The 1,153,433-nt window shown below is 38.0% G+C and overlaps 16 protein-coding genes and 4 long non-coding RNA genes across 40 annotated transcripts; 10 read left to right on the top strand and 10 right to left on the bottom strand.

The window, feature by feature from the left end:
• The first annotated feature begins 41,902 nt into the window (after positions 1 to 41,902).
• Positions 41,903 to 43,234, top strand: LOC110678871. Its single transcript, XR_002502007.1, has 2 exons — positions 41,903 to 42,150; positions 42,776 to 43,234. It is a non-coding gene; the product is annotated as an uncharacterized LOC110678871 (long non-coding RNA).
• Positions 43,235 to 45,631: 2,397 nt separating this feature from the next.
• Positions 45,632 to 48,149, bottom strand: LOC110678276 (alpha-1-syntrophin-like). The gene is made up of 2 exons (XM_021850898.1): positions 47,931 to 48,149; positions 45,632 to 47,871 (listed from the first exon to the last, which is right to left on the bottom strand). Exons 1-2 carry the CDS (start codon positions 48,147 to 48,149, stop codon positions 47,788 to 47,790), a joined length of 303 nt encoding a protein of 100 aa, XP_021706590.1. The 3' UTR covers positions 45,632 to 47,787.
• Positions 48,150 to 59,014: 10,865 nt separating this feature from the next.
• Positions 59,015 to 815,133, bottom strand: LOC5575195 (beta-1-syntrophin). The gene is made up of 11 exons (XM_021850899.1): positions 814,162 to 815,133; positions 801,795 to 802,237; positions 532,687 to 533,339; positions 453,336 to 453,747; positions 452,644 to 452,878; positions 244,899 to 245,111; positions 105,208 to 105,425; positions 97,423 to 97,505; positions 74,277 to 74,394; positions 73,720 to 73,893; positions 59,015 to 59,134 (listed from the first exon to the last, which is right to left on the bottom strand). Exons 3-11 carry the CDS (start codon positions 532,893 to 532,895, stop codon positions 59,015 to 59,017), a joined length of 1,782 nt encoding a protein of 593 aa, XP_021706591.1. The 5' UTR covers positions 532,896 to 533,339; positions 801,795 to 802,237; positions 814,162 to 815,133.
• Positions 262,233 to 263,085, bottom strand: LOC110678876. Of its 2 annotated transcripts, XR_002502012.1 has the most exons (4): positions 262,733 to 263,085; positions 262,600 to 262,670; positions 262,443 to 262,513; positions 262,233 to 262,336 (listed from the first exon to the last, which is right to left on the bottom strand). It is a non-coding gene; the product is annotated as an uncharacterized LOC110678876 (long non-coding RNA). The 2 variants fall into 2 exon arrangements; XR_002502011.1 differs by having other exon boundaries at positions 262,233 to 262,513.
• Positions 267,513 to 268,503, top strand: LOC110678875. Of its 2 annotated transcripts, XR_002502010.1 has the most exons (4): positions 267,513 to 267,797; positions 267,860 to 267,930; positions 268,016 to 268,086; positions 268,193 to 268,503. It is a non-coding gene; the product is annotated as an uncharacterized LOC110678875 (long non-coding RNA). The 2 variants fall into 2 exon arrangements; XR_002502009.1 differs by having other exon boundaries at positions 268,016 to 268,503.
• On the bottom strand, positions 627,845 to 643,518 carry LOC110678874. The gene is made up of 3 exons (XM_021852426.1): positions 643,084 to 643,518; positions 642,806 to 643,023; positions 627,845 to 628,823 (listed from the first exon to the last, which is right to left on the bottom strand). The coding sequence occupies exons 1-3, from the start codon at positions 643,501 to 643,503 to the stop codon at positions 627,950 to 627,952; spliced, it is 1,512 nt and encodes a 503-aa protein (XP_021708118.1). The 5' UTR covers positions 643,504 to 643,518; the 3' UTR covers positions 627,845 to 627,949.
• Positions 643,538 to 651,631, top strand: LOC110678873. The gene is made up of 4 exons (XM_021852425.1): positions 643,538 to 643,851; positions 643,910 to 644,078; positions 644,691 to 644,989; positions 650,350 to 651,631. Exons 1-4 carry the CDS (start codon positions 643,607 to 643,609, stop codon positions 651,590 to 651,592), a joined length of 1,956 nt encoding a protein of 651 aa, XP_021708117.1. The 5' UTR covers positions 643,538 to 643,606; the 3' UTR covers positions 651,593 to 651,631.
• LOC110678872 lies at positions 756,565 to 776,813 on the top strand. Of its 4 annotated transcripts, XM_021852421.1 has the most exons (7): positions 756,565 to 756,939; positions 757,009 to 757,076; positions 768,530 to 768,630; positions 768,703 to 768,902; positions 774,797 to 775,972; positions 776,033 to 776,087; positions 776,149 to 776,813. In XM_021852421.1, exons 4-7 carry the CDS (start codon positions 768,813 to 768,815, stop codon positions 776,439 to 776,441), a joined length of 1,614 nt encoding a protein of 537 aa, XP_021708113.1. In that variant the 5' UTR covers positions 756,565 to 756,939; positions 757,009 to 757,076; positions 768,530 to 768,630; positions 768,703 to 768,812; the 3' UTR covers positions 776,442 to 776,813. The 4 variants fall into 4 exon arrangements, 3 of the variants coding, with proteins under 3 accessions (XP_021708113.1, XP_021708115.1, XP_021708116.1); XM_021852423.1 differs by lacking the exons at positions 756,565 to 756,939; positions 757,009 to 757,076 and adding an exon at positions 764,989 to 767,674; XR_002502008.1 differs by lacking the exons at positions 756,565 to 756,939; positions 757,009 to 757,076; positions 776,033 to 776,087; positions 776,149 to 776,813 and adding exons at positions 764,989 to 766,327; positions 766,382 to 767,674 and having other exon boundaries at positions 774,797 to 774,964.
• Positions 815,134 to 824,959: 9,826 nt separating the features above from the next.
• On the bottom strand, positions 824,960 to 826,473 carry LOC5567491 (probable elongation factor 1-beta). Its single transcript, XM_001657449.2, has 2 exons — positions 826,264 to 826,473; positions 824,960 to 825,707 (listed from the first exon to the last, which is right to left on the bottom strand). The coding sequence occupies exons 1-2, from the start codon at positions 826,341 to 826,343 to the stop codon at positions 825,113 to 825,115; spliced, it is 675 nt and encodes a 224-aa protein (XP_001657499.1). The 5' UTR covers positions 826,344 to 826,473; the 3' UTR covers positions 824,960 to 825,112.
• Positions 826,474 to 832,469: 5,996 nt separating this feature from the next.
• Positions 832,470 to 901,313, top strand: LOC5567490 (macoilin-2). Of its 8 annotated transcripts, none has more exons than XM_021852455.1 (10): positions 832,470 to 833,021; positions 845,801 to 846,156; positions 872,403 to 872,547; positions 872,616 to 872,742; positions 873,123 to 873,249; positions 873,308 to 874,115; positions 875,935 to 876,668; positions 898,019 to 898,310; positions 898,375 to 898,555; positions 898,618 to 901,313. In XM_021852455.1, exons 2-10 carry the CDS (start codon positions 846,080 to 846,082, stop codon positions 899,178 to 899,180), a joined length of 3,054 nt encoding a protein of 1,017 aa, XP_021708147.1. In that variant the 5' UTR covers positions 832,470 to 833,021; positions 845,801 to 846,079; the 3' UTR covers positions 899,181 to 901,313. The 8 variants fall into 8 exon arrangements, with proteins under 8 accessions (XP_021708147.1, XP_021708145.1, XP_021708142.1 ...); XM_021852453.1 differs by having other exon boundaries at positions 845,823 to 846,156; XM_021852450.1 differs by having other exon boundaries at positions 845,839 to 846,156.
• Positions 901,314 to 906,114: 4,801 nt separating this feature from the next.
• Positions 906,115 to 910,288, bottom strand: LOC5567489 (NHL repeat-containing protein 2). 4 transcript variants are annotated; one of them, XM_021852460.1, is made up of 3 exons: positions 910,217 to 910,288; positions 908,426 to 909,846; positions 906,115 to 907,215 (listed from the first exon to the last, which is right to left on the bottom strand). In XM_021852460.1, the coding sequence occupies exons 2-3, from the start codon at positions 909,836 to 909,838 to the stop codon at positions 906,439 to 906,441; spliced, it is 2,190 nt and encodes a 729-aa protein (XP_021708152.1). In that variant the 5' UTR covers positions 909,839 to 909,846; positions 910,217 to 910,288; the 3' UTR covers positions 906,115 to 906,438. The 4 variants fall into 4 exon arrangements, with proteins under 4 accessions (XP_021708152.1, XP_021708150.1, XP_021708151.1 ...); XM_021852458.1 differs by lacking the exon at positions 910,217 to 910,288 and adding an exon at positions 909,904 to 910,117; XM_021852459.1 differs by lacking the exon at positions 910,217 to 910,288 and adding an exon at positions 909,908 to 910,035.
• On the top strand, positions 910,030 to 910,805 carry LOC5567488 (DPH4 homolog). The gene is made up of 2 exons (XM_001657447.2): positions 910,030 to 910,166; positions 910,303 to 910,805. Exon 2 carries the CDS (start codon positions 910,304 to 910,306, stop codon positions 910,775 to 910,777), a length of 474 nt encoding a protein of 157 aa, XP_001657497.1. The 5' UTR covers positions 910,030 to 910,166; position 910,303; the 3' UTR covers positions 910,778 to 910,805.
• Positions 910,806 to 918,174: 7,369 nt separating this feature from the next.
• On the top strand, positions 918,175 to 935,334 carry LOC5567495 (clathrin light chain). Of its 4 annotated transcripts, XM_001657444.2 has the most exons (6): positions 918,175 to 918,494; positions 920,038 to 920,205; positions 920,922 to 920,954; positions 921,173 to 921,362; positions 921,715 to 921,726; positions 934,515 to 935,334. In XM_001657444.2, exons 1-6 carry the CDS (start codon positions 918,317 to 918,319, stop codon positions 934,696 to 934,698), a joined length of 765 nt encoding a protein of 254 aa, XP_001657494.2. In that variant the 5' UTR covers positions 918,175 to 918,316; the 3' UTR covers positions 934,699 to 935,334. The 4 variants fall into 4 exon arrangements, with proteins under 4 accessions (XP_001657494.2, XP_021708157.1, XP_001657492.2 ...); XM_021852465.1 differs by lacking the exon at positions 920,922 to 920,954; XM_001657445.2 differs by lacking the exon at positions 921,715 to 921,726 and having other exon boundaries at positions 918,176 to 918,494.
• Positions 935,335 to 939,542: 4,208 nt separating this feature from the next.
• On the bottom strand, positions 939,543 to 945,897 carry LOC5567487 (F-box/LRR-repeat protein 20). 2 transcript variants are annotated; one of them, XM_021852467.1, is made up of 4 exons: positions 945,691 to 945,897; positions 944,971 to 945,623; positions 942,841 to 942,948; positions 939,543 to 939,814 (listed from the first exon to the last, which is right to left on the bottom strand). In XM_021852467.1, the coding sequence occupies exons 1-3, from the start codon at positions 945,747 to 945,749 to the stop codon at positions 942,887 to 942,889; spliced, it is 774 nt and encodes a 257-aa protein (XP_021708159.1). In that variant the 5' UTR covers positions 945,750 to 945,897; the 3' UTR covers positions 939,543 to 939,814; positions 942,841 to 942,886. The 2 variants fall into 2 exon arrangements, with proteins under 2 accessions (XP_021708159.1, XP_001657490.1); XM_001657440.2 differs by lacking the exon at positions 939,543 to 939,814 and having other exon boundaries at positions 941,407 to 942,948; positions 945,691 to 945,896.
• Positions 945,898 to 954,550: 8,653 nt separating this feature from the next.
• LOC5567494 (mitochondrial import inner membrane translocase subunit Tim8) lies at positions 954,551 to 955,145 on the top strand. The gene is made up of 2 exons (XM_001657439.2): positions 954,551 to 954,779; positions 954,850 to 955,145. Exons 1-2 carry the CDS (start codon positions 954,684 to 954,686, stop codon positions 955,021 to 955,023), a joined length of 270 nt encoding a protein of 89 aa, XP_001657489.1. The 5' UTR covers positions 954,551 to 954,683; the 3' UTR covers positions 955,024 to 955,145.
• Positions 955,143 to 956,292, bottom strand: LOC5567486. Its single transcript, XM_001657438.2, has 2 exons — positions 956,051 to 956,292; positions 955,143 to 955,990 (listed from the first exon to the last, which is right to left on the bottom strand). Exons 1-2 carry the CDS (start codon positions 956,250 to 956,252, stop codon positions 955,707 to 955,709), a joined length of 486 nt encoding a protein of 161 aa, XP_001657488.1. The 5' UTR covers positions 956,253 to 956,292; the 3' UTR covers positions 955,143 to 955,706.
• A 5,610-nt stretch (positions 956,293 to 961,902) lies between these two features.
• On the top strand, positions 961,903 to 962,720 carry LOC110679401. The gene is made up of 2 exons (XM_021853884.1): positions 961,903 to 962,133; positions 962,205 to 962,720. Exons 1-2 carry the CDS (start codon positions 961,959 to 961,961, stop codon positions 962,510 to 962,512), a joined length of 483 nt encoding a protein of 160 aa, XP_021709576.1. The 5' UTR covers positions 961,903 to 961,958; the 3' UTR covers positions 962,513 to 962,720.
• Positions 962,721 to 1,019,446: 56,726 nt separating this feature from the next.
• LOC5567485 (probable insulin-like peptide 2) lies at positions 1,019,447 to 1,034,191 on the top strand. Of its 2 annotated transcripts, none has more exons than XM_001657437.2 (3): positions 1,019,447 to 1,019,604; positions 1,020,441 to 1,020,700; positions 1,032,768 to 1,033,189. In XM_001657437.2, the coding sequence occupies exons 2-3, from the start codon at positions 1,020,457 to 1,020,459 to the stop codon at positions 1,033,046 to 1,033,048; spliced, it is 525 nt and encodes a 174-aa protein (XP_001657487.1). In that variant the 5' UTR covers positions 1,019,447 to 1,019,604; positions 1,020,441 to 1,020,456; the 3' UTR covers positions 1,033,049 to 1,033,189. The 2 variants fall into 2 exon arrangements, with proteins under 2 accessions (XP_001657487.1, XP_021708321.1); XM_021852629.1 differs by lacking the exons at positions 1,020,441 to 1,020,700; positions 1,032,768 to 1,033,189 and adding exons at positions 1,033,275 to 1,033,494; positions 1,033,559 to 1,034,191 and having other exon boundaries at positions 1,019,448 to 1,019,604.
• A 3,412-nt stretch (positions 1,034,192 to 1,037,603) lies between these two features.
• LOC110678321 lies at positions 1,037,604 to 1,038,252 on the bottom strand. The gene is made up of 2 exons (XR_002501498.1): positions 1,037,915 to 1,038,252; positions 1,037,604 to 1,037,847 (listed from the first exon to the last, which is right to left on the bottom strand). It is a non-coding gene; the product is annotated as an uncharacterized LOC110678321 (long non-coding RNA).
• Positions 1,038,253 to 1,092,512: 54,260 nt separating this feature from the next.
• LOC5567483 (LIRP) lies at positions 1,092,513 to 1,142,545 on the bottom strand. Its single transcript, XM_001657435.2, has 3 exons — positions 1,141,362 to 1,142,545; positions 1,103,251 to 1,103,488; positions 1,092,513 to 1,093,389 (listed from the first exon to the last, which is right to left on the bottom strand). Exons 2-3 carry the CDS (start codon positions 1,103,486 to 1,103,488, stop codon positions 1,093,205 to 1,093,207), a joined length of 423 nt encoding a protein of 140 aa, XP_001657485.1. The 5' UTR covers positions 1,141,362 to 1,142,545; the 3' UTR covers positions 1,092,513 to 1,093,204.
• Between the last annotated feature and the right edge of the window lie 10,888 nt (positions 1,142,546 to 1,153,433).

Genomic DNA, 1,153,433 nt, shown 5'->3' on the forward strand with positions numbered 1-1,153,433 from the left:
ATGGACAAATTGATGTCTCGTGAGTTCGATTCTCAAATCTTCCGTCAACTTTCTGGACAAGAATATTTCGTTGCCAAGTCTAAGTTCGATGTTCCGGAGGATGTTCGAAAGAAAAAAGTATCAAAATTTGCAAAGAAGTTTCTAATCTGGCAAGCGATTTGCGGATGTGGTAAAAAAAACGTTCCTTTCATCACTTCCGGAACAATGAACGGTGCGATTTACACGGAAGAGTGCCTTAAGAAGAGGCTTTTGTTATTCATAAGGAAGCACGAAGGATCAACTCTTTTTTGGCCTGATTTAGCATCCTGTCACTCTTCTCGAAACGTGTTGTAGTGGTATCGAGCCAACGGAGTCAATTTTGTGCCAAAATATATAAACCCTCCGAATTCACCGGTACTTCGCCCAATAGGGTCCTAAAGCCCTGTCCCAATTTTAGTGCCAAACGCTTAAGTTTAGGCCAAAAACAAATGTTTACTCAATTTTCTAATGTTTTCCGTTGGTTTAAGCCCAAAAAACATTTTTTTATATTTTGTCACATCGTTTGGCTTAAACTAAAATTTTGGGTGTATTTTGTTCTCCGTGTCCCTTACGAAATATCAGAGAGGAACAACCCCAGTGGTCGAACTAAAACCCCTGTGGTGTTTTTGTCGACTAAGCGAACGTCAAACATGATCAAAAGTGTCAAGGTTCATTTATGGACCAAATTTTCAAATTAAAGTTTCAACATGATAAAGCCATTATTTGACCGGGAAAATTGCTGAAGTAGTCAAACGATTTGCGTCTGGTAACGGCATATCTAGAGAACAATTTACTGTCATTAAATCTGCACAAAACAAAATTAATGGTCTTTGGAGCTAGAGAGAACCATGCTGCACCTCATCCAACATTGACAGTAAATGGCGTAACGATTGAAGAAGTTTCGTATTATAAATACTTGGGCATCTACATTGACAACAAGCTACGTTGGGATTACCATATACGAAATACTGTTGATAACTGCGCATCGTTGTGTGGAATTCTAAGAAAGTTGTCGAAATATGTGCCACAACATGTTCTACTAAAATATATTTCGCTTTTATCCATAGTCGGTATCAATATGGTATAACGACTTGGGGTACAACCTTCAACACATACCTTAAAGACATCCAAGTTCAGCAAAACAGATGTGTTAAAGCAATATTCAAATTGGATTACCTGCACCCAACAAATCAGCTTTACAGCACCACTGAACATAATATTCTGCCAATACAAGGACTGTACATCATGCGAACAGCCACGATAATGTTTAAAATCCTCAACAATCTCAATCTGCATCATAACTGGAACTTTAATGCTGCTGCACATCACCATCAGACTCGATATGCTCATTTGCTGCAGAGAACTGGCTTTAGAACGGAAGTTGGAAGAAGAAGATTTCAAAATTTAGGGCCGGCAACATACAATCGATTACCAGAAGAAATCAAGAGTGCTCGAACGATTCAACAATTCAGGCGTAGCCTTATACTTTATATAAAATCTAATATTGATCAATTCATTGTTCGATAGTATTTATGTAGAACTTTCTCTAAACTGAATTCAATAATGTAACTCGACTAATTTAAATAGCTATTTCAATAAGCTCTAACGTCCCTTTTAAGGAACACTAGTTCGTTAGGGATTGTAAGTATTATTCTTATTGCTTTGTAGCATTGTAGCATGATCATAAATAATAAATTAAAAAAAAAAAAAAGTAGTTACAGTAACATGCTTTTTCGTGTTATTAAATAGAAACAAGATTTCATTAAAAATTTTAGGACCCAATTGAGAAATTCTGGGCAATTATGAAAATGAAACTTCGCAAACACCCCAAAATCATTAAAACAGAGCTGGAATTGAAGACAATTTGGGTAAACACAACAAAACACTGGAAAAATCTGTTGCACAAAATTTGATGGGTGGAGTGAAAATGAAAGTGCGGGCATGTGGGATGGGAGAAGAAATTGAATAAAACAAATGTTGTAAACCATAACCCATTATTGGTTTTTCATCCCCTGAAAATTTTAAGAAAATCCAATATCCGATTTAATTTTTCTGACAAAATATGTGTGTGCCATTTCGAATACACCCTTCAATGTAAAAAAGAGAAGATTTCGGCTCTGCTGGGCCCTACGGCGCCCGAGCCTGCCAAATAAACGGAAGAAGTTAAAAAAAGCGTGACATATTTCAGCGAAATATTTCAAGCGAATCGCCATACAAAAATGGAGTGTTCGGAATATGAGTCTGTTCGGAAATTTGAGACGAAACGGTATCCATTTCAAAAACCAAGATTTTGGTACAAGCGTTGCAAAAATCTCAATCTCTCATTTCTCATGCTTGAATATTTTCACGCTTGAGTTGTAGCTCACGCAACTCAACAACCTAAACATACATAATGTACCTACTAATTCATCGTTTTTCTGCTAGAAATATAACAAACCTTTCAGATGCAAACAATAACATTGGGTTTTGACAGATTTTCGACGCAGCGTATTTGCCATACTAAGGGGTATTTAGCAAATCTAGCTGGCCAAAAGTTATTTTTAAAATGCGCTCAAATTTCGAAATAGTGTTGTGCATATGACACATAAACAGTTGTGGAATGATTCCTTACACTCAGTTTTTACTCATTCAAGTCTGTGGTAGACTATGGTTGCATCTAAAAAGTCTGGAGATTGGAAGTACTACAGAGTCCGAACAGAGTTTGACTTTCATACCCCATTGCAATGAATTCGATTTCAGAATACAATACCGGTTTTGGAATCATTACTGGTTGCATATAATTAACTTTGTTTCGCTTCAATCGAAATGACTGAACGAGTTAACCTGAACACAGTGAGTCAATTGATTGGTGCCGATGGCCCCACACATTATGGGGATTTGTAATGTCCTAGAGCCGTGGCTCCGATGGAGCAACAGAGGCACGGGATGGTAACATTACCTAATAATTACAGTGGGTTTTGTTTTCCCGAACGTTGCATGAATGATGATTAATGGGCGCACCAGTTCTTGTGCATCAAGTTTGCACGATTTGGAAAGCGTGCACCGGATGATGGTGAAAATTGTAGTTAGCGCGCATTTTTCGGCAGGAACTAGGAGTTATTTACCATCATTTGCAATTGCAACAACAGCTAGCCATGGCCACCGTTGCTGTGGTTACGAATAGTGACAGCTGCAACATTGAATAATGTTTGATAATTTATGGCAAACCACGGGAAAATTATTTTCGCTCGCAAATGGCCTGCTGCCGGAAGTGCATTTTTGCGTTCGGGAACGTGTGCGGTCTAAAATGATCGATTTCCATATTGGCCATGGCGGCGTTTGTGTGTCTCGGATGGAATTCAAATGGAATAACGTCGGGACCTGACAGGCCTGCTTGGATGAGATTGAGTTAACAAATGCGATTCAGGTCAGCTTATGGACCAATTAACGCGGATTTTGTGGGTGGCGGTGACCAGTGGTGGGAAACGCAGACCAGTGCGTGAGTGATACATCACAGGGAATTCAATTAGCGGGTAAATAAGGTGTTTTTAAACGCTTTTATTAGCTTTATTGAAAAACTGATAAAGTGTTACGTGTTGTGCGTGTGGGTTGCAAATTTGGATGGTTTACTGATTACGGAGGTCGTTCGTAGAATTTGATGTTGGTAATCGTGGTGCAGTTGGCGAACCGATGTGAACTCTGTAAGGCCTCGAGCTCTGCCATAATTGGACAAAGTGTCAAATCAGTAAATGAATTATTTGTTCATTTTAATGTGTTGAGACAGCAAAATAATTATAAGTCAATATACTCTTTTATGAGTTATGATCGAGATTAAAGGTAATACTGTACCGTAAAACGGGAGATCTTTGATAATGCTGGTAACTTTGATATTGCGGGACCCTTCTTTTTTTCTTCTTGGCATTACGTTCCCACTGGAACAGAACCTGCTTCTCTGCTAAGTGTTTAATGAGCACTTCAACTTTCTCAACTCAACAAGAGCTTTCTTTGCCAAAGTTGCCATTTTTTGCATTCGTATAATCGTATGGCAGGTACGATAATACCCTATGCCCTGAGAAGTCAACAAAATTTCCATTATGAAAAGATTCTAGACCGACTGGGAATCGAACCCAGACACTTTTAGCATGGATTTGCTTTGTAGCCGCGGACTCTAACCACTCGGCTAAGGAAGACCCCTTGCGGGACCCACAACATACGAAATGAAATATCATAATTTTTATTAACCAGTTAAGGAAGACAAATGCAGGAGTAAAGAGTATTAGTGTGACACTTCATGACAGTGTTATTTTCTTTGGAATCAAGAACATTTGAGCTTTATATTCTTATAACGATAATTGATAAGATTTAAAACGTTCACAAACATTCTGTTTTACAATCACTATTTGATGAAGTTTTAGTTATTTCGTCACTTATTCTTGACAACAAAGTTATAGTATAACTTGAATTCAGCTTCACTTTTCTATTGGATTTGATTTATTAGGTATTCAGATTCGGTATTAAAAATTAGCAAAAATCTCAACTTTTGGATTCTTGACAATCCTTTTTGCTAAGATCAATATGTGGTTCCAATTTTAAAATTCATTGACTAGTAGAATATTTTTTGAAGCAATATTTATCAATTGTTCTCATATAACACACAATTTTTGCACTTCTCTAGACCTTAAAGGTATTTATGGTGCCCCTACAAAAATGGCAGTCTTTCTGCAACACTAAACTACATTCTCATTCAAAGAGAGGTCGTGTTCTACAATATTGCTGCTAATACTATAGCCCTGGAAAAACCGTCAATGGCGGAGCTTCCGTGCGGAGGTGGTTGGCACTCATGGTTTCGCACGCCATTCGAGAAGCGAAACATATTTGACCACCGAACCGAGGCACATAACTCTTGCGAATATTTAGTACGCCAAATTAAATTAAGCGATAGATTGCCGGTCGATTGTGCATGTGCGGAGGGAAGGTTTGCGTGTGTCTGGGTCGATAATTTTATCATCGTTTATTGGTTCGTCGCGTAATTGGTTGCAACACTATTGGATCGAATCGGGTGACCTTTATGGATGACTATACTACCACAAGTTCATTTCGACATTGGAATTTCAAAAGGTTATCCCATTCGGATCGAATTATGTATTTTAGTACCATCTGAAATCAATAGGGTCAAGGGTTGTACTCGAACCCCTTTTTTGGTTATCAAACATGTCGCTAGTTTTAAAATGAAAACAAACATACAAAATAACGATCAAACTATAATTGAGGCCTAATAAGTTTTCTTAAACACATCTATTTTATAAATTCATCAGAATTTACTGTTTAAATCGCCAACAGCGCACTGCAGTAGCACAGAATATATAGCAAAGTATTTAAAAGGGAAGTAGTTCAAAGTGTCAGATAGGGTATTCCGCCATATTGGAAAACAATCTGACAGCTGGCTGGTTTGTTATGCTTTATCAGGTCAGCAAGCCTTTGAGATCCTAGCAACATGTATCCCGTCAAACCACTTTGCTTTGTTTCCTATCATTCTACCGCAGTTTGAGTCTTCTGTTTTCGAATTTTGGCGTCATAAAGATATGTTTGTAACTCAATTAATTCTGATTTTCAATAGTATTTTGATACAGACGTATAAACAAACAGATAAGTTCTATTATTACAACGAATAATAAATATATTTTGATATTTTGAATTTCTGGGGTACATTTTTCTGAAACTATTTACAAGCACTTAGTTCAGTCTGTCTGAACACCGTCCAATTACTTTTTCAAATTATTCAGTGCTGATCATACATTGTCATTTTAAGAAGCTGTCTCTCGTTGGTGATGTAATCGATGGCTGTATGTACGGTTACATACTATATAAATATTTATATCTCATGATTTTTTCCACGTTACAACTGTTGCAACTCATGCAAGTGGATGGAATTGAATTATGTACACATTATTCGAAGACTCGAAGAACAACAACTATATTTTATGCGTTTTTCTTGAACAACAAAAAACATTTAGATAATCTTCAAATAAAAATCAGTGTCGGATATACAAAACTGTTACAAGAACAACCAAATCAATCAAATTATGACAGCGACTTTTATGCTCTATTTTGTCTATCACCGTTGCAAGGAAAAGTCTGAAAATAAGAATAAAATTTAGTTTTCAATCGTAACCACGAATAGTTAGTGTGACAATTATGCATTGACTCCCACTACCTTCATGCAACAAAAACATTCATGCGATACTGAAAATAAAAGTCAGGCGCGACTGTGCCTTTTTTTGCTCAGCTATATCCCTTTCGGGACGGACCATATTTATTATTATTATTATTATTATTTATTCAAATACGTAACTCAAGATTCACATCTTATAATGTTACATTCTAGGTAAATGGTGGATTTGACATTGAGTTTACTGAATAATTTTGATTTAGATTTACAAATAATGAAATTACTGGTATCTTATTCGAAGTGCTCAAAAATTCTCCTTCTAAAGTTTACTAATCCACTAGGTTGAATCATGGTTACATCATTGGGTAGGGAATTCCAGAAAGCGACACCTCTCACGAAAAATGTACCACCATATTTAGCAGTGCGATGACGTGGAATAACGAATTTCTTGGATCGACTTCCTCGGAAAACAGACAATTTCTCAAATAAATAACCAGGCATTTTATTGTTAACAAGGTTAAACATAAATAAGCAGCATCTCGTTTTACAAAAATTATCAAACGAGCAGCCTATTAAACGATGCTGTAAATGAGATACATGAGACATTCTTCCTAGACCGTACACAAAACGTACACAGTTATTGAGCGCAACACGCATTTTCTGTACAGCGAATGCAGATGATTGCATGAGCCAAAGATCGCATGCAATAAAATAAGGTAAAATTAAGCTTTTGAAAAGTTTTATTTTAACTTCCGTTTTAAGGAATGCCGCTTTTAATTGGAGCGTTCTTAATTTAGCATATATTTTTCCACATTGACTCAAGATAACAGAATCCCATTCAAAATTAGATTTAATATTGAAACCAAGAGTCACATCAGTTTCCACATATTTTAGAGATACATTGTTGAGTTTTATATCAGGTTTCATTTGTCTTTGATTACTGGTACTTATAAACATAGCATGTGATTTATTAGTATTCAACGAAAGTTTATTTTTTGTAGCCCATTTGAATATGGAATCTAGGTCTTCATTGATTTTGCGAACGGAAGCATCGGAGTGTTCTATGTATACTTGTACATCATCCGCAAAAATGTGAACATAGCAGTGTTTCAAGATGGATGGAAGATCGTTAATATATAGAGAAAATAATATTGGACCCAAAATAGACCCCTGAGGTACCCCTGAGGCATTATGTAGGAATTTAGAAAAAACTCCATTATTGAGAACTGTTTGAAATCTATTCTCTAAATATGATTTTATAAGATTCACTGCATCAAAAGAAAATCCATATATTTGTCGTAGTTTTCTACACATTATGCTATGGGAAACGGTGTCGAAGGCTTTAGAAAAATCCAATAGGACTATCAGCACCGGTTTTCCTTGATCTAAAATTATACCAATATCATCCAGTACCTTAAGCATCACTGTTTTTGTGCTGTGCTTTGCCCGATATCCAGATTGATAACATGAAAGCATATTGTGTTCGTTAATATAACCACAAATCTGTTTTTTAATATTTTTTTCGAAAACCATTGATAGGGCGCAAAGTATGCTAATGGGGCGTAAGTTGTTAATTGAGTTTATTGAAGCTTTCTTTTTTACAGGAATTATTTTAGCTTTTTTCCATGCCGTGGGGTATTGACTAGATCTTAAGATTGCATTAAACAAGTGAACAATTGGGTTAATTATCAGAAGTGAAACCATTTTTATAAATTTAAGGGGTATATTGTCGAGTATTTAAGTGATTATTTCAAAATTTACCTTATAAACTCATCATCTCGTAGAACAAAACATTCTTTATTTTGGCTATTCTATCACTCCATGAACTTTTTAGGGTCAAATTCAGACCAGCACAATTGTGCTGGTCCGTCCCCAAGGCGGTCGATGTTCGAAAAAAAAATATATATTTTTTTTTTTAAAAGTTGTTCAAGTCATGCCTTTTTAAAAAAATTTGGACCCGTATTTTTTTATTTCGTCATTAGGGTGCTCTTCCGTGAGATAGGGTGACCCAAAAATTCAGAAATAATAATTTTTTTTTTAATGCACATTGAAATTTAAAAAAATAATGTGCTTTAATTAATATGATTTTTTTATTAATGGAACGAGAACAATGTACGAGAGATAAAAATACTTCATATTCTCTCTAAGATTCAATGCATCACGTTACGATGACGTTAATCGAGATTATTCAAGAACTAGTCCACGTCATATAAAAATGGATAAACATACATGTGTGAATAACTTGAAAACTAATTGGCTCAATCAATCGTCACTATATCATTTTATTCCACTACAGTTTGTATCCTTTGACAGTTACGCATAATTCAACCTCCACTAAGGCCGTTGTCAGAGTCGTGTACTAGGCTCGAAAATTAAATTATTTTTTTAGAGACTCCCTCCAACCTCTTTCACTCACTTTACCTAACATATACACTATCACTTTTGAAATCACATAGCCCTCCTTCAAATGATGCTTGAACGATAATTTTGTTAGGGTGAGTAACATGGAACTAATTTATTTTAAATAACTGGAATCATTCATTGTATTCCTAGAGCTAAAATGGAAACGTCAAAATATTCAGTCTGCGTAAGCAGCTTTCCTAAAAAATCATGTAAATTTACGTTATATGTGCCCGACAGCTTGGACGTTTTTAAGTGCAAATAATTACCATAAAATTTCTTCTTCTTTCTGACGCTAAAAAAGCCTGCTTCTCAACTTCTCATGAGCACTTCCACAGATATTAACTAACAGCTCTCTATGTCAATCGACCAATGTTGCATGTGTATATCGTGTGACAGGTACGATCATACTCTACGCTCAGGGAAGTCGAGAAAATTCCCTTTACGAAAAGATGCTCGACCGGCTGGACTCTAACCTACGACCCTCAGCATGATCTTGCTTAGTATCTGCGTGTATACCGTTATGACTATCTGGCTCCCAATATCAAATTTACTTTATTCTATTTTTTACATCGAGTCTATTTGCTTAAAATGGATTTTAAGTCATTGTAATACAGTAGAGACCCGATTTTGTCACCCCCCCCGATGAATTTTAGGCTGACAAAATGGAGAACCTGACAAAATCGGGACATATATTTTGTTTCTGTTTTTCAAATTTTAACGTGTTAATATTTGCTTATGAACTACGTTTACGACCTACATAGCTTTTAAAGGGGGCGAGGGACATGGGCGTAGTCAAGTTTTTTTGTTTATCAGGGGGAGAAAAGCGGTCCTCACAATTTCATTCTCAAATTTCACGCCAAAGGATCCCTTTGATCGGCAATTTTGCTCTGGCCTGTAAGACAACCGGCATCAATCTGAATTTTAGTTCTACCTAACCGTTGAATTATCTAAGCATTTTTCTTAGGACACCGCAATTCCTAAGAAAAATCAATCGAAAATTTCTTTAGGTTTTTTTTCCAGAATTGCTTTTAAAATGGCATCAGTAATTGCCTCGAAGCTCTTCTTGCAATTCCTTTAAGTATAATTCATAGAATATTTCAACTGGAGATTTCTATGTAAATTTTAAAACATTTTTAAATTTAATTTTTAATTTAATTTTAATTTTTATTGAATTGTTTTAAAAGTTTCATCTAGAATTTGACCGGGGATTGTTGTAAAAAAATTGTTGCCAAAATGAAAATTTAAAAATAATATTTTAAGAAACTTTCTTCAGTTTGCGATTTTTTTGTGTTCTTAGAGGTATTCATAAATGACATTCGATAAAGTCGTGAATAAATATCTGAAATTATTTCCATACCTATGGGATGATTAAATGCTTGAAAAAGAACTTCGTGAAATTCCTGGTCGAGTTAATGAAAAATCTCGTGAGATGATTCCAGTAAGAGAGTTCTGTTTGATCTTTCGACCTTGACACTTGCTTTTTCCGGGGCGAGCGACGAGGGCAGGATCAAACATGTCGCGCGTCGGTCTCGTAAGTGAAAAAGTGGCGTGATCGGTGAGTTCGGTTGAAGTAACTGAAAAAGTGCCGCGATCGGTTAGTTCTGTTTGATCCTTCGACCTTGACGCTTGCTCCTGGGCAGTGCGTCAAGAAAGCCCGAACAGTTTTTTTTTTTTATTCATTTTGGGTCGCGCGCTTATTTTTTTTTTCCTGAGTGCTTTTTTATAGCCGAGCAAACGAGTGAAGCCGAAAGTGGATTGTGGCTGCTCAGTCAAGGATAACGGATCAATTGGTGAGCTCGTTTCATGCTACTATTTCTAATCTATAAAATATGACTGCACATTCAATCGTTACAATGGTGGGATGTAAATATGATTTTTCAACAAACTATGGATGGTTCGTCACTGTGAGTGTCGACACAAACTCTGATTCATGATTTATTTATGTTTATCATTTTTTTTTCAGAACACCTCTTATATACCTTTATTTTTGTAATTAAAAAAACTTTGAATGGTTCGACACTACAAGTGTAGACTTGCGAAAGGTTCACTTTATTCAACAAACTTTGGATGGTTCACCACTGTAAGTGTCGGCATAAGAATAAGAGTGTTCTATGATGTCCCAACCAATCGAGTTTTTTGTTTCTTTTCAAATGAGTAAAATATAATAACACATGCTTTCGTCCTGACAGCTGTAGGAATGTTACATTTAGGTATTTGTTTAACAAACTTTGAATGGTTCGTCACCTCAAGTGTCGGCATAATTTTCCTCTACATAGAAATTGTTCATATCAAATGAAAATATTATATTTACGTATAAGCATGTATATATCTCACAAATCATTGTTTATCATGGTCTAATCGCTTATCAAAGTGAATCCTATGACCCAACGATCCTCCCCATTAACAAACATCCTTCCCAGTAACCTTTGTGGAGATGCAGAGGCAAACACGGTCTCCAAAAAGCAAAGGTTACACACTAACATTCCTTCCCCCAATCCCACCTGACTGCAAGGACGTGGCCGGCGCCGTTATTGACCCTGTATAAATAGAGGCACTGAATTATGCACACTGAAGAAGATTATGGCCAATCCCAGCCGAACTTCTAGTTGATTCTTTGTGCATTTTCACTGACTTCGGTCAATCACGGAATAGCAACCATTGATATGTGTAGTCAGTCTAAGCTAAGCTAAGCTAAGCTAAGCTAATCTCGTGAGATGATTCCAGTAAGAATCCTTCATAATCTTAGCAATTTTGCAAAAAAAAATAGAAGTGAAATTAGAGGAATTTCTGAAGGAATCTCTAAGACAGTTTTAAGAGGAGTTTTTGAAACTATTGATGAGTCCTAGGCCAAACTACATTAAGAATACTGTGAGCAAATTTCATCAAAATGTAGTTTTGAAGGGATACTCCCAAGAGCTTATAGAGTTATTCAAGGCAGAAAACCAATAAAACATTAGAAGCAAATTTTAAAGGAAATCTTCGAGATATTACTTTTAAAAAAACCTGAAAGAATGTAACAAAATGTGACCAATGAGTTAAATTTATAGTACAAACGGTTACCTGGTTCTCTAGATATGTGCTCTTGAAAATTCGAGATTTGGCTTCGATGCATCTTAACCTTTAGAGAAATTTTTAGAGGAATTCATGAATGAACCTACATACCAAATTTCTTTTTCGTGAACTCGGCTGTGTTTTTCGGTTTTTCATTTTTAACAAATAATTGCCAGGTTGCCAAGTAACGAAGCACGATTTACTGATACTCGAGAATGCATGTAATTCGTTTGTCGACTACTCAGCTGTGCATACCTCCATTGCGGACTGTTGATAAAAACTTCGAACGATGTCTGGCAAGATGTTTTCAAAATGTCTGATGTTTGGTAGACTTTTTAAGTTTTATAATCTATCATGACGTAACTACTGCATAAATACGAGTGCTGGAGACAATCTTTGAAGAATTCATACACAAGATTTATTCTCTTAGTAAAATTGTTCTTTTGTACAGAGGGAAGGAGGATTGCCATTGCCCCCTCTGGCTACGCCCATGCGTGCATGACATCGAACATCGTCATCAGTATTAATGTAAACGGGTACTACATGACGAAGACAATTTTTGGATATATTCAAGATAGGCTGACAAAATCGGGTCAAAAAGCTGACAAAATCGTAGGCAGACAAAATCGGGTCAGTACTGTATTAGTTTTTAGTAGTGTGTAGGATTGAAAGAACTATGACGGATAACTTACATATAACACGGAATTCAAAAAAACCATTTAAAAAGGATTGACAAAATCAGGTCAATAACCATATTAAAGAATGAATTTGATTTTTGAAATTGTTACATACATATATTCCAGCTGATTTAAAAATTACATAGAACAATCAATTTTTTTAATGTATTTAAATATTTGGAAACTTCCAGATTTTAAAATAAAGACATTAGATTACTAAGGAAAATGTAAAGCTCGACCATACTCGTAAGTTTTGTTTTCCCTTTCGTTTCGGTTGCATGTACATTTTTAGCTGTCAGCCCTACCGTGGAAAGTTTCCTGGAAAGCATTATGTACGATTATGGCCTTTAAAAAAAGCATCACACGAATCAACGGACTAGCATGCAACGCCAAATGGCACAATCGTAATACGTATCTGACGAAAAAAAAATACTGCGGCGGGAATTGAACCTAAACTTCTTTGATCGATACTGCTAGTTACTTTGCAACACTGAACGCACGGCAATAAAGTACAGATTTTTAATGTTAATGTATCAGCTTATCTAAGTCTCCAAATTCCAGATTAAGACAATATATGTTTAAACGTAAAAGGAATGAAACTATATTTTTTATATGAGCGGATAATCTAAACTCCATAACTTCATACATTGTGTAATAGTTAAGTAGACTATTTCAAACGCATTTCATACATCATTAACAACATATTTGCGAGTAATACCAGCAGGGGCCTTCCTTAGCCGAGTGGTTAGAGTCCTCGACTAAAAAGCAAAGCCATGCTGAAGGTGTCTGGGTTCGATTCCCGGTTAGTCCAGGATCTTTTCGTAATGGAAATTTCTTTGACTTCCCTGGGCATAGAGTTTCATCGTACATGCCACATAATATACGAATGTGAAAATGGCAACTTTGGCAATGGAAGCTCTCAGGTAATAACTATGGAAGTGCTCATTGAACACTAAGCTGAGAAGCAGGCTCTGTCCCAGTGAGAATGTAATGCCAAGAAGAAGAAGAAGAAGACCAGCATGGGCTGCATACATCAATAGTATGCCATTTAAAGGACTCTGTGGTTCGGAAGCAAATAGTAAGTAAAGGTTTTCAGCTTCAGTTGTCAAATTTTATAAATATTATGGCAGATATTTAACCGGCATACATTGTAGAACACCAAAATGGATTATCGCGTCTACATGGTATTGATCGTTGATAATCGATCAAGGCAAGGGGAAATTCAAAAATTACATCCATTGTTTTTAAGTCAATCTAAATCCTCCCCATGTCCACTATCACGCTTTTGCCCACATGCACTGTCGCACTTTCATACACCTCTACTCCCCTAAATGAATGACGTAATTTTTGAACGGCCCCCTAAACTTTTACTTTGTCTTAAACTTTGCTATAGGAGATTTAAAACATTAAATGTGATTCCCAATCTATTTCAAATATGGACGTATAAAAAATAAAAGTTTTTAAACCAAAGCTACGAGTTTCTGTTACATAGTTTTCGAACGGTACATCATCCTTATGATTCGTATGAAATCACTCATTCATGTTTTAATGCAATATTATGCACTATTGTGGACATTAGAACCAGATTCAGCCACTTAATTCGATCAAAATACTGAAAATTAAAATTGGTAGTCTACAACGAACATCGACCGGGTAAGTGCCGGCACCAGCACAATTGTGCTGGTCCCACTTTGTCCCTCCAGAAATATTTGCTGTGTGAATCAATACTCATTTGGTCTTCACCATTTCAAAGAATGACTCTTTCACTCTCGATTCGTATCTGTGCATGCCTAGAAAAAACGAATAGTTAAAAAGTTGCGACAGATAAAACTTTTTCAATTCTTACGGTGTTTGTTTACTTTTTGTTTACCCTGAGCTGGTGTTTTCTAAACACGATGTAAACAAAAGCTGTTGTGCTTGATTACAAGTATCAATAATAATTCAATAATTGAAATCGAAAAAGTTTAGTAAAACAATGATTTATTGGCTGAAATAGTCATTCGATGTCAAGCACAATTGTGCTGGTTCGTCCCGAAAGGGATATACACTGAATTAAGTAATCATGTACGATTTCATCATGACTCATCATGATCATGACTTATGCGCTTTCGTTCTTATTAGTTTCATCTGATAAAACACATACATTTCATGCAAATTGAAGATATGAACCATTGGATGTTGTCAATGAATGTTATGTTGAATTCAGATGACAGTTATCAGTATTGCCAGTGATTTTCATATGATAGTATAATAAATTTGTCATGATTTGATTTGAGTTTATTAGAAGAGTTAACAATATAATTTTAATTGAAAAACCGTTTATTCAATAAATTATTAATTACATTGGTATAATCATGACATAAATAAACAAATTCCATACGGTTTTAAGCACTTCTGAGCTATTCCTTTCGTCCTTGTTCCGCCATGTCTAGCTTACAGTCATAGTGATGTTATTTTATTTATATTTTACTTACCCTTTTTTTACATATTCGTTAAAAGTTCCACAATTCTAATTCATGTCGCTTTAAATCATAACTTGCTCAAATCCACGACAATAAAATTATGAGAGCTAAACTTGCGAAAGTAAGAATTAAATAAGAAAATAAAAAGACTGCATTTTCACATCGGAAAATCACATAATATTCATCGGATTACATACATGGCTTTTGTTCATATACAATCCACAGTATTGGTAAATGAATGGTATGAAAATTCATAATGAGTTTTTATGTATCCTATAAATGAATATCAATGAATGCACATAAAATGAATCGGATTTCAATTATTGTAAGGGTATGTGAAGTTTTTAATACTTTCTAGGATATTTCTTGGTTCAGTGTACATTTATGGTTGTATGTGCACCGATAACACCGATTGGAATATATTTTTTTCTTTTTGTCCTTGTGTCAACCAGCCGTACTACTTTGAGAGCTGTCCATAACCCACGGGAAAATTTTAAATCTTTTTATTGGTCGTTACATTACGGAAGACTTCCACCCTCCCCTGATGCGTCATGTAATATTTGAATCCCTGAAGGGGCGTTTGTGAATGGGGCTCTGCACTGTTTTGATTTTGTATGCGATTTTGACATTTACTGGCCTTGTTGTTTACTAATTTCGTGAAGGAGTAAAAGAGAGGGACAGATTATTGTGCAGAGCCCCATTCAGAGCTGTGATCAAGTGGCAACTTGGATCAGGAAAAAACGCGAGAAGAGTGCTTGCTACGATTAAAGCTGCGTCGTGATTGTTTTTACATTCATTTTGCACTCCCGTCATGCACGACAGTGTAACGTTCATGGTAGGCGACTATTAAGCGGAGTTGGGTAGCGGCTCTTAGGGAGACCCATAAGAGATGATCAACCAAAACAAACAACTGTCGGAATGTGAAGGAGAGGCTTCTGGACCTATCAGTAACCAGCTAAGGTTACCACCAAGGAAGGAGGCGACTAACATCAACTTAGGGGTCTATTTTATAAGTCGAGTCGATCAAAATGACTCGACTAGAGTCACTGTCGACCGAAAAAATCACTCGACTCAGCTCTGTCACTCGAGATTTTCGACAGTTGTCACTCTATGTGACTGGATTACTATGGGAGTCGACGGGTGACATCTGAAATATGCATGCTTGCTTTGATCGACAATGAATACAGACGAGTCACATGAATCTGCTCGATTTACAAAATAGGCCCCTTAAGGTGCAAGTAAATGTCAATAATGAAAAAACAGTTTTCGCCCTTGAAATCAACAAATCGGAAAAAAATAAAAACACACAGCCTTTTTATTTTGAAAATAAAACAGCTGTGTGTTTTTATTTTTTCGATTTGTCGATTTTAACGGCTTTTTAACTTTTGACATTTGTTCCATTTTTACTTGGGCCTTAAGTAAGAACAGTGTGGGCAAAGGCCTAGACACTGTGACGATGGCAGGCACTGGGCGCTCCAGTGCAACATCAAGGTCATGGATCGTAATAGGGAGTACCTCCCTAAAATGCAGGTAGCTGCTGAGCAACTTGATGTCATCATCGAGTTTGTTAAGAGCAAAATCAATATCAGCAAACACTTGAAAACAAGTCTACTGAAATTGCGACCATCATTCCTAGCTGCAAAGCAGGACTACGAGAAAGCCAAGGAACAACTTGGTAAGGTGAAGGCAACAGAGACACTAAGTCGAGTCAGACTGAAGTGTTTTCGAACGCAATAATATCTGATGATATTATTTGATACGCGATGTGAAAGAGGGGACCTTCCGTGGATTAATACGTGGCGAAAAGACGTATGGTTGTGTAGTGAAGTAAATAAAATAAAAATAATAATATATACTTCTTTAATGAATGTTCGAATCCTCTGAGCAGAATCTCAAATAGAGAAACTTAAAAGTAGATGGAGTACCGTGTACCTTTTAATTCCGCTCCTAAATACTTATCTTTGACAGATACGCGTATTTCGACTACCACTTGCTGTCTTCTTCATTGTCAGTTAATCGTATCCACTGGTATCCACGAAGTGGATACGAGTAACTGACACTGAAGAAGACTGCAAGTGGTAGTCGAAATACGCGTATCTGTTAAAGATAAGCATTTAGGAGCGGAATTAAAAGGTACACGGTACTCCATCTACTTTTAAGTTTCTCTATAATAAATACTTGTGAATTTATATTTGAAATAAATAAATCTGAATTATTACACTATGTTTTGTTTGCATATCTGGCAGCACTGATCGGCGTGACATCTTTTGCACCTTTGAGTATTTTTCGGAGAAAAACTGAGAGAGATTCTTCTTGGAAATATGCTGAATGGTATGCTTACGTATTGAGCGTAGGACGATAGCGGTACTTCTATTGGAATGTATGTGTAAGAGAGAAGTACCGTTGCTTAGCGACGAGCCGACTGAAAATCATTCTTCAGACGATTTTTGTGTCGTACAGACGCGTTTGAAAAAGAGTGAAAATAATTTAAAAAAAAAATGTATTCGGCCGGTTACCACAATGGCGCAGTTGATGAAGTTCCAGAGTAAGCAATTGATAAAAAAGTGAATAAGTTAAATTTTGGCAAAATGAAAAATCCAGCAATTTAGTTTTGAAGTCTTCAATTGCAATAAACCAAATGTGAAAATGTACGCTTGCGATAAGACAAGCTTTGAAAAAAATGGCGTTCATGCATGAGCAAATTTGCGCGAGGACAAATTTCAAACTTGCGACAGGACAAGTGCTAATACTTATACTTGCGAGAAGGACAAGTTGAAATAATTAATTGAATAATAAGTTGAATATGATTCGACCGTTCACAAAAAAAAAATCTCCAACGAAATTCGTTTTATACAGAATCGATCAGACGACATTGGTAAAGGAAGGAGTGAAAACCAAAAAAAACAAGGAAATTGAATCGCTTCGGAGTGATCTGAATGCTGAAAGAGCCAGATGCGAACAACTCGAGAAGGAACTAGTTGGCCATCGTGAGAAAAGTGTGTCGTGTGACGTCAATGGTGAACAGGACATGGAATCTGTGTTGGATGAACCAATGAGCGATAGTAGTATTGAGTTCCGACGTGCTTTAGGTCCAACGAGCACTCAGCGGATGAACGCATCAGCCACGATAGGTTCTGCAGAAGGCTTGCGGTTCATAGCATCTGTAACCCAGTTTTCCTTATCCTCGATCAACATACCAGAATGCAAGCCCTTGGACGGCGATGATGATATCTACCGTTACTCTTATGAAGCATGGAAAGAATTGTTGGAAGATACGATGAGGCTCGCTGGTGTTGAGAATGAACAGACGAAATTCACCTTATTCAAGATTAAGGCGGGCACTCGATTGTTGCAAATCTTTCGAAACACAAAATCACAAAACGCCATGCATCAACTGAAAACATATTTCGGATCAGGCTCCGATGTCATGTTTCAGCGCCGTAAGTTAGCTCTCATGATGCAGAATCCGGGAGAGTCTAGTCTTGCGTTTATAACACGTGTTGGAACAACGGCTCGACTTTGTGAGTATGATGAAGATAAGGAGATGGAAGAAATTGTCGGTACCGTCGCAGAACATGCTGTAAGCAGAGAGGTGCGGGTAGCCGCATTGAAAATGCTTAACAGTAAGGGCAAGTTCTCAAGCTTAGTTGACAAGGTGAGGGAGCTTGACGCCATTCAGATGAATGAGGAATATTTCAAGCTTAAGCATCAGAGACCGGAGACAGCTACAATTGCCGCAGTGAGCGCAGCATATCCGATGAACGATCTATCGTCATTTCAACGTCAAGGATCACGCGGAGGAAGATACCAATTTATCAGTGCACGTAGAAGAGAATCTCGATACAATCCAACAAGAAACCACAGGTTGCTAAGGGAAAAGTGACCTACGTGCCCGTCCTCCAGAGCGCAAAAGCTGGCAGGAGCCAAGCTCCTCGGACAAGAGGACATGGTAACAAAGAAGAGGTTAACACCAAGCCTAAGGCTAAGAAAGCCAAGAAAAAGGAGCCACGAGATAACCCGAACCAGGCAGAGCATCCACAGGAACCACGGGCGCAAAGCAACAGCAACCCGTACATACGAGTTGGAAATAAGAAAAAAAAAACAGAGGAAATCGAAAACAGAGCCCATAGAGAGTGCCTCGTTATCAAAACGTAGGAAGTGAAATACGCCGAGCTTCGATGCGAAGCACGGAGAACTTATCGCCATGGGGGGCAGATATGCGGAGAATTAGGCGGTAGGATTGGTGAAATGATCCTAGTATTAAAGAAGGACGCCAAGGAGAAGGGTGCAGTCTATAAGCAACTGGCACAAGAAGTACTTAACGATGAGGTTGATGTATGATCCCTTACTGCTTAAGCGACTTTCCAGTGTAAAAATCTGGATTAGGTCACCGATGCTGCGGAGATCTGGGCTGCCCTCAAAGAGCAGTGTGACATCGACGTAACCAGTAAGGCCATCCACCTTAGAAAGGCCCGCCACCCAGGTGGCGGCTATTAGGCTGCCGGTCGCCGAGGCCATCAAAGCGAAGAACTTGGGCATACTCAAGGTAGGCTGGTCGGTTTGTCAGCTGAGCATACAACAGCCTCCTGAAGTTTGCTTCAAGTGTTTCGGCAAGAACCTTGAGTCGTGGAATTGCAATGGTCATGACAGAAGTAAGATGTACACAAAATGCGGCACCGAAGACCATAGGGCAAACGATTGTAAGCAAATCGCTAAATGCCTAATATGTGTCGACAGAGCAGACAGCGGACACTTAACGGGCGGACCCAAATGTCCGGGCACAAGCGGAGTATTAAAGCAGCCAAAATGGAAGTAACACAGTTAAATTTTAATTTAAACCACTATTGGATCCATAGCGGTGCAGTATTCAGAGAGGCAAAGTTAGCTCTCAAAAAGGAAATCAAGAATCTAAACGGGCATGCTTTGACAGTCTATACCAGAGTGCCAACTCGAGTCCGTGGAGTGACGCCTACAGAGTGGTAATGGCTAAGACTAAAGGTGCCATAGCGCTCCAACAAAAGTCGCCCGAGTTGCTGCGATCGATAATCGATGTACTCTTCCCGCATCACCCCACAAGCCCAAGCCCATGGCCCCCAGCGCCGTTTGCGGCAAATGAAGGAGAAGAAGTGGCTATGGTGACGAATGAAGAGCTGGCAGAGGTTGTGAAATCATTCATGTCAAACAAAGTACCGGGACCCGATGGTATCCCGAATGTTGCCTTAAAAGTGGCAGTGAATGCGGATCCAGACATGTTCAGAACCACAATGCAACGCTATATAGATCAAGCAATCTTCCCGGAAGTATGGAAGCGACAGAAATTGGTGCTACTACCAAAGGCGGGGAAACCACCAGGTGACCCGTTGGCGTATAGACCTATCTGTCTACTAGATACGACGGGCAAGTTATTGGAGAGCTTGATCCTCAATAGGCTGTTACCGTATACGGAAGGTACGGACGGCTTGTTCAACAACCAGTTTGGATTAATGAAAGGCCAATCTACGCTGGACGCTATCCAGTCGGTCGTTCAGACAGTTACTGCGAGGTTGTCACTCTGGATGTGAAGAATGCGTTCAACAGCGCAAGCTGGGAAGCACACGCACTTCACCGACTCAAGGTACCGGTGAAGTTGTGTAAGCTTCTAGAAAGCTGTTTTGATGGTAAGATTCTACTATATTACTCAGAGGAGAAAAGCGTTCGAATAACCGCGGGAGTACCTCAAAGTTCAATCCTGGACCCGCTGTCATGGAATGCGATGTACAATGACGTATTGAGGCTGCCCCTTTCGACGGGTGTTGAGATTGTTGGCTTCGTCGACGATATCATCCTAGTGGTATATAGTGAATCGATGGAATTAGTAGAGTTGACAGCAGCGCACTCTATCTACACAGTTGAGGAAAGGATGAAGTCTAGGAAACTAGGACTGTCCCGTCACAAGACTGAAGTGGTGGTGGTCAACAACCGCAAGTCCGAGCAACAGGTGCTTATCTCGGTAAGTGCTTGCACCATAAAGTCCAAGCGATCCCTTAGGAATCTTGGGGTGATGATCGATGACAAGCTCAGCTTCGCTAGCCACGTTGAATATGCCTGTGAAAGGATATCTACGGCTACAGCGGCGCTTTCGAGGATGATGTCTAATAACTCTGCTGTAATTGCCAGCAAACGCAAGCTACTGGCAAGCGTGGCGCTATTCACACTGATGGAGGACCAATCTGGTCAAAAGCGCTTAGAACGAGCAGAAACCTAAAGCGAGCAGAAACGGAAAGCACGTACAGGAGCATGTGCTTAAGAGTAGCAAGTGCATACCGGACGGTATCTAAAGAGGCCGTTTGCATCATAGCTGGGATGACGCCCATCGGGCTCATCATCAAGGAAGATGTTCAATGCTTCAACAAAGCTACCAAAGGAATCTGCTACGCGTGTAGTAAGACATCGCAGTATAAATGGAATAACTCCACTAAAGGTAGATAGACAAATCGGCTAATACCATATGTGTTCCACCTGACGCAGTTTCTGTCAGGACAAGGTGTGACAGTAGGGGATTTTTTTTATTACCGTACGGGTTTGGGCCGAAGGGTCTCAGATTTTCATGAAACTTTTTCCACAGGCAGGGCTCATGGATATATGAATAAAAAAATTGAGAAAAATTCAGGGTCGCCTATTTTTCCGGAAAACTCAGGTGGAAATTTTTTGTTTTCCCCTGACACTACTTACTTTGAAAAATCATAACTCAACTCAAGCATCGTAGAAACAAAGTTTTTTTATGAAAATTTAAGCAAATTTTCTCAAAAATCCTAAAAAAAATATGAACTGAAAAAAGTTTTCCACAAAATTTTCCACCGTTGGGAAAATTCGTAAAGAAAAGCCGGAAAAACTATGCCCGAACTCGTGGAAAATTTTCAAAAAAATATTTTCGAGAAGGTAATTTTATAAGCTTTAATCACTGAAATTTTTGGAATGCACTTTTTTTTTCGTTTTTGAGTTATGGCCAAATTTGTGAAAAATGTCCAGATGTGCCATATAAGACTTTTCTTCGAAAAATCATAACTCAAGAACGAAACATTGTAGAAACAAAGTTTTTATATGAAAATTTAAGCAAATTTTCTCAGAAATAAAAAAAAAAAAATATGAACTGGAAAAAGTTTTCCACAAAATTTTTCACCGTTGGGGAAATTCATAAAGAAAAGCCCGAACTCGCGGAAATTTTTTAATAAAATATTTTTAAGAAAGAAACTTTATAATCTTCAATTCTGGTAACTTTTAGGATGTACTTTTCTTTAGTTCCTGATCTATGGTCAATTTTGTAAAAAATGCAAAGATTTGCCATACATGCCTTTTCGTTTAAAAATCATGACTCAAGACTCATCATGACTTGTCGAACCGGATTCAAATTATCTCAAAAATATGAAATTTTTGAAATGGAATCAGTTTCCCAGGACATTTTTCACTGTTTATGAAAACAAATAATGAAAACCCGATGAGTTATTCCAGCTTTCAAACAAAGTATATTTGAAAAGAGCGATCAATAAGATCCAATCCTACAATATTTTTCAACACGCTCATTTTTCGTTCCTAAAATATGATCAAATATTGCTAGGATGAGCTGTTTGAACCATATATTTACAAATTTATAAGTTCATAAAAAAAATTTCTTAAGAACGAAACTACATAGAAACAAAGTTTTCTTCAATCAGAATGTAGGCAATTTTTTCCTGTTAGGTAACTACAAAATTGACAGTTAAATAAATGGGTAGACAATATGACAAATAGGTATTTACCAATTCAGGTTTAAAGCGTTGAAATGGCTTGAGAATCATAAGTTTACCAAAAACTTACAAAGAGCAGTGAGAAAGTGCAAGTGTTGTCTATCAGCTGTATATTCCTCGTTATTAATTTTTGGAAAGTGAAAAAAGTTTTCCCGAAGCTGTTGAAATGGACAAAGTTCAATATTACGAATACAATTCTTTATGCTGTAACCCCTTCGGACTGGACGGCCACAAATCAGTAAGGACAAATCTACGATCGATCAGTCAAGGCCTCATCAGTAAGCTTCATTCGAATGGTGATCGGTGGATTACGGAAAAGATGAAAATTTGCGTGAAGTGCTCCATTACCGGTGACCAGAAGGCTCTCGTAACGGATCTTCCAGAAGCAATGGCGTTTGAGGAACAAGTTTCACCACTATCTTCGTTGGCGTCGCCAAAGGAAACTCCTTCCTCGGGTGAGTCAGTTGGTTCTATAAATAATGTACAAAAAATACAAGAGCTTGCTAAATTCTTGGAAATTTCTTTTCAAGTAAAATCTTTACGTTTGGATGCTTCTAGTAGTAACTATCGCAATGCTTCTATGGACGAAATGTTCAATCAAATTTTGAGTAAAATAAAGACTTGGTTTCCGCCTAATATTGTCGATGTTACAGAGGATTTTAATTCCGTTTTATTAAATTTGAACTCAGCTGTTACAAAAGCCGAACCTGACAAGCAAATTGAACTTCTAAAATTACTTCCTAGGAATTGGTCATATGCCAAAGTTAAAGCTCATTTTGACGTGTCTCAACACGTTATAACTGAATCAAAAAAATACAATTTAGGGATTCAACCACTTTCAATAGTAGGACGACCCTCGCATGGATCAGATGTCCAAGACATAGTTTCAAATTTTCACCTAAGGGATGATATCAGTCGGCCATTTCCTGGCTTGAAAGATACCATATCTATTAAGTTACCCAATGGAGTGCGCCAAAATGTTCAAAAACGCCTTTTGCTTGACCCTTTGGATACTTTATATAAACAATATTTGGAAACCTGTAAGAGTGAACAGGAATCTGTCTCATTCACATCGTTCTGGAAACTTAAACCAAAACAATGTGTTTATACAAAGGATTCATCGGCCATGAATGTTTGTGTTTGCCTGATACATGAGAATATGAAATTCATGGTTGATGCATTGAAAAAAACTAATTGCTTTGAAGTTCATAATACAGAAAAAAAAACTTAACACCTTTTTGACTAGTCAAATGATATGTCCAGATAGTACAGCTGATTGTTACTTGAGGTCCTGTGAGGATTGTAAATTAAAGAAATTAGATTTTGTTGCCAATCGCTTAGATGAAATCAACGTTGAAAAAGTTAAGTATTGTTTTTGGATTATTTCTCCTCGTTGTGAAATTATCAACAAAGGAGAAAATGTAAATGATTTTATAGAAAACTTGAAAAATCTCACAGAGAAGTTTCTTGTGCATCAATTCAAAGTAGATAAACAAAATAAATTTATAAGAGCTAAAAAGGAATCACTAGTTGAAAACAAAGAAATAATGTGCCAGATGGATTTCGCGGAAAATTATTCGTGCGTGATACAAGATTCCATTCAAAGCCATTACTTTGTACGACCTCAAGTAACAATGCATCCATTTGTAATTTATTACAAAGACAAATCTTCGATCAAAGTCTTAAATTTTGTTGTAATTGCTGACATAAAAACGCATAACACGACATCAGTTTATGCTTTTTAAACAAAACTAATTTCAAGATTGAAAAATAAATTTCCTGAGCTTGAAAAAATCATTTATCTTTTTGATGGTTGCGGAGAGCAGTACAAAAATAAATCAAATTTCAAAAATGTATGCAACCATGAAAATGATTTTAAAATTAGAGCAGAATGGCACTTTTTCCCAACCTCACATGGAAAAGGTCCATGTGATGGTATCGGTGGCAATATTAAGCGAATGGCTAGAGATGCTAGTATTAGAAAGTCAGCGGAAATTAATAACGCCAAACAATTTTTTGACTGGGCTGTGTCGCAAAAGGTGAAAGACCAATTTAAAAAAGATTGGGAATTCATCTATGCAACTGAAAATGACTATTCAGAGGCTGAAAAATTACTTCAGAAGAGATTTTCTAACCTTGTTCCAATTCTTGGAACAAAAAATATCATTCATTTATTCCAAAAGACGAACGAAGCATTTTTGCGAGTGAATTCTCAGATGCACATGAAAACCAAGAAAATACAGCATGCTTTGTTCTTAATACTACAAAGAAACGAAAATCTTCTGGTGGTAGCAATCAAATGCAATCTTCCCGGTTGAAAAAATAGATAGTTTTAAGATAAAATGTAAGTTATGTACTGAATAATTGAATAAATAAAATTAAAAAAAAATATAAAAAGTATCTTATTTGTTCCATAGAAAAGAAAGAATCCCTTGGAATGGAAAAGTAACAGTTTTTTCAGCTTTGCTTAACGGTGTAATGTTTCATGAACAATATAATCCAATCCGACTTATACTTCATTAAAACCAATCCCATATCGTTTCTTTCAGATCTTTTAGAAAATTTGCAATTGCTTTGATAAAAAAAACCTTGTTTTTCTGATGCTTCGATTGAAATATGGGTTTTCATAGAAAAGGCTAATATGGTCATTTTTCACAAAATTGACCATAACTCAGGAACAAAAAACAAGTACATCCTAAAAGTTACCAGAATTGAAGTTTATAAAGTTTCCTTCTCAAACATATTTTAATAAAAATTTTCCGCGAGTTAGGGCATAGATTTTCCAGCTTTTCTTTATGAATTTCCCTAACGGTGGAAAATTTTGTGGAAAACTTCTTCCAGTTCATATTTTTTTTTTGGATTTCTGAGAAAATTTGCTTAAATTTTTATATAAAAACTTTGTTTCTACAATGTTTCGTTCTTGAGTTATGATTTTTCAAAGAAAAATCTTATATGGCACATCTGGACATTTTTCACAAAATTGGCCATAGCTCAAAAACGAAAAAAAGTGCATTCCAAAAATTTCAGTGATTAAAGCTTATAAAATTACCTTCTCGAAAATATTTTTTTGAAAATTTTCCACGAGTTCGGGCATAGTTTTTCCGGCTTTTCTTTACGAATTTTCCCAACGGTGGAAAATTTTGTGGAAAACTTTTTCCAGTTTATATTTTTTTTGGATTTTTGAGAAAATTTGCTTAAATTTTAAATAAAAGTTTTGTTTCTACGATGCTTCGTTCTTGAGTTATGATTTTTCAAAGTAAGTAGTGTCAAGGGAAAACAAAAAATTTCCACCTGAGTTTTCCAGAAAAATAGGCGACCCTGAATTTTTCTCAATTTTTTTTATTCATATATCCATGGGCCCTGCCTGTGGAAAAAGTTTCATGAAAATCTGAGACCCTTCGGCCCAATTTGTACGATAATAAAAAAAATCCCCAGTACCTGCACAGGTTCAGGCAAGCAGAATATGCTGCGTGCTCCAATTGTGCTTGTGTGAATGAAACAGTGGAGCATGTCGTTTTCATTTGGCTACGTTTCATTATAGTGAGAGATCGCATGCTCGTTACACGTGGAAGGGACACGATTTTGTGTGCGAAGAATGTGTGCGGATGCCTAGTGCTAAATTGCAGATTATGCTGGAATTACAGCGCCTATGGTGAGCCAAAAGTCCGGCTGCAGAGGATTAGCCCTGCCGAGACATGTTCCCTATAACAATGTTTAAATAGGATAGGAGGCAACTTGTACTTCTTCAGTTAAAGTGCAATGCATTTTGTACACTACATATAGATAACGGGCTGGTTTTAGTGGGTCGACATATCCACCCCCCCACCCCTAAGATTCTTCTCGCAGGGGTCTGTTTCTCTAATATATTTAGAGGCACTCTTTGTAATCCTCTTTGAGAAAATTGACGATTTGAAAAATCGAGCAAAAATCATTGAACGATTAAAAAAACACTTCAACTATATTTGTCGAAATACGTACAGGATTTACGTATAATAATGAAGATTCGAGAAAGGCACAGCCACCGATCGCTGCAAACTGCAAAAGCCTTTCACTCGGTGGCTCCTACTTTAATATGCCGCTGTTTGCATTCCCATGAATGTGTGTTCGTTCACAGTGTGCCACAAGCACAACTTCAATGAGTGAGTGTTGCTGCACGAATTTGGCTTTCAACGACAACACCCCGGGGCGCACTTTCAAATCCATGGAGAGCCAAGCCAAGCAGGGTGCCACTTCAGCACACATTTTCCGCTCGGTTGTTATAATATGTTCTATTATTTTAAAACCGTGCACGGCACTTTGCACTCCCAGCGAGCTTCCGGTTCCAGAAATAGTGAATTGTGCATTTCGAGAATGGAGCGGAGGGGATTTTGTTGGGTTGGGCGACGCAGAAAGTAGATCCGGCAGCCGGAGCTTAATTTAATACTGACGACCGACCGGAAAAAGCTAAACGCGTTTACTTACAGTGTGTAGTGCAAGCAGCCGGAGGAATTCAACCGACCCGAAAAAGTGTCATGTCTATGGCACGCTGACGTTTTAGTTGCGGGGGCGGTTGAGTCTTTTTGAGCTGAGCTGTGAGAGGATGATTGTCGGAACGGATTTTATTGGAAGGGTGAACGAACTAGTATAGTTGCTGTTGGTGGTAAATTGAGGTTTGATAAAATGGTTAAACGGGAAATAAGATAGGCATCCAATATGGCAAAGATGTTTGATTGGAAAATTGTTGGTCCATATTTCATAGAAAATTTTAAATTCTTCGGTGAACCATTGGCGTAGCTTGATTTTTTCTTAGGGGCCTAGGGAGGCTAAGCAAATTTTTTTTTCAGATCAGTAATGTCGGTCACAATAATTTCAGTCTTCACCATTGGCGTAACTTAGGGGGGTTATGGGGGTGACCGACCAGGAATCAAACCCAGACACCTTCAGCGTAGCTTTGCTTTTACCATTAATGTTTTATGAATCGTCTTTAGAAATAAATTGATCCTTCCATTTACCAGATAGGAGAACGAACGAGACGTAAAACCACCATCGATCAGCTGTGCGACGCACACGGTGCGGCTATCGACGATTCCGATGCAATCCGCAACCACATGGTAGAGTATTTTTCAAATCTCTATGCACGGGAGAATGTGGATGAGGAAGACGAAGGAAGAATGTTCCAATGCGAGAGAATATTTCCCGAGCGAGATGCTGTAAATGAAGCCTGTATGAACGACATCACAACTGCCGATATTTTATCGGCCATAAGAACGAGCGCGTCGAAAAAGTCGCCCGGACCCGACGGATTGCCGAAAGAATTTTACCTACGAACATTCGATGTGATCCACCGTGAACTGAACCTGGTTTTGAATGAAGCTCTCAGGTCAAACTTTCCTACACAATTCGTCGATGGCGTGATTGTGCTGGTGAAAAAGCGATGTGCGGGAAATACGGCTCGATCATATCGGCCGATCAGCTTGATAAATTTTGATTATAAAATTTTAGCCAGAATACTGAAGCGGCGCATCGAAAATGTGCTCCGTTCTCACAACATATTAACTGCTGCGCAAAAGTGTTCGAACCCCGAGAAAAATATTTTTCAAGCTACTCTGGCAATCAAAGACAGGATTGCTCAACTGAAAGCAAACTGTCGAACTGCCAAGCTGATCGGTTTTGATTTAGACCATGCATTTGATCGAGTAGACCACCGCTTCTTGTTTAATACAATGCATGCCCTGGGTTTTGACACATCGATGGTGAATCTGTTGTCTCGTATAGCAGCATCCGCATCGTCTCGCTTACTAATCAACGGCTTTTTATCATCACCCTTTCCAATCGAGCGATCGGTCAGACAAGGTGATCCGCTATCTATGCACCTTTTTGTGCTATATCTTCATCCTCTCCTGCGACGTTTGGAAGAAGCGTGTGGTGGAGAATTGATTGTTGCGTACGCTGATGATATCAGCGCAATAGTTACCAGTGTGGATCAGATAAATGCGATGCGAGATTTGTTCAGACGTTTTGGACGTTTATCTGGTGCTCGTTTGAACGAGGCTAAAACGACTGCAATCAATGTTGGGTTAATTAATGACCCATTAAACGTGCCGTGGTTGTGTACAGAAAATACGATTAAAATACTTGGTATCGTATTCACTAACTCAGTGGTGGAGATGGTTCATCTAAACTGGGATATGCTCGTCACGAACTTTTCTCGGCAAGTTTGGCTACACTCACAACGCGGTTTGTCCCTTCACCAAAAGGTAACTCTACTGAACACGTTCGTATCATCCAAGATGTGGTATATTGCCGCACACCTAGCGCCAACATCAGCACACGTAGCAAAGGTCACGGCAACAATGCGGCGGTTTATATTTCGTGGAGCGCCGGCAACTGTACCAATGCAGCAGCTTGCGCGTAGTAAAGAAAGTGGCGGTCTTACGCTACACTTGCCTATAATGAAGTGCCCATCGTTATTAATTAACCGTCATCTTCACGAGATTGAATCCCTACCTTACTACAACTCCTTACTTAACCAAGCAATTCCTCTCAATGCAAATTGTCTCTCAGATCTTCCCTGCCTAAAATCAATCCTCAAACATTTCACCAACTTTCCCTTCCAAATACGCCAACGCCCTTCCGCCGATCTCATTCATCGATACTTCATTGAACGCACGGACAGACCAAAAGTGGAAACACAAAATGTGAACTCAAATTGGCTTCGAATATGGAGAAACATATCGTCACGGGATCTTTCGCCTGCTTACCGGAGTGTACTCTACATGTGGGTGAATCAAAAGTTTCGGCACCGTCAACTTTTCTTCAAAATGAGGCGGTCAGATGGGGAACAATGCACACACTGCGGAGCACGCGTTGAAACCATACAGCACAAATTTTTTGCTTGCCCGAGAGTCAATGACGCGTTTTCACTTCTACAACGAAAGCTGACACAAGCTACTGGCGGTAGGCGTTTCGACAGTGATGATCTTCTGCGGCCCTCTTTGGAAAGAATCGGAACACGAAACAAATCAATAGTTTTGAAGCTTTTAGTTAATTATATTTCCTTTATTGATAAATGCAATGCAAGGTTAGATATAGAAGAATTAAATTTCACTCTTGATGTTGGAACTTGAATAATTATGTAAACATTTTTAAATCCAATTCGACAAATAAACGTACTTATAAAAAAAAAAAAAAAAAAAAAAAAATCCTTGGTGCGAATTTTGTTCTTTCATTCTTGCAGACATTCTCTGCAAGAATGATTTACAAACTATTTAAAACTATCCCTTGAAAAACGAGTAACTCATATTCATGAATAACTTTGTTATTTCAAAAGATAGGGTGATGATAAAACACACAAAAACACGTGTTTTTTCATGACAAACAACTTTGTAGAAAACACGAAAAATGTTAAAAATCTTGGAAAAAGTTATGATAAAAAATATGAGTTTTAGGGGCCATTCACATACAACGGCATACAAGTATAAGAGATAGAAAAATTGTGTCTTTGACAACGTTGTTTCAAATTGACAATTCTACAACTTTACCGAAGACACCATATGTCTATCTAAATGTTTTGAAAAAATAGTTTTTCTATCTCACTGCTAGGTGGATTGATCACAAAACTTTTTTCGTCAAAAGTTGCGCTTTAATAAATCAAGAAACTTTTCCGAACAAACTATATCGCTAAAATCAACGGTTTGGGAGATATTCAAAAAGCGCATGAAATCGAGAAAATAAAACACAGTGCAGTGTTGCCGTTACGTTGTTTTGTTTTCAAGAACTGCTCAGGAGATTGGTTTTGAAATTCCTCATAAAGGTGGGCCATAATGATCAAAGTACAAAAATCTTAAGTTACATTCCCCATTTTTTTCATTTGGATTCCATGAAGCTACTATATTAACTTGAAGTAAATATAGAGAGTATTCACCATATGGCAAAAAAAAAAATGTTCCATCAACATTTCTAGCCGCAGAATGCGCTGTAGTTGATAAAATTATTTCGTTTCGAAAAGGCCCGATAAAAGAGCCAAAACGTCGGGCAAAGTAAACCATACCTTTTGATTTTTTCCTAGACCAAATAAACGTAGTTTCAATGTTAAACATTACATGAACTCTTTTGTATTTTGTACAAAATTTGTGAGAAAACCTCCCTTATCGTATTAATCATTAACGAAGTAGTTCTGGAGGTGACATACCAGAATGCCAATAATCAGCCTAATTTTTTGACTTAATTGATTCTTAGCTTTTGATTCAACAAAGAATATCATTGTGTAGCAATAAACTAGAGTATTTAAGGAGTGTTGGAGTTTTTTTTTCATTTACATGTTTAAAATAATTAATTAGTTTGAGCTGAAAACTTAATCGATTGGTCACACACTGGTGGTGACCAATCGATTAAATTTTCAGCTGGAATGGCTGTTTGGGTCTCTAGATTTGCGCTCTTGAAAATTTGAGGTTTGGCTTCGATGAATCTTCGCAAATATGTCCATCAATTGATATCAAGGTTGAAAACGGATTACAAAAAAATGATTCTGGGGAAAGGTTTTCTGGCAAATGGTCCATTTTGGGGAATGGCTTTCTGGCGAATGGTACATTCTGGGGAATGGTTTTCTGGCAAAAGCATTCTGGCAAATTGATTCTGGCAAATGGTTTTCTGGCAAATGTCATAAAATTAATGTGCAAGTCGTTCGTTCCATTTGTCGTCCGTTGAATCGTTAAAGACACAACGTAGGAAAAACTTCCTGACCGAAACAACAGATTTAGAATATATTGATTAGTTTCCAAAGAAAGTGGATCTTGAGATTTGCTCCTTCAAACGTTAGCACGATGATTGATGACACACAAAACACCCAACAGACCAATGGAGAGTGCTCCGATTGACGGAAAGCTTCTTCTGACTAGAAAGGGAAGGATGGTTTACGTGCGTTACACTTATAAAGCGTGTATATTACTACCGCGCACGGTTATAAGGCCCACAATAGAACACATTTTCCTATGTGGGGGGGGGGGGGTTGTCAACGGTTTTTCAGTTCTGTCGCCTAAACGATAAAATATACCACTTTGGCGTCTATGGACGAAAGTTAGAGTATGGATTGATGAAACAAAACATATTTTTTCGAAAATTTTTCATGATACAGACGATAGGTTTTCCGCTATTTTTCCGACAATTTTGTCCATGGTGAAAAATTTTCCAGGAAATGTTTTTCTTTTTATATTTTTAATAGATTGCTGAGGAAATTTCCTTTTGATTTCACTAAAAGACTTTTGTTATACGATGCATAGTTCAGGAGATATGAATTTTTGAAGTTTGAAGTATATAGGGAAATCAAGAAAATGCATCTAGAGTTTTCCGGGAAAATAGGCCACTATAATTTTTTTGAATTTCATTTTTGGTCATGTATCCACGAACTTTATCTCTGGTGAAAATTTCATACAAATCGGAGAACCTCCGGCCCAAACCTGTCCGATAATTTAAAAAATGCCCATTATTGGAAAAAGGGGGGGCTGCTCTCAGTGTTACCACGCCAATGGCGAACCCACAATAGGGTCCTAAAGTCCTGTCTCAATTTTAGTACCTTATGCTTAAATTTAGGCCAAAAACACATGTCACACCCCTTGGTTTAAACTAAAATTTTGGATGTTAAAACTACAAACCCTGTGGTGTTTTTGTCGAAAAAGTGAACGTCAAACATGATCAAAAGTGTCAAGGTTTATATTTGAAACCATTTTAAAAATTAATGTTTAAATATGAAATAGCCGTAATTTGAGCAGGAAAAATTGCTAGAGTAGTTGCAAGAACATGCTGTTTTGCGTTATTAGGGGGGCTGGGGGCAAGAAGGGCTCCTTAAGATATATAGGTTCAAATCATGGTTGATTAGCACAATTTTTGAAGATTATTCCAGTGTAGGGGTAAGCTCACCTCTTGTTCTAAATGATGTTATCGATAGATTTCAAAAATATAAGAATTACATGATGATTTGAGGCACGGGGCAAGAGTGCCACTCGTATGGGGCAAGAAGACCACCAGAGCAAAATGCCACAAATTTTGTATATTAATATTTCCCAACCTAAACGATAAATTCTAGAGTAAGTAAAGATAAAAACTGAGGGATAAAAGTTGAAATAAATAGTTAAACAGTAATTTTACGAAATTAATTTAGTTCTCATCTTATTTGACTGTAACAATAATAGTAAAAAAAAAATTCAGAAACCAATTTGAATGTCCAAGATGGTTTATTTTGATTTTATTTAGTAGGAAGCATTGATTTAATGCAATATTAAACAGGAAAAATAAAAGTTCATGTGATTTTATATGAGAAAATTGCGGTGTCCCTCTTGCCCCATAAGACATACTGTTTTTATATATGTAAAACTTAATGTCAAAAGAACTTTTTCGAAAAAATTTCCTCACAGCTATATTAAACAATTGAAAATCATCGATACTGTATGGAAAAACAAATATGTTTTGCATTTATTGGGAGTCAAACCTTGTTTTCCAGTCTTACATTTTATAATATTTCGCATTTTTTGCGTTGGTGAGTTAAATACATTTTTTTATTTTTTTTGTACTAAATATTTTTAACTGCAATATTTACACAACCCTCAATTAGTACTCAATTTATTCTTATCTTGCGTTAAAGATCAAAAAAATGATTTGAGCTACGTGAAATTAGAGGTGGCACTTTTGCCCCGGGTGTCCTTCTTGCCCCATGTCCCCCTAAATAAAAACAAGAATCGTAAATCCCGAAATCCGGAAGGAAGACAGCACAGCATAATCTAGTGATCCGAACGTGGACGCACCAAAACGGGCAACTTTCTGGGGGCAGGGAAGGCTTTCATCCAGTTGGACGTGTTTGTATTCAGCTGTCCGGCCGAGTTTTTCGGCGGTCGTTCCGTTGCAAAGAGCAGCAATTGCATCGTCCCATCCGGAGGGAATTTCATGTATCATTTAGGTTCCAGGACCAACGAGAACCAACTGCAACTGTGGAAGCGGAGGTGACGTTGGTCGGCCACTCCGAAATAATTTGCATTTGGGGTTTTCTTGTTTCAGGGCGAACTTTTTTTTTTCTCTCGCCTATCTGTTCCGAGCTGACGTTTTCCACTGTGTTCCTTCTTATATTCTGCTGGGCAGGGCGTTATTATGCACAAATTAAAACATCCGGATTAGTGCCGAGAGAGCGAAGGGGAGGAAAGCCTTTTTAATGCACATGCGGCTGACTTTGCCACTTCTATACATGGCTTGGGATGGGTTTGATGTGGAAATTGTGGGAGGTTTGGGAGGAAGTAGAAGATGCAAGTTACAACTGAGTGCATTTACTAAGCTGACATGGTGGTGGCAGCTGTGGCTTGGGGCTGTTATTTTTTTCTCATATATGCTACTGCACTGTATGGCACTGTATTATGCAATGGGTGCACAAAGAGTGGCCGTTTTTCTCAATTAGCTTAACGTTTTTACGTATCAGCATAATTCTGTATTAGGGCCGATGGATGAAATAAGAATGAATGTTTTAGTACAACGAACCTTACTTTGTGAGTTGGTTCTTTGAAAATCTAAATTTTAGGTTTGAGTTTGCCGTAAGCTCTACATGTCCAGAGGATGTGAAAGTTGAGCTTCTCTGCCTAAGCGTAGAATTATATCCAAACTACTTCCCATGCAATCCCTTAGAGCTTTATTTATCGGGTATCGGCTTACGGCAGGATTTTGTTAATTGGGTTTGTCACTCTCTGGTATTCTTCATCAAATCAGTTATTTTGGCTGCATAATTGCTCAGTGCAAGTTTCATTCGATTGTATTTTTTTTCAAAATGTTCGTCTTCCTATCTAGTTTTCCAGTTGATAAGTGTTGAATATCAAATCGCCAGTTTTGGTGTTTGTAGAAATTTTGTACACTACAAGATGTTGATTCGAGTTGATGTTTGGGGATAAGGTTTTCCACCAGGGATGCCAATGAAAATTTGGAAAGTAACCGTTTTGATTAATATTGCGGACACTTAAGGTGATTATAGGACGAAGCCATGCCTCATTTTTTAAGAGCACAAGACATGAGAACCAAACAGCGTTCCGCGTTAAAAATGTATCCTATTGGTCTCCACCAGCAAGCAAGAAGTTTGATTGGTTTTCAACGCGAACTGTTGTCAGATGCTCCAGTTTTGTGCACTTGAAAGTTTGGCTTCGTTTTATAAGCACCTTAAGGCCTCACTGAATTATAACCGATCGATGTATATAACGTTATTGAATTGGCCCCTAATACTTGATGGTAAGGGCCTAAATAAAGATAGGTTTGAGGGTTTTATGCCTATAGGAGAAGAGATTTTTTTTTCACTCCTACAGGCTTTTCCTCATTCCAAAAAAAAAAAAAAAAAATTTGGAACCTCTCTGCAGTTCACCGTTCAATCGACCATCCAAATAAAACATGTTTACATATGGGTTTGTGTAATCGATCCTGATGGCATAAAAATTATTAGCTTTACACTAAAATCCGACCACGAAACCGTACTAGGGAATGGAATTTTCGGACTAACTATGAAGGGTGAATACGAAACTTTGAATTCAACGATTTATTCGAAAGCCGCGTATCGCAAGAGGACCGGTCCTTTGCACTTCTGTCTACTGACTGTCCTCTCGATACAATCTCTAACAAAACTTCGAGTAAGAGAGTCACTTATGGTCAAAAGGAGAAAATATAGAGCTCACTCAGAAAAATTCAGATGATTTTAGGGTTGTTCTAATTCACAATCTCACAATCGGCCCACCTGACCACCATCCGGCCCGGATGGTGACGGCCCGTTTTCGTCCTCGGCAGCTTCATCGTCGGTGGTACAATCTTCCAATCGCACAAATGGCTTCATAAATTCGGCGCAAGTTGAAGTACGATTGGGTCCTTCATGTACTCCGACTTTTTCCACCTCATAACGCTCGTTACGTTTCTTCTTTGTTACTCGATACGGTCCGAAAAACTTGGGAGAAATCTTCAGATGAGAGCCGAACTGGGTCCGGCTGATGGCGACGAGATCACCAACCTCATATTCAACGGCTACCTTACGATTTCGGTCAAACTGCTTCTTCATACCTTGTTGAGTCTTTTCGATATTTTTCCTGGCGTCGATGCGGCATTGATCTCTGGATTCATCAAATAATTTTGTCCATTCCTGTTCGACCGCCTCGGCGAGTTTCACATCTTCTGGCGAACGCATTTTTGTCCCAAATAGCAATTCAAATGGGGTTCGACCGACACTTCTTTGCAAACTATTATTCAGGAACCGCTGCAAGTCGCCTACATGCCGATACCAATGTTCCGGGTTATTTATCGATAGCTTTGCCAATGCTGGTATCACAACACCGTGGATTCTCTCCACCTGCCCGTTGCCTCGTGGAACACCAGTGGTAATCAACAGATGTTCGATGCCTTCTTCTGCACAGTAACTTGTGAAGGCTGTTGAGGTGAAGGCGGATCCTCTATCGGAGATGATGCGCTTGGGATTACCAAATATGCATTTTTGAACTTCCAACTTTTTCAGCACTTCGTCCGTTGTCGTTGTTTTCACTGGATACAGCCACACAAACTTGCTGAAAGCGTCAACTATTGAAAACATGTACCGATATTGTTTTCCCGAATCGGCTCAATAGAGGTAATAAACTATAGAGGAAGAATGTCGCTGGCGTCGCTGCAGGAACATCTTTTGCTGGTGGACATAGGCGGGGCTATAAATGTCAACGCGAAAAAGTATGCAGTTTGACACTTATGTACCCGACATGTTTCTGAGCGAGAACAAAGGGAACAGCAGCGACATTCGTCCTCTACAGTTTTCTATCTCTATTCATAGATCATATTCGCAAAACATTGGACAGCACATACAAAAACCGAGAAAAAAATAATTCCGGCGATGCACAAAACGAGTTTACTTGCTTGACTACTTGCTTTATTTGACTTTTTAGCGGTGCCGTATTATTTACGTGACCATAGCAACGAGTGAATTCGGCACCGCTCAAACATCAAATTAGTGAACTCGTGTATTGGTCCATGGACCGATGCACAAGTTCACTAATGGACCAATGCACGAGTTCACTAATTTGACGTTTGAGCGGTGCCGAGTTCACTCGTTGCCATGGTCACGTAAATAACACGGCACCGCTCAAACGTCAATTAGCGAACTCGTGCATCAGGGACTAAGGCACGCGGGGAATTTAAAAAAATAGAGCAAGAGATGAAACTTTGAGGAAATAGCAACAGCAGTGGGATAACGCTGAGAACGCTAGATGGACTCACCAACTAATTCCGTGCCTGTCGATGTGGGTGAACAGAAAACACGGAGATGTGAATTTCCACGCACATGGTCTTCGAATGTCCACGCTTCGAGCATAAGCGAGTCGAGATTAGATCCGTCGTCGACAACGACGTTAATGTGCACAATATCGTCCAACGAATGTGTGCTGACGAAGAAAAATGGGACGCGGTAAACAGGACAATCGTCTAGCTGATGTCTCTGTTTCAACGAAGATGGCGAGAGGAGCAGCGTCACTTAATGCAGCGGACAGCAAATGGCTCTGAGTCGTTGGGGCAGCCGGAATCGTCGGACCAACCTTGGCACTTGACAAGTCAGTCTGTGGGAGCGAGCATATGAAGGAGCGGAGTAGGCTAGATCCTCCGCTGGGTATTGAACCGAGTAGAGCATGCGTAGCGTAGTATCGGTAATAAATCGTCGAGGCACCAACAAACCGGAAGTCATCCTCCAACCGGAATTACAGGACCGACCCTAAGCTGAGTAGATCGCGAAACAGCACCGGCAAATGGTCATCGCGGCGCCTGTGTTTCTGGGAGCTGGTTGGTTTCCACTGTCCGCTGAGCTGACGTAGCTATCGTCTTCGTTGTCCTGACCTTCTGTGCCTGTGTTCTCTGCGCCATTCAGGTATTGATCGTAGTGCTGCTTTCACCTTTTGATCATCTCGCGTCCGTCCGTCAAGATGCTCCCATCCCTATCCCGGCACATTTCAGCTCGCGGCACGAAGCCTTTGCGGGATGTGTTGAGTTTCTGATAGAACTTCCGCGTTTCTTGAGAACGGTATAGCAACTCCATCTCTTGGCATTCCACCTCTTCCAGGCGGCGCTTTTTGTCCCCGAATAGGCGGGTTTGCTGTTTCCGCTTCAGTCTGTATCGTTCCACGTTTTGTCGCGTACCATGCTGCAGCATTGCAGCCCGCGCTGCATTCTTCTCCTCTAAAACCTCATGGCACTTTTCGTCGAACCAATCGTTTCTTGAGCTCCGTGCCACATATCTGACAATGCTTTCGGCAGCGTCGGTAATGACTGCTTTGACTTTTTTCCAGCCATCCTCAAGAGGGGCCCCTTTCGAGCTCGCCCTCATCCGGTGACGCTGCCTCAAGATGCTGCGCGTACGCATTGGCGAAATCCGGCTGTTTCAGTCGCACTATATTGTATCGAGGAGGGCGTCGGTACCGTACATCGTTGATGACGGATAGTTTTGGGCGCAGTTTCACCATCATCAGGTAGTGGTCGGAGTCAATGTTAGCGCCACGATAGGTTCTGACGTCGGTTATATCGGAGAAGTGCCGTCCATCAATCAAAACGTGGTCGATTTGCGATTCTGTCTGCTGAGGTGATCTCCAGGTGTACCGATACGGGAGGCTGTGCTGGAAATAGGTGCTATGAATGGCCACATCCTTGGAGGTGGCAAAATTTATCAGTCGCAGGCCGTTCTCGTTCGTCAGCCGGTGGGCGCTAATTTCGTGTAGGGAAAGTGTACCACTTATGCATCAGTAATTCCTCATTTGGCCATATGTGAATTCTCGAAAACTTTCATATTTTGAATATTTTCAAATTTGTATCATCAAGATATATTTTTTATAAAACTACTTGAGCACAAAATTGAAAAATAATTAAATTATCACGTATGGTGAAATAGGGAACCATTGTGTTTAGAGTGCAGCACAGAATATGTAAACAATATTCTGACTGCAGTTTTTGAAAGTCCACACCCATTCTAGCTAAAATCTTGTTTGAAAGATTAGTTCGCAATTTACGCCCTTTCAAATCGTTAGTTAGATTTTTCCTTAGTAGGATTATATCACATATAGGGAGCCGGATCCTATTCTTGACACTTTTGATTCACTTCGACAGTGGGGCACCATGAAATGTGCGTGCAGAACCTTTTGTTCAAATGTTGCATTGTGAAATTACCAACAGTTTGTGAGATATACTTGTATTACGGAAAAATCAAGTCGAAAAATTGAAAAGGGCGTAACTCTAAATTTTAAACTAATCATTCAAAACTCAAATAGGGTTAATATGAAAAAAAATCTATTTTAAAAAGACACTACACGTTAATGCTTCCAGTGGGCTATTTTCCCTTTGAAGGAAGCACCACACTAGACAACGGACTAGCATGCAATGCCCAATGGCACAGTCGGAAAACATTCCTCTCGAAAAGTTTTGCGGCTCGAGGCGGGAATCGAACCCACACTCCCTAGCACGATGGGGCTAAATGCCTCGGTGACACTAACCACACGGCTACGAAGCCCACCATTTATCGACAAGTAAATAGTTTACTTATCGATTGCTCGATAGTTTTCAACATAATTGTAGTACTTCAGTTTATTATGTATGACTTTTTTATAGCTAGCACGGAATTCTTGTAGGTCCTATATCTGCTTCTAATCCTAAATCATGAAGGTAACACATTTCCAACAAACGGCCACTTAATTTTATTTAATATTAAAATGATTGCATTGAAATAAGTTTGTAGAAATTACCTCGAAATCTCATAACGACATACAGCTAGCGAAAACCCGTTCAATAGAAACGTGATATAGCACAACAAAATGAAACAATTCAACTGCGTTTCAGTAAATTTCGCCATTTTTTATTATACGTTTTTGATCTCTGATTGATATTCTTGTTTCCCTTCACATGTAGTACAGATCAAATAGAAAGTTGTTTTCTGTTGTTGCTCCTGCTGCGTGCTCACAGGTTTACACAAGTGTACCATCTTCTCGCTACCCATTCAATAGTGATGAGAAATTCTGTTTTGAAAATTGTACGCTTTGGGTTTCTGCTTTTGTCCAATTTGTTAGTGAGTTGTAACTACTTGATTTCTTCTTCATTAGTGTCTAACGATTTGTTGTTTTTTTGCTTATTCTCGCAAACACATATCATGTAAAGATGCAGAATATGTACACGACCAGTCGCACGCTTCACGCTTTCAGGTTTCAGGATCTCAAAGTTTTCAACCACTACCCAACAACAATGAGTTGACTTTGGGAATTGATAGAGACGTTTAAAAAGGATTGAAAGGAAAGAAAGCTGTTCGCTTCGATAGAGTACCTACAGTTTGAGTTATAGTAAATACGATTCTTCTTCCCCTTTCCACCCCGTTTTTTTTAGCATCCAACTCGATAACGGTGATGACGACGACTATCAGGACTACATTTTCCGTCGAAGACGACACAGGTCGCTTTTCTTTAGAGTTCTTTTTTTCTCGCTTGCTCCTAACGGTGAAAGGGAGGAAGATTTTTATCGAATCAGTCATTTATCTTTTTTTTCGTTCGTTTTACTTGCTGGTTGCCGTAAAAAGAGTTGATTTTCTACTTTTGTCGAGATGTGAAAATGGAACTCGAGAGTTGTTCTGGTTTGCTGTCTTTCGGTTTGCTCTCTGGTTCAACTATTTTGCTTTTTGTTTCGTCAACGTGAATGAGTGCGGGGGAGTGTATGAGTAAGTGTGTGGTTGTTTGTGTGTATTTACAGAGTTTTATTGCATTATTGGGAAACTTTCCAATCTGGTTGCGCTTCTGCTCGGTTTGTGTGGGGGGATCTTACATAAAATTTCCTAGAAACTTGATATGATTTCTATCTGTCTGTCATTTCCGGTTTTTGGTTCCCAGTGACATAACAATGGATTCTGAGTTATCTTTTTCGGTTTAGCTCTCTCCGCCGGCCGGGGATATCGGATGTCAAAGTGGATTTTGGAAGATGAAGCTTGCGAGAGTGGATTACGTCGAGTGGAACGGAAGCCGAGTGGGAAATTTTCGTTGGTAATTTGTGAATTGCAAAACGAAAAACTTGTTTCATTTTCAAACATGTCTCTTACATACTTCGACATGTTTTTTTCCTGACCTTCAGGATATATTTACATTGCTTTTTTGTATATAAGAAATATCGAATGATTTACATTTTGCTGGCATCTGAAACGAACATTATTTCAATGATTCATTGAGAAGATGGTTCACGCTATGTTTAAACCAGCAAATTATGAAAGTTGAATAGGGTAGGTGTACCAATAGTGGAGGTACTAAGCACTATTGAACTTCATTTAACCGCCTACATTCAAGAAGCGCAATTAATGTACATGTTAATATTGAATCGGGAAGTAACGACCATTGACTTAATGAGAAAAAAATATTTCATCGCAGTAATCCACGTCATGTCAGTGAAAAATAATACCTCCACTATTAGTACACTGTTCCTTTAGTTGCGGTATATTTTTAATTTGTGTTCCTATAGTTGCGGATAGTTTTCTTATGGGAACCTCTACTATAGGAGCACTTTACCGCAACTATTGGTACAAGCGAGAACAGTTTTAGCAATTTTAGTGATATTTCATCAGTTTTAAAGCAATTTGAACGCTCTTTTCAACTATTCCGTGTATCAACAAGCCAAGACGTCGATTGGCAGTGTCGGTTCTGTGGCTAATATAACAAAATCAGTGAAAACGGCACTACCGCAACTATAGGAACACCCACAACTAAAGGAACACTTACCCTATACCCAGTGCTGTAAACATTCGACACTTTAAGCGACGATCGTTTCGTTGCCATGGTCAGCAGTCACAGCAAGAGCGGTAGAATAAACGTCGACAAACACAAAAAAAGTGTCAATTGAATGTCGTCTGATACGAGAAAATTTGCATAAATCATAAATTTTGCATAGAATTCAGACATCGGATCATCAAAAAACATGGATAATTTGATCTTGCCTGTTATGTCGAATGTGACACACATACAGTGAAAGCAGAGCAGAAACAAACAACACCATAACGCTTCCTAACATAGCTATCGTGGTTAGTGGCATTCAATTGACATTTTTCTTTTCGACATTCGTTTGATCGCTCGTGTTGTGAATGTTTGAGCGAAACGCTGCCGAATATCAGCGAAAACGTGTTGAGTCACTGTTGACTACCGTGATTGCTTACAACATTGAATATACCTCGGATTTTTTTTTCCACTAGAGTTCAGTATTTGTATATTTTCATAATCGGAAGGTTTTAAAATATTCCATCGATGAAATATTGATTTTTTTCCACTTTTTAGCTATTTTTTCATATACAGCCCATGAAAATCACGTTTCACCAGCATTTCAGCACATACAAAATGTTTGAAAAAAAAAAATCACCGATAGAATATTTTAAAACCTTTCGATACGAAATTATAGACCAAATACTGATCTCTAGCGGGAAAAAATCCGGGGTACATTCATCATCATAATCTGCTGGTTTAGACATAGCGTGGTTAAGTGTTTCTACATGATACGGTTCGAAAAAAGTAGACAATTTTTTTGGCAAAAGATTTCCTGAGGAACTTCTCGAATTAAGGCCTTCAGCAAATGACCAAGAGGTGTTTGACCGAATAATCTAACAAGGGAAGGTCACGATGGTGTTACACGGGGTTTTCAACCGGACTATTTTTGTTAGATTCTACATGTCGAAATATGAAAAACCCCAGAGCCTTTCGGGTGATGGACCAGTGGTGTAGCCAGGAGGGGCTCTGAAAGGGGCAATTTTGTACGTATATTATATTATTAAGCTAATTGGAAATTTGACAAAAATATTTTTTTAGTATCTATAGTGATGGTAGAGAACAGAATTGACATGAAAGTATGTTTAAAATGTATTTTCCATGTCATTGGCGTAACTAACATGGAATATGGATACCAAAACAAATTTGGATTTATTAGAATAGTATACCAATACTATACCCATCCCGATTGCGCCTGTGGCATGGAAAATACATTTTAAACATACATTAATGTCAATTCTGTTATCTACCATCACAATAGATATTAGAAAAGTATTTTTGTCAAATTTCCAATTAGCTTAATAATATAATATACGTACAAAATTGCCCCTTTCAGAGCCCCTCCTGGCTACACCACTGGTCCATCACCCGAAAGGCTTTGGGGTTTTTCATAATTCGACATGTAGAATCTAACAAAAATACTCCGGTTGCAAACCCCGTGTAACACCATCGTGACCTTCCCTTGTAAGACAAGGTCGACAGACAAAATATTAGAGGCGAAATGAGGAATGCATAAATAGAAACGACTAGGGTTCAAATTTTGTTTAAGGAATGATTTCCATGAAGTAAATTATAACCATTCTATTACTCTTTTAACAAATCGCGACCATAAAAGTGAATTCACACAATTTTTATGGATATACTGCTTTTTATATTTCTGGTAAACCTCATGAAAGAATTTCCGGAAAAAATCCTGAGTTAACTCAGGTTGTGATAAGGATGATTTTGAACAGAATGTTTTTTTTTCCAAAAATCCATTAAAATTCTTAAGTTCTATGAATAAATTTTGATGAAGCTACTGTTTATACATAAATTATTCGTTTGAAGAGCCTTTTGAGAAAACACTGTTAAAGATTTTTTTCAAGGATTACTCTAGGAATCCCTTCAGAGATTCAGCCGCTTAGGAATTTTTCAAAATCCTTTCATAAATGTCTCAATACAAAATGATATAATGAAAAAGTTGAATGATTTTTTCTAGAAACCCCTATAGATGTTCCTCCGGTGATTTCTTTAGATGTTCCCCAAGAGATTCCTTCACGAATACCTGCAAAAGTTTCTTCTGGATTTCTCCAGAATTCATTCATTTTTTTTATCTATATTAACAAGATGTTTAGCCCTGGGCTAGTTCATCTCGGGACCAACGGCTTTGTTTCCCTTCCGAAGGAAGTCGTCACTATATCCTTTTTGTCATAAAAGACTATCTCGGGGATGGGATTCAACCCCAGGTCCTCGGCGTGAGTGGCGTGTGTTCCAACCACTACACCAGGTCCGTCCCACCTCCAAAAAATCATTTTTGCAATTTCTCATCGTAATAGGCTGTTTTTCATAACGCCAATCTGTCATGAAACGGCCTACTTTCCTGCACTGAAGTATACAGTGCGGGAATAGTCATTACCTAACTGAAACCAGTGCTGTAATGATTCATTACGCAACGCTTTCTCATTACGCAACTATTTTGAGTTACGTAATGAATCATAACACAACAATTTCTCAGAAATTGTAAAATAATGGTGAATGCATTCCGACATAATTTCTGATAACCTTAAATGGTCTTCTACGAAATTGCAAAAAATGTTGTACGTACCTCGTTGCAGAACTCGATTTTTACAGCACTCGTCGTAATTATCCTACTCGGCAAGCCTCGTAGGATAAATTTACGACTTGTGCTGTAAAAATCATCATTCTGCAACTTGTTCCGTAAACTACTATTCAAGAATTTTTCATTAATTACTTTAGGAATTCTTCCAAAGATTTTTCCACGGATTTTTCATGAATTCCTTCAGAGATTTTATAGGAACTCCTACAATGTTTTCTCCACGAATATATCAAGGGATTTCAGAAGAAATTTCTTTAGGGATTCTTTTAATAAATTCCCGAAAAATTTCTTCGGGGATTTCTCCAGAAAAAACTTAATGAGTTTCTTTAGGAATTTCGTGAGTAATAGCTCCAATAATTTATGTAGGCAAGCAAGCAATTTATGTAGGGATTTCTCTAATCACTCCACCAGGGATTTTTCTAAAACTTCAGGGATTCCTCCAGGAAATATCCAAGAGATTTCTTCAGGGATTCTTCTAGAGATTTTGTCCAGTGATGCCTTCGAGAATTTCTTAAGTGATTTCTGCAAAAAAATCATTTCATTCATTTTTTTAGTCATTCTTTCCAGAATTACTCACCAAAAACACCTTTAGAACTTAAAGAGGTGAACTCTAAGGTCTAAAGCTGAAAGCCGCTATAATAAAGAAAATCAAATCAAACCTTCAGAACTTTCACTAGGATTCGTGCAAGGCCTTTCCAGGAATTCCTCCAAAGTTTTCTACACAGAATTCATCAGAATTTCAAGGGATTCTTTCAGAAATTCGTCAGGGTTTCTTCCAAGAAATTCAACTGGATTTTCTTTAGGAACACATACAGAGATTGATACTGGAGTTCCTAGAGAAAGTCCTGAAGGTATTCTTGGAGAAATCGTTAGGACATTCCAGGAGGAACACCTGACAAATATCTGGATAAATTTCAAGACGAATTAATGGGGGAAACCCTTAAGAAATTCCTGAACGAAAACTTTGGAAAATTTCTGGGGGATCACGGTAAAAATTTCAGGAGAAATTCCTATAGAAACCTCTCAAAAAATCCTGGAGGAATTCCTGAAAATGTTCTTGGATAGAAGGAGTGCTTGAATAAATCCTCACAGCAATCGGTAGAGCTGTTCTTGGAGAAACCCATTAAGACATTTCTGAAAAAAAAACCTCCTAAGATATTTCTGGAGGAGTTCCTGGAGAAATCTCCGGAGGAATTCTTGGAAGAATCCCTCGAGAAATCTTCGGAGGAAAAATCAAGGAAGGAAGAATTTTGGGAGGAATTCAATGAAATATCCTGGAGAAAACTCTGGAGAAGTTTTTGCAGCGATTCCTGGAGAAATCCCTTGATGAATATCAGAAATTTTTTTTGAAAGAACACAAGGAGGGATTTCTGGAAGAATCTCTACATTATTTCACAGCCGCATCTTTGGAGACATTTCTGCAGTATTTTTTTGAGACAAGCCTGGAAAAGTTCCTGGGAAAATCCCCTGATACACTTCTGAATCTTGGAGGTATTCCTGAGGAAATTATTGGATGAATTCGTGAAGGAATTTCCTAAAAAAAATCCCTAGAAATAAGTCATGAAGTTTCTGTTTGCGAGAAAATGTAATGATGTGCAATTCTAGGGTGTCCCGGAAAGTATGGGGACGACTTAACCATACCGCCATTTCGAGACCAATTCAGACAAAAATTTTATTTTCACAGATTTCATTCTTTAACTTGAGTTTTTCATGATCTTTTGAATTGTTAATCTATTTCAGTAGGTATCAACGTTCAATATAAATAAAATCAACTATTTTAACAATAATTTCTCTTCGGGAACGCTCAATTTCTCTTTCAGACAATAAGAAGGCATCGTCTTTCCTAAACGGCAAAGTCTGAATCGCCGTAGTCGCTCAACAGAAGAAAAAAAACTTGGTGGATGGCGACCCTAGAAACAGACAAGACAGAAGATCAAAACTAACTTGGACAGAGAATCCCCTCCTCCTCCACTTTTTTTCGCCAGCCTCATCAGCCCAACAGTTTTGCGCTTTCTGCAACTTTGGTCAAACTTTGATTCCGGCCAAACTCGAGTTCAACTCCAAACTCCACAGAGCAGAGGAACGACGACGAGCAGCACTTTTGCCTGGAACTATTATGAAGATTATACTTTCGTACGAAAAGGTCCGTTCAATACCTCCCTAATGGATGATGGGGTGCTTTTTTTTCCTCCAACAAGCGCTTTCCCATGTTTTCCGGTTTCCACCTCCTCCTCGCTCCGCTGATAGAGGTGAAATTATGCAGTTCTCCGAAGGGAAAAGTTTGGCGCTCGTTTTCCTTTCAACGCGGTGCGTTGTTCGCCGTCCCATTCTCGTTGGAAGTTAATTAAATTAATTAAAATAACGATAACGATAGCAGGGGCTTCGCTTTCGCCCGTTGCGTTGTAACTTCCTTGGAAGATGGTGGGAGGAATTTGATTTTTTTTCTTTCATGCTCCACTGTGCGTACCTCGCAAATGGAAAGCAGCTGGTAGCAAAGTATCTTATGAAAGCAGATTTTTCGATTTCAGGAAGGTATGCAGAACATTCCGATCTGAAAATGTTTTACTGAGGGAAGTTGTACTGAATATCACTCTTCTGTTGCCGACGGATGAGATCGTGTACTTGAGAAGTACACTAAAGTCTCGTTGGACAAAGTCTTCCTTAGGATTTTTTTTTTGAATTTGGAAAATTGAGTTGAGACGATTGAATATAAAAATGTATGTCAGAATTATAATTTTCTCGGAAATAATGTGACTTTTCACGCTCTTGCTTTGTAATTTATTTGTAACATTTTATTTCTATAAAATTTAAATATATTTTTTAAGTCATATCTGCATTACACTCCAGAACACTCTGGTGCTCATTCTTCTGGTCAACAAGCGTGATCTAAGGACCTTATTCAAAATTTGCATAAGCAAAGAAGTTCTGGGAAATGAGTTGATTTGATTTTGTTGTTGAACGACTTTTGTTACAGCCAACTCTCTCTTACTCGATATTCCGTATCTCGATATCGAGTTAGAAAACCATGGTCCTTTGGATCGCATTTGCACTGGTTTTATACTCTATAGCTCGATACCTCCGTAACTCGACCGGAAAACATGTTCGTGAGTAATCCAATCTAGTTCATAAATTGAGGTTCCAGTGTACACGGAAAAACTTTTATGCAATGTGAAAAAATTGTCTTCTTTGCTTTTTTCCATGTATTATGGGTGCAACTTTTCCACCTTTTGTTTCGCTTCATTGCTTCGAGTTTCCAAGACATCTTATTCTGACCAACCGACCGACGGAAGAGCAGCTTAACTTTACCTTTTAGTTTTTCCCCTTTCCCATTAGCTTCGCTAATTAAATATCTTTAAATTTACAATAAAAAAGATCAACTTAACATATTTTTCTAGTTAGTAAGTTACTATTTCGTTCTGTAGTCTGCATGATGCTTCGAGGGAAATATATGGACCTTACCTCTTTTATTCAGAGCTCGTCTAATTGAAAACAATTCAACTACAATCACACTCAGTCACTGAAAACTTGCTCCGTTCTGTCGGATACCATCATCTTACACATCTATTTCACGCAACTGAATTCACTACAAATCAACGGAAGTGCGACCACTTTTGTCGCCAATTTACATATCCTTATCTCAACTAGATAACTGAAACTGACAGGTATTTTATGTATACGATAACTTCTGACGATAATTCAAACAAAACTTAAACAACTGGTGGTGTCTGTAGTTACAAACAGTGTGATTCTTTTTACTTCCGACAGCTGCAGATGAGCCTTCTATAATATGTACAGGATTTCAGTTTTCCAATAATTACATCGCAAAAGTGATTCTTCCAAGGATACAATACTTTTCCTCCGGTTCGTTTCAATAGAAAGTGATGGCTACTTTACGCCAGCGAGTGCACCTTGGCTGACAGACAATTGTGCAGGACGAAAACCACCGGTTTGGGGCAGCACTCCATATCCAGTTCCTGTCAGAAATATACCTTATTCAGTTTCTAAAAATCAGGAATCATAAAATGAAACTTACGATATCGGCGCCATCGTCGCTGCCGGAGAAGTCCAGGTAGAGCAGTTTGTTGCCATCGTCGGCGGATCCTTTCAGCCGATCGAACGGGAACGACCAGAGCGGTTTGGAGCCGGTGCTTCCGAGGGCCGAATCCAGCAGGGTGAAGCCCCGATCCAGGTGGACGATTAGCTGACACGGACGGCCCTTTATTGGAGAGAGAAAATGAAGGAAGAGATTCATGATTTCCTGCTTAATGCGATGGATTTGTGGTGAAACTGGCAACACTGAGATTGTTGTATGTAGAGTAGACTGATGCAAATTCTGAAGTTTTTGCTCCCATATGCTTAAACGGTGTAAATTATGATAAAAGTCATTCTCCCAAAATTTGAAGTGATTTGGAAGAAATTTGGTTGTGCACAGACCATTTGAAGTTTCTATGGAAATTACTATGGAAAAGACAAACCTTTTAGGTTAAGTCCTCTAACTGCTCGTAATAATAATTTATGGAAAAGTGAACACACTCTACTCATGTGAAATCTTCCCAGCTTCAACTTTGCCGAAGACCACATTTTGATGGGACGTAAGGATAATTTGTTATTAGTGATAACCATCTTTGTTTGTTATTAGTGATATGCCATCTTTCAAGAAAAAGGGAGTACTTCTACACTCGCGTTACTAAAAGCTTGGCACCACTCAAAGTTCTTCCACAGTTTCAAGTCAGGTTGCGAAACGGATCAAGAGCATGAGTGTCAGCGATGTGAGATGGCTCACTCCCGAGTGATGTGGATCACGATTGGGTTCGCGGCTTAAGCCAAAAGGAAATGCGAACAAGAGCATCCCTGGATCGGGTTACGCGGCATCTGATGATTGGTCAGTTTTTATCTGCATTGCAGATACTGCTACCTAAATGCGAACAATAGGTGTTTACCAAAAACCTCCAATTCGTTTTGCTAGGCCTAGATGAGGCAAACAATATTTGAAAGCGACAATCTTTCTAGTGAAGCCAAGCGGTCAACACGTTCCTTAAAATAGTTAGATCAGTGATCAGTAAAGTTTTGAAATCTCTTCGGTGCCTAATAATTGGAAACTGTGAGGTGAGACTTGTTAATCAAATGAGTCAGATATTTTTATAGTGCTAGTTTTAAAACAGTTTCATAATTCCGATAGCATCTACGAAAGAGTAGATTACATTGTGTAAGCAATTAGAAAAAAAAAACATAGGTAAGCGTGAATGAGAATTCGGTGATTTGATGGGATACTAATTTCGTTGTGGGACAGTTTCCCTTCAACGAAGGGTTTTTTTTGTACTCTCAAGCCCTGAGCGCTAGAATCGCCACGCGTATAGGTGCATTTACGCGCAAAGTGCTGCTGAAGTGAACATCCGGTGGCTTACGAGAGAGGTGAGCGGCAGAGAACCCCCTTCCTGCGAGTCGCGATCAACTGCCACCCCGACGCACGTCACTCGTACGTTCATCTACTCCCGCTCAGACGGACGAAGCCTTCAGTCAGGCGGCCCTGCAGATCTCACCCAACCGCGGCTACTCCAGAAGCGATCGCCGTCGTTTACTCGCATTCAAACTCTCATCCCATCGGAGGTGACGACGCCTCTCCGCGCATGGCGCGTGAACCCACTGTGCAACATCCCCTTGTTGCGTACCAGTCGCCTGTGACACCGTCGCCTATCATCTTGTCGCCGGCAGTGCAACGCATCCGTCGCACGCCACCGATTGAGACCACTTCATTACCACAACAAAATTTGCACCGAAACTGTAAGTCTAGACAATAAGGATAGATAGATCTTTGAGCTCAAAGTAGGGACCTATTTGTACGTCGATGAATCCAATGCTGTAATCCCCTACCATACTTATAAAGGTCCAAATATAACGCTTACCTCGCTAGATTGTTTGAAACTTTCAAAATTAAATTAGTCTATTTTAATTCAGGGATGTTTTTTTGATATTCTATATATATATATATATATATATATATATATATATATATATATATATATATATATATATATATATGTATATATATATTTAAATGTATATATATATATATATGTATATATATATATATATATATATATATATATATGTATATATATATTTAAATGTGTATATATATATATATATATATATATATATATATATATATATATATATATATATATATATATATATATATATATGTATATATATATTTAAATGTATATATATATACAGGGTGTTTGGTTCCATGTTTTTAATAATTGGAGGGTAGATAGGTCTCCATGAGATATGAAAAAGTGCCCATGGAACATAGGGTCGCAAATCACTGCTAAGTGAGTTATTCACGATTTTAAGATTTTCAACTTGTTCATCTTTGGAACCACATATCTAATTAACTAGGCGTCATACATTTAATCTCAGCGCATGAATCGAAAGCTTATGATCTAATGTGTCTTAGTTTCTTGGACGTAATTTTTGTAGAAAATGATTCAAAGGCTCAAATTACGAAAAGTTTGCAAAAAGTGACGGAAAAATCAGCATTTTTCGACGTATTTTTATGAATTTTATTAAAATTATCGTAATTAATGTTAAAAAAATTCTTCTACAAAATATGCATTAACTTGTTAGCTACCAAAGTGTCTTTGGGAGCAAAAGTGTATCTCTTGTAGATTCGTCACAATATCATGTTGAAAGTTGTGCTTCAAAAAGCAAAAAAATCAAAATAAATATCGGCTGATAACTCTATTCGTTCGTCCGTTCGTGTGTTGATGCCTCCGCGTGTGGATGAAGTGCTCGGAAACGACAGATGTCGGTCGTGCCGAGGCGAAGGGGAAATGAAATCGCTTAACAACATGCGCCATTTATTTTCTTCTCTTCGCGGCGTTTTGTCTGCAAACAGACGCATAAATAGATTTAGTGCGGTCGCCGCACGACCACCGCAGTAGCGAAAGTGTGTTCATAAAGGCTGATCCCTTTAAATTCCTCGCACTAGTAGCTGAGCTACGGTGCAGAGCAGATGGGGGGTGCGCTTGCGCGTGTAGCGAGGACTCAATTTATGCATTTCTCGCCTATGACGTGGAACTTTTGATGCATTTTGAAGGGTTTTAGGTCGTCTATTAATTACATAGAGGTGGACAAGTGAGAGTAGAATTTATGATGTGCCATTCACGCCGTTGTAAAAGTACAACACTACCAAGTAAACCTCGCCCGTGATACACAGCACGAGCGAGATGAATTCTTAGGTTCAATAAAGTAATTTAGGTATCGCACTAATGCTCAGCGTGAACTGTTGGAGCAGCAGGATGAAATATCTCACAAAATTAGTGACCGTCTATCCTACTACAGCTTGGTTTTCTGTATAAGGTTGCTTACAAATTATGTTCAATAGATCAATAATCTCTCAGTTAAATATTTTTATAAAATCAAATAATAGACCTACATGTAATATTTCATATAATTTTCAGTGTCGTATCCAGAAAATTGCTCAGGGGAGACGAATGACGCAAAAAAGTGGATATTTTTACAAAAATTGGGATGGCTTAAGACGGTTCAACCACATCATTTCGTTTTTCTTTTATCCAGCAAAATAATAGAATAACTGCATAAAATTAAGAATTTCTTTTGAAATTGAGACTTTGGCAGTTTAATAGGTTCTATGTACAGTCACAACAATTAAAAGTCACAATTTGTAAATCAGTACTTTTCTTAAAAAAAGCCTGAAGCCTTGCAATGTTTGTAATATGAAATCAAATATTTTGAAAAAAAAAATCAAATAATTCATCAAATTCCAACATTTTTACTTCATTATTGAAACAATTTATGATAGATTGAACGAAAACGACACAATTTTATCAAGCAGGTTGATGAGGTTCTTGTACAAGAATAATAAAATATAAATAAACCTTTTGTTATGCTCTAAATCAAATAGTAATCAGATCAGTACCCAAATATTTGTAGTTCAAAATTTCATTTTTTTCTCTCTCTCTCTCTCTCTGTTGAGTTACTGAGTCTTATATTTTTTAATTTGAATTAAAAACCAAGAGAAGTGTTAATTTTGAACGATAACATTTGAAATATTTGCAGTTTGCTCTAATAGATGGAAAATTAGAAATCAAATTGAATATAATTTAACAATTAAATGTATTAAAATGAACTTAAAACAGTCACAGTCACAATTAGAAATTGAAGCTCTTTCCAAACTTTAATCATCAAGTTAACTGTAACTCTAGCGATGGCAACATCATTTGAAATTTGACTCATGGAACATATTCAAGGCATAAATGTGTATGATTTTACACGAATTAAATTTAAAAAAATACCTGCTGGAAACCCACCAAAACCCGGAAATATGAGAATATGTAATTTTTCAAACAAAACTAGTTTCATGTTATTTAAAGCTCCCACAGCAATTTACGGATGCTAATGGTTGTCACTATGGCAAGCCTGTAAAATTTCGTGAAGGGAAATATCCTTCATCATTTTAGTAACAGAACCTCCGAAATGTCAAGAAGGCGAAAGTGTAAACACGATGATGAAGAGGGAGGGAGGATTGACTCTCAAACACACCCCCTCCCACTGATCACTTGTTTCTGTTTTGTAGACAATATGATCTTAATTTTCTTTCTGGCGTTATGTCCCAACTGAGACAGAGCCCTGCTCCTCAGCTTAGTGTACTTATGTGCACTTACATAGTTGTTAACTGAAAGCTTTTCTCAGCCAAAGTTGCTGTTTTGTATGTGTATATGGGCAGAGGCATATACGTTTTAAATATTTTATATGGGACAAAGTCCACGAGACCCCTCCCACCTCTGAAATTCTTTGGAAATGAGCATGTAGCTTAAGGACAGCCATAAAAGCACTGCAATATTATATAAATGAAAAAAAACTCTAGTGGAATTAAATGGTATAGTACTAGATTCGGGTTTTCTTTTATTTATAGGTATTCCACTAAACAGCTCGAAGATTTATTACACAATATTCTTAATTTTTCTCATGATCTCAATTAAATGCTTTTCACACAAAACAAAAGCATGATTACTGCATTCACATGAAAATATTAATTTAGAAAATATTCAAAATCTATCCTGCAATTTCCAAGATGTTCCAATAATTTCTCCACAAATTCCTTCAGGAATTCTTTCAGTTAATGTTCTCAGGAGTTTCCCAGGGATACCTTCAGACTGAGACCACTTGAGGAATCCTTTGTCGGCCAATACCAGGCTGGTTTTTGGGAGGGCCGATCCGACAACGAATCAGATATTACCAGATACATCTTGCAAATGAACTTAGATAAATTCTTGGAGTATAACTAGCAGACTCACCATCTGTTTGGATTGGAGACGAGGTGTCAATGTCGTGTGTGAATTTAGATGGAAGTAAGGAGACGCATTTTGGAATTCATTGTTCAACATTGCACTCCAGGGTGATATTAGGAGACCAGCGAGCAAAGAAATGACACTATCATGACACGGTCACATCTTCTTCTTCTTCTTGACATTACGTCCTCACTGGGACAGAGCCTGATTCTCAGCTTAGTGTTCTTATGAGCACTACCACAGTAGTTAACTGAGAGCTTTCTTTGCCAAAGTTATCATTTTCGCATTCGTATATCGGGTAGCAGGTACGATGATACTTTATGCGCAGAGAAGTCAAGGAAATTTCCATTACGAAAAGATGCTGGACCGAACGGGAATCGAACCGAGACACCTTCAGCATGGCTTTACTTTGTAGCCGCGGATTCTAACAACTCGGCTAAGGAAGGCCTACTGTCACATATGGTCCTTGGTCTTGTGGACGATATCGGCCTTATTTAAATCGATCGCAGGTCAGTGGAGGAGGTTTTCGAGGCTCTGAAGAAACTGTATTTTTAGGGATTACCCCTGATACTCCTTCAAGAATTATTTTATGAATTTCTCCAGGGTTTTCTCCAGAAATTGTTTGGTAAATTCTGGCAAATTTTTTTCCAGGGATTTCCTATGAGAAACATCAAAGGATTCCTCTAGGAACTCTAAAATTTCTTCGGGGATTTCGCGGATTTCACCTAGCACTCCTTCTCTTGGGAATTCCACTAGGGATTTGTTCAGAATTTCTTCCAAAGATTTTAACAGGAATTCTTCCAAAGATTCTATCAGGAATACCTCTTTGAATGCCTCCAGAAATATTTACAAGGATTTCTCGTAAAATACTTCCAGAGCTCCCTCCAGGAATTCCTTAAATTACATTCCTTCAGCATTTTTTCTAGAAATACCACCAAGAATACCTCCAAGAGTTTCTCCTGAGAACATTAACTGAAAGAATTCCTGAAGGAATTTGTGGAGAAATTATTGGAACATCTTGGAAATTGCAGGATAGATTTTGAATATTTTCTAAATTAATATTTTCATGTGAATGCAGTAATCATGCTTTTGTTTTGTGTGAAAAGCATTTAATTGAGATCATGAGAAAAATTAAGAATATTGTGTAATAAATCTTCGAGCTGTTTAGTGGAATACCTATAAATAAAAGAAAACCCGAATCTAGTACTATACCATTTAATTCCACTAGAGTTTTTTTTCATTTATATAATATTGCAGTGCTTTTATGGCTGTCCTTAAGCTACATGCTCATTTCCAAAGAATTTCAGAGGTGGGAGGGGTCTCGTGGACTTTGTCCCATATAAAATATTTAAAACGTATATGCCTCTGCCCATATACACATACAAAACAGCAACTTTGGCTGAGAAAAGCTTTCAGTTAACAACTATGTAAGTGCACATAAGTACACTAAGCTGAGGAGCAGGGCTCTGTCTCAGTTGGGACATAACGCCAGAAAGAAAATTAAGATCATATTGTCTACAAAACAGAAACAAGTGATCAGTGGGAGGGGGTGTGTTTGAGAGTCAATCCTCCCTCCCTCTTCATCATCGTGTTTACACTTTCGCCTTCTTGACATTTCGGAGGTTCTGTTACTAAAATGATGAAGGATATTTCCCTTCACGAAATTTTACAGGCTTGCCATAGTGACAACCATTAGCATCCGTAAATTGCTGTGGGAGCTTTAAATAACATGAAACTAGTTTTGTTTGAAAAATTACATATTCTCATATTTCCGGGTTTTGGTGGGTTTCCAGCAGGTATTTTTTTAAATTTAATTCGTGTAAAATCATACACATTTATGCCTTGAATATGTTCCATGAGTCAAATTTCAAATGATGTTGCCATCGCTAGAGTTACAGTTAACTTGATGATTAAAGTTTGGAAAGAGCTTCAATTTCTAATTGTGACTGTGACTGTTTTAAGTTCATTTTAATACATTTAATTGTTAAATTATATTCAATTTGATTTCTAATTTTCCATCTATTAGAGCAAACTGCAAATATTTCAAATGTTATCGTTCAAAATTAACACTTCTCTTGGTTTTTAATTCAAATTAAAAAATATAAGACTCAGTAACTCAACAGAGAGAGAGAGAGAGAGAAAAAAAAATGAAATTTTGAACTACAAATATTTGGGTACTGATCTGATTACTATTTGATTTAGAGCATAACAAAAGGTTTATTTATATTTTATTATTCTTGTACAAGAACCTCATCAACCTGCTTGATAAAATTGTGTCGTTTTCGTTCAATCTATCATAAATTGTTTCAATAATGAAGTAAAAATGTTGGAATTTGATGAATTATTTGATTTTTTTTTTTTCAAAATATTTGATTTTATATTACAAACATTGCCAGGCTTCAGGCTTTTTTTAAGAAAAGTACTGATCTACAAATTGTGACTTTTAATTGTTGTGACTGTACATAGAACCTATTAAACTGCCAAAGTCTCAATTTCAAAAGAAATTCTTAATTTTATGCAGTTATTCTATTATTTTGCTGGATAAAAGAAAAACGAAATGATGTGGTTGAACCGTCTTAAGCCATCCCAATTTTTGTAAAAATATCCACTTTTTTGCGTCATTCGTCTCCCCTGAGCAATTTTCTGGATACGACACTGAAAATTATATGAAATATTACATGTAGGTCTATTATTTGATTTTATAAAAATATTTAACTGAGAGATTATTGATCTATTGAACATAATTTGTAAGCAACCTTATACAGAAAACCAAGCTGTAGTAGGATAGACGGTCACTAATTTTGTGAGATATTTCATCCTGCTGCTCCAACAGTTCACGCTGAGCATTAGTGCGATACCTAAATTACTTTATTGAACCTAAGAATTCATCTCGCTCGTGCTGTGTATCACGGGCGAGGTTTACTTGGTAGTGTTGTACTTTTACAACGGCGTGAATGGCACGTCATAAATTCTACTCTCACTTGTCCACCTCTATGTAATTAATAGACGACCTAAAACCCTTCAAAATGCATCAAAAGTTCCACGTCATAGGCGAGAAATGCATAAATTGAGTCCTCGCTACACGCGCAAGCGCACCCCCCATCTGCTCTGCACCGTAGCTCAGCTACTAGTGCGAGGAATTTAAAGGGATCAGCCTTTATGAACACACTTTCGCTACTGCGGTGGTCGTGCGGCGACCGCACTAAATCTATTTATGCGTCTGTTTGCAGACAAAATGCCGCGAAGAGAAGAAAATAAATGGCGCATGTTGTTAAGCGATTTCATTTCCCCTTCGCCTCGGCACGACCGACATCTGTCGTTTCCGAGCACTTCATCCACACGCGGAGGCATCAACACACGAACGGACGAACGAATAGAGTTATCAGCCGATATTTATTTTGATTTTTTTGCTTTTTGAAGCACAACTTTCAACATGATATTGTGACGAATCTACAAGAGATACACTTTTGCTCCCAAAGACACTTTGGTAGCTAACAAGTTAATGCATATTTTGTAGAAGAATTTTTTTAACATTAATTACGATAATTTTAATAAAATTCATAAAAATACGTCGAAAAATGCTGATTTTTCCGTCACTTTTTGCAAACTTTTCGTAATTTGAGCCTTTGAATCATTTTCTACAAAAATTACGTTCAAGAAACTAAGACACATTAGATCATAAGCTTTCGATTCATGCGCTGAGATTAAATGTATGACGCATAGTTAATTAGATATGTGGTTCCAAAGATGAACAAGTTGAAAATCTTAAAATCGTGAATAACTCACTTAGCAGTGATATGCGACCCTATGTTCCATGGGCACTTTTTCATATCTCATGGAGACCTATCTACCCTCCAATTATTAAAAACATAGAACCAAACACCCTGTATATATATGTATATATATATATATATATATATATATATATATATATATATATATATATATATATATATATATATATATATATATATATATATATATATATATATATATATATATATATATATATATATATATATATATATATATATATATATATATATATATATATATATATATATATATATATATATATATATATATATATATATATATATATATATATATATGTATATATATATATATATATATATATATATATATATTTATATATATATATATATAGATATACATCAAATTCTGAGTATCCTCCCAAAATTTGAGCTCATTTGGATGAAAACTGAGACTGCACAAGCCCTTTAAAGTTTATATGGGAATTACTATGAGAAAAGCAACCAACTCATTCTATCGGTCATAGTGTTTGCCCATGTGCTCTTGGAGATTAGAACTACGTTGATACTGTGAGACACATCCATCAGCTACAACTTTGCCGAAGACCGTTTTCAAATCGGACGCCTCAGTAATTAGTTATTGATTTATATCCAGTCACAGATTCTTCCGCAGTGCTCATTTAATTTCTGAACAGGTAACATTGCTGCACCTGGCGCGAAAGATAGCTCGCACAAATCATGGCTACTATGTTTTACTGCATACATCCAGTGATGCCTGCAGAGCAGCCCAATAATTATAGCCAAAGTTTTACAACTCATTCGAAAATCAATAACTAATTACTGGGACGTCCGATGTAAAAACGGTCTTCGGCAAAGTTGTAGCTATTGGATGTGTCTCACAGTATCAACGTAGTTCTAATCTCCAAGAGCACATGGGCAAACACTATGACCGATTGAATGAATTGGTTGCTTTTCCCATAGTAATTCCCATATAAACTTCAAAGGGCTTGTGCAGTCTCAGTTTTCATCTAAATGAGCTCAAATTTTGGGAGGATACTCAGAATTTGATCTTGAATCGAATTAGCGGTGTGGAGCAAAAACGAATTTTTGAACCACTCTAATATATATATATATATATATATATATATATTAGAGTGGTTCAAAAATTCGTTTTTGCTCCACACCGCTAATTCGATTCAAGATCAAATTCTGAGTATCCTCCCAAAATTTGAGCTCATTTAGATGAAAACTGAGACTGCACAAGCCCTTTGAAGTTTATATGGGAATTACTATGGGAAAAGCAACCAATTCATTCAATCGGTCATAGTATATATATATATATATATATACAGTTAACTCTCCCTTACTAGATATTGAAGGGACCATCGAGTTAGAGAGGTATCGAGATACAGAACACATATTTATGAAAATTTCAAACTTTTTATAATTTTGACAAAATACATTCAGAATAGTTATTTTCACGTAAAAAAACAATACAATTTTACCACATTTACCTATGTGACACTTTTTTACCGTTCAGCAAAAATAAAAAAAATAGCACCCACAAATTGGCAGTAAACTTTATTTTTACTATCAATTTAATCATAACAATCAAATTCATGAAATTTATTAACGTTTGGAGGACATTTGAAACTTTTCATGAAACTATCGAGTTAGAGAGGTAAGCTTACTTGGGAAACTGAAACAGATAGCATCGAGTTAGGGAACATCGAGTTAAAGAGGTATCGACTTACAGAGGTATCAAAGCATGCTAGATTGAAGGGACCGCACATTCAATCGAGTTAGGGGAAATATCGAGATACAGAATATCGAGTAAGGGAGAGATGACTGTATATTAGAGTGGTTCAAAAAATCGTTTTTGCTCCACACCGCTAATTCGATTCAAGATCAAATTCTGAGTATCCTCCCAAAATTTGAGCTCATTTGGATGAAAACTGAGACTGCACAAGCCCTTTGAAGTTTATATGGGAATTACTATGGGAAAAGCAACCAATTCATTCAATCGGTCATCCTTTCATCCGATCGAACGGGAACGACCAGAGCGGTTTGGAGCCGGTGCTTCCGAGGGCAGAATCCAGCAGGGTGAAGCCCCGATCCAGGTGGACGATTAGCTGACACGGACGGCCCTTTATTGGAGAGAGAGAATGGAGGAAGAGATTCATGATTTCCTGCTTAATGCGATGGATTTGTGGTGAAACTGGCAACACTGAGGTTGTTGTATGTAGAGTAGACTGCTGCAAATTCTGAAGTTTTTGCTCCCCTATGCTTAAACGGTGTAAATTATGTCAAAAATCATTCTCCCAAAATTTGAAGTGATTTGGAAGAAATTTGGTTGTGCACAGGCCATTTGAAGTTTCTATGGAAATTACTGTGGAAAAGACAAAGCTTTTGGGCTAAGTCCTCTAACTGCTCGTAATAATAATTTATGGAAAAGTGAATCTACTCATGTGAAATCTTCCCAGCTACAACTTTGCCGAAAACCACATTTTGATGGGAAGTAAGGATAATTTGTTATTAGTGATAACAAAGTCTAAATCATGCTGAGATGATCATTCAATTACTTGCGGAGCAACACTGCTGTTTTGCTGTAGAACATAATAGCCTGGATTACTTTGATCTATTCTACCCGCCAGGAGCACCACTGTTGCCTGCCGAGCAGTTGGTTAAGCATATATATATATATATATATATATATATATATATATATATATATATATATATATATATATATATAGATATATTCTATATATTCGGCTGAGCTTAGCTTCCGTTTGGGTTTGTTGAAGAATACGAAGTGTTTGAGCCACTAGACAGAGTCTTAAGCCGGACCTGAGAAAGCGTCAGCAGTCTCTCTAACCCGAGAGTGGCGCTTAAGCTGCTGTACGTTGTGTGCGCGACACAATCAAAAAGTTGGCGCTTTTCATAGTAATCTTCATATAAACTTCAAATGGCTTGTGCACAGTCAAATTTCTTCCGAATCATTTCAAACTTTGGGAGGATGCTATTTACCATAATATAAATCGTTTAAGCATTGGGGAGCCAACATTTCAAAATTTGCATCACATGTAGAGATACATAAAACTGTATTGAAGTGGATTAGTTGTGATTTGAAATAGAGTAAGATGTTACCCTTTCTTTGTTCCTCAGAGAAAATTTAAGTAAAACTAGAATGTAATTAATTTAAAATGTATTTTAAGTGAAATAATTATATGCATGTTTTTAATAAATGATAGCTCTGAAGCTGTGTTCTATGAACACTTTTGTGGAGAGGTTTTTATTCAAACCAGAAGGAACGGTTCCCAATAGTGCCTAAATTCTCCAAATTCAAAAATACTGATTACGATTAGCGGCACCCTCTTCATACTATTTTTTTAATCGAAGACCCTTGGATGGAAGCACCGTTTTTTTAGAAGAAGTTGTGAATTCATCGTTTCTTCCATTATACCAGGAAGAATTTGAATTGCCTTCTGCTCTTATTATTAGCGCTGTCTTTCCTGTACGTTAATCATCTAATGATCTATACAGCGCACTACTTCCGACATAAGGTTCATCGTACAGGAAAGGCAGCGCTAGTAAAAAACGGAAGGCGCTATTCGATTTGGTGATAGAACGGGTATATCATTTACGGAGTTCAAAAAAGAATTCTCTGGAAATTATTGTTTGCATTTTTGTAAAATTGTATGCATAAATTTTTGAAGAAGTTCTATCAGAAGTTGCACTGGTATTAGGATTTTTTAAAGAAAATAGTTCTGGAGGAAATAAAGTTTCTCCAGAGTTATTTTTTCATGGATTTTTCTAGAGATAAGTCCGGGAATTTCATCTAGAATCTGTCATGGGATCATCCAAATGTAATAGGAAAATTCTTCCACGATTTCTCAAAGTACTTGCTCATGGATTTATCAAGTAGTTTTTTTTCACAGATTACACAGATTTACACATTGATTCTTCCTGCAATTCATCTATCTAGCCTTCCAAAATTTCATGTACGGACAGGGCCGCATTGACGGCGACCCCACAAATTGCAACTAAAATATTTATTATTGCATATATAAAAACTATTACAAATCTTTTTGGGGATAACAACTTTTTATTAACCGAAGATTTAAAAATATTTTTTCCGAATGCTCAGTTAAGCCAGGAGGGTTGTCACAGGTACAATTTCGTTTAAGGTTCTTTTTCACAGTCACAGGTAAATATCGGTTTCTACACAGGTAAGTATAGAGTCACTATAGTTAAATCTTCTTCTTCTTACTTTATTTTTCCTTAATTCTCACTAAATTATGTACTAATAGTTCGTTAAGTTCACTTTATTAATAATTCTAATTCAAAACTTTTTACTTCTAACTTATACTTTACTAATTTCTTCTTAGCGTGAAAAATTCAAATAATTCTAGTACACTGACTACTAGTACTGATTTCCGAACACAAGTATGACGATTCTACTCCGTGATGCGAATCTGCTGGTACAACAAAAGAGGGCGCGATGACGTTCAGCTAGTCCTTTTATATTAGCCGCCGATGATCATTGGTAGCGAGTCACGATGATGGACGAATTTCCGTTCAGTGCATTCGCCCGACTTGCCATGGTGGTGGATCTGACCCTTCCCGGACAACTCCCTCTGCTCGTAACGCCCCTATCAAACTAATCTCGGCTAATTCTGCCATATCGCCACCGCAGAAATCGTGCGCTGTCTGTAAGCAATTCTCTTATTCACCCTTCCATTGCGAAGTCGTTCGGAAGATGACCGCTAGTGAGCGGTTCGACGCTACAAAGAAGAATTCGTTATGCATCAACTGCCTCTCACCTTCTCATCAAATGAAGAATTCGAGTGGAGCCTGTCGAGTATGCAACCGAAAACATCATACGATGCTGCATCAAAGAACCAACCCGTCTAATCAAACTAGCCCTCCTACCCAAATCCAACCATCGAAACTGTCGTCGTCGTCTGGTTCGCAGTCATCCTTTTCGCCGTCCGCTCCAACAAACCACTCGCAGCCTCTCATGTGAACAAGCCCTCAACATCGTCCAATGAGAACCACGCGCTCACAATATCTGCGTCGAAACACCACGTTTCATCGTCGCCATCAAAGCAGAATCATCGAGTTCAATCGACAGTGCTGCTCTCTACAGCCCTGGTAAAGGTTTTTGATCCTGAGGGTCAATCTCTGTGGGCTAGAGCTCTACTGGATTCTGGGTCTCAGCTGAACTTCGTTACGGACCAACTTGTCTAAAAACTGAAGCTGAAAAGATCCAAAGATTTCCTTCCAATCAGCGGTGTCGGACTATCATCAACCTCTTCCAAATATTCCGTCGTCGTTCGTATCCAGTCTCATCACGCAAATTTCGAAACCAGTTGGAGATTCTATGTTCTTGTGGGCAAGGATGCCGACAGTGTTGAAGAAGGTCAGGAACTTGTTCCACAGCTACTCCAGCTGATGAATTCTGCGGGATTACAACTTCGGAAGTGGGCTTCCAATAGCCCACAAATCCATCATCGTTCCTGAACACTTAAGGGATGAACGTACTCTTCTCGATCTCGAAGCTACCTCTCCGGTCAAAACTCTCGGTCTACAAAGCGAATTGTCCTTTCGGATATCACACGGCTGTTCGACCTCTTGATACAAGTCGACCCAGTGGCACAGGCTAAGCTGTTCATGCAAGAATTGTAAAGAGAAGAAAAAGCGTGGAACGATGAATTTAGTGACCCTGCTCAACAACGCTGGGTAAAGTTCCGTGAAAATCTTCGAGACATAGCAAGCAAGTGTACCGCGTTTGGTCTTCGCTACACCAAGTGTTGCAGCGGTTGAAATCCATGGATTTTGCGATGCGTCAACTCTTGTCCATGGTGCCTGCATCTACGTCAGGGCATCTCTGCTTATCTTCTCACGGAAAAATCCAAGGAAATTCGAAAAGAAACCCAACGATCAGTCTGCCGCGCCTAGAGCTATCTGGCGTGCTGCTTCTAAGCCACCTCTTCGAAAAGGTCGAATCCAGTACAAATATCCAAGCCTGGAGTTTCTTTTGGACGGACTCGACTAAAGTCTATCATAGTCTATCTTCTAATTCTTCTCGTTGGAAGACGTTTGTGGCCAACCGGGTCTCCGAGATCCAGCGAATCACTGCTAAAAGAATCTGGGCACATGTGCCAGGGCTGGAAATTCCTGCGGTCGTCATCTCCAGAGGACCCAGACAACCAAAATGAACGTATAACGAAATGACCTGGAGGCTGTGTATGTGCAAAATTTCACTTATAAGATGTCGCGAAAAGGCCTTCTATATATACAAGTGGAGGCGATATGCGTGCATATATTATGTGATGAATAATAACATACAATGCGATGAATATTTTACCGAATTAACCTATGATCTTATGCGACTTCCCAGTCAACATTTTGGTTGGTATAACTTTTGCTATACATCATTCTATACGAATCAATTCAATCGTATAGAATGCACGAAAAGGCTATATACCTACCAAAGTGGAGGCTATATGCGTACTTGGCACAACTTTTTCGGACTTTCTGCGATCAGATATACGATGCCACAAAATTTGGATGAAAATAAAAAAAAAAAGTTTACAGCGAGCCTCGAACACGGGACCTTTGGATCAGCAATCGTGCACCTTACCACTGTACCACCAAGGGTTACTTGTCCGGAGTGCGATTATTTGCCTATCTTAATACATGTTTCATGTACAGCGACACATACTTTGTTGTTCTTTGAGGCCCATCGTCAGCAGATAGACAAAGTATGGGTGGTATTTTTTGCTAAGTTATTGCGATTTCATACGATGCTTACTGGATTGATATATGATCTGTCAGTTTATATAACATAACGTGATTCTATGTTGCACTATTTACGACATGTTTTGTTGACAATACAGATTGTTGTTTATGAATCTTATTGGGGATTTATATACAACTTGTATTGACATTGATAACGCTTAATATGGCATCTTGTGCAATTCTGATTTTAGACGCATGAATATGTGATTTTGGATGCACATTCTTATACGATACATGGTTCACTGGGTTAACTTATGATAACAAATGTTGATTTGACAGCTGCTACGGATTGATTCGACTTACTTTGTACGAGTGTATGGGACGAAACAAAATGTACAAATGAACTCAGAAAAAAAGTGTTTTATGCGAGGAAACTCATCAATCTGAAGAGTTTATCCACGGTTTTTTGCGGGTTTGATGTAATTAGTATGAATACGAGTGATAACGTGAACTTGCATGCGATTTCTGGTTGTCTGGCGAATGCCTCCAAGCGAACTGAAGGATTTCACTCCTTTGGTGGAATGGTCCTTACTGGCTTCGACAACTTTCCCGCTTTTGGCCGTGGTTGTCTGCTCTCGTCCAAGACGAGTATCCGCAGGACAAGCTTGAAGAACGCATCGTAGCTCTAGTTCGAAGATTCCACTACAACTCCAACCCGTGGAATCGGAATGCAAAACGCACGGGTTTCTTGTCGACTGTCGAACTAGATCAAAGTACCGAACAATTGGTGAAGATCACCCAGGAGGAACGGTACGGCTGAGGAACGCTCCAGTTACGTACAGCCAACGTAATCCAATGATACTTCCGGATAGACATCCGCTAACAGAAATGATTCTGAGGTTCTACCACCTAAACAACCTCCAAGATGGACCACATTTAATAACAGCCGCAGTTTGGGAACGATTCTGGCCACTTCGTATCCACGACCAAGCACGATTAGTGCATTCGTGCCCAAGATGCTTCCGCTGCAAACCTGATGTTATTTGATTCACTGATCTGGAGTAATCTTTCAAAATATTTCATGAGAACAATGAAAGAACGACTGGAGATACTTGTTGATGATTCTTCGGAGAACGTCTGGAGATTGGATAGTCTTAAAGAGCTGTTCTCAGTTTGCCGTGCTGGGCACGGGCCGGGTCCGGGTAGCTTGTATTTCACGACGGTGCTTTTTCGTTCAGTTAACACCGTGCTTACCGAGCGGTCACCGGAATTTATCCAGTAATTCCTCCCGATTTTTTTCCTCAAATGCTAGAGATTTCAGCATTTCTTCCACACATACCATTGAGAATACATACAGGAATACCAGAAGGAATATTTGGAGGATTTTCCGGAGAACTACATGGACGAATTTCTAGGGGAGTTCCCTGAGGAATATCTAGCGGAAATTCTGGATGAATCCCCGTTTGAGTCACTGGGATTCCTACGGGAGTTTCTTAACGGAACTTGTGTTCGAATCCTTGGAGGAACTCCTGAAAGAATTCCTGAAAAACTCATGGAGGAATCTCTGAAGGAACTCGTGGAGAAATTCCTGGAGGAACTCATGGATGAATTCCTGAAGGAACTTCTGAAGGAATTCTGTAAGAAATCTTGAAGGAATCCCTGAAAGAACACCTGGAAAATTTCCCGAAGGAACTCCTGGAAGAATTCCCGAAGGAACTCCTGGAAGAATTCCTTAAGCAACAACTGGAGGACTTCCTTAATGAACTTAAGAAGGAATTCTTGAAGCATCTCCTAGATGAATTCCTGGAGAAGCTCTTGAAGGAATCTCTGAAGGAATTCATTTTGGAATCAACCAAATCCCTGGATAAAATCTTTCTAAAATCCCCGGAGAAATTCCTTGAAGAATCTCTCGATACACTTTTGTAGGAATACCCGAACGAACTTCTGAAGGATTTCCTTAAGAATTTTTGGAGGAATCCTTGAGAAACTCTTGAAGCAATTCTGGAAGAAATCCCGGAGAAATTCATGTAGGTACTCCCGGAAGAATTCCTGGAGGAACTCATGTAGGAATCTCAGAAACAATTCTTCAAGGAATTCCTGTAAGAATTTCTTTACAAATCCCTGAAAAAAATCCTTCATGAATCCCTGGAAGAATTCTTTGAAGAATCCCTGGATCATCTCTTGAAGGTATCCCACGAGGAACCTAAGAAGAAATCCTTGAATTAACTTCTCCTAAAGGAACACCTGGAGAAATTCCTGTATGAATTTAAAACTCTATCATTCTCAATCATATTTTTTTGAAAACATTACCAAAGATCGAGACGGTCGTACAAAGGCCACAGGATTGACAGAATCTTTAACGCAGCCATTCACAAAACTACTCGTATCATCTACATTCTCAAGGAATTTACAACATTCAGCTAAGCAAATCACTGTTTATACACGGAATTCTGCAACATCCTAACTTTCTAGTACGGGTGATACACATTTAAAAGTTAAGTAGAAAAACTAACAATTTGACAAGGAATTTGATCCGGGAGTTGTCATGATATATTCTCAAAAGCCTTAGTGGTGGCTACATTTTTAGAATATATCATGACAATTCCCGGATCAAATTCCTTGGTAAATTATTAGTTTTTCTAACCATGGAATACAATACTCGTAGCAGGCTCTGTCCCAGTAGAGGCGTTAAGTAAAGAAAAAAAAATTTCGCAAATAGTAGTTTACGGAACAAGAACGAGTCTTAAATTTATCCTACGAGGCTTGCCGAGTTACGAGTTACGTACAACATTTTTTACAATTTCGTAGAAGACCACTTGGAGGTATCATAAATTATATCGGAATGAATTCACCATCATTTTACAATTTCTGAAAAATTGTTGTGTGATGATTCATTACGCAACTCAGAACAGTTGCGTTATGAGAATGCGTTGTGTAATATATCATTACAGCACTGGTTTCAGTTGCGTAATGACTTTTCCCGCACTGCATATTTCAGTGCAGGAAAGTAGGCCGTTTCATGACAGGTTGGCGTGATGAAAAACAGCCTGTTACGATGAGAAATTGCAGAAAAAAAAAAAAACAAACATCACCCTTTTCTGGTGCCTCCGGTGCCTCACTTCTTTCACTTAAATCTGTCACCTTTCATCATTTTCGTAATGTGCAGAGAACACACAACTACACACATATGACAAAGAATAAGCTGCCAGCCGTTGTTGTACTGGATAATATGCTTTGAGGCTGACAGCGGCGACATTCTACTCCCTTAGTAGGGTCGGGTGACACTGGCCCGAAACGGCGAGTGGGTTAATGGCGCAGGCTGCCCCCGTCCCGTAAAATCGTGGCAGGCCTTAGAGTACGTTCCAAATCCGTCGCCTGGTTGTTCCAACTGGGCGGGAGTAGGCTCAGATGCCATTACCTGATCTGCGCCGATCCGGCTCTGAACATAGTACCCCATAAAGGACTATGTCAACCCTAGTATGGCCTCCCTGCTTGCATAGATAACCATGGGATTATAAAGGCGACTATTCCAGCGGAGATGGATAGCGGCTTTTAGGGGGACCCATAAGAGATGATCAACCAAAACAAACAACTAGCGGAATGTGAAGGAGAGGCTTCTGGACCTATCAGTAACCGGCTAAGGTTCCCGCCAAGGAAGGAGGCGACCAACTTTATTGAAAACAGTGTGGGCAAAAGCCTAGATACTGTGACGACGGCAGGCACTGGCCGCTCCAGTGCAACATGTGTGGTGACCGATGGCCCGGGACTAATCGAGGCCATGGATCGCAACTTGATGTCATCATCGAATATGTTAAAAGCAAAACAAATATCAGCAAAGACTTGAAAACAAGTCTACTGAAATTGCGACAATCAGTCCTAGCTGCAAAGCAGGACTACGAGAAAGCCAAGGAACAACTGGGCAAGGTAGAAGGCCAAAAAGACACTAGGTCGTGTCAGACCGAAGTGTTTTCCTTCACAGGCAACGCGAATATATCTGATGATATTATTCGATACGCGATGCGGAAGAGGGAAGCTGCCGGGGATGAATACGTGGCGAAAAGACGTATGGTTGCTAAGGGAAAAGTGACCTACGCGGCCGTCCTCCAAAGCGGAAAAGCTGGCACGAGCCAAGCCCCGCGATCAAGAGGACATGGCAATAAAGGAGAGGCCAACACCAATCCTAAGGCCAAGAAAGCCAAGAAAAAGGAGCCACGGGTTAACCGGAACCAGGCAGTGCATCCACAGGAACCACGGGCGCAAGGCAACAGCAACCCGTGGATACGAGTTGGAAATAAGAAACAACAGAGGAAACCGAAAACGGAGCCCAAGGAGAGCGCTAAACCGAAAACAGCGAAACGTAGGAATTTAGGCGAAGCCCTCGTTATCAAAACAGAGGAAGCAAAATACGCCGAGGTTCTGAAGGCGATGCGAAGCACAGAGAAGCTATCGCCATTGGGCGCAGACGTGCGAAGCATAAGGCGAACTAGGATTGGTGAAATGATCCTAGTCTTAAAGAAGGACGCCAAGGAAAAGGGTGCAGTCTATAAGCAACTGGCACAAGAAGTACTTGGTGACGAGGTTGATGTAAGATCCCTTACTGCTGAAGCGACTCTCCAGTGTAAAAATCTGGATGAGGTCACCGATGCAGCGGAGGTCTCGGCTACCCTCAAAGAGCAGTGTGACATCGACGTAGCCAGTAAGGCCATCCACCTTAGAAAGGGCCCGCAGGGCACCCAGGTGGCGGCGATCAGGCTGCCGGTCGCAGAGGCCAACAAAGCGAAGAACTTGGGCATACTCAAGGTAGGCTGGTCGGTTTGCCGGCTGAGCATACAACAGCCTCCTGAAGTTTGCTTCAAGTGTTTCGGGAAGGGCCATAAGTCGTGGAATTGCAATGGTCCCGACAGAAGTAAGATGTGCAGAAAATGCGGCGCTGAAGGCCATAGGGCAAGCGATTGTAAGCAAATCGCTAAGTGCCTAATATGTGTCGACAGAGCAGACAACGGACACTTAACGGGCGGACCCAAATGTCCGGGCACAAGCGGAGTATCAAAGCAGCCAAAACGGAAGTAACACAGTTAAATTTAAACCACTGTGATGCAGCCCAGCAGCTGCTTTGGCAGTCAGTCTCGGAAACCAAGACTGACGTGGTGTTATTATCGGACCCATACCGCATACCAGCCAACAACTGGAACTCGGTGGCGGATAGGTCTCAACAGCTAGCAGCTATAGGGACGACAGGACGATACCCAATCCAAGAAGTAGTCTCTAGCTCAAATGACGGTTTTGCGATAGCAAAAATCAACGGCGTGTTCTATTGCAGTTGTTACGCGCCCCCAAGGTGGTCGATTGAGGAATTTTCCCACATGGTTGACAGGATGATGGCCGAACTAGCTAATCGGCAGCCAGTAGTGATAGCTGGCGACTTTAATGCATGGGCAGTGGAGTGGGGTAGCCGCTGCACCAATCAAAGAGGCCAGCTATTGTTGGAATCCCTGGCCGCATTAAATGTAGAGTTGGCAAATGTGGGTACAGTGAGTACCTTCCGCAGAAATGGTGCAGAATCGATCATCGACGTGACGTTTTGTAGTCCTAACCTTTTAGGTACCATGAACTGGCGCGTTGATGACGGTTATACTCATAGCGATCATCAATCGATTCGCTATAGTATAATACCAGGCGGGCAGAAGGCAGCGCGATGTAACTCGACCCAAGCCCGAGGATGGAAAACAGCGCGCTTCGACGGCGAAGTATTCACTGAAGCCCTGAGACGCGAACGAAACACTCTGGACCTAAACGGTGAAGAACTAGTTGCTATGATATCACGAGCGTGTGATGCTTTCATGCCGAGAAAAGCCCCTCCTAGAGAGAACAGGCCGCCAGTGTATTGGTGGTGCGAATCAATTGCAAATCTTCGAGCAATCTGCCTTCGGGCTAGACGAAGAATGCAACGCGCACGCACAGAAGCACAAAGAGAGGAACGCGGTGCAGCATTCAGAGAGGCAAAGTTGGCTCTCAAAAAGGAAATCAAGAGTGGAAAACGGCCATGCTTTGAAAGTCTATGCGAGAGTGCCAATTCTAGTCCATGGGGTGACGCCTACAGAGTGGTAATGGCTAAGACCAAAGGAGCCATAGCGCCCCAAGAGAAATCGCCCGAGTTGCTGCGATCGATAATCGATGTACTCTTCCCGCACCATCCCATAAGCCCATGGCCCCCAGCGCCGTATGCGGCAGATGAAGGAGAAGAAGTGGCGAGAATGACGAACGAAGAGCTGGCAGAAGTCGTGAAATCATTCGCGTCAAACAAGGCACCGGGACCCGATGATATCCCGAATGTTGCCTTAAAAGCGGCAGTGAACACGGATCCGGACATGTTCAGAACCACGATGCAACGCTGCATTGATCAAGGAATCTTCCCGGATGTATGGAAGCGACAGAATTTGGTGCTACTACCAAAGGCGGGGAAACCACCAGGTGACCCGTCGGCGTATAGACCTATCTGTCTACTAGATACGACGGGCAAGTTATTGGAGAGGTTGATTCTCAACAGACTAGTACCGTATACGGAGAGTGCGGACGGCCTGTCCAACAACCAGTTTGGATTCAGAAAAGGTAAATCTACTCTGGACGCCATCCAGTCGGTCGTTCAAACAGCTGAGGTGGCAATCGAGCATAAAAGGAGCGGCATCCGTTACTGCGCGGTTGTCACTCTGGATGTGAAGAATGCGTTCAACAGCGCAAGCTGGGAAGCAATAGCACACGCGCTTCACCGCCTCAAGGTACCGGTGCAGTTGTGTAAGCTTCTAGAAAACTATTTTGATGGTAGGATTCTACTGTATGACACAGAGGAGGGGCAGAAAAGCGTTCGAATTACCGCGGGAGTACCTCAAGGTTCAATCCTGGGCCCGCTGTTATGGAATGCGATGTACGATGACGTACTGAGGCTGCCCCTTCCGACGGGTGTTAAGATTGTTGGCTTCGCCGACGATATTACCCTAGTGGTCTATGGTGAATCGATGGAGGAAGTAGAGTTGACAGCAGCGCACTCTATTTCCCTGGTTGAGGAATGGATGAAGTCTAGGAAACTAGGACTGGCCCGTCACAAGACTGAGGTGGTGGTGGTCAACAACCGCAAGTCCGAGCAACGGGCGCTTATCTCGGTAGGTGATTGCACCATAGAGTCCAAGCGATCCCTTAGGCATCTTGGGGTAGTGATCGATGACAAGCTGAGCTTCGCTAGCCACGTTGAATATGCCTGTAAAAGGGCATCTACGGCTATAGCGGCGCTTTCGAGGATGATGTCTAACAGCTCTGCTGTAATTGCCAGCAAACGCAAGCTGCTGGCAAGCGTGGCGCTATCCATACTAAGGTATGGAGGACCAATCTGGTCAAAAGCGCTTAGAACGAACAGAAACCTAAAGTGGTTGGAAAGCACGTACAGGATAATGTGCTTAAGAGTAGCAAGTGCATACCGGACGGTATCTAAAGAGGCCGTGTGCATCATAGCCGGGATGAAGCCCATCGGGCTCATCATCAAGGAAGATGTTCAATGCTTCAACCAAAGGGGTACCAGAGGAGTCCGCGACACGTGTAAAGAGGAAACGCTCAGAAGCTGGCAGCAGGAATGGGATAACTCCACTAAGGGTAGATGGACCCATCGACTAATACCAAATGTGTCAGATTGGTATGGTAGAAGCCATGGGGAAGTGAACTTCCACCTGACGCAGTTTCTGTCAGGACATGGTTGCTATAGACAGTACCTGCATAGGTTCGGGCACTCAGAATCTCCTGCGTGCCCCAATTGTGCTGGTGTAGAGGAAACAGCGGAGCATGTCGTGTTCGATTGCCCCCGTTTCATTGTTGTGAGAGGTCGCATGCTCACTACATGCGGAGGGGACACGTCCCCCGACAATATTATAGAGAGAATGTGTGCGGATGCCGAGTGCTGGAATGCAGTAACTACGGCTGTCACTCACATTATGTTAGAATTGCAGCGTCTATGGCGCGCCGACCAAGAGTTGGCTGCAGAGGATTAGCCCTGCCGAGGCTGGTCCCTTGTAACATTGTTTAACTCGGCTAGGAGAAGCAGTTTGCCTAGGCTACTTTTGCTACACGTGTTGTGCTATATGCACTGGTCCCTTCCCGAAGAAATACCGTAAGGTGGTTCCGGGGAGATGAGGGTCTGAGTCCAAGAGTCATGTCGATGCACTGTTCACCACTTGAGCAATTCTAAATGAATTGCTCATGCACAGTGCATAGGCTGGTTTTAGCGGGTCGTCGTTGGTGCGTCATCCCCGCATTCCCTGAGTTATCTTCTCAGGGGATCTGTTTGCAGATTTCCCCCTTGTAAAAAACAAAAAAAAAAACAAGCTGCCAGCCGTGCAGCTACTGGAGAGTCCCAAGTATTGTTGGGGACCGTTCATTAACTATGGCGATTTCTTGTATAACCCGGTCGGGCTCCCGTCCCTGTCCGGACCTGGCATGGCGCAATGAGAATGGCCCTTAAATAGCTCGAAAATCGCACATCGTAAGGAACTTACGAGCCAAATATCATAAGCAAATTGCATCGAAAGTTAAGGACATATAGGAAGGAATCCCTGTCATGGCAGTGGAAATGGCTTCCTCACATATATAAACAGATTTCTGGATGTCCACATTATTTCTCAAAATATTTCACTTACCTATACTAAGTTCACTCCCAAATTGCTAACGAGACATCAGAACACTATTACCTTACGATTTCCATAGTTTTGATACTTGTAGTTGGTGGAAATTTCATGAACCGTGCTAGTTTTCAACACGAACGTTTCACTTTGCTACAATTGTTTACACTTATCCGCCTGCGAACGTAGAATAATTTTCGCCGAATTTTACCACTTCCGCTAAATGTGAAACCTCCAACACAGTTTACTTTCTCTACTTGTTAATTAAAGAACAATTACTGGTTGATTTCTGATGAAAACAACTTAAAATTTCTCCAAACCGTGCTAAAAACAATCACTTGATCACAGCATTTCGCTTTTTTTATTTTACGTCGGCTGCTCGCTTGCAGGGCTGTCAGATACGTTGATGATTACGTACGACATCAAGCAATCATATTTAGTCGAAGGGGAAAAGAGTCAAATTGAAGTAGCGATTCCTAGCAGCAACGTCTTATCAATTATAATTTCACTATTAGCAACAAATAGGAGAATATTTTTTGTGTACCACTACTTTTGTACAGTTATTAGTGGATTCAAAGGAGATTCACCTTAAACAAAATGATCTTCGATTCCATTTTGTTTGAAAAAGAGGCTTTAGAAAACTTCCGTTATAAGCTAAGCTTGCATTGAAGTAGTGACAAAATCTCAAAAAGTATCCCTGAAAAGATTCCTGAATGACATTTAAGAAGAAATTTTACATAGATACATTGTTAAATAATTACTTATTTCTCTATTAAGGCCCAAGTAAAAATGGTGCAAAAGTGAAAACTGAAAGACCAGTTTTCTTTTATTAAATTGGCCAATCGAAGAAAATAAAAATACACAGCTCTTTTCTACGACAAATAAAAAGACTTTTTATTTTCATTAATTTGTTGTTTTAAAAGAAGAAAACTGTTCTTTGAGTTCTGACTTTTGTGCCATTTTCTCTTGCGCCTTAAGCTGTTTAACCATATTATGAATGAGCTAAAACTTATCTACAGGGAATGTCATTAAACTATTTGTGAGGATTTTCGCAATGAGAACCCATATATTTGCGAAGGAGACAAGTATTTAATTCACATACAGGCGGACATTTTGCATGGAAAAAGATGGGAATATTAGAGGTTTTTTCATAAAACAAGTTCATTTAATAACAATTATCATAACAAATAACGCATTTAACTCTTATTGTGTCAAAAGTCCATTATGCGTAACGTCCCCCTTTTTGCTTAGCCCAAAACACATAGGGAATGTGTATCGGTATTCGTCATGTACCGAAACTCGCCACCCCGGATTATAACACTCACCTGGTACAAGCACCGAAACGAAAACTCCCGCTGACATATGATGGCGTTGTGGCATCCTTGCACCAGCACCCGAGCCCACGCAGCCATGTCCCGGTTGGTCTCCGAACGCAGCCAATGGCTGACGACTCCACGCGTGGTTCCGCATCGGACGCAAAACACACTGGACTGGGCACTCTGCAAATCAAATTTTGTCGTCTAGAAGTGAATCATTTCATCCGGTCATAATCATGTCTGTCTAAAAGCTTAATGTGCGGCTTATTTTTCGATATATCTCGCATCCAAAATTTCGTATGCTTTTTTGAATTCAATTAAAAAGAGAAACTTCATAGTTTCAACCAAAAATATTAGGATGTAGACGTGTTGCAAGAGATATCATATTTTATTAATTGAAAATCCACCTTCAACTCTATTGCGCCACCTCAATATCTTAGTTATTTTTGGCTCAAACTTTGAGGTTTCTCTTTTTATATGACCTGCACTCTGAAGAGCATGTGAACTTATAGTTTTGAGAACTTTCAAAAAATAAACCACACCCAACGACACAGTCTGTTACTTACCGAGTTGGATCCTACGGTGGAAGTGTTGCCAGCACCGGCCAACCGCGTCGTCACCAGTGGACTGCACTCAAAGGGTCGACTCCACGCCTCCACCGACCAGGGGGCGCTTTCGTACAGTCTGGAAGCAAGGAGGAAAGAGAACCGTCATAAATTTTGGGACACCCAGTTCGATTCGGGGGGCAAGGTTCGCCTGATTACGATCAAACAATCTCAACCAGGCGTTCGTTGATTTACATAAAGATTCGGTTGCTTTGAAATTCATGCGATTTTCACCCAGAAGGGAAAGGGAGCAGACATCAGAGCCCTAATAAATTTTGCAACTTCAGCCAGATTTCATACGCTCAGTCGTTTCACATTCCCTCCCTCCCGAAGGCATCGTCGTCATCATCGACATCATCTTCGGGTTCAAGTGTGTCCTCATCGAAAATGCAAATTTGTTCACACCCTTTCCTTAGGGAGGGTGTGTTTTCCCTTCTAACCGAGACGACTCGGAGATGGGAATATGTCAAAACAGCATAGGAGATAGATGGTTCTTTGATTTTGTGACTATCAATTGACTTTCAATCTTAACTTGTCTTATGCATCCCACACACGGCTTAGAGTGTATGACCAACATTGATGCTGTTTAATGAACCAATTTGAGAGTTTGTCAAAGAAATTTGACAGTTGACGAATCGGTTGACCAAAATCAAGCGAGTTTGAATGGCTAATGCAGCTCACAGATGACACAGACTGTTTGACCAACATTGACGCCGCCCCAGGTTAGTAGTCAAGTTTGACAGTTTGTGATACTGCTTGACGAATCAATTAGACACTTTGTCAAACTGGTTAGACGATTGACGAATCGTTCTTCCAAAATGAAAATCGTTCTAGCATAACTTGATATCTCGCACTAAAAGCCATTGAAAACCGAGTGTCAACGGAACCAGTTTCAAAAACTGCGGTTTCAAATGACGAAAAAAGTTGATGTTTTATACGCCTATGAATGATGATAGCAACGCCACCACATGCACCATCCAGTCGATTATTTCCATAGACAAAAAAGTTTGAATCTCTTTTGAGTTTGGATCTAGGTTTCAAATAAGTTTCAGTGATAACTACTAAATGTATGTTATTAGCAGTTAGAAAATTGTCTGGTCGATAACAAATTATTACCTAGATTCTACATTTCGTGGTGCAAATTTATTTTCAATGTCGTCCTTATTATATAAATAGTAAATTTGTAGATATGTTAAATAGTTGAAGGACAGCAACTTCATACCGTACAATTGGCTTCCTGACGATTTCCTTGAAGATATCTTACCCAAAGCTACTTCAAGACTAAGAATCGATTAGAGAAAGTTCCACTTCCACACGTCGAGAATACGACCTTCATCCCTTGAACCATGTTCCAACGCACTTGTCTTTACTAAAAATAGTAAAATATTGAGAATGTGCAGAATTCGTCAAGATTTTTTTAACCTGAACAGTTTTGGGCGGAGTAAGATTCTGAGCGTGTTTGGAATGCATCAAGCATTTGAAACAGTGTTGTCGCTTTGCTTCAATTTTACAACAAAAGGAAAGGCCCAAAAAACAAGCAGGCAACACCGAACGCTCGTTGTAATGCCGTTTGAGACGTGTCGATTCATAAATTACCAAATCATAGCAACCGCAGCGTGAAAAAACCCTTCCCTGCCGTGTTCGCCGGTTGAAATGTGGGAAGCATTGAGGACGCAAGCTGTGCGAAAAAAGACCTTGATGACTGTTTAATGAGGATAATGTGGCCGGGTTGGGATACCTTCTTCCACCCACCCCCTCCCCCTTGTTACAGTAGTCCATTATCCTTCATATTCGTTCGTTCGACGGGGGCATTCAAGGTCGGGTTGTAACGGTAAGTGGGTGTTTTTTAGACCCGGTGAGATCATTATTTTTACATCACGCCAATCAACACAGGGCGCACAAAAAATGGTAATGGACCAAGTCGTAAAACAATCAAACGTATTTTTACGATGTCAGAGTGATTTGGTTTGGCTACTGAAGGTAAAATTACTTTAATTTATTTGGTAGGAAGTAATTTTAAAATGAAATTAGTTTGATCAAAATCTCTGCATGATGTGTTCCACAATTTCCATTCGGAGTTCCCTCAAACTTTCAACACTCCAGTTCAACAAACTTTGCCTCATTTGACAACACCACAGCCCATTATCGCATACCCACAACCAGTGGTATGCTAAATGTAGTTTATCTTACGGTGCAGGGCGCAATTTACATTCAAACAACTAACAAACACCAACTTGAACTGTGTGCCCTGGCGTTAGCTGTAAAAGAGGCGAAAACTTTCCTGATGGTTCGCTATCTCTAACCAAGCCAAAGCGAACTCAAGCCAACCAACCCGTACTATCTACCCGTATTATTTCTCCTCTTCGCAGGGGCGTTAGCAGAGAAGGGCAGAAGGCATTACCCACTGAAGACGGTTATAGCTATGGTCGAAATACGCGTATCCGTCAAAGCATACAAACTCTAGCGGAATCAAATGGGATCAGTACGGTTTTTCATTTTTTTTAAAACAAATGTTATAAATGTCATGGAAATTGATTGAGATTTGGAAAAGTTGTTGTTGTTTTTATACGTAAAAATTGTAATTTTCGAGCGGACTTTCATGTTACATGGAATAGCGGCTCGGTCAAATTCAAAACCATGGGTATGATAAACGTTGGCACAATCTTTATGTTCATGGAAGCCTAGAAAAATTTTCAAATTCCATGCTAGTCATTAACACAGTACATAGAAAACTTCGAGATCATTGGTGAGATCAACTTCATTAGTGATTTATTATTTGATCAACATTTATTCAGACAGATTTGACAAGAACTAGAACAAATTGCGAAACTTGACAGCCAGAGATATTGTTCTATAATTTCCGTAATAAAAAATCAAAATGTTGTGAATCTCCCTTTTTTTTCTTTGTATTTTTCGTATATTCCTAACTAACAATTTCTGAATTGTCCTGAGTCGCAAGTCAAAAAGTAGGCATTAAAAAAATGTAATGAGAAGTTTTTGCGCTTCTTTGCCTATTTTAACAGAATCATTATTGAAATTGAAAGATAATCGAAAGTTGAATTGTTTGATAGTTGAAAACTGATATTAATTCAATTTACTTGCTATCTTAGCAAAGGCGCAAGCTGGAACTCCGCTGGAATTTCTTAAACAATTCTGCAAGCATTTTCAGTGTTTACAAAATACTCTATTCTTACAAATATTCAGAAATTCTGCAGGACAGAATGCCTCAAATGAGCCTAATCATGTGAAAAAGTTAAAAAATCCACATTTTACCTTAGTTTTGCAAGATATTAACTTTGTTTTGGGTAAATTTCAGATCCAAATTTAGTGTGTACTAGTGGTCCCGGCAAACTTCGTCTTGCCATCAAGTAGGCTGTTGAAAACCGCTATGAATCGTCCCATACAAAATGACAGTTCCGTTTAGTCCAGTTTTTCCTACTTTCCCGGTGAACATCCTGAAACTTTTATACACACAAACACGTCGGAACCCTTGACGAACAAAATGGGGGAAGAATTATCCAAATCCGTTGTCCCGTTCGTGAGCCTTTTCGTGACATACAAACACCATTCCATTTTTATTTATATAGATTTATGCAACCAACATTTTAGGGTGAGTCAAGTCAAAGGTTTTGTTGGCACAAAAGTATTTTTTGTTTCAGTCAGTGAGCTTTTACCCAACACTTGATTCGAAGTTTTGTTGAAAATATTGAATATACCACTAAAATTGAACTTTAGCTTCACCTTACTCTACAGTTCTAGATCGTTGTTGTTGTATGAGGGTTGCCTCCTACCCGTCCGTTACAAAAGCCAAAGATTGAGACTGGTACACATTCTTGCTAAATTAAAACTTTTTCGACCTCCTCCTTCGCATCTTGTCTGAAAATTTTGTAAGGTTTGCCATGCTTGGCGAGACTTTCAATCCCCTTCGAGCGTGACATAATTTGTACATGACCGCCAATCTCTTCTTAGACGAATATGATGCATCCTTCAAAAATCGAGGGCTGTCCTTGCCACGTCATTGCAAATGCTGGGGAATGAAGTGTTTAATTGAACGCGTAATAACCTGGAGAGCGTTCTTTGACCTCTTGGATGTTTTACGGAATATTGCAATATGTTAATGGAAAGGGTAAGACCATAGGATACGTTCGGAAGACGTCTTAATAAACAATTACATGTAGCATCAAAAATGGCGACAGCATTTATACTCATAAAATAATTGCGGCATGATGAAATCTTCTGGAATCCACATAAACATGAGAAAGGGGTCCACAGATATGATAATATGAGATGGAGCCTACAATAATATGACAACTTCCTGGATTCCACATGAATGTGAGATATCTATCAACGATCTTACAGATTATAATACAATTGGAAACCATTTCGTGACATACAAATACCACTCTATTTTTATTATTTCTCTAAAAAATCTCCTACAAAAATAATTGCTTTTCTTTTTAAAGCACTACCCGAGGAGGAACAAATTACTCCTAATAACATATGCATACCATATTTTGGTAGCATACCAAAAATAGGTATTGTTCAGTTGTCAATACCTCAATTTGGTATTATAATGGTATTGAAAAAAATCATTAAAACAATTAAAAATACTTCATTGAGGTATTTTACAGCTATTGAGGTCTGCTGGAGGTATTGAGCTAGTATTGAAAAATTTAAATTTTATATGAAAATCCATCAAGTATAATTGGGGTATTACATTACCTGATCTAGTTATCAGTTTGGTGTTCGTAGAAAATGCTTGAGATATTATTTGAGGTATTTTGCCTCTTATGCAGAGCTCAACCATACCTCATTCAGGTTGTAAGTATTGGAAATTATCTGGTATGGAATACTTTAGTTTAGTATTCAGAAGTTATTTTCTTCTGCTCGGGTAGGAGTCGACTTTAATAATTGCTTCTTGAATTCTGGCAAGGAACATATTGGGTTCTTTCAGCAATCCTTCAGGTATTCGTCTTAAATTTCCTCTAACTGCACTTACATAAATTCATTTACAAACAATAAAAAACATTTCACAGACACTTCACCTATATCTTACTATCTCTTTACTACAATTGTTTTAAATTTGCGAATAATTTCTCCAGCAATCCACCAAAAATCTGTTTTTTGGAAGTTTTTGATGTAATGGAAGCTGGGACTGAACAAAAACTGCATCGCTCAAAATCACTGAAAACTCTTTCTTGATTACCTAGAGCAAAATTTTTTCTACATATTCAAGGATTAGACTAGGAAATATACTGAGAGAATCTTGTATCCTTTAATCGGGGATTCCCGAAAGGAACCCTATAGTGAACTCTTCAAATACCTACAAGAAATACTCTACGGTATTTACAGTTATTTTACTTACCGTAAAATGGGGTGTTAAGGGATGAAAAAAAAATCACTTAAAATTCGAGCAACTTCTAGTTTGCCAATAATTGAACAAAATACAGTCCTACCATTCTCCCGGCGTGTATATCAAAAGCCAATTACAATGAAGACGATTCTATGACAGATTTCTGAGATAATCATAAAAATGTGTGATTTTTGGCGAAAATGCCAAATGGGGTGTTAAGGAATTTGAGCTTTGTATATAAAACTACATTTTGCCAACAGCATCAAAAATATTTTGGTCAACATCGTTGATGTGTCCCTTCAACTCTAGTTGGAACTCCTGAAAACGCTAACCGTTTTATTTTAACTGCTAAATCTCTCATACCCATTGATTCTATTTTCAAGCAAGCTATTAGTGCATCGCACAATTGTCTTGAAAAGATTTTTCTACTTTTATGCAGTATTCGTATATTAGAACAGTCCAGAGCAATCTTGTCATGACTTGTCAAAAGAAGGATAATTTCAACAAGCTTTAAGTGTGAATAGGGTAAGTGTCCAATTTGACTTTTTAATAAAGCACCACACCAAATTCAGAGTTTCTTAATATCAAAAGTATCAGCTGATGGCTGATGCTCTAAAACTATCAATATCACTTGCTATCAATATAACTTTGATTTGACAACCAACAGCATTGATGCGACATAGCAATTTAGATGATAATCACTGCAGAATGAGTGATCACGTGGTAATTATCCATGCTTTTAAAGTTTTTCAGTGACCAACACGTAATTTCAATCTGTTTATACTAATAAATTGCTATTTTATTTGCCTAATTTTAGGCTAAACTTAACCCATCAGTGATATCCATAGTCTATCGCCATCAATGCACAGGTGATGGAGTAGACAGCATGATGTTGATTTGATATGGAATGATCCGAATTGTATCGCATTCCGCCCGTACAAATCAGCAAATTTTAAGCGTTGATAGTGACAGCGAGCAACTCTGCATCAAATAACGGATTCGTATGTAACACCCAGTGGCATGATCGAGAAAAATCCCAACGAAAATTTTCCAATATAGAGCGGAAATCGCTCACACTATACCGCACACTATATATTTTCCAAAAAGAACTCGGAAATAACCTTATATTATAATTGTTTATCTAGGTCCCCAGCCAACAAATATGTTCACATAATCGAGTTTGCAAGTGAAGAAAGTGGACACTTATTCGGTAAAAACAGATTGTATAAATTGCACGAATTCCCTCTATTCGCACAAATCTGGAGGCCATATACGTACATTTAAGAGAATCTATCATGGTCAATACAACTTCAGACAATTTGATTTGGCGTTCACTATAATTTCATGTATGATTGTGTATTGCAGTTTATATGACTTAATTTTTTCAAACAAATAAAATAAAAAGAAATAAAATGTCACGAGACAAGCCTCGGACCTCTGACCTTTAGATCACTAGCCAGATACGCTACCACTGTACCGTACAGTTTTTATTGCAGAAGATGGTCTTTTAGCAAAGATAAATGAAACACTGTAGAGCACCATGTTTGAATGTAACCGAACTTAATTGTCATTTTGCAAATGAGCCAGTGCAACGCTGAAGGTTTCATGTTTTATCGAATTAACGTTTGCAATTGAAACGAATTGCAGCAATTTATTAAAGACGTCGTACGAAAATACTTATGCAACGTGATGACATTGTGTTTCTGTTAAACAGTGATGTTCGTTTAATAGGTAAGACAATTTGTGCATGAATTCCACTATTTATGTTTATGTTGCATTCGGCGATGTGCCCTGTATGATTTTATATCTACATCAGATGAACTCATATGTAATTTCACATTGATGATTATAATAGAGTCATACCAAGTGAAGTTAAAATCATAATGGAATGACAGTTTAAAGTTACATATTTGGTCAGACTAAATTGGAATTCTATAAGATGCAAATTCAAGTCAGATGAAATTTATTACTTTATTAACGATTTCAATCAATTTAGTTTTGCATCATATCCAATTCCAACGGAAATTGTACATTTATACAACTTGAAATGAACATCCTTATATGATCTCTGGTTTGCTGGGTCCTAGGTAATGCTTAAAAGAATTAATAGCTCTAAAACCATCTCACATAATCATTCTTATATGCAAACTTTTTACCAATGTGAACAGCTTTTGAAAATATTATCATGAAAAACCCATACTCACATTAATCAGTTTTTATCTACATTTTCCTACCAATTTTACCAAATTTTGAAATAAGTCATTTTTGGTGATATTTAGTGGCTTACTAAATAGATCCCTTAACTTTACGTTGCAGTTCAAAATCATGGATCAACTCAAAACTGTATTGAAATATACTACGGCATAGATTTAATGAGTTTAGTTACCTAGAAAAGTTGGAATAGATAATTCCTTAACACCCCACTTATTTTCAAAACGAGACTTTTTTCATAGAAGTTTTTAAAAATCGAAACCCATACATAATTTTAAGAAGTTTTTGTATGTACTATGATCTCAATTAAATTTCCTTATCTTCTACCTTACTCGCGAATTTTTCTCAAATATATTTCATGGTTTTGTAGATAAATGTTTTTAGACCATAAAATTTGAACAAAAATCTTTTGAAAGGTTTTCAATTTCTAGCAACCACAATACTTCATATTAGTAGACAGCTCTTATTACATAATGCAGTTCACAATCCTCTGAACAAATCGAGCATTTCAGATGACTTATATATCGACATTCTAGGTTTCTGTAATTTGTCGAACTTGGTTGAGAAGTTCAATTCCTTAAAACCCCACGAGCCCTAACACCCCATTTTACGGTATATTGTTATCAGAATCAGATAATTGAAAATTCACATGCATTCCATTATAAATTCTTCCAGATATTACACCAGCAGTTTAATTGATTTTTTTTCAATAATTTTGTTCAAGAACTATTACTGGAGATTTCCTAAGAAATCGTCAATAAAATCCTCTTGGAGTTTTCAGTCAGTTCAGCAGTCAGTAAAGTTTGTTTAAAATTGTTTGCGCTGATTATTTTAGGAATCAATCCAGATGTTAAGACATGACTCCAGTACTTTCAAGGATTTTTCAGAAAATAAACCAAAAAATCCCACAAATTTGCATAGAAAATCGTTTCAAAAATTATTCGAAGAATTCATTTACCGCTTCACGTTTTACTGCTGATATTTTTCCTAAAGGAAGGAATTTTCAAGGAAATTCATCAGACAATTATTTCTTGGATTCTGCAAATAGCTTTATCAGGAATGATTAGAGACATCTTAGAAGAATTCCTGGACAAATCACCCATTGGAACACCTTTTTGGCTTAATCACCAAAATATTGCTTTTTATTTAATTTAATGTTGCTGAATCCATTGCCGTTTTCAAAAATATCATAGTACATCTAGTATTTGAGATATTTGCTGTTGAATATGCAAAATTTGACTATTTTGGCCAACTTGCATGCAAGTTTACCAGCTTGTATGGCGATTTAATTGCTAAATATACCACATAATTCAAACTTTATACGTATAACAATGCTTTTCAATAAAGTTCGTAATGCTTTCGATGCTGAAAAGTTTTTTTTCATGGTTCGCTTATAAAAAATTGATGTTATCAAAATTTTATCAAGCAATTTCAACCAAATTATATCTGAAATGAAAGTCAAAGTTTTTATTTATATGCTTGGTAGATTCGATCGTAAAAAAGTTTTAAATTTACTTTTAAATTTATGTAAACATCAATGCATTCAGTCTTTTATATAACTTTGGCGACTTGTAGCTAATCATTCAGATTCGGCGCTCTCAAATCTACTAGAGATACATGATTTGATCACTGAGACACGCAACAATGTCATTTTTGTTACGCTGTATCATTGGAGGAGTACCTGAAAGAATTTCTGAATTAATTCGAGGAAAATACCTGATGATACTGGATCCTGATCCAACAATCGAATCCTTCGTATACCAAAGGGGGAATTTTGGAAGAAGTACTTGAACAAATATAGAAATTGATTCCTGAAAAAACTTAGGAAATAGGGTAATTAGATGTAAAATGCGTCATAGGAGTAAAACGCGCCACAGCAATGTCTCCTCCAAGATAAAAGGTATTCTAGTCAAATTTGACTAAGGACGTGGCCAGGACAGCTCTCAATTATCGGAGGATACGTCAATCTTGTCTCCTTTTCTTTCAAGCATTACGTCCGAATGGCCACATCCGGTATATTTTAAACGGTACAAAACTCTTCATTTATAATGTTGAATATCAGATCTTAATGATTTATGCAAATTGAAATGATTGTCATTGCAAATAAATAAAGGTCACTTGGCATGTCCCAAAAAATAGCCCTTTTTTACCCGACCTGACCCAGTGATCCACCGGAATAACTCCGGCCACAGGAATATTTTCCTCTGTCCACTTCTAGAAACTAGATATGTGTGCCAGTATACTGACAAAAAATCATTTGAATCCATTAAGAATTCGCTGAGCGGTGAGGGTTTTAGAATTTTTGCTTTCACTCAGGCCTATACGGGTTAAACATAAAATATCAAAGGATATTGGCAATCTTGAGGGTAAATGACGTAGGGTAATGCGCCATACTAATGGTTGCTTAGAAACCCTGGGTGAAAATCCAGTTATGCTGCAATAAGCCACATTCAAACGAGACATAGAGCTGCATAGTATCTGTTGCATACATTAGAATTTGGAAAATTAAAATCTAGGAATTGCAGTTCTTTGCCAAAGATTCAAAAGTTCTAGGCAGCGAAATAAAAAAAAATGCATTACTGCGACACCTTCTTCTTTCTGGCGTTACGTCCCCACTGGGACAGAGCCTGCTTCTCAGCTTAGTGTTCTTATGAGCACTTCCACAGTTATTCACTGAGAGCTTACTATGCCAATGACCATTTTTGCATGTGTATTTCGTATGGCAGGTACGAAGATACTCTATGCCCTGGGAAGTCGAGAAAATTTCCAACCCGAAAAGATCCTCGACCGGTGGGATTCGAACCCACGACCCTCAGCTTGGTCATGCTGAACAGCTGCGCGTTTACCGCTACGTCTATCTGGGCCCCACCTGCGACACCTATGCCGCGTAATTTACAACTTGATCATCAAATTAATGAACAAATAAATCCAAGATAAATCTCTGGATACACCAACTCGAAAAAAAAACACTTCTTAAAAGCTAGAGGTTTCGTCTGGCTAGATTCTGTTCCTGGCCCATTGTGTTTTGGTTAGATTCATCTTAGATGAATTTTTAGCAAAACAGAGCCGCTCTCACACAGGTTCAACCACGGCTGTCCAGAATGAGCCGTTTATTCTGAAATATGTTGAAGTTGAAGTTTATCGTTTGACATGGACAAATATTCGAGACAAGGCTTGTGAAGAAGTTCACGTCGACGTTGACGATTTTAAAGCTTTCATCACAAACAGTGTTGCGAAAAACTCAATTTTTCATAACTCACGCTTGAGCTTTTTCATGCGTTAGTTGCCAATCACGCAACTCAGCAGTCAAAAATCATGAATGATTTGGCTCACCTTTTTAACTCATTGTCTCGTATTTCCACAGTTTACTCACACACGACAATACTTTCTTGTTAGTCTGGTAAGATTATCCCAAGCGTGAGATTTGCGAAGCAGATCTCTAATAAGTTTGATCTCGCGAGAGTGGGTATTGATTTAGATTTGAGTGTGAGTATATCAACACTGATCACAAAGATATTGAACTCGATTCCTGCATGATCAAATTTAAAGGTATGCTTACAATTCCTCTCTAGGAATGAGAAAGTAACAGATTAAAATCATGTCTAAAGCAAAAAACAGAGTCTCAACCGATGAAACAATAAAAAATAATAGATTATATTTTTGTATCGTTTTGATTTTTTGTATAAAAACTACCATAAAACACGATTTTACTATTTTCGCATTTTTATGGTACATACTATAGTTTATGGAAGAATCTTTGCGAAAAATCTTGGTAAAGTTCATGAGTTCAACCAAAGCAAAAAAAAAACATCAAAGCATTTTTGGTACCAGCAGAAATGGTCCAACCCGTTACCTGGCACTCATCTTAGACATACAACTAGATCGCAAGAATTCCAAATATCATACGAAAGTGTGCGCAAAAAGATAAAGGTTATCGCGAAAAATATGTGACTTTAAGATCATTAGAAACCCCTCCTCCATGCTACGCGCATGTTCACTCGTGTATCCCACAAACTGGCAGCCAAATGTGGCTTGAAGTCAGTCGAACATCATCCAAGATATATTACATTCCTCCAGTTTCAGAGTATGTACCACATTCATCCTTGTAGTTTTATGTACAGCTAGCATCGTGGTGGTTTTGGCAGATGCGATTCCTCTTCCCATCCGCCGTCCAACGGTGCTGGAGACCAACTTTGCCAATTTAAAATTCCGATACGCCCAACATCTTTGGGGCCTAGGTTAATCCCCCGTCTAAACCGTAAGTAACGCGGTTGACTGGTTCGACAATTGAAATTCACCTGACTTTTGGCTTTTGGCCGACCGAACGAAGCGCTCACCAAAGCCAAAACCCTTTGTGTCGTCGTGCTCGCCCCGGTACGTAGGTAATCCGGTTAACTTTTCTTGCTCAACGCAAACTTCAATGTGATTAGTAGCTTCATTGTCCTTTTCGCATGTCTCTGCATGCATCTTGCCCGAGCAGGTGAGCTTGACAAAGGTGTAATAGAAGTTTGAAGAACTTGAAACGTTATAACAGAAACGGTAACAGTACATCCGCCTTTTTCAGGAGAATAAAAACGCTGCATGATGGAGGCAGATTATGAGGACTCATTCCACAAAAGCCGCGAACTAAGACGTGCAGTTATAAAAAAGGGAGCACCTACGCCAACTTTAAGTAATTGAAAGCTGGAATCAACAGTATGATGAACACCTGAATGACCTGTATGCCTATGGATGAATTTTAAGAGAAAGTCCTGGGTATACTCAAAAACATTTTTCTAGGGAAACTCATTATTGTTATAATGGAAAAATCACTGAAATTTTATGATGTATACTTTTTACAACAAACCCAAAAAAATTTGTTCACTGTAGCATTTGCCAAAATAATATTTCATACGATAACTTCTACTTATCGGACCGCACGGACACCCTCATCCAGGAGACGTGTGTCTCCCATGCATTCGACTCACCTCAATAAGGTGGAACGGTCTCATCCTCAGCACCCACCACCACAACCAATTAGCAATCCATTACACTTTGGTCAACTTCCGGTGCGGGGGCACGGGGTTCCGCACTACTGGGAGGAAAGCTTAAGTCGCCTGACAGACGTAAAGCCATGTTCTGTTAGCTCGTCGCCGGATCCCGGCAGTGTTATAATGTTTCAAATCAAATTAAACAGACAAATTAATTATGCATTCTCTATTCTCGGGGCTGGTAGCTAGTCGCATTAGTTCGGTGATGTCCATCCATGCGCTTCCCGAGCAAAGGATAATTGCTGCAGAATAACAAACAAAAGTATTCCAAAACAGATAATTTTCAATACTTAAGCGAAGTATGCACTTCAACAGAAAAGTAATCGCCTATCTCGATGCGTGGGAAATTTTTTGTAAGAAATGGTCAAGAAAAGCATTTTTCTTTGATCGCAGTACGCAGTTGAAACGAAATGTCATTTTAAATGGAGCTCACTGTAGAAAAATTCTTGACCATTTCTTCCGCAGAAATTTTTACTTTTCTTGAGCGAAACAGCATAGTAAGCTTTACTATCTAAATAAGGTATAAAAGAGCCCTAGGTAGGTAGAACTTAAATACCTCAAATAATATCTCATGCATATTCTACTAACACCAAACTGATTATTGGATCAAGCAGAGCTGTCAAATGCACACTCCGAAAAAATCATGTGATTTGACGTCTTTTGGATGCACATAAAAGAAGCGAGCCAAATGACGTGAATTTATGTCACATTTCAAATACCATAGCGTCTGATTCGGGAAATACCGATCATAGTGACATTGTTTTCGTGTTCTTTAACGTATGAAATTACATTTTTTGTTCAATACATCTTTAAGGACACATTTTTTTGTCGTTTAATCATCTACATCATGTGCCATTCAGTCAAACTATGAATTACGTCCACAGTATTTTCCATTATTTTTAAGAGTGTGTCACGAATTTTATGTGACTTTGACAATTGAATATTGCCAATATCAAGCATTTTTCCAGTGACCCTCTTCCAAACTGCTATCGGTTGGCATTATGTTCTAATGCGATATTTCGTATAGGAGGGTGCTATGAGCATTTTAATTTTTCCAAAATGTTGACATTTAACAGCAATGGTATCAAGTATTCTAAACCCTAAATAATACATGATGAATTTCCATATGAAAATGAAAATTTTCAATAGTGGTTCAGTACCTCAACAAGTACTCAACAGCCTTCCAATACCTCTATAAGGTACTTTAACTGTTCAAAACAATATTTTAAATACCATAGAAGTATCAAATTTGGGTGTGGACCAGTATTGGACTACTGAAAAATACCTAATTAGGGTATAACTCCAAAATATGGTACGCGTAGATAAGTACGAGTTAGTCGTTACTGCTCGGGTTGGCTTGCCCTGGCCCAGTTGAAGCGAGACTCCGCAAACCGCACTTTCCCAGAAGCGAGCGATGCCAACGTTGGACATTGTCGTTCCTGTCGTCGTTTAGGTAGCTGCGTGACATGCGAAATCCCTCTCGACGTCAATGGTTGGGTTTTGTTCTCAGGCTGGAAGCTGAAGTCTGAAGATGCTAGTTGATGGCAAGAATCATCAAGATATATTTCTCATTTAGTTTTGAACTAAGCTGGGGAGGTTTAATTTTATGATGACACAGGAAAGCTCTACTGTTTGTTACATGCTTTTCACTGCCAAATAGGCTTTGGTTGATTTGGTACAGCTTAATTCGATTGAATGTGATTAATTTCTCCCGGATGTGCATGGTTTTCTAAGTTGTCTATGTGTTTAATGCTCTGCTGGTCGATAATTTAAGGTTTGTGAAGCAAGACCAATGTCTTATAAAATTTGATAAGTTAGATTTTTGAAAGTGCCGTAAAACAGTTTAAATCGATTTTCAGAGTTTCCAGTGAGTAATCAACATCAAACTTTAGTGTAGACTTTCTGAATTTCAACGTATTTTACTATTGAGTAGTGACGCTGTTGTTATTTATACAACACTGGTGGAAAAAGCTCATTTTTTCAAACACAGCATCAGCGTGTTCGTTTTTGCGATGGCGAACCGCGTGACAACTTGAATGATTTTTCAGCCCTATTGGTCAGAAAGATAAATTACATATTCTAAGGGGCAGGATTATATCAGCATTTGCGAAGAAATGTTACGAAGGAGAAGTGGTGTAAAAAATCAACGAATAAAAAGTACGTAATTCATTTATGGTTCCTAAGTAGGCTACGATCAAGTTTATCCTTGACCACAATCAATTCAACCAAAGCATTTCTACAGACATCCCTCGACCCTAGCTCATGAAAATACAAGACGTTCTCGGTATTGGGCAGAAGCTAGTGGCGATTTACCCGATCACCTTTGGGCTTAGTCAACAGTCCGGCTAAGTAGCAGTCCTGCTAGAGTACTCTAGCTCGACTAATGGACCAATGCAAGAGTTCACTAATTTGACATTTGACATAGGCGAAGTCTTAGGGTATGGTGAACTGGAACGGAGTCCGTTTGTTTACTTCGATGACATTGTCATAGTAAGCAGCACATTCGAAGTACACCTCTAGTGTTTAACAGAAGTTGCATGTTACTTGCGATTGGTTAACCTATCAATAAATCTCGATATATCTAAATTCTACCTAAAGGAGTTACCTTACCTCGGATATATTATTTCAGCCGAAGGCTTATGACCAAACTCAGACCGTGTTGAGGCTTATGAGCGCCTGCCATCACTACGAGCCCTGCGCAGATTTTTGAAAATGTTGATTTATTATCGACGGTTTAGTGAGATCTCTGTACTCTTAGCTGCAAAGAAGGCTATCATCAAACTGAAGAAAAATTTGATTGCAGTTCCGGTTCTCGCGAATGCAAACTTTCGACTGCCATTTCAAATCCAAACCGATGCGAGCAACAGTACCATCCAGTGTGGCGTATTTCTCATGTAGGGGAACTTACATATTCTCGGCAGTCTAAGCCGATGCCGCGCTTCTTTTGTAATTTTCTCGGACATCAGCAGACAAATTACGTGTTTGTCTGTTTACATTTATGCGCTGATCAATCCTCTATCGATTCGCACCGACAGATCTGCTAAAATATCTTTGGAAACGTTTTTACAACGCTGCGAACATCTCTTGTCAGTGTTCGGCAATCCTCATTCTCTTCGGCAACTTTCCCATAACAACTGCAGGCAAATCTGTTCGGCAGCTCCAAATCGGTCGCATTTTGAGGCGTGTTAATTTGTTGTTTGTTCCGTCTCGGAAATCTCGTCAGCGGGAAGTTGACAGAACAAACAATCATCTGACTGTTTTCATTGGTGTGCTTCGATTGAAAAATACTGTGTATTTGGCGTTTGAAATTTGGTTGCCGATAATAGTCACATGGTGCCAAAGCCGTAAGTCTCCCTATATTGTGAGTGGATTTCCGTATCGAACACGACCGTTCGAATCGGCCGTGCCCCGAACAGTCGTAAAAATAGTCGTTTTTTGCCTTCACAGCTGACTTTACTGTAAAATATGTCAAAACTGACAAGTAAGCCACGTGGTGTTTTGTTCACTCTTTCACTTTTGTCCGGCTAATCTCACAGATTATGTGATACACGAGATGCAGATACGTAGGTACAAATCATGGCTCCATCACATTACCCCGAACGCTATTATCCCGAAAGCCACTACCCCGAATGGGTCACTACCCCGAACGCCACTACCCCGAATGAGTCATTACCCCGAATAGTATGACTATACTGTTAAAAAATAATTTGACTATTGGATGTATGCGTCTCTAATGGTAATTAGTGGTGTGGAAAATTTCCCTTCTTTCATATGTCTGTTATTCTTTCGGAATATATTGTTGGCAACCGCCTTCTTCTTTTTCTTTCTTAGACGGTGCATGTTGCTCAGCTCAGTAGGCACATTCGCAGGTCAGACCTCCGTCGTAACACTTTTTTATGGAAATTCTTTAAATTTTGTATGAGTACATTACGAGAACAACCTCCAATTTTTTTGCCACCTTCACCGTTATTAAATTTGTGAATGGACTTTTAATAGAACAAACCTTTTATTGACTGAGAATTTTCCTTATCAATTTACAATTCTTGTACATGTGCTTCTATGCCCAGGAATGTCAAGGAAATTTTCAATGCAATAAGAACCGCTACCGGGGGATTTCGAACCCATACCCTCAATATGGTTTTGTTGAACAGCTGCGTGCTCACCGGTATTTAGACTTCTTGGTGGTGTTTATATTTCAATTTTGTTTTTAACAAAGACTTTTCTTTTTTATAAATATAGGTTGTGTGATAGCATCACATTGTCATCCCTTCGGTGGCTGGTACAAATGCTACAGCGGGGATTTGCTGGTTGGAACACGACTGCCTTCCATCTAGCTAATCTGACTCGTTAGTTGGAACGACTGACAGCTGGTGAAAATGCTTCAGACTCACGCAACTGAAGAGCAAATAGTTACAAAATGCACATATACATGCACATTGGAGTGATGCAAATTTTGAAATTTTTGCTCCCCTATGCTCAAACGATTTTTATTATGGTAAATAGCATCCTTTCAAAGTTTGAAGTGATTCGGAAGAAATTTGACTGTGCACACGCCATTTGAAGTTTATATGGAGATTACTATGGAAAACGCCAATCTTCTGTGTTCAGTCCTCTATCTCTTCGTCATAACATTTTATGGAAAAGTGAACACACTCATCCTATTTGAAAATTTCCCAGCTTCAACTTTGCCGAAGACCACTTTTTGATTGGACCTCAGGATAAATTGTTATTCATCATCGTAAACTTGGTTTGCATGTAGCATGCTTCACCAACTGTTCGGCAGGCAACAGTGGTACTCCTGGCGGGAAGAATAGATCAAAGTAATCCAGGCTACTATGTTCTACAGCAAAAAAGCAGTGTTGCTCTGAAAGTAATTGAATGATCATTTCAGACCCCCCTAGAAAAGTTCAAGCCCCCCTAGAAAATTTTTACTCTCATGCTAAGTATACGCTTTACTTAAGGGATTTTTTCGATCAGAAGGGTCAAGCCCCCGCTAGATTTGAGATCAAGTTACGCTAATGTATTTACTACTGACCAGGGTTGGGAAAAAATCTGAAACTCACTCTACAGTAGTCAAACAAAGCCAATCACAGTCAGCGAAGCCAGTGAAACTCACCCCCATCGCTGCTGTAGGCAAAAAGCCTTGAAAATTGCAAAACACCCGTTGCTAAGGGCAACCCAAAATTACTGTAGAAAAATGTTCTATTTCCCGCATTTAGAGCCTTCAATGACACTACTGATTTAGAGAAATTCATGTACCCAATATAGGCTACTTGATGAGATTCACGATTTTAAACTACTGTAGTGAGAGAGCTACGTGATTTTACGAAATTCAAGCCTACTACTATTACCATTCCCAGCACTGCTACTGACTCAACATACCGGAGTGGCTTAAATATGTTTTTTTCATAGTTTACTGGTTGAAGTTTAATTGATTGTTGTTTTCTACGTTAAGGCCAAAACATTGTTAAGGTAAAACAAATAAATTTACGATTAACAATGTTGTTGTTTTGAAAAGAAAAAAAAATCTTAGAATCAATGTAGCACAATAATAGTTTGAAGATAAGGCATGCGATTACTGTTATAGTCGATTAGAGCAAGTAGGTATTATACGTTTGTTTCAGATCTGGAATGATTTGGTTGCTTTGGTACACTCATGTCAATATCCGAATGAACTTATGCGGATGGCTTCCACGAGGTGCTGAGTGCCACCTGGTTGATGCAACTTTTTATTCCGGCATTTGCACTAAATGACCAGCTCACTGAAGTTTGTCGTATTTTATTCGCTAAATAGGCTTCGCCCCTGTTTTTAAATTAATGTGGTTTGAGAGATGAGAATCTGCGTTTTATACAGGGCAAATTGACAATGATATGTCATTTTATGTTATTAACTAAGAGCTATCTTTGCCAAACTTGCCATTCGTATATCGTGTGGCAGGTACGCAAAGCGATGGAAGAGCTGTTCCGCGCTAAAGACACACGGAAGTTCTAACCGAAGAAGCTTAACCGTTCGCGCAAAGGCTTTGTGCCACAAGCCGACATGTGCAAAACGAAAAATTCATCGCTGGGCTGCTGGGTGTTTCGTGTTGTCCGTTGCCTAATGTTAGTGATCGTTCAGTCTGTGCAGCCTTTGAGCTGAAGACGGTATAAATTGTCTTTTAAATATAAAATTTATAAATTTAAAGAATGTAAAAAAATATCCTAAAAAAATGATAAATTGTATTTTGAAGTAAGATGGAATTTTACCTCTCAAGGAGATCACATGATACAGCCGCATGTTATTTACAGTTCTTTTCAAACAGGTTTAACCCACATTGATAAATAGTTGAAGATCCATGGTCCCGTTGATACAATTATGTGTGAAAATGGTTCATTTTTAGGTAATAATATATTTTTCGAAAAAGCCTGCCATTCAAGGGAAGACCTTTGTGTTTGGTATAAAAAATCCGTTCCATAAGTTGTAATTTTAAGTAGATTGGTATATCGGATTTAATATTAATTCACTTAGGTAGAAAAGCAGTAATACCAGGTCCGTCTGACTCAGACTCAGATTGGGTACCACTTCTAGTACTGCATTTGGTCCCTCGGTAGTGCAAAAGGTACCCAACTTTGATAGATCGCAGTACACTTTTCACGGCATTCTAGTTTACCATGTGAGCCATAAAATTTTGGGCAACTGCAGGAGACATGGAGGTCTTTAATTAGTCTTTGGTAATATCACGTACATTAACAAAGGAATGTTTCCTATGTTCATGAACGCTCCTCAGAGATGACATTGTTTGCAACACACTAACGACAGATTGACGACACGGGTTGCTATGCGTGCTTGAAAGCAAGCAACGAGAGTTGCTCAGAGTTACTCTGTATCTCGCTCAAGAGCTTGCTCAAAAGCAAAAGCTGTCCCGTCCCTAGTTAAAATCCTGTTGTGGCTGAGGATGTAGAGCAGGATAATTTTCACGTTAAATTCTGAGGGCAATACTCGGTGGAAAACTAGACGCAAACATAAATAGTAGTACCAGATGTACAAAGAAGCAAATTTTATTTGTCAAAATAAATATGGCAGACTTCAGTAGGCTAGTCACTTTTTTAAATTGGTCCAGAAGTGTAGAATAACCTCAGGAATCGAGTCCTGTACTCAGATTTGATGAATTTTTTTTGCATAATAACGGTCTGGTTTGATCCCTTTTCGTTGCTCTTGAAACTTCTATCTGCGTGTCAGAAATGCACTGTCACATTGAGATTTGCTCATGAGACGGCGCATGAGCCAGTGTAGATGTGTGCTACATGAGATCTACAATAATTGATTTTACCATGGACCGATGAAGGAGACGCACGGTACTCAAGTTAGTATAACAAAGTGCTCTGCTCTCTAAGCCGAAAAAGAGCACGACCGACGAATCGTTCCAATCGGATATGAGAAACATTGCGATAAGCTCCGAATGAGGTATTTTTGGTCTAAATGGCCAGCTCAGTCCAAAAGTATGTTAAACGGTGTCGAATTTGCAAAAAATGCAAGCCCACCACCACTTCACAGCATTCAATTATGGGAAATGTACGTGTAGCTACCAAACCCTTTCAGATTTAGGCGATTGACTTTATCCAATCACTGCCTCGGTTGAAATCCGGTCATGCACACCTATTATTAATTCTGGATATATATATATATATATATATATATTTCGAATGGACTTTGTTATTGCCAGTAAGAAGAATTGCTATTGATTTTATTTTTAAAATTCTCGGAGAGCAATAGAGCCAATAACCTTCGGTTTCGCAAGCCTGCTCCCATTTATCAGGTTGAACAGAAGAGTATAAGCGAAACATCAAGCAATCTTCAACTGAAGACTTCTATAAGACAAAATGAGGACCAGCTTACACTCTTAGCACTATAGTTTCTCGTCGAGTAACGAGCTCTTACGAGCTTTTCGAAGAAAGTGGTAAAAATTGAGGTATATTTTATTCCATTGACCTCAAGTCTGGTGTTCCAGAAGTATTTGTCCGCTTAACCTTCTTGTTGTTAAGTAAAATAAGTGTTCGGCCGAATCAAACAAATTGACTGGACCTCGTAAAAATCGTACCCCGGCTATTAAGCCCGGCTCTCCGCATAACACCTTCTAGCGCAATATTGAACAACAGGCACGAAAGTCCATCACCTTGTCGTAGTCTCCGGCAGGATCCAAACAAACTGGAGAGTTCGCCTGAAACCTTCACACAATTTTGCACACCTTCCATCGTTGCTTTTATCAGTCCACGAGACTGATCCCGAGACTTTCCCTTGAAAGCTGTTCTCGTTCATGATTTTCCATAGCTCTACGCGGTTGATACTATCGTATGCCGCCTTAAAATCGATGAAAAGGTGATGCATTGGGACCTGGTACTCACGACATTTTTGGAGGATTTGCCGTACAGTAAAGATCTGGTCCATTGTCGATCGGCCGTCAACGAAGCCGGCTTGATAATTTCCCACGTTCTCGCTTACTAAAGGTGACAGACGACGGAAGATGATCTGGGATAATACTCTGTAAGCCGCAGTTAGAATGGTGATTTCCACTCGAAAGTTCTCACAATCTAACTTGTCGCCTTTCTTGTGGATGGGGCATATTACCCCTTCCTTCCACTCCTCCGGTAGCTGTTCCCGACCAGTGGATTACAACAGAGTTGTAACTGGTTTTGTTGCTCAGCTAGCGCGTTTTTTGTAACAAAATATGATATCATTTTGGCTGGTTAGTTGTTAAAATAACAAAAAATATAACACAATTTCATCTACACTAAACAAAATTCAAACAAAATATGTTTAATCGTGCTACTATTTTGTTGTAATCCGCATTATTCCTAGTAGTTGTGGTATCACCATGAACAACCGTTGTACTAAAATATGAATAGAATATAACTGAGTGAGTCTAAATGGGTGTCAACCTTGTTCATAATCTTCAGAAAGACCCCCAGTTATGCTTGTAGATCTGAAGGCCTATTTTCCACGGAATTCGTGGCTTACTAACACCACCAGACCAAAATTTCGGAAATCGTAATTGATTTACCACTCTATGCTTTTCGGGTAAACGTAGTGTTTGGTTATATAAGTGGTTATCGGGTAAATGCCTTCCGAGCAAATGGTTCACGGGTATTTTTTATGTAATCACATTTAAATTTGTAAAACATTTACCGAGATCTCGGTTAATGTTTACCACGTTTTGATTATATTTTCCGATATATAGGTAAAAAAATGGAGTCCAGATCTCAGCTGTTGGACTCTCGTCAATCCGTTTTAATAACATCGGTTAAATCATTTAAATGAAAAGGCAATACGTGAAAGTGACGTATTTTCACACTAATTTATGTATTTTGAAATATCTGTATTTCTTTCAACGGAAACCAAATCGTCGTTCCCATCTGGCACTGTACCCCAAATCACTTAATTCTAACAGATCTGTCTTTCATTTTCCAGTTCTTCAATCAATTCCACTCTCTTGTTTCAATTCCAATTACTTTCAACTTGTTCGTCCCTGCCCCTTTTTCCTTAGCTCGGCCCAGAGAAACCAGACGCGACGCGATTTGTACAGGATACAAATAGTCAAATATTTACGCCTTCCTGCTCGGCATGACTTCCTCCTGGCGGGAAAACCATACGATAAGAAAACGATGACAATGACGACGACATCCTGCCTTAACAGCCGCCTCTTCCGTCACTCGCAGCGAGCTTCTTCGAGAGCCGTGATTGCTCTTGACATGATTACGACTACGACGACGACTAGGGTGGGTGTACCAATTATGGATGTAATATGTGAATTAAAATCAGACTTAGGCCGTGTTTATAAGAAACCATAAGCATGTAAACTTTTGACGAAAATAGACAGTGTTAATGTAAATTTTTGATAAAATACACAGTTTTTTTTATTTAATTGACTCAAGACTTCTAAAAATAGGTTTTAAAAATCATTGTATTTGTACCAATTTTGGAAATAGTCTTCCTGACATTCGCCAAAAAAGTGTACTAATTATGGATTATCAATTATTTGCAGAAAATGAACTCAATTGCTATCTAAAGTGACTGATAATAAAATGCTAATAACAGTGATTGCTTATAACATTTTAATCGATATTAACTCAATTCGCAAAGGGTTTATGGGAGTTTATAATTTTTCGAAAGTACCGGCATAACTGGATTGTCATACACTTTTTGTTATCGCCATAATGGATATAACATGATTTTCAACCTAAAACGGTTAATTTGACTACTCATCTAAATTTGTTCATTTGCTCTCACCATGCAACATAAAATCATCGGTTAAAGTAGTTATGCCGGAAATAAAAACATAATTTTTGGTACGGATATCTTTAAAAAAACTGATAAATAGTTTCATCATTCCAGTGAATATTAGCTGTTATATCATAGTGGGACAATTAAACTGAATCTCTTTTTGATCCCTCTGTAGTCATAATTAGTACATCTACCCTACGACGACGATGGTGCAATAGAAAGAACAGAACTTGAAGCTTCTTGGCGGGTACTTACCGAAATTCACGATCGGTGACGGCTACGAAAATTGATTGCCATTTATCTAATTCGTCTGAGCTTTCCGAGCTGGAGCGTCCGTTCTGTGGAAAGGAGAAGACAGAGATAGAGTAAAAGCACGAAATGAGAATCGGATGAGTTTTAAATTTGAGGCAACTGTTGTTACAAGAGAACGATGATGACGACCGAACTGCAGAGTAATCGAAAACGAATTGGGCCATTGAGAACTTATTTGACACAATTAACGAATTGTGTTCAGTTGATTGGACCAGTTGTAGGACAGAACCTTTCGATAAATGGATTGTCCTTATTAGTTTAACTGTGACAAAACTTGCTTTTCAGCATAGTGTCAATTGAGTATACTTCCATTGCTCTACACTTAAGTCGTAACATTATCTTAATTAGTACCAAATAGAATATTGATGATTATTTGTATTTGTATTTGCCGCGATTAAGAATTATAAATACACTTTCTATATTTAGGAACCTTCCTCCATACATGACATAGAATTTTTTCACTGTTTTTTTTATAGTCCCTGTTTGTAAAGTGCCCTCTCCCCACTTATTTTTGAACAATAATGGTTGAACGGCCAATAAACCTTAAAGAAATTATAAACTAAAGCCAAATTCAAATTTTCAAGTTCACAGATCTAGCGAACCTCAAAACCAGTCGCGTTGAAAATTTAATAAGGTACCCCGGGGCAAGTGAGAAATGGAGTAAGTGGGACGTTTCATCATAGTTCACTTAGGAAAAGTTTTTCATGGGACTACTCTTCTAGGAAGTGGAAGATACAATGGCAAGGAATGTATTAAGTACAAAAATATTGTTATTTTTATTACCATGTGGTTCATATAACAGTTATCAATTTAGCACCATTTTCAATTTGCATGATAAATTGTGACACGTTCCACGTCTTGCATTGACTCGCAAAAAATAAATGTGCTATAAATCGAATTTCTATCAGTAAGCTACAATTTTATGTTTTATGTATAATTACACGCTGCTAACGATTAACCGGTATTTTGTTTTTATTTCATATGAAATTTTCGACGCTCTTACTTACCAGAATCAAAACTTTTTCAACACGTTTCAAACATTTTCCTAGATAGTAGCACAAAATTGAATGCTGTTTGTTTTAAAAAAAAGAGATTTTTGTCAAAAAAGATCAATCTCAAATGACGTTATTGCATAAGAGGGAGGAAATATGTGTAATTCTTCTTTATTTTTTTTTAGTTTTGAAATACGAATTCAAAATTGAGCAAAGACAGAGATGAAATTTGAAATGCATCATGAGAAGGATTACTATTCTATTTTAATTGAACTTAATTTGTTATTTCTACCAGATTTAGTAGTTACGGAAAATAATTCGATCGCATTAAGTGGTTCTCTGTCATGCATTAAATAACAACGGAACATAATTTCGTCAATAATTTAAAGTTTATGTGCTACTTTTTAATAATTAACTTATAAATGATATATTTTTAACATGTTTAATTCCTCTTTACTCTTTTATTAAGGAATTTTCAATTAATATTAAGTGCGATGAGACATACTATTTTATAAAGATTTTTTTTCTAAAGCGTTACGTATTTTATGGTTGATCCCTTATGTACATCAAAAATGTACTCTAAATCAAAAATCTATGAATTATCAATCCTATTATTGTAATGGTTGAATTACTGATGTGAATTGAAGCATGACACTGGATGTGACCCACTTGCCCCGTTTAACGAGGTAACTGCATCTAATGGCTCATTCTACAACTTTCTTCTAAGATTTTCACAATTTCGAATTTATTCGATCAATTTCATGCACACACCAGCAAATATGTTGCCAAAATGTGATTGTTGTTGGATTTTAAAAATATTGGCATTTGAAAATTTTATTGAACTATATGTTTAAACTATCGTTTTTTAATGTCCCACTTGCCCCGGGGTACCTTAAATTGATTGCTTGCTGGTCAGGATCAATCGATAGCATTTGCAGCTCAGAGTGCTGCTTGATTCTCTAGACTAGTTTGTTTGTTTTGTTTTATTTACGACATTTTACACCGCTTGGTGCATTCGTGTCGAGAGATAAATTTACACTATTTTTTCTTAGACCTAGTATTATAAACTTTCCAATCCGAATTCATGAACTCTTCTTCCACTAAACACTCGCATTCCTGGTTCTTGAACACATAAACGGAAATATATAATGATATCCCCAAGTAGTCCTCTCAGGATTCTCCAGAAATTATTCCGGAGATTTCTTCCGAGATTCTTCACTGGATCGCTCAAGGAACTCTACCAGGAATTTCTGCAGGTGTTCCACAACTTACAAATTCTCAAGAATTTCTTGCAGGTATTTTCCCTGAGGAAAATCGCGACCAGTAGGCGAATTCCGGCGCGTATTTTCTTCGAAGAAAAGAAAATTTTCTTGCTGGTGGATTATGGAAGAAAATTTCTTCTCTTCGAAGAAAATGTGCGCCGGAATTCACCTGCAGGATTATTCTAATGATTTCCTAATGAATCCTCCAGGGATTCCCCAGGAATTTCTCAAGGGACTCGTTCTGAGCCTCCAAAAAATCCTTCGGGGATTCCTCCAAGAGTTCTTCTAGAAATTCCTTCAGACATTCATTCTATACAAATTCCACCAGCAAAATCTCTACAGTAATTCTTCGTGGGATATTTCCAAGGATTCCCCAGAAATTCTTCCAGAAGCCATTCAGAGATTCCTACAGGAGTTTCTCCAGAGACTAGAATTTTTCTAGTAAAATCTATACAACGATTCCTGCAGGGATTTCTTCAGCTTTTTCTTCAGGAATTGATTCAGAAAAAACTGGTAGACAATCAACTGAATATTTTAATGAAATATGCTTGCCGTCTACTTAGTTTTATCATAAAAAGTCGTTGAAAAAATAAAGACACAAAGCATATTTGATGCTGATTCAGGAATTCCTCCAGAGATTTTCTCAGGCATCCTTGGATAGGCTGCTGCAATATTTTTTTCCAGGTATTCTTTCAGGTATTTAGCCGGGGATTCCTCAAGGGGTTACTCTAGATTTTGTTTTTTTTTTTCTAGAGTTCCAAAGCATTTAGCCACATCGACCAAAAAGTGCGGGTTCGATTCTCGCTTCCCGTAAGCATTCACGTGTCAGTCAGTGCCGTAGCGTGCGGTTGGCCAGGTTGGCACCCGCCAAGGGCGCCAGCCGTCAGGGGCGCCAAAATGAGCACATGGCAAAATTTTGGGACAAACATATCCAACGAAAAAAAAAAAATGGAAAACATATCAGTAAAGAATTGAAGAAAATCTAGGTTCATTTTTAGCAGTAAAGCATCTTAAAAGCAGCGTTACCAAACTTCCAGATTTGTCTGGAATATTCCAGATTTTTATGTCTACATTTTACAAAAATCTGGAAGATCCAGATACAAATTTATAGTGACGTTCTAAGGTTTTCCATATAAGACATAGAAAACCCAGTCTTTTTTAGTTGAAATTTCTAAAACCATCAAATTTTTTGAAAAAAAGCAACCTGCCATCTCTGTTTACATATTACAGAATTTATATATATATATATTTTTTTAAATTTACTTCCAAATTCTAAAATTTAAGCAGTTAGGCTTCAACTTCTTCTTTTGTGAGCTCTAATAGCCGTGAAAACTGTTTTGCAAATAAATGTGACGTTCGATTGATATTTAAAATGAGAATGAGCTAGTAGTGTTTATCAATTATATTAATTTGATCACACTAGATCCTTCCGAAATTACGCTTTCTATACTGTTTATTGGTAAAACTACATTTCTTCAAACTTTGAGAAGGTCGTGATTATCGACCTTAGATAGCTTAGATAGGTGTCCAAACACAGTTTTATTGTATCATCATATCAACAAAATTCTTTAAAATATATTCAAAGAACCTTGAGTATAAATTTCATGCAATCCTAAACGCAAATTCTGGGAAGATTTTTTTTATAAAATAATGAGCAGAAATCTTACATTATCTTGCGTAAGATTTTTACAAAATTTTGGAAAGTTTGATTACAAGATGCTCAGCAGGATCCCGCAGATTTAAGGAGCGGATTCTCGCACAATCCATGACATAAGAAAACGTGAGTAGTTCAGGCTCTTAGTAATGGTAGTATTTACAGGTAAAGTTTTCTTATATTTGGCCAAGAAATAAGTTTTTGAGCAAAGATGGTTTTATTAGGAATAAACTTATAAATAAATAAATAAATAAAAATTAAAATGATTTACAAATATCCTTTTGGTTCTGCCAAACAAATGTTCTCAAATTATTAATGCTTTCTAATAAGTATTTGGAGATAATTTAAAAATTGACTTGGATGAATTTTAGTGATACTAATAAAAAGTAAGAACAGGGAAATTTTTAGAACCTCAATTTTTTTTAGATGAATAAATTTGTGCTGAAAATTTTATTGACAGGATCAACTGCCGATTTCTACGGAAAAACTGTAGAAATAATCTAAAAAACTACGCAAAAATGAATGATTCAATAATATAAATAGGATTCCTTTAATTAACGTTTTTGGAGCCTCTAACAAATTCTATGCTTTTGCTCATTGCATTTCACTAAAACTTCAAACTAATTGTCTTATGTATCAAGCACTATCTGCGGTTTTTTATAAACATGCATTCAAATTTTGGAATTTCGTCTAAAAATTATCTTGATAATATCACCAGACGGTTCTTTTATACAAGGTATGTTAGCTTTTTACGAACAGTTTCATAAACTTCAAATTTTAGTAAAGCCGTGAGATTCAGCATGATACTCTTTTAAAACGAAACCTCTAGGATTTTTTTTTCAATATATTTAACGTAAACTTGTTCCATTCAAAGACAAACAAAGTTATTTGAGTTTTCACTTTGACTAGGGGGCGCACAAATGGAGGTTTGCCAAGGGCGCCATGAGGCAACGCTACGTATCTGCGTGTCAGTGCGTTTTTTTTAGGGTTTCGTCAGGGATTGCTTCAGGAGGAATTCATGGATAAATTTCTAGAGGAGTTCTCGAAGAATTCTTAGGAAGAGTTTATCAAGGACCACAACGAATCCCTGGAGAAATTTTAAGAAAAAACCCTGGAAGATTACCTGAAAAAATCCTTAGAACAATTCATGTGGCAATTTTTATGGATGTATGCCTCAAGAGATTTCCTAAAGGCAACTCTTGAGGAGACCCTATAGGGATTCATAAAGTTATTTCTTGTAAAATCCCCAGATGAATAGTTATGTTCAAATCCTTGAAACTTCCAAGTAAGCGCCTACCCAACCGACCTACACGTTGAGACAGCGAGCATCGAGTTACCAGCAGACGACGAGGTGTGCAGACTTGAGAGTCGAGTCTAGTACACGACACTGAAGACGACCTTACAGTTGAGGTCGAAATACGCGTATCTGTCAAAGGATACAAACTCTAATGGAATTAAATGGTATAGTACTAAATTCGGTCTACTTAATGAAAGACATTTCAAGTGATTTGTCAGATTTTTCGACATCGAATAATTCTTCTTCTCATCCGTCAATAGAAATTCATAAATTTTACTGAATTCGATGCATTTGATTTTGATTTTTGACCATTTACCATATTTGAATGGGTGGTCAAGAATTTCAACAATTTCTATGCATACATAGTGGATCAAGTATCAAAAAGCAATAAATTTTGAATAGATTTCAAAGTCCGATAGAAATTTTTTGGTAGTTCTTTGGTGTCTGTCTTATTATAAAGGTATGCACCCAGTTTGACCGTGGAAGCATTAAATGATTGTTATTTTCCTAGAAATTGTTCAGTCAGAGTGAATCAAATCATCAAACGTTGGCCTTTAGTTCAGTCTGAGTAGACCAAGTGTACATAGGCCACCAAAAAATCGTACTATTAGAGGTTTGTATTTTTTTTCTTCATGATTATCACTTCTCCTTATATTGCTTGAAAGTAACACAAAGATGTGTAGAAATATTGAACAAAAATTTTAACGAGTTAAAAAAAATACAAAGTTTTAGACTTTAAGCCCATTTCTCAAAATATATAAAATGTCACTTGGCCCACTCTGACTTAACGGCGACCAATTCTTCGAGAAATCCTCAGAAAAATATGTGATGTCCAATTATCAACTGTAGATAGGATCTATCAATTTCTCATGATCATTAGAAATTCCCATTTTGCTTACAATCTTCGAAGAATCCAATAGTCTAATAGGTAGACGATACATATGATAGCATGGCGCAATAGTCCAAAGCGACATTTTTGCAAGAAGACAGTGTTTTCTCTGTTCTCGTTGATTTAAGACGTTCGATGTCTTCAGAGAAATTATTCGTAATTGAGTTTTGCATTTTTTTTGAACAACTTTGTTGAAGACAGTTTGACCTAACTGCTCATTTGAGTAAATTGGTTCAGAAAGTTTTAATTTAGGGTGGACCCGAAAAATCAGTAATTTTGGTCTAACCTTTTTGTTTTCAGTTTTACGTAAATGTGGTCTTCACGCTAAAACCTACAACTTTTCTGAAGGCAGCACGCCTTTAACTTTAAAATCTTGTGAGTTACAGGCGAATATTGAGTTTTTAATTTTATCTTTGAAGGGAATTTTCTCAATTCACAAAAATGACGTTCTCACAGTTTTGCAGCAAAAGTTGCCAAATGTATGGCCTTTCGAATGCCATTTAAAGAAAAATTTTATCGAACCAACTCCATGAGTTATGGGCATCTAAAAATTCCATAGTTTTCCACTTAAATTTGTTCATAACTTCAAAATTACAAAAATTATAAAGATGTGTTATCAAAAAACAGTTATTTTGGTCTAATTTTTTGTTTTCAGTTTTATGTGAATGTGGTCTTCAGAAGGGTTGTAGGGATAGTTACAACCCTTCTGAAGACCACATTCACATAAAACTGAAAACAAAAAATTGGACCAAAATAACTGTTTGTTTCAGGTCTACCCTGAATTTAAACTTTCAGAACCAATTTACTTGACTCAAAAGAAGAGTGAGATCAAAAGTGTCTTCGACAAAGTTGTTCAAAAAAACATTTTCTAAAGGTTTGCAGAAGATTGCAGCCACAATTTTCTCAAAAAAAAGTTTGAGTTAATATTTAGACTTAAATAAAGGCCCCTCTATTCATTTTTTTTAGAAGATTCAAAACTCAATTACCAATAAATTCTCTGAAGACACCTAATGTATAAAATCGACAAGAATAGAGAAAACACTTTTTTTCTTGCTAAAATGTTGCTTCAGATCATTGTTCATTGGAGAAATTTAATCTGGTGGTGATGTGAACTACTATTTTTTGTTTTTCAATTTTCAATTTTATATGTTGTTCATAAAAAAAACTCGTGGTCATATGGGGAAGGGATTAGGGTTAGTGGCCTTAGAGCGACGAGGGGGAGGAGGTGCGATGCCTGAAAAGCCAGAAAAAATGACCACGTCGTTTATGGACGGCCCCTACGTGTTCTAACCTAGTGGTCTAGTCACCAAGCTCGCCCCCAATGATGTTGCTCACCAAAGCTTCACCCAATAGAAAAAATAAGGGCTATTATGATGTGCAAAGAAAGGTCTCTACGACCAGAGTTTGTAGAAAGAATGGATGTAAATGTCTTGAAACGTTTTCTTGAATTATTAGTTCTTTGTACAATTATTTTTTCAAGTGTACCTTTCATTCGAATACAAGTTCGATGTTACATAACATGGAACATATTCCATTCCAGCATTCATCGTATTCAGCCGTCTAACTGACTGATTGTGGCCAATCATTTTCAAATAACCCTCCCCACCCCCATTACGAACAATATCCGTACATACCTGTTCACCGCCGCACCTCCGGCTGAGCCATCCGATGAACTTCAGCTCCCCGATAATTGACGCCAGGGCCCGGTTCGCGTCCAGGAGCGCTTTCTGGGTGCTCTTGCCGATGGCCGAGTGGAGCGCGTTGAACCAGGTGGTCGCTTCCTGAGGATCGACGGCGCGCAGGATACACGAGTGAATGCCATCGGGCGAGTGCAGCTCTATGCAGCGATTCTCTGAGGATCAGATAAAAGGAGGCGAAAAGAGACGGATTAGGGTTATCAGACGATTAGTTTAAGGGTATTCTTTTTCAGATATGACTGACGATTGCAGAACAAATCAAATAACCTTTTGAAACCAAAACTGCGAAATCATTTCTTTCCCGTGATAATACACGTACGTGTGTACTACGTACAATGTGTACTACGTACAATGTGTACTACTTAGTACACCAATTGTTGGCCTAGCTCATTGGTAACCCTAGACTAGATGAGATTTTAGAGTCAACGACGACAAGGACGGAGTAATGGATAAATTTTCACGTTCAGAGTTCCTCCCTCACCCCCTATTAAGGGATGGGCGTGAGCGCGTGACGGCGAGTGGACGCTTTTCTAATTACAAACGTCGCCCCGGGAAGGACTTAATTTATTAAAAGCCATTTCGCAGAACGAAGCTGAGTCGAATGGGTGGAGATGGGTAGGCGACAAATTCCAAGATTGGTCTGTTTCTTTTGGCGCTTCTTATTCTTCTCCATTTCAAAGTTGGTCTTCTTCGCTGCAGTGGATTGCGGATCGTTGCTGCTGCAGCTACTGTCACTGAAATAGACGTTTAGACTATGCGACAGGCATTACAAGGAAGAGGGCACACAATGTAGATGTAGAGCCTGGAGCAGTGGCGAGGAAAGGTTGGAATTTGAGATTGTTTTCAAACAGTTTTCTCATTATTCTATTTTTGAACTTCATTTTGATTAAGTTCTCCTTTCAAAATCCTTACCTTCTACTTATTATTTTTGTATTTATGCGACTACTACAAATCAATCTACAAATACAATCTACTCCAATCACACGCATGCTTCGTTCTGTGACGGAGAGGCCTTTACCATTTGCAAGCAAAGATTTTTGACATATATGAAATAACCTAGATGTAAGAATGTGGTTGTATTATTATCCATGTTTTTAAAGTTACTTTTTTTCCTTTAAATGCTCATTATAAAGTTTATTGTTTGATTAACACCTTAATTTTGTTGCTCTTTGTATATTTAGTATGTATTTCTCTTATCTTTGATAATATTTTAGCGTTTTGATTTTTTTTTTAATTCGGTGGACTTTTTTTCTTTGGAATTTTATTTGAATAAGGTACTTTATTCTCCCTCAATTTTCCCACCAATTACTCCAGACTGGCCACCGGGGCGGGTCGCCCTTGGTCACACCACGGCTAGAAAGTGGGTGAAAAGATTAAATGCCAGCCAGCACAAACGTCACAACGATGGCGTATCGTATACCCCTTCCGATTGCTTCCGGTAGTTTCCGGTCCGAGAACGGCGATGGACAGCCCATAGGAAAAAGAAAACGGAAGGGAGTAACTTTCTACATTTCTGTGTCGTGCTGCTTTAACCAGCTACACGGTGGCTGTCATTTCAAGGCCAGAGCACGCTGCATTGCAATCCTTTGGCATGGCTGACAAGTGTATAGAGGAGACTGGGTGGGCTTGATTCCAGGGAAGACTTATTTTCTCGGAAGCTTAAACAGTTTTTTTTTCAGAGGAATTTTGGTAAAATTTTATTTTTTTGAAAAACGATGTAAATACAACAAATATTTTCGAACGACCTAACTTTGCTAATATTTTATTAAAACGTTCAAAATTTTTAGAACATGTAGATACATGCAAGTAAAATCGAACGTACATTTAAAAAGTTACTTATTTTAAATGTGTTTTTGTTTATTATGATTTGTTTGGGAGCATATAGACTAAGGCCACTTGATGTTTCAATTAGAATACATACATTATATTTGTGGTGCAATAAAATTCTAGTTGGAATCCTGAATTTCATACAACTCTGATACAACTCTGATTACAAAAAGTGTCATACAATAATAACTTCAGTGCATGAAGTAAAAATGAAAGATCAAATCTACCCAAATTTAAAATATATTTTTCACTCCTATTCCTCATTCTCCACTTCTTATTTTTCATTACTCACTCTTCACTCCTCACGCTTCACTCCTCGCTCTTCATTCCTCACTCCTTATTCTTCACTCCTCATTTATCACGCCTCACTCTTCACTCCTTTCTCCTCGTTCCTTATGCCTTAGGGGTCATCCAAAAATGAGGTCCATCATTTGGGGGAGGAGGGAGGGTCTATGAAAGTGTGACATTGCATGTATTAGGTATTGGAAAAAGCGTGACAGAGGGGGGAGGAGGGTCAAGAAATCCCGAAAACCGTCGGGCGTCATATTTGAATCGTCCCTTACTCATCATTCCGCATTCTTTCACTCTGCACTCCACACTCTTGATATCTCATTCCTCATTTCCTCGCGGGGAATTGCATTATCCTCTCAAAGGAAATGATTTACCCTCTTGAGGGAATTGCTTTACCCTTTCGGGGGAATTGTTCTACCCTATCGAGGGAATTGTTTACCCTTTCGAAGGTGTTCATGATATCATACCTTGATGCATTTGACCGCATAACAAATCTGTTGCGATTCGGGTGTGTGGACAAGAAGAACTTGGACAAACTTGAACAGTTAACGAGAGCTTGATTGTAATACGTCTAGCTTGTAATAGTTTCTCACAGTAACAAACCGGTTCCCATGGATGTCACTTGGTGAAAGGGTAGATTGCAGCCCATTGCTACAACTTTTACACCCCCTCTCAATTGAGCATCCATTTCAACATTCACGTAGCCACTAGCGTAAATGAACGTTGCTTGTCGTAACTATTGTCGAAATGTATGTTGTGAAGTTTTTTGCGTTAGAGACTGTTTATTACTATGAAAATAACGCAAAATTTCAAAATCATGCACGATGCAGTATTGCCAAACACCTATGAACTTCTATATATAAGCAAGGATTTGAACATGGCATAAACCTGAAAGTTTGTGGGGTGCTTGAGATATATCCCTAAACCAGATTTCATCACCAAAACTCGTACCAATTAGCTCATATGATTGAAATAATTGAATTTCTGTTAGATATCATTGAATTCCTTAGGAAATTGCATACATTTAGGCGTTTACGACGTAATTCTTGAAATTTAACTATTCGTTATTTATATAAATATTGCATTGTTAAGAATTTGTCAAGCATATTTGGATTCAGGGAGCTCAAATCTATCATATAGAGTTGTTTTGGAAACTTACAATAATGGCATTGACCAGTGATCAATTTCACCCCGAAATGAGATTCTCTGATTTTTTATTTTCGAGGAATTTGTTAACACTAAAATGACATTTGTTAGAAAATTTCGGTACCGTCGTTGGGGGTGACAATGGGTCAAAAAGGAATATGTGCGATTTATTTTTTGAATAACTATCGCAATTTAACTCCAATAAACTTCAAATTTGGTGTGTATGTACTTTGATGGTACATTAACAACTGTGCAAAAAATTAAAGACAAATATTTATTCACAGCGGCACCACAAGTGAATGAAAAATGACCCAATCTCACCCCATAGAGGGGGTGACATTGGGTCACTGTAATTGAAATAACTTGTTTTTGAGAATATGGTTTCAAAACCATTCACAACTGAAAAATATTGACAAAAAACGATGCAAACAAGACAAACATATATCTAAGATGTTTTACAAGTATGATAAACCCACTTGAAAGAAAGATTATACTGAAAATTGAAGAGCTATGAGAAAAAATATGTAAACCCAACATTTATCGTCAAGTTTACATAAATTTTCTTGGTTTTTGCCTCAAATTGTCTTCAAAGTCTCATCCCCATTGCTATAAAGCCCATTAAGTTTCCCCAAAGGTGTACTGAAACAGTGATTATTTTAAACCTTCGCAAATAGTTAAATTTCAGTGCGACATTCCACGATCAATGAATTTCAGGCAGAAGTTGACGTCATAATCCCAGTATTTCAGCGATCCAACTCATTTGTACTTCCGTGAGATGTGTCTATAATATGAAAACACTGATAAATAATCAAATTAAGAAAAAAACACCCTTTTGATAAAAATTTACGATGTTGCTGCGCACGAAACACAATTGCTGGTTTGAAAAGTTGTCAAAATGCGTTGTATTGTTATTCAATGCACGGAATACTCAATTAGACTTGTTTGATGTTTCAGAGATGTTGTATTTAGAAAGAATAAACACATCTTAATGAAAAAAGAGAACACCCGGCACCGTAAAATGTCAAAAAAGTGGACTTGGAATTTCATTTACTATCGTTCTTGCTTGACCCAATCTCACCCCCATTTTCAATGTTTTAGACATTGTACCGAAAAAAATGATTTTTTTGTGGGAAAATCAAACAGATTCCGGAAAATACCTGTGATGTGTAAAGAAAAGACTTTCAACATTCTACTAATACAACGATAGAGGCTAGAGTACATGCGTGATACTTTGTACAGGAGAAATTTAATGTTGTAAATTTTATCTAGTTTCAACATGCAAGTTTATTGATGTAGTAAACCAAAACTACTATTTCTCAAAATGTATATTGTTATAAATTATGTGCAATAATATGTTCCCTAACATATGAATTATTAATTTTAGTAATATCAGCGTTATTAGCTGAAATATTTCACAAAACATATTTTTCCGTTTTGACCCAATCTCACCCCCTAGACCCATTGTCACCCCCATCGACGGTACATAAGTCGATGAGGCTCACCTTCGTACTTGTTTTCCTGCATTTATTTGTTTGGCATTGTTAACATTATAGAAAACAGACTAGAAAAACCGTGAAAAATGATCAATTTCACCCGAAATTACGGTACCTTGGTAGAAACATTGCATTGCCATTTTTGTTGTATGCCATTCACTCTGCACAGCTCCACATCGTTTGTGATGATTTCGTAGTACCTGTACTTGGTTCTGATGTTCCACCAATTTCTGGGCGTCTTCGTTCACGTTGCTTCAATAATACCTGCTTCACATCTACAAGTGCTTCTGATTTTTTAGATGTTGCATTATCAGTTTCGACGATATTTTCGTTAAGCTTTTTATATTCGTTTGGTTTATCTCGAACTAACTGATCAGCAACTCGTTTGCAATAACAACCTTCGCGCATACTCTTGAATGACTCCAGCTCATATAAACAGCCCTTCAGTTTACCTGTAGCAAGCAGTACACCATATTTCTTGATCAGAGCCTCGATTTTCTTGAATACAACGTCGATACCAGTTTTAGTCAACTTGTGCACCGAAATTAGATTTCCTCGCAGATCTGGCATGTAAAGAACGTTCTTCAAAATTATCTCGATCCCTTCGTTGCTTCTCAATCTTAAAATTTCTCCAACCATCTACGCTTGCATAGCTTGTCCATCTTGTGCCACTAGGATTTCACTGGTGGACATTGATTTTTCACAAACTAGGTGGTCGCTGCATCCGGACTCTAGTTTCATTCTCATACATTTTTTTGAAACATTAGTTAGATAGCTTACGGTATTATCAGAACATTCTTCTTCATCTTCCAATCGTTTCCAGTAATCTTTCATTAAATGTCTACGTTTTCCACATTTGTGACATTTTCTATCAAATTTCTGCTTCCGGTTCTGGAAATTTCCCGTGAACGCCGCAAGATTATCATCCGTACAACCAAAGACACATTAAAGACCTCCATGTCCCTTGCAGTTGCCCAAAATTTTATGGCTCATAAGGTAATCTAGAATGCCGTGAAAAGTGTACTGCGATCTGTCAAACTTGGGTACCTTTTGCACTACCGAAAGACCAAATGCAGTACTAGAAGTAGTACCCAATCTGAGCCCGAGTGTGACGGACCTGGTGCAACTGCCTTGTCGGTCCGAACGCTTCGACTCTTCAGACAATAGTCTTTGCTTCACTATATCCAGAGTGAGTTCATTCTCTGGTATATTTTCCAACGCGGTGACTTACGGGTCGTATGATTCTGGTAGTGTCAGGAGAACTGTGCAAATCCTCCTCTGCCAACTAAGCTCCAGCCGTTTATAACTTGCGCACCTGTCCTTCGAATGCCATGAGGTGACTTCGCAAGTCTGTTCCGTCTTCCATTCTCAATCTTGCCAACTGCTTCCTTATGGACGTTTGATCAATCACTGACTTCGTTGCAAATTTCGTTTCAAGACTACTCCACATTTCCTTGGCCGTTTTTCGCTCTTGTACAACTTGCAGTCATTCATCAGCAAGGCAGCTTACCAGCAACACTTTCGCTTTTCGGTCCAACTCCTCAATCTTTGCTTTTTCGGCAGCTACATCCGGAGTCACTCCGGTCACCACTTTCGAAACGCCAGCCGCATCCAGAAACAATCTGACTCTATAACTCAGTTTTCGTACTGATCGGTGATCACCATGTCCTCAGAATGGTGGAATCCCCCACGCCAAATTCTTAAATTCTGGGCCCATAACCTGTTGCGATTCGGGTACGTGGACAAGAAGAATTTGGACAAACTTGAACAGTTAACGAGAGCTTGATTCTAATGCGTCTAGCTTGTAGGAGTTTTACTAACGACCACGGTGTACTATATTAAGAAGATGATATATTCCGAAAACTGACAGCTATTTGACGACGTTATTCCTATCCACCTCGAACAAATTTGCGAAAAAAAATGATCTAGTGGTCCGGAAGGTAAATGGTATGATAGGAGTGACGTCACATGTTTACAATCAAACTTGATATTTACATCAGTAAAGAGCCTGCCTTGTAAATTTTTATGCCGTGCTAACGACTAAATAAGTTGTTCACAGTAACAAACCGGTTACCATGGGTGTCACTAGGTGATGTATCGAAGGGTAGATTGTAGCCGATTGCTACAACTTCTACAAAATCGTTAAACATATGTTCACTTTTTACATCAACAAAACCAGATCTCAAAAATACATACATCGTAGCCTCTCAACTTTCAGAATTTCTTTAGAATTTCAACTAGGAATTTCTCTAAGGATACCACCAGGAATTGCTCCAGAGATCCCTCCAAACATTTCTCCAGGAATTTATCCAGTAATTGTTTGATATATGTCCAGGCATTCTTCCTTTTTCCAAAATAGGGGAATGCGAAATGTGGGGAATGTGAAGAAAGCATTTCAGAAATTATAAGAATTATTTGTGTAAAAAAACAATAGGTAACCTGTGATGAAACTTGTGTTAGGCCACTTGAAAAACTCTTGGACTCTTTAGGAAGTTTTGGAAGATTGCCAAGATAATTGAGCTTGAGCTTGAGCTTAATTGGCAGTCCGTGGTTGCTACTCCAGAATCGCCAGATCAGTTGCACTTTCACATAGAACCAAACAGATGACTGCTTGGGACTAACAGACACCCCCAGTGTATAAGTGCTGGTGATCTTCTATTTTTAGGCACCTGCCACATCAGAATTCAAACCAATGAAGGGAAGGGGAGGAATTGATGTTGCATTTAAAACTGGCTCACAGTAAGGACTGTTCATTTTATAAAATGGACACCTTGTGCATGCTGTATCTTTTTAATTTATCAATGAAATTTCAATCGGTTTTCTGTACATCGCTCGACTAGTACTGTACAATGTTTTAATAATAAAATATTCTCCAAAATAATTAAATTGCATACGAATATGGAACAACGTTTAGAACGGTCGATTTTTTGAGATTATCAAAATCAATGATTGTTAGAAATTGGCTGGAAAATTCGACAATCTATATTTTTTATTTTCAAAATAGGCTTGTTCTTCGAAAGCAACATCAATCAGAAGCCTGATGGAAAAAATCAAGTTATTTTTGGTGCAGCAATTTTACAGATTTAATAGAATCATTTTTCCCCAAGATTTTTTTTTATTAAATTTGAAGCGAACTGATATAATTAGATTTTAGACGTCCTGTCGGAAGTGCTAATGTAGTATTAATATTAAAAATAACTTACGCCTTCATAGAAATACTTAGCTAGGCCCCACGTCACATTTAAAGCACAATCGAAAAACAATTGTTTTATTTTCAGAAGACCTTTCAAAGCACAATGACAACAATCAAAATTGGCAACACTGCTGTAATAAAATCGATTTTATTTTCCACATATTATTTTTATAATACGTTATTCTGAGACTATCAATTGCAATATTCGGAGAAAAACGTTTAAGATTTGCTGTAGATCGATATATACGAGTATAAAGAATAAAATTTGTTACTTAAGACTGTGGTTTAAACTCACGATTTAGCTCTCGTTTATACAAATATAGTTTTTTTTAGTAATCTAAAGTAGTTTTGAACACGTTTTTTACTTTTCTCTTTTGCTGGGAGTGAAAGGATGGTGTACCAACAAATTCGGGCATAAATGGATTAATCACTAATGTTACCTTATGTCAGTGAATGGTGGAATACAATTCATTTTTTTAAAAGCTACACCTTTAGAAGAATAGTAAAGGATACAAACATACAATTTGTTCATAGAAATTAGGATTTTTTGTTTTGCGAAAAATAATGTTAAACTTTGACAATCAGCTTTTCTTATGAGTTTTTGGAAAAACTATCTAGCTCTTTTACCAAAAGCATTTTCTAAGATCTTATATTTTCATAGCATTATGGAATAATAGTTGAACGATGCACAGAAAACCGATTACGATTTTATCAATAAATAAAAAAGATATAGCATAAACAAAGTGTCCACTCTATAAAATGAACAGTCCTTACCCCTGCATCTATGACAGTTCATGCGGGAAGAGAACCTTTCTTTTGGTTAGCAGACTGCCCATTTATCAGGCGTAAAGAAAGGCGTGCTATTATGATCGAAGAATAAAAGCGTATGAAAACGGTTTCTTGTCCGTTTCTGGTTCTAGCGATTGCTGGGAATCAATAGTGTTTGAGTATGATAGATTGAGAGTGGGCTCAGATAGCCGTAGCGGTAAACGCGCAGCTATTCAGCATGACCATGCTGAGGGTCGTGGGTTCAAATCCCGCTGGTCGAGGATATTTTCGTAAAGGAAATTTTCTCGATTCCCAGGGCATAAAGTATCTTCGTACCTGCCACACGATATACACATGCAAAAATGGTCATTGGCAAAGAAAGCTCTCAGTTAATAACTGTGGAAGTGCTCATAAGAACACTAATCTGAGAAGCAGGCTTTGTCCCCAGTTGGGACGTTACGCCAGAAAGAAGAAAAAGAAGAAGATTGAGAGTGGAAGATAGAAGCAAAGTGAAAGGATACAACCACATAGTACGAGGAAAAGGATGGACATGAGATTGAACTCATGAACTTCTGCTCATGAAGCAGAAGTGGTAGCCATTAGACCATCCACTCCGTCATTTATAAATTCCTTAGATAATTGAAAAAAAAACAATCGAATGTCTGGAATACATCTCATAGGATTTTTCCTATAAAACCTCGAAAAACATCGGACGGATTCGTGGAGAAATTACTGAAATAGCTGTGGTGTTAACTGCTGTGAAACCAAGAATAAACTTTGGAAGATTCCATGTTTTTTTCTTTGAGAAATTCATTTTGATATGCTTGGCAGAACTTCAGTAATCCTGAAGTTTTGTCAAAACATGAAAAAAAAACACTAGTAAAAAAATCTGAAGGAGCTTTATGATGAACCCAGGTCAAATATTTTGGAATTCCTGGAAAAATCCCTAATAGATTTTCTCGAATAAACCTCAACTAATATTTGGGGTAGTTCTGGGAGTAATTGATTTTTTTATGATTTTTTTTATGGAATCCACATGAACACTTGAAGGAATTCTTGTAGAGTTTCTTGGAAAATATCTAAAATAATTTCTTCATATACTCTGGAATAAACTTTTTGTAGATTTTCTCGGTTGAAACTCTGTAGGTATTTTTGAAAGATCTCCTGGACAGACTGATTGATGGATTAGTGGAAACTTTTAAAAAAATAAATAATATAAAAGTACTCCCTGAAGAAACTACTGAATACAGAAGTGAAGAAGTGCTTTAGAATTTCTTGGAACGAATAGTCGTGCTATTGTTTCTGAAGTTCTGGAAAGCCTGTAGAAATTTACAACATGATTCACTGTAATCAGAATAGGCGATGAAAAGACTTAAGAGACCATTTTGGTTGCAATTGACACTTTGGAGAACTTCTGCTAAGAATAGAGACTAGCGTAAAAGTAGAGGTCAAGTCTCTAAAAAGAGACTTGGCACCAGTTTAGGAAATAAAATAATTTTGACTTGTCCTGCATAACAACTTAGCTGAAGAACTAACCTTCAAGCTTATCACGATATCTGGATATAGAAGATTGAAGAAAACGTGTGACTAGTATCACCTGGCGAATGAATTCCTAATCACGTTACGTTTTGTCCTCTCGGCATTTTCGCATTCGACGTTTTGTCTTTCTATGTTTCGACATTTGGCCCTGAACTTTGGAGCCTTTCTGCTAAAATCTCGTCAAATTAGGGTTTAGTTAAGATCCTGCAAAGTTTCAATCTTAAGAAAAGGAGACAAATTCTTCCCAGTCTCCCCTATGGAAAGAGGGAAATGCAGAGAAAATCCTTTTGTCGAGCTTTTGTTCCAATGAAAGCAGGAGTGTGTAATTACATGTTGGTTTAACGGGACGAGATCGTTCGGAGGGTGAATTCCACCCACTGCAAGGACATTTCTCCCCTCGTGCCGAGGAGAGAAACTGCAAATGTTTCAATCAACTGTGATATTTTAAAAACTATCGCTGAAGCATCTTGGACAAGATGGTTCAGGGATAAGGGGAAAATTGTTTCCATTTGAATCCATTTCAATGAAGTGCTAAGCGAAATGTCGTCGTCCGGTTCCAGGGGTTGTACAGGATTACACCAACCTAACACCTAGCTAGAGAGAGAGTAATCGCGCAATTTCAGCGTAGAGTTTACGCCAACACCACTTCCAAGTCGTCGACTGCCGTCGGACTTAATTATGCAGCAATGAAATTAAAGTGTCACGAAACGAGAATGAAATTTCGCTAATTACGGGCAATTGAATTACGGAGATAATACGAGCTGTTCGCTGTGCAGTACATTTTGATGATGTCCTCTCGGAGGAGACCCTCGGCGGCTGTTTTTTTTTGCGTTATTGCCCATCCAACAAAAGGTCAAGTGGAAGAAACGTGAGGCGATTGTTCTTTTTTTTTCTGGGCTTTTGTAACGGCGAGCTGGAAAGTTTCGGTTCTGCCGGTGCTTCTTGATTCATCACAATAATCGCTTGTCGTCGGATGGAAAAGTGCTAACGGCTGGAGTGAGAATTAGCAATTCAAATTGGAGCTCGCTCCGCTGGGGTTATGTGAAATTCGCTTTAGGAATACAGGCAAACGGTTCGAAAAATGGATAGAGATATCAGCCGTTATATGTACGTAATTGTTACTTTTTTCATGTTTTAAACGTTTGATAGTTAGTACAAAATTTCATGACATTAATTCACTCTCATTAAAATACAGCGACCTGTGATTTTTTGGGAAATATATAAAGAGAAAGGCATTTTTGGCCTTCCTTAGTCAAGTGGTTAGAGTCCGCGGATACGAAGCAAAGCCATGCTAAAGGTGTCTGGGTTCGGATGCCGGTCGGTCCAGGATCTTACCGTAAAGGAAATTTCCTTTACTTTCCTGTGCATAATGTATCATCGTACTTGCCATACGATATACGAATGCGAAAATGGCAACTTTGGCAAAGAAGGCTCTCAGTTAATAACTGTGGAAGTGGTCATTGAACACTAAGCTGAGAAGCAGGCTGTGTCCCAGTGAGGACGTAATGCCATGAAGAAGAAGAAGAGGATATAACAAATGTTGGAATTTATAAGGAAGCTATATATTTTTTTATTTTTATCATGATCCATGTGAAATTATTAAGCAGAATGTCCAGAAAAAAAAAGTTAAAATAATTAAACTTGAATTTCAATGTAGAATTTTTAGCATGAAATATTCAAGCCAAATTTTCTGATTGAAAAAAATCTTGGATTTGTGTCTGGCAATACTCTTTCAGATTTTCAGCGAAAACCATAGGAAAATTTTAGACCTATCTTCTGCAGATATTTATTCAAATTGTTGAGATAAAATTGAATCAATTATAAACTTTTTGACATAATTAGAGTAGATATCTGTAGTGAAATTTCTGGAAAAGTTTTCAGAAACAAATATTAGAAGATTTTGACGGGATTCTAGGATTTCCAGCAGATTTCATGGTGGAATTCCTCAGAAAAATGTGATATAATTCCTGATAGAATGTAAGGTGGAGTTCCCTGACTTTTTTTTCTGTGGTTTGTAGAAATTTGAAGGAAAAACCTCCTTCACCCCCTCCTTATCTCTCTTAATATGAAAATCACGCTTCAATGCTCCAGGAACTATTGTAATTTTTTCATCGAATACTCAAAAATGTTCTTTTACTTATAAATTGTAACAATTTTTCCGCACATCTCACCTCATTGAGAAATATCGACCAATAAAAATGGCGCCTTTTTTATTTACGAATCATAACTTTTTTTTCGGTCACTTCTCCTTTCAATTTTAATTTTATAATGAAAATTGCGCCCTTTTGATTCTGAAATTCTGATATATTTTCATCCACTACCCAAAATTCTTCGCCCATCTTCTCATTGGATATTATCATGCAATGAAATTTGCGCCCCATAGTTCAAAAATCGAGTCAAATTTATCATTCACTCCTCATGAGGGTTCAATCATTAAATGTAAACTGCGCCCAAATTATTCAGAAATTGTGACAATTTTTTCGCCCGTATCGTAAGAAAACTGAATCCTTATGATGGAAATAACTTCTCAAAAAAGCGCCCTCACGATCCATGAATTATGCTAGTTTTCCGTTCACCTCATAATTGTATATAATCACACAAAGGAAATTGCTCCCATAGCGGTCAGGAGTCAGGGCGTGACTCATTTCTTAAAAGGGTACACTCTTCTCATGGAAATTGCGCTCCGTTCGAGTGAAGTGAAAGAACAGGATACTGTCTTGGAATAAGAAGTGCGCCCCTATGATTCCGGAATTATGATATTTTTTACGCCCACCATCCCTTTTTACCTTGTATCATACATTGGAAATTGCGCCCTTATGATTCTTTATTTATGACCTTTTATTGAATGCAGTATACAAAATGGCGGTCCTACGACTCCGATTTTAAAATAAGTTTTTTCCTTTCTCCTCTTCATTAACCCTCTAATACCCAACCCCGCCTTTAGACGGGGTACACTTTGGAATTTTGTGTATTTTTTTGTAGCTCGCAAATCAAAATGATTTTATTTTTGGCTTATACCTTGACTCATAACACGCATATAAGAAAAGTTTTTTATGACTTTTGAAACTTTTTTGTATTTTTAGAAATTGTTTGATAAATTGCATTCTTATATAACCTACAAATGCCTGGGCTTCATTTAACGTGTAATATAAAAAATCGTACCTTTTATATTTTTCTACGATTAACCTATCACAAACGAAGAGCCTGGTGGTATTTAAATCGTTTCAAACTTGTTTTTCCGTTAGTTACACGGAAAATAAAATACGTTCCGAAAAAAAATTAAAAATTTAATATTTTTAAAAATACCGTAACAATTTAAATTTTTATTATTGCCAAAAATCAACAACTAGAAAAGGCTTCAAGAAAAAATAAAAAAAAGCTAGGGATGTTCAAAAATAAAAATTATAAAAATCAAAAACCAAAATTTAAAAATTTGCGAATAAAAATAAATAAATGCCCAAAACGTGTTTAGAACGATTTTAGATAACGAAAAATAATACTTAAATCGAAAATAAAAATTTGGGTATTAGAGGGTTAAATAATTTCAAGAAAATATGGATTTTTTTTCGCCCAAATATAATGTAATGGAAATTGCGCTCCTCTTCTTCATCTTCTTCTTTTTCTTGACATTAACGTCCCCACTGGGACAGAGCCGGCTACTCAGCGTAGTGCTCTAAGAGCACTTCCACAGTTATTAACTGAGAGCTTTATTTGCCTTAGTTGCCATTTCATATTCGTATATCGTGTAGCAGGTACTTTGTGCCCAGGGAATTCAAGGAAATTTCCATCCTGGACCGACCGGGAATCGAACCCAGACACCTTCAGCATGGCTTTGCTTTGTAACCGCGGACTCTAACCACTTCGCTAAGGAAGGGGCTCCTATAATTAAAAAACTTTGACAATTTTTCAGGGCTCCATTTTTTGAAAATTATCATCTAGTAAAAATTACGCCCCTATGATCGAGGAAAAATTACAAAATTACAAGATTATTGTAAAATTCACGCCCCTTTGATTCAGGAACAATGACGAACGCCCCTTGGATCCAAGAACAACTGGTCGGCGTTAAGTCAGAGTGGACCAAGTATTTTTTTTAATATTTTGACATAAAGTCTTAGACTACAACTATGTGATAGTTTCATAGAATATAATATGAAGTAATAATCATGGAAAAACAATACATAGGGGGACATCCGCCAGTACCGGACACTTAAGCCACTAAATTCATAATTTAAAATATATTGGTTTTTTGTGATCCTGAACCCATTTATGAAAATTTTTACAATTTTTGTAGCGTACAAACATAAATTTGATAATAAATATATAATATTGATATTACGTTTCGATGATGTATTCTTGTACCAAATTGACCAATCTTAAAAGGTGGCACCAAATACCGGACACAATCTGAAAATGGCTCGATCTCTGTATATTTGTACATCATCGAATGTTTTTACTCCAGGAATAAATAATTTTAATAATAAATTTCATAGCTAATTTAATGCATTTGCAACATTTACAACAATAATTTGAGTTTTACTTAGTCTGTAAGAAGTCCATTAAAAATAACACATTGTACGATGTTGTTCTGAATGTTCATTCTTCTTATTTTTATTGCATGTTTAACCCGTATAGGCCTGAGTGAAAGCAAAAATACTGGAACCTTCACCGCTCAGCGAATTCTTAACGGATTCAAATGATTTTTTGTCAGTTCACTGGCCTACATATCTAGTTTCTAGAAGTGGCCAGAGAAACCCGGAAATATTTCTGTGGCCGGAGTTATTCTGGTGGGTTACTGGGTCAAGTCGGGTAAAAAAGGGCTATTTTTTGGGACACGTCAAGATACCTTTATTTATTTGCAATGACAATCATTTTAATTTGCATAAATCATTAAGATTTGAAATTCAACATTATCAATGCAGAGTTTTGCACCGTTTAAAATATACCGGAAGTGGCCATTCTGACGTAATGCCCGGAAGAACCGGCTGTAGATTTGTTGGATACTAAACCGTTTCAATTCTCGATAAGTAGAAATCAAACATAATTTTGCACTAAAATGCGTTCCCATCATCTTGGCACATATATTCAGATACAAATTGGCCACTTTATCATAAGTTTGAGGCGTCTTCTTCTTCTTTCTGGCATTACGTCCCTACTGGGACAGAGCCTGCTTCTCAGCTTAGTGTTCTTATGAGCACTTCCACAGTTATTAACTGAGAGCTTACTTTGCCAATGACCATTTTTGCATGCGTATATCGTGTGGCAGGTACGAAGATACTCTATACCCTGGGAAGTCGAGAAAATTTCCAACCCGAAAAGATCCTCGACCGGTGGGATTCGAACCCACGACCCTCAGCTTGGTGTTGCTGAATAGCTGCGCGTTTACCGCTACGGCTACCTGGGCCCCTTGAGTTTGAGGCGTCCCGGGACTCGAAAATGATCATTTATAGGATTAATCAAATGCAAAACTCATAGCTATCCAATTTAATCGTTTCTCAAAAAGTTTACACTGATGCAATTTTCTTAAAATTCCGTCATGTAGTGGCCACATTAAAGCCAATTCCGGAAATAATCTGTGACATGAAATTTGCCTACCTTGAGGGGCACAGACGCACAGTACCCTTCTCGCCCGACCTGACCCAGTGATCCACCGGTATAACTCCGGCCACAAGAATATTTCCGCGTTCCTCTGTCCACTTCTAGAAACTAGATAAGTGTGCCAGTATACTGACAAAAAATCATTTGAATCCATTAAGAATTCGCTGAGCGGTGAGGGTTTTAGAATTTTTGCTTCCACTCAGGCCTATACGGGTTAATACCATGGTCGGAAAATGAATTTATTTTGAGACACTGGTGCAAAAATTACAAAGATATCATATAAAAAATCAAGCAGATTACCAACATCCTTCTTCTTAAGTATAGTAAATTCTAAAGGAAATCATATCTTTATTTTGGAAATCAGTGACATGGAAACTGAAGTTTTGTTGGGTCAGTACATTGAAGACCAGAAATTTTCTAATCAGCGTCCAATCAAAGTGGACCAAGTGAAGATCATGAGTACAGACCAAATTATACAGGTTCAATTGTCGGATTCTAGGATATCCCATACAGACACCATATAACTATCAAAACCTTCTATTGGACTCTGGAATTGATATAAAAAAAAACAATAGTAAATCAGTTCATTGCATTTTGATACTTCGTCCACTCTGTCTGCACAGATATTGTTGCAATTTCCGACCACCTGCCCAACATGATAAATGGCTAGAAACCAAAAACAGATGCATCGAATTCAGTGCGCATCGTACCTTCGTGCTGTGCGTACACGAATTCTCTCTGCTCTTGGAAGTTTTCTTAAAAACTACCTAAAGCAATAAAACAGTACTTTTCAGTGCTACACAAACAGTACTTTTCAGTGCTAAAATTAAAAACGGTACTTTTCAGTGCTACTTAAACAGTACTTTTCAGTACTATTTTTTCTACTATTGATCCCTTTACGATCCTTGTTTGGACCCGTGCCTTCGATTTTTCGTTGGACCCGTTGGCGAAAGCTAGCCAGCTTCTTTCGTTTATTAATTAAACATGGTATCAACAACTAACAAAAGGAAGGGTGAATCTCTGAATTCACTACTTCCTTCCAAAAAAGTGGGTTTTAAAACTGTCACTACACGTGGCAAGAATGGAAGAAAGGACTCTTCCCCGGAATGCGAACTTTCTTCCAAGGGTGAAATGAATAATTGTATCGAAATGAGCAATCAGTTCGATGCTCTAGACAAATTTACCGAACACCAAATCGAAGCAGCCTCTAGCCCAGGCTCTTTGATTCAAGTGAGGAAGCAAAGAGTGCCGCCTATCGTGGTCAGTTGTTCCGAATTTGGGGGATTTAGGCAGGAGATCTTGAACTCCATTAGGGGAATCAAGGTTTCCTTCCAAATCGCAAAGAAAGGAGACTGTCGCGTTTTGCCGGAAACTCTTAAAGATCGTGAACTTCTTCTCAAACATCTTGAAGAGAAGAAGCACAAATTTTTTACTTATAACGACAAAACTGAACGTTTGTTCAAAGTTGTCTTGAAAGGTCTCTCAAGTGACTATAAATCACCTGAAGAGATCAAAAATGGAATAAATGATTTACTTGGATTTTCCCCAGTCCAAGTAATCATTATGAAAAAGAGAACCCAATCTGGCATTGTTCGGAAAGGGCTTTCTCAAGAATATTATTTAGTTCACTTCAACAAAAAAGAACTAAATAATATTAAAGCTTTAGAAAAAGCAAGAATTATGTTCGATGTCCGTGTGACGTGGGAACATTTCCAGAAACCTGGAGGAAATTACCAGAACCCCACTCAGTGCCGTCGGTGCCAAAAGTGGGGTCATGGTACAAAAAATTGTCGCATGGATGCTAAATGCATGATTTGCGGAGGTTCTTCTCACGCTAAGGATGACTGTCCAGTGAAGGAAGATACCACCAAATTCATATGCTGTAATTGCGGAGCTAACCATAAGTCCAATTTTTGGAATTGTCCTTCACGCAAAAGGGTCATTGAGTTAACGATCGCTTGATCATGAATCATACCCATCAGGAAGATCATAATCATGCTCATTCACAAACTAATTTTAATCCGTCGGGTAGCCGTTCGAATCTTTCAATTTCGAATGTATCTACCCACGGTAAATCCTTTGCCGATATCGTAGCAGGAAATTCGAACTCCTCCCCTGTTCGATCCATGGGTACCCATTCTACTTGTTTCAAATCAAATGGAAAAAACCCTACCGCCACAGGTAATTCCGCTTCTTCGTCTACCGGAAATTCCAATGGGAAATCACATGACATGTCTGCCTCTGATTTTAATTTTCTAACTGAACAATTGAATCTAATGATTGATGCAATGTTTAAAGCCACCACTATGACTGAAGCAGTCCAAGTAGGTGTAAAATTTACAAATCAAATTGTTATTGGATTACGTTTTTCTAATGGATCCAAATAATAATTTAAATATTTTAAATTGGAATGCTCGTTCTCTGAATGGTAAAGAGGACGAGCTGTTTAATTTTCTTACGGTTAATAACGTGCATATAGCAGTTATTACCGAAACTTATTTAAAACCTGGATCTAAACTCAAAAGAGATCCTAACTTTTTTGTTTATCGTAATGATCGACTTGATGGGGCATGTGGGGGAGTTGCAATCATCATTCATAGGCGTATAAAACATCAACTGTTTTCATCATTTGAAACTAAAGTTTTTGAAACTTTAGGTGTTTCTGTTGAAACACAGTTTAATAAATATACTTTCATAGCTGCCTATTTGCCTTTTCAATGCTCTGGACAGCAAGTTAATTTGCTACAAACTGACTTGCGAAAATTGACTCGCAATAAGTCAAAATGTTTTGTCATTGATGACTTTAATGCCAAACATCGGTCATGGAATAATTCTCAAAGTAATTCCAACGGCAGAATTTTATTTGATGAGTGCTCTTCAGGATATTTCAGGATTTTTCAATACCCTGATAGCCCTACATGTTTTTCCTCTTCTAGAAATCCATCTACGATTGACTTGGTCTTAACCGACTCTAGTCATCTTTGTAGCCAACTGATTACTCATGCTGATTTTGATTCTGATCATGTCCCTGTTACATTTCAAATATCCCATGAAGCGATTCTCAATCCTATCAGCTCCACTTTCAATTATTTACGAACCGACTGGAATATATATAAAACGTATGTTGACTCTTATCTTGATGTTAGCATTTCTTTAGAAACTAAACTTGATATTGACAATGCTCTTGAAACTTTAACAAATTCCATTGTTGAAGCCCGGAGCATTGCAATTCCAAAATGTGAAGTAAAATTTGAATCCGTGATTATAGACGATGATCTTAAACTCTTGATCCGTCTTAAAAACGTGAGGAGAAGGCAATTTCAACGCACTCGCGATCCTGCAATGAAAATTATATGGCAGGATTTGCAGAAAGAAATCAAGAAACGTTTTGCTCAATTAAGAAACAAAAATTTTGAAAATAAAATTTCGCAATTGGACCCTGGCTCTAAGCCCTTTTGGAAATTATCTAAAATCTTGAAAAAACCTCAGAAGCCAATACCGGCATTGAAAGAGGAAAACAAATTATTACTAACTAATTGCGAAAAAGCTCAAAAACTTGCTATGCAGTTTGAAAGTGCGCACAATTTTAATTTAGGACTTACTAGTCCAATTGAAAATCAAGTTACTCAGGAGTTCGAAAATATTCTCAATCAAGAGAACGTTTTCGAAAATGCCTGGGAGACTGATTTGGAAGAAGTGAGAACTATTATTAAAAAATTCAAAAACATGAAAGCTCCTGGCGATGATGGAATTTTCTACATCCTCATCAAGAAACTTCCAGAAAGTAGCTTATCATTTTTAGTTGATATATTTAACAAATGTTTTCAATTAGCATATTTTCCTGACAAATGGAAAAATGCTAAGGTTGTTCCAATTTTAAAACCAGACAAAAATCCTGCAGAAGCTTCTAGCTATCGTCCAATCAGTTTGCTTTCCTCCATCAGTAAACTTTTTGAAAAGGTTATTTTGAACAAAATGATGGCCCACATCAACGAAAATTCAATTTTTGCCAATGAACAGTTCGGATTCCGCCATGGACATTCGACCACTCATCAACTTTTACGTGTAACAAATTTGATCCGTTCCAACAAATCTGAAGGCTATTCTACTGGTCTTGCTCTTCTAGACATAGAAAAAGCATTCGACAGTGTTTGGCATGAAGGTTTGATTGTAAAATTAAAAAACTTTAATTTTCCAACATACATTGTTAGAATAATTCAAAGTTATCTGTCAAATTGTACACTTCAGGTTAATTATCAGAACTCCAGATCTGAAAGCCTTCCTGTAAGAGCTGGTGTTCCTCAAGGCAGCATTTTGGGACCAATATTATACAATATTTTCACATCTGACTTACCTGAGCTACCTCAGGGATGTCAAAAATCTTTATTTGCGGATGACACAGGCCTCTCTGCCAAAGGACGAAGCCTGCGTGTCATCTGTAGTCGATTGCAAAAAAGTTTGGATATTTTTTCTTCATACTTGCAAAAATGGAAGATTTCTCCTAATGCTTCCAAAACTCAACTAACAATATTCCCACATAAACCAAAAGCTTTTTATTTGAAACCTTCAAGTAGACATGTTGTCACGATGAGAGGGGTTCCAATAAATTGGTCAGATGAAGTTAAGTGTCTAGGGCTCATGCTAGATAAGAATTTAACTTTCAAAAATCACATTGAGGGCATTCAAGCCAAATGTAATATATATGTAAAATGTCTCTATCCCCTTATTAATAGAAAATCAAAACTTTGTCTTAAGAACAAGCTGTTGATATTCAAACAAATTTTCAGGCCAGCCATGTTGTATGCTGTACCAATATGAACTAGCTGTTGTAATACCAGGAAGAAAGTTTTGCAGAGAATTCAAAACAAAATTTTGAAAATGATTCTGAGGCTTCCTCCCTGGTATAGTACCAATGAGTTACATAGAATATCCAATGTTGAAACATTGGAACAAATGTCAAATACAATCATTAATAATTTCAGGCAAAAATCGTTACAATCTTCTATTGCCACGATTAATGCGTTATATGTTTAGGTTAAGTTAGGTTAAGTATATTAAAAACGTTTTTTTTTTCTCTTATAAGCAGGTGAAATCAACTCAGCTGTAAAAAAAACTGAACTGCTACGGCAAATGAAATGTAATATGTTGTTAACAAAATGTTAATTAAATATTAAATTTGTTTTACCAAATTAGGATGATAGTGTTGTCTAATAACACAGAACACCTAGACATAAGAAATGAATGTAATGTTTGGAATGATACTAATAAAGAAATTAAAAAAAAAAAAAAAAAAATAAAAAAAAAAAAAAAGATGCATCGAATTATGTTACATTTATAAATGTTCATTGATGGATGAGAGGAATAATCATTCTATGTAGAAAAATCTGACAAATCACATGGGATGTCTTGCAGTTTCTCGCATTCATCAGTGCACTGATCGCTTTCGTTGTTATTGTAAAAGCACTTGGTCTTCTCTGACTGCATAGTTTTATCGATTTTTATTGATCATCCAAAGTTAATCAATATCTCTCCCAGTTTACAACACTCATCAAATCTGATCAAAGTGATATGGACATAAAGTCTTTTTGCATCTAACGACAGAATAATCCAATTTTCCCAAGTTTTGTACTTGGTCCGCTCTGACTTAACGCCGACCAATATATTGAATTATAAAATGTTATGAAAATTGAACCGCTTTGTATCAGTATTCAGTAGTTTTTCATTAATTATTCAAAAAGTTTCTGTCATCTACTGAAAATTGCACCCCTCTCATTTTATCTTCTACCTTAGGTCACTGTAATCTTATAAAAATTGCGCCCCTATTATCCTGGAATTATGATTATGATTCCACCTTCTCATCGTAGAATATCATCTAATGAAAATTTTGCTACCATTGTCATAAATGCGCCCTTTTCATTCCAATAATAAAATGTGGCAATTTTCCACCCATCTACTATCATTGTGTAGTATCATCCAATAAAAACTACGCCCATTTGTATTATGAATTATAAATTTATTTCCGCCCCCTTTTATCGTTTAATTTTTGAATATTCAACGGAAAATGCGCCCTATTTTCATCCATATGTAAGAAAAATTGCGTCCCGTAGGGCACCATAGTTCAGGAATTATTTCAAATTTATCATTCGTTTCGCAAAAGCGTTCTATCATGTAATGACAATTGCACACCTATTATTTCTTTAAGGATTTATCCTACAATTCTTCCAGACTCTTTTTTCTTTCACCCGAGACAGAAATTTATCTAGAAAATTACCGAGAGATTGCTTTACGAATACTTCCAGGCATTTTTCTTTGAATTGCTACAAGGATTTTCTCTGGTAATTTCTTGAGTTATTCATTATTAATTCCTCCAGAGTTGAGTTGAGAAACAGATAAGCGAATTGCTCTAGAGATTTTCGCAGAATTCCATCCGTAACTATTTGTTAAAGAAGTTACAGTTGTATTTGTATTTTTTTTTTTAAATATGGTTAAATCAGTTTTCCATGTAGTTTATATTATACTGAATGCAGAGGCGTGAGAAGCTGGGAGGACATGTCCTACACACAAATATATCTAGGTTGTACAATCAACGGATTGTTCTACCCATGATTCTATATGACCTCAAACAAGGCTTGATGAAATATCTGTTGAATACGGTGACCTTTGTGCATGAAACCTGGTTTCTTTTGTGTGTTGGAATTAATTTTGAAAGTTTCATTTGAAGGAGAAATTTGTCTTCATGAAAGCGTTTACTCATTTTCAAATATTTGACATTCTGTCTTTTTTTGGTTTTGAAAAATAATTTAGAAATCTCGAAGAACTTTTTTGATATTATTTGATAATTTTGAGAAAACCTTAAAGCCGATTCCGACGTTAAGAAAGGAAATAACAAACCAATATCAAAAAGCTCAAACTTTGATTACAAATCTTTATCCCCATAAAAAAATCCAGAAAGTAGCTTATCGTTACATCAATTTCAATACCAAGTATTTTAGAAATGTTTTCAGTTTTCTTATTTTCCAGACAATTGAAAAAATGCCAAGGCTGCTTCAATTTTTAAACCCGATAAAAATCCATACATCGGTAGAATAATCCACAGTTATCTGTCAAATCGTACATTTCAGGTTAATTACATAACTCCAAGTCTGAAAGACTTTCTGTAAGAGCTGGTGCTACTCAAGGCAGTATTTTGAAGGGTACCAATATTATACAATAATTTCACATCTGACTTACCTGAGTTAGCTCAGGATTATCGATCATCTTTGTTTGCGGATGACATAGGACGAAGCCTGTGTGTGATCTGTAGTAGCTTGCAAAAATGTTTGGATATGTTTTTCTTCATACTTGCAAAAATAGAAGATGTACCATTATGCTTTTAAAATTTCAGCTTGTAATATTCCCGCATAAACCAAAAGCTCTTCATATGAAACCTACAAGAAGACATGTTGTCACGATGAGAGGGGTTCAAATAAATAGATGAGATGAAGTTCAGACTCATGCTCAATAAAAATGTGTTACTCAAAAGTCACATTGAGAACAATCAAGGCTAATGTAATAAATATATTAATTATCTGTTTCAACTTATTAAAATAAAATCAAAACTTTTGTTCTCTATCGATCTGTTCTTGAAATAAATTTTCATTGTTTCTAGAGTAGAAAAGATAAATTGAAGATGTTGAATGTCTTGCGGTGTAGAACTCTAATTTACCTACCTAAACAATTCACTTGCCCGACCAGCCAAACGATTTTCCTTTCCAATGACTATTTGTTCAAGAATTAAAAAATCCTCAGAAATTATACCTTAATTTTGAACGCGTATCGGGCACCATGACACTGTGCAAACGAATCCCAATTAGACCTAGCAACATCATCCAGCACGAGGCAACTTTTATATGTGACCCCTAATTCCTCAGTAGGTAAGGTAGGTTCGTACCTACTTTTGGGATTTGCTGCAGCTTGAAGAAAATCACTTAACTTTTCAACATCGAGCAAACGACAGGACGAAGACAACATTTTCAGCACATTCGTTCCCAAACGGAGCCAGAACACTCTTTGCATCTTGCTAGAAATCCCATTTTGCTGACAAAGCTCTAATCCCACCGCCAACAACAGTGTGCTGTTTGCTCCGACATCATGTTTGCACAGAGGATATATGCAATGCATGTACACTCCCCTTCAATAGTTTGGAAACCCCCTGTTTTGATCAAAAATATTTGTGAATTTTATTTATATTATTTTTAATTTAGATTATGAGCTTTTTCGAAAATTACACTGATGAAACATCAACATCAAAATCATTATTTTTTCAGCATTGTATTGACTATCCGTTATCCTACATTCTCTGCAGAACACTTGCAAAATTTTTGGTGAAAAATCTAAATAAACTATTTTTGAAATCAATAAACGAACCATTCAACTTCAACTATCGGGATTAGTCGAAAAATTGGAGAGATATTACCAAAAATTGTTTGCATGCATCGCAGGTGACCCCAAACTTTTGTACGGGACTGTATGTAGCTTGTTTGTGCTTTGCCGAGTTGGCAGTGACCCCCCCCCCCCACCTTTTCACTTAAGTTGCCCCATCTGGGCCGGAGAAGTGCAACTGTGAAGTTTATTTTTCATACGAATGAGCTGACCGAGAGCAGCAGAGAGAGAGAGAAACGGAGCTCAATCTGACCGGAACCGAACAGGACCATCCCGTTTGGCGCCAGCAAAGACTTTGAATATAATAAATAATGAATATCTTGAATAAATCACCATTTTTATTTGCGTTTGCTATTGTTGAAGTTGCTGTTGGTGGAATCAGCACACTGCAGAGAATTTTCCCCTACTTTGGAACCTTATTTGTCACACACCGTGATATGATGCTGTTGGATCTCTGCAACAGGGGTTGTCTAATCGAGTGAGCGAATGGTATTTCTTTAGGAAAAATATTGTTTCTACATTTCGAATGTCAATTGTAGCTAATAAGTACTTTACTAGGGAGAGAGTTTCAAAATTATCTTTAAATCTTCTTTAGAACCTGTGTTACATTTGGCTTAAATGTCCTCAATGTGATTTCGAAAAGTTAAGTTTTCATCTTGCATTCACCATAGATACTTAACTTCATCTAACCAATTCATTGGAAGACCTCTCGCGGTGACAATATTTCTACTTGGAGGTTTCAAATAAAGAGTTTTTGGTTTATGTGAGAATATTACAAGTTGAGTTTTGGAAGCATTAGGATAAATCTTCCATTTTTGCAAGTAAAATAATATGTATTCAAACTTCTTCGCATTCTACTACAGATGACACGTTTGGCAGAGAGGACTGTGTTATCCGCAAAAAAAAACATCCCTGAGTTAGCTCAGGTAAGTCAGATGAAAAAATATTGTATAATATTGGTCCCAAAATGAGCCTTGAGTCATTTTTTCGTTGAGATAGGTCCTGATGTAGTTTCGAAATTCCAGAAGAATTCCTTATGGAAAATCATCAGAATTCTTCTAGTGAATCATCTTGAGTTTCCTTCAAAAATATGTACAAAGACTAATTCAGGGATCTCTCCTTAAAATATTATGACGGCTACTCTAGCGATTCTTCCAGGAATTCGTCTTGTAAGTTGTTAAATGATTTTTCAAGATATGCTAAGATGAACTTCGTCAGAACTTGCTCCAGAAAAGCAATGTATTTACTCCGCAAATTTATCCAGATTTTTTAACAGGATTTTCTACAAAGATTCTTTAAAAATTCTTCTATCGTTTTCTTCAGTATTACTTTCACAAATTAATGATTGTATAAATATTTCTATAGGACTGCTTCCAGGGAAATTTACAAATGTTTAGTTAAGAGTTGAGGAAATTCATGTAGCAATTTTACATAGGAATCATACACGCATTCGTCGAAAAGCTCTCTTATCGTTTTTTCAGTAATGCTCTCAGTCGTTTTAGAACCACACCTTTAAGAATTACCCCAGTGATTAGATTTGGAATTGCTGCATAAATTCTATAAGGGATTATTTCACAATATCTAATATGAATTCTTTCAGAAATTTCATTACAAATTCAACCAGGAATTTCTCATAATTTTCTCCTGAAATTTCGTGTTTTTCCAAAGATTTATTGAAATTTTTTTTAAGTACTTTCTCCATGGATTTTTCAGTTTTTCGTGAGCCTTATCCAAGGCTTTCTCAAGAGTCCAGAAGAAAACTGAAAATCTTCAAACGACTTCTCTCTTGTTATATATCAGGGATATATTTAGGATTTAGTGTAGAAATAATTCCGGATTTTCTTTTTCCAGAAATTTCCCATATTATTTCTAAAAAATTTCTTAATGAATTCTCTGGAGTAAAAATTTAAGAATCTGTTGAAGAATTCCTAAATGACACTTGGGAGAAATCACTCAAGATAGTTTTGGACAAATTTTTAGTTGGAATATTAAGGAAATTTTGAATGAACATAAGAGTAGAATCTAAACTATCCCCGAGAAAATCTCTCGAGTAATATCTGCAATCTATGGATGAATCGATGCACGAGTTTCGAGAAAAATCACTGCTTTAAGAAGTTTTGGAACGAATCATTGATGAAATCCTTAGTTTAATTTTTGAGGTTATCCTTGGAAGAATTTCAGGATGAATTCTCTAAGTTATCTCGAAAAAAATCCTTAGGAATTAGTGAAGTAATCTCTAATTGAACTCCTGAAAACAAGTTTGTTGAAAAAAAAGCTGAACGAAACTACACTCTGTTCAGTTAGCTTAAGACCACTTCGTATTTTGTCGTTAATTAAAAAATAATATTGCAATTTTGACCCAGCCTATTGCCTTTGCTTGTATTGGTGGAAGCATCTCGATAAATTAGAACTGTCAGTTATTGATTCCTGTTTGCTTGGTTGTTATGGTGAAAACATTTTATCTAGTGTCTAGTTAACTAACGACCACTTATGTTTTTTTTTCTTATGTTTCAAGTGTTCTGTTCAACTATCGATCATTATGTGGAAGGGAAAATCTCGTTGACAGAAAGAAGCATTTCATCAAGAAAACGTAGAAATCCGAGAAATAGTACGCCATATTGGTCGCTCTCATTGAGTTGTATAATCGGACTTAAAAAATCCCACAGAATATGGCAGGAAATCGACTAAACCACGTAAATCTAAGCTTTTCGCTCGTGACAAACGTGAAATTGTTTGAATTGCTTCGAATGCTATGAAATGCTTGAAGCAGATTAAACAAGATTAAACAACTTTATTTGGACATTAGCCGGGAGACAGTTCGTCAGGTTTTGGTCATAAGTCGATGTGTGGGCCAAAAAGGCCAAGAACGTGAGAACTCTAAACTTCACCCTTTCTCACATTGAGAGACGGTTCAACTTTACGAAAAACAATAATAATCGGCAATGGAACACGGTTAGTTACCAGCAGAACATTAAATATTGACATATTTCAAGTGACTTTATGACATGTGTGCACCAGAAATCACTAATACGGTGCTATTTCCATGCACATGATTTTCAGCGATAAATAGAGGTTCAATCTAGATGTCCCCAACGGATTCAATGGATAGATTTGAAGAAAGATGAGCAACTTTGGTGGAGGCTCATACATGGTGTGGGCAGGATTTTGTGCATATAGCCAACTTGCTTTCACGCCGTTAAAAATGAACAGTAAGGATTACATCCAAATGCTCGAAACTCGTCTGCTGCCATTTATGTGAAGTAGCAGTTCACGTTTCAACAATGCCGCTATGCACAGTAGCAAGTAAACTAAGCAGTGGAAAAGGGACCGTAAAATCGTTCTTCTCAACTGGCCTGCTCTCCAGACCTAAATCCCATCGATTCTCGCTCGATGTCTAGGGCATTCTGGTTCGTAGGATTTACATCGAAGGGAAACAGTTTGCAAGGGTTAGTGAGCTCAAATAAGCCATTCTGGAGACTTGAGGAAATATTGAGAAAAGTATTCTACAAAACTTAGTAATCACTATGCCAAACTGTATGTTCCAGGTCATCAATCGGAATGACAAAGTAATCGATCATTGCACAGTGGGACGGATTGAGGTTTTAGGAGGAAAGATGGAACTCACACCTTCAATTGTGATTTTACGTAAAAATAATTTTCTACAAATTTGTTTCCAATATAAAAACATTTTTTTGGTCGGAACGAAAATTAGGGTGGCCCTATGTTAAAAAAGATAATCATCAAAACTTTTTGAATTTACGGAATATTGATATAGTTTGTTCTACAAAGTTGAAGATCAAAAAATTTCAAGCTGATTTGATAAAAAGTTTTTTCCTAGCTCAAAAATTGACCGTTTTAGAGCATTTTTCGCTATTGATGTAGGGTGGTCCATAAAAAATGCTTTTTTTGTGTTTAATTTTTATTATTTCAAGTTTCTTAGTAAAATTGTCTTCCCATTACTTTCAAGACTAATTGAAACGCAAACATAAAAGATATAGCTAATGGAAACAAATAGACACAAGAGTCTTTTCGTAATGGAAATTTAATTTACTTCCTTTGACATAAAGTATCATCGATACTAATACATACGATATACGAATGCAAAATGAAAAATATGGCAAAGAAAGCTCTCAGTTAATAACTGTGGAAGTGCTCCTAACAGCAATAACCTGAGAAGTATGATCTGTTCCAGTAGGGACGCGATGCCAAAAAAAAAGAATATTGATGCATTTTTTTCTGATGAAAAGTTAAAGACTTCTTGATAACCAAAAAAAAAACATGTTTATATGTTTGTATAGTTGGGAAAACAAAATGAATTGTGTTGACATGACGATAGTGCTTGTCAGCTGAAAAATGAGAATAATCGTATTATACTTCGGCGGATCTGTTTGCTAATGATATGACTGGTTCATATATTAATAATCGTTACTAACAGATTTTTGAAATAACTCTCAAATTTACTATAATGTTCAATTTTCAAGCCTTAATTAATCAAAACATCGAAACATGATCAAATAATGCACATAGTATTCTTCTTAATCTAGCCTTGAAAGTCAGCGTCATAATCAGAAATCGTACTCTAGTAATATACCGTTCCAGATACGATATATCTCCTACGGTGGACAAATTACTAGTAATTGAGCATTCTTTACTTCCAATCAGAATGTTTCCCAAAGAGCCCGGCAAATCCCAGAACAGAAGTATTCGGAAGTTTGGGATGAGCCATGTCAGGGAATTCAACCGTGAGGTAAATTTAGAATATATTTTCAAAAAACTTTTCTCCTTATTTATATTGCTGAGCTCCTTTGACTCTTTTCGGAAGTACGTATATAAGAATATGAAATAAGTTAGTTTTTCATTCCAATTTAAAGCCGAACGATAATAATTGTCATGCAAAAAAATATCTTTTTTTTGCCCCAACTACATTTACATGTAAAAAAACGTTTGGTTTTCATGAAAAATGTTTAGAACTATTCACCGACAAAATTGTATAGGCCTTAAAATATGCATCTCAATCGTCTAAAGATGAAGGAATGGCAACTTTGATGAGATATCTAAAAATAAAAAAAAAAAATAACATAAAAACCTATTTTTGAAGGGCCACTCTACATCAATAGCGAAAAATGCTCTAAAACGGTCAATTTTTGAGCTAGGAAATAACTTTTTTTATCAAACCAGCTTAAAACTCTCCGATCTTCAACTTTGTAGAACAAGCTATGAAAATTAAAATTTAAAATAAAAAAGTTTTAATGGTTATCTTTTTTTACATAGGGCCACCCTCATTTTCGTTCCGACCAAAAAAAATTTTTTTATATTAGAAACAACTTTTTAGAATATCATTTTTACGTAAAATCGCAATTGAAGACGTGAGTTCCATCTTGCCTCCTAAAACCCCTATACGTCCCACTGTGCATTGACAGGTTGAATATATTTTTTTTTGTCTTTTTTTCACTTTGTTGTACATTTTTGGTGGTGGTCTTAAGCTAAATGGACAGCAATTCTCTGAATTCTCTGAAGAATCCTTATTAAAACGTGTTTCCTGTTCAGTCACTTTTGGTCACGTTTTTCTGATATGAGGTCATTAAAGTGCATATTTTAAGATACTTACCTGCTACAAGCACTGAAGTGGTCGTATCGTCATAATTTACTTTTTTATTCCTGAATAAAAGTATAAAAAGATTTCAACAATTAGATGAGTGAGGCCTATTATTTCCAATCACAAATATTGATATTGATTGAAAGTTGCATGTCAATTGTATGTTAGAGACACACATCCCTATTTCAAAGGACCCCCGAATATGACTCCGCACGGGCCCCGAAAACTCTAGCTACGCCACTGATTCCATCACAGATCAAACGTCGTCTGAGATAACGTCTTCCATGTACACGTTCTCTTCGATTGTCGGTGATGCCAATGGAAATCTTTCGCGTTCATCGAATGCCAGCTGTTTCAAGGTGCGAGCGGCAAGACATGGTGCGGATTTGGTGCGCCGTACGTCACAGTTAGAAGCTCGAACGTGACCACCTTCCCATCAGCATACTCCACAGTCTACCATTCGCATGTGACCGAGCTCCAGATATTCGGTCATGAAGTCGCTATACTGTTTCTGAAGACGTCCATCTCTTGACAACCTTCGTTCCACCGCTCGCAGCCGCTTCAGAGCAATGTCCTTCGATTCGAAACCGTGTATCGTCCATCCAAGTTTTGCTTGACTATGTCCTCGTACTGCTCCTTGCAGCGCGTTTCTTCTGGAGAATATTTGCTGACGGCTCCCACTTCCTCACAGGACTAAAACCGTTTCATTAGTTCCTCCAGTGTTTGGAACCTTGACTTGCCGAAGTGACTTCGCCTGACACTATCCACCCAAAAACGGACTCAGTGAGTACAACTGAATTTCCCTTCCAGATGGGAAGAAACTGGAGAAAACTTGGATTTCTAACACCAAGTCGACCTTTTTTGATCGGGAAAATAATCGATGTACCGTAAAACGGGGTAACTTTGATAGTTTTTTCGAAGAAAACTTGAATATTTATGCATGTTGTTTTAAAAAATTGTAATTCATATTTTTAAAACAAGTACTGGTATCCTAACTATCGATTCCAGTTGATAGATTTCCAAAAGATTTATTCTTAATGGATATATAATTTTTCATATAATCGAAAGTCGGTTTTCTGTTTTGGGGTAACTTTGATAATGGAGCATCACTCGAACAAAATTGAATGAATTATAGAACATTTGTAGGGCGTTGCATATCTTTAGGCGTATAACGCTATATGGAAATTTCTGACTTAGATTACAAAAATGGCCCCAGTTTGTAAAAATAGTATTCGCTAAGAGTTTTGAGTCCGAATTCGAGTTCTACTATAACTAGGCTGTCAAGTATAAGTGACGAATTTATTATGACTTCATCAAATAGTGATCGTAGAACAGATTGTTTGAGAGCATTTCAAAATTGCTAAAATCTTATAAATTTTCCATATTTGCATATAAATCCTCAAATGTACTTGATTCCAACGGAAATAGCTTTAACATGAAGTGTCATACTAATACTCTTTACTTTTGCATTCGTTTTGCTTAACAGATTAATAGGAACTTTGTTATTTCGTTTAGTATGTTGAGAGTCTCGCATTATCAAAGTTACCCGCATTATCAAAGTTACCCCGTTTTACGGTACACCCATCGATGTCCCATCCATTTGCCTTCAGATTGCCGGTCAGATCAGTATTTCCATCGTTCGAGAGTATGACGAAGTTTGAGATTCGATGGCTGTCTAGATTTTACGAAATGCTCTTGTGGCAGACTGTCCTATACCCATAATTGAAATGTTGGTCTTTTGGACGGGGACCTTCGTAATCTGGTACAAATTTTCGGTAATATAGTTGCACACTGATCCTGAATCCAGTAGTGCACTTTTTTTTTTCTTTGTGGGGACATGATACCACTGCGACCATTAATTTGATCTATTGTGGTGCAGTAGTGCACTTGCTGGATAGTGAGAGCCCTGGTCGTCCTCGATAACAACAATTGCTGTAGTCAGAAGAATCTGCGATGAAATACACTGTGCCGCGTAGGAAAAAGTAGATTCAACCACTGCGGCGTTGCTACCTTTGAATTTACACTTGTGTCGTTCTGCTAAGCACTGTCTCTCAGATTCGCCTTCCCTGAAGGTTTTTGGCTTCCGTTTGTTTCTCCCTCCGTGAAACACAGCAAAGTATGGTGTCGAGTCTTACAATACTCTCGGATGGAACGCGACAATTTCAGAAAGTCTTGACACGTGTGAAGCCCATGAATCTCCGTACACGTGGAAAACTCAGCGTTGATCGAATGTACGGCGGTATTACTGACCATCGCTGAAAATGGCTTCTGTTTTGGCTGGAGAACTGGATCGACCTTTGATTCTACCTTCGCCGGTAAAGCCTCGAGAATTTGGATTCTCCGTTGTAGGAATTCTAGCAAGTCCTTATAAGTATCCTGCTGTTTCGTAGAAGAATGTTCTTCCTACCCTCGTCGTGTAGTGGGATCGAGACGAGAACTAAGGAGTTCCACCAGCAACAAATCCTTGTATTCGGCTGGTTGGGTAATCTGGTAGAGTGTCTGAACCACACGGTCGAATCCATCAACCAAATTGTGGAGTTCCGTGATCGATTCCTTGCTAAGTGAAGGCAATTTGATAATTGTTTGCACTTGCTTATTCTTAAGGAGCTTGTTGTTGTTCTTGTTGTAGCATTTTAGCAACGTCTCCCAAGCAACTTGATAGTTGTCGCTGTGATCTATAGCGGTTCGATTAGTGCCTTAGCCTTACCATCTAGGCACCCCTTGAGATAGTGGAACATCTCAACTTCTGGTAAATCTGGCTTCTTTTGGATCAATGAGATGTAGAGATCCCTAAAATTCAGCCAGTCATCACTTCTTCTTCTTCTTCTTGGCAGTTACGTCCTCACTGGGACAGAGCCTTCTACTCAGCTTAGCGTTCTTATGAGCACTTCCACAGTTATTAACTAAGAGCTTTCTTAGCCAAAGTTGCCATTTTCGCATTCATATATCGTGTGGCAGGTACGATTATACTCTATGCCCAAGGAAGTCAAGGAAATTTCCATTACGAAAAGATCCTGGACCGACCGGGAATCGAACCCAGACACCTTCGGCATGGCATTGCTTTGTAGCCGCGGACTCTAACCACTCGGCTAAGGAAGGCCCCAGTCGTCGCTATTACCGTCAAAACATGATTTGAGGCAATCGAACGTGGTCCATTACGCCATATAAAGTGGCATCTCCAGACCGAATTGATTGTTTCTGCATAGAATTACTCTGGAACAGGCATTGCAGAATTTACTCTCATTTGATTTTGAAGCACAATCAAAGCAAGCGAAGAAAAACATCCCATCTGTTTCGGTCCGTTATCAGCAATGTATCGCAAGTTGTAACAAGTCTAATAAATAGGAGCAGAATGAGAGCCCCTAAGATAGAGCGATGATTAAATCTATTTTTCTCGCTTGTTTACTGTTGGGGATAGGTGGTCCGATAAACAATCCCCAAACTTCCGATAGCAATAGTGTTCCCCAGGTTTGGAGCTTGTTTAGAGGGGTTTTATCATGCGCTGCTATCCCCCCGATCTGATCAAAGTTGTAGCAGTATACGATAAACAGTCTCTGGTACGTGAGAGATTCTCTCAATTTTCTAAGGATTCAATCCCTGCTCTGGAATACTTGAGCCTTCTCTGCTGGAAACCATTTATCATCGTAGTAGCGATTTTCCATCTCCAATTGATCATTCTGAAGGCTCTACTGCTCCTCGAACTCCTCGTGCGCTTCGATTTCACAAATTGTTTCACTAATTTGTACCCATAGCGAATCCAACTTCTCGAGACGAACATTGATGTGAGTGGCTGAATTTTAAAACTACAAATGAACTTAGTAAAGGAACACTCATCACTTACATTTGAAATCTATAGAAAACCAACTAACGCTCAACGTATTATTCCAAACACATAAAATCACTCACACCAACACAAAATGTCTTCCTTCAATCACATGATACATCGAATGCTAACAATCCCCCTCAGTGAAACTGGTAGAAGAAAGGAACTTAACTACATCTTTGAAACAGGACAATTAAACGGTTACACAAGACAAACAATACAACAACTCATCGACAAAAGAACACGAGAACAATACAAACGTTCACTTACTACTCTGACACAAGAACAACCAACACTCAAACATATAGCCGTCAATTACAACGATGAAACAAAAAAGCTACGCCCAATCCTACGAAAGTTTGGTTTCGAGTTAGTTTTTACCAGTAGAAACAATCAACTCCAAACTCTCCTAGGTTCAACAAAAGACCCAATTGACAGTTTATATAAATCAGGCGTTTACCAAATTACATGTGACCACTGCAATAAAATTTACATAGGACAAACAAAACGGACTCTCAATACACGTTTTAAAGAACACGTAGCAGAAGTTACTAAAGCACACAAAGACACAGAAAAAGGACATGTACACCATTTCAAATCAAAAGTTGCAGAACATATTTACAATGAACAACATTTCCTTAACACAAAAAATATCAAACTCTTACGACATATTTCAAATCCTTGGAAGCTTGACGTAGCGGAAAGCATAGAAATTTTCAAACAAAACCACAATAAATTACTAAACAAAGATCAAGGAAATGGGTACTCTTGGCTGTTTAGACTTATACCTAACCTTCACACACACAATACATAAACACATTGATTGACCACCTGCCAAACAAGCAGGAATTTGTAATTTTGACAATCCTTTCATTTGATTAGGTACACAATTAAAAAATGACCTCCTGTATACGATTACAGGTAGAATCTAGTTCTAACATACCCACACACTTTTCCTAGTATAAATAATAGATCCATGCGATGTTCTCTACAAGTCGAGCACTCGACACTGAAGAAGTCTGTAAGTCGCAGACGAAATAGGCCTATCTGTCATCTGTTTGCAAAAAGTGAAAAGTGAAAAGTGTTAAAGTTCATTTGTAGTTTTAAACATACTCTAATAATCCCTCCCAAAGCTCGATAGCTTCCCGCAACGAAAACTAGTTAGCAGCTGGATTTAATACTCGCAGTACCGTTGAGTTGTAGCAAAAATCGGGATAAAAACAGAGATGTAGCATTCAAATTTGTTTGCTTCGGCTAGACATATAATGTTTAGTTCACCTAAGAGAAGAAACAGTGGTACCATCGAAGCCAAAGCAGCAAACTTTAATTCTTCGTTAGTATTATTTCAAACATTACATTCATTTCTTTCAATGCCGATATTGGCTTCTGGGATTTTTTTTTCAAAATTTTAAATAATTTCCTAAAGGACTTAGATTGCCTCGGGCTGAATTTCCCCATAATAAAGAGCCAATTAATTAATGACTAAGAGTCAGGGTGCAATTGGGGAATTTTATTTTCAAAATTTTTGTTTCTTAATTGTGCAAATCGTTTTTAATTTCCTGCCATATAATTGTCATAGCAGGATCGCGAATGCGTTCTCCTCACGTTTTTAAGATGGATCAAGAGTTTAAGATCATCGTCTATAATCACATATACGAATTTTACTACTTAGCTCGAAAATAATTAAAAGTGGAGCTGATAGGATTGAGAATCGCTTCATGGCAAATATCCCTAATGTAACAGGGACATGATCAGAATCAAAATCAGCATGAGTAACTAATTGGCTACAATACAGATGACTATAGTCCAGAGAATCAAATTGTCATAAAAATAGACAAAAAACAAACAACAAAGCAAGCGCACTCACAACCGTTTGTCGCAACTGTTGCGGATAAGGACACAATCAAAAGCAAACTTGTCATGACAATCACAGAGCGCAACATTGTTGCAATCTTTTCAAATCTCGATCAATCAGTTATTTTAAACACAAAACCAAATTTGCATTATGGATGCTGATTGATAATGTGTCAATGTTTACCAACACGGTGAAAGATCTCGAAAATTGCAATGCAAAGCCCAGAAAATCGCTGCGCACGTGGTGATCGATCTTTGTCATATTCTGTTCAAGTGATGATAAACTGATGTTGCGGAATAAAATTGTTGCAACAAGATAAGGAGGTGACAATGTCTTTGTTGTTGCGTGTTGGGTGACAATTGATTCATTGATATAGTCGGATACGACCAAATCAATCGTAGATGGATTTCTAGAAGAGGAATAACATGTAGGACTATCAGGGTATTGAATTGAGAAATAGCCTGAAGAGTACTCATCAAATAAAATTCTGCCATTGGAATTATTGAGAATTATTCCATGACCGATGTTTGGCATTAAAGTCACCAATGAAAAAAATTTTTGACTTATTGCTAGTCAATTTTCGCAGGGTAGTTTGGAGCAAATTAACTTGCTGTCCAGAGTATTGAAAAGGCAAATAGGCAGCTATGAAAGTATATTTACCAAGCTGTGTTTCAACAGAAACACTTAAAGTTTCAAAAACATTAGTTTCAAATGACGAAAACAGTTGATGTTTTATACGCCTAAGAATGATGATTGCAATTCCCCCACATGCCCCATCAAGATGATCATTACGATAAACAAAAAAGTTAGGATCTTTTTTTAGTTTGGATCCAGGTTTTAAACAGGTTTCAGTAATAACTGCTTGATCGCGCAGCGAATTGAACCCTAATAACATTGTGTGATAATTGGTATAAAAAGAAGTAAAACACGACCGACTTTCTAGCCGTCCTGCCATGGCACAAGAACTTCTGGTTATAGTTATTAAATAAAATACGCTCTATTAGTTTCATACATGTGTTGGAATCATAATAAGGTAAGAGTACATATATTGGACGTTTGCACAAACACTGCTATATGCACATAAGTAAATTAAACAGCTCTTCCTCTCTACCATTCAAAGAACGAGCATTCCAATTTAAAATATTTAATTTATTATTTATTGGATCCATCAGAAAAACGTAATCCAATAACAATTTGATTAGTAAATTGTACACCAACTTGGATTGCTTCAGTCACAGTGGTGGCTTTGAGCATGGCATCAATCATTAGATTCAATTGTTCAGTTAAAAAATTAAAATCAGAGGCAGACATATCACTTGAAATGGGTACATTTGATGATTTTCCGTTAGAATTTTCGGTTGACGAAAAGGCGGAGTAGATGTTACCTGTGGCGCTAGGATTTTTTCCATTTGATTTGAAACAAGTAGAATGGGTAGTCATAGTACGAAGGAGAGGAGTTCAAATTACCTGCTACGATATCGGCAAAGGATTTACCGTGGGTAGATACATTCGAAATTGAAAGATTCGAACGGCTACCCGACGGATTAAAATTAGTTTGTGAATGAGCATGATTATGATCGTCCTGATGGCTATGATTCTTGATCAAGCGATCGTTAACTGAAAAATGAACATTGTTCGAAACTCTACCAGGGAAATTCTGGAAACGACCGTTATCGTAACGGACATTATTGTTCATCTGCCTGGCACTAGCCTCGACTACTCTCCTACGCCAAGGGCCAGCCCAAAAATTGGACTTATGATTGCCCCTGCAATTCGAGCATATAAACATGGTGGTATCTTCCTTCACTGGGCAGACGTCCTTAGCGTGAGAAGAACCTCCGCAAATCATGCATTTGGCTTCCATGCGGCAATTTTTGTACCATTACCCCACTTTTTTTTTACCGACGGCACTGAGTGGGGTTCTGGTAATTTCCCCCAGGTTTCTGGAAATCTTTCCATGTCACATGGACATCGAACATAAGTCTAGCTTTTTTCTAAAGATTTAATATTATTTAGATCTTTTTTTTTTTGTTAAAGTGAACTACATAATATTCTTGAGAAAGCTCTCTCCGAACAATGCCAGATTGGGTTCTCTTCTTCATAATGATTACTTGGACTGGGGAAAATCCAAGTAAATCATTTATTCCATTTTTGATCTCTTCCGGTGACTTAAAGTCACTTGAGAGACCTTTCAAGACAACTTTGAACAAAGGTTCAGTTTTGTCGTCATAAGTAAAAAAAATGTGCTGCTTCTCTACAAGATGTTTGAGAAGAAGTTCGCGATCTTTAAGAGTTTCCGGCAAAATGCGACAGTCGCCTTTCTTTGCGATTTGGAAGGAGACCTTGATTCCTCTTATGGAGATCTCCTGTCTAAATCCCCCAAATTCGGAACAACTGACCAATATAGGCGGCACTCTTTGCTTCCTCACTTGAATCAAAGAGCCCGGGCTAGAGACTGCTTCGATTTGGTGTTCGGAAAATTTGTCTAGAGCTGAATTTATTATTTCGATTGGTTATTTCGATGCAATTATCAACATTATTCATTTCACCCCTGGAAGTAAGCGTGCGTTCCGGAGAAACGTCCTTTATTCCATTTTTGCCACGTTTAGTGACAGTTTTAAATCCCGCTTTTTAGAAGGAAGTTATTTGTGAATTCAGAGGTTCACCCTTCCTTTTGTTTGTAGTTTCAACCATGATTAGTGAATAAACAAAAGAAGAAGTGAACCTCAAAGAGGTTTATTTTTTCGAATGTGGTGTCCAAGAAGGATTACCCCACTAGCTTCCACTAACGGGTCCAACGAAAAATCGGCACAGATCCAAACTAGAATCGAAAAGCGATCAGTAGTTTTTAAAAAGTAGCACTGAGCATTGATTTGTTGCTTAAGTAGTTTTAAAAACATCCGAGGGTTAATAGAATTTGTGTATGCATATCACGAAACTACGATTGTGCCCTGGTATGCGAAAAACACGCTTCACTCAAACTGCCGCCCAAAAGTTGGGAACCCCTGGCCGCACATCATGCCAGGGCACTGCATTCAGAGAGTTGGTTTGTTTGCTCACACATGCTGGCGGCGGCGGCGGCACCAGTAGGAAAAGCAAAACCCGCACACAGCACAAATGCCGCATGAGGAAATTGCTCTGGAAGAGTGTGCTACAATTTGCTGTAGGGATTTACCTCCCGGCTCTGGGATTTTTCCGCTTTCCGACGGGCAGAAACAGCTTGACGGAGTCAAGTCAGGGGATTTAGTTGTTAGCTTTCCGCCCCGAGTCAGCCAGTCCGGTGGGAAGAGGAGGAGTCTGGCTGGAGAGCTTCCGGCCCGGCGGCATTGGATGCAATCGCGAGCGATGGAGAGTGGAAACGGTGTTTTGTGGTTTGACTGAATGATTTTCACCACTATGCGGCACTTGCGAACGCATCTCGTAAGGATACGGGTGGAGCTGATGGTGTCTTGGCGAAATGATTTCAATTTGCCAGGATAAATGCCATTTTGTCGGATGAGTGTCGCAGCAATTTCTGGGAGACGTTGATCAGTTGGTACTATACCAGGGAGGAAGCTTCAGAATCATTTTCAAAATTTTATATTGAATCCTCTGCAGAGCTTCCTTCTTGGTATTACAATAGCTAGTCCAAATTGGTTCAGCATACAACATGGCTGGCCTGAAAATTAGTTAGAAATTCAAAAGCTTGTTCTTAAGACAAAGTTTTCATTTTCTATTAATAAGGGGGTAGATACATTTTAAATATTTGTTACATTTGGCTTGAATGCCCTCAATGTGATTTTTGAAAGCTAAATTTATCTAGCATGAGCGCTAGATACTTAACTTCATCTGACCAATTTATTGGAACCCCTCTCATCGTGACAACATTTCTACTTGATGGTTTCAAATAAAGATCTACAGATGACACGCAGGCTTCGTCGTTTGGCGGGGAGGCAGATATCTTCTTCTTCTTCTTTCTGGCGTTACGTCCCTACTGGGACAGAGCCTGCTTCTCAGCTTAGTGTTCTTATGAGCACTTCCACAGTTATTAACTGAGAGCTTACTATGCCAATGACCATTTTTGCATGTGTATATCGTGTGGCAGGTACGAAGATACTCTATGCCCTGGGAAGTCGAGAAAATTTCCAACCCGAAAAGATCCTCGACCGGTGGGATTCGAACCCACGACCCTCAGCTTGGTCTTGCTGAATAGCTGCGCGTTTACCGCTACGGCTATCTGGGCCCAGGGAGGCAGATATCCCTGAGGTAATTCAGGTAAGCAGATGTGAAAGTATTGCATATATCTGTTTTGTTGATTGGTAATTCTACAAAGTTTATAACAAACTAAAATATCAAATTCTTATCAATTTCTGCTGGAATAAAATATCAGAATTTGCCAACACCTCTTATTGGATAACACTCATTTTTTGAAGAGGAAAAAGCACTCCAAATACTGGAATCATAATTCTTCATTTCTCTTTGTTCCTCATTTATCCGAGCTAATGCCTTCACAGCGAACACATCAGATTGGTGATAATTCTTCCGAAGTAGCACGTCCATTTCCGTCCGGTCTGTGATGCTGGTCCATTGTCTCTTCAAGGGGAAGATCCATGAAGGAGAGGAGGAGCAGCACCCCCTCAGTGCAATGCCAAAAGCGTTCGTCCATCCGGTTCGCTTCGGGCCCGAGAGCCGGCTTTCCAAAGTGGGATAAAAAGATTAGCCAAAACTTTATCGACATCCCCTATTACTCTTGATCTTCTTCCTGGTCTTATGCGGTTGGATTTACTGTTATTGCATTTGCTGGATTCGGGGGAAAGGGCCGAAATTGCAGCCAGTAGGGGAAGACGGGGTACGACTGCCGCATAAGCAATTTAATTCACATACTTTAACTCGATATTGAAGGGTCCATCGAGTTTGGCAGGTATCGATGGACCATCGAGTTGGCAATGAAAACCAACTTTTACTATGATTCTCTGATTCAAGGGAGAGTTGACTGTATGAAAATCAAGGTACAAGAGCTTCGTGGCCTTGCGGTTAGCGGCATCAGTCGTCTGGGTGTATTGTGCCACGAAGTGTGGGTTCGATTCCCGCTCCAGTCGGTGAAAACTTTTCGTTCATTCATCACTGGGCTGCTGGGTGTTTCGTGTTGTCCGTTGCCTAATGTTAGTGATTGTTCAGTCTGTGCAGCCCATGTGTTGAAGACGGTGTAAATTGTGTTTTCAATCGATTCTCCACATCTCGATATTATACATGTCGATATCTCTCCGATTTTCTCTCCGTATATCGATATGCCCATTATCAAAGGTTACAAGACTAGATTTTTGGGTTTCAAAACAACTGGCGAAGATGAATTGACGTTTAAATTTTTCATAGATGATTAGGAGGTCGAAGTGGAAAAATGACTCAATCAGAATCTGAGGCTGGTTTCAATTCATGAGACAAGTGCTTTCCGACATCAAGTGCTTATTTTTGAATACCTAGGAGGTAAATGATTCCGAATCAGTGATGTTTCAAGGAATCTAAATGTCTTATGCGATGAAATCTGTTCACAGTTACAAAAAACGACTTTGAACCTTATAAGTAGACGCAATAACTTGATACGCAAGAGTACCGATGCATGGTCAAAATCGGTATCATTCAACCAGCATAGTGGCCGAACCTGATTGATGGGCACGCTTTTGAGAGTTTAATGGTGACAAACTGTTTTCTCCAAAACGTATAAATAGCGGTATCTTTTTCTAAAGAGGCTCTATGCAAAATGGAACGACATGTACTAAACAAAAAGCACGGGTATACCACAAAAGATCACAGAAAACTGGTCGCAGTGGTTCATCCCGAACAGAAACATGTACTTGTCACCTAAATCGTAAAGTGTCATGTGAAAGCTTATACATTTACTTCAATTTGAAATACATTATTTGTCGACATTTTTACGTATTCGAACCTTAATAAAGATAATCATATAACATTTTAGTATTGTACCTTTTGATTCCGTCCAGTAGAAGTATTAGCTGTAGAAAGCTATTTTTTTTATTGTTCGTGTGACAAACATCTAGTTTGCCACGCTCAAGAGAATTATTAGTAGTAGAACGCTTTCTTTGCCTCTTGACCATTTTTGCATGTGTATATCGTGTGGCAGGTACGAAGATACTTTATGCCCTGGGAAGTCGAGAAAATTTCCAACTCGAAAAGATCCTCGACCGGTGGGATTCGAACCCACGACCCTCAGCTTGGTCATGCTGAATAGCTGCGCGTTTACCGCTACGGCTATCTGGGCCCCCCTGGCCGACTGAAAAGAAAATCAATGTTATCTGGTTTTCGACAGAGATAAATATTCTTGAAGATTTATTATAAATATTCTATTGAAACTTACAAAAACAGTCATATGTATTAATGTTCAATAGGGTCCTGAAGCCATGTCTCAATTTTAGTGCCAAACGCTTAAGTTTAGGCCAAAACCACATGTTTACTCAATTTTTTAATGTTTTTCGTATGTTAAGTCCAAAACACAATTGTTTGCGTTTTTTTATAATTTGCCACACCCCTTGGCTTAAACTCAAATTTTGGGTGTAATTTGTTTTCCGTGTCCATTCCGAAATGTCAGATAGGAACAACCCCAGTGTTAAAACCAAAACCTCTGTGGTGTTTTGTCGACTAAGCGAATGTCAAACATGATCAAAAGTGTCAAGGTTCATTTATGGACCCATTTTTTTAATTAAAATCATAATATGATATAGCCGTTATTTGAGCGGGAAAAATTGCTAGAGTAGTTGCTGTAACATGCTCTCTCGTGTTATTCAATAAAAATTAGATGTCATTCAACATTTAAGGACCCTATTGCGACATGATCATCTTTGTGAATGCTGCTTGGAGTTCAACCGAAAACCAGACTTCTGCAAAAGCTCTTGGCAGATTTTTTTCGAAGATTTTATCTACAATCCCCAATGGATCTTACCAAAATTCTGTTATGAAACTCAAATGCCTTTGCCAAGCATATGTTAAGCATCTGTCAGTTATCTTGAAATGGTCGGCCAGGAATCCTTCGAAAAAATCGTCAAGGAATCCGATAAGAGATAACTCCTGGTATTCGGCTTTTTTTTTCTCCACCCTTTATTTTTCTTTATATTCTTCAAGGATTTTTTTCAATAACCATTCCATAGTTTATTCAAGTAATCGTTCCTGGGAGCAGCTTGAATTTCTTCATCAAGTGCTCAGCGATATCGCAAGATATTTTTGTGCTTCTCAGTTTTTTTTCAGAAGTTTGTCCTTGATTTCACCCGTGAATTTCTATAAAATCTCTACAAAAATTTCAGAAACAAATTCTCTCAATATTTAATAAACAATCAATTGTGTCTTCACTAACCTTTTTTTATAATACATCGAAATGTGCATCATGAATTGTTCCAGCAAAGAACTTTCTGGGAGATTTGTAGGAATTATTATTGTGATTATTTATCAATACGAATGCTTGCTTTGTTATTATACGAAGCGTTTTCAGAAGACCATCATAGGCGTAGCCAGAGAAGGGGAGGGAGAGGCTGTAGCTCACCCCCCTTGGCCGACTGAAAAGAAAATCAGTATTATCTGGTTTTCGACAGAGATAAATATTCTCGAAGATTTATTATAAATATTCTATAGAAACTTACAAAAACAGTCATATGTATTAATGTTCAATAGGGTTCTAAAGCCATGTCTCAATTTTAGTGCTCAATTTTTTAATGTTTTTCGTTTGTTAAGTCCAAAACACAATTGTTTGCGTTTTTTAGAATTTGCCACACCCCTTGGCTTGAACTCAAATTTTGGGTGTAATTTGTTTTCCGCGTCCCTTCCGAAATGTCAGATAGGAACAACCTCAGTGTTGAAACTAAAACCTCTGTGGTGTTTTGTCGACTAAGCGAATGTCAAACATGATGAGCGAATGTCAAACATGATGACATGAGTGTCAAGGTTCATTTATGGACCCATTTTTTAATTAAAGTCATAATATGATATAGCCGTTTTTTGAGCGGGAAAAATTGCTAGAGTAGATGTTGTAACATGCTCTCTCGTGTTATTCAATAAAAATTAGATTTCATTAAACATTTTAGGACCCTATTGCGACATGATCATCTTTGTGAATGCTGCTTGGAGTTCAACCGACAACCAGACTTCTGCAAAAGCTCTTGACAGCTTTTTTTCGAAGATTTTATCTACAATCCCCAATGGATCTTACCAAAATTCTGTTATGAAACTCAAATGCCTTTGCCAAGCATACACTCCCGTGCATAAGTTTGGGTTCACCCCCTAAAAAACATGCAAAAGTGTTCAGTCCATATCTCTGTGATTACACGTCCAATTCAAACTCTTTAAGCCCCATTCGAAAGGCAAGGAGTTATTCTTACTTCGTATGTATTTTTCCAAAAACATTCTTTGAACTTTGTATACTAAATATGTACTTAAAATTGTGACATTTTTCAAAAAATACACTGAAAAAACATTACTAATTTCCTCAGCATTGGATCGACCAAAATTTTAAAACAAGGTGTCTTTAGAATCACAATCTTATATTCTTTGAAGAGCACTCATGATTTTTTTACGGAAAAATCTGAAAACTATTCAAAATCAATGAAACAGTCAGTCAAGTCATCGTGCAAAAGTTTGGGTTCACCCCTCAGTATGGTATATCGTGCAAAAGTTTGGGTTCACCTGAACTTACTTAAATCTGTGAAATCTCAAACCAATCATGTGCGCGCCATTTTTTGCGCTCAAAAAAGCTTTAAACTATTAAAATCGGTTGAAAAATGGCAGAGATATTGACAAAAATGATGTGCGTGTGGCTCAGATGAACCCAAACTTTTGCACGATTTGCATCATACTGAGGGGTGAACCCAAACTTTTGCACGATGACTTGACTGACTGTTTCATTGATTTTGAATACTTTCCAGATTTTTCCGCCAAAATTTCGTGGTGTCTCATCGAAGAATATAAGATTACGATTCTAATGACACTTTGATTTAAAATTTTGGTCGACCAAATTCTGAGGAAATTAGATATGATTTTTCAGTGTGTTTTTTGAAAAATGTTACAACTTTAAGTAAAAATTTAGTACACAAAATTAAAAAAAAAGTTTTTGGAAAAATACATACGAAGTAAACATAACTCTTTGCCTTTCGAATGCGGCTTAAAGAGTTTGAATTGGACTTGTAATCACGGAGATATGGACAGAACACTTTTGTATGTTTTTGAGGGGGTGAACCCAAACTTTTGCACGGGAGTGTATGTTAAGCATCTTTCAGTTATCTTGAAATGGCCAGCCAGGAATCGTTCGAAAAAAATTGTCAAGAAATCCGATAAGTGATAACTCCTGGTATTCCGTTTTTTTTCTCCACCCTTTATTTTTCTTTACATTCTTCAAGGATTTTTTTCAATATCCATTCCATAATTTATTCAAGTAATCGTTCCTGGAAGCAGCTTGAATTTCTTCATCAAGTGCTCGCAAGATATTTTTCTGCCTCTCAGTTTTTTTTTTCAGAAGTTTGTCCTTGATTTCACCCGTGAATCTCTGTAAAATCTCTACAAAAATTTCACAAACAAATTCTCTCAATACACTTTTAATTAACAATCAATTGTGTCTTCACTAACTTTTTTTTATTATACATGGAAATGTGCATCATGAATTGTTCCAGCAAAGAACATTCTGGGAGATTTGTAGGAATTCATCCCAACATTTGTCTAAAATGCCATCGTCGGGACTGGACCACATTTTACTATAAAATTTTTTCATGCATTCTGCTTTGAACTTTATTGTAAATTACACCCATAGTTACGCTTCAGGAATCATATTTTTTAGAATCACTTCAAAAACATTTTGCTTGTATTCCTTGTAAAGTTCGTCCAGTTTTTTCATGTATCTTCCTCTTCATATTCTAATCTCCCAAGATATTCCATTAAAAAATAATCCCAAATTTAGTTTTCAATGGCACCTTCAAAAAAATGTTTTCTCAAAATTTTCTCTGGAAATCCTTGAAGAAATTAAATTTTTGACCGATCAAAAATATATTCAGAGAATACTCATAGAACTTCATTAAGAATACTTTTGAAAATTCTTTCAGAAATTCCCTTTCCTTTCTGGAATAAGTACAAGATATACATCAAATCTGCAATTTCACAGAGAACATTTTCAAGCATTGCTTAAGGATCAGTATATTTTTCCAGCAATTTACTTTTAAAATTTCTAATATATCATCATAGGAATTGCTCCAAGAGTACTAATTGAGTTTCTTCAAGAAAGTTTGCTGAATTTTAGAGGAAAACGGAATTAGCTTAGTAGTTTTTTCCATGAATTCTTTCACATTCTAAGAATTACTCCAGATGTCACATAAAAAATCTTAAAGCGATTCCGGAACCTCTTTGGGACTTCATCAGAGATTTTTATATTGAAATTCTCTCAGGAGTTATTTTGAAAATATCTGAAATTCTGAAACTCCTAAGAGTTCCAAGAATTTAAACAGAAGTACTTAAAGTATTATGCTATGTTTTCCTTGAGAAATTATATCAAAATTTGGCCACGAATATTGTTACTTGCCTAGAATATATTTCTCTCAGAATTCCTCCAAATACTGTAACAGGAATTCTTCCATGGATTCTAGAGGGACATTGAAAAATAGTTCAGAGAGCTCATCTAATGCTTTATTCTGGTTTTATTTTAATTTTATCTATGTACTGCTCATAACTGCATATTTATAACATTCGACAAAAGTAGGCATTTTGTAAATGGAACACCAAGTGAGCATTATAGGAAGAAACTAAAAGTTCTATAAAATACCAGGAACTCAAACGTGCTCATCTGAGGCTGAAAATGTGTGCACAATTCTGATAGAAATTTCTTTGCTACTACATTACGAGGCTCATGCATAATCTCAATGTGACTGTAATGCGGTTACAATTACCAATGTGACAAAACAACTTGGTATTTCTTTCGAGTTTTCTTGAATAAAATAACAGATTTTAGTAAGTTAATCTAAAGTACATATCATTTGATGACTTTTCACGGTATTAACTCAAAATTGTCAAAAATGTCGAATGTAACTAATATGCAGTTATGGGCAGTGTATATATCTAACAATACTAAGTGTAGAACTAGCCCTCGTGCGTTAAAATACACTCTAATAAAGATTAAAAAAAAAAAAAAAAAAAAAATCTAACAATACTACTATTATCAAATCTGCAGTATCAAAAGAAAATTTCCAAGATATAGCTTATCGGATTTCAAACATGTCTGTAAAGTATATTCATCGAAAAAAGTATTTTAAAGAAAAAAATCCTGAAGAAACTAGTGCATGAATATTTTATGAACACGTTGAAAAAAGTACCTGGAAAACATTTTGCATTGATTTATCGAACTTCCCTGGATGATTTTTTGTCAGCATTGCCCTTCATAATGAAACAGGAATTATTCCAGGTAAACATTTAAAAAACAATTCGATTATATTTGACGACTTCATCCAATGTTTCCTTCAGGTTTTATTTTTATAATTAAAATTTATTTATGAATATCACTAAGAACACTACAAAAAGCTAATCTCCAGATTTCGAAGGAAAATTCTTAAAATAGCACTATGTACAATAGTAAACAATATAAATTTCTGCAAGGGTTATTTCGTAGATAAGTCCTTGGAGGACTTTCTGAAAAAAATCCTGAATTATTTTAGCAGATTCTTCTGACGAAACTATTTTGAGGATATTTTTGAATTTTTGGAAATTTTTTTGAAAAAGTTCTTTGGATTAAATTCTGGAGGAATGTTTTAACTTATGCCCATGAAAATGCTAAGTAGAGCTCCTCAGAAACCCGCAGAGAAGTTCTTTTACATCTCAAATGATTTTTTGGAAAAATCTTTCGATGTATTTAATTAAGAAACAAATTGAACAAGGGCGTGTTCCACTCTGCTCATTGTGAATGAAAAGGAGGTCAAATGTCCTTCATAGTTTAACGTTCCATTCGAATAGGGGTCGTGAATAATGATTGTATTTGCGAAAAAAGTCACTCGACAACCCCTTACGAAAATCCTGTCTACGCCCGTATACCACACAGTAAAAAATCAGCACGCTCGATTAACTGGACTAACACCAATCATCATGGTTTGAAGAGTTATTACTTTGGATTAGCTGTACTGTTTCTAGAACTAAAGTCTGAAATGAAAAGTCGATTTTGAATATCATGCAATCATTGACAGCTCGTTGTAGAGAAAAGATACAAGACTTTCTCTCCGAAGGTTGAAGGTTCAAGTCAGAGTCAGGTGGAAACGTTTATTTTATCTTGTTTTAATTTAAAATCAAACCTGAAACGTTGAATTCAAGAGCTGTGTCTTTGATATTGTCAAGATTAAACAGTAGTGCAAATCCAAGGACAGAACTTTTGATATCATCGTGCTTATTTTTTTTTACCATGCAAGATTCGATGGCAAGTTTTGGCCCGTGCTGTAAATATTCAACATTACTCGCGACTTCGTTTCGCTTCCATGGTCAGCAGTCAATTGATTTTTCTACACTCATCCGCTACCGTTGCCCCCCATACACAGGACGAGTGGTCGTCTGACACGATGACATTTTCATATATCATAAATTTTGCATATAGTTCAGAAATGTCCGATCATAAATAGCGAGAACAGTTTAATCTTGCTTGTATTGTCGAATGTGACGCATATATACAGTTGAAGCATCTCTTTTCACGAAGAAAGATAAAAATGAACAAAGTCGTACCGTTTTCTCGCGACGCCATTGCGATCAACTGCATTCAATTGACATTTTTCTTTCGTACGTTCGTTTGACCAATCGTGTTGTGAATGCTAAGGCTGTCGAATGTCAACGAAAACTTATCGACTACCGTGATAGGCTAAGCAATTGCGATTTATTCCTTGTTGAGCTGGATTGATATAATATATATTTTTCTTATTATGCATAACACTTAATTTGGACAAAATATTGCTTATTTGGCCACTCTCATAAGAAATCATTGTGATTGCCCAATTTAGGAAACGAGGCTGGAAATGTAGAAAAAATTGATTCTGGTAGCCTATATTACCCAACGCGATTTTCAATGTGAAAAGATGCCTTCTGCTCAGTTACGATGTTTTTCATACATTATATTGATTAAAAGCTTACAATTGGCGTGTTTGTTGTAAATACATTTTGAAAATATTTTTTTTCTTAGGGTATCCAAAACCGGTGCTTCTACCCTAGGTGTCTAAGCTATCTGTGAGAACTAGAATGACTTGTTGTATCATTTGTTTCATTGACAACAAAACGCGCTGCTAATTTTCCAACAGTGCAACAAAATTGTCGCCAACAAACTACTCAAGGGTGATGGCTTACCTTTATATTAGTGAGATCAATCAAATTTCCGACGGCTGGTTGGCTGACGACGATTTTGGTGACCTTTTCGCCAAATCGTCGCGTTCGACAAGGTGCAAAGTTTAAAATACTTTAGTACATTTTTTAAAGGTTTAATTGGGCTCAAAATTTGAAAAGCAATTCGGATAGGTGTCTGTTGCTCAGCTAAACATCAGGTCTGTAAAAACCTTCCTTGTAATGAAAAAAAAGTATCAAATACAATAATTTTCCTATGTCCCGTATTGAGTGAGATTCCTGTTGAGTATCTTGTTATAACCCTTACTAAGATTTGTGGAAAGATCTACGGTGAACTTTGCTTTTTGCTCATAGAATTGCATGATATTCGTACTCAAGATTCTATTTATTCTATTTAGATTGGCTGTGTTTGTTGAATTGGGCTGTTACGCTACAACTTTTATTGAAGTTAACATACTCGAGTTCTATGTTTTGGAATTGAAAATTATGTGAAGCTCCTTTCAGACAATTTAATAACCAGTTCATATAAATGCATTTCCAGAACATCCATCGGGAACCTTCAAATTGTAATTTTCGCAATGTTTTATGATGCTTTCCACACCTATTGCTAAAATTTAATCAGGCTTTGGATGCACTATCTTTCAATTTTTGCATCTATGCATTTCTTCAGAACAGAAGTGTTAGATTTTACTTCGCATGGTAAATTTTTTTCAGTGAATGAAATTATCGTGGAAATAAGACGAAAATAGACATTTTCAAGTAATTCGACAATTCTTTATCACCTTTATCTGCGATAAACAGATTTCGTGAACAGCTATAATTGTTGAATCATAGGAGATCGATTCGATCATTTCCACTGATCCAACTTTATCGGCTCTGAACTTATCGCAATAATTATCACAAGCAGTGAATCAAATTGTCACCAAGACAGACGAAAAACAAACATCAAAGCAAGCTCGCTCCCAACCGTTTGTCCCATCTGTTGCGTATAAGGATACAATCAAAAGCAAAATTGTCATGACAATCACAGAGCGCAACATTGTTGCAACCTTTTCAACTCGCGAATTATCAATTATTTTAAACACAAAACCAAATTTGTTTTATGGATACTGTTCGATAATGTGTCAATGTTCACCAACACGGAGAAAGATCTCGAAAATTGCAATGCGAAGCCCAGAAAATCGCTGTGCTCGTAGTGATCGGTTATTGTCATATTCTGTTCAAATGATGATAAACTGATGTTGCGGAATGAAATTGTTGCAACAAGAAAACGATATGACAATGTCTTTGTTGCTGCGTGTTGGGTGACAATTGATTCACTGATCACAAGGTAAAAAATAAAAAATGTTGCCACCGACGGGATTTGAACCCATGTCCACGGACAAAATCGTTTTTGCAAAAACGCGAACGCACAACCACAATCACACGCCACTACGCTAGCTGAACGAAAGGAGAAAGAAATTTGGTATATAAAAGCAATATGCGGGAAGCGAAAGACACTCAAAACGACGAAACAAAGAGTAGAAAAGGAGGAAGCCGTTGCTGGTGATAATCAGTGAATCAATTGTCACTCAATCCACAGCAACAAAGACATTGTTATCTCCTATTCTTATTGCAACAATTTTATTCCGCAACAACAGTTTATCACCACTTAAACAGGATATGACAATGATCGATTATCACGTGCGCAGCGATTTTCTGGGCTTCCCATTGCAATTTTCGAGATCTTTCTCCGTGTTAGTAAACATTGACACATACGATTGAGCCTTAAATAAACGAACTAGTAAAAAAAAACATTGACACATTATCGGACAGCATTCATAAACAAATTTGGGTTTGTGTTTGAAATAAATGACTAATCGCGATGACGGGGTTGATGGTCTGATGGCTATCGCTTCTGTGTCATAAGCAAATGGTTATGGGTTCAATTCCAGGCCCGTCCCTTTTCTCGTACTTTGTAGTTGTATATCTCTCACTTGCTTCTATCCTCCATTCTAAATCTGTCACACTCAAACTATTCGGTCATAGCAAACGCTAGAACCAGACACGGACAAGAAACCGTTTCCCTAACGCTTCCATTCTTCCACGCGCATGCCTTTCCTTACGCCTGATTCTTAGGCAGTCTGCTAACCAGTGTTGTAAGCAGGGCCGTACAATTTCATTTCATTGAAAGCATTTTCAGTCCCCAGCTGACTGACTCAAGCTTGCCTTTCAGTTGAAACACAACTGCTTCGTTTCAAACCGACAAACCTTTCCTTTCATCACAGCATGCGTAGTCTCTCCTTTCTTTCTTGCTGCTTGTGCGTCGCGCGTCATGAATCGAAGTGTCACCGCGGCGAGCTGGCCTTTCAATCGGTAGTCTCTGTTTTTAGGAGCCGATTTATTCAATGAACGACGTCATGACCCGTGTAGTTTCTCTGGCTTATTTCATTACCTAACAAAGTATACACATCATTATTGCAAAAAATAGTTAAAATTCAAATTTAAACATTTTGATGGATTTCAATGAAATTTAATGAAACGAAATTCTTACTCTTTCATTTCACCTTTCTTGTTCGTTGCTTTCAATCGGGCAACGAAACGAATGAGTGTGGAATGAAGGACGAAGCGACGCAAATGTTCGTCACCATCGAGACGACACAGCTAAGCCTTCGTGTTTCACATAATGCTTTCGAAAATGCACAGCCCTGTTTGTAAGCAATCACGGTAGTCGACACGTTTTCGCTGATATTCGGCAGCGCTTCGCTTAAACCTTCACAACACGAGCGATCAAACGAATGTCGAAAAGAAAAATGTCAATTGAATGCCACTGACCACGATAGCAATGTTAGGATGTTGTTTGTTTCTGTTCTGCTTTCACTGTATGTGTGTCACATTCGACATAACAGACAAGATCAAATTATCCATGTTGTTTATGATCCAATGTCTGAATTCTATGCAAAACTTATGATTTATGCAAATTTTCTCGTATCAGACGACATTCAATTGACACTTTTTTGTGTTTGTCGACGTTCATTCTACCGCTCTTGCTGTGACTGCTGACCATGGCAACGAAACGAACGTCGCTCAAAGTGTCGAATGTTTACAGCACTGCTGCTAACCACAAAAGCAAACCTCTCTGCCATGCCTTCCCCCAATCCAAACACTCCCGCATGAACTGGTATATACGGTCTACGTGGGAGCCAGTATAATGCATCATCGATTCCTACCCCTTCCCCACATTGGTCTGCATTCTGACGTGGCAGGCACCATTGTCGTCTAAAAATAGAAGATCACCAGCACTTATACACTGAGGATGCCTGTTAGTCCCAAGCAGTCATTCGGTTGATTCCTTGTGTAAGCGCAGCTGATCTGGCGATACTGGAGTAGCATCCACGGGCGGCCAATCAAGCTCAAGCTCAAAATAAATGACTAATCGCGAGTTGAAAAGGTAACAACATGGCAATTTTTCTTTTGATTGTATCCCAATCCGCACAAGTTAAGACAAATGGTTGTGAGCGAGCTTGCTTTGTTGTTTGTTTTTCATCTGTTCTAATGACAATTTGATTCACTGGTGATAATATAAATTCGCTGCTGTAGATCTCATGAGAACACGTTCATCCTTAGAAGAACCCTGAAGTTAGCATCTTTCAAATTTATATCGAATCAAATATTGATGAGCAAAAAGATTGTTTCTGATATTTTTCAAAGAAATTTGAATGTAAACATCACATAAAAGCTAAGCTTCGCAATAACAAAATCACTGTACTTCATCAAAGTACTAGACACACTTTCAGATAAAATGACATTTTCATGCCAAACTAGAGGTTGTCTGTCTTACTCCGTGTTCCCCTGTCGACGAAGTCGGGAATAAAGTAAGTTGTTTTCAGTTTTTCTCCATCAGGAGATCATGATGATGAACACAAGATTGCAATGGCCGATGATGATGATGATAGAAAATGATGGCGACGGAACGGAGCAAAAATTGATAAAGGATGAACAACACAACCCCCTCTCGTCTGCGTTAATTGGATGGGTGGGAGGCTGGGCAATGCTATGCTTCGCCGCCGACCCCCCACCCCGGAAACGGAAAAGAAAGAAAACTTTCTTGCGCCCGCAACGGTTTCAACCTTTCAAGCGAAAATTTCTTCGAAGCGTATCTTGACGACCACCAGCTGAGGTGTGACCCCTTCCGGTACCAATCTCCTCCCGACTTGCAAGCTCATTTTGCTACGTTTAGCAGTTTTTTTTTATTGTGTTGGTTGCGAAAAGTTTCTGTATTTTTTCCATTTGTTGTGAAAAGCTGAGGAAGAAAAACTGGTGGAAACTGGAGGGGGAGTGTAAACGGATGCAGGTTTCCCGCTGCGAGTTGATCTTGGGAAAAATATGCTATGCCTTTCTTCTGGAATGCCTTTCTGCTTATCGTTCCTAATGAAAAGGTGAAAATAGCCATCGCAGATTGTTTGGGATTGCGTGGGGTTTCCGCATGATTGGGTATTCTTTTTGAGGACGTGTTGTGTCAGGTGTAATCAAGAGAATGTTTCAAAGAAGTGGAAATTTTAGGGATGAGTCACAAGTGAAATATATTCAACAAAGCGGGTGAATGGCACTACAGACAATATGAACAATTCAGATAACATTTGAAAAAGTTCCAAAATAGAGTTATTTTCAGGTTGAAAAGAATTTTCCGACCGAGTTATTTCAGAATTGTTTAGGATTCCAACAGAATCCAATTTAGATTTCCACTTTGAAAGAACAAATAGTTTTTGAATAATAATTTCGAATGATTTAAAATAATACTGAAATGCATAACTTAAACGTTTTCAATTTCGTTTCAAAAGTATTCTCAGAACTGAACAAAAATATCGTTCCGAGGTCATATTCATCCAGACAACTTTCACTGCAGGTCGACAAATGACACATTCAGACATTCTCGTCGACTTTCGCTTGGTTGAACATGAGCCACACCATTCAAGGAAGAGAAGAAACCGGAAATTACCTCGTCTCATTTCCATCATCGTAATATATTTTTCATCTTTCTGGCGTCGTCCCTGCGCTGAGTTCGCCTGTGACAAATCTCCGTCACTCCACACCACAAACCATCTATTGAAAAGATGGCCAATACTCAATTTAAAATTTGATCCCTGAGCTGTTTCGCTTTTCCTCGGAGAATTTCCCCGATTTCATCTCGCAATGGCTTCCGCAGCTCGGAGCACATACTGCCAGACAAACGGTGGCACCATACAAACGCTCCGCAGGAAATAGTTGGCAACCCTAATCATTTTTCCCCCTTTTCGCATCGATACTTCCCACTGAAGAAGATGAATCGACCCCCGTTTTTGAGCTTCGCTCTGATCCGGATTGCTTTCTCCATTTGATCCTTATTTTTGCGCAGAATTGATTCCATTGGATGAGAGGACTGGTTGGGTGCTTCTGGTGGAGGTGTCGAGGGTGGTCAGGTGCCATGGGTTCGCGGGAGAGGAGGCCACGAGGAGATGCTGCAAAGAGGAAACTCATCTCCTGTTCGAGGTAGGCTATGAAAAATGGTACGGTGAACTGCAAACATAACTGTCCCATATGGAAAAAGTTGGCATTGAAAAAAAAGTCCAATGTCTGAAGTGTAGTCTCATACAAATTTTCATAACTTTCTAGTGAATTTCTGCTAGTCATATTCCAGTGGTTTCCAACCCCATTGCAGTTTTATAAACGACCAAAAAATGGGTGTTCTTGAGATCATTGTTTATCACCTTTTATTATCCACCACAGATAACGTAAGCATTCTACTATGACCCTTTTAAGAAGATTTTTAACATTTCGGCCAGGAATCTACAAAGAGTCTGAAGAGAAACTTCCAAAACGGATCTTGACAAAATCGAACAAAAAGCCTTGCAGGACAAATAGAGTGAAGGAATATGTTTTGGGATCCTCCAATTTATCCTAAATTTGACAGTTAAATGCCCTCATATAAGGGTCATATTGTTGCAATATATGAGCCCTGTAGATTTCAGAAAAAAAACCTGCTGAAGTTAATCAAAAGAGCCGGGCATCCTAACAACAATTCTACAAAGATATTAATACGAGTTCATTAAATATTGTTCTGGGATGAACACTTGAAAATTTTTACAAGCATTGGAAGATTTTCTTAAGTTAAATAGCTTACACTGAAATCCCAAAAGGAACTGACCAAAAAATTTTATCAAGTTAAATTTAAATCGACTAAAATTTTGCCATTAACTCAAATTTCCATCAAGAGCTTAAAAATCAGTGTTACAGCGTGGCTCGTTCGGAATCGACCGACAGTTGGCTCACCTGTAGACGGACAGAAGTAACTGCTTTTTGGGGGCACCAGTTTTGGTTCCAGCCAGGTTCCACTATATGCAGCACTTCAAACACGTGATTCAAGATCCACAGAACAAACCACTCATATGAATCGAATAACTAAAACATTTAACTTGGCGGAAGAATAACTAAGCTCACTAAAAAACTAATTTATTATCTACTTAGAACGTTTTACAATTCACAAAAAATGCTTCCTTCTCGCACATTCTTTTCACTTCTGGTTTTCAGTTTTAATTTTTTTCCCCGCTTGCTACGACCTGCTCACGTGGCTGCAACGACAAGTTCGGCGTCGGGTGCCTGCGGTACCCGAGTAAAACTATTTACGTTGCTTTTAATATTCGCAACAATCAGAATTACAGATGTTACAAAAGTCGTTTAGATACTCTTAAGAAGATTTCTCGAGTGGTTTGAATGAAAATAGTTTCAAATTTATTAAATCCAGCCAATAACTTACAAGTCCCCAAAGAGTATTAGGTATATCGACAGAAATCATAGCTTGCAAGTTCGGTATAATTTTCAAGCTCACAGTCAAGATAAGGACGTTGAAAAAGTTAAATATCGAAAATCTTTGTATGCATCAAACTGGATAATAATGCTTGCTCATGTAAATTGTCATCAAGAGATTCATCATATTAAGTCATCAATCAAGAAAACCTGTACTTTCTTTCAAATCTCTCGAAAAGTATTTACGGGAAGCTCTGTCATATGCATTTAGCATCATTGTACGGATTAATCCTTCTGCTACTATTGAGCAACATATATACACTTGAGAATAATTCACGTTTTTAGTTGCTGTATAGAGTATGTTAAACCTTTATTTATCAATATGAGGATACATCAAACCATATTTTTCTACATGTTCGAACGAAGTGTCTTAATTTTTACATGCTAAATTTATATAAGTTGGGATGAAAACAAAAGACATGTTAGTTCAATGAATCCAAATGGGACAGTTTTGCTTTTATGGGCTCTGCAGCAGACAAACGGAACGGAGATGCCTGCTGAAGCCTCTGCAGGAGAAGGAAGCATTCGATTTTAAATTAGCAAATGGATAAACGCGGTATGCCTACTGTGGTGGTGAAGCTACTGGCAATGCACAGTGGGAAAGAATAGACCCAAATGGCACCTAATTGACTGATTGCCGTTATAAATACCGGGTACCCCCGTTGGTTTGACAACATTTAATCTGAACACTTTTTAATTTGTACACCGCTAATTTGCACATCGTTCAGATTAAAAATGGTTCAAACGTCATTTGGCTCATGGAACGGAGTAAAGTGAAATGGAACGCAGTGGATTGGAACGCAGAATCAAAACAAAACAGCGAAAGAGGTAACCAGAAACACGTTTTTAGGGTGACTAGATGTTCAAATTAAAAATGAACCCCGATGGTTTGCATGAGGTACCGTTCAAATTAACGGGGGTGTACGGTAATCTATATAATGCATAATGCACAAGTGCTCGTTTAGCCTCATAATTCCCTTGACATGTTATTTTTTTGGAATATACAATAGTTCTAGCTGATTGCGGAGGGTGCACTTTTCACAGGGACGCCAGGTAAGTTTTTAAAAACCTGGATGTTTTTTTTAAATGTTGCTTGGAAAAGCTTGGATTTCCTATGTCGTATAAGGAGAACCTTACAAATTCATTCTAAATTTTTATCTGGATTTCCCAGAATTTTGTACAATTGAGACATAAACATCTGGAAAATTACAAATTAATCTGGAAGGTTTGCAACGCTGACTCTAAATAAGTTTTTCTGATGTAAAATAATTTGGGATATATTTACGAGTGATTGCGGCGAGTGATTCTCAAATAATTCTGTTCTGACGTAGTAATGGAATAGACCGCATTTTAACCGGTCTCGGTGACTGGAGGAGCTCATTTTGCCTCATTCTTCTTCTTTTTCTTGGCATAATGTCCTCATTGAGACAGATCCTGATTCTCAGCTTAGTGTTCAATGTTCCACAATCCACAGTTATTAACTGAGATCTTTCTTTGCCAAAGTTGCCATTTTTGCATTCGTATATCGTGTGATAGGTATGATGATACTCTATGCCCAGGGAAATCAAGAAAATTTGCATTACGGTTCCATCCTGGACCGACCGGAAATCGAACCCAGACACCTTCAACATGGCCGCGGACTCTAACCACTTGGCTAAGAAAAACCCCTTTTCGCCCATTATATCCTACAAAAAGCTAGTTTTCTGTAATAAAATAAAACAATAAAATAATAACAGTTGTATTGATTTCAGCTATATTTTTCCAGGTATATCCCGTGACACATAGAGTCGTTTGGCATAATGTTTGTTTGGTATGAAGTTCGTTGACATAATGGCCGTTTGTCATAATAACCGCTTGACATAATGGCCGTTTGGTATAATGAGTGAGTTGAAGCGACCAGCACAAGACACCATATAAATATCTATATACACTACCGTAAAATGGGGTGTTAAGAACTTGTGGGGTTTTGAGGCATCGAACTTCTTCATCAAGTTTGGCAAGTGACAAAAACGTTGGAAGTCGATGTATCAGCCATTTGAAATGCTTGATTTGTTAGGAGGATTGTGAGCGGCATTATGTGACTATAGTCATAAGGGATGTCTATAAAAATAAAATATTTTGGAGTCCAGGTATTGAAAACGATTCAAAAAAATATTGTTAGAATTTCATAGACTAGATACATTTAACTACAAAACTATGAAACAATATTAAGAAAAATATATGAGTAACTTTGAAGATAAGTATATTTAATTGAGATCACAACGCAGGCAAAAACTTTTGAAAATTTTATTCAGATTTCAACTTTCAATATTTCTTATGGAAAAAGTCCTTTTTTGAAATTAAATGAGGTGTTAGGGGATTATATTTTCTACTTTTTACAGGTTACTAAACTTATTCGATTAATGCCGTAATATATTTCAATATATTGCTGTTTGCGTTTGACGTGCAAATCAATTCTAATTGGTCTTCAAATGTGGTAACAAAAAGTAACCAAAGGATACTAAGCAACCATAGTCCATATCACCACCAACCTAGCAATGATATTTGCATTCCAAACGCACACAGCAATACTTTTGGCTTGTTCCGTGAAGTAAAACTGCATAGTAAAAGTTGAAGGGTCTACTTTGTTTATCCTCACTATTACCAAAAATGACTAATCTCGAAATCGTTAAAACTGGTAGGAAAGTCTTGATAGCAACGTATTAAAGTAAATATGGGAATTTTCTCGATACTTACTTACTTATTTGGCTTTACATCAATTATCTTGATAAAGCCTCGCCAACAATATTTCGCCAATTCACTCGGTTCATGGCCGCTTTTCTCCATCCTCGACTGTGACTGACGCTCTCCAGGTCCTGGTGTACCTGGTCAATCCACCTAGCTCGCTGCGCCCCACGCCTTCTTGTTCCGACCGGATTCGTAGCGAACACCATCTTTACAGGGTTGTTGTCCGACATTCTTGCAACATGTCCTGCCCAGCGTATCCTTCCAGCTTTAGCTACCTTCACGATACTGGGTTCGCCGTAGAGTTCAGCGAGCACGTGGTTCATCCTTCGCCGCCACACGCCGTTCTTCTGCACGCCGCCGAAGATCGTCCTTAGCACTCGGCGTTCGAAAACCCCAAGAGCTTGCAAGTCCTCCTCGAGCATAGTCCACGCCTCATGCCCATAGAGGACTACCGGTCTTATGAGCGTTTTGTGTATCGTGCATTTTGTGCGGGGGTGAATCTTTCTTGACCGCAGTTTCTTCTAGAGTCCATAGTAGGCACGACTTCCGCTGATGATGCGCCTTCGTATTTCCCGACTAACATTGTTGACAGCCATCAACAAGGATCCGAGGTAGACGAACTCGTCCACCACCTCGAAGGTATCTCCGTCTATCGTAATACTGCTTTCTAGGCGGGCCCTGTCGCGCTCAGTTCCGACAACCAGCATGGACTTTATTTTCGACGCATTTACCACCAGGCCGACTCTTGTTGCTTCGCGTTTTAGGCGGGTGAACAAATCTGCCACCGTTTCAAATTTTCTCCCAATAATATCCATGTCGTCCGCGAAGCAAACAAATTGTCCGGATCTCGTGAAAATCGTGCCTCGCTTGTTAAGTCCGGCTCTCCGCATGACACCTTCAAGCGCAATATTGAACAACAGGCACGAAAGTCCGTCGCCCTGTCGTAGTCCCCGTCGAGACTCGAACGAACTGGAGTGTTCGCCCGAGATCTTCACGCAGTTTTGCATACCGTCTATTGTTGCTCTGATCAATCTTGTGAGCTTCCCGGGAAAGCTGTTCTCGTCAATGATTTCCCATAGCTGTCGTATGCCGCCTTGAAATCGATGAACAAATGGTGCGTAGGGACCTGGTACTCACGGCATTTCTGGAGGATTTGCCGCACGGAAAAGATCTGGTCCGTTGTCGAGCGGCCGTCGATGAAACCTGCTTGATAACTTCCCATGAACTCGTTTGCTATAGGTGACAGACGACGGAAGATAATCTGGGATAGCACTTTATAGGCGGCGTTTAGGATGGTGATTGCACGATAATTTTCACACTCCAGTTTGTCGCCCTTTTTTTAGATAGGGCATATAACGCCTTGCTTCCACTCCTCCGGTAGCTGTTCCGTTTCCCAGATTCTGACTATCAGCCGATGCAGACAAGCGGCCAACCTGTCCGGGCCCATCTTGATGAGTTCGGCTCCGATACCATACTTGCCCGCGGCTTTGTTGTTCTTGAGCTGTTGAATGGCATCCTTAACTTCCCCCATCGTGGGAGCTGGTTGATTTTCGCTGTTCGCTGTGCTGACGTAGCCATCGCCTTCGCTGTCCTGACATTCTGTGCCTGTGTTCGCTGCGCCATTCAGGTGTTCATCGTAGTGCTGCTTCCACCTTTCGATCACCTCGCGTTCGGCCGTCAAAATGCTCCCATCCTTATCCCGGCACATCTCAGCACGCGGCACAAAGCCTTTGCAAGATGTGTTGAGCTTCTAATAGAACTTCCGCGTTTCTTGAGAACGGTACAGAAACTCCATCTCTTGGCATTCCACTTCCAGGCGGCGCTTTTTGTCCCGGAATAGGCGGGTTTGCTGTTTCCGCTTCAGTCTGTATCGTTCCACGTTTTGCCGCGTACCATGCTGCAGTATTGCAGCCCGCGCAGCATTCTTCTCCTCTAAAACCTCCTGGCACTCCTCGTCGAACCAATCGTTTCTTGAGCTCCTTTCCACATATCCGACAACGCTTTGACTTTCCTCCAGCAGTCCTCAAGAGGGGCCCTATCGAGCTCGCCCTCATCCGGCAACGCTGCCTCAAGATAATGCGCGTACGCATTGGCGACATCCGGTTGTTTCAGCCGCTCGAGATTGTACCGGGGCGGGCGTCGGTACCGTATATCATTGATGACGGATAGTTTTGGGCGCAGTTTCACCAATAGCAGGTAGTGGTCGGAGTCAATGTTAGCGCCACGATACGTTCTGACGTTGGTTATGTCGGAGAAGTGCCGTCCATCGACCAAAACGTGGTCGATTTGCGATTCTGTCTGCTGAGATGATCTCCAGGTGTACCGATACGGGAGGCTGTGCTGGAAATAGGTGCTACGGATGGCAATGTTCTTGGAGGCGGCAAAATCTATCAGTCATAGGCCGTTCTCGTTCGTCAGCCGGTGGGCGCTGAACTTTCCAATCGTCGGTCTGAACTCCTCCTCCTGGTCAACCTGAGCGTTCAAATCTCCTATGATGAACTTGACGTCGTGGCTTGGGCAGCGGTCGTACTCGCGTTCGAGCTGCGCGTAAAATGCGTCCTTGTCATCATCAGTGCTTCCGCAGTGTGGACTATGCACGATTATGCTGAAGTTAAAGAATCGGCCTTTTATTCATTGATCGGCCACCAATCGATCACGCGCCTTTGCATATCACCCATCACTATGAAAGCTGTTCCCAGCTCGCGTGTGTTGCCGCAGCTCTGGTAGATGGTATGATTACCTCTAAACGTTCGTACCAATGCTTCTATCCAGCACACCTCCTGTAGCGCTACGATGTCGAAACCGCGGTTCTTCAGTACATCGGAGAGTATGCGAGTACTTCCAATAAAGTTGAGAGATTTGCAGTTCCACGTACCGAGCTTCCAATCGCTAGTCCATTTTCGTCGCTGTGGTCTTTGCCGATTGTTCCGGTCCGTATTCTCTCGTTGACGTTCCTGTGCTGATGTGTTTTTACGGTTGGCTTGCAGGGCCTGACGCCAACCCCCTAGATTTCCGGAGGACCATTCCCATTAGTGCGCAGTTTAGCTTAGAGTCCTTCTCTGGCACTCGGACGATGATCAGCCGCCCCTGACATGGGGAACAGATGCTGTTGTGAGCCGCTCCTAACATGGAGTACAGACGCTCCAGGTTTGCAAAAGCAAACCCCCCGTTCCCTGTCAGCATACGACCAAAATTCCCACCGGGGGTTGGTTACCCGATCTTCCCTAATGTTACTCGTACCCCGACCAGTACCACGAGGAGGTAGGGATAGGACTTGCTGGGCAAGATGCTAAGGACCGTACAAAGGGGTCTATTTTATTCCTGCAGGTACGCAAGGTACCAATGGTACGCCATGCCCAGCCAAGTCCATTCAGCTAGACGTATCTATTCCAATTGGACGGGCCTGATGTATTGGTAAGAACACATATCTCTCACGCCAAGGGCCTGGGACCCAATCCCATCCCCGACATAGTCACTTATGATCATAAGTGGTGACTTCCTTCGGATGAGAAGTACAGCCCTTGGTCCTGAGATGAACTAGCCTAGGGTTTAAAATCTCATTAATAAAGATAAAAAAAAACTCCCCCTAGAAAGTAAAATAAGCGATAAAAATAATGTGATAATTGGTCATCATCGACCAAACACAAATTACCGGTTCGTTCACAACCTTGAAATGAATAAAGTTATGACAATTATGAGTGCCAAAACTTTTTTTGCGAAATGGGATATTCGGATAATCGAGTTGTTCGAAGAACTGGAGTTCGAGAAAACGACAATCTGGAAAAAGTAGCACAACCGCCTTCTCCAAGAATATAAAGGTTTTTAAGAACTATAATCAGTTACATGAATAAAGTGCCGTTGTGAATCCATTGCTGCCCACTGTGCAATGGCGAATACATCCGAGGAAGAGTGAATCTTCTTCGAAGGGAAAATAATTTTCGTGAAAGCGTGAAAAGTATGTCCTGAAGATGGAGGCAAATGATGCATTGAGCGAATCCGATGGATTGATTTTTCTTCTGTGAGGTTACAGTTTATTTCGCGAGAATGTAAAATGCGCGGTTTTGTAGGGGATTTATTGGGTGCGACATGCCTGTTTTCTTTTCTCCGAACAGATATATGCTCTTGAAACTTACGTGGGATGCACTTGTATGATAAAAAAAAGATGAGATCATGTGCAAAGTAAATTAAATGACTGAAACATTTTCAATATGAGCATTCAAAATTTAAAAAGTTCTACAACACAAAAAAAGAACAGACTCTTCGTAACCTTTCAACTCAAAACCAATATAGACGGCAATAGAATAAATATCAATTTGACTCAACGTTTATTCACATTCACCAGGCAAAAGGAAAGTCAATTTTCCTTCGATCCCTTACTCCCCCAACTTGCGTGCACTTTCTTATCGCTTCAAGAATCATCGCCGTCCTTGTCGTCGTTCTGGATGTCCTCGTCCCACCCGGTCCGTTGACATAGATTGAGTTTGGTCAATCCCCTCCGCCCCTCTCACCCTCAAAGGCGATTGTGAAGACCACCACCACCTAGTCGAGCCAATCAAGAAACGGGCAAAAATTGAGAGCTTTCATAGCAAATAACGCGCGGTTCTACCTTCCGAGTAGAGGGATGAAATGTGATTTCACCTTGCTGAGAAAAAGTACACACGAGTTAGGTTTCCGCATTGAATGTGCTCACGTACACACCGTGGGATGGGGTGGATTCGATAAGATACTTAAAAAAAATCAGGAATTTTTGAAAGTTGTTTTCTAGCTAATTTTCTCCAAATGTCGTTTCTCTAAATGTACTTTCCCAGAACTCCAACTCCCCTGTAGGAGATACAATCCAGAGAGGTGTGAAAATAATCTTCAGTGTTTTTTTTGGCAGCAATATCAATCCACAACAATCGTTTATCATAACTTGAATATAAATATGACAATGAAAGCTCACCTAGGGTGGTTCAAAATTTAAAAATGCTTGAAAATCTAATCCTTACCATAAAAATAGTGTTCCGTGTAATTTTAAGCTTTTTCGGCGGTGATTTAAAGATAGACCAAAGACGATGTAGGTTTATATGATTTCTTTGCAGATCTTCGTGGGGCTATAATCCCATATGAAGTAAAATAATGGAAAACAAACTTATGAATATTTCTTCTCCTATCCGTCGGATAGAATTGCTCTCTTCAGCAAATCTCTTTATTATGGTTTGAAGAAAGAGTTTTAACTATAGGATGATAAGTTTGTACTTATATTTCAGTGCTGATGCATTTGGAAATTTTTTTAAAATTTCTCCATAGTAATTTCCATATGACCTACATTGTCTTTGGGCTACCTTTAAATCACAACCGAAAAAGTTGAAAATTTCACAGAATTATGTTTTTATGTTAAGGATGGTAAGGAAGATATGGGAGAGTGGATTTTCAAACTTTATTATATTTTAAATTGCCCTATTCACCAAGTGTGTAGCGGTCCTTAAAGTTTTTTAATACGATTTTCCGGAACTTTATTAATGTTAGTTACTCTGTTACATAACAAATTCAGTTTCGTGTTTAAAATAACTGATTACTCAAGAGTTGGAAAGTTTGAGATAAACTTGCTCTCTGTTTTTGTCATGATAATTTTTCTAGATATAGTATCCTAATCCACAAACGTTGGGACAATGGATTGTGAGCGCTTTGTTTGATTTCCGTCCCTTCAATTACATTATGATTCGCTGCTAAGGAACAGAAAAAAGTTGGTATGGTCGATTCAATGTCTTGGAACTGTTGAAAATGATACTAATAACTTTTCAATAGAGTCCTTATCAGATTAACGGATCGTTCCCCACCAAGAAATGCATGGGGTTATGACTATTATGGGTGCCAAAAATATTTCGGGGAAATGGTCTCTTCGGAATCTGGCATTCAGGGAACTTGTGTTAGGAGAAACGACGTTCGGAAAATCGGCATTCTGAAAAAAGTAGCACAATCCATTTGAATAATTAAAGTGCAGATTTCCTTTCAGAAGATTCCTATAAACATTCTTGAAATAAACCTGTAGCAATGCCTTAGACAAGTACCTGCGAAAATATTTGACGGAATTTGTGGAAAAACTACACTTGCAAGGTCCTTTGGCGACTATTTTCATGATTATTGGAAGATATTTTTCTAAGACTCTGGAAAAATCATTTAAAGGAAGTTCGTAGCAAACTATTTGTGTAATTTTATTTCAATTTGATTCTACTTATGGTCAACATTCGGAAAACACCTATTTTTTTTAAGTTTAAATAGATCATCGCTGTTTTTTAAAACATGGCAAATTTTAGATTATTGTAGATACTGCCCAAGAAACCACTAGTCTGCTAATTAGCCTTTTTGGTCTTATAGGTCTGTAATACGGCTAATATAGGGAATGTCAGCTGTACAATAGCAGTTTATATGGACGAAGGGCGAATGAAAGTTAGTCGTTTTATATTTTTTATTAGATCTGTCAGAAGCAGAAAGGCTGTCAACTGTTTAGGTAACAACTTTTTGGGCAGTTTTTCAACTTAATACTCTCTATTGAAACATACATTAAGCGGAAAATAAAATTCATTCGTATAGAACGTATAAACTCTCAAATCAGGGGGGTCTGTAGCCTTGAGGTTACGCTTTCGCTTCATAAGCGAAAGGTCATGGGTTCGATTCCCAGCACCTCCACAAAAAAAAACCGTCCAGCCACCAGAAGACGCCTCACGGAGCACATCCGTCAGTATCAGATGGTGACTGAGACAAACTGACCCTCTTCACAGGCAGCTAGCCTCACTAATAGCAGAGCTCTCTCCTACCTGCTCGGTGTGAGAGTAAAAGAGTAGGAGAGAGTGAAACTAGATGTAAATATAGATAAGTTGAAAATAGATCTGTATCGATAAAGCAGCTACAGATCAACTGAGTCCGGCACAGTAGTGGCCACGAGCACGGAGTGCCCAAAAGAAAAAAAAAAAAAAAACTCTCAAATCTTCCTTCTCCCATAATCTCTTTCATGAGTCATGAACGACCTCAGATGAGGCAGCATAGTAAGCTTGTTTACTCCCAAAAATGCGTGTAGACAATTCTCAAGTAATATTGGTAGCTGAATAACAGCTTATACAGCTTAAATGATGTTTATACAGCCTCTATTCGGCTGAATGATCTGTTATTCAACTACCAATGTTACCTGGGCTGCTTCTCAAAGGGGCGATTTCACTCACATGGAACTCACCTGAATCAGAGAGGAGAAAATGTGTTGAAATAGAAATGGAGATAGAGAGAAATATTAATCTGTGCTGTTAAGCGGCGATCATTTCTGCTGAACTGGAACAAAAACAAAACCATGAGTCTTTCAGAGTGCTGATTTACTCGCATCTGTTGACTCCCGAGTAATCGTAGCTAAAGTGATTCGTGAACGTGTTCGGAGCTGTCCAAAGCCAATTGTGTCTTTAAAAAAAACTTCTTCCCCTCCGAGATTAAAGGTTCTCAAGTGTTTTTGCCTAGAAACCGGTAGTTTACTGTCGATTTGATAGTTATACAACTAATTTGTACTTCAAAACCATATTAAATGACACCTTGCTCGATTACTTACTCGCGAGTAGACGTTCCTGAACTTGTTGCTACTTCTTTTGATGTTCTCGCGAGCAGACGGGTGCGGACTTACTCACACCTAGCCTGTTATGGAGTCTGTCATGTTTGTTATGCGTTGGTTTATACTCGTGACTTTTCCACCACTGATTATAATAAATACCTTCTCATAATGTTCAGAGGAGACACTCTGAGTAAGAACACATCCCAGGTAACCAATAAGCATTTGAATAAGCCGTAAATCAGTCTTCTAATTGCATTTCATGTGCACACTGCCCTAATATAGCATACTGATTGCTTAAGTGCCTCAACTTAGCAAAAGAACTGCTATTCAAATGTTTTCAACTGTTAATCAGCATTTCAAATGCGCAATTTGTTTTGGTTTCAGAGCATCTCAACTGCCTTTATACTGCCACGAAACTGCTAAGAGAAACAAATATTTTCATGATATTTCTCACTGGCCTGCATGACACCCTTTCCTGCCTTCCAAGAGGTATCACGAAGACATGATTTTAGTAGTATAATTAATCAGTACTGTTTTAGTAACAAAGAAAACTGAAACACAGTATGCGATAGATGTGATTACTTGAACGCTGATAAATTTCCGATACTATTTTCATTGCTTTGCATTGAAATAAGAGGGACCCTGGGAGTAGAAAATAAGAACACTGGGACAACAAACACGAGACCAAGACAGTAAAATCATATTGACTGTTTAACGATAAACTTGCGACGATCGACGCGCCACCATATTTCATATAACGAAGGCTATTAGAACTAACTTGGAGGTTATTTGGCAATTTGGAGGTTAAAATCCCCTCCAAACACTAGCGATTTGGCGGTGGGATGTTGACGTTTGATGACGAATTGAAATCCTATCGAGCAATTAATTGAATATTGTGCCTACATCGTACAAAATAATATAATTATGTTCAGTGTTTACGATTAGGTTGAATGACATGAAAGGGTGTGTCGCTGACCTACACGAGGGTCACGTTCATACCAACGCCAACGACGACAAATCCCTTCTCACTTTTCTAACCATGTACTTTGGATGCATTACACCAACACGAGAGAGATGCTGCCAGAGTCAATGCCTTTTCTAAGTTCTACTTCGTTTACTCATCCAAAACACAAATCCTGTGGTAGCAAAGTTTAAATAGAGCAAACAATCAATTCACATTATCATTTCATCTTTAGACTATCCTGCAGCGCGATGCGCTCAACAAGCTAAGGGTCGCAGGATTAAATTCCCGGTGGGTTGACGAATAACTAACATATGTAGTACAAGAGAGATGCGATACGTACAGGGACCAGCAGTGAGAATGGGATGAAAAATGAAGTTAGAAGGGGGAGAGGAGAGTAGGAGGTTGTGGTGTGGGGAGAGAAATTTTGTTTTGATTGGTTTCATGTGAGAGTGAGACGTTACGTTCAAGACGTTTTCATTTTTTGACAGTTCGATACGAAATTCCTGAAGGGTAAGCATTTAAACAGCCGTATATCGGGCCAAAACCTGCATTTTGGTAGCATTTAAGGCGCATATACGGCTCGCTGGCATTTAATGACCTGCAATAAAGGCGCATATACTGCTACATAAATGCTTTTTTAAATGCTTACTGGTTACCTGGGCAGTGATGGGTTTTTAACCGAGTTACAATCAAAAATTGATTTTCACAACAATAAGAAGAATTTACTATTACTCAACTTTATGGAAGATTATTTAACACATTGATCATATGAACAATTAATCTAGCACATTTGAAGAATAAATAAATCCACGCCTAGCTGTTAAATTTCTTAATTTTTGTACCTACCGCTATACATGTTTAGCTTCAAAACCGTAATCGGTAGTTGTTAAAACTCGGCATGTCTCTTTGGATGCTAATGGCGTTTTCGGTTTTAAACCTGGGGCCAGAGCTGACCCGACTCGCAATAAACGAACGATAACGGATCCAGGTTCGAGTCAAACCGAATGTGTCATACCTACATTCGAACTGTCAGCCACACAGTTTCATGAAATTTCGCTTCTCTGAGTGCAAAATCACAAAATAAAGTCTCAATATTAATGCAATAAATATTGCCGAATGCTTTCGTAAACATCTCCTATTTTGCTTCAATTGTTTATTTTGATAATTATAAAAATGTAAACAATCAATTTTTGACAGTTGAACCCCGCTCAGGTTGGATCGCAAAAAATCGGCAGAGTGAACCTCGTTGTGTTTGGGTCGAACCTGGGGCGGATCCAGGTTCGACTCGACTCAATAAAAAAAACGTTTTGACAGCTGTTAGAGCGGATCTTCTGAATTTCTGATGTGATTCCTATATGTATCCTTAGAGAAATTTGTGGTTGAAATCTTTGGATAAGATCGCGTTGTGAGGACCGCCACCTTGGAATAATAGCGATTCGAGAGGACCGTTGTGATTGGAAAATAGGGTAAGTGCGTGTTGTGAGGACCGCCACCTTTGACTAATAGCGAGTTGGGGGGAAATAGCTTAATAGCGAGTTGAGAGGACCGCAGAAATCAGTAAACAAGGTAAGAGCGCGTTGTGAGGACCGCCACCTTTGAATAATAGCGAGTTAGAATGACCGCTTGTAATCTGATTAATAGCGAGTTGAGAGGACCGCTGAGATTGAAAAGTAGGGTAAGTGCGCATTGTGAGGACCACCACCTATCACTTATATTGCAGAGCTAGTTGAGAGGACCGCTTGTAACTTGATTAATAGCGAGTCGAGAGAACCAGGTCCGTCCCTCTCGGGCTCAGATTGGGTACCACTTCTAGTACTGCATTTGTTCCCAGTGCAGTTTGACAGATTGCAGTACACTTTTCACGGCATTCTAGATGAGTCATAAAATTTTGGGCAACTGCAAGGGACATGGAGGTCTTTAATTTGTCTTTGAGAGAACTGCTGGCATCAGGGCATCAGAAAATAAGGTCAATGCGCGTTGTTAGGATCGCCAGCTTTCACTTATATTGTAAAGCGAGTTGAGAAGACCGCTTATGAAGAGGTTTGTAGCGAGTTGGAAGGACCGCATAAATCAGTAAATAGGGTAATAGTGTATTGTGAGGACCTTTTAATAATAGCGAGTTTGGCGTTTGGAGGACCGCTTGTAAATTGATTAATATCGAGTTGTGGGGACCGCTGAGATCGGAGTGCGTGCTGTGAAAACCGCCACCTTTTATGTACATTGTAATGTTATTTACACTCAGACTTCGATCGAAACATCGAGAGTTGAAATCATAATCATTTTTGTCATTCGTCAAGTTCAAACCCAGTCTAGTTTCGAAAGTATACATGTTTGGCGTAATAAGTAAAACCAAACAAGTTTAACGCGTGACAAATTCAACCAGTGTGTAACTCCAGTCCTTGCCCACCATCATTGTTTTTTTTTTGTCCACGCAAAATTGACTGTCGAGGTGATATTTCAATTGAATATTTGCTGCTGGAAACGAGTGTGCCTCGAGCAAAGAATTAAATTTGAAACGCCGTTTATTGCTGGACGATATGAGGAAAGAGCCATTTCCAATAATTGTGGCCCTACACTGAAAACTGTTTTTTCGTATTTTGTCCGATTTACATTTCGTAAAATCAGATTTCGTACATATTATCCCATTTTCATTTACCATACGAAATAATCGTAGAAAAATTAAAAAAATCAGGGGCTAAACTCAAAATTTTGCCCTACTTTACTCTATAAGTACATTAAAATGGAAATAACCAAAATCGTTTTACAAATTTTCAAAATAAGCTTTTTGTTCGAAATTGTAGCAATGTTCATGCAAATCTATCATTGCATTGCACTGGCTATCTGTAATGCAATTATAGATTTTCATTAGAATTCCTTCCAATTTGTACGAAAAGAGTGCTTTTCAATTTTAGATTAATGCTGATGATTAAATGATGGAATTTTGTCCCTTAAAGATCAAAATTAATATTCACATTTACAAAAATGCACAACTTCAAATCCAATCAACTGCACGGTACGACCTAGACTATTGTCCCCACGCTGAATCCCAAACCGCAATTGTGCTCGGAAAAAGCGAACGTCGAAAGTACACACATGCTTTTCACCCAACAACGTAAGATGGTGCCGAAGGTGTAGTTAGGTAAGTAGGTAAGTACCAAGGTATACTCACGGGTCGATAAATTTGGCTACATGCGCTAAATTAAAGGTCAATTGAGGGTGCTTGCCAGCTAGAGAGACGCATTCTATGGTTGGCAGCCGCCTAGACTAAGTGGGATGTTTTCACCTCACAGCTCGTATTTGAGGTTGGCTGGAGAATAGGGTGTCCCAAAAAAGTTCTATCTATCAAGAGCCCAAGATACTTAACTTCATTTGACCACTTTGTCGGAACCCCTTCCATCGTGACAACACGTCTACTTCTTCTTCTTCTTTCTGGCATTACGTCCCCACTGGGACAGAGCCTGCTTCTCAGCTTAGTGTTCTTGTGAGCACTTCCACAGTTATTAACTGAGAGCTTACTATGCCAATGACCATTTTTGCATGCGTATATCGTGTGGCAGGTACGATGATACTTTATGCCCTGGGAAGTCGAGAAAATTTCCAACCCGAAAAGATCCTCGACCGGTGGGATTCGAACCCACGACCCTCAGCTTGGTCTTGCTGAATAGCTGCGCGTTTACCGCTACGGCTATCTGGGCCCCTAACACGTCTACTTGAAGGTTTCAAATAAAGAGCTTTTGATTTATGTGGGAATATTATAAGTTGAGTTTTATAAGAATTAGGAGAAATCTTCCACTTTTACAAGTATGAAGAAAAAATATCAAAACTTTTTTGCAATCTACTACAGATGACACGCAGGCTTCATCCTTTGGCGGATAGGCATGGGTCATCAGCAAACAAAGATTTTTGACATCTTGAGGTAACTCAGGTAAGTCAGATACACAAACATCTTTCGTTTAACGGTGAGCAAGTTTATTTCTTGATACTTTTACATTTTGGAACACCTTACTGTAGAAACACCGCCATCGTTTGCTCTAATGTTCCTCATCGGGAACACCTTTTCGGAGTTTCTCGTTCAATTGCGTTGGCGATGGAAGTCGTCGTCGTTGTCATGACAGGTGATGGCTTTTCACAGAGAAATGGACGGTTTCTATACGGTTTGAGGATGGCGGAGTGCCGGCGAGTGGTTTTGAAAAGTGTCGTCTTTCGTTACTGGCACCAGGAGAGCTTTTAAATTAGCTATCGTTGTTGGTACCTAGCTTCTTTTCAAATGGCATCATTTGGCGTTGGCGGGATCAAAAGCTATGGCGCTGGAACCTTCTAATGAAAATTTTACACAGTGGTGTTTTTTCAGTGTTCATTTCGAGACCAATTTATTGGAGGAATCGTTTGGACAGGCAATTGACTGCTATTTATAGGTAATAGAACTATACTGGAGGGAAATGGTGATAATTTTAAATATTCTAAATAATATCTTGGTTTAATTTTACTAAATTAGGATAATAGTGTTGACTCCCTAGATAAATGATATGAATGTAACATGAAGTATTAAAGTACAAGTTATCAAATCAATAGCACAACATAATTTCTTAATTTACAAAATTGATTTTCTTTGAAACCTGGAATAGACATGTGTTGCGATCAAATCCCTTTGCTGTTGTACCAAATCAAAATTCCCCCAAAGTCCAAATTCATTTATTGCTTCTTCCCCGAAACAACTACTGATCCCTTTTGATTGTCAATCCAGACGAATTGACAAAATCTTCCTAACCATCCGAGCACATATCTATCCCAATAAATCTTTCGCCAGAGCAACCGGTCCGAAGCAATTATTCAAACACTCGCAAATCCCCATCAAAGCCAACATCCCAATTCTGAATCCTTCTCATCGTGTCCAAAACTCGGAGACAGTTTCGCCCCCGGATGCCCGCTGGGCCGGGACGGGATTCGTCTCAATGCCTTCGTAATTTATTTCGATTCGCCTCAACTAAATATTTTAGTTCAACAAAACAGAGTGTTTCCTATTCAGCCAGACATATCTAGTTCTATTCGTTGGATGTGATGGCAAACCGAAAGAAAATCTTCGGGACTGCATTTGGGTTTGCCGGACACACGGGTGCCTGGCCTGATGATTAGAGAGGACAAATACTAAATAAATACTGGTAGCAATCCGGACGGCAAGAGGCGTATCCTGGAAGTCTAAATCATGCTTAGAAATTTATCTCGTATGAAATGGGGGTCGAAAATTGATGACGAATCGAAACTTGGTGCTCTTGCCCTATAATGATCGTTTTGACGTGTAATTCATTCATATTTTCGGTTGTTAGGAGAGTCTCCACCCCACCCCCTGATGGAAATCCTGGCTACGCCCATGGCAAAATGCGACGATTCCTTCCCCAATCCGTAAATACAAAAGAAACGATCCTTGCATGCGGTCGGAAATTCGAAGCATCCAGGTTCGCCAATCCCAGGGTCTAAAGCGACAGAAACAAGACAGCTCCTAGCCTGACAGCCAGAGTGAGTCCAAACAAGATAAATTGCTTTTTATCTGTCTCTTCGTGTGTCTCGTTGTCGTCATCTTCTTCGTATTTGGAGACGTCGTCGGTAAATCTGCAGGACCACAGGCACGCCAGGCTAGACCATCATCATTAGAAGGTTAGTTGTTTGTTGATCACCCTCTGGTTTGTTTGCACTTGAGCGAAACGTCGACGGCCGGATATTGCAGTGTTGGAAATTTTCGGGAACAAATGACGTTATTGATGGTGATTGTACACGACATGGCGTTACGTTACAGGTCGAAATATTGTCAGCGCGGTAAAAAATTAGAATCGGTTTCTCTCCGAAGTTGGATTTTTCTCAGAAACTATGCGAGATACCGTAAATTCGGGTGAAATTGATCAGCAGGGTGAAATTGATCACCGTGTCACTCGATTTTATTTCTTCCTAATGGAGCACAAATATCAATGTAACCTGCAGTGAATGAACGTTGTTTGTCGTAACTATTGTTGAATTGTGTGTTGTTAAGTGTTTTGCGTTAAAGAATGTTTATTTCTATGAAAATAATGTAAAATTCCAATATCATGTGCGGTGCAATATTGACAAATATCCATAAACTTCTAGTTCTAAACAAGGATTTGAACATGGTATAAACCTGAAAGTTTGTGAGGATGCTTGAGATATATCCCCAAACCAGATTTCATAACCAAAACTCGTACCAATTTGGTCATTCGGTGGAAATAATTGAATTTCTGTTAGATATCGAGATATTCTTTAGGAAATTGCATACATTTAGGCGTTTTTCGCGTAATTCTTGAAATTTAACTATTCATTATTTCTATAATTATTGTATTGTTAAGAATTTAGCAAGCATATTCGGATTCAGGGACCTCAAATTTATTATATAGAGTTGGTTTGAAAACTAACAATAATCGCATTGACAAGTGATCAATTTCACCCCGAAATGAGATTTCTCGATTTTTTATTTTAGAGATATTTCTTAGCACTAAAACGACATTAGTTAGAAAATTTCGATACATGAGTCAATAAGACCCACCTTCGTACTTGTTTTCCTGCATTCAATTGTTTGGCATTGTCAACATTATAGAAAACGGACAAGAAAAACCGTGAAAAATGATCAATTTCACCCGAAATTACGGTACCTAACTTGGGAAGTGGTGCATTTGATAAGCACACGGTTGTGCTCTAATGCGCCCTGCTTCTAATGTAGGGTATCCTGCAAGGATACCGAGAAAACCCAATTTTCGGCGAAATGCATTTCCTAACGATTGACTGAACTTACAATATGCTTATCTATCAAAGGATTACTTATTAAGCACTCTAGTGGAATTAAATTTTGTAGAAATAATTTTATTTGCATTATTTATACTTTAGAGAATTTTTCACTAGTTTTTATTTACTAATTCACTCTGGAATCCTTCAAATGATCTAAACAAATATTTTATCATAATTTTTCAATATAACTTAGGAACTATTAGAAATCCCTCAGGATTTTACTAAAAGAGTATGAGCTTTTAGAAACACGCATAATAAAAAAATGAAAAAAAGCAATACAGTTTGGCATCTGTTGAGCAAATGGCGTACTAATGGGTATAACTAGTGACAAAGCGGTCCAAAATACACTCATGGAGTAAAATGGCCCAGTTTACATTTTAATTAAATTAATAATATCTGTAGTACTTACCGAGTAGGAAATTCTTAAATTCACTGCATTGGTAATACTTTAACCACTTTAACAGAGAATTAAGGACTGTTCATTTTATAAAATGGACACCTTGTTTATGCTATATATTTTTTATTTATTGATGAAATCGTAAACGGTTTTCTGTGTATCGTTCAACTATTATTCTACAATGTTATGAAAATACAGAAACTTACAAAATGCTTTCGGTTGAAGAACTAAATAGTTTTAGCAAAAACCTCTAAGAAAAACTGTTCGTCAAGTTTAAGCATTATTTTTCGCATGAAAAAAATCCTAAATTTAATGAAAAAATTGTATGTTGGTATCCTTTACTATTCAACTTAAGGTAGAGCTTTTAAAAACATCAATAATATTCCATCAGTTCCTGACGCTGAGTCACTTTAGTGATCTATTCCTTAAGGTCAAATTTGCTGATACACCATCTTTTTACTTCCAGCAAAAAAGTAAAGGAATAAGCGTGTTCAAAACTGGTTTAGATTACTAAAGAAACTATATATGAATAAAAAAAGCAAAATCTTGAGTTTTAACCGCATTCTTGGGTACCAAAGGAGATTGGGCAAATCTGGGCCCGGAATGTACACAGATGACTCATATCTCATTTGAAAGATCTAAGTGAGACAAGAACAAGTTTGTATGGGGTCAAAAATATTCGTCGTGGGAGAAAAAAGTTATTCCGCATGGTTTGAGATGGATTTTTTATGTTTTTCATTATTTTTTTGCTATATTTTTTATCGATTAAAAATAAAAACATATATTTTTTTCAGCACCTATATGATGATGAAAAGCTCTATGCTTTAAAGAAGTGAATTAGAGCTTTGATTCAGAGATGAAAATATTACATGGTGATGTTAGACCGTAATAACTTTAAAATTTTTATAAAATATGTACGTATATTCGGTTAAGTTTTCTACCAGACCCTGCTGCTCACATTAAACTATTGACTGACCAATCCTTTTTTTTCTCGCAATAAGGTAACATTACGACTTGTATATTCAAATAAAGAAGTCAGCTTCATTCGATGAAAAACAATTGGGAGTGGTGAAAGAAAAGTGTGTGGTGTTATATAAGAGAACTGACTGTAATTGTTTCAGCTAAAGTACATATTTCTCCAGAACGGATTTTGCAAAGAGATCAATAAAACCATCAGCTCAACCTCAATGAACAACATCATCAGCCTTAAAAAACGTTAAATGTGAATTGAAATGCTCATTTGAACTTATCAGTAACATATGCGAAGTTTTAGGATTTCATGTGTTTAAAACAATGACAATCTAGCTAGCTAGTATAAATCATCTCACGCTGTATACTGCATACGTGGATGTTTAGTGTCACATGTACTCCTACATTATCCTACCAGTCTTAAGTTAAAATGTCAATCATTGTCGTTTTACGAGTTGGTATACGAAAGTCGTGGAGCAAAATGATCAATGCTCAATGATTATACCTGTGGGTTGATGGCTACTTTCACTGTAGTAGAACAACCAAGAAGGGTTTCAGCCAGCAAAACCAAATCCGGTAACGACTGCTCGAGATGTGGAGCGATGCTGTGGCGAAATCCTTCTACTTCAATCGCTGAAGGTCACGCTGACTGGCGTCGGTACCGTTCGTCGTTAATGACAGGGAGTTTTAAGCGCAGCTTTTTTACTATCAGGTAGAGGGTAGGCTAAATGTAAGCACCACGATAGATTCTGACGTTGATTATGTCGGAGATGTGCAATCTATCCATCAATACCTGATCGATTCGGGTCCGTTTGCAATGATGATCGCCAGTTATATTAGTACGGGGATTATCTTGGAAGTAGGTGCTGCGAATGACCATATTCTTGGAGGCGGCAAAACAATTAAGCGTAGGACATCCATGTTCGCCAGTCGGAGAGAACTGATCTTCCCAATCGTCCATCTCTATTCCTAATCTTGGCGTTCTAATCTCTCATGATGATCTTGACGTGGAAGCTTGGGTGGCAGGCCTATTTGCGTTCCAGTGGCATCTTTGTCATCATCAGTGCCGTTGATCGACCGTTGATCCTCGACCTGCACATTCTTTTGTTGATCGACCGACCATGTTAATGTAACTGCAACTACTTCAGGAGTTTTCCCCGCTCAAATAACGGCTATATCGTATTTAAACATTAATTTAAAACTTGGACCCTATTATTGTCCGACGTTATTTTGAAATCCAAGATGGCAACATCTAGTTGAAGAAAATCGTTGAAACCCCTAACAATATGGATATTTTTGGACCGAGCGTAACGACGAGATTACGAAAAACGATTTTTAAATCCAAGAATGGCGACCTCCGGTTTGGGAAAATCGTTGAAAATCCATGCTATATAAGTATTTTTGGAACGGGCACGAAGAGGGGATGACAGAGATCGTCATCTTAGATTTCAAAATGGCGTCGTACATCGATTTTTGTCATCCTCTCGTCGTGCCCTTTCCTAAAATACCCATATTGCATGGTTTTTCAACGACCTACCCAAAACGGAGGTCGCCTTCTTGAATTGCTTAATTTGAAATATACTTTATTTACTATGCCAATAGTGCAATATTTATATTCTAATAAATCGACTTTTTCTTTCTATCGAATCAACTCACATATCGAAAAATTCTAAACATCAGAGCACCCCCACAGAACGATGACAATCTAACAGTGCATTCTACCCCAATATTTTGGTTCGTGCTAACCCAATGGTTCGGTTCGTTCTGTCCCGTCTATTTGGCATTTTAAACAAGTACTGCCTTTGAGTGCTTTCTAAAAACCAATATATTACGTCGAACAAACAGTTTATCTGGAGAAATATTTGATTCGGCCTTAGAAAATATTGCATACTACTGTATTACGCTGTAAGTTGCTAGTAAAACCTTGTTTTATACCTGAGAAATGAGATTGAGCTTAAGTTGGCATTTTTAACCATCTTCCGATATTTTAAAACGGGGTATCTTTGATAATGCTAAACGAAACATAATGTCTGTCAATCAGTAAAGCAAACCGAATGCAAAAGTGAAAAGTATTTGTATGATACTTAATGTCAAAGCTGTTTTCGTTGAAATCGAGAACAGAGAGGGCTTAAAAAATAGATGATGTGTTAGCATTTTTCAATGCATACAAAACTCATTGACGGGTATTCAGTAAACATTCAGAGAGTAGTGTTTGATCCTTCGACCTTGACGCTAGCTCCTACTGGGGCGGGCGATAAGGGCAGGATCAAACATGTCGCACGTCGTTCGCGTACCACGGTGGAATAGTATCGCGGATCGCGTTAGTAGTGTTTGATCCTTTGATCTTGTCGCTTGCTCCTGTGGGGCGAGCGACGAACACTTGCTCGGCGTTCAATGCTTTCATCGAGCAATATCGCGCCACGTAGATTTAACCAAAAAACCTCACACGGACTGACGTGCCATTTCAATCCTCCAGTAGGCCGCATTTTTCGAAACAATTAATTGGGGCTGAAGCCGAAAGAAACTTTCGACGCACGATTTGGGAGGAAAAGCCAGCCCAAACGATCGCTTCCAATTTACGCTCCGTTGGTGAACCATATCCCGTGAGCGACGACGAACATTCGGTCGTATACGAAGAAGACAACAGACCCTTTGAAGGGTGAGTTTCATTGCAAGAGTTCAAAATCGGCCAAACGCTGATGGCAACGATTCGCAGGGTTTTCATTTGTATTTATAGACTGATTCGTCCGGTCGCTAGACGGATTGTCTCGGAGAAAGGAGAGCCACCGGCGCGCTTCGTTGTGGACCATCATTCCGGCATCGAGTTCAGAAGTCAACGGTGTGGTCGGGCAAGAGGAAGCGGCCGGAAGGAACATCGAGTGACAGAAGGAGCAGCGTCGAAACCATTCAGGCCGGGGTTGTGTCCCACGTGAGCAACACGTCCGAAGGTCGAAGTCGTCGAGAGCCACCCACGGTGGTCAGAATCAGCGTAGTTCCCGAATCAGGTGTGCGATGTGCCCGTGCGCGGTGCGACCGAGGAATGCATTGAGGAAGGTGCGATGTAGTAGGCCAGGTATTCACTTATAGGACGGGCCCGTAAGTAAAAGAATGATAATTAGCTTGTATGAACATGATTTAGTCCGGCCTTGACGCAAAAGGGGGTTGATAGGAGCTAGGAAGGTGGGAGTATAGAGTCCAAGATTTTATAACAAAACTACTCATAAATCTGTCAAAATCCTAAATGTCTCTGAAAGTCTTGCTCATGCTTCTAAAATAATTATTTCCTGGAATTTGTGAGAATGATTTCCAGGTTTTTGCCTAGGATAAAATAAGAATCATTCGCAAGATGTTGGGAAAATTGTGCTCAGCATTATGCCAGAATCTGGCCAAGATTTATTTTGTAGTCCTGTTCAATGTTCAGAAATCTGGTAAAATCATGTCTAGCATTTCCTATGAATCCCGCTCACAATCCCTTTAGAATCCAAATTAGGATTATGTTAATGTCCTGCCTATGATTTTGAGAGAATTATGTGCCAGGTTAAGTGTTTATTCTATCGAGGTACTGCTAGAGATTCTGTGAGGATCCTGCACAACACTTGTGAGAGTTTTGGCCAAAGTTGTCAGGATTTAGTAAAAATTGTAATAATTTGTCCTACAGTTTTCTTAAAAGTTTGAAGGAAATTCAGTTTATTCTTCTATCTAGTAATACAATATGGGCTTTCTCACTACGAACTTCAAAACTACAACTACAAGTTAATTATTTTGAAGAACAGTTCTAACGGTTCCAAGAAAGAGAGATAATTAGACATAATATGCTCTAACTTCAAGTTGGTAGAACTATCAACGGGCTAGATATAAGACGAATCTTTAAACTCTTCGCGGACTACACAAAGCCCGCGGGCCGTACGTTTTGCAGCCCTGGCTTATGCCAATTCAGTGTTATCACACTAATTGATGTTACGCCATTTTACAGTACTATGCAACATCTTGAGAAAAAAAAAATCAAAACCCCTTCCCCTGAGCGATTTTCTGGGTACGCCAAAAATTCCCCATAACGGAAAATTGGCTCTCGATTCTATGAATAAATGAGGATGCATTCAAAATGAATCGTTTTGCAAGTTTTCAACGTCACCAGTACTTGTTCAATAATATAAATTGTAATAGAATTGATAACAGAATGCTGAAATATTCAGGGTTTCTTCCAAAAAAACTATCATAGTAAGGCAAATTTTACAGCTTATGACGGACTTAAGGCCCAAGTAAAAATGGTGCAAAAGTCAAAAATGAAAAAGCAGTTTTCTCTTTTAAAATAAACAAATCGAAGAAAATAGAAACACACAGCTCTTTTATTTGCCAAATAAAAAGTCTGTGTGTTTTTATTTTCATCAATTTGTTGTTTTAAAAGGAGAAAACTGCTTTTTCAGTTCTGACTTTTGTGCCATTTTTTCTTGCACCTTAAATAAATCCAGTTATCTAGAAACCCGCTCTTTGACGCCTACTGATCTGAAAACCTGTTAAAAATTCAATGTCACATAACTTTTCCAATGATGGCCAGCTCCAGAGGCACATTCCGCGCCATTAGGGAGATGCGTGTCTGTTTGTCACTGTTCGATAGAATATGCTAAAACAAGAGTACCGTTAAGTCACCAGTCACCGTGCGGCCTCCATTCACCGTGCACATGTTCAAATTCCTACAGAATATTCATATAATTTTCACAAATTATTCTTTTGTCAGCAAAATAAGATAAAACTGATGAAATGAAGTAGTTTTTGTCACAAAGCATTTTGAAAAATCTAGTTTATGTAGTCAAAATCGTGTGAATTCTGTTTGGTAATGAGATTTTGCAACACTCTTAGTAAAAGCGCCAAAAATTCAGATTTGTCCTTTTAACGATAGAGTATGAAATTTTTAAAAATTTCAACAAGTTTTCACTGTGGACACTATTAGTAGGATGTATTTCATCGTATGAGCAATGAAATTTTATGCAAATTAGAATTTTTCAATGTGTTTCAGTCGAAACCCAAATGCACGGTGAATGGATCCTTTTCAATATATATATATATATATATATGGTTCCTATTACAGTGCATTAGTGTAAAAGGCATGAAAATATTCGGTAATATTAGATTTATTGTTATGTCGTCATTCAACTACTTCATATTTAGTTTTTGAGTGAATATGGAATGGTTTGGACAATACAGTCAAACCCTCTACAACGATTGTAATGAAAAAATAATTATTAAACCAATTTTTAAACTTTTTATGGTTTTTATTGTAAATAAAGATTTTAATACTCTTAAAAATGAGTGCGCATACTACTAGCAACATAATTGCTCCATCAACAACGTTTCTTCAAGATACAAAATTAAATCATGACGAAAACTATACCTACGCACGGTGAATAGTGACCTAGTGTGCACGGTAAATGGTGACACAGAACGGTACGAGGCGACCTTAACATGACATTTTCAAACATAATTTTTGAGTAGTTTATTGTTATGCATCACTAGTTTTAGATTTTTCCCTGAGTTATTATATAATTGCACGCAACGTTGTGGTATTCTAGTACGCTTCAAATTATTTGGAAAAGTTATATAACTTTTTGAAGGGCAAATTTTTCTTAAATGCACGGTGAATGGTAGCTTGACGGTAGAAGTTTTGATTAACTCAAATTGCTGGGCCCCTCGTCAGCCAACAAGCTGTGAAAAAGCCACTTTTTTATAAATCTTGGGTATTTATCCATTTATTATGTCTTGCATTTCTTTTGAGACACTAAGAAAATACATTGGCATCGCATAGCGAAAGAATGTGGCTTAAATTAAATAAAACAATGAAGTCAAAAAAGATTTTGGCCGACATTTTGAATTTAAATAGGTGAACTTGGTCCAAGACGCACTGATGGAGTAAAATGGCTCACCTCATTAAATCATTCCTAGAACGTTTCAATTTGTATTCTTTGCCAAACGATGTTGAAATATGTTTACCCAAGAGTTGCTGCCACAACCTTTGGACATAATCTCACAGATTTTACCTCAGTTTTCCGGTGAAATTCAACATTTTTCACTTTTTTGCCTAAATAATAAAGTTTTTCGATGATTTCATTAAGGAATAAGCGTTTCCATACCACAGAGCAAACTCATGGAGATACTTGGTTGCTAACTACTAGTTCTCCATACTAAATGGCATTCTACCCCATTCATTTGATCATTTTGAACCACCCCCATTTTTCAACCAACTTTTCTGCACGATTTAAACCCTTAAAAAAACTCAAATTAGGGAAATGTTTTCAAGCTGGTAGCTAGCAAATATTGTAAAGTTACTGTTAGGACTTTAAATGGCGTTAGAATGTGGATCTCATTAAGAGAAAACGACACAAATCCTCAAAGTGGCATTTTGGACCATTTGACCCTACTACTTTTTTCACCATTAGAGTATCGCCTGAAAGCTGAAAAATTCGATAATAAAATTACACGGTAAAAAAATCAATACGTTCGATTGATTTCATTGAACTGTTAACTTAATGTAAAACCCCACTCATCATGTTTTGAAAAGTTCTTACTTTGAATTAGCTCTACTGTATCTAGCTTTGGCTTTGGAGTAGTCAATTGATTTCAATTCAACCATTTATAACAGTCGAGGTAAGATACAAGACTTGCACTTTGATGAGTAAGGTTTAAATTTGGGTCTGGCGGAAACGTTTATTTTGATTATACTATGTTCAAGCTATAACACCAACGTTGAATTCAAGAGCTGCTTCTTTGATATGGTAAGGATTGATCAGTAATACAAATTCAAGAGCAGAACTATTTATACTAGGTATTCGGAGCGAATTCTGATCTCATGGACTGTATTTTCGGTGAGATGCCCAAGTTGCTGTATCGGACGGTGGACTCAGTGTGGGGAGAATCCTTAAGGGGTCGGCAAGTAAGTTGGCTAAGCCAAGAAAACACTTTGCTCACTTTTACTACTGTATTGATCGTAACTCAACTTTGGGTTACCATCCGTCCTGATTTAGTAGGACATATGCTAATTCTGAGATTCTTTTGAGGCATCCTGATTTATTAATCATATTTCAAGTTTTGTCCTGATATTACCTGTTTGACATACACGTTCGAATGTCAAAGACATTTCCATTAAGGGATCATGCACACATTACGCCATGCTCCGTAGTACCAAAGAACAGCATGAATGTTTAAATGGCTTCTATTCCGAAATCCATGCAGAGTTTAATGGCTGAGAAATCGATTTCAGCAACATAGCAAGTTTGGAATGCGTTTCATACAGTATCATAACACCTGCAGTTCAGTAGATACCGTTTTGACTCATATTCCGAACACTTAAGGCCAACAGTGACTTCAAATGCATCTGATTGACATAAATTGGCTGATATTAGGGTAAATTTTCATTTCATCACAAAGTCTAACTGTTAGCTGTTGGGTGTACTGATAATAATGTTAATTTAATTAGTTTTAGTATTGTTTTCACGTTAAAGTATGGAACAACATTTTGATTCAAATGCCGAACACTGTGCTCATTCTGTCTCATATTCCGGACACATTGATTCAAATTCCGAACAGCACGAATAAATCGTATTCAAATGAACAATTTCGCAAATAAATGTATCTGAGCTTGTTCTACTAGTCTCAAACTTGAGAATCATCACTACTCCCGCGGTATAAATGATATTGGAGACGTTAAAATTGAATTGCAATTGACTACCGTTTCCTTGATATTTGGTGACATATTTCAACGAAACATTTCAACCAAATCGCCATACAAAAACCGAGTGTTCGGAATATGAGTCTGTTCGGAATTTGAGACAAAACGGTAACTCTCCCTATGTCGATGATTTTTTTCGGTCCCTTCATTCTGCATACATTTTCACTCTCCATACCTCGATATCCTCCTTATCTGGATATCTCTCTATCTCGATGTGATTTTTATTCCCGATTTGTTCTCCGTATGTCGATATGCCCATTATCAAAGGTTACTAGACTAGATTTTAGGAGCTCAAAACACTTTGCGTAGACGAAATGACGTCTGTTTGTTTTTAATTTTCCTGGTAACGGAGTGATTTTCAATCTAGTATTCATTAAACAATTGTTCTATGTCTCGATCTCTCCCTATCTCGACGGTCTCTTCGATATCGAGATGTGGAGTGTAATTCAAAAATCACTGCCTAAAAATGATCACAAAACCCTGGTTTTTGTCATTCTTTACGCGAATTTTCCAACAATTTCTTACAATAATTGACTCACTTAAAATTTCAAAAGTTTTACAAAGCAAATCCAATCATATTTTCGTAATTTGATCAAAAGAAGTTATCTAATTACTTTCGTAAGCGAACAATAACTGTTACTAGGAATTTCCCACAACAACTTCGTAGAATCTTCAATAGACGAAATTTTGGAAATCATTTTGACAAATGTTTACAGAAAACATTTGGAAATTATTTAAAGTTTTTTTTATAGAACAATCACACGAATCTTGTCAAACAATATTTGAAAGCTCTTCCAATACATGGATGAGGAATATTTCTCATATGGCAGAAAACAGTAGGTACCTGGTTCTGGTCTATCCCATAAACAACGCCGCGAACGTGTCCAATCGTAATAGACCGACACCGTCTCACGATACCAACAATTGTTGGGCCAAAAATATAGAAGCGAGTTTCGCTCACCGTTTATACGCAAACAAACACTAGCACCCACCACGATCGTCAGTCACCGCAACAAAGTTCCAACGTAGAAATACCAACGAATTAAGCCAAATTGAAACAATAACAAACTCAAACACATAAACAATCAACATTATTGCGGGGCTGAACTGGGGGAAGCTGAGTGTATTTTTTGGCGAATTATTGTAGTGTTATTTGATTGCTGTTGCAATAAATTTGATGCTATTTGCGGAGGTAGTGCAAGGTAGAGTAAGATGAACAATCAGGTGGATTGAAAAATACGCTGGTATGAAATATTGTATGATTTACATAGTGAAGTGAAGTGAAAACGCGTATGATACGATTGTAGATAACACTCGGATTTAGATATTGAACAAAATTGAAATGATTGGTAGAATGTAGTATTGATTAGAGTAGAATTGTGAAGGTTTTAATTCACAAACGGTTGAGGTTCATACTATGATACAGAGGCGCGACAACTCGAAAGCTTGGGAAGGACAAACGTTGGTCAACGCTGCTCATGAATGTCACAAAAACTCTCACACTCATAGAAAACTGGACCGCAAATTTGAATTGACTGTTTCTTGATTCCGGTCGTTAACGCATAACTAAGGCTGTGAACCGTTTCACCAGTTCGTTTAACTATTAGTTAAAATTTGACGTTTCGATAGTTATTTTCTCCTCAAATGATTAAATTGAACATCGCGGTCGACCCATTTGAGCTTTGACAGTCGAGTAGTTATTTCAGAACAAAGTTGACAGATGGTTAGTTATTCTCAAATTCACGGGAGCAGACAATAACTTTCGAACTGTCAAGTTTAACCATGCTCCAGAGCAGGGTTATTTCTAATCGGAGGGGAAATAACTATCGAGCTGTCAAATTTTAACTAAAAGTTAAACGAACTGGTGAAACAGTTCACAGCCTAAGAAAGCTTAACATCTTTAGTACCATTGATAAGATCAACTCTACCAATGATACATTGTTTGTCTAAATTTATATCCTGGATATCAACGAAGTAAGCTAAACTCTCCTGAAAAAAAAAACGTCACAGCATGCTTGGGTATTGGTCGTAGCCATGGCGTAGACCGAATATGTAGGCAAAATCACCGATCGAAAATCGAATATCAGTGATTCTCCAATAGGGAGGATATTCCACAGGATGTCCATCACCAGGTCACTTCATTATAAGAAGATTCTACCTGAATGCAGAGTTCAATCAGCACACTACATAACATTGCAGATTCATACATGTTTGCACTCAATTATGCCCTATACACAATAATGCAGCAAATCGAGAATCGACATATCTTGCGGTACTCCTGTTCTGGATTCATACAACATAATCAGAATTTTTGCAGTGCAATCGAGCCCACATCAACCGAACCGAATAAAAAAAAATCCTGAAAACTCCAATTAGCATCCGCTTTACCTCAATGCCTATCAATCCCCCGAAGCCGAAGCAATTTTTCACCGTCGTCGTCCTTTGCTAGAGCGCCTGCACGTAGGCACGCTATCACTCTCTAAAGACTGGAAAGTTTTCCAAGCTCCCACCCGGAGCCCAATTTGTCTATCAACACGTCGGGGCACACGGTAAAATACCAAAAGAATAAAAAAAAAATCCGAAACAATCCGACAGCAACGAAATAATCGGACCCGGCCAAAGTTGCAATCAACCGGAGCCGATCGCTTTTCCCCGCACTCTCACAGGCGGCGGACGACGCGCCTAAAGATAGCTACCGTATACCGGAGGCGAATTGAACTGCTCCTGATGGAAATCCTGGCTACGCCCGTACAACACGGGCGTTGAATTCGTTGATCTCTATCGGTTTATATCTAATTGTTTTTTTTTTAATGAAATTACTTATCATAAAATAGGATTGAATATTATATTTTAAAAACTACACACTGGGGCGAAATTGACTATCATATAACAAGGCCCCTGCCGAAGAAAAAAAATCTATATCGACTGAATGTGGGTCCCCTGTATCGTTTTATTGCAATATGGCAGCATCCATTAATTTTGGTACGCTAAAATTGAAAATTTTCCATGTGAATTGTATTGCGTACAACCTCAAACACTGCATATATTTCTATTTAAAGCAAACTTTTGTAACTTAAATAATTTTGAATCAGTATCAGACATCTATAGACTAGAAAAAATGGAAAGTACGAGGCAATCCGCATACTTGAGAGAAATTGCTTATTGGTACCTGATCATATTCGCCACAGTGGTCAATTTGACCCAGGATTACGGTGTCTAGCTGACAGAGCTCTCCAGTGAGCCGTTCCCGACACCCCCCATGAGAATGATTTTTCCGTGAGGGTGACAGGCAGCGGAAGTAAAGCTTGCCTGAGTCTAGGTGGAGCCTCATCGACTGTCTGGTAACTTTTCACCGGTTTCTATAGGTCGGGCTCGGTAGTGATAAAGAATTAGCGGCACGTGGTGGAGTGGGCTTCCGAATCTATTTGTGCAGCGCCAGATACACATGTCTGACTGATTGTGCGCGATGTCTGGCGGATACCTCTGGTCTTCCTGTGAAAGCATAACTTTTCCATATGGAAACAGTATGCGGTGATTGAGTATGGGTTAAACGAATATAATAGGGTATTGTAACCTTTTATAGAATACATGATTTAAAATTGTTCTAAATTGATCGAAAATTGAAATCCCGTAGAAAAAGTTACAAGTGTACAGTAACTTTATTTAACCCATATTGAAACATTATCACTGTATAAATAAGCTTACTCCCGACTCAAGGATTACAGTAGATTTGTTACAGAGTTTGTTGCTCAGTTAGCACATTTTTTCATAACAAAATATGACGTACTTTTTTATGAAAAAATATGATAACTGAGTAATAAACTCTGTAACAACTCTACTGTTATCCTAAAGTCGGGAGTAAACTTGGATAGTAAGCAGTTAGAATAACAAAAAAAAAATTACGAAATTCAATCTTCAATGAACAAACTTGAAACAAATTTAATTTACAATTTAAACAAAAATTCACCTCAAAAATTGAATACCGTCAAGCTACCATCCACCGTGCATTTGAGAAAAATCTGCACTTCAAAAAATTATATCATTTTTCCAAATAATTTGAAGCGAACTAGAATACCACTACGAGACGTGCCATTATACCATAACTCAGGAAAAAAAAACTAAAATTAGTGATGGTTTACAAAAAAATACTCAAAAGTTATGTTTACAATAGGGCGATGTTCAAAACTGAAAAGGCAATAGATGGCTCTTTTCCAGTGGTAGTAAAAACAAAATCCTGAAGCAAAGAAAGCACCATGGAAGTTGAACTAAAATCAAAAAGTTATGTATTCACATTACGCTTGATTTCTCATCACTACTTTTTCGATCCAGTTTCCCAATTGTTAGTAATTTACGTATTTCGTTATTTTCCATACGTTTTGACAGCTTTCGACTACCATTCTTCCAAGCGCTTGTGTTGGAAGTTTGAGAAATTTGAGAACCCAGCGTAGCGCGATCAGTGAGTGGAATATAAACATCAGTGTCGCTGCTCGGCGGCCAGTGAGAGAAACTGAATGTTCGAAAGGTTGTTATCTGTACTTTTTACCGCTGACGCCAACTGTTAGCAGTAATGAACGAAATAAACAGTCGTTACCCTATTGTCATGTTAAGGTCGCCTCGTACCGTTCTATGTCACCATATACCGTGCACGCTAGTGCACCATTTACCGTCATAATTTGATTTCGTATCTTAAAGATACGTTGTTGGTGGATCAACTATGTTGCTAGTATTGTGCGCACTCATTTTTAAGGGTATTCCAATCTTAATTTTCAATTGAAGTCATAGAAAGTTGAAATAATGGCTTGTTGTGACCAAATAAAAAAAAAAACACGAGAAATATGTTTCCCTATCGGATGACATTTGTCATCTCCTCAGTTTGCGGGGATTGTCTTTTATTTAAAAAAATGGCACTAGGTTGTTTGTCGCGAAATAACTTGAGAACAGGACATCCGATTTGCACAATTCTTTCACTGTTGTCTTCTTGAAGGGCTCCGACGTGTTCGTGTGACGAAAAAGTTTAGTGAAGTTTTCGGAAAATTTGGTAAAACGGGAGAGTTCTAATGTCATTTTGTATGGACCAATGCACGGGTTCATTATTTGACGTATTAGCGGAGCCGTGTCATTTATGTGACCATGGAAACCAATGAATTTGGCACTGCTCAAACGTCAAATTGGTGAACTCGTGCATGAACCAATGCACGAGCTCACGAATTTGACGCTTGAGCGGTGCCAAATTCACTCGTTGCCATGGTCACGTAAATAAAACGACACCGCTCAAACGTCAAATAATGAACCAGTGCATTGGTCCATAGGAAATACCATGACAATTTTCAACAGCCTACTTGATGACTTGATGGCAAGACGAAGTTTGCCAGGACCACTAGTATAATATGTTTATGAAAGCAACGATCTGTTTTCAAGTTGGTGGAATCCCTTTAAAAAAATCAGAATAAATCCCTTGGAAACTCTAAAGACTGTTACCAAAGTAATACTGAAAAGAGCTGTAATGGATTCTAAGAATATTTCTAAGAAGAATTGGTAGTGAAATCACAGGAGAATATTTTTCTCCGCAGGACGTTTCATTAGAAAAAAATCTCCATCAATTGTACTCACCAGTCGTTTTCTATGGCTAAGCTGAATGTCTAGACAAAATTAAAAAAAAAATCGTATGGCACGTTTTGAAGTTATGCCTTTTTGGAGGTATTAGTCCACAAATTCAAAGGAAACCAGTGAAATTTGAACGGTTTTTAACAAATTCGGGAATTTTAAATGGAACTTGATTTTGTCATTGTAATCATTAAAAGTTTTACAAAATGCATGGTGGGAGATGTCTAGGAGCCTTATTCAGTTTAATGGCTAACCTAAGAGTAGCTTGTACAGAACACAAGCACCACCAGAAAAGGTGTGTTGTGCACAATACAAACATGGTATTACTTGGCCATGTGCGGATTCAAATGTGCAGCTTTAAAGCAAAACCTCATTCAAAGAAGTCGATTTCGAATATAAGTGCCGTTGGCGATCGTTCCTGATGGAAAGTTTTTTCGACTTTCCTGAACATGCATAGAGTGCAATTTTGGTTATTACACGATACCCTTATGCAACAATAATGAAGAAATTTCGCAATTGCAAATATTTCAAGTTTTCATAAATTATTATGCCAAAATCCTAGCTGGTATGTAATGTCAGGAAATAAAAGTAAAGGATAAAAAAAGATATCCAACAAATATTCACTGGTACAGGGACACGTGGATAGAATTCCTGAAAACTTTATAGACAAGTTATCAGATAGAATGTCCAACAGATTCCATGGTATATTTCTTGCATTTTTTCTAGTTGAGCTTCAAACAATGTTCTTAAGGAAATCCATATTTTTTGGCAGGTTATTGGCATAAGTATTTAAGTAGGTAGAGAAAGTTCAGCGAAATCAATTTATATTTTTGAAGAATCATTCTTGAAAATTTTAATGAAAAACCCTGTTCTGCATAGTTTCTGAAGGAGATGGTGTACATATTTGTTGTGGAATCCGAATGAATTAATAATGGAAATCTTATTTTAAGATTTGCTGTTGAAGTTCATCAGTTTCTATTTTTACAAAAGTTCCGTTCGATTTTTTACAATTTCTTGTTAAATAAAAAAATGCATGGAAATAGATTAGGCATACATAGCTGACCGATTTTTTCAGCCCTTTTTTCAAATCGTTTTTCAGCTTCTATTCGAAATATTAAGTTATCGGAATTGTTTCTTCCCTTTGTTATGCATATTCATAATACTTTGAACTGGGTTGAAAAATCGATAACGAAAAGAAAAAAGTTTGAAAGTTTATACTGTGAATCTTGAGTTATTATCGAGATATAAATTGATTTATTTCTGATATTTCTCTACAATTTAATCAATCGCTGCCCAAAAAAAGAAGCGGCCCAAGCATAGATAAAATTTTTGACTGTATTTCTGTTTTCTGTAACGTCTCTAAAAGTAAAGACGAATTCCTTAATAGAAAAGCAGAGGCGGAATCAGCTATGTCCACATTTGAACATGGATTGTTTAATAAATTACTCTAATTATTTCTTTACAAAATTCCTGCAATGCCAACGCTAACATTATTCTCGACTTCTGTTGAAACTGACATCTAAATAATGCACAAAGTGTCTCTAACTCTGATTGAAATTCCTCAATAAATACTTAAAAGAAATCACTCATCAATGGTTCCCCTAATTTGTTGCCAAAAAACGGCAGGAAGGCAGTGTAAATCATTAAAAATTAGTTCAAAGTTTGTTTGCCTGGTAATTTGCAACCTCTTGGCGGAGTTTGAATAAAAAAATCAAGAATTTTGAGTTACGCCCTTTATGAGACGTAACCATTAAAAGCACTAATTTTCAATAGATTAAAGAGTTAATTATGTTCAAATGTTGTCAGTTTTTAATCACAATTGCATGTTAGAAAATATTAACGATTTTTTTTTTCATAGGCTTAAGCGCTTTGAGGCATGACGGAGCCAAATTGATAATTTTACTGAATTATTTTTTATAGCACAACTGACTGGAAAATTTGGTGAACCAATGTACTCACGTTTCAATATACTTTACATGTATTGTTACATGTTGTATAACAAAGTGCTAAAATAACTCAAAAAATATGGACTTCAAGTTTTTGAATCAGTCTTCTAAGATCATCTTTCTACTCTGAGATTTGAACAAGCATGCTTTGAATTCATCTCAATTTTCAGGATCGTTTTAAATCCTGATTTTCCAATCTCAGTGTGCGGGATTTTGTTCTGGGATTCAATCCCAGAATGAAATCCTTATGAATGAATTGTCATTCTGCTTCAGCTAAATTGGTCGGTGTTCAGACAGACTGGACCAAGTGTTTTTTCATGATTCTAGAAAAACGTCCCCCAGGCATGCGAAATATCAAAATATTTGTGTTATTTGCTGTAATAATGAAACTTATCTATTCGATGATACATCTGTATCAAAATAGCATTGAAAAAATCAGATTCGATGGAATCCTTAACGTATCTTTAGAACGCCAAAATACCGTCTAGTCCGGTCTGTCTGAACACCGACCAATTGAGAATTTGAGAACGTGAAAACAGTTTTGTAAAAAAGTGCATGTTTGGTCGTCTACTTGTGATTATAGGGTTTCCTTTCAATAATGATAAATTTTTCTCCACAGGTACGAGATTAGAACAGATAAAATCTGATCAAGGATGGATTAGCCTATGATTCCCTCTTGTCGTCCTCTTGATGGACTACCGCTGTTGGAGAAGATCAAATGTGGTAACCAATGAATTTTATAAACGAACTGCCCAAAGGCAATAACCTGCTTATTAATAAGTGATTGTTGAGATTTTTACCAGTGAAATGAGGTGATTTTCTAAAACTAACTTGGGGCCATACGTGCCAACTTGTGACGTAGTTGGGAACAAAACCTTCCAACAACGCACAATTGCAAACACAATCGATGCAGCCTATCCAAATATGTGAAATGAAGCGCATTTACTCGGAACTTATTGCATTTTATTCAGTTTCGGCGAGCTTCGCCCCTCTAACTACACAGTTAAAAATAATGAAGTTTACACTTCATCGATGCCATGTAAACACGGCGTCATGTAAATTTAATTCTAAAATCATGTAAAAATGTGTTATATGTCATGTAACCACTTAGGATTAAGCTAGATTACATGACATATAATTGAAGTTTACATGACATATCATGTAAATATCCATGATATTCCACGCTCCAATTATGTGCATTATATGTCTCAGAAATTTACACGTTTCGTTCGAACTGTGTACGTCACAAGTTGGATCCTAAGCTTAGGGCTTATTCATAACGATGAAGAGGATGGGTGGGTGCAGTAACAATGATAAAAGTCACATGCATTAAAGAACATTCAATAAAAATCGTAGGAAGTGAATGTCCAAAATAGGCATTTTTAACGTGATGAAACGTGTGAATATGCCCCGTTGATTCGAACTTTTGCCTCAAATTGATTTTCAAACAAGTATTTCTCAAAACATCTTCAGTATAGGCCTAGCTTTGCCCACATATATAAAAAATATGAATAGGGGAACCTGGTCCAATTCGGACCCTGTTCTAATTCGGACCATCAAGCATTTCTCAACACTGTCGCTACTGTAGAGATTGTGTGTACCGTTTTTCTACAGACCTTGCGGCTTATATCTAACACAATACATTTGACGCCCTTCAGATATTTCGTTTGATTTTTATATTAGTTTGTTGTTTTGAAGTGCTCTAGTGTACTGTCTGTTAGCATTATTTCCAAGATTCTGTAAGCGTCAATAATTCTCAAATCTTGCTGTGTTATTTTATAATGGAATCCCCAAAGCCTAAGCTTTAATCTGACCATATGGTTTTGACATGTCTATGCACTGTTTGTGCTCAACTAGTTCGAATATCACAAAATGTGTGTTGGTCCAATCCGGACCTTTTGATGTGGTTCAATACGGACCTCTTGATTTTCAACGTGCACTCAGTCTATTCCAAGAACTCCACCCCGTAAAAGTCTTCTCGTCTTGGTAGACAATAACAGAAGTTGTAATATTGATCGGTGGTGCCTTTGTTTGTGTTGCGATCAAGAAAAAAAACTTTGAAAATATTCAAGATATACGGTAAATCACCAAAAACTAAAGGAATCAAAAAGTCAGCTACTTGAAAAGCATCTCCACCAATACTACAGCCAAACTGCTTCCAAAATAGATTGACAGTACGATATAAAAACGTGACCGAGTGCTGAGAACAGCACAGTTCGAATGAAACGTGTAAATTTCTGAGACATATAATATGTGCATAGGGGGTCCAGATAGCCGTAGCGGTAAACGCGCAGCTGTTCAGCATGACCATGCTGAGGGTCGTGGGTTCGAATCCCACCGGTCGAGGATCTTTTCGTAAAAGGAAATTTTCTCGATTCCCAGGGCATAGAAGTATCTTCGTACCTGCCACACGATATACACATGCAAAAATGGTCATTCGGCAAAGAAAGCTCTCAGTTCATAACTGTGGAAGTGCTCATAAGAACACTAATCTGAGAAGCAGGCTTTGTCCCAGTTGGGACGTAACGCCAGAAAGAAGAAGAAGATAATATGTGCATTGGAGCGTGGAATATCGTTGATATTTACATGATACGTCATGTAAACTTAAATTATATGTCATGTAATCTAGCAGGATTCTGTGTGATTACATGCCATATAACACATTTTTACATGATTTCAGACTTAAATTTACATGACGTCATGTTTACATCGCATATATGAAGTTTACATGACGTGTAATCGTCATTATTTTTAACTGTGAGTCTACTCAACTTTCCCTTACTCGGTATGCTGTATTTTTGTTCCCTACCTTGACAGAATGAGCAATCCCTTCAATATAGCGTAGTTTGACCCCTATATCTAAGTCCATACTTCTGCAACTTGATGTCCTGAGACTCGATGCTATCTGTTTCAGTGTTCCATGCAAGTTCACCTATTTAACTCGATATTTTTACGGAAACTTTCAATGTGTTGAAATTTTTCTACACTCAAAGTTAAAATTACGTTTTCGAATGTATTTTGTCAAAATAACAAAAAGCTTGAAATTTTAAAAAAGCTGTGTTCTTTACTTCGCTATCTTCCATACACTATGGCAGTTCAATATCGAATTTAGGAGAGTGGACTGTACCCAATATTGAACCAGCTTCGGATTTCACCCATTTTTTTTTTTTTTATTGAATTTACATTTTACTTGGGCTAGTTCTGACTCGAATTAAGTTGAAGTTTGTCACACATTGAGTTTATTTTTTATATTTGCTTTTACAGAAGAAGTAAACTAAGCTCTGATATCAAATAAATCAGAGTTATATTTTATTACTACCATAGCAAAAGCGATAAGATATAGGGTGGTCCGAATTAGAACATGGGGGGTCCGAATTGGAACAGGGTTGGTCCAATTCGGACCTTCTGGAGAATTGTGTTCAAACATGTCTAAGCATGTCCTGGTAGGAGTTATCACGAAACTATCTAAGCGAAAAGTGTGCGCGCTGAATCAGGCTTCCACGAAAACATTGAACTTTTAATGCAGTTCATCGTGCTGAAAAGATATGGCCAAACAACTGTTAAGGTACAGTGGGGGAAGTGTATCAGTGGGGTAAGTTGATCATTCGTCAATATTAAGCATAAATACTTGAATATGTTGAATGTTTTCGCACCATTGCTTCCTTTTAGGCTATATTCTTACGCCCACACTAATACTATTGCAAAACTGGTAATACACGTACACTTACACAAGCAAACTTGTTAGCTGCAAATATTGATTAATTTGACAATTCTTTTTCATCAACCAAAAATCCATTGTATTTCTGTCTAAAATCGAATACTATTATTTTTTTCGACTCAAAGTGAGCATTTCAGTTCTAATTGAATGAAACACAATGAAAAATATGTCATTTTTATAAATAAATACAGATTTATTGTACATAGTACACTTACCCCTACTTTTTAATGGGGTGGGGTAAGTGGATCAAGTAACTTTATCATTTATTGGCAGACTGCTTACGAGAATTTTAATAAGTTTTCATAGCCGCAAATGTTGTTTTTCTTAATTTTTTTCCATTCCCAGCTTAAATTTGTCAAATTGACCATAGAAAAATTGGATTAATCCACCTAAATGTTTTTTAACCTTTCTGGTATACAAAAGAATAAAAAAGAATAATAATTTCAAAACTCACATGAAACTTTTCGTGGTTTATCTAAGCTGAGTTGCAAAAGAGCAAAATATACTAATTTTCCAATTGAACGCATAGTACCGTACCTTATTTGACCATATAAATTGTTCTAGACAGATGATACAAATATATTCATGAATAGAATAGAAGAATTTCAGTTTGTTATTCAAAATTAAAAGTAACTAATATTTTTAAATGACGAGTGTTTTTCGAAAACATCGTTAGGAATAATCCTACAATACTTCTGTATAACTTATGTGTATAAATGGTTGCATTTTATCCAAATTATTTCAGATACAATGTTTTTTTTCTTATAATTAGTGTGAACTAATCCATACATATTTTTCATTATATTTTGATTAAATAAAAGTACTTTCTAATTTCAAAGTATTAAAAAGTAACATTGCATTAGCACTAATAACAAGAACGAGAGTAATATTATTCTTACCATACATAATTACACCACATTTGTTTTGAGAACAGATTGTTTTTTTATTGGTGATCCACTTACCCCACCATGGTGGGGTAAGTGGATCATTTGGCGCAATTTTGCAAGTCCCTCATACTCAATACATAGCAATCAGAAAAATCGAAATACATGTCGATTTGAAGTATATTAGTATATTATTTGTTATCAACAGAAAAAAGCTTGAATTACATTATTCACGTTAGCCGTACATAACAATAAAGGTGACTATTGATTTTTCTGTATCCACTTACCCCACGGTACCTTACTAGGTCCGAATGGGACCAGGTTCCCCTACTTTATTTACATTTTTTTTATGTAAGTTCGACCAAAATTTACAATTTTCTCGTCTAAGAAACAAAACGCTATAACTTTCTCGAATCTCTATAGATTTTTATAATATTTGGAATATAAGTCCCATTCTTTAATAGCATCCGAACCACCATCACATTTATATGTAACATTTATTCAGTATGAGCTAGAAATATTGAAGAGAAACTTATGCTTCACTTCACTCTACGAGCCTGCTATTTCTAGTGTCTGAAATAACCCTTAATCGAAAGTTTAGTTAGCTAAGGGAAGAAGTTGATAAAATCAATATTATTTTACACATATTTTTCGTTTATTTATAATAATCACATTTATCACGCACTTCATTAAATTCTGTAAACTGGCGGAGGTATAATTCTTGTTCATTTCTCTGCTGCTGCATTCTCTAATAACGGGTGTGGCTCGTGTGATTGCAATCTGCTCCGCAAAAACGAACCTCTTGCTTCATATGCATTGTAATAGCGATATTCATATGGATTGATGAAACAGAATGTCCTGTAAAAAATAGATGGAAGCTAGCAACTATGATCACGAAAGACATAAAACACTTTACCGAACACAAACCAATTCCCTTAAGACAGCCCCGGCAGTAATGTAAAACTTGTGAGCACCGAAACTATACGGTAGTGATCCTTTGAGGACAAATACAAACGGGTCAAAAGCACCCCGTGTATTCTGTCAAAGACAAATGTTCACCAATGTTTGAAGAATTATCAAGGGTAACTCGATTTATTTAAATAATCCCTATTACTCAAAGATTGAATCCTGGGATTCAATCCTCTCATACAAGACGCATGATTCAATGCATGCCTGGATTGGAATATAACAAGCGCACGCAATCGATCTTGATCTGTGAGTTTTAAATCACAGCAGCTCTTGGAGTGAGATTTTTTGAAGACTGTTTTGAATAAGTGCTACTATCAGTTATACTTTGTTAAGTTGTTCTTTTCTGGAACAGATTTATTGAGCGAATACTACTCAGTCCAAAATAATTTGTTTAAAGTTAATTGAAAACCGAATCTAGTACTATACCATTTTATTCCGCTAGCGTATGCATTCCGACCTCAACAGTAAGGCCGTCTTCAGTGTCATGTACTAGACTCGACTTCATATTTGTTTTGCCATTGTAAATGAAGTGTAATATATTAGACAAGCGATGCTAAAAAATAAGAAGTATTTATATTTATTTTGTTCCATGGAGTTAAAAATCGATGTAAACTCATTTGCAGATCCTAATTTTCAATGTTTGCATTGAAAGTTGAAGTTAAAAGTTTTCTGGAAACCTTAAACAATTGTGTTTTCACCATATTTATGGGTTCCCAAAGTTTTTGACTTCGCGTCCCACCTATCCATTTGGTATATTTCTCGCAACCCACCAGATTAAAAATGTATAGAAATTAGTTATCCACTGTTATTTTCGAAGTCTCATAAATAAATTTATGTGAATTTTGTGGAAAAAATCTCGTTCAAATGATAAAATCAATAAATGCCACATATATAAATCACTTAACTTAAAAATAGGCCTGAGTAACATCAAATTGCATGGACCAAGGGCTTTAGAAAAAAATCTAAATTGCACTGAATAAAAATAAAACATTTTTATAACTTTTTAGTTCAGTGAATGAAGAGTTTTAAACTAGTCTAGGTTTATGATATATTTTTATATTTATACAAAATAAATTTTTATGGATACACAAACAGAAGACTTTTTTTTTTGGGGTATTTTAATTGAAGCTACACCCTTTGAGTTTGTCAAATTTTTGCTCCATGTTTATAAGGAAAGCTCATATTCAAAAGGTTTCTTATTTAAACTAATTGATTAGATGCTACATGCAGTAAAGTTTAACGTTTTTTTAATAACAGCATCCATTGTTCTGAACAGGTAATTTCATTTGTATGAAATGTGATGAACAATCATTCATGTCCCTGCAATGAAAAGCTCGAAAATTTCAAACGCATGCTTATGGAGAGAAAAACTCATCTCGCATCGTGCTTTCCATCTGCGACACAGAATTCCTCATTAAAACTAAGCAGAAAATTCATTTGCGTATTCAAAGTTCTGCAGATTCTCTAAATACAGCATTAGAGCATTGCTTTCACTCGTTGCATTACATTTTCATCCACTCTCGCCAAGGTGGGTACTTTGTCATGACTCCATTAAAACACATCCACCTACACTCGGTTTCTTCATTTGAATGTGTGTCGATCTGCGCCAGACCCAGGACCCAGGATCAGACCCATCACCAGGGAGGAGTACAGTCAGTAGCGGTAGCTCGCAAAAATGTAATCTTCCTCTCTGGCAAAAGCTGCATGGCTAAAACATTATAAATATTTATTGCCATTTACGTTTCATATCAAACCGCCACCAACCATTACCGACTGCCACTGCGGCAACTAGAATGGGTCTGCAGCAGAGCAGCGCGGTACCGTTGAACGGGGGCAAATTGATCAGTATTTTGGAACTCTCTGTTAAATTGTCTTTAAGATTCCATATAGTGTAAAAATTGCCTTTTCTACTAAATTTGGATATTGTCTCACTTAATTGCTAAAACAACTTTTAAAATTTACTCAAAACACTTTGAGGTAGGCAATTTCATAAAAAAAAGAACGATTTTCGAGAATAGACGGATCTACGATCGGAAAAAAAAATTTGTAGAAGCCTGCTAATTCTCCTCAGCATCATCAGAGTTCGGTGAGTTGCCTCTTTGCGAGGGAGCGAAAAAATTCTGAGCAGAGAGGCAACGAAAAATGAGCGAGGAAGATGCAGCACAAAACACAACAGAGTAAAATTCCATCAACAAAGGGTGCTTTCACAATTCGCCGAGGACTGTCTGTTCGGGCGGCAGACTCGAGAGTTCTTTTGAAGTATGAGTGAAGGTGAGCATCGCAACGAGAGAAAGAGTACCTGAAAAAATCCTCGCATTTTTTTTTTGCACTCTCACTCGAATCGCTTGAGGATCTGTGTTGAAAATTTTGAGTTCTGTTTATTCTCCTCAAAAAAAAAAACGGCAAAATCGCCTCCTCTTTGCATCGCAGAGGAGTTTATATCAAGCCTAAGTCCGCAATGTAAACTAACTTTTTTGAAAAACAAAAAACATTGTGTAACCGAAAACGAATAAAAAGAGTTAATGCGTAAAGAATGTAAAGCTTCCTTGTGAGGAATTGCAATTCGGTTTCGAACTAGTCAAATTCTTCCCAGTGATCAATCTGCCCCTCGGTTTACGGTACCAGTGGCGCGGGAAGTGGGTAGGACAGGTAGGACATGTACTACGCACAAAAACAGCTGGGTAGGACAGTCAAAGGATTGTCCTACCCATGATTCAACAAAAAAAAAAATGTTCAGAAGAAACTATTTAGCACCTTTTCAATATACATACAAACTCGATACTTGTTCTTATGGAGTATGGATGACACAATAAAGTTTTTCATTGTATTCTAATGCATAGTGACATGATTTGTGCATGACCCCCAAAAGTTCTGGCTCTTTTCAAGATCGATTGAGAATATCAATAGTGAAAATCCTGGTAAGCTAATTTTAAGAATCGTTACAAGGAACTTCTTTAACGGTTAGAAAAACAAATGGAATACTCCTCTAGGGCATTTCTGAATGCTATGCTTTAAGAAAAAAATCTACGACTAATTTTTTATATGTTCTGGGACAAATTGCCGTGAACATTCCTTCTTGAGAAGCTTCTGGAACATCCATAGAGAACTATCACTATTTTAACCTAACGTTTCGACACGGTGTCTTCTTCAGGGGAAATTAATTTATCGTTTTTGTCTAGTGTCTGGTCTAACTTTAACTGTCATATGTTTGAAATTTCGTTGGTTTATGACTATTCGGAACCAATTTCTCTTAACGCGTTTATAGGCAAACCAGAGCACTCCAACGCTATTACCTCCAGTTATTTTCTCATAAAACACATATTTTTTCACTAATTCTTCCACCGTTTTCTCCTTGAAAATAAAAAATGTTTCGACAATTTTTAAAGAAACCCTACAATGAGTCTTGCAAAAACAAATTAAAGACCTCCATGTCCCTTGCAGCTGCCCAAAATTTTATGGCTCATGAGGTAATCTAGAATGTCGTTCAAAGTGTACTGCGATCTGTCAAACTTGGGTACCTTTTGTACTATCGAGGGACCAAATGCAGTACTAGAAGTGGTACCCAATCTGAGCCCGAGTGGGACGGACCTGATTCTTGCACCGATTTTGTCATTATTCCAAGCATTTTCATAAAGATTATTTCAGATATTCATCCACGATTACTCTTGGAAATTGCTCAAAAGTTCGCCACATTATTCGATTAAATTTAACAAGAATTTATCAGGGATTTGATATTTAGTTTCTTCAGAATCTCGGCTTTTCTCTCTCTCTTTTTTATTTAAAATATTATTACCACAGCAATATTTCCTTAGAAAATAAAAATAAATTATATTTCCAAACCCATTGGATTTTTCAAACTTTTATTAGGTAAATTTCTAAAAATAAATCTGTTCGATTTTCTTCCAGAAGTTTCTCCAATATCGAAACTCATCGGATTTGTTATGAAATTTTGTGGAAACCTACAGATATTGATAAATAGTTTTTCAACTGTCCCCCCAAAAACCAAATTGGGCCCAACATTTTGAAAGGGGGAGACAAAAAGTCAAAGTCAACTTTATATCGACCTAATTTTAGCAATTTATTAAGAGAATCCTAGAAAGAATTACAACTATAATCCAGGAGTAAATCTCTTAAAATTTTATCAAAGGATCTCAGGGTTTTTTTCAAAATTTTCTCTATAAAACTCTGAAAAATTTCCCAGGATGAATAGCTGTAACAATTTTTTGAAGGCGCCTTGGGAAATGTATCAAAAGATTTGGAAGAATTATTGAAGTATTTTTATTCTTAAAGTACGGGAATGTTAGAAGAAAACATAGGAAAATCAGTAGTAATTTCTGTGGCCATTTATGGAAAAATTCTATTTTTAATTTTCAAGGGTATAGAAAACGAAATTCTAGAAAGAATTACTTAAAAAGTTCGTGAAAAATCACTATCAAACCCCTAAAGACATATCCGGAGTAATATGTGAAAGGAAACTACAGTAAAACGAGTAGTAATACTTGTCGTAATGTCACAAAAAAATTAAAATAAATGTCATAATGTCAAATGGAACTCAAAAACAATATGTCGTGGTTCTTGTTAGGTTTATATTTCATTCAACCTAGAAGAACCTGAAATTATCGGGAATTTCAATTCTGTTCATGAAAAGACACCCTGAAAAAGCTTTATTTATCTTGTGATAATGACTGACATGATAATGAGGGGGTTAGAAGCAAAAGGCGTCAGGGACAAAAACCTAATTTCGAGAAAATCTACTTTGAGCGTTTTCACCAATTTTCTTATTCTAACAATTATGTGTTTTTCCTGTTGTTCGGAAAAATCACCTGAAGATATTGTTGAAAAGCTAGGAAACAGTAGATTTTTGTTAGTATTCTCAACGAAAAACTACCCAAAATGTCACTTACACTTCTTTGCGTTTCGGCCCCTGAAATATAGTGACTTTCTATTTCCAACCAAAGATTCCATAGGGTTAAAACATTTCTTAGCTTCATCGCGCACAAAATATTTGACAATGTTTGTCCTACCCATGGTCCCGAACGTGGACGCGCCTCTGTACGGTACCAACAGTAACTACCGTTCCGGATCCATTCAGAGCAGTTGTAAAGTAGTTTCCCACACCGCACCCACTTTTCCACGTAGTATTTCATATTTTTATTTCACTTGGGCCACCGAGCGAGGTGCGGGAGTGCATAAGAGCGATTTGCTACTAGCTGTATCTCTGCCTTGGGACGAGGAGACAGAGGCACTTAGTCAGCTCATGGCAAAGTATCATCTCTTCACATTCGGTACATTTTTCCCCTGTCAGTGGTGGCACCGGCAGGGAAAGCGACAGCCAGTGTGCACGGGAAGTAAGGAAGCCTGTGCACAGTGATACCAATTATTGGACAAAAATTAGAACATAGGTTGTATGGATCCTCACTCTCTTACCTCTTCATGCATCAGTTTTAAACTTAAAAATGTAGAAAAATATTTTTTGCAATTTCTCATCGTAATAGGCTGTTTTTCAACACGCCAATCTGGCATGAAATGGCCTACTTTCCTGCATTGATGTATGCAGTATGTATGCAGGGAATAGTCATAACGCAACTGAAACCAGTGCTGTAATAATTCATTACGCAACGCTTTCTAATTACGCAACTGTTTTGAGTTGCGTAATGAATCATAACACAACATTTTTTCAGAAATTGTAAAATAATGGTGAATGCATTCCGATATAATTTCTAATACCCTCAAGTGATCTTCTACGAAATTGCAAAAAATGTTGTACGTAACTCGTTGCAGAACTCGTCGTTATTATCCTACTCGGCATGCCTCGTAGGATAAATTTACCACTCGTGCTGTAAAAATCATCATTCTGCAACTTGTTCCGTAAACTACTATTTTTGCAATTTCTCATCATAATAGGCTGTTTTTATCACGCCAATCTGTCATGAAACGGCCTACTTCCTTTCACTGAAAAGTGCGGTATCGTAATAGTCATAAAGTAACTGAACACAGTTGCGTTATGATCATTACGCAACGCTTTTTAGTTACTCAATTGTTTTGAGTTGCGAAATGAATCAATACACAACAATTTTCAGGAATTACAAAATAAAGGTGTACACATCCTGATACGGTCGTCTACAAAATTGAAAAAATGTACCGTAAAACGGGGTAACTTTGATAATGCGGGTAACTTTGATAGTGCGTAACCCACCGCATACTGAATGAAATATCATAATTTCTGTTAATCAGTTAAGCAAAACGAATGCAAAACTAAAAAATATTAGTATGACACTTCATGTAAGAGCGGTTTTCATTTTAATCAAGAACATTTTAGGCTTTTTATACGAATTTAAAAAATTTACACAATTTCAGCATTTTCAAAACGCTTACAAACAATCTGTTCTACGATCACTATTTGATAGCCTAGTTATCATAGAACTTGAATACGGTCTCAAATCTCTTAGCGAAAAGCATATTCACAAACTGGGACCATTTTTGTAATCTAAGTCAGAAATTTCCATATAACGTTAAACGCCTAGAGGTATGCAATGCCCTACAAATGTTCGTTATTCATTCAATTTTGTTCGAATCATACTCCATTATCAAAGTTACCTCAAAACAGAAATCCAACTTTCGATTATATAAAAAAATATATATCCATTCAAAATAAATCTTTTGGCAATTTATCGACTGTAATCGATAGCTAGGATGCCAGTACTTGTTTTAAAAATATAAATTGTAAATCTTTGAAACAGCATGCAAAAATATTCAAGTTTTCTTCGAAAAAACTATCAAAGTTACCCCGTTTTACGGTACGCAATTCGTTGCAGAACTCGATTTTGACAGCATTCGTTTTAATTATCCAACTTGGCAAGCTTTTTTTGGATAAATGCACGACTCGTGCTGTAAAGATCATATTATTGAATATTAACAGTTAGGCCGTGAATGATTGAGCAACTTTTCCTATTTTTGAAATATGTAGGGTAGGTGTAACTTAGCCTAGTGGTTACAATCCGCAGCTACAAAGCAAAGCCATGCTGGTTCGATTCCCGGTCGGTCCAGGATCTTTTCGTTATGGAATTTCCTTGACTTTTCTGGGCATAGGATATCCATCGTACTTGCCACACGATATACACATGCAAAATGGCAATTTTGGCAAAGAATGCTCTCAGTTAATAACTGTGGAAGTGCTCATGAGAACACTAAGCTGAGAAGCAGGCTCTGTCCCAGTGAAGACGTTAATGCCAAGAAGAAGAAGAGGGTAGGTGTAAGAGTTATGGCCAATTCAGGCTGGTTCGTTTTTACTCCATTCCATGCTTGATCCTAAATTATATTCTCAGGTTTCAGGTATTGTATAAAATGACATATGACCCCTTTGTGGATCAAACGGACCACTGTACAATGCTTCATCTTGGAGATGGCACTTGGGTTGGCTGCCAGAAATGATCAACCCATAAGGTTTTACGAATTTCCAAAAGAGATCCGTAATTTAAGCGATTCTAGATGAGATAACCATTCCACCGAGAAGCTGATGGAAAATGTCAATATTTTAAACTCTCCTCAACCATAATCGACATCCCTACAATCCCCGGAACAACCCCCCGCCCCCATCAGCGCAATAAAACACTGTAAAAATACGGAATGAGCAGAGCTTGAAGGCATCGGCAGATTGGGAAATAAAAAATGAGTACTGCCATCGTGGGCTGCTTCTGGTTTTCCATCCGCTTGGCAGGTGCCCGGGAGCTGTTTACTATCATCTCAGCTATTTGCCGGAATCATTTTTTCCCTCGCTTACCGGTCCTAAAACATACACAATCCCGCCACCCACAATCATCAAGGGGATTATTTACGTTGAGGTATGAAAGATCCGGGGAACCATTCGTTGCTGAGCTCTGAAAGTATCTGAAGCTGGAGTTGAACCAGGACTTTATAGACTCCTTTCGTTTTGCTGCCCCAGCAGCGCCCAAACCCGTATAGAAAATGAGTCCAACCCGTTGATTACTTCTGTGCTTTTTACGTGGGAGGGGAAATCGAGAGAGGTGCAATCGCCACAACGGTGAAATGGAACGATAGCTTTCAAGTGGAATGATGCCATTGCCGTACAAGGTTTATCAGAAATGTCCGTTCGAACAAAGTGGGAAAGACGACAAGGATATAGGGTCAGGAATGTTTCAATTCTGTTGCTTCTGATCACATATGGAGGATGGTTTTGCAAGGCTTCAAAAGCGTAATTGTTGCTGGATTACTGAAGTGATATTTTTATCGAAACGAACTTATTCATCAAAGCAAGTTATCTGTCCAAAAATGAACATACCGTTTTGACTCATATTCCGAACACTTAAGGCCAACAGTGACTTCAAATGCATCTGATTGGTATAAATGGGCAGATATTTGTGTAAATTTTAATTTCCTCGCAAAGCCCAACTGTTAGCTGTTGGGTGCACCGATAATAATGTTGATTTAATAAGTTTTAGTATTGTTTTTACGTTAAAGTATGGAACAACATTTTGATTCAAATGTCGAACACTGTGTTCATTCTGTCTCATATTCCGAACACCTTGATTCAAATTCCGAACAGCACGAATAAATGGTATTCAAATGAATATTTTCGCAAATAAATTCACTTGAGCTTGTTCTTCTGGTCTGAAACTAGAGAATCATCACTACTCCTGCGGTATAAATTATATTGTAGATGTTAAAATTGAATTGCAATTGACTGCCATTTCCTTGTTATTTGGTGACATATTTCAGCGAAACATTTCAATCAAATCGCCATACAAAAACCGAGTGTTCGGAATATGAGTCTGTTCGGAATTTGAGACAAAACGGTACTTTGTAAAGCCTTAGAGGTATATCAAATATATTTTGTGGAATTTGGGCCATTCCATCGACCTGTCTGAACCAAAATAACAATGATAATCAATCGGATAGGAATGCACTTCCGCAGTAAAAGGACAAAGGAAGAGCTTCAGATTTAAAAAATGTAAGTTTGATCTCAACATTATTATTTTTTACTTCACTATATCCACTTCTTATAAGGAATAGTTTCAACACTTCGCGTTGGAAAATACGGGCCATATTTAGGTTTTAGGCACAGTAATACAAATTAAATTGCCTCATCGTGCATTTTCCCTCCATAATAGGACGGATATTGTAGCTATCCCAAAAAAAAAAACATTCTCTTATGTTTTCTTCTCCTGAGATATGATTAAAGAACCAAAATAACCACCAGGCACTAAACGCTCCAAATTAGCGATTGGTGTTAGTAAAGGCTGATAAGTCCTTCAATAATTCCATGTCAGCACTATACGAATTTATTGGCGAAATTTGGCGAATAATATGGTGAAATATAGGTGCTTATCCATTATCTGTGTGAAGTATTATGATCATACCTGGTCAATGGGGTGCGGCTTATTTTTCGAATGTTATCAAAACCCAAAATTCGAATGCACTTCAAATTCAAATCACATGAAAAAACGAATGTCAAAGTTTGAGCCAAAAATATTAAGATTTAGAGGTGGCGCAAGCAGCTTACAATTGAATATTCAGGTCATAAAATATGAGGTTTTCATAATATTTTTAAAAAGACACTGTGTAGTATGTTATGTTATAAATATGTATGTAATAATTAGATACTAAGCTACCCCAATCATAGTAGTCTATGACTTAGGATACTCTCTGACATTTGACTGACTAGACATCATTCCCGAATAAACTCTGAAACTGATAAGAAGTCGTTTTACTACAAATATCAGTAGTGGGCAGTGCTGGAAAAGTTCGCATCACGAAGCAGCTCACGAGTGTATACGAACGCATAACAAACATCACAGACTCGGGATCTGGCTAGGTGTGAGTAAGCCCGCACCCGTCTGCTCGGGAGAACATGTCAAAAGAAGTAGCAACAAGCTCGCGAGCGTTTACTCGCGAGTAACCGCGCAAGGTGTGATTTATTATGGTTTTGACAGACAAATTAATTGTATAACCATCATATCGATAGTAAACTATTAGTTTGTAGTCAAAAGCCCTTAAAAACCATAAATCTCGGAGGGTAAGCAGCTTTTTTCCCAAAAGCACAATATGACTCTGAGCAGCTTCGAACACGTTCACGAATCACTTTTAGCTTCAGTTACTCGGGAGTCGACAGATGCGAGTAAGCCAGCGCTCTGACGCTCGGGAGCGTTTGGATTTGTTTTTGTTCTAGTTCAGATGAAGCGTTCGCCACTTTCCATCACTGGTAGTGGGATATCAAAATGTTCCTGCGTAGCCATTTGAGATCGGACGATGAAGCACCAGAGAATCTTGGAAGTGGTCTTCCTTCTCAAGATGCCATCAATAAACCCGATATGATGAATGCAGGACCAAGTAATTCGAATATGAGAAGAGAACGTACGATTGTCGATGGAGCTGGAGATGGTCAAGTCACTGGTCAAAACTGTAATACTGAAACTGGATTGGATCAAGCTAAAAACCGTGTCGTCAAATTAGATGAACTTTCTGCTTTCTTGCCGTTCTTTTCGGGATCACCAAACGAAGATGCAAATTTTTTCATCAGTACTGTAGAACAGACAAGAAAAACATTCAACGTGGAAGAAGAAGTTATGAAGTTAATGGTTTTCAAGCACCTGCAGAACAACGCAAAGGTTTGGCTGTCGTCTCAGTCAGATATTTTCACGAAGAGTTACTCAGAAGTTCTCAATCTTATTCAAGCCACCTTCACTGTAACAATAAGTTCATTTGAAATACGAAGAAAACTAGAATTACGGAAGTGGAGAACGGAGGAGACATTCCTGGAATATTTTATTGAAAAAAGAAATCTTGCCATGCCGTTGAAAATGGATGAAGTTGAGCTCGTTGACTACGTGATTGAAGGGATTCCTGATCGTCACTTGAAGAATCAAGCCAAAATGAGTGGATTTACTTCAATTTCAAGTTTACTCAAAGCCTTTCAAACGATTCGTCTGCCTAATAACATGTTTTCAAGTGCTCCTGTTTGGTTCAATTGCCATTTACCTGGACATTTAGCTGCGAAATGTATGAGACCGAGAAACCACCATAGTTGAGCAACGTATAGTGGAGCTGCATCCAAATGGAGTTCTGATGATAGACGAAAGCCTGGATATGACAGACCGTCCCGGATTGCAGTTGTTAAAAATCAAGACATTGTAAACAAGACAGACGACTTAGAGCACGACGGATTGGTAGATATTACGTTGACTGATTTTGATATTGATTTAAAAGCATTGTTTGATACAGGAAGTCCAGTTTGTTTAATACGTCTTGGTTTAGCGAAATGTAGAAAAATGTATCCTTATATTAGTAGAAAAAAATTCAAGGGTATTGGAGGAACTGGACTTAAGATTGTGGGTAGATTGGTTACTAATATAAAAATTCAAAATTTGTTTTTCAGAATTAAGTTTCGGCAATACATCCCTATGACGTAATAATTGGAAGAGACGTTATTCTTGATCCCAGAGTGAAAACAATTATCGAAAAGAGCCAAATTCGCGTATTCAAAAAAGAAATTCAAAACAACACAAATGAAGCTGATTGGTCGTTCATAGAAGTTAATATTCAATGTTATCTTCTTTTCCAAGCAGCCTAGATAGCCGTGTAGTGTCGGTAGTGGTTGTCTCAACTGGCTGAGAATAACACTACGGATTGCCTGATCCTGTAGTAAAAATCTACTAATCAGGTAACCCCAATCCCAAGGTGTGATGCGACCCGTGCTGATGGATGAATGGTTGAGGGGGTTTAAAATATGCTCAATCGCTAACGGAGCCTGGAGAGCACCAGGGCAAACTCTCCAGTATGTAGCTCTTACTGCATTAGGGCGGGGCAATGATGCAGCGGACCGTCTTTCCCCAGCGACTCGTGGGACCAAAAAATGAGTGCAAATAATCAAACCAAAATAAAACGTGTCGACTGCCTCCCTCAGTTCGAAAAAGGTGACGACTGCCTCTCCCAGTCGGACGAAACGGAAACAGAGAATGCTTTTGGTAAGCTTGGACTGACCGAAGATGAGCTTCTCAGTAGTTCGCATGAAAACATGGAAACCGACCTCCCTCTGACACTTCCGAACGACCCAGGACTCCATCCTTCGGTTGAACCAATGGACGACGAAGAGGATGGAATTACAGTCACAATAAACTTGACAGGATCGCAGCCATCAATCACAGGACTGAACGTCACCTCGGGTCCTATTGATGGGAAGACCGATCAACATCCAACAGATGACGCGAACAAACAAAAACCTACTGGCACCAAAAAGATCACTCGGAGCCAAAGGAAGCAGCTAAAAGCACTCCGACAAAGTGGCTTAAGCCGCCCTGAGGCCCTATCCAGAATCACGGGGGGTGAGGCTATGGTGTCAACTCCTTCGAAACGCACTCGGCAGGACCTTGACAAGTCTACAAATGCTGAAGAAGAACATAAGCAGAAACGGATGAAACAACACCTGAATCCGAGAAAGCGCGTTGGGCAACAGGAAACCAACAGCTCAACAGCCTCGACGATCAACAAACCCCCTCCAGAAGATAAAAAACAGACTAGTCTAAGCTACGGTGAAATTACCAGTCGCAGGAGAGTCGGAATAATCCCAAAAGACTTCCCCACGACCCAACTTTCAACGACTCAGCTGGACGTTCTCCAGGAGGCACTGCTGCTTCGGGTTGAACAACAACGGAACGCGACAATGAAGCCCAACTTCTCTAACCTTATCTACAAGTCTGGCCATATGGTTCTTATTTGTAAGGATCAGGAGACTGCGGAATGGGTAAAGGAGATAACACCTGCATTAAATCCCCTGGAATGCGTTGAGTTGGTTGCAATGGATGAGGATAAGATTCAACGTCCAGAACTGATTCGAGCCTTCTTCCCTCAAAGCGCACAATACACCGATGATCGTATCAAAGCTTTCATCGAGAGTCAGAACGATCTGATAACCAACAACTGGCGTGTCATGCAACGGCTCACTCCTAACAACAAGCATGTGGTGTGGGTCTTTAATGTAGATGGACCGTCCATGGAAAAACTCATTCAATCCAAGTTCATCCTCAACTACCGCTTTGGAGAAATACAGTTGAGGAAAGTAAAGAGCACAACCCCAAACTCCAATGACAATCCAACTGGACAGCCGACCCAAGAGAAATCTGAGGAGGCCTCTAGTAGCATCCCACAACCAACTCCCACCATACAGGCTAGCTTGTCTTCCTCTGATGGAAAAGATGCATATTTGACCTCACTTCCTGGCCCAAGCGGTGTCACCTCAATGGCTCCCAATAAGGGCAGTGGAAATGTCAAAAGTGTAAAATTGACCACAGGGGATAAGCCAGCAGGCCTAGGTAAGGGAAAGGACAAAACCCAAAATCTAAGACATCCCCCAAAATCAAAAGTTGATGATCCGCAACATCCAAAGAAGGACGGCAAACGTCCGGAAAATGCGGAACGCCTCAGCAATGATTAAAATCCTCCAAGTGAATCTCCATCATGCTCAGTGCGCAACAGATGTGCTTTGCAGGAGATTCACAAAAGAACACCTTTCCGTGGCACTGATTCAAGAGCCATGGGTCAACAAAACTCGAATACAAGGTATTCAACTAAACTCGTGTAGGTTGGTATATGATGACAGCCAGCTCTCTCCCAGAGCAGCTATTCTAATACGCAATGATACTAAATGTTTTCCAATTACAGAATTCATCAAAAGGGACATCGTGGCGGTCAGGATGGAGGTTTCTACTGCTAGGGGCAGTACTGAGATCATTATGGTTTCGGCGTATTTCCCTGGCGACGCAGAAGACATTCCTCCTCCAGAGATGGCTGCTCTTGTCTCTTACAGTCAAAAACACAACATCCCCTTCGTCATCGGTTGTGACGCCAATGCTCATCACCTTGTATGGGGAAGTACAAACACAAATATCAGAGGTGAGCATCTTTTGCAGTTTCTTTCCTCCAAAAATATTGACATATGCAATGTCGGTGATAAGCCTACATTTGAAAACATCTTACGACAAGAAGTCCTTGATCTGACTTTATGCAGTCAATCCATCTCGGATAAAATAAAAAACTGGCATGTTTCTAATGAAATATCTATGTCAGACCATAAACATATAGTCTTCGAGTGGGAAGGGGGTCTAATGATTCAAAAGTCGTTTAAAGATCCCAAGAAAACTGATTGGGAAACCTACTCAGCTATTCTCCGTTCTGAAGACTATATAATAGAGCCGAATATTCAGACTATTATACAGTTAGAAGCAGCTTCGGATTCTATTAAAAACAAAATTCTAAATGCTTATCAAGAGAGCTGTCCGATCAAAACAGTTAGTTCGAACAGAGATGTTCCATGGTGGAACTTCAACCTTGATAAACTCAGGAAAACTGCTCGGAAGGAATTCAACCGAGCCAAACGCACTTCTGATTGGAGTCTATACCGAAAGGCTCTAACAGAGTATAACAAAGAAATGAGACGAGCAAAACGGAAATCATGGGTTCTCATGTGTGAAAGCATTGAGAAAACTCCCGTAGCTGCTCGACTTCATAAAACTCTTTCGAAGGATCACTCCAATGGTTTGGGAAGTCTTCAAAGGACTGACGGTTCACTCACTGTGGAACCTCGTGAAACACTGAGTGAAATGCTAAGAGTTCACTTTCCTGATTCAATCCCACAAACGAGTCTAAATGCTGAAGGTGCCAGACTTGACGTCTCAGTTCCACACGGGTTCCTATCAGGGGACTCAGGAGCAAAAAGGGACGCAATAAAGGTTGCCAAAGAAGCTTTTACTCGTGATAGGGTTGTTAGGGCAGTGAGATCTTTCGAGCCATTCAAATCTGCTGGCATGGATGGAATCTTCCCAGCGCTTATCCAAAAAGAGGAAGAGACACTGATTCCACACATGGTAGAGATTTTTAAGGCAAGTTTAGTTCTGGGACACATTCCAAACGATTGGCGTCAAGTTCGAGTTGTCTTTATTCCAAAAGCAGGAAAAAGGACAAAACCAACCCTAAAGCATTCCGACCGATAAGCCTATCCTCGGTAATGCTTAAAATCATGGAGAAGGTATTATGCGAGTATATAGATTCTAAATTTATGAAAACTATGCCTCTTTCTAAATCCCAATTTGCTTATCAAAGCGGAAAATCAACGGTCTCAGCACTGCACACGCTAGTGAACAAGATCGAGAAAACCTTTAATGCAAAAAAAATCGCTCTTATAGCATTTCTTGATATTGAGGGCGCGTTCGATAACGCTTCTTATTCGTCTATAGGTTCGGCAATGTTGAGGAGAAACTTCGACCCATGCATTGCAACCTGGGTACATGCTATGCTAGCAAATCGACAGATCTCATCTGAGCTGAGTGATTCGCGCATTACTGTAATGGCTACAAGGGGATGCCCTCAAGGGGGAGTACTATCTCCCTTATTGTGGTCATTAGTGAACGAACGAACTGCTAGATAGCTTAGAAAGAAGGGGTTTTGAAGTTGTTGGATACGCAGATGACGTAGTCATTATTGTACGAGGCAAATTTGACAGCGTTATTTCATCAAGGATGCAAATTGCTCTCAATCACACACTCTCCTGGTGTCAAAAAGAGAAACTAGGAATAAACCCTTCAAAAACAACAATTGTACCGTTCACAAAAAGACGAAAGGTACAACTCCACCCTCTTTTCTTGAACCAAATACAATTAGTTTACTCAAATGAGGTCAAGTATCTTGGCATCACACTTGACGCAAAACTAAATTGGAACACCCATCTTCAAACAATCATAAATAAAGGTCTCAATTCACTCTGGGTTTGCTCAAAGACCTGTCGTAAAACATGGGGTCTAAAACCCAGTATGATCATGTGGATCTATAAAACAATCGTTCGGCCTAGAATAACCTATGCGTCCCTTGTTTGGTGGCCTAAGACAAAGGAAGCTACGGCTAGAGCTAAGCTGAACAAAATTCAACGTACTGCCTGTATTGCCATAACCGGTGCAGTTCGTAGTACCCCCTCGTTTGCCCTAGATGCTATACTCAATCTGCCCCGGCTGGATCAATTCATAAAGCTGGATGCTGAGAAAAGTGCTCTTCGGCTAAAACGATCAACAGTCCTACTGTCAGGGGACTTAACAGGTCACCTCAGTATATTAAACGAATTTTCGATAAATCCTATTGTTGAAAAATGTAGTGACTGGATGGAAAAAGTGGTAAACTATGACTCGCCATTCACGGTGGTCTTTCCTTCTCGTGAGGAATGGGAAGGAGGTGGACCCACCATTTCACCGGGATCTATTAAATTCTAGACAGATGGTTCAAAAATGAATAATTTGACAGGGTCTGGAATATACGGACCGAAAACCAAAATCTCTGTCTCTCTTGGACAGAGGCCTACAGTATTTCAAGCAGAAGTCTATGCAATCAAGGAATGTGCGCAGCTGTGTCTGAAAAGAAATTACAGACATGCCAAGCAGCGCTTCAATCTTTGAAGGCTTTCACTTGCAACTCAAAACTTGTGTGGGAATGCATTCTTGCACTGAAATCCCTAGCTGAACGCAATCGAGTTAAACTATATTGGATCCCAGGACATACGGGTCTAGAGGGTAACGAAATTGCCGATCAGCTAGCAAGGAATGGATCAACCAATATGTTCATTGGTCCAGAGCCATTCCTTGGCATTTCAAACTCTGCACTAAACACGGAATTGAACAACTGGTTGTTCGGTCAAATTCAATCAAATTGGAATACAGTTTCCAATGCAAATCAGTCCAAAAGGTTCGTAACAATAAACACGACACAAACACAAAAACTTATAGGTCTCAACAAAAGGGATCTCAGAACATACATCGGTCTAATAACTGGTCACTGCCCAAGCAGATACCACTTATACAAGATCGGTGTCGTCCAAAACACAAATTGCCGTTTCTGTGACGAGACGGACGAAACCTCACAACACCTTCTCTGCTCTTGCAGTGCACACATCCATCGTATGTATGTATGTATGTATGTAGGTAGCCACCATCCTAGCTTGAGTCTTGCTCTGCATGCGGTTCCACATAACAGTAAAGTCAATTTTCATTATCAATCTGAATTCAACATACCATTGTATGAAGGGCCAAAATGGAGTGTGGCGGACCCGTGAGCAGAGACACTTACGCGAAACCCGCGGGAAATAGAGAATCTCCTTCCAATAATATGATCCAACAGAAAGTATAATGAAATTTGCAATACCTGTCAAGTTATCCACGGGATGGTTTGTTATAAGAAGGGCGCGTCAAATCCATTACAACTGTTGGGATAGAAGAACCCATCTACAAGGATGTTACGGTTACTTCAACCCTTGACTCCGGCTGGCACTCCACTCCATTGTCCAGCTGTAACTTCAATGATGCCCTGATGCACCCTCCCAATATCACCCATGTTATATGATTCAATTAAATGATTGTTATGTAATAAAATTAAATACAATATTTTAAAATATCAAAAAAATATAAGAAATCATACAATAACTCGATGATTTGATCTAGAATTGTTTAATTGATTAATATTAAACATATAATAACAGATTGTTCCAACAAGCATGAAAATAAATACAAAGACAATGATTATGCTAAATGTTTACGACGGCTTTCTGCAGTTATATATTGTTGATATACTCTGAAAAGAAAAAAACATGAATTAAAAATATCTTTTGCAGGTCCTTTTCGATAATCCTAGGAAATGGTGGAGAAAATCTGTAATTGATTAAAAAATTGATTTGAATTAATGGTTAAAATTAGCGACTCAGCCAATGACTGCCATTCACACATGTAATTATGATGTGTAATCGCCCTATAACATTAAATAAGGTGCGAGCTTGATTTTGACAGCCCGGTTTTGTTTATTTTATTTTCAATATATATTGGTCTCACATATCACATCAATGTGAACAATCTGGACGATAACTATAACGATATAAATGGAATTATGTTCATATATGATGTATAGATGTATAAATTAATTTAGTGTTATTAATATGATAAACTCAACCTCACTCGGAACACTCCAAAATAAGGACGGAATACATTTTCTAGAGATGAACGAAGTGCTGAAAAATGAATAGCCATGATTAAGTTAGTATCTCCAACATGTAGACTTCATGATGATCCAAGAACTCAAATCAATAAAACTAAATATCTGTAAAAATTGTGATGTAATATAATGTAAAGTAACAATGATATATTAAACAGTATATAATATAATACAAAGTCACCTCTCCCTTACTCTATATTCTTCTTCTTGATTTTCATCCTAATGCTCGATCCCTTCAATCTAGCATACTTTGATTAAGACCGTTCGATAACTGTCATGAAGAAAAATGCGTTCAATTTTTACTGTTTTTCGCGTTAAGTTATCAAAATTATGGAAAATCTCGAAATTGAATAAATAAAATATGTTCTGTATATTGATAGCTCCCTATCTCGATGGTCCCTTCAATATCTAATTAGGGAGAGTTTATTGTAAAATAACAATATCACATAGAAATATAACAATTTAGTAATATTGTTTATAAATAATATAGTGAGTAATACATCATAAAGTATAAATCAACAAAAGACACCCTGTATCGATGAAAATGGAATGTTGTTTGTATGTCACCATTTGACCTCAAGGCTGGTTCACGTTGTATCGTATCTGTTGGTTTCCTCCAGGACTCTGATATATATGACTTAATAAAATATTTAAATGTTCAGTAAATCTGCCGAATTAGTAAAAATCATTTCTAAATTTATTTATGTTTGGATTCCCTCCATGGTACATGTAGAAATCCAAATCAAACAACGTAGTATGCAGATCAGTTCTCTCCGGAATAGCTATTTTAAAAATAAAATGTTATGTCATGCAATTGACATAATGAATTTTTCTACCACATAATAAAAAAAAAAACAATATTTCAATACAACTCTATATATGCCGGCATTTGAAATTGTGAGGTGTTTATTTGGTGTGTAAACAAAGAGTAAAATTAATAATGTATTTTAGCCTTTTAAATGAACCCTTAATAATACAAACCTAACCATACTTTTGTGCATAAACTCCCAAGACTGTGAAAAACAAATCGCTCCCCAAACTCCCCATGATTAAAAAGAAAGATTCCACTCTCCCATGCTCGAGAGCGCATAGTGAAGTAGGGGAAAGGGACCAATTTTCGACCTACAAGAATTCTGTGCTAATATTCGGACTTTAACACAAAGTAAGAATGGTCGAAAATTAGTGCTAGGTCGAAAATTGGTGCACATCCCCTACATTAACAACAACGCAATGCATTTTGGATTACTCAATCGCTGAGGATGCATAAGAAACATGCAAACACGTTCACAGTATTCGTTCTCAATCGCGCACACATGTACACGCCAACGAACATTTCCACGCAATGGGCAATTTCACGACATAATTCTCTCTCTTTCGCTCTTCAATAATACTTGAAAACAATTTTGACAGGTACTGGTACCATTGTTTTCAAATTTCCCGAAGGAGGGAAAGAGCGCGATTCTTTGATGATGTCACCGTGCAATGGGCAATGGGAAACTAAGGCCTGGAACAACACTAATATATATGTTATAATCATCTCAGATGGTAAATCATTACAAACATAAACATCACAGCGCTTACGTCTGCGTGAAGCCTTCGAATGAATTGGACCACATATACACAACTGTCCCAATTCACCCAAAATAACGCTACAAGCTGATCTGAGCTGAGCCTACAACAAGATCCACTCAATTACCACACACCGAACAAGGTCCCTCTCTCCTAAACTGCACTTGCACTCATCATCATCTTCCAAAACTATTGCAATATTATCAAAAGAAGAATAAATCATTTCGGTAGCAATATTCAAGTCATCTCTCACCTCTCACCGCTCATCACCGACCCAGTAAAGAAACATTCCATAGGCGCAGCTCCATCCGCGCGTATGATCACGTAATATCAAACATGACACACACACACCCTCGTTATTATTGCAATCTATCGTACGAGCATCCTATACCACACTTTCTCGCCCAACTCAAATGCAACACTTTACTGCATCAAAACACAAGTTACCGTCTGAATTCACCTGCAAGTCAGACATCTTTACCAACCATGACCTTACATGCAGCGTTTGTCCACTAAGTCTTGTCCAAATACAATTGGCACTCAATCCAGCTACCGAAGGTCATCGACTATGCAAAGCTCGCAAATCTAGTCAAAATTCATACACTTGATTCAAAGGTTGCTCGTCACATACACATATGGGAAGGCCATTCAAATGCACACTCCGAATCACTCACACATACAGCAACATAAAATTGAAATTAGAAAAATACTCCCTTGCTGTTTGATGATGCGGCAGCCATTACAAAAGTGCACTGTAATTTTCACTTTTATCATTATATTACACGTTACACTGGTAGAACACTTATAGCATACGCGAAGCAAAGTTGAAAATCTAACTGTTACAATGTAATTATTAATTTAATTCGGTGAATTTATAGAATAATTTGAACAAATTCTTGAGCACCATATACTATCACGTCTTCACTTGGCTAGTGTTGCCAGACCGATGAGCAGTGCACACATCCATCGTAGGTTCAAAATATTTGGCAAGCACTACTTACAGCCAGCTGATATTTGGAACGCATCCCCCAGGGAGGTGGTTAGCTTTATTAGGCTGATGACGCCAGATTGGGGGAACTACAACACTGCAACCTAGGACTTCTGCCCATCAATGGCAGATGGTTCAAAGTTCAGTCAAATGCGCAAAGTATTCCGGAGGCACATTTGCTACTGGAAAACATTGTGTACATAGAGTAATAGGGTATATCACAATAGTCCTAAAAAATGGACGCAGTGATCCTACACCCGACAGAAGAAGAGAGAAGCTGAATTGGAGGTAAAAGATATAGATTTAATTTGCAATTTGAAGACTGATGAGTATGTGGGTGATATAAGTGATGATCATTTGTCAACATTGAATCATATCTTAAAAATATATTACTTTAACTTTCAACGACCTATTTGTCCTGAAGTGGATAACGAAATGAAAATAGTACTGAAATCTGCTGCACCATTTCATTTTAAGCCGAGAAGACTTTCCCAAAATGATAAAATTAAAGTAAATAAGAAAATTGAAGAGCTACTCAAATTGGGAATCATCAAAGAAAGCGATTCTCCATTTGCTAGCCCCATTGTTGTTATTCCTAAGAAAGACGATGACATACGATTGTGTGTTGATTATAGAAAATTAAATAAGGATGCATACCGTGATAATTATCCCTTGCCGTTGATAGAAGACATTTTCGACAAATTAAAAAGTAAATCAGTTTACACAATATTGGATATTAAATCGGGCTTTCATCAAATCAAAATTGCTTCTGAATGTACCAAATACACCTCTTTTGTTACTCCGAATGGACAGTATGAATATTTAAGAGTTCCTTTTGGCTTGTGTAATGCACCCGCTGTATTTCAAAGATTTATTAATAAAATTTTGAAACCACTTATTGATGAAGGAAAAATAGTTGTCTATATTGATGACATTTTGATTGCTTCTGAAACAATAGAAGAGCACTTTGAAACTTTAAGGATGGTTCTAGAAATTTTGAGTAGGAATTTACTTGAACTTAATCTTGATAAATGTAAGTTTTGTTTTAATGAAATCGATTATTTAGGCTACACTATAGATAAATGGGGAAGAAAACCAAGTAAATCTCACATCCAATTTTCCATTACCAAAAACTGCGAAAGATGTTCAGAGATTCTTAGGATTCTTGATGGTAATGGTGAACAGTGTAGTTTGTTTCTGCAGTGCAGTGATAAATAAATTAAATTACGTGTAAAATAGTAGAGATGGTCGGGTTTCACATTTTTCGAACCCGAACCCGACCCGTACCCGACTTATTTTATTTCTTCAAACCCGGACCCGACCCGAACCCGAGACAAAAATTGAAAAGCAAACCCGTACCCGACCCGAACCCGAAAAATTTTCGCTGTTCAAACCCGAACCCGACCCGAAACCCGAAAAAGTTTTCTAAGAAAAACCCGAATAGAACCCGAGCTCGAAAAGATGATAAATTCATCGTTTCTGAAGCATAGGGAAGCTTTCAGGTTGTTACTTTGTGAACAATTCTCACCAAACCCGACCCAAACCCGACTTTTTTCAAGCCCGTACCCGACCCGTACCCGATAATTTTTAAGCCTTCAAACCCGACCCGAACCCGAACCCGAAAAAATAAAAATTTTCAAACCCGAACCCGACCCGAACCCGTCGGGTTCGGGTTCGGGTCGGGTTTCGGGTTTGAAAACCCGAGACCCGACCATCTCTATAAAATAGTGGACTTGCCGCGGAACATCGATTTCTATCGCGAGCAACATTGTATTTTGAAACAGGATAAGTAGGAGGCAAATTGTCTCTAACGCTTGTCCTCGTTTAATTTTGCATTTAATTTTGCCCCAGCAGCTGCTGGAGGCTGGTAACTTTTTTGTACACTGTATTGTTTCATCTGTGTTAAGTGTTGCATGCATGTTTCGTTTGGTGGAAGTGTATAGGTGCTAAGCAAAATGACTGAGTGCAAGCAATGTGGGGCCCCGGTATTAATTTCTGAAATACCGACCACATGTACAGGTTGTTTGAGTGTGTATCATTACAAGTGCACACCACTGACGAAAGCTGTTGCTAAGCTTGTCAGTGAGAACGAAAATCTGCTATTTAAATGTAGTGATTGTTTATCAAGCCAGTGTTGTGGCGAGCAGAATTTAACGCTCCCGACCGTACGAATGTTCGAAGAAGAGATGAAGAAGATTTCTTCTATTTCGGATTCGTTCAGTGGCGTTCGGGAGCAAATTGCTGCTCAGATAAACGACGCGTTAAAAACCGGGATGGATGAATTGGTGAGAAGTCTAAATAGTACCATGGATAAAGCAATTTTTGATATGTCAAAATCTGTGAGCAAAGAGTTGGAAAGTATGAAATGTTCATTTTTTGAATTTAACTCGAATAAGAATTTAGTTGCAATGAATGATAAGCACGGTACATCAAGTACGGCATCGGAGCCGAGCCTGCTTCCCAGAGGCAAGAAACGCAAGGTTCAGGAAGACGTTTGCGCTATGTCGGATGATGTTTTTGTTGAAAGTATTAGTTTCGCGGATGTTGTCAAGAGTAACGCTGGGATTAAAATTAGAAATAAGAGTACAAAAAAGAAAAACACTGCGAATGATGTAATGCAAGTGACTCGTAAGGCTCGTCCGGTCATTGTGATCAAGCCAAAAGAGTCCAACCAGAGTAGCGAAGATACTCGCAAAATTTTGATTAACAAATTGGATCCGAAAAAACACAAAATAAGTAACTTGAGACACGGGAAAGATGGCTCTATTATTGCTGAGTGTGCAACAGGATACAATGTTAATGTTGTGAAAGATGGCATTCAAAGCGATTTGGGTGAAAACTACAACGCTGTTGTTCCCTCATCGGTGCCAAGACTTTTAGTGAAGGGCATGAGCGATCAGTTTTCCTCCGATGAATTCATTCGGATTTTAAAAGATCAGAATGAAGACATCGCGATAAATGAAGTCAAAGTAATAAGAATGTATGAAAATCCACATTTCAAGTACAAAAAGTACAATGTTGTTATTGAAGTTGACAAAGAGACGCATAGTTGTTTGTTAACGGCGCAACAAGTGTATGTTAAATTTGATCGGTGTCGTGTTGTTCCAGAGATTAGTGTTTTGAGATGTTTCAAATGTGGAGAATTCGGGCACATGAGCATGAATTGTAAAAGTTGCGATGCATGCTGTAGGTGCATTGGAAGTCACAAGACATCCGAATGTACGTCAACTGTTTTGAAATGTATCAATTGTATAAAAATGAATAAAGAACGTAAAATGAACTTGGACGTCAACCACGGAGCATTCAGTTATGAATGTGAAGTCTTTAAGAATTTGTATCAAAGGAAAAAGAGCAGCCTACATTTCAATGAATAGCAACCAAGTTCCAGTAGTAATGTGAATCAGTTCGATATCTTGTATTTAAATATAGCCGGTTTATCTACAAACTACGTTGAATTACGTCAGATTGTGGAAGAAAAACGTCCATATCTAGTATTTTTTATCAGAAACGCATATTGTTGACATAGATGCATTTGATCAATATAGTATTCCGGGTTATAATGTGGCTGCATGTTTATCACATTCGAGACACACTGGCGGAGTTGCTATTTATGTCAAAGAATCAGTTCAGTACAGGCTTCAATTGAACGAGGTTTGTGAAGGTAATTGGTTCTTGGGCATCGCAGTTGATCGTGGCATGAAGATGGGTAATTACGGTCTCCCAGTTCAAGTGACCAGCGTTTTATTGAAATTTTGGAAAACTGGCTTGAGATGTTTGTAGATTGTAGTAAATTAAATGTTCTTGCTGGTGACTTTAATATTAATTGGTGTGACAATTCGAAATCGAATCATTTGAAACGATTAGCTGACTTTTTTAATTTAAAACAAAAGGTAAATGTTTATACACGTATTTCCAGACATAGTCAAACTTTAATTGATCACGTTTATTCTAATTTGGATTCTGTTAGTGTTATTAAAAATTCTGAATTAAAAGTAACTGACCATGAAACATTAGTTATTAACATGATGGTGCGATTTTACTTAAAAAAAAAATAACGGAAATTATCACCCTGTAAGCTTCTTTAGTAAAAAAAACTGATGAATATGAAAGAAAGCTACATAGCTTCGAATTAGAAACACTTGCTGTAGTTCATGCTTTAAAACGATTTCATGTTTATTTGTCTGGAATCAAATTCAAAATTTTCACTGATTGTAATGCTTTAGCTCAAACTTTGGCTAAAAAAGAAATTAATCCTAAAATAAGTCGATGGGCATTGTTCTTAGAAAATTATAATCACAGTTTAGAGTATAGAGATGGAATGAAAATGCAACATGTTGATGCTTTAAGTAGATTACCAATAGATACAGTTGATAAGAAATCAGAAAAATTGATATTAGATTGCTGTCCAGCAGAATATATGTATATTGAATACTGAGGACATTGAAAAAAGAAATGTTATACTAGCACAGGAACAAGATGATAAGATTAGAAATATTAAAATTCACTTAGAATCTAATACTTTTCCAAACTTTGAAATGAAAAATGGAATATTATTTAGGAAAGACAATCATAGACTTCTATTAGTTGTACCCAAAACAATGATTGATAGTATTATACGAATTTGTCATGATAAGTTAGGGCACATTGGTATAGAAAAAACAGTGATAGAAATCAAAAAAATTTATTGGTTTTCAAGTATGAGAAAAATTGTGAAAAAGTATATAAATAATTGTTTAAGTTGTATATTTTATAGTCCATCAGATACGAAGAAAGAAGGATTTCTTAAAAATTTTGATAAAGGTCAGGTTCCATTTCATACTATTCATTTAGACCATTATGGTCCTATCCAGCTAAGATCATCCAAAATTTTAAATACATTCTTGTAGTTGTAGATGTATTCACCAAATTTGTTAAATTTTATCCTACTAAAACGACAAACTCTAGAGAAGTCATTGATAATTTACAATTATATATCAGCCATTATAGCAGACCATTAAGAATTGTTACTGATAGAGGTAGTTGTTTCACCTCTACATGTTTCAAAAACTTCTGTAGGGATCGTTGTATTGAGCATATTAAAACAGCAGCATATACTCCTGAAGCAAACGGCCAAGCTGAACGAATTAATAGAACACTTACTCCTATGTTAGCCAAATTAATTGATGATACAAATATTAAATGGGATATTTTACTTCCAAACTTAGAAAACGTTTATAATAATACATTTAATAGAGCTATCAAAAACTTTCCAAGTATTTTATTATTTGATACACATCAGAACAATATAAACAATGAAAGCAATAATATAGAAACTTTAGTAAAAAACAATCAACTTTTATCACAAAATCAAAATCTATTGGAAGTTCGAACTAAAGCAAAAGAAAATATAACAAAACTTGAGGCTTATAATAAAGAAATGGTGGACAGAAAGCGGAAAGCTGTTCGTAATTACAAAGAAGGCGATTTTATTGTTATAAAAACTAATGTTGATAATAAATTTTCTAAAAAATTTAGAGGTCCATATATCATAAAGAAAATATTGCCAAATGATCGGTACTTTATCACAGACATAGAGGGTTTTCAAGTTTCAAATTTACCATTCAGCTCAGTTTGTTCACCGAATAATATGCGAATGTGGTTATTAGATTCCAATTTAATTTCAAATTATGACGTCGATGGGGACATCGACGAATCAGGATGACCGAATGTAGTATCAGGTCCGTCACACTCGAGCTCAGATTGTGTACCACTTCTAGTACTGCATTTGCTACCTCGGTAGTACAAAAGGTACCCAAGTTTGACAGATCGCAGTACACTTTTCACGGCATTCTAGATTACCTTATGAGCCATAAAATTTTGGGCTACTGCAAGGGACATCGGGGTCTTTAATTTGTCTTTGGTAGTATGTTATGTTATAAATATGTATGTAATAATTAGATACTAAGCTACCCCAATCATAGTAGTCTATGACTTAGGATACTCTCTGACATTTGACTGACTAGACATCATTCCCGAATAAACTCTGAAACTGATAAGAAGTCGTTTTACTACACACTGACACGTTAATGTTTCCAGTGGCCGATTTGCCCTTTGAAGGAAGCACCACACTAGACAACGGTCTAGCATGAAACGCCCAGTGTTACAGTCGAAGTATGTTCCTGACGAAAAGTTTTCCGGGCGGAAGCGAGAATCGAACCCACACTCCTTGACTCGATGCGGTGAAATGCTTGGTAATACTAACCGCACGCGGCCACTAAACCCAAATTTTTGTTATCAATTTGAAAACTTTTACTATCATTCTCTTAAACATTAAGTTCATGAAAAGTTTGTAGAGCACCAAATTTGCTTAAAATCGAAACTCTCTGAGTTGAAAGGAACTTTCTCCAAAACTTTCCTTATTTTGATAAAAATCATCTTTGTTTGACCATAATCACATGAATACTCAGCGGATTTACTCTTTTAAATCTTTTAACATGCTCTTAAAGATAATTTGGTTGTGTTTTGAATCTGAATATTTTTGGCTCAAATTTCATGTGATGTTGATTCAGAAGAGCATTCGAATTTCTGGTACAAGAACTTTCGAAAAATAAACTGCGTCTTACTGGTCAAGTTTCACCGGGTAAAATCCATCTTTATTTCAAAAATTCATCAAATAGTCGGTTCAGGTGTAACCTCTTGAATATTTACAAGAAAAATATTCGGAATTTCTTCTGGGATATTTTTAGAAATACTGCCACAGATTGTTCAGAAATCACTGTAATAAGATATAGTTCAATTCCTACTTAATTTATTGCAATTTGGCTTTGTTAACCAGCAACAATTCACCAAGATATTTTTTTATACCAGCCTTATCTGTTGAGATTTTCCAGTAAATTTAATCAACTATCGTTGATAAACTATATCCAGGAGTCTGTTTGAATTTCTTAAAGATACCGATCTTCTAGAAATTCATATAGGAATTATCCCAGAACCTACAAGAGCAGATGCACCAACTTAAAAATCGAGAAAACAGATGTTTCGTGTTCGATTTAAAATTCGAAAATTTCCATAAGAAATTATTTCAACTAATCTTATAGTTGTTACGGGAAGAAGTTGATTCCAATATTGAAAATTTTTCTTATAGTAAGCCTATTTCTCTTATAGTAAAGTTCGATTTTATGTGATTTGTTTAATTGAGTAACGGCTGTTTACTTCGATCTTAAACGCTAACGCCAGCAGTAAAAAGTATAGACAACAACCTTTTGAACATTATGTTTCTTTCACTGGCTGCCTAGTGGCGACACTGATGTGTGTGTTCCACTCATTGATCGCACTACGCTGCACAGTGGTTCTATCTACATAGGGGGGCAGTCATAAATACGAAAGTCGATGAATTAGTCATAAATTCTTGCGATTTGATATGTATTCTTGTTCTATATGCAAAGCATTTCTTCTGCTAAGAGGGGGAGGTGATTTTCACCCCTTCCTCTTGACTTAAGTTATATTAACATGATTTCAGCTTTATTCACTCACATGTACCAGAGAGAAGAGTGATCGCAGAAGCTGTAAAATGAAGGCTTTCTACGTGTATTGTTGAGCAGCCTCCTATGATTTTAAATTTAAAACTGAAAAATAAGATACTTGACAGATACCATTTGTTGTTAATCAAGTTATGTTTTGGTAAGCTGAACATACGACACTCATGTGGTTACCACCAATATGATCGCAGACGGTCGCAGCTGCATTTATGTGCAAAATGTAATATAACTGTATAGGTAACATTCAGAGCAGAATGCATGGAGGGATTTGGAGGGGAAACATTTTTTCGCCTTAGTGAATGTTTCTAGATTTCGAGTTTTTTTTTTCGAAATAACCCTCTAACCCTCGTTCTAAACACGTTTTGGGCAATGATTTATTTTTATTCGCAAATCTATGAATTTTGATTTTTGATTTTTATAATTTTTATTTTTGAACATCCTTTTTTTCTTGAAGCCTCTTCCAGTTACTTATATTTAGCAACAATAATAATTCATGTTTTTACAGTACTTTTAAAAATATTAAATTGAAATTTCCTGGATTTTTTTCCGTGTAATTAACGGAAAAAACAGGTTTGAAATTATTTTAATACCACCAAGCTCTTCTTCTGAGATAGGTTGATTGTAGAAAAATATAAAAGGTACGATTTTTTTTACATTGCTCGTTAAATGAACCCCAGGCATTCGTAGGGTTTATAAGAATACAATTTTTCAAACATTTTTGAAAAATACAATAAAGTTTCAAAAGTGTTAATTCGAAATTATGGTGCGGAGACGATAAACGCCGATATTGTTTAGTTTTGGAGATAGTGAATAGCCTTCATCCAACCAACATACTTTTCACGTGCTGAAAAACACACTCAAATGGGTATAACTTTTTTGTTTCTCGATGGTTTTTTTGAAATTATCTGAACTTTCCGAAAAACTAGTTTATAAAACTTGAGAATATGGTCCAAGTCCACGTTTTTCAACAGGGGGTCCGCGGACCCCCGACCATGTAAAAAGCACGCTGAAACGAAACAGTGGTCCATGTGGTCCTAAGTTATTCCGGATGGGGTACCAATGTTGGCCAAATCATCCATGCAACGGATATCTCCAGATCCTGGAGCATATCAAGGGCTTTCTTGCAGTAACAAATTTAATTGAGAATGTATCCGTTAGATGGCGCTAGTAAAAAACTATATTCAATCTCCAGTGTTTTGAGATCCTGATAAGCTAGAAGGTTGATGTTATTGGCAAAGTTGTACAGCATATCAAAGATCTTGGAAGAGAAATTTTCTTAAAAAAATTGTACGATAGTTGAAAAAACAAAATTTAAATCTTATTGAACCCTATCAGGTAGATTTAAGCTCACTAAAATTGTTTACCGAAAACACAAATCTTCTAATTCATAATTCTCTTGAAATAGAGAAGTAATCTGAAAATGTCATTGACCAGACAGATATTGGGGCTCTGAACTGTATGGGGAAAATACCAGATTTACATAAGTTACTCAGGATCTTGACATTGGCGAAATTTGTTTCCAGTGTCATCTAGCAGATTGCCTGGAAGAGGTGGAATGCCAAGAGATGGAGTTGCTGTACCGTTCTCAAGAAACGCGGAAGTTCTATCAGAAGCTCAACACATCCCGCAAAGGCTTCGTGCCGCGAGCTGAGATGTGCCGGAATAAGGATGGGAGCATCTTGACGGACGGACGCGAGGTGACCGAAAGGTGGAAGCAGCACTACGATGAACACCTGAATGGCGCAGAGAACACAGGCACAGAAGGTCAGGACAGCGAAGGCGATGGCTACGTCAGCACAGCGGACAGCGGAAATCAACCAGCTCCCACGATGGGGGAAGTTAAGGATGCCATTCAACAGCTCAAGAACAACAAAGCCGCTGGCAAGGATGGTATCGGAGCCGAACTCAACAAGATGGGCCCGGACAGGTTGGCCGCTTGTCTGCATCGGCTGATAGTCAGAATCTGGGAAACGGAACAGCTACCGGAGGAGTGGAAGCAAGGCGTTATATGCCCTATCTACAAAAAGGGCGACAAACTGGAGTGTGAAAATTATCGTGCAATCACCATCCTAAACGCCGCCTACCCAGACAACCAGAAATCGCATGAAAGTTCACGTTATAACTCGTTTATTGATACTAATTATATCAAACTCGCAAAACACCGTGGATAAACTCGTCAAATTGATGAGTTTCCTCGCATAAAACACTTATTTTCTGAGTTCATTTGCACATTTTGTTTCGTCCCGTACACTCGTACAAAGTAAGTCGAATAAATTCGTAGCAGCTGTCAAATCAACATTTGTTATCATAATTTAAGTCGCATAAAATCACAGGTTAGTTCGGTGGACTATTTATACACTCGCATTGTATGTTATTATTCATCACATAATATATGCACGCATATCGCCTCCACTTTTGTATGTAGAAAGCCTTTTCGCGACATCTTATAAGTGAAATTTTGCACATACAAAGCCTCCAGGTGATTTCGTTATGCGTACATTTAGGTTGTCTGGGTATAAAGTGCTATCCCAGATTCTCTTCCGTCGTCTTTCACCTATAGAAAACGACTTCGTGGGAAGTTATCAAGCAGGTTTCATTGACGGCCGCTCGACAACGGACCAGATCTTTTCCGTGCGGCAAATCCTCCAAAAATGCCGTGAGTACCAGGTCCCTACGCACCATTTGTTCATCGATTTCAAGGCGGCATACGATAGTATCGACCGCGTAGAGCTATGGAGAATCATAGACGTGAACAGCTTTCCCGGGAAGCTCACAAGATTGATCAGAGCAACGATGGACGGTGTGCAAAACTGTGTGAAGATCTTGGGCGAACACTCCAGTTCGTTCGAGTCTCGGCGGGGACTACGACAGGGCGATGGACTTTCGTGCCTGTTGTTCAATATTGCGCTTGAAGGTGTTATGCGGAGAGCCGGACTTAACAGTCGAGGCACGATTTTCACGAGATCAGGACAATTTGTTTGCTTCGCGGACGATATGGATATTATTGGGAGAAAATTTGAAACAAATCTGCCACTTTGTTCACCCGCCTAAAACGCGAAGCAACAAGAGTCGGGCTAATGGTGAATGCGTCGAAAACAAAGTACATGCTGGTTGGCGGAACTGAGCGCGGCAGGATCCGCCTTAGAACAACAACTGGAACTGACAACAATGTTAGTCGGGAAATACGAAGGCGCATCATCAGCGGAAGTCGTGCCTACTATGGGCTCCAGAAGAAACTGCGGTCAAGAAAGATTCACCCCCGCACCAAATGTACGATGTACAAAACGCTCATAAGACCGGTAGTCCTCTATGGGCATGAGGCGTGGACTATGCTCGAGGAGGACTTGCAAGCTCTTGGGGTTTTCGAACGCCGAGTGCTAAGGACGATCTTCGGCGGCGTGCAGGAGAACGGCGTGTGGCGGCGAAGGATGAACCACGAGATCGCTCAACTCTACGGCGAACCCAGTATCGTGAAGGTAGCTAAAGCTGGAAGGATACGCTTGGCAGGGCATGTTACAAGAATGCCGGACAACAACCCTGTAAAGATAGTGTTCGCTATGAATCCGGTCGGAACAAGAATGCGTGGGGCGCAGCGAGCTATGTGGATTGACCAGGTGCACCAGGACCTGGAGAAGGTGGGTCACAGTCGAGGATGGAGAGAAGCGGCCATGAACCGAGTGAATTGGCGAGGCTTTATCAAGATAATTGATGTAAAGCCAAATAAGTAAGTAAGTACCTTCAGCATTCACAAAACGAGCAGTCAAATCAACGTACGAAAGAAAAATATTTATAAAAATATTTAAATATTTACATTTATTTATTTGTTATGTTTACCTTTTTTCGTAATAAGAGTTCTCGATTACTTTTTCAAATCGACGTAAGTAACTTCCATACGGTTTTGAGAAAATTAATTCAGAAGAATCACAACATGTCTTTTAAAACTGTTTTAAAATGAATCACCTTTTAAACATTTTTTCGCCGTGTACATCGCTTAAATTTTGCATAAATTCAGCTCGCGTTCAAAAACTAGGTAGTTTCTATTATTTCCCACAAAAAAAATTATAACAAAATGATAAGCCGTTTCATTCAGTTACTTTCGTCGTTTTTCTATCAGTGTAAAATCGGCTCAAGTAGTGTTTTGTTTTGATTCGTGGTTAAGTCACTTTGTCTCTCCATACAACGGAGCGGCGAAAGTAGTGGTTGGGTTGCGAAAGTTGAAAATCTTACTTTCGTCGTTTTGTAATTTCGGAATTAAACGTTCTAAAAGTGAAAAATCTAGTTGGGTGAGAGCGGAACTTGTGGAATTTCGTCTGCGAAACACGTAGGATCGATAAAGTAAGTTTGTTCACTTTTCTGACTTGAGACTATTTGAATACGTTTTCGAGAGTTGTTATAACTGTATGTGTGTCAGATTCGACATAACAAGCAAGATGCACCTATTTTTGGTGATAATGTTATGTTAGGACATTTCTGAAGTTTATGAAAATGTCATCGTGTCAGACGACATTCATTCTACAGTTTTTGTGTTTCTAGATATTCATTCTACCGCAAGTGCTGTGCGTTAGAGGTGACGATTGCGGATGAGTGTAGAAAAGTCAACTGACTGCTGACTATTTATGGAAGCAAATCGCGAGGAATGACGAATGATTACAACACTGTCCAGAAAGGATCTATCCAAAAATATGTTCCAGGATAGCTATTGTAATTTGTTCAGAAATTTTGACTGTGCTTCCAGGAAATCATTTTGGGATATATGAAGATCATTCATAATTTGCTTCAAATTGGTAACAAAGATGAACTTAAAGCGTACTAGACTCGACTCGAAAAAATCCATCGTATTCAAACAGTTTATAGTTAAACTAGGCATAAAGTCATAATTCCCTGTTTGGTAAAAACGTAATTCATGAGTTCCGCCTTAGATTTTTTAGCGGATTCTTCCCGGCATTTTGTTATAGAAATTTTCCTAGCTATGACGAAATCTTCCAAGAACATCTTCTTAAATTTTACAAATGATTCCTTTAGATAAACATCTAATAGAGTGCCTCAAATTAATCTTCCCAGTATTTCATCAGGATTACATTCATTAATGATTTAAGTAAGCTGAACATCAATACAAAAAAGAAAATAAATAAAAATTTTGGAGATAAGCAGTAAAGTCATGAGCATTGATAATCGTGCAATTCGTAGTTGCTCCATGATTGACCAAAATAATCGAAATTGCAGAAGAAGTAACCAATAGATTAAAGCCGACGTACGGCCAAGAGTTTGAAGGTTCTTCTCATATATGGCCAATAATCATTATTAAAACTTTCGACTGAATATCATGCTAACATATCCGTAAGGTTTTAAATTTACTTGATATCATGAATGACTCAAAATGATTCATTAATATCAATCTTTGATTTGAAATACTCTACACATTAATCTAGCTTGCAAGAATCAATTTGAGGTTCATAATGTGAAATCATTGTTTTTTATAATCACAATAATGCATTTAAGATTACAAGAACAATCTGTCATGACTTTTTTCACATTAGATCAAGCCTTAATAAAATATGATGGGAAAAAGCTCAATCAGTCAAATTCATGTAAAATCCTGTACAAATATCTATTGTATTTCAAAACAGAACAGAATTTCAGAGTGTATCCAAGCAAGAGTTCTTACATAAACCTGCGTTGCATTTTCTGAACAAGATATCTTTCATAACTCTATGCAGGATAATAAGTAGGATGAGTGAGATAATGACAAAATTATGAGTTGGATTGTTATAACGTCTTTGACATGATTGTAATAAAAATAATTAGAGAAAGGTTTTCAACGATTCATAAACAAAATTTTGACATAATCTAGTAGACAACTCCTTCGCAAAATCATTATAGAATACTAAGTGACATTCTTATTACATATCTTATTATGAATTTGTCTGAAATGAAAACTAGTCTTGGTTAAAAGTAGGTTTCTCTAAATTTCTCATCTTTTCACAAAAAAAAAAAAAAAAAATGGTTGGCCTGACTTCATGAAATCTCATCCGATTCCAAATCTTTTATCATGCTTTTAAAGAAAAAATAGTTGGCTTTAATTTGTATATACAACTTGTAACAAGTACGCTTTGTAATTTACGAATTATCCCTGTATTATATTCGTTAAATGTTTTCCATTCAATAGTATCGCATGTCCATTCGTTTTTATCATTTATTCATATATAAATTCACCGCATTAGATCGTCCCTTCTGTAGAGTTGCAAATGGCATACGCTTGCACAAATGAGTTCCCTACAGCAGTTACACGCGCCTAAGAAAAGAACCCAAGCCAGCCCAAATTATCAACGCGCGCATATTTGCGATGTCTCTCGGCGGACATCGACCTGCCCAAAATCCTTTCAGGATCCAATGACCTTTCCCGTTCGGCTTAACACACTCCTACCGAACTTGGGGAGAGAATTTGCCTTAACGTGCTAATGCGGCCGTTGGAAAGAGAGGCCGCAATGCCATTGAAGTTTCGGGTCCAGATTCTGAGAATTTTGCACTCGCGAAATTGGACTTCGTCCCATTTCGCGACCTTGAAGCCGAAGGTCACAATTTAGCGGATATCTGAGGACAATTTCCAGCCTTGATCGTCCACTTCGTTTCGAACTGTGGAAGAGGCAAGAGTGGTTGAAGTTCTTGTATTGCGTCGTGGTGTGTTTCATTAGTGAGCTAGTTCAACTTCCTAAAGCTAGTGAGCAATTCTCGCTGAAACCAGGCCGCCATCGGCACCCATCGTTAGAATTCCAATTTTATGTCACTGATCGCTAGCTTTCGATAAAACTTAAGGGTGGTCCTTTTTGTTTTCTCAAATTGGTGGACCCCTCGTACGCCAGCTAGCTAAACAGTTTGCAAAAAAGCCCATTTTTTGATAAATCTTGGGTATTTCTTCACGTGATATGTCTCATATTTCCCTTGGAACACATACCAAACTTAATGGCATCGTATAGAGAAAGGATATAGCTTTCATTTGAAGTTAAAAAAAATCCGGCGGCCATTTTGAATTTGGCCGCCATCTTGAATTTAGTTAGAAAAATCGTTTTTTCACCATTAGCGCACCGCTCGTTTTGAATTCTGAGATCACCATCAGAAAGCTGAGGAAAAATTGCGTAAGATAGGCTACAGAAACTAGGTGTGCAATGGTATTTACCCTATGAAATGAACGATTTTCTAAAACATGTTCCACGATTTTGACGTATATGGCGAGTGCAATCAATGCAAACATCATTTTTGGTACAACAAAGATACAAGTTTTCAATAGTTGGTGTATTTTTCGAGTCAGATGAAGAATAGGAGTATTATTTTGAGTGAAAAAATCTGGCGGCCATCTTGGATTTTGACGCCATCTTGGTTTTAAGTAGTAGAATGAGTTTTCACCTTGATAACACTCAACATGTTGAATTTTAATGCCACCGTTACACTTTCTATTCTTCTTGTTCTTCTTTTTCCTGACGTTACGTCCCTACTGGAATAGAGCCAGCCCCTAAGCTTCAAAAATAAATTAACAAGTAGAATTTTTTAACGCTTATTTGCCACCTGAATGATTGTTCTGCATATCTGCGAGTTGTAAAATAGCATTAATTCTTTCATTTATTTGGTCTAAAACCATTGATAGAAATGAACAATCTGTTGAACAGCTAAAATAAGATAAGAAATAAAGAATCTGTTTGTTTTTTTAACGGAGATCTTTAATTAATTAAACATGAAGAGCGCTGAGATGGTAAAAAATCATTCTACTGCTAAAAACTAAGATGGCGTCGAAATCCAAGATGGCCACCAGATTTTCCAAACCCAAAATGATTCACCTGAGTTTCGGCATTACGTCCACATTAGAACAAAGCCTGCTTCTCACCTTTCAATTTCGCTGTTTTTCACATGCATGTTGGGTGTTAGTAAAAACAATACTTTATGATTCAGAAAATCAAGGATTTTTTTTGCTTAAAAATTTAAGATTTCCATTCTAAATTAATGCACTTTTGGAAATGTTTTACGTTAAAACTACAGATATTACCACAAAACTTACTAATGTCCTAACGCACAATTTATAAACTTCATTCGATGACAAAAAAAGCATATGGTAAAAAAAAATTTTGTTTATTTCAATCAATGTTTTTGGACGGTTTTTATTCATTAAATTTATTTATTCATAATAACTGAATTCAAAGATATGTCGAAGAAATATTCTGTTATTAAAAATCGTATTATAAAAGAAAATTCCTATTTAATAACCTGCATTTATAACTAATAAAGCTGAGTATCAGGCTCGGTTCCACTAGGGACGTAACGTCAGGAAAATGAAGAATAATAAGAAGAAGAGTATACGTAACCTTGTTTTTATTGGTAACCTCTAAATTCGACATGCTGAGTGCTATCAAGGTGAAAAATTCATTCTACTAGTCAAAATCAAGATGGCGTCAAAATCCAAGATGGCCGCCAGATTTTATCACTCTAAATAATACTCCTATTCTTCATCTGACTCGAAAAATACACCAACTATTGAAAACTTGTATCTTTGTTGTACAAAAAATGATGTTTGCATTGATTGCACTCGCCATATACGTCAAAATCGTGGAACATGTTTTAGAAAATCGTTCATTTCATAGGGTAAATACCATTGCACACCTAGTTTCTGTAGCCTATCTTACGCAGTTTTTCCTCAGCTTTCTGATGGTGATCTCAGAATTCAAAAACGAGCGGTGCGCTAATGCTGAAAAAACGATTTTTTTAACTAAATTCAAGATGGCGGCCAAATTCAAAATGGCCGCCGGATTTTTTTTAACTTCAAATGAAAGCTATATCCTTTCTCTATACGATGCCATTAAGTTTGGTATGTGTTCCAAGGGAAATATGAGACATATCACGTGAAGAAATACCCAAGATTTATCAAAAAATGGGCTTTTTTGCAAACTGTTTAGCTAGCTGGCGTACGAGGGGTCCACCAATTTGAGAAAACAAAAAGGACCACCCTTAAGTTTTATCGAAAGCTAGCGATCAGTGACATAAAATTGGAATTCTAACGATGGGTGCCGATGGCGGCCTGGTTTCAGCGAGAATTGCTCAGTATAAATATCCTCGTTGAGCGTTTAATGCGTGTGTAGATACCAGTATTACGGGATTCGTGGCAGCAGAGGCCATTGCCGGCACACCACCATCAACCAAAACCTTACTCTTGACCCCACCGTTCGACTTCGGAGGATTCCCGGGGCACACGTGACCGGAAGAGGGTTGCGCCGCGCCATTCTGCGCACCCTAGACAGGCAGGCCGCCATTACGTATCGTCAGCGTCAGTAAGTTCATCCGTGACATCATCCCAACCGCCAAGAAGGAGGGAGACGAAGAACGCACGTGCCGCGTTCACGCGTAAGTCCGCGGATCCAGTGAGGACCAACGGAATGGACCGTTGATCGCATCCGCGATCGTGTACAGGCCGGAGCAGATGCCAACGCAGCTCCGTGTCCACCGCTAGTCCACCCCCACCATCCGTAATCCACCCGCAACTCGTAAAACCATGGTAGAGTAAGTACCAGGCATGCATGTTTTGTAGAAACATGGAACGGCACATTCGATAGCCCGTAGCCGTCTCGAACATTATTTGTGAATGATTCGTTGAGCACGTTTTCGCTCAGTCCAATACACAGTAACCCACACCCGTAGCCACCAAACACACACGCTGGAGAAGAGTCCGTGCACGGCAAGCGCCGTCGAAAAAGAATGAAGTAGGAAGGAGAGAAACGCACGCTAGAGTAGAAAGATAATAGAGAAAAGGGAAATGAAAGGCCTAGGCAAACATGTAGAGTGAAGAGCATTTTGTAAATATATATTATAGTAAACCATATGCGTTATTCGTTAGAGCTTTGCTCTGAGCTTTTATAGCTAAGTTTTGTGTGCAATAAATGTGTCAGTGGTTCCCAATCTAAATTGTTTGATGTAGTCAGTTGAAGAAATTAGTGTCTTGTGGGGGATTATCATGTACTTCGTATTCGTTTCGCTTTTCTTGTAGCTTGTTTTACTGAGTAAGTTGGCCCGAAATCGACCTTTAACCATTCTCAAATTGGAGACAGTTTGGAATGGAGTGACTTTCATACTGGGCCTGTGATGAGAACACCCCGCTCCAGTGATTAAGGTTTCTCAGAATTCTAGGAATTTGTATTTGGAACTTCGGTGGTATTGTTGGCCTTTAGCCTCTACCGAGAAGTACAACGGCTTATTTAACGCAGCCAGTCAGCTTTCTTCCCAAGTTCTTCAAAATTAACCCCTCCCTTGAAGGGTCTCAGGCCGGGCAAACCTGCAAACTGCTGGGTGGTCTCCTTTTAGGAGTGGCGCTAAAGCCATCCACTTACAAACGGGAAGCGCGACGGGCTGGCGGGTTACAAACTAATTCAATTAAAAGTTTTGTTGACTTAGTTATTTTACTAAAATTACCCAAAAACGTTTTTCATAAAAAATATCAAAATTCTTCAATTTGTTTTTTTTCGCCAGAAATTAATTTTGTACTGTTTAACTGAAGTGAACTGAAGGGACCCAGATAGCCGTTGCGGTAAACGCGCAGCTATTCAGCATGACCAAGCTGAGGGCTGTGGGTTCAAATCCCGTTGGTCGAGGATCTTTTCGTAAAGGCAATTTTCTCGATTCCCAGGGCATAGAGTATCTTCGTACCTGCCACACGATATACACATGCAAAAATGGTCAATCGGCAAAGAAAGCTCTCAGTTAATAACTGTGGAAGTGCTCATAAGAACACTAATCTGAGAAGCAGGCTTTGTCCCAGTTGGGACGTAACGCCAGAAAGAAGAAGAAGAACTGAAGTTTAGAAAGCATCTTGTTTTAGCTACAAGTTAAAAAGTGAACATATCTTTAAAAAAATCAAAAATAGCTGTGTAAAAAAAAATATGTTAATTTAGTTGCTTTTGAGACCTTTTTGATGGATTAACAAATGAGAAAACCCAGTTTCAACTTTATTATTAACGTTAAGCTGACACAAATTTTAAAAATCTAGCATTATTTGTTGAAAATTCATGTTTCCGAGTAGTTTTTTCTTAAATAACTAAGCTAAAACTATTTTTTAAATTAATTTGTTGTTCCCACAGTTTAAAAACTACTAAATTTGCTTCAAAAGCATTTAAACAAATTTGGAACCGATTAATTATTCATGAAGTTATGGTTAAATAAAAATTATATTTTTTAGTAAAAATGGGAAAAATTAGGTGAAAACCACTTTTAACTAAGAGACAAATAAGATATTCTACATACTTTACATAAGTTTAATTATAAAAAAGAACTTGTTGGAAAATAACAAAGTAATGAAGTCTTCACTGAAGGTCATATATCTTAAGGGATCGTCCATAAAAGCATTTTAGGGGGGTGGAGGGGGGATTTCACGAATTTGTGACGATGTGTGACGAGGGGGAGGGAGAAGTCCCAACTTGAAAAGCATTTTGAAAAAAATCGGTAAAAAAAATAGCAAATAGTTTTTTCTTTATCAAATTTCTTTGCCTGAATTATTAAACTTAAGTTATAAAATGATGATTTATCTTCAAAACATTTTAAACAGATTAATAATTGTCCAAGAAATTTTTAAAGATCTTGACAATCAAACAGATTTTATGAAGCCTAGAATAGTTATGTGAATATAATATTGTATTCGTGTCCAATATATTTTATTTATAAATAATCAAATTGAAAGTTTTGTAAGTTAAGTTGAAATAAATGCTCTGTCGACTTGGGATATATTGTTTTTCATTTACAGTGAAACCTCCAGTCGATATTGAAGGGACCATCGACTCATGGAAATATCGGGCAATAGAACAGCAATCCTTTGGAAAGCTGCTTCTCGGGACCATCATAGTAACCATGAAATTTTGTTTTTAGTATGGTTCCATGAGTCGATATCGAGTCATGGAACATCGACTCATGCAGGTGTCACTGTATAACCATGACATAGAATCAACCTTTTTAGTTTAATTCATATTTTCTGTTGGAGCTTTATTTCCTCAAAAGAATATAATATGCTTATTTAGGCAAATATTAACGTTATTTTAGTAAAACAATATAGTTATTCAGTGCGTTCAATATTGTAGGAGATCTTCACTCAGTCAACTCAACGATTTGTTTTGATATATCAATGCTCTTTATGGAACAGCCTGGACAATAATGAGGACATCAAATTCAGGTGTTATCCTTTATTTGTTAATTGTTCTATCTTTTAGTTTTCTAAATCACTCGGTAATTCAACTAAAGATCATCTTTATATTTCATTGTAAAGAGTTGTGTTAGAATATTTAAGTATGGGTGACGATGATGAAGTTAAGTTGATATATTAATGATAAAGATGATTATTTAAAAAAAGATTGTATAACAATCACTGATTTTTGGAACATTCCAAATATTACAATTGTTATTTTTTTCTGTATCTTACCACTGTTTGCTGAACGGATTTAAATGTAGAGTAATGACAAGATTTTTATCTTTTTTTTTTTTCTACATTTTCAGCTGTAAACTTATTTTAGGTTTTGAAAATAGTAAAAGTACTACAAATCAAATTTTACCTGTATTTAAACAAAATAAATTTAAACTAGGAACCAAAATTATATAAGTTTAACAGGAAAAAAGTTAGTTTTAACTGTTTTCAAATGATTTTTGAGCGCTACGGTAAATCAAACTATCATACGATTATGCAGAAGTTTCAGTCAGTAAATAATATAAATCAATATCAAACTTTGTATTGAATTTCTGAATTTTAATATTTCGTCTTAGCCCAATAGTAGAGGAAAACAAATAAAAAAATATTCAGGGAGGGGGGGAGGTTGCTTGATATGCTACGTATTTTCCAAGGGAGGTATCAGCATTTGTGACTAAATGCTACGAGGGGGGAGGGGGGTGTAAAAAATCAGTGAAAAAATACTACGTCATTTATGGACGGTTCCTAACCTGTAAATTCACCTTCAAGTCGCTTGCGCCACCTCAAAATCTTAATGTGATTTAAATTCAGAAGCCAACACGAATTTTTGGTTTTTAGAACATTCGAAAAATAAGCCGCACCCTATTGGGCAGGCCTGCAATAGATGTTGCTTGGGAGTAGCAAACCTATGTACCTACATTTTCGAGAACTCCAAAAATTGTGAAGTCCATAACGGCGCCGGCCACGTCCTTACGGCCATTGGGAAAAGGAAAGATTATGAGTGTGATATACATTGCACAGTGGTCCAGGAATCAGTTTTACGCGGAAAGATGCATTTTGAGCTTTAGAATAAAACATTAGACAAAAACGGTCTTCTACAAAGTTGTTTGTATTAGTTAAGCCCTTTGTTTGGTGTTATTGAAAATTAGGGTGGACCACATTTTCATAGAAATTGTGTGACTAACTTTCTTATTTGTAGAAATTATATTATACATGCTTCAGCAAAGTTATAGACCATTCAATTTTAAGAAACTTTGCCAAAAAAGTTTTTGTTGTATCTCTTAAATTGACCGATTTAGAGCTTTTTTCCTGCAGTGACATAGGGTGGTCCGAACAATACTGGTTTTCTGGCTCTAGTTTTTCTGTAGCTCAACATTTGACCAATCTAGAGCATTTTTTCCTAAGCATCGCAGGGTGGTCCAACAAAAATAAGTTTTTCAACTCTAGTTATTTTAATATTATTTTCTTGTCAAAGTCGTCTATGAACGACTTTTAGAACTTAACAAAGCGCAAATTTTTTCATGCAAAAAGATTGTTGATATCTATTTTAGTTCGAAAGTTTTTAAAGTTTTGCGATAAAAAATATTTGACTTTCAAGACGTTTTATTAGAGTTACAAAAATAACACATCTGTAATTTTTTGATATGATATATAATTACATTTTGTCTTTTGAACGCCGTCAAAAGATATTTTTTATATTTGCCCCAATCAGAGATATTCACAATCAAAGTAGGCATGTTTTTGAGAGAAAAACAACAATAACTCCTAAACGGAAGGAGATAGCGAGTTTCTTCACTCACCAAATTGCGCATTTTTTAAAGCTCTAAAAGTGTTTCATAGACTACTTTGATGAGAAATTTGAATTGAAACTCTAGAGCCAGAAAACCAGTTTTTTTCGAACCACCCTATGTCACTGCAGGAAAAAAGCTCTAAATCGGTCAACTTAAGAGATACAAAAAAACTTTTGAGGCAAAGTTGCTTGTAATTTAATGGTTCACAACTTTGCTGAAGCATGTATAATATAATTTCTACAAATAAGAAAGCTAGTAACACAATTTCTATGAAAATGTGGTCCACCCTAATTTTCAATGAAACCAAACAAAGGGCTCATCTAATACAAACAACTTTGTAGAAGATCGTTTTTGTCTAATCTTTCATTCTGAAGCTCAAAATGCATCTTTCCGCGTAAAACTGATTCCTGGACCATAGTGCATTGTTACTAGCTACCGAGATCATCTCTGCATCTCCATTGATGTCACAGGAAGGAGTTTGTTTATGGGGAGGGTTCAAGAGCCACATTATCTAAATCCACATTGGTAAGTGATGTGATTCATGTAACTTCAATTCAAAAATTCATCTCAAGAAAACGCGACCATATAGTATGTCGACACAAGGTTATGTAACATCGCGGTCCACACACACAAAATGCACAAGACGGTTAAAAGTGTCACATTTTGTGTATCTGGCGAAAAACGGCTTTGAGGTCGCTCGCCCTCCCAGGTGTGGTGTGCCGCTAAAATGAAGCGAGTCGTACCTAAGGATCTCTCCAAACTACACGGACCTGCATTAATTTATAAATATTGGTAAATCGTTTCTGTCCTTTGACAAGATTCTAACCCTTTACTTGTTCATCTCGGAATTAACGAATTAACATATTTTTGGAATGAAGTTTATTCGGGAATGAGATTCGATCCCAGGTTATCGGGGTGAGAAGTGTGTGTTTTAACCACATCAGGTCAATCCACAAAATTGAATTTTATGAAATTCTGTGTAAATTATTAAAACTTTCCTGCATAGCCTCGCAATACAATCATCAGACAACGAATCTGTACAATCACCTTTTTCTACTTCTGCTCATTGAATGCCTAATTCTGCTGGACACGTCGCAATAATGTTATCCGTGTGCAGCAAAATTCCAGGAAACTGAACCGAACGAAATGTTTATGCCAAAAATGTCATCTACAATACAAATTAACGAACGCCGCCGGGCAAAACGAGACGCAGGTTCACCGATGGAAACCCCAAAATGAAGAAACATGATTAAATTTGTTTCCTGTCTATCGCCAACCTGGCATAGCCGGATCAGAAATAAGGCAGGTAGACGAAAGAGATGACGCTCCATACCAAACACGCTGGCATTTGCAGTATTGCCACGTAGTCAACGGAGCAGATAGATATCAATTCCAACGACGATGATGATGACGACAATCGCAATGTTTGACGATGTGATTAAATTTCGGGTTGATTGATTGAAACCGACGGACGAAGTTTCGTCCCATTTCGGCGTAAACTTTTCTCATCAATACCGGAAGAAAACGAGTCCTTTCCCAGGAAATTCGCGGTATCAGCTCTGTTCTGCACGGATACCTACCGGCGTCGTGGTATTTCAGATTCCGTGCCAGGTGGGTCAACTGCAGGGGAATGTAGCGCGTGTCGGCCCGAGGTGGACTCCGGGGGGCAGCGGCTGGCGGGGAGGAAGCACCGGGACCGAGCGGACACAGGAATGCCCGCTGCAGTTCCCAACCCACCTCGGAGATGATGCTCGCCTTCCGGAAGTACGGGGTCACCTCTCGCAGGAATTTTACTGGAATGGAGGAAGAGAAAGGTGGAATGATTATTAGAATTATTATGATTTTCATTATAGTATCTCTGCTGTAAAACATGTACCTTACGATTCTATAAGTTCAAATATACTTTTTTAATTTCTTTATTAGTATTATAGTTAAGGTACCGTGGGGTAAGTGGATACAGAAAAATCAATAGTCAACTTCATTGTTATGTACAGCTAACGTAAATAATGTAATTCAAACTTTTTTCTGTGGATTACAAATGAGGGACTAATATCCTTCAAATCGTCATTTATTTCGATTTTTCTGATTGTTATGTATTGAGTATGAGGGACTTGAAAATTTGCGCCAAATGATCCACTTGCCCCACCATGGTGGGGTAAGTGGATCACCAATAACAAACATCTGTTCTCAAAACAAATGTGGTGTAATTATGTATAGTATGAATGCTATTACTCTAGTTCTTGTTATTAGTGCTGGTAATTTGCATTTTAATACTTTGAAATTAAAAAGTATCTTTATTTAACCAAAATATATGTATATACATATTTTATACATAAGTTCACATTAATTCGTACAAAAAAAATATTGGAGCTAGAATAATTTGAAGAAAATTCATCCATTTATACACATCAGTTATATAGAAGTATTGTAAGATTATTCTTAACGATGTTTTATAAAAACACTCGTAGTTTAAAAATATTAGCTACATTTACTTTTCAATAACAAACTGAAATGCTTTTATTCTATTTATGAATATATTTGTATCATCTGTCTAGAACAATTTATATGCTCAAATAAAGTACGATTATATGCTATCAAGTGGAAAATTTGTATATTTTGCTCCTCTACGACTTAGCTTAGATAAACCACGAAAAATTTCGTATAAATTTGAAAATTATTGCTCTTTAATACCAGAAAGGTTAAAATAAACTTTTAGGTGGATTAATTCAAATTTTCTTTGTTCAATTTGACAAATTTAAGCTAGGAATGAATAAAGTTAAGGGAAAACAACATTTGCGGATACAGAAACTTATTAAAATTATCGTAAGCAGTCTGCCAATAAATAAAAATAATACTTGATCCACTTACCCCACCCCATTAAAAAGTTGGGGTAAGTGTATCATATACAATATATCTGTATTTATTTATAAAAATCACATATTTTTCATTGTGATTCATTCAATTAGAACTGAAATGCTCACCACGTGTTGAAAAAACTAATAGTATTCGACTTTAGACAGAGATACAGTGCATTTTTGATTGATGGAAAACAATTTTCAAATAAATTAATTTTTGCAGCAAACAAGTTTGCTTGTGTTGGTGTACGTGTAGTACCAGTTTTGCAATAGTATCAGTGTGGGCGTAAGTATATAACCTAAAACAAAGCAATGATGCGTAAACATTAAACATATTCAAGTATTTATGCTTAATATTGACGAATGATCCACTTACCCCACTGCTACACTTCCCCCACTGTACCTTATTACATTATATCTAGGTGTTCTCTATTAGCCAACACTACCGCAAGTCAGCTGGAAACAAAATAACTTGCTGCCCAGTGCATTTAAAAGGCAAATAGGCAGCTATGAAGGTATGTTTACCAAGCTGTGTTCCAACAGAAACACCCAAAGTTTCAAAAACATTGGTTTCAAATGACGAAAAAAATTGATGTTTTATACGTCTATGAATGATGATAGCAACTCCACCACATGCTCCATCCAGTCGATCATTGCGTTTGGATCCCACTTTCCACTTTGATCACAAGTCAGATATTCATAGCCATCAATCGGACCATCGCACGCACACCGTCACACTTCATTCACAATTAAAAGTAATCATTTTGCACGTCATGCACGAAATTTAAATTTCCCTTGTCACGTATATTTATGAACCCTTCAAGCTTCCAGAGAGATACCTGCTTCTGCGGGTAGACAATAAAACCCTCCCCGAAAAAAAAAGAACAATGAGTGATGGTGCGTGTTTCCAGGAAGAAAAAAAAGGCGAATATTTCACCACTTTTTCAATCAATGTCATCGCAAGCGAAAATCGTCATCACGCCAAACTTTTCCCGCTGGATCCTTTTCGGCTACCTGCAGCCTTTGCCAGAAACCCTTTACGCCCTTCTTTTCTGCTCTGTCGAAATAATTTTTCATCGTCAGAGCGCGTTTCTTATGCTTGCTCCGGCTTACCAACTGTTTCTTTTTGTTGTTTTGATTCGTCCCGCGAACCCTTGAAATGAGTTAACCCATTAACGCCCAGGGTTCCTCACAGTTCCGTATTTGTTGTTCAAAGTTATATTCCAATAAAATAAACCAAATTTCATTTAGAAAAAATCATGTCAATGGGAAGAAATAAAAATTCAAATGTATTCCCACTAGCGCCATCTTGGAAGTTGTTTCCAAAATAATAAGTTTACAGACTGAAACCACTCGAGGAGTCGTTCATCGGTGAATTCCAAGCTTGTTTTCGTGAGGACCAGTCGACAACGGATCAGATGTTTACCTTGCGAAGGATGCTAGATAAATTCCGGGAGCATAACTTGCAGACTTACCAACTGGTTATTGATTTCAATGCATGATACGATTCAGTGAAAAGAAATGAGCTGTGGTAGATAATGTTTGAACATGGTTTTCCGGCGAAACTAATTAGGCTGATAGTAGGTAGCACGTAATGGATGGTTCAAAATCAAGTGTTCGCAATGCAGACGAGGTGTCAATCTCTTTTGTGGTGTTAGACGTGTGGAGAGAGACGCGTTTTCGAATTTTCTGTTCATAATTGCACTCGAGGGTGCTATTAGGAGATCTGGCGTGCAGAGAAAAAGCACTATCAGCACGCAGTCACACATGCTTCTTAGCTTTCCGAGCGATATCAACCTTATTGAAATCCATTTATTCTACCAACACGAAGAACATGGTTGCAGGTAGATATAGAGGTATGCTTGGTGGTGAAGTTGTTGAGGCAGTGTTTGATGGAGATGTGTTTGAAGTTGTTGAAGAATTTGTTTATCTTGGAACATTTGTGACATGTGACAACGACGTTTCCCGCGAAGTGAAAAGACGTGTTGCGGCTGCAAATAGCGCCTTTTACGGACTACGTATCCAGCTTAGGTTCCGCAACTTGCAAACGGAAACAAAATTCGCCCTGTATAAAACACTGAATTTTTCCGGTGGCTCTCTACGGGCACAAAGCTTCTGTTCAGAAGTTCTGTCCAATTTTAGCACCCTGAGAGAAAATGGGTTAAGGAAATTCCTCCCCCGAGCGGCGGCAAGTGGCCGCGAACATTAAACCCAACTGGAAAAAGGGAAGTGCCTATACCTCTAGTTTCAACAGTCGTCACAGTCGGCTCGAAACGCAACAAACTTACTCCTATCAATCATAATTTATTACCGACGACGAGTTGGGCGACGGCTCGCGGATCCACAGCTTGAAAACGCTTCGGCCGGAATTCAACAATGCGAGTAAAAATTTTCAGTCCACACAAACACGCGAATATAAGGCGAATGCCGACGCGATGTTCAGTGAAGCATAAGGGAAAAGTATTTCTTCATCGAATTCCAGAACGGGGAGTGAAGTGATAGATGAACCATTCCGGTTGTTTTGAACAAGCTGAAAATTGAAGTCAGGGTTCCAGTATAGCTTTACTGATGTTCCATAACAGCCTAAACTATGAAGTTCAACCATGTTTTGGGTACTACTATGCTTCCTGGTTATCCGTTTACTCTCTTGAAAAAACAATCAACATGCATGAATAGTCGTCTTTCAAAGATTAATTAATATGCTACACTTCTAAACATTTTCAATACAATATGTTCAATCATATTTGAGTTCAGTGATGGTTTTAGGTTACCCAAGAAATGATCATGAGCAAAATTTATCGCCCGCAGTTGCAACTCCGTTATTGCAAGAACAGCTGTACTTTCATAGGGAGCCAACAGACGCTACTCGAGATCAGTAGCATCCTCAATGTGTAAGTACTGGTGCTCTTATCGTTATAACAAACAATAACGGTGCCGGCTGCGTCCAAATGCCGATCAATTTGAGAATGAGAAGAAAGTTTTGGCATGTTACTTGCGTTATGGAAGCCGTTGAGTCCTCTGCTTTTCCATAAGAATGCACTAGGAGGTTGGACATGGGAAAGAGTTGTTGAAAGGATTCGTTTTGTTTAACGGTAAACGATATATTGCCGCCTAAACGAATTCGCGACATTTTTTGTTGATCACTTTGTACGCCGAACAAGTGTTCATCGCCTCCTCCTACAGGAGCAAGCGACGCGATCAAAAGATCAAACTCTACTCTGTTTTAGGTTATCTAAGAAATCTACACAACTATACCTTCAAATATACGATCGTAACCTGTGTTTCCTCGGAAGTCATGAATAACATCAATACTCCAGCGAGCTCAAGCAACATAATCTATCATAACTAACTTTAAGTAAAACGGCTATCTAAAGTTATCCAAAAACACCAAAAAGTTAAGGACTTTAGATCATCAAGTGGGATCAGTCTTGGAATATATTAATTTAAGCATTTTCAAATATGATTCGCATTCATGAAACTCCTGGAAATCTCTGTTTATGCTTGTAGATCTGAAGGACTAGGTATTCATTTCATTTATTCGGTTAATATCTGAGCGGCATTCGAAAACCTCAAGAACTTGTTGATCCTCTTCGAGTATGTCCACGTGTCAAATCTGTGTTACGAGCGTTTTGTACTTAGTCCATTTGCCACGGGAAGAATTTATTTGACCGCAAGTTCTTCTGCGTTCTAGTGCGCTACGAAGTAAGATCTATGGGGACAGCAGGGACGAAAGTCCAAAGGCTTAAGTAACCCCCAGGACCTCTGCAAGTTGGGATGCAGATGGCGGTCGAGTTGTGGAAGCGGGTCACAGAAGATGCTGGACGACTGGTTGAACTTTCTCCGGTGGGTCAGTCCGGGCTCGTTCCATAGAATCGACGGTTTCCATCTATTCCAAATACGATCGCCTTGTCTCGCAAGTTGGCCGACAGCAGACGATCCGAAGCGCGCTGAATCAAGGGAAGAGAGTTACTTCGGCTGTTCTTCGCTATGGTATGGATGGCTATCCTTGCTATGCACTGAACCGCCAGAAGTTTACACGGTAAAGTGTCCGCTTCGGCCATGATCGAAATTATCGGGATAGTAATGAAGGCTCCGGAAGCAAACCGATCCATTCTGTTATATGCCGGAGCGAGGATCAGCAAGGTTGATGGTCCTCCTGGGCTCACCAATCCGATACCGTACGTCAGTTTTGCTATTACTAGCGCCTGCAACAGACTTGTCCGATTGATCCGCGGTAGTTTGGCCCGATCATCTGGAGTACTCTCAGACGTGACTCACAGGATTTCTTCATCGTATTGAAATGTTATTTTAATGTCAAGGTACGATCAACAGTGACACCTAGAACCCTCAGCCGGTTGGTTTTCGGAACAATGATATTCCGCGCCGGATCCCGACGCTCATTCTGGCTGCTGCAGAACACATGCGACTTGGCAGAACAAATTGCAGAGCCGACACTCTTCGCCCACTTACAGACAGCCTTCACGGTGGCCTGCAATTTCGTGTGTTCTACGCTTTTAACGATGAGGAGGATGTCATCAGCGTACAAGAGTATATCGACTCCATCCGGCAGAACCCGGAAGTTGGCTGCATCGCTATCTGGAACAGCGTTACGGATTACACTGATCCCTGCGGCACACCATTTTCCAGCTTGTGTTCACTGGACGTGTAACCGCACAAGAAACGTACGCTCCGAGTGAAAGCTTTACAGTAGATTCATCATCCGACTACGTATTCGCAATGATTTCAGGGTGCGAAGTATACCGTGCCGCCAGGTGGTGTTGTATGTTTTTGACAGATCCAGAGCCGCTAATAAACAGTGCTCGTCGGCGTTTGGTATCGACCTCTCCAGCTTCGGTACCGCGTCTCTCACTAAAAGCTTGATGACGCTTGTCAAGTCGTCCGGTCGACTCCAGCTCCGTGATTAGACGACGGTTGACATTTCGCTCGAGTAGCTTCGCCATACAGCTGGTAAGCGAGATAGGACGGAAGGAGCAGAACTGGAATCTTGGCAGTTCGGTTTCGGAATCGAAACGACGAGGGCATTCCACCCAGCAGTGTAAAATTTACGGACACGGGAAGGCGTTGAAGCAGCGGGTACCCTATCATGTCAGTACCTGTCGCGGCACCTCGCCCTTTGTCGAGAGCCCACAGAATTTCGGCTAGAGAGATGTCAACGTTGTACGCGTCACCGATATTAGACGAAACATCTATGGACTCTCTCAGCTGCCATTTCCGTCATCTGAAACGATGAAGGATAGCTAGACGTTGCCAGCTATTCCGCTACATCATTGAGGTTGTCCGTGAAACCTTTAGGCCGTTTGAGGTAAATGAGCGTTCATGCCGATTTCCACGATTGATTCTTTGATTCTCTAACCGCCTTTCGCGCCTCTGCTTTTGCTGCTTGAAATTCCGCCCATGCTTCGGGTTGATCTGCTGTAAATGTCGGAGTGACCGAAGACACTTCGTTGCCGGCGAATTTCCGCCTTTGCCTCGGAGCACCGCTTTCGGTCTGATTCGGATGGATGGTTTCTGCTGTAATCCGTACGTATAACTCCCAACCAGCCCGAGTGAACAGCCATTTCTGTTGCGTTGTTTGCTGATTTGACCACCCAGGTATGTACACCGCAATTGGGAAGTGATCTCTGTTGTGCATGTCTGATAAGGTTCGCCAGGTGAACCTCCGAGCCAGACTTTCTGAGCAGATGGTCACTTCGATCGCCGAAGTGTTGCCCGAAGGCGGGTTGATGCGGGTAGCTGAGCCATCATTCAAGATCACCATTTGCTTCGTCAGGGTTGTTTTGGCTATGAATCATCCAAGCGCGTGTGATCCCCATGCGATGTGGTGAGCGTTGGAGTCTCCTAAGAGCAAATCGGACCTACCAGCTGCTCGAGCAATTCAACTAGTGCGATCAGGCGCTGAGCTGAACTCGGCGGAATGTATATCGAAACAACCAGCCCGGCACTGGGGAAGCTCCACAAGATCTTGCTGTCTGGTAAACTCCACATGTACAAGACGTTGATAAAACCGGTAGTCCTCTATGTCATAAGACGTGGGCAATGCTCGAAGAGTACCTGCAAGCGCTAGGATCCCCAAACAACCAGAAGTCGCATGAAAGTTCACGTAATAACTCGTTTATTCACACAAACAACTTCGAAACCGCAAAACACGGTGGATAAAATCGTCAGATTGATGAGTTTCCTCGCATAGAACGCTTCTTTTCTGAGTTCATTTGTACATTTTGTTTCGTCCCGTACACTGGTACAATGTAGATCGAATCAATCCATAGCAGCTGTCAAATCAACATTTGTTATCATAGCTTAAGTCGCATAAGATCACAGGTTAGTTCGGTAGAAAATTTACACTCTCGCATTGTATGCTATTATTCATCACATAATGAATATACGTATATCGCCTCCACTTTTGTACGTAAAATGCCTTTTCGCGACATCTTATAAGTGAAATTTTGCACATACAAAGCCTCCAGGTGATTTCGTTATACGTACATTTTGGTTGTCTGGGGAGTTTTTGAACGACGAGTGCTAAGGACGATCTTTGGCGGAGTATGGAGGAGAAGAATGAAACAAGAGATTGCGCAACTTTACAATGAACTCAGTATCCAGAAAGGTGCGAAAGCTGGAAGAGTACGATGGGCGGCAGTTATACATTTTGAGCTGAACGCGAGCCAAAAGTGAACTGAACGCGTTCTAATTTTGCACGAGAACCTAGTAAGCATTGAACTCTCGTGCAAGATTCTGCACCTGCTCGAGAACGGCACGTTCACTTTAAAATGCACAACGAAACTGAAGACCATGAAAAACTACATCAGAACATATTGAATTCATGGTATTACGGGTTCAAATTTTTGAACTGCTCATTTTTCAAGCCTACTTGATCCCTCGTTCAAAATTTTGAACTGGAACGCAAACTGAACGCGTTCAAATACAACACTGACTTTCTGACGTTATCAACAACATTCAGATTTCACGAGTATTTGACGGGTTTTATAACTGAATCATTTTTGACAGCTTGAGTTTGATTGAATGATTTAGCATGAAAATCTCAAGCGATTCATGAAACAGATCTCTGATGAGTTTATTCACGCGGGAGAGCTTATTGGTTGAGATTTGAGAATGAGTCTAACAACACTGTGCCTCAGTTTTTACAGCTAATGTTATCAGGTATACAAGCTCATCGACCACATTAAAAGTAACCCTGGCTACCGTCACACTGCTTCCCAGGCCAAACCTTTCGCTCTCGAATCTACCGTTTTGATTCATATTACGGACAGCTTTTAATTCCGGACACTCTTCTTTGTATGGGAAACATTTCAAACGAAATGTTTCAATTTTTGCCGTTCAAAAGTTCACATATTTGAAGCTTGTTTTAATAGACATTTTTCATAAATATCTATGAAAATTCACAATGCCCAACTGCTTTAAACGTCTGTTTAGTGGTTTGGCGATTTCAGTCGATCATTTGATTTCTTTATTTATGTTAACAAAGATTGACTGGACTTTGATGATAATAATTGGATTTCGGCTTTCAGTCACGAATTAAGCGTTGATTATTTTAAATCATTGCCAACGTTTCGATCCAGTTGCTGGGATCTTCTTCAGGGCTCGTTATGAATAAACGACAAGTTGATTCATATCGAGCCCTGAAGAAGATCCCAACAACTGGATCGAAACGTTGGCAATGATTCAAAATAATCAACGCTTAATTCGTGACTGAAAGCCGAAATCCAATTATCATCATCTCTATTTATGATTCTCATGAGCTGTCCGGAAATGGAATCAAAATGTCCGGAAATCAAGGCAAAAGTAAGGAAGCGTCCGGAATAAGAATCATGAGAAGTCCACACATTTTCATTCAGTTAAAATTATTCATGTTGCGGAATCGAAATCTTCACTCACCATTTGGTTTCAAGGGTCGATGACGCGGAGGAATCATACAAACTGATTTATTCTATATGCTTTTCGATGAGCAACACTCCACTGAGGCCTTAACTGTCCGTAATATGAATCAAAACGGTACCAGCACGTACTTTGTCTTTGACGTATTCACTACACGTCTAACTTTTGCTACTTCGCGTTTCAAGTAGGAGTGCACTTCCGACAAACACTCGTGGAGCAAATGAATTAATTGGATCTTTTGAAAATCATTATTGAACCGTGGCTACTTTAAGTGACTGTTGGGTAGGTCAGTGGTTAATCATCAATATTATTATCTTCGCTTTCCTGATCAGCCTAGATAGCCGTCGGGAGCGGTTTTCTAATTTGCTAAGAATGCACACGATGAACTACCTGTACCTCACAGGTGACCCCCGATTCAGGATCTAATGTGGCTTAATGCTTACCGTTAAATGAATGTGAGAGGGGCCTAAAGGGCCATTCTCATTGCGACGTGCAGGGCAAGGGCCAGGGCCGGGATGTTTACATTTTGCGACAGGGCTTTTTCGCTCAGTTCACACTGCGGTCGTGCTTACCGGGCATGTATTGGGTTGTCATGATGCGAGATTGCACGTACACTACGACGAAACTGTCAAATAATTCTGTTTTTGCAGATTGAGATTGATAATTAAGTTCTGAAATGAATGTTACTGGAGGAAGTCTAAGAGGAATTCCTGAAGGAATATTTAGAGGAATACATGTAGGAACTCCTGGAGAAATCCATAAAGAAACTCCTGAGTAAATCCCTTGTGGAACTCGTGAAGGAATCCCTTAAGAAATACCAGGAGAAACCCCTGGAAGAACTTCTTAAGAATCTCTAGTGGAATTTTTGAAGGATTCCTTCGAGGAACTCTTGGAGGAAGCCTTCGAGAAACTTTTGGAGGAATCCCTGGAGGGACTCCTAGAGGAGCTCGTGGAGGATCTCCTAGAGGAACTTCTCGAGGAATCCCTGAAGGAACTCCTGGAGAAATTCCTGAAGGATCTCTTGGATAAATTATTAAGGGAGTCCTTGAGGAATTCCAGAAGGGACTCTTGCAGAATTTCTTGAAGAAAAACCAAAAGGAACTCCTGAAAGGATTCCTGGAGGAATTTCTGAGGAAACTCCTGGAGGAATTCCTGAACGATCTCCTGGATAAATTCAAGAAAGAATTCCTGAAGGACCTCCTGGAGGAATTTTTCAAGGAACTCCGGAAGGAGCTTTCGGAGGAATTCCTAAATTAACATCTGGAGGAATTCCTAAAGTAACTCCTGGAAGAATTCCTGAAAAAACATCTGGAGGAATTCCCGTTGGAACTTTTGGAGGAATCTCTGAAGAAACTCATGGAAAAATCCCTTGAAAAATCACTGTAGGAACTCCTCGGGTAATTCATGAAGGAGCTCTTGGAAGAATCCCAGCAGGAATCTTTTTAGAAATGGCTGGAGAAATCTCTGAAGGAAACCCTAAAGGAATCTCTAAAGAAACTTTTGGGGGAATTATTTAAGGAACTCCTGAACGAACCTTTAAAGGAGCTCCTGGAGAAACTTCTGAAGGAATCTTCAGGGAGTTGTATCATGAATTCTGCAGAAGTTCTGCTTCACTTGTCCAAGAGCTCCACTGTTCATTTCAGAGGCTCATCCTGTAGTTTTCCCAGGGATTTTTTGGCGTTCCTTCGGAGATTCTTCAAGAACTTTCAGGTATTCCTCCACATATATCATCAGGAAATCTTCCAGGATATCATACATGAATACTGAAAGGAATATCAGGAGTAGTTTCTGGAGGAATACCTGGGGGAGTTCCTTGGAATATTTTACGTAATATCTGAATGAATTCCTGTTTGAGTCACTGGAAGGATTCTTTCAAGAATTCCAACGGGATTTCTCCAGGAGTTTCCTGACGAGCTCTTGAAAGAATTCATTGAGAGGTTCCCAAAGGAACTCCTGGAATAAATCATGGATGAATCTATGAAGGACCTCTAGCAATTTTTGGAGAAATCCTCTTGGAATACTTGGATGAATCTTTGGAGAAACTTCTGGAGGAATCCCTGGATCGACTCCTGACGGAATCTATTGAGGAAGTTCTGGAAGAATACCTGAAGGAACTCTTGGATTAATATATGGAGGAATTCCTGGAGTATTCCCTGGGGAAAATTCTGGATGAATCCTTGGAGGAAATCCTGCAGGAACTTTTGAAGGAAGAAATTCCTGAACCAACTCCTGATGAACTCCCAAAGGAACTCCAGGGTGGATTCCTGAAGGAAGTCTAAGAGGAATCTTTGGAGGAACTGCAGAAGTTCTTCCAATAATTCATCCAGGAGTTGATCCAAGGATTCCTCCAGGAGTTAATCCAGGGATTCTTACACACATAAGTTACACACTTAGATTAAATTACTGGGGTCGGTAAAATTTTACTGGGTTTTGGAACTACCGAAAAAGTCAGTAAAGTGAAAACTGTCGCCACGCGTAATTGAAAAGTAAATTTCACCATGTTTTATTTTTTATCGATATATGATATAAAAAGAAAGCTCTCTGCAAAATTTCAGTGAAAAATCTCTGTTTTTCGATTTCTGACATTTTTTTTAGTTTACTGACTTTTTCGGTAGTTCCAAAACCCAGTTATTTTTACCGAACAGATTGAGTGTGTACCCTAGGGATATTTCTGGAGACCCCTACAGGAACTTTCCGTAAGTTTCCTCCCAATATTTCTTCAGGGATTCCTCGAGTAGTTCCTCAACAGTTTTTTTTTTCAGAACTGCAGGAATATCTATAATTTTTCATTTTAGGGATTTCTCCAAGAGTATGTTCCAAGGATTCCTTCAGGAGTTCCTGCAGATTTCTTCACTAGCTCCTCCAGGTTTTTTTTTTAGTACTCAAGGTGTACCTCCAGGAATGCCTCCAATAGTTCCTCTGGGAGTATCTTTAAGTATTCCTCTGGAAGTTTGTTCTCTTATGGTTCTGGAAAGTTTTGGAAATACTGAGAAAACTGAGATTTGTTAGAAGAAGAATTCTATAAAAACTCATAAGTTAAATTCATGAAGAAATTCATGGATGCAATTTTTGAGGACGTTCTAAAAGATTTGATTGAAAAATCGTTGAAGAATTTTTTAACGAAATCAATCAATAAATTCCATAGACATTCTCAGAGATACTTCTAAACGAGTCTTTTGAGCAAATCCTGCAATTCTGAGAGAAAGAAAAGAAAATTTTTTTGGAGACTTTTGTGAAAATTCTGCATATTTGAGGGCGAAATTCCTGGAAAGAATTTTGAAAAAGTGATTCAAAAACCTCATAAGTATTCTCAGAGTAAACCATATCTGTGTATGCAATGATGAAGCAAGCCTTGGATCTAAATTACTGAATGTAATTTCATAGGGATGGAAGATCTGTGAATGAATTATCTGAGGAATTTCAGTGATAAATTCTCTAAAAACGGCTTTGGGTATCTCTAGAGAAAAATCAAAGGAATGCTTACCCTGAAAGCATTATTGCAACAAATTAAGGAGAAGAATCTGTTAGGAGCTCTGGAGGGAATCCTGGACAAATTTTTAGAGGAACTTTTGAGGAATTTTTGGTAGGAATTCTCTCAAGAGATTGGTGAAGTAAATCTTAAGGGCTATTTATTATTCACGTAAAACAATTTCGATTGTTTCTCAATTACCACTTCTTGTATGGTACTTTTAAAATTCCAAACCTTCAATGGATAACTCGGGTTGATTTCGAAAAATGGTCCAAACTGTGTTGTTACTGCTACAACACGTGGGCTGCCAGGACAAATCAACCTGGATTCAAATGCCCTAAGTGGGCTCTAAGGGACTCAATCCGGAAGAAGTTTCCTGGATTAAACTCCACGGGTCCTGATTCGCTTCTTCGCTCCTCACTTCTCTTTCTTAACTCTTTTAACTTCCACTTTCTTAACTCTTTTAACTTCCACTTTCTTAACTCTTTTAACTTCTTGTTAATTTTATTTTAAATTTCAACGTCCACTTCGAATTGGATCCTTGTAGGAAATAGACCGAATCTATCCTTCTCCGATGCCTAATCCCTCTATCGTTGGGTAGTCTTTTTCTCTTACCTTTCCTCTACTGAACTCTAACTGTTATACATTTACTTATAGCTAGTTTTATTGTGATGTAGTGTACTAAATTTATATCAGGTGTAGGGGTGTTTTTATAGCATGCAATAGGATTTAAAATATAAATTTCACGGAGACATATAAATAACAATAACAAAAAAAAAAAAAAAACAAAAAAACTTACAAACTAACAGGCTTATTGATACAAACGGTAACAGTGTGTATAAAAATATCCAAACAAGATTTGATCCAGATTTGCATAAATTTTCGTAGAGTCATGTAAAGTTGTTTGTGACCCCAAATGAACTTAAATAACATTGATCGTGTTACAGTCGCCTCTCCACATCTCGATATCGAAGGGACCATCGAGATAGGGAGAGATCGAGACAAAGAACAAATTTTTAACGAATACTAGATTGAAAAACACTCCGTTGCCAAGAAAGTAATAAACAAACAGATGCCAGTTTGCGCTCCTAATTTGTTTTGAATCCTAAAACTTTGGTCTAGTAACCTTCGATATTGGTCATATCGACATACGGAGAGAAAATTGGGAACAAACAATCAACAGAAACACATCGAAATATGGAGATATCGAGATAAGGAGGATATCGAGATATGGAGAGAGAAAATGTACGAAGACTGAAGGGATTTATGAAATCATCGACATAGGGAGAGATATCGAGATGTAGAACATCGAGATGTGGAGAGACGACTGTATATAGATATAAATTTACGCTTCTTCATATTATTTGCCTTAATGCCTCTGGGACACTATACTGCGAAGCAGGCTATGTCTTATTAGGAACGTAACGTAAAAAATAAAATAAAATTTCAAACCACTGTTAACCTTAATGTCTTAATCAAGACATTTTGCAAACTTCGCAAAAAAAAAATAAAAAAATCCAACGAAATTCAAACTATTTATAAAAGTGATGCGTCGCTGACTTGAAAGCTTTCCCATCATTCGCATTTCAAAAAAAAAAAAAAATTCAGCCCTCACTCTCAAATTGGTGGGATGTGTTCAAATAGTTATTAATTATTTGCCAGGGATTTGTTTCGAGAATTCCCTGACGATTTATCACTATTCAAACACCACCGAAACAACCTCCAAAGGTCCCTTCTCGGGTGCGTTTTATTTGTTTTTCACGAGCAATAGATACCGATCTGGTGGTCAGATTACGAAAAGATTAATTCTGCCTAGTTTGAGTTCTGGCTACGGTTAGGATAGCTAAGGTGAATCATTTACATAAAAGAACAGCAACGACCATTCTTTGCAGACTCATGCAAAATTGTACAGCCCAGGTTGCGCCAGTTTGATAACTTCTAAGTGAATAACCTTTTTGGACCCAGTTTCAACTACTCATAGCAAACATGATATGGCAAACTCGAGTGTTCTGCCTTATGCATGAGTGCACGTTAAGAACACAATCGTCGATACACTCATTTCTGAGTTAACTATCTGGTATTCAATGGAAGCCAGTAATGTTTTGAGACTAAGAGAGCTATCTAAGTTATGTTTTGAGTCGTCCTAGATTTCGTCGTAAAACTAGGCGTAGAAATCGTGTTAAGTATAAATGTTTATAAATTTTATTAGAGTATATCAAATTTTTTTCAAATCACTTTGAAAATATTCGAAAAGTCCAACTATCCACCGATGCGACCCGCCATAGCCGGCCATCCCCCACCATTAGGCCATAACGCACAAAATAATGAAACATAAAGGGAGGGAGGCCGGAAAACAGAAACCGGAAAGCCTCTCGGATCGCTGGGAAAATCTCGGCCAAACGAAATAATCTACCGGAAACGGGAAGTTGGCGATAGCGTCACCACGCTGTGAAAAGACGACGACCACCAGGCACCGAGCATTAGCGTCGCGTGAATGTTATATGGTGGGAGCGAGGGGGGAGTCAGGCATTCCTCGGCAGTAGCGGACGAAGAAAGTGCGCGCTCGAAGAAAAAGCAACAATATGCCGAGGGAATAATTCATTTTCTTAATTTACTTGCTTGTATATAATTTTTCATCGGCTCTCGAGCCAAGGGGCGTGCACGGGACGCTATGTTGAGTGGGGACTTAACTAAGCTTAAATTTAAAGCCATTTTCATCCTAATTTGGAGGGTCATTCCGATGATTTTAATGTGACCCCGCTGATAAATGTTAGGTACCCAGTTTTATGGTAGTTAAGGTTCATATTAAAAAAATCAAAAGGCTTACTATCAGAGAGGAATACAAACTCTAACAGGAAGTCGAGTCTAGTACACGACACTGAAGACGACTTCACAGTTGAGGTCGAAATACGTGTATCTGTCAAAAGATACAAACTCTAGCGGAATTAAAGGGTATAGTACTAAAATCACGTTACATTTATTTATATGTATTCCACTAAACAGACTCCAAAAGGCAAAACCTCGATTCACGTACTAGATCATCTCTTTTCATGAATTAATTCAAATTACGAACAACGATCTATTTCGTAATATGTATGAGATTCCAGTGTTATTTGATTCCATCTGAAATATTAAATCAATTGAATTTCCGACTAGACTCGAATCCCACCCCAGCACACGTTACCGTCAAATACAATCAGCACATTACGAGCTGGGAAAATAGGATGGGGGGCAGTTGGTGTTGTTGGTCTGCGTGTTCAAAAAAGGGGATTGTTCCAGCCCGATGAACAGTTTGCAGTCGCTAGCACAGCTTCTTCCCGAGAGATTTCAAATCCTTTTCATAAACTTTCGCCAGTTTTTTTTTCTGTTCTCTTTCGGCTTAGGCTTATGCAGCTTGCCATCTTCTTTAGTTTGTTTTTTGATTATGTTGATCCGGTTTGCTGCTTGTTTCCGCTGTTACGTTTCCTTGTGCTGTGCTTCAAGATTCTGCTTATTCAACCCTTGAAGAGCAGGAGTCGTCGAGGAAAGGAAGTGTCGGAGGTAATTTGAAATCTGAATTAAGCCATTGTTGGCGGAAGCTTGGAGCTCGTTGTCTAGAATGATAATTTTCTGCCAACTTGAAATCTTTTGTAACTTAATGAGTGCGAAACAACATCATTTCAGTCGTTTGGATCGACAAACTCATCAATGCTAATGGTTGGCCATTACCTGACTGCAAAGGATAAAGCAACAATCGATGTAATTTCGCAATGAAAAGCCTCGATGTCGGAAAATCGTGTTCTGATCCCAGTGTTGTCTGCTTCCCCTCCCAGAACCCTGACCTCGTGCCACACAAAAGCTCCTCGCAAGCACACAAAGAGAAAACGTGGCCGTCGTGAAAAGATTATCCCCTGAATGACAGATAATCATCATCAGCTTCATTTGCCACATGGCATGCAATTTGTTCAACATTCCCAACACTTGTGAACTGTCATCAGGACAACATCGTCCTCCTCCTCCTCCTCTTGCCACCACCCAATTTCAGGGCAACTTGTGAACGCACACCACCAATGAAGAACATGTGCCTCCGTGCCATGGTCATTATTATGCTCCTATCAACGAGCTAGCTAGCTGGAGATAACTAACGAACGGATGTCGACAGTCAGTGATATCGATGAAAGCATTAGACATTCGGGTGTTTGGCACAATAAGGGCGTTTGCCATGGCATTAACCGTACAATAAATTGTGTGGTTCGATTATGAGTTGCAATAATGTCAAATGTTACACTTGCCATTCAGAAATTTGATTACATATGATTCTAACTTCACCATTGTGTATCAATGCTTGTCAAACTTTTCCGAATGTTTGTATTCAGCCATCAGCAGTCAGAAGAAACATATCTATATAAAAAAAAATGGAATGGTGTTTGTATGTCACGAAATGGCTTGAGAACGGACAATCGGATTTAGAAAGTTTTTCCAAAGTTATGTTCCTGAAGTGTTCCGACGTGTTTGTGTATATAAAAAGAAAAAGATATTTAACGGGAAAGTTGAAAAAAACAGGAGTAAACGGAACTTCCATTTTGCACGGGCGTTCCATGGCGTTTTTTAACAGCCTACTTGATGGCAAGACGAAGTTTGCCGGGACCACTAGTATTAAATATAAATAATAAACATCTAGAAGGAGTGTTGTTGGGAATTTGCCCAACGTAAAACTGCACAGGGTTTATTTCCAAGATAATAATACCACAAACGACCGGACACGTAGGATTTACGTTTAAATGTGGCTATTATTAAATTCCTGTAATGGATGTCATGCATGTTCATGTTAGTTTACATGTTTTTACCTTAATTAATAAATGTCCATTTAGTATTTTTGCAATATATGTTTGTCCATTGTGACTTACGTTTAGTCCCGTTGTGCGCTATTGGATAATGTTTCAGTGATCATGCGAGCTTTGAGCTTCGATCTTCTAGCCTGTTAACCAAACATTATTCATTATAAGTAGTAATATTCAGTCTTAGTTTAAGTATTTCAATAGTATTTTAAGTGTTTAAATTTACCTTTGCATGTAGGTTCTCAATGTGAATAGATTTAGGGTTATGGTAATGCACTTTGTAGGCTTAAGGCGACACTGTAGATAAGATTTCATTAATTTAGCAATAACTTCCACGTAGTTCATAGAAACACTATTACCTTAAGTGAATTATAGTTAAATAGCACAATTTCAAATTGGTTTAAATGTACATAATAGGTGATAAGTAATGAAATTAGGGAAATTAATGTAGCACTAGAATGATGTTGTGGTTTTCACGGTAACAACGTTTTCTTTGTCCCCAATACCGTTGAATGATGACGTTCTATATCCCTCTTTAGGTAAGAAGGTATCATACGCTACCAGCGTAGATTGGTGTATGTAATAATTAAAGAGGCTAGATTGGATAGAGAGGCGCGCAGGTACATCAGGGTGTACTCAACACTCCCCCCAGGTACGGCGATCCTCTGGTCGGCTTACAATTCGTCGCGCCGTACATCCAGCACGGCCAGCTTGGCTACCGGACGTTCAAACACTCCGGTGGCGGTTTGCACGGTGGCCGTCCTGATCTTGTTGTCCTTCTGACTGATGCTAGTACCGATGACCTTACCTTTGGGCCAGCAATTCCTGGGAAGCTTTGGATCGACGACGACCACTATGTCGCCGATAGCAATAGGCTTCGTATCGGTATACCATTTCGTTCGGCGAGTGATCTCCGGCAGATAGTCACTCAGCCAACGTTTCCAGAACTGGTTCGCTAGCTATTGAGACATTCGCCAGGTCCGTCGTAGGGTTGCTCCGCTATCGTCGAGTGTGCATAGTGGCTTAGTACCATCAGATGACCCCAAGAGGAAGTGATTAGGGGTGAGCGCGGATGCGGACTCATCGTCTACTGGGACGTGCGTTAGTGGCCGAGAGTTTACGGTGTTCTCGATCTCGGCTAGAAGGTTCCGTAGCACTTCGTCGTTAGGCTTGTGAGACGGCCGAATCGCCATCAGGTTTCGCTTCACGATGCCTATTAGGCGTTCCCAGCTGCCGCCCATGTGCGGTGAGGCTGGGGGGTTGAATTTCCAGGTTGTTTCGGTCCCACCAAACTCCTTCATCAAATCGTCCTGGTTGAACCCAGCGGCAACGTTCATTAATTCACGGCTCGCGCCGATGAAGCAAGTGCCGCGATCACTGTAGATCGTTTTTGGTGTGCCTCGACGTGCTACAAAGTTGCGAAGACCCATGATGCACGAGTCGGTACTCAAAGTGTGCACCACTTCGATGTGGATCGCACGCGTAGTCAGGCACGTAACCAGCATGCCCCATCGTTTCTCCACGCGGCGCCCTACAACGACTTCGAGGGGACCGAAATAGTCGACGCCAATATGGGTGAAGGGACGGGCGAATGCGTCGAGTCGCTCTGAAGGGAGGTCAGCCATTATAGGTGGCTGCGGTGTGGCGCGGTGGTTTTTGCAGTGTTGGCAATTGTACCGTACCTTGGCGTAGGCCGCTCGTAGTCGTGGTATGCAGTATCTTTGGCGGAGCTCATTTATTGCGGTTTGGTGGTTAAGGTGGTTATACTTATAGTGATAGTGTGCGATAATAAGTTTGGTGGTATGGTGGTCTCGTGGAAGGATAATTGGGTTCTTAGCGTCTTCGGTGGCTTGACAACAGGCGTCGATTCTTCCTCGCATCCGCATCAATCCGTTGTTATCCATCCAAGGAGATAGTTTAAACAAGGAACTGGTTTTGGGAATGGGTTTCGACGGCTTCTGCAGAATTGCTATTTCGTCTGGGTAGGCCTCGCGTTGAGCTTGACGAATCACGTAGCGTTCGGCGATTTGCTTTTCCTCCGTTGAAGGAGGCCCATGAATGGTGGACTTCTTCTGGACCTTCAGACGACAGTTCGTAACGAAACGGTGTACGAGTGCGGCTACTTTGATCATCCGCTTCCAGCTGGAGACGTTGATTGGTGGATCTGGTGCGGAGAAGTGAGTTAGCAGTGAAGGACGGAGTTCTGTTGATGTCTTGCTACCCTTCGTTGATTGGCACGGCCATAATTCTTCCGAATTCTGTAAAAACTCTGGCCCGATGAACCACCTGGACTCTGGTGTCATGTCCGGAAATTTCTCCCACTTCGTGCCTTCGTCAGCTACGTTAAGCTTTGTCGGGACCCACCGCCATTGTTTCTGGTCCGTAGCTTCTAGAATCTCGCCAACACGGCTGGCAACGAAGGGCGTGTAACGACGATGATCCGAGTTTATCCAGCAGATCACATCCCTGGAGTCCGAGTGGAAGAACTGCTTACTTGGAGTGATTGACAGAGACTCGGTGACCGTTTGGGAAAGTCGTGTACCGATAACAGCTGCCATTAGCTCAAGTCGCGGGATAGAGTGGTATCTCAAAGGTGCTACTCTTGTTTTGGCGGCAACTAAACGGCACCAAACGAAGCTATTCCGCTCAAATCGTAGGTAGCATGCGGCAGCCATAGCGTTCTCGCTCGCGTCTACGAATGTGTGCAGCTGAACGTCTTCGTACTCCGAAGAGGTTTGGGAGCAGAAGCATCGAGGTATCTGAACCTGTTCGACTTGAGGCAGCACTCGCAGCCAGCTGCACCATTTGGCAAAGGCGTTGTCATCGATCTTGTCGTCCCATTGAATTCCACTGCGCCAGATTTCTTGAAGTAAGATCTTGAGGAACATGAGGAATGGCGCGATGAGTCCAAGGGGGTCGAAGATCGTCATCAGAACCCGTAGAACTTCTCTTTTCGTGGGCTGGCGGCGACCTTTCCACAGATCACTATCATAACGGTTCCAGCCGACTTTGTAGGTGAACACGTCTGAAGCTGTGCACCACCACATCCCGAGCACCTTTTCCGTTCCCAATTCTGGCGAAAGGTCAAGATTCTTCTCTTCCGTGTTGCTTCCACGTAGGGCTTCCAGGACGCGATGAGAGTTGCTGGTCCAATTACGTATTTCGAACCCGCCCTGTGAGTGGACGTACCTCACTTCTTTGGCAAGTTCGACCGCCTCCTCCTCTGTGTCGACGCTTACCAACATATCGTCGACGTAGTGCCGTTTCTCGATAACCTCCACCGCTGCAGGGTATTTCTGGGCGAAGCGCTGAGCATTGAGGTTCATCGCATATTGGGCACTGCTGGGAGAACAACAGGCGCCGAATGTCATGACGCACATCACGTAGACCGCTACGTTTCCATCATCGTCCCTCCAGTAAAAACGTTGACACTGCTGGTCTTCTGGCCGGATCCGTACCTGGTGGAACATTTCCCGTATGTCACCAGTCAGGGCTATGGGACGTTCGCGGAAACGGATCAATACAGTGAACAACGACGAAAGATGATCGGGACCTTTCAGCAAGGCAGAATTCAAAGATACTCCGAATGCTTTGGCCGCAGCGTCCCATACGATCCTTACTTTCCCTGGTTTATTTTGGTTTGTCACTGGAAACACTGGGAGGTACCAAACGCGCTGTGATGGTTGCCGCAATTCTTCGTCGGATAACCTTCGTATGTAGCCTTTCTTCAGGTAGTCCATCATTTTCTCCTTCAACGTTTTAGCCAATATTTCCTCCTTCATCATGCGCTTTTCAAGGCATTGGAAACGTCGCTGGGCCATCGCTCGACTGTCCGGCAGGCGAACGGCGTCGTATCGCCAGAGTAGACCGGTTTCATAGCGTTCCCCTGTGAACTTAGTTAGCGACTGGAGAAGGAACTGCGCTCGTTGATCCTCGACGGAGAGAGGTGCTTCAGAAGGCTTCATGATCCCCAAGCTATCCAACGCAAAGTAGTCTTTGATAACTTGGTGTAGATCTTCGTCCGCTTGGCACTGATCCTCGCAAGAACCGATGTGATAAACAGAGTGCACTGGGCTGGTTACATCTGTGGATCTTCCTCCACAAACTGTCCATCCTAGACGGGTCTTGACAGCGACGGGATCGTTCGGTTTACCTTCGCGGCACTTGAGCGCAAGGCTGAGATGCTGGTTCTTAAGGCCAATGAGGATACGTGGCCGAACGCTGTGGTATGATTCGAGCGGCAGTCCCATTAGGTGAGGGTAAAGCGATGTGAGTTCTTCGGTGTCCATCGTCTGGTGCGGAAGCATAAGTTCGTTCACAGTACGTGCACCGTTGATTGTGAAACTCTTAGCTCCTTTGTGTACACCAGCTATCTCGAGTTCGACGATCCGAGACTTTTTCTCTTGACGTTGCGTGCCACCGGTCCAGTGAAGACAAAGCGATCGCACTTCTCCATCTAGCTCTAGTTCATCGGCTAACTCTTCGTCGAGTAGCGTGAGATCCGAACCGTCGTCGAGGAAAGCGTGTGTACGGATCGATCTATACTTGCCGTGTAGCACAACCGGAAGATAGCGAAACAGTATGTCGCTCGATTTAGTCTGATGTGCGTGGCAACTATGCGTCGAAGGACCGGCTCCTGTCTTAGAAGGCTCCGTACCGTCCGTCGTCGTTGGGATCGATGCAGGAGATGACTGCGTTGTTGGTGAAGCGGGTGATTGTTGCTTTTGGTCTTTGTGCAGCAGCGCGTGGTGCTTGAACTGGCAACCATCCTTTCCGCAAAGTTTGGCTTGACACTCGCCGTTATGTCGGCTGAGACAACGACGACAGAGTCCGAATTCTCGTACCGTGGACCAGCGCGAATCGCGGGAAAACTCTAGAAACCGCTTGCACTTGTCGACCGCCTTGCAGGCTCCTTTGCAAACGAGACATTCTCCGTTGGCGTTCGAGCGCTTCCCACTTGAAGGATTTGGTGAACGAGATTCTGAAGAGGCGTTTTCGGAATGAGCATTCACGAAGGCATTTCCCTTCTTTGTTGTGCGACTCTCACTCCGGATTGGTCTGGAGTTTACTATGTTTGGGATTGTAACTGCAGTAGCAGCTTCAGCGAGGGAGTATATCCAAGGGAGTATATCCGGGGGGAGTGTTGAGTACACCCTGATGTACCTGCGCGCCTCTCTATCCAATCTAGCCTCTTTAATTATTACATACACCAATCTACGCTGGTAGCGTATGATACCTTCTTACCTAAAGAGGGATATAGAACGTCATCATTCAACGGTATTGGGGACAAAGAAAACGTTGTTACCGTGAAAACCACAACATCATTCTAGTGCTACATTAATTTCCCTAATTTCATTACTTATCACCTATTATGTACATTTAAACCAATTTGAAATTGTGCTATTTAACTATAATTCACTTAAGGTAATAGTGTTTCTATGAACTACGTGGAAGTTATTGCTAAATTAATGAAATCTTATCTACAGTGTCGCCTTAAGCCTACAAAGTGCATTACCATAACCCTAAATCTATTCACATTGAGAACCTACATGCAAAGGTAAATTTAAACACTTAAAATACTATTGAAATACTTAAACTAAGACTGAATATTACTACTTATAATGAATAATGTTTGGTAACAGGCTAGAAGATCGAAGCTCAAAGCTCGCATGATCACTGAAACATTATCCAATAGCGCACAACGGGACTAAACGTAAGTCACAATGGACAAACATATATTGCAAAAATACTAAATGGACATTTATTAATTAAGGTAAAAACATGTAAACTAACATGAACATGCATGACATCCATTACAGGAATTTAATAATAGCCACATTTAAACGTAAATCCTACGTGTCCGGTCGTTTGTGGTATTATTATCTTGGAAATAAACCCTGTGCAGTTTTACGTTGGGCAAATTCCCAACATTTTATTAAATTCGTTTATATTAACGAATCGGTCAATTCGGTCATGTCGAGCCGCGGCCGGTCAAATAAAGGCAGTAATGCCGGTGGGGGTGATAGTGATGCGAATGGTGGTGCAACTAATGGTGCGATTGGTGGCATAACTGAAGGTGGTGCAACTGGTGGTTTAAGGGTGGTGGTCACCGACGAAACCGTGGAACCGGAAGCATCATTTCCCGGTCAATCGTGTAGAGTTTGCCGTCGAGAGGACAACGAACAAATGGTGAGGTGTGATAAGTGTCTCAAGTGGTTTCACTTTATCTGCGTGGGAGTCACCCAAGCCATCGAAGACGTTCCGTGGAGCTGTGCTGGCTGCGAGAGCTCAACACAAAATGCCAATTTGCAGTTGAATCCAGCCGGCGTTGCTGCTTCTCACGGAGGTACCAAGAAGAAATCAACCGTTGCAGAGGACAATACCGCTTCAACGCATCTTCAGCCAAGCGGCCAGGTAACTCCAAAAACCTCAAACACGATCAAACCAAGCCAAACGAAGCCGAAGAAGACCACCAAGAAGCTCTCTAAGGATAAGTCTCCGATGTTGGAGTCGGTACCTCCGAAGGACGGGCATTCCCAGATGGACCGCTACAAGTTTCCGTCAAAGAATATTGAGCCAGCGCTGGAAGTCGGTGAGCAACAGTATTATAGCATCAAGTATCCATCGAAGATCGTTGAGCCACCGGTTCGAAAGGCTAATTCTGTGTCATCTCATACGTCAAGTCATGCGTCCAGTAGATCGTCGCAATCTATCGCCAAGCTGAAGCTGCAGAAGTTGGAGGAAGAACGAATTCTTAATTCGAAGAAGTTGGAGCAAGAACGCCTCTACTTGGAGGAGAAATATAGACTTCTGGAACAGATGGCTAGTGAAAGCGGATCAGATGTGCACAGCCAGTCAGACGTCGTAAGCAGATGGCTCCCTAGAGCAGAATCGAGTCAACGGTCGTTTGTTCCTGAACCCGTCCACCTCGCTGCCAATTCCGTCGTCAACCTTCGACCCAGAGCAGGCGAAGAAGCGCTCCGTAGCGCGCAGCGTGAATTACCGCAGTATCAGCCTGCTGCCAATCAAGCCTTCGAAGACGAACACCGTAGTGGCGTCCGAGAAGTTCCGCAGCATGCTAGTTGCCTACCGGAGTATGATGAAGATCGCTGTCCGTTAACCAAGAAGCAGCTAGCGGCGCGACAGGCCGTTTCCAAGGATCTGCCCCCGTTTTCCGGCAACCCCGAGGATTGGCCTCTATTCATAGCGACATTCAACAACACGACGGCCATGTGCGGCTTCACAAACGACGAGAACATCTTCCGATTGCAGAAAAGTCTGAAAGGACGTGCCTTCGAAGCAGTGAAGAGCCGATTAGTTCATCCTGCCAACGTTCCCGGCGTGCTGAAGACTTTGAAGATGATGTTCGGGCAGCCAGAAGCCATTGTTCATACGCTGATCGAAAAAATCCACGCTTTGCCGGCCATTAGAGAAGACAGACTGGAAACTCTGGTGGATTTCGCCGTCAGTATCGAGAACTTCTGCGCGACTGTGGATGCCTGCGGCTTGGATGAATACCTGTACAACTCTACTCTCCTGCATCAGCTAGTTAGCAAGCTACCACCAACTATCAAGCTGAATTGGGCACAGTACAGGATCGCACTTCCGGGAGTCAATTTAGCGTCGTTTAGCACTTGGATATACTCCCTCGCTGAAGCTGCTAGTGCGTTTCTTCGTTGGACACATTTCCAACAAGTGTGATCTGTAAGCATTTTAAAGATTTTGTTTACAGTAAGGCCGAATCAAATTTTTTAAGAATTTCAAAATCAATTTCAAGCTTACTGATGGAATCTTTTCCAGATTTTTGTTGATATATTTTCCAGTTTTCTGTAAGAAGTGTTATCACCTTCCCGTTAAAACAAAATCTTCCTCCAGCTTTCGGTAGAAAGTTTCTTCCAGTTGGATGCGTTTCCAGCTTCCAGTGGAAAGTTTTTCCAGCTTTCAGTAAGAAGATTTTGCAGCTTCTGAAAGAGAGCTTTTACAGCTTCCAGTAGGAAGCCTTCCCAACTTCCAGCAAGATACTTTTGAATTTTTCAGAGGAAAACTTTTCCAGCTTCCGCTTTCAATAAGAAGCTTTCCAGAATTTTGTAGGAAGCTTTTCCGGCTTTTTGATGGAGGATTAACCAAAACGCTGGGAACTTTTACAGCGTTTTGTTGGAAGCTTTTTCAGCTATTTGCTGGAAGCTTTTCCAGCTGTCTGTTGAAAGCTTTTCCACATATTTGCAGTATGCTTTGCTAGCCTTTTGCTCAAATTTTTTCAGATTTTTTCAGAGGTTTTCCAACTTTTCGCTTTAAGCTTTTCCAGTTTTCTGCTGAAAGTTTATTCAGCTTTCTTCTGCAAACTTTACCAGCGTTCTGCTGGAAGCTTTTCCAGCTTTGAGCAAGAAGCTTTTCTGTCATTTTTTCCCAAGTTCAGCTGGAAGCTTTTCTAACGGTCTGCTGGAAGCTTTATCAACTTTTTTCAGGAAGCTTTTTCAGCTTCCTGCAGGAAGTTGTTTAAGTTTTTTGCTACAAACTTCTCCCATTTACAATTGGTATCTTTTGCATATTTGTTCTTGCAGCTTTTTCACCTCTATGCTGGACGCTCTTCCAACTTTCTGCTAGAAGCATTCCCAGTTGTCTTCTGAAAGCTTTTCCAGATTTTGGAAGTTTTTGACAGCTAACTGCTGGAAGTTTTTCCATTTTCTGCTGGTAGCTTTTCAGCTGTCTGCTGAAAGCTTTTCCAGCTTCCTGCTGGAATGTTTTCCAGTTTTCTGTTGGTAGCTTTCCAGCTTTCTGCTGAAAGCTATTCCAGCTTTTTGTTGAAAGCTTTTCCAGCTTTTTTGATGGACGCTTTTCCAGCTTTCTGCTGAGAGTTTTTTACAGCCTAATGCTAGAAATTTTTCAAGCTTTCTGCTAAAAGCTTTTCCAGCTCTCTCCTGGATGCTTTTTCAGCTCTCTGCTGGAAACTGTTTCAGATTTTTGCTAGAAACTTTTCCAGATTTCTGGCGAAGGCTTTCGCAGCTTTTTGCTGGAAGCTTCTGCATTTTCAACTTTTCCAGCCTTTTGCTTGAAGCTTTTCCAGCTTTCTGTTGAAAACTTTGATAGTTTTCTGCTAGAAACTATTCCAGATTTCTGCTGGAAGCTTACAGATTTTTCTAGAAAGTTTTCCAGAATTTTGCTGGAAGCTTTTCCAGGTTTTTGCTAGAAGCTTTTCCTGCTTTCTGAAAAAAAAAATCAGCTTTCTGCTGGAACTTTTCCAGCTTTAGGATGGAAGCTTTTCCAGCTTTCGGTTGGAAGCCTATCCAGCATTCTGCTGGAAGCTTTTCCAGCTTTCTGCTGGAAGCATTTCCAGATTTCAGCTGGAAGCTTTTCCAGCTTTCTGCTGAAAGCATATCCAGCTTTTTGCTGGAAAAATTGGATGCTTATCCAGCATTTTGCTGGAAGCTTTTCCAGCTTTCTGCTGGAAGCTCTTCCAGCTTTTTGCTCGATGCTTCTCCAGCTTCCTGGCGGAAGTTTTCTCAGCTTTCTGATGAAAGCTTCTGAATTTTCAGCTTTTCGATGGAAACTTTTCCAGCCTTCTGCTGGAAGCTTTTCCAGGTATCTGCTGAAAACTTTTACAGTTTTCTGCGGGAAGCTTTTCCAGATTTCTGCTGGAAGCTTTTCCATCTTTTTGCTGAAAGCTTTTTCAGCTTTCTGCTGCAAGCTTTTCCAGCTTTCTGCTGGAAGCTTCTCCAGCTCTCTGCTGGAAGCTTTTCCAGCTTTCTGCTGGAAGTTTTGCCAGCTTTCTGCTGAAAGTTTTTCCAGCTTTCTGCTGGAAGCTTTTACAGCTTTCCGCTGGAAGCTTTTCCAGCTTTCTGCTGGAAGCTTTTTCAGCTTTCTACTGGCAGAATTTTCAGCTTTCTGCTGGAAGTTTTTTCAGCTTTCCGCTGGAAGCTTTTTCAGCTCTCAACTGGCAGCATTTTCGACTTTCTCCTGGAAACATTTTCAGCTTTCTGCTGGAAGCATTTTCAGCTTTCTGTTGGAGGCTTTTCTAGCTTTCCTGCTGGCAGCATTTTCAGCTTTCTGCTGGAAACATATTCAGCTTTCTGCTGGAAACATATTCAGCTTTCTGTTGTAAGCTTTTCCAGCTTTCTGCTGGTAACATTTTCAGCTTTCTGAAGGAAGCTGTTACAACTCTCTGTTAAAATATTTTTCAGCTTTCTTTTGGAAGATTTTCCAGCTTTTTGATGGAAGTTTTTCCGCTTTCTGCTGGAAGCTTTTCCAGCTTTTCGCTGGAAACTTTTTCATCTCTCTGGTTGAAGCAATTCCAGCACTCTATGGAAGCTTTCCTAGCTTTCTGCTGGCAGCATTTTCAGCTTTCTGCTAGAAACATTTTCAACTTTCTATTGGAAGCTTTTCCAGCTTTCTACTAGCAGCATTTTCGACTTTCACCTGGAAACATTTTCAGCTTTAGGATGGAAGCTTTTCCAGCTTTCGGTTGGAAGCCTTTCCAGCATTCTGCTGGAAGCTTTTCCAGCTTTCTGCTGGAAGCTTTTCCAGCTTTCTACTGGAAGCTTTTCCAGCTTTCTGCTGAAAGCATATCCAGCTTTTTGCTGGAAAAATTGGATGCTTATCCAGCATTCTGCTGGAAGCTTTTCCAGCTTTCTGCTGGAAGCTCTTCCAGCTTTTTGCTCGATGCTTTTCCAGCTTCCTGGCGGAAGCTTTCTCAGCTTTCTGATGAAAGCTTCTGCATTTTCAGCTTTTCAATGGAAACTTTTCCAGCCTTCTGCTGGAAGCTTTTCCAGGTATCTGCTGAAAACTTTTACAGTTTTCTGCGGGAAGCTTTTCCAGATTTCTGCTGGAAGCTTTTCCATCTTTTTGCTGGAAGCTTTTTCAGCTTTCTGCTGCAAGCTTTCCCAGCTTTCTGTGGAAGCTTCTCCAGCTCTTTGCTGGAAGCTTTTCCAGCTTTCTGCTGGAAGTTTTGCCAGCTTTCTGCTGAAAGTTTTTCCAGCTTTCTGCTGGAAGCTTTTCCAGCTTTCCGCTGGAAGCTTTTCCAGCTTTCTGCTGGAAGCTTTTTCAGCTTTCTACTGGCAGAATTTTCAGCTTTCTGCTGGAAGTTTTTTCAGCTTTCCGTTGGAAGCTTTTTCAGCTCTCAACTGGTAGCATTTTCGACTTTCTCCTGGAAACATTTTCAGCTTTCTGCTGGAAACATTTTTAGCTTTTTGTTGGAAGCTTTTCCAGCTTCCTGTTGGAGGCTTTTTTAGCTTTCCTGCTGGCAGCATTTCCAGCTTTCTGCTGAAAACATTTTCAGCTTTCTGCTAAAAGCTTTTCCAGCTTTCTGCTGGACGCTTTTCCAGCTTTCTGCTGGAAGCTTTCCCAGCTTTCAGATGGAATCTTTCCCAGCTTTCTACTGGAAGCATTTTTAGCTTTCTGCTGGAAACATATTTAGCTTTCTGCTGGAAACATATTCAGCTTTCTGTTGTAAGCTTTCAGATGGAAGCTTTCCCAGCTTGCTGCTGGCAGCATTTTCAGCTTTCTGCTGGAAACATTTTCAGCTTTTTGAAGGAAGCTGTTACAACTTTCTGTTAAAATATTTTTCAGCTTTCTTTTAGAAGCTTTTTCAGCTTTTTGATGGAAGTTTTTCCCGCTTTCTGCTGGAAGCATTGCCAGCTTTTCGCTGGAAACTTTTTCATCTCTCTGCTTGAAGCAATTCCAGCACTCTATTGGAAGCTTTCCCAGCTTTCTGCTGGCAGCATTTTCAGCTTTCTGCTTAAACATTTTCAGCTTTCTGTTGGAAGCTTTTCCAGTTTTTAACTGGCAGCATTTTCGACTTTCTCCTGGAAACATTTTCAGCTTTCTGTTGGAAACTTTTCCAGCTTTCTGCTGGAAACTTTTCTAGCTTTCCTGCTGGCTACATTTTCAGCTTTCTGCTGAAAACATTTTCCGCTTTCTGTTGGAAGCTTTTCCTGTTTTCTGCTACTTTTTTCTGAATTTTTTTCCAGATTTCCCATTTTTGAACTACTGGAAAAATTTCCAGCTTTTTCAGCTTTTTGCTGGAAACTTTTCCAGTGTTCTGCTGAAAGCTATTCCAGCTTCTTCTGGAAGCTCTTCTAGCTTTCTTCTGGAAGCTTTCTCAGCTTTATTATGGAAGCATTTCTAGCTTTCTGCTGGAAGCTTTCCCAAATTTCTGCTTGAAGCTATCAAAATTTTCTACTAAAAGTTTTTACAGCTTTCTATAGGACGCTTTTCCAGATTTCTGCAGGAAGCTTTTACAGTTTTCTGCAGAGATTTCAGATTAAAGTTTTCCCAGCTTCCTGCTGGAAGCATTTCTAGCTATCTGCTGGAAGCTTTTTATCTTACTTCTGAAAGCTTTTCCAGCTTTCTGTTGGGAGCATTAGTGGTCATATCTGCCGTAAACTGCAGAATACTCTGGAACAACTATCAAAATTTACAAGCGTGATCTATGAAGTTTATTTTATGATCTTTGGATATGCAAAAAAGGTCAGAGCAATATATTTCCTTCGTGTATGTGTTTTAGTGCCGTATTTAAGAGATGCTCTGAGCCATCCAAGAACTTCCTGGAATAAAGGTCTTTTGATCTACAAACCTAATAGTTCAAATAGTGACGAATACTGCTACAGTGCTTGCTCTTAGCAATTCAATAAAGGAGGCTGAAAGAAGTTATGAACTTAGAAAATTATGCGTGGTAAAAAATGTTTGTGAGCAATCTGGATCATACGAGAGTTTCATGAAATATCGGCCCTCAAATCTATGAGCATAATTTGAAACGTATTGAAGAATTTAGAACTAAGTCCATATCCATATATACAGTGGGATTCCGTTTTTAGCATGTTCCGCTTTTGGCACCCCTCGATTTTGGCAACAAAATGGATCCGTTTTTGGCAACATTTTTGAATACCATTAAAATTTGTATTTTTTGTAAATATTATCATATCTGTTGCTTTAGACCAGGGGTTTTCAGCCTTTTTGACTCGCGGAGCACTTTTTGAAATAAAATTGTTGCGCGGAGCACCTGCTTTTCATCACCACTCCGTTTGAATTCCGGATTTTTTTCAAGCCTTAATTGACCCTATAATTTCTATGAGAACGTTTAATTAAGATTCATGTTGGTCAGTCTTCCAATAATTTTGATTTTATTTTGAACTTTTAACTCTAGTTTAAAAATATTTGTTTCATTTATTATTATAGCTATTTTATTATAGACTGAATTTGTGACAATTAGCCATCTAAATTGAACTATAAATTTTGCGACCTGGAAATGGTACAATTGCTTTGGGTAGGAAATTTTCCGACTTTTGTTTTTAGTTCGAACAACTGAGCAATTCGAACAACTGAGCAAAATATTTTATTTTTTTCAACCCCTTATTAATTTGTTTGAATGGAATAACCACAAGTTCAACACTCACGGAAATACTTATAATCTTGATAAAACTCGAGGTACAACTACCTAAATTTACGCATGAACAAAACTTATTATTTCCAAAAACTTTCAACTTGAATAAGCTCCTTAATATAGAAAAATTAAACAGCATTCATACATTAGAAATGTTACAAAATGTTGATTCAAACTTCTTGCTACAAAGGTAATACCGATCAATTGAACCCCGGTTTACGTTTACATTTTACAGATTTTTGTCGATGAGGATGGGTATCCCGTTGATAATTTCAAACCCTGAAAGTTTTAAAATATTCTGTTGGAGAAAATTGAATTTCTTCAACTTGAAGGTTTGTTGTTTTTCAAGTTTAACTCAAGAATGATCAATTTTGCAGCTTAAATTGTCCTAAACAAAATATATTAAATATTTTCGACGGCAGGATATTTCTAATTTTCCATAAACAAAATGTTGGCGCAAATGCTGATTTTTTTCGTAAAAGCACCCAAGGTATATGAAAGTTCGATAATGTCTATATTTTGCCACCGTGGAAACTTTGTTTCGTCTTACACTACAACCACATAAACTTCATACAGTAAAGATGAATTAAAACTACCTCTAAATTTTCTGGACCACAAATCTAGCGAACAAAACTACGGCCTTCAATAAAAAAATTGATTATTTAGTCGCAATAATCAGTCATCATTGAAATTTACAGCAAGATCGTTCGTTTGTTTTCAAAATTTGTACTTATGAAAGTTTTGACTATGGCTTAGTTTGATATAATTAAAAGCGTATTTTAAAATAAAAAGTTGAGATGTTTCAAGGAATTCCTACAAATTTTTAAAACGATCGCGGAGCACCTGCCAAGGCTTCGCGGAGCACCAAGTGCTCCGCGGAGCACGATCTGAAAACCGCTGCTTTAGACATTTGAATAGCAGGTCAACTACCCATGGATTACATTCCAAAGCTCTATTTTCGTGGATATTCCCCCAAATCTCCAACTACTAAGAGCTCCAGTCCCGAGCAGAAGAAAATAACTACTGAATACCAAATTGAGGTATTCCATACCAGATAATTTCCAATACTACATACCTGAATGAGGTATGAATTAGCCCTGCATAAGAGGTAAAATACCTCAAATAATATCTCAAGCATGTTCTACGAACACCAAACTGATAACTAGATCAGGTATTGCAATACCTCAATAATACTTGATGGATTTTCATATAAAAATGAAATTTTTCAATTGTAGTTCAATACCTCCAGCAGGCCTCAATAGCTGTTTAATACCTCAATGAAGTATTTTTAATTGTTTTAAAGATTTTTTTCAATACCATTATAATACCAAATTGAGGTATTGACAACTGAACAATACCTAATTTTGGTATGATACCAAAAAATGGTATGCATAAGTTATTGGGGAGTTATTTGTTCCTCCTCGGGGTACGCGCTTATTGACTTCGAGATGGTCATTGGTAATGCATTCTCAATGACGTTTCATGAGGCCATTAATCTCACCCAGTACCTCAATTAAAGACCAATCTCTTTTTCTAGGCTTTCATACTGAGTGACCAGCCCACTTGAGTCTGCCAGAAGGTAATAAACGGATTTCAAATAGCTTGTTTGAACTAAGCACAAGATCTTTCTGCGTCAACTATTCAGAGCTACGTTCCCTCTTTGTTCGAGATTCTTTAAGACGTTAGATTTATTAATATATGATCCAGAATTCTATACAAGATTTCTAACTCAGGATATGGGTCTCAACTTAATTAAAAATTTTCTAACGAGCTGGGTCTATGAGTTGTCTAACTGTACCCTGAAGAATGCTTAGGAGATTCTTGATTCTTAGAGGACTTCTCATAAATTTTAACGGGATCTTGAGAATGTGTAATTGGTTATTGGGGATCATGCCCAAAATCAGACGATTCCTAATAAACTCTTAAGATTTATAGAGTGTCCTGTAAATTCCTAGCGAGGTAATGTGAATTTCTAGTAGTATTTTGAGTTTTTCTGTCGAAATCTTGGAGATTTTTAAGAGGTTTCCAAATGAATGTGAGGAGTACTAGGAGTAGCCTAAGAATAATAAACTTTTGAAAGTTTTTATTGGAGGCTTGAGAGTTTTCAGCAATGTCGCAGTGGAGTACCAAGATGTTAATTCCAATCAATATCCTTAGCGAGATCCAGGGAACTCTAGGCGAGATCCTACGGATTCCTAGAAAGATGCTTCAGATTCCTAGCGTTTTCCTGTAGATTCCTTACGATTCCTATCAGGCTCTTGAGGTTTTATTGCATGATCCTGTAGATTTCCGTCGATTTAATAAAGTATGATTGTGCTACTTTTCTCCGAATGTCGTTTCCCCGAATGTCATTTCCCCGAAAGACCCGTTTCCCCTAAAAGTGATGCAGTTCACAGAGGTACAAGAATAGTTTTTAGTGACAGGGTGCTGAACTAGACAGACCGATCAACATTCAAAAGAAGGAGATATTTGATCGTTCTAGAGACTAAACACATATTTCCAAGAATGCTGAGCACAGTAAAACTCGAAAGAATCGCCAATCAAATATAAAAGGGTGTAAATCCGATGACCGGTTCATCCACCACATTAAAATGCAACAATTAGTGACAATTATGAATACTATGAATGACAATTATGAAACTATAAATGAATGTAGTAAAAACTTTTCTGGGAACTGAGCTAGTCGGGGAACCGACACTCGGGGAAAAGTAGCGCAACGTAAAATACATATCAAGCTCAATTGAAACTCATTTCAACTAAAAATTTTAAGAAGGATCATGAGATGTAGTTGTTTATGTTTGCTTTTTTTGACTGCAATCAATCATTCATTAAGGAATGCTTTACTTTATCAGAAACATAAATTAAAGGAGAAAATTTTAACCTACTGAATAATGGTCAAATTGTATGCTGAAGCCTAGAAGTTAAACTGATTTTTCATGTTCAATAAATTAAAAAAAAAAATCTCATGCCGTTTTGTAAAACCCAGCGCTTTTGTTTTGTAATAATGTTTTTGTAAAAATACAGTAATAAATTATATTTTTTCGTTTTTTTCCACAGTTTCAAGAAAATGCCCAATTTTTGAATAAAGGTCACTTATGCGATTATTGATTTACATGGTCCACTTATACAAAAAGTGTATATAAAGCTTCTAAAAAATCATTGAAGTTGTTGTGGGGTAAAAAGTATGTACAACGTTTGCCACAATGACCATTACGGGCTATGGATTCGTAGTACAACCCTACGGAAAACTGCTTCGAAGTGAACCGTTTCGAAGTCTCGATGCCATATGGGCCATAAGGCTGATGTAATACTATTCTAATGATGTTTTGAAAACCAATAGTTGAAAATAAATTTTAAAATAAGGGTTCCGATTTAGGCACGATTCCGTTTTTGGTAACTAAAAAATATCGACATTGTTGCCAAAAACGGAATCCCAATGTATTTGAAGAATTTAACTGTGAATCTTGGCGAATACAAGTGCTAAGTCGTCCAACAACTGCCAGAAAGATATGCCATAAGATCTACAAGATCTACCTGCATAATAACTTTAAGTTGGATATGCAGTATTCGTCCAGTAGACTCATATAATAAAGTTGAGTTGAGGGTATGTGAAATAACTTAAAAAGATCCTTTGGACATTCCATAGAGTCTATGGAGGACCTAGAACATCTTATATGTAAATATTCCTTTTATCTCTATGAATGCTAAAGGGTCTCAATCATATTGAAAAACTATCGAAAAATTGATTATTCACCAGTAGACAGAAGGTGTTAACTCCAGGATGTTTTTGGATGAACCTGAACACCTCATTTCATTTATTTAGTTAACATCTACACAGATAACACTGAATCAACAATTTCACGCCACAATACTCGGTTCGTGGCCGCATCTCTCCATCCTCGGTTCTGCCCCACGCTCGCCAAATCGATACGCACTTGATCCGCCCACCTAGCTCGCTGCGCTCCACGCCTTCTTGTACCAACCGGATCCGAAGCGAACACCATCTTTGCAGGGTTGCTGTCCGGCATTCTTGCAACATGCCCTGCCCATCGTATCCTTCCAGCTTTGGCCACCTTCTGGATACTGGGTTCGCCGTAGAGTTGGACGAGCTCGTGGTTCATCCTTCGCCGCCACACACCGTTCTCCTGCACACCGCCGAAGATCGTCCTAAGCACCCGACGTTCAAAGACTCCAAGTGCTTGCAGGTCCTCCTCGAGCATCGTCCACGTTTCATGCCCGTAGAGGACTACCGGCCTTATGAGCGTTTTGTACATGGTACATTTGGTGCGGGCGTGAATCTTTTTTGACCGCAGCTTCTTCTGGAGGCCATAGTAGGCCCGACTTCCACTGATGATGCGCCTCCGTATTTCACGGCTAACGTTATTGTCAGCCGTCAGCAAGGATCCAAGGTAGACGAACTTGTCGACCACCTCGAACGTATCCCCGTCTATCGTAACACTGCTACCTAGGCGAGCCCTGTCGCGCTCGGCCCCACCAGCTAGCATGTACTTTGTCTTGGCCGCATTCACCACCAGTCCAACTTTTGCTGCCTCGCGTTTCAGGCGGGTGTACAGGTCTGCCACCATTCAAATGTTCGGCCGACGATGTCCATATCATCCGCGAAGCAAACAAATTGACTGGATCTCGTAAAAATCGTACCCCGGCTGTTAAGCCCGGCTCTCCGCATAACACCTTCTAGCGCAATATTGAACAACAGGCACGAAAGTCCATCACCTTGTCGTAGTCCACGGTGGGATCCAAACGAACTGGAGTGTTCGCCTGAAACCTTCACACAATTTTGCACACCTTCCATCGTTGCTCTTATCAGTCTCGTGAGCTTCCCGGGAAAGCTGTTCTCGTCCATGATTTTCCATTGCTCTACGCGGTCGATACTGTCGTATGCCGCCTTGAAATCGATGAAAAGGTGATGCGTTGGGACCTGGTATTCACGACATTTTTGGAGGATTTGCCGTACAGTAAAGATTTGGTCCGTTGTCGATCGGCCGTCAACGAAGCCGGCTTGATAACTTCCCACGAACTCGTTTACTACGGGTGACAAACGACGGAAGATTATCTGGGATAATACTTTGTAGGCCGCATTTAGAATGGTGATCGCTCGAAAGTTCTCACAGTCTAACTTGTCGCCTTTCTTGTAGATGGGGCAGATTACCCCTTCCTTCCACTCCTCCGGTAGCTGTTCTGTTTCCCAGATTGTGCCTATCAGCCGGTGCAGACAAATGGCCAGCCTTTCCGTACCCATCTTTATGAGTTCGGCTCCGATACCATCCTTACCAGCAGCTTTATTGTTCTTGAGCTGGTGAATGGCATCCTTAACCTCCCTCAAAGTGGGGGCTGGTTGGTTTCCATCTTCCGCAGTACTGACGAAGGCATTTCCTCCGTTGTCCCGTCCTTCATTGCCTGTGCTCTCAGCACCATTCAGGTGCTCGTCGAAGTGCTGCTTCCACCTTTCGATCACCTCACGCTCGTCCGTCAGAATGCTCCCATCCTTATCCCTGCACATCTCGGCTCGCGGCACGAAGCCGTTGCGGGATGCGTTGAGCTTCTGATAGAACCTACGCGTTTCCTGAGACCGGCACAGCTGTTCCATCTCCTCGCACTCCGTCTCCTCCAGGCGGCGTTTTTTCTCCCGAAAGAGGCGGGTCTGCTGTAGCAATTTCCGTTTATAGCGTTCCACGTTCTGCCGGGTCCCTTGCTGCAGCATGACCGCCCGCACTGCATTCTTCTCCTTCAAAACCTCCTGGCACTCCTCGTCGAACCAATCGTTCCGTCGACTCCGTCCCACGTACCCGACGTTGCTCTCAGCTGCATCGTTGATGGCTGCTTTTACTGTTCTCCAGCAGTCCTCAAGAGGGGCTTCGTCCAGCTCACCCTCTTCCGGTAATGCAGCCTCGAGTTGCTGCGCGTATGCCGCTGCGACATTCGGTTGCTTGAGCCGCTCTAGGTCATACCGGGGCGGCCGTCGGTACCGTACGTTGTTAACGACGGAGAGTTTTGGGCGCAGTTTGACCATCACCAGATAGTGGTCAGAGTCGATGTTAGCGCCACGATAGTTCCTGACGTCGATAATGTCGGAGAAGTGCCAACCATCAATCAGAACGTGGTCGATTTGCGATTCTGTCTGCTGTGGTGATCTCCAGGTGTATCGGTACGGAAGGCTGTGCTGGAAGTAGGTGCTACGAATGGCCATATTCTTGGAGGCGGCAAAATCAATTAGTCGTAGGCCGTTTTCGTTCGTCAGCCGGTGGGCGCTGAACTTTCCAATCGACGGTCTAAATTCCTCCTCCTGGCCAACCTGAGCGTTTAGATCTCCTATGATGATTTTGACGTCGTGGCTTGGGCAACTGTCGTACTCGCGTTCAAAATGCGCGTAAAAAGCGTCCTTATCATCATCAGTGCTTCCGGAGTGAGGGCTGTGCACGTTTATTATGCTGAAGTTGAAGAACAGGCCTTTGATCCTCAACTTGCACATTCTCTCATTGATCGGCCACCACCCAATCACGCGCCTCTGCATATCACCCATCACTATAAAAGCTGTTCCCAGCTCATGTGTATTGCCGCAGCTCTGATAGATGGTATGGTTACCTCTAAACGTTCGCACCATTGATTCCTTCCAACACACTTCCTGCAACGCTACGATGCCGAATCCACGGTCCTTCAGCACGTCGGCGAGTATGCGTGTGCTCCCGATGAAGTTGAGAGACTTACAGTTCCACGTACCGAGCTTCCAATCGCTAGTCCCTTTACGTCGCTGTGGTCTTCGCCGATTGTCCCGGTTCGTATTCTCTCGTTGATTATTCGTTGCTTCATTTTTTTACGGCTGGCTTGCAGGGCCTGACACCAACCCCCTAGATTTCCGGAGGACCATTCCCCCTAAATGTTCGGAGGACCATAGTGCGCAGTTTAGCTTAGAGTCCTTCTCTGGTACTCGGACGATGATCAGCCGCCCCTGACATGGGGAACAGACGCTGTTGTGAGCCGCTCCTAACATGGAGTACAGACGCTCAAGGTTTGCAGAAGCAAAAGCAAAAGCAAACCCCCCCCTTCCCTGTCAGCATACGACCAAAGTTCCCACCGGGGGTTGGTTACCCGATCTTCCCTAAGGTTACTCGTACCTCGGCCAGTACCGCGAGGAGGTAGGGATAGGAGTTGCTGGGCAAGAGGCTAAGGACCGCACAAAGGGGTCTATTTTATTCCTTCAGGTACGCGAGGTACCAATGGTACGCCATGCCCAGCCATTTACCAACCAACCTGAACACCTATTGTACTCATTAAATTACGAAAACGTGGATCGTGATAAAACAAATGATTTTCCAAAATATAACAATATATCGAAAAAAAAAATGTTCTTGTGCTTAGACATAATGAATAGATCTCGACTTGCGCATGTAGAATAATAGCGTTAGCGTAGTTATGGTATACTTCGTAGATTGGATACTACCTAAATTCATGTTTATTCTTTGATAGTCTCATTTAGACTACTTTCAGACACAAGGCTTGGGAGTTAACCTTGATCTAATCTGAAACAAGATTACCAAAGCCATGAACATCGCTATTCCCGGTCACGCCCAACTTAACCGTAACTTGGGATTCGGGAAGGAAATGTTGATGTAGCATTTACTCAATGAGAGGCCTCCGACTCTGTGACACCCTCATAAATGCTACGAAGTTGTGGGTTGGGAAAAGTATTAGGTCAGGATTCGCCTGAGAAGTGATGGCCCTAGAGCATTTGATGTTCAATTGCTTTCAATTTAATCTTGCGCATGTAGAATAATAGGCCTAAACTCTAAGGAGTTTTCGGAATACCTTAATGCTTTTTTTACTGTTTCATTTAGTTAAGGCTCAATCGCGTTTGATGCTTTACGGAGCAAAAATTAATTTTGTTGTATTTGTATACAATTTTATAACTTTTTAAGTGCCATGCACCCTGGCTGCTCGTGATAACAGGTGATAACTCGAGCTCAATTGTCACATATGTTTTAAGGATGAGCAGGGTAGGGAATAGGTATCGGGGTTCACTGTAGCTCATTCGGCAGGTAACTCGAGGCAACTCAATTGTCGTATCGTGATGTTGGTACCAACTTCTGCTAAGGAGTTTGACTGTCAGATGGCCACGAACATCATTCCAACAAAAAGGGGTCTACATACAAAGAAAAAAAAAATCTGGGAAAGAGAAGAAAATCGTAATTCAACATCATGTAGAAGAAATCGCGGTTGCCCAACACATCTCCAACTGAAAAATAGAGTTGGGCGCAAGGGTATCCAAAAGTTGCGTTCTGGAGGCGTCCATATCCGGGCATTTCCAAACTACGTAATCGATATCATCGTAACCGGAACCACAGCTGTTACAAGTATTGCTCATCGTGATGTTAATCCTGTGCAAATGTGCATCTAGCCCCACCACGCTCGCAAGGAAATTCTAGGGATTTTAACCCAGTTGGCTTTGCCAACCGTGAAGAAAGCTTTGACGTACTAAATGAAAAAAAAAATTATCGTGTAAAATTTTTTTATCATAAATCTCACCTTCCTCAGCGCCCACCTTTGCGAGAGAGTCCGCCTTCTCATTCCCATAAATTAAGCAATGTGAGAGGACTCATACAAAATTAATCTTTATAAAATGTATTAGATACTTAAAAGCACAATTTCTTGAAATAATAGAAATGACTTTCTTACCAGCAGGCTCCAGAAGGCAAAAACTCGTTTTTCTAAGTGATTCAATATACAAATCCTCGATCTAGTCCGTAAATTGAGGTTACAGTGTACCATTAGAAACGCTGTTATGATGATGATGATGCTATTGTGTAAGAATGTCTTTGAAATAGACGACTCGGCACATATGCTACCACGTGTATTTCAGGTGAATTTTATTTTTTGAATACCGGATGGAAGAAAACGTATGGCTAACTGTGAAATTAAAGATAAATATCCATCGTATAGATGTCCCCAGAAGCAAGCGATTTACGGTTATCTATCAAATAACGGGAACTGCATAGCTAAAAGCAGAGGAAAATTCTGCTATGCCTATGATACAGTCTTTTCAAGTACTTAATGCTGGGAACGGACCTGGTGTAGTGGTTAGAACACACGCCTCTCACGCCGAGGACCTGGGATCGAATCCCATCCCCGAAATAGTCACAAAAAATTTCAGTGACGACTTCCTTCGGAAGGGAAGTAAAGCCGTTGGTCCCGAGATGAACTAGCCCAGGGCTAAAAATCTCGTTAATAAAGATAGAAACAAAAAGTACTTAATGCTTCTTTCTTTGTTAGATTGGCCGGATGAAGGTGGACCGAGTTTTGGTTGAAAGAATTTCGGAATATTCAAGTTTAATTGATCACCGATTTTAAAACTGTGGTCTACTCCCTCACTAGTGAACAATGAATTTGAATATAGGATGCATTCAAAGTTCAAAGAACCTCCCAAATTCCGCACACTCCCCTCATCAACTGCCAATTAGCCCTAACTAGGTGAGAAGTAAAATGGTAGCGCATTGTTAAAAGTTTTCCTCCATCCTTTGTCTTGATACGCTTTTTGCTTGATGGGACTTTTTCCTTTCCCAGAAACTAGAAGTGCAGATCCCCCTAAGTATGCCATAAGTGGGTCGGTCGTTTGGCAGATTGAGATATTTCCTCATCGAGTGAAAGCCGAGCCTCTAGCCGTAGTCTAGTTCGATCGTCAAACTTTGAGAGCCTCAAAGCCTCACCTTTTCCTACCAACGGGATGATGACAGGTAGAGCTTACTTAGCCATTTTGGGGATGTTTTCTGCTCGTTTAGAGGAAAACTTTACCCATCCCATGAGGGAAACACGTTAGCTTGGTTGGAAAACGATTATTTGTTTTGCAGTTCTCAATCGACTTACGCACATCTTGCTTAAATTAGTTGTTCATTGGGAGCAAATTCATGATTGGAGAAAACCGATTTGGCAGCTAATTGCTTCGAAGGCTCACCATCTTTCAAAATATGTACACTAAGCAACAAAGGCAATTCATTACCATTATATTCCATGGTAGGGTGTCCCAAAATTTGATTTTTGGAAAATGTACAGTTTCTTTAACGACAGTCAACTCAACTCAACTCGCTCGATATTCTGTATCTCGATACATTCGCAAAAATATAAAACTGATGGATATTTCAAAATTGTGCTAAACGAGAAATTTTTTTTCGGAATCAATCGAATTAAATCGAAGTTTTCTCCAAAAATCTCAACAGGGAAACCTCCTAACGTCAATGTTTAGAATTTCCCAAATATAAAACTTCTATTGTAACATCCTTAGCTACTGTTTGAGGATTAGAAACCCCAAATTTCCGGTGAAGTGAAGTTTAGGGACACCCTACTCCAAAGCCCCCCACAGCACAAAGAACAGCAAACTCTCGAAAAGTGGACTCACACAAGAAGGGGGAAAAACTTTTCCACCCTCTCGGCAACGCTAACAACTTCCAGGGAATCCTCCGACAACAGGAAAGCGCCGAGCTTAGACTCGTACACACTCAGGGCTTTAGCTAATGAGCCCAGTTTTGCGAACGCTTGCTCTCGTTGTGTATATACAACAAGATGCCGAAGGAACTCGAGTGGATTTGTCCGGAAACACTTCCCTCCCCATATATGAGGGAGAGAGATGGAGCCCAACATGAAAAAGGGAAGAATTCGTTCCGGTATATCCTTACCAGGGTTTTGCGAACGACTGACTGACTGGCTGAATGACTGGTTGTGTTGCGGGTCCTAAATTAGCATATTTGAGACCGGAGACAGCGCGAGTTAAAGAGTTGTTTGCCTCTTGTGTTCGGGAATCCAGATGCGGAAGTATGTAATCTCGAAAGGCACATGTTTTGCACGATGGAAGGGTTCACAAGCGTCAGAGGAAGTTATGTTCGTTTGGTAGGTACTGCTTGCTTGAACAGAGAATAAGTGGGTTGGATTGTTTGTCTTTGTGGCGGTGTGTGCGGTATTGGTGAGCTCGTTCTTTACCATAACTAAGACAAACTTGGCATGACCATGATAGATAAAAATAATTTCAAAAATTCAAGCAAATGTAACAAATATATAAAATGACTTTATTCACTTATTAACAGAAAACCAAAACTATGGCTTTAGAACAAGTTTTCGATTTTCAAATAAATGTTCAGATTGGACATGTTGTATGCTGTACCAAAATAGACTAACTGTTGTAATACCAGGAAGAGAGCTCTACAGAGAATTTTAAAACGATTCTGAAGCTCCCTCACTGGTATAGTACTTATGCTATAGTACTAAATGTCGAATAAAATAATAAATAATTTAAGACAAAAAAAAAGTTGCAATCTTCTATTGCCACGATAAATGCGTTGTATATCTTGGTTAAGTTGGGTTTAGTAAATTAATACTGTTAAAGAAGTCAAAAAAAAAATGTTTCTAATAGACTCAGTTAAAGCAAATCCTTCGATATGATACATGAACAAGAAACTTTTCAACGATTTCTTTGGTATCTTTCTCCCTGATACCTGAGCCCAGACCCCATTTTACGATAAAGCAACTTTGTATGCAGATCCCAAACTTTGCTCGCACACAAGCTGCAGCATCATCTGATGCAAAGCAGATTCTTTCCCACTTGTTTTTGTTTCATGTGGTCAGCAGAGTTGCTTTATAGAAGGATGTTCATCTTCTGCCTTGCCTCGGTGCAGCGTTCTTTTTTCTGCAACCAACCCGACATCATTATTTTGACCTATTGCAGATGCCTTCTCGCTTTCCCTGGAGGAAGGAAAAACCAACCGTGGCATCGAAGTGGAGTAAATCGAGCTTTCAAGCTTGGTTTCATAAAGTGCGGTTGTCGAAAGAATGTTCGCTGCAGAGTAAAAAAAAACCTCCCATGCATCGAAAACCGAATGCTCCACGCTGCATACCGCATACAACTATACGGATGATTGAACAACATTTCGTCCCTTTTGGCATTATAATCCTCTTTTGGGACTCGCTTCCACCCTCTGAGCAGCAGTGCGATAATGTCACAGGGTGGTGGGTCATTGTCCGATTTGCTATCATATTATGTGTGCTCATACTGGAGGAATAACATAACCAGAATCATGATATGAGTAGGGTGCGGCGTCAATTCGCGTTGCGTCAGAATTCAATGAAGGCGAGTGTCAATTTCGAAACTTTTTGTATTATCTTTCAAAATATTCATAACAGAATAGTGAAATTGTCGCTTTTTTTGTGTATTCATCGCATGAAAGATCAACGCCCTACCCTATCCGCCATTATCGTTGACAGGTTATATCGATTCGGGTACACTGAGGCAAAAACACTTGACAATTTCAGAGGAAATCAATATGATTTAGTGCTGCAAAGATTATTGTCGAAACATGTAAGTTTTATTTCCATTATTTGGAAGAATGAATTGCCGAAACCAACGCCATAAAAACAACTTAACTGAATTAGGTAATAGTTGTGAATGAGTGTCTATAATTTTAGGCAACTACGAAAATTTACATTAAATAATAACATTTAGCCCAGACCCAGATAGCCGTAGCGGTAAACGCGCAGCTATTCATCATGACCAAGCTGAGGGTCGTGGGTTCGAATCCCACCGGTCGAGGATCTTTTCGGGTTGGAAATTTTCTCGACTTCTCAGGGCATAGAGTATCTTCGTACCTGCCACACGATATACACATGCAAAAATGGTCATCGGCATAGTAAGCTCTCAGTTAATAACTGTGGAAGTGCTCATAAGAACACTAAGCTGAGAAGCAGGCTCTGTCCCAGTGAGGACGTAACGCCAGAAAGATGAAGAATAACATTTTGCGTAGATAAGTTTATGCCATATAGAAATACGAAACGAAACACGCAATTTTTAGCACTGTTTAGCATTATGTAAATGATTTTAGTGATAAGTTTGAAAAAAGAGTGTATTTTTTCACTATAAAGAATGCGAAATCAGCAGAAACTCCCTTTCGGTATTACATGGATCGAATCGGAATCAAACCTACATTCGAAGTTGTCTCGACTCACTGGATTGTTATAAACTGGTAGTGCTACTTTTCCCCGAAAGTCCTTTGCCTGAACATTAGTACCCCGAATATCGCGTTTCTCCGAATAGCACAGCTCCCCGAAAAGAATTAAGTATTCATAATAGTCAAAACTTTTTTAATTTAAAGGTGGTGACCGGTCATCAGTTATGCATCTTTTTTTCACTTGATCGGCTATTCTTTCGAGTTTTACCATCCTCAGCATATTTAGCAAGATGTGTTTAGTCGAGAATGACTATATGTCCCTTGTTTTAATTGTTTATCGTTAATTGAGGCTGTCCATTAATTACGTAAGACATTTTTTGGATTTTTTAAGCCTCTTTTTCCCCATGGTAAGATTGTTTGTATGAAAAGTAAATTGTATGGCGCGTAAGAATTCTCAAACCCCCTCCCCTCAATGGACGACCCTTTCTAGCTCAGTACCCTGTCACTAAAGATTATTCTTGCATCTTTTTGAGCTGCATCACTTTTCGAGGAAATGGCTTTCAGGGAACTGGCATTCGAAGAAATCACATTCGAGGAAAAGTAGCACAATGTTATTACTACATGGACGGCTCCATCCCATTACCCCGAACGCCACTATCCCAAATGGGTCACTACCTCGAAAGCCATTACCTCGAATGAGTCATTACTCCGAACGTCTCTACCCCGAATTACCCATTATCCCGAATGGTATGAAATATAGTGCAGTATCTTGTTTTTCAGCGAATTATAGTTGACAATATTGTAGTATTGTAAATTGGTAAGTAATGTTGCTTAAAATTCATCGGTAAAATTTTCATCGATCATCTTTCCTTCTTACATATGGTCGGTGTTCCGACCAGACGATATTTAAACGTTTTTTAAAATTCGTTGAGGAATTCCTCCAAAGATTCAAGCAAGAATTTTACCAGAAAATCCTTCAAGAAATCCCTCAGTATTTCCTCAAGACATTCCACCAGTATGTTATGAAGCGCAACCTGGAATTTTTCCAGAAATTTTTGCTAGAAATTTCATCAAGTATTTTCTTTAGGTATTGCACGTAGATTTCTTCCAGGGATTCCACTTGGAATTCTAACAGAGTTTCCACCAGCAATCATAAGTGCCTCCAAGCAATCGACCAGGAATTCCTTCAGGGAAACAACCTGACATTTCTTCGATAATTTCGCCCAAGAATTCCGAATAGTATTCTACTAGGAATTTTCTCAGAGATTACCCTTGAAATTTCTTGTGAAATCCCACCTACGCTTTCACCATAATTTCAACAGGATTTCCTTCCATATTTCTTCAATGAACTCTCACAGAAATTCCCCAAGATTTTGCACTTAAAATATTCTAAAGGATTTCATCCGGATATCCTTAAATGGTTCCATCAGGAATTTTTCTTGTGATTTCACCTGGAATTCCTTCAAACATTATACCAGTTTTTTTTTCTGGAATTTCACAAATAATTCTTCCAGACATTCTATCAGGAATTTTTCCAAAAAATCCACCATGAATTTCATCAGGGACTAGAGATTTTCAACTGGAAGTTTTTCAAAGATTCCACCAAAATTTTCACAAAAAAATCTTCTACAGATTTCATCAACATTTACTCCTGAGAAATTCGTATTAAATCGTGCATTTTCATTCATTCCCTGTTAGGTAATAAATTGAATTACTACTGTATTTGAAACATTACACAAGTTGAAACATTTCAGCCTATCAGTTCTCTTTCTACTTTTCCTTTTTTTGATAATTGTCATTGTTATACTATCGAAATACAGTTAGTTATAACCGAGAGCTAATCAGCTGTGCAAGTCTCAATGCGAGATATCCGAAAATTCGCCAATTTTTGCCAGTGCTTTTGCCCGTCCCGAAGATTGCCTCAACCGTAGAGAATTCACGCTGTTGGCTGAAGTGATAGTGTCCAAAAACATAGTTCTGCTGGATTCCAGCAATATCCGTTTGATCGTTGCCTTTCCACGGTCCACTGCCGCTGTGGTAAGCGCACAACCTCATAGACGTCACTAAGCTACCTACCCGTTGCCCATAATTCCCTATGAAATCCCTGGAAAACTTCCCGGTGGATGCGAATATTCCTGGTGTAATCCCATAAGGAATTCTCGGTAAAATCTCGGTAGGGTCAATCTGGTACATCTCTAATTCTTCTTCCTGGCATTAACGTCCTCACTGGAACAGAGCCTGCTCCTCAGCTTAGTGTTCTTATGAGCCAAAGCACATAACATAAGTGGAACTCGAGCTCAAAAAGTGGCACCCATTTTAATATTTGCATGCTGGTATAAGGACATCGGAATGTCAAAAGTGTTATACCACCAATACATCAATCGACATTGCACATTAGGCCAGACCGCAAAATTAAGAGAAAAAATATTGATTATGGAGATGATTTTTTTAGAACGAAACTGTCTTTGGCAAAAATGTTTCATATAATGAGGACTACATTTTGACATTAAGTGACATTAGGGTGGTCCAACAAAACACGGAAATATTTTTTCCAACTTTTATGCTTTTCAAGCTAGTGCTTTGAACTGTTCTATAAAGTTGTTCTCTGTTAAATTTTGAACAACTTTGCCCGAGACGCCAACCTTGTAGGTCTACTATGGCCCTTGCTATGGCGCTTTCAATGTTGCAGGGTAGGGTTGTCCATGAAAAATTGACATTTTTTCCAAAACTTTTTTACTTCAAATTCTATCAAAATTACGTCTTCTACAAAGTTTTAGAACTAGTTGAAACGCGCATTTTGGTGAAAGAGTTAAGTGATTCTATTCATTTGTTTATGAAATATGATCAGTTTAAAAAAAAAACATATTTTTCAAACGTCAATATCGACAATAACGGGGATCCAATTTGCACAGGATCTGAAAGGTATAACTTAGAGGTTCAAATGATATATTGTATTACTGCAAAATATTGGAGGATTTACCGTATAATTTTAATGAGAAAATGAACATATAATTCGAAAAACGCATTGTACGCCGACCAAGTGTTCATCACTCGCCCACGCAAGAGCAAGCGACACGATCAATAGATCAAATACTTTTAACAATCCGCGACGCTTTTTCATTTCACTACTCGACCGACGCGCGATATGTTTGATCCCGCCTTCATCGCCCGCTCCCGCAGGGACAAGCGTCAAGATCGAAGGATCAAATAGATCACGACACTTTTGACCTTTTTTAAGCATTCACAGAAAGAAATTTCACAGAAAGTTCATGATTTCAGCTGAAATATTGTAGAGTGCTGACAAAAACAAAGTCAAAACCATCGGAAATCTTCTCAATCGAATATATATGTTCATTTTTTTTCTTTTATAAATACATGTTTATATTTTTCTTTTATAAATACATATTAATTTATAAATACGAAATAATCAGAGTACATATCTATGACATAACGACATACTTCTTCTTTCTGGCGTTACGTCCCAACTGAGACAAAGCCTGCTTCTCAGCTTAGTGTTCTTATGAGCACTTCCACAGTTATTAACTGAGAGCTTTCTATGCCAATTGACCATTTTTGCATGTGTATATCGTGTGGCAGGTACGAAGATACTCTATGCCCTGGGAAGTCGAGAAAATTTCCAACCCGAAAAGATCCTCGACCGGTGGGATTCGAACCCACGACCCTCAGCTTGGTCTTGCTGAATAGCTGCGCGTTTACCGCTACGGCTATCTGGGCCCCTCGACATACTATGAAATGGTATTTACAAGCATTTACACATGTTGTTCAATGAAGTTCTCTGTAATGTAAACTGATCCAAGCTCAAGCACATGCTTATCAAGTGCAAAGTATTTTTTTTTATACAAAACTAAAAAGCATTGTAATTTCACAGTCTATTTTTTTATTAAATTTGATCACTTTCAATCATACACAGCCTATTCATTGGAAATGTACAACAAATCAAAACGTTTTCATTGATGATTAAAAAAGAGGGATTATATTCCGAACACGCGAATTTGTATAGCATGGTGGTTGAAATATTTCACTGATATGGTACAGCTTAAATTAATTTGTATGCTAAATTATTTACATGAAAAGGATTTATTCGTGCTGTTCGGACTATGCGGCAGAATAATCACAGTGATTGACAATGGAAACAAAATATTATTCAATACTTTTAAGAAAAACTTACAATAAAAGGAGATATATTAATATTTTTAAGGCTGATTTTTGCCTATTAGTTGCATTTCAAGTCAGCCTAAGCCGCAAGTGTTCGGAATATGAATCTTAACATTACATATACAAGTATAATATGCTAAAAAATATTCAGTTTAAAAGTTTTCAACCAAATTATGTTTAGAACTTTACAGTAATGTTCAACACGCAGATAATTGACAGCTATTCAAAATAATAAATATTTTTGTTGTTTTCAATAAGTGTTTTCGATTTGTTGTAATAAAAAAAATTGTTGAAACAACAATGAATTTTATCAGAACAATCCAGCTTTTTACGCTAGCTATAAAACAACGGGGGGTGATTTGACTTTGACATTTCTTGGCTATCAATTTTATAGTTTAGTCTTAGTAGGCGATAATTGAAGATTGTTGATTGAAATGTCGATAGTTTTCACTGGATTTGTTTTGCTGCTGCGGTTTTTCTGAGCATATTGCAATGCCTACTCCATTACCCACAAAACTTTATGGAATGAAAATAATCATAACTCATAAACGAATGAATATAATCACCTCATTATTTCACCAAAATACGCGTTTCAACTAGTTCCAAATCTTTGTATAGGACGTAATTTTGATAAAATTTAAAATAAAAAACATATGGGCAAAATATCAATTTTTCATGGACTACCCTACCCTGCATCATTGAAAACTCCATAGGAAGCTTTCAGTAGGGAGGCTACAGTAGACTTACAAAATTAGCGTCTCGGGCAAAGTTGTTCAATATTGAACAAAGATCAACTTTATAGAAGCGTTAAATTGCAAAGCATAAAAGTTGCAAAAATATTTCCGTATTTTGTTGGACCACCCTAATGTCACTTAATGTCAAAATGTAGTCCTCATTATATGTAACATGTTTGCCTAAGTGTTCTAAAAAATCATCTTCATAATCAAAATCTTGTTTTTTTTTATCTAATTTTGCGGTCTGGCCCAATGTGGCATTGTATTGAAATGAACCAAAGATAATATATATCCAGACTGGCAACGAAGGGAATGAAAATAACTATTTATGGTACAAATTTAGAATGAGATTTACACCACTCGTATTCGAGATAATTTAGTCAATGTATTAGATATCTATGTCGTTATGCTAGAATTATATTCTTTAGGTGAATGAATGGAAGGATTTTCGAAAGCAAAAGCTTTTTCACGTTACGAAACAGGAAGTTTTTTGATATGAAATAATATTTTCGAAACGATCACATTCTGTGGGTATGAAACATGAATACTAAATAATATGGCAGAAAAAAAATACATTTTATGAAAAAATATGTTTTATCTTTAGACATTGCTTTCCAACGTTGTCGACCGTTTCCCGATCTTAATGTCTGTAATCTTCGCAGCAACTGGTCTACTGATCGAATCATATGTTTTTTGTTTACTCTTGGTAATGACAGTTCGATGTCTTCTATACTAGATATACCACTTGCCAGCAGCTGGAAGTGGGTACAACTTTTCAACTCGCTTTCCCTTCGGAGTTCCACATATGTTATGTGGCCAAAGTTTACCAAAGTGTCCATTTTCGCATTCGTATATCGTGTGGAAGGTACGATGATACTCTATGCTCAGGGAAGTCAAGGAAATTTCCATTACGAAAAGATCCTGGACCGACCAGGATTCGAGCCCAGACACCTTCAGCATGGCTTTGCTTTGTAGTCGCGGACTCTAACCACTCGGCTAAGGAAGGCCCCACTTCTCTATCAGGGGGTGTTTCTGCAGGAAATAGTAGTGGGACCCCTGGAAAAATTCCCGGTAGAATCTCTCAAGTAATTCATAGTGTAATTCTTCATAACTTTCCGTGTGCAATAGCAGGGTGTATTCTCAGTGAATTCTCTGATACATTTGCTATGGTATCCTCAATGAAAATACTTGTAGAATCCCTGGCAAACTTTCTTCTACATTTCCTGTCAGACTTCATGGTGAGATCACTGCCCGAGTAACACACATGTTATAAGTGTATTATCAACTTATATATGACTAGTTTTGGTCATATATCAGTTGATAATACACAATTATAACATGTGTGTTGCTAGGGTGGTGGTATCTCTGGTAGAATCTCTAAAGGAAATACTAGTGAAACTCTTGGAAAAACTCTACGCAATATCCCTGGATTATTTTTTGTCAAATCTCTGGAGGAATTGCTAGTGGTAATGTAGGAGTAATCTCCATTTATTATTCCTGAGGCATTTTTTGACAATTTTCTGATAAAGCCCTCGAAAGTTCCCAGAGTTTTACCCACAGAAGTTTATTGAGAAGTTTAAGAGGTATTTCTTGAAAATTGAAATCCCAGGAAAAATCATTGGAGATATTACTGGAAGGATACCTGAAAGATTTTTGGGGGTATCCTGGAAAAATGTTTGAATTAACCCATTGACGGACTTATTTGAGTCTTTGAGGAACGTCATTTCTGAAGAAAATCCTGGGATTTCCATGCGGATTGGATTATGGAAAAGCTCAATATATGTGTTACCATAGGAATCTTTTAACAAGCTTCTGGAGGAGTACCTTGAGGTATTTCAGGAAGAATCTCTGAATGAATTCTTCAATGATTTTTAGAGAAATCTTCAGGAGAATCGTTGGAGAAAAAAATCTTCGAAGAATTTTGAAGGAAAATTACTTTTTTTTTTGGAAAAACTTTTGAAAATTGATTTTTAAGAAGTCTCTGAAGAAATTCTGTAAGAAGCATTGGAGGTATCAAGAACTTCTGTATGAGCATTTGAAGGAAATTCCTTGAAGATATTTTTCAATCGAAGCTATTTTTCAACCAGGATTTTTTTCATAAATTCTATGTGGAATTCCTGAAAAGATTCGACATGAAATTTCTCAGGAGAATTCTTTCAGAGATTTTACCTTGAATTTCTCCAGAAATTTCACCTGGGATTCCACCTGAAATTCCTCCAGTATTGAACCGACCAATGGATCACAACAAAATTATAGCAAAATTATATCGAAATTTATTACAATTTTTTTTTTTTTTTGTTAGAAGCACTTTGGGTTGATGGAGCAAATCATAACATTATTAAAACAAAATCAGTTATAATATCGAAGGTCGTTTCAAATTTGTTTACAACAGACAATTTAACACATAATTATAAACACAATTTGTTATAAAAAACGAAAGAAATGGCTTCTGATAAATTTTGTTATAATTCAGTTATGGAAAATAACAAAATTATTTATTTTTTTACATATTTGTATAAATTATAACATATGTTGTTTCAATTTTGTTTAGTGTAGAGGAAATATTGTTAAAGTTTTTGTTATTTTAACTATTAACAAGCCAAAATTATAAAATATTTTGTTCGAAAAAACGCGCTGAGTAACAAAAGCTGTTACAACTCTGTTGTAATCCACTGGTCGGGTTATCCAATACTTCAAGTCCTACTCCTAGATTCGATTAATAACTCCTGTAGAAATTTCAGCAAGAATTCTACCTGAACATATACGTAGAACTCTCCCGACGGTCTTTCAAGTATTTTGTTCAGTAAAGCCTTCAGGAGTTCAGAGTTTTGGTTTGATTTATTTTTCCGATGTGATCTCTAGAGAAATAATTGAAGGAATCGCTAGGAACAAATCCAGTAGAATACTTAAAGGAATTCCTAGATGAATATCATCAGAGCTTCAGGGTGGAATCCCTGTTAAATTCCTTCTTCTTCTTCTTTCTGGCGTTACGTCCCCACTGGGACAGAGCCTGCTTCTCAGCTTAGTGTTCTTATGAGCATTTCCACAGTTATTAACTGAGAGCTTACTATGCCAATGACCATTTTTGCATGTGTATATCGTGTGGCAGGTACGAAGATACTCTATGCCCTGGGAAGTCGAGAAAATTTCCAACCCGAAAAGATCCTCGACCGGTGGGATTCGAACCCACGACCCTCAGCTTGGTCATGCTGAATAGCTGCGCGTTTACCGCTACGGCTATCTGGACCCCTAATTCCTTCTAGAAACTATGAAGGAATTCTTGGTGGGTCTTCTAGAGCATTCCTGGTGAAATCCCCGCCTCAATTTATTAAGGGATTCATGGAAACACTCTCGGAAAAATCTCTGAGAAAATTGCTGTGTGAATATCTAAGGAAAAATTCATTGAGAAATTCTTGGAAGAATGAAACTAAAACATTTTCAGTAGGAATTCATGTAGAATTCCTTGTAGAAACTTCATACTGTAGATTCCATCAATTATGATTTTTTTTCCGATGCTATTTTGGTACAGATTTATCTTGAAATATACAAGTTGTGTAATAGGTTGTAGGACATTTCCCAGAATGTACCCCAGAACGACATTCCCCAGCATGACGTTCCCCAGAAATCCATTCCCCAGAATGGGACATTCCCCAGAAAACCATTCCCCAGAATGGGACATTCCCCAGAATAGGACATTAAGCAGAATTGTTTTTTCTACGATTTAAAAAAGTGGAAAAAATAAATTTGGTTATTTAGTTTTTTGTCGTTAAAATATGTACCTTCTGAATTGATTCGAATTCCCAGAAACTTCGAATTCCGGACTCAGGCGTCAATTCACCCAAAATATAATTTTGTCAAAATTATTATTATGGATCTCAAGCAAATAAAATCGGAATGGAGTCAAAAAATAAACATAAAAAAAGACGAGTGTTTGCTTCCCTTTTCTCCGGCAAACCATCTGAGGGGCCGTCCATATACCATTTGGTCATCTATGGGGATGCATGGTTTGGCCAAAGACTACGGCTCATACAAATTTCAAAACGTTTGTACAGACAAAAGACGAAGATGGGGGTTTGAAAATCCAATATTAATGTGTACGTGGTTCACCAAAATCTTAAGGGGAAAATACTGTTAAACAATTTTACATCTGCTTAACATGATTGTGTTACTGTCATTTCCCTGAATATCATTTCCCCGAATGCCAGCTTACTGAATGACCCATTTTCCCAAAAGACATTTCCCTGAATGACTCGTTTCCCCGAAAAGTGATGCAATTCAAACAGGTGGAAGAATAGTCTTTAGGGCTGGGTGCTGAACTAGAAAGAATGATTAGCAATTAACCCTCTTATACCCAAATTTTTTTTTTCGATCTAAATATCATTTTTAGTTATCTAAAATCGTTCTAAACACGTTCTGGGCAATGATTTATTTTTATTCGCAAATCTTTGAATTTTGGTTTTTGATTTTTAAAATTTTTCATTTTTGAATATCCCTATCCCTTTTCATTTTTTCTTGAAGCCTTTTCTAGTTACTGATTTTTGGCAATAATAAAAATTTAAGTTTTTACGGTACTTTTAAAAATAATAAATTTTAAATATTTTTCCGAAAATATTTTTATTTTCCGTGTAATTAACGGAAAACCAGGTTTGAAATGATTTTAATACCATCAATCTCTTCTTCTGTTATAGGTTAATAGTAGAAAAATATAAAAGTTACGATTTTGTATATTACACGTTAAATAAACTCCAGGCATTTGTAGGTTATATAAGAATACAATTTTTCAAACAATTTTCAAAAATACAAAAAAGTTCCAAAAGTTATAAAAAACTTCACTCATATGGTTGTTATGAGTCAAGGTTTAAGCCAAAAATAAAATCATTTTGATTTCCGAGCTACGAAAAAATACACAAAAATCCAAAGTGTACCCCGTCTCAAGGCGGGGTTGGGTATTAGAAAGTTAACACTTCAGTCGTTGCGCTGTTGTATTTTGTACAACACTGTTGAGAAAACCTCGCTTTTCGTGCACAACAGCAGCGTAGTGGATATGACGGTGACAAACCGCGCGACGACTGGAAGGTTAAAAGAAGAAGATAATGTAGATTATAAGGCTATCCTCGTTTAAATATTTTAGTAAATTTGGCAAAAATGCCGATGATGGTGAAACTCAAAAGAACCGCGAATCAAGTAAAGAAGGGTGCATATTCTGACCGGTTCGTTCACCACCTTGAAACACATAAAATTATGACAATTATAAAATCTAAAAACTTTTCGGGGAGCTAGGCTATTCGGGGAAACAGAGTGTTCAGGGCACTGGCATTATGGGAACTGGCGTTCGTGTAAACGAAATTCGGGGAATCGACATTCGGAGAAAAGTAGCACAATTGAACGGTAAGCTGCTCTTACATATGTCATACTATGTTTTATGATCAAACTTCAAGCTATTGTTTTTTTGTTTTCATAGTTATCTTTCCTTCTTTTAAAATTGGCTGTTCTTTCTAATTGTATTTCCAAATGGTGATTTATATCATATATTTAAAATCCCAGAGTTGTCTGTCTGTCAGTAACGCTTTGAAATGTTTCATCGAAAAGTTTCGTTGAGCACTACAACAGCAATTTAAGAGCACTACAACGGTACATTTTAAGATTAGAACATTACAAGTGCAAATTGTGGAGTACTACAATAGCTCTTTGGCAGAATATTCTGGAGTTTTCTGGAACTTCGTTCATTCCAATTCGTAAATATTCTCGAACATTTCATTTGAAATTTGGTTGGTGATCAAAACGTCAATATATCAACTTCAAGCAAATTGCAGTTCAGTTCAACTTGAATCGGGTGTGAGTTGAAAATGTGAAACGGTTTCTCCAGTTCCAACTCAAGTTCAAAAACGAGTTCGACATATGTAAAAGCAGGATAAACATAAATGAGATGAATGTGCGCCAAATATTCGAGTTTTATTAATTTACATTGAAACCTTCAAGAGTCGATGTTCAATGACTCGATATTGACTCATCGATGCAAACTTAATACAAAATTTTATGCTTACTATGATGATTACTTAAAACATTCCTGTTCCATGGCCTGGTATTTCTCTGAGTCGATGGTCTTTTCACAACTGTAATTTTGAAAAATGACAAATGACTACACTACAGCAGCCATTTGGGAAGATATGCTAGATTTTTTGGTACGATTCTACTCTTCAATTCATACACGCAAATAAATTGTGCGGTAAAAACTACCATTTTAGGGGGTTAACTTAAGCGCTCACATCGGCAATTTTAAGCAGAACAGAAATGCGCTTGACTTTACCATGTCTGTAGTTGGAATCAGATTGATGTAAATTATTTCTGTCAAATGTACCAGTAATGCGGTGGAGTGTACCGTCAACATAGTAAATAGGTCTGAATTTCCATGGTAGTTTTAAGAATGGGCGTAGTCAGCTAGAATAGTTATTTTTAATCAGAGATTTTTTTCCCGTGTAGAATCTTCTGCAAATTTTTGAAATATTTCACAACATAAGAAACACTACAACAGCATATAAGGCTATAATTATATCAGATTAGAACACTACAGCAGTATTGAGGCCACGTGCTCGATGGAGTATTGCCTGAGCATAAATTTAGGCGATTTTGAGGTCATCAGTATCATGCGATTTGAAAGATTATATGTAGCTTTTCGCTTTAAAATTTCGCTGGAACGTGGCTAGCTCGATGGAGTATTGCCTGAGCATAAATTTAGGCGATTTTGAGGTCATCAGTATCATGCGATTTGAAAGGCCTAAATTTATGCTCAGGCAATACTCCATCGAGCACGTGGCAATCTGAAATTGACCGTTGTAGTGCTCTTAAATTGTTGTTGTAGTATGCAACGAAACTTGATGAAACATTTCAAAGCGTTACTGACAGACAGACAACTCTGGGATTTTATGTATATGATGATTTTCGCTTTAGGCTGTGAACCGTTTCACCAATTCGTTTAATTATTAGTTAAAATTTGACATTTCGATAGTTATTTTCCCTCAAATGGTTAAATTGAACTTCGCGGTCAACCCATTTGAGCTTTGACAGTCGAGTAGTTATTTCTGAACAAAGTTGACAGAGGGTAAGTTAGTCTTAAATTCTCGGGAGCGGAAAATAACTTTCGAACTACCAAGTTTAATCATGCTTCAGAGCAGGGTTATTTTCAACCGGAGGGGAAATAACTATCGAGCTGTAGAAACGGCGCACACCCTTAAAATTTCGTTGGAACGTGGCTAGCCACGTCGGGTAAGCTAGTTAGTGTAATATTCTTCATATGTAAAAAATAAATTGATGGATTTTTTTTTTGATTTCATAGCATATTCTCCCTTCTTTTGAACATATGCTGTTCTTCCTCGGTTTATTGTCTTCGTAAATATGTAAATTGATGTTAAATTACACTAGAAAATTGCTCTTGTCTTTGATAATTTCCTTTTACAGCAAAACTTAATAGCTACAAAATATCGTAGTCTGTATGCTCTAGAGTGGCCCACATTAGTCAGACTACAATGAACTACTGTAAAAAATTGAACATAATCCATTAAAGCTTGAAATTTGTAAGGAGAAAATTGACATAATATATAGAAATCGTCCAAACGGTTCTAATTATATGTCCGATCATAGGTGGCACTGTAGTTGATTAATTTCTTGAATATTCGATTTCTAATTAATACATGAAAGACTGCAGCAAATCGGAAGTGTTCTCGTAAAAAAATAAATCAAAACTAAAATGTTTTACCCATGAAAACTATAATTTGATTTATTTCGAATTTTTCAGTTAAATGTGTTCAATATTTACCATTTACTTGGATTTTAGCAGTCTAAAAATCTTTTGTATTTTTTTTTCTGGGGAATGTCCCATTCTGGGGAATGGCGTTCTGGGAAATGTCGTACAATCGTGTAATAATGCAATGTCGTAAATTGAACGGTTTGATTAATGGACTGGACAACCCCTTTGAAAGCTTGACAAAAATTACTATTGTTAACCTACTTCGTGGGATTCGTAAAATTAGATTTTAGTTAACAGATAAAATTGCATACTTCAAAAGCTGTACCGTGTTCACGAACAATCCCTTACTGCTAAGGCGGAAATTGCTATTGAATAATGACTTCAGTAGACGAATATTTTAGAATATGAACAGCAATATTTTGGATGCCGCTTTATATAACAAGGGACTCTTTCGTTTCGGGAATCACGGGATTTTCGGGACTCAAAAATGTATTTCCTGGAACATGAGATAACCCGAAATTTGTCGAATCCTGGGATTTGTATGTCCCGAGTTGTACCGAGATGGACACTATACTAGATATTCATAATAGATGTGCTCAGAAATCGTTCATGCGTACTTAAGATTCGTAATTTTACGAAGTGTAAAAATATAAGAATTTTTTTTGTAAAAAATAAGTTTAGTTGTTAGGGGCCTTCCTTAGCCGAGTGGTTAGAATCCGCGGCTACAAGGCAAAGTCATGCTGAAGGTGTCTGGGCATAGAGTATCATCGTACCTGCAACACGATATACGAATGCAAAAATGGCAAATTTGGCAAAGAAAGCTTTCAGTTAATAACTGTGGAAGTGCTCATAAGAATACTAAGCTGAGAAACAGGCTCTGTTCCAGTGAGGACGTAATGCCAGGAAGAAGAAGAAACTAAGATCTTGCTTACGAATTTATGATCTCTCTTTTGAAATGGTTAACTGTCCCTGGCTAGACTTTTTCATAAGTCATGATGAACATAAGTGTTTTTGACTCAGTGCAGAGCACCCGTCGTGTGTAAAAATATTATCCTTTTATCGAAAAATGTGCACCGGCTTGGAAGCGACGAGTCACCCAAACCGAGGTTCACAAGGATACGATTTTATTGCACACATTCGAAGGGACAGACGTCCGGACGACTTCAATAATAACAATCGTCCTAGAAGTGCAGAACCGGGGTAGTTGCCGTTCCCTTCCTGGGGATCAACGATCGGACCGAGCATCTCGCATGGCGATGCTGATGATGATGACGATAGTCATATTCAGAGTCTCGAAACCCAAACCGAATGCGTCATCTGGTGGTCGTTTGCTGATAGAAATTTGATTTTGGGAGATATTATTGCCGGCAGCCAGCAGCATTCCCGACATTATGAATGATTTTGTGCAAAGTGGTTCGAGTGTGTGTATTATATTAAATCCGGACGCGATTTTGATGGTTTTTTGCGTTGGTTCTGCCGTTTTTGCTTAGAGGACATTTTGACACAATACGGTATTAGTTTCGTGATAATTTACACGTTCGGTGGAATATTGAATCCGTTGCAGGACATACAATTTTCTTTCATTTAAATTTTAGCCGTAAACCACGATTCATAATTAAAAACAAGTGGTTCGTTTAGTTTTTTGTAACCTCTCGGTGGAGTTTTGAATGAGAAAATAGACGAAATTTGGAGTTACGCCCGTTTTGAGGTGTAACCATTGAAAATACTAATTTCAAATAGAATAAGGCTAATACAAATATTAATTTTCTGTTATGTCCGAGACCACTTGGATGGTACGAGGGGGGGATAAAAATAAATAAGGGACAAATAAAAAAGGAAAAAAAAGATATTTTTTCGAATTTTTATTTTTAACGATTGTTGTAAAACTTTTTCCAATCGTCATCTGGATCATTATTTTACCTGGTTTTTTCTTTAAAAATTAAAAAAACCTAACTGATGTCAAAAAAATGATGAATCTTTTTTTTCTCCTCTTCAAAATTTTTGAATTTTTAAAGGGGGGGTGACATATAAGAAAATTAAAATTTGTATCAGCCTAAATAGGCATTCTAATAACCGATAAGCATGTTCACATGATTTCATTGAAACATTGCACTTACATGTCGTCAAAGTCTTTAACAATTGATTTATTTTTCAAAGGCTCAAGCGCTGTAAGGCATTGCGAAGCCATTTTGTGACATTATTATTGCGCATTTCTTCCACCACTGGACTATCGCAAAAGTTTTAACAAGTGCGGAAACACCAATGAAAGTGCGCGACGGCATCAAATCGGGTAGGTTTCTTCGAGGGATTTATTCTTTGTAAATCAGAGAATAAATGCTCTGGAGACACCAACGTGATTCGATGAGATCCCGCACTTTTATTCACACTTTCGCACTCATGAGGCCGCACTTCGCAGTCCAAACCGTCTCGTTAGTTTAGTTTCGTGATAATTTACACGTTGGGTGGAATATTGAATCCGTTGCAGGACATACAATTTTCTTTCATTTAAATTTTAGACGTTTGAATCAAGTACTGAACTTATTTCAGGTTTGACTAAATGTTATCAATTAGTTTCTGTTCAGACAGTTAGTCACAATTTTTTATAACTAAATTCGTTCTGAACTTCGATAGAAGATGAAAATATGTGCCGAGTGGTTAGAGTCCGCGGCTACAAAGCAAAGCCATGCTGAAGGTGGCTGGGTTCGATTCCCGGTCGGTCCAGGATCTTTTCGTAATGGAAATTTCCTTGACTTCCCTGTGCACAGAGTATCATCGTACTTGCCACACGATATACAAATGCAAAAATGGCAAATTTGGCAAAAAAGCTCTCAGACAACAACTGTGGAAGTGCTCATAAGAACACTAAGCTGGGAAGCAGGCTCTGTCCCAGTAGAGACGTAATGCCAAGAATAATAAGATGTGCACGAAAACAAAATTAAATTGAAACAAACACATTTTTTTATCTTGATACAAATTATGTTGCAGGAATAAAATCTCAAGATTTCGGCTTTGCTGTGCCCTATGATATCGAGCCCACTAGTATACGAGACAAGAAAAAATAAATAAACGAGCAAATGACTAAGTAGAGAGCCGGATCCTATTCTTGGCTCTTTTGATTCACTTCGGCAGCGGGATTTTTTCAAAGCATCTGAGCTCATATTTGGCCAAAATATGCGTTGTATTGAAGTGTTTCTTATTGCATGGTTTCAGACGATTCGGACGAGAAAAACCCTCCATGCCAAAGCGAATCATGGAAGTGCTCAAGTAGCTCTGCATCTTAGCACTGTACAAATGCAATTCCTAACAACAATAATTTTTCATCTTGTTGCCATTTCTGGGAAAATCATCTGTTGCATGCCGAAGCCATCTTTCTTATTAAAAGCGGCAACCCGAGTGAAGGAAACCCACTTCAGGAGCTCAACCATGACTTACATTTTTCTAGCAACGGCACACTTTGTTAGATTTTTTCTCCTTTCTGCTGATTTCCTAACGTTTTTAACCACGGTGCCCTCTAGACAGACTTCTGGTTTAGATTTCACCAGCAATCATTCAAAGAATTCATAGGATCTTACGAGGAATCTGCCAAAAACTGTTATGAAATTCAAAAAGTTTTAATTAAAAATCTGTTAAGTTATCATGGAATTAATTCATTCAGGGATTCTTCGAAGATTTTGTTAAGGAATTCCTTATTTTACTTTACATTTTTTAATTTTGCTCAGCTATATAGTGGAACCATAGAAATCGGTAGGTGGGTGATTAAGATTTTTTCTAATAATTACAGTCTGTGGAGCACCGTGTTAACCCATTTCTAGCGAGAGCACAGAGCTATGAGGCTTGGCTATGAGTTAACTCATTCGCCTACTGCATGGCTTACTGGATGATTGTAAGTTAACCGTCTTCGTCTTTGTAGAGACGTTGACTGCGAAGCCGGAGTGGTTGGTAGCTTATCGTGATGCAATCCAAGAGCTCAACAAACAAACCCACTTGTGAATGTTAGCTTGCTCCGTTTCGCCATCACTGATGATTACCATCGTCGTCATCGTCATCATCATCTTGGTAAAGAAGAAAAAATGAGAACAAACTACCCCGAAAGCCAGCTGCTACTCCAGCTCTATATCCTTGCGTGGCATCAAGCGAAATGCCATATCCTCCACGTCGCCAATTTCCATTATTTATCAAATTATCCTTATCAAAATTAAATCCTTTCTTTATTAATAAGATTGCTCCGGTTCGGGGCGTTTTTTTTTCTCGTCTTGGTTCGTGACACGCTTCGAGGGGTTCAAGCTCGGTTGTTATCGCACCACAATGTTGTTCATTTGTCGAGGGCTCGCCGGTCGTCGCCTGGAGGTAAATGAGTGTGACCCAGCTGGAGTCAACTTTAATTCCCTCGAATTCCTCGGGAACGAAAAAAAAATGGCCGCGCCCCAGCTTACTTCGAGGTAATCTTATCGGGCGAGTCGTGTTCATTTGGCTGGCGAAAGTCTTGGAGAGACTTTATGATTAATTGCACTAGGCAACACTGGTTTACACACTATGATTGCATGCAAAGGATTCGCTAAATTTTCGCACCATGACTTCGAATATGTTCTCTGAGTTTTCGTAACACGTACAGTTTTTGAGAAAAATGTGTTTCTTCCGAAATCTTCAACAATCGTTTTCATCTGCTTATGCTTGTCATTTTCTATGTGCACAAATCGAGAGCTCAAAACCCAAAAGTCAATAACGGCACCGGCCACGTCCTTACGATCATCGGAAAAAGAAAGGAATGTTAATTAGATAACCCGAGTATACCTCTGAATCTCCACAGTGGTCATGGAAACGGCATTGGGTTAATGGGATACGGTAATGATCTGAGAGTCACCTTTGGTTGATGATGAGGTCTATGGTGTATTTACGCCTAACCGGATTCACAATATAATTATATATCCGCAATATACGTCAAACAACTACTCATAAGAACAGATTGAAGATTTATGGTCGTAAAACAAAATTTTATGTACGACATAAGAGATTTTTTTTATCGAAAAAATGCTTAACATTAAAGTTTTGAATGTGCGAATTAAAATCTATTGAAAACCTTTTGAATATGGATTCCGGTTAATACAATCATAAAACTTAAACTTAAATATAAATAAATATAAAAATTGAAAATTTAAAAAAAAAACTTGTTCTGTGAAGAAATTTTTGATTTTGTCGCCTGATGTTGCCGATCCGTTCTTTGGAGCCACCGATGAAGCTTCAAACTTTCCAGTTAAGCTTGCACTTTGCAAGTCCTAAGCACACAAAATCGAGAGGGAGATATGCAACCATCCGGAATAATTGACGGAGACAAACTAGACCTTCAGCTCGATGCAGTCCGGCCACAATTAGCCTTCGAACAAACGTACCAACTATTCCTAGGGAGGCAAAACAGTCCAAGAATTTTCCACTTTAGCCCTCACACCACCAAAGTTGACGTTTCAATTACCATTAGGACACGAGTGAGGCCACTTTGCGTAAAGTTGACTGGATCCCCCATCCATACGACGGTTGGTCCTTCGGTCCCTTGGCCTGGAGGGCCGACTTCACAAGAACGACAAGCCCCATCAGCAATTTAGCCCCCCTCCTTCCCCTTTCAAACCGTTCCGCAGAAAAAGTTAAGACTCAACACTTGGCGATAATAACCCTGGCGAGGCTTGGCACCGACCAATTCTAACTCCGTGGTGCGAGGATAATTGATGGACCGCTTTTTGCCATAGTCGTCGTCGAGACCGGGAAACTCTATCTCTAGGAACGGAAGAGTGCAAAGTCGTTTGAATTTCCACAAGTTCTTATCGTGCAGTCAGTCGCTGCGAGCGGGCTTTTGTTTGGTAAATGGTTTTTGAGGTTTTGATAAAATGAAAATGTTGCAAAGAAAGTCAAATAAAAATTCAAAATTCAAAATTCAAAATTTAAAATCCAAAATCCAAAATCCAAAATCCAAAATCCAAAATCCAAAATCCAAAATCCAAAATCCAAAATCCAAAATCCAAAATCCAAAATCCAAAATCCAAAATCCAAAATCCAAAATCCAAAATCCAAAATCCAAAATCCAAAATCCAAAATCCAAAATCCAAAATCCAAAATCCAAAATCCAAAATCCAAAATCCAAAATCCAAAATCCAAAATCCAAAATCCAAAATCCAAAATCCAAAATCCAAAATCCAAAATCCAAAATCCAAAATCCAAAATCCAAAATCCAAAATCCAAAATCCAAAATCCAAAATCCAAAATCCAAAATCCAAAATCCAAAATCCAAAATCAAATCCAAAATCCAAAATCCAAAATCCAAAATCCAAAATCCAAAATCCAAAATCCAAAATCCAAAATCCAAAATCCAAAATCCAAAATCCAAAATCCAAAATCCAAAATCCAAAATCCAAAATCCAAAATCCAAAATCCAAAATCCAAAATCCAAAATCCAAATCCAAAATCCAAAATCCAAAATCCAAAATCCAAAATCCAAATCCAAAATCCAAAATCCAAAATCCAAAATCCAAAATTCAATTTAAATGACTAAATGAATTTCCTAAAATGACCTCTTAGTATGGTAGAGAAGAAAGTCAGTAAGCTAAAAATGGCTTCAGATGGCTGCGAATGGCTTAAAATTGCTAAAAATGGCTTATAACGGTACGCTTGGCCCAAAATGGCTTCAAAAGTCATAAAATAGCTTAAAATGGCTTAAAAAGTCATAAAATAGCTTAAAATGACTTAAAATGGCTCTGAAAATGGCCACAAGCAAACTTGAATTGGCTGGCTTAAAGGCTTAACCCATATCCGCCCAGCGTCCTAAAAATAGGACAGAAGCCCCGAACGCCCAGCGTCCTATAAATAGGACAGTACTTGTAGTGCAAATATCTTGAAAATAAAGAGGTTTAGGAGAAAACTGTCTTCTGCAAAGTTGATCACAGGACTGCTGACTTCCACTTGGTAACTATTTCAATTCAGAATTAACTCACCAGGTGGCGCCCTGACGCCAACAAATGTCGCATATATAAGCAACATATGAAACAACTTTCCAGCGTACAAATATTTGCTTCGTTTATATCTCAGTACAGCGATGAGATACAAAATTGGTGTCTTCGACAAAGTTGAATAACTAAATAATACCTATTCGCATAGAACCTTACAAATTCAGAAAACACTCCCAAGATGGCGCTAGTGATTCAAAATTTTATTTGCTTATATCTTAGTCCAGTTATGAGATACAAAAATGGAGTCTTCGACAAAGTTGAACAACTAAATAATACCTATTCGCATAGAGCCTTACAAATTCGGAAAACACTCCCAAGATGGCGCTAGTGAGTCAAAATTTTATTTGCTTATATCTTAGTCCAGTTATGAGATACAAAAATGGAGTCTTCGACAAAGTTGAACAACTAAATAATACCTATTCGCATAGAACCTTACAAATTCAGAAAACAGTCCCGAGATGGCGCTAGTGAGCCAAAACATTATTTGCTTATATCTTAGTCCAGTTATGAGATACATAAATGGTGTCTTCGAAAAAGTTGAACAACTAAATAATACCTATTCGCATAGAACCTTATAAATTCGGAAAACACTCCCAAGATGGCGCAAGTGAGCTAGAACTTTATTTGCTTATATCTTAGTCCAGTTATGAGATACAAAATTGGTGTCTTCGATAAAGTTGATCAACTAAATGAAAACTATTCGCCTAAAACCTTATTTGTTCGGAAAACACTCAAAAGATGGCGCTAATGTTCGAACATTTTGATTGTTTATATCTCAGTTCAGTGATGATATACAACGTTGGTGTCTTCGACAAATATGTTTAACTGAATGAGATCTAGTCACCCGAAAACTTATTTGTTGGGAAAACACTCACTAGATGGCGCTAGTGAGCAGAGATTTTATTTGCTTGCATCTCAGTTCTGTTATGAGTTTGTCCTCGACAATGTTGAACAACTAAATTATACTTAGTCACATAAAACCTTATAACACTCACAAGATGACGCTAGTGGGCAAAAATTTTATTTGCTAATATCTCAGTCAAGTGATTAGATACAAAGTTTGTGTCATGGACAATCTTGAACAACTAAATGAATCCTATTCGCCTAAAACCATATTAGTTCGGAAAATACTCACAAGGTGGCGCTAGTGGTCAAATATTTTATTTTTTTATACCAGTCCAGCGATGAGACTGAAAAAAATCGAACTCTCGAAATTGGTATCTCCGACAAAAGTGTTCAACTAAATGGGATCTATTCGCCCAAAAACATAGTAGTTTGGAAAATTCTCCCAAGGTGGCGCTAGTAGACAAATATATTATTTGCTTTTATCTCAATCTAGAGATTTGATACAAAGTTAGTGTTTTTGACAAAGTTGGAGAACTGAATGAGACCTATTCGCCTGGAAACTTATTACTTCGGAAATCACCTAAATGGCACTACTGGACACACATTTTATTTGCTCATATATCAGTCCACTGATTGAATCCAAAGAAAGCTATTCGCCTAAAACCTTCTTAGTTCGGAAGTCATTCTCATGATAGCGCTAGTCGACAAATGATTTATTCGCCTTTATTGAAGTCCTGTGATGAAAACTAATTTGGTATGGTATCTTCGAAAACAATGATCAACTAAAGGAGATATTTTCGCAAAAAAAAAAACATATTAGCTGGGAATTGCTTTTATGTGCGAAACATCAAGGAAACAACCAATAAGAAATTGGTCTGCCTAGATCAAAACAATGTATACTTACTATCGATTCGAGCAACAATCGCTTATTTCGGATGCAATGCTTCTTACATTTTTAGATGAACCTTGACACCATTTAGATCTTTTGATCTTCTGACTTATCCATCCATAAACTGAACTCTAAGGGTGAAGGGCGGCTGTCAAATGAGAGTAAAATTGAATAGCCGCCAACCTAAGTCCAGAACCAGTTTCATGACTTAAACGTGGAAAAGTAAAAATTATTATTCGCAAAATTACAGGTAATAAATGCGCTTGACAGATATTGTTTACAAGCAGTTATTTACTACGCGCTACTGCAGTGCGTTGTTGCCAATTTAATCAGTAAATTCTACTTAATTCCCAGAATGAATGTTTTCGAGAATATTGATTACGCCTTCACCATTGTTTGATCATAGTCAGGGATTGAATCCTGAGAAAATTGAGAGAATCTCTCACGTATCGCTCTCTGTAACTATCATAACATGCTGCACATTATGAGAGACTGTTTATCGTATACTGCTACAAGTTTGATCAGATTGGGGGGATAGTAGTACATGATAAAACCCCTCTAAACATGCTCCAAGCCTGGGGGACACTGTTGTTATTGGAAGTTCGTGGATTGTTTATCGTGCCAGTACAGAAAAACGCCTATCCCCAACGGTAAACAAGCGAGAAAAATGGATTTTATCATCGCTCTCTCGTTGGGGCTCTCGCTCGCTGCTTCCATTTATCAGACTTGTTACACCTTGCGATACAATGACGATCGTGGACCGCAACAGATGGGATGTTTTTCTTTGCTTGCTTTGATCGTGCTTCATTCGCAAATGAGAGCGAATTCTGCAACGCCTGGTCATAGTTTTGTATGGCTGTTTACTTTTTAGAACCAGCGACGCGTTGAGGTAGCAGTAAAGAGCCTTCCTTGCTGAACTCACTTGGTCCAAGGATTGTGACATTTGAGCGGGCACGCTTCAGTATGCTCCCCAGGTATTCAGGTCAGCTCTAGTGTCAAAAATCTTGGATCGCGTGGATTCGGTTCTAGCGGTGAATAAGACTATATGCATCAGTGATGCAGTAACTTCAACGTTATAGTCGAATAATGTTGGCTTCAAATATTCACATCTGTAAAGCATGTAATAGATGGAGTCCAATATTTGATTGTCATTGGACTGAAGGACTAACTTTTGATCAGCACTAACGAAATTCTGATATTGCCATATATGTATTTCGATCACTGTCAGATCCGAGTCACATTGTATACTAATAACTTGACCCAGAAAAAATATTTTGATTGTTATGTCTCTATTATCAGCTGGCAAGTTTTATATAATCTTTTTGAAGACTTTTCTGAAATAGGGTAAATGATGGCTTCGGCACCCTGAGGGTATTTTCGGCAACACTAAGTTATCGTCCTTGTTAGAATTTATCTACGGAACAAGGGTTACCTTCAATGTACTCAACATGTTCCTTGAACTATAATCTTCCATATAAATCACATCCTTCACAAAAATATTATATAACATGGGTTTTATTATTAAATGAAATAAATGCTTACGAAATCATCGTCATTCGTGAGCTGCCGAATAGAACAACACAAGAACAGCTTAAGGATAACTCACCTCTTCGAAAGATCCAATTCTCCGCTCCAATGCCATTTTTTTCACAAAATCTACGCACCGATCACTTATTCACAATTATACTTTTGATTGGTCTAAAAAGCACTCGAAAATACTTAATTTTTATGCTTCAAATCACAAGTTAAAATTAATGAACTTTGTTTTCCTCGGCAATCACTTGTTATTACTGCAACAGGTTGCCAGAAAACCATATTCAATTGCGGTGTAATTATTATTCACGATTTAAATTCACAGAAAAGATCGAACACAACTAATCAATTTATTGGAATTAGGCAACAAAGCATGCATGGGTAATAATTGAGCCTTTCAATGCCTTTTTTTATTTGAAGATCGTAGCGCATAAACTTCAATATATTGAGAGACATAAAATATACGTCTTTTAATAGGTTTACTATTTTGGCAACACTCCTGTTGTTCTACAGGCAATCAGTGGATGATGTAATTGTGTCAAATCAAAAATGAGTAGATTTGAAAAGGGTCTATTCTGTTTTTCTAATACACTGAGAATAATATGAACCTTAAAAATTACTGGCAAGGTTTGGATTTTGATCTGAATTAGCTGATCGAATCATATTCGGAGAGTGCTATTCAAAAACCAAAAAAATAAAATCCTGGGACAAGCATTCATAAACTGAGTAAAGATGTGTTCTTGGCCTAAATTGAAGCGTGTGGTACTAAAATTTTGACCTTTCGCATTAAAAAAAAACTGAAAACAACTATGCAAGTACCGTCGTTGGGGGTGAGATTTGGCCAAAAATTAGTAAGTCCTCATTTATTTTTAAATAACTTTCGAAAATTGTTTTGACATGTTCGGTTATATATGAGAATACGTTGCAAATGCTGAACAAATAATTGAAATTCGATTATTTTCCTTTAAATAGGAATCATTTGAAAATTGGCCCAAACTCACCTCTTCAAGATGGTGACAATGGGCCAAACAAACTACACTAATGAAAACAAACTATCGATAAACAAAGGAACCCCTTATGCAAATTCGCACAAGAAATCGGATTGAAATTCATAAATTTACGTCATGTAACCAAAATTTGAAAACAAAAATAGTTTTCGCGGAAACCTGGAATCGAACCAAGGACCTTGTCTAGTTTTGTAACGAAAACTACCCAAAACATGATTTTTAACAGAAAAATCGAATTTCTTTGGATTATTTAAGTTTTTTTGCCAAATATTGCAATTTTAATTTAAAACTTATGATTCTATAGCATTTTGTTTTAATTGCAAGTTGAATAATGCATATTTTTAACATGTGCAAATATATTATTGTTTAAAAATTATTTGAAAAATGTTGTCAAGTGCTTTTCAAAGGTTCAACAAATGAGGAAAACCAGTTTCAGGTTTAAGAATATTGTTTAACTGACAAAAATTAAAAAACACTGACGTTTTTCGTCTCAAATCACGTTTTTGTGCGTTTTTTGTTGAATAACTCAAAACAGTAAAATGTGGCTTATAAGGAGTTTGAACACAATTAAATAAGCTTCAAAACCATGCAAAAAGATTTGGAATCGGTTGAGTATTCATGAAGTTATGGTTAAACAAATATATTTTTTAGTAAAAAATAAGGTACAGTGGGGGAAGTGTATCAGTGGGGTAAGTGGATCATTTGTCAATATAAAGCATAAATACTTGAATATGATGAATGTTTTCGCACCATTGCTTCGTTTTAGGTTATGTTTTTACGCCCACACTTATACTATTGCAAAACTGGTACTACACGTACACTAACACAAGCAAACTTGTTAGCTGCAAAAAGTAATTAATTTGAAAATTGTTTTCCATCAATCAAAAATCCATTGTATCTCTGTCTAAAAACGAATTCTATTATTTTTTTCGACACATGGTGAGCATTTCAGTTCTAATCAAATGAATCAAAACGAAAAATATGTAATTTTTATAAATAAATACATATATATTGGACATGGTACACTTACCCCTACTTTTTAATGGGGTGGGGTAAGTGGATCAAGAATAATTATCATTTATTGGCAGACTGCTTACGAGAAATTTTAATAAGCTTCAATATCCGCAAATGTTGTTTTCCTTTATTTTGATCCATTCCCAGCTTGAATTTGTCAAATTGACCATAGAAAATTTGAAATAATCCACCTAAAAGTTTTTTATCCTTTCTGGTATAAAAAAAAATATAAAAAGAATAATAATTTCAAAATTCACACGAAACTTTTCGTGGTTTATCTAAGTTGAGTTGTAAAAGAGCAAAACATACTAATTTTCCAATCGAAAGCATAGTATCCTACCTTATTTGACCATATAAATTGTTCTTGACAGATGATACACGTATATTCAAAAATAAAATAGAACGATTTCAGTTTGTTATTCAAAAGTAAATGTAACTAATATTTTTAAACCAAGAGTGTTTTTCGAAAATATCGTTAGGAATTATCTTACAATACTTTTGTATAACTTATGCGTATAAATGGATGAATTTTATCCAAATTTTTCTACTTACAATGTATTTTTTTTTGTTCAAATTAGTATGAGCTAATATATACATACTTTTTATTATACTTTGATTAAATAAAGATACTTTTTAATTTTAAAGTAATAAAATGCAACATTACAAGCACTTATAACAAAAACGAGGGTTATATGATTCTTGTTTAACATAATCACACTACATTTGTTTCGAGAACAGATTTTTTTTAATGGTGATCCACTTACCCCACCATGGCGGGACAAGTGGATCATTTGGCGCAAATTTTTAAGTCTCTCATACTCAATACATAACAATCAGAAAAATCGGAATACATGACGATTTGAAGTATAATAGTCCCTTATTTGTTATCCACAGAAAAAAGTATGAGTTACATTATTCACGATAGCTGTACATAACAATGAAGCTAACCATTGATTTTTCTGTATCCACTTACCCCACGGTACCTTATATTTTTTAGTAAAATAAAAAAAATTGGAGTAAACTACTTTTTATTGAAACTAATTTTGATTTTACACAAATTTGATGTTATACAAAGTTTTCAAAAAAATAATTTTTAAGGTAATGGTGCTGAAATTACCGAAGTTATGGTGACTTCACTGAAGGCCATTTTTAAAAACTTGAAAATTTACCTCCAAGACGCTTTCGCCACCTTCTTCTTCTTCTTTCTGGCGTTACGTCCCCACTGGGACAGAGCCTGCTTCTCAGCTTAGTGTTCTTATGAGCACTTCCACAGTTATTAACTGAGAGCTTACTATGACAATGACCATTTTTGCATGTGTATATCGTGTGGCTGGTACGAAGATACTCTATGCCCTCGGAGTCGAGAAAATTTTCAACTCGAAAAGATACTCGACCGATAGTAGTCGAACCCTCGACCCTCAGCTTGGTCTTGCTGAATAGCTGCGCGTTTACCGCTACGGCTATCCTCTAAATTTTAATATTTGTGGCTCAAACTTTGAGGTTTCTCTACTTATATGATTCGAATTCAGAAGAGTACACGAATTTTTGGTTTTGAGAACTTTTGAAAAATAAGCCGCACCCTAATAGACAGTAGCGCATGTGCGAGTAGCGAATAGGAGCATGCATGTAACCCATTCAAACGCAACTCTGAAATTCAAGTAATCCGATAATCGCGTTCCGTGGATTTTTCTTGCAGAGCATATTATGAATCAATTAACCATGACGTCACGCTGCAACTTCTAGGTTGGATTCGCACCTGCTGCAAGTTTACAACCATGACATGGAAATTTTTAAAGCCGAAATGCTGCCATGAACTAATCCACGATGACGTCACGCTGCAACTTCCAGCGGGAAGAAAACCTTTACTGCGGGCCGTATTTACAAAAAAATGAACGATTTCGCAGCGCATTCATTCACTCGATGTTCATCCGGTGAACATCCCTTCACTGGATGATGGCCCGGATGTCATTTTATGTAAACACGGCCCGCATTTATAGCGGAAAAGAAAAAGAAAATCGTCAATAAAAGAAGACCGTGGATAAATATTCGATAAAATAAATGAAAACGAAATTAGGCAGCGTCCATTTATGACATAACGTTAAAATGTACAATTTTCGACCATTCCCCCTCCGCAGCGGTCTTTGCATGAAAAAAAATGTTGTGTTTGATCCGCAACGTTTGAGCCTACTACCCCTCCCCCTAGAGCGTTACGTAATATGTGGACGGCGCCTTAGTCTACATAAATTTAGTGGCGTTGTGTATTCAATTTGACTCTCCGCTATTCTATTTATAACTGCATTTCTTTTCTCAGTGTAGTCTGTATTTTTATGCATTTGTCCCTTTCAACGAGTAGAACATAATGAGTGACGTTTAATTTCAGGAATTGTCAACAAATACGAAATGTTACCAATACATAAACTAGTTTTTGCGCAGTTTTGGATTGCCGAAGTGAACAGTTTTGTTGCCGACAATAGTAATTGCATTGCCGATAAAAGAACAAGTGACTCGTGACTTTGATGAGGGAAAATAGAAGATTAAGAGCGCAAAATAGTGTTTTGTGTATAATAATTAATAAACGAAGAGTGCTCAAGTGTAGTTTAGGTGTCTCCTGCTAATTGTTGTGCTCTATTGTTGCGTAAAATTGCCTTCTTAAAAGTTCAGCTGCTTAGGCTGCCAACAATACGTAAGTTCCCCTATCTGTAGGTTTTTTTTTCTAGATCAAAATATTTGATGTAAGATTTTATTTTGTTTTTGGTATAAATGGTTTACGTGTGCATAATTGTACATGTACATGTATGGAAATATATGTATGCAATGTCATATATAACAGGTCCGGCTCTTAGTATGTGTTTGCTTGTATTAGTCACGAAAAAGATGTAAACAAACGATCAGCTGATGGTGACGACAAGGCTGCGAAAAATTTTGTTCGCAGTTTCCTCAACGTGACGTCATCTTCGGCTGCTTCGTGAACTTTCGGCTCGCCGAAGTTGGCATTGCACAACTACCACTTCAAAACTGATGTTATCACAAATACTGATTTGATGTTCGCCCGCACCTCTTAATACCCCACATCGATAATGTATGTCTGTATCTTACTTACGTGGTAGAGCAGAAAATTGAATTGAAGTCACTAAATGATTTAGTTCTGGCATGCACCTTTCGCCTCTGAAATTTTTATTCTTTATGTTGCAATTTCTTTATCAGGGTTCGTCCATAAATTACGTCACGCAAAGTTTTGCCATATTCATCCTCCTCAATTTTCCTCTGTATCACACTTTTTGTATGGATTCCAATTTGTATATGGGTAGTCACGTTTCATTGTAACCCCCTCCTTCCTCTTCTGTACGTGACGTAATTTATGAATTACCCCTCACCAGCAGTTTTTTCCAACTTGTTTACATTGTAATGGGTCAAACTGCATGAAAATATATTTGATTAATCTCGAAAATAAATTTATAGAACAGCTAGATATGGACGACACACTTTCAAGAATATTTTTGGATCCCCACCATAGACTTGAAATTTTTTAGTGAAATAAGGTTTAATTTATGGGAATACGAAAATAAATAACAAAAACGGAGCTGAATTCCAATTGTGAGATACCTTGGGCGTTAACGGGTTAAATAGGGTTAGAGATGCTTAAAATGGCTTGAAAAATGGCATAAAACGACTTAAAAATGCCTAAAAATGGATGTACAATGGCTTAGAAAGGCTTAAATGGCTTGAAATGGCCTAAAAATGTTTAAATGGTTTAAAATGGTAAGAAAATAGCCTTAAACGACTTGAAATGGCTCTAGACAACTGTGATGGCTATAAATGCCTTTAAATGGCTTCAAATTATTTAAAATAGCTTATAATGGCTTATAATGGCTTGGAACTTCTTAAAAAGATTTGAAATGGTTAAAAAAATCTTTAAATGGCTTATGACGGATAAAAAATGACTTTAAATAGCTGGGTGAGAATGGCTTAAACTGGCTTGAAAATGCTTGAAATGGCCAAATATTACTTGAAATGACTTAAAATGGCTTAAAAAACTAAAATGGAGCAAAACGGCTAAAAATCGAAAAGAATGCTTCAATTGGCCCATAATAGCCTAAAATGGTTGGCTTTAAAGGGCTTAAAATAACTCAAATGGCTCTAAATGGCTTGAAGTGTCTGAAAATGGTTTGAAATCACCTAATAAAAACGGCCGAAAACGCTTAAAATGGCCCAAAAGGGCGTGTAATGGATTAAAATGCCATATAATAGCTTAAAATGGCTTAACAAGCTTTAAACTGATTAAAATGGTTTAAAAGAGTTAAAAAGCCTTAAAAAACTTTAAATGGCTTGAAACTGCTTAAAAGCCCATAAAACACATAATAATCCTAGCCATGGCTTGAATGTCTAAAAACAATAACTTGAAATGGCTCAAAAAGGCTAAAACTAGCTTGAGATGGCTTGAAATGGCCTAAAATGGCTTATCATGACTTTAAATGGCTTAACATTACTAAAAGAAAACCTTAAAATGGCTTAAGTGACCTAAAATGGCTTTCAATGGAATTAGGCGGCTGAAATTGTTTAAAATTTGTTGGTTTACCGGTACTTTATGAAAAATTTTCATTTATTTGTCGAACATGTCACAATTTGTTAACATGAACTACTGGAGCATTTTTATATTTTCAATGCATCAGTTTCATGTTTTTATTGGTGCACTAAATAGGCTACCCTTTTGTTTCTACCCCGCTAATGCCCTAAGGCTACCATTTGCCCATTCTGGTTCACGTTACTACGAAATAGGTGAAGGTGTTCCGGTGTGGTTCGCTTGTCGGTCTAGAGAGTGGATCGTTTTTTATGCCGATGAAAATTAAGCTTGGAGTCCGCTTCTGCAGGCTGAGTGTCTTACGCTAGGCGTCAGTGGATCATTAGGTGCCGGCATCGTTGAAATCGCAGACGAGCAATGAATAGTCGAGAGTCAGGTTTTTCAAATGTGAATTAAATAAATTAGAAACCAGGTCAATATCTCTGTGGATTACACAGGTAATTTTATAGCACCAAATAAATAGTGTATTTCTGGAATTCGCCCAAAAATTCTCTCAGTTTTTTCTCCAGAAATTCATTTGAAATTCCCGACGATTTTTTTTTTCATGGATTTTTACATGCTAAAATCTACAAGACTTCCTTCTTCAGGAATTTTTCCAAGGAGTCCTTCAGAAATGCGTATAGCATTTTCTTTTAGGATTCTTCTAAGGAATCAAAATATGTTAGAATCTATTTAAATACGTTATAATTTTGGTTGGTGGTAGTACACCAAGATAAATCATCAAACAGTTTACAAAGCTTTATGAATCTTTCCTACAAAAGCCGTATATTGGCCAATTAGTTAAGCAACATTTGTTTCGTTGTATAGACTCAATTAGTAAATAGAGTAGAAATTATTCTAGTAAGTGTAAAAAAAACTCATTCTAGAAGTTCCTCAGACTCTCTAATGATTTCTTCAAGGTTTCTACGAGAAATTGGTCCTATATTATTCCAAAAGTTTTTTCAAGCACTTCTTCAAGAATTGCATCAAAGTATTTCTCCAAGCATTCTTAATTAAAACTTCAACATTTTTTCAAGAGTACCTAAGAAAATTAATTCGGTAACTCTTTGAAGGAATAGTTTAAAATTTTTCAGGATTTTTTCAAGAGATCTTCCAAGAGTTTATTAAATGTTTTCTACAGATAACCTCATCCCAGGATATCCTTGAAAAAATCTTCTTAGTGGATTTTTGAGTTTTTGCGAAGGTACTTCAAAACATTCGGCGAAGGTACTTCCACCAATGTTTTTTTTTTCTAATTTTACCAAGGTATTTCAGAATTGTTCGTTCAGATTCTTTCATTAATCCCTAAACGAATTTCTGTTGTCAGAAGTATAGAACCAAAGGATTTGTTAAGAAATCATGCCAGGGATTATTCTTTGAAAATCTCAGGAGAATGTAATTGGTGTTTGTTGAAATTGGTGCCTTCAAAGTGTTACAGATGAAGCAAATGATAAAGCCGAAGAGGTCGTTAGGTCGATTGTACCGACAGGCATGAAACAGAAAACCGTTTGACCGAAGATGTGATGACTGGAAGGACCGTTAGGATGTTGGATTTATTAAGTTGAAAGATAGTTGGTAGTTTCGTCAAGTCTTACAGCCGTTTTACAGTCAACCCTCTTTGAGTCGATTTTGAAGGGACCATCAACTCAAGGAAGTATTGAATTACGACAATATTTCCACATCTATCATCGATTCAAGAAAGTATTGAATTATGGCACAGAAATTTCCTGAAGAACTCCTATTGTTTTCCATAAGTGATATTTACGTATTTTTTAAAACCATGGCTGTTCCTTAGTGATGTGCTGCTATAATGATGAATTTATGACATAAGGTCGAAGCGAAACACAAGAAGGAACAAAAGTTCGAAAATGTTTTTATCGTAGAGGTAATTCCCTACGAAGCAAATAATTTTTGATATTTTATTTTCAATATAATGAAGAAAAAGATATTTAAAATGGTCAAATACAAAATCCAGTTATTATTAAATTGAATTTATGACAAAAGATCGAAAGACAAAAAGACAGAAGGTCGAATGACAAAAGGTCGAGGAATAAATAAGAAAGGACAAAAGATCGAACATCTTTTTTCTAAAAAGGAAAAATTTCCCCTTAAGCAAATCATTTTCGACCTTTTGTCTTTTCGATGTTTAGTCTTTCGACTTTTTGTCCATAAACCCATTGAATTCACTTTTTTCTGCTAACACTTCCTACAATCGTTGAAAACATTTCCACATCTTCCTCAATTTCCAATGCAGTCGTAAACCTTAATTGCCGCGACACATCCTAACAAACCATAAAGATGCTGATGTTCTGCAGCTACAGTCGTTACCCTTAGCTGGGCGGTTGCTTATTTGCGTTAAATTTTCATTCTCGTCGTCGTGTGGAAATCGTCGCTTTTCTTGGAAACCAACCAAGGAATGCTCGGCAGGTGTGATAAGTTCCCAAAGCGGTCCAACAAAAGGAATCACTCTACTCGAGCTGGCAATGAGAGTGTTTCTCCCTTTTCATACCAAGGTGAAACTCGCAATGGGCAGATGTATTAATTTGAAGGAAAACATTTTTATATTCATTACGATTACATGATTTTAGTAAAATACTTATAGAAACGTAGAAATCGTTTCAACGTATTTTCAAGAAAGTGATTATGCTTAACAGTCACAAAAATATTCAGAAAATAAGAATGGCTCAATGATTTTACAAATTTATGACAAAAATTTGCAATATAACAGGTTTAAATGACAAAAGATTGAAGGAAATAGAAGAGACAATAGGCCGAGGATTTTTTTCTAAAGTGTTGAATATTTCGCACCAAATCTCTTTCAAACTTTTGTTTTTCCGTCCTTGCGTCTTCAAGGTTTTGATTCTTTCGACTATTTGTTCGACCCACTGTACCGGGTCCATATTCTCATTTACGGGAAAGGAAACCCCCACTCCCCAGATCGGACCGAATGCATGAAAATTTCAACAATGGTTCCCTTTCCGTGCTCCTTGGACTGGAGTACGCGGGACTGGAAACAAGTGATTTATTGCACGAGGTTATGGTTGTTGGATTGTGTTCGCCGCTCAAAAGGAATTCCTTTTACTTAGAGACCGAACCGGGATGGAGTTTTGTCTCTTGGCTCAGATTGTTGCCGATTGGTGGCCCGGGTAGGAGAAAGGCATTTTTCGTTCATGTACCCACCGAGAAGAGATCTTCCTTCACACGAAAAACTGCTTTCTTCATATTTCGGTACGTGGGAATGGAATCTCAGCTGGTGGGGGTGAAGTATCCTATTCATTGAACACGGTTCTATGACTGTTTTGCTGTGCAGGAGAGGGGGATTCCATGTATTAATAAACCCGGGCCAGTGCCCCTGTTTCAAATTTATGAAAGAATCTTGTTCTGATGAGAAGAGTACGCTGATGGATGGGATGTTCTTTTGCACGATTTTCGATTATAACAAATGATGGCTTGGGATGGGCGTTTGAAAAATGTGAATAGAAGATTTGCTAGTACGGAGGACGAAATATTCAGATTTCTGTTCTGCGGGTGGGTATGAAGCTTTTGCTCTGGAACGTCTATAAGCGTTAGATTAAATTTTAATCGTGAACTTTGCCAAAAACGTTTAAGTAAAACTTGAGAGACGCAGGGTTTCGTTCTACTTCGTCATAAGCGCTATTAGTCGTCGTATCAAACTTAAAATGTTTTACTACGGCGGATATTCAAACTTACCTGCAACATAGATTCATTTTCTAAGTGTAATTTTGTGAAAACTGTTACGGTTCGTATAATTGTACACCAAAAATGCAATAAAACTACTGTATTTCGATAAATAACTTCAGTTCAATTATTCACTTAGCACTTTTTCACCGAAATCGCATGGACGAACACGATCCGAGCGAAAGACTTAGCGATCGACTGAGCCACACCAATTTACGATACAAGTTTCTTCCCGCTCTCTTTTGTGATTTACTTGGCCGGACACTTATTTTCACTATGGAAAACCATCGTACTACTTCACTGAAGGATTTTATTCTAATCACACGCCGTAAAAGTTCTGTAATTCACGAAATTTTATGAAATTTCCTCAACGACCGCGTATAATTGAGAATTAAAACAGAGTTCAATCCGTCGTACTGAGAAAAAAAAGCTTGTGAGCATCAATGTTGAACTTCATGTTGAAAACGGTTCCTTTGATTGTGTTGTTTTCGTTGTACTGTGAGCAGCTGTCATAATTGTTCGGTCAATAGGAATTGTGTTTTTATTTTTGAGCTGAATTTTGATGACGAACAATGAATTTTGAAGGCAATTAATATATTTCATCATGCTGAAGTAATGGAGTGAGATAGCCGTAGATCTATATATTCCTGTAAAACATTTTACCAAAGCGTTGATATGTTGTATTTTGTCCATTCACTATATCACAGTGAGCCGTTAGTTGAGGGACGAGTCTAAAACTGATTGTGACAGAAATGAAAACGATACGATGAATGAAAAAAAACGACAAGTAATAATTTCATTGCATTATTTCCAATAAACGATCAGGATTTATCAAAATCTAATGGCACAATGTGAAAGCCATTCTGGGAAAGAATTTTTTGGCATCGATTTGTATCAGCATCATTCACTGCAATACTAGGTAAATTGCAGGGTCTCACTGATCAAAGCTAAATACGATGGGTACTAGCACATCACCCTATAACTGGAATTCCTGGGAGACAACAAAACAGAAGGCATTATTTGTATATTTTCCATCCTTTGTGTATGATTCCAAATTGAAGAAATACCTGTTTAAGTTTACAGTTCAATGTGTGGAAATATTTGAATGCGTTCCAAAAAGTTTTTGATAAAATTGTACATAAATTAATGGAAGAACTTCTAGTAAGGGATAGTTGAATTCAAGAATAAACACTTAGAAAAAATTTTAGACTGATCCCTGCAAAAAAATCCGTGAATAAATCCTTGGCAGAACCCTAGAAAAAATACCAGAAGTTTTCCAAGTTTTTTGTAGAATCACCTTAGAAAAACTAATGAATTTGTAATAAAATCTTATACAAAATTTCTAAGGTCTTTCTAAGTTTCTGGTTGTATCGGTGGATTGAAACCACAATAAATTAAAATAGATGATGGAGAAAAGATTCCTGGTCATGAGATTCGAAATTGTACCACCAGGTGGCACTAGTGAGCATGACATTTTGTTTTGAGGATAATTAAGGATCCCTACAACTTAGAAAGATGACATCTTCTGAATGACAATGACTATCATTATTGGAGCCGCAATTTGGCCACCAGACAGTGCTTGTGATTATGCTTTGCGGATATTTCAGCATCCTGACCAGTTATAAAGATGGTGTCTTCGGCAAAGTTGTTAACTGGGAGCTTCTCAGTCAGCAATCAGCTACAAAAACCTAACGCGTGTGTTACGTTACGGCAATCTGACTCATGATATCATGAGTCCAAATCATGGTGTATTTTCATAAGACGAAAACATGCTGGAATCATGACATCATGAGTCATAATCTTGTTTTTGGATTCTGATTTCTACCCGTGCACCAGACAGTACTTGTGATTATGCTTTGCGGGTATTTCAGCATCCTGACCAGTTATAAAGATGGTGTCTTCGGCAAAGTTGTTAACTGGGAGCTTCTCTTTGTCAAAGTTGCCAGTTTTGCATTAATTTATCGTGTATCACATACAATGATACTATATGCACCGAGAAATCATTCACATTTTCATTACAAAAAGATCCCGATTCTACTCAGGAAAAAACATTATATGTCAAATTCAGCGTTAAATCATACACACGAAGGACATGCCAGAATTGTCGCAAATTGGCATTACATATCGATATCATGTAAAGTTACACGAAATGTCGCGTAATCGGTTGGACTTCATGTTGGCATACGCGATGTGTTGCGGAAGTGTATATGGTGGTGATGTAATTTCACACGTTGCGTGGTGTACATTTGCGACATCCCCTTTATGTGCATGATTTTACGCTTAAAATTTCAAGTAATTTTCTTTCCGTGTACCGAAAATAGAACACAGACATCTTCAACATGTTGCACAGTTTATTAATGACCATGTAGGCAATTCCCACCTAAACAAACTTGCTGTTGTAAGGTTTTAACGTTTTGAAGTTTACATGTACACGATGAAACACGTGTCAAATGTACAAATTGAAATTGAAACCGCGAAGAAACGACGTGCCCCGGTGGAGATCCATCCCACGATTCCTTATTCGCTAGATGGGCGCTTCAACCTACAAGCTGCGGACGACGACCACGCACTAAATTCCCTGACCAATAAGTGATTGGTAGGAAGCGATTTGGTCACATTGATGTGTACATATATACAACGATGTATGTGTCAAATATACAGTTCACATATCCGAACGAAGTTTAGACTGTGACATGTACTTTGGGTTAATCGAGTTCAGTTCGCCTTCGAGCGTCGGGGTCTCTCAAGGGGCTCCGCAGCTTGTAGGTTGAAGCGCCCATCTAGCGAATAGGGAGTTGTGGGTTCAATCCCCACCCAATTTGTACATTTGACACGTATTTCATCGTGTACATGTAAACCTCAAAACTTTAAAACCTTACAACACCTTCAGCATAGTTTTGCTTTGTACCCGTGGGTTTGACCACTAGGATAAAATGCCTTTAGGTATGGATGTCCATCAGGGCGAGAGGGCCGAGCGACCTTAAAAAAATTCATTCATGAGTTTTTTCGTTAGAACGATCTCTATTCGTACCATATGCAATATTTTTGCATAAAATGTTTAACTATAAAGGAGAACCGTCCTTCTATTACATTCACAGAAAGCCAAGTAGAGTGCAAAACATGTTTTTCAGAGTACTCCTCTAAGAAACTAGTTAGAAATCTCGGTAGTCCTGTAGTGGTTTCTAAAGGATGTGGTTTTAGGTTTTCCTCCGGTTATGTATTACCTTAAATGAAAAAACTTTTTCATGTGGACATTGCTCTCAGTATGTTTCTAGGCCTCTGTCAAACATGTCTGCCTTAATTCTAGAAAGAATTTTTCCATCAAGGAGGAATTTATTGAAACGCATCTTAGAAGAACTCCAAAAGTTCTTTCAGGGATGCCTCTGAGAAAACTATAAGAACAAAGTGGCATACTTTCTAGGATTCATTCGGATTTAGCACAAGCGACTTCTCCAAGAAGCAAAAATTAAAAATTTTAGAAATGTCGCTTACAGATATTTTTGTAGTCCAAATAGTAATATGTTGAGTAATTTCCGCTGGATTCTATAGACTTTTTGGTAGTGTTTTTGGAGATATTCATAGATAAATTATAATACAATCAAAGGGAAGCATAGGATAAAGTCCTGAACAAATCTACTACTCGTTTTCAAATGTAATTCTGAGAAGAAAAATCACAGTCACATGATTGAATCCTGAAGTAATCACTGCGGGATGTTTAAGATAAACTTCGTTATAACACCTGGAGAAAATAAAAACATAACACTTTAGTCACTTCTGATAAAATTCTTCGAACTTATGCAGATCTCGGAACTATTTATTTATTTAAGAAAACCTAAAAAATCCAGCTCGATTAAAAAAAAAACTGTCGCAATCTTAGAGAAATGGCTGGATAATTTCTTGCAGGAATCGTTGTATGATATTTTGTGTATTATCTGGAGTAGTTCCTATCATAATCCGAGTAGCAATGCTTGTAAAAATAAACGGGAAAAATTCGTAAATAAATTCCAATTATTATAATAATTCTGAAAACTTTCTTGAAGAAATCAAACCAGTATTCTTGGAGAAATTGCAAGCATAATATATTGAAATTATTTAAAGCAAACTACTAGAAAAATCCATTGCATAGAGATGCTCTCAGTGAAATTTCTTGGTTTGGTGTTGATTCTGTATTAATTAAAGAAGGTAAATGGAAGTTCTGGAAGATTTTTTTCAATGAATGCTTTAATGAATTCTCAAGGTTGCACTGATCATTTTTTTTTTATTGGTAGCAGATTGAATTTTAACAAGTATGTCCAGGAAAAAAAATTTAAAAACCGTGCCCTGAGAAATTAGGAAATTTCCAACCTGGAAAGATACTCGACCGGTGGGATTTGAACTCATGACTCTCAGTTTTGTCTGACTGCCTATTTGGCTATCTGGGCCTTATTCTAAAGTGTAATACACTGTAACCTCAATTTACGAACTAGATTGGTGGTGCGTAAATTGAATTGGTGCGTAAAACGAGATTTTGCCGTTTGGAGTCTACTTGTATGAAATTATTTTATATTATTTAGAAAAAATATGCTTTAACATATTATTTATACATTGGGTTCTTAATCAGGCTAGAATGTGTGCAAGTAAAGGCCTTCCAATAACTCTTTGGAGTTTGGGCATATGATTCTACATGAGTAACGGAGATCAATTTATCGTTTCTATTTAGAAGAATGTCTCACAATACTGGACCCTAGAAGATTGATATAGTTTTAAGAAGCGTTTATATTGTCAGATCCAAGTTTTGGTAACTAAGTGAGTACAACAGGTGTTCTAGTTCATCCAAAAACTTCCTGGAATATATACCTGCAATGTACTGGCATATTTAGCGATCCTTTGATGTTTATTTGATATGACACAGGCCCTTATCTATTCATAGTAGTAAAATAAGTATATTTATAATTTGTGCGGATGTTCTAGGCCCTCCAAGATTTATTCCGGATATAGGCCTTAGGATCTACAAGCGTAACCTTTTGATAATTGGATGCTTTTTTGATCTATAGTTTTGTCGGCCATGTTGATTTTGCAGCTTGCAATTTCAAGGTGTCATCTTGAGTAATATTGATTCACAAAAGTATCACTACTTGCGCTTACATACAGAAAGTATGCCTATACTTTTTCAGCAATGTCAGTGCAAAACCAAGTGATTTTATTCAATTCACAATCATGAGACGGATTGGCCACAATCATCGATGCCCAGTATACATTTCAATGGCGGCCTACTTCAGCTTAATATAAGCAAATGGATTAATGTACTGATCTGTACTGATGTTCATGAATTTTATTTGTTAAGTAAGTAACGTCAATTAAATTTATGTAAAAACAGACTTCGTTAATTGAGGTTTTATTGAATTGAATTTAAAAATGACGTCAGACATCGATTTGCATGAGTTTCCAACGATTTTCTTCAACATGAGGTAGCCATCTTGGATTCCAAAAGGGCGTCGGAAATCGATTTTCGTCATCCCTTCGTCGTGCCCGTTCTAAAAATAACCATACTGCATGAGTTTCCAACGATTTTCTCCAACCAGAGGTCGCCATCTTGGATTCCAAAATGGCGTCAGACATCAATAATCGTCATCTCCTCGTCGTGCTAGTTCCGAAAATACCCATATTGCATAAGTTTCCAACAATTTTCTCCAACCGGAGGTCGCCAACTTGGATTCCAAAAAGGCGTCGGACATCGATTTTCGTCATCCCCTCGTTGTGCCCGTTCCGAAAATCCCCTTATTGCATGAGTTTTTAACGATTTTCTCCAACTAAAGTTTGCTATCTTGGATTCCAAAATGTTGTCGGATATCGATTTTCATCATCCCCTCGTCGTGCTCGTTCCGAAAATACCCATATTGCATGAGTTTCCAACGATTTTTCCAAACCAGAGGTCGCCATCTTGGATCCTAAAATGGCGTCAGACATCGATTTTTGTCATCTTCACTTCGTGCCCGTATCCATATTGAACGTGTTTCTAACGGTTTACCCCAACCGGAAGTCAATGCATTACATAATTTCCCACATAATTGTCTAAACTGCGTAAAAAAGTGACGTAAATTGAGTTTACTTTGTAAAAAAGTATTGAGGTTGCGTAAAAAAAGACTTCGTAAATTGAGGTTAAAGTGTAATGGGTGTTATTTTCGAAAGTTCAAAATGGGATTAATGAAGAAATTTCCTAAAATATGTAGGAAAATTCCCGAAGATAGCATATAAGGCCAAAACTTGAAGGAATCAGTACATGTTTCCTAAACTAAATAACTAAAACAAATCCTTGTAATTAAAAGAAAAAAACTAGATCCCATTTACGAATTCTAGGTGGTGTCTCCAGATAAATTTATTGTACTGTTTTTTTTTTGAGATTCTATAGAAATTTTCTGATGAAATCAAGGGTTAACTTCTAGAAAAAAAGGATGAGAGGCAGAAATAAATCTTGCTGATGGCTCGACGTGGAAATTTGAGCTACTCCCACAAATGGAAATTGAGGAAATTTATCGAAGAATCTAAAGAAAAATATATAGTGGAAGTTAAAGAGGAATCCAAGAAGGAATCACTGGCAAATATGTGGAGTCCTCCCTTATCAGTACCCTTGACGAATTCGTCGAAGAATTCCTGTCTGTATTAATTTCAAGGTAACTTAACAGACAGGCAAAAATCTTGTGACAGATAAGAGATTGTTGACAGATTCCTCGCAAGATTCATTAGGAACTATTGATGAAAACTTTCGAAAGATTTCTAGTGAGATATTTTGTAGGAGTCTAATATTTAATTAGTGTACCAGTTATGGATACAAAGGTTCCCTATTTCTCCATACGTGGTAAACAAAAGTGCTGAAGACCATCTTTTAAAATTCAAACAATTCAGCCTCCCTGCCATCCTTAGAGCCAAGCCCTTAGAGACCTATACTATTTTTTTGACGTTGGATAACGTCTTACGGCAACATATGGGGGTACAATTCAGAAAAACGAAAAATTGAGCATGTAACGAAAAATGGTCAGGTTTTGACCGCTAATAACTCACTCATTTATCGATAGATTTTCAATATTTATCCATGAATCGATTGGAAATTTATCTACGCGTCGATTCAAATGGAGGACACTATTGATTATTAGCAACAAACTATTGAAATATCGTAAAACGTTGACCCCTTTCTTATCTAACCAAGCACGTTCAAGCACATTTTTCGGTTCCGCTTCCCACTATAAAAGCGCACCGCACCCTGCTTCTTCCCTCATTCTTCTTTTTGCCGTCAGACTGTGAACACGGTCGGCGAGCAAATTTCGAGAGTCATTCGCGTCCTCAGTTCAGTTTTCAATAGGACGCGAATACAACACGTATTAGAACCGAAGAACCACGCATTTCGGAGCCGCAGCAACTGAAGCCGCTCATTTGAGTGCACCAGCCAGTGCTCCGCTGTCATTGCCATGCGGGAGGCTAGCGCGGTCATTCTGGTTCATTAGATCGAGCGGCACTGCCGTCACCGTCCGTGTAATATTCCCTAATTTGTACGAGATGGCTGAAGAAAATCGACCAAAGCCGCTTGTTGAAGCGCACATCGTCATCCGCACCGCAAATCTCATCGGGCGAGGAGGATAGAAAATAGTGCGCCGTCAAAGTGTGTCTGTGTTACGCAAATTCAACAACTCAATCGGCACTTTTCAGAGCCAACAAATGTGTTTTAAAGAGTTGATTGTGTAATATTCTTTAATTTGTTCGAGATGGCTGAAGAAAATCGACCAAAGCCGCCAAAATGTGTCCGTGTTACGCAAATTCAACAATTCAATCGGCCCTTTCCGGAGCCAACAAATGTGTTTTAAAGAGTTATTTGTATAATATTCCCTAATGTGTTTACCACATACTTGCTATAATCTCTTAATTCATCTCATAGCATCATACAATAATTGATTTATTACGAATAATTGACAATACGGCAATTTGGAGCTGTTTCCGAGGATGCTGCTGCAGTGCCGTCGGGTTGCAATAACATCCCTTACCCAGACATCAGTTTCATATAGCCTATTTCCCAGATAAGAAAACGAAGAATATGAAAGGAGGAGCATCATCTGCTATTCTAAGGGTATAAAGCATCCCTCCTTCGTTGAATCTGGTTTCATTCTGTTTTCGCTTTCAAGCTGGTAAGAGCTTCTCCAAACCTGCTCAGCTCCTCGCTAACAGAGGCAAGCTGTTGTACGAGATGACTGAAGAAAATCGACCAAAGCCGCTTGTTGAAGCGCACATCGTTATTATTATTATTGTCTTTATTAGAGAGACTTTCAGCCTGCGCACATCGTCATGCGCATCGCAAATCTCATCGGGCGAGGAGGATTGAAACCAGTGCGCCGTCAAAATGTGTCCGTGTTACGCAAATTCAACAACTCAATCGGCCCTTTTGAGAGCCAACAAATGTGTTTTAAAGAGTTATTTGTATAATATTCCCTGATGTGTTTACCACATACTTGCTATAATATCTTAATTCATCTCATTCCATCATACAATAATTGATTTATTACGGCAATTTGAGGCTGTTTCCGAGGACGCAGCGTAGTTAACGTCATGCAATCGGGTCTTGTACACAGCCCCCTCTGATTTTTGTATAGAAATAAAAATAAATTGTATGGCGCGTGAGAAATCAGAAACCCCCTCCCCAAATGAACCTTCATGTAATAAATGGATGGCCCCTAAGGATATTATTTCCATCTATTAAATGTAAGGACTAAAGAATATGATTATCTCTGGGATTATTCATAAGGAACGGTCGCATTTCCCAAGTGATCCATTTCATTCATAATTTTCTTGTCAATTATCGCAGTCATGATCATTGATTAGTTGCGAGTTTGGTGATGCATTCCCTATTACGGACATCATTTTCATACTACAAACAGATCACCCAAAACTCTTTCTCTGTTTATTTGGAGAGCAAAAGTTACCGCCCATGCTTCTTCTTCCATCGACCGGTTCTATCGGTGTTGAAGTGTTAACCGAACCAACCAAATAATAACACTCAATATCCATAATAGATCAGAATTGACATGCAACAAATAGTTTGAAAATTGATTAGATTTTTAGATTTCTAGGTAAATCTTTCATAAGTTCGTGACGGTCCTAAATCAGTAAATAGAAGAAGCTAACGTTATCCAACGTCAACTTGGCGGTCGTATCTCGGAAACAACCTCTTACTTTTTTAGAATCCAATGGGGATCCTAGAAAACTATTGGAAATTCCTGTGAACTATGCAAAACATCTGGCCTCTGGGAATGATATGGAAATTTCTGAAAACCTTCAGGAGGACTTTTGAACAACTGAAAACGAAGGTTCCACATTGCGCACATTGCTTATGATCTACTCTTGATAATATGGAAGGGAATTTAAATGATAAAGAAAACAAAAAAAAGTAGTTCATACCATGTTCCCTCGGAATGAGGTGTTATTTTTTCAATTTCCAGTGCACATACCTGCAAATGAGAAGAGGAAAATTGTTAAATAAATTAATAATTTCCGGAGTATACACCTAGGTGAAAAGTTTGAATATAACGCATTTGTAATTAAAAAACAGATTATTCATAATGCTTGATTCTCATATTAAAATGCAATGATAGTTTGTCAAAGAAACCAATCGTATTCACACACTTGAAGGGGCCTTCCTTAGCCGAGTGGTTAGAGTCTGTGGCTACAAAGCAAAGCCATGCTGAAGGTGTCTGGTTTCTATTCCCGGTTGGTCCAGGATCTTTTCGGAATGGAAATTTCTTTGACTTCCCTGGGCATGGAGTATCTTCGTACCTGCCACACGATATAGGAATGCTAAAATGGAATCTTTGGCAAAGAAAGCTCTCAGTTAAATTGTGGAAGTGCCCATTGAACACTAAGCTGAGAAGCAGGCTCTGTTCCTGTGAGGACATAGTGCAAAGAAGAAGAAGGGGCACAAAATAAAAAAGATGAGTACTGATCGAATTTAAATATTGGTGCTTGTTTGTTACACTCTTTTCTCTATTTTTTCCGAACAGTGTCAAATTAGATTATCGATGGCTGCTATATTAAGCTGCAAAATAGACTACAATATTTTATTTCAAGCAATTTCAGTGAAAAATCTTACATAAAGCTCTACGTATAAACTTCGTTTACCCCTCTGAAAGTAAATTATCTTCTAAAAGGCATATTATTCCAAAGTATTTCAATTTATATTCGTGGGGTGTTCACTTGCATTTACATATACGTGTATGTTTTCTTACATATCTCATCCGTTCTTCATTGGTCGTTCGATAGAAATTCAATCAGGTAATGAACAGAAGAATTTTCTCTCCTATCATGCTACGACATTCATATCAATCAGCTATCTCTTTGTTATGCTCACATACAACCCTTTTCATCGGTCATAAAAGAATCCAAAAAATCTTCTACCTTTGCAACACAAAAACACCACATCAATCACTACGACTACGACTCGGCAGCATCAGGAAGAACCCCATCCCAATGTGTAAAGTCGTACGTGCTCAAATCCCTTGAACGAGCAAAAAAAAGCAAGCCGACATCCAGCAGCAAAGCCATTACAAATAAAGTTCCAGACCCTGGGCCTCTAAATACTTCCAGCAAAAGTCTGGAGCCCTTCTTCTCTCCGGCACATCCGTTGTCATCCCCGGATTGTATGTGTGCGTGGTATTTCATTTGTGTTGCAGCAGGCCGTCTTTGACTTCTCCTGGCTGCCTGCTTGGGGTTGTTGTATCACGTTCCACCGGGAAAAGCTGTCACGGTGCTCCCCAGGCCGCTATTGTAAGAAGAAAATCTCCATTTAATCTTTGCTCATCAGTCGTTTTTACTTAACTTCATCTGACCAATTTATTGGAACCCTTCTCATCGTGAAAACATATCTACTTGAAGGTTTCAAATAAGAAGCTTTTGCTTTATGTGGGATTATCATAAGTTGAGCTTTGGAAGCATTGGGAGAAATCCATTTTTGCAAGTATATTATTTTGCAATCTGCTACAGATGACACGCAGACTTCGTCCTTTGACGTCTTGTGCTCTGGAGAGGACTGTGTCTTCCGCAAATATAGATTATTCCCATCCCTGGGGTAACTCAGGCAAGTCAGATGTAAAATTAGAGTACAATACTGATCACAGAATGCTGCCTTCAAAAACACCAGCTCTTACAGGAAGCCTTGCAGTTCTGATAATTATCCTGAAATGTACGGGCTGTTTTATCGACGCATGTTGAAAAATTAAAGTTTTTATTAAATTTGACAACCAAACATTCATGTCAAAATCAGTCGATTGATTTTAATATGTCTAGATGCGCAAGACCAGTTGAATTGGCTTCAGATTTGTTGAAATTAATCAAGGGACCATTGTGCAATGGAGAATCGTGGAAAATTAAAATCTTATCTCATAATTTATACCATCAAACAATCATAACTTCAAAACGGTCCCTACGATTTTGTTTGATTCCGTTAGCTTAGAAATAAAAAATAAACGACTTATAAGCACAGATTTTATGGATTTTTTCAGTTACTAACGTTCGGAGGAGCACCGTGACTGTCCGACTATGGCAAGCAAAACCCCCTTCAGCTCAGCTCAGCGTCACTTGCTCGGCTCGCTCGGAAGATGATAGCAGACACATCCAGGGCAGAAATGCTAATGAAATGGAGTATATTAAATCGTAATGCGTAATGGAGTTTGGTCTATGAGAAAATCTCAAGTGCGATGGGAAATTCTGAGCTCAAGTTTGATCTACCGTTTTTTCCAGTTGGATCCCTTTCGAATGTTAAGCTAGCATCAAGCATCACTCGGTTCCCAGAAGTGATGCTACGCACTCCGAGATATAATATATCCATCCAGTTCATTTGGGCCAACTGATTCCAACGCAAGGAAGGGCGAGGCAAAATGTTTTGTGAGTTATTATCGAGTGAGACAGTCAGTCGGACGATAATGACTACTAAAGTTTTCTCGTTCGACAGCTCGACAAGGAATGGGTCCAACTTTGTCGGCTTAAGGTGTGAAGAATTATGTACAACGTTTTAATCAACTGCTATCGTGTAGGGTACGAGCGTATTTAGGAACAAATGTAGGGAAAATGCTACGACCCCCTCTAAAGGAATTTACGGACATAAAATGCCGTCATCACTTCATGATGGGGCGCTTACAAGGTAGGGGTGAATAAGGTATTAAACGCGGACGGTTCAAGATATAACCTGTCGACTGTCGCGCGAATTTTTGTAACGCGAGTAGTCGTGTGTTGCACTTTGTACAACACCCTTGGTTTTTCATGATCAATATGAAACACCTCGCAACCTAGATTGAATATAGAAAACTCATCTTCAACAAAGTTCTTTAGGACACCAAGGGCTGAAATGCGATGATTATTCCGTCACCAGAAACTGGTAGAAATCCGATGAAACTCAAAATTTGGGGAAACATCTGGAGGAACTCTTTGGCTAACTTCCGAATTCCTCGCAAAAAATTAGGAAGAACTTTAAGGGTAACTTCTGAAGGAACTCCAATAAGAATTTCTCTAGTAAATCCTGGAGAAAATTGTGGCGGATCTATGAAGCAAACATTCAGAAGAACAATTGGAGGAACTTTTAGAAAAAAAATTTGAGAAACTTTCGGAGGAATTCCAGCATTGGGAATACTTCAACAGAAACTCCTTGGTGAACTTCTAAAGCAACTCTCAGCGGATCTGAACGAGATTTCCAAAGGAACTTCTACAAGAACTTCAGGAGAGTTTGCTAGCGGAACTTCCATAGAAAGTCCTAGGGAAACTTCTGGAGAAATTCCCAAAGGAGTACCTGAATCAACTCTTGAAGGAATTTCTGGTAGAATTTATGGAGGATTTCTGATGGATCTTCTCAAACTTTCAAAGGAACTCCTTCTGGAACTTCCAGAGGAACACCTACACCTACTTCTAGAAAAACTTCTACAAAAACTCTTAAGGAACTTCAGGAGCAACTCCAAAAGGAGCATCTGGAGGAACTTCCGGATGAACTTGTACAGAAATTTCCGTAGGAACTCCTACAGGACTTTCCGGAAGAATATCTACGGGAACTACCAAATGAACTCATATAGAAACTTTCGGATGAACTACTACAGGAACTTCTGCAGTAGCTTCTGGAGGAACTTCCGAATGAACTCCTGCAGCAATTTCCGGTAGAACCTATGGAAGAACTCTGAAGTGTCTTTTGAAACTTCCGAAGGAACTCCTTCAGGGACTTCCAGAGAAACTTATACGGGAACTTACAGAAAAACTTCTACAGGAACTTCTACTGGAACTTCCGGAGGACGTTTTACAGGAACTTTCGGTGGTACTCCAACAGAAACTCCACGAGGAACTCTTACAGAAACTTCTGGAGGAACTTCCGGATGAACTCATACAGAAACATTCGGAGGAACTTCTGCAGAAACTCCTTTAGTAGCTTCCGAATGAACTCCCACAGGAATTTCCTGTAGAACTTTTGAAGGAACTCTGAAGGAACTTTTGAAACTTCCAAAGGAACTCCTACAGGAACTTTCAGAAAAACTTGTACAAAAACTCATAAGGAACTTCTGAAAGAAATTCCGGATGAGCTTATACAGAAACTCCTCAGGAGCTTCTGGAGGAACTCCATCAGGAGCTTCTGGAGGAACTTCCGGATGAACTTATAAAGAAACTTCCGAAGGAACTTCTAAAGAAATTTCCGGAAGAACGCCTACGGGACCTACCAAAGGAACTTCTACGGAAAATTCCAGAGTACGTTCTACTGGAACTTCTGGAGAAACTCCAACAAGAACTTCTGGAAGAGCTCATAAAAAAACTTCCGAAGGAACTTCTGCAGTAACTTCTTAAGGAACTCCTGAATGAACTCCTACAGGAATTTACGATAGATGGAGGAACTCAGGAGGGTCTTCTGAACCTTTCCCAAGAAACTCCTTTGGGAACACCCAGAGGAAGTCCTACAGAAACTTCGAGAAAAACATCTACAAGAACTTCGTGAGGAATTCCTATAGGAACTTCCAGAGAGATTTCCGGTAGCTGGAGGAACTCTTAAGGATCTTCTGAAACTTCCGATGAAACTCCTTCAGGAGCAACCAGAGGAACTCCTACAGGAACTTCCAGAAAAAAACATCTAGAGGAACTTCCGGAGGAACTCTTACAAGAACTTCCGGAAGATGTTCTACAGGAACTTCCAGAGGAACTCCAACAGGAAGTTCTGGAGGAACTCCAGAAGGAACTTCCGAATGAACTCATACAGAAACTTTCGGAGGAACTTCTGCAGTAACTTCTTGAGGAGTTTCCGAATGAACTCCTGCAGGAATTTCCAGTAGAACTTATGGAGGAGTCCTCAAGAAACTTCTGAAACTTTCAGAGGAACTCCTACAGGAACTAACAGAAAAACATCTACAGAAAATCTTAAGGATCTTCTGGAGGAACTCCAACAGGAGCTTCTGGAGGAACTTCCGGAAAAACTTGTACAGAAAGTTCCGAAGGAACTCCAACAGGAATTTCCGGAACAACATCTACGGGACCTAACAAAGAAAATTCTACGGGAAATTCTGGAGGAATTCCTACAGAAACTTCCGGAGGACGTTCTACAGAAATTTCTGGAGGAACTTCCGGATGAACTCATACAGAAAAAATCAGAGGAACTACTACAGGAACTTCTGCAGTAACTTTTTGAGGAACTTCCAGAACTCCTACAGGAACTTCCAGAAAAAATCTACAGAAACTCTCAAGGAACTTCTGGAGGAACTCCTACAGGAACTTCCGGGTGAACTCATACTGAAACTTTCGGAGGATCACTACAGGAAATTCTGCAGTAACTTATTGAGGAACTTCTGAATGAACTCTTACAGGACTTTCTGGTAGAACCTATGGAAGAACTCGGATGGATATACTGAAACTTCCGAAGGAATCCCTTCGGGAACTTTTAGAGAAACTCATACGAGAACTTACAGAAAAACTTCAACAGGAACTCCAATTGAAACTTCAGGATGACGATATACAGGAACTTCCGGTGGAGCTCCAACAGGAACTCCAACAGGAATTCCATCAAGAACTTCTGGAGGAACTTCCGGATAAACTCCTACAGGAATTTCCGGTAGAACTTATGGAAGAACTCTGAAGAGTCTTCTGAAACTTCCAAAGGAACTTCTTCGGGAAGTTCCAGAGTAATTCCTACAGAACACCCAAAAAAAGCCATTGAGCTGCACAGACTGTAACTTAACACTAGACAACGGACAAGCATGCTCCAGTAGCACAGCCGAAGAACATTCCTGACGAAAAGCTTCAATGGCTGCAGCGGGAATCGAACCCACACCCCTTGACACGATACGCTTAACTGCTTGACGACATTAACCACTCGGCCACGAGGTCCACAAAAAAAGCTTCTACAGAAATTCTTAAGGAACTTCCGGAGGAACTGCCACAGGAGCTTCTAGAAAAACTTACGGATGAACTTATACAGAAACTTCCTAAGAAACTCTTACAGGAATTTCCGGAAGAACACCTACGGGAACTACCAAAGGAACTTCTACGGGAAATTCCGGAGGAACTCCTACTGGAACATCCAAAGGACGTTCTACAGGAACTCCTGGAGGACCTCCAACAGGATCTTCTGGAGGAACTACTAAAGGAAATTCTGCAGTAACTTCTTGAGCAACTTCCGAATGAACTCCTACAGGATTTCTGGTAGAACCTATGGAAGAACTCTGAAAGATCTTCTGAAACTAGAAGAAACTCCTTCGGGAACTTCCAGAGAAACTTCTACAGGCACTCTTACAGGAACTTACAGAAGAACTCCTATAGGAACATTTCCCTTAACTTCCTGGACATAGAATATCATCGTACTTGTCACTAGCTATACAAGTACAAAAATGGCAATCTTTGGAAAGAAAGCTGTCATTTAAAACTGTGGAAGTGCTCTTAGAATACTAAGTTGAGATGCAGGGTCTGTTTCATTGTGGACGTCATCCCAAAAATAAATGAAGAGCCTGGAATATTTTGTGGCACTTACTTCCCTTCTGATAGAAAAAAGTGCTAAAACGTTCTTCAAAATGAAGCTAAGTGAATTTTTAATAATTCTGCTCACACAATGACTGAGCTAACTCATTTACAATTTTAGTTTGGTCCAGACGCCAGCAAAGCACAGATGCAATACAATAATCTACACGGAGAAAACAAAGAATCATTTTTTTTTTAACATTTTTTAACTTATTTTTGAGTAATTTTTCTCTCCCTATTTCATTCGCCCTTTCTATTGTTGTCAGAGAGCGAAAAGCAAAACAACCCAAAAACCGAAACTTTGTGCGTTACCTCAAATTTGAGTAAGTGGCCTACTACTGGAAGTTGAGTTATTTGATCTACCGATTGAGTGAAAAGAACTTAGCCAGTAGGTATTTTTTCGCATGGCTATAAATGAAAACAACTGCTACCCCATCAACTCAAAATTAGGTTAACGCACGAACCAAGTAAAATTGAGTGGAATAAACTCACATTTGAGTACTTCATTTTCTTCGTGTATTTGCATACACAACATACATTTGACGTTTCGTCTTGACACACAACAGACAACTTGCATCAATGATAACCGAATGATAACAAATTTTGTTATCATTGTATCCGTGACAGACATTTTTGATAACAGGTTGTTAACAAAATATGTTATAATCTTCTTCTTCTTCTTTCTGGCGTTACGTCCCAACTTGGACAAAACCTGCTTCTCAGCTTAGTGTTGTTTTTCGAGCACTTCCACAGTTATTAACTGAGAGCTTTCTTTGCCAATTGACCATTTTTGCATTTGTATATCGTGTGGCAGGTACGATGATACACTATGCCCTGGGAGACGAGAAAATTTCCTACCTGAAAAGATCCTCGACCAGTGGGATTCAAACCCACGACCCTCAGCTTGGTCTTGCTGAATAGCTGCGCGTTTACCGCTACGGCTATCTGGGCCCCGTTGTGTTATTATACATCTGTCCTATAACATTCTTATGAAGCGTGTGCTATTTAACAAAGTTGATTTTTCATCATACAAAATTTTGTAAAATTATTTGGAGCGTAAATCCAAAACACTTATCTCTCAAAATTTTTCCTTGATTTATGACAATAAAATTCAAAATTATATACTGCTTAGCGACTAAAAATGGGTGAACCAACGTGCGAAGTTCGATTTTTGACCAACTTCGCAGCGTCGCGAGTCACTTCGCTATAGTGCGCATCTATGCCCTCCGCCGTGTGCATTATGCGCACTATTTAGAAGTGACTCGCGACGCGGCGAAGTTGGTCATAAATCGAACTTCGCACGTTGGTTCACCCATTTTTAGTCGCGAAGCAGTATATAATGATGCAAATTTAGTTATCAACTTGAACTTAATGATAACATAATTTGCTATTATTTTGTTATTCAACAAACAAATTTGACTTCTTATTTTTGTTATGTTGGCTGTTAATTCAGCCAAGGTTATAACAAAATCAGTTATCAAATGATGATAGCGAGGTAACAAGATTTGTTATAATTTTGCTATTCAACTTTGCTCGGGAAGCGATCATAAATGTTCGTTAATGAATTTGGCGCAAATTGATCATTTCATACAATATCTGTACCATTTGTTTATGAAACGTTAAACTATTTACTAAGCGTTAAACAGTTATTCAAAGCATTCCCTTGAGGAATCCGTCAGAATTTGCTTCAAGAAAATGCCTCAGGATCCTTATAGATTTGATTTTAGTAAACCCCCGATTTTAAAAAAAATACTAAAACACAAAGCAACAGTTTTCGAGTTCAATGTAACAGTTGATGGAATGAATCGTCTGTAAACTACTCCATATACTTTTCTAAGAGTTTTTCCAATGAAATTGGTCAAAGTAAGAGAGCTTGAATTAATCCAACTAAAAGTGTTTTTAATCTTTCTGGTATAAAACAAAATATAAAAAAATAATAATTTCAAAGCTCACACGAAACTTTTCGTGGTTTATCTAAGCTGAGTTGCAAAAGAGCAAAATATACTAATTTACCAATTGAAAACATATTATCGTACCTTTTTTGACCATATAAATTATTCTAGACAGATGATACAAACATATTCATAAATAGAATTAAAAGATTTCAGTTTGTTATTCAAAAATTAATGTAACTAATATTTTCGAAGCACGAGTGTTTTTCGAAAACATCGTTAGGAATAATCCTACAATACTTCTCTATAACTGATGAGTATAAATGGATGAGTTTTCTCCAAATTATTATAGTTACAATGTTTTTTTGTTGTTCGAATTAGAGTAAACTAATGTATTCATATTTTTCAATATATTTCGATTAAATAAATATACTTTTTAATTTTAAAGTATTAAAATGTACCATTACTAGCATTAATAAAAAGAACGAGAGTAATATCATTCTTACTATACATAATTGCATCACATTTGTTTTAAGCACAGATTTTTTCTATTACCAATATTACCCACCATGGTGGGGCAAGTGGATGATTTGGCGCAAATTTTTAAGTCCCTCGTACTCAATACATAACAATCAGAAAAATCAAAATAATCGATGGTTTGAAGTATATTAGTCCCTCATTTGCTGTCCACAGAAAAAGTTTGAATTACATTATTTACGTTAGCTGTACATAATAATGAAATTGACTATTGACGGTACCTTATTTTTAAAGATTTCTTTAAGCATTTCTGTCATTTCATAATTAATTTCAACTTCTATTCCGGTAATAAAGAAACACACTTACATCAAAAAAACTCCAACAGATGCTCATATAACAGCTTCTCTGTATTCTGTTGAACAAACTTAAATAGATTTATCCAAAATTTTATGCCTTAATTTTCCCAAGAATTCCCGAAAAATCCATCCACAGGTTAATAATTTTCTTATAAAATTCTCTAGGATTTTTTTTTCAGGAAATTCTCCAAGGGTTTATTCAAGAAACTTCCTAAGAATATCCCTTGTTTAAATTTATAGCATCCAGGAAGTGATATCTTGAGAAATTTTCTTTGGATTGCAGATTTAGTTTTGGCAGTATTCTTAGTGATATTCATAGATGAATTATAAGAAACCCGAAGGAAGCATTAGATGAAATCCTATAAAAAATCAGTGCAATATGTTCTAGTGTGCTCAAGTTGGCTAAAGTATCTTCAATGAAGATTGATACATACTCAGTAGCATAAGTCGGTAAACGGCTCTCAAAGGAATTGAACTCATGGAAATGACATAAAATCGGCATATTTCCTGTTTCGCACAGCATCCCATTCCCCAAACGCCCCAAATCCTCGTTGAGTGATGAGAATTCGATTGTAATCGATCTTCCGCGTTACGATTTGCACCTCCTTTCGCGTCCTAACCCAAACAAGGTTTCGGAATGATTGATAAATTACTCCACTTCCCGGGACCATCCGGCAGAAGAGAGACCATTCTTTCCGAACAACAATCATCATCAGAGCAACAAATAATGTTCCAAAAGATAAGCACAAACCACCGAGCCATGCAAAAGTCATTCCGCGCTGCCATGCTTTCTAATTGTGATCCAGCAAATCGGAAATTTAAACCAAACTCATTAATCTTCCACCGCCCGCCGCCGATGTGGCAATCGTCTGTGGGGTGCGGATGGATGCAACAGAGTCGCAGTTAAATTTTACGACTATCATAGGCAAAAGGTTTTCGCGGCTATGAGGAAATAAAAATGCACCATTTATAATCAAACACAGTTCCATGATAAATAGAGCTAGTTACTATTATAATATATCAAATTTTCCATGACATATCCAAACTCCCAGTGTCTACTTGTGGAAGTGCAGAGGACTACTCGGCTTCCATAAAGCAAGTAACCCGTACACATTTTCCTCCCATCCCCAAATTGACCTGCATTCGGACGCAGCCGACACCGTTATTGTTTGTTATAATATTGAGAGCACCAGTACTTACACATTGAAGATGCTACTGATCCCAAGTAGTGTCTGTTGGTTCCTGTATAAGTACTGCGGGCGGTCAATCATGCTCATGCTCATGCTTATGCTCAATATATCAAATTTTCCATGAATAAACGAAATTTCTTAACAAGTGATATGCTTCTCAAATTAAATTCGTTGATTTGCTAGTACCATTAATTTTATTTATGGATTTTCATTTTTTGATTGGTGAACCAAATAGGCTGCGACCATAATGGCCTTCCCTGAGCGGAGCGCCGGAACTGAGATGTGGTGATGGCGAAGAACAACTCCCAACCGATAAGTTCAAATGAGCTGGAAAATTAATTATATTGAAGGATTTAAATTGGAGGTATGAGTTTTTCACCACTTTGGCAAAAAGTTTGGCCCCTGGAGACCGCGTCGAGGGGGAACATGTGTGTGTGTGGAAATTTGACCGTCCATCCATTGGAGGACCAATTTTGGGTGATTAGTCTGATCGATTCTGTGGATTCCGCAGAATTTCAATCAATTTAGAAGTTTTCCTTTTGCGGCCCGAACCAGCCCAAGCAGAACAACGTGTTTTCTCGTTAAAATTGAATGAAAACATTTCAAAGAGCATACATATTGGGGTGATTCAAAAAATCGTTTTTGCTTCGTACAGATCATTTAATTCTAAGTCGAGTCAGAAAACGCCTTTGATTCTGCATACCCTGGTGATGCCAAATCACATATAATGAATTAACTCATCAAGCGTGGTAAAAATATACAAAAGAATGAAATTATGAAAAAAAAATCGACGTGCTCAGGTGCGATTCGAACCCACGACTCTTGTATGCTAGACGAGTACTTTACCAACTAAGCTACCGAGCTACTTGGTTACAGAAGCTTACAAGTAGTAGCGATTTCAGCGAAATTTCTTTCCGCAAAGGCACATGGGAATATACTATTAGCAATTAAATAAATTACTAGATTTTCCCATACAAACTTTAAAGGGCTTGTTTTCATCCAAATGAGCTCAAATTTTGGGAGGAGTCACAAAACTTGACTAAGAATCGAATGAGTGAAACAAAAATAAAATTTGAACCACCCTAATACATGTGTTATATGCCTCGCACTGCCGTTGGTGCGTTCAACCATATGCTATTATCAGTCTTCACAACTCTTGAACAAGAATCCGGGAGAAGTCGAGCTGCAAGATCAGCAACACAATATGTTGGAGTGTTTTGCAATGGCAGCCTACCTACATGCGCACAAGACAACTTTGCTACATTCAATCTACCACGGTGCGGAAAAAAGTCACTACCCCTAACGAGTGTAGACTTCTTTGAGCAGATGAAGGAGCATAAACTTTGTATAGAAAAGAAGGCATAAAAGTACGATAAGATTCCCCCGTGGTGGTGCATACATCCGTTTCCGATTATATGCGTTGGCACGTGTGTGCGGAGCATCCGCTTCACAACAAGTACTTCATGGAAAAAGTAGCAAAATCACAGAAGGAAGAATGGAGTATTGAATTATACGTGAGATGGGTGAAGTCGTCTTTTAATGTTATCTCGATTAGCTCTAACTAACCGAATGAACTTTAACAAAATCAGCTGAATTTGTACCAGATACACCTTATCGAATGTCAGTCTAGATACGGGAGTGGACATTTTTTTAATCATATTACATTAAATGGTCATTGTCCAGAAATGAATGTCGACACTCGTTGATACGCTCCTACATTTATTTTTTTCTATACATTTGAGAGAAAAAAAACTAAATTTCGAGTACTTTCAACGCAATTTTGAATCAAATCGTAATGTATGATATTGCAAAACAAGTTTATTTGAGATTTTGTGCAGAATTCTCGTCAATCAATGCAGAGTTACAGCTGCATTTAGAAAAGAGGACTCCAGTCTCCCCTACTGATGTAATGCGATCTCTCAGCGTTATTCAAAGATAAATCAAATGAATTTCCACGGAAAAGCCTCAATTTTTCTATCCTTGCTTTAATTATATTTAGAGGATTAGCTCGCGGGGGTTTTCTTCCAGGAATAGTCATCAATTTCCCCCGCATTCACGAGCGGAAAATCAAATTTAGACTAGGCGTCAGCATAAAAGTAACCGAACTCGACGCCCACCTGGCGATTGCCTAAATGTCGACAAAGTTAACATCATAATAACCTTCGCCGCCATTATCCGTAGTCATCACAGGCGGCGCGTTCTATGTTTCGGAGTAAATTATTCCGAGTCAGCTAGGTAAATTGCTTTCCGCTTTGAAGCGAGAATCAATTTTGGATCCCGCCGCTGCCATCACCCACGACAATCGCCACGCAAAATCGCACAGTGGCCCATGGTCGGACTAAATTTAAAAAATTTAAGTTCTTAAAATAGTTCGTTAAGGTTTTCATAAATTTTTATACTATTGAATGATGTTTCCCCAAAATTTCATACTAATCGGATATGTTTTTGGTTTATGACATCATCCTTAGGCCGCATCTATTTATTAAGTATTACCTAAATTAAAAAAAAAAATGTCATCTGGACAAAATAGACATAAAAATCGAATGTTTAAATTTATGTATATGAAGATAGTTTTGAGCATCAAGTAATGTTAGTAAATTATGGTTTAAAATACACTTTTGAGATATCGTCCGACCTTTATATCAAGGCACGCCACTGCGCACCAAGCGGAGAACTCCTGCACGCGTTGATTGCGGCTAATTTCGATGTTGATTTATGCGATTCCCCGGCCCTTGCTTCTCTCCCGCCCCAACATGGACCGCAATTTTCTCACTCGGGTGCGGCAATCGATCATCGCGCATCGGTGGGCAAATTGTAATCACTTTACCACCATCATCGACGGAACGCAATTGCACTGCCGGTCATCATCGGATCGGAAACGGCACAAACAGATTGCAGCTCCGTAGAGCTGTGCTGTCTGCAAATGGGAGGAAACCCTTGTAAAATTGATTACACCGACGTCTAACGCAACGCAACAACCGGCGAGGATTGCCTTCGATGTCCGTCCCATGCACCACTACTATCGAAACAATCATCAGACTGTTGTGAGGGGTTCGCCATAAACCAAGTGGTCCAATTTTGAACCTATTTCCTTGATGTGATTTATCGTTCCCTAGAATAACAATCCCCTCTTCTTTTTCTTCTTCCACTTAATCTTCCGCTCTTTTTCGTCATCTTCTCAGTGTCCCCATAAAATTTGACCTTATTTGGACGAAAACTGAGTCTGCATAAGCCCTTCAAAGTTTGTATGGAAATTACTATAGGAAAAGCAAGCAATTCATTCAATCGGTCATAGTGTTTGCCCATGTGCTCTTGAGGGTGAGAGCTATGCTGATACAGTTAGATACATTTTTTAAGTACAACTTTGTCGATGTCCGTTTTCAAATCGGACGCCTCAGTACGATGATCAACGTACACTCAATTGCAGTGCTTCTCACTGTGATATGGGACACATGTGTTTCTTCTGTATGTCAAGGCTCTAAAGCCTTGGCTTAAGCGCCATTTTAATATCTGGAATGAAAAGAAAACGAAATCTACCCCCTCTCCCATAATGAAACGATTTCACATTAATGCATGTAAAGTGCTCAAATTTATTACAGTCAAAACACCAAAAGTCGATTTTGAAGAAACCATCAACACATGGAATAGAATTCCTTCAAGAAGCTGTTACGAGGGATCATCAAAGTAAGCATAAATCAAAAATTTTAGTATGGTTTCATAAGTCGATATCGAGGCATGCAACATCGACTTATGGAGATTAAACTTTACGTTGAACGGAAAAAAAAATGAATTGGAAATTTCTCACTAAAGATGCAGCTCAACGTCTATCCATATGTCTCTAAAGGTAGTAATTTTAGAATTATATCAAGCTTAATGCAAAAAATGATTATTTAAATAATAAAATAGGGCATTTTCATAGGTTATTCGCTTTTCTCCATATTTGACAAAAAAAAAAATGGGAAAATCGGAAAAAAGTTGTTCTTAGAAAAACTTTTTTATTAAAAATTTCTCCATCATGGCACTTTGTTCCGAACATCTGTTAATTATCAAAATTGTATGGTGAAAATTAAAAACAAAATCATTTGTTATTTTTTCCGTGCAATTGAAAATTTAAGTCTTGCTCTTGAATTATGCATGAAAAATATTTTTTCAAAGTATATTTTTCCGGGAAGTCCAAATGGTTCACCACAACTTCTTCATAGAACATTTTTTCTAAAATCTACGATTTCGGATTAAGAATTTTTCAAATAATTTGAATGCAAAAACTAAAAGGCCATTTTTAAAAGTTATTCTTGAGTCAAAACACATGTGAAAATTTGGTCCAAATCGAAGATTGTCGAGTACAATTTTTTTTTTTCGACTGATTCTGGATGAATTTGTCACATAAATGTTTACAAAATGATCTTAATCACCACATAGGACAGATCAAAGATTGAAATCTATCTATCTGTTTGTCTTATCTTACCATCTTCTATCTTCTAGCTTCCAGCTCCTATTCTAGCCTCTATCTTCTAGCTTTAAGTTTCTAGATTCTTGCTTTTAGCTTCTAGATTTTTGCTTTTAGCTTCTAGATTCTTGCTTCTAGCTTCTTGCTTCCAGCTTCTAGTTTTTAGCTTCTAGATTCTTGCTTCAAGCTTCTTGCTTCAAGCTTCTTGCTTCCAGCTTTTAGCTTTTAGCTTCTAGATTTTTGCTTCTAACTTCTAGATTCTTGCTTCTAGCTTCTTGCTTCCAGCTTCTAGCATCTAGCTTCAATTTTTTAGCGTCTATCTTCTAGATTCCAACTTCTAGCTTTTAGCTTCAAACTTCTAGCTTCTTGCATCTTGCTTCTAGCTTCTAGCTTCTTGCTTCTTGCTTTCAGCTTCTAGCTTCTGGCTTTTAGCTTCTAGATTCTTGCTTTTAGCTTCTTGTTTCCAGCTTCTAGCATCTAGCTTCTAGCTTCTAGCTTCTAGCTCCTAGCTTCTAGCTTCTAGCTTCTAGCTTCTAGCTTCTATCTTATAGCTTTAAGCTTCTAGATTCTTGCTTATAGCTTCTAGATTCTTGCTTTTAGCGTCTTGTTTCTTGCTTCTAGCTTCTTGCTTCCAGCTTCTAGCTTTTAGCTTATAGATTCTTGCTTCTAGCTTCTAACTTTTAGCATCTAGCTTCTAGCTTCTAGCTTCTATCTTCTAACTTCTAGCTTTTAGCTTCTAGATTTTTGCTTCTAGCTTCTTGCTTCCAGCTTCTAGATTTTTACTTCTAACTTCTAGATTTTTACTTCTAACTTCTAGATTGTTGCTTCTAGCTTCTTGCGTCCAGCTTCAAGCATCTAGCTTCTATCTTTTAGCTTCTAGCTTCTAGATTCTTGCTTTTAACTTCTAGATTCTTGCTTCTAGCTTCTTGCTTCCAGCTTCTAGTTTTTAGCTTCTAGATTCTTGCTTCAAGCTTCTTGCTTCCAGCTTCTAGCTTTTAGCTTCTAGATTTTTGCTTCTAACTACTAGATTGTTGCTTCTAGCTTCTTGCTTCCAGCTTCTAGCATCTAGCTTCAATTTTTTAGCTTCTAGCTTCTAGATTCCAACTTCTAGCTTTTAGCTTCAAACTTCTAGCTTCTAGCTTCTTGCATCTTGCTTCTTGCTTCTTGCTTCTTGCTTCTTGCTTCTTGCTTCTTGCTTCTTGCTTCTTGCTTCTTGCTTCTTGCTTCTTGCTTCTTGCTTCTTGCTTCTTGCTTCTTGCTTCTTGCTTCTTGCTTCTTGCTTCTATCTTCTAACTTCTAGCTTTCAGCTTCTAGCTTCTGGCTTTTAGCTTCTAGCTTCTATCTTCTAGCTTTTAGCTTCTAGATTCTTGCTTTTAGCTTCTAGATTCTTGCTTTTAGCGTCTTGTTTCTTGCTTCTAGCTTCTTGCTTCCAGCTTCTAGCCTTTAGCTTCTAGATTCTTGCTTCAATATTCTAACTTCTAGCTTTTAGCTTCTAGATTCTTGCTTCTAGCTTCTTGCTTCCAGCTTCTAGCTTTAAGCTACTAGATTTTTGCTGCTAACTTCTAGATTGTTGTTTCTAGCTTCTTGCTTCCAGCTTCTAGCATCTAGCTTCAATTGTTTAGCTTCTAGCTTCTAGATTCCAACTTCTAGCTTTTAGCTTCTAACTTCTAACTTCTTGCATCTTGCTTCTAGCTTCTTACTTCTTGCTTCTTGCTTCTTGCTTCTAACTTTTAGGTTCTAGCTTCTAGCATTTAGCTTCTAGATTCTTGCTTTTAACTTCTTGTTTCCAGCTTCTAGCATCCAGCTTCTAGCTTCTAACTTCTAGCTCCTAGCTTCTAGCTTCTAGCTTCTAGCTTCTAGCTTCTAGCTTCTAGCTTCTAGCATCTAGCTTCTAGCTTCTAGCTTCTCGCTTCTAACTTCCAGCTTCTGGCTTCTGGCTTCTAGCTTCTAGCTTCTAGTTTCTAGCTTTTAGCTCTAGCTTCTAGCTTCTAGCTACTTGCATCTAGCTTCTAGCATCTAGCTTTTAGCATCTAGCTTCTATCATCTAGCTTCTCGCTTCTAACTTCCAGCTTCTTGCTTCTGGCTTCTTGCTTCTAGCTTCTAGCTCTAGCTTCTAGCTTCTAGAACTTCTAGAGCTTCTAGAGCTTCTAGAGCTTCTAGAACTTCTATAACTTATAGAGCTTTTTGTTAGAGCTAGAGGAGATGCTAGAGCTTCTAGAGCTTTTTGCTAGAGCTAGAGGAGATGCTAGAGCTTCTAAAGAGCTTCTAGAGCTTCTAGAGCTTGTAGAGCTTCTAGAGCTTCTACAGCTTCTAGAGCTTCTAGAGCTTCTAGAGCTTGTAGAGCTTCTATAGCTTAAAGAGCTTATAGAGCGTCTAGACTTCTAGAGTTTGTAGAGCTTCTAGAGCTTATAGAGCTTCTAGAGCCTCTAGAGTTTCTAGAGCTTCTAGAGCTTGTTGAGCTTCTAGAGCTTATAGAGCTTCTAGAGATTCTAGAGATTCTAGAGTTTATAGAGCTTATAGAGCTTCTAGAGCTTCTAGAGCTTCTAGAGTTTCTAGAGCTTCTAGAGCTTCTAGAGCTTCTAGAGCTTCTAGAGTTTCTAGAGCTTCTAGAACTTCTAGAGATTCTAAAGCTTCTAGAGTTTCTACAGCTTTTAGAGGTTCTAGAGCTTCTATAGTAGGGTTCCTAGTACCGACCCCTTTTGACGAGTACCGGTTCCACGGTACTGTAACTCTCAGTACCGGTAGTACCGGTAAAATACCGGTACTAGAAGATTTTTTTGCAATCAATATAAAGCATTCAATGTTGGACAAAATGAAATCATCTTTTTCACATTCACCAATAAGCCCAAGTTTGCTAAAGCTTGTTCTTCATTTTTATAAATGAGTAAACCGTTCTAACTTTATAACTCATGAAACAATCAAAAATAGGCGTAGACATTCAAGTTTAGTCTGACGTGGTGGGTCACATTAATTCATATATGTTCTTAAACCATCCATAGCACAGCGCAACAAAAATGACATTTTTGCGTGTCTCAAGAATCAAATTATGTGTCTCTAGTAGATTTGGGGTTGCTGAATCTGATGCCGTTTTCAGAAATTTTCCAGCACGTCACAATTTTTTGCTACAGGTCGTCAAAGTTGTATAAAACATTGGTTTTGTTGATGTTTACCTAAAATTTGAAGTATATTTTATCAAACTTTTTTGTGATCTTATCCACCAAGCATGTAAAAGAGGACGTAAACTTTCGTTTTAGATATATTTTGGTTGAAATTTCACGATTAAATTTAGATTAAACCGATTTTTTCAACATGCTTGCAGTCTCCATACAAAATTCAATACTTCTCTGGCAAAATACAATACTTCTCTGAACCATCAAAAAATAACTTTTCCGCATGAAAAGTATTATGAACTTTGATGATAAGTATTGTTATACACATAAAGTTTAAATTCTGTGGCAAATCAAGCAAATACATTTCCTTACAAGCTGGCAAACTTGCATGCAAGTTGGCTGAAATAGTCATTTTATGCATTTTCAACACCTAATATCTCAAAAACTAGACGTGCTATGATAATTATGTAAACGGCAATGGATTCAGCAACCCTTAATTGAGTAAATAGAGGTATTTTGATGCTGGAGACAAAAACGTGTTCCGCAGTGTAGTTGATCATTTTGCAGGAAATTAGAAAAAGTTGCAGATGCATTGTGTAATATATTATATAGTGCGGAAAATCGTTCGAAATGAATAGTTTATTGACTATTTTCATGTAATCACCTAGCTTATCATTCATAAAGAAGGATTTTAAAATGCAAAGCTTCTTGAAAGGTCAATGTTTAACTGACATACTTGTGTATTTATATAACTAAACTTTCAGACACGGAGATATCTCTTTCCTAGCCCATCTGGATGTATCTCAAATTGTTGCCCATACATCCTGAAGTGTCAAATTTTTTTTCGTTTTGAACAGATTCGTAATTCACGAATTATTCCAACAATTTATATCAATCTTTGTATCATAATTGAAGCATATTTAAATGCTTCAATATCCTGAAATTGTTTGTACCTAGTTGTCTAGAAAGCTTGATATTCACCATTAGAAACATAATTTGTATTTGGCAATCGATAATTCAATAATCCTGTTGATAACCATAGGATCTGCTTAATAATTTCCGTTCAATAATTTAAGTTTTAATTTAGATGTTCAAAAAAAATTGTTTTGACAAGATGCAAACAATGAGCGTGCCTCCAACGTTTTATGTACGGAGATAAACCGTCCTTAGTGCTGGAAAGATTATAATTCAAATAGGCCTGTATGTAAATGTTCCTTGATCGACCTGAGAAATTCACCATCAACAAACTTTTACAAACTTACGTACCATTTTTTGTGAAGAAATTTGTTAATTCAAACGGTTATTAGATTTTTCATCAGTACCGAAAATACCGGTACTCAGTGCTCTCCGGTACCGGTATTTCGGTACCAAAAAATGGTCGGTAGTACCGGTACTTCCGGTACCGGTACTCCCGGTACCAAAACCCTATTCTATAACTTGTAGAGCTTCTATAGCTTATAGAGCTTATAGAACTTAAAGAGCTTCTAGAGCTTCTAGAGCTTCTAGAGCTTCTAGAGCTCATAAAGCTTTTAGAGCTTCTAGAACTTCTAGAGCTTCTAGTGCTTCAGGAACTTTTAGAGCTTCTAGAGCTTCTAGCTTCTACATTTGAGTGTTTTAGCCCTGGGATAGTTCACCTAGGTACCAACGGCTTTAATTCATTTCCGAAGGAAGCCGTCACTATATTTTTTATGTTATAAGCTACTATCTCGGGGATAGGATTCGATCCCAGGTCCTCGACGTAAGAGACGTGAGTTCTAACCACTACTCCAGGCCCGTCTTCCATAAACGTAAACGTGAAAAAAGCCTTTCATCCCACACCATAATTTTTAACAGCCAGAACACTCATTTCACAAATAAATTATGTGATTTATGACCATAATTAAAAAAAATGATTGCTCATATTTATGTATTAATCTGAACTCAATCATAAGAGAATTAACTATTATTTTGTTATTCGACGAATAAATTTGAGTTCTCATTTTTGTGATGTTGCCTGTTTGTTCAGCCAAGTTGATAAGAATATCGGTTATCAAATTATGATTAGCATCCAGCTTCTAGCTTCTAACTTCTAGCTCCTAGCTTCTAGCTTCTAGCTTCTAGCTTCTAGCTTCTAGCTTCTAGCATCTAGCTTCTAGCTTCTAGCATCTAGCTTCTAGCTTCTCGCTTCTAACTTCCAGCTTCTGGCTTCTAGCTTCTAGTTTCTAGCGTTTAGCTCTAACTTCTAGCTTCTAGCTACTTGCATCTAGCTTCTAGCATCTAGCTTTTAGCATCTAGCTTCTCGCTTCTAACTTCCAGCTTCTTGCTTCTGGCTTCTTGCTTCTAGCTTCTAGCTCTAGCTTCTAGCCTCTAGAACTTCTAGAGCTTCTAGAGCTTCTAGAACTTCTATAACTTATAGAGCTTTTTGTTAGAGCTAGAGGAGATGCTAGAGCTTCTAAAGAGCTTCTAGAGCTTTTAGAGCTTGTAGAGCTTTTATAGCTTATAGAGCTTATAGAGCTTATAGAGCGTCTAGACTTCTAGAGTTTGTAGAGCTTCTATAGCTTATAGAGCTTCTAGAGCCTCTAGAGTTTCTAGAGCTTCTAGAGCTTGTTGAGCTTCTTGAGCTTCTAGAGCTTCTAGAGCTTCTAGAGTTTCTAGAGCTTCTAGAGCTTCTAGAAATTCTAGAGATTCTAAAACTTCTAGAGTTTCTACAGCTTCTAGAGGTTCTAGAGCTTCTATAGCTTGTAGAGCTTCTATAGCTTATAGAGCTTATAGAGCTTAAAGAGCTTCTAGAGCTTCTAGAGCTTCTAGAGCTCATAAAGCTTTTAGAGCTTCTAGAACTTCTAGAGCTTCTAGTGCTTCAGGAACTTTTAGAGCTTCTAGAGCTTCTAGCTTCTACATTTGAGTGTTTTAGCCCTGGGATAGTTCACCTAGGTACCAACGGCTTTAATTCATTTCCGGAGGAAGCCGTCACTATATTTTTTATGTTATAAGCTACTATCTCGGGGATGGGATTCGATCCCAGGTCCTCGACGTAAGAGACGTGAGTTCTAACCACTACTCCAGGCCCGTCTTCCATAAACGTAAACGTGAAGAAGGCCTTTCATCCCACACCATATTTTTTAACAGCCAGAACACTCATTTCACAAATAAATTATGTGATTTATGACCATAATTAAAAAAAATGATTGCGCATATTAATTTATTAATCTGAACTCAATGATAAGAGAATTAACTGTTATTTTGTTATTCGACGAATAAATTTAAGTTCTCATTTTTGTGATGTTGGCTGTTTGTTCAGTCAAGTTAATAAGAATATCGGTTATCAAATTATGATAACCAGGTAATAAAATTTCCAATCATTTTGTTATTTAACTTTGCACGGATAGTTTGTAAACAAAAAAGAGCGGAATTTGTATGTCACGAATTGGCTTGACAATTGGCTATTGGATTTGGAAAATCTCAAAGTTGTGTTCCTGTAGCGCTCTGGCGTGTTTGTGCATATAAGCATTCCAGGATATTCACCGGGAAATTAGGAGAATGAGAGTTAAAGTAACTGTCATGGGACTGTATAGTACGTTTCATGACGTATTTTAATAGCCTATTTGATGGCAAGACGAAGTTTGTCGAGACCAATAGTTAGAAATAACATTAAACATGTTCAATCACAATCGCATGATTAAAAATTCAACCAATATAGGGCTTTTAAGTGCGGTGGTCTTATAGTTTTTTTCGTCACTGCATAAACTCCCAAAGTCTCAAAATTTCTGTATTGGACCTTTTTCCAGGTGCCATTGGGTTCGTGGAAGGAAATCGATGGAACGGTTGGTTCGACGAGAAGTGTCAGACGGTGTTGGAAGAGAAGAATGCAGCGCCGGCGATCATAATTAATAATAATTATGCAACAGCAAGGCATCCGTCAAAACGTGGAAAGATACAAACAGAAGCGAAGACAGCAAACCCGGCATAAAACGCGCCGCTTGGAAGAGTTGGAGTGCGAAGAGATTGAATTTTGAATTGAATTACTTTTTCTTAAAGGGATTTTCTGCCGTAGGCAGGTTCATCCCCAAAGTGCGAAGAGATGGAGGAGCTATATCGTGCTCAAGAAACGCGTAAGTTCTACGAGAAACTCAATGCTTCTCGCAAAGGCTTTGTGCCGCGAACCGAATTGTGCCGGGATAAGGATGGAGGTATCTTGACGGACGAACGTGAGGTGATGGAAAGATGGAAGCAAAACTACGATGAACACCTGAATGACAGCAGGAGGAATGGCTTCATCAGTACGGCGGATGAGAGATCAGTACCGCAGGTTGGCTACTTGTTTGCATCGATTGATAGCCAGGATCTGGGATACAGAACAGCTACCGGAGGTGTGGAAGGAGGGAGTCATATACTCAATATACAAAAAGGGTGACAAGTTAGAATGTGAGAAATATCGAGCGATCGCCATTCTATCGCAGCCTATAAAGTGCTTTCCCAGATCATCTTCCGCCGTCTTTCGCCGCTAGCAAGCAGATTTGTGGGAAGTTATCAAGCCGGACCCGTTTGAAATGTAAAGGACTTCGACAAGGCGATGGTATTTCTTGCATCTTGTTCAATATTGCGCTAGAAGGTGTTATGGAACGGGCGGGCTTCAATATGCGGGGCACGGTCTTCAATGATTCCAACCAGGTCATCCGTTTCGCTGACGACGTGAACATTGTCGAAAGAAGGTTACAAGTGGTTGCTGAACAGTATACCAGGCTGAAACGTGAAGCAAAACGGGTTGAATTGAAAGTAATACGTCCACGACTAAATATCTGCTGGTTGGAGAAACCAAGCGCAATAGAGTATGTGGTCTAGTAAATTTCACCTCCGTACTAAGAGTACCATGTACAAGATGCTGATAATACCGGTAGTCCTCTACGGGCATGAGACATGGACTATGCTCGAAAAGAACCTGTTAACGCTAGGAGTTTTTGACCGACGTGAGCTTAGGACGATCTTTGGCGAAGAATGTGAGAACGACGTATGGCAGAGAAGAAAGAACCACGAGCTTGCGCAACTCAACGGTGAACCCAGTATTCAGGAAGTCGCCAAAGCTGGAAGGGTACGATGGGCGGGGTACGTTGTGAGAATGCCGGACAACAATCCCGTAAAAATGATTCACCTCTAATCTAATGGAGAGGAGCGCAACGAGCTAGATGGTTTGACAAAGTGGTGCAGGATCTTGGAAGTGTGGGGCGATCGAGAAACTGGAGGCTGGCAGCCATGGACCGAGTTTGTTAACGTAACATTGTGGCGCAGGTCATGTCTTGAAAAACATAGCGCCAGCGCAAGTAAGTAAGCTTTTTCCATGAAATTTTGTGCAGTATTGAACCAACACTGTACTGTTCTAAGCTGCTGAAGTCACGCAATTTGAGAAAGCTTTTAAGAATCAGAAATCACACTGAGTTTTTGAGGTTTTGAGTCGCTAAAGTATTTCATTTCGAACATAAATTTGTCGTCAGTGGCCATCAAGACGTTTATGATTGAAGCTCACACAATGCCCACAAATTTGCGAGGTCCTCGAGAAATATTTACGATTGCCACTCGTATCACCCACTGACATCAATACGACAGGACATATCCCGCACATTGGCTCTTCCAAATGATTTCCCTAACAAGCTTCCCAATCATTCAAACTGGCGGATGAATGCCATACTCCTACAGTTATGGCGAAAATAGTGGAGTGAAAGCATTTCCGCTTTCCTGACGGATTTCACACCCGCCAGCCAGTTTGGTCTATTCTATATGGCATACAAACGTTGTAACTCGACCTGGAAAGACACCGTTGACGGCGCTTCAGCTATTGGAAACAAGGCTCATTCTATCCAAGGGGAGGCATAGCTCATATCGCAGAAGATTGCAACCATAGATTGCATCGTTCTAGTTTTACTCTAATCTACCAGTAGTCGTCATTCTTCCGGATGTGACGTCTTCGGTTCCAGGTCGGTTATGACACATACCCAGAAAGCCATGGATGAGAAAATATCGAGCACACCGAAGTGCGCTGTTTTGTTCCCATATAAGCACTTGCTTGCTTGCTTGCCGGCATCGAACAGGCTGATCAATTTCAAGATTCACCTGAAGGGTGCTCCAAGTGCCAGCGTACCTGCTCGTCCGTTCTTACCATCTAGGCCCATTATGGGTGATTTTCTTACAGTCTAGTGGCCAAAAATATTCTTTCCGTGTTATGGGCTATTTACAGGTAAATACAGTAAAGTACAAATTTTAATTGTTCTCAGATACATTTCGAGTAAGCTTTCGAACAGAGTATACATATCGGTATGAAATATTAAAATATTGCTGCAAATTTCATTTAACAAATACCTTCGGTTTGAATTCTTGATATTTACTAAAAACACTATCTTTAGCTTGCCAACTTTAGTGTTACATTTTGTAGTATCTTGCTCGGATATTCTAGGAATATCCTAACATAAGTATTAACTATGAAATGACGAACAAGAAAGCCTTTTAGAACAAGTCACTGTTTTGATTTTTAGCCACCTTTCGCCCGTAGTGAGTCCTGGGCCGGGAGCAGGGATGCGACAAGGACGACTGACGACGACGACGACGATAAAAGAACAAACAACATGATGTATCGATTGTTGAAGAGGAAAACTCCTCTGCGCCTGTAAATCGATCCACGGGAGAAAAGTGCACATGTTTTAGCAGCTTGTTATATATGAGGATGGTGCTGCGATCTAGAAAATGTCGATGTCTCATCTTGAGTAGGTAGGATACGGGTGGAGGTTGATACTGTGTGGAATTACCTTGTTTTTTAGAAAGTTGGTTGTATCTAGCTACATGTAAAGGTTTCCGAAAAGTTTGGAACATTGTTCGAGGTATTTACCGAGATGAAAAACTACATGATAGATACTAGTAGGAAGTCGATATAAGACAGCAGATGATTTGCAAGAATCATGACATCGAACGTGTTTGTGAAATACTATATCTATCTATATAAATAAAAATGGAATGGTGTTTGTATGTCACGAAATGGCTCGAGAACGGCTCAACGGATTGACTCAAGTTTTTCACTGTTGCCCTCCACAATGGATGCGACGTGTTCGTGAAATAAAAAGGTTCAGAAAAGGCTCCGGAATAATCGGAAAAACGGGAGTAGACTAAGGTGTCATTTTGTATGGGGTATATCTTGACGTTTTCCAACAGCCTACTTGATGGCAAGACGAAGTTTGCCGGGACCACTAGTGTAACATAAAAGAGTAGCGTCGTATGCTCTGTTACCGTCAAATGGGGTAGCTTGCAGCATTACGACATGATAAAGAAATGGTTGGTTTTTTATAACGTTGAGATTTTTTTTGTATTTTTTACATATGATTGTAATCGGTATAATTTATTTCCACCTCTTGGTGATTCCAAAGAATTCTGCGGAAATCCGTTCTCAATTTCATTTAATGTAACCATTCCAAATATCGCATATTCTTAGCATGAAGTGTTTAGTCGAGGATGACCAAATACCTTCTTCTGTAGCTTACTTCCTGTTCTTTATTGTTCATTTTTTATCAATGGAGGTTATTCTTGTTGCATATCAAACTTACAAACTGATCTTTCGAGGAAATGGCATTCAGAACAAATAATTGCGGCACACAAAAAGTTAGGAAAAACATAAATCCGTGGAAATGGTATATGGAGAGAAATTAGTTCAAACTTTAGAATAGATTCAAAATATTCATGTTGCTCTGAAGGTGAATTGCAGTTTAAAAAATAACTCAAATCATCAAAAATGTAAGAATGTCGACAGGGACCGTTTGGGTCACTTAAGGCTCAAGAATTAATCAATTAATTATAAGCAATCATCAACAATTAAAAAGCACTCAACTAGGGTTGTCATGTCTATTACAACAGCTTATCCAGCTGGAATAGACTTTAGAATTGTTTCAATTCATGTCCCATTAAAATATTTATTGGGATTTCCCTAAAAACATTTTGCAAACACTTTTTCGATGTGGTTTTACACAATATTTAGCAAATCGGTATTTACCATGAAGCAATATGAACCATTCCACAAAATTTTATGATTTTATTTGGAAATAGCACATAAGAAGATACAGTCAGTGACATAAGTTAGTAATTAAATGGTATTTTTACATACAAAATACCCAAGTTTGGGGTACTGTATCTCAGCTTCTGATGATCCGAATTGGCTGAAATTTGGATGACGAACTACAAATAACTTGAAGTTTGCCTGTAAGGGAATTATTACAATAATAAGTTTTCGAATTAAATTAAAAAGTCTCTCGGTTACTTACTTTTGTCTTTGAACAACCCTCTGAAACTCTATGTAAAATGACTGCAATGTAATAATTCCCTCACAGGAAAAATTTCAAGTTATTTGTAGTTCGTCATTCAAATTTCAGCCAATTCGGATCACCAGAAACTGAGATACAGCACCCCAAACTTGGGTATTTTGTATGGAAAAACAGCGTTTGGTTACTAACTTATGTCACTGACTGTATAATTCAGAAGCAGATAGATACATATAACAGCTGTTAGACAAAAATTTAGCTACAGGTTATTTTTTGACAAAAGTTAAACAAACATGCAGCAGTCTATTTGTACATAATTACTTTTGATCTCCGGACAGCTGGCGAATTTCCGTATGGCAAGTCTTTTTTTCGTCGTCCATATTTTCAGCTGGTATGATTCTGATCTGAAGACGGTTGTCAAAATATGAGCAAAATCCTTTAAACTACGACGAAAAAATTGGCCATCCGCAGAAGCAGTCCCAGTAAAGCTACCATATTTGTTTTTTTTTTGAATTTTGTCAATATGAATATCGAATTCCATTATTTTCAAGACAATATTTGACCTTTCTAGTGTATTGGAGCCATTTATGGCCAATTGATACTCTAAAGAAGATGTAATTTAGTAGAAAAAAAGGATATAAATCTGAAATTTTCCGAGTTTTTCAAACTTTTTGTGTGGCGCACCTTATGACAACATCATTGATTATGATAAAGATGACTGAAGCAACACACATACTCGTATAACGGTAGCACTGATGTACCACCCATGTTATCTAAGTGTGCATGTGCACTTAGTGTCGAGCACAGCTTCACAATTCAATCAAGTTTTGATTGTTGCTCTTTCTGCTTCCAGCACTCGTGAAAGTGAGTCGTGTTTTCCGGACAGCCGGTTGGGTGATTCCGCTAGAGATGCGCTATTAGGTTTTGCACACTTTTGAAAACGAAGCTTTCAGCGACCTTTAGTAGTGGCGCTACAATGTTTCTCTAGTGGTTTCTCCATAGGTTATTCAAGTATAATCTTTACTGGGATTCCTTCCAGAATTTCTCCTTGAACTTTTCAAGTACCAGGGATTCCTTCAAATATTTCGTCAAACGTTTTCTCTTGATATTCCTATAGAGCTTCCTCCAGAAATCTTTCCAGAGACTCCTTCAAGGATTCTACCAGGAGAATCTCAAACAAAAATTCTTGGCTTAATCCAGGAATTCTTTTAGGGATCTAAAAGAAAAAGAATAACGTTAAAGAATTGTAAAGAACTCTTGTTGTTTCTCCAGCGATTTCTGCAGAAACTCCTCCATGCATACTTGCAAAAATTGTCCCAGGTAGACCTCTCGAGATTCCTCCAGAAATTTTTCCGGACACTTCTTCAGGCATTCCCCAAGGGGATCCACCAAGAATTTCTTTAGAATTTCCGCCAATAATTTCACCAGGGATATCCAAAAATTTTCCTGGATATATCCAAGAAATTCGGTACATGAAATACTCCAAAGATTTTTACTAGTTATCCTCCAGTAATTCCTCGAGAATTTTTTCTAGAGATTCGTTATTGGCTTGCAAAAATTCCTGTGCAAATTCCTATATAGATGCGCTCATGAATTCCACCAGGGATTAATTAAGAAATTATCCTAAGAGTGCCTTTAGGGATTCCTCAAATAATGTTTCCAGGAATTGCTCAGTAAATTCCTTTGCTGAAAAAGTTTTTAAAAATCCCCTGAATAAATTGTGAAAGAATCGTTGGCAGTATTCTTTGAGCCATCCCTGGAGGAATCTACAGAAAAAAAAATCATGAAGGAATCCTTAGAGTAATCTTTAGTATCCCTGGATGATTTCTATAGAAAAAATCTGGTGTTTGGAAAATGTCTCAAATTTTTTTCATATAAACCTACATTGTCTTTGGTCCACCTTTAAATCACCACCTAGAAATCTGAAAAAATCACAGAACACTATTTTCATGGTAAGGAGCATATGGGAGATTGGATTTTCAGACATTTTCAAAATTTGAATTGCCCTAATACCAGAGAAAATGTCTGGGGGAATTCCTGAAGGGAACGGTTTTATATTAATGCACATCGAGATTTTTCTGAAGAAATTCTTGGAGAAATTCTTGAAGAATATGCTGGATAAATCTTTGGAGGTATCCCTGGAGAGATTATCCTAGAAGAATCCTATATTTGATAGATTCCTGAATAAATGAATGAAAGGTTACCTAGGCTAATTGATGAAGGGATCTTTGGATGAATTGCTAGAGAAATCCCTGGAGGTATCTCAGGAAGAGTCCCTGGAGAAATTACCGGAGTATTCCTTGAAGTAATCTCTGAAAGAATCACTGTGAAGATATTTCTGGAGAAATCAGTGGATGATCCTTGGAGAAATCTATGGGGAAATTTCTGGAAAAATATCTGGAGAAATCCATAGAGGGATTTTCTACATGAATCTAGGTAGAGATTTTCCTAATGTTATCCCTGGAGAAATTCTTAGAGTATTTTCCGACAAAATTCTTGAGGATGATTCTATGGTTGATCTTTCGAGGAATTTCTAAAGGATTTCATAAGTGCATCCGCGAAGGATTTTGTACAAAGTCAGAACGAACCTCTGAAGAAATTTCTGATGAAACATCTTCTCTCCGGGGATTGTACTAGAACAATCTCTTCAAGGATTACTTGAAAAGATTGTTCTAGTGCAATCCCCGGAGAGTGACTTGGATAAATCTGTGCATGAATACCTATACTAAATAACTGTAAAAGTTCTCATAGGAACACTTGACTGAGGAGCGGACTCGGCCCCAGTTGGGACGCAACGCCAGAAACAAGAAGAAGAATTTTATATTTGGTATTTGGCATGGTGTATTTTCAAATATGGATGAAAAATCAAGAATTTTAAGCCGTCGTGTGATGGGGCCATATTACAGTAAATATCCTGCAGCAGTTTCAAAACATGATGTCTGATGATTTCTAGACCCCAAGAAACACTCGTTATCCTGTAACCGTTGGTCACATTTGTTGCTTGTGGCTCCACCACAAATTTACATTCCCAATACCTTTTCCTGGATTTTCCATAAATACGTCCTTTAGTACAAAACCTCTTGTCGACGTTGGGTCTGGGGCACTCATTTATTGGCTTGGTGAGTGAGTGCGCTTGTCTCGCTCTCCAGTCGCTGTCAATAATGGTGAGTGGTTCTCTGATTGAGTAGTTTGAGATACGGGGTAAAACATTACCTCGCCTTTTTGACGTTAACTTACGGTAATGCACTGGGTGTCAATTGAAAATATAAAATTTTGCGACCGTCACGACATTATGTTAGCTTTTGAACGCTAATAACTCAACCATTTATCAATCGGTTTTCAATATTCTCCCACCAATCGGTCGGAAATTTATACATCATTTTAATCGAATAACATAAAACTATAGATTATCGACAATAAACTATTGAAAATTGACAAAACGTGGTCCTCTTTCGTACACAACCGTTCAAGCAGTTTTCCACGCTTCTTTTGCGTTCCGCTTCGCACTATAAAAGCAGACCGATTCCTGCTTTTTCGCTCATTCTGTATCGGCTGTCGTGCCGTCGAGTTCGTCGACTTTCTCGAAGGGAAAAGCATCGACGTAGCCATCATCACGGAGACGTTCCTCAAGTCTGAGTTGAGCGTCTCCATTCCCAACTATCGGCTAGTGCGGCTACATCGGACGGAGTCTGAAGGGAGGGGGTCGCCATCGCATTGCGCCACAATATCAACTGTCACCTGCTGCCAAGTCTGCAGCTCAAACTCATCGAGGCCGTGGGAGTAGAAGTGCGAGCTACTGACGGCCCGATCACCATCATCGCTGCATACTACCCAAAGCAAGCGAATCACAACGATGGGTCGGCAACGGCATCTAACTCGGCGGCGCGGGTGGTACCGTGATGAATCAAAATCCGGACGGTACCAATATCCGGACGCTTAATCAGAATTCATGATTTTAACGATGAAAATCCACATTAATCTGATAATATTTTTACGTATCTTTAGATATAATTTAATTTCATCATTAAACTATAATTTGCCATCTAGTTAGCTCTGCCAAAATACATTTAAAAAAAAAACATCTCGACTGCAGTTTGGCACTTTTCCTTCGTCGCGCAAGTTTTGGTTGCGTATTTTTGTACTGACTCATCGGCATTGGTCCATTCGCAAAAGTGTAGACAACTGTTAGTTTTTTACTTGTTTTGTTCAGAATGGTGAATGTGATGATAGATTTTAAAATTAATTGCCTAAAAATGGTGATTTAATGTGTAATTTGATTAGGAGTGAAAAGATGCTGTCTGGATTTATGAGCCAGTGGTTCTATCACCGGACTTGTATTATATCGTATATATTGCTGTTTGCATTTGAGATGCAAATCTTGACTAAATGTCCTTCAAATGTGGTAACACAAAACAATCGAAGGACACCTAGCAACAATTAAAGAAATCACCACCGCCCTAGCAAGAAAAATCTTTCTTTGACATCGCATTTCTTGTGCAAAATCTTACCGCATTTGGTGTTCCCGCATTTGATTTTTGCATTTCAAACGCACACAGCAATATATGCAGTGTAAACGAATATTTGGCAAGCATATTCGTAGAAAATTCACATAATCAGTGAAAACTCATTAGTTCAGCACATAAAAACTGATCAAAATGATTATTTCAGTAACGCTATAAAGCCTGATTTGCGACTGAAAAGGAATCGATAAAGAAATTTCTCGCCGATTTTTTGCAGAAATTTTCTACAGCAACTCCCATTTGAACTGACATATCTTTTCAACAGCGTACTGCGATCAGAAAAAAGGTGCATTCTTGATCGATTCCTTGCAGAAATTTTCCATGCATCAAGATAGGCCGAGAAATTACTTGTCAGCAGCGAATCAGGCTTAACACAGTATTCGAATCCAACCGCAAGCAAGGAACGTAAGGTAAGAAAAAAGGTAAGTTACATGTAAAGTTGTGTTTATATAGTCATTACGTAGCTTATGCGAGTGATACGTTCTCAGAAAAGTCATGTTCTGTAGTTTGAAAAATTTATTTGATGAGTTTCGTATAGAAATGGTCAATTTCAATAAAGCTGTCTGGATTTCGATCTATAAGTGTCCGGCATATCGATTCATGTGTCCGGATTTCAGGACACGACATGCTCCATTATTTTCGCAATTTGCATGCAATTTTTGCAATTTCTGTTAAAATATTCGTCGTTTCTATGAATATGGGAGCCTAAACTAATTGTATGAGAACCACACTTTAATTAGATGAGATAATAAAGTGGTGAAAATAGAGCTGGAACATTTGGTGCCTCTTAAGCGTCCGGATAATGATGCACCACGGTACATCATCGCTGGTGACACCAACATGGTAAGCATCTCCCAACCGGTCGTCTACCAGGAGCTCAGCTCGGACCACTATCCGCTGGTGGCCGAAGTTGGGTCCTCGGTCAACCGGCATCTCACGACACGGCGCATCTGGGACCTGTTCCGGCAGTGTGTCGACACCCACGTGGACTACGAGGTACGACCCGCGACATCTGATGACATCGATCGGCAGCTCCAGGCCATCGAAGAGGCGATCTCCCAGGCCAGAGAACGGCACGAGCCGGCAACTAGTCAGGTGAGCAACAATCCTTAGGCAGTACCAGTGAATAGGGCTGCCTGCCCTAAATCCGATGTCAATGTTGTCCAGAATGTTGGACCTTAGAAATCAGAATTTCTCAAATAAGATCCGCGCTCTCCCAGACTGTGCTCAGCCGATCTGGAAGCTAACAAAAATTTTAAAAACAAAACCTAGGGTCATTCCACCGTTGGTTCCACTAGATAACAATAGCCCCGTAGATCGCTTGATAACGCCTGTTGAGAAGGCAGCCGATATAGGTCGACATTTCGTCAGCTCACATAATCTTGGACGCAACAGCATCAGTCCGCATGAAGCTGCCGTGAATGAGCATGCAAACAAACTCCATCAGATTCCCAATGACTTCTCGGAGGAGTTGGAAATCACAGCTGACGAACTCTCGACCTATTTAAAATCCTCCCAATATAAGAAGGCCCTAGGTTTCGACAATATCATAAACTTGGAACTCAAACACTTGAGTGTTCTGGCGGTGTCTCCGGCTTAGCTACTTCCCATCGTCTTGGAAGTCAGCTAAAGTCGTCCCCATCAGGAAATCTGGCAAAGATCCTTCCTCCCCCAAAAGCTACCGCCCCATCAGCCTTCTCTCAGCGTTATCAAAGCTTTTTAAAAGGGCAGTTTATCGCCGACTTCTTGCTTCTGTTGAGCAAAATAACATCCTGCTCGAGGAAGAGTTTGGTTTCTGACGCGGTCGATCAACCGTGCACCAACTGTACCGAGTCACCAACATCCTCAGACAGAACAAGTCCTTATCAAAAACCTCTGCCATGGCTCTGCTCGATGTTGAAAAAGCATTATAAATTGTCTGGCATGATGGCCTGGTGTTCAGGCTTCACCAGTACAATCATCCCAGCTACCTGGTGAAAATAGTGCATAACTATCTGGCAGCAACGACATTCTGGGTCTCACTAAACGGAGCAATTTCCAATGTGCACGACATCATCGCAGGCGTCCCCCAGGGTAGTATCCTCGGACCCCTGTTCAACCTTCATTCAACCTGTTCACCTCTGATATGTCCGCACTCCCAGGAGACGGCGCGCTGTCTCTGTTCGCAGATGACACCTCCATCGTCTACAGTGGAAGAGTGATCAGAGCGCTCACGGCAAAACTCCAACGAGGCCTGGATGTCCTGACCGAATACCCCACCAGCTTGAAGATATGTATTAAGGTAAAAATGTATCGAAGCCAAACCACAAATTTTCAAGAGCACAAATCTGGAGAACGAAACATCCGTTTGAGCTGAAAACTTAATCGATTGGTCACATGCTGATGGTGACCAATCGATTAAGTTTACAGCTTGAACGGCTGTTTAGTTCTCTAGATTTGTGCTCTTGAAAATTTGAGGTTCGGCTTCGATGCATCTTCACCTTAACGCGGCGAAGACCCATCTTCTTCCCCCACTCCAAATCCCGCAGACTTGCTCCGACTGAGGATTGCAAAATCACCCTAAAAGGTTTGAAATTGGACAACAATCTGGCAAAACGGCCACGACATGCAGCACGATGCTGCGAATGCTGTATCCCCTAATAAACCGAAGGTCGACACGGTCCCGAAAGAACAAGCTTACTGTCTACAAACGAATCATTCGTCCCATGATCGAGTACGGCATGCTGGTCTGGGAAAGCTGCGCTAAAACACATCACCTCAAGCTTCAGAGGGCTTGAGAATGGCTATAAACGCCCCTTGGCGCATGCGAAATTCTGAGATCTACCGTCTGGCCGAAATACAGACTCTCAAGGGTCGCTGTAGTGAGTCTATCGAGAGGTACAGGCCTCGTTGCCGCACGTCAGACCAGCAGGTCTTGTGCACTGTAGTCGCACCCCCCTAGGTTATCAAATTTAGTCTTTTCTGTTTTTTTTTTTGTACCGTCGTTGGGGTCAAAAAGGGATATGTTCGATTTGTTTTTTGAATAACTATCGCAATTTAACTCCAATAAACTTCAAATTTGGTGTGTATGTACTTTGATGGTACATTAACAACTGTTCAAAAAATTAAAGACAAATATTTACTCACAGCGGCACCACAAGTGAATGAAAAATGACCCAATCTCACCCCATAGAGGGGGTGACATTGGGTCACTGTAATTAAAATAACTTGTTTTTGAGAATATGATTTCAAAACCATTCACAACTGAAAAATATTGATAAAAAACGATGCAAACAAGGCAAAAATATATCTAAGATGTTTCACAAGTATGATAAAGCCACTTAAAAGAAAGATTATACAGAAAATTGAAGAGCTATGAGAAAAAATATGTAAACCCAACATTTATCGTCAAGTTTACATAAATTTTTTTGGTTTTTCCCTCAAATTGTCTTCAAAGTCTTATCCCCATTGCTATAAAGCCCATTCAGTTTCCCCAAAGGTGTACTGAAACAGTGATTATTTTAAACCTTCGCAAATAGTTAAATTTCGGTGCGACATTCCACGATCAATAAATTTCAGGCAGAAGTTGACGTCATAATCCCAGTATTTCAGCGATCCAACTCATTTGTACTTCCTTGAGATGTTTCTATTATATGAAAACACTGATAAATAGGGTCAGTGTTCCCTTAGTGGACAGTCCCCTATAGTCACACTAAAGGCTTTTTACGGTCGTTTTGCTATGAATCTTTTCAAAATATTTTTTGACATGAAGGTCAGGAGCTATTTATCTAAGTTATTGATACACAGCTTGATTTTGTTCAAAAAATGATCGAAATAATTAGTTTGGCTTAAAATTTGAGCTCCCTTGCGCCTATAGTTAACCTATTGTTCCTATAGTAGCACTACTGAGAGAAACTTTTTTTTATTATACGAAATAATTAATGAATTAAGGACTTTTTTACATCAAATGAAAGCTTTTGATCCGCACTTTCAAGGAAAAATATAAAAGCTTTGTAAAAATACGGTTTTGATTAGTATTTTGCCAACGCCGTGATGCTAGTGCTACTATAGTAACAGAAATTAGAAATAGTGCTGCTATAGGCACTATAGGAAGTGGCACAAGCGATAATAAATGCAAACATATGAGTTTTCGCAAGTTTCATATTTTTCCCACAAAACCAAGATAAAAAGCTTTCAGATAATGTAAAAATAATGACGCTAGCGTTATTTTTCGATTTTATACGAATATTTGTTCTTAGCTATGCGGCTATTGGTATATCGACCCTAATCAAATTTAGAAAAAAACATCCTTTTGATAAAAATTTACGATGTTGCTGCGCACGAAACACAGTTGCTGGTTTGAGAAGTTGTCAAAATGGGTTATATTGTTATTCAATGTACGGAATACTCAAGTAGACTTGTTTGATGTTTCAGAGATGCTGTATATAGAAAGAATAAACACATCTTAATGAAAAAAAAGAACACCCGGCACCGTAAAATGTCAAAAAAGTGGACTTGGAATTTCATTTACTATCGTTCTTGCATGACCCAATCTCACCCCCATTTTCAATGTTTTAGACATCGTACCGAAAAAAAAATATTTTTTTTGTGGGAAAATCAAACAGATTTCGAAAAATACCTGTGATGTGTAATGAAAAGACTTTCAACATTCTACTAAACAACGATAGAGGCTAGAGTACATGCGTGATACTTTTTACAGTTGAAATTTAATGTTGTAAATTTTATCTAGTTTCAACATGCAAGTTTATTGATGTAGTAAACAAAAACTACTAGAGTCATCTCTCCCTTACTCGATATTGAAGGGACCATCGAGTTAGGGAGGTATCGAGTGCAATTGCGCAGTGCAATTGCGTTCCAAGGGACCATCGAGTTAGCCATGAAAACCAACTTTTACTATGGTTCTCTAACTCGATATCGAGATACGGAATAATTCACAGTTACTGGATTCCCGAAAATTGGCTCACCAACACATTCGCGTTAGTAATGAAAAAAAAAAAAAATATTCTGTCGTCCGATATTTCAGCAAAATTTTCTCAGTTCAGCTATTCCTAATCCTCAATTTTCTCAATTTTTCCATTCCTATATCGTATAGGATATTTGTGGCTATGATGAAAATTTAAGAAAATTTATACTATGAAGAAACCATGGATCGTCACGGAATTGAAATCAACATGCAACAAATAATATGGCGTAGTTAACGTCGAATGGCCGTGTCTTCTGCACAACCCCCTTGATTTTTTTTCCTAGATCCATTTGAGACCCCAAACTTTCTGATGGAATTGATGCCAGGCAGAATGCTTATAAGAATCCCAAAAAAGGACAAAAAAAATGTCATAAATTCCTGAAAAGAAATCATTCCTTTGCAATTTCAAAATCTATGGAAGAATTAGTGAAAAAACCTAACTCAACAAAAAATAGTTAAGCCATTGAAATTTGAATCTATTGCTTTGCGTCATGCCTTATATTTTAGTCAAAACAAGAGTTCCGCGAAAGTTTCCGATAAACAAGCACTTCAAATCAATTTTAAAAATAGAATATGCTGGTACCTACCTTTCTAAGCATAATATGCCAATACTCTGATCACCATAGCTCTTGGCTACATCAAAGATTATCTTCAATGATAACCGGTTTCTTAGGTAGGAGGCCAAGTGTGCTAAGGTAGTTTAATTTTATCCATAAATCCATGAGGTCCGTCAACCGTAAAAAATGATTTAGAGTTTGCATCCTGGCCGCAACACTGAATTTGAAGTTTTTGCATCTTATACAAAGTTTAAAACATAGCTTAGCATGAACACTTTCACAAATTATGTGTGGAATCACAGAAATAAGTAGCCATATCCAACATAACGCATCGAGACGTTTCGCATAAGAACATTTAAATAGATATTTGGCATAGGGAGGTTCTGTAGAATATTTCGTGTTCTTTGAGCTTCAAATCCTAAAGCTTTATTGCTTCCAAAATAGGCTTTACATCTCTGCTTCAGTTAGCTAATAGAGAGCCTATTTTACCGATAAAACGAGTTTTATTTTTTATCTAGCCGTGGCAAGCGTCCAAAAGCAATTTTGGATGATTCTACAGCAAAAGTTTCATAGCTCTGAAAACAACAAAAGCCGAAAACCTATCATCACAAACTTTGGAGTCATATTCTATAAAGTCCACTTGCATTATACAATTCCTGCAAACGGCGCCAATTTTGAATACGTGCCCTTCCCTTTAAAACTACTAGTCCGGATCGCCATTGTTTCCCTTCGGTCTTTAGGCCCTCCCTTGAACAAAACCACAATCGACCCCCGAAACAAGTCTCCTCACCATGCAATTTCCAGAAAGCGATAGTTACGGCCGCTCCGGCCAACAATAGGGAATTGTTGCTGGCTACCAACACCATCAATGTCCTAAACTACGTTTGCCAAATGGCTCCCACCACCCCAAGGTCCAAAACCGGGGAGCGCACACAAAAGGCGGATGTGGATAATAAATTTCATCTCACTTCCGCTTGTTCAAACACAATTGCGCCGATGCCACATACACCCGAAAGCCAGCCAGCCAGCAGCAGTCATAGACACCCCTTCCCACTAGCATCCTTCAGGGGTGCACAGTAGCGCAAGGGTGAATAAAACTTGTGTTCCAAACGTCCTCTGGAAATTACGCGTTTTTTCTCTTCTGTCGTTTTATTATAAGCAAAGCGAAAGTTGATTTGCCTATCAAGATTATGTATAATCATCTTCAACACATACTTCAAATCTAAAGAATCTGCTTATTTTAGTTCGATTTCAAAAACTATTATTCCTTATTTTAGTTCGATTTCAAAAACTATAATTCCTAGAAATTGATTTTTGGCGCATTTAACTGATGATACTGCTAAAAACAAGTTATTTTTTAATTACAGAAAAAGATTGCCAGAATTTTTCACCCAACTTATAATAATCATTCATTTGATCACCTTTTCAAAACCGACCGTTCTAGACGTTGCTGCTTATGCGTATGCATTTTGATTATTTTAATGACTCTTTGAATATTACAACATCGTACAATAATAATCGAATAATGTATAGAAACCTAATTGTGATTTCATTTAAAAATTATAAAATATGTCATACGCAAGGGGTTCGGTTTATAAAATGAACCGTTCATCGTTCTATGACAATAATGTTGATCCTCTAGTAATATTGGGAAGTAACAGTTCAAAATCGATTTAAAGCAATGTTGAAGTTTTGCTCAACCTTTGTATGAAAGCGTGCCACCGTGAGTTACCTTCATAGCAAGTCGGAACTGCAGCAACTCCGAGACATTCAAAGTAGGGCCATGGCGAAGACGCGCGCTGCGGGAAGAAAAGAACGAGGATGCTGGAAAAGATAATCGTCGTCGTCGTCGTCGCCGTCGCCATCTCCGCTGCCAAAGTGGGCGCAGGCAACAAGGAAGGATACCTACGAGGACGCGTGTTTGAATGCATTTTGCTGGTTTGTCGTTCGAAACCACCCACGCAGACCTCGTTCAACCACGGCGAGACGACGACGACGACGGTTTGCAACGATCAGGAAGGCGAAAAAGTTAATTGCAAATTTTCCCGTACAATGCAATTGCTGTGTGGGTGTGTGTTGCGGTGAGTTTGGAGAGTTAGCACGCGGTTTTTCCCGAGCAACGATAATGCGACGAACGGGAAAGACTTTCCCGGTTGGGTTGCTTGCGTTTTCGTGAAATGAACGGTGGCGAGATGGTTATGTCGGATGAGTAAAACAATTAAAATGCGAGAAGCTATTGTCACTGCACAATTTCTAAGCATCTGCAAATATTTTTCTTCAACTAAAAATATTTCAACACATATCATAAGCTTTTTATATGGAATCTTCAAAAAGGCATGTTCTCAGGATGGAAGGAGTCCCAATAAATTGGTCAGATGAAGTTAAGTATCTAGGACTCATGCTAGATGAAAATTTAACTTTCAAAAATTACATTGAGGGCGTGCAAGCCAAAATGTAACAAATATATGAATTGTCTGTATCCCCTTATCTATATAAATAAAAATGGATTGGTGTTTGTATGTCACGAAATAACCTGAGAACAGGACATCCGATTTGCACAATTCTTCCACTGTTGTCTTCTTGAAGGGCTCCGACGTGTTCGTGTGACAAAAAAGTTTAGGGAAGTTATCGGAAAATTTGGTAAAACGGGGGAGTACTAATATGTCATTTTGTATAGAAGATATCATGACATTTTTCAATAGCCTACTTGATGACAAGACGAAGTTTGCCGGGACCACTAGTTAGAGATAGAAATGAAAAAACGAATGTAATGTTTAATATGATAATAATTGGAAATTATACTAAAAACAGGATTTTCAGAAAGCTAAATGAGCTGGAATAGGACTGCAAATTTCCAACTATGTGCAGGTGCGAGTAGTTACAGATTTACGATTTCCCCTATAGAGCACATCAATTCCCAATTGGGGAAGAGCCATGGCCATCATTCATCGATTATTTATCACCGTTCTTTCTATGCCACGATGCCCACAGTGCGCCCAGTCAGCAGAGTCGGGTTTTTGGGCTGTAGTGCGAAAAAGAGATCCCGTTCTGAGCCAGCAAATTAATCATTTTATCACTTACAGAAAGTCCCTCCGGAGCTGACCTCCTCCTGTGTGTCTGTGTGTCTCGTTTCACTTGGCAAGGGACTCCCGTAAATCATTCGCCAAAGCTCACCCAGTCCAGTCAGTATCTCTTGCGGAGAGTTGAAACGTTTTTTTTTCGGGTAAGTTCACGTTTTGGAAGGGAAAAAATCCTGAATGTGCTCACCAGTCAGTAACGCACAATCAGCACTTCCTGAATTTTCAGGAACTGAGAGCAAGCAGGGTTTGGTTTTTGTGTCATCCTACGGTCATATCCATCGTCCTAGAGACAGTTACTATGCACCGTGGCATAGTATCGGTACATATCGGTATCATCAGAAAAATCTGTACTCATCAGTCGTTTTCTACAGCTAAGTTACATATCTGGTTAAAATTCAAGAATAAAACATAGAGTCAATTTTGAAGTAAAGTCCTTTTGAAAGGAACCTAAAGGACTTCAAAGATGTTTGAAAGATTTCTAAGGTGAAAATGCCAAGCAGCTACACCTCAAATTTTAATGAGCACAAATCTAGATTTTATCGTTTGATTACCGTAGTATGCTTTTACATGCGCTAAACAAATAGTGAGATGGAGTTTGGCTTACCTTACGAAGAGCAGCTTGATGGCTTTGAAAAAGGTGAAGGCTAAGATAATTTACAAAGAATTTGATTATTGATCGAAATAATACCTTTTGATTGTCTATGAGAATTTTTCAAATATCCTAAACATTTTTTGAATATCAAAAGACAAATTACTCTGTTTTGGCGTTTTCCGGTCTTGACTGAATGAAAGAGGAATTATTATATCACTTCCAACGTTTCAGCTCTTGGTAGGAGCCTTCCTCAAAAATTATGGCTCCAACCAAGTGCCGAAACGTTTGAAGTTATATAATAATTCCGCTCTCATTCAGTCAAGACCGGAAAAGGCCAAATAAGAGGTATTATTATAAACACCAACCGATCGCATTCAAATAACTTAAAAGACTAAAAATTAAAAAATTAAAATATTTCTTTGTCCATAATAGTCCATATATTTTTTTTTCAATTTACTTATATTCTTATTTGTAGCTCATTTCGCCATTGGGCATCACTAGAGCGAGGATCAATTTGACTGTTGCACTAGAGCACAACGCCTAAATTCATACTATTATATTACTTAATCTATTTTTGGATCTGATGCTACACTGTCTCTTTGCGCTCTCTACTTTTCGCAGGTAGATCGGAGAGCACGCAGGGATGCTTTTCTCAGTCCAAGATAGGTCCATTTGTTCATAGCCGTTTTCGTCGATTGCCGTGTTGATCCGGGTACTCAGAGTTGTTGAGCGTTTGCTCAGAGGAGGGTCAAGATGTCAGTCCGCTTTCAGACGGCCGTGGTGTTGGACGGATGGGCTCGTGTTGTTCTTGAGCGGACTGACGAAATTTTTTGATGAGGGGTGTAACCGCGGCGGACTTTGGGAGACCCTTTTTAAGCGGGAGTTGTTCTTTCACTTCGCGAAGCACACACGTCACGTTTACTATACGGACTAACTACGGACAGAGATTTATTCTCGACGGGAAATGATAAAAAGTTGTAAAGTAGATGCGCACTGTTCGGTAGTTTGTCCGTATAGTAAACGTGACGTGTGTGCTTCGCGAAGTGAAAGAACAACTCCCGCTTAAAAAGGGTCTCCCAAAGTCCGCCGCGGTTACATTTTGGTCCTGGTCGAGCCGGATCAACCGTTTAGTGACCGAAAAAACGGTGAAGATTCGGACAGTTCGTTTCGCGGTTTGGTGTAGTGTCGAAGAGTGAACATTCGCCGCACGTCACGTGGCGTTGCACAGTGACTATCTGCAAGTTAACTTGCGAAGAATTTCTGCCCCTTACGCGGCAAACAGTGCGCGAAAGATCGAAAGTAATTAACTTCGATCTCGTTAGTGCCGATCGAAAATTGATTGCCGTTCTCGAGGTGCGACGGTCCATGTGCAAATAGCGTGGTTTCCATTGAGCGAGAAAGGCACGCTGGCTTGGCTTGGGTCTGCATTGTGTGGTTGCGACAATAGGACGTCGGTCGAAGGCACCAGGGCTGGTCGCGAACTGTGAGTATATTCCATGGTGGTTGGATTGGTTTTTATCGTTGCGAAAAATTAAAATTGGCTTCGATTGCTTTCATCCCGGGTGAGCTTGTTGGTTGGTAGCTTGGTGCTCTGGGTTTCAAATTGGTCGGTTATTTTGTGAGCGTAGGTGAGGAGTTGAGTCGATTGATTGATATTGTCGTCTATCGCTGGGGTGTGGAAAATGTCGCCGAACATGAGGACACTTTCCCGCCAAGAGCGGTTCTATCTGGACACCATGACCAATTTGAGGCATTTTATGGAACATTTCGATGCTGAGCGCGATAGAGGACAGCTTGAGGGATGGAAGCAACGAGCAGAGGCTTTGTACAATGATTTTCAGGCCAATCGTTTAAAAATTGAAGTGTACGGTGACGATGCCGAGCAGACCGAAACAGACGAAGAGGGTGTTAGACTCGCAGAAGAGGCTAACCGTCTTATTCGACAGGGGTTCGAAAACGATTACGTACGGGTCCATAGTTTTTTCACAAGAGAAATTCGTAAATTAACCACGGAAATACAATCAGTTGTCCCTACCACCTCTAGAAATCCCGTTAACGCTTCCGATAATTTTTATTCTCGCATAAAGCTCCCAGAAGTGACACTCCCTAAATTTTCTGGGCTAGTTTCGGAATGGATACACTTCCGCGACACCTTTAAATCCCTCATTGACTCAAACCCCCAATTGTCGCCTATCGACAAGCTGTCGTATCTCGTTGGTTCCCTGTCCAACGATGCGAAGAAGGTGATTGAATCCGTCGAGCACACCGCTGCGAATTATCAAGTCGCTTGGAATATTTTGGAAAGGCGGTTCGACAATAAGAAATTAGTTGTAAAAACTTACATCGATGCCGTGTTCGCGATAGACCCTATGAAGAGAGAGTGCTATGAGTCTCTTATGCATTTGGTGGACGATTTCGAAAGGAACCTGTGTATGATTGACAAGATGGGCATTCAAACAAATGGATGGAGTGTGTTGCTGGCACACATGGTTTGTAGTCGTCTGGATCCATCCACCCTGAAGCAATGGGAAACCCATCATCAATCAACAGACGTTCCCAAATACGAAGATCTGATGCGATTTCTTCGTACTCATCTCACGGTGCTCCAATCGCTGACACCGCTGAAATCTCGCTCGAACGATCCCCCTAAACCAGAACCGTTTCGGTCACAGAAACCAAAAATAAATACAGTCCACACAATTACCACTACCAATTCCTCGTCCAGTTCCTGCCCGTTTTGTTCGAAACCGTCTCACTCTCCCTTCAAATGTGAGTTGTTCCAGAAGTTGTCCGTCGCCCAACGGTTCGAGCAGGTGAAGAAGAAGAACCTCTGCATAAACTGCTTCTCCTCCTCCCACCTACTTAGAAATTGCTCCTCCGGTGCTTGCAGAGTATGTAACCAGAAGCACCACACCATGCTCCACCAATCCTCGCAAGATCGCTCGCTCACCCCCTCAAAACCACCCACTTCTGCTGTCGGTTCGAAATCTTCGTTATCGTCGCAGGGCAATGAATCCAGCCCATCGAACCAACCCTCACATTCTCGATTCCCGTCAACAGCAGAATCCCAGTCGCCATCAGCCAATGCCTCTACTCTCATTTCCACCACTCTCGTTGGAAGTTCCCGAAGTGTTCCTGCCACCGTACTGCTACAGACTGCAGTAATCAAGATCCTCGACAACCAGGGGTACCCTCACTCGGCCCGCGCTCTGCTGGATCCCGCTTCTCAACTGAGCTTGATTACGGAAAACCTCGCCCAAAAACTACGATTGCAGCGCTACTCAAATCGTCAAGAGATCGGAGGTGTGGGAAATTCTCTCATCGTTTCGTATCAAGCTGTTCTCGTTCGAATGGGTTCTCGTTGCTCTGATTTCGTCGCAGATGCTCAGTGTCACATCCTCAAGAAAATCACTCGGGAGCTGCCAGTCAGATGCATCGACACTTCTCCGTGGAATATCCCATCGAATCTTGTCTTAGCAGATCCACAGTTCCATGAACCTGGACCCATCGATCTCCTAATTGGTATGGAGATGTATTATGATCTGCTGCTTGAAGGTTTCATCAAACTTGGCCCTGAGAAACCGATTCTGCAGAACACCGTCTTCGGTTGGGTGGCTTCTGGGAAGGTCGGGACCAATCAAACACCCGAATTCACTCCGAAGCTTGTTCATGTCACCAGTGCAGAATCAATCGACGAACAATTGTCTCGTTTTTGGGAAATAGAATCCTGCTGGACAAACAGTACTCATTCGGTCGAGGAAACTGCTTGTGAAAAGCACTTCGCCGACAACACCTTTCGCGATCAGTCCGGTCGCTTCGTAGTTACGCTTCCCAAACGTCCGTCAGTCCTTAGTCAGTTGGGGAACTCAAAAGAAATTGCCAAACGAAGATTTCTTGCCCTCGAACGTCGTCTGCAAGCAAACCCCAAGCTAATGGAAGCATACTCGGCTTTCATCAACGAATATCATCAGCTGAACCACATGCGAGAAGTCAATGATGAGGATTCCCCAATGAATTGTCCATCCTACTATCTACCCCATCACGGCGTTGAGAAGGCCGAAAGCACCACCACAAAACTCCGCGTAGTTTTTGACGCTTCTTGCCGAACGGATAGCGGAATCTCCCTGAACCAAGCGCTGATGGTAGGTCCAGTCGTTCAAGACGACCTGTTGGCACTCATTCTTCGGTTTCGAATGAAACGGTTCGTCATAACCGCCGACATCGAAAAGATGTTTCGCCAAATTGGAATTCACCCATCGGATTACCCACTACAGCGGATTCTCTGGCGCAGCTCTCCAACCCAGCCACTTCGCACCTTCGAACTCACAACCGTGACTTACGGGACTGCCTCTGCCCCCTACTTGGCAACCAAGTGCCTTCAGCAGTTGTCCAAGGACGGAGCGGACAATTTGCCACTCGCATCGGCTACCCTGGCCGAAGATTTCTACATGGATGACATGTTGACTGGTGTTGACGATGAGCAAGAAGGCGAAGAGCTCTGCCAGGAGCTTTTACAGTTGATGCAATCTGCAGGCTTGAGCTTGCGCAAATGGTCATCGAATTCGCCTACAATCCTTTCGAAAATTCCCGCTGAGCTTCGTGACGAACGAACCAGCTTCTCGTTGGATTCTCCTTCCGCTCTCATCAAGACGCTGGGGCTGCAGTGGCAGCCTATGGACGACCTGTTTCGCTACTCCGTACCCAAATGGTCCCAGGAGGGATCAATCACTCGTCGCACCGTACTGTCGGACACAGCTCGGCTCTACGACCCTCTCGGGCTGATCGGTCCGGTAGTGCTACTCGCCAAACTCTTCGTGCAGACTCTCTGGCGAACTTCCAGGAGCTGGGACGATCCACTCGATGAATCCGAGCAGCGGCACTGGTTGGAGTTCCGTAGCAACTTGGATGGATTAGCATCGATCAGCATACCAAGATGGGCGGCGCCTGTCTCCACTCTCGCATCGATTGAAGTCCACGGGTTCTGCGACGCCTCGGAGAAGGCATACGGAGCCTGCATCTACTGGAGAACCGTATCAACGGATGGGACGATTGCTGTACGCCTGCTAACCGCCAAATCGAAGGTGGCTCCTCTCGGTGATTCGAAGAAGCAGAAGCGCATCTGTTTGCCAAGATTGGAACTCTCATCGGCGCTTCTGTTGAGTCATCTTTATCATAAAGTTCAAACCAGCACGAAGTTGAAAGTCAAGGCCATCTTTTGGTCAGACTCCATGATCACCCTGCACTGGCTTCGCTCGACGCCTTCGCGATGGAAAACCTTCATTGCGAATCGCGTTTCGGAGGTGCAACATCTGACGGCTGGTGGTATTTGGGCGCATGTTCCAGGCATAGAAAATCCCGCGGATATCATTTCCCGTGGCATGGATCCGGCACAGCTTCAAGAAACCGAATCTTGGTGGAATGGTCCGCCATGGCTGAGTCAACCGTCGCGGTTCTGGCCGCCTTTTACTCCACAAATCTCTGTGGACCTGCCACCGGAGCTCCTAGAAGAACGAACAGTTTCACTACCCGTGCAGGTGGTCCCCCCAAGCGAAGTATTCTCCATTCGATCATCGTTTCCGGTGCTCGTTCGTACTGTTGCTCTTCTGCGTCGCTTCGGCCACAACAGCAAGCCTCACAACCGCTCAGACCGGAGATACGGATTTCTACAAACGTCTGAACTAGCTGAAGCCACAAACACCTTAGTCCAACTTGCCCAACACGAAGCTTTCGCCAAGGATATCGCCGCTGTTGCTAAGAACGGCCAGGTTGAGCCAAACTCAGTTCTACGAAACCTCACTCCGATCCTCGTTGATGGGATTCTTCGAATTCGCGGCCGGTTGAGACACGCGGCCATTTCCAACGACAGAAAGCACCCTATCATCTTGCCAGCCCGACACCCTCTAACTACTGCTATCGTTACCTACTACCACCTGAAGAACCTACACGCCGGCCCGCAGTTGCTTTCAGCCTGTGTCTGGGAGAAATACTGGCCACTTCGGCTTCGCGACCTAGCCCGAAGCGTAGTTCACTCTTGCGTCAGTTGTTTTCGCTGCCGCCCTCGTAACCTCGAGCAGATCATGGGAGATTTGCCACCAGAGCGAGTTACTCCGACGTTGCCGTTCCTCAACACCGGAGTAGATCTCTGTGGACCGTTCTACTACCGTAAAATCCGGAAGGCACCTCCCATAAAGTGCTTCGTAGCCATCTTCGTGTGCCTTGTCACTAAGGCAGTTCATGTAGAGCTAGTCTACGATCTTTCCACGGCGGCGTTTCTAACAGCGCTGCACCGGTTTATCGCTCGAAGAGGAAAGCCGAATCTGATAGAGTGCGACAACGCCACAAACTTCAGAGGTACGGCAGGGGAGCTGAAGGAATTGGCCAAGCAGTTTCGTTCACAGCAGCACCAGGGTGAAGTAGTCAACCATTGTGCAGATGAAGGCATCACCTTTAAGTTCATACCACCCCGCAGCCCAAACTTCGGTGGGTTGTGGGAGGCGGCGGTGAAGTCCTTTAAACAACACTTTCGCCGAACCATCGGAAACTCCGTTCTCTCTCAGGACGAACTCATTACCCTGCTGACCCGCATCGAAGCCTGTCTAAATTCGCGGCCACTGACCCCCCTCACGGCCGACCCAAACGATCTGGAGGTGTTAACCCCGGGTCACTTCCTTGTTCATCGTCCGCTCACTAGTTTCCCTGAACCCGACCTCTCTAATGTGCCACAAAATCGACTAGACCGCTACCAAAACAACCAAGAGCTTCTCCGGCGAGTCTGGAAACGATGGGCAACAGACTACCTATCTGGCCTCCACCCACGCACCAAGTGGACACGTGTTCGGGACAACATCGTCGTTGGAACGATGGTTCTCCTGAAAGAAGACGACCTTCCTCCTCTGAAGTGGAAGTATGGAAGGGTTATCAACATTATCCGTGGAGACGATGGCAACATCCGGGTCGTAGATGTCCGGACAGCAGATGGAGAATACCGGCGCGCAATCACGAAGATCTGCGTGCTCCCCATACGGCAACCAACAACAGAACCGGCCGGCGCGGCTGGTCCCAACCCAGACGAGTCTTCCATCGCAGTACTCTAGTACTGTGCAACGATCGGAGGCTTTAGGGCCTCCGAACCCTGTAAGTATTGTTGTATAATGAATTGTCAAAAAACTTAAGGAATGTTTGTACTCCGGCATGTGCTGCGCATCGATGGCTGCTCCGATGGCCAACCATTGAGTACGCCTAACCTGACGAATGCGAGATGAACCCCACCCAACCGACCGTCGAGTGCGTCGTAGCAAGGAAACCCCGAAGACGTCATCACGAGCAATGGGATACCGCCAGCTAATCGACAGCCTAGATGACTGGCAACGATGTACGATCGCCGAGGTCGCTGACCTGCGGTGTTGAGAAACAGCGGAATCAAAACAGACCGGCGAGTCTTCCGAGAAGCGACGAATGTACCCGACGGCGATTGATCATCCAGCACCTCCTCTCTCAGCATCATCCGTATCAGCCTGTATGGTTGAAAGCTACGACCTTTCAACAGGGGCCGGCATATGTTGGAGCCACCCTAGAATTAAGAGCATAAGTATCTCCTACTCTCATATACTCTCACGTACTCACTGTTCTAAAATTATCAGTACCAATATCTATCTCATTTGTTCCTACTATAAGTGCATTATTATCAATCATTCTTCCTTATCACTAGCACTCTGCTAGCGAGAGAAAAGTGATTTCGATCTTCGGATAGGCCTTTTTTCAGTTTCCCTTTTGGACTCAATTTGTCATATATTGCGATACGAAAACCAGTACCAGTTAGTCAAATACAAACTACCGAACAGTGCGCATCTACTTTACAACTTTTTATCATTTCCCGTCGAGAATAAATCTCTGTTAGTCCGTATAGTAAACGTGACGTGTGTGCTTCGCGAAGTGAAAGAACAACTCCCGCTTAAAAAGGGTCTCCCAAAGTCCGCCGCGGTTACAAGGGGGTTGGGAATCAAACCCATGACCATCCGCTTATGAAGCGAAAGTGTAGCCAACTGCGCCACATTGCCCCCCTAATAGTCCATAATTGTCCATAAAGAATAAAGTACGCTGTTCAATATCAAATTAATCAAAATGAATTTGTTGTACTATACTACTACTGATAAGCTACTTCAAACCAAATCTAACGGTAAATTGCTTCAATATCTCATAAAAGAAAGCCTTGCGACCTTGAAATCAATAATCTATTGTATTATGCTTATGTACTTCTCTATATACGATAGTATATCACTAATCTACGCCTTAACTATACTTTATACTAACACTAAAGCATTATTACCCTATAAAAGCGAACCCTCATTCTGAAATACATTCAGTCTTGTAAAACCTAGCACCAGTGAACATCTAATGCTAATCCGAAACCCCGATTGAACCGCGTGTGCCTAGGTCTCCCAGTGTCAGCCGCTTATTCCAGTTCACCTTGAACGTCGAAGGTCGGTCCACGAGTTTCATCGAGTGAATTCGGGGCCGGTAAAGGTTACTGTGTTGTACATACGCATTTGCCGTTTTTTCATACAAAATTCTCAAGTTTTGAGAATTGGATCTCGGCTTCTAGTGGAAGTGAAAAATCATAATATTTGAAACAACAGCTTTGAAGCTATTGTTAATCTCGCAATTTTTGAAAAATGGCATACAATTATTTTGAAAACCATCAATTTTACTGAAAAGTGCTGTCCTACAAACATAAGTGTCTGATCAAATTGTAAAAAAATGCAATAAGGCACATTGGTTGGTCTAAATATTTCTGTCAAAAAAAAAAATATTTCCTATTTACAATTTTATAATGTTTGCTAGAGTTTGAGATAACTTTAAAGTTTGTTTCTAAAACATTCCTAATTACCGGTTTAGACCTGTGCACCGCCACGCCACGCCACCGCCGATGAATTTTACGTCAAGCCTGCGCCGAATGGGGTATCGGCGGCTCACCGTACGCCGATCGGCATCACGCCGCCAATTTTGGATTTTTACGAAATTATCCATTTCGAAAAAATGATAACATTTTCACAGAAAAATTGCACTAGGGTGTATTGCTTTGATAGTTCTATTAAAGATTCGCATATATATTATTAGAAGGATATTTCTAAGAATTTCTCCTGGATACCCTTTGCTTCCATTGAGAATTTTTCCTAAAAATTTCCGGAAATGATTCCTGGAATTCCTCCAGCGATTCATCATTCAATTTGTCCTTATACATCTGCTAGGATTTAATCGTCCACATCCAAGTTTATAGCAGCCTCAAAGATTGTTTCAGAAATTTTAATAAATTTGGCGAGCAAGATTATGATAAATTTATCTAATACTTATTCTTAGAATAATACTACGAATTCCTTCGTAAATAATTACAGGAAATCCATTAAATATCTTGCCTAAGATCCCCATTTAAGTTCTTGGAGAAATTATTGTAGAGATTCTTGCATGAATTCATATAGGTATTCCTCTAATAACTCCTGGGAGGAAGTTTGTCAGAATTTTTTCAAGATTTCTTTCAAATGAATTTTATAAGAAATTTTTCGAGGGCATTTACAAAATTCAGTATTTACACCATGAAATTATGTTAGTATTCAACCGGGAGATTCTTGAGAAACCAACAACGAATCACACCAAGAATTCCTTTCGATTTATGTCTAGAAACTTTTTCCAGGGGTTTCTCTTCAATGATTTCTCTGTGAGGCTTCCAATGCTTCACAAATATATGAAAGAAGTGCACTTCTAGAACCACTCAAATATTTTTATCCTTATTTTTAAAGCCACACTATGACTTTTTTTTTTTGAGAAATTCCTGTTCAGATTCCTTTAAAACTTTTACGAAATAACAACCGACATTTTTCCAGAGATCACTTCATTCTATGATTTCTACTGTACTATTTCTTGAAATCCTGGATTGTTTCAAAAATCTTGTAATGGTAACTCTTGATGTTAAAAAAATCCTCATAGATTACTGCAGAAATTTATCGAAAAATTCCTCTACCGAACAAGAACTACTATATAGATTACACTAAACGTTTCTCTGGAGATTCTTCCACAAATTTATCTAGAAAATTCTTTGAGTATTCATCCTTGATTTCTTCGGAAATCTGTACATTGATTTTTCTATTGAAAATACCCCAGGACTTCCATTCTGTGGGTATTCATGCTATTTGTTATAAGATTCTACTTCAACGGTTTTCAAACCAACAGATTTGTGGCATCGTTTTCATATATTATTTCAAATGTAAAATTGTAAGCGATGAAAATGACGTCCACGTTGAAGAGTGTGTTTATGTTGTGTGGTCCTCAAGTAGTGCATTCGTGGTGATACAGTTTAAATTCTCTCGTTCTTGAATTCGATTTTTAAAATCACAGGCAATTCGTCTGCTCTTCTACGTGTTCGGCAGTCGAATGACTATCAGGAATTAAGAAGTTGATAGTATTTATCAGCTCAGCAATAGCTCGAATTTTGTTTAAAATCCTAAGATTCCTCAAATCTTGCATTTACTTATGTTGTAATCTAATCTAAGCGCTTGCACAGCCAATATTGAAAAGTATCCTGGAAATACCAAAAATTTATTCAGGTTTGTCAGCATTAATATTTGCAGAATGCAGAATATCTTTAATGAGATGAAAATTTATTTTGCCCCTTTCCCGTTATACAGAAATTGAAACTATAAATTAAAATAAATGTGCAAATATGCAAAACAATTATTAATATAAGAAATAAAGTTTTAATTGGAAATCTCTCACCAAGTTCCTTAAGTAGCTTCCACAATCTGAAGGTATTGGTGCAGCTTCAGAAGCCTTCTGATGAAGTTTAACTGCAGCACCAGCAGCTGAACCTTTCTTGATTATTCCAGTCACTTCTGTCGTTAGCTTCAATACTAAATTCAAACTCTCCAAGGAACTGCAAACGCGAGCCTTCGTCATCTTCAGGAAAGTCAGCACCAAAGTTCAGTCAATCCGCTCATCCACGATAAACACTTCCGAACAAAGACAATTTTCGTCCACTATTTCAAATATCTTGCATTTACTTATGTTGTGTCCAAAAAAAAGCACCGAAAGACTAAGGGATTCAAAATTTCAACGTATTTCTTAAGATTTCTTCGCTTCGTGGTAATTTTAACGTTCAGCTTGAAGGACCATAAAATGAGTCCTAGTATTCAAGAGAGTGTGTTAGTGTTGTTAGTATTGTGAATGTGTTGATAATATTGAACGATTTTCCAAGTTCAAAGAGTCATTGGAATCCGTGCGAATCCAGATGTTTGATGTCATCAGCGCTTCAAGAATCGTTGTGATTTCTTGCGCAGAGCTTTGAACAGCCTAGATATCTCATCCTAGTGTTACAAAAAGCTCTTTGTAACCACGTAGAAAGTCGTTAAAATAATCCTCACAATATTTACGGACAGCGTCATGTTTTGAAGGCATTGATGTGGCCCACATAATCAGTAAACTGAGGACATAGATCTTCAATAATTTATATCATTCAGGAATTTCCTTAGAAGTTTTTACCACAGAAAATCATTTATTGATTCTCCAAGGAATTTCAACAGATACGGTTCAAGAAGCTGTTCAAGTGTTTGTCCAGAGTTTTTTTTTCTCCGTCAGCTATTCTTTCAGGAACTTTTTGAAGGAAATACCTTCATATTTTTCAAAGACTTTTCAATGAATTCTTCGAATGACTCTTCTGAGAATTTCACCGTGAACTTTCCAGAGTTTTGAGGAGATTTCTTCATATGGAGTTGGCCATTAATTACGTAGACAATTTTGGTTTTTTTTTTTAATCCTCCTCCTTACATGATAGGACTTCTTGTATCACAATAAAAAAAAGAAACAATTTGTATGTATGCTTCAGGTAGTACCGTAAATATTTCTCCAGCTATACTTTGAAAAATATCTGCAGCAAACTCTCCACAGATTCCGCGAAAAATCCATCAATTAATCCAGCGAAGATAACTCCTGGTTTTTCCATGACTTTTTCAAAGATCTTTCTGTTACTTATTTCTACAGTATGACAAGGGATTATTGAAGGAATTGTTCAAAAGTTCCACAAAAAAATGTATCTTGAATTGTTTTTGGTCGGATTTTTTTTGTGATATTTACCTTACTTTCATCCATAATATATCAGAGATAAATTCCCCTAGGTTCTTCACCACTTATTTACCCATTGTTTTTTGCTGCGAAAATTTCTTTGTAGATTTTTAGAGAATCTTAGTGATATCGTTTTCGTGTCCTTTAACTTGTACAATTACATTTTTTGTTCAATACATCTTCAAGGACACATTGTTGTGTCGTTTTATAATTTACATCATGTGTCATTCAGTCATACTATGAATTAAGTCTGACGTAACTTCCATTATTTTTAAGAGTGTAGCTCAAGATAACTAATATATCTGCAAACAGTCTTGAACAAAGTGAACGTTTAAAAATAAATAAGACGAGAATTTGATTTATTATGATCAACGGCCATCAATGACTTCAATTGCATATTTAGTCTTTAGTTCGAGGAAGAAATATTAAGATCATTTTTAAAGAGACGTTAAGTATCAAGAATAGAGAAGAAATAAAATATTAGCTTGCATGGAAAAAGAGGACATTTTCAACCCAAAGCAGGACGGAAGGAAAATTGATAAAAAAGTGGACATGTCCACTGCTCAAGGACACCATTTGGTAAACCTAATTCGCGAGGCGAGAAGGAATTTATAAATGTAAGTGCTTGTGCTTCGTTCAAACGAGTTGTTCAAAATCTGAAGAAAAATGTTTTTTTTATTAGGTTTATTATCAACCGGCAGACTCAATGTGGGCTGGCCACACAGTGCGAATACCTGAAAAAAGGCGTTATGATAATTTGCTGTTCAAATGACCACAGCAAAGACTTAATATTTGTAAAAATATAAAAATTATAATGGCATTCAAAAATCTTGCAAAACAGATCCTTTTTGTTGTCAAAACCGGGAAAGGGGTGCCAAAAATGGAGCATGCCAAAAATGGAATCTCACTCTTCTTCTTCGGGTCATTAAGTTACCAAACGTGAAACTTACAGTTTTGAGACCTATGTGGAAACATTTGAATTTAAGCATAACAAGTGCTACTTTTGACTTCACGGAACAAACAATTCATCCATTGTGTACCACTGCTTTTTTGTCATTATGTTCCTTTTGTTTCATATACTACTTACAATAAATTTTCAATCATAATGGAAATTGATTTGATTGTGTACATTTACAATTTTGGTGTTCTACCGTATGATGGGGACTACGTTGTTCCAACTTCTAAAGTGGCTTGCTAATATTTTGTCTATACAAAAGACATTCAATCTTTCACATATCTTATGAGAAGAAATAAATGCATACTTATTTCCTATGTTCGAATTACCAATGCAATGGTACGATCCTGATTTGACGCTATCTCGAAATGCCAGATTCTAAACGCGGGACAAATCTAATATTAAACCATTGGTTTTACATAAGGATATCCCACACATTCTGGCCGTATTCGACTTTTAATCTTCAAATTCTGTGTAAATTAGTTCAATAATAATTAGAGACAATGGAAATTCGCGGCAAAATTATTGAAATTTTGCGGGTTACCGAAAAGAAAAACTCAAAATTTCGTGGCTTTTTCGCGGTTCCCTTCTTTTCGCCATATTTTACAAAAAAAATCACGTTTTCATTAAAAATAGCCTTTAAATGTATAAATCTTACGGAACTTCATTAAATACAGTTTTTATTTTACAAATCATGATGATAAGTTCGATATCAGAGTGGTCATGTAAAATTTAAAACAAAAATAGTAAGCCAGAAAGACGTCTAAAAGGATAATATTTTCTATGGAACTTCGACTCTGAGATGAATAAACAATTTTTATAACAACTACCGAAAAGCTAAACATTACATATAATTTGCAATTGGATTAGATGGACAAATTGATGTGAAGATTTGCGAAAAAGTTACACGTCTTCTCAGTGAGAATCGAACCCACGACTCCCCGATCTCTAGTTGGGGCACGTTACCACTACGCCATGAGAGGACTCATGAACGCAGAAGTTAACCTGAATTCGATTTCAGCTCAATAACCACGTGGTCCTTTTTCGCAAAGTGCACCTCTTTCGGAAGAATTAGATGCCCATCGAAACACAACGCTTTCTATATATCCAATGCCTAGCCCGAGAGCGCATTGTTTTTTAGGTATAGGAATAGCACACTACACTAGCCAGCAACTGCGCTGGCTGAGGTTTCTATTGTGTGGGCTTCCAATGGGTCACGACGTTCTCAAACGACCGGTTACGGGGCAAGCAATGTGATGATCGCAGTCGTTTTGGCATACTTTCCAACGCCGCAAAATACGTTTGTTTGTTGGTTACGCCAGTTTTCTCCACTTTACATCTAGAATTACCCATAGATTCTCGATCTGGTTAAAGTCAGGGCTCTGAGGTGGCCATTCTAAGGGTTTAATGCGGCAGGATCGGAAGCGTTTTCTTAGCCGTAGGGTCATTATGTTGCTGAATTCTGTAGTTGTCTTTCAAACCCATTTTCAGCAATGATTCCTTCAGTTTTTCGTTCAGAATATCGATGAATTGATCAGCCACTCCAGATGAATTTGTTTCCCACTCCAGATAACGAGAATCAGTTCCAGACCATTACCTCCATCGTGTTTCATGGTTGGCTGGAGATGTTTGTCCTGCATCACTTTTACGCCACACTCTCTGCCATCGTTTCCTGTTGAACACCTCAAACTTCGATTCGTCCATCCACACAATACGTTTCCAGAACTCCAGGGACTTGTTCATGTGGAGCCTGGCAGATTTGAGCCGTTTTTCCTTGTTGACCTTGCTGATAAATGGTCGCTTCCTGGCGAAATGGATCTTCAACTCATGCTCAGCGATGCGTCGACGAATCACACGGTCAGAAATCGGAAACTCAGCTTTTCTTTCATTTCAGCAACAGCAACAAGCCTCTGGTGCTTCAGAAATAACTTTTGAACTGCAACGCGCAATTGCGTGCTCGGTATGATGCCTGTTGCAATCACGTACAATCAGGTTTCGGACCTGCAGCGAATTTTGTTGCCACCCATGCTTAACACTTTTAAAACGCTTCCTCTGACCTGGACACGTCTACTTTTTTGAACTACGGCAGTGCTTTGAGGCGGAAGTAAACAACGAAACGTCAAAACAACGATTTACATTACACAACGGTTTTTGTCCGTCTCTGGTTCTAGAAAATGCTTTGAACAAATATAGATTGACTGTTATAGATTAATAGTGAAAGATAGAAAAAAAGTGAAAGATACATCTACAAAGTACGAGGAAAAGGACGCGCCTGGGATTCAACCAATGACCGTTATGAAGTAGAATCGGTAGCCATTAGATCACCAACCCCGTCTATTGAGTTAACCCCTCTACCGGCAGCTTCATTTTTCACCGTCAAAAAAAATTTCGAATCGCGATTACCTTTTTTGTTTCTCGATATTTTTGCACCATTCTTCCACAAGTTCTCAAAAAATTCTTCTAGTTTTAGAATCTGTATCGAAATTGATCATTGGTCATCTGAATCCGGAGATATTCAAAAATTCCTTGGGGGACCAACGCGTTATCCATAGCCCACGTTAATTTCTCAGGCTACAGAATTTAGTCGTATTTGGATATTCACTCCTCGGTATGATACATTAATGGGAGGATGTTGTGAAAAAATGAAGCAATTTGGTGCAGCCGTCTTAGAGTAATGAGCATTTATATTTCTGGTACCACGCTGGACAAACAAAGATCTCGAAAACTCCAAAAACCCTCATATCGTAATTTTCAGATTTCTCCAAGAATACTGAACCGATTTGTATGATTTTTTCAGAGTAGCTCCTTACTACCTGGCATTGTATAGTACATATTTTATTTTTATGATTAATTGACTAAAAACAAAATGGCCGCCAAAGACATTTTATATGGAGAAAGTCGGTCCCCCAAGGAATATCGGAATATCTTCAAAACTAGATCACCAATGATTAATATCGACACGGATTCTTAAACTAGAAGAGTTTTTTGAGATCTTGTGAAAAAATATCAAGAAAAAAAAGTTATCGCGATTTGAATATTTTTTTAGCGGTAAAAAGTTAGGCTGCCGGTGGAAAGGTTAATTATGAAGAACAAATAATACTTACAATGGTTACGCCGCAAAAAGGGCGTTTTGTTATCTTCTTATTCAAAACTCCACACAGAGGTTTAAAAAACTGTTCAGGACAAATTTAAACCATGTTTTGATGGTATATTTCTTCTGATAATTATGGCAAATGAAAAATCGTTCAAACATATCTGATTCCCTTTACATATTTGGATTATCACTATAAGAACGGCATAGCTTCGAAACCGGCCCTGCGCTACTTTTCCATTTTTTTTTCCAGCCATACAACATAGGCATAGAAAACGACTAGTACGCACAGATTTGATGGAATTTTGTTCTGATAATAACGGTCTGGACAGCACCGTATGAGCAAAACGGGCTTCGTCCTCCACCTCGTTAGAATCTGTTTGGGTCGTAAAAAGAGGAATTCCAAAAATTCACTTCCCACAAGCCAAGACATCCTGGTGATCCGTTGGAACCCCATACAAATCGTAAACCAAACAGCCGTCGTCCCGTTTTGGGATCACTCTTTGTGTGCTGCGGCTCCCGTAAATTGGGCAAACCGATTTAGTGCGGTCCAGCAAAAAATGAGGCATTCTCTGCCCACATTAAAACCCTGATCCCTACTCCCGAGCAGTCGTTTTTCATCGTTCCCTATTTTTTTGAGAGGATTTAAACGAGTGTAGGTAAATCTGCAAAAAAAAGTGGCTTGCGTAAAAAAGGCAAACAAATGATTTACAGTCCGAATTTGATTCCGTAATATTTATTGCCAATAAATTGCTGCTGATGCCATCGGATTTCGACTGCATCAATAGTGGTTCAGTTTCGTGGTTTATGGAAAAGAAGTATAATAGAGTATTATCTTAGAGTCCAACTATTTCTGGTGTTTTTTACTCATTTCTTTTTTCTTCTATCTTCATTAACGTGATTTTTAGCCCTGGGCTAGATAATCTCGGAGCCAAGACTTCACTTCCCTTCCGAAGGAAGTAGTCACTGAAAATATCAGTGACTATCTCGGGGATGGGATTCGATCCCAGGCCTCGGCGTGAGAGTTTACTCATTTCGTTATTCAGTCCTTCAAGTAAACCCAAAATAGGGTAATTTTTCTATTATAATGGCTTGAAAGATTGTATCAGGAAGTAATCGCAAACATTTAAAACGATATATCCCAGAGACTAGTTGATCCTTTTCTAACATTGTTTTAAGCAAATCTTCATTATGTCATCTAGTATTAAAGGATCCGAACAAAATGTTAAAAAATATAACGACAACTTTCCATCACCAGCAGTCAGAAGAGGTACATTATCGAGAATTGTAAAAAACCCCTGAACTACCCTTCAGACAATTAGTCTGAGTGGTTAAAGTCCACGGCTACAAAGCAAAGCCATGCTGAAGGTGTCTGGGTTCCGGTTGGTCCAGGACTTTTCGTAATGGAAATTTCCTTGACTTCCCTGGGCATAGAGTATAATCGTACACGATATACGGATGCAAAAATGGCAATTTTGGCAAAAAAAAGTTCTCAGTTAATCACTGTGGAAGTGCTCATAAGGACACTATGCTGAGAAGCAGGCTCTGTCCTAGTGAGGACGTTAATTCCAAGAAGAAGAAAAAGAAGAGAAAAAGAAATATAATAGAGTATAATCTCTGATTTCAACTATTTCTGACCATTTTAAACTTTCATTATTCAGTCATTCAAGTAAATCCAAAACAGGGTAATTTGCCTACTATAGTGGTTTTCAAGAGTGTCACGGGAAGTAGTCGCAAACATTTAAAACGATATATCTCAGAGAGTAGTTGATCTCTTACCCACTTTTTGTCAAGCAAACTTGTCATCAAGTAGTGAAGGAACCAAACAAAATGTTAAGAAATAGTAAGACTATTTTTTCTAAACTCCTTAGGACAGCAGTCAGAAGAGTTATAAGGTCGAAGATCGTAAAATAAATGAACGAATGCCAATTGAAAGCATATGCAACTTCAAAGTGACGCTATAGTGTATCGCTCTCTGTAACAATCATGATCCGCTACCAAGGATGGAAATCTAGTGATCATGATAAAACAAATGATGCATCGTGGTTGTTCTTTGTCATGCGATCATAGCAACAACGATAAACCCTTAGTCGTCAAGCCATCACAACAAACTTCGCTCCGCGAAAAATGAATCGCTCGGCATGTGTGCTAACGATCAATTGTTCGCAAACCGAATTCATAAATTTTGGAAGATTTTCACGCTTTCATTCTGCGATATGACTTCTAGCATACCATTTTTGATCCTAAAGTCAATCGTGCATGGAATGTGAGAAAGTTTATCCGTGAATTTTAAATTGATTCGCATTAATCGCAACTTGTTACAATATCCGACAAACCCTTTGTCCTACGACAAACAGTTCATCGGATGCTCGATATATCTATGATTAGCGCGCGTGGTGAGGTGTTGAAATCATGTTGCTGCAAGAGCGATGGCCCTCTTGGACCGTTCAAATACCGTGTTGTTTGTCGTTAGAGCTGATTTTTTTCCATCCTTGTCCGCTACACAAGATTAGAGTTTGTTTGTCGTCGACTGTTACAGCTCTGGTTTCATCGGGAGGATAACAGTGTATGATAAAACCCATTTAAACAAGCTCCAAACCTGGGTGAAATTATGCTATCAGATGTTTGAGGATTGTTTATTATGCCAATACAAAAAGCGAGAAAAATAGGTTTTATTATTTCTCTCCCTCACTTTGGGGCTCTCCTTCGCCTTCCTTACTGTTTATCATGCTTGTTACAAATTACGAAGCATGGCCGATCATGGACCGATACATATGCGATGTTTTTCTTCGTTTTTCTTCGTTCTTCAAAACTAATTGAAAACGAAAGTGCTGGCAAATATTAAAACATGTCGTGTGAAATGTTTCTCATACAAGGCAGAGTGTCCAAAATTTGAATCATAACATTAGTTTTGAAATTTCCGTTAGCAGAAAGAATCTTTGTAAGCACAGTACGGAAGTACAATGCGCACTGCCAACTCATTTCCCCTAGTTATTACCAATGACTTGAAGCAGTATGTGGTCGGCTAATTTCTTCGTCGCTAAGCACGGATTCGAAAGTAGTTAAATGTGGAAGCTTATTGAAATGCCGACATGATTTCACCCCAAAACAGGCACCAGTACCACCAGTACACCACCATAAACTGTTCGGTTTTATTGTAATAAACGCGATAAAATCACAGATCCCCAACCGTTTGGCCCCTTTCGGAAATGCTGGGTGGTTTAGTTTTACGGCCAGTCGTTTCACTCAGAATTTCATCGTTCCACCCGAACACCAATCCCTGAATTGACTTAGAAAGTTGAGCTTATCCCATGCTTTCATGCTCGCTTTGGCGACACTTGTTTCGTGTTTCGCCTTTTCCAGGGGGAAGGAAGAAGGGGGACTGGGAGTTGTAATACCTTTGCGGTTTGAAAATCTTCCATTTCCATCCACCTGGTCTGGTTCTGGTCCTGCTGTGAGGAGACTTCCATAATAGATGGCTTTTCTTGTGGGGGATCCAATTTCCACCGGACAATGGAAACTCATCACAGCTTCTTTCAGAGTGTGTTTCACGTGACCCATCGTTCATATGGCAGAAGTGTATAGCTTCACGACGGCAAAACTAACAGGCATTTATAGAAGCAGAATACTCTTTATTTTAATAAATAATCAAAGTAATCAAATAAATGATTGAACATAAGCAATATTGCAATAAACGGAGCATTGACCAATATGGAAACATTTTGTGTGAAATGTTTCCCATACAAAGAAGAACTCTAGAATTTTAATCAAAACTGTATACCAAATTATTGCTTGTTCTAAATAATTTCATTGGCTTTTTTGAACAAACAACTGTTTGTTATTCTTTTTCCATGACATGATAATATTTCCCCCAGAGCTTCACTCCCGTCCATCATCTTAATAACTGGCAACACTGTTTTCTTTCTCATCACCCCGGAAAACAATCAAGCGAGAGCAGAGCAAAAGTCTGACTTTTGACACGTGCAGATGTTGTTCTTCAGTTTGATGGCAAGACTACCTACCTAGTTACATTGTGTGGGAACTGGGATGGTCGTCTTCCGCTTTTTACAAGCACGTCAGGAACAAAAGTTCCACGCTCCGGAGGCAGCGAAACTACAAAGCGAACCGATAATGTGAAACAATATTGTTCGACACGGTTGAGTACAGAGTGCGATGTTATTGCTTCCTCGGAGGAAGTTGTTTTCTTTGAATGTGTTTGCTCGAGGACGATATATTAGAGCGTGAAGTGTTAAGTGTCGAGAATGCTGGAGAAGCATGTCACTGAGAAAATATGAGTGGAGCAACTTGAGTGGGAATGCTTATCTACAAACCTAAGAATTCAAAGAGAATGAATCTCTTTGTATTGAATAAGTGCATTATTGATTCCCAATTAAACTGTTTGAGCAACTTCTAAGAATACATGTATTTTTTTTAACGACATACTGAATACGATTTTGTGCATACCGTTTTGACTCATATTCATAAATTAGCTGATATTTGTGTAAATTATTCACAAAGTCTAACTGTTACCTGTTGGGTTTGCTGATTGTTTATTTAAACTTGTTAAGTATCGTTTTTACGTCAAACTATAGAACAACATTTTGATTCAAATGCCGAACACTGTGTTCATTCTGTCTCATATTCCGAACACCTTGATTCAAATTCCGAATAGCACAAATAAATCATATTCAAATTTCGCAAATAAATTAACCTGAGCTAGTTCTGTTGGTCTCAAGCTAGAGAATCATACTCCCAATGTATAAAAACGATTGAAAGATGTTTAAAATGATTTGTAATTGATTGCCATTTCCTAGTAATTTGATGATATATTTCAGCGAAACATTTCAACCTCATCGCCATACAAAAACCGAGTATTCGGAATATGAGTTTGTTCGGAATTTGAGACAAAACGGTATAAAATTAACTCTCAAAATTCCTTTTGCGTCGTATGACAATAATTTGAAGGGTTTAAAAAAAAAGAAAGATTGATGTTAAACTTCGATTACAGTTTTTTTATGGTTTTCAAATAATCGATGTTAGAATTCAATTTTATTGCGGCTCAAACATTTTAACTGATCTTCTACCGTTGAATTTACCCAAAAATTACATATAAAAGCTTCAAATTTTTAATCAAGCAGAAGGTTTGAAATTTGCGACTTTTCGTATGTTAAATGGTCGGCGTTATTGATATTTTGAGAAAAATGGGTTCAAAGTCTAACGCTCTGTAATTTTTGAACTCGTTTAAATTTTGGTTCAATATTTCTACACGTCTTTGTGTTACTTTCAAACAATATAATGTGATGTGATAATCATGAAAAATCATTATCCAAACCTCTAATAGAACGAGTTTTTGATGGACTATGTGTACTTGGTCCACTCTGACTGAACTAAAGACCACCGTTTAGTGAGCTGGTTCACTCTGACTGAACAATTTCTTGGAAAATAACAATCATTTAATGCTTGCATGGTTAAATTGGGTGCATATCTATAAGATAAACAAATTATCAAGACCCTTCGACACCAGTATCGTAAATTCTTAAATAATCCATAGAGTAAATACCAAAATCAGTGACATTACAATAGCTTGAAAATTAAGGTTTCGCAGGGTCAGGGCATTGAAGACCAGAAAAATCCAAATATGCGTTCAGTCAGAGTGGACCAAGTTAAAATCTTGAGTACCGACCAAAATATGCTGGGCCAATAAGCGGGACCTAGGACATGCCATACATACACCATAGATCTACCGTAAACTTCTATTGGACTCTAAAATTGACTCAAAAAATGCAGTAATCAATCATTTTATTGCTTTTCAACACCTGGTCCACTCTGTCTGCACAGAATTTGTTGCAATTTCTGACCACCCATCCATATATGGTAAATGCTCAAAAATCAAAATCAAATGCATCGAATCATGTAATATTCATAAATTTCTATTGATGGATAAGTAGAAGAATGATTCAATGTCAAAAAATCTGACAAATCTCCTGAAATGTTTTTTATTTCCTCGCATTCCTCAGCGCGCTGATCATTTTCGCTATTATGGTAATAAGCACTTGGTCCATTCTGACTGCACACTTTTATCGATTTTTGTTGATCATCCAAAGTAAATTTATTACATATCTCTCGCAGTTTTCAGTATTCTTCAAATCTGATCAAAGTGTAACGGAGGTAAGGTAACTTCACATCAAATGAGAGAATAATCCAAATTTCCCAAGTTTTGTACTTGGTCCCCTCTGACTTAACGGCGACCAAATGTAAACGAAATTTAAAGTTTAATTGAAATTTTTTGTTTTAGATCAAACATTTGTGATTGATCAAAAGTGATTTCAAAATCAAATGATTGTTGAAAATGTGAATTGTGATTTTTTAACTGTATTAACGAGATTTTTAGCCCTGGGCTAGGTTATCTTGGGACCAATAGCTTTACTTTTCTTCCAAAGGAAGTCGTCACTATAACCTTAACGTCATAAATAACTATCTCGGGGATGGATTTCGATCCCAGGTCCTTGGCATGAGAGGCGTGTGCAGTGCTGGGAATGGTAATAGTAGTAGGCTTGAATTTCGCGGAAATCACGTGGCTCTCCCCAAAACGTGAATCTCATCAAGTAGCCTATGTTGGGTGAATGAATTTTCTAAATCGTTAGTGTCATTAAGGCTCTAAATATGGGAAATGCAGCGGGAAATAGAACATATCTACAGTAATTTTGGGTTGCCCTTAGCAACGTGTGTTTTGCAATTTCAAGGCTTTTTGCCTACAGCAACGATGGGCATAAGTTTCACTGGTTTCGCTGACTGTGATTGCACATTGGTCTCAAAGCCAATCTAGGAAGACAAAAATGATTGCGCCTAAACCGTCAATTTTAGATATATGGTGTCTTCGGCAAAGTTTCTCCATAATTTTCAGACATTTTTTTCAGAGATGTGAAATTAGGGTGGCCCACATGGTTTACGAGATCAGCACATAAACTTTTGTGTTGACGCATTTAGGACTACACAATGTTCTACAATGTTTTAGAACAACCGATTTGGAGCAACTTTGCCCAAGAACCCAAATTTCTATCTCTTATGGTTCGCGAGTTATGATTTTTTTTAACAAAAAAGTTGGGGTGGTACTGAAAAATCAGTTTTTTCTTTATAACTTTTTATACCATCATTTCTCGCAAAAACTTTGTTCCGAATACTTTTAGAACTTTTGATTGCGCAACTTTTTGCTGAAGAAACTACTGTTCTATCTCTTATGGTTACAGAGTTATCAGAAATTTTCTTCGAAAAAATGGTTGATTTCAAATGCCGATATCTCTGAAAGGCGCAAACGGATTTTCAATCTTTTGTCGGCATTAGAAATATTATTTCTTTCTCTGTTTTTGGTGAAAAAAACTGCGAGGACGTTTTTTGTTTGAAAAGATTGACAAAATTTTGAAAATTATATGTTTTTCAACCGAAAATTGTCTATAACTTGATAAATATTTGAGATAGCTCTTTGGTGCCTTCAGCAAAAATGTGGAAAATTGAAAGTTCTGATTGTGCTTGATACAAGGTATTCATAAAAAAATCAATGCTTACATATATATTCACCATAAATAGAATTTGATATAGCAAAGAAAGCGAAAAAAGAGATATTTGCTAGAACAATCGATATAACTGTATGTATGTCATTTAAAATTGAATATACATGTACTGATATCGATCATAGTAATCATAATCATAGTAACTCCTTAGATGTTGAAAAAGGAAAATTATTTGGTGAAGCAGTTTTCAAGTGATCAAGGCCCACCTTCTGGTTCGTTACCTTAGACATATATTTGGGATTTATATCTGGCTCTTGTTCAAGATTCATGCATTCTTTAACAGGCGAATGCTGCCCTGACTAATTCGTTGTGGCAGATTTATTGGATTTGATTGAATTGAATGGGATAAGTTGGATGCCCAGATAGAATAATTGAAGATACTTCTATATTTCTATGGGATGATATCACGGGAAGTAAGGTTTTGGTAATTTGAAGGAACGGCATAGGTTAGCTAGACAAACATTATGTCGCGTGAAATAACAAGACACCGTTTATGGATTAATGTTCCATGGATCACTGTTAAAACTGCTTCAGCATTTAACTTTCCCTAACTCCAAACATTTCGCTTACTGTGATCGATCTTATTTTATTACATATATTTTCAATTTTAAATGACTTTACATACAGTTATTCCGGTTGTTCCAGCAAATATCTCATTTTTTTGCTTTCTTTACCATACAAAATTCGGTTTATGGTGAATATATCTTAAAGCAATGATTTTTTTTATGAATACCTTGTATGAAGCATTTTCAGAACTTTCAATTTTCCACATTTTTGCTGAAGGCACCAGAGAGCTATCTTGAATATTTTTCAAGTTATGGACAATTTTCGGTTGAAAAACATATAATTTTCAAAATTTTGTCAATCTTTTCAAACAAAAAATGTCCTCACAGTTTTTTCACCATAAACAGAGAAAGAAATAATATTTCTAATGCCGACAAAAGATTGAAAATCCGTTTGCGCCTTTCGGAGATATCAGCATTTGAAAACAACAATTTTTTCGAAGAAAATTTCTGATAACTCTGTAACCATACGAGATAGAACAGTAGTTTCTTCGGCAAAAAGTTGCGCAATCAAAAGTTCTAAAAGTGCTTGGAACAAAGTTTTTGCTAGAAATTATCGTAGAAAAAGTTATCAAGAAAAAACTGATTTTTCAGTACTACCCTAACTTTTTTGTTAAAAAAAAATCATAACTCGCGAACCATAAGAGATAGAAATTTGGGTTCTTGGGCAAAATTGCTCCAAATCGGTTGTTCTAAAACATTGTAGAACATTGTGTAGTCCTAAATGCGCCAGCAAAAAATTTTATGTGCTGATATCGTAAACAATGTGGGCCACCCTAATTTCACATCTCTGAAAAAAATGTCTGAAAAATATGGAGAAACTTTGCCGAAGACACCATATATCTAAAATTGACGGTTTAGGCGCAATCATTTTTGTCTTCCTAGATATGGCTTTGGGACCAATGTGGATTGGCTTTGTTTGGCTACTGTAGAGTGAATTTCAGATTGTTTTCCCAACCCTGGGCGTGTGTTTTAACCTCTACACGAGACACTGAATTGTGTTTTACATGCTTTCTGAAAAATAGGGTTTTTTTTTCGATATTTTAAGTAAGGTATACCGGGGCATAATAAAATGGGTGGGGCAACAGAAGGAACAAGTTTTTGGGAAAAAAATCTTCTGTTGACTGAATTCTCTTCGTTATTTGTTTCTTATATACTAATTTGCCATTTTATTCTACACCTTATAACAAATTTTGACTATAGTCCCTATTTCTGTTCAAACTTGTCCACTGAACTTCTACAAATATATTCTCAGCGAGGAAAGCATATGTATTTTTTTATAATTTTCCTTAACTGATCAATATAAAAAGTCATTACTGATGAAACCATTACAACAAACGGACAATAACATTCAGTTGTGTTTGGTTCCATTGCAGAAAGAATTTTGATAAAAGTTTTAACAACGATGGAAATATATATGTCAAAGTCGGGTTTCCGGATGTTTGTGATAAAATTAGGTGTAAAGGTGTAATCAACTCCACAACTTCCAAAATAATGATCTATAATACCTATGATACCTTTCGAGTTTATTAGTGGAATTCTATTATAATTTCTACGGGATTCCTACCTTGAAATACTGCTCTCGGAAAACTTCCTTCTGGAAAGTATTCGATTTCTGAGGAAAGTTCGAAAAGCTTAACTTTGGAAAGCTTGAAAAGCATCCTTAGAAAGAAACATGGCAATGTACCTTTAAGAAATTTAGAAAGCTTCCCTTATAAATCTTGATACGCTTCTGTTGCATACATAACGAGACGATTTTCCGATATTTTTAACCTCACTTTATTTGGTGTCGAATGGGTTAAAAATTTCCTGTTTAAGTACATAATTCATTAGTGACATTGATAAATCGCGGCTCACTACTTCTTATAAACTCAGCCTTATATACTGATGTGTTTCATTTCATAGTATAATAAAGATTAGTTTTAAGAGTAATTCAATTACGGGATGTTTGTAGTATAAAGTTCAGCTAATAGAGAAGAAAACGTACAAATTTCAGGACATATTTTCATTATTTTATAAGAAAACTTTTCACGCACGAAACTCTGTACGCACGTTTTGCTAATTTACTACTGTTTGGTTATGGGACTGTCCATTTATAACGTAAGACAATTTTAGACATTTTTCAATCCCCCTCCCTTCATGGTAAGATTTTTTGTATGAAAACTAAAAATAATTTATATGGCGCGCAAGAAATCTCAAACCCCCCTCTCCCATAACCCCTTACGTAATTAATGGACGACCCCTATACTGACGTTGAGAATGAGGTGGTAGCAAAGGTAGGTAAAAAGAATAGAATATAATATAATATATTGTAAGTTGCAATACAATATAATATATTGTAAGTTGCGCCTTTTCAGGCTTGGTGGATTGAAGGAGGTTAGTTGCTAACGCAACAACTTCTGTTGGCGCGGTTGCACAACTGGTAACCCTATCGTTTGACAAATTCAAACCAACGTCAAAAGAAAGATAAACAGAAAAGTAGTTTAGAGTGATACATTGCACTAGAAGTTTAATTTGAAGTTATATTTATTTCGGGAACTAGGTTTTCTATTTAAATAAGACTACCCAGGAAATCCGGGAATCCCAAAAAAATGGAAAATTATTTCAATTTTTTGGGGAATCCCCGAAAAAAATATTATGATTTATTAAGCATTTTTCACCTTATTAGACTACTGTGCAAAAAAGTTTTGCACAGTGAATATTTTCACATCTCACACACTGAGAGAGACTCGCGAAGAGGAAAAATATCAACGTCATATGCATCCCAGATTCCCCTCTCACGAAACGTCAAAGGCATCCCACCGTTTTTATGGCTGAAAAAGTTAAAAGTATTGTGTTCAAAGTAAACTGTTAATAAAAAACCTAAGTCAGCGGAGCAGTTTTTCCAAAGATGTTGATAAATCTAAACACAGGACTAGTTATATTTATTGTCTGCTACGTTTGCTGGCATGGAATTTCACTCAAAAGGCTATTTATGCTTCGGTGTGAGGAAAACGCAATGATTTTTAGCTGAGATGTTCATGTGAAGGTTTGAACGGCTGGCGCGTGATTGATGAAAACGATGAAAACACAGAGTGGAAGAAGAAAAAAAAACTCAGCAATCACAGAAAAAGAAGACCGTCTCCGCGATTCTTGTCTCTGCTCACACATACACCTGCATAACAGTTTAGCAGTTGCTTCGATACCAACATTTTTCGTCTCTGTTTTGATTTAGCTTTGTGTGATTATTATTAATTATTTGTTGTAAAAACTAGTGCAGTAATTAGGATTTCCATCAAAAATAAAGAGTCCCGTCTCCAACTTATACCTGGTAAGTGTTCCGTTTGAAATTCGATGTATTCTGAGTGATAGAAAACGTGATTTTCGGCTCTCATAACTCATTTTTTTAGTCATCATCAGATTTTCAAATACAATCTGAAAATTGCCAGAAATTCCGCTCCGCCGCCTGAACAGTACTCCAGTGAATGATGACTACGACCTGAAGCTAGCAACGAGAAACGGAACTGATTCTTGGTACTCGGACGATGATCAGCCGCTCCTAATATGAAGTACAGGCACTACAGGCTTGCAGAAATAAACCCTACCTTTCTTGTCGGCGTAAGACCAAAGTTTTTGACGGACTTGGTTACTTTTTCTGCCCCACTCGCACCCCGGCCAGTACCACGAGAAAGTAGGGATAAGAGTTACTGGGCAGAAGGGTAAAGACCACACAAAGGGATCTATTATACTCCTACAGGAATGTGAGGTACCAATAGTACGCCATGCCCAGCATTTACCAAACGCAAAACGATGAATATTGGACCAATTATTAGCTCAAAAAACCATGTAGAAGTGAAAACGTACGCAAAAATAAACAAATTTTGATAACATCAATCATATTGCTTTTCTAGAATTTTCTGTCGCGTTTTGATCGCTCCGAGTAAACTTTCTTAACGGCTGATTCAAGTGTAGAGTTATATAAAATTTAATTCTTTGTTTCGATTAGTGCGAGTTAATGATCCATCCATTTGTATTTTACAAAAAGTGCGGAGTGCATGTAGAAATGAAATTTGTATGTCGTAAGTTGTTTGTTAGTGCCGCGAGTTGGTCGGAAGTGCAAGATTTTTTATTATTTATACTCCAATTATTCAAAAGGTTTCATTGGTGTGGTTTGCACGTTGCAAATCTGACTATGTAAGCTTTTTCATATATTTGTTAGTCTTTTGACGTTGGATAACGTCCTTCGGCAACATATGGGGGTACAATTTCAAAAAACGAAAAATTGAGCATGTAACGAAAAATGGTCAGGTTTTGACCGCTAATAATTCAGCCATTTGTCGATAGATTTTCAATATTTATACATCAATCGATCGGAAATTTATCTACGCGTCGGTTCAAATGAAGGACACTATAGATTATTGGCAACAAACTATTGAAAAATCTTAAAATGTTGACCCCTTTCTTATCTTACCAATCACGTTCAAGCACATTTTTGGGTTCCGCTTCCCACTATAAAAGCGCACCGGTCCTGCTTCTTCCCTCAGTCTTCTTTTTGCGGTCGGACTGTGAACACGGGCGGGCGAGTCATATTCGCTTTGCGTTTGCTCCCGCTTCACAGTTCAATTTGTGTCGTCGGAAGAGGAAGACGTAAGGTTGATTTGCGGCGGCGATGACGATGGCAGTAGTTCGCCGCTCGGAGAAGCGTCCTAGCCGTCGTCATCGCCGCCGCAAATTTATCCGCGCATGCAGATTTCGACTCGTGATAAATTCAGCTTCGGTGGACAAGAAGCAAGCCCGCTAGGAACGAAATACCGCAGGCCCTCTGAGTTGCTGATCCGAGGAGCTGCTGCTATTCGAGCGTCGGATTGGTGAAATCGCACAAGATTTCAAGAGTGAGCATCGTTTCCACATTTCGACTTATGCCCGGTGATCCACAACCCGCTGGTCTTGTGCGCCATCCACGTCACGAAACATTTAGCTGGTTCGTCGTATAAGCAAATCGGCGCTTTTCAGGGCCATCAAATGTGTTGAAAAGAGTTAAAAGAATAATATTTCCGACCTTATTACATCTTATATTTCTCAATCAATCTCACAGCTTCATACAAAATTTAATTTGTCATGAATAATTGATGACACGCAATTTGATACTGTATTCGCAGACGCAGCTGCAGTGCCGTCGGGGTGAGTGCTCAATATTTCACAACGATTGTAAAACAGAGTGGCATTTCCAACAGCTTCTTAGACTTGCCATATTTTGTGAGAACAACAAAATTGCGACATATTAAGAATGCTTCTGAAAAGAAATTCTCATTGAACAATTTTCATTCATCAAACCAACGAAAACAAGGAAGCACAAAATTACTGACCGCATTTCGATTTAATTGTCTTCGGTAATCTTTTGGTGTGTTTCTCTCTAACAATGGATTGACAACCCAGTTCGATCGACGGTGACTAGCCCCAACCGTCCTTTTCAGGACGACCATTTCATTTTGAAAGAGTTGTGAGAATTTTCCACTGTGAAGAGCGAAATTACTGGTGATTGGATGTGATTGATTCAGATTTTGATCAGTAATTTGCATGCAATCATTTATCACGGCTATATAATGCTTCTCGAGAATCACAGTGTCAAGAAATAAAATTCCCATTGCGGGCGCGGACAATCGTCGGCAGTGTGTGCATGAGTCGGATAAATCGCGAACGGCACTTGAATGAAGAATCCATCACGGTTTGCCTCGCATTTAGTGATGATTGAATGATGCCGTTGTCGTCATCGCATGCTAGAGCGATCAGTATCAACTTGGCGAACAAAGAGCTAAAACTTATCAGCAACAGCTTGGTTGAAGTTTTGATTTGGTAAGAAATTGTCAATCGAAACGAAATACAAACACAGAGAAGACTGCAAAAATGCTTTTCGTGACAGGTAACTTCAACATCGATTTGAGCAAAGAGGAGTACCGTAAAACGGGGTATCATTGATAATGCGGGTAACTTTGATAGTGCGTAACCCACAACATACTAAACGAAATATCATAATTTCTGTTATTCAGTTAAACAAAACGAATGCAAAACTAAAGAATATTAGTATGACACTTCATGTAAGAGCGGTTTTCATTCAAATCAAGAACATTTGAGGCTTTTTATACGAATTTTAAAAATTGACACAATTTTAGCACTTTCGAAACGCTTACAAACAATCTGTTCTACGATCACTATTTGATGTAGTTTTGAATATTGGCCACTTATATTTGACAGCCTAGTTATCATAGAACTTGAATACGGTCCCAAATCTCTTAGCGAAAAGCATTTTCACAAACTGGGACCATTTTTGTAATCTAAGTCAGAAATTTCCATATAACGTTAAACGCCTAGACGTATGCAATGCCCTACAAATGTTTGATATTCATTCAATTTTGTTCGATTCATAATCCATTATCAAAGTTACCCCAAAACAGAAAACCAACTTTCGATTATATGAAAAATTATATCTCCATTCAAAATAAATCTTTTGGCAATCTATCGACTGCAATCGATAGCTAGGATGCCAGTACTTGTTTTAAAAATATAAATTATAATTCTTTGAACCAGCATGCATAAATATTCAAGTTTTCTTCGAAAAAACTATCAAAGTTACCCCGTTTTACGGTACACAGAGTTAGCGGACTTCATGGACAAAAACCTCAACTTCAAACTGGCTTCGGAATCCACTAATGCAATCAATCTTAATGGATCATGAATGGACCTAACGTTTAACCGGTATATTTGTTTGGAGAGCAAAAGTTACCGCTCATGCTTCATCTTCCATCGACCGGTTCTATCGGTGTTGAAGTATTAACCGAACCAACCAAATAATAACACTCAATTTCCATAATAGATCAGAATTGGCATGCAACAAATAGTTTGAAAATTGATTGTATTTTTTGTCAGTACCTAGAAATTTTTCATAAGTTCGTGACGGTCCTAAATCAGGAAATAGAAGAAGCTAACGTTATCCAACGTCAACTTGGCGGTCGTATCTCGGAAACAACCTCTTACTTTTTTTGTAATTAAAATTTGATCCGGTCTGACTAAACATCGAGCTGTTGATGTTGTCACAATTAATAATGTGGTTGTACCAATTACCGTAATTTAATCTACGATTTGCGAATATTGTTATGGTTTGAAACGTTTATAAAGTTAATAAAGGGGGGGGGGGGCTTAACCTGAATGTTTTCTTCTCGTTGCAGAGAGCGAGTAACGGCGCTTTAGCCTAGGCTTCCGAGCCAGGACATAAGGAAGAAATACCTGTGTCCCATCCCTGGAAAAATAACACTAACAACAATGGAGCGTGCATTTAATTTCTTAGCAACGCCACTCCCAACGATTTAAACTTTCCCCCTGAAATGAGACGGTTGGTACGGTTGTCCCCGTTTCTTCCTTAATAAGATTCAAAATCTCATAACGTCTATCATATTATTCATAAGTGGATAATCTGATCGCCGTGGACTTTTGAGTTATCTTCCAAACCAAGTCTGTACAGTGGGCCTGGCCATTTTAGTATTTGTATCATATCACTGATATGCTGCAAATATTAATGCTGAGAAGAAAATACTAGAAGAAATTCCAGTATTTCCAGGATGCTTTTCAATATTGGCTGTACAAGCGCTTAGATTAGATTAGATTAGATTAGATTAGACATCAATAATATTGCTTTTCTATAACTAAATAGAGTAAATAGTTTGGTTTGCGATTTTGCCGCTAGGTAGCGCTAGTGAGCATTTTAAACTAGTTCTAGCTTGTGATCCATAAGAGATAGAAAGTACGGGTCTTCGGCAAAGTTGTTCAGAAGGTCAAGGACATCCGTAAGACAAACAGTTTGGTTGTAGATATCACCGCGAGGTGGCGCTAGTGAACATTTTAAACTAGTTCTAGCTTGTGATTCACAAGAGGTAGAAAGTTCGGGTCTTCGGCAAAGTTGTTCAGTGGTTCAAGGACATCCGGAAAGCAAACAGATTGGTTCGCGATTTTGCCGCTAGGTAGCGCTAGTGAGCATGTAAAGCCGAGCATTTTAAACTAGTTCTAGCTTGTGATTCATTAGAGATACAAAGTTCGGGTATTCGACAAAGTTGTTCAGAAGGACAAGGACTTCCTGAAGATAAAAAGTTAGGTTGTAGATTTCGCCGGTAGGTGGCGCTACTGAGCATGTAAAATAGAGCATTTTAATCAACTTGGGTTGTCATGTCTATAACGCCTTAACCAGCCGACGGTGTTTTTGAAAATACCTGAAGGTAGTAGACACAAAAGCCAATTTGGACAAATTGAGATGTAAGATTGTGAAAAATAATAGAATCGTTCTGGTGGGCTTCAATCCCACGACTCCCAATATGCTAGACTGGGCGCGTTAACCAACTACACAACAGAACGGGTAACGATTCTGCAGCGCAATTGGCCAACCTGAAACCAAAGTCCATCATGACCCCATTTTCTCCTTCACAACCCTACATCTCCTTCGGCTCTCTGTGATGCCCAATTCGACTCTCCTAAGCGTGCCTACGAACAACAGTGAGAGATTTTATTTTTAGCGTCGCACTGTTGCCTTGTTTGTGCCACACTACTCATAAACCAACGTTGGCTCAATGAGATGGTTAGTATGGGTCCGGCTTTCGACGTGGTCGTATCTCGTCATATCGACCCCCTCAGAGAGCCGAGGGAGATGTAGGGTTGTGAAGGAGAAAATGGGGTCGTGATGGACTTTGGTTTCAGGTTGGCCAATTGCGCTGCAGAATCGTTACCCGTTCTGTGACGTAGTTGGTAAACTTTTTGCTTTCCGGATGTCCTTGATCCCCTGAACAGCTTTGCTGAAGATCGCTTCTTTGCAAGTCGCAAGGATCTCGAGATATAGCAATGTGAATTTACCTGTTTTGAGGTGATGCTAAACTTTTCAGGGTGATTCAATATTCAGCTGAGTGTTGCAATGCTCATTTTAGTGAGTTCGTATTTATGACGGGTAGTGTACGTACATGAATTTAAAAGTATGAGACTTTTTAGTAAACTTACCATAAAGTATAAATTGTTTACTTAAGTCTGTGGTTTAAACTCACGATTTAACTCTCGTTTATACAAATATAGTTTCTTTAGTAATCTAAAATAGTTTTGAAGACGCTTTTTACTTTTTTTTTTGCTGGGAGTGAAAATATAGTGTATCAGCAAATTTTGCCATGAATGGATAATTCACTATAGCTACTTAATGTCAGAGAATGGTGGAATATAATTGATTTTTTTAAAGCTCTACCTTTAGTAGAATAGTGAAGGATATCACATACAATTTGTTCATTAAAATTAGGATTTTTTTTTGCGAAAAATAATGTTAAACTTGAACTAACAGCTTTTCCTAGGAGTTTTTGGAAAAACTATTTAGCTCTTAACCCAAAAGCATTTTCTAAGATCTTATATTTTTGTAGCATTGTGGAATAACAGTTGAACGATGCACAAAAAACAGATTACGGTTTTATCAATAAATAAAAAAGATATAGCATAAACAAAGTGTCCACTTTATAAAATGAACAGTCCTTAGATGCGAGTTTCTTTATATGTAATCCAAAAGCTTCTAGATTCATATGTTGGCACAAGTAAACCAATTTATTCCCAATGGCCGGAGTTATTCTGGTGTCCTCCAGGATAAGATCGGGAAAAATTTCGATCAACTTCCTTTTTTTGAAGTTTAACCACAGAAAATGGTGTTCAAACACCTCTAATTTAACAGAATACCGTAAATAATGTATCCTCGGGCAATATTTTGATATCGTGGTGCAACTCAATGTCACTTTATGATCATGCGGAAAACCTGAAACGTCCGTAAAAGTTGACATATCCTGAAAGTTAACCTAGAGAGCTGGTATTTTTTCAAACGATTCGCAGTAATGAGCTTCATGAAGTTTACCATCGTTCCTCGGTATGATCTCGAATGGCCGTTTCTTGGTCCGGAATATTTGGAACATCCGTAAAAGTGGACACATCCTGACAATTGACCTACAAAGCTGAGATTTCTTCCAAGCAATTTGTATGCGAGGTTTCAGAATCGTATCAACATCGTCACTGTCGTCTGGCATTGAATGGCGTTTTGTGGTCCTCCGGACGATCCGGAACATCCGAAGAGTGAACCAAATAACCATTTTTGGTCCTCCGAAAGATCCGGAGTATTCATTAAAAGTGAAATTTGCTGATAATTGACCTACAGATCTGCAATTTCTTTCAACTAAACGTGATTTCAGAATCGGGTCAATGCCACTGCCATCTTCTGGTGATAAATGGCTACTCCGGAAAATCCAAAACATCCGTAAAATGGACATATCCTGACATTTGACCTAGAAAGCTGCAATTTCTTCCAAACAATTTGCATTCGTGGTTTCAGAACTGTATCAATGTCGTCACCGTTCTGGTTTCTGGATCTTCCTGAAAATCAGTAAAATTTGCTTGGAAGAAATCGCTCTGTGGGCCAATTGTTAGCATTTGTCCATTTTTAAGGACATTCTGGTTCTTCAGGAGGATCTTAAAATGGCCATTCGAAATCAGACTGGGGTAACGATGGTGTACTTATTTGAAGCCCATCATTGCAAGTCGTTTGAAAAAGTCCAGCCGTCTAAGTCAATCTCCAGAATAACTCCAGTTTAACTGATGTTCCAGATCTTTCGGAAGATCATTAAGTGACCTTGACCGAAAGCAGTTGCCCCATGATATAAAAATATTACCCGACTATATATTATTTACGTTTTCTGTTAAATTAGAGGAGTCCAAACACCATTTACTATGGTTAAACTGTTCAGAAAAGAAAGTTGATCGAAAGTTTACCCGACTTTACCCGATCTGAACCTGGCCTCGACTTATGATTGATTTGCATCAAGTTTTAGAATCCATCACATGAACATTTTTATTCTATTTTTGACTTGCAAAAAAACAAAACAGTGCACCTTGAAAGTGAAACTCATTTCGTTTACTGCTTATGACTATAACCATTCAGAAAGTGGTAAACGTGCCACAGGCTATCATAAGACGAGAACAACGTAAAGTGATATCCCTTCATCGCTAATAATGGCCAAATGAGGTTTTCTAAATTTATGGCGCCCTAATGGGAACCCCACATTTACCTGGGGCCAATATTCCAAACTCCCCGAGCAAATGCTGAAAAATCGTTAAATTATAGTGCCACGTCGTTACGCATTCCCAACACCTGGCGCACGCCTTCGCTTCGAGATCGACCCTTTCCTTTCGTTCGCGCTGCTGACTAATCTGCCCACCTTTCAGCCAGGGACTGACAATATCCACACTTCCAAACGACAATCGCCGCTCGTGACGACGAACGACACTTTGCTACAAACTGTCAGCGGGGAAAATGGAAAATTAAATGGAAAACCAGCTGCGGCCCCCACGGGCAAAACACTGACTGGTTCCCACTGACGACGACGACGACGACTACGAGAGGAAGAAATTAAAAACAAATTTACACTGTGTGGATCGTGGCGGTGTTCGAGCGTTTGCCCGATCAGAAATGATTAACTGAAAATTAAGAAATTTATGTGTAGAGTTGTTATTTTATCAATAATTTTTCGCAAAATAATGGTATGAGAACATTATTCTACGATTTCTTAAATTTTGTATGTAATCTGTACCAAGCTTTGTTATAACTATTCTTATAAATCTCGAATATTGTATCTTATTTTTTTAGAATTTATATAAAATGATATCGAGGTCTGTTTTAATTTTGACATAATTTCCAGAAATTTCCGTAACCTTTTTTTTGTTGGTGGAACGCGTCACAGTCTATATTTTATAACACACTCTGTTATAGAGTAAGCCTCAATATAATTTCTAATTGTTATATTTGCGTTTTTCCTTTCTGATCGGGTACACAAGGGATATCTTCCTGCCACAAGGGCGGCTAACCATTCCATCATCATCCTTTCGGATCGAAGGAAATGAAACGAATCCTGGCCCGGCCGCCATCACCTCGGCAACGACAGCGACATCAGGCAACGGGGAATGGGATTAATGTAGCTGAAAAATGAGTAAACAAAGATATCCCCGGGAAAACATCAATATTTTTTGCACGGTCCAGAATGGGCGGAGAAGGAAATCGGACGGAGCAGGCAGGGAAAGATCGTTAAACCGAGGTTTCGAAGGCGACTACGGCGGCTAATGGCAGAAGTCGATTGATGGCCTCCGGGAGAATTGGACGCCACGGAGCACGGTGGGCGTAGTGATGGGAAAGTTTTTCACACAAAGAGTATGATAGAGCAAAAGTTTGACCCAAGTTGAATTATCAATATTTCCTGAGTGATTAAAAAAGTCAAAAATAAAACTAAGTGTGCTGCATTTTGCTCCCCAGATTTTTTCACATCAGGAAAATATTTTGCTAGCCACATTAACTTAAAGTAACACGAGAGGCCAGGAATATTTCCCATCCGTCCATCTCATCCTTAAAATTATCATGAATACCTTGCAAAAGAAAATATTGAGTTTAACTTTTTTGTTTATCGTGATGATCGACTGGATAGAGCATGTGGTGGACTTGCATTCATCATTCATAAGCGTATAAAACACCAACTTTTTTCGTTTTTGAACCAAACTTTTTGAAACTTTGAGTGCTTCTGTTGAAACACTGCTTGTTAAATATACATACATACATTCAAGCTACAAATTTGCCTTTTCAATGCACTGGGCAGCAAGCTAATTTGGTTAAAATTCACTTGCGGAAATTGACTCGCAATAAGTCAAAAAAAATTGTCACTGGTGACTTTAATGCAAAACATCGCCCATGGAATCATTCATAAAGTAATTCAAACGGCAGAATTGTATTTGATGAGTTCTCTTCAGATAGATTTTCAATCCTGTCAGCTCCACATTCAATTATTCGTGAGCTGACTGGGATGCATATGAAACATACGTCGAAAGTAATCTTTGTATGAACATTTCTTTGCAAACCAAACTTGATATTGGCAATGTTCCCGAAACTTTAACAAATTTTATTGTTGAAGCAAGGGGCATTGTAATACTAAATGTATATAGAATGAATGTATATTGATTATAGACAATGATCTTAAACTTTTGATTGGTCTTACAAACGTGAGGAGCAGGTAATTTTAACGCACTCGCGTACCTGCTATGAAAATTATATGGCAGGATCTGCAGAAACAAAATTTAAAAACGATTTTCTTAATTGAAAACCAAAAATTTTGAAAATAAAATTTCTTAATTAAACTCTTAGACTTTTTAGAAAACATTCAAAATTTTTAAAAACATCAGAAGCCAATTCCACTATTGAAAGAGGAAATGTATACTAAAAGAAATTATGCTTAAATTTATTTATACTAACTTAAAAAAATACAATAACAAATGGCGAAAAATCCCGCACTACTTCAATACTTACTAGTCCAATTAAAAACCAAGTTACTCAGGATTATGAAAGCATTTTCAGTGAAGAAAAACATTCCGAGAATTCTTGGGGGACTGATTTGAAGGAAGTGAGATTTTTTTTAACAAAATTAAAAATATGATAGCTTGATGGTGAGTTTAAAAATATTTTATTTAAAAAAAAAAATCAATAATCAGCTTCAATGACATCCGACCCACCTTGCAAGAACTGAATGCACAAAAAAATCTTCCCCATCTCGACGTTACTGTCGTTAGCAGCGTTGTTGGTCGGTCATGGTCACTGGTCTACATTCCACCAGCGGAACCAGCATATCTCCCACACCCGACGAGAACCCCCTAGCAGCAAGTATACTATATATGAACCCAGCGACAAAACATTCCACTGCTGACCACTCCGCCGAATCTGCCTGTACATCATTGAGTTCTGGTTCCGATGGGACGAGAGACTGCATCATCAAGTGGTGGCCAAGGAGTGGGGCCAGTGGGTTGGAATTGTTGCTTGGTCCGCTGCTATGAAGTCTTGATGTTGGAAGATTTATGCTCACCGAGTGGCAACAGTGATCTATTCCGTCCGGTGACATCCGAGATTGACTGTGTGTGGGGGTGTGATGGGTGTTTGTGAGAGTGCTAGCCAGGAAGATCAATTTATTCGAGGGGCGGTTTGTTAGTGAGACATCAATTCTCAACAGGGATTGATTACATTGTTCAATGAAACCTGGTTTCTGATTTTTCCAAGCTTCTCAAAAGAAGCTTAGAAGTTTCTTTAGCTTTTCAAGAGAAGTTTTTTAAGCTTAACATTCTTCCTAAAGGGAAGCTACTTAAGCTTCTCCAGGAGAGCTTTCCAAGCTTCTCAAGCATTCTTTCCAAACTTCTTAAGGAAAACTTTCCAAGTTTTCTCAAGGGAAGATTTACAAACATCTAGAGGGAATCCTTATAAGCTTCTTAAGGACAGCTCCACAAGTTTTTTAAGGTAAGCTTTACAAGTTTCTCATGGTAAGCTTTCCAAGCTTCTCAAGGAAAGCTTTTCAGGCATCTAAAATAAGCATTCTAAGCTTCTCAAGGGATGCATTTCAAGCTTCCCAAAGAAAGCTTTCCAAGTTTCTCAAAGGAAGCTTTCCAAGCATCTCAAAGGAGGCTTTCCAGGATTCTCGAAGAAAGCATTCCAAGTTCCTCAAAGGAAGCTTCCATGCTTCCCAAGGAATGCTTTCCAAACTTCTCAAGGGAAGCTTGCCAAGCTTCTAAAGGGATGCATTTCATGCTGGGAAGCTTCCCAAGCTCCTCGAGGCAAGTTTTCAAGCTTCTCAAGGGATGCATTTCAAGCTTTTCAAGAGAAGTTTTCCAAGCTTTTCGAGGCAAGTTTTCAAGCTTCTCTAGGGAAGCTTTCCAAGCGTTTTTAAGGGAAGCATTCCCAGCTTATCAAGGAAAGATTTCCAAGCCTCTTATTCGAAGCTTTCCAAGATTCTCAAAAAAACGCATTCCAAGCTTCTTTAGGGAAACATCCAAGCGTCTCAAGTGAAGCTTCCTATGCTTCTCAAGGACAGCTTTTCAGGCATCTTGAAGGAAGCATTCCAAGCTTCTGAAGGAAAGTTTTCTAAGTTTCTTATTCGAAGTATTCCAAGCGTCTCAAGGGAAGCTTCCAAGCTTCACAAGCGAAGTTTCTAAGCTTCTCAAGGGAAGCTTTCCGAGCATCTCAAAAGAAGCTTTCTAAGCTTCTCAAGGGAAGCTTTCCAAACTACTCGAAGGAAGCTGTCCAAGCTACTCAAGGCAAGTTATCAAGCTTTTCAAAGGAAGCTTTCCAAGCTGCTCAAGGGAAGCTTTCTAAGCGATTTAAGGGAAGCTTTCCAAGCTTCTTAAAAGAAGCTTTCCACGCTTCTCAAAAGAAGCTTTCCTAGCTTCTCGAGGGAAGCTTTCCAAGCTTCTCGAGGGAAGCTTTCCAAGCTTCTCAAGGAAAGCTTTCCTAGCTTCTAAAAGGAAGCTTCCCAAGCTTCTCAAGAGAAGCATTACAATCTTCTGAAAGGAAGCATTACAAGCTTCTCAAAGAAAGCTTTACAAGATTTGCAAGGGGAAGAATTCCAATCTTCTCAAAGAAAGTTTTCCAAGCTTCTCAAGGAAAGTTTTCCAAGCTCCTCGAGGCAAGTTTTCAAGCTTCTCAAGGGAAATTTTCCAAACTTTTCAAGTGAAGCTTCCAAGCGTTTTTAAAGGAATCTTTTCAAGCTTCTCAAGGAAAGCTTTTCATGCATATTGAAGGAAGCATTCCAAGCTTATCAAGGAAAGCTTTCCAAGATTCTCATTGAAAGTATTCCAAGCTTCTCATGGGAAGCTTTTCAAGCTTCTCAGAGGAAGCTTTCCAAGCTTCTCAAGGGAAGCTTTCCAAGCATCTCAAGGAAAACATTCCAAGCTTCTGAAGGCAAGCTTTCCAAGTTCTCAAGGGAAGCTTTCCAAGCTTCTCAAGGGAAGCTTTTCAAACTACTCGAAGGAAGCTGTCCAAGCTACTCAAGGGAAGCTTTCCAAGCTCCTCAAGGCAAGTTTTCAAGCTTTTCAAGGGAAGCTTTCCAAGCTTCTCAAGGGAAGCTTTCCAAGATTATCATTGAATGTATTCCAAGCTTCTCAAGGGAAGCTTTTCAAGTTTCTCAGAGGAAGCTTTCCAAGCTTCTCAAGGGAAGCTTTCCAAGCATCTTAAGGGAAACATTCCAAGCTTCTGAAGGCAAGCTTTCCAAGTTCTCAAGGGAAGCTTTCCAAGCTTCTCGAAGGAAGCTTTCCAAACTTCTCTAAGGAAACTTTCCAAGCTTCTCAAGGGAAGCTTTCCAAGCTTCTCAAAAGAAGCTTTCCAAGCTTCTCAAGGGAAGCTTTCCAAACTACTCGAAGGAAGCTGTCCAAGCTACTCAAGGGAAGCTTTCCAAACTCCTCAAGGCAAGTTTTCAAGCTTTTCAAGAGAAGCTTTCCAAGCTTCTCAAGGGAAGCTTTCCAAGCTGCTCAAGGGAAGCTTTCTAAGCGATTTAAGGGAAGCTTTCCAAGCTTCTTAAAAGAAGCTTTCCAAGCTTCTCAAGGGAAGCTTTCCAAGCTTCTCGAGGGAAGCTTTCCAAGCTTCTCGAGGGAAGCTTTCCAAGCTTCTCAAGGAAAGCTTTCCTAGCTTCTAAAAGGAAAGCTTTTCATGCATATTGAAGGAAGCATTCCAAGCTTATCAAGGAAAGTTTTCCAAGCTTCTCGAGGCAAGTTTTCAAGCATCTCAAAAGAAATTTTCCAAACTTTTCAAGTGAAGCTTCCAAGCGTTTTTAAATGAAGCTTTTCAAGCTTCTCAAGGAAAGCTTTTCATGCATATTGAAGGAAGCATTCCAAGCTTCTCAAGGAAAGCTTTCCAAGATTCTCATTCAAAGTATTCCAAGCTTCTCATGGGAAGCTTTTCAAGTTTCTCAAGGAAAGCTTTTCATGCATATTGAAGGAAGCATTCCAAGCTTATCAAGGAAAGCTTTCCAAGATTCTCATTGAAAGTATTCCAAGCTTCTCATGGGAAGCTTTTCAAGCTTCTCAGAGGAAGCTTTCCAAGCTTTCCAAGCATCTCAAGAAAAACATTCCAAGCTTCTGAAGGCAAGCTTTCCAAGTTCTCAAGGGAAGTTTTCCAAGCTTCTCGAAGGAAGCTTTCCAAACTTCTCGAAGGAAGCTTTCCAAGCTTCTCAAGGGAAGCTTTCCAAGCTTCTCAAGGGAAGCTTTCCAAGCTTCTCAAGGGAAGCTTTCCAAGCTTCTCAAAAGAAACTTTCCAAGCTTCTCAAGGGAAGCTTTCCAAACTACTCGAAGGAAGCTGTCCAAGCTACTCAAGGGAAGCTTTCCAAGCTCCTCAAGGCAAGTTTTCAAGCTTTTCAAGGGAAGCTTTCCAAGCTTCTCAAGGGAAGCTTTCCAAGCTGCTCAAGGGAAGCTTTCTAAGCTGCTCAAGGGAAGCTTTCCAAGCTTCTTAAAAGAAGCTTTCCACGCTTCTCAAGGGAAGCTTTCCAAGCTTCTCGAGGGAAGCTTTCCAAGCTTCTCGAGGGAAGCTTTCCAAGCTTCTCAAGGAAAGCTTTCCTAGCTTCTAAAAGGAAGCTTCCCAAGCTTCTCAAGAGAAGCATTACAATCTTCTGAAAGGAAGCATTACAAGCTTCTCAAGGAAAGCTTTACAAGATTTGCAAGGGGAAGAATTCCAACCTTCTCAAAGAAAGTTTTCCAAGCTCCTCGAGGCAAGTTTTCAAGCTTCTCAAGGGAAATTTTCCAAACTTTTCAAGTGAAGCTTCCAAGCGTTTTTAAGGGAAGCTTTTCAAGCTTCTCAAGGAAAGCTTTTCAGGCATATTGAAGGAAGTATTCCAAGCTTCTCAAGGAAATTTTTCAAGATTCTCATTGAAAGTATTCCAAGCTTCTCAAGGGAAGCTTTTCAAGCTTCTCAGAGGAAGCTTTCCAAGCATCTCAAGGGAAACATTCCAAGCTTCTGAAGGCAAGCTTTCCAAGCTTCTCAAGGGAAGCTTTCCAAGCTTCTCAAGGGAAGCTTTCCAAGCTTCTCAAGGGAAGCTTTCCAAGCTTCTCAAGGGAAGCTTCCCAAGCTTCTCAAAGGAAGCTTCTCAAGCTTTTCAAGGGAAGCTTTCCAAGCTTCTCAAGGGAAGCTTTCCAAGCAAAAAAGCATTCTAAGCTTTCAAAGGGATGCATATCAAGCTGCTTAAGGGAAGTTTTACAAGCTTATCAAAGGAAGCTTACCAAGCTTCTCAAAGGAAGCTTTCAAAGCTTCTTATTGGGAGCTTTCCTAGATTTTCGAAGAAAGCATTCCAAGCTTCTCAAGGGAAGTTTCCAAGCTTCTCAAGGGAAGTTTCTTAGCTTCTCAAGGGAAGCTTTCCAAGCTTTATAAAAGAAGCTTTCAAGGCTTTTTATTGGAAGCTTTCCAAGAATCTCGTAGAAAGCATTCCAAGCTTCTCAAGCGAAGCTTCCAAGCTTCTCAACGGAATGCTTTCCAAGCTTCCCAAGGGATGCTTTCCAAGCTTTTCAAGGGAAGCTCATTAAACTTCTTATAAGAGATTCTCCAAGATTCTCGAAGAAAGCATTTTCAAGCGAAGCTTCCAAGCTTCTCAAGGGAAACTTCCAAGCTTCCCAAGGGAAGCTTCCAAGCTTCTCAAGGAATGCTTTCCAAGCTCCTCAAGGGAAGCTTTCCAAGCTTATCATGGGAAGCTTTCCAAGTTTCTCAAGGAAAGCTTTTCAGGCATCTAAAAAAAGCGTTCTAAGCTTTCAAAGAGATGCATTTCAAGCGTCTCAAAGGAAGCTTTCAAAGCTTCTTATTGGAAGCATTCCAAGATTCTCGAAGAAAACATTAAAAGCTTTTCAAGGGAAGCTTTCCAAGCTTCTCAAGGGAAGCTTTCCAAGCTTCTTGAAGAAAGCTTTCCAAGCTTCTCAAGGGAAGCTTTCCAAGCTTCTTGAAGAAAGCTTTCAAGGCTTTTTATTGGAAGCTTTCCAAGAATCTCGAAGAAAGCATTCCAAGCTTCTCAAGGGAAGCTTCCAAGCTTCTCAAGGGAAGCTTCCAAGCTTTTCAACGGAATGCTTTCCAAGCTTCCCAAGGGATGCTTTCCAAGCTTTTCAAGGGAAGCTCATCAAACTTCTCATAAGAAGCTTTCCAGGTTTTCTTGAGGGAAGTTTTCCGATTTTCTCAGGGGAAGCTTTCCAAGCTTCTCAAGCGAAGCTGTCCAAGTTTCACGAAAGAAGCTTTTCAAGCTTCTCAAAGAAAGCTTTCCAAGTTTCTCAAGGGAAGCATTCCTAGCTTTTCAAGGGAAGCTTTCCAAGCTTCTCAAGGGAAATTCTCCAAGCTTCTTGAGAGGAGCTTGTTAAGCTTCTCAAGGAATGCTATTATAGCTTCTCAAGAGAAGCTTTCCAAGCTTTTCAACGGAAGATTTTCAAACTGCACAACGAAAGCCTTTTAAGCTCTTTAAGGGCATTTTGCAAGCTTCTTAAAGAATAAAGACAGTTTTCAAAACTTCTCAACAGATACTTTCACAACTTCTTCGAAGATGCCCTAAAATCTTCTTTGCTGTTTCAACTTCTCAATGCTAGTTTTCTAAACTTTAAAAGAGAAAGCTTCTCAGCTTTTTAAGCTTTGAAGAAACGTCGCAAATTTGCAATGGTCTCGTTCGTAAAGGATATAGTTTCGCATCGTATTGACTCGATGACACTTCTGTCAAAATTAATTTTTTATGCTCCTTCAAGACAACTGCGAAGTCGTCGTATTTTTTTTACAAACCATCACCGCACAAATTATGTCAAAATTGAGCCTTTAAATCAAATAATGTCTGTTTACAATAAACATTGCGAAACCATTGACTTTACTATGACGAAATCGGAACTAAAACAAAAAAATATGTCATATCAAAATTCGAACTAGATTAAGAAAATAACGTTTTTAAACTATATAGTATTAAGTTTAAAATTGTAACAAAATGGACTTCTGATTGACAACATGAAATAAATAAAAAAAAAAATAAAGTAAGAGTAGCTTTTCAAGCTTCTCCAGTAAATTTTCCAAGTTTCTCCAAGGGGATGCTTTCAATGTTCTCCCGAAGTGTTTCCAAACTTCGCATCGAACTCTTTTGAATCTTTATTGCAACTTAAGGGAAATTTCCAAACTTCTCATGAAAAGCACTTCAAGCTTCTCAAAAAAAACTTTCCAAGCTTCTAATGAGAGGTTTCTAAGCTTCTTAAGTGTTTTTTTTAACTAAGCAATGGAAACTTTCTATGATTTTTGATAACAGTTTCCAAGCTGCTCAAGCAAAGATTTTAAGTTTTAAGGGTATGCTTTCCAAGCTTTTCAAAGTTTTTAATGATGAGTTCTTCATTCATTCATTCATGAAGTTTTTCATTCTTTTCAAGGAAAGTTTCGCAAGTTTCTAGTTTTGAGAGATTTTAATTCTCAAAATGAGATGTTCATGCTTTCCCTGGGACAGTTTACTAGAAAACTTAGCAAGTTTTCCAGGAGAAGATTTTCAAGCTGATGAAAAATACATTTGCAGGTAATGAAAAATATATTTGTTACTCATTGAAGAGTTGTTCTGTAAATCTCTCATGGACAGCTTTCAATACTTTTGAATATATATGTCAAGCCTTCTAAGTGAAGCTTTTGAAGCTATTTAAGCGAAACGGTTTTGAATTCTCAAGAAAAGATATCTAAGCGTGCATGGTTATTGAACCACTCAAATCTTCTTCAGAAGAGCTTTTATGGATTCTCAAAGGATGGTTTTCAAAATGGTACCTAACAGTTTTTCTGGCTTCTTAGAAGGAGAAGAGAAGAGACCTTGGAAACCTCACTGGAAGCTCTCCAAGCTTCACATTTCAAGAGTTGCAAACCTTTTCCAAGATTCAGAAGAATAGTATTTGATTTTCTCAAATTACGACTCGGTTAGCTCATCAGAATTCTCATGGAAAGGAAAGATTTAAAAATCCTTCAAGAAAATCTTTTCTAACTGTATTTTTTTTCACAAATCTTTTTTATGTTTCTAGAGGAAAATCGTTCATTTGAAAATGCTTTAAGTGAATCTTCTGTAAGATTTTAAGATTGTGCACTTTGCACTTTAGATTTAAAATTGTAATTGATTGTGCGGTAGTACTTCAAATTTTGAATTGTATGACTTGCAAGTTGCTTCATGGAGTGTATTACGAAGACCCTAGGTACCGGGATCATTTTTCAGCGCACATTCAAAGTGAGTATGGTCTTTGTATACTGTTGCATTCTTCTGTGGGGCGAGTGACATAATCAGGATCAATCATGTCCGATTCGTATTGTGTGAGCGCGGAAAGATAGTCGTATGCAGTCTTGAATGAGTTACCAGCTGGTGAGCTCGTTCCATGATAATCATTTAATATTGTTAAATTCATGTAACTTTCAAACAAAATATGGACGGTTCGTCATTTCAAGTGTCGACATGGACCCTTATACCTGTTTAACATAATTTTAATATACATATTGCTTTTTTCCGTCACTACTAAGATAACCCTTGAATAGTTCGACATCATGAATGTCGACGTACTCTGTTTTGATCTTTTACCAATATCTTTTAACCACGAGATAAAAATGCAAAACTAGATTTAAGCAAGATTCGTATTTTCCTACTTATCCATGAATCACATCACTGACCAAAGGTGCCTCCCAGATATTTTTCCTCCCACACTAATTAACACCCTTCCCATGGTGATTGTGGAGATGCAGAGGTTTTCTCGGTCCTTAGAAGCACAGAATTGTTACACACTAACATTACTTCCCCATCCTAACTGACTGTAAGGACTTGACCAACGTCATTATTGATCAATAGTATGAGAGCTGCAAAAATGTGTACTACAAGAATAAGCTGAAAGTCCCATCCCTTATTCATTTGGATCGAAGTGCAATTCTTACAAGTTCGGATCAATCACGGAGTGGCAACCATTAACAGTTACAGTCAGTCTATGCTATGCTATGACTTGTAGGTAACTTCGTTGAAGTTTTTCAAAGCGCTGAACGAGAAACTTTAAACTTCTCAAGAAAGCTGTAGAATTTCTCAATGCTTTTAAATCTTTTCAAAGTTCTCTTCCAAACATCCGAATACTTTGTGTAGAATCGTTAACATGCATGTCAAATCAAATTGTTTTTCTAGGTCCATAGGAATACTAATTTCATTATGGTCCCGCATCATTTAGGTAAGCTTTATCACACCGGAAGGAACAAGCAGAACCAGAACAACATCACCCTTCATCCACCCCCGCAACGGATGCGACGGATGCTTTTATAGGATCATCTCGTTAGGACTTAATTACAAGGATTAGCCCCGTCTAATTAACCTCTTCCACATCCGTGATCTCTGCACTCATCCACGAGCACAAATTACAACCCACACATTCACACACACGTTGGAATCGGAATCTGGCACAGCCCTAAAATGAGAAAATTGACTTCTTGGAAACTAGTTGGGTCTAGACTTCCGGAATTTGTTCAAATTTTGTGGTGGGGGTAATTGAAATTTTAATTTAAACAACCTAATGAAACTATGTTGTTTTCCACTCAGAAATAATGTTGCTAAATTTAAGAACATAATCCGCTTTAGGATCACCATATATTCCGAAACTGGTCCTCGCTGGCTTGTAAATAAATCCAATTTAGTGTGAAAACATCCCAGCCTCGACCGCATTTCGGGGGCAGCTCAAAAATCCGCGCACGCGAGCTCACCTTAAATGCTGCGGAAATAAAATGCAAATGATAGTGCCTGGGCTGCTCGGGGCTGAGGAAGCCAATTTTCTCGCTTTCTTAGCAAAGCCCCCATCAATGGAATGGAAGAATGCCGAACGAAGAAAAGGTGCACCCTGTATGAGAGGGCGGCACATAGTTGGGTTGCCGCCAGATGACATTAATTAGCCTTGTATAGATATGCAAAACAGGAAAGCATCTTATTTAACACTACATTGTAAAACGGAGCACACACAAACCTTCCGTTTTGGAAATGGCTTCCTGTCCTTGGGGGGGTGGAGAGCTAGGAAAATTGGACTGAAACGAGGCTGCCGTAGAAAGTTGAAGAATTCTGTTGTAAGATTTGGGTTTAGTTTTCAATTCCTCTCTGAGTATAATTTAAAAGCAAAATGGAATGAAGAAAACGTTGTTCGATGATAATTAAGATTGAGATAATAGAAATAGGCAGCTATGAAAGAATATATATCAAATTCAAAAGTGATACGTACTTAAAAACACTATGAACACAGCGACTGCGATGTACTTCAATTCAAAGTTTCTCAGTAAATGTTAGTTGAAAAATACTCTTAGATAGAACCTTTTACCCTTCGCCCTCAATTATCGAAAATGGAAAAGGACCTACATGTTGTGGGCTGAGATTTTCACCCTTCTCCACCCACCTCTTCACCTCCTTCCGGATAACGAGATCCATTCAAGCGACCGAAACCAAAGAGAAAAAATAATTGAATATTTAAATTTCCGTTTTCCCAATCCCCAGCCTCAACTGTGAGTGACTTTTGTGTTCGAGCCACCCGAACCCACACATACTTCACCGGAAGGATTTCGGGCAGAAAAATCTTTATCCCTCAGTAACATGGGGCGAAAGAGAACCGAAGATTTCTGCACCTTGGGTTGTTTTCCCAGCTTTGTTTGCTTTGTTGATTTCCAACCTCACCATCAGACGGAAGTCCTTCCACCCCCTTTGCAAAGTAAGAGAGGTGTTCTTCGGAAAATATGTGTGCATGTTCGAAAAACAAGCTCCTCCTCGGTCTACGCCTGGGGCAGAATTCTTTCTCCACCCACACCAACTCTACTAACGCACTGTGGACAATTTCCGTATAGAATGGCAATTTATAGAGAAAATTTTAGAATGGGGCCAATATAAATTATGAGTTTTCTCAGTAATAATGCATATGCGATTAACGAATAATTACACTGCGGAACACGTTTTTGTCTCAAGCACCAAAATACCACTATTCACTAAATTAAGGGTTGCTGAGTTCATTGCCGTTTTCAAAAATATCATGGCACGTCTAGTTTTCGAGATATTGGCTGTTGAAAATGCAAAATTTGAATGTTTCAGCCAACTTGCATGCAAGTTTGCCAGCTTGTACGACAATGTATTTGCTTTATTTGTCACAGAATTCAAACTTCATGTATGCAACAATAATTATCAACAAAGTTCACAATATTTTGGATGGTAAAATGATATTTTTGGGTGGTTCAGAAAAGTATTGTATTGTGCCATATAAGAGAAACGAAGAATCTTATATGAAGACTGCAAGCATATTGAAAAAAATCGATTTGAACTAAATTTTATCGTAAAATTTCAACTAAATTGTATCTAAATTGAAAGTTCAAGTCCTTTTTAGCATGTTTGGTAGATTATGTCACAAAAAAGTTTGATAAATCATACTTTAAATTTCCTGTAAACATCAATAAAACCGGTGTTTTTTACAACTTTGGCGACCTGTAGCAAAAAATTGTGACGTGCTGGAACATTTCTGAGAACGGCAACAGATTCAGCGACCCAAAATCTACTAGAGACACATAATTTGATCCTTGAGACACGCAAACATGTCATTTTTGTTGCGCTGTGTTATTTATATAAGAACTTACTTTAGCCTGGAATAACTTGGGACAAAAAAGTATAGGATGCGTAAATTTTCTATAAAATATCGAATATATTTTTTTCAGTGTAGTCCTCACATTTAACCAAATTAAAGTACGAATTTTTATTCAATTCTATTGTTAGGACAGCTTTTTGAGTAAGCTTTGAACCGTGTATAGTGATCGTTAAAAAATATAAGTGTAGAACTAGCCCTCGTGTGTTAAAATACACTCAAATAAAGATTTAAAAAAAAAAAAAAAAAAAGTTAAAAAATATTACGATTATGCAGTACATTTTATTCAAATCATACCTGTGCAAACGATAAACTTTATTTTTTTTTAATGTATGCCAAGATGTACTACAATAGATTTTGCTGTATTACTTCATCTTCTTGACATTACGTTCCCACTGGGACAGAGCCTGCTTCTCAGCATAGTGTTCTTATGAGCACTTCTACAGTTATTAACTGACAGCTTTCATTGCCAAAGTTGCCATTTTCGCATTCGTGTATCGTGTGGCAGGTACGATTATACTCTATGCCCAGGGAAGTCAAGGAAATATCCAATACGAAAAGATCCTGGACCGACCGGGAATCGAACCCAGACACCTTCAGCATGTCTTTGCTTTGTAGCCGCGGACTTTAACCACTCGGCTAAGGAAGGCCGCTGTATTAATAAACTTTAAATGATTTTGCTCTAATATTTCAGGAACATTTCAATAGAAGTACTTACCATGGAATGATGTTCAAGATAATCGTATCAGAACAAGTCATTTTTTTCGAATATTAACCACCTGATGACCCATAGTGCATCCCCCGTCGTCGCCGCCAACACCATTTCATTCGCATATGAATATTGTATGCGCTGTGATGCTTCTGGGGATCGTGCGGAATGCTAATGAAACCAAAAAGCTGAGATTGTAACCGAGAATTAACACCCCGAGGGGGGCTGCTGGTGCCTTCTTCGTTCGGCATTTCGGCCGGTAAGGGTACCGAAAGACGTGTTCATTGCTTGTAAATACCGTACCGATTCGATGAGTTTATTCCAAGGACCGATCGCTCCGTACGTGGAATGGGTGGTACATTTCTAACCGGAGAGGTGAAATCTATTTTCGATTCTATTGTCAAAACATTGAGCTTTGGCACCGTTGTGGAGACTTAAAAGGTATGCACATAAGAGAGCATGACAGAAGAAGGTGGTTGTAACGACTTGGAATTATGTAGTTTCCGTGTGTCTCTTGGTGTTCGAGAAAAATGGCATCTGAACATGAAGTGCAGTACAACTTCAGCAGGACAATGTGGTAATGTCTTTATGAAGTCAGTTACTTTAATTTTGCTGGTCCAATGTTGCTCAAGACCGCTACTGCGTTGCAATGTTTCACCGATTCACTTTACTCATGGCTCTAGAATGTCTCACGTTACCTAGGCCTTCTCCATTTAGTCCATACACCTAGCTCGCAGAGCTCAGTGTCTGTGATTTTTTTCTTCTCCTCTATATGTAATTTTCAAATACATTGCTAAAGATGATCTCAGACACACGAAGTTTAAAAACTTTTAGCGTTTACCGACCCTTCTCCTACATTGTCCACGTCACGTGCCCGAGAAAGACTCTTAAAGGTCTTATAGGGATGTTGTACATAGTATTTGGTGGGGATTATTTTTTATTATCGTACAAATTGGGCCGAAGGGTCTCAGATTTTCATGAAACTTTTTCCACAGGCAGGGCTCATGGATATATGAATAAAAAAAAAATTGAGAAAAATTCAGGGTCGCCTATTTTTCCGGAAAACTCAGGTGGAAATTTTTTGTTTTCCCTTGACACTACTTACTTTGAAAAATCATAACTCAAGAACAAAGCATCATAGAAACAAAGTTTTTATATGAAAATTTAAACAAATTTTCTCAAAAATCCAAAAAAATATGAACTGGAAAAAGTTTTCCACAAAATTTTCCACCGTTGGGAAAATTCGTAAAGAAAAGCCGGAAAAACTATGCCCGAACTCGTGGAAAATTTTCAAAAAAATATTTTCGAGAAGGTAATTTTATAAGCTTTAATCACTGAAATTTTTGGAATGCACTTTTTTTTCGTTTTTGAGTTATGGCCAATTTTCTGAAAAATGTCCAGATGTGCCATATAAGACTTTTCTTTGAAAAATCATAACTCAAGAACAAAACATTGTAGAAATAAAGTTTTTATACGAAAATTTAAGCAAATTTTCTCAGAAATCTAAAAAAAATATGAACTGGAAAAAGTTTTCCACAAAATTTTCCACCGTTAGGGAAATTCATAAAGAAAAGCAGGAAAATCTATGCCCGAACTCGCGGAAAATTTTTATTAAAATATTTTTGAGAAGGAAACTTTATAAACTTCAATTCTAGTAACTTTTAGGATGTCCTTTTTTTGGTTCCGGAGTTATGGTCAATTTTGTGAAAAATGACCATATTAGCCTTTTCTTTGAAAACCCATATTTCAATCGAAGCATCAGAAAAACAAGGTTTTTTTATCAAAGCAATTGCAAATTTTCTAAAAGATCTGAAAGAAACGATATGGGATTGGTTTTAATGAAGTATAAGTCGGATTGGATTATATTTTTAATGAAACATTACACCGTTAAGCAAAGCTGAAAAAACTGTTTCTTTTCCATTCCAAGGGATTCTTTCTTTTCTATGGAACAAATAAGATTCTTTTTATATTTTTCTTTAATTTTATTTATTCAATTATTCAGTACATAACTTACCTTTTATCTTAAAACTATCTATTTTTTCAACCGGGAAGATTGCCTTGGGTTGCTACCACCAGAAGATTTTCGTTTCTTTGTAGTATTAAGAACAAAGCATGCTGTATTTTCTTGGTTTTCATGTGCATCTGAGAATTCACTCGCAAAAATGCTTCGTTCGTCTTTTGGAATAAATGAATGATATTTTTTGTTCCAGGAATTGGAACAAGGTTAGAAAATCTCTCCTGAAGTAATTTTTCAGCCTCTGAATAGTCATTTTCAGTTGCATAGATGAATTCCCAATCTTTTTTAAATTGGTCTTTCACCTTTTGCGACACAGCCCAGTCAAAAAATTGTTTGGCGTTATTAATTTCCGCTGACTTTCTAATACTAGTATCTCTAGCCATTCGCTTAATATTGCCACCGATACCATCACATGGACCTTTTCCATGTGAGGTTGGGAAAAAGTGCCATTCTACTCTAATTTCAAAATCATTTTCATGGTTGCATACATTTTTGAAATTTGATTTATTTTTGTACTGCTCTCCGCAACCATCAGAAAGATAAATGATTTTTTCAAGCTCAGGAAATTTATTTTTCAATCTTGAAATTAGTTTTGTTTGAAAAGCATAAACTGATGTCGTGTTATGCTTTTTTATGTCAGTAATTACAACAAAATTTAAGACTTTGATCGAAGATTTGTCTTTGAAATAAATTACAAATGGATGTATTGTTACTTGAGGTCGTACAAAATAATGGCTTTGAATGGAATCTTGTATCACGCACAACTAATTTTCCGCGAAATCCATCTGGCACATTATTTCTTTGTTTTCAACTAGTGATTCCTTTTTAGCGCTTATAAATTTATTTTGTTTATCTACTTTGAATTGATGCACAAGAAACTTTTCTGTGAGATTTTTCAAGTTTTCTATAAAATCATTTACATTTTCCTCTTTGTTGATAGTATCACAACGAGAAGAAATAATCCAAAAACAATACTTAATTTCTCCAACGTTGTTTTCATCTAAGCGATTGGCAACAAAATCTAATTTCTTTAATTTACAATGTACTATCTGGACATATCATTTGACTAGTCAAAAAGGTGTTAAGTTTTTTTTTCTGTATTATGAACTTCAAAGCAATTAGTTTTTTTCAATGCATCAACCATGAATTTCATATTCTCATGTATCATGCAAACACAAACATTCATGGCCGATGAATCCTTTGTATAAACACATTGTTTTGGTTTAAGTTTCCAGAACGATGTGAATGAGACAGATTCCTGTTCACTCTTACAGGTTTCCAAATATTGTTTATATAAAGTATCCAAAGGGTCAAGCAAAAGGCGTTTTTGAACATTTTGGCGCACTACATTGCACAGTGGTCCAGGAATCAGTTTTACGCGGAAAGATGAATTTTGAGCTTTAGAATGAAACATTAGACAAAAACGGTCTTCTACAAAGTTGTTTGTATTAGTAAGGTCTTTTGTTTGGTGTTATTGAAAATTAGGGTGGACCACATTTTCATAGAAATTGTGTAACTAACTTTCTTATTTGTAGAAATTATACTATACATGCTTCAGCAAAGTTGTAGACCATTCAATTTCAAGCAACTTTGGCAAAAAAAGTTTTTTTATATCTCTTAAATTGACCGATTTAGAGCTATTTTACTACGGTGACATAGGGTGGTCCGAAAAAAATTGGTTTTCTGGCTCTAGAGTTTTCAATTCAAATTTCTCATCAAAGTAGTCTATGAAACACTTTTAGAGCTTGGAAAAATGCGTAGTTTGGTGAGTGAAGAAACTCGTTATCTCTTTCCGTATGGGAGTTATTGTTGTTTTTCTCTCAAAAACATACCTATTTTGATTGTGAATATTTTTGATTGGGGCAAACATAAAAAATATCTTTTGACGGCATTCAAAAGACAAAAAAAAATTGTAAATTATATCAAAAAATTACAGATGTGTTATTTTTGTAACTCTAATAAAATGCCCTTAAAAACAAATGATTTTAAGCAGAAAAACTTTAATAACTTTTGAACTAAAAAAGATATCATCAATCTTTTTGCATGAAAATTTGCGTTTTGTTAAGTTCAAAAAGTCGTTCATAGACCGCTTTGACGAGAAATCTGAAATAAGAAAGATAGGGCTTTAAAACTATTTTGAAGATTTTCATAGTATGTATTTCTTTATTATTTTGCATTTTGAGCATGAAAATAAAATTTTAGACAAAAATGATCTTCTACAAAATTGTTTATAAAAATTTAGGCTTTCATACTGAGTCATTCAAAACTAGGGTGGTCCCATCATATAATCAACTTTTTTATTTGCAAAAATACTGGTATATACTCTTAGGCAAAGCGGTAGAACTTGGAATTTTGACCAACTTTGCCAAAAAAAGTTTTTCTGTAGCTCAAAAGTTGACCAATCTAGAGCATTTTTTCCTAATCATCAAAGGGTGGTCCAACAAAAATCAGTTTTTCAATTCTAGTGTTTTTAATATTAGTTTCTCGTCAAAGTCATCTATGAACGACTTTTAGAACTTAACAAAACGCAAATTTTCATGCAAAAATATTGCTGATATCTATTTTAGCTCAAAAGTTATTAAAGTTTTTGTGATAAATAATGTTTGATTTTCAAGGTGTTTTATTAGAGTTACAAAAATAACACATCTGTAATTTTTTGATATAATTTACAATTTTTTTTTGTCTTTTGAATGCCGTCAAAAGATATTTTTTATGTTTGCCCCAATCAGAAATATTCACAATCGAAGTAGGCATGTTTTTGAGAGAAAAACAATAATAACTCCCAAACGGAAAGAGATAGCGAGTTTCTTCACTCACCAAACTACGCATTTTTCAAAGCTCTAATAGTGTTTCATAGACTACTTTGATGAGAAATTTGAATTGAAAACTCTAGAGCCAGAAAACCAATTTTGTTCGGACCACCCTATGTCGCCGTAGTAAAATAGCTCTAAATCGGTCAATTTAAGAGATATAAAAAAACTTTTTTTGCCAAAGTTGCTTGAAATTGAATGGTCTACAACTTTGCTGAAGCATGTATAGTATAATTTCTACAAATAAGAAAGTTAGTTACACAATTTCTATGAAGATGTGGTCCACCCTAATTTTAAATAATACCAAACAAAGGACCTGACTAATACAAACAACTTTGTAGAAGACCGTTTTTGTCTAATGTTTCATTCTAAAGCTCAAAATGCATCTTTCCGCATAAAACTGATTCCTGGACCATAGTGCATTGGGTAACCTAATAGATATGGCATCTTTCAAGCCAGGAAATGGCCGACTGATATCATCCCTTAGGTAAAAATTTGAAACTATGTCTTGGACATCTGATCCATGCGAGTGTCGTCCTACTTTTGAAAGTGGTTGAATCCCAAAATTGTATTTTTTTGATTCAGTTATAACGTGTTGAGACACGTCAAAATGAGCTTAAACTTTGGCATATGACCAATTCCTAGGAAGTAATTTTAGAAGTTCAATTTGCTTGTCAGGTTCGGCTTTTGTAACAGCTGAGTTCAAATTTTATAAAACGGAATTAAAATCCTCTGTAACATCGACAATATTAGGCGGAAACCAAGTCTTTATTTTACTCAAAATTTGATTGAACATTTCGTCCATAGAAGCATTGCGATAGTTACTACTAGAAGCATCCAAACGTGAAGATTTTACTTGAAAAGAAATTTCCAAGAATTTAGCAAGCTCTTGTATTTTTTGTACATTATTTATAGAACCAACTGACTCACCCGAGGAAGGAGTTTCCTTTGGCGACGCCAACGAAGATAGTGGTGAAACTTGTTCCTCAAACGCCATTGCTTCTGGAAGATCCGTTACGAGAGCCTTCTGGTCACCGGTAATGGAGCACTTCACGCAAATTTTCATCTTTTCCGTAATCCACCGAACTCCATGCGAATGAAGCTTACTGATGAGGCCTTGGCTGATCGATCGTAGATTTGACCTTACTGATTTGTGGCCGTCCAGTCCGAAGGGGTTACAGCATAAAGAATTGTATTCGTAATATTGAACTTTGTCCATTTCAACAGCTTCGGGAAAACTTTTTTCACTTTACAAAAAATAATAAAGAGGAATATACAGCTGATAGACAACACTTGCACTTTCTCACTGCTCTTTGTAAGTTTTTGGTGAACTTATGATTCTCAAGCCATTTCAACGCTTTAAACTTGAATTGTTAAATACCTATTTGTCATATTGTCTACCCATTTATTTAACTGTCAATTTTGTAGTTACCTAACAGGAAAAAATTGCCTACATTCTAATTGAAGAAAACTTTGTTTCTATGTAGTTTCGTTCTTAAGAAATTATGTTTATGAACTTATGAATTTGTAAATATATGGTTCAAACAGCTCATCCTAGCAATATTTGATCATGTTTTAGGAACGAAAAATGAGCGTATTGAAAAATATTGTAGGATTGGATCTAATTGATCGCTCTTTTCAAATATACTTTGTTTGAAAGCTGGAATAGCTAATCGGGTTTTCATTATTTGTTTTCATAAACAGTGAAAAATGTCCTGGGAAACTGATTCCATTTCAAAAATTTCATATTTTTGAGATAATTTGAATCCGGTTCGACAAGTCATGATGAGTCTTGAGTCATGATTTTTAAACGAAAAGGCATGTATGGCAGATCTTTGCATTTTTTACAAAATTGACCATAGATCAGGAACTAAAGAAAAGTACATCCTAAAAGTTACAAGAATTGAAGTTTAAAAAGTTTCATTCTTAAAAATATTTTATTAAAAAATTTCCGCGAGTTCGGGCATAGATTTTCCAGCTTTTCTTTATGAATTTCCCCAACGGTGGAAAATTTTGTGGAAAACTTTTTCCAGTTCATATTTTTTTTGGATTTTTGAGAAAATTTGCTTAAATTTTCATATGAAAACTTTGTTTCTACAATGTTTCGTTCTTGAGTTATGATTTTTCAAAGAAAAGTCTTATATGGCACATCTGGACATTTTTCACAAAATCGGCCATAACTCAAAAACGAAAAAAATATGCATTCCAAAAATTTTAGTGATTAAAGCTTATAAAACTACCTTCTCGAAAATATTTTTTTGAAAATTTTTCACGAGTTCGGGCATAGTTTTTCCGGCTTTTCTTTACGAATTTTCCCAACGGTGGAAACTTTTGTGGAAAACTTTTTCCAGTTCATATTTTTTTTTTATTTTTGAGAAAATTTGCTTAAATTTTTATATAAAAACTTTGTTTTTACGATGCTTCGTTCTTGAGTTATGATTTTTCAAAGTAAATAGTGTCAAGGGAAAACAAAAAATTTCCACCTGAGTTTTCCGGAAAAATAGGCGACCCTGAATTTTGACGTTAACTACGTCTTACGGCAATATACTGGGTGTCAATTGAAAATCTAAAATTTTGCGACCGTCACGAAATTATGAAAGATTTTGAACGCTAATAACTCAGTCATTTATCTATAGATTTTAAAAATTTTCCCACCAATCAGTCGGAAATGTATACAGCAATTTTCTCGAATGGAGAAAACTATTGAATTTCGACAATAAACTATTGAAAATTTGGAAAATGTCGACCCCTTTCTTACGCAACCAATCACGTGCAAGCAGTTTTCCACGCTTCTTTTGCGTTCCGCTTCGCACTATAAAAGCAGACCGATTCCTGCTTCTTCGCTCATTCTTCTTTTTGCCGTCAGAAAAAGAAGTTTTTTGTGAACATGGTCGGCGAGCAAGTCTCGAGTGCCTTTCGCATTCTCAGCTCAGTTTTCAATGGAACGCGAATGGAACTACAACACGCCGCCACGACTGAAGCCGCTTGTTGAAGCGCACATCGTCATCGCCACCGCAAAGCTCACCGGGCGAGGAGGATTTGTACCAGTGCGCCGTCAAAATGTGTCAGTGTTACGCAAATTCAACATTTCAATCGGCCCTTCCCAGATCCAACAAATGTGTTTTAAAGAGTCGATTGTGTAACATTCCTTAATTTGTTCGAGATGGCTGAAGAAAATCGACCAGAGCCGCCAAAATGTGTCCGTGTTACGCAAATTCAACAATTCAATCGGCCCTTTCCGGAGCCAACAAATGTGTTTTAAAGAGTTAATTGTGTAATATTCCCTAATGTGTTTATCACATACTTGCTATAATTTCTTAATTCATCTCATAGCAGCATACAATAATTGATTTATTACGAATAATTGGCAATACGGCAATTTGAGGATGTTTCCGAGGACGCTGCTGCAGTGCCGTCGGGATGCAATAATAGCATAATGCTAATCTTGTAATTCCCTTACCCAGACATCAGTTTCATATAGCCTATTTCCCAGATAAGAAAACGAAGAATTTGAAAGGAGGAGCATCACCTGCTATTCTAAGGGTATAAAGCATCCCTTTTTCGTTGAATTCGGTTTCATTCTGTTTTCGCTTTCGAGCTGGTAAGAGCTCCTGCAAACCTGCTCAGCTCCTCGCTACCAGAGGCAAGCTGTGTGTACGAGATGGCTGAAGAAAATCGCCCGAAGCCGCTTGTTGAAGCGCACATCGTCATCAGCACCGAAAATCTCACCGGGCGAGGAGGATTGCAACCATTGCGCCGTCAAAGTGTGTCCGTGTTACGCAAATTCAAAAATTCAATCGGCCCTTTTCAGAGCCAACAAATGTGTTTTAAAGAGTTGATTGTGTAATATTCCTTAATTTGTTCGAGATGGCTGAAGAAAATCGACTAAAGCCGCCGAAATGTGTCCGTGTTACGCAAATTCAACAATTCAATCGGCCCTTTCCAGAGCCAACAAATGTGTTTTAAAGAGTTGATTTGTAATATTACTTAATTTGTTCGAGATGGCTGTAGAAAATCGACCAAAGCCGCTTGTTGAAGCGCACATCGTCATCAGCACCGAAAATCTCACCGGGCGAGGAGGATTGCAACCATTGCGCCGTTAAAATGTGTCCGTGTTACGCAAATTCAACAATTCAATCGGCACTTTTCAGAGCCAACAAATGTGTTTTAAAGAGTTGATTGTGTAATATTCTTTAATTTGTTCGAGATGGCTGAAGAAAATCGACCAAAGCCGCAAAAATGTGTCCGTGTTACGCAAATTCAACAATTCAATCAGCTCTTTCCAGAGCCAACAAATGTGTTTTAAAGAGTTAATTGTGTAATATTCCCTAATGTGTTTATCACATACTTGCTATAATTTCTTAATTCATCTCATAGCAGCATACAATAATTGATTTATTACGAATAATTGACAATACGGCATTTTGAGGATGTTTCCGAAGACGCTACTACAGTGCCGTCGGGATGCAATAACAGCATAATGCTAATCTTGTAATTCCCTTACCCAGACATCAGTTTCATATAGCCTATTTCCCAGATAAGAAAACGAAGAATTTGAAAGGAGGAGCATCACCTGCTATTCTAAGGGTATAAAGCATCCCTTCTTCGTTGAATTCGGTTTGATTCTGTTTTCGCTTTCGAGCTGGTAAGAGCTCCTGCAAACCTGTTCAGCTCCTCGCTACCAGAGGCAAGCTGTTTGTACGAGATGGCTGAAGAAAATCGACCGAAGCCGCTTGTTGAAGCGCACATCGTCATCCGCACCGCAAATCTCATCGGGCGAGGAGGATTGCAACCAGTGCGCCGTCAAAGTGTGTCCGTGTTACGCAAATTCAACAATGCAATCGACCCTTTCCAGAGCCAACAAATGTGTTTTAAAGAGTTAATTGTGTAATATTCCCTAATGTCTTTATCACATACTTGCTATAATTTCTTAATTCATCTCATAGCAGCATACAACAATTGATTTATTACGAATAATTGACAATACGGCAATTTGAGGATGTTTCCGAGGACGCTGCTGCTGTGCCGTTGGGATGCAATATATTTTCTATTGTTAAGGAATGATTCAAATATTACGTAACGCAAAATTTTATTTTGAACATATATATTTTCTAAATTCACAAACTATTACATTCTGGATTATAACTAAAGGAAGGTTGCAATTATGACATTTGACTATAATACAAATGCAGCAAATTAAATGGCGTAGTTAACGTCATGCGGTCGTGTCTTGTACACAACCCCCACTGATTTTTCTCAATTTTTTTTTTATTCATATATCCATGAGCCCTGCCTGTGGAAAAAGTTTCATGAAAATCTGAGACCCTTCGGCCCAAACCCGTACGGTAATAAAAAAAAATCCTCTGGTACGAAGATGAAGTTTACCAGACCTCAAGATCTCACGGAGTCCTTGCAGACAAGTTTAAACTGAATAAGTTCCGATCCAAAACTTACTTTCCCAGCTGCCTTATTGTAGGTGTTTGGAAGCATCTTGGACTTCATTTAACGACTACCGTAGAAGTGTACGATCTTTTCCTTCCTCACCCTTTGTATATTTTTCCCCAGAAACTCGAGATTAGATCGGACAGGGATGATCCAAATATTAAGTAGCGTAAAATTTATCAGTCTTAGACCCCCTCCTTTCCTTATTTCGTTCCGTAATATTTGAACGCTCTTACACGACACGATATTCGACCGATTTCCGCTACCCAACCCAAACGAATGATGCAAAACTATGCGATTTGCCGTTCAAGGAGCACATGCTCCCTTTATCTTTCATTTGCACTGTGCTTGCATCTGTGGCGTGGCGCGCAAAACAGGACACGTATCAAAAGCCTTACACGCTTGTCAAGAGGGATTAGATTTCAACTCACTTTGGAACAAAGTGGAACTGCTCAAAATTGAGTAAAGCCATTGTTAATCACTTAAGAGTAACATTGTAAAATGTCAAAATTAGAATAACACTTACTCACTTCGTTCAATCTGAAATTTGCGAAAGTGAGTAGATGTCACTCACTTCAGAAATAACATTTTGGGAAATAAATTTATTATTTTTATTTATAAAAAGAATCAGAAAAGAACGTGGTAGCGTAAGGAATAGATTCCCTTCGAAATTCTAGTTTACTTTTCACTGCACTCGCGATCATACTAGCGGACTTTCGGACGCGAAAGGAACGAAGATGAGGAGCACTTGATATAAGCGTATATTTCTCCTCATGGTCAAACACTAACTGGCTAACTACATGAAATATGATCTTTGATCTAGTTTTACCGATCTAACTATCTCCTTCCATCGTTGATTGAGCGTGAGTGCCACCTATTGCGACCGACTAGAGAGAGATGAGATATTAACTCTGAGAATCAAATTCAACTATTGTTACCTACGTTTGCAATACAAATTCTAATTTTACAATATTTCCATTGTTCAGTTGATTGTTCACATGAATAATAAGTTTCAACATATTCGAAAAGCAGAACATAATAATAAAATTGTGATATTTGTGTCCAAATTTTCGCTTCTCTAGAATGGATCCCCGGAGGATATAAATCTCTGAGAGATCAATTTACGAAGACGTCACGCGGAAACTTCCAGCGGGAAGAAACCCTAAAGTTTCGCTGTAAACTGCGGGCCGTGTTTACTAAAAAAAGAACGATTTTGCTGCGCATTCATCACCTCAATATTCAGCCGGTAAACATTCATTCACTGGATGTTGATCTGGATGTCATTTTTTGTCCACACGGCCCGCATTTAGAACGGATAAAAAAAAGATAGTCGACAAGGAAAGAAGACTGTGGATAAGTCCATTGAGGGTAGTCATGGAAGACGTAGTTTAAAAATATGTTTGACCGTGCCAGTAGTACCGGACCGGAAAGGCTGTAAAGAATTGATGATCAGTTCATTAAAAAAAAAGTATAACGGTAAAACTTGCTGTACATAAACTTTTTTCTTGCGGTTGTTCGATCAAAACCAGGACTTGGTTAATATCAAAAACTCCGATCTCGCTTCACTTGATGTCAGGATTAATAATAACAGTAACAATTAATCATCTATTGCACAATTTGCATGATTCGTTTTAGGTAATTCTACAGATTTTGAGAATTTGTTCTACTACTAATACATTTTCTTACAACAATGTTTAGTCCTAAACTTGCCCTGTCCATAGGTGATGGGATTGACGGTGATTAATCAAGTGATTACATATTGTTGATATTGTGAAAAAATACTCTTATGCTAATATATTGATCGCGAAAATTTATCGTAATTATAACTTATAAAATGTAAGCTAGTCTAATAATGGCATGTGTTTCAATGCTTAAATATATTTTACACTTGATTTATCACACCTTCAGCATGAGTTTAGTTACTGTCGCATGATCTAACACCAGATAACTACGCGTAATGCTGGAGGGACCGGCAGGGCCTACTACCAGTCTCTACTAACACTCAAATCACTAACAAGACTGGGAAACCAACGATCACCTTCTTCAGTAGCACTATTTTTAATAGTAGTATTAGTTCAATATACATAAATCTTTTTCAGTAGATCACGAGGCGCAAGAGTGGGTGCGGGTTGTCTCTGCGTCTCACAGGTCATTGAAAATAGGCATTTATGTTAGGTTTACTAACAATGTAGTAATTATTACCTTAGTAATACCGTAAGGTGCCGTAATTCAGCGCATTGCCTAAATCCGTAAGCGTATTTGGTCCAAAATTTGTCGAAATTTAAGAAATTTTTTGAAATTTGCCCATACCGCTATTGGTATATGCTGGTAATGCATCATAATTCCAATTAAAATTATCATTAACTATAATTTACGATTTTTGAGAAATATTGCAAAATGTTCTTAATTACGGCATTTTACGGTCTTGCGTAAGGTAGGTTGTAGCGGTATTAGAGATAGTTTAGTAGTGTTACTGATATATGTATAATAATTAGAAAACTTATGGCACTGTTGTTACTGAAATGTTTTATTTTTAAATATCTTTAATATAATATTGTTGAACAAAATGCTGTAATTTATAACTTATTTAATTCTCTAAGCATTTTTGCACTACTTTGCATTTATCACACCAACACTGGCGACATTAGCGTTCTTTCAGTAGTATTTCTGTTATGTAGTAGTAACCTCTATCGTTTTTATTCTAACGATCAAAACATAATTACCGTGAGCGTAGTAGTGGAAATAACATAGAAGTAGCTTTTGTATTAGTAGTTAAGGTATCATGGTATTAGTTCCCTGTCCTTTGGTTCAGAAAGGGGTATGGGCGCGTTCTGTCAACTCGGTCGAGGCAGATTTCTTGTGTGAACAAGTTACAACATGGACGTTCTAAAGTTCCAGAATGAAGTGTTGTGCATTTGAAGATGGGATGGATTCGCGTTCGTGCTTTACTTCTGCTTATCTATAAAGTTATATACAATAACTGACCCTTAGCTTAACTATTTAAATTAACAGTTGCAAATACAATAATCGTTTTGAGCTTACTAACATGTCGTCGCGTTAATCTTATCATAATGATCTTATATCTACATCCGTCGAACCATTCTGAATGGCCGTTGTGAGAATATCACCAAGAACTTCTCACATGCAATAAAGCTGGATTGTCATACATTGAAGTATCAAGGTTCTCGCTCTTTCGGATTCATTTTTTGTTGTTTATCATTAGTTTCAGGGATTGTTATCGTGGGAATCCAAAGAGCGAATTTTGTATGACTTCAATGTACGCCAATACTGCCATAAAGCATGTAACAATCACTAACATTCCTTCTCTCTTTATCCTTGTTTTCATATCTAACCCGCTTCGAGGAATAATTCATCGAAGAGGAAAGGCATCTCTTATCATGGCAGCGTAATGGCCGAGAAAACGTCGGTTTGCGGTCGCATCTCTCCATCCTCGGTTCTGTCACACGCTCGTCAAATCAATACGCACTTGATCCGTCCACCAAGCTTGCTGCACTCTACGCCTTTGTTAAGTATAAAGTTTCTGTAATCATTGAATACTAATTGAAAGGTAAATCAAATGAACTTATTATTTAACTAATAACAAATTTGTTCCACAGGGCGATTTACAAAACACCACACAAAATCCCTCCTTTCACATATCCTTAGGCAAAACACTTCACTACCGTTATATGTATGACTGATTCATGTTTTTTCGACCTTGCATCATTCATACGTGTAGGGGAAGTCTAGAGTAAAAGCAAAACTTAAAGAACCTTCTGGTCAAAGATGTTGCGTTGCCTACTTCCAAAACTCCAAATCCCCCGGTGTATTATGGACGGTATGAGTTTTCAAACTTATGCTGGAGACTTGGCCCCTGACCCCCTTGTGCATCAATAAAATAAAATAAAATAAAATAAAATAAAAAACAATGTTTAGTCCTAAACTTGGAAGCCGAAATTTCAACAAATATTTGACATTTATAAAATGAGTCAAATACAGGTATTGAATCCTGAGAAAATTGAGAGAATCTCTCACGTATCGCTCTCTGTAACTATCATAACATGCTGCACATTATGAGAGACTGTTTATCGTATACTGCTACAAGTTTGATCAGATTGGGGGGTTAGTAGTGCATGATAAAACCCCTCTAAACATGCTCCAAGCCTGGGGGACACTGTTGTTATTGGAAGTTCGTGGATTGTTTATCGTGCCAGTAAAGAAAAACGCCTATCCCCAATGGTAAACAAGCGAGAAAAATGGATTTTATCATCGCTCTCTCGTTGGGGCTCTCGCTCGCTGCTTCCATTTATCAGACTTGTTACACCTTGCGATACAATGACGATCGTGGACCGCAACAGATGGGATGTTTTTCTTTGCTTGCTTTGATCGTGCTTCATTCTCAAATGAGAGCGAATTCTGCAACGTCTGGTCAAATATGTTAGTGTTTACTCAAAATTGAGTAAGGTCATTTTCTTTCGTGATTGAGCACTCAGGCAAATGGACTATCGATAAACATAGGAACCCCTTATGAAAATTCGCCACAAGAAATCGGATTGAAATTCATAAATCTGTCTTATGAAACCAGAATTTGAAAACAAAAAACATTTTCGCGGTAACCTGGAATCGAACCAAGAACCTTGCGATCGATAGGCCCGAGCGTACACCACGCGCCTATCGACGCCTTGATGTGAAGTGATGCTAAAACGATACATAAAGCGTTCGTATTGCAATAATCGTTCCACCTTTCGTAAGGCAAAATGTATGAAATTCGATAGTCCAGTTCGCTGCGTGAGCAACAAGTTACTTACTTTGATAAAATAGAGGTACTCACTTTTGACAGCTAGTATGAAAGTTCAAAAGTGAGCCAAAGTTACTCTCTGTTGAGTAGATTTGAACGAGCGTGTATAGGCCTTTTCATGTGACATGCATTTGTTTACATCGGTGGAAGACCGGTACTAACACGGTACTGTCATCTCCATAGAAGAACTGTCAAAGAGCTTTCCGATCAGCTGATTTGAAACGTCTTGTGAATAGGCCTATAATAGGCCTTTTCAAGATACGTTTCAAATCAGCTGATCTTGAAGCACATTGACAGTTCAAGAGTGTGCTAGAATAAGAGCGTGAGTCGCATGATTGATTTCCCTTTACGCCCCTCTCTTCTATTAATAAAGGTGACAAGATGCAAATTTGTCAGCATTTTTTCACCTTGGGACGCAATATTGTATCACTGCCAAGCGGTCTGGAGTGTCAAGCGTTACCATAAAGCCGAGATACGAACGAAAGAGAATTAAAGAGAAGAATCAGACCGTTCTTTCTACGGGTCACTCAGGCATTGCGGAATTCGTTCTCAATGGATCAATGCACGCGTGCACTCATTGACGTTTGAGCGGAGCCGTGTTATTTACGTGACCATGGAAACAAGTGAATTCGGCACCGCTCAAATGTCAAATTAGTGAACTCGTGCACTGGTCCATTGATTGTGAAGCACGATCAAAGCAAGCGAAGGAAAAAAAATCATTTGTAGCGGTCCCATGGACCGATGCACGAGTTCACTAATATGACGTTTGAGCGGTGCCGAATTCACTAGTTTCCATGGTTACCGGAATAACACGGCACCGCTAAAACGTCAAATAATGAACCCGTGCATCGGTCCATAACGGCAATATATCACAAATCTTATCATGTTTGATTAATAAGAACAGCGAACGAGAGCCCCAACGGGAGAGCGATGATAAAATTCATTTTTCTCGCTTGTTTGGCGTCTTATTTTATGGAGCCCACAAACGCTCAGACGGTTTGACCAACATTGTCTTAACAGATTTAACAATACAAATAATGAATAAAATTTTTGTTTCGATTCCATTTTCCATATAAAAACTATCATAAAACATAATATGTAGATTTTCGCATTTTTTTTGTTGGCCATACTGTATCAAATGATCTCGGCAAGTCTAGTAAACATGTGATTGTTATTTTTTTCGAATTCTGTGGCTGTGTGGGGAGATATTTCTATGATTTTTGGCAATAATCGTACACAGATAAAAATATTTAAATTTCAATGTAGCGTAAACAGAAGAGTATAGTAAAAGTCTGAGAGAGACTCGCGAAGAGGAAAAATATCAACGTCATATGCAGCCCAGTTTCCCCTCTCACGAAACGTCAAATGCAGCCCACCGTTTTTATGACTGAAAAAGTGAAAAGTATTGTGTTCAAAATAAACTGTTATTAAAAACCTCAGTCGGCGGAGCAGTTTTTTCCAGAGTTGCTGATAAATCTAAGCAGAAGATTAATTATTTCTAATGTCTGTTACGTTTGCTGGCATGAAAATTCACTCAAACAGCTATCTATGAATCGATGTGATGCAAACTCAATCATTTTTTGCTGAGAAGTTCATGTGAGGATTTGAACAGCATGCGCATAATTGGTATAAACACAAAGTGGAATAAGAAAAAAAACTCGGCAATCACAGAAAAAGAAGACCGTCTTCGCGAGTCTCGTCTCAGGTAAAAGTAAATCAAATTAATTTATTGTTACAGCATCACGTTTAAATTTCAATAAAAGATGCTTCAATGTTGCACGATCGTGTAAATTTAAAGTGCATTCGATTGAAATATAAGCGATTTGGCGTTGATGCTCCAAATATGTGCATGAAAATAAACTGAATTTTACAACATATTTTTAGCTGTGTAGAAAGGAAGTATAAGGGATTACTGTTATAATTCGTATGAAGTATTCCGACAAAATTCTTAAATTATGGGGTCTTTGTCGGGGATTATTCTTGACAGTCATTGATATGGAAATGGCTATAGAAATTTCTTCAAACATTCTATCCAGAACTTTGTAGTAGTTTCCTCTAAATATTCTATTTTGAGATTTTCCAGGAATCCATGGGTTATACTAGGGATTCCACCAGAAATGCTTCCTGGGTTTCTACCAGGAGTTTTATCAATAATCTAGAAATTTATCCAAACATTCAACCAGAAATTACTCCGGGGAAAATCCTTTAGGCATACCTTCAGGAGGCATTCTTCCAAAGATTCTTTCAAATGTTCCTCGACAAATTATTCAGGATTTCCTCCAATGATTTCTTCATGTACCAATCCAAAAAATCCTCAAGTGATATCTTCTGAGCATACTCCAAAAATTCCCCCGGAGAATACCAATTTCTTCAAAGATTCCATCAGGAATTCTTCTAGAAGATAAAAAATGTTCAAGCTGTTTAGTGGAAAACCTATAGACAAATGAAAAACTGACTTCGAGTCAAGTACACGACTCTGAAGACGGCCTTACAGTTCAGGTCGAAATATGCGTAACTGTCGAAGGGTATCACATCACGATTTCTTTCAGATACTTCTCAAGAGATTCCTCAAGGAATTCCATAAAGGATTATAGCAGGATTTTTTCAAGGGCTTCCTCCGAGGATTCTTCCTTGAATTTTATCAGAAATCTCTACAGCGATTTTTTTTTCTCATAAAGTTTCTACAGACTACTGCAGGGGTTTATCCAGAAACTTTCCGAAGGAATTTCTTCAGTGATTCATTCAATGCTTCCTTCAAAAAATCCTCCAAAAAATCTTCCAAATATTTATTTAAGAATTCCTTCAGCGGAACTTCAGAAATTACAACACAGATTCCCTCAGGATTCTTTACCTGCTATTCCACTTCTAGAATTTTTTTAAGAGGTCGTTCAAGAAATCTCTCCCAAAAAATAAATACAGGAATTTATCAAAATTCCACCAGGAATTGCCCATATCAAAAATCTTCCGGAGATTTCAGCGATTATTCCAAACATTCTTCCAGGAATTGCTTTAGGGATTTCTACACGATTTACTCTAGAAATTTCCCCAAAAATTAGAACAGAAATACATGCAAAGATTTACTCCAGGGACTCTTACAGTGATTCCTCCAAGAATTCCTCCAAGGATTCCACCAGGATACCTTTAGGATTCCACAAGAAATACTGCAATAAAAAATCGACAAAATCTCTTACATGGAATTCCACAAGGAATTCCTTTAGATATTCCGCTTGCAACTTTTTTGGAGGTTGTCCCAGGTTATCCTCCGGAGTTTCTTCTAGGGAATGTTCAATTTTTTTTAACTCCTTAACTGTTTTCTTCAAAGATTCGTCTTTGTATCCCTGAAAAGGGAATACAATGCGTTCGTCTTGGGATTTCTACAGGAATTACTTCAAGAATGTAGCATAGATCTCTCTAGGGATTTCTAAAGGATTTTATCAATTAATCAATCCTTTCAGTATTTCTTATAGGATTTTTTTTTTCCAAGGAATCACCCAAGAATTAGCTTAGAGAATACTTTAGGAACTTCTTCATGTATTGCTTTAAAAGTTCTTCCAGAGAAAAAATAAGGAATTTCTCCAGGGAATTCTCTGGGGATCTGTCCAGTGATTTCTTCGGTGATTGCTTCAACACACTTAGATTTTTTTCACGAGCTCTGCTGTGCGAATCTCGGATTTCCGATTTTAACCAAGACCTAACAAATTTACTGATACTTGGCTTTTATTTCCTGAGATCCCAGGAAATTGGTTTGCCGACTACTCGGCTGTGCAGATCTCGGTTAAAATTAGCCGAGATTCGGCATTCTAAATTAGGTGTGAAGGTTTTCTCAAGAAATTGCTCCATGGATTTATCCAGAAAAATAAAAAAAAAACTTCCAGGTCTTGCTTTAGCGACTGAACCTGAAGACATTCAGAGAAATACCTTGTTTAATCCTCTGAGTAAATATCACTAGAATCTCTGGAGGAATAATCCTTTGAATACGTAGAGTAGAAAAAGGAGGAATTTCCAGTTCAATCCTTCGTGGAATTCGTGATCAATTCTCTTGAGGAAATATTTATGGTTTTCTGAATAAAAAAACTCTAGGACTGTGTTTTTCCGTTAGTTACACGGAAAATTAGATATGTTCCAGGAAAAAAATAAATATTCATATTTTCGAAAGTACCTATAAAACTCAAATTTTTATGTAAACAATCAATAGCCAGAACAAACAGGCTTCAAGAAAAAATGGAAGATGGTAGGGGTGTTCATTAATAAAAATAAGAAAAATCTAAAACCAAAATTCATAAATCCACGAATAAAAATAAATCATTACCCAAAACGTGTTTAGATCTCTTCAAGATAACGAAAAATGATATTTAGATCAAAAATAAAAATTTGGGTATTAGGGCCGATTTCTTCACCTTCGCTTAAGCCGTAAACCACGTTTACCCATACGAATAAACCGGGTTTAAGGCCTAAATTTTAAATTTTGAAGTATTTTCTGGTTGAAAATCTGGCAAAACTCTGATAGATATTTCTGGAGGAAATTCTAGCGAACTTATGGTGAAATTCCTTAAAACCTCCGCTCTTGGAAAGTTGCCAATGAAATTATTAGAGAAAATACTGGTGAAGTACCTGAAGGAATCAATGGTAGAATCACTGGTAGAAACACCATAAGAAATTCGTTGTGGAATCCTTGGAGATCATCTGGGCGGAATTCTAGAAGAATTTTTTTCCTGAATGTCTTGGAAGAACCTCTAGAGGAATTTCCGAATTCACGGTAAAATCATCGGAAAAACTTTGATTGAGTTTCTAAAAAAAAAATCTAGTGGAATCCTTATGAGAATTTCAACTGAAATCCTTAGAGGTTTTCCTTAAGGAAATCCTAGCGAATCAGCTTAGTAATTTCCAAATGAAATCCATGAAGAAACCTCTGGTGGAGTACTTAGAGAAATCCCTGGAAGATTTAGGTGGGGGTTTTTAGTTGGAATCCATAGAGAAAATTCTACTTAAACCACTGGACAAAATCTTCATTAAATTTCTGGAGGAACCATGAAAGAGTTAGCGAAAAAATCCATGAAGAAATGTTGGTAGAATTACTAAAGAAATTCCTGATGGAATCACAAAAAGAACTGCTGATGGATTTACTAAAGAAATAGGTTAGAGATTGTGGGAAAACGCTAGTGGAATATATAGAAACAACTTAAGAGCGCACATTTACTACATCAACATGGCGTTGACGCTGCGTTAATCCACGCGTTTTGACTTACCACTCATCAGCATTGGCAGTTCATGGGACGTCGAAGATTCAATTTGACATGCTGACGTCGATGTTCGTCAAACATTGGTTTGAGCAAAATTTTGTATTTTGGCTAACCGATTCGCCAACCGTCAAATCGGTTTCACACGGGCAAATATAGCACCAAAATGATCATCAACCGACGGGGACGGAGTCAATGTTGGTCAAACATTCTGAGTCGTCTGTGGGCTGCATAAAGCTGCTTTGGAAAATTTTAAATACCTCGATTTACAGTTGGCAATTTTAACATCATGAAACTCATAGATAATTTTCACACGGGAAGTTATCAGGCCCCCACTAAGGATTTGTTTTTGTGTTTTCGCATCGTAATAGGCTGTTTTTCAAATCGCCAAACTGTCATGAAACGGCTAACTTTCCTGCACTGAAATATGCAGAGTCGTAGTAGTCAGTACGCAGCTTAAATCTATTGCGTAATGATAATTTTCCAACGCTTTTTCATTACGCAATTGTATTTAGATGCGTAATGAATCATTAAAAAACAATTTACAGAAATTGCAAAAATGTGGTAAATGCATCTCGCCATGGTTCCTGATACCCTTAAGACACCTCGTTCCAGAACTCGATTGTTACAGCACTCGTCGTAATTATCCAACTCGGCGAGCCTCGTTAGATAAATATACGACGCGTGCTGTAAGCATCATCATTCTGCAACTTGTTACGTAAACTACTATTTTTACGTCGACCAACGTACCGTGTAGAAAAAGATATATAAAGAAGACGTAAAAGCCGCCATGTTGCTTCAGAAAACGACGTAAAAACAGCGTTATTTAGTGTAGAACTAGCCCTCGTGCGTTAAAATACACTCTAATAATGATTTAAAAAAAAAAAAAAAAAAAAAAACAGCGTTATTTCATGAAACATGATTTAAAATCACGTTGTTTTACAAAATAACGTAGAAAACCGAGTTAATAAAAAAACGGCGTAAAAAGTCCTCATGTTTTCTAAATTTTCCTGACCATTCGAATACTAATGTAGAATATTGATTTGAATTTAAAAGTAATTTCTTAAAGAAACCTAAAATATACATTTGGAGTAATTCCGGGAGGTATTCAATTTCGTGCAGTTCCCTATTTTTCCTCCACTGTCCTACATTTTGTCTAGGAAGGCAACAATTGCATGATAATAGAACACTACCAACATTCCTAGACTAACAGGTAACAGTTATCAGAAGGCCGGCTCCAAAGGAACATTCCCACCAATTGGGATGTTGGGATGATGAGCCTATTTCATCATCTACCCGATAAGAGAGAAAAGGAAAGGGAAAAATGGGATGACATAAAAAAGGGGTCTCTTGAAGAGGGAAAATCGCAGAAATGAGAACATGTAACTCCATACCATAACGGGTTTAAACAGCGCTCTGAGAGTACAGCAAAACGCATGAGCGTAAGGAGACTCTATAGATTTTGCAATACAAAGCCTCGACATTGAGTTAGCCGAAGCAAGATCTTTTATAGCAGCCTTACTATCTGAACAGGAGTAAATGACTTTACCCATTACGCGCGTTGAAGTGCTGATTGCACTCAACACATAAGAGCCAATATTTCCGCTTGAAAAAGGATGCAGTTTCTACCAAGTGAGTAAAACTGATTCAGCCTTAGCTCACGAGAATGTACAGCAGCACCAGCTTTACCTTCAAGATGGAAGCCATCAGTGTAACATACTATATTGTTTGATATACTTCTTTCCAAAAAGCCTGACGTCCACGCTTACCGTGAAGGAAGTTGTATGGTAAATGTCTTACAAGGTAAGTGAAAAGCAATTGTGAGATCACTTGGAGCAAGGACAATTTTGTCTCAATTCACCAAAAGTGGAAACAACGAAGTGTGTGTAATTCTACGTTCCACTGGCAACAGTGGCGTGGAAATAAACGAACAGTCAGTCAACCTGAAGGTAAAACAAAATTGTTACTACGATTGTTCTACGACAAATTGCGCGTTTTTCTACTATTCCACTCTATGCTGAATATTACGCTTTATTGCCTGCAGGAGGAAAATTCAGATTGAAAACCACTAACATAATCATCGACCGATTTCTCGCTCCCCTCCTCTATCCCTCCTGCCCACTCAAAGCAAGTTCCTCCAAAAAACGATGACACCGCAGGAATTTTAATAGCCTCCGTTGGTAGGTTCCTTCTTCGCCATCAACAATTTCCCGGACGAAACTTCATCTAGCTCCTTGAACTCCAACTCAGCGAAATTGCCTACACCAATTTGAAACTTGCCCTACCATTACTTGGCTGAGTAAAACCGGTCTCACCTCTCCCCATTCCCGGAGTGACATTTGGCCAGCTGGAAAAAGTTGCCCCCCTCAAAAAAGCTTCGCCAGTGGCGAGGATATTGAAAAGTTTTCCACCGCACTTCGGACTCTCTCTCGGCAGGAGAAACAGTAAAAATTCTTCAGGATAAACTTGTCGATCTTTGAAACGCTTTGACGAACGGGGGAATATCTGGAGGCGTTGAAAGAAGGTTGAATCAGTTCCACTGCTTGACTGATTGCGACGGGGTAACCCATTTAATGGACCAATAAAAATTGGAAAAAAAAACAAAAGCAGTAATTCATCATTACAATTTGTGAAATGTTTCATATATAACTTAAATGGTACACCCATACCTCAAACTAGTGTCCTACGAGCTTATATAAATACACGCCACCAGAATTTGAGTTCAATGACTATTTAAGGTTACCAAAGAATCACTAGCTAGCTCATCAGATCTACGAGCGTAACGCAAATCTTGCAAACTAGGAAAATATCTATACAGCCTCATACAGTTCAGCCGTATCTAGTCACCCAACATGCGATATAAGCTGTACGAAATTTCAGCCTCAAATATGCACTTTTGAATTCTTGGTATTTTTTAGAAATTTTAGTTACTTCCCATACTGCTATAAAATGCACACTTGGTACTCCATTTACTTTTGTCGAATATTACAAATATGCAGTTATGGGCAATACAAGCGTAACCGTAAACTCGAAGGTTTGTGACCAACTTCTATAACCATATGTGCTCATAGGAATATATTCCATCGAGTTTTTTTTTTTTCAACGGTCGTTAAAGATTATGCAAGAATAAGTAAAGGCCTGATGATTTCTCATTTTAAATTACAAATTTTGTGGATTTTGTGATGGATAACAGCTTCATTAGCCATGGATTAGTTTTGGATACCCTTTGGAGCATTTTCATGTTATTATAGCCGCTGAAAACTTTTTCCCAGCGATGGAGTGTGGCATGTTTTGAATTATTGAACATCGGAACAAGCACTTGGTCCTGTGGACCGGAGTTGCGAAACGGCAACTGCTTGCTTCGACAAGAAGCAACCTGGTTGGGCTTATTTGCCGTCGTTTTGTCGATTTTTCTCGCCGTTCAAACAGATTTTCTAAATGGTTTGTAAATTTGTTCACTCGAAGTGGTTATTGCGATTTGATTTGTTTGCACTTCAGAAAGTTAAAGGGGAGATGTGACTGACCTGTTGAAAATGGGAAGGAGATTGTGGCTTGGCGCTTTAGTTGCTGGAGAAAGTTTCATCAGTAGAAAATTGTACCAGAAAAATCTTCATCATGTTTCAAAATGACAAATATTCCATGAGTCTATCTCTGTATAAAGTCTGGCTCATGCGATCAACAAAAAACAGTCTTTGAGCAATATTTTTCAAGCAGGGTAGGTGTACCAGTTATGGATATATTGATTCCCTATTTCGCCATACGGGATATTTTGATTATCTTCAAATTTTTAATCATTCTGTGTGTTAAAGTAGTTTGATATCAAATATATCTTGATGTTTAAACATTAAAAAATATTCAAAATGTTTGAACGTTTTCAAGAAAACACAAATAGGGAACCACTATAGCCATAACTGGTACACTTTCCCTACGTCTTGCAAAATGTTAAACTTTTCAAAACTCTTCCTTCTTTTCCTAACTAATGGTCCCGGCATACTTCGTCTTGCCATCAAATAGGCTGTAAAACAAATGACATGTAATCACCCATACAAAAAGATGCGTTACTTTTTTCCCGTTTCAACGACTATTCCGAAGACTTTACTTAACTTTTTCTACGCACGAACACGTCGGAACCCCGGGCAAATGCAATAGTAAAAGAATTGTGAAAATCCGTTGAATCATTCTCAAGCCATTTCGTGACATACAAACAGCACTCCATTTTTATTTATATAGGTAGATAGATATATAGATATATATATAGATTTAGATAGATAGATAGATAGATAGATGACTTTTTCATAAACATAATGCATAGTTTGTCACACAAATAAGAAACTTCCCTCACCCCTTTGGGTGTGTCCATCTCCTGATACTTTGGAGGATTTTTATTGAATGAATTCCTGTAAAGAAGCATCAGGGATACTAGATGGAACTTCTAAACGAGCTTACTGACAAATCACTTAGAGATTCCTTTAAGGAAACGAGTTGGATAATCTCCTAGAAATGTGGGCGGCATATCTTTCGGTCCACAAGCGGATGGTAGACAGTTGTTCTGATGACCAAATGGATGAAATACTGGATCATCAATGTGGGTTCGAGAAAACTTTCAGCGCGTTGAAGACCGCACTTATGAAGCTACAAAAAAAGGTCGATTTCTTATCAACTCGTCATGAAGATAGCGTAAATCGTCGAGCCCCTCTAATGCAGAATCCAGGCTTATAGCAGTTTTATAGCATAACCGCAATGTTCATTTCTAAACTCCTATACTATCATGACTCTTTCTAATTGTACTGAATTTTCCTAATGAAACAGTTGAATTGTAGCACTCAAGTAATTTACCAGCACTTTTTTTATATCTCCGTCACAACACCTTCCCGGGCGCGTTGCGTTTCTTTTCGGGCTCTTATCACTCCAGTGTTAAATCAACTATAAATTTTGAAAACCATCTTTGTCCAGTGTAGACCACTATTGTGACAATTTTTATGCGGCAATTCGCCTAATGTTGAACGGCTAAACATCTCGTCTATTGTTGAACAGCCCGTGTATTCCTTATGGCGTATTCAACAGTTAGCGAGCATTTTGACCGTTCAATAAATGGTGAATTACCCTAGGGAATTCTCGATAATTTAAAATCTTCTGGATAGACCAAATTGACTCGCTGTTTGAGCATCAATAAAATTTGTATAAAAATGACAGAAACACGTATTTCTTTAGTTTTTTTTTAGTTCGGTAAGCTTTGATTTTTTTTTTCAGTGTAGTCCATAAATAAGTTTTTTTCAGTATTCAAAATATTCGAAAATTATCTACAAGTCACACATACAACACATTTTTGTAAGATTTTTTCGATCACATTATTTTGACAAAAAAAAACGAGCAAAAAGTTTGTCCTTTTCAATTGATAGTACTGATAAATTTTGGAAAAACTAAGTATGCAAAGTAGCTTAATTAGTCAATGCCGATATATCCATAAAATTTAATTGTAATCTGAGAAGCCACTGCCAGCTCGGAATACGATTTGGCGCGAAATCGGTAGGATATCGCTGACAGACTATATAGTTCCAGTTAAACATTAGAAGATTTATTGGAGGAATCTCTGAAGCCACTCACAAAAAAATCTAGTGAAAGAAGGAACTTCAAGCAGGATATTTTTCAAAATCTACAAAGAGAGCTCCTTGAAGAAAACGTAAAGAAATTCTCGGAGCAATACTTGGAGGAACTCATTTAAACGGCTATGGGTGACTTTCTGAAAAAGGTTCTGGAAGAATGCCAGAATGAATCGCTGCAAAAATTCGGTTAGAATTCATTTAATGTCTCTAAAAAGATCTTTGCAAAATTAGCTGGGGTAATTTCCTGCACAGAGGGAAATATCCTTGTAAATTCCAGCGTTAAGTCATGGACATAAAGGAAATGTCAGGATTGTCGCAAATTTGCGCTACATATGGTGTAAAATTGCATTAATATAATGCAAATTCCCCTCACATGCTGCGTAATCAAGCATGCAGTGTAACCGATTACGCGTAATTTTGTATAAATGTACGTGATCGTAAGGTAATTTTACTCGATTAGTAGTGCAAATTTGCGACATATGTGGTATTCACTTAATGAGTATGATTTTACGCTGAATTTTACAAGAAATGTTTTTTTTCTGTGTGGGAGTCTCTGAAGAAGTTGGACATAGTTCTGTAGATGGGCAACAACGAGCCCGAAACCGATTGACCTAAAAAGGTGATATTTCAATATCCTTTTAATTTGTAAGAACAATACAGTATGAGCCATAAAAAAATGCAAAAATCCTCATATTATGTTTTATGGTAGTTTTAACATAATTTGGTGAATGCTTTCGACTGTGATGACTAATTTTTATCGGCTCTATCAGTCTTAAGTTTTATCGGCTCTATCAGTCTTAAGGCAGCTAAAACGACTTTTGCTTCTACTTCTCCGACGTTTCGGCGTATATTTCGCCTCTAAACCCTTGAAGAAGGCGAAATATACGCCGAAACGTCGGAGAAGTAGAAGCAAAAGTCGTTTTAGCTGCCTTAAGACTGATAGAGCCGATAAAACTTTGGAAAAAAAGTTTTTACATAGAAAATGTGAATTAAACATAAACATTATTCATTACTTGTATTGTTTAATCTATTTAAATTCAGTTTTTCCCTTTGGACATAATTTTTATCTGTTACTTTCACCTTACCAGAGAGGGATTGGAGGCATACCTTCAAATTTTATCACGCGGACGTCGAGTTCGATATCTGTGTGATGAAAGCTTCTAAAACACCAACAATGGCGTGAGATTCTTCACAGGCCTTGTATCCAGCATACGCTCATATCAAATGATAGAATTGATTCTTACCTGGGTCATTGGAGACTTAAACATATTTTCGAAAAAACGGATCATTTTGGAGAGCTTTGATGGACCTTCATATAAGTGTGATAAGTGGCTCCGTTTTGCTCAAAACCTATGAGCTAGTATTGATATAAGTTGTCTCTAACCAAAGGAACAAATTCCATCCTCAAAAATTTGATATAGGCCTCCGTATTTAGTTTTTATTCAACTTTAACAAAAAATAGAGGCATATCAAACCTATAAGACGCAAATGCCATCAAAACTATGACCCTGGCAAAATATTTTATTTTAATCATGAAAAACACGTTCTCTAAGAACTCCTCTATCATGTCATACTAAACAAAATAAAATTTTCAACAATAAAGTGTGGTTTATAAGGTGGAAAGCAAATCGCCAGAGTATACGACAATCAGATGATGTTTCTAGCTTTGGGCGGACAAAACCTTTGAACTTTTTTGCTTTATTACATTATTTAGGACAATGAGAAAAATATAACATAAATTGTCCTGGATAGCGAAGTTATGTCAGAATATACTACAATAATCAGAAATCACATACACTAGCAAAAACAATGAAAATAACGCTTGTGGATGCTAGATTCACGATCAAACAATTTTCGCATTTTTTGTGGGCCGTACCGTATGTGTTGTGTTCTGTCTCGGGTTGCGTTCATTATAAGAATTTCAGAAGGAATTGATAACTATTGTTAGTGAAAATCCAACTGAAATCTATGTATCAGTTTCTTGAGCTCGGTAGAAATTTTTGGTAAAATAAATTGTTAGGTTGTCTATAAAAATTTCTGAAAAACAAACTTAGAAAAAAAAATCGTGTAAATTTACGTCAGAGATGCCCGACATATCGAAGGGAGTCAGGCGACGAAAATTTGAGGCCCAAAAGATGTAATTTTCCGTAAAACTGAACCTCATATTGCTTTGACTACCCAAGTTTTTCGTCACATTACAATAATGATGCATTTTTAAGCGCAAGAACTTAAAATTTACGTCATTTTATTTTTTACTTCCACTTTTTTGCTGAATATGAAATATGCATCATGCGTAATATGTATTTTTTCTTAGTGTATAATGTATGAAGGAATTGTCAGGAAAACTTCTGGTAGAATCAATAAAAACAGGAAGAAACCTCGAAGAATTTTAGCTGAAATATATGAAGATGGCTACGAACGAGTCCTTGAACGAACTTCTGAACAAAATCATTTGGGAAATCCTAGGTAGACTCTTGGCAGAATCGTTGGTCAATTTTCTGAAGGAATCCTAGGAAAAATCCTAGGAGGAATGCTTAAACAAATTTACGGAGGAACTTCAGAATCAATTATTGAAGATATTCCTGGAAGAATCCTTGGAGAAGTGAAAGGAGCAAGTTCCTGAGTAAAACAAGGAGTAATCGCTTAGGCGATTTTAAGAGAATCCCTGTTAATAATCTGTTATCATGGAGAAATAATCAGAGTTTTCCTTGGAGGAGTGGAACAAACTTTCAATGAAACCTTGAAGCAAACCCTGTACAGGTTAGTATAATTATTGTAGAAATCAAAAGAAGCATCTTTGGAACAATCTTTGGAATTCCTCGGAATTCCTTATGGAATTCTTGAAAGAAATAGAAATAGGATGTTCGGTGCAATTTTTCGAGATATTTCAGATGAAATTCTGGGAAATATTCTTTGAGAAATATTCTTCACTGAAAGTATTCTTGAAATCTTTGTAACAATTTGAAGTATCAGTAACGGAATTCATAGAGGTATTGAGACATTAGTAACCCGTATAGGCCTGAGTGAAAGCAAAAATGCTGAAACCCTCACCGCTCAGCGAATTCTTAACGTATTCAAATGATTTTTTGTCAGTTCACAGGCTCACATATCTAGTTTCTGGAAGTGGCCAGAGGAACTCGGAAATATTTATGAGGCCAGAGTTATTCCGGCGAGTCACTGGGTCAGGTCGGGTAAAAAAGGGCTATTTTTTGTGGTACATACCAAGTTACCTTTATTTATTTGCAATGACAATCATTTTAATTTGCATAAATCATTAAGATCTGATATTCAACATTATAAATAAAGAGTTTTGCACCGTTTAAAATATACCTGATGTGGCCATTCGGATGTGATGCCCGGAAGAACCGACTGTAGATTTGTTGGATACTAAACCGTTTCAACTCTCGAAAAGTAGGCATCAAACATAATTGTGCACTGAATTGCGTTCCCATAAGCTGAGCACAGATGTTCAGATACAAATTGGCCACTTTATTGTAAGTTTGAAGCGTCCCGAGACCCGAAAATGACCATTTTTAGGATAAATCAAATGCAGGACTCATAGTTATCCAATTCAATCGTTTCTCAAAAGGTTTACACTGATGCAATCTTCTTAAAATTCCGTCAAGTAGTGGCCACATTCTATCCGATTCCGGAAATTATCTGTGACTTGAAATTTGCCTTCCTTCAGGGGCACAAATGCACTGTACCCTTCTCACCCGACCCAGTGACCCAGTGATCCACCGGAATGGGCCAGTGAACTGACAAAAAATCATTTGAATCCGTTAAGAATTCGCTGAGCGGTGAGGGTTTTAATTTTTTTTTCTGTCGCTCAGTCCTATACGGGTTAAAATCCTTGGAAAAAATCAATTGATGGAGATTTTTTTAGAAAAATGACCGGCAAAGCCCACAACATTTTTTTTGCCGTAACATCTGAAAAAGTAATTCAAGTTTCAGAGAAAGGAAGAAGTCTTGAAATCTTTGCAATAAACAATTAAAGGTGTCAGTAAGTTCTGGAGAAATGTTTGTGAGAATCATTGGATATATTTTGTAAGAATCTATTCAAATTCCTGTTGGGATTCACCACTGAAGTGATAAAACGTGTAAATAACTTTATACTATTTTGAGTAGGCCAATAATTTTTGCGGATGTAGCGCATTCCTTAATTATGATTGAGGACAATTCAATCGATTATGATACACTTTTGATTTTGTTTCCTAAGAAACATCTGAAGAAACCAATTAAGTAAAGATTATCCTTTTTTTGAAGTTTTCAATTTGAGACTCTTCACAGAAAATAAACTCCATGATATCATATTTGGGCTAATTTTCGTTTATGCCATCTCCCTCATCCTACCTCCACTTTAAAAAAATGAAAAGTTTTTAAGGGTAAAAAAATAGATCCATTATTTTCTTGGCATTTTCAAAGTATTTTTAAAGTAAAGAAAGGTGAAATGACAATCCAGAGGATTATTGAAAAATGAGAAGTCTCGGTCTCGGATATAAAAGTAAATTAATATTTGTATCAGCCTTATACAGGAATATTACTATATTGTGTACTTCTACATACAAGCCATACTGAGCGTTATAGAAGATTACTTTTCGGATTTTGATAGCACAAAGCTATCTTAAGCGAAGTTTTAGTACTCAGTACAATCTACCTTTAAGATCTGATGATAATCTAATTGGTTCAGAACTTGGCCGTTAGAGGTGTTGTTTCAAACTTGCTTCACATGAACCATTAGGGATAGACAGAAGCCTCTAGGATCTTCTGTCCTAGTGTGGGATATTTTTGCATACTTAGAAAAAAAAATATGTAAGGGCCTTCCTTCCGAGTGGTTAGAGTACGCGGTTACAATGCCATGCTGAAGGTGTCTGGGTTTGATTTCCGGTCGGTCCACGATCTTTTCGTAAAGGAAATTTCCTTGACTTCCATGTAGTATCATCGTACCTGCCAAACAATAATCGAATCCAAAAAAGGCAACTTTGGCAAAGAAAGCTCTCAGTTAATAACCGTGGAAATGCTCATAAGAACATTAAGCTGAGAAGCAGAGAGGACGTTAATGTCAAGAAGAAGAAGAAGAAGAAAAATAATATAGAGCTGAAAATTCTATAATCTTATTAATTGTTAAATTTTTGACTACTGATGGTATTTATTTTGAATTTTTATTAAAATATACTGAACTGAAATGTTTGCAACAATTAAAATTACTTAAAAATGAAGAACATCAAGCAATTAATATAACATGTCATCTTGTCCTTCTCGTATCTTTTTCATGTTCTTCAAGTTGTACAGAAATTTACTCGCAATTCCTATCGCAAGAATTTATAAATCCTTTCAACAAACTATATCCAATGGAACCCTTTCGTTCGCTTGGGCGACGATGGATAGCTCAGCAAAACAGCTCAATTCCGTGCTCCGACGACGCCATCGCATCGCTGAACGTGGAATTTCAATAAACAACGACTTATAGTAGGTGCCGTTTTTGTACATCTCCACGTCAATCGCCACCCACATCCAGCAGGGAACAGGGAGCAAACCCGAACAGAATCACATTGCAAGATTGTAACACATTTCTTTCAACAGCAGTTAATCATAACAGAAGTTGTGACACCAGTCAGTTTATAACACCGTTTGTTATATATTTAACTTTCCATTTGTAAGTTTGTTGTAAAGAACATCTGAAGATGTGAACAGTAACATAATTTGAAACAATTTTATGGAATAGCCTTGAAAAGCATTTTTGTTATAATAATGTTTTGGTTTTATAATAACTGGTGATATGATATCATATCATATCTACGAAAATAATTCTGTTACAATCTTGCTTCTCCCATCTGCTCGGGAAGTTACCCGTCAAAGCAACGCGAACTTCTGCAGGTGGGTGGCTTTTCCTGTAATTTAATATCGTTCCCATCGTAACAGTCATCCGCAGCACCCGCAGAGTTGACTCACCTTCTAGATCCACGACCCGACCGGCTCGTTTCAGGGACCGTACCGCCTCCTCGTGGGTGGCATCCCGCAGGTCTTCTCCGTTCACCGAAAGAATCGCATCGCCCACGTAAAGCCCCTTGGCGCTGTCTGCTGCCATGCCACGGAAGATTTTCGATATCAGGATGGGCATTCGGTTTTCGCGGCCACCCTTGATCGAGATGCCCAGCCCGTTGTTGTCGGACTTGATGACGCGGACCTGGAAGGATGGAAACGATTTTTGTTAGGTTCATTTAAGTCGTAAATGCCTAGGACGGTCCTAATTTGCTAAAAATGCTGTAACAAACGAAGCTCTACAATACGTCCGGCAATGGCGTGCGCTATCAATGTAGGTTTCGATAATTGATTGAATTATTTTAAAAAATGACGAAAAAAAACATATTTTGGCTGCCATAAAAATGGACGCTCCGTAACGCTATTTGTATGATTTTTTTTAAATTTTTGTATCAGTTGTAACGCTTAAGCCTACTCCCCCCCTCCCCCTAGAGCGTTACGTAATTTGTGGATGCCGCCAAACTAAACTCCTTGTTTAAAAAGGGGCACCTTAAAACTTTAGAAAATCCGAAGTTTTACCATCTTTAGGGATATCATTAGATCATCCTGGGTATTTACGGGTCAACCCATCAATCACATAACCGCCATGCAATGATACTCACATGTCGTTTCTGGTTCGCCACCGAATCAGGTACGTCGCAAATTTCGGCGATTCCATTGTCGATGCTGTTGTTGTTGCTTCCACTTCCTGCACTGCCCGCTCCCCCACTACCGTTGTTGTTCAGGATATTGCCTCCGCCTCCAACCCCAACCCCAATGCCCCCACTTAGTCCATTACTGTTCCCGTTGACGATTCCGTTGCTGTTGCCGTTGTTGGTGCTGTTATTGTTGAGGAAATTGTCCCCATTCAGACTGCCTCCGCCGTTGAGAGTGCTGCTTCCGGCTGGAGTCGTCACACCGTTTTGGCCCCCGCCGTTGCTCAGATTCTCCGACGAGTGGATCGATGGCCCGGATGCACCCGCCGACGATGGCTGCGACGAATTGTTGGACCCATTGTTGCCACTGTGGTTGCTCCTGTTTCGAGAGGGACAAAGAGAGAGGGGAAAATTCGATAAGGTTAAGTGCGTTCGGTTTTCCATTAGGGTGCTTGCAGTGAAATGCGCTCGAAGCGAATATTTGGAAGCATGGGCGCAGCCAGAGGGGGGCTTCTAGAGCTCTTCAAAGATAATTTTGCAGAATGACTAAAGATTCTGTAATTATTACTGGATGAAATGCAGAAGGAATTTCTTCTGGAGATCTCCATAGATTGATTTTGGGCCCCATTCTGATCGAAAACCTGGCTACTCTCATGGTCGGGGATTCAGCCCAAAACTGCATTCGACTCGAAGAGCCTCCATCAAATATGGATCGAGAGCAACGGGAAAGGCCACAATCAATCAGACAAATTTCTTCCGGATGGGGTTTTTGTGGTGGAGAGGAGAGTGGTGGTTTGTCGGTTTTCCTTCGCCCGTCCAAGAATCGGAGAAAGTTTTCTTGAAAGTGAAGAGACACCAGAAGAAGAATGCAACTTTGCAACCAATTTCTAGTTTGGCGAACTTGGTGGCGTTTGCTTCTTGGTACTTTGTGGCACTATTGTGTGGGAGTGTTGGTCAGGTAACTTTATATGACTAGGGATAGTACGAAAGAGTATTAAACTTGAGCTGGCTTTATATGCAAGCTTCAGTCGTAATTAATTAAAGCAAACAAAGCAGTGCTGGAGGTGAAAACAAACGAAGGTTACTTTCTAACCTAAAGAACAGTTTGATTATATGTAGTAATTTGTATTACCTTTGATTTGAATAAGAGATTTACGGAATGCTATCGACTGAGGTTCAAGATCACTGGTGAATTTTTCGGTTTCGCAGTCACCAAAGCAATCAAACGATTATTGTTTTTCTTGCTTCCAACGTTTCGGTGTTCTCTTCAGAACGAGAAAGATTATAAGTTCTAATTCCCTGAAGAAGGTGTAATAAGCACCGAAACGTTGGAAGCAAGAAAAATAATAATCGTTTGATTGCTTTGGTGACTGCGAAGCCGAAAAATACCCCAGTGATAAGAGATTTACTGTATTCTTAGAAATATATATTTTTTGAATTCCATGGAGTTAAAAACTGGTGAACTCTACTTTATGCAGGATGTTTTGTTAAGATTGTTGAATTAAACTTATGAAGTAATTTGAAGCGCAACACTGTTGCTTCGATGGAATACCTTGAGTTATTTTTATCAGAATGAACAAATATAAAAAAGAACCCTTGGTGGAACCACAATAGGAATCCGGGATAGCTTTGAACAATTTTGGAAATTTTTTGGAATTCTTCCAGCAGAAATTTTGGAAGTACTACTAAAATATACTTTTAAGGTGATCGACGAGTTCATCTACCTTAGATCCATGATGATGGCCAATGATAACGTTAGCCTTGAAATACGGAGGAAAATTATTTGTGGATGTTGTCCTACTTTGGACTCCTAAAGACCAGTAGTCCAGTAATATGATCGTAGACATAATACATGAACTATGCCCGTTGACGTACTACTTCATGGAGTTTTCTTCGGCAGGCATTTAGGGGAACAGTGTGTGGTAGCGAAAGATGAACTACGAGCTCTCCGAGCTCTACGGCGAACTCAGTATCCAGAGTGTGGCGAGAGCTAGAAGGATACGATGGGCGAGACATATTGCAAGTATGTTGGACTGCTAGGCGAATCTAGTGCATAACGATTTGGCAAGTATGAGGCAGATCCGAGAGTGTAGAGATGCAGCCAGGAACTAAGCATTAAACTTGACTTAATAAATTAAATTCACCATTTCGAGAAATTATGTACATATTTTGTACTACAGATAAGAGATTTTTTGCGAAAAACATAACCATTATTTGTAGGTAATGGTTCCATTAAAATAAAAATTATTTGCGTGTCTCTCACTCATTATATAAGTGAAGGTTTCAGTGTGTCTAAAACACAAAATGTTGTGATACCGTTATGGATATTGACATTACAAGTTTAAAGACTGCTCGATATAATACGATTCCACGAGATATTGCGTTCCCATTGGATGTATACTAGAGTGGTTCAAAAATTCGTTTTTGCTCCACACCGCTCATTCGATTCAAGATCAAATTCTGAGTGTCCTCCCAAAATTTGAACTCATTTGGATGAAAACTGAGACTGCACAAGTCCTTCGAAGTTTATATGGGAATTACTATGGGAAAAGCAAGCAATTCATTCAATCGGTCATAGTTTTTGCTCATGTGCTCTTGGGGATTAGAACTACGTTGATACTGGGAGATACATTCATCAGCTATAACTTTGCTGAAGACCGTTTTCAAATCGGACGCCTCAGTAATTAGTTATTGATTTATATCCAGTCACAAATTCTTCAGCAGTGCTCATTCAACTTCTGAACAGGCAACATTGCTGCACCTGGCGCGAAAGATAGCACGCACAAATCATGGCTACTATGTTTTACAGCATATATCCAGTGATGCCCGCAGAACAGCCCAATAATTATAGCCAAAGTTTTACAACTCATTCAAAAATCAATAACTAATTACTGGGGCGTCCGATTTAAAAACGGTCTTCGGCAAAGTTGTAGCTGACTATTGTATCCCACAGTATCAACGTAGTTCTAATCCTCAAGAGCACATGGGCAAACACTATGACCGATTGAATGAACTGCTTGCTTTTCCCATAGTAATTCCCATATAAACTTCAAAGGGCTGGTGCAGTCTCAGTTTTCATCTGAATTAGCTCAAATTTTGGGAGGACACTCAGAATTTGATCTAGAATCGAATGAGCGGTGTGGAGCAAAATCGATTTTTTGAACCACTCTAATGTATACATTTGGCTGCATGCAAAATCAACGGTATTGGCAATTCCAGATCGAAAACTATACACACAGTACGTATTTCTGCGAACCACCAAAGCAATCAGCGTAAACTGCTCAAAGCTTTCCGCTCTCAACGTGCTCTGCTGCAATTCCACCGTAGCACACGTTCGAACATGGAAAAACTGGTGTGAGCGAACAGAGAATGAAGTCAATGCATTCTGAAGCTAGGGGCCGTCCATAAATGACGTTTCGTTTTAGGAGGGCGAGGGGAGATTTTACGAATTTAAGACGATGCGTCACAAGGGGAATGGAATGGGTCTCAAATTAGTAAAAATTGCCAAACAATTTATTCAAAACTTTTGTTTTAGATTTCTTTTTTTATTTTGTACTAGTGATCACGGCAAACTTCGTCTTGCCATCAAGTAGGCTGTTGAAAAATGCTATGAATCGTCCCTTACAAAATGACAGTTCCGTTCACTCTCACTTTTTCAACTTTCCTGGGGAATATCCTGGGATTTTTATACACACAAACACGTTGGAACCCTTGACGAACAAAGCGGAGAAAGAATCATCTAGATCCGTACACCCGTTCGCAAACCATTTCGTGACATACAAACACCATTCCATTTTTATTTATATGGATTAAAAATTCAAATTTGTATTATTTTTTTTTTAATAAATGCAAATAGATTTTATGAAGATTATAGATGTTATACCAAATTTAGCTTAGTTACTGGTTAAATCATACTGATAATGCCTTCTTAATAATGCTTAACGATTATTTAAACATGTTAATTAAAGGCTCTGGGTATGTGTTCGTGCCTGAATATAAATTATTAAACAAAAAAAATGTAAAGTAAATTTACCACTATACCATTTAATTCCACTAGAGTTTGAATCCTTTGACAGATACGCGTTTTTTGACCTCAACTGTAAGGCCGTATTCAGTGTCGTGTACTAGACTCGACTTACACTGAAGACGGCCTTACAGTTGAGGTCAAAATACGCGTATCTGTCAAAGGATTCAAACTCTAGTGGAATTAAATGATACATTACATAATTCGGTTTTCGACAGCTAAAAGAATAATATTAATTTAACGACTTAGAAAATATTTAGCAATGAATATTATCAATCGTTTCAGTTTAATTCATATTTTTTGATGAAGCTATATTTCTTCGGAGGGAAAACATGTTTACAAAATATCATGGTAAAACAAGAAATTTTTCTATGTTATACGTCCAATGTTGTGACAAATCTCTACCAAATCAACTCATCCATTTGGTTCGATATAAAAATGCTCTAATGGAATAACCTGGATAATAACGTTTGGAAATCACAAAATACTGCATCCAGCTTCAAGAGCTCCATCGCGTGGTAGAAAACAATAAAAGTTGGTCCTGTTGTTATCAAGAAAAAGTTTTCGAAAAAAAAAAAAAGCTCGGTATACCAACAAAAATTAAGGAATAAAAAAAAAAACATTTACTTGGGAAGCCTCTCTGAAAATCTCGAAACTCTTGGGTTGAATAGTGATAGCCCATGAGTGACTGAACAACTTTGCCGAGGACGCCATCGTTCAACGTTCAAGTGGTCAGGATCCTGAGATATCCGCAAATCAAAAGTTTCATGTTCACTAGCGCCGCCTGTAGGCAAAATCTCTAACCTCTTAGCGTGAATAATAAAACCCCTAAAGCTACTAAATATTTTTGTCGTAGAAACTAATCTTCCAACTCATCAAGATCTAGAGATATTGGTTACATTCTTATCCCTCAAGATTCATATGGAGCAAGTAAGAAAAAGCGCTCCTACCAGCCAAGTTCTCAACTAAAATAATGATCGTCAACTTAGGAAGATCGTACTGAGTACTGAAATTTCGCCGAAGACAGTACTGTGGCATGCGAGGCATTCAACAACACCCCCAAATAGTTGGAATCCCATTAGCCCAGTCCCTATAACTCTCAACTGTGTTTAATAGGAGACTTGAATGTAAATAATATCTTGGGGTTTCGATCTACTTCGTCGCAAGTGCTAATATTCGTCGTATCAAACTTAAAAATTTTCACTACGGTGAATACTCGCACTTATCAACTTTTCATTTTCCAAGTTAAATTTTGGGAAAACTGTTCGCCAGTGTTTGGATTTTAATCTAAACTAGCCTTTTAAACCATATTCGGAGAGTGTAGGATGATTAAAGTATTTTGGACAGACCAATACGCGTATATAATTTGGCCATTTACAGCAAAATCCATTGGAGGTGGGCAAATTATATACGCGTAACGCTATGTCCAAAATACATAAAACACCCTAAAAGTTCGCGAACCATAACAGTTCGTGGCACATCGCATTCGAAGAGCCTTATGAATGTAAACATTCATTCTCTCGTTTGGTACCTACGTGGCACTGGAGCGTTCAAGAGCAGCAACTCTGACAGACTACTGTTGCATTTCAAATCACCATCGGGGTGATCTATGTTTTGCATAAAATTGGTAATAACTTTCATATTTTCTGGTAATGCAGTCTTTAACAACCTGATTATAATCTATTGGACCATTGAACGAACACCCCTTTGGTTGCAAACATAGCATAGAAAATAAAAAAATATTCGCCTCTGTTTCTCGATCAGAATGAGGGTGGGTCAGCGAATGCTACAAGTGTTGACACACAGTGATCGGCGCCAAACAGTGGGTGGTGTGTTTTCGTTCATGGCTCGTTATTTTCCACGAACGATAAATGTCATGCATGTTGTATGAATGCAGACGGATAAACGGGATAAATTATGGCGTGAAAAAATGATCGTTAAATTTTCCATAGCATACTGTTCGCTCACGTATGAATCAAAAACGCAATAAAGCTACTGCATTTCGATGAATAACTTTAGTTCAATTAGCCAATTTGCACTTTTTCACCGAAATCGCATGGAGGAAGACGTACCGAGCGAAAACTTACTTACTTCACCGGGTACTTTTTAACACTACGAAAAACCTTTGTACAATCTTCACATGAAGCATTTCATTTCATTACACGCCACTCACGAAATTTTAAGAAATTTTGCCATCGACCAAAGCCCAATTAAAGACCTCCATGTCCCTTGCAGTTGCACAACATTGCATGGCTCATAAGGTAATCTAGAATGCCGTGAAAAGTGTACTGCGATGTGTCAAACTTGGGTACCTTTTGCACTACCGAGGTGCCAAATGCAGTACTAGAAGTGGTACCCAATCTGAGCCCGAGTGGGATGGACCGCATATAATTGAGATCGTAAACAAAGTTTTCATTCGATCGGACTGAGAAAAAAACTTGTGCGCATCAATGTGTGCGTGATGTTCGGCGTAGAAAACGGTTCCTTTGATTGTGCTGCTTTCGCTGTACTGTGAACAGCTGTCATAATTGTTCGGTGTAAAGAAATTAATTTAAAGGAAATCTATATATTTCATCTTGCTGAAGGAATTGAGGAAGATGCCCGTAGATGTAGATATTCTGTAAAACATTTCATTTGTAACATTCATGTTTTGTATGTCGACCACTCGTGATATCACAATGCGCTGTTAGTTGTGAGACGATTCAAAACTGATTACGACCGAAATGGAAACGGATACGACGAATATAGGCAACGGTAAGTAATGATTTCCTTGCATTATTTCCAATAAACGATCAACATTTCCAAAATCTTTCTGCACAATGCGAAAGCCGTCTTGGAAATAAATTGTTTGGCATCGGTTTGTATCAGTATCATTCACTGCAATACTAGGAAAATTGCAGATTCTCACTGATCATAGCTCAATACGATGAATATTAGCACATCACCCTGTAAAATGTATATATTTGTTTCGAGTTTCTAAATGTCATTGTTTCGTTCAAAGCTCTTCTGTTGAAACAGATTAAAATATCGGGGTGGTTGGTTCCGTATTTTCCAAGGGTGGGGGAGAGAGTCTTTATGAGAGCATGGGGTTTTCTTCCAGTCCCAATCAAACACATGCATGCATTCGTATGAAATACCACCTTTGAAAATTCCTCAGGGAGGCAAAGTTTGCCTAGGGTGTGGTGGGGGTTCAGTTGAAACACTACAAAAAAAAAACATGTGCAAGCAGTTCTGAAAAAGCGAAGTTCCTTAGCCCCCTGTATTGCCAACCGGCATATTAGGATGGATGTAAGTACAATCCTGATTACGGTAAGCTGGTCACATTGAACGCTGTGACTACGACAAGGATTTTGGATTGGGCAGCAATATTGGGCTGACAGTCGTGCCATTGTATTCCCCGAGTAAGGAAGGGTGACACCAACTTGAAAAAGGCAAGTAGGCTAATGGCGCGACTACCTCCGCCCCGTTAAAACCTTGGCAGACCTCTATATACGTTCGGAACCCGTCCATCTTAAGTGATGAGTACTAGGCTCGGATGACCATTCCCGACCTGCGCAGATCCGTCTCTGAACACGATCCTCATTAGGAATGTGTCTACCCTAGCTTGGCCTCCCTACTTGCATAGATAACCATGAGATCATGAAAGGCGACTACGTACGGCGGTTGACGATAGCGGTCTGGAAGAAGGACCCTGAAGAATGGAGACTAAACAACATCGGAGAAGACAAAAATGTCAATAGCGTGCAAACCACGTCCTTCTTCACGCCGAATAGTGCAAGAGCGCCACCAGAAGGTTAGACCAAGTGGCTCAAAAAAGCACAAGGACACCCCCGGTACTGGTGTATATCCAACAACCGAGGAAGCTACTGAGGAAAACAATCAAACTTCGTGGCAAGAGGTCGGGAAGAAAAAAGAGAAGACGAGTAAAACGAACCCATCCGAAAATCGTGTGTCACGGTGCTCGAATTACCGTTATTATCGAATAAAATATACCATCAAAACGACAGTCGGCAGTTGATTTCTGACGGTGTTCTGCACCTCTGGGTCGAATTTAAAAGAAAATCCTTATCCAGAATTTTGAGTTACGCCCTTTTGAAGTTTATATGATAGAAATCATTTGAAGTATGCCACTTTAACTCGTTTCAACAAACCGATTATATATAAATTTTCCAGTTTCATTTTTTTATCTGGTTTTCGATATTGAAAATACATTCTTGTAACAAAAAATCTAGACCGACATTTGAAAAGGGTCTATGCTATGTTTAGTTATTACTAATCAGCCAATACATGAAAAATTATATCTACCAATCTAATGCCTGATAGTGATTTTAGAAAATTGTCCAGCGCATTCATATATGTATTAGACTGGCCCTTAAACAAAAAGTTGTAAAATTCAACGGGGCACCCCCTAGATATGTGCCTTAGGGTAAGAAAAAAGCTCTCTCAAAATTCGCTAATGAATTGCCGAAGGTTGTATCTGGATTTAAACTCATTTTCATTAAGCTTTCAGTTGTTGAAAGTTAGGCTTAGATCAGCACTCCCGTACAATCACACATGTGCATGCACTTTGTGCCGCAGCTCGCCCAGCGTCATAGGTGGCTATGATGCGCTTAGTGGCTACCACTCAGCTCAGTTGAAGGAATACTATGCAATATTGCAAATCTACTTCAGATAGTTAAAACACCAACTTTGTCAATTTCAATCATCATACAACCTTCTACAATATTGTTTGCTATAGTATCAAGTAGTGTATTTGATATTCTGGATTCAATTGAACGCGATCAACAATTTTCCTGACTCAAACAGGAGATGATGTGCTGTTTCCTATGTGTTGGAGCTGAAAATCCCATATTAACTTCAATTCAATTGCGCCAGCTCATGGAACGACCAAATGAGCTGAAACTTTCAGGAAGTCTTCCTCTAACCCTAAAGAATAATCCTGGTGGGTGCCCCGTGGAATTATACAACTTTATTTTTCTCCCATACTAAGGTGGGCCAGTCTAATATGTATGAATAAATTCTTGGACAGTATAATTGTGTAATCCTGGCTAAGGATTTTTTTTTTCAAATTCGGCCCAGTGTGCAAAACAACGTCAGGAATCAACTGCCGACTGCCGTTTTGATGGTATATTGTATTTTATAATAACGGTAATTGAAGCACCGTGTGTGTCGTTGATGTAGCGAACAAGACCCTCAAAACCGACAAGATCAAAGTTGGCTGGTTGGTTTGTCCACATAGCAAAGACAAATTAAAGACCTCCATGTCCCTTGCAGTTGCCCAAAATTTTTTGGCTCATAAGGTAATCTAGAATGCCGTGAAAAGTGTACTGCGATCTGTCAAACTTGGGTACTTTTTGCACTACCGAGGGACCAAATGCAGTACTAGAAGTGGTACCCAATCTGAGCCCGAGTGGGACGGACCTGCACATAGTGTGTCTGAACGCTATTAGCTGGTAGCGTGCTTTAAATGTCTCGGGTTTGGTCTACGGTTCTGCAATGGGCCAGACAGAAGAAAACTGTGTAGGAGGTGAGAACAACAAACACGTCACAGGAGGCCAAAATGCCCGGCCTTTGAACAAGCGTCTGCGCAAACTTATCACAGTGGAGATAGAGCAAATAAATTTGAACTACTGTGAGGTTGCACAGTATTTGCTGTATTAGTCCGTAGCGGAAACGAAGTTTGATGTAGCTATCATCTCTGAGCCATACCGAATCCCACCTAGCGATGATAATTGAGTAGCAGATATAAGTAAAACAACGGCAATTTGGATGGTGGGAAGATACCCATTTCAGGAAGTGGTGGAATTGGCAGAAAAAGGCTTCGTAATCGACAAAGTTGATGTGGTTGCTACCTACCTCCCCGAAAGCCGTTAGAAGAATTTAACCGTATGCTAGATTAACTGGAGAGCTTACCGATCTTAGACCATTGGTCATAGCCGGCGGCTTAAATGCTTGGGCAATCGAGCCGGGAAGTCCACCCACCAACGCAAGAGGATGCAGTCTGTTTGAAGTGTTAGCAATGTAAGATGTCAAGTGAACGAAGGTATTATCCGCACTTATCGTCGGAAGTCAGAAAGTCCATCATCGACCTCACTTTCTGCAGCCCGGAGCTAGCAAGACACATGAGCTGGAGAGTGTGCGAAGAGTATACCGACAGCGACCATCTGGTACCGCATTGGGAGCAGGTTCCAGCCAGTATATTGCGAAAGGCAGACAGACGTACGAAGGTGCAAAATGGCGGACTGCAAGAAGGACGTGTTCGTCGAAACGCGTAGACTTGAACACATCACTTTGATCCTAAGTGCAGACGAGTTAAAGGCAGCAGTAACTCGTACGTGCGATGCAACCATGCCGAGAGTTGGGAAACCATCAAATGATCGCCGTCCAGCCTACTGGTGGAACTCGACCATTGCCGTGAAAGCTACTTACGAGCCAGAAAGAGGATGCAACGGGGTTGCAAGAATGCTGAAAGAGAGGAACGTAGGCTCGTCTACAGAGCGGCAATATCCGCACTTAAAAGCTAAATCAGGCTTAGTAAAAAAGCTCGTCTGTAAGAACTATGCGACGAAGCAAACGAGAATTCACTGGCGATGCGTACCCATGGCGAAGTTAAAAGGATCAACTATGCCACTGGAAACGTGCCCGGAGAGAATGAAGGTTGACGGACTGTTCCCGCAGCACGAAGCTACAACTTGGCCGCCCACTTCTTACAGAGTGCAGGATGGAGACTACGATGACCAGACGGAATTCCAAATCTACCTTTGAAAATAGCCATTCTTGAGCACCCCGATATGTTCATTGCAAACTGAATTGACGATGGCAGCTTCCCAGACTCCTGGAAGTGACAAAAGTTGGTACTGCTTCTAAGGTCGAAGAAGCCGCCTGAATGTTCAGCCTTTAGGCCGATTTGTTTTGTTTGTTTATTCATTAGGCAGCGTAAGGGAAGCCCTTTTCAAATACTACCTCCGTGTCGTAAAACGTTCCATTACATACAATACCGTAAATTCGGGTGAAATTGATCAGTGGGGTGAAATTGATCACCGTGTCACTCGATTTTATTTCTTCCTAATGGAGCACAAATATCAATGTAACCTGCAGTGAATGAACGTTGTTTGTCGTAAGTATTGTCAAATTGTGTGTTGTGAAGTTTTTTGCGTTAAAGAATGTGTATTTCTTTGAAAATAATAAAAAAATTCCAAAATCATGTATGGTGCAGTATTGACTAACATCTCTAAACTTCTAGTTCTAGACAAGGATTTGAACATGGTATAATCCTGAAAGTTTGTGAGGATAATTGAGATATATCCCCAAACCAGATTTCATAACCAAAATTCGTACCAATTCGCTCATTTGGTTGAAATAATTGAATTTCTGTTAGATATCAGGAAATTCCTTAGGAAATTGCATACATTTAGGCGTTTTCTGTGTAATTCTCGAAATTTAATTATTAATTATTTCTATAAATATTGTGTTGTTAAGAATTCAGCAAGCATATTCGGATTCCGGGAGCTCAAATTTCTTATGTAGAGTTGTTTGGAAAACTAACAATAATCGCATTGATAAGTGATCAATTTCACCCCGAAATGACATCACCCGATTTTTTATTTTAGAGATATTTTTTAGCACTAAAATTACTTTTGCTAGAAAATTTCGGTACTTGAGCCAATGAGGCTCACCTTCGTATTTGTTTTTCTGCATTCAGTTGTTTGTCATTGCCAACATTATAGAAATCAGACAAGAAAAACCCTAAAAAATGATCAATTTCACCCGAAATTACGGTACTTATGTCTACTAACATTATTAAAATTATCTTTTCTTAACTTACTGTCTACAATTCCAAAAATCAAGGCAGCCCCTCTTAAAATTTGCTTCCGAAGTTGAGTGTTTGATCACGGGAGGCATGGAATTCCAATTCACCACACCTCTGACGAACATTGTACTTGCGTAACTAGTCGTGTTGTTCAACGGAACGATGAAATTCTTCGATCGGCGGCTTTGAGATGGGATTAGTTTCTGATACAGCGCTATTGGGGATTGAGATTTAGCTAGACTCCACAAGAAAATGCAGGATCGGTATGCGTAAAAGTGCTGTATTGAACATCCAAGCAAGTTTTTCTGTAGATGACTCACTCTGCTATAACGGTTGAGGCCGTAAACATATCGTACACAGCTGTTGAGTGCAACTCGTAGTCTGTCCATGCAGTATGCACTTGGGGTGACATGCAAAGCATCTCCAAATAAGAAATGTGGCAGTATAAGCGCTTTGAATAGTTTGAGTCGCACGTCCGTGCGTGCAGATGAGGTGGTACTGTAGAGCGTGCGCAGACAACCGTAGATTTTACCACATTGTTGGTTGACGAGGCCATCCCATTCCAGATCAGACTGGAACACAAAACCAAGATTCATCGATTTATCCGTCCATTCAATAGGCTGTCCCTTAATTGTTATAGTAGGTAATGAATCGGTGAGAATAGTGTTGCGACGACGACCCTTGATAAACAGTGCTTTGCTTTTCGAATGATTCACACGGAGCTCGTTACGATCGGACCATTCAGCGACTCTAACTAGATCTTCGTTAATCGTCCTTATCAATTCACGTGAACATGGTCCTAACCGTTTTATGTAGAGTTGGACATCGTCAGCATAGATTTGTATCGAGCACCACCTTAAAACCGTTGGGAGATCGTTGATGTAGCAGCAGAACAACAGTGGACCGGTTACAGAACCTTGCGGCACACCCGAAGTTACCACCCCAATTTCGGAAACTTGATCTCCACAATAAACAGCTTGATTTCTTCCATTTAGATACGATTCAACCAAACGCACGGCACTGTGAGAAAAGTTGAATTGCCTTTCTAGTTTCTTGCACATTTTGCGATGTGAGATTGTATCGAACGCTTTGGAAAAATCGAGCAGTAGCAGAATAGCAGATCCTCTCTAATCAATAGTGGCGGCCAAATCATCATAAACGCGTAGAGTTTCAGTTTTAATACTTTGGCCCTGGCGAAAACCAGCTTGACAATCTGACAGAAGATGATTCTCTGCGATGAAAGACGATATTTGTTGCGCCATAAGTTTTTCAAAAACTTTTGTTAATGCGCATAAGATGCTAATTGGCCTGAGATTTTCAAGCGTGTTCAAGTGAGGCTTTTTCCGTAATGGCAGTATCTTTGAATGCTTCCAACAAGAAAGAAAACATGACGATTCGATAAACTTGTTGAAGATATAGTCGACTTGCTGTAAAATCAAAGGAAGCACGATTTTTATGAATCGTATTGGCAAACCGTCGAGACCCGTTGCATTTGACTTGATATCCCATACTGCATTCACTATCTCCCAGTCATACACAGGACGGAAGGAGAAACTCTGGGGGTGATCCTGTGATAGGAAAGTTGAAGTATCACTGGGTGTATTGCTGATGTAGCTTGCCAAAAACATGCGATTAACGTCATTTGGATCGAACTCGCAATCCGCTGAAGCGTTTTCCTTACCAGCTGCCTCTACCAATTTGATGCGCTGCCAGAGAGTTTTGGCTGGTAGCCTGCTGTCCAAGAAGCCACTAAGGTGAAGTGTTTTTTTCTTTTTAATCATCGTGTTGGTTCGGTTTCTTAGTAATTTGTATCGGCGTTTCACTTGTGTTTTTGAGTCCGACGGTGCATTTAACCAATCTCGATACGCCAAATCACGTTCCAGAATGGCCTTCCTAATGTCATAATCAAACCATGTATTGTTCTGCCTGCGACCACAGCTGGTGCGAAGTGGAATATAGTGGTCGTGAATCCGTTTGAGATGATCGTTGAAGAATCGAAGTAGCTCATCAGGATCGTCAATGGAATGCATGTTATCCCAGGGAACTAATTGAATGGCGACCTCCAAAGCTGGTGCATTGAAGTTCACGTAATCACGATAGAGCTTAATTTTCGGTATGGGCGTAGCATCAAAATCCAGAGAGCTGAAGAGCAGATCGTGTTGCGAAAGTGCAGGAAAGCTTACCTGATTGAAACGTAAAACTTTCTGATAGCAGCTGGTAATGAACAAATCTAGCTGCGAGCATCCATTGTTATGAAAGAAAGTTGGTTCCTCACCAATCGACGTCATAGCAAAGCTCTGAAGTACTGCTTCGAAACATGCTCGTTTATTGCTCCGAGATGATAAATCTGTGTTAAAATCCCCAATGAGCAAAACGGTGTCGTAATGAGCAGAGAGGTCAGACAGTTTGTCGGCGAGGAGCACCTCCCTGTGAACAGTCGTTGTCTGGAGGATTGTAAACGGCCATGAGCAGCAGTGTTTCAGTTCCGAAATGGAAAACTAGCGCCAAGCATTCTGTTTTATCTTCAGAATCGCGTTGTAATACGGTTTCAAAGACTTTATGGCATCGTAGATGTTCCTTGTAATAGATTACGATTCCCCCGCCACGCATATACAGTCGATCATTACGTGCTATTTTGAATCCAGGAATGGCAATACTCCGATCGGCAATCTTTGGAGACAACCAAGACTCGGTAAAACATGCTATGCTGACTACAGAATTTAGTAGCATATTGTTCACTTCTTCCATTTTGGTCGATCTTCTGGCGCAGATACTCTGCGCATTACCATGACACACGTTCAATTTTCCCGGGAGAAGTACCGCATTCATCACTGCACCAGGGATGTTCGTCAGGGTGTGGTTGTTCAACGAGGGCATAGAGAAAAACGTAGGAGGAAGCAATTTTTAGGGGGCTGCAAGAGAACACTTTTTTTAATTATCAACATTACACAATCTTCACAATAATACAACATAAAACAAACTCTAATAGTGGAATACAGATTAAAATACTTAGTTCGAAAATTGATTCAGTTGTTCCTCGGAATTGATAACGATGGGCTGAGCCGCGGTAGTAGACTTCACGATGACAGTCCCGTTCTTGGTATACACAGAGGCCAGTTTACCCGCTTTTTTTCAGACGCACAGCTGCGACTTTTATCTTACGCGGGACTGCCGCCAAATTTTCGTTCACATACACTCGTCGCGTAGAGTTTATCCCCAGATAATTCAGCTGAAGATCACGTTTCCGAAGGTATGCACTGTAGAAGTCATCTCGAAGGTTTCGCAGTGCAAATTGTACCAACACCAGGCTAATGTCTCCGTCGTTCATTGCTCCGGATTTGAGACGCCTAATGTCTACCGATGGTGTCGATCTTTCGTCTATTCTGGATACGTCAAGCAAACTGCTCGAGAGAGTAAGTCGCATAGCATGAGAGTCCTGAGTACATCTGCCGGATTCTGAAGAGCTAATTTCAGAACCGGTTACAGATATACGAAACAGACCAAGGAGTAAAAAATACTACAATTACGGCGAGCGTTCCTCAGGGCTCTATTCTCGGCCTGACTCTGTTGAATATTATGTATGATGGTGTCTTGAAATTGAATCTTCCCAGGAGCGTAAGATTGTTGGCTTAGCGGACAATGCGGTACTATTGGTGGTCGGTGAATCAAAAGGTGGAGGTACTCGAAGCGCGAAGTTAAGCATCTTGGGGTGGTGATTGATGATCGGCCTAATTTCAACAAACATATCGACTATGTTTGTGAAAAAGCGGCGAAGGCGATATTGGCGTATTCTCGATCATGGCAAACGACTCATCGATTAAAAGCAGCACGAAGCGGCCGCTAGCGAGCGTCACAACATTGATCATCAGATATGGAGGTCCAGCATGGGCCACTGCACTGAAAACCGAAAAGAATCGAGTTCGTCTGAGCAGTATATGGAGGCAGATGGCTATGCGGATTTGAGTTGGTACCGCACCATTTCATCGGAGGTAGTCTGCGTGAAAGCAGGTATGATACCTATCAGCCTTTTTCTCGTGATAGATAGCGAGTGCTGCAGGAACCGCCACCCAAGAGGAGTCCGAGAAGGAGTACGTGCTGACATCATCAGGAAATGGCAACACCAATAGGATCAGGCTGCGACTGGCAGAAGGACACACCGTCACTTCAGCTTGACGCAGTTTTTGTCTGGAGATGGTTGTTTGAGACAATACTTGCACAGGTTCGGCCACACAAGGTCGTCATTCTGTCCCGAATGCATCAACACGGAGGAAACTGGAGCGGAAGTGGTTCGATCTAAAGCGGAAGTGGAGAGTAGAGCAAACCGAAAGTCATCCCCCACCAGAATCGTCGAACCGACTTCGTCATTTGAATGCCAGCATGACGAAGAAAGAAGAAGAAATGAGGACGGTGTGACCTAGGATCGTCGGGGCGCCGATGAACTAGAAGTCATCCCCCAACCGGAATCGTCGAACCGACCTCGGCAGCCGACGTAGAATGAAGAGGAGCTTCGAGTATGTAGGGCACCGACAGTGCGGACGTCATCCCCAAACCGGAACTGTGGGACAACCTCTGTAACTCGGAGACGAAGACTGCGCATAGCGTGAAATTTACCCCGCGATATTTGCCGGAAGACGGGGCCTCCCAGTGCGGCCGCATTCCCCCACCGGAATTTGGAATTTTCAAAAAGCAGTTTTTTTTTTGTTCGAATTCATAAGAGTTCGCAAGAAAATTTTTTCATTGTACACTATTCTGAAACACAGTGAACACATTTTCGGTAGAAAAAAAATCAGTTTTGAACAGAAAAACTGCTGTTGAAGTATCGATGATGACGATGATTACGATGACGTAGCGTTGAGCGTTAAAGTATGGTGGCGTTATAAATAAAAGCCCCCGTATCCCAAAGTAATACCATGAGGTAGTTCCGGGGGACATATAGGTTTCTTTCCAAAGCCGAGTACATGTGATGTTTTTTATTTTATTTTTTTTTTCATTTTCACAACAACTCAAGCGAACTGGAGTAGTTATAGTAGACATTCAAATGAGAACATCAGAGCAAAATTCCATTCGGTGCCCAAACAACTATGGATGGTGAATGTTTCTAGATTTTGCTAGAAGTGCGAGAAATCTAAAATAATAGAAGGGGGAGGGGTGTATCAGTATCAATGTTAATGCTACGTCATTTATGGATGGTCCCCTAGAACCTGGTGACACGGTAAAGCACATCGTATCGATTCCGTGACGATGGGTGATGTGACTATGACACGTACGATCGGAGATTAGACAGCTAGCTCCTCGGTGGAGAGAGGGGGAACCTATTCCAATCATTCTGATTCCCTGTTTTTGGTGGATCCCGAACCACCCAATCTGCTAGCTAGCAGGTTGAATGGCGTCGAAGTGGTCACATTCCATAATCAATCCCAGAGCACGTTGTGGCACCAAATTCCCAAAACTCGACTCAGTGCTCAATTTACTGCCACATTCCGGCGGTTGTGGCTAACATTCGCTGGTGTACCTCGGCTTGCAGCCAGAGTCGACTTGTGTGCTATTGAAAACTGTTCATTTTATAAAGTAGACATCTTGTTTATGACATAACTTGTAAAATATACTGGTTCTATTGAGGTTTGATTGAAATTTGAATAAGAAGTAAAGAATAAATTTAACGATTTCTGAGCTGCGCATCCTACGACCAACCCTGCTTTTCATACGAAATTGAATGAAAACTGTACAACTGTACAAAAAAACGGCGTTTGGTAAAGCGGCGACGGACGCCAAAGTTTTCATTAATCCATTTTCCCAGCCAAATTCCAATCCCTCGAATGATGGCGCCGGAACGTGGATGGGTTTGGGATACGCATAAGCACGTTTCCACTGCTGATGCTGCTTATTTTTGTACCGAGGGCTCTGAGTACCCCTAATCCAGGATTGCTCCCACGCTGGGAAAACGGAATTGATTACAAACCAACATCGAAAACGGTTCCAACACCCGCTCAAAATCACGCATGAAGTCGACGTCTCGTCGTCGTTTGAAAAATCTTCATTCATCGTACCGCAGACTCGTTCAATCCAATTGAAATTCCTGGAAATGGGAGAAACTATTCGCGAATAGAAATGAAAACAAATTAAATTCTGTCCTCCGGGCGAGGCGGAAATTGCGTCCTACTGTCGAACGGTGGAGATTCACGTGGCCAGAATTCGGAATTTGACCTAATTTGATTCGAAATCGGTCATTTAGCACGCTTTGTTCAGAGTTTGCAGAGTTGGAGTGAAGTTTAGTTAGCGGAAGATAGTATTGGCCTGGCCATACTGATAACAGTGTCACTTAAATTAACAAGTAAATTGTGAAAATTTAATCAACAGAAAAGTTACACTGAGGAAAACAATGTAATTTGGAATCGCAGCTGTGTGAATACTGGAAAGTTACATATCAGGTGATAAGAAGTTCCATAATCAGATTTGTTAAACACTCAGCCACCATTGGAAATAGCTCGGTAATGTACTATTTTGTTAAACGACACGACTTCAAACTATTCAGTATTTTGTTGCTGCTCAAAAATTGAACTTAAGCGTAATCTAGAACTTCGAAATTGGAATAGCTGGATCGGGGCCAATGAAGTCATGCGATGCTCCATTGCGAGCTAACTCATCAGGCAATTCATTTCACGCGATGGAAGTATGGCCAGGTATCCATACAAGGTTCGCAGAGTTGACTGAATTCAATTCCTCATTTTGAGATCGATAAGCGGTAACAAGCCTCGACCTGGAGTTGGCCGAAGCAAGAGCTTCTATAGCAGCCTGACTATCTGAGCAGAAGTATATGACTTCACCCATTACGCGCTGTTGAAGTGCTGATTGCACTCCACACATAAGAGCAAATACTTCCGCCTAAAATACGATGCACTGTCTACCAAGTGAGTAAAACTGATTCAGCCTTAGTTCACGAGCATGTACATCAGCACCACAGTTCTACATTCACGAAGGAAGCCATCAGTGTAACATACTATATTGTTTGATATACATTTTCGCAAAAAGCTAGACGTCCACTCTTCCCGTCACGGAAATTGTGTGGTATATGTCTTGTAAGGAAAGTTACAAGCAATTGTGAGATCACTTGGAATAAGAACAATTTTTGTCCCAATTCACCAACAGTAGAACTAACAAAGTGTGTGTAGATCTACGATTCACTGGATTTTCCTCCAGTAGATCCAGTACCCATAAATGGTAAGAGCGAGAGAGTGCTTCTTGTTTAAGATAAATGTGTAGTGGAGCAACGTCGAAAAGAGCCTCGAGCGCTGCTGTCGGAGTCGTAGAGAACGCACCAGACTTTGCCATCAAGCTCATCTTTTGGAGATGGCCTAACTTTGATTGGATTATTTTTACTTCGCCATTTTGCCACCAAACAAGACATCAATATTCCAATATTGATCGAACAACTGTTGTGTAAATCCATTTGATATACTTGGGTTTAGGGCCCCACGTTTTACCAAAGGTTCGGAACTAAGAATAAATCCAATTTACTTTACCTGATGAGTTATATTAATCTCAAAGACAATAGATATTTTATTCGGGTTAACCGAAAGACCATTTTATTATTTTTTATGGAGATCTGGCACTTCTTAGCAAAATATGCAGGGAACTTCCACCTACCCCGGGCAATCTGTATGCCAAAGGGGATAAGGCTCTGTGAATCTTATTCGACGGTTTTACTTATCATAATGAGTCTGCTGGATGAGCTTCTCAATTGTGGTGGTTCAGGAACCGTCTCACTATACTGCAGGTTCCAAGAATCACCGCTTTTTGTATGCTGTGTAGGTACTTCTTCAATTCCAGCTCGTCTAGGGATCTTGGGAAAGATTTCGGGACAATTCCGGTCGCTGAGAAGAACTATACGGTCGTCCTCTAGGTGTCACATCAGCTTCAACTCCTCCGCCAAGTCATGGTACTTTGCTATTTTGTTGGAGAACGTTGATTGGACCACAGTCCAGCGGTACAGCGATGTCAATGAGTATAACTCGTTTGATCCTTTTGTCGTAGACTACAATGTCAGGGCGGTTGGCACGAATGAGAACGTCCGTTATGATCTCGCGCTCCTTGTACAGTGTTGCGTCCAGCAACGATATAGACCGAATTCCGTAGTTTTTGAATATGCTTTATTAGAGATGACAGTATTAAAAACTTCCTGAAATACATAATTTTCCTTCTAAGTATTTTCCTTTTAGGTTATGCTATTACTCACGTTTGTGGGTTTTATAACTTTCGAGTCCCGGGCGACCGTTCAAGGATTTAGATACTTTCGGCGAATCTACTATTAGTAATTAGGTTAATTGAGAACTTAAAAATTCATTGTATAAATAGTTCACCTCCGTTTTCTGAATAAACTTTGCTGTTTATAATCACTCCCGCCTCATAGTTACTTGCTGTAACCTATAATAATTCATTTGTAGGATTGACGAATTCATTGATTATAATATAATTCTATTCTTACCGACAACCAACTAATTTGTTCGGAATAGTAATTTAATTCTTCGATAAATTCAACGTAGTAGTAATTAAAGTATTTCGATATTAATTTCGAGAACACTAGGCTATAAGATTGACTCACGTTCAACGTGTCTACTTTATAAACTTCAAGTGAATAGGTTTCTTTTTACTTTCCTTATTGTCAGATGACTTTACACGATCTGTCGAACCTAACATGACAGCCGGGAATAAAGCAACTGATGGGAGGTGCGATGGCGCACAATGGGCGCAATCAACAGTCCCCCCCGGTAGCCGGACGTACTTCCGGCCTACAAGTATTTGCACCGACATCCAGTATAGCAAGGTTGACTGCCGAACGTTGAAAAATACCTGTTGCAGTTTGCACCGTCGCTTGCCTAACGTGTCCGTCCTTGGAAACCGTTGTAGCTAATACCCTTCCTTTTGGCCAGCAATTTCTCGGGAGCTTAGGATCCACAATAATCACTATATCACCAACGGCGATGGGTTTGACTGCTGAAAACCACTTTGACCTGCGAGTTATCGTTGGGAGGTATTCGCAAACCCATCTTTTCCAGAAAATGTTGGCTAGTGTCTGGGACGTCTTATGAGCCTGCTGCAGGGCCTTGGCGCTATCATCAAATGGTAGAAGAGGCTTAAGACCATTGGAGGACCCAACCAGGAAATGGTTGGGCGTCAACGCTGGAGATGATTCGAACTCGATGGGTACGTGGGTTAATGGCCGACTATTTACTATGTTCTCAACCTCAATTAAGCTGCTTCTCAATACTTCGTCGCGCGGTAGATGGGGTAAATGAATTTCTGCAAGAATCTTCTTAACGGATTGTATCAGCCTTTCCCATGAGCCTCCCATATGAGGAGTAGCTGGAGGATTGAAGACCCATGATGTGGATGCCGACGTGAATTCCTTGATCATCTTATCTTGGTCGACCACGGCTAGTGCTTGTTTCAGTTGCTTCTCTGAAGCTATGAAATTAGTGCCACGATCGCTGATTATCTGTACAGGGACCCCACGTCGAGCAAAGCAGCTGCGCAGTGCCATAATGCACGAATCTGCGTTGAGAGAGTGAACTAATTCTACGTGAATTGCGCGTACTGTGAGGCATGTCACTAACACACCCCACCTTTTTTCCACTCGCCGACCAACTGCAACTTGATAGGGGCCAAAATAATCTACCCCAATGTATGAAAAAGGCCGAATGAATGCTGCCAAACGGGCCTTGGGAAGGTCACCCATTGGCGGTGGGGCTGGATTTGCTCGACGTATTTTGCAACGTTGGCAGGCAGACGAAATTTTCTTACACTCAGCACGAATCCTGGGGATATAGTATTTTTTACGAGTTTCGTTCACGAACGTTTCGTAGAACTGGTGATAGTAACGTTCGTGTATGTCTTGCAGAACAAGTTTTGTAACAGGATGCCCTCGGGGTAACACAATTGGCTGCTTGGTATACTTATCGACATAGTCGCAAACGTCGATGCGACCGTGAATGCGCAGCAATCCATCTTCGTCAATGCTTGGACTAAGCTTGTAAAGAGGACTGCTCTTAGGAAGCTTTGACTCACCGTAAGAAAATTTTGAAGACTTCAGTAAGGCCATCTCGTCGGCGTAGACGTTTTCTTGGGCACGTTTGTAGTGAGTCAGCTCTGCGGTGAGCAGTTCTTCACGGGTTAGAGGACCGGATGATGTTGGTTTACCTGCCAGTCTTCTTTGGATGTTCGCTGCAAATCGTTGCACTAGGGCAGTAACTCGCAGTAATCTTCGCCAGCTGGAAAACGTTTCTGGTTTTAGACAGTCGTCTACTAAAACTGCTGTATGATGGAGCAAAGATGGTCGCATTTCCAAGCTTGTTGTATTTTTACGGAGCGGTTCTTTAGGCCAGGTAGCCTTTGGATTCCAAATGAATGTTGGCCCTTTGCACCATCGGCTTTCTGAGTCAAATCTTAGACATCGTTGATACTTGGTTCCTTCATCTGCTACATTTTCTTTGGACGGCACGTATTTCCATTCGGATACATCGGTCGACTGTAGGATTTCGCTAGCTCTATGGGCCACAAATGGTGAGTAAGCCCGATGATCCGAGCGCAGCCAACACAGAACATCTACGGCGTCCGTCCAGAAACAGCGGCGTCCTATTTTGATCGAATGCCCTTCTTCAATATTCTTAGCCAAACGGGATCCGATTACGGCCGCTTGGAGTTCTAAGCGCGGGATGGAGATAAATTTGAGTGGGGCCACCCTGGTTTTGGCACCTACCAGGACACACCTGATGCTGTCCGCTAGTTGAAATCGTAAGTAGGACACTGCACAATAGCCAGTTTCACTTGCGTCCACAAAAGTATGTAGCTCGATGTCTATCTGGTCTCCATGGGTTGATGTTAGATTGTAACACCGAGGAATTCTTACTGAACCCGCTAGTGGAAGGTAAGTCAACCACGATTTCCATCTCTGCAGTTGTAGATCGCCGATTGGTTCATCCCAGGTGATTCCTGAGCGCCACACTTCCTGCAGCAGTAGCTTTAATGGCATGAGAAAGCTGGCAATCAAGCCTAGAGGGTCGTACATGGACATAAGCACGCTGAGAAGTTCCCTTTTTGTGGGGTGCTTGGCGTTGAGAAGAAGGTCTGCATGACGTTCCTTGGAAAGCTTGAACTGAAATTCGTCGGATTTGATGTTCCACCACATACCTAACACTTTTTCTAAAGCGTGTTCTGTATTAAGGTCCAAATTTCTTTCAGGTATTTCGCTACTATTGAGTGCCCTCATAACTGTAGGAGAATTCGAGATCCAACCTCTCATTTTGAATCCCCCTTGCTGATGAATGAAGTGTACATCTTCTGCTAGTTGTATTGCTTCTGCTTCCGAATTGACACTGGCTAGCATGTCATCAACATAGTGGTTTTCTCGAATCGCTTCAGCTGCTGTTGGCAATTGTTTCTGAAAACGTTCAGCGTTTTTATTGATAATGAACTGTGCACTGCTCGGAGAACAAGTGGCACCGAAAGTCATTACAGTCATTACGTATTCATCGGGTTCAGCTGCGTTCAAATTATCTTGAAACAGGAAACGTTGACTTTGCTGATCATCCACGCACATTTTTACTTGGTGGAACATTTCCTCTATATCGCCACATATAGCGATCGGGCGTTCTCGGAACTTGTAGAGTATAAACGGAAGTGGCTTCAATTGGTCTGGCCCCTTTAACAGGACGGAGTTAAGGGACGTGCCTGCCACAGAGGCAGCGGCGTCCCAAACAACGCGAACCTTGTTCGGTTTATTTCTGTTGAACACTGGGAAAATAGGGAGGTACCAGACGCGATTGCCACCCTCGCGTATCTCCCCAGGTGACAGCTTTCGGATAAACCCCTTTTGAACATAGTCGGCTATCTTTTTTCTCAGGATCTCGCCAAGTGTAGGCTCACGTTTCATCCTTTTTACGAGACAGTGGTGACGTCTAAGGGCCATCGTCTTATTGTTGGGTAAGCGGATGTCGTCATATTTCCACAGTAGACTTGTGGTATAACGACCGTTTTCGAGGCGCGTATTCGTTTGTAAGATATTCAGCGCTCGCTCGTCCTCTACTGATAGCAATTTCTCCTTAGGTGCCGTGATGCCCAAGCTTTCAAGGGCAAAATAATCCGAAATAGCAGCGTGCAAGTCGTCGTCCAACTTGTATGAGTGTGAACAAATATGGAAACTATGGGGGATTGTCGAGGGTTTCGGATGGTCGTCCAAACAGGTTCCGAATATCGTCCAACCCAGGCGCGTCTTCGTAGCTATCGGCTCGTTTTCTTTACCTTCACGACTGTCTAGTGCGTGACCCAATCGAACATTATTCATTCCTATGAGAAGGCGGGGGCGAGCGTCGTTATATGACTCCACAGGTAACCCTTTCAAATAGTTGTATCTTCGACGCATTTTTGTTACAGAGAGAGACTGAGCAGGCAGTTTTAAATCTTTAACGGTAAACACATCCGATAAAGGAAACTGGTTTTCACTTTGTGTCCCGGAAACGTGAAGTGAGACCCTCTCCGCGGTGTCCTCGAAACGACATTGATCGGCGGTCCAGCGAATACAAAGAGGATGCTTCTCTCCGCGGAGGTTTAATTCTGCAGCCAGACTCTCCTCGAGCAACGTCATGTGGGAGCCGCAATCAATGAACGCAAATGTTCGCACCGTGTGGCCGTTGTGATGAAGTATCACAGGTACGTATTGGAACAACACCGATTTTTCATTCCATCTGTGGGTGTTACAATTGTACTGCTGGGAATAGGCTGGTTCTACATGGTCGGCTTGGTTTGATTGTGCAGGGTATGTGGAAGTAGGTCCTGAATTTCCGTTGCGATCGTTGTGAAGCAGGCGATGATGTTTAAAGGTGCACCCATTTTTACCACATATATCGCCTGACCTGCACTGTCCTCGATGCGTTCCTAGGCATGTTCGACATAGCTTATGCTCACGTAATGCAGCCCATCGGTCACCGTGATCCAGGTTGATGAACTCTTGACAATTCTCGATTGCATTGCACGTTCCATGACAAACTACACAGCCGCCTTTTGATCGTTGTAACGGATTGGAGCCTGATTGATGATCGGAGTGAACATGTAGAAATCCATCTTCTTTAAAGCGGCGAGGTTTGTTGTCATGAGCGACAGAGGGTGTCGGCATAGTGACGGTACTCGCGGCTTCCGCCACGGTGTATAACCAATCGCTAAATTCGAGAAGAGAGACTCTGGGCAGTTGAACACGATATGTGGCCCAATTCAGCTTCACCATCGGCGGCAGCCGCTCCACTAGGCCTTGGAGAAGAGTGATGTTATACAAGTGTTCTTCTAGCTTGCAGGCTTTCACGGTGGCCACCATATTTCGAACGGCTAATGCAAAATCAACGATCGTGTTTAACTTGTCCGCCTTGGGTGCGGGGATTCTGTTGATCTTTTCGATGAGGGTGTGCACTATAATCTCGGGTCGACCGAATAGCATTTTCAAAGTGGATAGTGCGAAATCCAGATTGGCTGGGTGTAGAAGCTGACACTTCACAGCTTCCAGGGCTTTACCCCGAAGGCAGCGCTGCAATCGAACCATATTTTCTTCAGGTGTATATCCACATAGCCTTGTAGTATTCTCGTATGTTGCAATAAAAAGTGGCCACTCCTCTGGTTCACCGCTATACACAGGCAACTCTTTGGCAACCGCATGACGCGCAGCAATTTGGCTCGAGTTGAGCAGCACAGTTTCATTTGGACTATTTGTACCCTCAAGGATGTGAAGCTCTGGTGCTGTAGGTTGAGCTGGTCGTAGCGGCGACGAATGACATGGTGGTTGTCGAAAACTATAATCGTGTACAGCATGGGAGATTGACGGTTGAGTATTGCTTGTGCCAGATGCTTCCATCATCAGTTGGTACTTTCGCTGAAGGTATTTCCGTTCTATTTCCCGCTCTTCTTCAAGCATTTTCAACTGTAGTTCAACAGGTAACTGTAGGTGCTGTGAAGGCAACGTTGATAGGGTTGGTGGCACGGAATGAGATGACGGGGCAGATGGATGTAGCGGGGCTGATGTGAACGCGGGAAGGCATTGTGAAGGCTCACTAGTCGTTGGAGCCACTGGCGGCGGAACGCTTGGCACGGATGGCGGTTCGTTTGTTGAGGCCTTGACGCAGTTCGGACAGATCCATGGGTGATTTGCAATGGCCTCTGTCACTCCGACGCAGTCGAAGTGAAACCAGTCGCTACACTTATCACAACAGACCATCTGACTGTCATCTTCGGATTGGCACATCGAACAACTGCGTTCGGGAGGTGGAGCTAATGGTGGCATCGTTCAGTATCTCCTTGAGTCGTCTGGAAAACGAAGTTTTTAAATTGTTGCGTCCAGCAACGATATAGACCGAATTCCGTAGTTTTTGAATATGCTTTATTAGAGATGACAGTATTAAAAACTTCCTGAAATACATAATTTTCCTTCTAAGTATTTTCCTTTTAGGTTATGCTATTACTCACGTTTGTGGGTTTTATAACTTTCGAGTCCCGGGCGACCGTTCAAGGATTTAGATACTTTCGGCGAATCTACTATTAGTAATTAGGTTAATTGAGAACTTAAAAATTCATTGTATAAATAGTTCACCTCCGTTTTCTGAATAAACTTTGCTGTTTATAATCACTCCCGCCTCATAGTTACTTGCTGTAACCTATAATAATTCATTTGTAGGATTGACGAATTCATTGATTATAATATAATTCTATTCTTACCGACAACCAACTAATTTGTTCGGAATAGTAATTTAATTCTTCGATAAATTCAACGTAGTAGTAATTAAAGTATTTCGATATTAATTTCGAGAACACTAGGCTATAAGATTGACTCACGTTCAACGTGTCTACTTTATAAACTTCAAGTGAATAGGTTTCTTTTTACTTTCCTTATTGTCAGATGACTTTACACGATCTGTCGAACCTAACATGACAGCCGGGAATAAAGCAACTGATGGGAGGTGCGATGGCGCACAATGGGCGCAATCAACATACAGCTTCATGCAACTGTTTTCCAGTACCGAGTCCGGCAGATTTTTGTAGTAGGGCACAAATCGGTCCACCGAGTTGTGGTTAAGTGCAAGCTGTTGGTGTACAATCCTGGCAACTTCGTTGTGACGCACGAGATAAGCTGATCCAGCTAGTACTGGACAGTCGGCAACGACATGCTCTCCCCTACTTAATCGCACTTCCTACAGCGGTCTTCGTAGCGGTCTTCGTTCCGATCTTTCGTGCCGATAGTTTTTCGTTGCAATTACCCGGTCATGGATGGCTATCATGAAACCTTCTGTTTCTGAGAAGAGGTCACCCCGAACCAGCCACGTGTTCCACGCTACCTTTGCGATGTGTTCGAGTTTCAGTTGATGGGGGTGCGTTCCATGCAACTCCTTCTGCTTCCACGTTGCGATCACCTCATCGACGGTTTTGATGTCGCAGTTAAGCTGGTAATCCTCCTGCGCCAGATGCAGGGCGTAGGACCGTGGTCAGCTTTGCATACAGTGCAGTAAATTACGTGGCGGTTCTGGCTTTCTACGAAATATATCCGCAGCTGCTCGATCTGGGAGACACATAGTGCCTGGATATTGGTGACGCCTCTTCCTCCTGCTGCACGTGGCAATGTGACCCTCTCAATTTTGGATGGCGCATTCGGTGCTTGGTGAACGCCACTCGTACTGCTCGTTCGATCGCCTCCAAGTCAGTCTTGGTCCAATTTTCCACTCCGAAACTATACGTCAACAGGGTCACAGCAAACGTGTTGATCGCCTTCACCTTGTAGACGGCAGACAGAAAGCGCTTCAAAATACAGTTGACACGAGACAAGAACCTTTATTGCAACTCCTTCTTGATCATCTTGTGGCAAATACCTCTAAGTTGCAGAAATCCGAGGTATTTATACGTTGCGCCTTCGACCCGGACGTGAAAACAGCTGGCATCCATAACTTGACACCGATGTAGATGAATTGACCGGCATTTGTCAATACCAAACTCCATCCGGATGTCGTTACTGAATGTCGTAACTATCTGCAAAAACTGACCCAGACAACCAGAAATCGCATGAAAGTTCACGTTATAACTCGTTTATTCATACTAATTATATCAAACTCGCAAAACACCGTGGATAAACTCGTCAAATTGATGAGTTTCCTCGCATAAAACACTTATTTTCTGAGTTCATTTGCACATTTTGTTTCGCCTCGTACACTCGTACAAAGTAAGTCGAATCAATTCGTAGCAGCTGTCAAATCAACATTTGTTATCATAAGTTAAGTCGCATAAGATCACAGGTTAGTCCGGTGGAATATTTAAACACTCGCATTGTATGTTATTATTCATCACATAATATATGCACGCATATCGCCTCCACTTTTGTACGTAGAAAGCCTTTTCGCGATATCTTATAAGTGAAATTTTGCACATACAAAGCCTCCAGGTGATTTCGTTATGCGTACATTTTGGTTGTCTGGGGATGCAGTCTCTGCACTGATACCGCAAATAACTTCAGGCCGTCCATCCAGAAGGTGTTCACAGCGTACTAAAGGTATCACCTTGAAAAATCCCCCTCCTAATGCTGAGAGTCCTGCACCGTAACACCGCTGTACCGTCGGTAATGTGTAGGGATTTGCTCCACATCCCCATCGCGTGTTACGTTAGGCTGATGACGTAATCGTCTTCCTTATACAACTACAATACCTTGAGAAGGGTAGCTTGCCCTACAATGACTGCATCTACGATGACCTGATCTTTGCAGCCTTGCGTGTTTCTGCGACACCCTTTCTGTTCCTCGGTCATTATGTTGTTGGTGTCGCGATGGTCTTGCACCCTCCTCGTTATTACCGATGATAGCCCTTTGAACAAACTCGAGAGACTGTGAGTTTTTTATACAAAAAAATGTGATCAAAATCAGGTCCTGGTGCAGCCCAATTCCTGGTATACCGGGTAGCTTCACGTATATCCTGAGCGGGTACCATGACCGCGGCCATCACACATCCCATCGCCATTGTGTTTGGTGTGGTTCTTCCATAAATTGGCCCAAAATTGTGTAACGTCGCCAATCTCCGGGAGTCCCTCGCCAAAGTCGACCTTGTCATTTCGGATGCGGTTGTGGAACTCCTTCTCTTTTATGTTGAACATCCGGTTTTGTTCCTACCGCTTCAAGCATCCTTCATAACGATCTCCATCTCAATAATGTCGACTTCTCTGAGATCTCGAAGCTCTGCGGGCCCAACAATTTCAGCAACTAACCTAACGAACTAACCTTGTTGATCGATTCCTCAGCTTATATTGTGTCAAACGACCAACCAGTGACCGCAGTGTGACGATGCGGGTTTCTGTGCGTTGGGGCGTGTGCTATTTTCTCCTTGCGGGCGCGTTTGCAATACCAACGTCGTAACTATAGTACTGCAGCTGAATACACGATAAACTTCAGATCATCAAGGTTCTCAATGGATTCCAAGTACTGTGGCAAAATATCCTGATTTATGATGCTTACTGCACTCGTCAGCCGGTATGAATACCGCAGCTTTGGTAGCCGGGACATAGGGTTTGTCCCACTTCTGCAGCCATGAGCGTATTATGAGACATAATTGCATGCTGCCGTGCGTACAGCTTGTTCAAGTCAAGTTGGTGCGCAAAGCGAGGGAATCGCTCGTTGAAAATTTCCAGCATTCCTGATCCGCCAGAAATGTCCGTCTCCATCCTAGTGCAGACATAGTAGCAGCGAATCACATACATATTCATCTCCCTCGTCCACATGATCCGCTGCCGTCGGCCTCCTGCCAACGTGAGTGACTGACGTCTATCAGCCACAGCAACATCGGTAGGAAGCATGGCCTTGGTAAATTCTACTACTCAGGGTATTTTACGTGGAGGTCCCACCAACTCAAGATGGTGAATTTTCATGGACGTGCAGGAGTTATGTTACCTGAGCTCCCACCTAACCGAACACTTGAATTCGAACCATCCAGTGTAGCACGTATTAGCCTTATTAGTTTCGCCTTATAACCATATTCCGACATTATCTGCCATAGCTCATTTCTTTTCACTGAATCGTACGCCGCCTCAAAATCAATAAACTGAACAGATGACGAGTCTGCAAGTTATACTCCCGGAGTTTATCTAGGATCATTCGCAAGGCAAACATCTAGTCCGCTGTCGAGCGGCTCTCGTGCAAATACCAGCTTGGTATTCGCTGACGAAGGGCTCCTCGAGCGGTCTTAGTCTGTTAAATAAAATGCGCGACAGTATTTTGTATGCTGAATTCAGCAGAGTAATTCTTCTGCGATTAGTACACTCCAGTATGTGCCCTTTCTTGTGGATTGGTCGCATTAGGCCATCCAACCAGTCGGTGGGCATTTCTTCGTCCTCTCGCTCATATACCTTCAGAAGTACTCGATGGATCGACTGGTGAAGCTGCTCACTTCCGTGCTTGAGAAGCTCGATCGAAATCTCGTCATTCCCAACCGATGATGAATGGTGGTCAACAAGTCCGAGCAATGGGCGCTTCTCGGTAGGTGAATGCACTATAGAGCCCAAGCGATCCCTTACGCATCTTGGGGTAATCATCGATGACAAATGAACTTCCCCATGGTTTCCCTAACGCAGTTTCTATCAGGACATGGTTGCTATAGACAGTACCTGCATAGGTTCGGGCACTCAGAATCTCCTGCGTGCCCCAATTGTGCTGGTGTGGAGGAAACAGCGGAGCATGTCGTGTTCGATTGCCCCCGTTTCATTGTTGTGAGAGTTCACATGCTTGCTACACAATATAATAGAGAGAATGTGTGCGGATTCCGATTGCTGGAATAGAGTAACTACGGCTATCACTCACATTATGTTGCAGCGCCTATGGCACGCCGACCAAGATTTGCGCTGCAGAGGCTGGTCTTTTGTAACATTGTTTAAGTCGGCTAGGCTACTTCTGCTACATGTGTTGTGCTATATGCACTGGCCCTCCCCAAAGAAATATCGTACGATGGTTCCGGGGAGATGTCGATGCACGGTTCACCACTTAAGCGATTCAACAAAAATTGCTCAAGTAAAGTGCATGGGCTGGTTTTGGCGGGTCGTCGTTGGTGCGTCATCTCCGCACTCCCTGAGTTACTTTCTCAGGGGTCGGTTTGCAGATTTCCCCCTTGTAAAAAACAAAAAAAATATGTGTTTGCGGATCTTCTTGCGTGCAAAATAGGTACTGCTGAACGCCATCCATCTAGCAGCAGCAAAGGTTACAAGTCGCACGGTAACGAATTGGGGCTTTCCGATGGTGATGACAGATCGGAAGAAGTATTCTTTATCGCTCATTCATTCGCGCATATATGCTGATCAGGCTGTAGTTGAAGAACTTGCCTTTCTTTCTCAACACACTGATTTGGTCGCTTACCAGTTTTCACCGAATTACTCGCTTCATCTGCTTCCCAATTATCTATCTTCTATATAAATAAAAATGGAATGATGTTTGTATACAGATCTGTCACGAAACAATTTGAGAACGAGTCAACGGATTTACCTGATTCTTTCACTGTTGCATTCGTCTAGGGTTCCGACGTGTTCGTACGTAGAAAAAGTTTAGGAAAGTTTTCGGAATAGTCCTAAACATTAGAGAAAACTAATGTGTCATTTTGTATGGGAGATTGCATGCCAATTTTTCAACACCCTACTTGATGGCAAGACGAAGTTTGCCGGGCTCACTAGTTATGAAATAATTGCAAGTTCTGTTCTTTTGATGCGAAGTAAGTACAACACGCCATTTTCACCTTCTTCAACTGACAACAATCATGTACATATAGACAGTCCATAGGCAATACTACAAATGTCACGAATAAGGAAGGAATGGACGTTTACCAAAGGCGACGACCTCCGAGGAGACGGAACCAAGGAAGTAGGCAAACGTGACACAAGGTCGCAGGCCAATAATTGGATCACGTTGTGGTAGGTTGGAATGGTTTTCTAACCGTTCCATATCACTTCCGCTCAAACCGCGAACGAGTTGCACGACCAGGCGCAGGAAGGCTTACAAAAAGCAGCTTTCAGTAACCGTCCCGTCGTCGCAGTTTTACACCACCCCGATTGGAGCTCTCTAATGTACTTCAACTGAACATCGAACTTGTCGGAGGGCACTCATTCCTCATCTAGGTTTTTCAGCGGAATTCGTGGTTGTAAATAAAACATAAACAAACTTCCACCCCATCGCAGAAGCGGAATCAGGCGAAAAACCAAATTGACTGGCGCCCAACCAACCAACTCCGTCCCAACCCGCGTATTCAGAGTTTCAGTTCCGTTGCAGCTTGCACTCTGTATGCGAGTGAACCATTTACTCAGCTCTATCAATAGGGTGGTTGATACACTTTCAAAACAAGTGTATCTCCCATATCTTTCTTGCCATCTCTATGGGATATATTGAGTTCTGTAATTTTTTGACGTTGGATAACGTCTTACGGCAACATATGGGGGTACAATTCAGAAAAACGAAAAATTGAGCATGTAACGAAAAATGGTCAGGTTTTGACCGCTAATAACTCAGTCATTTGTCGATAGATTTTCAATATTTATCCATGAATCGATTGGAAATTTATCTACGCGTCGACTCAAATGGAGGACACTATTGATTATTAGCAACAAACTATTGAAATATCGTAAAACGTTGACCCCTTTCTTATCTAACCAATCACGTTCAAGCACATTTTTCGGTTCCGCTTCCCACTATAAAAGCGCACCGCACCCTGCTTCTTCCCTCATTCTTCTTTTTGCGGTCGGACTGTGAACACGGTCGGGCGAGTCATTCTCGCTTTGCCTTTGCACCCGCTTCACAGTTCAATTTGTGTCGTCGGAAGAGGAAGACGCAAGATTGATTTGCGGCGGCGATGACGATCGCTTTGGAACTTCTCCGAGCGGCGAACTACTGCCGCTCGGAAAAGCGCCTAAGCCATCGTCATTGCCACCGCAAATTTATCCGCGCTTGCAGATTTCGACTCGTGATAAATTCAGCTTCGGTGACAAGAAGTAAGCCCGCTAGGAACGAAATACCGCAGGCCCTCTGAGTTGCTGATCCGAGGAGCTGCTGCTAATCGAGCGTCGGATTGGTGAAATCGCACAAGATTTCAAGAGTGAGCATCGTTTCCAGATTTCGACTTATGCCCGGTGATCCACAACCCGCTGGTCTTGTGCGCCATCCACGTCTTGAAACATTTAGCTGGTTCGTCGTATAAGCAAATCGGCGCTTTTCAGGGCCATCAAATGTGTTGAAAAGAGTTGAAAGAATAATATTTCCGACCTTATTACATCTTATATTTCTCAATCAATCTCACAGCTTCAAACAAAATTTAATTTGTCATGAATAATTGATGGCACGACAATTTGATACTGTATTCGCGGACGCAGCTGCAGTGCTGTCGGGGTGAGTGCTCTACATTTAACAACGATTGTAAAATAGAGTGTCATTCTTAGACTTGTCATATCTTATGAGAACATATGTAACAAAATTGCGACATATTTAGAATGCTTCTGAAAAGAAATTCTCATAGAACAATTTTCATCATTTTGGCACCAGAAATTTTCCATCACACTAAAGAAAACTATTGATTATCAATAGCTAACCATTGAATATTGGAAATCTTTCTACGAATCGGCTCCTATAATTAAAACTATTGATTTTCATAAATAAACTATTGAAAAATTGATAAATATCAAGGCACGTCTTATTTTCCATAGAAAAGCACATTTTTCTTGTGTAGTCCTAGCACAGACATCATTGCTCGATATCTTAGCCACTTTCGTCATGCAAAGGGAAACGCCCCTTTCGGTCTTCTTCTTACTCCTCTTTATTCTATCGTTTTCAGTCAAAGCCAACCAAGCTTCAATGAGCCTCGCGCACATCAGTCAATCGTCGACCAGCAATTGGAGAAGGACTCCTATCGGAATAAATTTTACACATTCGTCGCTTCCGCTGCTTCTGCTCTTGTTTATTCCCAATCCAAGCTAAATGCTGCGGGTTCTGTGAAATCGCTCATCATGGCCATGGACATCCAGCTAGACCATTGAATTCGTGGAGAACGCGTCTAGAAACCTTGAAAATTGCCGTCGGAGGAGTGAGAAAACCAACGAAAACAAGGAAGCACAAAATTACCGATCGCATTTCGATTTAATAGTATTTGGTAATCTTTTGGTGTGTTTCTGTCTAACAATGGATTGACAACCCAGTTTGATCGACGGTGACTAGCCCCAACCGTCCTTTTCAGGACAACCATTTCATTTTGAAAGAGTTGTGAGAATTTTCCACCGTGAAGAGCGACATTACTGGTGACTGGATGTGATTGATTCAGATTTTGGTCAGTAATTTGCATGCAATCATTTATCACGGCTAAATAATGCTTCGCGAGAATCACTGTGTTAAGAAATAAAATTCCCATTGTGCGCGCGCTGACAATCGTCGACAGTGTGTGCATGAGTCGGATAAATCGCGAACGGCACTTGAATGAAGATGATGGCCGAGCTCTGAAATCGCAGATCGGTCTTGATCAAGAAGTCCTGCGCGATTTCACGGCCAGATGCTGGAATGGCAACTTGCGGATCAGCTGTGCCGCACACGATCCGCAAACTCTGCACCAGTTATAATGTAGAGCTGGGCTTGTCAGATGATTATGGTGACATCTACGCTGCCGAGATCACTACAATGAATTGTCGGGCACTACTGGTTTATCTTTACATTTCCCCGGATAGAACGAAGAAGCAGAAGAAGTTCTTCATGGCGCGGAATTTGTTCAAATACCTAAAGGAGACCATGCCAATCATCGTGACAGGAAACTTCAACATCGATTTGAGCAAAGAGGAGAACATGGAGTTTGCGGACTTCATGGACAAGTTTATCAGTATCAGCACTAATTTTGACCTACAAGAATTCTGTGACCATTTTCGGATTTTGATACAAAGTAGGCCAAAATAGTATGAAAAGGTCGAAAAGCAGTGTTGGGTCGAAAATTGGTGCTCTTCCCCTAGAAATCTTTCATAAGTTCGTGACGGTCTCAAGCCGCGAAATAGAAGAAGCTAACGTTATCCAACGTCAACTTGGCGGTCGTATCTTGGAAACAACCTCTTACTTTTTTTTTTTTTTTCATTTTGGAACGGACTGAAAGGTGGCCCAGAGATGTTAGAAGTTTTAATGAAAAACATACCTGAAAAAAATAAATAAATATGAAACCGGTAGACCTGTCATATATATGATGATATTTGCATAATTTACTGAACCTTTTGTTTAACTACATGGAGATAAATAATATTAAACAAATCTATGGACATCCTTTCCCCATCCGACGGATTGAATTTCTCTTTCAAGCACTTCCTTTATTAGTGTTTTAAGAACAAATTTTCACTTTAAGATGATAAGCTTATACTTTATTACATTTCAATACTAATGAGTTTTAGACATTTCTCAAAATTTCTCCATAATAACTTCTAAAAAAACCTAAATTGTCTTTGGGCCACTATTAATCATCGCTGACATTCTGAAACTTTCTCAACACTCTTTTTAACGTAAAATTTGTAAGCAAGACATGTGAGATTGACAAACTTTTTTTCTTTAATTTGGACCGCCCTACCCTCTCATACCATTGATTTTTATTTGGCTTCGGGTGTTGCTCGGAAAACATGGCCTGGTGCAGTCACCTTTTGCGAGAGTTCTGGGCGTTCGCCCGGCATGTCGGATGATATTTCTACGGAAACCGAAAATCATGCAAGTGGGTGGAATGTGCTTTTTTCCTGCGAACGGTTTACATTACATCCCACCACCAGCAGCAGCAGCACTAAAGCATGTAAAACTCACATCTAATGCTTTTGCGGAATTAGGGTATGTGTGCGAATGATTCCGTCAAATAGCGTTTCATACATCTAAGATTCATATCGAACACTTACAGCATATGGGGAAAACAAGAAATTACTCTAAAATCTCAGAGGTCCGATCGGATTCAAAGAATTCCAACAAAAAATACTGCCGTGTCTGTCGGAATCCCAAAGTTCTATAAATGCATGCTATGCTAGAAAACCCACCACCCTGAACCCAACTTTCTTTCGACATATTCGTGTGTCGTGTGTCTTCTACAAAAGTTTTGAAAATCCATCTAAATTCCGGAAAACCTGACAGAATCCAAGAATTCTTATCTAAATCCAAAAATTACCACCGAAATCTTAGGAGTTTCTATCAAAATCTCAGGAACCCCTTGAAAACCCCACGAATCCTATAGAGAACTCAATATGTATATCCATAAAACGAAACTGGAAATTCCCATCGAAATCTCAGCATTATGTTCGGATTCCAAGAATTCTTCAGAAAACACACCATGAATCGGACTTCACGTCAAAATACCAAAGTATTGGATGAATACCTTTTAAAATGCGGAGTCCAAGCATGCAATTGATTCTTCCGGAATCATAAAATTCCTATTAAAATTCCTGGGCGCTAAAATTGAAAATGTTTGTAGGAGCACCATAATCATAAAACCTTACTCCAACTGCAGTTCGACCTTCCTATCCTCAAGATTTTGAATTCCTGATATCTCTACTATTGAGTTTTCGAAAACTCCTACAGAGTACAGACATGCCAACAATAAGGCAGTTAAAAATTCGAAAAAGTTCTAAAATATCATCTCCCATATCTTCTTTGTTATCCCAACTATAAAAAAAAAGTGTTCTGAGAAATTTTCAGAAATTTTAGTGATGATTCATAAATAACAGATTTTTTACTGAAACCGTCTTACGGAACCTAGTCTAAGAATGCCTATTTGGATCCCAGCATTCTCATCTAAATTCGTAGTCTACTGCAGTTCAGAAGATTCTCTTAAGAACCCAAAATTACCTAAAACGTTTCAGAAAGTTTTTAAGAATACATAATACTTACCAAAACTATAATGGAAATTCCATCAAACTTTCATAACGCCTTACAGTTTTCCAGATTTAAGTATAAAAATTCCTAAGAAATTTCAGGGATTGCGGTGAGAATAATTTTATTTCTATGAATACCAAAGAAAATTATCAGAATCCAACAATTTCGTACGAACTTTTTGATTACATACTAAACATTCGTAAATCAATCTCTAGAATCAAAAAGCTTATAGCGGAGACACCATCAAAATCCCTGTATTCCATAAATCCAGATATTCCAGTAATTTCAGTAATCCAAGAATTCTCACCGAAATCCCAGAAATGCAATCAGAATACTAGAAGTCACAACTAATGTACATTTTTCTCATCAAATTCCATGATTCTTAGTGAAATCACAAGATTTTCCCAATATTTGAACGTATTTCTCCTGTATCATATATTCAATTACAACATCTATCGAAAATCCAGCATTCTGACAGCCTTGAGTGTCCTTGCAATTATATGTAAATCTCAGATTAGCCAAATTATGATTTTTTAAAGTTCATTTTTAATGAAAAGTCAGACGTTAGGGGTTTAAGAGTTAATTAAATAAAAATAGCAGTTTTACGCGAAACTAAACAATTTTCAACTTATTACCTTTGATAATACATGGCCCGAATTTTTACCCCGCAATCGCCTAAAAATAAAGTAAGATCAAAAATTACATTTTTCTCGTCAAACAACGAATAGCCATAACTTTTTCTAATTCTTTAAATTCTAAGTTTTGAATTGAGCTAGAAATCTCAAAAAAGAACTTTTTATTGCACTTTACTCTATCCTTGGGGGTGCAAACTGGACATCAAGGATTGTGTGATCATCACTTCGTCACGCTAAAAAATATTACACATTTTATGTGACACAAAAACTATCAACTGTTGAAGGTTTTGAAGGAACGTTCTACTTGGTCTTATTGATGCGTATGTTTTTCAGATTATTTGTGAAATATGTTTTAAACTAAAATACGTTCAGAAACTATCCGATTAGCTGATTTATTGGACTTATAGCATGCATCAAATTGTAAAAGCTTTGTGCAAAGTATTTTAAGTGTGCACCTGGAAAATGGTTTCATAGGAGACAAGCAAACAAATTACTGTTAGCACTGGTGAAAAAAAAATGTGTTCAAATTGAATGACCAAAATGTTCGAGCCCACACCCCTCAGACTCTATCTATATTTCATTTAGTATTGACACGAAGAAAAAAATCGTAGCGCATACCTTTAATGCCGAATTGGCGCCCAACCACTAGGGGCATTTCAATGGGTTCCCGAACCGTTCGGAGAAATCGTCGAGGAATGAGGAATCCCGACCACAAAATTAATGAGAACCAATAAAATTTCGCACGCTGAATGAACGCATTTCGGCAAACACATACCTAGGTACTAGGCCCCGTTCAAATATAAATATATTCATTCAACTGGGAACATTTCGGTGCCGCCGAGTGGGGAAGTTGAAAAGCTCGAAATCCAACACAACAAGTTTACAAGGCTGTGGCAATTGGGTGCCATTTTATGTGTGAGGTTTGGATAATGGTTGGCGAGTGCGATATTGGGGGACAGGACAGAGCGGAACAACGCAATGGATACGGAAGGATGGACGGGAACAAATTTCCGGTCAGTTCTGTGTAAGCCAATGCGATGGAACCCAGCGTTGTCTAGCACTGGTCATGCCTCTACATAGATGGGTACTATATTCGGATAATTTGAACCGGACGTTGAACAGGATTGAAAATTGAAAATAATTGAAATTGAAGGCTAATAAAAATGAGGCTGAATAATTCATTGGCAGCAGGATAGGCATGTGCGTGATATGATAAAAAAAAACCTTGATTATCAATTTAACTGAAAGCGATACTAATATTTTCAAGTTTTTATCAACCAGCGAACACTGCTTAGAACCTCTTAGAACTAATCGTGATAAAATGTCGAAATTCCACTACCCTGTATAACAGCTAGCTAGTTGATTCAAATTGTTATCACCAGGTGGCACTAGTGACCATGAAACTATTATTTTGCGGATATTAAAACCACTCTAAAAGATGGCGTCTTCGGCAATGTTGTTCAGTAGCTCAAGGGGTCTCTGTATTCGAATTCATAATAAAAAAGCATTTTCATGCTGACTAACGCCATCTCGTGGTAAAATTTTGAATTGACTAGCTCGACTTACTAATCTACTTAGACGAAGACGCCATTTCTCTTAGTGGTCAGGACTCTGAGTTATTCGCAAATCAAAAGTTTCATTCCTATAAGTGGTAGAATTTCGAATTGAAAGAGGTGCAATCAGATAGCGCTCCTTATCAAAACTCTTGCAGTCTGCATACATAAATCTTCGTTTTTTCTATGGCAGAACACAATACTTTTAAAACTATCAAAAAAACTTTTATGCATCGAAATTATCATGAGCTTTCTTGATACGTATTATTACACATGAAGTTTGAATTCTGTGACTAACTAAGCAAGTTATTTGCCAACAAGCTGACGAACTGGCATGCAAGATGGCTGCAACAGTCAAATTTAGCATTTTTGAAAGCCAATATCTCAAAAACTATGGCATTTTTGAAAACGGCAATGGATTCAGTAATCCTTATTCAGGCAAATAGCGGTATTTTGTGCTTGAGACAGAAACGTGTGTTATTTGTTTTTAATTTTATTAATTATTCAACCAGTTACCAGTGTACTAGATTAAAAATAAATGTAAAATTATTAGCGTGTTAATGCTAAAGGAAGCGAAGAAATACTAAACATATGATCCCTTAATTATAAATCTAAGTCAATTATATAATCAAAGTATTCGGATTTTGATTTACCACAGTGTAGTGAATAAGCTGTATATTTGATTGAAACATTTTGAGTGTGCTTGTGAGCTGCACGTAGGATTGTTGAAACAGTTCCAAAATGGAATCAATGATGATGATGATAATGAATGACGATAGTTTTATGTGTGAGTCTGTTCTGAACAACCTACCGATTCTCGTCAACGAGATGAGGTTGCCGGCAGTTACATGACAGAGAAACGAACTGGAAGGAGTGCGAAAGAGAAAACGGAATAGATTCGAACGTTGGCATCTGTCGTGGAGATGTGGAAGCAGGTCTTCAGTCTAGATTGTAATTTTGAGAGTGTTGGACGTTTGTTTATTTAGCATGAGACGGATTGAGTTATTCGTACGCGGAAAATGTATATTCTGCTGAAAAGTAAGAATAGCTCTGTTTACTACACACAGTATAGTGCGTTCATTATTATGCGACGTTTATGTACATTTGTCGATTTTACCACAATACATAGAGTAATACTATAAACAAAAACAACCTCAAGGCAGAGGTTTGTACGATTTTAGTCATAAATAGGATGGTAATTACAGGTTGGGTGACGAAACGTAAAAAGAACAAAACGTCAAAGAGACAAATCGTCGGAGAGAGAAAATCGAAAAGGAGGAATGATTATCTTCCGACAAAAAAAAAAACAATTGTTTTGACATTTTGCCTTCTTGAAGTTTCTTTAGGATTCGACAGTTTTATATTTCGATATTTGGTCCTCAAATCCTAATTTCGAGTATAGTACACTTATAGCATGGCACAAATCTCCCAACCGGCGGGAAACGTGCCTTTGGCCTTCTGATACCTGATACAAAACTTCATACCCTCAAAATTTGATCGCCATTTAGAGGATAAAACAGCTCTTATTTGGCAAATATTGGCGAAATTTTGTTGTATTTTTAGTATCAACCCTGAAAGAATGTAAAATACATTCTCTTCATTTCACTAATATAGTCAGGACTCTTAGACGCTGCAACCTACTAAAAGCCAATCAAAATAACAAAAGGTAGTAAGTGATTCCTTGAAAAATTCTCCTAGAATGCTGCAAGCCTCCTAAATTTTATTTTAATTACATACCAATGCCATGTCAAATCGGTAAATCGCAGAATTTCTGAAAACGCTAGGGTCGATGTACTAATAGCTTCGAATAATCGAAAACTTATATTTTTGCATTTATTATTGCTTGTGCCGCTATAGGAACACATGGACGGCGCCATTATTGACCCAGTATAAATAGAGGCACTGAATTATGCACACTGAAAAAGATTATGGCCAATTCCAGCCGATCTTCTAGTTGATTTTTTGTGTATCTTCCCTGACTTCGGTCAATCACGGAATAGCAAGCATTGATATGTGTTGTCAGTCTAAGCTAAGCTAAAAATTCTTGCTCCGTAATTTTTTATTTTCGAAGAAAACGTGCTATGAAGAACTTTTAGTAATTTGTTTGGGCGGCTGGAAGAAATTTACACTGAAAATATGTCACATTTTTATCATAAATAATTCAAAAATAAAACTTAAATTTCAAATTACACAAAAACCCCATTCTGATTTTTTTTTTTATTTTCACTATAGAATCTTGATAGAAAACAGATGAGTGTGACAAAGTTTCAATATGGAGTGGAGCTAGAGATCGGAAATTGATTTTTTTGCTCAGATATGTTCACATGACATTCACAATCAATTTTATAGCGAAAAAACTATATATCATTGCATTGAATTTTGAGTTACAGGCAAATGGGTCCAAAAATAAGGTTTTTTCGTAATGTTTTAAGTGATAAAAATTTTGAATGCACAACAGGCAGCAGAATTATACTGCCCCTAATCGCATGACAGTCCTATGCTGCAATCAATGATTCAGTATACATCGTATTGGGCTCTACCCCATTTGACATAATGCCGTTTGGCATAATTGCCATTTGGCATAACGGCCATTTGGCATAATTTGAAGCATACATTTCCAAATATTATTTTTGTCGACATTGGACTTGAATGATCTGTCTGTGTGTCATTCGGCTTTCAACTGTGTGGCATGGCCTAATAACTAGCATCTCTCTGAATAGATCTGATTGTCAAGTGTTAGATGCTAATTGTCGTCTTTTTTTTCTTTGCAATCTGTCAGATCATATTTCATATAAACTTTCCAGATATTGTTTTGATCTTGCTCAGCTTTTTTCATCTGCTCGGTAGCCCATTATTTCTTTAGGTAAAATTGTACGCAACAATCCGGTTCGATGATTATGTTTTACCACACTCAAACGCTGTATTGAAATCAGTTATCCCATATGCCATGGATCTCCATCTACGTGATACCTCTCAAGCGCTATGCTCAACCCAAGATGTGAGGAGTAGTAACTAACGATCTTATTATTATCAGCCTCAAATGCACACATGGTGATATTTTTCTGTGCGAGAACAGCTCTATTTGGATTATCCCTGTAATATACTTTTAAAATAGGCAACGAGTCTTTCTTGATGGCCTCTTCTTCTAGTAATCTTAACTTGTCTTTGATAAATATTTCTAGCACTATAATGAACGGCCCAGGGCTAAAAATCTCGTTAATAAAGATAGAAAAAAAAAAAAAACTATAATGAACGTTTTGAAATGTAAAAATAAAAAACAATATTTTTTTCAATTTATGCCAAATGGCCGTTATGCCAAATGGCATTATGCCAAATGGCATTATGCCAAATGGCTTTATGCCAGATGGGGTAGAGCCATCGTATTGCGCTCCGAGTGGAAAAATTTGAAGATTGGTGCATCGCATGATATGGTTTGCAATCATCGGATTGATGTCTTTTTCCAGGGTTCCGGAATCAGCACCAGAACATCCCGGAAGTAATTGTTAAAACCCTCGCAAGAAATTACTCAACATGCGGGGTCTTCCTTAGCCGAGTGGTTAGAGTCCGCGGATACAAAGCAAAGCCATGCTGAAATCGGGAAAAAATCGACTTAAGGATTTAGTTTTTTAATTCAGTTAATATAAACATTGTTTTTATATTTCCATTTTCTGTGTACCGTAATCCAAGGTAACATTGATCAGTGTCTTAATTATTTATTAAAAATTTCAAATTTCAAAATTTCGGTCTTTAGATGATTGTATAGACGTGGCCAAGGTCAGAAATGACTTTATGCACTCAATGTTGCCTGTATAGACGTGTTTAAAATAAATATAAATTTTAGGCTGACAAAATCGGGCAAGGAAGGATGCTTAAATCTGGGGTAGACGAAATCGGGGGCTGACAAAATCGAGTAATATATTATACTCCTGGTGAAATTTTTTGAAGATTGATGCGTCGCATTATAGGGTTTGCAATCATCAAATTAATGTCCTATTCCAGCGTCCCGGAATAGGCTTAGAGATATTCCGGAAGTACTTGTAAATGGACCTAAGGTGCATGTAATATGCAATATATCATAGAGTAAAGAGGGGCAAGAGTTTCTTTTCAAGATTTCTTACTCAATTCAAAACAAAACTTATAAATGTTATGGTAGTTCGAATGCTATTCAATTAAGACATTTTCACTCGAAATGTTATTAAAATCGATTGAGATTTGGAAAAGTTATGGCTACTTGTTGTTTTTCGACGTAAATATTGTAATATTTGGTCAAACTTTTGTTGCTTGGAACCAAATAAAGATAAAATCTTTTGCAATATTTTATGTAAGGGCGTTTCTAGGCCTATTGTAAGGATGCTTTGAGGTATATTAGTTTTTGCATAAATGCTTGGAAATAATATTAGGCCCATAAAGGGGCAAAAGTTCGACCCATGTATAAAACCACGGAAAAAAAATGCAAATTGTCCAAAATCGACATATTATCTTTAAATTTAGCGAAATTTGCCTGATCGTGCGACACAAAAAATAACTTTTTTACTTAGTTTTGCGAAAAAAAAAACTATTTTTAAGTATATTACAATTAACCCTGTTTTAAATGGTTTGATGAAAATTTAGTGTGTATTTTTCGGCAATCATAAGTTTACGGCTGGTATGAAGTATGTTTATCATGAAAGTATCAATATTTTGTGTTTTTTGCTAGCGGACTTTTGCCCCACACTAGATTTGAACTCTCATAACTAAACTTATACTTATAACTAAAAATGGGTAAATATGTTGACACAAGTTTGTTCAGCAAAATTATAGCCAATATTTTGAAGGTTCACTGTATGTTTTTTTTTTTTTTTGTTTCAACTGCTATTATTTGTCCGAAAACTTTGATGATACCACTAAGGTCGAACTTTTGCCCCACCTTACTCTACTTCTGTTGTAAAATCTTGAAGATTGATATGCCGCATGATATGGTCTGTGCTGATCAAACCAAACCAAATGAGTTGAAATATACTATGCAATAGTTTATGATTCAGTTACAAACACTGTAATTGTGTTTTATCCGTGCAAAAAAAAAAATGGAAATGTCTCGAATAACCTTCGAACAGACCCCACAAAATAGCCGTTAAATCCGAAACCAACTGTCCGATTAGGGTTCCCAGTACAGGTCACCAAATTTGAATAGGATTGTAGTGAGACAACACAATTTTATTGAAGTAGGTTGAAAGTCATCAAAATTTGGTTGTTAAAATAGGTCAAGGACGCATAAGTTAAAAACGGTGGAAGTGCTTATTGAGCACTAAGCTGTGAAGTACATTCTGTCCCAGTGATGACGTAATGTCAAGAAGAAGAAGAAAAAGAAGAATAACTCGTATAAATATCTACTTCGACAGAACTGATCATAATAATCATAATGGATCAGAATATTAAGTTTCTCATTACAAATAGTTGTGCCCTTAGAAAAGGTCATATACATGCCAACAATTTTTTTATTGTAAAGGATTTGCAACTCGTTGCATGCATAACTAGCTATACACGGGATTTTTTACATTTGTCATTCTAGAGAGAATAAAACGTCATTTTGTAATAAAACTTTGGAACAATCAGCTGAATTAAATATAGATGATTTTTAGAATAGTTTCCCAATACAAACTTTAGTATCCCTCATAAGAATAATAAATAATAATGTCTAATAAATTGTCCAGCATGCTGTCTTAATCAACATCTTATTTTGATTAACACAGTAAATCTATAAGAACAGCTATTCCTCAGTCGAATTTTTTTCCACTGACCTGACGAGCCGAATCATTATTCACTATCTACTCCAATCATCAACTTGACGCCCCCTTCTCGAGTTCATATTTAAATTAATGGCCCGCCGATAGCTCCTCTGCGCGAGAGTATATCATCGTTCATCACCGCATATCAAAAGCCTCCACCAAAATAAAAAAGCACATCCCAAACGTAAATCCAAAACAAAAAGACTGACAGAAAAAAAAGTTCTCCACCCGACTTTCAGCCTCAGCTGTGCAACAGTCTATCTATCTCTAGGGCAAAAAACAGAGATATCACTGTCGGGTGGCTGAGCTGGCCGTCCGCCCCAGACAAGTGGAGAATGATTAAACACATCTAATGATTTTTGATTTGTATAGGCAATTAAATTTAATGATGTTCAATTTGCTTGTTATTTATTGATCATATTTATGGGCTCTTGTACGGTTTCGGTGGGTGGCAGGCTGGCTGGCGTGACGGTTCAGTCAGCCACGCAATCACAATTGGGCTCCGTACCTCGGAATAAAACGGTTGTTGTGAATGTTAGATATATCGAAAGAGATGTTTTGATATTTGACGCGGGTTGTGCATTGTATGTTGTATACTGTTGCCATATGGCGTCGTTGTCATGCCTGGACGAGATTTGGGGTTGAAATCACGAGCTTGAGTATCCAAAAGGAGGTAAAGCGGGTTAGCTTGGATCGAACCTCTTTCGACCTCGCTCACGAGAACTATAATGCTCGTTTGGGTCAATTGTAGATGCTGAAGGAGATAGGTGGAAGAACGGCGATTGAAGAATGTAGGTGGCCCACCGCCAACAGGTAGACGCGTTCATTTCGCTAAACATAACCCCACGTTTTTAATGATTATAATGTTTTGGTTTACGAGTTTATATTAATCGTTGAAAGTGCGATAAACTTCCGATCTTAGAACAAGGGGAGGAATGTTCGGTATGATTATGATTGTGATTGACATCCAATGAAGCACTAATTTGTTCTGATAGATTCTCTGGGAAACAAAGCAACCATCGGGTTTGGGAGCTTTATTAAAAGAGATTGTAACTCTGAGACGAGACTCGCGAAGACGGTCTTCTTTTTCTGTGATTGCTGAGTTTTTTTTTATTCCACTTTGTGTTTATAACAATTATGCGCAAGCCGTTCAAACCTTCACATGAACCTCTCAGCAAAAAATGATTGAGTTTGCATCACATCGAATCATAAATAGCCGTTTGAGTGTAATTTCATGCCAGCAAACGTAGCAGATTATTAAAAACCTCAGTCAGCGGAGCAGTTTTTTCCAAAGTTGCTGATAAATCTAAGCAGAAGATTAATTATTTCTAATTAATTAATCTTCTGCTTAGATTTATCAGCAACTTTGGAAAAAACTGCTCCGCTGACTGAGGTTTTTAATAACAATTTACTTTGAACACAATACTTTTCACTTTTTCAGCCATAAAAACGGTGGGCTGCATTTGACGTTTCGTGAGAGGGGAATCTGGGCTGCATATGATGTTGATATTTTTCCTCTTCGCGAGTCTCTCTCAGTTGTAACTGAGTGTTTCGGCGTTCGTGTGATTTGAATCATTGAGATTAAAAACTCAAAATGTCCTTGAGTTAAGTGAGTTGAGTAAGTGATGCAGAGGTGATGGGCGATAAAAACTGTTCATTCGATCGTATAACATTTATCCGACAATCATTTACCAGAATGCGACACTCACCTGAATGGTATAGTACTGCCAGTTAGTCGAGGTACATGAAAATATAGCACCGTCCTAGTTTTGGAATGGCTACTGTATTACAACGTTTAAGGACGTGTTTTGGCATCTGGAACCACATGCAATTTAGAAGATTGGACTCAAAAAAAAAATGCGACACTTTGTTTTGGGTGTTACATTTTTTGCGTGGGTGAAAATTAATGAAATTTCGGGTAATACTAGTTTAGAATGTTATGTTTATGTGTGCAAATCGCGATCTGTCAAGTAGTTTTCAAGATGCATTAGAAACAAGAAAAGCAACGCCAGCAAATCTTGGGCGCGGTGATCGATAATATTGGTCAGTCGCACAGATGGATCAGTAGAAGGATTGGAATCGACCATTCCACCGTGTTCTGCGTTGTGAAGATGTTCCAGGAGACGAAGACCATCGAGCCGAAAAGCTGGAAGCAGCCGAAAACCGAAAACGGATTATCCAGAGAAAACACGGAAGATAAAGCAGTACTTTAAGAATAACCCGAACCTTTCCACCCGACAAGTGGCCAAAATGGTCAATTTGTCGGAGTGGTTCATCCAGCAGGAAGGCATCAAACCGGACCGACAAGTAAAACACGGTGGCTAAATTGCGTGCGTGGAAGCTGTACTGTGAGTGGCTGGTCAAGCCAGGCTGTCTCGTCATGGACGACGAGACATATATCAAAACGGACACCAAACAAACCCCCGGCCTCGAGTTTTTGTCGGTATGTCCCGCATGGAGGTTCCGGAAAAGTTCCGGAAGAGAAAGATGGACAAATTCACGAAGAAGTATCTGTTGTGGCAGGTGATCTGTGAGTGCGGACGGTACAGCAAGCCGTTCGTTACAACCGGCACCATAATTTATCCGATTTAAAATGATTTTTTTGGTGATCATTTTTGTGTGTCTCATTTTTTCCGAGTCCAGTCTTCATATCACAAACGCACAAGAATCCTTTTCAGTCAAAATGTGGTCTTCTTTATCATAATCATAAGCTAATTAATGAACTGATTGTCAACAATGCCGATATGTAGGATTCGGCCCTACGCTCCTAATCGGTTCAGTTATCATTATCCTTGCCTCTGAGAGTTCGGATACGTAAAAGTAGTAAATCATTTTGATTACTATGCCTAACGGTGAAAGATTCGGTCGCTATGGTCTTGCGAAGCCATATACGCTAAGTAGCAATTCTGCGATTCCCAGGGGTGTCCTAAACAATAAAGAGCACCTCTCTCGACAGAATCGTTCTGACCTTAACCTGGGCTCTTAGATGGTAGAATTAAAGATCAGCCCTACCCTTGCTGTCTCTGAAGGCCTTTCAAGGAAGCTTCCTCCATTGACCTGCGATCGTAGGAATTTAGGCGAGGCCCTCGTTATCAAAACGGAGGAAGGAAAATACGCCGAAGTCCTGAAGGCTATGCGAAGCACAGAAAAGCTATCGCCATTGAGCGCAGATGTGCAAAGCACGAGGCGGACTAAGATTGGTAGAATGATCCTATCCTTAAATAAAGATGCAATAAAAAATAGTGCAGCATATAAGCAACTAGCATAAGAAGTACTTAACGACGAGGTTGATGTGAGATCTCTGATTCTGACCAGTGTAAAAATCTAGATGAAATCACCGATGCAGCGGAGGTCTCGGCTGCCCTCAAAGAACATCGTGTGACATCGACGTAGGGCCCGCAGGAAACTCAGGTGACAGCGATCAGACTGCCAGTTTCAGAGGCCAACGAAGCGAAGATCTTGGGCATACTCACGGTGTACTATATTAAGAAGGTGATATATTCCGAAATCTGACAGCTACTTGACGACGTCATTCCTATCCACCTCGAACAAATTTGCGAAAAAAATGATCTAGTGGTCCGGAAGGTATATGGTACGATAGGAGTGACGTCACATGTTTACAATCAAACTTGATATTTACATCAGTAAAGAGCCTGCCTTGTTAATGTTTATGCCGTGGGCATACTCAAGGTAGACTGATCGGTTTCCGGCTGAGCATACAACAGCCTCCTAGATTTCGTTTTAAGTGCTTCAAAAAGGGTTGGAAATGCAATGGTCCCGACAGAAGTAAGCTGTACAGAAAATGCAGCACCAAAGGCCTAACATGTATAGACAGGGCAGACAACGGGCACTTAAGGTGAAGATGAATCGAATCCAAACCTTAAATTTTCAAGAGCACAAATCTGGAGAACCGAACACCCGTTTGAGCTGAAAACTTAATCGATTGAACACCACCAACTAGTGACCAATCGATTAAGTTTACAGCTTAAACGGATCTCCAGATTCATGCTCTTGAAAATTTGAGGTTTGGCTTCGATTCATCTTCACCTTAATGGGTGGACCCAAATGCCCGGGTGCGAGCGGAATATCAGAGCAACCAAAACGGAAGTAGCACAGTGATGAAGCCTAGCAGGTATTTTGGCAATCAGTCTCGGAAACGAAGGCTGACGTGGTGTTACTACCGGACCTATACCGCATACCAGCCAACAACGGGAACTGGGTGGCGAACAGGTCTCAATAGCTATCAGCTACAGTGACCCAATCCAAGAAGTAGTTTCTATCTCAAATCACGGTTTTGCGTTCTATTGAAGTTGTTACGCGCCCCCAAAGGTGGTCGATTAAGGATGATGATCAACACACATGACCAACAGGATGATAGCTGAACTAGGTAGCCAGTACACGGTGCTCCCCTGACCGTTATTATCAGAAAAAAATCTCCATCAAATCTGTACTCACCAGTCGTTTTCTATAGCTAAGCTGCATGTCTGGGCAAAATTTTAAAAAAATCGTAGGGCCCGTTTTTAAGTTACGCCCTTTTGATTGTTTAAGTCCACAAATTCAAAGAAAATCTGAAATATTTGAACGGGTTTCCATTAGCCGTGACTACCAGAAGCAATATACCATCAACATTTGGTAATTAGTTGGTTTATTTATTTATTTGTAACTTATGGGCGGAGATTTGAATGAGAAAATCAACAAAATTTGGAGTTACGCCCTTTGGGAGGTATAATAATTAAAAATAGGGTAACCAATATATTTTGGACTCCTATATATTTTGGACCCCCTGGTCCATTTTCCTGCAAATTTCCCAGTTTAAATCGAAAGACCAACTCTATTCGCATGCCATTTGGAAAGATTGGAATATTCCGTACTTGCATCAACCGTTTGTACATAGAAAATGTGTATATTTTATCTGAAATTAATTTAATTTAATTGGCTCATCCATGCAACCGTTACAACACGTTACACACAGAAGTTGAAGCCGTCAGCAATTTTTCAAATGTAAACAAAAACTTTTTTCATTTTTCCGGACTAAAAGCGTAGAATTTCATCGGTTTTCCATTGTCAATCGATTGATTAGACTATGGGCAAGCATATTATACAACCAGTGTCGTGAACTTTGTCGCCAAACGATAAAAAAACACCGGGGGTCCAAAATATATACTTTGAGGGTCCAAAATGTATTGGTGTGTCCAAAATAATGAAAAGCAGTACATCACAATTAAAGTATTTTCGACGTTTTCTGGATCCTACATGACCGTTTGGGCATTTTTATCTTGTAAACGAAGTTTTTCTCTACATTTTGGCATGTTCTTTGACTAGGTTACGCTGTTCAATTAATTATTTGGGACAAAAAACTAAAATCACTTCCTTAGGGGGTCCAAAATACGACCGTTACCCTACTAATTTTAAATAGAATAATTAGGCATTCTAATTTAATGGCATTCATGTTCAAATGTTTTTAATGGCACATTGCATTTACATGCAGCAAAAGTGTTTCACCGTATACTGATTTTTCATAGGCTCAAGTGCTATAACGCATTACGGAGCCAATTATGTACCACTTACAAACAGACGTAACAACTAGAACAATTATCAATTTAAATCATAGTCACGTGAACATTTACGCCCAACTAGGTGGCGGTAGTGAGCAAACGTCAAACTCAAACAAAAGTGATGCGAGCGCCACGATTGGCACGTCGGCCAACTACAAAATATTTGAATTGGGCGCTATTCTGCTGTGTTATGAAAAAAATAGAGTGTTACGTATGTTTGTCTGTGTATGTATGAACTGCTATAGCTCAACTAGCTATCCTCTCGGCTTTTCCGGCTAACTTTGAACTACCCCAGAACATAAACTTCAATTGCCGAGTAATGTAGTATTGACCAAACTATGTCACTCAAGACCACTGTCAATACTTATGTTATCATTTATTGCATTTTTCACAAATTCATTTAGATTTTTCACAAATCTACAACTTTATCCGGTCTTTTCGATTACACAAACACGTAAAAGTCCTAGATAAATACAATTGTTAAGGCCTTATTTTACAAGTCTACTTTAACAATCAAAACTCTCTTGAGATGATTCTATAACTTAACCTCGAATTTCATTTCCCCCAATATCATTAATCCAAGTGAACGCACTATTACGCTGAATGCTATTGACCGGAATATATAAATACTTTGAAATGCCCCGTGAAATTCGAAGTAATACCATTCAACGAACTGGAACTCGATGTGATTTGGTTTATAGTATTTGGGGTAATGGAATTCAGAGTTAAGGGTATATTTTAAAAAAAGATTTATAACATATGGTTTAGGTTAGGGAAAATTGTAAATTGTTCTGTGGCCCTGTTGGTTACTTGCTGGTCTACTAATCATAACATGGTTTGAATCCTACACAAACTGAAGATTTCTATGTAAAGACTCACCAGCTGCTATAACCCTGCACAAACAAAAATCATACTTTGGGGGCGACCCAAACTTTCCCAAGCTGACGAAGACAAAACAATTAAATTAAGCTCTCTAAATGCTGCAATTTTAAATTCCATTAAACAACGGATGCTCTAAACTTTACATTATTTTCTTTCATTTTGTATCGCTGCTTTCTACGTTGTAAATTTTGTTCTACTACTGCTACCCATAACGCCTACTATTTGTATGAAGTATTCGGAGCCTGTACGGATTTCGGTTCCCCACTGTACGTATACATGCGTTTCGTTACACAACATGTACCAATGATTTGCATGAAAACTAATCTAAATCGTAAGTACATGGGTTCGCCAAACTAGCCAGAATATTGTGCTACAAAACCTAATTTGGTTAAATTGTGAAATTGGCTCCGTAATGCCTTATAGCACTTGAGCCTAAGTAAAATCATCTAATTGTGTAACACTTTGGTGGCATATAAGCACAATGTGTCATTGAAAACATTCGGACATGATTAACGTTATTAGAATGCCTGATAATTCTATTTCACATTAGTGTTTTTAATGATTACACCTCCAAAAGGGCGTTACTCCAAATTTTGTGGGTTTTCTCATTCCAAACTTCGCCCATAAGTTACAAATAACTATATAAACCAACTTTGATTCAAATTATAGCAATATATTTATTCTGATAATCACGGCGAATGAAACCCCATTTAAATATTTCAGATTTCCTTTGAAATTGTGGACTTAAACAATCAAAAGGGCGTAACTTCAAAACGGGCCCTACGATTTTTTTAAAATTTTGCCCAGACATGCAGCTTAGTTATAGAAAACGACTGGTGAGTACAGATTTGATGGAGATTTTTTTCTGATAATAACGGTCAGGGGAGCACCGTGCAGTAGTGATAGCTGGTGAATTTAATGCATGGGCAGTAGAGTGGGGTAATCGCAGTACCAACCAAAAAGGAACACTATCGTTGGAATCCCTTGCCCTATTAAATGTAGAGCTGTGGATACAGTGAATACCTTTCGCAGAAATGGTGCGGAATCGATTATCGACGTAACGTTCTGTAGTCCTAATCTTTTAGGTATCATGAATTGGCGCGTTGATGACGGTTATACTCATAGTGATCATCAATCGATTCGCTATAGTATAATACCAGGCGGGCGGAGGGCAACGCGATGTAAGTCGACCCAAGCCCGAGGTTGGAAAACAGCACGCTTCGACGGCGAAGTATTCACTGAAGCCCTGAGGCGCGATCGGAACACCCTGGTTCTAAATGGTGAAGATTTAGTTGATGTGATGCCACGAGCGTTGCCGAGAAAAGCCCATCCTAGAGAGAACAGGTCACCGGTGTACTGCGAATCAATAGCAAATCATCGAGCAATCCACCTTCGGGCTAGACGAAGTAGGCAACGCGAACGTACAGAAACACGAAGCGGTGCAGTATTCAGAGAGGCAAAGTTAGCTTTTAAAAAGGAAATCAAGAGTCGAAAACGGGCATGCTTTGATAGTCTATGAGTCAATGGGGTGACGCCTATAAAGTGATAATGGCTAAGATCAAAGGTGCCATGGCGCCACAAGAGAAGTCGCCGGAGCTGCTGCGATCGATAATCGATGTACTCTTCCCAAATCACCCCACCAGTCCATCGCCCCAGTGACGTATGCGGTAGATAAAGGAGACAAAGTGGCGAGGATGACGAACGAAGAGTTGGCAAAAGTAGTGAAATCATTCGCGTCAAATTAGGCACCAGGACCCGATGGTATTCCGAATGTTGCCCTAAAAGTGGCAGTAAATGCGGATCCGGGCATGTTCAAAACCACGATGCAACGCTGCAGGATTCTTCTCGGATGGTGCTACTACCAAAGGCGGGACTTTCTGTCTACTAGATGAGACGGCCATGATGTTGGAGAGGTTGACCCGCAACAGGCTAGTACCTAACACGGAAGGTACGGACGGCCTGCTCAACAACCAGTTTGGATTCAGGAAAGGTAAATCGACTATTGACGCTATCCAGATGAGGTGTTAAGATTGTTGGCTTCGCCGACGAAATCACCCGAATCAATGGAGGAAGTAGAGTTGACAGCGGCGCACTCTATCTCCATAGTTCAGGAATGGATGAGGTCTAGAAAACTAGGGCAGTCCCGTCACAAGACTAAGGTGGTGGTGGTCAACAAATGCAAGTCCGAGCAACGGACGCTTATCTCGGTAGGTCATTGTCCCATAGAGTCCAAGCGATCCCTTAGGCATCTTGATGTAATGATCGATGACAAGGTCAGCTTCGCTGTCAGCCTGTAAAAGGGAATCTACGGCTACACCGACGCATTCGAGGGTGATGTCTAACAGTAATTGCCAGCAAACGTATGCTCCTGGTAGGCATGGCGCTATCCATACTGATGTACGGAAGACCAATATGGTCAAAAGCACTTAGAACTTAAAGCAATTGGAAAGGACGTGTAGGATCATGTATTTAAGAGTATTGTAAGCGCATACCGAACGGTTTCTAAAGAGGTCGTGAGTATCATAGGCGGGATGACGCCCATCGGCCTCATTTTCTAAGAAGATGTTCAATGCTTCAACCAAAGAGGTACCAGAGGAGTCTGCAACACGTGTAAAGAAGCAACACTCAGAAGTTGGCAGCAGGAATGGGATAACTCCACTAAGGGTAGATGGACCCATCGGCTCATACCAAATGTGTCATATTGGTATGAAAGAAACCATGGGGAAGCTTGATGCTCTTCAGGAGGCCCTGCTGCTAAAAGTGGAGAAACAGCGTGATGAGCCGATGAAACCAAAATTCTGCAACCTGCTCTACAAGTCTGGATACATGCTCCTTGTCTGCAAGGATCTCGAGACTGCAGACTGGGTGAAAGAAATAACTCCTTCACTCATCCCTTGGGAAGGTGCCGAGTTGGAAGCAATGGACGAGGAGAAAATTCAGCGTCCAGAACCAATTCGTGCGTTCTTTCCCCAAAGTGCGAAATACTGTGATGAGCGCATAAGAACGCTCATCGAGAGCCAAAACGACATCACAACCTCTAGTTGGCGCATTCTCCAAAGAAGCACACCAAATGATATCCATGTCGAGTGGATATTTACGGTAGATGGGCAGTCTATGGCGAACCTAACAAAATCCAACTTTATCCTCAACTATCGCTTTGGCGAAATACAGCTGAGAAAAATAAAGCGCAAAACCACTCAGTCGAAAGAAAATTCAACTAATAAGCTGCCCCAAGAGAAATCTAAGGCAGCCTCTAGCAAAATCCCACAATCAAACCCCATTAAAAAGGCCAGTCTGCCTGTCTCTAAAGATTTAAGCTCCATCCAAACTCCTACCTCTAGCGGTGGCAGATTGGTGCCATCTAAGAGCAGTGGATCTGGTAAAAGATTGAATTCGACTACAGAGACAAAAAAGGCTGGCCTAGGGAAGAAGATTGACAAACACGAACACCCGAAACATCATCCAAAACAAATACAAGATGATCCGCAGCATCCACGGAAAGACGACCACCGTCCTGGAAACTGCGGCACTCCTAAAAATGACTAAGATCATTCAAGTGAATTTCCATCATGCTCGAAGCGCAACGTATGTGCTTTGCCAGAGATTCACAAAAGAACTGTTCACTGTGGCTCTTATCCAGGAGCCATGGGTCAACCAATCTCGAATACAGGGTATTCATGTAAACTCATGCAAGTTGGAATATGATGACAGTCAGCTCTCTCCAAGAGCAGCTATTCTAATAAGCAATGACACTAAATGCTTTCCAATTACAGAATTCATTAAACGCGACATCGTAGCAGTCAGGGTGGAGGTTCCTACCGCTAGGGGGAAAGCTGATATCGTCATGGTCTCGGCGTATTTCATAGGCGACGCGGAAGATGTTCCTCCTCCAGAGATTGCTGCGCTTACCTCCTACTGTGAAACAAAAAACATTCCCCTTGTCATCTAATGTGACGCGAATGCGCATCACACTGTATGGGGAAGTACATATATAAATCCTCGAGGTGAGTACCTTTTACAGTTTCTATCCTCAAAAAACATTGACATATGTAACACAGGTGACATGCCTACATATGAGAACGCCATACGACAGGAAGTGCTGGATCTGACTTTATGTAGTCAGTCCATTTTCCACAAAATAACAAACTGGCATGTTTCTGACGAAATATCTATGTCAGACCACAAACACATAGTCTTTGAATGGGAAGGGGGTCTAACTATTGCAAAATCGTTTAAAGATCCTAAGAAGACTGATTGGGAAACCTATTCAGACACTCTCCGATCCGAAGACTACATCATAAATCCTAATATCAAAACAGTACTAGAGTTAGAAATGGCTTCTGACTCTATAAAATCCAAAATTCTTAATGCATATCAAGAAAGCTGTCCGACTAAAACTGTTAGGTCGAGCAGAGATGTTCCTTGGTGGAACAACCATCTTGAAAAGCTTAGGAAAACTGCACGGAGGGAGTTCAACCGTGCCAAACGCTCTACTGATTGGAGCCTATACCGAAAGGCTCTGACAGACTACAACAAGGAAATAAGGCTAGCTAAGCGGAAATCATGGGTCCTCATGTGTGAAAGCATTGAGAAGACTCCCGTAGCTGCCAGACTTCATAAAACTCTATCGAAAGACCACTCCAATGGTCTGGGAACTCTCCGAAAGACTGACGGTTCGCTCACTGTGGATCTCACAGAAACACTGAGTGAAATGCTGAGGACTCACTTCCCTGATTCAATCCCTGAATACCAAGACTAAGACAAAACCAATCCCAAAGCATACAGACCGATAAGTCTGTCGTCAGTGATGCTTAAAATAATGGAAAAGGTCTTAGGAGAGTTTATAAATTCAAAATTTATGAAAGCTATGCCTCTTTCCAAATACCAATTCGCTTACTAAAGTGAAAAATCTACGATCTCAGCACTACACATGCTAGTCAACAAGATCGAGAAAACATTTCATGCAAAGGAAATCGCCATCGTGGCATTTCTTGACATTGAGGGTGCATTCGATAACGCTTCCTATTTGTCTATAGTGTCAGCAATGCATAGGAGAAAATTTGACCCATGCATTGCTACCTGGGTACATGCTATCGCCGAATCTCATCCGAGTTGAGCGGATCGTGCGCCACTGTCATGGCCACAAAGGGGTGTCCTCAAGGAGGGGTACTTTCACCTTTGCTGTGGTCTTTTGTGGTGGATGATCTTCCTAATAGCTTGGACAAAAGAGGATTTGAGGTTGTTGGCTACGCTGATGATGTTGTCATCATTGTACGCGGCAAATTTGAAAGCGTTGTCCTTGCAAGAATGCAATCAGCTCTCTTTTTTTTATTAACTCGTATAGGCCTGAGTGAAAGAAAAATTACTAAAACTCTCACCGCTCAGCGAGTACTTAACGGATTAAAATTATTTTTTGTCAGTATACTGGCACACATATCTAGTTTTTAAAAATGGCCAAAGGATTTCGGGAATGTTCATGTGTCCGGAGTTATTCAGGTGGGTTACTGGGTCAGGTCGGCTGAAACTCGGGTACTGTACTTCTGTGCCCCTGGAGGTAGGCAAATTTCAAGTTATAGGTAATATCCTGAATCGGCTATGATGTGGCCACTATATCAAGGAATTTCAAGAAAAACGAATCAGCGTAAACTTTTTGAGAAACGATTGAGTTGGATAACCTTGTGTCCTGCATTTGTTTGACCCTTGAAATAACTATTTTGGTTCCCCAGGATGCCTTAAATTTACGATAAAGTGGCCAATTTGTATCTAAACATATGTGTCAAGCCCATGGGAACGTACTTCAGTAAATTATTATGTTTAATATCTACTTTTAGAGAATTGAAACGGTCTAGTATCCTATAAATCTATAGCCTGTTTTTTAGGGCATTAAGCCCAAGTGGCCACATCCAGTACATTCTAAACGGTGCTTACCTCTTCATTTATAATGTTGAATATCAGATCTTAATGATTTATGCAAATTAAAATGGTTGTCATTGCAAATAAATAAAGACAACTTGGCGTGTCCCAAAAAATAGCCCTTTTTTACCCGACCTGACCCAAGGACCCACCAAAATATCTCAGACCACAGGAACATTCCTGAGATCCCTTGGCCACTTTTAGGAACTAGATATGTGGGCCAGTATACTGACAAAAATATATTTGAATCCGTTGAGTATTCGCTGAGCGGTGAGGGTTTTAGTATGTTTGCTTTCACTCAGGCCTATACGGGTTAACGTGAATTTTAACACATATGGCTAGTTCTTCACTTAATCAATCAGCTCTCGATTACACGCTCTCCTGGTGTCTGAAAGAGAAACTGGGGATAAATCCGTCAAAAACTACGATTTTTCCTTTCACAAAGCGCAGAAAGTTACAGCTGCAACCTCTGTTTCTTAATCAAACACAATTGGTTTACTCAAATGAAGTCAAATATCTTGGCATTACGCTTGATGCTAAACTCAATTGTAACACGCATCTTCAAAACTTGGTAAATCAAGGTCTCAATTCTCTGTGGGTCTGCTCAAAGACCTGTGGAAAGAAGTGGGGCCTAAAACCTAATATGATCATGTGGATATATAAAACCATCGTTCGGCCTAGAATAGCCTATGCTTCCCTTGTTTGGTGGCCGAAAACAAGCGAGGATACGGCTAGAGCCAAGCTTAACAAAATCCAACGCGCTGCGTGCGTCGCCATTAGTGGTGCAGTTCGCAGCACCCCTTCATTCGCCCTAGATGCAATGCTTATTCTGCCCCGGCTAGATCAATTCATAAAGCTGGATGCTGAAAAAAGCGCTCTGAGGCTAAAACGATCAATAAACCTTCTGCCAGGTGATTTAACCGGTCACCTTAGCATACTAAACGAATTTTCTATAAATCCAATTGTAGAAAAATGCAGTGACTGGATGGAAATGGTTGTGAATTATGACATACCATATACGGTGTTCATTCCTTCTCGCCAAGAGTGGCAAGAAGGTGGACCGAGTATTCCTCCAGGCTCAATCAAATTCTACACTGATGGATCGAGAATGAACAATCGTTCTGGATCTGGAGTGCACGGACCAAGAACTAAAATCTCTGTCCCTCTCGGACAGTGGCCTACAGTTTTTCAGGCTAAAGTGTATGCTATCATTGAATGTGTGCAGCCCAGCATAAAGAGGAATTACAGAAATGCCACAATCTGTATTTTCTCCGACAGCCAAGCAGCTCTTCATGCTATGAATGCTTACACTTTTAACTCAAAATTAGTGTGGGAATGTGTTCTTGCCCAAAAAAACCTAGCCATCCGCAATCGAGTTAAACTATATTAGATCCCGGGGCATACGGGTCTAGAGGGTAATGAAATTGCCGATGAGCTAGCCAGGAATGGATCGGCCAATACATTCATTGGTCCTGCGCCATTCTTTGGCATATCAAACTGCTCACTAAATATTGAACTGAACAGCTGGTTGTCCAGTCAAATTAAATCCAAGTGGAAAACAGTTTCCAATGCGAATCAGTACAAAAGATTCGTCACAAACACAAAAACTCATTGGTCTCAACAAAAGGGACCTCAGCACTTACACCGGTCTAATAACTGGACACTGCCCCAGCAGATACCATTTACAAAAGATCGGAGCCATCCAAAACCCAATTGCCGTTTCTGTAGTGAAACGTGCGAAACCTCTCAACACCTTCTCTGCTCCTGCAGTGCATATATACAACGAAGATCCAAAATATTTGGCAAGCCCTTTTTGGAGCCGGCCGATATTTGGAACGCATCTCCCAGGGAAGTGGTCGGCTTTATCAGGCTGATGGTACCAGATTGCGGGATTCACAATGCTGCAACTTAGGACTTCTGGCCATCAATAGCAGATGGCTAAAAGTTCAGTCACCGCGCAAACTATTCCGGTGGCGTTCTCGCCACTGAGTGTCTTTGTAAAAGCAAAAGGGTATATCACAATAGTTCTAAAAAATGGACGCAGTGATCTCACACCCGACAGAAGAAGGATGATGGGGAAGTGAAATACCACCTGACGCATTTTCTATCAGGACATGTTACAGGACATGTTACAGGACATGTCAGGACTGAGTTACCTTCTCAGGAGGTCTGTTTGCAGATTTCCCCCTTGTAAAAAACAGAAAACAATCACCACCTAGAAAATTTACAGAACACTATTTTTACGGTAAGGATGGTAATGAAGATATGGGAGATTGGATTTTAAAACATTTTTAAATTTTGAACCACCCTAATACATACAACACTCAACTAAAGAAACAGGCTGTCTCATTTGGGGTGTAATGCCAGAAATAAGAAGAAGGGGGATTGGTAACTCCATGTTTAAGAATATTGTTTATTCTATAACAATCATAAAACCCCAACAAAGCAAGTATTTTAGTTTTTTTTATGTATACTTATATTATTGATAAGTGACCAATGCACAAGATAGATTTGCATCTCACATTGATTTAATTATTTCAACAATCTGCAACCGCTGCAAATTTAACCTTTTGACGTGCTCTTGGAACTCATCCACCAGGCTGAACTCGAAACCCATCAACGCGCGACTAGGCACATAGTTGGTTGGCTCCCGTCACAAGAAGACATTGAATATAATTAGCATTCTCTGCGTGGCTCTCGACGACCAAAAGACGTCCAACTTGAGCAAACGTCCGAGACGAAGATGCTCCGAACCGCACTGATGCATAAAATCAGTTTGCCTTCCGGGCGCCCATCGTTATGCTATGCCGGGCGGTGTGTGTGGTTTTGACATGTGTTCTATGGATCCTTGATTGGTGGGTGGGAGGAGGAATGTGTCACCGAGGAAAAAGTTAACGCTTTGTCATCAATCGTGTTCCAGTTCCAGGGCTGCAGGTAGCTCTAGCTATTCATCACACTACTGCAGAGCGACGGACGACGGTGTCAGAACGTGACGGGGCTATCGGATGAGTCTTGGTCTGGCTGAAGCTGACATAACTGATGACGGCCCATCTCAATCCGACCCATTCCTTAGGAAAGGGGAACGGGAAGAGCCGTGAATTTGTCACGGTGCTTCCCAGACCTTCATTATTAAAAAAAAATCATCAAATTTATGCTCACCACTGCTTTCCTTACAATTTTTTTGTCTTGAAAAAGTCTACGATTTTACCAAAATGTTTCTCAGATAAACTGTTAAGGTAAAAAAGTCGACTAGTGATCAAAATTAAATGAAGATTTATTTATCTGGTGATGAAGGGTCTGGGGAGCACCGTGTGTACGAGTGCGCCCAAGAATGGTTGATGATCTAGGTAAGATATTGATGAGCCAGAAGACCAATACCGGGCAGATGGGCTCAGTTGCTCAAGATGCGAGATGAGATCTTATCGCCACCGGTCACGCATCCTTGGCAGCGAGGAGGAAAGGAGCTATGTACGCAGCTATAAGACAAAGCCAAACACACACGAAGATGCACGACCGAGCAGAGATAAATAAATAATTAGTGCAAGGTTTGAAGCGTGCCGAGATGTGTCGAGAAGGCGCCATGATTTGATGACGGTCGATGCTTGATGACCGTTCCTTCCCTGCGTACGACTGCTGGGAGTTTGTGGGAAGCAATTACCTGGAGAGCATAAATTAATTGGAATCAATCTCATACGGGCGATGGATTTCATCTGTCAAGACGAACGTGTTCTACACGTTGTAGAGTTGGAGTTTGTTGGGTTAGTAGGGTGGGATATTTAAGATGTGTAAAAACTACAGATCAATTTATTGAGCGCTATATTTTATTATGGAATTAGCGAAAAGTTACACGTCTTCTCGGTGAGAATCGAGCTCACGACTCCCAATTTCCCAGATAGGGCGCGTTAACGCTGCGCCACGAGAGGACCCATGAATGCAGAAGTCAATCTGAATTCGATTTGAGCTCAATAATAACGTGGTTCCCTTTCACAAAGCGCACCTCTTTCAGAAGCATTAGATGCCCATTCAAACACAAAACTTTCAAGTTAAATTCTGTGTTCATCGCCTCGTGGCGTAAGCGGTAAACGAATAGGCGTACGTGGTTGTGAGTTAGATTCTTACCGAGAAGACGTGTAACTTTTTCGCAAATTTCACTTAAATCTATCCATTTTATCCAATTGCAATGTTTATGTTATGTTCACTTTTTCAACGAAAATTACGTAGATGATGCTCAATTTGTAATTCAGGCCGTAGAGAGCTCCAAATATCGTCAAGTGGAAAGCAAAAGCACTAAAGCTCAATTGCGGCAGTAATCCTTAAAACAACCAATTCCTAGCTCCCATTATCAAGCAGAACTACATCACCGAAGACCCCCAAAAATTCGACATAAAAGTGCAACAATTGTGTTCAAACTATTCTTCACAGCTGATACAATCGCAAAAATTAAACTAGAACTCAGCGGGTAAAATTTTAAAACTTTCCCTTGGCTTCGCAGCAGCGAAAAATAAAGAAAAGGAAATAAAAGTAAGCTTCCGAGGATAAAAAGCAGCATAAATAGTAATGCATTCGCAACTATTTCCAACTTTGCAGTTTGGTTGCTTTTTTAAAACTGTTTCCCATGAGTGCACGATGCTCTCCATTTTTCCTTCATGTAATAACGCTCGCGGGTTGTGTTCGTTCCCATACCAACACACACACACGGTGATTGTGTTTTCCTCACGGGCGCTATTCTGCTATGGGTTACTTCAGAGTTGGGAACTAACAACATCAGGGAGCAAGAAAAAAAACACACTCACACGGAAAATGGAGAATCGAGAATAGCTCGTTTCGACCCAGTAACGAAAAGTTAATGCACAAACTCTCGATGCCGAACGCTCCATAACCGTATTTTTCGAGTCGTTTTGCACGACACCAAATGGTAACTACCAAAGTCCAACATCCCTATATGTAGTCTCCTAGGAGCAGTGTGCTCACATACAAGCGGAAAAGCAAACCAGAAACAAGTTTCAGGACTTTTTTTCGATCCCTGAAACTGTGAAGAGGAAGGTGCAGAAATTATAGAACGATGAATTGCAACACGGGGCGGGGTCCAACTTTAAGGGCGTCTCCAGCCTCTTCCGGATAAACGAAAACTGATCTCAGCGTGGAAATTATCCTGCTTGACGATGAAAAATGAGCTCGACGGAAACATTCCAAGTGAAGGAGAACCTGTGATTTTGCCGGAAACAAAAATTGTTTCATGGGCGTAGCCCAGGATTTTCATGAGGCGATGGGGGAGTTGATGACCGATCGCAAAGACATTATTCACCAATTTCTTTAGAAATGACAAATTTCCGCTTCGCTTTAGTGTGGCAGTACATAACTTTTACATGAAACATAATACTAAAGAACGTAAACACTCCTCATTAGGGCGGCTCAAATTAAAGAAATGTTTGAAATCTCCCACATCTTCCTCACCATCCTTACCATAAACATAGTGATCTGTGAAATTTTCCGCTTGTTAGGTAGTGATTTAAAGGTGGCCCATAGACGATTTCTACAGGAATGTTCCAAAAATTGCGCAAAAAAATTATTAAAGAATTCCATTAAAGACGCCTCCCCAAATTTCTCAACAGATACTTCAAGGTGTTTCCTCCTGTTTTTTTTTTCATCTGCAGATTGTTTTACGGATGCTGCTTTTTATAGGAATCTAATTTTTTTATTTTGTGTCAAGAAATATCCTGCAAAATTGGACTAGAACTTGTCTCCTCAGGATAATTCTTTAAACATTACTCCTGATAGATAAATTTTTTTTTTTTTGGTTTTGTGAAAAGTTTGAAAATATTCTGTAGGGAATGTTTTGATTTGTACAGCTTTTCGGCTTTACCCAAACTGAATTCATAACAAACCTATTTTTACGCTAAATTTGCCCAATTCAAGATAGGGTAGATGTACCAGTTATGGCCATAGCGGTTCTCTATTTCGCCATATGTGTTAACTTGAATTTCTTCACATTTTGAAAAGTTTTGTGTGTTTTAGCAGTAAGGTAAAGAATGTATCTAGATGTTGAAACATTCAAAAATATAAAAAAGGTGAAATTTAAGTGAACGAGTGGATTACAATTCGCTGGCTCTGAGACCTTCGACCGCCCATTCGAATGCGTTCCTTTGAGACTGTATTGGTATAATCCACCCGGGAACCACCCAAACGGAGAAATTTGGCCAACACTGTTCAGTAGACTGATGCAAATTTTGAAGTTTTTGCTCCCCTATGCTTAAATGGTGTCAATTATGATGAAACTCATTCTCCCAAAATTTGAAATGATTTGGAAGAGATTTGGTTTTGCACACGCCATTTGAAATTTATATGGAAATTACTATGGAAAAGGCAAACTTTTTGTTTTCAGTCCTTTAACTGCTAGTCATGATAATCTATGGAAAAGTATACAAACTCTTCTCATGTGAAATTTTCCCAGCTACAACTTTGCCGAAGACCACATTTTGATGGGACGTAAGGATAATTTTTTATTATTGAAAACAAAGTCTAAATCATGCTAAGATGATCATTCCTTTACTTTCAGAGCAACACTGCCTTGTTGCTGTAGATTGTAGAACATAGTAGCCCGGATTACTTAGATCTATTCTTCCCGCCAGGAGCTCCACTGTTGCCTGCCGTAAAATGCAAAGCAACTTTATGATGATGAGTAACAATTTATCTAGACGTCCAATGAAAATGTGGTCTTCGGCAAAGTTGGTGCTGGAATGATTTCATGTGAGAAGAGTTTGTTTACTTTTCCATAGAATATTATGATGTTGAGATAGAGGGCTGAACGCAAAATGTTGGTGTTTTCCATATTAATCTCAATGTAAACTTGAATTGGCGTGTGCAGAGTCAATTTTCCAAATCATTTCAAACTTTGGGAGAATGCTATTTACCAAAAGAGAAATCGTTTAAGCATAGGGGAGCCAAAATTTCAAAATGTTTCCTTATGGCACTTCTTCTGATTCGTTACGAAGTATTTTAATGATTCCTCGACGGATTTCACTGAACAATCATCAGTTTATTTCTCCATGAAATTGCTCATAAATCGAGATTTTGTTATGTTTTAATCATCCAAGAATTCTTTCCAATATTTAGCAAAATTTAACCTCGGGTGACATTGATTTTACAAAAATTTGCAATTAAATATATCCAGAGCTTCTCCCAAATTTTCGTTGAACAATCACCAAAACACTTTCAAGAATTGGTATAGGTATTCTTTCAGAAATAATAACAGAAAACTTTTACTGGTTTTTTTTCAGTGATTACTTACCAACCAATTACTCAAGGAAATTTCTATATTTTTTATAGTGAATCCTGAAAGAATTACTTTGGACGAAAAACCGTTTTACCCTAGTACCCAAATGGACGTAAATTGCAAGATAATTCTATATATGTTATTTAATAATTAACTTGTTGCAATTTGGTTGAATTAAGTTATAATAACAACAAGCTGCTCCTGAAATAACATGGGACATGAAATTTAGTTATTTTAATAACAAACATATAACTTCGAGTTAATGATTTGTTTTTCAAATAACCAACTTTAACATTATAATGTTTAGTAAAGAGCAAATTTCTGTTATTATAACTATGAGTGTACCTAAGTAAATAACTAGTTTAGTAGTGTTTGATTCATTGAATCTGTTGCATGCTCCTTCGTGAGCGAGAGACGGAATCCGGATGAATTGTGCCCGGTTCGTGTTGTTCGGGTAAAAAAAGGAAAGAAAAAAATCAGAGTGCGTCAGTAGTGTCCGGTTTGGTTAATAACCGTACTATTGACATCGTTCATCCGTGTGTATGCAAATAACACGTCAACATTTCCCTCCCATCTCCAAATTGACTTGCATTCGGACGCAACCGGCGCCGGTATAGTTTATTATAATAATGAGAGCACGAGTATGTACACATTGAGGATGTTACTGATCCTGAGTAACGTCTGTTCATTCCCCGTGTAAGCTATTCTTGAAATAACGGAGTTGAAACTGCGGGCTAATCATGCCAATAACTAGTTTAATCATTCAGCTATTCACCCTCTCTCGGGTAATTGCCCATCTGGCATTTCTCTTAAATTGCTTAAGCAATTTTTCAAGAAATTACTGAAGAGATTCAGAGAATATATTTATAATCCAATCTAGATTTTGTTGAAGTTTTCAAGAATTCCTACGAGAAAAATTCAAAAAAAAATTAAAATGATGAACCAAGAATTTCTCTGATTAGACCTCCTAAGTTTTTTTACTGCAATAAGTGCCTCCAGAAGTTTTCTCAACTATTCCTTTACAAACAACTCCATGGATTCTTGCGCATTTTTCTTGTCATTTCAAATATGCTTCTCAAGTATTCTCTTAGGATTTCCTACTGGTAACATCTTATTAGTTTGCAATGATTCCTCAGATCACTGGCAATCCTTTTGGATTCGTCCTTCAATTTTTCTAGGCAGTTTGTCTTAGATTCGTCTTTGACTTACTTCAGGCATTAATGGAAGCAATTCTTCAAGCGGTACATGCAGTCTAGATTCTTCTCAGTGATTCCACCAGATTTTGTTCTCCAGGATTGCTCTTAATATTCTTACACGAGTTTTTTAGAGCATTACCCGGAGTTTCAATAGAAAATCTGCCAAAATATTAAGAAACTCCGACAAGGTTCCAAATATATATTTTTACTTCTCTGCAAATACCTCATATAATAAAATCAACTATTTGCGTAGGATTGTATAAAAAAAACAAGAAAGATTTTTCCTGTAAATAAGAATTTCAGGAATTTGTCAAGAGAATTCACCAGTAATTTTCCTTTCAATTGTGCCAAGACTTTTAACGACTTTTCCAAAAATATAACAAGGAATTGCTAGCATAATCCTATGAAAGTTTTCAAGATAATCTTTCAAGAAAAGTTTTGTCACACAAAATTTCAAAATAATTTCTTTGAAGATCCTTTAAAAAAGTCATACGAGAACTTCTGAAGAAGTTGATCTATATATTTTTCTTGGATTCCACAATATGTCGCTCCAGAAATTACTTTACAATAAAAATGTTGAAGGTACATGATAATTTAAATATAATAGCTGGGTATATTTATTTTCATTGAGCTCAGATTTTTTAGCACAGGGATTCTGCATTAGTAGCTTGACACAAATCTACTTTATCTCACTAGGTTTCTAATTTTCACGGCGTTGCATACCTCTTTTTTTGGGGCCTCTAAATTTCCCTCCGCGGGCCACGAAAACTCTAGCTACGCCACTGGGAGGAGGGTCGAACTTATTACACTGCACTATACTATGGTCTACTCACACGGACACCTGTATTATTTCTGCTCAATCTTCTTTTTTAGAAGATTGCAGCGCCCAGCAATATTATCTCATTGCGGGTTTTCTTTTAGTACCATGTTTGTGCGAAATCTGCAAATCCATTTGAGCAACGTAGATCGTTTTGGTTACAGCGGTACCAATATTTCTCGCTTCCGTGTAGCCCGTGTATTGACATCTAAAAACGTGAAATTTCACAAAAATATAGAACCATACAAACACGAAAATGTAAAAATTGGAACTAACCGGTTACAGAAGTTTTTAATCATCGGAAAAAAAACTCCCCGATAAAATTTGCATTTTTTTTTAATTTCTTTATTAGTATCATTCCAAACATTACATTCATTTCTTATATCTAGGTGTTCTGTGTTATTAGACAACACTATCATCCTAATTTGGTAAAACAAATTTAAGATATTATTAACATTTTGTTAACAACATATTACATTTCATTTGCTGTAGCAGTTCAGATTTTTTACAGGTGAGTTGATTTTACCTGTTTATAAGAGAAAAAAAAACGCTTTGAATATACTTAACCTAACTTAACCTAAACATATAACGCATTATTCGTGGCAATAGAAGATTGTAACGATTTTTGCCTGAAATTATTTATTATTTTATTTGACATTTGTTCCAATGTTTCAACATTGGATATTCTATGTAACTCATTGGAACTATACCAGGGAGGAAGCCTCAGAATCATTTTCAAAATTTTATTTTGAATTCTTTGCAGAACTTTCTTCCTGGTATTACAACAGCTAGTCCATATTGGTACAGAATACAACATGGCTGGCCTGAAAATTTGTTTGAATATCACAAGCTTGTTCTTAAGACAAAGTTTTGATTTTCTATTAATAAGGGGCTAGAGACATTTTACATATTTATCACATTTGGCTTGAATGCCCTCAATGTGATTTTTGAAAGTTAAATTCTTATCTAGCATGAGCCCTACATACTTAGCTTCATCTGACCAATTTATTGGAACCCCTCTCATCGTGACAACATGTCTACTTGAAGGTTTCAAATAAAGAGCTTTTGGTTTATGTGGGAATATTATTAGTTGAGTTTTGGAAGCATTAGGAGAAATCTTCCATTTTTGCAAGTATGAAGAAAAAATATCCAAACTTTTTTGCAATCGACTACAGATGACACGCAGGCTTCGTCCTTTGGCGGAGAGGCCTGTGTCATCCGCAAACAAAGATTTTTGACATCCCTGAGGTAACTCAGGTAAGTCAGATGTGAAAATATTGTATAATATTGGCCCCAAAATGCTGCCTTGAGGAACACCAGCTCTTACAGGAAGTCTTTCAGATCTGGAGTTCTGATAATTAACCTGAAGTGTACGATTTGACAGATAACTTTGAATTATTCTATCAATGTATGTTGGAAAATTGAAGTTTTTTAATTTTATAATCAAACCATCATGCCAAACACTGTCGAATGCTTTTTCTATGTCTAGAAGAGCAAGACCAGTAGAGTAGCCTTCAGATTTGTTGGAACGGATCAAATTTGTTACACGTAAAAGTTGATGAGTGTTCGAATGTCCATGGCGGAATCCGAACTGTTCATTGGCAAAAATTGAATTTTCGTTGATGTGAGCCATCATTCTGTTCAAAATAACCTTTTCAAAAACTTTACTGATGGAGGAAAGCAAACTGATTGGACGATATTTAGAAGCTCCTGCAGGATTTTTGTCTGGTTTTAAAATTGGAACAACCTTAGCATTTTTCCATTTGTCAGGAAAATATGCTAATTGAAAACATTTGTTAAATATATCAACTAAAAATGATAAGCTACTTTCTGGAAGTTTCTTGATGAGGATGTAGAAAATCCCATCATCGCCAGGAGCTTTCATATTTTTGAATTTTTTAATAATAGTTCTCACTTCTTCCAAATCAGTCTCCCAGGCATTTTCGAAAACGTTCTCTTGATTGAGAATATTTTCGAACTCCTGAGTAACTTCATTTTCAATTGGACTAGTAAGTCCTAAATTAAAATTGTGCGCACTTTCAAACTGCATAGCAAGTTTTTTAGCTTTTTCGCAATTTGTTAGTAATAATTTGTTTTCCTCTTTCAATGCCGGTATTGGCTTCTGAGGTTTTTTCAAGATTTTAGATAATTTCCAAAAGGGCTTAGAGCCAGGGTCCAATTGAAAAATTTTATTTTCAAAATTTTTGTTTCTTAATTGAGCAAAACGCTTTTTGATTTTTTTCTGCAAATCCTGCCATATAATTTTCATAGCAGGATCGCGAGTGCGTTGAAATTGCCTTCTCCTCACGTTTTTAAGACGGATCAAGAGTTTAAGATCATCGTCTATAATCACGGATTCAAATTTTACTTCACATTTTGGAATTGCAATGCTCCGGGCTTCAACAATGGAATTTGTTAAAGTTTCAAGATCATTGTCAATATCAAGTTTAGTTTCTAAAGAAATGTTAACATCAAGATTAGAGTCAACATACGTTTCATATCATTCTTGTAGTAGGCCTTGAACGGGTAAGACGTTTTTTTTTTCCATCATCTGACATTTTTCTCTTTTCAGGAAATTTTTTTTCAAGATTCTGGAAATACGACTCCTGTGTGGATCCTCGATTTGGATCTTGAGTTCCTGTGTGGTGCGGTTTAGAAGTTCCTGTGTGGCGCGGTAGGAGAAGTTTTAACGGGTGTTATTTGGCGCGAAAGAAGAAGATTTGGTGCGTGTGCTGGTCGAATTTGGATCGTGTGGTCCGATTGTAATCCTGTGTGGTGCGTGATTGGAGTTCCTGTGTGGCGCGGAAAGAGATTTCAAGCGTTGGTGGCATTCGATCCATCGGAAGCTAGAGGATTTAGCAAGCTTGAAATATTAAGTATCTTTTCGTTTTATTTAATTAGTGTAGCTTGTTTTTTTGTAGTATTTTTTCTGTTGCTCCTCGACTATGGATGTTGAAGGAAATGACTGTTTTAAAAGGTGATCCACCTCCTGGTACATCTTCCTCATTTGAAAAGTCATTTCGTATTAAAATTTATCCGGCTTCTTTTTCTGGCCCGTATGTAGTATTCTTTCGGAAAAAAGAGAAACCGATTAACGTTTTACTAATTTCTGCCAAAGTTTATGAAAAATTTTCATCAGTCAAGGAAATCAAAAAGATTTCTCTTGATAAATTGAGGATTGTTTTTGGTTCTCGTGATGAAGCGAATTCCCTTCTTGAATCTCAGCTTTTTTCTGGGTCATATCGTGTATATGCACCATGTGATTTCTGTGAAATCAGTGGTGTAATATACGATGAATCTTTAGAATGTATGATATTAAAAATCATGGCAATGGTATTTTTAAAAATAAATCTATACCGCCAGTAAAAATTTTAGATTGCCAACGCTTATCCAAGCTTCTCTTGAATGACAAAGGTGGGCAATATATTCATTCAAATTGTATTAAAATTACTTTTGCTGGATCAGTTCTTCCAGATTTTGTTCAGGTAGATGGAGTAATTTTTCATGTAAGACTTTATTTCCCAAAATTAATGCACTGCGAGAGATGCCTTCTTTTTGGACATACTATTAAATTTTGCTCTAATAAACCCAAATGTTCTAAATGTGGATTATCACATTTAGCTTCTGATTGTAATAAAAAACCAGACATTTGTGTTTATTGTAATCAAAAACATAATTCATTGAAAGATTGCTCTGTTTACATAAATAACCAACTCAAAATTAATCAGAAATTAAAAAGTAGAAACCAATTATCGTATTCAGAAATTTTAAAAAATTCCGAAGATATTTCTGCTCCCAATATATATATGAATCTTTAAGTGATGATGAGCAAGATGATTCTCCTGATTCGGTCAATTTTGTTTACAAACCCCCTTCTAAAAGAAAGCGCATTCAAAAATCTGCTACAAATGCTCAAAATAATTTCAGTCCTGATACTAAATCATTTGATAAAAATTTTCCACGTTTAAATTTATCTGCATCGCGAACAGTACCTGGATTTCAACGTGTTGATTCGGATCCATCAAACAGTAATTTTAATGCAAACGTAGAAGCAAATGATGATACCAGTGCCAATGATAAAACTTCAATTTTAGGAATTTTGGAAGAATTAGTTGAATTTTTGGGATTTAATGATTTTTGGAAAAAGATTATCAAAATGATTTTACCATTTATAGCTTCTTTACTTGATAAGTTGAATTCATTTGGTCCCTTCATTGCTTCATTGTTTTCGTCGTAATGGCTTCGAATGTGAAGAGTAACTTGAAAATTTTGCAATGGAATTGCCGTAGCATTTTTCCTTAAATAGATAGATTGAAAGCTTTAATTAGTTATAACAATATAGACATTTTTGTTTGAATGAGACGTGGTTAACTAGTTCCAAATTTTTGCGTATTCCCAAATTTAATATCATAAGAAAAGATAGGGATACTCCATATGGGGGAGTTTTGATTGGCATCAAAAATGAATTGGAGTTTAAATATTTGGATTTTGCATTTGATGTACAATTTGAATATGTTATTATTTCTGTGAAACATTACGGATGTACATTTTGTATTATTTGTTTATATGCTCCCCCTAATTCAACTTTTTCAATTTCTGAACTTAAAATGGTTTTAGATAATGTTCCTGCTCCTTTTTTTATTTTAGGCGATTTCAACGCTCATAATTATTCTTGGGGTAGTGATAGAACTGATGGTCGGGGTTCTTTATTGATGGATTTAATTGATGAATTTAATTTAAATATCCTCAATGATGGTTCTTTTACAAGAATTGCTGTTCCACCCTTGCAAAATTCATGTATTGATTTGTCTTTATGTTCGAGTATTTTATCTTTTATATCATCTTGGAAGATAATCAGTGACCCAAATGGAAGTGATCATCTTCCTATTTTAATTCAAGTTAATATTTCTACTAAATATGAAAATTTGGAAAACCAAAATTTACATGATTTTACAAAATATGTGGACTGGACAAAATTTTCCGATTTAATTTTAATGTCGTTAGTTAATTTAGAAAACTATAGTTCTGTAGTTAAAAATTATGATCAATTCATCAAAATTTTAATTGAATGTTTACTCAAGTCTCAGAAAAGGAAAATAATGTCACATACTCAACGGGAAAGGCGTCCCACTTTTTGGTGGGATAATGATTGTTCTAATGCTTTGAAGAATAAATCTAAGGCTTTTAAAACATTTCGTCGATTTTGAACAAGAGAAAACTATTTGATATAATGTAGGGAAGAAGCTTTATTTACCCGTATTACTAAATTTAAAAAGAGGAATTATTGGAAGAATTTTATTAGTAATCTAGATAAAGAAACTTCCTTATCTACTTTGTGGACTGTTGCAAGAAATTTGAGAAATCGAGATAGTTCTTCGCCTGTCGTATTGGAATATTCCGATAACTGGATTGATCAGTTTGCATCTAAAATTTGTCCTGATTTTGTACCTCGTCCTATTACTTTCAAAAATAATAACAATATTAATTATTTTCCAGAGTTAAGTTCTCCATTTACATTAGAAGAATTAAATTTGGCTTTATTTATTACTAATAATACAGCTCCAGGTATTGATAATATTAAATTTATTGTTCTTAAAAATTTACCTTTTGAAGGAAAAAATCATTTGCTATCCTTATACAATTCTTTCCTTAATCAAAATATTTGTCCATTGGAATGGCGTTCAATTAAAGTAGTAAGTATTCTAAAACCTGGAAAAGATCCTGCTTTGTTTAATAGTCGTAGACCAATAAGTTTATTATCTTGTCTTCGTAAATTAATGGAAAGAATGATTTTGAATCGTCTTGAATTGTGGGCTGAAAAAAATAATATTTTTTCTTCATCACAATTTGGTTTCAGAAAAGGTCGAGGTACTCGAGATTGCACAGCTCTTTTAGCTTCTCAAATACAACTTTCTTTCAACAGAAAACAAGATGTTATTTCTACATTTTTAGATGTTTCAGGCGCATATGATTCAATACTTATTGATTTGCTTGTTCAAAAAATGAATAATTATAAAGTTCCTTCGATTTTATCCAATTTCATTTACAATTTATTTTCATTTAAAATTATGCATTTTTATCATAATGGTTCATCAAAAATGTCCCGTTATAGTTATTTTGGCCTTCCTCAAGGATCTTGTTTGAATCCATTTTTATATAACTTGTTTACAAGTGATATTTCAGACAAAATACCTATTAATTGTTATTTAATTCAGTTTGCTGATGATAAGGTTATTTCTGTAAGTGGGAAAAATAGAGAAATTATTCGCCATTTTATGCAAATTTGTTTAGATAATATTGGATTATGGGCTTTCAATAATGGTTTTACTTTTTCAGTTCCGAAAACTAAATTTATTATATTTTCACGTAAATATTCCACCATAAGTGTAAGTTTATATCTAAATGGGTTTGAAATTGAACAGGTATGTGAGTATAAATATCTTGGCATTTGGTATGATTCCAAATTGAATTGGAATTCACATATTACATATATTCAAAAAATTTGTTCAAAAAGAATTAATTTTCTTCGCACCATTACAGGTACTTGGTGGGGAGCTCATCCTTCTGATATGATTACTCTTTACAAAACTACAATACGTTCTGTTTTGGAATATGGATGTTTTACTTTTGGTTCAGCTACTCAAACTTATTTTTCAAAACTTGAAAAAATCCAAATTCGTTGTTTAAGAATTTGTTTAAAATTAATGAATTCCACTCATACTAAATCTGTTGAAGTTTTAGCTAGCGTAGTTCCACTTAAATTTCGTTATGATGAATTAAATTGTAAATTCCTAATTCAATGCTTTAGTAATAATCATCCAATAATTGGAATTTTGATAGATATACGTGAAATAAACCCCACATGTAAAATGTTGAGCTCATTTAATTATACAATTACAGAAAATATTGTTCCATTTGTTTCCAATATTTTTTATGATTGTAACATAAATATCCACTCTTTCCATCCTTTGATTGATTTATCATTACACATGGAATTGAAACAAATTCCAAATCATGTGCATCATCATTTTTCAAATTTATTATTAGAGCGTAAATTTAATGGATTTGATAGAAAGCAAATATTTTATACAGATGGATCGCTCATTAATAATAATGGTGGTTTTGGTGTCTATCATGTAGACGTTACACATTTTTTCAAATTGCAATCTCCTTGTTCCATTTTTATTGCCGAATTGATTGCTTTGTATTTTACATGTAACTTAATTAAAGAGTGCTCTCCAAATGTTTTCATTATATGTACTGATAGTATGAGTTGTATAAATGCTATTAAATCCATTAATTTTCATTATAAGACACACCATTTGTTATTATTGTTGAGAAGTTTGTTGTATAATTTACATAATCAAGGATTCGTGATTAAATTTGTCTGGGTTCCAGCTCATTGTCAAATATTTGGTAACGAGCAAGCCGATTGTTTAGCTAAGATGGGTGCAACTCGTGGTATTATTTTCAATCGTGATATTTTTTATTCAGAATATTTTTCAAAATTGAAAAGAGTCACAATGAACTTCTGGCAAATTGATTGGAATTCTAGTGATAAAGGTCGTTGGTGTCATTCCATTTGCCCAAATGTCAATAAAAATCCCTGGTTTAAGTATTTATCTGTTGGTAGAAATTTCATTTGCCTTTTTTCTAGGCTTATATCTAATCATTATATTTGCAATAGCCATTTATATCGCATTAATATTGTAGATTCTAATTTATGTGACTGTGGCGAGTCTTATCAAGATATTGATCACATTATTTTTCATTGCAAGAATTATGTTTTACCTAGAAAGAAAATTCTTGATCATTGTCAAACATTAGGCCACTCTGTACCTTCATCCATTCGTGATATTATTGGCAGTAAATCTCTTTCTATGATGAAAATTATTTTTGAGTATTTAAATGAAATTTGTTATGTTGTATGATACCGCCTTTTTCAATTATCTTTTCAGAGTTCAAGAAATCTATCTCATCGTTTGTCCGTTGGCCACCACAGCTTATTGATGTTCTCCCTTCAAGATCTTGGCTCTGTTATGGATTATTTCCGGTTGAGCCTTTACTTTATAAGTAGTCTAGTCTTATTTTATAACGTTTTTGAAAAGATGAAGAGGTTTTGCGCCCTTTTGAGAAGTATTTTTAAAGAAAATCACTCAAAGGGGTTTTTCCCTCTTCCAAATTTTTTTGTTAAAATATATAAATAAATAAATAAATAATACGTTTCATATACATTCCAGTCGGCTCGTAAATAATTGAAATTGGAGCCGATAGGATTGAGAATCGCTTCATGCGATATTTGAAATGTAACAGGGACATGATCAGAATGAAAATCAGCATGAGTAACTAATTGACTACAAAGATGACTAGAGTCGGTTAAGACCAAGTCAATCGTAGATGGATTTCTAGAAGAGGAAAAACATGTGGGGCTATCAGGGTATTGAATTGAGAAATATCCTGAAGAGCACTCATCAAATAAAATTCTGCCGTTGGAATTACTTTGAGAATTATTCCATGACCGATGTTTGGCATTGAAGTCACCAATGACAAAAAATTTTGACTTATTGCGAGTCAATTTACGCAAGTCAGTTTGGAGCAAATTAACTTGCTGACCAGAGCATTGAAAAGGCAAATAGGCAGCTATGAAAGTATATTTACCAAACTGTGTTTCAACAGAAACACCTAAAGTTTCAAATGACGAAAATAGTTGATGTTTTATACGCCTATGAATGATGATTGCAACTCCCCCACATGCCCCATCAAGTCGATCATTACGATAAACAAAAAATTTTGGATCTCTTTTGAGTTTAGATCCAGGTTTCAAATACGTTTCGGTAATAACTGCTATATGCACGTTATTAACCGTAAGAAAATTAAACAGCTCGTCCTCTTTACCATTCAGAGAACGAGCATTCCAATTTAAAATATTTATATTATTATTTGGATCCATTAGAAAAACGTAATCCAATAACAATTTGATTTGTAAATTTTACACCTACTTGGACTGCTTCAGTCATAGTGGTGGCTTTGAACATTGCATTTATCATTAGATTCAATTGTTTAGTTAGAAAATTAAAATCAGAGGCAGACATGTCATGTGATTTCCCATTAGAATTTCCGGTAGACGAAGATGCGGAGTTACCTGTGGCGGTAGGGTATTTCCCATTTGATTTGAAACAAGTAGAATGGGTACCCATGGATCGAGCTGGAGAGGAGTTCGAATTTCCTGCTACGATATCGGCAAAGGATTTACCGTGGGTAGATACATTCGAATTAAACTTAGTTTTTGAATGAGCAAGATTATGATCTTCCTGATGGGTATGATTCATGATCAAGCGATCGTTAACTGAAAAATGAGCATTGTTCGATACTCTACCAGGCAAATTCCGGAAACGACCGTTATCGTAACGGATATTATCTTTCATCTGCCTGGCACGAGCCTCAATGACTCTCTTGCGTGAAGGGCATTCCCAAAAGTTAGCTTTATGAGGGCCCTTGCAATTGGCACATTCAAACTTTCTGGTATATTCTTTCACAGGACAGACGTCCTTAGCGTGAGAAGAACCTCCGCAAATCATGCATTTAGCATCCATGCGACAATTCTTTGTACCATGACCCCACTTTTGGCACCGACGGCACTGAGTGGGGTTCTGGTAATTTCCTCCAGGTTTCTGGAAATGTTCCCATGTCACACGGACATCAAACAAAAGTTTTGCTTTTTCTAAAGCTTTAATATTATTTAGTTCTTTTTTGTTAAAGTGAACTAAATAAAATTCTTGAGAAAGCCCATTCCGAACAATGCCAGATCGGGTTCTCTTTTTCATAATGATTACTTGAACTGGGGAAAATCTAAGTAAATCATTTATTCCATTTTTGATCTCTTCAGGTGACTTATAGTCACTTGAGAGACCTTTCAAGACAACTTTGAACAAACGTTCAGTTTTGTCGTCATAAGTAAAAAATTTGTGCTTCTTCTCTTCAAGATGTTTGAGAAGAAGTTCGCGATCTTTAAGAGTTTCCGGTAAAACGCGACAGTCTCCTTTCTTTGCGATTTGGAAGGAAACCTTGATTCCCCTGATGGAGTTCAAGATCTCCTGCCTAAATTCCCCAAATTCGGAACAACTGACCACGATAGGCGGCACTCTTTGCTTCCTCACTTGAATCAAAGAGCCTGGGCTAGAGGCTGCTTCGATTTGGTGTTCGGAAAATTTGTCTAGAGCATCGAACTGATTGCTCATTTCGATACAATTATTCATTTCACCCATGGAAGAAAGTTCGCATTCCGGGGAAACGTCCTTTCTTCCATTCTTGCCACGTTTAGTGACAGTTTTAAATCCCACTTTTTTGGAAGGAAGTTGTGAATTCAGAGATTCACCCTTCCTTTTATTTGTTGTTGCAACCATGTTTAGTGAATAAGAAGACGTGACCTTCGAGAGGTTTTTTTCCCAAGACGGTGTCCAAGAAGGATTACCACCGCTAGCTTTCGCCAACGGGTCCAACGAAAAATCGAAGGCACGGGTTCAAACAAGGATCGTAAAGGGATCAATAGTAGAAAAAAAGTACTGAAAAGGACTGTTTTAGTAGCACTGAAAAGTACTGTTTTGAATTTTAGCACTGAAAAGTACTGTTTTTGTAGCACTGAAAAGTACTGTTTTATTGATTTAGGTAGTTTTTAAGAAAACTTCCAAGAGCAGAGAGAATTCGTGTACGCACAGCACGAAGGTACGATGCGCACTGATAAAATTTGCATGTTATCTGAAATCTATAGGGTGGTGGCTCCAAATGTTGTTATGTACCAGTAGATTGGACTATGGAATAAAACGAATATTTTTCGATAAAACGACATATGCTACTTTTTGGTGGATTAATCGCCTCTAGTTTAATCGATTTTCCGAATTTCAGATTTTCATCTTATCAAAAAGTTGTATAAATAATAATTGCACCAGTAGTTGCCGTCGTGTTTAAGTAGTGGATCTTTAAATTGTTGTATAAAAATGAAATAAAGTTCCGGAGAAGATCTTTATGGTCAATTCGAAAGATTTTAGCTGCTGCTTCGAGGGAAAAATGTTACACCAACTATTTTGTTTGTAATTCCTCGCATCATTACCGAACGGCTACCTAAGCATGGGAAAATTCACTTACTCACCCAAACGCTACCGATAAAAAAAATGCAAAGTATCTGCTGCCATCGATAGTTCACTGACAGCCGAACGCTACTAGGGTGAGCGCAATCCCAACGAATCGCAAACGATTGAGATAATCCGAAAATCAAAAGACTCACAGACCGAAGAGAGAACCAATTCGCTCTCTACTGGGAGACACCTGAGAACGCGTTTACCATTCGATCATTAAAAGCATTCAACCCATACAACTGAATATACGGATTTCGGAAATTCGGACAAAATATTACCCTTTGCAATGAATTATTATCTCTTTTGCAATGGACCTGGAAAATGAAATCCAACACCCTCCCCCTGCTCCCCACTGGCTACACTCACATCTCCCACATCCCCTAGCTCATTTCTTTCGAGCTTTCGGCGCGTGAGCTTCCGAGGTTTTCGCACCGGAAGTGGCTAAACGACGACCGAGTGGCGAGTGGTGACGCGCGGTGTGGGAATTAAGGCGTAAAAGTTTCAAACATAATGTGCCCCGTTATGCTCGCAGACTAAGAAGCGATGATCGGACGCCAGCAGCGTGCTTATGCTGGATGAATGCGCGGAGGAGAAGAAAATTGTGCACGTTTTGAATAATTGATTCAACTTGCTCGGTTTGTTTCGTGGTGTGGTGTGGCAAAGGCGAAGGATTCCGCCAAAAACGACCAACATCAGGAATGTAATAAGATTGCTTTGGAATTTCGCGGAACGGTGTCGAAAAGTGCTTTGAAAAAGTTTGGCCGAAGTGTTGTTATACTAATCCGTTTTCGGACGAGAGATTAAGTTAAATTCGTGAAGAATTTTGAGATGCTCGAGTTGAAGCATGTGTAAGCAAGATTTTTTGAAATTATTCCAAAAAGATTTGTTTTTGGAATACAATAAAGTACCTATATGGAAGCATTTCGATGCATGGCTTAGTGATTGTCAAGCTCTAATTGTACGCATTTTACGTATATAACTCTGTCTATAATAATTTCAAACATTACAATCATTTTTCATATATAAGTGTTATATATAAATTCATTAGTCCAAAGAAAATGTAGAAAATTGTTCGGAGGTACCATTTTTTCTACAGAATTCCTGGACATATTAGAAGAAGTGTTAGAAAAATCCTGAAATTAATAAAGCCTTAAAGAATTCTCATAGAAATTTACGAAAGATTTTCTGAAATAATGCTCAAGAGAAAACCTGAATGGAATTCGTTGAGGAACTAAATTAAACTAAACTAAAGGAACATAAATTCAGTTTCAGTTCCAGATATCGCCTGGGTTATGCTTGCAGAAATTTCTGCAATGATCTCAAGAATAAATCTAGAGAACATATAATGGAGTCAATTGAATGATTCTTCAACAAATCCATCATTCATCCTTCCGGAATGGACACAGTTTTAGATAACTAATAGTTGGGCTGGGACGACCCATGTATGATATCATTATAATAGTTTTTGGCTGCATTTTTCCCAAATCAGTCATGAATACTTGATCAAATCCTTAGATGATTTCTGATGAAATCTTTTCCAAAAGACAGATTTTAAGTTGAACCAAAGCAAATTATCATGACAGAATGGATATGATCCAAATTTCATGGAAAGGAACTCTTCATATTGAAAAATCATTCCAATTTGCGAAGTAAGTAGATATCTAGACTAGAACTCTGTTACAATCTGATTAAAAATGTTGCGTTTATGATTCTATAAAAACTTCAATCCATGATGGATTGATTGATTTACTAGCATTTTGTAAGCGCCTACAAATTCGATGATATATGCAGCGTAAAACTTCCGCTAAACACATTCAGAAAATCATCCCGTTACATCAAAAGCCCCGCGATTGACACACTTCACTTACCCTAGCGTCCCATTGAGCGTGGTGCTGTGATCCACCGGTTCGCACGTTTCATCCAAGCTGACCGAGATGTAGTCCGTTTCCAGTGTAACCGATACTCGATACCAAGCGCCGCGGACACGTGTTTCCAGGATTCCACTGCGGACACCGGCAGCCACTATCGACGAAGAGCCCGCCGGACTTGTCCGGTTCATGCTGGCCGATTCCACCATGGTTCCCGATGTCTGCTGTCTGTTCAGGAAGTCTCGCTTTCTAGTTTCACTACTGGGTCGATGGACGTCACTACTAATACCCTTTAATCTTCAAAGGATTGCTCCGAGCTCCCGTCTACTGGTCTTCTTCTGAGGGATTAATTCGCGGAAACAAAATCATACACACGCGTACGCACAGGACCTCTTTCCATTCACATGTCTACGGCCCACCGAAAAACCCACCGTCAAAAGCGATAACTCAACGTAATTCAATTTCACTGGTAGAACATCACTGACATCGTCGTCGACTACACGTTGCCATTGTTCCGTCCGTCACTTCTGCCATCACCGCCGCATCACAAACCGTTCCGGAGCTTCGTACTGCTGCTATTAGTGGTTCGACGAACGACGCACCTATCCGGTTCCATTAGCGGAAATCCATCTCAATCTGCCCGAATAAACGACCTGCGAAACGAAACGGGATAAGATGTGGAATTAGAAATGTGTGGCGGTGGAAGGAGTGAGCTATTATTTGGGTTGGAATAGACTTGCGAATTCAATTGAATGAGAGCGTTAGTTTGGCGGCATTAGAATGGATGCGTGATTTTTATGTACCTATGGATAAATATATGATTGCTTAGCCCGTTAACGTCCAACGTCCTCAACTGAGGACAGTGCTTTGCGCAAATAACTTGAAAACGACATGAAATATAATGACATCATCTTTGAAGAATTTGGTCATAGACTTTCAATTTGTTCATAGACTCTCTTCCACTCAGTGGATGTTATATTTCGAAATTCACCCACCTGGTGGCGCTACAGTATGAACCACCTTAATACAATGCATATCTCTAGGTTGTTTTCAAAGCGATTAATTGATTCATTACGCGTAGTAAGGATGAATAAATCGAACCCACGACTCTTGTATGCAAGACGAGTGCTTTACCAACTAAGATATCCCCATCTAAACACTTCTACAATAAAGTTATTGTGCAATCGATGGGGGTATGACAGGCAAATTGTTTTAACACTTAATCAATCGCACTCACCCTGTGTGCGTGTGTATTTGTGAGATGGAAGGATATGGGTTATGAGAGAGGTATGCGTGAACTGTTGAAATTTAAATTCAATACCTGTAACCCTCTGAGTCAATGGGTCACCAAGAGGCTCAGTAGTTTAGTTGGCAAAGCACTCCTCTAACATACAAGAGTTGTGGGTTCGAATCACACTTAAATATGTACGTGGACTTTTTTTTCATAATTTCACTCATAGTTTATCCATCTCTACCATGCGTAATGAGTTAATTAATTTAAAAAACATGTGGATTGGTTTACCAAACTGCTCAATATATGAGTCAATGTAGTTTTTTAGTTACACTCAACATTAACGTATTTTGTTTTGAATGTTTACATATAATGAAGTTTCATTGACATCAAACTTGAATGCAGTGGTCCAGTGAACATTTTTGATTAGAAATATAAATAATCAATTAATAATTTTGCTTGTATAAGTCCAATTAACATATTTGATCTGGAATAAATGACCCATTTCACGCCCAATCGTATTCCAAGCTGGCATCACCCTCTCAGATTTCAATGAAATTTTATGAATGTGTAGAACTTGACAAAGTAACCCACTTTTCATACTTGTTTTTTTTTTAATTATCTGTACTATCATTTGAAAAGGCCCAATTTATTACTATTATTTTTTTCAAAATAATGTAAAAATGATGTAATTTTCAAAATAATGTGATGAATAAAAATGGCAACTCCTGCTATGCAATGGCATAAAGTAATTCTTAGCATGAACTCACTTGAAGATATTCAGTAAGCATGTTTGGCAAGAAGAATTGAATTCTGAAAACACTCCAAATTTATTTTACTGATAAAAACAACAGAAAATCTTATTTTCAATAACTGTTTGCCGATAAATCGAGTTCCAAAGCGATGACTTTTAGGATTTAATCATAATTTTGATTGCAAAAAACAGTGATAAGATTACAGCGGAAAGAGAAATTTTTGGTTACACTCAACATTTCTTTTGCTTTGAAAACTACATACCAAAAAATGGGTCCATCTTTATGACGTTAGCTCTGATACAATCCTTACCAGTAATTTTATTGTTCTTTAACTGGTGAATCGAACCCTTAACCTCCCTAAAAGTAGGAGTTGGTAGGTTTCCGTCGTCTGCAGTACTGACAAAAGCATTTCCTCCGTTCTCACGACCTTCATTGCCTGCGCTATCATCACCATTCAGGTGTTCCTCGAAGTACTGTTTCCACCTTCAGATACGTCAAGATGTTCCAATTCGTATCCCTGTACATTTTGATTCACTACACGAAGCCATTGCGGGATGCGTTGAACTTATGGTAGTATTTCCGTGTTTCTTGAGACCGGCGCCGCTGTTCCATCTCCTCGTAATCTGTATCCTCCAGCCTCCTGACACCGCCCATACAACCCCATTGAAAAATAACGAGAAAACATCTCTGGTTCCCACTGACAGTTCAACGTTAAAGAGACACCGACACGTTAATGCTTTCCAGTGGACGATTTGCCCTTTTAAGGAAGCACCACACTAGACAACAGACTAGCATGCAACGCCCAGTGGCACAGTCGAAATACTTTCCTGAAGAAAAGTTTTCCGGACTGAAGCGATAATCGAACCCACACTCATTGACACGATGCGGCTAAATGCTTGGTAACACTAACCGCACGGCCACGAAGCCCACATGTTTGTAAACAAATAACCGTTTGAGGACTAACATCGGCGAAATCTTTTTCTCCGAAAAATTACTTTTCCCGCATAACAATAGTTATTCGAACAAACAAACGGTTGCAAGCTATTGGATTGCAGTACAGCAAGTCAATTTGGGTTGATGTGATTAGCTAGAAACATATTTTAGTATTGGAGGAAAATTTCCCTAATATGATTAGGCCAATGTACGTTGTTGCTCTTGAATTTGATGCTGACCACGAAAACATGGCTGCCTAGCACCGGATTGGTTTCCTCCAGACGACGTTTTTTCTCCTGAAATAGACGGATCTGCTGTTACCGTTTCAGTCTATAACCTTCGTGGTTTTGCTTAGTTTCATGCTGCAGCATGACCGCTCGCGATGCCTTCTCGTTGAATCAATCGTTCCCTCAACTCCGTCTTTCACTTTACTCATTCATTTCATTTATTTAGTTAACATCTAAACAGATAACACTGATTCAACAATTACACGTCACAATACTCAGTTCGTTGCCGCATCTCTCCATCATCGGTTCTGCCCCACGGTCGCCAAATCAATACGCATTTGATCCGCCCACCTAGCTCACTGCGCTCCACGCCTTCTTGTACCAACCGGATCCGAAGCGAACGCCATTTTTTCAGGATTTCTGTCCGGCATTCTTGCAACATGCCCTGCCCATCGTATCCTTCCTGTTTTGATCACTTTCTGGATACTGGGTTCGCCGTAGAGTTAGGCGAGCTCGTGGTTCATCCTACGCCGCCACACACAGTTTTCCTGCACACTGCCAAAGATCGTCCTGAGCACTCGAAGTTCGAAGACTCCAAGAGCTTGCAAATCCTCCTCGAGCATCGTCCACGTTTCATGCCCGTACAAGACTACCAGCATTATGAGCGTTTTTTACATGGTACATTTGGTGCGGATGTGAATCTTTTTTGTGGAGGCTATAGCAGACCCGACTTTCACTTATGATGCGCCTCCGTATTTCACGGCTAACGTTATTGTTAGCCGTCCAAAGATCCAAGGTAGACGAACTCGTCGACCTCCTCGAACGTATCCCCGTTAATCGTAATACCGCTACCTAGGCGAGCCCTGTCGCGCTCGGCCCCGCCAGCTAGCTGTACTTTGTCTTGGGCAGCGTCCATTTATTGCGTAACGCTAAAATTGGAAGTTTTCGAACCCCTCTCCCCTCCCTCCGTAACGTTTTTTGTATGGAAAATAACTTTTTTTTTATATGAGCCTCCCCCCTCCGCCTAGAGCGTTACGTAATTTGTGGATGCCGCCGTGGTCGCATTCACCACCAGTCCTACTTTTGCTGCCTCACGTTTCAGGCAAGTGTACAGGTCTGCAACTTTTCAAATGTTCGGCCGACCATGTCCATATCATCTGCGAAGCATACAAATTCACTGGACTCGTAACAATCGTACTCCGGCTGTTAAGCCCGGCTCTCCGCATAACACCTTCTAGCGCAATATTGAACAACAGGTACGAAAGTCCATCACCTTGTCGTAGTCCCCGGCGGGATCCAAACGAACTAGAATGTTCGCCTGAAACCTTTACATAATGTTGCACAACCATTTTTTTCATTGTCCCGTTCTTCATTGCCTGTGCTCTCAGCGCCATTCAGATGTTCGTCGAAGTGCTGCTTCCACCTTTGGATCACATCACGCTCGTCCGTCAAAATGCTCCCATCCTTATCCGCGCACATCTCGGCGCGTGGCGCGAAGCCGTTGCGAGATTCGTTGAGCTTCTGACAGAACTTGCGTGTTTCATGAGACCGGCAAAGCTGTTCCATCTCCTCACACTCCGTCTCCTCCAGGCAGCGTTTTTTCTCTTGAAAGAGGCGGGTCTGCTGTTGCCGTTTCCGTCTATAACGCTCCACATTCTGCCGGGTCCCTTGCTGCAGCATGACCGCCCGCGCTGCATTCTTCTCATCAAGAATCTGCCTACATTCCTCGTCGAACCAATCGTTCCGTCGACTCCGTCAAACGTACCCGACGTTGTTCTCAGCTGCATTGTCGATGGCTGCCTTCACTGTTCTCCAGCAGTCCTCAAAAGGGGCTTCATCCAGCTCACCCTCTTCCGGTAATGCAGCCCCGAGGTACTGCGCGTATGCAGCTGCGACATCCGGTTGCTTCGACCGCTTTAGGTCATACCGGGGCGGTCGTCGGTACCGTACGTTGTTAACGACGAAGAGTTTTGGGCGCAGTTTAACCATCACCAGATAAGGGTCAGAGTCGATGTTAGCGCCACGATAGGTCCTGACGTCGATAATGTCGGAGAAGTGCCGTCCATCAATCAGAACGTGGTCGATTTGTGATTTTGTCTGATGTGGTGATCTCCAGGTTTATCGGTATGCAAGGCTGTGCTGGAAGTAGGTGCTACGAATGGTCATATTCTTGGAGGAGGCGAAATCAATGAGTCGTAAGCTGTTTTCGTTCGTCAGCCGGTGGGCGCTGAACTTTCCAATCGTCGATTTGAACTCCTCCTCCTGGCCAACCTGAGCGTTTAGATCTCCTATGATGATTTTGACGTCGTGGTTTGGGCAGCTGTCGTACTCGCGTTCGAGCTGCGCGTAAAAAGCGTCTTTATCATCATCAGTGCTTCCGGAGTGAGGGCTGTGCGCGTTTATTATGCTGAAGTTGAAGAACCGGCCTTTGAGCCTCAATTTGCACATTCTCTCATTGATCGGACACCACCCGATCACGCGCCTCTGCATATCACCCATCACTATAAAAGCTGTTCCTAGCTCGTGTGTGTTGCCGCAGCTCTGGTAGATGGTATGGCTACCTCTAAACGTTCGCACCATTGATTCCTTTCAACACGCTTCCTACAACGCTACGATGCCGAATCCACGGTCCTTCAGCACAGGGGCGAGTATGTGTGTGCTCCCTATAAAGTTGAGAGATTTACAGTTTCACGTACCGAGCTTCCAATCGCTAGTCCTTTTACGTCGCTGTGGTCTTCGCCGATTGTCCCGGTTCGTATTCTCTCGTTGATTATTCATTGCTTGTTGTTTTTACGGCTGGATTGCAGGGCCTGATACCAACCCCCTAGATTTCCGGAGGACATTTAGGGGGAATGCTAAATGTTCGGAGGGCCATAGTGCGCAGTTTAGCTTAGAGTCCTTCTCTGGCACTCGGACGATGATCAGCCGCCCCTGACATGGGGAACAGACGCTGTTGTGAGCCGCTCCTAACATGGAGTACAGACGCTCCAGGTTTACAAGAGCAAAAGCAAAAGCAAACCCCCCTTCCCTGTCAGCATACGACCAAAGTTCCCACCGGGGGTTGGTTACCAGGTCTTCCCTAAGGTTACTCGTACCCCGGCCAGTACCACGAGGAGGTAGGGATAGGAGTTGCTGGGCAAGAGGCTAAGGACCACACAAAGGGGTCTATTTTATTCCTGCAGGTACGCGAGGTACGCCATGCCCAGCCATTTACCAACCTAAATGTTCAAACCTAAATACAAATTAATTTCTTTATCTGTACCAAACCCATTTTGTTTTTTTCTACTGCAATACCGAGATAAAATCAGCGAGCTAAAATTTGCATAGAAAGGGGAGTGTGCTTAAATCAGATCCTGCGTTCCAACCAAGATTCAGCAATTTCATATTCATAAAATAGTACCTTCAAGCCATAATTTCCATGTCACGCACGAGATTTACGCAATTTCTATGAAGTCCTCCTCCTCCTCTAACCACACTACATGAGAAACACCGAAGGAATGCACACAGATTGAACTGGGAAATACCTGTCAACTTCCATCGCATACCATCGCCGTGTTCGTCTCCCGACCGGAAAATTCCCATCACAAAGATTTCCATCCCTCTTCGACCCAAACTCCAAAGACGAATATAAACCCACCCTCCCCCCTTTTTACTCTTGACGTTGCTGTTGCTCGCAAGTCATCGTCACCGTCTAAAAACTCACCCTCTTGCTTCCCGACCACCACCGATAGAGCTCCTTTTGGTTGCTCCCTGTAGCGTCGAAATGAGAAAATAATTTATCCCGTAAATCATAACCGGGGCAAATTCCCTTCTTTGGAAATTATGCAAGCGCAAAGCAGTGACTGCTGTTGGCAACTAATGCCACCATCAGCTACGTTATTGGCTTTGGAGTTACTGGTGGGTTGGATTACGTCTCAATCTTTTCGTGAACTGAATCATATTATGATCACTAGAGTTTGAAGATTTCTTCCCGGTTTTCCTAGAAAAGGTTCAAAGATGTCTGATCAACTTTGTGTGTACTAAATGCTTCAAGATACCACCCTAATCAACCATTTTAAATTTGTGTCACTTACTACGAGCTGTTGTTACCATACCATATCGTTAAATTAAACTCATTTCGGAATTCACAACAACTTTATTAAACATTTGATAAAACTCCGTTAAACCCGTAAAGATTCACACTACAAGAGGTCATAAAGACCATTCCTTAATGCCGTTTTGAAAGTTATTAGGTTTGTAAAGTACATCTACTCTTATAGTGTACTAAAGAACATTCATGAAAGCTCTTGATCTTCAGAAACCTTGCGCAAAGCGCTTAATCGGCTAAAATATACAGATTATTTGTTTTTCGGGGAAAAGTAGCACAACCCTTTTTATCTAAACTGCATTCCATTACTATTCATAGAATTGTTTGAAATTTGAGATAACTTTAGAGCAGTCTTAGAAGCTATTGATTTTTGATGCACCAAAACATATTACGTTTAGAGAAGACTATCAACAGCTGCACTTCTATGTATCTACAAAGTAATTTAAAGAGGTTCATACTACAAAGTCTTTATTAAAACTGTTTTGATTTAATGCACCTCTAATGAAATCTATTTATTGAGACACCTAAGACCAGAAACCTGATTGTTATTGGTACTTACTACATTGTTACTATGGATAGTTTTGCTGTTGATATTTTAAATAAGATAAGATTATATAACCAAATTGTTTAATTTCTGTTAATATTGAAACTGTTCAGTATAAATATGATGTCTGTACCGAAAAAAACAATCGTTTTGATAAAAGCCTCATTTGCTCATCTAAAGATGAGCAAATAAATTCTCGAAACGTCGGCTTTAATCAAAACGATTGTTTATTAATGAAACCCGTGGACCGAAATTACGCCAAAAAATCCCAAAATCAGTTTAGACGGTCGATATTCCATCAAATCAACTGTACCGAAATAGATTGTGAGATGTCTAGTCATTTAAAAGCGTATGAAACACAGTGACCACTATTATAATGGGCGTTGTTCAAAAACGATTCCCTTAACATACAAAGAGCAGTACAACCCCCGGAAAATCCTTGACTCAAACATATCGCAAAAACACCCATTTCTCATTTCAAAACTCCGCACAAAAACTATCGAACCAAACCGCAAAACTGTCTCTATCAATCAGCCGACGCGGTTTCCAACAAAACATATAGGATGAACCTGCTGATGACGTCACAACGAGCGGTGATGTCGGTCTAGATTTCTTGAGAGGCGATAAAAGCTCGCCATTGTTGCCATAAAAAAAAACAAAATAATTCTTCCCCAGACGTGAGGGTAGCTTCTTCCGAGCGCGAATGAAGAAATGCTTTCGGTCCTGAACAAACACGCTGTGCCGGATTCGGACAAAAATGGTCTTTAAATGTACGTTTGCCCTTCTCAAGCTGCTACTGGGCACAATACTGGGAAGATTCGTTTATAACCTTAACAACGTGTGGGAGTCCAAATCAAATGAATTGAAACTTACTGGTCTCGTTGAATGTTGACTAAACCCGATTGTTCATCGAAGGATAACTACCCGACTAGTGGCTAGATTTGTTATTAATATCAAATTTTATTTAATTTTTGTTATAAGCACTTTAAATTGATGGAGGAAACTTTAACATAATTGAAACAAAATCAGTTATAATAACAAGAGCTGCTTCAAATTGTTTCAATTCAAAACATAATTATAACACAATTAGTCATAATTAGAGTCATATTAGTTTAGTGTAGAGTAATAATTTGTGTAATAATTTTTGTTATTATAACTAGCTAGCTAGCAAAAATTATAACATATTTTCTAAGAAAAAACGCGTAAACTGAGTAACAAAATCTATTACAACTTTGTTGTAAACCACTAGCAAGGTAAGGGTGCATGGAAAAGGAAATCGTAAATGATAATCGCATCTCATTGTTTTGAAATAAAGTAAGATGATGTCAATATACAGTATCGGTCATTTAAAATGCACCAAAGCCGTTTTTCCATACAAAACTGTCAACTTCAGATAGCTATATCTCCGCCGTTTCTCAACCGATTCTTTTCATTTTTTCTGTGACGAACTACAAATTACCTCAACTTTCGAAAACTATTGAAAGTGTTGTGTGAAAACTATTGATTCAAAAGTTACAAATGGGTTGAATTTTGTCATAAGAGATACATTAACCTTCCGCGGATGTTAAGAAAAACAACTTAATAAGATACTGGGGTCATTATGACCCAGAAATGTATACCCCTATAAATCAGCGAAATATCAACCGAATAATGAAATTTATGCCGCATTCGAAAGATATACTCCTCAAGATTCTGATCACTACCTGGAATACCGGTTCCGGATCCAGTGGCCACCGGGAATCGGCTACGAAGGGGACCATGTTGGCCACGTGGAATTTCAGTACACTCAGTCCAGAAATCTGCAGTCATCACCAAATTGTATAAGATGCAGGCCATATAGGAATGTACTGTCTTCAGCAATCTTACTTCGGGGACCAAGAACTTCCACATGGGATACAATTTAGTTCAGAACTTGACCACCGCGTGGCGCTAGCGTCGATACGAACTTCCGGTAGGGGCTAATTATGCGATAACTCGAGATTGCGAGCACATAGAAGGATGCTGTGTTCGGCAAAGTTGCTCAGGAGGATAAGGACTTCCACATAAGATACAATTTAGTTCAGAACTCGACCACCGCGTGGCGCTAGCGTCGATATGAACTTCCGGTAGAGGCTAATTATGCGATAACTCGAGATGGCGAGCACATAGAAGGATGCTGTCTTCGGCAAAGTTGCTCAGGAGGATAAGGACTTCCACATGAGATACAATTTAGTTCAGAACTCGACCACCGCGTGGCGCTAGCGTCGATATGGATTTCCGGTAGGTACTAATTATGCGATAACTCGAGATTGCGAGCACATAGAAGGATGCTGTCTTCGGCAAAGTTGCTCAGGAGGATATGGACTTCCACATCAAATACAATTTAGTTCAGAACTCGACCGCTGCGTGGCGCTAGCGTCGATATGGACTTCCGGTAGCAGCTAATTATGCGATAACTCGAGATTGCGAGCACATAGAAGGATGCTGTCTTCGGCAAAGTTGCTCAGGAGGATATGGACTTCCACATGACATACAATTTAGTTCAGAACTCGACCGCTGCGTGGCGCTAGCGTCGATATGGACTTCCGGTAGGTACTAATTATGCGATAACTCGAGATTGCGAGCACATAGAAGGATGCTGTCTTCGGCAAAGTTGCTCAGGAGGATAAGGACTTCCACATGAGATACAATTTAGTTCAGAACTCGACCACCGCGTGGCGCTAGCGTCGATATGAACTTCCGGTAGAGGCTAATTATGCTATAATTCGAGATTGCTAGCACATAGAAGGATGCAGTCTTCAGCAAAGTTGCTCAGGAGGATATGAACTTCCACATGAAATACAATTTAGTTCAGAACTCGACCGCTGCGTGGCGCTAGCGTCGATATGGACTTCCGGTAGGTACTAATTATGCGATAACTCGAGATTGCGAGCACATAGAAGGATGCAGTCTTCAGCAAAGTTGCTCAGGAGGATAAGAACTTCCACATGACATACAATTTAGTTCAGAACTCGACCACCGCGTGGCGCTAGCGTCGATATGAACTTCCGGTAGGGGCTATTTATGCGATAACTCGAGATTGCGAGCACATACAAGGATGCTGTGTTCGGCAAAGTTACTCAGGAGGATAAGCACTTCCACAAAAGATACAATTTAGTTCAGAACTCGACCACCGCGTGGCGCTAGCGTCGATATGAACTTCCGGTAAAGGCTAATTATGCGATAACTCGAGATTATGAGCACATAGAAGGATGCTGTTTTCGGCAAAGTTGCTCAGAAGGATAAGCACTTCCACATAAGATACAATTTAGTTCAGAACTCGACCACCGCGTGGCGCTAGCGTCGATATGGACTTCCGGTAGGTACTAATTATGCGATAACTCGAGATTGCGAGCACATAGAAGGATGCAGTCTTCAGCAAAGTTGCTCAGGAGGATAAGAACTTCCACATGACATACAATTTAGTTCAGAACTCGACCACCGCGTGGCGCTAGCGTCGATATGAACTTCCGGTAGGGGCTATTTATGCGATAACTCGAGATTGCGAGCACATACAAGGATGCTGTGTTCGGCAAAGTTACTCAGGAGGATAAGCACTTCCACAAAAGATACAATTTAGTTCAGAACTCGACCACCGCGTGGCGCTAGCGTCGATATGAACTTCCGGTAAAGGCTAATTATGCGATAACTCGAGATTATGAGCACATAGAAGGATGCTGTTTTCGGCAAAGTTGCTCAGAAGGATAAGCACTTCCACATAAGATACAATTTAGTTCAGAACTCGACCACCGCGTGGCGCTAGCGTCGATATGGACTTCCGGTAGAGGCTAATTATGCGATAACTCGAGATGGCGAGCACATAGAAGGATGCTGTCTTCGGCAAAGTTGCTCAGGAGGATATGGACTTCCACATGACATACAATTTAGTTCAGAACTCGACCACCGCGTGGCGCTAGCGTCGATATGAACTTCCGGTAGGTACTAATTATGCGATAACTCGAGATTGCGAGCACATAGAAGGATGCTGTCTTCGGCAAAGTTGCTCAGGAGGATAAGGACTTCCACATGAGATACAATTTAGTTCAGAACTCTACCGCTGCGTGGCGCTAGCGTCGATATGAACTTCTGGTAGGGGCTTATTATGTGATAACTCGAGATGGCGAGCACATAGAAGGATGCTGTCTTCGGCAAAGTTGCTTAGGAGGATAAGGACTTCCACATGAGATACAATTTAGTTCAAAACTCGACCACCGCGTGGCGCTAGCGTCGATATGAACGTCCGGTAGAAATTACACAGATATTGACCGTGCATAAGAATTATAGTCCCTACTTCTTCAAACTAAAGAATCAAATGGATGAAGGATTATGAAACAAATTGTTCAATTCGACTCCATTTTTTTCCTTGTCTCGATCATTGTCAGATCGGCAACTTTGAAAACCGAGACTTGTCACTTTCAACAAGGTTTAAAATGTAATAAGGACTAATAAGTGTTCCTTTTATTACTCGAACATCCTGTTCTCTTCGTTTGAAGCAGTCAGGACTAGGGTTCACTGGTATATCTTTTCTCCATAACGCACCACGAAAATGTGACGTACCCGCGATATGGGTCATTTAGAAGGATGCTGTCTTCCACAAAGTTGCTCAGGAGGATAAGGACTTCCACATTGGTTACAATTTAGTTAAGAACTTGACTACCGCTTAGCGCTGGCGTCAGTATAACGGTAAGGGCTAGTTATGCGATTACTGGAGATTGCGTGCATATAGAAGGATGCTGTCTTTGGCAAAGTTGCCCAAGAGGATATTTTTTTGTCTCTTATAATGAGATTTTTAACCCATAGCAAGTTTATCTCGAGACCAACGGATCCCAGGTCTTCAGCGTGAGAGGTTTGTGAACCAACCACAATATTAGGGTCCGTCTCACAAAAGAATAAGGTATTCCACATGGGCTACAATTCAGTTTAGAATTCGACCACCCGTTGGATTTGACGTCGATTTGTATTTCCGGTAAAGGTTAATTAATAGAGGGGGGTTTCACATTTTTTGAGCCCAAGCACGACCCGTACCTGACTTACTTTATTTTTTTAAACCCGGAACCGACCCGTACTCAGACCTGACCCGAACCTGAAAAAAAAATCCGCTGTTCAAATCCGAATCTGACTCGAAACCTAAACATTTTTTGTAAGAAAAAAACGAGTTTTAAAAATAGATAAATTCATCGTTTCTGATGCATAAAGAAGCTTTCTGGTTGTTACTCTTACTATAACTCTTACCAAGTCCACCTAAATCCGAATTTTTACAAGCCCGATTCCGATGTACTCGAAAAAAAATTTCTAGCATTTAAATTCGACCCGAACTTGTCGAGTTCGGGTTTGAAAACCCGAGACCCGACTCATAGAAGGATGCTGTCTGCGGTAAAATTGTTCGACAGAATAAGCAATTAGTCAATACGTTCAAAATTTATCTAGCATGTGGTGCTGGCGTCTATATGTAATTCCAGAAGGAACTCCTTTTTGAAGGTTTTATCTTCTGCAAAGTTGTTCAGTTTTTTTTAATTCTGCGTAGTAAATTCCTTGTGACGCTCGTCATTATATTGCTCTTATATGATATGAACTACACGATCCGACATGAAATATATGTTACGATATAAACTACAGTTGACTCTCCATAACTCGATATTCAAGGGACCATCGACTTATAGAATTATCGAATAATAGAATATACCGACACAAAATGGAAGGAACAAATTTCTGTATTTCCAATATTTTTATTATCATTTTTGTAAGAAAGCAATATTATTTTGCTGATATTTCTTTACAAACTATTATTTGAAAACATTTTTCGAAGTGCTCGAAAAATCACGTTATTTTTACTGACAATAGTTTTTATCATTTTCATGTCATTACAACTTGTAAGTATTTATTCACCTTCAAACAAATATTAGATCACGTTTCCCCAAAAAATAAAAAAAATAAAATAGATATCGAGTTATGGAGAGAAATTCACAACTCACGTAACATCAACTTGTGGAGATATCGAGTTACAGAAATATCGACTTATGGAGAGCACAATGTATGGAAATTTGAAGGAACTGGAAAATCCGTCTAGTTATAGAGTATATCGGGTTATAGAATATCGAGTTGTGGAGAGTCGATTGTATATAATATAAAACAAGCTCTATGATATGATATGAACTATATTGTAGTCACTTCTAAAATTCCAACAAGAGTTCGTCATGAAGTTGCAAAAAAAATTACTTCTAGTTTTCTTTAGAAGTTGTTGCAGTAACTGTGCACTTTAGTTTTTGATTGGATCCGGAGGAATCTTATGACTTTATACCAGTATTTCCTTCTGGATTTCCTCCAAAAAGTTATCTGGATCTCAAGACGTAGTTCACATCGGAGGTATTCAAAGGATAAAGTCCAGTAACCTTAAATGATTTGTATGATGGATTCAACAGTTATTTACCGAGAGCTCATCCGATGGAATACAAACACATGCCCTTCTGTCCTCATCCTCTCGAAATATCTCCAGAGACTCCCTCAGAGATTTCTCCAGGAAATCTTTCGAAGATTCCGCCAAGGATTTTACCAGAAAATAATCCAAGCTATTCTTTACTTTAAGCTCTACAATGATTTCCGCTGGGGTTCCCTAGGACTTTTGCCAGAGATTCTTTCAGGAAGAACTTTTGTTCGCCATGCATGGAATATCTTCCTCCAGGGAGTTGACATGGAATTTTTACAAGGATTCCTACAAGAAATAATATGTATAAGGATTTCTTTAGAGATTTTGCAAAGGTTTCCAGCAGAAATGTCTTTGGTGAATCCTTCATAGATTCCTCCAGAAAAATTTTTATTGGGATTTTTTCAGGAATTTTTGCAAGGATTCCTCCAGGATTCGTTTCAAGAATACTTCGAAATTTCTCCAGGGATTTTTTAAGTTATTTCTTCTGGTATTCCTCTATAAAATTTTCCACAGACATTTGCAAGGATTCCTCCAGGAAAGTGTCTACAAGGATTTTTGCTCAGATATCTTCAAGGCATTCTCCAGGAATTCCTCTTGGAGTAACACTTAAAACAATTTTTTCAAAGATTACTAAAGATGTTTCTCTAGTGATATCTTCAGAATTTCTTCCGAGGATTCCTCCACCGATAGATACATAGATATCCCCAAGCAGTTCTCTCGAGATTCGTTTAGAAATTATTCCGGGATTCCTCCAGGGATGATTCTACGAGAAAATTCTACAAGGATTCCACAAGGAATTCCTGCAGGTGTTCTAAAACTCACGAAGTCCTCAAGGAAATTCCATGAAACGCCTCAAGAATTTCTCAAGATAATCTTCCAGGGATTCCCCAAGAATTTCTCCAGGGATTCGTACTGGGTCTCCAATAATACTCCATGGATTCTTGAAATTTCTCTAGAGATTCTCCCATTAATTCCTGCTAGAATATTATCAGAACTTATGCTCAAATTTCTCCATGGTTTTCATTAAAAAAAATCTCTACATATCCTCTTATAAAATCTCCATAATTTTTTTTTTTAAATCTATTCATGGATTTCTTTAGATATTTCTCCTTAGATTTTTCGAGAATTTTTCCATTTAAATATTCCTATAAGGATTCTTCCAGGGATTTATCCAACAAAAATCTACAAAGGTTTTTCCAGCAAAAAATCTACAGGGGTTTTTCCAGGGATTTCTCTAGCGATTCCACCAGCAAAATTTTTACATCGATTCTTCCTGGGATACCTCCAAGGATTCATCAGTGATTCCTCCAAAGATGTCTCCAAGAGTCCTTCATGGATGCCTACACTGCCCATAACTGCATAACAGTCACATTCGACACTTTTGACAAATTGGAGTTAATACCATGGAGAGTCATCAAATGATAAATACTTTCGATCAACTTACTGAAATCTGTGAGATTGATCTAGAAAATTCGAAAACTTACCAAGTTGTTTTGTCACATTGGTAATTATAACCGCATAACAGTAACATTGAGATTATAAATGAGCCTCGTAATGTAACAGCAATGAAATTTCTACCAGAATTATTTTCTGACTATTCACCTAGTATGCGATATGAGTTGTACAAAATATCAGCCTTAAATAAGCACTTTTGAGTTCTGGTAATTTTTAGAAATTTTAGTTCCCCCCCATACTGCCATTAAATGTACACTTAGTATTGCATTTACTCAATGCCTACTTTTGTCGAATGTTACAAATATGCAGTTATGGGCAGTACAGGAGTCTATCCAAAGACTCCTACAGAGATTTCTCTATGCAAATCTTTACAGGAATTCCTGCAGAGATTTCTCCAGCTTTTTCTTCAGGAATTTTTCCAAGGATCGCTTCAGAAAAATCTCTACATGGTTTGCTGTAGATATCGTTTCAGGAATGAACTGGTAGAGATTTGACTGTATATATAAATGAAATATGAGTTTCGTCTACGCAGTCTTCATTATAAATAGAACGTTGAAAAAAATAAAGACTGCGTATCTAAAAAGCATATATGATTTTTCGGGGATTTTTGTAAGGAATTCCTCCAGAGCTTTCCTCGAGAATCTCTTCTTGGGCTCTTGCAAGAATTTCTCCAGCGATCCCTATAAGAACTCATTAAATAATTTCTTGTAAAATCCCCAACTGAATGGTAGAACCTCTGGAATAATTCGTTTTAGAATTCCTGGAGCGATCCCTGGAGGAAATCTTAGGAATAAATCCTAGAGGAATCTTGAGAAGACTACCAGCGGAATGTCTGGAGAGTTCACTGTGGAAATATGTTAAGTAATCCTTAGAGAAACCTCTGACATTCTGCAAAAATCTCTGTAGAGATCTTCTTGGAGGAATCCTTAGGGGAATCTCTTATTTTTTATTAGAGGAATGTCAGAAGAAATCGCTTGAAGAATCTTTGGAAGAATCGCTGGAGAAGTGCTTGAAGTAATCTATGCAATAATTCCTGGAAAAGTTCCCTGAGGATGGATTTATTCCCGGAGAAATCTATCAGGAGTGAATTCTTCAGAGTTTTTGCAATTCCCTCACAGGTCTTTTTTTATTGATTTCTTCTACGATCTGATTTAAAAATTGTTTTCGGTATTTCTCAAGTTATTATTTTTGGATTTGACGGAATAATAGTCTGATTTTTTTTCTAAAGGATAATTTTGAATTTTTTCAAGAGGATTTTTTGAAAACACTTCAGAGTACTTTTTGATAATGCGTCCCAATGAAGCTATTTCTGGAATTCCTCCAGCTGTTCTTTCTAGTATTAGTCCATAAGATATTTCCAACATTCGTACGGTCATTTATTCAATTGTTCCAGAAATCTACTGAAGGTCTCCTCGAAGTTCAACATGAGTCTAATTTGATTCTTCTAATACTTTATGATGGAATTCTACGAGAAATTTGGATTTTCAGGATTTTTTCATTGATGTTTGCGAAATCGCTTAATTTTTTTTACAAATCTTCTTTCAAGATAATCTGACGAAGTTTTTCTGAGTTCTTCCTGGCAATATTGTTTAAATACAAAACCTTTATGCAAATTCTTGTACGCAAGATTTGTTGAAATTTCTGCAGAAGCTGATTCTAAAGAAATGTCCAGAAGTTAACGGAGAAGAATGTTTTATGTTGACGTTACTATCCTGTTAATTATTTTTACTTACGCAAAACTAATTGATTCTGAATCAAATAAACTACTTCAGCACTAAATTTAACGTTAAATCAAATTCACACACTCTATTGATTTTACAGTGATACCTCCATGAGTCGATGTTCCATGACTCGTAGTCGACTCATGGAACCATAGTAAAAACAAACTTGCATGGTTACTATGATGGTCCCTAGAAGCAGCTATCCAGAGGAATGCTGTTCCATGACTTGATATTTCCATGAGTCGATGGTCCCTTCAATATCAACTCATGGATGTTTCACTCGCAAATCTTCTTACTCTAACTTGCGAAGAATAGTGTAGGTGATAATCACAACTCAAGCAGAGGATTACGTTCAAATTAAAGTTTATGACGTGCACTCTTTTTAAGAAGGGGTAAGAAAATGTAGGAAGTTTCTTATGAAATGTGCTCAAGAGATTTTTTCGGAATTCTATCTCTTATTTCTTCTAGGGATACGCCCCAGAATTTTTTTTAGGGACTTCCTTATAAATTATCTCCTAGGAGAGACACCCCTAGTACTCCTCAAGTTTATTAATTTATTTATTTATCCAATAATTTTAAAAATTGCTCCTTAAATTACTGTTTAGGTCCTTTTAGATTTTCTAACGAATTTCTTTCAGCAATTTGTTTATTTGTTTTCATTTAAAATTAGCCATGTGGTGGTCGAGTTCTAAACCAAATTGTTTCTTATGTGGAAGTCCTCATCCTTCTGAGCAACTTTGCCGACGACAGTATCCTTCTATGTGCTCGCAATTTCATGTTATCGCATAATTAGCCGTTACCGAAAGTTCATATTGACGCTAGCGCCACGCGGTGGTCGAGTTCTGAACTAAATTGTATCTTATGTGGAAGTCCTTATCCTCCTGAGCAACTTTGCCGAAGACTGTATCTTTCTATGTGTTCGCATTCTTGTATTATCGCACAATTAGCCCCTACCGGAAGGCCACATCAACGTAAGCGTCACGCAGCGGTCGAGTTCTGAACTTAATTGTATCTCATGAGGAAGTTCTTATCCTCCTGAGCAACTTTGCCGAAGACAGCATCCTTCTATGTGCTCGCAATTTCGAGTTATCGCATAATTAGCCTCTACCGGAAGTTCGTATCGACGCTAGCGCCACGCGGTGGTCGAGTTCTGAACTAAATTGTATCTCATGTGGAAGTCCTTATCCTCCTGAGCAACTATGCCGAAGATTGCATCTTTCTATGTGCTCGCAATCTCGAGTTATCGCATAATTAGCCTCTACCAGAAGTTCATATCGACGCTAGCGCCACGCAGCGGTCGAGTTCTGAACTAAATTGTATCTCATGTGGAAGTCCTTATCCTCCTGAGCAACCTTGCCGAAGACAACATCCTTCTATGTGCTCGCAATCTCGAGTTATCGCATAATTAGCCTCTACCGGAAGCTCTTATCGACGCTAGCGCCACGCGGTGGTCGAGTTCTGAACTAAATTGTATCTCATGTGGAAGTGCTTATCCTCCTGAGCAACTTTGCCGAAGACAACATCCTTCTATGTGCTCGCAATCTCGAGTTATCGCATAATTAGCCTCTACCGGAAGCTCTTATCGACGCTAGCGCCACGCGGTGGTCGAGTTCTGAACTAAATTGTATCTTATGTGGAAGTCCTTATCCTCCTGAGCAACTTTGCCGAAGACAACATCCTTCTATGTGCTCGCAATCTCGAGTTATCGCATAATTAGCCTCTACCGGAAGCTCTTATCGACGCTAGTGCCACGCGGTGGTCGAGTTCTGAACTAAATTGTATCTTATGTGGAAGTCCTTATCCTCCTGAGCAACTTTGCCGAAGACAACATCCTTCTATGTGCTCGCAATCTCGAGTTATCGCATAATTAGCCTCTACCGGAAGCTCTTATCGACGCTAGCGCCACGCGGTGGTCAAGTTCTGAACTAAATTGTATCTCATGTGGAAGTCCTTATCCTCCTGAGCAACTTTGCCGAAGACAGCATCCTTCTATGTGCTCGCAATCTCGAGTTATCGCATAATTAGCCTCTACCGGAAGCTCTTATCGACGCTAGCGCCACGCGGTGGTCGAGTTCTGAACTAAATTGTATCTTATGTGGAAGTCCTTATCCTCCTGAGCAACTTTGCCGAAGACAACATCCTTCTATGTGCTCGCAATCTCGAGTTATCGCATAATTAGCCTCTACCGGAAGCTCTTATCGACGCTAGCGCCACGCGGTGGTCGAGTTCTGAACTAAATTGTATCTTATGTGGAAGTCCTTATCCTCCTGAGCAACTTTGCCGAAGACAACATCCTTCTATGTGCTCGCAATCTCGAGTTATCGCATAATTAGCCTCTACCGGAAGCTCTTATCGACGCTAGTGCCACGCGGTGGTCGAGTTCTGAACTAAATTGTATCTTATGTGGAAGTCCTTATCCTCCTGAGCAACTTTGCCGAAGACAACATCCTTCTATGTGCTCGCAATCTCGAGTTATCGCATAATTAGCCTCTACCGGAAGCTCTTATCGACGCTAGCGCCACGCGGTGGTCGAGTTCTGAACTAAATTGTATCTTATGTGGAAGTCCTTATCCTCCTGAGCAACTTTGCCGAAGACAACATCCTTCTATGTGCTCGCAATCTCGAGTTATCGCATAATTAGCCTCTACCGGAAGCTCTTATCGACGCTAGTGCCACGCGGTGGTCGAGTTCTGAACTAAATTGTATCTTATGTGGAAGTCCTTATCCTCCTGAGCAACTTTGCCGAAGACAACATCCTTCTATGTGCTCGCAATCTCGAGTTATCGCATAATTAGCCCTTACCGAAAGTCCATATCGACTCTAGCGCCACGCGGTGGTCGAGTTCTGAACTAAATTGTATCTTATGTGGAAGTCCTTATCCTCTTGAACAACTATGCCGAAGACTGCATCTTTCTATGTGCTCGCAATCTCGAGTTATCGCATAATTAGCCTCTACCGGAAGCTCTTATCGACGCTAGCGCCACGCGGTGGTCGAGTTCTGAACTAAATTGTATCTTATGTGGAAGTCCTTATCCTCCTGAGCAACTTTGCCGAAGACAACATCCTTCTATGTGCTCGCAATCTCGAGTTATCGCATAATTAGCCCTTACCGAAAGTCCATATCGACTCTAGCGCCACGCGGTGGTCGAGTTCTGAACTAAATTGTATCTTATGTGGAAGTCCTTATCCTCTTGAACAACTATGCCGAAGACTGCATCTTTCTATGTGCTCGCAATCTCGAGTTATCGCATAATTAGCCTCTACCGGAAGCTCTTATCGACGCTAGCGCCACGCGGTGGTCGAGTTCTGAACTTAATTGTATCTTATGTGGAAGTCCTTATCCTCCTGAGCAACTTTGCCGAAGACAACATCCTTCTATGTGCTCGCAATCTCGAGTTATCGCATAATTAGCCTCTACCGGAAGCTCTTATCGACGCTAGCGCCACGCGGTGGTCGAGTTCTGAACTAAATTGTATCTCATGTGGAAGTGCTTATCCTCCTGAGCAACTTTGCCGAAGACAACATCCTTCTATGTGCTCGCAATCTCGAGTTATCGCATAATTAGCCTCTACCGGAAGCTCTTATCGACGCTAGCGCCACGCGGTGGTCGAGTTCTGAACTAAATTGTATCTTATGTGGAAGTGCTTATCCTCCTGAGCAACTTTGCCGAAGACAGCATCCTTCTATGTGCTCGCAATCTCGAGTTGTCGCATAATTAGCCCTTACCGAAAGTCCATATCGACTCTAGCGCCACGCGGTGGTCGAGTTCTGAACTAAATTGTATCTTATGTGGAAGTCCTTATCCTCTTGAACAACTATGCCGAAGACTGCATCTTTCTATGTGCTCGCAATCTCGAGTTATCGCATAATTAGCCTCTACCGGAAGCTCTTATCGACGCTAGCGCCACGCGGTGGTCGAGTTCTGAACTAAATTGTATCTTATGTGGAAGTCCTTATCCTCCTGAGCAACTTTGCCGAAGACAACATCCTTCTATGTGCTCGCAATCTCGAGTTATCGCATAATTAGCCTCTACCGGAAGTTCGTATCGACGCTAGCGCCACGCGGTGGTCGAGTTCTGAACTAAATTGTATCTCATGTGGAAGTGCTTATCCTCCTGAGCAACTTTGCCGATTACAGCATCCTTCTATGTGCTCGCAATCTCGAGTTATCGCATAATTAGCCCTTACCGAAAGTCCATATCGACTCTAGCGCCACGCGGTGGTCGAGTTCTGAACTAAATTGTATCTTATGTGGAAGTCCTTATCCTCTTGAACAACTATGCCGAAGACTGCATCTTTCTATGTGCTCGCAATCTCGAGTTATCGCATAATTAGCCTCTACCGGAAGCTCTTATCGACGCTAGCGCCACGCGGTGGTCGAGTTCTGAACTAAATTGTATTTTATGTGGAAGTCCTTATCCTCCTGAGCAACTTTGCCGAACACAGCATCCTTCTATGTGCTCGCAATCTCGAGTTATCGCATAATTAGCCCCTACCGGAAGTTCGTATCGACGCTAGCGCCACGCGGTGGTCAAGTTCTGAACTAAATTGTATCCCATGTGGAAGTTCTTGGTCCCCGAAGTAAGTTTGCTGAAGACAGTACATTCCTATATGGCCTGCATCTTATACAATTTGGTGATGACTGCAGATTTCTGGACTGAGTGTACTGAAATTCCACGTGGCCAACATGGTCCCCTTCGTAGCCGATTCCCGGTGGCCACTGGATCCGGAACCGGTATTCCAGGTAGTGATCAGAATCTTGAGGAGTATATCTTTCGAATGCAGCATAAATTTCATTATTCGGTTGATATTTCGCTGATTTATAGGGGTATACATTTCTGGGTCATAATGACCCCAGTATCTTATAAAGTTGTTTTTTTGTGGCGCCATCTTAGAATCACCTTAAGAAAAAAATTTTTTGGTCTTGCGCTTCATTTCCACAAAATATTAAAAGTCAGGGAATTTCAGAAAGATCCGTTTGATAACAACAGAGATATTGCAGGTTGAAATTCGATTTTGGGTCATTATGACCCCAGTATCTAACTAAGGTTAAGATACGAAGTGATGTAGCAGACAAACTATGCTTCGTATCAGTTCGGTGTCTTCAGCGCATTTGTTAATTGAGTGATAAAGACCAAATGTGCTGAAGACAACTAAATAATACGAAGCATAGTTTGTCCGCTATATCAGTTTGTGTCTTGGTGCATTGTTTATGTCAAAATTCGTGGATAGGGTCCCACAGGCTGTCGACGTCTCCGGCAACGTTGACTCTTCCCAACTTCTCGTCTAGTTGCTGACGGTACTGCGCAGCTACCCCATCAGTCGACAAGCGTTGTATGTTGAAGCGTAGCGTTCTGTGTGTTGCGGAACTCGTGACGCTGGATAACCGCGCCCGAATTTTAGCTACAACGAGATAATGATCCGAGTCGATATTAGGGCCTCGGAAGGCCCTGACATCAATGACATCTGAGAAAAGTCGCCCATCAACCAGCACGTGGTCTATTTGGGAGCAGACATCACCACTCGGGTGTCGCCAGGTGTGTTTGCGGATATTCTTTCGCGCGAAGTATGTACTGCTGATTGCCATCCCTCTAGCAGCAGCGAAGGTTACTAGCCGCAGGCCATTATCATTGGTAACGGAATGAAGGCTTTCCGTTCCAATGACGGGTCGGAAGAAATCTTCTTTCCCGATCTGCGCATTTGCGTCGCCGATGACTATCTTGACGTCTTGTTTTGGGCACTCTCCGTAGGCCTTATCCAGGCTCTCATAGAACTCATCCTTCATGTCATCGGGCTTATCGTTCGTTGGCGCATATATGCTGATCAGGCTGTAGTTGAAGAACTTGCCCTTCATTCTCAACACACAGATTCGGTCGCTTACCGGTTTCCACCGAATAATTCGCTTCATCTGCTTCCCAATCACTATGAAGCCAACCCCACGTTCTGCTCTGTCGCCACCGCTGTAGTAGATGTGGTACTTGAATGAAGTGTTGGCGATGGGGTCCACCGCTCGGAATTCGCGTTCTCCGGTTCTCGGCCAGCGTATTTCCTGGATAGCTGCCACGTTCACGCCGACATTCCGCAGTTCACGAGCCAGGAGCCCAACACGCGCGGGTTCATTCAAAGTTCTCACGTTCCAAGATCCAACTTTCCAATCGTTGTCCTTTATTCGTTGCCGGATCTGTTGCCGTAAAATCAATCCGTTTGCTCTACTTTTGCATTTCTTGGTTGGTGAAGAGTCTTCGATAGGCCACCTAACCAGGGTTGCGCTACCTACATCGTGCTAGAGGGGCTGCCTCCTCGATGCTGACACGATACACCATCGTCCGCTTGTTCTTTACATGAAGACCACGGTCATAGCCATCACAACCATCCACCTTTATCAGGGCTTTGGACCTGTAGCTCTGGTTCTCAATAGTTTCAAGTTCTTTCGGACATGCTACTTTGGTGAGCCGTCATGCGCTAGCGGTGTTCGGTTGAGCTATAGCTCTCTGAAATTAACCATTTTGTATATGAAAACGGCTTTGGTGCTATTTGTCCGATACTGTACTGTACTGGTTTGGTGTAAAGAGACGTGCATATTATACTTTAAAATCAACACCGTGAGCCGAAATGTGTTTGAAAAGTTTAATTGCATTTTGACGTATCAATTGGTGGTTGAAAGGTGGGTACATCATTACGGTGAACACCCAAATGGCGGAAAATCGAAACACTGAGAGGGCAGGATTACATCGGTGACTCGTACGTTAGGTGAAGTGAATGATGATATCGTTCAATAATTTCAAATTGATTACTTCGTATAAAGAAAAGTAAATTATTTTTTTAGTGACTTCATTCCTGACGGCTATTTATTCTAGAGATATCTTCTCCCTTAAACCGGAAAGCGATGAATCCAAACGTTCTATTAATATTTGAAGTGATCTACAGGTCATTGGCTTCAAAACAGGCTAGAAACAGAAAATTACACGATTCAAATCTAGTGAGTCCTCGCTGGACATTTTTCTTCCGTCATTGAGCTCGAAAATTGGCATTCGTTACGACCTTTTAACACATTTGGCTAGTATTTGAAATCAAAAATATCAAAAGTAACAATTCCTAGCTGGGATCTCACAAAATTCTTTCAGGATTCTCATCAGAACCCTCTCAGAGATCATCTCTCGAGATGCTTGTCAGAATCATTGCTGGATTCTTATCAGAAATCTTTGTGGATTTTTATCAGAATTCTTCCTGGATTTTCATCTTAATTCGTTCAGTATGTGTATGATTCTTTCCAAACTTTCTAGGGTTCCCATCACAAACTTGGCAGAGATCTCATCACAAAATTCATGAGCCTCAAAGGGATTATTCCAGGGTGCTCATTATAATATTTCCAGCATTTTCATCAAATTCCTATCAGATTTTTCGTAAGAAACCTTCCAGTATAGTCTCCAGAAACCGTCCAAGATTTTTATAAGAAACCTTTTAGGGTTCTCATCAAAATGCTTCCAGGAATTGCATCAGAAATCTTTCAAGGAACTTATCAGAAACATTCCAGGGATTTCATTATGAGCCTTCTAGGATTCTTATCAGAATCCATTCAGGATCCCTGATATCAGGCATAATGTGCGACCGTATCCTAAATACACTTATTTTCCACTATTACTTGTTTTTCGGCTTTACAGTCCTTAAAACGATTGTGTTGACTACTTTATTATCTTCGCTTACGTTTCGGTCCGGGAGAAGGTCCACTCCCGGACCGAAACGTACGCGAAGATTATAAAGTAGTCAACGCAATCGTTTTAAGAACTGTGAAGCCGAAAAACAAGTTATAGTAGAAAATGGAGCCAGTCGAATCCATCCCGTTACTTATTTTCCTTGCGTTAGAATTACACTTAGAAACAGTTGAATTTTATGTTTCTCACGGCGAGATTATCCTTCAAATTTACGTTTTTGTGACACAAGATGGTGTCAGGCCATTTGGCCGAATGACGTTTGGCCGAATCCCAAGAAACATTGGTAGCTGAACACCAACTTATTCAGAAATAAGCCTCTTTTCAGCTGAATAAACTGTTGTTCAGTTACCAATGCACAGTGGTCCAGGAATCAGTTTTACGCGGAAAGATGCATTTTGAGCTTTAGAATGAAACATTACACAAAAACGGTCTTCTACAAAGTTGTTTGTATTAGTTAAGCCCTTTGTTTGGTTTTATTGAAAATTAGGGTGGACCACATTTTCATAGAAATTGTGTAACTAACTTTCTTATTTGTAGAAATTATATTATACATGCTTCAGCAAAGTTATAGACCATTCAATTTCAAGCAACTTTGCCAAAAAGTTTTTTTTGTATCTCTTAAATTGACCGATTTAGAGCTTTTTTCCTACGGTGACATAGGGTGGTCCGAACAAAACTGGTTTTCTGGCTCTAGAGTCTTCAATTCAAATTTCTCATCAAAGTAGTCTATGAAACACTTTTAGAACTTTGAAAATGCGTAGTTTGGTGATTGAAGAAACTCGCTATCTCTTTCCGTTTGGGAGTTATTGTTGTTTTTCTCTCAAAAACATGCCTACTTTGATTGTGAATATTTTTGATTGGGGCAAACATAAAAAATATCTTTTGACGGCATTCAAAAGTCAAAATGAAATTGTATATTATATCAAAAAATTACAAATGTGTTATTTTTGTAACTCTATTAAAATGCCCTTAAAAACAAATGATTTTAAGCAGAAAAACTTTAATAACTTTTGAATTAAAAAAGATATCATCAATCTTTTTGCATGAAAATTTGCGTTTTGTTAAGTTCTAAAAGTCGTTCACAGACCGCTTTGACGAGAAATCTGAAATAAGAAAGATAGGGCTTTAAAACTATTTTGAAGATTTTCATAGTATGTATTTCTTTATTATTTTGCATTTTGAGCATGAAAATAAAATTTTAGACAAAAATGATCTTCAACAAAATTGTTTATAAAAATGTAGGCTTTCATACTGAGTCATTCAAAACTAGGGTGGTCCACAATTTCACACAAATCATATAATCAACTTTTTCATTTGCAAAAATACTGGTATATACTCTTAGGAAAAGCTGTAGAGCTTGGAATTTTGATCAACTTTGCCAAAAAAAGTTTTTCTGTAGCTCAAAATTTGACCAATCTAGAGCATTTTTTCCTAATCATCAAAGGGTCGTCCAACAAAAATCAGTTTTTCAATTCTAGTGTTTTTAATATTAGTTTCTCGTCAAAGTCGTCTGTGAACGACTTTTAGAACTTAACAAAACGCAAATTTTCATGCAAAAATATTGCTGATATCTATTTTAGTTCAAAAGTTATTAAAGTTTTTGTGATAAAAAATATTTGATTTTCAAGGTGTTTTATTAGAGTTACAAAAATAACACATCTGTAATTTTTTTATATAATTTACAATTTTTTTTTGTCTTTTAAATGCCGTCAAAAGATATTTTTTATATTTGCTCCAATCAGAAATATTCACAAACGACGTAGGCATGTTTTTTAGAGAAAAACAATAATAACTCCCAAACGGAAAGAGATAGCGAGTTTCTTCATTCACCAAACTACGCATTTTTCAAAGCTCTAAAAGTGTTTCATAGACTACTTTGATGAGAAATTTGAATTGAAAACTCTAGAGCCCGAAAACCAATTTTGTTCGGACCACCCTAAATCGGTCAATTTAAGAGATATAAAAAACTTTTTTTGGCAAAGTTGCTTGAAAATGAATGGTTTACAACTTTGCTGAAGCATGTATAGTATAATTTCTACAAATAAGAAAGTTAGTTACACAATTTCTATGAAAATGTGGTCCACCCTAATTTTAAATAACACCAAACAAAGGACCTTACTAATACAAACAACTTTGTAGAAGACCGTTTTTGTCCAATGTTTCATTCTAAAACTCAAAATGCATCTTTCCGCGTAAAACTGATTCCTGGACCATAGTGCAATGTCCGGGAATCCATGCGTAGGTTGTGTTCGGCAGAGCATTCTCTAGCGTCCCCTGAATCCATGGATGTGTGGGCCTTTCAGATTGCAAGGCAGAAACCACGCTTGCAGAATCTGTAAGGATTAATACTGGTCGATCGGATGGTATGGTGGCTGCTATGAAAATAGCAGCGGCTTCCGCGGAAAAAACGGTCACCAACAAGGACTCGGAAGGAACGCTGTTGTAAAAAATTCTGAACGAAACGCATGATGTGCCCTGATAGATTCCATTCAACTAGTTGACGGAGAACTAATGGACCCCATGTCCGGTTGAACGCCTTCGATAGATCTAGGGAAACGATCTCGGTATGCAAGCCACTGGAGTAAGCCGTATGTAGGACATCACCGAGTTGGGAAAAATAGGTTGAAGTCCCGTGCCCTGCTCTAAAGGCATGTTGTCTATGGTCCAAGAGGTCATGAGATTCCAGGAACTGTTTCAGTCGACGGTTCACCATCCGCTCCATCACCGTAGTCAACGCAATCGTTTTAAGGACTGTGAAGCCGAAAAACAAGTTATAGTAGAAAACGGAGCCAGTCGAATCCATCCCGTTACTCATTTTCCTTGCGTTAGAATTACATTTACGAAACAGTTGTATTTTTTGTTTCTCACGGCGAGATTATCCTTCAAATTTATGTTTTTGTGACATAAGATGGTGTCAGGCCATTTGGCCGAATGCCGTTTGGCCGAATCCCAAGTAACATTGGTAGCTGAACAACAACTTATTCAGCTAAAAATTTTATTTAATATTGTTTATACAGCCTCTTTTCAGCTGAATAAACTGTTGTTCAGTTACCAATGTTACCTGGGAATGCCCTTTTCGCCGGACGCCATTTGGCCGAATGCCGTTTGGCCAAATAACAAAGAAATTCAAAAATCAAATTGATCCTACTCATCAATAGGATTCATGAAAATGGCCCAATAACTGATCAGTTATTAATTTGTTAATTTTTATGATGTGGCCGACAGTTACGTTTGTTGCTATATTAGTGCTCCAAGAGAATAATTGGAACGACCCGTAATTCAGAATGAAGTTGTAAACTCACGTCAAGACTCTTAGCTAAAGGTTGATTCGTTTCTGGGTTACCATCGGTGTGCTAGGGTTTAGAGTGATTTTCATCAGATATTGTTCCTTCTTTTAAATTTTTATATAGCCTTCTTTCGATTTGTACTGGTTTCATAACTGTTGACAGTAATTAGGCTTATATTTTAATTGAAAATTTTACCTTCTTTAAATCATCGGCAGTTTTTTCTAGACATACTGATATAATAATTATTTGCATCACACTTGCTTGATTTTTATAATAGATTTTTCCATCTTTTTATCGTAGGGTGTTCTTCATGTTTGAATATCTTTCATAGTCTATTGGAGTTATGACTTATAATACGCTCATAAAGAATCTTATTAGAAACATACTTTAAGTACAAGGGTTAACTTAGATGATATGTCATTCTCCTCCAAGATTAGCTCTGCACCGTTGCTTGAATCAGTAAATCGAACAAGCGGCGAACAGTTACGTCAAATAGGCTCCTTGCTTCTCTGTTGTGAAAAGAAGAAGCCAAAACTCGTGGTTGCTAGAATTATGAAATAATTTACTTAGCACGATTCGAAGCATTGAAGCAAACCGATGCTTCAAAAGGACGAACAAATCGTAAATCCTTTTAATTGCTGTCAAAAGCTGAATACAAACGTAACGCGTAAACCCCTGCTGGCATCTATTGCCGCTAGCAGAAAAGTGAATAATTGCTTACATTTATGATGTTCTTTTTAAGAATTGACTGTTCCCTAAACTTATACTAAAGAGCTGTATTTTAATGATGAATTATCCTTCTTTATGCATAAACTGATCTTTAAAATTTATAACAAATGCATGCTATCTGTAGCTCATTTTTGTTTTCAATTATGATGTTTCCCATAATGGCTCTTTTCACACGATAAAAATTGGTCTTTTGGAATCAAAAAACGGGGTTCCGAAACTGAACATAAAATGAACACCTGTGTTCAAAATACGCAGAAAGGTTTCGATGGTTTTAGCTTACCTAAGCTTAGATTAGGGGAAAAACATTAATTTTCGACCCATTCATACGATTTTGGCCTACTTTGTATGAAAATCCGTAAATTGACCCAGATTTCTTGTAAGTTAAAATTAGTGCTTTTCCCCCACACATATCAATGGTTGCTATTCCGTGATTGACCGAAGTCAGTGAAAATGTACAAAGAATTAACTAGAAGCTCGACTGGGATTGGCCATAATCTTCTTCAGTATGCATAATTCGGTGGCTCTATTTATATAGGATCAGTAACGGCGCCGGCCACGTCGTTGCAGTTACGTGGGATTGGGGGAAGGAATGTTGGTGTGTAACTTATTTTTGGATTTCGGCTTGCAGTCACAATCAAATGCGTTGATAATTTTGATTCATCGCCGACGTTTCGATCCTATGGGTTGGATCTTCTTCAGGGCTCGAAATTAACCAACTTGTTAAGTGCCGTAGCTTATTGTTGTTTTTCTCACAAAAACATACTTAGTTTGATTATGAATATCTCTGATTGGGGCAAACATAAAAAATATTGTTTGCCCCAATCAGAGGGGCTTTTGAACTACAATCAATATTTTTGCATGAAAATTTGCGTTTTCTTATGTTCTAAAAGTCGTTCACAGACGGCTTTGACGAGAAATCTTAAACAAGATAGATAGAGCAATAAAACTATTTTGAAAATGTTTATCGTGTGATTTATAAAAATGTAAGTTTTTATACTGTGTAACTAGGATTGACCACAATATCACATAAACATATAATCATCTTTCTTAATTGCAAAAATAATGGTATATAATCTTTTGCAAAGTTGTAGAACGTCAAAGTTTGATCAACTTTGCCGTAAAAAGTTTTTCTGTAGCTCAAAAGTTGATTAATCTAGAGCATTTTTTCTCCATCATCGTAGGGTGATTCAACAAAAATAAGTTTTTCAACTCTAGTTTTTCTAATATTTACATCTTGTCAAAGCCGTCTATGAACGACTTTTAGAACATAAGAAAACGCAAATTCTCATGCAAAAAGGTTGTTGATACCTATTTTAATTCAAAAGTAAATAAAGTTTCTGTGTTAAACATTATTCGTTTTTCAAGGCATAGTATTGGAGTAACAATAATAACACATCTGTATTTTTTTATATACCTTTTTATTTTGTCTTTTAAACGCCGTCAAAAAATATTTTTTACATTTGCCCCAATCAGAGATATTTACAATCCAAGTTGGCATGTTTTTGTGAGAAAAACAACAATAATTCCCAAATGGAAGGAGATAGCAAGTTTCTTTACTCACCAAATGACGCATATTGTAAAACTCTATAAGTGTTTCATAGACTACTTTGATAAGATATTTGAGTTGAAAGCGCTAGAGCTAGAAAAAAATTTTTTTGTTTGGACCACTCTATGTCACCATAGGAAAAAAGCTCTAAATCAGGGCTGGGAGTAGTAGGCTTGAATTTCGCGAAACGCACGTGACTTTTCTCACTACAGTAGTTTAAAATCGTGAATCTCATCAAGTAGCCTATGTTGGGTTCTTGAATTTTCTTAATTAGTAGTGTCATTGAAGGCTTTAACTGCGGGAATTGCGGCGGGAAATAGATCAGTTTTCTACAGTAGTTTTGGGTTGCCCTTAGCAACGAGTGTTTTGCTGTTTTCAAGGCATTTTGATTACAGCAGCGATAGGCGTGAGTTTCACTGGCTTCGCTGGCTGTGATTTGCTACGCTTGCCTACTGTAGTGTGAATCTCAGAACTTTTCCCAACTCTGCTCTAAATCGTTCAATTCAAGAGATATAAAAAGAAAACTATTTTTGGCAAAGATGCTTGAAATTGAATGGTCTACAATTTTGCTGCAGCATGCTAAATATAATTTCTACAAATAAGATTGTTAGTTACACAATTTCAATGAAAATGTGGTCCACCTTAATTTTCAATAACACCAAACAAAGGGCCTAACTAATACAAACAACTTTGTCCAAGACCGTATTCGTCTATTGTTCCATTCTAAAACTCAAAATGCATCTTTTCGCATAAAACTGCTCTCTGGACCATAGTGCACTGGTGGAACAGGATATATTTCCTATTAACACTATATTTCCAGCCATGCATCCGGATTGGCCATCGGTATCCAAATCTTTGTGGCTGACTGGCTGCATTTGGTGGTGCAACTAATCCCCTAAGCAATATTGTTAAAACTTGAGAATTGGTCAATTGAGTCAAAAGATATAAGAAAACAGTGTGCAAAAAAGTCGTCCTCCAAGTAACCATAAGCCATAATAATAAGCCCTTAATCAGCATCATAGATGCGTACATGCATTACAATAGCACTACAAATGCTTATACACCTTATAACAGCACTTCCGCTGCATAGAAACCCTATTACAGCATCATTAATGCTTCTAAGCCTGATGCATACAGGCATTAAATAAGCACTATATTGGCTTTATATTCGCATACAGGGCATGTTTAAATGCCATCCAGTGTTTTGACAGATATATCACGTGCTTTGTGTTTGCATATAGTGGTAAGAGGGAGTTAAACATAAATCTTCTCACTACTACAATTGCAGGTTTTATGACGGGGAAAAGTGATGGTTTAAATTGGTCACTTGTCTTTCTAATACTATTCATCTTATGCGGCCGTAGGAGCAAAGGAGCAGGACTTCAACAACTTAACAATACGGGTGTCGCAGGTTCGAGGCGCTAAATGAGGAATTTCATCATCAAATGAGGATCAAAATGTGGCAATTGCAAGTCCTCAAAAGGATGAAAACCACCAAAATGAATAAGTTTGATACGGAGAAGTACTATCTGTATCATTTTATTACATTTAATGCATACTATTAGAGGTTTCCGTTTTCATTCATTCATTTATTTACCTCGTGTACCAGTTGCTTGGCCGCATACGCGAAAGCTCTCTGTCTGCGTACGCGAAAGCACAAAATATTCGCCCTAAAAACCTTTCAAAACCATCTGACGTTTCTCACATGGTCTTATATCAGCATTAGTGGTGCAGAGAAGCACGGTTATATCTTTGCACTATAATGGCACGCTATTTCGCCTTCTCTGGCATTATAATAGCATTATATGCGTATATAAAACTGACATGCATCAAATGATTACCCTATATGTGCATATAATGCTGTTACCGTGCCGCATTATCGTGCTTACTGGTTACTTGGGCCGTGCCTTTTGAGTATTAAGGTTGTGAAGCAAACCCGATTTTTGAAACACCATAGTAGACACATACACGTATATCGTTTGTGAGCCCAAAAATGACTCGTTTTTTTTCCTGTGATCCTGTGACAAAACATTCCAGCTGGTGCAACGGCCATCCATTCCCAGTTACAATGTGCAGGCATTTGGAATGGCACAATCTCTTAGCTGGTTTGCTTGATGCAGCACTTGTCCTCTCAGTAACTAGGTATGTAGAGTACACTCCCGGGTAAAAGTGTGGGGTCACCCCCAAAAATATTCGGTCCATATCTATGTGATAACTTGTCTAGTTGAAATTCTCTATTGCTACAGCATTTTGGGACCAATATTATACAATATTTTCACACATGACTTCCCTGAGTTACCTCAAGGGTGTCAAAAATCTTTTTTTGCGGATGACACAGGCCTCTCCGCCAAAGGACAAAGCCTGCGTGTGATCTGTAGTAGATTGCAAAAAAAAAGTTTGGATATTTTTTTATTCATACTTGCGAAAATAGAAGATTTCTCCTAATGCTTCCAAAACTCAACTTATTGCATTCCCACATAAACCAAGAGTTCTTTATTTGAAACTTTAAGTAGACATATTGTTACGATGAGAGGTTGTAATAAACTGATCAGATGAAGTATCTAGGGCTCATGCTAAATAATAATTTAACTTTCGAAAATCATACTGAAGGCATTCAAGCCAAATGTCACTAATACATACAATGTCTGGTATTGTTGTTAGTTCGACTGTAGCTCTTTGTTGATGTTAGATTGGCTTTTCAGTCTTGACAAAATTAAAAACTGTTATTTTATTTTGTCCCATTGACAGTTTTTAATTTTGTCAAGACTGAAAAGCCAATCTAACATGTATATCCACTTATTTACAAAAAAATCGAAGCTTTGTCTTCAGAACAAGCTTTTGAACTGCAAACTAATTTTCAGGCCAGCCATGCTGTATGCTGTACCAATATGGACTAGCTGTTGTAATAGCAGAAAGAAAACTCTGCTACGGCAAATGAAATGTTATATGTTGTTAACACAATGTTAATTAAAACTAAATTAAGTTTTACCAAATTAGAATGATAGTACTACCTAACACAGAACACCTAAATATAAGAAATGATTGAAATGTTTAAAATGATACTAATAAAGAAATTTAAAAAAAAATGTGTTTTAGGGGGAGACCCCACACTTTTGCCCGGAAGTGTACGTAGTGTAGGTACCGTGATGGGCCTGCAGTCAGCAAATTCGACCGAGATTAAGTGGAGTGAAATTAAATTTCGGGGAACACGCTGCGGTCAGCTGGAATTGTGTTACGTTTTTTTCTCCCCCTAGTGTGTGTCCAGCCAGAATGTCGTACATCTGGTTTATTTTAACACTCAATGGCAGGATTGGGTTGAAATGGAGCATTTTAGAAGCAGGGGTGATACGATGGCATCGTAAATTAAGCGATAGGTATAGTTAGTCGCCCTTTCGGATGGTGGTTTGTGAAAGCGAAGGTAGAGGATGCTGTTTGTAGAGAGCTGATCCATTTTAGATTGGTCTGTGGTAGGCTTTTTCAGGACAAGGCCGGTGTTAAGTTGAAAATTGGTGACATTGTAAATGTTGCGGTTCCGGGTGACAGTAAATTCAAAATGGATTTGTTTTTGTGCTTTCAAATCGAAAATTGGGAATGCTAGACGAATGCAATAACTTTGCATTTCATCGTGTGAATGAAGATTTTACTATATTTTCTCTTAAACTAACTAGAACCGGTGCTTCTATCCTACAGTTATGACCAATCTATCGATCCAACCATTCTACATCCAATATCATCAACAGATACGAATGTTTGTTCAATAAATTCACTGTCGATGAAATTCGCGGTCAAGCCCATCCATAAAACCTCTCATCCCAGCAGTCACGATAATAAAGATGACGGAACGAATATTCCGCTAATTAATGTGCTAAATGAGCTATCACATTTCGAATGATAAATTACGTCGTCACTTGCACACCAATTCCAAGCGTGCCACACTACTAGCGGGTTCGAATCGAGGCAACAACTGTATGGCCAGGAGCAGAACAACAAATTTTGATCGGCGGAAAATCCAACTTCTATTCTGTCTTTCCCGCTCAAAGTCATCGTCGTCGCACAGTGGGTCAGAATCAGGAAATCATGGCAGAAAATACGCATTCGCAAGTGTTTTGGAAGAGGATTGAGGGCTACAGTCCCTATTTTTGGCGTGTTTATCGACCTTTGGTTTTAATAGTATAAAATTCAAACAAAAATTGTTATTTTCCATACATTTTGAGGTTCTAACTTTTTCGAAAAACTTATTTTTAGGTAAACTCTTTATCCGATTCCATTGTTTTGAAGAAAAGTTGGAATAGGATATAATCACAGAGAGCGACGGGAACTAGATTTGTACGCCACGGTGATCGAATTCTGAGCTAAGTTTTTGACTTTCATTTCATTTCAAATCAAATTTCCAATTAGTTAATTTCATCGTGTCCTGTGAAAAATATATCGGTGAGCCTATCCTGAATGTCATTATGGTGATCTGTAGTTGGCAATAGTTCCTAGAGGTTACAGCTATGATGAAATTTCAGCTCGCAATTTTAATGTACAGTCCTTATATTTAATGATAATTCGTAGAAAAATCAACGACGGCCAATTTCGATTTAATTTTTTTATTCGGATTTTTTTCATGTTAGCTTCTTATTAGTATATTTATTTAAGATCAATGTTTGATTATTATTTTTCTTTAATATGTATGTTTAAATGTTGGAATCTTAGACAGCTTTTCACAAAAAACTAGACCTCTGTGCGTCGCCTTCGCTCATTTCGGCTGACGGTGGTCACAATAGCGTGACAAATAAATCACCTTTTCCATCATATTACCTACACACGGGCGAACAACCGGCAGAGTTCTGGCCAGCAACCGTCCATGCAAGATCCATTTGATTCGACGAGACGTCCGTCGTCGAGTCGGGTATTTTTAGAACATTGTGGCGGAGAACCCCCAAAAACAAGCGACCTGCCTCCGCCGTCCGTTGACCGACTAGCCGAAATGTCCACGGTTAAATTATTTCGGATTTGTAAACAGCGCTTCTTACACGTGTAATACCGGCTTTCATCCTTTGCCACGAGCCCTTATCGTCTTGTTTCCAGGCCAGTGGGTTCGTTGTGGTTTTATGGATAAGTTCGATGGTGCTGTTTGAAGGACACACTAATTTCGATTAGGCGGGTTAGCACCATAGTCCGAGAGTACAATAGCTTCGTCAAATGTGATGTGAAGAGAGTTTGTTGGTGATCGTATGGGATGTTTTAGAAATTGGTGTTCGACCTTGATCGATTTATGACTTTGGGATGTCAATAATTTTGTGAAGAATTTTCCAGAAATCCTTTGAGGACTTCTTCGGAAATCCATTGAATTTCTCCCGAGCATTTTTCTGGAAATCTTGTGACGACTTCTCCAGATATTCTGTGAAGAGTTCTCCGGAAATCCTGTGAGAATTCCTCTGGAAATCCCGTGAGGATATTTACGGAAATGCTTCCCCGGAAATCTTTTGCGGATTTCTCCGGATATCTTTTGCGGATTTCTCCGGAAATCTTTTGCGGATTTCTCCGGAAATCTTTTGCGGATTTCTCCGGAAATCCTTGGAGGATTTCTCCGGAAATCCTTGGAGGATTTCTCCGGAAATCCTTGGAGGATTTCTCCGGAAATCCTTGGAGGATTTCTCCGGAAATCCATGGAGGATTTCTCCGGAAATCCTTGGAGGATTTCTCCGGAAATCCTTGGAGGATTTCTCCGGAAATCCTTGGAGGATTTCTCCGGAAATCCTTGGAGGATTTCTCCGGAAATCCTTGGAGGATTTCTCCGGAAATCCTTGGAGGATTTCTCCGGAAATCCTTGGAGGATTTCTCCGGAAATCCTTGGAGGATTTCTCCGGAAATCCTTGGAGGATTTCTCCGGAAATCCTTGTAGGATTTCTCCGGAAATCCTTGTAGGATTTCTCCGGAAATCCTTGTAGGATTTCTCCGGAAATCCTTGTAGGATTTCTCCGGAAATCCTTGGAGGATTTCTCCGGAAATCCTTGGAGGATTTCTCCGGAAATCCTTGGAGGATTTCTCCGGAAATCCTTGGAGGATTTCTCCGGAAATCCTTGGAGGATTTCTCCGGAAATCCTTGGAGGATTTCTCCGGAAATCCTTGGAGGATTTCTCAGGAAATCCTTGGAGGATTTCTCAGGAAATCCTTGGAGGATTTCTCAGGAAATCCTTGGAGGATTTCTCCGAAAATCCTTGGAGGATTTCTCCGAAAATCCTTGGAGGATTTCTCCGAAAATCCTTGGAGGATTTCTCCGAAAATCCTTGGAGGATTTCTCCGGATATCCTTGGAGGATTTATCCGGAAATCCTTGGAGGATTTCTCCGGAAATCCTTGGAGGATTTTTCCGGAAATCCTTGGAGGATTTCTCCGGAAATCCTTGGAGGATTTCTCCGGAAATCCTTGGAGGATTTCTCCGGAAATCCTTGGAGGATTTCTCCGGAAATCCTTGGAGGATTTCTCCGGAAATCCTTGGAGGATTTCTCCGGAAATCCTTGGAGGATTTCTCCGGAAATCCTTGGAGGATTCTCCAGAAATCTTTGGAGGATTTCCCCAGAAATCCTTGGAGGATTTCTCCAGAAATCCTTGGAGGATTTCTCCAGAAATCCTTGGAGGATTTCTCCAGAAATCCTTGGAGGATTTCTCCAGAAATCCTTGGAGGATTTCTCTGGAAATCCTTGGAGAATTTCTCCGGAAACCCTTTGGAGAATTTCTCCGGAAATCCTTTGAGGATTTCTCCGGAAATCCATGGAGGATTTCTCCGGAAATCCCTTAATAATTTCTTCGGAAATCCTTTGAGTTTTTCTCCGGAAATCCTTGAAGGATTTCTCCAGAAATCCTTGGAGGATTTCTTCAGAAATCCTTGGAGGATTTCTCCAGAAATCCTTGGAGGATTTCTCCGGAAATCCTTGGAGGATTTCTCGGGAAATCCTTGGAGGATTTCTCCGGAAATCCTTGGAGGATTTCTCCGGAAATCCTTGGAGGATTTCTCGGGAAATCCTTGGAGGATTTCTCGGGAAATCCTTGGAGGATTTCTCCGGAAATCCTTGGAGGATTTCTCCGGAAATCCTTTGAGGATATCTCCGGAAATTCTTTGAAGATTTCTCCGAAAAATTCTTTGAGAATTTTTCCGGAAATCCTTTGAAGATTTCCCCGGAAATCCTTTAAAGATTTCTTCGGAAATCCTTTGAGGATTTCTCCAGAAATCCATTAGGGATTTCCACGGAAATTCTTTGTGGATTTTCCCAGAATTTTTTTGAGGATTTCCCTGAAAAACTTGTGCGAGTTCCCCCAGAAATCTTTTGAGGATTTCTCCGGAAATTTTTATTTTTCCTCCGGGAATCTTGTGAGGATTTCTCGAAAAAACCTTTAAGGATTTCTCTAAAAAACCTTTGAGGATTTCTCCGGACATCGTTTAGGTTGTCCCAAGAAATCATTTCCGGAGAAAACTTTTTCTGGAAATTTCGATGGAATTTTTATGGATATTCTAAGAGGATTTCAGGCCCAAATAGCCGTAGCGGTAAACGCGCAGCTATTCAGCAAGACCAAGCTGAGGGTCGTGGGTTCGAATCCCACCGGTCGAGGATCTTTTTGGGTTGGAAATTTTCTCGACATAACCCCCCCCCCCCTCCCCCCTCGCATGCAAAAATGGTCATTGGCATAGTAAGCTCTCACTTAACACTCCGACGGCTGTGACCCAAAATCAGTAGGAACGGTATTTTCAACTCGCTATATCTCAGTGAGTTTTCATTCGATTTCTAATCTTTTTTCACGTATCAATTTTCCCAGGTATCAAGATCACTACAAGATGTTGAGAACTCAAATTTGTACAGTATTAAAATCTTGAGAACTGAAAAACCCGAGGCAAGTCTTAAAAAAATGCTGGTTTTTGATAATAACTCTCTTTTTATCGCGACGATCTACACATATTTTTTGCTTAAAATGAGCACAATCTTATAAGACATTAGAATGTGAAAACTTTTTTGTGGTTTGTCTTAAAAAGAACCACACTATCTTCACAAATTTACGTATAATACAGATAAAATAGTCAATCTGGTTTGTAACTTGAAATTTCTCACGATGACCAATACATATTATCACCTTCAAATGTACATATGTATATAGTGAACAACTTTGCAGAACAATGTTGTAAGTTTAACTTTCAAGAAACTACAAAATTTTCCCAAAACTACGTATAATACAAAGAAAATACTTATTCTGGTTTGTAACTTGAAATTTCTCGCGAGGACCAATACATATTATCACTTTTAAATGTACGTATGTATATAGTGAACAACTTTGCAGAACAATGTTGTAAGTTTAGCTTTCAAGAAACTACAATTTTCTCCCAAAAATACGTATAATACAGAGAAAACACTACTATCGTTTGTAACTTGAAACTTTTCGCGATGACCAATACATATTATTACCTTCAAATGTACATATGTATATAGTGAACAACTTTGCCGAACAAAGTTGTAAGTTTAACCTTCAAGAAACTTCAAAATTTTGCACTAAAATAGGTATAATACAGAAAAAATACTAATATCGTTAGTAACTTGAAATTTTTCGCGATGACCAATACATATTATCACTTTCAAATGTAAATATTTAGTGAACAACTTTGCTGAAAAATGTCGTAAGCTTAACATTCAAAAAAATTCAGATAGTGATAGACTTAGATAGTGAACAACTTTGCAGAACAATGTTGTAAGTTTAACTTTCAAGAAACTACAAAATTTTCCCAAAAATATGTATAATACAGAAAGAATACTCATTCTGGTTTGAAACTTGAAATTTCTCGCGAGGACCAATACATATTATCACTTTCAAATGCACATATGTATATAGTGAACCACATTGCTGAAAAATGTTTTAAGTTTAGCCTTCAAGAAACTACAAAATTTTCACTTAAATAGGTATAATACAGAAAAAATACTAATATCGTTTGTAACTTGAAATTTATCACGGTGACCAATACATTTTATCACCTTCATATGTACATATGTATTTAGTGAACAACTTTGCTGAAAATTGTTGTAAATTTAGGATTCAAGAAACTTCAAAATTTTCCCAAAAATACGTATAATACAGAGAAAATATTTATCCTGGTTTGTAACTTGAAACTTCTCGCGGTGACCAATACATACCATGGCCCCACAGTTATGGATCAAATAGTGTGGAGTCCAACCTATAAAATTCAATAAAACGGCATGGAAAACGTAAAATTGTAATTTAAAAGCACGAATCGAATCGTTTCAAATTGGAACTTCGGTTAGTAAACTGTTTTGAGTGTAATATTTACATAGGATTGCATAAAAATCAAAAATTGTGTCGGTTCCTGACAACCATATTATGGATCAATCTTCATATTATGGATCAAATTGTGACATATTACGGATCAGTGAGCAAAATCAAGAGATTTTCAACTCAATGCATCTGTATTGCATAGTATGGCGAAATTTGTCAATGTGTCATATATTACTGCAAACAATAGCAGTGTTAGAGCTGGAAACAAGGGTAAAATGTCCTTTTTATTGTGATACTGCATTGTAGTAACTGAGACATGAACTGTTTTCGCTCCACACCAAGTTTTCCACCCATTTTTGTCTGCTAAAATATGAAATTTACAAACCTTGATGTTTTATTAGTTTTATCCTTAGTGCTATTGTCTGAAAATGACGAATCCAATGGATAAAATAGCAGAAATCTACATTCTTTGGGAGTGATCCATAACCGTGGTAAACAATCATTTCCTGGTCCATATTATGGATCACTAGTTAGAAGTGCTAATATTCGGTATTTAGAACAAAAATTCAAGTAAAATGTTTTCCAAAGATGAATTCATACTAAATCGAAGCGAACGAGCATAAAACATGCTATAATATTTGAATTTTACCACCTGTGGGAGCTTATGAATGCTGACGGCACTTCTTACAGAAAATGACCATATAATGATAGCTGTATGGTACCAACTAAACATTTGTCAAATACACCGTTATTTAGCGGTTGGATGTTGTACTTAACATTACAAATTGTAGAAGACAAATAGTATAACATGCGAAAAATATGTTTTACGTCAACGTTTATGTTTTGAGCGAGTTATACGATGTTGAGCGCCAAAGTGATCCGTCACTGTGGGTGATCCGTAACTGTGTGGGCATGGTATTATCACTTTCAAATGTACGTATGTATATTAGAGTGGTTCAAAATATCGTTTTTGCTCCACACCGCTCATTCGATTCTAGATCAAATTCTGAGTGTCTTCCCAAAATTTGAGCTCATTTGGATGAAAACTGAGACTGCACAAGCCCTTTAAAGTTTATATGGGAATTACTATGAGAAAAGCAACCAATTCATTCAATCGGTCATAGTGTTTGCCCATGCCCATGAGCGGATTAGAGCTACGTTGATACTGTGAGATACATTCATCAGCTACAACTTTGCCGAAGACCGTTTTCAAATCGGTCACCTCATTAATTAGTTATTGATTTATATTCAGTCACAAATTCTTCAGCAGTGCTCATTTCACTTCTGAACAGGCAACATTGCTGCACCTGGCGCGAAAGATAGCACGCACAAATCATGGCTACTATGTTTCACTGCATATATCCAGTGATGCCTGCAGTACATCCCAACAATTATAGCCAAAGTTTTACAGCTCATTCAAAAATCAATAACTAATTACTGGGGCGTCCGATTTGAAAACGGTCTCCGGCAAAGTTGTAGCTGATTATTGTATCTCACAGTATCAACATAGTTCTAATCCTCAAGAGCACATGGGCAAACACTATGACCGATTGAATGAGTTGCTTGTTCTTCTCATACTAATTCCCATATAAACTTTAAAGGGCTTGTGCACTCTCAGTTTTCATCCAAATGAGTTAAAATTTTGGGAGGACACTCAGAATTTGATTTAGAATCGGATGAGCGGTGAGGAGCAAAAACAATTTTTTGAACCACTCTAATGTATATAGTTAACAACTTTGCTGAAAAATGCTGTAACTTTAACTTTCAAGAAACTATAAATTTTCATTAAAATAGGTATAATACAGAGAAAATACTACTATCGTTTTAAACTTTAAATTTTTCGCGATGATCAATGCACATTATCACCTTCAAATGTACATATGTGTATAGTGAACAACTTTGCAGAACAATGTTGTAAGTTTAACTTTCAAGAAACTACAAAATTTGCACTAAAATAGGTATAATACAGAAAAAATACTAATATCGTTTGTAACTTGACATTTTTCGCGATGACCAATACATATTATCACTTTCAAATGTAAATATGTATTTAGTGAACAACTTTGCAGAACAATGTTGTAAGTTTAACTTTCAAGAAACTACAAAATTTGCACTAAAATAGGTATAATACAGAAAAAATACTCATTCTTGTATGTAACTTAAAATTTCGCGCGATGATCAATACATATTATCACCTTCAAATGTACATATGTATTCAGTGAACAACTTTCCTGAACAATGTTGTAGATTTAAAATTCAAAAAACTTCAATTTTTTTCCCAAAAATACGTATAATACAGGAAAATTTTTTGTTTGTTTGTAACTTGAAATTTCTCGCGATGACCAATACATTTCATCAACCTTAAATGTACAAATTTACAAAATATGCATAATACAGAAAAATATTAATTTTTTATTGTAACTTGAAATTTTTCGCAATGACCTCTACATATAATCAAATTTAAATGTACATATGTATTAAGTGTATGTATTTAGCGATATCAAGATACGTAATGTTGAGCAAGGGAGAAATGGCTTGAATTTGGTCATCGCGAGAAATTACAAACAAAAAAAATATTTTCTCTGTATTATAAGTAGTCTTCATGAAAGATTGTAGTTACTTGAAAGTTATACACGCCACATATGTATCGGTCTTCGAAAAAAAATGTTTCATTCCAGAATATTTTTTCTGTATTTTACGTATTTTTGGAAAAATATTGCAGTTTCTTGGAAATTAAAATAACATCAATGTTATGGAATGTTTCTTACTACAAACCAAAGTATTTTTGGATTTTTTTTTACTACATACCATTGTGTATTTGAAGGTGATAATATGAATTGATTATCGCAAGATGTTTTAAATAACAAAAAAAAGATTCTTTCTGTATTATACATATTTTTGAGAAAATATTGCAGTTATTTTAATACTAAATTAACAACATTGTTCTGGAAAATTGTTCATTAAATACATGTTTACAGTAATAATACATATTTGTCATCGCTAAAAATTACAAGCTACTGTATTAAACGTAGATTTTTAAGAAAACATTGTTGTTTCTTCAAAAATAATCTAATAACATTGTTCTGGAAATTTTAAGGTAATTTGATGGTGTGTGTTTTTCTGTACCATGAGTATTTTTGTAACATTTTTTCAGTTTTCTGGAAGTAAAACTATCAACCTTGTACTGGAAAATTTTTCGCTGAATATAAACATGTATTTGAAGTATTTAATATGTATTGGTCATCGCATGCAATGTCATCCTACAATCAAGAAGTGTATTTTTTCTGTATCTTTTATTTGTATTTAACATTTCTGTTAAACTTACAACTACTAGAAAGTTGTTCACTAAATACATACAGTCAGTGGCAAAAGTTAGTAACAATACCATATAAAATGACCAAATTTGGAGATCTGTATCTCAGCTTCTGGTAGTCCGAATTATAACAAATAAACTTGTTTGTTTGTGGCGAATTCATTAAATTTCATTATTTTTTCGTAGAGTTTCAGAGGGTTGTTCAAAGAGAGAAGTAAGTAATCAATTTTTAATTTTATTTAAAAACGGTAAGTTGTGGGTGGTTCGGCAAAGTTGTTCTCTCTTGGGAGTTACGCAAGTTTGTTGAACACACCATTTTCCGAACAACTTACCGATTTTGAATTAAATTAAAAAGTCTCTTAGTTACTTACTTTTGGCTTATATCAACCCTTTGAAACTCTGAAAAAATATTGAAATGTAAAGATTTCATACCAAACAAAACTCGGTAGCTCGGTATAAATATTTCAGCCAAGTCTGATTACCAGAAGCTGAGATAGAGATCTCCAAACTTGGGCATTTTGTATGTAAAAACAGCATTTGGTTACTAACTTTTGTCACTGACTATATTTGCATTAATAATATGGATTTGGTCATCGCGCAAAATTGAAAGTCACAAGGAAGAAAAGTGTATTTATATTATACGTAGAATTTAAAGATAATATTGTAGTTTGATGATAGGTAAATTGACAACATTGTTCGAACAATTGTTCACTAAACACATATGGAGTTAATTAATGTATTGGTTTTCGTGATAAATTTCAAGTTACAGTAGAGAAAAGTATTTTTTTTTTTGTTTCATTCGTATTTATGGAAAAATATAGTGGATTCTTGAAAATTACACTAACAACATTGCTTTAGAAAGGTTTTCACTAAGAACATATGCAAATATAAAGTTGATGATATGTATTGGTTATCAAGAGAAATTTCAAGTTACAAGCCAGGAAGAGTATTTTTTCTGTTTTATACGTATCTTTGAAAAAAAAAATCTTGAGAGTTTAACTTGCAGCAATATTCTTAAAAGTTCACTAAATGCGTGAGTACATTTCTCTATAAATTTCTCTAGAAATTATGATCTCGCGCTAAAAGCCATTGGTAACCAAATGAGTAGCTTGTAGTTACTGAGCAAACAAATGGATTTACACGCTATTCAATAATGTTAAGATGAAGAGAAGATCATCCTCTATCTTTCAGAACGAAGATACAAACACATTCATAAATAGAATAAAAAGATTTCAGTTCGTTATTTAAAAATAAACGTAACTAATATTTTCAAACTACGAGTGTTTTTCATAAACATCGTTAGGAGTAATCCTACAATACTTATCTTTTAATTTATGTGTATACATCGATGAATTTTCTCTAAATTATTCTGGTCATAATGTTTTTTGTTGTTCGAATTAGTGTAAACTAATGTATACATATTTTTCAATATATTTTGATTCAATAAAGGTACTTTTTAATTTTAAAGTATTAAAATGTACCATTACTAGCACTAATAACAAGAACGAGAGTAATATCATTCTTACTACACATAATTACATCACATTCGTTTTGAGAACAGATTTTTTTCTATTGGTGATCCACTTTCCCCACTATAGTGGGGCAAGTGGATCATTTGGCGCAAATTTTTAAGTCCCTCATACTCAATACACAACAATCAGAAAAATCAAAATAATCGATGATTTGAAGTATATTAGTCCCTCATTTGTTATCCACAGAAAACAGTTTGAATTACATTATTCACGTTAGCTGTACATAACAATGAAGTTGACTATTGATTTTTCTGTATCCACTTACCCCACGGTACCTTATTTTTTCAGTATTATACGTATTTTAGTGAAAATGTTGTAGTTTCTTGAAAGTTAAACTTACAACATTGTTCTGCAAAATTGTTCACTATATACATATGTACATTTAAAAGTGATAATATGTATTGGTCATCGCGAGAAATTTCAAATTACAAACCAGAATAAGTATATTCTCTGTATTATCTGGAAAATTTTGTAGTTTCTTAAAAGTTAAACTTACAACATTGTTCTGCAAATTTGCTCACCAAATACATATGTACATTTGAAGGTGATGAAATGTATTGGCCATCGCGAAAAATTGCAAGTTACAAACAAGAATGAGTATTTTTTCTGTATTATAAGTATTTTAGTGAAAATTTTGTAGTTTCTTGAATGCTAAACTCACAACATTATTCTGCAAAGTTTTTCATTATATACATACGTACATTTGTAAGTGATAATAATTGAAATTTCAAGTTACAAACCAGAATGAGTATTTTTTTCTGTATTATACGTATTTTAGTGAATATTTTGTAGTTTCTTGAAAGTTAAATTCACAACATTGTTCTGCAAAGTTGTTCACTATATACATATGTACATTTGAAAGCGATAATATGTATTGGTCACCGCGAGAAGTTTCAAGTTACAAACCAGAATAAGTATTTTCTCTGTATTATACGTATTTTTGGGAAAATTTTGTAGTTTCTTGAATGCTAAATTTACAACAATTTTCAGCAAAGTTGTTCACTAAATGCATATGTACGTTTGAAGGTGATAAAAAATTTCAAGTTACAAACCAGAATGAGTATTTTCTCTGTATTATACGTAGTTTCGGGAAAATTTTATAGTTTTTTGAAAGTTAAACTTACAACATTGTTCTGCAAAGTTGCTCACTATATACATACGTACATTTGGAAGTGATAATATGTATTGGTAATCGCGAAAAATTTCAAGTTACAAACCAGAATAAGTATTTTCTCTGTATTATACGAAGTTTTGGGAAAATTTTGTAGTTTCTTGAAAGTTAAATTCATAACATTGTTCTGCAAAGTTGTTCACTATGTACATATGTACATTTGAAAGCGATAATATGTATTGGTCACCGCGAGAAGTTTAAAGTTACAAACCAGGGTAAGTATTTTATCTGTATTATACGTATTTTTAGGAAAATTTTATAGTTTCTTGAAAGTTAATCTTACAACATTGTTCTGCAAAGTTGCTCTCTATAAACTTACGTACATTTGGAAGTGATAATATGTATTGGTAATCGCGAAAAATTTCAAGTTACAAACCAGAATAAGTATTTTCTCTGTATTATACGAAGTTTTGGGAAAATTTTGTAGTTTCTTGAAAGTTAAATTCATAACATTGTTCTGCAAAGTTGTTCACTATGTACATATGTACATTTGAAAGCGATAATATGTATTGGTCACCGCGAGAAGTTTCAAGTTACAAACCAGGATAAGTATTTTATCTGTATTATACGTATTTTTGGGAAAATTTTGAAGTTTCTTGAATGCTAAATTTACAACAATTTTCAGCAAAGTTGTTCACTAAATACATATGTACATTTGAAGGTGATAAAATGTTTTGGTCATCGCGAAAAATTTCAAGTTACTAACGATAATAGTATTTTCTGTGTATTATACGTAGTTTTGGGAGAAAATTGTAGATTCTTGAAAGCTAAACTTACAACATTGTTCTGCAAAGTTGTTCACTATATACATACGTACATTTAAAAGTGATAATATGTATTGGTCCTCGCGAGAAATTTCAAGTTACAACCCAGAATAAGTATTTTCTTTGTATTATACGTAGTTTTGGGAAAAATTTGTAGTTTCTTGAAAGTTAAACTTACAACATTGTTCTGCAAAGTTGTTCACTATATACATATGTACATTTGAAGGTGATAATATGTATTGGTCATCGCGAGAAATTTCAAGTTACAAACCAGATTGACTATTTTATCTGTATTATACGTAAATTTGTGAAGATAGTGTGGTTCTTTTTAAGATAAATTACAAAAAAGTTTTCACATTCTAATGTCTTATAAGATTGTGCTCATTTTAAGCAAAAAATATGTGTAGATCGTCGCGATAAAAAGAGAGTTATTATCAAAAAACAGCATTTTTTTAAGACTTGCCTCGGGTTTTTCAGTTCTCAAGATTTTAATACTGTACTAATTTGAGTTCTCAACATCTTGTAGTAATCTTGATACCTGGGAAAATTGATACGTGAAAAAAGATTAGAAATCGAATGAAAACTCACTGAGATATAGCGAGTTGAAAATACCGTTCCTACTGATTTTGGGTCACAGCACTTCGTGTAAGTGAAAGTACACAGAAAAAAATATTTAATTTTCAATGTCATGTAAACTGAAGTCTACTGTAAAAATAAATCAAATTCGTGTGTTGTTACAGCATAATGTAAATTTAAATGAATATACATTCAATTTTCAACTAGAGATGGTTCAATATTACATGATCGTGTAAATTTAAAGTGAATTAGATTGAAAAATAATTGATTGGTCGTTGAAATTTAGGTTTATTTTGATGCTCCAAATATGTGCATGAAAATAAACTTAAATTTACAACATATTTTTAGCTGTGTAGTCACAGCAGTCGGAGTGTTAATAACTGTGGAAGTGCTCATAAGAACACTAAGCTGAGAAGCAGGCTGTGTCCCAGTGGGGACGTAACGTCAGAAAAGAATAAGAAAAAGAAGAAGAAGAAGAAGAAAAAGAAGAAGAAGAGGATTTCACCGGAAATTTTAGGATTTTTCGATGATTCTGAAAAGATTCATTTGAAATTTCTGTCAGTATATTTCTGAAATCCCTATGATTCTTCTTGAAAGACTTTTCAAACAATCCTCTGAATTATTTCGAGCATTATTTTTGTAGCCTTCGGAGATTCCCAGGAAATATCTACAATTTCTCCAAAAAAAATCAACCATTTCCAAAAAATCCATTGAGGGTTGCATCCTTCGGTAATTTTCCCAAAATTCTTTCGAGAATTGCCAAAAATCTTTCGAGATATTTTTACTCGGAAATAATTCGAGAATTGTCCTTGAAATGTTTGAATGATTTTTCTAAAAATATTTCAGAGATTTCCCTATAAATCGTTCAAATATGTTCTTAGAAATCCTTCGAGGATATTGTTTAAAGTACATCGAGAACTTTACTTGAAAAATTTCGTGGATACTCATAGAAATAGTCAAAAATTGATTTCCTCAAACATATTCCACACATTTTCCTATAAATCCTTCGAAGATTTTCTCAGAAGTTCTTAAATGATGTTCTTAAAAATTCATTAGGGATTTCCCTAGAAATCCTTCAAGAATTTTAGTAGATATCTTTCGAGAACTGTACTAGAAATCCTTTGAAATTTCTTCTAGAATTCTGTACGAACTTTCTTCAATATCTTTTGAAGGTTTTCGTTGAAATTTATTAAATGGTTTTAAATTGGTGTAAATTTTCACATGATTTCCAGAGAGATCTAATAAAGTTTTTGGAGAAATCTTTGCAGAAATATGTGGAAAATCTACAAAAAAATTGAGACGAATCCTTGAAACAAATCTGGGCATATCCTGCCAGCCCTTTTTGAAAAATTATCAGTGTTTCTTGAGATTTTTGTTGATTTCTTATTTTAATGATTTGAAGCCGTTTGTTTCATCAATGCCGTATAAGCTGCTAGAAGTGCACTTAAGTAATAGAGTGAAAAATTCATACAGATTCTTTGAAGCAAAATCCATACAGGGTTAAAAATTTTATTCAAAAACCAAAGATTTTTTTTTTTTTTGAGGAATTATAACAGGATCTCCGAAAACATTGTCCATCATTTCTTGAAAAATCTTCAAATGATCTTAAGGAAATCCTCTTTATGTGTCAGGAGAACTCTTCGAAGCTGATATGTAGAAATTCTAGAAACAATTCAGGAGAAAACTATCCAACGATTTCAGGACTAAACATCGGATAATTCCAGGAGAACTCTTTAAAAATTGTTAGCTACAGCTATCATGAAAAAACTTTGAAATATTATAACTAAACAGACATTTTTCAGAGACGTTTAGACCTTGCAATAATTCGCAACATATCGCAAAAAGGATGGCAAACAAACGATGAAGGATATGTTTTCCGTTTTGAAGGATTGTTTAACAGATGTGGAAATACAAGGCTCGAAAAAGATATCTATCCAAGTGTGATTTATAGGCCGATGCGGTTTTCGTGATTGGAATTTCGATCAGCTGCCACAAATGGCTGTCTATCAATATTCATTAGCCGACGCTGGTGGTGCGTTGACAGCCATTAATAGAGTGAAATCGTTTCCATGTTGCAGATTGGTATCGATTGAATTCGACATTTAAAATCACTTAAAGTCGCCGAAATGAGAAAAAAACGATTGGGGTGGGTAATGTCTATTACATTACCGCGGGGTTGACGTAGAACTACGATGATTAATAATTTGATTTGTCATGTGTATGAATTTGTAAGTGTACTAGTTTTGTGTTGTTATTGATCGGATGAAGTTTTCAGAAGTTAACTCTTTTTGGACTCATTTTGGTAGTCCTGAAAAAAACCATTTGTCGTTCTGTGGTTCCGAGAACCAGTCTTTGGTGTTCCAGGAATAATGCCAGATGATTGAATTTGTTTGTTTGGTCGTTGCTTCCTTGTGTTGCTTGGTTGGGTGATCGGTTTCTGGCTCCAGCTGTAGTTCACCAAACTCCTCCAGTAGATTAGATGTTTGATAGCTCGGGTGCTTCGATCGTTAGAATCGATAGAATCGGTCCACTGCTTTGGTCTGTAGCAATATCCATTGCATGAGCATTTAGGCTCTGTACATTGATACTCATCAATATGCAGGCTTGGCCGCTATGATCCAGTATTTCACGCAGTTCGTCTCAAAGCGTCACTAATCGATGTTTGCCTAAGCGCTGCAGCTCATTCCTTAAGTCAACCCTCTTGGGAGAATTGCTGCCTTTGGCGTGATGGAACTTGAAAAAAGAAGAGTTTGTCAAAAATAGTCCTTGCAATGAAGTAACCCACGACAAACCAACATATACCAATTGCTGATCCTGGCATTTGTCATAGTCGTACACGACCTCGGGAAAAGTTCCACCTTGCGTCTTATGAACAGTAAAAGCACAGGCATTAACCATCGGGAACTGAATGCGTTTGCATTTGATTATGCCGCACAGTTTGAAAGTAAAATAAAAATTCTCTATACAGGAGTGAAATTGGAATTTCAAAACCAAGAGCCTTACGTTGGCATGAAATATTTTGAACTCTTATAACTGTTTGCTGGTTTAACGAAATTCCTTGAATGGCACCTCAATTGAAAGACAAAACATCAAAGGGTCATGTCGTTTACTTACTGAATCCCACATACCTGTCCAAATAGTTTAATAACTGTTTTAAAAGAGAACGTTAATTTCAAGCAAATTTATAAATAGGGGTGCTAGAGAAAATTTGACGTCATTTGCTTTCCATTCTCCGCTTGGATCGCATCTCAGCAGGCGACAGATCGGCTTGTTCTGACCGGGCGTGCTTCTCAGGCACAGACATCGATAGCGAAGGACCTCCCCGTTTGTCTTGCTTCGCACAAACCAAACTGTCGAGCGAGCGAGAGAAGATGCCGTCCGAAGCCAAAGTCATCACCGCTGCCGCCGCCAAGAAGAAGGAGAAGGGGAAGCAGTCCACAGCAAAATTTGCGGTCGAACTGTGAACACGATCGGGCAAGTCATTCTCGCTTTGTGGTTCACCGCTTGTTTGCGTTCACCCAGCCATCGTCATCGCCGCCATCATCAGATTTCGACTTAAGCCCGGTGATCCACTACCTGTTACTGTTGTGCGCCATCCACGCCACGAAACTTTCGGTTCGTCGTATAAGCAAATAACTTGCTCAAATTTATACATTTGAGTTGAGGATTCCCCGTTTGACCATGGCAATCAACTGATAACATCCCGCAGTGTTATTTATCTGTAAGAGCATCAAAGCTAACAAAGCCATCGGCCCTTTTCAGGGCCATCAAATTAGTGGAAAAGAGTTAAAAGAGAAATATTTCCGACTTTATATATGACTTATAATATTCCTAAATCAATTTCACAGCTTCATACAAAATTTCATTTGTCATGAATAATTTATGATTAAACATTTTGAGACTGTAATCGCGGACGCTGCTGCAGTGCCGTCGGGGTGAGTGCTCAACATTCCACAACAATTGAAAAATAGAGTGGCATTTCCAACAGCGTCTTTGATGTTCCATATTTTAAGGGAACACTTTGATTAGGAAAATTATCACATGCAACAAAATTGCGACATATTTAGAATGCTTTTGAAAAGACATTCTCATTGAACAATTGTAATAATTTTGGCACCCATGGATCAGAAATTTACCTTCATAATAAAGAAAACTATTGATTATCAATAGCTCGTATTGAATATTTAGTTAATTTCAACCCTTCCAGCAATTCATGTTCGACCAATTTCTCACGCATTAGCATTCTCCGCAATTTTCAAGTAATTCCAAGCCCAACACATTATTGGCACATACCCATTTCCCAGATTGGTCGATCAGAAAGCGAAGAGCACAAAAGGGACGAGCATCATCTGCTATTCTGAGGTTATAAAACATGCTTCCTTCGTCGGATTCAGTTTCATTCCATTTCCGCTTTCGAGCTGGTAAGAGCTCCTCCGAACTTGCTCAGCGAGAAGTACCTCGCTGCTAGAAATCTGCTGAGCTGTTAATCTTCAAGCTGCCAATCCAGCATCTGGTTTGTGAAATCGCTCAAGATTTCTAGGTTGACCGATCCGCGCTTCTAAATTTCGACTCGTGGTAAACTCGTGGTCACAGCATCCAAGCTCAATCGGCCCTTTTCAGGGCCAACATACGTTCATAAAAGGGTTTATTGGATGATATTTACTGATTTATCTATAATGATCTAAATATCGCGGTATACTACAATTTGGTTCACATAATTTACCCCACATAATTACATGAATTTGAGAATTTACCGCTGCAGCACCGTCGGACCGTAATAACATCATACTACTCAGCATTGTATGGTATTTCTAACAGCATCGTTGATTTATCATATAATGGGGGAACACTTCCTAAATTCTCGAGTATGGAAATTGAAAAATGTATTAAAATTGCGACAGATTTTAAATACTGTTCAATAAACTGTTTTCTGACCAATTGTAATGAGCAACCATTGATCTGAAATTTTTCTACAGGTTAGTCTATTGCAAATGTCATAGTATATATCAGAACACATTGAACATTGATCAGAAATATTTAAAATTTGCACGAAACCAAAACATGCGTGATTTTAATTTATTGTAAGCTGTTAAAATAATGTTGATATTTTTACTGTCTATACGAACGCACATGTGAATTTTCCAAGATATGTAAATCCCTAACCAAGACATCAACTTCATGTATCTTATCCTAGATTGGTCAATCAGAAGAAGGCGAAGAATACGAAAGGGAGGAGCATTGTCTGCAATTCAAAGTATGTAAAACATAATATCTTCGACAGATTCGGTTCATTTAAGGGACGAATGCCCTTCGGATTAAAATCCCTCTGTAACAACAACAGGATTCGGTTCATTTCATTTACACTTTCGAGCTAGTAAGAACTTCTCGTGATAAACACAGTATAGCTAGTAATATTTCTTAATGTGCTTACCACATACTTGCTATAATCTTTTAATTCATCTCGTAGCATCATACAATATCTGATTTATCACGAATAATCGACAATACGACAATTTGAGGATGGTCCGAGAACGCTGCTGCAGTGCCGTCGGGATGCAATAACAGCATAATGCTCATCTTGTACATCCCTTGCCAAGACATCAATTTCATATACCCTATTTCTCAGATTAACGCAATAGACAACATGTAGAAAAATCAATTCAGATCAATAGTTGCTCATTACAATTGGCCAAGAAACAGTTTATTGAACAGTATTGAAAATCTGTCGCAATTTTAATACATTTTCCAATTTCCGTACTCGAGAATTTTGGAAGCGGGGGCCATGACTGGTCCTGGCTGGAAATTTTCGTGGGGAGAAACTCAACCCTTTGCTGCAGGAATTTCATTAACAACTCTTTGGTAAAGCATAAATTTTCCGAGGAAAATTCTGCTCAAAGTGAACTTTTTCAAAACAACTCTTTTTGATTGGAATATTTATCAACAACTCCTTGTCAAGTAAAATCATCCTAAATAACTCTTTGCTCCATCGCCAAACCAAACCATTTCATTGAATTCAAGTACAAGAATATGAATGGTAAGGAGAGGCAGATGGTGTATATTTCGCTGGCGTTACTTTCCAACAGGTCGCCGGTTGGCGCTGACTACTAATCCGTCCACTGAATGATTTTCAGTTGTTGCTTTCGCTTCGTTGCTCTCTGGTTCCGTTCGCTACTCGCACACTGCTGTGGCTTTCACGCGCTCTTCTTTGCTGCTCCGCTGCTTGATCCGTTCTTTATGCCGTTCGATTTGTGAATGAGCTGGGAGCAGAACAACCAGTGGTTTTATTTGCTCGAGCTCCGTTCACCGATGGCGAGTGGTGGGGTTTTCGCTTGGTTGTTTCGTCACTCCGTTCGCTACTCGCACGCGATTGGTTATTGCTTTCGCGCTATTTTCGTTGATGGTGTGATTCTTCGCTGAGAAAAAAAAACTGCAACTCTTTTGATTTTTCATGCAAAATGACCAACTTTGATAAACTATATCTCAGTTATTTATGGACCGATTTGAATGAAATTTTCAGAGAATATCAGACATAAATTAAATTTTAACATATATTATTGAGTGATTTTTCCAATCACACGTTGAAAAGCAGTAACGGTTTGACTAAAGTGAATTTTTTTGACGATTTTTTTATAATTGACATAACTAAACATATTGAAGGAATAGCTTCATGGTATCTTCAGCAAAGTTGTAGATTTTGACGAGATGAATAAGTTTGCTGAATATAGTTTTTGTGTAAGGCTATCAGATTTGAAGATAAACAGTTTTGAATTTTTCGTCGAAAATTACAGTTCAGTCAAACCGTTATTACTTATAAACTTGTGATTGGGAAAATTATTCAAAAATATATGTTAAAACTCAAGTTACATCTGATGTTCTGTGAAAGTTTCATTCGAAAATATTTCCATAAATAACTGAGATCTAACTTACCAAAGTTGGTCATTTTGTATGGAAAATTGAAAAAGTTTCAAATGCATGTGAATAAGTTGGGGCCTTCCTTAGCCGAGTGGTTAGAGTCCGCGGCTACAAAGCAAAGCCATGCTGAAGGTGTCTGGGTTCGATTCCCGGTTGGTTCAGGATCTTTTCGTAATGGACATTTTCTTGACTTCCCTGGGCATAGAGTATAATCGTACCTGCCACACGATATACGAATGCAAAAATGGAAACTTTGGCAAAGAAAGCTCTCAGTTAATAACTGTGGAAGTGTCATAAGAACACTAAGCTGAGAAGCAGGCTCTGTCCCAGTGAGGACGTTAATGCCAAGAAGAAGAAGAAGAATAAGAAGATGTGAATAAGTTCTCAGTTTATTCGACAAACCAGCTAAATATTTCATGGGTGCACAACAGCAACAGGGTAGCGGATCACAGGGATTTAGTTGAAATCTGGAAACGTAGCTCAATTTTGAAATCTTGAGCGATTTCACAAACCAGCTTCTGGATTAACAGCTCAGCAGACTTCTAGCAGCGAGGTACTTCTCGCTAAGCAAGAGCTCTTACCAGCTCGAAAGCGGAAATGGAATGAAACTGAATCCAACGAAGGCAGCATGTTTTATAACCTTGAAATAGCAGATGATGCTCCTCCCTTTTGTGCTCTTCACTTTCTGATCGACCAATCTGGGAAATGGGTATGTGCTAATAATGTGTTGGGCTTGGAATTACTTGAAAATTGCGGAGAATACTAATACGTGAGAAATTGGTCAAACATGAATTGTTGGAATGATTGGCATTCCCTAAATATTCAATACGAGCTATTGATAATTAATAGTTTTCTTTATTATGACGGTAAATTTCTGATCCATGGGTGCCAAAATTATTACAATTGTTCAATGAGAATGTCTTTTCAAAAGCATTCTAAATATGTCGCAATTTTGTTACATGGGATAATTTTCCTAATCAAAGTGTTCCCATAAAATATGGAACATGAAAGGCGCTGTTGGAAAAGCCACTCTATTTTACAATCGTTGAGCACTCACCCCGACGGCACTGCAGCAGTGTCCGCGAGTACAATCTAAAATGATTGAGTCATAAATTATTCATGACAAATGAAATTTTGTATGAAGCCGTGAAATTGATTTAGGAATATTAGAAGTTATAAATAAAGTCGGAAATATTTCTCTTTTAACTCTTTTCCACAAATTTGATGGCTCTGAAAAGAACCGATGGCTTTGTTAGCTTCGATGTTGTTACGGATAAATAACACTGCTCGGACCAGCAAAACTCAGGGGGCTTCTGGTATTTGCTCCTAACTGGATTGCTTCTTGACCACCAATGATGATTTCATCACGAGTCGAAATTTTGAAGCGCGGGTCAACAGCTCCTCGGCCGATGAAATTTGCGGCGGCGATGACGATGGCTGGGTGAACGCAAACAAGCGGTGAACCACAAAGCGAGAATGACTCGCCCGACCGTGTTCACAGTTCGACCGCAAATTCACCTGTGGACTGCTTCCTCTTCTTCTTCTAGGCGACGGCAGCGGTGATGGCTTTAGCTTCGGACGGCATCTTCTCTCGCTCGCTCGACAGTTTGATTTGAGCGAAGCAAGACAAACGGGGAGGTCCTTCGCTATCGATGTCTGTGCCTGAGAAGCTCGCCCGGTCAGAGCAAGCCGATCTGTCGCCTGCTGAGATGCGAGCCAATCGGAGAGTGAAAAGCAAATGACGTCAAATTTGCTCTAGCCACCCCTATTTATAGATTTGCTTGAAATCAACGTTCTATTTTAAAACAGTTATTAAACTATTTGGACAGGTATGTGGGATTCAGTAAGTAAACGACATGAAGCTTTGATGTCTTATCTTTCGATTGAGGTGCTAATCAAGAAATTTCGTTAAGCCAGCGAGAAGTTATAAACGTTTAAAATATTTCATGCCAGCGTAACGCTCTTGGTTTTGAAATTCCAATTTCACTCCAGTATAGAGAAGAAAGACGTACTTCTACGTCAAAAAGGTTGCCTTCTCAGCCTGTTGTTTGCATGGATGATTCAATGAAAGGACTCGACTTTCTGTGATGTTAATCCACAGCTATGGCTGGCTCCGAAAAGTTTGCTCATTAAATCATCGGAGTATTAAGGTAAGCACTACCACTGGAACCTCCCATCACTTCGCATGGTCCCAACAACTGTGCGCACTGCTTTCGAGTAATTTCACCGCCTAGCGCATTTGCATTCACCGGAGCAAAGGGAAAGCTCATCTGAGTCAGAGTCCATTGCTAGTTGCGTTTAGCTGCTGCTCTTCTTCTGCTCGGAAAATTTCCATCATTTTCATCAACTCCTGGTGGGGGCGGAACGCGGCTTGAGGTCCACTTTCGGTCGGATGGAAAACTGGGGCGCGCGTGGCAGCGAGTCGTAAAGTTTTCCCTTTCCAGTCGGATGCGATGAGTGCACTTCTTTGAATGAAGACCAGAGAGTGCCGATGACTGACTGGTTCTGCATCTGTACCTTAAATTACATTTTACGCAATTTCGCCGAGAGTGCAGCAGACACCGGTTTGAAGTTTGCTCAAATATTAGTTTCCACCGGGTGAATGCTCGCGAATGTTGAATGAAGAGTTTGCGCTCAAATTTATTTACATTAGTGTAACTTATGTTTGAAGTTCTTCTAACAGAAAAATACGTTTTGTATGTCAGGGGCTCAGATAGTCGTAGTGGTAAACGCGCAACTATTCAGCATGACCATGCTGAGGGTCGTGGGTTCGAATCCCGCTGGTCGAGGATCTTTTTGTAAAGGAAATTTTCTCGATTCCCAGGGCATAGAGTATCTTCGTACCTGCCACACGATATACACATGCAAAAATGGTCAATCGGCAAAGAAAGCTCTCAGCTAATAACTGTGGAAGTGCTCATAAGAACACTAATCTGAGAAGCAGGCTTTGTCCCAGTTGGGACGTAACGCCAGAAAGAAGAAGAATGTCAAACGAGAAACAGACAAATGTGTTAGAAAATTATGAATGGAACGAGAAGTTATATTCTCCCAACGTTGTAGGAATTTTCGTTAATCAGTCAAAATTGTTGTAACCTCTGCAACAATTATTATTTTTCTTTGATTTTGAAACAAAATAATCTATTCTTGATATTTGTTTCGTGCTATGATTGTAGAAATTGAAAGAGAATCCAGGGAGCAGCAGCAAGGCAGAGCTCGGTGGTTTTTACCAAATTTTCCTCGTTTGCAAGCAAAGCCGACTAGTGCCAAACTAGGTGCCGTTTTTAGAAGCGAGTAGTTACACGTTACACTATTTTGATTGACACCCACACGATTAGGAACGTCAGCTACACTGCTGTGGTCGTTATTTAAACCGATCCGCTCACACCGTGTATGTATCCCCTAGAGAGGCTTCCATTCAATCACGCATTCAATTCAATAGCTTCACCAGCACCACCATCATCGCCATCCGTCTATTGTTTCACTTTTAAGGCAACGGTCGGTATTTGAATTTTGGAAATTGCTTTTACATCAATCGGGAGCCCTCACCATCGGTTCAATGGGCTGCCCCACACAAAGCGAAAGGTGGTGTGCGAATGAGTGACAATGAGAATAGTTCGGATCAAATTTATGGATGAAACTGGTCCCGTCTCTTGCAGGCAGAAATCGCGTTTTATTATTCAACACCCGCGTAGGTACTCACCTAACAATAATGCCGTGTTTCATATCGAGCTCGCACCTCGCGAAAAGGGAATGGGGTGTGCAACGATGTCAGCCGCAACCAACGACGAAAGGGAGCAATAAATCCACTACTCTACGGACACCAAAGCCAAATTAAGGAAGCACCCATTTATGGACCACTTTGTCACAATCGTATAGGTATAATGCTGTTGGTAAGTGAGTTGTTTCTAAGCATCATCACTGCGATGATGACGACGACGTTGCCGAAGCATTCTTGGCACCTGCATATGCAACATCTGCCAAAAACCTGCTGCTAAGCAATGAATGTGGGTCGGATCAGTTCCTCGTACGTTCATGGTCATTAGGGTGTTTCTTGAATAAATCATGTTCAAAAAGTTGTTGTTCAGAGGTTCCGCCAGATCAATTTATGAATAATGGTCATTTTTGATGAAGACTCAAATATTTTGACGTTTTGTGTAAATATCGTTGGTTGTTCAATTGTAGTTTGTTGTTGATGTTGGATTGGGTTTTCAGTCTTGACAAAAAAAAACTGGTAATTTATTTTGTCCAACGTTTCGGTTCGTTTAGGACCTTCTTCAGAATTGTAACCATCGAAGAAGGCTCCAAACGGACCGAAACGTGAAAATAAATAAATTAACAGTTAGTATATTTATCAAGACTGAATAGCTCATACAACATCAAAGAGTTCTGTTAGGAAGTTTTCAAAGCAACTACTTTTCATCTTTTCTCATTTTCAATAAGTATTATTGGGTATTCGTGCGGAATAAGTTTTTCAAAATATTTATTTTTTTATCTACAGAAATATTAAATACCAGTAATAAATATGTTTTTCACCTTGCTTTTAACATTTAACATAGAAAAAATGTACTACTAAAATATTTAGAGCAAAAACCTTATTAAATTATTACAGTAGAAGAGTATTAAAAATAATTATTCTAAAAGATATGAAATCTCGAATTTAATTTATTTTCGATATCATAGCTATTTGTATAAATACGCAGGTGGCTATTATTTTGCAATACATCACAAACGGTTCAATCTCTACTGATAATTTCAGTTAGTTGCGTGCAGTTTATTCTAACAGTGTTATGCCATCCTTTTTCGTAAACAAGTTTGTCATGATTCAGAAACATGGTAATCATAATGTGCATATGAATTCAATATCACGTTTTGGAAGTGAAATTATAATTGCGAAATTGCACAACTGTCATATAAGAAAACTGATTTTCTCAGAGACCGGATTTTCTATCGAAGGTTCTTTAGCAACCCCAGAAAGCATTTCTTGCTTTTTCTATCTGTTGCTCTATATGCTTATTCGAAACAAGCTTACAATCTAATATGATACCTACAAATTTGACACTTAGAGATGGGGATTGTTTAGCATCTCCTAGTTTTAGAACTAAAATACAGATTTTACGTCTTCTAGTAAACAGTACTATTGTAGTTTTTTTTCATGATTTATACTTAATTCTTCATTATTGCACCATGCTAATGTTAAGATGAGTGCTGTTTGCATTCGCTCGGAAACAGCTTCAACGAATTTGCCGCGTATGATAATAATAATATCATCTGCAAACCCAATTATTTCGAATCTATGATGCTTTAGCCTTATAAGTAGGTCATTAACAATCAGAGACCAGAGAAGTGGTAAGAGCATTCCCCCTTGCGGACAGCCTTGAACGGCTGTTACCTTTACAACTGAATCTCCCAGATATGCTGATATTTCCCATATACAGTAGCCCCACGCAGTTGAATCACCCACAATTTATGAATCAGCTGATTTAAGAAGACAAAATTATTATCAAACTTATCACAAAACATCACATAATCATTTTTACTGATAAGCAACACATAGTATTCAGCCATTTCAAGGCTTTTTATCTCAGTAAAAAAGCTCTTGATCACAGTATGAACCAACAATATTACTAAATTATTTTTGTAGCTATTTGGGCTGTATTTTTGGCCAACTTTGTAAGCGGTGTGGCTATTGACGATTAGCTAGAAACGTCGTTTTAAAGTTTGTTTCAAAGATTTTTTTGTGAGAGATTAAGCCCCAGACAACTTTTACAGATTCAATGAGAGATAAATGCGTATTTATACGGATTTGGCTAAGATTTTTGAGTAAAATACTTGATCAATAAATTGTGGGAAACATACACACCAGTCACAGTTTATGAATCAACTTTCAAACTACCAGTGCTCCGTATTTTTAAAAAAGATTCTTAGTTTCAAGTAATTTCCAATGTGAAATTTTGTTACGGAGTGTTTTAGAAAGCCCAAACAAGACGCTTCGTTTTCTGGACGCTGGCAGTTTGGTTTTCGTTTCGCGGGTTTTGCTGGGCAGTGTTTTGGAAAGCCCAAACAAGACGCTTCGTTTTCGGGACGCCGGGAGTTTGGTTTTCGTTTCGCGTGTTGTGCTGGGCATTGCTTTGAAAAGCCCAAACGAGACGCCGGGAGTTTGGTTTTTTGTTTCGCGTATTGTGCTGGGCAGTGTTTTGGAAAGCTCAAGCAAGACGGTTCGTTTTCGGGGTGCCGAGAAGTTTTGCTGTTCGCGCTGTGTGAGTGCGAAAAGATATTCGTGTTCAGTCGAGGATGGATTACCAACTGGTGAGCTCGTTTCATGCTTATGATAACACATTTTTTCATGAAAGCGTTACTTTTTTGTAATATTCAATCAAACTTTGTATGATTCGTCATTACAAGTGACGGCATTATGACTGTTTTATAAAATTCTAATATACATATAACAGTTTTGACATCACTTAAAATATTTTTTGAATTGTTCGACATTATGAATGTCGACGTTTATTTTTAAACTTCTACCAAAGACTTTCCTTCTTGAGGCATAAATGTTCAATAATACTTTTATGTAATTTTCAAACAAACTATGTTTGGTTCGTCACTACAAGTGTCGGCATTATTCCTTTTTCATATAATTTAAAATAAACGCATATATTTTTCTCTTTTCGCCATTAATAAAAACTTCTTTTGAATGGTTCGACATTATAGATGTTGATGTTTATTTTAAATCTCCTACCATAAACTTTTTGAGACAAAACTAAAAACTAGCTTAAAGTATAAATCGTATTTTTCCTCCTTATCCATGGATCGCATCACCGACCAGAGGTGACTCCCAGATCTTTTCCTTTTCCACTAATAAACACCCTTCCCGTGGTGATTGTGGAGATGCAGAGGTATTCTCGGTCTCTAGAAGCAACAATCATTACACCCTAACATTCCTTTCCTATCCCAACTGACTGTAAGGACTTGGCCGGCGCCGTTATTGATCAATAATATTAGATCTGCTAAAATAGCACTCCGAGAGTAAGTGGAAACTCCCATCCCTTATTTATTTGGATCGCAGTGCAATTATTACCAGTTCTGATCAATCACGGAGTAGCAACCATTGACATGTACAGTCAGTCTATGCTATGCTATGCTATGCTATTTCCAATGTGAAATTTTGTTGCGGGAGACCAAAGTAGTTTGGGACCGTTCATAAACTACAGATTTTTTTTATTTTGTGGAAAAGGAATTTGAACATATAAATGAATTCCCATGATTTTGGAAAAAAAATTCTTAAGAAAAAAGTTATTAAGGGGGTTTATAACCTTATATGATTATAAAAATTGAGGACGTTTTTTATGTAAGGCCTCAAAGATTATTATGTTGAATAAATTTTTGATAAATAAAAAATCCTAAATATGTTGGCTCTATTATCAGACACATGGAGAAGTAAAAGATATTCACACTTTTAAAAAATAAAAACATCGGACAATTTTACTAATGAAAGAAAATCGAAGTCACAAATTTTCATATAACACATTCAGTTTCAAAATTTGCTTCTTCTCTTTGGAAGAATGATGATGACTGTTGTTCGACACAAGGTCCAACCGCAGTTTAGTTCGCTATGGGTTGATCACAAACAATTTGAACATAACAAACTCATTGCGCAAATCGATTAATTGATCAACTTGAACATAATGATCATGACACAAGCTAACCATAAGCAAAACACACTGAATCCGTGTTGGGTGATGATCTATACGTCCTTAGGTTGACGCATTCAAATCTGAAGGGAAAGCTTCGGGAACTTATGTGGAAAAATTTTTGAATCCCTGTAATCGATTGATGAATCAATCTATGAACCAAAACAAAGGAATTTAACCCTCTAATACCCAACCCCGCCTTTAGACGGGTTACACTTTGGAATTTTGTGTATTTTTTCGTAGCTCGGAAATCAAAATGATTTTATTTTTGGCTCATACCTTGACTCATAACACGCATATAAGAAAAGTTTTTTATGACTTTTGAAACTTTTTTGTATTTTTAGAAATTGTTTGAAAAATTGCATTCTTATGTAACCTACAAATGCCTGGGCTTCATTTAACGTGTAATATACAAAATCGTACCTTTTATATTTTTCTACGATTAATCTATCACAAACGAAGAGCCTGGTGGTATTAAAATCATTTCAAACCTGTTTTTCCGTTAGTTACACGGAAAATAAAATACGCTCCGAAAAAAAATTAAAAATTTAATATTTTTGAAAAAACCGTAACAATTTAAATTTTTATTATTGCCAAAAATCAACAACTAGAAAAGGCTTCAAGAAAAAATGAAAAAAATTAGGGATGTTCAAAAATAAAAATTATAAAAATCAAAAACCAAAATTTAAAAATTTGTGAATAAAAATAAATAAATGCCCAAAACGTGTTTAGAACGATTTTAGATAACGAAAAATAATACTTAAATCGAAAATAAAAATTTGGGTATTAGAGGGTTAATGTGTAACACACACGAAGTTTGCAAAAAAAAAATCACAGCAATTCGATATGGACGTTCATGAATCGATCGATAATTTCAAACACACAAATCGAACGTGTGAATTTTCATCACTGCAGTAAAGGCAGTCGAAAGGTCAAGCATTTACGAGTTCTGCAATCTAGATGTAATGATTGTCTAATTACACTACCTGCCATCATCCTCCAAATAAACATGCTCCAGAAGCATATAAATCCACAAATTTAAAACAACATTAAAAAGCATGTAATGTCATGCAGATTCTTGAAATACTTGGTGTCGGTTCACCTCCGGATATAATTAACGTTGTCTGAGGCGGTGTTCTAATAAACATATGAACTATATAGCATTTAATTGCTAAATAATTGAAAGTAAATAACTGATTCATAAATCGTGTTCACATTGATTCATATTTGTGGACAACTTTTTTGCCGATTCATAAATTGTGCTTTAAGACAATGTTCAAATAAGTGAAAATTTCAAATGTTTTCAACAAATTTAATTATAACACTGTGCATGAACTGCAGGTATACTCCCCACTTTACCATTTGGCATTGATTTCTTCAAAAAATATTGTTTATTTTGCTCTCCATATTTTTCAAATTCATAACTGTGGGACCAGTGTAGATGGCATCTCTTTTATCCACTCAATTATTTTTCCAGGGAAACCTCGATTTCTCATGGCGTTTTTCATCGATGTAGAACTAGCGTTGTCAAACGCGCCTTCGACATCGAGAAATGCAGCCAGTAGTATCTCCTTAGGGTTCCGGGTCATTTGGCAGAATGCCGCTTGGACGAAATTGAAAACAATAGTGAGCTACAGTTAGTATGCATTTTAATGAATTTCAAAGCTGATTTTCAAAGAACAGTTTATTCTTAAAGAATAATAAATCATCATTGATATACATCTCTTCAGTGTTCGTTCAAGAAACAGTCAATGCTGAAAGAAGTACAAGATGTAAGCAATTATTCACTTTTCTGCTAGCGGTATTAGCTGTCAGCATAGGTTTTTGCATTGCGTTTGTAGTCAGATTTTGACAGTTACTTAAACGGTTAACGACTTTTTCGTCTTTCTGTAGCATCGATTTGCTTCAGTCATTCTGATAGTACTTAGTAAATTAATTAATTCCATGCAACCACAAGTTTGGCTTCTTCTTTTCACAACAGAGAAACAGTAAGCTTTTTTAACATAAGTGTTTACCGAGTCGTTCAGTATAATTTTTAATGGGACTCTATAGATGCATTATAAGCTTTCATTTGAATAACTATGAAAAATATTGAAAAATGAAAGAACAGCCTATGATTAAAAAAGGATGTAAAATTTTCTTATAAAAATTTAAGCTAGAGCAATGCAAATAATTGTTATATCAGTATAACTATAAAGAACTGCCAATAATTTAGAGAAGGTAAAATTCCCAATTAAAATGTAACCTAAATTATAGTCAATAGTAATAGAGTAATGTTGAAGTACAAGTACAAGTTCAAAAAAAGCCTATTTCTAAAAGAAGGAAAAAATTCTTATGAAATTATCAACAACATTTCAAAGCCTAGCACACCGTAGTTGGTAGCCCAGAGAGGAATCAATCATGAGCTAAGAGTCTTGACGCGAGTTCACAACTTCGTCCTGAACGATTCTCTTGGATCACTTATATAGTGACAAAAATGACTTCCCGTCACATCATAAATATCAACAAATTAACTCGCAGATCAGTTATTGGGCCACACTTATGAATCCTACACATCAGGGTGGAAAAAAATTGATAATATTTTGTTCGGTATTCGGCCAAACGGCATTCAGCCAAATGGCATTTGGCCAAACGGCATTCGCCGTAGTGTCAAAACCCTTTTTTATATATATTTTTTCAGTCAACGAATGAAGTTCCGAAAGTGTTGACTTACCAGTTTGATAAGCGTATCAAGCTCTACTTAATGGCATATGTTTAAGCATTTTTGATTTAAGGGGAGTTTTGGTTTAAGTTTCATTTAAGAGGGAGTTTTGGCAGCACTGTTAGGAAACAGAAAGCCTCTGTTCGCGTGCGAATAATTCTACTCGTTTTAGTCAGTATTTATGTACAATAAATAGTGTTCGATATCTAGACCGCGAAGGTATTAACCGGTGGTGACGCTTCATATCGGGTTCCGCGGAAAAAACGCGTTTTTAGGGAATAAAGTGATTTTCTTTTATTTACACCGCGAGTGTCCAGATGGTGCTATACGTGACGTACCCCGGCATGTGTTAGTGGTGGTGGTTATTGTGTCGCATCACGGCAAGAGAAGATGGATGCCGGGTGAAACATTTCACTACTTATACTGCCTCTCCATCGCACCACTACTACTTCGAAGCTGTATGAAGGTTCATTCCAAGTGAAGCAAAACGAGTTGAAGTTTTTTTTTTTTTGAGTTAAAGTGTTGGTCATCGTCTCAGATACGGTGTTGTGATGTTATGGAAATAAAGAGAAATGAGAGGGTGGGATAAAGTGATGGATCGGTGTAAAAAGTGTTTATTTCGTTCAACGATGAGCTTATCAACCGGGAGTAGTATTTGATCTTTCGACCTTGACGCTTGCTCCTGCGGGGGTGGGTGATGAGGGCAGGATCAAACATGTCGCGCGTCGGTAGTTAGAAGTGAAAAAGTGCCGTGTTCGATTAGTTTTTTTTTATTCTTCGACCTGGACGCTTGCTCCTGGGCAGTGCGTCAAGAAAGCCCGAGAAGTCGTTAGTTGTTTTCCCTCTCGGGTCGTGCGCCTATTTTCTCGGAGTGCTTTTATAAAGCCGACCAAACGAGTGAAGCTGAAGGTGGATTGTTTCTGCTCAGTCAAGGATGACGGATTAATTGGTGAGCTCGTTTTATGCTACTATTTCTAATCTATAAAATATGTATGACTGCACATTTAATCGTTACAACGGTGGAACGTGAAAATGATTTTTCAACAAACTATGAATGGTTCGTTACTGTGAGTGTCGACATAAACTCTGCTTCATGAATTATTTATGTTTAACATTTTTTTTTTCAAAACACCCCTTTTACCTTTATTTTTGTAATTAAAAAAAAACTTTGAATGGTTCGACACTACAAGTGTAGACTTGCAAAAGGTTTACTTTATTCAACAAACTATGGATGGTTCGCCACTGTAAGTGTCGGCATAAGAATAAGAGTGTTAGGAATGTTACATTAAGGTATTTGTTCAACAAACTTCGAATGGTTCGTCACCTCAAGTGTCGGCATAATTTTCCTCTGCTTAGAAATTGTTCATATCAAATGAAACTATTATACTTACATATAAGAAAGTATATATCTCACAAATAATTATTTATCATGGTCTTATCGCTTATCAAAGTGAATCCTGTGACCCAACGATCCTCCCCATTAACAAACATCCCTCCCAGTAACCTTTGTGGAGATGCAGAGGCAAACACGGTCTCCAAATAACAAAGGGTACACACTAACATTCCTTCCGCCAATCCCACCTGACTGCAAGGACGTGGCCGGCACCGTTATTGACCATGTATAAATAGAGGCACTGAATTATGCACACTGAAGAAGAGTATGGCCAATCCCAGCCGAACTCCTAGTTGATTCTTTGTGCATTTTCACTGGCTTTGGTCAATCACGGAATAGCAACCATTGATATGTGTAGTCAGTCTAAGCTAAGCTATGTTTAAGTATTTTTGATTTAATATACTCATCTATGAGCTTTTCCATTATATATCAAAGATTGATGTAAGACTTCTTAGCCTAGAGGATTTTAGCGATATATTTTTTTTTTCTTAGACTTCGGTATACACATAACCCGTTTAGTTGGAAACTATCCCAGTAGAAACCCTGATTTAAATAAAGTCACTTTTATATTGGATTACTGGTGTCTTGATTTCTTGATCGATTTGTTATAGAGAGGGTTGCGCGAGTCTTATCTATGAATCTTTCACCATTAATCCCAAACTTTCTTGTGTATCTGCAGCGTAGGACCCATCTTTTTTTTTAACGACTAGACCATTATTATGATCCTTAGAGAGAACTCAACGAAGTCTTGCAGCTTCATGAGAACTTTAGGTGCCTTCGCCAGGGATGGTAAATGTACTGTATCAAACATTTACCACCACGACATTCACGTTTTTCTACACGACCATCAAAACCCAAAGCAAACCATGACCGTTCAAAACAAAAAAATGTCATGGCTTTTGAAAACTGTAATCTTCTTCTTCCCAACGTTTTTTCAAACCCGAATGCGAAATGACTCGAGTACTTTTCCGGTTTTCGATTAGCGGGTTATGCAAATGAATATCAAATTCTACAATTAGAAAAAAAAATAAATAAATTCATTTTAGGGTTGAGTTCCATGACTTTTAGAACAATGATTTTCTTCTGGCACACCCTAATGCCCACGGTGGTTAGAACGCCTTTTGTAGAATGCAAGCAACGTCAACATCAAGCTGTCACCGTTGTAGGGCGGAGTCCTATACTGAAGCGGCAAAGGTGCAGTCATTTGCATTTAGTGCATCGTCATACGCCTCCTCTATCTACACCGCAAAATAGTTCCTAGGAACGTTCCCAACACACAAGACACCGCGCAATTTCGGCCTAAGCGCCTTTTCGAGCGAACCTAAACTAAGATGGTGACGTTCTGCCGAAGCTGTGTTGGAAGCCATTTAGGGTAGAAGTGCCAATTACACAGCGAGACAAAAATGACATTTAAGTAGATTCTTAGTCGCTGAATTCGATGCCGTTCTCAGAAATGTTTCAACACGTCACAATTTTTAGCTACAGGTCGCTAAAGTTGTATAAAACGCTGATTTCTGATTTATCGAAATTCTTTATTAACTAATCCACTGATCACGCAAAATAGGAGTTCAATATTAATTCTAGATATAATTTGGTTCAGATTGCGCGATATAATTTAGATTAAATCAAATTATTTTTTCAACATTCTTGCAGACTCTATACAAAATTCCTCGTACCTGTATGTCAAAATACAAAATAACAAAATTTTCAAACCAAAAATTTGTCGATATGTATTGTAATACACATTAAGTTTGAATTCTTGCGCTGGCAATTTGCATGCAAGTTGACTAAAAGAGTAAAAATTTACATTCACAAGAGATAATATCTCGAAAACCTGGCGTGCTATGATATTTATGAAAACCCAATCTTTAAATTATTAAATAGCGGTATTTTGATGCTTGAGACAAAAATGTATTCCGCAGGGTTATTGTTATATCACCAATTATGAAGAATTATCTTATTGCGTCACTGGAGTATAACGTCTCATATTCACAGGAATGATAAAACTATTTGTGTTGACGATAACTTGGCCTTAACAATAAAAAAAAAATCATGCAATACACTTCGAAAATCAATCCTATTGGATTAAAATATTATTTTTAGAAGCTTTAAGTCAATTTATTACAAAAACTGTTTTATTCATCTGCTTCGAAAAGCTTCAAAATAATAATAATCATCAACAAGTCATGCTTCATTTTTAGGATAAGATTTTATTTTTAACCATGCTGTTGACTCTTTGCATCCATAATCGGTACATCTACTCTACAGATTGCGTAGTGGAAACTGTTTCACTAGGTTATTGTGCAAAGAGGTGTGCCGATGGGAGAAGGAATTTACAGTACCGAATAGTGCCGGAGATAGTGCCACGATCCGGTTTGGTGAGGGTGGGCAGAAGGACCTAGAGCTTCCTTCCGGGAGGAAGCATCCAGTTTGCTGCTGTTCGAAGAGGATTACACGATAGATGCCATTATTTAATGTAGTAAGCCCAGCTGTTCCTTGCGATTATGACTGTTCCAAGGGTGATTTCCCGGGTAGTAAATGGTTTTAGTACGTTGCGAAGGTAGCTCGACATCGAGTTGATTGTAATTATGGAGTGGTGTTGTAGTAGATTCTTATTGTAAGAAGTTGGATATCTTCTTCTGCATGTGTAGGCTTACCGGAAATTTATTTGACAAAATGTGTTTAGGGACTACAAACAAGATATTAGTACATAACACTTTGTATCGAAACGTATTCGTTCGTCCTTTTCGAAATCCATGAGAAGTCGAGCACTCGAAACTGAAGTAGTTATGTCTAGTTTCAGTTAATAATCTAGAAACTGTTTGATATTAGCGATACTAGGCCGCTTTGTCTAACACTATTGATTTGACTTGCGAAAATTTACTCGCAATAAGTCAATTTTGTTGTCATTGGTGACTTTAATGCAAGTAGTTCCAACGACAGAACTTTATGCGATGAGTGCTCTTCAGGATATTTCTCAATTCAAGACCCTGATAGTCCTTTTCCTTTTCTAGGAACCATTCGACGATTGATTTGGTTTTAACCGACTGTATTCACCTTTGTAGCTAGCTGATTACTCACGCTGATTTTAATTCTGATTATGATTACATTTCAAATATTCCATGAAGCGATTCTCAATTCTAGAGATTCTAGAGGGGTAAAGCAACGTTCCTTTTTTGTAACTATACACTACCATACATTTTATTTTATCTTAATACAATTCATGCACACTGTTTCAAAATTGACATATCCATCCGATAACAGCACATCGCCTCCAACATCCTTACCCAGTGCTCATCCAGAGGGTATTATCTCGTACTTGAAGTAATAATTTATGGCGGAACGGCACTTTGTGTTTGTCTACAAACGCTACGTGATAGCTTTTCTGGAGTATTACCGGCCACATAGGAAAGCATTCCAGCTCTTTGGAGAGCGATATCGCCCCGCACACTGCTGCCACTATTCCCCACAATGATCCCTCTTTCATGCCGTCTGGAGCGGCGGTAAATCTAGTTTTGTGCTTTATCCTTCTGTGGAAATCCAGCAGCTCCCGATGTGTCCACGTGTAGCTTTTTTCTCGACTCCCTCCTCCCACTCCCCCTCTTTACTATGACTGGTGAAGTGAAATGAAAGGGAAAACGTCATTCCCACAAAGCGATAGATAACAACAGCGACGACTCAAACCGACAACCTTATGGTCATTGCCTTTGAATGCTTGTTGAATTGAATCGACACTCTGCTTTGTGGCCATATATACCACTAGCCATGGGCGTAGTCAGAATTCCTACAAAGGGGGCATTATTTAGCAGCTTCTCATAAAATGTTACTTTTGTACACCATCTGCATCCATGACGAATCCATCTTTACTGAGTGGATTAATTTTGAGTGACTAACAGCTGGCAAGCGGCTTGGCAAAATTCTAGGGGAGTTTTGTAGTAATATTTTTCGGTGTTATATTTATTGTGGATTCTTGACATCATCTCTTAATAATTTCCATTCAGAGCATTGACAAAATCCTGTTTTTTTTTTACATGACGTATTTAACTTTGAGCATTAATGTTGAAGACAATCTGCTATGACGCCATCCAAATCCACCTCTCTTGCCCCCTTTGGCTGCGCCCATGCCTCTAACCTCACATTAAAGGACCATGATGGTGGATGCCGACTGCGGTGGCAAAGCTTTCCTGGAAGTAAATAAGGATTTATTTGCCCCCGGATGGCGGGCGCTGCTCTTGCTGTTCAGACCGGATGGTAGCAGATTTTTATCTTCCACGTACCGGCAGACCAACAGCTTTTTGGGCAACGACTCTGAATGATGCTCACAATCCACGGATATAGGGATTTGGGGCTCCCATTCATTGAAGTTGTTGGCATGTGTGTTGTATATCTGTCTTCGCTCTCTGTTTGCCCATCAATCTGCGTGGCAACAGTTGAGTCCACAGTCGGAAGAGCCACTGTTGTTGATAGTCTAATTTGATGTTTGCTTTATCTGTTACTTAAACACATTCGACGGACCAAATTCAACCATTAAACCTTAGCGAACAAAATCGTAACGTGCGTCGCATCAAGGGGTGTTTGGCGAGTCTGGCTGGCCAAAAGTTATTTTGAAACAATGTTCAAAATGCAAAAAATACAGAACCCACACTTATCATAGTAAGCCTCGGTAAGCCTCGTTGGATAAGTGTACGACTGGTGCTGTAAAAGTCATCATTTTGCATTTTGTCCCTATTATGCAACAAGTTTTAAAATGAAGAAGCAATCCTACTAATCATCATGCCATTCCTAACCTATAACATGGACGTGGTCAACTGTGCTCTTGTCCGCTAAGGCATAAGTAAATCTTATTTAGGGGTTAAGCGTAATTCTTAATCGGCAGCCTTTACAAAATTGTCTAAGACGATACCATATGAAAATTTGTGCAAATTGCTGGAAGTTATAGTATCCCGGGATTCGTGATTTTCCTGCGAAATCCCGGGATTTTTGTCCCAAGAGACCTCCTAATCCAAATAAAGTTCAAAACGTGTTACGCAACTAACTGAACATGAAGAATGCGAAACTGACTCGACGCACATTTGACCAGCTAACTTGTCCTAATACCCCTTAGTGCGTCGTTCCGACCGCACACATTTCCCCATAAAGCACAAATTATCAAATCGAGCATAATTCCATCAACTGCTTGCTGTTCAGCTTGTTCTAGCTTATCGGATGCAAACAGGACGAGCGCGACCGCAAAGTTCGTGGCCACGGACGTCACTTCCACTTCGATTGAGCCGCCAAAAGCCCGGCGAGATTATTCACTCCGATAAGCACGCCAACTCCGCCGAAAAAGAGTTGAAAGCTCCATGCGGATCCATCAACCATCAAACAGAGTGATTCTACTTTTGAGGCGTGGGAAGCAGAAAAATTCGGGCTTATAGCGTGTCCCCCTCAGAGATGGGTTTCCGGCTGGAAAGGAGAAATGGAGCACGCAAATATTTCCATTCCTCTAGAGGCGAAACAACCACGAACGAGGAAGCTTTTCACCAGGACACGTCACATGCTTTTCATTTTAGTGGTATATGTGTCAGTAGTTTCACAGTTATTAACTGAATTAAACTTTCTTTTCCAGCAAAGACGCTATTTCTATATTTGTTTGTCGTGTGATAGGCACTCGGCGAGTCTCTATAATTTGCGATGAAAAAATCACCATTTTGCAAGTTAGTTGATATATTTAACAAATGTTTTCAATTAGCATATTTTCCTGACAAATGGGAAAAAGCTAAGGTTGTTCCAATTTTAAAACCAGACAAAAATCCTGCAGAAGCTTCTCGCTATCGTCCAATCGGTTTGCTTTCCTCCATCAGTATACTTTTTGAAAAGGTTATTTTGAACATAATGATGGCCCACATCAACGAAAATTCAATTTTTGCCAATGAACAGTTCGGATTCCGCCATGGACATTCGACCACTCATCAACTTTTACGTGTAACAAATTTGATTTGTTCCAACAATTCTGAAGGCTATTCTACTGGTTTTGCTCTTCTAGACACAGAAAAAGCATTTGACAGTGTTTGCCATGAGAGTTTGATCGTAAAATTTAAAAAAAAAACTTTAATTCTCCAACATAGATTGTTAGAACAATTCAAAGTTATCTGTCAAATCGTACACTCCAGGTTAATTATCAGGACTCCAGATCTGAAAGACTTCCTGTAAGAGCTGGTATTCCCCAAGGCAGCATTTTGGGACCAATATTATACAATATTTTCACATCTGACTTACCTGAATTACCTCAGGGATGTCAAAAATCCTTGTTTGCGGATGACACAAGCCACTCCGCCAAAGGACGAAGCCTACGTGTCATCTGTAGTCGATTGCAAAAAAGATTGGATAATTTTTCTTCATACTTGCAGAAATGGAAGATTTCTCCTAATGCTTCCAAAACTCAACTAATAATATTCCCACATAAACCAAAAGCTCTTTATTTGAAACCATCAAGTAGACATGTTGTCACGATGAGAGGGGTTCCAATAAATTGGTCAGATGAAGCTAAGTATCTAGGGCTCATGCTAGATAAAAATTTAACTTTCAAAAATCACATTGAGGGCATTCAAGCCAAATGTAACAAATGTGTAAAATGTCTCTATCCCCTTATTAATAGAAAATCAAAACTTGGTCTTAAGAACGAGCTTTTGATATTCAAACAAATTTTCAGGCCAGCCATGTTGTATGCAGTACCAATATGAACTAGCTGTTGTAATACCAAGAAGAAAGCTCTGCAAAAAATTCAAAATAAAATTTTGAAAAAGATTCTGAGGCTTCCTCCCTGGTATAGTACCAATGAGTTACATAGAATATCCAATATTGAACCATTGGAACAAATGCCAAATAAAATAATTAATCATTTCAGGCAAAAATCGTTTCAATCTTCAATTGCCACGATTAATGTGTTATATATTTAGGTTACGTTAGGTTCAGTAAATTGAAAACGTGTTTTTTTTCTCTTATAAGCAGATGGAAATCAACTCACTTGTAAAACATCTGAACTGCTGAAATGTGATATATTGTTAACAAAATGTCAATAAAATCTTAAAATTGTTTTACCAAATTAGGCTGATAGTGTTGTCTAATACTACAGAGCAACTAGGTATAAGAAATGAATGTAATGTTTGGAATGAAACTAATATAGTTATTTAGGCAACAAGTTGCAAAATGATGATTTTTTCAGCACGAGTTGTACATCTATCCAACGAGGCTCACCGAGTTTTGCAACAAGTTGCCTAAAACATTTTTTGCTATTTCGAAAAATGCAATTTCAGCTGGATGAACTCTAAAAGCAAAAACAAACATTTCAAGAGAACCCACATGGGCACACATCCATGCATGGTATCAATTCAGTATTTTTCAATCACGTAGGCTGTGATACAGTAGTACCTCTACCCATAAATGTCACAAGTTTTCACGCTCCCATCGATATCATAGGTAAGACAGCACAGCACAAATGTTGGACTATTCGATTCCAAATCAGAATCGCCAGCCTGTGTGGGGTCGTCGATAAATCATATGGTCATTCATGGGGAGGGGAAGGGTCTGGCCAATGATCACGGTCCATACGAATTTTATAAATTTGTGTATGGACAAATGACTAGGAGAAGGGAGGGGGGTTGGCCTGAAATCACAAAAAAAAACTGATCACGTGGTTAATGGACAGCTCCTGTCGGAATCAGATCGCACAACGGATCTAGAAACAGATGCAATTATGCTTATTCTGCGCGGCATGTGAGGCGAGAGAAGTCGAATGAGGGACGATTATCGACTCGCTTCCATTGGATTAACATTAGTCACCTCACATCATCCGAGGTGAGAACGACTCGTCTCGAGGCACACGCCGCGCAAATAAGCACAAATAACATGAAGAGACTGGGTTTTTCGGTTGATGCCTACCAAAACAGTACTGAAAAGTGCTACTTTTCAGCACCGAAAAGAGTGCTGAAAAGTAGCACTTTTCAGCACTGTTTTTTCAGTAGGAAAAGTAGGCTGTTATGTTGATCAACTTCTCAATGAATAGTTGATTGATTTGCAACGGAATTGCAAAAAAGAGCTTTAAAAATTAAAAAAAAACATATTGCAACTTGTTGCATAAAAACTTATTTCGTACCTAATACCTAGTATGGAAAAATCGTGATAGATTTTTTTATATTGCATACCAAAAAGAATAAAAACACAGCTTATACGCCACTTCGAAGTATTTTGATGAAATTGTTTGTGTTTATGACAGTGACTTCGAAAGACTTTTTTTTGTGCGAACTTTTGCTTCGTGTGAACAATAACTCCTAATTATCTAAAAGATGTGATGATTTGTTGGAGAATGTGACAATTGTAATATAGGGTAAATTGGAACAATGCGCCCCAACCGGGCAATACGCCGCACTTCATTTTCAAGGGATTGAGGCTTCTTTAACTCGTAAATATGATTACATATCTTAAATATAAAATCAGCTTTTTGGCGTTAAATTTAGGGTCCGATAGGCAAGCCTCGTTGTAAATGCAGCCCATCCTTTAATATTGTTCTTATTACAAAAACTTTTACCGGAAGACGACTGCTAATAGACCCTTTTAAGCTTAGCAAGTGGTGGAATTCTCCTTGGAAACATTTCTATAACGCTGCGGAACTTTTTCTACGGGAGGGGCATATTACCCGGTTTGTTTTGTAACGTCAAGATTTGGACCGTTTATAGAAAACGTCTTTTACTCTTTTAAGAGATTGTCCGACATTTCCCCGAAAACCATTTCCCCGAATGCACTGTTTCTCCGCATGTACTGTTTCCCCGAAAGCTGTTTTCCAAGCACTTTTTTCATGTTTCTCAATTATCAGCGTTATAGACTGAATTCAGTAAGTTAAGTAATCGCTTCAAACTTATGTTTTTCTTATGAATGATTTGAATCGAGAAACAACGAACGAGATATTTGGATTGGGAATCGATGACAGTTTTTAATGAAAAAATATGTTAAAAATTAAGTTTATTCTAAAAAAAACATAATGCTTAGAATTGCAATAAAAATGTATAAAATGTAAAAGGTGGGTTTTGAAAGATTATCCAACAGATGAACAAATCTGATGCCTTATGTCATTTGTCCGGACATGATTCATCTACATGACATCTGGCTGAACGGGCAACAACAAAATTATGAAATAAAGTTTGACTGACCGAAAGCTGTTTGCAGGATTCAAAGGCGTGATTCAAAAGGGACATCTGCATAAGAAATTTTAAAGAAAAACTGAGTCGATAAGTTTGTTTGGTACGCATCTGACAGATCAGCACATCGTTTCGAGAGGCTATTATTTGATCATTACATCCGTGTTAGTAGTTTGTGTCCCATAAAACAAAGTTGATAATTTTATAGGTAGGCTTTGCTTCTTCGAATCGTAGGCAGTTCTTTGAAGCTTTGCTGTATTGTTCTGCTTACTGCTGTTACAAATTTCAACAGGAATTTTCCCTTCTTTTATTAGAAGGCTGTTCTTCATAGATAATTATATCAATAAGAAATAACAGAGCTACTGAAACTTTAACCGTTTTTTTCTGGTAATTGTATGCTATTCTTTTAAATGTTTATTTAAACGCAAATGTTACAGATTCAAATGATTTGATCCATCATTTGCTATGCATTTGATCTACTCTTGATAAACATTTTTGATTGAATAGGCATGTTTTTTGCTCACTTTATTTGTTGTTTTCTGCTATTAGTTTTAGGTCATTTTCGGCAAAATTGTTTCAAATGAAGATAACAAAAGATATTAACCTTCATCCAGCCAACATACTTTTCACATGCAAAAAATCACTAAAATGTGCATAACTTTTTTGTTTCTCGATGGATTTTGTTGAAATTTTCAGAACTTACCGAAAAACTCTTCTAGTTTATGGTCTAGGAAACTTAAGGATATGATCCACGTGGTTCCGGAGTTATTCCGGATTGTCTTGGGGTACCAAAATTAGCCACATCATCCATTCAACGGAATTCTCAAAACCCAGATGAGCTAGAAGGTTGGTGTCTTCGGCAAAGTTGTTCAGCAAATCAAAAGCTATCCTGCAGTAATAATCTCAATTAGAAATTTATTCGCTAGGTGGCGCTAGTTACATATTTTCTTCAATCTTCTATATCTCAAGATCCTGATGAGCTAGAAGGTTGGTATCTTCGGCAAAGTTGTTCAGTAGATCAAGGGCTATTTGGCAGCAACAAATCTAATTGGGAATTTATCCGCTAAGTGGCGTTAGTAACAAATTATCTTTAATTTTATGTATCAAAAGTTAACAAGTAGATCAATGTTGGGTGGCTCCAGTTTGCCTTCGGCAAAATTGTTCACATCGTGGCGAAAATTTTAAATTCTCATTTTTTATGTTCGAGATTTTTCACGCTTGATTTGTTACTTACGCAGCTCCTCAATACATGAGTTGGATCAAAAATTTGTTTTATATGCTTTTTACACTCAAAGCCTATTCACGAGATTTTTTGGTGGAGCCTTCCTTCGCCGAGTGGATAGAGTCCGTGGCTATAAAACAAAGCCATGCTGAAGACATCTGGGTTCGATTCCCGGTAGACCCAGGATCTTTTCGTAATGGAAATTTCCTTGACTTCTCTGGGCATAGAGTATCATCGTACCTGCCACACGATGTACAAATACTAAAATGGCAACTTTGGCAAAGAAAGCTCTCAGTTAATAACTGTGGAAGTTCTCATTGAACACTAAACTGAGAAGCAGGTTCTGTCCTAGTGAGGACGTAATGCCAAGAAGAAAAACGAGCTATGGGCTAGTTCAACTCGGGACCAATGGCTTTACTTCCTTTCAGAAGGAAGTCGTCACTAAAATTTGTAATGATTATCTCTTAGATGGGTCGCATCCCAGGTCCTCAGTGTATGTTCTAACCACTATACCGAGTCCATTTCCACATAGAGTCCGAATTCTTTGTTCTTCTGATAGAATAATAACGAACCTTTCTAAAGTAAACAATAACATTGGGTTTTGACAGATACTCAATGTGTTTTATGATTGAATATTTTCTACGGCATGAGCGTGAGCAAGTGATTTTGCATCCAAAAATCATTCGTGAGTAGTTGAAAGCATATCTCAAAAGATTTTGCTTTTGTGGGAGACCTCATGGTTGAGATTTGAGTGTCAATGTACCAACACTGGATGTTCAATAGATCAAGAGCCATCTGAAATGGAAAACTGAACCAATTCATTCGCTATATGGTGCTAGTAACCTCTCCAATATTCTGAATTTGGTGATCCTAAATAGCTGGAAAATGAGTTACCAAACAGTTCAGAGCCCCAATATCTGTCTGATAGTGATAAAATTGATTCAAATTATGTTCCCTAGATGTCACTAGTGATATTTTCATAGAACTTATCTAATTCAACAACATGATAAGCAGGAAGGTTAGTTTTTCGGCAAATAATATTGGATGGCTGAAATCTACCAAATAGGGATCAAGTTGGTTTAAGTTTTAGTGGCGCTGCCGTATATTTTTAAGGAAGAATTTTATTCCAAGATTCTCGTACGCTAAAATATCGGTCTTTTAGGATTTTTTTCAAGCAACAAAAATCTTCCTTAAAACAATCCAACGGAAATGTTCTAGACAACGGTTTAAATGCTCAACTTGCTGCTCAACACTAAGGTTTAAAGTTAGAGCATTCTGAGTACAAGTAAATGCTAAAATAATAACAAATAATGTCACTGATAACAAAACAAGCTGAACATTAATTTACTGGGATTGTGTGAAAAGTTATTTCCCTGAATAATCAAAATGCAAGGGGATTCCTGTACCGAAATAATCGATAAAAAATCGCGTGATGCTTATATACATGCACATAAATCGAAAAGTTATATGGAATAATTTGGTATGGCAAAATTCGTCTGATAAATTATGTACTTCACGATATTGAAAAATATATTCAGGAAAGTATTTTTAGTACATAATGGAGAAAAACAAAATTCCTCACAAACGTTTTTTTCAAACAACCATTTTGATATTCGGAGATTGCTGCGAAGCTAGGGGATGAGTTTTTAATAAGATTTGCAACTGCCCAACAATCCTTGATCTGCTGAACAACTATGTCGAAGACACCAACCCTCTAGCTTATCAATATCTCGTGATAAGGGTGATAGAAGAAAATTTGTAACTAGCGCAAGTTATTGAACAATTTCTCAATCACTACCAGATAGCTCTTGGTCTACTAAACGACTTTGCCGAAGACACCAACCTTCTAGCTCATCAGGATCTTGAGATATACAAGATTGAAGAAAAATGTAACTAGCGCCACCTAGTGGATAAATTCCCAATTAAGATTGTTACTGACGGAGAGCTCTTGGTCTGCTGAACAACTTTGCCGAAGACACCAACCTTCTAGCTCATCAGAATCTTGAGATATAGAAGACTGAAGAAAATTTGTAACTGGCAACACCTAGTGGATAAATTCTCAACTAAGATTGTTGCTGACGAATAGCTCTTGGTCTGCTGAACAACTTTGCCGAAGACACCAACCTTCTAGCTCATCATAATCTTGACATATAGAAGATTGAAGAAAATTTGTAACTGGCGATACCTAGCGGATAAATTCTCAACTAATTTTTTTGCCAGATAGCCCTTAGTCTGCTGAACAACTTTGCCGAAGACACCAACCTTCTAGCTCATCTGGGTTTTGAGATATCCGTTGAATGAACGATGTGGCCAATTTTGGTAGCCCAAGACAATCCAGAATAACTCCGGAGCCACGTGGACCATATTCCCAAGTTTCCTGGACCATAAATAAGAAGAGTTTTTCGGGAAGTTCTGAAAATTTCAACAAAATCCATCGAGAAACAAAAAAGTTATGCAAATTTTAATTTGTTTTTTTTGCATGTGAAAAGTATGTTGGCTGGATGATGGTTAATTTATCTTAAAACTGATATTGTCAGAAAATTAAAAAGCAAGCATGGCATTACGTCTTTATGAAAGTATCTAGAAAGAAAACTCGATGTTTAATTATAAAGTGTAAGATATAATTGAATTATAATCCTACCGTACTAAAGCTGGGCTTATTGTAGTTACAGTCCTTTATGTCACGTCAAGTATTATGAAAGAATAATCGTTTGACTTAATGGACAAATGGCATAAGAACGTTTTGCCGAATAATGTATTTTTGTGAAATATTGCGAAACAATTTCAAAGACCAGCCTATCATTAAAAAAAGGGAAAATTTTAATATTATCAGCTTAGTACCAATAATTATTGGAACAGTATAAATTTAAAGAACAGCCAATGATTATTAAAAGGCAAAACTCAGCTAAGTGTTCATAGGCCAAACAGCCCTAGGCCAAACATACCGCTTACAATGAGACTGCCTATCATGAGCTTGCTTTTTATGTCTTGAACGATTTTTAAGTGGTTTTGAGTTTAATGCACGCGGCGCGTGATTTTAAACAACAGTTACTCAAAACACATGGATTTTATAACAAATGTAACAAATTTTCTTTTAATCTTACATCAGCTAGCCCATTGAACACCTTTTGGCAGCAGGATTATGAATAACTTTCAGTATGTAGCTAGCATTAAGATTTTTTTCGGGGAAATGGTACATTCGTGAAAACGGTTTTCGGGGATGTCGTTCATTCGAGAAAACGTCATTCGGGGAAATTGCATTCGGGGAAATAGTTTTCGGGGAAATGTCGGACAATCCTTTTTAGAAGCTACCTGGCAAGAGAAAGTTGCATGCAGAGCATTTACTAAGTAAATAACAACTTTGTCACCAAAAACTATAGAAGTAATGCATTTGCCACTGTGATAGAACAGTTTTTCCTTAGGGGGACGTATTATACCTGTTTACCCTACAGCATTGGACAAAAAAGTGCAGGCATTTGAAAACTGACACCAGCTGACCCTGACCCTTACACTTCACATTAATATTTTTTTTTACATCCTCATGTCGATTGATTGTAAAATTTCAATTATATTTTTCAAGATATAATCTCGCAAGTCGCAAACTTTTTTAGATCGATTTCAGTACAGGGATTCTTGAAAATACCAACGGGTTTCTAGAAATTCTCAGCATTTCCAAGCAATTTTTGGGATTCCCAAAAGACTTTCGGTACTCCCAGAGCCCAGAACTTTTTTTAAGGCAAACACCTTTTACTCTGAAACTATATATGATCGTTTTTACAGTGGATACTTACCAGTATATAACAAACACCTATATTCCAATCACAAAATTACCTGAAACGAGAATAAATATAGTAGAAAATTAAAATCGAATGTAGTTTGAAAGTGCAGATGATATTTAATCAATGATAACAAGCTATTTAGCAAGCCTAGTACGTAAGGTTTTAGGATGACCAAATTTGTTTGAACGATTCAAAAATAATAAGCATGACATATTGACAAACACATCGATGTTCGGTAGACCAACCGGCATTGTAAATTACATAATTAAATCATTGCACGTGTATTGATATAGACTAATTACGAGTGGTATTACAAAAAAATCCCTTTATTCAAAAATATTCCATTTGCTTGACATTCAAACCCGTGACTCGTGTATGCTAGACAAGCGCTTTAACAACTAAGCTACTGTTGCACTCAATAGGTTGAGTCATCGAACAGCTTTAGTAGCTTGGTTGTTAAGGGTAGTGGCCAATTTCGCATAAATACGTTTCTCATAATGGACGTTTCGTATTGGGCCGTTTAGCATAATAGACGTTTCGAATAAAGCAGTTTTGTACAAGAACAGGTAGCATTTTAACCTTCCAGTCGTCGAGTGGTTTGCCACCGTCAGAGCCACCACGCTGCTGTTGTGAACGAAAAGTGAGATTTTTTCAACAGTGTTGTACAAAATGCAACTGAAGTGTTAAAGAAGGCAAATAATTAACATTATGCCGAGCGTCCGTATGCGAAATATCCTTATGCAATCTTATGTCTATCCTTAAACTCGCACAATGAGTTGTAGCGGAAGCTTTTAATAAGAACATGCAACACAATTTCTCAATGGCCGATAAATGATACTTCGGGGGAAAAGTAATGCCTAATTTAGAACGTAAATTCGTGATACTAGATAACTAGAAATAGATACTCACAGATTTGACGTTGATTTTTTGAAAAAAAAATCATAAATAATGAGTTTATTAAGGCAGCGTCCATTAATAACGTAACGCTAAAATTTGACCCCCTCCGTAACGCTTTTTGTATGGAAATTTTTAAATTTTTGTTTGAGCCGTAACGCTTGAGCCTACTCCCCCTCCCCCTAGAGCGTTAGGTAATTAGTGGATGCCGCCTAAGAGGATACGATTCAAACAAATGGTCGCATTGTAGTGACTGAAACACTTAACTAGAAATAAAAGGATAAGTATTTGAGTTTAATAGAAGATTGGGAATGGGCATAAGCTACTAAAATTTCACCATTATTTATCCAATAAAGCTGTCGAAGTACTCATTGAACTGACCTGCAAAGCAGGCTCTCTCCCAGTGAGGATGTAATGTCAAAAAAACAAGAACACTTTTCACCCCGTTTGAGTTTCAAATGCGACAACTATTATCTTCATATGTAGACACCTACAAATCTTCATTAAGTTTCAAATAAATTACACCATATGAGATATCATCCAAAATATGTGTTTTATCTAATTCACTGCCCTGCAATGATCTTTCAAACTTATGAATTTGTCATTCGTCTAACTATATCATGAAAAAATCAACTAAATCGTTCTTCTTTGCTTGTTAACACCGGAGCATCTGCCTTCAGTTTCAACACTAGTTCCAGTAGTATGAAAAATTACGATGAATAACCCCAATGTGGGGATAAGATGCGCAGCTATGGAAGATAAACCATGAGAATTATGGCCATCGTAAGATTTTGTTACTCCCATTTTGATCTCGTTTTCGTCTGGCTAGCTGTTGCTATATCCAGCTCGTCCTCGTAAAGGTCGCCGCCGTCTGTGTCCGCAGGCCGTGGCTTTTTTGGCATTCTCATTTATGTAATGAACTGAATCGAAACAGTGCTAACCATCAAACGGAATTGTTTGAATCGGTTTTGAAAAAATAAAAACTTTAGCGCACCACTGCGCTTGGGTAGTAAAATTTTCCAAGCAGCTTCATAATTATCGTGAAGAAGATGTGATCCACTCGAATCGCTTCACGCTTCTATTGCATATCTTTCGGAGATTGAAACCCGTAGCCAAAAGAAAAACTCATTCGAAAAGTTACCCAGCTTTAGGCACACTTCCATTCAAAACTGCAGTCGAAGTCGATGTGCCAAAGTAACTTTTGCGTTTCCATTTTCTCCTTGGAGTGTGTTCGGAGAGACCAAACGAAAACTTGTGCCGGTTTTGGTCCTATTCTAACATCGCACAGTGGGAAAATATGGACCCTCATTCTTGCAGTTGTCGTGTGGAAGTTTTCCCGACAAATGCTATTTTTCTGGAATAAATAACAGTTGTAACTAACTGAATGTACTGTTACTAGTGAATATAATCACACTTCATTTGGTGCCAATAATAATGAAGCTGTCACTAAACGATTCCTCAACCTTTTTGATCCACAATTCGCATGATTTAGGTTTCGAGTTGAGTACATATTTTCCCACTGTGCATCGGTAGGTAGATACTTACCGAAAAATGCAGTCATACACGAAAAGTTGAACAGTTTGATGGAAATTCTTGCTCGCTGCCGAGGAAAGTGAAGTTCCCTCACCGACCGCATCCCAATTTTCAAGTGGTTGTCTGTGTTTGCCCTGGGATGTAAAGTCATTGTAGTGTGGAAACTTAAAGCAAACGTCGTCGTCGGCGTAGTGTTCTTTCGAACGAAGAAAGGAAACTTGATGGGGGAAGTTTTGTTTTCCCTGTCAGTGTGGTATTTCTCGATTTATTGTACCAAGAGGGGCGGGCCGGGAGGATGGTTCACTGACAAACTGTAGGCAGCTATCAACTTTTCGATTTTTGAAAGTTTTGCCAGTTAGTTGGATGGTAGTTGATATCCATGAGATTATCATGGATTCCCGGTTTGATTGAACGATGTTCGGTGTGAAATTCCACTCAAATTAAAGGACTTGCTTGTGATGATTTGATGCACCGAAATGTGTTATAGCGAAATTGAAATTGTACGGCTAAGATTGGTCTTAGTCTACAAAGTAGATTTTATTTTTTAAGGGGTTTCAAAGAAATATCACTGAATATCACTCTGACGTTTCGGTCCGGCTCCAGATAGTCCAGTAGGACGGCAATAAAAGCAAATTTATCAACAAAATTGATCAGACCGAAAGAAAATTCGTGAACGAAAAAATTCCTATGATTTCAGAAAAAAAAATCCTAAAACCCACGTAGTAGGTTAAGTATTTTCGCGAAAGACAATTTCTAATATTAAAGGTTCATGATCTAAAAAACTAAACAAATATTTCGAAATTTCCGGAAAAAATCAAAAAAAATTTCAAAATTTCTTCTAGAAATCGGTTAAGCATTTTTAAATGGAAACCGCAAAAAAGTTGAATAATTCCTCAAAAAAAAAAGTCTTACTAGAATTTATCCTACAGATTTGTAAACTGAAATAAATCCCTACATGATCTCACAGAACTTTTTGTACAATCCAAAAATGCAAATATCCTTCTCTAAATCAAAATATTGCCAATTGAAAGTAAATTTTACGTCTACGTAGAATATAGTTCTGATATCGAATATATCAAAAATTTGGTATATCAACCTGTTTTTCAAACCATCAGAAATTGAAAAAATATCGTAGAAACATATATTCGAGCATATTTTAAGGCTATATGCCAAAACATACGGCAAGACTTCAGCTTTCTCAATAAAAAACACAACGAAACGAAAACGACGGTTTTGAGAAAATTTGCTCTATACAGTATTGGAACACTACATTTGCAACTTCCGATTTTTCATACTAAATGAACAACTATGGTATGTTAGGTCTCAATTATTTATGGATCGATTTGAATGAAATTTTCATCAGACATAACGCTAATTTCAACATATATATATTGAGTATTTTTTGAATCACTAGTTTAAAAGGAATAAATAATTATTTTTTAAATTTGTTGTCAGCCATAAACAGTCGCCAAAAATCATTTTAATCAAACAGTTGTTGCTTTTGAACTCGTCATTGAAAAAATCACTCAAAATAATATGTTGAAATTCAAGTTATATCTGACTAACGGTGAAAATTTAATTTAAATCACTCCATAAATACCTCAGATCAATCCCTCTTATATTGTAGATTGTGCCGGAAAAATCAAGAAAGTTACAAATGTTTTGACCAATACTGTATATAATCTAAAATGAATTCGCTATGATTTTTTTCACATTTTATTTGAGTCTAAAAGTCCTTGTTGTTTGGGGCCTTCCTTAGCTGAGTGGCTAGAGTCCGCGGCTACAAAGCAGAGCAATGCTGAAGGTGGCTGGGTGCGATTCCCGGTCGGTTCAGGATGTTTTCGTAGACGAAATTTCCTTGACTTCCCAGGGTATAGAGTATCATCGTACCTGTCACACGATATACGAATGAAAAAATGGCAACATGGGCAAAGAAAGCTCTCAGTTAATAACTGTGTTGAGCTGAGAAGCAGGTTCTGTTCTAGTGAGGACGTAATGCCAAGAAGAAGAACTTATTATGTTATTTACTGAAACTTCTTAGAAGATACCGTTTTAAGTGCGGTTGCGTTTTTTTTTTCAGCACCACCTCGCTCAAGCTGTGCATGTAAAGCAAGCTAGATGCGTGTACCCTGTACACGCATGCGACCGATCTTGGGTTAATAATGTACGATGTTTTATTTGCATTGAAACCAGTCAGTCTGAAAATGCCATTTTAATTTGCATTTTGAGCTGGAAATGATCAATGTCAGATTTAAACGCAACGTCAAATTTCGTCAAATGGTCTATCACAAGCACGTTACTTCAAAACATGCACAATGCAAAGTTTTCCTTGCAGGACTCATACTCCAATCAAACTCGTTTGAGCAAGGCAATGAACTGATTCCTGCCGTCGAAACTGCAAAGTCTTGGTCCCTCAGGAAAGGCCCACACGCCATCGACAATTAGTGGACTTTCGGCGAGGAAACGCTCCATTGTAAAGCGCACTGGAACACACACACACATACACACACACACACGCGCGCGGAGAAATGTGCCAAACAAGGGCGCGTACCGGTGAAACTATACTAGCGCAATACCCCGGACAAGGTCTGTATTAATTAAGCTGTTTAGGAAAATTACTAGTGCATCGGAAGCGGCTTTGTGCCACTTGTTTCCACCGATGGAGGACGACAATGGCATGCGAGAACGATGCTCGGTCAATGCACGTCGCGTAGGGAATGGCAGTGTTTCCCAAACTTGGACATTGACTTCAAATCAAAGAAAAATAATTTTGTGGCAATCTAGACTATAACAAACACTCATATAATATTTCTTTCGCTGTTTTTGACTATTTTTGGCAGTTGTTGACTATTTTTTTAAATAATTTTGACCATCCCCAAACCGTCAATTTTGATCGATCTATACTGCTCTTTCGTTGTTTTCGATCGTATTCAAGCAATTTCGCTGGTTTGGCTATTCTTGATTTTTTTTCTGACCGTGTTTAATCGTTTTTTTTTTTTTTTGTTTGCTGTTTTCAACGATGTTTTTTATCATTCTTGACCGTTTTTGTTCAATTTTTAATGTTTGGCGGCTTTTGACTATTTTCGACCAATTTGATTCCACTGAAACTCTAGTGGGATAAAATGGTATACATAATACTAAATTCGGTTTTCATTTATTTATAGGTATTTATTAACACTCATATCATCTTCGTCAAACTGTATTTGACCTTTTATGACTATTTTTTTTATCAATTTTGATCGTTTTTTATGACTTTATTCAGGTTCTAGCGTTTTTCCGTAGTTTTCTACTGAATTTTCCCGTTTTTGACTGTTTTTACCTTTTTGGCTGTTCTGTTCGTTTTTAGCTCTTTGAAAAAAATTTGAGCAATTTATGTTTATTTTTGCTCATTTTAGACTTTGTTTTATCTATTTTTACCGCTTCTGCTGTATCAAACGTTTTTGACAGTTTAAAATTCTTTAATGAATGTTCGAATCCTCTAAGCAGAATCTCAAATAGAGAAACTTTAAAGTAGATGGAGTACCGTGTACCTTTTAATTCCGCTCCTAAATGCTTATCTTTGACAGATACGCGTATTTCGACTACCACTTGCAGTCTTCTTCAGTGTCAGTTACTCGTATCCACTCCACGTTTTTACCGTTTAAATATTTTATTGCTTTCCATCGTTTTGACCTTTTTGGCGGTTTTTGAACGTTTTTGTACATTTTTCATTGTTTTTTTTTTATACAGTCATCTCTCCCTTACTCGATATTGAAGGGACCATCGAGTTAGGGAGGTATCGAGTTACAGAACACAAAACCAATGCAACTGCGATTCAAGGGACCATCGAGTTAGCCATGAAAACCAACTTTTACTATGGTTTTCTAACTCGATATCGAGATACGGAATATTGAGTAAGGGAGAGTTAACACATACATTTTATACTTATTTTGATATTTTCCATCGTGTTTGATCATTTTGTATTGTTTTGACAATATAACACTTTTTGACCGTTTTTCACTCTACTTAATCTTTTTGAGTCTATTTTGCAAGATTTTTGATCATGTTATATTGTTTTCACCGTAATGGTACTTACTCATAGTTTTTACACGGTTTGAATATTAATTACATTTTTGATCGTTGCTGACCGTCTATGATCATTTATAAACCTTTTTGACGATATCTTTTGGCTGTATTTTACCATTTGTCTCTGGTTTTGGCCTTTTTCCGGCTGTCTTTGACGTATTTTGCTGTTTTTTTATATGTTTTTCTCTCTTGTTTTTAATCAATTACACAATTTTTACTGCTACTGGCAGAACGACCAGATTCGGCCGTTCATGATCATGTCAGACCGTTTATAACTACAATAAGGGCCCGATTTTGTCAGCCCCTCAATGAATTTTAGGCTGCCAAAATGGGGAACCTGACAAAAACTGGTCATCTTATTTTGTTCCTGTTTTTTTTTTTAATTTTGACGTGTTAATAATTGCTTGTGAACTGCGTCAAGAACTTACATGGACTTTTAAGGGGGCGATGGACGCGGGCGTAGCCAGGTTATTTTACCAGGGGGAAGAATATATATACCCATTCACGATTTTCACGCCAAAACGATAATTTTACACTACCTCTGCACCCTTTTTACATGAAACATAAAACTATGCATGATAAACATAGTAAGCAAAGTGAAGTCGTAAACACGTCTTGTTTAAGTGTTGAGTGACGGGTCGATTTGAACTCTCGGAGACTTACCTATACCTATCCTGAAGATTCGGCCATTTTTTCTGGCCAGTGAGACAAACGGAATCAACCTGAGTTCCTAGTTATACTTCTCATTCCATTTCCATTGCCCCCTCTGGCTACGGCCATGCGTGCATGACATCGAACATCATCATCAATTTAAATGTGATAAAAAATTACGAAAACAATTTTTTGACAAATTCAAAATAGGCTGACAAAATCGGGTCAAAATGCTGACATAATCGGGGGCAGACAAAATCAGGTCAGTACTGTATTTTTTAATGTTTTGGCTGTTTATTTTTTTTATTGTTTGAAGGATTTTTTTACCCGTTTTGGCTGTTTTTAACCGTTTTAACCTCACCAAATGACCGTTTTGGCAATTTTGCATTATTTTTTATTGTTTTAATCCTATTGTATCGTTTTTTTTTTTTTGCTGTTTTTGATTGTTTAAGTCAGTTTTTTGTCTGATTTTAATAGTTATTGACCATTTTTTCTTCTTCAACGGTTTGATTTTTATTGTTTCTTTTTATTGACCATGTTTGGCCGTTTTGGTCGATTTTGTCCCTTTCCGATATTGCTCGATCATTTTTAACCGTTTTTTGATCATTTTTGGCCATTCATGATTGATTCTGAACGTTGTTGACCGATTTTGGCGGCTTTTAACCGTTTTTTATCACTTTGGTCTTTTTTGTCCGTTTATTACAGATGTTGCTGTTATTTGATTGTTTTTGACTATTTCAAGATAACATTTAGCACTGGTTTCAACTATTTTGACAGATTTTGAAATTTTTAAATAATTTTATGATGATTTTCAAACGAATTTTGATCGTTCCGCAGGATTACGATAAGTTATTGATCGTTTAGACCGTTCTACTATTTTATATATTGTTGATCACTTATGATTGTTTTCTATTTTATATTATTCATTTTCGCTCTGTATGACCTTTTTCGGCCGCCTTCAACCATTTATCATTGTTTCGACAATAGTTTGCTGTTTTTTTACAGTTTCTGTCTGTTTTTTACCATTCTTGGTTTATTGTTTTTACCATTTTGGCTATTCTTGACCGTTTCCAGCATTTCATTTTCGTGTCTGGCCGTTTTTAGCTGTTTTCGATTGCGACCGCAAATTCGTCTTTTCAAGATCATTACAGGACATAGATCACTATAGTTTTTACAGTAGCTTTCCAGAAAGCTGTGACAGTTTGCTGTATATTAACCAGATAAATGTTTAAAAGTTTTCAATTCAACCTCTAAGGTTTTCATTAGAAAATAGAAGTATTTTCATTGAAACTGATAAAGTCTGATAACAATCGTTTGCAATTCACTACAACCTATAACAGGTCTCAGGTCATGAAATCTCTGTTAGAAATCGTGTCGGATTTGGATTTTAAATTTCAAAAATTAATGTGAAAGTAATACATTGGCCCAGGGCATTTTCCCCCTTGGAAACCCCCTTCCCAAATCCGGGCCTGATTATGGTTATGGTGGTATGAGTGTTTATGGAGTCGACATTAGAAATAGATATCCGTTTTTGCACGTTTGGACAGTTTTTGTCGTCGTTTTTCATTTGATATTTATAACCGATATTTATAACCGTTTTTGAACATTTGTATTTGACTGTGTTTGATCATTTTTCGTCGTTTTTGATCGCTTTTATAGTTTTGATCGTTGTGACCGTTTATTTTTAAAATTGTTTTACCGTTATGGCTGTTTTTGACCGATTTTGTCTATTTTTTGTTTCTGACCATGTCAAACCAAAACTTTTGGAAGTTTTCGATGAGTTTAGGTCGTTTATGATATCTGAAAGTTTTTGGCCGTTTCTAGCGTTTTTACCGTATTTTGCCAATTTGTTTTTTCTTTACATTTTGATCGCTGTTTTCGATTCTTTTTTTAACTGTTTTCGATCGCTTTTGGTGTTATTTAATCATTCTTCAAAAATGTTTGAACTTTTTTACCATTTTTGATTGTTTTCACAGCAATGGTTCTTCTTCTTTCTGGCGTTACGTCTCCACTGGGACAGAGCCTGCTTCTCAGCTTAGTGTTCTTATGAGCACTTCCACAGTTATTAACTGAGAACTTACTTTGCCAATGACCTTTTTTTTTTGCATGCGTATATCGTGTGGCAGGTACGATGATACTCTATGCCCTGGGAAGTTGAGAACATTTCCAACCCGAAAAGATTCTCGACCGGTGGGATTCGAACCCACGACCCTCAGCTTGGTCTTGCTGAATAGCTGCGCATTTACCGCTACGGCTATCTGGGCCCAGCAATGGTACTACTTTTGAAAATAACAATCTAGCCAACGGACTCTTTCAAAATGTTTTCCGTTTTGGGAATCACTGCCCAGGACATGTAGCGAAAAATTATCCCGGTGAGTTGGTGTCCCCCTGTGTCAGGTATTGGTCGTGAACATTTAATGAAGTATTACAATATCCCAACCAAGTGCGCGCTGCCATTCTGACCGGTCAACTCGGCGATCCTGCGAAAACCGCAGCCATCGAGCTATCGGGAACACTGAGGTGATACTTTCACAATCAGTTGACACAAGAGTGGCTGGAGAATTGATTCAAGTTGGTCATTGAAATTGCATTCAGTTTAGCTATGCAACATCGAGCTGTGCGTTGTATCGGACCTACTCTAGTGGCACTCTGCAAACTACAGTCAAGGGAGAGTGGTTAGCTAGTCCTGGTGTATCGTATCGAAGTACCTATGACAGTAAATGCCTACATCGTGCAAGCGTCGGACTTGTGCTTTGGGATACGAAAACCCCAACTAGTGCCTTCGGGACAAAGCCAGAAGGACGATTGGCAGGAATTAATTATCTATCTAATGTTATTGGGATTGGCGTTGCATATATGCGCTGTACAAATGCTTTATTCGGTCAACGGCAGTTGTCTCCATGGAAGTCTTTGTTAATTGGAAGCGTCAGCTAAACCGATTTCATAGGTTGAAATTTTGGGAATAATTTGTTTTAAATTCTATGAGGACTCATAAATACAGGATGATGGAGAGTTTAAGATCATAGTCTATAATCACGGATTCGAATTTCACTTTGCATTTAGGTATTGCAATGGCCCTTGTTTCAGTTTTGTTAAAATTTCGAGAAGAAATGTTAACATCATGACTGTCGATATATGTTTCATATGTATTCCAGTCGACTGTAGATTATAATGTATTGTAGATTGGATGTAAATTTGATCTTAAATTGAGAAATATCCTCAATAAAAAGAATCCTGCCGTTGGTATTACTTTGCGAATTATTTTATGAGCGATGTTTTGCATTAAAGTCACCAATGATAAAAATTTTGACTTATTGCGAGTCAATTTCCGCAAGTCAGTTTGAAGTAAATTATCTTGCTGCCCAGTGTATTGAAAAGGCACCTATAAACAGGTAATTGCAAATAGTATTGTAGGCAAATCGCTGCAAAATTCGTTTTTTCAGCACAGTCTGTGAAGATCTTTTTAAGTGTTTTACTTAAGACTTTTTCAAATTTCAAGAGGTAACGGAATCACCTCTTTTTCAAGTAAACTCTCCATTTAATGTCTGTGAAACACAATAAAGCATTCCGCGAACAATTTGATTTACACATGTCAGCAATAAAACTGCAATTTCCCATTATTCGAGTGATTCGCTGACCTCCCGGCCAGTGGCAGTAGCATTTTGCTCCTCCATACGGACAGGAGCGATAAAAGTTTAATTGACTCCAACAACATGGCAACAACAAATCATAAACTTTTACCACTCAAAGTCCGGCTTCCCTTCCCCGTCGAACCAAGTTTTTACCCTCCAGTGTTTGCAAAACGTCCATAAAATCGACATTAATCGCCCATCATAAATTGTAACCTTATGAACGTAACAAAAAAAAAAATACGACGCATCCCACCCACCACGGCCGAATGCGGCGATGCGGCTTTTACAGGTACCAACCAACCCTGCAATGGATTCACCTCATCAATCATCATCACGTGTGTGTCATTTCACACTCGGCGCGAACAAAAAAATGAACCATCTAAATCAGACAATAAACAAACACATAACACGGTGTGCGAGGAACCGTTATAAACGAAAAATTACTATCAATTCTGCACCTACCATTCTAAAGATATGGTTTACTAGTTTGCTCTCTAGGAATTTGAAACTGTTTCATCGAGAGAAAAGAAGTCTTAAATTCCTGATAATCGAGTCCGACCTGTAGTAATTTGAAAACATGGGGTTATTTTTTATGAATATTTTAATTTTTGAGAACCGGAGATGAACCAGCCAAGGGCTGAAAATCTCCCTACTAAAGAAAAATAATAATAATAATTTTTGAGAAATTCACCGGACTGTGAATAATTCATTATTCACAAACAAGTGTAATAACCATTAGGCTCACATACAATATTCGAAAGATGTGGTATCTAAGCGTTCTCCTATGCATTGGAAGGTATTTCGTTGATGATTAAAAAGAGTTACAGTACACATAGACGGGATTCAACTCAATTTTGGGTCGTTTCAACGCAATTCCGTAAATAAGCCTAATTACTCAATTTTGGCTAAATTTCCAAGGCCCCCACTAGGTAGTTTGCCTTTAACTCCATTGGAAAAGTATTCCATTTTTGGGTTGATTTCACATAAAATTGAGGTCCTTCAGGAAAAGAAAAGTTGCATTTATCCAAATTTGGCTTATTGGGTTAAAGCACCCTCCCTTGGGTAGATGCAGCTCTCTCTATTTTTAAAACATGCGTGAGGAAGAAAGAGAATACCGAGAGATAGAAATAGACGCGTTTCGCGAAAAAAGGATTACGTGATTATTGAGCTGAAATCCATTTCAGATTAACTTCTGCTTTCTTGAGTCCTCTCTTGGTGTAGGGGTTACGCGCCCTATCTAGTGAACAGGAAGTCGTGAGTTCGATTCTCACCAAGAAGACGTGTAACTTTTTCACGAATTTAACATCAATGTGTCCATTTGCAAAGTATATCTCGCGTTCAGTATCATAAGGGCGTAACTGCAGTGATCGATTTCTCTTCATCGATTTTCTCTTTAGCTAATTACTTGGTCGGGCGACTGGTTTCAACTGCTATTTTTGACTCAGTGGAATGTATTCATCATCTTTCATCGTACTGAATCGTAAAATGTTTCAAAAATCGGTTGGATTTTGTGTAATAATGCAAAGAGAAAATCGACGAAGAGAAATCGATCATTGCAGATACGCCTGTATGATACTCAACGCGAGAATATGCAATGTTTAGTTTTTGGGTATCAGGTAAAAATAAAATTCTCCGTGTAGGTTGTGTGTTTCACTTAATTACAAAAGCTGGATCCGTCAAAATCTTAAGGAATTTTTCCTCAGCTTTCTGATGGTGATCTCAGAATTCAAAACGAGCGGTGCGCTAATGGTGTAAAAACGATTTTTCTAACAAAATTCAAGATGGCCGCTAATTTTTTTTGAATTTCAAATGAAAGCTATATCCTTTCTCTATTCGAACCAACTATGTTAGCTATGTGTTCCAAGGGACATATGAAACATATCATGTGACGAAATACCCAAGATTTGTCAAAAAATGGGCTTTTTCGCACTGTTTATCTAGCTGGCGTACGAGGGGTTCACCAATTTGAGAAAACCGAAAGGACCACCCTTAAGTTTTATCGAAAACTAGCGATCAGTGACATAAAATTGGAATTCTAACGATAGGTGCCGATGGCGGCCTGGTTTCAGCGACAATTGCTCAACTTGTGTTTTGTATTTATCTCAGGAGCATGTGCATTTAGAAAGATTGCCGCAAAGTTATTGTACAACTTAAGGGCTATCATTGTGCAAGTTAGTTGATTCAAAGTTTTGCCACCAACCGGCGTTAGTGCACACTAAGCTCTTACGGTGAATTTCACCGTAATCTCAACAGCTGAACAGTTCGGTGAAATAAAACACCGTAATTCCGTCGAAATTTTACGGATTCCGGTGATTTTTCCCCGAATACTGTAAAAATTTACCGTACTCCTTTAATTTATTTCACCGAACTGTTCAGCTGTTGAGATTTTTACAGGAATCCGTAAAATAATTTAAGTGTGTGAGCATGGAACTTTTGTTTGTTGTCATATCTTAGGAGTCGAACCACCTATAAAGATGGCGTCTTCGGCAAAGTTGTTCAGTAGCTCAAGGGATATCATTATTTAACCCGTAGAGGCCTGAGTGAAAGCAAAAATACTAAAACCCTCACCGCTCAGTGAATACTTAAGGGGGCAGGATCCGTCATCGATTTCGGAATTTTCAAAAACAGTTTTTTCGATCAAAATCAAGAAAATTTACAGGAAAATGTGTTCACTGTATTATGTTCTCCAACAGTGAAACACAGTGAACACATTTTCATCATAGAAAAAATGCTTTTCAAGTTTCGATGATGACGATGATTACGATGACGGAACGTTGATCGTTAAAGGATTCAAATAATTTATTTGTCAGTATACTGGCACACATATCTAGTATCTGAAAGTGGCCAAAGGATCTCGGGAATGTTCCTGTAGTCGGAGATATTTCGGTGGGGCCCTGGGTCAAATCAGGTAAAAAGGACTTTGTTTTGGGACACGCCATGTTATGCAATGGCAATTATTTTAATTTATATAAATCTTTAAAATCTGATATTCAACATTATAAATGAAGAGGTAAGCGCCGTTTAGAATGTACTGAATGTGGCTACACGGGCTTAATGCCCTGAAGAACCAGCAAAAGATTTGTTGGATACTTAACCGTTTCAAATCTCTAACAGTAGAGATCAACCATAATATTTTACTGAAATGCGTTCCTATAGGCTTGACACATATTATTAGATACAAATTGGTCACTTTATTTTAAATTTGAGACGTCCTAGGGATTCAAAATAATCATTTCAAAGATCAAAGAAATGCAGGACACTTGCTTATTCAACTTAATCGTTTTTCAAAAGGTTTACGCTGATTCGTTTTCCTTTAAATTCTTCAATATAGTGGCCACATTATAGCCGATTTCGGAAATTATCTGTGATTTTAAATTTGCCTACCTCCAGGGGTACAGAAGTACAGCACCCTTTTCAACCGACCTGACCCAGTGCAGTGGCTCACCGAAATAACTCCGGGCACAGGAACATTTCCGAAATCCTTTGGCCACTTTTAGAAACTAGATATGTGTGTCATTATACTGTCAAAAATAATTTAAATCCGTTAAATACTCGCTAAGCGGTGAGGGTTTTAATTATTTTTCTTTCACTCAGGCCTATACGGGTTAAGCCAAGACAGTCGAGATTTTACCACCAGTTGACGCTATTGAGCATGAAACTTTTGTTTTGCGGATATTTCAGAATCCTGACCATTTAGAAGGATGCCGTCTATGGCAAAGTTTTAAATTAAGTAAAGGACTACTATTGTTTAAGCTTGTTGATTCAAAATTTTGCCATCAGGCGGCACTAGTTTGCACGAAACTTAACGAAACTATAGAAATTTCTCATTCACGGAGAGGATGCTAGGATACCATATATTTCATATGGTGATCTCAAAATTAATAACGTTAATAACGGTTTCAGACACACCGTGATGAGCCAACATCGACCAACGATCCGATTCAATGGTTGGGAAATGCGCATGATGGCGAAAATGACCAAGCACTAGACATGGCGGATCAAACACCAACAGCAACAACGCCACTTTGCCCGCAAATGACCAGATAATGATGATCTTTTGGAGAGACGACCTCCTAGTTTCACTCACTCGTGGCTCACGTTAGTTCGCAAAAGAGCGCGATTCAAGTTGGAAGCCCGTAGGCGATGAATTATTGCTATACCAAGGAAACATGATCTGAGATGACTTTTCAATTCGTATTGTGAAATGTGAATAGAAGCTAGATTGCAACATTTTACTCACATATTGTGTTTATTTTCATTCGTCATTTCGATACAGAAAGCTGGAAAGGCCGAGCAAGTAACACAGAGATGATCGCAGACGAAACTCCAACGCCATCAAATAACCATTATGAGCATTACCAGTCCTATAGCAACAAGAACCAACATCATACTGCCATCCATCCCTCTCGGTGTCGCCTCATTTCTTCCGCGCAACAAATGAACCAAAATCTTCCGCAAAGCCTTCTTACGCCTTAGCTCCATTTCCGCTTCTACCTGGTCCAAAAGTTCGCCTGATCTGTTGAACTGTGGCGTCGGAGTTGGTGAGCTCACTTCACAACTTTGGTTGGCAACATTCAGCGATCCCGTTGGAAACGAATAAGTGGCTGATGGTGGTTTCCTAGTTTTTGTCGTCGTCATCGGTCCTCTACAGCATTTCCCAATTTGTCCCGAGCAAACTGGGGGCTGAGTTTCTTCTTTCGGTGACGTTGGAATGGGATACGAAGTAAGTGTATTGTAGACTAGATTCAAGTGACTGGCTTCTTGCAGCGGTTCTTGGCTGTTTCGTGTTATCGAACTCTGAACATTGTCGCCAAACTGAGGATTTGGGGTTTCTTCTTTGGTTAGTTCAGAATGGTAACGATCATTAGAAATTTGAGATTGATGAGAAACATTTTCGCTGGAATCAGACATGATGGAATCTTGGAAAGCGTCAGACAGAACCGACATATTCATCATGCGTGACTCATCCTGTGTATGCGAAGAATTTGTGTTTTCAGGAGAGATGGTGTGGAGCGCAGAGGGAACGCTAGTATTTGAAACATAACCGTGAACCACTGTCATATTGGAATCAGCTTCTTCAAAGTCGATTGATGCAGAAGTATCTGTGGTGTCTAAACTCCTCGGTTTCCGTGCAATTGCGTCTTGCTCTTCTACCCCTGATATAAGATTTGCGTGCCGTAGAGAATGCTTGTTTTTCGTTTTGATTTCCCTATGATATAAAAATAAATGTCAATAAAATGAATACGAGTTTCACTTATTTTGCTACAATTGCAGGAAATATATAAGTAGTGTGATGGTATAAGAAAATCACTTTCGATAACGAGAAATTATATTGAGATCAATAATAAAAATTTGGATCTTTTTCTGCATTTTAAGCATTATGTACCCACTGGGACAGAGCCTGCTTCTTATAAGCGGTTTCTTCACCATCGCTTAGGCCTTAAACCTGGTTTAATCGTATGGGTAAACGTGGTTTACGGCTTAAGCGAAGGTGAAAAAATCGGCCCTTAGTCTAAAATGCAATGAGTAATCCGACAGTTATTAACTGAGATATTTTTTTGTGAAAGTTACCATTTTCACATTCGTATATCGTGATGCCGGTACGATGATACTCTATGCTCAGGGAAGTTCATTTTTTTTATCACGAAAAGATCCTGGACCGACCGGAAATCGAATCCAGATACCTTCAGCATGGTTTTACTCTATAGTGAATATTACCACTAGGCTAGGGAAGGGAAAAACTGGGTATTAAAGGGTCTTCGATAAAGAAGATATAAAAAAGACAAATACAGTTATTTGTGACGGTAATTGGTAATGCATTAGACTTGCCCATTAACTAAAAAGTTGTTAAACTCTATGGGGCACCCATTGATATGTACTCTTCTTCTTATTCTCCTTGATATAACACCCACACTGGTACACAGCCTGAATCTTAGCTTAGTGTTCTTATGAACACTTCCACAGTTATTAACTGGGAGCTTTCATGGCCAAAATTGCTATTTTCGCATTCGAATATCGTGTGATAGGTAAGGTTGATACTCTATGTCCAGGGAAGTCAAGGAAATTTCTATAACGAAAAGATCCTGAACCGACCGGGAATCGGACCCACACACCTTCAGCATGGCTTTGCTTTGTAGCGTGGGGACTCTACCCACTGGGCTAAGCAAGGCCCTTGATTTGTGCCTTAGGCCGGCTTTCGCATTGTGCAATAAGATTTTGATAAATTTTGATCGTTTATTGGAATTAATACAGTGAAATTACTAGTTATCGTTGTCTATATTCGTCATATCTATGTTCATTTCGGTCGTAATCAGTTTTGATTCGTCTCACACCAAACGGTTCACTGTGATATAATATGTGCTCAAAATACTACTCTTCAACGTGACAATTTTTTTTTTTACTACAATTATTTTCTTTAAAATTCATTGGCGCTATCAAAATACAGCCCAAACACATAAGGCCGATGGCATACCGAAAGAGAAGAGAAGAGAAGTGTTGGCGAAAAGAGAAGAGAAGAGGTAAAAATGGTATGGCATACTGGGAGAGGTTTCGAAAGAGTTTCAATGCGCTCCGTGTTTTCATTGATTTTGTGCTTCGGCAACAGCATGCTGCCTGCGACCAGAGAGAGAGCGCGCACGGCTGCTTTATTCGGTTTCTTCTCCTTTCCCATGTCCCATTCGCATCAACAGGGGCCTGTAAAGGCGACTCTGTAGAATGTAGCAAGTTTGTTAAAATCATTTCTCATCAAGCAGGAAGACTGCTTCTCGATGGCGTGCGAAGAAAACCATTTAAATCACTGAGTATGTTTATTTTTCGTCATCATCCGCACTCCAGTCCGCTAGAAATTACAATGTAGGCCGATACAACCTGGATGAAACAAGCAGAAATAGCAATCATAGGCTATCATTCAGAGTATATACCATGACTCCACAGTTATGGATCAAATAGTGTGGAGTCCAACCTATAAAATTCAATAAAACTACATGGTAAACGTAATTTAAAAGCACGAATTGAATCGTTTCAAATTGTATCTTCGTATAGTAAACTGTTTTGAGTGTAATATTTACATAGGATTGCATAAAAATTGAAAATTGTATCGGTTTCTGAAAACCATATTATGGATCAATTTTCATATTATGGATCAAATTGTGACATATTACGGATCAGCGCGCAAAATTAAGAGATTTTCAACTCAATGCATCTGTATTGCTTGATTTGGCCAAAGTTAACAATGTGTCACATATTACTGCAAAAAAATAGCAGTATTAGAGCTGGAAACAAGGGTAAAATGCCCTTTTTTGTGATACTGCATTGTAGTAACTGATACATGAACTGTTTTCGCTCCATATCAAGTTTTCCACCCATTTTGTCTGCTAAAAACGAAATTGACAAACCTTGATGTTTTATTAGTTTTATCCTTAGTGCTTTTGTCTAAAAATGTCGAATCCAATGCCTAAAATGGCAGAAATCTACATTCTTTGGATGTGATCCATAACCGTGGTAAACAATCATTTCCTGGTCCATATTATGGATCACTAGTTAGAAGTGCTAATATTTGGTATTTAGAATCAACAATCAAGAAAAATGTTTTCCAAAGATGAATTCATACTAAATCGAAGCGAACGAGCATGTTTTATGCTATAACATTTGAATTTTACCACCTGTGGGAGCTTATGAATGCTGACGGCACTTCATACAGAAAACGACCATATAGTGATAGCTGTGTGGTACCAACTAAACATTTGTCAAATACACCGTTATTTAGCGGTTGAATGTTGTGCTTAACATTACAAATGGTAGAAGACAAATAGTATAACATGGGAAAAATATGTTTTACGTAAACGTTTATGTTTTGGCCAAGTTATTCGATGTTGAACGCCAAAGTGATCCGTCACTGTGGGTGATCCGTAACTGTGTGGGCATGGTACAACATAAAAATTGGAAAAAATATAACAGAATAAATAAGTTGTTGTTAATCTGATTGAATACACGATTGACTACATTAATTAAATAACCAATGAATAGTTAATTCAGATTTTCGTGACATAGTTTTTAAATATGAATCACTATCACATATTATCAAAACAACTACTAAAAAGTTAAATTAAATAATTCAAAAGAACAAAAATAAATCAAAACATATATGGTACTGGTTGTGCATAATGATCATAGCTATCAAGCCGACTGGTATACATATATATGGAACATAAATTGACTCCATTAAATTGGTCAAATGAAGGTAAGTTTCTAGGGCTTATGCTAGATAAGAATTTAACTTTCAAAAATCACATTGAGGTCATTCAAGTCAAATGTAACAAATATGTAAAATGTCTCTATCCCATTATAATAGAAAATCAAAACTTTGTCTTAAGAACAAGCTTTTGATATGCAAACAAATTTTCAGGCCAACCATATTGTATGCTGTACCAATATGGACTAGCGATTGTAATTGTAACCAGGAAAAAAGCTCTTCAGAGAATTAAAAATAAAATTTTGAAAATGATTCTGAAGCTTCCTCTCTTGTACATAAAGTACTAATGAGTTACATAAAATATTCAATGTTGTAATATTGGAACAAATGTCAAATAAAATAATTAAAAATTTCAGGCAAAAACGTTACACACTAAGCTCATACGGTGAATTTCACCGTAATCTCAACAGCTGAACAGTTCGGTGAAATAAAACACCGTAATTCCGTCGAAATTCTACGGATTCCGGTGATTTTTCACGGAATACTGTAAAAATTTACCGTACTCCGTTAATTTATTTCACTGAACTGTTCAGCTGTTGAGATTTTACAGGAATCCGTAAAAAAAATTTAAGTTTGTTCAATCTTCTATAGTCACGATATATTTAGGTTAAGTTATATATTTAGGTTAAGTTAAGTTAAGTAAATTGAAAACGTGTTTTTTTCTTCTATAAGCAGGTGAAATCAACTCACCTGTAAAAAATCTGAACCGCTACGGCAAATGAAATGTAATATGTTGTTAACAAAATATTATTAAAATCTTAAATTTGTTTTACCAAATTAGGATGATAGTGTTGTCTAATAACACAGAACACACAGAAGGAATGAATGTAATGTTTGAAATGATACTTATAAAGAAATTAAAAAAATGATATCTATCAAGCGTACCGAATATTTTTTCAAAAAAAGTTATAATTTTCGAGAATTTTGAAATTGAATGCCTTTTTCCACACAAAATTAAATTATTAAACTTCTGCTGTTATGAACGAAAAATTTCTTTAAATTCACTTCACACTTCAGTCGTCGCGCTGTTGTATTTTGTACAACACTTTTGAAAAAAAAACTCGCTTTTCGTCCTCAACAGCAGTGTGATGGTTTTGACGGTGATGAACCGCGCGACGACTGGAAGTTTAAACAATACACTAGTTATAGATATAATATCATGTTTTTATCTATGGAATGAAATAGTATGTTAATTGCATACCTTTTCTACGAGTACTTTAAATGGTTTATGGGAATCTTTTCTAAACTTGAATCATCGATATTATAAACAAGATCACGAATGGTTCCAATTACAGTTAATTTTTAAGTAAATATTGATTATCCGAACGGGTAATAATCGATCAAATTTGAGAGCAATTTCCCGTTTTATTAAAGTAAAAGCTATGGTTTTAATGATTGATAACAAATCGACTCTCTTAATTATAAGTCATGGAACATTGTGGTTTTCGTTTTTTTTTTCTATTGTATGGCCGAGTGATAATTTTGAGTTGAGGAATTTTATTGTATAAGATCAGTTCAGTGGTAGGTACAAAGCACACATTTTTTTTTTCAAATATAAAAAAGAACTTTTCTTTTGTGTTTGTTAATTTAGTTTACTCCCAACTATTTTCATCAGTTCGAAATTCACGCGCAATATTAGTGCTGCCAATAATAGTTCAAATTATCTTCAAGCGTTTTCGCGCGTCGAAGCACCACACGAACTGCTTGACCACACTTTCCATCCCTCTTCGCATCGCTTCAGTATGCCAGGTAAGCGCGATTTTCATACAACATGCATGGAGAGACCTTCAACGCGTACGCTCCTCTTTCACATCCTCGCTTTCTGTCTGTACTAAGTAATACAGTTTGAGATTTTATCAAACATGCCTTGTCGATTTTTTCTACACCGCATTGATAAGTGATCCACAAGGAGCAAGTTTGTTTAACGTAAGCCATAGTGTTGCACAAAATATTTCACAAAATTTTATTGAACTGGTGCTTGATATTGAATCGTAATCAAGCACTCTAGGAAGATTTCCTGTTTTTAGAGGCGTTTTACAAACAGTTACTTAAAATTTATCCGATCGAATTGCCCGGGACCCATAATGGCGTTGTTTTGGTTTTGTTTCACATTGGGCTGGATAGATTATTTTAGATAGGTGAGGTTGGGACGGAGAATATTGCTTTTACCTTGAATTTCAGTTTTCGATGGAAAATCCATCTGAATATTTTTTTTTCGAATTTAGATGCCAGTATTATCATTCTGTATTTCTGTTTATTTGCTGTCAAATCATCTAACAGTGAACAATCTGCTCTTCAAATCAGCAAAATGGAGTCACATAAAGCCAAGAGTACTCTGAAAATTATACAAGAGTGAATATTCAAACTGATGAAAGTTCAAATCAAAGCCTGAACTTACATGATCAACTGATCATATTCTTCGACATCTTTTTATCTCGATTTATGAGGAAAATGTATACAGGAAACAAGACAAATAGAAATAAGGAATATATGATTGACGAATTATAATTATTCATGATTGTAATAAATATGTTGAAAAATATAGATATTTAAAAGAGAGATAAGTGCTGAACAAGCAAAATATTATTCACCCCTGTTCTTGTTTATATTCAAATGCCATTTCGATCGAAAACAGTTTTTCATTTTCGCCAACAATACCAAGTAGGGATTCTTCCACCACATTTAATGATAAAAGATGTTCTGAAGTAGTTATCAACTGGAGAAAGCAATAAAATAATATAGAAAACAAAAATACTGATTACTGTGATGCATCAAAACCCGGACACCTAAGATGATACACATATTCAAATGTTTGCATACGATTGGTTAATCGTTATTTTATTATGTATTACTTTGAGATGATAGCTTTTAGGTTAGAACTTGATAATTTTCATCAAATTTACAATGAATTTAATGAAAATTGAGTTAATTCTGCATCATGTCGTGTCCATAAATCCGGACACATGAATCAAAATCCGGACATCGGTGCATCAAATTCCGGACATTCAAAAAATCGCAGTTGTTCTTTAAAAAAAACAAAAACCATTAAACATACCTTGATATCACGATACAAAGATTCATGGATTTGTAAAAATAATGTTGTTCCTCTGTTGGATTATACAGAAATATCATAAAACGTAGGTTTTGAAGTCTTCAAAAGATACTTGTGATATGTGCATCGTTCCATAATAATTACACATAATTTACAAACATTTTCAGTTAATACTATTTAAAATCACAACGGTACAACATTCAACGAGTTTTCCAGGTTTTCGAACAATTATGATGTTGTATTTCTTTTTGAACTTTGAAAAATTGTATGCTAACACACTGTGTCAGGATTCGAAACCACACATATAAGTATCCGGACAGTCTTCTTCTAGCATAGAATTACATGCATTTCATTAATTTCTTCGAAACTATTGACTTTACCGAGAACAAAATACAAACAAATCACTACAGAACATGAATCACATATGATAAGCACGTAACAAACGCGTGATGAATCGCCGAAACGCGATGGCGCATTGAGTATAATTTCTTTGGTTATCGTTAATTTTGAAAGCAAACGCGTCCTAGTCGGTTCGACTTTTGTTTTTGTCTTTATTAATGTTTACCAAGGCTAACTTTATGTCGATTCATGTTACACTGGTCAACAATAGTTAACATTAATAGTAGGAATAATATTCTCACACTAGGAAGGATATTTAACATTGAAATGATTGAATTTCACCAGAGTGTCCGGATTTTGATTCATCACGGTAACAGTTTATCAATAAATCAGTTGTAATTATGATAAGTTACAAAAGTTAATTCATTTAATTATAAAATTCCCTATTTGTGGATTTAATTTACTAGCAAACGTTCTGATCCGTGCTCAATTTACGCCAAAAACGAGCGCAGTCATATCATATTCCTCTAGCGTTCACTAGCGTTCTTGCGCGTCGAAGCAGCAAATGATTTCCACAGATCTCTTTGAACCTCTTTGCTTCGCCTTCAGTATACCAGGTAAGCGCGTTTTCCATATAGTTTGAATTGAGAGAGCTTTGACTCTTTTCTCTTCTCTCCTTTTATCCCTTCTCTACTCCTGCAATATGTCATCGCCCTAAGAGATGTATAAATAAGACGTCCATCGTTTTTCGAGATTTCTAGACCCCCCCCACTGTCACGCCTAATACATGCACTGTCACACTTTTGCAGACCCCCTCCCCTCCCCTTTAACCAAAGACTTTTGAAAGCTGCTCACAGTGTAGCGAAAATACCACAATCAAAGGAACCGTTTTCTAACGCTGTGTGTGTGTACACATCATCATGCGCATCAAAAAAGTTTTTTTTCCTTAGTCCGACCAACTGAAAACTTTGTTTACCTTCTCAATTATATGTGGTCGTGGAGAGAATTTCTTAAAATTTCGTGAAATAAAGATGCTTTGTGACTCGTGATTGGAATGAAATCCTTCAGTGAAGATTTACGTGGGCTTTCCATAAGTGCTCGTTGAAGTAAATCACAGAAGGGCGATCGTAATGAATCGTAATGTGCACATTACATATGTGGCGTGGCTCAGTCGAGCGCATACCAGATTTCGTTCGGTACGTTTTCGTCCTACGATTTCGGTGAAAAAAGTGCGATGTGGATAATTGAACTGAAGTTATTTATCGATATACAGCAGTTTTATTACATTTCTTGTGTAGAAGTTGACAACCCATAACAACTTGCTTTCACAAAATTACACTTGGAAACTATATCTATATTGTATGTTAGCTCGAATATCCACCGCAGTGGAACATTTCAAGTTTATTAGACGAATAATGGCACTTGCGACGAAGTAGATCGAAATCCTACAACCATCTACAAAATTGTTCGGTATGGTATCACGTAGTAGCTTTGATATTCTAGGCAGAATTGAACGCGATTACCAATTTTCCTGCACCAAGCAGTAGATCATGCACTATTTCCTTTATGTTTGAGCTGAAAATCACACACTGTTCGGTGGCATAGTTGGTTAACGCTCCCAGTCTAGCGTATTGGGAGTCGACAACAAAGTTCATAATACTATCGATGCTCAAAAGTAATTTTTTGGTGTTTTATAATATAAGAAAAACGAAGAGTTTTGTATGGAGACTGCAAGCAGGTTGAAAGAATCGATTTAATCTAAGTTTTGTCGTGCGATTTCAACCAAATTTTATCCAAAATGGAAGTCGAAGTCCTATTTTGCATGCTTGTTGGATTGGATCACAAAAAAGTATGATAAATCATACTTTAAATTTCATGTAAGTTTTATACAACTTTGGCGACCAGTAGCTACAAATTCTAACGTGCAGGAACATTTCTGAAAACGGCATCAGATTCAAGGAGCCCATATAGACACATCATTAAATTCTTGAGAGACGTAAAAATGTCATTTTTGTTACGCTGTGTAATTAAAGCTGAAAATCTTAGAAGCTATGACTTGATGCTATTCTACTGCACTAGCGCCAAAAAAAGAAAAACCTCGTTTGATCTACAAAATAACATCATTACAACATCCATTCCTCAAAATATCAAATACAACATTCAATCACTTCAAAAAGATTTTTTTCCAAAATATATCACCTGGTGAGCCTATTTCGATTGCTTTTTTATGTAACTAGTTATGAAATCAATTCTCACAAAACTGTTAAGCAAGATGAGCCTGAAAATTGTCCAAGCAGATTGCAAAGTTCAGGAGAAGTCTTCAAGTAACCAAGAGGGGGATATTTTGAAAATTTTTAGGTTTGGTAATGGTTTGGTACCATGAGAACATTATTTACTATTTATGATGGTTTTGGGAACAGAGGTTATAGGTATTTTTGACCAGGTAAGAGAATCAATAGAAACTTAAATTGATAACAATTATTAAAACTTTTCTTTCGCAAATAAAAACATATACCAAAATTTCTCGATTGTATCACAAAAGAGGGGTAGATTGAAATAGATAACCGACTTTCGTGTTTATAAGGCGACAGGAAAAGCGCCGCTCTGGTGAGTCAAAAGCATACTAATACGTAACGTTCTTCTAATGTCCACCAGATGACTAAGTGTTCGTTTATGTCATTCATGTTAAAAAAAAAGTTGCACAGCTAACACGGGGTTGTGCGAAATTGCCAATCAGCTCTGAATACCATACAATGTGAGGAATAGAAGAAGAAATCAGCACAGAAGCAATTGTTTTAGCATGTGTAAAAATAATACAACTTTTGTGTTGATTCTTAAGGGTCTGATTTTGTGTAAGTCGTTTTCAATTCTGTGTGGCATTTTTAAGCGTGTTTGTTTTGAATGCTTTTTATTTTATCGTTGTTTTTATTTTAATTGCACAATGATTAGAATGTAGCCGAAAATAATGTTTACGCGCTTTTAACTCAACAGATGGCAGTAGTGTTACTTGAATAGCGTGTCGCCGGTAAAATATATAGCAAAATAAAGAGTCGTTCATCTTTTTCCTTTTAACCATCTCTGATATCACGGATAAAAAATGTTCGGCGTGATATACCGAAGCGAAGCGACATAACGAAAATGTATTTTTCTGCCATATATTTTCATCAAAATTTGAGCGCTATATTGCAAAAATAGTGCAAATGAAATGAAAACCACGTAAGAGATGGCTCTAACAAATATATGTTGGTTGTTTATGATTACTGTTTGATGTAAAACATATGAACGCGTGATTGAGTCTCAAATAAATGAAATAGGTAACAAAAATAAAACATATGAACTTCATACAATTATTGGGACGATTTTATCACGTCCAGAAACTGTGAAACCAAATAAAGAAGGGTGAATATCAGATGACCCGAAATAGGCCATTCTTGAAAGGGGGTGGGACATTTCGCATAAAGACGTTTCGCATAAGGGCGTTTCGCATACGGACGTTTGGCATAATGGTCATTTGGCATAATGATAATTATATGCCTTTTTTAATATGCTACTAATTCTTGTATGAAACTGCTTTATGCGAAATGTCCATTATGCCAAACGTCCGTATGCGAAATGGGTCACCCCTTTCTAGAAAAAGGGATATACGGGGGATTTGCATTCGGTTGATTGACGTTTGTGGAAACGACATTCGATGAATTGACGCTCAGCAAAAAGTAGCACAACAAATCGAACTAAATATTCTAATCATGGTTTATTTATTATCAATGGATGGAGAAACGACCGTCGAATGTTAAAAGTAGAGTTAAATAGTTGTAGCCAAATTTAGCCAGTTCAGCCATGAAAAGTGGAAAGAACAGCCTATTTTTAAAAGAAGGGTGAATCATCTACGAAATGCAAATCATACAGTCGCCTCTCCACATCTCGAAATCAAAGGGACCATCGAGATAGGGAGAGATCGAGACAATAAAGAACAAATTTTTGATGAATACTAGATTGAAAAACACTCCGTTGCCAAGAAAGTAATACATAAACAATAGAAATATTAGTAGTAGAACGCTAGTGGCGCTGTTGGACCAAAACTGATTTTAATTTAATTACCTTAAATTATGATTTTCCATTGTTAGTTCAATACCATGTGGTTGTTTTGGTTTTTATAATTAATTTGACACTTTGATGCCCGGTACTCACGCTGTCAGTTCGTGGCAAACTAGATGTTGGTAACACGAACAGCAGCGACATTAGCATTCTTAGGTTAATGCTTCTACTACATAAACAGACGTCACTTTGCGCTCCTAATTTGTTTTGAATCCCAAAACTTTGGTCTAGTAACCTTCGATATTGGTCACATCGACATACGGAGAGAAAATTGAGAACAAAAATTCAACAGAAACACATCGAGATATGGAGATATTGAAATAAGGAGGATATCGAGATATAGAGAGTGAAAATGTATGCTGAAGGGACTTATGAAATCATCGACATAAGGAGAGATATCGAGATGTAGAACATCGAGATGTGGAGAGTCGACTGTAGGAAGATGGTACATATTGACATGATCAAGTATGAAGATATTCGATGTTTATGTATGTTGAAGGAAGAACCACCCCTGTCCATTATCGTTGGTGGTCATTTCAAATATTTTTAAGTCAACATACTGGCCTAAATGACCGTAAAACGGTTAAAAAGACGGTAATGAAAAAAGTTGAGAAATGGAGATATAATTTTCCGGTGTATGGTTCTTCCGGGTAATGGTTTTCCGGTTAATTATTTTCCGATACATGGTCTTCCGGTAAATTGCATTCCGGGTAATGTCGGAGAACCATGTAAAGTTGATTCATCTCAAATGTATACAGTAGAGGGTCAAGCCAAGCGTGACAATCCTTACAAAATTTTTGGAGGTCTCATACAAAAAGCGTAACAAGGGGGGGAGGGGGTCCAAAAAGTTGAAATTTAGCGTGACATAATTTGTGTACCATCCCTTAGGTTACAATCATATTTTTTCAAATGGTTACGATGATGATAATAATTCCACCACATACTTTTCAAAGCTTTGAACTTATGATCAATCACGTTGTTTGGGACTGCCTAGGATACGGAATTTACGGTTCCAATTTGTCAGTCTCAAGGCAATATTTTATAATTATTTGGCTAACTAGTTTTTAAATTCCACCAACAAAATATTTAAGTAGTTTTTTACTTGATAATATGTTTTGTTGTATATTGTATATGCATATTCAGAAATTGCTCTCCATTGCAAATCTTCAACATATTGCAATCAAAAAGCAATTGAATGCTAAATAACTTTCTGTCATACACAGCTGTCAAATGCAGTTCCAGTGTCCCTAATATCATATTCTTCGCAATAAACGAGTAGTATTCATTCTTTGTAAAGTAAACATGTTGCAATGAACAAATGATCAATGTACCGATACAGTTAGCAATTATCTCCATATAACGAGACGCTACAACCACCGCATGGCAAAAGCATATAAAGCATATAAGCTTTTCTTTAGCTAACTGGTCCAAAGATGAGTACGTCTGCTTATGAACAAGGATTGCTAAGTAACAAAGAATTTCGAAATGTATTCGGCTCCGTTATACTAAATGCTACATGAGCCCTCAGTTAAAAGTAATAATATATTCAATTTAAGGTTTCTTCAAATCATGATTGCATTGTTTTAGATTTTTCAAGAAATTCAAAGGTTAAGACTTGGGTTATGAGTCATGAAAGGCATTTTCATGCGTGTCTGACGAGTCGTTCACCTAGGACTTTTTCATACAATATATCAAAACTCAAATACAGTGAGATTCCGTTTTTCGCAACAAAGTTGAAATATTCAGTGACCAAAATCAGAACCTTTTTTTCTCAAATCAAGAGCATTATTTTGATGCAGTTACATCATCTTTATAATGATGCGATGATTACATCATCCTAATGATGGAAATAATATGGCCAGACTTCGAAATAATTCATTTTAAAGCAGATTTCCGTAGGGTAGGAGCAGGTCCGTCACACTCGGGTTCAGATTGTGTACCACTTCTAGTATTGCCTTTGGTCCCTCGGTAGTAAAAAAGGTACCCAAGTTTGACAGATCGCAGTACATCATTCACGGCATTCTAGATTACCTTACGAGCCATAAAATTTTGGGCAACTGCAAGGGACATCGAGGTCTTTTTTTTTGTCTTTTTGTCTTTGGTAGGAGTATGCTACAAACCTTGTCATCCATAACGGTGGCCCGTAATTTCGTACAATTTACAACATTGTCTTTCTCGTTAATTTTTGAGTGTTAAACTGTGTTTTAGAGCTTGAATGTTTAAATCAACTATGTCTCGCGTTCAGAATCATAAGGGAGTGATCAATTTTGCTCAGGATTCTGACAGGAATTGACATCTGCCAAGAGCTCGCTAGGAAATTTGAGGATATCGTTAAGATGTTTAAGATCCCGATGGAGTATTGTTGAAGTCTTCGATGGAAATTCTCAAACGTCTATTACAACTTTCCAGACTACCGCTAGCAATTCTCAAATTCCGCTGGAAACCAATTCAGAAACCTCAAGGTTTGCAAGAAATGCTCAAACTGCCACTAGAATAAACAAAATGAATACTTTCATAAATCTGGAGTGTTCACTAGTATCCTTAACAATCCGCTGTTCCTAATCAGAAGAGAACTGGATTCAACTAAGTGCATCATCCATCGGCAGACTCAAGCGGGCTGTTCACACAGTGTGGATCTAGTTGAAATACTCATAGAAATAAACGACTTCATTAAACGTTGCAAACATATGACTACCTCAAAATAAATAAAAGCGTACGGGAGTGCTACCAGATGGTGCAATTATGAGATATCCAGGAAAAAAAAGTTTGAGAAGTATTTAAATAAATTTCTGCCCTTCCCTGATTTTTCAAGATTTTTAGTAAAAACAAAACGGGATCATTGCATCAGGAGATACGGTTAAATCACCATGAATCGATGTTCAAAAAATCATCAAGTCTTGCGAATGTCAATTTAGAATCAGCAACCAGCAATACTAAGGAACATTTATCGTTGAATCATAGACCCAATATATGATTTTCCAACAGTGTGCAAACTAGAGCGTTAATGATTACACATAAATTAATTCAAAATTTGTGATTAATGTGCTATAACGAAGTTGAAAAGATTTTTATATGGGATGGATCGTTAATAGGTTATTTTCATATTATCACTATGTAGTGCATGTTTCGTTTGTTGCATTCTTCAAAGCGTTGAGTGCATACTTTGGGCTATTTTCCGCAGTGCTATCTATAAAACAATTACATGTTACCGACAAAAGGACTAAATATTGCAAGCCTTGAACAGACAGAACGAGAACCTGTGAATCCAGCAGATTAAACTAGATAATACAAATATTTTATGTCCTGGACATTTATCTTTCAAGACAAACGAAGAAGCAGTTCTACGACACCAATAAGCTACTGTATAGCCATTGATGTATCGAATACGTCATTTTGCTAAATAGTGGCAGAACAATTTGAATTTAGATAGAAAACATACCAAACCAGAACATACCCGCACATAAACTGCAAGCCAAATTCATCTGGACGTTCTTTTGAATTACAGAACACCATATTCTCCGAGCCAGTCTTGTCAGTCATTCCTTGTTCACATGGATTCAAATCAATTGATAATCCTGAATCTGCCATCTCCGATTGTTGAACCCAACGGAAACCAAAATGGATATCGTTGGAATTTGTGTTGGTTAGCTCCAGTTCATAGCTGATGCATTTCTATAGAATGATAAGTTGGGTATGATTACTGGAACCGTTCAAGCATTGATGAACAAGTACCTCAGGTGTCGATCCTGCAAGCTTCAGAACATCACTGGCAAGCATTGGATCATGAACGACAATCCACGCAATGTCCACTCTATTAGGCTGCGAGTAACTTTTGTGCACTATTAATGTGACATTAACGATTCCAGCACCAACAATATCCAGTCGATTGGGATCAGAGATTGTTCTACCGTTGTCGTCCACCAAACAATGTGCAGCCGTTACGTAGAAGCCTTCGCCGATGTAGAACGCAGCGCAGAACCCCTTCTGCAGGGTACAGGTGTAGTTAACGCTGCAGACAGAAGAGTCGATTGTTCCACCTTTCTTGCGGTATATGAAGCTGCCCTTGCGAATCGATTCCCCGTCCGGAATGGCTGTCCTAACTACGAACGCTGTCATTATTGTCCACAGCGCAATTTTCTTAACCAATGACATCGCTTCAAATTTAGGACTAGCAGCTTCACTTATTTAAGCGGATCAAGTCGCCTACTTAGCTGTCCGTCATCTGTCAACCGGAAGCTTCAACAAGCTTTCAACGATGTCTCTAGTGACGGTGCTATTTCTCCTGCTCTTACCCGTATTTTCCGTTGCTTTAGATATCGGTGGACCAGAATTGATTGCGACGACCTTTGCGTACCGCAAGAAGCCAAATACGCCGAACGAGGATCACTGCTTTCAAGGCATAGACGTCATATGCGAACGAAGTGCAACGTATTGTGGCGCTTTTCATGTCGGGCAGAACTTCTACACCACCCCTGCCCACTGTTTGGTGGGAATCGATGGGTAAGGTTCTGGGATCGTAAGGTTCATCAACTAATCTAACCAAAACTTCGCTTTCTAGAATCATCCAAAAACCGAACGAGTTGGACATTGTCGGAGTAGGGAAAGTGAAGGTTACCATTGCCTTGCATCACGAATTTGCCAACCTGACGGGACGGGATGTGGCCTGGATCCACTACAACCAAACGAAGGATGTCCCGACGGTGCGGGTTGCCGAAGTTCTTCCCAACGTAAGTGATCCATGATCATCGAAATAGTCGATTATCATTCAGTATTTCTCGAAAACTTATTCAAACAGACTCAAGTCAAAAAAGTATACAAACTTACTTTATCGATTTTACGTGTTTTGCAGACGAAATTCTACACATTTCACTCAGAACCAACTCGATTTTTCACTTTTAGAACGTTTAATTCCGGATTTACAAACTACGCAAGTAAGATTTTCAACTTTCGCAACCTAACCACTACTTTCGCCGCTCCGCTGTATGGTGAGACAAAGTGACTTAACCACGAATCAAAACAAAAGACTACTTTCGCCGATTTTACACTGATACAAAAACGTCGCAAGTAGCTGAATAAATCGGCTTACCATTTTGTAATAGAGTTTTTGTGGGAAATAATAGAAACTCCCTAGTTTTTGAACGCGAGCTTATTGTATGCAAAATTTAAGCAATGTATACGGCGAAAAAATGTTTAAAAGGTTATTCGTTTTAAAAGAAACGTTGTGATTCTTCTGAATTAATTTTCTCTAAATCGTATGGAAGTTACTTACCACGTCGATACGATACATCGATACGGTACGTCGATTTGAAAAAGTAATCGAGATTTGTTTCAAATTTCAGAAATGCAAACACCTTAAACTGGAGATCTTCGATACGGCGAGTCGGGGAATCCATTCCGGTATCCGGTGGACGGAAGTGACGACCGGGAAAAGGATTTATGAGATCAACGATACAACGGGAACGTCGAAGAAATTTACCGATATCGGATACGCGTTGTTTGAAAATGAGGCCAGGGCCGAAAACTTTCACCTGGTTCTTTGTAATACGCAATGGTCCGAAGTGTACGATGTTCACTACGTGCAAATCGCAAGATTTCAGGACTATCTTGTTACCCTGGACTGCCATTATGTGCAATGCGGGTAAGTTGATTTCAGTTTTGGATCTGTAAAGTATTGACATGAATTGGAACAATTATTATTGATATTGGTAATGATCATAACACAGTCGACGACTGTGTCTATGAGATCACAGTTACAAACTTCCTCTGCCAATTGACGATTTTTGCATTCGTATATCGTTTGTCAAGTACGAACAATGAAGTCGAGAAAATTTCCAACCCGAAAAGATCCTCAACCGGCGAGATTTGAACCCACAACCCTCAGCTTGGTCTTGCTGGATAGCTGCGCGTTTACCGCTACGGCTATTTGGATCCCTAAATTTGTGATTTATTACTTCGGAAAAATAAAAACTTTAGCAAAAATATGGAACCATATCATTTCTACATAGGTACATTTGATTTGTTATTCCCATATAATCTTGTAGGGCAAGTTTTAAGCCTTTATCAATTTTGCAAGAATCATGACTGTGACTACTTGTAATCTTAAACAATATATTATAAAGATAGGATTTATTTATTATATTCTAGACATTTAAACAATCAAGTTTCTACGTTAGACATTAACAACGCCACAATTTTGGTTTGCTACTAGTTTAAAAGCCGATTTGTTTAAATTTATTTGAAAACCATATCGAAACTTGAATCATTAGCTGGTTCATTGATCTACAACAACAGTGTTATTTAATGGTAAGCTCTAAACTTACTGTATAAACTTCAACGTTTCAAGCCACCTTCCTGAACATGGTTTGAACAGGAATAAATACTAACCTGCAAAAAAAGAAAGATAATGCATTAGGTTTGTTAAACACAGACTGCTATGTTTAGAATATCCACCGGATTCCCCCATGATGCACATATAAACCGCCCAGAATTTGCATATTATTCTCATTATTATCGAAGTATTTCTTCCCAAATCCCACAAAATTCCTAAAGATTTCGCACAAAGTTCCCGGAGAGTTCTCACATGACTCTTATGTTATTCATACCAGATTTCCAAAGTATTTCCACAGGACTCTCCCAGGAATTCTAATTGTTTGCCCTATAGGGGAAAAAGGGGCAGTTTGTCCACCTTAAGGATAAGTCGATAAAAGTGCTGAAAATATTATAAAATTTTTGGATTTTTGCATAATTTCCAACAATTTTTTGATCAATACACTAGATTCGTATGATTTCCGTTGTCTTATAAAGTTCACGAATAAATGAGTGATTTTTCAAAATTTGTAATTTTTCGAGTATATTTTTTACCGATGGGGTGAAATGAGCACCCTATTTTTGGTTGTGAAATTATCTCATATGATCTAAAAATTCTATAATTTCCTTCACCACACTCAAAAGTTATTAGTTCTTCTTCTTCTTCTTGTCATTAACGTCCTCACTGAGACAGAGCCTGCTTCTCAGCTTAGTGTTCTTATGAGCACTTCCACAGTTATTAACTGAGAGCTTTCTTTGCCAAACTTGCCATTTTCGCATTCGTATATCGTGTGGCAGGTACGATTATACTCTATGCCCAGGGAAGTCAAGGAAATTTCCATTACGAAAAGATCCGGGAATCGAACCCAGACACCTCCAGCATGGCTTTGCTTTGTAGCCGCGGACTCTAACCACTCGGCTAAGGAAGGCCCCAAAGTTATTAGTGTAGTCAGCAGTGTTGATAGACTCACATTCAAATCTCAATCAATGCGCTCTCCCGTCAGAGCAAACTCATTAGAGATCTGCTTCGCAAATCTCACGCTTGAGATTTTGATGCAAAATCAACTCAATCAACTCAAACCGTAAAAAATGATTCAGTCGCAAAAACTGGCAAAAACTCGTGAAACCCGAATGTTGTTGTTTACGTTAGAAAGGATAACTATAATTTTACCAGACTAACAAGAAATTATTGCCGTGTGTGGGTAAACTGTGGAAATACGAGACAATGAGTCAAAAAGGTGGAAAAATCTCAAGCGTGAGTTGTGAGAAATTGAGTTTTTTACAATACTGGTAGTCAGTAGACTTTTCTACTAGATTTCCTAGAAAACTCGTACAAACATCTCTGACCAAATCCATGTAAAATATCCTTCATTTATCATCGGAAGACATCTGTTCATGAGTTTTTCTAAGCTTTTAAGATTCCTGTAGGAATCACTGACAGATCTTTTGGAGAAATCATTGAATTATACTGGAAGTAAAAGAGTCATATGCCATCATCATCATCCAATTCATTTGAAGAAACTAATCTCAAATTCTACACTTAATATCTTTCCAAAAAAAGACACCTAGACACAAAGACACCCAATAGACCTCTGAGAATTTGAACAGAAGTATCGTGTCAAGAACGAATGAAAACTCTTCAAAGCACTTCTCGTGAAACTGCTAGAATATCTAAGTAGCCTATTTTGGTTGCTTTTAACAATGACACCAAAAATTACTTCAAGAATTCGTGCAGTGTTTCCTTAAAATACAATTTCTTGTTGTTCATATAGTGATTCCATGATATTTTTCCAAGAGTTCCTCGAAAAGTTTGTCTTGACATATTTTAAGGAATTGCTTCTAGAAATTCTCTAGAGATTGCCTCTGGAATGCTTCCGGATTTCATCCATGCATTTGTCTAAAAATGTCTAGTCCAAATTTTTTTTTTCCGATATAGAAATATCTGAATTCTGGGATAGCTCATAAATCTCTGGAGAGATTCGTGAAAAAAATATTTGTAAAATCTCTAAGGAGAACCTGAAGAAATTTAAGATATAGTGTCTTGTGCTACTTGGAAAAATAACACTGCGGGACACGTTTTTGTCTCCAATACCAAAATACCGCTATTTACTTAATTAGGGGTTGCTGAATCCATTGCCGTTTTTAAAAATATCGTAGCACGTCTAGTTTTTGAGATGCTGGCTGTTGAAAATGCAAAAAATTGACTATTTCAGTCAACTTGTATGCAAGTCTGCCAGCTTGTAAGGCAATTTATTTGCTTAATTTGCCACAGAAGTCAAACATCATGTGTATAACAATACTTATCAACATAGTTTATAATACTTTAAATGCGAAAAAGTTATTTAGAGATGGTTCAAAAAAGTATTGTATTTTCTCATATAAGCGAAACGAAGAATTTTGTATGAAGACTGCAAGCATGTTGAAAAAATCGATTCAATCTTAATTTAATCGTGCAATTTCAACCAAATTATATCTAAAATGAAGTTCAAGCCCTATTTTTAATGCTTGGTGGTTTAGATCACAACACAGTTTGACAAATTGTACTTTAAATTTTATGTAAACACCAATAAAACCAGTGTTTTATACAACTTTGGTGACCTGTAGCTGAAAATTGTGACGTGCTGGAACATTTCTGAAAATCAGATTCAGCAACCTCAAATCTACTAAAGACACATAATTTTATCCTTGAGACACGCAGAAATGTCATTTTTGTTACGCTGTGTAATAATTGAAATTTGCGATAGGTATCTATAAAAGATTTTCTGATGATATCAAGGTGAAACAGTTTGGAATCATCTTCTAAGATTGCACCGAAACTTCAAAGGCACAAATCTTGCAAAGAACGCATCCAACAACAGTGCCCTTTTTATTTTGGCTTTGTGCACTAGCACCTCTGTGTGTTTTTAGATCGTTTTAAAAATAGCTTCGCTTACACTGCAAGCAGTCCTGGAAGAATTCCAGGAGTGATTCCTAGATTTTTTGTTGAAACTCGTCCAGAAATGCTTGCAATACTTCCTAGAACAAAATCTGGAAGAACCCCTGCAACAACTATTTCTTAAAGGATCTCTGGGCGAATACTTAGAGAAATTTCTAATTCCAATTCTAATTCTGGTGGGAGTTTGCGTAGGTACTGGACAAGCAAACCAGTTAAAAATTGACGTTATACCATTACATAAAAAAAAACATTATTCAAACAACCACATGGTTTGAGTGCAAGTATCTTTAATGTATAACGAAAACCCCTTTTCCAGATCAGCTTCTCATACATTAGCTTCTCTAATTGTAGTCGAAATTGTATTACAACTTTCATCAATTCCATAAACACGAATGTCTTTTCCTGTGCATATACCAAAATCCAATGTATTCCTATTCTCCACTTCAACAATAAAGGATTTAAATTTTATGTAAACACCAAAACTTACGTGTGGTTTACGCTTGAGTGTGTCGTTTATTATCCCTCCGTGTTTGGATTGTGTTTTTTCCGTAGAACAGTACTTAAAATTATTTGATTAAGTTTTCGTTTCGTGGTATTGCTGTTTTGACCACCGCACTTATGGAAAATACCGGCTGTAATTATTAGAACTACGAAAATTATCAAAAACCTGTTCGTGATATAGCATAAGCAAAAAGTGGAGTACATTCAACAATTGCAATGGATACACAATGCAAGAAATGCTCCGCAGACATCGATATGGTGAACTGCTTATACACTGTTTGCGAAGGAAGATGTGCCCAAAAATTCCACGCTACGTGTGTTGGTGTAACCGAAAATGATTTATGTGCCCTCTCAAGAAACATCGTTTGGATATGCGACGATTGCATGATAGAGTTCTGTAAGGCTAGAGACTCGATTGCAGAATCTTTCAAGGATAATGGACCCGACAAAAATGCAATCACCGCTGACCTAGAAGAACTTAAGTCACAAATCGATGGCATAAATAATTCATTCGCCAAACTTTCCATTGCTATTGCTTCATCATCGTCTTCTAAATCAACGCAACAACAACAGCTACACTCAACTCCAATTGATTCACCGAAACCAAGCTCTAGTGTGTGTATGTCCGAATTCCTGCGATCGCCTATTCCCAACTGTGATGGTACGTTCTCGCTGCTCTTAACCAACATCGATAAACGTGTGACCGAAAGCGAAATAGTCAGCTTGGTATCCCAGCATCTCTCTGCTCCTGAGCCCGAATGTATGGATGTAACTAAATTGGTCCCGCGTTGGAAAAACTATGATCATCTGGATTACATCTCGTTCAAAATAGTGCTACCTCAACGATTAAAACTATTAGCCATGACTGCTGCTACCTGGCCGCATGGGATAGCTTTTCGTGAGTTTATCAATAGATACAAGAATCCGTGGAAACCTTCATCGATGAGAAATGAGACAGTGTAGTTCCTAAAAGATACAATTTTCTTTGTAATAATTTGTTATAGCTATTAATGTAATGTAATGTAATGATGTTATTTTTGAGCCTGTCTAGTTTGTTATGTATGTTTTTGTAATTATTTGAATATTGTTTAGAGCGCATCCGCACGAATTTGTCCAATGTTTATGTTTTTTATTGAATTTTAGTTTTAAGTAAAAACAGTCTGTACAGTATAACTGAAGACGGTGTAACAAATAAATAAATAAATAAGAAAAACAAATCTTCAATCTAACATTTCATTTCTTCAATATACCCGCAGGAACGTAACATCAGAAAATATGATCATCCCCAGTACCATAACTACCAATCCATCATCAGGAAGCAACGTTAATGAGGACAGCGCAAAACCCAATACTAAGAAACCGAAACCACGCCCAAAGTTCGACTCGGGCACTGTTTCACCGCTGAAATACTCGGACTTCCAGCGCATGGAAAGCCGGCCACCATGGGCCGGCTGGTCGACAGGATCTAACGCGCAAAAGCTCGGAGAAAATGTTCCCGGAGATCTTAAAAATGAGCCGATGAATACTAGCCCCCAAACATCCGTACCAGAAATCGCGAGGTACGATGATTGGTTCAATATGGAAACGGTCGCAGATATCGATGAAGAGGTCAATGAGCAGATTGATGCATACGCAGAAATCTCGAATGGCGATGAAAGATTAAATGACGAAACGTTTGCAAAATACGATGAAGAGATCGAAGAGCAGTTTGAACCATCCGCAGCAATCACGAAGGACGATGAGAAGTTCAGTGACAATATATTCAGAAGTATCGATGAGGAGGAAGATGAGCACTACGACTCATTTACAGACACCGTGAAGGACGATGAGAGGTTAAATACTAACACCTCCACAGAATACCCAGAAGCGGTCGATGAGTTGTTCTACCAGTACGTGGATGCTGCCGACGAAAATACGGCGGAGTCACTAGAAGAAGAACGCGGACAGGAAGGTAGCTTGCCAGAAAGCATCATTGTTCAACAGAAAGTAGAGCAGCAAGAATACCAGATCCCGTATTTCAAAAACTTGCAGAATACAATTCATCCAATGGCTGCTAATGCATTAATTCCGACTGGCAAAAAGACCCATCAACGTAACAAATTCAAAAACAATCTTTGCAGTACAAACAGCCGCTATTGTAACACATATCGACAACGTTGCTCGCTAAATGCAGCCCCGATCCGGGTAGACAACTATAATGTGCAGCAGACTTCAAAATCGCATTTACAAGAAGTTGACCAAGATCTAACTCCACCTGAAGAGAGTCAACAAAATATTCAAACAGTCGTTCCGTATGCAGCTGTGAAGTGCAAGAAAGATCCAAAACCTTCTGCAACAAGTCCCACCAAGGCACGCATCGATAAGTTCGCCCGTGTCCAAGTCGAAGTTCCCACAGTTGTCATAAGGAGTTCACCCTCAAGTGCCGTCACCATCGATGAACGCGCGGCAATCATTCAAACACTTTTCTGCGCACTTTTTGCGATCGTTTTGGCATATTGATTGATTTGATTACAGCCCAGTAAAATTCCAGCACGTTAACTCCACTGTTGTTCTTCGTTCGTTCCAATGAATCACGAACCTATGACATGACGACCCAGTCAACCGGCTAATGCAAGCGGTTGTTCCGTATCCCAGTCAATATCTCGAGTAAATGAATGGATGAATGAATGGAGCCGCCTCGTCTCTGACGCCGACTAACCCCCTCTAGCCCGTATTCGTCCAGGCTCAATGACTGTATCGTACATATTTCATTGGTCTGGTCAAGGGAAGCGGGTTTGAGTCGGTCGGTCGATGGCAAGTAAGGGTATGCGTTACTTCGAATTCTTTCTATACGAAATTCCGTGGAATTGAGCTGAATCCCATTCGGCAAAATTTCCAATTACAACAATATATTTTGATATTGCACAAAATATTGGGAAATTTCGTGAAATTGTTACAAAAATTGGAATTAAAATTTTGCCATTTTCCAGTAAACTTCAAAAACAAACATTTGGAGCGTGTTTTTCTAAACATGTTCTTCTACCAGAGAAATCATTCTGGAGTGTTGCCTCGCTCAGCAGTAAGGAAGTTATTTCCTCTAGAAGTTTACAGATGTTTCCAAGCGGGATCTAAAATTGTTATGTGATTGCGAACAGTTTTGATATGCATCAAAAGGAGTTGGTTGAGGTTATACTTTCTAAGGACTTTGACTAGGTGATGTTATGTGATCCCCTATGGTGTTGTAGTACTATGAAGTATTTCACTCTCTGGAATTTCTGACCTTGTTGTTAATAATGTTTCACTTAATAAATAGAATGAAATAATGATTTTTTATGAATACAAAACCATCAAACTTTTATTATTGACAAGGTTTTGAAGGAAATCAATGAGTGAAAGAACTACTTATTAAGTAAGCCACATCAGCTAAGTCCATACATATACATATGTTAGGCATAGGGTCATGGCAAGCGTTTGGTATGTATGGTTCTTATCTAATAGATTTATTACAAGACCACGCAAACAATTTCGAAACAAATTATTTCTATACATCGGTCTTATTAACCGAAAGACTCAGCTATGCTGTAAAACCATTCCTTAGAAAGCACTCATTAGTACCGTCATGTAACAAACGTAACGCAAGAGTGGGTGTGGTTGGGCTCTACGTTACATTCATTGTTCGCGTTTGACAATGGGGACATAAAGGTCAAGATGAACCGAGGCCGGGCTTCGGTTCTGTGGTGGCACGGATCAAGAGAGTCGAACAGCCCCTCAGACTGTAGGCTAGGTCGGTTGGCCACTCGCTGGTGAGCAGTCCATCAGGGTTTCGACGTGCGTGGTTGTCTGGTTCTTTAGGTTTGTGCTCTTGTAGGATTGAGATTTGACCTCTCTTCATCTTCATCTTCATCTTGAATTGACTTCAAAGACCTTGAGAAACACAGATCATTTCTGGGACTCAACAATACTTATACAGGTAGTTCACTTGGTTTTTTAGGCACTTTGAGGATTCTAATTTCTGTAACGACTAAACATTTAAGATATACATAGTCTGACAAATACATTTTTAGCTTGGGATTATCATACAAATGACATGACAGAGTACAACAACGACATTCAACAAAACTTAATACACTTAGTTTCGATGAATAGTTACGCAATTATTGCATTACTACTTGTAACTACTTGTTTCGCTACATAAGTTTATGTTTTTAATATAACATCTCTCATCTTGCTATTCTAAGTTTATTTTTCAAATTCATTAGATTTGTTCAATAGTTTTAATATATTTTCCAAATATTGTTTTTATGTTAAAAATACTGTTTCAATATTGAATTACTTTGCTCGTAAGCTCTAAAATAATCAATAGAATTGTTTGACCCACGGACTCATCACATTTTGCAGCACAATTAGCATTTATTGTGTCAATTATATCCTATTTACCTATTACCCAAGCCAATCCTATTTTTCTTCTCCCATGGCGTTTGCGTGGTCAGCATAGATTATTCAGCCATTACCCCTCCTATCATCGGCTTTGGATTGACTTGCGCTCTTATTGCCCTACCACACGCTGCAAAATGAAAATGAAAAATGAAATTGCCTGGAAAATAGCATTGAACTTCATCTAGATTTATTCAATGTAACTGAATTGTACTACTATGAGTATTAGCTTTCTATACCAAAAATTATTGTGCTCTTCGAGTTTAAATCACGTAATACGAGAAACCTCAAAGCCAAAAAAATAAGATTCAAAACTGACGCAAGTTATAAAATATGACTTTCAGTGAAGTGTACATAACTTTGTAATTTTCCAACCAAATTCTGAACTTTCACCACAGTTCTCTTCAAAATTAAATTTATGAAAAGTTCGTACAACTTTAAATTTGTCTAAATTCGAAACTAGTCTTAGTCAGAAGCAGTTTTATTCAAAATTTTCCTAATTTAACTAAAAGAATCATCTCGATTCGAAATATTTTCACATGAAAAAAAAACCTGAAGTTCGTAGACATAAAAGCCAATTTGAACAAATTGAGATGTAAAATTCTGAAAAATAATGGAACCGTTCTGGTGGGCTTCGATCCCACGACTCCCAACCACGCCACAAAACTATCCATAAACATGATTATTTTTTTTTTTTAAGAAAAGCTGATATTTCTTTGCATGCCATTTTTCAACGGCAATTACACGTTTTATAGTTGAAAAAAAAAATTAAGCATTTATATTTAATTGCGAGTAGAATAATGCATATATATTTTGATATTTGCTTCGATATTTATGTAAGGAAATTAACTTAAAACGGTGTCTTAGGTTTTATATAAGATTAAAACGAGTTTCAGCTTTCGTATGAAATTTTAACCCTTGCAGTTGCATTTTTTTACCACAACAAAAATATTCAAACAGCGATAACTTTTTTGTTTTTCGATGTTGTTGCACAATTTTTTCACGAGTCCTAAGCCAAGTTATAAGGAGCTTCTCTGAAAACATCATGGAAATCGGTTGAGTTGTCTTTAAGAAATCTGATAATTACAAAATTATGTTTTATGAAAATTTCAAGATTACCCGAAATAAAGAAACACGTGTTTTTGTATTTTTTGATTAGGGTGACCATTTCCGAAATAGGATGAACAAAAAAATCGCAATCTCACAAATTTTTTAGTTATTTTGAAAAATTATAACTTTTGAACCGCTTGAGCAATTTCCAAATTTCGTGAACGATATAAAAGCTTAAGAAATTTTAAATTTCAAAAAATTTAAATTTAAAAAAAAATTCACTAAAATTGGTTTTTACATGAAAAAAAAATTAAAAATTCCGTTTTTTTTTTTGTGTTTTGAAGGCCTTGGGACAAAAGAGGCTTTTGCTATTCTCATTTATTCTTGAAAGTTCAGAAAATTTTACGTTTACTGTCAAATTTTTAGCGATGTATGTTTTTAGTTTTTGAGATATATATATATATATATATATATATATATATATATATATATATATTTTAATAAAAAAAATCAGTCATTCTTCATTGGCACATACCAGTAGCGCAACCAGGATTTGGCTCTAGGGGGGGTTTTGTAAACTTGAAGAATGTGTTTTTTGAAAAATAAAACAAGTGTATGAAAATTACAAATTAGATTTTTCTCTGCCACTCTGAGCATACATTTTTATAAAGATTTACAGAACATTTTGTTCTTTACAAACATTGTCTTAGATTCTCCTTTTTAAATATGAATGTTTAAACGAGATTACAATATTCTGATACGGTTAAGATCTTCAAGTTTCGTAATTAGTTCGAAAGTTTATCCAAGCTACACTTGGAGGCACGGACATACATTTGAAAGCGTTCAATCACTTCGTCTGTTCTGTTGCTTACATAGGTTTTCGAGTTTTTCAACGAATGGAATGATCTTTCAGCGCAAATCGCAATAAGAAGGATTGCGACTTTCATTAGCAGTTTGTTGAAGGCAAATCAGCATTATAGATATTGAAGCATTTCCAGATGGTAGACGAAAATAAATGATTTTTCAGCTTAGCAATAGAACCACGATCTCCCTTAATCGTCCCTAGGATTTTTATTTGTAATCATTAAAAACTGAAGAATTCCGGAAACTCACATGCTAAAAACGCAGCTTTTTAAGCTGTGTAAAATGCAGCTTTTTAAGCGGTGCTGCTGATATGCATACATATCTGCATGCTTGTTTGACGAACTTATCTTCAAAAACCAGCAGCCAGAAAAAGCGAGAAAATTTCGTTGTTTTAATCTCCTTGAAGGTCTTCGAATTAGTAAGCCACAATTTAGAAGTTAGGGAGGTATTGAGTTACAGAACAAAAAACCAGTGCAACTGCGATCCAAGGAACCATCGAGGTAGCCATGAAAACCAACTTTTACTATGGTTCTCTAGCTCGATATCGATTTACGAAATATCGAGTAAGAGAGAGTTAACTGTACAATTCACTGCTCTGGTGTTTGTGGATTTTAGTGTTTATTTTAAAAATATATTTGATAATTGTTATACGAAATTTTGCTCTAAGGGGGGTTTTGACCCCCAAAACCCCCCCCCTTGGTTGCGCCACTGGCACATACTGTAGGTCTCAGTGCATTAGATTTTCATATAAAAAAAATCATAACTTTTGAACAGCTCAACCGATTTCCAATCTTTTTCTATGGAATGAAAGTTTAAGATTTCAATATTTCAGAAACAATATAAAGCGCTGAAAATAAAATTTTACATGAAAAAATATAAAAATTTCTAGTTTTTTAGGAAGTTTATATATTTTTTTCATTTTTCCACATGTCACATGTTCATTTTTCCACATTCCCTAATCAGAGGTTTCAGAGATCCATTTTTGTAAAGCATCTCTTTGGAAGATGTTTAGCATGCTATTTGGGTAGTAGTTATCCGTACAAACTTTGAAGGCCTGCCTCTATGCAACCAACCTGAACACATTAATCATTTCTGATATCTTGACCTTTTATGATCTTAAGCAGTGAGTTTGACACATTTCTGATCTCATATATTTATAAAACTAAACCATATGGGTTGATCATTCACCCAGGAAACTTTTGAATGTTATAGAATGGACTGAGTGACAACAACTTTCTTTATATATGTTATAAATGTTCTAAGTAAGTTTCTAATTACCGGAAACTGCTTTAAAACATGCAACTTGAGTTTACAAGCCTTTTGTCATCGACAAAATTGATTCAATGATTTCTTTCACGTTAATTTCTAAACATAGATTATAAAATATTGTACTCATGTATATGGAAACACAGAGTGACAGATGACTTGTTATTCCGGCTTTGGATGGTAAATGTTTTATAATTTATCATGCACAAGTTCTCACTTTTCGTCATTAAATTATGTTTGACCATTTCATTTTCCATGAACATCTATTGAAATTGACAATGCCCAACTAGCTCGTCTCTCTAATGGTTTAGTTAATTCATATATCTATTTCACTTTTCGTTCTACACGAGTCAGTGGAATTTGAATCAAAATGCCCGGAATATGACAAAAAATGGAAAAAATGTTTGGAATAAGCACCATAAAAAGGCCATATAATATTTTTGACGATGCGAAACCAAAATCTCTACCCATCGTAATTTTTTTTAAGTGTTCAGCTTGATAATAATATAAAAGTATACAATATAAAAGTATTTAATTTATAGCTTCCCTTCCCGAGGAGCAAAATATTACTCACAATAGTCTATGCATACCATACTTTGGTATCATACCAATCAGAGGCGCGTCCACGTTTAAAACCATAGGTAGTACGAACGTCACCAAATATTCTGCACACAGTGAAGCAGAGATAATTTTCAACCCTATAGAATCTTAGGCTAAAAATAAAAAGTTAATATATTTTTGGTTGGTTTTGAGTTGGGAAAACTCTACTGTTTCCAAACGCTCTTATGAAAATTTTAGGTGTTTCTTTGCTCAACAAAAAACATAACTTTTAGAAGATTGGCCCATTTTTGTATGTTCTTTTTCTTGATTTTCTCTAGGAATTTCATCAAACATTTTATGAGGGCATTTGCCAAAATTTTCAGATATGACTCCGGTAATTTCTAAAGGAGTTCATTAAGTGATTATTTACCTTGTTACTTCCCAAGGATTTTGCCACGAATATTCCTAGAAAATTTCTCTTAGAATTTTTTTCAGAATACTTCAAGAATTCAACCTGGGTTTACGCAAAAAGCAATGGAGTTTCTCCAAAAGTTTTTTTCGGATTTTTTTTTCAAGAAAGTCCTCACTATTCCAAGATTTTATCAAGGGTTCTGGGAGAAAACTTGAAGGAATGAACACTTGAACATGTGGAGAAATATTTTCAGGTTTTCTTGAAAAAATCCTCAAGCTGTTTTTTTAAAGCTCCGGAATAAACCATCGTGAATTCCCTCGGGAGAAATTCTGTAGAAATCTTTGGAAAATCTCCAAGAGCAACAACTGAAGAATTCGGTTGAAGCTTTAGTGAAAAAATATCTGGAGGAAGTTGAAGGATACTTCATGCAAAAAAAATCATAGTCAAACATAAGGAAATTACTGAAGGTGAGTAGCTTTGGAGTTCTCAAGGATTTTTTGGAGCAAATGGTGGAGCAGTTCTTTTGAGCATCCTTTGAAAAATCGGTGGAGAATTTCTGGGAGAATCGGAAGAGAAATCTCCAGAAGAATTTTTAGGAATATCCATGTAGGAGACCTTGTAAGTATCTTCTATATAAATTAGAATGGAATGGTGTTTGTATGTCACGAATTGGCTTGGGAACGGGACATCCGATAACAATAATTCTTTCCCTTTTGTTTTCCAAAAGGACTCCGACGTGTTTGTGTGAAGGCAAAGTTTGGAATAGTCTTCTGAATAGTCGAAAAAACGAAAAAAAGCTAATCTGCCGTTTTGTATAAGAGATTTTATGACATTTTTCAACAGAATACTTGATGGCAAAACAAAGTTTGCCGGGACCGCTTAGCTAGTCTAGCTCTAAATAAAATCACTATGATAATTCCTGAAGCTTTTCCTTATCTTATCTTTTATCTTAGACGAATTTCATGAAGAGCCTGTTGACCCTGTTAAAGTCTCTGAAGTTTTCTTTGGAGTGTATACTATTTTGCATCAGGATTCAATGCAAGCAAAATAAGGAAAAAGACACGTTTATTACCATTTTGGTTAAGAGAGATAGATTTCTTTATTTAAAAGACTGAGGATCATTCAAAATATGTACATACTTTTTAGAAATTTGCTTTAAAATAGAGAACAAGTCTCTAACAACAAGCCTTCTATCTGTTCTGACTGTACCATCATTTATTGGATTTTTGATATCATTCATATAAAATATATAAACATTTTATATTTATAAACATTTTTTTTTTAATAATTTTGACAAAAATAGACCAGACTGCTTGTCCTAACAACCTAATACAGTGACCCCACGCAGTTGAATCACCCACAATTTATGAATCAGCTGATTTCAAAAGACAAAATTATTGTCAAACTTGTCACAAAACATCACAGAATTACTTTTACACTTAGTTTCTTATCAGTAATTCAGATTCAACTGCGTGGGGTCACTGTATATTTCTAAATAACAAATGGATAAACATCAACAATTTTGTAAACTTGTGTTTTTCTTTTCTTCTTCTTTGAGCTGAAGTGCACCTATTCGCAAACGTTTTCAGATGGAACTGAAAATTCTTGGCAAATGGTTTATCTTGCTGGAATTTATCTAACAATTCTGCAAAAAAAAAATCTTCCAGAAAATCTTCATAATTTGCTCTTCTACTACTACTTGCTGTGTATAATACGATGCGACTAGATCAATGCATTGTTGCATCCCAAGATTCTAAAATAATCTTCTTATAATTCTCTACGAAAGTTCCATAAACTTCTCAAGAATTACTTCCAGGAATGTCCGCAGTTTTTTTTGGAAACCATCCATTGATCAATTCAGAATTTCCATAGAGGATTGCTCTGTATATTTTTCTAGCGGTTAAACAAGTTTCTTGTAACAATTATTATAGTTAGTTTCCCAGGATTTTCACTATAGATATTCTCAATTTTTCTTCTCACGAGTCAGAACTTTTGGGGGTCATGCCCAAACAATATCACGCTTTACTAGGCATGAAAATACCATGAAGAACCTTATCGTGTCTTCTAACCTCCATAAGAATAAGTACGACGTTGATCGAGTTTTTATGTGTATTGAACAGATGATAAATAGTTTAATTTATTTTTCAAGTATTCTACTGATCTTATTTTTTATTTCTTTTTGTTGAATCGTGGGTAGGACAATCCTTTAACTGTCCTACCCAGATGTTTTTGTGCGTAGTACATGTTCTACCTGTCCTACCCACTTACCGCGCCACTGCATACCATAATTGAGCATTCCTCAAAAGTCAATACCTCAATTTGGTATAATAATTATATTGGAAAAAAAATTGAAAGCCATTAAAAATACTTCATTGCGGTATTCGAAAGCTATTCCAGTCCTCAATAGCTGTTCGAAAATTTTTTTAATATCATGATTTTTTTTTTTGTTTTTTTACAAGAGATAATATTTACCATACTTTGTTGTTAGGATAATTTACGGACACCGTGTAGTCCTTCATAAACGTTCAGTCTAAACTAAACTACAAAGCAGAATTTAGAAACAAATCATATTATTTTAGCAAAACTTATAATTTCAATGGGAAAGATTCTCGTTAACTCAGTTTACGAACCTAGTAAAAAAAAGACTTCGTAAACCGATATTTTTGTGTCTTTCACATTCCGTATATCGTTCAGCTTCATACCACCATGGAAAACTTGCATATCACATACCCTTAGTGGCAACCCCTAATCATGATGGACCGGCACGCGATGTAAATTTCGCAACAGCAGCACTCTGACCTGGGGCTTCCCTCCTGCTCCCTGGGATATTATATCACGTGTGCAAGTTAATTTAGTCCCGTTGATGCCGAGCCACATTCACGCTTAAACGAAGTAACACACAATTTAGAACGATTCGCACGAAATCAAGATCATTTGAACCAACATATCAGCTGTGTAATTGTAACACATGCTGGAAAACGTGCTCCTCGGTACATCGTAAAATTTGAAAAAAAAAAATTAAATTAGAAATCAGCACCAAATCGTTTTTTCACGATGTGAGAAAATAAACCACATGGTGTATTAATCCAGAAGAGCCCTATTTTGTGTAACTTTAGTTTAGAGAGCACAGAAAGGGATGATCATGATGATGGCGATGATGATGGTCGTCGGTTGGATGATGAGGTCTCGTGAACCTATTACCCTTTCTCCTACGTGCGCACATGCCGCACATCAACGGCATTTACATGTAGGTATCCATTTTAGGTGGAATAATAATAGACTCCACAGATGCCGCTGGGTGGCAGCGATCTACTGATGATGGTCCTCCGTACGTTGTCAGGTGGAATTGGGGCTCTCTATGGAAACGTGGGATGCGTGGGATAATGTTTAACGTGTGTGAATTCGATTCCTGGAAATTTTCAGAGTGGGATTGGAGAACGTTTTGGGTTGACGGGTTCAAGCACGATTTGGATATTGATGACATTCGAGTTTTTTTTTTAGGAAAAAATCGTTATATCTGGAAAACTTTAACTTACTGGATCGGCCTCTAAGGCCCAATGACTCGAATTCTTTGAATAATAGCAAATTGGTTCAAAGTTCATGATTATTAGCTCTTTTTTTTTCCTTCCTTAGTCGAGTGGTTAGAGTCCACGGCTACAAAGCAAAGCCATGCTGAAGGTGTCTGGGTTCGATTCTCGATCGGTCCAGGATCTTTTCGTAATAGAAATTTCATTGACTTTCTTGGGCATAGAGTGTCATCGTACCTGGCACACGATATACGAATACGAAAATGGCAAATTTGGCAAAGAAAGCTCTCAGTAAAGGGTTAAACACAATAAGTTATAATGTTGCTCATACTATAACACATTTTGTTAAGAAAGCCTGGCGTAAAAAGCTGAATTAATGTGCACAGCACTGTACATCATTCTAGCATCACTCATTACCATTTTTTACCTTTACCTTTCAAGAAGATTAAATCGATTTTCAATCCCGATTGGTGCTCATGCAATGGTAATTCTCTGCTGACGAAGCGATAATCATGATGTTGAACTACTCTTACATTTTACCATCATCATCATCATCATCACCACCGTCGACGAAGGCCCACTCACCTTCCGACGACGACGACGACGGAATCATCACGGAGGCAATTTTTATGGCCAATGAACATCTTAATTAATGAAACCAATATTGCCCAGCATCACATCCACAGCATCACCGAGAACCCGGAAAAGTATGGAAAGTGGACGTTTGCATTGCGTAGCTGGGCTGGGACCTTCAGCCAACAGGGACAGGAAGTTACGATGACCTATCCCCCATCCTGTCTGGCGTTTGCTCTCCTTCGGGACAGAAAATTGAAGGCAACGATCATACAGTGGATATGTGTGTATACATATGAAAATGAGGTGCAAACGATTTCTGCACTCAAAGCTCATCGGTATGCGACAACAAGGACGCTGAGGATTTTATGATGCAATATAAATGAGTCATTCAGAGTTTTCCAATCTACACTTGGGGGAATGTGGGGTAAAATAGTTCAACGTTACAGTAGAAATATAGAGATGTTTATTTGAGGATTGCTACTTCATAATTGTTGGTTCATGTTAAACTATAAAACTCATACTCATACAAGTCGAGTCTAGTACACGACATTGTAGACGGCCTTACAGATGAGGTCGAAATACGCGTATCTGTCAAGGGATACAAACTCTAGTGGAATTAAATGGTATGGTACTAAATTCGGTTTTTCATCTACTAATCTTTTTTGAATTCACGTGATTGAAGCAGTAATCTAATTATAACGAGTTTTAGAGGCCTTTATCATTCAATGAAGAAATAAACAGCCATGGCAAAATAAGACACATTCCCCTACCCTTTCACCGAATACCGCGAGACGAAAGGCCAACCCCCGAGATAGGCAGCATCACTTGATATTCTATCGGTAAGCCAGACAAACATATTCATTAGAGGGAATCAATATTTGTAAGGTACGCAGCAGCTGTTTGTGAGGCGGTATGTTCGCACATGTAGGAATTCGCCATAATATGTTTGTTCGTACTCTGTCTGTGTCCGCCCTCGCTTGCAGTGCTGCCAACTGTTATTTGCACCAGCCGCTGCCACCGCCTGCTACGGTTTATTGACGATGTTGATTCTGACAACTCCATGCACAAAGCACGGTGCTTCATTCGCCATTATTATCACAAAAAATATCTAAATAAAAAAAATTGGGTTGCAAAATGGTGAGTCGACAACCAGGAAGGAGCGTCCAACATAGCTCTGGTCCTCATAAGCCCCTATCTCACGATTCCACAGGTGAAACAATGACAAAGACCGCCAGAGTTGCGTACTTAACTGGTAGTGCAACCTGGGCACTGTTGTTCTTCTGACATCTGCTAGAATAGTGGGTGCGTCCCGAGCGTCTGTTCATCAGGAAGTGCAGCTCAAACAGTGTCTGTTCTGGCATCCAGCGGCTGAGTATGAAATGCTGCATCATGTCAGCTACATTCAAGATAGCAACCCCATCAACGCGAAGTACGTAAAGTGATTCCGGTAAGGTAGCATACCTAATCTTCAATTTACCACGAAAAATGGAGAAAGTAGAAATAGAGAACGGTATTTTCGACAACCGACTTGGCAACGAAATAAGGACTATGTATAGAAACTTGGTACCTCGAACGTAAGGACGTTAAATGAACCCGAGTGAGCGAGCCTTCCGGTTCGTGAACTACAGAAGGTTGGAGTGGGTGCGGACACTATTTAGGAAATGCGGTGGCCTAGATTTGAAAAACGTGACTCCGGGAGATTGATCCTATCACCAACGGCGTCTATTAGACAGGACATGGAGTCGATTTCATAGAGATAGGCAAGCAGATGAAACCCGAAGTGTATTCTCTCTGTATACCGAGGATGCGAGGCAAATTCTTCAACTACATCCTGATGAACATCTATGCATCGATGAACGACTTACCCGATGACGTGAAGCACGTGTTCTATAAAGGCTTTGGCACTGCTTATGGAGAGTGCCCAAAACACGACGTGAAAATTGCTATCGGAGATGCAAACGCTCAGGTCGGAACATGGGACGGAAGAGAGGGCTTTTTCCGTTTAATCAAAGACAAATCAAAGACCTCCCTTGCAATTGCCCAAAATGTTATGGCTCATGAGGTAATCTAGAATGCCGTGAAAAGTGTACTACGATCTGTCAAGCTTGGGTACCTTATGCACTACCGAGAGACCAAATGCAGTACTAGAAGTGGTACCCAATCTGAGCCCGAGTGTGACGGACCTGGTTTAATCATCGGTAAGGAGAGCCTCCACTTCGTTCGTTCAACTGTAGCGTACTCAAGACCAAAGCTAACAATGCGATAGGTACCCCAGAAACAGATGGTTTGACAAGGAGTGCCAAAGGGTGACGGATTAGAAAAACGTTGCCAAACGTTGCATGTTAGTGTTTGGTACCAGCATTGGCGTAGGAACAGAGATTTCAGATGGATGGCAAAAATTTAACCTGGTGTGAAAATGGACCATAGTTTTTATTCAACAAATGGATTATTTCTTTGATTTTGCTTCATTTTTTATGTAATGTCACATGAATTATTCTAAACTGTTAACTACATTTTTCTAAGAACACTTATAGTGTTTTAAATTCAAGAGAAATACCAAAAATTATTTGGATAATTTCCTACAGATTTGTAGCAAAATTTTTAAAGGCGCCCATGGATATACAAAGTGAATTCCTCTTGGAGAGCAACCATTCCTTCTATTCCGTCACAATGATTCCAAAATATGATTCCAGGTTCGACTAAAAAGAAATACTAGCCTCTCAAAAGATCGAGCTTGTCCCTCACATTTCTTCAAAAAAATAATTTATTCCTTCAAATCTTATACTGAGATATTTCGCTGAAAGTTCTTCTAACAATTTTTCTGTGAATTCGTTCAAATAATTTTCAAAAAAAAATATTACACAAATATTTTGTAAAGTTCATCAAAATAAATGAGGGGGTTAGAAACAAATAGGTGTATGTGACATAAGCTAGTTTTGAGAGAACGGGCTTTTAAGGTTTCCATACTTTACTAATTACATATGTGGGATTTCAAGATCATGGCACATTTCTGCAAATTAAGACATTTTTTCGGTTTCAACGAAAAATCATCCAAAAATACTAGAGAGGAAATCTTAAACACTAGAGAATTTTTAGCTATATTTTACTCAAATTTTAATAAAATGTCGCTTACACCCCTTTGCTTCTGGGCCCTCTAGAATACATCCAAAATACATAAAAAATTACGTCAGTGATTCTTCTATGTTCTTTTTAAGAAAGTCTGCTTCAAATCCTCGTTATTATAAAAGAATTATCAACAAAACTTGTTTTCAAAATGTTTCTTGCTTTCGAATCTTCAGAGGAGTTTTGTTGAAAACCCCCATTAATACATTTGCCTCCCCAATTAACATAGCAGAAACAGTTAAGAAACATTTAGCAAAATGACTGAGAAGGGCAAAAGAATTGATTGAGATATGCTTACAGAGATTTGAAAGGAGCTTACTTAGAACATTTCTAAAAACATTGAAATATTCTTGGGAGTTATAGAGGCCAAGGTAGGAATTCTACCAGGATTAAAGTATAATTTCTAAAGACGATTCTGGTATAACTTCTAGAAAAAATTTGAATTTCGTTTCCAATTCTTAATTTTATTTATTCTATAATAATTCACCTTTAACGAAAATCACTTAGTTTTCGTTGTTTCGTTGTCCATTTTTTGTTCCTTTTTCTTTTTTTTTCCTTCTTTCGCATGAAACTTCCTGGACGAACTTCATTCAAAAATCTTTTTAGCAGAGCATAGCATAACATAGCATTAACGACTGTACAAATCGTGGGTGGCTGTACAAAAAAAACGTTTGGGATGAACGTCTTTTTCTACATAATAGAAATACACAAAACAAGCATTACATTTTACAATTGGCCTCGTCCTCACAATCGCTAGGGGAAGGGAGGGAATGTTAGTTCAGCGTCTACTTAAGAAGATACAGGGAACCCAAACTATCTTCATAGACGTAACGTGATAGAGAGATTGTGTTAGTAGGGTAGGGTGTATTTAAAGATCAGCTCAATTCGACAATTTAGAGCATTTTTGGTAATGGGAATAATAATTGATTGATTTTGGATTTACCTGATCAATTTTGAAACAAAACTTATTATTAGTACAATACAAATAAAACACTAAAATCAACGATGCATAATGGCGCATGGCCGGACAAAACCTCAAAAATTCATGTTTCAATATCATTTTAATTTTTCATTATAATGTATCTATTTCATCATTCAAATCTGTATAATGTGTCATAATTTGTATAAAACTTTACTGAAATTACTACAGGGAACTTAAATATGTTTCTCTAGTTTAAGTTTGTATCTCTACTTAGGATAGCAGGTATGTAAAATAGTTGCTAGATTACCATTATCAAGCGATTTGGGACGAATTTGAGGTTTTGTCCGACCTTTGTATGAAGGGCCGCCACTGTGCGACACCCGCAGGGGCAAGCGACACTTCCGAAGGATCATTCACTCCTACCAATTAACACTCGCTGCACTTTTTCACTCTAACGCGAACGACGCGCGACATGTTCGATCCTGCCCACGTCGCCCGTCCCCGTAGGAGCAAGCAACTAGGTCGAAGGATCGAATACTACTCAACTTCGTTTAAAAGTATTTTTATATTCTAAAAAGCAACACATTAAAGAATCTAAAGATAAAACGTAAATTCTAGAAGTTTTAAAAACTTTCACAATTCTAATACTTATGGTTCTCTAAATTCTGGGTCCATCAGAAATTCCTCAACAAATTTTCAAAGTAATGCTCATTTTTCTCCAAGATTTAAACTCAGTAAAATCATACATTACGAATCTTTCCATAAGATATTTTTGGTAATGTTTAAAAAATACCGCCAATGTTTTCGCGCCAAACTTCTACAGTTCTAGCGATCATTAAAAACTGTCTCTTCAAAAAATTTAGTAAGGAATTTCTGGAGGAGGAAAAAACGGTTTCTACTTCAATCTGTTCGCCAGAGTATTATTAAACTTCGAAGTTCATGCAAAACATGTTATAACATGTTCGATAGAAATACCTTCAGTAAAAAATTATGAAAACGAAACAATAATTTTTGTAGTGAATTAAAAAAAACACTTAAATTTTCCTGTAATGTATGTATATCAAAAAAAAAATCAGAAATGTTATGTTTAATTCTTAAATTTTTCAACAGGAATCTAGCAAATCTGTTCAAATTCAATTTCAGCAAAAAATTTCCCCAGGGTTTTTTTTAGAAGTTCTTCCAAAACTTTTTCTGTATGCGTTACTCTAGAAAACTGATATTAATTAGATATGAATATGTTGTGATTTGTGGAGTAATTTGTAAAGCTATCTCTAAAAAAACATAATATAATATATATAGAGTAGTGTTTTTAAACCAGAAATGAAAACTGGATGGGTTTCTAGATGTTATTCATAGAAGAATCGCGTTATGAATATTCGGAAAAAGTGAAAGGGTAATTTCTATAACCTGAAAGAATACTGATGGAATTCCTGAAGATCTTTTGAGAAATACAAGAATGAATTGCAAAATCCATTAAAAAAATTTTTTTAACTTATTTATTGATATTTCCTCGGCAATTTCCCCATAAAATGCTTCGGAAATTTCTTCTGGAATTTATCAAATAATTTTCTCTGCAAAATCCTCCAAGAATTCACACAGGAATTCAACGCGGAAGATTCTTCGAAAATTCCTCGGAATATTCGTCCAGTAATTTCTTATGACACCGCGCTAAAAATATCTCCAGAGGGTTCCTTTTTGGAATTTCTCCATTAACTCCTTCAAGGATTCTTCAGGAAATTTGGCCAAGCATTCCCGCATAATTCTTCTGGAAATCCCTTCAGAAGTTATTAAAAGGATTCTTCAGGACATTTTGCATGAATAATAATGGAACTGAAAGAATTTCATCAGAATTTCCTCTGGATCTTCATTGAATTTCCTTAGAAATTTGTTTCTGATTTTCCTTTGGAATTTCCTCTGGAATTTTCTTTGAAAGTAACTTTTAAATTGCTTCGAAAATTCGTTTGCAATTTCGTTCTCAATTTTCTTTGGAATTTCCTTTGATTTTGTTTTAGAATTTCCTTCGGAATTTCTTGGAATTAGCTTCGAAAATTATTTGGAATTTCCTCCGGAATTACCTTCGGAATTCGTTTCAGAATTTCCTTTGGAATGCTTTCCGAATTTCATTCGAAATTTTCATTTTTTTTAGAGTTTTTCGGATTTCCTTTAGAATTCCCATTTAAATTTCCTTCCAAATTTCCATAGGAATTTTCTTCGAAAGTTCCTTAGGAATTTTCTTCGGAATTCCCATACATATTTTTTTCGGAATTTCCCTTGAAATTTGATTCTGCATTCTGGAATCTTCTGGAATTACATTCGAAATCTCCTCTGGAATTTCTTTCGAAATTTCCTTTGAAAATAATATAGGAATTTCCTTTGAAATTTCGTTTGGAATTTTCTTTGGAATTTCCTTCGGATTTTTCTTTGGAATTTCCTTCGGATTTTCCTTTGGAATTTTTTAGAGGACTTTCATTGGATTTTCCATTGGAATTTCTTGGAATTACCTTCAAAAATTCCTTCGGAATTTCATTTGGCAATTCCATCGGAATTTTGTTTGGATTTCCTCAAGAGTTTCCTTCGAAATTTCCTTTGAAATTCTTTCAGAATTGCTTCCAAATTTCCATTGGAATTACCTTCGAAATTTGCCTTGGTAGTAACTTTAGAACTTCCTTTGGATTTCTCTTCAGAATTTCCTTCGGATTTCCTTTTGGATTTTCCTCCGAATTTCCTTTAGAATTTTTATTGAAATTTTCTTATGAATTGTCTTTTGAATTTCCTATGAAATTTCCCTCTGAAGTTCCTTTCAAATTTCCCTCTGATTTTTTTTTTTGAAATTTCCTTTTGAATTTCCTTCTGGAATTTCCATCAGAATTTCCTCTGGAACTTCCTTCGAAATTTTCTTTAGAATTACCGAAGGAATTTCCTATGTAATTTTGTTTAGAATTTGGTTTTGTTACCTACTCGAATATTCTTGAGGAATGAAAATAGCTTGATGATTGAACGTCTTTATTATTCGGAAAGTAAAACTAGAATCATTTAACTGTCAAGTTTTTTCACAGTCTTCGCACGGCTACTTCGATGTGAGTTTTGATGAGCGTAGCCATGGTAACACGTTCAAAATTTTATTTGGAAATTCTTTTGAATTTTTCTTCGAAATTTCCTTTGGCGATTTCTTCAAGGATTCTCTTAGGAATTTCTTGGAATTATCTTCGAAAATTCCTTTGGAATTTCCTTTGAAACTTCCTTCGAAATTCCTTTCTGTTTTTTTTTGGAATCCTTCCGAATTTGCTTCAAAACTTGCTTTGGTATTTCCTTTGGAATTTTCTTCGAAGTAACCTTTTGAAATTGGCTTTCAAATTTTCTTTCAAAATTTCCTCTGAAATTTCTATTAGAGTTTATTTTGGATTTTCGTTTGAGAATTCTTCGGAATATCCTTTGAAATTTCTTTCGAATGTTCCTCCAATACTTTTCCATTGTTTGACGTTATAAACGATCTTTTGTTTCCAATAGCTAATTATTATCTTTAGTAGTTAATTTTAGAAAAACAAGTTATGATCTTATTCAATTCATTTCGTCTGCTCGGGTTAAAATACATTGTTATGTACTGAGAATCGACGATTCCGACGATTGTATCTACAAACTTCAACATCTAGTCTAATGATTTTTAATTAATCGGTCCACAGGTTTGAAATAACTATATGAACAAACTGACTTTTAATGTTTTGATAAGCAACATTTGTTTAGTGATAACGGTAAATGAATCACCGTGAAAAGCGAACGGACAGTCGGGAAACTCTCAGACACGGCGAGCCTTAGCTAATACCTATACGTGCTGGAAATGGTAAGGTCCGGTTGGCGGAGCTGGAGAGAAACAGTTTGTAGCAATTCACATTTCCCAGGCTGGAATTATGGTGCAATAGGAGCACATCAGCAATCCATCGGCGTAGCAAGGCGTGGATGTTGTGGAGATGATAGTTTGAAGTGCAGTCAATTTCGAAATTCTTGAAGCTGAACACACTCGCCTCGTACATACAGCAAGTCGATGCGGCATTCGTTTTATCGCTAGCATTCCCAACCTTCATGGACCGCGGAACTTGTATCAAAAACTATATTGGGTAGCGGGTCAAATTTTGATAGTGTATAAGTAATACCAAACTTTTCATGGAATAGAATGAAATTGAAAATGAATAATGCTTTATACTTTTCAGAATTATGTTATAATCCTGCCCAGAATTGTTTGATATGTTTGCTAAGGATGAAATCAGAATCTATCAAAGTTACGAGAAAAATATTTAGAGCTGGATGCGGCCCGCGGCCCGTACGTTGGATAACCCTGTTTTATCGTGTCGACGACGCTGACGATGGCGAAATGCTTTCTCTCTTTATCCTTTTCTTTTGTGTGACGTGTATTGCTGCCATCCAAGGCAATGTTCTGGAAACGAGCCAGGCCGGTTGTTGTTCTGCTTGGCTGGTTATGATTTCCGGTACACCCGGGAGCATTCTGTCTCTGCTGTCTGTTAAACATAGTTTGTAGCTGGCGCGGTCATCCAAAGAAGTACACCAAAAAGCCGGACATTGCATACTTTGAATTCTTTGGTTTTTGTTTCAGCCGTAAACGGCCGATGTTGGATAATGCCGTAACATTGTCATCCACTAGAATTTGAACTCCCCCAACATCAGCTAGCAAACCAAATCATGTAATTCAAATTCCATCATGCCTCGCTGTACACGTTCTCATAAACACACACTCTCAAACGGTAGTGAATAATTTTCCTATCAATTTTATGACCCAGTTGTACCGGAGGCCTTCAACTGCTCCCACTGCAACTCAGTAGTCTCTGTGTCAGGTCCCGGTAGGTCAGAAAGAATTTGAAACAATGTGGGAAGCCAGCAAGACGGCTGCACTGCTTCCAAGCTAATCACAAGAAGCACAGACAGCAAACAAACGCCATCACTGCCCGTAGGCTGTTTTGCAGTTTATGCGAACTTGTCCGGAACGCTCAAGTCAGCTTTGCGATACTAATGGTTGGTATCTTTCCGACCGGGAGCCAACTGTCCAATTGCCATGGATTATTCGTGGTTGTTAAATGCCTATGATTGGAAGCAATCGTCAATCGAGAGCAGCGATTGTAGATTCAGGAATCGTAAGTCATGGGAAAATATTTGATTTCTTTTTTTCCATTCTGAGACTGCATAGTTTCTGACTAGAAGTAGAAAGATTTGATAGAAATTGATCTTAATCCTTTCCTTCCTTTCCTTCCTTTCCTTCCTTTCCTTCCTTTCCTTCCTTTCCTTCCTTTCCTTCCTTTCCTTCCTTTCCTTCCTTTCCTTCCTTTCCTTCCTTTCCTTCCTTTCCTTCCTTTCCTTTCCTTCCTTTCCTTCCTTTCCTTCCTTTCCTTCCTTTCCTTCCTTTCCTTCCTTTCCTTCCTTTCCTTCCTTTCCTTCCTTTCCTTCCTTTCCTTCCTTTCCTTCCTTTCCTTCCTTTCCTTCCTTTCCTTCCTTTCCTTCCTTTCCTTCCTTTCCTTCCTTTCCTTCCTTTCCTTCCTTTCCTTCCTTTCCTTCCTTTCCTTCCTTTCCTTCCTTTCCTTCCTTTCCTTCCTTTCCTTCCTTTCCTTCCTTTCCTTCCTTTCCTTCCTTTCCTTCCTTTCCTTCCTTTCCTTCCTTTCCTTCCTTTCCTTCCTTTCCTTCCTTTCCTTCCTTTCCTTCCTTTCCTTCCTTTCCTTCCTTTCCTTCCTTTCCTTCCTTTCCTTCCTTTCCTTCCTTTCCTTCCTTTCCTTCCTTTCCTTCCTTTCCTTCCTTTCCTTCCTTTCCTTCCTTTCCTTCCTTTCCTTCCTTTCCTTCCTTTCCTTCCTTTCCTTCCTTTCCTTCCTTCCTTTCCTTCCTTTCCTTCCTTTCCTTCCTTTCCTTCCTTTCCTTCCTTTCCTTCCTTTCCTTCCTTTCCTTCCTTTCCTTCCTTTCCTTCCTTTCCTTCCTTTCTTTCCATTCCTTCCATTTCTTCCTTGTAGGTGTATTATATGACATATAGAAATATGTATTACGAAATTTAAAATCACTAAAGTAGCCTAAACATAACAATTTTTCACCTACTCTTTACATAAAACAAGTGAACCACAGAGTTCAACCAAGGCCCAACATAAACTAACGCGAGTAAGTACCCCACAAGGTCAAGTTTAATTGCACTGACTTACAACTGTCCATCGGTCCGGATCCCGCATCTAACCATCCATCCATCCATCAGATTCGCCGACAGCACTGCAGCTCGCTCAAAGGATGATTTTATGATGGCGCGCAAATATACATTTATTGCACTGTGGCCCAGTGTTTACGACTTGCTTGACCGATCGCGCCATTTGATTGATGGATGGCATCGCAAAACTGAATGTAGCGAAGCGTTGTTGGAATACGATGGATGGATGATGTAAGTCAGCCTAACAGCTCGTCTAGCGGCGAAACTAGCGAAGCAATTACCTGTAGGGAAGAAACGAAAATAGTGGTTAGATGATGTTTCTGTGATCAATAAAGAGCGTATTTATAGAGTAGTGTAAATTGATTTTAGGCTAAGTTTGATTCAACAGTAAATTCTGGTTTTGTGATATTGTGTAATATTATGTATGTACTATTACGTGATTGAAATTTGCTTAATTTATTTTCTTGAACTCACGATCGCTTTGGAGTACGGGTATTCAGAATCATAGAGGTAACCAAGAGCTTTATCACACACATCCAAGATCAAACAACAGATATTTATAATATCTTGAGCTCAACGCTTATCTAAGGTTATGGGGTCTATTTTATAAGTCGAGTCGATCAAAATGACTCCTTCCTTTCGGCTATCTTGTTTAAGTTAAGGCTTCCAAGCCCTTCATAATTATAATATATATGAACCTAAAGGAGATTAATTACACCTATGTTTCAGTGATATCATGGATAATCTTGAACGGTAGTTTGATTTTACACTTTACTTAGAAGGACTATATTCAATGGAGTTCTTAAAAAATCATCAATATCGACACTCTTCGTCAAGCTGCTAGAAAAAGGGCATAGTGGATGGTACACTGGTGAAAGTCTGTCAACCTCCGCTAGCGACTCAGACACTTGACCATCTTTAAATGTGTATACTTCTAACGATCTCGCATACCTGCGATGATAATGACGAACATCGAGGGCCCGTCCACGCCAACCCCCTCAAGAAAGCGCTAGTTCTTGAAACCAGCCACCTTCTATGTAGCGCTACTGCTGAGTAAACAAATTTAGGCTTTGCCCTCATCGAACCCAGCGCGGAAGCGACAAATATCGCATGAGAAAAAAATATTTTATTGATAATCGTTCATCATTTTGCCTAATAAAATGTGGCTATGTTATCTACCAATTACAGAAAACTGGATTAAGTAATACGAACTTAACACCAGAATGATAGTCGAAATATGAATGTCGCATTCAAAATCTAGTGTGTCTCGTGCCTAAAACGGTATTTTTGAACTAGCTGTCAAATTAGCACCAAATTTTTGGCTTCACTCGAGTTGTTCGTGGATGACAGTCGTTTCAGTCCTGTGGTCGACGCCGGTCGAAACGTGTGCGGACAAGCTGAGAGTCATCGTCGAGGGTCTATTTTCTATTTATGGCAATGAAGAGGTAGGAAATGCCGAACAGCGGTCCTTGCGTATCTGAATACGATAGAGAAGGTTATGCAGAAATGCCTGGACGAAGATAAATTTCCAGAAATATGGAAAATTCAGAAACTGGTACTGAAACCGAGGCCAGGAAAACTGCCGGGGAATCTAGGATCGTATAGGCCTATATGTTTACTGGATACACTCGGTAAACTGTTGGAACGTGTTATCCTCAACAGGGCGATGAAATGTATAGTGAGTACGAACTATCAGAAAAAAAACAGTTTGGATTCCGGGATGGAAGGTCTACGGTGGACACAATTCGAACGGAGCTGGAGAGGGCCGAGAAAGCATTGAAACAAAAGCGTAGAGAGAATCGTTACTGTGCCGTGGTCACGATAGATGTGAAGATCGCGTTCAACAGCGCCAGCTGGAAGGTGCCAGATTTTGAAGAGCTACTTCCATAACCGAGAACCGATGTATGAAACAGACGCCGGCCCGAAGGAGTTAAGATTAACGGCTGGAGGCCCACAAGGTTCCATACTGGGTCCAACGCTGTGGAACGGGATGTACGGCTATCGCTGGAACTACCCAAAGGGGTCAAGATTGTTGGCTTCGCCTATGTCGTTGTCCTAACGGTAATGAGTGAGTCTCAGGAGGCAATAGAAATGCAGGTAACAGAGGCAATTGGCCTGGTCCAAGATTGGGAGCAGAGATTCAAACTGAAGATTGCCTACCACCATACGAAGTTGCTACTAGATGCAGATGCAAAGCAGTCATGCACGCAGAGATCACCTTAGGGCGACATACCATAGCATTGCAGCGAAAGCTGAAACATCTGGGTGTAATGCTGGACGATCGACTGAACTTCAACAGTCACTTTGATAATACATGCGGGAAGGCGAGCAATACGCTCACAAGAATTATGCCCAGCATAGGTGGTCCTAGAAGCAGTATCTACTGGCGTATCAACATCGCTACTAAGATACGGTGCACCAGTCAAGGACGCGGCGCTACAGACCAAGCGGAAACCCCTGTAAACCAAAAGTCACCCTCCAATCGGAATTGCAGAACCGATCCTGGAACTTGGACGAACCGGCAAAATAATACCGGCAAGTAATACCGGCAAATGATCGACGGGGCACCTGTGAACCGAAAGCTTCCTTCTACCGGAATCGCAGGACCGACCTCGACATCCGCCCGGATAACATCGGTACGGAAGAGCTTGCACCGCCGGAGATATCTATCGTTGAAAGTCTCACGTGACCCAGGCGTGTGGCCGGCCTCAAAATGTAGGTGACGTTGAAGAGATATATTGCAGCTAGAGCGAATAGAGCAAGAGGTGACGAATAGACGTAGAGGCATCAACAAACCCTCAGTTCTCAGCACGTCATTGCAATTTGTACGCAACGTTGATGACAGAATCATGTCGCCATGTCAAATAAAAGAAAATCAATTGACACTGCAATGACTGCTGAAAAAGTATCAGAATACTTTCCGCACGTAAGCTCATATGGTGATACTTTTCCGTATCAATATGAACTATGAGGACTGAGTTTTATTACTATGGAATTGCAAGCTGCAATGTCAACATGGCTGCCAAAACGAATGACGGGCTACTTAGCCTTAAAGTTTGAAGGTCATCTACATCCTTTTTCCTTTCACAGTTAGCAAAGCGGAGTTCGAAACGAGTCTTGGTTCATTGGTAAAAGTCCCATTGAACGGCAGTCAAAACCAGGGACGAAAAAATCATGCTCACTATACTCAATTCACTGATATGTATGCAACCATCAAAGTAACCGTACCACTACCAATTTGATGGTACCAATCACGGTAAAAAGAAGCAAGGTATTATACTCCGAGAAATGACATTTAGCAGTGACGTAATTTCTATCGCAAACTTGAACGTGTGCAAAAGAAAGCAAGGCCTGCTCTCCTTTACTATCCTCAAGGCCTCATGCTTGACGATAGGAATGACGACACATGTTTTGATGGAAAATCGTTGTTTACACGTGGGAATAGCCTACCTTGTTGTGTCTACCGTGGGTACCAATGAAGTTGGCCCAAAAGTAGATGAAGAAAACAAACAACGAAGCCCGTTTGACGTTGGTGTTTTTGATCATCGGAAGCAGAAAAATGTTTTAAAAATTGAGGATCAATGAGATTCATATTGAACAGAAAAAAATGCTGTGATACGGGAAATAAACGGTCCGATGCACGGAATCGATGATTTTGGCGCGTCTTTAGTGCGCTTCGTGTGAAAATAACAACTTTCCGAAGCGAAATGCAAAAATGTCAAGCTGGTTCGAATGAACCTCATATTTTGTTTCTTATTATCACGAAGCCATTGAGTATCAGCAGGTTAAAAGGAAACTGACAATATTGCGGCAAGCGCTTTGCCAATCTTTATTGTGTCGCAAGGTGAGGACAAAAACAAATAAGAATCAAAGAAGATTCTACCCAGCGAGTGTCAATATAGGCGAGGGTAGATTGAGTATTTTTGTCCCTGGTCAAAACACCGGATATAAGGATTTCATAAATTCCCTAAAAAAGATTTCACATGGCCCCGATAGCCGTAGCGGTGAACGCGCAGCTATTCAGCATGACCAAGCTGAGGGTCGTGGGTTCGAATCCCACCGGTCGAGGATCTTTTCGGGTTGGAAATTTTCTCGACTTCCCAGGACATAGAGTATCTTTGTACCTGCCACACGTTATACACATGCAAAAATGGTCATTGGCATAGTAAGCGCTCGGTTAATAACTGTGGAAGTGCTCATATGAACATTAAGCTGAAAAGCAGGCTCTGTCCCAGTGGGGACGTAACGCCAGAAAGAAGAAGATGAAGATGCAATTTTTATAGGAATGATTCCCAATTTTTTCCAGGCACTCACAAGTATTCCTCCAAAGAGACTTTTCCAGGATTTGGTTTTGATTTTCCCTTTAGGTAATTTGTGTTCTTCAAGAAGTTTTTCCAGAAACTCCACAATGTAGTTTATCGAATTGAATGCTTTAAAAACAGAAGGCATGAGTTCATAAGTTCCACACCAAAATTTATTAAGAAATTTCTCCGTAAGCCATTCCAATGATTTTATTTCTGAATTCCACCTTATATTTGTTAAGAGTTCAACTTATACTACATTCAATTTTCCAAAAAAATTGGCTTCAAATAATTCCCATTGAATCCATTCAGGAATTACATCCAAAATTCCTCTAAAAATTATTGAAGGATGCATTCCAAGAATTGATTCAAGATTTTACAAGAACTTCTTTCAAAGATATACTCAAGATATTTCCTAAAACATTGCTGTTGGTAATTTAGCTGGGCTCTGCCAAAAATGTTGCATTGTATAAAAAATTCACCAAGCTCTTCACTGAGGAATTTTTCGAGAGAATCTTAATTAATCTCATACAAGGAATTTGTCATAATTTTTTTCAGAGATATTTTTGAGAAAAACATATGTTTTTCATACAAGAATTTTTTCACCGATTTATATAAAAACTTCTCTAAAACAGTAAGAATAAATTCTACAGGAGATTTTTCTACAATTTCCCAAAAGATTATTTGAAAGAATTCCCCCAGAATTTCATATACAGATTTCAAAATAAATGTTCTCAAGAATGCTCCGAAAATTCATCGAGAAGCTTCTTATGCAATTCTTACGATGAACACTCCAGAATTGATTAATGAACTCCTCCAAGGATCTATCCAAAACATTATCTAAGAATATCCCTTGCAAAAACTTGTTGAAGCCTCGAAGCAACATTCTGAAAATAAAATCCTACGAATTTTGCAGAGGAAGTTTTGGTGTACTAAAAGGTAATCATAGATAAATGATAGTAAACCCTGAATAAAGCATAAGCTGAAGTATCTCTCAAACAATTATATAAAAGATGAAGTTGGAGTTGAGGTTGAAAAATCTCTGAAACAATTTCTAATGCATCTGTGGAACGATTCATGTTTGAATATTTGGAGCAATCCTTAAAAAAATCATTGGATTTTTTCCAGGGAAACTACAGGATTAATTCTTGGGCGAATCAATTCTTAAATTATTTTTCCAAATGGACTCTTGTGATGTTCTGAAATCTCATCAAGAATCATCGAAGAACTCTCAAAAAAATTGTGGAAATATCTGACTGCAAGAATCGTCATTGATTTTTTTTTAATAATGCTCAGAAATATATACAGCAGAAATTCCTACACAAACTGTTCCTACACAAATTGTGGAGGGTACTCTGCAAACTTCTTCAATAATTAAAACAAGAAATTCTTCAAGCTCAAAGGGTATTTTTACAGAAATTTCTACAAAAACTAGTAAGAATAAATTACTTTGGATTGCAAATTTCTGGAAGAATTTTAGAAAGAGTTTTTGGAGAAATTCTAACTGCTATTTCTGAATCAGGACAGGGTGTCTACTAATTTACAGAAATGAAATTTCTTGAGATTTCCAGGTTTTAAAAAATAATTCCAGGTTTAGGAAATCCCTAAAATTATACAAATATTCAATTTTAGATGACTAAAAACTTTTTTTTTAAATGAAATATATCTTTGAAAATAAATTTGATAACAATAAAGTTCAAAGTATTTTTTACTTCAACAAAAACAATTACATGTTTTAATTTAAGTGTGAACAGAGGGAAAATAAATCAAAAATTTTGGTTATTTTTATTTTATTGCCACGAAAATCAAAAATATGATCGTATTAGAAATAAAATCTTTATTGACCTTCTTCTACTTAGCATTAACGTCCTCACTGGGACAGAGCCTGCATCTCAGCTTAGTGTTCTTATAAGCACTTCCATAGTTATTAACTGAGAGCTTTCTATGCCAAAGTTGCCATTTTCGCATTCGTATATCGTGTGGTAGGTACGATTATACTCTATGCCCAGGGAATCAAGGAAATTTCCATTACGAAAAGATCCTGGACCGACCGGGAATCGAACTCGTCGAAGAGATTGATTCCTAAGTTGAACAGATATTTTTCTAAGAAAGCCCCTTTTTGGAATTTGTCAGTATAACAGCTCGATTTACTATAGATTTCTTTCACATATTACTCCGCAGATCTCTTCAGGAGTTTGTTTTGAGATATTTCTACATATTTACTTTCTAAGTAATTATTTCATGAATCTCGGTTTATATACTTTCAATAATTCAATCTGGATTTTTTTAAGGATAATCACATCAGGAATACATCCATTTTTTTTTATTGAAAAATTGTTTAGATTGTTTTGGAGAAAATTTAAAGAAATCTGTGTTGAATTTCTAAAGAAAATCATAGAGTACCCTCAGATGAAATTTGAAGAATTCCTACTAGGATCTCTGAAAGACCTCCTAAATTGTTGATAAAATTCTTCCTAAAATACTTAAAACATACATTAGAATCTACGAATAATGTCCTACAAGACGTTTTGAAGAAAATCGGACCGAATCCCTGAACCTTCACTAAAGTTTTGAAGAATCCATAGAGATTTTATTTGAAAAATTATTAGAGAAATTTTCTAACCGCATCAACAATATTTTGATGATATGCTGGAGACATTCCAACAGCAATTTCTGAATAAACCATGTCCAATTTATCAAGAAATTCTAGGAGCAGTTTATAATAGTCTATTATTAATAGATCATCGAATAATGCCTTAAGGATTTTTGAAGCAATTCCTCAAAGTAATAATAGTGGATGAATATTTGAAAAAATCTTCATGAAAATGCCTGGAATAAATGAAAAATTGGCTTAGGAATTATTGTAGGATTTTGTGAGAAAATGTCAAAACGATTATTTCCTAAAATTCTGGAATAAACTTTTGTGGAAGCGTTGGAGTGCTCTAGGATTTTTGGGCCAAATTCTTAAGTAATTCCTCTAGGCATCAATTGAAAAATCGCTGGTAGTATCTGTGGAGACATTTCTGAAAGTATTCAAGAAGAAATCACTGGAGAAATTACTAGAATTACTGAAGTATTCCTTGCGAGATCTAAGAAATATCATTAAGAACCTGTGGAAAAGTCGCCTAATAGTTAGTCGCCTAAGAACTATAACTAACAGTTATAGTATAATTTTGCATCAGGATTCACTGTAAGCAGATTAAAAAAGTGACTTTAGAGATAGTTTTTATTGAAATAGACTTTAGAGACCGTAAACAAAAATAAATAGAGACTTGCATTAAATTAGTGATCAAGACTCTAAAAGAAAATTTGATTACTTGAGAAATGTACGTGCCTATTGTACTTTTTGATCTTTTCCTACAAAGTATATTATTTTTGTATAATAGGCGAAAAACAATTTTTGTGGAATTTTTTGAATGAACTTTACCAACTGCTTATGAACGACACCTAATTAGAGCTGTACTTGCCTTTACCAATTTGGCAATCTAAAGATTTCTTGTCTAAACATGTTTTATGCTGATTAATTAAATATCGTTGAAAGGATCGAATATGTCAACTAACGTTTTGATAGCGGCGCAGCCAAAAAAATTTTTAATTGAGGAGATTTTGTGTTACAATAACGACATATTATACCATCTATTACTGTTTCAAAATAATTTCCCTGAGTGCAGCCGAAATTCCCTGAGAATTCCAGGTTTTTTCCAGGTTAAATAAAATTCCCTGATAATTCCAGGTTTTCCAGGTTTATCCCTGCAGGAGTTGATAAAAAAATGAATCAGAAATATATCAAAAAAAATTGAGAATTGGAACATTTTTTTTAAGTCATTGCTTTAATGAGTCTGAAGAAATTCTAGGTATTTCGAGAAACGGATCCTTATATAAATCTTGGAGTGATTATTTATTAAATGTAGAAGAATCGAAAGAAAAACATCTAAAAAAAATCTGAGAATGAATTCCTTAGGAATATCTGAAGCTATCTCTTATCCAATTTTTTTGAACATATTCTTTAATTCTTGAAATAGTTTATTTTAGGATAACTTGGAAAATTGGAATTCCTTATAATATTGTTGACAAATTACACTCAAGATATAGTGAAGGCTGTTGATAGAATTGTCAAATGTTATCTACTGAGATCTTAAACCGAAGTCTAATTGTTTGGTGAAGTTGAAAATTCTTCAAGAAGTCAATCTTTTAAAAAGAGTGCTGAAGGCAACTTCTTAGAAATTCAAACTTAAGCTCAATTTCCATGGCATTTTTTTCTCCATCGGCCAGGGAGGGGCAAGGCAAAGCCAAATTATCTAAAGGATTTATGATAAGATCTTTGACAGTCTGATTTTGAGAAGGACTCTTAGATTCGTTACCTAATATTGAATAAGTACGCCATTTTATGTATATATGAATGCTAAAAACAATCTTTGTAAAATTTAAACAATTTATTAGGGTAACGTTCGTATTTTGGACCTCCTAAGGAAGTGATTTTTTGTTTGTTCCAATTAATTAATTGCACAGCGTAACCAAGTCAAAGAACATGCCTAAATGTAGAGAAAAACTTCCTCTATGAGATCAAATTACCCATGAGGTCATGTAGGATCCAAAAAACGTCGAAAATAATTGAATTGTGAAGCACTGTTTTTCATTATTTTGGACACATCAATACTTTTTGGACCCTCAAAGTATATATTTTGAACACCCGACATTTTTTATCGTTTGGCGACAAAGTCCACGACACTGGTTGTATAATATGCTTCCCATAGTCTAATCAATCGACTGACTATTCTACGCTTTTAGTTCAGAAATTTGAAAAAAGTTTTTGTTTACATTTGAAAAATGTCTGACGGCTTCAATTTCTGTGTGTAACGTGTTGTAACGGTTGCATAAATGAACCGATTAAATTAAATTAATTTCAGATAAAATAAACACATTGTCTATGTATAAACGGTTGATGCAAGTGCGGAATAGTCCTATCTTTCCAAATGGCATGCGGATTGTGTTGGTCTTTCGATTTAAACTGGGAAATGTGTAGGAAAATGGCCCAGAGGGTCCAAAATATATTGGTTACCCTATCCTTCGTAGCAAACTTGTTTTATTCGATTTTATTTTCCGTCGGGCAGCGGGGGCCAATCAAGCTGAAGCTTGAGCTGAACCTCGGTTTTGATACACAACGTCGTGATTTTCACTATGATCAATCGTACGACAACCATATGGTTAATTGTATAAGCCTAGATGGACATCATTTTTCTTCACAATCTTCCACAATCTGTACTCAAAGAAGCTCTTGAAACAGTCATTGAACTCAAATCTTGACAGAGTACATTTTCTAAGCCCATTTTGATAAAAAAAAATGGTCTGAAGACCAATACTCATATTGGATAACCTTTGATAGTTCTTGAACTAATAGCTTGATAGAACTTATAAGCCTGTATTAGTCCTTGTTTGGGTGTCCTTGAAGAACACCCCTTACGCTTGTAAATCTGATAACCTGTACTCAAAATATGGTAGATAAGTCTGTAAGGGTGTTATGCTGGATCGCAAGATTCTTTTCTCGTTATGCTTGTAGATCTGATGAATCGTAAACCAACTAGTTCATGGTTATCTTTAAACAGTTCGAAGTATAAATACTTCGGTAGAATATAATTAAATAGGCCCCAATAGCTACCAAACTTGTTCTCCGAAAGATCACTGGTTACACGTGAAAGCCTGTATCCCACGGAGTTCGTTGCTGACCTAGAAAACCAAGGCAATATTTCGTATCTATCTATCTATGAAATTTAATACAAATTGAATTTCAAGAACGATTCTTCTATCCACGCAACACAAATTCCATTTATGAAGACAATTAAAAAAAAACAATACATCTGTGAATTAAATCTATTTTGAACATTTGTATGAAGTAAAAATAAATCGTAATATAGTTTTCGTTTCAATTTCAAACATATTATGTACAAATTCAAATTTTTTAATCGTTCATGAAATGTCACACTACTTATAGTTTCAAACACTGCGTTATAAGCCTCTTATCATCGAGCACCGTCACCTGATGTATGGCAAAACGGTTGACCCAAAACGGCAAGTAATTTATCCCATCCCGTACGGTATCCAAACAAAAGTTCCTTCACCCGGAGCACCGGCGACGTGATAAGATGAGGGATCACCTTCCAACGACAGCGAACTAATTTATTTCCCCCGGCTAAAGTCGCGCCACCACAATATGCATGCCATGGCTCATCATCAAAAACTGCTGGAGGCTGCTCCAAAGGGGCCAGACCTAACGATAATTACTGCCACGCACTGGAAGGGCGAAGCCGGCGATAGATGAGTAATGATGTGTTTGTTGGCGCTCGAAGCTCGCTGCTGCTGCAGAACAAGATGAGCACATCGCTCACTGTCGCCCATATGGCTCCTCATTGGCTCGGATGGATGATGAAAAATGCATTATTGTACGGCGCAGGGAGTTCATTTTTGCACAGTCACTCTTCGGATAAAGCTCATCATCGCCATCGCCATGTAGAGAGATGACGCAGCTGGAGAGATAATCACACGCGCTAACTCGCGCGTCTTGAGTAATTAGTGCTAGGAGATGCGATAAGACGATCGGTGAGAAGACACGAAGAAGACGCCGACCTGCTTGGCAGCGCCACCACCGATGGGACGGAAGATTTCATTAAGATTATATTTTGTGCGGAATTTCCTTGCATTTTTTCCACATGCCATCTCAGCGAAGATCCTGTCCGTCTTCAAGAGTACTTAGCAAACACGGCGCTTTCGCATCTCTCATCTCTACGGCGGAATCCACCTGTTTAGATGAATCAGTTGCAGCGCCAGCAGGTGCTTGCAAGGTGGAGAGCGGATTTGCTGCCGCCGGCACGTGAAGGTCCAATGCATTTCAATGAGCGAGAAAATGATTTATGGATGCTGGACGGCGTTGTGGAGGAGATATCATAGTGATGATGATGATGATGATGGAAACAACGGAAATAGCAACTATGCGAAAACAGCAGGGGCCTTTCTTGGCTCTATGGTAATGTGCGAAGTTACAAGGCATCAAACTAAAGGCAGTTGGAAGCCAATCCTTTCCAAGTTGATATTCTTATAGAGTAACCAGGGATAGATAATTAATACAAAAATTGAAACTTCGGTAATAAAAGCTCTCTGTTAACAACTGTAGAAAGGCTTACAGAGTACTTAGCTAAGCAGCAGGAATCTGTGCTCCAGCTGGAACGAAATCTCAAGCATGAGGTTAATACGATAGGCATTTTGCAGCTCCGCGCTTCAGGTGGAAGCACATTTCTGGTACAGTTTTAAATGTACTACCGATGACATCCAAATTATCAGCGAAGCGAACAAATTGACTGGACCTAGTAAAAATCGTACTTCGGTTGTTAGTCCAATGTTGAATAATAAGAAAAAAAAATCCATCACCTAATGTCTAAAATGACACAGTGTATTCTGTACTTTTTCATCTCAGACGTCTCTTAATAGATACTGATATGGATTTTTTACTACTATTTTCTTTTTTTTTTGCGACCAATGATTGCAAATAGCTTATGTTGACCGTACAATTCGTAGTTGCTACTCCGTGATTGAACAGAACAATCGAAGTTGCACAGAGATTTAATGAATGGGGCTTGGGATTAGCTCACCATTCTCAATATGCACAAATCGAGGGCTCAAAATTTCAAAGTCAATAACGGCGCCGGCCACGTCCTTACGGTCATCGAGGAAAAAAAAGGAATGTTAGTTAGACAACTATTGTTACTAGAGATCGGAGAATCTTCTGCATCTCCACAGTCGTCATGGAAAGGAACGCGATACTATAATGTTATAATGAAGCATTATACTAATGTGTACATGTAAATTCAATTATTTCACATAGCCAAGACTCGTATCTCACAATACTCAGCAATCATCCGAAGCAAAGAGCACATTTAGATCAATCCTTGTCATTCTCTTCTATGTTCTATCGCTCCGCAGCTTGATTCATAAATAACAAGAACGAGCGTCATCCTGCGAATGCGGCATTACACGATATTAACTCAATTCTCTCTAGGATGACATCGTTTCCCACCATATCGTCGCACAGTAATCACGCTGGTGTAAATATCTAAAATAAACAGATTTATGCATGGCTGTCGTCGTTACAGTTCAAACCATTTCCACCCACGCTGCCTGCCGCCATGTGCCGGGGAAGGTGATAAAATTGAAACGGGCTGCGCGTTTACGACACATTTCATTGCATCACCCCCCCCAGAGCTTGGGCTTGAATTGAGTAGGTGACAGAGGGTCATACGCCCACGCAAGTGACGATCGTCGCAATGCGTATGAAATTTAACAATCACTGATCCAGGTTCTATCTCTAGCTGTGACGCCATCACTTGTAGATAACTTAGATGATTCATGAATTACATCGTCCTGAAGCCACAACTTTATGGGGGAATAGTGAACTATATCATGACAATAACTAGGAAAAGTTGAAATGGATGTATGAATGATTTTAGTTTACCGGTCGGTTTCCCATTGCAAAAAGTTGAACAACTAATGGCAAAATAACTGTCAATCAATTGCGACCAGTTTTTGAAGTTTGTGAAAAGTTTCGTTTTCATTGAAATTAAATACTACCGTAGCATGGCGCGACACTGTAACGCGTCGACTATAAAATACATTTTGTTTCTCAAGTAATTATAGCACTACAGGTAGATATCTTCCCAAACAAGTTAACCTCAGGTTTTCAAAAAGCGCTAAAATTTTTACTTCGCGATTTTGTTGCATATCAGCCAAATAATAAATAATATAATGGCCTAATTCTCCCACCAACAAAAACAATATTGAAAAGTGCTACATTTCAACACTGTTTTATAACGGTACTGAAAAGTAGTACTTTTCAGCGCTGTTATGGGAGTTGGTAAATTAATATCAGAATGTCTCCATAGAATTGCTCTGGACTTCTCAATGACTTAGTCAACTAGCTTCTGGTTATATGTACTTTAGATGTATGTACGACTCAGGTAAAGAAAAGCATTGAAATAGTTGAACCATAACTTTAATTTTCGCAATTGCAAAAAAAAAATTATAACTGGTCGTAGAACTTGTCGAAAGAACGTTTTTTCCTTCTTGTCCAATATTCGCATCACCGACCAAAGGTGACTCCCAGATTTTTTCGTCGCTCACTAATATACACCCTTCTCGTAGTAATTGTGGAGATCCAAAGGTATTTTCGGTCTCTAGAAGCAACAATCATTTTTTTAGAGAGACTTTACCAAGAAGACAGCAATAATCATAACACTCTAACATTTCTTTCCCAACCCAACTAACTATAAGGACTTGGCCGGCGCCGATAACTTTCAGACGTAAAACTTTTTTTTTTAAGAAAATGATTTTTTGTTTGATGAAATATCCGCAACGCAGTCTTTTTTGTTAAAACGAATTTTATAATTTAACCCAACGTTTCGACGCATGTATGGCGTCTTCTTCAAGGGAAACTGTAGTGTTAAATAAAGACAATTACATACAATGATATCTGTAGAATTCTTCAGTTGGACCTTCACTGTTATTTGTCGCAACGGTTTTTTCTTGCATGAAACATTTCTCTGTGTGAATTATTTCTTTCTATCAATCTTCTATCTTAGGGCGATCCATTAATTACGTAAGGGTTTATGGGGGGAGGGGAGGGGGTTTTGAGATTTCTTACGCGGCATACAATTTATTTTTAATTTTCATACAAAAAATCTTATCATGGGGGGAGGGGGGGTTGAAAAATCCCGAAAATTGCCTTACGTAATAAATGGACCGCCCCTTAATACTATGGAGTAGGACTGCATATGTAGTGTTGAATCATTCTACATCTGTGCGTTTGTTGACTGTGTTGTCTGTGTTAGTGATGTGGCACATTTCCAAGAAAGGCAGTGTATTGGTCTTGAGCAATTCTCGCTGAAACCAGGCCGCCATCGGCACCCATCGTTAGAATTCCAATTTTATGTCACTGATCGCTAGTTTTCGATAAAACTTAAGGGTGGTCCTTTCTGTTTTCTCAAATTGGTGGACCCCTCGTACGCCAGCTAGCTGAATAGTTTGCGAAAAAGCCCATTTTTTGATAAATCTTGGGTATTCCTTCACGTGGTATGTCTCATATTTTGCTTGCAACACATAGCAAACTAGTGGCATCGTATAGAGAAAGGATATAGCTTTCATTTGAAATCGAAAACAATTTTGCGTTAATTTTTAATTTGGCCGCCATTTTGAATTTTGTTAGAAAAATCGTTTTTTCATCATTAGCGCACCGCTAGTTTTGAATTCTGAGATCACCAACAGAAAGCTGAGGAAAAATGGCGTGATATAGGCTACAGAAACTAGGTGAGCAATGGTATTTACCCTATCAAATGAACGATTTTCTAAATCATGTTCTACGATTTTGATGAGAGCAATCAATACAAAAAAAATGTGTACTACAAAGAAACAAGTTTTCAACCTTTGGTGTTTTATCGAATCGAGTGAAGAATAAGAATATTATTTTAAGTGAAAGAGCTTTAAGTAGCTTATTTGCTACTTGAATGATTCTTCTGCATATCTTCGAGTTGAAAAATACCATTATTTCTTTCATTCATCTGGTCTAAACCATTGATAGAAATGAACAATCAGTTGAACAGCTGAGATAAGATAAGAAAAATAGAATCTGATTGTTATTTTTAACGGAGACCTCATAGTTCAACATGATAAGCACTGATATGGTAAAACATCATTTCACTGCTAAAACCCAAGATGGCGTCGAAATCCAAGATGGCCGCCAGATTTTCCAAACTCGAAATAATACACCTGCGTTTCGGCATTACGTCTACATTAGAACAAAACCTGTTTCTCATCTTTCAATTTCGCTATTTTTCACATGCATGATTCTTTATGGTTCAGCAAATCAAGGATGTTTTTTTGCTTCAAAATGTGAGATTTCCATTCTAAATCAATGCACTTTTGTTAATGTTTTACGTAAAAACTACAGATATTACCACAAGATTTACTAATGTCCCGTTGCCCAATCTATAAACTTGATTCAATGAACAACAATGCAAATGGTAAAAAAATGTTTGTTTAACACATTCTATGTTTTTGGCCGGTTTTCATTTATTGGATTTATTTATTCATTATTACTGAATTCAAAGATATGTCGTAGAATTATTCTGTTGTCAGAAATCGCATTATAAAAGAAAATTCCTGTCTAATGACCTGGATTTATAACTAACTAATAAAGCTGAGTATCAGGCTCGGTTCCAGTAGGGACGTAACGTAAGAAAAATTAAGAATAATAAAAAGAAGAGTATACGTAACCTTTTTTTATTGGTAGCCACTAAATTCGACATGCTGAGTGCTATCAAGGTGACAAATTCATTCTTCTACTTAAAATCAAGATGGCGTCAAAATCCAAGATGACCGCCAGATTTTTTCACTTAAAATAATATTCTTATTCTTTACTCGACTAGAATAAAACACCAAAGATTGAAAACTTGTTTCTTTGTAGTACAAAAAAAAGATTTTTGTATTGATTACACTCGTCAAAATCGTAGAACATGATTTAGAAAATCGCTCATTTGATAGGGTAAATACCATTGCTCACTTAGTTTCTGTAGCCTATCTTACGCAATTTTCCCTCAGCTTTCTGATGGTGATCTCAGAATTCAAAACTAGCGGTGCGCTAATGGTAAAAAACGATATTTCTAACAAAATTCAAGAAGGCGGCCAAATTTAAAATGGCCGCCAAATTTTTTTTCTATAATAATGACAGCTCTTCTCTATACGATGCCACTAAGATTGCTATGTGTTTCAAGCGAAATACGAGACATATCACGTGAAGAAATACCTAAGATTTATCAAAAAATGGGCTCTTTCGCAAACTGTTCAGCTAGCTGACGTACGAGGGGTCCACCAATTTGAGACAACAGAAAGGACCACCCTTAAGTATTATCGAAAACTAGCGATCAGTGACATAAAATTGGAGTTCTAACGATGGGTGCCGATGGCGGCCTGGTTTCAGCGAGAATTGCTCTTTTATGACTATGATATTTGATCTTTGTGTGGTCTTGATTGAATGTGTGACATCTTTCTACACTATGTGTTATTAAAGCTGTCGTTTACGTAGATTATTTTTGGTCATTCCTATGTAACAACCTTCGCAGTTGTTGCAAGAAATTTTGTAGATGATGTTACTTTGTTCTTCTTTACTTATAGGAAATTTGACTTTGCTGTGGATTGCTTTGATGGTACGGATTTGTCTGGTGGCTATTGCTATATTAGGATAATCTTTACTCAAGATTTTGGTGACGCGTTCTGATAGCAATGAAACATACGGGATTGAACGGTACATCTTCGGCTCTGATGAGTTATGTGCTGAATGCTAGTTGGGTTGTCAACCTCGTTTCATTCGGACGATGTGCTTACGGAATGATGATCTGGATTGCAGATACTATGAATCGGTTCTTCATTGTGGCTTGTTTCGTTTGGTGTTTGTTGCGATGAATGACTGTTTCCTGGAGGAGTCGTATTAGGTCTTAATTTAACATTAAAACCATATGTAAACATTAAAATAATTACAGTTTCCCTTGAAGAAGACGCCATACCTGCGTCGAAACGTCGGGTTAAATAATAAAACTCGTTTTAACAAAGAAGACAGCGTTGCCGATATTTCATCAATCATTGAAAAAACAGTCGAACTTTCAGCAAAAACATTTATTTAACTCACCAAGCTATTAGAGAGACGTCTATGGCATTAGGGCATTATAAACGTTCATACCTATGGAAAATGTTTATTGAAACGGGCCACAAAAGAGGGACCTTCCAACCGACAAATGTTGAAACATTTCTTGTGAAATGTTTCTCATACAAATTAGAATGTTCGAAATGAAAAGCTACCCGGAATTTGAATCAGGACGGCATACTTTCAGAGACACTTCAAGAAATTTCTTAAAGAATTCTTAAGATTCTCCTATCATTACTTAATAGATTCTTCGAGTATGTCTTAGACCAATTGACTGATGATTTTTGCAAATATTCAGTGTATATTTTTGCAAATATTCAGTGTATATTTTTGCAAATATTCAGTGTATATTCTACAGATAATTTTCCTCAGAAATTTTCTTTCCTAAGGATTTCTTAGTTCAAGTTGGAGTTACCTATGAAAATCACTTTTGTAATGATATGATAAGTAATAAAACAGTATTTCTTGTGTTTCCGCCATGGTAGCACAGCTGAAGATTTATCGCATTCATTTCTGTCTAAAACCGTAACGTATAAAACGGTCTAGCTACAAGCAAATTTTTAAGATTTTTTTACAGAAAAGGAGCTGTTTACGGAATTTTAAGTCCTTGAGGAAGTCTTGGAAGACTCCTATTCAACAATTAGTAGGATTACAGAATACTTTTGGTGGAACAGGTACCTGAGACAATGTGTTTCGGAGTAATCGGAGAAAATTGACGCAGCATTTCCATGAAAAATTTAATTGAAAATTTATAGAAATAAATGAAAGAAAGTCCTACAAATTTGTGAGGTAGCTCTGAACGAATTTATTGTAAAATCTTGAAGTAATTTCTGTAGAAATCATTGAAAGATCTGCTAGAAAAATAGCTGAAGCAATAACTGAATACTTCAGTGACCGCGCTATTGTATTTTGTACTAAAGTGGTGGGACTTTGCTCGTAGTATGTATACAGCTTCAGTGTAGTTTTTTTTTTCTATCTTCATTAACAAGATTTTTAGTCCTGGGCTAGTTCATCTCGGGACCAACTGCTTTACTTTCCTTCCGAAGGAAGTCGTCACTACAATATGTTTGTCATAAGTGACTATCTCGGGGATGGGATTCGATCCCAGGTCCTCGGCGTGAGAGGAGTGTGTTCTAACCACTACACCAGGTTCGTCCCCCTCCAGTGTAGTTTTTTAGTGGCTTTAAATCGTGTGAAGACTGGAAGTTTCAGAAATCAGTGGAAAAATCTTGAAATTTAAAGAGCTCCAAGAGCAGTTTCAGGTTTCCATTGAGAAACTTCTGCGGAATTTCTTGGAAAAAAAACGAAGGAAACCCCGAGAAAATGATTTGAATAATTACTGGAATATCTGATAAGGAACGTCTGTAAAAATTCTTCGAAAGCAAATGAATCTCTTGGATTAGAAACTTGGAGAAAACCGTGAAAGTATTGTCAGTTGATCTTCTGAGGGAAATTCCTAGAACAACTTCTTTTGGAAATTTTGGGATAATCACTGAGGAATATTGTTTATTTTAATTACTTTTAGTGCATGGTATATCATAGTAATAAGCTGTCTTTATCACGTTACCCAGGCGAAAAAAAAAAAACGTTTTAGACTTTAGTTTGCATATTATGCTAAAGAAAAACAAAAAAAATGCATCCAAATAGTGACAAAATGTATATAAAAACATCTGCGTTGCTATCAGTCTAGCTATTGCGTGAACTTTAGAGAACTGCTCAATGCAATCAAATGAGCATGAGCATAGATGACCATACAATTCGTAGTTGCTACTCTGTGATGGACCAAAAAAACGCTTTTAAGTAGCTTACCATCTTCAGAGAATTCCAAACATTATAAAGTCAATAACGGCGACGACCACGTCCTTACGGTAATCGGGGAAGAAAAGGAATGTTAATGTGATACCCATTGATACTAAAGACCAAGTATACCTCTGCATGTTCATGGTTGTCATGGGAGGAGTGGGAAGGGTTCAGAAGCTAAACAATCTGGATTCACCTTGGTGATGCGATTCATACAAAAAAGGCATCTATATGAAGACTGAATATAAAATATATTCGACACCTACCGTGACGATCCATTCAAATATTTTGTAAACACAAAAAAAGACACCTGTGTTGTACTTTCATGTCACGGTCGTCAATAGCCCAGTGTCTAAAGAAATGTCTGAAGAAAATATCGACACTCGTAGTGGCGACCAATCAATATTTTTTGATTTAATACATAAACGTGATATTCTAATCGTAGTCTCAAAAGATATATGTGTTTACATGTATAACTCATTTATAACAAAATAATGAAACGAGCTCACCAATTGAAGATGCAGTTGATAGGGCAGTTGTCAATCATTTTTTCATTCTTTTACTAGTTGTCCAGGAAACACTGTATTACCAAGCAGTAGTCTGAGATGTAGGTCATGCCAAAATTTCTTAGGAAATGTCAGTATCACCAAACAACAATGCAGATTCCAAATGATTTTGTAATCAGTTTATATTTTATAACAGTTAATTGTAGGTTAGCATATTTTTCTAGATTTAAAGTATTTTGATCCAATCTTGGATCGTTTTTGGTTTTAAACACTTCTTTTATAATACTTCGGATATATCACATAAAACTTCATTTTTATTAAGAACAAGTGACCTGGGCAAGAGTTTTATGAAACTCTCGTACTAATCTCCAAAAACACGCTCTTGCGCAAGAGTGAGAACTTTTGACCGAGAATATAATATAATTCTCCCCCATCAACCAGCGCACCAGAATGTATATTGTTTTTTTTTTTTTTTGTATTAGGTGCCTTTTGCGTGGCTTGCCGCTCTCTTCTTCACAGAATTTGGTGTTGAACTTACGGCGCATCAATTTACGATAACGTACACAACCAGTCACAATGGTTTTAATTCTCTTTACCCTAATGTAGAAGCGGAACTTTACCGCCGGGTTTTCAACTTGCACGGAAGTGTGCCTTTGGGTGTGATTAGATGTCTACAGCCCAACGTCTGAGCCTCATTACGACGTTTACCAAAGTTGTGAATACCTACCTTTTATAATTTTTTAGCATTACATTCCCAAAAACAGGAAGTGTAAATAAACAAACGTCAAAATTCTCCGCTCTTGAATAGGCCTCTGCACTGTTTTGATTTTGTATGGGACTTTGACGTTTACTGGCCTTGTTGCTTACACATTTCAAGGTGGTAGAGTGAAAGAGAGAGATAGATTTAAAACGAACAAATCTTATCACGTTCTTCAAGAAGATCAGTTTGTCTTCATCAAGATCGCCTTGAGCCTAACAACTCTTAAGTGATGCTTGCCCGAGTTCAGCAAAAATAAATATGATTCTATGATGGTGTTGATGGTGTTATCGATGGTTTGGGATGGAAGCCATGCGAGAAAACATTTATGCTGCAATGTTCAACATTATAGGGCACTAAATTGATGAAATTGTCTTTTTTTTTGATTCTGTGAACGTTTTTGAAAATGTGAATCGACCTACGGTTGATTTAAGCTGATAATAAATCTTTGAACTGATTTTGACTTCAAAAAAACACGTTGATCGGAGCAGACAAAAAATTTCAGATCTACACTACACTACAAACACTTAAAAATACAATCTTTTCGTGATATACCTAACCAGTCGCACAAAATATATTCAGTAAACAGCTTCTCACAAAATCAGCTGTCAACCCGAACAGATGTACCACCTCTAGAAACATATGGTTGCCACTCAGAACAGTGTCACCACCTTGAACGATGTCATTTCCTTTCAGCAGCCGTCGGTTCAGTTGACTGGCTTTCGATGAGCGAACTTCGACATTTGGAAACCGCATCTTGTGCCGCCGCCAACGGACTGTGTGAAAAGTTGTCATCCTGTTTTCCCGGAAATTGTACAATCCTATTGCATGCAGGTTCCACCCGGGACCGCTCAATGCCGCCCACCGTGTGAAACACAAAACGGAAACATTTCCAACTTCCTGATGAGGTAAAACAGAGTTTCTCCAACTTATTTGCCGAGTGTGATAAAGCATGGGAAAATCCCCACTCTTGATGATGGATCTATTAAAACCGGTGTGCTTATTTCCGATCCCTCCAACTGGAAGCGAATCAGACAAATGTATCGATATCGGGCATCGACACCCTCCTCTCATATCCACCCACACGAAACATCCGCAGGCCCATAAATTAGTAATCAATCTTATTTGCAAATAAATACACACGCCAGACTTGGGACTGGGACCGAAGAGACATACGGAAAGTAGTGCCTTGCATGACGACGAATTCAGATGGAAACCACCAGATAGCATGGCAGACAGCGTTGTTGGACCAAACCTTGAAAGCAGAAGAAACCGAAAACGAGTAGCAGAAACGAACAAATCCCAGAACTAAGACCTGGTGAATAAATAATAGCTGCAAAGCCAAAGCAATGCGCTAGCTTCCCATATCGTCTTGGCTGGCCCGTTCGTTCGTGTGGCTCGGGGTTTTTACTTTTCCGCTCCGTTTTTATTACAACTCATTTGTGAGGCTACATTTCCATCTCTGCCGGTAGACCTGTGCGCCGCCGCTGAAGATTCTATGTTGCATCATTGCCGACGCCGATTTTGAATTTTCAAGCCGGTCAATAATTCAGCTCGTAATATTTAAAAATATTGTTACCTACATACAACGATCTAGTGTCCTGAAGTGCTGAATGGTTATTGAAGTTTGATATGTCGCATGGATGGCCATCCTGTCGCCATAGAACCGGTTCCAGAAACCGCGGTAGAGCGACCGATTTACAAATTATGTACGACTAAGTCATGCAACATATAAAAATTTACAGAATTTCATGAAAAAAAAAGAATTTCTAGATTCTGATAAACTACAAATTTGGTTGATTAGGAACTCATCTGCTAGATGGCACTAGTATTATACTTTCTTTAATATGCTATATCTTGAGATTCTAATTAGCTAGAAGGTACAGTTATTCCGCAGATCAAAGGCTATCTAGCAGTGACGTACCAGATTGGGAATAGCTGATGCATTCCTAATCTGGTATGTCACTGCTAGATGAGTAGCGCTAGTTACATATTCCATTAATCTTCTCTCTATATCTCGAGATTCAGATAAGCTGGAAGGTTGGTGTCATCGACAAATTTGTTCAGATGATCAAAGCCTATTTGGCAGGCTTGATTTGAAATTCATCACTAGGAGGCGCTGAAAACAAAATTTTCTTTAATCTTCTAAGTCGGAATTTTCTGATAAGCTAGAAAACTGATGTCTTTAGCAAAGTTGTTCAGCGTATCAAGGGCTGTCGGGCAGAGGCAAACTTGATTGGGATTTCATCTGCTTGGTGGCACTAGCAACAAATTTTGCTCCAATATTCCATATCTCAGCATTCTGATGAGTTCGAAGATTGGTGGCAGTAGCTAGCAGTGAATGGATTCCTAGGTGGTGGCAGTAGTAATATTTTTTTTTCAATCTCTTGTTTTTCCCTAGGGATTTGAATTCGAAACTTGTAACCATCTGAGTTATTGGGTCACCAAGTGGCTCGGTAGTTTAGTTGATAAAGCGCTCGTTTAGCATACAAGAATCCTGGGTTCGAATCCCAGCCGAACACGTGTTTTTTTTCATAATTTCACCCATAATTTATTCATCTTTACCACGCGTAATGAGTTAATTAATTTAGTGAATATTCTATTGGTGTTGCACAAACTAATCGGTTCCGTCTCTCTTTGTATTCCGAGAATGTGTTATTGTGCGATTGTTACAATAGTGTTTGTAGTTTATGTTAATTAGCTTAACATACACTAACAATTTGTATAGAGTGGCACGATATTTCTGAACTTGATCATTTCAATAACTTAATTTCGTTTGCATGTATAACTAATTTAATGCGATGTGACCTAATTACTGACAACTAAGACATGATTTTTGACAATAAGTGAATTATTCATTCTTTGTCAACTTACTCATTGTTTCCTTAAATAAGAACACTTAAATCGAATCATTGATTTTCTTTTTAGAAACAGATATTCAAAATCACATATACATAGAAATCAGGAACTCTTGCAAGTTTCCAATATGTATTATATAATGGAGTACCAATATTGATTTATTTTATGAGTAGAGAATTTATATAGTTTAATCATTTATACGATAGAAAAAAGTACTAGATAGTAAATACGATACAGGTATTGTTATGTAAATGATAACTCTCTTAAGTAGGATACCATTTGATTCCAACTAAAGGTAATTGATAGTTTTAGTTCAAAATATGTGTTTGACTTAAATAAGCACTCAAATATCTTAAAGAATTCCAACAAGTTTAACCATTTTCAATTTGAGTTTTTACTGCCCTTTCCGAAACCAACTAAAATTACGGTATCAATATATTTTTCACTGTCTGAACTATTCAAAACAATGTTTAGTATTTGCATTTCACGTTAAATTTTATCGTTTTTCTTCATATTTTTTCTTTTCGACGATTTGTCCCTTCGACGTTTTATCCTTTCGACTTTGCATTCGACGTTTTGGCATTCGACATTTTGTCTTTGGACGTTTTGTCACCCAACCATCTGACAGGAATAAACCTGATTGGATATTATTCCAAAAGGTGACGCTAGAAACACAGTTTTCTTGAATCTTGGTAATTGAGGTTGGGTCTTCGGCAAAACTGTTCAGCAGATTTAGGACTATCAGGATCAGAGTAGTGGCAAAAATTATTCACGAAAATAAAATCACTAGATATAGAACACTGAAAAAAAAAATGTTACTAGCGCTACTTAGCAGATGAATTTTAAATCACTGCCAGATAGCCCTTAATAATTTTATGTAGAAGGATCTATGCATCCAATTAGGATTGTTTAAGAAAAAATAACTCTTAAAGCACTTTTCCTGGAATTTTCAGGAAGGAACCTTTCCAATGCCAAGCACGTTCCAGTTTTTAAGAATTCTATTATGACGGTTTTATAAATTCTATTACAGATTATTTTAATAACTCCGCCAGATTTTTTCGGTACAATATGAGTGAGAAACGCTAAGCATAGGAAAGTTTAGTATTATGAAAATAAAATATCCGGAAAACTTCAAAAGATTGTAATATTACACGAATAGTCAACCCTGTATAAAAGTCGTTCTCAATCAAGTCCAAAATTAAAAATGTTCTAGTTGAAAGCTCAATAAAATAAGGTATTGTAACACTTAGTTGTGGTTCGTAATTTTGCCTCTAGATGGCGCTAGTGAGCATTTAAAATTGGGCAATTAAAAAAAGTTCTATATTGTGATCTACGTAAGCATAAGCATAAGCATTGATGACCATACAATTCGTAGTTGCTACTCCGTGATTGACCAAAATGATCGAAGTTGTACAAGGAACCAAGAGATGTAGCTTGGGAGTAGCTTTCCATCTTCAATGTACACTTTCGAGAACTCCAAACATTAAAAAGTCAATAACGGTGCCGTCCACGTTCTGACGGTCACCGGGGAAAGGAAGGAATGTTGGTGTGACATCCATTGTTACTAGAGACCGAGATCACCTCTGCATCTCCATAGTTGTCATGGGAAGGAGTTTTGTTAGTGGGGAGGGATCACAGCTGCATGATCAGGATTCACCTTGGTAAGTGATGCGATTCATGCAACCTCAGTTTAAAAAATCACCTATGAGTACTTCAAAGACAACGTGAACATACGATAAGTCGACACTTTTAGCGTCGAACAATAAGTTATTTTTTATAATAATAAAAACAGGTAAAAGAATGCGTATGGGGTTTCCAATGTTAATGGACAAGAGTATATGTCGACACTTACAGTGACGAACTGTTCATGTTTTTTTCAATTAATTTATTCAAGTAATATTCCTAACGTTGTTTGCTTCGCGGACGACATGGATATTATTGGGAGAAAATTTGAAACGGTGGCAGATTTGTTCACCCGCCTAAACGCGAAGCAACAAGAGTCGGGCTAATGGTGAATGCGTCGAAAACAAAGTACATGCTGGTTGACGGAACTGAGCGCGACAGGGCCCGCCTAGGAAGCAGTGTTACGATAGACGGGGATACCTTCGAGGTGGTGGACGAGTTCGTCTACCTCGGATCCTTGTTGACAGCTGACAACAATGTTAGTCGGGAAATACGAAGGCGCATCATCATCGGAAGTCGTGCCTACTATGGGCTCCAGAAGAAACTGCGGTCAAGAAAGATTCACCCCCGCACCAAATGCACGATGTACAAAACGCTCATAAGACCGGTAGTCCTCTATGGGCATGAGGTGTGCACTATGCTCGAGGAGGACTTGCAAGCTCTTGGGGTTTTCGAACGCCGGGTGCTAAGGACGATCTTCGGCGGCGTGCAGGAGAACGGCGTGTGGCGGCGAAGGATGAACCACGAGCTCGTCAACTCTACGGCGAACCCAGTATCGTGAAGGTAGCTAAAGCTGGAAGGATACGCTGGGCAGGGCATGTTGCAAGAATGCCGGACAACAACCCTGTAAAGATGGTGTTCGCCACGAATCCGGTCGGAACAAGAAGGCGTGGGGCGCAGCGAGCTAGGTGGATTGACCAGGTACACCAGGACCTGGAGAGCGTGGGTCACAGTCGAGGATGGAGAGAAGCGGCCATGAACCGAGGGAATTGGCGAAATATTGTTGGCGAGGCTTTATCAAGATAATTGATGTAAAGCCAAATAAGTAAGTAAGTCCTAACGTTGTCATGATAACAGTACGTTTCATAATATATTGCACATTTAAAATAAAAGCATGAAACGAGCTCACCAAACCAACCAGCCGTTTCACAAGCCTAATCTAATAATTTGCGGAGGCGATAAAAACGTGACAGATCAATTTTCAACACATCCGTTCGCGAGCGCTGCCTACTGCGATCATTTCAGTTTTATATTGTGATCTGAGAAAGAAAGTCCAAGTCTTCGGCAAAGTTGTTCAGAAGGGCGCTAAAGAGCAAGTAATATTGAGCATTGTAAACTAGTTCTATCATGTGATCCATATGAGATTTGAAGTTCGAGTCTTCGACAAAGTTGTTTTGAAAGTCAAGTACATCCGGAAGCAGACAGTTTAGTGACGCCACTTGAATATACAATGGATCACACCTAGATAACTTGGATATGATATGATTCTGACCTTAATCACTTCCACTTACAATTGCCAAAGGCTTTCTGAACAACATTCTTGACAATCTATCACTTCAAAATCATGAGATATAGGTACAGTTAACCATCCATAACTGGATGCTACATATCCCGAAATCGAGTTGAATAACCATAGTAAAAGCTAATTTTCATGGCTATCTTGGACCGCAGTAATACTGATTATGTGTTATCCCTTCAATTTCAAGTTTAATATGCTCAATTTCAATTTGCTTACTTAGCGGGAGAATAACGAATCAAACTGCTATCCGGATTTCTTTGACTGTCTGAACAGCTTTGCCGAATACTCGAACTTGCTTCTTCATCTATATCACAATACAGAACTAGCTTAAAATTCTCAATTTCATATGTTCTCTACCACCAGTTAGCGACAAAATTATGAACTTTACTATTTGCCTACCGGATTTCCTTTGCCTTCTGAACAACGTTGTCAATAACTTTCTCAACAACATCGCCGGATACTCGAACTTTCTATCTCATCTGGTTGAAAAGATAAAATTTGTTTCATATGTTTGATTTAATATGCCTACAAGTGCCACCTAGCGGCAAAATTAAGTTTCAAAAGTTTTGCCTTTCACATGTTCTTGACTTTCTGAACAATTTTGCGGAGTACTCGATCTTTCTGTCTCATTTGGATCACAAGATAAAACTGGAATGCTCAATTTCACATGCTCACTAGTGCCAGCTAGCGGCGAAAATTCTAACCATTCTATTCGAGCTACCTATCTTACATGAATCATGAGGTAGATGTTCTTTATATGCTAGCGCCACCTAGATTATTTAAGAATTGGATAACAATAGCAAATATTATTTTGAAATAATTCCAATTTTGACCCAGAGATTCAATGAAGTTAAACAACAGTCGTTCAATACTTAAATACTCAATTTATTTTTCGCAACGGTAAAGGAACAAACGATTGTCTAGCATTACTTTAATCAGATTTTCAACCAGTATTTGCAGACCAGAAAAGCAAATGAGCCTCACTCTCCACCAACAAACAGCTAACAGAGTTTGTTATATGAGCCTTCCCCAGGGCTCATGTCTTATTCCCTTGCTTTATAATTTTGAAGTTCCAGTTAATGGCAGTAGTTTTGAACTATGCGAAACTATGCAAAGGCTCTAGCAAAATTATTTTGATAATTTATCCATTTGGGCTAGTAGTTTTAGTAGTAACAATACAATTTTATTTAAGTTCTTCCAATTTAGGTCAAAACTATGTTAAATTCTAAGCCCTCAGTAAAAATTGCAATATTCAAACAAAGCCATGAAAATATTAATACAAAATTTTAAAAATCAGGTACAAATTGGAAAAGAGTTTCAGGTAGAGCTTCAAATGTGTTGTAATCTCAAGTCACAATATCTCTGTTAGAAAAAGTATTGGATTTGTATTTCAAATTTAAAATCATTTAAATGTAAAAAAATATTTCACTAAATTGTGTTTCACTATTTTGTCACTTCTTGGAGTACCTCCTTGAACGGTGGGTCCAGAGCATTTGCCTTCTTGGCACTCATCAAAATCTGGACCTGGGAGTACATGCTAAAGTTGTTTCGGTATAAAATATGTTCTAAAGATTTACTCGACAGGCAAATACGATGAAGGCGAGTGAAGACGGGTAAAAATGGTGTATATATAGACTAACATAATTATTCGCGACATGAATGCAACGACCGCTACTTCACCGCAGCCCACTACAAGTCCTCGTAACATTGCATCATGATTTGATGCCTGAGGAAAATCCAGTGCATCGAAACAACAGATCTTCGGTGAATGTTTACTGAATACTCGGTAGTTTTGACAGTTGAAGTCCAAAGCGCAAATTACCAAAAATGCAGTAATCTATTCATTTACCGATCATTCAGCTGTTGAGATATCGGTAACAAGGTTACCGAAGTCGTTGTTTGATCTAAGTGTGTAAAACAGAATTGATTTTTCACAGTGAATTCTCCAGAAAATCCTCGAGAAAATCCTCTTAATATTTCAACAATGATTTCTGCATGTTCTCCTATATTTTTTTCCAAATATCCTTCAGGGACTTAATTAACTTTTCGATTGTTCCTATATGGCCCTCCCTTCCACTTTGAGTAGTATCGCGTTCGACGAAAAAAGCCAATAAAATGTTCATTATGATAAAGTCACGCGGTGATTAAGCTTTTGAAACAAGGATCCATCAGGTAACTTTTCTCAAACTTTATACAGAGATCTTTAATGGAATTTTGTAATAATTATTTTTGAACATTTGTATGCCGCCACCGATCAAAAACACTTTGACGCACAGGTCTATCTCTCGATTCCTCAGCGGAAGAAAGCCACGTGCAGTGGGCCGAAAGAAATAGCTGGTGTCATCTACTGTGAAGCAGCAACAACGATTTGTATGTTTTGTCGGTATTATTAATATCAGTCAGCAAAACGAGGCCATAAAACGAGAGTGGAAAATAGGGGGAAGAATTGGGACTTTGTAACGTCCCTCCGCGGTTTTCGCTCTTGTCGCAGTAGCTCAGCCAGTTGCAATGGTGGTTCATTTTTCCCCGGGTTTTCATCGGCAACCGTGGGAAAAAGCGCCCAAACAGAGATGATTATTAATGAACGGCAAACGAACGACGACCGGAAGGTCAGCAACAGTGAAGAAACCATGACCGACCGAACTGCACGAGTTTATCGGGGCGAACAAGGGTAAATGCTAATATGTATTGAGGTCAAGCTGAAAAGGAGAAACGGTCCCAAAAAGGGTCGTCATCGGAGGCGGTGGGGGAGGAAAGGTGAGTGAATGATTGCACTTTTTGAGTTTTATAACAATTTCAGTCGGGGTACGATGCTCATTAGTGGACTATGAATTAAAACTAACGAAGAGGATAGTTTTTCCTTCAAGTTCGATGCGATGAAATTTTTGCTTTACAATCCGGAAAAGTTTGACCAATTAGAAACATCAAGTCAGGGAATGTCAAAAAAAAGCTAAGTCCAACTACGTCGTAGAAGATACAACTTTATTTTGAATTGATAAACCGCCAGCAGTAAGAAAAATCTGGGTTCAATAGAACACATTCGCATTATAGAGCTACATTCATTTACTTGTCCAAATTGATTCGAAAAAAAGAAAAATATTTCATTTTCAGTATAACTTTTATTCTAATACACATAATTTGGCCACTCTTATAAGAAATCAATGTAATTGACCAATTTAGGAATCTAAGCTAAATATTTGGCCGGAACTGGCTCTTGTGGCCTATATTGACCAACAAGATTTTCGAGGCAAAAAAATGGTTTGAGCCTAGTTCTGATATTTTTCAAACATAATATTGATGCATTTGACGTATTTCCTGTGTATTTCCTGAGTTTCCCATATATATTTTCAAGACATTTTATCTTAGGCAAAACCGGTGCTACTACCCTAATATTTTTCATAACATGGAATTTTCCAAGAATCTCTGGAAGTATGAACAGCTTGCCTCTTGAAGCTTGAAAACATTCTCTGTGAAAGCAGAGTTTCTGTAGCATCTACTATTACTTTATGATTATTTTTAAAAGTCGCATAGAACCATAGGCCTAGGCACACGTTAAACATTATGAATAAATTTCACTCAGAAAAATCGATTCCATCCATTTTAACTTAATCCCTCTACACAGTCCGATAACACACAGCCCCGTTTCGGATTTGTACCGGCTTATCGCGGAATGTTGTACTTTCGTGAATAGCTTTCGGCAGCGACACAGCTTCTTCGCCAGCCACCACAAAAGTTAGCCGGAACAGGCCTGGAACTCGTGCCAGAGAGAGATTCAGAAACGGAATGGGAAACAGGTTTGGCAGTGGCAACCGAGCATAAATTTGGCTTTTGTTTGTGTCGAATTTGTTTGCGTCCAATGTTAGTTCACTCTCGTTTGTTAGTCTGGTCTGTTATACCCCACTCACTTGGCTTCTGGTTGGCAGCCAAAAACTACCATAAATTATCAGCTTAGGCGAGCATGCTAATGAAGTGCGGTGATGTTTTTCTATGCAAAGTTTTTGTCTGCTGGAGGGGTGTGAGAAGAATCATCTCCGTTCGGCAGGTGCTGCTGCTTGGCTGGGAGATGAATTATCAAATCCGAGAATGCCGAGCATAGTTTCGTTATTAATGACGGCGGTAGTGGCGTACCGGAATTTTGCAGTTCATCGCAACTATTTTCAACCTGATTGGTTTACTTCTAGTTGATTAGAGTTTTGTGGGTCGGTCGAATAATGTTCGTTATGGTTTCAAACAAAGAAATCTCCAGTCTCGTCGTTGGATAACGTTGGAAAGCCCTTCTCTTCTTGGCAGCAAAATCAGTGCCAGATCAATTACATTGATAATTCACTCGGAAGCAGCAGCGGCAGCAATATGCGGTTTTGCTATGACCAAGTGTCCAATTATCTCGTAGCCTCAGACTATCACAGAGCATTATATAGAGAGAGTTGAGATCATTTTCTATGATGCCACATTTCCAGCAGCAACGTCTGTTCGAATCTAGGTCAATCGAAGAAAGATGAACTAAGAGACAACAACAGCTGTTAGAATATCGCTTGCATCATGGCATCCAATGTTCATATCGGCAATGGGAACACACGTCCGTGTCTCCACAAATTAAGATCAATTTACTCGTTATTTTAAGTCGTTCCCGATACAAAACATTGACTGGAACATGTGCTACGCTATGGGATTGCATCGCACTATACACTTCGGTGCAAAAGTTTGTGGTCACCCTCTAAAAATATACAAAAGTGTTTTGTTCATATCTTTGTGATTAAACTTCCAATCAATGAGCTAATATTACTTTGTTGTTTTTTTGACATACAACATTTCTTGAATTCATATGGTAAATGTTAAATCGATCTTGTGACATTTTTAGAAAAATACACTAAAAAAACAAAGTTTATTTTCTCAGCATTGTATCAACCAAAATTTTAAATCAATTTGGCATTAGATTCGTCATCACATATTCTTTGGAAAGCACACGAAAAATGTTGGCATAGAAATCTTAAAACTACTAAAAACAAGTGATCCCGGAAAACTTTGTCTTGCCATCAAGTAGGCCGTTAAAAACGCCATGTTATGTTCCGTACAGTATGACAGCTTCATTCACTCCCGTCTTTTCTGACTTTTTGTTCAATATCCTGTGCACAAACACGTGGGTACACTTAACCAAGCCAACCAAAATGTACTTATACTTGTATATGCAAAATTTCACAAATAAAAAGTCGTGAAAAAGGCCCCAAAATTTTGACAATTTTGACAGCCTACTTCGACATCTTGTTGAAACCTAGGACGTTGAAACATCTTTAGTAAAAGACCTTTGACCACTCCTTGGAGTATGACATAATTTGCCTGAAGTTTCTAGACTGAGAACAACAAAGTATGTGTGCTCGATGCTGAAATGTTTATAATATCTCATGTAAAACATTGTAGAGATAATTTTTCACATTTCAAACACATCACAGCGAGCCTAAATCACTACCGCACCGTCATATGACCTCAAATTCTACCAGCTCGACAGGAAGTGTTTTACAAAATTACACATAACTTTTGATTGAAAAAACATACACCTCTCATTTTATTCACATTTTGTGTAAAACCACCTCAGCGTTCCAATGATGCAAAAACTTTTAAAATCGGTAGTTGCGAATACCATGAAAATTAAATTTTTACGATAAAATCCAATATGGCAGCCAAATTCAATATGGCCACCAAATATTTTTATTTTTGCAAATGAAGCTCTTATGTTTTCTCTTTCCAAAACCATGTTATTGTGAAGGGGCAGTTTGAGTTAGCCAAGAATTGTAAAAATCGAGCGGTCCCCGAAACTGTTTTATTTATAACTACCGAGGGATCCATCAATTTGACCAACCGAATGCAGTTTTTTTACTTACTCAACAAGAACTTTCGAATGAGCATGAATTTGAACGTTTTGAAAGACCAAGTGTAAATAGTGGACCAGTCTCAGCGAGTATTACTCTGCTTTTACTTTACTTTGTACAAGTATATGGGACAAAACAAATGAACTCAGAAAACATAGTTTTGTTCTAGGAAACTCATCGATTAGACGATCCACCGTGGTTTGCGGGTGTGACATGATTTGTATGAATTACATGAAATGTTGTGCGATTTATTGTTGTCTGGGAAGCAACAGACCTATGGAGAAATATTCAAAATCCGATTGTCCGTACTTAAGCCATTTCGTGACATAAAAACACCATTCCATTTTTATTTATATAGAAGATAGAAGATAGATAGATCGATAGATTAGTAAAATAGACACTCAAGACATCGCACAAAAGTTTGGGGTCACTTCAACTTACTGAATTCACGAAAGTTCTGTAAAATATTATACAGAATATGTACGCCTCATTATTTGAGTTCGAAGCTGCTAATTATTGGAATTGGTTTAAAAATGAAGAACAGGACTGGTAGTGACTGAGTGTCCGGAAAATAGGAACTTTAGAGACATCTTGCGTGAAAAACGAGACCGTTGGTCTCTCTTTGAACCAAAAGTGATCGAAACGATATCAAACAGGAACAACAAAACAACTAAACGAAACTTAACAAATAAATGTTTGATTCCTCAGATAATCAGCTCAGACATTTCTTTGAAAATATATCTAAGACACATTTTTGGGAATTCTTTGTGAACGTGAACACATAACGACAAGTAATAGAGTAAAGTGGGACAAGAGTTTCCTTTTAAGATTTCTAGCTCAATTTAAAATTAGTCTTAAAAATTGCATGCTAGTTCAAATGTTATTCAAGAAAGGAAAAATTTCAGGGTTTTATATTTTTTTGAAAAGTAGAAATCTTAATCTTTCATTCCATAAAAAAATCGGTTGAGCTGTTCAAAAGTTATGATTTTTTTTAATAAAAAATCTAATGCGCTGACCTACAGTGTGCACCGATAAAAAATGACTGATTTTTTTATTATCAAAAAAAATATCTCAAAAACTAAAAAAAAACATATATCGCTGAAAATTTGACAGTAAACGTAAAATTATCTGAACTTCCAAGAAAAAATAAGAACAGCGATAAGTTCTTTGGTCCCGAGACATTCAAAACACGAAAAAACCGAAATCTTTGATTTTTTTTTCATATAAAAAAAACAATTTTTGTAAATTTTTATATATTTTTTTGAAAAGTCTTTAGCTTTTATTTCGTCCCAGAAAATTAAAAATCGGTCAAGCGGTTCAAAAGTTATGATATTTTTTTTAATAAAAATTTTTCAAATTCGTGATTTTTCTGGTCACCCTATTTTGGAAATGGTCACCCTAATAAAAAAAATCCATAAACACGTGTGTCCTTATTTCGGATAAGGAATAAAATAGCAAATTTTCACGGAATTTGGTGACCCACTAGATCGGTTTTTCATGAAATGGCTGTATATAGAACATCTTCAAAAATCCTACCACAAATTTCTCCAGGGATTCTCTTCAGGGATTTCTTAGGATTTTTTTTCAAATTGTTCATTTGGATTTTTTGAAACTTGGATACTTTCAGGAAATTCTCCAGAGATTCCTTCTAAGATTTCTTTAGAAATACCTCCAGTAATTCTTTCAAATATTACACAAGGAAGTCTTCAAAAAATATTTTAGGCATTTTTCCCAGATCTTTTCCAGGTCTCCAGAGAAATGCCTAGTTATTTTTTAAGAAATTATTAGAAAAAAAAATTACAAAAAATATAATCTACGAGATATTAAAAAAAATCTAAGGTAACCTCTGATGAAACATGTGAAAGTTCTAAAGTCACCCTTCATAATAAGATTAACTCATGGACTCTGGGAGTTCTAAAAGATTTCCTAGATAACTATCCATTTATTTTCAAATACTTCACTAAACCACTCGAAAATTTATTATCTATATTACTAGTATTATTTTAGATTGAAAGAAGAAACAATAGCATCTCCAAATAATTTCCTGTAGCATTTTCTGAAGGAAATCCTTGAAAAACATCGGACGAAGTCTCCAGAAAAAATTATGTAGAGATGCTCTGAGGATTTCCTGGAAAAAATGCTGTAGCGATGACCGGTGTGGAAACTTACTGAACTTTTCAAAATTCCCTGAGGATTTTCATGAGAATTGTATTGAGACATTTCTAGATGAACTACATGAGTAAACCTTGGTTGATATGATGGAGAATCTCTAAGAAAAGTTTAGAAGAACTTATTCATAACAGGTTGAATTTATGGAGCAATTCTTGGTTATGTTGTTAATAGATTTCTTTAAACAACACAGCAAAAAATTCTCAAATTTACATGACACGCAATTGTTTATGATAATCATGTAAAACGAGTTGTAACTGAACATTAAACGATCATTTATGTAAACTGTCTCATTGCATTCGAAGATGCTTGCAATCTTGAGTGAAACTGAAACATTTCATGATCTTACATCCAACATTCGCCAATATTGCATGCTTTCTTGTATGTTGAAAGTGAAATTGCAAACAAGAATGTTCGGTTTACATGATTCTACGCTGAATATTCTGTCAAAAATAATGCACATGGATGGATCGACGGCTTGTCATGTCATGTGCATTATTTATGACTAGTGGTCCCGGCAAACTTCGTCTTGCCATCAAGAACCCTTGACGAACAAAATGGAGAAAGAATCATCCAAATCCGTTGACCCGTTCGTTAGCCATTTCGTGATATACAAACACCATTCCATTTTTATTTAAATAGATTGAATTTTCAGCGTGAAAATCATGTAAACCGAGCCATTTTGCATGCAACATTCTTCGAGAGAACACGTTTCGCGTTCAATATTAAGGATTTTGGTAACAATGTTGTATATAATAGATGTGTTTCTAGGTTTTATGTTTGAATAATACATGAGAAATGGCTTTACATGATTGAGGCCAAAATTACGTTACGTGTAAATCTAAGATTTTTTTGGTGTGAATCCTTCCAGTAATTTTTGGGCAATTTGTGGGAGTAACCGTGGATGAAAAGGCGAATAAGTGGAAAATATCTGGAGGATCCACTAATCGACTGCATTATCCTGGGGACGGACCTGGTGTAGTGGTTAGAACACTCGCCTCTCACGCCGAGGACCTGGGATCAAATCCCATCCCCGACATAGTCACTTATGACATAAAAAGTTATAGTGACGACTTCCTTCGGAAGGGAAGTAAAGCCGTTGGTCCCGAGATGAACTAGCCTAGGGCTAAAAATCTCGTTAATAAAGTCAAACCAACCAACCTGCATTATCCTTAAACCCAGTTGTTACTCTAGGAGATCTTCCGAAGGTGTCCACAGATCTTCTTCCAAGAGAATTCACAAAGATTTTTTCAGAGTTTTTGAAGAAACTCGTTCAAGGGCTTTCCAAAAGTTCAAGGAGAGTCTTCGAAAAAAAATAATCAAAGTAATCCCTGAGGAAATTACTATAGGAAGTAGCGTTGGAGGGCACAAGGATTCCCTGAAGCAAATTATGAAGAAATTCCTATAATCATCCTTCAAAAAATCAGTGGAATCTTTACTGGGCGAATTGTTAGAGGAATCGGTAAAACGATTTCTAGAGAGATCCTTGAAAGTATTCCTGATGATATCTCTAAGGATATCACTACGATAATTCCTGAAAAATCTGAGTAGAATGAGGTAAAAAGAGATTTGAGAGACCATGTTGATCAAAATAGAGACTTTAGAGACCTTCTTTTGAAAAAGAGACATTTTAGAGACTTGGATCAAAATAGAGATCAAGTCTCTAAAAACAGACCTGCTACCAACCAAAATGAGCCAGCCTTGGGTTGCAAATCTCGTTAACAAAGATGATAATAATAACTATAATAAGCTGCTACCAGTCCAAAAAAGAGCTATTAATAAAATCGCAAGTGACTCAGAACTTTTGCACGATAACGAACATGGATATTTTATTTTATCAGCGAACCTTAAGTATGATGCATCTAACGACCGTTTTCCTCCTAAAGACTGGTATGCTACTGACAAGAAAAGGAAATGCCTATCTCAATGCGTGGAAAATTTCAAAGGGGGCTCTCTGTAGGAAATTTCTTGACCAATTCAGTCAAGCAATTCCTTTACTTTTCTCGAGCGAAACAGCGTTACTTTTTTTTTTTAATTTACACCTTCATTTCATGAAATATGTGTCAAACATTAGATACTTTTACTAATTATTCGTTTAGTAGCAACGGTGAATATATTGAGGTGGATTTACAAATTGTATTGAATATGTCCCACATTTTTTCAGATTTTCTAAAGCTCTCAATATTCCGTAACCATCACTTCCCATTTCTGCAAACATCAGCAAAAATGCTGCCGTAAGGTCATTCAGCTGTTAGATTTGAAAAATATTTGGAATTGGAAATTATGTTCCTCAATTTCTCTGAACTGCCATTTTTAGGTCCCACTTGCCCTGGGGTACACTGTTGAAAATAATGAAGATCAAACTGCCGTGAATCGCAAGTCAGCCCCATCTGTAAAAAGTAGGCATTGAGAAAATGGGCTTTGAAGTTTTCAAACTCGTTTTCCATACGAATATTCAAAAATGTCCAGAGAATTTTAACATGTTCCAATCTCAAAGAAATTTTCACAACTTGCTTTTCACTTCGATATCTTTCCGGGAAATATATGAAGATGATCAAAACAAGTCACATTTTTGTGCTTCAAGGTGCGAAAGTCTGTAGTGGGACTGATATGTGGTTACTTTTCATAATGGGACAATTTGACTTGCTGTTTTTTATAGTTTTTCCGAACAAATCATATTATTTCATTAGTGCAGCTGAAAGAGCATTAGAAGAGATGTTGAAAACTGAACTCAACTCAATTTTGACGAAAATGCAGATGGGACTGACTTGCGATTCACGGCAGTAAACGTCATGTAAATTTCATTAATGCGATTGAAACATATAGTCATGTAAAAATAATTCCTTAATCATGTTATAGTGTGTAATACGTCACATAATCTCACAGGATCCTGCTGGTTTACATAAGATTTAATTGAAGTTTACATGATATATCATGTCAATATTCATGATACGTCACGCTCCAATTATGTGCATTATATGTCACAGAAATTAACACGTCTCATTCGAAATCACAACTTTGAGATAAAAGCTTGTACAAAATTCAATGAAGTACAGGGCCTTCCTTAGCCGAATGGTTAGAGCCGCGGCTAGAAAGCAAAGCCATGCTGAGGATGTCTGCACAGCTAAAAATATGTTGTAAATTTCAGTTTATTTTCATGCACATATTCGGAGCATCAAAATAAACTGAAATGTCAACGACAAATCACTTATTTTTGAATGGAATGCACTTTAAATTTACACGAACATTTAACATTCAAGCGTCTTTAGTTGAAAATTAAAAGTGATGCTGTAAAAATAGATGAATTTGATTTACTTTTACTATATTTTTCTGTTTACATTACATTGAAATTTAAATATTTCTATCTGTGTGGGTTCGATTTCCGGTCGATCCAGGAACTTTTGGTAATGGAAACTTCCTTGAGTTCGCTGGGCATAGAGTATCATCGTTTCTGCCACACGATGTACGAATGCGAAAACGGCAACTTTGGCAAAGAAAGCTCTCAGTTGATATGATTCCACAGTGTGGAAGTGTCCATTGAACTCTAAGCGGAAAAGCTGGCTTTGTTCCAGTGCAGTGAGGACATAATGCCATGAAGAAGAATAAGAAGAAGAAAACTTACGAAGTTAGATTAACTCATTAACTTTCGAATGAACTATGAAGAGCTTATTCGTATATGTAATCACAGAGATATGGACGAAACACTTTTGTATGTTTTTGGGACGGCGACCCCGAACTTTTGCACGGAACTGTACATACAAGCAACTCAGAAGCTCACCAAAAAGTGGCACGCAATAAACATTTTCTCACGACACCTCGTCTGGCACGTATTGCCGCTGCGGTTTGCTGCGTTTTGTATGGTGATGATGCATCATCATGACCGGAGAGAGAACACCGAAGTAGGCGCATTTCATTCACGATGTTGGGCTGCTAGGTTCAAGTTCATGAGCCTTATTGCGATCCGACACTGGGAGACATAATAAACCGTATAACGAAGTAGGCCGTGAATGATGGTGACAAAATTTTCGCCACGTGCAGATTGAAGTGGGAACAATCCATCACACCCACGCATTGGTGTTCTTCGCATAATTGTCCCATGTTTCACTGAAGATTTTAACACATGCGTTCTTTGTATGGATACAGTTTGCGATACATTTAAATAAATTCATTGCAATAATATAAAGAGAAAAGTCTGTCCGGAAAGCAGTAGTTTAAAATGTCAAAATTTAGGAATAGTTCAAATGACAACAGCATTTTTCCATGTGCAGAATTACATTAACAGCGATGACCAAGTCAGAATTCAGCAATGGTTATAAAGAAATATATCTTCAGATCTACAGAAGATCTACAAAATGATTTTCCAAAGTCACACACTGATGAAAACTGCATATTTACTATACTGCCCATAACTGCATATCAGTCACATTCGACATTTTTGACGATTTTGAGTTAATACCGTGGAGAGTCATCAAATGATGTATACTTTCGATCAACTTACTAAAATTTGTGATTTTTTTCTAGAAAATTCGGAAAAAATACCAAGTGGTTTTGTCACATTTGTAATTGTAACCGCAAAACAGTCACATTAAGATTATGCATGAGCCTCGTAATGTAGTAGCAAACAAATTTGTATCAGAATTATTTTCTGACCATTCACCCAATATGCGATATGAGCTGTACAAAATTTCAGGCTTTTAAGTACTTTTGAGTTCCTGGTAATTTTTAGTAATTTTGGTTTCACCCCATACTGCCATAAAATGCACACTTGGAGTTCCATTTACCCAATGCCTACTTTTGTCGAATGTTACAAATATGCAGTTATGGGCAGTATAGTGTTTGATGTTCGCACTTGTTAGCGTTTGTAAAACTATACACAGAATAAATGGGTAGGTGACAGAAATTCAAAATTAACATCGGACAATTATGCATAAAACAACAGCGCACAACTTATAGTGTTCGGGAGCTAACACGTGGAGACAAATTCCGTTATAAAAATGTGTGCAGAACGCAATCGCCCAGCCACCGCATCAAAACTCTCTGTCTGTCGCCGTGTGCGTTGACGAACAAGCCAGAAGTGGAGCAAAATTGCGAACAAAGATGGAATTCATATCAGAAATATTTTGCGATCTCTCACTTCTAAAGCCATGAAAAGATGAGGGAGCGACAAAGGTGCCATGATGTCGCTTTGAAGGAGTACGGAACAGAAAACGATTCTCAGAATTGACCACCTACCAATCGCCGACTAGAGTAGATGTACCGGTTTTCGCCAACCCGGGTTGTATACCGTAAAACAACTTGTGTTATTAAACGCATAAATCGTTAAATGTTCATTAAATGAAGCAATACTCCCAGAAACATTGAAATATGTTGAGTAAGTGATAGGAAAAAATATTTTGCTCTGATTTTTGGCTCCCTTGCACCTTTTTTCGCCATAGTGTTCCTAAATTGACCACCTCATATTAGAAATCAATGTAAGTGCCGAGTTCAGGAACTAAAATTAAAAACATGTCGAATACTAGTACAGGTTATCCAGTATTCGTCAACCCAATGTTCAATACAATTTTCGTGTTTTATTGACAGTATTCAGAAGTCCAATGACTGATTTATGAAAATATTTTCGCTAAAGTGACGAATACTGGTACACCCACCCTAGTAGAACATGGGAACACACCGTAGATAGTCTGCTCAACACGGCTTCCGATGGAGAAAGGCACCACCGCTAGCGAAAATCAGCTACTTTTATGACACAATCGTGCTGTCATTCGTCTGCAGATGCGGGAAAAGAGTAGATAGGCAACGATTGGACGTGCAGTGATGTCACGATTACCCGTTGTATACACCTTGATTGCTGTAGACTGCGCTGGTGTTGCCCTTGGTTACAGCTGGAGATAGCACGAACAACTTTGGAAATGATTGCGGCATCGTTACTTTTTTGAATGGATTTAAAATTCTGCGAAGAATTCTTTGCGGTTTTAGCTCATAAACAAGTTAATAACTTTGATAATAAATCTTCAAGCTGTTTAGAGTAATACCTATAAATAAATGAAAACCAATTTTAGTACTATACCATTTAATTCAACTACAGTTTGTATTCTTTGAAAGGTACTCGTATTTTGCCTCTACTATAAAGCGGTTTTTACTGTCCTGTACTAGACTCGACAACTTAGTTCAACCCAGAATTGGGAAATAATACTGAATATATACGCCAATTTAAGAAGGCAACAAATGTACGATACCTACTTAGACAACTAATTGTCTGCGCTTACCCCTTTTTTTTAAAAACATTAAGTTGCTTACATCAGAGACCAAGGGAACCAAATTACCTGTGAAGAAATAAAAAATACTTCATTTAATTAAACATGTTCAAATTTGTGAGTAGTTCATAACCCTGTCAAGACAAAATACATGGTTGCGGGTATAGACAGAGGTAAGCAAAATGTGGTGTTTGTGTGGTTGGGAGAAATAGGTATCTTTATCTTGGTAAATATTGCTTTCCAAAATGAGAAAAAGCGTATTGCATGTGTTTGACAGAATGCCCGAATTCCAAACATCCCTTAATACCCAAAAATATCAGCACCATTAACTTTCCAGAACAGGAATGAACCGGAACACGCTCACCCGAATCCAGACTGGGAATTTTCGCAAACAAAGACACACCGCAGCATTGAGCGAGAAACCAATTTCCACGGCATTTATTTCCGCTCGTTTCCTCTGTTTGCACTCGGCAATGGCAAAAGGCATCCACTTCCACTTCCTCTTCCCTCTTGTTGACCCTCTGTGTGAGCCACCGTCAAACCCCGAAGAAACCGCAAATCTTTCTCTCGCTTTTGCACCGCCCGCCAACCAATATGCATACATTACACGCTCTGTGGTTTTCTACGCGCTCTGGAAATAGCGTACCGTAAAATGGGGTAACTTTGACGGTTCTTTTGGAAGAAAATTTGAATATTTCTGCATTTAGTTTCAAAAATTTTCAATATTTTCAAAACAAGCACTGGTATCCTAGTTTTTGATTAAAACAAAGAGGGTTCGCAAAAATTCAACTATACTATACTTAATCATGTCATGTAATCAAAAATCAATTTCCGGTTTTAGACTAACGTTTATAGTAGCGATGTAAACACTTGGAAATCCACAAGCAAACTACTGTTTGACAACATTGCAGTTGGAACTAGATTGGAGAAGGTGTATTAGATTTTATTCATTAACTTACAAAATTTATGGAAAATATCACATAGAAAAGGTTAAAACAAACAAGACAAATACAATTATAATTAAATAAGCATTTGTATAAAAATATATTTATGAACAGATATCGATTAATTATCATGTTTCGACATTGAATTCAACATGAATCAAAAGCTTTTGGAAAACACAATTGGATGAATTACCTAAAGTATGTAGAAAATTGCATACTTTTTGGTTTAAAAAGTTATATGAAAATGTCTGACATTGATTACGAAAACGGCCCTAATTTGTAAAAGTGCTTTTCGCTAAAAGATTTGAGACCAAATTCAAGTTCAATTAAAACCAATTTGTGAAGGATAAGTGACGAACTATTTAAAACTTCATCAAATTATGATCGTAGAACAGATTGCTTATAGGTATTTGAAAAATACTGAAATTTCGTCAATTTAGTAATACACAAATGTTCTCGATTACAACTAAAATAGTTCTGATATGAAGTGTTATTCCAACACTCATAACTTCTGTATTCGTTTTGCCTATCTGATTGACAGAAATCATGTAATTTTGTCAAGAATTATGTGGGCCCCGCTAAGTTACCCACATCATGAAAGATACCCCGTTTCACGGTATATTTTGTCTACACAGTCGAGGTGTGGCACCGAGGCAGCGAAAACAAACACACATTGCATCCGCGGGCCACATCCCGCTCTGTGCTAGAATAGGGATTCTAACGTTTAGGGACTGTAGAGAATTGACGAAGCGTCCCTCCATTCCCTAGGGGGAGCAGGAAACAATATTCAGGCGTCGCGCAAATTAAATGGCACTAAAGTTACATTGTTGTGGTAAGTGGTGCCTGGAATAGATCGACCAGTAAAACTTCCTAGCTTTACGCCCCTACTGAGGCAGAACCTGTTTCTCAGCATTCTATGAACACATCCACAATTATCAACTGAGAGCTTTCCTATTCGCCGATTTCAGCATTTGTGCAATCGTGTTTACTCAGAAATTATCTCTGCCTTGAGAAGTCGTTCCAAACGAGAAGTTTTCATCCGAGATAATCCTTGATCCGCAGGATTCTATCCCGACAGCTTCAGCGCGGTCTTTCTGAATAGATGCACGTTTAGCGCTACGGCTATTTGGGCCACATCGACCAGCTAGGAGACCTCCTCTTTTGTTAAAGTGGTCGTTTTTGAGATACATAGTTCGAGCCCGTGTCGAATGTAGAGTAATGACAATGGAAGGTCACACATTTAACGGAATAGAATCAACGGCATGGTGTTGGCAGATTCTATATCCACCTCTACATGATTATTTAGTCACGAAGACTTTCAGTAATCATAGTAGCTGTCTAACACTCGATCATTAGATCATCTTTTCCTTTCTGGTACACGATCCATTCGGGAAAGTCTACTTCTCAGCTTCACAGAGAATTCCCTCAATTATAAACTGTAAGCTCTCTTCAACAATTTTTCATTTTCATGAATTATGTAGTAAGCATGAATATACCTTTGTCGTTGGAAGACGAGAAAATTTCTAATGCAAAAATTTCGTTAATCGGCGGAATTTGAACCCCACTATGGGCCAGAAATCTGCTTTTTAACATGGGTCCGTTCATGAGCTAGATGGCATTCAGAAATCTGGATTGAAAAATTACATTAAACTTCAATGTTTGGAGATGTATATTGAAATAGTGTTTATGAAACCGATGGAGTCGAGAATGTCCATGGTTAGCGTGACATAATTTGTACTGTGCATCAATGAAAAATCGTCGAAAATAGAAGATTTGGCTTTCCGGGTAATGGTGCATTCCGGTAAATGGTACATCCGGGTAAATGTTTTTTCCGGGTAATGGTATTCCGGGTAATGGTATAGAAAAATAGGTCTTCCGGTAAATTGCATTCCGGGTAATGGTATAGAAAAATAGGTTCTACGACATTACCCGGAAAACCATTATCCGGAATGCAATTTACCGGAAAACCATTACCCGGAAGGATCATTTACCGGAAAATTATTTCTCTATTTCTCGCCTTTTTCATTAACGTCCTTCTAACCGTTTTACGGTACTTCAGGTCAGTATTTTGACTTGAATATTTTAAAAGATCACCAACTATAATGAACAGGGGATTTTCTTCCTTTAAAAAACGTAAGCATCGAAGAGGAGTGTAAGATATCTTCGTACTTGATCATGTCAATATGGACCATCTTCACATATTTGCATTTCATAGATGATTCACCCTTCTTTTAAAAATAAGCTGTTCTTTCAGCTTATCTTTTAGCTTGTCTTGGATGAACTGGCTAAATTTGGCTACAACTATGTAACTTTACTTTCGACATTCGACCGTCGGTTCTCCAAGTGTCCAAATGTTAATAAATAAGCAATGGTTAACACGATTGGTTGTGCTACTTTTCGTCGAGTGTCAATTCACCGAATGTCGTTTCTGTAAACGTCAATCAACCGAATGCAAATCCTCCGTATAGAATTACCCATTTCGGGTCATCTGATATCAACCTTTCATTATTTGGTTGGCGGCTCTTTCGAGTTCCACCGATCTCGGCATTTTTGCCAAATGGTGTTTAGTCAAAAATGACCAAATATATTCTTCTTATGATTGCTTACTGTTCTTTCTAGTATATTATCCTGTATTTGCACAATCAAGGAAATTCAAAGGAAAAGTAGATCTATTGAGGTTCAATATTTCGGAATCCAGAGATGGACGTCACAATGGCGTAAAGTGTCCCTACTCTCGATCACTAAGGCACTCTTAGTTTCGTCTTGATTTTTTAGATTTCCTCAAACCTAAAGACTCCCCTAAATCAAGGCGTTTTTTACGGCGACAGCGACATGTGCTGCAGGCACAGTTTGATGAGCGTGTCTAACCCACAGCGACGCAATTTCTCAGCAATTTTCGTCTTGTCGGTCTAGATGGTTCCATATAAGAGTGCTTGCAACGCCTCAACAACGAAATCACATCTATTTTTTGTCGAATTCGTTTAAAAAATCGTGCTGATTTGGGGGAGCTTTAAAGCTAAAATGAAAATTGCACTATACTGCACAGTTTTTTTCAATGTTTTGATACAATATTTAAAATTGATTCAAAACTGTTTTAACTGAAGGGTATAAGAAAACTATCATAAATCCAAACCTTCTCAAATGCTGGGATGTTCCACTTACTCCAACGAACCCTAGGCGGTTTTTTTTATTTATATTGACCTCGTTAATATTTGACATCAAATTTATATAACACATAATTCTTTTCATTATTTTTATCCTTGCTTGTAATGTTTAGATTTATAGCCTAAATTTGAAGACATAGTTTTTCGATCTATAGGGAGCCGGATCCTGTTGTTTTCACTTTTGATTGACTTCGGCAGTGGGGTTTTTCGAAAGCTACTTAGTTCATATTTGGCCATGTGCGTCGTACTGTAGTGCCTCTTTTTGCAAAATTTTAGATAATTCGATCGAGAAAAACCTCCCTCCCATGCCAAAGTGAATCATGGAAGTGTCCAAGTAGCTCTGCACCACATCAGGCGATTCTTTTCTAATTGGGTCCTAGAATGTTTAATGAAATCTTGTTTTTATTTCAAGACACGAAAGAGCATATTACTGCAACTATTTTACCAATTTTTCCCGCTCAAATAACGGCTACATCATATTTAAACTTAACTTTAAAAATTGGGTCCATAAATGAACCTTGACACTTTTGATCATGTTTGACGATCGTTTAATCGACAAAAACACCACAGGGCTTTTAGTTTTAACACTGGGGTTGTTCCTATCTGACATTTCGCAAGGGACACGGAAAGCAAAATACACCCAAAAATTGAGTTTAAGCCAAGGAGTGTGACAAAATCTACAAAATTGTTTTTTGGACTTAAACAAAAGAAAAACATTAAAAAATTGAGTAAACATTTGTTTTTGGCCTAAACTTCAGCGTTTGGCACTAAAATTGGTACAGGCCTTTAGGACCCTATTAAATCGGAAATAAATGACATGTGCAATATAATTTTGGTATCGTAATGTTCGTTGCGGCAAAGTGAAGCTATTCAGAAAGATCAAGCTGAGGTTTGTAGTATTGAATAGCGCCTGGATGGCAAACTTGACGACGTTTCAGAGCTGGAGTACTTACATGCTTCTCAAACTATGAACGAATGTAAAAGTAGTCGATTGTCATAGGCACTCAGTTATTAACTGTAGAAATGCTACTAGAATAGCTTTGTCCCAGTTGAGTCGTAACGCCAACATAAAGAAATTTGGTCCATAGCTGTGTGAAAATGTCTTTTGAAAAAGTTTTTATGGAAACCGAGGTCAGAATGTTCATGGTTAGCGTGACATAATTTGTGCTGAGCATCAATAAAGGAGAATAAATATTGTACACAAAACAAATGTACTGAAAAAGGTCGTCGAAAATGGAAAATTTGGCTTTCCGGGCAATGGAGTATTCCGGTAAATAGTACATTCCGGTAAATGGTTTTTCCGGGTAATGGTACATTCCGGTAAGTGGTATTCCGGTAAATTGCATTCCGGGTAATGGTATTCCGGGTAATGGTATAGAATCGCAAAAATATATTAAAAAAAATTATTTCAATATTTTTTTCTGGTAACTAAAATGATCCGGTAGAGGGGTTATTGACACCGATACAACAAAAGTTCTCTGATTTAAATCCATTATTGATATTTCTCTAACATGAATACATTAGACGGTGTTTCATGAAAATACACTCATAATTTTCATCAGATATTTATTCAAATAAGAGACTTTCCATTCCATAGCGATAAGACTACCGCTACAAAGCAAAGCCATGCTGAAAGTGTCTTGATTTAATTCCACTTCGATTCTCCACGATCTTTTCGTAATGGAAATTTCTTTGACTTGCCTGGGCGTAGAGTATCACCGTACCTGTCACACGAAATACGCATGTGAAAATAGCAACTTTGGCAAAAAAAAATCTCAGTTAGTAGGTATCTGTGAAAGTGCTCTAATTCCTTGTGCCAAGAAAATGAAGAAGAATAAGGATAAACTTAATATGCCAAGTGTTTAGCAAAAATAAACTAAATCTTGTAGTTTTGATATCTTTTTTTAACGTAATATGCCAAGATATTCTATGAGCCCAGCGTAGGCCTCATAACAGATCTCATATCAAAAGATGATCTTTATGCGGTGTATAATTGCAAAACATGGCAACTTTAGCAGAGAAAACTCTAAGTTAATGATAGTAGAAGTACTCATAGAACACTGAGCTAAGATAACCGAGATTATGTAGGAATGATCTCGATCCACTCGTTTCAATCTGATTTGGGGGGCATGCTTCATTTGTAATAACCATCGCAGATTTATATATTTTGGCAAAGTTATAAATAAAAGAAAAGATCAATGATGAAAAATCGATCAAGTCAGATAAGCCCTTATGAAAGAACAGTGTCGAATTTTAAAATTTCAGTTTATAGAAATGTAACCCCCACACTTTACGCTATTGAAACAGTTACGACTACGAAACCTGCACTTACTGTACTCAATCTCGCTCACCTCGCAAATTACACTCGCGAAGAACAACCAAACCGCACGTCAAAACAATAAAAAAAAAACAAGCAACATTCACCACTGCTCCATAAATAATGCATTAAATCATATTTTCATCCTGTCATGTCGACAAGCGAACGAAGAAAATCACTTCTTCTGGTTTCTTTTGGCTGCGTGTCATCGACCGAACGAACCCACACTCAGCCACCTTGATAGGGTTATGGTTGCTGTAGGAGAGTGACGCGAAATTTATTGGAATATAGTTACCTTGATGTATCCAGGTTGTCTTTCGTCTTGCCGACGCGCGCCAAGTGCAGCCATACAATCAAAGACAAATAGACGTAACAGCTAGAACAATTATTTATTTGAAACATAGACGGCGCGCTTTAAGGTGAAGATGCACCGATGCAAAACCTAAAATTTTCAAGAGCACAAATCTGGAGAACCAGATATCCGTTTTTTGCTAAAAACCTAATCGATTGATCACTTGCTGGTGATGACCAAACGATTAAGTTTTCAGCTCAAATGGATATTCGGTTTTCTAGATTTGTGCTCTTGAAAATTTGAGTTTTGGCTTCGATTCATCTTGACTTTAACGCCTAACGCAAGGAATACTGTGCTTGGCCAACCGGAAATAAAAAAGCGGTAGTGCGCAAACGTCAAACTCGTACAAAAGCGCCACGAATGAGCAGTAGGTCAACTACCAAATATTACATTTGAGCATTTGCTGTAAGATGAAAATAAGTCGAGTGTTGTGTCTGTTTGTCTGTGATACAACGACCGGCAAACAATAACGCGCAAAAACATTTCCAATAATAAAAAGCTTAGCGTTCGGGGAATGGTTGGGATTGGGTTGACAAGCAATATAGGGGAGATCCCCCAGTATAGGACACCTGAGCCGAAATGTTCTTAGCTACGAAAATATTGGTTTAATATTATCTTGTTACACGTTTATGAAAATAAATCATCGATGTGCACAACGTTTGGTATTGAGCTTTGACGATGCATTTTATTACCAAATTTACCAAATTTACCAAAATCTGCCAACACCAGACACAATCTTGAAGTGTGTTTCTTCAATTCTCTCTTTAAGAAATTGTATGGCCGGGCAATTGTTTTCGACTGCTATTTTTGAATCAGCAAAAAGTACTCATCGTCCTTAACCCATATCCGCCCAGCGTCCTAAAAATAGGACAGAAGCCCCGAACGCCCAGCGTCCTATAAATAGGACAGTACTTGTAGTGCAAATATCTTGAAAATAAAGAGGTTTAGGAGAAAACTGTCTTCTGCAAAGTTGATCACAGGACTGCTGACTTCCACTTGGTAACTATTTTAATTCAGAATTAACTCACCAGGTGGCGCACAGACGCCAACAAATGTCGCATTTATAAGCAACATATGAACCAACTTTCCAGCGTACAAATATTTGCTTCGTTTATATCTCAGTCCAGAGATGAGATACAAAATTGGTGTCTTCGACATAGTTGAACAACTAAATAATACCTATTCGCATAGAACCTTATAAATTCGAAAAACACTCCCAAGATGGCGGTAGTGAGCTAAAACTTTATTTGCTTATATCTTAGCCCGGTTATGAGATACAAAAATGGTGTCTTCGACAAAGTTGAACAACTAAATAATACCTATTCGCATAGAACCTTACAAATTCGAAAAACAATCCCAAGATGGCGCTAGTGAGCTAAACCTTTATTTGCTTATATCTTAGCCCGGTTATGCGATACAAAAATGGTGTCTTCGACAAAGTTGAACAACTAAATAATACCTATTCGCATAGAACCTTATAAATTCAAAAAACAGTCCCAAGATGGCGCTAGTGAGCCAAAACTTTATTTGCTTATATCTTAGTTCAGTTATGAGATACAAAATTTGTGTCTTCGATAAAGTTGATCAACTAAATGATAACTTTTCACCTAAAACCTTATTTGTTCGGAAAACACTCAAAAGATGGCGCTAATGGTCGAACATTTTGATTGTTTATATCTCAGTTCAGTGATGATATACAACGTTGTGGTCTTCGACAAATGTGTTCAACTGAATGAGATCTAGTCACCCGAAAACTTATTAGTTGGGAATACACTCACTAGCAGCACTAGCAGAGATTTTATTTGCTTGTATCTCAGTCCAGTTATTAGATACAAAATTGATGTCTTCGACAAAGTTGATCAACTAAATGAGACATATTCGCCTAAAACCTTTTTAGTTCGAAATACACTCAAAAGATGACGTTAGCGATCGAACATTTTGATTGTTTATATCTCAGTTCAGTGATGAGATACAACATTGGTGTCTTCGACAAATGTGTTCAACTGAATGAGATCTATTCGCCCGAAAACTTATTAGTTGGGAAAACATTCACTAGATTGCGCAAGTGGACAAATATTGTATTTTCTTGTATCTAAGTTCTGTTATGAGATACAAAATTGTTGTCTTCGACAATGTTGAACAACTAAATGATACTTAGTCACATAAAACCTTATAACACTCACAAGATGGCGCTAGTGAGCAAAGATTTTATTTGCTAATATCTCAGTCAAGTGATTAGATACAAAGTTTGTGTCATGGACAATGTTGAACAACTAAATGAATCCTATTCATCTAAAACCATATTAGTTCGGAAAACACTCACAAGGTGGCGCTAGTGGTCAAATATTTTATTTTTTTTATATCAGTCCAGCAATGAGACTGAAAAAAATCGAACTCTCGAAATTGGTATCTTCGACAAAAGTGTTCAACTAAATGGGATCTATTCGCCCAGAAACATAGTAGTTTGGAAAATTCTCCCAAGGTGGCGCTAGTAGACAAACATATTATTTGCTTTTATCTCAATCTAGAGATTGGATACGAAGTTAGTGTTTTTGACAGAGTTGGAGAACTAAATGAGACCTATTCGCCTGGAAACTTATTACTTCGGAAGTCACCTAAATGGCACTACTGGGCACACATTTTATTCGCTTATATATCAGTCCACTGATTAAATAAAAAAAATACTATTCGCCTAAAACAGTGTTTCCCAAACTTTTTCAACTTTCGCCCCCTTGAAACAATATTTTTTGGAATCGCCCCCCTATATCAAATATACATGCAAAAAATGTCCTTGAATTGCATATCCATCGAATGATTACTTATCCAATGAATATTATGTTCAATAAAAAATATTATTAATTTATTGAATTTGTTTTCGATACTGAAATACCGTAAAATCGGGTGTAATTGATCAGAAGGGTGAAATTGATCAACGTATCACACGATTTTATTTATTCGTAATGGAGCACAAATATCAATGTAAGCTGCAGTAAATGAACGTTGTTTGTCGTAACCATTGTCGAACTGTGTGTTGTGAAGCTTTTTGCGTTAAAGAATGTTTATTACTATGAAAATAACGTAAAATTTTAAAATCATGCACGGGGCAGACAAACACCTATGAACTTCTATTTCTAAGCAAGGATTTGAACATGGTATAAACCTGAAATTTTGTGAGGATGCTTGAGATATATCCCCAAACCAGATTTCATCACCAAAACTCATACCAATTATCTCATATGGTTGAACTAATAGAATTTCTGTTAGATATCATTAAATTACTTAGGAAATTGCATACATGTAGACGTTTTCCGCGTAATTCTTGAAATTTAACTATTCGTTATTTATATAAATATTGCATTGTTAAGAATTTGAAAGCATATTCGGACTAACAATAATGGCGTTGAAAAGTGATCAATTTTACCCCGAAATGAGATCCCCTGATTTTTTATTTTAGAGATATTTGTTAACACTAAAATTACATTTATTAGAAAATTTCGGTACATGAGTCGATGAGACTCACCTTCGTACTTGTTTTCCTGCATTTTGTTGTTTGGCTTTGTTAACATTATAGAAAACAGACTAGAAAAAACGTGAAAAATGATCAATTTCACCCGAATTTACGGTAGTTTTCAAAAGCTGTGAATAATAAATGTTTAACGTTTTTTGGAATGTTTTTGAATCCGATTAAAATTCAAGAATAAATATATGAAAATCCAAAATGTTTTCAACTTATTTTTTCAAAGCAATGAATAAAACAGGTTTTTTTATCAAACACTAAGGAAAGCTCAGATTTGTTTGTGTTGTCCAAGGTTTAAGCCCGACGTAAATCTAATATTTCCTCATATCTATTTTAAAACACAGTGTTTTACGATTTCGGCAATAAAGGTTTTTTTTTATTGAAACCTGAATTTTGTCAGCAAAATTTACTGAAATTTGTTCAATAAATGATTTGAACCAGAAGAACTAAATGCGTAAATGCTTAAAACTGAAATTCAAAAATAAGAACTACAGATTTTTCCGTCTAAACCGGATACCAATAATATAAATGCTTTCAACATAATCTCTAATAGTAAATATTGAATACTTTTATCATTTTTTTTTTTTTTTTGAAAATATTCAGTTGCGTGTTTTGTACTTCCAAAACATGTTATCTGTGTTTTCAATATTTTCTGTGACTTATCATTTTGATCTTGAGAAAATCTCAAATACCAATAATTCACAAAACTCCCTTGGTATGAAAAACCTTTTATGCTTACCACAAATATTTTGTTTTTGACAATCATCATATACTGTCCATCCTAATTTTGAAATGACTATACTTGGAGGTATAAATGATAAAATAGTTCTGGAAATAGTCAAGCTTTGATAGTTATTCAGATGCATTAATATTAGATTCTTTCAACTTATGTCTGCGTCCTTCTAACGTTCTGAGTAATTATTTTTAATAGCTCTCATGTTTTTTCGCCCCCCTTTTTGGATTTTTCGCCCCCCATATTCCGTTTTACAAATTTTCACCCCTTGGACCTGAAAATCGCCCCCTGGGGGGCGAATTCGCCCACTTTGGGAATCACTGGCCTAAAACCTTCTTAGTTCGGAAATCATTCTCATGATTGAAGTATAGTGATAAAAAATTTGGTATCTTCGAAAACGATGACCAACTAAAGGAGATATTTTCGCAAACAAACATATTAGCTGAGAATTACTATTATGTGCGAAACATCAAGGAAAAAAACAATAAGAAATTGGTCTGCCTAGATCAAAACAATGGATACTTACTGTCGATTCGAGCAACAATCGCTTATTTTTTATGTAATGCTCCTTACATTTTTAGACGAACCTTAACACCATTTAGATCTTTTGTTCTTTTGAAGGGAGTGAAGAACGAAAAAACCGACAAATTGACTTATCCATCCATGAACTGAACTCCAAGGGTGAAGAACGGCTGTCAAATGAGAGTAAAATTAAATAGCCGCCAACCTAAGTCCAGAACCAGTTTTATGACTTAAACGTGGAAAAGTAAAAATTATTATTCGCAAAATTACAGGTAATAAATGCGCTTGAAAGATATTGTTTACAAGCAGTTATTTACTACGCGCTACTGCAGTGCGTTGTTGCCAGTTTAATCAGAAAATTCTACTTAATTCCCAAAATGAATGTTTTCGAGAAAATTGATTACGCCTTCACCATTGTTTGGTCGTAGTTTTGAATGGTTGTTTACTTTGTAGAACCAGCGACGCGTTGAGGTAGCAGTAAAGAGTCTTCCTTGCTGAACTCACTCGGATCAAGAATTGTGACATTTGAGCGGGCACGCTTCAGTATGCTCCCCAGGTATTCTGGCCATCTCTAGTGTCAAAAATCTTGGACCGAGTGGATTCGGTTCTATCGGTGAATAAGACTATATGCATCAGTGATGCAGTAACTTAAACGTTATAGCCGAATAATGTTGGCTTCAAATATTCACATCTGTATAGCATGTAATAATTGGAGTCCAATATTTGACTGTCATTGGACTGAAGGACTAACTTTCGATCAGCACTAACGAAATTCTGATATTGCCAAATATAAATTTCGATCACTGTCAGATCAGAGTCACATTGTATACTAATAACTTGAATCAGAAAAAAATATTTCGATAGTTATGTTTCCATTATCAGCTGGCAAGTTTTATATAATCTTTTTGAAGACTATTTTGAAACATCTGTAGGTTTTTATTCTAAATCAAAATATTTGATGTAAGATTTTATTTTGTTTTGGTAAAAATGGCTTAAGTGTGCATTATTGTACATGTACATGTATGGAAATGTATGTATTTCTGTATCTTACTTACGTGGTAGAGCTGAAAATTGAATTGAAGTCACTAAATGATTTAGTTCTGGCATGCACCTTTCGCCTCTGAAATGTTTATTCTTTATGTTGCAATTTCTTTATCAGGGTACGTTCATAAATTACGCCACGTAAAGTTTTGCCATATTCATCCTCCTCAATTTTCCTCTGTATCACACTTTTTGTATGGATTCCAATTTTTATATGAGTAGGCACGTTTCATTGTAACCCCATCCTTCCTCTTCTGTACGTGACGTAATTTATGAGTTACCCCTCACCAGCAGTTTTTTCCAACTTGTTTACATTGTAATGGGTCGGACTGCATGAAAATATATTTGATTAATCTCGAAAATAAACTTATAGAACAGCTAGATATGGACGACACACTTTCAAGAATTTTTTTGGATCCTCACCATAGACTTGAAATTTTTTGGTGAAATAAGGTTTAATTTATGGGAATACGACTATGAGTAACAAAAACGGAGCTGAATTCCAATTGTGAGATACCTTGGGCGTTAACGGGTTAATTAGGCTGCATCGTAAAATGTTATGCAAGGGGTTCAATTTCGTGTATTAAGCTAAAGATAAAATCGACGGAGAGAAATTGATCACTGCAGATACGCCTTATTTCAGGCAAATATTGCTTACGAAACCATTTTACATTTCTTCTAATTCTTCACAATTTTTCGACAATATGCAGTATTGGGTGCAGTCCGGCATTGGGGGATCTCCCCTAAACCGGCAGCAGCCCAGTGGAATGACTTTTCTCGCCTGGATTTGCTGCTTGCAACGTTGCACTTGTCTTCAGTTGCTTTTTCGCGTTTTTCTTCAAAGGTAACTATTTACAAGTTGACATTGGTGTGCATTCCGAAGAAAAGCTGCATCTGACGCTGAACTGCATTTACTTGAACTTGTAATGTATTTTTCGCACTGATATGAAACATAGAGTTAGCAGCTTGCTCTACAAGTAATGCCAACCATATTTTCTGCATTAGTTAAAAGTAAGGTAACGTCTCCAATTTGTGGTAATCTTCATTATTTTGACATGAACAAGCTTTTCGCAATCTTGAAAAATACCTGCAATAAAGAAAACAAATCGGTATCTATTAAAAGTCGCAAAATTCAAAAAAGCAAAGAATACACAATGTAATACACATAATGCTAAACCACCGTAGTACTCAATCGCGTGTAACTTTCACTATGCGTGCAGTAGACCTAATCCATAAGGCAGCAAATCTCCATTTGTCAGTTGATGGATCTAGGCATTAAAATATTAACGTATCTTTCTTCTATTGTATAAGCTATTGAGGAAAATAACCCAATAAAAACGTGATTGGGGCCTAATCATCACAGAGAACGACCCCTAACGAAGCACACATTTCTCCAGCCAATTATCACCCAATCATAATGGTCTAAAATGATGAGATGCGCCTGTTTCCCCCTGTTCCAAAATCACTGCCGCGCCATCGTCCGGCCAACTTTCTCGCTAATGGGTGCACCAGCGGAAATATAACGTGTTTACACACCAATTTTATGCTGCCAACGACCCGGGCCAATACCAACCATGCCCGGTCGGTCTGTCTGTTAGTCAACATATCAATTTGGGTGTATATTAAACGGTCATAAATCATCGCTCACCCGCGGCTTTTGTCATCTAAATTGGTCTATCATCATCGCGTGGAACAAACCCGCACGTTGCACCAATAAGGCGATCAGCAGCCCCACCGCCATCTCCGAACCGAGAGAAGAAATAGATAAAATTGAATAAAACATTGCTGGTTCGTCTCTGGAATTTCACCAGCTCTTTGGGGTTTGTATGCGAGACTATTCTCAACAATAATTCCACCGCATCCCGTCCGACGAATCCGACTTCAAGAAAGAAGAGATCGACATTGGCGTAGGACCATGAGGGCCAGAATACAACCCCCACCTCCCTATTGATGTATAAGAATTTTATGTGTAGAACCAAAAGCTAAGAATTATTAAGTTTATAAATATGGTCCCAAATTATCATCTGTAGAAACTTTTAACCACTGCTTCCATTATTTAGGAATATTTTTGGTTTGACCCATATCCATGTTATGCTTCTAAAACATCCTTTCACAATTGAGATGTAATAGACATTGATTGATGTGGCACACTATCCTTACTGGGCACAACTCAAAACTATGACCCTGGCAAAAGATTTGATTGTTTTATAACAATCAGATATTTTGCAAGGGTCATAGTTTTGAGAGCATTTGCGTCTTAAGTTTTTAAGTTTAAAAGAACTTAAAACAGCGGAAGAAGTTTAGTTTTTTGGTCAAAGACAGCTCAGGTCGATACTAGCTGGTAGGTTTTCAGCCAAACAGAGTCGCTTATCACACTTATATGAAGTTTCAACCACGTCTCTCAAGAAAAAGACTCACGTTTTCAAAGACACTAAACTGAAGAAATAGTTGGCAAACGTTTCTGATCTTCTTGTATTAGGCTTTCTGTTGTACACTAAGATCATAAAAAAAGGAATGTTGTTAGATGCTTTCTTCGTGAGATTTGTGCCTTTGAAGTTTTAGTGCAATCTTAGAAGTTCATTATAAACTGTTTCACCTTAAGTCTCCAGCGCTCCAGATATAAATATACTCCTTTATTTGACATGGGCGAATGATCGAGACAAGGCCTGTAAAAAATCTCGCCCCTTCGTTGACGTTTTGAAAGCTTTTATCACAAAGAATCGAGCTCAATCGATGACTGCCTGATCTAATTTGGAGGAAACCTTCCAAATCTTACTAGTGAAGATTGGAAGTAACAGATAAAAACCATGTCCAAAGAGTCTAAACAAAATAATCAATGAATAACATGTTTAGGTCGTTCTCATTGTTTTATAGAATCTATCTTAAAACATGATGTGACGATTTTCGCATTTTCTTACGGAACATACTATATAATTCATAGAAATACTGAAAATGTCATCAAAAGTTCAGCAGAATTGCAAAAAAATATATCCTTCGCGAAATAAACAAAAACATTTGTCTATTGAATTTTTAAGAATTCTTCCATAAATTCATAAATCTTTCGATTATACCAGATGTTTCAAAAGTGGGGCATTCTGAATTGCATACTGTACACTTGCCTAAATCGAAACAAATATACGAATTTATCTGGCCATCTTTAGCAAAATTTTATGATAAAACTATCCCGGCTTTCAAAATTGAAATGAAGACATGAATCTATGAAGAAATGTAAATGATAAAGATTTTAAAACAGTTTTTAAAAGATCATCATTATTATTATTTGTATCTTATTATGTGGCTTTTTACTTTTGGCGAATTTGTCACACATTTTAGATATCAAACATCATTAAACCTTCTTTAAGCAAGTTTCGGAAGAATTTGAACGTCTTTAAATAATGTTCAGTTCTTGTGAGTGAAAGAAACAATTAAATTAAGTTCATCATTTCTATCGATAATCTGCAAAAGAATTTCATTTAAAATTCATGGCGGGATTTCTAGAATTGACAGAATTATGTAGTATACAGAATATCGACGAAGGAATTCAGGCATCGGAAATTTTGAAAAGAAATTCTGGTAGAACCAAATTCAAACTGAAAGAACACTTCGTGCAATACTTGATGGAAATGAATGGACAAAATTCAGAAGAAATCGAAGGTTAGAATCAGATTTTATAATTAAGTTTATTATTTTATAAATATCTTAAAAAGTGATGACAGAGCAATAAATAAGGATTTCATTAGAATTTCGTGCAAATAAATCAACTTAGAATTAACGGAACAAAATCAAATCCTGCACTATTTTTAACATTTATTTCTCAAAAAATGAACGCTTGCAAGAGTTCCAACCATTTTTAGTTAACATTCCCACTAAGTTCAGATAGATTTAAGTAATAACTCTGTCAGAAAATTTAATCTCATACGAATTTTTAACAGTGTTTTTTTTTCTATAAAGATTTGTGTCAATTATTTTCATGTAAATTTATATGTAGAAAAGAATAAAACTTAAAGACGCGTTCAACACCAATGGAATTCAGCAACGATTTTCATCATCATCATGATCATCATCTTCATGGGAATTATTTGACGTACCCTCTCAGAGTGATTCATAGGCTTACCCTCTCAGAGGAATTCTTTGGTTTACCCTCTCAGGGGGATTTATTGGCCTACCCTCTCAGGGGAATTCTTTGGCCTACCCTCTCAGGGAAATTCTATGACGTACCCTCTCAGGGGAATTATTTGACTTACGCCTTAAGGAATATGTTGATGATGAGTAGGCTTTTCAGTCTTGACAAAATTAAAAACTGTTATTTTATTTTGTCCAATTTAGGACAAAATAAAATAACAGTTTTTAATTTTCTCAAGACTGAAAAGCCAACTCATCATCAACATCGTAACTACAGTCGAACTATCAACGAATAAGGAATATGTGCCTCTTATATAAAAAATGATTTTTTTGTATTTATTTTTGCCTAATTTAGATAGATCTTACGTAACAAAATAACATGCGTAACAACGCAACGCTTTTAAGTTACGTTATGAAGCACATGCGATTTATATAACTATCATTCTTAGAAAAACGGAGAGATTCATGAATTTTTGTTTTTAAGATATGTGTAATTATCATTATTGAAATCAAATGGATAAGTTGTTCTACTGTTATGCAAATATCAGTTCAAATGAGTATATTCTATTGAAAAATCGTCTACTTATTTATATTGGTATACAATAAGACCGCAGTTAGAAAAAATATGAATTTGAGCTGGGTTTGGAACATTCGAGCTTTCAATCAAGGTAGTGGGCGCAAGTGTTGAAACTTCGAAACTGTACTGGGGAGCTGAGGTATATTTTCCGCTCCTACTTTGGCTCTGGAATCTTTAGTTGAAAATTTCATTACTTTCTCCGGTAGGAGACCAGCCAAGGCTACTTCCGCTGCCGACTCAATATCAATCTGAACATCAGAATCGAAATCTCTAATTATATCGAATATCATTATCCGGACGATAGTATTGAAAATTGTGACAATTGGTCAGTACAACCTACAATGATCACAATTTTACAAACATGTCTACGGACGACCATGTGCAGATTGATGAAAATGGCTTTTAAAATTATTTCTTTAATAACCTTTCATGAGTTTGCAAAAAAATGTTTTTTTTTTTTGCAATTTCTCATCGTAACAGGTTTCTTTTTATCACGCCAATCTGTCATTTAACGACCTACCTTCTTGCACTGAAATATGCAGTGCGGGAATAGTCATTACCTAACTGAAATCAGTGCTGTAATGATTGATTACGCAACGCCGTCTCTTTACGCAACTGTCGGCAAGCCTCGTAGGATAAATTTACGACTCGTGCTGTAAAAATCTTCATTCTGCACCTTGTTGCGTAAACTACTATTACAAGACTGACATTCATTTTTTCTTCTTCCACCTGCTTTGTTATAAGCCTTTTTATGTGACAGGTCCGTGTTTGCATTTGTTTACATCGGTGGAGGAGCGATACATACACGGAACTGTCATTTCCATAGAAAAACTGTCAAAGTGCTTCCGAATCTGCTGGTTTGAAACATCTTGTGAAAAGGCCTACCCAGACAACCAGAAGTCGCATGGAAGTTCACGTGATAATTCGTTAATTCATACAAGTTACATCAAACCCGCAAAACACACGGTGGATAAAATCATCACATTGATGAGTTTCCTCGCATAAACGCTTTTTTTCTGAGTTTATTTGTACATTTTGTTTCATCCCGCACACTCGTACAAAGTAAGTCGAACCAATCCGTAGCAGCTGTCAAATCAACATTTGTTATCATAAGTTAAGTCGCATAAGATCATAGATTAGTTCGGTAGAAAATTTATACACTCGCAATGTATGCTATTATTCATCACATAATATATGCACGTATATCGCCTCCACTTTTATACGCAGAAGGCCTTTTCGCGACATCTTGTAAGTGAAATTTTGCACATACAAAGCCTCCAGATGATTTCGTTATACGTACATTTTGGTTGTCTGGGTATTGTGCTGTTCGTCGCTGCTTTCTTTGCTATATGCCCTGCTCCCTATTTATCCCTGTATACCCCTCATCAATTTGATATCAATTTGTTATTGAAATATTCAATATGATATTTTGTTTTCGTTATGCTATAATTTTTAAGCTTTCGGTATTGTTTTCATTTTATATAATTATACATTTATTCGTTCTACATGTATAAACACTATGAGATTAGACCTTGAATACTATTTCTAAATCCTTAATTTATAATGCTTTCTCTGAATTGTACACTAAAACGGTAAGCTACTCCCAAGCGCCGTCTGTTGATTTCTTGTACAACTTTGATTATCCTGGTCAATCACGGAGTAGCAACTAGGAATTGTAGGTCATCAATGCTCATGCTCGTGCTCGATGTGCACATTTTAGGAATTTTATAGTTTTTCCGTGAGGTAATAAATAGCTCGAAATTTAGCCTCGATTATCTGAACTTTGCCCCACTATAAGTTAAAAATGTTCTCCAAACATTTATGCAAAATCTAGTGTACCTCAAAGTATTTTTTTTTTTTTTTAATTTCTTTATTAGTATCATTCCAAACATTACATTCATTTCTTATATCTAGGTGTTCTGTGTTATTTGACAACACTATCATCCTAATTTGGTAAAACAAATTTAAGATTTAATTAACATTTTGTTAACAACATATTACATTTCATTTACCGTAGCAGTTCAGTTTTTTTACAGGTGAGTTGATTTCACCTGCTTATAAGAGAAAAAAAAAATGTTTTTAATATACTTAACCTAACTTAACCTAAATATATAACGCATTAATCGTGGCAATAGAAGATTGTAACGATTTTTGCCTGAAATTATTAATGATTGTATTTGACATTTGTTCCAATGTTTCAACATTGGATATTCTATGTAACTCATTGGTACTATACCAGAGAGGAAGCTTCAGAATCATTTTCAAAATTTTATTTTGAATTCTCTGCAGAGCTTTCTTCCTGGTATTACAACAGCTAGTCCATATTGGTACAGCATACAACATGGCTGGCCTGAAAATTTGTTTGAATATCAAAAGCTTGTTCTTAAGACAAAGTTTTGATTTTCTATTAATAAGGGGATAGAGACATTTTACATATTTATTACATTTGGCTTGAATGCTCTCAATGTGATTTTTGAAAGTTAAATTCTTATCTAGCATGAGCCCTAGATACTTAACTTCATCTGACCAATTTATTGGAACCCCTCTCATCGTGACAACATGTCTACTTGAAGGTTTCAAATAAAGAGCTTTTGGTTTATGTGGGAATATTATTAGTTGAGTTTTGGAAGCATTAGGAGAAATCTTCCATTTTTGCAAGTATGAAGAAAAAATATCCAAACTTTTTTGCAATCGACTACAGATGACACGCAGGCTTCGTCCTTTGGCGGAGAGGCCTGTGTCATCCGCAAACAAAGATTTTTGACATCCCTGAGGTAGCTCAGGTAAGTCAGATGTGAAAATATTGTATAATATTGGTCCCAAAATGCTGCCTTGAGGAACACCAGCTCTTACAGGAAGTCTTTCAGATCTGGAGTTCTGATAATTAACCTGAAGTGTACGATTTGACAGATAACTTTGAATTATTCTAACAATGTATGTTGGAAAATTAAAGTTTTTTTAATTTTACAATCAAACCTTCATGCCAAACACTGTCGAATGCTTTTTCTATGTCTAGAAGAGCAAGACCAGTAGAATAGCCTTCAGATTTGTTGGAACGGATCAAATTTGTTACACGTAAAAGTTGATGAGTGGTCGAATGTCCATGACGAAATCCGAACTGTTCATTGGCAAAAATTGAATTTTCGTTGATGTGGACCATCATTCTGTTCAAAATAACCTTTTCAAAAAGTTTACTGATGGAGGAAAGCAAACTGATTGGACGATAGCTAGAAGCTTCTGCAGGATTTTTGTCTGGTTTTAAAATTGGAACAACCTTAGCATTTTTCCATTTGTAAGGAAAATATGCTAATTGAAAACATTTGTTAAATATATCAACTAAAAATGATAAGCAACTTTCTGGAAGTTTCTTGATGAGGATGTAGAAAATTCCATCATCGCCAGGAGCTTTCATGTTTTTGAATTTTTTAATAATAGTTCTCACTTCTTCCAAATCAGTCTCCCAGGCATTTTCGAAAACGTTCTCTTGATTGAGAATATTTTCGAACTCCTGAGTAACTTCATTTTCAATTGGACTAGTAAGTCCTAAATTAAAATTGTGCGCACTTTCAAACTGCATAGCAAGTTTTTGAGCTTTTTCGCAATTAGTTAGTAATAATTTGTTTTCCTCTTTCAATGCCGGTATTGGCTTCTGAGGTTTTTTCAAGATTTTCGATAATTTCCAAAAGGGCTTAGAGCCAGGGTCCAATTGAGAAATTTTATTTTCAAAATTTTTGTTTCTTTATTGAGCAAAACGTTTCTTGATTTCTTTCTGCAAATCCTGCCATATAATTTTCATAGCAGAATCGCGAGTGCGTTGAAATTGCCTTCTCCTCACGTTTTTAAGACGGATCAAGAGTTTAAGATCATCGTCTATAATCACGGCTTCAAATTTTACTTCACATTTTGGAATTGCAATGCTCCGGGCTTCAACAATGGAATTTGTTAAAGTTTCAAGAGCATTGTCAATATCAAGTTTAGTTTCTAAAGAAATGTTAACATCAAGATTGGAGTCAACATACGTTTTATACATATTCCAGTCGGCTCGTAAATAATTGAAAGTGGAGCTGATAGGATTGAGAATCGCTTCTTGGGATATTTGAAATGTAACAGGGACATGATCAGAATCAAAATCAGCATGAGTAATCAGTTGGCTACAAAGATGACTAGAGTCGGTTAAGACCAAATCAATCGTAGATGGATTTCTAGAAGAGGAAAAACATGTGGGGCTATCAGGGTATTGAATTGAGAAATATCCTGAAGAGCACTCATCAAATAAAATTCTGCCGTTGGAATTACTTTGAGAATTATTCCATGACCGATGTTTGGCATTAAAGTCACCAATGACAAAAAATTTTGACTTATTGCGAGTCAATTTACGCAAGTCAGTTTGGAGCAAATTAACTTGCTGCCCAGAGCATTGAAAAGGCAAATAGGCAGCTATGAAAGTATATTTGTACCTCAAAGTATTTTTACAACAGGTCTACGCCTTTAAATAAAAAATAAATAAGCTTTCATTCGTTTTTGTTGTTCCATGCAATTGAAGCCAAATCGAAAATTACAATTTTCTCGCCCAAAAACGACAAGAAATAATAACTTTTTGGAGTGAAAGTCTCTTACTTGAAAAGTATTTGATCTATTATAACATTTTTGACATTTATTTTGAATTAAGCTAGACATCACAAAAAGATTGTTTCCCTATTCGAACTTTTGTCCCACCCTACTGTACCACGATAAGAGCTCCCCTGAAAATAAAAAAAATCCCGAATCAAATATTGTGCGATTTTTTAAAACCACTTCTTGAAAATATCAAAAAGAATTCTCAAAGCAACGATGCATCGTGTGTATTCTTAACTATCTGATGTTGTAGATGGATGCTTCACAATATGATTCAGATACCATGTTAAGAAATACGGTTTTTGCTACCTTTTTGAAAAACTGGACCTCTATTGGGGCCTTCCTTAGCCGAGTGGTTAGAGTCCACGACTACAAAGTAAAGCCATGCTGAAGGTGTCTGGGTTCGAATCCCGGTCGGTCCAGGATCTTTTCGTAATGGAAATTTCCTTGACTTCCCTGAGCATAGAGTATAATCGTACCTGCCACACGATATACCGATGTAAAAATGCAAACTTTGGCAAAGAAAGCTCTCAGTTAATAACTGTGGAAGTGTTCATAAGAACACTAAGCTGAGAAGCAGGCTCTCTCCCAGTGAGGACGTTAATGCCAAGAAGAAGAAGAAGATTACTTCCCTGAAACAATAATTTGCTAGCCCCCTTGTTAGCGCTCTCTAAGTCCTAGCTAGCCACGCCAATGAAAATCGACAGACAGCATCCGTGGTACCGTGGTGAATCAAAATCCGGACGGTACCAATATCCGGACACTCTGGTTGTAATTAATAAATTAAATATGAAATCGAACATTAAATATTGTTTTGTAATTAATATTTTCAACCTTCAATATTGCTGTTCATTTTAATTCATTGTTTCATCTAGTAATCCTTGGCAATAAAATATTAAAAATAAAAACAATTTGGCTGCACCAGCTCGGCGTCATTCCTGCAAAGAACCAAATTCCATAGTAAAAATTTCGACAACAAAATCATCCACTTCTGACTTACGATTAAGTTACTAAACTACACAATTTTGGTACTGTACGTCTCTAAGAAGTGTATGGTATGATAATTTTCAAGTGTGTGCACGAAAGAGTGGGAAAGCCTGTGAAAATAAGCATTTTTAGTGTGAAGAAAGGCTGCCTCAAGTGCTGTCCGGATTTATAGGCAAGTGATCATTAACCCGGACGTTCAATGGAAACCTTATATTTAGTGCCTTTGGAAAAACAAACATAATGTGAATTGACGAAAAGTTGTATAGTAACATTACAAGAACTGTGATCAATCTCTTGTGAATGGATTTACGGAAGAAAAGTGCTAGTATTGAGAATCATTCCCGTGAACCTTAAGTGCAGGATGTTGACAGCGATGAAGGTAAAACAAAAATAACTTTACCCAATATTTTGATCCCTGTATGCAAATGCATGCATCTAATTTTATTATATTGGGATTTTCAGTTAAAGTGAAGTGCATTTTATTGATTTTTCATTTGTATTATCAAACCAAACGCACTTGTCCGGATTTCGATTCAAAAGCGTCCGGCATTTTGATGCATGTGTCCGGATTTAAAAACACGATATACTTCAATAATTTAACGTTTTACATGTTATAATTGCATTTTCCAGTTAATTTTTTGTCCAAGATTCAAAATTTTAATGTGTATCTATGTGAATAACAATAACAGTGATACCAGAAGTGACAAAAACATATTCAAAACAGTGTTTTTTTTTTTGTTTTTTACAAGGGGGAAATCTGCAAACAGATCCCCTGAGAAGATAACTCAGGGAATGCGGGGATGACGCACCAACGACGACCCGCTAAAACCAGCCTATGCACTGTGCATGAGCAATTCATTTAGAATTGCTCAAGTGGTGAACAGTGCATCGACATGACCCTTGGACTCAGACCCTCATCTCCCCGGAACCACCTTACGGTATTTCTTCGGGAAGGGACCAGTGCATATAGCACAACACGTGTAGCAGAAGTAGCCTAGGCAAACTGCTTCTCCTAGCCGACTTAAACAATGTTACAAGGGACCAGCCTCGGCAGGGCTAATCCTCTGCAGCCAACTCTTGGTCGGCGCGCCATAGACGCTGCAATTCTAACATAATGTGAGTGACAGCCGTAGTTACTGCATTCCAGCACTCGGCATCCGCACACATTCTCTCTATAATATTGTCGGGGGACGTGTCCCCTCCGCATGTAGTGAGCATGCGACCTCTCACAACAATGAAACGGGGGCAATCGAACACGACATGCTCCGCTGTTTCCTCTACACCAGCACAATTGGGGCACGCAGGAGATTCTGAGTGCCCGAACCTATGCAGGTACTGTCTATAGCAACCATGTCCTGACAGAAACTGCGTCAGGTGGAAGTTCACTTCCCCATGGCTTCTACCATACCAATCTGACACATTTGGTATTAGCCGATGGGTCCATCTACCCTTAGTGGAGTTATCCCATTCCTGCTGCCAGCTTCTGAGCGTTTCCTCTTTACACGTGTCGCGGACTCCTCTGGTACCCCTTTGGTTGAAGCATTGAGCATCTTCCTTGATGATGAGCCCGATGGGCGTCATCCCGGCTATGATGCACACGGCCTCTTTAGATACCGTCCGGTATGCACTTGCTACTCTTAAGCACATTATCCTGTACGTGCTTTCCAACCGCTTTAGGTTTCTGTTCGTTCTAAGCGCTTTTGACCAGATTGGTCCTCCATACCTTAGTATGGATAGCGCCACGCTTGCCAGCAGCTTGCGTTTGCTGGCAATTACAGCAGAGCTGTTAGACATCATCCTCGAAAGCGCCGCTATAGCCGTAGATGCCCTTTTACAGGCATATTCAACGTGGCTAGCGAAGCTCAGCTTGTCATCGATCATTACCCCAAGATGCCTAAGGGATCGCTTAGACTCTATGGTGCAATCACCTACCGAGATAAGCGCCCGTTGCTCGGACCTGCGGTTGTTGACCACCACCACCTCAGTCTTGTGACGGGCCAGTCCTAGTTTCCTAGACTTCATCCATTCCTCAACCAGGGAAATAGAGTGCGCTGCTGTCAACTCTACTTCCTCCATCGATTCACCATAGACCACTAGGGTGATATCGTCGGCGAAGCCAACAATCTTAACACCCGTCGGAAGGGGCAGCCTCAGTACGTCATCGTACATCGCATTCCATAACAGCGGGCCCAGGATTGAACCTTGAGGTACTCCCGCGGTAATTCGAACGCTTTTCTGCCCCTCCTCTGTGTCATACAGTAGAATCCTACCATCAAAATAGCTTTCTAGAAGCTTACACAACTGCACCGGTACCTTGAGGCGGTGAAGCGCGTGTGCTATTGCTTCCCAGCTTGCGCTGTTGAACGCATTCTTCACATCCAGAGTGACAACCGCGCAGTAACGGATGCCGCTCCTTTTATGCTCGATTGCCACCTCAGCTGTTTGAACGACCGACTGGATGGCGTCCAGAGTAGATTTACCTTTTCTGAATCCAAACTGGTTGTTGGACAGGCCGTCCGCACTCTCCGTATACGGTACTAGTCTGTTGAGAATCAACCTCTCCAATAACTTGCCCGTCGTATCTAGTAGACAGATAGGTCTATACGCCGACGGGTCACCTGGTGGTTTCCCCGCCTTTGGTAGTAGCACCAATTTCTGTCGCTTCCATACATCCGGGAAGATTCCTTGATCAATGCAGCGTTGCATCGTGGTTCTGAACATGTCCGGATCCGTGTTCACTGCCGCTTTTAAGGCAACATTCGGGATACCATCGGGTCCCGGTGCCTTGTTTGACGCGAATGATTTCACGACTTCTGCCAGCTCTTCGTTCGTCACTCTCGCCACTTCTTCTTCTTCATCTGCCGCATACGGCGCTGGGGGCCATGGGCTTATGGGATGGTGCGGGAAAAGTACATCGATTATCGATCGCAGCAACTCGGGCGATTTCTCTTGGGGCGCTATGGCTCCTTTGGTCTTAGCCATTACCAGTCTGTAGGCGTCACCCCATGGACTAGAATTGGCACTCTCGCATAGGCTTTCAAAGCATGCCCGTTTCCGACTCTTGATTTCCTTTTTGAGAGCCAACTTTGCCTCTCTGAATGCTGCACCGCGTTCCTCTCTTTGTGCTTCTGTGCGTGCGCGTTGCATTCTTCGTCTAGCCCGAAGGCAGATTGCTCGAAGATTTGCAATTGATTCGCACCACCAATACACCGGCGGCCTGTTCTCTCTAGGAGGGGCTTTTCTCGGCATGGAAGCATCACACGCTCGTGATATCACAGCAACTAGCTCTTCACCGTTTAGGTCCAGAGTGTTCCGTTCGCGCCTCAGGGCTTCAGTGAATACTTCGCCGTCGAAGCGCGCTGTTTTCCATCCTCGGGCTTGGGTCGAGTTACATCGCGCTGCCTTCCGCCCGCCTGGTATTATACTATAGCGAATCGATTGATGATCGCTATGAGTATAACCGTCATCAACGCGCCAGTTCATGGTACCTAAAAGGTTAGGACTACAAAACGTCACGTCGATAATCGATTCTGCACCATTTCTGCGGAAGGTACTCACTGTACCCACATTTGCCAGCTCTACATTTAAAGCGGCCAGGGATTCCAGCAATAGTTGGCCTCTTTGATTGGTGCAGCGGCTACCCCACTCCACTGCCCATGCATTAAAGTCGCCAGCTATCACTACTGGCTGCCGATTAGCTAGTTCGGCTATCATCCTGTCGACCATGTGGGAAAATTCCTCAATCGACCACCTTGGGGGCGCGTAACAACTGCAATAGAACACGCCGTTGATTTTTGCTATCGCAAAACCGTCATTTGAGCTAGAGACTACTTCTTGGATTGGGTATCGTCCTGTCGTCCCTATAGCTGCTAACTGTTGAGACCTATCCGCCACCCAGTTCCCGTTGTTGGCTGGTATGCGGTATGGGTCCGATAGTAACACCACGTCAGTCTTGGTTTCCGAGACTGACTGCCAAAGCAGCTGCTGGGCTGCATCACAGTGGTTTAAATTTAACTGTGTTACTTCCGTTTTGGCTGCTTTGATACTCCGCTTGTGCCCGGACATTTGGGTCCGCCCGTTAAGTGTCCGTTGTCTGCTCTGTCGACACATATTAGGCACTTAGCGATTTGCTTACAATCGCTTGCCCTATGGCCTTCAGCGCCGCATTTTCTGCACATCTTACTTCTGTCGGGACCATTGCAATTCCACGACTTATGGCCCTTCCCGAAACACTTGAAGCAAACTTCAGGAGGCTGTTGTATGCTCAGCCGGCAAACCGACCAGCCTACCTTGAGTATGCCCAAGTTCTTCGCTTTGTTGGCCTCTGCGACCGGCAGCCTGATCGCCGCCACCTGGGTGCCCTGCGGGCCCTTTCTAAGGTGGATGGCCTTACTGGCTATGTCGATGTCACACTGCTCTTTGAGGGCAGCCGAGACCTCCGCTGCATCGGTGACCTCATCCAGATTTTTACACTGGAGAGTCGCTTCAGCAGTAAGGGATCTTACAACAACCTCGTCACCAAGTACTTCTTGTGCCAGTTGCTTATAGACTGCACCCTTTTCCTTGGCGTCCTTCTTTAAGACTAGGATCATTTCACCAATCCTAGTTCGCCTTATGCTTCGCACGTCTGCGCCCAATGGCGATAGCTTCTCTGTGCTTCGCATCGCCTTCAGAACCTCGGCGTATTTTGCTTCCTCCGTTTTGATAACGAGGGCTTCGCCTAAATTCCTACGTTTCGCTGTTTTCGGTTTAGCGCTCTCCTTGGGCTCCGTTTTCGGTTTCCTCTGTTTTTTCTTGTTTCCAACTCGTATCCACGGGTTGCTGTTGCCTTGCGCCCGTGGTTCCTGTGGATGCACTGCCTGGTTCCGGTTAACCCGTGGCTCCTTTTTCTTGGCTTTCTTGGCCTTAGGCTTGGTGTTGGCCTCTCCTTTGTTGCCATGTCCTCTTGATCGCGGTGCTTTGCTCGTGCCAGCTTTTCCGCTCTGGAGGACGGCCGCGTAGGTCACTTTTCCCTTAGCAACCATACGTCTTTTCGCCACGTATTCATCCCCGGAAGCTTCCCTCTTCCGCATCGCATATCGAATAATATCATCAGATATATTCGCGTTGCCTGTGAAGGAAAACACTTCGGTCTGACACGACCTAGTGTCTTTTTGGCCTTCTACCTTGCCAAGTTGTTCCTTGGCTTTCTCGTAGTCCTGCTTTGCAGCTAGGACTGATTGTCGCAATTTCAGTAGACTTGTTTTCAAGTCTTTGCTGATATTTGTTTTGCTCTTAACATACTCGATGATGACATCAAGTTGCTCAGCAGCTACCTGCATTTTAGGGAGGTACTCCCTATTGCGATCCATGGCCTCGATTAGTCCCGGGCCATCGGTCACCACACATGTTGCACTGGAGCGGCCAGTGCCTGCCGTCGTCACAGTATCTAGGCTTTTGCCCACACTGTTTTCAATAAAGTTGGTCGCCTCCTTCCTTGGCGGGAACCTTAGCCGGTTACTGATAGGTCCAGAAGCCTCTCCTTCACATTCCGCTGGTTGTTTGTTTTGGTTGATCATCTCTTATGGGTCCCCCTAAGAGCCGCTATCCGTCTCCGCTGGAATAGTCGCCTTTATGATCCCATGGTTATCTATGCAAGCAGGGAGGCCATGCTAGGGTTGACATAGTCCTTTATGAGGTACTATGTTCAGAGCCGGATCGGCGCAGGTCAGGTAATGGCATCTGAGCCTACTCCCGCCCAGTTGGAACAACCAGGCGACGGATTTGGAACGTACTCTAAGGCCTGCCACGGTTTTACGGGACGGGGGCAGCCTGCGCCATTAACCCACTCGCCGTTTCGGGCCAGTGTCACCCGACCCTACTAAGGGAGTAGAATGTCGCCGCTGTCAGCCTCAAAGCATATTATCCAGTACATATACCGTTACTTGTCCTTTATCGTGCGCTGCCAGTATACATAATTGGGGCCGTACTGGCGTTGGTCCCAATGTGCTCGAAGCACTCCTACTCGTAATTCCATGCCTTGTCCGTTTGTATCGCGACCAGTATGCCATAATCAGGATCTCACTGGCATCAATCCTGATGTGCCGGTTGGCACTCCTGTTAGTTTGGGCTAGGGTACTTTAAGCGGCACCGGTCGCTGTGACAGAGTTGCATTCGGATTTTTGTGGTTTTTATGAAGGTTCATCAGAGCCCACTGCGAACTTCACCACATCCTGGGCAACTCCCCAACTCGCAGAGGTCCTGGGGGGGGGTTCGTTAATCCCCTGGACTTTCGTCCCTGCTGCCCCAAAACAGTGTTTAAAGTTTCGGCATTGCTTAAGTGTCCGGGTAATGATGCATCACGGTAGCCGTCGAATCGGGGCAGTCATAATAGGCTTCGCGATCGCGATAAGATCACATCAACCATCAGTGCTGCTGCTCAACTCCACGCGCGCGCAAGATCCAGTTTTCTACACAGCCTGCCTAGTCTAGATTCTTATTCGTCCCGCGCCGTAACCGTCCGTCCTCATCGTTTGGTTAGTCTGCTCGCACGTGCAATCGCTCGTTCGATTTGGCATCATAGCATTCCAATAAAGTTCCACTTACACAATTCGAAATAAAAAAGGCGAAAACAAGAAACGAGTTAGCGTCGCATCGGTTGAAAGTTAACGAAGGGAGGTCATCAAGGTATATAGGCATTCGCTCCAAATGACGTCGAAGGTGGCATGCGGCAATCATCCAACGCCGACTGCGACAGATGCGTGACGCTTCTTCCTTCACCCAACCGGCGCCATAGAGGTTTTGTTTTTCCAAAAGCTGACGAAAACCTTCATAAATTATCAGTTATTATTGAAGATATGTTAAATTATTAAGGAACAGCTTTCCCAAACCGTAAAAATCGCTCTTCAAAGAGATATCTTGCTCAAAAGCGCTTCCAAGACTAAGGAATCGATAAGAGAAGATTCCGCTTGCTTAAGTTTTCCTAAACATGAGGTTTTTCTTATTTTGAAAAAAGTCGATTTCTCCTAAAGGTATGAAACACACCAATTTTGATAGCAAAGTATGATGTATTTCCCCAAAATTGAGTATTCAACCCTAAATTATGTCCCAAAACACTTACCTGGTTAAAAAAGTAAAAAATTGAAAATGCGGATTTTTTGTCAAGATTTTCTTTTAATCTGGACCACTGTTTGGCGACACCACACCGGAATCAATCGCTATTGTTTTAACCTTTGATTTCCCCCACCACCGCAACGCCAGGGCCCATAAAAGCGTGCCCTCCCCCCCCCCCCTTTGATGCGGGTGAATGCGAGTAAATATTAAACATTATTGCCATCATCGTTTGTTATTGGGACGTGGCAATACGATACCGTTTATCGCAAGGGTGCACGGTGAACAACGAAACGAATGGTCCTACTGCAGGTCCTACATTATGGAGGCACGCGCGTTCGTTTAACGAGCCGTTTGGTTTATTACATGGCCTGCGCAGGTAACGATCCAGGACCGGAAACCAGATTTGATTTCCCGAGCAGAAGCGAAATGCTGACAATCAAAACGTCTTATTGACTTGATTGAGTTAGGAGATGAAAAATCTTAAGATGATATCAAAATCTTCGTCATGGAATTTCTGAAATCCAGCAACATTTGATGTTTGCAGATCTACCTAATGAATAGATCACTGCTGTTGGTTGAATCTATGATAAAAATTCGAAAGACAATCTGTCTTTCAAGTCAATATCACTTTTAGATATCCACATCAAAATTTGCTATTGATAAGATTTTTTCGACTGCTCGGGTTGAACCGATTTTTGTACGGCTTCCAAAACGAAGAAAAATCATAATGCATATTTATGCCATGTGATGTGCCGAAGGAAAAAAGACGTTCGAATCAAATACACAATCTCCTGGGGATGCGAAGTACAAGATTGCCCAATCGTTCCATTGCCATCATTGCCGTCTTCATCGTTGCAGTTCGTTCTGATTTGGGATGGAATAAATTTGATTTTTATGCCATTCTGTGTATGCTTTTGGTTTTTATGCCGTTGTCCGTCATTTCGACCTACGTTTGATGAATGGACATCAAATTTATAGTACCATATTTGGCAGATAGCTTCCGTTATTATGTGTGCCGAGCCGGTGCACCACGTTCTTTTTGTGAAGTCATCGCATCTCAATGTTTTCGTGTAGTTTTTCAAGTTTTGCCTCTGGAAGTTTTACTTTACCATATTCATCTGACGAAACAGTTTGTTTTATTCCTGTTCGGGTCCACGACCAGGTTTAAAATATTTTGTGACATCCTTCGTATCTTTAGTGTACTAAATAGCAATTAAGGGCAATTAAGTAAAGATTTCGATACAGATTTTGATATATTTCCTCAACTGACGGGATTGGTGGCTTAATGACTACCACTTCTATTCCATAAGCAGAAGGTCATGGGTGCAATCCCACGCCCGTCTCTTTCCTCGTACTGGCAGCTGTATCTTTCACTTGCTTCTATCTTCCACTCTTAATCTATTCGTTCATAGCATTTTCTAGAACTAGAGACGGACAAAAAAAACGTTTCTCTACACTCTAGACAGGCTGCTAACCAAGAAGCAAGCTTATCTGCTATTAAATTTGCTTACCCCTGTACCTTCCCGCATGAACTGACGTAGATTCAGAGGTAAATCCGGTCTACTGTGGGCCAGTTGTAAATATAACATCAATTCCTCCCCCTTAGTCCCAAGCAGTCATCTGGTTGGTTCCTTGTGTAAGTGCAGCTCAAGCACAGTTTTTGTTTTATTTCCTTAGAACCATCTGAAGGAATCGAAAGATTGTTACCAGTAAAAATGACTAAATACTACAAATCTTTAAATAACCAGACCAATAACCCAAAGATGAAACGAGGATGATTCCGTTCGGTAGATCTTACCTCATAACACACCTCGTAAAGGTGCTTACCTGCGTTACGCGACTTCCGACGAAACATAAATGATCTCGCAAAACTTCATAATCAACATTTAAATTCTAGGTTCTAGTAGCACATGATGATGAGCATATCAATATACGGAGAGCCAATCAGGAGTAAAAATCAACAAGAACGCATCGAGATAAGAAGAGATCAGTTACCAGAATACAACCGCCCCTTTTACACAAAAAAATGACACTCGATTATTGCGAATTCTCCACATCTCGATGTCATGATTTTCGAAATTTCTCCTTATGTCCATGTTCTTGTTATCCCATTAATCTACATACGATACTATGGTTCAGTACCATGAGGACGTTATTGGAGTGATATATAATCCAACAAAGTCTCTCATTTGCATGAAAGCAGAATATTATGTGTTCCTTTTTAAAGTATCGGAAAATGATGGCATATTTGATACAAATTATTGAAATGAACAATGATGCCATAATTTACCTGGTTCCTTTTCAGAAATGTCACATAACTCCTTTACTTTATTGTGAATCCGTCCATAAATTGCGGAACCCTTTTGTGTGGGGAATGAAGCCAGCCAAAGAAAAAGGGTAGTATGGATCACAAGGTCATTCAACGTGGCTTTGAAAGCACTCCTTGAAGACAATTATGTATCTTGTTTGAAAAAATAAATATAAGGTCTAACAGATCAACGGAGTTTGCACTAATTTCTAATTAATTATATGAGAAAATTGACACCATGGTGGGGCAAGTGGATCATTTGGGACAAATTTTCAAATCCCTCATACTCAACACATAAAAATCAGAAAAATCTAAATAAATGATGATTTGAAGTATATTAATCAATCATTTGTTATCCACAGAAAAAAGTTTGAATTACATTATTCACGTAAGGTGTACATAATGTTGACTATTGATTTTTCTGTATCCACTTACCCCACGGTACCTTATCACCAAATTAAATTTCTGTTATATATCTAATGAACAATATGTTAAAATGTCAGAGGAATTGGTGGAATTGTTTGATAAGGTTAAAACTGTCCCTGGTAACCAAAAATATCATTGTTTTATGCCTATTAGTGATACACAAATTGCAGCCAAACGGTATACCAATTCAAAAGATGAACCAGAAATATTCAATTTATTCAGTAAAGCCCAAAAATAGTGTAAATATTCATGTGCAGATACTACGTTTTAGGATATATAGCAATAATAAAAATAATAATGCATGATAGAAAGAAACCACGACTTTTTTCATAAGCATAATATTGACCTTTTCCAGACACTTGGCTTTGACCAAATAAGAAATGTAATATTATTGTGATATTTTTCCAACCATAAAAACCCATCGGATTGTTAGACGGAGTTGATTTTCTCACAGGGTTGCTCGATGTCACTATCAATGCTTAAAATTTGCTGATTTCTACAGGCCGACTGCGATACAAATCGGATCATTCCATATCACATCAACATCATGCTGTCTACTCCATCACCAGTGCATTGATGGTGATAGACTATGGATATCACTGATAGGTTAAGTTTAGCTTTAAATTAAGCAGATAAAATGGAAATTTATCAGTACAATATTTTCGACAGTGATGCAGATAGATTTAAACTATGTGTTAGTCACTGAAAAACATTAATAGCGTGGATAATGACCACGTGATCACTCATTCTGCAGTGATTTTGATCTAGAGTGCGATGTCGCATCACTGCTGTTGGTTGTCAAATCAAAGTGATATTGATAGCTCGCAAGTGATATTGATAGTTTTAGACCATCAGCCATCAGCTGATATGATTGATATTAAGCAATTCTGTTTTCTCATAAGTGGTTTGGTGCGAGATCAATTGTATTTAATTAAAAAATACTCTGTATAATTCCGTTTTATTTCTTTTAACTACTTTCAATAAAACAAATATAATATATCACTTGAAAATATGATCATACTAGAATATTTAAAGCGAAATAAAAATATAATAAAAAAATCATTTTGGACTCAAAAAAATCGATGTTAGAAAAACTTTTTTCCCCAAAATATGCCCAATTTGACTTTTAGTAAATTTAATTGCGAAACTTTTTGCTTAAGGATGATCAAAATTGAAGTTTTGAATCATTTGTTTTTCAGTGTAGAAAATGTTTTTTTTTTATTTTTTCAATATTTTTTTCAAAAACTTCAGGAAATTTCACGACAGTCCCCCATACAACACTTTTTTGTAGGTCATACCGTTTTCGAGTTATACGGGTTTATTGAAAAGGAAAAAAAAAACTTTGACCTTTTCCAAATGTTAGTCTAGATCGATTTTGAAAAAACAATACATGCAATGTATCTTTCACACACTTTTGACATCCAGAAAGTTTCATTGAATTCTGAGGGGGTGCTGCCAATCGCGTGTCGAGTTGGCGTGAAATCCGTCAATCCGTCAATGTGATAATGCAACCGGAATGGAGAATATTTTCGATTGTTGCGTGGATGTGATGCAGCAAAACATCATCGGAATTCAATTGAATAGTGGCTCTTGAACAATTTGACACGCGATTATTGTGGCGGCTCATCGTCAAACACCGGTATTTAATCCATTGGAAACATGTAGGGAACAGGATTTTAAACCAATTTGGCCGATAAAAACTCCTAATTGCCAAAGAGAATGAAAAATGGAATCAAGTAGTTTAACCCCACTTGGATCTATTCTTTTACTGAAAGGAACAGTGGAATATATTATTGATTTTTTGGATGTTACTAGGAATTCTCAAAGAATTTACTCCATAATATCCTCCACGAATTTCCCCAGTAATTTATCTGGAGGTTGCTCATCCTCCACGAATCGCTATACAAGAACTCAGCCAGGGATACTTTCATAAATTCATTCAAGAATTCTTCCAATAATTTCACCAGGGATTACTCCTGCACGGATTTCCCAAAAATTGTCTCAGGGACTCCTCCAGTAGTTAACATCAGATATTTCCTCAGCAATTCCACATAGAATTCCGCCAAAAAATAACGTTCAGAGTTTCTTCCAAAACTTCCTCCAGAGGTTTCTTCAGAAATTCCACCTGAGAATTTTCCAGATATTTACATCAGAAAATTATCCGGAAATTTCTACAAAACATGCCGAGCAAATTATTCAAGTTACTCCTCATTTAGAAAATCTTTCAAAAATTGCACCAGGAATTCGTTCAGGTTCTTTAGGAATTCCTTTAGCAATTCATTCAGAAACTCAAATTAAAGGTTATTACATGAGGTATATATAAGATTTCTTTATAAATTCTTCTAAGAATTATTCCACCACATGGATTCTATTAGGAATACTACCAAATATTTCTTCAGGAAATCCTCCATAGATTCTTTCTGCACTACGCCTATGAAATTTTTCAAGAGATACCATCAGCAATTATTTCAGAGATTCCAGCGGAATTCCTTCAGGGTAGAGTGTCCATTTCCCGGCCATTTTGCTTGTCCCGGGATTCGGAACAAAAATTGATGCTTTTCTGATGTAAATAAAATATATTTGGTAGCCTTTCCATCGGAATAATTACTTATTTATTCCATTGATTAATTAAAATGTACTGGTTATCATCAAATTTTACGTTCATCTCGGAAATCCCGGGATTCCCGGGATGGTAGAGTTTTTATCCCGGGAAACGGGAAATTCCGAAATTATTCAAATCCCGTCATTTTTTGTCCCGGGATGTCCCGGGATGGGCACTCTACTTCAGGGATCTTGCAAGATTTACTAGGGATTCTTTAAAATAATCCATCAGAAATAAGCATAGCCGATTGCTCCACAAATTCTTTCAAGAATTCCCAAACAACTTCCTAAAGATTTTTCTTTCTTTTTTTAATTACTTCAAAGATTCATCCACAATTTTCTGCAGAAATTACGCTAGCAATTCCTAAAGAAGTTACCATCTTTTAGAAATTTCACTGAAAGTTCATCCAAAAAAATACAGTTCTCTTTCAGAAAATCCTCCAGAGAAGCTTTCAAAGATTACTTGGGAACACACTTCAGTAATTCCTCCAGAGAATAACATTAAAGATTATTCTAGAAAATTCTTTATAAATTGACTACAGAGCTTACTCCTGATTTTTTTTCACACACCCCATCAAATTTCTTGACATATCCCTCCAGAAACTCCTCCTCGTATTCGTTCAAAAATTCCTTTGGGAATGTATCCAGGAATTCTTCTAGGCAATTTCTGCAACAAATTTGTCAGGAAATCCTTCAAAAATTCTTCTAGGGTAGTAGGGTTTGATCCGTTGAATCTGTTGCATTTTCCGGATCGTGTGTTGTTTGCTTACAAACGCACTATCGGTATTACTCGTTCGTGTGTACGTTCACGTATTCATTTCAAATTACATATTTATCGAATCCTTTCCCATATCCAAACTCCCAGTATTTTCTTGTGGAAGTGCAGAGGAACCCCCCGCTTCTATAAAGCAAGTTGTTGCGGCCAACCTTAGGCACGGAATTTCGGACGCTCTATTTAGCAAACTCGGATGTGGTGGAGTATTGCTTTAAGCTGTAATTAGTTTTAATAAATGTCATTAACAGTCTTAGTTAGTCAATGTTTACTTACAATTTTAAGTCCTTTTTGTTATTTAATTGTCCGTGTCTAACTGGTCTTGCAACTGTCCTGTCTGTCCTGTATGAACGTTATATGTCTATTATTTATTTTGTTTGCATGTAGTTCATTGTCGTGTACTTACAACTCTAACTTCATCTAATTGTTTAAATTCAGCTTATTTCAGTTTTAGATTTATTGTTAACTAACGAGGTACAAATTCAATGTTTATCGTGTTTAACAATTGTCTTGAGTGTAGATTACACGTGTGTCTAAGTATTCGTTATGTGTGTCGTTGTCTGTCATTGTGACGTTTCAAAATCAGGTCGAATTCGGACTGTCAACTGATGTCAGTGTTGCCGGGTGATCAGTTTCTCCAACATTCCCCGACCCGTATTGCTGGCAGCCTTCTGCAGCTGTACCGCTCTTCATCACCTCCAGCACGACTAATCCAGTAACTGACCTCTGCAGCAATCCATTGGCAGTCTGAACATCGGCCCGGCGTACAATGCCATCTGCTCCGTAGTAAATCCTTACTATTTTGCCCCGTTTCCAGCTGTTCCGTAACCCTGAATCTACCACCATCACCAGATCTCCAGGCTGCAGAGGTTTCGTATCCGTCAACCACTTGGACCGGCAGTTTATTGTAGGCAGATACTCCTTTGTCCACTTACTCCAAAATAGATCCAAAAGGTGTTGGATTTGGCTCCAATTAGCCCGCAGTGCTGATCCGCTGACTACCGGAGGTTGAGTTGGCTGCACCACGCCACTGGAGCTTAGCAACAAAAAATGGTTGGGCGTAAGTGCTTCCCCATCCTCGTGTTCCAGTGGCACATGGGTTAAAGGGCGGGAGTTAACGATGGACTCCACTTCGGTTAGGTAGGTGTAGAACGTTTCTTCGTCCGGTTTCCTCCCTGATGATATAGTCCTTAGCGCTGTTTTCACCGACCTCACAAGACGCTCCCATACGCCACCCATATGTGGGGTAGCAGGAGGGTTGAAGCGCCATTGTGTGTCGCCGTTAGTGAACGTTCCAGCCATATCCCTATTGATGCTTGTTATCTCCTCTTTGAGCTCCCTGCTTGCACCAACAAAGTTTGTTCCCTGGTCGCTATATCTCTAGCGGTGACCCTCGTCGCGCGATGAATCGTCGGATGGCCATCTTGCACGCCTCCGTCGATAAGCATCACCCATTTCTTCACTTCGTACCGCCGTACACGTATCGAAAATGGCCCGCAATAATCTATGCCGATATGCGTAAATGCACGGACATAGGGTGTCACTCGAGCTTCTGGAAGTGGTGCCATCTTGGGAAATCGTGGGCCTGCCTTATAGACAGTGCACCAAGAACACTGCTTAGCAATCTGTCGAACAATGATTCGAAGACTGGAGATGTGAAATTTCTGGCGTATTTCATTCACCACGGTCTGGCCATTTCCATGTGCGAACCGTCGATGATACGAAGAGACGAGCAACCCCGTGAAGTAGTGGTCCTTTGGTAAAACGACTGGAAATTTGGCCGAGTACGAAGCATGTGGAGCGTTTTGCAGTCGTCCATCCAGTCTTATTACACCGGCATCGTCGAGGAAGCATGAGAGTTTCCGCAATGGACTGTTTTTCCCAAACTTCTTACGTTGATGGACTTGAAGTTGCTGGTTGTCACGAAGTGTCCGTAGTTCGCCAGGAAAAGTTTCCGCTTGAACCCAACGCCACAAAGTGAATTCCGCTTCCTGAATTTCTAGGCGAGACAGTATCGCAGACGCTGGAACTTCAGGTGCAAACGTCTTTCTTGTAACGGCGATGAAACGACGTACAAAAGCGACGGTTCTAATAAGTCGCTGAAGATTTGAGAACCTCTGGAAATCTACGAGAGGTTCCCTTGTTGCTCGATGATGTGCATGCACCGGGCGTTGTTCTTCCGCTGTATCTGCTTTTGGCAGTTCCTGTGTCGGCCACTCCGATTCCTCGTTGTACAGAAACCCCGGTCCGCAAAACCATCGACTGTGTTCTCCTAGATTCGGTCCATTGCCCCATTTTGTTGCTTCGTCCGCTACGTTGAGGCGTGATGGGATCCATCTCCATTCATCCAACTTGGTTTCTTCCAAGATTTCGCTAACCCGAAACGCAACAAACTGTCGGTATTTCCGTTGATCTGATTGAATCCACGACAGAACGGTTCTTGAATCAGTCCAAATAACTCGCCGGCAGATTGGCAACGTATGACTCTGCTGGACAGACTTCATCAATCGTGTACCGATGACAGCTGCCTGGAGCTCTAAACGCGGAATAGACATCGGCTTCAATGGGGCTACTTTCGTTTTGGACGACACAAGCACGCATCGTGTCTTTCCTTGGTCGATAATCCGAAAGTATGCGACGCAAGAGTAGGCCGTCTCGCTCGCATCTACGAAAACGTGAAGCTGCAGACTCTGGAGACTATCGGTATTATAGTTTGGGAAATAGCACCGCGGAAGTTTGAGCAGAGGTAGCTGCTGCAGAATTTGAATCCATCGGCGCCATGTGTCATGGAGTTCCGTTGGAATGGGTTCGTCCGAACCAATTTTAGTCCGCCAAATATCTTGTGCCAAACACTTTCCATGGATCACGAATGCAGCAACTAATCCCAGTGGGTCGAAAACACTCGTTACGACACGTAGAACCTGCCGTTTAGTTGGTACGCTCGTGCCGTTGATCAAAGATTGGATGTCGCTTCGAAAGTTGACTGCAAAGGTGAACGTGTCCTCATTTGGCGTCCAACTCATTCCTAGTACTCTTTCGGTCTCCGTTCCTTTTCCGACGGTAAACTTCTTCGCAATCTGGTGACCTGGATCCCCGACCCGTTGAATGACCACTTCCGAATTTGACAGCCAATTCCGGATCTCGAATCCTGCCTTAGCATGAACGGTCTTCACGTCGAGCGCCAGCTTCACCGCTTCCTCCTCGGAGTCTAGACTGTCTAAATAGTCATCGGCATAATGACTCTCCGTGATGGCTATCGCTGCCTCCGGATATTGACAACTCCACTCCTCAGCGTTCCTGTTCTTAACGAATTGGGCCGATGACGGTGAACAGGTCGACCCAAAGGTTGCCACGTCCATGACGTATTCCTTAAGCGGTTCACCAGTTCCATCTCGCCACAGAAATCTCTGGGCTTGACGATCTTGCGGACGGATTTGGATCTGGTGAAACATCTCCTTGATGTCACCTGCTATTGCAATCTGCCGTTGCCGGAAGCGATACAGCACCGTAGTGAGAGAAGTCGTTAGGTCCGGGCCCTTCATCAACATAGAGTTGAATGAAATACCGTCCACTTTGGCCGCGGCGTCCCAGACGACCCGTACCTTGCCTGGTTTGTTAGGGTTTGTCACAACTCCAAGTGGCAAATACCAAACCCTTCGTGGATCACTGGTGCTCCTTTCCTCTTCGGTTAATTCGTGCGCATAGCCTTTAAGTTGGTAATCAACGATTTGCTGTTTCACGTTGTTGTACAGCTCTGGGTTTCTGCTAAGTTTCCGCTCCAAACATTTCAGGCATTGTTCTGCCATGGCCCAACTTTCCGGGAACTCGACGTAGTCGTATCTCCATAGAAGGCCGGTTTGATACCTTCCAGATGGAGTTCGGATAGTGGTTTCTTCCATAATTGATCGAGCTCGGCGATCGTCTTCTGCTTCGATTTCCGATATGACGGCAACGCCAACGCTCTCTACTGAGAAGAACTCGTTGACTTTCTCGTGAAGTTCATCGTCTGATGATCGGGCGCAAATGTGAAGGAGCCTCTGCGACGATCCGCAAAAGCCTTCCACGATTCCGTAGATTGTCCAGCCAAGCCTAGTTTTGGTGGCCACTGGCTCGAACTTCTTCCCTTCTCTTTTCTTGAGCGTTACCAATAAGTTGGCGTTATCGACACCTATCAGAATGCGAGGTGCTGCGCTATCGTAGCTAGCTACTGGTAAACCTCTCAAGTATTCATACTTATCGGCCAGCTCCTGAAACCGCAGCGATTGAGGTGGGAGATCAAGTTTCTCCACTGTACGCACATCCTCTAAGACATGCTTCCTGGCAGCGTTTACGCCTGATATTTCCATCCGCAGCAATCGAGAATTCACTTCCGTTCGTGTTATTCCACTTGTCCATTGAAGGCACAGTGGTTCCAGTTCACCAGTAACGCCGAGTTCTTCCGCGAGATCCTGTTCTATCAACGTGTAGGAGGAGCCGTCGTCGAGAAACGCTAGTGTACGAATGGATGTCCCGTTTGCATGAATGGTGACCGGAATGATTCGGAAAAGGGTGGGACGTGACTTATGACGGTGTACGCCTACTGTTCCGGTGACCTTCGGTTGATCCTTAGCGATGACCGATGATTCCGGTTTCCCGGGATGCAACAATTTATGGTGACGTAGTTCACAGCCGTTAAATCCACATATTGTCGCTTTACACGGCCATTTACCATGGCCGATTAAGCAGCGCCTGCACAGGTTTGCCTGATGAGCTAACTTCCATCGATCGTCTATCGACGCCTTCAGAAAACTACTGCAATCTTTTACCTTATGGGATTCCCTTTTGCATATCGGACACGGCTTGGGGGTGTATGGAGCCTTGGTCTCACCTGCGTTGCTAATCCTTCGAACTTCTCGAATGCTTCTGTCTGCGTCATCCTTAGAATGGGCGTTCAGAAAGCCTTTCTCCTTCCCCTTTGGCTTCTCGGGTCGTCGTACAGGTTCTGATCCAACCGAAACCTTAGAAGCGGCGAAAACGATCGTTGACATGTAATCACCAAAGGATCTCAGGTCTACGTTTGCCAGTTGACGCTGATGCAATGCCCAATCCAATTTTAAGTTGGTGGGCAACTTTTCTATCAGCTCTTGCAGAAGAGTAGGATTGGCCATATGAGCCTCCATTCCCATTGATTGCAGATGACTGCAGAGATTTTGGACAGCAAGACCAAAGCTGATGAGGGTTTCCAGCTTGTCGGCCTTCGGTGCTGGGGTTGATTGAACCTTATTCAACAAGCAGCGAACGATGAGCTCCGGACGACCGAAGAGAGTTTGCAGCGTCATCATGATTTGCGGAACTGACGAAGGGTGCAGGAGATGACAATGAACCGCTTCCCTTGCATTCCCTTTTAGACTGCGCTGCAGTCTCATCAGATTTTCGCCGTCCGAGTAGCCACACATGGCTGTGGAATTGTAGTAACTGCTGGCGAAGAGTGGCCACTCCGTAGGATCGCCGGAGAACACTGGCAAATCCTTTGGCACAACGTGCCGAGCTGCAATCTGCTGGGGTGTCGGTCCATTTAGGGGAGCTAGTGGTTGAATGCTTGTTGATGGTACCTCGAACTGCTGCATACCGGAGAAGCCTGGTGGAACGAACGATGCTCGACCCGAAGCTGCTGGTGCCACAATGTTCGAATGGATACCCGTTTCCCTAGCACGTGGAGCACTTGGAGCGCTGACAGTTTGCGAAACACTTGTCACATTTTGACCATGCACTACTCCGTCGAAAACCATCGGCGTAGTGATTGGATATGAGTAGCTAGAAACACTAGTAACGCGTTGGTGTGTTGGGGGCAATACAGGGACCATTGTTGTAGAGAGTGTGCCTAATGCATTATTCTCTACTAAGGGCTGAGACGAGAATTGCTTCTGAGCTGGGTTTTTGGGAATAGTGCCTAATTGTGGGGGGCGAGATATTCTACCATAGAAATCACCACAAGTTGTTCGCGGAGGAGCGAGGAAATTTGCCTGGGATCGATTACAATCTAATGGAGCAGTTTCAAACCTACCTTGATGTAGCATTTGACTACTAGCTAACGTTACCATACGATTGGGAGCACCATCGATTGTAGCGCTCGAAACGTTTTGCAGAGCTGGTTGGTGCTGACCAGCATTCCCCTGTTGTTGGTGCTGATCGGCATTTCTCAGTGGTTGGTGCTCTCCTACAATCAGCTGCGAAGAAGAACTATTCCTCAGAATGGTAGATTCTACAGGAGGAGAAATAACCATGTTCGTGGACGACATCATATCCTTCTGTCGGGCTGAAGGAGGAGAAATATTCAGCGCCGCAAAATTAATGCTTCTGCGTGGGTCATGTCCACTGGAAGGTACTCCTGTAGCTGGAAGGTTGGTTTGGTCATCGACTTGGGACGTGTTCACGATTCGACCGACATCGTTATTCGCAGCAGACGTCCTTTTGGGCAAAGTTCCTGTATTTGACGTGGGACCAGTGGGAATACGCTCAATTCCGGTACCGGTGGCCAGGGTCATTTCTTCTTGGTCCTTCACCCACTCTTGGACTGTGCGGCGAATGCTTCGGTTGCTTCGGTGGCTTCGTACACTCCGATCGTCATCATCCTCGTCCAACTCAGCATGCAACAACTCGAATTTCTTCTCGATGTACTGCCTTTCCAGCTCAAGCTTCTCCTGCATAGCCCTTTTCTTCCGCTCCTGCTCCTGCTCCATTGCCCTCTTCTGCATTGCTTCTTCCTCTTCTTGCCGTTCCTTCAGCAACCTTTCCTGTAGTGCCTTCTCCTCGGATAAACGCTGCAGCTCTAGCTGTCGCCTGGCAGCACGAACGCTTGACGACGTCGATCTTCCCGATCGTGAACCATCTGGGAGGGGTGGGGCACATTTCGCACAAGTAAAGGCGCTGTTCCGAATGGTCTCGTCCACGCCGGCACAAGAAAAGTGGATCCAGCATTGGCAAACATCGCACTGGACCATCCACTTATCGGCGATGTTCGGTTGTGTGCAAAGTGGGCAATCGAAGCTGTTTTCATCATCCGTTAACTGCCACACTACGCTTTGCCGACGGATGGAAGTAGCCATGTCGGGATGAAATTAATTTCACCGTGACCGTGCAATTTATAACCTCCGTTTGTGGGGGGAAATATCCACCGAATTGAGGTTAAAATTCTTAAAGTTTGTTGCGGCCAGCCTTAGGCACGGAATTTCGGACGCTCTATTTAGCAAACTCGGATGTGGTGGAGTATTGCTTTAAGCTGTAATTAGTTTTAATAAATGTCATTAACAGTCTTAGTTAGTCAATGTTTACTTACAATTTTAAGTCCTTTTTGTTATTTAATTGTCTGTGTCTAACTGGTCTTGCAACTGTCCTGTCTGTCCTGTATGAACGTTATATGTCTATTATTTATTTTGTTTGCATGTAGTTTATTGTCGTGTACTTACAACTCTAACTTCATCTAATTGTTTAAATTCAGCTTATTTCAGTTTTAGATTTATTGTTAACTAACGAGGTACAAATTCAATGTTTATCGTGTTTAACAATTGTCTTGAGTGTAGATTACACGTGTGTCTAAGTATTCGTTATGTGTGTCGTTGTCTGTCATTGTGACGTTTCAAAATCAGGTCGAATTCGGACTGTCAACTGATGTCAGTGTTGCCGGGTGATCAGTTTCTCCAACACAAGTAATACGTTAACTTTTCCCTCCCATCCCCAAATTGATCTGCATTCGGACGCAGCCGGCGTCGGTATTGTTTGGTATAATAATGAGAGCAGCAGTATTTACACATTGAGGATGCTACTGATCCTGAGTAGCCTCTGTTGGCTCCCTGTGTAAGTACAGCTGTTATTGCAATAACGGAGTAGCAACTGCAGGCGGTCAATCATGCTCATGCTCGAATCCTTTAGAAATTCTCCTAGGAATTCTTCTAAGGATTTCCTCAGATATTCATGCATAGGATGCCTCCAAAAGCTTGTGCAGATATTTCTCTACGATTCTTCCAAAAGTACTCCAAAGATTTTACAGAAATTCATCAAAGAATTTCTTCACACAGCAAAAAATAATGTAATATGGCCCGATGTAATGCTGACGATGTAATGGAAAATGTATGTATTCGCGAATTTCAGACACAAATTAACATCCATTTTGATGTAATATCACGTTGCATTCCAATTACATCAAAACGACACCATCATTCAGAAATACGTTGCACTTGTGTAATATTTACATATACAATACAAAAATATTACACAGATACAGCTGCAACCAAATCGTTCTGATATGCATGTGTAGTATTACACATCTTGACTGTTATATCACCCCCTAAATGTTTGCGATATTCGATATCGGCAACACTGCAGGACTTTGTTTTGATCGTTCCACCATTTTATAATTGAGAGCGCCACACCGTGGACGATTCAAAGTTCGTTTGGTAAGCAAAATTAATGAAAAAATATTGAATTTTAACAAGTTTTAACCATACTTTGTCTTTTTTCAACAGAGCCACTAGCGTAGCAGCCTAAATAATACCTATAATTAATGGTGGTCGTCGCGATAGGGAATTTTAAGGTAAGTTTTAACCAACGTAAAATTTTCTTTTTTCTGCTTACATAGCCCATCCAGATAGTGTTAAAGACGGGAAGGAAACCGGAATCTTTTGCAAGTAGTGCAGTCTGCGAGATTTGGCTGGTGATGACGGGTTCCCTAATCCTGATTAAGGGATGCGCTTGGGGAATAACATCCTACTCCCAGTAAGGTGCAGAGCTACCAAGGCCCTTCCATGATCCACTTTGGTATGGGTTTTTTTCTCGGCCGAATGGCCTGAAACTTTGCGATAAGGAGCACTTCAATACGACACATATGGTGGCCAAAGTTTCCAAAAACCCCATTGCCGTAGTGAATTAAAAGTGTAAAGAATAGGATCCGGCTTCCTACGTTTAATTATTTTTCTTCTGACTAAAGAGTACCGTTCGGCGCCGGTTGCGTTTAATGTCGACTGGATGAAGGATCGAACCCTGAAATTCCGACGCTCGGAGAGACAGCCTCAGCATAACCAAGCAAGAGGTTGTGGGTTCGAATCCCACTAGTCGAGAACCTTTCCGGATTGGAAGTTTTCTCGAATTTCCAGGGCATACAGTATCACTATAGGTACAAATGCAATGTAATGCATTATACAATTTGTGAATGAGGACTACAGAATCTTAGGACCGATAGTAGATCTCATTTTAGAGACTTGGTTCCTATTTTAATGCAAGTCTCTAAGAAGTCTATAGGGTGCCGATGATCCAGTAATAACCGTTCGAGATTGATACAATGAATTTCAAACAAAATAGTTGATATTCACATATGTTTTTCCCTCTCGGGCCTCTATACATTTTTTAGAATACTGATTCCATCACTAAAATTTGACAAATCGACTAAACTAGAGGCGATCTTTCCGACATAAAATAGCACATGTCGTTTTATAAGTTAAATATAAGTTTGTTCAATATTTCAATCCACTGATACATTCACAACCACTGGTACCGGCACACTATTTGTGATTAAAGGACTCTCTAGTCTTTTTTAACCAAAATGGTCTCTAAAGTAACTATTTCCCTTCTTGCAGTGAAATCTGATTCGAAATATCTAATCAAGATTTTCACATGGATTACTCTGGTAAAACCTGGAAAGTAGGGAATGTCAGAAACAATGGGAAAATCAAGGCATGTTAGCTGAGGCTAGGGAAAAAATTATCAAAATTTAATTGCAATATTAAAACAAGTTATTTCAGTATAAATCTGGTGATTCTATGTATTATCGACTGAATTTTTGTAATATTATAGAAGATTAATATTTTCGTATAACTGTTTTTTTTTTTCATCAAGCCAAAAAAAATACATAGCCAATCGTAATTTGTCTTGAGAATGTTTCTGAAATAATGCGTCAAGCATGACAATTGGCTGGTTTTCGGAGAACTACTTCATGGAAGACTCTCGTTGAGTTTGACAAACGGTTTTTAAAAGAAACGATAATTTTGGTGTCAATAATTTCACCAAGTATCTGATAAAAAAGCATTTCGCCACGAATCCATCATTAATTCATCAGAAGTTCTATCAAAAATAAGTCAATACTTTTTCAATGAATACTTAAACTGCCGTGAATCGCAAATCAGTCCTATCTGTAAAAAGTAGGCATTGAGAAAATCGACATAAACGTTTACAAACTCGTTTTCCATACAAATATTAAAAAAAATCCAGAAGACTTGTACATGTTGAATTAAACTTTCATAGTTTGCTTTCCACTACCATATCTTCCCGAGAAAAATATGAAGATGATCAAAACACGGTTCTTTTTTGTGTTACACGATGCGGCAATCTGTAGTGGGACTGATATGCGGTTACTTTTCATTATGGAAAAATTTTACTTGCTGTTATTTCTTATTTTTTCCCAACGAATTATTTTGTATCTTTAATGCAGCTGAAAGGACATTGATAGATATGTTGAAAACTCATATCAATTCAATTTTGACGAAAATGCAGATGGGACTGACTTGCGATTCACAGCAGTAAAGGTCCTTCAAAAACATACATCAAATATCTCACCAAGAATAATTGAAGAATCTCACTAAAAGCCCATGCAGGTTAAAAGAGAAGAATATTCTACGAATCTTCAAAGAAATCCAAACACACAATTTCTCATCAGAGATCTCACAAGGACTTTAATTATTTAGAGAGGGTCAAATTAGGAATTCGTCGTTTTCATGCGGTGAATGCCGAAAGGAGTTACCTTCAATGATCCATTGCCAAGGAAACTCTTATTGGGAATCCTCTAATAGTCTTTTCAAAGATTTGCCAAGCATATCTCAAGCAGTACGTCGAAAATTATGCTACGATTTCTCCGAAGACCTACCGAAATTTTGTTAAAAGATCCAACAAGGACCTCATAAAATGCTTAACAAGAAATCCGCAAAGTGTCTTGTCATTGAATATACGCTAGGATCCTTTAAGAGATTTTGTTAGAATCTTGTAAGAACCTGCTAGATTTTTAAAAATTTCTCTTTAAAAAATCTGTCAGAAATTTACTGAGAATCTAATAGAACATCCGTAGAAAAAAAAACAGAAGAAAGTTGTCAATAACACGAAACAAAAATATTGCAGAGAATTATACCTAGCTGTTTACCAGTATCTGAACGATCTCTATATTTCTCACCAAAGGTTATTCATGAAGCGAAGTACAAGAATTAAATATTTTAAAGATGTTTTAGTTATATGTTTGAGATATTAGTTGAAAACATTTAACAGATTTGACTTCCAATCATTTCTGGAGTAATTTTTCAAGTAATTCTTAAAAAAAAATTATTTGATGTTTCACATCAGCAATAACTACTATTCAGTTCATTTCTACACAAATTTTTTCATGGATTCAGTTTAATGTTTTTCAAGGAATGCCTCCACAAAAATATATTCATGATTTCATCCATCTATGAACATCTCCCAGTCTTACTTTGAAATTAGGTAGTTTTTCTAAGATCCTCGCAAGAGTTTATCATATCAACATACATTTTACTAGAACTTACTAGTATATACCTATACCTTATATTTGTTTTAGTGATAATTTCCGGATTGTTTTAGGGATTCCTTGGATGAAATATTTTAGGACGTCCATGAAAAATGTCATAAAGAGACCTGCTGGACATTCTGAAGAAATCATAATATATTAAAAATTTGTAATAAATAATTAAATTCTAAAGAAAGTTTCATAAGTAAATCTTGGTTGAATTCTTGATTGGACTTGAAAGAACTTTAAAGAATCAATAAATGTATTCTTTGGGCAAATAGCTGTTTTAGTTTCTGATGAAATTCCTGGAACAAATATTGAAATTAAAAAAAAAAAACATACAGTGTTACGAGCAGTCCAATATTTGTAATACCCAAAAAGCATGATTTCTTCTGATAGGGTTTTCTTGTACATCATTCATTCATTTCATAGTAAACACAGTAGAATTCTGCATAATCGTAATATTTCAATACAGATGTTTAAACAAAGCTTATCCAAAAAGCTATCAGCTATAAAAATAAAATAAAATAAAAATCCGTACTTTAGATTGGGTTAATGTACACTGAAAAACATATATTCGAGCTTTTATCGGAACTTCACACATCTCATACTTTTTTGTCGCAAGATTTCCACGGCTAAATTTTTTTCCAAGGGGTTTTTAAGAAGGAATCGTAAATAATTTATTGGTACATATTTGCACTTTTTTCCATTTAGGGCTCTCTAATATTTTTCAATATTTTCAACAATTTCCCTTTACTAACAGCTAATGATTACTTCATGGGATAATAATATTATTTAAGTGGTTTTCGCAAAGCTAATTGTATAAATGGTCCATGTGTATCATAAGTAGTAAAATGCATTATTTCGCCGCCATTACATTACACTTAACTAATTATCCTAAAACTAACAGCAAAATAAAATAACAGCTAAAGCTACATTGCAACCAAACTAATTGGAGTTGTAATTCGCTAAAAGATATCGAACAGTGGTTCGCAACTCTATATCAACAAATCACTTCGGGAACAGACGGCTTCTTTCGGAAGGAAAGTGGGGCCGTTGCACAGTGCTTCCAAGGGCCTAAATTCGTGATCGAAAATGTTTTGCGCCAGAAAAGTTGGTTGTAGAGGTATGGTGTCTTCAGAGAAGTTGTTCGGGATGTCGAAGCCCTTCTTAAGAAAGAATTATTTTTGTGATGAATCCACCTAGCAGTGAGATAGATTTTCACTTTTTTGCAAAAGTGGAGATACAACAATACCCGAGCAGGTGAAAAAAGCTTAGTAATAGCAAATTTTGATATGGACATCTAAAAGTGATATTAACTTGATAGATTTAAGAGATAAAAGATCTGAAAATGATATCTAAAATTTACTCTTGGAATAGCATTAGCATATCATATTTAGCTTTTTTAAGATCTAACCAATATCAGCGAGCTATTCATTTGATCTGCAAACATCAAATTTTGCTATGGATCAGAAGTTCCAGGAATAAAATTTTGATGTTATCATCAGATCTTTTATCTCTTATGTCAATCAAAACAATATCTCGATTTGATGGTCAGAACTTTGCTTTTGCTCGGGTAGTGTCTTCGGCAAAGTTGTAGATAATTTCACTATATGAACATTTGCTGAAGACACTTTAACTCTATCTATTGAATTTTAAGAGATATGGGTCATTTTTTGTGAACGACCCCTTAAAACTAGTTTTTTCGTTATATCTCTTTTTGAGTATTTTTGAGATTTTTTACATGTTCTACAAAGTTGTTTTAATTGATAAAATACGCATTTCTTTAGGAGACATCAAAAATGTATCTCTTATATATTCGGAGTTATATGATATTTTATGTTGAAAAATCGACTATTTCACCTTCCTCTAACATTTACAGGCGCAAATTGGGGCAACATTTTTAGCTTGCATATGAAAGAGTAACTCAATAGCTATCAAATCCATGACAACTGACACGTGGCACTGCGTTCCTTGCCTACAAAATATGTTCTGAAAAATATTGAAAAAATAAAAGTATGCGGCTTTTAATACCTTATATTTGTTTTAAATACGCCATTTTTCAGGGCTGAGTGACAATTTTCAGGTCTTTTACGCAATGATATATTTGGTTTGGCTCTTGCCTAAGATAGGATATCTTGATATCAAACGTCATACTTCTCATTTACAGTGAAAACTAGATGTATGAATACTAAGAGATAGCCTTTATTACGTAACATCAGCTCTATACTGAACGCAGTATAAAGCACATAGAATAATGTTAGTAATTTATTTTCCTTAAAACGGAAGTCATCCTATTTAAGCTTAAAATAATAATAATAGTAATAATAATAATAATAATAATAACAATAATAAAGGAAAGAATGTTTTCTTTAGTTTTGGTATTTTGCTCTTTTGTATTTACAAGAGAACATAATCTTTATAAATCTATCCATCTTTTCATATAAATGAAACTAAGTGGCGTGACATACGAACAGAATGGGTTTCAAACGGACTACCATTTGTTACCATGAACAAGCTATAATTTCGCTGTTATGTGTATTTTTAAGATTTTAGATACTACTTTTTGAGAATGTGAAGAAGAAAATTTTAAATAAGACCTATCCACATCTCAATATTTTTGCCTATGTAGATTATTTATTTGATCCTTTCTCTCAACAATTTCTTTCTCCATAAAAAGACTATCTTTTAACTACTATTATTACATAAGTGCTCATATGATGATATGTAGTATTAGGCGAATTGATTATTTACATTATCCACTGTGCTTAAAGTGAAACATATCGGAATCTAGAGATGATCATCTCAATGGCCGACCATTTGGCATAAGGTCATTTGGCACAACCCCAATTGAAATAATGGCCATTTGTCATAACGGTCATTTCGCATAACTAGAACAAAATCCTTTCTTTCAAAATATACCTGTTCTTTATAAATGTGTTTATTTTAAATGACCATTATGCCAAATGACCGTTATGCCAAATGTCTTTTATGACAGACGGCTTGATGCCAGATGAACTTATGCCAAATGACTTTATGCCAAATGACCCAGACCCATGAAAGATTACGTATTTAAAAAATACACGGTATTAAAAGCTGCATACTTTTAATTTTTCAACATTTCACGGAACATATTTTGTAGTCAAGGAAAGCAGTGCCACGTGTCAGTTACCATGGATTTGATAGTTATTAAGTTACTCTTTTATATGCAAGCTAAAAATGTTGCCCCAATTTGCCCCTGTAAATGTTAGAGGAAGGTGAAATAGTCGATTTTTCAACATAAAATATCATATAACTCCGAACATATAAGAGATACATTTTTGATGTCTCCTAAAGAAATGCGTATTTTATCAATTAAAACAACTTTGTAGAACATGTAAAAAATCTCAAAAATACCCAGAAAGAGATATAACGAAAAAACTAGTTTTAAGGGGTCGTTCACAACAAATGACCCATATCTCTTAAAATTCAATAGATAGAGCTAAAGTGTCTTCAGCAAATTTTCATGTAGTGAAATTATCTACAACTTTGCCGAAGACACTATTGCTGTATCTCCACTTTTGCAAAAAAGTGAAAATCTATCTCACTTCTAGGTGGATTCATCACAAAAATAATTCTTTCTTAAGAAGGGCTTCAACATCCCGAACAACTTCTCTGAAGACACCATACCTGTAAAACCAACTTTTCTTGTGCAAAACATTTTCGATCACGAATTTAGGCCCTTGGAAGCACTGTGCGTTGGGCTGGAGATAAACTAGCCCAGGGCTAAAAATCTCGTAATAAAGATAGAAAAAAAGGTCTCGGAAACTGAACATTAAATTAGAATTACTCATAAATATGACATGAGATGGCAACTTCCAATAGCGTTATGATCTCTTTTTGGTCCCCTGTCGTTTTTGTTTTAATTTTTTATTAGTATCATAACAAACATTACGTTCATTTCTTATATCTAGGTGTTCTGTGTTAAGCAACACAATCATCCTAATTTAGTAAAACTAAAGTAAGTATTTATTAACATTTTGTTAACAACATATTACATTTAATTCGCCGTAGTAGTTCAGAATTTTTACGGGTGAGTTGATTGGTGAAATCAACTGTGCTTATAAGAGAGAAAACAAAAACGTTTTCCAAACTAAGTTAACCTTAATATAGAAATTTATAACCCATTAATCGTGGCAATAGAAGATTGCATCGATTTTTGTCTAAAATTCTTAATTATTGCATTTGACATTTGTTCCAATGTTTCAACAGAAACTGCAGAATTTTCTTTCTGGTATTACAACAGCTAGTCCATATTGGTACAGCATACAACATGGCTGGCCTGAAAATTTGTTTGAAGATTAAAAGCTTGTCCTCAATACAAAGTTGTGATTTTGTGTTAATAAGTGGATTTTAAAATATTTGTTACATTTGGTTTGAATGCCTTCAATGTGATTTTTAAAAGTTATTTTTTTATCTAGCATGAGCCGTAGATACTTAACTTCCTCTGCCCATTTTTTTGGAACCCCACTCATTGTGACAACATGTCTACTTGAAATTTTCAAATGAAATGAGCTTTTGGTTTATTTGGGAATATTATTAGTTGAGTTTTGGAAGCATTTTCGTAATAGAAATTTCTTCGACTTCCCTGGGCATAACGTGTCGTCGTGCTTGCCACACGATATACGAATGCAAAAATGGCAACTTTGGCAATGAAACCTCTCAGTTAATAACTGTGGAAATACTCATATGAACACTAAGCTGAGAAGCAGGCTTTGTCCCAGTGAGGACGGTAATGCTAAGAAAAAGCAGAAGACATGTTTATTTAGGCAAAGCATAGCTTGATCCGAAAAGTTCAGTTAATATATAATGATAAGCTTATATTGATTTTGTTATCAAAAAGATATTTATTATATATATATATATATATATATATATATATATATATATATATACACCTATATCTAAATTTTATTTTGTGTTTTTTTCAGACACGATGGATATCGCTTGTAAATTTTGTTGGTCAAAATTTAGCAATGTAGGAGTTTATCAAAGACACATGCGCATCCACAGATTCAACTCTACTTTTGTGTGCGGTCTGCAGGGCTGTAATATTACGTTAAAAAAATATCCTACTTTCATATCACACTTGAGACGTTCGCACTTGCATGCACCAAGCACAAGTAGTTTTGAGTACAAATGTACTGCTCTTCAATGTATGTTTTCGCACGAAAGTTTTGATGTTATTACTAAACATCTCAAAGATCATTTGGCAGAAGGTGTTCCAGTGTATTGCCCCCTAAAATGCAGGATAAAACCGTTTAAAACTTGTAACGCGTTGAAAATACACAATATATACTATCATCGAACCATCAAACATTTCAACGAATCGGTAGGCAGGGTTGAATCGTGCAGTACAACCAATTTATCAGAATCCAAGAGCACAAATGAATCGAATACAACATTAGTCGAAAACGAGCACATTTCAAATGCAGCGAAATCTTTTGGAGTTATGTTTTTAAAATTACTGTGTAAACACCACGTCACGAGCGCTGCGGTCCAACAAATTGTTGACGCTATGGTAGAGCTTACATCATCCCAAGAAGATTGGAATCGTCACAAAATTTCTGTAATTTCGCAAAAATTCCAGTTATCGGAATATGAAAGTAATGAAATTTTACAGGACTTTGGATCAGAAACTGTTAGTACCATTTTATTCAATCCAGATAATGGAATGTTTCGCTCCGAACATATGCGCCAAAAATATTTTAAAGAGAATTTTTGCTATGTACAACCAGTAGAAATAGAAATTTCACCCAACAGTGGCCGTTACATTTACTATGTACCTATTTTAAAAACCTTGGAATCATTGTTTAACGGAGGATTAAGATTGACGCCATCAACTTTAACGTCCAACAACGGTTTCATGACAAACTATACAGATGGTCTTCGATTTTCAACAACTAGATTATGCCGAGAAGCTAACAGTGTACACATATTCTTATATCAAGATGGATTTGGAACTGTAAATCCATTAGGTGATGCAAAGATGCGTCATAAAATGGTTGGAGTATATTTTACCATTGGAAACATGCATCCAGCTCTGAGGGCAAAGGCAGACAACAATTTTTTAGCCCTATTGTGTTTTGAAAAAGACTTGAAAAAGTATGGAGTGGATTCTATCTTCAAGGTACTTATCGACGACATGAAAGTATTGGAAACGAAAGGACTACGAGTAATTATTGATAAATGTGATGTAATGGTACATGGTACAATATTTGCACTGCTTGGTGATAACCTAGGTAACAATAATATTCAGTCATCAAATGCGAAATGATACAATGTATTTTTCTTAGGTACACATCAAATGGCTGGCTTAGTCGAAAATTTCTCAACGCACCAATATTTTTCACGGTACTGCTACACGACCTTGAGCGACTTTCGGCGCACTCCCTTACAAGACTGTGAAATGAGGCATCAAGATACCTATGAACAGGATCTATTAGGCTGCTTAAACAGCGGGAAACCGACTAGAGGCGTTAAGACTTCCACTATTTTTAATGATCTTCAATATTTCCAACTATTTGAACTTGGGATGCCACCTTGTTTAGCCCATGACTTATTTCTTGGTTGTTTCAATTATGACATCATGCTAGTGTTTCGACGGTTCATCAGAAATAAGCTCGTTGGAGAGAAATATCTACAAAGCAGACTAAATTACCTCTTAAAGAAGTTTGAGCTGAACTCTAAGATTAGCCTCAATTTGAACAAGAAATGTGTCACCAGCAAAGCAATAGATGTTTGGCATATGATCCAAATAATACCATTATTGCTGCTCAAACTAACACGTCTGCACGAGGATCCTGCATTCAAGCTCATCATAATGTTGAAAAACATCACTGATATTGTGACTGCTCCTTTGATTTCTTCAAGACAAGTTGCAATGCTCAAACTTGAAATTAGTCACTATTTAGAAATCAGATCATCGCTTTTTATGTCTCCTTTGCGACCAAAACATCACTACCTTTCACATTACCATCATCTTATCCTCCAGTATGGCCCACTTATGCAATTTAGTACTTTGAGCGGTGAGCGGAAGCATTCATACTTCAAAACAGCATTGCGGCATGCAGGAAATTATAAAAATGTCTTGAAGCTTTGTAGTGAAAGACATCAGTACTTGCAAGCTTATTTAAGTGCGGATAAGCAGAGATTCAACGAAAAAATCATCTACGAAGGAACCATGCGTACCTGCGAAGATTTGAATAAAAATGAAAAGCAACTTATGGAACTGTTTAATTGTTATGGAGAAAACTTCAAGTACACAGATTCTGGTATTTGCTTGGGTACGACAATCAAAGTTGGATACTGTTTATTCATGGAGCATGATGAGTTCGAGGATTTATTCTACATAATTATGATACATGGTATCATTTTAAACGATACTACCGACGACATTTTTGTTTATGGAGATAAAATAAGTGCATCATACTTCACGGAGATGGGAATCCCAGTTGTTCAGGATCATAGTACCGAAGATGTAAACTGCGTTAATTTGAAAGACCTTCCCGATATCACTCCGCTGAAGTTATACAGATGTCAAGAAAATACTTATCTGTTCAATAGTCATGCAATTCCTAGAAAATAAGGTAAGTTAGTGCTCATTGATTACTAGAGAAAATTATAATAAATATCGATACTATGCTTCAACTGGCATTCATTTCTTTCCGTTACATATTTTTTCCGTTACATATGATTGACATCTGAAATATGCATGTTTAAGTTCTTTGATTGACAGTGACTACCTATACAAACAAGTCACATGAATCTGCTCGTTTTGTAAAATAAGCCCCTAAGTTTGTATGTGGTTTCTATCGTATATTCGAATTTGTTGTGTCAACGGTAGTTTTAGAGAGCACGAAAGTGTGAAGTTAATTTGTCTGTGTTTTAAAAAAAGGTTAGTGTTCTAAACTTAAATACAAAGAAAAAAAATATATTGGAAAAAATCAACCCATATTGCCCCGAATGACTTTTCAAATTTGATGATTTTAGAATTTATTATTATTATTATGTATTTACGACACTTTACCCTCATCAGGGCATTCGTGTCGGATGATTTTAGAATGATGATGTTTGACTTCACAATTTAATCTATTTGCAGGAAGTGTTTATCAATACTAATAACTTCCAAGTGTAGTGAAAAAATAATTAAATTTTTAGATTATATGAGATAGTTTTATAATCTAAAATAGACTATATTACCCCATCGGTGAAAAATCGACTTGAAAAATTACAAATCTTGAAAAATCATCCATTCATTCGTAAACTTTATAAGACAACGGAAATCGTGCGAATCTAGTGTATTGGAATCATATAAAAATCCTAAGATTCCATAATATTATTAGCACTTTTATCGATTTTAATTTAAGGTAGCCAAACTGCCCCACATTGCCTTATACGTTACTTTGTTCTAACTATGTATTCAATCATTATTTTGTTTTCAGCATGTGTTCTACGATGTCCCGACTTATACGTATATGTGATTCCCAAAGAAGGAAATCGTTTGTTAAATGTTGCCCCACTGTTGCAAATGTTTTAGAAAAAGGTATATACTGGTATATATTTTATAACAATATTTTTTTATCAAAGGTATTGATAATCGTCTTTCCCCACACAGGTCGTACACATTTTGAAAAAGAACTCACAAGCATCGTTTTGGAAGCAGATGGATCCATGATCGTGGAAGATGAAGTGCTGGATTTGTAGTCATCAGAGGGATTGAGTTTCATGTTGCTGGGAAATTCCGAGGAATGGAGCGAGAAAAACACGACGACGAGCGTTGACGAGAATAAGAAACATGACATTCAGCAAACTCAGGTAAAACATTTTTAAAATAGAAGGATATTTAGATTAATCCTGCTATACTTAGCACAAGCTAGAATTAGTGTTAAGATTCAAATACCTGTTCAAATGCGTTACCACAAAGCTACCACCGCGCCGACCTAGGAAAGGTAATCAATCTTTGACTTCGCCTTCCTTTCAAAAAATCCTACAGCGTTTGGCGCTCCTACAAACGCACACAGTAATACAATGATTTTCAGAAATTATATGTTGTACGCAGTTCGGTACGATTTTTTTCTGTTATCCTCATGTGGCTTTTAACTTTGTTTTTACGCAATCAGGTTCAAAATTAGACTTGTACTATTCAGTAGATTTTAAATTTTTAGGCATCTGGAACAACCCGGAAATTTGAAGTGATTTTGAATGAGTTCAATAGCTTGAACTACTATATTCATAAGCAGTAAGTTTGTCACATTTTTATTTTAAAAATTTCGTACTACCAAGTTGAATGTATTAGGTAAGTAATGCTAGTGAATGCCATTTAATTACCTCCAGTAATATCGTTTTTAAAGACACATAACAACTAACTTTATCTATTTAAAAGTCAATAAATTATAATTAAAATTTGAAACACGTTTAGATTTCTGCTAGTAAAAATATCATGACTTTTCGAGCATTCAGTTGTTTATTAACAAGTTAACAGATAAAGCGCGCAATTCAAACGCAATATCAAAATTCAAGTCCCTCCCCTTGGTTATGCGACCTTGCCGCGATGAGAGGACATAATCCATTAGCCCATATGACGGAAACCAAAGGCGTAACCTGTAGTGGTGGTATCACATTTTGGCATTTTTTTGCTTAAAGCCGCGTCATAATTCATATGGCATAGACGCACTAATATCTCGGATGTGATCCAACGGACATTCTGCGTCATTGATAGAATTGATGCCCATTTCAAATAATTAATCTATTCGAAGTGGACATTAATACTATTGGGGTGATGACCAGTTTGCCTTTTGCTAACCAGAATGATCCGTAGCCACTCTTACTGTTAGCTAGCTAGACACATCGTTGTCAAATTCGACGTAGGGAATATTACTCTGAGGAAAATGACTAGTAGATTCACTGAGTACAAATAAGTGGCGACAATCTTATTTTAATATGGTTTTTACATTGCCATAAAAAGAAATACCTCTTTTGTAACAACGGTATAAATAATCTAATTCCAGCTTCATTTTCGCAAAATTTTCAAGTAGGAAAGTAGGCGTTGTGAAGCATTGCATTTGCCACCGAAAAGTGAATCTTGTAGGAGACTGTTATAGAAGCCTAAGGTAACTTTACTCTTAAATATTCACTATTAAAATTACTATGGAAAGTTAGACGCTGAGATCGATCATTAGGGTTCACTTGCTAGGTTCGAGAAATTGTTGAACAAACAAGGAAAGTGATTTATTTCTTTAAGGATATATGAACGTAATGACCAATAAATACTTTCAACAATGAAAAATGAAATTAACTAGAACTACTACTAAACAGCCTAATTTTGTTAAGACTTCACAACAAATGACATTTAAGCCTTCAATCTTACGTAAAAGACAGGAGTAATCAGAATAGCACTTAAATGACAAATTATTCAAAACCATTTTGACTAGATAGGGTTCCGGTACCAATGGTTGTAATGTACCAGTAGGTTGGACTATGGAATAAAACCTCGCATACTCTGAGATAACGCCCTAAAAGCCATTGGTAACCACGTATGTAGCTCGTTGTTTCTGAGCAAATGAAAAAATAAGCATCCAAACCAACATCACGGGCAGGTAGATAATGATCTTTTCTTCCCTATAGTGTTGGTCAATAACATGAAAATACATTCAAATGCTCAGAAACAACCAGCACATGGTTACCAATGGCTTTTAGGGCGAGATCAGAAGTTATGCGAGAAACGTACATTTTTCGATAAAAACGACATGTGTTATTTTTGGTGGATAGATCGCCTCTAATTCAGTTGATTTGCCAAATTTCAGCTTTTTATTCTATCCAACAGTCATATAAATAATTAAGTTACGCAAAAAATTAGCTCCCTTGCACCAATAGGTGCCGTCGTGTTCCAGTAGTGGATCAACGGATGGAAGCAGTTTTTAAAATGGATGTATAAAAATGAAGAAAAGTCCCAGAGATGATCTTTATGCTTCATTCAAAAGATATTAGTTGCTGTTCCGAGGGAAAAATGTTAAAGCTATGTAAAAATTTACCATTTTGTTTAAAATTCCTTGTATCATTACCGAACGTCTACTACTGTAGAACTAGCGCAACTACTAGAACACGTGTACCAATAGTGGCTCAAAGAAATTTATGTTAAAAATTAGTTTTTTCACTCTTTTTATATTTTTCCCATATAGTAGAAGTTGAAATCTTTCTGTTGACACCAAAAGATCTATGTTAAGGCTTTTCGTTATTTCGTTGATTTTTCAAAGCTTAGGTAGTCCACTAATGGCACCGGCATCCTAGTATTAGTAATGACACTACTACACTATTTCAAACAAATTCTGATGGAGCTGCTGATTTCCACAATGCTTCCTTTTCTCAGAAGCAAGGGAATATGGGTATTTTTCAAAAACTATCACGTCACAATACTAATAAAAAACAGTGGTCATGTGGGCACCATAGCCTTGTCCGTCTGTGTATTGGTTCTGGTAGAGGGGAAACTTGGCAAAAGCCAGACCGAGGGTTCAGCCTTGACAAGTTAAGCTGTCAGGCAGCTCCAACTGAATACCATACAAAAAAATATAAAAATTCAAGTAAGCTTGGATTCTGGTTGTTCTTCAAGAACGCGAATGTTGCAAATTAGCTAAATCTGAAACATTTGGTGCTGCGAAGGTATGTCAACATACACCCGATTCTATTTTTGCACGGAGGAATTTCAAAAACCGTGTACAAAAAGTAACACTATTTCTCGACGTTTCATGTAAAAATAAGGCGGAAAAAAAATGCATGGAAACTTTTTTTGCACGGCCGTGTAAAAAAATCCGTGCAAAAAAAGAGTTGGGTATATTCAGATAATCGCATTTCGTGGTTTTCTTGTAGAGCACAATATCAATAAATATTTTCTAATTTTTGTTTGTAATAGAATGAACTCTTCCCTACTCGTTTTTTCTCAATTATTAATGTGTGCCACTCGTTCTGATATTTAAAAGGGATCTTCCTCAATCACACAAGCAAGAAAAAAAAAACTTCTCTGTGCTTCTTAATTTGCCGAAAAAATATATTCTTCCGTCTCCTTGCTTATATAAAAATATCAAGCTGAGAAAAAGTTATAGTCAAACTTCTAAGGACATGTTTAATAAACAAAAAATATTATTATGTATCCGGTAGTAACCAAGACCAACATTAATTTATAATTCTTGTTTTCTCGGGCCCCGTGCGTCGCAGCTAATATGTGAATAGTGCGCTGTGTTCATAAAAATCATAAGAATGCAGCGCCACACTAAAAAACTGATTTCAAAATGCGGCGAGTTGAGGCGCGTCGCGAGTCTCACTGGCGCGATCCGGTTTGGTGGCGTTGCGACAATATTTTCATGCCGTCAAACAGTTCATGTGCAATACACATTCCATACATTGTATTTTTTTATTAAACATGAATGTTTTCAGAGAATAAGCGAATGAGAATAAGCGGGTGTCCATTTCGCCCCGTGTATTGTGCCTCTACTCCCCATACAAGTTGATGCCTTGTAAATAGATTTTCCACTTACTTTCACTGATGATGCATCACTTCGATCAAATTGTTTCGTATTTTTATCATGACCGTTTTCCACCCTGTTTTCGCGATTTGTCGTTAAAAAAATTATTGTCTTAGATATATTTGTGAACAATAAAAATCAAGCCACTAGAGTTTGTATCCCTTGACAGATATGCGTCTGACTCAACTGTACACGACACTGAAGACGGCCGTAGAGTTCGAAGTACGCGAAAGGATACAAACTGTAGTGGAATTAAATAGAATGATACTAAATTATATTTCATTTATTTATTCCACTAAACAGCTTGAAGATTAATTATAAAAAATCTGTTGTTTGAATAAGTGGTATGGAACTTTTAACCCAATAATTTGCTACTTTGCGTTATTTCTTAATTAAATCTTTCACAAAAAGGCACAAAACCTCTTTATCTTTTCAAATATCGTTATAATATAATATTTATTGAATAAAGGCTCTCCCCGTATCGATCCATAACGGACCGAAATCTTCCAAGTTCCGTCATTATGAATGTACAAAAGCAGCACGTATCCAGGAAGCCAATCAATTAGATGGGATGAAAGGAAAAATAATAATAAAAAAAATAAACTAGCAATATTATAAACGATAAGAAATTTCATTCAAATATTTATATTACATGTTTATGAAAGGGAATGAAATGCTATCTATAAATTTATCTGTAGGTGCATTAAAACGAGAACGTTAAAAGACAATATGATCTATCTATTCATGTGATTTATGACATTCACAAATATTTGAATCTAAGGTCATAATTCAAAATAAAAAAAAAATAAAATATATAAAATATTCATAATAGTTAATACCACGTTTATATATCGGTCCACGAAAATCATTAAATTTTGCCAATAAATCAGCTTGTTCATTACCATAAATGTGCTGGTACCCAAACAAATTTACTAACAACTCCTATGACGGGTTTCGATATTAAAACTTAATTCAGGCAATTCAAAGCTTGAAGACATCTCAGGCTATCTGAGCATACCATAAATATATCAGGTGTATAATTTTTGATCAAATCGGTGAAAAAATCTGATCATTGTCTAGCCCCCAATAAATTTACGTTTAAATAATAAATGGGCATAACGGGAATAAGCATGACAAGGAATTTGTTTGAATTCTTCAAGCAAAGAAAAATCTACACATGGTTGAAAAGAATGGACATCCATCTATATTCATGAAAATGTGAAGATAAATTTGGAATAATATTTTGTGCAAAACAATAAATAAATGAATTCAACCCAAGTAACTAAAAAGGGACTCTACCAGCCCTGCTGAGATCAATTTCTAGAAATTCTTAGACTAACTCATTTTAAGAAAATACCTATAGGAAGCTCCTTGGAGAGCTTTGAAATAAAACTCATCGTGCAAAACTTTGGAAAATTCCTTGTATTTATTGACATTGAAAATTCCCAAAACAATACACGAAGGAATGCTTAGAAAAAAAAGCTTAATATGATTGTAAAGAATTTAGAAAACGAATTTCTGGATTTGTTCATAAAATTAATCGCGTTAAGGACTAACATAACGTTTGAATAATATTTGTTGGTATATTTCAATCAAAACCATAAATCAATCGGTGGAAGGCCATTCATATAATTCGCTGCGAAGTTCTGATAGTGTGAATTATGATTAGTTTCAGGCAAAGAAGCCTGTCGTATTCCAACCAGCAAATCCCCGCTGTAATAAGGAGCATCTCTGAGAAAAAAGTCATACAAATCGATTGAGTAGTCTCCAATAAAAATTACAAAATAATAATTTTTGAAGTTTTCAAGACCTTTTTACGTCCGGAGTGGTACAAAAACATTGAAGCTCATTACTCTAGAAATGTTGCACCAATTTGTTTCATTGTTTCACAAACTACTCTATTCTAAGTATTGTTTCGAACAGCGAATAACCGAACGTAATAAAAAATCTATAGAGATATTTACGTGGGTTTTGCTTACGCGTCGGTCCCCTTATGAATATCGGAATATCTTCGAATCTATATGACTCATTGAGAATAGACGCATATTCTAAAAAAGGAGTTTTTTAGAACTTGTGGAAAAATGGTGCAAAACTATATAAAAATATCGATTTTATTTTTATTTTTTTTTTGTGAAAGAACGATGCTGCTAGTAGAGAGGTTAATATATCTTACTTTCTATGCATTACTTTCAGACTTTCCAAGAGCCGTCCCGTTCATCGAGTGTTATGGATTCTACGTTATCCTCGATAGCCTCAATAGAACTAGCGGAATGTGACGCTGTGTTTGGCAATGTATCAAATGTGTCTACACTGGAAGATCCATTGGCTCTACCGAATTTGTCATGTGGTGACAAACGGAAACTGGCCGATTCTGTTGAAGAAACTTCGAACAAACGTACTAAGGACATATCCACGGAAACATTGGTTACATGTAATGTCTCTGAAATTGAGGAAGATAAGTCATCGTTGCAAGAAATGGAAACAGATTCGCAGGAGAAAGAGATATCATCTAAAACCGTTGATCAAAATCGCGTTCCGAGAATACAACAATCGATTAAACACGACCTTTCCGCGCCGCTGAAATTGGCTAACTTTCAAATCAATTGGAAAATCCTACCAAGCGATGTAATGCACCAACTTCAAGGCCATGAACCAAGTGCTGGATATCGTGGCATATCCGAAACCAACTATAATCGCCTGGTCGATCATGTAACTGCACAACTCCGAACAATTACCACGAAGATTCCGTTCAGCATCTTCAAGAAACACGCACTAAAGATAACGACGGAATATTCAGTTCTTCGAGATTACAATGACGATGGAGACGTAATCGGTGATGGATCCAACAGTTTGGCTGACAAACTAAGAAATCACAATTCCTATTTAAATAGAACCCGCAGGACCGAAAAACAAACTACTCATAATAAGGGTTGTTCCAACCGTCAATGTAAAGCAGGGATAAGAGAGGAATACTACAAATCTGGAAAAACATATTGTAGTAAGGAACACTTGATGCTATTATCTCGGAATAATCCCGAATCTATGCAGTTGAATGACGAGGTGCTTACTAGTACTGAAGCCTTCATTCGATATAAAATTGACAGCTCGATGACAATCGAAAAGTTGTGTCAAGAAATACCTATGATTCGGCGGAATGAGCTATTGAATTACCATTTTTTCAAAGGTACAGGGGTTGATGCAGAAACCTTCACCACCAACTTCGCAAAGAAAAGGACAAAATTAATAAAAGTTGCCAAAGTGTACAAAAAATCTCTAAATATTACGTCCAGTGCGAGTGATTTAGAGATTCTTGAAGGAGTGGCCAAACTTTTACACGAAGACTTTTCATGTCTCATACACGAGCTGGAGGTAAATGAAATAAGTTCATTAGAAATACTGAGTAACTATTTTCATCTTATTTATTCACAGAACACCGATGAAAATTTGCATCTCGATGATGTTTTCCCTTCAATTATTATCAGAAGTACGTTCGTCACCTAAATGGTTCGTAGAATCGATAATCGAAGTTTAATTATTATTTTTAGATGACCAGTTTTTCATTTATGCCGACCACGAGCTGGTGACTACTGGCGTCAACACCATCATCCGAGCAGTTCAACAACTATTGGTTGTGTACTTTGTGTATTTTTTTAAATACCCAAAGCAAATTTCTAAAACCTTGGAATTTCTTCAAATGTACCTTTTGAAAATTTATCCGGAGCATGGTACGCGATCCATGGCTACTATTGTTGGTGGGCAACAACGTATGGTTGCTTCTTTAATATCCAAAATTACAAAATTGGAGTGGAAAAACCAATTGGTCGAAAATGAACGATAAACACGTCTGAGCTAGCCTCAAGTCCGATCCAACGAAAGGAATTCTGATATCCTATCAATCTATAAAGCTGAGAAATTTAATAAAATGATACAAACACGTTTCTGCACGGATAATCGATGAGAGAATAAAGTATTGCTCCTAATGGACACGATAGAATGTTTTTTTCTTTTATGATTTAGCAATAGAAATGGTTATTTATCCGAAACAAACAAAATTTATCCGAAACAAACAAAATTTGTGTTGCATGTCTAATAACGTTTAGAAAAATATGGTTGTTTGAATTGCTTTTTATTCTTTTTTGTGCTAAATGAATCTAAGTGTATCTTTATGTGAGTACACGCTTATACAATATTGGACAGTACATTTGCAACTTTCTCGATTTTCCATAAACAAGATGATCAACTTTGGAAGACTGGATCTCAGTTATTTATGGATCGATTTTAATTTTCACAAAACGTAAGACATAAATTGAATTTAAACATATAATTCTAAGTGATTTTTTTTATCCAAAAAAACGCTTAAAAATAAATGTTGAAATTCAAGTCATGTCTGACGTGCTTTGAAAATTTCATTAATATCGGTCCATAAATAACTGAAATCTACCAAAGTTGATCATTTTGTATGAAAAATCACAAAACTTGCAAAAGTTTTGTCTAATACTGTAAATATTAAGAGCCTTAAAGAATAAAAAGCAATTCAATCAATCATCGAGCATTTATTTTATTTTTAATTTGCTTTGTTTACATAGATTTCCTATTACATCCATGTAATTACATCGTACATCGTACGTCGCATTCATTACATCGAACATATTACATCGTTCTTTTTCATCACATCAATAGCCCTCGAGTACGTCGGACTGTGTAATATTATACAATCGAGGGAATGAGTTGGTTGCAGCAGTTTCGATGTAATATTCAACAACTTTTTTTGCTGTGCAGAAGTTCCTCTAGAGGTTCATCCATCTCAAGAATATTTAAAAGTAATCACTTCAGTTTGCTTTCCATTATCTACCCTAGAATTTATGTAGGAATTGTTGCAAAGGTGCTTTAGAAGACAGAAACTCCTCTATGTATTCCTTCAAAGATTGAAATTCAGTCAGTAACTGAAATTTTACAATCTTTCTTGTAGATTATACTTCAAAGCTATTACCAGAAAATTCCACCAATTCCACCCAGAAGTTCCTTGATTGATACCATCAATAACTATTCCTAGAATTCTTAAAGGCATTACTTCACAAATTTTCTTGACAAATCATTCAGAAATTTCTCAGGGATATATGTACAAGAATTCCCATGCAACATTAGTGACTGAACAATAGTTAAACTTATTATAAACTGAAATAAGCTAAGAGGTATTTGTCAGTCGAAAAACGATGGACGTCAAATTTTAATCTTCCCTTGCGATAGATTGCCGATCATGGACCGCTACAGATGGGATAATTTTCTTCGCTTGCTTTGATCGTGCTTTAAAATCAATTGAGAACGCATTCTGCAATGCCTGATCATGACTTTACCATCTCATATCTTCTCCTCAATCAAGGATGGTAGAGTAAGGTGGGGCAAAAGTTCGACCTTAGTGGTATAATCAAAGTTTCCAGGAAAATCATAGCAGATGAAACAAAACAAATACCATACAGCGAACCTTCATCATATTGGCTATAACTTTGCTGAACAAAATTGTGTCAAAATATTAACCCATTTTTAGTTATAACAGTTTCAAATTGATTGTCTTATTCGAACTTTTGCCCCACCGGTGGGGCAAAAGTTCGAATCTAGTGTGGGGCAAAAGTTCGTTGGCTAAAACACAAAATATCAATACTTTTATGCCAGGCATACTTTCTACCAGCCGTAAACTTATGTTTGCCGAAAAATACACACTCAATTTTCATCAAAAAATGCCCAAAACAGGGTTAATTGTAATACACCCAAAAAATAGCAGTTTTTCGCAAAACTAAGGGAAATGTAAAATTTTTGTGACATTTTTCGCACGATCAGGCAAATTTCGCTAAATTTGAAGATAATATGTAGATTTCAGGAAATTTGAAAAATTTTCCGTGGGTTTATACATGGGTCGAACTTTTGCCCCGCAGATTCGAACTTTTGCCCCGCTACGGGCCAAAAATTGATTCCAACTATTTATGGAAAAACTAATCCACGTCAAAGCATCCTTATGATAGGCCTAGAAACGCCCTTACATAAAATATTGAAAAATATTTTATCTTCATTTGGTTCAATGCATCGAAAGTTTGACCAAATATTACAATATTTACGTCGAAAAACAACAAATAGCCATAACTTTTCCAAATCTCAATCGATTTTTATGATATTTGGAGTGAAAGTCTCTTACTTGAATAGCATTCGAACCACCATGACATTTCTAAGTTTTGATTTGATTTGAGCTAGAAATCTCAAAAAGAAACTCTTGCCCCACTCGCACTTTTGCCCCACTTTACTCTAAAGTTATCACACAAGTATAGAGTTTATTAAAATTCAGTGTAAAGTTCCTAGGTTTGTTAGATCTTTTATTCAGAAAAGTAAGTCTACGAGGAGTTCTTCATTAGCCACGTGGTATATTTATAGTTATTGTGGGATTGTGCTCAATTCATCACACAGACTTGAACAGGCTCCGCCTTAAAATGAATACCGTAATCTGAGCTAACAACGATCAGCAGAGTAACATTGTTTGAAATGACACATCTTTTAAAAAGTTCAAATCAACATTTATTGATGGAATATTTTCAACGCATGAATAGTGTTTCTATTTCTTACATTAATGAGTTAATAAAAATTAGGATTTTTGTGAAAATTAAGTTTTGTTCATGCGTGAATTATGAAACTTATCAGCACGATGATTTCTATTGTTATGAATGATACTACCAAGGATTCATGTCTCACATAAGCTCTGCAAACGATATGTGCTAGGAAAATAAGATGATTACCTAAAATAGCATCGCCGAAAACGATTCCATTCTCAAAATGTTTAGAAATGTGTTCAATTAGACAACATTAATGAAAAACTATTAAGTATATAGAATTGTAAAAATGAAACATTTAGGAAATATAAAAAAAACGGATCCGAAGTAAAGTAAAAGGGTAGTCCATAAACCACGATATTTTTGAAAAGAATATAGATAGATTGTAGATTTCTACCATTTATATCAAACATGCCATCATTTTCGATACTGTAAAAAGGAGGAGAGTAAAAATAAGGGGATAGTCTTAGTATAACTCTCCATATTAAAATTCAAGTTTAAAATATAATATGGCACAAGAATTCTGCTTTCCTGAGAAACATGCACCAATGTGCATTCATATCGACTTTTCTTGTCAAACTGCATAATTTTATTATTCATTTCTGATCGAATATGTATTCCCAGGAAAATCAGTACGATGCATTCGGAATCAGTTTCTATTCAAACTTGATAATCAATATGCCAACTCAATATGGCATGAATTAATTGAAATGACACAAAACGTGCTTGAATATTTGACGTTAATTCTAATCACATAAACCGGTTTCCATCCCCCAATTGTCTAAGCAAAACAAAACGATCCCCTCCAACCGAGTAATCAATCAAACCTATTAATCCCACCCGATTGCATATTTCGAGCCCCTATCAACATCAATCAACGAGCTCGATTTTATATACGGTGGAGTGATCTTGCGGATACCCAATGCTCGGGACCACCATACAGAAGCAAAAACAGCTTCACAACGACGAAGACGACGTGTTGACATGCTCTCAAAGCAGCAACCGGCAAAGCCGCGATCTTGTCAACTATCAGTTCCCGTTAAACCGGCGCGGCGTCCAGTAGGTAGGTAGGTAGGTAAGTATGATCACGTACGCCACTAGAGGCCCAGGCGCGGCATCCGGACATTATAATCGAACCGATAATGGCCACCTCATCATCATCATCTCGTCGTCGTCGTCGTCGTCCTCAGTCGCAATTAGCCGGAGGAAGGTGGGACGGGTTCGCGCCCCAACTAGCTGGACGCTGAATGCGGGGATCAAACAGGTATTTCGCTACTTTGGCGGCATTCGAGCGAGCTGATGCGAAGGCTTCCGCGCTGAGATGTTGTGTGATTGGCGAAGACTGAGGAACGACCGCCAGAGCGACAAGATGCGCGTGATACCTATATACGTTGGCCGTGATCGCCAAGAAATGATCAGTATTGGCGTAGCTAGGATTTTTTTCTGGAATCAGAGTGTGATAGCTGTCAACAATCACAATTTTTTTTTAATTTCATTTTTTTTGCTTTTTTTAGATTTACGTAGATTTTTTGTTTTATCTCACATCACCTCCATATTCTCTTCAGAAAATCTCTTAGAATTTTCTTCTTGCAGGGATTCTTCCAACTTTCCATTGAGGCAGCGGTTTTCCGCGGCACTTCACGAAAATTCTATTCAAGTGCATTTGTGCAACTATGCATTAATAATTTCTGACCATATCTATTGTTAACAAGATGTCTCGGAAAAGGCTGTAAGAAACATTTAAAAAAAAAAATCGAATTAAATAGTACATACAGAGAGTCCTTTTCTATAAGAATAGCCGGTAGAAAACTTCAATGGATACTTGGCAGAGTTCCTAGTAGATAGGTTTCTTATTGAATATTTGACTGGTTTCTTTAACGATTTTTCAATCAATTCTGGGAAAAAATCTACATCGTGTTGAAAGAAATTTCAATAATTTCCAGGAGAAATTATAACAAGTTTTTGTAGAATACGGATCCAATTCTGGTGAAATTCAAGAACAAAAGTAAGGAAAATTAAGTACAAACAATTGTTGGCCTCGACCGCTACCAAAATCCCCTCTTACTACGCCAACGTCAATATCAATCTGCACTGCACAACCTATATGGTCACTGTGGAGATGCCAGTTCTTTCAGATAGCTTCTAGTGCCACCTTTACTGAGGGAACGACGAAAGACGCTTTTTTTGATAACTGCAAAAAAGAGACAAATATTCCGACCTGTTTGCTCAACGAGGTTCTCAGCTGACTTAATTATCATAAAATGTCTGTCTTCTTACGGTATATCTCCGGCATCGTTAGTCAAGAGAAGATGCTGCGCAGCGCGCATTAAAGATGGAGCAGGAGCATGTGTGAGCACTTTTGGCGATGGAAGATTTGACCCAACAGCAAATGCTGGACAAATGTAGCGACGCAATGAACCCGGGGATGGGTGGCCAAGTGTACAGGGCAGTGACATTTCAGTTTCGAAGAATTGTCTTAATTTTATGGCGTTTTTATTCGAACGAAAATAAACCTTGCTTAAGTTGTCTCATTTGCTGTGCAGCGCACATTTATTTACGCCATTATAATGGGCACTGTGGGGGATTCCTTAGCCTAGTGGGGACGTCCGCGGCAACAAAGTAAAGCCATGTTGAAGGTGTCTGGGTTCGATTCCTGATCGGTCCAGGATCTTTTCGTAATGGAAATTTCCTTGACTTTTCTGGGCATAGAGTATCATCGTATCTAGCAGACGATATACGAATGCAAAAACGGCAAATTTGGCAAAGGAAGCTTTTTCACTAAGCTGAGAAGCACGCTCTGTTTCAGTGGAACGTAATGCCAAGAAGAATGGGCCCTGGAGTGGCGGTGAAGCCCACCTTGTGATAACGGGAATTAATCGTGAGTTAATGCAAATTAGCCATGGGACCGGTGCGGGGAAAAAGAAGAAGAAGAAGAGTGGAGGCAGTTTTGCGCGCCGTTCCGTGTAATTTGTGATTATGGCTTTCGGATGGACGCGCGGCGGTGATTTTATCGCGCGTACCATTTAATTGGAGATTTGCACGCAGTGGTTAAATCGCGGCCCCGGTGACGGCAATTGATTGCTATCATTTCTCGTGGCAGAAGATGTTATCTTTCTGAAAATTGAGATCCATACTGGTAGCGCATACCGTGGTTGTCGAAGCTTCCAAAAGGATCCAACAGAGAAGTTGGGAACACGACCCTTTAATGGTGAATTTCACTATATAACAGATTGTATTGTATATGATACAGTCAACTATCTATAACTCGATATTGAAGAGATCATCGAGTTACGGAGATATCTAGTTAGCTATAACTAACACAAATCCAGTGCAAATGCGATCCAAGGGACCATCGAGGTAACTATGGAAACCAACTTTTACTATGGTTCTCTAAATCGATATCGAGATACCAAGTATCGACTATTACTGTTATCAAAAAATGTAGAGGCAGAAACGCTACAAGTTAATCGGAAATCGCATTTTGAAGGTCAACAGCTAGAACTAAATGTAAACAAATGAGGTAGGGTAAATTATGTATTTTGGACAGGCTAAGGATATGTCTGGAAATGGCGATTGATTAACTGCCTTAGATACTATTATACTATTTTATTATACCTGTCTTTTATACATTTCGGACATCAAATATACATTTTGGATACCCTCATGTAACTTATGCATTTTTTCGCTTATTGGATGTGTATATTAGTGATAACCAATAATTTAATTAACACTTCAGTCGTCGCGCTGTTGTATTTTGTACAACACTGTTTAAAAAACCTCGCTTTTTGTTCACAACAGCAGCGTGGTGGTTCTGACGGTGGCAAACCGCGCGACGACTAGAAGGTTAAATGCAAGCAAATATCATCAGATCCACGAAATACGCCTGCAAGTATGCATGCATGCGACATTCCAGCGCGTTTCATCAGATGGCCAAATTATCTCAACTGAATAAAAACCGTAATCTATTTTGGACACCACCTGATTTATGCCTTATATACTCATGTTAAGATTTTAGATGAACTTAGCTTCAATTTTAGACATATTTTATCATACTGCCAGCTTTAAACTTTTTATGAATGCCATCTTGCATTTGTACGTTTCACAGATGTTCTGTTGATACAATTTACTATTTTGATATTTTTGAAGCCAATTTGTAATTATTATGAAAATCGCCAACATTGACAAGTAGCATAGTGTATTAATAATGCAATACATGATTTTCCGTACATAAATTCCTCGAATTCTCATTGTAAATGAGCATAGAACGACCAGCCTGTCCAAATTACATGCATGTCCAAATTATATACGTTACCCAAAAACTGGATTATATGGTACGTAACCTGCATGTAGGAATGCGAAAGTTTGATTAGAGAGCTCGAAGCATTTCTAGAGACGGGATTGGTAGTCTAATGGCTACCGCTTCATATGCAGAAGATCATGGGTTCAATTCCAGGCCCGTCCATTTCCTCGTACTTTGTAGTTGTATCTATCACTTGTTTCTCCCTTCTACTCTTATTCTATCACAGTTAAACTATTCGTTCATAGCAATCACTAGAACGTTTTTTTTTTAATTTCTTTATTAGTATCATTCCAAACATTACATTCATTATTTCTTATATCTAGGTGTTCTGTATTTTTACTAGAACGTTTTTCCTTATGCCTGATACATAGGTAGTCGGTTGACTAAAAGCAAGACTTTCTGCCATAAAATTACATCGCCCTCATACCTTCCCGCATGAACTGGCGAAAATGCATCATCAATTCAGTGTTGTTTTTTTCATAAGGACTAATCTGCATTTATCGATTTCTCTTCATCGTTGCTCTCTTTGCGTTATTGCAGAAAACTGATTCTCTTTTCGTAACATATTTTTATGCTGTAGGCAGTGTTGACCAGACTCATTTCCCCGAAATTCGAATTGTGAAGCCATGAACTGTTATAACTGTGCGTTGTATTCCTGAGATGGAGGGGGAGGTGGTTGGGCTTGAGTGTTGCACATGGGATCCGACAGTTTCGATCTCGGTGGGCCGCAATTCAAGTTTCGGTGAAATGATTCGCACTCACTCACTCACTCACTCATTTCATTTCACCAAAACTTGAATTGTGGCTCTCTGGGATCAAAATTGAACGATTTTGTGTGCAGTACTCAAGCTTAACCATCTGCTTTTCTATCTTAGGAGGATAGAGCATGGTTGTAGTGGTTCGTGGCTTCGTAGTTCGGAAAATGTTATTTTCGGGGAAATGAGTCTGAGCAACACTGGTTGTAGGATGAAGAATCACTATATCTTGCTTAATTAACAAGAAATATTACAGATTTATCTAATTTAGCGAAGTTATTAGCGAAAGAGAGAATCGATAAAGAGAAATCGCCCATGTCAATTGAAGGCCCTATTGAAGTAACAGCACAAAATTCCTCCCCCTTCTCTTCATTGGTCTGCATTATGACGTGGCAGGCGCCATTATTGACAAAAAGTAGAAGTCCACCAACACTTATACACTGAGGGTGTCTGTCAGTCCCAAGAGTTCGTCTGGTTGGCTCCTAATGTAAGTCAATTCGACAATATGATGCACAACAGTTGTTGGGAGCCGTTTCCTCGGATTCGAATAAAAACCTCTCAACATCAGTGTTCATAGTACACAGTTTCTTCTTCTTGGCATTCACTTGGACAGAGCCTGCTACTCAGCTTAGTGTTCTAAAGAGCACTTCCACAGTTATTAACTGAGAGCTTTCTTTGTCAAAATTGCCATTTTCGCATTAGTATATCGTGTGGTAGGCACGCCTAGGGAAGTCAAAAAAAATTCCGTTATGAAAAGATCCTGGACCGACCGGGATTTGAACCCAGACACCTTCAGCTTTGTAGCCGCGGACTCTAACCACTCGGCTAAGGAAGACCCCTAGTATAGTACACAGCTTCAAAGCTAAAATTTATTGTAAAAACTCCATATAATCCTTTCACTTATAATACATTTAAAATAACTTACATTCTAGTTTTACTTCCAATTTCCCTGAGGATCAAACTCGCCACTCTTTCTTACTCTATTTCAATTCACAACTAATCCACTTCAATACAATTTTATGTACCTACATACAACAAGGTCAGTGTTGCCAGTTTCACCAAAAATCCATCGCAGCAGCAGTATTTGCAAATATTTGAATGTTAATTTGTGACCACTGTACATGTATTTGAATTTTTAATAGACCACTAAAAAAAATCTTCAATGTATTCGTCAAAAATCACAAGGAATATCTATTAGAACTTAGGCCAATATAGCTGTAGTGGCAAATACCACTAGACTAAAAAATATTCAAATTAATTTGTTCTAGAATCGTTCCAAAGTCGACGCGTCCCTGCAACACATCCGAAATAGTCAAAGCTCTTATGACACCTCTCCTATAGCGAAGAAGATCCAAGTCTATTGGCTGATAACGACTTTCATAACTCGGCAGGCGAAACGGATCTCTCCAAAGTAGCTTGCGAAGTGCGAGGCGAAGAAATCGGCATTGAACAGGTTTGATCCTTTCCGCTCTATTGCTATGAACGGGGTTTGGAGCCTTATTTCATCGTGGAGCACAGAAGAGAGCAATAGAGCGATTTCAGGCTGAAAACGTCTGAGAAATTCTTAGCGATTCTGAAGATGAAACCAAGAATTTTCGAAGCTTTACTGACCATGTACGAAGTTTGAATTATAACTGTGAATCGAAGAAAACGCCTAAATTCTTGATGTGATCCACACGTTTGATACTCGTCCCGAGTAAACGATAAGGGAACTTTATTGACCTTTTTTTCTGGAGAACTTTATGATGGAGCACTTAGTTGGATTCACCACCATACCATTTAGAGAGCATTAGCCGACAAACAAAGCAAGTTGTTGCGGCAAGTACAAACAATCAGCAATTGAGCGTATTCGTAAGAACAATTTTAGATCTTCCGCGTAAGATACCTGAGGGGCTTTTGTTGCGTAATGAACGTCGTTGAAATAGAGCAGGAAAATCAGTGGACCCAAGTGACATCCTTGTGTTATACCAGAAGTAGCAAAAAAAGCTGTCGCAGCTGTAGTTCTCTTTCATGATTTTTAACTGACGATCGGTGAGGTCCAGCGAACATATTTGAGCAAACATAGTTAAAATGAATAAAACATTTTTTTACCACAAATTTACAACCTCTGATTTTTAACCTCATTGCCTAAAAATCTTTATATATTAATTTCGGCAATGGCATAAATTTTATTGCATAAACATACTTGTAGGAATTCAGTAACCATCATCGGGAAGAAATAGTAAATTATGAATACACTCAAAATTTATTTTACCAAAAATAAATATTGAAAAAGCGAAAATCTCCCTAATAAAGATAAATAATAATAAACATTGAAAAATAAGTATTTTGTATAATCGTATGCCCATGAATCAAGTTGCAAAGCAATGACATGTAGTTCTTGATAATAAGTTGTATTGTACAAGAACAGTGATTATATTTGAGTAGAGAGAGAAATTTTTGATTATACTCAAAATTTCTTTTGTAAACTAGAAGAAACCCAAGTTTTGAACTTATTAACCTATAAATCGAAATTCAAAGCGATAACATACATATTTTTATATTTATTTATATTAAGAAATTAGGTTAACGTGTTTGGGTTAAATTAAAAATTTTAAATCACACACAAAATGTATTTTGCTAAAAAACTTAGAAAACCCTCATGATTTCAAGTAATTTGCTTGTAAATCCAAACGTGAAGGGATGGCATTCATTTTTTTTCGACATAAACTTGATTCTCAAAGTCTAGAAAATATGTATGAACAGAAATATAAATTTTGGAAGACACTCAAAATTTATTTACTTAAAAATTACTTGAAATCTTTTTTGTTCGTCTATTTTTTTCTCTTTTAGATGTCTGGTGAATATGTTTTATTTTACTTAACCCAAGATCGGTCGCATGCGTGTACTGAGTACACGCACCCTGAAAAAAGTTCGCTTTTCATGCACAGCTTTAGCGAGGTGGTGTCGGCAATGGCTGAATGCGCGACCGCTCTTGAGTTAAAACGAAAGGAAACATCTTATTATTTAACCTTTTTTAATTAAAGTCAAAATTTAAAAAGATGACATTTTGTTTTTTTTTCTTGGTTTTTTGCATAAGAGGTTTGGACAGAAATAAACGAATCAAGAGTCATCGCGTTAAACTTTGGTTTAAAAACGAACAGTTACGAAAATACTCGTTTCGTTATTCTAGTAAAATACATTTAAGTACGGTACAATAACTTTTTTCTATTTCAAACCCTAAATTTTCAATGGACTTCTATTAGCTGATTTATGTAAAAAATTACAAGTCTTTGTTTTATTTATTTATTTCGATTTGTGAGCTTCGTGGCCGTGTGGATAGTGTTACCAAGTATTTAGCCGCATCAAGTCACGGAGTGTGGGTTCGATCCCCGCTCAGTTCGGAAAACTTTTCGTCGGGAACGTATTTCGACTGTGCCACTGGGCGTTGCATGCTAGTCCGTTGTCTAGTGTGGTGCTTCCTTCAAAGGGCAAATTTTATTGGCTGTTTGGGCACGTCAGGAGTTAATCATCAATGTTAACTTCCTTTTCCCGATCAGCCTATATAGCCGCGTAGTGTCGGTAGCGGTTGTTTCAACTGGCTAAGAATTAACACTACGGACTGCCTGTTCCGGTGGTAAAAGTCCACCTCACAGGTGACCCCTAATTCATACGGCTTTAAGCTTACCGTGCCTAAGAATGAATGGTTAGGGGGGTCTAAATAAAACCTAGCCGCAAACGGAGCCTGTGGAGTTCCTGGGTGCCCTCTACAGTAATATGCCCTTCCTGTGCTACCCGGAGCAATGGTGCAGGTGACCTTGTGTTTCTCCGAGATAATCGGCTGCACTTCTTCAGTCTCAAGCCTGAGGCTAAATAAGGGTGGGATTATTAATACATTGTAATTTAGTTTAAATTTTCACCTACATGGTTTCGCATTATGCGTTTTACGCAGCGTATTATGTGCTTTTCGCCTTTGGCGACTTTTAAAAGATACCGATCTGGTTTTTGTTCGCTGCTGATCTTTTTCGTTCTGAGATGGCGAAAAGCTTAATCCTGCCTAGTTTGGGTAGTGGCTACGGCTAGGATAGCTTAGTTAGATCAATCTCCAGCATAAAATGTCAGCAACGATCAATCTTTGTAGACTCATGCAAATGGTACAGCTCAAGTGGCACTAGTTCAAAAACCTTACTTTTGTGAACTTTTATCTAGGTAACCTAGTGGACCCAGTTTTTGCTACTTTCAGAAAAATGAAATGGCATACTCCCGTGCCATGCCTCGTGCATGCGTGCTCGTAAATAGCGCTGACGTCGCTACACTCATTTCTGAGTTAACAACCAGAGATGTATGTGCTGTCACAATTGATATATCTGTATGTGACCTCAATAGGAAACCTCAACCGGAAAATTCCGTATTTATACGTCTTTCGTTTTTTGGTGTATTTACCACATGATGAACCATCCCCAATGGATGATTTCAAACGAGTTGTCGTTCACTGCCTATGAAAAAGCCTTCTGCTGATTGTGTGCAGTGATGCTGATATTCATCACATCATCTGGAGCAGCTCAGATATCAATTTGAGAAGCTCCAGTCTGATGGAATGCTTAAGTAGTTCAAATCTTGGATTACTTATTGTAGGAAATCGCCTACATCTCTATATGAACATATGAATGTAAATTCGCAGACTTTGCGTATTTTATACTCCACAAACTGTTAATTGGTTGTGACCAATTTTCATGGATTTTCTCCGTCCAATGGAAATCCTAGTGATTTGGATGTTTCCACTTCCGGTGAATTGGGACACAATTGTCCTTGCTTCGAGTGATCTCAAAATTGCTTGTCACTTTGCTTATAGGAAATGTTTCTCACAACTCCCTTCGCGGGACGAGTGGACGTCTGTACATTACTGAGCCACCCCAAAGGTGGCTAAGTATTTAACAAATCTGTCAAAGCAGAATTGCAGTCGCTTGGTTACAACCTTAACTGGCCACTGCCGACTCAACTATCACATGACAAATATTCAGTGTGTTGATACATTTGTGTGTTATAGTTGTGATTCCGATTATGGAACTTCTTATCACCTGATATGTAACTGTCAAGTTCTCGCGTAATTGCGATTCCAATTACTTGGTAAACACTTATTAAGTGAAACTGATTTCAGTAACCTGAATCTTCATGACCTTCTGTTATTCTTAACCCGCTGTGGTAATGAGCTATAGGCTCTCTTCGCGCTCATGCGTTTTGCAGCGCTCTTTTTAGGGCGCTGTTCGAACCATTCGAGCTACATGCTCTCATTTCGCTTATGCGATCTTCCCTCTTCAAGGGACCCCACTCCTATTTCCTCCCATCTTCCCCTTCCCTTTCCTCTCCCATCGGGTAGATGATGAAATAGGCTCAAATATGGCGATGGCACAAATCTCCCAGATGGAGGGGAACGTGCCTTTGGAGCCGGCCTTCTGATACCTGATACCTGTCAACATCAACCCAATGATGTATAACTCATTCTAGTTTGACAATTATTACCAGTTAACTGCAGTTACAAACTTAAACATAATCCAGTTACAAACTCAAACACAATCCATGACAAAAATACAAATACAATTTCATTATCCGCCAAGAAATGAAAGAACAACAGCTTTAAACTTTCTCCGGATCGTTTGTCGGGGAGCGTGGAAGCCGAAGAAAAATATTTTAGATTTTTGATTTGCAGGCAAAAATTTAAGAAAAGGGCTTTTTGAAGTTTTGCAATGAAATACATTTTGAATGCCCTCAAACACTTTTATTTTCTAACCAAATTTGTTCACCAGACTTCTATAATAAAATTTATAGCGCAAAACATGACGCCATCACTAAAATTTTTGATTTTTTGGCAAATAGTATAAAAAATGGGATTTTCGTAATAAAAAATATGAAATTAATTTAGAGTATAATCAAAAAATTATATTTCTGCACAAATATTTTCTATAGACTTCAGCAGTTATGTTTCAGTCGAAAAATCGACCAGTTATTGCTATAAATTTCGATTTTTAGGCAAACTGTGTTAAAAACTATTTTTTGTATTTTTTCAATTAATAGATATTTTAAGTGTAATCAAAAATTTCTATTTCTGCCCAAAAATGTTTGCTGGGCTTCTATAATCGAATTTTTGTAGAAAAAACTACATGTCACCGGGTAGAATTTTAATTGATATGAAAAGAAGTTTAAAAATAGGGGTTTTGAAGTTTTTTGAGTTGAACGAATTTTGAGTGTAATAAAATAGATCTACCATTCGAAACATATAAATTATGCTTTCAAAAGTTATTTTTACCAAGAAAAGCATAATTTATCACCTTAGATACTGTTACACTGCTTAATAACACTAAGAAGTATCTTTTGTTAAAAAAAAACTTTAAGTATACTAGCTTTTGCAATAAATTTTAAATGGATATTGATCTCGAATAGTGTCTAATTCTATAGATGAAAAATAAAAATCGGTTCGAAAACGCGGAGATATGCATTGTCAAGGATGGACTTTTAACTTTTTCTGGACCTTTTGTTGCAAGCGTAAGTTTTCTACTCCATGGTAGTAAAATAGTTGAACGTTTCCAACCGAAAACATTTTTTGCAATGCTTACTGTTTCTAAAGGATCAACGAGCATTGATTTTGTCTAAATAAAATGCAAAATTAATTCCATGGAGCTGTCAGATATCGACGACACACTTTTAAGATTTTTTGGGATCCTCACCATAGACTTAAATTTTTTTTTATTTTATGGGAAGGAAACTATTGATTACAATTTTGGGTTCAAAGCATAATTGTGGAATACCTTGGGCGTTAACGGGTTAAGCAAGCGATCGACCCATATCATGGCGGGCGTCAATGTTGTAAAACGTCAACAATTAACTAGCAACTCCCAAGAAGAAAACCTGAAGTCCATTTTGATATTTTTTCATCAGCATCAGAGTGTTCCAAAATAAATACCACACCTCCTCATCTTTCCCGCACAAGCAATCAATTTTGCGTCTCCACGGATCCATAAAAGTTCCACAAAATCCTATCCTTATTTTTCATTCCCCGCACAACCCTAATGAAAAACGACCTATTTTCAATTTCGCCGCCCGTACACCGCCAGGGAACCAGGAATAAAAACACAAATAGCGCCAGCCAGCGTCCTGAGCTTCTACACGACCCTGCAGCAATACGGTACGTGTTGCGTCCAGGCAAGTGGGAATTCAGGTGGCAAAATTCCTGTTGTTTCGATGTGGTTCCGGTTAGAAGGCTTCTCTCCCTTCCCGGAACACTGTCCCATTCAAATTTCGAATGATAAATATCGCCTCATAAATCCTTAGAGCTGCTTTCGGAATTAAATTTTGGTGGCACACCGCAACGCGTTGGTCGTTGCTGGCGTGATAAAAAATATTATTGAAATACAATTGATTTTATTGTAACAATACCAAATATTCCAACAGGTTAACCATAAAACGAAACGTAATACAAATCACTTACAAGCTATTCAGGGAAGCTGTTGTTTGGGCTATGAACTAATTGTAGATGGATTTTTTATAATAAAAACGGGGGTCGTTATATTCCTTTGCAATATAATTTTGAAAAATTTGCTATAATAATTTCCTGCCAGATCAATCGAAATTATGGTACATTTATTTAATGGTTTTTTATGCATTTTCACAAAAAAAAAAACAATAAATCTTTGAACTGCTCAGTGGAGTACCTATAGAGAAATAAAAACCGATTTCAGTACTTTATTATTTAATTCCACTAGAGTTTTTATCCGTTGACAGATACGCGTATTTCGACCTCAACTGTAAGGCCGTCTTTAGTGTAGTGTACTAGACGGCCTTACAGTTGAGGTCGAAATTCGCGTATCTGTCAACGGATAAAAACTATGATATAGTACTAAATTCAGTTCTCATTTCTTAATAAATTTTATTGTTTTTCTATTGTGTTCCCATATTTTACATTACTTCTTAAAATTCAGATAAGATAAAGCAAACCTTGAAGGTATCATTTTATCTGATTTTATTTAACTTTATTTGTAGTTTTTCACTGAACAAGAAAATCGAATTAATTTATACAATAAAATCAATGGTGAATTCACAGTAAAGAACAATAAATGTTTCAATTTTGCTTAAATATTCTTAAAATAATAAATAAATGATAGACTCTATTCTACTCCGTAGGTTTTAGGTTTAACTATTAAAATAATTGCATAATTTCATTCGGGTGACGTACTTTTTTTCCTCCAAGCAATTTCGAGATGCGAAACGGGTTTTCCTTCGTTTCCAGTATCAGTAGTTGGAGACGGCACTGGAGTGCGTAAATGTCTCCGCGTTGACGTCGTTTGTTATCGACTTGGTCCAATGGGTTCAGAAGGGGCGTTTGTTTCCCGGTTTCCGGGATGGCACTCGGAGATATGGTCGTAAAATGTCGGTACAGAAGAGCCACTTGGGACAAAACCGACAAACGTGGGTTTACAAAGTCGGATTTGAACCTGCTGCAAACAAAACAGGAACACACGGAAGTAAACAACTTTAAAATGCCTTTCTAATGGAGGTCGCACTTTTATGGTTCTGTTTTCGTCATCCCTAGATTAGATTGGTGCAGGGTAAGGGTTGAGTTTTTTTTTCGGTGGGTCTTCATTTGTCAAGGAATTTTGGAGCATGTTTGTTTGCTAGAACTAAGTTAAGTTGTGCAAATTATTTTGATTTCCACACGTTGATATTGTCTTGATTCGAAGCTTTTCTGGAATCTTCAATGCGTTTTCTTGTGTGCTGCGAAAACATATCTTACTTTTATATGAAAAAAACAAGACCTTCGGCGAAATGTATGTGAATGTTGAAGTATTGAAATGTGACATGAAATAAAATATGATCGATTTATGGCACAACTTTCAGAAGATTTTTAGTGTTGACATTTTAATTAGTAATTGATTTGATAAATTGTGAGTGCTAAATTAATCTGGTAACTTGACACATCCTTAGAGTTCAAAATTTCGCTAAAAACTTCCCCAAGTCCGCCAAAACAAGATCGCTATGAATTTTGATTTTCATGTAAACAGATCAGAAACCTAAAGTGTCTCGTATTTTTGAGTAAATAAATTTTGAGTGTAATCAATAATTCATATTACTACCCAAAAATGTTTACTGGACTACTTTAGTCAAATTGATGTCAATGTCTACATGTCATCGCTTTGGATTTTGTTTGATAAGCAAACATTTTCAAATATAGAATATGTATTATTACATCTTTAGTAAAATATGTTTTGAGTGTAACCAAAAAACTCTATTTCTGCTAAAACTTAGATGTAAGAAATGAATGTGCTATTGGAAATGATACTAATAAAGGAATTGGAAACAAATCTGGAAAAATACTGTTGTGTTCAGATGCAACCATGTAGAATGATAATTGAACGTTTAGCTACCATGCGGAATGAAAATTTGACAAATTTTGGAGAAAATCAAAAATCAAATTCGAAGTTGTTAAGTTAGGCTTAGAAAAAAGTTATAAGCTTAGGGTTATAAAAAACATGTTTTTTTCTTATAAACAGGTGAATTCAATTCACCTACAACTATTCTGAACTCGTACGGCAATTGAATTGAAACATGTTGTCAATAAAAGGTTAGTTATAGCTTCATTTACTGAATCAAGGGTGATACTGTTGTCTAACAAAGAATACCTAGATGTAAGAAATGGACGTAATGTTTCAATGATACTAAAAACACTTACTTTCAATTGAAAGATGGAAGTAGTAATACGTCAAGCATTTGAATTATGTAGAATGATTTCAATCATCTTCGGTAAGTAGGCCTTGACCGGGTTACAGGTCTTTTTTTTCTGCGCTTGTCAATTTTTTTCTATTTTCAGGTGAATTTCTACCCGAAGTATTGCGATCTAAGGCGTTTGGATTTTGCGTGTAATTCTTTGGAAGAGGTGTGCTGTATCGTTGGGAAGCTTTAATTTGCAAGATTTCTCGTAGCTGTTGGTAATTCCAGCTGAAGTTTTTGATTGCTGTTGTTGGCGTTGCCGAAGTTAATTTTTGTTCGTTAAGTATTATTTTATTTTCTTTTGTTGTTTTTTTTATTTATGTTTTTATACTGGTGTAATCGATTTTTTATTATCCCCGTCATTTTTCCATTATGGAGACTGACGGGGAGTCAGTTTCTGTTGTAGATAGTGCATCTAAAGACTCTTCTTCTACTGTTAGACACATTCGTGTAAAAACTTATCCTACTACCTTTCATGGTCCCTTTGTGGTATTTTTTCGTAAAAAAGAAAAACCAATTAATGTCCTTTTGATTTCTTCTGAGATTTACAAATTGTATAAATCTGTCAAGGAAATCAAAAAGATTTCCCTCGATAAATTGAGGGTTGTTTTTGGATCTCGAGAAGACGCTAATGCGTTGTTAGAGTCCACATTATTTTTGAATTCAGTCTACGCTCCATGTGACTCATGTGAAATTAATGGTATAATTTATGACGAAGCTTTAGAGTGTGATGATATTATAAATCATGGTTCTGGAGTTTCAAAAATCAGGCAATTTCTTCTGTGAAAATTTTAGAATGTGTCCGTTTATCTAAATTAACCTTTTCAGATAAAGGATCATCATGAAGGATCTATTCTTCCTGATTATGTTATTATTGATAATGTGAAATTTCACGTTAGATTATTTTATCCCAAAATTATGCATTGTGATTGTTGTCTCCTTTTTGGACACACACCACATTTTTGTTCTAATAAACCATAATGTTCCAAATGTGGTGGAGTTCATCCTCCATCTGATTGTAAGAAAAATTCTGATGGTTGTATTTATTGTGGAAGGAAACATAACTTGTTGAAGGAGTGTTCAGTTTATATTGCTCACCAACAGCAATTTAATCTGAAAATAAAAAAAAAATTATCTTATTCGGATATTATTAAGACTTCCGAAGGTATTTCTTCTTATAATTTGTTTGAACCATTATCTGAAAATAATTGCAATGAAAATTTAAAAGAGGAAACAAACAATTTTGTTTATAAACCTCATGTTAAAAGAAAAAGAAATAATAAATCTAATAATCATAACCACATTTTGGAACCACTAGCTTCAACATCTTATGACAAAAATTTTCCTCCCATGAATTCTTCTAAAACAACTCAGAATATTCCTGGTTTCCAGAAAAGTAATACCATATTTTCTAGAAATAAATTTGATGATAGCAATAATATTAAAAATAATTCTCAGGATAACGGGAATAAAAATAATGATGCTAACATTTTGAACATTTTGGAAGATATTATTGAGTTTTTGGGATTAAATGATTTTTGGAAGAACCTGATTAGGAAGTTTTTACCATTTTTGGCCAATATTCTTGAAAAATTGAATTCATTTGGACCACTCATAAGTTCCATGTTTTGTTCCTAATGGCTCAAATCAATAATCAATGCTTGAATATTTTACAATGGAATTGTCGAAGTATTATTCCAAAAATTGATCGACTTAAAGCTTTACTTTTAAACAATTGTGTTGATATATTTTGTTTAAATGAAACGTGGTTAGTAGATACTAAAAACTTAAGGATTCCTTTTTTTAATATAATCCGAAGGGATCGTAATATTTCATACGGAGGGGTCATGATTGGAATTCGTGAAAATATTCAATTTAAATTTTTAGAATTTTCATTGGACTCTCAAATTGAAAATGTTTCTATTTCTGTCAAACATAATGATATTGAATTCTCGATTATTTGTTTATATATTCCTCCCCAAACAAGATTTTCTCTACAAGAACTTAAAACTATCTTAAACTCTGATCCTTCTCCATTTTATATTCTTGGTGACTTGAATGCTCATCATTTTGCTTGGGGCAGTGATATGACCGATGGTAGAGGTTCATTAATAATGGATCTAATCGACGAATTAAATTTAAATATTTTGAACGATGGGTCATTTACTAGAATTGCTGTGCTTCCTGCTCGCAATTCCTGTATTGATTTATCGCTTTGTTCAAATAGTTTGTACATTAAAGCGTCTTGGAAAATAATTGATGATCCTAATGGTAGTGATCATTTACCCATTAAAATTTCCATTCATAATCCTGTCTGTGGGCAATTGAGTATAGAACCTTATGTTCATGATTTGACGAAAAATGTACATTGGAATAAATTTTCGGACTTGGTTTCTTCTGCTTTGAATAAGTTTGATTATTCGCTTTCACCTCTTCAAAATAATGATAGTTTTTCAAAAATGTTTATTGAATGTTTATATAAATCACAATGCAAACAAATTAAATTGGGGCCAGCGAAAACGAAACACATTTCTTTTTGGTGGGATAATGATTGTACCATTGCATTAAAAAAATAAATCAAATGCTTTTAAACAATTTAGGCGTTCAGGATCAAGAGAACATTATATTTATTATTGTAAAACTGAAGCTCAGTTTACTCGAGTTACTAAATTTAAGAAAAGAAATTATTGGAGAAACTTTGTTGAAAATCTTGATCCTGAAACATCTTTATCTAAATTATGGTCTGTTGCTCGAAATTTGAGAAATTACAATATTTCTTCTACATCTGTTCTGGAATATTCAGAAAATTGGATCGATCAATTTGCTTCTAAAATTTGTCCTGATTTTGTCCCTCCACCCATCACTTTTAAAAATCAAAAACGTTATAATTATTTCCCTGAACTTTGTAACGAATTTACTATAGAGGAAATGGATTTGGCACTATCTATTACCAATAACACTGCTCCAGGTATTGATAATATTAAATTCATTTTGTTGAAAAATTTACCCATTGACGGTAAATTACATTTACTTTCCTTATATAAATTATTCTTGTTTCAGAATATATTTCCTTTGCAATGGCGTTCTATAAAAGTAGTTAGTATTCTTAAACCTGATAAAAATCCTTCATTAGTAGATAGTAGAAGACCGATCAGCTTATTATCGTGTCTTCGTAAGTTAATGGAAAGAATGATTCTCAATCGCCTTGAATTGTGGGCTGAGAAAAATAATATTCTTTCATCTTCTCAATTTGGATTCAGGAAAGGTCGTGGAACTCGTGATTGTGTTGGTCTTTTAGCTTCATATATTGAATTATCGTTCAATAAAAAACAAGATGTAGTTACTACCTTCCTTGATGTTTCTGGTGCATATGATTCTGTTTTAATAGATTTACTTTTTAGTAAAATGATTGATTGTATAATTCCAATCATCCTTTCTAATTTCTTATGCAATTTGTTTTCTTTCAAAATAATGCATTTTCACTATAATGAATCTCTTAGAACGATTCGTTATAGTTATTTTGGATTGCCACAGGGTTCTATACAGCTATAAGCCCATTTCTATACAATTTATTCACCAGAGACATAATTTCCATTATTCCGAATGGATGTTATTTTATTCAATTTGCTGATGATAAAAACATGTTTATAACTGGCCAAAATAGAGAAGCAATTCGTCACTTTATGCAACTTGCTTTGGATAATATTGATACATGGGTACATAATAATGGTTTTACTTTTTCAGCTAAAAAAAAACAAATTTATATTATTTTCTCGCATGGAATATGGTTGTTTACATTTGGAAGTGCTGTTCAAACACATTTTTCAAAGCTTGAAAAAATCCAGTTTCGTTGTTTGAGAATTTGTTTAAAATTAATGAATTCTACTCATACAAAATCTGTTGAAGTTCATGCCAGCAAGTTCATGCCTTCAAGGAATCGCTTACATGAGCTTAATTGTAAATTTTTAATAAATTGTTTTTCAAATAATAATCCTATTATTGATCTGTTAAAATCAATATTTGAAATTAATCCAACTAATGAAATTTTGCATTCATTTTTATATTGTTCTGGAGAAAACATTATTCCAAATTCTACACCTGGTTTTTATGAATATCGCATGAATTTTCATGCCTTCCGTCCATGTATTGATTTATCTTTACTTGAAAAATTCAAACAAATTCCTTGTCATGCTCATTTCCGTTTTGCTCATATGTTATTTAATCGAAAATTTATTGGAGTGGAACAAAACCAATTTTTTTTTACAGACGGATTTTTAGTGGGAAATATGGCAGGATTTGGAGTTTTTAACATCAATTTGGCTCATTTTTATAAATTGGAATCTCCGTGTTCTGTTTTCACAGCTGAATTAACTGCTTTGTATTTCACTTGTAATTTAATTAAAAATTCCGCTCCTAACATATACATGGTGTGTTCTGATAGCCTGAGTTGTCTTAATGCTTTGAATTGCAGTAATTTTCATTTTAAAACTCATCGTACTGTTTTATCTATTAAAAACTTATTACACAATTTGTATTCTCGAGGATATGTTATTAAATTCGTTTGGGTACCAGCTCATTGTAATATTTATGGTAATGAGCAGGCTGATTTATTGGCAAAATTGGGTGTTTTTCTTGGAATAACTTACAATCATGATATTTGTGATTTTGAATGTTTTACTAAATTAAAAAAATATTCTTTGAATAATTGGCAACTTTCATGGAATACAAGTATCCAAGGGCGTTATTGTTATTCTATTTACCCGAAGGTAAAGGCAGTTCCTTGGTTTAAAAACTTGTATGTTGGACGTAATTTTATCTGTTCCCTTTCTAGATTGATATCCAACCATTATATTTGTAATTATTATTTGTACCGCATGAATATTATTGATTCAGATATTTGTGAATGCAATGAATCTTATGAAGACATTGATCATATTGTTTTTAAATGTTCTCGCTTTAAAGGACCACGAGAAAAAATTTTGGACAACATAATCAGGTTAGGTTTTGATATTCCTGTATCTGTTCGCGATATTTTGGGAAATAAATATCTTCCTATATTAAAAATTCTATACAAATATCTAAATGAAATTTCTTATCATGTTTGATATTTTCTGTTTTGTTTTCTTTTTTCTTTTTACTTTCAGCTACTACAAGTGCAGGATTTGCACATGGGACATGTCAATGATTGGCTTTGTAAATCGTGTGGATGGCCCTTAACTATGATGACCTCACTTGCCAGATATTGGCTCCGCAATGGATCTGCTCCGCAAGAGCCTTTAATTATATTTATTTTATTTTTTGTAACGTATGTTTGAAAAGATAAAGAGGTTTTATGCCTTTTTGAGAAAGATTTCGAAAGGAAATCACTCAAAGGGGCTTTTCCCTCTTTCAAAATTTTTAAGTTAATAAACAATAACAATAATAGAATGGTTTCAATGTGATGGACTAAGGATATGTATTCTCGTTAATTCCCTTTGAAGAGAGTAAATGATCTCAAACACCAGCTGGAGATCAACAAAGCAGCTCCTTAGAATTGTATTGTGGCTATAATCCTAGAGAAAGACCTGAAAGATTTCTCAGCCACTATATGAAACCATAAATCACACATTGACTGATTTCATCCAACTGATATTCCATGCCATTATTCAGGATCGTCTACTAAAAAAAATCAAATCGTGATTCCTATCTGCCAGAACCTTTTTCCGATGAAAAAGGTTCAGATGATTTGTAGGGTAGCTACTAACAACGACCACCCAGTAACGGAACAATTTGTCAAACTTGCACAAAGCGTAGAGTTTTCTTTTTTTCCCCATTCTGTCCACTCGAATGCAAAAATTAGAAAAGGGAATTTGGTGAACACTCAACTCAACGAAAAAACAGTTCATAAATCAACGACCGGAACGATCATAATTTGCATACCTGCCAGACTAAAGAAGAGCCAGTGAAAAACCCGGAGCTTACTGGATACTTCCGAATCCACCAATACCATCAACCTTTCGCTCGAATCGAGTAAAGTGAAAAACGAAGAACGGCCAGTTGGGTCAGACCACCGACGGACGGTGCTCCGAGCATCATAGTTGGCCGGGCAATTTGGACCGGAGTCTCCACATAGCGCCAAAGCCAAGAATCATGGCCTGCTGTCACCCACCCGAGTTTGCAACCCCCACTGACTGCTGCATAGGTGGACATGAGTCGGTACATAAATCGTTTATAGCCGGTCCGAATTTCGCACACTGACCTCTCTGAACGATGTGCGACAACGACCGCTTTATGCCACGTGTACCTAGGCAAAACATTTCCCAAACTATAGGAAGCAAAAAAAATAAGTTCAACGACAAGTGCACACGTCTTTCTCGGGGGCATTTTTTATCGAGAATATCCCCAAAGCAGGCAAACTGCATGTCAACTATAAAATAACATAAGCAATATCTCCTCTTGAAAAATAAGGGAGCAGTAGAAGGAAATTTGTGTAGTTGCTGTTATGCTGTCTTTCGAAAAATGCCGCATATTTTCTGCATCCACCTGCCATGTACGCCCAAATGTACGTACCGCCTTGTCAATGTACGCCTAAATGCACTCAATTTACTATGGCGCCATCTACATGTATGCAATTCGAGCGCAAATCCCCAAACACACAAGGAACCTGCCGATACAAATGTACGACCGTCATCGTCGTCCGGTGTGAAGGAACACATAAATCATACGTTTTATTATCATTTCCGGCAGAAGTGTTCAGCCCCATTAATCTTGATTATGTGTTTTGATTGGGAAGCGGTTGTCGACCTCGCCGCAGCAAAATTTTGACATATGGCACCACCATCGGCTCGGAAATCACGCGTTCACCGGTTGTGCCGCGGCGGTATGGTTGCCTTCAAACGTTTCCACGGACGATGATTAGCTCCATCCAGGTGTGAAATTTGGCGGTGTTTACTTGATACATCTGCACTACAAAGAGCTGGCATTTCAGTGACAGACGTGTCTGCACAAATCTAATAATTGTCCATAATCGGTCTCTTGATCAGATTCCAAGAATTTGTTCAAAATTTGAGTTCAATGTGAAATGAACTGAGACAGAAAATGGGAATTACTCATTCTGGAAAAACGAAGTTATTTATACGTCAGATCATCTTCTTATTTCAAAATTTCTGCTAGTGCACAAAGCTTAAATAGAAATTGCACTGTAGTATGATTCTTCTTTCGCGAGATTTGTACCTTCAAAGTTTTTGTACATTATAAATTTTGATTGCAAGCTAACCAGGAGCCTTCATTAGCCTAGTGGTTAGAGTCCGCGGCTACAAAGCAAAGCCATGCTGAAGGTGTCTGGGTTCGATCCCCGGCCGTTCCAGGATCTTTTCGTAATGGAAATTTTCTTGACTTCCCTGAGCATAAAGTATAACCGTACCTGCCACACGATATACGAATGCGAAAATAGCAAAAGAAAGCTCTCAGTTAATAACTGTGGAAATGCTAATTGAACAATAAGCTGAGAAGTAAGCTCTGTCCCAGTGAGGATGTAATGCCAAGAAGAAGAAGATGTATTTAATCGTGGACAAGTCTCAATATGTCATAGTAAACGGTCGTAATCTGATTCGGTGTAATTAATATTCGAGTACGTTTCAACCATCCCGAACGGAGTAATCCGAGCCTACGATAACATGTCACTTCACCCCTGGGGACACTCCACCCCTCCCTTATATCGATCCTGATAATCTTCGAAACACACGCAACACCTTTTTCCCTAATGTACCCGGAACATAAATATACCCTTCTAATAATAGCCCCGACTAAACACATCCGCTACTCACCTTCTCATTGACTAATTCGATCCTTTTTCGCCGTGGCAGCAAATTCACGTCCACCACACGGCCTTTTTTCTGTCCACCTGTCCACTGGACTTTCCCGCTAATCCTCCAACTCGAGTCGACGACTCACCTAATAGCTAATAGGCGAGATTATGCACTTCTTGGTCTTCTCCGGCCGAACAATACGCGGGGTTTCTCCACCAATATAATCCAATCTTCTTCGGAACCCCGAACGCACGCTTTTAGTGGTTATAATTTTTCCACCTTCCACTTATTTTTTTCATATACAACTTGCACCGGACCACAAGCGTATAAATAATCCTACCAAGCAAACACACGAACAAGCAATTTGTCACATGCGACTGGCTCCTTCCGCGATCAAAGGGATGTACGTTAAAATGGAGTGTCGTGGCGGCGGGGGATGGAAATTCCGTGCGAAATCAACGCTGAAAAGAGAAAATAAAAACAACCATGGAAATTCAAACCCCATCGTATATTTACTCGGATTTCATAAAAACACACACGCGCACACGGATCATAAATACGCCGGACGTAGCCAGGATTTCATCAATTCGAAAGCACCACTATGGCTGAAGCAGTCCAAGTTGGTATTCACTAGTTATTGGATTACGTTTCTCGAATTAATTCAAATATTTTTTCAATATTTTGAGTGGTAAACAGGATGAGCTGTTTAATTTTACACCTAATAACATACATATAACACTTCTTACTGAAAGTTATTTGAAGCTTGGATCCAAACTTTTTTGTTTATCGTAATGAACGACTTGATGGGGCATGTGGGCGAGTTACAATCACCATTCATAAGCTTATAAAACATCAACTTTTTTCGTGATTTGAAACTTTGGGTGTTTCTGTTGAAACACAGCTTGGTAAATATACTTTCATAGCTGCCAGTTAATTTAATTAGGCTTAATTTGCTTCAAAATGACTTGCGGAAATTGACACCCAATAAGTCAAAAATGTTTGACATTGATGACTTTAATGCCTAACAACGCTCATGGAATAATTCGTAAACTAATTCCAACGGCAGAGTTTTATTTGACGAGTGCTCTAGTCGACTCTAGTCACCTTTGTAGTCAACTGGTTTCTCATGCTTATTTTGATTCTGATCATGTACCTTTTACATTCAATTTCAACACACTCGCGATCCTCATATTAAAATTATATGGCAGGATTTGCAGAAAGAAATCAAGAAACGTATTTCACAATTAAGAAACAAAAATTTTGAAAAAAAAATTGCTCAAATGGACCCTGGCTCTAAGCCCTTTTGGAAATTATCCTAAATTTTGAAAAAAAAAACCTCAGAAGCCAATTCCGGCATTGAAGGAGAAAAACAAATTATTACTAACTAATTGCGAAAAATCTCAAAAACTTGCTTTGTAGTTTCAAAGCGGGCAAAATTTTAATTTAGTTCAACTGGAAATCAAATTACGCAGGATTTCGAAAATATTCTCAATCAAGAGAACGTTTTCGAAAATTCCTGGGAGACTGGTTTAGAAGAAGTGAGAACTATTATTAAAAATTCTAAAATGTGAACGCCCCTGACGATGATGGAATTTTTAACATCCTCATCAAGAAACTTCCACTGGTTGCTATATTTAACAATTGTTTTCAGTTGACATATTTTCATGACAAATGGAAGAATACCAAAGTTGAACCAATTTTAAAACCAAACAGAACTTCTGCAGAAGCTTCTAACACAGATAACAGATGTTTATGCTAGAACATTTTTTTTCTGAAAACCTGTGTAAATATTCAAATTGAAACTCCTTGCAATCACTAGCGCCGGCACACAGCGAATTGCGTCAATCAGTGGTGAATATCAGTATCTTGAAATATTTCATATTCACCACTGACATTGTCTTGGGAACTTAGCGATGACAGCGCCACCACGATGTTGCCACTTGTGTTGCCATTCAAAATGATCAATAATTGTCTTACACAGTTTTTCAATCGGACTTTAACGTCTGTTATCTGTGCTTCTAGCTATTGTTCAATCAGTTTGCTTTCCTACATCAGTAAACTTTTGAACAAAATGATTGTCCAGATCGTTGAAAATTAAATTTTTGTCGATGAACAGTTCGGTTTCCGATATGGACATTCGACCACTCATCAACTTTCACGAGTAACAAATTTGACACGTTCCAACAAATCGGAAGGCTATTCTACTGGTCTTGCTCTTCTAGACATAGAAAAAGCATTCGACAGTGCATGAAGGCTTGATCGTAAAATTAAAAAACTTTAATTTTCCAACATACATAGTTAGAATAATTCAAAGTTATCTATCAAATCGTACACTTCAGGTTAATTACCAGAGCTCCAAGTCTTTAAGACTTCCTGTAAGAGCTGGTGTTCCTTAAGGCAGCATTATTAGGCCAATATTATACAATAATTTTACAACAGACTTACCTGAGTTACTTCAGGGATGTCAAAAATCTTTGTTTGTGAATGTCATAGGCCTTTTTGCAATCTACTTCAGCTGCGTGTCATCTGTAGTAGATTACAAAAAAATTTGGTTTTGATTCATACATGCAAGAATGAAAGATTTCTCCTCATACTTCCAAAACTCAATTAATAATATTCCCACATAAACCAAAAGCACTTTATTGGAAACTTTCAAGTAGACATGTTATCACGTTGAGAGGAGTTCCAATAAATTGGTCAGATGAAGTTAGGTATCTAGGGCTCATGTTAGATAAAAGTTTAACTTCCCAAATTCACAATAAGGGCAGTCAAGTCAAATGTAAAAAATATATAAAATCTCTGTATTCACTTATAAACAGAAAATCGAAGCTCAGTTTAGTTTTAGTTAATTGAAAGCGTTTCTTCTCTCTTATAAGCAGGTGAAATCAACTGACCTGTAAAAATTTTGAGCTGCTACGGCAAATGAAATGTAATATGTTGATAATAAAATTTTATTATGAGCTCAATTTAGTTTTACCAAATTAGGATGATATTGTTGCTTAACACAGAACACCTAGATATAACAAATGAATGTAATGTTTGAAATGCTACTTGTTGCTGCACTCACTGTGCAGATAATCAATAATGGTGTAACGACTGGCTGACACCCTAGCACACTGATAAACCTTCAATAGCACATCAGCTGAAATTCTATACATTTACACAAGTCTGCAGAACCAACTCTAGCTACGTTCAGTTGTATAGTTACGGCACATGACAGTAAAATCTCAGATCATGAAACAATTGGGTCCTAAAATGTTTAATGAATTCTTGTTTTTATTAAATAATACGAAAGAGCATGTTATTGCAACTACTTTAGCAAGTTTTCCAGCTCAAATAACGGCTATAACATTTTTAAACTTCAATTTTAAAAATGGTTTCGAATATGAACCTTGACACTTATGATCTTGTTTGACATTCACTTTTTCGACAAAAATGCCACAGGGCATATAGTTTGAACACTGGGGTTGTTCCTATCTAACATTTCGGAAGGGACACGGAAAACAAAATATACCCAACATTTGAGTTTAAACCAAAAGGTGTGACAAAATCATAAAAAAATGTTTTTTGTACTTAAACCAATGAAAATCAATTAAAAATTGAGTAAACATGTGTTTCTGCCCTAAACTTAAGCGTTTGGTACTAAAATTGAGACAGGGCTTTAAGACCCTATTGAAATTAATTTCGACGAATTTTCACAACCATTAGAGAATTATATCACAATTAAATGTTGGAAGAAGTATTCTAAAAGTGCATTTCTTTCACTGCTGAGGAATAGTATGCCCAGAAACAGTGAAAGGCAATTAGATGAAAAAGCTGATGTGTTGAGTACTGTGTTGAAAGAGAACATAAACAGGCTTGTAGTTGTAAGGAATATAAAATGCAATAGCAGAAAAAAATGGTACACTGCTGAATTAAAAATATTACAAGAAGCAAGAGATGACGCGTACAAGAAAGCTAGTGCTAGTTGGGACGAAGCTGATTGGCAGCGATACAAAGTTTTACGAAATGAATATTCATATTCTATAAGAACAGCAAAAGCAGAATTCACACAGAAAAAAATTGAACAAAATAGAGGAAATAGCAAACAACTTTGGAGAACATTGAAATCACTGTATAAGAGTAAAGAGAAACCAGCAAGTCGAATAAGCTTTAATGGTGTCGATGTTGATGAAGATCAAGTTATTTGTGAAAAGTTCAACAGTTATTTCGTTGACAGTGTTCAACAAATTAATGAGAGCATAGAAAATGTTTCCGACTGCTTTGGGAACAATGAATGTCAAGGAACACACAGCTGGAACGTTTTTAATAGAGTCTCGTATGACACATTGAAAAAAGCTATTGCAAAAATTAGTTGTTCATCAGGTATCGATAATGTAAATTTACAAATTCTTAAGGATTCATTGGAAGTCACCGGAGAGTATCTACTTGGCATAATCAATGATTCTCTTGAGCAGGGTAAATTCCCTAGTGGTTGGAAGCAATCAATGGTGGTTCCGATACCAAAAGTATCCGGAACAACAAATTCTGAAGAATATAGGCCAATTAATATGTTGCCAATATACGAGAAAGTATAAGAAATCATTGTCAAAGACCAATTGCTGGAGTACTTGAACGAGCATAAAATTATAATAAACGAACAATCAGGATTTAGGCAAAATCATTCGTGTGAATCAGCTTTAAACTTATTATTGTACAAATGGAAGCAAATGATTGAAGAGAAAAAAAACTATTGTTGTTCTGTTTTTAGATCTAAAGCGTGCATTTGAAACGATATCGCGTCCGGAAATGTTAAAGACTTTGAATAAATATGGTATGGGAGGAAATGTTCTCAAATAGTTTGAGTCGTATTTATCTGACCGAACACAAGTGTGTCAATACGGAAATTGTATATCTTCGCCAAAATCAGTGCCACTCGGAGTTCTACAGGGTAGCGTTTTAGGACCGATTCTATTTATTTTATATATAAATGATATGAAGAAAGCCATTAAGCATTGTGATATTAATTTATTTGCAGACGATACGGTTATATTTATAGCAGAGAGAGATGAAAAGGTTGCAATTAGAAAAATTAGAGATGATATAAAATCATTAAACAAGTGGTTGAAAGTGAAAAAGCTCAAATTGAACGTCCAGAAAACTAAATCGATGGTTATAAGTAACAAGAAGCAATTGGATTACACAGAACTGAAAATTCATATTGAAGGAGTTGAAGTAGAAAAAGTAGATGTCTTTAAATACCTTGGAGTCATAATTGACCAGAAATTGACATTCAGTGCACATATCGATAGCGTAATAAAAAAAGTAGCAAAAAAGTATGGCATGCTAATTCGTTTGAAAAGTCAACTGACGTTTTGGAGCAAAATATTTTTGTATAAAACATTAGTGGCACCACATATTGACTATTGCTCTTCAGTGTTATTCTTAGCAAGTGAAACTCACCTAAAACGATTGCAAAGATTGCAAAATAAATTCATGAGATACATTTTGAACTGCGACAGATATACACCAATTAAAAACATGTTAGAGGTGCTACAATGGCTTTCTGTGAAAGAGCGTATTATTTTCAATGTGATGACTGTGATTTTTAAACTGACAAATGATCTCTTGCCGGAAACCTTGACAAATATTATTTTACGAGGACGAAACATTCATGACCATAGAACTAGACGAAGTGATGATTTACGTGTTGTGCCGTTTACAATGACTAGTACTCAAAAATCTATGTATTATAATGGAATAAGAATTTTTAATGAATTACCAGCTGCAATCAAAAATGCAAGATGCGTCACAGAATTTAAAAAAAAAACTGCGCAACGTGGGTTAAATTTAAGTATAGATAAGGAAAATCATAAAATTGTATGTATGAATTACTGTATATTATTATCAGAAGATAAATAAATGGATTATTATTATTATTATTAGTAAACTCCGTTCACGTAGTAAGTGGATATACAGGTCTCACAGTTCAGTAAGATAATTGATTCGAGCTCCGAAGATACACAGGAATGTAAGTTTTAGCTATATGCTGCCTAATGAATTATTGAATTATAAATATACTTACAGCAATGAAGCTGATCAGTCGTACAGCTGCAAGACCGTGTTTTCTTCGCCAACAGCTACTAATGAAGGAATAAAAACAAGGATGATTCTGTCAGGGACTCCTGCACGCATTTCTCTACAGATACTTTAATGTTTGTATTCCTTGAGGAATTGCACTCTCAGGATTATTTCAGGGTTGCTGCCTTATTATATTTCAGGGATTTTTCAAGAATATACTGTAATACCTTAAAGCATATAATTGAACATCATTTCTGATAATTCTTTTGTGATTCCTCATCGGATCTTCTTCCTAAGTATAATTCAGAAGATTCTTAATTAAATGCATCTTATAATTTATTTATACCTTAGTCTTTGAAAAACATAAATATAAAAAGCATTTCCTTTCAAACTCCTCCAAGAATTACAACCGGAATCTTTCAGTGGATTAAATTAGTCCGAAGAATTCAGATTTTTCTAAGTAATCTCTCCAAAATGTTTTAGAAAAAATACATTCATATTTTTGAAGATATCTTGGGGAAGATCTTAAAATATGTTTTCAAATAGCATTCTGCAATTCTTCTGCGATTCTGCTTTGAATAACTGCCTACATGAATTTATTGTAAAAAGCCTTTGGGAACCCCATTTTTTCCATAAATTGTGGTTTAATGCTACATGTGATACATTAAAACATTCGCCCCGAGATAACTCCGAGAAATATCCTTAATGTTTTTTTTTAAGAAATTCATTCAGACATTTTTTTTGTTTGCTTTCAGAGTTCGTTTAGAGTAATTTTATCGAGATTGTTCACGAGAAGACCGGAAAAAACTCTTCCATAAGCGTTGTACGAATCACCACGGCTTGTAATAAAGCTCAAAACAATTACTATTACAATTTTTTCAATTATTACAATTATTACAATTATTACAGCAGTTCCTCTCAGGACAGCTCTTCAATTTGTCAAAAGAATTTTGTGAGAGAATCCTGTAGAAATTATGTTGAAGAATTCTATCAAGAATTCTTTCAAAGGTTTTCAAAGTATTTAGGCGGCAATCTTTAAAAGGATCGGAAATTTTCTTAGGATATTTCTCTGAGCAGGGATGCCCCAAAAAATCCTCAAGAGATTTTTTCGAGTATCCCTACTTTAAATTCTCTTGAGGTAGGGTGAGCGACGGAATCAAGACCAGTTGCATTCGGTCCGCGTGGTACGAGTGCGAAAAAAGAATCGCGTTTCTCAATTATTCCGTATGCAGTAGTCAAAGCTAAAAGTGGATTGTGGCTGCTCAATCGAGGTTGAAGGATCAATTGGTGAGCTCTTGGCATGCTTTTATTCCATGACTGTAAAATCAGGCTTGATAGAAACTCCTCTGCGAGGCAAAGAGGAGGCAATTTTGCCGTTTTACTGAGGAGAAAAAGCCGTAACTCAAAATTTTCAACACAGATCCTCAAGCGATTCGAGTGAGAGTGCAAAAAAATGCGAGGATTTTTTTCAGGTACTCTCTATCTCGTGTTGCGATGCTCACCTTTACTCACACTTCAAAAGAACTCTCGAGTCTGCCGCCCGAACAAACAGTCCTCGGGGAGTTGTGAGAGCACCCTTTTTTGATGGAATTTTACTCTGGTGTGTTTTGTGCTTCTTCTTCCTCGCTCATTTTTCGTTGCCCCTCTGCTTAGCATTTTTTCGCTCCCTCGCAAAGAGGCAAAGGCAGCACGCTGCTCTAGAGTGTGTTACCGAACTCTAATGATGTTGAGGAGCATTACCAAGCCTGTCTAAAATATGTATGACTGTACATTAAATCGTTACAACGGTGGGACGTCAATACCATTTTTCAACAAACTATGAATGGTTCGTCACTGTGAGTGTTGGCATAAACTCTTATTCATAAATTATTTAAATTTAACAGATTTTTTTTCTCTCATAATTAATGTCTTGTAATTAAAACAATGATTTCTTTGTAGTTAAAACATAACTTTGAATGGTTCGTCACTGTAAGTGTCGACATTGTTTCTTTCATCAACTTGTTTCATGTCAATTGAAATATTATATTTAACAGCATGTTTATATCTCACAAAAAAATGTTTATCATGGTCTAATCGCTTATCAAAGTGAATCCTGTGACCCAACGATCCTTCTCATTAACAAATATTCCTCCCAGTGACCTTTGTGGAGATGCAGAGGCAAACACGGTCTTCAAATAGCAAAGGTTACACACTAACATTCCTTCCCCCAATCCCACCTGACTGCAAGGACGTGGCCGGCGCCGTTATTGACCCTGTATGAATAGAGGCACTGAATTATGCACACTGAAGGAGATAATGGCCAATCCCAACCGAACTTCTAGTTGATTCTTTGTGCATCTTCACTGACTTCGGTCAATCACAGAATAGCAACCATTGATATGTGTAGTCAGTCTAAGCTAAGCTAAGCTATTCTCTTGTCATGTCTCTTGAACAGGTTTCTAGTCATACCTTTTTTATATTCTGCTGGGAATTATTCAAGCTATTCGTTCCAACAACGGTTCTTGCAGGATTTTTTCTAGGAGATACTCGACGATTCTTCCAAGATATTAAAGATTCAAAGTAAGATTCATTCCTGAAATTACCACGGTTTACTCATTGCAAAAATGGAAGCTTATGGTATCAGAGGCTCTGTACGGAAACTAATTGAAAGTTATCTTATGAACAGAAAGCAATATGTGTCTATTGGTGCCCACAAAAGTGATATGCAGTCGATTCATATAGGAGTTCCACTAGAAAGTAATTTGGGACCAATTATGTTTCTGTTGTTTATAAATGACTTGACGGGACTTCGTCTGATTGGAGAACTTCGGCTATTTACTGACGACTCATGCATCTTCTACAAAGGATTTGACCATGAAACAATTCTACATAACATACGGCAAGACGTAACGATGCTACTGGAGTACTTCAAGTCAAACGTATTATCGATGAACCTAAAGAAAACTTAATATATGCTGATTCATTCACCAAGGCGACGAATTCCACATCATGATCCTTTAGTTGTTCAAAGGCAAGTATTAGATGAAGTTACTGAATACATTTTTCTAAGCCTTGTTATTGATTCTACTGTGAGTTGGAAACACCATGTTGAGATGCTCAAGAAGAAAGTTAGTTCATTATGCGGTGCTCTAAGGAAGATCTCTGCATTTCTGCCTTCTATTTGCTTGAAAAATATATTTTGCATTGATTCACTCGCGTCTTTCATATCTTGTTGCAAACTGTGGTAATTCAAGTAAATCCAATTTGCGAGAGTTACAAGTTATTCAAAACAGATGTCTCAAGATAGTTTTTAAAAAACCCATTTTGTACCCTACAAATCTTTTGTACAGTGACAATTGTACATCTGTTCTGCCTTTAAAAGCCCTACACGCATTCCAAATAATACAACACATGCACAAGATATCTACGAATATACCTTTACACCACAACTATACACTTTCAAGAATACAATCTACTGGAGCATCTCGACAGGAGGGGAATTTTAGTCTCCCGTGTCCTCGAACTGAGTTTGGCCGTAAGAAAATTATATACTTTGGAAGTAAATTGTAAAATGAGCTACCTAGCTCGATCAAGAGCTCTCGTAGCTATTATACGTTTAAATCCCAGTTGAGATTGTATTTCAAACAAAACATTGATTGTTTCCTTTTATAAATTTAAGTAGAATCAATTAGAATTATGAATATAATTATGAGTTAAACCTTTTTTTTCATGACCCTTCGGAGACAATCGACATCTAAATTATTGTGAAAAGTCAACTGAAATAAGAATACGTATTCCAACATGCTTGAGTTTCTGAATTCACCGTGAAATTAGGATTCATCTAATTATTTTTATTTAACTATTATTTAACTTTATAAATTAGTGTAATTAAAAAATCGCGCTGAAATGTAAATCACGCACCAGAGCTATCTGCTTACTGGTTGGTGCAAATAGGATTAGTTAATTATGTATCTATATTTGTTGTACATTGTAAAAAGAAAAGATGGTAGGGTTTTTACGCTTTTCGGAGGGAGTTTGAAAGTCCCCTCCCAAAAGCTTTTCCCTAACCCTAAAAGGTGTACGACGTTAGACATACGGACGTTAGGCACAAGTACGATAGTCATAATATACGTTAGTCATAATGGACGATTGGCAATATTTTCGAAATTAACTTGAAATCATTCTAGCGAAAGATGGTATCAAAAAAGTTGTTTACTTATCTTGGTTTTTGGTGAAAGGCTTCAAAGTTCCAAAATTAGTTAAGGGTCAACTTTTATAAGAAAATACGATAAACAAGATAAACGATGTTGTACATTACTAAATTTCCGCTTTAACGTTGCAACAATTTTGGTGATGCATTTAATATTTCCATAAAAGGTTTTGCCTTCTTCAAATTAAAAGCTGTTCTTTACTTTTATACTGTCGATAAACAATTGACAACAGTTGTCCATGTTCCAATTAGTAATTTTGCCTTCTTTATTTAATACCTTGTTCCTCCGAGTCATGACGTTCCAATGCATTATTGACATTCTAGCTAAAAAAATGTCGTCAATGATTTTCCCTTATATAAATCATTTTTTTTTTCCGCTTGATATAATTGTAGCCAGTTAAACTGACGATTCAAATTAAGAAATTTGTAACAATGGAAGGCTTAGCACTAATGGAAATATATCCTAAAGGTAGAATGACAACCAGAAAATATCTGTTGAAGATGGTTGCCAATTTTGTTCTGATTTATATCGAATAACATGCGGTAATATTGATTACTTTCATTTTAATTTAGATTTTTTACAAATTTATTTCTTCATTTCGTCAATCAATATTGGACTACAAATCAATTTTCTTTTATGTCACTTTTTTTAATGACTGCATTGTTAACATTTAACTTTACTATACATTGATAATATTTATGTAACTTTACTATTGATATCAAAGCGCTTAACAAACAGCACTTTGGTTGCATAGGTTGAAAAAAGTTCACTAGTTTACAAAACGGGTGAAGCTCTCGTTGGCCACATTACATGGGATGGGTAATATGTCGTCCTTATTTTTTGATGTTCCTAGACCCCCTCCTCTGTCTGTCACGCATTTTCCAACAATTAGTGCATGTACTGTAATATTAAGTCTCTTCTCTCTTTCTCCAATGATGAGTGTTTGTTTTGAATGTTTCTGTAAGTAAATAAAAATCTCTCAAATATTACAGTCAAACCTCCATTAGTCAATATTGAACAGACCATCGACCCACGATAATATCGATTCATGGATCAGATAATATTTGGATAGCTGTTTAAAGTGAATATGAATCGAAGCCAAACTTCAAATGTTCAAAAGCACAAATCTGAAGAACAGAACACCCCTTTGAGCCGAAAACTTAATCGATTGGTCATCACCAGCTAGTGACCAATCGAATAAGTTTTCAGCTCTAACGGATGTTCGGTTCTCCAGATTTGTGCTTTTGAAAATTTGAAGTTTAGCTTCGATTTATCTTCACCTTAAGGGGGCCATTATTGTAATCACGATATTTCAAATGGAGTTAGTTGATTTTAACGATTTTCAGGAAATGTTTCACAAAAAATCTCGAAGAATATCATGGTAAGTGTTTTTCGTAAAAAATAATAGATAAATTCATATGAAAGTACCAGGACGAATGGCTAAGGACTCTCAAAAGAAACTCACACAACAATAACAGAAAAAAGCAGAATTTTCAATTCCTGAAGGAATTCGGGCGAAAATCTTATCTTATCTAACGTATGGAGGAATATTTTAAGGAAAACCTTGGAAGAATACTTCACGAATCCATCATCCATCATTTCTGTTTTTTTTTAATAGAACTGCTAGCAAGATCTTTGCCAGATACTGATGAATTTCATAGTAACTATTAACTCTCAGAAGATTTCTTGCCGAACCTGTTGCGGATTCTTGAAAGCTTTAAGTGATTTTGGCAAAAGCCCATTTTTTAGTTGGAACTCCTCTCCTTATCAACACAATTTTTATATAAAAAATCAATTTCTAAATTAAAAAAATAGTGTTCGTAACAAGTTTTTTTTTGTCCAGAAGGGAGGGCCCTGCCATTCTCTAGCTACGTCCAAGTGTGGGGAATATGGGGATGGGGGAGGAAATCCGCGGATCAGGATGTACAGGACAGCCGGGAAAATCGTGAGTAATTTAGGTGAGATTTGTAATATTTATTATTCACAACAGTGTGCTGCTCGCGTACTTCACGTACCCATACAGTCGCACATTGGGCGCTCTCGTCGTCCGATGCACTCATTCACTCACATACGCAGAGCTGTGCTCTCCGTGCATTCTCATCTCCGCAGTCTCATCTGAACAACTTTATTCTTACCTGAAGAAATGGACTATTTCTTAAACACTTAATTACACATTAGTCGATGAACTATTTTTCTTGAACTACAATTGACGGTCTCGTATGGATGATAGCATTCAACTGGATACTTCACTGTTCACTATGCAGGATTGTTAGCACTGGCACCGGTTCAGAATCTTCACTATCCTCTCTCTTTATCTTTTCTGCTTCGCAACCCCGGCTCTTTCTCACTAGGCGCAGGGGTGGCAATTTACTCGCGACTCACTCTGTAATTCACTGTTCTACTGCAGCAGCATTTGCAGATTTATCGAACCTCAACAAATGTTCCCACCCCACTTGTCTGGACACAATTTTTTCGCCAAATCTGGGTTCTCCACTTTGGAGATGCACTCCGGTATTGATTGGAAATCTGTGGTCTACAAATTGCCCGCTGTTTTGGCTGCTCACCCTTCGTCTTCTATACGCACATACTCACACTCACGCAACTATTCGACCGAAATATTTCTAATCGATTTTCTGCCTACAACACCACTTCCTCCCTTTTCTTGTATCGTGAGGATGCTCTTATGGTTTGAAGAGCAATATCTCATACCTAGGGAAGATTTTCCAGCCCTAATTTCCACAAAATGTCACAGACAAATTGATCCATTCCGAGAAGGCTCAAGCATTGTCTCACTTCCTCCGAACACTTCAATCGTTGCGTCTGCAGTCTGACCCGAGTTTGTTTTGGCGCAGGAAAACACCCACTCCGAATGGTATCCTTCCTGAAGGAATTTTCACAACAATCCCCCCAATAACTGAAATCAATTGGACTCTTTCACCAATTAATATGAGTTTCTCCAGCAGCCCAAAATTGATGTCCCACAATCTTCTCATCCAAATGAAAAAAACACCTCAGAAACCACTTTGACACCGCGGACCGCGGATTGCACCTGCAATCAAATTCGAACCGAACCGACCGTACGTCAACCGAGGACTGACCGAACCGATGGTATCCAGTCTCGAGCATACCCGACCCCAACCTGTGGGGAGCATTAGTTCGCTCTGCGGAGAGAGAAGCCAATCTCTACTCAAAATCTCCCAGCGTCATCCACCCCCAACCCCAAGCAGAACCCCAAAAGCAGCACGCTTTTTTATTATTGTTTTGATCCCACGCGCGCCTTCGTGTTTCGTTTGCGTACGCGCTCATTCATGAAAGAGAAACGGGACCCCCCTCGCGCGATGAAAAGAGCACGAGAGAGCGCTGGAGTGGAGAGAGAGCAATAATGGGGCATGGATGATGTGATGGCACGCGAAACGCCAATCATTGCTCGCGCCCGCGCATCCACGTGCGGGAGAGAGACGTCGGCCAACCGACCGAGACGTCGTCGTGTGGTGGGTTGCTCTCATCGATTGGGCCGTGCGGGAGAAAAACGACGCTTTTACGTGAGATGAACGGGGTGGTGAATGTTTACCCAAGTGAGCAGTGAGAAAAGTGGGTGGTTGAAGGGTGGTGTTGAGAGAAGCTTTTGAATAGGGAATTTTGGGGCAGCAGTAGCACTGAGCATCTGAATTATTCGATGAAAACTTGATAGTCACAGTTAAAAACATTTATCGTGCAATATATGATAAGGCGCCGTCCACAAATTACATAACGTTCTTGGGGGAGGGGGAGTAGGCGCAAGCGTTACGACTCATACATTTTTTTTCGATACAGAAAGCGTTTCGGACGGGGTAGGGGGTCGAACATTATTGATTTTAGCGTTACTTAACAAATGGACGCTGCATAACGCCCTAAAACTATTGATAATCAAGTATGCAGCTCGTTTTTTTCCTGATCATACGAATGAATAGACCGTCCATTTATTTACGGACTGTTCAAAAATAGACGAAACTTTTAGCCGTTCATTTGATGATCATCTCAACGCTAGTATTTTTTTCCTTAAAAAGCTAAATCATCATCTTCAACTTAGTTCAAATATTCTCCGTTATATGAATGTAGAAGGCACGTCGATCGCCGATAGTTTCTCGTTAAACAGTCAATAGGCGAAAAGCGAAATTTTCTGAATTTGCCTTTATAAAGTGCCCATATTGGTGAAGATCAGCCTGTTAAACATTTGTGATCCATAACTATGTGGTCCCCCAACGGCCCTGAACATATTAGGCATAGGTGACCCAGGTGCACAGTCTACTGAACATCAATTTCTGAAACTAAAAAGTAATTTTCATTTATACTACAGTCTACGAAGTAAAAGAATAATCCTTCGCGAAATCGTAAACAAGCACAATATTGCTTGTGTAAGAAGTTTTTTTTTCGTGATAATTTTGAGATGGGTTTAGAGAATTTAATTTTTAACTCACCCTAACTCGATATTTAGTTTCTCAAAATCGGGTTTGAGAACCACAGTAAAAGTTTGTTTTCAAGAGTTCCTTGTTAAGCAGTTGCACCGATTTTGTATTCTATAACTCAATATCACCCTAACTCGGTCCCTTAAATATCGGTTTATGGAGACTTTAATCTTAAACGAGAGCCAAAAAAAGGCACTTTTCATCAATTATTCTCATATAGTCAAACCTTCATGACTCGATATCGACTCATGGAATTATACTAAAATTGAAATTTCACGGTTACTATGATGGTCCTCTCAAACAGCTTTCCAAGTCATTTCTGTTCCATTACTCGATATTTTCATGAGTCGATGATCCCTTCAGATATCGACTCACGGAAGTGACTGTAAAACAATGATTTCAAACATAAAACTATCACAAATTTTGATGAAACATGACAGTTCGATAGTATTAGCCCGTATGGGCCTGAGTGAAAGCAAAAATACTTAAACCCTCACCACTCAGCGAATACTTAATGCACCCCACATACGCTCAAACGGTTTGACCAACATTGACTCCGCCCCCATGATGCTCATGTTGGTGCAATGTTTGACCGTGTGTGATGCTGCTTGACGAACCAATTTGACAGTTTGTGAAACCAATTTGACGGTTGACGAATAGGTCGGCCCAAATTCAAACGAGTTTGATTTTGCTCAAACCACCGGTGGGCGGAGCCAAATGTTCGACGAACCGATCGTACCGTCTGTAGGAGTATTGCACGAACACCGACGTCATCATGTCAGATTGAAGCTTCGACGTCCCATGAACTGCCGACGCAGATGGCTGGAAAGTGAAAATGCGTGAATTTACGCAGCGTCGGTGCCATAGTGATCTATCAAATCCACGCTCTTGAGTTGTTTCTATATATTTCACTATCGTTTCCAACTATCTCTAACCGTTTTCTTTCTCCAGAAATATCTTCAGAGAATCCATCAGCAGTTTCACATGTGATATAAAAAATCCATCCATGGATTGTACCTGGATTTGTACTACAGGAAGTTTATCAGGAATTTCTCCAGGTAATCCTCTTGTAATATGCTGTAAAAATTCCTTTATCAATTCCTTCCGAAAGTTCACCTGGAATTCCTCATGGGATTCTATCAGGAATTCCTACAGGTAATCCTCTTGTAATATCTTTAGGAATTCTTCCAAAACTCCTTCATGATTCCACCAGGTGTTCTTCCAGAAATTTAATCAACATTTTGTCTAGTGATTTAACAAGAAATTCCTGTAAGAATTATTTTATAAATTCCTTCCGAAAGTTCACCTGGAATTCCTCATGATATTCTATCAGGAGTTCCTACAGGGATTCCATCAGTGATTCCTCTGAGAATCAGGAGTTCTTCTTCTTTTTGGCGTTATGTCCTCACTGGGACAGAGCCTGCTTCTCAGCTTAGAGTTCAATGGGCATTTCCACAGTTTTTAACTGAGAGCTTTCTTTGCCAAAGTTGCCATTTTTGCAATCATATATCGTGTGGCAGGTACGATGATACTCTATGCCCAGGGAAATCAAGGAAATTTCCATTACGAAAAGATCCTGGACCGACCGGAAATTTAAACCAGAAACCTTCAGCAAGGTTTTGCTTTGTAGCCGCGGACTCTGATCGCTCGGCTAAAGAAGGCCTCTAGAATCAGCAGTTATTCTAGGGAATTAAACACGATTTCATCCAGGCATTCCATCAGGAGAACTTCTAAAGATTCAATCATTAATTTCACGAAGGTTTCATTCAGCAGTTCCTTCAGGGTTTTAATCAGGACTAGCTCTAGGGATTTCATCGGAAGTTCCTCTCCGGATTCCATCGGAAGTTCCTCTAGGAATTCCATCAAGAATTCTTCTGGGGGTTTCATCAGATGTTTGTCTAGGGATTCCATCAGGAATTCTTCAGGGATTCCATCTGGAATTCGTCCAGAGATTCGATCACGAGTTCTTTCAGGGATTTCACCTGGAACTCAAATAGAGATTTCATCAGAAGTTTCTCCTGGGATTCTATCAGAAGATATTTCAGAGATTCCACCTGGAATTCCTCCATGGACTCTGTCCGTCGTTGCTCTAGGGATTTCATCAGGAGTTCTACTCGGGATTTCAACAGAAATTCCTCCAATGATTCCATCCAGAGTTCCTTCAAGAATATCTTTACAAATTCTTCCAAGGATTCCTTCAGGAGTTCCCCAGGGATTTCATCAGAAGCTCCTGTAGGGATTCTATCGGGAGTACCTTTAGGGCTTCTGGAGATTTCATCAGGTGTTCCTCCAGGGATTCCAGCAAGAGTTCCTTCTGAAATTTCACCTGGAGTTCTTCAAGAGATTAAATCAGATGTTTTTCGAGAAATCACATCAATGTCTCTTCTAGAAATATTATCAGGAGTTCCTATAGCGATACTATCTGGAATACCTTTAGGGCTTCCATTAGAGTTCTTCTGGGGATTGCATCAGGGGTTCTTCCAGAGTTCTTTCAAAGATTCCACTTGAATTGCCTCCAAAGATTCAATCAGAAATTCCTTGAGGAATTTCATCAGGACTCCTTCTAGGGATATCATAAGGAATTCTTCTAGGGATTCTTACAGGAGTTCCATCAGAAAATTCTCCAAGGATTCCATCAGGAATTCCTTCAGCGATAGCAACTGGAACTTCTCCAGGGATTCCATCAGGAATACCTCTAGCAAAGCCATTAGAAGTTTCTCCAGCGATTCCATTGCTGCCCTTCATCCGCTCTCACCGTGGTCTCACGCTGTTCTGGCCGGATCTCGCTTCGTGTCATTACGTCAAGCCAGGAAATGCAGTTCCTTCAGAGATTCCATCTGGAATTCCTTCCAGAGATTCTATCAGGGGTTTCTCTAGAGATAAATTTCATCAGAAATTCCTCCATTGATTCCATCAGGAGCTCCTTCAACAATATATTTAGGGTTTCCTCCAAGGATTTCATCAGCAGTTCCTCCAGGGATGCCATAATTAGTTTCTTCTGAGATTTCACCCAAAATTCCTCAAGAGATTCTATCAAGAGTTCCTCTATAGATACTATCAGGAGTTCCTTCAAGAAACTTATCAGGAATTCCTCCAGAAATTTCATGAGGAGTTCATCTAGAGATTTCATCGGGACTCTATCAGGAGTTTCTCCAACAATATCTTTATATTCCTCCAAGGATTCCATCAGGAGTTGCTCCAGGGATTCTATCAGGAATTCCAATAGGGATTCTATTAGAAGTACCTTTAGGGCTACCATTAGAGTTCTTCTGAGGATTTCATCAAGAGTTCCTTCAGAAATTCCACCAAGAATTCCTTCAGAGATTCCAGCTAGCATTTTTTCCGAGATTCTATTAGGACTTCCTTTAGAGTTTATATCAGGAGGTCATCTAAGAATACCATCAGGATCTTCTAGGGATATCATAAGGAATTTCTCTTGGCATTCTATCAGGAGTTCCATCAGTAATTTTATCAGGAATTCCTCCAGGGATTTTATCAGGAGTTCCTATAGTGATTCCATAGCGCATTCTTCAAGGGATTTCATCAAGAGTTACTCCAATGATTTCATCTGGAGTTCCTGCAAGAATATCTTTGGGAATTCCTACAAGAGTTTGATCAGGAGTTCCTCCGGATTCCGTCAGGAATTCTTTCAGGAATCATCATTAAATTCTTCAGAAATATTGATTGATTGATTGATTTGACTTTATTAACGAGATTTTTAGCCCTGGGCTAGTTCATCTCGGGACCAACGGCTTTACTTCCCATCCGAAGGAAGTCGTCACTATAACTTTTTACGTCATAAGTGACTATGTCGGGAATGGGATTCGATCCCAGGTCCTCGGCGTGAGAGGCGAGTGTTCTAACCACTACACCAGGTCCGTCCCCTTATTCAGAAATATTAACAGGAGTTCCCTTAGAGTTTCCATCAGGAGATCCTCTAGAGATTGTATCAGAAGTTTCTTCAGAGATTTCACCTGGATCCTCGAGGGATTGCATCAGAAGTTTCTTCTAGGGACAACATCAGGATCTCTCCGGGGAATTACATCAGGAGTTCTTCTGGAGATTTCAAGAAGAGTCCCATCAGGGGTTTCATAAGCATTTTCTTTAGACATTCCACCTGGAATTCCTTCTGAGATTCTATCAAGAGTTTCTATAGGGATTGTATCAGGAGTTCCTCTGAGTCTTTCAATAGGAGTTCCCAAGGATTTCCATCAGGAGTTCTTCTAAGGATTTTATCAGGAGTTCCTCTAGGGTTTCCATTAGGAGTTTTTTTAGAGATTCCACCTGGAATTTCTACAGGAATTCTATCAATACTTTCTCTAATGATTCTATCAGGAATTACTCCAGGGATTACATCACAAGTTTTTCCAAGGATTCAATCTGAAGGAGTTCTTTAATAGATTTCATTGGAAACTTCTGCAGGGATTCCATCGGAAGTTCTTTCATGGATTTCATTAGAAAAACTTCTAAGACTTTATTATAAATCCTCCTGGGATTCCATCAGAAGTTCTGTCAGGGATTCTATCAGGAATTCTTCTACAGGTTCCTTCAGGAATCCCTAGTGTTATTCTAGGTTAATTTATTATGAATTCTTTTCGTATATATGAAATATGAAATCGTATACGATAGCGCATAAGAGTACAAAAGTGGAGGCGGTATACGTACATGTGCCATAAGGCTGCATGCAAAATGTACATATATCGCCTCCACTTTTGTACTCTTATACGATATCATAAACGATCGTGTGTTTACTGGGTACCCGAACTTCTATAGAATACTTCAAGAGGTTCATCCAAGAACTCTTTAAGGTAGTCCTCCTGGAATTCCTTAAGGGATTCCTCCCGGAATTAGTCAAGGGATACCTCCCGAAATTCCTTAAGGAATTAATTCTCAAGGAATTCCTCCAGCAAAATCTCTAGCGATTCTCGAAGATTATCAGGAATTCCTCCAGGGATTTTAACAGAAATTTTTTATAAGTATTCCATTACCGGCATTTTTCAAGAGATTCCTTCCGGAATTTCTCCAAAGAATCCTCACGGAATTCATCATGGGGCTCCTCCAGGATTTCCTTAAGGAATCAATCCCGGAAATTCTTAAGGGATTGCTCCGGATTTTTCAAGTAATTTCTCGTGGAATAACTCCAGGGATTCTTGGGGGTTTTCAGGAACCCTCCAGCGATATTACCAGAAATTTATTATAATAGTTTTACCTGTAATTTGAGAATCTACCAGTATATCATCCAGTGATTCTATCAGGAATTCCTCCTGGGATTTGAAACAGGAATTCTATCAGAGATTCCTCTGAGAGGTTCCTTCGTGGATGCCACCAAGATGAACTCCAATTTTCCAAAAACGAATTTCCTATGCGATTTGACCACAATTTCCTATAAATATTCCACTAGTAATTCCTTCAGATACTTCAACAGTATTTTCCCTAATTATATCATCTGTAATTTTTCGCGAGAGAAATCTTTAAAGAAATTCACAAGGAGTTCTTCTAGCGTTAACACTGGGAATATCACCAGAGTTTCGCTAGAATTACCACCAGAAAAATCTATCAGAGTTTCGCCAGAAGTTCAACCATAATATACTTCAAAGGTGTTACTAGGATTGTGCTTCAGGATTATCATTAATTCCTCCAAGGAGTTAACTGATATTTACTCAGAGTTTCAAACAACAAATTTCTCTAAATACCCAGGGATTAAAGTAGATCTAAAAGATTTTTTTTTTCATATCTGAAAAAAAATCCATGGAGATATTTTTTAGAAACTCCTGGAGGTATCACCAAAGAAATCAATAGATTAATTCCTAGATAGTATCCTGGAGAGATTCCTTAGTATATTTCTGAAAGAACTTTTGAAGCAATCCCTGAAGTAGTTTCTGAAAGATTCTCTAAGGTAATTCCTGGTAGATTCCTTGGAAAAATTCCTTCAAGAAATACTGGATAGAATTGATGGATAAATTCCTTTAGGAATCCTCGGAGAAATTTATATTAGATTATTGAAGTAATTCCTGCAGAAATCCCAGAACGAATGCCTTCAGAGATACAAGGAAGAATTTATGGAGGAAACACTGGTGGAGTTTATAAAAGAATTTATTGAAGATTCTCTAGAGGAATACCGAAGGATAACCTGGGAGATTAAAAATTACAAGTGGAATCTCTAAAGGAATTCATGCTGATCAAGTTTTGATGAATTTATTTTGCAGTATTTCTCTTGAAATCTTTGAAGGCTTTCTGATGGAATACTTGGAGGAATTGTTGGTGGAATCCCTGAAGAAACTTGATGAATCCTTGGAAAAATTGTGGGTAGTATCTGTATAGAAATGCTTAAAGTTTCGCTGGAGGTATTCTTAAATGAATCTTTGGAGGATTTTTTGGTGGAATTCTTGAAGGAAGCATTGGATGAACCACTGAAGAAATCCCTTGGGAAGTATTTGTATAGATCCCTGGAGAAATCTGTTGAAAAATTGCTAGAAAGAATCGCTGAATTCCTGGTGGATTTTCTGATGTAACTCCTTGAGGAATTTGAGAAGGAGGAGTCCTTGGAGCAAGCCTTTAAAAAGTCCTGGTGAAATCTTTGGGCGAATTTCTGGAGATTATTTTTTTTTTTTTGAGAAATCCCTTGAGAAGTATCTGAAAGAATTCGTGTTGTGATTCCTGGGTAACGCGTGATGGAATCCTTGGAACTAACTTCTAGAGAAATTTCTGAAGAAATCTTTGAAAAAAATGTTATAACAATCTGGAGGAATTCTAGGAGGCAGCCTTGAAGTTAGTCCTAAAGAAATTCCTTGGGATTTTTTTGGACAGATCTTTGAAGGAATCAGTGGTTGAAATCCACAATAATTTGTAGAGGAACCTCTAAAGGTATTCTTGGAAAAATTCCACCTGAAGGTATGCCTGAAAAATGTTCCCCGGAGGAATTTCTGGATGAATCTGTGGATAAATTTCTTAAGGAATTATTGATAAAATTCGTGGTAGAATCCCAGGCAGAGCTTTTAGTGGAATCCTTAGTATAGCTTATGGATTCGTGGAAAAACTTCGAAGCAGAATAACTAGAGGAAACGACTAAAAGATTCTGGATAGAATGTTTGAAAAAAAAAAACCCATGGCCATTCCCATATCAATGACTGCTCAGAATATTTCCCGAAAGAGACCCGTCATGATTTCTGAGTTTTGCCGGAATATTTCGTACGAATTATAACTGGAATTCATCTTAAATATTTATGTCTTCCGGTACTTAAATGTTGAAAGTTCTTCTCTTCCTTACTGCGATTATTTCAAGAAAAGCCCCCCATTCACTAGACGCTCGGCAGGTCAACTTTTGTTCATTCCAATGCATAACGCTGAACATTGACCGAAGAGCATCTTCTCAGCTCCTTATAGGGCAAAATTTTTATTCAGCTTATTTATTTTTTTTTTTTTAACTGTACAACAGGCCAAGTCTCCAGCATATGAGTTTGAAAACTCACACCGTCTTTAATACACCTACACAAATCTTGCGAAGAAAGCATATATATGATGTATACATCAACAGTGCACTTTTAATTTTGGCTTTGCGCACTAGCAGAAAGCTTAAAATAAGAAGATCAGAAACGTTTGCCAACTATTTCTCCAGTTTAGTACCTTTGAAAACGTGAGTAGGGGTACAAGTCGCCCATTGTGCCGACCATCTTTGGATTTTGAGATGTTTCACCAGGAGAGAAGGAATGTTAGTGATTGTTACATGCTTTATTGGCCTACAATGGAGTCGTACAAAATTCGCTCTTTGGATTCCCATGATAACAATTCCTATGCAGCTTCCGAGAAACTCCATGGCAATGATCACTGTACGCCATGTGCGGCATTCAGGACTTCTCAACAAAACTGATGATAAACAACCAAAAATGAATCCGAAAGAGCGAAAACCTTAGGGGTTATTCAAATATTACGTAAAATTACAGGGGGGAGGGGTCTTCCATAATGGTACGGTCCATACAAAAAATAAAAATGTTCCATACAAAAACTGTTATGGGGGAGGGAGAGTGTACTAACGAAAGCGAAGTATCTAAAATTATCGCCAGGAAAATTTAATATTTTTAAAAATACTGCAAAAACCCACATTTTTTTTATTGTCGAAAAATCGATACCCCGAAGAAGCTTCAAGAAAAGATGAAAAAGGATAGGGACGCTCAAAAATAAAAATTGGAAAAATCAAAAACCAACATTCATAATTTGCGAATAAAATTAAATGATTGTCAAAAACGTGTTTAGATCGATTTTAGATAGCCAAAAATGATATTTAGATCGAAAATAAAAATTTGGGTATTAGAGAGTTAAAGATAGTGATGAGGTTTTGAGAAAATAATGCGGTAACAAGTTTATTCAGCTTCCCGTATAATCAAAGCCTTGAGAACCTGACCCTAAAGCGATATGACATTGTAAGAAATTCTCGAAGCATCAGGGCTATTGCTTATATAAGAAAAATAAAAATTTGTTTTCATTATGGAAGTATGTTACTTAAACGTTTTTGTTTTTATTGGATTTCGTTTAGAAGAGCATTAAATTTAAAATAATCATTATGTATTATCGAAGGGAACTTTAATAGAACGGACTCAAAGTTAGAATGTTATAAGTCAAACAACTAAGTGCCATCTCATCCCGCTTAGATTTTGTTGAAGGCAGCAATGTCGACCGACTGGACAAAGTCCTCGAAGTCCTGGATCTTCTCCTGCAGCTCATCGACGGAAACCTTATCGTCCTCAATGACACAGCAGATCTGCAGCTTGTTGATTCCGTAACCGACCGGGACCAGTTTGGCGGCACCCCACAGCAGACCGTCCATCTCGATGCTGCGGACATTCTTCTGCATCTCATTCATATCGGTTTCATCATCCCATGGCTTGACATCCAGGATGATGGAACTCTTGGCAATCAGGGCGGGTTTCTTCGATTTCTTAGCGTTGTAGGCGGCCAAACGTTCCTCCTTCAGCTTGGCGGCCTCGGCGCTCTCCTCCTCATCTTCCGATCCGAACAGATCGACGTCATCGTCATCTTCATCGGCGGCAGGCTTGGCTAGGGCAGCAACTGTTGGCTTGCCACCGGCCACCTGAGGCAGGGCCTGTCCTCCCCAAGCAGCACGTTCCTGGCTGCTGAACGAGGCGATGTGACGGTACCAGCGCTGAACATGGACGTAGTCTCCGGCTGGAGCCTTGCCCAGGGCATCGAACACCGAAAGGTCGGCCTTCGATGGAACGTATCTGCAAGGACAAACAATAGCAATTACAATCTTGTTTTCAAGCTTTGAACAGAATTCTTACAGTGACTCATTAGGGAAACTGTTTTCACAAGTTGATAGAAACATGTAAAAACTATCAAAATACACTTTGTTACCAAGGGCTTTTATGGCGAGATTATAAGTTATGCGATAACTTTTAAATACTTTCTCAATAATAAAGGTTCACGTATTTTTCAATTAACTATTGAACTATTAAAGGCCATCATGGCAGTTATCACAGTTTGGAAAAAAAATTACCATTTTAGTTTGTAGCAAGGTTTACGTATGAAATGGAAATAATACGTAAACCTTTCTACAAACTAAAATTGGTAATTTGACTTGAATAATTGTTGTTACCAATAATTTTAGGTGATGTTAACAACAATATTACAATTACAATAAACTTTTCAATCATCTTTATGTGAATACACTGCCCTGTACCAATATGAAATAGAGTCACTGTATCTCCGGTTTACGTGTCACCGAATCTAACCTGAAAGTCCGAACCGAAATCCGAAACCGGTAGAATTTCAACTTACCCCTCGATGTAGCTGTGATCGGCCAGGAAGTTGTTAAGTTCCTGCAGTCCCTTGGGGGTCTTGACGTCTCCGAAGGCCATTTTTAGTTGGTTTTGCGTGGATTTAAACGAGAAAACGTCCGATCTTGGCAGAAGCACGATGTTCAACCAGCAGTAGCAGATTCACGAAGAGAAAGGCAGCTTGGCGAGACGCAGAAGAACGAGATTTTCAGCAGTGAACAAAACGATCAGTGGTGAGAACTCCGGCAGTGAGGGACGCAATACATCGCCGGAGTGATGGTAAAACGATAGGTACGATGTTTTTAAACTCCTACAAATTAGGGGGACGGGAGTCCAAAACTTGTAAGGATCTGGTAATGGTTAAACTCGCCGAAATTTTCTCGATCTGATATTTTGATCTATGAAATGATTATTTTTAAAAGGCGCCATCCACAAATTGCGTAACGCTCTAGGAGGAGGGGGAGTAGACTCACGAAATGTAAACATTTCTACGAAAGAAATGTGGAAAGTGAGCGCCATTTGAACTGACATTTGTTTTCAACTGCATACTGCGATCAAAGGAAAATGCTTTTCTTGAGCATTTCTTGCAAGAAATTTCCCACGCATCGAGATAGACGATTACTTTTATGCTTTTAAGCAAAGTATGTACTTCAACAGAAAAGTAATCGCCTATCTCGATGTGTGGGATATTTCTTGGAAAAAATGCTCAAGAAAGGCATTTTTCTTTGATCGTGGTACGCCGTTGAAAAGAAATGTCAATTCAAATGGAGCTCGCTGTAGGAAATTTCTTGAGCATTTCTTGGGCAGAAAATTTTACTCTTCTTGAGCGGAACAGCATACTTAGCTTTAGTGATCCTTTATAGAGAGATAAGCGGAAGTAAAATGGAATGATTTGGCAACAGACCAGCAGTGCTGATTTTGCTCGGCGTCGAGAATAATATTGTAACACGGACATGACTTCCTCATTGCTATAAAGTGTATTTTGTTTCGTTATAGATCTTTGAGCTACATATAAAAACTAATAAACAGCCAAAAAAATCAAAAACTAAAAATCGCATTGACAAAAAAGTAAAACATTTCATTTTTTTGCTTCATGCAAAATTACTTTTACCGAAATAATTTTAAGCGGATTACATTACTCCTCAAGAAAAGTTCAAAACAAACATAACGCATGTTCGTTTGGCTCACACTTTGACAGCTCTCGTTGCTCGATTGGCTCACACTTTGACAGAAATGTCAGCTTCCGCGAATCTCTCTTATAAAGGATTTCTACTTAGCTTTATGTTGAAGTCAAGGGGGTGGTCTTTCTACGCAGTGTGCCTTGCACAGCTATGGCACATTTCGGCACACTGATTGGCACAGCTTTCCAAAATGGGTTGCTATCCAGCTTTTTACGAGCGCTAATGGCCGCCACAATCAAGCTCGCTTTCTGGTAGGGATCAAGCGATCTGATATTTTGGTTGGGTCGTTTGACAGCTAATCGATAAGTTTTTGATCGATCTTATCGATTTGCTGTCAAATAACCCAAACCAAATGTCAGATCGCCTAGTCCCTACCAGAGAGCGGGTGGGAAACTCGGCTCACTGTGCCCGGCACAGTATTCGGCACATCTGGGCACCCTTCTAATTGACAATGAATTGGATTTGACAGCTGAAACTTTGTTTTTGCTAACTACATAAAATGGTCGTGCGATTCAATCAGATTGTTGTTATCCCAAATTTGTCTGGTAAGTATAAAATTAAGAATTTATACGGCTCAGAAGACCCTTCTGTACCACCAGGTCCGTCGCACTCGGGCTCAGATTAGGTACCACTTCTAGTACTGCATTTGGTCCCTCGGTAGTGTAAAAGGTACCCAAGTTTGACACATCGCAGTACACTTTTCACGGCATTCTAGATTACCTTATGAGCCATAAAATTTTGGGCATTTGCAAGGGACATGAAGGTCTTTAATTTGTCTTTGGTACCACCATTCGAAGAGGGTCAATCTAACGAATGTGTCTCTGCTATACAGGCAAACAATCGCATCCACGATGAAACCCGAAAGATTATCGTGATCACCGAGGGTCAAAACGGTGCTTCAAGTCTCAGAGAATTTATTCGTCCATCCCAAAATCTTGCCGGATTTCATTGTGACCCACTTCTGAAGAGAAGTTTCAAAATCTCCACCAAGGAATGCTGGGAGTAAACCTGGAAAAGATGATCAAATGGTACTCGCATGAAATCCAGTACTCGGTCGATACAAGACCCCCCCCCTTGGATGAGATGCTGGCCGAGATAAGGCAGCTGAATAAGAAGAGGAGGAAGCTATGGAGCAGTCTAATGATGAAGAAAGTGCTTAAATTGACATCAATAATACGAGTCTGCATTGACCCGCTCCAGGTCCCACGCCGTGTACTGAAGCTTCCACTGAGGAGCATCATCAGCGGCGTTCCATTGTCACGTCTCATCTCAAAAATGATTAAAACAGTAATAATAAAAATATACATTTTATTACAATACATTTTATTCCCTCTCCACCACTCCTAGAGGCCGGCAATACCTAAATATTACGTTCTCGAAGAGTCGTCCTTCAGTGCATTGTTGATTAGTTAGTGTGGTCGCAACTCACAATAATGACCGTGCCAGATTAGTTCTCTACATCGTCCAGAATTTCCACAAGAACTTCTCATCTAGGGTTTATTCATAAACTTTATCACGCAAAAAATGGTCCTTTTTGACCCTCATCCACCCTCTCGTAATGCTATTTGTATAAATAGTCTAGAGGTTTTGTATGATCTGTAACATCAGAAGGACCCACCCCTTCAGCGTTATGAAATTTGTGAATGGGCCCGTACCATATGGGGATTCAGATGAATCGCCATTTTTGAGCAGCAGCTTTTCCTTTCGTGAAACTCCACTGTTTCGTCAGATCTTTAGAATCCTTAGCGCTCTGGTGGGCATCCAAATCTACGATCGGAGATTCTGAGGTCAAAGCAGTCGTACAGCTTGTCCATCTCATCCGGATCAGCCACGTAGTAGATCGGAAAGGGGAAATCCTCTAGCAGCTCCAACAGTTTCGTCCCCCAAGGAGTCCAACCAAAGACAAATTAAAGACCCCCATGTCCTTTGTAGTTGCCGAAAATTTTATGACTCATAACGTAATCTAGAATGCCGTTCAAAGTGTACTGCGATCTGTCAAACTTGGGTACCTTTTGCACTACCGAGGGACCAAATGCAGTACTAGAAGTGGTACCCAATCTGAGCCCGAGTGGGACGGACCTGGTCCAACTGTCTTCCGGTCGCTCCACATCACACGTATCTTCTTCCTCTCCGAAAAATCTGCTTCATTGATTCGAACAGCGCTATTCCTGACTAAACTGCACCAACTCCGTAACATTGTTTTATTGACCAGATCTACAGTGGAATATTGAAGACCACTTTGGTTGCGCAGTTGGTGTATTCTCGCGTGAACAGGTGCGGCATCAGATTCGGACCGTAAGGAGGAGCAGGATGCTTTCGCACCACAAAATCAATGTCCGACTCAGAACGCCCACGGATCCGCTTAGTTTGAAACTGCACCCGATTATGTGCGTTCCATTCAATCGCCGGAAGCAGTTCGCTCCGCTGATCAGGGTGTACGTGTTGTCCTTGATTTGTTGAGAATGTACTGGTTATATGCGGAAGAGGAGTTTGAGTCATTTCAGTTTCTCTGCCGGTGGATAATCCGAAAGACTCACCATTGTCTGATCCTAACACTTCTAGCAGTACAACGAACACACTTTAGATGGACTTCAAAGCCCGCATTTCCACAATCACGGCCACCCACTACAATTCGGAAACTATTTTGCAAACACACTATCATCCATCGGATCCTTAGTGCAATGCTTGGCATTCAAATCTACGATCATAATCTGCGCGATTTCTTTGCCACTGGACTGCAAAATTATATTAATGTGTTATTGAAGGCAAAGGCAGATTTTTACTTAAAACTTACCAGAAATCTAAATAGCGGCCTAAGTCAATAAAAAACCTTAGATTTTATGCTGTTCAGTCGAATTCGTTCAATCGGTGATTTTGAAAATAAACAAAAACAATCTGCCATAGATCAAACAGAGTTGCCAGTTATTACAGTGCAACCAGACAAATCTGACATATCGATACGGTCGCGCACTTCGGCACAAATCGGTTAGAGCAATGATCGGTATGAATAAGAGCTGCCAACTCAGCCTAAAAATAGCTGAGTAGATTCGCCAGATTTGTTGGTGAAAGGATCGCATAGAAGCTTTCGTTCGTATGTCCAGCGCCTTTACTCAGCATGAAGCCGTATAAAGAGGGCTTAGAGAATGTTTACATTTGCACTAAGGGTTCATTCAAATATTACGTAACGCAAAATTTGCCAATTTTAGACCCCCTCCCTCCCCCACATAACAGCTTTTGTATGGAAAATTTTAAAATTTTGTATGGACCGTAACACTATGCTAGACCCCCTCCCTCCCCCTGTTGCGTTACGTAATATTTGAACGATCCCTAAATGTTAGTTGGGCATTGGGCAGCCAAAAACCATTTGATTCACAGTACCTAGCACACGAGTCAATTAAATCACTTTTCCATTCTTCAATTTTTCCGATATCACTTTTTGAACATAACAATTATCGCGAAACATTACTAAAGGACCTATGTACAAATAAGAGATTCTCTCCTCTCTCGTTCTCTTTCGATTATAAAGCCTGATTTGCTGCTGAACAGGAATCGCTAAGGAAATTTCTCGCCGATTCCTTGCAGAAATTTTCTTCAGCGACTCCCGTTTGAACTGACATTTCTTTTCAACTGCGTACTGCGATCAGAAAAAAGCGCTTTCTTGATCGATTCCTTGCAGGAATTTCCCATGCATCAAGATAGGCCGAGAAATTACTTGTCAGCAGCGAATCAGGCTTAACAGTGGAATACTTTTGGGAAGTTTTCACTACAGGTTGAAAAGCAATTTCCTTGACTAGCGTTTCATACAAAAAACGCAACAGAAGAGATTAATGTGGCTCAGTTATTGATCAAAGAGAAAGTAAACAAAAAGAGCCTCTCATTTGTACATTGGTCCTTTAGTAATGTATCACGGAATGGATCATTAAAATAACCAAAACGGCCTCTATGGAAAGCTTAGATAGCGCCACCGTAGCCTTGTGTGTTTGACAGAACAGCAATGCTGTTACAATGTAAAATCCCATATACAGTGGTGCCTTGGGGCCCAGATAGCCGGAGCGGTAAACGCGCAGCTATTCAGCAAGACCAAGCTGAGGGTCGTGGGTTCGAATCCCACGACTTCCCCGGGCATAGAGTATCTTCGTACCTGCCACACGACATACGCATGCAAAAATGGTCATTGGCATAGTAAACTCTCAGTTAATAACTGTGGAAGTGCTCATAAGAACACTAAGCTGAGAAGCAGGCTCTGTCCCAGAAAGAAGAAGAAGACAGTGGTGCCTTTGTTTTGATGCGGTGAGTACCGACAAAAATTCAATGATCCATTGTATTCTAATATTGTTTTTTTTTTTTTTAATTTGACGGCAGTAAGAACATTTTCGCTTCCGATTGAAGCACGGCACGCTTCGATCTCAGTCAGATAGACAAAATGTGTTAACGCATAAACGGAAGTAATGCGATTCTCATTTTAGGGCCCATTCACAAATTTCATAACGCTAGAGGGGGTGGGTGGGTGTTCTAACGATGTTACGGCCCATATAAAAATTGAATAATATGCATACAAAAAGCGTTACACGGAGGTGGGTGGGTGTCCAAAATGGCCAATTTCAGCGTTAAGCGAAGTATGCACCTCAACAGAAAAGTAGTCGCCTATCTCGATGCGTAGAAAATTTCTTGCAAGAAATGGTCAAGAAAAGCATTTTTCTTTGATCGCAGTACGCAGTTGAAAAGAAATGTCATTTCAAATGGAGCTCCCTGTAGAAAATTTCTTAACCATTTCTTCGGCAAAAAATTTTACTTTTCTTGAGCGAAACAGCACACTTAGCTTTATGAAATAAATGAATGAAACCTTATTTCTGAGAGTGCTTATGCATTTCGGCGAGTTCCTTTTCAAGTCACCCCGGCATCTGTTTAGTTTCCTAACCCCCCCTTGCGCAACTGTCAACGCATTTCGTTTTTCCATCAAACAAATTTCGCCGTTTCTTTTGTTGCTCTCATTCTCACTTTGACGCAATCGCCATCGCGAAAACATCGAATTTCACGCAGCTTCCAAGCATTTTTCGCCGCGAACGAAGGAAGGAGCAAGAAAGCAACAAGAGAAGAGCAAGCAGCAAGCGAAAACGAAACAGTTCAGAGGCCATCAGCCATCGTATCGCACGCAGAGTGAAAATAAGACGAAAACGACAAAACGCGAGAACCATCGCGGAACTCTTATCGCCAAAAAGGAAGGACAAAAAATCCGATTTTCGACGGACGATTGTCCCCTTCAGGTGGTGAAAAGCTAGGTTCCCATCTCCGGGTAAAGGAAACAGATCTCCCGAAAAAGTGAAAAGTAGTGACCAAAAAACGACCGACGAAAACGTCGGGAAGAAAAAAAAAAGTGGCAGTGTGAAAAATCTCGGTCGAATCTCGTCGCGATTCGGAAACTGCGGAATCCACACGGTGATTATCCGGTCGATGCGCAACCGGAGAGCTTTTCCGGGACGAGGCAATCATCGGTGGACATTTTAGTTTGGTGGCCGACGGAACAGAGTGGGCAGAAGCCAGGAAGTTGTCCTCCGCGGAAAAAGGTGCCGTGGAAAAGGTTCGATTTTTTGCTTTTCTCGTGAAAGCTGCTGCGATTTTGTGCTGTGGGTGGTTTTTAAGGGTGGGAAGAGAAGGGGAAATAGAATTATATTGGTTTTGTGCGGAGCTCTCGAAAAACTTTCCACGGAGCCACAAAACGAAAAGCCAGGCCGGAATGAAAATCGTGTGTGTGGAAAATTATTTTGACAGCGAGAAAGGGTTTTCACGGCGGAAAAGAAACAAAATTTTCCAAGTCTTGATTTGTCACTCGCATCTCAAGTCCCAGAAGATCCCCCGGAGTGTGTGGAAAGTGGCGACGAACGACCGCGAGGAAAAGCCAGCGTAACATGTGAAAGGAGCCCGAGTGGTGTCAGCATATTGATTTAGTTTAAAATATCGTCTCATGAATCAAGATTGATCATATTCTTTCTATCAATTTAGCTCATCTCATTTAGCTAATACTTTAACATAAATCTGTTGAACAATTTCCTTGACCTGACGAAAGGTGGTAGGCATACCAAATGTACTTCGACATGGTACCGTTGACTAATAAAATTCTAGTATACAGCAAAGTTGTAGATTTCGAACAGGTTTGCAAAATACAATTTTTGGGTAGGGTTTCCCTACTTTTAGATAAAATTCGTTTTTAATTGTTTGTCAAAAATTACAGTTTAGTCACATTGTGAACTCGTGATTGGAAAAATTAGTCAAAAATCGATGTTTTGAATAGGTATATGACGTGCCGTACAAAATAGAATCAAATCGATCTATTTATAGATCTAGCCTACCAAAGTTGATCATTTTGTACAGAAAAACGAAAAAGTTCCAAATGTATTGTTTAATACTGTAAACCGGCAAATTTAAAAATTCCTTTTTTTCTGGAAATAGAATAAAAGAAAATATTTGCTCAGTGACCTGATATACAGTCAGAGCCGTAGCGTGGTATCATGGCGCCCTTGGCGAACCTCCATTTTGGCGCCCCTTAATCAAAGCTTATCAAAAATTATCTTTGAAAGATTTTTTATGAAAATATTCAAAAGTGTCTCATATAATTGAAATATTTTCGTCAGGTCAGAACACATTAAATTATTGTCTAAACAAATGCAAGAAAATATATATATACGTCGGACTCGATTATCCGGAGTGTCGATTTATTTTTTCACTCCGGAAAAGAAAAATTAAAATCTGCGACAGAAGAACTTAAATATTATCTGTTTTTGTTGATATTTTTTTATGATGCAATGGCGTAGCCAGAAATTATTTCTAGGAACATTGGGAATCTTGAGAAGGATTTTTTTTACCAGCATACACAAAAAAAAACTTTTTAAACTCCCCTTAAGTTACCTACGTCCAACACTGCTAAACCATTCAGATTGTAGATTGCAATACTAAATTATTTCAAATTAATACAAAAAACTGAAAAATAAGAACATCAAAAATATATACTCCGGATAATCGAATCTAACATTCTGGATAATCGAATCCCGGATAATCGAGTCGACGGATAATCTAGTCTTCGGATAATCTAGTCTCCGTATAATCGAGCCCGACCTGTATTCTTTAATTTGTTTTATGAACATTTCCTGAGTATTTTTGAATGTTAGCTGAAAGATAATTTGAAAATTTTTGAACACATTTACAGTTCATTTGGCTGGAAACAAGTCTACAGAACCTACTAGACGTTTCAATCACAATTTGCAAATTTTTAACAAATATTTGTGAACCATTTATTTTCAAGCAATGCTTTGATACTTTTTGCTCTGAAGGACTGGAAAGAATTTAAGAGAGTATGCCTTTTTTTTCTTAATAAATAATTAGCGTAGATTTAGTTAAGATATTCTCTAAAAGTTTTATTGCAACGCAGCAATGTGGAAATCACAATTTTTTCATCAATCAACGGAAACTTGAAATATATTAAAGATTTTTTAATTAATTTCTAAGGAATAACAATTACCCTTAAAATTGAAAGCTTTCTTCACTAGTTTCAAATAGTGTAGAACGTTCTTGAGGCTATTAAAAATGTATTGCAGATTCTTAAATTATGTCTGCTCTGAGAATTTTCGGCTAGGTTTATGAAAGTTTAAAATTTTTCAAAGTTATATAAAAAAACACACACACACTTAGAATTATGTGAAAGGCCGATCAAGATAAAGCAAGAGCTCTGCTCAGAATCCTGTCCTTGATAATGTTATATTCATGTTCAGTATTCTATGAAAATTTATTTTTGGATCCAGTCTGGGATTCTGTGTTGTGTTCTACGACTTTAGTCATTATGTACAACCTTTATCAAGGCTTAGTAGAATTTCAATTTTGCCTGACAACTTCTCAAAGAGTCGTAGCTGGGAAAGTAATTCTTGTAATTTTAATAATTAAATCGAGTGATCGAAACGTACAGTCTAATTTTCAGCATACATTTAGATTTATGAACAATAAAAATCTTTGATTCTTCTCATTAACTAACTTGTATGTGTATTTATTTGAACATCAAACATAAAAAAATGCAAGAAATGAACAATATCTTTTGAAATGCTTATTGCATATTTTGTTATGTTTTCAGCAATTGTTTTATATTTTACTTTATTATGTCCAATAATTCTTTTGAAATTGTTACTAATAAGCAGTCCTAATTCAATACGCATCTCCAAAAATTTTCCAAACGATTCGCGCATTTTGGCGCCCCTTTCAGGCTGGCGCCCTTGGCGGGTGCCAACCTGGCCAACCAGAGGCGCGTCCACGTTCGAAACCATGGGTAGGACAAACGTTGGCAAATATTATTTAACCCTATGGATTCCTAAACTGGATATTGAAAGCTACTATATTTAAGGGACTCAAAGAGTGCCACAAGACTAAGCAAGCTTTTTGTCTTTACAGGGCTGGTAGCGACTGAGTACTTTAAAATAAGATATTAACGACCTGTTGCATGTAAAAAGAGGCCTAAAAGGAATAAAAAAAACAGTACAAACAAGAAGCTAGGAAACAAAATGAAACCCAATTGGAATGGGTTTGATTCTTTATATCATCAGAGCAGATAGTTCTCTAAGATCTAAGACTTTTTTGAGAATTCCTCGTGAAATTACTGCCCGTATTACTGTAAATGTTAATTTTTCATCAGAAATTATTGCAAGTATGTTTAGATATTACTTCGGATTTTTTAAGGTGTACATTTAGCTTTTATTTTCCAAGGAATTTCTCCAAAAATTTTGCTTAGGATACCTCATAAAATCAGCCTTTATTTTCCCAAAAAGTACCATAAAAATGGAATTTCTCCAAAGATTATTTCGAAAATCATAAAAACTCCTCCAAAAATTCTTTGAGATATTTTTAAGGAAAGTCATTTTTTCTCCAAGATTTTATCCAGTAATTCATCCTGGATTTTTTCTGGGACACCCTCCTGGTCAGAACATTTTCTAAAATTCAATTTATAATTTCTCCAGAAATACCTCCAGGAAGTTCTAGTAGGGATTTCCTATGAAATTGTAAATCATGATTTATATAAAATTTAAAATAACTCCAGGAAATGCTAAGAATTTATTTCTGAAAAATAAATCCGTGAAGTATTTCTGAAGAAAATCCTAAAGTAGCCTTTGATAAAACCTGTGTAAGTTTTAAAGTAATTAAGGATGAATTGAGCATGAGTATGAGCATGATTGACAGCCCGCAGTTGCTACTCCGTTATTGCAAGAACAGCTGTACTAACACAGGGAACCAACAGACACTACTCGGAATCAGTAGCATCATCAATGTGTAAGTACTGGTGCTCAGTTTTTTTTGTTTTTCACCGGCATACTTCGTTTTTTCTTCCGCGCAACGCGAACCGGATACAATGGATCCGGATTCCGTCGCTCGTCCATAAAGGAACATGCAACAGATTCAACGGATCAAATACTACTATTTAAAGTAATTAAGGATGAATTATCAAAGAACTACAGATCCTTCGAAGAAGTTTAAGAAGATTTATAGATAACTAGTGGTCCCGGCAAACTTCGTCTTGCCATCAAGTAGGCTGTTGAAAAACGCTTTTGATCGTCCCATATAAAATGACAGTTTCGTTCGCGCTCGTTTTTCAACTTTCCCGGTGAATATCCTGGGATTTTTATACACACGAACACGTCGGAACCCCTGACGAACAAAACTGAGAAAGAATCATTCAAATCCGTTGACCCGTTCGTAAGCCATTTTGTGACATACAAACACCATTCCATTTTTATTTATATAGATTTGCTTCTTCTTCTTCTTCTTTCTGGCGTTACGTCCCCACTGGGACACAGCCTGCTTCTCAGCTTAGTGTTATACTGAGCACTTCCACAGTTATTAACTGAGAGCTTACTATGCCAATGACCATTTTTGCATGCGTATATCGTGTGGCAGGTACGAAGATACTCTATGCCCTGGGAAGTCGAGAAAATTTCCAACCCGAAAAGATCCTTGACCGGTGGGATTCGAACCCACGACCCTCAGCTTGGTCTTGCTGAATAGCTGCGCGTTTACTGCTACGGCTATCTGGGCCCCAGCTAAATATAGATTTGTTGAGATAATCGAAAATACAACCAATTCAATCTCGGGATAGTATTTCGCAGGGTTTTCTAAAGAAAAACTTCTCGAGAAACATTGGACATAATTTAGAAAGAAATTATGCAGGAATGATTGGAGGAATTATTCAGAATATTGTTGCAGTATTAACTGGTTTGAAAACTTAAATAGTCTTTTTAAAGTTGCATGGGAATGTTTTGCGGAACATTTTAAGCAATATTTGGAAAACTGTGGGGGTAATATTTGGATTGAATGCTGGAGGATACTTAGATGAAATGCTAGATAATTTCATAGAAAAAATAAATTTGTTCGAAGAACCCCTCAATGAATTTCTGGTTTCCTGGGAGGAAACGTAGATGAACTCTTGAAGGAATTCACATGAACAAGCGGAGGAATTTTTGCAGTGTTTCTTGAGAAATCCCTTAGGCTATTTTTTCAAAAATTCTGGAACCTTTGTGTAATTCCTCGTGAGAAATTCTGTGCAAATCTTAAGAAGATCTCCTACAAAAACAAGTGGAGAATTCGGTTGAGGGGTTAGTGAAAAAATGTCTGTAGGAAATTCTAGGATAGTTTAGGAAAAACAAACATAATAATACCTGAAAATAATCTAAATAAAATCACTATTGATTTCTGAAAGTTTGAGTTATAGTCTCTAAAGCTTTCTCTGGAGGCTGTACAATTTTGCATTAGGATTCAATGCAAGCAAAATATTAAAAAATAAACCTTAGAGACCATTTTGGTTAAAACAGAGACTTTAGAAAACATCCATTAAAGTAGAGAATTTTAAGAGGCTTGCATTAAAATAAAGACCCGAAAATATCATTTTTTGAGAACTATCTAACAACTACTTCGAGAAATTTCTATGGCAATTCGGAATCAGCCAAGAACTTGTAGACTAAAAATCGTCAATGTTTTGATAGATTATGTCAAAAGTAACCGCACGTTCAGAAATCACTGGCACCACCACACTCGTGCTTTGTATAACACGATGCGACTGGTCTTAGATTATAGCAACTTTCAAAGAATAGTCAAGAATTTTCTGATCTTGAAAGCGAACCAGCCTGTGGCTGAAAGCCTCACTAATAAATAAAAAAAAAAGCTTCTGATCATTCTCTGTTGATGTTTTAAAAACTTTTCATGAGTTATATTCAGCAATGCTCACTGAACATATACAGGGCTGATCGTTGATATTTTTAAGAAACCATTCATAGACACATTCAGAAATACCATAGAAGATTGCTCCATTGGTTTTCCTTACGATTAAAGAAGTTTCTTGTAGCAATTCTTACAGTTAGTTTCCCAAGCCTTGCAGTATAGGTATTTTGAATCGTTTTTCACACGAGCCTGGATTTTTCGGGAGTCATGCACAAACCATGTCACGCTTCACTAGGCATGAGAAACCATGAAAACTCTTATCGTGTCTTCCATTCTCCATGAGAACAAGTCGTTGATCGAGTTTGTATGTATATTGAACAGATGATAAACAGTTTAATTTATTTTTCAAGTTTTTTGCTGATCTTGTTTTTGTAGAATCGTGGGTAGGACAATGCTTTGACTGTCCTACCCAGGCTTTTTTGTGCGTAGTACATGTCCTACCTGTCCTACCCGCTTCCCGCGCCACTGTGGCCAACCGCACGCTACGGCACTGTATACAGTATGACTAACAGGCGTAACGTAACGTAATCAGAACAATAAATTACAAACAAAATATTCTAATCTTTTGATTATCAGTTTGAAAGCTGATGTATTCTGTAGTTTTGTATATTTAAAATCTCAATGAATTACTACGAACAAATTTTGAAAAATGTTCCAAACACGTTAGTACTGGAATGCAAATACAAATTTATCATCCTGCGTTGTACGTTTATATCTGCTGTAGTATATAGCTTCAGTCTATTCGGCCTTGCAAGATGTCAGCAACCAGGAGAGCTCTTGACGAATCCCTACGAACTCGAAGCAGCTCCAGACCAATCAGCCGGCAACGATCCTCATAACTTGGCAGACGGAACTGGTCACTCCGAGGCTGTTTGCGCAAAACGAATCGAAAAAACCGTCGTTGGAGCGGTTCAACTCTTTCATCGCCGTTGTTATAATATGGATTCCAAACGGGAGATCAATTGGGTTAATTCTACGAGTGGCGTGAGGTGACAATTGTCGGTGCTGTATAAGCCATTTTACGAGACGTTTCGGAACAGCTGATCGCCGCAACGGCGTCAATTGACAGGAGACCTGGGATTAAATCCAGCGTGATTTTCAATAACGCCTCATCTTACCAAACGAGGACATGGAGACAATGACAAAAATGAGATCCAAAAATGTTCGTTACTGCAACATTACACCTAGTTATTGTATCTGCTACCTCTTTGTTACCCATATTGCACATAAAAAAGCACTTTTGTGATCAGAAATATTTTAATAATTTTTCTCCATTTAAGTTTTCGCCTGGATGAAAATCTACGCTAGAAATGCGCACAGTCATCAACCATCATCATCGCGAAAACTGACGCCGATGATTGAAAAATCCCAGGTCTCCTGTCATTTGACCAGGCTTCGTAAAATGGCTTATAGCGAGGTGACAATTCTCTGGGTTGATTCTACGACTGGCGTGAGGTGACAATTGTCGGTCTCGTATAGCGAGGTGACAATTCTCGACTCGAGTGAAGTGACTCTCCGTTTGATTTGCACGGCGAGTCACTTCACTCGAGTCGAGAATTGTCACCTCACGCCACTCGTAGAATTAACCCAAATATTTCAGAATCAAGCGCACCATTGATCCATAAAAAAGATATTTCAGGCAATGAACATCGGAAAAATGTTTTGTCATCATTTTGTTGCCTTTACGAGATACAAGAAGATCAAGAAAGATTCAACAGCGATTTGGATAAACAAGCGGAGTGCCATCCTTTTGCTTAAATTTTAAAGATTTTTCAACATGACTTTTCCAACTACAATGAAAGCTTTTTCAACGAAGTTTATGACAGCGTTCGAATGCCAATGTACTATACATATCTGCAGATCAAGTATTAGGACTTAATTATTTAATTGGGTCCTAAAGCCCTGTTCCAATTTTAGTGCCAAACGCTTAAGTTTAGGCCATAAACACTTGTTTACTCAATTTTTTAATGTTTTCCGTTTGTTTAAGTCCACAAAACATTTTTTATGTTTTTTATTAGATTTTGTCACACCCCTTGGCTTAAACTCAAATTTTGGGTGTATTTTGTTTTCCGTGTCCCTTCCGAAATGTCAGATAGGAACAACTCCAGTGAAAAAACTATAACCCCTGTGGTGTTTTTGTCGACTGAGCGAACGTCAAACATGATCTTAAGTGTCAAGGTTCATTTATGGACCCAATTTTTAAATTAAAGTTTAAACATGATATAGCGGTTATTTAAGCGGGAAAAATTGTTAAAGTAGTTACAGTATCATGCTTTTTCGTGTTATTAAATAAAAACAAGATTTCATTCAACATTTTAGGACCCTATTATTTATTTTGAAAATTACTCTATCGATCACATTGCAAACCTGGTAGCGTCTAAGTGCCTTGAATAAAGCAACTTTAGAGAACTCTAGCTTGCAAAAATGGACTATAAAAGATAATCAGGCCAGACATTTCTCTTTTTTTTTGTAATTCTTCATTTCGGTAGTGTTGCTGCTAATATTATTGTACATATTTTTTCGTGATATTTTTTTTGTAGGAATTTCGTAAAAGTTTAGGTATTTTCCCACGATTCAGAGATAATTCCGAAGAACTAGTCATTATTTCCTGTGAATTTTACTAAGCGATTGCTCCAAGAATTTTGTTTCGGATATCTTAAAAATATAACCTGGATTTTAACAAGGATAACATTAAGAATTACCCAGGAATTTCTCCAATGATTCAGATATTTTTCAAGGAAGGCCTAAGTGATGATTGTATCAGGTGATTCTTCCATGGATTAGTAACAACTGATTAAAATAGAGATCCTAAATATCTTAAATTAGAAATGAAGATTATTCAGATACTTTCATTGAAATAGAGACAGTATCTAGAAAAAGACCTGCTACTAGCTCTACAGCAATTTCTTCAATGCAAAATAGTTAAACAAATTTGTTTGTTCAACACTTGAATATTAAACATGAATAGAATACGCATAATTTGAATTAAGGTACCTATACAAAGATAATCATCAAACGAATTTTGTTGTTGACATTGACAAAAAAAAACATTGAATTTATCCTGTAAACATGTTAAATCTACTAAGATGTATTAAATGTAAAAATAACTTTACCTAAAATAATTAAAATTTCAAATTGGTTTACGTTCAAACCTTATAAAAAACATTACAAATATCTAGTTTATGCTAAATAATCAAAATGTTTTTTTTTCTGGGAGGCGGCCCTCTGTAAGATAATGGCCCCCGTGCCCCATTTGTAAATCCGGCCCTGGAAATAGTCGTTGCTTAAACACACATGAGCGTATGGGCTAATTGTGTCGAAATCAATTTAAAATACCTAAGTGTTATTTATTAGTCTATAGTGATACGATTGTTTTGGATACGTCGAGATTATTATAACACGTCCAAATCTTCATTCATTTTTAATTATGACACAATAATCGCCTCATTCTATTTACCTTGAGTTCACTAAAAGCAGATAAAATTGATCCTATAACATTTCCCCGAATACCATTACCCCGAAAATCATCACCCCGAAAGTCAATACCCCGAATGGTCAATTACCCCGAAAACCAATACCCCGAAAACCATTACCCCGAATAGTCCGTTACCCCGAATACCATTTCCCCGAATGGACCATAACCCCGAATTTTCTTGGCACGAAAAATTCAAAATGAAGATCCGACAAATGAATCCAATATACCTATTTCATAGAATTTTGATTTTCATTTGAATTCATGTACTTCATGTTATCAAAGATTTATTATTCTTTCAATCAACAGCTATTCTTCATGAGCCAAGTGAGAACCCAAATTTTACTCACAGGCGTGTACTTGATTTTGTGAGAATGATTGTGTTCACAGCAATAAATCATTTTTCGAACTGATGTTAATGCTGACATTAAAGACCTTTCCCGCCCTTTTTCAAAAGCGTTATATTATTTGGTAATGCCTAATTATATTTTTATATTGCTGGAGGCAATGCGAGTTCAACATATTCTAAAATGTCATTAGACTATGGTTTGAAAAATGTCAGATGAAAATGTTAACTAATATTAAACTGACCACTTTTTCAAAAGTACATCGCTAAAGAACAGCCTATGATAAAAGAAGAAAAAACACTGTTGAAAGCGTCAATAATTATGATGCCAACAATCACTTTGCTAGTGCAACTTCCGAAAGAATAGCCGAAAAGAGGGACAAATCTCTTGTTAGAAATTGTAATACTGACAAGATGTAATACGGACAAGTAATGCAGGGGCTTATTTTCATTTATTTTTTGAAGTCACTGCCAACTTTGAATTTCGCTCAAGACAATTTTGTCAGTCGATTTTTTTACCGCTTTCGCTCAAACTTCAACTCAAACGGTACAACTCGAAACAACAGCCTATAACTCGATGAAGAGAAAATCATTGATTAAAATATTTACACTGCCATTATACAACCTCGAAAGAACAGCCGATGATTGAAAGAATAAAAAATCACTATAGGGTCGATGTACCAATAGCCGCATAGCTAAGAACAAAAAATCGTAGAAAATCGAAAAATAACGCTAGCGTCATTGTTTTTACATCATCTAAAAGCTTTTTATCTTGGTTTTGTGGGAAAAATATGAAAACTACAAAAACTCAAATGTTTGTATTTATTATCGCGTGTGCCACTATAAGAATACATGTGCCTATAGTAGCACTATTTCTAATTCCTGTTCCTATAGTAGCACTAGCATCACGGCATTGGCAAAATACTTATCAAAATCGTATTTTTACAAAACTTTTATATTTTTCCTACACAGTGTGGATCAAAAGCTTCCGTTTGATGTAAAAAAGTTCTTATTTCATCAATTATTTTGTATAATAAAAAATAGTTTCTCTCGGTAGTGCTACTATAGGAACAATAGGTTAACTATAGGCGCAAGGGAGCTCAAATTTTAAGCAAAACTAATTATTTCGATCATTTTTTGAACAAAATCAAGCTGTGTATAAATGGTACTTAGATTAATAGCTCTTGACCTTCATGTCAAAAAATATTTTGAAAAGATTTATACCAAAACGGCCATAAAAAGCCACTAGTGCGACTATAGGGGACTGTCCACTAAGGGAACACCGACCCTAGGAATACTACTATTAAGTCGAAAACTTTCAGGCTCAAATTCGCGAGCTTCCTTGAAGAATTTCTTGAAGGCATCACTGATTTTCGGGGAAGTGTCGTGTTCGGGGAACTGGTTTTCGGGGTAATGGTTTTCGGGGTAATGGTTTTCGGGGTAATGTGTCATTCGGGGTAACGTTGCATTCGGGGTAATGGTTTTCGGGTTACTGGTTTTCGGGGAGATGGTTTTCGGGGTAATGGTATTCGGGGAAGTGTTATAGGACCGATAAAATTTCAAAGCTGAGTGAGCGAGGGTTACATTTTAAATACATTCTTGATCTGAGTTTTCCTCTTCTGTTTATGAATTCTCGACTGGCGGGGTTGGCTACCGCATTCTGGGTTAGGAGAAGACTTCCTGAAAACTTCAGCTCATTTGGTCGTGCCATGAGCTGGCGTATTTGAACTGAAGTTAATATGGGATTTCCAGCTCAAACATATGGAAAACAGCACATCATCTTTTGTTTGGTTCAGGAAAATTGGTAATCGCGTTCCATTGAATCTAGAATGTCAAAAATACTACTTGATACCATAGCGCACAATGCAGAATGTTTTTTTTTTTTATTTCTTTATTAACGAGAATTTTAACATATGAGCTAGTTCTTCTCTGTATGCAGAATGTTGTATTATGATTAAAAATAATAAAGTTAGTGCTTTAACTATCTGAAGTAGATTTGTTAAGCTCATGCTTTGTATTTCTCTAGCCACTGAGCGCATCATAGCCGCCTATGACGCTGGGCGAACTGCTGCACAAGGCGCATGCATATATATGTCAACTAGTGAATTTGTCATTATAGGGTCAATTGAACGCGATCAACTAGTACTCGGAATGAAACAGTGACAAACGGTCAATTTTTTTTTGTATTTGGAACAAATCCCATACAAAATTCGAATTGAATGCGTCAGCTGGTGGAGTAAACAATCGAGTTGAAATTTTGAGAGATCATTTTTCTTATCCTAAGGCAATGAAACAGTGACAAACGGTCAATTTTTTTTTGTATTTGGAACAAATCCCATACAAAATTCGAATTGAATGCGTCAGCTGGTGGAGTAAACAATCGAGTTGAAATTTTGAGAGATCATTTTTCTTATCCTAAGGCACATTGAGGGAGTGCCCCGTTGAGATTTACAATGTTTTGTTCAAGAGCCAGTCTAATATTCACATTATTATTATTATTATTTTTCAAAAATCCTAGAAATACTTATGCAATAGCACAAAAAATTCAAATATCCAACTCTAGTGTAATTTCTGGTAGAACTCCACAAAGAAAGTTCGTAGAATTACTGGGGGAATCGAAAGAATTTTTGGAGTTGTTTTCAAAAGTTTCTCAGGACGAATATGTTCTAATGAGTCTTAGATTGCTTTTTTTGTCAAGAATTTCCAGAGAAATAACTCAGAAAATGGATCTGTGGATGGACCGAGACTGAATAGTAAAAAAAATGAATTCTTAAGGAACTCTCAAACAATTTCTTGAACTGTTTCAAGAAATTATGTCAAAATAAATTGCTTGAAAATTTCTAAAGGATTTCGATTGAAGCATCATCATAAGCAATCTGACAATCATATGGTAGTTCATGTGTCATTAGTGAACTGTCGCCTATTGTCGCACTAGTGGCTTTTTACGGCTGGTTTACATTAAATCAGCTCAAACATCCACAACTAAAATTTGTCCAAAAACCTATTGAATTAATAATAATTCATAATCATAAACTGGGTTTGCAATGTGCATGCTTAAGCATAGGGGAGCAAAAATTTCAAAATTTGCATCACTTGAACATTGTACATCGATTCTATTTGTGCAACTCTAATTCACATCCATCTCAACCCGTTGCGCTCTTTTCACATGCTACGCCAGGGGCATTAAACGAGTGGGTGCTAAAAAAGAGCAAATAACACGGGAAAAAACCCATCGGTCGCCTCGATCCGCAAAGAAGACTCATTCTAAATTTATATCGCCGCGAAAAACAAGCAGGAAAATAGTTTTCCCCTAAAAGTGAGTTTTTCCCGCAGCCGCTTGAGCCGAGTGTGAAGAAGAAAGTACAAGTGTGAAGAGACAGTGCAGTGGTGGTTCCGGAGGCCCCGCTAGGATCCCTTCTCGGGTGGAGGGCGGAGGAGCGTGAGGACCCCGTCCAGCTTGTTTGTTTGTGTGTCCCGGAGCCCCTCGGTGAAGCTTCGGGGACGAATAATTTCGGTGGAAGCGAACCCCAAACGGAACAACCACGGAGCCGGCACGGAGAAAGCAACGCGGATAATGAAGAGGAGAAATGCCGATTGTGGCAAGATTCGGCGACCCATCAAGAGGAACAAAATAGCAGAGCAGATTGGAAGGTGAGTGCATATCGAATGGGAGAATAATCACGGGGGCGCACAGAGGAGTATCTAGAACAAATTCGTCGCCATAGTTTCATATTTGAAAAATTTAGATATTTGATCCACACTATATATTTTGAACCAAGCTCATAGTATTAAGCAAACAACACTGGAAAATGTAATAATCAGGGTGGCCTCCGAACCGGGAAAGAGACGGGAAACCCGGGAAATCGAGGAAAATCGTTTGAACAAACATTTTTGATCTTAGGACATGAGAAGATCATTGAGGGCAAACAATAATTTTAGCTACGATTCACTTAAATTACTCCTGTTTGGAGCAAGGGATATGTAGGGACTTTATTTTGAGGACCATTGCGTGGGGTATTATTTTATCGTGATCATGATATTTCGCCTCATTTGTTGGCATGCTTCCGTTTCTCTTCTTCCCAGTCAGTGCATGACGGGACAAACGCACGCACATTCCTGTCACTACTGATGCAGCAGCAGCAACAGCACAAGACTGGATGATTGTGTCGTCGTCTGATGTTGGTCGTATATTCGTTTGGCGACATTTTGACGCCACTGACTGTTGTACCGTTCGCCTACGTATATAATGTTGTACGCGGATTGATATGACTAATTTAGGTAAATCTGAAAATGTAGTTCACTTCTGAGTATGGTATGGAGTATGTTCAAGGTTGATGTTCAGTGATTGAGACACAATTTGCGCATTTGGGCAATGTCATAAATATTAACGTGTTATGACACGAGACAGCAGTGCACTTATTTCTGCCTTTCTCAATATTCTGTAACTTGATATTTTTCTTAACAAGATAAGCAGTTTTGGTTAATTGACACAAACCTACAAACTGATTACATATTGCAAAAGTTAGCACCAAAAAATGTATGTGTTTTTGTTTAATTTTGATTTATACTTTCTGTTCTGGTCGAAAACAAACGAATCTTTGCAGCAGTCGATTAGTTGCGCAGCTCAAAACTGTGGATATTTATTAGAACAACATTAGTATACAAATTTAGTGGTTGTTTAGTCTACTCATATTAATGGTTTCTTATAATGCTTTGATTCGACAGAACAATTAGATGATTCCCCTGAAGTTTAATCTACAATACAAATAATTTCAATAATTTCAAATTCAATTATCCCTGGGCTTGGAATTATATTTTCCAGGGAGCGATGAATTTTGATAATTGATCGCTGTTGTCAGTAGTTTTGATTAGATGTTGGGTAAATTTCAAAGCAATGGCAACCTTATTATTACAAAATTTAGATTTTATCTTCTGACCTAAAGATTCTGGTTAAAATACTGTACTATGCAGTTGGGCTGCACTGCGCTATCACTCATCAAAATTGCTTTCACTTCGGGAAAATATAATTCTAAACTGGCGAGAAGATTACAGACTGAGGGTGGGTTAGGAGCACAATTAGACCCTTGAATGTGCAATGTGGGGTAGTAATTGGGAATGCCATTGACGGTTTGTAATCTTCTACGAGGTTTTCGAAAACCAACAGGGCGCGTGCACCGGGTTGCGGATAGGAGCAAAGGGAGATCAATAGCATCTACTTAAAATAATAGAGCAAAAAGCCGTTCCATGATTAGGTAATGTTTAGCGATCTTCTATGGTGTTCTAGTACTATAAAATTCTTCACTCACTGGGAATTCTGGCCTTGATAATATCAATAGTGATAAAAACATAAAATAATACCTAATACTTAATAAGTCCAATGTAGCTTCAATATAGTAATAAATGAAATAAAATCAATTTTCTATACTTGACAAGGTTTTGAAGACAATCAATGAGTGAAAGAACTACCTATTAGAAAAGCCACATCAGCTAAGGCTATACATATACAAATGTTGGTCATAGGGTCATGGCGAGCATTCGGTATGTATGTCTATGAATGATTCTTATCTAATAGGGGCACTAGAAGACCACGCGGACAATTTCGAAACAAATTATGTTTATACATCGGTCTTACGATCCGAAAGGCTCAGCTATGCTGCAAAGTCATTTTGTAAGCTATTCATTACTACTGTTTAATTGTTTATAATTCTAACAAAACTACATAATTAACTCATTACTAATCACTGTTCCTATATTCTCTTTTTCTCTCCTTCTTGTCTGTTGCATGATTATGAGCATCACTAATATAATGCATGAGCATGCACAATAAGAATAATTTCAGGATTGAAAGCAGTACATGGATACCTGGATAGAATAGCTTCGAAAAGGATGCTCAAAATAGAATATTTCTGGTCAGGGAAGTATCATCATCGAAGTATCGGTATGTAAAATTAACTCATAGATCACTCAAACAAATGAACTAATAATATCAAATATTTTTATATAAATCAGCATCGTTAATCAGTGCAAAAACAGATAAAGTTTGTAAAGTTATCACCATCGATTGAATTACGCTCTTTATAGTAATGTTCATTCAGTATCAAAATCTCCTAAAGCGTCGCATCGTGCCATCAGCAGCCCTTAGCATCACTCTCATATTGTTACTATTTTGTTGTTTATAAAATTTCTAGAAAGCGATCAGCATATTCTTCCTTACTTGTACAATGGCCGATCTATTTGGAATTTTAATAAGTCAAATCAAACTTCAAAACTCAAATTAAATTGCTTTCAGCACATTTACATTTTGCAGCATTACTGTGTCAAGTCTTCTCCAATTCCCTATACCCTACCCCAACCCTTCTTATCCTTTCCGATGGTGTTCAAGTGGTCCGCATAGACTATTACGGCCATTACCTATCCCTTCCCCCGGCTTTGGACTGACTTGCGCTCTCATTGCCCCACCAAACGCTGCAAAATGAAAATGAAAATGAAAATTTCAAATTCAATTATGTTTTGCCTTCTACTCACGTATTTTTATATTTCGATTACTAGTTCACGAGAAATTATCAAATTCAAGAGAAATAATTAAATTTAGTTCAATGCTACAAAAACGTGTCCAACACTCTTCATCAATTTTCTTCTTGTCCCCAAATCGTCAGCTCAAGCTGTATCGCTGTCATCGTGACATTTGTCAACCGACGATAGGCCTGTCCATTGCCTCTCAGGTAAAGCGAGTTGTGGCAACACTTTCATATACAGTCGAATTTCGTTCGTTAATAAATGTTTTACACATTTCTTCAGAGATTCTACCCGATGTTTTTCAGGATATTCTCCAGAATATTGTCAGTCCAGAATATGATTTGATAAGTTTTTTAATAACACTGCGGGACACGTTTTTGTCTCAAGCACCAAAATATCGCTATTGAGTAAAGCAGGTCGGTTTTCTCGGCGCTGGTTTTCTCCACAAAGTTAAAATCTGATTACACCTGGGTATAGACCCGCCTTGGTAGAGAATAGACTTTGTTAATCATATTTGGGAGAAAGCGAGTAACTTCAACAACATCAAAAACATGATAGGTACATACCATGAACATACTCACGAAAAAGCTAAAAATATACTACCACTATGGTTATAAAAGATTTAATTGTAAATTTTTTCTTCAGTCAAGCAAACGACACCAAACTAGTCAGTAAAAACTTAAAAGTGATTTTGTTTATTAAAATCTAACGAGCAACATGAGTAGTCGCTTTCTCAACTGTTGCAGGCCGTTTGCAGAAAAAAAGTGTTCGAAAGAGCTACGAAATCTCACCGAAAGCACCATAGATAAACTGAAAGCGGCTGGTTATGCTCCAATGTCTACATTGAATACAAATTTACGCATTTGTACGTCCTGCCGTTTAAACGTTGACAAACGGGCAATCTGTACATCATCGGTGGATCAGGTTGCAGGAAGTTCGAAAACAACAACAACTGAGGAATTACTAGATGCACCGACAACAACTGAGGAGTTACCAGAAGTACCAAGTGCAGATAGTCTTGCCACGGTACCATCAGCGACATCTGTTTCAACAAATCAATCAGAAGATGAGTGCATCCAGAAGGTCAACATCGAACGCTTCAACGAAGGGAATGCTGGAATAAAAGTGACTCCGATTAAATGGACGAAGATGGGTTACGTCAATTATCCCGAGAAAAAATACCGTGAAATCAACGAAGCTGTACGAAGAAACCTCTTCAAATTAGGACCTGAGGATGTGGAAAATACAGACTACGATGAGGTAATTATGAATATGAAGGAAAGGTTCTCGAATCTAGCCACGACAAGGAAAGAAAAATTATTGATTTTGTCGATGCTGTCAAGCTCGTGGTCTATTCAAGACGCCATTGATGAGTTCAAAACCAATAGAAATACAGCAAAAGAGGCAAAACAATTCAAAAATAACTGTCTTGCAACCAAAAATGCTAGGTCGAGTACTTCATTAACAGATGAGACAAAAGAAAAAATAATTCAATATTTTGAAGACGATGAAGTAAGTAGAGCTATGCCTGGCCAAAAAGATTATGTATCTGTAAAAAAAGATGGAAAGCGTCAAGCAATCCAAAAACGATTAATGATGACTACCGTAATCCGGGGTAACATTGATCAGCGGGGTAACATTGATCGGAATGACTCATCTCGTTAAAAGTTCAAATAAAGATTTATTGATGAAACATTTTCGAATAATGAATAGTGCCTCTCTTTCTTATATTCATAACCTAATGAAAATTAAGGTTTTTGCCAAAATTGCGTTTACTTCATGCGTAAATTTGTCAACTTTTTGAATCAATGATTTCTAGCACTTTCACTGACACTACCAAAAATTCATGTCTCACATGAGTTCTGCAGACGATGTGATCAAGAAAAATGCGGTTAATACTAAATATGACATCGCCGAAAACGATTCCGTTGTCAAATCTTTTATAAGTTTATTCATTTAGGCAACATTAACTAATTACAATTAAGAATGTAGAATTTCCTTAGAAAATGGCCTACTTTTAGGCGTATTCCGCGGTTCAAGGTGTTTTTAATTTTGAAATAACTCAAAAAGTAAATGACTTGTAAGAGTTTGGTCTTCATATTCGGCTTCAGGGGCCATGATTTTAGTAAGTAACGACATTTCTAATATTACCGAACGTTGTTTACTTGGGTGATCAATGTTACCCCATATCAGCTGAATCAAAAAATCACTTAAAACATTTATTTAAACATGTTTAAATCTTTCGAAAAACAAAATAAGGTATAAAGTTAGGAGCGGTCGGAGCCAGTACTTGTTTTAAAAATATAAAACTTGTAACATTTGTATTGTGAAATGAAAAATTTGAGAAAAACTCAAAAAAATGATCAATGTTACCCCGGATTACGGTACTTTGAAAGAAGCGTATACACGCTTCAAGGAAATTAACGAAAATATTAAGGTAGGTTTTTCCTCATTTGCAAGCCTTCGTCCAAGGCAATGCAAGCTTCTATCCAATTCAGGAACACATAATGTTTGTGTGTGCACAACACACGAAAATATTAACCTAATCTTACATAGTTTGAAAAGAATCAATTTATCAAAGGATATTAAAATGTTAACTGGTAGTCTTTTGTGTGAAAATACAACATCAAATTGCTATCTACGATCTTGTTCGGATTGTCCAGATTCTTCATCATTGGAAAATACTTTAATCGCTGAGTTTGAAGAAAATTATATTGATCAGTTATCATTTGAGCAATGGGTGACCACGGATAGGTGTGACCTAAAAACTATTGTAAAACCTGTAGTTGAGTTTGTGTCATCTTTTTGCTTGAAATTAGAAAGTTTAATTCCTCACGACTTTATTAAAACAGAGCAATCCCGCTTTTTAAAAAATACGAAAAATACATTACAAGATGGTGAATTTTCAGTCATTTGTGATTTTTCTGAAAACTATAGCTTTGTATTGCAAGATGAAGTGCAGTCCCATCACTGGAACGTACAACAAGCTACAATTCATCCATTCGTTATTTATTTCAATGGAAGTACGCAAATTGAACATTTTAGTTTTATTGTAATTTCCGAAGATTTAAGACACGACTCAGTACCTGTAAATTTGTTCATTGCCAAAATGATTAACTTTTTACGCGTTGATAAGGATAAAGAAATCAGAAAGATATATTTCATGTCTGATGGAGCACCATCGCAGTACAAAAACCGTAAGAATTTTTCGAGCCTATGTCAATTTAAATCAAAGTACGGAATTGATGCAGAATGGCATTTCTTTGCTACGTCACATGGCAAAGGTCCTTGTGATGCTATTGGAGGAACCATAAAGCGCATGGCCACAAGAGCAAGTTTAGCCAAAGAACGTGAGCATCCAATGAAAACTGCAAAAGAACTATTTGATTGGACGAATCGCAGAAAAGAAGAAGATTTAACAAAATTATCATTTTGTTTTACTACTACTGAAGAGTACGAATTAACGGCATCAGAGCTCAGCGAGCAATATAATAACGCGAAAACGATCCAAGGAACCCAAAAATTTCACTGTTTCATTCCATTGTCAGAAAATAAAATTAAAGCAAAACTATACTCGAACTGTACTGATAATGATGCAAAAGTGTTCGATATTGTAAAAAAAATGAATAACAATAAATAAATAAATAAGTATTAATAAAATGTTTTCATGATCTCATAACGCATACCCAAATCCAAAACTTTTAAAGTTTATATATAACATTTAGAAACTCATCGATCATACTCTAAAGAAAATATCCTGGTAAAAAAAAAAATTATTTTCGGTGTAAATTATTACGGGAACCGCAGTTTGTTGCTGATTTTATTGTTAAGGGCCTTGCGTGATTTAAACAAGTCGTTTTCATGTATTCATTAGTATTATGTATATAATCTGTTAATTCATTTTAATTTATACATATATACATATACATATAATATTTATACATATACATAATATTTATACATATAATATACATAATACTAATGAATACATGAAAACGACTTGTTTAATTCACGCAAGGCCCTTAACAATAAAATCAGCAACAAACTGCGGTTCCCGTAATAATTTACACCGAAAAAAATTTTTATTTTTTTTTTCTACTAAATGTGAAAATTGTGACATGTTTGAAATGTCATAACTTTTTTGTTTATTGGTTTACCATCACCAAATTTTTATGGTAGATAGCTAATATAATGGACCGTTTTCTCTCAAAAAATTACGTTGGTATTCCGATAGGGTTTTGAGATATTTGAGTTTTTGTGTCAAAAATTATGTTTTTTAATGCAAAAAAAATTTTTTTTGCTGTGTGTATTATTTTTGGAATCTTTATTTAGTTGTCTAACTTTGTTTCTTTAGTTGTCTAACAATCGAACGAACCGTTTTTGCTGTGCAGCTTTTTGAATATTTTTGAACCATTTTCACATACACCCTTTTGAAAAGTTAGTCGTGACTCAACTTGAAGATTTGATATCGGAAAATGACGATTTAGATGGAACTGGAAAACTGTGCAAAGTTTCAGCTCAATAGAAAAAAATGAATTAAAAAATTTACCAAATTTTGGTGCTGTTGCTTGGAATCACTCTATTTACAAAATTGAGCGTGGCTGAGTCCATTGCCGTTTTCAGAAATATCATGACACGTCTAATTTTCGAGATATTGACTGTTGAAAATGCAAAATTTGTCTGTTTTAGCCAACTTGCATGCAAGTTTGCCAGCTTGTACGGCAATTTATTTGCTTAATTTGTCACAGAATTCAAACTTCATGTATAAAACAATAGTTATTAACAAAGTTCATAATATTTCCGATGATAAAATGTTTTTTTTTTGGTTCAAAAAAGTATTGTATTTTGCCATATAAGAGAATCGTAGAATTTTATATGAAGACTGCAAGCATGTTGAAAAAAATCGATTTAAACTAAATTTTATCGTGAAGTTTCAACTAAATTATTTTTAAATTAAGAGTTCAAGTCCTATTTACCATGTTTGGTAGATTATATCACAAAAAAATTTGATAAATCACACTTTAAATTTTATGCAAACATCAACAAAACCAGCGTTTTATACAACTTTGACGACCTGTAGCTAAAAAATGTGACGTGCTGGAACATTTCTAAGAACGCCATCAGATTCAGCAACCCAAAATCTACTAGAGACACATAATTTGATCCTTGAAACACGCAAAATGTCATTTTTGTTACGATGTGTAATAATTCCAGCGATTTATAAGAAGGGACTTTCTCACGGGTCAAGCACAATGTCGGAAAGAGTTCAAAGAATAAATTCCATTGAGATTTCATTCATAAATTTCTAAACCCCGGAACATTGTATGAATTGTTTGTTTGTTTGAAAATCGCATGGTATCAGGTATCAGAAGGCCAGTAATGTACAATTTTGTTTGACGGACACGACTCATGTATTCCGAACTAATAAGTTTTGGGCGAATAGATCTCATTTAGTTGAACAGTTTTGTAGAAGATACTACCGGGTACCCCCGTTGGTTTGACCACATTTAATCTGAACACTTTTTAATTTGTACCCCGCTAATTTGCACATCGTTTAGATTAAAAATGGTTCAAATATCATTTAGCTCATGGAACGGAGTAAAGTGGAATGGAACGCTGTGGAACGAATCGCAGAATCAAAACACAACAGTGAAAGAGGTAACCAGAAATACGTTTCTAGGGTGACTAGATGTTCAAATTAAAAATGAACCCCGATGGTTTGCATGAGGTACCGTTCAAATTAACGGGGGTGTACGGTATTCCAATATTGCTTGTGTTGAGTTGCCGCCCAAGAATTGAAATTGGAATAGCTGGCTCAGGGCCGATGAAGTCATGCGATGCTTTCGTCTTTCCGCAATAAGAACAATTTATAGTTGTTCTATTCGGGTTACCGAAAGGTCATATTGGCGACTCCAATTTGATTACCTGACTGAAGAGCACTTTGCATCAGGTCGAACAGGATGCTTATGAAAATCCAACTTTCAAAGCTAGATAGTCACCGGCAAATTCATAAGTTGGAAACCGCTAATATTGGGTTGCCTCAATAGCGTATCTGTTACGAGATTCTACAAAACACTCCCCCTCGGGAGCACACGCAAACACTTAATTTCCGAATCACAGCTTGACGAAATGTCGGTTCTTGAGCATTTGGTAAATTCAATTGTAGGTATTGTAGGTAGCCCATGGTTTCGTGCAGCTTCCAATATGGCATCGAAAGACACGTTATCAAAAGTACTCTGGGCCCAAAGGTACCTGGGCAAAACTGCTTCTGATCGAATGCTTTCTCGATGTCGTATACAACTTTGTGTCAAAAGGACTCTGTGGACTTTCCATAATAAACATCAAATCCTCTGGGCCCATCGCCAGCTTTTCAGGCAACCCTTCCCAACCCCCAAATCCGTAGCACTTATGAGGGTGTCACTGAGTCGGAGGCCTCTCGTTAAGTAAGTGCTATATCAACATTTCCTTCCATTATCCTAAGTTACGGTAAAGATGGGCGTGGCCGGGAATAGCGATGTTCATTATTTTGGATTTCTTGTTTATGATTGGATCAAGGTTCACTCCCCAGCCTTGTTCTTGAGAGCAGTCTAGATGAGATTATCAAAAGGAATATGAACATGATTGATGATGATAATCTACGAAGTATACCGTAACTATGCTAACGCTAACGCTAAGAGACTCTGTGGACTTTCCAGATTATCCCATCTGTTCCAGGAGATTTGATAGGAGCAAAGTTATTGAGTACCCATTGAATCGATTCAGCAGTTACTTTACTGCGAGTCGAAGCCGAGGACTTGTACCGATTTGCCTCAGTATCGAGAGGTACAATTTCAGTTTGGTCCAGAGCGAACAGAGCGAACGAACGGCCAAAGAAGATTGGCACAGTCTCCGAACGGCCTACCAGGACAGCAGAAAGTATCGCAAGATTAGTCTGCTGCGGAAGCTAATGAGACTGGAACACGAAGACTGTTCATCCGTTGAAGAGTACGTGGACGAAATTATGAGCACAAGCCAGAAGCTGCAGGAGATTGGTTTCCCGCTTAACGACGAGTAGATGTCGTTGATCCTCATGATGGGACAGCCGAAGGTCATGGGAATTCTACAGGACGTGACGATCGAGTTCAGCACCAGGGCTGGCGGATCAAGCAAGCAAGCAAGAAGGATAAATCGGCCATGAGGTGTTTCAAGTGCGAGAAACTTGGACACTACACTTCGGAATGCCCACGGAAGTCCACGAACAAGAACGAGAAGAGTTCTCGAAAGAAGGCACTACTGGCGTGTAAGAAGCAGAACGGATCACTGGAAGAGTGGGTACTTGATTCTGGAGACCAAATGTGCAAGGATGAGAGCGTTATAATTGGCACGAAGCCCGTGTCGCAAACCATCTTTGTGGCAGATGCATCCGAGATACCGGTTGTAGCCACTGGAAACTTTGAGATTGACGCTGATGTCGATGGTGAGTGCAGTAGCCTAGATGTCTCTAACATCTTATGTGTTCCAGATCTCGCAGTAAATCTCCTTGCTGTGAGTCGCATTTGCAAGAAAGATTATTGCGTCAGTTTTATGAAGGAATCATGCGTGGTCAAGCAAGAGTCAACGGGAGAAGTCATCGCCATTGGTCGTGAAAAGGATGGCCTTTACCGGTTGAACCAGGTTGGCCAATCGAGCGCGTGCGTGGCACGTCCAGTCTCTAATTTGGAAATCTGGCCTCGGCAATTAGGACATTTAAACGTGGACTGCGTGAAGCAATTACCAGCCGTGATGAGTGGTATGGAAGTTTCAAACGGGAAGATGTTGTTTTGTATCCCTTGTGTCGAAGCAAAGCATCAGAGGTTGCCGTTCAAATCCGGTGGCAAAAGAGCATGTGACATTCTCGAAGTGGTTCATTGGAATGTGTGCGGTGCGTTGAAGAGACCGTCAATCGGCGGGAACAAGTATTTTGTCAATTTCATCGATGATGCGAGCAGGATGACATTCATCTATTTCCTGAAATCGAAGAAAGATGTGTTTAAAGTGTTTTTGGAGTTCAAGGCTTATTCCGAAACCCAGACCGGAAAGAAGTTGAAGTGCCTGCGCACTGTCAATGGTGGGGAATATGTCGGTAAGCAGACACACGTAATCCGTCATGAGACAACCGTGTCTCACAATCCGTAGCAAAAACAGTTGGCTGAATGCATGAACCGGACGATACAGGTTCAGGTTCAGATTGGAACGGTAAGTCGGACAAGCCATAGTTTCCCAAACTGTGGGTCGCGACCCCCAGGGGGGTCGTGAGCTGCTCTCTGGTGGGTCGCGAAAAAATTCTCAATTTGTATTAATTGCCTTAGATTTGTTTCTACATTTTCACATGTCTCCTCGAATTGAAGTAAAAATGGTTAGGTACCTACTGATGATCACAGCTTGACGTGGCATTTCAAATTTTCTTAAAAAGATGTTAGAAAATTGAAGCTGTCAAATATTTTGTTCAAAACAAACTTTATTTTTCATATAATAAAAGTTTTTCGTAAATATGGCGAACTATTTTACATCAACGCTATTGTACAAGGAGTTTGGATAAATGTGTAGATTTACATACTATATTTCTGTGTCAAAATTCTGAAACATAAATTCATGAAACATGAAATTTTACAATATTTGTTCAGTAAATTTTGTCACAAATACTGGGAGTCAGTGATTTTCACTAATAAACTGCACTTTTACCGCTAAAATTTCTAGTCGAGCAAAAAATAACTACCGACAATAGCACAAAATTTATAACTTTCTAGTTCAGAAAAAACTTTTTTTTCTTTATTCCTGAAATTCTATTTAAAGTTTATATTTCCATAAAAAATGTTTAATAGTTAAGTATAATATTTCGATGTGAAGAATATTAATTGAACGAGAATTAGTCACATTGGAATGTTGGCAACACCGGAAACTCTGTAATTTAAACGTTTTTGGTGCATATCGTTTCCAATAAAATAACGAAATACTTCGAAAGTTTCAAAGGAAAACTAATGTATCAACATTTGTCACCTGGTGGGTCGCCAAAAACATGCCAGAGGGCTAGGTGGGTCGTGCGCTCGAAAAGTTTGGGAACCTATGGGACAAGCGATTTTGGGCAGAAGCGACATCGACAGCAGTTTACGTAATCTACCGATCGCCGACGAAGGGCATCTCAGTCACCGGAGACGGACAATGCGGATTTGTCTGTCGAATCGATGGTTGTACTCCGTAAAGGAAGTTCATCAGCAAGAGATCGTAGATGGCGAGCGCCCGATGAATGTGATCGACAATCAACACGTAGTCGTCAACTCGAGCGATGATACTGGTAGTGCAGAAGGGGGAAGCGAAAATTCGACGGCGGATAGTGCGCCAGAAGAGCCACTGGATCCGCAGCAATCGCTTGCGCTCCTCTCGCAACTTGCTCATAATTCTACGATGAGGCCCAGTGAGAGGGAGCGCAGATTTCCAGGAAAGTGTGATGGATTTAAGGTAACATACAGTGTCCTGCCTGAGAAACTTGCAAATCCACAGAATCAACGCAGCCAAGTACGACGTAATCCGCAGTTCGGGAGATTGACCAGCACTGCGCTCCCGTCACACTCGAAGGAAGTAGCTGTTGAATTGCAACACGAAACTGGGCATAGAGACTGGGAGCACCTAGCCTAAGGCAAGTTGTCTAGTACCATCGATAATGGCAACCATCTTTCGCCGGAATGAATTTCACAGATAATCCAGGATCCTGGTACGGTGCAGGAAGCACTAAATCGCGAGGACTGTGATCAATAGATTGCGGCAATCCAGTCAGAGTACGAAGCGTTGCGATCTAACAGGACATGGTGTCTTGCGGATCTTCCAAAGGGATGGAAAGCGTTGAAGAACAAGTGGGTCTTCAAGATCAAACACGCTACGGATGGTTCTGTCGAGCATTACAAGGCAAGACTTGTAATCGAAGGATTCTCGCAAGTGAAAGGAGTGGATTACAGGGAAACATTTTCGCCTGTTGCCCGCTACGTCACAGTCTGACATCTGCTTGAACTGGCCGCGCAACTGGATCTTCTCGTCTACCAAATGGACGCTGTGATAGCATTTCTCCAAGGTGATTTTGACAGCGAGGAGATATATATGGAACAGCCTGAGGGATTTCGAGACGTTGCTACAGACTGAAAAAAGTTCTGTACGGACTCAGGCAAGGCAAACAGAGTTTGGAACATCAAGCTGGACCAAGCGAATGGGACTGAAGCGTTCAAAGTATGACACGTGCGTGTACTACAAGGGATGGTAAGCTCATTGTCGTAGCGGTCTATGTCGACGATTTTCTTCTGTTCTCCAACGACCAAGTGACAGTTGAACGAAGAGTTTCAGATGACGGATCTAGGTCTAGAAAGAAAATTCTGGGACTGCGAATACCAGGACCGACGGTGTCATCGCCATCGATCAGGAACGGTACATAGATGAGTTGCTAGAAAAATACAATCTGAACGACTGTAATCCAGTATTGACATCGCTGGACGCTAATCAGCGACTGTTAAAAAACGATGAGCCCATGAAATGAAGGAGAAAGAGAAAAAATGAAGGCTATTCCATTCCGTGAGCTGATTGGAGGACTCCAGTTCATCGCACAGTCCACAAGACCAGACCATGCTGTAAGCGTGGCCAGCTCTTTTTATAGTGATCCTGGGATTCCACACTGGACAGCGGTCAAACGAATTTTGCGCTACCTCAAAGGGACCAAGCAATGCAAGATAACGTACACGAGGAATGCGGATCCGACGTTTTCTGGATATAGTAACGCTGATTGGGCGAACGAGTCAGAGATCAGACGATCAGTTAGTGGGTATGTATTGTTGATATAGACAACGAGCATGCCACTCTGCACCTCTTTAAGGTGACATCTTTATGTTGCGCCTCTCTCTGTTGTAGGTCTTTAGCAACAGCAGCATCATTGTGCATCACGCGCCAAAAGCAAAAGTGAAAGTGAATTCGAACAGTTAAGATCGTTGTTAATAAAGTTCCGTTTATTTGTTAAATTAATCAAACTCGGCATTTCATTCCGCTGTAACCTCAACTCCAATAGATTATTGGCCCAGTTAGCGTTGGAAGTGCTTGAGTTTTGAGGACATTTGTAGCGTGGTAGTGGATTTTCGGATCGTTTTTTTCGGATCGGAAGTGTCGTCGGTGTGCTTGTGAAAAACAAGATGGCGGACACAAAAGCGACGGTCGAAAGGTTGAACGACGGAAATTACGCGGTGTGGAAATTTACAATGCGTTTGCTTCTGACGAAGGAGAAGCTGCTGAGAGTGGTCATCGATCCGAAACCGGAAGCTGCTGATGCGACCTGGACCTCGGAAGACGAGAAGGCGCAAGCATTGATCGGTCTGGCTTTGGAGGACACTCAGCTAATCCATGTGATGACGAAGCAAACGGCAAAGGAGATGTGGGATGCGCTGAAGGATTACCACGAGCGCTCATCTCTGTCCAGCATAATCCACGTAGTGCGACAGTTGATTACCATTCGGATGGCAGAAGATGGTAACATGGCGGAACATCTCAAGCAGATGACGGCGTTACGGCTCCGCTTGTCTGCTCTGGGTGAGGAAGTGAAGGACAACTGGTTCGTCGCGTTGATGCTGTCCAGCCTTCCGCGATCGTACGACGGTTTGATTGTGGCACTTGAGAGTCGACCGGATGCAGATCTTACAGTGGACTTTGTGAAGGGTAAGCTGCTTGACGAAGGTCGACGTCGTGTCGAAAGTGACTCCAGTGAGAATAAGGCTCTGGTGATAAGTTCGGCAAAATCGAAAAATGTGAGTAAGCCGAAAGTGTATAGGGAGTTGTTGTGTCATTATTGCAAGAAGTCGGGCCATTTCCGGCGTGATTGCCAGAAGCTGGCACAGGACAAGCGTGGGAAGGAGAAGTCCGATGGCCCGAAGGCAAACGTCGCAATCAATTCAGATTCCAGTTTCGAGGTGTGTTTAGCAGCGGGTAGTCGGCGGATCCGGTTTCTGGTACCTGGATTCTGGTGCAACGTCTCACATGACCAGTGATGCATCGTTGTTGGTTGATGTGGATAAGTCCAAGGCAACGGCGGTTTGCCTGGCGGACGGAAAGTCCATTAAATCATCGGGAAGCGGTACAGGTAAGCTCGTCTCTAACAACGGAGATGGTGAGAGAATGAATGTGCGGCTCGACAACGTTTTGCACGTCCCGTCTCTTGCTGGTAACCTGCTGTCGGTGAGTAGAATCACGGATTTGGGGTTTCGGGTTCTGTTCGAGCAGAAGGAGTGCCGTATCCTGAAAGAAGAAAAATCAGTGCTAGTTGGACAACGTAAAGGAGGGTTGTACCACTTGAAGCAAGCTCCGGAGAAGGCCTTTCTAGCGAATCCGAAGCATTCCGATTTGTGTAAGCATCTGTGGCACCGGCGTCTTGGGCATCGCGATATGCAAGCTGTGGACAAAATAGTGCGGAACAATCTGGGTTACGGGTTGAAGCTTGATCCATGCGAAGTGCGGTCGGTTTGTGGTCCGTGTTGTGAGGGGAAAATGGTTCGTGAATCGTTCCCAAAAGTATCGGACAGTAAATCTTGCGCGGTGGGAGATCTTGTGCACACCGACTTGGGTGGACCGATGGAAGAGGAAACGCCCAGTGGAAATCGGTTTTATATCGTGTTGGTAGACGATTACTCGCGTTACAGTGCAGTGTACCTGTTGCGGCGTAAATCGGACGCTGATGAACGCATTCGGGAATTTTGCAATCTGGTGAAGAATCAGTTTGGGCATTTTCCGAGGAAGATTCGATCCGACGGTGGTGGCGAATATTTGAACGATTCGTTGCGGAAATATTTCGCGGATTGTGGTATTGTGCACGAAGTGACGGCGCCGTATTCTCCACAGCAGAACGGTGTCGCGGAACGGAAGAATCGTTATCTTGTCGAGATGCTTCGGTGTATGCTTGCGGAGTCGAAGTTGCCTAAACGGTTTTGGGGCGAGGCGATTTGCACTGCAAACTATTTGCAGAATCGTCTGCCGTCGTCCGTCGTGACCAAGACACCGTACGAACTCTGGCATGGGAAGAAGCCCTCGTATGGACATCTGCGGATCTTCGGTTCGGAAGCGTATGTGCATATTCCCAAGGAAAAACGACGCAAGCTGGACCACAAGGCAGAGAAGATGGTGTTCGTGGGCTACGCTGAAGGTCGGAAAGCGTATCGTTTCTTGAACCCTGAAACGGATATGATTAAGATTAGTAGGGATGCCAAATTTCTGGAATTGTGTGACACAGAAGAAACTGTTCGGCGCCGGAATCAGGAAACAGGAGGAGTACTGGAAGTACCGCTGACGTGGCCATCTGAGGATGAGCGGCGGTGTGAGCCGGAACCGGCTGAAGTAGAGCAATTTGAAGATGCTCAGGAACTCAACGAAACGTTCAACGAAAGTGTTTCGGAAGGCGATGGATCATTCCATGGATTCTCTTTGGACGAAATATCACGGCGTTCGAGTCGAGCTACGAAAGGGGTTGCGCCGCGTCGCTTGATCGAGGAGATTTTCGCTGCGGAATCGCTGGATCCGGACGAGGTTGAACCGAAGACCTTGAAGGAAGCGGTGATCTGTGAAAAACAGGAATTGTGGAAAGCGGCGATGGTTGATGAGTTGAAATCCCACCAGCAGAACGGAACGTGGGAGCTCGTTGACTTACCTGCCGGACGGAAAGCAGTTGGTTGTCGCTGGGTGTACAAGCTGAAGAGGAATGCATCCGGCGAGATTACCAAATACAAGGCGCGTCTGGTGGCTCAGGGATACTCCCAGAAATACGGTGTCGATTACGACGAAGTTTTCGCACCGGTAACCAGCCATACTACTCTGCGGGTGCTGTTAGCCGTGGCAAGCAAGAGGAAAATGACGTTGAAACATTTTGATGTGAAAACGGCCTACTTGTACGGTGATTTGAACGAGGAAATCTTCATGAGGCAGCCGCCTGGATACGTAGTGAAGGGGCGAGAAAATATGGTGTGTCGCTTGAAAAAGAGCATCTATGGACTCAAACAGTCAGCGCGGTGCTGGAATCAGCGACTTCATAGTGTTCTCGTGGAAATGGGCTTCGAACAAAGTGCGACCGATCCGTGCCTTTATACGAAAGTAGTAGACGGGAAGCGTGTTTACCTACTGGTATATGTGGACGATATTATGATTGGCTGTGAAGATGGGGCTCGAATTGACTCGGTGTACAAAGTGTTAAAGCGGTATTTCGAAGTGACGAATCTCGGAGAACCGAGTGACTTTCTTGGACTGAAGATGAGAGAATCGACGGGAAATACAGTGTTTCGTTGGAAGGTTACATCGATCGTGTTGCGGATAGATTCGGTCTCCGTGATGCAAAGCGGGCTAAAACGCCAATGGACGAAGGTTTCACTAGTTCTGAGGACAAAAGTGCAAAACTGCCGGATGAGAACGAATATCATAGTCTCGTCGGCGCGCTGCTCTACATTTCTGTCTGTACTAGGCCAGATGTAGCAGCTAGCGTAGCGATATTGGGCCGGAAAGTGTGTTCGCCGACTGAAGCGGATTTGGTGGCGGCAAAACGTGTTGTCCGTTACCTGAAGGCAACTAAAAAGTGGAAACTGGTGTACGGTGACGAAGGCGGAAAACTGATCGGCTATTCGGATGCTGATTGGGCCGGCGACGCAGGTACAAGAAAGTCCACAACAGGTTTTGTCTTCCACTATGCCGGTGGAGCTGTATCGTGGGTTAGTCGGAGGCAAAGTTGCGTCACTCTGTCTTCGATGGAGTCCGAATATGTGGCGCTGAGTGAAGCTAGTCAGGAGTTGATCTGGCTGCGGAAGCTGTTGGCAGATATGGGCGAGAAGCTTGAAGGTCCTGTCACGGTAATGGAGGACAATCAAAGCTGCATCCAATTCGTAAGCTCGGATCGCAGAAGTCGTCGGTCAAAGCACATTGAAGTGAAGCAGCATTTTGTGAGACAACTGTGTGAGGAAGGAACCATGAAGCTGCAGTACTGTCCAACGGAGGATATGGTGGCTGATGTACTCACTAAACCGGTGGGTGCAGTAAAGATGCAGAAGTTTGCAAGCATGATGGGTTTGTCATAGGCTGGCAATGCTCGTTGAGGAGGAGTGTTGATATAGACAACGAGCATGCCACTCTGCACCTCTTTAAGGTGACATCTTTATGTTGCGCCTCTCTCTGTTGTAGGTCTTTAGCAACAGCAGCATCATTGCGCATCACGCGCCAAAAGCAAAAGTGAAAGTGAATTCGAACAGTTAAGATCGTTGTTAATAAAGTTCCGTTTATTTGTTAAATTAATCAAACTCGGCATTTCATTCCGCTGTAACCTCAACTCCAATATGTATTTCTACAGTGTGGTGGAGCGGTTTCGTGGATTTCCAGAAGGCAAGCTATTGTCGATTTATCGACCATAGAAGCAGAATACATGACACTTTCGATGGTCACTCAAAAAGCTATCTGGTGGAGAGGATTCATCCGTGAGCTGTAGGACGTCGACGAATCTCTGGTCATCAAATGCGACAATAAAAGTTCACCACACTTAAAACTTGTTTAACGCATGGAAACTGACATGGTGCGTTTTCCACAATAGCTCATATTACCCCACGAACCCCAATATCTTGGCAATCTTACAATACGATATACGAATACAAAAATTAAACTATCGACATTGATGTAAATAACATCGGTTATGAAGACAGTGGGTCATATAGTCTACTGTCAATCAGTTGACATTTTGCATTTCGATATTTTGTTAAAAATGGTCAATTGACAAAGAAAGCTCTCAGCTAATAGCTTTAAAAGTGCTAATAAGAATACTAAGCTGAGAAGCAGGATCTGTCCATGTTGGAACGTAATATCAGAAAAAACAAGAAAAAAGAATCATCACCTGTGCCCCTTCCGACAAATTCCTTAGCAATATAGAATTCAGTTTTGCATGCCAATTACCAATGTATTGAATTGGCTGATCCTCTTTCGGCATATGGTTTCTATCTGTTCGGAATCTTTTCCTTATTTGCTGTTGAACCATCGACAGCAGGCCTTACTAATCTAAATGGGCATTGCTCATCCCTTAAAGCGTGTTGTTCGATTGAAACAAGAGAGCGAATTGAATCTTCCCATCACTTTCCATCCAATCTGAAGTTCCTTCACTCGATCTTTTCATTGCACGCTGATGTCACATTCAAACTTTGGGAATGGCAGCAAAAGAGTCAGCATGCGAGAAGCGCACACCAAATGGTAACTTAACTGTAACGAAGGCCACCACCGCCAGATGTAAACAAAAACAGAAACGCAAAAAAAAAACGGAAAGATACAATAATAGGAACAGAAGAAGCAAAAAATGAAGACGACGCTGTTTGTGCGAATCAGCTGTCGGTCGTTTGTGCTTAATCAAAAGGTGCATATAAACCAACAACCGGTGGTGGACAGAAGGCAACCAACCACACTGCCATTCAGAGATAAGTAGAATAATGTCGTTGAACGAATGCTCGTGCGTGCCGAGTTAATTAGTATATAGAGAGAGGCCACTACACAGGTGTCATTCATACGAAAGGGATAGTGGTCAACAAACAAAGAATATAAACTGAATGCTTTTTTCATTTGCATTTTACGGCCGTTGATGCGTGGTCGTTTTCAATTAGGCTGAGGTGCGACTATATTTTGAACCGCGAGTAGGACAATTTTAAATAATTGTAGTCCTGCCAAACTTACTGCCAAGTAAGTACAAAAACACTTTCCAGAAATGCCTACAGATGAGATTCGTACAAAAATGATTCCACCGGGAATGCTTCCTACCCCCATACCTCCCCCTTGTAAGGATTTCCTTATTGTTTTCGCAGTTCCAGCATACACCCTTTCCAAGAAATTTTTGCACGAAGTTTCTTGGAAAATTTTTCTATGGTCATTCGATAAGTTACTTCAAGTTTAAGACATTATTGAAAAATTTGGGCTGATATAAATTCACTTCAAGGCAATATACAATTTCTATATGGTTCATAAAAAGCCTCCGAACCAAAACGATAACATATTTTTTTAGTAATTTTTCTAATCACGATTTAAAAAAAAAAAATGCGGTGCATAATGACATAACCCGAAAAAAAAATGAAGGAATAGATTCATGGTATATTTAGCAAAGTTGTAGACATAGTCGAGATAAGCAAATTTGCTAAAGACAGTTTTTGTGTAGAGCGTTTTTATTTTTTTGTAAATCGTTTATATTTTTTAGTCAAAAATCCAGTTTAGTCAATCGTTCTAATTTATGAACTCGTGATGTTATGTTATATGTTATGTCTGACGTGCTGGGAAAATTTCATTCAAATTCTTCCATATATCACTGAGATCCAGGCTACCAAAGTTAGCTATTTTGTACGGAAAATGGCAAAAGTTGTAAATGTATTGTCCAATGGTGTAGGCGTTGTCTAAGAATTGCACCAGGAACCTATCAACAAAGGTTTCCCTATAGTGTATCTAATCGTTTCTCCTGAAACTTCTTCAAAAAATGATCATCAGTTTATCAATATTCAATCTAAAGAAGTTTGTTCAATTATTCCATCATTTATATCTATGTACTTAGATTCATCAGGGTGTCTACTACCTGAAAGAAAAAAAAACAAAACAGGTAATCCTGGAATTATCAGGGAATTTTTATGAACCTGGAAAAAACCTGATGTTCTCAAAGAATTTCGATGACAATCGGGAAAATTTCCTGGCGGCAGTAATTCATGATAGAATGACAAAGGATTTTCGCGTCAAAGATCCCCAAAAATTTCGGCTGCACCGCTAACAAAACGCTCCTTGATCTGTTCAGTGAGGATCTTCTCGGGTATGAAATTTTATCGACTTCCCAAGACATGATTGACTCTTATAAATACCTATTCCTAAATTTGATGAGTAATGGATTCATATATCTTCATGTACGATTTTGAAAACTGGAAAAGTAATCTGGAATTCAAATAACTTCCAATTTAAAATGTCGAAGCAATAAATTTATCAATTTTCGGGCTGGTAGAAGGCCTATTTTTGAAGACTTGTTCTTTACTTCAATGCAAGTCTTTATATTTTTATCCAAAACTGTTTTTTTCTCCTTATATTGCTTGCAGTGAACTCTGATGCAAAATTGCCTGCAATCCAGAGAAACCTTCAGAGACTGTTACGATATTATTCAACTAATTCTTCAAGAATTTCATCTCAGATTTCTTGAGGAAAAGCTTCAGGAACTATCCTTGTGGTTTCTACAGAGATTTTATCTGGAATACTTTCAGGGACTCGTACATTGATCCCTCCAAAAATTCTTCTAGAAACTACTTTACCAATTATCTCAGATTCTTCCATCGATTTTTCAAAGATTATCTTGGGAAATTTATTCAGACTTTGCTCCAGGAAATTCTCGAGTACTTTTTAACGTTACTATTTTCAGTAATTTGTCGGGGAATTCGTTTTTTTTTTCCAAACACTATCCTTGGGCTTCCTCCAAATATTTTCCCACTAATCCTTCAACCGAATTATTCAGTTGTTAATCTAGAAGATCTTCCAAAGATTTAACAGATTTTTTTTCAACAAGATTCGCAAATGTTAATTCTAAAGTTTTAGAATAAAAATGTTCGAAGATTTTTTCCAAGAAAGCCGACAAGAATTTCTACATCATTACAACCACGATAACTCCAAATAATTTCTCAAATCCGACCCTGTGTTTTTCACCCAAGGATTACAACTGCAGTTGTTCCAAACATTTCCCAATGAATTTCTCAAAAAAAATCCCAAGGAATCTGCAAAAGTTTATTCAAAACTTCATACTAGGGTAGGTGTACCAGTTATGGCCATAGTGGTTCTCTATTTCGCCATACGTGATAACTTAAATGTCTCTGCATTTTGAAAAGTTTTGTGTGTTTTAGCAGTTAGATATAGGATATATCTTGATGTTAAAACATTCAAAAAGATTAAAAATGTGAAAGTCATCGAAATTTCACATATAGCCAAATAGGGAACCACTATGGCCATAACTGGTACACTTTCCCTAGTTAACACTGCAGCATTTATCCAGACAATCTTCCTATAATTTTTTTCAATAGATTCCGTCCGATGTTTTTCTAGTGGTTCGTTCAGAAAATACTCAAGAGCTTCGATTAAGTCGTTTTTTCAATCATCCTAACAATTTAACTGGAAACTCTTCTAAAATTTCCTCAGGGAACTATGATAAAAATCCTGGGAGAATACGTGAACCAATCTTTAAATACTTGCTTGAGAAATCTAAAAGAATTACTGTAGGAATTCGTAAAGAAATCTCTGAGTTATTTTTAGAGATATTCCTAGTTAAAATCTCAAAAAAAAAACTTAGGGAAATTTTGTTTTTTGAGAAATTTTCCGTTGATTTTTGGAAGAAGATCTAAACGGAAGTCTTGAAGAATGTCTTAGGGAAATCGATGGAAGAATCACCGGATAAAATTGTGGAGGACTTATCTGAATCATCTGAAAGAAACTATAATGAAGAAATTCCTAATGATCTCGTAGTTAGTTTTTGTGGTTATATTTGGAGAAAGAAACAGGATGTATTCTTGAGATATCCAAAACAAAGTTATTCGACGAATTCCTTAGGAAAATTTAGGGCTACAAATCATTTAATTAAAGAAATATTTCTACCTATCATAATCTGAGAAAATCTTCGGAAGTAATATCTGAATCTTAGGGCAAATACATGAAAAAATGTTTGATTTATTTTCTTGAGAAATACATACAATAATACGAGCAGTATTATTTGTCGTAAAGTTACGTAAAAAAAATAAATAAAAATTATCTCAAACGAATCTCCAAACTGAGGAATCAAACTTTTATCTCCTGGCTTCTTTAAGGTTTCGTGGTGTTTTTCCTGTTTGGTCTCTTTCTGGTTTAGGTTTGTTCTCTACTTTGTCTCTTTTTCAGGGAAAAGGATTCTAGAGTTTCTATTTTCAAGGAATTCAGCCTCTACTAACTCAACAATTAAACGCAAACAATTCATTATTTATCAAATCCCAAAATTTATATGTTTTATAGGTCGGACTCTTCTATTATCCGTGGTTCTAATATCCGGACAAAAGTGATTTAATTATTCGTCCGTTTCTTTTCGTCCATTGAGCTGACTTAGGTGTCCAAACGGCGACCATTTGAAGTTTCTTCACTGAATGCAGGCCAAAAATGAATAGCGAATGATGTTTTCGCACGAATACGCAGTAAGCAATCAACTTTATTGATGAAGCATACTGATGCACTAAAATGTTCCGTTCAGTTTACAATGATGAACAGAACACTTACAAACGTTATAAGCATGATGATGTGTCCCTATCAAATGCTATTCAGATGAATAAAACTTATGCTTTGATATTGTTCCACCTTGAAATAGCTTCAACATTGATTTGGAAAAAATCTAGAGGCTTGAAACACTATTTTATCAAAATTATTTTGTTATCAATTTTCTATCCATCTGAAATTTCTTGAACCTGGTATTATTTTGTGAAACCTGGAAAAAACACTGAAATACAGTCATCTCTCCCTTACTCGATATTCTGTATCTCGATATCGAGTTAGAGAACCATAGTAAAAGTTGGTTTTCATGGCTACTTCGATGGTCCCTTGGATCGCATTTGCACTGGTTTTGTGTTCTGTAACTCGATACCTCCCTAACTCGATGGTCCCTTCAATATCGAGTTATGGAGAGATGACTGTATCAGGAAATTTCATTTCTGTAAACGAGTAGACACCCTGTTCATAGAATGTTTACGAAACTTCCGGCGTAAAATTCTTGAATGATTACACAGCGTGGGGTTACTGAATCTAATGCCGTTCTAAGAAATGTTCCATGATTTTGACGATTATGATTTTTCAAACTTTTTATTGATTATATCCACCAAGCATGGGAATAAGGGGTTCAACTTTCATTTAAGAAATTACTTGGTTCAAACTGCATGATTAAATCTAGATTACATAAGCTTTTTCAACATGCGTGCAGTCATAAAGTCGTTATGCGTGAAACAAAACATTATCCAAGCATTATATATTTTCTCTGTATATTTCATCCATCTTGTGCTTTTTTTGCTTTTGATACATTCTGCATTTTGGATTTTTATACACTTGATTATCTTTTTTATTGCGTTATGCTTTACAGTTTTTTATAACTGTTATTGATCATTCCTATTTGAAGATCTTATTGCTTTCCAGTTGAATTTTTCATAACTACTGTTTGTCCCGTTTTTCGGTGTTGTCTTCTGCTTTTTTGTTTCTATTTTTTCTGCATTTTAGTTGTTTTGCCTATCTGTACTGCTAACTTTTTTTCTACGTACTGGTGTTTTTTACCTCTAGGTCCTTCTACCATCAGAATGCTTTTATCTCCCAATCTTTTGCTTTTTCTGCCCATGTCAGTCTTTTGCTCTTTTCTGTGATGAGGCTAGCTGCCTTCGAAGAGGGTCAGTTAGTCTCAGTCACCATCTGATACTGACGGAGGATGGATGTGCTCCCCAAAGCACCGTTCCATGACCTTCCGCTTATGAAGCGAAAGCGTAAACTCAAGGCTACCCCCCCCCCCCCCCCCCTCCCTAACAAAATGTTGACCGCGAGTACTCTTCCAGCACATGACATTAATTTTCACTTCGGCCTTAGTCGCTTATTGCAGTAGTACAGCACGGTTTGATATCCCATCCAGTACTAACAAAACTAACTAACATCCAAGATAGCTGTGGAAAAATGCAGGAGACATTCCAGATTTCGGTATAAACTCGTCCAGAAATTTCTTGTGGAGTTCCTCCAAGAATTTCCTCCAAAGGTTTCCAGATGAATTGTCTCAACTGTTCTGCAGCATTCTAGCGATTACTTCAAAGGACTCTTCCAATTTTTTTGGATCCTTCAAAAAGTTTAGATAGTTTTAAAGCTAATATACTAGTAATTCTTCAGAACATTTCTAATAATACGTATAGGCCTGAGTGAACTAGAACTCGCGCCGCTCAACGAATACTTAACGGATTTCGTTTTGTTTTTTTGTCAGTTTACTCGATTTATTCCGATGGATTATTGGGTCAGGTTAGGATTTTAGCTTTCACTCATGCCTATACGAGTTAAAATTCCTCTAGAAATCCTATCCGAGGTGTTGTAAGGATTGATCTTTAGAAAGTTATCCAGGTGTTTGAGATTCTTGCAAAAGTTCATCAGACATTTTCCAAGAAGATTCACTTTGAGTAATATCGCGTTCACCGAAATAAAGCCAATTAATGCTCATAATGATCTCGAGAAGTATATCAAAAATGACTTTAGAATTTTCTTTAAAAATATTTCCTGCAGTAATTAAACAAATCTATCACAGTTTCAGTACTAAACCATTGACTGGAATTATAGTTGAAATTAAAGTACTAAATCCGATTGTTTATTTACTTACATATATTTCACTATAGAACCCGAAGAATTTTTCTCTTCATAATGCATTGAATTCCTACATATCTTCCTGAAAAATTTTCCGCGGAAATTTCCGAAAGAACATCATATAAAAATCTAAAAGCCAAAGTAAAATCTCTGAAGTGATTCTGATAGATATTACTAGTTGAAATTATAAGAAAATATATGGAGAAAATCTAGAAAATATTGAAAAACAAGAAAATACTCGACAATTTTATGGAAATATTCTTAAAAGAAATCCAAGAGGATTGATTGATTGACTCTGTATTATGGGGAAATTCAGCCCGAGGCTGGTGCATCCCCGAAATCCAAGAGGAATCTATAGAATAACTTATGAAGATATCCCAAGTTTTCCCCGTGTAAAATCTTGTAGAGGTCAAGAATTAAAATCTTAGAGAATATGCAGGGATCTCTGGAAAAATCACTGAATGAGTTCCTGAAGAAAATTTCGGATAAATACCTGAATTAATTCCTGACAATTTTATGTGTAATCCAGAATAGAAAATAAATGTCGGATTCTCTGGAAAATTTATTTATATTTTAAATAAGTGTAGTTTGTAATTTTGATCTGAACTGTCATCTTCAGTGTCGTGTACTAGACTCGACTTTATATTTTGTTTAACGTTTTGAGTATACTTTAATTTAATAAAGGAAGCACTAAAGCTTCCTAAAGTGTCATTCAATTTTTTTTAGCCTTTTGTTATGTAGATATTGCTTCCTGTCTTATAAGTTTTCTTTTTCCTGGTATTTTCTTTCCTTTTACTTTTCTTTCTTTTATTTTTTTCTTCCGATCTATCGATATTTTCTGTATTGAAATTTAGTTCACAATCGAAATTGAATACAGCTCACAACATTGAAAGAATCACGAAATAAATGCATCATAATATCGATTTACTATAAATTAAAAATTCAAGTAAATAAGCTTAAAACTAATTATGTTTCCCATTTTTTCTCTTCTCTTCCAGCAACACACTGCTGTACTTGAAATTCCTTCTACTATGGGCGTTCGTAATCACGGCTGACTTTTTGCTCGAGTTCCGGTTCGAATTTCTGTGGCCATTCTGGCTGCTGCTCCGCTCAGTCTATGACTCGTTCAAATACAAAGGGCTGGTAAGATTGGATCGAATCGAATTGCTTACTTGGCCACCAATGATAATGATTATCTCTCGGCGTTTTAGGCTTTCTCGGTACTGTTTGTCTGCATTGCCATCACCTCGGATCTGGTGTGTTTGTTCTTCATCCCGGTGCAGTGGTTATTCTTCGCTGCCAGCACCTACGTGTGGGTGCAGTATGTTTGGCATACAGGTAATTTGGAAAAGTTTGCTCGTTTCTCTTTGCAGACCTGGTAGCGAGTCACTTCTCAGTGACTTGATCACTAAAAAGCCACTTTTTGCAACAAATATCCATTAAAGTCACTTTTTCCAACAATCAAAACATGCAACGTTGAATTAAAAACCTTTTCGATATTGTCATTGATTTTATTTTTAATCTCAATGATTAGGCTTTTTAATAATATTCCTGTTTATAAGGACCATGTTTTTGTTTCTAAACTTTCATTTTGGAATAATGTTTGTGATTATGAAGTCACTATTTTAATAATTTAAGTCACTACTGTCTGATCGCTACCAGTCCTGCTCCTGGAAAAATCGATGACTGATAATTTTGCTTTTTCTTTCGCAAAACAGATAAAGGAATCTGTCTGCCAACCATCATTCTGTGGATACTGTTCGTCTATCTGGAAGCCGCCATCCGGTGGAAGGATAGCCGAAACATTCCACATCTCGATCTCTGCCGACCATTTGCGGCACACTGGTGAGATTTATTTAGGATACTAATTATTAGTAAGTGCTAATCTTGAATCCATTTTCAGCATTGGTTACCCGGTGGTAACGCTTGGGTTTGGCTTCAAGAGCTATGTAGGCTATCGAATAAGGCAGCGCAAACAGCGCGAGGTGGCCAAGGACAATGACTTCTACATGCAGTTGTTGCAGGAGGCTCTGCCAAAGGACGAGTCCGCCGTGAGTGGTGAAACGAATTCGTCCGCCGACCAGCCGCAGCAGGATCACCAGCTATCGCCTTCTGCCCAGCAGAAGGACCTGTCGGTGACGGCTGCAGCGGCTCAGCTGCAGAGCAGCAGCTCCAACAGTACTAGTAGTAATAGTAGCAACAGCAGTGGCGGTGGTGGCGGAGGACATCACCATCATCACCATAGTAGTAAGAACGCTCAAAGTCATAACAAATCACAGAGCAATGTGACGCCCACGAGTCACGCGAATGGTCATGCCGGAGGAAGCACGACAGGATCGAGTTCGACACCGACTAGCATCAGCGGAGGAAGCAGTGCGATGAATGGTGGAGTAAATCATTCGAAGCATCTGCATCGGAAGAGTTTGGACAAGGACGGCTCCGGTACGCCGAGTGGGAAAGTCAACAGTTATTCATATCACCAACAGCAGCAGCAACAGCAACAGCATCAACAGAGCAGTGCTGGTAGCAGTAATAGTGCTAAGGAGAGCTCACGATCGCACGATAGTTCACACACGAACGGTGCTGCCATGTCTCCGAAGGAGAAAAAAGACTGCGACTTGACGGGCCAGAAGTCTCACTTTGATAGTCTCTCTTCAACTAGTTATCATCACACGAACAGTGGCGGCGGAAGCACAAACAAGTCTACGCAGGTATGATAAGATTAATTTTTTGAATAGAATCTTTGAAAAATAGAAACAGGGTATCCATCCATATGGAAATTTCGGAAGAAGCATCTACCATATGGTATATATAATGATTGTAATATGAACAGACTTCTACCAAATGTTCAGCCATTTAGAGCTCAATCGCGTTCCTCAGCTGGCCAACAGTGTCTTAAGTAGTGATGTACCGAATATTCGGCCGGCCGAATATTCGGGCCGAATATCTCGATTATTTTGATTTTGCCGAATATTCGGTCTGCCGAATAATGAAATCTGTTATTCGGCCGAATAGGCCGAATAGTGACCGAATAATAACAAAATAAAATAAATTGTAACAAAACAGTATGTTTCATACGAAGGAAAATTAAAAAAAAGATTAATTTATTCAAGTGATGATACATCAAATTTTCCTTTTGATGGATTCCATGGATGGAGTTTGATGCTAAATGTTTAAAAATGTGAGAATTTTTCCGTTCTATGGCATTACGATGCTGCTCAATATACAAGCCATTCAATATTTCACTTACTTGCATGGATTGTATTGTTGGCATTATTTTTACGTAATCTGAAAGTGCTTTTCATCTTGGCTTTGTAAAAAATATGGAAACAACGAAAATTCATATTTTTGCATTTATTATCGCCACTATAGGAACACATGTGACTATAGTAGCACCTGAGAGAGAGTAGACTAGTAGTACTATTTTAATAGACTAGTAGGCACTATTTTTAATTCCTGTTCCAATAGCTTTACGGCGTAGGCAAACAAAAAAACATAACCGTATTTTTACAAAACTTTTATATTTTTACTTTATAGAAAGGCTGTCAATTAATTCCAAAAAGTTCTTAATTCTTCATTTAGTTTATAAAAAAAAATTCTCTACTATAGGGACAATAGGTGTACTATAGGTGCAAGTGAGCTAGAATTTTAAGCAAAAAATCATTTCTTGAACAAAATCGAGCTGTGAATCAGTGGTACTTAGATAGATAGCTCCTGACCTTCATGTAAAAAAAAAAAAATATTTTGCAACGATTTATAGGACGGTCGTAAAAAGCTACTAGTGCGAATATAGGGAGCTGTCTACTAAGGGAATACCGACTCTATGCGATGTATTTGCTCCAATTAATATGGAGCACTTCCAGAAGTCAGATGAGAAATAAAGCGACGTATTAACCTAGTTCCTTAAAAATTCATATGGATCAAATCTGCAATCAATAAGATACAAATCCCTTACTTTAGAAATATAAATCCTCAGAACTTTTGACTATTGTTTTTTCTTCACACGGTTTCAAAAGCTTAAAACGATCATTCCGATCAATTCTTTACCGTGGAAGCTATACCTATCTAAAAACTAGGTGTTATTCGACCGAAATTAAGGGTTTTATTCGGCCGAATATTGAGTCATTATTCGGCCGAATGTTCGGCCGAATATTCGTTTGGCCGAATAATAATTTCTCAACTATTCGGTATTCGGCCGAAAGCCGAATAGTGCTATTCGGTACATCTCTAGTCTTAAGTCTTCCCATATTTGAAGACATTGCTAGAAAGTAGTAACCAAGCATTTTCTATGGAGTTCAGATGCAAGCTGCAGACTGGCCAATCCATTACAAAAATACTAAACTTCTAGAAGATGAAGAAAATAGAAATCCTCCAAATTTATTTGATCATTTCGTATGAAAATTGAAACGAAAATATCAAGTCGTAAGATCATTTTGTCATCAGTTTTTATCTGGGATCTGGTATAGATATGGGAATTGCAATACTGGTGATGAATAGACACCCTATAATCACTTATTCGTTCATTTGCAGGCCAGCGAAAGTAACCATGACAGTGGGGGAGGAAATCGAAGCAAGGGTCAGCAAAATGGCCACGTGATCAACTGTGACATGGAGCTCAACTCCAATCAGCAAGTTCAGCAGCACAATCACATAGAGAACGATCCACCGGCGGAACCGAAGTCCAATCGTTCCGGTCGTAAAAACCGCGTAAAACAGAAGGAGAACGCCAATCACATGGCAGCGGTTCGTCTCGCAGCAACTCTTGCTTTGGCTTCCTCGATAACCACACTAACGACGACCGCGGCTGCAGCATCAACGGTATCCACATCAACGGCAGCGGCCACGACGACAACCACCTCCACCGCGACGACGTCAATGACTTCCAAAGACAATCATCTGCACCACCATCACAACCACGATCAGCAGCAGCAAGAACTTCACGCAGCAACCAGCAGCAGCACAGTCTCGAACAATACTCAAAACGGGGGCAACAGCCCGACCACCGGTTCTACGGTGATCAGTTCGAGTTCCACGGCAGCAGTTCCAGCACTACCGCAGGCTCAACCGGTACAGTCGCCACCGGTGGTTCCAAAAGTATGCGACACTTGCAGCCGGCTGGAGGCAGATGCCAAGAAACTCCGCTCGGAGATCCACAGTCTGAAGCAAGGAGATAACGAACTGCGCCAGAAGTACGACTCCAACATCGGCAACCTAAAGTCCTGTTTGCAGGCCAAACAGAAGGAGTACGATGAATTGCAAAACAAGTAAGTGGGGTTATTGATTCTATAAACGAGTTTTATAGTAAAACTCAGCGAATCAAATTGTCATTGGAACATACTCACAATTATTTCATGCATGTTTTCACTGAAAAGCTAAAGGTTTTTAGAAAATTTTTCAAAAGACATTTGGCGGATTTGTCTTGAACTGAATAACAGGTTCCTTGCGTTCGATGAAAAGCTGTGCGGGTTCAAATGTGTTAAATTCAGTTATTATTACTCAAATATAAATTTCTAATTCACTGTTTCGGATTTTCCAATAACTTTAAAAACTCGACTTTTCACTTTGGAGTCACAGATCAATCTGATCTTATTTTATTACTCGAGATCTCAATATTCACTCAATTCACTCAGTTGAAACGAACCATGATTTACGAAGGGTTTGTATTTAACACCGAACACGTTACACCTTTCGAATGTTCGAATGCGTGGACGCAACAGTCCTCCCTTCTTTAAAAGATTATTCTTAAAATTAATATTAGCTTTTAAAATGATTTCTGAATGTTCTTTTTAAGTACATGAACTATTTCTTTTTTTTTTACTAACTAACTATTTTCGAAAGCACTTCATGCAAATATTTCTTTAATGTCCACTATTGTTCGTCGATAGCTCAGAAAAAACACAATTCGGCAGAAATTGGATGGTTCTGGACGGGAGAATCAAACACGCGCGTCTTCGGTTCACAAAGTTTCGGTTTATTCTGATTTTTCTCCTCTACAGTGTTGCCTGATGGGCCAATGATATTGAGATAGTGAAACGGTTACAAATTATTTGCGCAGTGCGCCCAAACACTCTCCCCCCGTTGAGGCTTCAGGCTCAACAGAAGGTAACAAAGCAACCTTGGTGATTGCTCGCTTGAAACTGTTGCTCGACGTCTTTACTGTCACCACTCTGACAGCACCGTCATCGCCGGGGTGTGTAGCGATTATTCGACCTCGTCGCCACTGCTGTGGGGGCAGATTCTCGTCGATCAGCAGGACCAACGAACCTACCTTGAACTCCTTCACTCCATCGTGCCACTTCTGACGACTCTGTAGATGGTGGAGATATTCCCGGGACCATCTACTCCACAAGTGCTGTTGCATGGCTTGCACATGCTGCCATCTGCTGAGACGTCCTACCTTCTCATCTTTATACGATGGCTCCGGAAAAGCAACAGCGGACCGGTTAATCAAAAAATGCGATGGTGTAAGCACAGCCATATCGTTGGGGTCTTCGGACATCGGACACAAAGGCCGTGAGTTAAGGATGGCCTCCGTCTGCGCCAGGAATGTGGTCATCTCCTCGTACGTGAGTTTGGTTTCGCCTACGACTCGCTTCATATGGTGTTTCATGGACTTCACTCCTGCTTCCCAAATGCCCCCGAAGTGAGGGCTCCTCGGGGGAATGAAATGCCATCTGATCCCCTTGAGACTGCAGAATTCATCCAGCTTGTGTTGGTGTTGTTGATCGTTGAATAAATCTCTCAATGCAGCGAGCTCATGATTGGCACCCACGAAGCAAGTGCCATTATCAGAATGGATGTCAGTTGGCAGTCCACGACGGCTCGAAAATCGTTGCAAAGCGGCGATAAAGTTGTCCGTCGAAAGGTTGGACACCAATTCGAAACGGATTGCCTTTACCGCCATACACACAAAAACTACCACGTACGCTTTTGCTAATCTTGAACCTCTTCCTCCTGTTTTCAGCATAAACGGTCCAGCATAATCGATACCCACCTTGGAGAATGGCGGTGAGGGATTGACTCGCGATTCCGGTAGGTTCCCCATGAACTGACTACCAGGCCTTGGATTTTGCTTCGCACAGACTTGACACTTCGAAGTAACTCGTTTGATCACCGCTTTTGCTCGTAACGGCCAATATCGCTCACGGACGATGGCCAGCAGTCCGTTTTGGCCAACATGAAAATGCTCTTCGTGCAGCTTTCGTATCAGGATCGTCGTAATGTGATGTCGTTCAGGCAGTAACACCTGATGCTTACCTTCGTAGGGAATAACGGAATATTTCAAACGGCCTCCAACTCGTATCAGGCCGTCATCACCCACGAATGGAGCCAGATTGGATAGAGTGTGTCGCTTGGTAGGCCCTTCCTTGAGCAGCTTCAAAAGGTCGCCAAATACCTCCCGCTGGAGTACCAATAGCATGTTCTTCTCCGAACGAACCATTTCGTCGGCGGTAATATTCGATGTTGAAGAAACTTTATGCACCACCAGGTTGATAAAACGCTCGATGTACACCCACGCTCTCAGCATCCTTCGGTATTTGCTGCACCTAGTCAGATTGATCGGTGGTTCTGATTTCACAACGGCCAGTACTTTGTTCGTCTTGACCTCTGGAAGCTCTGACTCATCGAACGGTTCCGACGAATCTTCTGGAAGCTGTGATTCCCATAATTCAGGAGCACCACTCCACCACAGTTCGTTGTGCAGGAGATCCTCCGGAAGCGCGCCCCTTGATATAACATCAGCAGGGTTGTGGCCGGTTGGAATATACCGCCACGTGTATCCTCGAGTAAGCTCTACCGTTGTAGCAACGCGGTTCGACACAAACTGCTTCAGTGTCAACGGAGATTTTTTGAGCCAGCATAAAACAATTTTTGAATCACAGTGGAGGATCACATCATCGAATGGAACTTGCATCGATGATACTACTTTCTGGGTGAGCTCTGCCAACAATTTTGCGCCGCACATTTCGAGTTTGGGAATCGTCTGCATTTTGAAAGGCGCCACGCGTGATTTGCTGGCAACCAAATTCACACTAATAGTGCCGTCCCTGTCGACACTTCGGATGTACAGCACGCCGCCGTAGGCACGCATCGATGCGTCCGAAAAACCATGGAGTTGAATGGACACTGCATCTTTGGAGATTAAACATCGCTGCTTTTTCATTTCGTTGATTGCTGGCATCTGTTCACGGATGAGCCTCCACCTGTACGAAAGCTCGTCTGGTAATAGTTCGTCCCACGGTAAACCTTGACGCCAAATGTCCTGCATAACCAGTTTGCATGTTGTGACGATGGGCCCAAGAAATCCAGCAGGATCGAAGAGCTTGGAAATCTCCGATAACACAATTCGCTTGGTCCAGTTCATGACAACCGGCCGGGGGACACGGAAGGCGAAATAATCCTCCATCGGGTTCCATATTAGTCCAAGTGTCTTGATGGAGTTATTTATATCAGCATCCTCGAAGTGAACTTGTTTCTCGTGCAGCTCGACTGGAATCGCTTGCAGTACTTCGGCGCTATTGGAACAAAACTTGTGTACGCCGAATCCTCCTCGATGTAGCAACTGCGTTAGCTCCGTGTAGATTTGAATAACTTCAGCCGTCGATGAACCACCAGTTAAAAAGTCGTCAATGTAACTATCCTCGATGATCACCTTCGACGCCAGTGGGAAATCCTTGCCTTCATCCGATGCCAATTGTACCAGTGCCCTTGTTGCGTGGTGTGGTGAGCTGGCAACACCGTACGTTACCGTTTGTAACTCATACACTTTTAGCTTGCTGTCGTCATCCAGCCATAGGATCCGTTGATACTTGCAGTCCTCCGTGTGCAGTCTGACCTGCCGGTACATTTTTGGGATATCTGCTGTGAGCACCACTTGGTGTGTACAGAATTTCAATATGATTGAGAGTAGGTCGTTTTGCACAGTGGGCCCAACAGATAGCGTGTCATTCAACGATAAACCTGACGTGGTCTTCGCTGATGCATCGAATACTACTCTTGTTTTAGTAGTCGAGCTGGACATCTTATAGACTGCATGGTGCGGAATATAGTAGCCACCGTCGTTGATGGGCTCGACTTCCTTCATGTGTCCTAATGTGAGGTATTCCATCAAAAATGAGGAATATTCGTCGTGCTTCGATGGATTTTTGGACAGCGCCATCATGAGTTTGTCCAAACGCTTCCGGGCATTGTTGTAAGAGTCGCCTAGTTGACCCTGTTGGTTGTTGAACGGAAGTCGGACGACATACCGCCCTTCGTCATCACGAGTATGGGTTTTAGTGAAGTGTTCTTCAACGGCAGCCTCAGCTGCTGTCAGCTCGGACTCCGGAAGGACGGATTCTATTTCCCAAAACTTCGACATCGTTTTGTTCAGCTCTTCTTCATAACGGTTTAGTTGGCACACACGCGGGCATGGTTTGGCTTTCCTGGTCGGCACCGATCCGCCAACGACCCATCCCAATTCCGTCTCAGCTAGCGTAAGCGAGTTGTTGCCGATCTTATGGCGACCTTCTTTAATCAGATCGAAGAAAATTTCGTTCCCGATAATAAGGTCAATCTCTCCAGGGGTGTGGAACTGAGGGTCAGCTAGCTTCAGCCCTGGTGGTAAGGGCCAGGATCGGGTGTCAACTTCAATCACGGGCAAGCTCGACGTGATTCGTTTTACGACCAGGAAATCTAGGATGGATGAGGCAAAAGAATTAATGCAGGAAATGAACTTCGTGGACAACTGATACTCAACTTGGGTTTGTATGTCGTTTAGACCACAAACTGGTAGATTCACGTGATCCATTTTCAGCTTCAATTTGCGTGCTAGCTTCTCGGTGATTAGGTTGCTATCAGATCCTGAGTCTAGCAAGGCACGACATCTGATGATGGTATCGCCGTGTCCAACTAGCATCACTACCGCCGTTGAGAGTAGTACTTGGCGCTTGCTCCTATCGACGTTAGCACAAAGGGACACCGCAACATGTTGCTGCTCAATAACGGTTGCTTGATTGCTGGTTGGTGCCGAAGGAATCGTTGACTGGGCTTGTTTCACTTCATCACTTTGTTCTGGAACTGAGGTAGCACGGGTATCGCTGGAATGCAGAAGACTGTGGTGTTTGCGACCACAACCCTGCACCTTGCATCGGGATTCCGATTGGCATTCACTCACTCGATGTTTCGCTTTCAGACAATTGAAGCATAAATTCCCTTTAGTAACAACGGACTTGCGCTCCGACAAGGTCATGGTTTTGAAGGTTGAGCACCGGAAGATTGGGTGTTCCTCTTTGCAGCAGGTGCAAACTTCCGTTGTGGTTTGAACGAACGACTTGAGTGGGGTTTGCGGCTTCTGTCCAATTGCTTGACGTTGCTTACTTGGGGGAGCTAACGGTTGCTGCGTTGGATGCTGCTGGAACCGGCTTGTGCGCTGCAGAACACGACCACGCTCCCGTAGGAATTCCATAAATTCAACAAAATCGGGCAACTCTCCGACTCCAATTTTCAGCTCCCATTGTTCCTGCGTTTCTTTGTCGAGCTTCTTGTACACGATATTCACCAACATCAGCTCGGCCAGACCTTCAACTGGATAGCCGTGTCCAGCCAATGCATCGATGTGTTTTGCACAAATTTCGACCAGCTTGGTGATGGATTTGCCGCGATTCTCTTTTGCAACTTTTGGGCAATCCAGGATGGCATCGATGTGGGTGTCCAAAATTAATCGCTTGTCCTCGTATGCGTCTTCCAAGATCCTCCAGGCAGCATCGTAGTCATTGTTATTTACAATGTCCTGGTCAATCTTATCCTTCGCTTCGCCGGTGAGGGCGTTTCGTAGGTGTAATATTTTCATGGCAGGGGTCTCCTGTGTATACCGCGACATGATGCTTTGGAACAGATTCTTAAAACTGTACCAGTTCTGCGGATCACCATTGAACGTTGGAAACGGAGCCTGCAGATGGGGAACTGATGCTGCGGCTTGGACGTAAACGGGGTTTGGGGCCGCAGCGACCGCTGATGCGTTTGGCAGTTCCGCCAGCTTGTTCGTCAACTCCGTCTGAGCGATCCTCCCTTGAAGCTTGACATAAACCTGGTTGTGGAGCTGCTCGAAGTTGGTGTACTCTTGTCGATGCTCTGCTCTTTGCTCTTTTGGCAGCAGAAGAGAAATGTCGCAATACGCTTTTTCAAACTCGTCAGCATTTCGGCGTAGATTCTCCTCAAACAGCTTCAACAAATGAATACTGACCGATTCAGCGTCCAATGAATCATTCATCCGCATGAGTTTATCGACGAGCATGTCTCGCCGATCGACCAGCACTTCCAAATTTCTCTCCATGATGCGACTCCTTTCTTGGACTTGTTTTTCTGCTTTCTGTTCCGCTATAGTTTTCACTACACTGGTTGAAGGTCCCGATAAAGCGTCCAGAATGTTTCTTCTCGGGATGAATTTTGAGAACGGTCCACGGGGCGTCTCAGAATCACTCATTCGTAATTATTTTCTTTGCCTCTTCTATGGCCACTTTTGTTTTGTTTGTTTTCAAACCACTTTCACACATGACATGCCAAACTGTCAAAATGGCTTCGGTTCAACCGGTTGAACCGATTCGTTCGCAGGATAACTTCCACGATTGCTTCAGTGCCACGGGAACACACACACTTTTTCACTGACGCGTGTTGTCACGGACACACACGCAGGCAGCTGGTAACATTTTTCGTTCGCCAAGATGGCCTCCACTCTTTTCAGTGCTACGAGCACACGCACACAACTCCGTTTTGCCAAAATGGCGAGCTTCTTCCGTGCCACGGGCACACACTTGGTGGCGCAACGCCGACCGATTTTTCTTCGCCAGTTGGGACAAACTGTTCACCAATTTCACCAAGATGGCGGCTGTCCGGAACAGCTGGTGGCTAAGCTCCACCAAAGTTCACTTCACACTTATCCGAAATTAGCACCGGGCTAATGGCGTTCCGACGGAAACCGGGAACCACTCCAAATTCTCCGAAGATCCGGGAGAACGGACCAAAAAATGTTCGTCGATAGCTCAGAAAAAACACAATTCGGCAGAAATTGGATGGTTCTGGACGGGAGAATCAAACACGCGCGTCTTCGGTTCACAAAGTTTCGGTTTATTCTGATTTTTCTCCTCTACAGTGTTGCCTGATGGGCCAATGATATTGAGATAGTGAAACGGTTACAAATTATTTGCGCAGTGCGCCCAAACAACTATTTTACTTCACATCATGCGATTTAGTGTTCTGGATCCTAGTTCGGCTCCTAGTCATAATCATTCCGTCGTTCAATTTCTGCCGCTTCGAATTGTTGGAAGTATGTCCCTCAGTTTCATCGGGAAACCCTAGAAATGGTTCTTCATCAGACTCAGAACAGCCCTGAAATTCCATTCTGTCTGGTTCCGAGTGACTGCGCTTTCTTCGCTGGACCTCTGGAAGCACTAGTGTTGAATTCTGGTGTTGAGAATAGGGAAGCTTCAACTGACTTCTGTGAGCCATGATGGTTGTCCTGTGAAAGGAGATTTCAAACGTATTATTAGAAATTTGTCTGACATATCTCGCTTCAATCCATCTCTGTGGATCTGTTTTTCTATAGTTTTTATAATAAACTGTATCCCCTACCACTAGCTTTGAAAATGGATCTGGCATTTTAGGAAGTTTCACCTGTATTTGCGTTGCAGCAGGTTTTTCTAAAAATCGATCATATTGTTTACTTGGATGTATTAAGTCCAATAAAATTTTTGGTCTGTAACTTAAAACTTTGTGAGAGGGCGGAAATCCATCCTTGTTTGCTATTTGATTACGGTAATTAATAAGGAAATAATTTATTTTATTCTTTAAATCTAAATCTCGTAATTCAGGGTCTAATAAATATTTTTTAAAAACATCTTTGACTACCCTAACTAAGCGCTCAGCTTGTCCATTACTGCTCGGATTATAAGGAGGACTTTTCAATACTTTTACTCCATGTTTTTCTAGAAAAGATATGAATTCTTTGGAATTGAATGGTGGTCCTCCATCTGTAACCATTACATCAGGCAAACCGAATCTAGTAAATAGAGTTACAAGTGAACTGTTAACTCGTTTTGCATCTGTTCCATGCAACATTTCTATTTCCACCCACTTCGAGTGACTGTCTACACTACCAACTACCAACAGAAAGGTTTTACCCTCAAAATAGAAAAAATCTGCATGAATACGACTGAAAGGTCTGGATGTAGGTATCCATTTGCTATGAGGCGGTTTTGCTGGAACAGTTCCCATTTTTATACAAGCCTCGCAACATTTCACGAAATCCTCTATATCCTTTGTTAAACCTGGCCAATACACAGTTTGACGCGCCAAATGTTTCATTTTAGTAATGCCAATATGATTGGCATGCAAAAGTTTAAGTATGCCACTTTTCAAAACTGTTGGTATGACAACTCTGTCCTGGTAAAGAAGGCAGTTTTGAATAACCTCAAGATCAGTCCGGCCATTCAACATTGTCCGGCCATTCATTTCTAACAAACTTTATCACTTCTGCCAAACATGAATCCGCCGACGATTCCTTGGCTATCAAACAAAGTCTAAAGGAAAGGAGTCTGAAAAGTTTAAACTGTTTATATTTCCAATGTCTAAGCTTTTAGGAACTGATTGTTCCAATGGGAACCGCGAACAAAAATCAGCGTTACCCATATTTGCAGATACTCTATTTCTAGTTACAAATAATGAATTGGTACCCGTTTTGCCAAAAATTCCCACTAAAGGCTTGTGATCAGTATACACTTTAAATTTTTGACCAAAAAGAAAATTATGAAATTTTTTAACGGTGCATACCAACGCTAACGCTTCCAAATGAAGGATGGGGTATCGTTTTTGAGCTGAATTTAAAGAAAACGATGTAAAGCATATGGGTTTTTCTAATCCATCTACTTCATGAGCTAATACTCCTCCCAATCCATATGAACAAGCATCTGTAACTACTACAAGAGGTTTTTCTGGATCATAATACTCAAGCATATCTGCATTCAACAAAGCTGTTTTGGAAAACTGGAACGCTTGCTCACATTCCTGGGTCCATTCAAACTTTGCATCATTGGCTAACAGAGCATAGAGACTCCTTAACTTGGACGAAATATTAGGTACAAATTTGTTGTAAAAATTAACCAAACCAAGGAAAGCCCTTAGTTCCGTAACATTGGTGGGTGCTATAGCTTAGCTAATTGTCGAAACTTTTTCTGGAGATGGTAGAAGTCCTTTGTCAGTTAAAAGGTGTCCAAGATACGGAAGTCTAGTAACAAAAAATAAGCCTGTCAAGAATCAACTTTCTTTTCTTTTGAAACAACAATTTTCTGCTTTAAAATGAAACCTATAGTTTTTAAAACAAAGTTGCACTATTTTTTGATGTGATAATGTTTTTGTTTGAAATAAAAACTCATTTTTGTTAGTATTACTTCCTAAACCATTTGTTTTTTTTTTTCTTTTTTCATGAAATAAACAACGATAATCGTTCTGAATAGGCTACTTTATTTTTCCTTACGTAAGAAGTTTATGAAACTTGCTCCATATTCCTGGCGAATGAACTTTATCCGCTCCGCGACAAAAAAGAATGACATCATCAGCTCGTGTAGAAATTAACTGCAATAATTTAAAATGCATTAGTGGAAACAATAATTTAGAAAGAATGGCCGAAACTTACCAAAAATAGCTTCGATTATGTTTTATGGCTACTCTGAAACAGTAATGAAAAAGCGATGACCTGAACTCATTACACAGAAGTTTTTTGCACGTCTTTCACTTTCATTTAATACAACGCACCGAAATAATATTTCCATTTTCTTGACGTTTCAAATGAAAACCAAAATGGCGGGACAGTTTTTATGCTATACGCATGATTAGTTGAACCAACATTGGAGGATATTGAAACAAATAAAACTTTCATTTGACGTAATGGTTTTCTTTTGTTGTTTCAACAAATTTCTAGTTAGGATTGCTTCTATTAAATTCAACAATATTTTCGATTTATTCTGATAAAAAACATTGTTGTTCCAACGCATTTATTCAATTGCAACAAATTCAAAATGTTTATTGAAAACAACACAAATATTTATTATTTTGAATAGCTGTTAATTCTCTGCGTGCACCACTATCACAGGCGACGCCCACTCGCTAGCCTTAATAGGTGTAGTAACGTTCTGTTGCTCGAGTATATCCAAGTGTTTCTCCATTTTTTCCTTCAGTTTGTACGGTACAGTGTATGCCTTCTTAAAAATTGGTTGATCGTTTTTCAACACCAGGTCCCCTTCATATCCAGCAATTGGTTCTGAAAAGTCTTTGTCAAAATTTTTTCTGTATTTATTTTTCAAATCGTCAATAATTTCGTCAATACCTTTATCCTGAACAAGATTATTTACCAACGCCGCTTTTGTAAAACCAGACCTCCAACCCGTAAAGAAACGATCAAGCCATGACCTTCCTATCAGTGGGACAAAACTAGGATAGGACATGTTGCACTCCAAAACAACTAACTTTTGCTTATCCACGAGGCCATTCAACTCAACTTGAACCAAAATCTCACCAAGTATTCGCAGACGAGCACCATCGACAACCACCAACTGCCTACTAGTGCGAATCATTGGAACGCTACTGAACATTTTTTTGCAGTCAACCTGACTAATAACCGACACAGCTGAACCTGAATCTATTTCCATTTTCAACGATCGATTTTGCACTTTTGCTGTTATCATACATGGTTCATTGATCTTTTTCACTGCCAATATCATCAAACACTCCATACCATCAGTTTCTTCACCTGAGCTTTCACGACCTGCTGACCGTTTGAAATCATAACTAGTGTCCTTGTCTCCATTCTCTTTCACGAAACGCACTGAATATCGATTCTGATAACTATAGCAATCACGTCTGATATGACACTTCTTTTTACAATAGTTGCATATTGCATTTGCGTATGATCGGCGATTCCTGTTACCGGATGGTGATCTAGCTCAAAAACTAACACGTCTGTCGTTTCTGTTAAAATTTCTGCTACTGTAGTTATTATCATAACGACTGCGGTACTCACGACTACTCTCACCGATCTTATCACCCAATCTACTTTTAACGGAATTCACTTGTTCTGTTTTTGAGTCACCAGTCATCGCCTTTGTCTGTCTGTTAGCCACCTCACTGCTCAATAATCTTTTTTCAATCACAGCTAGTGTCAATTCCTCAGACATGAGTAATGATTTTTGAAGTTCCTTGTCAAGCATTCCCATAATTAAGCGATCTCTAATGGCTGTTTCTTTAAACTGTTGGAAATTACAAAGCTCTGCCTGTAGCTTTACTGATAAAATAAAACTCTCAGCAGACTCATCAACTTTCTGGAACCTGTTATAGAAATGAAACCGCTGCATCATGTCAGGCTCCACTTTATCAAACCGTTCTTTTAATTTCTTCACCATATCAGCATTAAGTGTTGCCAACTCTACAGTAGGGAAAATGAGCTTAAGCTCATCATACACCACTGGACCAGTAAGCGCAATTAAGACAGATTTTTTATTTGCTTCTGTCCAACCATTGAACGAACTAAGATGTTCTAGTCGTTCCATGTAATTAGTGAAAGATGATCCTTTCACATAGTGATCCAATGTTCCAAAAGATGGCATTATTTTTGATGATATATACTATTACAGTAAATCAAACGGACACTTACGGTTGATGCAGATGCAGATGCACTCATGCAGTCGTGTTTGACCTTTGAGTGATGATGGAATGATGAGACACAGCCGATAGCCTTTCTCACCGCTCACTGATAACTCACTACTCACGATGAGTTCTCTTCCGCTGATTTCGTCTCACTGATTGTAGCTCACGTCTGATGATCAGCAACAAAATGACCGATTCTTGGATATCCTAACAAAAGGCAATTGTGTACTTTGTTCCACAGCAGAAAAATCTATGGCGGTTGTAAGGGAACGTAAAAGCTCTCTGCTATCAACTTGTCGAATGGTCGGACAAAAGGAGTATCCCTAGCAGAAAAGTAGAAAAAAAAAAGTTGGCACCCCTCGAATTCCGCCAGCTCATGAGTTAAGTATTTCGCGATCGCGGGCGCACCAGACGCCATGGTCCTATAACACTTCCCCGAATACCATTACCCCGAAAACCATCTCCCCGAAAACCAGTACCCCGAAAACCATTACCCCGAATGCAACGTTACCCCGAATGACACATTACCCCGAAAACCATTACCCCGAATGGTAAGTTACCCCGAAAATCAGTTCCCCGAATACGACTGTCCGATCACGGACACTTGACGGATGGGCAACTCCTTCCTCTGAAGAGAGTGCCAGCGGGAACAGCAGCTGACGATAGCTCGACTCGGTGAATTATTCCAAAACAACTCAAAAGCCTTCAAAAAGGCTGTTTTTATTTTGGCTGTCCAAGATAAAAGAGAAACTTTTCACTTTGCAACTTAACCGATGTTTATTGCTCGAAGGTTGAATGAAAACTGATACACTGCGAACAAACTCATTTTCTTATATACTATTCCTCGATTCGCCACCCACCAATCAGCTCATGCCTCGTCGTCATTGGTCGGTGGAACGTAACAAACATGTTGCGACATGTTCATCTCCCTCCACGCTCAGTCCGGGTGATGTTGGTCGTCGCATCTGCTGATGTGGTTAGCCGCCGCTCATCGCTCATCAGCCGCCAGCCAATACATACTTATTGCCATTCGGGTGGGTAGTGCGCATCCAGACCATTACGATACAAATGTGTTAGTGAGAGGTGGGCCAAAAAACCCGTGGCCGACTCGGGGTTAGTAGGGTGGAATTTTGGGATGTTGGATTAAGGGTGAGGATAAATAGGAATAACATAAACATAACGTTCGCACTGTGCGCGGACATTCTCCCCGGGCGAAAAGAATCTACGCATTCAATTGGAGATCTTGTTCAATGGGTAGAGGGGCGAGTTTAGAAATTGGACGACGGAGAACACCGTTAACCGTTTGGACATCTGCAACCCTAACAACGGAGTCAGACCCTGGAAACACGTTAACAATCCGAGCTAACTTCCACGATTGCGGCGGAATGTTGTCTTCCTTCAACAAAACAACCATCCCTGGAGAAACGTTTTTACATCCTTTCGTCCATTTTTGCCGCGTTTGAAGAGTGTTCAAATATTCCCGAGACCAACGTTTCCAAAAATGATCGCGAATTTGCTGAACGAGCTGCCAACGACTCAATCTGTTGATTTTAGTATCTTCCAAAGTCGGTTCTGGGATAGCCGTTAACTCATGACCGATAAGAAAATGCCCCGGAGTGATTGCTTCAGGCTCGCTAGGGTCGGATGAGGAGGAAAACAGAGGCCTCGAGTTGAGGATTGCTTCGATCTGAGTTAGAACGGTGTAATATTCTTCGAAAGTCAGAGAAGCGTCACGGAGTACCTTCTTGAGATGCGTTTTGGTGCTCTTCACACCCGCCTCCCACAGACCTCCGAAGTTCGGAGCACGCGGAGGGATAAAACTCCATTTGATTTCACGGGCATGGCAAAATTCGTTCAGCTTTCCTTGCAATTGATCACTTTTGAACAATTGGTACAAACTGTGTAACTCGGACTTGGCGCCAACGAAATTTGACCCATTGTCCGAAAACAACTCTTCGACGAGACCGCGCCTAGCGACAAATCGATGAAGCGCTGCTACGAAAGCCGCGGCAGATAAATCCGAAACCAATTCGAGGTGAATTGCCTTTGTTGACATACAAACAAAAAGGCAAATGTAAGCCTTAACCAGAGTGGACTTTCTACCCCCTTGACGAATGAAGACCGGGCCTGCAAAGTCAACGCCGGACTTGGAGAACGGTGGAGATGGAACAACACGAACTTCTGGCAGATCGCCCATCGAAGGCTGCAGCAATTGCGGACTATGACGGAAACATGTTACACAACTACGGATGATCTTTCGAACTACAGATCGGGCGTTCAACAACCAAAACCTTTGACGTATAAACGCGATGAGACCAGACGGACCAATGTGCAACATTTCTCTATGCAATGTTCTGATCAACGATTTGATAATCGGATTTTTATCCGGTAACAACATCTGGTGCTTTGCACCGAACGGCAGAGTGGCATTACGTAATCTTCCACCAACTCGCAAAATATCGTCCTTTAACATTACACCCAGACTACCAAGACGACGCAATGGTTCATTCGACATTAGACGACAGATTTCATCAGAAAACTCGCTTTTTTGGACATACTTCACTATCACATTCATCGATTCACGTATTTCCTGTATCGTCAGATATCGAGAAGTGATCCGCTGAGATTTGACGGATCTTGCATTTCTTACAAACCTTCGCACATATCCTATTACACGCTGCAGTTTCCGAAAGGACTCGAAAGCGGTCATAACTGGCAGACTTTCCGGCACAGACATTGCATAGGTGTTGGCAACTGGATTCCATTCAGGAAGTTGGTCATCGGAAATAAGCTCTGGCTCATCGATTCGATATGTAGAATTACGCAAAAACTGTGGTCCATACCACCAGAGGTCATTTGAAACCAGCAACTGAGGAGGTTGACCACGACTAACGATATCAGCTGGGTTTTCAGCAGATTTGATGTAATTCCAATCGGCATCAGACGAACCTTCAATGATTTCTGATACTCGATTGCGAACGAAGAGATTCAGTTGCGGTAGAGGTTTCCTTAACCATGCCAGGACAACTTGACTGTCCGACCAAAAATGAATGGACTGAAACTCCAACTTTACAGCCGGAAGGAGCTTCAAAAACAAACGAACGAGTAGCAAGGCTGCACAAAGTTCAGACCGAGGAATTGTCAATCCCTTGATGGGGACAACCCTTGATTTACTGCAAATGAGCGACAGTTTTACTCCATCTTGAGTAACAACTCGAATGTACAGACACGCTCCATATGCTACACTGGACGCATCTGCAAATCCATGAATCTCATAACGAGTGGAATTCACTGCACCAAAATATCGAGGAATTTTGATTTCATGTATATGACTCAACGTGTCCCGAAACATAATCCAAGCTTGCAATAGTTTACCGTCCAGAACGTCATCCCACTTTAATTTGCTCATCCAAATTTGCTGCATGATGATTTTCGCAAATACGACAACAGGTGAAATTAGTCCCAGAGGATCAAAAATTTTCGCTATCTGCGACAAAACGTTACGTTTGGTAGGTGGAGAACTGTTGAGGCTTGGGAGATCCAAATGAAAGCGATAAACATCCTCTGCTGGATCCCAAAGTAGGCCAAGCGTTTTGATAGCTTGGTTTATATCAGAGTCTTCGAATGACAGAAACTTCTCCCTGTCTTTCTCCGGAACCGTATCCAAAATGGTTGGTTCATTCGAACACCATTTGTGGATGGGAAAACCTCCACAGCTAAGGAGTTCAGTGAGTTCAACACGACGTTGAATTGCCTCCTCTACGGTCTCAGCACCCGTCAGGACATCATCAACATAAAAATCTTCGAGCACAATCTGAGCCGCATACGGGTAACGAGTACATTCATCGAAGGCAAGCTGTTGAAGAGCTCTCGTAGCTAAGAATGGAGCAGCAGATGTACCGTACGTCACCGTCGTTAATTCAAGGACTTGCAACGGATCGGTAGGATTCTCTCTCCAGAAAATTCGAAGTAGTGGTGTGTGAGCACGGTCTACTTGAATTTGCCTGTACATCTTACTAATATCGGCAGAGAACACATAACGATGTGAGCGAAAGCGAAGATTTATCGAGAAGAGATCATTCTGTATTACTGGGCCGATCATGAGTGAGTCGTTGAGCGAAGGGCCCTTTGTCTTCGATGAAGCGTCAAAAACAACTCTCAACTTCGTTGAAGAGCTGCTTGGCTTCAACACCGCATGGTGTGGAAGATAATACTTCAAAAGGTTGGGAGGATCCTGAGATTCATCAATGAGTTCACAATGGTGGAGATCTTTGTATTCATTAATAAAATCAACATAAAGTCTTTTCAGATCAGAATCCTTCTGGAACCGCTGTTCCAACATGAAAAAACGACGCAAGGCAACAGAACGATTACTTTCCATCTGGTGAACGGATTCTTTCAACGGTAATTGAACGACATAGCGACCATTTGGATCACGACGCGTAGTGGAGCAGAAAATTTCTTCACATAATTGCTCTTCACTGGTCAGAAGGTTACAAGAGTCCACTGATTCAACCGACCAAAACTTTTCCATAGTATCAGCAAGATTCTGCAGAGTTACGGTGTAACAATGCTGTTCAACACGAGAGGTATCAACATCTTCAAAGGAACCGGCGACAACCCATCCCAAACGAGTCTCTTGTAGAATGGGAAGATTATCAGCTATCTTGTACTGTCCCGGCATCATAAGCGAGAAAAACAATTGTACCCCAATCAACAAATCGACTTCACCTGGAATGTGAAAATCCGGATCTGCAAGAGGCAGGCCAGGAGGTAGATTCCATTGCTTAATATCGATAGGCACGGACGGCATTAAACCTGCAACTCTACCAGCAACCAGACACTGCAATTGACCTTGGAAATCAGAGTAACATGAACGCAATTCCAGCGTGACCATTTCGGAGATGGAGGACTGCTGACCATTGGCACCGACAACATCAACCTTGGTGGAAAAACACGGCAGATTCAACGATTTAACCAAACCTTTCGACACAAGATGAGCTTGAGAACCACAATCCAAAAATGCACGACAAGTTTTCAGATTCCCATTCGCATCTTTCACATGAACCTTTGCTGTCATTAACAAGCTAGTACATACACGAGGAACTTGCTTCATAGAACATGAAACTGTTGGAGTAGATTGAGGTTCAACGGAATTACATTTGTTTTTAGCGATTGGCACAACTGATTTCGAGGTAGACGACGAGTCAGACTGAGAGGACTGCGAAACCAATTTCGAAGCTGACTGCGAATCAAACTGAGAGGACTGCGACACCTGTTTGTCAGGATGAAGAAGAGTGTGATGCTTTGCCTGACACTTCGAACAAGTATACGACGAAGAACACGCACTACTCACATGACCCACCCTAAGGCAATTAAAGCAAGCTCTGATACTTCTTACCTTGGCTTGGCGTTGAGCAACTGTCATCTCTCGGAAGGCTTCGCACTTGTACCCCGGATGGTTCCCGGATTCACACAGCTCACACGTTCGGTCCTTGGTAGTAACAGCACAAGACTTCGATGTCGTGTTCCTCTGTTGATGTCCAGGATACTTCACCGGAACTGTTGACTTGGATGTGGCGGCCGGCTTAGCCAACGATCCTTCCCAGCGCTCCAGCACAGCACAACGGTTGCTCAGGAAATCGATGGTATTTTTATAATTTGGCAGCTGCTTGTGGGGTATGGAAGCTTCCCATTGAAGCCTCGTGTCCTTGTCTAGTGCCGCTGCCAGAAGATTGACCACGAAGCGTTCGGAGAATCCGGTCATCTCTTCGTCGAGTAGACTTAATCCATCAACGTGCTGAGTGACCTTGTCGATGAGCGCTCTCAAGTCCTTCGCGTTCTCCCGATGCATCTTCGGCAGTTCCAGCAGGCCATTGATGTGGATGTCCACTATGACACGCTTGTCCTCGTATCGGTCCTCCAAGATTTTCCACGCATGGGCATAATTGTTCTGGCTTAGCGTGCGCGAATCAATTATCCCGGCAGCAGTGCCGACCAGAGCTCTGTCCAAATGATAGAGCTTAATGGCGTCCGAATCGGCTGATGTTCGCATGACATCTAGGAACATGGCCTTGAAGCGTGGCCAGTTCTCTGGCTTCCCATCGAAGGAAGGGATCGGTGCCTTCAACGGCTGCTGCTGCACAATTATACGCGGAGGGTCCTGTGCTTGCTGTGTATTTCCTTGTGCATAATTTGGAGTGGCAGTAATTGACTGCATAATTGCCTCAAGCAACGCACACGTTTCAGTGTGTTGCGTTTCGAACAAATCGTACGCTTCGATCTGCTCGTCCATCCGTTCGTCGGAAATGAGACCAATAATTTGCTCATGATACTGGCGATACTCCTCGTAGAATCGATCCAGTTTCTTGGAATAAACAGCCAGCATAGCCATATTCGGAGGATCGGATCCAGCTCCAGCCATTCCATCCAACGCCTTACGAATCTTCGTAACCTGCGCCTTCGCCTGTCCACGATGAAACACCAGAGTCGAAATGTCCTGCATCGTGCCTTGCTTATCACTTTTCGACGGTGTGCGATCCAATGGCATTTCGATGCACTCGCGCGCGAACTGATACGGGTTGAAAGTATCGGACATACACTGTACCACACGCGCGCGATTTACTTGCGGGTTAAAACTTTTCGGACAACTGGTTCACTTTCACTTTTCACACAGGTACTGTGATGCGCTCCCTCGCACCACGCAACAGAACGTGTTCGGACACGTCCAGGAAATATCACTAGGCGATCACTCCGGGATCACTCGCGCGCGGTTTACTTGCGGGTTAAAATATCGGACAAGCACTGTGACACACTCGCGCGCGACTTACTTTCGTTCACTTCGTTCGATTCACTCTCGGACAACCAAGGAATATTTTTTCCAACGACTCCGTCGGCTATCGTCACAGCAACAATTTTGTCGCAATCGTCAGATTGGCGACAGAGGTAAGCGGACTGTATCGGTACGGGTGTCTCAATCGTCAGATTGACGACACGCAGATGCGGATCGCTCGGGGATCCGGCTCGAAGGACCAAAAATGTCCGATCACGGACACTTGACGGATGGGCAACTCCTTCCTCTGAAGAGAGTGCCAGCGGGAACAGCAGCTGACGATAGCTCGACTCGGTGAATTATTCCAAAACAACTCAAAAGCCTTCAAAAAGGCTGTTTTTATTTTGGCTGTCCAAGATAAAAGAGAAACTTTTCACTTTGCAACTTAACCGATGTTTATTGCTCGAAGGTTGAATGAAAACTGATACACTGCGAACAAACTCATTTTCTTATATACTATTCCTCGATTCGCCACCCACCAATCAGCTCATGCCTCGTCGTCATTGGTCGGTGGAACGTAACAAACATGTTGCGACATGTTCATCTCCCTCCACGCTCAGTCCGGGTGATGTTGGTCGTCGCATCTGCTGATGTGGTTAGCCGCCGCTCATCGCTCATCAGCCGCCAGCCAATACATACTTATTGCCATTCGGGTGGGTAGTGCGCATCCAGACCATTACGATACAAATGTGTTAGTGAGAGGTGGGCCAAAAAACCCGTGGCCGACTCGGGGTTAGTAGGGTGGAATTTTGGGATGTTGGATTAAGGGTGAGGATAAATAGGAATAACATAAACATATAACTATACAACGTTCGCACTGTGCGCGGACAACGACACTTCCCCGAAAATCAGTGATGCACTTCAAGAAATTCTTCAAGGAAGCTCGCGAATTTGAGCCTTAAAGTTTTTGGCTTAATAACTAGGGAGACTTACGGCTTCGGCACCATTCGACTATTATCGGCAACCAATTTTCAAACGCCATATATACAGTATTTTTCTATCAATACACTTCAGTGGAAACATTCAGATGATTCTTTGTTCTGCCCGCTTCCCGCTTGCGAGATTTTCAAGACTAAACAAACGATATCGCCGGAGATGTCATCAATTCAAATGAGCACGCCTCAAAATGCGACTGATTTGGAGCTGCCGAAGAGATTCACCAGCAGTTGTTATGGGAAAGTTGCCGAAGATATTGAGGCTGCCGACAATAGTCACAGTGACACGGGATGTTCGCAGCGTTGTAAAAACGTTTCCAAAAGCATTTTGACAAGTCTGTCGGTGTGAATCGATAGAGGATTGAGCAACACATAAATGTAAATAGACACACACGGAATTTGTCTGCTGATGTCCGAGAAAATTACAAAAGAAGCACGGCATCGGCTTAAGCTGCCGAGAACACGTAAGTTCCCCTACTACTATTCTTATTAGTGATTTTTTATTCTCTCAATCATCGGCTGTTCTTTCGAGGTTGTATAATGGAAGTGTAAAAGTTTTAATCAAAGATTTTCTCTTCTTTGAGTTATAGGCTGTTCTTTCGAGTTGTAACGTTTGAGTTAAAGTTTGAGCGATAGCGGTTAAAAAAATCGACTGACAAAATTGTCTTGAGCGAAATTCAAAGTTGACAGTGACTTCAGACGAGCAACCTTAAAAATAAGCCCCTGCATTACTTGTCTCTATCTTGTCAGTATTTCATTTTCCAACAAGAAATTTGTCCTTCTTCTAGTTTTCGGCTATTCTTTCGGAAGTTGCACTAGCAAAGTGATTGTTGGTATCATAATTATTGACGCTTTCATCAGTGATTTTTTCTTCTTTTATCATAGACTGTTCTTTAGCGATGTACTTTTGAAATAGTGGTCTGTTTAAACTCAATTAACATTTTCATCTGACATTTTTCAAACCATAGTCTAGTGCCATTTTAGAATATGTTCAAATCGCATTTCCTCCATCAATATAAAAATATAATTATGCACTACCAAATATTTTAACCAAAGACAAATTAAAGACCTCCATGTCGATGCAGTTGCCCAAAATTTTATGGCTCATAAGGTAATCTAGAATGCCGTGAAAAGTGTATTGCAATATGTCAAACTTGGGTACCTTTTGTACTACCGAGGGACGAAATGCAGTACTAGAAGTGGTACCCAATCTGAGCTCGAGTGTGACGCACCTGATATAACGCTTTTGAAAGTGGGCGGGAGATGTCTCTAATATTAACATGTCAGCATTATCATCAGTTCGAAAAATGATTTATTTCTGTGAACACAACCATTCTCACAAAATCAAGAACACGCCTGTGAGTTTGATTTTGGTTTTCGCTAGGCCCATGAAGAATAGCTGTTGATTAAAAGAAGAATAAATTTTTGATAACAAGAACATGAATTCAAATGAAAATCAAAATTCTATAAAATTGGTATACGGGATTCATTTGTCGGATCTTCATTTTGAATTTTTCGTGCCAAGAAAATTCGGGGTTATGGTCGATTCGGGGAAATGGTATTCGGGGTAACGGACTATTCGGGGTAATGGATTTCGGGGTATTGGTTTTCGGGGTACATGACCATTCGGGGTATTGACTTTCGGGGTGATGGTTTTCGGGGTAATGGTATTCGGGGAGATGTTATAGGATCGACGCCATTATTTTGTATTTTTCGCAATCGTATCAAATAAATATGTAAAACAGATAAAATGTGTTTGGTTGTTACAGCGGTCACTATAATTGCAACGGTAGAAAGAACAAAAGATGGCCACTTCGTCGCCAGTTGTTAAATTCAGTTATTATTACTCAAATATAAATTTCTAATTCACTGTTTCGGATTTTCCAATAACTTTAAAAACTCGACTTTTCACTTTGGAGTCACAGATCAATCTGATCTTATTTTATTACTCGAGATCTCAATATTCACTCAATTCACTCAGTTGAAACGAACCATGATTTACGAAGGGTTTGTATTTAACACCGAACACGTTACACCTTTCGAATGTTCGAATGCGTGGACGCAACAAAATGAAAAAGAGGAGTGGGATGCAAGATTTTCGTACTGTGTTCATTAGTGGCCACCCTGTTATGAACTCATCCATTCCAAAAAACTAATATATGATCCATTTCAGATTCCAAGACCTGACGACCCAACGGCAACAGGAACGGCAGAGCATGCAAACGGTCGAACGACGGCTGGGGGAAGAGCGACGCGTCCGGCAGTCGTTGGAATCTCAGCTGCAGAACGAGCGCAAGCACAGGAAGCAAGCGGAAGAGAAGGCGGCCCGGGCCGAATGTGGCGAGTCGTGCAAGCTCAAGCGCCAACAGCTGGAGATGGAAATCCAGAAGCTGCGCCGGGAGCTGATCAACTCGGAGGATGCGAAGCACAACGCCGAAACGCAGAATCGCACCTTTGAACAGGAGGTAATGGGGGAAGTCATCATTAGAGTTAGATATTATAGGTTCTAATCGCATTTTATATTCGTAGATGCGCAAGATCGAAGGGCAGCTGCGAAATCGCGAGTGCTCCGAGGTGCTCATGTCGGCCCTTACGGCGATGCAGGACAAGAATGCTACCCTGGAAAAGAATCTGTCGGCCGAAACGAGAGTTAAGCTGGACTTATTCTCGGCCCTCGGCGACGCTAGACGGCAACTGGAAATAGCTTCCTGTAAGGATGCAGGCCAATTGAGATGTACGATCACTTCTAATGTTCGTAATTTCTTGTTGTAGGTGCCGTTCGTACTAAGGAGAAAGAGATCATAGACCTGAAGGCAAAAATTGTGCAACTTTTGGCAGTAATGCCAGGCGTGGCCGGTGAATCGCTTTGTCTGTCTGTTGCTGGTGGACCATCTTCAGGAGGTGGCGGCGGAGGCGGCTTGCGATTGGCCGATGCACCTCAACTGCTTTCACAGTCTACTTTGAACGGACAGCCCAGCCCGATGTCGCACATTGTGATGAACTCTCCGCCATTGATCGGTCAATTAAGTCAGCTGGGAGTGCTGACTTCGACGATCACGACACCGACTGCAGCCATGTCCGGTGTTGTGGGACCTGCAACAAATGTGGTCGCTGGTGGTGCTGGAATGATACCGCACTCGGTCCATCAGCAACAACAGCAGCAGCAGACTGCGGCAGGAGTAGTCACGGTAGCAGCTGCAGTTGCCGCTGGCTCCAATGGCCAAATAGTACAAATGCAAAACTCAAACAACTGTCCCTCCAGTCTGGATCCAAACGCGTCGGTCTACACGCCCAAGAACTGCTCCTCGTCGATGGTCGGCGGGACCGAGGCCTGACCTGCACCGTTGGAATTGCAGCAACAATTCCTTCCAATCAGCAGCAGTAGCAGCACATCTTTTCCCAGTCTTGATCTAATCAGCAGCTCTAGCGGTACCAATCAGTTTATTGTTCCGGCGCACGCCCTCATTCATCAGCAAGCGACGCAGCAATCGCCAGGTAATCCTTTCGTCTAAACAACCGAAGATGGAGGGCGTATTCGTTATTTTATTATGATCTCAATCCAACCCGCGAGATTTTTAAACAGAGAGATCCATTCGAAGAGAACGTTCCTAGTCTTTAACTACAACAAACGTCACCCAGCTGCTGCTCACTTGTCTGATGCCCCCGAGGAAATTTTCCGTTCTCATATTTTTAAAAGAGAAAACCAAATTCGTCCTTCTCTTAATTAATTTTAAATTTCTGAAGTCAACTGAGATCGCAAATTAGTTAAGATTAATAAGTTTTCTTTTCGAACTGAACTTATCAACTTTCAACGCACACTTTATCACGGTGAGTGAATATGAAAACAGTTAATTTAACAATCATCGTTGGGTTAGTTTTATTCGACGAATCCAATCTCAAAATCTTCCCTTTGGACTCCCCAGAATCGACGAACGTACTTGTTCCCTAGTGGAACGCATTCGGTATCCTCCTTTAGGGGAATTATTCTGCTCTTAGTCCCATTACGAGAACTGTACTGAACGATTTTTTCTCTCGATTAGGGAACGGAAAAGGCATGTCCCATCTTTAATGAGCGATTGGTGTTTTACTGACATACACACATGTGTAAACTGAATTTCTTGTAACGTGCATTGTTCCTCTATCTTTCTCTCTATTTTTTCTATCGTGAGTGTGCAGCTAAAGTCACTTGATTGCGAATGATTCTTTGTTCTGAAACGTACTTTATATAATAATCTGACTAATTCGAAAAAATGGCACAATTTCTTGAGTTTATTCATTGTTTAAAGTAGTAATGATCACGTCAAACCCTCAAACTCTAATTACATTTATTCAAGAAGCCAACCAAGAATCGCTTCGCATTGAGTTTCTTAAGCTTTGCCCGCCACAATAGAACCATAAAATGAACTAAATCTTTTAAATGTAAGAGAAAAAACAAGAAATGTTGTGATATTCATATTACTTAAAATTAATGATTTAACGTTTTAATTTTAAAACAAATTATAGCTTATTATTATTTATACAAATCGCAAACGCAAACATGTGTGTGAAGATCGAAATCAGCTCCTATTTTTTAAATAATTAATTAAAGTCAACAACTATTACTCGCGTTAACCGACAATTATCAAATACCCAAATTAGTTGAAGTTGCGAAGAACTAAAGGATCTGCTGACAAAGTTAACGTTTTGTTCTCGACTGGAAGGAAACCCCCCCTTAAATTATACCCATTATTTAACGAGTAAAAGCGAGCCAGACAACTCATTCGAACATCCTTTTCTCTCTCTGACTGTCTGTCCGTATCGACAACTGCGAATCCGAAATCTTCATCCACCTGCAGATGATTATGTGAAGAAACGTTAATACATTAGATCAAGCTGACCGTGTGTGCAGTGTTTAATCTCACTTTATGAAGTAACAATACCGACTTAAGAGGAAAAGAGAGGGAGATTGTGTGTGTGTTTTAAGAACTGACTCGACGGAAGACAACCGGAAAAAGGATCGCAGTTTTTTGTGTGCGTAAGAGTATAGCATTAGTCTTATTAACCCCTCTGCTTCTGGCGCAGATGATGCAGAAACTCTTGGGAAAGTAGATTTACTACGCGAAGAAGCAAAGGATATGTGTGTTGTGTTAGGGCAAAAGTAAGGAATCCGTTGACACCAACGGCAAGCAGCATACAATCTACTTTAAGTTTGAACAGAAAGTTTACTTGTATAGTAGGACAAGATATTGGCAGAGTCACCACACCCATTGGACAAAAGAAAAGATCAAACGTGCATCTTGAGAATCACATACAGAGAAGTTACATTTACTATCTTAACGGTAACCGTACATTGGCGTGATCGTGAACAGAAATAAGAAATCGCGCGATGAGCCGCGCAGCAAATCGACACAATTAATGAATGACATTTGAAGAAACAAGACATGAACAGTAACGATGATGATAAGAATACACTGAAAATGCAAAACAAATTATGTGTTCCTTTCTTGCAGTTCTGTTGTTTTCTTTTTAGTTAGTAGTGCTATAATTGTATCCGAAGAATTCCCTTTTCGTATGGTTTAACCATCAGTTTCTCTGAGACGTCTAAGCCACGTCAAGCAAATTCCAACAAACAATTTTGCTGAATAAGAGTTGAACAAATTATTCTCGAGCATACTTCAGCTGAAGGAACTGCTATTCAGTTACTAATGTTAATCATATGATCACTACTACTTACTTCTTTCAGAGGTTAAAGTTGATCTTTTTTTTTAAAGATTTGTTCCGGGCTGCAAAACGGTGAGTCTACAACTAGGAAGGAGCGACCAACACATCTCTGGTCCTCAGCCTGGGCACTGTTGTCCTTCTGACATCAGCTAGATTGAGGAGATACGTCTCGAACGTTTGTTTACCAGGAGGTGCAGCTCAAAGAGCGTCTGTTCTGGTATCCAGCGGCTGAGCAAGAAATGCTGAATCGCGCACAGCTAAATCCAAGGTGGTAGCCCCATCAGCGCGATCGTCAAAGTGTTAGTTGGGACGTTAAACAGAGCTGGCACGATGGCGCTCCGGCGAGACAGGAGTGTTGGCGTAGGCCCAATAAGCCACCCGTAAAAAACCTTATTGCAAATAACATAGAAGATAATACGACCCGGAACAATCGGCAAAGACCCACGCGACGAAATAAGGATTACGATCGGAAACTTGGAACATAGAACTGCAAGTCACTTGGTTTCGCAGGTTGCGACAGGATAATCTATGACGAACTACATCTCCGTAACTTCGATATCGTAGCGCTGCAGGAACTTTGTTGGACTGGACAGAAGGTGTAGAAAAGCGGGCATCGAACGGCTACCTTCTACCAAAGCTGTGGCACCACAAATGAGCTAGGAACTGGCTTCATAGTGTTAGGCAAGATGCGACAACACGTTATCGGGTGGCAGCCGATCAACGCAAGGATGTGCAAGATGAGGATAAAAGGCCGTTTCTTCAACTACAGCATCATCAACGTACACTGCCCACACGAAGAGAGACCCGACGACGAGAAGGAGACGTTTTACGCGCAGCTGGAGAAGATTTATGACGGATGCTCGCCGCGTGACGTGGAAATCGTTGTTGGCGACATGAACGCACAGGTAGGACGAGAGGAGATGTACAGACCGGTGCGTCAACTTTGCAGCCTCTCGTGGTATGGTAGTCCGAAGCACCTTCTTCCCCCGCAAAGATATCCATAAGACCACCTGGAGATCACCCGATAACCTAACCGAGAACCAAATCGACCACGTTGTAATCGACGGAAAATTCTTCTCTGACATTACCAATGTTCGCACATACCGCGGTGCGAATATAGATTCGAATCACTACCTAGTTGCTGTATGTATGCGCTCAAAACTTCCGACGGTGACCAACTCGCGTCGAAGCCAAACGCCGCGGCTTAACATCGAGCGGCAACGGGACTCAGAAGTAGCCCAAGAATACGCGCAGCAGTTGGAAGTGGCCCTAACAACGGAAGAGCAGTTTGGCGCCACCACTCTTGAAGATGGCTGGAGGCACATAAGATCCGCCATAAGTAGCACCGCAACAGCAGCACTAGGTCCAGCGGCCCCGAATCAGAGAAACGACTGGTACGACGGCGAATGCGAGCAGTTGAAGAATGAGAAGAATGCAGCATGAGCGAGAATGCTGCATCACCGCACGAGAGCGAACGAGGCACGGTATAAACAGGCACGGAACAGACAAAACTCGATCTTCCGAAGAAAAAAGCGCCATGAAGAAGAACGAGATGAAAGAGCGAAGCGATGAAAGAGCTATTCCGCGCTAAAAACACACTGAAGTTCTACGAGAAGCTTAACCGTTCGCGCAAAGGCTTTGTGCCGCAATCCGACATGTGCAAAGACTGTGACGGAAATCTTCTCACGAACGAACGTTAGGTGGTCGAAAGGTGGCGGCAGCACTACGACGAGCACCTTAATGGTGATGTGGCCAGTAGCGGAGAAGGCACGGAAATAACTTTGGGAGCACGCGCGGACGACGAAAGACTTCCGCCTCCAGATCTCCAAGAGGTAGAAACGGAGATTAGACGGTTGAAAAACAACAAAGCCGCTGGAGTGGATCAACTTCCGAGCGAGTTGCTAAAATACGGTGGTGATGCACTGGCAAGAGCGCTTCACTGGGTTATTTCCAAGATTTGGGAGGAGGAAGTATTGCCGGAGGAGTGGATGGAAGGTGTCGTGTGTCCCATCTACAAAAAGGGCGACAAGTTGGATTGCGCCAATTATCGTGCGATCGCAATTTTGAGCGCCGCCTGCAAGGTACTCCCCCAAATTCTATGCCGCCGTCTATCACCAATTGCTAGAGAATTCGTTGGGCAATATTTGTCTATTTATTAATAACAATCTTCATCTGACTTGTGTCTTAATGAAGTATAAAAAAAAATCTACATAGAAGTACACATTAATGAACTAAAACGACTACAGTGTAAAACACAAAACATACTTAGTACACATATAAAACAAATTACTGGTTGGCTTGATTGGTACGAAAATGTGACGAAAATCGGTGATGTACTGCAGAGATAGACACGTTGAAGTCGAACAGGTGAGCAACGCTGTTGAAAGTGTTCGACATGAAGCGAATCGGATCGTGCTGTCCATAACGACTGTTGCGGCCTTCCAATCGGAGAAAACTTTGTCTTCGAAGGGATCTTTCAGGAGCATTAAAATTTATTCAGGCAGAATTTATGGGCGAACGAGCAACAACGGACCAAATATTCGCCATCCACCAGCTGTTTCAGAAATGCCGCGAATGCAATGTACCCACACATCATTTATTCAAAATTTCAAATCGGCCTATGATACAATCGATCGAGAACAGCTATGACAGATTATGCACGAATACGGTTTCCCGGACAAACTGATAAGATTGATCAAGGCGACGATGGAGCGAGTGATGTGCGTAGTCCGAGTCATGGACACTCTCGAGTCCCTTCGAATCTCGTAGAGGGTTACGGCAAGGTGATGGCCTTTCATGTTTACTGTTCAACATTGCTTTAGAGAGTGTGATCAGAAGAGCGAGGATAGACACGAGTGGCACGATCTTCAGAAAGTCCGTTTAGTTACATGGTTTCGCCGACGACATTGATATTGTTGCACGCAACTTTGAGACGATGGCGAATACGTACATCCGACTAAGGGCTGAAGCTAAGCGAATCGGACTGAACATCAATGTGTCGAAGACGAAGTATATGATAGCGAGGGGCTCAAGAGAAGACACGGCACGCCCCCCACCTCGAGTTCATATTGACGGTGATGAAATCGAGGTTGTCGAAGAATTCGTGTACTTGGGCTAACTGGTGACCACCGACAGCGACACCAGCAGATAAATCCAGAGACGCATCGTTGCTGGAAATTGTGCCTACTTTGGACTCCGCAGAACGCTCCGATCGAGCAAAGTTCGCCATCGCACGAAGTCAACCATCTACAAGACGCTGATTAGACCGGCACTCCTCTATGGACACGAAACATGGACCTTACGTGTAGATGATCAACGCGCCCTTGGTGTTTTCGAACGGAAGGTGTTGCGGACCATCTACGGCGGAGTGCAGATGGAAGACGGAACGTGGAGAAGGCGGATGAACCATGAATTGCACCAGCTGCTGGGAGAACCAACCATTGTCCACCTCTCAAAAATTGGGAGGCTGCGGTGGGCCGAGCATGTCACCAGAATGTCGGATACCAACCCTGTGAAAATGGTTCTCGAAAACAATCCGACCGGCACAAGACGACGTGGTGCGCAGCGAGCAAGATGGGTCGATCAAGTTGAGGACGATCTGCGGACCCTTCGCAGAATGCGTGGCTGTCGACGGGCAGCCATGGACCGAGTCAAATGGAGACGCCTCCTACGTACAGCAGAGGCCACTCAGGCCTTAGCCTGACTGGTAAGGTAAGTAAGTTAGTATTCTTCCATCTTTAGCGAGGCCAAGAATCTTCGCAAATAGGTTTGCGTTGCGATACCATTTGCACGTGTTCTAGAGGCGAACTTGGTAGACTTAATCCCCATGGAGACTTAATTCCTTCCTTTTTGCTTGGAATCTTAAACAGTTGATTCCAAGTAATTTTGTGCAATACTTTGTCTCTACGAACGACAATGTAAGATCTGAAAATTCATCAGATGTAACAACGGATAATATTTTGGGAGGGGCATGTTTATTTAGACTCAGATAAACACCTCTATTCTTGTTTACGTTCAAATGCTCTTTCTATCGAAAACCGTTTTGCATTCCCGTTTACATCAGCAAAATTAAGTGGGCGAGAGATTCGAATTAAGATTCCATCGAAAGTTGGCTCCGCCATTAACAAGAATGAGAGTGAAAATTTAACAAAAATCTTTTTTCGAAGAGCATTGAAAAATCTCAAAAACTTTGCGTATATTCTACCACATTGGGTAAATTTTCACAACTTAGATGTTATAATCAATAAAATCAAACGCACAATTTGAAGTTCTCTTATTCCAAATATTTTTCTGCTCAATGTGTTAAACTCCCAAGTAACATTAGTAGCTGAACAGTAGTTTATTAAACTGAAATAAGCTTACGAGTGATTTGTTCAGCGTTTTTGTTTGTGTTTCACATGGGCCTACTAAAATGTTCGACCGATTATATTCATATCATTCGCGAAGCAAACAAAACGACCGCATCTATTGAAAATCGTTCCTTCCTTCAAAGATCGTGCAACTATTGCCCAAGATCCCAAGAAATTTTATCTTGCCAATCTTTCGGATATCCAATGACAAAAGCGTTCCTCATGCTTGCAATACATTGTATATTTCGGTATAGTTATGTCAAACAAAAGAATGTTATTTACCATAAATGTATAAAAAGGATGTTAGTCCCCGTTTAATATCCCTTGGGATAGTATTGCCCTACCGGGTAGGAAAATTTCATATTTGAATAAAATTGTTAACCAGCGTAAAAAGTTTGTTAGAACATTGCTCGATAAGAAACCAACACAAAAGCTGAAAACAAAAATGCATTTCTTCCTAGTAGTCCGGCATCAACTACACTAACCAGTACAGTGATTGTGCTGCATTTGTGATTTAGTGTACTTCTAAGTCATGCTGCTGTTGTTACTCTTTGGAAACGACCACGTTATTTCGTCCGACCTGTACCATAAGGCTTCCCTTGACTGTGGAACCTCCGGTGACGTCGTAGGCGAAATTTAGGCCCACAGCAAACTCCTTCGGGAAGCATACATCATTTGCGCAGAGGTTCAGCTTGAAGTTGACCGTTCCCAGGACAGGTTTCTGCTGCTCACTTCCTTTTGGAACGACCAGTGTTAAGCTGAGCCCATCGTTGAGTGAGCTGATCGAACCATTCATGGTGTCACAGCGCCATTTGTCCGATGGGAGTGTCAGAGACCACTTTTGTGGAGCTCCCTGGGTCAGTTTTACGTTCGATTCCAAATAGCCGAATTCAAGGGTCAGCACGACTTTACCACCTTCGGGGAGGACTTTAAAGGTATTTTCGTACAGGTACGTTTCTCCGGGATTGTCTAGCTGGTCGGCTTCAGAGTTGTTAAATCGGACCTTTAGCGGACGGATGATGTTGTCGGACAGGTCAGCAATCATGATTTGATGGTTGTTGGTATCGGCAATATAGAGGAAACGGCCTGTGGGGTCCAGACATAGACCGGCCGGTTCGTTGAACTGTTTGGTAGAACCGCTCTCATCCTGGAAGGAGCAGGTCGTGGCCACGTTGGTGCTGGCATTTATCTTCTTGATTTTGTGGTTGTACGTATCGGCTACGTAAATGCAATTGTCCTTCGAATTGTAGGCCACTCCAAGGGGATGCTGGAACTTGGCCGAGTATTGCTTTCCATCGATGTCACCGAAAGAAAATAGATCCTGGAAAGATGTGTGATTCAAACTTAATCAAAAGTAATCTTATAGAACATGGGACAATTATGCGAATAAGGGCAATAAAGGGCTGGTAGCAGGCCTCTTTTTAGAGACTTGGCCTCTATTTCAATGTAAGTCTCTAAAAAGTAGGTATCTGTTTGCCTCTTTTTTACCAAAATTTTCTCTAAATTCACAATTTTCATTCTCTTTGTGGTAAATTATTCTGATTTGTTAGGTTAGGTAAAGGGACCATCGAGTTAGGAAGATATTGTGTTACAGAATACCAAAACAGTGCAAATATGCGATTCAAGGGACCATCGAGGTAGCCATGAACACCAAATTTTGCTATAGTTTTCTCACTAGATATTGAGATACGGAGGTCGAGTAAGGGAGAGTTGACTGTAACTAAGAGCACACTTCAACCTTCGTGCTGACAAAGAAATTGTGAAGAACTATAAACGCGTCGAATTCTCAAAGACATTTTCATCTGAATACGAGCAATCGCTTATGCAACATAGACGGCGACATATGGCGAATGGATCTATGGCGCTGTTCAAGAAGGAGTTTATGGAACTGACCTATGATTTCGCTAATATGCTTCATACGCTGTACATCATGCAAAGATTGAACCCACAAGGCATGTTCTGACATACAAAGCACCCTTTGGCCTTTCGATGGGTTTGGTGTAAACTTTTGTGATGAAAATCATAGTGTCCGGCCATAGAGGACACATTTCAGTGCACACCATTTTTGCTACATAATGTAATCTATCATAAAAATGAATTGCAAAGGTTTATTTTGGTTCTCATGTGAGTTTTTACTTAAAATAATGTGAATTTTTTATACTGTACAAAAATTAACGATAAAACTAATGTATATTTTGAAATATTACCGAAAAACAAAAAGTGTCCGGCCATAGAGGATTTACCCCTAGTTTAAACTATAAATCCTTGGAAAAAGCTAGCTTTTGGGAAAAATATCTGAAGGATTTTTAAAGCGATTCCAGAAGAAATTCAAGAGATTTCTCTAAACGGACTACTGCACTGGAAAAAATACATGGAGTAATTCATGCAGGTTTCCCTGGAAAAAATACAGTTGGAATCACGAGAAAAAATCTACCAATTGTGTTTTTAAAGTTCCTATTTTAAAGGCACTCAGTCACTACAACCACTGAACTTGTAAAACGATTGTTTAAATTAAATGCAGGAACACTTACCAAAGGATTTCGATCACCGCCAGCAACAGCCAGCACTTTTCCATCGCTCAAGGACATTTTCCGAACCGAAGAGCTCTCGCTGTCTGCCAGATAAATTTCCTTCGCATCCTTGTTGATGGCCAATCCCGATGGTTGCGAAAACGCAGCATTATTCGGATAGGAATTGTTCCTGTTCTCTTCCCTCCCATTACCGGCAATGGCTAAGCAACTGCCTGCTGAGTATTTCTTGAACTTCCACCAAATGGTGTCTTCCAGGAACAGCGCCCAGATCTGATGGATGCCGGCCATCGCAATGAAAACCACATCCTTGAGTGGAGTTTTAGACTCGTCCGCGTGGAACGACATGTCCAAATCCTTAGTACGGTACACGGCCACATCCCACGGCGAGGAAAGGATCTGATCGCGCCCAATCTTGCCACCGATGCGATCGCAACCCTGCTGACCATTCCCAACAACGGTCGTCACCTGTTGACTCTTCAAATCGATCTTCCGAATCGCGTGGTTTTCGTTGTCGGCCACGAACAGAGTGGTATCGTTTTGGAATGCCACACCCTGAGGGGCATTGAAGCGCGCTTTTCGGAAATCGCCATCTACAAATCCTGCTCGCTTTCCACCAATGCGGTACAGAATGAGTCCATCGCTGTTCACCACCAAGATGCGATGATTGCCCGAGTCAGAAATGGCATACAAGCAGTTATCTGTATTATCTCCTCCGCGATAAGAACTGCTAATCTTTCCAGGAAACTGCAAATGACTTGTTTCGATGAGGTTCGTTGCAACGTTAATTGGAAGAGTGTGGCCCAGAATGGCTCCCTTGTCCTTGTAGAACTTAAGCGCCGAACTGACATACAGCTTCAAATCGTCAAAATGTCCTTCTCCCATAATGACGAACAGAGGATTAGCCCTGGGACCCAAAATCATCAGCGTTGGCCAGCATTGCACACGGAGATTCCTCCACATAGAGGAAACATTATCGTTGACCACCGGGTGGCTAATCTCATATCGTTGTACGGCCGACAGAATGTTTGCCGAGTCCTTCTCGTTCTCAAACTTGGCGCTATGAACGCCAATCACCACCAGTCCATCTTCGACGGAATACAGATGCTCCAGTCGTTTCAGATCCGGCAAAATGTGCATACAGTTGATGCAACAGTACGTGAAGAAATCCAACACCACAATTTTCCCACGAAGGCAACCATCGAAGGACAGCGGCTCCGTCACGTTGAACCAATCCAGTCCTTCCTTAAAATCTCGAATGCTTTTGCCTTCCCGATCGGCATTCTTCAGATATTCCGCCACCAGCTTCCGTTTCTCGCTTAGACCGGACGCTTCCCAAAGATCGTTCGACAGCTTGCTACAATTGTAGGCCAGGTAATCCAGCATGTCCCCGCTTTCCGGCGACGATGAACTCATTCTGGTACCTATTTTGAAAGATTTACGAAAACGGTCAGTCAATGGGAAGGGGAACCGCGAATCACGCACTGGACTAAGCAGGGAGGAGTCGTGAAGGAATTTCTGGAAGGTTTTGTTTTGGTTGCACTGATGATGCTGATGACGATGATGGCCGTGACGAGTTGAGCCTTCGATGACGTTTCTCGCTGTCAGTCTGCCTCCCGTAGTCAACAAACCGCGCAGCGAAAATACGAACGAAAACAAAACCATGTGCAGCGATACACTGCGCTAAATCTACGTAGATTTGAGTAAATCCATCAGTTTTTAGTTTAGCAAGCACACCAAAATCGTAAGTAATCAGAAATAACTATTAACAGTCCAAATTATATCGATAATCACCACAATAATTACGACGAAATTCTCACTTCTCTTATGCTTGCACAAAAATGCAATCTAAAACATCGAATTTTATTATCAAAATATAGAATGTCACGCGACACCCCTGCAGAATCCAACTCATCGCCAAACATGTCGCACTACCAGATTTTGAACGTTGCCCCCGATGCTACACTGGACGAAATACGCCGTTCCTATCAGTTGTTGGCCCTTCGTTTCCATCCAGACAAATTAAGTCTACAAAATTGTTCCATCGCTCAGGAAGAAAGCGCTGCTTCGGCAGATCAATTCATACGGATCGACGAAGCGTGGAAGGTGCTGAGGGACGAGGAAGCCCGGCGGGTGTACGATGCCGAGCTGATGCAGCGGACTTGTCGGGAGGAATACTTCGTGAACGAAGTGCTTCGGAGGGCGGATTTCAGACACGAACAGGAAGAGGATTACTACTATCACACCTGTCGCTGCGGTGGATTGTATGTGCTACCGGAGAATTTGGGCGCGGATGAAAGTTGTTACATTGCTTGTGATGAGTGCTCGCTGGTTGTTCAGGTGAATGCTAAATAATGAATCGTGTTTTGTTATGAAAAATTTATTATTCATCTGTTATACAGTAGTATGTGTGAAACTCCTAGAAATAGTAAATTTTATGGAAAGTTCCAAAAATAAATTAGCCATGTGATCAAGTGTGCTGCACTCGTTGTTACTGAGTAGGGTAACTCGGTGTTATACGCCCCACCCGGGCGATACGCCCCTCCTCGATATTTAACGAACCAGATTCAATATGAAATTGAAAATGACTGAGAATCCTAACAATTCATGAGACTATCTCACTATGAAAATTTGACAGTTATAACGCGCAGCAAAACAGAGATAATGCAAAAAGTATCAAAAGTCGAATTTCGATGTAATTTTTCACGCAGTGTTTTTAAGCATTTTTTTGAGTCAAATACCACAACCAGTGCCGTAGCGTGCGGTTGGCCAGGTTGGCACCCGCCAAGGGCGCCAGCGTTTAGGGGGCGCCAAAATGAGTGACATACTTGGTAACATTTTGGAAAATACATATCTAGGGCGCCTCTAAAAATCCTAGATATAAATTTCAAAATTGTGGGGTTGAAAGTCATAACGGTAAACGCAAGAGCATAATAAGCACAGAAAAAAATATTTAATTTTCAATGTGATGTAAACTGAAGTCTACTGTAAAAATAAATCAAATTCATGTGTTATTACAGCATCATGTAAATTTAAACGAATATGCATTCCATTTTCAACTAAAAATGCTTGAATATTACATGATCGTGTAAATTTAAAGTGAATTCAATTGAAAAGTTCTGGATTGGTCGTTGAAATTTAGGTTTATTTTGATGCTCCAAATGTGTGCATGAAAATAAACTTAAATTTACAACATATTTTTAGCTGTGAGGGTCGTGGGTTTGAAACCCGCTGGTCGAGAATTTTTTCGGGTTGGAAAGCATAGAGTATCTTTGTGCTTGCCACAGATACTAAATTAATTGTAACAAAATATAATGGAAGCTCTTTAGAAGATGTTGAAAGATTAGCTTGGTAATTTAAATCTCCTGTGAGCAATCTTAAATCGAATAATTGAAAATTTCTAATGCTATCAATGATTTTTGAATTACTTTGCAAAAAAAAACATAATTTAGATAACACCAATCACTAGGACAATTCGAAGTTAAGGTGAAACAGCTTAGAATACAAATTAAATATTTTATCAAAAGTTTGAAGGTACTAATCTTCCGAAATAACAAACAGTTCTAACATTTTTATTTTAGCGCTTTGTGCACTAACAGAAAGCTTCAAATAGAAAAATTTGGATATTTAATCTACTATTTATTCTGTTAAATGCCATTAAAGGCGGTGATTTGGGTAGATGTCGGTCATATTTGAAAGCTGAGATTCTCACACAAACCAGGGCTTAATTTTTACTAGAAAATCTTGGTCAACAACGTAGTTATACCAGACCAGTTTTTTTTTACAGAATTTAAGGAGGATTCTTTGTCAGTTCTGGACGGTGTCATCACGTAATTTTTGATGGTGTCCTCTCTGGTGATCCACGTGATGAATTTTCATCGAATTTTACTAAAGATTCTGATTAAATATCTAGAGAACAACTCTCACAAAATTCTATGCTAGGTTATTTTAGTATTATTTATCATTGAAATGAAAACAGGAGTGAAAACACATAATACTCAGTTTTAATTGTATCATGAGCAATAGTTTTACTTGTGTAAAATAATATTCTCACTCACTGATATGAATTTGATTCAACGACAAAAATAAACGAACTCTCAATAGCATTCTAAGAAAGCTTGTTGAATCGTAATAGAATTTGCCAAATAACTCCATGCTGTCATTTTTGTAGATGTTCAATGGAATCTCTAAGCCAAATTGACTCTGAATTGGCCATTTCATCTCTCTGAGAATGTTCTGAAAAAAAAAAACTTCTGTGTGTTTTAATTTTCAACATTAATTGTTTGAGCTACTCTGACACATATTCTTCAAACTGTAAAAGTTTTTTGAAGGAATTGTTAAAGTATTTATTAAACTTACCTGCATTTCCCTCAATTTTAAATCAACAAAATTTCAAATTGTACTGACGGAAACTCTAGGACAAAGACCAAATAATTGTCTTCTAGCATTTCTTTAAAAATATGCAGTACACTGAAATGAAAAAAAAAATGTTCGGTAGATCTCAGTAACCTTTACAAAATCATCCCTGGCCATATAAGCAGGAAATGTTTAAGACAATTTGATAACATTCCGGATTATCAGGCAGTCCTCCTAAATATAAAATTTGATATATTGTGTATGATTTTTAACAGAATTTTATCTAATAACTCAATGTTCCTATTTCTTGTAAAAAATACTTTGCTAAATAGCGTTATCTTGACCCTTGAGGATCTTGATGAACAACTTTCACAAAAGACTCGCAAGAATTTCAAAAATAATTATTAATATAAAGCATCCTTAATGTAATGAAAAAAAAAACGCTTGAACTTCAAAGGGGCGCTCAAATGTCGTTTCGCCAAGGGCGCCATGAGGCCACGCTACGGCTCTGACCACAACATCAAAGCAACCAATTGTAAAACGTTGGCTCTTGAACTAATGAACGAATATCATTAGTTAGAATGACCAAAAAGAGTGAAAATTCACTGAAATATTCGTTTTCCAACAACTTCTCATCCCTGGGCAATATGCCCCATCACAGGCCGGATGATATGCCCCACTCTTGATGCCATCTATTCCCGAGCAAGCTCTTTAGCAGTTTTTCAGCGTGCATAAGCAGCTGACAGTCCTGGGGCATATAACCCCTGTGTTGTGGGGCATACTGTCCATTTGTCATGGGGCGTACTATCCGTTTGTTGTGGGGCATATTATACTGATACTGGGGCATATTGCCCAGGCTCTTTTTGAAGTGCGTGATTCAGATGATTGTAAATAAGATGTTATTTTCAGATAATTAAATAGATGTTGCGGAAAAGCTTACATTTGTTTAACAACTAGTAAGATAATGGTCCTATTGAAGTGCTTTTTTCATTAGAGATAGTGCTTTTGACCGAGATATATCCATTTTTGCTTAAGGGGGGGCATATTATACCGAGTTACCCTATGTGAAGTATGCAGCATGAAGGGACCGAACAAATCATCCACGCTGGTACGGTTATTGCAATACGAACGCTTTATGTGTCGTTTTAGCATCAGCTCACATCAAGGCGTCGATAGGCGCTGTTGGAGCGCCGAGGGTGATTCAATCACGGCACTGATTTTTAGAGCAGATCGAAAGTCGGGTTTTTTGTTGATCAGCTTAAACTAGAATAGATTTATTAATAATTCAATTATTTCAACATATTACACTAGTACTCACAAATCTCAGTGCTTCTTTCCGCTGGGTTTCAAACCGCATATCCAACTGACCTATCACTACTTTACTACTTTACTCTCATCACCGATCTCCTATCTTTAACGTTCTTCCTGCTGGACTGTGTTTAGGGTTACCAGTCATTACTGCCACGCTAACAGGCGCGTAGTGTACACGCAGCCCTAACGATCGCAAGGTCCTTGGTTTGATTACAGGTTGCCGCGAAAATATTTTTTGTTTTCAAAGTTTGGTTTCATAAGGCAAAGTTTGGTTTCATAAGGCGAAGCAATGAATTTCAACCCGATTTATTGTGACGTATTTTCATAAGTGATTCCTATGTATTTCGATAGTCCATTTGCCTGAGTGACGACATAAGGAAAGATATCGAGATGTGGAGAGTCGACTGTAATTTTTATTCATTGATACCAATGGCTCTAAAAAAGTTATCATAAATTACGCGATAACTGAAACATGTTGCTACAAACATTTGGAACTCTGTTTTATAAACTATAGTTATCGATTTAGCTAAACTCTGAACGCTCTCCATTTTTATTTCAATAACACAATAACGACGAAAATTGCTATCTTCAACAACCCACTCACTCGTAACACTTTTTGTGCACACTTATTTAAGTTTCAAGTGTTCGGTACTTTTTTTTAACTGGGCTCAATCTGTGAATTTCCAAAAAAGCGTCTAGTCAGCATTTTTAGTTACAGCACAGATAACAGATGTTTAAGTCCAATTGTTGAAATGTGTAATAAGCGGTCTCTTCACTACTGCTTCGGCCCTAAACCTGGTTTAAGCATATTGGTAAACGTGGTTTACGGCTTAAGCAGAGGTGAAGAAATTGGTTCTAATAAGCGGTTTCTTCACCACCGCTTAGGCCTTAAACCTGGTTTAATCGTATGGGTAAACCTGGTTTACGGCTTAAGCGAAGGTGAAGAAATCGGCCCTAATGGCCAATTTCTTCACCTTCGCTTAAGCCGTAAACCACGTTTACCCATACGATTAAACCAGGTTTAAGGCCTAAGCGGTGGTGAAGAAACCGCTTATAAGACAATTAATGGTGATTTTAAGTGGCAACACAAGTAGCATCATCGTGCTGACGCTGTTATCGCTAAGTTCCCATGGTGATGAAACATTTCAAGATACTTATATTCACCACTGATTGCAGCAATACGTAGTGCGGCACGCTAGTGTTTTCAACGTGTTTTAGTTTGAATATTTACACAAGTTTTCATAAAATGTTTGTTCTAACATAAACATCTATTATCTGTGGTTACAGTAAAATACAGACTTTACATTGTACTGTGTACGGTAGTTGATTTTTTACTGAATAGAAGTAAGTAAAAACAAGTAAATACCTACTTTCAGTAGTTATCATTTATTTCCTGAGTGTTCGATAAAATAAAATGAAAACTAACAATTCTCCGCTCAATCAGCAGTTTCCGTCACTGCAGTCAGGGGGTCTAGAAATCCCTTAAAACGATGGACGTCATATTTGAATCATTCCAGAGGTACAGATTTTCTTATAGTAATTATACAGACTCTGTATGGTACAGATTACAGATTTTTACGAATAAATACAATTTTTTAGAATTTCTGTAATACAAAAACCAAAAAAATGCGTAAAAAACGGAACTAATTTTCACAAAACTATTATTGAAAGATACTATTGCGCATTTCTTTCACCATTGGACTAAGCAGAAGTTTTTACAAGTGCGAAAACGCTAATAAAAGTGCGCAATTGCATCGGGTAGGAGTCTTCGGGGGACGTATGTTTTTCAAATAAAATAATAAGCGCTCTGAAGACACGAATGCAATCCCGCACTTTTATTCTCACTTTCGCACTTATGACGCCGCACTTCGCAGTCCAGTAGTGAAAGAAATACACAATATTTCCTTTGAATTTATTAAATTTAAAAAGATATCATTCAATAAAAACTATGTTAAACATCCAAATTAATTGAAAATTTGAAGTGGCTCCTAGACAACATCAATGCATTGATGTTACTACTCAATACATTGATGTAGTCTGAGGGTGAAATATTGAGGTGAAATCAGTAAAGCTTGATCGTGCATTCCAATAATTCTCCTCATCACTCCTCTCAGTTTGATTTCGGTAGCCGATAACAGTCGAAATAAAGTGTGCTTGTCGGGTGATTTGTTCGGATCAGCATGATAAAAATATATCGATTTTTGTGCAGAGGAATCCAATATGACTGACTCGGTGAAAAAATTAAGGAAAAGTATTGGCAATAAAAATATTGTCAATATCGTGGTCGTCTAGGGGCCACAAGGGACTTCTTTCAACTATTCTAATCTGTTACTGCTATTTCTGTTCATCGATCCTCTTTTTCGCTAATAACTTCGCTAAATCAGATATAGTGATTCTTTATCCTACAGCACGAAAAATATATTACACAGATAGAAATATAGAAAACCCATCTGTAAAACGTAGGCATTGGAAAACGGGCTGTAAAGTTTCCAAACTCGTTTTCCAGATGAATATTCAGAGGGTTAAACACACAACGCCACTTGATTTGAAATATTTGGTGCATTTATTTCAAATATATGGTCGATTCAATTTTACCATGAAACTATTCCAGAAGTAAAAATTACTCTATCGTGGTTAAAAACTTGCAGCAGTTCAAAATTGAACCAAGGGTCTTGCGATTGTCAAACGCGAACGCTTACCGCGCGGCTATCGATGCAGTTGGATCTAGAGGGAACAAAGCGTAAAAAATGTGTTCATGATAGCCGTAGTTGGAATAGTAAATTCAAAAACTTGTTCATGGTTCTCATTACTTCAATGCATGTTTCAGTGCACGACATCTTTCCGAGAAAAATATAAAGAAGATCAAAACACGGTTCATTTTTGTGTTACACGGTGCGGAAATCTGTAGTCGGACTGATATGGGTTTATTCACAAACTTCATAATGCCAAAAATGGCCATTTTGAACACCCACCCACCTCCTCATAACGCATTTTGTAAGAATATTTTCCGAATTATGTTTGACCTGGAAACATCTTGAAGCCACCCACCCCGTTCCGCGTTATGAAATATGTGAATGGGCCTTATGCGGTTACTTTTCATTATTGGACAATTCTCGCATAACTTCTGATCTCGCCCTAAAAGCCATTGGTAACCATGTGTGTAGCTCGTTGTTACTGAGCATCTGAATGGATTTTCATGATATTTAATAACGCTCTGGGGAAAAAAGGATCAATATCTACTTGCCCGTGATGTTGGTTTGGATGCTTATTCCTTCATTTGCTCAGAATCAACGAGCTACGCTCGTGGTTACCAATGGCTTTTAGGGCGTTATCTCAGAGTATGCGAGAATTTGACTAGTTGTTTTTTCCTAATTTCTTCGAACAAACCATATTATCTCATTAGTGTTGCTGAAAGAGCATTTGAATTTATCAATATAGAGTCAGAATTAGGGCGAATGTGAACACTAATACATTCTCAGTAAAATCGGTCCGAAGTTTAGCGGATATAATTTTAATTCTATATTATGTTTCCGATCGATTCAATCCAAATTTATAATGCTTGCACCCCTCGGTTTTTCGTCTCCTTCAGTTTGACAGCAGCCATTGCGCCTTCTGACCTCGCCCTTCTGGTTTGACTATCATCAGCTTCGCCGTTTTGCTACGCTCTTTCAGACGAACCTTCATCACTATCGCCCTTCTGCACACTCAATTTTAAATGCGCCCTGCTGCCACACTCAATCTCAAATGCGCCCGTCTACTGCAGGGGGAGAAGTTGGGTGAAATTGACATCAGAGTTCGCATCGAAAGAGAATATCAAATGCGCCTGTATGTTTTCTCACTTATTTCGTGAAAAACGCTATTTCTAAGGAATTGTAATTTATCAAACAAACTGTTAGGTGAATCAAACTCAATTTGTTTATATTTGTCAATTAAGTCGTAATTCTGGTATTGTATTGATATGGTTGAATCTGCGCTCAACTCAATTTTGACGAAAATGCAGATAGGACTGACTTGCGATTCACGGTAGTGACGCACCTCGTCGTACAGAATCCGTCTCCTGCTGCTGCGATGTTACTTATCGCCAGACGCTGTCAAAATCATTCCGTCATCGATCGCGCAGTCAGTCAGTCCGAAGCAAAATTTTCTCCACTCGCGAAGTTACTCCCCCGAAAAGTTTTCGCAGACCGTTCGTTTTGTGTGCAATTTAGCTTGAAAATCAATCGAAAAATGGACGCATTCGGCGATGGAAAGTTCGACCAACCGGAAGTCGACCCGGCAGCCGAGTTTTTGGCCCGGGAACAGAACGCCCTGGCCGGTCTGGAGGACGAAATTGTTCCAGCGTCGACAGGAAACGGGTTCGCCGATGGCGATGACGTGACTCAACCAAAATCCGATTTGGCTGCAGGTATGTGAGCGTTCCTCTTCGTTCAGTAGAGGAGATCTTTTGTTGTAGGCTTTTATCAGGTAGTTTTCAGTAGGATGCTAGCGATATGGGACGTTGTTAGCCTTATTGTTTTATTTTTGGGGTAGTTTGGTAACTTGAGGTTAATTGAATTAACTGGCCATTCTATCCAATTTCTTTATTTTCATGCCTTCCTGTGTAGCTTTGTACTATCAGTGACTTATCAGTTTGGAACGCGCCCACCCATTCCTGGAACCGCATTATTATTGAACTTGAATGAACCAACAATTTTCCTTCACGGGGTTCAAGTTTATAATTTAACTTTTCAGAAAATTCTTCGTTTAATAAATTCTATCGGTGATAAGTACTCTTCAATGTTTAGAACTCTTATAATAAGACTTCACTAATGATTGTGAGAAAAAATATTAAAATTCTTAGACTTTGACAAACAAAGTTTTATTTTCAGGATATTCTAAAAGAGATCAAAGATGCATTAAATCTTCTTCTTATTGGCATTACATCCTCACTAGGACAGAGCCTACTTCTCAGCTTAGTGTTCAATGAGCACTTCCACAGTTATTAACTGAGAGCTTTCTTTGCCAAAGTTGCCATTTTCGCATTCGTATATCGTTTGGCGGGTACGAGATACTTTATGCCCAGGGAAGTCAAGGAAATTTCCATTACGACCGGGATTCGAATCCAGACACATTCAGCATGGCTTTGCTTTGTACCTACATTCAATGTTAACCACATTTTCAATAGTTTTTTTGCAAGAAACCTATGATTGAATGGGTTTTAGTGTAATAACCTTTCCAGAGTTGTTTTTCGATTTGCATTTTGGGCGCTCCAAGAATTTGTTTCAGCATCGTATGATTCTGTTGGAGACAATTTTATTTCCTTGAATGTTTTAAAAATATCTGCCTGCTACTTTGCCTTATATTACACATCTAATTATTTTCTGTATTACTTGTTTCGAGTTTCCTGACGATTGGAAAGTACAAAAGTAATTCCAATAATCCTACCACTGGATTTCGCCCAATCAGCATTCTGTGTGCCTTGTCTAAAATTTTGTAAAACGATGTTTTCAAAGCAGTTGAATATCTGTCAAGAGAGAAATTTTTGAGTCCTTTTCAATCAGGATATCAGAAATCTTTTAGCAGGTAACTGCATTGTTTTTCTGGAAGTTTCAACCATCATGAAAGACAATTTTAGGTTCATTCAAGTTTGATAATACTGTGGTTCCAGGTATGCTTGACGCCCTCAGCGTAGAAATATGTAATTCATGCTGTTGTATATAATTTCCCATTTAAATGTGTAGCATTAGGATAACGTTTAGATGTCTTACAATAGCCTAATGCTTCTTCCAAGCATGGATGATCGATTCTGTTAACCAAAGTTATTTTGCTTCTTTCTGTTGATTGCGTACCTACTTCTTCCTTGGTTTCGACTTTGGTTTGCCAACAATCAATACTAACCAACCGACAACAATTGAAACGACCACCATCACCACTACAAAACAAAAATCAATCCTCGCCAAAACATCAAGATCCTTCCATGGGGCATGAGTTCGAATTGGGGAGTTTCGAAATGATTAATCACGATGCCGATCCGACGATGTCCGGAGCCGGAGGACTGTCGGAGTTTGCCGTCAAGGCCGAACCAGGCGAAAACGAGGCTGGCTTGTTCGCTAACAGTCCCATTCCCTCCAACGAAGGTAAACTGCCAATTTGATACGGGGCACTTTGGGTTGGGTGACTTGGCCTCTTTGGTCGGTACGTGTACTAACTGATGAGGTTTTTTTTTTTGAATTCTATGTGGCACCGTTTCATATGTTAACAATTTGTTAGATAACCGCATGAACAAGATTTTAGTCAAATGTAGTCGGGTTCCGTAGGTATCAAATAGTTTAACACAACAAGTATTTATGTCGTCGCTCATAAACTGAATAATAATAAATATAACGATTAGTGTCTAAGAGGTCAAAAGATTTGCAAAAAAAAATGCTGGATTTCTTATCACGGCAGACAAATTGATTGCTTTGGTTGCAATACATATACAAAGATCGCCAAAATAAAGTTATCATCAATCTCGAAAATTAACTGAAATTGCATGTCAATTTTAGCCGTGTACTAGGAAGTAAAAACATTTTAACGAAAAGAACTTCCGTTTTAACTTACGATTGCAGCCAATTGGCGTGATTATAAGCAATTTGACACTTTATTTTGACGATGACTGTATAATCCATTGTGGAAAACGGTTTGTACTAGAAATGTGGTTGTCAGTTTGCATGCTGTTCTTCAATGTATCCTTTTACGTCATATTAGGAAGCTTATTTTGTCCCGTTTTTCGTTTGCTACATTTAAGTTTCTAATCTAAGCCATTTTTAAACGACAAATGTATAAACATAATTCTTTTTTTCCAATCCCATAGAAGATGGTAATGATGATTTTTCAGGGTACACAGGTAAGACAGTTTTGTTTTTTGCTCTAAACCAATTCCCCTTTTAAATCTTAAACGCTTCCAACTGTTGTATCTTTTCTGTATCTCGGAATGTATCCATCACTCACTTGATTCAAAACTCCCAACTTCAAAAGACACTTTTCCACTTTTGGAATGGAAATCTTTACCCTGTGGCTAGTTTGATTCGCAGTTCACCAAAGTATTCTCCCCATAATTTTCAGTGCCCAAGCAAGTAACGGAGGAACCTGAAAGGATCCGCAAGTGGCGTGAGGAGCAAAAGGCCCGCCTCGAGGAGAAGGACCGCGAGGAGGAACGTAAGAAGGAGGAACTCCGCGAGCAGGCTCGCAAGGAACTCGAAGACTGGTACAAACACCACGAGGAAGCTATCTCCAAAACCAAGGCCGCTAACAGGTGAATTTACCCTTTCTCTCTTTTTTTATTGATATTTTCTTAAAGCCATTCAAACTTTAACCAGTATTGCTAATGTTTTGCGGGTTAACAAGCGCGCGTGAAATGCTGTTGAAATGTTCTATTCTTCTTAATCCTGTGTGATCGATACTTTCATTTGAAAGTGGTAGCTTTACAGCGCAATAATCTTGTACACACATTTGCTATCATTTAACTTTACTTACAAATCTATCTTCGTATTGTCGTTATCCTTCTCTATCTTACCTTCCTATCTGATTGTGTCGCGCCGCTAATTATGTTTCTCCTTCTCGTGATTATCCTTCTTCTTTTCTTCTCTCATGACTGAACCGATCAGGGAATCGGCCAAGTAAGTAACCACGTAGTAGCACAGCGTTGTTCACTCTGAAACACCCTTCAAATTCTATGGTGAACAGTGTCAGTTGTAGATAGTTTTTTTTGTCATACATCACCACCACCGTCACCGCAGACACTTACACGTATATTAGAGGGTGGGAAAAAAGCAATTTGACTGTGTCCAACTGAGATTGAAGCTTTTTTGTTGCATTTTGGGTTTAAACCTACTGTGAATAAGCTACTAAATTGTGCAGCAAGTGATATTGATGGATAACTGATGAAATATCACTCTAATCTCACTACCTTTTTATGTTAATGATGCCAGCATCGTGTGCTATTCGGTTGTAGAATGATACAATTTAGCTAGCACGACTGACACAACCAGGTGTCGTAAGTGCATACGCGCAACATCTTGAGGCGAAGGCGAGCTTTATGAGGCCCTACTTGACTGTCTGAGGGCATCATTTTTTCGACGAGGAATATCAGGAGGTTTTGAAGAAAAAGAATACAATGCAACGTGGAACGATACAGACTGAAACGAGAAAAAGCAAACCCGCTTATTCCGGGAGATGAAAATAACACATAGAATAAATCTCGCATAACTTATGATCTCACCCTTAAAGCCATTGGTAATTATACAAATGAATGAACAAAGGTTAAAACTATTACCACTGAAAAATAGAAGAGGAACTTCTCTTCGTCGTAGCATTATTAAATGACGTGTGAATTCACTCTTCTACTCAGTAACAACAAGCTACACACTTTTTTTTCCTTTGTGGGGACATGATACCACTGCGACCATTAAGTTGATCTATTGTGGTGTTAACCTCTTTGTTTTTGCCGTACTGTAGAAATATGTTACTATATGAAGTAACTATCTCCACAGCTATTGGCGTGCATCCCAATCAGGTACTACGTTTCGGATAAAATGTAGTAACCTGTTTTGGATGATAGTACTGAATTTCATTAGGGTCTAGCAAGCCTTTATCTAAAGATCTACAACGCTTGTGGTATAGTGCAACACACTTGCACAACAAATGTTCAGTGCTTTTGCAGGGTGTCTACTACCTGGAAAAACCTGGAAAACCTGGAATTATCAGGGAATTTTATTCAACCTGAAAAAAACTGGAATTCTCAGGGAATTGCGATCACAATCAGGGAAATTATTTTGAGTCTGTAATTTATGATAAAATATGTTTGCGACAAAGAATTTTGGCATCAAAACCCAGAGCTAACTACTATTTGCTGGAAAGTTTTCTGGAATTGAAAAAAATTCGGCTGCGCCGCTTTCAAACCACTATTTCAGCTGTTCAGTGAGGATCTTTTTGGTTATGAAATTTTAACGACTTGCCAAAACATGATTTTTTTTATATCTCTATATTTGATCAGTAAAGGATTCTCATTTCTAGGATTGGTAGCAGGTTTGTTTTTGGAAACTTGGTCTCTATGTTAATGCAAGTCTTTATTTGTGATGAAAGGTCTCTGCAGTCTTTATTTTATTCGAAAGGGTCTCTAAAGTCCCTTACTTCCTTGTTTTGCTTGAAGTGCAAAATTTCATCTCATATTTCTCGAGAAAATCTTCAGGCATTATCCTAGTGATTTTTTCAGAGATTTCATCTGGAATACTTTCAGGTACTACAGTGTGAAACCTCCATGAGTCGATATTGAAGGGACCATCGACTCGTGGAAATATCGAGTCATGGAACAGCAATCCTTTGGAAACCTGTTTCAATGGACCATCATAGTAACCATGAAATTTTGTTTCTAGTATGGTTCCATGAGTCGATATCGACTCATGAAGGTATTACTGTAGTACAGGGTTCTCTCCAGAAATTCTTCAAGAGATTCCTCTATCAATTCTTCTAGCAATTTTTCAAAGGATGCTTAAAGTATTTCTCCAGAATTTGCTTCAGCACTACTACTTCCAGTATTTTTTACTTGAGCACTTCAACATTACTACCTCTAGTAATTTTCTCATGGGTTAATTGAACAATTTTTCAAATACTAGCTTAGGACTTCCTATTTCACTCTCTCTAGTTTTCTCTAGTTGTTGCTCTAAAAGATCTTCCAAAGATTTCCACATATTTTCTTCCAAGAAAACCCGCCAAGGTTAACTCCAGAGTTTTTGATAAAATTCGTTTAAGGATTTTTTTTAAGGAACCCGACAAGAATTGCTATGCTATTTCATTCACGGTTACTGAAAAGAATTATTCGAGTAAATTATTGAGTTTCTCTACAAATTTTCTTGGAAAACAGGATAACTGCAGTTCTTTCAAACATCAGTCAACAAATATGTTGGAATCTCCAAAAGGTGATTAAATGTACCACACCAGATAACACTACAGCAATTTTGCCAATAAATCCATCGATCATTCCTACACAGTTTTTTAGGTATTTCGCCTGATGTTTTTCAAGAAGTTCCTTCTCAAAATTCTGCAATATGTTATCAAGAGATTCAATTGATTGTTTTTTTTTATTATCTTAGCAAAAATCCAGAAAATCTTCTAAAATTTAATCAAGAGTGAGTTCTTTTAGAAATCCTCATTTATCAAGATTGACACAATAACATACACAAGTTTACCATTTGCTGTAGGGGTACGTCATGAGTTTTTTCAATTTTCAATTCCATAGTTTTGTGGAAAAATTCATTCATTCCATTGTAGAAAAACTCCTGGATGAATGCTTGAAACTTTTTTTGAAAACTTCCTTGAGGAATCTGTTAGAATTACTGGAAGATTTCCCAAAGAAATCTTATGAGCAACCTCTGAAGTAATTCCTGAAGGTGACGGTAACAAAAATCCTAGCTAAAATCTTAAAGAAATTCTGAAGAATATTTTTGTAACAAATCTTGAGAAATTCCTATTGGCATCTGGAAAAGTTTCTGATTGAATATTCCAACAGTTTTTAATCGGGAGTCTTGGAGGATGTTCAAGAAAAACCGATGGGAGAATCGCCGGTTAAAATCTTGGGAGACTATGGGCTTTATTGAAGAATATCTGAAATAATATATGAAGAAATTCCTGATAGAATCTCTTAGTCTATGAGGTAATTTTTGTGGTATTCTTTGGAAAACCCCAGATTGTATTTTTAAATATAAAAAAATAATCTTTGAAGAATTCTGTCCATCTATCTAACCTAAAGAAATCTTTGGAATTATATCTGAATCTTTGGGCGAATACCTAAAATAATTTTTGATGAAATTGCTTGAGAAAATCATTGAAATTGCATACAGTAATACAAAAGGTTTTATTTGTCGTAATGTCACGAAAAATTGGAAATAATTTTAGAAATATTCTCAGAAAAATGTCTGATCTGATTCCATGAGGAATCAAACTCTTTGCTACTGATTACTGTAACCATTTTTAAAATTATTGGAAAATATTTGATATAAAAAAAATCCAATTTTGCAAAAACAATCTGGAATTAAACAATTATTGATGTAAAATTTCGTAACAATTATTCAATTAAGAATTCTCGAAACATCGGTAAACGGAATTTTCATGTTAAAATATTGACACTAATAAAAAAAGAATTAATTTTGCATATCAGGTGTTCAAATAACCCATGGAAATTAATGAATAATCCTCTTTTTGCACGAGAACGCAGTTCACAATGACGAACAGAGAATTTATAAACGAAATAGAAAACATCATCATGATCAAATACAATTCAACTGAATAATATTTAAGCTTAGATATATTGAGCACCTTATTATTAGAATATTGGATATTGTAATAGCTCCAGATTGCTTTAAAAAATGTAAAGAGTAGAGTAAATAGCTTTTAAATTACAAACATTTTAAAATTTGTCATTAGTTTCTTTAAGCCATATAAAATAAGAGTATTTCGTGCACCTGGAATTATTTGATAGAACCTGGAAAAAACCTGGAAATATCAGGGAATTTCATTTTGATAAACGAGTAGACACCCTGTTTTGCTTTCTAATTTGCAGAAACGACACATATCTCCTGGCAATTTACCTATAATTTTAAGGTAACGTTTGCTGGGGCAGTGGCCTGTTAATAAGCCAGTATAAGTACTTAGATCGTGTTTATTGAGGTTTAACAACCTCAGCGTTTGATAAGCGTCTGGTTCGATGAATCGTTTGGACTGACGAGAGTCCATTGCGTTCTTCCAGTTTAGTTTAATCTTTGCCTTCATTCAGCTCTTTAATTGCATTTTCAGAGCACAAGAGGCCATTCCGAAGAACGATTGAGGCCCTATAAATTGCATGGAAGAAGCTTGTTTTGCTAACTGATCAGCTTTTTCATTTCCTTCTGTTCCGCAATGGCCAGGAACCCAATATAGATAAACCTTATTACGATAGGACAACGGCTGCAGTAGCTTGGCACACTCCCAAACAAGTCTTGATGTGTAAGTTCTAGACTTCAAAGCGTTCAAGGCTGCTTTGCTATCCGAACAAATACATATTGTACTAGCATTCCTGTAGCGCCAAATGTAAGCGCATTCAAGAATGGCATACCTTTCGGCCTGAAAAACTGTTGGGCAACTTCCCAGTGCATAAGATACATTTACTCCTGGGCCAAACACTCCTGGCCCTACCATGTTATCTTGTTTTGAACCATCAGTGAAAAAAATTAATAATCCAGATCGGAAAGTTGGTCCTCCTGTGTCCCAATCCTGGCGAGTTACATCAGCAACCCAAAAACGATGATCAAAAAAGTTATGCTTCAACATATAATCTTCATTCACTAAGTACACTGGACTTATTTTGAAGTGGTTGAATATAGTCATATGTCCTTTTAGTTCACTATCAGCGCTATCTAAGGACCTTCTTACATCCATTTGTATATAGTCATGGAGTGGAAGAAGATTTACCATTGCGTTCAACGCATTTGAAGGGACGTTTCGTATTGCCCCAGTAATTGAAATAGTAGCAAGCCTTTGTAGTTTATTTAACTTAGCTTCAGTAGCAACTTGTTTGGTTTTTTCCCACCAAAAAAATGATGCGTATGAAATAATGGGTTTAACAATGGCCGAATAGATTCAGCATATCATCTTCGGTTTCAGACCCCATTTTTTACCAAAGGTTGTTTTGCAGCCCCAGAAAGCATTTCTTGCTTTTTCTATCTGTTGTTCTATATACTTATTCCAAACACGCTTACAATCTAATATAACACCTACAAATTTGGCACTAAGAGATAAGGATAGTTTAGTATCTCCTATTTTGAGAGCTGAAATGCAGACTTTACGTTTTCTTGTAAACAGCACTATTGTAGTTTCATCAGGATTTATACTTACTCCTTCATTATTGCACCATGCTAAGGTTAAGTTGAGTGCTGTTTGCATTCCCTCGGAAACAGTTTTATCAAATTTCCCGCGGACCATAATAATAATATCATCTGCAAATCCAATTATTTTGAATCCTTGAAGCTTTAGCTTTACAAGTAGGTCACCAACAATCAGAGACCAGAGAAGAGGAGAGAGAACTCCCCCTTGCGGAAAGCCTTGAACAGCTGTTACCTCTACAACTGAATCTCCTAGATATGCTGATATTTCCCTTCTAGATAGCATCTCTTCTATCCACTCAATTATTTTTTTCAAGGAAATCTCGATTTCCTTGGCTTTTTTCATCGATGTAAAACTAGCGTTGTCAAAGCTAAACACTTAGTTACTAATGGCTTTCAGGGCGAGATCTCATGTTATGCGAGAAATTGAACACCCAATGATAGAGTTGCTGCATCGTTCTGAAGAAACTTGGAAGTTCTTCCAGAAGCTCAACGCATCTCGCAAAGGTTTCGTGCCGTGACCTGAAAAGTGCAAGGATAGGGATGGGAGTATCTTGACGGACGGACGCGAGGTGATCGAAATGTTGAAGGAGTACTATGATGGACACTTAAATGATGCGTAGAAGACAGTTAGAAAGAGTTAGGACAGCGTAAGTGATGGCTACGTCAGCACAGTGAACAGAGTAAAACAACTAGCACCCACGAAGGAGAATGTTGAAAATGCCATAATTCAACAGCTCAAGAACAGAAAGGCCGCTGACAAGGACGTTGTCGGAGTCGAACTCAACAAGAAAGGTCTAGAAGGATTGTTCGCTTGCTTGTATCGCCAGGTAGTTATAATTTAAGAGACAGAACAAAAACCGGGGGAGTGGAAGCAAGGCGTTTTGTTCAATATCCACCTAAAAGTGGCAAATTGGAGAGTAAAATCTATTGTGATATTATTGAGTAGATTAAAATACGACGTTTCTACAAAGCTGTCAATGGTGTGCGGGGATATCGCCGTCTCTCGCCATGTGCAATGATCGTAAAGGTCACATTGCCGTGGTCTGTCCGAAGAAGCAGAAGGAGAACTCTAGAAGAAAGGACAGCAAATTCTGCATCGGCTGCTCTGACCCTTAGTTCGTGAACATTGCGGTTGATGGACGTATAACGAAATTTGAGATGGATACAGGATCACCGATTACGTTAGTTTCAGTCGCCTTTTATCAAATACAGTTTGGAGAGTTTCCGTCACATCCGTTCCATGGAAAGCTGGTGTTTTATACCTGCGGTGAGGCTACACCGAAAGGACTTTAGAAGCTGTGCTAGCAAGCTGTTGGCAAAGTAGTTGTCAAGTAAGGAGGACGCAAACTATTGATGGAACGTGATTTTACTGGGGAGTTGCTAAAATTTCGAATCAACGAGCTGGATACGGAATCATCAGAGGAGCATGGAAAAGAACTGAAAGAAGTTTGAGATCGTTATGGAGAATTGTACGATGGATGATTGAGCCGTTATAAGTATTCAATGATCAATTCATAATTAGAGCCAAATGCCGAACCGAAGTTTTTCAAACCAAGGAAGATACTAATTTCGTTCCAATCAAAGGTAGAGGAAGAATTACAAAATCCGGAGAAGACAGGCATCATTTAGAAAGCAGAAATCGCTGATTGGAGAACATCTTTGGTTGCAGTTTTGAAGAAAGTTAAGTCAATTCGTCTTTGCGCTGATTACCGTGTAACTGTCAACCCGTTCCTTAAAGTCAAGCGGTACCCAATGCCAGTTGTGAAAGATTTGTTTGACGCACTGCAAGGAGGGAAGTTTTTTCGAAGTTGGAATTTAAGTCAGCTTTCAATCAATTTGAGCTAAAAGTTGAGTCCAGGAGACTGTTAGTATGAAGCACCCACAAAGGTATTTATCACGTGATTATGAGTATGAAATCAAGTACATTAAAGGAGTAAGCAACAAGGTAGCATATTTTTTGTCAAGATCACCAGTTCAATGTAGTGAAGACGACGAAAAAGTCATATTTCTGCAATATTTGTAATCCAAGACAAGATCGTCAATCGAACGAAAGCAGCTGATTGTGGAATCTCGACGCGATCCTGTTGTTAGCCGAATAGTGAACTTCGTGAAGACCGGATGGCCAATCGACATGAATGACCAGGAACTTAAGAAGTTTTATGTATGGAAAGATGAGCTGACGGTTAAAGAAGGAGTGCTTTTGTGGGGCTATCGCATCCTGATGCCGGCATTGTTTCGTCCAGTTCTGCTTCAAGAATTACATTCAACGCATCTTGGTATAGTCAAAATGAAGTCTCTGGCCCGCAGTTACTTTTGGGAGGCCCAATTTTGATAAAGACATTGGCAAGCGTTGTGATATTTGTATCCAGCGTAGACCGGCAATACTGGAAACTGCGATGTTTTTGTATCCGACAACGGAAAATCGTTTACGGCAACGAATTTCAAGTATTTTGTCAGGAAAGAGGCATACATTATTTAACTTCAACACCATTTAGTCCCTGCTCAAACAATGCTGCGGAGAATGCAGTCAAAATGGTGAATTTTTTGTTTGAAGTTAATGTTAGCAGATTCCGGCAACTGTGGTAAGTCTTTGACAAGACTGATGAATCATCACCTATAAATGTATAGTGCTACACCGCATTGTTAACTCCATTCAAATAATTGATTGGACGGGAAATGAAAACCAGATTTGACGTTTTAAGAAAGCAAACCAACGTTCAATACATTGGGAAGACTTGGAAACAAGGACAAAAAAATTGCGGTTGCTGAGGTGGTATGTGCCAGGGATTATTGAGACCCTGATCGACAACGATGGATTAAAGCCAAGATTGTGCGGAGAAAATGCGAAAATATATATATATATAACAAAAATGTTGTAAAACTCAACGGGGCACCCCCTAGATATAAACCTTAGGGTAATAAAAAAGCTCTCAAAAAATTTCAACTCGATTAGTTGCTCCACCAGCTAGCGCATTCAATTTGTAGTTTGTATGGGATATTCGTTTCAAATATATAGAGAATTGACCCAATGTCACTGATTCGTTCCGTATACTAGTTGGTCGCGTTCAATTGAGCCCAGAATGACAAATACACTAGTTAATACCCTAATGAACATAATTGCAGAAGGTTGTATCTGGATTTTAGCTCGTTTTCATTAACTTTTTAGTTATTGAAAGTTAGGCTGAATCAGTCTCCCGTACAATCACATAGGGCAAACGCTCCCTTAGTGGAGGTAGCTCCAATAGTGGAGGTAGTGTGTTTTGGCATGTTCCGCACTAATAAATGATTATGTGATATTTTTCAATGATGCACGATGCGAAAATGATACAAATAATCGAATAATATTCATGAATTTTAGCCGTAAAACTATTTAAAACAATTATTTTGCTTAATTTTTTTGCTCCCTTGCACCTATAGTGGTGCATCAGTACCCATAGTGGAGGGTCCCATAAGGAATCAATGGTTTGCGCCACTAAGGGAACCATTCTTAAAACATACCTCCACTAAAGGAACAGTGTTCCTATTATTGGTGCAAGGCTTTTTGCAGGGAAATTTCAAATGAATCGTGATTTTTATACATTTGAGTGATAGAAGGATTTGAGATCTATCGAATGATACATTAAAATCATATATTTCATGGTTTTATCACCATGTTTTAGCAGTTTTCCCTTAGGTGCACCACTAATGGTACACTTGCCCTACATGCTTGCGCCTTGTGCAGCAGCTCGCCCAGCATCATAGGTGACTATGATGCGCTTAGTGGCTATGTTGAAGAAATACAAAGCAGTATAGAATGAGGTTGGCAAATCTGCTTCAAATAGTTAAAACACCAACTTTATCAATTTTAATCATAATTCAACCTTCTACAATATTGTTCACTATAGTATCAAGTAGTGTTTTTGACATTCTGGGTGCAATTGAACGCGATCAACGGTTTTCCTGAACCAAACAGTAGATGAAGTGCTGAAACCCATATGTTTGAGCTGGAAATCCCATATTAATTTCAATTCAAATGCGCCAGCTCATGGAACGACTTAATGAGCTGAAACTTTCAGGAAGGCTTCTACTAACTCTAAGGAATAATCCTGGAGGGTGCCCCGTGGAATTATACAACTTTAGTTTTCTCCCATACTAAGCTGGGCCAGTCTAATATATATGAATGCCATGCTGCCGATTTGGGTATGGTTATTAGAAGAACACATCCAATTACACTGCGGAACACGTTTTTGTCTCTATCACCAAAATACCGCTATTCACTTAATTAAGGGTTGCTGAATCCATTGCCGTTTTCAGAAATATCATAGCACGTCCAGTTTTTGAGATATTGACTGTTGAAAATGCAAAAAATGACTATTTCAGCCAACTTGCATGCAAGTTTCCCAGCTTGTAAGGTAATATATTGGCTTAATGTGCCACTGAATTCATACTTTATGTGTATAACAATACTTATCATTAAAGTTTGTATTATTTTCGATACGGAAAAGTTATTTTTTGATGGTTTAGAGAATTGTTGTATTTTGCCGTATAGAAGAAACGAAGAATTTTGTATGGAGACTGCAAGCATGTTGAAAAAATCGGTTTAATCGAAATTTAATCGCGCAATTTCAATCAAATTATGTCTGAAATGAAAGTTTAAGTTCTATTTTGCATGTTTGGTGGATTAGATTACAAAAAAGTATGATAAATTGTACTTTAAATTTCATGTAAACTTTAACAAAAGCAGTGTTTTGTACAACTTTGGCGACCTGTAGCTAAAAATTGTGACGTGCTGGAACATTTCTGAGAACGGCATCAGATTCAGCAGCCCTAAATCTACTAGAGACACATAATTTGGTTCTTGAGACACGCAAACATGTCATTTTTGTTACGCTGTGTTATTAAATACGCCCATGACGATTATGAATATGAAGGTGCTCGTGGAGGCGACATTAAAACAAGAGTTCATGTTCCTGTTGATGAGTATCTATCCGCGGAAGATTATGATAATCTAATTCTGCATGCAGGTTACAATCATGAGAATGAGTGTATTTCATCAGAAGCAATCGAGTGGTGCGAAATCCGGAACACTATTGTCAATTCGAGTGACAAATAGAAGTTCGGCAGTCAAAACTTCGGCGAAGTTCGGCGTCGGCATTCTTATTTAGTGCTTCACCTACGCATAAGGAATACCTTTGTCGGCGTAGCACTCCGTTAGATATTTTGTTTCTCTTATAAACTTTGGTCTACATTTAATCTGAATGCACAATATTAGCTTACGGCAGAGATATGCTGTAGCTCGTTTGATCCAGACCACAACTCCAACGCTAGAGCCTCTGATTCTATCGCAATGAAATATGTGATGGAAAGGAGATGCGGAACTTGTGATTCACAATAAAACAGAAACAAACCCCGTACAGAGCTTGCACAAAAACGATTGTACTCGAATTTTACACAGTTTTTCTGTACCCAAAATGGACAACCAAAGCTTTGATCATGACGACCCACCCTATCGTATATTAGAGTATAGAGATATACTGAGATAGTAGCTGTTGCACTTGTATTTGGTCTTGTCTTTTTTAGAGCTAGCTGAATTTATATTTTCGTGTTCAGTAGATTAGGTAGGTAAAAAAATGTTGCTTTTTGATTATATTTTCTTTTAGTGTAGATTATGAATAGAAAAAAATCCTATGATATTGGATGAAATCAAACACCAAATCAAAGCTCATTTATTTCCCTCAGTTTTATTTGGCTAACCACTCATCCACTTTGGGCTGAATTACTTCATGACTTGTACAATTAGTGTTTTGTATGAGCCTAAGATCTATTTATATTGTACTTTCGTTCGTCGTCTCATCTCGAGATGCGGAGAGTATATCTGTTGTTTGCAGCAGCTGATGTAGTTTTGGTTATCTACTTTTCGGACGGCGTTGTTTGTCTATTTTTTTGAGCCATAGTCCATTGTTCGATGCCTGATATGGACATCTTCTCCATAAGTATACGAAAATTGCATTAGAACTGTACCATTCGCAATCTGCCGTGAATCGCAAGTGAGTCCCATCTGCATTTTCTTTAAAACTGAGTTGAGTTCAGTTTTCAACATAACTTCCAATGCTTTTTCAGATGCTCTAATGAGATAATAGGATTTGTTCAAAAAAAGTGAGAAAAACAGCAAGTCAAATTGTCCCATAATGAAAAGTAACCGCATATCATTCCCACTACAGATTTCCGCAACGTGTAACACAAAAATGAACCTTTTTTGATCATCTTTTTAGTTTTCTCAGAAAGATATCGTAGTGAAAAGCAAATTGTGAAAGTTTCATTAAGATATGAACATGTGCCAATCCTCTGGAATTTTTTTGAATATTCGTATGAAAAACGAGTTAGGAAACTTCGAATCCCATTTTCTCAATGCCTACTTTTTACAGATGGGACTGGCTTGTGATTCACGGCAGCAATGCTTCCGTAAGTTTTTCCTAGAATCCACTCAGACGCAGTCTTCCCATGAACAGAACCGATGTTCAACTTTGGTTCAAAGCTTGCAACTTGTGTTGAACCGCAAACGCGCTCTGTCTCTGTACCAGTGTACCACGCCAAACCCGGTACATGTATACTTCGGTTGAAACTGCATTTCAAACTTAGGTGCAAATAATGGCACAGAGAGCGGTTGAAATCCACGCGGATAAATTTCTACGATCATATATGGAACTTCTTGGTACAAATCGCAAGAGCCTTTAAGCCTTAACAAATGTTTTATTCAAGCAGATCGACTAAGATCAATATTTTAGGTCTAAATGTAACTTTATGAAAAACAAAGGATTTTATTATATCATATAACAATACACGTTAACTAGCAATTGATAAGCGTGGATTTCAACTGTTTTCTGCCTGTCTGTTTTGTGTCATCGTTCTCAACCTCGGATGCAATCGAAGATTTGTACCAAAATTTGAACCGCGGTTGCAATCGAGATACAAATGGTCGGTGTTCGAACCGATGTTCACTTTACACATTTTTGAGTTGAGGTTCAGGTTCGAGTGTTTCGGTTTGAACACGAAAACAGAGTACAAGGAGAGTACGAAACCGCCTGAACCAACTGTTCGATGTTCATTTAGAAGGACTGCCCAGATTCCAGACCTTCTCAAACTTTTAGGTTTATTGAAGGCCGATTGAACCCTTCCAGAAATTAAAATTTATTTCAAAATCTAATCACATATATCAGAAGCAATTCCGAAAAATGTGTAGGAAGATTTTTGCAGGCTGTTTTCCTGTGTTTCAACGATCGGTTTCCAAAATCTCCAAACCAGCTATGTACAAAATGATCAAAGTCCTCCATACACACAAGACAACCAGTCCTCATTTGTTCTCTCCTACAGCTGTAAATATTATACCGTTGCTTTTGTTTTGTCGTTTATCTCTCAAACTCCTTCGCCGTAAGCGTAATACTTACAAAATTAGTGCACCCACGAATGTGTTGCTGAATGTTTCTTCGCTTTTCAAACCCTCACCATCACCCGAAACTAACCGTGATCTCTTATTCTACCCCCTCCAACACCCAATCATCGTCGCCCACCAGGAACGCCGAGAAGCAGTTCGTCGCGGAAACGGACGAAATCGAACCCGGCACCGAGTGGGAACGCATCGCCAAGCTGTGCGACTTCAACCCGAAGACGAACAAGTCCAGCAAGGACATTTCCCGGATGCGGTCCATCATTCTGCAGCTGAAGCAGAACCCGATCTCGACCAGCAAAAAGGTCTAAGCCGTAAACTGCAAATGGGGAGGGACAGTATAAGCCGGAATCTATTGTGGATGATTCGTTTATCTCACAAGAAGACAACCAACAGCGTATATATAGACATAAATGCTAATTATGTGTTTGAATAAATTAGAAGATAGTGAAAATTACAGCAGAACATATATAAAACGAGTTGGAGAAAAGAGAGATGTTTTATTGAGGTTTCCTTCACTGAAAACCTCTAATAATTACATTAAAAAACGTTTTTGAAGTTCTCCTTATTTAATCTCGCTAATGTGGATGTTCAACATTTTGTATCGATTCCTTCACAGTTGAAAATGAAATCCAATCGTAGAGAACTAAACCATGATTTGTATCGTTTCATACTTTGTATCATTCCTCGGAAAGTATTTGCCTCGTTTTTTCATTACTCTGCAAATTTTGAGTTTTTGTTTCTGTTAGAATAAATACTTTTGCTGTAAAATGTATCATTTCCGAGTGCATTTACTGACTCAAAATCGTAAAATGGAGAAAAGTTAGAAAATGATCGGAAATAGAAGGAAGTGCAAACAGAATATTGCTAAGTAGACATTTATTTGAAACCAAGCAGAAATGTGGTCGAAAGATGCTAAACATCAAAATAAATATGTTGAAAACGTATAAACCTAAAATCATTATCAAGGAATATCACACGTTCGTTGCTCGGTTTTTGAAAACAAAACAACAATGAAATAAAGACAATTATATCGACAAATTCGAAGTACTCGAAATTTCATCATCTTCACGTCTGTGGTTAAGACCTGAGAGAGACTCGCGAAGAGGAAAAATATCAACGTCATATGCAGCCCAGATTCCCCTCTCACGAAACGTCAAATGCAGCCCACCGTTTTTATGGCTGAAAAAGTGAAAAGTATTGTGTTCAAAGTAAATTGTTATTGAAAACCTCAGTCTGCGGAGCAGTTTTTTCCAAAGTTGCTGATAAATCTAAGCAAAAGATTAATTATTTCTAATGTCTGCTACGTTTGCTGGCATGAAATTTCACTCAAACGGCTATTTATGATTCGATGTGATGCAAACTCAATCATTTTTTGCTGAGAGGTTCATGTGAGGATTTGAACGGCTTGCTCATAATTAGTATAAACACAAAGTGGAATAAGAAAAAACTCAGCAGTCACAGAAAAAGAAGACCGTCTTCGCGAGTCTCGTCTCAGGTTAAGACCTATAACGTAAGTTTGCAATGATGAAAAAAAAAAAAACATAAAAACTGAAACACAATTTTTTGTCTTACCTGAAAACATTTTATTGATCATAACGGGTTTTAATAGTGTTCCTTCAAGTGAGAGATTACAAGCTTCTTGCTCTATTTTGATTACTTGGTACGTATAATGCTGACAGTTATATTAGTTTTGCGACGCTATAATCGTTTCAAAATTGCTCCTATATCAATCACTGCACATAATGACTATTAATAAAATTATTTTAAAATTTTGCCGTATATTTTTTGAGATCCCAGATGTTTTATAATTTCGTAAAGATTTTCTGCCGAATTTATAATTTTATTCTAATAAATGGATTTTTTCATTGTAATTTTAAAAGTTTATTTTGTTTTATTCAGTTTTTGCAGTACTTGCTTAAATGTATATTTTCTTTTGGACCAGGAGCATTCAGGCGTTCATTGTATTACTCGTTTGTGTGGTATTAAAGATCGGATTGAATGATTAATTTTAAATCGACAATTGGAAAGTATCTTAGAGAAACACACAAAAATTACCAATCATTTATTTTTACGTAAAGTTTTACAACATTTTAGACTGACGTTTAATTTGAAAGGATTAAAACTCCCAATGCGCTCTTTTTCTTCAGCGCACCGATAATGCACTGGTCAATAAGTTTTGATTAATTCAATCACACTAAAATGGGGATTGTGAGATTACAAACGCCTAAAATTCGTTTTTCATTCATTAAATTGCTCCAACCGTCTGCATGTTATAAAAAGTGGTGTTTCGCATTTGACTGTTTTGCCGTATAAAGTTTTGAGTTTATATTTTTGATTTTATAATTTTCCGAAACGTTCAACAAAGATAATTTGAGTGCGGTGAGAAATTTGAAACTATATAAATTGTTTGGGATGAATTGATTGCAGAACAAACGACACAAAGTACAAATCAGGTTTTTAGAAATGGGAATGGGACGTTATAATGATGGTACTTGTGGTACATGCTAAAATTGTAAGTGTCTTAGTTACTTAGTCGTTCAATATTGAAATAGTTTATTGCTTTTGTAAGCATAATAGCCGGAACTAGTGGTAGTTTTGTAACAGACAAAGGTTACTTGTTTGGTAGGTAGTTTTCATTATAGATTTTTGTATGTGTTTTAGTTTAGTTTTGTTAAAATTGTTCCATTTTGTTCTTTGGTTACTTAGATAGATAATCTGTAAATTTCATGCAATCCCTAGGTATCTGAAGGTGTGGATCGTAAGGAGGTAATGTTTGTGGAATTTAATGCAGTAAAAAGATTTATAATCAGCGCATCCTTCAACAGCTTTGTGCCGCTAGGCAAACGTGAGGGGATCGAAAGGTGGAAGCAGTCTTTCGACAAACGTCTGAATGGCAGTAAATATCAAAACAACGAAGAGAATACGTTCGTCAGTAATGTGTGTTGTAATTTTGGACCAGTCCGACCCTGTGATTCGTATGTATGTTGTTTATATTATGTTGTAAATAGTAATAATCTGACCGCCGCGAAAAGCAAAAGAGCTTTGCGCCTTCCGTGTTTTTTCCCGTTTACGCGTACCGAAATTCCCCCGGTGGTTTTGTCGGTGTCACTGTGTACCTGGTGGGTCTCCGTGGTCAAGCCTTCCCACAATGCAGACGATGAAAACCAGCCAGCCCTCACTTTTAGAGAGATTAAGGATGCCATTCGCCATCTCAAGAATAATAAAGCAGCTGGTAAGGATGGTATTGGAACCGAACTCATAAAGATGGGCCCAGAGGCGAATTAGATGGTGATAAATTCCGAGCGAGCGATTACCATCCTAGATGCGGCCTAAAAAATGTTATCCCAGATTCCGTCGTTTGGCACCTGTAGTAAATGAGTTTGTGGGAAATTATTAAGCCGGCTTTTATGGACGGCCGATCGACAACGCATCAGAATTGTACTACACCCGATTCTGTTTTTGCACGGGGGATGCGTACCGTGCAAAAAAAGTTTTCAGTTCAAAATTTCAAAAACCGTGTAAAAAAAGTAACACCAGTTCTCGACGTTTCATGCAAAAATAAGGTTTTGGCGGAAAAAAATGTATGGAAACTTTTTTTGAACGGCCGTGTAAAAAAAATCCGTGCAAAAACAGAATCGGGTGTATACAGCAAATTTTCCAAATATGTCGTGAATACCAGCTCCCAACGCATAACTTTTTCATCAATTCCAAGGCGGCATACGATAGTACACTCAAAATAATCCACACGTCATTGCTACGTGAAAACATACGTAGTTTTTTTTCCATCGCACTTTTCACGTAGCACTTACGTGGATCATTGGTAACACAGAATGAACGCATGAACTATTGAACTTCGTCTGTTCCACCGGCGTTACACGTCAGAGCTACGTGGAATATCCCGTATGTTTTACTTAGCGGTTTGATAGATCCGAGAGGATTTTCCAATGGAAGTTATCAATATAATTTAATGTAAACTACCCTGGTACTGGTTTCTCCCTGTCCTTTGGTTCAGAAAGGGGTATGGGCGCGTTCTGCCAACTCGGTCGAGGCAGATTTCTTGTGTGAACAAGTTACAACATGGACATTCTAAAGTGCCAGAATGAAGTGTTGTGCTTGTGGGGAGCACTTGAAGATGGGATGGAAGGTCATTACTTCGCGTTCGTGCTTTACTCCTGCTTATCTTAAAAGTTATATACAATAACCGACCCTAATAACTATCGAAATTAACAGTTGCAAATACAATAATCGTTCTGAGTTCACTAACATGACGTCGCGTTAATTTTATCATAATGATCTTTTATCTACATCCGTCGAACCATTCTGAATGGCCGTTGTGAGAATATCACCAAGAACTTCTCACATGCATTAAAGCTGAATTATCCTACATTGAAACATTGAGGTTTTCGCTCTTTTAGATTCATTTTTTGTTGTTCGTCCTCAGTATTGTTGAGATGTCCTGAATGCCGCACATGGCGTACAGTGATCATTGCCATGGAGTTTCTCGTAAGCTGCATGGGGATTGTTATCATGGGAATCCAAAGAGCGAATTTTCTATGATTTCATTGTAGGCCAATACAGCAATAAAGCATGTAACAATCACTAACATTTCTTCTCTCTTTATCCTTGTTTTCATATCTAACCCGCCATTACAAACGAGGAAAAATCCATTGGAGAGGAAAGACATGGCAGCGTATTAGCCGAGAAAAGTTAAGTATCATGTTTTTGTAAATATTCTTATTACTGATTGCAAGGTGAATCAGATTAACTAAATTTTTAACTAATAACAAACTTGTTCCACAGAGCTATTTACAAAACACCACCCAAAATCCCTCCTTTCCCATATCCTTAGGGAAAACACTTCACTACCGCTATATGTATGACTGATTCATGTTCTTTTGGCCTTGCATCATACGTGTATTGGAAGTCAAGAGTAGAAGCAAAACTTAAAGAACCTTCTGGTCAAAGATGTTGCGTTTCCTACTTCCCAAACTCCAAAACCCCTTCGGTGTATTATGGACGGTGTGAGTTTTCAAACTTATGCTGGAGACTTGGCCCCTGACCCCCTTGTACATCAATAAAATAAAAAAAAAACTACCCTGGTACTGGTTTCTGGAAGTTTCTTGTTTTCCAATTTGACATTAAGAAAATTAAATAAGAGTGGAATTTAAATATTTATTCTATTCAATCGCTACACGTGCATTTTTATTCAAATAACCAATTACACATTTATCAATTCACCGACAGTGCACAAGTATTCGCTCTTGTTTAAGTACCCCGCTAACACTTAAAACCTATGAATTAACAACTGACGGTATAAATATGTCAAATTACTGCTTAAATTTGTTGGCCATTTTATAATAGTTTCAATCGCAGTATGTTTAATTCGCCTTCAACAGTGTTCCGTGTTCCAGTTTACTGCATACGCTGTAATGATGTAACATCAGATATAAAACAAATTAATATAGAAACCTCAGAAATCCAAACTATTTTTACCTTGAAAACGATTTCAAAAATGTTGTCGAGCTCCTCGAGGTTTTACAAAAAAAAAAAAAAAACAGTGGACATCCACTTCGCTTTTGAACACAACACCGAATGAATGCGAAATGCGGTTGTCAAAATGAATTCAAGTGCCGATGTGAATTTCATGTAGCTATGATAGGTTAGCCATGGTAAGCATTACTGGGTTATCACTTGGTGTTAAATAATGGTAAGGTAAATATTAGCCAGGTGAGGTCGAGACAAAATGAATTTCAAACGATCTACGTGATTTTTCACGTAGCAATGACGTTTGGATTATTTTGAGTGTATGTACCGCATAGATCTATGAAAAATCATGGAGCTTTCCCGGGAAGCTCACAAGATTGCAAAATGACAGGTGTGCAAGATTGTGTGATGATTTCAGGAGAACATTCCAATTCGTTGTAATCCCGCCGGAGACTACGACAAGCTGATGGACTTTCGTGCCTGTTGTTGTATATCGCGCTAAAAGGAGTTATGCGGAGAGCTGGGCTTAATAGACGGGCTACAATTTTCATGAAATCCAGTCAATTTGTTTGCTTCTCGGATGATATGGATGTCGGTCGAACATTCAAAAAGGTGGCAGACCAGTACACCCACCTGAAACGCGAGGCAGCAAAAGTTGGACTGGTTCATACCAATTGTTGGAGCCGAGCGCGACAGAGCTCACCTAGGTAGCAGTGTTACGATAGACGGGGATACGTTCGAGATGGTCGACGAGTTCGTCTACCTTGGATCCTTGCTGACGGCTGACTATAACGTTAGCCGTGAAATACGGAAGCGCATCATCAATGGCTAAAAAAGCTGCGGTCAAAAAAGATTCACACCGCACCAAATGTACTATGTACAAAACGCTCATAACACCGGTAGGCCTCAACGCGCACGAAACGTGGAAGAATGATCAAGGAGGACCTGCAAGCACTTGGAGTCTTCCTGCTTAGGACGATCTTCGACGACGTGCAGGTGTGTGGCGGCGAAGGACGAACTACGAGCTCGCTCAACTCTACGGCGAACCCAGTATCCAGAAGGTGGTCAAAACTGGAAGGATACGATGGGCAGGGCATGTAGCAAGATGGTGTTCGCTTCGGATCCGGTTGTTACAAGAAGGCGTGAGCGCAGCGAGTTAGATGAGTGGATGAAGTACACAACGATTTAGCGAGCGTGGGCAGAATCGGGGATGGAGAAATGCGGCCACGTTGATTCAGTGTTATCTGTTTAGATGTCATCTAATTTTTTTTCTTCATTATTGAGACTTTCAGCCCTAGGCTGGTTCATCTCATATGTTATCTAATACATAAATTAAATGAAATGAATGCATTTGTAGGTTGAGGTAAATAATAAAAGAGTATAGAAGGTACAAGCGAAACGAAAGGTAAAAAAAATGAGCGGATAAGAGGAAGTACAAGGGGGTCATTGCAACTTGCCATCGAGGAGTGATCGCCGTGTCATAAAGTTTCTATCTAATTTCGTTGTGTCACCCTTATATTGTCACTGATGACTTTCTTTTGCAATCAGGTTAAAATAACATTCAAACACTTTAATTAAACGCTAATACTGAAAATTTGCCAAGCCTTAGGGTTTTCTTATGCAAAGGTGAATTCGCCGATCCTGGGCAAATCCCATTCTGTCAAACCCCCTTCACTGATCCAAACCTTCAGATTTTTGATTAATAGTTTCGATCTAGAAGCGGCGCCTATTCGCTAAAAATCCATTGCGGTTGTGGTGTTACAATTTCCTTGTTCTTTGTCCGTTATTCAGACGTGTTCTGTGTAGTTTTGTAAATTACTATACCTATTAGATAGATTCGAAACGCTCTAGTACGTCTACGCACAGTCATAGATAGGTTGTTATTAATGGTCATCGTAGGACACACGATTAGTAGACAGAGAAAGGACAGTTACAGTTATGAGGAAGGATGCATTAGATTACCGTAGTTTATGGATTAATATTGCTGCATCGCTTTTTTAGTCTGTGTCGTATTTCCCTACAATAGAGGCTGGGTATTTTGATTTGATCAACAATCCATCCCTTTAGCGATTATTATGTCTAAAACTATCACCTTGTGTAGACTTTTAATTTTGTTTGAAATTGAATTTAAATATTTGATTATTTTTCTCGTGACCTACATTCTAGTTCACTAAACATTACATGCTTTCTCTAGCTAAGAGTTTGTCTCGCGTCCGCAATTAAAAGCGCAACGTGTGAATGGTCCGTGACTGTATTGTGTCGTGTGGTTTTGTGTGCTTTTTAGTTTACTCTGTTTATAAGACATCGTTTGAATTTGTTTCGGCTATCTTGCTGTGTACTTTTGGTTATTCTTAGGTAGTCATCTAGCGCAATCGAACGCTATCTCGAAGGGCAACACGTGATTTTATGGGATTCCTAATGTTTTATCTAAATTGAATACGCAGACGACGTTTAATAATCACAAAGAAAAATTCTAAAACTGAAATTAGGATAGAGTTTCAGAAGTGAGAAGAAATTTGGAAATTGGTCCTCCAAAACGTTTTAATAGCGTTGAATGAATAATGGCAATGATTGAAATTTGAATTTTGTTCCATGTTACAACTAGGCAATTTGTTTAAAAGTCGTTCAGAGCATTCGATGATTTAATTTAGATTAGTATTTCATATAACTCATCTTTGATAAATAGTGCTAATGTAGTTATGTGCTATTACTTGTCTTAGTCGTAAATTTATTAAATAGTTTTCTATTACAGGAGTAAACGTGAATCACACTAAAATCTATCGATATAAATACGATACATAGTATATGGGACAAATAGTAATTGCTTTTAAGGTTCCTTCATTTGGGTGCATTCCTGGTTGATGAATTATCGTTAATTGGATAAAATAGTGTCTCTGAGTGTGAAGAATCGTCCGATCCTTACAAATGTGCGGACTTACAAGGAAATATAGATTTCTCAAACTTACTCGATAGTTAAATATTGCATGTCCACTGTGCGTGGCGAAATATCCATCAGTTGGATATCGTCCATTGGATGTACTTGAGGTTTTTGTTCGTCCCAATGAAGTCAAGATCTGTGGATGAAAATTGAAACTCGTTATGATCAGCCAGTAACATCTACAGTAGGCCTGTGCGCCGAAAGGTTTTTGATCAGCGGCTGCATTGAATTGAAACAATGAAAATCTGATGAAGCCGATGAAATTGCAAACATGACAATAGGGTGGCATCTTTTAATATTGATCAATTTGGCATTGAAATACATCTTCAAAATAAAGTGTCAAAATTCATTTTTATATTATCGAATTTATGTTTGTACGCTACAAAAACGATAATAACACACTTGAAAAGGTTTTTCTATATTTGTCTTGGGCCTTCCTTAGCCTAGTGGTTACTAACCACTGGTTAGAGTCCGCAGCTACAAAGCAAAGCCTTACTGAAAGTGTCTGGGCTCGATTCCCGGTCGGTCCAGGATCTTTTCGTAATGGAAATCACCGCAGCTGCCATACAATATACAATAACTGTGGAAGTGCTCATTAAACACTAAGCTGAGTAGCTTAGTTAATAACTGTGGAAGAGGGCTTCGTGGCCGTGCGGTTAGTGGCGTCAGTCGTTTAGGCGTATTGTGTCACGGGGTGTGGGTTCGATTCCCACTCCGGTCGGTGGAAACTTTTCGTCAAACGAAAAATTCATCACTGGGCTACTGGGTGTTATGTGTTGTCCGTTGCCTAATGTTAGTGATCGTTCAATCTGTGCAGCCTTTGGCGGAAGACGGTGCAAATTGTCTTTTTAATATCACGCCAGGATCTGGGAATATCCCCCGATACTAGCAATAAAAAAATGAACTGGGTATAATGATTACTGTTTCAATTTGCAGTTTTTCTACCCTTATTTCATTACAAATGGCTGTGGTGCAACACAGCAGAGAACTGGCATTTTGTTCAAAATGTGGTGCTGCCACCCATAAAACAACGGTTTTAATTATATTCTACACTCAAAATAATCCAAACGTCATTGTTACGTGAAAACATACGTGGTTTTTTTCCATCGCACTTTCCACGTAGCTCTTACGTTAATCATAGGTAGCCCAGAATGAACGCATGAACTTTTGAACTTCGTCCATTCCACCGGCGCTACACGTAAGAGCTACGTGGATTTTCCGGTAGCCTTTACGAAGCGTTTCAATAGGACTTAGATGGTTTTGCATTAAATTTAACTGGAATAAAGACCAACCTTATCTCTAATAGGCTTTGGAAGAAAACTAATTCCCAATTGGAAAATGTAAACAGACCTAAAAGATTGTGATATTTTTATATTTAATCTGAGCAAATGTTGTGAGTTTGTTCTGTCTTGTTGTAGCCTTCGCCTTCGCGTGCTATAATAGATAGAGGTTATAAATCAGGTATGAATATGAAGTAATGAAGGGATTCTTCGGTATTCAAAGCATATTTACCTTGAAATCAATCTAACACAGGGTTTAAAGTTCAGCAGCTTCTGAAGTTCCTCAAAAATCTAGCGGGCGCCATCTTAGGATTTGCGCTCAACACCGAATGTACGTACAACATGCAGATGTCAAAATGAACTTAGGCACCTACGTGAAATTCACGTCAGTGCGATAGGTAACGTCAGTAACAATTACCGATTCACTATTTGATGGTTATGAATGGCTTAGTGATCTTTATCTTAGTCAGGTAAAGTGGAGGCAAAATGAATTTGACTGAAAAACTGACTGACTGACACGTTAATGCTTCCAGTGGGCATTTATGCCCTTTGAAGGAAGCACCACACTAGACAACGGACTAGCATGCAACGCCCAGTGGCACAGTCGGAAAACAGTCCTCACGAAAAGTTTACCGGCCGAGGCGGGAATCGAACCCACACTCCCTAGCACGATGCGGCTAAATGCCTGGTGACACTAACCACACGGCTACGAAGCCCACAAATTTGGAATGATCTACGTGATTTTTCACGTAGCAATGACGTTTGGATTTTTTTGAGTGTAGGAAGCTATCAAACTCGAAATCAAGACAGATAATAATCCTAAATAAATCGGCTGTGGCGACGCACAGGTCTACTCTACAGCTCCCAACCCTACTCACCGTTAATCTCGCATCCCTCGAATCCAATATACTTTATAGTATCCCAAGGCAGCTTGCCCAACCCGGCGCCCGTAATATTGCAGTGGCCAACGTTGAGGTCCTCCAAAGAGCAACCGCACTGCTCATTTGCAATTGCCATCAGGAATTGGTCGGAAATCCGCGTCCTCGAAAGGTTCAATTTGGTCAGTTTGAGTCGCTTGATCGAATCGGCCGACCGGTCGGTCACATTCGGGCAGCACTCGAAGTCCATCAGATCCAGCCTGGGACAGTTTTGTGCCAGCAATGCCACCAGCTCGTCGTCCACCAGGGAGCAATTCCGGACGGACAGCTGCTGCAGATGTTGGAGCTGCCGGACAATTGCCTCCAGTCCTCGGCGGCTGAATCGGTAATCTCCCTGGGTCAGTGTAAGGCTTTTAAGGTTGGGACACTTTTCGGCCAGCGAAAGCAATGTCCTGTCGGTTATGGTCGAACTGGAAAAGTTGATCCGCGTGAGCGTTCCGTTCAGCAGCATTTCCAGCAGTTCGTCATCGTGAAATCCTCGCTGGACGCGAGTCACGTTGAGGATCAGGGCATTCTTGATTAACGGTGGTATCACTTCCAGATACTCGATGTGCTTGTATTTTCTTAAATTGCGAGCTACGTATCGGATGCACCTATGCAGCGGAAAGAAAGATATTCTGTGATATGCAAAGCAGGAATTTAGATGATTGTAAAACTTACGTATTGTATAGCGATGACGGTTGCTTTTTCAGTCGACTATCACAAATGAGCTCGGTCATGTTTTCTATCGATTTCGATGGGATTTTGGATATAAAATTTACGTTTTATTGAACAAAACTCATTTTTTAGTATTTTATGAGCTGATAACTTTTTTTGAAGGGATTTTGATCGAATGATTGCGTTGTTTGTAAACAAATTTTCTTGATGAGTGGCGAGAGATACTTATCGTTTCTCAGGGAACACTCAAACACTACGCAACACTGAAATTGGTGAAAGAACTCAAAGCAGTGTCGCATTGGGGCCTCGGTATGGAAAACTCGGTAAGGAAAACTTCTAAAACTCAAGAGCCCAGGAGTTATTTCAGAAAACCTAGTCCATTAAAGGAAACTTTTAAGCTTACCCAAGTTTCATCGGATTTATTTTCCAGAAAAAAAATCCTATGCATTTCCCTGGATACATTCCTTGAGAAAATCTGGAAAATTACTGGAAGAATTTCTGTAGAAATCTTAGCTGGAATCTCTGGAGCAATAGGGTCCTAAAATGTTTAATGAAATCTTGTTTTCATTTAATATTACGAAAGAGCATGTTACTGCAACTACTTTAGCATTTTTTCCTGCTCAAATATTGGATAAATCATATTAAAACTTTAATTTAAAAATTGGATCCATAAATGAACCTTGACACTTGAGATCATGTTTGACGTTCGCTTAGTCGACAAAAATACCACAGGGGTTCAACTTTTTAACACCGGGGTTGTTCTTTTCTGACATTTCGGAAGGGACACGGAAAACAAAATACACCCAAAATTTGAGTTTAAACCAAGAGGTGTGACAAAATTAAAAAAAAAACTTAATAAAATGTTTTTTGGGCTAAAATCATCGGAAAACATTAGAAAATTGAGTAAACATATGATTTTGACCTAAACTTAAGCGTTTGGCACTAAAATTGGGACAGGGCTTTAGGACCCTATTGTTGAAATGCCTATTTGAAGATTTGTATAAATTCTGAAAAACAATTTTAACGGAAATCCCTAGAAATGTCTTGTGTGTTTATTAAATATTGGAGGATGTCCCAGGGAAATCGATAAAATCTTGGAGGAGTAAGGTCCTTCTTCAAAAAATTTGGAGGAATTCAGATGGTTCCTGAAATAATCTTTTGAGAATTTACATTTCTATGGTTCTCCTTGAAAAAATCCATGTTGTATTATTGAGTAGACCTGTTCATATTTAAAAAAATGTCCGGAAATCTACCGGTCAAGCAGAATTCGGAATTCTCATGCCAAGAACAATGTCTGGTAAAATTTTCAACTCATTTGATAAAGATTTCAGTATGCTTCAAGTTGAAAATATGTTTTTGGGCTTATTTCAAGGTTTGCAAAATCATAACTAGCATGTGAAAAATCAAAACCACTTGCAATTACCACTATTTGAAAGCTAATTCTATTCTGTTAAAGTTTGTCGAACACGCTAATAAGATTAAATTGAGTTTTAGCATTGTTTGATCCAAATTTGTTCTCCACAGTATCCAGAAATTACAGTTTTCTCAATATACATGGTATATAAAACACCCATTGGTATTATTTTTTCAGGCCCTAGTCAACGGGAATCAAACATAATACATTTATGAATTCATTGACCATCAACAGCTTACATGTTGCTTGAGGCAATAAATTACAATAAATGCCCAAAGATCGAACACCGCATCGCAACCTTATGATAGTTAAATCATGCATGACACATGTACCGAAAACGAATGAATTGAACAAGTTAGCATTGCTTTATCTTTCCTAGTGATGATTGTTTTGATCGCATTTCACTGATCATTTAGAATGATTTGAAAACAATCTTCATCATCGACTGAGAAAAGGCAGTGCTAACGTGTTCATTTTTTGTATTCTTTGAAGCTCACGGTGGTGCTCTTGGCTCTACCACAGTGGATTCACAAATGTGCTTCATAATTACCTATTTTTTACAATTTATTTTCGTAAAGTAAATGGTAACTTTGAACGGGATTGACTTTTAGATATGCATAGTCTTCATGCCTGGAAATTAAAAATCCGAAATTTTCATGCAGGCAAGCTTTTCAGTGAAAACACTTCCCGAAAAATGAGATTTTCAAGAACCTCGAGATACAAACCTCAACCAAACTATGTTAAAACTTGCTCCAATCATAAAATCGTGTTCGGCAAAAGTTCGTAGAATTGAATAAACTACTATGTAGAGGTATTTCCGATGCATTTTGATGTTTCGTTCGGTAGTTATGATTTTTTTAAACTTGAAAACAGCCTAAAAACACATAATTGAATTGAAGCACAACTAAATTTACTTTAAATTGAGTGAAATTTTGGCCAGAAGTTCATTTCGCAATGAAAAATCAGTTTTGGTTGACTGGGGAGTTTCCAGACATTTTTGAAAATATGAATAGGTCTATTATTGAGTTATCTTTAATAAAATTCTTGGATAAATTTCCTACAACAATTCGTGGAGATATTCCTTGGAAAATAATCACTAGAAGAACTACTTTATTAGTTTCCGGAGTAATATCTGAATATTTGGGAAAATATCTGAAACAAATTTTGATGAATTTCTACAGTAATACTTGTCGTAATGTCACGAGGAATTTTCAAAAATAAGTATTAGATCTTAAACAAATGCCTGCTCTGATGCTATGAAGAATTAAACTCTTATCTACTGGCTTCTATTAGTTTTTGTTTTGTTTTTTTTTTTTCTTTTGGTTACTGTTCGGTCCCTTCTCGGCCTCTTTTTGGTTCTTTTATGATCTCTTATTTTCCGTCAAGAGTTCTTCAACTTCCTATTTTTAACGCACTCAGTCGCTACCAGCCCTGCAAAAACGAAAAGCTTTCAAAATCAAGCCAGTCTTCTAAGAATTATATTGTTTCTTCTGTTTAGCGAAAAACTCATCTGAAAATATCGTTAGAACGCTTGCAAACAGTAGAATTTTCTCAACTCAACCCAAAACCGACCATAATGTCACTTATACCCTTTGCGTTTGAGCCCCTCAAAATTTAATATAGTAATTTTCAACTTCCAGTTCAGAGTTAATTTTTTTTTGTTTCACAGTGCACACAATATTTGCTAACGTATGTCCTACCCATGATTTTGAACGTGGACGCGCCTCTGGAAGTACCCATTAATGGGTAAAATGATACCCATTTCCAATTGGGTCCTAAAATTTTTAATGAAATCTTGTTTTTATTTAATAACACAAAAAAGCAAGTTACTGTAACTACTTTAGCAATTTTTCCCGCTCAAATAATGGCTTTATCATGTATAAACTTTAATTTAAAAATTGGGTCAATAAATGAACCTTGACACTTTGGATCATGTTTGACGTTCGCTTAGTCGACAAAAACACCACAGGGGTTTTAGTTCGACCACTGGGGTTGTTCCTATCTGACATTTCGTAAGGGACACAGAAAACAAAATAAATTTGAGTTTAAGCCAAAGGATGTGAAAAAATCTAAAAAAAATGTTTTTTGGGCTTAAACCAACGGAAAACATTAGAAAATTGAGTAAACATGTGTTTTTGGCCTAAACTTAAGCGTTTGGCACTAAAATTGGGATAGAGCTTTAGGACCCTATTAAAGTGGCTTAACTCATTAAAAGAGTAAAGTCCATTTACCCATTAAAGAGTATTCCAGGCCCATGGCAAGAGACGACTTCTAGCATAGTCAACATCTTAATGTGTCTACCCATTTTCGGGTTAATTGAATCGAGAGTGTAATCATAAATTGATGTTTTGTTTAATGTTTATGATCCGAAATTGAACAAGCGTCGAAATAAAATAAGTGATTGCATGCTAGGAGGCTTGCAGGATGCATTGAAATGTTTGCTTTCCTTGCAAAGCCATCGTGATATTGAATGTGCTTCAGTTTTTTGACGCTATATTGGCTGATATAACGATACCAAAAATTTATAAACAAACCATAACAAACATTAAACAAAGAAATGGTCTATATTTTCACAGCTGTCACAACTGACAGTGGGCGATATTCACTTATCGCCCAGGACATCATGGCTACGAAGATCACTGTGTATTGATATATGGTTGTCAGGGGCCTGGAGTATTCGCTTCGAACTTCAAAAAATGGGTATTTTTCACTCTTGACGCCTTGTGCGGACATGGGTAATAAAACCCCATTATTTTGAGGGTTGCTGCAGATTAAGGTTATGGAAAGTGTTTTAGATTAAACAAAATCTTCATATAATAAAGAAAAGAAAAAAATGAAAGACCTAGTACCACTTTTATTTTTCATAATTATTAACATATTCAACGAGAAGTGAAAATTCAGCATGAAGGTGGCAATTTTGCATACAGTCCAAGCACTACGGGAATCGTTGCAAATCGCCGATAAATTCTGCTAGTTACCTTGTGGTCATCCAATTATCTGTAACGAGCAAAACGATTAATAATAGATTAACTAGATTAACTAGAATGTATCCCCTGATATTACTTACGTATCGAAAAAAAAGAGCATGTACGATCTTCTCGTCGATCGATAATTAATCAAACAGTTTTATTTCTTCACTAATACCGAGTGGTTAAAGGCAGAAATTGAAAAATGTCACTTTTGCTTGCAAACTATTTACCCATTAATATCAACAGTAAGGAAACTTCATAATGTGGTTTAAGTACCCTTTTTTATGTCATTGAAAAATACCCTTTTTCTGACAAATCCATACAGAGCATAATAATGGGTACAAGAAACCCATTCAATGGGTACTTTCATGTTAGCGTGCATTTTGTCTTATGAAAGGTGGAACGATTATTGTAATGCAAGCGCTTTATGTATCGTTCTAGCATCACTTCATGAATAAAATGGATAAAAACAAGGTATTTAGAAGACAGGTAAAAGGATCTAAGCAGTCAGTAGATGCGGAGTGTGATGAACAGCGAGGGGGAGGAAAATGATAGCTGGCGAGTCAGCGAGCTGGCAAGTTTGTCCTAATGATTTTGCTCCGCTATCGTTACCATGGGATTGTTCAATTGTTTCAATTTATGGCTGCGTCTTAAGCCAGAAAATTTTACGAAAGCTTTCGGTAGTAAGTACATATCTTTGTAATATTGGCTTAAGTAAAATATTAATATTGCTATTTTCAGGATACCGTTATGACACTGAACTCTCTGAATGATACTTGAATGACACTGACTACTGAACGATACTCAAGAGGTGCACAAGCTAGTAGGGTAGACAAGAGAACGTGTTGAAACCCGAGTGGAATTGTGCGAATCTCTCCATCGGAAGCTCCCAGCTGAATTGACCAGAGCAAGTGCTGAGTGAAGGATGTTTCACTATATTTTTAAGACCAGACCCAAGTAACCACAAGCATTATAACATTGCACGTATTCTACTGCATATCAACAACATTGATGCAACATTGCTTTTATTCAACAAATTTCAAGAGCTGTCAAGCAATAAAGCATTAACCCTACATTACAAATGTATCAATGCACTAACATCACTTTATGAATTGTACTGGTGCATTAATATTACTTTATAAGTTGCTTCATCGTCCTTCTTGCATTAATTTAACTGTAAAAGTGCCCTTTTCCACTTTTAAACTACTTTAATGGTAGGCTTACGGCAATGCAGCTGCATTATATATGCAATGATATAATGCTCCATGGTTACTTGGGGAGTTATAACCCAACACTAACGTATTATTTCATTTTCAGCACTACAAGACCGATCATCTATGGCAAAGACATACCGCATTATGGAATGCCTGAATATGTACAACGCTAGCTCCAGCTGAACTGGTCATACATAAAAGCCGCGAGATTGCAATTCGAAGATAAAGTTTTTTTTTATCATCATAACTGTTTAGAATGTTCGCAATTTGAACTAAATTTGTTGTATGATCTCATATAATGCAAATATATTTGAATAAAAATGAATGAATGAATTGTTCGATTTATCAAATGCAATCTGAAATCTAAAACAAAAATGGATAGAGCTAGATGTTGAATGACGTTTCTTCATTAGAAATGGGTTGAGAAGAAAATGTTTCTTGGATTTCATGGCTTGCTGACCTGATCGAGCAAAACAAACTGGCCAGCTGTCAACTATTTTTCCAATATGGCGAAACACTGTAATTGACACATTGACCTACCTCCCTTCTAAATACCTTGGATAAAAACGTATCATTCAGTGAATGGAATAAACCATTAATGTACAGTATATTGTATTTTTTTTATTAGACTTTCATGACGAAATTGAGAAGCTGCCAATAATGTACTCATGGTACATTTTCAAACACCATCTACCTTTCATCCTTGATTTTAGTCACTACCAGCTGGTTTTGACACGAAAACACGATCAGCTGGAACCTGAGAACAATGACGATGACCGTAAACATCAGAGGACCAGCTGGTGTTGTTGTGTACGCAAGACCGGCTGGTGAATCGAGAATAAAGAAAAAATGGTAAACATCGAGCCGGCCAGAGAAAACTGTCATGAACATCAGGATGATTGCATGGGCGGCGGTGATCGAAAAGGGGCAGCGAAATCGATGGCGAAATCTGAGAAAGACGAAATTTAGATCACTAAAGTCTAAGTGGTGAAAAAAATCGCAATAACGTATTGGATACAATACAGCGTATTGTAATTGAATGTCGAAACAACATTATTCTTGTTTGGATAAACAATTCAAAAACAATATAATATATTGTAACAGAACACTGTCTGTACTATTTTTAATTGGTTTTATACCTTACAATTTTGGTCAAATTCCTATTTTCGCGTAAAACAACTGTTGCTTTTTTCTATGTAGCTTTGCTGAAAGAAGTAAACAAAACAAATTCAGAAAGCAAGAAATGTTGGGTGAAAAATATTCAAAATGTAAAATAAGTAGTTTTTTAGAAGTCACTTGACATTAGGTGTAACGACGAATATATCTTTACTTCTATAAAAGCTAAAATTATTTTGCTACTTTTGGCACGAATATCCGGAAAGTGGGGGGCAATCCATACAAAATTCAAATTCTATACTTTTCACCACTAATTGAAATACAGTTCGTTGAATTGTTTTTGTATTGTACAACAATACACGAATTCAATACAGAGTCAGAATTAGGACGAATGTGAAGACTTATACATTCTCAGTAAAATCGGTTTGAAGTTTGCGAGTTTAATTTTAATTCTATATCATGTTTCCGATCGATTGCATTTTTGTAGGATCCATTACAATATTATTTTTGTAGCAAAACATTTAACTTATTTAAATATTATGAATAACATGTTAAAATAAATAAAAATCCATCATGCGCCATTCATCAAAATTTAGAGCTGTTGCGCCCCTCGGTTTTTCGTCGTCTTCAGTTTGACTACAGCAATTGCGCCTTTTGACCTCGTCCTTCTAGTTTCACTCTCATCAGCTTCGCCGTTCTGCTACGCTTTCTCACACGAACCTTCATCACTAACGCCCTTCTGCACACTCAGTTTGAAATGCGCCCTGCTACCACACTCAAGCTCAAATGCGCCCGGTTACCGCAGAGGGGGATGATGGGCGAAATTGACATCAGAGTTCGAATTGAAAGAGAATATGAAATGCGCCTTTATGTTTTTCTTACTTATTTCGTAAAAAACGTTATTTTTAAGGAACAGATGTGCATTATATGATTGCAATTAATCAAATAAACTGTTTGGTGAATAAATCTTAGTTTGTTTACATTTGTCAGTTAGGCCGTTAATCTGGTACTGTATTGAATTGCTAATCAAGACAATACATGAACAATATATCGTATTGTATTTTCAAAATTTATGTATGAGAAAATATCTATATTTGTATTGTTACGATACTTAACCACCCATACATTATATTGCAAAAATCTCATATACCATACAGTGAACTGTTAAAAACAATATATTGTACTGTAGTTGTATTGTCATTTTACAATATACTGTATTATATTTCCAATGTATTGAAATGTACAGTTACAATACGTTATATTGTTTTTGTATTGTATTTTTTATCCGGGCAAGGCGTCGATAGGCGCGTGGTATACGCTCGGGTCTATCGATCGCAAGGTTCTTAGTTCGATTCCAGGTTGCCGCGTAAACATTTTTTGTTTTCAAATTTTGGTTTCATAAGGCAAATTTATGAATTTCAACCCGATTCCTTGTGGTGAATTTTCATAAGGGGTTCTTATATATTTCGATTGTCCATTTGCCTGAGGGTGTTTTATGTATTTTGGACAGAGCGTTAGGCGTATATAATTTGGCCACCTCCATTTGATTTTGCCGTAAATGGCCAAATTTAATATGTGTAACGGTCTGTCCAAATTACTTTGATCACGTTACACTGAGAACAGTGTTACAGTTGAAATTACTATATTAGAGGGTTAAACTAAATACACAACGCCACTTGATTTGTGCAGACTAAATTTGCATTTATTACAAATATTTTGTGCATTCAATTTTACATGGCACCATTTCGACAGTAAAAATTACTATATCATAGTTAAATACTTGCAGCAGGCCAGAATCGAACGGAGGATCTTGCGATTATCAAGCGCGAACGCTTACCGCTCGGCTTTCGATGCGGTTGGATCGAGAAGGAGCAAAATGCAAATAAAAAGCTTTCTCTATAGTTCAATCGTGATTAGAATAGTAAATTTAAAAACTTGTACATGGTTCTCATTACTTCAATTCTTGTTTCAGTGTATGGTCCATCTCGCAAGTGAAATATTTTCAAAAGAAAATAAAGCCGTCGAGAATAGTACAGGTACCCTTATGTCATTCATTTCTTGTGTCCTGTCCCCCTCACCGGTTACTCAAACGATATTCTTTGACAGTTTTGATTACGCAACCAAACACCGATGGTAACTCACGCGTGGCTGTCAAACCCTCGCGATTCTCTTTGGAGTGTTCCATGTTTTCTGCGAGTTGCATCATAGAACAGCGTAAAGGCCGGAGTTGTCCGTGATTTTGTACGAGTGAGATTCCGATTTAATCGATCCCGGACCGCAGAAATGGCTGATTTTGACGCCGCGAGCAAAGGCTCCGTTGACCCCGAGCTGCAGGATTTCCTGATGGCCGAGAAACAGAAGGCTCAACTTAGCGCTCAGGTAGGTCCTACTACAGCATAGATCACTGTTCCATTTCGATTCTAATAGACGAGAGGTTTCCTACCCGTAGATCCACGAGTTCAACGACATCTGCTGGGACAAATGCATGGACAAGCCGGGAAGCAAGCTGGACAGCCGCACGGAGACCTGTTTGAACAACTGCGTGAACCGATTTATCGACACTTCGCTTTTCATCACGACGCGATTTGCCCAAACACTGCAGAAGAGCCAGTCGGGGATGTGAGCCGATATGGTCCGACATGCGACCGGATGCTGTATTTAAAATTTGAATTTTATGCTTTTGTGTAATGCAAATGGAACCGTTTCTCTAAGGATGGGAAATAAATAATTGTTAGACATATGTAAGCGTTTTTCGATGTTGCAGTTTTTCTTATTGAATATATATTTGGCTTGGATCGATACAGAGCCAAACAAATATTTGTCAATGCAAAGATGTTGTATGAGTTGAAACCAAGGTTTGTCCATTGATTAATGCCAAGCCATATATTTGCACTGATAGCTTTAAGCAATTGTTTCAAGCATTGTGAGCGTAAATAACGAAATTCACAGTAAAGCTTACACAACTTCTCAATCCCTTAAACTTCGCACTTCACATGGCTTGCCACGCTATGGCTACCTCTTCCCCCCTTTCAAGCGTGACGTAATTTGTATATTTTTTTTGTGACGTATTTGTATATTTTTCTAGATCTTATTACTTCTAATAACTTTTATCAAGGATAACAGTTGAATGAACTTCAATTCAGCAGTATATAATGTTATTTTGATGGAATTTATTAAATCAATCGCAAAACTAAGGAGACGCCATCTTTCCCCGTTCTACCCCATAATGATTTGTAGATTATCAAGATTGGAGTTCGACTTCTAAATTTGATAAGCGTAGGGGGATTGTAAAATATAGAACTAATCTTAGGCGCAGTAATTTAGCATCAAGTACTCATATGTGCACCCTTTACGGCAACATTCCTCTACGATGCCTTTCCCTGGTCTACGCTTTCCCAGCATGAAACGGTCCGGAATGATTTCGTTCACATAGTCAAGGTCGTTCAACGCCATAGGGTCGTGCTTCGAGTAAAACAACTTCATCCAGATGGGCTTGTCCTTTAAATTTACCACGTTGTACACCCGGTTGATAGCGGATTGGTCCTCGAAATTGGTCAAATCCGGTGCGTTGTAGTCATTCATGGTCATTCCTGCAACAGACAATCAAAGATATTTACTTTAAATCGTTTGTCGAATTATAGATAAATTACCTTTAGCATCACTGGGTCGTTTCATTGGCGGTGGGGAAAGTGTGGGATAGGCGTCACAGAGCTCTGCCAGTGCGCGAGCCAATTTGGGGCCACAGAACTTTTGCTTCTGAGAAGCGCCAACGCTGTGGATAGTTGTTACACAAAGAACACCAGCTATTAGGATAAAAGTGAAGATTGAATGGTTGGATGAATGAAGAGCCATTTCTGGGCAGTTACAGTTTACAGTTTGAATTAACGTAAGGATAAGGGCGCATCCTTTTATATCCACATGGTTTGTATTTATGCACGTTGTATTTGTTGGATTTGACTTGTTGGTTTAGATACAAAGGCTGGGTAGCCTGCGTGTTGAAGTTTGCTCACACTATAAGCATTTACTGAAATTACGTAAAGTGGAAAACTAATGTCGACAGGTCTATAGCGTATTTAGGGCAGGACGTGGGTAGATGTATGCCTATAATGATATCCTTATGATAGGGTTGATGCGAATAACATGGTTCTTCTTTTTTTTTTTTCTTTCGTTACGTGTCAACTGGAACAGAGGTTGCGTCTTAGCTTAGTGTTCTTATGAACTATTCCTCAGTCAATAACTGAGAGCTTTCTTTGCTAATTGACCATTTTTGCATGTGTAATATCGTGTGGCAGGTACGACGATAATCTATGCCCTGAGAAGTCGAAAAAAATCCAACCAGAAAAGATCCTCCACCGGTGGGCTTCGAACCGTTTACCATCAACTTGTGCTTGCTGAATAGCTGCGTGTTACGGCCATCTAGGCCTCAATCATGATACTTCTTCTTCTTTTTGGAATTTCGTCCTCACTGGGACACACTGCTTCTCAGCTTAGTGTTCAATGAGTACTTCCACAGTTACTATTCATCGTGTGGCAGGTGCAATGATACTCTATGTCCAGGGAAATCAAGGAAATTTCCATTCCTTACTTTTCGATCCTGGACGAGCCGGGAATCGAACCCAGACACCATCAGCATGGCTTTGCTTTGAAGCCGTGGACTTTTAACCACTCGGCTATGGAAAGCCCCATGATACTATAGAATAAAACTATCTAAATATAATTTGTAATTTCAGTAAAGCGGAAAAGTGATGTCGACAAGTCGGTTGCGTATTTATGGTAACACGTGGGTAGGTGTAAGGTAGAAGTACCGGTTTTTACCAGCCCCCGAAAAATATTTTTCAAAAATATATGGAAAACCTTACATGTACTGCAAAGACGCTGAATGGTATCTTTCGATCCATAGTATATATGAAAAATATTGAAACTAAACATAACTCTTTTTTTCGAATTGAAAAAGGAGATCATCAATATAGGTCACCAGTACCAGTTTCAGCCACATTATTTGCGTTGGTTCTCAAGTTGGCCAATCATATTGATTTCTCATGAGAGTGGCCAAATTAGGTGTATAGAAGTTGAAACTTCAGTCAACTCTTCATAACCATCGAGTTAGGGAGGTATCAAATTACAGAACACAACATCAGTGCAAATGCGATCCAAGGGACCATCGAGGTAGCCATGAAAACCAACTTTTACTAAAGTTCTCTAACTCTATATTGAGATACGAAATATAGGATAAGAGAGAGTTGACTGCATAATTAAAATTATTGTTTTCTTTATATTTTTTTTCAATCGATTTGGTCGAATAAATGAATGTAACTGTATTACACAGACAAACAGACGTCACACTCTCATCATTGTCCATCGACCACCTTTTTAACGATCGATTTAAAAATATGGTAGGTGGCCAATCCGCCACCCGCAGCGCTCGCATCGTTTTCGTTCGTGTTTGACGTTTACACACTACCGCCATCTGTTGGCCTGTCGGCCAAACACACCGATTTTAGCATTGGGCGTACATGTCCTCGTGACTATGATTTTGATCGAGATTTGTTCTGAGTGTTAGGGTTTGTCCACAAATTTCATAACGCTAATAATGGCCATTTTCGACACCCACCCACTCCCTCGTAACGCTTTTTGTATGAATATTTTACAAATTTTGTATGAGCCATAACAGCACGAGGACACCCACCCACCCCTTTTAGCGTTATGAAATTTGTGAATGGGCCCTTACGTCTGTTTGTCTGTGTGTATTATTTCAATACAGTCTTAGATTCCTTGATTTGGAATCGTTAGTCTTAAGATTTCTACAGCACTCTTGAATATTGTTCCACATAGGGTTCATTCAAATATTACGTAACGCAAAATTTGGCAATTTTAGATCACCTCCCTCCCCCACGTAACAGCTTTTGTATGGAAATTTTTTAATTTTTGTATGGACCGTAACACTATGTGAGACCCTGTTGCGTTACGTAATATTTGAACGATCCCATAAAATGTGTTAAAATAACACTCTTTTGTTACGAAGATTACAACAGATTTTTCACTCATTTATGTGCACTGGTTTCACACCAGAAATATAGGAACTCATAAAATGACTATTTTGTATTCACATTATACTGGATACGCACGACAAATTAGTTGTCGAAAACAGGGTCACTTTCTGGTAGGGATCAGTTGATATGACGTTTGGCTTGGGTTGTTTTATATTGAGCTCTTGCCGAGCGGTATCACGAACACATGCGCAAGTTTACTGGTTGAAAATACTGCCGTTTGATTTTGTTGGGAACAGCTAATCTTTGTTTATATTTTCCACCAGCACTCTTTAAGTAGTCGACATGTAACGTGTATGTACACCAGCGCAGAAACCAGTATTGAACGGACCCAAGCTGAACGTCAATCGTTTGATCCCTACCAGAAACCAAGCCTTTTTGCGACAGCCACTGGCGCTTGTAAAAAGCTGGATTAACAAACTTTGGTTGAAAGTGTTGCGAAAATTATGAAGGAAACGAATGAGCCACTAGAAACCCCGTGTTCAAAAAAGTTACGCGGAGCCCCGGGATCAAACACATCTAAATAGATTATCGACTATATCTCAGCGATGGCTCAACCGATTTTTGGAATTCATTCACGACATGGGGTAGTCATATCCTTATGATTTGTACAAGGGAGGTACTGGCGGCTCTTTATTGCTAACGTGTCGCTGGTTCTAAAATGTAAACAACGATAAAAAATAACGACCAAACAATGGTGAAGGGGTATTTAGAGGAATTTTCTGATTCAATTGTCAACAGCAAACTGCAGTAGCACGTAGCACATGACTGCTTGCAAAGAAATGATTTCAAGCGCATTGATTGCCTGTAATTTTGTGAATAATGATTTTTACTTTTCCGCGTTAAGCCTAAAAACTGTGTCTGAACTTAGGTTGGCGGCTTTTCCATTTTACTTCCAGTTGACAGTTTGGTTTTGTACGGTTTGAAAAACAGTACCGTAAAACGGGGTAACTTTGATAATTTTTTCGAAGAAAACTTGAATATTTAGGCATGCTGATTCAAAAAATTATAATTTATATTTTAAAAAACAAGTACTGGTATCCTCACCATCGATTGCAGTTGAAAGATTGCTAAAAGATTTATTCTGAATGGATATATAATTTTTCATGTAATCGAAAGTCGGGGTAACATTGATAATAGAGTATAAATCAAACAAAATTGAACCAATTCGGAACATTTGTAGGGCGTTGCATACCTCTAGGCGTTTAACGCTATATGGAAATTTGTGACTTAGATTTCAAAAATGGTCCCAGTTTGTTAAAATGGTTTTCGCTAAGAGATTTGGGACCGAGTTCATGTTCTACTACAACTAGGCTGTCAAAGATAAGCGACGAACTTATTATGACTTCATCAATTAGTGATCGTAGAAAAGATTGTTTGTAAGCGTTTAAAAAATGCTAAAATCTTATAAATTTTTAATATTTGCATATAAATCCTCAAATGTACTTGATTCCAACGAAAATAGCTTTGACATGAAGTGTCATACTAATACTCTTTACTTTTGCATTCGTTTTGCTTAACTGATTAACAGAAACTTTGTTATTTCGTTAAGTATGTTGTGGGTCTCGCACTATCAAAGTTACCCGCATTATCAAAGTTACCCCGTTTTACGGTACTGAATAGAACCAAAAAAATTTTTTTTTTACTTTTACTAAAAAACTAAGGAAAAATTTATTAGTTTAAATTAAATATACAAAGATGACCTTCGCAATGGCCGACTTGAGCCCCTACGCACGTTTTCAAGGGCTCTAAAATGAAGAAATAGTAGGAAATCATTCCTGATCTTCTTATTTTAAGCTTTCTGCTAGTGCTCAATGCCAAAATAAAAAGTTCACTGTTGTTAGATGCTTCCTTCGCAGGATTAGTGCCTTTGAAGTTTTAGTGCAATTTTGGAAGCTGGATTCAAAACTGTTTCACCTTTAGACATGTTTCAAAATGACAACATGTCGTTGTTGTTGTTGTTGTTGTTGTTGTTTGAGCAGAAAGAAGAACTCTGGAACACATTAAAAACTTCTTTTACTTAAAAAAGTCTCTTGTTTTGAAGTTTACCTGTAAATCAGAAATAAAATCAATGAAATATAAGCATAAAGCATAAAATAAGCATAAAATTTGTAGTAGACATCCAGTGAACATGTTTAGGTCTTATTCACAAATTTCATAACGCTGTGGGTAGGTGTCCTGATGTTGTACGGCTCATACAAAATTTGAAAAATATTCATACAAAAACCGTTACGTTAATCATCGCATTGTGTTCTGATTTACAGGCAAACAGGCTTAAAAAAAAATAAAAATAAAGAATGTTTTCAAAAATTGTTAAATGATTTTGACTGTAATCTAAAATTACTATTTATGCTTATGGGAATCTTGGAGATTACATAAAATGTTGATTTTGAAAAGGTTCAAAACCTAGGATTTCTCATATTTTCTTGTTGGCATGTTGACTTGACTTCTACAATAAATTTCATGTCTGAAAAATTACATGCCATAGCCATGGGTTTCGATTAACAGGCAAGTAGGATAAAAATAAGGGTTTTCGTAGTTTTTTAAGTAAAATAAATTTTGAGCGTTTTCATCTTACTATTTCTGCTCAAACATGTTCAATGATTTTCTATTATAAAATTTATGGTAAGAAACACTGAAGAAGGCTACAAAGGCCCATTCACAAATTTCATAACGCTGGAGGGGGTGGGTGGGTGTCTCCGAAATGTTACAACTCATACAAAATTTAGAGAACATTCATACAAAATGCGTTACGAGGGGGTGGGTGGGTGACAAAAATGGTCATTTTCAGCGTTATGAAATTTGTGAATAAACCCCAAGAAGTGGTAGTCGAAATATGCGTGTCAAAAGATAAGCAATAAGGGCGATATTAAAAGGTATAATACTCAAATCTACTTTTTTGACTTTCTCTTTATTACCTTCCAATTTTCAATTAGTTTAGAAAATTAAACTAATGTAGTTATCAAGATTGAATAAAAAGATTTTAAAAATAGATTCGTCTGGTTATCCTTCACAAGATCGCTGCATGAAATGCTGCCAAGAATTCTACCAAGATATCAGGAGTAAATGGCTATCTTTTTTTCACTAACTAGTACTACTACTCTTATATGAACCATACCATTGATGAAAACTATGCCATGCCTCATTTCGAGCAATCAGTTCGTGCGAGGCATTAATCTCGATGTTTTATTATTGTTATTGGCGTTCATGAGGGATGACCTTTCAACTCGTGCGTAAAGGTGATACTATTTTGCATTTTTGGTTTATGCTAAACAGTTGTCTGTTGTGATAAACAGCGAAGCTATTTATAGATCTCAGATCAGACAAATTCTCAGTATTTCTTCCAACTATGTCAGCAGTGATTTTCCACATCGCCGGTGCATTGCAACGGTTTCAAAACAAGCACAACAACAGCATCTGCAATGCATCCAGGGCCATATAAAAGCTTTCATCTGACTCGGATAGGATCCCATTCGACCGAAAAGACAACGCCAATAAACTGCCACCAGACATGGCTTATCACTTTACGAAGGCCAACGTTTCGTTGTGGTTGCTAGTGTTCTGTGTTTTCGGTATCCTTTCCAGTCGTATCGAATCGGTGGATGGCCAAAGATTCTGTGGCAAAGTGCTTACGGATACACTCACCGCTTACTGCGAAATATTTCCCACTCCTCGTCCAAGCAAGCGTATGCCTGGCTCCAAAAGGCTGTTCTCTGAATTAGTGATATAAATCTTCACTCTAATTTTCATTCCACAGGTCGAGTGATGGAAGCAGCCGACTTCCGGTACGTTTTGTTCCCGAACTTGCCACCGGCGCTCGATGGCCAATCGAATGATCCTGAATCGCTCCGTTCGATGCAAAAAATGAACACGGATTCCAAGTGGATGAGAGCATTTTATCGCATCAAAGATGGCGCCAACTATGACAAAACTAAATCAAGGGTGGCAGACAATGACGATGAGTTGGCTCCGGATGGCTTTCAGCTGGGAAAACGAGGAGTTGTAGACGACTGTTGCTACAAACCCTGTACTTTACAGTACCTGTTGAAAAATTACTGTGGTTAGCAGCATGGATGACATGCTTTGCCTTTTTTGAATGTGATTTATATGTATTCAGCTCCAAGAAATTTGATAGTGCTGTGTCTAAATGTGATACTATGAATTAATCAAAGCTTAATAAAAATACAGAATACAGCCATTCAATGGCATGTTTATATTTGATGTAGCAAAATCTGAAAATACAAAAAAAAAAAAGATATTCCGCTAAGCAAAATTTTATTTTACTTAAGCAGGTAGGTAGTTTTTTTAAGGGAAATAAATGAGTTTTATATAATAACTTTATGAGCTTTTATCCCATTCAGCAATACAACTTATATACACATGCAAAACAATTTCTATTAATTGCTCTCAGTTGCCCTCATTACACTGCTCATTCCATTTTAATCACATAGCTCTTAAGCGCTCAAAACAATGTGGGAATCCAGAAATACTGAAACATGATGTCAATTTTTTTTGTAAGTTTGTGTTCCCAAAAAGCTTGTTTCGATTGGTTACTTTATGATTTTGGAGCTAAATTTCATATAATTAAAAAATTGCACTATGATACCTTGCCATTTCATTTTAATCCTACTGTTTCAATATTCTCCGGTGTATCTTATTTTATTTCTAATTCTGCTTTTGTTAATGAAGTCTGACAGAAAGCTACAATTTTTTTTTCTAGAACACTAGTCAGGAAATCATTCAATCATTGTTTAATGAAATCTTCTAAGAATTGTTCCGCACTTTTCCCCAAGAGATCTTATAGAAATTTTTCCATACAATTTTCATAAATGATTATTTGTTTTTAATTTTTACTAGAACTTTATTCAAAAATCATTTCAAGTTATAAACTCCTCAAAAATAATATTTCGGAATACTTTTGTGGGATCTCAATCAAACCCAAGACGACATAATGCCATGAAGAAGAAGAAGATGTGGGTTAAGCTGTTCCAACTACATTTTTGACTATGGGTATGGGGTGCGCTATAGTCGACGGAATTCATTCCATAGTGACATTCTCATATTAATGGAGAAGAGACAACGAAAAAACGGAAATATTTTCGTTAATCAACAAAAAACTTATGCCTAGAGAAACTAAAATGCAATTTCCTGACATAAAAAAACAGTTTTGTGTCACCAAAATAAGGACACCTTTACGCTTAAATAATATCTAATATTCGACTCACAAAATTCAACGGAATTGAAGTACTTTTGAAAAAATAGCTTTTCTCTGAGAAGCTGCCCGGATTTCAGTTTTCCTAAGTTTTTTGTCTGAGGTCGAAATACTAACTCTAATGTAGTGGTTTTCAGATCGTGCTCCGTGAAGCCTGCCAACCGTTTTGAAAATTTCTACCAATGTCTTGAAATATCTCAACTTTTTGTTTTAAAATACACTTTTGATTATATCAATTTTGAAGAGTTAAAATTTAGAGAACAAAAAAGAAACAATCATGCTGTAATTTCGATTATTACCTCGCTGGTCCAATCGAGGTAGTTCCAATTCATCTTCACCTCACCATGTTCATGACGTTACTCGAGTATTGTTGAATAACAAAAAGATAACACGTTGATTTATCGGATATTCGTGTACCTCGGATTTGTATACGAAAACGTTTGGAATTTGGGCTGAGATTTTGTAATTGGAAGGTTAAAAATTTTGTGCCGAAGACAATCTTTCCATACTTTTTGAATGGAAAAGTTTTAGCTGCAAAAATTGGGTTTTCTAGAACAGTAAACTTTTGTTGGTTTACTAAAGCTGTACTCACCTAGCGAAAGACTTTCACTAATCCGCCTGAGTTTCTATAAAAAAAGAAATTCAGGACTACCAACATTGTCAAATTTAGTTTTCTGTAAGAGAGTGACGTTTGCGTTCAGTTTATGTGGGCTATTAAATATAGTGTAACGAATCAAATTCGGTTGAGTTTATTATGGAAAGCAACCCTTATAGTTGAAGAAATCCCATTTTCCCCGACAGATTGTTTTAAAACTTGCATGGTTTTGTCGGAATAGTTACCTTAGTCGAAAAAAAATCCAGGGTGGCGACCGAACCGGGAAAATGGCGGGAATTTGAATCCATCGGGAGAAAGACGGGAAAAACTGAGAATTTGAGGTGGTCACCGGGAAAATAGTTTTGAACGACCTTCTTCAAGCTTTTAATCTACAAACCACCAAAAATAAGTTGTAGAAAGTTGATATGGTTAATGATATTTCCATCAAGCGTCTGTAATCTTGGAGAATCAGAGTTTCAAAACTTCTTGCAGAAGTTTTAAATACTCAAACATATTATTATTTCGTTAATATGCTTTATTAAGGTGAAACAGTTTGAAATCATCTTCTAAGATTGCACTGCAACTTCAAAGGCACAAATCTCGCGAAGAACGCATCCAACTACAGTAAACTTTTTATTTTGGCTTGATGCACTAGCAGAAACTTAAAACAAGGAGATCATAAACGTTTGCCAACTATTTCTACACAGGGCACAAGTCGGCCATTGTGATGGCCATTTTTGGATTCCGGGATGTTTCATCTTAAAGATACTATTTGCGATTTCTCATCGTAATAGTCTGTTTTTCATCACGCCAATCTGTCATGAAACGGCCTACTTTCCTGCACTGAAGTATGCAGTGCGGGACTAGTCATTACGCAACTGAAACCAGTGCTATAATGATTCATTACGCAACGCTTTCTCATTACGCAACTGTTATGAGTTGAGTAATGAATCATAACACATTTTTTTCAGAAATTGTAAAATAATGGTGAGTGCATTCCGATATAATTTTTAATACCCTCAAGTGGTCTTCTACGAAATTGCAAAAAATGTTGTACGTAACTCGTTGCAGAAATCGATTTTAACAGCAATCGTCGTAATTGTCCTCGACACGACTCTTGCTGTAAAAATCATCATTCTGCAACTTGTTCCGTAAACTTCTACTACGCAACTCGCTGCGGAACTCGTTTTTTACAGCACTCGTCGTAATTATTCAGCTCGGCAAGCCTCGTTGGATAAATTTACGACTCGTGTTGTAAAACCATATTTCTGCAACTTGTTGCGTAAACTACTATTACCACATATCTGAGCGGCATTCGTGTCTGACTCGAACATATTGGATACATAATTTTCTTCAGCTACTGAATAATGAATCAATAAACCCAAATATTTTTAAAAACATGCTTTATTTATAAGAGCTTCTAATGTATCATTAGTTATCTAGTCGACTAAAAATTGAATAAGTAAGGTGAGATATATGCTTCAACATATGTGGCTTTGTTTCATCCTTACCTTAAATTTATTTGCCTAGCGAACTCTTCATTTTTATTAGGAAAAAATCGAAAGATTAGGAATACTTTTAAATACTCAAGAGAACAAAATATAGTGCTCGTAATAATTTGTCCGGTCGAATTAACTATATTTTAAGGTTATTTAGAGATACAGTAAAACGGGGTAACTTTGATAGTTTTTTCGAAGAAAACTTCAATATTTATGCATTATATTTCAAAAAATTAAAATTTATATTTTTAAAACAAGTACTGACATCCTAGCTATCGATTGCACTTGATAGATTGCCAAACGATTAATTCTGTATGGATATATTATTTTTCATATAATCGAAAGTCGGTTGAACAAAATTGAATGCATTACGCAACAATTATAGGGTATTGCATACCTCTAGGCGTTTAATGCTAGGGTAAAAGCACCGGTTTTGGCCAGCCTAAGAGAAAATGTCAATAACAATTAAATGGGAAGCCGTTTTTATGCTACAAATATGTCAAATGCAAGCTTTCAATTCATATTATGTGTGTAAAATATCAAAACTGAGCTATAGCCAATTTTTTGCTTTGAAAATCCGGTTGGTCAATATAGGCTAACGGAACCAGTTTCGGCCAGAGATTTAACTTTGGTTCCTATATTGGCCAATCGCACTGATTTCTCATGAGAGTGGCCAAATTAGGAGTGGCTTGGCCAAATTAGGTGTACGGGAGTTAAAATTATAGAGAAAATTAATTGTTTTTCTTATGTTTTGAATCAATTTGGACGAATAAATGAATGTAGCTCTATCATGTGAATGTGATCAACTAAACACAAAAGGTTTTATGCTGATTAGTAAAACGGTGTATAATCCCCTATGGCTAACAACTGGCCTATGGCCAAAACTGGTGCTTCTACCCTATATGGAAATTTCTGACTTAGATTACAAAAACGGTACCGTAATCCGGGCACTATGGGCCAGAAATCAAAATTTCGCGACAAAAGTCCAAAAACCTTTTTTCAATAAAATCAATTATTGAGATGAATTTCTCATTATTGAGAACATATGTGATACCAACTATCTTATTTGATTAATTACATTCTTTCATTGCACTTTATGGAGGTGAATATTGTCTAAACTGAAATACTTAAATTTCAGCCAATCATAAAAAAAAATTGGTTCAAGGGGAAACATGGCAAGAAAAATTATTGTGTGTACATTTTCGGAAAGCAAATTATGTGCACTTTACATGCCTGGTATAACAATAACGTTAATTTAAAATTTAAGTATTGATTTTACAATTTACAGATAAAATTTACTATATTTTTACTAGCTCACCTTAAAAGTTAAGGTATTCGACCGTATTCGACTTGCAACCAGTTTGACGGGGAAGTTTAGACTCCACTCTTTCATGTGCTACCAAAAGTTTTTGCATATATTTGCGGATGGCCGAGATACATCGGTTCAAGTACATGCGATATTTAGTCGATTTTTTAATTCTATATTTATAACTTCGCTGCTGTTCAAACAATTAACAAATCAAATAAGTTTGATTGGTATTAAAGCAACTGAAGTAGTCATAATCCACTACTTTTTAGCAAGTTTCCGTTCATGGACTATTCAAAATTCAGGTTGAATCAGTTGAAAAAATACAAAAAAAAATAATTATTCTTATTTTCTTCGAGGCCATGACTTGTATGGTATGATAAGACCATAACAGATGAATCTGTTTGAAATTCCCAATATAGGGACTTATGCGTGGTTTCTGGACAACATCCTGATAAAAATAATAGGCTTTTAAAGAAATATGAAACGGTTTAAATTGTTATGTTTTTGTACAAATCGCAATGGCTTCAATCAAATATAGACATTCAGTAGAAATTTTCTAAACAAAATCATACAAAATCAGCTGATTACTTTTCAACCATGATTGAATTTTTGGTAAAACATTTAACAACATTTTTAAAAATCAAGTAGAAACATCGAAAATCTACCCGTTTTTGAGTTTGATGGTTTACTGAGAGTGACTTGATATTTTCTAATGGATTATAAAAGAAATAGAAACATAAAAAAATGTTGCTTAACCAACCTCCTGCACTATCTCCCTTTACTACGTTGGAATATCAGATAAATACAGTATAAAAAAGTAAAAGGAAATAAAAATGAAAAGACTGCACTAAACGACCAGGTCAACCACCATTAATGAAGAAAATAAAAAAAAATAGCTTCAATCCTTAAAATTGCTGCCAGAAATATCGGCAACTTAAGCGTAATGATGTCGGGAGAATGTTAGAAGTTTAATCATATGAGCTATTCGATTGTAAATAAACGAATAATCTAATTTCGTTAAAAGCAAATGAAGATAAGGAGGTCTACTTAATTCATTTCAATTTAAATAAATCTGATTTCTCATATAGCAATTTGCTGCACGTAATCATATAATAGATTCCATAAACTGGTGTAAACCAGATGATCTGATGTTTTAACACATCAAGTAAGGCCCCATAACAGCTAAAATATTTCTGACAATAATGTTTCAAAAGTGATTTTGATTTAAAAGCTTCAAAAATGTGAATTGTTACCTTTAAAAACAGCATAGCATCAACAAAAATGTAATTTATATTATCTTGTTCCATTTTGGACCATGTCAATATGACTCTTTGATGGTTTTATGACTTTGTCATAGGTGATGTACAGTGAAAACAATGCGTTATAAAATCTTAATAGAACAAATTATTAATTAAATACAAATGTACTGTGAAAACCAATAAATATATTAAATAAACAGTTGCCAATGCATTCCAAACAGCTACATTTTGGAACATTTAACAACAATCACATTGTACAGGTATTTTTCAACTATTTTGAGAATCTTTAAAATGTATCTTCAAAATACTTTGAAATGTATGAATCATATCTTTGAAAATGTACTATGTATTTTGTAATTTGAAATATGGGCGAAGTTTGATTAATAATGTCCTAATTAACATATTTTTCCAAACATGCATAATCCTTACAAATATTCTTAATTCAATTCTAAATGCATTTCAGTCATCCCAAACATGACTTTTTCATGCATTCTTAAGTTTGTACTACTTTTAGGTTGATGTTTGTCCATTTTGGAGGTGTTTGGAATTTTGTCGCGAAATTTTGATTTCTGGCCCATAGTGCCGGGGTATCATTGATCAGCGGGGTAAAACTGATCGGAATGACTTATCCCGTAAAAAGTTCGTATTATCATTTATTGATGGAACATTTACAAATCATGAATGGTACTTCTCTTTCTTATATTAATGAACTAATAAAAATGAAGATTTTTTCGAAAATTGCTTTTACCTTATGCGTAAATTTGGCAACTTTTCCAAACAACGATTTCAATTGTTAAGGATTACACTACCGAAGATTCATGTCTCACATAAGTTCTGCAAACGATATGAGCAAGTAAAATGCGGTTCTTACTAAAAATGGCATCGCCGAAAACGATTCCGTTGTCAAAACTTTCAAAAGTATGCTCAATTAGGCAACATTACCGAATTACTGTTAAGAACGTAAAATTCCCTTTGGAAATTGCCTACCTTAAGGCGAAACTGGATTGGATTTCCATGTTCGGCTTTCACGATTTTTCATATTTTTTTGGTTCATTATTTTCAAAATCGGTTTTCGTCGAAAGATAGAGGAAGGTTCAAGGTATCTTCTGAATTTTTTTGCTAGTGGAAAATGTTTTCCGTTTTCGAGATTACCATTTTCCTGTGAATTTTTTTTGATTTCCCCTGAGCCAACTTTTGGCTTTGCACGCCGATATCTCGCAAAGTTGATATGGAAACGCAAAATTTGGAACTCGTCGAAAGATGGGGAATTTTACAAGGAAAATAATCGCCGAAGACACTATATGTGGAAAATGCGTTTTTCGCGAGATTACCATTTTTCTAGGGAGCGTTCCACGGAAATTTTCATCACCCAGTAGTATCATACGCATGCGTGTATGTGTAAAACAAGAAACCAGCAGCAGATGACCGGTTTGCTCGGTCGATTACGAACGGCACAAAACGGAGAAAGAAAATCATCAAGGACGGGTGGGATATTTGAACAGATTCCTGCAGCAGCAAACACATTTTAGCCATAGACTGGCGGATTGATGCAATGAGAGAGTTGGCATCATTCCTTCTGTCCTCGTTTGCCTGTTGCATCCGTACAACCGATGTCAATTTGTTTGGCTCTACAAAATCCTCATTTGCAAGTGTATAGAAATAGTGGCTATACTCGCTATTTGCATTGCGTTGAAGCGTGAGCGTAACTTCTATTTTGTGCAAATCGATTTACTCTGTAAAGGATTTATTAATGTGAGTATCAATAATTTGCAACAAGTTTGTTCATGGTAGATCAGATTAGATTATATTCTTAGAAATTCAATGGCTATAAATTCAAAACTGTTAGTTTTGAGTACAACCAAGAAATACATACGAGAAGCAAATTGTTTCTAAAAATGGAGGAACTGTTTAGGACAACGAAAAATACTGAGATTTCCTTTCCACTTTTGGTCGATTTACAAATACTGGGGATCATTTAAGTAACATAAGACAGTCTGAGAATAATCGGATTTTCTATGTTGTTTTCTGGATTAGTAGTGAATGCTCAGGAATACTGAACAAATGATTCTGGCAGTGACATATATGATTTTTGCAAATATAAAGAAATACTGGAAAAGTTTATTAACGAATTTTTATCACATAATTATTATTATGTGCAACATGGGAATACTTCAGATTCACTGTGAATTTCTTCAATCTTTTCCGCGGACCTCTAAAAGTGATTGAGAGATCATCAGCACCGAAAGCTTTTGAAAACTTTTGAAATATTCATTATGAATCAACATATACCTTTCAAAAACTCACCTGAATGTTTTGTCTGTAACCCACCACAGGCGATGCAAGAATTCTTCCAACACTATTCGAAGTTCACTAAAAATCTTACCAAGAGTCATTCAAACATCTTAGTAACGTTTGATAAGAAATTTCTAAATGATCATACCACAATCCAACAAAAATCAGTTGGTTGAGAAGATTTCATCAAAAACTACCAACAGAAGTTTTTACAAGAGTACCCACAATCAAGATTAATCCGAGAAACGTTGTAAATTTATTTTACAAGATGTGAAATATTATTTGGGGTTTACCCAAGGCTTCTACAAAAATCCGCAAAATCAAAATATCTAATGATTCCATCTCTGCAAGCTGCTTCGAATATACTAAAATACTTTTCTAATGAGCTTTTAAGGAACCAGATAACAGCCATTGGAATAATTCGTAAAACTTTTCATCATAAACTCTACAAATATCTTGTCCGATATCCGTCAAGAATTATCCTGATGGAAATAGTGAAGAATCTCATTTTGTTTTTTTTTCAAATCCTTTCAATATCGCTGAGGAACTGCTCAGAAGCTATTCGAGGATCTCACCAAGAAGCTGGTGAAATCTGATGAGAATTAGGCCAAGGAAAATATGCCAGGAATTTTCTAATAACAATGCTATAGCATCATTCTGTTTTCTAGTTTGCACTAAAAAAACATGCAAATTTTGTGAGGTAAAGTTGTACTGCGCATCCCGATAATTTGAACGATACTCAATGCAAACCATCGGGGCTTATTTTTAATTTGAACTTGTAGTTACCCTAAGCACAACTAAAAAACGTGTTTGTTTTGGATTCTGTGTCCTGTTTCACAACGTTCCATTTCTCTTCAACCATTTTTAATTTAAACGATTGATGGGGTCTCCCTTAGCCGAGTGGTTAGAGTGCACGGCTACAAAGCAAATCCATGCTGAAGGTATCTGGGTTCGATTCCCGGTCGGTCCAGGTTCTTTTCGTAAAAGAAATTTCCTTGACTTCCCTGGGCATATAGTATCATTGTACCTGCCACACGATATACGAATGCGAAAATGACAACTTTGGCAAAGAAAGCCCTCAGTTAATAACTGTGAAAGTGCTCATAAGAACACTAAGCTGAGCATCAGGCTCTGTCCAAGTGAGCACGTAATGCCAAGTAGAAAAATGATGGGATCGAGTCCTTTTAAATAACGATCACTTGCAAAACAAGCGATGTTAAAAATTCCTCTTATTTACTTATCAATTCAAAAATGACACTTATTTAAAACAGCTTCGCGGACCCCCTGAGAAATCTGCACGGCCTCCTAGGGGTCCACAGCCCACCGGTTGGGAAACTCTGAAGATGATAGGAAGGATAATTTTGACATTATTTTTAAATGTTACAAAAAATTACAATATTTTCAAATTATTGGTACCTAATGAAATCTTCTGAGAGTAATATTGAGAGAAATAAATATGGAAGTGTGAAGATTATTTCAGAGTTTTTTGAAGAATACGAGATTATCTCTATTTTTGATGTATGTTTAAAACTATAGGTTAGATATTTGGGGGATATAAGAATGTTTTAGGCTTATGAAATTTTTTTGGATAATTTTTAGTTGTTTGTGAATAACGTGGTGTTTTTAGAATATTTTCGGATGATTTATGAATGATAACAACTCTTAGGATAATATTTACAAGATATAGGAACGCTTGAGAATTACATGGTACTCTCCGATTCTTGATTTTTTTTAAGGAATACAGGTCTTTAGATTTTGTTAATTGGTGAGAGGACGAAAAATCTAGGAGAATATTTGAAAGGAATGAGAACATTTGAAAATATGTTTCAAGTTATTTAAAGAAAGCGGTGTATTCTGACAAAATACCTAAAGATTCGGTGAGTGATTAATGCGTCTGGAAAAATATTTTAACGAATTAGAAAGATATTTCTGAGATTTGTCTTAAACCCTTTAAAAATAATCTAGACATTTGTTTTCAACATTCAACTTTGACCAAATGTTTCCAAAGAATATTTTAGAATAAGGACTCATCAAATATTGGAAAATATTCTTAAGGTTATATTTGAACCTCAATTCGCTCAGAAGTATTTTCTGAATTTCTTATCAACATTCCAAGTTTGTCCGGAAATTCTTCCAGAAATCCAAAGCAGTAACCAATAATTCATAAACAAAGGAATAAAATACTTTAATCTTAAACTAATTCTGAATATCTAGAATACTCGTAATGTAGGCATTTTTGGTTCTCTATCCACATTCCCAGCTTATTCAAACATTCTCTCAGAAATTGTTTTATTTGGTCATCAAATAAAATATTTCGGGAAACGGTTTACAAACTAGCTTTATTCAACGTTCTTACTGATACGCACTCGGATACAGAATGAATGGAAAACTAGTCAATGGAGAGGAATGCGCGCGTAATGAATGACGTACAAAAGGGTCGTTGACAAATTACATTCTCATGTGGCGTTCAATAACTACATAATGCAACATCCTCCCTGTTTTATAAAAAAGAAATTATTCAAGACAGTAATCTTTGAAACGAACTGGTAATTTGACATTTCTCTTAGATCTAACATTTTTACCCTCCTCGATTATTGGATCACAAGATGATCTGGAAATTCTCGTAGTCTTTGACGGCTTCGGTGTTGAGATCAGTTCCGGAGTAATGGTAGTAGGTACGCTCGTATCCACCTCGTCATTAGGTATCGGCAACTGCAAATCACTACTCGACCTTTCTGGAACAGTTGCTTCGACGTTTGAAGCAATAGCTGGATTGGTACTCACTTCAGGCGTTTCAGGTTCATTACGTGGTTTCAAGTGCACTAGATCACGTCGATATTGTGCACCATGTACGTCTACAACATACGATCGCTCATTCAACTTGTTACTGACTCTCGCAGGTGTCCACTTCTTGGTGACTTCTGGGTTTAGTTGTACATAGACTGCGGATCCTGTTTCCAACTGCGGAAGATTTCTGGTTTTTCGATCGTACTGGAACTTTGCTTTTCTTCTTCTTTCTTCAATTGCTTCTGGTACTCCAGTTACAAGTTTTCGCTTTAGACCATCTGTAGACATCGGTATGCTACAGCGAGTGTTTCTTGAAAACAGCCGTACTGCCGGGCTGGAACCAACTTTATTCGGCACGTTTCTCCAATGCAATAATGCGTACCAAAAATCGCTTTCAGCTTCCTCTGCCTTCTTCAATAATCTTTTCGCTATTTTCACGGCTGCTTCAGCTTTTCCGTTAGCTTGCTGATGATGGGGAGCCGATGTTGAATGGCAGAAATCCCAGTCTCTTGCAAATTGTCTCCATTCTCTGTTGATAAAATTTGTTCCGTTGTCCGAAATAACTTGTTGAGGTTTTCCGTATCGCGAAAAGTTGGATTTGCATGCAGCAATCGTCGACTTCGGCGTTAAATCTTTCAGGAGGTCAACTTCGAAAAAATCCGAATAGTGGTCAACGGTAACAAGAAATTTGCAGCTCTTTCCTTGGTAGTCTGCGAAGAACACGTCCATTGACACCAACTGAAATGGATACACCGGAATAGGGTGGCTTTGCATCGGGGCTGGAGCTTGAGATGGCTGAAATTTAGCACAGATGCTGCATTTTGTGACGACTTCCTTAATCTGGGCACTCATGCCAGGCCAGAAAAGATTGGCGCGTGCCAACTTTAAGGTCGCTTCTATTCCATTGTGGCTAACATGAACTTTTTCTGTTAATTTCCGACGTAGCGAATAAGGTACCACAATTCTGTCGTAACGATAGATGATTCCTTCTTGCGTGCTTAGTTCGTGTCTGTACTTAAAAAACATTTTGGCGCAGTCTGGGACTTGGTTTACCGATGACGGCCAGCCATTTTGAATAAATTGCATGATCTGCTGCAACGAAGGGTCCGACTCTGTCTCTACGATGATCTCGTTTAGTTGCGCGTCCTTCACTTTCAGGAAACTGGAGATGTTAACTTCTTCGATTTCCCGAAAGACTCGGAAAATATCCCGTTTGTTGAACTTGTCGTCGGCAAGATTTTCATCGAACGGAGCTCTGGATATTGCGTCAGCCACTACGTTCTCTTTTCCGGTCACGAACTCTATCGTCAATCGGTAACGCTGTAGATTCAGCAACATATGCTGCAGACGCCGTGGTGCTGATAGTAATGGCTTTCGAAATACGCTGACCAACGGTTTGTGATCCGTTTTAACAGTAGTTTTAGGGTTTCCAACAATTAACTGGTCAAAACGTACACAGGCGAAAAGGATAGCGAGCAACTCCTTTTCGATTTGTGCGTAGTTCTTCTCGGTAGCTGTCAGTGTACGTGAAGCATATCCAATTACTCCATGACTCTGGAAGATAGCTGCACCCAAACCATAAGAACTAGCGTCACACTCGATGACTATCGGTTCGTTCATATTGTAGTATTGCAACGTCTTAGTGTCTGCTACTAGCCTTTTTACACGATCAAATTCTTCATCTTCCTTTTCCGACCATACCCAATCTTCTTTTTCCGAAATTAGCCGCCGGAGAATGGTGAAGTCAGCGCTGAGATTGGGTATGAAACGACTGAGGTAATTTACCATGCCGACAAACCTCTGAAGTTGCTTTCGATCTGTCGGCCGCGGAAAATTCTTGATGGTTGCAATCTTACCCTCGTCTGGTTGAATTCCTTTGTCTGTCAGCATGTGTCCGTAGAACTTTACCGACGTTTCACACAACTTGAGCTTGCTGATATTCAACTTTACGTTGCATTCGTTCAGGCGAACCAACAGCTTCTCCAAGCAGAAAGTGTGGTTCTCCAGAGCTTCCTCTAACGTGTCGCCTGAGCCGTAAATCAGCAAATCATCTGCAACGCATTCTACACCCTGCAGTCCTTGAATAACTTCTTGCAGTTTCATTTGGAAAATGTCCGGAGCTGGAGCGATCCCAAATGGTAGACGAGTCCACCGATACCGGCCAAACGGAGTCCAAAACGTTGTCAATCGGCTACTTTTCTCGTCCAACAGCACATGCCAGAAACCTTTACGAACATCCGCTGTTGAAAACACCTTCGCCTTTCCCAATTCCGGCAAGATTTCATCGATGGTGGTGAACTGCATATGCGGACGTTTGAGCGCTACATTCAACGGGATTGGATCGAGACAGATACGGATCGATTCCGACTTTTGTTCCTTACGTTTCACCAACACGATATTACTGACCCAGTCGGTATGCTGATTCTCCTTCACAATCAGCCCATCACGCTCCAGATTGCGCAACTCTACTTTAAGTTTCTCCCTCAGCGCAATCGGCACTCTCCGAGGTGGCTGAATTGAAGGTGGAACATCTGGTCGGATTTCCAAAGTTACAGCACCAGCAAATTTACCGATACCGTGGAAAACGTCCTCGTGCTGCTTAATGATCTCCTGCGCTTTCACACGGTACACGTTCAGCAGTTCTTGTTCCGTTTTCGGTGCAATGAAACTGACCGAGTTACAGAATTTTACGAAACCAAGAATTCGGCAAACGTTTGCTGAGAGAAGTGGTCCATGTTTGACATCCACTACTTGTAAAACAAGGTTGTACTTACGGCCTTTTCTCCGACATGGAAGTTTTACTTGCCCAATTACTGGAATGTTGCTGCCGCCGAAACCTTGAAGACGGTATGCTGATGGTTTGAGTTCAAACTTGTCACGTCCAATCATGGTCTCCAGCCAGTTTCGTCCAACGAGGCTTGTGTTTGCACCTGTATCCAATTCGCATTTTACTGACTGCCACTGACCAGCCAGCTTCAGCTCCAAATCGGCGGTTACATGGCCACCCCCACCAGACTTATCAACGATTTTTCCGATGGACAAACTCTCACTAGCGGACGACTCGGAATTTTCACTGTCGCTGCTCTCCGAAGATTCACTATCAGAGCTGGCATCCTCACGCACTTTCTTCACTCGGAGCTTCTTCTTCAATTTCTTCTTTCGCTCTGCCTTGCACACTTTTTCAAAGTGATTCTTCCCACCACAACGATTGCATTTTTTTCCAAGTGCCGGACAAGCACCTTTGGAAAAGTCATGCTTGCTGCCACAGAATTTACATCTCATTTTGCTTTTCTTCACCATGTTCACTTCTGCGCTTGCATGGCCCACTGTTACCGGATGCCTCTCGGTGATTTCTTCGGCACGACACAAATCCACGGCGTGTGCTTCCGTCAAGTTTTGGGTTGTGATTAACTTAGATCGAAGCTTCATCCACTTGATCGAGGTAGCAAGCTTGTATTTGATCATATCCTCTTCCAAATCACCGAATTTACACAGTTTAGCAAGCGATTTCACACGGCACAAATAATTGTCAATACTCTCCGCGGGGCTTTGCTCCAGCGAAAAAAAATCAAACCAATCGACGAACTTGTTCCGATCCCGCACTACTTTGAGCTTAATCGCTGCCAGAGCGAGGTCCGGGTCGTTCTGCTGAGCATTATTCAACTCGAAGTTGAAATATTTCTTCAACGCGTCTTTTCCAACAACCGATAGCAAAATACTCGTTTTCTGCTTGTTTTGCTCTACCGGCCACGCATCCATGCCAACCGCACTAGCATAGGTTTTCCAATTCTCTTCGAAAAAATTAAAGTTTTGTTCCATATCCCCCTCTAACTCCAACGGGGGCGGGAGAGGAACGGATGATGCGGCTGAACCTCCCATCACAGGTGGCGCTGGCTGCTTTAACTGCACGTCCCGCATTGAACCAATCAGGGCCTGCATCGCCTGCCGTTGCATGTCCATAAAACGAGAAAACTGATCTGCATCCATTTTCTTTGAGTTTGTTAACACTTCCGGGAAATCACTCAAATCCGACACGACAGAAAAAATATGGCGCACGACAAGACCCAACAAGTTTGCTTTTCACCGCACAACTTCTAACAATCCTTGCTGCAAATGATTTTTCCACCGCTCGAACTGAACTTTTCCACTAACACCCTCCGCGATTTACAAATGACGCCGGAATACACTTTTAGTCCACAACTTCTGACACCATGTTTTATTTGGTCATCAAATAAAATATTTCGGGAAACGGTTTACAAACTAGCTTTATTCAACGTTCTTACTGATACGCACTCGGATACAGAATGAATGGAAAACTAGTCAATGGAGAGGAATGCGCGCGTAATGAATGACGTACAAAAGGGTCGTTGACAAATTACATTCTCATGTGGCGTTCAATAACTACATAATGCAACAGAAATATTGAAGCGTTCATTAACTATTCTGGATTTAAAACAATTTTCTATCGTCCTTCAAATATTTTGAAATAATTGTGAATTACTAACTGTTAAAGTTCAGCGTTCATATATGCATTTCTCAAATATTCAGAAGTATTCATCAAAAAATCAATAGCAATCCTTGTAAGCTTCAACAAATTCACAAATATTCTATAAAAAATCTCATTCTCCTTCAACATTCCCAGATTGTACAAACATTTTATCAGAATTCTAAAGAAATCACCAATAATTAATTAACAATTCAAGTATATTATGTAACCTTCAATAAGTTCAAACAATAAATTAAAAAAATAATTTATGATAACACTTCTTCATTTCCAGTTTGTAGTCAGGTAACGACAAATTCAGGAAATATATCTGAATCGATCATAGATCACGAAAATATTCTCTCTGAAAGTATTTTATATAAAGACGGATAAACAGCGGCTAAAAGCTATTTTTTCCTAAAAATATTCAGGTAGTTTTTTTTTTATTTCTAAATAGACGGCGAATAATTTAAAATTCTTATAGATTGTCTGAGTAATTTGGAAGTGTTAATATCAACGAGAGATTTCTTAAAAACTCCTTAACTAGGAATTTACAAAGATAACCAGAAATATTTGGAATTTTGCTCAACTTATTGAGCACCATAGACATCTATAGGAGAATTTCTGAATTGTTTGTAATACTTGAAAATTCCTAAAGAATGCCCAGGCAAATCGGGATTGTTGATGGTAACAAAAAATTGCTTCTTGAGAACAAAAAAATTATGTTTGCATCATCCATATTTTTTCAATTGCTGTTGAATAATTTGGAGATTTGAGATAATGTTTTAATTGAGAATGTTGAAGGATAACGATCAATTCATAGAATATTTCTAAACCATTTGAAGATCACCGAGATCCCTGAGAGTATTTCTGAATTGTTGGAAAATACATTGAAATCATGAGAGAATGTCTGGACAAATTGGAAATGTTGAAGGATAACCTGAAGGTTAACAAAGACCTCTAAGATCTTTTATGAAAAGTTGGTAAATACTCAGATAAGAATAACGAGAACTTCTCAAAATATTTCTGAATATTATTTTCTAAATTGTTGAAAAATAATTTTTAACTCTCGCTCTGGGCTAATCGTAAATGTTGAAAAATAACAAGAATTACCTAGAATATTCATGAACTAAATGAAAATCACAGAAAATGCAAAGCTTATTTTTGAATTTTAAGTGAATATTTTGGAATTCATGAAGAATACCTGTACAAATTTTGAATTATCGCGGATTTAAGTGATTCCTAGGATATTTCTTGGCTAGTTGAGGATTACAGGAAACTTTAAAATTATGTTTAAACATGCAGTATTGATTTCGGATTGTTCGTAAATACTTTGGAGGATTGAGTGAACGTCTGAAAAATTGAAAATGTCGAAACATAACCAGAAATTCATAGAATATTTATGAAATTATTAAGGATGCGTAATTCTGAAATGTTGGTAAATATCTTAAAATTATGGGAGAATGTCTGCGCCATTCGATAAAGTTGAAAGATATTAAAAAAAATCAGAATATGTTTAAGCTAATTGAGAACCACATAGATCTTTGAGTATTTATGAACTGTTGGTTAATACTTTGAAATTCAGACAAATTTAAAATGTTAGATTCTTAGGTTATTTCAGAACAAAATATAAAAACAAAGAATTCCAGGGATATTTTTGAATATTTAAGATGATTGTATAAATGTTGATAAATACTTTGTAATTTTGAGAGAATGTCTGAACTTATTTGGAAAGTTGTACATAACGAGATATTCTAAGCATATTTCTTAACCAATCAAGGATTGCAGAAATGTTCAAGCATATTTCTGAATTGTGTTTACAAACTTTGGCAATCTGAGAGAATATCCGGACAAAATGAGTATGCTGAGATGAAACATTTTTGTTCCTATTGAGGATTTTAGAAAACGCTGAGTGTATATTTGAATTGTAATTTCTAGACAAATTAAAATAGACATGTCATGTAAATGTCTGGACAAATTAAGAATATTGATGATAACGAGAAATTCGTAGAATATATTCAAACTAATTACGTTACACAGTGATCTCTAAGAGTATATCTAAATTGTTAATGAATAATTATTAGGAAATTCTGAAATAATGTCTGGGCACTTAGGGAATGTTGAGAATAACGAAAACTTTGTAGTATATTTGTGAATGTAAAGAACTCTTTGATTATTTCTGAATTGTTGCTCAATATTTTGGAATCCTGCAAGAAAAACAAATACTGATGATAACAAGCAACTCCTAGAACATATCTAAACTCACCAAGGATTTCAGAGAATTCCTGGATTATTATTGAATTGTTGTTGGATACTTTGAGAATCTGAGAGGATGTCTGGAAAAAAATGTTATACGGAGAGATAACGAAGCATTCTCATGTAGATTCTGAACTCATTGAAAATAACAAAGATTGCTAAGATTATTTTTGAATTTGCAAGATGATTTTTCAATTGTTGATGAGTAACTTGAAATTCTTAGAGGATATCTGGAAAAAATAGGAGTATTGAAGTATAACGAAAAAATCCTAAAATATTTTTTAATTAATTAAAACGCAAAAAACCTCATGATGAATGCTTTGAGAATCCTAAGCGAATATCTGAAAAAATTTGGGGACGTTAAGGGATTACCAGAAATACTTAGAATATATCTGAACTTATTGAAAACCACAGAAACGTCTAAGCGAATTTTGGAATTGTTGTTGAATACATTAAAATTTTGAAAACATGTCTGGGAACATAAGAAATGCTGATGATGACGAGAAATTTCTAGTATCTTACTGAACTTATTCAAGATCATAAATAACTCTTGGACTGTTTCTGAATTGCTGGTCAATTCCTTAGGAATTCTGAATGAAATTTTTGACAATTTGGAAATGTTCATGATCCTAGACTATTTGTAAATTTATAGAAGATTTCAGATAATGTTGAATTATTTTTAAATTGTTGTTGAATACTTTGATTATCACAGAAATTATTTCTTCAATCTTGGGAGAATGTCTGAATGAATTTGGAATATATAAGCATTATCAGAAATACCTAGAATACTTCTTAGCTTATTTAGTATCACATAACTCTCTGAAAGAATTTCTGAATTGTTCGTATGTCTGCAAAAATGTCTGGGCACGTATGGATCTTTAATGGTAATTAAAAATTTCCGCTATATTTCTGAACCTTTGATTATTATTGAATTGTTGTTTAATAACTTAGGCATTTATTGGACAAACTGGGAATGCAGATGATAAAGAGAAAAATTTTTAGAAAATTTCTAAACTGATCGAAGAATTTAGAGAATTTTAAAATTATTATTAAATTGTTGTTGGATACTTTGAGAATCAGAGAGAACGTCTGAAAAAAATATATATTTTGAAGGATAACTAGAATTTCCCAAGAAATCTGAGCTGATTGAGCAGAAATCTATGAGAATATTTTTGAATCGTTGTTGATTACTTAATAATTCTGGGAGAATGTCTGATTAATTTGAAGTGTTGAAGGATGACTAGAAATTTCCAGCATATTTCTAAATAATTGGAAGACTATACAGAACTATTAGATTCATTCTGAATAATTGGTGAATATATTGGAATGCTTGGAGAATATATGGACAAATTTGGAATATTTACGGATAACATGATTCCTAAGTTGTTTCTGAACACAAGAAAGATTAAGAGAATCTCAAGTTCTCTTGGAGTTCTGAAATTTCAGATCCTATTGAGGATTATAGAGAACTCTGAAGAATGTCTGGACGGATAACTAGAGATTCGTCTGTTAATTCTGAACTAATTACTCTGAAGAATTACCTACAATATTTCTAAGCTGAATTAGGACTACAGAAATCTCCAAGTTATTTTCTAATTTGTTAGCAAATAATTTAAAATTATGCAAGAATGTTAGGACACTTATGGAATGTTGCTGAAAAATTAACCGTATATTTCTGAATTTATTGAGGATCTTAAAGAACTCTTTGATCATTTCTGAATTGTTGTTGAATAACTAAGAATTCTGAGAGAATGTCTGAATAAATTTGGAGTGTTGAAGGATAACCAAAATTTCTAGAATATTTCTGAACCATTTGAGGACTACATAGAACTAAAATATTTCTTATGAATTATTGGTGAATATATAAAAAAAATCTTTTAAAATGTCTTGACAAATTTAGAAAATAAACGTATAACGAGATTACTAATTTGTTTCTGAAATCATTGAGGAAAACAGAGTTCTTCAAGATAACCTTTGAATTCGTAAGAATTATATCTGATTTTTTTACAAATGTTTCCGAATTCTGAGAGAATGTTTAAAAATTATTTGAATTTCGAAAGATAACTAGATATTTCTAGGATATATCTAAACAAATTAGGATTACACAGATCTCTGAGAATATTTTTTAGTTGTTGATGAATACTATGAAATTTAGAGAAAATATCTGAATAAATTTTAAGTATGAAAGGATAGCCAAAAAAAATTAAAATGTATCCGATTTATTTTTGGCTTACAGCTTCTTCTTCTTTCTGGCGTTACGTCCCCACTGGGACAGAGCCTGCTTCTCAGCTTAGTGTTCCTATGAGTGCTTCCACAGTTATTAACTGAGAGCTTACTATGCCAATGATAATTTTTTTATGCGTATATCGTGTGGCAGGTACGAAGATACTCTATGCCCTGGGAAGTCGAGAAAATTTCCAACCCGAAAAGATCCTCGACTGGTGGGATTCAAACCCAAGACCCTCAGCTTGGTCTTGCTGAATAGCTGCGTGTTTACCGTTACGGCTATCTGGGCCCCTTGCTTACAGGCTTACAGAGAGCAACAAAATAACTTCTGATTTGTTGATATATAGTTTGGAATTTTGAAACAATGTCTAAATAATTTGAAAATGTTGATTTCTCCTGGAAATTCTTGAAATATTTCTGAACCAATTGAGGAAAATAGAGATCTCTGGGGCTTTAAATATTTTTTTTTTTTTTCAAATATTTTGAGATTATGAGAGAATTTGTGGAAAAATGTAAACTTATTGTGCAACACAGAGGAATTCTGAGCGAATGTTTGAACAAATTTTCTGAAAATTTGAAGGATTATAATGAATTCCTAGAATACTGCTTAACTAATTGAGGATCACAGAGAGCTATAAGAATAAGAGCTATAAGAATAAGAATTTCAGACGGATGGATGGAATTTTTAGAACTTACATATAAGTTCTCTTTAGGGGCCCAGATAGCCGTAGCGATAAACGCGCAGCTATTCAGCAAGACCAAGCTGAGGGTCGTGGGTTCGAATCCCACCGGTCGAGGAACTTTTCGTAAAGGAAATTTTCTCGACTTCCCAGGGCATAGAGTATCTTCGTACCTGCCACACGATATACACATGCAAAAATGGTCATTTGGCACAGAAAGCTCTCAGTTAATAACTGTGGAAGTGCTCATAGGAACACTAAGCTGAGAAGCAGGCTCTGTCCCAGTTGGGACGTAATGCCAGAAAGAAGAAGAAGAAGATATAAGTTCTCTTTGATTCTCAATAATTTTAAAAATAAACTAAGAATATCTCATCATCCACCATCCACCATTTATCATTGAAAATATGTCCCGACATTCTTTAAGAATTTAGATCAGAAATAATTTAAGAAGTCTCTAGAAATCTCAATTAGTTCAGAAATATTTTAAGTATTCTTTCATCAGTCCTAATTTGTTCAAACATTTCCTCTATATTGCTCCAACGTATTTACCAACAATTTAGAAATTCTGTCAGAGTCTCTTTGACCATCTAGTTATTTGCAACTTTCCCAAATTGTCCAGATATTCTATCAGTAAAACAAAGAAACTACCAACAATTTATACTCCCAGAGGTCTATGTGATCCTCAATTCTTTTGAAATAAATTATAGAAATTTCTGGACATCCTTCCACATTCCCAATTGGTTCATACATTTTCTCATAATTTCAAAGTATTTTTCTAAAACTCATATATACCCTCAGAGATCACTGTGATACTCAATTGGGTAAAACACATTTTACAACGCCTCAATTTGTTTTGATATATCTTGGACGTTTCGCGTTATCCTTCCTGATACTAATTTTGTTTACGCATTCTCTCGAAAAAAAAAAACAATCTTGAAATTACCAAAATATTCTTATAGTTCTCTGATCCTCAATTATTTAAGCAATATTCTAGGAATTCATGATATTCCTTCAAAATTTTAAATTCGTTCAGATATTCTTTCAGAATTCCAAAGTATTCAAAAATAATTTTGAAATACTTTCACAGATCTCTGTGTTGCTCAATTAGTTTAACGTTTGTCCACAAATTTTCTCATAATTTCAAAATATTTTCCAAAAATTAATTAAAGTCTAAGAAATCTTTGTTATCTTCAATTGATTCAAAAATATTCCAAAAAATTCCAGCGGAATTCAACATTCTCAATTTATTTAACAATTCTGAAGCAATTATGTTGCTCTCGGTAAGCCTCAAATAAATCAGATACATTCTAATTTTTTTGGATATCTTTTATCACTTTAAATTTTATTCAGATATAAATTTCAAAGTATTCATCAGCAACTAAGAAATATTCCCAAAGATCTCTGTGATCCTAATTTGTTCAGATATATCGTAGGATTTTCTCGTTATCCTCCGACATTCAAACCATTTTCATACATTCTCTCAGAATTCGGAAATATTCACAAACAATCCAATTGCAGTCTTGCAAACTCAGAGGTTATCTTGAAGAACTTTGTATTCCTCAATGATTTCAGAAACGAATTAGAAATCTCGTTATTCGTTTATTTTACAAATTTGTCCATACATTTTCCAACAATTAGTTCTCTGTGATCCTCAAATGGATCAGACATATTCTAGGAATTTATGGTTATCCTTCAACATTCCAAATTTATTCAGACATTCTCTCAGAATTCCAAAGTACTCAATAAAAAAACAGAAAAATTCTTATAGATCTCTGCTGAACATTGGCGTAAATAGGGAGGGGCCAGGGGGGCCTGGCTCCCCTGAATCATTGGCTTGGCCCCCCCGAAAAAAATGTAGAAAAGCAATTACAATATAGCTAAAAATAGTGTTTAGTATCAGACATGCCCTTGTTATGTCCCAATGACTGGGTGAGTGATAGCCAATGAACTGGTCCGGTCTATGGTTACTTTCATTCTCATTTATTTTTCATTCTTACTTAACTCTAGCATTCTACCGAGGTGGTATGCTACAGCCCATTTCGCTGCGTGTGCATTACGGTAGGTTATCGTTCTCGAACGCTGGATGTTTATGCTTACAAAGCATAACACTCATCGTTCGATTCCACGACCTCCTTCATGCCGCACATAGGCGTAAACAGGGGGTGCATCCACCACACGCCCTATCATATTTTATTTAAATTTTTATCTACAGTTAAAAATTTAAATCTATCTGATACAATATGTTTTCCTTCACTCTAAAGGTACAATCCTACAGTAACGTGATGATACACACTAATCCTCGATACCTCGTATCTTGGACTTGACCTTCTCAAGGTTACGCATCCACCACACGTCCTATAAAATTGTCAATCCTCTTCCATAAAAAAAAAATGTTTAAAATAATTAATATTTTTATATAAAATGAATAAATGTTCAATCCTATCCAAAAATTTGTTTAAAATGTTTAATCCTATCAAATAAAATGTTTAAAAATGCGTATTCCTATTCAATAAAAAGCTTAATCCTACTCTTATGTACTATGTCTTCTTTATTGTTATTACTGATTTTTACATTTGTACCCATGTCCTCCACTACGTGGTACGGACCATCATATCTCGGGTCTAGTTTTTTCCCTGTCTCATTTTTAATGAGAACAGAATCTCCTTTCCGGTAAGTTGTTTCCTTTGATTTTGTATTTATGCCTACTATCCTTTTTGTCTTTTCCTGAATAAGTCTGTCTCTAACTTCGCTATGACTGATCTGTAATGTTGCTTTTATTCTTTTACAGTAATCTTCAAAATTATACAGAGGCTCAGGGCGGCTGTCCACCAAGTTAGAAGGCATTTTTGAAGGTCTCCCAAAAACTAGGAAGAACGGAGTGTATTTGGTTGCAGAATGTACCGTATTATTATATGCAAATTCATAATACGGCACCCAGTTTGCCCATGAAAAGAGCTTGTTGTCACATTGGACCCTTAGAAAATTCCCAAGGCTTTTATGAGTATTTTCTAATGCTCCAATTGATTGGTGATAATATGCTGTACTGTTCAGCTTTTCAATGTTCAAAAGTTGTGCGACTTTAGTAAACAATTCAGACATGAATTCTGCTCCTCTGTCTGAAGCAATTCTATCTGGCACACCATACTTCAGTATGATACTTTTCATAAAAGCTTCAGCTACAGCTTCCGTTGTCTTGTTCTTAATTGGTGTTGCAGTAATGAACTTTGTCAGTTCGCACTGCGTTGTCAATATATATTCATATCCATCAGAGGGTAAAAGTGGACCCACTAAATCTAAATAAATTTTTTGAAATGCACTTTCAGCTGTAGTGGTTACTATCATCGGTGGTTTCGCAACATTAATTGATTTATATTTTTGGCATTTCTCACAAGATTTTATAAATTTTGCTACATCTTGGTTAATGCCTTTCCAATAATATTTTTGCCTAATGGTGTTAATTGTTCGTTTAATACCTGCATGACCTGCAGTAGGCAATATGTGATAATCGTTCAGGATTAACTTTTTCGTAGTGTCGTCATTGATGATTTTTACTTTATTTGATATTTTTAAAATTGAGGGTACCCTTTTTGCTAAATCATTTTGCATAATATTTTCATAAAATTTGTGCGCACAATCATCGTCTATTTGAATGTATAGTTCTCCGACACCATATTTTTTACATATTGAACCAAGTTCCTCCATTGTTCGTCGTAACGAGACCAAGGTATCTGTTGGTTTAATTATAATTTCTTCTCTTTCAGGAATCCATGTAACGTTATCAGAAAAATTATTTGTTTTTACTTTCAGTTGAACTATTTTTCCACTTGAAGCGTCATGGCCATTGATCACCTCTTTAGTAGAATTAGTATTTTCCTTCTTCGACTGCATTCGGGTCGTTACGAATGCCTCATTGCTGAGTTTTTCTTGCATGTCTCTCAATTCGGTTGTTGAAATACGTGATAGCGCGTCCGCCACAGCGTTTTCACAACCTTTTTTGTAGAAGACGTCAAAGTTGAATTCCTCGAGGGCAAGACGGAATTTTGTCAGCCTACTCGAAGGATCCGTTAATGTGAAAAGGTAAACTAAAGGTCTATGGTCGGTATACAACTCAAATTTTCGTCCATATAAATATACACGAAAATGCTGAATTGCCCAGACTATGGCCAAAAGTTCTTTTTCGATTGTTGAATAATTTTTCTCAGCGCTATTTAAACCTTTGCTGGCATAAGCTATTGGTTTATCATTTTTGTTGCTTAGTACTGCACCGATTCCGTAACCAGATGCGTCAGTGTGTAGTTTAAATGTGTTTTTCTCGCTAAAATCTGGATAATCTAACACGGGGGGTTTGATGAACCGCTCTTTCAATTGTTGAAATGCAGTTTCACATTCTTCACTCCAATTGAATTCTATTCCTTTTCGAGTTAAATAATTTAATGGTAAACACAAACTCGCAAAATTTCGTATATGCTTCCTGTAGTAATTCGCAAAAGCTACAAATCTCTTAACTTCATCAGAGGATGAAGGACTCTTCCAATTTTTAATAGTTTCAATTTTCTGTGGATCAGGTAGTACACCTTCCTTTGAAATTTTTTTTTTTTTTTTTTTTTTTTTTTTAATTTCTTTATTAGTATCATTCCAAACATTACATTCATTTCTTATATCTAGGTGTTCTGTGTTATTTGACAACACTATATCCTTATTTGGTAAAACAAATTTAAGATTTAATTAACATTTTGTTAACAACATATTACATTTCATTTGCCGTAGCAGTTCAGTTTTTTTTTACAGGTGAGTTGATTTCACCTGCTTATAAGAGAAAAAAAAATGTTTTTAATATACTTAACCTAACTTAACCTAAACATATAACGCATTAATCGTGGCAATAGAAGATTGTAACGATTTTTGCCTGAAATTATTAATGATTGTATTTGACATTTGTTCCAATGTTTCAACATTGGATATTCTATGTAACTCATTGGTACTATACCAGGGAGGAAGCCTCAGAATCATTTTCAAAATTTTATTTTGAATTCTCTGCAGAGCTTTCTTCCTGGTATTACAACAGCTAGTCCATATTGGTACAGCATACAACATGGCTGGCCTGAAAATTTGTTTGAATATCAACAGCTTGTTCTTAAGACAAAGTTTTGATTTTCTATTAATAAGGGGATAGAGACATTTTACATATTTATTACATTTGTCTTGAATGCCCTCAATGTGATTTTTGAAAGTTAAATTCTTATCTAGCATGAGCCCTAGATACTTAACTTCATCTGACCAATTTATTGGAACCCCTCTCATCGTGACAACATGTCTACTTGAAGGTTTCAAATAAAGAGCTTTTGGTTTATGTGGGAATATTATTAGTTGAGTTTTGGAAGCATTAGGAGAAATCTTCCATTTTTGCAAGTATGAAGAAAAAATATCCAAACTTTTTTGCAATCGACTACAGATGACACGCAGGCTTCGTCCTTTGGCGGAGAGGCCTGTGTCATCCGCAAACAAAGATTTTTGACATCCCTGAGGTAGCTCAGGTAAGTCAGATGTGAAAATATTGTATAATATTGGTCCCAAAATGCTGCCTTGGGGAACACCAGCTCTTACAGGAAGTCTTTCAGATTTGGAGTTCTGATAATTAACCTGAAGTGTACGATTTGACAGATAACTTTGAATTATTCTAACAATGTATGTTGGAAAATTAAAGTTTTTCAATTTTACAATCAAACCTTCATGCCAAACACTGTCGAATGCTTTTTCTATGTCTAGAAGAGCAAGACCAGTAGAATAGCCTTCAGATTTGTTGGAACGGATCAAATTTGTTACACGTAAAAGTTGATGAGTGGTCGAATGTCCATGGCGGAATCCGAACTGTTCATTGGCAAAAATTGAATTTTCGTTGATGTGGGCCATCATTCTGTTCAAAATAACCTTTTCAAAAAGTTTACTGATGGAGGAAAGCAAACTGATTGGACGATAGCTAGAAGCTTCTGCAGGATTTTTGTCTGGTTTTAAAATTGGAACAACCTTAGCATTTTTCCATTTGTCAGGAAAATATGCTAATTGAAAACATTTGTTAAATATATCAACTAAAAATGATAAGCTACTTTCTGGAAGTTTCTTGATGAGGATGTAGAAAATTCCATCATCGCCAGGAGCTTTCATGTTTTTGAATTTTTTAATAATAGTTCTCACTTCTTCCAAATCAGTCTCCCAGGCATTTTCGAAAACGTTCTCTTGATTGAGAATATTTTCGAACTCCTGAGTAACTTCATTTTCAATTGGACTAGTAAGTCCTAAATTAAAATTGTGCGCACTTTCAAACTGCATAGCAAGTTTTTGAGCTTTTTCGCAATTTGTTAGTAATAATTTGTTTTCCTCTTTCAATGCCGGTATTGGCTTCTGAGGTTTTTTCAAGATTTTCGATAATTTCCAAAAGGGCTTAGAGCCAGGGTCCAATTGAGAAATTTTATTTTCAAAATTTTTGTTTCTTAATTGAGCAAAACGTTTCTTGATTTCTTTCTGCAAATCCTGCCATATAATTTTCATAGCAGGATCACGAGTGCGTTGAAATTGCCTTCTCCTCACGTTTTTAAGACGGATCAAGAGTTTAAGATCATCGTCTATAATCACGGATTCAAATTTTACTTCACATTTTGGAATTGCAATGCTCCGGGCTTCAACAATGGAATTTGTTAAAGTTTCAAGAGCATTGTCAATATCAAGTTTAGTTTCTAAAGAAATGTTAACATCAAGATTGGAGTCAACATACGTTTTATATATATTCCAGTCGGCTCGTAAATAATTGAAAGTGGAGCTGATAGGATTGAGAATCGCTTCTTGGGATATTTGAAATGTAACAGGGACATGATCAGAATCAAAATCAGCATGAGTAATCAGTTGGCTACAAAGATGACTAGAGTCGGTTAAGACCAAATCAATCGTAGATGGATTTCTAGAAGAGGAAAAACATGTGGGGCTATCAGGGTATTGAATTGAGCAATATCCTGAAGAGCACTCATCAAATAAAATTCTGCCGTTGGAATTACTTTGAGAATTATTCCATGACCGATGTTTGGCATTAAAGTCACCAATGACAAAAAATTTTGACTTATTGCGAGTCAATTTACGCAAGTCAGTTTGGAGCAAATTAACTTGCTGCCCAGAGCATTGAAAAGGCAAATAGGCAGCTATGAAAGTATATTTACCAAACTGTGTTTCAACAGAAACACCTAAAGTTTCAAAAACTTTAGTTTCAAATGATGAAAACAGTTGATGTTTTATACGCCTATGAATGATGATTGCAACTCCCCCACATGCCCCATCAAGTCGATCATTACGATAAACAAAAAAGTTAGGATCTCTTTTGAGTTTAGATCCAGGTTTTAAATACGTTTCGGTAATAACTGCTATATGCACGTTATTAACCGTAAGAAAATTAAACAGCTCGTCCTCTTTACCATTCAGAGAACGAGCATTCCAATTTAAAATATTTAAATTATTATTTGGATCCATTAGAAAAACGTAATCCAATAACAATTTGATTTGTAAATTTTACACCTACTTGGACTGCTTCAGTCATAGTGGTGGCTTTGAACATTGCATCAATCATTAGATTCAATTGTTCAGTTAGAAAATTAAAATCAGAGGCAGACATGTCATGTGATTTCCCATTGGAATTTTCGGTAGACGAAGAAGCGGAGTTACCTGTGGCGGTAGGGTTTTTTCCATTTGATTTGAAACTTGTAGAATGGGTACCCATGGATCGAACAGGGGAGGAGTTCGAATTTCCTGCTACGATATCGGCAAAGGATTTACCGTGGGTAGATACATTCGAAATAGAAAGATTCGAACGGCTACCCAACGGATTAAAATTAGTTTGTGACTGAGCATGATTATGATCTTCCTGATGGGTATGATTCATGATCAAGCGATCGTTAACTGAAAAATGAGCATTGTTCGATACTCTACCAGGCAAATTCCGGAAACGACCGTTATCGTAACGGATATTATCTTTCATCTGCCTGGCACGAGCCTCAATGACCTTTTTTCGTGAAGGACAATTCCAAAAATTGGACTTATGGTTAGCCCCGCAATTACAACATATGAATTTGGTGGTATCTTCCTTCACTGGACAGACGTCTTTGGCGTGAGAAGAACCTCCGCAAATCATGCATTTAGCATCCATGCGACAATTTTTTGTACCATGACCCCACTTTTGGCACCGACGGCACTGAGTGGGGTTCTGGTAATTTCCTCCAGGTTTCTGGAAATGTTCCCATGTCACACGGACATCAAACAAAAGTTTTGCTTTTTCTAAAGCTTTAATATTATTTAGTTCTTTTTTGTTAAAGTGAACTAAATAAAATTCTTGAGAAAGCCCTTTCCGAACAATGCCAGATTGGGTTCTCTTTTTCATAATGATTACTTGGACTGGGGAAAATCCAAGTAAATCATTTATTCCGTTTTTGATCTCTTCAGGTGATTTATAGTCACTTGAGAGACCTTTCAAGACAACTTTGAACAAACGTTCAGTTTTGTCGTCATAAGTAAAAAATTTGTGCTTCTTCTCTTCAAGATGTTTGAGAAGAAGCTCACGATCTTTAAGAGTTTCCGGCAAAACGCGACAGTCTCCTTTCTTTGCGATTTGGAAGGAAACCTTGATTCCCCTAATGGAGTTCAAGATCTCCTGCCTAAATCCCCCAAATTCGGAACAACTGACCACGATAGGCGGCACTCTTTGCTTCCTCACTTGAATCAAAGAGCCTGGGCTAGAGGCTGCTTCGATTTGGTGTTCGGAAAATTTGTCTAGAGCATCGAACTGATTGCTCATTTCGATACAATTATTCATTTCACCCTTGGAAGAAAGTTCGCATTCCGGGGAAGCGTCCTTTCTTCCATTCTTGCCACGTGTAGTGACAGTTTTAAAACCCACTTTTTTGGAAGGAAGTAGTGAATTCAGAGATTCACCCTTCCTTTTGTTTGTTGTTGATACCATGTTTAATTAATAAACGAAAGAAGACGTGACCTTCGAAAGGTTTTTTCCCAAGACGGTGTCCAAGAAGGATTACCACCGCTAGCTTTCGCCAACGGGTCCAACGAAAAATCGAAGGCACGGGTCCAAACAAGGATCGTAAAGGGATCAATAGTAGAAAAAATAGTACTGAAAAGTACTGTTTTAGTAGCACTGAAAAGTACCGTTTTTAATTTTAGCACTGAAAAGTACTGTTTTTGTAGCACTGAAAAGTACTGTTTTATTGCTTTAGGTAGTTTTTAAGAAAACTTCCAAGAGCAGAGAGAATTCGTGTACGCACAGCACGAAGGTACGATGCGCACTGTTCCTTTGAAATAAAATGTCCTAAATATATCAACTCCTGCTTCAAGAAATTACATTTAGCGGGGTTGAGTTTCAAATTGACTTCTCGTAGTCGCTGAAAAACAGAAATCAAATTCTTATTGTGTTCGTCAAATGTTTTCCCAAACACAATAATATCATCGAGGTAAATCAAACATTTAGTCAAATTTAATCCTGACATTGCTACTGTCATTAATCGAGAAAAAGATGATGGGCTTGTTTTCAATCCCATCGGTAACCTGGTCATTTGATACTGACCGGATGGCGTCGCAAACGCTGTAATGGGTCTGTCCTCCGGTTTTAATTCACACTGGTAATAACCTTGTGACAAATCCAAATGAGTAAAATATTGAGAACCTGCGAGGGAATCGATTACTTCCTCTATATTGGGCAATGGAAATTTATCGTCTTGAAGATTTGTATTGACTTTCCTATAGTCAATAACTAATCTCCATTTCTTTGAATCATTGTCTGATTTTTTGGGAACTAGCAACAAGGGGCTGTTCCACTCAGATTTGGTTTCTTCAATGATACCATCTTTAAGCATATTTTCCACCTGTTTGCAGACTTCTTCTTTCTGAGAGAAAGGAAGCCTGTAAGGTTTACTAAATGCTGGTTGGATGTTTGGCTTGACCGTTAATGACGGGCAATAAACATTGGTGGTACCAAGCTTATCGCCTTTTAAACAAAATATATCGGAATATTTCAAGCAAATTTGTTTAATAGCTTTTTCATCACTACCAGATAAGTGATTTAATTTTAATTCTTCCAATAATTTGCTCGCTCGAATTTTGTCGTATTTTTGATCATCCTTTTTCAATTCTATAACATTGTAGTTTTCAGCTAATGCTATCCTTGGTTTCAAATCTTTAATAACAACTGGTTTATTTGAAATATTCACCAATCGCACCGGTATTTTACCATTCACGGGATTTGCTATAGAATTGGCCACAAACACATTTGGCTGAACTTTCTGGTTCAGTACCACACATGTTTCGGCGAATTCTGTTTCTATGTATGTAATATATTCATATCTTGGTGGTATTGTGAAATGTATTTCACCACTCGGAATTGTGAATTCCATCTTCATTTTTGCAAAGTCAATTTTTGCTCCAAATTTTTTCAAAAAGTTTGTACCAATCAAACCAATAACGTTTGCTGGTAATTGCTCCAGTATATGAAATCTAACAGGATACTCTGCCAACTCATGGCCTAAAGATGTATCCACATATCCCAATGTATGTGTTATTCCATTTACTCCTCTGACTTCAATGGTTGATGACTTATTTATTTTACAATTTTTCGGAATATACTCTTTGTCCAGTAGACAACAGGATGCTCCGCTGTCTACTATCAATTCTATACTCCTTCCAAATAATTCAAATTTGGCTCTTAGTGCTTTTTTAACACTGAAATTAGCGAAAAAAATCTATTAAGTTCGCTTCCTCTGCTTGGTTTTGCTCCTGGTTCACAGGTTGACGTTGACGTGGTTGTTCGGGTGCTTGCTCAGCTATATTTGCTGTATGCGCCCTGTGATCGTTCCCGTTGTGGTTAGCTCGAGGTGGTCTATTTCCTCTATGGCCTCTGCCATAATTGTGTGACTGGGGTTGTGAATTTATATTGTCATTCCTAGGGTTGTTGTAATTTGAGTAATTGCCTCTACCTCGGCCATAGCTTCTACCACGAGTATTTTGATACCCACGGTTTCCACCATAACCTCTGCGACCTCTCGCATAGTAGTACGGGCGTTGGTTTGATGTACACCATAATGCCATCATGTTTTCATTCATATTGTCTGTGCTGGGCGTTGCCTGGCACTCTAAGGCATCAGAGATTGCCTTGTTCAAAGTTGTTGGGTTTCGGGCCTTTAGAAAAAATTTAGTTGACGGATCTTTCAATCCATCAATAAATGATTGAACCGCAATAGGTTCTACAATATTTACAGCGGCGGCTTCATGCGCAAATGTGCCCATAGAAACATGAGCTGCTGCCAGTTTGGCCGACAATTTCTCCATTTCAGAACCAAAGTCAGATATTGACTTTTGGCTTTGTTTTAGAGCGCTCATTTCGTTCTGAACCGCTCTTGGTGTTACTCTGATCGCGAATTTGTTTTTCAAAGCCTGTAGGGCATCCGCAACGGTTACAGATCCATCGATCGCACCGTGCGCAGAACCTACTAGCGTAGTCTTTAGAAATTTTATTATTTTGTCTTCTGGCACCCCTTCAGAGTAGTCCTGGAAGAGCTCAACTCCTTCGATGTAACTAGTTAGCTTAGCTACTGTTCCATCGAACGGCTGAATTACCTTCAGGCCTAAACTGAGATCAAGTTTCGTGGCCATGTTTTCAAACTCTTCTTCAAACTCTGTTTCTGAGCCTTCTGTAGAATCTTTACAATTATTGTTATCTAATGATTCCTGTTCTAACTCTAGAGTGAATAAATTTCCCAGTATCGATTCTTCCAAAGGTGACTTTAAAAGATTTAGACAATCGTAAATAACTGCTCTTAGCCTTTTATACCTGGCAAACAAATGTTGCCTAGTTACATAGTCAATTGAGCTGCTCTTTACTATTGCTTTTAAATCTTCTTTAAGAGCTATCAATGTATGCACCTTTTTGTCTCGTGTCTCTACTTTAAATGTATTATATTTTTTCAAGCTTTGATGCAGTTTGAAAATAGCATCTTCGATGCTGAAAAATTTATCCATTCCATTTTTTTTTTTTTTTTTTGCTTTACATCTATTTTTCACTCACCACTGTGCCATTTGTTCGTCCATGTTCGTCCATGAATACATGTACCCATTCGTACTTTTTACCTAAAATTGTAATTTTCTATCAGTATCTTATCCTATATGTGGTTCATTCATTAGCTACTTCCCTTATAAATCCATTTGTCGATATGCCTCCATCGCCATGGATAATTCACCGTAGTTCCACTGAAGGTTTTGTACGTCCACTGGTCCACATTCGATGGCTGCTACTGCTGCCACGCGATGAACTGCTTCAATGATGGCCTTCTTGGATTCAAATTCCTCTATGGTGATTAACAATCTTTTCCTAGCGAGGCGTTCCCAATGCATCAATTCTCGCTCGAAAAATTGGTAGCACTGTCTCAGCTTTTCTTCATTTAGTGCTCTTCGATCTCCCATCATGTATGATTGTTCTTAAAATTCGTTGATCACTTGTTAATTTGTATACCGTGGTCACTAGCATTTGCTTCTCTGTGCACTTTTCCAATTTAACGACTTAGTTCATAGTCTTTTCGTTCACTTTTTGGCACTAATTTTCTTCGCGCCGAATGTGAATGTGAATCATTAGGCAGGCAAATTTGCCAACCGTGCGGTGCGCTCCGCAACACGCTCCGTTTGCTGCCGGTGACACTTCATCAGACTTTTTACGAGTAGATATCCCACGGCTACTCCAGCCATAAGACATAGCGCTACGGTCTGTGCTGTGTGATGACTTTCTGTTGTAGTCACTGCGGCTGGGGCGACGATTTCGTCCGCCGAAAACCAACCCATTTTGCTGCACTTTTCCGATCACTATATCAATTAATTAACTTGCACTTATTGATTCGTTGGTGTAGTTGCGGGGTTAATCACATAATTAACTTGCACTGATTGATTCGTTTGGTGTAGTCACTGGCAAAGGATCGCCATGTTATGTCCCAATGACTGGGTGAGTGATAGCCAATGAACTGGTCCGGTCTATGGTTACTTTCATTCTCATTTATTTTTCATTCTTACTTAACTCTAGCATTCTACCGAGGTGGTATGCTACAGCCCATTTCGCTGCGTGTGCATTACGGTAGGTTATCGTTCTCGAACGCTGGATGTTTATGCTTACAAAGCATAACACTCATCGTTCGATTCCACGACCTCCTTCATGCCGCACATAGGCGTAAACAGGGGGTGCATCCACCACACCCTTATGATACTAAACACGTTAAATGCATGTTGAATATAAATTTCTGGATGATCACTGTTTGACAGGCAAAAGCAATATGTAGTTGTAAAACGTCACATATTGCCATACTGTTACCTTTCCGCCCTTTTCCGTTATTGAAATTTATTGAAGCTCGTTTTAGAATTGGCAGACCTGGTTTGATTCATTTGTAGTTGTATTGTCAATTAAAAACCAAAGTCTCTTCAAATTTCAAAACAAGCTGCGATATTTTGTGATTCATTATCTAGAACGAATAGTTGTTACTGGGAAATATTTGTATATGAGAGTTATGGAAAAGTTTAACAAAAAAATATGTCCCACAAATAAACAATGGTGCAGCAAGCCAAGTTTATATTTTTACGAACTTTCAAATATTTTATATTCAAATTCGTTCATTTATCTCGGGGATGGGATGCGATCCCAGGTCCTCGGCGTGTGTTCTAGCCACTACACCAGGCCCGTTCCCACATCAATTCTGTTTAGAGATGTTTATTCGTTTTAACACTTCAGTCGTCGCGCTGTTGTATTTTGTACAACAGTGGTGAAAAAACCTCGCTTTTCGTACACAGCATCAGCGTAGTGGTTCTGACGGTGACAAACCGCGCGACGACTGATATTATCTTTATGTTTAGCAAAACTTGCGTGATCACAGTTTGCGCTCAACTTCCATGCAGAACAGTTGTGTTTCTCGCTGGAAGCCTTAAGCTAGCTATCGATTATTCTCCCTATCGTTTAAAATACCGTAAAGTTTGTTTCGCCGTTCCGTTTCGTCGCGAGTAATACCGCGGGTGGTGCCGCGATGAGTGTTCGACGCGAAAACACGTTTCGCATTGATTATGCAAACGTGCCGAAGAAGCCATCCTTTGAGGAGCTTCACGACTTTGTTGGCTCAGCTTTGGGTCTTAGTTACGAACAAGTTGTTCAACTACAACCGAGTAGAGCACTCGGGTGTGCGTTTGTGAAGGTCGTTGACCTGGAACTGGCGCAAAAAGTGGTAGCCGAAAACGACAACAAGCACGTAACCGAAGTAGATGGGAAAACCTACAAACTTCGGATCACACTGGAGGACGGAGCTGTGGAGGTCAAGCTGACCGATCTGTCCGAAGATATCACGAACGATCAAATTTCTGAGTTCCTCAGCGCATACGGAGAAGTTCTCTCTGTCACCGAGCAAGTGTGGGACAGCAAATACCGCTTCGGTGGGATTCCTACAGGTACTCGAATTGTACGAATGTTTGTGAAACGCAACATCGAAAGCTACATCACCATAGATGGGCAAACCACGAACGTTGTTTATTTCGGGCAGCTCCACACATGCCGCTACTGCAACGAATATGTCCACAACGGTATCTCTTGTGTGCAAAACAAGAAGCTTCTCGTACAGAAGACTTACGCCAACGTGGCGAAACAGGCCGAGTCAAACCCGAGCGTAGCGAAACCCAAAGCGACAAAGCAAAAAACTTCGTTCGCTAAACTTTTCGGACCAAAGCCCCGAGAAGTACAGCAACAGGAGCCCTCGACTAAGACAACAACCGTAACCGAAATCTTCCCCTCCTTACCGAAAACAAACGTATCGTGCCCCACCGGTGTGACGCCGATTGGTCAAATATTGACAAGAGCGAATCTAGCAGAACAACGAAAGAATCTCATGCCACCACCGGTTCTCCCACAGAACTTGTCGACAACAAGCAGAATGTCTACCCGCCAAGCCAGCGACGGGAATGAGACCGATATATCATCTGCATCGAATAGTAGCAAGCGCCGAAGTGGTCGGCAGCCGGGTAAAAAGCAGCGACAGAACAACGAAGACGATGCGAGCGAGGAGTTAGCTGGTCAGTTCTAATGGCTTTCAACAGTTATAACATCGCTTCGATCAACATTAACACAATCACCAACACTACTAAAATCAATGCACTCCGAACGTTCCTTCGGATGCTGGAAATCGATATCGCATTTTTACAGGAAGTGGAGAATGAGCAGCTTCTCTTACCTGGCTACCACGTAGTGTGTAATGTTGATCATACGAGAAGGGGAACGGCAATAGCGCTGAAAGAGCACGTCAACTTCTCAAACGTCGAGAAAAGTTTAGACGGGCGACTCATCGCTCTTAGAGTGCAAAATACAACGCTTTGTAACGTCTACGCTCCATCAGGCACAGCATTTCGTGCTGAGAGAGAGCGTTTCTACCACAACACTCTCGCATACTATCTCCGGCATTCGTCAGAACACATCTTGCTAGCGGGCGATTTTAACTGTGTTTTGCGACAGTGCGATGCCACGGGCCACAATCCCAGCCCTGCATTGCATACAACCGTACAGCAACTTAAACTCCTCGACGTTTGGGAAAAACTCCGTCCAAGCCTACCTGGCTACACCTACATAACACACAATTCCTCTTCTCGTCTGGATCGAATGTATGTGAGCCAAAGCCTACGAAGCCATTTGCGATCAACAGACATACATGTATGCTCATTTTCCGATCATAAGGCATTGACAGCGCGGATTTGCCTTCCCTATCTTGGGCGAGAACCTGGTCGAGGATTTTGGTCCCTTCGTCCGCATCTGTTAACAGCAGAAAACGTCCAAGAATTTCAGTTGCGCTGGCAATACTGGACCCGCCAACGCCGGAACTTTGGTTCATGGATGCAGTGGTGGATGTCTGTTGCGAAACCTAAAATTCAATCTTTCTTTCGCTGGAAATCTAAAATCGCTTTTAATGATTTCCACCGTGAACACCAACGGCTTTACAGCAATCTGCGTCAAGCATACGACAACTATCATCAAAATCCAGCGGTGCTGCCATCCATTAACCGTATTAAGGCACAAATGCTTACTCTGCAGCGCAACTTCACCCAAACGTTCGTGCGCATCAATGAATCGTATGTAGCTGGGGAGCCGTTATCAACATTCCAGCTTGGCGAACGACGTAGGAGAAAAACAGTGATCACACAGCTGCGCGATGAAAACAACAACCCCATCGATGGTTCCGAAGCAGTAGAAAGACACATGCTCGAATTCTATCGCGCTCTCTACGCTACTGGTGAGGCAACAGAAGTCATGGACGAATTTGCGTGCCCCAGAGTGATTCCCGAGAACGACCCGACGAGTGAAAGCTGTTTGAGTGAAATCACACCAGCCGACATCTACGCAGCAATCAAGACAAGTAGCCCGAATAAATCTCCTGGGGGAGACTCAATTCCTCGTGAGTTCTACCTAAAAACCTTCGACGTCATTTGGCGAGAATTAACCCTTGTCATGAACGTGGCGCTTGCTGGCAATTTTCCGGCAGATTTTGTCGATGGGGTGATCGTCCTAGTGAAAAAGAAGGGAAATGACCAAACGGCACACTCGTATAGGCCAATATCACTTCTAAATTGCGACTACAAAATATTTTCTCGCATTCTAAAACAGCGTCTTGAAAACGTAATGCGTACACACCGACTAATTAGTAGCGGACAAAAATGTTCCAACTCTGGTCGCAACATATTCCAGGCCACCCTATCATTAAAAGATCGAATCGCCAAACTAAAACACACTAAACAGCGAGGTTTATTGGCATCTTTCGATCTCCGGCACGCTTTCGATCTCGTAGACCGGGCTTTCCTAGCTCGAAACATGTGCTCGCTCGGCTTCAGCCCAGTCTTCGTTCGGTTGCTCACCAAAATAGGAGAGCTCTCTTCGTCGCGATTACTCGTAAATGGGTACCTGTCGGAATCATTCCCCATCCAACGATCGGTTCGCCAGGGAGATCCAATCTCCATGCATCTATTTGTCATCTATATTCAGCCTCTGATCAAACGGCTAGAGGAGATAGGTGGACCCGATCTCGTGGTGGCTTATGCGGATGATATATCTGTAATCTCCACTAGCAAAGTGAGACTAGAGCGTATGAGAGAGACTTTCCACCGATTTGAGCGTGTGTCTGGGGCTAAGCTGAGCTTGACCAAATCGTCGTCAATATCTGTGGGATACACAGATGATATGCCACTCACTGTACCGTGGTTAAAAAACGAATACAGCGTTCGTATCTTGGGAGTGACTTTTGTTAATTCCATACGCCTGATGAACAAGCTAAATTGGGATGAGATTGTAGGAAAATTCACTCGCCTGGTTTACCTGCATATTCCACGTACTCTCACGCTGCATCAGAAGATCATTTTGCTAAACACGTTCATCACATCGAAGGTGTGGTATATTGCGTCCGTACTTTCACCGAGTGCAGCACATAAGGCAAAGATAACGGCGACGATGGGAAATTTCCTGTGGCGTGGCATCCAAGCAAGGGTCCCTATGCATCAGCTTGCTCGCTGCAGAGAAGCTGGGGGCTTGAAATTACATTTGCCTGCAATGAAATGTAGAGCTCTTCTCCTGAACCGTCATGTGCGCGACATTGACTCCCTTCCATTTTACAAATCCTTTCTCAACCAAAACAATCCTAACCCACCCTCAGACTGTCCTTGCCTAAAACTCATCCTTAATGATTTTCCTTTACTCCCTCCTATGGTCCAAGAAAACCCCTCCGCCAACGGTATACATAGTGATGAGCCAAAAATATCGCGAGAGCACCCAGAAGCAAACTGGCGTAAAATTTGGGCAAACATTTCGGTGCGTCAGTTAAATTCTGCTCAACGTAGTTTGCTTTATTTACTGATAAACGCCAAACTCGAGCATCGGCGACTCTGGTTTCGCATGAACAGGACTGATGGAGAAAATTGCCTGCACTGCAACTGTGCACTTGAAACGCTGGAACATAAACTCAGCGAATGCGTACGCGTCGAAGCAGCGTGGAGATTATTGCAGCGAAATATAACAACTCTTCTGAATGGATGGCGTATATTAACCATAGATGACCTGTTGCGACCCCAGCTGGATGGAGTTGCTAAATGGAAGAGAACACGTATTCTTAAAATGTTTCAACAATATGTCTTCTTTATTATGGAATGTAATGATGCTATAGACCTAGTTGCACTTGAAATTGAAATTCAACATGCCTAAATGATTATAATGTAATTATTTTTTTACGTACTAATAAACACATTTTATCAATAAAAAAAAAAAAAATCATGCGGCCAGTGGCCTTTTGCCTCACACTTGATTCTAACTCTTGCCCCACCGGTGGGGAAAACGTTCGTTTGAGACAATCAATTTTGAAACTGTTATAACTAAAAATGGGAGCAACAATAATCCATATTTTCAAACTAGCATGCATTTTTTTTATTTAATGGCTTGTTTTTTTTGGCTTTTTGGCTTCAAGAGGGTTCCACATTGATCTTAAACCTTGATTGAGATGGGTTTGAACAAGTCATTTTGGCAATATAACACGAGCAAAAAGATTTTTAAATACGTTTACGTTTACTATTTTTCCATAAAAGTGACATTAGGTAACATGGAAAGTTGATCAATCAATTTTCGACGATTTTCAGGTTTTGATCTACCTCTGTATGAAAGTGCGCCACTTTAATCAGTTCACAAATTTTATCGAAACAAGCACTGTAAAGTTATCTAAATCCTTTACGGCTTCTATCTCTCATGAGAAGGGGCCGTGGCTCCCCTCAAGTCTGACCACTATTTACGCCCATGCTGCTGAATAAGTTTAGATTTTTTAAAGAACATCTCGTTGTCCTTCCAAATTTATCCCGGCGTTTTCTCATATTCTCAAAATATTTAAAAATAATCTAAGAATTCCCTATAATCTTCAATTAGTTCAGAAATACTCTAGGAATTTCGCGTTATCAACTGCATTCCCAATTTGTCCAAAATTTCTTCCAGAGTTCCAGAAATAATCAAAGAGTTCTTTGTGATCCTCAATAAGTTCACAAATATACTGGAAATTTTTCGTTATCAGCAACTTTCCATGAGTACCCAGACATTTTTATTGAATTTTAAATTATTTACTAGCAATTCAGAAAATAACTGTAGTCCAAATTAAGCTTTGATTCAAGGTATTTTTGATAATTCTTCAACATTTAAAATATATTCAAACATTCTCTCAGGATTCCAAAGTATCCATCAACAAAACATAAATAATATCATTTATTTATGTGATTTTTAAATAATTCCTAAATATTCTAGGAAATTGTAGTAATACTTCAATATTTTAAGGAAAATCTTATTTGTTCACATATTTTCTCGAAATTCCAAAAGTATTCATCAAAAATTCTAAAAAAAATCTAGTACATACAAAAATAATTTTAGAATTCTCTACTTAGTTCAGAATTAACATACGAATCTGTAGTTACCCGTCCCGACATTCCACAAGAATTACAAAATATTCACCAATAATTCATAAGTTATATTTTAGTTCTCTATTATTCTCAAATGGTTCAGAAATATTCATGGATTTTCTGATTATCCTTCTTTCAAATCTGTCCAGTTGTATTCCAGAATTGAATGTATTCATCAACAATTAAAAAAAAACGTCATCATGCCCCTTTTGTCTAAGCATTTTTCAAAATTTTCAAAATATTTACCAACAATTCAGAAATAATCTTTTAGTTCTCTGCGATCCTCAATGAGTTAGGGAATATTCTAGGAATTTCTCGTTATCATCAGCATTCCCAATTTGTTCAAAACTTCTTTCAGAGTTCCAAAATATTGATCAATAATTCAGAAATATTCAAAGAGTTCTTTGTGATCCTCACTAAATTCAAGAATATACTACAATTTTCAACATTCCCTAACAGCATCATTCCATATGTGCCCATACATTCTTTCAGAATTTCAAAGTATTCACCAAAGATTTAGATGTGCTGTTAGGGATCTCTGTTGTACGCAATTTGTTTGAATATATTCTAGGAATTGCTTGTTATTATCAAGATTCTCAATTTATCTAAACATTTTCACATAATCTAAAAATATTAAACTACAATTCATATATACCATCAGGGTTCTCTATACTCCTCAATAGGATCTGAAATTTTCCTTCAATATCCCTATTTTGTCCGGATATTCTCTCAGATTTTCAAATTACCAACAATTTAGAAATATCCTTGAACATTTTTGCAATCCTTAATTAGATCAGAAATAATATTGGAATGTCTCGTTATGTTCAACATTACAAATCAGTTTAGACATTCAGAATTCCAAAGTATTCACCAACAATTTAAAAATATTCTTAGAGATCTCTGTGATGCTGAATTTGTTCAGATATATTCTAGGAATTTCTCGTTACTATCAAATTACTTTTAGACAATCTCGCAGAATTCTGAAGTGTTCGCCAACAATTAAAAAATAATCTTGCATATTCAAAAGTAATCTTGAAGTTCTGTTCTGTCTTTCATGAGTTAAGAAACAACTTAGAAATCTCGTTATCCGTATATATTCCGTAAATATTTTGTCCATACATTCTCCAAGAATTCCAATATATTCACCAATAATTCAGAATGATTCTTATAGTTCTCTTTAATGCTCAAATAATGTAGAACTATTCTAGGAATTTCTAGTCATCCTTCAACACTCCAAATTCATTCAGACATTCTCCCAGAATTCCAAAGTAATAAACAACGATTCAAAAATATTCTCATAGATTTCTGCTCAATCAGTTAAAATTTTTTAAGAAATTTTCGTTATCCTACCATATACCATTGTTTTCGAACTTTCTCTCTGATTTCCAAAGTATCGAACAATAATATAATAATAATTTTAAAATTCTCTAAAATATTCGATCAGTTTAGAAATTTTCTAAAAATTTCTCGTTATCATCTGCATTCCCAATTTGTCCAAAAAAATCCTAAGTAATTGAACAACACTTCAAAAAAAAAAATCGAAGAGTTCTTTGTGATCCTCAATTAGTTCGGAAATATATCGAAAATTCTTAGTTCCCATTAACATTCCATCCGTGCCCAGACATTCTTGCAGAAATACCAACAATTCAGAATATCGCACAGATGATACAAAATAAGCTAAGAAATATTCTAGGTAATTCTGATTATGTTTATATTTTCCAAATTTATTCAGACATTCTCCCAGGATTCCAAAATAATTCATCAACAATTCAGAAATACTTTAATTTATTTCTGTGATTCTCAAAGTATTCAACAACAATTTAAAAATATTTCAGCATTATCTGAAATAGTCTATAAGTTTACAAATAATCTAGGATAATCAGCATTTTCAAATTGTCATTCTCTTAGGATTCTCAAAGCATTCATCACTAAGTCAGAAATACTCTATGAGGTTTTTCTGCGTTTTAATTAATTAAAAAATATTCTAGGATTTTTTCGTTATACTTCAAAACTCGTATTTCTTTCAGACATTCGCTAAGAATTCCAAAGTGCTCATCAGCAATTGAAAAATCATCTTGCAAATTCAAAAATAATCTTAGCAATCTTTGTTATTTTCAATGAGTTCAGAATCTCAATGAGACTCCCTCGTTATTTTTCCATATTACATTTTTTTCCAGATTCTCATAGTATCCAACAACAATTTAATAATAATCCAGGAATTCTCTGAAATCCTTGGTGAGTTCAGATATGTTCTAGGAGTTGCTTGTTATCATCAGTATTCCAAGAAATAATCCAAGAGTTCTTAGTGATGCTTAATACATTCATAAATATACTACAAAGTTTTCGTTATTCTCAACATTCCCTGAATGCCCAGACATTATTTCAGAATTTCATAATAATTTTTCATTAACAATTTAGATACACTCTTAGAGATCACTGTGTAACGTAATTAGTTTGAATATATTTTACGAATTTCTCGTTATCATCAATATTCTAAATTTGTGTAGACATTTTCAAATAAAACAAAAGTGTTCAACTACAATTCAGATATACTCTCAGGGTTCTCTATAATCCTCAATAGGGGCCTTCCTTAGCCGAGTGGTTAACGTCCGCGGCTACAAAGCAAAGCCATGCTGAAGGTGTCTGGGTTCGATTTCCGGTCGGTCCAGGATCTTTTTGTAATAGAAACTTCCTTGACTTCCCTGGGCAATGAGTATCATCGTACCTGCCATACGATGCACGAAAGCGAAAATGGCAACTTAGGCAAAGAAAGCTCTCTGTTAATAACTGAGGAAGTGTTCTTAGAATACTACGCTGAGTAGTCGGCTCTGTCTCAGTGGGGACGTTAATGACAAGAAGAAGAAGAAGAGGAACAAATGTTCAATAAAAATTTCCTTTCAGCATTCTTATTTTGTCCGGATATTCTCTCAGATTTCCAGGGTTTGTAAACACAATTCAGAAATATCGTTGAACATTTCTGCAATCCTCAATAAGTTCGGAAATATTCTTGGAATGTTATGATCGTTATGATCAACATTCCAAATAAGTTCAGACATTCTCTCAGAAATCCAAAGTATTCATCAACTTTAATACAATAATCTTAAATATTAAAAAATATCCCTGGAATTCTCTGTTTTTATATTTTTATTCTGAAATAACCTGAGAATCTATCATTTTAAATTCGTCCAAATTCCAAAGTATTAACCAACAATTCAGAGATCCATGTGATTCTTAATTAGCTAAGAACTATTCCGGATTTTTTTAACATCTTGCGATATTACCAAATTGCGCCGACATTCTCCCATAATTTTAAGGTATTTTCCAACATTTCAGAATAACGCATCCTTAATAATTTCAGAAATATTCTTTGAATTTCTGATTATGTTTCGATATTCTCATTTTTTCAGACGTTCTCTCAAACCTCCAAAGAACTAACAAGCCATTCAAAATCAATACTGCATGTTTAAAAATAATTTTAAAGATTTCTGTCATCCTCAACTATCTAAGAAATATCTAAGGAATCTCTTTAATCCGTAATAATTCAAAATTTGTGCAGACATTCTTCAAGAACTCCAAAATATTCATTAAATAATCTTTGCATTTTCTGTGATTCTCATTTAGTTCATAAATATTCTAGGTAATTCTTGTTATTTTTAAACAATTTTTGGAAGTTCTCGTTATCCTTCAAAATTCCCAATTTGCCCAAAATATTTTCATAGCATTCCAGAGTATTGACCAACTATTTATAAAATATCTTGGGGGCCTTCCTTAGCCGTGTGGTTAGAGTCTGAGGCTACAAAGTAAAAACCATGCTGAACGTGTTTGGGTTCAATTCCCGGACGGTCCATTATATTTTCGTAATGGAAATTTCATTTACTTTCCTGGGCATAGAGTATCATCGTACCTACCACATGATATACGAATGCGAAAATGGCAACTTTGTCAAAGAAAGCTCTCAGTTAATAACTGTGGAAGTGCTCTTAGAACACTAAGAAGAGTAGCCGGCTCTGTCCCAGTGGGGACGTTAATGCCAAGAAGAAGAATAAAATATCTTTGAGGTCTATGTTAACATATTCTTTCATAATTTCAATGTTTTTGTCAATTCAGAAATACTCTCAGGGATCTCAGTGATCCTCAAATGGTTCAGAAATATTATATGGTTTATCGTTATCCTTCTACATTCTCAATTTGTTTAAACATTATCTCAAAATTCTAAATTGTTCAACAGCAATTGAAAAAATGTGGATAATGCAAAAATAATTGTATTGTTCTATGTGATCCTTAAGAAGCAACTTCTCGTTATCATCATATTCTTCTTCTTTCTGGCGTTACGTCCCAACAAGGACAATGCTTGCTTCTCAGCTTAGTGTTCTTATGAGCACTTCCATAGTTATTAACTGGGAGTTATCTCTGCCAATTAACCATTTTTGCATTTGTGTATCGAGTGGCAGGTACGATGATACTATATGCCATCAGAGTCGAGAAAAATTCCAACCCGAAAAGATCCTCGACCGGTGGGATTCGAAACCACGACGCTCAGCTTGGTCTTGCTGAATAGCTGCGCGTTTAAAGCAACGGCTATCTGGGCCCCTCGTTATCATCAACAATCCTGATTTGCCTGGGCATTCTTTGGAAAGTTTCAAAGTATTGCAAACAGTTCAGAAATTCTCCTACAGTTATCCTTGAAAATGTCTAATTTGTTGAAACATTCTCCCAGGATTTCCAAAGTAAATTGTTGATCTTAAAAATAATCTTGCAAGTTCAATTTCTGTACTCCCAAATTAGTTGAGAAACAAGGAATCTGGAGAGTTATTTCCTGAATTGCTAGTAAAGAATTTAAAATTCTGCAAAAATGTCTGGGCACTTATGGAATGTTGCTGATAACGAAAAATTTCCAGTATATTTCTGAATTTATTGAGGATCACAAAGAACTCTTTGATTATTTCTGGAACTCTGGAAGAAGTTTTGGACGAATTGGGAATGCAGTTGATAACGCGAAATTCCTAGAGCATTTCGGAACTAATCGAAGATTTTGGGGAATTCTTAGCTTATTTTTAAATATTTTGAGAATATGAGAAAACGCCGAAATAAATTTGGAAGGACAACGAGATTTTCTTTAAAAAATCTAAACTTGTTCAGCAGAGATCTACAAAAAAATTTCTTGGAATTCTGAGAGAATGTCTGAATAAATTTGGAGTGTTGAAGGAAAACCATAAATTCCTAGAATATTTCTGAACCATTTGAGGATCACAGAGAACTAATTGTTGGAAAATGTATGGACAAATTTGTAAAATAAACGAATAACGAGATTTCTAATTCGTTTCTGAAATCATTGAGGAATACAAAGTTCTTCAAGATAACCTCTGAGTTTGCAAGACTGCAATTGGATTGTTTGTGAATATTTCCGAATTCTGAGAGAATGTATGAAAATGATTTGAATGTCGAAGGATAACGAAAAAATCCTACGATATATCTGAACAAATTAGGATCACAGAGATCTTTGGGAATATTTCTTAGTTGCTGATGATGTCCAAGAGTTCTTTATGATCTTGAATAAGTTCAGTAAGATACTAGAAATTTCTCGTCATCATCAGCATTTCTTATGTTCCCAGACATGTTTTCAAAATTTTAATGTATTCAATAACAATTCCAAAATTCGCTTAGACGTTTCTGTGGTCCTCAATTAGTTCAGATATATTCTAAGTGTTTCTGATAATCCCTTAACGTCCCCAAATTTATTCAGATATTCTCTTGGGATTCTCAAAGCATTCATCAACAACTCAAAAATACTCTATGAGGTTTTTTTGCGTTTTAATTAATTGAAAAATATTTTAGGATTTTTTCGTTATACTTCAATACTCCTATTTTTTCCAGACATCCTCTAAGAATTTCAAGGTACTCATCAACAATTGAAAAATCATCTTGCAAATTCAAAAATAATCTTAGCAATCTTTGTTATTTTCAATGAGTTCAGAATCTACATGAGAATCCTTCGTTATCTCTCCGTATAACATTTTTTTCCAGACATCCTCTCAGATTCTCAAAGTATCCAACAACAATTTAATAATAATCCAGGAATTCTCTGAAATCCTTGGTGAGTTCAGACATGTTCTAGGAATTGCTTGTTATCATCAGCATTTGTTTTTCTTGCAGGATTCCAAAATATTGAGCAACAATTCAGAAATAATCAAAGAGTTCTATGTGATGCTTGATACATTCACAAATATACTACAAAGTTTTCGTTATTCTCAACATTCCCTAAGTGCCCAGACATTATTTCAGAATTTCCTAATAATTATTCATTAACAATTTAGATATACTCTTAGAGATCACTGTGTAACGTAATTAGTTTGAATATATTCTACGAATTTCTCGATATCATCAATATTCCAAATTTGTCTAGACATTTTCACAGAAAACCAAATTGTTCAACTACAATTCAAATATACACTCAGGGTTCTCTATAATCCTCAATAGAAACACAAATGTCTCCTCTCAGCATACCCATTTTGTCCGGATATTCTCTCAGATTGCCAAAGTTTGTAAACACAATTCAGAAATATGCTTGAACATTTATGCAATCCTTGATTGGTTAAGAAATATGCTTAGAATATCTCGTTATGTACAACTTTCCAAATAAGTTCAGACATTCTCTCAAAATTACAAAGTATTTATCAACATTTATACAATCATCTTAAATATTCAAAAATATCCCTGGAATTCTTTGTTTTTATATTTTGTTCTGAAATAACCTAAGAATCTAACATTTTAAATTTGTCTGAATTTCAAAGTATTAACCAACAATTCATAAATGCTCAAAGATCTATGTGGTTCTCAATTAGCTTAAACATATTCTGATTTTTTTTTTAATATCTTTCAACTTTATCGAATGGCGCAGACATTCTCCCATAATTTTAAGATATTTACCAACATTTCAGAATTACGCATCCTTAATAATTTCATAAATATTCTATGAATTTCTGGTTATGTTTCGACATTCTCAATTTTTCAGACGTTCACTCAATCTTCCAAAGTATTTACGAACAATCCGAAATCAATATTGCATGTTTAAACATAATTTTAAAGTTTCCTGTAATCCTCAACTAGCCAAGAAATATGCTAGGAATCTCTTGAATCCGCGATAATTCAAAATTTGTACAGGCATTCTTCATGAATTCCAAAATATTCACTTAAAATTCAAAAATAATCTTTGCATTTTCTGTGATTTTCATTTAGTTCATAAATATTCTAGGTAATTCTTGTTATTTTTCAACATTTACGATTAGTCCAGAGCGAGAGTTAAAAATTATTTTTCAACAATTTAGAAAATAATATTCAGAAATATTTTGAGAAGTTCTCGTTATTCTTATCTGAGTATTTACCAACTTTTCATAAAAGATCTTAGAGGTCTATGTTAACCTTCAGGTTATCCTTCAACATTTACAATTTGTCCAGACATTCTCTCATGATTTCAATGTATTTTCCAACAATTCAGAAATACTCTCAGGGATCTCGGTTATCCTCAAATGGTTTAGAAATATTCTATGAATTGATCGTTATCCTTCAACATTCTCAATTAAAACATTATCTGAAATCGCCTATAGATGTCTATGGTGCTCAATAAGTTGAGCAATATTCCAGGTATTTCTGGTTATCTTTGAAGCTTCCTAATTCTTTGAAACATTCTCCCAGGATTTCGACAGTTAATTGTTGATCTCAAAAATAATCTTGCAAATTCAATACTGATCTTAGAGTATTCTGTACTCCTAAATTTGTTGAGAAACAACTTAGGATTCTCTCGTTAATCGTTAACATCCCAAAGTTGTCCAGACATTCTCTCAGAATACTAAAATATTCAACAACAATTCTGAAATAATTTACCAATTATCTGTGATTTTCAATTAGTTAAGAATTTTTTAAGAAATCTCTCGTTGCTATTAACACATCCAAATTACTCAGACTATCTATAAGAATTTTAAACTATTCCCCATCTATTCAGAAATTTAAAAAATAATAATTACCTGATTATCTTAAGGAAAAAAAAGATTTCAGCCGCTGTTTATCCGTCTTTATATTTTTAAATACTTCAGAGATAATATTTTCGTGATCTATGATCGATTCAGATACATTCCAGGAATTTGTCGTTACCTGGCTACATCCAATTTTTTTTTTTTTGAGACTTTCTCTAAGAATACCAGGTATTCAACAACAATTCAAACATATTTATATAATTTTTGACGATCCTCAGGATTTCTTGTCATTATCCGCATTCCCAATTTGTGCAGAAATTATCATAGAATTCAAAAGTATTTACCAACAATTCAGAAATCTTCGAAGAGTTTAATGTGATCTTCATTTGGCTACGAACTAATCTATCAATTTCTGGTTATTCTTTAACATCCCCAATTCATTCTGAGATTCTCTCTGTATTCCAGAGTATGCATCAACAAATATGAAGCATTGAAAAAAATCAAAAATTACCTAAAAGTTCTCTGTAATCCTCAATTAGTTCAGAAATAACCTAAGAATCTCTCGTTATGCGTCAACATTCCAAATTAGTCCAGACATTTATTCAGAACTCCAAACTATTCACCAATGAATCAAAAAAAAGTATTGAGAAACAACTTAGAAATATATTGTCATATATATTGAGGTGTTCGGTAACCAAATCCCACTCGCTCTACGCGCTTGTGTGTAAATGAAATTGATGAATATGGGTTGTGAGAAGCGTAGGGCAAATATGATCTCAACATCGTTGTTACTGAATCGATTTAAATTCAACATGTCGAATCGATTGACCGATGTTTGCTCCTAAAATACGACCAAATGCAATTACGTACGATTTTAATTCTTTAGATTGATAACGATTGAAATAAAAAAATTTATATGAAACACTTACAGGCTAATTCAAAACTAGGTTATGATTTATCAAGACATTTAAAAATTCTTATCAATTTCTTCCTCTTGAATCGAAACAAAAAATCAAACGAAGAAAATCGATTCAATCGATTTTTGTGCTCCCAACATCGATAAAAAAATGGATTTTCGGAACATCTATTCAAAATCACCAAAATTTTAACAACTTCAAAATAATCTTATAGTGCTTTGTGAAGTTCAGAGCTTTTCTTCCCTTTCTTATTATCCTCCAACATTCAAATATGTCCACAAATTCTCTCAGATTTCCTAAGCATTTCAATCCAATATTAGCTTAGCTTAGCTTAGACTGACTACCCATATCAATGGTTGCTATTCCGTGATTGACCGGAGTCAGTGAAAATGCACAAAGAATCAACTAGAAGTTCGGCTGGGATTGGCCATAATCTTCTTCAGTGTGCGTAATTCAGTGCCTCTATTTATACAGGGTCGATAACGGCGCCGGCCACGTCCTTGCAGTCAGGTGGGATTGGGGGAAGGAATGTTAGTGTGTAACCTTTGCTATTTGGAGACCGTGTTTGCCTCTGCATCTCCACAAAGGTTACTGGAAAGGATGTTTGTTAATGGGGAGGATCGTTGGGTCAAAGGATTCACTTTGATAAGTGATTAGACCATGATAAATAGTTTTTTGTCAAATATAAATATGCTTATATGAAAATATAATATTTTCATTTGATATGAACAATTTCTATGTAAAGGAAAATTATGCCGACACTTGAGGTGACGAACCATTCAAAGTTTGTTGAACAAATACCTAAATGTAACATTCCTACAGCTGTCAGGACGAAAGCATGTGTTATTATATTTTACTTATTTGAAAAGAAACAAAAACTCGATTGGCTGGAACATCATAAAACACTCTTATTCTTATGCCGACACTTACAGTGGCGAACCATCCAAAGTTTGTTGAATAAAGTGAACCTTTCGCAAGTCTACACTTGTAGTGTCGAACCATTCAAAGTTTTTTTTTATAATTACAAAAATAAAGATAAAAAGAAAGGGGTGTTTTGAAAACAAAAAAATGTTAAACATAAATAATAAATGAATTAGAGCGTCAAGGTCGGAAGATCAAACAGATCTAACCGATCGCGGAACTTTTTCACTTCACTCGACCGACGCGCGATATGTTTGATCCTGCCCTCGTCACCCGCTCCCGCAGAAGCAAGCGTCAAGGTCGGAAGATCAAACAGAACTCCCTAAGCATTTCAATCCAATATTTCAGAAATACTCAACGAAATCTGCTTTGAAAAATCAGAACAAATTGAGGATAAGAAATATCACATATTTCCAATATGTCCAGGAAATCTCCCAGAATAGCAAAGCATTCACCAACAATGCAAAAATAATCTGAAAGTTGTCTTTGGTTCTCAATTAATTCATTTTATGTTTCAACAATCTGATACTGATGGTGAATGTATGGTCTTCCCGGCAATTCTATCGAAAGAAACCGATGGCAAAACGAAGTTTTTTTGTTGAGATGCTGAAAATCGAACCCATGATCACTAAAATTGTATGCAATAGATATAAAAAAAATGTTGCTTACATTTCGTTTGCCCTCAAATTGTTATTGTTTTTTTTTCAATTTTTATCAAACGTTTTGCAATACTTCTTACAATTTATTTAATACTATTGAAATGGAAAACTAGCCTATATAATTTCAAAGCCATGTAGATCGAATTTTCGATCCACAAAATATAGTTCATCTTCTTCTTCTTTATGGCATTACGTCCCCACTGGGACAGAGCCTGCTTCTAGCTTAGTGTTCTTATGAGCACTTCCACAGTTATTAACTGAGAGCTTACTATGCCAATGACCATTTTTGCATGCGTATATCGTGTGGCAGGTACGAAGATACTCTATGCCCTGGAATGTCAAGAAAATTTCCAACCCGAAAAGTTCCTCGACCGGTGGGATTCGAACCCACGACCCTCAGCTTGGTCTTGCTGAATAGCTGCGCGTTTACCGCTACGGCTATCTGGGCCCCAAAATATAGTTCATATCTATGCTATATAGTTCGTCGGAGATAACAATTCTCAAAAACTCATATCTATGACTATAGAGAAATTGACTGAAAATTAAGATATTTTGCCCCACTGTGACAGGCTACCAAGGTCGTTCAGCCTAAACTAAGTTATTTCAGTTCCTTGAGTAATTGTTTTGTTAATGTTAGCCCGATTATGGCATTCTTATATTTTCCGTTATTTGAATTACACGCGATTACAATACTTCCCATAGCGATACTTGGATGAGCTCACTACTACCAAGAAAATTTGAATTTGAAAGCTGGCTATGTTAATCCCAACGGAAAAGCCTCCAGTTTCGCCTTAAGGCGTAGTCCGTAGCTCGAGGTGTTTTTAATTTTAAAATAACTCAAAAAGTAAATGACCTGTGAAGCGTTTGGCCTTCATATTCGGATTCAGGGGCCATGATTTAAGTAAGTAACGACATTTTCAATATTACCGAATGTTTTTTTACATAGGTGATCAATGTTACCCCATATCAGATTAATCAGAAAATCCTGGTCTCCTGCGTGGGTGCCGGTTATCTTATCACATACACCACGGTAAACATTAAATCCTTGCTTATATGCCAATTTGAAACTGAGAAATACTTTAAGTCATATTTTGAAGGACTTCAACTGTCAAAAATTAAACTTTTATACCATCAAACATTTCAAATGCAGTACAGATTTCATGGAGTGTATCAACTTTTGATGAATTGTGTATATTCTCAGATATTAAGGGGGTGTCCATTTCGCCCCGTATGTTCATCATGCCCCTACTCCCCCTACATACAAATAAGTCAAATGAGGGATTCCACGGAGGCATGCAAGTCGATTCTGATCGACCATTTCAAAAATATCTGAAACTTTGCACAGTTTTTCAGTTCCATCTAAATCGTCATTTTCCGATATCAAAACTTCAAGTTGAGTCACGACTAACTTTTCAAAAGGGTGTATGTGAAAATGGTTCAAAAATATTCAAAAAGCTGCACAGCAAAAACGGTTCGTTCGATTGTTAGACAACTAAAGAAACAAAGTTAGACAACTAAATAAAGATTCCAAAAAAAATACACACAGTAAAAAAATTTTTTTCTGCATTAAAAAACATCATTTTTGTCACAAAAACTCAAATATCTCAAATATCTCCTCACCCTATCGGAATACCAACGTAATTTTTTGAGGGAAAACGGTCCATTATATTAGCTATCTACCATAAAAATTTGGTGATGGTAAGCCAATAAACAAAAAAGTTATGACATTTCAAATATTTCACAAATTTGACACTTAGTGAAAAAACATTTTTTTTTTCATTGTTAATTTTTTAGGACCGCAGTTTGTTGCTGAATTTTTTGTTAAGGGTACCACACGAGGTTAACAAGTTGTTTTCATGATATTTTATTTAATTATTCATAACTATTATAGCATCTATTAGAAAGTTAGACGCGATCCAGTGTTGTGATCTAAAGTCTTGATAGTGTCATATTTTTTATTGTACGTAACTGAAGAAAAATTCTCTCAATAGTGTTGAAACCTTTTGATAAAAGAAACCTATAAGAAATCTAATATTGAAGACAAAAGCTACAAAAAAAGTTTTCTATACAGGTATACGACTAGTTTACCTGCAAAAAGTTTACCTCGTAGAGAACAAGGCGGGTCTATACCCAGGTGATCTAGTATACGTGAAGCAGGTCGGTTTTCTCGGCGCTGGTTTTCTCCACAAAGTTAAAATCTGATTACACCTGGGTATAGACCCGCCTTGGTAGAGAATAGACTTTGTTAATCATATTTGGGAGAAAGCGAGTAACTTCAACAACTTAAAAAACATGATAGGTACATACCATGAACATACTCACGAAAAAGCTAAAAATATACTACCACTATGGTTATAAAAGATTTAATTGTAAAATTTTTCTTCAGTCAAGCAAACGACACCAAACTAGTCAGTAAAAACTTAAAAGTGATTTTGTTTATTAAAATCTAACGAGCAACATGAGTAGTCGCTTTCTCAACTGTTGCAGGCCGTTTGCAGAAAAAAGTGTTCGAAATTGCTACGAAATCTCACCGAAAGCACCATAGATAAACTGAAAGCGGCTGGTTATGCTCCAATGTCTACATTGAATACAAATTTACGCATTTGTACGTCCTGCCGTTTAAACGTTGACAAACGGGCAATCTGTACATCATCGGTGGATCAGGTTGCAGGAAGTTCGAAAACAACAACAACTGAGGAATTACTAGATGCACCGACAACAACTGAGGAGTTACCAGAAGTACCAAGTGCAGATAGTCTTGCCACGGTACCATCAGCGACATCTGTTTCAACAAATCAATCAGAAGATGAGTGCATCCAGAAGGTCAACATCGAACGCTTCAACGAAGGGATAGCTGGAATAAAAGTGACTCCGATTAAATGGACGAAGATGGGTTACGTCAACTATCCCGAGAAAAAATACCGCGAAATCAACGAAGCTGTACGAAGAAACCTCTTCAAATTAGGACCTGAGGATGTGGAAAATACAGACTACGATGAGGTAATTATGAATATGAAGGAAAGGTTCTCGAATCTAGCCACGACAAGGAAAGAAAAATTATTGATTTTGTCGATGCTGCCAAGCTCGTGGTCTATTCAAGACGCCATTGATGAGTTCAAAACCAATAGAAATACAGCAAAAGAGGCAAAACAATTCAAAAATAACTGTCTTGCTACCAAAAATGCTAGGTCGAGTACTTCATTAACAGATGAGACAAAAGAAAAAATAATTCAATATTTTGAAGACGATGAAGTAAGTAGAGCTATGCCTGGCCAAAAAGATTATGTATCTGTAAAAAAAGATGGAAAGCGTCAAGCAATCCAAAAACGATTAATGATGACTACTTTGAAAGAAGCGTATACACGCTTCAAGGAAATTAACGAAAATATTAAGGTAGGTTTTTCCTCATTTGCAAGCCTACGTCCAAGGCAATGCAATAATGTTTGTGTGTGCACAACACACGAAAATATTAACCTAATCATACATAGTTTGAAAAGAATCAATTTATCAAAGGATATTAAAATGTTAACTGGTAGTCTTTTGTGTGAAAATACAACATCAAATTGCTATCTACGATCTTGTTCGGATTGTCCAGATTCTTCATCATTGGAAAATACTTTATTCGCTGAGTTTGAAGAAAATTATATTGATCATTGATATATATTGATTTTTTTACTGTGTGTATTTTTTTTGAATCTTTATTTAGTTGTCTAACTTTGTTTCTTTAGTTGTCTAACAATCGAACGAACCGTTTTTGCTGTGCAGCTTTTTGAATATTTTTGAACCATTTTCACATACACCCTTTTGAAAAGTTAGTCGTGACTCAAATTGAAGATTTGATATCGGAAAATGACGATTTAGATGGAACTGGAAAACTGTGCAAAGTTTCAGCTCAATAGAAAAAAATGAATTAAAAAATTTACCAAATTTTGGTGCTGTTGCTTGGAATCACTCAAATAGCTCCTTGACATGGATTACTCCATCCAGAAGCTTGGGAAAGCTTCCATCCGCAACCTTAGAAAACTTCATTTCTTAAGCTGTTCCTGAAACTTCCTTTCTGAAGCTAGAAAAACTTCCTTCAAGAACCTGGGAAAACTTTCTTATAAAAGCTAGCAAAGATTTTTTTCTAGAAACTGGCAAAGCTTCCTTTCATAAGTTGAAGAAAAAAGGTTGAAAAAGCTTTCATTCACAAGCTTGGAAAGCTTCAGTACACAAGTCTGAAAAGCTTCATTTCACAAACAGGAAATGCTTCCTTCCATACGCTGGAAAAGTTACTTCCAGGAGTCCATTAGCTGATCTGGATTTGTCAAACTAAGGAGTTGAATGAGTTGATGAGTTTACATTGAATATTCAAATGTAAAAGTAGGTGTGATCCACAGTTATTAACTGAGAGCCTTCTCTGCCAATGTTGCCATTTTCGCATTGGTATATCGTGCCCAAGAAATTCAAGGAAATTTTCATTACGAAAAAATCCTGGACCGACCGGGAATCATACCCTGACTCCTTCAGCATGATTTTGTGTGGTAGCCGCGGACTTTACCACTAGGCTAAGCAAGAAAGTATGAAAATTTCCGTAGTTCGAAAAAACAGCTTGAATGACACATATTTTTTCAAATCTTCTTGGTAGGAGCAATCCATGAATCTATCAGCGAATTAAAATATATTTCAAAATAATTAACGAGTAATGTAATGGATAATACGTAACAACATTTGTAGAAGAATCTGTAGAAACATTTAAAGACAAATTATAAACCTCTCGGAGAGTTCTCAAAATATAATCCTGTGAAAATTCCTAAGAACTATCAGGAATTATTAGTCATTCCTGGATGAATTCTATAGGTTGGTAGTGAAAAATCGGGAATCTTGTAAGATTTAGGAAAAACCTACATGACACCTTGTCAAAAAATAATAGAGGGTTTCCAGAAGATAATATTCAAAACTATTAAAAAAGTATTCCAAAAATACAAAAAAGAATTCCTTATTCTTCACGCCAAAAAATTAAAAATAAATAGGTTAAAGATATATTGAAGGAATTCCTTCCGGAATTTCAAAAGGAATTTCTGAAGGAACTTCTGATGAAATTCTCCGTAGGAAGTTCTTTTAAGAGCCGGAGAATATTCAACTCATTATCAAATAACGTTGTCATAATTAAAAATTTAAATCTATCAAGACCGCTGAATGTGCATAGCGTTTTAAGGTACATTTTCATCCTTACACCTTACATCCGAAAAATACGAAAAAGTACAATTACTAAAAATTCATGAAAAATACTAGGTTTTGTGAAAACTATGATTATTGCGACAACACTGCCCCTCCTCCAGAAATAAAACTAGTCACGTCAAAGCAGATTCCTCTTAGATTTCTCTTCAAAATTATATCAGGATTCTCTTCAGAAATCTCTCAGGATTTTCATCAGAATCCTCTCAGAATACTTAAGCTTCACATCTGAATCCTCTTGGGATTCGCATCAGAATACTTACAGGCTTAATATGAGACTCATTTAAAGTTTTATTAGAATTCTTCAAAAATTCTCTTTGAAATTAGAGGATTCTCATCCGAATCTTCTCAGTATTCTAAAGAATATAGGAGAAAACTAAAGCAATCAAGTAAGTGGAGCTTTGCTATTGCGTGCCAGATTTTTAACCAAGTTTTTTTTTCGGTGAAGTTGGCATGTGATAATGGAACGTGAATAGGTTCGGTTTTGATGAATGGCATGGAGCCAGAATGCTGTTTTCAAATGAATAGCTCGTTTTCAAATGGTTAACCGATCTGATTCGTTGGAAAAAAACAAACTAAACTCGGTATTTTCTTTGATAAATGACCCGAACTATTTTGATGATTGTGTGTTATCTATGAAAAAACACAGAGATTGTGTTTTACTTGTCTCATTAAAGAAGGAGCCTGATATTCAGCCTAGAATATATGAGCCTTTCACTTTTATTAGGTAGAACTTTCACTGTTGAAGGTGTCATTGTTTCGTTCATGCTAGGCAAACATTATTCCTAAAAACTGTTTGTAATGCCTCATTATTGTTACCATCCTCCCTGTACATTATTTTTCTCATATATACTCCCACACAAGAAAAACATTATCTGCACCAAACTATCCGCTAATTCACCACGACATTTGCTTACGCACTAACAGTGATGCACAACATTGTTCATGAATAATCACCTTATTAACCTTGCGTGCTCCCCATCTCCTTTCCACGTGTGCCTATGCAAATCCGAGTTAAAAATTTCAAGACATCGCTTCAGTTTGGCGCCTGTTACCTGTTTTCATCGCGCAATTGTCCAATCATCCGCGAAAAGACGTCGAAAGTGTTCCAGGAAGCTGCCATCTCCTGTCGATATCCCTTTGGCCGAATCCGGATGGGCTGCGATTGTTTTTGCGGCGTCGAAATGCGTATAAAAGTGTCGGGTTGGAACCGGTTGAGACACAGTTTTCCTCAGCAGCTCCAATATCAAAGTTACATTTGTACATCGGGATCTTGTTCTTGTGCCTGCAGTTCAGTAGTGGTCAGTTGTGTGCTAGTGGAGTGCCGTTTTGGGGAAGGACCAGTTCCGGTAAAGAGGTAATTAGGGGTGAATGGGACTGGAGACATTTGAAATCATTTTTCTTCAATTGGTGAAAAATCGATCGGAATAACGTGTTGTGGTGGAGAAAATTGAGTGTGTTGAAATAATTGGTGTTTGTGGGTTTTCGTGAATCAAAATTTCAGTGAATGGCAAATTGGACCAGTGAAATGATTTCTGTTGTTGGTACGCTCTATCGTGTGAACTCATTGGTGATCTTTATTCTAGGACGTCAAGATGACTTGTAGATTTTACATTTTGGTGTTTTTGTGCCTCGGTGGACTTCTAGTAGTTGCTGTCAAATCGGAAAGAGTGTGTGGACCGAAACTAGTTAAGACTATGTATAACGTATGCCCAAATGGATTCTATGGGCCTCAAACGAAACGAAACGATGTTTTCGGTAATGGATTTATAACTGCAGATGTTCAAAGATTTTATTGGATAGAATTTTAGATCGAGGGCCATTCTACAAGCTCTTTGGCCCCACTTGGACTCGATTCATTACAGACAAAGCTCAGTTGTCTGTGATGTTGCGGACACGGAGAAACATTCCTACTGGCCTGGCCCATGAATGCTGCCAAAAGTCCTGTACTTACGAAGAAATGGAAAGCTACTGCATAACTTAATGACGCAAATTTAAAAATCTCACTGATGTAATGTTACACGGCTGATCGCATTCAATAAAAAAGACTTCAACGCTTCGCTTCTTCAGAAATCCCTAGCAAGGAAAATTATTCGCATCACCCACGTTTACTTGCTTGCTTCGAAGCCCCATCGAATGGAAAGGTTTGGATTGCAAAAGTGCCACCATGGTTCAATTTCTTTTTACTTCCAGATACCAACTGTAAGCGATGGCGCCCAATCATCGTCAGAGCACGTTCAGTGTTATCTTCATCCTGTGCTGCGGACTGTTGCTCTTGATAGCGATAGCCGAAGCGACTGAAAATCGTGGCTCTGGTGCTGAGCAGCGCAATTCTACGGAAACTCAATTTCATCGGGTAACTCGCGATAGAAGACACTACTGCGGAAAAGCGTTGACCGATACGTTGGCACTGGTTTGCAACAGCTACCCTTCGCCATGGAGAAAGAAATCAGGTGAGTGTTGCTCCGAAGCTCCGAATCATAAAATACCAAGCGTCTCCATGGTTGTTAGAGTTGAAGTAAGAAGGCGGTAGTTCAGTTTCAGATGAGGTGCATCCGCTTCCAGTGCTTTGCTTGACAGAAATACCTTCTCTCGGTAGTTGACCGGCGCACTATATATAGCTGTCCTACTCGAATGGTACCCTACATCAATTTGAGTAATTTTCCGAAGCCTTCAATCTAATGAACGATGATGAGATTTGCACTGATTGATTAACGAAGCATGGAGCAGCTGAATCTGACAGTTTGGATTCTCTCTGCTTTTGTGTTTGTGCAGTGCAAATGCTTCGTAATTCCTGCCTGATAGAAGCCGGTTCATGAATGTAAATTTTATTAGCATAAGATAGTAGATGCATGTTTGGTCGAAGTGAATTAAGTTCATTCACTCTATTATGACAACTTCTGAAATTTGTAACCTGACCGTTAGTACAAAATGTTGTACCTAGAAAAGAAACATTGTTCTTCTATTCTTTGATGAGACTTGGCATGCATCTGAAAGTATACTAGCTAATCCTTTACATGCTCAGCATATTTCAATTTAGACCAAACGTGTAGAATTTTCAAAAGGAATTCATATTGGCGTAAGGAGCCCCATTTTTTTTAAACTATTCGCAGCTTCAAAGCAAAGCCGTGCTGAACTGCTACGGCTATGTGGGCTCCGAAAAAGATTCACCAAGAAGAAATCTGGCAAACTTCTCAGGAATAATTAATCAAGGCTATTACAAGGCTCCCTTATAGATCTCCATTAAAATCCTCTGTAGAAATATATCAAGTTTCTTTCCAATACGATGTCAAGGAATTTACCAAATGGGTCTTGACACTGACACGTTAATGCTTCCAGTGAGTCCAACTAACATTTAGTGCAGAAGTAAACATTCTCGAAGCTTTTTTATACGGATTTATTCTGAGTGAATGCGCTGTACAAACGAACGAATGCTTTTATGTGATGTAAGCTATTTTAAGCTGCGTTGGAAGCTCTCAAACACATACCGATCATTGCTTTGTCTCGACTGTTATAGTTCAACTAGCTGTATAACATCTTCGGAAGGCGCTTTTTCAATCATTTCCAAACTGTTGAATTATTTTATACAGCTTCACTGTATTATCGATTAAACATAATTTTCAAGCTGTTTCACACAGCTTCCGGAACTCAATACATAAATAGCTGAATAAAATGTTCCCAACGTTACACAATAAGAGTTATCCACCATTGCTTGGGATCGAACTCGCGATCTCTGCATCCACAAGACTCGACGCTGTCCTTGCTGCCACCACAGTATCGAAGGCAAGGAAAAAATACCGTTTTCTTCTGCATCGTAAACGGTTCACGTAATATTTTATAATGATGTTATCATTTACACAGGCTGTAAAAGTGTGAGAATCGTCAAACGCAATGTTTACATCCAACAAGCTGTGTGGTTGCGTTGTTATATAGCTTTTTGATGTATGTATTCTGTATAACAAACAAAAGGCGCTTCTCATGTATATATTAAGAGGCATAACAAAACATAACGCATAGAAGCAGCCTGATGAATGATGGGATCCACAACATTAGATTGCTACTGTTTAAGATGTTAAGTTACAGCTTTGTAAATAATAAATGACGAAATAAAGTCAGCTGTATTAACGCTAATCGATCTGTTTTTGACAGGTTTCGTTTTTTCTTGCAGCGTTCGCTGCTTCAATTCAACTGTTATACAGCAGAAAGCAATTAATCTTGGCTTATAACGCTAAAATTGTTAGTTGGGGAAGCAACAACGAGCTATCATGCAACGCCCAGTGGAACAGTGGAAATACATTCATAACGACCATTTTTCCGAAAGCGGGAATCGAACCCACACTTCTTGGCTCGATGCGGCTAAGCTTGGTAACAATAACCGCACCGCCACGAAGCCCACAAGGGTCTTTTCAAATTTCATCAAAGTTTGGCCCGGTTGGGTCTTAGGAATATTCCAACAAGGCACTCAAAAAACAATTCGTAAAAGAAATCGTAAAAGCTTTCCTTGGATGTCATCATTTATAAAGATATGATATATTTTTCCAAGTGTCCATCAAAGTTTAGGTAACGTAAAAGTTACGAAATATTACAAATATAATGCTCCGAATTTGTTTTCTATAATATGGTCATAATGCTCAAGTTAAGGCCAGAAATGCTTCTTCTTCTTTTCTTTTTGGCGTTACGTCCCAATTGGGACAAAGCCTGCTTCTCAGATTAGTGTTCTTATGAGCACTTCCACAGTTATTAACTGAGAGCTTTCTTTGCCGAATGATCATTTTTGCATGTGTATATTGTGTGGCAGGTACAAAGATACTCTATGCCCTGGGAATCGAGAAAATTTCGTTTACGAAAAGATCCTCGACCAGCGGGATTTGAACCCACGACCCTCAGTATGGTCATGCTGAATAGCTGCGCGTTTACCGCTACGGCTGTCTAGGCAAGAAATGCTTCTAAAACGACTATAGTCGGAGCCGGGTTTTGAAGCAATGTTCAGTATTATAGAATAGTTTCATAATAACCGAACCTGTTTTAAGGTTAAGTTGAATTCTTATAGGAAAGAACAAAGATTAAATTCATCAATATTTCACTTATCTGCAGTCAAAGTCAATGGCCATTAATTACAGTTAATTTGAATCGAAAATCAATCGTGATAAGGTATAGGCACAGATAACAGACGTTAAAGTCCGATTGTAAAACTGTGTAAGACAATGATTGAATGGCAACACAAGTGGCAGTATCGTGGTGGCGCTGTCATCGCTAAGTTCCCAAGACGATGCCAGTGGTGAATATGAAATATTTCAAGATACTGATATTCACCACTGATTGACGCATATCGCGGTGTGGCGGCGCTAGTGATTGTAAGGAGTTTCAATTTTCAGAAAAAAAAAATGTTCTAGCATAAACATCTGTTATCTGTGGTATAGGTATAGGTGATACCAATCACTCTCAAATTTTACCAAGAAATCTTTCAAAAACTACTCTCATGATTATGTAACTTATTTACATTGTTTGAATCATCATGCTTTTAATTTATTAGCATAATAGCCACGTTAGATGTTAGAACCACGTTAAAGTGAAAGTGAATCGAAGCCAAACTTCAAATTTTCAAGGGCACGGATCTGGAAAACCAAACATCCGTTTAAGCTGAAACCTTAATCGATTAGTCACTGGCTGGTGGTGACCAATCGATTAGGTTTTCAGCTCAATCGTATGTTTGGTTCCTCAGATCCGTGCTCTTGAAAATTTGAACTTCGGCTTCGATTCATCTTCACCTTAAATAGGGTGCAGAACCACTTGGGAACTTCCATGATCCACTTTGGCATGGGGGGTTTTTCTCGGCCGAATTGTCTGAAACTTTGCAATAAGGAGCACTCCACTACGACGCATATTGTGGCCAAATATGAGCTTTGAAGCTTTCAAAAAACCACACTGCCGACGTGAATCAAAAGTGCCAAAAATTGGATCCGGCTCCCTATGTAAGACCATGAAAAGTGTAAGGTACACCGGACAAATTAAAACGGTTACGGTAAGATAAAAAAAAATAACCAATAAATCAATTGTTGACAAATTGAACAAACCGTTGAGAAACATTTTATAGTTTATTGAAAACTACGTAACAAACAAACCAGAGAAACACAAGTTTAAGTATAAGTGGCCTAAATGCAATAAATATATTCTTGCATGGCTGAAAAAAAAAACATGCTGCTTGTTTTGTGCCATTATTTGAAAATAATACAACAGTATTTTCTAGTTCAACATGCATTTTCGGGAAATCCCGGGATTTTCGAATATATAAATATTTCGTAAAATCCATCAGTAATACCTCAAGGGATACTACCATGATTTGCTTCAAATGTTCTTTCAAATATTCCCTAAGAAAACCCTCCGTTCATACTACACTAATAATATCTCCATGATTTTTCAGTTGTGGGGCCCATTTGGGACGTAATTTCAGGAAGAAGAAGAATAAAAAGAAGATTTCTCAGTTATGTTTTATTTTTCAAATTTCATCAATAATCCAAAGTACTCAATGGAGAACTAACCGTTCTCAAAAAGTTCAATAAGGAATTTCATGCAAAATTGGGCATTCCTACATTTTCACATTGTTTTGTATGTTTATCCCAAATTTTCGCTTGGAATGCGCATAATATAGTTCAAAATGTGACTTATTCAATTTCTCTACTGAGTGAAAGAAGCATTTAACACAGGCCTGCCCTACCTTTTTGAACCGTGAACTATATCTCAGAAATAAACCAAGTAACCATGGAGCATTATACATTTCTTATATAAAGCAGCCGCATTGCCGTAAGCCTACCTAGTAGTTTAAAAGTGGAAAAAGGCCCTGATGTAGTCGAACTAATGCAAGAATGTTTATAAAGCAACCTAGCAATTCATGAAGTAATATTAGTGCATTGATACATTTGTAATGTAGCGCTAATGCTCTTTTGCTTGACAGCTCTTCGTAAGCAGAAGGTCATGGGTTTAATCCCAGGCCCGTCTCTTTCCTCGTACTTTGTAGTTGTATCTTTCACTTGCTTCTATCTACCACTCTTCATAAATCACAAGTTCATAGCATTTGCTAGAACTCGAAACGGACAGAAATAAGCCGTTTCCCTACGCTTTCATTCCTTCATCATTATAGCACGCCTTCCCTTACGGCTGATACATAGGCAGTCTGTTAACCAAACCAGCAAGCCTCTCTGCCATAAAAATTTACCCCACCCTTCCACCCTTCCCGTATGAACTGGCGTAGACGCAGTGGTATACCCAAGTAACCATAAGCACTAATAATAAGCCCTTAATCAGCATCATAGATGCGTACATGCATTATAATAGCACCACAAATGCTTACAGACCTTATAACAGCACTTCCGCTGCATAGAAACCCTATTACAGCATCATTAATGCTTCTAAGCCTGATGCCTACAGGCATTAAATAAGCACTATATTGGCTTTATATTCGAATACAGGGCATGTTATAATGCCATCCAGTGTTTTGACAGATATACCGCGTGCTTTGTGTTTGTATATAGTGGTAAGAGGAGTCAAACATAAATCTTCTCACTACTACAATTGCAGGTTTTATGACGGGGAAAAGTGATGGTTTAAATTGGTCACTTTTCTTTCCAATACTATTCATCTTATGTGGCCGTAGGAGCAAAGGAGCAGGACAACAACTCAACAATACGGGTGTCGCAGGTTCGAGACGCAAAATGAGGAATTTCATCATCATAAATCGAGGATCAAAATGTGGCAATTGCAAGTCCTCAGAAGGATGAAAACTACCAAAACGAATATGTCTGATACAGAGAAGTACTATCTGTATCATTTTATTACATTTTTTGCATACTATTAGAGGTTTCCGTTTTCATTCATTCATTTATTTACCTCATGTACCAGTTGCTTGGCCGCATACGCGAAAGCTCTCTGGCTGCGTACGCGAAAGCACAAAATATTCGCCCTAAAAACCTGGCGAAAACAACTGACGTTTCTCACGTGGTCTTATATCAGCATTAGTGGTGCAGAGAAGCACGGTTATATCTTGGCACTATAATGGCACGCTATTTCGCCTTTTCTGGCATTATAATAGCATTATATGCGTATATAGAACTGACATGCATCAAATGATTACCCTATATGCGCATATAATGCTGTTACCGTGCCGCATTATCGTGCTTACTGGTTACTTGGGTATACGGTCTACCGTGGGAGCCAGTTGAATGCATCATCAACTCCTTCCCCGTTCCCTCATTCGTGTGCATTCTGACGGGGCAGGCACCATTGTTGCCTAAAAATAGAAGATCATCAGCACTTATACACTGAGGGTGTCTGTTAATCCCAAGCAGTCATCTGGTTGGTTCCTTGTGTAAGTGCAGCTGATCTGGCGATACTAGAGTTGCAATCACGGGCGGCCGATCATGCTCATTTTGCTGATTTGTCGAATAAAAGCAATGTCGCATCAGTATTGTTGATATGCAGTAGAATACGTCCAATGTTATAATGCTTGGTGTTACTTGGGAACATTGCACAGCGGGTCAAAAACATATTCTATTTTCTTTGAGCAAGCAAGAAAAAAAAATTTACCTAAGTTTTCAGTAAAATTATTATATTTTGTTAGAATCAAGCGGACATATTCTGTTTGACTAATTAATCCTTTTTCCATCGTATTTTATTTAATCTTAATTGAAGTTCAGTTTGTTCCTATCAAATATTGAAGAAATTCATGTCAGATAGTTCTTGTAATCTTACTAAAATTGTTGTAATTATTGAAAAATTTAATTTCTCATTATGAACCTGTAATTGATTCTCACAAGCCAGATTTGTGTGTAGAAAAATGTTAACGCTTATTAACTTCAAAGAATAGTGATGCCAAATTTGCCATTATTATCACATTTTGAAATTTAAATCTTTCAAATGATTAATGAAATAAGCAAATTAAAAAGAACTGAAAACTAACGTAATGAATCGTCATACTGACATATTAGCTTGAAATTCAATCGATAGTTGGGCAGCCCTGATTTAACGGGTTTTTCAGTTCTTCGGAAAGCCGAAGCAAGCCGTGGTGCCGGTGAAGAAGTTTTTTGTTCGTTTCGTTCGTGTCGAGGATGGATTGCCAACTGGTGAGCTCGTTTCATGCTAATGATTAAACATTTTTATCGTGGCAACTTTACGTTTATGTAATTTTCAAACAAATAATGGTTTGTTCGCCACTACAAGTGTTGACATAAACGTTCATTCCTGTTTCATATAACTGTAAACACATACCTTGCTTTTCTTCATTACTAAAAATAACCATTGAATAGTTCAACACTATAAATGTCGACGTACATTTTTATTCATATACCAATATCTTTTTACCACGAGACAAAAATGCAAAACTAGTTTTAAGTAAGAGTCGTATTTTTCCTCTTTATCAATGGATCGCATCACCGACCAAAAATGACTCCCAGATCCACACCGTGGTGATTGTTGAGATGCAGAGGTATTCTCGGTCCATAGACGCCACAATTACTACACGTTAGCATTCATTGTCCCTCCCAACCGACTTGAAGGACTTGGCCGGCGCCGTTATTGATCAATAATATGAGAGCTGCTAAAATCTGCCCTACGAGTGTAAACGGAAAGGCTTATCCCTTATTCATTTGGATCGAAGTGAAATTTTTACCAGTTCCGATCAATCACGGAGTAGCAACCATTGACATGAACAGTCAGTCTTTGTTATACTAGCAGGAAAAAAAAATATTTTCTCTGTTCTCGTCGATTTTAGATTTAGCCGTCTACGACTGTGCTACGGGAGGCACGCCAATAACTTTAAAATTTTGTGAATTACAAGCGAATTTCGAGTTTTTGAAGTAAATTTTCTAAATTTACAAAAATGACGTTCTCACAGTTTTTTTCAGTAAAATGTTGCCTAATATATGGCCTTTCAAATGCTGCTGAAAGGAAAAAAAAATGGAATCAACACCAGGAGTTATGGGCATTTACAGATTTCATAGTTTTTTTTACTTAAATTTGCTTATAACTTCAAAATCACAAGAATTACCAACTTGCAATATTCAGAAAAAAATGAGTACCATTACTTCCTCTGCAATTCTTTTGAAGGCCACATTGACGTAAAACTGAAAACAAAAAAGTTAGATCAAAATAACTAATTTTTTGGGTCCACCCTAAGTCAACATTTTCAGAATCAATTTACTTAGCTCAAATGAAGAGTTGGTTCAGAAGTGTCTTCGACAAAGTTGTTCACAATAACAATTCTGAAAGTTTGCAGAAAAGCGCAGGCACAAATTTCATCGAACAAAAAAGTTTGATTCAAAATTTATACATAAATAAGGGCCAATTCATTCATGACATCCAACGTCTACACTCGACGAGAACAGAGAAAACTCGAGAATTTCTCCTGACATCCCTGATTTTTTTTCTTCCAAGAAATTCGACAGATTGTTACCCTGAATTTATTTATTGGTTTCTGTATAGATAAATTCAGCTCACACAATTTTAATTTCTCAAAGAATTTTGCAAGGACTCCACTGAATATTTGTCGACGAATTCCACTTATAACACATCTACAAAATATTCTAACGTTCCTTTAAATATTTGCTGTTGAATTCCTTCAGAAATTTTACACAGAATTCATCTTGAGACTGTTTTAGGGGTACAGCAAATTTTCTTTTATCTCAGAAATCATTTTTTTTTCCTTAGAATTCCTTATAAATTTAATCCAGTAGTTTTATTTGAATATCCTCAAAAAAAAACATTACTCCTGGTATTTTTTTGGGTATTCTGTCATAAATTATACTACGAATTCCATAAAGAATTCTTTTGCCGATCTCACAAGGGATTTCTCTTGCGATTCTTAATGAAACGCATCCAAAGTTTTCTCTAAAAGTATTTTTAGATATATTGTTGAGATTAGCTCTAGCGATTCTTTCAGAGCTCCCTCTATAAATTGATCTAGGTACAACTTTTTGAATTGTGTCATAATGAACAACAGCAGCAGCTCTAGGAATTGAGGAATTGGTCGCAAATCACCAAAATTCTTTCATAGATTTACCCATGAACAATACTTCCACAAAACACTAAGTGTAATTACCATTGAAGCATGGTAAGGATTCTTCGCCACCATTTTCTTGATGTATTTCTTAAAAAAAAACTTCCAGTTACTTCTCCAAAGGCGCCAGTAGTTTGTTTACTAATAATGCCTGTTGCAAAAATGTGTACCATACGAGACATAATATTTTAAGAAATATACATTGTATTTTGGTAAATGTTTCTTGGAAGTGCTCCAAGTAGTTATCTTAGATGTTTAAAACAAATATAACAGAATAATGCCTTGGAGAATAGTTGACGAAATCATAGCAACACTTTTTGCCCTAATTTTATTTATTTCCTGGAAAATATACCTATCTCTTAAAGGAATACCTGAAAAAGCAGCAAGCTAAATTTCAGGATTATTATCCAGAAGAATGCTAGAAAATCTCCGAAATATCTAAACGGTTTTTTAAATATGACTTAAAAATTAATTACGACGAGAATTCCAAAATAAAATTCTTAGAAACATCTTTGATAAAACCGCAGATAATAAATTAAAGCAAGAATCGGCGTGGTAACTATTTCTAGTTATACTTGGAGTAAGTTTTGACACAGTTTTAGAAGAAATGCTTAAAAACATGTGGTGTTAGAAGAAATTCCTTAAGATTTTTGAGATATTTTGAAGATTTCTTAATATATCTCATATAAATTCTAAGGATACCGTAAAATGGGATAAAGTTGATTACTTTTGGTAGGATAATGAAAACATTTTCTAGCTATCAAAAAGTGGAGTTTTCGATTCTGGGGTGAAACTGATCAATTATTGCGATATGTTTCAAAAAATTACAAGCTTTGCTACTCACTAAATTTTACAATTTCACTAAACCCGTATTGAGTCTCAAAATTCTTTCAACTTTTTGATAAATCTGTCAATATCAGAATGAATTGAATGTTGTGAATTATAGAGTAACCAATATGAAATGCCTAACTAGGCAAATTTCTTCGAAACTGACAACCCACTCACAAAGAGCCCAGTTTTTTCTCTGAAGATGAATTTTTATCCTCAATGCAAACACAAAACTGAATTTACAGAATAAATCTCGAATGTATGAAATAGTTTATTTCACTGGTGTCTTTATATGGCCTCGGCAATAGTTTATTGTTTGGAGAAGAACCTTTGAACAGCGACATCACATAAATTGTGATAATTGAAATCGAATAATAGCTCTCTTGACAGTCTATACATGTAGATACAAGAATAATCAACTTCTAACCACTGATCAACTACATCCCGAATTACAGTACTACCAAAAAACTACTTCTGACCAGGGGTTGAATTCTGAAAAAATAAAGTATCTTTCACTTATCGCTCTCTGTAACAATCGTGATTCGCAACACATCATGAGAGTCTGTTTATTGTCTATTACCACAGCTCTGATTATAATGCCTTGCGTACTAGTATAGTGCTATAATACAGCTGACATGCCGTATATTAGCCGGATAATAGCTCTATAAGCCCAGATAGCCGTAGCGGTAAACGCGCAGCTATTCAGCAAGACCAAACTGAGGGTCGTGGGTTCGAATCCCACCGGTCGAGGATCTTTTCGGGTTGGAAATTTTCTCGACTCCCCAGGGCATAGAGTATCTTCGTACCTGCCGCACGATGTACGAATGCAAAAATGGTCATTGGCACAGTAAGCTCTCAGTTAATAACTGTGGAAGTGCTCATAAGAACAGCAGCATAAGCTGAGAAGCAGGCTCTGTCCCAGTGGGGACGTAATGCCAGAAAGAAGAAGAAGAAGCTCTATAAGGCCAAAGAGGCAAATTAGCGTGCTAGTGGTTACTTGGGTATTGCTATATAATGTTCGGGAATTGTTTATCATGCCAGTGAAATGAAACACCTAGCCTTCTCCTTCACTGCTGCTATTTATCAAGCTTGTTACAACCAGGGCTGTGCATTTTCGAAAGCATGTTGTGAAACACGAAGGCTTGGTTGTGTCATCTCGATGGTGACAAACAACTGCGTCGCTTCGTTCTTCGCTCCACACTCATTCGTATCGTTATCCGATTGAAAGCAACGAACAAGAAAGGTGAAATGAATTTTATTTCATTTGATTTCATTGAAATCCATCAAAATGTATGAAATTGAATTTTACTTATTTTTCGCAATAGTTATGTATGTAATTTGTTAGGTAATAAATTAAGATAGAGAAACTAGACAGGTCTCCACGTCGTTCATTTGAACTAACCAGCTCCTAAAGTTAGAGGGTACCGATTGAAAGACTAGATCGCTGTGGTGAGGCTCTGATTTATGACGCGCGATGCACAAGCAGCACGAAAGAAATGAGAGACTATGCTTGCTGCGGTGAAAAGAATGGTTAGTCGGATTGAAACGAAACAGTAGAGTTTCAATTGAAAGGGGGGTTTAGTTGGGGACTGAAAATGCTTTCAATGCATTGAAATGAAAATTTACGGCCCTGGTTACAACTTGCGATACATTGCCGAGCATGGACCTATACAGATGCGATATTTTTCTTAGCTTGCTTGGATCGTGCTTCGAAATCAATTGAGAACGAATTCAATTCTGCTATGCCTGCTTCTGCTAACACACTGAACAAATGTTTATAAATCAAGTAATTCAAGATGCTTTAGTTGAAAAAAAAACATTATATGGGAATTTCTTGGGGAATTCCCGCCTGCAGCAATGCTTGCAGGCGTTCTTAGTAAAATTCCTAATCGAATCTTCTGTTGATTTCGAAGATGAATTCTGTAGGAATCTTTATGTATGGGAAACCCATATGAAAGTATGGAAAGTATTGAGTAATTTATAGTAGAGTCTCAAGAGAATTTTCATGAAGAATTTATTGTATTAAGTAGAAAGAATTCAAAGGAGTCAGTTACAGTAAAAAATAGAAATCTGAATAATTTTAATAATTCTTCCCGCCTAAAACTCTGTTGTTGCCAGACGAACATTGATGAAGTGTGCTCCAAGAAAACCTACTTTCTAATAAAAAAAAAAAAACTATCCTGACGCTGTATCACAATGTGTTCTTCAGTTAGAGAAGGGCTTTTGCACTTTTCTATAGAATATTATGACAAAGACTTAAAACGTTTAGCATTGGTATTTTTATAATATTTTTTAAATACATTTGGAAATTATTTGATGTTCTAAAAGACTTTATTTTCAAGCATCTTATTTTTGTTTCTCAGGGTGATCTCTTGGCAATATAGTTCGCTAATACTTATAACTATCAAATTATTGTACTCATTTGGATTTTGATGATTAGGATAAATGTGTTCATTAAGTACCAAATTCACATTACGAGTGCAAGTAATAATTGACTAAATTGCGCTTTATAAAAGTTAGGTTTTGATGCACTGGTCAACATACTATTGATAGCCATCATGACCATTGAGATGTTTTGAATTCAATTTAAAAGAATACCTACTTCGAACAGTAAATAATGACGAACTTATGTCTCATCCCAACAGGCTTCATCGCCAGCGGCGAATCCTACGAGGGTTCCTACCGGGAGCAGCTGATCGAGGAGATCAAACAGGACCTGGACGAGCTGGAACAGCTGGCACCGGAAATGTTCGACGATCGCCCGGCTCCCCAAGCGCTTCAGTTTCATCCCTTCTATCCAAGATCCTACCAAGAGCCAGTGGCGATGCCAGTGGAGTCCTATCGTCGCGTTCGACGCCAGATCGTTGACGAGTGCTGCCGCAAGAGTTGCACCTTGAAAACCCTCAAGCAGTATTGTGCTGATTAGGAAGGGTTTAATTTGGATGGAACATAACACGATGACGATGACGATATCTATGGTTGACCCAGCAGTGCCTGTATGAGATCTATGATTATAACCTATGTGAAACCCGAATAAAGCGAACGATCAACGGACTGATGATTCTCATCGGGAGTTTTCTTTTTATGATTTCTTCTATAGCAAACGTCTGTATGTCGGATACAAGCGACTAACGAAAGGTTCTTCTTTTCAGACGATTCAAATACAACAAGACATCATGAGTTCAACCAACTTGCGAGTATCGAGCCATTTGGGACTCGGATCAACTATGATGCATTGGGGTCTTATGGTACTCATGGTCGGAACCGTAGTACAAGCAGCTGATCAACGATTTTGTGGGAAGCAACTGGTGCTCACCTTGTCGATGCTGTGTGATGAGTTTCCAGATCTGCATTACGGTGCTAAAAAATCTAGTGAGTTCTTAAGGGTGATTCTTCATACAAATTCAGTAATACATCTCTTCTCCCCAATCTACAGTGAACGACTACGACAAAGACTACAGCACCGATGAGTGGCTAGCCATGATAGGTCAGGATCCGGAATCGATTATGTCCACGGATTTGATGGTCCCGCACATGGACCAACAAACGGTGCAGCAACAGCAAAAGGTTCCGCTCTGGATGGCCATGATGTACCCGCAAGGCTACGGATTCAGAAGCAGCGCTTCCCGTAACGATCTGATTCCACCCCGTTTCCGCAAAAGCCCCCGAGGAATCGTCGATGAATGCTGCTTGCGACCTTGCAGCATCAATCAGCTGCTGAAATACTGCAAAACTATAGCCTAAATCTTTAGATGGTAAACCGAGTGCCTGCCAGTTGCCGGTTTGTCTCCGGAATATTAGTCATCATTCACTTCTTGTAGTTGTTATATTTGGTAAAAGAGGAAGCGATACCCAAGGTTAGGTTTTACAATGGGTGAAGAAACGGATCTCATACAGGTGTGTTGTTTAGTCATGTGATAATTGCTGTGAACGAGTAGGGCGATTTGGAAGATTTTTGATGCACCGATAATATACGTACAAAGCTAGATTTTATACTAATAGGAACGAAACTTTTTGTAATTAAGTCCAACTGATGGATACAAAATGATTTATATTGCTGTTACTGTGTTAGCAAAGGTAAATAAATATTTACACACGTAATGCTGTTGTTATTCCAGTTTTATTAGTTGATTCACAAATTAAATCGTTTCATAACCATTCTACCGTCCGCGACAATTCTTTCGTCCGCGAAAACCAGCATGTGGGCCACTCGACAACGGTCCTGAGATGTTTACCTTACGAATGATCCTAGATAAATCCGTGTCGACCGGAATTTATCTACAATATTGACAATTCGATTGACAATTAGAAATTCGGCAGTCAAAACTTCGGCGAAGTTCGGCGTCGGCATTCTAAGTTGGTGCTTTGCCGACGCATAAGGATTGCCTTTGTCGGCGTAGCACTTCGGTATGTTTTGGAGTCTTTAACTAATAGAAAGCAATGCATAACTTGCGGCACGTTCACCCCAGTTTGTTTCACCTAAAAAAAAAGCATGGTTTTGTCACCACGTTGTGGTGAATTTATGATCAGCTGGCATGACCAGATGATTTTTGTTTATGTTTTCATTCATCATTATGGGTTCCGCTGGTTTCGTTACCTCCTTCCTTTCCGGTTCCTGAACTCTCCGTTATCGCTGCGGAAACCACCTTCACCGCTTCGGCGGATTATGACCGCACCCGGCGAACACGTGGTTCTGTATTTAATCCCAACATGAGTCTGAAGTTGAGTAGAAACTTTTAGAAAACAGGAATTAAAATCACTTGTTTTGGATAGAAATTCGTACACTCTAATAAGGTTGCATCAAAATCCGTACACTTGTGATTCGAAATCCGTACAGCTGCCCAAAGTTCAAAACTTCAATGCCAATAACATCAATTTTATCTTTTTATTCCAAGCTTCCAGCAGCATATCCATTAGACGCACTGACAACTCTATAGTAGGTTCCAGGTGCTCTGGGGGAAGTGGCCAATTAGGAACATATTTGGAAGCATATAAATATGGGCATCAAACTTCAAGATTTTTGAAAGTGATAACTCCGGAAGCATTTCCAGAACCACCGACTGCCATGACCACTCTATAGTAGGTTCCAGGTGCCCCGGGGATGTGGCCAAATCAATGTCCGGATTTTCCGGAACCAACGAATCTTATTGCGTTCATCGGCATTCAACTTCCAATTAGTTCTAGTTTCAAGAAAAATTGAAAAACATCTATACAACTTCGCATTGCCCAAAAATACAAGCGACAGAAAAAAATGTTATTTATACATGATCTCGGAATATTCGGAACATCTCCGGTATCCGAAGGCTAATTTGCATTGCCAAGCAAGTTCCTGAATTCAAACCAAATTTATCGTCGACTGCTTTTGAATGCATCCAATTTCATCCATTTTTAGTAAAGGCAAAGATATAAGTATTTGAGTTTTGGCAAAATTTACCGCATCTCTTACGGTGATTTTCAAAATATTTAAAGCATTCGCAGCTTTAGGGAATTATTGGCCATTGTACACTGCTTCAACGCTTCTTCTTAAATCATCAGCGTTATATTTCAGCAGTGATGGAAAGTGGCGAACACTTCTGCTGAACTGGAACAAAAACAAAACCAAACGCTCCCGAGCGTTAGAGCGCTGGTTTACTCGCATCCGTCATGCTCCCGAGTAGCCGAAGCTAAAAGTGATTCGCGAACGTGTTTGACTCTGAACTGCTCCGAGTCAAATTGTGTTTTTGGGGAAAAAGCTGCTTCCCCTCCTAGATTTATGATTTCCAAGGGGTTTTGACTACAAACTAGTAGTTTACTGTCGACTTGATGGTTATGCAATTAATGTGTCTGTCAGAACCATAATAAATCACAACTTGCTCGGTTACTCGCGAGTAAACGTTCCCGAACTTGTTGCTACTTCTTTTGACATGTTCTCCCGAGCAGGCGGGTGCGGACTAACTCACACCTAGCTAGTTCGCGAGTCTGTGATGTTTGTTATGCGTTGGTATACACTCGTGAGCTGCTTCGTGATGCGATCTTTTCCAGCACTGATTTCAGCTCCATACCATCATATTTATTGGCTAAAACATGATGAAATATGTTAAAGTTTTGAACTGTACGGATTAAGATTCAATTTCGAATTGTGAATCGAATCCTCCCAAACAGTTATTGTACTGTTCAGAAATAGCATTTACTCCTGCGGAATTACAAATACTCACTATAAAAAGTCATCATGAACAACAGTTGGTTCAGAAAAAGTGTGAATTTGACTATTAAAATGTTGGAAACTATTCTCACTCTTCTTAGCAAATCAATAAGAAAGCACACAAACCAATCATCACGATGATGAGGGGTCATGTTTTGATTTTCACAATTTTCAAATCATGGCCTACTATTATCAAATAAGCATGAACAACAACTTATAGCTTATTGTAATTAGATGTGTAATTTCTTAACTAGGCCCGGGTAAAGCAATTAGGAATTTTCCGATCATGAATCATTAAGGAGAGGTTGCTTTTGCTAGCTTGAGAAATATTTAAAATACGGCCTCTATGAAGAAGCGCAAGTGAAATCTGGAAGTGAGTATTAAGACTGGAACCTATCACGACATCGCAGCAGATGCAGACCCAGGGGATCATGGCGGCACAGTCTCAGCAAACTAATGAAAGAAGTCGTCCTTTACTTGATCTGATAGTAGGCAGGATACCTTTAAATTCCACTAGAGTTTGTACAAAGTTGAGTCTAGTACACTACACTAAAGTCGAAATACGTGTATCAGTCAAAGGAAACAAACTCTAGGGAATTAAACGGTATAGTACTAAATTCGGTTTTCATTTATCTATAGGTATTCCACTAAACAGCTCGAAGATTTATTATCATCAAGGCAATAGTACCCAGGATAAAAACCTTCCACACCGGCTGGTCAATAACACTACCAAAAGATATGCTCGATAAACATTTTTTTCGCAAATCCCTTACCGGAAAGCTATCTGTAAAGATCTCATACTTCATTGACGACTTCCCTATATCAGTTGAAGCTGCTACTAAGGCATATCACCGTGAGCAACAGCTGCTTCAGTTTTGCTCACTCGGTAGACAGTAGTGTAATCAGCAGTTCAACAGCACGTCATGGGTAAAAATTACAACTCTTTTCCAAAAGTTATTCTATTGTACTTCGGCCAACGCAAGGTTGAACTTAGTCTCACATGTCAAACACATTTTCAGAAACTGGATTCATTTTATACTTAAAATAAAGAATAATAGAAGGAAGATTGTCCATATCCTCCATCATTGTGCAATTTGAGATTGTTAATTACAAAGCACCATTTAATGTGTAACTCACATTACCTGAATCTGGTGTAAATGACGAACATTGTGAAAATATTATTACTTAGAAGGTAACCGATGTAACAACGAACAAAGAGATTTGTACTGAACTAATACCCCTACGCATTAGATAGTATGGATATTCATGGTTCTGTCATCTGCCAATGGAAATCAATAGCTCTTGTTGAAAATTATAGGTCATCACTATTGAAACAATCCATACTAGTACAAAATTCACCTGGCTTCATCAACTGGTTTTGCTGACTGAAGATCAACAACAATACCGTTCACTAACAAAGAAGGTCTGCATCTGTTATTGCGATTGATTTTTGCACAATTTCGCCAACGTCGTCATTTCACATGATTTAACGCAGCACTCTTTGTAGGTGTCATACTGATGTTGGTCCAAGTTGTTGACTTCATCTAGAATTATAACAAACATCGGATTATAACTCGTCCGGTAGCATTATTCCCTGGAATATTCCACAACCGTTGCAGATAAACATCAAAACCTGGTTCAGCTTCTTCATGCACATCTTTCTAGCTGAGCCTGCACTTATTTCTAAGGCCAAACTCAGTAGCAGTAGACTAAGAACGAAAACGAATAACTTCTTCATGTTGCCGACAGTAACTCTAGTGTGCTTCCGATTCGTATGACGACTCCATGGTACTAAGCCTCGTCGCGCATATGTGATCATCATTTAAAGCGGTGCTCAGATTTATAGCATGTCCATGTGAGTGGGCCCCTGGCAGACAGGAAGGGAGTAAATATTTACCAACAACAACTGATCGCGCGGGTTTTGAGCAGAGTACTTTGGAATTGCATCTCCTAGACGGGATTTTATTGGCAATGAGAGTAAACAAACCTAAAACCGAGTGAACAAAAAAGATGCAGCACTCGCTCGCTGGGAGGCAGGCCCTGATGAGTCTGGAAGTAGCGCGGGGAATGTTTATTCATGATAGAACGGCTACCTTCGTTCGACAACATGTTTATTGTAATAGAAACTGAAATCGCAAATATTTGAGAGAACACATGCTCACATTAGGAGTATTGCCCTCTGGAAGCAAAACTGTGAATCGATTGTTTTGTGATTTATTTTCAAAACTATTTTCGTTGAAATGTAAGCGATACTTTAGATGGAAATCGACACGAGGGGTTAATGTACACGTAGTTCTATGCGTGTAGCGCCACTACAGGATAGTTAACATTTGTTAATAGCAACATGTTGTTATTGGAAAGCGATCAGCTGGAGAATTTATGTCGAGCAATAATGCCCCAACTGTCTTTAGCATATTATGGCTGTCTTTTCTCTAATATTAAGCGGAAATGACTTTTATTGACACATTAAAAGTCACCGACACGATAATGCTTCTAGTGGAAGTGTCCTTTGGAGGAAGCACCACACTAGAGAAAGGACAAACTAACATGCAGCGCCAAGTGGTTGAATCCTGAGAAAAATGAAATAATCTCTCACGTATCACTTCCTGTAACTATCATAATATGCAGCACATTATGAGAGACAGTTTATCGTATACTGCTACAACTTTGATCAGATCGGGGGGATAGCAGTGCATGATAAAAACCCTCTAAACAAGCTCCAATCCTGGGGGACACTATTGCTATCGGATGTTCGGGGATTGTTTACCGTGCCAGTAAAGTAAAACACCTATCCCTTACTGTAAACAAACGAGAAAAATAGATTTTATCATCGCTCTTTCTTTAGGGCTCTCGTTCGCTGTTACTATTTATCAGCCTTGTTACAACTTACGATACATTGCTGATCACCGTAACGGTAGGGATGTTTTTCTTCGCTTGCTTTGATCGTACTTCAAAATCAAATGAGAGTGAATTCTGCAATGCCTGGTCGTAATACGTTCCTTAATTGGAAGCATACGTTCTATTGTGTTATTTCGCTTTTATGCTTGTTCGGGACTATATTGACATGGGACTATGTTGGAAAATCAGTCCGATATTAGTTTCGCATTGTGTTGGGTTTCGGACGCGCAAAGAAAAACGTATGATCGATTTGCTGGACAGAATATAACTGACTTTATTCTCCAGAACTGCATTAGTATAATTGCGTGATTGAGCAGGTTGTTAGAGATGGAGAGTGAGTGCAGAAAATGAGTGTACAGTATGATTCAAAATACAAATCATAAAATTACAAAATTACTCCAATATTGCACAGAAGGTTTTTGCGAACAATGCTTTTCAAAGACAAACAAGACAAATAGACTCATATAGCGCCTCAAGGCAGCGTTGTCGGACGCGATAGAGCTGATAGAAACTTTATTTGAGACTGCTGGAACAGCGTTTAGGCAGCCATAAAGAGCGCAACAAAGGAATTGGGTTCATTGAAATATATCGACGGAGAGATTGGTTTGACGAGGATTTTTAAGACAAGAAGAACGATTATTAAAGCTAGTACGTAGTACTAGAAACAAACAGAGAGACAGCAAACCCATCGTTTCCGGAATTTTAAGCGCCACATGAAAGAATTGGAATGTGTGGAATCTGCAGCATTCACAAAAAAGGCGAAAGATCTAGAACACTCATCAATGGCCTCGTGCAAATCCTGCAATGGCCCCAGGTAACATTTTCAGTTTATTCACTTATTACAAACTGTTGCAACCACTATGTCGTTTAAACTCATTTTACACCTTATTAGTCCTAACAACTACAATACATCTTTGAAAAATCTTTTTTAAACTCGGAAAGGCTTACACTACAAGAGGTTGTTAGAACTATTACTCAAAACCGTGTTTTAACTTTTTAATATTGAAGCGTCAGGATACATCTATTCTTGCACTACGGTGGATCAAGAGGTCACAAATCGAAAAAGTTTTATATCCTAAATAAATTTAGGTTATTTTCGTGTAATTACTAACAGCATTATTAAGAAAAAAAAAAATGAAGATCCTACTTGCTTTTGTTTCTAAGATATACACCATCAAAGTCAAAAATTGATGCAAAATTAAAATTAACATATTTTGGCGAAAAAACCTTTTTTTTCAAATTCCTTTTGTGATTTATGTCGGACCAATATTTTTTATTTTGTCTCTGGGGTAGCCATCTTCAAGAAAGGGTGGCCAGAAAACATGATTTAAGGGAATTGAAGCGGTTTTCAATCTGTTATTTTTGAACCACTTTTACTTTTTTATTCATAACCACGATCTCCACCAGTATCTACATATCAATGGTTTTGATTTTGCAGATTTAGTTTTATTGAATCCTTGGGGAAAAGATGGTTCTACTGGATATGTGTAGATGATTCTAATGTTTTCTCATCCACATTAACTCCTATTCAATTATTTAGGTTGTAGGACATTTCCCAGAAAGCCAAACCCCAGAATGACGTTCCCCAGAGTACCATTCCCCAGAATGGAACATTCCCTAGAATGGGACGTACGCATTTTCATTTATGAATGTCCCCAGAATGGGACATTCCCCAGAATCGTTTTTATACGTTTTAAAAGAGTGAAAAAATAAAATTTGGTTGTATAGTTTTTTTTGTCGTTAAAAAATGTACCTACTGAATTGATTCGGATTCCCAGAAACTTCGAATTCCGGACACAGGCGTCAATTGAATGAGTCAAAAAATAAACATTTTAAAAGGCGAGTGTGTGCTTCCCTTTTGTCATGCAATCCATCTGAATGGGACATTCCCCAGAATCGTTTTTATACGTTTTAAAAGAGTGAAAAAATAAAATTTGGTTGTATAGTTTTTTTTGTCGTTAAAAAATGTACCTACTGAATTGATTCGGATTCCCAGAAACTTCGAATTCCGGACACAGGCGTCAATTGAATGAGTCAAAAAATAAACATTTTAAAAGGCGAGTGTGTGCTTCCCTTTTGTCATGCAATCCATCTGAGGGGCCGTCCATAAACCACTTGGTCATCTATAGGGTTGCATGGTTTGGCCAAAGACTACGTCCCATACACATTTCAAAACGTTTGTTCGGACAAAAGACGAAAGATGGGGGTTTGAAAACCCAAAATAAATGTGTACGTGCCATTCTAGGGAATGTTCCATTCCCCAGAATGGGACATTCCCCAGAATCGTTTTTATACGTTTTAAAAGAGTGAAAAAATAAAATTTGGTTGTATAGTTTTTTTTGTCGTTAAAAAATGTACCTACTGAATTGATTCGGATTCCCAGAAACTTCGAATTCCGGACACAGGCGTCAATTGAATGAGTCAAAAAATAAACATTTTAAAAGGCGAGTGTGTGCTTCCCTTTTGTCATGCAATCCATCTGAATGGGACATTCCCCAGAATCGTTTTTATACGTTTTAAAAGAGTGAAAAAATAAAATTTGGTTGTATAGTTTTTTTTGTCGTTAAAAAATGTACCTACTGAATTGATTCGGATTCCCAGAAACTTCGAATTCCGGACACAGGCGTCAATTGAATGAGTCAAAAAATAAACATTTTAAAAGGCGAGTGTGTGCTTCCCTTTTGTCATGCAATCCATCTGAGGGGCCGTCCATAAACCACTTGGTCATCTATAGGGTTGCATGGTTTGGCCAAAGACTACGTCCCATACACATTTCAAAACGTTTGTTCGGACAAAAGACGAAAGATGGGGGTTTGAAAACCCAAAATAAATGTGTACGTGGTTCACCAACCAAAATCTTAAGGGGAAAATACTGTTTAACAACTTTACATCTGCTTAACATGATTGTGCTACTGTCATTTCCCTGAATATCATTTCCCCGAATGCCAGCTTACCGAATGACCCATTTCCCCAAAAGACATTTCCCCGAGTGACTCGTTTCCCCGAAAAGTGATGCAGTTGCAAGAATAGTCTTTAGGGACTGGGTGCTGAACTAGAAAGATGAAGATAATATAGATTGAAACATCGACTAAATATGAAGTACATTTTGCCACAAATGCCGATGATGTTGAAACTCGAAAGAACCGCAAATCAAGTAAAGAAAGGTGCATATTCTGACCGGTTCGTTCACCACCTTGAAACACATAAAGTTATGACAATTATAAGTGCTTAAAATTTTTCGGTGAACTAGGCTATTTGGGGTAACAGGGAGTTCAGGGCACTGGCATTATGGGAACTGGTGTTCTTGGAAACCAAATTCGGGGAACCGACATTGGGAGAAAAGTAGCACAACCGTTTAAAATAAGCTGCTTTTATAAATGTCATACTATGTTTTATGATCAAACTTGTCTTTCATAGCATATTCTCCCTTTCTTTTGAACATATGCTGTTTTTCTTAGGTTTATTGTCTTCGTAATTATGTAGATTAATGAATCACAATAACAATAGAAAATTTCTCTTGTCTTTTATAATTGCTTTTTACAGCAAAACTTAATAGCTACAAAATATCGTAGTCTGTATGCACTAGAGTGGCCCACATTATTCAGAGTACAATAAACTACTGTTGAAATTTGAACAGAATCCATCAACTCTAAGGAGGGGCTAAACGAGCTTGAAATTTGTAAGGAGAAAACAGTCAAAATAGATAAAAATCGTCCAAACGGTTCTAATTACATATCCGACCATAAATGGCGCTGTAATTGATTAATTTCTTGAATTTTCGATTAAATGCAACAAATCGGAAGTGCTGTCGTTAAAAAAAAGACAAAACTCAAATGTTTCCCTATGAAAACTATAATTTGGTTTTCCTCGATTTTTTCAATTAAATGTGTTCACTATTTATTATTTACCGTTAACCTGGATTTTAACAGCCTTTTATTCTCGGACAAGTGCTCGACCGATATAAACGTGTGACTCTTTTGCTCCAGTAGAATAATGCGAACAATAGTCCCTTGCGGCTATTGTTCTATTTTTTTTTGTGATTTAAATAGCGGAATCTTTCTTTCGAGATGAGTTTATTATAGCAAAATGTCTAACAGTGTCAGGAAAAATACGGTGAAACTTGCGATCGGTCACAACAGCAAAGTGCCCTCGCATTTGGAAGTGCTAAAATTTGCAATCGGTAAACTCATGCTTTCGGCAGGGGACATGCATACAATTTACAAGGAGGAAACAGGCGGACAGTTCTACGTTAAGCTGATGGACGAGCCAACGTTTTCCGCTTTCATAGTGGATTCTGAGGAGCAATACATCTTTAAGTATGATGACGGAGCAGAGACTAGCATTCAAGTCGACCAAGCCAGCCGTATCTTTCGATACGTACGTATCTTCAACCTACCACCGGAGATTGAAGACCACGAGATCCAATATGTATTGGGACGTGTCTACTACGACGGATTGAAGAACAAATGCTTTTATTGCAAGACTGAAGGACACGAGAAGTCAAATAGCCCAAAACTAGCAAACTCTGCTTCGGGAGAGGCAAGTAAATCAGGCAACCCCTCCAAAACAACAGGCTCTACTTCCTTGGGAAGACCCAGAAAGCCAATCATCGACACCGCAGAACCAACACCAGCAACCATGACTGTCCTTTTTCTTCGAAGAATCGTGGCACGCGGGCATTGGCGACCGATGACTCCGGAAAGAAGACTACCAACACCCCTTCGAAACCGCTGCAGAACATGCCGCATACCGATGATCACGTGGCACCGAGGAAAGAACAACGGACACAATCGGACGTAAGTACTGCGGTTGGCAAAACCGCAAACAACCACATGGACGAAGAAGTAAGCGAAAACGGAAGGGCACTCATTAAACGACCGATGAACACCTCGTCGGAAGGCTCGGACAACGATGAGAACCTGTTAAACGAACAAGATGGTAAGTCGGCGGTTCCATTGAACGATCCAGTTTTGGTGAGTGGCAAAAAAGGAACAAAGCCGAAAAGGAACAGAAAGTAAGGGTTCATTCAAATATTACGTAACGCAATATTTTCCGATTTAAGACCCCCTCCCTCCCCCACGTAACAGCTTTTGTATGGAAAATTTTAAATTTTTATATGGATCGTAACACTATGATTCAGCATAAGGATAGGAAATGTCAATTGTTCGTCGCTGTTGGAATATGTGTCCCTGTACGCTCCGTCCTGTCAACGTCGTGAACGTAACCTGCTTTTTGTTAGACGCCACAGGACTTCATACGGATTTCACAATTCTCTACATACATGTTTTCGTGCGTTCAATAATGAGGATGTTTTGTTCGACTTTAATATTTCAAAGTTTGTTTTTAAAAATAGGATAAAAGCTTAGAATAAGATACAGTCTAGGGAATTATTTTTAAATTCAAGACGATGATAAATAAATATATAATTCTTTAATGAATGTTCGAATCCTCTGAGCAGAATCTCAAATAGAGAAACTTTAAAGTAGATGGAGTACCGTGTACCTTTTAATTCCGCTCCTAAATGCTTATCTTTGACAGATACGCGTATTTCGACTACCACTTGCAGTCTTCTTCAGTGTCAGTTACTCGTCAGTTACTAAATATATAATTGTCGATTTGCTCTGTATAAGACGCTAATCCTTGGCTCTCTAACTATATTTATTTACAGGCAGAAGTGAGGACTATTAAGCGAATGGAATACGGCATACTTCAGTGAGCTGGTCATTTAGTTCGAATACCGTATGAACAAGTTGCAACCAGAACATTAAAATAGCACCCTGCCATGCGAAATATAGCATCAGCAAGTATTTCCAAACGATAGTAATTCAGAAAACGTCATCGGGAAAAACATTTTCTATGACTGTTTTTACAGGGAAGGAACATTCAATTGTCAAAGTAACGTGATAAGGACTGTTCATTTTATAAAGTGGACACTTTGGACATGCAATATCTTTTTAATTTATCAATGAAATCGAAATCGGTTTTCTGTACATCGTTCGACTAATATTGTACAATGCTGTGGTAATAAAAAAGTTACCAAAATAATATGATTTCACACTAATAAGGCACAACGTTTAGAACGGTCGATTTTTGGAGGTTATCAAAATCAAGGATTATTAAAAATCAGCAGGAAAATTCGACAATTTATATTTTTTATTTTCAAAAAATGGTTGTACTTAGAAAGCATCATCAATTAGAAGCTTGCTAAAATATATCAAGTTATTTTTGGAGAAGCAATTTTGCAGATATCATAAAATCATTTTTTTTTTAAAGAAAAATATCTTAAATTTAAATGGAACTGATATGAGTAGAATTTTAAGGTTTAAAGTACGTCCAGACGGAAGTAATAATATAGTATTTATAATAAAAATAACTTACGCCTTCATAGAGTTGCTGATTTAGTCCCCACGTCATATTTTAGGCACAATAGAAAAACAAATAATTTATTTTCAGAAGACCACTCAAAGCACAATGACAATCATCAATATTGGGAACACTGCTTGAATTAATTCAAATTTATTTTGCATGTATTATTTTCAGAATGTGTTATTCTGAGACTACCTATCAAAATATTTTGAGAAAAACGCTTACAGTTTGCTCTAGATCGATAAACATGCGTATATAATTTTAAAAGTATGGGATTTTTCAATAAAACGACCATAAAGAGTAAATTTGGTACCCAAGAATGCGGTTAAAACTCAAGATTTTGCTTTTTTTTATACATGTATAGTTTCTTTAGTAATCTAAACCAGTTTTGAACACGCTTATTACTTTACTTTTTTGCTGGTAGTAAAAAGATGGTGTATCAGCAAATTTGACCATAAGGAATAGATCACTAAAGTGACTCAGCGTCAGGAACTGATGGAATATTATTGATGTTTTTAAAAGCTCTACCTTAAGTTGAATAGTAAAGGATACCAACATACAATTTGTTCATTAAATTTAGGATTTTTTTTTCATGCGAAAAATAATGCTTAAACTTGACGAACAGTTTTTCTTAGGAGTTTTTGCAAAAACTATTTAGTTCTTCAACCGAAAGTATTTTGTAAGTTTCTGTATTTTCATAACATTGTAGAATAATAGTTGAACGATACACAGAAAACCGTTTACGATTTCATCAATAAATAAAAAAGATATAGCATAAACAAGGTGTCCACTTTATAAAATGAACAGTCCTTATTCCGCCCCATCGTTAGGCGCTACAATTTTAATTATTTCGGCAAAGTTGAAATGAAACATGGAACATGGGATATCTAATCTTCCAATATTAGGAACACTTATGTCACTGCTTGGGTTATGTCCAACTACATTGATGGTAGAAGCTTATTCTCTCATGCCCCACCAGCCGGGGAACTGGTGTTTACAAACTAAGCATCATTTGTGGCAACACTTTATGCGACATGATGGAACTTTGCCGAGCGCGCAAAGTGTTGTTAGACCACTGACGTAGTTTCATGAAGTGGGTGTTGAGGTTCAAAAGTAGCGTTACAGCATGCTTAATTATATTTGTAGTACTGAGACAACCCATTAGATCTAATAATGAACCTATTAGAAGATACTTAAAGAGCGTTATGTTCGTATGCAAATAAAAAAAAATATTTAGGAAAAAACTCATCAATCGAAGTTTACACATTTCTGCAACTGCTGTGGGCAGTTACACCAAAGATGAAAGTGAATTTCCGTATTATGAGTCCGTATTATGTTTAAAATCACTCGCCACTAGCTCAGTAGAGAACCCTATCGAAGAACAGAGACTTACCTTGTTGTGCTAAACTCGTCTAACGTACCTTCGCCAACTCTGGTTCCTGAATCGGGAATCATTAATCAACGCATCTTCCAGCGTGTCGCACATCTCTTCGAGCCCCTCGCATATCTATTGGAAGATTAGATATCCCATGTTCCATGTTTCATTTCAACTTTGCCGAAATAAATAAAATTGTAGCGTCTAACGATGGGGTGGGTGTATTCAAAAACATTTTTTTGTTATTTTTCGAAACCTCACCTCCCCTCAGTGTATGATTTTTTGTATGAAACATTTTTTTTTTCTATATGGCAAGAAATATTTTTTCAAACCCGGCCAATCTTCCCGCTCTCCCCTCTCCTAAATTCTTACGTAATTAATTATGGAACTCTAAAATGCAATTACTACATCTACATACGACGACTAATAAGCTCCAATTGTGAAAACAATGCTTCAGTTTGACTGAAAATTTATGAAATCCATTACACACATTATTACTCATTATTGGAAAATTACGTTATTTTTATGGAAAGTTTTACTTAAACATTGGAATTTTCTACAACATTTTCATGTATTGATTGTCATTTTGAATTGCTCAGTTGAGTTTGTTTATTACAACTTTGCATTTACTGCTATTGCTCTTTTTGATTTTTCGAATGGAAATTTTGGATTTTTTGTGGGTGAATTATTATTTATTTATTGCAAATTTTGGCTTTTTTTGTGGAAAATTTATAATTATTTCGTGCTTTTTGTGAAGAAAATAGGGACATTTTGAGGTTTTTAAATGTAAAATTCGATATTTTTTAGTGAGATTATTGTCGATTCTACTGCACTTTTAAATCTATTTATTGCTCAAAATTATTTTATTTATGGAAAATTTTGTTTTGTCTATGCACTTCTTTATTTTTTTATGTAAATTTTTATCTTTTCTGTTGATTTTACCCTTGTTTTTTTACTGGCAAATTTTGAGATTTTTATGGAAATTTTATATTTTTTTATGGGATGTTAATATTTTAGCCAATTACAAAGACTGCTGTAAAAATCGAGTTCTACAATGAGTTGCGTACAACATTTTTTGCAATTTCGTAAAAGACCACTTGAGGGTATCAGAAATTATATCAGAATGCATTCAACATTATGTTGCAAATTCTTATGTAATGATTCATTACGCAACTCAAAACGCAACTCATTACGCAACTGATTTCAGCTACTTGTTTTTAATTATGAATCGTGGTTTACGACTAACCAGCCGTGGTTTAACGACTACCGAAAGCAAATTGATGTGAAGTTTTGCGAAAAAGTTACACGTCTTCTCAGTGAGAATCGAACTCACGACTCCCAGATCTCTAGTTAGGGCGCGTTACCCCTACGCCATGAGAGGACTCATGAACGCAGAAGTTAACCTGAATTCGATGAGTGCGCATCGTACCTTCGTGCTGTGCGTACACGAATTCTCTCTGCTCTTGGAAGTTTTCTTGAAAACTGCCTAAAGCAATAAAACAGTACTTTTCAGTGCTACATAAACAGTACTTTTCAGTGCTAAAATTAAAAACGGTACTTTTCAGTGCTACTTAAACAGTACTTTTCAGTGCTACTAAAATAGTACTTTTCAGTACTATTTTCTACTATTGATCCCTTTACGATCCTTGTTAGGACCCGTGCCTTCGATTTTTCGTTGGACCCGTTGGCGAAAGCTAGCGGTGGTAATCCTTCTTGGACACCGTCTTGGGAAAAAACCTCTCGAAGGTCACGTCTTCTTTCGTTTATTAATTAAACATGGTATCAACAACAAACAAAAGGAAGGGTGAATCTCTGAATTCACTACTTCCTTCCAAAAAAGTGGGTTTTAAAACTGTCACTACACGTGGCAATAATGGAAGAAAGGACGCTTCCCCGAAATGCGAAGTTTCTTCCAAGGGTGAAATGAATAATGTTGATAATTGTATCGAAATGAGCAATCAGTTCGATGCTCTAGACAAATTTTCCGAACACCAAATCGAAGCAGCCTCTAGCCCAGGCTCTTTGATTCAAGTGAGGAAGCAAAGAGTGCCGCCTATCGTGGTCAGTTGTTCCGAATTTGGGGGATTTAGGCAGGAGATCTTGAACTCCATTAGGGGAATCAAGGTTTCCTTCCAAATCGCAAAGAAAGGAGACTGTCGCGTTTTGCCGGAAACTCTTAAAGATCGCGAACTTCTTCTCAAACATCTTGAAGAGAAGAAGCACAATTTTTTTACTTATGACGACAAAACTGAACGTTTATTCAAAGTTGTCTTGCAAGGTCTCTCAAGTGACTATAAATCACCTGAAGAGATCAAAAATGGAATAAATGATTTACTTGGATTTTCCCCAGTCCAAGTAATCATTATGAAAAAGAGAACCCAATCTGGCATTGTTCGGAAAGGGCTTTCTCAAGAATTTTATTTAGTTCACTTTAACAAAAAAGAACTAAATAATATTAAAGCTTTAGAAAAAGCAAAACTTTTGTTTGATGTCCGTGTGACATGGGAACATTTCCAGAAACCTGGAGGAAATTACCAGAACCCCACTCAGTGCCGTCGGTGCCAAAAATGGGGTCATGGTACAAAAAATTGTCGCATGGTTGCTAAATGCATGATTTGCGGAGGTTCTTCTCCCGCCAAAGACGTCTGTCCAGTGAAGGAAGATACCACCAAGTACATATGCTGTAATTGCGGGGCTAACCATAAGTCCAATTTTTGGAATTGCCCTTCACGAAAAAGGGTCATTGAGGCTCGTGCCAGATAATATCCGTTACGATAACGGTCGTTTCCGGAATTTGCCTGGTAGAGTATCGAAAAATACACATTTTTCAGTTAACGATCGCTTGATCATGAATCATACCCATCAGGAAGATCATAATCATGCTCATTCACAAACTAATTTTAATCCGTCGGGTAGCCGTTCGAATCTTTCAATTTCGAATGTATCTACCCACGGTCAATCCTTTGCCGATATCGTAGCAGGTAATTTGAACTCTTCCCCTATTCGTTCCATGAGTACCCATTCTACTTGTTTCAAATCAAATGGAAAAAACCCTACCGCCACAGATAACTCCGCTTCTTCGTCTACCGGAAATTCCAATGGGAAATCACATGACATGTCTGCCTCTGATTTTAATTTTCTAACTGAACAATTGAATCTAATGATTGATGCAATGTTCAAAGCCACCACTATGACTGAAGCAGTCCAAGTAGGTGTAAAATTTACAAATCAAATTGTTATTGGATTACGTTTTTCTAATGGATCCAAATAATAATTTAAATATTTTAAATTGGAATGCTCGTTCTCTGAATGGTAAAGAGGACGAGCTGTTTAATTTTCTTACGGTTAATAACGTGCATATAGCAGTTATTACCGAAACGTATTTAAAACCTGGATCTAAACTCAAAAGAGATCCTAACTTTTTTGTTTATCTTAATGATCGACTTGATGGGGCATGTGGGGGAGTTGCAATCATCATTCATAGGCGTATAAAACATCAACTGTTTTCATCATTTGAAACTAAAGTTTTTGAAACTTTAGGTGTTTCTGTTGAAACACAGTTTGGTAAATATACTTTCATAGCTGCCTATTTGCCTTTTCAATGCTCTGGACAGCAAGTTAATTTGCTCCAAACTGACTTGCGGAAATTGACTCGCAATAAGTCAAAATTTTTTGTCATTGGTGACTTTAATGCCAAACATCGGTCATGGAATAATTCCAACGGCAGAATTTTATTTGATGAGTGCTCTTCAGGATATTTCTCAATTCAATACCCTGATAGCCCCACATGTTTTTCCTCTTCTAGAAATCCATCTACGATTGATTTGGTCTTAACCGACTCTAGTCATCTTTGTAGCCAACTGATTACTCATGTTGTTTTTGATTCTGATCATGTCCCTGTTACATTTCAAATATCCCAAGAAGCGATTCTCAATCCTATCAGCTCCACTTTCAATTATTTACGAGCCGACTGGAATATATATGAAACGTATGTTGACTCTAATCTTGATGTTAACATTTCTTTAGAAACTAAACGTGATATTGACAATGCTCTTGAAACTTTAACAAATTCCATTGTTGAAGCTCGGAGCATTTCAATTCCAAAATGTGAAGTTAAATTTGAATCCATGATTATAGACGATGATCTTAAACTCTTGATCCGTCTTAAAAACGTGAGGAGAAGGCAATTTCAACGCACTCGCGATCCTGCTATGAAAATTATATGGCAGGATTTGCAGAAAGAAATCAAAAAGCGTTTTGTTCAATTAAGAAACAAAAATTTTGAAAATAAAATTTCTCAATTGGACCCTGGCTCTAAGCCCTTTTGGAAATTATCTAATATCTTGAAAAAACCTCAGAAGCCAATACCGGCATTGAAAGAGGAAAACAAATTATTACTAACTAATTGCGAAAAAGCTCAAAAACTTGCTATGCAGTTTGAAAGTGCGCACAATTTTAATTTAGGACTTACTAGTCTAATTGAAAATCAAATTACTCAGGAGTTCGAAAATATTCTCAATCAAGAGAACGTTTTCGAAAATGCCTGGGAGACTGATTTGGAAGAAGTGAGAACTATTATTAAAAAATTCAAAAATATGAAAGCTCCTGGCGATGATGGAATTTTCTACATCCTCATCAAGAAACTTCCAGAAAGAAGCTTATCAGTTTTAGTTGATATATTTAACAAATGTTTTCAATTAGCATATTTTCCTGACAAATGGAAAAATGCTAAGGTTGTTCCAATTTTAAAACCAGACAAAAATCCTGCAGAAGCTTCTAGCTATCGTCCAATCAGTTTGCTTTCCTCCATCAGTAAACTTTTTGAAAAGGTTATTTTGAACAGAATGATGGCTCACATCAACGAAAATTCAATTTTTGCCAATGAACAGTTCGGATTCCGGCATGAAGGTTGATTGTAAAATTAAAAAACTTTAATTTTCCAACATACATTGTTAGAATAATTCAAAGTTATCTGTCAAATCGTAAACTTCAGGTTAATTATTAGAACTCCAGATCTGAAAGACTTCCTGTAAGAGCTGGTGTTCCTCAAGGCAGCATTTTGGGACCAATATTATACAATATTTTCACATCTGACTTGCCTGAGTTACCTCAGGGATGTCAAAAATCTTTGTTTGCGGATGACACAGGCCTCTCCGCCAAAGGACGAAGCCTGCGTGTCATCTGTAGTCGATTGCAAAAAAGTTTGGATATTTTTTCTTCATACTTGCAAAAATGGAAGATTTCTCTTTATGCTTCCAAAACTCAACTAATAATATTCCCACATAAACCAAAAGCTCTTTATTTGAAACCTTCAAGTAGACATGTTGTCACGATGAGAGGGATTCCAATAAATTGGTAAGATGAAGTTAAGTATCTAGGGCTCATGCTAGATAAGAATTTAACTTTCAAAAATCACATTGACGGCATTCAAGCCAAATGTAATAAATATGTAAAATGTCTCTATCCCCTTATTAATAGAAAATCAAAACTTTGTCTTAAGAACAAGCTTTTGATATTCAAACAAATTTTCAGGCCAGCCATGTTGTATGCTGTACCAATATGGACTAGCTGTTGTAATACCAGGAAGAAAGCTCTGCAAAGAATTCAAAATAAAATTTTGAAAATGATTCTGAAGCTTCCTCCTGTTGAAACATTGGAACAAATGTCAAATAAAATAATAAAAAAATTCAGGCAAAAATCGTTACAATCTTCTATTGCCACGATTAATGCGTTATATGTTTAGGTTAAGTTAGGTTAAGTACAGTAAGGACTCGATTTTGTCAGCCCCTCGGTGAATTTTGGGCTGACAAAATGGGGAACCTGACAAAATCGGGTCATTTTATTTTGTTCCTGTTTTTCAAATTTTTATGTGTTACATGGTTACATTGACTTTTAAGAGGGTGATGAAAATGGGCGTGGCCAGTTTTTTTTTATCAGGAGTCCCCCCCCCCCCGATTTTTAACACTTAATAAAAGGCATTGTCATTGCCCCCTCTGGCTACGCCCATGCGTGCATGACATCAAACATCATCGTCAATTTGAATGTAAACGTGGTAAAACATGACGATAACAATTTTTTGACAAATTTGAAATAGGCTGACAAAATCGGGTCAAAAAGCTGACAAAATCGGGGGTAGACAAAATCGGGTCAGTACTGTATATTCAAAGCGTTTTTTTTTCTCTTATAAGCAGGTGAAATCAACTCACCTGTAAAAATCTGAACTGCTACGGCAAATGAAATGTAATATGTTGTTAACAAAATGTGTAGAATGATCCTAAAAAAAAAAAAAAAAAAAAACAAAAAAAAAAAATGAATTCGATTTCAGCTCAATAATTACGTGGTCCTTTTTCGCAAAGTGCACATCTTTTTATTTTCGCAAAACTTCACATCAATTAGTCCATTTAATCCAATTCCAAAGTACAGGTATGTTCCGTTATTATCACGTTCCGATTTTGTCACGCTCCGATTTTGTCACGTTCCGATTTCGTCAACAAATTATTCCGTTTTTATCAACACAAAAAAATTGATTTTTTTAAATTCTCAAAATGTTTCGAATATAAACTAAATACTTATTTTGAAGCAATTGAAATGCTTTTTAATAGCCACAGAGTTGAATTTTCGTCATTTTGTTAATATTGAGCATCTACGATACATGGTAGATGTCAAGTCATATACGATTTAATAAGGTTTGACTTATTCTTTTGCAATTATTCAATTTGAGTTTTCAAACGTAGCATGTTCTGTTGGATAAGATTGGCATCTTTCAACAATCTAGAGTTGCTCTGGCCACGTCCTAGCAACAAAGAACTTTAAAGAGTTGCATAGACCTCTCCTTTTTCTTAAATAATATGGCTTAAAAGAATTTTCTATGTAAATTTGATAGACATATATACTCCCCCTATGGTATGAATTTTTTCATGAAAATAAAAAAATAATGTGTATGGCACTTAAGATACCTCAAATCCCCCGCCTTCCCCCATTACCGCTTACATGATTAATGAACATGTTCAGCAATTTTTGATAAGGGATGCACTTGTGAATGAACTCAATGTTGTGTACAACGGCAAGAGGTATGATCAAGTTTATTTTATTCTTAATAAGACTGTCCACCTAGCCATAGTTTGGACAATAACTATCTCTCAAACTCGATAGCATTGCACAAATTATAGCAAACAGCAATTGATTAGATCTCGTTCCAAGGGGTAGGGGAAGAGGTCCAGTAAAACTAAGCAATTTGTAGAATACTTGTTTTTGATTAATTATGATTCGTGGTTTATGGCTAATGAGCCGAGTGGAAGTTTGACAACTACCAAAAAACTTAACATTACATATGCTTTGCATTTGTCCATTTAATGCAATTGCGCAGTATATGAAATGTTTAGTTTTTCAGTAGTTGTCAATCTGTAGAAGATTTTGTTGCCAGAACGGGCTGATAGACTAACATGATTATTTCACTCTTGCATTGGTCAAATGTTCTGACGTGTTTGAGTGAAGGAAACGATTTGGAAAATTATCTGTAATACCTGTGTTGGTTTTCCAGTGACAGTTGGTGACAGGTTCCCTTAAATTTTGAGAGCTCGCAATCTGAGCCAGCTGTCTCCTCTCTCTCAGTTATTTAATATTATTTGTACTCAACAAAAAACCACAACTTAAGTTAGTTTATTGCCAGTCTATTTGTGATCTTACGTACAGTTCTAAACGCAATGATAGCGGAACGGCAACGAAAGAAAGTGAACCAAATCTGGATCGACAAACCAGTTCGCCAGCATCATTGCGTTTGGGCCTTAAAGCTAAAAGGCGATGGTGGTGCTGTTCTAGATTGGCGATTAATGCATCCTTGTCGAAGTTGGTAGTAATAACTTTAAAAGAAAGATCACCACAATCATTTCAATGTTCAATTTGGCAATTCAAAGCTCAGGAAACCGTACACAGAAAGACAAATCCATGTAAATTTCAGCGTAAAATAATGCATATAAAGGGAATGCCAGATTTATCGCAAATTTACATGGCACATCGTGCAAAATTACACCAACATCATGTAAATTTATGCCAATTGTCGCGAAATCTGTTAGAGTCCATGCTAGATTACACGATGTCTAGCGGAAACTTACATGATGTTATTGTAATTTTACACGATGTGGCGTGTAAATTTGCGTCATTTCTGGCATTCCCTTCATGTGCATGATTTTACGCTGAAATTTGCATGGATTTTTCTTTCTGTGTAAGTATTCATTTCAATTGCAAAACTTTCGCAACATAACTCCACATTTAATCATCAATCAGTTGTGACCAAAAATGCAAAAAAATGTACCGTAAAATGGGGGGAAGTTGATCACTTTTGAGAGATTCTGTTCTATAATTCCAAGTAGGATGCATGTATTATCATCCAAATATTTTTTTAAATCTGTACTAAATGGATGTGTATCGAATTATACAAACGGAATTTTGACAAAATCTTATCGTAATAACAGAAACATTTTTCAGAATTGTAGTTCTTGATTCTGGGATGATGTATATCAGTTACTGCGATAGGTTTCATAAATTAAAGAGATATGTTATTCACTAAATTTGAGTTCACGAAATCCGAATCAATACTCGACAAATCAATTTTTTTTGATAAATCGGTCAAATTTAGAATTAAATGTTGTTAATTGCAGAATACATCACATTAAACGCCTAAAGATATGCAATTTTCTTGGAAATTAGTAAACTCGCTCACTAAAAGAACATGTTTTTTTTTGTCTGAAAATTGATTTTAATCCTCAATGCTAGTTAAAAACTGGGTTCACTGAACATATCTGGAATGTATGAAACAGTTTATTTAAATGGTGTCTTTATACAGTTCATAAAACATTTCCTAAAAATTCTGTTTTCCATGGTATAATTATCTTGAATGTCAAACCGAATTTAGGAACATCAAGCGCAGCGATCAGTTAGAGCGACATCACATAAATTGTGATATTTGAAATCGGATCATAGCTCTCTTGACAGTTTATGCATGAGGGTACGGGAATGATCAACTTCTCTCCACTGATCAACTATGTCGCGAATTTTCGGTGCTATGCTCTTCCAAAACATTTTCGAGCTCACCCGGTTAGCGGCCAACAGTTCCGGGCACTTTCATAATAACGTCCGTCACTGCGAACTTCACTCAAATCACTGGCTCTATCACGTTTCCCTTTTTCTCACGGCACTCTAGGTTGCTATCCAAACACACCAATACACAAACCCTCAAGACACGACTCTGTGAGATTATTTGATTTTATCCTTTTTTTCGTTCGCCCGGAATCTCGTTTCACACAAGTAGAAGCTAACACAGAGCTGTCTATAATATGCATGATCTACGCTGTCACTCTCACAGTCTCAGCCGTCTCGCTCCGCTCAATCAATCCTTCCGTGAGATAATCAACACAAACATTTGCATCGCAGCAATGACAGCCTGCTCGGCTGAACTGCCGGGTAGGATACCTATATCCCGTTATGTTCAGATTGCGTTCGTTTGTCGCGTGTTGATAAAACCTTAGTGATAATCATCGATCGAAATGTTAGGGATGCTCAAAATTTCGCTAAATCAAAAATTATTTATTTATAGTTCTCTTTTCAAACGCATTATTTATTTACTTTTTAAACACATGTATCTCGATCGTACTACACCCCGAATTACGGTACCTTGACAAAAAAGCTCTCAGTAGATAGTTGCGGCAGTGTATATAAGAACACTAAGATGAGAAGAAGACTCTTTCTCAGTTGGGATGTAATCCCATAAAGATGAAGAAAAAGAAGAAGAAGAAGAAGGATGAGGATGAACAGTAGAAAAAGAAGTTGTTTCTTGTTTAATCTTTCTTTAAAAAAATGATCAGCTTGCCTCACTTCTTTGTAGTTATTTTTACAAATATGGTGTACCTTGTGATGCATAGGACATTTATGTGATTATCGTTTCAATATTTTATATTACTTTTATTGAAATTCTAACTAAGGAAACTGATACTATTAATGATTTATATCAAAATCATATTGATTGATAGGAATCTGCAATCAACTTTCATTACGAGCCTATAATAATAAACAATCTAAATGGTCGTCACAGCTATTAAACGTCAATACTGTGCATTATTATGATGAAAATGTGTATTATCCTGACAAAACTGCAATTTTCATTTCAAATTTGTAAAATATTTTGTTTAAGAAAATTATTCCGTTTTTGTCACGGTTCCGTTTTTGTCAACTGAAAATCGCCGATCGTGTTGATAAAAATGGAACATACCTGTATATGTAATGTTTAGCTTTCGGTAGTTGATTTCAGTTGCGTAATGACTATTATCGCACTGCATAACTCACTGCAGGAAAGTTGGCCGATTTATGACAGATTGGCGTGATGAAAAACAGCCTATTATGATGAGAAATTGCAAAAAAGATCAAAAGTGTGTTCTTGCATATGGGATTGCCTTGCAGTCGTCCCATAGTTGTGAATCCAAGGGTCAGTTTCTAGGACAAAATTTGATTGAAAGATCAGCAAAATGCTGTAAAGTGCCTTCATTAGCCATGCTGAAGCTATCTTACTTCGTTTCTTAGTCGATCCAGGATCGTTTTTATTTTTTCACTACCTTGGCCATGAAGTATAATCGTGCTCGTGCATCGTATACAAATAAGAATGCAAAATGGTTACTTGAGCAAGGCAAACCTTTGGCTAATAACTGTGAAAGTGCTCCTAGAACACAAAGGCGTAATGCCAAGAATAAGAACGACGCTGGACATAACCTGCTGCTCATCTTTTGAGTTTGGTTCTACACACATATCTGGCAGATTTTTCATCAGAGTTTATCCCTTCTTTGAATTGAAGGCTGTTATTTATAGTTATACTATCGACAAAATTATTGGTCTTAGTGCTGCTAATGTTTCAATCAGATTTTTTTCCTTCCTATATAAATAAGCTGTTCATTCGAGATAAACTAACTTAATAACTAATGTCATTATTGCTCTTAATATTTCCATCATTCATTCCCCCTTCTTTGAATCATAGGATATTCTTTATACTTATACGGTTAATTTAATGACTGGAGGAAAAAGCTTTCAAAAAAACCTTCTTGGATGAGTATGCTGTTTTGTAAATTCTTGGTGTTCTAAAAGTTATTTGAATTGTAATGATTTCCATCCAAACATTGTCGTTTCGACTAGCTCTTGAACGATTATGTGGAACACTTGGGATAAGTTGTAGGAGCTTTACGTGATAAAATCGTGAATATTATTTTGAAACTGAAGGCATGCCATATGCTGAATTATGTGCTAAGTTTAATTTGAACTTGACTTCTGTATCCAAAATAAATAGGCAACGAGCTTCAAATATTTTCAGACTGCTTTCGGTAAAATTTATATATACGGCAGATCAAAATTGATTGAAAATCATCAAAATTGTTTGCAGAAGAAGCAAAGGAACTGTTCTCACTTCATGAAAGTAATAAGCAGAAACGGAGTTGAAATATAACACCAAAAAGATGGTTTTCACACTATCAGAAACTTATTTTTAATCATAATGTCACTTGTTACAACATACATTTTGGACTTGACTGTTGATTGTTAATAAATCATTTATCACTAATATTTATATGGAAAATTTCCCATCTTTAGAATTACCGCAGTAATGTAAAAGAACAAAACACTCAAACAAACATCTCTATAAATAAATAATACTTTGATTGTATTTAGCAAATATTGAGCTGGTTTTCAGAATGATAACAAAGACAAATATATTCTTCCATATCTTGTGATAATCTTGCGGTTCATAGTCAAAATGCATAACACTGGAAACAGTCATTTATGGTCAACTAATCAACCCACCCCCTCAACGCTTTTTGTAAGAATTTCGCACTATTTTAATGAGATGTTATATTCTAAAGACACCCACCCACCCCCATCAGCGCTATTGAAATTGTAAATGGGCCCTTACCATTTTCGATATAAAACGAGATATTTTATGCCAAACGTCCATTATGTCTAACGTATTTATGCCTAATGGGGTGTACTCATAATAACGGTCACTCGGGGCACCGTGATACAATGGCTATACGCTCATAACACCTATGGTCCTATATTGACATAAGGTATGGTTCCTGTTGGATGAAGAGCTGCAAGCATTTGAAGAGTTTGAACGACGGATGTTTACGGTTTTGACTATGGTGTGTGGCGGCAAACCCTACGCAAACCCAGTATGAAGGATACGTTGAGCGAAACAAATGTTCACAAAACTGGTGGAATAGTTGGAAAACTGCCTATTATCATGTTAGCCCGAAAATAATATATTTGCCAAGGACAGCTTAGTTTTTATTCGAACTAATAAAATATGTTGATAAGCTGTACAAATGCAAAGATAAGGCGTATCTTGGGTGTGAAGTAAATCATAAATCAAGTTTGACGAACTAGCTAATTGATAATAGATATACGACGATGTTTCAAGTATCCGGTTATTGTAAATTTCAGGGTCCAAATCCAAATCCTCTGAAATAGGAAGAAGAAATTAGAATTTACTGGAGTACATGGAAGAGTTTTCTCGGTATCAAATACACCACTACATCGCCAATACCTGAGGACGTTGACTTTAAGCTTGAATTTCCAGTAACAACAAGGTTGCAATGACTTGAATATATTTGTTATAGCTAAATATACTAATCTTAGGGCGCCAACTAATGTAATCGTTAACGCGTAGTGACCACACCTCCCATTGTAGTTATATTTAATATACTGTCAGTGATTTTCCGATTCTAGATCATTAAGTAAAAAAGATTCCACTTGCTCAACTTGTTGACAAAGTTTGATGGCATTTGCCTGTGTAGGGACAGGCGCCATTTAATCGTATGTGCTAGTTTTCAACCATGAACGAAAACAAAACAATCGATATTTACATATGCTTTCGGAAATAACCGATTAATGTGTAGTATTTGTAACAAAACTTACGGTATGAGTAATGAATATAGAGATAAAGAGGCCTTATCCACACAATTGTTTCAGCGGTCACATCGAATGCTGTGCAACTGAGCAATTTTTTGCATGATATGACTAATGAAGGTTCTTGTAATGTAAAATCAAAGCAAACAAAAATACAAATTAAAAATATGAAAAATGGATAACGAAAACATAATGTAATATACTAAGTTGACTATTTTCTTGAAAAAGTCAAAACTCTAATTAGTTTAAAATTGTTGCAAACACCCTGTCCACTACAGAAATAGAGAAACCTGTTCATACCGAATCGGAAATGCGTTGCATGTAATTTACGCTCGCATTGAAGTTGATTTGCCAAACGAAGCTCTTCAATGAAACTTGCTTATCGCGTCTAGTATTTTTGACACTAGACATGTTAACAGCAGCTGCATCCAATAAATTAACGCTCGGACTGATAAACGTACTAGTCATGCCCTCTGTACATTCTCGACCAAATATTTACAGTGCCCGCGGATTAATGGTGGAATATATAATCACTATGCTTAGGTTTCCAGCCTAGCGAGTAATAAATTAGAATACCAATTCGGAAACCTGAGGTTCGATTGCTCAGATTTTTTACGTTCTTCCTATGAATAATTTACTATCACTATGGAGAAATTTTGAAAAATGTTCCAAACACGTTAGTACTATAATATAAGTACAAAATTATTGTCCTATAGTGAAAACTCATTCTACAAAGTATTATATTACAGTACTAACGTATTTGGAACATTTCTCAAAATTACTACATAGTAATATCCATATAAACCAACATTGTTTTTGGAACAGCTTTAAATCCCTACAGAAAAAGCTGAATTTTTTTTTATGGTAAGGATGGTAAAAAAGATATGGGAGATTGGATCTGCCAAAATTTTCAAATTTTGATCCGCCCTAGTATTCATACGATGGACCTTCCATGGAGAATGTTCATGAAACGTTCATTTGAAGAGGCCAGCAAAGTTCACAGTTGGAACATAAAATCGCGAAGATTAAATAAAACGATCTCTGGCTCAGAACCAAATTTGAGTGAGATAACGCCTTGGAGGATTTCCGTTCTCACAGACACCGAATTCTGTGCAGAGAGGTTCCAAAGGTCGCTGACGTTCATTTCCCATTCCGGCCAGAAATGTAGACATATGTACATCGCGTGAACAACGTAAACAAGTTTACTTCTGCGAAGTCATGGTTGAGACATTTTATAAATAGCAACAATCCAGAGCATGTAACGAGAGTTCCGCCCATCCTCAGTAGTCGCAATATTGTCTTACAAGGAGTGCCGCCACCGCCGCCGCACTGTCCGCGAAATCAATTAAGCGTATTGACCGCGACACAGAAGTAGTGTAGTGTGGCCCAGATAAGAATCACTCTCGCGGGGGGAAACCGCAAAAATCTAGTTCATTTCCCGTAAAGTAGGCCTTCGGGCGGCTTGTGACAGCTTTTTTTTCACTCATAGTTTGCGCAAACATGTGATCGTAACTTATGCCACGCGTCTGCCCTATTCCAGACCTCAGTAACGAGGCGAGGGACAGCCAACTTGGGCCAATACCGGTAGCGAGCTCTGGATGCCGCCTGCATGGTCAACAATTGGCTACTGGCGTGTGAAAGTGCACCTTACTAGCTGTTCTGAGAAAGTGTATCATCAATTTGTACAATCTTATGTCATGTGGAATATACGTCGGTTTGATTGCCAGATGGTATGTGTACTGACCTTGGCAATAATATGTTTGATGGAATTAGCAGCACGTGGCGATGTTTACTCAGTGTTCGTTGACATGAGTGCTGGGTATGATGCCGGTTATGATGGCAAGGGATACGATGTGCGAGATGTTTTCAAATGCATGCTAGGGGCTCAGTCATTGATCAGTAATTTGATCAATGTTTCAAAAGTTTCACAAGCAATCACTTGTGAATCACTAGCATCTATCTGGTAGAATTAGCTACTATTCACGAAGCCGAACTATGCCGAATTATTCATACATCTGCTTCCACTATCAAATTTGAAATCATCAGAAATTATGGTAAAATTTGAATATTTTATAATCGATTAGGGGAATATTTTATAATCGAGTGGTTAGAGTCCGCGGCCACAAAGCAAAACCATGCTGAAAGTGTCTGGGTTCAATTCCTGGTCGGTCAAGGATATTCTCTTAAAGCAGATATCCTTGCCTTCCCTGGGCATATAATATCATCGTACCTGCCGGGGACAGACCTGGTGTAATGGTTAGAACACTCGCCTTTTACGCCGAGGACCTCGGATCGAATCCCATCTTCGAGATAGTCACTTATGACGTAAACATTGAAGTGACGACTTCCTTTGGAAGGGAAGTAAAGTCGTTGGTCCCGAGATAAACTAGCCCAGGGCTGAAAATCGCCTTAATAAAGGTAGAATAAAAATCGTACCAGCCACACGATATACGAATGCGAAAAATGGCAACTTTGGCAAAGAAAGCTCTTAGTTAATAACTGTGGAAGTGCTAATTGAACACTAAGCTGAAAGAAGAAGAAGAAGATAAAAGTTTCGTAAGGGGCCGTCCATAAATGACGTAGCATTTTTTCGCTGATTTTTTACACCCCCCTCCCCCTTCGTAGCATTTCGTCACAAATGCTGGTACTCCCCCCTGGAAAATACGTAGCATATCAAGCACCCCCCACCCCCTATATTTTTTTTATTTGTTTTCTTTAGCGACTGGGTTAAAACAAAAAATTGTAATTGAGAATTTCAATACAAAGTTTGATATTAATTACTGACTGAAATGAAAGGATAATCTATTCTAACAGTTTGATCAGTTTGATATACAGTAGCGCTCAAAAGTAATTTGGAAAAGTTTTAAATGAACATTTTCCTTGGTTTTGGTGTCCAGTTTCTTATAGACTAAATTATATTAATATTGCTGTTCTTACCATAATAAAAACAAGTTTACTATAAAAAATGTGAAAAAAAAAATTGATTGGATTGATGAAGCTCGTTACTGTCGAGTTAGGGTCCAATAATATTTTATAATATATTGAACAAAAATTTCGTTATATTAGAGGATTGTTTTTTTTTTAATTATTCGTTTTTAGGCAATAGATTTCAATGAAGATGATCAAGAAAATATATTAATTTGAAATGAATCGTCGTTAATATTATCCAATTTCAAATCATTTTAGCAAACAGTGGCCAGATACATAAAAGATTACAGTTGAAATATTTGGAATGTTTAGAAAATTTTAGTGATTATTATACAAATACTATAATCTCTATTAATATTTCAGTTGATTTTCATTATCGTTTGCATACTGAAATAATCTTACACAACCTATAATGAAACCGTTAAATAATAAAAATTCTTCAAATTACCGAGTTATTAACAAAATTTAATGATAGGGCCATTTTGTTAACACTCGAATCTTTTATCCTCATCAATATTCAGGCTATTCCATCAAGAGCATTGATATATCAAAACAAATGATGAGTTTATTGGGTGGAGATCTCCTGCAACATTGAAGGCATAATTCACGGAATAAATATCTTGCTTTAAATGTAATATTTGCCAAGAAGAGCATATTTTATTTCCTTGAAGAAATAAAGCCCCAACAGAAAATATGGATAAAACTAAAACGGCTGACTTTATGTCATGCTAACAAATGGCAAAAAAAAAAAATGTGCTCCTAGTAGTTAGAGCATTGATTTTTAATCAATTCATTAAACTTATTTTGTTTATTTATAAATTTATTAATTTGGACACGAATATAATATAATATTCACATAATTATTTAAAGTTTCAAAACATCTGTTTGATTGTATTTATCAAGAAAATCTAAAGTTTCATAGATATTTTTTCAATCTTGTCATATGAATGTTTTGAACAACCCAAGTTTATAAGTAAAAAAATTTGGGGTGGGTAATGTCTATTGCATTACCGCGGGGTTGACGTAGAACTACGATGATTAATAATTTGATTTGTCATGTGTATGAATTTGTAAGTGTACTAGTTTTGTGTTGTTATTGATCGGATGAAGTTTTCTCTTTTTGGACTCATTTTGGTAGTCCTGGAAAGAACCATTTGTCGTTCTGTGGTTCCGAGAACCAGTGTTTGGTGTTCCAGGAATAATGCCAGATGATTGAATTTGTTTGTTTGGTCGTTGCTTCCTTGTGTTGCTTGGTTGGGTGATCGGTTTCTGGCTCCAGCGGTAGTTTACCAAACTCCTCTAGTAGATTAGATGTTTGATAGCTCGGGTGCTTCGATCGTTAGAATTGATAGAATCGGTCCAGTGCTTTGGTCTGTAGCAATATCCATTGCATGAGCATTTAGGCTCTGTACATTGATACTCATAAATATGCAGGCTTGGCCGCTATGATCCAGTATTTCACGCAGTTCGTCTCAAAGCGTCACTAATCGATGATTGCCTAAGCGCTGCAGCTCATTCCTTAAGTCAACCCTCTTGGGAGAATTGCTGACAGTTCCATCACGCCAGAACTTGAAAAAAGTAGAGTTTGTCAAAAATAGTCATTGCAATGAAGTAATTCGCGACAAACCAACATATACTAATTGCTGATCCTGGCTTTTGTCATAGTCGTACACGACCTCTGGGAAAGTTCCACCTTGCGACTTATGAACAGTAAAAGCACAGGCACTAACCATCGGGAACTGAATGCGTTTGCATTTGATTATGCCGCACAGTTTGAAAGTAAAATAAAAATACAGGAGTGAAATTGGAATTTCAAAACCAAGAGCCTTACGTTGGCATGAAATATTTTGAACTCTTATAACTGTTTGCTGGTTTAACGAAATTCCTTGAATGGCACCTAAATTGAAAGACAAGACATCAATGGGTCATGTCGTTTACTTACTGAATCCTTCATACCTGTCCAAATAGTTTAATTACTGTTTTAAAAGAGAACGTTGATTTCAAGCAAATTTATAAATAGCGGTGCTAGAGAAAATTTGACGTCATTTGCTTTCCATTCTCCGCTTGGATCGCATCACAGTAGGCGACAGATCGTCTGGCTCGGACCGGGCATGTTCTCAGGCACAGACATCGATAGCGAAGGACCTCCCCGTTTGTCTTGCTTCGCTCAAATCAAACTGTCGAACGAGCGAGAGAAGATGCCGTCCGAAGCCAAAGTCATCACCGCTGCCACCGCCAAGAAGAAGAAGAAGGGGAAGCAGTCCACAGGAAAATTTGCGGTCGAACTGTGAACATGGTCGGGCAAGTCATTCTCGTTTTGTGCTTCACCGCTTGTTTGCGTTCACCCAGCCATCGTCATCGCCGCCATCATCAGATTTCGACTTAAGCCCGGTGATCCACTACTTGTTACTGTTGTGCGCCATCCAAGCCACGAAACTTTCGGTTCGTCGTATAAGCAATTAACTTGCTCAAATTTATACATTTGAGTTGAGGATTCCCCGTTTGACCATGGCAATCAACTGATAACATCCCGCAGTGTTATTTATCTGTAAGAGCATCAAAGCTAACAAAGTCATCGGCCCTTTTCAGAGCCATCAAATTAGTGGAAAAGAGTTAAAAGAGAAATATTTCCGACTTTATATATGACTTCTAATATTCCCAAATCAATTTCACAGCTTCATACAAAATTTCATTTGTCATGAATAAATTATGACTAAACATTTTGAGACTGTAATCGCGGACGCTGCTGCAGTGCCGTCGGGGTGAGAGCTCAACATTTCACAACGATTGAAAAATAGAGTGGCATTTCCAACAGCGTCTTTGATGTTCCATATTTTAAGGAAACACTTTGATTAGGAAAATTATCACATGTAACAAAATTGCGACATATTTAGAATGCTTTTGAAAAGACATTCTCATTGAACAATTGTAATAATTTTGGCACCCATGGATCTGAAATTTACCTTCATAATAAAGAAAACTATTGATTATCAATAGCTCGTATTGAATATTTAGTTAATGTCAACCCTTCCAGCAATTCATGTTCGACCAATTTCTCACGCATTACCATTCTCCGCAATTTTCAAGTAATTCCAAGCCCAACACATTATTGGCACATACCCATTTCCCAGATTGGTCGATCAGAAAGCGAAGAGCACAAAAGGGAGGAGCTCATCTGCTATGCTGAGGTTATAAAACATGCTTCCTTCGTCGGATTCAGTTTCATTCCAATTCCGCTTTCGAGCTGGTAAGAGCTCCTCCGAACATGCTCAGCGAAAAGTACCTCGCTGCAAGAAATCTGCTGAGCTGTTAATCTTCAAGCTGCCAATCCAGCATCTGGTTTGTGAAATCGCTCAAGATTTCTAGGTTGACCGATCCGCGCTTCTAAATTTCGACTCGTGGTAAACTCGTAGTCACAGCATCCAAGCTCAATCGGCCGTTTTCAGGGCCAACATACTTTCATAAAAGGGTTTATTGGATGATGTTTACTGAATTATCTATAATGATCTAAATATCGCGGTATACTATAATTTGGTTCACATAATTTACCCCAAATAATTACATGAATTTGAGAATTTATCGCTGCGCACCGTCGGACCGAAATAACATCATACTACTCAGCATTGTATGGTATTTCTAAAAGCATCGTTGATTTATCATATAATGGGGGAACACTTCCTAAATTCTCGAGTATGGAAATTGGAAAATGTATTAAAATTGCGACAGATTTCAAATACTGTTCAATAAACTGTTTCCTGACCAATTGTAATAAGCAACTATTGATCTGAAATTTTTCTACAGGTTAGTCTATTGCAAATGTCATAGTATATAAATCAGAACACATTGAACATGGATCAGAAATATTTAAAATTTGCACGAAACCAAAACATGCGTGATTTTAATTTATTGTGCGCTGTTAAAATAATGTTGATATTTTTACTGTCCATACGAACGCGCATGTGAATTTTCCAAGATATGTAAATCTCTAACCAAGACATCAACTTCATGTATCTTATCCTAGATTGGTCAATCAGAAGAAGGCGAAGAATACGAAAGGGAGGAGCATCGTCTGCAATTCAAATTTTGTAAAACTTACTATCTTCGACAGATTCGGTTCATTTAAGAGACGAATGACCTTCGGATTAAAATCCCTCTGTAACAACAACAGGATTCGGTTCATTTCATTTACATTTTCGAGCTAGTAAGAACTTCTCGTGATAAACACAGTATAGCTAGTAATATTTCTTAATGTGCTTACCACATACTTGCTATAATCTCTTAATTCATCTCGTAGCATCATACAATATCTGATTTATCACGAATAATCGACCATACGACAATTTGAGGATGGTCCGAGAACGCTGCTGCAGTGCCGTCGGGATGCAATAACAGCATAATACTCATCTTGTACATCCCTTGCCAAGACATTAATTTCATATAGCCTATTTTTCAGATTAACGCAATAGACAACATGTAGAAAAATCAATTCAGATCAATAGTTGCTCAATACAATTGGTCAAGAAACAGTTTATTGAACAGTATTTAAAATCTGTCGCAATTTTAATACATTTTCCAATTTCCGTACTCGAAATTTTGGAAGCGGGGGCCATGACTGGTCTTGGCTGGAAATATTCGTGGGGAGAAACTCGACCCTTTGCTGCAGGAATTTCATTAACAACTCTTTGGTAAAGCATAAATTTTCCGAGGAAAATTCTGCTAAAAGTGAACTTTTTCAAAACAACTCTTTTTGATTGGAATATTTATCAACAACTCTTTGTCAAATAAAATCATCCTAAATAACTCTTTGCTCCATCGCCAAACCAAACCATTTCATTGAATTCATCAAGTACAAGAATATGAATGGTAAGGAGAGGCAGATATGGTGTATATTTCGCTGGCGTTAGTTTCCAACAGGTCGCCGGTTGGCGCTGACTACTAATCCGTCCACTGAATGTTTTTCAGTTGTTGCTTTCGCTTCGTTGCTCTCTGGTTCCGTTCGCTACTCGCACACTGCTGTGGCTTTCACGCGCTCTTCTTTGCTGCTCCGCTGCTTGATCCGTTCGTTATGCCGTTCGATTTGTGAATGAGCTGGGAGCAGAACAACCAGTGGTTTTATTTGCTCGAGCTCCGATCACCGATGGCGAGTGGTGGGGTTCTCGCTTGGTTGTTTCGTCACTCCGTTCGCTACTCGCACGCGATTGGTTATTGCTTTCGCGCTATTTTCGTTGATGGTGTGATTCTTCGCTGAGAAAAAAAACTGCAACTCTTTTGATTTTTCATGCAAAATGACCAACTTTGATAAACTATATCTCAGTTATTTATGGACCGATTTGAATGAAATTTTCACAGAATATCAGACATAACTGAAATTTTAACATATATTATTGAGTGATTTTTCCAATCACACGTTGAAAAGCAGTAACGGTTTGACTAAAGTGAATTTTTTGACGATTTTTTATAATTGACATAACTAAACATATTGAAGGAATAGCTTCATGGTATCTTCAACAAATTTGTAGATTTTGACGAGATGAATAAGTTTGCTGAAGACAGTTTTTGTGTAAGGCTATCAGATAATAAGATAAAAAGTTTTGAATTTTTCGTCGAAAATTACAGTTTAGTCAAATCGTTATTACTTATAAACTTGTGATTGGAAAAATTATTCAAAAATATATGTTAAAACTCAAGTTACATCTGATGTTCTGTGAAAGTTTCATTTGAAAATATTTCCATAAATAACTGAGATCTAACTTACCAAAGTTGGTAATTTTGTATGGAAAATTGAAAAAGTTTCAAATGCTTGTGAATAAGTTGGGGCCTTCCTTAGCCGAGTGGTTAGAGTCCGCGGCTACAAAGCAAAGCCATGCTGAAGGTGTCTGGGTTCGATTACCGGTCGGTTCAGGATCTTTTCGTAATGGAAATTTTCTTGACTTCCCTGGGCATAGAGTATAATCGAACCTGCCACACGATATACGAATGCAACAATGGAAACTTTGGCAAAGAAAGCTCTCACTTAATAACTGTGGAAGTGTCATAAGAACACTAAGCTGAGAAGCAGGCTCTGTCCCAGTAAGGACGTTAATGCCAAGAAGAAGAAGAATAAGAAGATGTGAATAAGTTCCCAGTTTATTCGACAAACCAGCTGAATATTTCATGGTTGCACAACAGCAACAGGGTAGCGGATCACAGGGATTTAGTTGAAATCTGGAAACGTAGCTCAATTTTGAAATCTTGAGCGATTTCACAAACCAGATTCTGGATTAACAGCTCAGCAGGCTTCTAGCAGCGAGGTACTTCTCGCTAATCAAGAGCTCTTACCAGCTCGAAAGCGGAAATGGAATGAAACTGAATCCAACGAAGACAGCATGTTTTATAACCTTGGAATAGCAGATGATGCTCCTCCCTTTTGTGCTCTTCGCTTTCTGATCGACCAATCTGGGAAATGGGTTTGTGCCAATAATGTGTTGGCTTGGAATTACTTGAAAATTGTGGAGAATACTAATGCGTGAGAAATTGGTCGAACATGAATTGTTGGCATTCCCTAAATATTCAATACGAGCTATTGATAATCAATAGTTTTCTTTATTATGACGGTAAATTTCGGATCCATGGATGCCAAAATTATTACAATTGTTCAATGAGAATGTCTTATCAAAAACATTCTAAATATGTCGCAATTTTGTTACATGGCATAATTTTCCTAATCAAAGTGTTCCCATAAAATATGGAACATAAAAGGCGCTGTTGGAAAAGCCACTCTATTTTTCAATCGTTGTGAAATGTTGAGCACTCACCCCGACGGCACTGCAGCAGCTTCCGCAAGTTCAATCTCAAAAGGTTGAGTCATAAATTATTCATGACAAATGAAATTTTGTATGAAGCCGTGAAATTGATTTAGGAATATTAGAAGTTATAAAAAAATCGGAAATATTTCTCTTTTAACTCTTTTCCACAAATTTGATGGCTCTGAAAAGAACCGATGGCTTTGTTAGCTTCGATGTTGTTACGGATAAATAACACTGCTCGGACCAGCAAAACTCAGGGGGCTTCTGGTATTTGCTCCTAACGGGATTGCTTCTTGACCACCAATGATGAACAGCTCCTCGGCCGATGAAATTTGCGGCGGCGATGACGATGGCTGGGTGAACGCAAACAAGCGGTGAACCACAAAGCGAGAATGACTCGCCCGACCGTGTTCACAGTTCGACCGCAAATTCACCTGTGGACTGCTTCCTCTTCTTCTTCTAGGCGGCGGCAGCGGTGATGGCTTTAGCTTCGGACGGCATCTTCTCTCGCTCGCTCGACAGTTTGATTTGAGCGAAGCAAGACAAAGGGGGGCGTCCTTCGCTATCGATGTCTGTGCCTGAGAAGCACGCCCGGTCAGAGCAAGCCGATCTGTCGCCTGCTGAGATGCGAGCCAATCGGAGAGTGAAAAGCAAATGACGTCAAATTTTCTCTAGCCACCCCTATTTATAGATTTTCTTGAAATCAACGTTCTCTTTTAAAACAGTTATTAAACTATTTTGACAGGTATGTGGGATTCAGTAAGTAAACGACATGAAGCTTTGATGTCTTATCTTTCGATTGAGATGCTAATCAAGAAATTTCGTTAAGCCAGCGAGAAGTTATAAACGTTTAAAATATTTCATGCCAGCGTAACGCTCTTGGTTTTGAAATTCCAATTTCACTCCTGTATAGAGAAGAAAGACGTACTTCTACGTCAAAAAAGAAGTTTCATAAAAATAATTGTATGCAAATTCTTTTCAGCGCCATTCTTTTCACGGATTTGATTCAAAATGCTACGTCCACTAACTAGGACCCCTCCCTCCCCCTCGTCATACTTCGTCACAAATTCGTGAATACCCCCCTCCCCCCTAAAAAGCTACGTCATTTATGGACGACCCCTAAACATACTATTTTGCATGAGTGATTCCAAGCAACAGCACCAAAATTTGGTAAATTTTTTAATTCATTTTTTTCTATTGAGCTGAAACTTTGCACAGTTTTCCAGTTCCATCTAAATCGTCATTTTCCGATATCAAATCTTCAAGTTGAGTCACGACTAACTTTTCAAAAGGGTGTATGTGAAAATGGTTCAAAAATATTCAAAAAGCTGCACAGCAAAAACGGTTCGTTCGATTGTTAGACAACTAAAGAAACAAAGTTAGACAACTAAATAAAGATTCCAAAAAAAAAATACACACAGTAAAAAAAATTTTTTTTTTGCATTAAAAAACATAATTTTTGACACAAAAACTCAAATATCTCAAAACCATATCGGAATACCAACGTAATTTTTTGAGGAAAAACGGTCCATTATATTAGCTATCTACCATAAAAATTTGGTGATGGTAAACCAATAAACAAAAAAGTTATGACATTTCAAACATGTCACAATTTTCACATTTAGTAGAAAAAAAAAATTTTTTTTTCGGTGTAAATTATTACGGGAACCGCAGTTTGTTGCTGATTTTATTGTTAAGGGCCTTGCGTGAATTAAACAAGTCGTTTTCATGTATTCATTAGTATTATGTATATTATATGTATAAATATTATGTATATGTATAAATATTATATGTATATGTATTAGACAGTTTCATAAAAATCAAAATTTCTGGGATTCAACCAGTCACCGCCAAATCCTAGTTGCAATACTAAAACAAACTACCAGACAAATTTTCATCCAATTTGGAGAAGATTAGGAGGTGCCTCAAGTCGAATTTGTGTTTTTTGGCTATTTTTTACATTCAAAAAATTCTACCGAGAATTTGGAAAAATGAAAATCAAAATAAACACCACTGGTTGAACGTATTATTAGTACTTAACAACTTTTGAGAACACTGTATGCCGATTAGAGATGATTTTGACCTCATAAAATTGATTTCTGTTCATTAAAGTACCTGTAAAACATACATTTCTCTACAGTTTTTGTTCTACGAGATTCTAAACCTCATGCCTAATCATAAAAGTTCAATCGTAGTATCATTCCTTTGTCGTTTCTGAACATTATTGTAGAACATCATTTTTGTCTCCGAATTACAGATAAATCGTAAAAAATCGTCGGAAATACGACATTTCTCATTCCCCTGCATTTAGAGCTGCTGCTAAATGGCTCAATTGCTGACATGTTACAAAATTGAACATAGTAGCTTTGCTTTTTCAATGATGGATGATGATTGAAGAAAACATCTAGCAAATGTCATCAACACAGTCGTGTTTCAAACAACATTCGCATTTGATGCCAAGCATTTACATATGTGATATAGCCCCGAGGTCAAGCTTCTCGACTACTGATCTTGAGGATCAGAGTTTGATTACGGCCGCACGGGACGTCATCATAATCACCCTATCCATTTCAAGAAGCAAATCCCAAGTACCACTCCATATATCGATGCGAAAATGTATCACTATGATTCTATATATGTAGTGCACAACCCAATAAATTTTCAGCTTCGTCGGATCACTAAAACTTGAGATTTGCTTCCACAAAGTTTTGATGATAATTGTAAGAGTGAGACGAAAGATAGGGAAAATAACACGGTCTCCCGTGTCGCCTTACGGGAGTTCATTTAGAGTGTTCTTATTTTTTCCAATAGACCAAATGACTTGAGGCCAACAAAATTCATCACGATTCATTGTTCAAAAGTGCATCTTGTGGCTGAGTCTTAATCAATAGGACTCACAAAAATCTCCCACTCCTGAGTGAAAGAAATGCTCAAGTAGTGATTTGCGCCTTTAGTCCTTTTTCTATGCTGCATATAATAAACATTGGTTTCACTCGAAAAAAAGAATCACAATTGAACTTCGATTCTCAAGATCGGTAATCGAGAAGCTTGACTTCGGGCACGGTGTCTTTATGGAGTAACTTTATTACAAAAAAATAGGTAAGTCTGAAATTTCGAACTAAAAACAATTAGACTTTGCTCTTTCATTTGCGACCAAAATCAAAAAAATCGGTCGGGGGGTCTAGAACATTTTTTTTTATTTTGTGTGAAGTATTTATGGATATGTGTTTTTGTACCGACGCACATTGCGTTGAACGCAGTGGCGCGGGAAGTGGGTAGGACAGGTAGGACATGTACTACGCACAAAAAGACCTGGGTAGGACAGTCAAAGGATTGTCCTACCCACGATTCAACAAAAAAAAAAAAAAAAAAAAAAATCATCAGAAAGCTTGAATTTTTGTGAAAAACGATTGAGAATATCGATGGGAAACTAACTGTAAGAGCTAGAGAAACTTCTTTAACCGTTAGAAAAACAAATGAAGCAATCTTTTACGGCATTTTTGAATGAACAAATGGATGGTTTCTTAAAATTATCTACGGAAAGCCCTGTAAATGTTCTGAGACAAATTGCCATGAGCGTTCCATAGTTATTTGTTGAAGAATCTCTGGATGAAGTAATGGATTACTCTAAGACCAGTCCCATCGTGTGATGGCGAAAGAGATTTCTTAAAGTGCGATCACTCTTGCTATATTCTATCAAAGTATTGCTGAATTTCTTAATGATTTTCAAGACTATTCCTATAGAACTCACACAGTTAGTTTCTGGAAAATGATTTGATGAAATTCTCACTAATATTTGTGGCATTATTCATAAAAAAATATTCAGAGCAGATAATGATGATTTCTGAAAGTTTTTTTTTCAGGATTGTTAAAGAAGTTCCAATGAAATATTTGATAGAGTTTCTGCGTGATGGAACATTTTTCAAGAATCTTCAGTTTCTTTGTTTTTTTTTTCTCTTTGCTCCGAATCAAATTCATAGCAACGAATTTGATTCGGAGCAAAGAGAAAAAACAACTACACATATTAACAGAATTTTGGCTGTTCATCAATTTGTTATCTAGGAAATTAGAACAACTTTACTGGTTGTAATGATCAGCAGTTTGATCTATTTTTGTCAAATTTGCTTAATAAATTCATAATGCTGCTCACATTGAATCCTAATGCAAAATTGCACAGGCAACTAAGAAACCTTTACAGACTATAACGGGTACAACAGACTCTTAAAGAATTTTGTCCCCGATTCTCCGAGGAAAAGCTTCAAGAATTATCAAAGTAATTTTATTAAGATTTTTTTTCAGGGTCTCACACAGGGATCTCTCTAGAAACTCTTTTAGATATTTCTCTACCAATTCTTTCAGAAATTTTTCCAGCGATTTTTCAAAAGATGCTCAGAAAAAAATCTCCAGAATTTGCTCCTGGAAATCCATGAGATCTCCAAAGCTATTACCTCCACTAATTTCCTCATGTATTACCTTGATTTTCTTTCCCAAAACTATCTTAGAATTTTCAGCAGATATTTGTTTACTAATTCTCCAACTGAATTCTCTAGTTGTTATTCCAGAAGATGTTCCTAAGATTTCTGCGGAATTTCTTCCGAGGAAATCTTCAAAAGTTTATAACAGAGATTAGAAAAGCTGAGGAGTTTTTCAAGAAACCCTGCAAGAATTTCTCCGCAGGTTTATGTGAATTCCACCTAGTATTCATCCACGATTCCTCCCAGAAATCAAAAAATCTTCAAGAGATTCTTCAAAAAAATATATTGTTTTCTAAGAATTTCTCTAGCATTTTATCCAAATATTACCCCTGCAGTTTATCCAATCATTTTTTAAAAAGTTTCCCAAAAAACCTCCCTTGCAATTTCATAAGATTATTTAAGATTTCACACCAGCCAATACTACAACCAGTTTCCCAATAATTCCTCCGATCATTTCTTCATTAAATCCCTATAGAGGTTCTATCTAATGCCTTTCAAAAAATTCCTTTAGAAAACCCTGCGAAATACAATCCTGTGGCTCGATTGATCATTTAGATTATCTAAGCAAATTATCTAGCAAATCTTCTAAAACTTTCTCAAGATTCCTGGCGTTATTTCAGAGATCATTGTTCATACAGAATGACTTTAAAGCTTCCACTTGTTTCATATGAGGTTACTTCAGGATTCTTTTAAGTGCCTCATGGATTTATATTTCAGAAAATTTTTCTTGGCGTTTCCCTAGACACATTCTTTGAAAAAAAAACTTCAAAGCTTACTTGAGAAAATCTCAAAATGTTACAGGAGGAATATCTGCAGAAACCTAAGGAGAAACCTCAGGAGCAATTGGTTAAGTTATTTTTAGAAAATAAATCTCTAGTTGCAATCTTATATAAATTCCAAAAGACAATTTCATAGGGAACTCCTAAAAACTCTTGGCGGCATTTCTGGAGAATGTATAGATTCAATTCAAGAAGATGTTTTGCCCGGAAACCTTGCAGGATGTCCCAAGGAAATAGATGGATTAATCACTGCATAAAATCTTAGAGAAATTTGGACTTTCTTTCACAAAGATTTTTTGGAAGAATTCTGATGATTCCTGAAACAATCTTTGAAAAAATTCCATGTCTGTGGTTCTCTTTGGGTAAAACCAGGTTGAATTTTTGAGGCATCCAACACAAAATTCGTGGAGGAAAGTTTGTCAACCTCCTTTAGAAATTTCCGGAGTAATATCTGAAAAAAAATTCAGATAGAATTCCTAGAGAAGATTAAGTAATTCCAAAAATGTGTCAGGTCTTGAACAGTCTGCTCTGACACTATAAAGAATTAAACTCTTACCTCATGGCTCTTATAAGGTTTCATTTTTTTTTTGTTCCTGTTTGGTCTATTTTTGACCACCGTATGATTCTTTTTATGTCTCCGTTTTCATGCAAGAGGTCTCTAATTTCCTATTTTTAAGGCTTGTGTAAAGACTTTGTCTTATCTATCCCAGTAAAGACGGAAAGCCTTTTTAGTCTTATGGTAACGACTGACATTAACCCCTCTACCGGCAGCTTCATATTTTACCGCAAAATAAATATTCAAATCGTTATAACTTTTTTGTTTTTCAATATTTTTGCGCCATTTTTTCACAAGTTCTCAAACAACTCTTCTAGTTTAAGAATCGATATTAATTATTGGTGATCTGGTTTTAAAAATATTCCGATGTTCCTTGGGGACCGACATTTTCCATATAAAATGTCTATGGCGGCCATTTTGTTTTTGATCAATTTATCAAAAAAATAAAATGTGGGCTATATAATGCAAGGTGATAAGGAGCTACTCTGAAAAAATCATACAAATCAATTAAGAATTCTTGGAGATATCTGAAAATTACGATATGATGTTTTTTGAAGTTTTTAAGATCTTTATTTGGCCAGCTTGGTTCCAGAAACCTAAATGATCATTACTCAAAGACGGCTGCACTAAATTGCTTCATTTTTTCACAACAAACTCTCATTAATATATTGTTCCGAAAAGTGGATATCCGAATACGATTGAAATTCGGTAGCCTGAGAAATCAACGAGGGGTTCTGGTTACGGGTCGGTCCCCCAAAGAATTTTGGAATATCTTCAGAACCAGATGACCAATGATCAATATCGACACAGATTCTAAAACTAGAAGAGTTTTTTGAGAACTTGTGAAAAAATGATTCAAAATATTAAGAAACAGAATTTGAATTTTGCGGTAAAAAATGAAGCTGCCGGTAGAGGGGTTAAAGATGAAAGGGTTTGGAAGCAAAGGGGTGTCAGTGAAAAAAAAACTAGCTTTGTGAAAATCTAATTTGAAGTTTTCTTTCTATACTAATTCAATGAAAGTTAAAAAAAACACAAACCAAGAATTGTGTTATTTCTTGTGTTGAGCGGAAAAACCACCTGAAAATATCGTTTGAACGCTTGGAACCAGTAAAAGTTCCTCAACTCAACATCGACCAAAATGACGGTTGTACCCCTTTGTGTTTGGGCCCCTCAAATATAGTCAATTTAAATCCCCAGTATAAGATTTCATAGAGTTGAAATTTTTCTTAGTTTCACTGTGCACAAAATATTTGCCACCGTTTGTCCTACCCATGGTTCCGAACGTGGACGCGCCTCTGGTTGAACGTATGGAAATACGGGACAAACTGCAAGATCAAACCATTTGAACACCTTGCCTTGCAAGGTAAAGATGTTCTTGGTTAAATGAGCTGTAAAAAGCATGAATGACATATGATATACGCATAATCGCAAAACTGTCTCAAGTGTTATTTTAATAATTTTCCACGAAAAACCTTGAAAATCGTACTTAAATTGGTCATAATGATGTGAGAAGTTATTAGGAAATATTTCTCGCAAAACTTATTTCGTCCTAAGGTGAAGATGCATCGAAATCAAACCTCGAATTTTCAAGAGCACAAATCTAGAGAACCTGACAACCTTTTGCGTTGAACATTTTATTGATTGGCGCCAGCGAGTGACCAGTGAGTTACCGATTGTCTGCTTCTCTACACGACAACGCGGATCTGCTCAAATCTGAGTTGTTTCAACTTAAAACCGTAGTTGAGCCTAATAACCCAAATTTGGCTAAATTTCCAAGGCCTCCATTAAGTACTTTGCCTTTGAAGCCATAAGAAAAATTTACTTAAATTTGGTTTGATTGAACGCAAAATTGAGTTCATTCAACCCAAGCGTGAGAATAATGCATTCACCCAAATTTGGCTTATTGGGCCAAACTACCCCTATTGGGTAGGTGCAGCTCTCTCTATTTTTGACAACATTGGTGGGGAAGAGAGAGAATACCGAGAGATTTTGGGTTGAGAGAATAATCGATATACTTAATTTTGGGTAAAGTCAACTACAAAATTAGGTGAACTTTTTCCGTGTAGACTTCTGCTTTTGAAAATTCGAGGTTTGGCTTCTATGCATCTTCACCCTAAAAACCATTGATAACCGAGTGTGTAGCTCGTTATCATTAAGCAGATAAACGGACAAAAATTAAAACTATCACCGCTGGGAGACAGAGGAGGATCATCTTTTCATCGTAGCATTGTGGAATAAGGTGTAAATCCATTTGTTACTGAGCAAACTACAAGCTACACACCTATGACTTTTAGGGCGAGATCATAAATTATGCGAGATTTTTCTTTTTACTCGTAGATACAAAAGTGACTTATCCGTCTTTCAAACAACACAATTTCAGTTATTCGAATTGACTAGTAGAGAGCTTCGCATGTGACAAACTTTGTTATAAGGCATGTAACATACTCGCCCCATGGTGCTGGAAAATACGCTATTTTGGATGGTATTTGAGAAGCTTCAAATCTTATATTTTTTTTATGTTATTTTCTTAACGACACAGTGCTTATGAAAAGATTAGAAACTAACATCATGAGGCTAAAATGAGTTTTGGATTTTTGTACATGTTTGCAGGGCTATCATCCCATATTAAGCTAAATGATAGCAAACAAATTCATGAATATCTCTTCTGCTATCCGTCGGATTGAATTCCTCTCTTCAGCAAATTTCTTTATTATGGTTTGAAAAATGAGATTTTACAATGGAATAATAAGTTTGTACTCACATTACAGTACTAGCGTGTTTGGAACATATCTCAAAATTTATTCATAGTAATTTCCATACAAACCTACATTGTCTTTGGGCCACCTTTAAATCACCACCTAGAAAGCTGAAAATTTCACGGAATACTATTTTTATAGTAAGAATGGTAAGGAACATATGAGAGATTGGATTCTCGGTCATTTTAAAATTTTGAACCGCTCCAATATACATAATCATATAGATACGAAAATACAAACATACGTGCCAGTCGTCCGAAATCAAACAAAAAAAAATACTCTAGACCTCCCGACCGATTATTTTGGTTTTTGCAGCAAATGAATGCGAGAGTCCTAGACTTTATTGTGGCGAAGTTTCAGACTTACCTATTTTTTTGTAATAAAGTTGTTCTACGAAACACACCGTGTCGGGGCTATATCACATATGTAATTGCTTGGCATCAAATGCAAATGTTGTTTGAATCACGACTGCGTTGATGACATTTGCTAGATGTTTTCTTCAATCATCATCCATCATTGAAAAAGCAAAGCTACTATGTTCAATTTTGTAACATGTCAGCAATTGAGCCATTTAACAGCAGCTCTAAATGCAGGGGAATGAGAAATGTCGTATTTCCGACGATTTTTTACAATTTATCTGTAATTCGGAGACAAAAATGATGTTCTACAATAATGTTCAGAAATGACAAAGGAATGATACTACGATTGAACTTTTATGATTAGGCATGAGGTTTAGAATCTCGTAGAACAAAAACTGTAGAGAAATGTTTGTTTTACAGGTACTTTAATGAACAGAAATCAATTTTATGAGGTCAAAACCATCTCTAATCGGCATACAGTGTTCTCAAAAGTTGTAAAGTATTAATAATACGTTCAACCAGTGGTGTTTATTTTGATTTTCATTTTACCTAATTCTCGGTAGAGTTTTTTGAATGTAAAAAATAGCCAAAAAACACAAATTCGACTTGAGGCACCTCCTAATCTTCTCCAAATTGGATGAAAATTTGTCTGGTAGTTTGTTTTGGTATTGCAACTAGGACTTGGGGGTGACTGGTTGAATCCCAGAAATTTTGGTTTTTGTGAAACTGTCTAATATGTATATATGTATACATTAAAATGAATTAACAGATTACACGAAAATAAAAATTTTTTACCAGGATATTTCTTTTTAGAGTATGATCGATGAGTTTCTAAATGTTATATATAAACTTTAAAAGTTTTGGATTTGGGTATGCGTTATGAGATCATGAAAACATTTTATTAATACTTATTTATTTATTTATTGTTATTCAATTTTTTTACAATATCGAACACTTTTGCATCATTATCAGTACAGTTCGAGTATAGTTTTGCTTTAATTTTATTTTCTGACAATTAAATGAAACAGTGAAATTTTTGGGTTCCTTGGATCGTTTTCGCGTTATTATATTGCTCGCTGAGCTCTGATGCCGTTAATTCGTACTCTTCAGTAGTAGTAAAACAAAATGATAATTTTGTTAAATCTTCTTCTTTTCTGCGATTCGCCCAATCAAATAGTTCTTTTGCAGTTTTAATTGGATGCTCACGTTCTTTGGCTAAACTTGCTCTTGTGGCCATGCGCTTTATGGTTCCTCCAATAGCATCACAAGGACCTTTGCCATGTGACGTAGCAAAGAAATGCCATTCTGCATCAATTCCGTACTTTGATTTAAATTGACATAGGCTCGAAAAATTCTTACGGTTTTTGTACTGCGATGCTGCTCCATCAGACATGAAATATATCTTTCTGATTTCTTTATCCTTATCAACGCGTAAAAAGTTAATCATTTTGGCAATGAACAAATTTACAGATACTGAGTCGTGTCTTAAATCTTCGGAAATTACAATAAAACTAAAATGTTCAATTTGCGTACTTCCATTGAAATAAATAACGAATGGATGAATTGTAGCTTGTTGTACGTTCCAGTGATGGGACTGCACTTCATCTTGCAATACAAAGCTATAGTTTTCAGAAAAATCACAAATGGCTAAAAATTCACCATCTTGTAATGTATTTTTCGTACTTTTTTAAAAGCGGGATTGCTCTGTTTTAATAAAGTCGTGAGAAATTAAACTTTCTAATTTCAAGCAAAAAAATGACACAAACTCATCTACAGGTTTTACAATAGTTTCTAGGTCACACCTATCCGTGGTCACCCATTGCTGAAATGATAACTGATCAATATAATTTTCTTCAAACTCAGCGAATAAAGTATTTTCCAATGATGAAGAATCTGGACAATCCGAACAAGATCGTAGGTAGCAATTTGATGTTGTATTTTCACACAAAAGATTACCAGTTAACATTTTAATATCCTTTGATAAATTGATTTTTTTCAAACTATGTAAGAGTAGGTTAATATTTTCGTGTGTTGTGCACACACAAACATTATGTGTTCCTGAATTGGATAGAAGCTTGCATTGCCTTGGACGAAGGCTTGCAAATGAGGAAACCTACCTTAATATTTTCGTTAATTTCCTTGAAGCGTGTATACGCTTCTTTCAAAGTAGTCATCATTAATCGTTTTTGGATTGCTTGACGCTTTCCATCTTTTTTTACAGATACATAATCTTTTTGGCCAGGCATAGCTCTACTTACTTCATCGTCTTCAAAATATTGAATTATTTTTTCTTTTGTCTCAATGTTAATGAAGTACTCGACCTAGCATTTTTGGTTGCAAGACAGTTATTTTTGAATTGTTTTGCCTCTTTTGCTGTATTTCTATTGGTTTTGAACTCATCAATGGCGTCTTGAATAGACCACGAGCTTGGCAGCATCGACAAAATCAATGATTTTTATTTCCTTGTCGTGGCTAGATTCGAGAACCTTTCCTTCATATTCATAATTACCTCATCGTAGTCTGTATTTTCCACATCCTCAGGTCCTAATTTGAAGAGGTTTCTTCGTACAGCTTCGTTGATTTCACGGTATTTTTTCTCGGGATAATTGACGTAACCCATCTTCGTCCATTTAATCGGAGTCACTTTTATTCCAGCTATCCCTTCGTTGAAGCGTTCGATGTTGACCTTCTGGATGCACTCATCTTCTGATTGATTTGTTGAAACAGATGTCGCTGATGGTACCGTGGCAAGACTATCTGCACTTGGTACTTCTGGTAACTCCTCAGTTGTTGTCGGTGCATCTAGTAATTCCTCAGTTGTTGTTGTTTTCGAACTTCCTGCAACCTGATCCACCGATGATGTACAGATTGCCCGTTTGTCAACGTTTAAACGGCAGGACGTACAAATGCGTAAATTTGTATTCAATGTAGACATTGGAGCATAACCAGCCGCTTTCAGTTTATCTATGGTGCTTTCGGTGAGATTTCGTAGCTCTTTCGAACACTTTTTTTCTGCAAACGGCCTGCAACAGTTGAGAAAGCGACTACTCATGTTGCTCGTTAGATTTTAATAAGCAAAATCACTTTTAAGTTTTTACTGACTAGTTTGGTGTCGTTTGCTGGACTGAAGAAAAATTTTACAATTAAATCTTTTATAACCATAGTGGTAGTAAACTAGTCGTATACCTGTATAGAAAACTTTTTTTGTAGCTTTTGTCTTCAATATTAGATTTCTTATAGGTTTCTTTTATCAAAAGGTTTCAACACTATTGAGAGAATTTTTCTTCAGTTACGTACAATAAAAAAATATGACACTATCAAGACTTTAGATCACAACACTGGATCGCGTCTAACTTTCTAATAGATGCTATAATAGTTATGAATAATTAAATAAAATATCATGAAAACAACTTGTTAACCTCATGTGGTACCCTTAACAAAAAATTCAGCAACAAACTGCGGTCCTAAAAAAAATTAACAATGAAAAAAAAAAAATTCACTAAGTGTCAAATTTGTGAAATATTTGAAATGTCATAACTTTTTTGTTTATTGGCTTACCATCACCAAATTTTTATGGTAGATAGCTAATATAATGGACCGTTTTCCCTCAAAAAATTACGTTGGTATTCCGATAGGGTTTTGAGATATTTGAGTTTTTGTGACAAAAATGATGTTTTTTAATGCAAAAAAATTTTTTTTTTTACTGTGTGTATTTTTTTTGGAATCTTTATTTAGTTGTCTACTTTGTTTCTTTAGTTGTCTAACAATCGAACGAACCGTTTTTGCTGTGCAGCTTTTTGAATATTTTTGAACCATTTTCACATACACCCTTTTGAAAAGTTAGTCGTGACTCAACTTGAAGATATGATATCGGAAAATGACGATTTAGATGGAATTGAAAAACTGTGCAAAGTTTCAGATATTTTTGAAATGGTCGATCAGCATCGACTAGCATGCCTCCGTGGAATCCCTCGCATGTTTTTAATTATGAATCGTGGTTTACGGCTAACCAACCGTTTGGCAGGCTTGCCCTGGCTACTTACTGAAGCGGCTTTTGCGAAGTTCAAGGCTAATTATGCCATTTGAAGGACATTGTAACATTGAAGGACATTGATTTCTAGCATGAAATATTAATTTACAACATTTCATCCATTAGCAATGGCTAAATTATGTGGCTAGTTATGCATTGAGTTGCTGAGTGGTCTACTGCCGAGTGAAATCTTCTACTGAAATCATTTACTTAATTTGTCTTTATCTAATTTCAGTTTAGCTTGGCATTCCAGTTGGTTAGGCACTTATTTCCGCTTCATTTCAACCTAAAATAGATAGAAAAAGCATTAGAAAAATTGGTATTAACTTCGGTTTTCAGACAACAAGAGTGGAAAAACTCTGATATCACATAGTCAACACACACTGGTTCAGAGCCCGAAAAACGTGCGTTTTTTAGTTTTCGATGTCTAAACGTGATTTTAGAAGGTTGGTGTCTTCTGAAGAGTTGAAGGATATACCATAAGCATTTTTTTGATAAAAAAATTTCAGCGATCTATCCACCTAGCAGTGCAGTGTGAAAATCATTTTTTATATAATTGCTCAAAACGGGTAGCTGTCTTCAGCAAAGTTGTACCCAGGTAGCATTAGGGTGGGGCTTATTTCCAAAAATCTTCCGTAGTCAAGATTTACAAAGTGGAAAATGATCATCGGTTCCAAAATAACACCATGTGAAAAAATGAGATTTTTTGGTGAAGGTTTAGAGGTGGCGCAAAGGGCGTATGTGCAGTTTTCCCATTTTAGTGAACTCTGAAAAATTTTGGTATGCTTTTCAAATTATTTTGGTGATTTTAGGACCCTTAAGGGCAAAAAATCACCTCAAAATTGCGATATCTCCACTCCTTTTGATGATATTTGACGAAATATATTTTATGCATGCGATTTTTGGCCCTTGAATAGGTTACGCTGACGGATTACTATGAACCCGAATAAGCATGTGAATAGCTGGGGAGGATTCCTAGTAGAATGGAACAAAGAGCAAAGAAGAATGAGAGAAAGAACAAAGAACACAGAAGAATGTAAGGTGGGGTGGGTTAAATAGGTGGGAGGGTGAAACTAGTGATATCTTGAGTGTAACTGAGGAATCTTGAAAAATCTCGATTTTACGCAATGGAGAAAAGTTCCAGTAGAAAACGATTATTATATTGACTTCTATTTAATATTATCTTGTTCAGAAATATTTCGAACAATTTTTCTTCAAGTAGGGGAAGAGCACCAATTTTTGAACCATCTCTAGTTTTCGACCCATGTATACGATTTTAGATTACTCTTTATGGAAAAATTGCAGTAACGGCTAAAATGTCCTCAACCCCATGCGAAGTTTCAACATTATTCTCCTGGTAGATATAAGGGTCTATTTTATAAGTCGAGTCGATCAAAATGACTCGACTGGAGTCACTGTCGACCGAAAAAATCGTTCGACTCATCACTGTCACTCGAGTTTCTCGACAGTTGTCACTCTATGTGACTGAATTATTATGGGAGTCGACGGGTGACATCTGAAATATGCAAGCTTACTTTGATCGACAATGACTACGAACGAGTCACGTAAAACCGCTCGAATTACAAAATAGACCCCTTAATTTTGTTTTTACTCGAGAGGTTTGCAACCTGAAGTGCTTTATCTCTTGCACCCTATAGAAGATCGTGCACTAATTTGAATTTTGACTACCGATTTTTTCCTTCTGCTGTTGTTTATATACATCGATTTCAAATACAGATGTAGAACGATGTATTGAACTTCAACTACATTTTCGTTCGTCCGAAGTTGTGTTGAAGGTGTTGTGGCGAAAGTGAAGTATTGGAATCCAGATATTCCTGTGGAAATTCTAAGAGGAAGTGTTATTGCTAGAAAGCAGAAATCGTTTATGGATTTACCTTATAAGGATATATTGTGCGGAATCAAATTCCGAACACCTAAGAAATGAATCTGTACTCTTCCACTTCATAAAAACTACTTCTATTTGTATAAAGTGTACAAATTTTGACCGTGTATGGATTTAGGCCTCCTTCCTTCTTCTTCTTTCTGGCGTTACGTCCCCACTGGGACACAGCCTGCTTCTCAGCTTAGTGTTCTTATGAGCATTTCCACAGTTATTCACTGAGAGCTTACTATGCCAATGACCATTTTTGCATGCGTATATCGTGTGGCAGGTACGAAGATACTCTATGCCCTGGGAAGTCGAGAAAATTTCCAACCCGAAAAGATCCTCGACCGGTGGGATTCGAACCCACGACCCTCAGCTTGGTCATGCTGAATAGCTGCGCGTTTACCGCTACGGCTATCTGGTCCCCCTGTTATTTCTTTCAGATTATAAAGGCAATTGCTGGAGTTAGATCAAACGGACATTCTGAAATACTAAATTAGTGTTAAACTTGCATATAATCACATCTCATACATCCAACCGAGATATTTTCACGGCTCCGTAGTTCATTCTAATATAATATCATCAGTTACACCCTCCCACCTGTTTAACCCAGCCCACCTTACATTATTCTGTGTTCTTTGTTCTTTCTCTCATTCATCTTTGCTCTTTGTTCCATTCTACTAGCATAGTAATCCTCCCCAGCTATTCAAATGCTTATTCGGGTTCATAGTAATCAGTCAGCGTAACATATTCAAGGGCCAAAAATCGCATGCATAAAATATATTTCGTCAAATATCATCTAAAGGAGTGGAGATATCGCAATTTTGAGGTGATGTTTTGCCCTTAAGGGTCCTAAAATCACCAAAATAAGCTAAAAAGCATACCAAAATTTTTCAGAGTTCACTAAAATGGGAAAACTGCACATACGCCCTTTGCGCCACCTCTAAACCTTCACCAAAAATTCTCATTTTTTCACAGGATGTTATTTTGGGACCGATGATCATTTTCCACTTTGTAAATCCTGACTACGGAAGATTTTTGGAAATAAGCCCCACCCTAAGGTAGCATTGGTAGCTGAATAACAGTTTATTCAGCTGAAAAGAAACAGCATAATCTACATTTTAGCTGAACAAGCTGTTGTTCAGCTACCAACGTTACATGGGTAGATAATGATAAATGAAAGTTTTTCTCTTCAGACACCAACTTTGTACAAATGTCTGTTCACGAGTTACAGAGCATTTTGTATAAAATACCCCTAAAATCAGTTTTTTTAGTATAACTTTTTCTGAAATGATTTTAGCGAAAATGTTTATTCTAGAAAGTTGTCAGCAATCAAAAATTCATGGTTTTTCTTGAAGACACTAACTTTCTATCTCTTCTTCTTTTGACGTTAATTAAGATTTTTGTTAAAAAATAGTCACTTTTTGTCTTAAAATATCATGGAAAGCGGCAAAAAACGGCAAACCAAACAACTTCCATCTGAAAGACAATCTTTTAGGCTAACGATTACGCAAAGATTCATTTTGTTCCGTCGTGTTCCAATGCTACTTAGAAACTATTTTATATGGGCAGATTTAAATCATTCATATAGGATGTTTAGAAAAACCATTGGTTAGGTTCAATCATTTTCAGCTTCAATCAAAAATGATGTTTCAAACAAGCGTTTATCTAATGATTTATTTTTATCAATCTTATTCGGGTTAGGGGCCTAGATAGCCGTAGCGGTAAACGCGCAGCTATTCAGCAAGACCAAGCTGAGGGTCGTGAGGTTCGAATCCCACCGGTCGAGGATCTTTTCGGGTTGGAAATTTTCTCGACTTCCCAGGGCATCAAGTATCTTCGTACCTGCCACACGATATACGCATGCAACAATGACCATAGTAAGCTCTCAGTTAATAACTGTGGAAGTGCTCATTGGAACACTAAGCTGAGAAGCAGGCTCTGTCCCAGTGGGGACGTAACACCAGAAAGAAGAGAATTCGGGTTAATAACAGTACAAAACATAATTCATATATGGGAAATAAACATAAAAAATTGAAATCATCAAATTGTTCGAGGATACCAGATATTTGTTAGTTCAAATATTGATATATGTATTTAAGCATAGCATATATACCTCAACTGCTCACATTTCTAATCGGCGCTATCATAACCACTTTTCGTGTGGCTACTATCGCTGTCACTATCGTCTGTATCGAAGTCAACTAGAAGAGCCTTAGCATCATCAGATAAGGGCAAATTTTTCTTACCAGGATGCGTTCTTAGTGAAGAAATCAGAGGATCCGATGTTTCTAATAATCGATTCAATAAATCCGTGTTAGTTGTTATTCGTGAAATCTTCCGAGTATGATCCATTCTGTAGCGTTTGATGTCTTTATTCCTGCTTTCCTGGGCTTCTTCCGATAGCTGTCCAATGGGTACCAAAAACGACGAAATAATAGTAGATCCATGAATAAGCACCTTGTGTACAGCAGTTGGAAGATAATACCAGGGATAAACCCTGACTAATTGTTTTGCAGTCTCAAGACAATATTCTTCAAATCTTGAACAGTTGACTTCCAGTCCACATGAAAGAGTTTCGAGAATAATCTTGCACCTATATATGAGGTTTGCGCTTAGTCCAGTAATTTCAGCGGATGTTTCCCAATTTTCAAAAAATCGGCGTGCACTATTTTCATCGTTAGATGTGCCAGATCCTCCTGAACGGGGCTTATCTACTATCAGACCCATTTTAATACGAAACTGTTTTTGTATACATTGTTTCCTTATCTTCATTAGGTCTGGATCGTTTCCTCTGGCTTGCCATTTCCTTATTTCCAGTCGATATGAGACGTGCAGAAAATACTCATAGAACCTGATCCATGCATGTAAGATCGATAATCCATACTGCAAACTATCTTCGTTGATAAAACGAAGAACGCACCTTTCAATATCATTCATTTGCGAGGATGTTGCTCCACAAACGTAACATTTTTGGGCAAATTTCGTTGATGTCACAGAATTGCAGACTTTACCGTCAACCATAGTCATAAGCATTTCATAGTCAACTTTAATGTTCCGTTCGTTTACCGTTATGCAAGTTGGCTGAAGCTTAGCGATTTGGCGGCCAACATACTCTTTTTCAAATATCGAGTTTTCGGCACTTTCTTTTAATAGTTGTATGTGTAAGGGTCGACAATACCTTGTCGATGATGGCCTGGGATTTTGGAAAATGCACTTGTCACCACTTTGTGCACGGATAGGAACAATTGATGTTACCAGCATGTCCGAATCCGTTTTGTTTCCGTCATCTAGATTGAATTTCTGTTTGAATTCGTTGTGGCCAGAACTACCATCGAATCCCCATTTTATGGTCAAAACTATGGTTTGTAATTCAGAGTCGGGAAATCCTCCTAGTTCTTCGGCGTTTGCCTGCATGATCCTCAAAGTAGTATGGTCCAACAGATCTTGAAGTTTAATATCAATTGATGTTTCGGTAATTGTCATTGACTTCGAATTTGGATAGCACTCTTTCTTAGCGCACAATACTTCATGATAACTTGGGTACAAGTTTGCAAAGCGCAATTTTGCTCCTTTCCTGATATTCATATACTGAGTTTTTGTCATATTTGAATCCAGAATCAAAGCCAGAGCCTCATTTTTTGAATATGGGATCAACTTTTGTTGTTGTGCTCCCCCCAGAACACGAACCATTTCTTTTTTTCGTGTGGGAGTAACGCAAGTAGCTCCACGAACAATCTTCGATTCATTTGGTTGCTTATTTTCGCGAAGCTTCATTTAGGCTGCATAACATAGTTCATTTGCAGTATGTTCATGCCGCAAATTAGACGTCCTTTTCCTTTTCACGCTTTCTGAACATTCGTCAAACGATAATGACTTACGGCCACACTTTCCTCCAGTAGAAGAAGACAATGCCATCAAAATGGAATTCGGCAATTCAAAAAGTTTATCGAAAAACTTAGAGTTTCTTTCGAACAATTTTGACAAAGTTCTGTTCCCTTTAATCCAAAACCGTTTGAATTGTTTGCAGAGAATTTCTACATTTTTAAATATTTCCTTATGCAATTTAGGCGAGGGACTTTCGTCAATACCATACAGCTTTAACACTTCCGTAGCTACTGCAGCGGCTTTTTCCTTAGGACCACCTCCAGCTTCTTTCCAGAATCGGAACAAAACACGTTTGCAAAAATATTTTCTACACATATATATATATATATATATATAAAATGTTTTGTTTTAAGTTACTTAAAATCAAATTCAAATGGAAGCTTAAGATTGGAACGTACCTGTTGGCCTGAACTGTTTTTCACACTCCATTTTACTACAATTCAAAATCTTCCAAAACGATTGTGGCACTAGTAAACGGAAACGACGATAATGGTTAACTTCATGTGAACAGCTGTCATCCTCGCCCTCACCAATACACAGTTACGTGTTATAAAATATGATTCTATGATCAACGATGTATTTGTGATAGTTCAAAGGACAATCAAAAAAAGCGAACTGAATCAAACGTCCATGGAAAATGTGTTATGATATAAGTAAAAATTATGTCTTAAATCTTTTGTACTTTTGTTGCGTACGAAATTTTTATATTTGCAGTTAAAACAATGATTCTCTTCAATTATAAACAACTTTTATATATACACAAAGATGTTAATATATTATTTTATAAAATTATTCATAAAAATGCTTCAATTGGGCCCAGAAGTAATAGTTGTTAAACAGCATTGGAACAGAACGGAACAAAATGAATTTATGCGTAATCGTTAGCCTAAAAGATTGAAAGTGACTATTTTTTAACAAAAATCTTAATTAACCTCAAAAGAAGAAGAGATAGAGAGTTAGTGTCTTCGAGAAAAACCATGAATTTTTGATTGCTGACAACTTTCTAAAATAAACATTTTCGCTAAAATCATTTCAGAAAAAGTTATACTAAAAAAACTGATTTTAGGGGTATTTTATACAAAATGCTCTGTAACTCGTGAACAAACATTTTTACAAAGTTGGTGTCTGATGAGAAAAATTTTCATTTCTCATTATCTACAACTTTGCTGAAGACAGCTACCCGATTTGAGCAATTATAGAAAAAATGATTTTCACACTGCACTGCTAGGTGGATAGATCGCTGAAATTTTTATATCAAAATAAAGCTTATGGTATATCCTTCAACTCTTCAGAAGACACCAACCTTCTAAAATCATGTTTAGACATCGAAAACTAAAAAAAACGCACGTTTTTCGGGCTCTGAACCAGTGTGCAACATTAGAAATTTTCATTTTTCATTGAGCTATAAAAATTATAGTGTGTGCTGTAAGTGTCAGAAGGGGGTGTTTCCAATATTATAGCAGGCTAGCGTAAAAAGCTGGATACAATTAGTATGGGAGCATAGAAATAAGCTTAATTTGAATTGGACAAAAAATAACTTAAAATGCATCAAGAAAGCTAGGAAAACGACATTAAAGCTCACTTGTATCTTTTTGACCCCGCATTTGTATTTTAACGAAAGTTGCTTGGGAACTCTATTATTGAAAACAATAATATTTTATTAAAATTGAACTTTGCGAAATTTTCAAGAATCCTAAATATTTTCTTCAAATCAGTATTGAATAATTTTAATATTTACAGAAAGTTTTATATTTTATTCATTTATATTGATTTTTGAACAATCCACAATCATTTGAAGCAAACAAAATATAAGAAAAATTAAAATAATCATCAAAATATTTGAATAACATTTGTTTTTTTTTTATCGAATGTGTTTAAATATTCAAAACACCAAAGAATTATTTATTTGACACATGATACAATATTTGAATAGGACTTTCCTCCATTTTTCTTCATATAAAATTATGAAAATTGTATGGATTGTGGGCGTCTTCCGAAGAAGTTATTCAGCTACTTGTCCTATAACAGTCGAGACAAAGCAATCATCGGTATGCATAAGAACTGTCAACAGTTGAGTAGATTCGCCAGATTTGTTGGTAAAAAAATCGCATAAAAGCTTCCGTTCGTATGTACAGCGCATTTATTCAGCATAAAGCTGTAGAAAAGAGCTTCAAGAATTTTTACCTCTGCACTAAATGTTAGTTGGCCACCTTTTTAAAGGACTATTCGAATATAATGCAGGTGGTCAATCCACTACCCGCAGCGCTTGCATTGTTTTTGTTCGTGTTTGACGTTTACACACTACCGCCGTCTTTTGGCCCATCGGCCAAACACACTGATTTTTGCATGGGGCGTACATGTTCTTTCGACAATGATTTTGATCACGATTTGTTCTAAATGTTACGTCTGTTTGCCTGTGTAAAGACCTTCATATTCCAAGCGGCTGCCCAAAATTTTTTGGCACCTGAAGTAAAGAGTGTAGTACCAAGGGACCAAATATAGTACTAGAAGTGGTACCGGTTCTGAACCCGACTCTATGTCTTAACACCTCTACCGGCTGCTTCATTTTTCATCGCTAAAAAAATATTCAAATTGTGATAACTTTTCTGTTTCTTGATATTTTTGCACCATTTTTTCACAAGATCTCAAAAAGCTCTTCTAGTTTAAGAATCCTTGTCGGAATTAATCATTGGTGATCTAGTTTTGAAGATATTCCGATGTTCCTTGGGGGACCGACATTTTCCATATAAATATAAATCGTTATTTTCAGATTTTTCCAAGAATATTGAAACGATTTTTATTAATTTTTTAGAGAAACTCTCAATTACCTGTCATTTTATAGTACACATTTAGTTTTTTTTTTATTAATTGACCAAAAACAAAATGGCCGCCAAAGACATTTTATATGGAAAATGTCGGTCCCCCAAGGAACATCGGAATATCTTCAAAACTAGATCACCAATGAAGGTTTTAAGCGTTTTCAAGATCTTTATTTGTCCAGCGTGTTACCAGAAACGTAAATGGTCATTAATCAAAGACGGCTGCACCAAATTGCTTCATTTTTTCATAACATACTTGCATTATTGTATCATTCCGTGGAGTGAATATTTGAATGCGATAAAAAATCTGTAGCCTGCGATATTTACGTGGGTATATCTTCGGATTCAGATGACCAATAATCAATATCGACACATATTCTTAAACTAGAAGTGTTTTTTGAGGACTTGTGAAAAAAAAGTGCAAAATTATGGAGAAACAAAAAAGTTATCGCGATTTGAATATATTTTTAGGGGTAAAAATTGAAGCTGCCGGTAGGGGGGTTAATTTCGTCTTTGATTGATCTTAAATTGTTTATAACAAATTAGCTGGTGTTGACTTTTGGTTTTAGGCGTCTAGACTACGCACATGGTGCAGAACGTACATAATTGATACTGATCAACGACGTTAATTAAATAAAATAGTCATTAAGAATGTCTGAGGGTGACAGGCGTGAAATTACTGCGTCGGAGTCGAATGCTAGGTTGGTACCTATCCATAGGGAGTGGTGCAGAAAAATCACAAGAAATGGAACGAAACGATATGTGAAGGTTCTATGGAACGATCAATGCATTTACAAAGCCACTCGGCACAATTCTGTTCCGGGTTTCAGTATGTGCGTTAACCGGGAGAAGAATGTGCTGACCAGTAAGAGGAATCGAATCTCATCCCCGAGATAGTTTTTTATAATCTAAGATTGTAGTGAAGGGTTTCTTCAGAATGCAAGTAGAACGTTCGGTACCGAGACAAACTAGCCTAGTTGTATTCTTGCGCTTAGCTTCGTTGTGCCCATCCATGTAGAGTTAATTATTTTCGGATCTATAAATTTATATCACTGTGGTTATATTGAGAAAAATCTTTTATTTTACTTTTCATTTTTTTTTTGTCATTTATCATTTTTTGTTCATTTGTTTTGAATCACTTTGGTCACCAGAACCAAAGCAATACGATCACGTTTTATATAAAAAAGACGACGCTGCTTTCCGAGCGAGCTACAAACAAATGTGGATTTCAAAATGATATAAACGTTGTCTCAGCCTTAAGTGAGCCCGTTCGAGACCTATGTCTAAAAATGGCTGCTGATTGATTCAAGCAATATAATAAATAGTATGTCTGATCGCAATATGAGTGAGGAGCTAATATAGGTGCTGAACTATTGGAGATTGTTTATCTTTTATTTTGTACATATCATTAAAAATATAAATCAGGGCTTAAAAAGTGGCAAATATAGCGATTGGTACATAATAAAAAACCCTCTACAAGTAGTCGTGGTAAAATTGTACGTATAATAGAGATTAAGCATCCTCAGAACCGCTCGGCTTTGTAAGAGCAATATTTAAAGTTACCGAGGTTTTAAATACTTCAGTCACATTATGCTTTAGTTGTTCTTGACAACTCTACCTCAACTGTTCCCGGACGATTTCCAAGGGAGGCACTGCGTCAATACATTGTTCATTTTTAAATTTGTATAATGGTCTACCTACGAGCTAGTTATGGCCTTTAACACCGATGTTGACGTTTTGTAAGAAAAAAAAAGATTAAATAAAAAAATATCGAATACACATGTATTTTTGTGGTTGCTTTTCCGAGCGGGTGGCGGAGTGCCTGAGATACCCAAACAGTCCGCCACCCGGAGCCAGATGGCGCCTCTATCTCCTTCTCTGGCCAGGGGCACTCATCAAACTGCTGCTACCGCTTCTGTTGCCACTGTCTGTCGCCGTCTGCCACGTTCTCGCTCTCGGGCACTCCCGTACCCAGAGCGGATGGAACCCCCGTCAGGCGGTGGCGGAGTCCCATCTTGCTGCGGCACCACGGTACCGAACGCGAACAACTGCTGAACTCGACATCATTCGCAGTAGCTCTTGAGTTCGGCGTACGAACAGCTTTTCTTGCAGCATTCGTCGTAGATTCCGCCCCGGCGCACCCGTCGGTGACCGGTCGACCGGGAGAACGGAAAACCGTGACTACCGCTGTCCGGCAGGGTAGCCACTTCGACCTCGACTTGCGCCTGCGGCTGGTCCGAGAGGTATTCTGTGGAAAGATAAGGGAGAGTAATGAACAGAGATGAAACAGTAGGAACGTTCGCTTCACGGCTATGCCCCGAAGTAGGACGGTAATTTGTAATGGACAGATGTCAACCTCGTAGATGGAGATTTGGGGTAATTGATTTCAACATGGAATATCTTGTTTTTCTTCTATTTTGTACATATGAAGCAACGTTGCCGGATGAGGGAGAGCTAATCGAAGCCCCTCAAGACTACAGGAGTAGCGTCAAAGCAGCCATTAACAATGCAGCAGAAAGTGCCATTGGGTTCGTGGAAGGAAATCAACGGAACAGTTGATTCGACAAGGTTCTGACCCTCCTCCGGTTTTGGACGAGAAGAATGCAGCCCGGGCGATGATGCTGCAGCAAGGTACCCGTCAAAATGTGGAAATATACAAACAGAGGCGATTGCTGCCTTCGCTTCTGTTTGTATCGATCTATTCCGGGATAGAAAACGTCGCCTCGAAGAGTTGGAGTGCGAAGAGATAGAGGAGCTGTATCGTTCTCAAGTAACGCGTAAGTTCTACAAGAAGCTCAACGCATCCCACAAAAGGTTTGTGCCACGAGCAAAAATGTGCCGGGATAAGGATGGAGGTATCTTGACGGACGAACGTCAGGTGATTGAAACGTGGAAGCAGCACTACGATGAACACCTAAACGGCGCAGAGGAGTAAGATCAAGATAGCAGGATGAATGGCTTCATCAGTACGGCGGATGATGGAGACGTGCCAACTCCCACAATAGGTGAAGTTAAGGATGACATCAAACAGCTCAAGAACAATAAAGCAGCTGGAAACGATGGTATTGGAGCGGAACTCATTGAAAAGGGCCCGGGCAGGTTGTCAACTTGTCTTCACCGATTGATAGCTAGGATCTGGGATGGAGAACAGCTACCGGAGGAGTGGTAGGTGGGAGTAATATACCCAATATACAAAAAGGGTGACAAGTTAGAATGTGAGAACTATCAAGCGATCATTATTCTCAACGCAGTCTATAAAATGCTTCCCCAGATCATCTTCAATCGTCTATCGCCGCTAGCTGGTAGATTTTTGGGAAGTTATTAGGCCCTTTTCGATCAAAAACGGGCCAAATCTTTATGGTGCGACAGATCCTCCAAAATTGTCGTGAAAATCAAGTCCATACGCACCTATTCAGCGATTTCAAAGCGGCCAATGGATCATCGACTGCGAAGAGCTATATGGACGTTACGGTTTTCCCGGAAAACTGATAAGACTGCTCAAGGCAACGATGGATAGTGTACAGTACTGTGTGAAGATATCGGGTGCGTCATCGGACCTGTTGGAAACACGGAAAACACTTCGCCTGTTCAATATTGCGCTGGAAGGTGTTTTGAAACGGGCGGGGCTCAATACGCGGATCACGATCTTCAATAAATCCAGCCTGTTCATCTATTTCGCTGATGACGTGGATATCGTCGGAAGAACGTTCCAGGTGGATGCTGAACAGTATACAAGGCTGCAACGTGAAGAAGAAAGGGTTGGATTGAAGGTAAATACGTCGAAAACAAAATGTCTGCTGTCTGGAGGAACCGCACGCGATAGAGCTCGCATTGGTATACGTGTAATGATCGACGGCAATTCGTGATGGTTCATGAATTAATCTACCTCGGATCATTGATAACGTCGGATAATAACTGCAGCAGAGAAATTCAAAGACGTATCATTGTCGGGAGTCGTGCTTACTACAGACTCCACAAAACCTTGCGGTCTGTTAAACGTCACCTCCGTACTATGTGCAGCTTGTACAAAATGCTGATAAGACTGGTAGTACTCTATGGGCATAAGACGTAGACAATGCTCGAAGGAGACCTGCAAGCGCTAGGAGTTTTTGAACGACTTGTGCTGAGGACGATCTTTGGCGGAGTATGTGAGAACGGCGTATGAAGGAGAAGAATGAACCACGAGCTTGCGCAACTCTAAAGTGAACCCAGTAACCAGAATGTTGTCGTTAATGTTGGAAGGGTACGTTGGACATGGCACGTTATGAGAATACCGGACAACAATCCCGCAAAAATGGTGTTCATCTCAAATCATCTCGATTCTGGTACAAGACGAAGAAAGGTGCAAAGAGCTAGGTGGTTTGACCAAGTGGAGCAGCTATGGGCTGATTTTTTGGCGTAACATTTTGGCGAAGATCGTGTCTTGAAGGGCGTAGCGCCATTGCAAGTAAAGTAAGTAAGAGTAAGATGGCTACTTTCAGTTTGTGAATATCTGGTCTGCCATCTAAGAATCTCAAAATGTCAAGTGTGAAGGGTTTCAAGATGCCTAACATCTATTTTAGAAATCTATTCATCAAGACCACTCCAATAATCAATCTTAGATTTTAGAATGGCATCGGATATCAGGACCGCATTAACCTTCCTTGTGCATTGGGGTCATTTTTGGCCAATCGGCACGGTAAATAAGCTGTAACTTTGTAGAGAAAAGAGATATAAATCTGAAATGTTCTGACTTTTCCTAACTTTTGAAAACGAACATTTTCGTGCTAAAAGAAGCTTTCAGCGACCTCTAGGAGCGGCGCTACAAAAAAAAAGTGACACATTATGCATTAAGGGTCAAAAATGACCCATGGCTTTAAAACGCTCTCAAAAATCCATTTCTTAACCGATTTTCGTTCTTTTAGCTTTATAAGAAAGATATGGAACTCAAGAATGGAACCCTGGAAATTATTTGTCAGTATGGCCGTCCTGGGCACAAGGGCACAAGGGAACCTGGAACCTGTTTCAGAAGGAACTGGCGTATATCATATTTAGCAGTTCATACACATGTATATAACGACGGTTCAAATTTCATGGTTTTTCATTCCGATTTACAAGAGCACCAAAAGGACCAACATTTAGATTTGGCCGGTATTTTGGAGTATTCCGGAACCGGTTCCGCTAGGGTGTGATGTGGACATTTTCAGACCATCATATAGTACCATAATGCGACGGCTCAAAATACATGATTTTTCATCCATATGTAAATGGACACCATGCCATATACCTGGCGTTACGCACCTAGTGAAACAGAGCCTGCTTCTCAGCATTCATAACCGGAGAGGTTTGCCATCTGACTATTTTTGCCAATGTATATATGCCAAGGCATGATGATATTGTATACCTGTGAAGTCGAAAAAATTTCCAACCCGAAAGGATCCTCGACCGGTGGGAATCGAACCCATGCCCATTAGTTTGGTCTAGCTGAGAAGCTGCGTGTTTACCGCTGGGCTTCCCAAACATAAAAATATTATATTAGAATATCATTTCCGTTACGGCCAAATTAGAAAAAAAAAATGATTATATAGTCAACTCAGCATAACTGGATTTTGAACGGACCACACACTAAGCTCTTACGGTGAATTTCACCGTAATCTCAACAGCTGACCAGTTCGGTGAAATAAAACACCGTAATTCCGTCGAAATTTTATGGAATACGGTGATTTTTTACCGAATACTGTAAAAATTTACCGTACTCCGTTAATTTATTTCACCGAACTGCTCAGGTGTTGAGATTTTACAAGAATCCGTAAAATAATTTAAGTGTGCAGAGAACAAGGGAGGTATACAGTAAAAGCTAAAGTAACCTGACCAGTGGATTACAACAGAGTTGAAACAGATTTTGCTATTCCGTTAGCGCGTTTTTTCTAAAAAAGTATGTTATAATTTTTAATGATTAGTAGTTAAAATAATAAAAATTATAACACAATTTACTCTAAACTAAACTAAACTGAAACAAAATATGTTTTAATTCAAACAAAAGTGTAACTCATTATGTTTCGAATCAAACCCAAATATAACTCATTTTGTTGTTTTCCATTACTGAATTATAGCAAAATTTGTTATAAGCAATTGCTCTCACAAATTTTATGAAAAATGTGTTATAATTATGTTCTAACTAGTAACAAATTTGAAGCAGATTTTGTTAATATGGTTTTGTTTCAAATGAGGTTTAAATTTCTTCCATGAATTCAAAGTACTTCTAGCAAAAATGAAACAAAATTTGATATTTGTAATAAATCTTGATATAATCGTGCTAAAATATTTTTGTAATCCACTGGTCGGTAGAAGATAAATATCAATAAATTCAATACAATTTCCTCTATACTAAACAAAATTGAAACAAAATATAATATAATTTAAACAAAAATGTATCTTATTATGTTTCAAATCAAAAAAAAAACTTAGTTTGTCATTATTCATAACTTAATTATAATAAAATTTGTTATGTGTTTTACATGAATAAAAGCGCACATGTATAAGTAACTTCCCTCAGATTTTTTATCACGATTTGTTTTATAATTATGTTATAAATTTAAACAAATTTGAAATAGCCTTTGTTATTATAACTGATTTTGTTTTAATTATGTAAGGACATTGTTACAACTCAACGTGCATGAACAAAAATGAAATAAAATTTGATAATTGTAACAAATCTTGATATAATTGTGATACAATTTTGTTGTAATCACCTGATTGCATTATGTGCACGTGCTGCAGCCTTATGTGCAGGAGCCATAAGATCCAAGATAATCTCTACTGTAATCCTTACATCGATTTTTCCATGGGTTCCACAAGCGGTTACCCTGAGATTTCTCCAAGAAACAAATTTTGTCCGATAGAACTCCAGAAATACCAGCAATTCCATCAGGAATATTGCCAGAAGTTCCTCCAGGGATTTTTCCAAGGATTATTCCAGGAATTTCTGCAGGGATATTTGTACAGGGATTTCGCTAAGACTTACTGCGGGAATGCCTCCTGTGATTCCTCCATAGATTCCTCCAGTAAAATTTTAACTAGAACTTCTCCAGGAATTTCCCGTTCTGTTAAATTAACAGAAGTTTATATAACTTTGTCAAGATGGCTTTGTTTTTAACTTGTCACATTTTTTTTGTATCAGATTAATTACATGACATTTGTTATATTTCTTACATTGCATGTGTAAGTTGGTTGTAAATAACATCTAAAGTTATGAACAATAACAAAATTTGCAATAATGTTGTTTTGTTGTGACAGGTCGGTAACACGTTTTGTAATCATATTGGTATAATTTTAATAGGATTTGTTATATTCTATATTTATTTGGCGTTAAATTTGTTATTCCAACTACTAACGGTATATGTTTTATATCAACTGGTCTTATAATGAAATCATATCCAGCTTTTTGCGCTAGCTATAAAAGTGCGGGGGGTGATCCGATTTTGACATTTCTTGCTCACCGATTTTATAGTTTAGTCTTAGTAGGCCATGCTCTACGGTTGTTGATTGGAATGTCAAAAATTTTCACAGGATTTTCTCTGCATCTGCGTTTGTTTTGTATTGCAATATTTATATTTTTATAAATGCAAACTTCATTCTTTTCATTTTAGGAATCAACACCAGGGAAGCGTTTGTGGCCTAATTAGAGATAAGAATTTTGAATATAGCATTTTGTCCATCGTTATTTGTTGAAATACTCTGGCCAACACGATCAACCAACATTAGCAAATCCGGCTTGACCATTATATATTTGATAACCTTCCGTAATTTTTATGGAGAAAATAGGGAAATTAAACATGCAAGTTTTCAAATTTCTACAAATGGTGGTCTGAGATGTTGAATATTGACCCTAGGCACGTTTTATATCGTTCAAACATGCAGTTCTTTGCTTAAATCATTGCCGGGGAATAAGCTTGTTGAAATTATAAGTCTATCATTCACGGGGGACAGTCATTCATTGGATCCGGAAAACATGACCCAAGTTGGAAGTGTGCTTAAAATGTATCCAAATGTGCACCTTTAAATCCAAATGACCTGGATCCGCACTGGCCAAGATTCGAGCTATTCGTCAAGCGAGAATATCCCCTGAACTCTAAAAATTCATTCAAGGGTCGTCCAAGCTCGGTCTTGCAGAAAAAACTTGAACAAAACCATAAGAATTTAATCTCTAAAGCTTGTTTGGCATCAAAATCTTCGTACAGTTCCCAACACTCGTTCACATAGTTCAGTTTGTTTGGACTTTAAGTGGGTAGAAAAACGTCTATCTCCTTGCGTTCGTTTTGTTAACAATCTGTCGGGGATTCATTACCGCACCGTTCATTCCCATTTATCCGAATAGTTATTATTGAAAATTAGCAGGAATCAGTCCATTTGATAACTGCCTACTCCCTAAAATGGTAAAAACATGGAATCAGGAATCAATTAATCAGATTTTCGTTACCTCAATCAAGGATCTATTTTTTGACATTATTTTGCATAAACATAACAATTTTTCAAAATCGCAAGGTTTGCTTCGATTAAACCATAAAAATATTATAGTGTGGGCAGGATACGTCAAAAAGGGATGATTCAATGTTTATAGCAAGCTAGCGTAAAAAGCTGGATAAGAGCAAAACTGTTATAATCTTGTTTCTTCTATCTGGTCTACAAGGATTTATGCAGTGATGTCTTTAAAGCTTCCTCCAAGTTACAATACAACGATTTCTTGATATTTCTCCATTTGTTTCTCCAGAATATTCTCGGATAGTCTTCTCGAGATTCTTCTACGAATTATTCTTGAGACTTCCTCCGGGATCGCTCCCGAAATTCTCCTGGAGAAATTCATCTAGGGATTCTACAATAAATTACATCCAGGAAATCGCTACATGAATTCTTCTAAGAATTCTTCGAGAATCCTCTATAAATTCCTACATAGATTTACCCATGAATTCCTCCAGAGGTTTCATCAAAATGAATAATAATTCATCCTGAATTTCATCTGCGATTTTTTTTAAAGATTCCTCTAGGGACTCCTTTTCTCAAGAAGATGTTTGAAAGAGAAACCTTAAAAAAACACCTTCACGTAAATGCTTCCAGTGGACCTTTTGTCCTTTGAAAGAAGCACCACGGACTAGCAAGCAACGCCCAATTTCACAATCGAAACACGTTCCTGACGAAAAGTTTTCCTATCTGAAGCGGGAATCGAACCCACACTCCTTGGTCGATGCGGATAAATGCGTTGTAATTCTAGAAAAAAATAGATAAATCCATTGTGGAATCCCCGGTTGAATTCCTGGAAGAATGTCTGAAGTAATTCTTGCAAGAGCCAATCGAGGGATTCTTAGATGAATTCTCTAGAGGAATTCATGAAAAAATCCCTGGAACATAAAATATGCTTTTTGGCTCCGCTGTTTATTTTTTTACCGGCTTTTTTTATAATAAAGACTGCGTAGACGAAAAGCATACTTCATTAAAATGTGCAGTTGATTGTCCACCAGCCAATCCTTGGACAATTTCTAGAGGAAATCATTAAGATTTTTTTTTTAAAGCAATCCTTTGTGATATTCCTGATGAAAAAGCTGAAGAAATCCCTGCAGGAATCGCTGTAGAGGTTTTACTAGAGAAATCCATGATTCCATGAAGAGATTTAATAAAAAAATCAATGTAAAGCATTTACTGGAGGAATATTTGTAGATATTTTCGTAAAATAATCCCTGAAGTAGTTCTTAGCATAATGTATGACTTAATTCTTGCAGTAATTCATAAGAGAATCACTGAAGGAATTTCAAGAAGAACTCTTAGAGGAATCCCTGTTGGTGGTTCAGAACGAGTCCCAGTCAGTCTGGAGAAATTATTAAAATAATTCATGTCGCGATTTTCCTTGTGGTAACTATGGGAGAATTCCTTCAAGAAATTCTTGAGGAATTTGTAAGTTGAGAAACACCTGTAAAAATTCCTGGTAGAATCCCTGGAGTAATTTTGGGAGGAATCCAAGAAGAAATTTTCGGAATAATTCCTGGAAGCATCTTGAGAGGGCTACTTGGAGATATCTTTGTATGTTTCAGTGGAGGAATCATCAGAGAAAATTCTGAAGAAATCAATAGATAAATATCTTGAGTAACCATTGAAACAAAATGTCCTAGTGTAACTCTTAGAGAAATTCATGGGGGAAACCTTGAAGATATGAACATTAACATACTCTAACAATCCCTTCATAAAAAAAGTGCTGCCTTGAAGATTCTCTGCAAGAATCCTTGATTTTCTAGAGGAATCTCAGAAAGAATACCAGAAAAAATCGTTTAAAAATTATCTGGAGAAATTCCGCAGCTTTCCTGAAAGAATTCCTGGAACAGATCTTGGAGGATTTCTGGGAGAAACTCCTGGAAGAATCCCAGTAAAAAAATTACTTTAGTAATCACTAGAGACATTCTTGCAGAAACTCCTTGCGAAATCTCTAAAGGAATTTTTTGTAAATGTCTTGGCTGTCTTGGTAGTGTTATTCGAACAACACGCCAAGCCGTTCCCAAGGACGTTTCAAGTAATAATGTTCTATATGGTATGTTCTCTTCAACATCGAATCCAATTTCTCTCGCCGTTCCCTTACGGTACCTATCCATCTAGTATTCATTGCTTTCTTCTCCATGCTCTCTCTTACTTCAAGTAAAATAGACCGATATGCCGGTAACCAAATTAAATGCCTGTAAATATTGTTTGCAGGAATTCTAGGACGTATTGCGTATCGAATTCTTGGAGAAACTCCAGGAGGAATTGCTATGATATTCAGCCTATCAAGAACCCTATCAAAACTGGTCTAAAATGTATCATGGAAAACTATATTTCTTCCTGGAGCAATCTCTGGCAAAAGCCCTAGTGAAGAAATTGCTGTAAGAATTACGGTACAGATTATTCGTGAAGGAATTTTCGAAATAATTCCTGGAGAATTCTCTGGAAGAACCTCTGGAGATATTTAGAGAGTGATTCTTGAAGAAATATCTGAAGGTTTTCCTAAAAGGATGTCTGGTGCCCTATTTGAGTAGGTCTCAAAATTGAGATTGATGTCAAAAGTTATATATTTATGAGTTAGAATTATGTCGAATAATTTCGATTCCCTATACTACTTTTTTTTACTAATTTGGTAATAACGGAAATAAAATTCAAGTATGATAACTTTATGCTTAAGAGACCCATATAGCCTCAGCGGTAAACGCGCAGCTTTTCAGTCAGGTAAAACTAATGGGCATGGGTTCGATTCCCACCGGTCGAGGATCCTTTCGGGTTGGAATGTTTTTCGACTTCACAGGTATACAATATCATCATGCCTTGGCATATATACATTGGCAAAAACAGTCAGATGGCAAACCTCTCCGGTTATAAATGCTGAGAAGCAGGCTCTGTTTCGCTAGGTGCGTAACGCCAGGTATATGGCATGGTGTCCATTTACATATGGATGAAAAATCATGTATTTTGAGCCGTCGCATGATGGTACTATATGATGGTCTGAAAATGTCCACATCACACCCTAGCGGAACCGGTTCCGGAATACTCCGAAATACCGGCCAAATCTAAATGTTGGTCCTTTTGGTGCTCTTGTAAATCGGAATGAAAAACCATGAAATTTGAACCGTCGTTATATACATGTGTATGAACTGCTGAATATGATATACGCCAGTTCCTTCTGGAACAGGTTCCAGGTTCCCTTGTGCCCTTGTGCCCAGAATGGCCGTACTGACAAATAATTTCCAGGGTTCCATTCTTGAGTTCCATATCTTTCATATAAAGCTAAAAGAACGAAAATCGGTTCAAAAATGGATTTTTGTGAGCGTTTCAAAGTCATGGGTCATTTTTGACCCTTAATGCATGTGTAACTTTTTCTTAATGCATTAGGAAGGTTAAACCATTGAACATCTTTTTCGGAGACATGAACCTCCGGTGTCGTAATGTTAACAAAGATATTCCATGTTATGACCAATTAATCGCATAGCTCTCATAAGCTATGGGTTTTCATCTACACGGTTCCGTCATACATGGAAACCATCAAAACTGTCCTACACGTAGACGAAATTCGACGTAGATATCTTATTCCCATTCCCAGTATGATCCTAATGATACCAACCTGAGCGGTGATGGCTCATCATCGGGTATCGGCCTTGGCACAGAAGGGCCAGCGTTTCGGTCAGCTTTCGGCCGCAGTACCGGGAACGGGTGTGATGTAATAGTCCATCTGCATTGCTACCGGAACCCGGAGAGGCCAGCGGCGAACTGTGGGCTCGACCGACGAAAAGCGAAAGCAGAGCCAACTGCATCGCAACGATCAGAAGGGCTCTGAACAGGTTGATCGAACTGGATTGCATCTGAAATAAGGGAGAGAAGTAAAGCTTCGATCAGTTGGAGAGGCAAGAGTTAAATGTTCAGGATGGGACAAACATCGATTTACGGCTGATTATGCTGAAAATGACGAACCAAACTATTGTGTAGCGATTGGAAAGCAAAGAACAACCCTCTTAGCCCAAAATGTTTACCGATGGACAACACAACAACAATCTCGAAGGTGAAAATTTGACCCTGAAGCAAGCAGCGTGGTTCAGCCTAAAAATAACATCCCGGAATCAACAGCTGATGACGACGTCGATGACGGACGATCCTAGCTCAGAGACTCAGGCTCGTAAATCTAATAGGTATGTGATGTAGATATATAAACAACAACGGGTCACAGTGCCGTCGCTTTGTCGTCAAACGAAAACTGAAAACCGAGAAAGACGTGCCTCAAACAGAGGCGATGAACCGTTGTTAAACGAAGGTGTCCACTTGTTATGGATCCGACGCAAAAAAAAATCTAAATAAATAATTCGTGCACAAGGGCTGAAACAGATGGGAGTCAGTGCAAACAACTATTTTGAAAATGAATCTCATCTAAACCAACCATACCTCAAATCTCACCTACCAGAAGGGGCCACTACTAGCGCATAAACCCTAGCATTGAAATCACTCGTTTGGTGCGTGATCAGTCGCATCGTATGCCGGTTAGTAGCTCCGCTGCTGGGCAACGACAGGAAAGAAACAGGTAGGTAAGTGCCCGTCGGTCGTCCCATGCATGTATGCTGCTCGTTTACACGCTTGTGCGCGAGGGAATGCATGCATGTAGGCAGCTAGCTAGGTAGGTAGGTAGGTTGCAGCCTACGCAAACGAGTTGAGCATAATAACACTTGTTGGCGGTTTGTTTTGGAAATGCGAGATGCACAAGTCGGAGTCGATGTTTATGATGTTATCGTTTGGGTTTTTTTTTCGAAATTGTTTGCTGAGAACTTATCGAGACCTGTTTCCCATCGTTAGCAACGCTATCGCTGGGTCGCTTATGGTTTCTGAATAATTTAAAATGGGTTTCAAAACCATCAAATTCATATTATTTTTGAGTAGATGATTATTACTCGTCATTATCACAGTAGCTTTGTAACCCTTTTTTTAACTTTAATAACGAGATTTTCAATCCTAGGCTATTTTATTTCAGAACCAACGGCTTTACTTCCCTTCAGAAGGAAGTCGTCACTATAACCCTAAGATCATACGTGACTATCTCGATGATGGGATTCCATGTTCTCGGCGTGAGAAGCGTGTATTTTAACCACTACACCGTCCTCATCGCCGTTGGTGAATTCGTCACTCAAGTGTTGAAGACGAACTCAAAGGATTCAGAAGTCCCTGGTAAGAGATATATGTTCTGTTTAATCTTTTATTATGATAAAAAGACTCTTTTCTCCATGTTTTGTGGATATCTAAAGAGCACAATATGCTGCTGAGTAGCACACGAAACATCTTTCAAACAGATGCTGTCCAGAAATGGTTTCAAATATGTTTCAATAGAAGCATCTGTAACTTACCTAGTTTTAGTTTCGTTGCTTATTGATATCAAAAGCCCATAAAGTTCCATTGCTGTCCCAAAGAACTTGCATTTCACCCCGTGTTTGACGTTAACTATTATTCAAACGACGAGATTTGCTGCAAATGTACACAGAAAGAAAAATCCATGTAAATATGAGCGTTAAATCATGCACATGAAGGGAATTCCAGAAATGTCGCAATTTTACACGTCACATCGTGTAAAATTACAACAACATCATGTCAGTTTCCGCTATACATCGTGTAATCTAGCATGGACTTTAACCGATTCCGCGACAATTGGCATAAATTTACATGATACTTTGATCTTTGATTTTATACGATATGTCATGTAAATTTGCGACAAATCTGGCATTCCCTTTATGTGCATGATTTTACTCTGAAATTTACTTAGATTTTTCTTTCTGTTATATGTTCAGTAGCCTATCAAACAAACCTTTCCAATTTTTTAAAACGCTGATTTAACAAATACATTTTTTGAGTGATCCTCCGCCCTTCCCCATACCAAAAAGCTCACAACGAGTCCCCTGGCAATGGTCACTCAACTCTTAGCCATGGGCAACACTAAATTCAGAAAGCAATTATTTAGTGAAAGGAGGCTAAGAATAATCAATAATCAAAACAAAAGGGAGTATGGAGCAAAAAATAACTAAGCTAAGTGCTTCTAGTGAATTGGAAATACTTTTAAAGAAGCACATATAAAAAAGAATATAATTTTACACTACAAACAAAGTTTTATACCTCTTTAATGAATGTTCGAATCCTCTGAGCAGAATCTCAAATAGAGAAACTTTAAAGTAGATGGAGTACCGTGTACCTTTTAATTCCGCTCCTAAATGCTTATCTTTGACAGATACGCGTATACTACCACTTACAGTCTTCTTCAGTGTCAGTTTTATATTAAATACGAATTATTATTTTTAAACAGTTAAACTAATTGTTCGGAGACGACTACCAAGTTTTTTTTACGACATAGTTTAAATAATAATAAGTAAATGTTCGCGCAGGAATACTTTTAGGTTAGTTTTTAAGGACAAACTGTTTGTAATAGATTTCTAGGTAAACATTGTCTAGTATTATGACTACAAGGGGTAATGTTGAGGGTTATGTTATGATGTAATATCGGATTGTGGAGAACATTATGAACCATTTGCAGCGTTTGCTGCTCGGAGATTCCTAAAATTGATAAAGCGCGATGGGGTAGTTCAGTAGTCGTTAATATTTTTGGAAACTTCTCCTTAGTACTTAGAACCACCCCCCCCCCTCGTAATTACGCCAATGATTGTAAGTCATATTTATTTACAACTCCGATTAGTTTCAAAAGATATATTTATTTCTGACGCGACTTTCGTGACTACTCATAATTTGAGACTTCTTCTCCCTAAGTGTAGAACTAGCCCTCGTGTGTTAAAATACACTCTAATAAAGATTTAAAAAAAAAAAAAAACTTCTTCTCCCTCTTAGAATTACGTCGCCACTGGGATAGAACAGTCCTGCCCAACCTTTTTAAACCGCGGGCCAAATCTCAGAAATAATATTGCGCGGCGGGCCAAAGCATTTCCAAATCTTTTGTTAAAACAAATAAATATTTTTTTTTTTTGGAAAAGTTGACCAGCTTTTGAGTATCCTACTGAGGGTTCAGTAAGAATCTCTTTCACTATTCTATAATAATCTTGCTAAGAAGTTGTATTCAAGCTTACGTCAGATTTTAGCTTCGTAATCGTTGAATCCCACCTATCTTATTTTGAAAAAGCTGCCTAGGATTATGTGAGAATCCCAAATGACATTTTGCGAAAATCTAAAGCAGTATTCTGTAAGAATTGTTTGTATGATACCCTCAGAATGCTCATTCAGAAAGCTTTTTTTAATCCGTGTGATATCTGTCCAGGATTTTATATGAATCCTGTTCAGAATTCGGAATCCACCCATGATTATGTAGAAACTTTACCCAAATTTGAATCTGAAGGCACTGATAAATCCTGCTAATAAATTTGTGACAATCTTGCTCAAGTTTCCCGTTTGAGGAATGCACAGGATTTTTCAACTATCAAGCCTTTGCTTCTGTTCGACTTATTCATCATTTTCTTATCATATTTTATTTCAATATGATTGATCAGTTTTTGTCATCAAGCAGTGGAGAAAGTCATGGCACAGTGTTTTTGTAATCTGAATAAAATTATTCAAATTATGGTGTCTCATAATGCAACTCAAATTGATTCTCGCAAGCTAGATTTATTCTTAGAATACATTAAACGCTTATTCACTCTAAAGAAGAGTGCTATTTGGCAATATTTTCAAAATTTAAAATTTAATTATTTTGAAACATTCAAGAAATCAAATGAAGTTAGAAAAAAGGAAAACTAACGTAAAGAATTACCATACAGAAGTATTAGTTTGAAATTCAAAGTTTGCTATTACCTTTGTTATGCTATAACTTTAAATTAGTAAAAAAGTCAACGGGCCAGATATGAGAAGGGTCTTCAAACTCTTCGTGGGCCGCATAAAATGAAGCAGCAGGTCGAATGCCGGATTTACTTTGAAGGAATTATTATAGTGATTTATAAGAAAAATCGCAAATTGAATTTGAACACTTCACTCCATTTTTTCAAAAGAAAAAAGAAAAATCAAAAAACCACTAGTAAGGCGAGTAAAACCCGTTGAACTCTACTGTGTTGCTTATCTTGAAAAGCGAAGTGTTAAAGTTCAATTATGTTTTTTATTATAGTTGAAACACTTATTACAAAAATTGATACACCTATTTGCATTTGGACAAAATTTTGATATTTTTTTGTCGTATTCAATCCATTTACATTTTCAATAAGGTATGACAGAAGCTTAAATACACCTTCAAGCCAAGTGTGACTCATTTAATCATCGCATAAGGTGCCGGATGATTTCTACTAACTCATTAAATATCACGTTCAATTGAGTAGGTGCATCATGACAAAGAAGAAATAGTTGAAATCAATTACTATAACTTCTATTACTTAGCTTTGACTCATAGATTGATACGTTTTGAGTATGATATATAATAAATGACAAAAAAGGGCATTGAAGTTAATTTCATAGCTGTAATTTTATAATTCGTTGTATTACTATTTCTGTGTTTTCGTGTTATATAAACTTGAGCTGAGACATTTATCGACCATTTGTGGGCTCTGTGGGGTTTGTATTTTGAAATCTTAAATTTGAATCTGATGATCTAACTGTCTATCCTTATTATTGAAAGCATTCAATGAAAATTTTGTTGATGCGCACTTTTTAGATTTTTTCCTTATTGAAATTTGTTCATATTCTACATATGAATAATCTTCGGATACGATAATGTAAACATTTTTTTTAAATACTCTACTTGAATCGGAATATTGAGAACATTCGTAAATCAATCAAGGCACACGCGTCTGTAAGGACCTGAGAGAGACTCGCGAAGAGGAAAAATATCAACGTCATATGCAGCCCAGATTTCGCTGTCACGAAACGCCAAATGCAGCCCCCCGTTTTTATGGCTGAAAAAGTGAAAAGTATTGTATTCACAATTAACTGTTATTAAATACTCAATCGGGGAGCTTTTTTTTCAAAGTTGCTGATAAATCTAAACAGAAGATTAGTTATTTCTAATGTCTGCAACGTTTGCTGGCATGAAATTTTACTCAATAGGCTATGCGCATGATTGGTATAAACACAACGTGGAATAAGAAAAAAAACTCAGCAATCACAGAAAAAGAAGACCGTCTTCGCGAGTCTCGTCTCAGGTAAGGACCATAGAAGTAGTTTTGAAACCCACCTTTTACTACGATTTTATACTGCCCATAAAAGCATAAGTGTCCCATATTGAAAGAAAAAAGTAGGCAAATCACTCTCAAATTTTGAAGTTTGTCCTCTCATATAAATGTATATAGTTTTCTAGTACATTTCTGCATGAGATTACGGTGAAATTCACGGATTCCTGTTAAATAATTTAAGTGTGTAGTAAAGTATATGTCAAAACCTGGATGTTGCGATAAAAAAGGTGTTGGTTCGAAAATCCACATGGGACATTTAGTTTTTTTGGGGCTTCCTAACCGAGTGATTAGAGTCCACGGCTACAAAGTAAAGCCATGCTGAAGGTGTCTGGGTTCGATTACCGGACGGTCCAGGATCCTTTCGTAAAGGAAATTTTCTTGATTTCCCTGGGCATAGAGTATCATCGTACCTGCCGCACGATATACGAATGCGAAAATGGCAACTTTGGTAAAGAAAGCTATCAGTTAATAACTGTGGAAGTGCACATAAGAACAAGCTGAGAAGCAAGCTTTGTCCCAATGAGGACGTAATGCCAAAAAGAAGAAGAAGGCAGTTATATTTTTATGGGCAGTTTATTCCGATATCGAGATGTGGATAGTTGATTTGGAATCTTCGAATATGCCGTGCAGGATTTAGGAGACCCACTCAGAATTTTTTTTTGCATCGGTGAGGATTCTGTTGAATTATGATAACGCTTTATAGAGTGTCCTGCCCAATGTTTTGTGAGACTAATCCTATCCAAGTTACTCATAACAATTTCGAACAGCTTTCTGGAAGAATCCTACCTAATATTTCGTAACAAATCTGGCAAGTTTTTGAGAGATTTTAATTTCAAGTGTTCGGATGTTATAAAAATCATGCCCAGAATATTGTCAGAATCCAGCAGTGGGATTGTGTTCAATTAATCTTGTCTTTACTCAACAAATTCAGTTCAAGCATGATAAAACAGTCAAAAAAGTTACGGAAACGGTTATATCTGCTCTCCTTATAAAATCTATATACATTACTGAAAACAAATTTATTATTAGCTTCAAATCGAATGCTTTGAATTCTGTTATTAAACATTGAAGTTATTTCAAAATTTGAAAAAAAGAAGTTTTTGAACTCTTACATTGATTAAAGTTTTTTAAATTAGTAATGTGGGGGATTAACTACCAAGAAGCTTTAAAAGATCTGCGAAAACTGAAACTGGAAACTATCTTGACGTCAATTTCAATCAGAGATCATAAATTGTGCAGTTTAGCGATTGTTAGTTAACAAATAAACTTAGCACTTAATTTTGTTTATTGCTTTGGATATTGAACAGTTCTAAATTTGAACGATTGGGCACAAATTTCACATAAAAATGCATCACTAAACGCTCTTAATTTGCTATATAGTGCTAGTGCAGAGCTTATAAGTCGTTCAATAGTTTTTTACATATTATCTTGCCTTAAATATTTGAGGAATCACCAAACTATACTGTAGGCTTGAGATAAAAATTTATACTTGACATCGAGTCGGATTTGTGAAGAATTTCAATGCTGTTTGTGGGTCAAAAAAATACAGCCGATTGTGGGCAATCTAGCAAGTATCAAGTAGGTTGATCAGGTTGCAATTTGAGAAGTGATCAACGAATAACTAGGTACACTCGAGTCTTTCTTACCTTGAAAACGGCTATAGCTTATAACCATACTGAAGGGGTCTGGCTCGATTTTGGTTTTTTTTTTGGTTTATCTGTGCAAATATACGTGCGTACCACATGCAGGGTTGGGAAAAATCATGAAATTCACTATACAGTAGCTAGGCAAAGCAAATCACAGTCAGCGAAGCCAGTGAAACTCACGCTCATCGGTGCTGTAGGCAAAAGCCTTGAAAATTGCAAAACACCCGTTGCTAAGGGCAACCCCAAATTAATGTAGAAAAATGTTCTATTCCCCGCTGCATTTCCCGCATTTACAACCTATGATGACACTACAGATTTAGAAAATTCACGCACTTCAAATAGGCTACTTGATGAGTTTTACAAATTTTTAACTACTGTAGTGAATGAGCCACGTGATTTTCTTGAAATTCAAGCCTACTATAGTATACTATTATATTATATACTAGTGGTCCCGGCAAACTTCTTTTTGCCATCAAGTAGGCTGTTGGAAAACGTCAAGAAATCTCCCATACAAATTACACCTTAGTCTACTTCCGTTTTCCCGATAAATCCGGTGACTTTCCTGAACTTTTTCTTCGCACGAACACGTCGCATCCCTTGAGGAGTCCATCAGTGAAAATCTTGCGGCAATCCGTTGGACCGTTCTCATTTCGTGACATACAAACACCACTCCATTTTTATTTATATAAGAAGATATAGTATACTATTACCATTCCCAGCACTGACCACATGACATACAAATAAAAATAAATAAATAAATAATAAAAAAAATCCAATTGTACCTTGTGATGATGTTACTTTGTATTGATTTAAAATAATTTGCAGTATTTGTGCAATCTTAGAACAAAATGTATGAAATAAAAAAAAAATGTAAAACAAATCTAGCCAACCTACTCTAAAACAATTGTACTGCATATCTCACAAATTGAGAGTCCCGAACTCACCATACCACCTAAAAAAAACACTCCGGACCACCCTGTATTCTAACTTCAGCCAAAAGACCGTGGGTGGAGCATATGCGATGATAAATGCCGGCCCAGCTCATGCATGTTTATGAGAAAAAGAAAAAAAATCCAGCCCCGAGAGCGGCGACCAACACGATCGCACGCCAACACTGAATCAGCTGAAGCGTGCTATAAATAGCTAAAAGCTGCTGCACAAGGTGGCCAACAGTCAACAAAAAGAACCAGAAATAGAGTCGTTTATCATGGGCGATTACGACGGGCACATAAGCAGCAGCAGAAACAGCACATAAATAAAACTTCGAAAGACAAACATCTGTGGGAGATCGGTCGTTCCTATGCTGTATAGTGCAGCGACGATGAAAAGCAGGATTAGAAGTGGAACGGGTATATAGGAGAGGCACGGTAAGCTGCTAAGCAGATGACGATCCATCATGGTATTATGCATTTCAAGATAAATTTGAAAAAATGCGTCTAGCTATTTTTTGTAGCTATCGATATCAATGTGGTAACACTGAATAGAACGTAGTCACCAAATTCTTTTCTCTTGGTATGAATTGTAAAGATTGAAGAATATGAACCTTGAGAAACTTTAAAACATCTGCGCAAAATGAAACTGACATTGACGTTACTCGAACAGAGAACATGAATTTGCAGTTGAGCAACTCGATCTATCACTTTCTTTTGTTTAACGCTCTTGTTATTGAGTAGTTCGAAATTCAGAACGGTCGGGCGCCAATTTCATACAGAAATGCATCACCATAGTAAGCACCAAGTGCTAAACGCTCCGAACCAGCTACATAGTGCTAGTGCAGAGCTTATAAGTCACCAGTTCTACAATGGTACTATATGCCCGAAATATATGACCCCACGTGCTTTTTGTTTACCTGGGTAGTTTCAAATTATCTTCCACAAGTTCGTTAATATCGGGAAAAAAATCTTCGCTACACGAACGACACTCATTCTACATTTTTTCTACCTGCTCTCTAATGATCCCTAGAATGAAACCCAATACTTCGTCAGCTGGAATTCAACAGCTGAGCCGTTCGGAGCTTATCGCTCGCTGCCCGTCGCTGGGAGAATATCCAGATAAAAACACGAAAGAGCGAAAAATCTAGGTCATTGTACATTCATATTTTCCCCCTTTTATTCTGCGTCAGCTCGGCTCAGCTGATTTGCCTTGGGTTTAATATGCTCTCGGTTGTTTACACCGTCCCGCCGACGACATCGTCATGTCGCGACGTTGTGTTTGTGCCTTAGGGGTAAGTTGAGCGGCAGGGTGGAGGGGTTGTTGTATTTGTACATTAATAATTTGCAGTTCTCGGTTCATGTATGCTCGAGTCGGTTCACTTTCCGCAATGCATTTTGCTTGCAGTACCGACCGACCGATGGTGTTTATTGTACACGGTCGTATATTTGTGATTTGTGTGACTGTACTTTTGTTTGTTTACCTTCAGAGGATGGATGGGAACGCACAGAAGAAAAAAAAGTCATGTTTTCCAAGACGAAGAATGCGGTAAAAACAAAATAGGCGGTTACGGACCACGCAAGACACTGACAGAGCTACAACACTACTGTGACATCTTAATGTGCGCGGGGCCCTCATATGCGTCGGTTGCCCGTATTGCCATGTAAGGGTATAAAGGAGTGGAATCATGAAACCATCAACATCGTCGGAACGGAAAAAGTAAACAAGAAATGACGAGTCATGTTTACGATCCGGAGATCAAAGTAACGACACCAGCATTTACCAATCCAAGCAATCAGTCGTCAGCTGACTTGGCATAAAATAAATGCGGGTGAGGCTCTCACGGTTGGGAGAATTGATGGCTTTGTGCTGAATAAGTGGTGTAAAAATACCTAAAACTATCTAGAGATGGTATATTTTACAAGTTTTTCGGTCTGTTTTGCAGCTGTTCTGATAATTTTTGATGTGTACTCAGATAGAACTATTCAAGTAATATCGACTCCGTAATACTCTTGGACGCATGAGCCTGATATTTAAAATAGAAAACATTAAGGAGAAAATAAACATCATCGTTGTTCAAATGTTCAAAACGAGTATTTTTGCTCAAAATTGAGGTAACGTTCAAGAAAATCAATCATGGCATTGCATGTGTCATCTGTAACACGATGATAGATTTTCATGAAGGTTCGTTTAAATTTGGGCGAAAACACTGGTTTTTGATTAATGATGATTGCTGACTTTAAAACCCAATACCGGGTACCCCCGTTGGTTTGACCACATTTAATCTGAACACTTTTTAATTTGTACCCCGCTAATTTGCACATCGTTCAGATTGAAAATGGTTCAAACGTCATTTAGCTCATGGAACGGAGTAAAGTGAAATGGAACGCTGTGGAACGGAGTGCAGAATCAAAACAAAACAGTGAAAGAGGTAACCAGAAACACGTTTCTAGGGTGACTAGATGTTCAAATTAAAAATGAACCCCGATGGTTTGCAAGAGGTACCGTTCAAATTAGCGGGGATACACGGTAATGGGAATGATGGTCTGCATCGCTCATTCAAGGAAACACAGATTTCTTTACACTTTCAATTTGTGTTCTAATCCGAAATGCTACAAAAGTGAAAGAACTTCTTCCATGGCTTTTTGCTGTGCAAAACCTATTCCAATCATTGAAAATTTATATGAATTATTGAGGTTTACTGGTCTACTTTTGCATGTCTAGAAAATTTTAAACTACTTCTTTTGAACATCAGTCAATCGAAAGTTTGTTATTGAACTGAATAACTTTACATAATGCCTACCCTATTTTATTCGACGTATTAGGTATAATGTTCTGAAATCGTGTCTAGATGTTTCACAATCGAGATGTTAATGGGCGGAATTGACGAATCAGCAAACCAAATAAACAAATAACTGCACGCATCCTGGAGCGTGAACTATAATAACACTAGTGTTTTGGATCAGCAAGGGATCCCGATCGAGCTACTCTAAACTGTCGGAATATCTGCCTATTACGAAAGCTTAGAATGACGCAAATGAACTTAAAACTGCATGTCATTGGCATATTGACGTCATTGCCTTTGTTTAAAGTTGGAATATATACGGGTTATTTTGAAGGGGATCATTATGGATAGCATTTTTTCTGATCTAGTACATCACAGTGGAGCTACGAGCAATTGATCATAAACATTTTTAGAAAATTGGTATTCCCATAAAAAAATGCTTAGTTGCTGAAGAGAGTCTAAGGGGCGGTCCATTAATTATGTAAGGGTTTTTAGGGGGAAGGGGGGGTTTGAATTTCTTACGCGCCATACAATTTATTTTAAATTTTCATGCAAAAAATCATACAATGGGGGGAGGGGGGTTGAAGTTAAGCTGCTTAGAAAGAATATCATTTTTTGTTTCCGATTATCACAAAACGGTTGAGTGTTGGCAGGTTAAAATAAAACTGATAATCTTGCGGCAAGTGCTTTGCCAATCTTTGTTGTGTTGTCAAGGCTGGGATAAAAACAAATAAAAATCAACGAAACGAACGAAAACATTTTAATATTTCTCTTAAAGCCTAATGAAAATTTATCAGGAAAAGCAAGGCATCATTGACAGTCAAACCTTCAGGAGTCAATGATGCCTTCGGTTTGGCTTCAATATGTAATCGTAAGTCGTAGCCTTCCTACCGCATAGTACCCTCGTTTAACCTTTACGACACCGACCTCCGACAAGGCATTTTCAAACAGCTGCCATTTCGTCAATTTCCATTCGAAAAAAGGTTTCAGTTATTTGACATAAATGTACAATGCTTAATTCGGAACCATGCCGGAGATATTCCGGACTGTATTAGGGTCACGAGGGTGCCAAATTTGGGAAATGTGTTGAAGTATTTAAAATGTAAGAAAATGATTGATTGTCATCATTTCAACATAATTTTAATAAGTTCCGTTCCGGAACATCGTAGCCGGTTTCGCCAGGGCCTGTTTGGGGACATTTCCGTTTCATGTCCAAAACATACCGTGCGACGTCTCAATCTTCATGAATTCGAGGGAACTTGTCAATAATGTGACCGGCCTCAATCTATACATGATGTGCCACGGTAAAGCATAATGGAAATTATGGAAAGTATTCAAATGAATCTAGGATAAAATACAAATAAACCTATGTGGATTCTCTTCACTGATGCAGTCTTAGGCAGGATCTTTCTGAACAGATGTTTTCAACGAGTTTTGGAAAATCTGTCATGCAGATCATGAAGATCTACACCAGAAATGCACTATGTCTAGAAGAGCAAGACCAGTAGAATAGGCTTCAGATTTGTTGGAACGGATCAAATTTGTTACACGTAAAAGTTGATGAGTGGTCGAATGTCCATGGCGGAATCCGTACAATTCAATGTAGAAAATTCCATCATCGCCAGGAGCTTTCATATTTTTGATTTTTTTAATAATAGTTCTCACTTCTTCCAAATCAATTTTTTCGAAAACGTTCCCTTGATTGAGAATATTTTTGAAGTCCCGAGTAACTTGATTTTCAATTGGACTAGTAAGTCCTAAATTAAAATTGTGCGCTTTCAAACTGCATAGCCAGTTTTTGAGCTTTTTCGCAATTAGTTAGTAATAATTTGTTTTCCTCTTTCAATGCCGAATACTCTGAGGTTTTTTTTAAAAATTCTAGATAATTTCCAAAAGGGCTTAGAACCAGGGTCCAATTGAGAAATTTTATTTTCAAAATTTTTGTTTCTTAAATCTGCAAAACGTTTCTTGATTTCTTTCTGCAAATCCTGCCATATAATGTTCATAGCAGGATCACGAGTGCGTTGAAATTGCCTTCTCCTCACGTTTTTAAGACGGATCAAGAGTTTAAGATCATCGTCTATAATCACGGATTCAAATTTTACTTCACATTTTGGAATTGCAATGCTCCGGGCTTCAACAATGGAATTTGTTAAAGTTTCAAGAGCATTGTCAATATCAAGTTTAGTTTCTAAAGAAATGTTAACATCAAGATTAGAGTCAACATACGTTTTATATATATTCCAGTCGGCTCGAAAATAATTAAAAGTTGAGCTGATTGGATTAAGAATCGCTTCATGGGATATTTGAAATGTAACAGGGACATGATCAGAATCAAAATCAGCATGAGTAATTAATTGGCTACAAAGATGACTAGAGTCGGTTAAGACCAAATTGATCGTAGATGGATTAAATTTGCAAAATATGATTTTGTGTTAATGCCTACCATTGTTATGTAAGTTTAGCCAGATTTCATCCACAGGTCTGCTTATCTCAAAAGCCCTTCACAAGGAACTAGACGTTCCTATTGAATATGCTAAGTATGTTTTTAAACAGGTATGTTTACTCAGTAAACGATCAATACAAGCACCATTTGGAAAGCACGCTTGGTGTACACAGCACGAGCGTGGTGATGCTCACGGAGGTCATTTGCTCGGATGCTTCAGGCTTCAAGTTCACACGAGCACCTCCAGAACGATTCTTCCAAATATTATGCAAGCAACCGAGATTCTTTTTGGAAGTTTCGCGGGGGTTCGCCGATTTCATCTGTCAAGCCCGGTGATTGATTGTCATTTTTGCGCTTCTAAACGTTTCCACGAATTCCTGCCGAAGAAGAACCTTGAAATTTATTTGTCATTTTTGGATCGTCACGTATGCAAACAAATTTTCGCCAATTTGCAATAATAACTCAATACACGGTTGATGGAGTACGTTTTGCCTGAAGGCATCCGTGTCTTCTCCATTACTCAACCAACGCCCATTTGAGTGGCAAAATTGACGCAAATTGAGACTAATATTTGTCATTTCGTGTGATGTAGTCTACAACCACATTTGCCTGCCGCTTTACTCAGAACTGTCTACGATTTGTTTCCATTGGCTGCAGTCCTCCGCGGCGATGGGTTGGCGCATGTTCCTCTAGCTAGAGCAAGACAGCGTCAAAATCCATCTTCGTCATAGTCGAGGTCGATCAATTTGCACAAAACCGGTGACGACCTAGGCATGACTTCGGTACGACACATCCACTGCGGTTGTCGCCGTTTTGCGAAATTAGAGGTATGCTTACATGTGACCGGCCTCAATCTCTACCGGACCGCAGTCCCAGGCCAGAATCCAAGACTTCCTCGTTAAACTTTTCGCCTTGCGCTGTCCCAATTGACTTCAATAAATAAAATTAACACAGTGGCCGGCCCAACCCGAGCCGCAGAATGTGGATATCAGTTGAAATCGGCACCAAAACGATTTGACTTGGTGACCGCTTGTCTAAATCTTGGGAGGGTGAAATTGGCGCACCGGTCAGTTCTCGAATCGCGGAGAAGATCGCGAATGTTCTTTTCGGGAAGTGGGCGATTAGACATGATTGACGTTTCGAAACTTGTGATGATGTCCATTTGTCTGTGATAACCATTGAATCACGGTAGTATCAATCGCGACGGTTCACAGTGGTTCCATTTGCTCTGTGAAGCGGTCATAAATAATCTTTTACAATATTTGCTGAAAAATACTATCATCAATTGTCACTACCCTTTTGTCTGGACAATCAACATCATAATCCATGTCGTTGTCATTGATAACACTTCAAAATTTCTCATCAGTATTTCTTCACCCACAGTATTAATTAGTATTTCAGTCTTGAATTTAGCCTACGAAATTGATAGTTTTATAAATCTCAGGTCCGCCTCTTTTTTATACTTGTAACATTCTTCCTAGGGCCCAGATAGCCGTAGCGGTAAACGCGCAGCTATTCAGCAAGACCAAGCTGAGGGTCGTGGGTTCGAATCCCATCGGATCTTTTCGGGTTGGAAATTTTCTAGACTTCCCAGGGCATAGAGTATCTTCGTACCTGCCACACGATATATGTACGCATGCAAAAATGGTCATTGGCACAGTAAGCTCTCAGTTAATAACTGTGTAAGTGCTCATAAGAACACTAAGCTGAGAAGCTGGCTCTTTCCCAGTGGGGACGTAATGTCAGAAAGAAGAAGAACATTCTTCCTAACTGATCCTTTCTCTATCTCTCTGCGTCATACTTGGTAATGATGATGGTAATCATCAGTTTTATCTACTTATTGCTAATAAATGAACTTAACCGCTTATCAAAGTGGTATCCTTACAGTCCAATACCTCGTCCACCACTAAAAAAGCTGGTGAATGGAAGATTTCCATAAGAATCTCAGTGGTAATTTTTTTGCCCGTCACAGAGGGTAGTCCGGAAGTTTTTTGAATTAAAGAGGGATTTCCTGAATTTTAGGAAATTTGCAAGGAAATTAGCTGATGAATCTAAAAAAACAAGAGCATTTCCCGAAGAATCACAGAGAGGTTGTCCAGAATATCAGAATTCCAAACGGATATTCGAAATTTTCGTAGGTAGATTTCTGGAAAAAATAAAGCAGGATTTCCTTTAGAATTGAAGATGGATTACTAGAAATTTCTAGGTCAGGAGGATTTCCAAAACATTTCTGAGGAGTTTTTGAAAGAATTCCTGAGAAAAAAAGATAATTCTAGGATTTTTCCGAATATCTTCCTGGAATTCTTCTGAAAATCCATCTAGGAATTTCTTTGCGATTGTTGAAGGTTTTACGAGAGAATTCTGGGATAATTTCCGAAAGAATCACAGAGACATTTCTGAATGAATTCTGTGGGGATTTCTAGAAAAGTTACTTAAAGATTTCCGTAAAAATCTGGAAGATTCCCACGAGGATTTATGGAAGAATTACAAATGAATTTTTTGATGTATTTCATAGTGATATCCAAAAGAATCCCATTTATATCGGAAGAACCCCTGTAAGATTTTTAGGAAATTCCCAGGGGTTTTGGAAGAATTATCTGAGACATTCGAAAGAAATCCTGAAAATTTTTCGGAATATGTAATTACAGAGCGATGTTTGTAAGACATCCAGAAAGATTTACGGAAGAACGAACGGAATATCCGGATTTATTTCAGGGTAACTTTTGTAAGAGTATTAGAAAGATTTCCATAAGAATCTCAGTGGTTTATTTTGTAAGAGTCCCAAAGGGCAGCCCGGAAGTTTTCTCAAGGGATTTCCATTTGAATTCAAGTAGGATTTTCTGAAAATTCCACCGAAATTAGCTGATAAATCGCAATAAAAACAAGGACATTTCCCGAAGTATTACTGAGAGATTGTATCAGAATATCAGAGTTCACAACGGATATTCAAATTTTTCCTAGCCAGATTTCTGGAAAAACTAAAGCAGGATATCCGTTAGAATTGAAGATTGGATTTCTAGAAAAGGGTCAGGACAATTTCCAAACAATTTCTGAGGCGTTTTCGGGAGAACTCCTGAGAACATTTTTGAAAAATTTCGGATGGATTTCCATGAAAAAGGCTTAAAGGAAGAATTTCAACAGGAATATGCGGAAATATTCCATAGGGATTTTCGGAAGAATTCCAAGAATTTGAACGAAATAATCTGACAGTGAAAGAATAGATTTTCTTACTATAGTTTCAGACGGATTTCCGGGAAAATCCCAGAAGAAATGGAATAATCCTGAGAGAATCTAAGAGGGATATCCAAAAAGTGCCAGGGACATTCACGAAAGATTTACTGATGGATTTCTGGAAAAAAAAATCAGAGGATTTAATATAATAATTTCAGATGGATTTCTGAAGGAAACCTCGAGGGAAAAACTACCGAAAGTTTCGTGGAAAAATTTTCAAAAGATATTAAGAAGAATCTTTTCAAAGAATTGCGTCCCTCTGGAAAGCAATCATAGAAGCATTATCGGAATAATCCAAAAAGGATTTTTGCACGGAACAACTCGAGATAGGTTTAGGAACGAACTACAGAGGGATTCCCTCATAAATTTCAGAAGTATATCGTATAGAGAATTCCATGAGGATTAACGGAAGAACTTAAGAGAGATTTTTGGATAATCCCAGAGAAATTGATGAGGGATTCCTGGAAGAATCTAAGTGAGATTTTACGAAAAATAACAGGGGAATTTTTAGAGAGCTGTGAAATTTCTTGAAGAATCCGAAAGTGATTCAATTTGTGGCGTGTGTACTTTCGGAGAAGGCACTAGTCTCAACGGTGTCTGATGTAAGAATCTCTCGTATATTTCATTTCAAATGGTTTTTATAAAGTTACATAGTTTAGTTTGCTTCACCTATACATAGAAGTTTGCTTATATCTAGAATTTGTCAGAGAAGTTTGGAGCTTACATGGAACGAAGGAAAAGGTTTTGAAAACATGTACTAGGCGATGTTTTAACAACTCGCCGCTTCGGATTTCAATTGGTCATAAACATTAAACGTTGCGTCGTCTGTTATGCACATGGTGCGGAAGAGACATAGACGTAATGGTAATGTTTGTAAATTGAGTAAGGGTGAAAAGACACATTCAGCATTGTTCTACTTTTACCAGATGTGGGTCGAAGCAGAAGAATGTCAAGTGTGTTCTGTAATTTATTGTTTTGCTAGAAAGTAGGTTTCGTATTCTTGGCAAAGCAAAGAGTGCTTGCCCTGGAGGATTCATGTGTTGATATATTGATAGCAGAATGGGTGAATGAAGATGCAGAGATGCCACACCTTCCCCCTAAGATAAAAATGATTGAGTATCGCGAGATCATTTTAGTTTTTTTTTAAATTCAAGCTCCAAAAATCTTTGCATTTATAAAAGTTTTATAATGAATATAGTAATTGATTGGTATGTATTTAATAACTATAAATGTTGATTTAAAATTGAGTTTAGTAGTTGAAAATATACTATTCTATGCTTACTTAAGGAAAAAAATTGTTTTCTGTTTTATTTGAATTTAACTAATTTATTTTTGTGGATTGTGTAATATTGATTTTTGTTATCGTCAAATATCGTTACATTTGGATGATTTATCTCTGTTACTTTATATGGACCTTTATAAATTTTATCGAGTTTTGACCTATTCTCATTTTCTATCATAACATAATCTCCTTTTTTGATTGACGATGGTTTTGCAATATTTTCTTGGTTTTGTTGTCTTTTAAGTTTTGCTTTGTTAATTAATTCTTGTGTTCTCTGTGCTGCAGTTTTCATTTTGAATTTCAGTTCTGAGTAGTATTGTTCATAATTATATATTGGTTCAATTTCTTTAGGATTTTTTAGATTATTTGGTAGCGTTGCTGTTCTTCCAAATATAAGTTCAAATGGTGTATATGGAAAATCAGAGTGAGGAGTCGTGTTGTAACAAAATGCATAATAAGACAACCAATCATCCCAATCATTATGTGACTCATTGACAAATTGTCTTACAAACTCATTTAGACAACGATGATTTCTCTCTAGACTACCAATTGTTTCTGGATGATACGGAGTTGAAAAATTATGTGTAATTTGTAACATTTGATTGATATTATTGAAAACTTCGTTTTTATACTCAGTTCCTTGATCTGTTCGTATAATGGATGGAGAACCATAAATTAAAATGCAGTTTTCAATAAATGCTTTAGCTAATGTTTCAGCCTGTTTATCTGGAATCGGTTTGACGATAATATACTTTGAAAAGTCGCATTGAATAGTTAATGCGTATCTATTACCTGAGTTTGATTTAGTAAATGGACCGATAGTGTCCATAGCTATTATTGAAAACGGTTTCTGGGGAGTTGAAGTAATTTCAAAATTTTCATAAGTTTTGGAAGAATGTTTATTTTGTTTACATTTAATGCAATTATTGATGTAATTTTTAATTGTATTTTTCATGTTGGGCCAAATATAAAAATTTTTCAGTTTTTTGTATAGTCTGTTTATACCAGTATGTCCACCAATTGCGGAATCATGATTTTCTTGTATAATTTTCGCGATTTCATTTTTGTTGTCAACCTCTTGCTGGGGTTCATATAGTAAAATGTGTATAAAACGAAGATGTTGGTTGCATGCTTTTTTAAATTCGTTTATACTCATCATTTTAAAAATTGTACTGGATAACGCTAGAGCTATCCGTGTAATTTTTAACTTGTGCGCTTTTTCATCAATTTTCGTTAAGAGTTTACCTAGGGTTTCCTTCATTTTGTTGATTTTCAGAGGAATAAATGGCGCTCGAGCCAACTCCTTATTGAATTTTTTGTTCATAATTTTGCACATTATACCATGGTTTTTAATATTAGACGTCTTTTCGATGGTAAGTTTGGGTAATTCGTATATCTCGTTGATGTTAAGTGATTCAAAAATTTTGAGTTGATCAGGCTCATCATCTAGAATCACATTTGTTTGTTGTTCATTACTTAATTGTTGAACCTTTTGTTTTTTCTGTGCTCTCGTTTCGACTCTTAAAATTTGTAAATTTTTTAATGTTTCAGAATCTATATTGATTCTAGATAACGCGTCGGCACCTACGTTGGTTTTGCCTTGTACATACTGAACTTCGAAATCATATTCTTCGAGTTCTAAACGCATCCTGGTTAATTTTGACGATGGATTCCTCATAGAAAACAGATACACTAACGGTCTGTGATCCGTTTTAACGAGAAATTTTCTTCCATATAAATATGGTCTAAAATGTGTAATTGCCCAATGGATTGCAGTTAATTCCTGCTCAATAGTAGACTTGTTAGATTCACCTTTTGTAAACGCTTTGCTGGCGTATGCAATAGGTAAATCAACATCATCATACTTTTGTGCTAGTATTGCACCGCATGCCACTTTAGAGGCATCAGTTATTAAGATAAATTGTTTCTTGAAATTTGGAAACTGTAAAATTTGTGGTGATAAGAGTTGGGATTTAAGTGTTTCAAATGCTGTTTTACATTCAGTTGACCAGTTAAATTTTACATTTTTTCTTAATAATTTGTTTAAAGGATGTGCTATTTCAGCAAAGTTTTGAATAAATCGTCTATAATAATTGCAAAACGCTACGAAACGTCTTACATCATCAGTATTTGACGGTGTTGGATATTTTTCAATAGTAAAATATTTTGAAGGGTCAGGTGAAATACCTTTATCCGTAATATGATGTCCTAAATAAGTGACATCACTACTAAAAAAATGACATTTCGATGGGTTTAATTTCAAATTATACTGTCTAAGTTTTTCAAAAACCATAGTTAAATTTTTCAAATGATGATTTATTGAACATCCCACCACAATAATATCATCGATATATAGAAACGCACACTCTGGTGGTAAACCACTCAGAGCGATTGTCATCATTCGTTGGAAGCTATTGGGTGATATATTCAACCCAAAAGGTAAACGATTAAATTCGTAATGTCCTGAAGAACTAGAAAATGCGGTATATTTTTTTGAATTTTCATCTAGCTCAATTTGATGAAATCCTGACATAAGGTCAAGCGTTGTAAAATATTTCGCTCTGCCCAAATTGTCAAGAATTTCATCGATACGCGGAAGTGGAAATTTATCCGCAATTATTTTCTTGTTTAGTTGGCGAAAATCTATCACCAACCTCCATTTCTTTTCGTCAGAGTTAGATTTTTTCGGTACCAACAGAATTGGTGAATTGTATGGAGATACCGAAGGTTGTATAATTTTTTCATTAAGCATTTTATCAATCTGTTTGTCAACTTCAATTTTATGAGCCTCTGGTATGCGATAATTTTTTATGTAAACAGGGCTTTCATCTTCCATAGTTATTTTTTGTTTGTAAAAATTATTCGTACTTAGAGAATCATTCTCTAGAGCAAAAATATCGTTATAAGTTGTGCACAGTTTCACTAATTGTGGTTTAATATCATCTGATACTTGTGTTAGATTCAATTCTTCTTTCAATTTAACGACTCTGTTTTTATTACTTTTTCGGGTGATTTTATTATTAACTTTTTCGAATTCACTCGAATCTAAAATTTTGATATTTGATAATACATCATTCATTGAAATTTTTTCAGAACAATTATTGACGTTCATTATGTTTATATATTGAGTATCTTTATCTATTAATCCGTTAGAGTAAAATACTCCTAGTTTAATTTGCTTTGAAAGTACAACACTTTCTTTGGTGACATTTATTAAGTTTATTTGTTTAATAATTTGACATCGAGGGGGTATAATGAAATGGTCGTTGTATTTATCTTGAATTGGTATCTCGAATTTTTCATGATTATATTCAAATGTTAAAAGCCATGTTTTGAGACATATATTACATTCATAATTAATTAGAAAATCACGGCCAAGAATTCCATCAGTAAAAATAGGAAAGTCTTTAGTGACCGCTTGAAATGTATGTGGTATTTGAACGTTGTTTAAAAGAATATTCGTATATGTACATCCGATGGTCTCAAGTTTTCCATCCGTCACTCCATTAATAATACAATTCTGTTTTATATATATATTGGTAAGATGTTTCAATACGTTCTCCTTAATTAATGAAACATCAGCTCCGGTGTCAACAATTAATGTGACAGGTTTTTCACACATTTCTAATTTTAGTGTTACAAAATTTGAATAGTTAATATTGCAATTATATACATTCATTGGTTGTTTGTGCGTTGCACTTGCTGTATTGGATTTGTTGCTTGGTGTCGGGTTTCCCCTTGTTGGTTCATTGGCACGGCACAGCTGGCCTGGGGAGTTGCAGCTGGCCCGCGCCCGTTTTCCGTAGAGTAAACATTACGATCGTTGCGATCAGTGTTGCAGTTATGGTTGTTATTATTGTTGTTACTACGCCAGTGACCATTTGGTTGGTGGCTGTAGTGACCTTGCTGAGTATGGTTAAAATTCTGCCTTCTAGAAAAACTCTGTCGATCATCATTTCGACCTTCATATCTATGACCATACTGCTGATGTCGCGAACTTGACCTACCTTGGTTATTTGGATTGAAACGTTGGTTTGAGTACCTGTTGCCAAAACGATTTTGGTTGTATGGTGCATTTCTGCTCATCCAAGTCTCATTAGACTGACTCGGTTTGTTTGCATTTCGGTTTGCTCTTGCAAACATTACATTGGCTTCGCATGTGGGGTTCACTTCGTGTATTTTGTTTATTGCTTCGGCCAGCTGGTTGAATGTTCCAGCTTGTAAAATGAGAGCCGACTTTTCATTTTTCAGGCCAGAAGCCATGTGTTTGATAGCTTCTTTTGTAGATAACTCTTTTGCTACGTCATTTGGAATCTTTTTTGAAATATAGGCGTTTTCAAGTTGAGTCGCAAGTGATTCAATTTCCGTTGTGAATGTTGCTAAATCAGTTTTTTGTTTAGTCGCGATCATTTTTGAAATTATTGTTTCGGGTGGTGTAACCGTTACCACTGCTTTAAGTTTGGTTTTTAACTCTTGTAAATCTGCTGGCTTCACAACAAATGTGTGTCGTGCTCTGCCACTTAATTTGGTTAAAATAACGTTTATAATGGTAGCTCGGTTTGCATCGGTTACCAAAGTTTCTATGACTTCTAAAGCATCAATTGTACTATCTAGTTTGTCCATTGATCCATCATAAGAAGGCATCAATGTACTCACCGTTTTGATTATTTCAACATTGGCCATCGTAAAAGTTTTCCTGAATCTCACTACACTTAATACAAGAATGGCATAAGTTTTAAATTTGCTAGATGTTGTGGAAGTTACTAACATCTGATGCAACTGCAAATAAATTGCGCTAGAAATTTCCTTTGCTTTCTTGTTAATTTTATTAAAGGTTTCGATATCCAAATCTGTCTCCAAAATTGTTAATATATCACTTATATTATCATGTGCTTCCTTAGTTTCTTTTAATTTATTCAAAATTGTGCTCCTTGTGTAAATTCTATTTTTCGGCTTTTTTAATAAATTATTTCTAATATTCTTTAGTATTGAGAATTCAAATTCTATCTGTTCCATTTATTTGTATGTATTCATGTTGTTCATATTCATCGACCTATTTTTCGCAAAACGAATTAAACACTTTAAATAATGATTTTGTACATTAAATGAAAATCCACACTTAGTTCAAAAACAAAAAAAAATCATGTTCATTCATATCTCATGTATCAATAAAATCATATTTAGTTTCACTTTTCTTCACTCCTTCCATGCGCTTCTTGGTCTCATCGCGCTTTGCGCTGGGTTTAATTTTCCTTTTATTTACCTTTTCGTCGCTGCTGCTGCTACTCAGTGTCGTTCATTTCTGGTGCTGCACACTGCATTCCGCCTCCGCTGCTATTCATGGATTGGTACTGCTGCTCGATTAATATTTTTAATTTTGGGTATTTTACCCTTTTTTATCACTGTTCAGCTTAAGCTGGAATGTTCAATGTTCACGGAATTGTTTTTCTTAAACCACCTCCATCACTTTTGGTTTACACTACCACCGAATTGTTCAATCTTACTTCTTTGCGAGTTGTTCGCTCTATCTTGGCTTTCATAAATTTGCCGTGGAGACGCAAAGCTCCGTATACTACGGCTAATGCCAATAAACCTACCGCTACACCAGCGATAACTTTGATCTCTACCGAGTTCATCGATTGTTGCACGTAGGTGTCCCCGAAAAGCCACGACATTTTGCAAGTGTATTTTTGAAGTTTATACTTTGCACTTTAACTTCGCACTTAAACTTCGCACTTTAACTTCGCGCTTTAACTTCGTACTTCGGTTTCAATCTAACGTGACTACTATCTTCTGAAATCTAACGTGACTGGATTTAAACTTAGATTCTACTAATTTACCATCAAGACTGTCGACGGTTCGCCATGTGGCGTGTGTACTTTCGGAGAAGGCACTAGTCTCAACGGTGTCTGATGTAAGAATCTCTCGTATATTTCATTTCAAATGGTTTTTATAAAGTTACATAGTTTAGTTTGCTTCACCTATACATAGAAGTTTGCTTATATCTAGAATTTGTCAGAGAAGTTTGGAGCTTACATGGAACGAAGGAAAAGGTTTTGAAAACATGTACTAGGCGATGTTTTAACAACTCGCCGCTTCGGATTTCAATTGGTCATAAACATTAAACGTTGCGTCGTCTGTTATGCACATGGTGCGGAAGAGACATAGACGTAATGGTAATGTTTGTAAATTGAGTAAGGGTGAAAAGACACTTTTACCAGATGTGGGTCGAAGCAGAAGAATGTCAAGTGTGTTCTGTAATTTATTGTTTTGCTAGAAAGTAGGTTTCGTATTCTTGGCAAAGCAAAGAGTGCTTGCCCTGGAGGATTCATGTGTTGATATATTGATAGCAGAATGGGTGAATGAAGATGCAGAGATGCCACAAATTTATGATCTTGAACATTAGTTATTCGGCGAATATTTTTTTCTTAGTGTTATTGTTTTCAAAAATTGTCGGCGCTATCCATCAAATTCACTCATCAAAAGCATTTTGGTGAATATAACAACACAGCTTATGCCAAACCTGAAAAAAACAGTTTCTTTTTCAAAATCCACAAATCGTATGAAATAAAAAACACAGCCCTTTTATTCCCCCAAAATAAAAGAGCTGTGTATTTTCATTGTATTCGATGTGACGAAATGAAGGACCGCTTTTTCAGTTTTGAAATTTGCTCGACTTTTACTTGAGCTTTTAACCGTGTTAGTTTCATTCATTTACAGAAAACTGAGAGTAAAATTCAAGCTTTCAAGCCCGCCGCAAGTGAGTGAGTGCTCTTGTTTAACTCTCTAGCGAATGAAAGGCACACGGCATAATCAGAAAGAACGTAGAAAGTAGAAAAAAATCGCCTTAACGAAATGTAGATTTGAGTGAGTACAATTGTTTCAGACTGTCACATACATATTGGTATGCGCTTATTTTTTTCACTATCATGATCATTACCTCTACTAGAACAAAACATGCTCTAAATTTATTTGCAAATATTTGCAGCTAGAACTTTTAAATGTTAATTTTTCTACTCAAACGTGATTATTTGATGATTGACATTTAGTTAAATGATATTAGCAACATATTCAAACCCGTACTTCAAATAAAATGACGTAGTTTCCAATTTTTATGCTCACTAATCGTATAAGGACTAGTGTTACGATGTCACTAAAGGCTTTTGTATGTACCAGAAGTTATCAATCTAAGCTTTATCTATCAAACAACTTAAAACTTCACTTAATTTTGGCTTCTGCAGAAAACATTAATTTTTTTTCAATATTTCAAAAAATAAGAAATTCAACTTCTTATTGAAAGATCGCAGCAAGCCTTGCGCGCGGGCGGTTGCGTTTTGAATTTTCTGTCACGTTTGCTTCGGTTCCGCGTTTTCAATTCGGCTTGCGAAAAATTTAATCGTCTGATGCTACGCCACTTATTTTTGTGTTTTTTTAGCCAAAAATTCCAAAAAGCGAAGAGCAAATATTTTGTGATGGCAGAAGTCAGAAAGTGTGTCATTGTTCATTGCCAGAGATGCGACTGATTGCAGAGGAGTTTCGAAAAAGGAATTTGGCGAGTTTATTCTTAATTTGTGCGCAATGCTTAATGCCAATAAGAAATTCAACTTCATACTTCGCGGCCTTACAATGAACATGCAAAAGGGACGTGCATAATATTTATTTCCTCACAATTTTGAGATCTTTATCCGATGCGCGGAACCACTGTGCGGTGCGATCTGGGCGAGATCAAAGTTCATGAGAATCGCCCATCAGGAAAGGGGTGGTAGGAGGATAATGCTACGAAAAGGGGGACACACCTCGGCTCGTGACAATTGTGCCCATCATTTCGTAGCATGGCTCCCCACGCACCTGATGATTGTGCTACTATTTGGATTGCATAGGATGGGCATCGAATGGTTCTAAAACGGTTGGATGGAACACAAATGAAAATAAATTGCTGCGCTGAGCGGAGTTGGCTTGGACTAGCATCAGAGCAGCATAGTTAAATTGAGAGGTGTTGCTTGGTGGGGGGTTTCTGGGGGATGTGGGGTCATAATTCGGGTTGACTATAGTAGGCGACGGCGATGGCGACGACGGGACTGCGTGCAATTGAGCTCATCGCAGCAGGCAAGATCTCGATAATCAACGAAAGGGTGCCTTGTGCCGCTGATTGTCTGGTGGGGATTTATATTTATATTTATGGCAGTAGAAGATGAATAACGATCGTAGACCAACAGGATAATTGACCGGGGCGAATTGTGTTTTCTAGTCGTAATCCTTTAAGCTCGGTTGGAAACAAGATTTTGCACTAAAATCATATTCGAGCTGAGTAATATGCAGGCCGATTGAGAGTGATATGAGAAAACTGTGCACTTTATTTTATTAGGGCCGTAAAGTAAATGGGATGTGTGATGCGAAACGCGGCAACCGACGGTTTCAATTAGGAAAATCCGTCTCGATAGGGCTGATTTAGGTAATTGGAAGCAGAGTTTTGGTACGATGAGTAGTGTGAGTCATAAGATCCAATTTAGCCGTAGACACTTATCAACAGAAGTACATTACAGTACACTTACATACTTAACTGTAGTACTTGAAACTAACTATAGAGCTTTCATTTTCATTTATGTATCATACTTTCAGTTCAGGTAGGGATTGCAGAATTCGTAATGATTTAATGGCGAAATGCAATCTATGACCTGTAGCTCGTAAATTGTCTTCTTCTATATGGTGTTTCGACCCAGCGGGGACAGAGCCTGCTTCTCAGCAGCTCTGTTGTTCTGAGCACTTCCACAATTATTAACTGAGATCGTTTGTGATACATTTACATACATTATGTGCGTATATGACATCCATAATGTACCTTAAGTGGCATCAAATACGATCTTCACATCAATTTGTCCATTTAATCCAATTGCAAAGTATATATAATATCTGAATTGTCAGTGGTTGTTAATTCTCGATAAAATTGCTGATTATGCTTTCAGTAAACCTCACTCAATCATGATGACATTTCAAATTGTTAAGTTACAGCAGAACGGTCGTAAAAATCCACTAGAGGACAGTCTAATAAGGGTCGGTACACCCACCCTACTAAGGAATTCATAATCAATTTTGGATGCCTTATTATAGTCAATCAAAACCGGAAAAATATTATCATCGAACTAAAAAGTGAGGATTATAGCAGACGAATAAGTTGATGCAAACAATATTGACTGAATATGAGTACTGCCTCAACAAATACAAAATTGGGTTTTTTCTTCTTACCGCAATAACAAGTCTTGTTTTCTGATAAATTTCCTCTGCCATGAGCTTCAGAGCTTCGGGCTGCACTAAATTAATGAGAGCCGATGATAACAGTCTCGAGCCGCAATTGGTCACGACCCCTCCCCCCGGGGACATTGTTATTATTTGCGCGAATGTATATACATTTGCTTAATGAGCGAAAAATACGTGCCTTGCACATTTGGGGTAGTTAGCAGTTCCCTCCTGCCGCGCGGCCTCTCTGTGGCAATGAGCATTATATACGATTGATCATCGGGCTCCCATCACTTCATCGTCGTCACTTCATCGGGTTTACTCGCGGCGGCGGCGAATTTTAACGATCGCACCTCGGTCAAGATTGAACCGGGTCGTTGGCTGTTGTCTGTCGTCCAGCGGAATTGCGGAGACGTTTCGCGAAGAAATTCCCTGTTCGAAATAAAGCGCATCAAAACAGAACGGTGGAATTGTTTTTGTTTGCGATTTGAGAGATTTCGGTAATCGTCACCGTAAACCGGACGAGGGTGATTCGTCGAGAACTGATGATCAAAGGGTCGAAAAAACCAAAAGAACGAAATTTTGAAGAGAAAAATTAAAATGACAAAAAGTCGAAACTATTTTTTTTTTCAAAAAAGTAAAATTTCCCTCAAAGTCAATAATTTTCGATCTTTCAATTGGAAGTCAGATATGTTGGGAAAATGAGATCACTTATTTGGCATAAGGACATTTCACATAGGACGTTTGGCATAATAAACGTTTCGCATGAAGCAGTTTTATACAAGAAAAGGTAGCATTTTAAGGGGGCAGGATCCGTCATCTAATTTGAGAATTTTTAAAAGCAGTTTTTTGTTCAAAATCATGAAGTTTCACATGGAAATGAGTTCACTGTATACTTTTCTATAACCGAAACACAGTGAACACATTTTCGTCGAATAAATTTCAGTTTTGAACAGAAAAACTGATGTTAAAGTTTCGATGATGATGATGATTACGATGACGGAGCGTTGAACGTTAAGGAAGGCATATAATTCTCATTATGCTTGTTAGGTAATAAATTGAATTACTACTGTATTTGAAACATTACACAAGCTGAAACATTTCAGCCTCTCAGTTCTCTTTCTGCTTTTCTTTTTTTTCTGATGATTGTCATTGTTATACCATCGAAATACAATTAGTTATAACCGAGAGCTAATCACCTGTGCAAGTCTCAATGCAAGATATCCGAAAAATCAATTTTTGCCAGTGCTTCTAACCGTTCCGAAGATTGCCTCGACCGCAGAGAACTCGCACTGTTGGCTGAAGTGATAGTGCCAAAAACGTAGTTCTGCTAGATTCCAGCAATACCCGTTTGATCCTTGCCTTTCCACAGTCCACTGCCGCTGTGGTAGGCGAGAACCCGTATAGAAAAAACAGCCGCATCACATCCAGTAAAAACCAGTTCCCGTCGTCTAGGTGACCCTCAAAACCTCATAGGTCATTTAGCCACCCGTCCATTGCCCATCAATGCTAAATGTCTGTTATGCGAGATGACCACCGTAAACATTATGTGAATCGTCGTTATGAAAAACATATTCATGCATGTAAAATGGTTCACCCAGTTTAGAAATCGCCGTTGGATCGTACAATTCGAGAGAAGACTCTGTTTTTACCGCAAACAGTCGTACACATCAACAACGACGATTTTACAACTTTTTCACCATGAGTTGAGACCCGAAGTGGATTTGTTGATGGAACTTCGAGTGCGATCAACGTCATCGTCTGGCCAAGATTGCGCCCAAGAGCCGAGCGTAAATCCATCGACGACGACGACGACGACGATGGCCAGCCAGGATCGCGAGGCTGATGGATGGCGAATTTTAATCATTTTATGTCCGTTTCGCGACGGCTGAATTTATTTGTTTACTTCCATGGAGGAATGCGCGTATTTTTTTTCCTCTGCAATCTTGTGACGTGGATTGTTATTTTATTTTTTAAATGGCGCTCGATTTTTATGCTGAGGTTAATGGTGATGAGGATGATGGGGCTCAGCAGGATGCTTTAAGCAAGCGGTCAAGATCAATGAGCCTGGTGAAGGATTTCCACGAGGGAGGGAGCACATCGCAAATGAGATTGAAGGTGTGCTGTTTTCCGACCTTAAAGCTCTGTTGTAATATTATAGTACACATAATAATAGTCCTATACTGTTATTATACGCTTGTAGTATGCGATTATGGCCACGATTATATTTTATTAGATTGTACAAAAGTTTTTGAAGGCCTTTCACATTGAATTCAAGCCTCTAGATGAAATTTTCTTTAAGCTTTTCCAAATATTCTTTGGAAAGCTTTCAAGTTTGGAATCTTCTGAGAGAAGCTTTTCAAGCTTCTGAGAAAAGCTTCCCAAGCTTCTAAGAAAAGTTTTCCATGCTTCAGAGAGTAGCTTCCCAAGCCTCTGGGAGAAGCTGGCAAAGCTTCAGGGAGAAGCTGGCAATGCTTCAGGGAGAAGCTAACCAAGATTCTTGGAGAAGCTTCCCAAGCTTCTGGGATAAACTTCTCCTTCTTCTGAGAAATGTTTCCAAGCTTCTGGGAGAAGCTTCTTTAGCTTCTGGGAGAAGCATCTCAAGCTTTTGAGAGAAGCTTCTCAAGCTTCTGAGAGAAGCTACCCAAGCTTCTGGGAGAAGCTTCTAGTACTTCTGGAAGAAGTTTCCAGAGCTTCTTGGAGAAGCTTCCCTAGCTTCTTGGAGAAGCTTCCCTAGCTTCTTGGTGAAGCTTCCCAAGCTTCCTGGAGAAGCTTCCCAAGCTTCTTGGAAAAAAATCACAAGCTTCTGGAAGAAGGTTCCCAAACTCTGGAAGAAGCTTCCCAAGCTTCTGGTAGAAGCTTCCCATGATTCTGCAGAGAAGCTTCTCAAGCTCCGGGGAGAAGCTTCCCAAGCCTTTGGGAGAAGCTTTCCAAGCATCTGGGAGAAGCTTTCCAATATTCTGAGAGCAGCTTTCCAAGCTTCAGCGAGAAGCTTCCCAAGCTTCTGCGAGAAGCTTCCCAAGCTTCTGGGAGAAGCTTTCCAAGCCTTTGGGAGAAGCTTTCCAAGCTTCTGGGATGAGCTTCTGGGAGAAAATTCCCAAGCTTCTAGGAGAAGCTTCTCTAGCTTCTGGAGAGAAGCTTCCCAAGCTCCAGAAAGAAGCATCCCAAGCTTTTGGGAGAAGCTTCCAGTGCTTCTGGAAGAAATTTCCAGAGTTTTTTGGGAGAAGCTTGCCAAGCTTCTGGAAGAATCTAGCCAAGTTTCTGAGAGAAGCTTCCCAAATTTCTGGGATAAACTTTTTAGGCTTCTCGGAGAAACTTTCCAGGCTTTTGGGAGAAGCTTCCCAACCTTCTGGGAAAAGCTTCCCAAGCTCCTGCGAGAACCTTCCAAAGGCTCTGGGAGATTCTTCCCAAGCTTCTGGTAGAAGCTACCCAAACTTTTGGAAAAAGCTTCCCAAGCTCCAGGGAGAAGCATCCCAAGCTTCTGGGAGAAGCTTCCAGTGCTTCTGGAAGAAATTTCCAGAGCTTCTTGGAGAAGCTTCACAAACTTCTTGGAGAAGTTTCCCAAACTTCTTGGACAAGCTTCCCAAGCTTTTGGGAGAAGCTTCCCAAGCTTCTGGGAGAATCTAGCCAAGTTTCTGAGAGAAGCTTCCCAAACTTCTTGGAGAAATTTCCCAAGCCTCTGGGAAAAGTTTCCCTAGCTTCTAGAAGAAGTTTCCCAAGCTCCTGGGAGAAGCTTCCCAAGCTCCTGGGAGAAGCTTCCCAAGCTTCTGGGAGAAGCTTCCCAAACTTCTGGGAGAAGCTTCCCAAGCTTTTGGGAGAAGCTTTCGTAGCTTCTATGAGAAGCTTCCCAAGCATCAGGGAGAAGCTTCCCAAGCTTCTGGGAGGAGCTTTCCAAGCTCATGGGAGAAGCTTCTCAAGCTTCTGGGAGAAGCTTCTCAAGCTTCTGGGAGAAGCTTTCCTAGCTTCTGGGAGAAGCTTTCCTAGCTTCTAGGAGAAGCTTCCCAAGCTTCTGGGAGAAGCTTCTCAAGCTTCTGGGAGAAGCTTCTCAAGCTTCTGGGAGAAGCTTCTCAAGCTTCTGGGAGAAGCTTCTCAAGCTTCTGGGAGAAGCTTCTCAAGCTTCTGGGAGAAGCTTCTCAAGCTTCTGGGAGAAGCTTCTCAAGCTTCTGGGAGAAGATTCTCAAGCTTCAGCGAGAAGCTTCCCAAGCTTCTGGGAGAAGCTTCCCAAGCTTCTGGGAGATGCTTTAAAAGCTTCTGATAGAAGCTTCCCAAGCTTCTGGGAGAATCTTCCCAAGCTTCTGGAAGAAGCTTCCCAAGCTTCTGCGATAAGCTTCCCAAGCTTCTGGGAGAAGCTTACCATGATTCTGGAAAGAGGCTTCCCAAGCTCTGGGGAGTAGCTTCCCAAGCTTCTGGGAGAAGCCACCCGGAGAAGCCCCACTAAGAGAAATTTCCGAAATTGTTGAGAGAAGCTTCCCAAGCAATCTGTGGAAAGCTTCTCACGGTTTTGCTACTTGTAACATCTTTTTTTCTGGCGGTGCGGTGGTAAGAAATGTGCTAATTTTCGGATTTCCATAAAAAGTAGGCTAAAATTGTATGGATGGGTCGAAAATTGGGGCTTTTCCTCTATCGGTATTATTTTTTAATTTGGTGAAGGTATAAACAGAGTTTTTCCAATTTGGGCTACTGAACAGCTTTGCCGAAGACGACATCTGGTCAGCATACTGAGATATCTGCAAAACAAAAGTTTCTTGCTCACTAGCGCCGCCTGATGGCAAGATTTTGAATCAACTGACTCTTAAAATGGCAGCCCTTGAGCTACTGAACAACTTTGTCGAAGAAGCCATATTTCTAAATGATCAGGATCGTGAGATACTGACAAAACAGCAGTTTTGTGCTCATGAGCGCTGACTTGTACCCCTACTCGCGTTTTCGAAGGCACAAAACTGAAGAAATAGGATGAAAACGCTTTTGATTTATTTATTTTTAGTTTTCTGGTAGTTCACAAAACCAAAATAAGAAATGCAGTGTTGTTCGATGTTTCCTTCGCGAGATATGAACCTTGGAAGTTTTAGTGCAATCTTGAGAATTTGATTCCAAATTGTTTCATCTTAACGTACTAAAACGAGGGCCCAACGTTTCGACAATGATATCAATAACCTGTAACAACTGTTTCCATATAATTTCTTCATTATTTCAAACTTGGCTTTGTAAGTTCAATTTGTTATGTCAGTGTAGTTTTTTTTTTTCATATTTTTTTAAATATTTCTGTCACGTTAATTCAAAGCAAAAAATCGCAAATCGCAAAGAAACTGAGGTTTGATTGAAATAAAACCATTTTCAAATATAATTTACCGTTTTTCATTCTTTTTGTTTCTGTGTCTTTAAATTTCCAGTGAAACTCGGAAACGCCTTTAAATGGAGTGTTCTTGTGAGCGTTTCACATTGATTCAAGTTCTTTCTTTGCCAGTCATTGTATGGCTTTGCATGTTATGTGGCAAAGACACTTTAATAGTCTATGCTTATTAAGTCGAGACAGCTTTGATTACAAGTAAATCGTCGTCTGACTGACAAACAGATAGATTAGCATTCCAAAGCTTTGTACATTGGGCTGTTTGAAGAACCTATGACGACAGTTACGGAAACAGCTACACGCTATATATATTTTTTTCACTAAATCTTATCTTGTACATTTCCGAAATTGTTTGGTATGAAATCAAGTTACTTGGTAGCTAACTGTGTTGATGCACACGCATACTTAAGTACAATAAAATGCTGGATCTGCAAAACGCAATTGCATGTGAGCATTACACAAATTCAATGATTCAGGAGGCCACGATAAAAAAAGAAGCAAATATTGTTCGATTGACTTTAAATTCTTAGATGTCACAAACTTTGTCAAAGATAGTTTTATATGTTAAATCTGTGAAAATGCTAAGCTGAAAAACAGAAACTGTAAATGTGGGGTTGTAATATTAGAAAGAATAATAATAATTAAAGGATTTAAAATTCAACGTTACATATTATGGGATTCCCACAATTTCGAAACATTATCTGGGCCCATAACTTATCAGTGACTATAGACAAATTCAGTCGATTTGAAAGGTTTATTATGGTTTGAATGATTTTTAAACGATGTTATAAATAAAATACAAAAAAAACACTTCGATGGTGAGTGAAGAGTTAAAAATAAACAATATTTCAAACAATATTAATTTAAAACGCAAATTTTTCGTTTTTACCTTGTTCCAGCACATTTGCGTGGTATCGAAATACGAGCCCCCACGGTGTCTCTGGTAGAACAACATTAATATAAAAAAATCAGTATCGCTGAAACACCCACCAAATGAAAGCTTAGGCTTGGAAATGTTCTATCGGGGGGTCCTGAACATTTTATTTTATTTTAGTAAGAGATACGTACCATAGGTGATCTTCTTTCACCAATAGTATGATACAATGAATCGCTTGTACCATATGATGACAACTCAATCGAACCGTAGAAGGCCATGACAAATATTTCTGGACAAACATTTGAAAAGGGCTGGAGAGGTCTTGAGTCTTTTTTCAGAAACGTTGCTGTTGATCCCTTTTTAGCTCGCCCATGCAAACTAACACCACTATCAGAAAGATTAGTGTTAGTTCTTCCTGATACTAGTATTGGTGGACGTGATCGAGTTGAATTGGGCTCAACAGCATCTTACAAAGCCATTGTTCACCAATGCCGATGTGCCATTTTTAAATGTTTGTCCAGATTTCTATAAACAAGCTTGTTTTTGTGGCAGTGTTGCTGTTCAGTTGCTTATCAATTTAGTAAATAGTAAAATTGTATATTTTTATTCAAAATTGATTTATTTATACAAAACTAAAATTATTGTAAATAGTATTTAAAATTTTAAATAAAAAAAATGTTTAGAGATTTAAAAGATTTTCAATAAATAACCCTTATTTAGATTCAGTTGTATGCTACCGTCTTAAAATTCAAATATATTTTCATAAGATATGCTTTTTACGATTAGTAATAAACAAAGCGTTTGAGAAAACATTTACTCATGGATCATTACATTACAAATGGTTTCACAGATTGCACAAACAACTAAAATGGCATCAATAGTAGGGAAATCGGCGCTGCATTGCTTAAGTTGTCGCGTTCTAAGGTTGTATAGCGAAAAATTGGTGATTGTGTCGCGTGATAGGTTTATAAATTCATTGTTTTGGGTCAACATTTTGGTTTGCTGATTAGAGGTATGCCTGTTACAATAAATATACCCCGTATATATATATATATATATATATATATATATATATATATATATATATATATATATATATATACAGGGTGTCCGCAAATTATCCGTACAAACTTTGAACACATGGCTCTATACAACCAAGCATAATAAATTCAATATTCTTGCATGGTTTTAAACATTGGCTTATTATATTCTTAAGAAGTACGTTTGACACATTTCCAATTTCAAATAATTGCACAATCAACCCAAATGTATTGAGGTGTCCTAAAGGGAGCTGTTTTCCGAGCTTTATGACGGAAGAGAAATGTCCATGCAACTCACTGGATTTGAACCGTAAAATTTTCTATTTCCAGTCTAACTCGAAGCCACTTACCTCTAGATTACTTCAAATAATAATAGGACATTTGGATTCATCTCTTTGCGGTTTTAGGGATAGCACATCTCCAGTATGACTAGCGGCCCTCAGGCAAAACGTCTCCGAAAAATTGAAATTTGCCTATATCAGTATCAAGCAATTATTTCGAAATTTTTTAAAGTTGTATTTTGTTTTCTATTGAGAGTTCGACTGTATTTTCAATGATTGATGAAATATCGGCAACGCAGTGTTTTTTGTTAAAAACGAGTTTTATTATTTAACCCGACGTTTCGACGCTGGTATGGCGCCACGTTTGCCTGAGGGCCGCTAGTCATACTGGAGATGTGTTATCCCTAAAACCGCAAAGAGATGAATCCAAATGTCCTATTATTATTTGAAGTAATCTACAGGTAAGTGGCTTCGAGTTAGACTGGAAATAGAAAATTTTACGGTTCAAATCCAGTGAGTTGCATGGACATTTCTCTTCCGTCATAAAGCTCGGAAACAGCTCCCTTTAAGACACCTCAATACATTTGGGTTGATTGTGCAATTATTTGAAATTGGAAATGTGTCAAACTTACTTCTTAAGAATATAACAAGCCAATGTTTAAAACCATGCAAGAATATTGAATTTATTATGCTTGGTTGTATAGAGCCATGTCTTCAAAGTTTGTACGGATAATTTGCGGACACCCTGTATATATATATATCAGCAATAGTGCACAGAAAAAAATATTTAATTTTCAATGTGATGTAAACTGAAGTCTACTGTACAAATAAATCAGATTCGTGTGTTTTTACAGCATTATGTAAATATAAATGAATATACATTCAATTTTTAACTATAAATTGTTGAATATTACATGATCGTGTAAATTTAAAGTGAATTCGATTGAAAAATAATTGATTGGTCGTTGAAATTTAGGTTTATTTTGATGCTCCAAATATGTGCATGAAAATAAACTTAAATTTACAACATATTTTTAGCTGTGTGGTTGATATTATTGAACAGCACATTTTTCACCACATCAGGATTAAAGTCTGGTATTTTCCTACAAAAACATATCGAGCTTGCACGTTTATTCGTTCAGTAACCAATTCAAACTTTTGAATATAGCACTGTATAAATATAAATACAATTTAAAATCTACCACTCGAAGCATGTAATGATGTGAGAACAACAATCTCACCAAAACTAAAGGCAAAACGGTAGATTGATGGTAGACACAGTAGTGTAAAAAGTAAGTGCCAATTGAATTTGTTGGTTGTCAAATCTACACGGTTTACCACCCAATGTACAACATAAAAAAAAACATTTGTTCGCTGATGACTTGTTTTTGATTAAAAAAAATGTGATTTGAGCACCAGATGAACGTTGCAGTTGAGCAGCTGTCTAAGGGGTTTGGATGTTGCAATCGCCCCAAACATCGCCTTCAAAATCAGTAGACTTAACCAATCAGTTCAGGGGTTTTTAGAGGTAACACATCTGCACTTTGATTTGAACGATAATGCAGAAACTGAATTTAAACCTGTAATATACTGTAATAACGTTCAGGGGTTAGTTGATTATGTGACGTCCAAACAGGGGGGTGGGCCTGGGCAGTTCAGTCTGCAAGCGTTGTAAGGATACTGGCGTAAAAATACTGTTGCTGCTTGCTGTTGCTTCTGGCGTTTCAGATAAATATGTCAATATTGAGAAAATTTGGAAGACACTGTTGCTTTTGAATAATTTTGGGTGCTTCATTTCTGGAGATTTTAAAATCGTCAATCTGTTTTGCGTAATAATGGGAGATAGTTCAACATTTCCTTGCCCTTACTGTACCACACAAAAAAAAGATCTATCCAATGTAGCTGCTCATCCACGAATACTTGATTACCTACGCGTCGGCGAAATGGAAAAGTCTCGGCTCAGACCATAAACTGGAGGAGCAGTTCTGCAATTGTATTTACTATCCACTGCTCGATAGATCACCCGACAAACAAATTGCCCGCCACGTTCCTGGCATATTTCACTAGGTGTTGTCAATCCAATTGACAAAAAAGTATAATACATTGATCCAAATAATGTCGAGGAATGGGTAAGCATCAGCAGTTTTATTATGTGATTCATAAAGATGACTTTAAAATTAATTCTTTTATTACAGGTGAGGATCATCAGTTGCCTAAGCCACAGCAAATGTGGATTCACCAGCTGAAACTGTCAGAAGCTTTTGAAAAATCGTCATGTTTTGGAAGTAAAATGGGATCCAAGTTTGCTTGCAATTGAAATTTATCGTACTATTCTGTAAATTATCAATTGTCAATGAAAAAATGTATTTCAGGCGCTTGATCATTATGATCAGGTGCATAAAAGTTGTTTTCAAAGGAGTCTGGATGATGATTTTGCTGAAAAGGTTGAGAACTTTTCAAAAACGTGGATTGCTCCCAATAGCTGGAAGTTCCACATTGGCGCTATCATATCCCGGAGTTTTGTAAAATCACAGGAAGTGGTTTGAGCAAATATGGAAAACAAGCCAGTGAAACCGTGCATTTCAATCTTCAAGTTGCATGGAATCATGTTAAGGTTCCGGAGAACTCCGAAGCATGTGATCGACAGCATCTTTGAACTGTAGTAATGTACAATAGTGAGCATTTTTAGGCCGTATTAACCGTATTTACTGTATCGATATGTCGTGTTAATAATTGGTTTAAATAGAATGGTATAATGGTAAATCATTTTTAATAATTGGATAACTATTCGTAGTAAATTTTCTCATGGCTACCTAGATAAGCATGCAAGAAAATGACTATGTGAACCATAATTTAGAAATCAGTACTGAAAAAACGGCATTGTACTGTTTTGAAAAAAATGTTCAGGACCCCCCGATAGAACATTTCCAAACAGGTCTCAAATGAAAGGGAAAAGCCTAAGCTTTCATTTTGTGGATGTTTTAGCGATACTGATTTTTTTTATATTAATGTTGTTCAACCAGAGACACCGTGCCCCACTTGCCCCGTGGAGTAGGGATTCAAGCCTTAATACACATTCCATCCAAACCAAGTCGTATCTAGAACTTCGTTAGATCTAACCAGTTTGGCAGGAATATTTCATCACTCCTCCGGCACTGTTTCCAAAATTCGAAGTAAACACTTTCAATGTCACCAGCAGTTTTAATCACAGAAAGCTGATTGGACTTCGGAACGTTCCATTTCTAGAACACTTGAGGGCTGATATTGGGATAGTCGCCCTTTAGGGTAATGATTTAGAATTTCTTGAAATGCTTTGTATTGTTTTGGTTATAGGAGGCGACATGTAACTGGTAATTTTGATCTATATTTAGACCAAAGAAATGAATGATAATTGTTACATTGACCTCAATAAACGTCAATTAACAGACAAATCAGTACCATTTACATACCTTTAGGTTTTTGTTCGTTGATCAATCGGCAGCAAAGAAAAATGATCCAGCGATACGTCAGCCCGACTGACTTGGAGCAGTTTTTGTTGAAGATGAAAATGAAATCGATCCAGTAGAGTTCCAAAGTACACATTCAAAACGAGACCGGCAGTCACTCGCGGGGTTGGTGTCAAGGGTCAACGCGAATCAAGCCAGTACCAGTTATTAATAGCGTGTGGGAAGCCGAACAATACAGTTTATATATAAAAAAACAACACAAAGTATGTACACTCGGTAGAAAGGGTGCCGGTTTGTGGTCTCTCTCTTCCAGTATGCTGCTGCAATCGTCGTAGTCGTCTAGCAAGAGTCTTCGTGATAAGCGCCAACGCCTCTTCTCAGACAGCAGGCCATGAATATGATGTATTAATAACAACTATTTCAGCGCTCACAGAGTAGGCTTGGAAGTTTTGTAAACAGTTATTACAACGACCACTTGTTTTTTGTGTTTCCCGTTTGCTTTTTGTTTCTAGATTTAGTTACAACCAAACCAGAATCACCGTTTGGCTTGAGAAAGAACAACTATCACACTGCGTTTGCTTCGTTGTTGCTAGGCGGTTTCTACTCTCGGTTCTATACACTCAATCATACAACTTGTGATCGTATACGCGTGGCTTGCTTGGATTGAAATCACTTAAAACATATTTTTCTTCTACTTGTTCTTCGGTAGTTTCTTGCGATGCAGTTTACACGATTCGTCCCTCCTTGCGGCAGTCACCGACGCTCAAAGGACACTGACTTGTTTTATTTTTTGTTTTCAGTAGCATTTATGTACGTGCCGCTATTTGTCTGGATCTCAGCGCATCGACGATAACGTTGGGATCTCTCGGTTCGGCTGTCCTTGGTCGGTTGCTTTTCAGACGCAACTGCTGTCCGAGGATAGCCTTGGAAGACCCTTATTGGAAACTTCGAAAAACAAAAAACAACACAGTCCAGTAGTTTCTCCTTCTTGCGGGGCTCTCCCCTTGGGAATCGCTTCGACACACTTGGGCCTCTCTCTCTGTGATGGGCTTGTGTCTGGTACTTCACTACGGAACCACGAACTTCCTACTAGTTCTCCTCCTTAAAACACTAACGAGTCAACTTCAAATGGCTATTGCTACCTCGTCGACATCACAAGTGCAACTGGTCGTGCGGCTGGAAAGCGTAGCGCTTTTAAAATAAATCATTTATACCCGCCTCGCTGCTCGCCACACCGCCCAAAAGATCGTTCTGCGGTGCGTCCAAGAGCCTGTACAAGAGACCCAAGCCCAGGGCCCCTTTGACGAACGACGAGCCAAGAGCACTTCTAGCTCTTTTGCTCGATCGAATCCTGCGGTCGCTCGCTGTCTCTTTCTGACGGCACTGCAGCAATAAAGCTTGCCGTTCGACGATCACGCTGCTTCTTCAGTGGTTGTGTGCTGCTGTGATGAACGGAGTGTGAAGAGGATCGGACAACACTGATAAAACGTGAGCCAGTTCACGTTCAGGGCGTTTGGCCGCGTCTCATGCTTTAAGTTTGATGAATTATGTTTGTAGTTAAAAACTATTACACAAAAATTACATGTTATGAGAATAAATGTATTGAAAATCTGTACTAATTTGCATTCTACAGTACCAATGTTTAACACATAACGTGCTATATTTAACTAATATTCATGTAATATAATGCATCTCTGAAAATCGATTTCCAATGCATTGAAAAAAAAAAAATCATAATCGTTTTACAAGTTTTCAAAACCGTTTGTTTCCAATATTCAAGAAAATCAATCATTGCATTACACTTACTATCTGGAATGTGATGATAGATTTTTATAAGGATTGTTACAGTAACGCTACATTTAACAAATGTTCATATATTATCACGCATATCCTAAATTTTATTTAACCTTTCCCAAGCCTTTAGAAAAAGTTATACCCTCCTAAAAATCCATCTCTGAACTGATTTACATTCTTTTTGTTTTAAATGAAACGTAAGAAACATTAGTAAAGTAAATAACTACTTGGGCAATTCCATGATTCACTCTGACATGCATTTATCGGTTGAATTTTCTAAAATTTTGCAATAAGGAGCACTCCAATACGAAGCATATTTTGTCCAGTTATGTATTCAGTAATTTTTTATTCCGATCTACAACAAATTAAAGAGGATTGGATTTGGTCACTCCAAAATATTTCGAAGCATGTTATTTGGATAGGGCGTGGTGTAGCCATATCCATAACTTCATACAGTATCATAATTCGGCACAACATTTATGATTTTTCGTCAAGATTAAAATAGAAGTCATAAAATTTTTCCGGATAACCCAGAACCGGTTCCGATCCTTAAAATGTCTATAATAATCAACGGTTCTGATCGATTTGATAGTATAACACAAATCTATTATACGACGGATCGAGATTTAAATGTTTTTTTTTTTTTATCGCAGGAAAGGATGCTTTTGAAAGGTTGCGCTATTTATACCCTTTGAAGAGTATGGTGGGTACTCTCCACAGGCACGCCCCTTTATCAGTCAAAATGGAATCCCTTGATAAAGTCAAGAAATAACACTGATATTGTTTATGCATCAGAATCCTAGTCCTCATTTCTTCAAACAAGAGAACAAAAAAAAAAAGATTTGAAAACAAATTGTCGAATCCGACTCCATTTTTTCTCTTGTCTCAAGATCATTCTTGGCCAACTGGGAAAACCGAGAATTGTCACTTAACAAGGTTTAAAATGGAATGCGAAATTTAAAAGGATTTTAGATTTTTCTGTAGTTTTAGAAAGAAATTTTTATTGAGTACTACTGGAAAATATTATTAAAATTCAATAAGGGGATGGTTCATTGTGGGTAGGTGGGTAGGCCTTGAAAATAGCAAATTTTTGAAGCTTTGGGCGCTAATATCTCAGAAGCAGTTTGTTGTCACGTCGAAGTAGGAATAGGGATTCACGGAACTTTTAGCAGTCCAAAGGTTTTTATTTAATGGCGCTTTAAAGCTTAAATACATAAACTATTAGTCATTTAACTACCAAGTATATGTTTAATCCTTACAATTCCGGTGTCCTTTCCAGTTAACCCTACTTCTGGTCGACAAATATACTAATCTAATAATGACGAATGTCGTTCCTCAGTTCATCCTATAATTTCAGGTTCACAATAATAAATTTTGCATAACGAATTCATAAACTATTGTACTTACGATAGAAAATCCCAAATTTAATATATTTAATGTAATTCAACTGTAAGAACTGAAAATCTGTCAACAAAATACTGCGAGAACTCTAGCACACGTAGCTTTTGCTTCTACCTATCCTGCTGACGCACTCGCTCACGATGACTCGTATTATTCGGTAACCTTCTCGCTACCGAGTGACCGTTCCTGCATACAGCAGTTTTCAACAGGGTCAGCTGTGTACGCTACGCTTCTGCCAATATTCCCCGCCTCGTAAAGCTGCTCTGGTTCTTCAGCTTTACTCTTAGGAAGAATATCCATGACAGCAAGCTTGGCGACGGGTCTGCGCAATGTTCCAGAACTAGTCCGGACTATCGCTTGCCTAATACGTCCATCTTTTCCCGGGAAAACGGTTGTAACCACACCTCGAGTCCAGCGGTTCCTTACACTTCCGTCCACGATGAAGACAACATCACCTACTGCTATAGCTTTAGCTTCTGAAACCCACTTGGTCCGCCTCGTAATGGCTGGTAGATACTCACGGATCCATCTACACCAGAACTGATCCAGAATGTGCTGACAAAGTTTCCAGTCACTTCGTTGAATTGTCCTTATCTTATTGGACTTACACGACCACTTGCCGTGCGGCACTAAGCAAATTTTACACAGTAGATGAGTACTGACCAATTTCCAGCGATCCCCCACAGCTAATGTTTTAAATCTAGGACAGTCCCTGATTCTATGCTCTGACAAACATAGCACGGTCTTGCCTTATCGTCTACTAGCTTACCTTCGACAATCCCTGACTTACGAACATCTGGTGCGGAATGCGTGTTCATGAAAACCTTCTCCTTGGGACGCTGTCTATCGCTTCGGTTGGCTCGGTGGACGTCCTGGTCGTTGAACTGCGTAACATCGCTGGCTGCTGAGGTTATCGCCATCATGTATTCGCTGAAGGTTCCAAGATCTACGAATCCAGCACGCTGCTTGTAGAGTGCCCAGTCTAAACGGATATTGGCCGGCAACTTCTCCACTAGCTCGTTCAGCAGCGACGGGTTCATCAGATGGGCCTGCTGGTTCGCTCCTTTCAGGTGTCCTACTAGATTTTGCACGGTGATGCCGTAGTTGACCAATGTTTCCAACCGTTCTGCCTTCGGTGCCGGAACATTTCGCACCTTGTTCAACATGGTCTGCAGCAGTCGGTCGGGGCCTCCAAACAGCGTCTCTAGTGTCACCATCACTTGATTGACTGACGTAGGCAATAGTAAATTGCTTCGAACAGCCTCCAGCGCGCTGCCTTTGAGGCACCTCTGCAGCCTCGTGAGGTTTTCTGCATCTGAATAGCCACACATTTCCGTTGAGTTTCGGTAGCTACTCACGAAAAGCGGCCAATCCTCGGGGTTTCCCGAGAACACCGGTAGCTCCTTCGGAACTACTTGCCTTGCTGCCAGCTGTTGCTGAAATTGGCCCCATGCTGCTTGGGACTGATCGGGTTGAAACGATAGCGATCCCCTTAGTGGATTCGGGTTTACAATGGGACCATGAAATCCAGGAGGCGTCGAGGGGGTGGCACCACCGGCACACCTTCAGCGTGTTATGAGACAGGTTGCTGCCATGGTGGAAATGACGTCGAGGTGGGCTGTCGTGTTTGCTGGCCCAGCGGAAGTAATACTGATTGCTGACTCGGGGGCACTAATGGCGGTTTCGAGGAAAATAGCCATGGCTCCGATTGCTGATTCGATGGCCATGCTGCAGATCGTGGAACTTGCTGCTGCACCGACTGTAAAACTGGTTGGTGGATTTGGTGGGGCAGCAGTGGTCCTGATTTCCAAGCGTGCTGCTTCGGAACCGGCGGATCTTCTTGGTTCGATGGTCGTTCGGGTGCTTGTTGCATCTGCAAAAACGATTCTGGTGGTCCCAAACGATTTGGCTGATTGGGCGTCGATGTGATGGCTCCTTGTTTCAGTACTTCCGTCGCTTTCGATTTGCCGACATTTTCACCCAACGACGTAAGTGGGGTTTCAAGGCGCTTCGCTCCTTCTTCCACCCTATTGGCTGGTTTCGCTGGGGGGTCCCTGAAGCCCGCTTTTTCACGAACCGGATAAGGTTGACCTTCGCCGTCAACTAACATGCCAGCGTGATCCTTTATCCACCGGTTGACTTTATCCTTACTACTCACTAGACTTTTCTGGCTCGCAATACTTTCGTCGTCATCTTCGTTCGCTTCAGACATCAGCAGGGCGTATTTTTCGTCTCGGAACCGCATTTCCATGGCTACTTTCTCCTGCAAAGCTTTTTCCTGGCGTTCCTTTTCTAGCTGTTGTCGCTCCAACATCAGCTTTTCTTCGGCCTTACGCTCTTCCTCAATCTTCATCAGTTGAAGTTGAATCCTCATCGACCGACTGCTCCGGCTGGATTTGCCGGATTTTCCGGATTTCGACACGTCGTCCACGTTAATGGCAGAGGCAGTCGTCCACCGAAGCGCATGAGAAATGGTACCGATCCTTACAGGCATCACAGGCTATCAAATTCTCCTCCCGGTCCGGCATATTGCATGCAGTGCAATCCTGCAAATCCGAGCTCGTTGCCATCGTCAAACAGCCTCTCCTACACTGAGCCAGAAATTGCGTACGAATTTCATAAGAGAACGCTTGTGAATTGATTTCTTGACTGGTTTTCTCTTTTTCATAAGATTCTTATGAAACACAAAACGTCCGATATTCACAAGAAATTCTTGTCGTTATCATTAGAGAACTTATGAATATCTTTATTTTCCTAAATTCAAAGAGCGATTCTCTAAATACATAATGGTCCTAAAGAATTCCATAATTGATATCTATGATCCTTCATAAGAGTATCTTATGATATTATACCTATTTGTATTATGAACGCAATGATCGATGGAAGTTCACAAGTTTTTCTTATGAGTCTCATTAGATGCTTCTTATGTCTTTATTCCAAAAGAATTTCGTATGAAATTCTTACGTGGTTTTTGATAGGAAGTCGTCTGTTTTTCACAAGTGTTACTAATCATTGTCATAGGCGCGCTTATGAATCTCAATCGTGAATATTTTGTTATTAGCATCTCTCCACGTAATCCATAAGATTTTCGTATGAAATTGTTAAGAAAATCGTACTCCATTAGATTGTCTTATGAATGCCAATGATCAATGCGTTTGATAACCAAAAAGAGTTTCTTATGGAATTATATCTGTCTATGTAATGAGTGTTATTTCATAAGTCTGTTGTGGAATGTTATAAGATTCTCGAATGAAGAACAAAATACTTCTTATGTCGTTATTCCATAAGAAATTCTTATGTACCTCATACGTTCCGTTTCCTCAGTGTACGTTAGTTCTGCTGAAAATCCGCCTTCGACCAACGCCTTGGTCGGAATTCTTTAAAGAATGTTGTCACGTCGAAGTAGGAATACGGATTCACGGAACTTTTAGCAGTCCAAAGGTTTTATTTAATGGCGCTTTAAAGCTAAAATACATAAACTATTAGTCATTTAACTACCAAGTATATGTTTAATCCTTACAATTCCGGTGTCCTTTCCAGTTAACCCTACTTCTGGTCGACAAATATACTAATATAATAATGACGAATGTCGTTCCTCAGTTCATCCTATAATTTCAGATTCACAATAATAAATTTTGCATAACGAATTCATAAACTATTGTACTTACGATAGAAAATCCCAAATTTAATATATTTAATGTAATTCAACTGTAAGAACTGAAAACCTGTCAACAAAATACTGCGAGAACTCTAGCACACGTAGCTTTTGCTTCTACCTATCCTGCTGACTCACTCGCTCACGATGACTCGTATCATTCGGTAACCTTCTCCCTACCGAGTGACCGTTCCTGCATACAGCAGTTTTCAACAGGGTCAGCTGTGTACGCTACGCTTCTGCCAATATTATAATATATAAAATTATACTTTCTACAATTTACAGAGAAAGGGCTATTATATTACACATTGGTTAGTTGGGCATTTTATCGCATAATGGCGTTTGCTTCAAAAACAAGGTTTTCTTCTTTCTGAACTTCAAATAATCGAAAATCACCCATCTCACGATGCAGAACAGTTAGACAGTCGGTGTTTTCGGAAAAGTTGTTCGGTAGGTTCCGGATCAGGACTACGTGTTGCACGCTTGGTTAGTTCAGAATTCTATAGCTGTGAGCATACAAATTGAAAATTTAATATTTTTGCCTATGCAGTTTTAATAGAAGTCTGTTGACGCTTAGATGCTACATGTATAAAATGTTAAACATTGTGCCGCTAGGAGGCGCTAGTAAGTATCAAATATTTCAACTAGTATCTCACAATATCAATTTAAATCAATGTTTTCAGCAAAATTGTTCGTTAGATTCAGGACTATGTGGTATTACGTTATTCTGCCAATAGGAGGTGCTAGTGAGCATGTTTTTTTCATATCTGCCGATGCAGATAGAGGGTTGGTGTTTTCGTTTAAGTTGTTACATTCCAAAAATGCCAGCCTTAGTTCCTTAAAATCCTCGAAAAACTACTTCAGGGATCCCTCCAGAAATTCCTACATAGATTCTTATACAAATTTTTTAAAGATTTCTTGCAAATATTTTTCAAGAAATTCTAACAGAAATTTGACTAGTAATTCCTACTAGAACTCTCTAAAATTTTCTCCCGTGTTATACACTGAAACATCTCTGATGATCTCTAAAGGATTGCGCCCATTTTTAAACAGGAATTTCTAGGTTTTAAATTATACAAACAGAGATTCTTCCAAAGATTAAACCTAAAATTTCTTCAGGGAGGCTAATAAGTTTCTTCCCCAGATTTTCCCAGAAACTCTTTCAGGTGTCCCTACATAGACTTTCTTGCCAGGAATTTTTCCAGTTATTCCTAATAGAACTCCCCAGAATTTTCTCCCGTGATTTCTACTGAATTTCCTTTGGGGGTCATTCAGGGATTTCATTCAGGGATTCTCCCGACAAATCCTAAAGAAATTCATCCAAGAATTTCTCAAAGAATTTTTCCTGTTATACTAAAAAATATTCTTCTTGAGATTATTCCTGATTTTTTTCAGCGCGGCCTATAGGTTCGCTTCTTGAGATTATCCCAGAAGTTTTTCCAGGGATGCCTTTATAGATATTCTTGCCAGGAATTCCACCGAAAATTTATTCTGGTATTCCATCAAAATTCTCCAAGCAATTTTTCAAAGAGTTCTTAATCCCCATTGAAGTTTTTAAGGTTTAATAGGAATTTTACAGGAGTTCCTTTTAGAATTTATTTTGCAATGTCTTCTAGGAAAAGTTCTGAGAATTTGTCCAGGGATTGCTTTAAGGCCTAAGTAAAACTACAGAAAATTGAACCAAAAAATTTGTTCTTTTTTTTCTAAACGATCGACAAATCGAAAAACAGTTGTCGATAACTTTGAAGAAAGATATTTGCTCCAAAGATTTTTTCCAGAAATTTTCCACTGATGCGTCAAAAAATCGTTCCTTATTCCACCTCAAGAATTGCTTTTGAAATCACTCTAGAATGACAGAAGTAATTCCGAGGAATCCATAAGCAGTTTATGTTATGGCTTTCTTGGAAGAGGTGCTGACGAATCGTGGAATAATTGTCGCGTAACTTTTCAAAAGGACCTTTATAACATTGAGAGGCTCTCTTTGTTTACTCTCTCTTCATTCAATAACTGAGCCATATTAACTTTTTTTGTTACGTTTTTTTTGTATTAGGTACTAGCTAAGAACAGTGTCGATCTATAGTGTAAAACTTCCCAAAAGTTTTAGATTTGCATGGTTATGAGCGAAAGAGAGCGAGAGAAGAGAGCATCTCTCTTTGTTACATAAATTATTTTGAAAAATCTGTGAAAAGAACTCTGGGGAAAGCTTTGAGAAAATCCCGTTTGAATTATTGGACTCTTTGGATGATTCTTAGTTAATCTTTTGAGTAATTATTTGAGAATTCCTGGAAAAATATTTGAAGTTTTGGAGATTTTATTTAAGGGATTTTTGAGTCTTCCTGGAGATCTTCTTGAAGGAACTTTTGTAAAAATACGTGAAGAATTGGTGAAAACCCATCAGAGGCACTTCTGGAAATCATTGGAAGAATTCCTCCACAAGGAAAACATGAATCCCTAGAGAATTGTCTGGATGAATTCCTAGAGGAAGTGATATGTAGATGTATGTCTGGAGAAATTCATGCAAACTGAAACTAAGTTTGGTGTTATTGAACTTAATGGAAGAAAATACAGGTTTTTTTTTTAACTGAGTCCATTTCTTTGAAGAAACTTACGAATAATTTGGGTAAAAAAATGATCGATTTCGTTATAATAAACAACGTTTAACCAGTACCAGTTACGTTAGTGAACAAAAAACGCAAAAACTACGAAATCACTCATCTACGTAAATTTTACAAACATTTCATAAAGTTGTAAGTGAATCGTGCGAAGTACAAATATGGTGAATGAAAATGGTGTTATTTGTATATAATCTATCAAACTGAGACTGCACTGCTATTTTTTCAATCGGTCATAGTGTTCGCCCATGTGCTCTTGGAGGTTAGAACTATACTGATATTATCAGACACATTCATCAGCTATAACTTTGCTTAAGACCGTTTTCAAATCGGACGTCTCAAAAATTAGTTATTGACCATTTTTGACCCTTAATGCGTGATGTGTCACTTTTTTGCAGAGAGTGAAATTATCGGTCACGGCGATTATCATCAGCCTATTGCCGATTTTCCGGAGGAAAGAAACGTGCGATAATATCAATCCCGTCTAGCACTGCGAGAGTGTGCTCTCACGAGATCTGCAGCACTGAATTTATATTATCATCAGAAACAAGAAATTAGCTTCCTTCTTTTCTATTTTTGTTTCATGGTTTTGAGTATCCTTCGCCTCTGCATGTAGCTTTTGTATACCGAATTTCTCACCCCATTCGATCAGCTGGCGTGGTCGAGTGGTTACGATGCACGCGCGCGCGCTCTGAAATCGGTTTTGTACGTAGACATGGGTTCGAATTCACCTTGTGATAATTATCGCGATAAGATTAGAGCCGAAGTTGGATCAGTGCATATGATCGGATTTTGGCTTTTCGTCAGTACAATGATCAACAATTATAGCAGTTCACGAAATCTGTTTCTAACAGATAAAGGCTTTAACTAATTGTCGGGTAGCTTGAAAAATGCTTATTTTCGTCTCATTTCCGCGATGTTTAAACCTCTAAAAACGATCCTGAGGAGCGGCGCTACAAAAAAGCAGTGAAATGCTTTTTTGTAGCGCCGCACCTAAAGATCGTTTTCAGAGGTTTAAAATTAGGAAAATTCAGATATCCTTGTTGATATTTAAGGGACCATCAACTCATGAAATAGAAATTCAATGGAAAACTGTTTGAGGATACCATCATAATAACCAAGTTTTTTTTTTAAATTTTAGTGTGGTTCCACGAGTCACTGTCGGTGCTGCTAACATTCAACATTTTTCACGACGTTCTTTTTGCTTCTATTGTCAGCAGCCAATTGATTTTGCTACAAACATTCACTACAGTCCCTTTTCACACGCAGCACGCGTGGTAGAATGAACATCGAGAAACATAAAACTGTGGAATGAATGCCGTCTGACACTCTGACATTTCCATAAATTATAAATTTTGCATTGATTTCACATATGTCCAATCATAAACAACAAGAATATTTAATTATTTTTTGTTCAAATCAATGTAACACAAGAAAAATTCATTTTAAAATGATACAATTAGCTATTATTGAAGGAATACAATTAACTTAATATTATATTTTTGATACTCCATAGTTATTAATTTTGTTGATTCTCCCTGTTGAATCATTGGATGCATTCTTGTTGGAAGCTTTTGAAAATATTTAAGTTTTTGGTTTCATTTGGGTATTCGCAAAGTGCGCTGTATTATATCGCAGTACATACTATAAAGTTTCTAGTGCGATAGCTTTGGAAAGGGTTTAAGTTTTCGTAAGTATGAAGGAGTTGCAAATCGAATAATCTTAAACATAGTTAGACATGATCGCATTTTGAAAAAATCATAAAATGGTCATCCAATCAACTTGGGATGAAAACGTGACACATGAGAAAATCTTGACAAATTATAAACATAAAGAAACGCCTAAAATGCCTAATCATGCGGAAGGTTAAACACGTTCAACAACATCAGTGGGCAAACTCTGCCCAACGAACTTCACTGGAAAACAATACCCTTCCACCATACGAGAACGGTAACGCATTTCGTTGCTGACGCGAGTAAGTCACGCATCAGGTCGAACGGTCCTATATCTCTACGATCCCGGCACAATCGCCTGACCAGCCTTCGTCGTTACGCACATTGAAGGCACGTTTCTCCCTGGCACATGTCCGTATTACAATCGTATCAGACACTTTTTTTTGTTGCTGTCAAAATTCCAAACGCCTTTGCTCTCGCCATAGGAAGTATTCTGCAAGAACGTGATAACGGGCCCATTCTTGGTCCGCACGAGCGTCACAACCCTAACCGTAGGCTTGGTGTTATTTATAGCCTCTATCAGTAGATTTTTCGTTTCTGGTTTTACGCTGCTCCTTCTTGCCCATATTTCATGTGCGACCAATACCAACATTGTATGGCGAGGAGCAGAGGTCTCGTGTGGCAAGGTGATCGATAAAATACAATGTTGCACATCTCACATGTTCGGGCGATCGTCGTCGATCATATGGTATTGAGGTGCGGGCGTGTAGAAATGGTTGGGCAGTGGAGAGAATGGGAAGGTGCACTCGGTTTCTCGGAGAATTTCTCTTCGGTTATACGCTGCGGTATCTGATTGGATAAGCCACTCTCTGTTATGAATTTTCACTTTTGAACGGGAGAATCTGGAGGTGAGAGTGAGCAAATGCACCGCACCTTGGCA

This window comes from Aedes aegypti, chromosome 3 (genome assembly GCF_002204515.2).
Source record: "Aedes aegypti strain LVP_AGWG chromosome 3, AaegL5.0 Primary Assembly, whole genome shotgun sequence".
NCBI lineage: Eukaryota > Metazoa > Arthropoda > Insecta > Diptera > Culicidae > Aedes > Aedes aegypti.

Excerpts from the sequence above, each read along its gene's own strand:
- LOC5567487 (XM_021852467.1), bottom strand. The coding sequence starts at position 945,749 with ATGACCGAGCTCATTTGTGATAGTCGACTGAAAAAGCAACCGTCATCG. Across the intron at positions 945,624-945,690 it reads CCGTCATCGCTATACAATAC|GTGCATCCGATACGTAGCTC; the intron begins GTAAGTTTTACA and ends TCCGCTGCATAG. Across the intron at positions 942,949-944,970 it reads CGAGGGATGCGAGATTAACG|ATCTTGACTTCATTGGGACG; the intron begins GTGAGTAGGGTT and ends TTTCATCCACAG.
- LOC5567494 (XM_001657439.2), top strand. The coding sequence starts at position 954,684 with ATGGCTGATTTTGACGCCGCGAGCAAAGGCTCCGTTGACCCCGAGCTG. Across the intron at positions 954,780-954,849 it reads AGGCTCAACTTAGCGCTCAG|ATCCACGAGTTCAACGACAT; the intron begins GTAGGTCCTACT and ends TCCTACCCGTAG.
- LOC110679401 (XM_021853884.1), top strand. The coding sequence starts at position 961,959 with ATGGCTTATCACTTTACGAAGGCCAACGTTTCGTTGTGGTTGCTAGTG. Across the intron at positions 962,134-962,204 it reads CACTCCTCGTCCAAGCAAGC|GTCGAGTGATGGAAGCAGCC; the intron begins GTATGCCTGGCT and ends TTCATTCCACAG.
- LOC110678872 (XM_021852421.1), top strand. The coding sequence starts at position 768,813 with ATGTTGCTGGGAAATTCCGAGGAATGGAGCGAGAAAAACACGACGACG. Across the intron at positions 775,973-776,032 it reads GTCTCATACACGAGCTGGAG|AACACCGATGAAAATTTGCA; the intron begins GTAAATGAAATA and ends ATTTATTCACAG. Across the intron at positions 776,088-776,148 it reads CCCTTCAATTATTATCAGAA|ATGACCAGTTTTTCATTTAT; the intron begins GTACGTTCGTCA and ends TATTATTTTTAG.
- LOC110678873 (XM_021852425.1), top strand. The coding sequence starts at position 643,607 with ATGTCTCTAGTGACGGTGCTATTTCTCCTGCTCTTACCCGTATTTTCC. Across the intron at positions 643,852-643,909 it reads TGTTTGGTGGGAATCGATGG|AATCATCCAAAAACCGAACG; the intron begins GTAAGGTTCTGG and ends TTCGCTTTCTAG. Across the intron at positions 644,079-644,690 it reads TTGCCGAAGTTCTTCCCAAC|AAATGCAAACACCTTAAACT; the intron begins GTAAGTGATCCA and ends TTCAAATTTCAG.
- LOC5575195 (XM_021850899.1), bottom strand. The coding sequence starts at position 532,895 with ATGGTGGAATCGGCCAGCATGAACCGGACAAGTCCGGCGGGCTCTTCG. Across the intron at positions 105,426-244,898 it reads TCTGAAATACCACGACGCCG|AGAATCGCTGCATAGAGCTG; the intron begins GTAGGTATCCGT and ends TCTGATCCTCAG. Across the intron at positions 59,135-73,719 it reads CGTTTCGGTGCTTGTACCAG|GGCCGTCCGTGTCAGCTAAT; the intron begins GTGAGTGTTATA and ends TCTCCAATAAAG.
- LOC110678874 (XM_021852426.1), bottom strand. The coding sequence starts at position 643,503 with ATGTCATTGGTTAAGAAAATTGCGCTGTGGACAATAATGACAGCGTTC. Across the intron at positions 643,024-643,083 it reads TTGCAGGATCGACACCTGAG|AAATGCATCAGCTATGAACT; the intron begins GTACTTGTTCAT and ends ATCATTCTATAG. Across the intron at positions 628,824-642,805 it reads GGCTTGCAGTTTATGTGCGG|GGAAATCAAAACGAAAAACA; the intron begins GTATGTTCTGGT and ends TTTATATCATAG.
- LOC5567485 (XM_001657437.2), top strand. The coding sequence starts at position 1,020,457 with ATGGCGCCCAATCATCGTCAGAGCACGTTCAGTGTTATCTTCATCCTG. Across the intron at positions 1,020,701-1,032,767 it reads GCCATGGAGAAAGAAATCAG|GCTTCATCGCCAGCGGCGAA; the intron begins GTGAGTGTTGCT and ends TCATCCCAACAG.
- LOC5567488 (XM_001657447.2), top strand. The coding sequence starts at position 910,304 with ATGTCACGCGACACCCCTGCAGAATCCAACTCATCGCCAAACATGTCG.
- LOC5567489 (XM_001657446.2), bottom strand. The coding sequence starts at position 910,087 with ATGGTTTTGTTTTCGTTCGTATTTTCGCTGCGCGGTTTGTTGACTACG. Across the intron at positions 907,216-908,425 it reads GCGGTGATCGAAATCCTTTG|GATCTATTTTCTTTCGGTGA; the intron begins GTAAGTGTTCCT and ends ACATCTTTCCAG.
- LOC5567491 (XM_001657449.2), bottom strand. The coding sequence starts at position 826,343 with ATGGCCTTCGGAGACGTCAAGACCCCCAAGGGACTGCAGGAACTTAAC. Across the intron at positions 825,708-826,263 it reads GATCACAGCTACATCGAGGG|ATACGTTCCATCGAAGGCCG; the intron begins GTAAGTTGAAAT and ends TTGTCCTTGCAG.
- LOC5567490 (XM_021852455.1), top strand. The coding sequence starts at position 846,080 with ATGAAGAGGAGAAATGCCGATTGTGGCAAGATTCGGCGACCCATCAAG. Across the intron at positions 872,548-872,615 it reads CGTTCAAATACAAAGGGCTG|GCTTTCTCGGTACTGTTTGT; the intron begins GTAAGATTGGAT and ends TCGGCGTTTTAG. Across the intron at positions 872,743-873,122 it reads GCAGTATGTTTGGCATACAG|ATAAAGGAATCTGTCTGCCA; the intron begins GTAATTTGGAAA and ends TTCGCAAAACAG.
- LOC5567483 (XM_001657435.2), bottom strand. The coding sequence starts at position 1,103,488 with ATGCAATCCAGTTCGATCAACCTGTTCAGAGCCCTTCTGATCGTTGCG. Across the intron at positions 1,093,390-1,103,250 it reads GATGAGCCATCACCGCTCAG|AATACCTCTCGGACCAGCCG; the intron begins GTTGGTATCATT and ends ATCTTTCCACAG.
- LOC5567486 (XM_001657438.2), bottom strand. The coding sequence starts at position 956,252 with ATGGCTCTTCATTCATCCAACCATTCAATCTTCACTTTTATCCTAATA. Across the intron at positions 955,991-956,050 it reads ACGACCCAGTGATGCTAAAG|GAATGACCATGAATGACTAC; the intron begins GTAATTTATCTA and ends TGTCTGTTGCAG.
- LOC110678276 (XM_021850898.1), bottom strand. The coding sequence starts at position 48,149 with ATGAATCTCTTCCTTCATTTTCTCTCTCCAATAAAGGGCCGTCCGTGT. Across the intron at positions 47,872-47,930 it reads GCGACGATGGCGCCGATATC|GAACTGGATATGGAGTGCTG; the intron begins GTAAGTTTCATT and ends TATTTCTGACAG.
- LOC5567495 (XM_001657444.2), top strand. The coding sequence starts at position 918,317 with ATGGACGCATTCGGCGATGGAAAGTTCGACCAACCGGAAGTCGACCCG. Across the intron at positions 918,495-920,037 it reads AAAATCCGATTTGGCTGCAG|ATCCTTCCATGGGGCATGAG; the intron begins GTATGTGAGCGT and ends CAAAACATCAAG. Across the intron at positions 920,206-920,921 it reads TCCCATTCCCTCCAACGAAG|AAGATGGTAATGATGATTTT; the intron begins GTAAACTGCCAA and ends CCAATCCCATAG.